General features: G+C 44.2%; 9 protein-coding genes, 5 long non-coding RNA genes and 1 pseudogene across 27 annotated transcripts; 8 read left to right on the forward strand and 7 right to left on the reverse strand.

Annotated features, from left to right (window-relative positions):
- Positions 1-73,684: 73,684 nt before the first annotated feature.
- Positions 73,685-77,594, forward strand: LOC131481709 (uncharacterized). The gene is made up of 3 exons (XR_009246530.1): positions 73,685-73,732; positions 76,219-76,290; positions 77,087-77,594. It is a non-coding gene; the product is annotated as an uncharacterized LOC131481709 (long non-coding RNA).
- A 10,018-nt stretch (positions 77,595-87,612) lies between these two features.
- CCSER2 (coiled-coil serine rich protein 2) lies at positions 87,613-518,584 on the reverse strand. 10 transcript variants are annotated; one of them, XM_058671978.1, is made up of 12 exons: positions 518,349-518,584; positions 485,845-487,309; positions 484,132-484,328; positions 463,074-463,164; positions 456,687-456,846; positions 449,664-449,859; positions 438,074-438,157; positions 433,601-433,687; positions 428,417-428,506; positions 416,853-416,937; positions 415,528-415,623; positions 405,179-405,415 (listed from the first exon to the last, which is right to left on the reverse strand). In XM_058671978.1, the coding sequence occupies exons 2-12, from the start codon at positions 487,268-487,270 to the stop codon at positions 405,321-405,323; spliced, it is 2,607 nt and encodes an 868-aa protein (XP_058527961.1). In that variant the 5' UTR covers positions 487,271-487,309; positions 518,349-518,584; the 3' UTR covers positions 405,179-405,320. The 10 variants fall into 10 exon arrangements, with proteins under 10 accessions (XP_058527964.1, XP_058527959.1, XP_058527958.1 ...); XM_058671977.1 differs by having other exon boundaries at positions 416,805-416,937; XM_058671979.1 differs by lacking the exon at positions 415,528-415,623 and having other exon boundaries at positions 416,805-416,937.
- LOC101522865 (UMP-CMP kinase-like) lies at positions 322,399-323,063 on the forward strand (annotated as a pseudogene).
- A 42,275-nt stretch (positions 518,585-560,859) lies between the features above and the next one.
- On the reverse strand, positions 560,860-568,054 carry RGR (retinal G protein coupled receptor). Of its 3 annotated transcripts, none has more exons than XM_058671522.1 (7): positions 567,976-568,054; positions 566,593-566,749; positions 565,639-565,760; positions 563,959-564,112; positions 562,902-563,019; positions 561,407-561,520; positions 560,860-560,991 (listed from the first exon to the last, which is right to left on the reverse strand). In XM_058671522.1, exons 1-7 carry the CDS (start codon positions 568,052-568,054, stop codon positions 560,860-560,862), a joined length of 876 nt encoding a protein of 291 aa, XP_058527505.1. The 3 variants fall into 3 exon arrangements, with proteins under 3 accessions (XP_058527505.1, XP_058527504.1, XP_058527506.1); XM_058671521.1 differs by having other exon boundaries at positions 565,639-565,772; XM_058671523.1 differs by lacking the exon at positions 561,407-561,520.
- Positions 568,055-575,725: 7,671 nt separating this feature from the next.
- LRIT1 (leucine rich repeat, Ig-like and transmembrane domains 1) lies at positions 575,726-581,163 on the forward strand. The gene is made up of 4 exons (XM_058671901.1): positions 575,726-575,775; positions 576,145-576,611; positions 578,725-579,030; positions 580,168-581,163. The coding sequence occupies exons 1-4, from the start codon at positions 575,726-575,728 to the stop codon at positions 581,136-581,138; spliced, it is 1,794 nt and encodes a 597-aa protein (XP_058527884.1). The 3' UTR covers positions 581,139-581,163.
- Positions 581,164-589,241: 8,078 nt separating this feature from the next.
- Positions 589,242-592,882, forward strand: LRIT2 (leucine rich repeat, Ig-like and transmembrane domains 2). Its single transcript, XM_004583552.2, has 3 exons — positions 589,242-589,351; positions 589,651-590,432; positions 592,125-592,882. The coding sequence occupies exons 1-3, from the start codon at positions 589,242-589,244 to the stop codon at positions 592,880-592,882; spliced, it is 1,650 nt and encodes a 549-aa protein (XP_004583609.2).
- Positions 592,883-600,344: 7,462 nt separating this feature from the next.
- Positions 600,345-620,579, reverse strand: CDHR1 (cadherin related family member 1). Its single transcript, XM_004583350.3, has 17 exons — positions 620,369-620,579; positions 619,746-619,841; positions 618,718-618,863; positions 617,419-617,469; positions 616,208-616,297; positions 615,055-615,141; positions 613,465-613,581; positions 612,069-612,212; positions 611,155-611,233; positions 610,234-610,334; positions 608,078-608,281; positions 606,643-606,795; positions 604,884-605,048; positions 604,399-604,466; positions 603,577-603,805; positions 602,400-602,660; positions 600,345-600,951 (listed from the first exon to the last, which is right to left on the reverse strand). Exons 1-17 carry the CDS (start codon positions 620,421-620,423, stop codon positions 600,412-600,414), a joined length of 2,586 nt encoding a protein of 861 aa, XP_004583407.2. The 5' UTR covers positions 620,424-620,579; the 3' UTR covers positions 600,345-600,411.
- A 6,021-nt stretch (positions 620,580-626,600) lies between these two features.
- Positions 626,601-636,840, reverse strand: LOC131481703 (protein GPR15LG-like). Of its 2 annotated transcripts, none has more exons than XM_058671651.1 (4): positions 636,523-636,826; positions 633,205-633,282; positions 632,271-632,414; positions 626,601-626,910 (listed from the first exon to the last, which is right to left on the reverse strand). In XM_058671651.1, the coding sequence occupies exons 1-4, from the start codon at positions 636,581-636,583 to the stop codon at positions 626,822-626,824; spliced, it is 372 nt and encodes a 123-aa protein (XP_058527634.1). In that variant the 5' UTR covers positions 636,584-636,826; the 3' UTR covers positions 626,601-626,821. The 2 variants fall into 2 exon arrangements, with proteins under 2 accessions (XP_058527634.1, XP_058527635.1); XM_058671652.1 differs by lacking the exon at positions 626,601-626,910 and adding an exon at positions 627,407-627,640 and having other exon boundaries at positions 636,523-636,840.
- A 9,755-nt stretch (positions 636,841-646,595) lies between these two features.
- GHITM (growth hormone inducible transmembrane protein) lies at positions 646,596-656,134 on the reverse strand. The gene is made up of 8 exons (XM_012926500.2): positions 655,937-656,134; positions 654,952-655,051; positions 653,009-653,120; positions 651,916-652,057; positions 650,160-650,268; positions 648,916-649,104; positions 648,318-648,489; positions 646,596-646,960 (listed from the first exon to the last, which is right to left on the reverse strand). The coding sequence occupies exons 1-8, from the start codon at positions 656,063-656,065 to the stop codon at positions 646,876-646,878; spliced, it is 1,038 nt and encodes a 345-aa protein (XP_012781954.2). The 5' UTR covers positions 656,066-656,134; the 3' UTR covers positions 646,596-646,875.
- A 3,220-nt stretch (positions 656,135-659,354) lies between these two features.
- On the forward strand, positions 659,355-777,957 carry LOC105941728 (uncharacterized). Of its 2 annotated transcripts, none has more exons than XR_009246493.1 (4): positions 659,355-659,445; positions 659,701-659,820; positions 752,441-752,552; positions 777,702-777,957. It is a non-coding gene; the product is annotated as an uncharacterized LOC105941728 (long non-coding RNA). The 2 variants fall into 2 exon arrangements; XR_009246492.1 differs by lacking the exon at positions 777,702-777,957 and adding an exon at positions 752,687-752,776.
- Positions 683,884-692,603, forward strand: LOC131481669 (uncharacterized). The gene is made up of 3 exons (XR_009246494.1): positions 683,884-683,930; positions 692,305-692,369; positions 692,548-692,603. It is a non-coding gene; the product is annotated as an uncharacterized LOC131481669 (long non-coding RNA).
- Positions 777,958-847,372: 69,415 nt separating the features above from the next.
- LOC131481772 (TBC1 domain family member 28-like) lies at positions 847,373-852,633 on the forward strand. Its single transcript, XM_058671902.1, has 8 exons — positions 847,373-847,586; positions 848,098-848,167; positions 848,333-848,418; positions 849,792-849,831; positions 850,254-850,334; positions 850,753-850,860; positions 851,762-851,871; positions 852,483-852,633. Exons 1-8 carry the CDS (start codon positions 847,558-847,560, stop codon positions 852,631-852,633), a joined length of 675 nt encoding a protein of 224 aa, XP_058527885.1. The 5' UTR covers positions 847,373-847,557.
- Positions 852,634-1,081,102: 228,469 nt separating this feature from the next.
- LOC131481778 (uncharacterized) lies at positions 1,081,103-1,083,467 on the reverse strand. The gene is made up of 3 exons (XR_009246550.1): positions 1,083,324-1,083,467; positions 1,082,429-1,082,621; positions 1,081,103-1,081,147 (listed from the first exon to the last, which is right to left on the reverse strand). It is a non-coding gene; the product is annotated as an uncharacterized LOC131481778 (long non-coding RNA).
- Positions 1,083,468-1,112,159: 28,692 nt separating this feature from the next.
- Positions 1,112,160-1,120,843, reverse strand: LOC131481773 (USP6 N-terminal-like protein). Its single transcript, XM_058671904.1, has 12 exons — positions 1,120,707-1,120,843; positions 1,120,456-1,120,495; positions 1,119,965-1,120,045; positions 1,119,452-1,119,559; positions 1,118,478-1,118,587; positions 1,117,802-1,117,850; positions 1,116,795-1,116,915; positions 1,116,071-1,116,165; positions 1,115,656-1,115,721; positions 1,114,854-1,114,953; positions 1,114,327-1,114,479; positions 1,112,160-1,112,806 (listed from the first exon to the last, which is right to left on the reverse strand). Exons 1-12 carry the CDS (start codon positions 1,120,841-1,120,843, stop codon positions 1,112,160-1,112,162), a joined length of 1,707 nt encoding a protein of 568 aa, XP_058527887.1.
- A 2,378-nt stretch (positions 1,120,844-1,123,221) lies between these two features.
- LOC131481625 (uncharacterized) lies at positions 1,123,222-1,144,510 on the forward strand. The gene is made up of 3 exons (XR_009246458.1): positions 1,123,222-1,123,319; positions 1,123,900-1,124,029; positions 1,144,441-1,144,510. It is a non-coding gene; the product is annotated as an uncharacterized LOC131481625 (long non-coding RNA).
- Positions 1,144,511-1,153,433: the final 8,923 nt, after the last annotated feature.

Here is a 1,153,433-nt window from a genome sequence, read left to right on the forward strand (position 1 = left end):
GCAAGGAAGAGCACACACTTCTCTGCACCTGAGAGCAGGTAGGCCCTGTGTGTCTCCAGGCACTGCGCCCAGGGACATTCCTGACACCTCCGGGGATGTGTGCACTGTGCACTCTCCCAGTGTTCTGTGCTTCCCCAGCTGTGACATGCATGAGAGCCACTGTGCCTTCTTGACTAATTGCCCACCCTTTCTGTCACACGGGGAACTCTCCACAGACCAAGTTCCTATCCGCACTTGCTACTCAGAGATACCCCCGACTGACACCCCTTCCACTCAACCTGATTCTTTCCATGGATGCTGGATGAGTATTTGCTGAGCAACTACACGTGCTGTCTTGTGTAATGCTCAGGACAGCCCTAGATTCCACTCTCAGAATTTTACAGGGAAGACATTCACAGACAGGAAATGGCATACATGGCATTCAAAACCAATTCTAGTATGCTTAAAGACCTTGTACACATTTTCCAGTAAAGATTGTGTGATAAAACTGCAGCATTTCTCCAGAACAAAGTCTATGAGTGGAAAAAAGCAACTTCATAGTGGAAAAACACGGCAGTCACTATCTTAACCACTGTCATTACTGATAATAGAATGTACTGATGTCACACGACACCCTCTGGTGTGATGAGAACAGCATATCAGTTCCGTGGCTTTCTCATCCAAATCCACACTTCACTGGACTGTAAGAAAGTAATCAAAGCTAAATTGATTTAACTGCTACAAGATATCTGACCAGGACTCTTCAAAAGTTCCAGGATCACAAAACCAAAGATTGAAAATCTGTCACAGCTTAAACTAGACTAGGGAACCATGGAAACTACAATGCAAGGTACAGTCTGGATTGGGTCAGAGGCCAGAAAAAGAACAACAGTGGAAGCTGGGTGAATCTGGATAAAACTGAAGTTTATTTAACAAGATTGCTCCAATGCCAATGTCCTAGGTTAGTAATCATAACAAGTTTACATAAGATTTAACACCAGGGAAAGTTAAGTGAAGGGAAATAGATTGGATTGACATTCAGCTATAACAAAGGACACAACTTTCTGATTTAAGCAACATGTTTTCTTCATGTAAGGCAAAAGCAATACCAGGGAAATATCAAAATCTTGGTACAGAATCCTTCCCTCTGAAGGCTCTGGGGTAGATCTATTCCTTTTTTTTTTTTTTTTCTGAAAGCTACACTAAAAAGTGCACAGCAACAGGTTAACTAGAGGTATTACTTCTATCCACATCATTGTTAATGGTGACCACCCAACATCTGCCTCTGGAACACTCTTAATTTATCAAACCCAAGCTAAAATTGTGTCTATTAAACAAGTTGTTTTCTTGTCTTCTCCAGCTTCCCAAAGCTGGAACAAAATTCTTGCCTCATATCTCCTGTCTTCAAAAAGGGTAACACAGAATCTACAACCTCTTCTGGCCTCTCCAGCCTCCTCTTCTCTTCTTCCCAGGGACCTAAGTGCTCACTGTGTATGATCAGGCTCAAACAGAGTAATATCCCCATTGTTAGAACCATAATTCAATCACAGCCACCAAGTCCCTTTGCCTTACAAGGTGACACAGTCATGGGATAGGATATGGACACACGGGTATGACCCTCTTAGATGTGGTTCTTTTTCTTCCACAACTGTAAATGTAATTCCTGTAATTCCCACAGGATTATTTAGAAACTGGGTTTCATTGAGTAGCTGAGACCTAGGACTACGTCAACATCAAGTGAAAGGCACTTGGCCTGAGGCCATTCATCCATGGGCAGCTGTGGCCTTCTCCTTCCATCAGTATGAGATCTATGGTTTCCCAAAGTCTCCCAGTATCTGCAGATGCATATCCAAGTACCTTATAAACAAACTGTATCTGACCTCTGATGCTGTGACACTGGAGCCTGAACTTCCTTCCATCACCACCAAGGCCAGTGTATGTTAAAAGGGCCAGCAATGAAGACAGTGACTCTGCCCCTCCAGGGAAAAGCCAAAACATCCCAAAGACAGAGGGGCTGTCCCTGCAGGATGCTTGGAGGTCAGGGACCCAGAAGATGGCTGTGCAATCTTCATTTTGTAACCCTCCCTAGTAAAAGTTCTACGTTAAATACGTTACATGACCTTGTAGAATTTACCATCTCTCAACTCTTCCCATAAACAGCTTGAGAAAATCAGAACTTTGGGGAAACATTGTAATTGCCCATTACTTAAAACATTTATTCATTCGTCAATAACAGAGAAAAATGATTTAGCAGTTATGTTTCCATTTCATGCACATTCAAGTGCCACAATTTGAACACCACCACTCCCTGAATACTATAAAACATACTTGGTAGACTCTTGCAACACAGGATGAATAAAACGCCAATGAAAGTGACAGATTCAGGAAATTCATGTGCAAACTTTCTTGTCAAGGGGTGTTCTTTTGACCTGTGCCTGGTCAAAACTGAATTGAATGTTTTCTTGGCAAAATGTTGTGCCTTGATAAATGGCTTTGCGGTGAAGAATGAAAAAATAAGGGAGGGGACAGAATGGGGGAGCAGGAGACACGGGGGCCTCTGCAGACTTTGTGTATCATAAGAGAATTAGAGTAAGGCAATCCTCTAAAAATAATACCCTATCGGTGAAAACAGATCAGCTTTTAAACATCTCTTTCATGTTATCAGTAGAATCAAACATATGACCCGGCTGATATCAAAGAAATAACAAGCATCCAAAAAAAGAAACCTACATTTACACTTCTCTCAAGGGATTTGTTAGCCAACTGAAAGAAGAAGCATTCTCAAGAGTAAGAAATTGCCTTTGATGCCCCAAAATCATTTCTGGATTTTTAAGATTATGGAAGCAAGATGAAACTGAAATTGACACAGAAGTCCCAGTAGTAAAAATGTTAATGAATGACTCGAAACATCAGGTATAAACAATATTTGCTCTAAGATAACCCAGGAGGATCTCGACAATGAAGATCAAACAAATGAACTTAAATCCACACACATTAACCAGTGTAAGCCAGGGCATCCTCTAAGTAATTGGCTTAAAACCTGGATGCCATACAGCCATAGAGAGTAATTCTCCCCCAACACTCCCTGTACACCCCACAGAAAGAGTCAGGGCTTCTGGAAGGAGGGGCTTTTGACTTCAGCCCAACATCTAAGAAGTAAATCAATGTGCAGAGAATATCTCCCAAACAAGACTGCTGCCTTGGAAGGAGAAACTGATCAGGCTGATGGCATTACATAGCTCCCCAGTACCAGCTAGATGTCAAAAAAGAAACAAAACACACCAGAACAGCCACATGGAAGAAAGCCCATGTCCCTATGAAAGCTTTCTGTATTATTTAGTGATGATATGTGCCCCCAGCCTGCCAGCCTGCCCCAACTCCACAAGCCAACCAAGCAGCCCACCTCCAGTGCATCTCCCGTTTGCACACAGGTCTCCACAAAAAGTGTGCTGTAAATACAGACTCCTGCTTTACTCACAAATATGCAACACTTTGGGTAAATGCTGATAAGATTTATGGAGGTAAGGAAGATGGAGTGAATGCTAATTGAGGGAGATGGTGCAGACTTGGGGAAATGGATTTCATCATACACATGTTAGTGTGGGTCTGAAAAAATACCAAACATGGACTCTGAAAATACGCACTTGTGTCAAACTCAAAAATTCTTCCTATTGCATTGAAAACAAAACACAAGCAAATAATGTTTTTATAAGAGACAAACAAATCAAATGATACTGAAACATTACAATTAAAAGGTGACTCAAGGGCATAGTGGCTGTTCACAAATGAAAACAACTCAGAATCTAAGGCAACATTCATTAAGTAGAGAAATGGTTACTTGACACAGACTGAAAGCATCGCCCATTATGAAGACCTAACAATCATGAACCACTGGAAATGAATCACACGGCATCTCAGTGTAGGGCACAAGCCATTAGGAATGCAGGAGAAAACTGACAAGCAACTATTACAGAACAAGGCTCTTAGTGCAATGAAATGCCAGAGTAAGTAGGCCAGAAATATATAAATAAGTAAATAAACAAACACGCACATAAATGAGTACATGGAGGCTTCAAACAGCATAATGAATAGATGCAGGAAATGCTTATGGTGTGCACTTTGCATGTTTATCTCAAGCCAGCTCCTTCCCTTTGTTCCTTCCCTGTTTACTCCCCTCCCTACGTCTCCACTTTCACTACCATGTTCTTAGAGACAGTGAATTCACTGACACATGTATGTATCTATCCAAGGTACTGCAACTCCCTTTTAGGTGATGGAGCATGTAAATGAGTAATCCGGTAAGGCAGGACAATGTCCTGAGGCTGGGGAGGAAGCAGTTCTCCATCGAGAAGGTGCAAGCTGCAGTCAGACACACTTTCAGCCTTCAAGGCGGCAGAACCCGAGTGCCTGTGGATGCTTCTGGAACCTGGCCCTGCCCTGTACTTTCTCAAGGAACAAGATACTTTGACCACCGCTGGAGCTTGCAGCTCAGCAGTCTTTGCTCCAACACGCAGGTGGGGCGTTCTGCTATTTTGTACATGGGTCTCAGTTTGTCTTCTGCATGCAGCTGAAGGGATTCTGAACAGTTCTCCTCAAGCCAACCTCCTCCCAAATGATGCCTGGGAAGGTTTACTGCATGAAGTTTGAACTCAGTTGCAAAGTTTGCTGGTACAGTCCACAGACAGCCCTCCTTTCTGAGCCCTATTGCAAATTGAAGGGTTCCCTGGAGCACTCAGTTTTAATAATGAGCCAGAAGCACTTAGAGAACTTCCAGAAACTTGCCAAGACTCATACTCATGGTTTATCGTAAGGAATGGATAGAGACTGGTTTAGCTAAAACACGAAGCACATAGGATGTAGCTTCCCACCATCCACTCCCTGTGGATCCAGGACACTGGCAATCTCCTGGTGATTTGTGTGATAATCCATGGAGTGCTGTCCACCTGGGAAGCTCACCTGGGCTCTGGGGTTCAGGAGTTTTATTGGGGCTCTACCTAAGGCCATGACTGCTTGTCTACATGCTCGGTCTCAGTCTTTCATGCCTCCATGACTGACGGGCAATGTGTGGCAGGAAACTGCCACTCTCATCACTCATCCTTCCAGCAGGGCCAGTCCCCACTGAAAGACTGTTACAACTTAAATCTGAAGGATCCAAAACTGAAAGACTGTTTCAACTTAAATCTGCAGGACCCAAGGCTCTCAGGTGAACAAGGAGTACCCTGTCAACAGTCACACTGCAAAGACTTAGAGATAACCTCCCAAAACCAAGGGCAGAGGCCAGATTTCCTTTTGGGTAGAGTTAAGTTCTTCAGTACACAGAGGTGCTAGACTTTCTGCTCAGGGAATATATGCAGAGAGCTGAAAGAGGTCAGGGCTGAATGAGAACCACACGAATGTGAGTAGCATTAGACATCATTCACCAAGCCCATCTGTGTGCTAGTCACCGTGCTTCTCCACTGAGGAGGCAGCTCAGGAGACAATGTGGTCATGGGCTTGTGCTACAAAAAGACAAGGAGACTGAAGAAGGGAGTAGACTGAGAGTGACTAATAACAGGAGCCAGCTTCTCCACTCCCCACTGCTAACAACAGGCAGCTGCTACCAGGATGACAACCCATAAAGGTGTGCTTCTCCAGAACTGCATACCTACTGAGGAGGCTGTCTAGTACAGAATAAATGCTCAATAAATCACTGCTGGAAAAGTAAAACCCTGAACTAACCTTCATGCCATAGTGTTAGAATTGTGGGAAATGTATCTACATTGCTGAGGTTAGAAGGATTAATAAGCTAATGCAGCAAGGCACTGGCAACTAGTAAGTGCTCAGTAAATACAGCAATGAACACTTATAGTGCGAATTTTAGGCTTGTTACCAAGCTCAGCAGACACTGACAGAAGACCATGTCCGAGAGGAACAGAGACTAGGCAGTTCAACAAGAATAGTCACTCACTGTGGGGGTCTGCACGCTGGGACTCCCAGCACGGAGGACCACCTCTGGCAAGGGTCTTCTTCCTGTGTCACACAGGGTGGAGGCCCTGTAAACAGGCAAAAGCCGAGTTAGACGAAGTCACTCTTTTCTCAAGGAGTCACTCCCTCTGGGACTGAGTCACTCCTGTGATATTAGATCAACCACTTTCTGAGGGCACAGCCCTTCCATCATAATCATTGCTTAAATCCCCCACGCCATCCAACCTTCTACTGCTACCATGGCAATCAAGCTTTAGGGTGTGCTCTGCAGGGCACCTTCCAAATGCCAGCACCCTAACTCTAACCAGAGCAAGTGTGTCCTACCCTCAGGGCTGCAACCTGCGCTTTCAGCAGGTCTAGAACAACCACTGCCCAGGGGTTCAAAGACAAACCCCTCAAACCAGCACAGACTCCACTCCTGTACAGCCTATGCTGAAATCACTCTTCTTTCTCTCCCTCTCCTTCACTCCTTCTGACATCTTATTGCTTCCCCTATTTGACTAATTCATCCAGTGGTTCTCTGAATTTATAAAACAATTTAAGTCCCTTTAAAAACATGTAGCTGCTTGAGGCTATGGAATGTCCTCAAGGTGCAGCCATAGCAGGTCTGCCACCACATGATGTCACTGCCATTGCTTTGTTGCTTACAACTGTATATGTTTTTCTTTCCTCTTATTCTGTAATTCTGCTTAAGTTTCAAACAAAACAGGCACATTCTTTGATAAGAATGCGTTGGGAAGTACTGTCTTCCTTCCCAGAAAATGACAGGCTGAAGAAAGCTAAAGGCCCAAAACGGACTTTCACAAAACAAGCTGTGTGACACTCTGAAGCCCAGGATGTGGGTCTGTGTCCTGGAATGCCAGGAGGAAGGCTGCCACACAGGGTCCAGGATCAGCACCTCTGTCCATGGTTTGCCCACACTGGATGTGACCCCCACATCCCTGGCATTTGGGGATGTGCTGCAGCTGTTCATATTTGCAGAGAATGCAACTGGCAGCCAGCTATGACAGCGCACTTTGACTACAACTAAAGAGCTTCCTTACCTTACAATTTGCCCTCTCTATGTTTGTACTGTTAAAACCAGAGGAGGTTATACAAGACTACTTGTAATATGATCTAGAGGTGATTTTTGTTTTCTTTAAGCTGACGTTTGAAGATCTGTCAGGCTGAGAATTCATACACCTGTGGTCTGTTCACATAGGGCGAGGTTCCTTCTGACTATCAGGTCCCGGATGCCAGTGGGTCACAAACCAGCTTCCCTAGAGCTCAAGCCCCTTACAAGAAAAGGTTGATTTTGCAGATTAAGGATTCAAACAAGCATTCAGCTCAGAGGTGGCGTTTCATTTTTATTGTAGCGAGAGAGAAGGAGATTATGACGCAGAAAACTCCCACCTGCTCATTGCCTCCCTCAATCCCCACAAATGGCTGGGTTTATTGGACCAGGGCCATGCCAAGAGCTGGAAACTCAATGTAGATCTCCCATGCAGATGGCAGAAATCTGATTCATGGAGCCACCTCCACCACCTTCAGGGGTCTGCCTTAGTGAGCTGGACCTGGGAACTGAACTCAGGAACTCAGCTGTGGGATTCAGGCATTTTTCCTTGAGTCTAAATGCTTACTCCCTTCCATTTGCATTTTGGTCTCAAACACAGGAGAAACCTGTCAGTCATCTTCCAACTTACCACTCACATTGCCAACAATCAGCAAACCGTACTGTGATTATAGTGGTGAGGATCATTTAACAAAATTGAAATATTTAGAAAAATGGGATTGGGTTTGTACATCTGCATGATGTTTGGAAAACAAATCGGATATATGTACACACAGTGATCCACACTAATACATACACTTTGGTTATACTAGGAAAACTTGGTGAAAGTGGTCCAAGTTGCAGTTAGCTAGAATCAACAAGTTTAGAGACCTAAACTACAGTGAGATGAGACAGAGAAAGAGGAAGGAAAAGAAAGAAAGAGTATTCAACATACTTCCCTCCTTTAACACAGTAATTGTGCTCCCAGCACTGCATCCTCAGGAAATATTCTGAACTTCAGAAAAAGATTCTTTTGCAGAGATGGTTAGTGTGCTCTCAGTTATGAAAATGAACAATGAGAAAAACATCTGAATGTTCAACAACTGCTAAGTAATTTATACTATTCCCATCTGCAGGAATATCATGTAGCCATTAAAGTGGTTTATGAAGAATCAGTAATAACACATAATATGAAACAAAACGTGGGTTACAAAATCATAATTAGGAAAGTTACCATGCATAGTGAAGGGAATACAACTGGCTCATGTGTGTTACTGCTCATCCTTGGCTGGGGAGAATATGAAGAGCACTCCTCCTCCTCCTTTTCTCTTTACATTCCAAATTTGATGCAAGACTTCCTTCCTAGGAGACAACACATTGCTTCACAAGCTTAAGAAGCCGAGGAGAAAAGGAAGAGCGAGGAGAGGGCATTTGCTTTCTGCCTTCCAAGGTCCCATGGGAGACCTCTCCAAGAGAAGATGGTGCATTGCTGCTTCTCAGGTAATGTGCACCACGTGGGGCTCACGGCCTTCCCGACAGACACCCAGCTACGGTAGGCAGGGTTTTGCCCTCTAAATATTTAAGGAACACTGGGTGGACTAATCAGAGTGAGAAAAAATGATATTGACCCAATCCCAACCCATCCCTTCACACAGCATTGACATTTCCCATCACTTCTCACACTTCAGTCCTGTTTCAGCCAAGAACTTAAACATTTCATCTCAAAATCGCCCAGAATTCCTAAACTCTCAGCCTGTCCAGTCCAGTGGCACATGCTGCTGAGTTTGAGGAGGCTGAAGACAAACTTGAGAATATTCAAACAAACTAGTGAACTCACTATGTCTCAGAACTGATCCAGGTGCTTGTCTCACAAGGTGACTCAAGTTGCTTCCCAACACACCTGATACTGTCACACATTTTCCTCTGCTCCCTGAGTCAAAGATACCTCTTGGACAGCTAACATGCTCCAAAGTGATATCTATTTGTAGCAATTTGGTTTGTTATCAGTGGTTCAGGGACAATTTAGACCAGATTTTGGCAGCCTCTTATGATAGCAGTCTGCCCCGCTGTGTTCCTTATGGAAGACACCTGCTTTGCCAGGAAGATGCATTAGCTGTGGATGATTGAGTAAGAACACAATTAAGATGTCAACAATTCCACCAGGTCCTGCTGGGCCTGCACACGGTAAATCTCAGGGCTGTCTGTCTCTCAGGTGAACCACGGTCTCCTGTCCAAAGGGCCTTAGTTCCTTCCTACATTGACTGTCAGAAAGCGCCAATCATGTCACAGGTCACTGGGAGGGGGACCAGGCCTTGACAGTCCCATTGATGCCTCTGGGCTAGTGATTTCATCCCTGACCCTTTCCAGAACAACCCCAACCCAAGACAGCCTGGAATCAGTCTGGAGCTAAAACAGCTCCCAGAGAGCTCAACATAGCCAGGCCTGAAAGGGCTTCCTGAGGGCACGGATGTGCTCCCACTTGGATCCTCACCTGAGACAAAGCCTTTACCTATTAATGGCCAAGTTGGTAAAGAGTACAGCTAGGGCCCGGTGTGATAGCCTGGCGATTAAAGTCCTCACATTGAAAGTGCTGGGCTTCCATACAGCTTCAGGTTCTAATCCTGGCAGCCCCGCTTCCCATCCAACTCCCTGCCTGTCATCTGGGAAAACAGTTGAAGACAGCCCAAGGCTTTGGGACCCTGCACCCGTGTGGGAGACCCAGAAGAAGCTCCTGGCTCCTGGCTTCGAATTGGTTCAGCTCCAGCCACTGTGGCCGCTTGAGGTGTGAACTTTTGGACAGAAGATCTTTCTGCCTTTCCTCCTCTCTGTATATCCCCCTTTCCAATAAAAATAAATGAATCTTAAAAAAAAAAACACAGCTCTATTTTTTTTTAGAGTAAAATTAGGAAGTGTCACGCTCATGTGTCGAGTGTCACACAGTACTGTGGACACAGTAGAGGATGACTGTCCCTAGGGGTAGAAGAGCACATATATGAGATTTTTCACGGCCTGTAGATTTTGTTTCTCTAACTACTGTGCCAGCCATGCCCACCAAGCGCTATTCAATTACAATCATGGATAACTTCACATAGGGGGAAAAGTTGGAGGAATCAGGGTAGGAAGTGATTCTTGTCCTTGGTCTTGTCCTTTCTGTCTACTGCCCAAACTACACAGAAGGAAATGCTCAGCTCAGGACCCATCAACCTCCTTTTATACAAACTGTGATGTGGCGCCAAAAAGCACCAGCATTTCCTGGAACACATCAATCACACATTTGGCTCTGGTGCATAGAACCTGACAGAACTTCAACTGTATGTCTATCAGGTCCCACTCTACATGTTAACACATGGATAAATAAAAATAAATCCTCCAAAAACTCTCTGCACAAAGCCTCAATACAAAGGAGTCCCTCCTTACTTCATTTACTAAGTCATTTATGTCTCAGCTCACATGCCATCTCCTCCACAGAGCCTCTGTGACCACTCACCACCCTCCTCACTCACGAGCGTCTCACTACTAATTCACTAGCCTGACCACTTGTCCATTCTCTGACTTGCCTGTGACTACAAACTCTACGACAACCGGAAGCTTGTCTTCATTGGCCAGTGTGTGCAGTGACCGGAGCTGTTGCTGAGACACTGTGTGGAGTTCATCAACATCTCCTGGCTGGATGAATTCTAAGCACAGGCTGTAGCTGAGATGACCTCAGTGTGGAAGAGCACACCATGGCAACGAGAACCTCAGGAGAGTCTCACAGTCATCCTGTGGCCTTCGGGCTCAGCAGGTGCATCCTGCTCAGGACAGAGCTCCTGAGGACAGAGCTCCCCTCTATGCCACCACCGCCCCTCAGGCCTTGGGGAGCAGCTGAGCCAGGGGAGAAGCCGTCATCAAGTCAGTTGACACAGAGCACCTTCCCATTCAGCATGGCTCACATGGACAGCCCAAGGCCCCCCTGGCCAAGCCCAGGAGGGACAGAGAAGAGCTTCCTGGAAGGGAGAGTTGGATGCTCAGAGAGCCGACTTCCTGTGTTCCCAGGCACGGAGACCTAGACTTGGGCACATGCCACAGACACCTTCTGTTGGGTTTGGAACCAGATCCAATTCTCAACTTCCCTTTAGCATTTGTTTGGTGGAGAAGAAAAAGTTATCTTTGATAAGGGAGTTTCTGTTCCTCTGAGAAGACTGGGAAAAAAGTGATGATTTTTAACCTTCATTACTTATCTATCTAAATAAAGGTAAATAAAAAATGAAGCATCATTTCCCTCATTGGTTAGAATCACTAAAATAACTTTCCATCCTAAGTTGTGAAAAATGACACTCATGTACCACGAACAGAATTGGGTACAGTGTTTGGCCTAGTAAGATTAAGATGACTGAATCTAAGCATGGCATGACGGCTCAGTGACTAAACCCTCACCTACACACACTAGGATCCCTTATGGGTACAGGTTTGTGTTCCAGCTGCTCCAGTTCCCATCCAGCTCTCTGTTTATGGCCTGGGCAAGGTCTTGGGACCCTGCACCCATGTGGAGATTTGGAAGAAGCTCCTGCTTTTTGGCTTTAGATTGGCTCAGCTCCAGCCATAGTAGCCTCTTGGGGAGTGAACCAGCAAACAGAAGCTCTGTCTCTATCTCTCCTTCTCTCTGTAAAATACGCCATGCCAATTAAAATAAATAAATCTGAAAAAAAAAATGACTGTATCCGATATCAAGGTGTCAGGGATTCATTCCCACGTCTGGCTCCTGGGTCCGTCTTCCTGCTAACATGCACTTAGGGAGGTGGCAGCTATGACTCAGGAATTGTGCTCCTGCCACCCACAGGGGAGACATGGGTCATGTTCTCAATCCCTTGCTACAGCGGCCCTAGCCCAACCTCAGCTGTTGTAGATATTTGTGTGTAGTAAACAGCAAACGGGCATTCTCCGCCTGTCTCTCAGTCTGTCTGCCTCTCAAATAAAGAAGAAAAGTAACAAAAGCAGTTTGAAATTTTATAAATACTTACATTAGATCTGCTACTTATGGTTGGGCGGCTTGTGTTCTGAACAACTCCAAGGGGCACCGCCACCTGGCAAGAACCTTAGAGGTAGTCATTGAGACAGTTTTCCTATAGGTGGCAGTCAAGAGCCTGGTGGGAAGGGCACCTCATCCTAATCTGCACAAGTTACTTGCCAGCTGCCGATAATGGCAGCATACAAACAGGAACAGTAGCTTCATATCCATGAAATCTAAGTAAAAATTTCCCTGATGTAGAAAATGTTTTATTTACCAATAAAAATGTTCATCAGAGCATTATCAGATAATTGCAAACAACATACATGCCCAATAGTAAGGAAATGATTAAAACAACTGCGGTACACACACAAGATATTTATGAATAGCTTGTAACAGCACAGGGAAAGGCTTCTGCTATGTGATCATTATACTTTTATACTCAGGGATACAAACTTGTCTATACAGCATGATTACTGCTATGTAAAACAAACAAAAGCTTTTAAAAGCTACTCATAATAAATTTGTGGGGATACTAATAAACTATTAGCAATAGTGGTTTTGGGATGAGTATTAGTAACATTATTTTTTGCCTCTCTAATTTACTGTATTTGCTCAATATTTTAATGAGCATGCATTCATTTTACATTGAAATCTCAATCAACAAATTATTAGAAGCAGAGAATAGTTAGAAATTAGAGGCAGAATGAAAGTCATTGAAAATGCTGTTGCTGCGAAATGAAGACAAGGAGACACCTGACGTGGACTTTCAGTATCTGTGGCAGATGTTTCAGGATCTGGGCCAACGGAATTCTTCTACCCCGCCTCAGGGAGAACACAGCCACAGGCATGCAAAGTGCTAACAGAGGACAGCAAAGAACCCCGGTCATCAACAGTAAAAGATCTGACTATTGTCTGTGCCTCATGTCTGAGTGCAGATCCCCAAGGAACAGAGAGCAAAGGCCTGTTTGCAATCAGCATAGAACTACTCATATAGCCCGACCTCGCCTCCATCAGGGACAGCAATCATGAGCTGACCACAAGCTTCTTGGAAACCAGTGATCATGACACACCCACTGTCTCTGCATTTATACGAAGGACATAAAGTGACACATGGTAGAAACTGAAATGATCTACTATGTTTTCGAGGCATCTCCTCTCAGACAGAAGGACGTCCAAAAACCTTGAAATGCCAGAAGATACTCTATGGGTCAATGTAGACAACTGTTCCCTACAGGGCCACTACTCTTCTTTTCAGTGGACCCGAGCCAGCCAACCAAGGTACACTGAAACAGCCTGGACTCGTCGTAGACATAAGGAAATCTTGCCCACATTCAGCGTCCGACATGCTTTGGGTAGTCCAGCCCATTTTCCCCACAACCACTAATGCACTCCGTCAATCCTGCCTCTAAAGTTGTTCTAACTTTTGTTTGGACCACAACCTTGCACAGAAATCAACTCACCTACTTATTCTAACTGATCAAGGAACCAGCCTGGATGTTTCCACACAGTTGCTGAGGCTTGATTTTAAAAGACAAAAAAATTTAGTTCACAATACTGTCTGGTGCCAGCCTTGAGCTAATATCCACTGTCACATCATTCATAGCATCCAATGGCATGCCTCTGCCACCAACTTAATGGTGGCATTCTTTTTTTAAAGATTTATTCATGTTTATTGGAAAGTCTGATATACAGAGAGGAGAAGAGAGAGAAAGATCTTCTGTCTGCTGATTCCTCCCCAAGTGGATGCAATGGTGGGATCTGAGCTGATCTGAAGCCAGGAGCCAGGAGCCTCTTCCAGGTTTCCCACGTGGGTGCAGAGTCCCAAAGCTTTAAGCTGTCCTCAACTGCATTCCCGGGCCACAGGCAGGGAGCTGGATGGGAAGCGGGGCTGCCAGGATTAGAACCAGTGCCCAGTGGGATGCCAGCATGTGCAAGGTGAGGATTTAGCAACTAGGCTACTGCATCGGGCCCATTAATGGTACATTCTCAAATATCTCTGTGAGGCTTGGTGACTTTCCTCAAGAAAATCAAAGCCTTTGTCCACAACGATGTTGCACTGCACATCAGACAAGTAGACAATTAACAATTAGCAAATATAGCAGTTTCTCATTCTCCCTAGAGCATGTGTTCCAAAACCTCTCAATGGCTGCCTGAAACATCAGACAGCAACAAGAAGATTTTACAGTTGAGTCTAAGGTGGCTAAGAAGCAACCAACAGGACGGCAGCATACACACTGTGGAGACACTGCGGTGATTTACTTCTTGAGCAACACAAAGCATGCAGGTGTGAGATTCCAAAGCAGTATTCAAAACAATGTGTGATTTTTAATTTATTAGCTGCTTGTTTACTTAATTCTTCCTTTAATATTTCTGAACTGCTTTCAACTGTAACTGAAACCTCAAATAGCAAAGCTACAATTAAACGTGAGAAGCAACTATTGCAAAAAAAAATCACAGATTTGGACAAATAACAAAAGAAACTAAGAAGTAGAAATTACATCTGAGCTGAAGAATGGGAGTGAGGGAGAAAGTGATGCCAGTAGCTGTTCCGATTTGGAGCTTTTGTAGCTAAAACTTCCCATCCCTTAAAAATGAAACTTTGCATTTAAGGCCAGATTACATATCCTGACCGTGGCCTACTCCTGCTCTTGGCTTGCCCCTCCTCCAGTGAATCCTTAGTGATTTCATTGTGTGCCTTGCAGCTACGCTTTCCGTAATGATGGCTGTGGAGTTATTATGAGGAAGTGATCAAAGGATTGAAAATGAACATGAAAGTGATATCCTCCATTTCCCTCCACCACGGCTCTCAGAGTTCAGTAATTCAGGACTTGTAAAGCTGTCACAATCACACTGAACCCACACAGGTTAGACTCCACATCTCAGGATGAGGCCCGGGAGTCTGAATCATAAATATGCAATCCTGAGTGATTCCAACACAAATGGCCTTTGGGCTGCATGTTGAGAAACAGTTACTCTGGAAGGGGAAAAATATGTTAATGTGCAAGATTTGGTAAATCATGAGTATGATCATGCTTTGGGAAAATGACATGGAGCTTGGTTAAATGTGTAAGATTTAGAGTCAGGAAAATCCAATTCCAACTATGGCTCTAAGCATTATGACTTCAGCCTCCAGGTTTTTACTTGGGAAATATAACAAAGAAATCTGTCCCATTGTGGAGATGAGGGTAATGATTTTTGTTGAGGAAATATAATGAGCTTCTGGTTTAAGGCATTTTCCCAGGATCTGGGACATGTTAAACATTCAAGAAATGTGTGTTGTTGATCAGGGTGGTATAGTGATGGTGGTAATGTAGGAACAACACTCAAATCTACATTTGTTTTCAAACAAACATTATTCATTCTGCATTCATTGCATTTTTCTCAGAGGAGACACATTCCTACTGAAGGTTCCAGTTGGAAAAAAAAAAACAGCTAAGGATGACATGATGGAAGACAAAGTCTGGGGCACTGAGTCCAGAGCCCATGGACAATACCAAACTCTTCTTTTCTGTACACAAATACCTCTGATAAAGTGAACTTATAATTTATGTACAGTTAAGTGATTACCAATGACTAATAATAAAATAAAACAATTATCATAAAGAACTGCAATAAAATTATATGAATGGCCTGTCTGTTACAATATCTTCATTCCTTGTTGCACTATAGTAACATTTTCAGACTGCAGTTGTCCTGGGTACATGAAGTCATGAAAAGCAAAACTGAAAGCAGGAAGGATTCCCACAGACAAACCTAGATGGAGTCAACACCTGCAGTGTTCAGTCTGCAAAGCAGTAAGCTCCTTCTTTTTGTCCAAGCCCTGTTTGGGGCCAGTTCGTTAGCCTAATGGTTAAGAGACATCAGAGTGCCCAGGTTCGATTTCCAGCTTCGGCCCCTGGCCCTCAGTTCCTACTAAAGCAGCCCCTGAGAGGCAACTGGGATGGCTCAAGTAATTGAGCTTTTGCCACTGAAAAGATCAGGAAGCAGGTCCTGGCTTCAGTTTGGTCTGGACCAGGTCACTCTAGGCCTTTGGAGGGTGAGCAAGGGAGAATGAATGCAGTCCTCAGGCCTGAGCTGGAGAACCCAAGGGCTGGCCAGAGAATCCAAACATCAGTTTTCTAGGTCAATCTTGGAGACTTCTGACGGCGATTTGGGAGAGAATTTTGGCCATGTGTGGGTCAGGCCAGTTAGGGCCTAGAGACACAGGGGGCCCTCTGGATCACAGCGGAAAGAAGTCTTCCTGAGAGCAAAACCAGAGTCAACACTGCAGGGAGGAGTGAGAGAAGTCAGGGTCCGCACGAGGCTTCTGGGATCTGCATTATTTGCTGATAACACCTTGATCTTTGGCATCTGTTAACACCTGAGTTGATTCTATTGCCCAATTCCACTTTACAGAAACGACTAAATCACACCCACTTGTTGGGACCTAAACTTCATTCCTGTCTAATGATACAGGAAACTCAGAGAACCGAGACAACCCAGAAGGGAATGCACAGTTGTTAAGTTGCTGCCTGTTAGACTTCGTACAAGCATTTAGTGTGTATGCACACACACATAGTTCTACACCTGTACATAAAGATATTGTTATAAAAATAAGCTTACTTTTATATTCTAGTGTGCACATTTTCAGATAATTTCTTGTGTGTGGGTGTGTGTGTGTGTCTGTAAGAAATTGAACAGAAATCATTAAGATTTTTCAGCTAAGGTCTGACCTTGTGACATAATGGACTGAGCCATCCCCTCACATGAGACTGCCGGTTCGAGTCTCAGCTGTTCTACTTCCAATCCAGCTCCCTGCTAATATACCAGGGAAAATGACAAAAGGTGGAGCAAGTATTCAGGGTTCTGACACCCTCAGGGGAGGCAGATGGAGCTCTCAGCTCTTGACTTCAATAACACCACACCCTGGCTGTTTCAGCCATTTGTGTGTAAACCAGAGGATGGAAGATCTGTCTCTCTCTTCTCTGTGTTCTCTCTCTCTTCTCCCCTCTCGCTCACTCTGCATTTCAAATAAACTTTTTAAAATAAGTGTTCATTTCAGTTTCAACAAACTATAGATAAAAATTGTTACTAGGCCCTGTGCAGTGGTGTAGTGGCTAAAGCCCTCACCTTGCTTGCACTGGGATCCCATATGGGCACCGGTTCTAATCCCTGTGGCCCCGCTTCCCATGCAGCTTCCTGTTTGTGGCCTGGGAAAGCAGTTGAGGACCACCCACAGGCCTGAGACCCTGCACTCTCATGGGAGACCCAGAGAAAGCTACGGGCTCCTGGCTTCAGTTCGACACAGCTCCTACTATTGTGGCGACTTGGGGAGTGAATCAACAGACAGAAGATTTTCCTCTCTGTCTCTCCTCCTTTCTGTATATCTTTCTAATAAAAAAATAAATCTTTTTTAAAAAGCAATTTAGAAATCAGGTGTATTCTACAGAATAAGAAGAAATACTTGGGCTTTGAATACCGTAAAATTCACATTAAGCTTGGACGTTTGCCTAACTGTGCTATAGAAAAGAATTTTTAAAACTTTTTAAAGACATACTTAGTATTTGAAACGGGGGGTAATAAGGAGATAGCGAATGACACACGGCGATCTTCCTTCCATCCGGTTATTCATTCCCCGCAAATGACCACACAGCAAAGACTATGCTGGGCTGAAGCCAGGAGATCTGAACACCATTCAGGTCTCCCACATGGGTACGAAGCTTTATAGGTTGACCCATCTTCTGGCTGTTTTACAAGATACGTTAGCATGAAGGTAGATCGAAAGGGGACTAGCTGGGACTCAAACCAGCAGTCCAGATGCAGAATGCCAGCCTCACAGAGGGCGGTTTAGCTCTCTGTGCACAATGCTAGCCTCCAGGATAAAGAACTTGAATTGATTTTTAAACATTGGTGCTTGGAAGAAAAAAAAATTAAAGTGACACTTGAATTTGACTAAGAATTGCACAGCTACTGACAGAGAGAAACTTCTCTACACTCCGTGCCTGGAGGTCACAGGGGGTGGAGCAGAGGCAGGGCTGCTGCCAGCTTCATTCGGGCAAAGTGAGAATAAATAAGGGTTTTTGGCTTCTTGCATTTATGAAACAATGTGATCCAGTGGAGATAGAAAAATAAGGAATGAGTGTAGTTCCCCTGCAGTAAATTGCTCAGCAGTCCAGTAATACCTGTGTTCAGGGCCATTACCTCCCTCCAGATGCTTCTCCTGCCCACCTAAACACCTGCCAAGCTGTGTGGCTAAAAGACATCCCATGCAGAGAGATGGATCCACACTCTGCAAATCATTCTTTTTCTTCCTTGCTAATGCACCTGAAAAAAATCCTAAGAGATAGGCCAAGTACTTGGATCTCTGTCACCTTAGCTCCTGGCTCCTGACTTGTATCTGAATCAACCCTGTTTATTGCCTCTAGCCAGGTACTGAGCCAGCATTTGAAAGTTTTCTCTCTCTCTCTTTCTCTCTCTCTCTCTCCCCCCCAAATAAATAAATAATTAAATAAATCTTTTTAAAACATTTTTTACTCTCTTTTATTACCCTTCTTTTAAAAAAGATTTTTACTGGAAAGTAGATTTACAGAGAGGAAATACAGAAAGATCTTCTGTCCACTGGTCACTCGACAAGTGGCTGCAACGGCAAGCCGTTCTGAAGTCAGAAGCCAGGAGTTTATTTGAGGTCTCCTTGAAGGTCAACAATCCAAGGCCTTGGGCCATCCTCTACTGCTTTCCCAGGCCACAAGCAAGTAGCTGGATGAGAAGTGGATCAGACAGCATATAAACTGGCACCCATATGGGATTCCAGTATTTGCAAAGTGAGGATTTAACCACGAGGCCACCATGCTGGGCTCTTAAAAACTTTCTTTAAATAAAATAACTTTGGTTTGTTGTAGCCAGTGAATATAAAAACAAATAAGTAAATGTGCTTTTCGCAACTCTACAAGTGGCCTGCAATTCAAGCTGTTGATAAGCCTGCTTTAGAGCCATTCATCCCAGCTTAGAATAATATCATAAAACGTAAGCATATCTTTCCACTGTAGAGAGAGGAGAAGGTGGGTAAAAAGAGCTGAAATATTTGTTAATTGTTGTTTTGACTCATGTCTTAAATTAATTATTGCACATTATCCTCCCAAAGATACCTGTGATATAGAATTATTTTCATTTTTAAATGAAAAAAAAATTGGCTTATAGAGCTCATTTTTGGCTTGAAGAGAGGTAACCCTCAAATCCAGGGCGCTGGGATGTCCAGATGCCTGTACTACAATTTCTTTAACCCTTGCATAAAGGGTCTTCAAGAAAGTTCATGAACAATGGAATTAAAAGACAAGTTTAGCTTGGTGCAAAGCACTTTTAAAACATTCATAGATCTTTCATAATACACACTTTCCATGATCTTATTTAAAGTCCCCTGGTATGTAACAGACACACAAATGTGTACACGTACCTGTGTACACCTGATGACAAGCAGGCACCCACTTGTCTGCGCACACAGCCGCAAAAGCACAAATGGATGCGGTTTTGTGGATCCACACTGATTGTGTATGTATTCTCTCTGCACTGAGCAATGGGAACAGAGAAAGCACAAGCTCTTCATGTCCTGATGTGTTCATTTGAGTAAGTGATTCCACTTAGAGGTAAAGTGGCAAAGCAGGACCTCCACTGGCAGAGTTCTGAACGCTGAGCTGGCAACTAGCACAGAGGCTACAAAGGGCTTGGGAGCATCCGCATGCTGGAAGGCAGAGGCTAAACCAACAGCCAGTCAGAGGCTTTCCTAGAGGTCATGGTTTCCACTCTCCAGCTCTCTGTAGTGTCTCCCCAGGGTGGGGATGCATTTGACCTCCTGAGTACAGGTGCTGAGCCAAGGAGAGGACACTGAGAGTGAACCTAAGGAACAGCACTTCAGCCTGGATGCACCTGTAGCCCTGGCACCAGGGTGGGAATTCAGCAGGTGTTTGTTCATTCACTAAGGAGGAACCACAGAGCTCCAGTGGCAAATCCACATCTGTGGGAGAAGATGTCTGATGCTTCAAGCCTGCTGCTGCTCAGAAGACAACATCTGCATGCAGCATCTGTAAATGCATCTTTTTTCCCTTAGGATGGGAAGACCAACTCAGCAGTGCCTGCCACATTACAGACAGCGCAGGCATCCTTGACCTAATCAATCTGCTACCTGCCATGAGCTCCTAGATACCAGCATCTACCCACACAATGCCTCCTCTGTGGCATCTCCCACCTCCTCACACTGCTGCCTCCCTCTTGACCTCAGCCCACCTGGCTGTCCTTCTAACCTTGAGTCTTCAGAGGGGTCAAGCTTGGCTCACATCTGACACTGGTTCACTTAGTTGTAGCATCTGAAGAGAACTCCCAATTGAGTCCCTACCCCTCAGCTCATTGAAATAGCCATTCATGTAGGCATATGCCTACCATGGCCTGCAAATTCACATCCCATGTTGGAGTGCAGGTTCAAGTCCTGCCTCCACTGCTTCCCATTCAGCTTTGATAACACAAACCTGGGAGGCAGGACATAATGGTCCAAGTGCTTTGGCTCTCGGTCTCCCATGACGGATTCTGATGGAGTTCTGGGCTGCTCACTTCAGCAGGTACTAGACTTGCCAATACAAGTATTTGGAGTGAACTAGACAATGAGATATCTTCCTTTCTTTCTCCATCCTTCTCTGTCATTCAGCCCTTCAAGCAAATGAAACTAAAAAAAAATAATAAAAAGAATTTATCTTGTTCCCTATTAGAGCCTTAGTTCCTCAAACACACTTTACAAGTTAAGGAATACACACACACACACATACACACACACACACACACACACACACACACGAGGTAAGAATCGTCCTGACATCCCAGTTGCAAAGGGGGCACGTGTCCTCTCCATGTCTTGGAAACTCTACTCCAAGATGATGTTTCTAATTTAAACATCAGTACAATTTGCCCTGATAAAAATACAGCCCTTTGCTCCTTCTCCATCAGCAACTGCAGCTGTAACCACGGTAACAATGTCCAGGCGCAGCAGTACAACAGCCGTTTCTTTCTTTCTTGTTTTTTTTAAATTGGAAAGTCAGATATACAGAGAAGAGGAGAGACAGATAGCAAAGTTTTCCATCTGATGATTCACTCCGAAAGTGGCCTCAATGGCCAGAGCTGAGGCAATCCTAAGCCAGGAGCAAGGAGTGCCTTCTGGGTCTCCGTGTGGATGCAGGGTCCCAAGACTTTGGGCCTTCTTTGACTGCCTTCCCAAGCCACAGGCAGGCAGCTGGATGAGAAAATGGGTTGCCAGGATTAGAACTGGTACCCATATGGGCTCTCAGCATGTGCAAGGACCTAAGCCATTAGGCTACGGTGCCAGGCCCACAACTGCAGGTTTTTTTACGGAGAGATCACAGACAGGGTGAAGGGGAGTGAAAGGAATGACAGGGTTATGGGAGCCTGAGTTTCCTGCCAAGGAGAAGCTAGGAACACTTACATATTATTGGGCAAAATGAGCCCCTTATCAGCAGGGAAACTTCTGTACCCTTTCTTCTACATCTGCTCCATCTGGTGAATGTAGCTACAAAAAAAATGGTCAGTTTCAGGGACAAAGTTATTAAAGCTGCTGGCTAGTTTACCTTAAGCCAAATGACTTCCTGGTAGAAGATTCCAGTTCATTTAAGCCAACTTTTGCCACTGAGTACAAGTCAGTCTCTCTCTCTCTCTTTCTTTCTCTCTCTCTCTCTCTCTCTCTCTCTCTCTCTCTCACACACACACACACACACACAGGCAGAGGCAGAACAAATAGGGGAATGCTAACTAATTCCCACTTTCTAATCATCAGGCACCATGCTAGTACATTACAATGACAAGTTTAATCATTATATTAGTCATGCTCTGAGGTTTGTGGTACCAGTGTATGTATGCACACAGGTGCACATGTGTTCACGGCTATGTGTGCTTGCTTGAGTGCACACATAGAGGATCTGTAACTTGCCTAAATCACTTTGAGAAACAGGCAAACGCAGTGGTAGCTTCTCATTATACCGTGTTGTCCCCCAAAGAGAACCTCAAGGACTGCCACCGTCAACCAGTAAACACAAACAAGTGCAGAAATAAGTAATCTCAGCACAATTTCTATGGCATGCAAAACACAGCACAACGTGGGGAGGACAAACAGGAAACCACTTCCATTGAGACTCTGCGGTAGGCCAGAGGCAGCCCCAGATATTCCACACGAGTCAACACTCAGTCTGCCTCGGCCCCTACGTGGCCTGTGTGGTGTCCTCTTGTGGTAAGCATATAAGGAACCCAAGGTGAGACAGTCCTCTAAAGGAGCATTTTACAAAAGCATCCAGAAACAAGGCACAGGGAAGAACTCTGCCAGACCCAACACGCATCCTGAGACAGAAGCCCTTGCTTTGACTGGGTGGGACCTCTCGTCTGCACTTTGGCTCCTAGTCTCTTTATCTCTGACACTGATTCTCATTTACTGTTTGTCCCCTCTTAGTTTTTGACTTTCAGCAGCACCTGTGCTACATTAACCACACTGACCTCAACCAGTTCAGTTTCTAACTCTATTACTGACTTATAATTGAAACTCCACTCTGCAGACTGAGACTTAATCATTCCTACCTTTGGACAATCCCTCTTAGATCAACTCGGTCATGCCCAGGGCTCAGCCTCTGCCACCTACTGTGGACTGCTGTATTCTGATTCATCTCAACACTTCAATAGCAGGATGTTAAATGGAACCTTTTCTTTGGATTTAGCAGAGTTAAGGCTTTCAACTTGAGAACAATGAAGTACGGATAGGTCTCCAATAACCAAAGCCACACAAGGGACCAGTAAGAGAGCTCTATTACAACTGAAAGTTGCTGCAGTTGCTTTAAACTAAACTTTTTTATTTGGAGATAATTATAGGTTCTTAGACAATAAGAAGCAATAATGAATACCAACCATAACAGACAAAGTCATCAAGAGCTGCACTTCTAGTACTGATTAAAACAAGTAAAAATAAGCAAACAAGGAAATAGAAGACTTGAATGACATTGTATACCAACCAGACTCAACAAAGCTTTTTGAGCCCTGTATCCATAATGTTAGAGTGCAGACTCTTCCTGAATGCACATAAAACAGTCTCAAGAATGGAGCATGTGTTCGCTAATCAAACAAGGCTAGGTAACTTAAGGGATGGAAATCAAACAGAAAAGAATGGAATGATTTGGCAATGGAATGGAGTTAGGAAGCAATACCATAAGGAAATTCAGGATGTTCACAAATACACAGAAATTAAATAAAAACACTCTTAAGTAGCTAATGATGCACCAACAGGGAAATCAGAACATGTTTTCAGGGGGATGAAAATAGATACATAAGAAAAGTCTCTGTCTCTCAACTTCCTCTTAAGTAGTTCAGTGTGTGTTCCTCTAAAATAAGGATTTCTATTACACAACAACACAGTTATCAACTGCAGAAGCTTACACCACCACATTTGTTTTTTGTCATCCTTCGTCACCATTTTACAGTTGATTACATATATATTCTTTAAAACACTTTCCCCCCACATGGTGAGCATGCTTATTAACTCTAATAGGGGTGTGTGTGTAATGCCTTGGATTTTTCTGTTAAGTAAGATCATGCTTTGTGAGAATACAGATAATTGTACTTCTTCTCCATCATGGCTGCTTTTTGTTTTTTTTAATGCTGTATCCTCAACTCCCCTGCCTAAATTCTCCAATACAATGATGAATAGAAATCATAATACAAAAACTACTTGCATTTTTCACAACCTTGGAAAGAAAGTTTTTCCCCCATTTACATACCATATTAACTAAATTTTTCACATATGTCCTTTATCACAGTTGAGTTTATATTCCATTTCTAGTGTGTTGAGCGCTTTTTATCACAAAGACCATTAGATTTTCTCAAATAGTTTTGTGTTTCTATAAAGAAGATCTGTAGGGATTTAAAAATGTTTATTCTATTAGCACAGTTTTCTATGATGATTGATTTTTCCATGTTAACCACGCTTGCATTCCTGGAATGAATCTCAATTGTTGGCAGCATGTAAGGATAAATCTTGAAATTATTTTGTCAGGCATAAAATTTCAAATACTGCATGATGCATTTACGTTGAATTTCAGAATAGGCAACTACAGGGAGAAAAAGTCTATTGATTGACTCCAGCTGCTAGAAAGAGCAACAGACTTTGAAGTTTTAAAGTTCCTTTTCAGAATGTCGAAAATATTTCAGAATTAAGCAAACAGGATGGCTGGACAACCTTGGGAATATATGTAAAACCTCCTAAATTGCATATTTCACAGACTGGTGCTAAGTGAGCTTTATTCTTAAATTAAATTTCGGGATTGACTTATTTCACTGAGCATAAGGGTCTCTAGTTGGGACCATCTAGTTGCAAATGCTATAATTTCATTCTTTTTAATGGTCGAATAATATTCCATGCAGTAGATGTACAGTTTCTTTAATCACTCCTCTTTGACAAATACCATATGTTCTCTCCAATGTAAGGAAACCATCATGCAAATTAGGCTTTTGTGTTTTCTTGTTGTCACCCATGCATTGGTTATTCAGTGGCACGTTTTTTCGACTCCATGGTGCTATAATTTCTTGTTGTCGTTACTGATGTCATTGTTATTTTACCTTCATACCAGTTGTTTACCTGTTTCGTGGCTTCTCATTTAGGGACTGTGTAGTGATGGTGTATAGATACATTATAATATGCATCCCTACTTCCAAATCAAAGAAGGGCTCCCAATGAAAATGTTGGACATATCTAGACAACGAGATGCTGGCCTGTCTAACATTGTCTATACTAGCAATGTTGGGGCATGCTTAAATAACATACTGATGGAATTATAATTTATTAAGAAGGATTATACTCTTGTAACAATACGTATACATTGGGAAAAACAGGGGATGGAGATTTGGGGTGAGGGATTCCCACACTCTGCAGAATTGTACCATAAAATTCAAAACTCAAAATAAAAATTCAAGAAAAATTTTTATAAATTTCCACCTAATCATAAGGAAGTATTAAATGAACATAAAATGAGAAATATTTTCTTTTTAAAAAGAGGAAAAGCACTCTTAAAAATATCAGTATCATTAAACTATGTGGCAATATTCTAACATAAAGGAAAATAAAGAGATGTATAAGTAAATGTAGCAGCACAAATGCTTTAAAGGATATATACGTAATCAACTGCTAAACTGCTTCCCGTAGTCTTTCCAGCTCTAGTCCTATTCCTGCCTTCCTCCCATCCCACACAACTTTTCATGCCCCTCAAGTCTCCAGCATATTGCTCCCCAACCCCAAGTCTTTTTAACTGGCATGGCCATGCTCTGTCAAGACCCTATCCTCATAATCCTATAATAAACCCTTCATTGTTCTCCCCACTTCAGAAACTGACACCTTTAGGACTGCCCCCCAGTTCCCACCCTCATCACCGTTGTTTCATTCATCCTACCATCACCAGGGGCTCCTTCAGTCCTCAAATACATGTCTTCTCTGCTTGTAACGACTCCCCCACATTCTTCCAGAGCTCTCTCACTTCCTTTAGAACTCATCTCAAAGATCATGGTACCAGAAAGTTCTACACAAAACAACTTTTATGAAACAGCCAACAGCTATCCCCCTGCTCTGCATTACTTTCCCTGCAAATCCCTACAACTTACTATTAAAATGTTTGGCCCTATTTCACAAAGACAGAGACACAGAACTAGTTTAAGGGCACCATGAAGGTTTACTGAAGCAGTTAATGACTCTATCCTCCAAGCTGGACACCAGGAAGCTGCAGAGACAGTTAGAAAGGACAGAGGAGATATTGACATTCCAAACTGGAGTGAAGGGACTGATCCAGCCCCTCTCCAGTTCTGAGCAGTGAGCAGTAAGGCCTAAGCAGTTCACAGCAGAGCTTGATTAAACTACATTTGAGAAGGAAGGCACTTCTCAGTAAATGATGACAAGACTCTTCTAACATCTAAAAAGCATCAAACATTGCACAGGGTGCTGTACCAGAGAGTTCAAGAAGAAGGGATTGACGGTAACTTGGAAGACAAACAGGACTAGTTTTTGGTGACTCCCTGACTCCTTCAACTCAGTTAGCAAACACTGCATGTAAGCACTCTTCATCACCTCTGAGACACAAAGACTGTGCAGAGGAAAGTGGGATTGCTAGATCAGCAGGGCACAAGCTGGAGTAGATAGATCCCTTTCCTTGTAAGGTAAATAGCACGTCACTGAGGTGAAATGAAGACATGAGTGTCCACTGCACCTGTGAGGACAGGAGCTACCCAGTGAGGAATGGCCAACAAAGCCTCCGAGGAATGCAGGTAGTTCCCTAGGCTCTGATTAAAGCATGCTGGCCATGCAAGTGTCCTGATGCATAATGGCTTTTCTCTGTACATCACATCATAAAAGCATGCCTTAATGTTTGGGGAGAAGGAGAGAGGAAAAAGGAAGAGAGGAACATCAAAGAGGAGCCACATGGTATGAACTGAAACACTCAGGCAATGGAGCAGAAGCATGAGAGGAGGGCAGGGCAGGGGTTACAATGAGACAGCAAGATGAGCACGTTGGGGTCTGACTGCTTCACTCCATGTTTGACCAGTCACATCCCGCGCAGTGCACCGTAAGCATCAGAGAGGAGCAGTGCTAGGGGTTACAATGAGACAGCAAGATGAACATGAACTGGACAACAGCTGTGTGGTCAGACCTCTTCACTCCACGTTCGACAGGTCACATCCCCTGTAGGACCAGTGACCACACCCCGTGTGTCTTCATCCTGGTTACTGGGGACATGTGCCGCAGGAAAATTGTGGGCAACAACAGCTGCACAAGCCCCTAGAACTCTCTTCATGTTAATCGTAATCAATTACTCTATACCCACCACCACATGGGTGGTCAACATGGGAGCTTTATGACACTGGCTGGAACCAGTACTTTGAATTTGCCATGGGAAACAAAGATGTTTTTGCCGAGTATTATATTGTTGAAAATATCCTTGGGACAAAATCATATTCTGCATTCTCACAGATTCATGCCATGGAGCAGCCCAGGGGGGATCTGCAAGCATTCATGCATAATATTTACTGTGAGTAGACTACATGTAGATTTCTAATGCTCTCCATACCAAAATAAACATTTTTCAATTCCATTATTTTTGCAAACTTCTTCAAGTGTCCTCCTGTGTAAAGCAAGACTTACATATTTAATACTGTTTACAACAAGACATAATGTCAGGCAGTATTCTAAGAGCTTTATAATTACTAAGACATTGAATTTTCCAAACAGCTACAGGAAGAGAGTAGATAAGAAATTTTCCCATAGTTAAACAGCTCATCATTGGCAGAACTAGCTTTCAGTCCCCAACAGCCTCACTTCTGAGTCAATATTCTTTGACGCTAGTTAAGAAATACATAAGGAAAGACCTAATTATATATCCCTTCGTTTTATCTTCTGATGTACCTTCCCTGAAATCTCGCTTTTCTTTTTTCAGCTAATGTCATGGAAAAAGGCTGCCAGACAGCCTTCTGCCTATCTTCTTTGCAAGACACATCAGCCTGTTCTCTTCCCCCCATGACAGTGCAACATCCACACTTACCACTTCTCAATTTAAGTATCTTGGATGCTGCTTTTCGACTATTTGTTTGAAAAGCAGAGCTTCAGAGAGAGGAAGCAGCAGAGAGCGAGATCTCTCATACACTGATCTGTTCTCCAAAGGGCCACAAAATGGTTGGGGCTAGGCTAGACCACAGCCAGGAGCCAGGAACTCCATCTGCATCTCCCACCAGAGTGCAAAGACCCAAGAACTTGAGTCGTCTTCTGCGGCCTTCCCGGGTACATTAGGAGGGATCAGGATGAGAAATGGAGCACCCGGGACATGCGTAGTGTCCATGTGGGATACCAAAGTCTCTGCTGACAGCTTAACTTGTTGTGCCACAATGCGTACCCCTTTGGATGCTTCATGCTACAGGCAGAGAGACTACCTGGATTTCAACATACACACACACACACACACACACACACACACACACGAATCTAGATTAAAATGGAATGAAACTCAGTTCCAACTTTGCAGTTGGTTTCCTGGGATCCCTGGTGAGCCAATGGTGACATAATAATTTCCTGACAGTTTTATGTTCAGAGCCTTCCTAAGACAGTCTTCCCTGGTAACTGAGATTGCAAGGTCATTTTCCGTGCTCCAATGAATATTACTTACCTGCTTGATAAGCCACATGCCTACAGTCACTGTCCATCATGTTCATGATTGGTACATCATCCAGCATGCATTGGCCTCCCCATGGACAGCCCTTAGATGCCATTCAGAAGCCTGAACTGATGAGTCTAGGCTGCAGTATTTGCCTCTGAATAACTTTGCCCTGAAGCATAGAGGCAAGCTCCTATATTCACTGCTAGGTTTAAGGCCTGTGAAAATCGAGGAGGCTGAAGTGGTTCACAGGAATATATGCAACACACACTAACATGGAGAACACACCACCATATACTCTGCACAGAGAGAAGAGTGTGCAGCTGGTGTGTTCCACTCAGCCTGTTGGAACAGCTGCTGAGAAACTTGGTGAGTGAGTAAATCATACTTATCGGAGGAATTAAGCAGTGACATCTAGGGACAATCCATAAGATCTATTCTGTCCTATTCCTGGCAAATATGTATCCTAATGCAAGAGCATGCAAGGATTATCCTTCTGGAGGTGATGGGTGTTTATGGTATAGACTGGTGGTGATTTCACAGATGCATCATGTATCTACAAGTGAATCAAGTTGTATACAGCAAATATGTATGGCTTTGCTTTTATTTTTAGACTTTCCTTGTTTGAAATATAAAGAAAGGAAGGAGGGAGGGAGGGAAGGAAGGAAGGAAGGAAGGAAGGAAGGAAGGAAGGAAGGAAGGAAGGAAGAAAGAAAGAAAGAAAGAAAGAAAGAAAGAAAGAAAGAAAGAAAGAAAGAAAGAAAGAAAGGAAGAAAGAAAGAAAGAAACCAAAGCAGAGAGTGATAATCTGCTGGTTCACTCCCCAAATGCCCACACCAGCCATGACTGGCCAGCTCTCCCATGTGGGTAGCAGGAATGCAATTACTTGAACCATCATCTGTTGCCTCCTGAGGTGAACATGGCATGAAGTTACAATGGAGAGTGGAGCTGGGTCTCAAAGCCAGGGAAAGTCTGACATGGGATGCAGGCTTCCCAGTGTCTTTAAAGCTGTGCCAAATATCCATTCCAAGTGCAGCTTCTGTGTAGGTTAATTCACATAAGAGAAGTAATTAAAAATTAATACTGATAACAGAAGCGCCTCCTGACTCATCACGTAAAAGTCCAATGTGAAATATTAAGGTCAGCTCAATATGCTGCATCTGGCTGGCAGGCCAATAGAACAAGCTTGCCATTGGGCTGATCACCTCTCCTCAGCAGACATATTAAGGGCTGCCACGTGTGAACCACATAAGAACAACTTGGGCTGAGCTCCTGGATCCAGACTCTGAATCCCAGTCATCATGGGTACTAGGAGAGTGAACCAGCCTGAGGAATCTTCTCTCTATATTCCTCTTTCCTCAGAAAATTTCTGAAAGTTCATTGAAAAATATGCACTACAAAAAGTTATGTGTGAATTATAAAAAAATCTGTTAACAAACTAAACTTACCTTTCAATTACATTTTACACAATTTTTTAAGTGCCCTCATATATATCTGTAGTTACAGAGACAGCTTCCTAGTGCTGCGGGAATGTTGTAGCTCAGGCAGATACAGATCAGTGTCTGAGAGTTGAAGATGAGTGATGAGACTGGACACAACAGTGAGCAGATGAGCAAAGCCTGATTAGGCAGGTGGTTACCAAGAGCTCCTGGGAGTGGGAGGGACTAAGCCAGTGCAACCTGCGGTCCATTTTGAAGGAATTAGAGACAAATATTTATTGATCCTTGCAAAGGCAAAGGAGGATTTTTGTGTGTCTATCAAGGAACGTTCTTTTTCTTGTTTCACTAAAGCAAAACACTCAAAGAGAAAGAGAAAAAGGCAAAGAGAGGAGAGAGAGAGAGAGAGAGAGAGAGAGAGAGAGAGAGAGAGAGACTTCCATCTGTGCATTCACTCCCTACATGAACATGTTACTTGAGGCAGAGTCACGCCATAGCCACGATCCCAGAAATTCATCCCGGTTTTTGATGTGGATGGCAGGGACCTGAACACTTGAGTCATCATTTCATGCCTCCCAGGATGTATTATCAGGAAGGTGAATCAGAAGTGGAATACCCAGCACTTGACCTAGTAGCACTCTGGTATGGGATGTGAATGTCCCAATCATCAGCCTAGCCCACTACACCACAACATTGCTCCTAAGGTTCCCTCCTGTTAAACAATCCCTCTCTCTCTCTTCTACAGTGCAAGCTCCAAGAGGGAAGGGATTTGTGTTTCTATTGCTGCTTCCTGCCTGACTCATAGAAGAGAGGCGGGAACATAGAGAAGAACAAGAAGATATTTTTAAGAATTTGCATATTTGCTGAATCAATGTGCTAATCCCTTCAATAATTACTTCTGCATGCTTAGACACCTAGTCTAACATCTTCCAAAAAAACTTCTCAGTGTTTCCTAGAGATTAATGACATCTTTTGAAACTCAAACCATTAAAGGTTGATAATTTCTCACAAATCCATTTATAAATGCTCTGGTCTTTGCAAGGAACTGATCATGGATGTCAGTTACAGCTTCCTAAGTGCAAGTTGCTTTCCTTCCAAGACAATGCTGTAGTAGAAATGTATTCCAGAGATGACCAGTGCTCATCTCTACAATACCAGAAGCAGGCATGATTTCCACTGCCTTCAGGCATCTCCACAAATGACATCAATAGGCGCCTAGGCCTTTCAGGCACAAGTATGAACTCTTTTCCTCATACAGAATGTACACAATGATGACACGTGTATAAAATTACAAAATCAAAATGACTTAATGCCTCTCAGGAAATTATCTCAGAGTCTAGCAGCAGGTGTCCTAGTAGAGCATGTGGCTTTCTCTGTGGTTTGAAGTTCCATCGTGCTTCACCCATGTCCCAGAAGGAATAATGTCACCAAAATGGCTCATAAAATTTTCCCAACCAGATAAAGTACGGCAATCATCCAACTTAAGGATGTAGTTACACGATTAAAATTTTATTAGTGTGGCCTCATTTCCATCCCCCACATGCCCTAGATAACCTTATCACACGCTATTACTCTCCTTTCCTTCTCGTATTTCTGGCACAGGAAATGTCAAGTAGAAATACATCCACTAGCACAGGACACAAAACTCAGCCCTTATTCCATAGCCCTCAGCCACAGCCTGTTATTGAACATTCCCTCCCTAACACATGTCTCAGACACTTCTCCCAGGGGGAAAACAGCCCAGAAAGCCAGGCCTTAGTGCAAATCTCTCAGCTTAGTGCCAAGACATGTCTAGAATGTGTTCTGCCATGCAATTGTTTCCCCAAGAGAAGTTTGATGGAGCTACTATTATGGGCAAACCCACGGTCTTCTCCCTTTGGCCAAGTGGTTTTGTCACTCCTCACATCATGTGACTTACATGCACCAAGCAGGCCAATCCACTGCAGGTTGTAAATGCAAATAGGATTTAGGAAAATTTTAGTTAAGCACAAAGCCTAAAAGCATTTCTTTATAATTATTCACTGTTCCAGCTAAACCAACTTATATTTCTGAACCAATGCCATTGGCTCTCTGTATTTCTTAAAAAAAAAAAAAAGGAATTGTCACATCATGTCTAGTAAAGTAATCCGAGTACAATAATATAAATTCTGTGTGGTCTTATACACGGGTATACTTCAAAGAACTCACAGAAAAATTGAAATTAAAGGTACGTCTATTTTTAGGCAAAGTAATGTTGAAATCCATGTGCAGTTTTCATTTAATAATGAGCTTTTATCCCCCGACGATCTTTTGGAGTATCCTCCTTTGTGAAATCTTAAAAAGATGATCTCAGAAACAACAAGAGGGTTAGTCTCAGAGGCAAGGAGTGAGTGGAGTGGGGCGCAGGTGACGCTGATGGAAGGGTTCCTAGTTTCAGTGACACTGAAGAGTCAGCTTCAGGGAGCCAGTGCTCTGCATGATGAGCCCAGTTCACAATATTGTACTCTCAGATTAAAAATTGCTAAAACAGTGGATTTGCATTATCCACACCACAGAAAAAGAATACATGTCGTGAAATGATGAATACATGTATTTGGTTGATTGCTTTCAAGACATTCTATTGTTCACTGTTCATACACACAATTTAAGTCAGTTAAAAAGTTTATTTAAAATGCATGTTTAAAAGAATTTATATATATATAATTATACTATGTTTTATATATATATATATATATATAATTATAGTATAGATACTATACATAGTAAGGAATTTTAAAATAGTTCCAAAATAAACAATAAAATAATTTCGTATTATGTCATCTAAAACACCTGCCGTGGCTATCGGCCTTTTCTTGTGTCTGTCCTTTTTGTTTCCACTTGGTAAATCATGTATTAATATTTCCTATTTAGGAAAATCAAAGGAAAGTTTTATTTGAGCATGCATCCTGCTCCAGCTCTTCTTTATTTCTTTTGTTTAACATCTTAGGAAATGCTGCCCACTGTCTGTATCCCATTCTCTGTCCATCACTCCATCGAGATGACTTTCTCAGCATCACCTCAGCCATTCATACTGTAACCCAAGAGCCTGCGCTTAGTCCTCATGCTGCAGGCCTTACCAGCAAATAACGGATGAAGTTGATCATGAAGTTCTTACTTGAAGTACTTTCTTCTCATTTCCACATCTGCCTGGATTTCTTCCCATCATCACAACCTTTCTGCAGTTGCTACATCTTAAATGTCAGCCAGCAGCAGAGTTTCCTCGTTGGACTTGTCCTGTTCCACTTCTCTCCTTGGTGAGCTCATCCTTTCTCACAGTCTAGGTGCCACTTCCAGGTGCCAAACCCATAACTCAAGACTTGATTTTCACCCTGAGCTACACATCTAGGGGTCAAATCAACACTTTCACTTAGTTATCTCCTAAGTACTCTGAACTTGACCTAATCAAACATCTGGTCCCCACAACTTATCCATTGGTCTGACAATTCACTCAGTTCCTTGAGCCAAAAAGCTAACAGTTTGCCTGATTTGCTTTCCATCCCTTACAATTCATACACAAACATCTCACTGTTGCAGTTTTCACAACACAGCAGACGTTAAGTCATTCTTCACCATCTCCATTGCTACATCCCCAACTAAGCCACTGTGGATTTAACCTGAACGAAGAAGGCAGCCTACTGCTTCCATCTTGTTCTTCTACAGTCCATTCTTTACACAGCCAGGGCAGTATTCCTGAACACTAAACCAAGTAATACTATCCGCATGGCGAACCCTCCAGTAACTTCTCACTGCTGTAACAGTGAAAGCAAAACCCTTATTGTATAAGCGTAGTATATACACGACATACATATAGGCAAACTGTTGTGTCCCTGAATTCCTGCCTCTCTCCTTTCCCTCCTCTGTCTCCTTTTCTCTGTCCACCGGCCAGTGGTCTGATTTCTACCCTTTCAAATTGTCAAGTTGATCCCAAAATATATACCCATGGAATGTTCCTCAGCCTGATCTTCAGATAGTTCTTTTCTTTGCAAATGTTACCCCACAGAAAGACACTCCTGAAGACCTAGACAGATGACTTTCCATTATTTTACTAATCTTTCTTTCCTTTCTTAGCACTTAGAAATTTCTCAAAGTAGTTGCATATAAACATTTGCATTTACTTGAATGTTTTTCTCACCAAATTAACATAGGGTTGCTTGAGACCAAAACTTCGGTTACTCTTAACACCATCTGCCCTGCATCTAAATGAGTATCTGAAACACAAACTCTTCATAAATACTTGTCCGAGTGACTGACAAATGCAATTTCATGAAATGTAAACTTTGCAAATTAGTGCCTACTCCTAAGGCACTTAAAATTCAGAACACTATTTTACATTCAAATGATGCTTGTATTTTGCATGGTTGGCCCACTGACAGAAACACCATAGCCTTCAGAAAGCACAGAACCCTATACTCCCAGGTACTTAGGATACAGGAGGAAAATCACAAATGAAAAAGAAAGATACACGTAATAATCTCAGGCTGATACAAACCCCCACCTGTTCAGACACACTTAACAACCCTGAAAGCAAATGCTTCACACTGAACCTGCTGAAAAGATAACAACCACTTAAAGCAAAGGGCCATGTAGCTACTGAGTCACTGAACACTTACCATTCCCACAGCCGTGGGTTTTCTAACTCAAAATTTGTTTCCATGTCACTTTTATCTCCTACATTTAAATGGAAAGAATAAAGTGGCATTTATAAAAATGACTAAAGAATTTATATATGGCCTAATAGTTAAGCCACTTAGAATAGCCATATTCTATATCTGAGCACCTTGATTAAAGTCTCAGGTCAGTTCCTGATTCCAGATTCCTGTGAATGTGGACCTGGCAGGCAGCAGGTGACAGACCAAGTACTTGGGTCCCTGCCACCAATTGGGGGAACCCAGCTTGAGTTCCCTGTTCCTGAGCTCCTGGCTTCAGAGGGACCTAGCCCTAGCTGTGACTGAGATTTGGGGAGTGAACCAGCAGATGAAGGCATCCAATTTATGTGTTTGTGCAACATCTGTTTCTCAAATAAAGATAAAATGACATTTTTAGGATGAGTACTAGGGGCCATTACTGTGGCACAGCAGGTAAGCTGCCATCTGTGTTGCAACATTCCATATGAGTGGTGCTTTGAGTCATGGCTTCTTCACTTCTAATCCAGCTCCGTGCTAATGAGCATGGGAAAGCAGCAGAAAATGGAAGAATTCCTTTGGCCCTTGCACCCATATGGGAGAACTGGAAGTTGCTCCTGGCTACTGACATGGCCTAGCCCATTCATAAATGTTGTGACCATTTGGGGAGTGAACCAGAAGAATGGAAAACTCTCTCTCTCTGTTTCTAATCACTCTGTGTTACTCTATCTTTCAAATAAATAAATCTTGAAATAAAATGAAAAGAAATAGCACTTAACAATTGTAAAAGGCCTCAGCTTCACCCAGTTGGCATTGGAGCCATGGCTCCCCATGACACAGGGGAAGCAAGGATTACCTGTTGCCTCTCTCTGCTCATCATGTTCATAAGTACAGGTGAGCCTTGGACAGCTCTGCTTAACACATCCTTTTTGCCTTGTGGGCGCCAGGGCCTGCATCTCTATCCCAAGAGCTAAGGAAAGCCATAAGCCTCCCATCTCTTATCGGCACCCAGGGCTCAGTTTACAGTGCTCCCAGCATAGGCCTCTTTCTGCTATCTCTTCAACCAGAAAAGACTTCCAAGTCTTTAGTCTAAGCAGAAGACAAACTGCACTCATTGAGTCAAAGCTGTAACTGGGGTGTTACAAGGCAATAATAGAGTTACCTCTATCAGCAAATGTTTCAACACACTCAAACTAAACACACTCTCCGTGAGTTTTCTCAGCATCCTTTCATCACGCATAGGATGAACAGTCCATTTGAGAGAGATCACAGATCCTGAAACCAAAGTCCAGAAACATATTTTGTCCCCTCTTCTCTTTTCTACGAACTCCCTGGTGGCTTTGGAGGAAGACTGTGATTTCTCAAAGTGACACGGCAGCCCCTTCCATCACACCTGACCTCCTTGCTATGTGATCCTAACAAGCCTCCATCAACAACTGACACTTACCCTCCCTCTCCTTGCCTGGAAAGGGCCCTCTGCACTGATGCCACAGTAAGAATGTGCCAAAGTGAGTCTAGATGAGCGAAGCTTATTAAAGTCCTGTAGTTCTGCTGTTTCTCTGCAATGCTCACTATAGGATGTCTACCACCAGGCTGTGAGGGAACCCCAGGACCCGTGGAGGAGGTATGCATGAGTCCAGAGGCCCTTATAGCAAAGAGCCAGTGTGGGTCCGGTGCAATGGCTCAGTGGCTAAATCCTTGCCTTACATGCATGAGGATCCCATATGTCCCATCTACTCCAGTTCCCATCCAACTACCTGCTTGTGGCCTGGGAAAGCAGATGGTGACCCAAAGTCCTTGAACTGTGCAACCACGTGGCAGACCCAAAAGAAGTTCCTGGCTCCACATTGGCTCAGCTGCAGTTATTGCAGGCACATAGTGAATGAACCAGCAGACAGAAGATCTTTCCTTTTCTCTGTAAAGCTGCATTCCCCATAAAAATGAATAAATCTTAAAAAGAAAAAAAAGCAAGCATCCAATCCAAACAGCTGAGCTCCCAGCTAATCATCAGCAAAAACTTACAGACAGATGAGCAAATATTTAGTTCTGGACCAGCTGCCCTCTATCAAACTGACAGTGACTTAACAACAAAGGCCTCCCTGCCAAGAGACAGTGCAAATTCTCAAGCTCCATGAATTTTTCTCCTTTTGAGCTACCCTATTTAAGCTATTCTGATCCACAGTGATGGGAACCAAAGCAGTGGCTGTTCCCCTCTGCTCCAGGCCTAGCCTCTTTGTCATTCAGATGAGGTGCTCCCTTTATCCCATTCAAATGTAGCAATGTTTGCACCTTCTCATCTCACCCCAGTCACTGTAATTTGGACTTCAGAGCATGAACTTAGCTTGACTACCTGCTCACCTTCACTGATGCTGTGGGCTGCGTCATGCCCACTGCTAGGTATATTCTGGTCTCAGGAGCCCATCTTCATCTCTCCACGTACATTTAACGAACTTGTCTGGGCTACATCGGGACTTAAAACTTCCAGAGACTGGAATGGAGAGGGGTCTCTAAAAGGTAAACGGCTCTATTAGTAGCATGAACAGACAAGGGTGGTGACACAGAGTCAGCCATCAGGAACGCACCCAGAGCTGGGAACAGGCACATCAGTCCACATGTGTACTTCTAAGTATGGTTACAGATGGGAAAGGAAGGAAATTCTAGGCAAGGATGCAATGGCTAGCAACAGGGCCAGTACAAAGGCAGGAGCTTTAGCCAGGTCTCCCACATGGGTGGCACTTGAGCCATCTTCCACTGCTTTTCCCAGGCTGTTATCAGGAGGCTAGAGCAGAAGCAGAGTGGCCATGACACAAACCAGCATTTATCTGGAACAACAGCATGACAGGTGGCAGCTATGCCTGCTATGACATAACACACCCACCTTAGATCATTATTCTTAAATTCACTCCTCACAACTTGCTATATCCAGTAACTTTGTGAGAAAAGAAAGCAATGTTGACCTGTAAGGGTTTGTTCCCAGTAAGCTCACAAACGTCTTCCTCATACTCACACTTTCGTTACAGATGCTCCCAGGCCAGTGTTTTCCTTCTCTGCGTGCACATGTCCATGCCACTGAGTGTGTGTGAGGGTGTGGGTGTGACTATCATAAACCAGACTCTATATTGAGGTCACCATCTTGTTAAGTCAACGTATGAAACACTGATTTGTCACTTGCAAATCAAGGGGCTGTGATGTTAGCTGTAGGTCCCATGACCACCAAATGTCTGACTTGGAGCTAGTTCCTAAGATTTTCTGAGCTCCTGTGTCTTAATTAGTAAAACTGGGGTGATTAAAAGAATATTCACTTGCAAAGAAGCCTTTATGAATAGTAACTAACATAGTATGATTAAATTATCAAGCAGCCAAGTAGGAGATTAATAAATTCTGAAATTGTTCCTTTCTCCCATGAGCAAATTGTGGTGAGTCTGAATATGGCTGCCAAACTAAACCATTTCTCCTCACATATTATTTAAAGCTTAACCCAGGCATGCCCTAACTTCTAAAATGGATCCAATTAAACACTTTCGAGCTGTAGCTCTACGGGTGCTGCCACTATCTGAAAATGCACATCAAAAAAATGTTTACTTTCTATTTTCTCCCAATAGCTGCAATTTCATTTTATAACCAAACAGAACCGCATTCTCCTTCTTTGCCATGTCTAAAGTGAAGGGCTTGCCCCAAGCTGTGCAGAACAGATCTCTGCAAAACTAGCCCTCCTGAGTCAGGGCCTGAATCATGCTAAAAAGGGGTGTCTGCTAATGCTGACCTGGAAGCAAGACCTGCAGAGAGGCAGGCCCCTCCCCTCCATTTCATTGCAAGCAGAGCAGGAAGAAGAAGAGGTTAATCTTAAGCACATCTGATTCTGATTTTTCATGTTTTACAAGCACAGCAACGCTGAAAACAGCCCATTTTCCCAATTTCTCACCTCAGCATCCCCCTTTAAACCAGCTCCTTTGCATAAATGCTGCGTTTTTAGGCACATATATGCTAGTCCAGCCAAGAACAGCTGGGACAATCCAGATCTCCTCTGACTTCCAAGTCCCACAGCTGTACCCTACAGCTGTTGGGTGAGACCACCTCCTTACACAGGTCAACAATCTTACAGGAAGCATTGTGGAAAAATATAATCAACAAGAGGAAGAAAAATAGAAATTTACAAAGCCATGAAGTTAAATAACATGCTACTGAAAGATCCATGTGTCTATGAGGAAATGAAAAAGAAAAATGAAGAACCTTCTTGAAGAAAATGATGCTATTATATGACGGACGAGTCAATGAAGAACTTATTATAAGGGAAAAACTGTTTTGAACGTATGAAAATAAGAACAAAAACATCAAAATCCATAATATATAATTTCTGCTGATCTTTGATGGTGAGATGTTTCTCCTGTAGGCAACAGATAGATAGGTTCTGGTTTGTTTTTTGTTTTTTGTTTTTAATCCAGTCTACTAATCTATCTTATTTGATCAACGAGTTTTGGCCATTTACCATCAGGGTTAACATGGATATGTAGTAATTTGGTCCTGTCATGTTAGCAGTGGATTGTTCATTGCTTGATTTAGTCTTCTGTTGTTACTTTACTGGATGTTCTCCACATTTGCCTTTGAGTTTGCTGGACAGTAGCGAAGGTCTGGAAAGAGGCATATTCATTACTGTGGAAGGCATTTATTTCATTTTCAAAGACAAAGAAAAGCTTTGCTACATATGTTATTCGGGGATGACAATTTCTTCCTTTTAGAATCTGGAATATGTCACTCCATTCTCTTCTGGCCTGCACAGTTTCCTCTGAGTAGTCAGCTGTTATTCTGATTGCCATTCCTCTATAGGTCAATTGATTTTTTTTTTCCCACATACACATTTCTTTTTTTTTTTTTTAAGATTTTATTATTATTGGAAAGCCGGATATACAGAGAGGAGGAGAGACAGAGAGGAAGATCTTCCATCCGATGATTCACTCCCCAAGTAAGTCGCAACGCGCCGGTGCGTGCCGATCCGAAGCCGGGAACCAGGAACCTCTTCCAGGTCTCCCACACGGGTGCAGGGTCCCAAAGCTTTGGGCCGTCCTCAACTGCTTTCCCAGGCCACAAGCAGGGAGCTGGATGGGAAGTGGAGCTGCCGGGATTAGAACTGGTGCCCATATGGGATCCCGGGGCTTTCAAGGCAAGGACTTTAGCCGCTAGGCCACGCCGCCGGGCCCCACATACACATTTAAGGATATTTTTCTTATGTTCCACTGAACAAAGATTGATTATTATGTGTCATAATAAAGATCTTTTTTGTTCAATCCTAATGTGCATTCTGTGCCCCTCATGTATGTTGCTCCCCTATTCTTTCTCCATATTAAGGAATTCTTCATTTATTATTTCATTGAAAACATTTTTAAGCCCAGCTTCTCTTTCTGTGCCTTATGAAACCTCCCTAACTCTTATATTTTATTTTAATAGTGTTTCTTAATTCTTGAATACTTTTTTAATTGACCCAACTCTTCTTCCATATTTTTGCTTGTTTCCTCATTGTGACAAGAAAAATCTTCCAATTCTGAGATTCTTCCTTCTTCCTCATTCACTCCACTGTTGCGATTTCCCCTCCCTTATCCCTCTCCCGCCGCCACTGAGTTTTCAATTTGCTCCTTTCTGTCCTTCATTTCTAATAATTAGGCTTGATTTTGCTTCAGTGTTGCTATTTCCTGAAAAATTCCTTAAATTCCTGTATGTGCTTCACCATTTCCTGGATGTATTCCTCAGTTAACCATGAGGTTGGCAACAGCTGTTGTTCTTTTGCAGGCAAGTCATCAGTAATATTCCTTGTGTCTCTGACTCTTTCTTTTGGTAACTGCACCAAGAACATTCTGGTTAGCAGAGTCTTCTCCTTGGGGCAGGTTTCTAAATTGTATTACCCATAGGTCTACAGGAAGATTCTATTGATTGCGTTTGGTATATTCACTTGTGCTGTTCCCTCCAGTGAGTTTAAGGCCTGGACTCTTGTGTTAGGCTTCCATTGTGGTCTCTGTTGCTTCAGCTCCTGTATTACCACTTTCAAACACCTGTTATCCTATGCTTTGGATGCACTGTTGCCTGTACAAGCTTTCTCCCACTTCTTATTTGAGCAGTTCCCAGGATTAAGGAGACACCACGTCTCCTAAATAACTGGGTTGGTGGTGGTGCTGATCTTGCCAGACCCTGTTGGTTGTTTGATCTGAGGACCACATGGACCTATTTTTGGTGGGACCCATAGGATGCCAAAGTTGGCACTATTTTCCCTGTGAAACCAATGAAATGCACTGAACTAGAAGTGAGTTCACTCCCAGCTTAGCATATCCACAGCTCACTGTTGTCCCTCCCGTCTCACACCATTTGCCACACAGTACAAAATGATGCCTGTTCTGGATCTGCTGGCTAATAGGTCTGGGATGTACCCAGATCATTTTGGGTGAAACCTATAGGATGCCACCCATTCTGTTTTCCCTGTGGGACCCAATCCACTCAGCCAGATATGAATTGGCTTTTGACTTAGCGAATGCACAGATTGCTATGGACCCAATCACACAGCTTTTGCCTCTCTACACAAAATGGTACCTGGTGTGGCTCAGGGGGAGGGGAGGTGTCAGGGATGTAAAATCCACCATGTTCCTAAACTGACTCTTTGGGGTCTGCTGCTCTGTCTATGCTCCTGATCAAACAAATCAACAGGATGGGCAGTTCTTTGCCTGGGTCGCCTCCTGAGCTTCCAGTGAACTCCCTTCCCCCACCTGGCTGTTGGTGGAGCTCTGGCTATCAATGGAGCTTGGTTTGTCACTCACTGACTGACACTGAGTATTTGGTTACTGCAACACCATTCTGTTGTCTCTGTTGCTTCCCCATGTCTGTCAGTCTCCATGGGCCCCTCTACTATCAGCCTATCCTCTCCTATTTCCTAGAATCTGCCTTTTCTGCTTCACCCTGACTAATGACTCTCCATTTACTTACAAGTGTCCTTACCTTATTCTGCCTTCTTGATTCCCTGAGGAGAATGCTTAAAAAAGAAAGTTGAGGCCTGATGTGATAGCACAAAAGATAAATCCTCACATTGCAAGCTCCAGCATCCCATATGGGCACTGGTTTGTGTTCTAACTGCCCCACAGCCAATCCAGCTACCTGGTTACGACCTGGAAAAGCAGTTTATGATTACACAAGTCCTTGGGACCCTGCACCTGCATGAGAGACCCAGAAAAATCTCCTGGTTCCCGGACTTGGAGTGGCTTAGCTCCAATCATATGGGTTGCTTGGGAACTGAATTATCAGTTGGAAGACATTTCAAACTGTCTATCCTCTCTGCAAATCTGACTTGTCTTTCTAACAAAAATAAATCCTTTTTTAAAACGTGTTTCCATATTGCATAGGCTTCAGTGAGAAAAAAAAGCTGGATGGTCAATTCAGTTGTCCTTGATGCCCCCAAAGCACAAAAGAAAACAGTAAAGTGTATGGCAACATGAACATGATGCTTGACCCACAACATTTCAGCCATAACACTACCACCTTCTTGCACATTTAGGGGTGCTAGCTAATCTCTTTATGACACAACACCATTTTTAAACTCATAAAGAAAAAGAAGTAATAGCATTAATTCCATATGGCTGCTGTGATGAGCAAACATAAGATAATGTACTTAAAGGTGTTGGCTCCTAACAGAAACACAAAAATGGCTACCATTATCTTTATTTTGAGGCTCCATTATAGGCAAAGAACATGGAAGGATGAAGCTTGATCCTATGTTCAAGTTATTGCTGCTCTTATACATAACTACAAAGCAATGAGAAGTGATGCATAAAATACATCCATCTCTACCTCCAATGAAAAAGGTATGGTATAAGTTATTCATGTTGTCAATCACAGAATGAAATATTTTTCTAAAGAACGCACCATATCTGCCATTTGGCAAACAATTTGGACCGTAAAACAATAACTCAGCAATTAATTCAGACAGTAAAAAAAAGTTGCTAAGGAGTTGGCATGGTTCAGTTGAGCTGCTGCCTGTGATGTTGACATTCTATGTGGGCACCAGTTTATGTCCCTTCTACTGCACTTCTGATCCAGTTCCCTGCTCATGAACCTAGGAAAGCAGTGGAAGGTGGCCCATGTGCTTAGGTCCCTGTCACCCATGGGGAGATCTAGAAGAAATTCCTTACTCCTGGCTTTGGCCAAGCCCAGTCCAACCCCAGCCCCAAGGCCAGACATGTGGAGAATGCACCACTGGATGAAATCCATCTCTCATTCTAACTTTGTCTTTTATATACATAAACACATCTTAAAACACTCAAAAGCATTAAAACAGGGCTCAAAATGAAAAGACACACAACAGATTGCGTGACCACAGTATGCAAAAATGCTGAGACCTCAATAGAGGTTTTCTCAGTGACTCTCAAAGTCTTGGCAAGCACAGGAAGAGAGAACTCTGAGATCAGCTCTTGCATATTGACTGATAGTGTGAATTCCCTTGCATTCCATCTGCTTCTTTCTATTGACTGATTGGTCCAAGTTGCAGGGAATACCCATCTGCTGCCTTATCCTGGAAATGTTCACAGTGTTCAGGAGCAGGCAGGGTTGAAACTGAACATTAGGACCTCAAAAGGGTTTTCTTGTGGGGAATGACAGAAAAGCAATTGCTTGAAGTCATCACCACTGCCTCCCAGGGTCCACACTGGCAGGAAACTGGAGTCAGGAACCAGAGCTGAGGAGCAAATTCAAGTACTGACATAGCGAAGGTGGGTGTGTTTATTCCTTCAACACACTGATATTCAGACTGAGAACAATATGACTGGGCTACCATGATCAAGGAGAGCCTGACAGTCATTCAGAGAATGTAAAGCACTCCCCAGTCTCTTAGTTCCTCAGTTTTCTTGTCTAAAAGTAGAGCTCAAGTTGCAAGCAGATTTTTCAAATGGAATCAACAAACTTTTGTCACTGCTCTTGGTGAAAGGCAAATGTTCTCCAGTTTGCAAGAAGTCTACAGACCACAGACAGGGGGTGGCAAAGATGAAGAGCTGCCATTGCGCAGCAAGACAGGAAGGAACCCAGGGAAGAGTACTCCTCAGACAAAAGGATACACCAGTGTCCTGTGCAAGAAGATGGCAGATTAAGGCTCAAAGTCACTGTGCGCAGGCCATGTGCCAGGTGCTGTTCTAGGTATTGCCTAATTTCTCAACAGCAGGAGGCACTATTTTGCCTGCTTTTATAAATGATACAACTCACATACAGAAACAAAGATTAAAAAAATAAAGAATCTCTTCTTTCTGGCCTGTTTCAGAGCTAAAATCATACGTTCCTGAATCGGTGTGTGGAGGGTGAGCATTCTGGATAAACAGAACATCCCAGACTCTACGGAGGAGGTCTGAACAAGCTGCAGAAAAAGTGAAACTTGCCACGTCTGAGACAGCTGGGTAGCCAGGGACGTTTCCACGAGGGAGACACTGTGACAGAACCCTTTGTGATTTCCTCCCACCAACAGACTCCTTTTCCTCTGAGAATCACTACCCCACTCACAGAGGTACAGATTTTCACCCCTACTCGATTCTGTACAGTGTATCCAATCTGGACCAATAGATATCTCTCACATAGCAGTTTGAATGAAAGCGTTAGTCTGTGTCGGTTATGCATCTGAACTGGGAAGTAATGAGGAGCTAATTGAAGGCAGCCCATCTTGGTCTTCATCATATGCTTAAAACAGTGAAGAATACACAAATAACAGAGAATCATAAGGGTGAGACTAGAAATCAATAAAGAAAGAAAATCAATCACCTGGTCTTAGATAGTCTGTCATTTTTTGACTCTTGTCTCCTATAAAAACAGATAGATAGTAAGTATTAAGGAAAGAAGGTATTGAAAGAGGAAAGGATGATTCATTTAATCAGAGATATGCATACATACATGGTGAAGAAATCACTGACTCCAGTGTTTGTTATGGGTTAAGTAATATTTGTCTTCCCAAAACACATGCAAGATGTTCAAACTCTACTGTCTTAATATCGAAGGCTGATGGACTAAAGATGCAGACTTGATCTAATTGTGGCATATGGAAGACATGTCCGGTGAGACGTCTTTAGGTCACTAGAATGTGCCTTTGGAAGATGGTTAAAACAAGCAAAATAACTATTTAATTCTAGTTATCTATTCTATTGCCTGCCTGGCCCACCACATAATTGTCCCCATATACCTGCCAAGACCAGCCTCCATCTGACACCACACTATGGGGATACCTGATCCTAAACTGTGAAAATTCCAAATTGTATGCTGAAATCAACCTTTCCTAAGAGGGATACTTTAGTTAAAGAAATCAAAAGCAGATTAATATTATGTTGTTTTTATATTCTCACTATCCTTACATAACACTTTATCTTTAGTGTTTTACCAGGTTTGATTGAGTTTGAGGGAAAAGTAACCAACATGCCTGGCTTAGTGATCCAGTATTGGTCACATCCCCCTGTAATATGCACCTGACAACCTACAGTTGTCTTATGACACGTACCCAGCTTGTGGACCATGAACATCTCCCCTGTCACTCAAAATAAATAAAATCAAAAGAAGTGATTTGCAAATTGAAAGATTTCAGAGATCTGGGGGAAAAAAAACCAGCATTGAGGGTATGGTGTTGGTTTGATTTTTTTTCTTCCACCTAAAGATCATAATTGAACAAGCAAAATGAGTATGGAGTACCCAGGAACGAAAAGCTAATGTATGAGCCTCCTGCCTCATGACTTTATGTAAGAGATGGCTGAACCATGGCAAAGACAGAGAAGATTTTCTAAGGACAAAGATGAATGTGAGGCAGCAGACCCAAAAGAGAGACTGAATATATGACAGTCAGTGTTATCAAAAAGATGAAAAGCTCATCCAAGAAACATGCAACTGAAAACTAGGAAGCCAACAGACATGACACAGAGAGGGTTCTCAGATAAAAGTAGCAGGTAAGGAAGTTAAGATGAGAATACATTGTCATTCTGGAAGGATGGCACCATGAGGGAATTCATACAAGGACCCCTCTCCTTTTTTCCTCTTAAAATATCCATGACATTTTCTGTCAAAGGGTAAAAAATTTCACATTAACACTCAAAATGTTTGACAAGAATGGTGAGCATATTTCATATTCTGCAGCAAGTGTATACTCTGTCTTACTAAATTGGAGAAAACTAAAGTCGGTGCCAGCTGTCAGCCAAACCCAGAATTCTGGCTCACAGGGGACACCAGTTCAAGAGAAGACAATGGGGCCCGGCAGCGTGGCCTAGCAGCTAAAGACCTCACGTTGAACATGCCAGGATCCCATATGGGCACCGGTTCTAATCCCGGCAGCTCCACTTCCCATCCAGCTCCCTGCTTGTGGCCTGGGAAAGCAGTCAAGGCTGGCCCAATGCTTTAGGATTCAGCACCCACACGGGAGACCCGGAAGAGGTTCCTGGTTCCTGGCTCAGATCAGCTCAGAACTGGCTGCTGAGCTCACCTGGGGAGTGAATCATCAGACGGAAGATCTTCCTCTCTGTCTCTCCTCCTCTCTGTATATCTGAATTTGTAATAAAAATAAATAAATCTTTAAAAACAGAGAGAATACAATGGCATGGCCTGAGCTGCTAGGGGCCAGCTAGTGCACTGTTCCTGTGGATGCATAGCCAGGTCAAGCCTGAGAAACTTCACAATAGCAAGTTTAGATGTGAGCCCCAAATCCAGTGGCTGCCTGCTTCCTCTCTTCCAAGAAGAACATGTGGCAACCTGCCCAAGCCCAACCACAACCTTGATACTGAAGTTGTAATCTATACAACATAATTGTGAAAAAGTAGATGTTGGTTTGGCCCTTGTTACAAACAGACATGTGTGGAAATAGCTGGTATTCTAAACCGATCATATAATAATAAACTATTTAAACTTGCCATACACAAAAATACTAGTTTGAGAAGCAATGCTGATGATCCATTCATTCTTTTTTTTTTATTCATTGATTACATTGTATTATGTGACACAGTTTCATAGGTACTGGGATTCTCCCCACCACTCTCCACACCCTCCCCCCATGGTGGATTCCTCCACCTTGTTGCATAACCGCAGTTCAAGTTCAGTTGAGATTCCCTCATTGCAAGCATAAACTAAACATAGAGTCCAGCATCTTACACTCCAGTCAAGTTCCTCGGCTTCTTGGGGAGACCCTGTCTGGTCCGAGGGCAGAACCAGCAGAGTATCATCCTGATCAATTAAAAGCTCCAACATACCATCAGCAACAATTAACTTTGTTGTGGAATTAATTGATGTAGTAATGAGTAGCCAATATGTTGAAAACAAATGCAATTTCTTAACCACATTGTGTGGTCACCTCATTGACATTTCAATTTTAGTTTATACACAACATATAACATACATAAAATAACATTTTACATAACACCATATCATCTTAAATTAAAGCAAACATGTGGTATCTAACCTTTTGGGATTGGCTCATTTCCCTTAGCATTATGGTTTCTAGTTTGGCCCATTTGGCCACAAAGAACTGCATTTTGTTTTTTTAATAGCTGAGTAGCATTCCATGGAGTAGATGAACCATAGCTTTCTTATCCAATCCTCTGCTGATGGGCATTTTGGTTGCTTCCATGTTTTTGCAATTACTGATTGTGCTGCTATGAACATTGGGGTGCATGTTGGTATCTCATAAAACAGGTGTTTTGGATATATTCCTAGGAGTGCTATTGCTGGATCATACGGTATGTCGATTTTGAATTGTTTGAATGTTCTCCATACTGATTTCCATATAGGCTGTACCAATCTGCAGCCCCACCAGCAGTGGAGTAGGGTTCCCTTTTCCCCAGAACCTCGCCAACAAGTGTTGTTGGTGCTTTTATTCATGTGGGCCAGTCTTACTGGCGTCAGGTGGTACCTCATTGATGTTTTAATTTGGATTTCCCTTAATGCCAGGGAACTTGAGCATTTTTTCATATGTTTATTTGCCATTTGGGTTTGTTCCTTTGTGAAGTGTCTGCCCATTTCCCATGCCCATTTCTTGAGTGGCTTGTTTGGGCATTTTGGTTATTTTGTAGTTCTTTGTATATTCTGGAGATTAGCCCTCTATCACCTACGTAGTGCACGAAGATCTTCTCCCATTCTGTGGGTTGCTTTTTTACTTTGTTGATTGTTTCCCTTGCTGTACAGAAGCTTCTTAGTTTGATGAGATCCCAATTGTTTACTCTGGTTTTGATTGCTATTGCCTTTAGTGTCCTTTTTAGGAAGTCGGGACCTACCCCTAAGTGTTCCAGTGTGTTTCCAACATTTTCTTCCAAAAGTTTGAAGGTTTCTGGATGTAGGTTTAGATCTGTTATCCATTTAGATTTGATCTTGGTATTGGTGAGAGATGTGGGTCTATCTTTTTGTTTCTGCAGGCTATCAACCAGTTGTCCCAACAGCATTTACTGAACAGACTTCCCCATTTGCCTGGATTGTCGTTTGTCTTTTTGTCAAAGATTATTTGGCTGTATTTGTGTGGGTTCCCGTCTGGTGTTTCTATTCTGCTCCATTGATCTTCCTCTCTATCTTTGTGCCAGTACCAGGCTGTTTTGATAACCACTGCCATATAGTATGTCCAGAGGTCCGGAACTGTGATTCCCCCTGCTAACTTCCTGTTCTTCAGGATGGTTCTGGCTATTCGTGGTTTTTTGTATTTCCAGATGAACCTTTGGATCATTGTTTCCAGTTCCATGAAGAATGTTTTGGGCAATTTGAGTGGGATTGCATTGAATGTATATATTACTTTTGGCAGTATAGACATTTTAATGATATTGATTTTACCTATCCAGGAGCATGGGATGTTACTCCATCTTTTGAGGTCTTGTTCAATTTCTTTTTTAAGTAGTTTGTAGTTTTCTTCAAATAGGTCTCCTACATTTTTGGTTAGATTTATTCCCAGATACTTCATACTTTTCTCTTTTATTTTGAATGGTATCTTTCTGGTTAGGTCTTTTTCCATCTTAGGGCTATGGCTGCTGATTTTAGTTCAACACAATTTCCTGCTAAAAACCCTAACCAAGGTAGGCATAGATGGAAAAATCCACAACATGATCCATTCATTCTTATTACAGGTAAAACCAAGGCTGTACATCTCTGCTGAGCAGAAATGATAATAGCTCTGGTTGTAGGACCCAAGGATCAAGAATGCTTCTTCAAGAATAATTTCACCCTCAATCCAAAGCTTAGACAATTTTGAATTATTCAATATATGAGCAACAAAAGTGAAACTTCAAATCAGCCTCCCAGGAAACAAAATCTGACTAAATCTGAAAAAACAAAACAAAACAATAAGACCACAAGGACTTATTCCTTTCACATCTTTAAGAGAAGAATACACTTGAATCCCACTATGAAACATTTAAATCATGGCCAGAAATATTTAATAATAAACTTGATTTTGCAGAAACATGAATTAGTAAATAGAAAATGGGTTTCATAATATATGGTCTTCATAGAAATTGAAACAGTGGGAATCATATTGTTGAATATTTCTTGTATCCATATTCTGACAGGCAGTCTTGGCTGATGGGAGCAGAAAATATGAAAGAAACATTTGCATCTGCCCTTAGAATGGTCACACTCTAGTATGCAAGGTGAAAGAACAGACAGATAATAGTCTATATGCCATTAAATGATACCAACACACTATCCCAGAATCGCAACACAAAATTTCTTTCATAGTGCCCTCAGACAGTATACAAAAAGAAATGACAAAAAGTTACACACACTAAGAACATTTTTTTAAAAGAAGTCTTATAGATCAATAGAAAAGTCTCAATTTTCTTTTTTTAATTATTATTGTATTTTGATAATCTTTACATGGTTGATTAAGGCACAACGGATCAAGGGTACAGTAAAGTGGGTAAGACCGCTTGTTTTTTCCACATTCTCTCTCTTTTTTTTTCTTTTTCTTTTTTATTTTCTGTGTTTCTGGGTGAATGGGGGAAGATAAATTCTCACTTTTTGAAACAACAGGATAAATACAGTTGATATCTTTGTTCCTACTAAGAGGCAACTGTAAGACCTGGACAAAATGCATGGACCACTAATTGGGGGACCTGCGAATTAAGTAACAATCAGATTTAGAAATACCAGAGTTGGAAGTGTCACTAATGCAGGAAAAGTTACCATGTGTCAGCCTGGCTAACTGGGCACAGAAAGAACGCCCAGAGAGAGCCCTCTGCTTTGGCACAATAAACTGGCGGGCATAGGCCTCTGAGAGCAGAACTCTTCTTAGGTTAATTTTCCCTTTTCTTTCTCCATGTTCTAGAAGCATTCTCCTGTTGCAGGTAGAACCCAGACCCTGAGAAACGGGAACCCTCCTCTACAAAAGCCAAAGCCCTGATCTCTGGGAGGGTATTTCAAACCTTCGCTGGCTTGATTCTCCCTCTGTCCTGTTGCTGCTTATATCTGGATGCAGGAGCACTTGGGAGAGAAGGGTAACTAAAGCCCCCAGTTTTCTGGCCTAATATGAGAAGGTTAACCCAGGTAAGTGGAAGCTTATCAGGTACTGAATCATAGTGAGGAAAGCCCTTGGGGAAAAGGCATTGTGAAGGTGTTTTTCTAAAGGAGTTCCTGGGCTCACCCCACAGTTGGACATGAGTAGATACAGTCTAGCTAACCTAGTGAGAAATTCTATAATAAAACTAATTTTAAAGTCATTGCTTAGGTATCTCTCTCTCACACACACACATACACCCCTCCAGAGAGCTTACAAAAGCCTTGAAAACTGAAAACGTTGGACTCAGAATCCACGCAACATGCATGGAATGTGCAACCTAAACCCGAAAGACTGATTACCTAATAAAACAATGACTTTTTTAAAGTCCATAAGATATTTTTTAAAACTCAGAATCTTATACCTCAATTCCAAAACCTCAGCATGAAATCCAAAATTAACAGAAACCAAAGAAAATATCAATTCACACTGGAAAAAACATAGCAGGTTCTAATGGAAAGATAAAAATTCTTAGAATATTTCTAACAAATACCTCAGAGTAGTTCACATTAAAATATTGTAGCATGTAATTGCAAAATAACCCAGAAAGAAGTAAAAAAAAAATAAAAACAGAAAGTCACTCCAATTAGCAGAACATAAATATAAGAATTGAATGGGAATATTCAAACAAACAAAAAACACAATGGCAGCAAAAGAAAAATAATTTTTTGAAAAAAAAGGTCTCAATATCAAAATGGAGATAACACAGGAAAGACAACCCAATAAAAAATATATTTTTTAAACAGCAGAGACAAACGTGTCTGAAAAAAAAAAGTAGTCTTGGGAGCATGTTGCATAATCACAGTTCAACACGTCATTAATTGGTTTCTTTAGACAAATACACAATTGATTCAAAACTTCAACAATCACAAGGAATATACTTGTTCTCAGATGTGTAGTGGAACCGCTAAAGACTAAAGGCAATGAAATAATGGATAAGCAACACATTGCCTGCATGGAGGGCGCCTCATTAGATGGCACTCACTCATCAGATGACGGGTAAGAACTACAAGGAGGGATGGACAATTTCACTGTTACCATTGCAGATTTCAAGACACCTCCATTGATATCCTTAAAGATTTCTTTGAAAGGCAAAATTACAGACAGGAAATACCAAGAATGAGATCTCCCACCCACTGGCTCACTCTCCAAATGGCCACAACAGCCTGGTGCAAATCAGGTCAAACCCAGGAGCCTGGAATTTCTCCTGGGGCTCACACATCAAAGGTGGGGACCCCATGACTCAGGCCATCACCCCCTGTTTTCTAAGTAATGTTAGCAGGGAGTTGGATCAGAAGCAGAGCATCTGGGACTTGAACCAGGGTCCCTATGGGATGCAGGTGTCATTTACACCCACTGTACCACAACACCAGTCCCAAAACCTCTATCACTAAGTATCAAATCATAAGGATACTGTTGCTGATGATATGTTTGTGCTTCTAATTGATCGAGGTGACGCTCTGCTGGCTCTGCCTACAAACCTGAGAGGGCCTCCCTAAGAGGCGGTTGAACTTGAACTGGACAAGTGGGATGCTGGACTCTGTATGGTGTAAACTTTTAATTAGGGAATCTCAACGGAACTTGAGCTGTGGTTATGCATCAAGGTGAAGGAATTCATGATGGGGGAAGGGTTTGGGGTGAAGGGGGGGGAATCCCAGTACCTATGAAATTGTGTCATGTAATGCAATGTAATTAATGAATAAATGAATATTTAAAAAAAAAAAAAAAAACAGTTGAGGAGAAAAGTAGCACCAATCACCTGCACTGAGCAGAATTTAGAGGATGCTCCATCCAACTGCAGCAACAAAACAGACTTGTCTCAGGATCACACGGAATATTTCAAAAAAAGACAAAACGCTTTCTTGGCCATAAAGCATATATGAGCAAACATGAAAGGGCAGAAGTCATATGAAGAAAGCTCTCCAGTCACAGCAGATCAACCATATGACCAGCCATCCTCTTCCTGGGATTTGTCCAAATGTAATGAAATCAGCATATGAAACAGTTGATTGCACTACAGTTCCACATACAATAGCTAACTATGGTATCAACCCAGATGCTCAGATCTGACAACTAGATAAAGAAAAAATGGAATAGGGACTGGTACAATAGCTCAACTGGTTAATCCTCTGCCTACAAGTGCCAGCTTTCAAAATGAGTGCCAGTTTGTTTCCCAGTTGCTCCACATCTGTTCCAGCTCCTTGCTTATGGCCTGGGAAAGCAGCAAAGAATGACTCAAGTCTTTGAGCCCCTGTACCCAAGTGGGAGATCCAAAAACAGCTTCTGGCGCCCAGCATAGAATCAGCTCAGTTCTGGCCACCGTACTCATTTGGGAAATGAATCAGCAGAAGAAAGACCTCTTTCTCTGTAGCTCTTTCTCCCTCTGCAAAAATCTGTCTTTCAAAAATCTAAATAAATCTTAAAAAATGAATTGGTTACATCCTCACCTTGCAAGTGCTAAGATGGCATATGAGTGCCAGTTCATGTCCCAGCTGCTTTTCTTCCCATGGAGCTCCCTCATCATGGCCTGGGTAAGCAGCAGTAGGGCCAACTACTTCCGACCCTGCACCCACATGGAAAACTCAGAAAAAGCTCCTGGTTCAGGCCTGGTGTGATAGCATGGCGGGTAAAGTCCTTGCCATGCATATGTTGGAATCCCATACGGGTGCCGGTACTAGTACAGGCAGCCCCACTTCTCATTGAGATCCCTGCTTGTGCCCTGGGAAAGCAGTCGAGGATGGCCCAAGGTCTTGGGTTCCTGCACCTGTATGGGAGACTTGGATGAAGCTCCAGCTTTGGATTGGCTCAGTAAAGGCCATTGCGGGCCACTTAGGGAGTGAATTGTCGGACAGTGGATCTTCCTCTCTGTCTCTCCTCTCTCTGTATATCTGACTTTCAAATAAAAAGAAAATAAATCTTAGAAAAAAACAAACTCCTAGTTCCTGGCTTCAGATGGGCTCAGCTCTGGCCAAAGGGTGTACTTACAGAGTGAACCACAGGAGGGAAGATTTTTCTCTGTATCATCTCTCTATAAATTTGATCTGCCTTTTCAATAAAAATAAACAAATGTCTTTGAAAAAATAATTCTCTTTTATTTTTCAACAAAATCTATGTAATTTGAAACCATTTTTGCTTAGTGAGATAAGTTAGTCCCAAGGAACACAAACATATTCTTCCTAATCTGTGGTAGTTAGAATACGAAAAAAGAACAAGAATGAATTGGACATCTTCTGATCTGACTTTTTTATCTCTTGTTTATATTCCTGTGGAACTATTATCTTTCTACTTTCATTTGTTTAATATTGTGGTAAATGGTGCATTAAAATTGTGGTGTTTTGTAAAAATAAAAGGAAAATAGAAGGGGATTATGAAAGGAAGGAAAGAACAGAGTGAAGTACAACTATCTTAGAGTGTATCTATGTAATGCATCTTCTTTTATGAACAAAGTGTTTAAAATAAATGAATAGTTTCATAAGAAATGGAAAATACTTTAAATCAAATGAAAATGGACATATAATTTACCAATTTGTACTACTGAATGCATGCATAAATGATCATCAAAATCAATAACCTAAACTTTCACCACAGGGAATTACAGGAAGAGAAATTTGAAAATGTAAAGCAAGCTGAAGACTATAATAAAAGTTCAGAGAAGAAATCAATGAATTTGAAAGTAAAACAATGGTAGAGAAAATAAACAAAGGTAAAAAACTTAATTGCCCCGAAATCACAAATTTATAAATTACTAACCATGCCTGACCAAGATAAAAAGGAATAGGTACACATTACTAACATCATAAAATTTTCTGTGACATAAATACTAGCTTTTTGAAAAACAAAACAATAAAAAATAGCATGTCCACAAATTTGATAAGATACATAAAATGTACTAATTCCTTGAAAACATACTCTATGAATATTTGCACAAGAAATGGATATTTAGAGCAGTATTACTGTTTAAAAAATTATTCTACAATTAATAACCCCTAAAACAGAAAATACCATGTAAAATGGGTTAGACTAGTGAATTCTAACAAACTTTTAGAAAACTTCATTTACTCATCTATGTTAAACGCATAAAGGCAATGCCAGAGACAGAAAGAACTCCCATCCACAGGCTCACTCCTTCAATGTTCAACGACACCCAGAACTGGGCTAGGATGAAGCTAGGAGCCGTGAACCCAACACAGGTCTCCCACATGGGTGACAGAGACCCAACCACTTGAGCTATCACTCTCTGTCTCTCACAGAGCACATCAACAGGGAGCTAGGACTGGGAGTGGAGCCAGAATTCAAATGCAGGCATCCAATATGGCATACACACACACACACTCCAAATACTGTCTTAACCATTATGCCATGTGCTGCTCCTCTACCAAACACTCTATAAAGTACTAGTTCTCTACAATATCTGCTATAAAACACAAATAAAAAGGAAAATTCTGGATCATTATTTCTCATGAACACACATGCAAAAATCCAATGTTGTTTTAAAATAATAGTACACCATAGCCAAGTGGAGCATAGTCCAGGCACAAGGTCATATTAGCATTTCAAATATCAATTAGTAAAGCCTGTCACATCAAAACAGCTGAAGAAACGTCATGTGATCAATTGAATAATACAAAAATAATATCAACAAAAAGCCACCAACTTTTCACGATAAAAGCCCTCAGTAATTTAAGAATCTGGAGAGCTTTTTCAACATGATTGCAAATGCTATACAATCTGACATTAACCCTAAAAAACAGGAACATAGCCAAGTTATCCTCTATAACCACTCTGATTCATTATCATGCTGGAAACATTGGGCTACTATGATATGATAAGAAGAGGAAATAAAAGCTACATGACTTGGGAAAGAGAAATAAAACAATATTTGTTCAATGAATTTCAGGTGCAATTTGCAGTTGTCTGAAGGCCAAGACCAAATGATTTCAAAGGCCTTCCCTAGCCCATGGGAGGTCCTGGGAGCAGTGATGAAGGCCCAAACACCTGGGCTCCTGACACCTTTGTGTCAGATTGCAGCTCTGGCTTCCCAGTTGGACCACAGGCCAGCCCCAGCTGCCATGGGCATTTGAGCTGCCAAGAGGAGAGTGAGAGTGCTATCCATCTGTCTCTTCCTCTGTTTCTCTCTGTCTCTCTCAAGTTTTCAAAGATATGTTTAGGTCCACATCCTGTACAGATTCAAGTAGATGGCCTTCTGAAAAACACAAATAGTATGGACACAGTTAAAAGGTTAAAGGCTGTCAGGATGGGGAGAAGAACAAACAGGTACAAGCAGGGGACTTCAGGGCAGAAAAACTTCTCAGTGTGACAGTGTAAGGTGAACATAGGATAGCACGTATTCACACAAATCTACTGTATGTACAGCATAACATGGACCTCAAATAGCCCACAGACTTCGTTTAACGGCAACGTGTCAGTATCGGCTCACCAATTGTAACCAGGATGTCACACTCAAGCAAGATGCTTGTCCCAGAGCAACTGTGAACACATGGAGATTCTGTGCTACCTGCTCAATTGTTTTATAAACTTAAATTCACTGTGGAAAAAAAAAAAATGCCTTCTGTTCCTGTAAACCAAACAAGTTACAGACTGGGAGAAAATATTTGCAAATCAGATATTTGATAAAGGAATCCAATCTAGAAAACAAAGAACTCGCAAGATTCAACACTAAGAAACCAAACATTACAATAATACGGACAGGAATTTTAAACAGACAAGTCACAAAAACAGACATTCACGCAGCAAATACAAACATGAAAAGATGCTCAATGTTATTTGTCATTAAGAAGATTTGAATGGCTGCAACAACGAGATATAACTACCCATTATAACAGTTAATATTTACCAGAGCAAAAATCTGACAATACCAAATTCTTGGGGAGAATACAAAACCAAAATGCACAGTAACTTTATTTTTATTTCTTTGGAAGGCAGAGCAACAGTCAGACTTGCCATCCACTCTCTCAGTACCCTGATGCGCACAATGGCTGAGGAAAGACAAGGGTGAAACCCAAAACTTAGGCCCAAAGATCCTGAGCCCCTCTCTGCTGCTTCCCAGGGTGTGCATGCGCAGCAGGAACCTGGAATCAGAAGCAGAGCTGGGACTCAAATCCATGCACTGTGATTCGGGATGCAGGTGTCCTAAGCAGTACCTTACCCACTGAGCCAAGCTCCCATCCTAGCAAAGCAGTTTAGCCATGCATTTTAAAGTGAAACATACATAGTACAGGATCTTATAGTTCCTTCATTAGACACATACTAAAGACAAATGAAAACATATATTCACAGAAAAGCTAGCAATGAATGTTCTCAGCAGCCAGGAAATGCTCAAAAGTCCTTCAATATGCAAATAGTGGCTGTTAGAGGCTAGGAAAGATAGCAGTGAGGGGACAGAGAAAGGTTGACTAACAGGTAGCAAGCACAGCCAAACAAGCTCCAGTCACCTACGGCAGCCAGACGCACATGCCCTCTGTTTACGCTCATGAAGAGCAAAGCAGCGGGCAAACAGTACGGGGGGAGACATCACTGCACCAGAGAAGTGGCCAGAGCAGAGCACAGGACAGCTTCTTGGGTTTCAGTAAATGTCTGCCTTTCATCTTAACGCATAGTCACGTGTGCTATGCCTGTGACTATGCATCACTCTGTGTACCTAAGAACTCCTCAAGTGCACTCTGTTCATTTTTCTCTGTGCATGTTCCCCTTCAGTACAATCAGAGAAAGAGAGGAGGTGATGGCCTCGCCTCACTGAAGCCCCCGAGGGTGGTACTTCTGGCTATAGGAAAGCAAATGGCACAAAGTCTAAACTGCAAGCACAAAAAGCTCTTCCTCTGTTTCCTTCTATCTTCCTCTCATTCTTTCTGCCTCTCTCTCTCTCTCTCTCTCTCTCTCTCTCTCTCATATGCACACATTCTCCTCTCATCTCTGCTCCTACTGCCTGGCCTACCCCAAAGAGGGGACAATGGCCTCCCGCAGCTGCTGACTGGCCACATCAAGGTTCTTCACAGAAGAAAAAGTTTCAGTGTTCCTGGAACAAAACTGTAAATCTGGGCAAGATTAAGGGAGGATGCCATGAAGATCCACCACAGGGCCCCAACAGAAATCATGAAACAGTCCTGAGGCCTAGGAAAAATACAGGCCCAGCAGGAGGGCCAATGTCAGTCCCTTGATCCTGGTCTGACCCCTGGCTCTGCAGGGTCTTTCTCAGCCTGGGAGGACTAGGGCAGCACTCACAGCTCCTTCAGGCCTCAGGCAGGAGTCAGCAGCCAGCAACCAGCACTTCTGCTCCAGCCAGGCAGCAGGGGATGGGCCAAGTCCTTGAGACTTTGAGAGACTCAGATGGAGCTCCTGACTCCTGGCCATCAATGGGCCCCACAGCAACTGCTAAGCCACTTAAGGGAACCAGGAAAAGGTGCAACATCTACTTTTCTTCCCTCTCTTTCTCTCTCTCTCTCTCTCTCTCTCTCTCTCTCTCTCTCTCTCACACACACACACACACACACACACACACACACACACCCCCTTCTCTCTGCTCCTTCTGCCAGGACAGCCCCCTTCCATATAACCTAACAATGTCACCTGCAGTGGCTAAGGACAGGACACACCAAGTTCTCCCCCCAAAAACCCATAACAACAACAACAACAACAAAACAGCTTTCAGTTTCTCAGGAACAACAGGAAAAGTCCCCAGGGCAAGGCTTACCTAAGGCACTTGTGAAGTTCCACCTCAGGAAGCCAACAGGGAATCATGAAGAAAGTTCCTGAGGCCTCAGGAAACATTGTGCCCACCAGGAGGGCCACCTGTCCCTGGCTCCATCCAGGCCTGACCCCTCACTGTGCAGGCTCTGTCCCGGCCTGGGCCAGCAGAGAGGTCCTGGGGGCTTCCAGGCTCAGGCAGGAAGGAGCTCAGGCGGCTGCTGTCATCTGAAGGGGGTCGCTCTTCAGCCAGGCCTGAGCCAGGTCCGGGCGGCCACTGCTCACAGCTCCCCTGGGACTCAGGCACCTGCTGAGGCTGCGGGCGCCATCTCCGAGAGGACGCTCATCAGCCAGGCCTCGGTGTAGTCCCGGACGGCTCCTCACAGCTCCTTCCAGCCTCGGGCAGAAGCTGAGAGGGGAGTCAACCTTGGCAGAGGGGGCGGCCCATCAGCCCAGCTTCACCCAGGTCTCAGGGGCTCCTCACAGCTCCTGCGGGCCTCAGGCCGCCCGTGAGGCCGCGGGCATCTTCTTAGAGATGGCTGCTCACCAGCCAGGCCTCAGCGAGGTACGCAGGAGGCCCCTCACCGCTGCTTCCAGCCTGAGGCAGGAACTGAGCACAAGGTAGTCACCCAAGGCAGGGTGGCCGCTCTTCAGCCAGGCTTCAGCCAAGTGGGCTCCTCACTGCTGCTTCAGGATCAAGCAGGAGACGCGGGCGCCATGGCAGGCAGAGGGCGCTGTGACAGAAAAGCACGGTGGCTTCTCCCCTCAGCTTGGTATGGAAATAAAAGCCGGGAATCCCTTGCAGAAAGAAGCTTATTTGGGAAGGGACCAGGTGAACAGGGAAGGGAGAGAAAGGTGGAGGGAGAGACAGGTGCCAAAGGTTTGAGGAAGGGTCTTGGGCGGGACCTGACCCCTCCTTGTTGGGCGGGAACCTACAGGTAAGATGTTTCCCATTGGTGGTCTCTTAGCCAGTTAGGAAGTGGCTGGGCAGTACTGGTGCCGCCCACCTGAAGGTGTGGCCAAGACCTCAGCAGGCCTGGATGGTCTCAGGAGCTGTTCATCAGCCAGGCTTCCAGTTCATAGGTCATGGCGCCTGGCGCAAGAGCGCACCCCACAGGCCTTATCCCTGCTGCCATTATGCTGTGGGCACTGCCGCATCCGCCATCTCACTGCAGCTTCCCTTCTTGCCTTTCAGTGATTCCACACAGGGAAGCTGCGGGCGATGATGCAAGTGCTTGAGACTTTGGGAGACCCGGATGGAGCTCCTGGCTGCCGCTGAGCACAGGACCAGCTGCTGTGGCCACTGAAGAAAACCACCAGCACATCAAAGAACTGCCTTTCCCTTTCTCTCTCTCTGCAGTAAACAAACAAGGTTGCATCTGAAACAGCTGACCCCAGAGTCTGCACGATTGTCATTACTGGACCCATGGCGCAGTCCAAGGCGCTGACGGTACTTTCAGCTGTCAAGAGGAAGAAGGGACGGCTTGGTCACTATGCCTGTAGAGTGACCCAAACCTCAGAAATGAGCGAGGAGCATCGGTGACCTTCCCAATATAACCTGAGGTGAAATGACCTGATAACCTGCAAGAGGGGAGGCACAGCCTGTCTTGTTTTCACTCAGGTCTGTTTTAAATTGTTAACTTTTTTATGAATGTATTTTAACTGACTTTGCTATTCACAGCGACTTGCAGATCAAGACCACAAGGAGACATCATCTCACATAGTGAGTTCAATGGTGTATGAATTATTTCACAAACCTTTTGTGGGTGTGATGAGAACACAGTGGACTCAGCCAATCCTCAAGAATACAATAAGTTATGATTTTCATGTTGCACAGAAGCTGGAAAATTTTTGTGTAATACTTTTGGAACGTTTTATCAACATCTAATCATAAATCACAGGGTGTCATTACCGTTAAAGTAATTCTCCGTGTGTGTGTGTGTGTGTGTGTTTGTGTATCTCTTTAGCATGTTGTCTTCAACCACTCACCCACTGATACACACTTAAGCAGAGTCCCGATCTTGGTTACTGCCAGTTGTACCACAATGAACATGGACATGCAGATCCCACTTTAACTTGCTGATTTGCTTTCTTTTTTTGCCCATTTTTCAGTTAATTATTAGCTTTGTTCTGTTATTGAATTTCAGCTTCTCATTTATTTGGATAGTAACCCCTTATCAGATGGTTTTCAAATGTTTGCTTCTTAATCTGCTGGTTGTGTTCTTGTATGATGTAATCCTATCTGTCTCTTTTGTGTTTGTTTACCTGTAGTTCCAGGTTTATACACTTACTGCCCATGCTGGTTTTTTCCTGTCTCCTAACAGCTTTTACAGTTGTAAGTATTACATTTGTAGCGTGGGTTAAAAGTGACTTCACTTTCTGCATGTGATCCCCCAACTGTCCCAGTCCCACTCATTGAAGAGATTGTCCTTTTTCTACTGTAGATTCTCGGCAATTTTGTTGAAAATACATCAATCATAAACATGTGAATTTGCTTCTAGACCCTCCATTGTGTTCTGCTGTGTCTGTTTTTATACCGTACAATGTTTTGACGACTATGTCACAGTAGTGTATTTTGAAATTAAGTCGTGTGATGCCTCCAGCTTTTTATCTTTTACTCAAAATTGCTCAGTGATTTAAAACTCTGGGTGGTTTTCTGTGAATTTTAAGATTGTCCTTTGTATTTCTAGAAAAAAATGTTATTAGAGTTTTGATAAGAATTGCATTGAATCTAAAGATGGCTTTGTGTAGTATGAACATTGTAACAATATAGTTGTTCCTTCCATTCCAAATCATGAGGTATCTTTTCATTTATTTGTCCTTCATTTTGATTACTCATGTCTTTTATCCTCTTAAACATATTCTCCTCATTTTTAGTAGCTATGGTAGATGAAATTTTCCTTATTCTGTTTTGGATAGATTGGTGTTAAGTTGTAGAAACACTTGAGGTCTTTGTTGTTTATTCTGTATCTGGTAGCTTTACTGGATTCATTTATAGGAGTAACATGGTTAGCATTTAATATTATTGCACACATGATCATGTCACATGCAAACAGGGACAACTTCTTTGTTTCTGATGTGAATGTCTTCTTTTTTTCCTTTGCGTCGTGACCCTGGCTGGGACTTCTGGAGAATGAAGTGATGGAATTGGGCATCCTTGTCTTGTTCCCTACCTTAGAAGGAAGCTTTCAGTGTTACATCATTAGTGATAATGTCATTTGTGATTTATCAGATACGGGTTTTCATCAAGAAGATACATTCCTTTTATTTAATCATCTGTTGACATTTTATCATAACAGAATACTGAATTTTATTCAGTGCTTTTTCTGCATCTAATTGTAAGGTGATATATGGGCTTTGACCTTCATTCTGCTGAATTGGTGTATCACATTTGTAGACTTAATGATGTTGAACTACCATTGCATCCAGGAGATATATCTCACCGAATAATTACCCAGGATACCTCTCATGTGCTGTGGAATTCCATTTGCTAGTATTTCCCTGAGGATTTTTGCAATCACATTCCTCAGGAATATTGGCCTGTAATTCTCTTTCACTGTAGCATCCTGATCTGGCTTTTGTTTCCCAGTAATGCTGGCCTCATAAATTATATTTGGTAGTATACCTTCTTTCTCAATATTTTGGAGAAGCTTGAAAATAATGGACATTATTTCTACTGCCGATGTTTAATAAAATACAGCAATCAAAGCAAGAGGACATGAACTTCCCTTTTGTGAGAGTACTTTTACTAATGATTTAATTTCTTTACCCATTACTGATCTACTCCAATTTTTTGATTCCTTCATGATTTATTTTGGAATATTACATAAGCCTACCAACTCATTCATTTTCTCTGTTGCTACTGTGCATGAAGTTACCTCTTATAATCCTTTGTGTATCTGTGGTGCAAATGTTAACGTCCCCTCTTTCATTTCAGATTTTATCTGAATCCTCTTTCTTTTCTCCCAGCATTAGCTGAGGGTTTGTCAAACTGTTTTATCTTTTCAAAGAACCAACTCTCAGTTTTATTTATCTATCTTATTCTAATTATTTGATTTATCTATCTTATTCCTAATCTTTATGACTTCTCTGATATTTATATTCCTTCTTACTAACTTTAGGCTTGCATATTCTTCTCCTATTTCTATGATTAGATTGCTTATTTGAAAAAAGTTTGTGTTCTTTTCATTTTACATGTATTTCTTTCCTAAAACTTCACTGTTACAATTGCTTTGCTTATTGCCACAAATTTTGGTACGTTTTGTTTCCATTTTCTTTGTGCCAGAATATCCTTTAATTTCTGTATTGACCCCTTGGTTATTTATTTATTTTTTTAAAGATTTATTCATTTTATTACAGCCAGATATACACAGAGGAGGAGAGACAGAGAGGAAGATCTTCCGTCCGATGATTCACTCCCCAAGTGAGCCGCAATGGGCTGATGCGTGCCGATCCAAAGCCAGGAACCTGGAACCTCTTCCGGGTCTCCCACGCGGGTGCCGTGTCCCAATGCATTGGGCCCTCCTTAACTGCTTTCCCAGGCCACAAGCAGGGAGCTGGATGGGAAGTGGAGCTGCCGGGATTAGAACCAGCGCCCATATGGGATCCCGGGCTTTCAAGGCGAGGACTTTAGCCGCTAGGCCACGCCGCCGGCCCCCCCCCCTTGGTTATTTATGAACATGTTGCTTAATTTCCATGTATTTGTAATTTTTCCTAGGTTCATTCTGTTATTGACTTCCAGCGGAATACAGTAGTGAAAAAGATAGCTGATATGGTTTCAATCATATTAAATTCATTAATATTTGTTATGTGACCTAATGCAGTTTGTATTCTAGAGAATGTGCTATGTGCATTTAAGAAGAATGTGTGTTCAGCTACTGTTCAACAGAATGTTCTTTAAATAATCATTAGGTCAAACTACTATAACTGTAGTTCAAGCCTGGTATTCTGTTGTTGCTGCTAGTGGAATGCTGAAGTCCTCTACTAGCATTGTGGTACAGGTCATCTCTCACTGAAGTTCTATTAGTATTTTCTTTATCCATTCAGATGCCCTGTTACTGAGAGGATATCTATTCGCATTCATTAGATCCCCCTGATGAACTGATGTTTTTGTTATTATGTCATGATCAATCTATTTTGTATAAATACAGCTAATACTTCTATTTTTTTTCTTTTGGTTTCCATCTGCATGGAATATATTTTTTAATCTCTTCCTTTTTAGTTAATGCATATTTACAAGTATAATGGGCCTCTTGTGATCTGAATATAGTTAGGTCCTTTGCTTTTATCCACTCACCACTTTATGCCATTCTCCAGTAGATATTATGAGGAAGAACTGCCCAGGCTCATCTTTCAGAGACCCAGGTACCATCTCTGAAAGATGCCCTGGTTACAAACAGCATACTCTGGTTAGCATAGCCATGAGAGCTGCCTAAAGTGGAAAGAAATGCTAGAGGATTTATTAATCCCCCTCCCAAATGCCACAAGGATGAGGAAGACTTTGAAAATGCTGTGCCTTTAAGCAAAAGGGCAAGGAAACTATGAGTTGACTCTGAACACCTGTTTTACCTTAACTGCACACACATACACACACACAAAAAAAAAACCTGGCAAAAAAAGAATTCATGTTCATGTGTGTCCTGTTAAAAAGAAAGACTGAAAAATTCAAGAGACACAAGAAAAAAAAAAGTTATTTAACAGCAAAAAGAGAACAATTTCCTTGTCCTTTTTCCCTGATTCCAATTCTGCTGTTCTCCCAGACCCTCCAACAATGTCCTTCTCTTTTTTCATTCACAAATACGTTTTTCTTAGTAGATGTCACCAAACTATAACCTAAAGGCCAAATTCAGCCCCCTACCTGTTGTCATCCACAGAGCTTCCTTGGGATGCAGCCAAGCTCATCTGTGTCTTTACTGTCTGTTCCACAATGCCAAAGAGTAGCAAACAGAAACCTGACTGCCTACAAAGCTTAAAATATTTGCCATGTGACTCTTTACACAAAAATGTTGCCTAGTCCCTGCCCATAAAAACACACCAAATTTTCCATAGAACACTGTAATCCTGAAGTTGAATTAAAATAACCTTATTGTTAATTAATTTGAGACTCTCTAAAATATGCAGAGAAGTTTCTGCAAGAATTCTCAGAAACCACATTATACTTACAATACAGTCTACAAAGAAAGTAGTGTCTGAGGTATGAACACAGCACTATCACAAGCAAATTGAGCCGTCTCTTGGAGAGCTGCCAGTATCCCATATCAGCACTCACATCCCAGCAATTCTGCTTCTGATCCAGCTTCCTGCTGATGTATCTTAGAAGAGAGCAAATGACAGCCCAAGTACTGGGATTCCTACTGCCCACATGGGAGCTTAGAATGGAGTTCCTGGCTCTTGACTTCAGTCTTGCCCAGTCTTGATTGCTACAGGCACATGGTGGTGGGTGGGGAACCAGTGGATGGAAGATTGGCTCTTACTCCCTTGTTTTCATTCTGCCTCTCAACTAGATAAAAATTAACATTTTTAAAGAGCCTTAAGCAGAGACCTGAAATACTATCACTTGATTAAGTAGTATAATCCCAAACAGCATGCCAAAGAAATGGGGCAGGGAAGCAGAGAAAGAAAAAAGCAGAAAGATGCTGAATGTCAAGCTTGGCTGCCACTAGCCAGGGCTGCTGCCAACCCTGTAAACACTGTATCCCTTACTTGTTTTCTACCTGGAATATCTGCTCAATGTTAAAGGCTTTTAGTCATTGTAATGGAGCAAGAAGAAAATGTGGTCTTTGTCCACCAGTTGGTAGGGGCTCAGAGTGTGTGTGCATGGTTTCAGCAGGTAATGTTGGGCATCTGTCCACCTGTCTGTACTTGTAGTACATGTGGTGGTCTTGTCAGTGGAGGGGGTGGATTTGGCATATCTGTTGGGATGCCCTTGTATCACAAAGGAGTGCCTGGAATCATGTCCCAGCTCTTGCTGCGAACTCCAGCTTCCCACTAATACAGACCCTGGGTGTCGCTGTCCCGCAGCGATGGACTTGGTGCACGGAGCCGATAATAACACGCGTGGACCCCTGACTGATGGTCAAAAGCCGAGGTTTATTAGTAGCCTCAGACTTTATACTCTGAGGGTCATATAGGATAAGGGAGGAAGTGCTGAGCTTATCAACAAAACCATTAATGCTTGTTTGGAACTCCTTTTGTCTTGTATATTCCACCACGTGTTCTCATATACATATGCAGATGATATCCAATAAGGTATACAAAAGGTAGCCATTTGGTTATTCTCCTCCAAATATTATCCAACCAACTGTAGTCCTGTGCTCACTGACCTTTTCGGGTCACAATGTCCTCCTACAAATCCCCCTTCTGTGTTTTGTAAAATTAGGCCTGAATGATGTATGTAGGGGAAACATGCTCTTGGGAGAGCAGAAAAATGGGGAGAAACAATATTATTTAACCGAAAGCAGAGTGGCACAGGAACAGTGTAAAGACCAACATTGACATACATAGCAGCTGAGTTCAAACATAACATCAAAGTTCTTTACAGTTACATCTTGTTTAGCATTAACAGTTTTAAATTGATAAAAGCTTTTCAGGGAGATTCTTAACCCAATTTAAATTTTGCAGTTTATAGAGGTTAAGCACAGTTTTGCATTTAACAATTGAAGAATAGAAAAGTTTTAGGTAGGTCAGCAGGGAAATCCCCAACAACTTAGTGAATGAGGAAGAATTTAACTCTACATGGGACTCACAAGCAACCCTGATGGTTGGTGTAAGAGAGGGCTGGGAGCCAAGGCTGGAACTAGTTAAGAACTAGAGGAAGCTCCTCCTACAATCCTTTTGTCTCTGAGTGCCTCCCGGGGCTCCTGGCTTAAGTTCCCAGGTCACCAGACCCTATGAGCAGGGTACTGGGCTGCTTCAATCCCTTGTGAGAAATCCAATAGGAAAGGACTGACCTCAGAGTTCTCGGCCTCCAAGGGCACTCATCTTCCTTGTGATCTCCTTGGCAGTCGGGATACGGTTCTCGATGTCCTTGATGAGGCAGATATGCACTGCTTCTGCAGCAAAAGCACATGGGAGGCCTCCGGGGATCTCCGGGACTAGGATAGAGGGCTCCTCTTATCCTCCTGCTCCACCCTGAGATCCCCCTTGCTCTATACACACAACCTCCTTTAAGAGGGTGTCGGAGTCGTAATTGGATGCCACCACAAATTTCTATGGCTTTTCTAATGTCTAAGGTCATTAAAATCTATAAATAACAAGTTACACTTAAAGTCTTCCTCAAACATTCTAAGAAGGTGGAGAATTTCTCTGCACTCCTGACCTGTAGTGGAACCAGAGGAATATTAAACAAATTTAGCTTTTCAGTTCTTAGAGGCAGCTCCACTGGGGGTTCCATCTTCTCCAGGGGCAGTGTTGAGTTCAAGGGAGTTGCAGCACTTTCGAGGTCAGATGAGCCAGTTTTGAGGATCCATCAGGAAATTCTAGGGACAAGAGCATAACCTTTCCCACGGATTATTAGTGTTTATCAAATGCATCATAATGTCAAGGACAGTTGCGCTTGATGCACCAATCTGTTAGGATCCCTCACGTCACCCGGTGTTGGGAGGGGTCTGGCCTCCTCCTCCTCCTCCAATGTCTCCTCGATGGAGATGGATCTTTCAGAATGAAGTCGCGAATTTGTCTTACTGCAGGCGCTTCCTGATGGTCAAAAGCCGAGGTTTATTAGTAGCCTCAGACTTTATACTCTGAGGGTCATATAGAATAAGGGAGGAAGTGCTGAGCTTATCAACAAAACCATTAATGCTTGTTTGGAACTCCTTTTGTCTTGTATATTCCACCACGTGTTCTCATATACATATGCAGATGATATCCAATAAGGTATACAAAAGGTAGCCATTTGGTTATTCTCCTCCAAATATTATCCAACCAACTGTAGTCCTGTGCTCACTGACCTTTTCGGGTCACAATGTCCTCCTACACCTGGGAAGCAGCAGTGATGGCTCAGATAGCTTGGTTCCTGCCACCCACATTGAGAGCCTGACTCCTGAATCCTGGCACCTGGCTCTGGCCTGATCTGGCCTAACCCTGGCTGTTTTAAGTATTTGGTGAATAAAACAATGTATGGAAGCTTTTTTCTTTCTACCACTCATTTTCAACTAAATAATAAATATTAATAATTAAAAAGCAGGATGCCAGTAGCCTTGTCCAGACTCACTCCAAAACACAAAGAAAGGAGTTGCCATTAAACAAAGTAGAGGCAAACTGGTTACCAGACTCCTCAGATCAGCCTGCTCGATGGTGTGGGGAGGGAAGGGAATAAAACTCCCTAAGAGAATAACACTCCCTAAGAGACGCTAATCCCAGAGACACACCTGAGAGTTCCTTTCAGAGCACCTGAAACAGGGGGTAAGATCAGGAGTGTGAGAACTGCTTGTTTCCCTATTACCTGCCCGTCAACATCAGCAGTGCAAGCTTCTCTGTCCCAAGAGCTGCACGTGGAGAGGGCAAGGGCTTGCTTTTACAAAGAACAAACACTCATGGACAAGGGGAATAGGAGAGAAGACAGAAGCCATCTTGCTTTGGAAGCGGAAGGAAGACAAGGCAGTGGTCACCAAATTGGCAGTTGTAAGCCGGTGATGGAGAAAGCCAAGAAACCTCCAAGAAAGCACACAGGATCCTCTGAAGAAACAGGAATGGGCAGTGCCAGCTATCACCGTTGGAATGGGGTGGCTGCATAATGTCAGACCCAGTGCTGACTGAAGAGTATTTCAAAGTGGCCTGTGGAGGAGCCCAGTTGCCTGGCTGTGAGAGCCAGCTGGCCATGTCCTACCTGGGAAGTCTGGGCTAAGTGTCCCCCGATGCTTTAGTTTGTGTTTTTTAGTAAATAGGATATTCATGAAGCTTCTTTTGTTAAAAATAAATTATTTCAAAGAAAAAGAAAAGAGCTCTTCCATCTGTTGTTTCATTCCTCAAATGGCCATAGTGGCCTGAGCTGAGCCAGTCCAAAGCCAGGGGCCAGGAGATTTCCCCGGGCCTGTCACATGAATAGGAGGGCCCTAAGCACTTGGACCATCTCAGCTCCTTTTCCCAGGGAGCTGGACTGGATACGGAGCAGCCAAAAGTTGAATCAGTTCCCGTGTGGAATGCTGGCAATGTGAACAGCAGCTTCCCATGCTATGCCACAGCATTTCCTATTACATCTTCCCTCTTCATGAGCTCAGACTTGTTAGATATGTATACCAGTGCCTGGATACAATAAAATATTTTTTAAAAGTCAGGAGTGAAGGGAAATGCCCCCATGGCCCTCCATCCCAATTACTTGCTGCTGGGAGGTTGCCTCTTCACTCCCACAGCTGGTCTACTGGAATTGTCCCCAAGAAGCAAATGGACTGAGTATGAGGAATAAACACCCTTCCAAGGGAGAGAGAGGGCAGAGCTGCAACCCCAGAATTCTGTGGGACCAGAAAGCCTCACTCAATATACACTGGCCACCTCCAACACCAGGTCACCAGAATGCTGGTCAGCAGCCATGCCTGCCCCACTGGAGCTGAGCAGAGCACTTACTTCCCTCAAGGCATCCCCTACCCAAGAGGAACATGCCAGCAGCAGCAACACTCCAGTTCCTTATCAAACATTTCAGGCCCATCGTGCTGATGGGAGGCTCACAGTCTGGAAGCCACGGGCATCTCTGGGACTTGTAACACTCCGTGAAGCCACTTGACTCTCCCACCTGAGCAGCTCGTCGAGGCTGGTCACAGCCCGCAGGATGGCCTCTGAGAACTAAACACCAGGCAAGCAGGAAAGCAGGGCAGCTTCTAGACGGGGAAAGAGCACATCAGAGAGAATACCGTATGAGTAAGAAAGAAGAGGAAATGTATCAAAGCAAAATAAAGAAGAATTGGAAAATGAAATAAGGAGTGGAAAGAGTGAGATATACATTCTTTAAGCAACACAGGGTATCTCTTTGTGTGTGTGTGTGTGTGTGTGTGTGTGTGTGTGTGTTTTACTTTAAGGAAACAATGCTATTAGATTAGAAACGTCAACATCCTAATATCATCTCCGAAACAAAGAAATTTGAGAAAAAATATCAGCCAAATAATTCAAGCAAATTTCCAAAAAGGAAAGAACTAGAATTTCAAATAAAAAGGGATCCCCTGATTCCTAAAGAGTATATTTAAAATACATACAACTGGGGCCTAAAGTGATGGCTCAGGGGCTAAATCCTCACCTTGCAAGCACCAAGATTCCACATGAGTGCCAGGATACATCCCAGCTATTCCAATTTCAATCCAACTCCCTGCCTATGACCTGAAAAATCAGTAGAGGATGACCCAAAACCTTGGGACCTTGCACCCATGTGGAAACCCAGATGATCCTGGCTCTGGTATTGAGGTCTTTTGGGGAATGAACCAGCTGATGGAGGACCTTTGTCTCTCCTTCACTCTATAAATCTGATATGCCTTTCCAATTTTAAAAAAAAGAATTTTAAAAAAGTTAAATTGGATTAATTGGATTTAGTTAGCCACAGTATCAAAAATTCCACTTCCCACATCCAAGTGCCTGGTTTCCAGTCCTGGTTCCAACTTATGACTTCAACTTCCTGCTAATACAGATCCTGAGAACAGCCATAGTGGCTCATGTAATTGGGTTTCTGCCATCCTCATGGGAAGCTTAAGCCACATTTCCAGTTGCCAGTATTGCCACTGGGCTGGCCCTGGTGACATATACTCCCTTCTAGTGCACATTACAAGGTGCAAGAACTTTGTAAGGACTGAGAACTACAAGCCATTCTCCTCCTGTTCTGTGCTGGGAATGACTTCTGCTGCGGCCTGGCTCCCGGTAAAAGCTGCCACTAAGTCGTGTGAGTACCCCTCTTCCCAACAACCCCTTTCACCTTCGGGCTGACCTCTGCCATGGATCTCACTGTTCAGATTACAGAAAAACACTCTTTACTACTCTTGTTGCCCTGAAAGGTCTTAAAGGTTTCTTTTAAAGCCTGCACTCATTTAGAGAGGGAGCCCTGATTGAACAAGAAAGTCTCTCCAGGAGAAAATACTGTTTCTCCAAGGTGGATGGAGCTCTGAGTCAGAATCAGGTGGCAAAAACTGTGCCCAGTGGTTTCCTTCAAATCCTGCATTGAGAATGCAAAATTCACATTAACTTAAATACTATGATGTACATCCAGTCAGTTATGCTGAAAGACCTGATCAAGATGCTCATGGAGGCTGGGAAGGAAGTTTATCAAGATCTGTAAGAAGACGCAAGTGCTCTGCCACACCTCCACAAACAGGAAGCCTCACACACCACTGTAAAACAGCCATCAGACCTTCCTGTCATGCCCTGGGTCCCTCTTGGTCCTCGTTTCAGACCATCTCTCAGTAGGGAGGGCCTGTTCCCCTAACAAGCCCATGTTGCACCTATCCAGATGCAGTGCTAACACTTGGCTCCCCACGCTGCCCTCCTGAGCTCATTGGTCCAGGACATTGTGATGTTACCCTGCTGGGAACATCAAGATTCTGACAAGCAAAGTAGCTTGGCCAGGATCACCTGCTGAGGATCCTAGAAGAATGAGATAAGAGTCTACAGTCCAGCCTCTGATACAAAGGTGGACACCAACAAGGGCTACCATAAATAGGATTCTCTCTCAGCGTGGCCATCTCTGACTGTTTTACAAGAGAGTAGCTACTTGCAGACAGATTATTCCCTCACTGAGCTGAGGAGGGCTGAAGCTTTATCCTAACATGTTGGATAACAACCCCCAATTGTTCCCCTGGCTTTTCACTATCACCCTCATTTTTCTATCTGCAAAATAGAAGTGTCAATGGATATTTGCATGTTGATATAGATTTTTATTCAAGGTTCAATTAAGGTCAATTTTTCCACAAGAAAAAAAAAAGAGAGTGATTCCTAGAGCAGGCACCTGATGCAGAAGTAATAACCATTTGCGGTGCCTGCATTCCTTATCAGAGTGCCTGGTTCAAGTCCCAGCTTCTCTGCTTGGGATCCAGCTGCCTGATACTGCATACCCTGAGAGGCGGCAGGTGATGGCACAGGTGTTTGGACTCTGAGTTCCTGAGTCTGGCCTGGCCCAACATGGCTGTTCCAGGTGCTTAGAAAGTAAGCCATAGACGAGGAAGATCTTACCTCCTCTCACTTTGCCTTTTCAATAAGTGATGATAAAAAATAAGTTTCAACATTTAAAAATTATTTTTAAAACAAAAATTAAAAGAAAACAGCTTTCTGGGTCAAAAATATTAATTGAGTGGTTCAGGATTCAGGAAATTCCAAGACACAGCCACGATGCACTGTGCCCTGTAACACACTCTGCAACCCCACACCCTGGCCATCTGCGTCATGAACTGGTGTGCAAGGGAAGAGTAGTGCAGGGAGAGCTCTGGAACAAATGACCTTCCGAACTCCACCTGGAACAAAAAGACGTATCTCTCATCAGAGCATACCTATAGGGCCAGGCACTGTGGCCTAGCGTCTAAAGTTCTCGACTTGAATGCGCTAAGATAGCATAAGAGTGCCGGTTCCAATCCCAGCAGCCCCGATTCCCATCTAGCTCCCTGCCTGTGGCCTGGGAAAGCAGTTGAGGATGGCCCAAAGCCTTGGGACCCTGCACCCACGCGGGAGACCTGGAGGAAGTTCCTGGCTCCTGGATTCAGACTGGCACAGCACCAGTCATTGTGGTCACTTGGACAGTAAATCATCAGACAGACTATCTTCCTGTTTCTCTTCCTTTCTGTATATCTGACGTTGCAATAAAAAATAAATAATTCTTTAAAATAGAAAGAGCATACCTAAAATATGTACAGACATACATGCCCCTGAACACCCAATATGCAACAGTTCATGGGTCACTTGCATCTGTGATCTCTTACGTGGAACCAGCTTCCAGCAGAGTCCCCTGCTACTGTGACTGCATTCGGAAGCTACATGCTCAGCTTTGTTCTGGTGTAGTCAGAGCATTTACCAGGCACCTCTGATAAGTGATTGTGGAGCCACTGTCCCTTCATCTCCAGGTTCCCTTCCCATGTCAGGGCTCTGAAGTGCAGAGCCAACAATGTAAAATGAGCCTCCAAAGTAAAATAAAATAAGGTTCATTCAGTGCTTCTGTGTCCAGTTATCTGTGATGAACCTCATGTCTGCCTCTTGTCTGGCCTCAGCTTCTGACATGGGAGCATCACCACCGAGGCTGCGTGCTGCCTCGGCCAACTCTGTGCTGTCATCACTTACAGCCATTTCACCTTGAGCTCAGCACCTGTGGGCTTCCTGCGTCTCCCAGTAACTGGCTCACAGAATGGACATTTTGCAAATTACTACTCTATAGGTCACATTCGTGAATTCTTCCTGAAAAACAACTGTAGCACCCCATTTGGAAATGACTATTGTTATGTAGAGCTGTGAGGAAAAGATGAACATTATTGAATAGAGCCATCAAGAGCAATTTGGGCCCATTTTAGACTTACCACATTTATCCCTGCCTCTTGCAGAACTGTGGTGTGTGAATATTTAACACTGTTCCCAATGAGGAACATTATATTACCTGTGCATTCTTAATGGTCTGCCTCCAGAGCTGAGTCGTGAATGAGGAAAACTCATTCAAGTACAAGTGAGGTTTTGCCATGCACTAAAAATTGTGTGCCACAAAGTTTGGCAGTACCTTGTGTGTGAATATGTAAAACTATATGCTCGTGTGCCTAACTGTAATGTGGCAGTAGCAGGGATGACTAGATTGGTGTGAGTTTTGCATACAACAACTGAATCTGAGGTTCAGGAACAGCTGAGATCATAAGTGACTAACCTGATGACACACTTCAAGAGCAGTGTGTTCAACACTGCAGACTGTGGCATGGGCCTGGCCAGGAGGGAAACCATCACCCACTGTGCAGAGAGCATCCATTGCTGAGATGCTCCACAAAACCACTGCAGATCATCATTCCCGTCCTTAGGAGGTGGGAAGGTGAGGAAGCATCCTGGACATCCAGCTTGCCTCCCCTCTCTCCTGGGCACATGTGGAGGGTATCCCAGATCTGCCTTAGACTCAGGGCAGGCAGTGTTCATCCCCTGGCATCATGGGAGTCACCTAGGGGCTGATGTGTACCACAGCCTCACCCCTGTATCTAGGGTTAGTGGCTGGACAGTTGGACACCTCGCTGCCCCTCCACGTGGTCTGTCTGACTTCACACAAGTTGGGCCAGTACAAGGCCCACTATGTTGTGTGTATACCCATTCAGCCCCTGCTCTCATCATATATGAGGTACAGGGTCATAAGACAGCCTAGACATCCTGGCCTTGGAGTAAGATAGCCAGCGTCTGCATCATGCCTCTTTCAAAATTCAACTGGATGATCGTGGGCAGTTCTCTTCTGACAGGTGGGGCTCCTCAATGACTTGAGGCTTAACTCAGTGACATTACAGAGAGGACCTCTAACAAGAGCAGGGTTACCCAGGTGCCCTTGCCAATAGCTGGGATTTCTGCAGGTGGAATTCTGGCCTGTTCCTCCAGGGCATGTGGAGAGCATCTTATCGTAGGACACAACTGAACACAGCAACAGCAAGCCAATCGGCATGGAGTCATCGTATGCACCTGAGTGATACTGAAATCACAAGGACAATTCAAGCTCATGGAAAGTACAAATCAGTAAGTTCACTTAGGCTCAAAATAATTTTAAAAATTTGAAATCCATACTTCAGTTAGTTAGTTAGTTATTCAGTTAATTAACTAGAGAAGGCAAGGAAGAGAGCAGGAGGGTACAGGTCCTGAGGGTGGAAGTGCTGGGGTAGAGCCTGTTGTAGGACAGCATGTAAAACCCTGCGATTCCCTAGGTGTGGTGATAGTGGCAACAGACACAGGGTGTAGGCACCTCAGTTGGAGGCATAGGCATGTGTGGGCTCCCAGTGCTAATTTGTACTCAAGTAAACAGGCCTTCTCAGCTGTTCTGGAATTGAACTGCAAGGGAGGAAAGGAAGGAGGAATACTGCTGCCCCTCGGTCCATGGCACCTCAGACCTAGCTCTGCCCTCTTCTCCTGGGCCTTTGAGAGGTCACAGGCCCAATCATTGGTGGTGTTTCATAAAGGGAGGGCTTAGAACCCTGACCCTCCTGCCATATGAGACACTACTTGTAAGTGGCTGACAGCATCCTATGATGTCACAGTCACTGGGAGGCGCACCCTCTGGGTGGTTAGGCCAAAGCGGCCAGTAGTCTGCTAACTGCCAACCTGTACAGTTATTAGTAGTGGGGGCAGGAGACACATGGAAAACTGGATGGATTCTGACTGGAGATGAGTGGGACCTGTGCTGTGCCTGTGCTGTGGCATGGGAACAGTTACTCCCAGGTGGGTGGCCCAACTTTCTCTCCAATGTCTTTGACCATGGATAAATCATTGAGCTTTTAAGGGGTATCCTTGTGGGCAGATAATGTATATAGTTGCCTCACTGCTATACTGTGCTCTGTGGCAGGTGTGAATGTGTCTGTGTAAGACCACAGCTTGCGGTTCTAATTTTATCTGGAGCAGGTGTATAGGGGGATGGGAGAGGTGGAGGAACTTTGAGAGCAACCGATCTGAGAGGCCAGAGTGGGGCAGAGTGATGCTAGTTACCATGGTTACAGGAAGTGAGTGAACATTAGAGTGACCTCAACCAGAGATTGGACACGCTGAAGGCAGCCAAGGCCACGTATGAGCCAATGATGGACAAAGACCAACATTCCTTGCCCTATAAGGGCCCAGCAGGGCCAATGCCAGCACCCATGTCAGAAGGTGTATAAAACTTTTGTCTCCACCACCCAGCTTGTCTTTTCCACTTGTGGTCCCCTCCTCTCCTACATAGAGAAAGGCCCAGAAACAGATTTCTCTTTGCTTAATAAAGGCCTGTTTGTACTTGGCCGGTGTTTTTCTTCAACGGGTGGTCAGTAAATCTAACAGGTGACTCCCAGGTTTGGATGTCCATCTGGAGGAGGAGTCCCTTTCCCGGGAGGCCAGACAGGGGTTGCCCTTACACCAACATCCCTCTATCCTGTGCTCTGGAAACCCGCCACCAAATTCCAGTCTGCCTGGCAGTTGGGCTATTGCCTTCTGTGACAATTGTCCAAATCTAGTGGGGCATCAGTTCAGGCCAGCTCACCTTCTCTGGGTTATGTTTGCATGTTCGTCAGTTTTCATCAGGCTGCTGTGAAGATCCAGAGGGCCTGGAAGTGAGTTAGAATTTCCTTCAAGTATGAACAGGTATAGGCCTGGTGCTGGGGGAGGAGGTGGGTCCCTTGCCTCATTGGCAGAGCCCGTGATCCCAGGATGCTGGTATCCCCGGGGAAACAAAAGAGAGACAGCTCAGCTGTCCTTGACTCTGAGCATCCTGGTGTCTGATCTGGGTGCCCCCCCATTGGCTGCAGGGGACCCACAGAGGACCCCATTGTTATATTTGGGTTGAGGATGAAGACAGTGATGAGCTTGTCCCAGACAAGTTTGGATTCTTGTTGTGGATTGTTCACACTCCAGCACATCTCTGGGCAGGGATGGGTTTCAGAAACCCACAGCTGCTCCTACAGCTGCTGCTATGGTATAGCTGACTAAGCGACCACCTAACATGCCAGCACCAACCCTGCACCCACGTGAAAGATACAGATAGAGTTCCTGGTTCCTGATATTCCCCTGGCCCAGCTCCGGGTATTGTGGCCATCTGGAGAGTGAGCCATCAGATAGAATATCACTCTCACATGCTTCCTCTCTACTCCCCGCCCCCCAACATCTCTGTCTCTATCTCAAATTAATATATGTATCTTCGTAAAGAAAAAAAGAAACCTCCACTATGAGGCAGCACACCTGTCCAGTGTGTTCCTGAGTTCAGGGTCAAGGAAACAACATATTGAGGTCAGGCTTGATGGACAGCTGGGGTATTGTCTCAGGGCTCTGAATTGCCTGGAGCCTCTGAAGTAGAGACCGGAGTAGGAGGGCTTGCAGCTGAGGACCCTAGTCCTGAGTCTGTGCTGAAAGGAGAGTGGGGCTAAGGTGCAGGAGCCAGGTCCTGAGGCTATCTCCACAGCTGTGCAGAATAGCACAGAGGCTCAGAGAGGTGGATACAAGCGAGCAAGAGGGGCAGAGCCGAGGCTATTTCTGGACATGTATTAGCAGCTTACCTTAGGACTGGGATTAGACAGGAAAATTTGACTCCATGATCTGACAGATCCCAGGGACAAAGAAAGTCCTGAGTAGGGAGGCATGGCTAAGGTTCTGACCAATGGAGAATTACTGAGGTGAGAGCAAGCACTTCAGACAGATTGTGCAAAGTGGAGAGGAGAGGATGAAGTTCCTGGGAGAGATGAGGTATCCTAGGTGACCTGAACCCAGGGTGCACACTCACAGCTCTGAGCAGATCTCAGGACATCATGCAAACTCAGCCATCCCCAGGCTGCGTTCCTGGAGATAGTTGATGTGGACACATAGACCTCATGCCCCAGAGTAGCCTGTCTCTTCTCAAGACAGAAGGCTAGCAGCTGCTGCAGAGGGAACTATTGCATCCCAGAGCATGGGCTTGATGGCAACACTGGACCACAAGAGATAGGGAGAGTCCCTGTCTGATGGTTGGATCCTAGTATTGGTGGTAACCAAGCCCCACTAGGTATTTGCCAGCAGGATGCCTGTCTTGCCTCTTCACTTCTCTATCCCCTGGGCTGAAATGATGAAGCTGGTTCTTCCCTGGCCTGTTTTGCAGGTTAAGGGGCCTGGTCTGGAACCTGGCCTTATGGCTCTGTTTTCTTCCCCTTCATTTCCAGGAAGAAGTCACAGCCCCAGGACATCACTATGGGGACTAAGGTGAGAACCAGCCTTTGGCCATTGATCCTTCCCTTAGTAAGCAGAGCTGGAGTACACTTGCGTGCAGGAGGTGGGAAGTGGGAGCCATCAGGTCCTACACCTGCAGTGATTACAGGCACCCGTGGGAATGTGGACTTGCTGACCTGAAGCAACACTGACTCCAGATCCAGGTCTCATATCTCTGGGCCACTTCAACCTATTCTCGTGACTGTGACTCTTGACTGTAGCTAAGAAGTGCATGGTCATGGGAGGGGATCACCCATGGGGAGGGACTTCCAGGGTCCTTCAGCACCCAGAGCCATAAAAAGGACTCTGATATTTGGAGACGGTACAAATCCAATGGATTTTTTTGTGTATGTATGCATTCTTTCAGATATTTGTCATATATTCCACATTCTAATGCATTCATTCTATGATATTAAATTAAGTTTTTTTTCTGGAAGTAATCATGTGCTCTCAGGGTGGTGGGGCATGGCAAAGGACTGGAGGGAGGATCTTGAGATGATCTGAGGGCAGGCCATGCTTCATGGAAGAATATGTGGGTGCAGTGGGCACCTCTTTGGACACTGTGTGGACGAACATTAACTGCGGATGATGACACCAAGAAGGTCACTCCATTACTTACTCTGGTTTGTAACATTTGAGATTCTGCATAAAGACAAAGTTTCATCCATTCCTCCAGACAATGAGCCTATGCATGTGTCCTCCCCGGTGGGTGTTCTGGATGCAGTACATGTTAGAGCCTCCATCATTGTTGCCACAACACTTGCATTGCAGTGAAAATAGCATCCCTTGAATTTTGTTGTAGCCACTGGCAAGTTTGCTTCCCAAGTCAGAGGACAAGCTGCTTCCCTCTGGATGGTTGTAATGCATACTGAGACCCAGGCCGCTGGCATTCCGGTGCACCTGCAGGCAGAGCCAAGGACAGATAGCTGCCCAGTGTGCTGCCCCAGCCCAGCTGCGTGGCCTTCATCCCCACAGATTTCTTCCAGTAAAGGCTGCTCCAGTTTCCTGGGGCCTCCTGGGACACCTGACAGAATGAAACACCCACTCCATCTCCAGAACCTTCTTCAGTAAGCGATGATGAGAATATGAGAAATTCAACAGAGAAATGAATCTATCCATGAGGGCAACCAAGGATATGGACCACGGAGATTCACGCCTCTTAAACTCTGAAGCAGGAAAAGCCATCAGCATTCCATGGGAGCATCCTGGAAAGCTGAACCAGCGCACTGAAGAGTTGGTTGGGAGCATGGATGTGAATGAAAGCAGAGATTCAATCAGTGGTATCACAGGCCATATTGTGATCCACTTTAGAAGCTGAAGTAATTGAGAACCTAACCAAAAATTGCACAAGATCACTGTTAATTACAAACAAAGCATATCTTTGGATCTCCCTGAAATCCGACTGCTACGTGTCACTGAACCTTGTGAGTATCAGGGCAATGCCTTCAGCACAGAGTTTGGAATCACTGCTCATAGAACTCAGCCTCAGCTGGGGAGTGTAAGAAATTTCAAGATCAATGTATGGTTTTCTCATCAGATGCATTTTCGTGAGCTTTTTGAAATAAGAGTCCACCTAGGCTAAGATTTAAAATCCAATTATTTATACCAAAATGACCTTACCTTTCAGGAGTTGGCCTCCTGGGGGAACTTGGGAAATTCCCTAGCAGGCCATAGCTCACATTGGTAAGCATGTCATTCAGGCCTGAGAGTTGGTCAGGCTGGGCAAGGCGGCTTCACTTATCAGCAAGTGTGCGGGCTGGTTCGGGGGAGAGCGGGTGAGGCAGGACTGCACCAAACCTTAGCATAATGGCATGTGCAAGAGCCAGGATGGACTGTGGAACACTCTAAAGTAGGTCACTTTGTGGTTTGCATGAGCCAGGGATGGGACTAGACTGGGCAGGGCTAGCTTGCATCACACACTTGCAAAATTTGGGACTGGGGCAGGCTGAGCCAGGCCAGACTGCAACATCCCATGGCAAAGGTCAAGATGAGGGATGGGCTATGCTGAGCTGAGTCAGAGCAACCATTGGCATGTGCAAGATCTGTGGCTGCAAGAGACCTGGTTGAGAAACTAAGGGATTGACTTGGCTGGGTTGTGGCTCCTACCAGTGAGTGTGAGAGCCAGAATGGGAATGGTGAACTGGACTGGAGATGGGTGTGGCATCTCTCGGCATGGGTGTATTTTGGGCCAATAGGCTCAAGCACCAGCTAATGCTCGCAAAAGTCAGGGTGGGTGTAGGATGTGCTGGGCTAGGTCTTGGCACCTGCTGAATGACAAGAAAGCCAGGTCTGGGGGTGTACTAGACGTGCCTGAGCTGCAGCACCCAACAGTAAGAAATAGAATGGGTATGGGTGGGTTAGAGGCCACTGTTCCACCCAAGATAGGAGGTGGATCAAGTCAGGCTGGGTCAAGAACCCACTGGTGTGCACAGGATCTGTAACTTAGAGGTGACCTAGTAGAACAGCTTGGGAAACTGTTGTCAGGATGCAGTCCCTGCAGGTAAGTGCCAAGAACCAAGACTGGCAGCAGGCCAGACAAGGCCAGGGTAGAGTACCCACCAGCATAGGTGTAAGTCAGGCCCGGGGGCAGGGCAGGCTGGGCTAGTTCATAATACCAACTGGTAGATCTGAGAACCAGAATGGGGTGCAGGATAAGGCCGGGTTGGGCCACAACTCCAGCCAGTTCATATTAGGGCCAGGACTAGGAGCACTGCAGGCTGGACTAGGCTGCTGCACCCACAAGCATGAGCTGAAACAGAGGGCAGATTTGGCTGGGCCAGGCTACATAACCCATCAGCAAATGCAGAGGTGAGGCAGGCCATGCCAGACTGGGCTTCAGCACCCACGAGCACATATAACACTTAAGGGGAAGCACAGCAGCAGGGCAGTGAGGACTCCCATGCTGGGGCACTGCTCCTGCTGATGAAAGAACTTGAATAGGGAACAGACCATTCTAGACAGGACTACAACACCTGTTGGACTGCATGTTTTGTTAGGGGGAACCAGCTTGGTGTAACCAACTATATGCACTGGTGCTGTATGAGCCAGAGTCAGTGCAGTCTAGTCAGGCTTTGTTGCAGCATCTGCTGGCAAGTGCTAGGAATATGGACAAGTCCTGTCAAGCTAGATCGCAGAACCACCTGCAAAATTCAAGATTCAAGGCTCGGAGTAGGCCTAGTAGGGAAAGTGTGGGCACTTGGCTGTTGGGCTGCAGCACTCATCAGTGAGCATGAGAACCAGGGCTGGGAGTGGACCTAGCTACTAGCTATCAGGACCCACTAGCATGTGGGCTGGATAGCAGAATTGGTTGGGCTGAGCTAGGCTATAGCATTCATTGCTGTGTACAAAAGCCAAATGGGATGCAGGACAGACCGGACCAGTCTGCTTCACATACTGGCATGCACAAGAACCAGGGATAGGGGTATGACTGATAGGAGTTACTGGGGGGGTGGGTTACTCTGCCTGGGCTGCGGTTCCCACTGGTGTATATGAGGGATATCATATCTATTTATTATTATTATTATTACCATCATTATTATCATTATTATTTTGCATAAGAGATGGAGCTGGAGACAGAACTGACACAGAAACCTCCACTATCAGTATGTGTAGGCTAATATGGGTGATGAACTCAGCTGGACCCCATACTGGCTAATACAAGAGAATGGTCTGCAGTCACTTCAGAGTTTCTTTGGAACCCTCCACCTCTCAACTGAACCGATCAACTCAGAACTCCAACAGTGGGGGGAATCGCAGGATCTGTGGTCTGACTGTGGAATTCATGTGGCAGAATTCATGTTAAGAAGGAGCAGTGGATGGCATGCCCAAATTCACATGGAAGATATGGCAATACACTGGGGTGTGCAGAGGACATCTAGTACCATAGCAGAGAATGGAGGGTAGAACAATTTGGCCAACTGCCCCAGCCACTCATTGACAGCAAGTATCTGGGGGAATGGAGACTCTGACATGAACTGTGTCAGTCAATGGACCTTGAAAGGATTTCCTCATCTTTGGAATGGCAAAATCAACAGCATTTCAGAATGATCAAAACCACTTGAGCAGAACTCTTTGAGCACGCTCCACATTAGGGACCTTGGGATGATATTGAGTGGTCGTCACCCGTGCCAGAGTACTGATGCAGTCAGGATGCTGGGTGTTGCTTCTCCCCTTCTTCTACTTCCCTCCCCCTTCTTTCCCCACTTCCCCTAAATACAGGAAGAAGAAAAGAAGCTTGGAAACAGTGCCTCATCGCTTTCCTCTAATCCTTAACCTTTCCCACCCTAATCAGTGGTTCATATGGACACAAACCCTTCTCAACTACATAAATATCATCAAAAATAAAATTAAAGAATTTTTTTAAAAAGAATCATCAATAATAGACTGGTTAAATAGATCATAGTACATTTGAATTTACAGATGTTAAAAATATGACATACTTTCTTTGTGCTAATATATGGAAAGCGCTGTAATTTATACTGATATGAAAGCTTCCAAGCTATATATGTAATATCTTACCCTTTCATAAAAATTAAAACCAGTGTGTGTGCATTATATGTATTCACCTCAGAGCATACTCTCAAACTTTTGGAAATGGGTTTGTGGGAGGCCAATTTGCTAGAGCAGAAAGAGAGAGACAGGAGGCAATCCTCTCCTTTACCACTTGTCAGTTCATTCATCTTGCGTTATGTACCTTAAGCCTACATTGTGTACAGGATATCAAGCATTTTTTAGAATACACCTGTGGGACCTTAATAATGGAAAACACCATTCAACATCACTGGTAAAAATCAAAGAAATGATGGATCCAGGTGTTGTGATACAACAGTTTAAGCCAGCACACGGGATGCAGGATCAAGTTCCACTTTTGCTTCTGATCCAGCTTCCTGCTAATGTGTACCCTTGGGAGCCAGCACATGATTGTCTCAACTCCTTGTGTTCCTGCCTCCCATATGGAAGACAAAGAATGAGTTCTTGGCTCTTGGCCTGGTCCAGCCCCAGTTATTGCCAGTACTGGGGAAGGGTACTGGATCAATGAATGGAGGCATGTGCTTCCTCATGCTTTGCCTTTCAAATAAATAAAAAAGAAATGCAAAAACTATACAGCAGTAAAATACTTCCCCATGGATACAACTGAGTCTTTTTATTTCTTGTTTCTTTTCTGTAAGGTAAATAGCTGTATCTCAGTGTTCAAATGCGACAGAAAAGAGAAGCCTCATATATCGCTGGTGGTAGTTGATCACTGCAAATATTAGGAACTGCAATGAACTCACAGCTGAGGATGTGTAGCCCACTTCTAGAAACCTATCCTGGGGAGTTAACTAAAGCCAAGGACAGAGATTTATGTGTAAACGTTACATCCACACTGCTTGATAATGTAGAGATATTAAAGTTTTTAAAATATATATATAGCAAAATTGGTATATGCTTCTAGAATTTTACCAGCACAGGAATAATTTCTTAAGTTTATTAAGCATATTATTCATGACTAAAGCAATATTTGAACATATGAGAGAATGGATTTTAGGGGAGAACCTCAGGAGAAAGCATGAAATAGATGAATAGTACTTGAAGCTTCAGGTGCAGCTAGTAATATTCATCTATGTCATGCTATCTCCTGAGGTTCTTATGTATTTTAATGCAGGGACTATTTTGATTATATCTTGATATCAAGAGACTTGATATTTGCCCCATATCCCATATCATCAACCCCACTAGTCCCTTAAGAATGCCTAGAGTGTGGCAAGCAAATCAGGTGGAAGAATCATGAATTCATTCTATCAATAGAGAAACACTGGTGTGGGCTAAGCCACAACTAATGCTGAAAAGGACACCAGTGGTCTCCTGTGCCTTTCCCAGACCCTTCCAGGAATGTGTGGGTTAGGGCTTGGCAACCATGTTTCCTAGACGCCCATGCCTGCAGGACTTGCATGAGACTCAGCTACTGAGAGGCTCCCTATAGGAGCTGGGAAGCAGATGGGGATGAAGAGTTGTCTTCTTATCCCACAGAAGCAACAAGTTAAGCTCACAGGTGTCGGCAGGTGGCAGATAATGCGCCTGTGCCAACAGCTTCTGGCATTCATCCTAACTACAACTGACAAGACTGGTGCCAGCTTCTGAGATAGCTCCTATATTCTCCAGTGTCCCTGGAATCAGGCAGTCACCCTCCCACCCAAGCTCACACAGCCTGTCCATCTCTGCTCTGGATCCTCCTATTCTCCACATTCATCCCTTTCTGATGAAAACTCTTAGAATAGTTGTTGGGCCTTGAACTCCTGGGCAATGAATCTTCCAAGTTCAGGCCCTGAATATTGCAGAAAAAAAAAAAAAAGACAATGGGATGGGGTCAGCATTGTGGGGAGGAGAGTAAAGTTGAGTTGTAACCTGTGATGCCATCATCCCGTGAGCATCCATTGGAGTCCTGGCCACTTCACTTCCTGTCCAGCTTCCTGCTGATGCACCTGAGAAGGCAGCAGATGGCGGCCTAAGTGCTTGGCCATTGCTGTCATGTGGGGAATCTAAGGGAATTCCTGGCACCTGCTTCACCTTGACCCAGCTGGTCATTTAGTGTGTGAACTAGTGGGTGGAAGATCTCTTTTTCTCTGTGCCTCCCTCTCTCTTTCTTTGCTTTTCACATAAGTAAAATGAATCTGAAAAAGGGAGAAGGGAGAGGCAGTCTCCTCCCTAGGGTCCCAGGAGGACCAGGCCAATCCTCCAGGATGAATTCATGAGGCCCCTAACCAGTCATGTCTTCAAGTGATGCACAGCCATATCTTATTGAATCATGAGGTTTTTAACTGGGGCCTGACTCTTCACTTGTGGGCTTCAGGATGCTACTCCTGGGTGAAAATAAAACAAAAAAAAATGTTGAGTTTATTATTTTAAGCACATTAATTATTTAAATACCATTAATCCATACCCAGAACTGGGTCAAAGGATTCTCTTTTCTTCTGGAAATTCTTCTGCACTGAACTGTGGAGAGAATAGTACAACAGAGATTGTGATGTCATGACATTTCCCACAAGATCTGTCCCTCCTAAGCACCCACAGCTCCTCTATAAATGGGTGTCTCATGCCTGAGAGCCACTTGCCTTGTGCCTTCCACAGCACAAGAAGCTCAGCATGGACCGAGATCAGGGTGGCTGACATCTCTGATGAATACGTTGCCCCTAGTGCATATGTATACAGGAGGGTACACACACAGTGACAGGAAATAAAATCGTTACTTATGATCCTTCCATTGCCCTTGTGAAAAGTGACCTCACAGTACCAGCCCCGAGGCATAGCATGTTACTCCTTGCCTGCAGTGGTAGCAACCCATATGGACACTAGTTCGTGTCTCAGCTGAACCATTTCTGATCCAGCTCCCTGCTTATAGCCTGGGAGAGTAGCAGAGGATGGGCACAAGGCCTTGGGACCCTGCATCCATGTGGAAGATCTAGCAGAAGCTCCTGGGTCCTGGGTGCAGAAACAACAGCTCCGGCCTTTGCAGCCATCTCTGAAGAGAACCAGTTGATGAACGATCCCACTCTCTCCTTCTGTTTGTGAAGTCTGCATTCAAATGAAAGTTAATCTTTAAAAAATGAAACAAACAAAAACCACAGAAAAATGAGCTCCCGAAGACTTCATTGTTTGCTCCAATGTGTTTAGAGACACTTGCTGGAGAAAATGGAGAAGGACTGGTAAGCTATCCCCTTAAATCCAGTTCAGACCAGAGGAAATGGAAAAAATCTGGTAGGCAGAAAGGTAAGGCCATAGTAAGGCAGCAGGTTTTCGGAGGCATTGTCAGGGAAGAGATATTTGCAAATCAAATGTCCTTTGCTGAGGGCATAACCCCATCTTTATTAACACATCCAGACCCCTTGATAATGAGCAGGGCCTGGTACACTGCAAGCAGTGAAGAAATAGCGAAGTAATGAAAGAAAGCTGTTTTGAAGAGTTGGATTTTCTTTCTGGGGTGCACAGAAAGTGCTGAGTCTGCCCTCTTTGGGACTATCCCACTGTCTTCATAATCATGGTTTTTAAGACCTCATAAATACCAATGTGCTGACACATTGTAATTTACTTATTCACTGTAATGTGATTGCTGCTTCTGCTTTTCTGGCTGAGGCCATGCCCACTGAACATTTTTGGATGCACAGCCTTTTTCTGCAAATATGCTGACAAACTGCATTCCCAAGGCCTGGGTCTCAGCCTGTGTTGACTTAATCATACTTGGGAAATCAGAACCAGACAGCAAGTTCTGACTAGGTTGGGTTGGGCCCATGTTCTAAATGAGAGACCTCAGAGAAGCTCATTGTGCTTGTGCATGGGTCGCTGGATGCATAGTTTGTCTAAGATCCACCCAGACAACATTTAGTGTTGTGCAGAAAACACAGAAAGGCATTCAGGAATTTTATGATCTTAAGAGAGGCATACACTTGGATGAATGCTATGTTAGAGATGTTGTAAGTTCTTCCAGACTGTAAGGTCACGGCATCCAACCCTAACTTGAACGAAAACCACAGAGAATATCATATTATTTTAGGTTCCATAGACATTCCTACTGCCTGCCTTCCTGGGTCTCCGACCTTGATGAATTCTACTAGGATGCACAACTACCCTCTCCGGGGCAGTTCTCATTCCCTGTGGCCAGACGCATTCTGAATCTTGTATTTCCAGTCCGACAGACTCCTGAGGGTGCCTGACTTCAGACACAGGACCCCTTGTCTGCCTTGTCTTTGCTTTCCTAGGCACTGGCAAGTAACAGAATTAATTCCCTTTACTGAGGGAATTTCAAATCCACTGGCAAATATCGGGGGGATCTTAAATGGGCCTTGAGAGCTGATGCACAATTAAAGGCTGTTTAGGTTTCACTGAGGCATGATGCTTCCCAGGCAGGCAGGAGTGATGCACAGAGAGAGGTGTTTGTTTACAGATTTGATTTTGGTCCTCAAGACATCTGCAAGTGACTGTCAGGCCTCAGCTGGCAAATGGCTGTAGCCTGAGGCAGGAATCTTCCAGGAGGAAGGCAGGCTGGGGGTTGAGGTGTGTCCCTTAGAGAGAAAGAGAGAGAAAAGAAGCAGTAAACAAATGGTGAGACCAAAGAGAGTCCCAGGGAAGCCTTGCCCCAGCTCTTATCCTTGTACCCAAGGTTTGTCTGGGAGGCCAGAGCCTCAGTGGTCTGTGAGACTGAGCCCTGCTGTGATGGGGCTCAGGAGTAAGCCCCCAAGATGCCTTGACTGCCTTCCTGCTAGGCAACCAGTGTCACAAAACAGACATCCATGGGCTGTCAGTGACCCTCTAGGGTCCTGTCATCTCTTCCCTGATACCACTCTCCCCTTCCTGTCCCTTTTCTTTCAACTTCATTGGACTCCTTTGCAAACCAGCCATAATCCCTGTCGCATTTCTAGCTTGGCCTCTTCAAGAATTTCCTGAAGATTCTGACACTGCCTCTCCATCTTTACCCCTTCCTCCATCCCTGCAACAAAATTCCTCCATCATCTGACAGATCCTTGGGCTACTGTGAAAGAATATGACAGTGGAGTAGAAAAAGTTAAAAAGATGCATGCAGTTGCACATGGCAGGAGGAGTTGTAGGCTTGTGGGGGCCAAGTGAGTTGATTGGAAGTCAATGATGACCCATGCTGATGCTATGAAGCCTGGCTGAGGTTGCCATGCCAACAACTGACTCTCAGATTCAGAATATCAAGCTCTGAATGGCCTGATGACCCACTTGTTCCAGGAAAGAACAAAAGCTGCATTCCCGGGGCAAAGGCCAGAGGTAAAGGTGGCCCAGAATCAGCTGCAGGGGCTCCTGGAATTCCCCAAACCTATGGGGTCACTGTGGGATACTCATTGGGGTGGAAGTAAAATGTAGGGGGTGCCTGCAGTATTCAGGCCAGCACAACCTACTTAGGGACTGAAGTTCACCCGTTATGACAAATGCTACAATTTGCCTGACCAATGCCTGTTACTCAGCCAAGCATTGGAGGCTCCTGAAGGCTAACACAAAACAAATGAAGACCAAGTCAGAAGAAGAGGCTGGGAATGTGTGTGGAATAGTCTCTGAGGGACTCACAAAGCAATTCACACTTCTACCTGCAGACTCCATGATGGTGCTTGGGTAGAAGGTGATGGAACAAAAATCTTAATGTTGCTGTACCCCCAGTTCTGCCCAAGCCCCTAGGACCTGTTCACCAAGCTGCATCTCAGTGGGGTCTGATTCCTTTCTTCCTGGCTCTGTTTCCATGGTCACTGTTTCTTCCATTGAGAGCTTGGTGCTAGATGATGGAGATGGAAGGGCTAGAGACCAAGGAAAGACACTTAGGGATGACAGCACATGGGCAGCTTCAAGGAGCTTTAAGTGCCAAGCCCAGTGGAGCAGCAGCAGTGAAGACTATGGCATTTCCATAGACCATTCCTCCTCCATGGGCCTGAAGAGAAGTGCAAACAAAGATTGCAATTGTGTTGTGTGTGCTGCATTCCTTTTTTCCACAATATTGTTTTGGGGATAGAATCGTGGTGGCTCAGGCTGGTGGCATGGCACGGCATGCTAACCTTCCACCTGTGGTGCTAGCATCCCATATGGGTACCAGTTTCAATCTCAGCTGCTTTATTTCTAATACAGGTTCCTGCTAAAGTACCTAGGAGAACAGCAGAAGATGGCCCAAGTGCTTAGGCCACTGTGGCCATTAGGGGAGTAAGTTGGTAGCCATGTGGATGATCTAAAAGAAGCTCCTGGCTCTTGGGTTTAGATTAGACTGGCCCAGCTTCAGCTGTTGCAGCCATCTGAGGAGTAAACAGCAGATGAAAGATCTCTCTCAGATGCCCTTTCTGCTGTACCTACTCCCTCATACTATAAACAGCAGAGGCCTTCAAAAATATTTCAAGAAAAATGTGTGCTGTGAAGAAACTATACAAGGATTTCAAATGTTTGCATTAAATTCAATTTTTAATGTTTCCTAAGATATTTTTAATTTGTTTCAAAAATAGTTACAGAGAGGAAGAAATATATAGATGATCCATTCACCACTGGTTCACTCCCCAAAGGATAACATTGGCCTGGAAACCAAAAGCCTACTACTCCATCCGGCTCTCACATGTGGTTGGCAGGGGCCTAAACCCCTGAGTCATAGTTTGCTGCTCTCAAAGCTGGATTAGCAGATTGTCAGACTCGAGTCAAAAAGGGCAGCCTAAACCACTGTACCGCAATACTGGCCCCTTTACAAAAACACTCTGAAATTTGTTAGAGATGCAAACAGAAAACAGTGGAGATGGACAAAGGAGAGATCTTGTCTACCAGCTTGCTCTTCAACCAGCCACAGTGGGCAAGCCTGAAAAAGGAGGCTGGAGCGCAACTCAGGTCTCCCACGTGACTGCTTAAGTCATCACAGCTGGGCCCCCAGGTCTGTATTAGCAGTTAGCTGCAGGCAGAAGGCAGAGCCAAGAATCAAAACCAGGCTCTCCCTAGTGGGATGCAAGCATCTTAGTCACTGGGTCAAACAGCCACTAAACAATAAGCTTCATTTCATCTCCCCATCAATTGTGTGAAACACCCTCATTAGCAGATTCTTCTCATCCTTCCCCAAGGAAGAAAAAAAAAACCAGTATTTGGCTTGAATTCCTGCTAAGGGTGAAACCAAGCATCTCTCCTCTTCCTCCCTCAGCACCCTGTGCATCAACAGCTGGCTTTGGCCCACATGTGGCACCAGAGCTGTTTGCGGCTTCCTGTCTTTCTACCAGCCTTTGACTGCCCTGAAGGTAGAGTCATGTGCTGGTTTTCTCTGCAGGCCCTGCCCCATCCCAGCCCTGGGCCCTCGACTGCAGTGGATGTTGGTGCTGCTGAACTGAACTGAGTGTCAAAGTTGGCCGCTGTGCGGCTCGCTCTCAGAACTTTCCTCACCAGGCCCACATCAAACCTCCCCATGGCTGCCTCTTCAAAGGCACAACTTTCCTTGCAGATGAAAGTCCCCGAGCCACTGTCACCAGCTCTTATCCTTTCTCTCAACACACACATTTCCATTTCCCTCGCACATCCCCCTAAGTGGGAGTGCTGCTCTGGTTTTCAATAAACTGAAAGTCACCTGACACCAGAAGTCATCGGGAATGACCTCTGTTTGATTAAAAAGGCCTCCGTGCCAGTCAGGAGACTTGAGTGACAGCTGCTGAGCATCCTATCAGGCGGGAGGGTCAGGGTCCCTGCCTCACTTACACGAGGCCCACGGGAGAAGCTCAGAGCTCAGTTACAGTTCTATCCTTGTCTTATGTGTCAAGCACCTCTTTGGTTTGTGATTTCCCTCTCTGGGACGAGCAGGAAAGTGTGGGGCAGAGCCTGGAGGGCACAGGAATGTGCAGCAGGACTCTGCCCTCACCTCTGGATGAGCCCCAGGGCAGGGAGGCTCCAAGTAGATGCCCAAGACTCCAGCTCCCATGGCTCCCCAGTGCACTTGAACCCTTCGATCCTGCCCAGCACAGAATCTCCTTGCCATGCCTCACCTCCTTTGAAACTGCTCTTTCCAAACACTGACCATGAAGCCTTCACTGTACTCGGTTACCAAGGACCATGAAGCCAGAGGTGGTGCAGCCATGGAAAGTCACAGCCGCCCACATTCTCCCTCCGTGGGCCTGCACACTCCTCCTCCCATAGTCAAACACCAAGACACATGATGGTCTAGAAGAGTCCCTACTCGTTATCTTCCTCTTCTGGCTGCTCCTCAGCCTCCTTTTGGGGCTGAGGAAGGAAGGGGTATTTGCCCAGTGGAAGAACTTCCAGCAGCAACAGTCAGTCGGGAACTCGTAGTGGAAGCAGAGGAGAATCTAGTCTCAGAGTAGTGGTAACCACAATTTTGCAAAACTCCTCACTCTGCACTGTTCCAGATCAGGAGTCAGAGCATTCCCCACCCACAGCTGTCACTCACACCCCAGAGAGGCTGCTGGGAGGAGCCAAGAAGATGTAGAACATACAGGACTGCACACAGAAACTCACACAGGATTTGTGCATGCACTGGGTGCACAGAAATCCCGGGGCATCACCCCAGATCTGCAGAGAAATGCACAAAAGGAAACTAGTTCCATTTACTTGAACCCACAATCCCAGCCTGAGACCCACGGATGGTCAATTCCAGACTCAGGAACATGTAATGCCCAAACACCTGTGAGCATGTTTCTCTTGACACTCTACCTTTCCAATAAATTAATAAAATCTCCCTTTTAAAAAGTTTACATGCTAGCAGGCTGTCTTCAGTGCAGTGATTTTGAGGGGTGGTAGAACTTTTTTAAGATACAAGGGAACCAAAGTAAAGTCATCAGATCACTGGGAGCCTCACCCCCAGAAGAGACGACTGTAGATCTTGGCACCTGGTTAGTTTCCAAAACAGGGAATTATCATGAAAAGAACAAGCTTGTGCCTGGAATCCCTCTGTCCTCCCAGCTGGCTACGTGCTCTCCTCTGCACCTGCTACTAACACTCCAATGCCATCTGCCACGAGCCCCTTACAAAGCACTGAACAGATGGGGCCACCTGATCCTGGCCTTTCAGCCTGCAGGACTGTGAGCCAGAGAAACTTCTCCTTCCATGTTTTCCAACTTCAGGAACTCTTTTGCTGCAACAACAAACAGACTAACACCATGTTAATAGTACATTTTAGCCATGAGTAATATTTTTATTTTATAAGTCACATATATCCATCTTTCTTTGTTCTGTGAAATTCTTTTAAATGCCCTTTCCACTTTGAGCTTTTAAATTTTTCTTCTACCTGTTTGCTTCTAGTCCCTGCTACTTTTCCATTTTTAAAAGGTTTTAGTATCCAATACATTGAGAATTTTTTAAGATATAAAAAGTGAAGTAGAAATCCGACTTGATTTTTCCCAGGTTATTACCTGAGTCAGTTCCTTAATCATGAATGCTTTCACAATTGACTCTGAAGCCTTATCGTGGGCTTTTCCCAAGGTGGCTTTATTAGACCCTTACAATGCTTTTCATTGCCCTCGGCAACAAAGAACAGATTACGCCAACAGACAGCTCCAGACATCTGATGCTCTCTTCCACCTTTTAATAGCTGTTCTGAAAGGGACACTGCATGAAGGAAGTTGAGATGATACCTCGGGCAATCAGCCAGATGGTCAGAGACTGTCCACCAGCCAGAGGAAGCGGAAGAAGGATGGATTCCCCTCCCACCAAATGCACCTTCCTAACAGGAGGAGGTTGTGCTGACCGGAGGGGAAGCCACATAGAGAGCAGCCACTGTCAGAGGGCTGCAGTGACAGACTCAGCCTGCTTCCTTGCCCCACAGTGTCCTTGCAGTGCTGATCTCAGCCATGTAAACCAGAGGTCTGTATGGGTTTGGTGCTCAGTTGTCTACTGGTGTTACACAGGTCGACAATAGATGTGGGCTGGGCTTTAAGAATGCAGCAGGTACAGAATTGATGCGCATGACTGCCAGAAGTGGGGCAGGACACAGTACCTGGATCCTCAGATAACCAAAGGGAAAGGCAGGCAAGAAATACAGCTACCCAAAGGGAAAATGAAGTCTCCAATGTCCCTGGAAAACTGGTATTTTAAAAACCATACACTTTGCTTTCTCATTTAAATTACAAGAAACATAGGGTCCACAAGCCATGAAATGAAGCAACAGGGATCTGCTTAAAGGAAGAAAAATGTTGACAAACCATATTGGAATTTAATATTACCTTGAAGGTGGCAGAAGAGGAAATCAATAAAGAGGAAGAAAGGCTCAAGTGCCTGTCCCTTAATACAGAGAAGAGCAAGGCAGATGGAAGCTGTGGGTACTACAGGATGAGGAGCACATGGCCAGACAGGAGCAGGTGCAGCTGAGGGGATCAGGACCCAGGGAAGGTCTGCACCATCAGAGACACAAGAAAAGACCCTTTTTCCACACAGAACCCTAACGTTGAAGTCTCCGGTCAGAGCTGCTCTCCAAGAACCAATCACAATTCATGGACAGGAGTGAGATGTGCCTCCTTCTGGTGACTCTCAACATAATAAGAACAAAGAGAATTCATTCACATGAATCGGGGGAAAGTTGATGGAACTGGGGGGAGGTGAGGGGGAAAGAGAAACAAAGTATCAGAATGACCCAAATTTTCCCTGCAAGCACAACCAGATGATGGGTAGCTCCTTAGACCCACATCAATCTCAAGTGCAGTGGAGTTGATCTAGATACATAGGAAACCAGAATGTCTGAAAACAGACAAAGCAATATATAGATATCTAGATACAGATATATAGCAGTGAACAAGGATATTCTATGCATACACATTTGTCTGAATATGTGTTTTAGGGGCCAGAGTTGTGGTACCGTGGGACCAGCCTTCATTTGGGATGTCAGCATCCCATATGGCCTGAGCTGTGGCTGCTCCATTTCCCATCCAGATCCCTGCTAGTGCACACAAGAAGGTGGCAGAAGGTGTTTTGTCTCCTGCCATCCACATGGGAGACCTGTTTGGAGTTCCAGGATCCCAGTGTCAGCCTGACTCATCTGTGGCTGTTGTAACTATGTAGGAAGTAAATCAGGTGGATGGAAGATCTCTCTTTGCTCTCTCTCTCTCTCTCCCTGCCCCCTCACTCTGCCTTTCAAATAAGCAAACCTTATCAAAAATAATGGTCAATATGGTTCCAAGAAATAACAAACCCTGTTCTTAAACAGGAGATAAAAATAAAACTCATGATAATATCTTAAAATATTTTTGAAAAATATAAAGCTTAAGTAAAAGCACAAGTATGTTCCTCCTTTCTATTTAATTTTTCATGCTGATGAATAAAGCAACTACAGTGAGGAATTATTTTTAAGGTTTATGTAAGTATTTGATAAGTCTGCGCCAGGACAAGGCCAAGAGCCAGGAACTCCACCTTGGGCTTCCATGTGGATGGTAGTGTCCCAAGTACCTGTGTCCCCAGACTAGCGGGAAGGCAGAACAAAAGCAGAGGGAGGACTCTATCCGGGGCACTACGATATGAGTCAAAGGCGTACGCCAGCCTGCCTCCCCATGAGGTGTTTCCAACTAAATGCATTTAGTTGCAGAATTCAAAAGAAGTTGTAGAATCTGTAACTCACTACCAGGGAAAGAGAAAAAATCAAATAAAGCAAGTACATGCAGCAAAGGAATAGGCATGGTAAATCTTGGGGCAAAATGAAAACAGAAAGAAATTAGATTGGATGGGCCCCACAGCACAGCAAAATCATTCCATTATTTTCGTAAACCAAAAAGACCAGCAAATCAGTGCCAGGATGAAAGTGGAGCTATGAACTGTTTTACAAACTCTGCAACAAAGTTAACACAGAAGGACTAAGACTGGGAAACCAGCTAACAGAACTAGGAGGTCTGGTGTTTATGTCTGGGCTGTGCGTCTACCTTATTGCAGCACAAATCCCAAACACAAACTCCCAACCAACAGGTCAGTCACACAACCCACACTCCAGGACAAAGCACCGGGTTCAGCTAAACAAAGATGAAGTGAAAATAATGCACCTTGGATATGAGACATTACACAATGACGCTGTATTTTTTAAAAAGTTGTATACCAGATAACAGAATTGATTAAAGTGAAGCACAAATCTACTAGAAATCAATATTACTGGAATGACATTAAATTCTATACCACTTAAAATCTTTGAAAGATAAAATACAAAAGTAAACAAGTGAAGCTGTTGATTCATAGCTTTAAAAATGTAATGTAAAGGCAGATTTACAGAGGTAAGAAGAGACAGAGAGAAATATGTTTCATCCTCTGGTTCACTCCCAAATGGTTGCCATGGCCAGAGCTGAGTCGACCCGAAGCCAGGAGCCGGCAGCTTCTTCCAGGTTTCCCATGGTTCAGGATCTCAAAACTTTGGAACATCCTTCACTGCCTTTCCAGGTCATAAGCACGGAGCTAAATGGGAAGTGGAACAGCCAGGATATGAACCAGCGCCCATATTGGATCCCATCACTTGAAGGGCAGAAGATTAATCAGCAAAACTACCCTTCTGTGTCCCTCTTCATAACTTTCGAACTGAAAGTAGCTATGAATAAGGGCACTGGAAGACGGCAAAAAGCAAATCTCAGACCTCCATCCTGCCCAGATTGCTGGAACCCGACCTTGCCTTTGAACAGCTGTGAGCAGGTAACATGGTCCAACTCTTCTTCCATTGTGTTCTATAAACCTCCCCAGTACTCCAAAAGCCAGGTCTAACCTCAGCATAGGTCACCATTGACCTTGAATAGTCCCGATGTCCATTCACAAGCCCTGAACACCAAACAGGAGAACCATGTCACTGACCGCATGCTCAGAACCCACCATGCAAAGACAGCTGTGCTGAAATTCTGTTAGCAAATTTCTATCATCCAAGTTATCAGTCAGTGATTGATGCCAAATAAGCAGAAGGTAATGTGTTCTGATTTTTAAAAAATAACCCGAAGAAACAAAAATATTCTGAAGAATGTTTATTTAATGATTTAAGGCTTATTTTGTTGTTCCCAGGGAAACAACATATGTGGGGAATGTTTTAATAGGCATGTATTGTTTTCAGTTGCAAAATCATGGAAGAGTGGAACACATTTCATGCTCTTTTTAATTTTCATTTTAAATTTTGAATTTTATGTTACAATTCTGTAGAGTCTGGGATTACCCCCCAACTCCCACCATCTAACTGATTTTTTCCATTTTGTTACAATAGTATAGTCCTTCATAAGGAGCTATAATTCCATTAGTAAGTTATTTAAGTGTACCCCGACATTGCTGGTACAGTTAACGTCGGACAGTCCAGCATCCCATTGTCTAGATATGTCCAACAGCTTCATTGGGAGTCCATCTTTGGTAGTAAGGATGCATGTTGCATTATGTCTTCATATCTCTATTACTCCATCACTATATATTCCAATTTGCTGTTTTTAAAATGCACTTTCTTTAGCACATGATTTTTCAACAGTAACTATTTCCTCACTTGTTCAAATGTTACTTTTGCTTTAAAGAGATAGATTAAATGTGTTTATTTCTTTAAAAAAAATACCTGCTTGGATTAAACCAAGGTATCAATGTTGAATAATCTTGAAAAAGATTGATTTATCTGACAGAGTTTTAAGATGTGGAGAGGGAGAGGGAGGGAGAGGAAGAGAGAGAGATCGTCCAGCCACTGGTTTGGTTTGAGTTGGTTGCAAGAATTGGATTCAGGCCAACCCAAAGTCAACAGCCAGAGCTTCCTCCAGATTTCCCTTGTGGGTGCAGGGGCCCATGCACCTGGGCAATGCTCTGCTGCCTTCTCAGGCACTTTAATAGAGAGCTGGATTAGAAGTGGAGCAGCCAGGACGTGAGCCTATGATCATATGAAATATGAGCATCACAGGCTGTGACTTAACCTAGTGTACCACAATGCTGGTCCCCAGGTAACCTTTCTGGGTGGGAAAATACTGTGTTTGACTTGAAGCTAAGAACCTTTGTATCCCTTGCAAGAGATGTCCTGCTTTCTTCTGTTAGGGGAAACCTTGGTCTCTACCATCCCAGTGGTCCTGCCTTCTTTCTAAACCATCCCAGTGGTCCTTCTAAACACACCTTTCCTACCGTGGAGGCAGTGGATGAGCTCCACGTGTGGCACAGCCCTGACTGCTCCAGCTCCAGCTCCAGCTGTGACCAACAGTTCCCTTGGAGCTGCACTTGACACAGTTTCCCATTCTCCACCTCACATTGTAAAATAGCAGACTTTTAACATTGCACTATAGACAAACCATTTCTCTGGAGCATTTAGAGCATGCAATGGAGTGACTCAACATGCATGTACACAAGCACACACATGCAAGCAAGCATGCATACACCTAGACACATATGCACACATACACACATGTGTGTATATCTGTATGAACATATGCACACATGTATGCACACGTATACAATGTGCATATGCATAAATGCAAACACATACCCACATGTATACACACAGCCACACAAACATTTTCACAGATAGATGTGTGTATGCATATAAACACATGCAAATACGCCTGCTTACACACACATGTACACATACACAGTGCACTGGGCAATGAACTTCTGAAAGGCTCTCTTCTCTGGTTTAAAAAAGAAACATCTCGGGCCCAGCGGCGTGGCCTAGCAGCTAAAGTCCTCGCCTTGAAAGCCCCGGGATCCCATATGGGCGCCAGTTCTAATCCCGGCAGCTCCACTTCCCATCCAGCTCCCTGCTTGTGACCTGGGAAAGCAGTCGAGGACGGCCCAAAGATTTGGGACCCTGCACCCGCGTGGGAGACCCGGAAGAGGTTTCTGGCTCCCGGCATCGGATCAGCGCGCACCGGCCCGTTGCGGCTCACTTGGGGAGTGAATCATCAGATGGAAGATCTTCCTATCTGTCTCTCCTCCTCTCTGTATATCTGACTTTGTAATAAAATAAATAAATCTTAAAAAAATAAAAAAATAAATAGAAAGAAACATCTCAGAGGCACCTGCACTTAAGCCCAACAGCACAGCAAGCCTTCCCTATCACAGAACTTGTTCTTCAAAGGCATGACAGGTTGACCTGTGTTCAAATATATTTTAGTGGCAAAGAAATGTCCTTTGACCTCCCCAACATATGACTTCCTATATCAATTCAAAGACTTTTACCAAGAAAGGAACATTGTGTTCCATATCATGGGGGCTGTTTTGGGGAGTTTTTGCTTTTTTGTTTTTAATTACACAAAACAAAAATCTCAAAATGCATTTCATATTCTAATAGATCTGTGTTAATGCTCATGCGGCTTATGCGTGGCAGTAATACCAAGGGACCATCTCTCCAGGGCTGGTGGTTCCCACGGCCTCTGCTGCCGTGAGGTTTGCCTGCAGTCGGCATTGCCAGGGCAGCAGCGGCACACCTAGGCACGTCACTGCTTGCACCTCTGACCTGGACTGAGGAAGACCACCTGGGGGTGACGCAGGGTTGTCCTTCTATTTCACGTAGTTTATTTGTGTTTGTATCCTTAGACTCAGCTTCCATCAGGGATCATTTTGCAGGAATCTTTATAATCCTCTTTTCCATTTGGGAGGAATGAGTTTTGTTAAAGCCAGAACATCATCTACAAATCCACCAGCTGAGCAGGTAAACTGCAGTGCATCACAACAGGTTAGAAGGTGATGAAGGCAGGGTGGAGACGTGTCAGAACCCCTGCTGGAAACGTCTATGGAAAAGGGAAGATGTAAGACAGGAAGTGAAAACAGAGCAGGGCACCAGAATGACGTTAAAAGTAGAAAAGATGACAAAGAAACAGAGGTTGTTTAAAAAGAGAAGAGAGAAGTACACCTTTTAAAGCCTGTGTATACGTACTTAGAACAATTAAGGCATAAGAAAATTTGAAAATTAGACAGAAATGGGCAAAACTGACCCATGATTAAGTGAGAAAATTTGAAATGTTTCACATAAAGGAGAAAATGTGAAAATATCACTAATAATTAAGTCAATCCACCATCGCTAATAATTAACTCTGGACACAGATCATTTTCTGGATAAGTTCCTTCAAATCTCCCACTTTTCATGTTTTTATTTTATTTTGAAAGGCAAAATCACACACACACACACGGAAAGTGAAACAGAGACCACGATAGAGAAAACAAACAAGCAAACAAACAAACAAATCTTCCATCTGCTGGTTCCCCCCAAAGCCAGGAGCCAGGAGCTTCATCCAGGTCTTCCAAACAGGTGACAGGAGTTCAAGTACTTCTGCATCTTCTGCTCTCCCAGGTGCATCACCAGGCACCTGGATCAGAAACAGAGCACCTCGCACACTAACTGGTGCCTGCATGGGATGCTGGCCTTGCAGGTACTGGCTTCAACATCTGCATAATTGACAAACATGCACTGCCTCAATTCCAGCTGAGAGACTGTGCCTTACGACTCAATTTAAAGGTGTTTCTACAAATTCAGGAGTAATATCTGCCACAATCACCATGCGTGTTCCAAGATACTTTATCTATGTGTTTGTTCGTTTGAAAGGAAGAGAGAGATAGAGGTTGAGAGAGAGAGAGAGAGAGAGAGAGAGAGAGAATCTTCCATCCAGTGGTTCACTCCTCAGATGGCCACAAAAGCTAAGGCTGGGCCAGACTGCAGCAAAGAGCCAGGAGCTCCATGCTGATCTCCCATGTGGGTGGCAGAGGCTCAACCACTGGAGCCATCCTCTGCTGCTTTCCCAGGCTCATTGGTGGGAAACTGGGTATGAAGCAGAATGGTTGGGACCCAACCAGTTGTCCAATATGGCATGCTGGCATCACAAACAGTGGCTACAACATGAGCACCAACAGTTGTTGTTTTCAAAGAACAACCCCCAAAGAAGAAGAAGAAGAAAGAAAAAAGAAAGAAACTATCAAAACTGGAAAGAGAGCTCAATAAAAGTGGATAATTACAGAAAAAAAAAGACATAAACCATTCGGGTCATTTCTTTTTTTTTTTTTTTTAAGATTTATCATTATTGGAAAGCCGGATATACAGAGAGGAGGAGAGACAGAGAGGAGGATCTTCCATCTGATGATTCACTCCCCAAGTGAGCTGCAACGGCCGATGCGCGCCGATCCGATGCCAGGAGCCAGGAACCTCTTCCTGGTCTCCCACACGGGTGCAGGGTCCCAAATCTTTGGGCCGTCCTCGACTGCTTTCCCACGCCACAAGCAGGGAGCTGGATGGGAAGTGGAGCTGCCGGGATTAGAACCGGTGCCCATATGGGATCCCGGGGCTTTCAAGGCGAGGACTTTAGCCACTAGGCCACGCCGCTGGGCCCCATTTGGGTCATTCTTATACACTAGGGAAAAAAGCAGATAATTTAGTGTTGGTGAGAGTCATTCATACCAGAAAATACAATGAAAAACACCTGACATTCAATTAATAGGTGACAAAATTATGTGAAGAAAATTGCTTAATGTTCTATAAAAATAAAACCTGAAATAAAGAAGGCCATATCACAATCACATGGAAATTAGGTGCAAAATGATTTCGTCTTTTAATAAAATTGTATTTTAATAAAATACAATTTTGTCTTTTAATAAAATTGATGAAGTATTTGAAATGCTCACTGAAGTAAATGTATTTCATCATAAGAATTAAAGAAGAAATAAAACTTACTTTTACAAAGAAGAGAATCATAAATATCTAGCCACATAAAGATAGCGGTAACGAAGAATTAAGACATATTAGGGAAAGCAAAAATGAAAAAAATCAGAAAATAATCCATGTATCTATAATACTGATTGTATGGTGAGAGAAACATAAGGGATCAGTGCAAAAGAGCTTTTAATTAATAAATGATGCTGGCATAATTGCTTCAACACTTAAAAATAATACACCAAGTCCTACTGAATCCCACACACTAAAATAAATGTCCTTCTTAGCTAAAGCTGACAGGGCAGAAGTGCCCATGGAGTCCAGAGTGTGGGTTTAGCAAGGGGCCAGGGGCCCAAGAGCCAGGAGCAGATTCCTGACAGATTACCACCGGAGCTGGTTTGCAGGGGATGCTGCAGGAAGCTGTTTACAACACTGTATTCCTGGGATCCAGAATCCTACAGGCAAAGAAAACAAGCCAGCAGTGACCTAACTCTCAGCTGCCAGGGACAATGTGTTTGAGCCAAAAGGATTTGCCTTCTCCTCCCACCTCTGCCCCATCCTGGACGCTCCCCAACCCTTGCAACAAGCCTTTGCTGGTCATCAGTAAATAAAGTTCTCTCTGACAGCTCTTGCAGGAGAATGATTGCTCTCAGAGACCCTGCAAGTGACCAGGCCATTGTGTCTTCTAACAAATGGCTCCAAAAGCTCATTGTGATCAAAAGAGGAAATGATAGAACCATAAAGAAAAGTCTGGCTCATTGGCAGCATGGTACTGGAGTTCTACATGATGCATTTTCTCCAGCTTGGATCTAGATGTTAAGTAGCACCTTTCAAAGCAGATTCAAACTTTTCATTGTTTCTACCGTTATGATCCATGATGATCTGTCTGTGTCAGCCAAGAGGAGCTGGAAGTTCTGAAATTGTTGTTCTGGACAGATGGCCATAGTCTATCTAAATGAGCAATGGATTATATAGGAGTGTTGTGAAGGTGGTAACCATGAAGGGCAATGTGCTTTAGAAAATGCTGGATGTTGTTTTTCCTCTTGCATTCACAAATATAATCTATACTCACTGTAAAAACTGAAGGGCAGAAAATGGAGCTTGGACTGAAAGTAAAATAGGGCATACGTTCTGTTTTGCTAAGTCAACCTCTTTCTCTCTTCTCTCTCCTTTGATAAGCCCACAGGAGACTGATTGGGCCACACATGTAGAGTTACCTTTAGTGATTTAACAATATCCCTTGAAGGAGATCTGACCTCACTAAGTAATCTTCCACTGGTAACTATGTAGCTGTTCCAGTCCATAGTATGCCACCAATGACTGAACCTGTCCCTCTCTACTGTACGTCCTGTTACTGGGTCTTTATGTTGTTGTTCTTGGCAGCAGCGTTATAGACTGTGATGGGGTCTGACTGTTGATGGCTAGTACCCACTTGACAGTTTAATTGCCAGTGGACAGCATACCAAAACAAAGTTTCTGTATCTTGTCCTTTCTACTTCCTCTCATGCCATTCAAGTTAATTGAAGGTGCGAAACCAGCTTCAGAGGCTGCTTGCATGCACCCCAACCCTCCTGCCTTCGGCATCATTCAGGACAACTGACAACATGGAAATGACTCCATGGGTACCATGACCTGGCTGGCACCTCCTGCCTCCTGCTGTACTAGATTATTTTTTCTTAAACTACAGGAAAACTTTGGGCTTTGGCAGTTCCCTTCCTGCCTTCTGGTCACTTATTAAGCAAATGGAAATTTTGTTCTGTATTGCTCTCAATCTGATTGGAGGATAAGAGCTTAAAACACCCTGACTTTGGTGGCTCAGTGCAGTGATTCCTGGGGTGCAGCAGGAACTGCTGTCACCAAGTGTGGACAATAAAGACTCGTACTAACATCCTGCACTTGGGTCCAGTGTGATCTGTCTTGCACTGCACAACAATATATCCCTGCAATGAATGTGCCTCACAAGTGTCTCTTGCACCCCTCTATTAGTTCCTTATGATCTTTCCTAGAGCATTGAGCCAGATGAGATGCATAGGGGTCTGTGACTCCAAGTGCCTGCCAGAGAGGCAGCCCTGTCCAGCATCCTCCCCCCACCAAAGACCAACATTCCTTCCTCAATGCCCACTAACCTGGATCCAAGACCACCAAAACAAGGCAAAACAAATGCAGCAGCAATGCCAGTGCAGTCTTCAAATTGGATCATCTCATTATTGTATTTCGATTTCACCAAAGTTGCATGTTTTATATAGTGCTTATTTTTCACTGACATTCTTATGAGTTGATTTCTGGTGCCTTTTGCCAGTGTGTCCATTGGCACATTCCCTACATTGCAGAGTGCCCTCTCATGATAAGAAAATCCTGGAATGTTTGTGGAGGGGTCGGAGATCCAGATGGAGTTCCAGGCTCCTGGTTTTGGCCTGGTCCCAGCAACTATAGCATTTGAAGAGTAAACCAGCAAGATGAAAAATTCATTCTCTCTCTTTCAACTATGCCTTTTAAGTAAATACAATTTTTAAATTAAAAATAAGTAGTACAATCGAGTCTTTTCTTTAGTCTGTTCAGGAGAATGTAATAGAACAAAATGAAATAGGCCACCAGGACCAACATCTCTCAGTCCCCAGCAGAACCATGAACATTTCCTCCACCAACGTGCCAGGGAGCCACAGGAAGCGTGGGTGGAGGCAACTGCTCCTTTCTCCCAGCTTCCAACATCAGAGGGCAACTCCAGGCAAGGACAATCAGTTTGGGGGGTAGCAGAGCTTCAAAACCAGGAAAGCAGTAATTGAGAATACTCAAAGCTCCAATAGCCATGAGACCTAATGATCAAAAAGGAATAAACCAAATGGTGGAATATGGAGGGACAAGTGAAGGTGACTGTCAAAAAGGACCCCGAGCTTACACCTGGAGGAATAAACTAAAGGCAATACCTGAATCTAGGCTGTGTACCAAAGGAAATAATACTTAACTTTATTTTCCACAAACTATTTATGTATTTATTTGTTTTTGATGGTTGTTTTGTTTATTTACATGAAAGAGTGACAGACAGAAGTACCCATTGGTTTTCTCTGAGCAAATGTAGCCACAACAGTCAGGACTGGGCAAGCCCAAAGCTGGGAGCCAGGACCTCCATCAAAGTCTCCCATATTAGTGGCAGGTGCCCAAGAACATGAGTTATCCTTTGCTGCTTCTCAAATGCATCAGCATGAGCTGAATCAGAGACAGAGTACCTGGGACTTGAATGAGCGCTCTAACATAGGTATAGCTTAACCTGCTGAGCCAGAACATCTGCACTTTCCACAAACCTTTTTGCAGGACCATCACTCAGTTTAGAACGTGAAGAAGATGAGCACGTGGATACAGCCACAGAAATAGAGACCATCCTCTGAGAAGGAGGTAGCAAGAGCAGATATAGGCAGAAAACAGCATCCTTATCTCCTCTTGACCATACAGATGTATGAGCCTACGCGCGGGCTGCAAAGATTTCCTCCACAAAGAATTATCTTCTTGTCTTAACTTCCTTTAAGCACCAGGGCCCCCTTATAGAAGTTATTTTAACATTTCATGAAATCCTGGGAATACAGTCACCAGCTAAGGAACATGAGTTGAGAAAGGCTGAATTCTATTCCTAGTGGTGGTATATGAGTATGCTAGGAGAAGCCCCAAGAATTTGCCAACTCTGATCATTTCCTTACTCTCTCTTGTTTTTCAGTTGTGTGGTCAGCTTCTCCCTCAACCCACATCAGGGCTGATCCTGGCCCCACCAACCAATGGACAGGGAGATGTGAACTTCAGCAGACACCAATTTATTTATCCATGTCAGGGAGGAGTCGGCAAACTTTTCTAGGCACAAGATTGCTTACCTGTCAAGTGCATATGGCAATAATGCCTAGATCCATAACCCACCTGACACACCTAGACCTAAGGAATACAACTTCCTGAACACACATGCACAATACACACTCTTCTCACCCACCTGTCCTGGGCTGCTCTCCTCCATCAGGGCTGTTATATTTCCTACTGTGAGACTTTATCCTCCATGTCTAAAATTAGTTTGAGTTTAGCCCTGCAAGCACTAACTCAGGCAAGTATGAGTCGATTTCTTGAGCTATTTCCATTTTCAATTTGTTAGCACCAGATGCTTGCAATTACTGGAACTTCCTTCCAAACCCACTCTGCCAGTATCTTCCACAGAACACCTTCTCTGGTTTCTACAAGAGGCTGGAGGATTAGAGCTGTTGATAGTCCTACCCGTAAGAGAAGAGCTTCCAAGTGGAATTTTCCTAAAAACTTCCCTGCCTGATATTTCAGTGCTCAGTGATTGTGTTCCATATCCCATTCCCATCCCTACATTTCCCTACAGCTTTTCTTAAAAGCTGCACCTCTTGCCTTGTGTTTGCCGTGCCTTCCTTTTGCAGCCAATACTCCCTGAGCACTTGCTCCTCTCAACAATAGCCTTGGCAGTGGTGAGCCACATTGCAAGGTGCAGTAGCTCATCTGAACTTTGATCTTGGAGAATACAACACTGTATGTCATTACCCAGAGTGCCCAGAACTTGGAGACAACAATTACATTTTCCTTGTTACAAATGAGAACAAATGAGACTTTATCTAGCTCTCTTCCCCACCCCAAGTCCTGACATTTCCATTCCAGCATGAATACCAAGACCCTAATCTCATCACCACATGCTCCGGGGTGGGAAAATCCCACTCCCAACAGAAGCCAAGGTTTTGAAGCAAATGTGGAAGCTATAGACAAGTTTGAAGGGATGGAGGAGCAGGGGTTAAGGCAAACAAGACTTTGATGAATACACATGCCCCACTCTTGCCTGAAGGAGCCCAATTCTAAACAGGAGTTTTAAAATGACCAGATTCTTTCTTACTCTTGAAGCCACTCACTGATCTCCATTACTCCCAGTCATCACCACCTCCACATGCAGATGCCTCAGAGTCCAAGATGAGAGAAGCTCATTCCTTTGTGCTGGGTACACTAGAGGCCTGGAGCAGGAGACAGCCCTTCCTGTCACATGGAGTTGGCCTGCTTCCTTGTGCATTCCTGAAGCACACTCAGTGCTGGGCAGGTGAAGAGAGCAACCAGCAGCTGCAAGAGAGGCTGCCCAAGTTGAGGATGGCCTAAAGCCTTGGGATTCTACATCCACGTGGGAGACCCGGAAGAGGCTCCTGGCTCCTGGCTTCGGATCGGTGCAGCTCCGGCCATTGCTGCTGCTTGGGGAGTGAAACATCAGACGGAATACCCTTCTCTCTGTTTCTCCTCCTCTTTGTATATCTGACTTTGCAATAAAAATAAACAATTGTTTTAAATCTAAAAAAAAAAGAGAGAGAGAGAGAGAGAGGCTGCCCAACCCCCACCTGACTGTGCACATGGAAAGGGAGACTCCCATGAGCAAACAAGGTCCTCCTTGGGCCTGGCCTCTGAGTCACCCCCTAAGGCCCCCCCATTCCTTCCTCCCCACACTCACCATTGAAGCTGTGCTCACCATTCACCCCACCTGCACATAGTTCCTTCCTCTCAGCCTCATGCTCCTGCAGCCCTTGCCTCACTGGCCCAGGCAGCACTTCAAGAACAAGAACCTGGTCTTGCTCACACTCCCAGGGATGGATGCCCTAGTGTGCCCAGGTGCAGCCACCATGCTGCTTCTCTTGCCAAGTCTCATCTTCCATCCTCCACGCAACAGTGATCAGTTCAAACAGAAATGAGGTTCTGTCATCATCTCCCAGCTCCAGCTCTCTCACAGGAGAATCCAGGTCAGAGGCCCCATGGAAGCTTCCTCTTGACCACTCCATGGATGTTCCCTGCTTAGCTCCTGCCCCTACCTTCCAACCACCTGTGCCCTCTTTCTATTTGTGACTCCTGTTCCATTCATCCCAGGCCTTGCACTTGGTTTTTTTTCCATACTAGGATCCACTTTTCTTGTCTAACAAGGCAGATCTCCCATCTCTCCACTCTCTCTGTGGAGGCCTTCCAGGGACACCCTAATGTTGACATCTCCAGAGAGGTAACACAGTGCATTTCTCTCTCCACTAGCTACACACCTGTCTCATTTACCCTTCCGTTAATAACTCTGAGGTTAGCCCTGGGCACATTCAATGAGTATTTGATTGTACAGGTGGGTAGGTGGGTGGAAAGACAACTGGACAGTAGAGTAGGTGAATGGGTGGGTGGATGAGTGAGTGAGTGAATGAAGAAACGAATGCTATTTTGTCTAATCAAAATGAGGTCCACATTCCTTGGCACAGCACCTACACCAGCTCTGGCTACCTTCCCAGTCTCACCTCTGCTACCAGTCTCTCCCTTTGTATACCTTGCAATATCCATGGTATTTCTATAAAGCAACCTTGCAAATAAATCTTCTGGTGTCTTCAATTGCCATGCTAGCTCACTGCATAGCAAACTCCCCCAAAGATCTCCTGGTGTTCAATGGGAAAGCTATTCTATTTGAGTTACCGTTGACTATTGAGTGGGACTTTTTGTCAAGGTGGATGTTAATTTTAGCATATTGAGAAGTTGCAGATAATTTTTATTGATGGGATGAATTTATCCTAGATGAAAAAATAACCAAAAGGTCACAGTTCTTTCGTCAGACACAAGTTTAGATCCACACAATTTGGAGGATCCTCTTCCAGCATGCTTTCCTTGAAAACACATTTCAGAGTGTTAGACTCTTATTCCTACCAGCTTTCTGGGTCTGCTGCTTCCTTGCTTCATGTGCTAAAGCAATCTATCATGCGTGCTTGCAGTATGTTTTGGGATACGATGTATTCACCTGGAGTTATTCATATCCAACTGATTCACTTTCTTACAGTTCTCAACTATTTGCTCCATTTGATGACACCACATGTCACTTTCCAACCCCACTCTCTAACCCTGGCACCCAGCTTTACATCTATTCTCTGAGCATCTCATGTTCATCCCTAACAGCTAAGTTAAATGTCAGTTGACTGGCAGCTTTGTCGGACATATCTCGGAACACACACATGCATGCATGCATACCAACACACACACCTTTGTAAAATATAGCCTTCTCTCTGGGCTTTGTGGACTCAACCAGAAATAAAGAACTATAGACTGGAATATAGCAAGACAGAAGACCCAGCAGGCAGGTCTTGGGTCCTTCCCCTGTAATGAATGTAACCCAGATCCTCCTTGGCCATTGCACATCTGGCAGAAACAGACTCCTAGCTGATTTCCTCTTGAAAAATGTCTACTCTTCAGAGTCCCATTGCAGACCCATGGACATGATGTGGTCTTTACCATTAACAGAGCACAGTGTCAGGTACAAAGCTTCCAAAAACACACTCTGCAGGCTCAACTCCAGGTTCTGCTGTTACCATGCCTACCACCTCTGTGATCTTGAGGAATTTCCTTTATCTCTTTGAACTGCAGTGTTTCTCCCTATATAGGTCACAGAGGATGGAGTGGCATGTGAGGTGGTGACTATTGTGGGGCTGTGGCTATATTCCATTGCCAGGCACACTCCCTTGGCCTCATCTCTGGTACTACATGGACAACTGAGGATCTGGCCAATACTACGTGGCAGAGTCAGGGTCATACCATGGAGATGAGTCTGTACAAGCACATTTAACGCACAGCACGAGCAACTGGGAGCCTGGAGCTCCTGCCGCAGTCCCTGGCACAGTAAACACACAACAGACATTGCTTCTATCTTTGCTGTCCCTGCACTCCTTCCTTTTAGGCTCTGCCTTAGCTGTTTAAGTAAAATCCCGGATGCCTTCTTTTTCTTTTTTTTTTTCATTTTTATTATTATTATCATTTTATGACACAGTTCCATAGGCCCTGGAATTTCCCTTAACTCTCCCCAGTTCTCCTACCCCACCCCCACTGAGTTCCCCTATACAGGGTAACTATACAGCACTACAGTATCATTCTTCATAAACAGTTGTAAGTCCATCATTATGGGCTTGGAAAATGGCAGAAACTCTCAATAATTTCTCGATTTATTCCTCAGTTCACTCTGGTTAATGTTTCTCTGTCTGTTTAAATGTGTTCTCACCCTATTCTGCCATCTTGATTCTCCCCACCCCCGGATGCTTCCAATGCTTTTGTGGACATTGACTCTGCAGTGTGGGTTGTTCCAGAACATTATTCATCATTTCATTACTGTCATATATCTCATTGATTTTGCACTGAAATGTTTTTCCAGCATTTTCCAAGGAGGCTCTGGCTTCAGCATAGCCCTTATCCTCACATCTGGTGAATTGCAAATGATTGCATAGGTTTCTTTCTCTTCTTAGTTTTAATTTAGGTAAAAAAATATCTAAGTTATCTAAGATGCCTTTCAAACATATTAACTAACATAGTCAACCTAGATTTTGTTGTGAAAAAATGGTATTTTTACCAGAATCTGCACAAGAAACCATAGAATAAGTGAGACCTTGAGGTGTTGGGTTTCGGGAAAATATCACATCAGGATACATAATAGAATGGAAGATTCCCACAAACAGCATTCAGATCAGCAAAAGTTTTCCTAAAATTAAATTCATGGGAATTGAGATTCACTGGGAGCTAATTCTACTAACCAAAAAAAAAAATAAAAAAAAAAACTATCAAGGCAATTTTAACTTTTAAAGTAGATATATTTCTTTTAAGACACAGTTACAGAGAGATGGTTACAGCAGTTACCATATGCTGGTTCATTCTCCCAAACTCCGCAAGGGCCAGGGTTGTGCCAGGTGGAAGCTAAGAGCTAGGGACTCCATCCTGATCTCCCACATATGTACAGAGGCACAAGTACTTCAACCATCTACCACTATTTCCCAGGTGCAGCAGCAGAGAAATTGATCAGAAGTGGAGCACCTGGGTGGCAAACCAGCACTCCCATGGGATGCTGGTGTCACAGGCAGCAGCTTAACCCATTACAGGACAACCCTTGCCTCCAAACAACTCTACGTTTACCCATGATTTAATGAATAGAAGAGCATCAGAGAGGACAATGATGCTGCTTCCAGCCACTGAAGTACTTTCAGCAAGCTCAGGGGAGAAGCAGCACCTGTATGCAGCCCTGCAACAGATGGATGTCACAGGGCAGAGGCTGCAAATGGGGAGCACGTAGCTGAGCATTCTTTGAGGCAGCTCAGCCTGAGGAAATGGGAAATCTGGCTTAGAGCCTGGGAGAAGCCTGGGACATCCATGAACTTTCCTGCGCTCGTGGGGCAGGGCCAGGACAGACCAAGCCTCTGCCATTTCCTGCCAGCAGCTTTCCCTCTTGCTGGAGGTTAAGAATGAAGAAGCTCTGTCACTTGCCACCTGCAGGGAGGCAGCTCCTGGCAAGGAACTCAGGCTTCTTGGGGCTTGTTCTGCTGGAGGCCAAGGTTGAGGGCAGTGCTCCCAGGAGCTCCTCCAGAAAGACAGTTTGCACTTTTAGAAGACCTGGGACAACTAAACAATGAATTCAGTGGCCCCTGCTCTACCAAGTTGCTGGCTTGCAGCTAGGACAAAAGATTATCCATGGATGCACAAACATTTTCTTTAGATTTTTGCCTTGTGTAATCCACTGCATGGTGCTTTCTAACCCAACAGTACATTCCCAGTCAGACATATAGCAGGATAAGTCTTTCTTTGTTCCAGCTTTACTAACACCTCTCTCACTTGGAGCCCAGCCTGAGACAATTCACTAACTCAGGCATCACAGGGGGGACTCCTGACGTGGGTGTCCTCAAGTTCTGGTTCTCTTTACTCCAGAGTGATGGTCTAACCCCACCAGCTCCTGGCAGCACCCAGCTCTATCAGCACCTGGCAATGCAAGGCATGGGAGCCAGTCTTGGCCAGGCCTCTGTAGATGAGACAACACTGACATCTTGTGGTTGGAATTCCACCTGCCCCAAACGCCACAGGGCAGAGTGGAACCAACTGTTAGGGTGGGACAGTGGCTCCCAATCCTACAGGTGGGTGGATTCCTTGCGGTGGGAGGTCAGGATCCTATCTGCAGGGAGCTCACAGTCCAGATGGACACTCAGATAACCACGACCGCCACAATTTTCTCTGCTCCCAAAACACACACATATCGAACAACAAATACTTAGGTGTGACGTAGGGGTCATTCATAGGCATGTGTGGGGAACATTACCATGCAAGATGATTAAAATGCCGCTCCAGAAGTCTCAAAGAGGAGCAGACATGCAGCCTAAAGGCAAGGAGAGACTGAGAAATGTTCTTGGGTCTGAATCTCCAAGGATGCTCAGTAGTCGTCCTGGAGGCAAGCAGGGACCACACAAGTCCACATCCCCACACCTTGCAAAAGGCTCAGTGTGAAGAGGAGGGCTCGGCCAGGGGCATTCAGCACAAGGGGGAAGTCTGGGGAGAGACCAAAGTGAGGGACCCAGAGAGGGCAGGAGGTGGACGTTGTCTGAAACAACAGAGAAGCTCAAGTGGCAAAGTGAAGGCATTAGACTTGAGGCTGTTGCTGGGAGCCATGGGATCGAGTTGTACTGAAGACTAAGTCACGCGTGGAGACACAGCAGGTACTATATGCACAGGAAACAAGAGGGGAAGAATTTCACCCTGCAGTCTTCTGGGGCTGCCACAGCACTGCAAGGACCTGCAGCTTCGCTGAATTCCTCAGGGAGCAGGGAGCCCATGGTGTCAAGCTAAAGGCTGATGTAGGTTATTAAGATCTCTGAGGGAGGAACTGTCCCACACCAAGACTTCCCTATGATTTCCTCCATCACTTCTCACACTGTGCTCCAGGGACCCAGGGGTGGCCCCATGACCCTCTCAGGGAGCCTGGGAAGTCAAAACTCTTCCAACCAAACATTCAGGCACAGGCTGCCTCCTTCACTCTCTCTCACCTGAGGAGGTTTTCCAGGAGTGAAGCAGGCTGCAGGATGGAGGCAGATGCTGATAGGACAGGTGCACAAATCTCTATCCTGTCAAATCTGCTCCAATGACTGCACAAGCAGAGGGGAGTGCTCTGCTGTCCCCCATCAAGCAAGGCTTTAGGGAAAAGTGTAAAACCACGACAAAACTTGCTTATTCACATTTTGCCTCAGTTATTTAAAAACATTATAAGCTACTGTTGATGTTATATTGGGACTCTTCATTGACTGGGATGATATTCTACCAGCTCTAACTTCAGACCAGAAATGGTCTCCCCAAGAAACTGTTCAACCCATCTGGACAATAAGTAGCTGGACTCTATGCTTGGTATACGTTTGCAAGGAAAGAATCTTGATTGAATTTGAACTGTAATACTGCATCAAGGTGGAGGAATCCACCAGGGGGGAGGGGCGCGGGGAGGGGTTGGGGGATTCCCAGAGCCTATAAAACTGTCACATAATGCAAAATAATAAAAAAATATTATAAGCAAGGGCTTATTGTTTTAATGTTAGTGCGTTCATAAATAAATACCTAAGAAAGGGCTCAACTCTAATCTTTCATATGGCAAAGATTAGCAGGTGGAACTCACATCAGCAAAAACTCAGTGGACTCCAGTATTTTATAAGACTCTAATAAGGTCCTGAGTGGCTGACTCTGGTACAGCACATAAGCCACCACTTGTAATGCCCAGATCCTAAATCAACACTGGTTCATGTGCTGGCTACTTCTCTTTTTTCCAGGTTTCTGTTGAAGCTCCTGGAAAGGCAGCAGAAGCTGGCGTGAGTAGCTGCTGCTATCCATTCGAAAGGCCAGGATCAAGCTCCTGGCTCCTGGCTTCAGCCCGGCCTGGTAGTGGACATTGTGGCTGTTTGGGAAGAAAACCAACGGATGAAAATCTTCTCTCCCTCTTCATAAGAGGAAAAGAGGAAGAACTTCTTATACCAATAACTTTGAGAACCTTTGATCCCATAATATAGCATCTCCTCCACTGCCCTGCACACCTGTCAACTTCTCACCTTCAGCAAAATAGATTTTTTACCTGGCACTCTCAGAGAACATTCAGGTGGCATTTCTTTCTCACCAGATCTTTCTCTTCCCCTTCCTCTCTGCTCTCCCACTCCCTCCCTCCCCCTACAGCCTCCCTCAGGCTCTGCCACCTGCCTGCTATGTAGAACATTCCAAGCACACGCAGGGTGTGCTCTTTGCTCTCTCCTGTCTTCTTTCCACTGTGTCGGACTTGAATCTGCCTCCTTCACATCCCGTTTGCCTTCCTTCCACATACTTCTTAAGAAGCTTTTCTCCCCAGAGAAGTGACCCCCTGCCCTCTTTAAAGAGACCACAGACTGCAGAGCCTGATAGAACTCCGTTTGCACCTGCTCTTTTACTATTGAGCAACCCTCTCAGGTGCTCCAGCCCTTAGATGCCAGACCTGTGAGAATGACTAAGAACAATCCCTAGACCTGCTCACAGTTTCCCAGGGACGTGAAGAAGCAAGAGTTCTGCCCAGGGATGCCAGGAAGTGCTCCACAGATGATGTGACATTTTACATGGATCCTGCAAGATGAGAAGAGGCTTACTGTGTGAAGAACTGGAGATATTCCCCTAGGAATCGTGGGAAGGCTTCCCAGGTGCAGGAATGAGAAGACACACAGTATGATTAGGGAGCTGAAAATATGAGACTGTGCATGTGTGTGGGCATGCAAACATGTGAGCTTGTGTGTGGGTATACACGTGTGTGCATGTGTGCTTACCTGTACATGCAGCTTATGGCTTTGCCTGTGTATCTGTGAACAAACCTATGGCCACCCATGCATGTGTATGAAGGGACTTCAAAAACTCATGGAAAACTGAATTGAACAATGAATTTGTTTGGGGGACAAAAAGTTTGGAATCCATGTCTGTGAGGTATCTGCAAAACGTTCATGGAAAATGCATGTGATAAAAATATCAAGAAAATTAAAGCTTGACTTTCTATTTCCTGGTTCCACAAACTCTATAGAGCTCCCTCATATTTGCCCTCATGTATGTATAAGTGCACATGTACTGAATGCATTGTATGCCTGTGTGTATACACATGTGCCTGTGGGGGGGCACCTGTGGGCATTTGGGCATTGACACGCATGGCCATGTGTATGGGATATGTGTGTGGTATGCATTTTGTACACATGTTTGCTTATGTGACAGCCCAGGAGTTTTATATGTATTAATATGATATATTTGCTATATATATTACATCTATTTGCTCATTTAAACAATCAATGTTATATGTTTCATTGTGCCTATTGCATGTAAGATGTTCTTACACATAATTATTTATCAGCCCATATTTTAAGATGTCAGTCCATAGATGTCAGTACTGAGGCTCAGAAGGTGTGGGTAGTTTGTCCAAAGTCCTACATCCTGTCACAGTGACAGACAGAATGCCAGCCTCCCTCTGCCTGCAACTCAGACCTGTGCCCTGTGCTCTGTGTCAGCACTTCCAGCTGGTCTTGTCCAGGGTCACGGCCAAGGCACCCCCAGCTGCTGCAGGACATTGACCAGTCTCTCACAAATCCCCACTGTACTCCATGCCCGAATCGGTGGGTCCTGGCCATACACACTCCCCCGTTCTGCAGGGCCTGTCAGCACCAAGGGCACACTAAAAAATTCCAGTTGGTTATCATTCCGCAAACAGTAGCTCGTTTGGAAATAAAATATGATGGAGCTCTTAAAAATCATAAAATATTGCCATAGAATAAACACATGTGTGTAAAGCAAATGATAAAGAACCCACTTTTGTATGCATGACACAAGACCAGCAATGTGGAAAACAATAAAAAGTCAATGGAGAAAAAGCCAGAAAGTCACCACTACTAACAGTGGTTATTTCTGGACATTGGGTTCCTGCTTGCCTGTTTTGTTCTTTTGACTTTGCTGCATCTCACAATTTTCCACAATAGCTATGCATTGCTTTGCAGGAAAGAGCAAAAAGAGTGAAGGCTTGCCTGTGGCTTGCAGCCAGCATCACTGCCCGCTCCCTGTGCACTTCAAAGGGTGTGGGGTCACAGGGTGGTCACACTGCAGAGCCTGCTGCAGGAGAATGAGTACCAGGAAAGCCTTGGTGACCTCTGTGGGCAGCTGTGTCTGCCACCCTGCCTTCCTGTTCCAGCTTCCTGGCTCACCTGAATTCCCCTGGCATTGCGGCAGCCACAGTCTGAGCCTTCCCTTCCCAGGTGGTCTGCAACTCCCTCTCCCTGGGAACTGCAGCCTCTGAGTGGCCATCCAGCCAAAAAAGGAGCCCACTGCTCTCCACCTCTTGGGCACCAGAAATCCCCAGGTACAGAACTCTCAGAGGACCAGGGCCCTGAGTGTGGGAAAGCTCCTCCTGCTTTGTCCACTGCTGTTGCCCAGGACCACGAATGATGCTGTAACTATTGCATCTGTCCTTGCACAGTCATCTGGCACTTCTCAGGGGCACAACCCATCAGTTTCCATGGGGGCCCAGCAAGTTCCACTGTGGGAGAGAGACAGCTGGATGCCAGGCTAGATTCATGGAGTGAGTTGGGCCTTGTTGGATGAGACCCTAGGTGGCAGTGGGGGAAGCCAGTGGAGGGGAGGCAGCTCCTCTCTGAGGAGAGCTGCCCATAATAGGTATGTGTGAGCTGGGTGCCCACAAGCTGAGTGGTGAGTGGATAGAACACTCAGCTTCTTGCTCACAGCCTGAGCAAAAAAATAAACCACTAATTAGAGTGTCTGGAGTCCCTGGTAGAGATAAGGTGCTTCGAGCTGAACTCCCAGCCTCATCCTCAGTGCTGTGGACATCGGAGCCTCTTGTCAGCAGATGAGGCAAGCTGGGTGTGGGAACAGAGGAACACTTGGAGATGAGGGCGGGAAGGCAAGTTTGCCGCAGACATCAGTCACCCAGTATTCCTGCCCTGATGTAGAAATGGGAAGTATCACCACCTGAGCTTCCCAGGCTCTCTGCTGACCCAGCTCTGCCAGAGAACCTGAGCTAAGCTGCCCAAGGCATCCCATTCTCCAGGTCTGTCCACTAGTAACCCATGGAGGTTATTCCATCTCCCTAAAGACACTAGTCTGTGGCATGGGCCACAAGCCTGATTTGCCAGACCAATTAGAGTATAGAGGAAATACTCTGTAAGAACTGATGTGAAAGGTCAAGGAGAAGGAGAGCCGAGGGTCACCAGCGAAGACTGTCTGGGGCTCTACACTGCCCCAGGCTCCCCTTCCACTGCTGAAGTCCACTCCTAGTTCTTCATTTGCATTCCATAAAGAACACAGCCTCTTTCTCTCTCTCTCTCTCTGCTCTTCTTTTCTCTTCTCTTCTCTCCCCTAAAACTGGAGTTAGGTTTCTGTTGCTCACACTCCCCCCAAAAAATCACAGGCCATGCTATATTTTTGATACATGTTGTGACCTGAACCAAGTCAGTGGAGGCTAAAAGGCATATCTGTGTAGGTTGTAAGGTCCACAAATGACATGGGCTGCTCTTCCAAATAACTACACTCCATTGCTTATAGTCTGATCCCCTAACACACCCACCTGAGACATCTGTGAGCTTTGCAAATGAAATGAATGGGATCTAGAAGACAGCATTCTCCAAGCAGGTGTTGGAGCAGCCCAGGAAAACAAAGATATGAAGAGCATCTGCCTGATGAGTCAGGACAGAGGGCTTGGGTCACCTAGAACTATCAAGCTGAAGCCAAGAGCATGGAACTCCATCTGGGTGTCTCATGGGGATTCAGGGGCCCAAGTACTTGAGCCATCCTCTTCTACCCTCCCAGCAGCATTAACAGAGAGCCAGAGCTGAAGCAGAGCAACCAGGACTTGAACTATCCCTCATTTGGGATGCCCACTGGGACACAGCTTTCCACATAAGTCGTCCTTTCTGGTACGGGCTTTTGACATAGGAGGGAAGACATCACTTAGGACACCTGTATGATGTTTTCAGGATGCCTGGGTTCAATATGCACCTCTGGCTCCTGATCCCAATTTCCTGCTAATGCAGACACTAGGAGGCAGCAGCTGACGGTCCGGATGCTTGAGTCCCTGCTATCTACAGGGAGATCAGCTACTGCAGGCATTTGAGGGGTGAATCTGAGGATGATAGATTTTGGAAATAAACACATAGTTTTATAAAGAGTTGTGCATTTATATTTGAAAGGCAGATTTACAAAGAAGGAAAGATAGTTGTCCTCCATCCATTGGTTCAGTCTCCACATGACTGCAATAGCTAGAGCTGAACTAATCCAAAACCCAAAGGCAGGAGCTTCTTCCAGGTCTCCCACGTGGATGCAGGAGTCCAAAGCACTTGAGGCATAACCCACTGCTTTCCTCGGCCATAAACAGAAAGCTGGATGGCAAGTGGAGCAGCCAGGACATGGATCAACCAGCACCCATACCAATACAGGATGCTGGAACCACAGGCTGAGGATTACCCTACTATACCACTGAGTTGACCCCAAATAAATATTTTTAAAGCAATAGGAAGCCTGTTTTCTCTCTCTTGTTCCAGACAGATTAAGTCAAGGTACGGAAATCCCCTCCATCTTCCAGTTTCCCAGTCTTTTCCACTGGATGCCAGGAGGCCTTTCATGGAGTAGCCTCAACAAGAAGACAAGATAGGAGGTTAGGCGTCCAGAGCAAGCCCACTCAGAGCTGTCAAGACCACAGAGTGGGGAGGAAGTGCTGATTTCATGGAGGTGGGTGCCTTGTCCCATCTCATGTGCCTGTGGACATGTGTACCGCCTCACATAAACAAGTTCTCTCTCCTGGGGAAATGGCCCTTCTTGTCACTCTTGCTTACTGTTCATTGAACACCTGTTATGGTCTCAGCCCCGCCACCACTTCACATTTAAACAGCATAGTTTCCTGGCACTCCTCAGCAATTATGCGTCTTCCAGACTCAGTCTATTTCCACATTTCAAGCAGCTGCAGCGCATAGTGCACCCCCAAGGTCAAGCAGAGCCCCAGCTTTGTCTAGAACAGCTGGGAAAGTAGGTGGCATATCCACCAGCCAGCCAAGGATAGGAGATTGAGGGTGATGCAGAAGCTCAGACCTGCTCCAGAACATCCCTGCTGGGAGCCCCGCCTTCTCTCTGCCTCAACCATTTCCTCCTCTTGCCAGAAGCTCAGGATACCCCAGGTAGACTTCTTCCAGGCCCTACTATTCTCCATTCCTTGACCCTTGTCATGGCCCGCCCGGGAGTTATTCATTGCTGTGTCTTTAGAAATCTGGATCTGCAGAGGATAGAGCCCAGAAGTACAGCAGCTCACCTGACAATCCCTAAGTCCTCACATCTTACTCCACCTTCCCACCACCTGCACACCCACCCCTGTGTCCTCAGTTCCTTTCCTCTGAACTCAGCAGTGTGGCAGGAAGGGACTCCTCCCCTCCAAGGTCTGGGATTCCTGGACTCCTGAAATACCATATTGTGTTCTGATACCAGAACAGTGATTTTAGCAATAATGCAACATTTATAGGTTGAGTGATTTTTTTTAATTGTTTTTAAAAGGTCAGTAACCCTGGAATAGTAACAAAAGCTCCATGGGAAAATGACCTGGGCCCATGAACATCAAGTCTGGGGAGATGTGGATTTGAATGTCCCACATCCAGGAACCCCAGAATCACAGCCCACAGCATGTTGAGCCAGAGAAAGTTTATTTGTGGCCAGCACAGGGGAGATCTTGGTTTCTATATCCTTAATAAAAAAAGCGAGTGCCTCAGTGCCTGAAACTAAACTGGAACCTGATTTAAACAAAAAGCCAGAAAAACCAGTTAGAAAACTACTGGGAGCATCTGACTCTGACCTGTGGTTTAGATGGTGTCGGGCTTGATTAATCTTCTTAGGAGTGAACGCAACGTGATGTTGTTGCTATGGGGGAGAAGCTACTTGTTTTTATTACATACGTGCAGAAGTGTCCAGAGGTGAGGTTTTAGGATGCCTGATATTTCTTTGAAATGGTTTAGGAAAAAAAAAACAGAGGCAAATTCAGCGAAATGTTCACAGTTGTTGATCTATAAGACATGCAGGTGCTCGCTGTACTCCTTAAACACTTGATTTGCTGAGTTCATGGGCAGATTGAGAAAGGCAGATCAGAGAAAACCATGTGCCTAAGAACAGACATGAGAGAAAGGCCAGCCATTGCTACTCCAGATCTGCCTCTGGCCCACCCCGGGGCAACACAAGGGGACCCTGTCCTGCAGAATAACAACACTGCAATGTTCAGTCCCACCCATAGACTGGCCTTTGAGTTCCTGGAATTCCCAAAGCTGTTTGAGTGTTAGTGTCCCCTCCAAACTTCACATTTAGACTGAATCCCTGTTGCAATGCTATCAAGAGGCATGGTCTTCAAGGTCATGGGGCTGCACACTCAGAAATGGGGATATTGAACTTACAAGAAGGAGGATGGAGGGAGCCTGTTGGGCCCCTTGTTTACTCTGACATTCTTTCTGCATGTGATTGGAAGCAGACACCAAACCAGTACCTTGATTTTCACCTTGATTTTCATCTTGAGTCTCTCACCCTGCCTCCCTGACCCTGCCAGCCCACTGAGGACCCAGGCCAACTTTCTACTACTTGACCAGGGCCATGCTCATGGCAGCTGTGTGTCCTGTACTATCTGGGTGAGTGCTGCTCACCAGGGCACACAGTGTACGCAGTGTGTTCAGCTCTGTTTCCTTCTATGGAATTTTCAGCCTGCAAATCTGAGATTCTCTCTGTCATGATGCAGTTTGAGGATTTACCATACTATGGAAAATCATCAACCCATATGCCAGTTCAGCCATGTAAGGAGCAGCTCTGGTACTTAACAGTTCCCCATGGAACTGAACTTCCAAACTCCACCAGCCTGGCCACCCTTGCCTCATCTTTGCCTCTGGTCCCTGGACTCTTTCAGGTGTCCCTGAGTGGGTCACACTTGGCTAGGCTTTGAGGGTCAGCCTCTTCTCTGAGCAGAATGTACCTGTGATCCACTCAGGTCAGCCCAGGGCCCCATGTGTTTCTGTCTGTCACTGAATCCTGTTCTACGAATCAGATACAGCACAGAATGGTTAGCGGTTCCCAGGTCAACATCGCTCAGACTACTTCCATGTTTAATGATTGTGGACACAGCAGTGGACCCTAGCAAGCAGGTTTCCTTTACAGTGACTTTCTCAATGGTTGGAGAAATGTGTGTGTGTGTGTGTGTGTGTGTGGTGGGTTCACATGGCAGGTGAGTGTTTGCCTTTGTGAGAATATACTCTGTTGTGCTGCCAAGTGAAAGAACCATGGCACCCTCCTAGCATTGACCCAGACTTGGGCCTGTATCCCATGTTCACTAGCAGCTATGGTTCACATTGGTTTCATTTCACCCTTTCTAACAGCATGCACTGGCAGCTTATGTTGGTTCAGGCATTCAGCATGTGTTCACATGTTGAAGCAATGAATTCTGTGTTTTCCTGATATGTCCCTCTTGAACCCTGTGTCCCTAGGGTCTTGAGAAGCTGTCCATTGCTCCTTTATTGCACTTAAGGGTTCTGTGTATACTCTATATTTGTATATATTCTTTTTAATACCATCATTAGATGTGAGTGCAGATATATTTTTCCCTCATATTACTTTCATTTCATTCTCTCCGTGGTGTCTTTAGAAAAAAAAGTGTTTAATGTAAATAAAGGCCTGTGGATCTGTTTTTTTTTTATCATAAATGACCTGTGCTTTAGGTTTCTACAGTCTCCTGTATGTAACTTATTCCTCCCCATCTCTTGGGGGCTCCACACCCCAGAGGGCTTACTTAATCCCATATCATTCTCAGAACATCAAGTGATTTTAAAATGTCCCATACACCACAGAGTCAGTGTCATAAAATTTACTGGACTGCAGTCTGGCCAGCTCCTTTAGCTCCAAAGGGGGAACACTATGGTCAGCATTAGGCCAGGGGTTCCACTGAGGTCCCTCTGTAAACTCTCCTGCCTGCCCACAGTATTTCTCAGGAACAGCCTCATCTTGGGCCCCAACCAGGCCTCAGATCCTCCTCTCTGGGGTCTCAGCCACACTCTCATCAACCTCAACGCTGCCCCTCTCCAGCAGGGCTTATCTCCATCCAGACATTGGGAACCAGTTTTGGCTTTGACCTGACCCTGGGCAATCAATTTCCCTAAGTCCAGCTTCCAAAGACACCCCCAAACTCAACACTTAGGGAGAGCAGTTTTGACATCCTCACGTGGGTGCTGTTCCCTGATGGCAGCCTGGGATGGTAACAGTTGGCCATGTTGCCAAAATCCTCTGAAGTCCCAGATCCTGCACTGCCCAGAAGCAGCTGAGAGCTGAGCATGACAAGCCACTTCAGAGCCACTTCAGAGAAGGACATTGTGGGGTGATATAAGGCCACATGAAGGCAGGCCCAGGTGAGAGCAGGCCATGCTGGTACAGATATTGTCAAAGATCAGGGTCTCGTATCCATGGTCTCCTGCCCATCATGGACTCAGCCACTGCTCAGCATCTGTCCTGTGTCAAGCTGCCCCAGTGTGCCCAATAGGGATAAGGGCAGGTCCTTAGCCAGAAGCACAGATGTCCAGGCCTGGTTGAGTCTGGAGAGACATGAAGGAGTTCCTGAAGTTTGATGCAGAGGGATGAAGGCAGAATAAGGAACCAGCCTGGACTCTAAAGGAGGACCACCCACTATGGAGGATCCAGTCTCCTAATAAGACCTTACCAAGTCAGGCTGTTTGTAGGTTGGGTGACCCAGCCATATCTTAAATTTTCCCAGGTTCTGGTCTGTCCTTGTGTCCACATCAAGCATTAGCATGTACGCTTTTCCCCACACTTGGCTGGGGATTCCCTTGATGAATCTTTGGTGGAACATCAAGAGAGGAGGCTCATGCGAGACATGCCATGGCCAGTCTGGGGAGGGAGTGCAGCCAGAGGGTTCTGCAGAGGGAAGCCATGGGCTCCATGCTGTGTCAGAAGAGGGAGGATCTGCATGGGCCTGGTGACCCAGCATGAGAGGAGGGGCAGGGCTCCAGGCACAGGCTTGCTATGCAATGTCTGCTCCCTATGAAGCTTTCACATCAGTCCTCCTCCATTGACCGTCTTTCCCCATGCAGGACTTTCTTTTCTCTGAGATAGGTCAGATCATGAAGCCAGAATTCCTTGCCTAATTCCAGCCCTGAAATAGGTTGCTAAGACACACCCTGAAACAGACCGGGCTCTGTCCCTCCTGGTCTTTTGCTCCCACCTTGCTGGGATTCTGTTGTTCTGCGAAGCTGAACATGGGCCTTTCACAGTCTGGTTCCTGCACCCCAGCATGACTCACACACAGATGTGACCCATTGCAGGTGATTCAACAGGAACTGGTGCCCCACAAGATCTGTGCCCATTTTCCAGAAGGGAACAGCCCAACTGCCAGGAAGACTGGGGCTAGTTCTTAGGGCACTTGTCAGAGAGATGGTGATACAGGGGCAGCCCCTGTCTGGTCTCCCAGAAAAGGGAAACCCCCTCCTCCTCATGGGCATCCAAACCCAGAGGTTAGCCTGCCCCACTCCTGCCTCCCAGATGTCTGGGGCTCTCAAAGCTGCTGCCCCTCCTTCACACACATACATATGTTCCAAATAAAAATAGAATAGCAGGTCGTAGACTTACACAGATACATTCACATCTACCACAGAACAAAGTATAGGAGTAAGGCAGTGGTATATATGTCCAGCCCATAAGGATACATCTGAGAGCCCAGTGGTGTCACCCAGAGTAAAGGCATTGGACACAAGGGCCACCCACCTTGGACTGCTTGTCCCCATACCACAGCATACCACAGAGCAGGTCCCAGTCACCTCCAGTCAGAATCCATCCAGTTTTCCAAATATGTCTCCTGCTTTAGCCACCAATACCTGTGCAGGTCGACAGCAGACTACTTACTGGCCACTTTGGCTTAACCACCCAGAGGGTGCACCTCTTAGTCACTGTGACATCACAGAATGCTGCCAGCCACTCACAAGTGGTGTCTCATGTGGTAGGAGGATCAGGGTTCTAAGCACTGCCTTTATAAAACACCATGAATGATTGGGCCTGTGGCCTCTCCAGGGCACAGGAGAAGAGGGCAGAGCTGGCTCTTGGGTGCCACATATCCAGGGGTGGCAGTGCCCTCTGTCACTTGCCGGAAAGTCCCATGTCCCACTGACCTGCCTATTCTAACCCTCTTCTGCTTACTTCCCTGCATTTCAATTCCAGAACAGCTGGGAAGACCTCTTATGTACAAGTAAATACAGGGAGCCCACACATGCCTACACATCCAGCTGAAGTCCCTACACCCTGTGTCTGTCACTGCAATATCAGACATGGGGAATCAGATGGTTCCAACCACCAGTCCTACAATAGGCCACATCCCAGCAACGCTACCTCTGTTCCCCACCCCCATTCTCTCCCTATTCTTCCTCCCTGGTGCTTTAGGTGTTTTAGGTGTTGAGCGCCAGGGAGTCCTCCTGGACCTCAAACTGGCCTGGACGGGACTGGGTAGAGCAAGAAGTAGGACCCAGTCTTGGACATTAAGGGCTCAGCACTGAACACTGGGATTCCCCAGCACCTACCCCTGACCCCAGGCTAGTGACACCAGATGGCTGCTGACCACAAAGATAGGGATAGCACACGTTGGCAAGAATGACTTCAGACCCACAGCTTCTGGAGTGCTCACTGTCAGAATGGCCAGTCCTGGGTGACATAGGGACTAACTGTCATCATACTAGCCCTGCCAGCATCTGAACACAACAGTGGTCACCACTGGCCTCTGCTGGGCCAGAGACCCCCAACAGGTTTGGTTTGGTTTTGACTGCAGGCGTGAGGCTTCTCTGCCCATCCTGGGGAGGGGAGACTGCCTTGTATGTGGGGTGTGTACACGTTCCTGTGTGTGGAGTAATATGGGTGTGCTTGAACTCAGCATGCTCTGGGCCTGGAGGCTCCTTCTCTATCAGGTCATGGGGAAAGCTTAGTGTTTTACTTAATCAGCTTGAAATAGAAATAAAAAGCTGGGAAGCAGTTGTGAGCATAGTTCAAGACTGATTGCAAAGTGAAAGTGAAACTGAAAGCAAAAGTAAAAAGAGCCCCACAGGATGGAGCCTCCAGGCTCCAGGTGGAGTTACTTCAGGGTTGACCCAGGGTGTCAGAAAGAATCTTGGGGGCTTGAGGAGACACAGGAAAAAGCCAGCATGGGCAGTAAGTATATAAACCTGAAACTACAGGTAAAAAAACACGAAAGAGACAGATGGGATTACATCATACAAGAACACAATCAGCAGATTAAGGAGCAAACATTTGAAAACCATCTAATAAGGGGTTACTATCCAAATAAATGAGAAGCTGAAATACAATAACAGCAACAAAACTAATAATCCAACTGAAAAATGGGCAAAAGATCTGACTAGAAATTTGTTAAAAGCAGATGTATACAAGTAGCCACCATGTCTGTGGAAAAAGAAAGTTCAACAACACTAGTCATGTAGATTTAAATCACACTGAGATGTAATCTCACATAAGCTAGAGCAGCCAGCATAAAAAGAAAAAGATGACGTAATAAAGGAGGAAAGAAAAGTGCTTTACTCTGTTGGTGGGAATGTAAATGAGTACAACCACTATGGAAAACAGTATGGTTACTCCTCAAAATATTAAAAATAGAGCTACCATGTGTATGCAGCAATCCAACACTGAGAATACGTCCTAAAGAAAGCAAATCAGCAAGGTAAAGTGGGATCTGCATGCCCATGTTCATTGTGATACAACTGGCAGTAACCAAGATAGGGACTCTGCTTAAGTGTGTATCAGTGGGTGAGTGGTTGGAGACAATATGCTAAAGAGATACACACACACACACACACACACAGAATCACTTTAAAGGTAATGACACCCTGTGATTTATAATTAGATGTTGATAAAGTGTTACAAAAGAATTACAGAAAAAATTTTCTAGCTACTACTGTGCAACATGAAAATCATTACTTATTGTAAACTTGAGGATTTGCTGAGTCGAAAATAATTCAGACACCAATGAACTCACTATAACCGTTGCAAAATATTCACATATTTGAAAATATTGTGTTGTACATGATAGTATAATTTCTATTTCTTTTCTCCTCTTGTCCTTCAATCTATTATCTTTTTCCTTTTCATACCAGCTGCTCTAACGTATGTGAGATGATGTCTTCTTGTGGTCTTGATCTGCAAGTCGCTGTGAATAGCAAAGTCAGTTAAAATACATTCATAAAAAAGTTAACAATTTAAAACAGACCTGAGTGAAAACAAGACAGGCTGTGCCTCCCCTCTTGCAGGTTGTCAGGTCATTTCACCTCAGGTTATATTGGGAAGGTCACCGATGCTCCTCGCTCATTTCTGAGGTTTGGGTCACTCTACAGGCATAGTGACCAAGCCGTCCCTTCTTCCTCTTGACAGCTGAAAGTACCGTCAGAGCCTTGGACTGCGCCATGGGTCCAGTAATGACAATCGTGCAGACTCTGGGGTCAGCTGTTTCAGATGCAACCTTGTTTGTTTACTGCAGAGAGAGAGAAAGGGAAAGGCAGTTCTTTGATGTGCTGGTGGTTTTCTTCAGTGGCCACAGCAGCTGGTCCTGTGCTCAGCGGCAGCCAGGAGCTCCATCCGGGTCTCCCAAAGTCTCAAGCACTTGCATCATCGCCCGCAGCTTCCCTGTGTGGAATCACTGAAAGGCAAGAAGGGAAGCTGCAGTGAGATGGCGGATGCGGCAGTGCCCACAGCATAATGGCAGCAGGGATAAGGCCTGTGGGGTGCGCTCTTGCGCCAGGCGCCATGACCTATGAACTGGAAGCCTGGCTGATGAACAGCTCCTGAGACCATCCAGGCCTGCTGAGGTCTTGGCCACACCTTCAGGTGGGCGGCACCAGTACTGCCCAGCCACTTCCTAACTGGCTAAGAGACCACCAATGGGAAACATCTTACCTGTAGGTTCCCGCCCAAGACCCTTCCTCAAACCTTTGGCACCTGTCTCTCCCTCCACCTTTCTCTCCCTTCCCTGTTCACCTGGTCCCTTCCCAAATAAGCTTCTTTCTGCAAGGGATTCCCGGCTTTTATTTCCATACCAAGCTGAGGGGAGAAGCCACCGTGCTTTTCTGTCACAGCGCCCTCTGCCTGCCATGGCGCCCGCGTCTCCTGCTTGATCCTGAAGCAGCAGTGAGGAGCCCACTTGGCTGAAGCCTGGCTGAAGAGCGGCCACCCTGCCTTGGGTGACTACCTTGTGCTCAGTTCCTGCCTCAGGCTGGAAGCAGCGGTGAGGGGCCTCCTGCGTACCTCGCTGAGGCCTGGCTGGTGAGCAGCCATCTCTAAGAAGATGCCCGCGGCCTCACGGGCGGCCTGAGGCCCGCAGGAGCTGTGAGGAGCCCCTGAGACCTGGGTGAAGCTGGGCTGATGGGCCGCCCCCTCTGCCAAGGTTGACTCCCCTCTCAGCTTCTGCCCGAGGCTGGAAGGAGCTGTGAGGAGCCGTCCGGGACTACACCGAGGCCTGGCTGATGAGCGTCCTCTCGGAGATGGCGCCCGCAGCCTCAGCAGGTGCCTGAGTCCCAGGGGAGCTGTGAGCAGTGGCCGCCCGGACCTGGCTCAGGCCTGGCTGAAGAGCGACCCCCTTCAGATGACAGCAGCCGCCTGAGCTCCTTCCTGCCTGAGCCTGGAAGCCCCCAGGACCTCTCTGCTGGCCCAGGCCGGGACAGAGCCTGCACAGTGAGGGGTCAGGCCTGGATGGAGCCAGGGACAGGTGGCCCTCCTGGTGGGCACAATGTTTCCTGAGGCCTCAGGAACTTTCTTCATGATTCCCTGTTGGCTTCCTGAGGTGGAACTTCACAAGTGCCTTAGGTAAGCCTTGCCCTGGGGACTTTTCCTGTTGTTCCTGAGAAACTGAAAGCTGTTTTGTTGTTGTTGTTGTTATGGTTTTCTGGGGGGAGAACTTGGTGTGTCCTGTCCTTAGCCACTGCAGGTGACATTGTTACGTTATATGGAAGGGGGCTGTCCTGGCAGAAGGAGCAGAGAGAAGGGTGTGTGTGTGTGTGTGTGTGTGTGTGTGAGAGAGAGAGAGAGAGAGAGAGAGAGAGAGAGAGAGAGAGAGAAGTAGATGTTGCACCTTTTCCTGGTTCCCTTAAGTGGCTTAGCAGTTGCTGTGGGGCCCATTGATGGCCAGGAGCCAGGAGCTCCATCTGAGTCTCTCAAAGTCTCAAGGACTTGGCCCATCCCCTGCTGCCTGGCTGGAGCAGAAGTGCTGGTTGCTGGCTGCTGACTCCTGCCTGAGGCCTGAAGGAGCTGTGAGTGCTGCCCTAGTCCTCCCAGGCTGAGAAAGACCCTGCAGAGCCAGGGGTCAGACCAGGATCAAGGGACTGACATTGGCCCTCCTGCTGGGCCTGTATTTTGCTGATTCCTAAACAACTTTTTCATGATTTCTGCTGGGTTCTGTGGTGGATCTTCATGGCGTCTTTCCTTAATCCTTGCCCAGTTCTTTGTTTTCTGGATTGAATACCTTTATCAAAGATCTGACTTACAAATACTGTCTCGCAGTCTGTAGCTTGTTTGGTTTACAGGAATGGAAGACATTTTTTTCACAGCGATTTTAAGTTTACAAATCAACTGAGCAGGTAGCACAAAGTCTCCATGTACTCCTACTCCACCTCACAGTTGTTCTGGGACTACGAATTTCTTCTGACATCCTTGTTACAATTGGTGAGCCGATACTGACATGTTGCCATTAAACCAAGTCTGTGGGTATTTGAAGTCCGTGTTATGCTGTACATACAGTAGATTTGTGTGAATACGTGCTATCCTACGCTCACCTTACACTGTCACACAGAGAAGTTTTTCTGGTCCGAAGTCCCCTGCTTGTACCCATCTTGACAGCTTTTTAACTGTGTCCATACTGTTTGTGTTTTCCAAAAGATCATTTACTTGAATGTGTACAGGATGTGGACCTAAACAAATTTTGAAAACTTGAGAGATACAGAGAGAAACAGAGGAAGAGACAGATGGATAGCACTCTCACTCTCCTCTTGGCAGCTCAAATGCCCATGGCAGCTGGGGCTGGCCTGTGGTCCAACTGGGAAGCCAGAGCTGCAATCTGACACAAAGGTGTCAGGAGCTCAGGTGTTTGGGCCTTCACCACTGCTCCCAGGACCTCCAATGGGCTAGGGAAGGCCTTTGAAATCATTTGGTCTTGGCCTTCAAGACAGCTTCAGCTGGTACCTGAAATTCACTTACTCTTTGACATAAAATGCCTATTGCCTATGATATCTTTGAACAAAGATCATTTTTTTTCTTCTTCCCAATTTAGATAGCTTTTAATTCCTTTTTTTGTGAAGTCACAGTAGCCAGTGTTTCCAGCATGATAATGAATCACAGTGGTGAGAGAGCATATCCCCCCTTTGTTCCTGATTTTTAGGGTTAATGTCAGATTGTTATAGCATTGGCAATCATGTTGAAAAAGTTCTCTAGAATCTTAAGTTGCTGAGGATTTTATTGGGAAAAGGTGTTGGAGTTGGCTTTTGTTGACATTTCTGTGTTACTCATTTGATTACGGGACCTTTCTTTAGCTTCTTGATGTGACATGTTTACTAACTGATATTTGAAATGTTAATACAGCCTTGTGCCTGGAATAAGCTCCACTTGGCTGTGGTATATTATTTATTTTAAAACATCACTGGATTTTCGCATGTCTGTTCATGAGAGATAATGATGTAGAATTTTCCTTTTTTTTCTTTTCTTCCTAGGAGGCCTATTATTTTAATTTCTGGTTTCTGGAAGGGGTTGAAGAGAATTAGTACTGTCTTTTATTTTTTCTTCTAAATGTTTGGTAGAGGGGCAGGCACATGGCATAATGGTTAAGACAGCATTTGGAGTGTGTGTGTGTATGCCATATTGGATGCCTGCATTATTTCTGGCTCTACTCCCAGTCCTAGCTCCCTGCTGATGTGCTCTGTGAGAGATAGTGATGGCTCAAGTGGTTGGGTCCCTGTCACCCATGTGGGAGACCTGTGTTGGGTTCACGGCTCCTAGCTTCATCCTAGCCCAGTCCTGGATGTCGTTGAACATTGAAGGAGTGAGCCTGTGGGTGGGAGTTCTTTCTGTCTCTGCTATTGTCTTTATGCCTTTAAAATAGATAATTAAACTATGTTTTCTAAAAGTTTGGTAGAATTGGTATTTTCTGTTCTAGGGTGTTATTATAGATTAATTTTTAAAATAGTTTGACTGTTCTAAATATCCATTTCTTGTGCAGATTTTCATAGAGTGTGGTTCAAAGGAATTAGTCCATTTTGTTTATTTTATCAAATTTGTGGGCATAGAAATCTTCATATTCATTCTTTATTGTTTTATTGTTCATGGGGTCAGTAATTATGTATCTATTTATTTATGATGTTAGTAATTTGTACCTTTTCTCTTATTGTCTTTGTTAGACCTGGCTAGAAATTTAGAAATGCATATTAGTTTTAGATAATTAAGTTTTCTAGTTTTGTTTATTTTCTCTACTATTGTTTTGTTTTCATTGATTTCTCCTTCTGACTTCTATTACTCATTTTTTCAGCTTGCTCTAAGTTTTTAAATTGCTCATCCTTTGATTTCCTGAGGTGAAAGTATAGGTTATTGTATTTGATTATTATTTTTATGCATTCAGTAGTATAAATTGGTAAGTTATATGTTCATTTTCATTTGGTTTAAATATTTCCGGTTTTGTTATGATACTCTATTTAAATTTATGTTTAAAAGTTTCATGTATTTCATAATCCCAATTCTGAGCAGATAACTGTACTTCACTCCTTTCTTCTTTCCCTCAATCCCTCTGTTCGCTTTTGCTTTTATTTTTGCCAAGGCATAATTTTAATGCACCTTTAACCATAATATTAAACATGTGAAAAGTAGAATGATAACAGTTCCACAGGAATATAAACAAGAGATAAAAATGTCAGTCAGATCAGAAGATGTCCATTTCATCCCCATGCTTTTTTGTATTCTGTTTTAGCTACCGCATGTTAGGAAGCATACATATAAGTGTGTGCTCGGGTTTGGCTTATTTCACTAAACATAATGGTTTCTAGGTATATCCATTTTACTCAGAAAAAAAAAACAGAATTACTTTTCTAACTAGATTTTAAAATTTTTATTGGCAAGGCAAATCAAATTTACAGTGAGAATGAGAGACAGAAAGATCTTGCATCAGCTGGTTCACTCCCCAAATGACCCATTTGGCAAGAGCTGAGCCAAATTTGAAGCCAGGATCCTGGAGCTTGCTTGCTTGCTTGCTTGCTTGTTTTTCTTTCTTCCTTTCTTTCTTTTCTTTCTTTCTTTCTTTTCTTACCAAGTCAGATATACACAGAGGAGGAGAGACACAGAGGAAGATCCTCCATCCAATGATTCACTCCCCAATTGACCACATCTGCCATTGCTGAGCCAATCCAAACCAAGGAGACAGGAACTTCCTCCAGGTCTCCCAAGCTGGTGCAGGGTCCCAAGGCTTTGGGCCATTCTCAACTGCTTTCCCAGGCCACAAGCAGGGAGCTGGATGGGAAGTGGAGCTGTTGGGATTAGAACCGGTGCCCATATGGGACCCCGGGGCATTCAAGGCGAGGTCTTTAGCCACTAGGCCATGGCACTAGGCCCGGATCCTGGAGCTTCTTCAGGGTTTCCCCTGTAGATGCAGGGTCCCAAGGCTTGGGCCATGCTTTACTGCTTCCAAACAATAACCAGGGATCTGGATGGGAAGAAGAGCAGCTGGGACGTGAACAGATACCCATATGGGACCCTGACACGGTCAAGGTGAAGATTTAGCCAACTGACCAATTGTGCCATGCCCCAGAATTCCATTTTATTTTTTTTAAGATTTAGTTATTTTAGTTTGAAAGGCATATTTTTACGGGGGAAAAAGAGACAGAAAAAGAAGTCTTTTGTTTACTGATTCACTCCCCAAATGGTTACAATGGCCAAAGCTGAGCTAATCCCAAGCTGGGAAACAGGAGCTTCTTCTGCGTCTTCCACATAGGTTCAAGGACCCAAGGACTTGAGTCATTCTTTGCTGCTTTCCAAGGCCATAAAATGCAGCTGGAATGGATGTGGAGCAGCTGGAACACAAGCAGGCACTTTTGTGGAAATCTGGCATTTGCAGGCAGATAATTAACTTGCTATGCAATGGCGCCAGGATTTCATTATTTCTATTGTTGAGTAGTATCTTACAATGTGTGTGGAACTAAACTGATGCAAAGGCAGGAAACAGGAGCTTCTTCTGGGTCTCCCACTTGAGTGCAGGTCCTAAGGGACAACTTCCATTGCTTTCCCATTGCCAGAAGTCAGGAGCTGGATTGGAATTGGAGCAACTGGGAAACAAACTAGCACCCATATGGGATGCCAGCACTTGAAGGCAGAGGATTAGCCAGCTGAGTTATTGTACCAGTCCCTATTCCATTTTTTCTTTATGCAGTTGTCAGATCTGAGCATCTGGGTTGATACCATAGTTAGCTATTGTATGTGGAACTGTAGTGCAATCAACTGTTTCATATGCTGATTTCATTACATTTGGACAAATCCCAGGAAGAGGATGGCTGGTCATATGGTTGATCTGCTGTGACTGGAGAGCTTTCTTCATATGACTTCTGTCCTTTCATGTTTGCTCATACGTGCTTTATGGCCAAGAAGGCGCTTTGTCTTTTTTTGAAATATTCCGTGTGATCCTGAGACAAGTCTGTTTTGTTGCTGCAGTTGGATGGAGCATCCTCTAAATGTCTGCTCAGTGCAGGTGATTGGTGCTACTTTTCTGCTCAACTGTATCCTTATGATTTGATACTTAGTGATAGAGGTTTTTGGACTGGTGTTGTGGTGCAGTGGGTTTAAATGACACCTGCATCCCATAGGGACCCTGGTTCAAGTCCCAGATGCTCTGCTTCTGATCCAACTCCCTGCTAACATTCCTGAGAATGCAGGAGGTGCTGGCCTGAGTCATGGGGTCCCCGCCTTTGAAGTGTGAGCCCCAGGAGAAATTCCAGGCTCCTGGCTTTGGCCTGATTTGCACCAGGCTGTTGTGGCCATTTGGAGAGTGAGCCAGTGGGTGGAAGATCTCATTCTTGGTATTTCCTGTCTGTAATTCTGCCTTTCAAACAAAGAAATCTTTAAGGATATCAACGGAGGTGTCTTGAAATCTGCAATGGTAACAGTGAAATTGTCCATCCCTCCTTGTAGTTCTTACCCGTCATCTGATGAGTGAGTGCCATCTAATGAGGCGCGCTCCATGCAGGTAATGTGTTGCTTATCCATTATTTCATTGCCTTTAGTCCTTAGTAGTTCCATTGTGCGTTTGAGAACATGGATCGGCCTGGAGATTTATTGAAGTTTTGAATCTTTAAGCTTGTGTCTTTGTCTAAACAGAAAATTTAATGATGCGTTTTGCCATTTGTGATTACCCAACATGTTTCCATGATTTTAAATTTTTGTTCAGTTTTCTCCCTATTATTTAGAAAGTGCACTTTTTAAAAATTGGGTTATCTTTCCTGTGTCCTCTCCGTTTTGATTTTAAGACATTTTTAGGAATTTATTTTTCTTTTGTAGCCATCGTACATTTTTGTTTCTAGTATTTCCATTCAGTTCTTTTTTAAAAATTTGTTCCCGGGTTTTTTGGTAATTACATGCTACAACATTTTAATGTTAGCTACTCTGAGGTATTTGTTACATATATTCTAAGACTTTTTATCTTGTCATGAGCATCGGTTACACTTTTATCCAGTATGAGTTGAAATTTTCTTTTGCTTTCTGTATTAATTTTGTATTTCATCCTGGGTATTATAAATTGTGTTACAAGATTCTGAATTTTTAAAAACTCATAAAGAAGCCAGTCTTTTTTTTTTTTTTTTTAGTGAATCAGTCTGTTTAGGTTTAGGGTGCATGTTTCAGTTTACCTTCTGTGTGTTCTGAGTCCAATGTTTTAAGTGTTCTAAGGCTTTTGTAAGCTCTTTGGGACGTGTGTGTGTGTGTGTGTGTGTGTGTGTGTGCGCGCGCGCGCGTATGTGTATGCCCACGTGTGCGCACCTGAGATCCAAGCAACAACTCATTTAATAGTTTTATTATAGCATTCCTTCTTAGGCGGACAAGACCATATCTGCTCATATCAAACTATGGGGTGAACCCAGAAATTCCTTTACAAAAAATCTTCACATTATCTTTTTCCCAAAAACTTCCCTCACTGTGATTCAAACATTCCTGTTAACATTTCAGTTCCCTGGGTTTACCTTCTGATATTAGGCCAGAACACTGGGGGCTTTAGTTAGCCTTCTCTCCCGAGTGCTCCTGCATCCAGATACAAGCAGCAACAGGACAGAGGGAGAATCAAACCAGGGAAGGTTTGAAATATACTCCCAGAGATCAGGGCTCTGGCTTTTGTAGAGGAGGGTTCCCGTTTCTCAGGGTCTGGGTTCTACCTGCAACAGGAGAATGCTTCAAGAACATGGAGAAAAAAGAGGGAAAATTAACCTAAGAAGAGCTCTGCTCTCTCTCTCTCTGAGTCCTATGCCCTGCCCTCCACCTTATTATGCCAAAGCAGAGGGCTCTCCCTGGCGTTCTTTCTGTGCTCAATTGTGGGTCCCAGTTAGCTTTGCAGGCTGACACATGCTGCTTAGGAAACATGGTAACTTTTCCTGCATTAGTGACGCCTCAACTCTGTTCTTCCTCCCTAATCTGCCTGTTATTTACTTTTCAGTTCCCCCTAATTGCTGTCTGTGCATTTTGTCCAGGTCTTACATTTGCATTTTAGTAGGCATGAAAAATTGATTGTACTTAGCCTGTTATATCAAAAATTACAACTCCTCTATTGAGTTCTTTATTACAGAAATTGCATATATTTTTTACTTCTCAACATTGCCTTTTGATCTCAGATGTTTCTCTTCCTTTCTTCTTTACTAGTTCATAGTATTAATAAAACATCTTCAGCCAGGAAACATTTGCTTAATGCACCAGGATATGAGGAGAAATGCCTTGGTAAATCATAAACAATGATTTTTCCTTTTCTCTTCATTAATTTACTGTTCCCCTTCCTTTTTGCGTATTGCAGTGTTTTCTGTGTCTTTCAGTATTCTAGTTGTACTCAAATCATCTCAGCTCCTAATAGTACTAGGAGTACTATTAGAAATGTTAATTTCCCTGAAGCTTTCCTTGAAGACAACTGTGTTTATTTTTTTATCAGCTATGCTTGTCACATACATCCTGACACAGCTCCCCCCTAAATAGGAGATGAGTGTTTGTGTTTCCAAATTTTTAATGTTTTGATGTGTGTCCTGAGAACAAAGCCTATGGGATTTCTTTAACAAAATTAATTTTTTTAGTGCATGTAACTTTTTACCATTTCTTTTTGTGTACAATCTTGGACGTATAAAAGAAATTGTGTTTTGTGTTTCTGGGGTGCTGTGTTGGTATCATTTAATGGCATCTGAATTATTATCTGTCTGTTTTTTCACCTCTCTGACTGGACTGTGACCATCCTAAGGGCAGATGCAAACGTTTCATTCATATTTTCTGCTCCCATCAGCCAAGACTTCTAGTCAGAATATGGATACATGAAACAGTCATCAATATTGATCCATTGTTTCAATTTCTTTCACATTTTGAATGTTTTGAAGCCCAATTTCTGTTTTACTTTTGAAAGGTTTATTATAACAAATTTATTTTTAACTATTTCTGGTCATCATTTGAATGTTCAATAGTGGGATTCAAGTGTATTCTTCTCTCAAGGATATGAAAGGAATAGGTCCTTGTGGTCTTACTGTTTTGTTTTGTTTTGTTTTTTCAGATTTCGTCAGATTGTTTCCTAGGAGGCTGATTTGAAGTTTCACTTTTGTTGCTCATGTATTGAATGATTCAAAATTGTCTAAGCTTTAGATTGAGGGTGAAATCATTCTTGAAGAAGCATTCTTGATCCTTGGGTCCTACAACCAGAGCTATTAGCATCTCTATTAGCTCAGCAGAGATGTACAGCCTCGGTTTTACCCATAATCAGAATAGATGGGTCATCAGCATTGCTTCCCAAATTAGGATTTGTTGTCTATGGCGAACTTAAGTAGTTTATTATTCCATCATCCCATTTTTCAAACTACCAGCTGCTTCCACACATGGAATGCAACTCAGGAAGGTTCCTTTCAGTGTGTTGCAAAGGTCAAACCAACATTACTTTTTCACAACCATGTTGTGTAGATTACTACTTCAGTGTCAAGGTTGCGGTTGGGCTTGGGCAGGTTGCCACATGTTCTTCTTGGAAGAGAGGAAGCAGGCAGCCACTGGATTTGGGGCTCACATCTAAACTTGTTATTGTGAAGTTTCTCAGGCTTGGCCTGGCTATGCATCCACAGGTACAGTGCACTAGCTGGCCCCTAGCAGCTCAGGCCATGCCACTGTCTTCTCTTGAACTGGTGTCCCCTGCGAGCCAGAATTCTGGGTTTGGCTGACAGCTAGCACCAACTTTAGTTTTCTCCAATTTAGTAAGACAGAGTATACACTTGCTGCAGAATATGAAATGTGCTCACCATTCTTGTCAAACATTTTGGGTGTTAATGTGAAATTTTTTTTACCCTTTGACAGAAAATGTCATGGATATTTTAAGAGGAAAAAAGGGAGAAGCGGCCTTGTATGAATTCCCTCATGGTGCCATCCTTCCAGAATGACAATATATTCTCATCTTAACTTCCTTACCTGCTACTTATATCTGAGAACCCTTTCTGTGTCATGTCTGCTGGCTTCCTAGTTTTCAGTTGCATGTTTCTTGGATGAGCTTTGCATCTTTTTGATAACACTGACTGTTATATATTCGATCTTGCTTTTGAGTCTGCTGCCTCGCATTCATCTTTGTCCTTAGAAAATCTTCTCTGTCTTTGCCATGGTTCAGCCATCTCTTACATAAAGTCATGAGGCAGGAGGCTCATGCATTAGCTTTTCCTTCCTGGGTACTCCATACTCATTTTGCTTGTTCAATTATGATCTTTAGGTGGAAGAAAAAAAAAAATCAAACGAACACCATACCCACAATGCTGTTCATTTGTCCCCAGATCTCTGAAATCTTTCAATTTGCAAATCACTTCTTTTGATACTATTTATTTTGAGTGACAGGGGAGATGTTCATGGTCCACAAGCTGGGTACGTGTCATAAGACAACTGTAGGTTGTCAGGTGCATATTACAGGGGAATGTGACCAATACTGGATCACTAAGCCAGGCATGTTGGTTACTTTTCCCTCAAACTCAATCAAACCTGGTAAAACACTAAAGATAAAGTGTTATGTAAGGATAGTGAGAATATAAAAACAACATAATATTAATCTGCTTTTGATTTCTTTAACTAAAGTATCCCTCTTAGGAAAGGTTGATTTCAGCATACAATTTGGAATTTTCACAGTTTAGGATCAGGTGTCCCCATAGTGTGGTGTCAGATGGAGGCTGGTCTTGGCAGGTATATGGGGACAATTATGTGGTGGGCCAGGCAGGCAATAGAATAGATAACTAGAGCTTAAATAGTTATTTTGCTTGTTTTAACCATCTTCCAAAGGCACATTCTAGTGACCTAAAGACGTCTCACCAGACATGCCTTCTATGTACCACAATTAGACCAAGTCTGGAGCCCAGCATGGTAACCTAGTGGTTAAAGTCTTTACTTTGCACTGGTCAGGATCTCCTATGGATCCTGGTTCTAATCCTGGCAGCCCCACTTCCCATCCAGCTCTCTGCTTGTGGCCTGGGAAAAAAGTTGAGGATGACCCAAAGCTTTGAGACCCTGCACCAGTGTAGCCTACCTGGAGGAGGTTCAAGGCTTGTGCTTTGGATTGGCACAGAACCAGCAGTTGCAGTCACTTGAAGATTAAACCATCAGACAGAAGATATTCCTCTCTGTCTCTCCCCATCTCTGTGTATCTGACTTTCTAATAAAAAAAATAGTTCAAGTCTGCACCTTTAGTCCATCAACCTTCGATATTAAGACAGTAGAGTTTGAACATCTTGCATGAATTTCAGGAAGACAAATCTTACTCAACCCATAACAAATACTGCGAGTCAGTAATTTCTTCTCCACATATGTATCTGATTAAATGAATTATTCTTTCTTGTTTCTATTCACCTTCCTTCCTTCCTTAATGTCTACATATCTATCTGTTTTTATAGGAGACAAGAGTCAAAAAATGACAGACTATCCAAGACCAGGTGATTAATTTTCTTTCTTTATTGATTTCTAGTCTCACCCTTATGATTCTCTGTTATTTGTGTATTCTTCACTGTTTTAAGCATATGATGAAGACCAAGATGGGCTGCCTTCAATTAGCTCCTCATTACTTCCCAGTTCAGATGCATAACCGACACAGACTAACGCTTTCATTCAAACTGCTATGCGAGAGATGTCTATTGGTCCAGATTGGATACACTGTACAGAATCGAGTAGGGGTGAAAATCTGTACCTCTGTGAGTGGGGTAGTGATTCTCAGAAGAAAAGGAGTCTGTTGGTGGGAGGAAATCACAAAGGGTTCTGTCACAGTGTCTCCCTCGTAGGAACGTCCCTGGCTACCCAGCTGTCTCAGACGTGGCAAGTTTCACTTTCTCTGCAGCTTGTTCAGACCTCCTCCGTAGAGTCTGCGATGTTCTGTTTATCCAGAATGCTCACCCTCCACACACCGATTCAGGAACGTATGATTTTAGCTCTGAAACAGGCCAGAAAGAAGAGATTCTTTATTTTTTTAATCTTTGTTTCTGTATGTGAGTTGTATCATTTATAAAAGCAGGCAAAATAGTGCCTCCTGCTGTTGAGAAATTAGGCAATACCTAGAACAGCACCTGGCACATGGCCTGCGCACAGTGACTTTGAGCCTTAATCTGCCATCTTCTTGCACAGGACACTGGTGTATCCTTTTGTCTGAGGAGTACTCTTCTTTTCCCTGGGTTCCTTCCTGTCTTGCTGTACAATGGCAGCTCTTCATCTTTGCCATCCCCTGTCTGTGGTCTGTAGACTTCTTGCAAACTGGAGAACATTTGCCTTCTCCCAACCTATAAGAAGCTTTCATTTATGCATTAGTTTCACCAAGAGCAGTGACAAAAGTTTGTTGATTCCATTTGAAAAATCTGCTTGCAACTTGAGCTCTACTTTTAGACAAGAAAGCTGAGGAACTAAGAGACTTGGGAGTGCTTTACATTCTCTGAATGACTGTCAGGCTCTCCTTGATCATGGTAGCCCAGTCATATTGTTCTCAGTCTGAATATCAGTGTGTTGAAGGAATAAACACACCCACCTTCGCTATGTCAGTACTTGAATTTGCTCCTCAGCTCTGGTTCCTGACTCCAGTTTCCTGCCAGTGTGGACCCTGGGAGGCAGTGGTGATGACTTCAAGCAATTGCTTTCCTGTCATTCCCCACAAGAAAACCCTTTTGAAGTCCTAATGTTCAGTTTCAACCCTGCCTGCTCCTGAACACTGTGAACATTTCCAGGATAAGGCAGCAGATGGGTATTCCCTGCAACTTGGACCAATCAGTCAATAGAAAGAAGCAGATGGAATGCAAGGGAATTCACACTATCAGTCAATATGCAAGAGCTGATCTCAGAGTTCTCTCTTCCTGTGCTTGCCAAGACTTTGAGAGTCACTGAGAAAACCTCTATTGAGGTCTCAGCATTTTTGCATACTGTGGTCACGCAGTCTGTTGTGTGTCTTTTCATTTTGAGCCCTGTTTTAATGCTTTTGAGTTTTTTAAGATATGTTTATATATTTAAAAGACAAAGTTAGAGAGAATGAAAGAGAAGAATTTCATCCAATTGTACATTCTCCAAATGGTACAATGTCTTGCCCTGGGGTTTTGGCTGGCTTGGCCAAAGCCAGGAGCTAGGAACTTCATCCAGATGCTCCCCATGGGTGACAGGGACCTAAGCACATGGGCCACCCTCCACTGCTTTCCTAGGTTCATGAACAGGGAACTGGATCAGAAGTGCAGCAGAAAGGACTTGAACTGGTGCCCACATAGAATGTCAACATCACAGGCAGCAGCTCAGTCCACTGCACCATGCCAACTTCTTAGCAATTTTTTTAATATTTGAATTAATTACTGAGTGATTCTCTTACGGTCCAAATTAATTATTTGTCAAATGGCAGATATGATGTTTTCTCTAGAAAACGGTTCCACTAGCTAACTGACAACTTACGTTATTACACATTTGATTCATGGGATGTAGCTGTAGCTGTATTGTACTAATCACTTTTCATTGCATTTTAATTGTTTATACTAGTAAGTAATTACTTGAGGGTAGGGTCAAGCTTACTCTTTCCATACTCTTTGCCTACAGTGGAGTCTCATAATAAAGATAACAGTAGCGACTATCGAATTTCTGTTAGGAGCCAAACCTTTAAGTACATTAGCTTATATTTAAATATCACAGAAACCACATGGAATAAATGGTACTACATATTTTTCTGCATAGATTAAACAATGGTGTTGTGTTGTAGAGAGGATAGCTAACAGGCCCAAATCTCCTGTTGAAAAGTGGCAGGTCTGTGGTTCCTATGCTTTTGGTCAAACATCAGGTCCAGGCTCTCATACGCCTTACTGTTCTTTGTGCTTTGTGGACATCAAGCATAACCGAGTTGAATACCCAACCTGTTTGTTTGTTTGATTGTTTGTTATTGTTTTCTCACTGAAGTCTATGTAAAATGGGATCACTTAAAAAAAAGTGAAAGATTTTCTATCCACTAATTTATTCCCCAAGGGACCACAATGTTTGGAACAGAGCCAATCCAAAGCCGGAAGGTAAGAGCTTCTTCCGGCTCTGTTATGTAGGGTCCAAAGGACTTGGTCCATCCTCTGTTCCTTTTTCAGGCCATAAGCAAGGAGCTAGATTGAAAGTGGAGCAACTGGGACATGAACCCATGCCCATATGGGATCCTACAGCTTGAAAGGTAAGGATCTCGCCATTGAGCTATTGTGCCAGGCCCTACTTTTTAAAAAGCAATTATAGTTAAAGCATATGGTTTTTCTTCGTCCCTCACCTTCTTTTAAATTTCTGAAATTTGATTTCCAACCTATAACATGTATATTAATCTTGGTTAAGCTTTACCCAGCTGTTTCATATTTTAGTACCATGTTTAACTATGATGTTCATTCAAGTTACTGTATTCACTTATTTACAAGCCATGCCTTCTTGGTGCTCAGAAGAAAGTCTAAGGTGACATGCAGGGTTACTTCCTTTACTCTCTGCCACCAATCTTTTCTTTCCTTGAGAAGATTGTGTTGTGCTATCACAATGTTTCTAACTGGAGTTCCTGTTTGCTGTGCTTGGGAATACTACAGAAGCATATTTCTTACACTACTTTTAAGTTATTATGTTAGGCTACTTGTTTGGTTCACCAGATGTTGAAAACAATATAGTTCATTACCTGAAGCAATGATTTTCATGACGTAGTGATAGTCGCTGCTATTACTTAAAAGTCTTAGCTGCTGTCTTCTACAGGAACTTGCTTCCTGAATTTATTTAAGCATTTCAGTTTTGGTCCTAGTCTTGTAAGTACTTAGGATCCCTGTTGCCCTGGGATTTTCAGGCAGAATTTTTCTCTCTGGGATCACTGAAAACAGCAACGCTGCTAGCTGCTGATGTCTCAGATAACCCAGAGCTGACCAGGGGAGTATTTCAGCCCGGCTCAGAGCCGAGGCCTCCCCGGCTTCCTTCCCCAGCATGGAGATGAGCGTCTGTAGGTTGTCCAGATGCTGGCGGCAGCCCCAGTGATCACCACAGAATTCAGTCTTCCCCCCTGTTCTTCTAGACAATGACACAGAAAAACTTGGAAAACATGTGGCAGCATTAGGGTTTTATAGATTTATAGACTTTGCAAAAATATTCTGTCAATAAGTTAAAGTTGTCATTTCTGTTGGCAGAGTTGAACAAAAGAGTAGTAAGGGTAGTCTGATTGTGTTTGTGGAAAAAGAATCTGATCTGTTGTCATGGTGTGTGTGTGTGTGTGTTTGTGCGTGCACAGATTCTTAGCTCATTGAAACCATTTCCTTTCTCTTTTCAAGTTAAAATCTTTTTGCTGAGATTAACTAGTCTTTGTACATAGGACTAGGAGTTATGTGTTGCCTTGGCCATGAGCTTACACTTTTGATATCTTTAGTTTTGCTTCAGAAATCGAAATCTAGCTTGCTAATACAGCTCCTGGGTCCTGCTCTCCCTCCCAATTCAAGCCTTCACTGGGAGGATGCATCACAATGCCAGCTTTTAAACCGCTGTCTTCATGCTGTGGGCCTGATTGACATCTGCAAGTTCCTGATTTCCCCAGGTTCTTTTCTGGAAACTCTGGCTCTGTTGCCTGTTATTTCCTGTTTCTTAAAGATTTATTTTTATTGGAAAGGTAGAGCTGCAGAGAGATGAGAAAGATGGGAAAGAGAAAAAAATATCTTCCATCTGCTGCTTTATTTTTCCTAAACGGCCACAATGGCCAAGGTTGGGCTGGTCCAAATCCAGGAGCCTGGAGATTGTCTGGATCGCTCCTGTGTGGGGATGTAGGAGCCGAGATACTTGGGCCATCTTCTGCTGCTTTCCCAGGCACATTAGTTACATACTTCATCAGGAGTGTAACAGCCAAGGCATGAGCAGGTGCTCATGTGCAATGCCGCTGCCACAGCTTGAGGCTTAGCCAGCTCTGCCAATCCCTGGCCCTTGGTTTCTGATGGGAGCCTATCAACATTTTACTTTTCAAGTTGCTTTGAGTCTTGATTCCTTCTCTGGATCTGAGAGTGATGCTCATATCCCTTCCATTCTATTGAGGCCAATATTTGCTTTCTGCAAATCAGCTAGGTAGTTACTGGAGGACCTTTCACTGAGGGGTAGTTGTTTTCCAAGCTCCACACAGCCTTCCTGTTGAAGGTCTCCCCTTTGCTTCACTGAGCATAAGCTGTCACTCTTTTTCTAGAAAGGCAGAATCTTCCTTTGTGGAAGGCTTCTGGAAATTCAGAGTCCTTACACGGTGATCTTTGGAATCTACTTATTTTTTAAACTAAGATTTATCTTATTTATTTGGAAGGTGGAGAGACAGAGCCATTCCATCAAACCCCAAATGTCTGCAATAGCTAGGGCTAGACCAAGCCAAATCAAGGAGCTTAGAACTCTATCAGAATCTACCCTGTGTTGGCAGGGGGCTAAGTACTTGTTCCATCTTCCAGTTTTATCCCAGGTGCATTATTGGGGAGCTGGTTTGGAAGCCACACAGGCAGGACTTGAACCTTGGCCTCTGATAGGGAATATCAGCATTGCAGGTAGTGGCTCAATCCATTATATCACAGCATCAACCCTCTAGCTGATTTTTAAGAGAGGGAATAAAGTGATTGTTTATCTTACTAAAGATGCAGGCTGGAGTTCTACACACTGCCAGGTAAAAAACATATTTCCATTTTCAGTTTTCCACTATGCTTCCTGTAAGATTGTTGACCTGTGTAAGGAGGTGATCTCACCCAACAGCTGTAGTGTACAGCTGTGGGACTTGGAAGTCAGTGGAGATCTGGATTGTCCCAGCTGTTCTTGGCTTGACTAGCATATATGTGCCTAAAAATGCAGCATTTATGGAAAGGAGCTGGTTTAAAGGGGGATGCTGAGGTGAGAAATTAGGAAAAATGGACTGTTTTCAACTTTGCTATGCTGGTAGAGCTTAGAGAACCAGATGTGCTTAGGATTAACCCCTTCTGTTTCCTTCTGTGCTTGCAATGACTCTGAGTTATGGGTGGGCAACTCTGCAGGTCTTGCTTCCAGGTCAGCATTAGCAGACACCCCTTTTTAGCATGACTCAGGCCCTGACTCAGGAGGGCTAGTTTTGCAGAGATCTGTTCTGCGCAGCTTGGGGCAAGCCCTTCACTTTAGACATGGCCAAGAAGGAGAATGTGGTTTTATTTGGTGATAAAACGAAATTGCAGCTATTAGGGGGGAGTGGAAAGCACAGGATTTCTGATATGCCTTCTCAGCATGGTGGCAGCACTGCTCCCATAGAGCTACAGCTCGAAAGTGTTTAATTGGATCCATTTTAGAAGTTAGGGCATGCCTGGGTTAAGCTTTGAATAATATGTGAGGAGAAATGGTTTAATTTGGCAGCCATAGGCCGACTCACTACAATTTGCCTGTAAGGAAGCGATTCAAAATTTATTATTCTCCTACTTGGCTGCTTGATAATTTAATTATGCTATGTTTAATTATGCTCTTCATAAAGACTCCTTTGCAAGTGAATATTCTTTTAATCACCCCAGTTTTATAAATTAAGACACAGGAGCTCAGAAAATCTTAGGAACTAGCTCCAAGTCAGACATTTGGTGGTGGTGGGAACTATAACTAACATCACAGCCCCTTGATTTGCAATTGGTAGATTGATGTTTCTTTCATATGCGTTGCTTAATAAGATGGTGAGCTCAATATAGAGTCTGGTTTATGATAGTCACACTCACACCCTCACACACACTCATTGGCATGGACATGTGCACGCAGAGAAGGGAAACACTGGCCTGGGAGCATCTGTAGCGAAAGTGTGATTATGAGGAAGACGTTTGTGAGCTTACTGGGAACAAACCCTTACAGGTCAACATTGCTTTCTTTTGTCATAAAGTTACTGGATATAGCAAGTTGTGAGGAGTGAATTTAAGAATAATGATCTAAGGTGGGTGTGTTATGTCATAGCAGGCATAGCTGCCACCTGTCATGCTGTTGTTCCAGATAAATGCTGGTTTGTGTCATGACCGCTCTGCTTCTGATCCAACCTCCTGATAATAGCCTGGGAAAACCAGTGGAAGATGGCTCAAGTGCCACTCATATGGGAGACCTGGCTAAAGCTCCTGCCTTTGGACTGGCCCTGTTGCTAGCCATGACAGTCATTTGGGGAGTAAAATAGCAGATGGAAGATATCTCTTCCTCTGCTCTCTGTAACTCTGACTTCCAAATAAACAAATCTTTTCTACAAAATCATGATTTTCTGAAATAGGAGCTGGGATGGTGGGCCATTTTTCTTATACTATTGACAACTCTAAATCCTTGCCTAGAATTTCCTTCCTTTCCCATCTGTAACCATACTTAGAAGTACACACTTAGACTTGATGTGCCTGCTCCCAGCTCTGGGTGCATTCCTGATGGCTGACTCTGTGTCACCACCCTCATCTGTTCATGCTACTAATAGAGCCGTTTACCTTTTAGAGAACCCTCTCCATTCTAGTCTCTGGAAGTTTTAAGTCCCGATGTAGCCCAGACAAGTTCGTTAAATGTATGTAGAGAGATGAAGATGGGCTCCTGAGACCAGAGTATACCTAGCAGTGGGTAGGACGCAGCCCACAGCATCAGTGAAGGTGAGCAGGTAGCCAAGCTAAGTTCATGCTCTGAAGTCCAAATTACAGTGACTGGGGTGAGATGAGAAGGTGTAAACATTGCTACATTTGAATGGGATAAAGGGAGCACCTCATCGGAATGACAAAGAGGCTAGGCCTGGAGCAGAGGGGAACAGCCACTGCTTTGGTTCCCATCACTGTGATCAGAATAGAGGAGCCATAGCCGGGAGCAAGGCATGGTTCAAAGACTTTAGGCCATCATCTGCTGCTTTCCCAGGCCTCAAGCAGGTAGTTGGATGGGAAGTGAAGTAGATGAGAAATGAACGGGCATCCATATATTTTTCTGGTGCATACAAGGAGAGGATTAACCACAGAGCCATCACACTGGGCCCACATTGATTCCTTTCTGTATGGACCTCTGGACTCATGCATAACTCCTCCACGGGTCCTGGGTTCCCTCACAGCCTGGTGGTGGACATCCCATAGTGAGCATTGCGGAGAAACAGCAGAACTACAGGCCTCTAATGACCTCCCTCATCTAGAATCACTTTGGCACATACTGTTTGTGGAGTCAGTGCAGAGAGCTCTTTCCAGGCAAGCTTGGTTCTTTTTTTGTATATAGAACATTTATTTATTTTTATTGCAAGGATGATTTGCAGAGAGGAGATAAAGAAAGAAACAACTTCCATTCACAGTTCACTGCCCAAGTGGCCACAATGGTCAGAGCTGAGCCAATCTTAAACTAGAGCCAGGAATGGGAAAGGCAAGGATTTAGTTACTGAACCATCATACCAGACCCAATCTTCTGTCTTAATGATTTGACAGAATCATTTCATAAAGGAAGGAAGATGAGATGGAAAAGGCTATGCTAATTTAGTGAAATAAACATTGAAGTAAATGAAACAATGGTTCACTTTGGGAAAGCAAGGTCTTTCTCTGAGGCTAATAAGGAGTTTGTGGAAAAGAGAAGAGGGGACAAGACATGTTTCTGGGCTTTGGTTTCAGAATGTATGATCTCACTTACCCCAATGGACTGTTAATCCCATGAGTGATGAATGGATGCTGAGAAACCTTACTGGTAGTGTGTTTTGTTTTGCGTGTATTGAAACTTTGGCCGATATAGGCATGTATTAAAACTTTGGCCGATACAGGTAGCTCTGTTATTGGCTTAAAACAGCCCAATTACAGCTTTGGCTCAATGAGTGAAATTTGTCTTCTGCTTAGAAGTAAAGTAGAAGGAAACCTAAAGAATCTGCATAGAATAATGTGTTTGTGTGTGTGTGTGTCTACAGCCATTCCTTTTAGGAGGTAATAGTTGCAAAGACCATTTAGAATATGTACCTGCTTTAAGACACTGTAAATTAAGCCCTGGGGACTAATACAATAATGTGCTAGGCTTTTTGGGATTCCTTAGCTCCTGAGCTAAAGATGCAGGCCCTGTTGCCCATAAGACAAAAGGGATGTGTTAAGTAGTTATTCAAGTTTCACCTCTGCTTATGAACTTGATGAGCAGAGAGAGGCTTGTTTCCCCTGTGTCATGGGGAGCCATCTCTCCAGTGCAGATGGGGTGATGTTGACAGTTTTGAAACTATTTAACTGGTTTTTCTTTTTCCAAATATTTGTTTATTTGAAAGGTAGAGTAACAGGGAGTGACCGAGAGACAGAGATAGTGAGGGAGGAAGAAAGAGAGGGGGAGAGAGAAGACAGAGAGAGAGAAAGAATAGAGTTTTTCCTTTCTTTTGGTTTGCTCTCCAAATGGCCATCACTTTCATGGTGGGGCCAGGCCAAATCAGTAGCCAGGATTTTGTTTTGCGTCTCCACACGGGCGTAGTAGCCCAAGGACTTTTGCCTTCTTCTGCTGCTTTCAAGTGCTCATTGGCAGGGAGCCAGATGAGAATGAAGAAACCAGGACTAAAACCACCATGCGTACGGGATGCTGCACCACAGTCTGAAGCTTAACTGCTGCGCCACAGTGATGGCCCCCTAGTATTTATTTAATAGAAGTCATTTTATCTTTATTTAAGAGACAGATGCATGAACACACACAAAGTGAAAGACTGTTTGTTCGTTCCCTAATATTAGCAACTGCTAAGGCTGGGTAGTCTGAATCCATGAGCTCAGAATAGGAGCTCAAGCTGGGTCCCCCAAGTGGGTGGCAGGGACCCCAAATATTTGAGCTGTCACCTGCTGCCTGCCAGGTCCACAATCACAGGAATCTGGAATCATGAGTGGACCTGAGACCTTAATCATGGTGCTCAGTTACGAGATGTGGCTATTCTAAGTGGCTTAACCATTATGCCAAGTATCAGTCCTTTCTATAATTGTCACTTTTTTTTCCTTAGGTATAAGAGAGAAACGTGACATGTTTAGGTGTCAGAGATAAAAGCAAATCTTGAACTAGAAAGCCCAGGGTTGTGGGGACGATAATTGTTCAGTGAATCAGTAGCAATCTGGCCCATTTGTTTATGGGGCTGTTACCTCTCCAGCAGGTGGTGTGGTGCAGTGTGAAACATCAGCTCTCAGGGCTGTTAAATGTATCTGAACAGATGGGGCCTTGCACCTGTTTAGGGTGAATAAATGGAGGTGTTGGGTACATCTCTCTTTTTCATTTGTGATTTTCTGGACCCTAAATACCTGACAAAGTAGGGTTCTGTACATTTCCAAGGCTAAAGATATTTCTGTCAGTAGGCCAACAAGTGAAGAATCTATGCATCATTTGAATGTAAAATAAGTGTTCTAAGTTCTATCTGCCTAAGTAGTAAATGCTAATTTACAAAGTTTGCATCTCATACAACTGCATTTGTCAGTCACTCAGACCATAAGTGTTTAGTAAGAGTTTGTGTTTCAGTTGGTGGTTTAGATGCAAGGCAGATGGTGAGAGAACAACCAAACTTCTTGTTCTCAAGAAACCCTATGCTAATTTAGTGAAATAAACATTGAAGTAAATGCAAATGTTTATATGCAACTAAGTTGAGAAATTGATAAGTGCTATGATGGGAAACAAAGATTAGTCAAATAATAGAAAGTGATCTGTCTACGTCTTCAGGGGTGTCTTTCTGTAGGGTAGCATTTGCAAAGAAATTGGGTGTCTGAAGACCAAACTGAGGACATCCCATGGAGATGTTTTTGGAGTCAGCTTCGCAATCAGACCACAGATAAAAAAAGCCAGAGGAGGGGAAGGACAGAGATTGAAGTTCAGGGACACAGTAGCTTGTCTATATGCATGAAATGTATATACTACACTTATACAGTAAGGGGTTTGCTTTCACTGTTACAGCAGTGAGAAGTTACTGGAGGGTTCGCCATGCGGATAGTATTACTTGGTTTAGTGTTCAGGAATACTGCCCTGGCTGTGTAAAGAATGGACTGTAGAAGAACAAGATGGAAGCAGTAGGCTGCCTTCTTCGTTCAGGTTAAATCCACAGTGGCTTAGTTGGGGATGTAGCAATGGAGATGGTGAAGAATGACTTAATGTCTGCTGTGTTGTGAAAACTGCAACAGTGAGATGTTTGTGTATGAATTGTAAGGGATGGAAAGCAAATCAGGCAAACTGTTAGCTTTTTGGCTCAAGGAACTGAGTGAATTGTCAGACCAATGGATAAGTTGTGGGGACCAGATGTTTGATTAGGTCAAGTTCAGAGTACTTAGGAGATATCTAAGTGAAAGTGTTGATTTGACCCCTAGATGTGTAGCTCAGGGTGAAAATCAAGTCTTGAGTTATGGGTTTGGCACCTGGAAGTGGCACCTAGACTGTGAGAAAGGATGAGCTCACCAAGGAGAGAAGTGGAACAGGGCAAGTCCAACGAGGAAACTCTGCTGCTGGCTGACATTTAAGATGTAGCAACTGCAGAAAGGTTGTGATGATGGGAAGAAATCCAGGCAGATGTGGAAATGAGAAGAAAGTACTTCAAGTAAGAACTTCATGATCAACTTCATCCGTTATTTGCTGGTAAGGCCTGCAGCATGAGGACTAAGCACAGGCTCTTGGGTTACAGTATGAATGGCTGAGGTGATGCTGAGAAAGTCATCTCGATGGAGTGATGGACAGAGAATGGGATACAGACAGTGGGCAGCATTTCCTAAGATGTTAAACAAAAGAAATAAAGAGGAGCTGGAGCAGGATGCTCAAATGAAACTTTCCTTTGGTTTCCCTAAATTCACAACTTTCCAAGTGGGTACAAAAAGGAGAGACAGAGCCAGATGCATGGCCAAGGCAGGTGTTTTAGATGATATAATATTGAATTACTTTTATTTTTAAATTATTTTACTGTTATAGTATCTAAATATATCATATACTATATTGTGAGTTTTTTAGGGAATGATTTAGCTCCAGGCTGAGGCAATTTATTCTCTAAAGTGACTGATAAATCATTTTTGTTTTTGTGAGCCAGCGATAATGTCCAAAACGCCAACTCGGTTTATTAAGATTTTTTTCACTCTTTAGTTGTTTTGTGATACAGTTCCACAGGCTCTAAGATTTCCCTCACTCCTTTCCCAAGTCCCCGACCCTCCAGCCCGATTTCCCCTATATTGTTATAAAAGTATAGTTCTTCATAAACAGTCATAAGTCCTTTATTCTGCTATTTAACTGTATCCTGACTGTATTCTTGTATTTGGACACTGGCAGAGAATCTATCATCATAATATCAAAATATGCTTAACAGTTTCATTGGGAGTCTATCTTTGAATTGGAAGTAGAGATGCATACTGCATTGTATCTTCACATTTGGATATTATAGTCTCCATTACACAGTTACTGTACATCCCTAAATGAAAAGCCACAAAACAAAATCAACAACAGGAAGAAAAACAGGAATTTACCATGCCACAACGTTAAATAACATGCTGCTAGATGACTAATGTGTTGCTGAAGAAATGAAAAAGAACATTAAGAACCTTCTTGAAGAAAATGATGCTACTATGTGATCTGTGAGTCAGTGAAAACTTTAATATGAGGAAAAAAATTGTTTTGAAGAAATGAAACTAAACAAAAACATCAAAATCCATGAGATACAGTTTTCACTGATCTTTGTTGGTGAGATGTGTTTCCTGTAAGCAAGACATAGATGGGTTTTGCTTTTTGAATCGGTCCACTAATCTGTGATATTTGATTGTTGAGTTTAGGCCAGTTACCTTCAGGGTTAATATGGATAGGTAGTAATTTGGGCCTGTCATTTTAGTAAAGGGTTGTTCATTGTTTGATTTAGTCTTCTGTTGTTATTTTATTGCAGTGTTCTCCACATTTGTGTTTGGTTTCGGTAGGTGCTATTCTTTTTCTGTCAAGAGAACATATTTAAGTATGATTTGTAAGGCAGGTCTGGAAGAGGCATATTCTTCGAACTTTTCTTTACTATGGAAGAATTTTATTTTATTTCATTTTCAAAGCCAAAGGAAAGCTTTGCTGGGTACGTTATCCTGGGCCAATAGTTCTTTCCTTTTAGAATCTGGAATATGTCGCTCCATTCTCTTCTGGCCTGTAGAGTTTCCTCTGAGAGACCAACTATGAGTCTGATTGCCAATCCTCTATACATCAATTGATTTTTTTCATGTGCACATTTAAGAATCTTTTCCGGGCCCGGCGGCGTGGCCTAGCGGCTAAAGTCCTCGCCTTGAACGCCCCAGGATCCCATATGGGCACCAGTTCTAATCCCGGCAGCTCCACTTCCCATCCAGCTCCCTGCTTGTGGCCTGGGAAAGCAGTTGAGGACGGCCCAAAGCTTTGGGACCCTGCACCCGTGTGGGAGACCTGGAAGAGGTTCCTGGTTCCTGGCTTCGGATCAGTGCGCACCAGCCCGTTGCGGCTCACTTGGGGAGTGAAACATCGGATGGAAGATCTTCCTCTCTGTCTCTCTTCCTCTCTGTATATCTGACTTTGTAATAAAAAATAAATAAATCTTTAAAAAAAAAGAATCTTTTCCATATGTTTGACTGAAGAGAGCTTGATTATCATTTGTTGTGGTGAAGATCACTTTTGATCAATCGTAATGGAGTTCTGTGCCTCTGCTGTATTCTGTTTCCAAATTCTTCCTCCAGATTAGGGAAGTTCTTATTTATTATTTCATTGAACATGTCTTTAACCCAGCTTCTCTTTCTGTGCCTTCTGGAACTCATAAATCTTGTATTTGGTCTTTTTAGTGTCTCTTAATTCTTGCATGCTTTCTTTGGCTTGAGTCAACTCTATTTCCAGCTTTGTGATTGTTTCCCAGTTCTGGCAAGGAATATCTTCAGAATCTGAGATGCTTTCTTCTGTCTCTTTCGGTCTATTGTTGAGGCTTTCCAGTGAATTTTTAATTTGCTCCGTTGTGTCCTTCAGTTCTAATAATTCTCCTTGATTTTGTATTGCAATTTCCTGTGTGACATATTACTTAAATTCATATATGTGCTTCTTGTTGTTAAGAAGCTTAATTGTAAATTTTTTAAGTTCTTTATCCCCCATTTCCTGGATGTATTCCTTCATTAACTCTGAGGTTGGCAAAGGCTTTTGCTCCTTTGCAGAGGAGTCTTTGCTAGTATTCATTGTGCCTCTGTCTCTTCTTTTGCCCTTGGCCATTGTACTTTTGGGTAGCAGATTCTTCTCATTAGGGCAGGTTTCTAAGCAGTTTCACCCACATGTCTACAATCTGATTTAGAGATTGCATTTTGTACACAGTTCTATTAGGGTCAATTGTGCCACTCCTGCCAGTGAATTTCAGGCCTGGGCTCTTTCCATAGCCCTGTCTCCTGGCCCACCAGTCTCTACTTCCTTTGATCCCATGCTGTGGCTGCACCATGGCCTGAAAAACCTTTCCCACTTCTGGTTCAAGGAATTCCCAGGATTATAGAGATACCAGGTGTCCTAAATAACAGGGTTGTTGGTGCTGCTGATCTTCTCATAACCTTCTGGATGTTAGGTCTGAGGGCCATCGTGGGCGTATTATTGGTGGAACTCGTAGGATTCCAAAGTTGGTGCTGTTTGCCTGTCAGACCAGTGCGATGCAGTGTGTTTGCTCCCAGCACAACACATGTACAGCTCACTGTTGTCCTCCAGTCCCACAGCCTTTGACACTGTAAGAAATGGCACCTGACGTGGCAGTGGTGGAGTTCTTCATCGGCTGGCAGTTAGGACTGGGGGATACACATACCTATTCTGAGTGACACCTGTGGGATGCCACATTGGTACTGTTTTTCTTGTGGGACCAGTGCAATGCACTGAGCAGGAAATGAGTCCTCTCCTGGCTTAACACATACAAAGCTTGTTGTTGTCCTTCCAGTCCCACAACCTTTGCCTCCCTACACAAAATGGCACCTGATATGGCACTTGTGGGAGTCTGGACTGTGAAATCCACCCTGTTCCTGCACTGCATGCTTGGGGTTTGCTGCTCTGGGTCTTCTGTTGATTGTCTCAAACAAATCAGCTGATTGTAGCAAACAAATCACTTCCTGAGCTCCCAGTAAACTCCCCTTCTCATCTGGTTGCCACTGGAAATCTGGCTGCCATTAGAACTCAGATTGCCACACACCAACTGTCATTGTGATATCTGGTATCTCTTCTCGGCCTTTTAGCTAAGATCAAGTGTGATATCTGGTCACTGTAATACCACTCCATTGTCTCAGCTGCTTCACTCTGTCCATCAGTCTCCAGGTGTCCCTTTGCTGAAGGCCTGTCCTCTCCTGTTTCCTAAAATCTGTCCTCTGCTTCACCCTGGTTAGTGATTCTCCATCTGTTTAAATGTATCCTTACCCTAATCTGCCATCTTGGTTCTCCCTGTAATTTTTTTTAAAGATTTATTTGTTTATTTGAAATAGCTTTAGAGATAATGGGATAAACAGAGACGTAGATCTTACATATGCTAGTTCACTCCCCAGATGGCTATAATAGCTGGGATTGGGTCAGGCTAAAGCCAAGAGCCAGGAGTTTCTTCTAAGTCTCCCACATGGGGAGGCAGGGCCCATGCCCTTGAGCAATCTTCTGTTGCTTTTCCCAGCCTATTATCAGGGAACTGAAGTGGAAGTAAAGCAGGTAACTGACAGGCCGGTGGCTATATAGGATTCTGGTATTGCAGGAAATGACTCTTAGACACTGTGCCAAAACAATGGCTGTTTAGCTGCTGTTATTGCATGGAAGTTGTCATATATAATACAGGAAAGGATGAATGTAGGTATAGCCCAGTAAAACTTTATTTATAATAGCTGACATTTGGTATGATATAATTTCCTTACTTCTGGTTTATCCATTTGAGTCAGGTAAAGGCAGAGATACATGGATTTCAAGTAATCTCTTCCCCGGGAAGTACATTGGAATAAGAAGAGGTGTCAGAGCAGTTCAGAGTGTCTCTGAGAGATTTAGGTATATGTGTTGTGCTGTGGACAGTGAGTTGACTGAAGAAAGAAGTGAGGATGTAAAGGCAATGACAAATAATGAAAAGAGTCCAAATCAAGAATTTGGGGTCCCTATAGAATCAGAGAATGGCTGGAATTCAAGTGCCAGAGCTGAAACCTAGAAGGGATTAAAGAGGTGGTATATGTAATGAAGACTGCTCAGAAATAGAATAGTTACTAGTGGTGGGGAGAGACAGATGACCAAAACAGAAATTAGAAATTGTTGAGCTGATTTCATTATATGTATTCTTAGAATGGTGATATATGAGATGTTTCAGAAAGAGGGGGGAGAGTGGAACTAAAAAATCAGTGTATTCTGGTGCAAATTCTTTAAAAATTAAAAACAATGGGGAATGTCGAAAACTTAGTAGGATCCCATGTATTAGGAAAAACCTGGCCATTGATTTCAATTTTTTTCCACCAAAATAAACATCTTTTGATACCGTCTTCTGAAAACTTTCTGAGATGTCCTTGTAAGCGATGTCCTTGAAATGAAAGACAGTAATCTGGACCCTACTATATTCAGTGAATGAGAGTGACCGTGAGGTGGGCAGACTAGCACAGCAATGAAGGGCATGGATGGAAAAGCCTAATCTGGACTTCAGAAGAGCAGGGATTTGTGAGGGATGAAGACGGGAGCATCACTGAGAAAAATGAAGATTGGAGCTCACCTGCAGACACAAGGCCTATGAAGGGAGAGGCAGCCACCACAGGGATCTGAAGGGGACAGGCTGGGCACTGTGACAAGATCTATGGACTTTTCAGGCAAGAAAAGGAAGGGAAAGTTGAACTCAAAGCCAAAACCCAAGAAGGACTTATTTAGGCCAACATTTGGATTTCAGTGCTGTTGGAGGGTGTTCTCCCAGCTACAGAGGAGGTGGCACCTGAGCTATTTAAAAAAAAAAAAACTTTTAAATTAACGTCATTGTGCTTGTATGTGATGAACAGTAGAATGTCTTGAAAGCAATCAACCTAATACATGTGTTCGTCATTGCATGATTATATGTTTTTTTGTAATGTGAATAAAACAAATCTACTATTTTAGCAATTTGGAATCTCACAGTATGTTATACTGGGGTCATTGTGCAGGGTAGTGGTTCCCTGAAGCTAACTCCTCAGTGCCACTGAAACTTGAAACCCTTCCATCAACATCACCTGTGCCCCACACCTCTCACTCCCTGCCTCGGAGACCTACCTTCCTGCTGTTTATGAGATCAACTTTTTAAGATTTCACATAGGACTATACTCCTAAAAGATCATGGAAAATTTTACTCATTATTTTAAAAAAGCTGTGCATGAATTTCAATATTACTTTGCATTAAAATAGACTTAACCTTTTTAATTCCATTTTTCTATGAACTCTCTGAAGTATACCTTTGTATAAGGAAGATCACACAGTTTGTCTTTGTGCTCCGATTACTTTCCAAGACATGATATGACAATTCCCTTTTTTGTAAGAGATATAGTGACAAACTGACACTGGCTCAGAACTTCAAATTTGGGTGACTGGAACTCTGAATAATTATAAATAAATGCTTTTAGGAGTGGCACTTAACTAAATTATGTCTTACCTACATTCAGAATAGTTGTGTCCTCATTGCATTTATGGGATAGGGTTCAAAGTTTTCCAACCTGCAGTGGATTGGCCTGCTTGGTGCATGTAAGTCTCATGATGTGAGGAGTGACAAAACCACTTGGCCAAAGGGAGAAGACCGTGGGTTTGCTCATAATGATAGCTCCATCAAACTTCTCTTGGGGAAACAGCTGCATGGCAGAACACATTCTAGACATGTCTTGGCACTAAGCTGAGAGACTTGCACTAAGACCGGGCCTTCTGGGCTGTTTTCCCCCTGGGAGAAGTGTCTGATACATGTGTTAGGGAGGGATGTTCAATAACAGGCTGTGGCTGAGGGCTATGGAGTAAGGGCTGAGTTTTGTGTCCTATCCTAGTGGATATATTTTTACTTGACCTTTCCTGTGCCAGCAATATGGAAAGGAAAGGAGAGTAATAGCGTGTGATAACCTTATCTAGGGCATGTGGGGGATGGAAATGAGGCCACACTAATAAAATTTTAATCGTGTAACTACATCCTTATGTTGGATGATTGCCTTACTGTATCTGGTTGGGAAAATTTTAAGAGCCATTTTAGTGAAACTCTTTGTTTACTCTTGTCAAAAGTACATGAGATGCAAAGGAACTGAAAACTGGATGCAAAGCCACATGCTCTGCTCATATACCTGCTACTACACTGATAAAGGTGCTAAGTCATTCTGGTTTTCTCATTTTATATGTGTATGCATCTGTGTGCATTGAGTATGAGGAAAAGATTTCATACTTGTGCCTGAAAGGCCTAGGCGCCTATTGATGTCATTTGTGGAGATGCCTGAAGGCAGTGGAAATCATGCCTGCTTCTGGTATTGTAGAGATGAGCACTGGTCATCTCTGGAATGCATTTCTACTACAGCATTGTCTTGGAAGGAAAGCAACTTGCACTTAGGAAGCTGTAACTGACATCCATGATCAGTTCCTTGCAAAGACCAGAGCATTTATAAATGGATTTGTAAGAAATAATCAGCCTTTAATGGTTTGAGTTTCAAAAGATGTCATTAATCTCTAGGAAACACTGAGAAGGTTTTTTGGAAGATGTTAGACTAGGTGTCTAAGCATGCAGAAGTAATTATTGAAGGGATTAGCACATTGATTCAGCAAATATGCAAATTCTTAAAAATATCTTCTTGTTCTTCTCTATGTTCCCGCCTCTCTTCTATGAGTCAGGCAGGAAGCAGCAATAGAAACACAAATCCCTTCCCTCTTGGAGCTTGCACTGTAGAAGAGAGAGAGAGGGATTGTTTAACAGGAAGGGAATCTTAGGAGCAATGTTGTGGTGTAGTGGGCTAGGCTGATGATTGGGACGCTCACATCCCATACCAGAGTGCTACTAGGTCAAGTGCTGGGTATTCCAATTCTGATTCACCTTCCTGATAATACATCCTGGGAGGCATGAAATGATGACTCAAGTGTTCAGGTCCCTGCCATCCACATCAAAAACCGGGATGAATTTCTGGGATCGTGGCTATGGCGTGACTCTGCCTCAAGTAACATGTTCATGTAGGGAGTGAATGCACAGATGGAAGTCTCTCTCTCTCTCTCTCTCTCTCTCTCTCTCTCTCCCTCCTCTCTTTGTCTTTTTCTCTTTCTCTTTGAGTGTTTTGCTTTAGTGAAACAAGAAAAAGAACATTCCTTGATAGACACACAAAAATCCTCCTTTGCCTTTGCAAGGATCAATAAATATTTGTCTCTAATTCCTTCAAAATGGACCGCAGGTTACACTGGCTTAGTCCCTCCCACTCCCAGGAGCTCTTGGTAACCACCTACCTAATCAGGCTTTGCTCATCTGCTCACTGTTGTGTCCAGTCTCATCACTCATCTTCAACTCTCAGACACTGATCTGTATCTGCCTGAGCTACAACATTCCCGCAGCACTAGGAAGCTGTCTCTGTAACTACAGATATATATGAGGGCACTTAAAAAATTGTGTAAAATGTAATTGAAAGGTAAGTTTAGTTTGTTATCAGATTTTTTTAATTCACACATAACTTTTTGTAGTGCATATTTTTCAATGAACTTTCAGAAATTTTCTGAGGAAAGAGGAATATAGAGAGAAGATTCCTCAGGCTGGTTCACTCTCCTAGTACCCATGATGACTGGGATTCAGAGTCTGGATCCAGGAGCTCAGCCCAAGTTGTTCTTATGTGGTTCACATGTGGCAGCCCTTAATATGTCTGCTGAGGAGAGGTGATCAGCCCAATGGCAAGCTTGTTCTATTGGCCTGCCAGCCAGATGCAGCATATTGAGCTGACCTTAATATTTCACATTGGACTTTTACGTGATGAGTCAGGAGGCACTTCTGTTATCAGTATTAATTTTTAATTACTTCTCTTATGTGAATTAACCTACACAGAAGCTGCACTTGGAATGGATATTTGGCACAGCTTTAAAGACACTGGGAAGCCTGCATCCCATGTCAGACTTTCCCTGGCTTTGAGACCCAGCTCCACTCTCCATTGTAACTTCATGCCATGTTCACCTCAGGAGGCAACAGATGATGGTTCAAGTAATTGCATTCCTGCTACCCACATGGGAGAGCTGGCCAGTCCTGGCTGGTGTGGGCATTTGGGGAGGGAACCAGCAGATTATCACTCTCTGCTTTGGTTTCTTCCTTTCTTCCTTCCTTCCTTCCTTCCTTTCTTTCTTTCTTTCTTTCTTTCTTTCTTTCTTTCTTTCTTTCTTTCTTTCTTTCTTTTTTCTTTTTCTGTATGTTTCAAACAAGGTAAGTTTAAAAATAAAGCAAAGTGATACATATTTGCTGTATACAACTTGATTCACTTGTAGATACATAATGCGTCTGAAAAATCACCACCAGTCTACACCCTAGACACTCATCACCTCCGGAAAGAAAATCTTTGCATGCCGTTGCAGTATGTTGTATATTTGTTGGAAATTGGATAGACTAGATCTTATGGATTGTCCCTAATTCCTCCGATAAGTATGATTTACTCACTCACCAAGTTTCTCAGCAGCTGTTCCAACAGGCTGAGTGGAACACACCAGCTGCCCACTCCTCTCTCCGTGCAGAGTGTATGGTGGTGTGTTCTCCATGTTAGTGTGTGTTGGTTATAACCCTGTGGATCATTTCGGCCTCCTTCATTTCCACAGGGTGTGAGTTGAGGAGTGAATAGAGGAGCTTGCCTCTTTGACTTTAGGGAGACATTATTCAGAGGCAAATACTGCAGTTCAGGCTTCTGAATGACATCTAAGAACTATGTGTTGGGGTCAGATTTTGGGTTCAGAACCAGAAATCTACACAGAATAAAGTTCAGCTCAAAAAAAGTTTTACTTGGAGTGTTCCTGGGTGAGGTTCACTAGTTTGATATGGAGAGCAGGCCAGAAAGATTGCACCTAGGAATTGTAGGAAAAAGATAGCCCAGAGATAGGCGATGGGAAATGAGAGAGAAAGAAAGAGAGAGAGTCTGACATACTGCTCCGTGGTGGGAGGGAGCCAAGGACCACTTCCCATGACAGAGGGACCCATTGCATTACAATCTCAGTTACCAGGGGAGACTGTCTTAGGAAGGCTCTGAACATAAAACTGTCAGGAAATTATTATGTTACCATTGGCTCACCAGGGATCCCAGGAAACCATCTGCAAAGTTGGAACTGAGTTTCATTCCATTTTGATCTAAAGAAAGTGTGTGTGTGTGTGTGTGTGTGTGTGTGTGTGTGTGTGTGTGTGTGTGTGTGTACAGAGTTTTAGGAAGTCTTTACCTATAGTACAAAGCATCCAACAGGGACATTGTGGTCAGGTTAAGCTGTCAGCAGAGACTTTGGTATCCCACATGGACACTACGCATGTCCCGGGTGCTCCATTTCTCATCCTGACCCCTCCTAACGTACCCAGGAAGGCCACAGAAGACGACTCAAGTTCTTGGGTCTTTGCACTCTTGTGGGAGATGCAGATGGAGTTCCTGGCTCCTGGCTGTGGTCTAGCCTAGCCCCAACTATTTTGTGGCCCTTTGGAGAAAGGACAGTGTATGAGAGATCTCGCTCTCTGCTGCTTCCTCTCTCTGAAGCTCTGCTTTTCAAACAAATAGTCGAAAAGCAGCATCCAAGATACTTAAATTGAGAAGTGGTAAGTGTGGACGTTGCACTGTCATGGGGGGAAGAGAACAGGCTGATGTGTCTTGCAAAGAAGATAGGCAGAAGGCTGTCTGGCAGCCTTGGTCCATGACATCAGCTGAAAAAAAGGAAAGCGAGATTTCAGGGAAGGTACATCAGAAGATAAAACGAAGGGATATATAATTAGGTCTTTCCTTACGTATTTCTTAACTAGCGTCAAAGAATATTGACTCAGAAGTGAGGCTGTTGGGGACTGAAAGCCAGTTCGGCCACTGATGAGCTGTTAAACTGTGGGAAAATTTCTTGTCTATTCACTTTCTGTAGCTATTAAGAGAATTAAATGTCTTACTAATTATAAAGCTCTTAGAATACTGCCTAGCATTTTGTGTTGTTGTAAACACTATTAAATATTTAAGTCCTAGTTTACACAGAAGGACACTTTAAGATTTGCAAAAAATGGAATTGAAAAAATATTTATTTTGGTATGGAGAGCGTTAGAAATCTATATGTATTCTACTCACAGTAAATACTTTGCATGAATGTTTGCAGATCCCTCTTGCGTGTGGGCTGCTCCATGGCGACATTTTATGAGTGCGCGGAATTTGATTTTTTTTTTGATTTATAATTTTTTCTACAATGCAATATGTAGGAAAAATGCTTTGTTTCCCATGGAAAATTCAAAGTACTGGTTGCAACCAGAATCAGATAGCTCCCATGTTGACCACCCATGTGGTATAGAGTGATTGATTCAGGTTAACCTGGAGAAAGTTCTAGGGGCTTTGTGCAGCTGTTGCCCACAGTTTTCCTGCAGCACATGTCCCCAGAGACCTGGAAAAAGATACACAGGATGTGCTCACTGGTCCTACAGGGGATGTGACCTGTCGAACGTGGAGTGAAGAGGTCTGACCACACAGCTGTTGTCCAGCTCATGTTCATCTTGCTGTCTCATTGTAACCCCTAGCACTGCTCCTCTCTGATGCTTACGGTGCACTGCGCGGGATGTGACTGGTCAAACATGGAGTGAAGCAGTCAGACCCCAACGTGCTCATCTTGCTGTCTCATTGTAACCCCTGCCCTGCCCTCCTCTCATGCTTCTGCTCCATTGCCTGAGTGTTTCAGTTCATACCATGTGGCTCCTCCTTGATGTTCCTCTCTTCCTTTTTCCTCTCTCCTTCTCCCCACACATTAAGGCATGCGTTTATGATGTGATGTACAGAGAAGAGCCATTATGCATCAGGACACTTGCATGTCCAGCATGCTTTAATCAGAGCCTAGGGAACTACCTGCATTCCTCGGAGGCTTTGTTGGCCATTCCTCACTGGGTAGCTCCTGTCCTCACAGGTGCAGTGGACACTCATGTCTTCATTTCACCTCAGTGACGTGCTATTTATCTATTCCAGCTTGTGCCCTGCTGATGTAGCCATCCCACTTTCCTCTGCACAGTCTTTGTGTCTCAGAGGTGATGGAGAGTGCTTACATGCAGTGTTTGCTAACTGAGTTGAAGGAGTCAGGGAGTCACTAAAAACTAGTCCTGTTTGTCTTCCAAGTTACCGTCAATCCCTTCTTCTTGAACTCTCTGGTACAGCACCCTGTGCAATGTTTGATGCTTTTTAGATGTTAGAAGAGTCTTGTCATCATTTACTGAGAAGTGCCTTCCTTCTCAAATGCAGGTTAATCAAGCTCTGCTGTGAACTGCTTAGGCCTTACTGCTCACTGCTCAGAACTGAGGAGGGGCTGGGTCGGTCTCTTCACTCTTCCTTAGGATTGCCTTACCTCCGGTACCTCTTCTGCCCATTTTAACCGCCTCTGTATCTTGCTGGAGTCCAGAAAGGAGGGCGATGTCATTGATTGATTCAGTAAACCTTCACAGTGCCCTTAAGCCAGTTCTGGGTTTAAACCTGTGTGATTTTATCTCTGTCTTCATAAAATAGGGCCAAACATTTTAATAGTAAGTTGTAGGGATTTGCAGGGAAAGTAATGCAGAGCAGGGGGATAGCTGTTGGCTGTTTCATAAAAGTTGTTTTGTGTAGAACTTTCTGGTACCATGATCTTTGAGATGAGTTCTAAAGGAAGTGAGAGAGCTCTGGAAGAATGTGGGGGAGTCGTTACAAGCAGAGAAGACATGTATTTGAGGACTGAAGGAGCCCCTGGTGATGGTAGGATGAATGAAACAACGGTGATGAGGGTGGGAACTGGGGGGCAGTCCTAAAGGTGTCAGTTTCTGAAGTGGGGAGAACAATGAAGGGTTTATTATAGGATTATGAGGATAAGGTTTGACAGACTAGGCCCATGCCATTACAAAAACTCTCTGGGGAGTGGCAATATGCTGGAGACTTGAGGGACATAAACAGTTGTGTGGGATGAGAGGATGGCTGTGATGGGGCTAGGGCTGGAAAGACTACGGAATGCAGTTTAGCAGTTGATTACATATGTGTTCTTTTTTTCTTTAAGATTTATTGATTTTATTACAGCCAGACATACACAGAGGAGGAGAGATAGAGAGGAAGATCTTCCGTCCAATGATTCACTCCCCAAGTGAGCCGCAACGGGCCGATGCGCACCGATCCGAAGCCAGGAACCTGGAACCTCTTCCGGGTCTCCCAAGCGGGTGCAGTGTTCCAATGCAATGGGCACTGGGCCGTCCTCAACTGCTCTCCCAGGCCACAAGCAGGGAGCTGGATGGGAAGTGGAGCTGCCGGGATTAGAACCGGCGCCCATATGGGATCCCGGGACTTTCAAGGTGAGAACTTGCCACTAGGCCACGCTGCCAGGCCCTACATATGTGTTCTTAAAAGCATTTTTGCTGCTCTATTTAGTTATTACATCGCTTTATTTTCTTTTATTCTAGAACATTGCCATATATTTTTATGACACTGACATTTTAAGAGTACTTTCCATCCTCTTAAGAAGAAAATATTTTTCATTTTATATTGATCTAATATTTCCCAATAGTCAGATTGAAATTCTTTAAATTTATGAATAAAGGTTATTTACCACAAATTTATCTTTGAAAGTGTGCAATTTAGGAGTTTTTAAATAAATTCCCAAGGTTGTCCGGCCAGCATGATTTACTGATTCTACAACATTTTGATGATTATAAAACCAAACCTTGTATCTTCAGATTTATTCGTATTTGCTTCTCCTTCCAGCTCCTGGAGTCCATGAACAGTTATTTTTTTTCTCTATTTGCTTGTTCTGTAATTCCATATAAATGCCGCATTCAGTATTTGAATATTTGCTCCTGACTTCTTTGGCTAACGTAACATTTTCTAGGCTCAACCTTATAGGCTGTCAATCCTGTAGATTTATCAGGAATGCAAGGCTGGTTAACATGACAAAAAATCAGTATAGAAAATTGTGTTAATAGAGCAAATATTTTTAAAGCCCCACAGATTGTCTTCATGAGAACACAAAAATATTTGAGAAAACACCCATTTGTGATAAAAAGCATTCAACAAGGTAGAAATGCAAGTGTGATAAAGGACATATGTGAAAAATCTGGATAATATGGTATGCAAATTGGAAAAACTAAGCACTTGGTTTCCAAGATCAGGCAAAACACAAGTATTTTTTTCATGATTTCTGTTCATCGTTGTATTGGAGGACTTAGGCAGGACAATGGAGAATAGAGCATAAAGAAAAAAGGCAACTACTTTGGAAAAGAAGTACAATTATCTATTTTCACGAAAAAATATGAATGATTTTATTTAAGAGAAAAATTCATGGCAGTATACACACACGTACACACACACGTATTAGAGTTAATAAACATGCTCACTGTGTAAGGGGAAAATGCTTTAAAGGATACATATTTAATCAAATGTAAAAGGTATTGTACAATGACAAATAAATATAGCAGTGTAGGTTTCTGCAGTTGATAACTGCTGTGGTTGTGTAATATGCCATCCTATTTGAGAGGGACACACGCTGAAGTGTTGAAGAGGAAGTTGAGAGATTTTTCTTACTTGTTTTCATCCCTCTGAAAACATGTTCTAATTTCCCTGTTGATTTCTCATGGGTTACTTAGAGTGTTTGATTTTTTTCTGTGTATTTGTGAACATCCTGAATTTCCTTATGGTATTGCTTCCTAACTCCATTCCATTGCCAAATCATTCCATTCTTTTCTGTTTGATTGCCATCCCTTAAGTTACCTAGCCTTGTTTGATTAGCGAACACATGCTCCATTCTTGAGACTGTTTTATGTGCACCCAAGAAGAGTGTGTACTCTGATATTATGGATGCAGGGCTCAAAAAGCCTTGGTAAGTCTGGTTGGTATACAGTGTCGTTCAACTCTTCTGTTTCCTTGTTTGTTTATTTCTGATTGTTCTAATCAGTACTAGAAGTGCAGCTCTTGATGACTTTGTTATGGTTGGTATTCATTATTGTTTCTTATTGTCTAAGAACCTATAATTATCTCCAAATAAAAAAGTTTAGTTTAGAGCAACTGCAGCAACTTTCAGTTGTAATAGAGCTCTCTTACTGGTCCCTTGTGTGGCTTTGGTTATTGGAGACCTATCCGTACTTCATTGTTCTCAAGTTGAAAGCCTTAACTCTGCTAAATCCAAAGAAAAGGTTCCATTTAACATCCTGCTATTGAAGTGTTGAGATGAATCAGAATACAGCAGTCCACAGTAGGTGGCAGAGGCTGAGCCCTGGGCATGACCGAGTTGATCTAAGAGGGATTGTCCAAAGGTAGGAATGATTAAGTCTCAGTCTGCAGAGTGGAGTTTCAGTTATAAGTCAGTAATAGAGTTAGAAACTGAACTGGTTGAGGTCAGTGTGGTTAATGTAGCACAGGTGCTGCTGAAAGTCACAAACTAAGAGGGGACAAACAGTAAATGAGAATCAGTGTCAGAGATAAAGAGACTAGGAGCCAAAGTGCAGACGAGGGGTCCCACCCAGTCAAAGCAAGGGCTTCTGTCTCAGGATGCATGTTGGGTCTGGCAGAGTTCTTCCCTGTGCCTTGTTTCTGGATGCTTTTGTAAAATGCTCCTTTAGAGGATTGTCTCACCTTGGGTTCCTTATATGCTTACCACAAGAGGACACCTGTGTATGACCACACAGGCCACGTAGGGGCCAAGGCAGACTGAGTGTTGACTCGTGTGGAATATCTGGGGCTGCCTCTGGCCTACCGCAGAGTCTCAATGGAAGTGGTTTCCTGTTTGTCCTCCCCACGTTGTGCTGTGTTTTGCATGCCATAGAAATTGTGCTGAGATTACTTATTTCTGCACTTGTTTGTGTTTACTGGTTGACGGTGGCAGTCCTTGAGGTTCTCTTTGGGGGACAACACGGTATAATGAGGAGAAGCTACCACTGCGTTTGCCTGTCTCTCAAAGTTACACAGTTCCCCTGCAGACTCTACCCCCAGACCTGATTCATTCATGTATTAATCAGCTTCATGGCCCAACCTCAGAACCTGTTTCCTTTTCTGACACTCTCTCATGGGTTCCATGTTGTAGCCCTTCAAGTAAAGTTGGCCTTATTCATGGAAATTCCAGAGAAGTCATTCCTTATCTAGACCTGAACCCTATGGTCCTTGCTGATCCCCACCTGTGCCATCTCTCAGACTCCCTGTAAGCCAAGATCCCAGAGCACATTGCTGGGCAGCCCACGAGTTTTGCCTGAATGGGAGGGGCAAGTACAGGTGTGCTTCTAGGTCAAATTCACCTGGGCTCCTCCCACAATGGTGGCGGTGGTGGGCAGAGCCAGGGTCGGTCCCACGCCTGCCCAAAGCTGCCTGAGATCCCCCAGTGGATCTGTGAAAGGAAAAATCTCTCCGGCCTAAACAAGCCCAGGATTCGCCAATGCCTGGCAGCGGTGGCCGGGGCTAAGGCCCCAAGCATTGAGCCTGACCCAGCCCAGGTCCCCCAAGCATCGCCACGCAACTGGAAGGGCTAAGCACCCATGCCTCTAGACCAATCTCACCTGGGCTCCTGTTTCTAAGATGGCAGGGGTAGGCAGAGCTGGGGTCCTGCGCATGCCCAAAACTGCCAGAGAATCACCTGCAGTGTAATTGCTGTGGAGGGAGAAATAGTTCCAGCCTAGACATGCCTGGGATTTGCCTACCTCCTGGCAGCGGTGGCCAGGCTAGGGCCCCAAACATTGAGTGCGACCCAGCCCAGGTTCCCCCCAGTGGCAACTGGAAGGGCTGAACTCCTGTACCTGTAGGTCTAATTCACCTGGGATCCTCCTAAACTTATTGTAAAGCACTAACATTGTGCCTGGTGATCGGAAAGTGGGAATTCCTTAATACTTGCTAACATTTCCCTTTTTATTCTGCCTGTGTGTGTGAGAAAGAGAGAGAGAGTGAGAGAGAGAGAGAGAGAGAGAGAGAGAGAGAGAGAGAGAGAGATTGAGATTGACTGATTTTCTTTTAATCAATTGCAGAAGCTGGCTCAAATGAACTGGGATCTGTTGCCAGAAAGACATCCTGACTTTAGGCAAGCTAGCCATCAGCTTTAATAACTTTGTTCCTGAAATTGACCATTTCTTGCAGCTAAATTCACCAGATGGAGCAGATTTAGAAGAATAGGTATGAACGTGTCCCTGCTGAAAGGGGCTCATTTGGCACAACATGTGAGTGTTCCTAGCCTCTCTTTGGCAGGGAACTCAGGCTCCCATGACCCTGCCGTTGCTTCCACTCCCCTTCACCCTCTCTGTGATCTCTGACCTCATAGAAACAGCAGTTGTACTGCTATACCTGGACGTTGTTACCGTGGTTACAGCTGCAGTTGTTGATGGAGAAGGAGCAAAGGGCTGTATTTTCATTAGGGCAAATTGTACTGATGTTTAAATAGGAAACATCATCTTGAAGTGAGGCTTCCAGGACATGCGTAGGACATGTGTCCCATTCACAACTGGAATGTCAGGATGACTTTTACCTCCTTCTTGTGTGTGTGTGTGTGTGTGTGTCCATTCCCTAACTTGTAACATGTGTTTGAAGAACTGAGGCTCTGGAAACTTTTTATTGTTTATCTTTTATTTATTTTCATCTGTTTGAAAGATAGAATGACAGAGGAGAGAGAAATAAAAAAAATATTTTATTCTCTGGTTCACCCTCCAAATGTGTGTAATGGCCAGGACTGGTACCCGCTGAAGTGAGCAGCCCAGAACTCCATCAGAATCTGCCATGGGGTGGTGGGAGACAGAGCCAAAGCACTTGGACCATTATGTCCTGCCTCCTAGGTTTGGGTTATCAAGAAGCTGAATGAGAAGCAGTGGAGGCAGGACTTGAACCTGCATTCCAACATGGGATGTGAATGTGGCAGGCTATGGTAAGAATATGCCTACATGGATGGCTATTTCAATGAGCTGAGGAGTCAGGACTGAATTGGGAGTTTCTCTTCAGATGCTACAAGTAAGCAAACCAGTGTCAGATGTGAGCCAAGCTTGACCCCTCTGAAGACTCAAGGTTAGAAGGACAGCCAGGTGGGCTGAGGTCAAGAGGGAGGCAGCAGTGTGAGGAGGTGGGAGATGCCACAGAGGAGGCATTGTGTGGGTAGATGCTGGTATCTAGGAGCTCATGGCAGGTAGCAGATTGATTAGGCCAAGGATGCCTGCGCTGTCTGTAATGTGGCAGGCACTGCTGAGTTGGTCTTCCCATCCTAAGGAAAAAAAGATGCATTTACAGATGCTGCATGCAGATGTTGTCTTCTGAGCAGCAGCAGGCTTGAAGCATCAGACATCTTCTCCCACAGATGTGGATTTGCCACTGGAGCTCTGTGGTTCCTCCTTAGTGAATGAACAAACACCTGCTGAATTCCCACCCTGGTGCCAGGGCTACAGGTGCATCCAGGCTGAAGTGCTGTGCCTTAGTTTCACTCTCAGTGTCCTCTCCTTGGCTCAGCACCTGTACTCAGGAGGTCAAATGCATCCCCACCCTGGGGAGACACTACAGAGAGCTGGAGAGTGGAAACCATGACCTCTAGGAAAGCCTCTGACTGGCTGTTGGTTTAGCCTCTGCCTTCCAGCATGCGGATGCTCCCAAGCCCTTTGTAGCCTCTGTGCTAGTTGCCAGCTCAGCGTTCAGAACTCTGCCAGTGGAGGTCCTGCTTTGCCACTTTACCTCACGTTTCTGATACTCAGTGATCTAAGTGGAATCACTTACTCAAATGAACACATCAGGACATGAAGAGCTTGTGCTTTCTCTGTTCCCATTGCTCAGTGCAGAGAGATTACATACACAATCAGTGTGGATCCACAAAACCGCATCCATTTGTGCTTTTGCGGCTGTGTGCGCAGACAAGTGGGTGCCTGCTTGTCATCAGGTGTACACAGGTACGTGTACACATTTGTGTGTCTGTTACATACCAGGGGACTTTAAATAAGATCATGGAAAGTGTGTATTATGAAAGATCTATGAATGTTTTAAAAGTGCTTTGCACCAAGCTAAACTTGTCTTTTAATTCCATTGTTCATGAACTTTCTTGAAGACCCTTTATGCAAGGGTTAAAGAAATTGTAGTACAGGCATCTGGACATCCCAGCGCCCTGGATTTGAGGGTTACCTCTCTTCAAGCCAAAATTGAGCTCTATAAGCCAATTTTTTTTTCATGTAAAAATGAAAATAATTCTATATCACAGGTATCTTTGGGAGGATAATGTGCAATAATTAATTTAAGACATGAGTCAAAACAACAATTAACAAATATTTCAGCTCTTTTTACCCACCTTCTCCTCTCTCTACAGTGGAAAGATATGCTTACGTTTTATGATATTATTCTAAGCTGGGACGAATGGCTCTAAAGCAGGCTTATCAACAGCTTGAATTGCAGGCCACTTGTAGAGTTGAGAAAAGCACATTTACTTATTTGTTTTTATGTTCACTGGCTACAACAAACCAAAGTTATTTTATTTAAAGAAAGTTTTTAAGAGCTCAGCATGGTGGCCTCATGGTTAAATCCTCACTTTGCAAATACTGGAATCCCATATGGGTGCCAGTTTATATGCTGTCTGATCCACTTCTCATCCAGCTACTTGCTTGTGGCCTGGGAAAGCAGTAGAGGATGGCCCAAGGCCTTGGATTGTTGACCTTCAAGGAGACCTCAAATAAACTCCTGGCTTCTAACTTCAGAACGGCTTGCCGTTGCAGCCACTTGTCGAGTGACCAGTGGACAGAAGATCTTTCTGTATTTCCTCTCTGTAAATCTACTTTCCAGTAAAAATCTTTTTTAAAAGAAGGGTAATAAAAAGAGAGTAAAAAATGTTTTAAAAAGATTTATTTATTTATTTATTTATTTATTTGGGGGAGAGAGAGAGAGAGAGAAAGAGAGAGAGAGAAAACTTTCAAATGCTGGCTCAGTACCTGGCTAGAGGCAATAAACAGGGTTGATTGAGATACAAGTCAGGAGCCAGGAGCTAAGGTGACAGAGATCCAAGTACTTGGCCTATCTCTTAGGATTTTTTTCAGGTGCATTAGCAAGGAAGAAAAAGAATGATTTGCAGAGTGTGGATCCATCTCTCTGCATGGGATGTCTTTTAGCCACACAGCTTGGCAGGTGTTTAGGTGGGCAGGAGAAGCATCTGGAGGGAGGTAATGGCCCTGAACACAGGTATTACTGGACTGCTGAGCAATTTACTGCAGGGGAACTACACTCGTTCCTTATTTTTCTATCTCCACTGGATCACATTGATTCATAAATGCAAGAAGCCCATAATCCTTATTTATTCTCACTTTGCCCGAATGAAGCTGGCAGCAGCCCTGCCTCTGCTCCACCTTCTGTGACCTCCAGGCACGGAGTGTAGAGAAGTTTCTGTCTCTGTCAGTAGCTGTGCAATTCTTAGTCAAATTCAAGTGTCACTTTAATTTATTTCTTCCAAGCACCAATGTTTAAAAATCAATTCAAGTTCTTTATCCTGGAGGCTAGCCTTGTGCACAGGAAGCTAAACCGCCGCATGTGAGGCTGGCATTCTGCATCTGGACTGCTGGTTTGAGTCCCAGCTAGTCCCCTTTTGATCTACCTTCATGCTAACGTATCTTGTAAAACAGCCAGAAGATGGGTCAATCTATAAAGCTTCGTACCCATGTGGGAGACCTGAATGGTGTTCAGATCTCCTGGCTTCAGCCCAGCATAGTCTTTGCTGTGTGGTCATTTGCGGGGAATGAATAACCGGATGGAAGGAAGATCGCCGTGTGTCATTCGCTATCTCCTTATTACCCCCCCCCCCCTTTCAAATACTAAGTATGTCTTTAAAAAGTTTTTAAAAATTCTTTTCTATAGCACAGTTAGGCAAACGTCCAAGCTTAATGTGAATTTTACGGTATTCAAAGCCCAAGTATTTCTTCTTATTCTGTAGAATACACCTGATTTCTAAATTGCTTTTTAAAAAAGATTTATTTTTTTATTAGAAAGATATACAGAAAGGAGGAGAGACAGAGAGGAAAATCTTCTGTCTGTTGATTCACTCCCCAAGTCGCCACAACAGTAGGAGCTGTGTCGAACTGAAGCCAGGAGCCCGTAGCTTTCTCTGGGTCTCCCATGAGAGTGCAGGGACTCAGGCCTGTGGGTGGTCCTCAACTGCTTTCCCAGGCCACAAACAGGAAGCTGCATGGGAAGCGGGGCCACAGGGATTAGAACCGGTGCCCATATGGGATCCCAGTGCAAGCAAGGTGAGGGCTTTAGCCACTACACCACTGCACAGGGCCTAGTAACAATTTTTATCTATAGTTTGTTGAAACTGAAATGAACACTTATTTTAAAATGTTTATTTGAAATGCAGAGTGAGCGAGAGGGGAGAAGAGAGAGAGAACACAGAGAAGAGAGAGACAGATCTTCCATCCTCTGGTTTACACATAAATGGCTGAAACAGCCAGGGTGTGGTGTTATTGAAGTCAAGAGCTGAGAGCTCCATCTGCCTCCCCTGAGGGTGTCAGAACCCTGAATACTTGCTCCACCTTTTGTCATTTTCCCTGGTATATTAGCAGGGAGCTGGACTGGAAGTAGAACAGCTGAGACTCGAACCGGCAGTCTCATGTGAGGGGATGGCTCAGTCCATTATGTCACAAGGTCAGACCTTAGCTGAAAAATCTTAATGATTTCTGTTCAATTTCTTACAGACACACACACACACCCACACACAAGAAATTATCTGAAAATGTGCACACTAGAATATAAAAGTAAGCTTATTTTTATAACAATATCTTTATGTACAGGTGTAGAACTATGTGTGTGTGCATACACACTAAATGCTTGTACGAAGTCTAACAGGCAGCAACTTAACAACTGTGCATTCCCTTCTGGGTTGTCTCGGTTCTCTGAGTTTCCTGTATCATTAGACAGGAATGAAGTTTAGGTTCCAACAAGTGGGTGTGGATTTAGTCGTTTCTGTAAAGTGGAATTGGGCAATAGAATCAACTCAGGTGTTAACAGATGCCAAAGATCAAGGTGTTATCAGCAAATAATGCAGATCCCAGAAGCCTCGTGCGGACCCTGACTTCTCTCACTCCTCCCTGCAGTGTTGACTCTGGTTTTGCTCTCAGGAAGACTTCTTTCCGCTGTGATCCAGAGGGCCCCCTGCGTCTCTAGGCCCTAACTGGCCTGACCCACACATGGCCAAAATTCTCTCCCAAATCGCCGTCAGAAGTCTCCAAGATTGACCTAGAAAACTGATGTTTGGATTCTCTGGCCAGCCCTTGGGTTCTCCAGCTCAGGCCTGAGGACTGCATTCATTCTGCTTTGCTCACCCTCCAAAGGCCTAGAGTGACCTGGTCCAGACCAAACTGAAGCCAGGACCTGCTTCCTGATCTTTTCAGTGGCAAAAGCTCAATTACTTGAGCCATCCCAGTTGCCTCTCAGGGGCTGCTTTAGCAGGAACTGAGGGCCAGGGGCTGAAGCTGGAAATCGAACCTGGGCACTCTGATGTCTCTTAACCATTAGGCTAACGAACTGGCCCCAAACAGGGCTTGGACAAAAAGAAGGAGCTTACTGCTTTGCAGACTGAACACTGCAGGTGTTGACTCCATCTAGCTTTGTCTGTGAGAATCCTTCCTGCTTTCAGTTTTGCTTTTCATGACTTCATGTACCCAGGACAACTGCAGTCTGAAAATGTTACTATAGTGCAACAAGGAATGAAGATATTTTAAGAGACAGGCCGTTCATATAATTTTATTGCAGTTCTTTATGATAATTGTTTTATTTTATTATTAGTCATTGGTAATCACTTAACTGTACATAAATTATAAGTTCACTTTATCAGAGGTATTTGTGTACAGAAAAGAAGAGTTTGGTATTGTCCATGGGCTCTGGACTCAGTGCCCCAGACTTTGTCTTCCATCATGTCATCCTTAACTGTTTTTTTTTTCCAACTGGAACCTTCAGTAGGAATGTGTCTCCTCTGAGAAAAATGCAATGAATGCAGAATGAATAATGTTTGTTTGAGAACAAATGTAGATTTGAGTGTTGTTCCTACATTACCACCATCACTATACCACCCTGATCAACAACACACATTTCTTGAATGTTTAACATGTCCCAGATCCTGGGAAAATGCCTTAAACCAGAAGCTCATTATATTTCCTCAACAAAAATCATTACCCTCATCTCCACAATGGGACAGAGTTCTTTGTTATATTTCCCAAGTAAAAACCCGGAGGCTGAAGTCATAATGCTTAGAGCCATAGTTGGAATTGGATTTTCCTGACTCTAAATCTTACACATTTAACCAAGCTCCATGTCATTTTCCCAAAGCATGATCATACTCATGATTTACCAAATCTTGCACATTAACATATTTTTCCCCTTCCAGAGTAACTGTTTCTCAACATGCAGCCCAAAGGCCATTTGTGTTGGAATCACTCAGGATTGCATATTTATGATTCAGACTCCCGGGCCTCATCCTGAGATGTGGAGTCTAACCTGTGTGGGTTCAGTGTGATTGTGACAGCTTTACAAGTCCTGAATTACTGAACTCCGAGAGCCGTGGTGGAGGGAAATGGAGGATATCACTTTCATGTTCATTTTCAATCCTTTGATCACTTCCTCATAATAACTCCACAGCCATCATTACGGAAAGCGTAGCTGCAAGGCACACAATGAAATCACTAAGGATTCACTGGAGGAGGGGCAAGCCAAGAGCAGGAGTAGGCCACGGTCAGGATATGTAATCTGGCCTTAAATGCAAAGTTTCATTTTTAAGGGATGGGAAGTTTTAGCTACAAAAGCTCCAAATCGGAACAGCTACTGGCATCACTTTCTCCCTCACTCCCATTCTTCAGCTCAGATGTAATTTCTACTTCTTAGTTTCTTTTGTTATTTGTCCAAATCTGTGATTTTTTTTTGCAATAGTTGCTTCTCACGTTTAATTGTAGCTTTGCTATTTGAGGTTTCAGTTACAGTTGAAAGCAGTTCAGAAATATTAAAGGAAGAATTAAGTAAACAAACAGCTAATAAATTAAAAATCACACATTGTTTTGAATACTGCTTTGGAATCTCACACCTGCATGCTTTGTGTTGCTCAAGAAGTAAATCACCGCAGTGTCTCCACAGTGTGTATGCTGCCGTCCTGTTGGTTGCTTCTTAGCCACCTTAGACTCAACTGTAAAATCTTCTTGTTGCTGTCTGATGTTTCAGGCAGCCATTGAGAGGTTTTGGAACACATGCTCTAGGGAGAATGAGAAACTGCTATATTTGCTAATTGTTAATTGTCTACTTGTCTGATTTGCAGTGCAACATCCTTGTGGACAAAGGCTTTGATTTTCTTGAGGAAAGTCACCAAGCCTCACAGAGATATTTGAGAATGCACCATTAATGGGCCCGATGCAGTAGCCTAGTTGCTAAATCCTCACCTTGCACATGCTGGCATCCCACTGGGCACTGGTTCTAATCCTGGCAGCCCCGCTTCCCATCCAGCTCCCTGTCTGTGGCCCGGGAATGCAGTTGAGGACAGCTTAAAGCTTTGGGACTCTGCACCCACGTGGGAGACCTGGAAGAGGCTCCTGGCTCCTGGCTTCAGATCAGCTCAGATCCCACCATTGCATCCACTTGGGGAGGAATCAGCAGACAGAAGATCTTTCTCTCTCTTCTCCTCTCTGTATATCAGACTTTCCAATAAACATGAATAAATCTTTAAAAAAAGAATGCCACCATTAAGTTGGTGGCAGAGGCATGCCATTGGATGCTATGAATGATGTGACAGTGGATATTAGCTCAAGGCTGGCACCAGACAGTATTGTGAACTAAATTTTTTTGTCTTTTAAAATCAAGCCTCAGCAACTGTGTGGAAACATCCAGGCTGGTTCCTTGATCAGTTAGAATAAGTAGGTGAGTTGATTTCTGTGCAAGGTTGTGGTCCAAACAAAAGTTAGAACAACTTTAGAGGCAGGATTGACGGAGTGCATTAGTGGTTGTGGGGAAAATGGGCTGGACTACCCAAAGCATGTCGGACGCTGAATGTGGGCAAGATTTCCTTATGTCTACGACGAGTCCAGGCTGTTTCAGTGTACCTTGGTTGGCTGGCTCGGGTCCACTGAAAAGAAGAGTAGTGGCCCTGTAGGGAACAGTTGTCTACATTGACCCATAGAGTATCTTCTGGCATTTCAAGGTTTTTGGACGTCCTTCTGTCTGAGAGGAGATGCCTCGAAAACATAGTAGATCATTTCAGTTTCTACCATGTGTCACTTTATGTCCTTCGTATAAATGCAGAGGCAGTGGGCGTGTCATGATCACTGGTTTCCAAGAAGCTTGTGGTCAGCTCATGATTGCTGTCCCTGATGGAGGCGAGGTCGGGCTATATGAGTAGTTCTATGCTGATTGCAAACAGGCCTTTGCTGCTGTGTTCCTTGGGGATCTGCACTCAGACATGAGGCACAGACAATAGTCAGATCTTTTACTGTTGATGACCGGGGTTCTTTGCTGTCCTCTGTTAGCACTTTGCATGCCTGTGGCTGTGTTCTCCCTGAGGCGGGGTAGAAGAATTCCGTTGGCCCAGATCCTGAAACATCTGCCACAGATACTGAAAGTCCACGTCAGGTGTCTCCTTGTCTTCATTTCGCAGCAACAGCATTTTCAATGACTTTCATTCTGCCTCTAATTTCTAACTATTCTCTGCTTCTGATAATTTGTTGATTGAGATTTCAATGTAAAATGAATGCATGCTCATTAAAATATTGAGCAAATACAGTAAATTAGAGAGGCAAAAAATAATGTTACTAATACTCATCCCAAAACCACTAGTGCTAATAGTTTATTAGTATCCCCACAAATTTATTATGAGTAGCTTTTAAAAGCTTTTGTTTGTTTTACATAGCAGTAATCAGTCTGTATACACAAGTTTGTATCCCTGAGTATAAAAGTATAATGATCACATAGCAGAAGCCTTTCCCTGTGCTGTTACAAGCTATTCATAAATATCTTGTGTGTGTACCACAGTTGTTTTAATCATTTCCTTATATTGGGCATTTAGGCTGTTTGCAATTATCTAATAATGCTCTGATGAACATTTTTATTGGTAAATAAAACATTTCCACATCAGAAAAATTTTTTAGTTAGAATAGACTTCATGGATATGAAGCTACTGTTCCTGTTTGTATGCTGCCATTATCGGCAGCTGGCAAGTAACTTGTGCAGATTAGGATGAGGTGCCCTTCCCACCAGGCTCTTGACTGTCTCAATGACTACCTCTAAGGTTCTTGCCAGGTGGCGGTGCCCCTTGGAGTTGTTCAGAACACAAGCCGCCCAACCATAAGTAGCAGATCTAATGTAAGTATTTATAAAATTTCAAACTGCTTTTGTTACTTTTCTTCTTTATTTGAGAGGCAGACAGACTGAGAGACAGGCGGAGAATGCCCATTTGCTGTTTACTACACACAAATATCTACAACAGCTGAGGTTGGGCTAGGGCCGCTGTAGCAAGGGATTGAGAACATGACCCATGTCTCCCCTGTGGGTGGCAGGAGCACAATTCCTGAGTCATAGCTGCCACCTCCCTAAGTGCATGTTAGCAGGAAGATGGACCCAGGAGCCAGACGTGGGAATGAATCCCTGACACCTTGATATCGGATACAGTCATTTTTTTTTCAGATTTATTTATTTTAATTGGCATGGCGTATTTTACAGAGAGAAGGAGAGATAGAGACAGAGCTTCTGTTTGCTGCTTCACTCCCCAAGAGGCTACTATGGCTGGAGCTGAGCCAATCTAAAGCCAAAAAGCAGGAGCTTCTTCCAAATCTCCACATGGGTGCAGGGTCCCAAGACCTTGCCCAGGCCATAAACAGAGAGCTGGATGGGAACTGGAGCAGTTGGAACACAAACCTGTACCCATAAGGGATCCTAGTGTGCGTAGGTGAGGGTTTAGTCACCGAGCCGTCATGCCATGCTTAGATTCAGTCATCTTAATCTTACTAGGCCAAACACTGTACCCAATTCTGTTCGTGGTACATGAGTGTCATTTTTCACAACTTAGGATGGAAAGTTATTTTAGTGATTCTAACCAATGAGGGAAATGATTCTTCATTTTTTCTTTACCTTTATTTAGATAGATAAGTAATGAAGGTTAAAAATCATCACTTTTTTTCCAGTCTTCTCAGAGGAACAGAAACTCTCTTATCAAAGATGACTTTCTCTTCTCCACCAAACAAATGCTAAAGGGAAGTTGAGAATTGGATCTGGTTCCAAACCCAACAGAAGGTGTCTGTGGCATGTGCCCAAGTCTAGGTCTCCGTGCCTGGGAACACAGGAAGTCGGCTCTCTGAGCATCCAACTCTCCCTTCCAGGAAGCTCTTCTCTGTCCCTCCTGGGCTTGGCCAGGGGGGCCTTGGGCTGTCCCTGTGAGCCATGCTGAGTGGGAAGGTGCTCTGTGTCAACTGACTTGATGACGGCTTCTCCCCTGGCTCAGCTGCTCCCCAAGGCCTGAGGGGCGGTGGTGGCATAGAGGGGAGCTCTGTCCTCAGGAGCTCTGTCCTGAGCAGGATGCACCTGCTGAGCCCAAAGGCCACGGGATGACTGTGAGACTCTCCTGAGGTTCTCGTTGCCATGGTGTGCTCTTCCACACTGAGGTCATCTCAGCTACAGCCTGTGCTTAGAATTCATCCAGCCAGGAGATGTTGATGGACTCCACACAGTGTCTCATCAACAGCTCCGGTCACTGCACACACTGGCCAATGAAGACAAGCTTCCGGTTGTCGTAGAGTTTGTAGTCACAGGCAAGGCAGAGAATGGACAAGTGGTCAGGCTAGTGAATTAGTAGTGAGACGCTCGTGAGTGAGGAGGGTGGTGAGTGGTCACAGAGGCTCTGTGGAGGAGATGGCATGTGAGCTGAGACATAAATGACTTAGTAAATGAAGTAAGGAGGGACTCCTTTGTATTGAGGCTTTGTGCAGAGAGTTTTTGGAGGATTTATTTTTATTTATCCATGTGTTAACATGTAGAGTGGGACCTGATAGACATACAGTTGAAGTTCTGGCAGGTTCTATGCACCAGAGCCAAATGTGTGATTGATGTGTTCCAGGAAATGCTGGTGCTTTTTGGCGCCACATCACAGTTTGTATAAAAGGAGGTTGATGGGCCCTGAGCTGAGCATTTCCTTCTGTGTAGTTTGGGCAGTAGACAGAAAAGACAAGACCAAGGACAAGAATCACTTCCTACCCTGATTCCCCCAACTTTTCCCCCTATGTGAAGTTATCCATGATTGTAATTGAATAGCGCTTGGTGGGCATGGCTGGCACAGTAGTTAGAGAAACAGGGTCTGCAGGCCGTGAAAAATCTCATATGTGCTCCTCTACTCCCAGGGACAGTCATCCTCTACTGTCTCCACAGTACTGTGTGACACTCTACACATGAGCGTGACACTTCGTAATTTCACTCTAAAAAAAAAATAGAGCTGTGCTTTTTTTTTTAAGATTCATTTATTTTTATTGGAAAGGGGGATATACAGAGAGGAGGAAAGGCAGAAAGATCTTCTGTCCAAAAGTTCACACCTCAAGCGGCCACAGTGGCTGGAGCTGAACCAATTCGAAGCCAGGAGCCAGGAGCTTCTTCTGGGTCTCCCACACGGGTACAGGGTCCCAAAGCCTTGGGCTGTCTTCAACTGTTTTCCCACATGACAGGCAGGGAGCTGGATGGGAAGCGGGGCTGCCAGGATTAGAACCTGAAGCTGTATGGAAACCCAGCACTTTCAATGTGAGGACTTTAATCGTCGGGCTATCACACCGGGCACTAGCTGTACTCTTTACCAACTTGGCCATTAATAGGTAAAGGCTTTGTTTCAGGTGAGGATCCAAGTGGGAGCACATCCGTGCCCTCAGGAAGCCCTTTCAGGCCTGGCTATGTTGAGCTCTTTGGGAGCTGTTTTAGCTCCAGACTGATTCCAGGTTGTCTTGGGTTGGGGTTGTTCTGGAAAGGGTCAGGGATGAAATCACTAGCCCAGAGGCATCAATGGGACTGTCAAGGCCTGGTCCCCCTCCCAGTGACCTGTGACATGATTGGCGCTTTCTGACAGTCAATGTAGGAAGGAACTAAGGCCCTTTGGACAGGAGACCGTGGTTCACCTGAGAGACAGACAGCCCTGAGATTTACTGTGTGCAGGCCCAGCAGGACCTGGTGGAATTGTTGACATCTTAATTGTGTTCTTACTCAATCATCCACAGCTAATGCATCTTCCTGGCAAAGCAGGTGTCTTCCATAAGGAGCACAGCGGGGCAGACTGCTATCATAAGAGGCTGCCAAAATCTGGTCTAAATTGTCCCTGAACCACTGATAACAAACCAAATTGCTACAAATAGATATCACTTTGCAGCATGTTAGCTGTCCAAGAGGTATCTTTGACTCAGGGAGCAGAGGAAAATGTGTGACAGTATCAGGTGTGTTGGGAAGCAACTTGAGTCACCTTGTGAGACAAGCACTGGATCAGTTCTGAGACACAGTGAGTTCACTAGTTTGTTTGAATATTCTCAAGTTTGTCTTCAGCCTCCTCAAACTCAGCAGCATGTGCCACTGGACTGGACAGGCTGAGAGGTTAGGAATTCTGGGCGATTTTGAGATGAAATGTTTAAGTTCTTGGCTGAAACAGGACTGAAGTGTGAGAAGTGATGGGAAATGTCAATGCTGTGTGAAGGGATGGGTTGGGGTTGGGTCAATATCATTTTTTCTCACTCTGATTAGTCCACCCAGTGTTCCTTAAATATTTAGAGGGCAAAACCCTGCCTACCATAGCTGGGTGTCTGTCGGGAAGGCCGTGAGCCCCACGTGGTGCACATTACCTGAGAAGCAGCAATGCACCATCTTCTCTTGGAGAGGTCTCCCATGGGACCTTGGAAGGCAGAAAGCAAATGCCCTCTCCTCGCTCTTCCTTTTCTCCTCGGCTTCTTAAGCTTGTGAAGCAGTGTGTTGTCTCCTAGGAAGGAAGTCTTGCATCAAATTTGGAATGTAAAGAGAAAAGGAGGAGGAGGAGGAGGAGTGCTCTTCATATTCTCCCCAGCCAAGGATGAGCAGTGACACACATGAGCCAGTTGTATTCCCTTCACTATGTATGGTAACTTTCCTAATTATGATTTTGTAACCCACATTTTATTTCACATTATGTGTTATTACTGATTCTTCATAAACCACTTTAATGGCTACATGATATTCCTGCAGATGGGAATAGTATAAATTACTTAGCAGTTGTTGAACATTCCGATGTTTTTCTCAATGTTCATTTTCATAACTGAGAGCACACTAACCATCTCTGCAAAAGAATCTTTTTCTGAAGTTCAAAATATTTCCTGAGGATGCAGTGCTGGGAGCACAATTACTGTGTTAAAGGAGGGAAGTATGTTGAATACTCTTTCTTTCTTTTCCTTCCTCTTTCTCTGTCTCATCTCACTGTAGTTTAGGTCTCTAAACTTGTTGATTCTAGCTAACTGCAACTTGGACCACTTTCACCAAGTTTTCCTAGTATAACCAAAGTGTATGTATTAGTGTGGATCACTGTATGTACATATATCTGATTTGTTTTCCAAACATCAGATGTACAAACCCAATCCCATTTTTCTAAATATTTCAATTTTGTTAAATGATCCTCACCACTATAATCACAGTACGGTTTGCTGATTGTTGGCAATGTGACTGGTAAGTTGGAAGATGACTGACAGGTTTCTCCTGTGTTTGAGACCAAAATGCAAATGGAAGGGAGTAAGCATTTAGACTCAAGGAAAAATGCCTGAATCCCACAGCTGAGTTCCTGAGTTCAGTTCCCAGGTCCAGCTCACTGAGGCAGACCCCTGAAGGTGGTGGAGGTGGCTCCATGAATCAGATTTCTGCCATCTGCATGGGAGATCTACATTGAGTTTCCAGCTCTTGGCATGGCCCTGGTCCAACAAACCCAGCCATTTGTGGGGATTGAGGGAGGCAATGAGCAGGTGGGAGTTTTCTGAGTCATAATCTCCTTCTCTCTCGCTACAATAAAAATGAAACGCCACCTCTGAGCTGAATGCTTGTTTGAATCCTTAGTCTGCAAAATCAACCTTGTCTTGTGGGGGCTTGAGCTCTAGGGAAGCTGGTTTGTGACCCACTGACATCAGAGACCTGATAGTCAGAAGGAACCTCGCCCCATGTGAACAGACCACAGGTGTATGAATTCTCAGCCTGACAGATCTTCAAACGTCAGCTTAAAGAAAACAAAAATCACCCCTAGATCGTATTACAAGTAGTCTTGTATAACCTCCTCTGGTTTTAACAGTAAAAACATAGAGAGGGCAAATTGTAAGGTAAGGAAGCTCTTTAGTTGTAGTCAAAGTGCGCTGTCATAGCTGGCTGCCAGTTGCATTCTCTGCAAATATGAACAGCTGCAGCACATCCCCAAATGCCAGGGATGTGGGGGTCACATCCAGTGTGGGCAAACCATGGACAGAGGTGCTGAGCCTGAACCCTGTGTGGCAGCCTTCCTCCTGGCATTCCAGGACACAGACCCACAGCCTGGGCTTCAGAGTGTCACACAGCTTGTTTTGTGAAAGTTCGTTTTGGGCCTTTAGCTTTCTTCAGCCTGTCATTTTCTGGGAAGGAAGACAGTACTTCCCAACGCATTCTTATCAAAGAATGTGCCTGTTTTGTTTGAAACTTAAGCAGAATTACAGAATAAGAGGAAAGAAAAACATATACAGTTGTAAGCAACAAAGTAATGGCAGTGACATCATGTGGTGGCAGACCTGCTATGGCTGCACCTTGAGGACATTCCATAGCCTCAAGCAGCTACGTTTTTAAAGGGACTTAAATTGTTTTATAAATTCAGAGAACCACTGGATGAATTAGTCAAATAGGGGAAGCAATAAGATGTCAGAAGGAGTGAAGGAGAGGGAGAGAAAGAAGAGTGATTTCAGCATAGGCTGTACAGGAGTGGAGTCTATGCTGGTTTGAGGGGTTTGTCTTTGAACCCCTGGGCAGTGGTTGTTCTAGACCTGCTGAAAGCGCAGGTTGCAGCCCTGAGGGGTAGGACACACTTGCTGTGGTTAGAGTTAGGGTGCTGGCATTTGGAAGGTGCCCTGCAGAGCACACCCTAAAGCTTGATTGCCATGGTAGCAGTAGAAGGTTGGATGGCGTGGGGGATTTAAGCAATGATTATGATGGAAGGGCTGTGCCCTCAGAAAGTGGTTGATCTAATATCACAGGAGTGACTCAGTCCCAGAGGGAGTGACTCCTTGAGAAAAGAGTGACTTCGTCTAACTCGGCTTTTGCCTGTTTACAGGGCCTCCACCCTGTGTGACACAGGAAGAAGACCCTTGCCAGAGGTGGCCCTCCGTGCTGGGAGTCCCAGCCTGCAGACCCCCACAGTGAGTGACTATTCTTGATAAATTGCCCAGTCTCTGTTCCTCTCGGACATGGTCTTCTGTCAGTGTCTGCTGAGCTTGGTAACAAGCCTAAAATTCGCACTATAAGTGTTCATTGCTGTATTTACTGAGCACTTACTAGTTGCCAGTGCCTTGCTGCATTAGCTTATTAATCCCTATGGATTTTCCCACAATTCTAACACTATGGCATGAAGGTTAGTTCAGGGTTTTACTTTTCCAGCAGTGATTTATTGAGCATTTATTCTGTACTAGACAGCCTCCTCAGTAGGTATGCAGTTCTGAAGAAGCATACCTTTGTGGGTTGTCATCCTGGCAGCAGCTGCCCGTTGTTAGCAGTGGGGAGTGGAGAAGCTGGCTCCTGTTATTAGTCATTCTCAGTCTCCTCCCTTCTTCAGTCTCCTTGTCTTTTTGTAGCACAAGCCCATGACCACATTGTCTCCTGAGCTGCCTCCTCAATGGAGAAGGACAGTGACTAGCATACGGAAGGGCTTGGTGAATGATGTCTAATGCTACTCACATTCGTGTGGTTCTCATTCAGCCCTGACCTCTTTCAGCTCTCTGCATATATTGCCTGAGCAGAAAGTCTAGCACCTCTGTGTACTGAAGAACTTAACTCTACCCAAAAGGAAATCTGGCCTCTGCCCTTGGTTTTGGGAGGTTATCTCTAAGTCTTTGCAGTGTGACTGTTGACAGGATACTCCTTGTTCACCTGAGAGCCTTGGGTCCTGCAGATTTAAGTTGAAACAGTCTTTCAGTTTTGGATCCTTCAGTTTTAAGTTGTAACAGTCTTTCAGTGGGGCTGGCGCTGCTGGAAGGATGAGTGATGAGAGTGGCAGTTTCCTGCCACACATTGCCCGTCGGTCATGGAGGCATGAAAGACTGAGACCTAGCATGTAGACAAGCAGTCGTGGCCTTAGGTAGAGCCCCAATACAAATCCTGAACCCCAGAGCCCAAGTGAGCTTCCCAGGTGGACAGCACTCCATGCATTATCACACAAATCGCCAGGAGATTGCCAGTGTCCTAGATCCACAGGGAGTGGATGGTGGGAAGCTGCATCCTATGTGCTTCGTGTTTTAGCTAAACCAGTCTCTATCCTTTCCTTATGATAAACCATGACTATAAGGAGTCTTGACAAGTTTCTGGAAGTTCTCTAAGTCCTTCTGGCTCATTATTAAAACTGAGTGCTCCAGGGAACCCTTCAATTTGCAATAGGGCTCAGAAAGGAGGGCTGTCTGTGGACTGTACCAGCAAACTTTGCAACTGAGTTCAAACTTTATGCAGTAAACCTTCCCAGGCATCATTTGGGAGGAGGTTGGCTTGAGAAGAACTGTTCAGAATCCCTTCAGCTGCATGCAGAAGACAAACTGAGACCCATGTACAAAATAGCAGAACGCCCCCCCTGCGTGTTGGAGCAAAGACTGCTGAGCTGCAAGCTCCAGCGGTGGTCAAAGTATCTTGTTCCTTGAGAAAGTACAGGGCAGGGCCAGGTTCCAGAAGCATCCACAGGGACTCGGGTTCTGCCGCCTTCAAGGGTGAAAGTGTGTCTGACTGCAGTTTGCACCTTCTCGATGGAGAACTGCTTCCCCTCCAGCCTCAGGACATTGTCCTGCCTTACCAGATTACTCCTTTACATGCTCCATCACCCTAAAGGCATTTGCAGTACCTTGGATAGATACATACATGTGTCAGTGAATTCACTGTCTCTAAGAACATGGTAGTGAAAGTGGAGACGTAGGGAGGGGAGTAAACAGGGAAGGAACAAAGGGAAGGAGCTGGCTTGAGATAAACATGCAAAGTGCACACCATAAGCATTTCCTGCATCTATTCATTATGCTGTTTGAAGCCTCCATGTACTCATTTATGTGCGTGTTTGTTTATTTACTTATTTATATATTTCTGGCCTACTTACTCTGGCATTTCATTGCACTAAGAGCCTTGTTCTGTAATAGTTGCTTGTCAGTTTTCTCCTGCATTCCTAATGGCTTGTGCCCTACACTGAGATGCCGTGTGATTCATTTCCAGTGGTTCATGATTGTTAGGTCTTCATAATGGGCGATGCTTTCAGTCTGTGTCAAGTAACCATTTCTCTACTTAATGAATGTTGCCTTAGATTCTGAGTTGTTTTCACTTGTGAACAGCCGCTATGCCCTTGAGTCACCTTTTAATTGTAATGTTTCAGTATCATTTGATTTGTCTCTTATAAAAACATTATTTGCTTGTGTTTTGTTTTCAATGCAATAGGAAGAATTTTTGAGTTTGACACAAGTGCGTATTTTCAGAGTCCATGTTTGGTATTTTTTCAGACCCACACTAACATGTGTATGATGAAATCCATTTCCCCAAGTCTGCACCATCTCCCTCAAGTTAGCATTCACTCCATCTTCCTTACCTCCATAAATCTTATCAGTGTTTACCCAAAGTGTTGCATATTTGTGAGTAAAGCAGGAGTCTGTATTTACAGCACACTTTTTGTGGAGACCTGTGTGCAAACGGGAGACGCACTGGAGGCGGCCTGCTTGGTTGGCTTGTGGAGTTGGGGCAGGCTGGCAGGCTGGGGGCACATATCATCACTAAATAATACAGAAAGCTTTCATAGGGACATGGGCTTTCTTCCATGTGACTGTTCTGGTGTGTTTTGTTTCTCTATTGACATCTAGCTGGTACTGGGGAGCTATGTAATGCCATCATCCTACTCAGTTTCTTCTTCCAAGTCAGCAGTCTTGTTTGGGAGATGTTCTCTGCACATTGATTTACTTCTTAGATGTTGGGCTGAAGTCAAAAGCCCCTCCTTCCAGAAGCCCTGACTCTTTTTGAGGGGTGTACAGGGAGTGTTGGGGGAGAATTACTCTCTATGGCTGTATGGCATCCAGGTTTTAAGCCAATTACTTAGAGGATGCCCTGGCTTACACTGGTTAATGTGTGCGGATTTAAGTTTGTTTGTTTGATCTTCATCTTAGAGATCCTCCTGGGTTATCTTAGAGCAAATATTGTTTATACCTGATGTTTCGAGTCATTCATTAACATTTTTACTACTGGGACTTCTGTGTCAATTTCAGTTTCGTCTTGCTTCCATAATCTTAAAAATCCAGAAATGATTTTGGGGCATCAAAGGCAATTTCTTGCTTCCAAGAATGCTTCTTCTTTCAGTTGGCTAACAAATCCCTTGGGTTTCTTTGTATAGATACTTGTTATTTCTTTGATATCTGCTGGTGTTTCTTTCTTGTAAGATTGTGTTTTTTGATAACATGAAAGAGATGTTTAAAAGCTGATCTGTTTTCACCCATAGTGCTTTATTTTGAGAGGATTGCCTTATCTCTAGTTCTCTTATGATTCACAAAGTCTGCAGAGGCCCCCGTGTCTCCTGCTCCCCCATTCTGTCTCCGTTCCTATTTACTCATTCTTTAATGCAGAGGGATTTATCAAGGCACAACATTTTGCCAAAAAAACATTCAATTCAGTTTTGACCAGGTACAGGTCAAAAGAACACCCCTTGACAAGAAAGTTTGCACATGAATTTCCTGAATCTGTCACTTTCATTGGCATTTTATTCATCCTGTGTTGCAAGAGTCTACCAAGTATGTTTTATAGTATTCAGGGAGTGGTGGTGTTCAAATTGTGGCACTTGAATGTGCATGAAATGGAAACATAACTACTAAATCATTTTTCTCTGTTATTGACAAATGAATAAATGTTTTAAGTAATGGGCAATCACAATGTTTCTCCAAAGTTCTGATTTTCTCAAGCTGTTTATAGGAAAAGGTGAGTTGAGAGATGGTAAATTCTACAAGGTCATGTAATATATTTAACGTAGAGCTTTTACTAGGGAGGGTTACAAAATGAAGATTGCACAGCCAGCTTCTGGATTCCTGACCTCCAAGCATCCTGCAAGGACAACCCCTCTGTCTTTGGGATGTTTTGGCTTTTCTCTGGAGAAGTAGAGTCACCGTCTTCATTGCTGGCCCTTTTAACATACACTGGCCTTGGTAGTGATGGAAGGAAGCTCAGGCTCCAGTGTCACAGTATCAGAGGTCAGATACAGTTTGTTTATGGGACAATGGAATAGGCATCGCAGATACTGGGAGACTATGGGAAACCATAGATCTCTTACCGCTGGAAGGAGAAGGCCACAGCCACCCATGGATGAATGGCCTCAGGCCAAGTGCCTTTCACTTGATGTTGGCATAGTCCTAATTCTCAACTACTTGATGAAATTTACTTTCTAAAGAAATCTCTAGGGATCAAAGAATCCCAACCATTTCTCCACCGATTAAAATTAATAAGGGTGTCTAAAATTTAGTCTATAGGAAACATATCTCTTCTAAGTTTCCTTTCAGTTGTGAGAGTCAGCAATCTGTGAATCTGTGATATTTTTATTTAAAAAAAATTTGTTGAAAGGGTAGAATGGCAGACAATTGAAGACAAAGTGAGAGAAAATTGGAGAGAAAGAATCTTATCTGCTGATTGACTCTCCAAACTTCCTGCAACAAGCAGGGCTGAGACAGCCTGAGCCGGTGAAGTAGGTATTGCCCCAGAGCCTCCAGAGGGAAGGATTCTGTACCACCATCTTGATTTTGCGCGTGTTGCTTCTGCCTTACATGAAGAAAACGTGTTGCTTAAATCAGAAAGTTGTGTCCTTTGTTATAGCTCAATGTCAAGCCAATCTAGTTCCCTTCACTTTGCTTTCTCTAGTGTTAATTCTTATGTAATCATGCTGATTACTAACACTAGGAATTTGGCATTGGAGCAGTCTTGTCAAATAAACTTCAGTTTTATCCAGGTTCCCCTAGGTTTTCCACTGATGTTCTTTTTCTGGCCTCTGACCCAATCTAGGATGCTACCTTGCATTGTAGTTTTTATGGTTTCCTAGTGTAGTCTAAACTATGACACATTTTCAAGCCCTGATTTTATGATCTTAGACCTTTTGATGAGTCCTGGTTGGATATTTTATAGCACATAAAGCAACTTGGATTTGATTAATTTTTTCCAGTTGAGTGAAGTGTGGATTTGGATGAGAAAGCCACAGAAGTGATGTGCTCTTCTCATCACACCAGAGGGTGGGATATGACATCAATACATTCTGTTATCAGAAATGACAATGGTTGAGATGGTGACTGCGGTGTTTTTCCACTATGAAGTTACTTTGTTTCTTTTGTAGACTTTGTTCTGTAGAACCTCTAGAGTTTTATTTCATAGTCTTCATTGGAAAATGTGTACCAGATCTTTAAGTGTAGTAGGACTAGTTTTGAATGCTAGATATGCCACTTCTTGTCTGTGAGCCTCGTGGCTTTCCTGTAAAATTCTGAGAGTGGAATCTAGGGCTGTCCTGAGCATTACACAAGACAGCACGTGTAGTTGCTCAGCAAATACTCATCCAGCATCCATGGAAAGAATCAGGTTGAGTGGAAGGGGTGTCAGTCGGGGGTATCTCTGAGTAGCAAGTGCGGATAGGAACTTGGTCTGCGGAGAGTTCCCCGTGTGACAGAAAGGGTGGGCAATTTGTCAAGAAGGCACAGTGGCTCTCATGCATGTCACAGCTGGGGAAGCACTGGGAGAGTGCACAGTGCACACATCCCCGGAGGTGTCAGGAAGGTCCCTGGGCGCAGTGCCTGGAGACACACAGGGCCTGCCTGCTCTCAGGTGCAGAGAAGTGTGTGCTCCTCATGGCTTTCTTGAGAAGCTTTTCTAAGTCTCCCAATAAGATGGCAACTAGGTATTTTCCCTTTTGTGCCCCTGAGACTCATCAGAGCCTTCATAATGCCAGTGTACGAGGTGACACACTGCACAGGAGCCTTGTGTGTGTCGTGCTTGCTTCAGTGTCCCTGACAATGGGGCTGGTTCTTGGCTGCTACATGTCACTAGCCTGGTGTTGGGCAGAATATCTTCGTGGAAACCTCACTTTGCCCCATGGGATCCCTCACCGCACACTAGTTGAGTGACATGCAATACATCTCAAAGCCATCCATGCTTGCAGCATGTTGAACTTGGCACAGGCACTTCGCAAGGGTATTCTGTCTGTATACACTCCGGCTCCTTTTCACTTCTCAAGGAGGGAGGAGCTTTTCCAAGTGTTGTTGAGGCACACGAATTAAAAGGAAACCTGTAAATTTTTTAAAAGGTGAAAAATAAATGAATACATACACAACATCACTAAGACCCAGGAATTATCAAGGTTTGGACACCTCTACTTTCTGTGTCTTCGCTCTGTTTTTAAGTTTTTGCTGCTGAAATATTTTGAAGTAAATTCCAAATGTCTGTCCCTTTGATACCTATTTTTCTTTTGTGTACCCATAAAATCAAACACATTTTTAACAGAATGACAAATGTTTGTCAAGACTATGAAAACTAACTGAACAGGGTGGGTGTTTGGTACAGTGATTGCCTGACTCAGATATTCACACCCCATAACTGAGAGACTGTGTTTGAGTGCAAGCTCTGCTCTGGATTTCAGCTACTTGTTAATGCACAGCCTTGCAGGTGACAAGTGATGGCTCAAACTCTTGCATCTCTTTTACCCTTCTGGGAGACCAGAATGGAACTCCATGCTCCTAACTTTGACCTGGCTCAGCTGTTGAAGGCATTTAGTGAGTGAAGGCATTTCTTATTTGAAGTGCCTATCAAATTGAGTTAGCAACCAAAAATAACAGTATTGGTTTATGCTTTATAATAAGAATGAAGAATTTGGAAAGGTCCAGTGATTGATGTTTTAGAATAAGTATGAGTTGACCTACAGTAGTGATATGAATTGTGACTTTTTCCTTACCTTCTGTCCATGGAGAATCATTCTTCAGACCCTGTTAATGCCTCAGCATGCTGTGCAGCCATCACAACTTTGACAACTGGAGATCCTGTGTTCAGAAATTGTGGTCAAACTCAGGCAGTTTCAGAAGGTATATTTGTGGTCCAAGGGAAACATCTATAAGGTGGAAGACCATACTGTAAGGAAGATCATAGGAGCTCTGAGGAAGACACAGGTCTTGCTCTTATATAAACAGGCCTACTGTTCTTCATGGATTGTCTAAGCATGTCACTGATCTGAACAAGCAGGATGCAGTTCAGCAATGCAAGATTCATCAGTTTGCACTGCATTTAGGCACAAACCAGCTAGTTCCACTGCTTTATGTAACACTGTGTATGTTCTCATGCCAATGAAACAAAATGGCTAACAAAAATATTTGGTTGGGTGCATTGCATTGTGTTACTAGCTTTTTAACCTCTGTGTAAATTTTGGAAAAAGCTTGAAATATACACTTCTGTTTCAATCCACACTGTTCCACAGACAAATCAAGTTCTTAATCTGGTTGTGGAGTCCACTGAACAGTTCAGTGAATTGAACTAGGACCTTACCAACTAGGTGCCTCCACTTACATGATCTGGCTCCTCCTGGTTCACTGTCCCCTTTAGGATTGCATGATATCTGGTGATTCCATGGCCCTAAAAAGACTGGAGAATCACTAATCTGCTGGGTTGTCCCTGGGCACATAGGACAAGAGAGCTGTGCCAGGCGGTTATTCAGTTGTTTCCTTCGTGGAATAGCTGGGTTGGAAGACATAGGTCCCTTTCTGTTCTGCAGATCTGTGTAATCCCAATATGTGGTAGGACTGTGACAATCTGAGCCATGTCCTACTGCATAGCCTCATCCACAGAGAAGCAAATAGTTAGGTCTGTGGTTGGAAAATTATGCACTGAGAAGCCCAGCTCCATGTCTCAGCAGAAAGCAAGGATATGACTGACTTGCCCACATCTGGGCTTCTCATGGAGCAGGACCTCATGACCCAGCAGCCCATTTAGCCGGCAGCTAAATGAACCTGTCAGACAATGCTGAGAGTTCTGACTGTGTGGGGCCAACAGGAAAATTACAGCTTTTGCTTGTACACACTGATAGTTTCTTCTGTTCTTTACCTTAACAAAGCACCCCAACACAATTAATGCAAACTACGGAAGGCTCCTGGTTACAGTTAGCTAATGGAAGCATTTAAGGAGCAAGTAGCTGTTGATGTGAAGCCCAGATGCCTCTCAGAGCAGCCCTAACAAGCCAGAAACCCCAAGGAGAAGCAGCACTGCACATCTGCCTGGTGGCAGAGTGAGAGAACCTGGAAAGGCACCAGCTGGTTAGAGCCTCAGTGCCCTCCGTAGTGTCATAGGGAGGTGTCCTGGAGCCAGGAGGATGAGAGCCTCACTGCATTCGTGTTTTAAGGCATGTGTTTTTCCTGCTCACTCTCATTTCCTTTGTGTAGGTTCCACTGGGTCCTGGATAAAGGCGAATTTCTGACAGCACTTAGAAAAGGATTGAGGAACTGAATCAAGGAAGGGATGGGCTCAGGGAGTCACCCTGATGCCATCCGTGCAAAAGAAAAAGGCCATGCCAGGGAGGCGAGCATGAGTCAGGTTTTGGAGCAGCAGGAGCCAGAGGAAGGGCTGGCACACAGAGCTGTCAAGGTCCAGGTGGATTGTGGACAAGGGGAATGCAGCATCAGTTGGTCCAATGGGAGGTTTTGGTATAGGAGAAAGAGTAGAACTTTGGGGTCTGGCAAACCGTTTTGATGCAAACTGTAATTCTTTTGGGGGTAAGCCAATTAAGTTCGTATCTTCACTTTCTTATTTCTAAACATTGGAACCAGCAATCTTGTTACTGGGTATCAACCCAAAGGACCAGGAGTCCCTCACTGTATCAGATACCTGGTCTACCGTGTTTGTAGTAGCCTTGTTTAGAACACAGAAAATGAAGGTGTCGGTCATCAGATGGACTGACAAAGAATATGTGTGTATGGGTGTGCAAGTGTGTGTATTATAGTATACATATGTAATGTATATATACACATACCCTGTTAAAAACAATGAAATTCTGTCATTTGCAGCAAAATGGCTAGAACAGGTAGGACATGTTGAGCAACCAGAGGCAGAAAGATAAGTACCAATGTGCTCCGCTACATGTGGGAGTGAAAATTTTAAAAAAGAAGAAATGACAGGTATATTTGTCTTCCTGCAAACACAGTGTTTAGATATAGTTTTAAAAATTTGTCTAACAAATTGATAGGAATAAAATATACTGGTACAGTTAACACTATTCATAAATTTGTGACTATTTTACAGTTCCTGTAAGTAAAACTGGACATTCTTCGATTTGATTATCATTCATAGACCTTGGTTATTTTCTTGCTGGACTGTGCTCTATTTGCTTTCTCTTTGTTGAAGTCTTTGTTTAGCAGAGCCAAAACACCTTTGTCTAAATGTCATTTAAATTAGTTATTTGAAAATCAATCTTACAGAAAAGGAAGACAAAGGGAGAGAAAGGAAGAGCTTCTATCTTGTGTTTCACTCCTCCAGTGACAATAACGGTCAGGGTTTGGTCAGGCCAAAAGGCAGGAACCTAGAAATCCTTCCAGATCTCCCACGTGGGTAGCAGGGCTCAGACACCTAAACCACCTTCTGCTACTTTCCCAAGTACATTAGCAATGAGTTGGATTAAAAGTGCAGCAGCTGAACCTAAACGTGGCATAGTAATTAATTATTAGAAGCATTGTCTTTGGAAGGGTTAAACCAGTTCTCATGGAATCCAGTTGGTTCCTCTAACAGTGAGCCCAGCCCTCACCAGTGTGTGGCATTAAGACCCACCCAGATGGTCTCTCTCACATACTGTCCCATAAGGATGCCATTTGCCAGAAATGAGGTAGCGTGGGAGGCACTTGCCAGAGCTGTTGTCATGCTGTTTGGATTCTCAGCTTCCAAATCTGTGAACAGGATAAACTCTATTCTTCATGAAGTCCTCAATCTCTGGTACTTTGATATAGCAACAGAAGTTGGATGAGAATGGGGTGGAACATAAATATTCTTGTTTTTAACAAAGTAATGATCTGAAGATATTATTGATCATTCTTCTGTAATCATCCACAGTAAGATTAGATTCCCCTTTATTTAACTTGAGAATTTCTTGGGTTTTAACTTAATTGCATAATTATTTCTCTGTTCTCATTCATTTTTTGTAAATATTTGTTTATTTTTATTGCAAAGTCAGATATACAGAGAGGAAGAGAGACAGAGAGGAAGATCTTCCATCCAATGATTCACTTCTCAAGTGACCACAACAGCCACTGCTGTGTCAATCCGAAGCCAAGAACTAGGAGCTCTTCCAGATCTCCCACGTGGGTGCAAGGTCCCAAGGGTTTGGGCTGTTCTCAACTGCTTTCCCAGGTCACAAGCAGGGCGCTGGATGGGAAATGTGGGAAGTGGAGCTGCCAGGATTTTTACTGTTGGGTGCTACAGCCCAGCCAAGCCTGATCCACACCCAGACACAGCTCACACATGGCTCAGCAGTAGCAGAGACTTAGCGCAGGCTGTTCTACACCAACCCTGGTTCTCACAAGCTCCAGTGGGTGCTGGGGTCTAACCCAGTCAAGTGTATCCCAGACCCAGTCCACACTTGTGCCTAGAGACACGCAGCCATGTACAGACCAGATTGGCTGCCCCACTTTATATCCAGCTCCCTGCTAATGGTCTGGGAAAGTAACAGATGATGAACCAAGCCCTTGGGAGACCTGGCAGAATCTCCTGATTCCCAGCTTCAGAGCTGCCCAGCTCTGACCTTTATGGTCATTTAGGTAGTAAACCAGCAGATGGTGAACTATGGTGATACCTCTCTCTCTAACTTTCAAGGTAAAATAATAAATCTTAGGAAAAAAATTAAAAAGTCAGGGGACCACTTCATGCTTACATATTGTTGTCCATAGTTTTTTTAAAGAAACTTCATTGAAAAAAATGCAAATCCTTAATTACAATTAAGAGAGATGAAAATGAAAATTCGTGAGTCCTAAATTTGTACTTATTTCGCATTTTATGTCTTGTTGTTTTCTTTTTCTCTACATGGGAATATGAGATGTGAATATTCCTTTCCTATTCTAGGTGTGTTTGAAGGAAGTCATTTAGCCCCTGTGAAGTCACGAAGAGCATAATTGTGCAGCTTTGTGTAGACCCCACAGGGTGCCCCAGTGAATGAGCAGTGACTGGTGGAATTAGCTGATAAGAATCTATCAGCATAGGTGACACAGCAGGTTAAGCTCTTCCCTACCCTGCCAACATCATCTAGCTGCTCTATTTTTGATCCGGTTCCCTGATAATATACCTGGGAAAGCAGCAGAAGATGGCTCATGTATTGGAACCCCTGCCACCCACGTGGGAGCCCTGGTGGAGTTCCTGGATCCTGGCATTTCCCTGGCACATCCTGGGACCTTTGCAATCATTTGATGAGTGAATGAGCAAACAGAAGACTGATTCTCTCGCTCTCTCACTCTCTCTTTTTCTTTCTCTCTCCGCTCCCTCCCTCCCTCTCTTTAACTCTGCCTTTCAAATAAAAAAAAAAATCTTTAAAAATCTACTAGCGCAGATGCAAGACCACAGGGTGAATATCCACTAGGATAGTTGTTATTTCTTACTAAGAAAACTGAGCATCCTCTGTATGCCTGAGTTCAAAAGGTGGCGACATACACATTTAATGGACAATTGAATCTTAAATGTCAAAGGGCCCTGTGCAGGTAGCAGTTCATGAGAAAATCCTCTAATTGGATGGCTTAAGAGCAGATCCCAGCCTTTTTATATCCACAAGGCTTTCCCCTTTGAGAAGGTCAGATCATTCTCAGTCTGAAGATTTTTTCCCCTGTCCTGTCCGGAGTGGCAGGGAGAACTCAGGCGTGGGAATCAGACAGGGCTGCATTTGAGATCTGGCTTTGCTGCTTGTGAGCTGTGTGGCCCTGAGCACGGTAGTTAACCTTGGTTTCACCTAGTTTAAAGGTGAGTAAGACCCTCTTCGTCAGGCTCTGTGCTAAGTGCATTCCCTGTTGTCAGGTCTGTAGATCGCCTGCGTGTGTCAGGTAAGGGGTGGAGGGGCAGTTCTGGGATTCAGGCCCTGAGACTGGCATGGCAAGTGATGAGCGGGCCAGGTGCTGACGTGGCAATCTTGGCTGTACCCTCCACCCACCTCACCCAGGGACCTGAGAGTTTGTCCATGATGCAGATGACTGAGCTTGGCAAGCCGTTGCCTCCCAGTGGATGGGAAAGGTTAGGGTGCCATGTTGTTTCTTTGCAAGGAGGAGAAAGGGAGACACCAGGTCAGGTTAAGACTTACATTCTTAAATGAGACAGTAAGTGTGTTACAGAGCCAGACGAAAAGGAAAAAATGTATGCAAAATGAGCAACAGATTATTAGAGATATGAAGTAGAAACAGGGCATTTTAGCTCTGTGGGAAATTAGATTTGTTGCCTTTTGGGGTGGTGAAATTCCTGGATAACTTACCAGGGTATTCAGAATGTGGGCTCCTCTGAATGATGCTTGAGAGCAGCATGGCTCTACCAGCGGGGGGCACGTTGCTATGGAAACACCAAAGCTGGAAGTTCCTTCATGCCTCCCAGAGGCTGTCAGTTACATCTAGGAACTTGGGGACTATAATGAAAACAGACACTTGTCATTTTCTTTCTTTTTAGCAGCCAGCTAACATTCTATGTATTTCACATAGTTCCATGGGAAGAAAGCCTGTGGTTGAGTTGCTTATTTTCAGAGAATTCCCTTGTTGGCTTTGACAGGGCACACCTCCTCACCCCAACCCCCGTAATCTGTTTATTAAAGAAGAAAGTGAAGCCTTCCAGGGTTGAGCCAAAATGCAGTTAGGAGAGTCGCTTGCAGTGGCTTATTCAGTCTATGACATGAGGCAGTGTTCTGTGGGCCTACCAAGTCTTTCACATTCACGCTTCTCAGCCTGGGTCCTGGAGAGCTCTTTGGAATTGTGCACTCACACGGACTGACTGACTGATGGGTACTTTTTCTCCTAAAGGAGCAGCTCAGGCAAGAGACCTTCATTAGCTCGCAGTCTCTTCATGTTAGTTGTTGAGAAATAAGGATCACACTGTTGTTGCTTACAGTGTTTTGCTCTCTGAGGCCACCTGTTAGGGTCTGACTCTGAGAACACATCAAGGCACCGTCAGAAGTGGAGTGGTTCAAGATCAGTTATTGTTTGTTTCAGATGAAAGTGTATGTGTGTGTATGTAATGGATGAGACTGTCAGTTTTTGGTGTCAAACCTGGCTCATTTAAGCAAGACCTGGAAACCCTGGAAAGTGGCATTGTGGCTGTATTAGGAGGATGTTTCCAAAGGGGAGAAACAAGTAAGTCTGAGTAGACTTGGTGGGAAGGCCTGGGCTCCATGCAGGTGGCATTGGGGTCCAAAAGGACTAAATGGGAAAGCAGTTTGATATCTCTTGGAAGGAACTTGGACACACTCAGCTCCTACTTTGAAGGGCAGCTGTTAACCTCTGGACTCTTACACATCAGTCCCCTTGCCTGGTATCTAGGCTTTCAGCAGAGAAATGGGACTCACACCCTCGGCTGTCCTGGTATTGAGGCCTTTGGATTTGAAGTGAGTTGTGCGACCGTCATGCAGGGTCTCCAGCCTGCAGATGATTTGTCATGGGTTTTTTCAGTTGCCAAAAACCCATGAGGGTTTACTCACCTCCTAAACATGTTTCATATGCCCACAAACCTATCTTACTCATTCTGTAAATGTCTGGAAGCTAACAGCCTAGTACAGCAGAGCAGGTCCCCATGTGCATATTTGTTTATTTTTATCAGACATGACATTTTAAAATTAGAGTTTGCAGAAGAAACATTTAGTCCTCTTTCCAAGGACACAACTGACCATAAGATGGGAACACTCTGAAACAGAGTTGTGCACTGGTAAGGTCAGACCACACGCAAAGAGGTGAAAGAATGTATTTTATCAAGTTTGCCGTCATCTAACCCTTTATGCAGCCAGAGGATGCCTGAAAACCCAGTTCCCCACACTGAGAACTGAAGATTGTATCTGCTTGAATTCTCAGTTCTTGGAAACCTACTCTTTTTAACTTCTCTCTTCAATGCCGTGTCCTAAGTAGGTCAACAGGAACTAGCACGGCGTTAGTCCTCCTGTTAATTTTGGTTCATGAAAATACAGCAGATTTGACTACATTTGGTTTTCAGCAATGTTTGAAAATTGCATTTTATGCTTTGGGTCTGATTGCATCTTGTAATTATCATATCTCTGCTTGTGGCAGAGAAGCTAACAGTATTGATACAGAAAGGCACAGATAGTGCTTGGCTTCATTGATTGAATTGGTGGCAGTAATTACACAGATTCCCAAGTATGTATAACATGTGGCCTTGGACAAAGACTATTTTAGGAAACATCTTCTTGGTATACTTATGGGGATTGTGGTAATTAACACAATAAAACAGGAAGGCGCAAGCCAAGTCAGAGATTCGTCCCCACACGGCTCTTTAGTCCAATATTGTAAACACTGCAGATGTGAGGGTTGGCAGAAGCATGGCACACATCAAATAAAACACGAAGTGTGGCACCATGGTTGCAATTGAAGAGTTTATGTGGGCATTGCACTAATGGGGTCTGCTCTTCATAAAGTCATTTAAATAGTTTTACGATCCTATATATTATAAGAGAGCCAAACCAATGGAGCCCTGCAGGGGCTATGAAGATAGCCCTAACCCTAACCCCTTTTCTTGGATGGGCAAGGAAGACATGAATTCCTTGGTCAGCAAGAGTTGTGTTACAATTTGCCAGCGCAGTCCTAAAGACTCAAGCACTAGAGCATTTGTCTGATTTCCACAGTGTCAGCAAGAACTTGATCATCTAAAACAAGGAGTGGGTGTGTACTCTGGCATTTAAGGTGCTGTGTCCTACACCAGAGAGCCTGGGCTCAACTGTGGTCTCCAGCTCCTGACTCCTGCTTCTTGCTAATGAGGATTGTGACAGACAGTGGTGGTGGCTTAAGTGAGTGGGTCTATGCTGTCCATATATGAGAGACCTGGATTGAGTTCCCAGCCCTGTATTTTAATCCTATCCCAGGGTAACGAAGTATTTGTGGTAGGAAATAGGCAAGAGAGTGAAACAGAAATGGGCAGAAGAATTAGCAGTAGTTTGCAGGTGCAGTCTTTTAAGCTTTCTTCTCAGAGAATCTTCCAGAAAAGCTTTTGTAACATTATGCTGAGACATGGGGCCAGACCTCCACAGACAAGGAAGCTTCAAGAAACCCACCTAAGTCGTATTTGTTTTTTTTAAATGTCTATTCAGTCCATCAGTCATTCAAAACAGATGGGAAGGAATAGAAAAGAAGAGAGGAGAGAGTGAGAGAAAGAGAGAGAGAGATTATCTTCCATCCACTAATATATTCCTCAAATGCCCGGGTTGGGCAAGGTTGAAAGAGGCCAGTACTTAAGCCAGGTCTCGCATGGGGGGTGGCAGGGACCCAGCTCCTTGAGCCATCGCCTGCTGCCTTCCAGGGTGTGCATTAGCAGAGCTGGGACAGAAGCCCAGGCACTCCAGGAGTCGCAATTTTGAGGACAGGGTTTAGAGGATGGGTGTTGTTTGAGCAGGAACAGCCCGCTGGCTCCTCCTTTCTACATCTTGTGCGCTCCTTTAATCCTTGCTATAAAAGTCCTGGCAAACTGCTTCTCAGGAAGGAGGTTTCTTTCCCATAGGGAACCAAACTTTCTCACTGGTTCCTTTCCTTGCCACAAGTAAGGCTTCCCATCGAGTAACGCCCACTGGGGGCTGATTGGTGGTACTGCAGGTGGGTTGCCTGAATAGACCCCTGTGTCAAGGGACAGCAGTCCCAGTGCTTATGGGCATCTAGGGAGTGCACCAGTGGGTGCGATCTGGCCTGTTCCCTCTCTGATAAAGAAATGAAAATGATTTAAAGATAAACACCTCTCTCTAATTCACAACAAGGGCAGCCCAGGACGTGCACTTCATGAACACTCATCCCTATTTTTTTTTTTTTTGGCTGATAAGCAGAGATAATGATGACTCAAATGGTTGTTTCGGCTGGTATTAATAAGATTGTTAAATAGTAAATCTGGCAAATGGGAATAGCTTGTAACTCTCTTAAATTTTGTGATGTATTACTTGATGTAAAATTAAAACTTTGAAAGGAACAAAGCCTTGGTCACCTTCCCTATAAGCTCTATTAATGATCATAATTTTATAGAGAAAATTGCTTCTCTCCAGGCAGTACCTCATTGGGCTTGAGGCTCTATTGCAGGAGGTGAAATTATAAGCTTCATCTTGGCTGTAACCCCTGAACTGACCCTCTCAAAGGAACCTGGAGTGTGTCTGAGTCTGTTATCTTTGCAAGGAGACCAGCTGTCTTCAAAGTTGCATTTGGGGCCCCCATCATGGCGTTGTGAAATTGCGGTTGAATCTCGCCAACGTTTTCCAGATTGGTGCAGATAAACCTGTGCGTGTGCGACTCCCTGCTCTCTGGTGTTATTTAGGGAAGTGGAGGACATAAAGTACTTACTTTCCTCAGCTCAGTTCTCATCACAATCCATCAACAGCATGGCATTGTTATTCTCCATTTCAGTTTTGTATCATCTTATTAGTTTCGGGGAAACCCAAGTGATATTTTTCTTTACCATGGCCTCATCTCCTCTTTGCCATTGTTAGAACTTGGGGAATGTATACCTTCACTTATTCAGAGGTCAGCCATTCTCTTAACAATTCTCATTAGTTTCATTAGGTTTGGAATAAAGGCAGTTGCTTCTGCTCCATGCAAATATTCACAGCCTATACCTTTGGAGGCCCCTTTTTTTTTAATATTGATAACTTGGATATCAGGTGCCAGACTGTGCTGTATTCCCACTGTCCTCATGAAAGTTACAGTGGCATACTGGGTGGAGACAGAGTCAGGTTTGCAGCTTGTAGCACCTGCACGCTGACTTATCGGAATTGACATTCATTCATGTGTGAAAGTCATCATTCCCAGGGGAGTGGGTGTAAGTCCTGAGGTTCCAGGTGCAGCTGCCACTCCCTGTGACTGCAGAGCTCCTGGTACTCAAGGAACTCTCTCAGAAGTGGCTGCTTGCTGCTTGGGGAGCCTCACAGACAGTAGGCCAGACCATGAGAGCAAAATTCACTTTCCCCCTCAAGGTTGTTAAAGGAATGCAGATTCCCCACTTGCATCCCACATACACACACAACTCAGTCAGCCAACCAGAGGACCTGTTTGTTTCATTTGACAGAGTACTTATGAGAGTTTATTGCACTGGGAGTGGTGCGGGGAATAGAGGTAAGCTAGTTCCTGCGGGTATTTTACTTCATTGAGTGGATCTGATATTGGACATGCTGTGACTGAGGCCCAGAGTCAGTGGGGAGCAGAGGACATCAAGGCTGAGCCTGGGGAGGTGACCAGCTGTGGGATTTTCCTCTTTTAGCAGGTGACCTTGACTGCACAGAAGTTGACCTATATCTTGTACACGGGAACTTCAGAAAGCTTGTGGGAAGCGCATCTAGCTTAGCAGTTGAAGGTGTGCCGTATCTCTCATCAGAAGGCCTTAGCTCAAATTCGTGTTCAGGACCCTGACTCCAGTTTCCTGTTAGTGCAAGTGATGGCTCAAGTGTAAGATGTTGGTCAACCATATGGGAAACCATTCTGGCTCCTGGTTTTGGCCTGCCATCATCCAGCCCTGCAAACACCTGGGGAGTGAACCAGCAGATGGGAGCTCTGGGTCTCTGCCTCTCAAATAAAATGAAATAGCATTGGAGCCAGTAGGCACCTCTTTCCCTTTCTGGCTGGCTCATGCTGACTTTGTCACTGCTTCGTGCCCTTCTGCTCCTGCACAGTTTGTGACACTAGAGTAAAAAGTGCTCTGTGTAATACAGAATCCAGATCTCACCACTCTTTGAAGCCCTGAAAGGCACCATTTCCCTTACTGCAACAGGCACCTCCAGACCCGTGTGGTCCTGGCTCAGAGCCCTCCAGACCTGGTGTCCTCATGCTCATGCCTCCCTCTCCAGGGTCTCAGCAGGAAGGAAGTTGAGTGAAGTGTGGAAGTGAGAGAGGCAGCAACTGTCGTGGCTGGGGACGTGTCCACGACTGCCATCTGTTCATTTCCAGTGGCCACCATCTTTGCACGTGTGCACTCTGTTATCACATGGTCTCTTCTGTTTGGTAACATTAGATCTCTTGACTAATAAATGTTGGCAGAACTTTCCCTGCAGGGCAAATCTTCCAGGCTGCCTCCAGTTACCTGTGTACTCAGTGTCCTTGCCTCATCCTGCAGATCACTCAGTGGAGACCTTCATAAGGTGACCTGCTGGGATCACTGTACTTGAAATTTCCACCGGCACGCTCCTCCATCCTTTTCTGAAGGCATTTCTGAACTTCTGACCTTGCTCAATGTGTTCTGTTTCTTTTCTGATGACAGAAAATGTTGCCTTCCAATCAATAATCTGACTTGCAGTGTGACCACCTGTAGAAAGTAAGGTCCATATGAGAAGAGATGTTATTTGTTCGCTATTGTATCAGAAGCACAGTGAGCAAGGTCTGAACAATGGGAAGTCCTCAACGCGGTTGTTGAGTGAGTGAGCCTAACAGTTCTACACCTTCATCCTATGTGTCTGAGTCCCAGATACGGGGAAATGGACTCTTCAATCTGGAGGGAGTAGCAGATGCAGTCTTCAGTCAGTTGTTGGTTTTGCCTCAGGTCTGGGATGTATTTTGTCATATTCTACTGTAAAATTTAGATGTAATTGAAAATGCAGGCCACTGCTTGTCTGCTGCCTCCCTCCCACTACTGTAGAAGAAAAGAGGTGCTCCCAGTTTTGGGGGACGGCCACACTCTTGGATGAGGTCTTGTTAACCCCCACACCCTGGCCCTCTTTGGAATGCCTGGATACATACTTCTCCACATTAAACAGAAACAATGTCAGCCTGACATGCTGGGTTGAGTCTGTGGGAGATAAGTGACTGTCGCTGAGATATGTCAGCTGAGTGAGCCACCTGAAGGCACAGCAGTCATCTCCCTGCATTAGCAGTGCGGTGAAAAGCTGCTTTCATGTCAGAGACTTGTGCGAGTATCTTTCTCCTGGGAACACAGAATCATGCATCTTGTCCATTTCTTCATGGAGAATATTATATCAGTGTGCACGGGGCAGCAGCAGAGGGCAGGGCAGGGGCTGAAATGGTCAGATCTCTGTTTTCATCGGTAATGAGTCAAGATCAAGGAATAACATTAACCTCCTGCTTCTTTCCTGTGAGTAGAACAGAGCGAACAGCGATTGAGGACTGCAGATTGCTGTGTGACTCAGCACACTCAGGGGCGCTCCATCCGGGTACTTGCAGATACCACGTGGTGCGTTCAGATATGTTTAGATTTTGGCACTGGCCACATGCCTTTATTTATTTGTAACTCTTTAGGAAAAGGGAGATGATTGGTTTTGATGCCTGGGCTCTCAACTAGAATCTGATTTAGTTCTTGGTATCTTTTGGGAGTAATGAAAGACAGAAAAATACATTGGTGATGGCTTCGCGATATAAACGAGAGGGAATAAAAGAACAAGCTCTTCCTGTACTCTCACTCTGCACTTCCCATAAAAACATTTTTTTGGTTCCTAGCAATGCTCTCTAGAAAGAAGACAAAGATTGCATTGTAAATGTAACAGGCTTCATTAGTGAAACTGACAAGAAAATACTTATCTCTTCATATTGAATGACAGATAAATACAACTTGGGGAATTTGTCATTTATGATACAACAGAATCACTTTTTAGTCTTCCATATTTGTCCCAAACTGATTAGTTCACTGGCAGGTTTTTGTGTAACTTCCTGGATCATGAATATTCTGAATTCTCTGCTTTTCTTATCAGCAAAGGAAAAGCAGTTTACAACACGGGGCCTGAACAAACAAACCACTTCAGATGCTTTAGATTTTTTATTTTAGTTTACTTTATTTTGCTGTTGTAGAAACTCATTCTCTTCTTAAAAAGGAGAAGCTTGCAAGGTTTCTGTGCATGTTTCTTGATCAAAGAGAGGCAGATTTATTACTGTATTCCCCCATAATTTTTTAAAGATTTATTATTATTGGAAAGCCAGATATACAGAGAGGAGCAGAGACAGAGAGGAAGATCTTCCATCCGATGATTCACTCCCCAAGTGAGCCACAACGGGCCGGTGCTGCGCCGATCTGAAGCCGGGAACCAGGAACCTCTTCCTGGTCTCCCACACGGGTGCAGGGTCCCAAAGCTTTGGGCCATTCTCAACTGCCTTCCCAAGCCACAAGCAGGGAGCTGAATGCGAAGTGGAGCTGCCAGGATTAGAACTGGTGCCCATATGGGATCCCGGGGCGTTCAAGGCGAGGACTTTTAGCCACTAGGCCATGCCGCTGGGCCCCTGTATTCCCTAATATTCTTAAGGAGAGGAAGCCTGGTACTTCTCAGGTCTACAGTGCTTAAGCCCAAGATACCTTTTCCACTCTTGTTGTGTCTCGCGAAAGAATTGTTTACTAAAACAACTGCCTCTTCTAATAGAACACACATATTTGTCAAACATTTCTCCATTGAAAATATGGTACACCTGTGCCAAGAGCAGGTTCATCCCATGTGAGTCAGCAGTGTTCTTCCAGCCAGGTGGGAGGCATTGCTGCCGCTGCACAAACCAGAGAGATCTGCTGGAGATGCGCAGAAGGCCTGTTCTGATGATCACTGGGCATGTTTATCATCTACATCTGTCCAGTTCAACACATGGGATTGCTTCTATGGGGATACTTCACAAAGTCTGTGGAAAGTGGACGCCAAAGGTGCGTTCATTCTGGTGCCAAAGTTTTGAAATGTGTGGAGAGGAGGGGTCTTCAGAAGTTTTATGGAGAATGTATATTATGGAAAAAAAAACTAGAAGGATTTCCAGATCTTTGGCACTGGAATCTTTTATCCTGTGTTTTCACTCATCTTTGAAGTATCCCAGGGAGTCATTTTCCTCCTTCATACAGCACATTCCTTGGAATAATGTCTCTTTTCATTTCTCATAGGCTTTAGGTTAATCTTGGAAGATTGGAGCTAGTGTTCTTTTTTCCAGAGATGTTGTGCCCTCTCTGAAGAAGCAGTAGCGCTGATAACTTCAAAGTGGTACTGCTTAAGTTTTGTCTGCTTGTTTGTTTTTAAGTCCCAGGGTGGCTTTTCTCCATGTGTGTTTCCACACGTTGGTAGTGTCAATCAGTGAAGTCAAGTCAGAAATCCCTGTCCTTCCAGCTGAGCAGGAGTGTTAGGTCCCAAGAGCAAGAGAAGTCAGCCCACAGAGGAAGGTTCTACCTGCTTCTGTCTGGGGCCACTGCCATGCTGCTGTTGAGATCTGTATCCTTGAGCAACAAGATTAGGACTTTTTACAGGAATAGGAGGCAGGGGTTGAACGTGTGGTGGCTGCCCGAATACCCATTTCCTGAGATGCAATCATACAGTAAGAACTAGGAGTTGATGAATGCTTAGTTGAGTAAGTCCAAATGACACAAAGAATACCCAGGCCTGGCGTGATAGTCTGTTCTTGCCTTGCATGCACCAGGATCCCACATGGGCAGTGGTTGATGTCCCGGCTTCTCCACTTCCCTTGCAGCTCCATGCTTGAGGCCTGGGAAAGCAGTAGAGGATGGCCCAAAGCCTTGGGATCCTGCACCTGCTTGGGAGACCTGGAAGAGGCTCCTGGCTACTGACTTTGGATCCACTCAACTCTGGCCATTGTGGCCACTTAGGCAGTGAGCCAGGGAGTGATGGAAGATGTTTCTCTCTGTATCTCCTTCTCTCTGTAAATCTGATTTTCCAATACAAATAAATAAATCCCATAGGTTTTTAGTGTATTTCCTTCTTTTAATGAAAACCATTGCATCCTACTTTTTTTTCCTCTTTACCTTTTTTAAAATTAATTTATTATTGGGCCCGGCGGCGTGGCCTAGTGGCTAAAAGTCCTCGCCTTGAACGCCCCAGGATCCCATATGGGCGCTGGTTCTAATCCCAGCAGCTCCACTTCCCATCCAGCTCCCTGCTTGTGGCCTGGGAAAGCAGTCGTTGACGGCCCAAAGCTTTGGGACCCTGCACCCGTGTGGGAGACCCAGAAGAGGTTCCTGGTTCCCGGCATCGGATCGGCGTGCACCGGCCCGTTGTGGTTCACTTGGGGAGTGAATCATCGGATGGAAGATCTTCCTCTCTGTCTCTCCTCCTCTCTGTATATCCGGCTTTCCAATAATAATAAATCTTTTAAAAATTTTTAATTTATTATTATTATTATTATCATTATTATCATTTTATGATGTACTTCCATAGGCTTTGGGATTTCCCCTACCCCTTCCCCTGATGCTCCACCACCACCATTGAATTCTCTCATATCATTGCAACTGCATAGTTCCTCAGACAGTCATAAGTCCATCATTGCAGGCATGGACGATGACAGAGAATCCAGCATCTCATTGTGAAGACACATCGAACAGTTTCACTGGGAGTCCATCCTCAATCTGGAAGTAGCAATGCACACTGCACTGTATTCTCACATCTGGACATACTCTCTACTACACAGTCACTATAAATTATTCCATCCTACTTTTAATGAAAACATTTCCATCCTACTTTCCTTAGAGTTTTTGTTGGGGTTGAAGGCTGATTCTTGCCAAATACTTTTTCTATATTTGTTGAGATGATTTTGTTATTTGGTTATCATGAATAACATTAATTGATCTTAAATACAGACAGACCATACGTTCCTGGGATAAATCTTACTTGGTGATAACACATTTTCTTTTTGTGTGTCACTTCAAATTTAATTAATTTTAACAAGCATGAGACAGAGAAGGAGAGAGAGAGAGAAGTGAAAAGAAAAAACAACTGAGAGCTAACTTCCACCCATTGGTACTCTCACCAAATGGCCACAATAGCTAGGGCTAGGCCATGCTGAAACCAGGAGTTAGGAATTCTGTTTCTCTTATATGATTGTTAGGGGCTCAAGTACTTGGGACAGCTCCCACTATCCTCCAGGTACGTTAGCAGGAAGCTGGACTTGAAATGGAGCAGCTTAGACTCAAACTCACACTCTGATTTGGGACTTTGGCGTTCCAAGCAGTGGCTTAACGTGCTGCACCATGGCATTGGCCATTTTTATGTATCATTGTAATGGTTTCGCTTAAATTTTTGTTAATAATTTTATATATATTTATTTTTGAAAGATTTATTTATTTTTATATGAAAGGTAGAGCTACTGAGAAAGAAAAGGAGAGACAGAGAAATCAAATCTTCTGTTCTCTGCTTCACTTCCCAAATGGCCAACTGGAGCTGGTTCAAACAGGTGCCCATATGGGATGCCAACACTGCAGGCAGAGATGTTGCCTGGTATGGCACAGTAGCAGCTCCAGTATATGTATTTATTAAGAAAATTAGTCTAAAATTTTTATTTTCCTTTTGATATTTCTATCTGATTTTGGTGCCAAAATTATACTGACCTCTTAGAATGCAGTAGGTAGTATCTCCTTTAATTATCTGAAATAGTTTATGTAAAGTTACTATGATTTCTTCTTCGAAGTTCACAAATAATTTTTGGAGTCATCAGTGCCGGGAATTTTCTTTGTGTGAATCTTTTTTGGTTCTCTGTATATTCAATTTTTTAAATAAATACAAGGATTTTTAAATGGTATATTTCTTCATTCATGAGTTTTGGTAGTTTGTGATTTTTAAAAAGTTTCTTCTGTCTGGGCCATTGGCTTTATTGATGTTGCCATGTAAAAGTATTTTATTATCCTTTTAATGTAGGATCCTGTAGAGTTTGAATGATGTCAGCTTCCCTTTTTTGAAATTGGTGATTTGTGTCTTCTTCCCCCATGTCCCCAGCCAGTAGAGCTGGATGATTATTGCCTTTTGACTTTCTTAAGGAAGTGTATAGTTGCTTCTTTCTATTATTCGTAAGTTATTTGATTGATTTCCCCTTAACTTACTATTTTACTTCTGAGTTTTCATTCAATTTTTTTTCTAGTTTTTTTAAGATTGAATATGTTGTCATTGAATTAGGAACTTGCTTTTTCTAAGATGTATTATCCTTTAATACTGTTTTACCTGAACCGTTGATTTTTTTTTAAATCAATGTTATGGTATATCTGTTGATAATAGAAAGATTCCTGTGATGAAGCAGTTAAAGATTTTTTTTTAATTTAATGGAAACAGCGAGTAAAATCACCAGTACAAGACAATGTTATTACCCATAATACTTGCTGGAGTCTGAATTGTAGTTTGAGGGTTCCCAAGGCCTTAATCTCTTCCTGCTTGGATAGATAGATAGATAGATAGATAGATAGATAGATAGATAGATAGACAGACATATAGCTAGAGACAGATTGATTCCACGTGTACTTGTCACTGAGATCATGCACTGCTTTCTATGTCTAGCTCATTTCACATAGCATAATGCCTTTAAAGCTCATTCATCATGTGGTAAATGGCTTTGGGATTTAACATGGCTATTATTCTGGTATACATATATACAATATTATTTCTATTTAGATACAGATGTAGATATAGATAAATCACAGTTTCATTCCTTGTCTGCCAATCACATATAGGTTGCTTTTCTACCTTAGGTTTGTGGATGGCACAGTAATGAACGTGAGAGTATAAATATCTTTATGAATTCACTCAATAGCAAGAGGAGGGATTGCTTTTCATAGGGCAGTTTTATCTTTAATAGTTTTAGACATCTTCATACTGCTTCCCATAATAGATATAACGTAAATATTTTCATTGTTGTTCAGTTCAGGATAATTTCCCATTTTGATTGCTTGTTGAATCCATGGGACACTTAAAAGTACAATTCAGTGAGAGAACTGGATGAAAATGGGTCAATAAACGCCCATCTTCTCTAGAAGCAAATCAGTGTGGACTGTAAAGGCAGAAACCGGTTTGGGGGCACGAATAGGGTGCTGAGTGTTCAGGAATGGTGGACGCTGGTGCAATATTCTTATGAGAGAGGGTTTCACCATGCAGGAGAGAATAGAGCAACATTTTCAAAACTCAAAGAAGTGGTACGCAAGGATTGTGTCCAGACTCGCTGCCTTCCAAGTGCCAACATGACATAGCAGTTTTAAATATTCAAAAGCTCAGGGACTCTGTCTTCAGATCTCTCCCAGCAGTCATTGGGAGAAGGTTTGGCTACACTAAGAGTGAAGGGGCAGCTTTGGCAGAAGGCTAGTGAAGATGGTAACCATGAGCCATGTACCTCTGCATGCCCAAATCCCATCCCAGCCTCACTCAGAAACTTAGCCACGGTGGGCTAACCTAGGATTGGCCAAGCAGTGATGTGTTTAGAGTGAGTGTCGGTCAAAGGTGGGCTCCTCAGTTTTGACAAAGACTCAGAGTTCATCATTCATTTCAGTAGGGAAACAGGTTCTCTGTGTGTTCCTGAAGAAACCACCCCATGAAAGCACTGGGAAGCAGAAGGCCAGGCGTTTGCAGCCTGCACATGGCAGTGAGCAGAGGGTTGAATGGAGCTTGAATCACGTCGGCAGGGCAGACAGTCTTCACAGAGCCAAGAGCAAAGGAGGCGGGTGTTGTGATTGTCTCCAGCAGTCTTCCTTTGGGTGTTTGAAATCTTGTGTTGGATCACTAAGACGGTTCCATTTTATGGTGTGTTTGTATGTGTGTGTGGACAGAGAGGGCTGTTCTCTGTTTCACAATCACCTAATCCCATATAGCATCCTTGGTTCCAGTAACAGGAATAGAGTGTTTTTAAGGGTTTCCTTGCTCTGTTTACTTCCCAGTGACATAAACCCTGACTTTGCAGGGGGCATCTTTGTACTAGCAGTGGTGAATGTAAATTTATATCCATCTCCAAAATAAGTCTCAAATTAAAACAAACTCACGTATTATCTGGGAGTCTGTTAGACACGTACACACACACATACATACACCCCTGGACTTAAGTTCAGAGGCATAGGCACGGGGCTGAGATTCTTCATAACAAACCCTCAGATGATTCCAGCATTGCTAGGTCTCATTTCTACCCTGGGTCACTTAGGCTCAGCTGCTCTTGTAGGTGCTTGCAGGAGACACCTTGCTGGTAGCCCTACATGTCTTTATAGACACAAGTGTCCTGTGTAACATGGTAAATACCCGACAGGAGCAATACGGCATCATATGGGAAGAGAATGTGATAATATTCAGAGGACCCAGGGCCAGGTGTTGCCTGCTGTGGTCGTCCTACATTTCCCTTGGCTGACACTCTTAGAAAATTGTACAAGGCCTCGTGAATCCCAGTTTGTCCACAGTTATCTTGAACTTTCTAAGGATCTTTTGCTCATTCCTTAGACTGAAGACAGGGCTGCCTCTTAGCAGATGGATAGGCAAATTTACTTTGCAATTCATCAGTAGGATGAAATACAACAAACAACCAGTGTGGTTTGATCTTCACTGATTATGAAAGTCATCTGGGCCTTTAAACATGCAGTTTTATAGGCCTATCCCCTGAGATGCTGAATAAAAGTGGAGGTAGAACAGATAGCTGAACTTTTTGCAAACTTTATGGGTGATATATTTCTCTGTGGACTCCTAAATCTGACAATAATTCCCCTAGATTTGTATAATCCAATGACAGAAGGTTAAACAGACAAAAATGAATGAAGATAGTGAGGATAAAAAAAGATTCAAATAACTTAATTAACAAGTTTGATCTAATGGAACAGATAGAGCTGGGCATGCAGTAATTTGCAAATACATATTTTTTGAACCTAAGTAATAATTATCAAAATTGTGCATGTATTATGATTTAATTAAGCTTTCAAAATATAAAAGAATGGTTTATACACAGATTATATTTTCTAACAATAAAGCAATTATATTAGATTTCAACAGTGGAACATTTTTTACTAAAAATGCCCCACATGTTCAGACACGTAAAAACACACTAATAATTTATAGTTCAAAGCTGAAAGTATAAATAAAGCCCTCCAGGATCCCATATGGGTGCCGATTTTAATCCCAGCAGCTCCACTTCCCATCCAGCTCCCTGCTTGTGGCCTGGGAAAGCAGTTGAGGACAGCCAAAAATCTTGGCACCCTGCACCTGCATGGGGGACCTGGAGGAAATTCCTGGCTCCTGGCTTCAGATTAGCGCAGCACCTGCTGTTGCGCTCACTTGGGGAGTAAATCATCGGATGGAAGATCTTCCTCTCTGTCTCTCCTCCACTCTGTATATCTGACTTTGCAATAAAAAAAATTTTTAAAAATCTTTTAAAAAATAAAAACAATTGTGTTGGGATCGTTGCTTGCACATGCAAAGTGAAATTAGATTATTATATTATTCAGTTCTCTATAGATTTAATTCCTAGTGAATTGCACTCTTTAACCAGAGAATAGGTAAATGCAACCTTCTAGTGGAAAATATGATGAAATATTTCTGTGTGTTTGAATTAGGGAATGAGTTCTCTGCACTTACGAGATGTTAGCCGCAGGAGACTCTAAACATTCCTGGACAGCAAGCTTGAAGACAGCCTGGGAAGGATCATGCTCCACAGGGACAAGCACAAAATTATCAGTATATATACAGAACATACAGAAAATTCCAAATTCAAAAGAATTAGATAAGTCTGCAAAGTAAAATAGTGAAACAAAAACATAAATAACTACAGCATGTGGAAATACATGCCAACATGTTAACAGCAGGGATGCATATTAAACCACGGCGTGGATGCCTCCTGTGTTCCTGAATGCAGATGTGAACGTTAGCCGACAGGAAGCATTGGTGGGGTTGTAGAGCTAAGCCAATACTTAGAGCCAGCTGGTAGAAGGTGGGCTTAGCAAGCCGCATTGGGGATAATTTGACTAAGTCATGTGTGAAAATGGGGGTGAACCTTTGCTTGCATCCTGAGTTTTGTCTGTGAGCTGCGTGCTCTTGTGCACGTGTGAGAGGAGTTCCCAAGATGACCTGTATGGCTGCATTTTGTGTAATGTCAGAGTCCTGCCCTGGCACGTCAGCTGAGAGGAGGATGGAGAACAGTGTGATGACTTCACGGAGAATTGCCACATCACAGTAATGAGACAGGAATGTGCTTCACAGGTGAGTCCCAAAGGAAGAAGGAAAGGGAAGAAAACTTTCAAAAATGTCACTATGAGCACCACTTTTATAAATTTAAAAAGAGAGAGAGAGACCATATATTCTAATAGTGCTTATGTGTTTAAGGTATAGAGAAAAGCAATGGAATGACTAGATCCCGGAAGTGGTAGGTGAGCACAGTAGAGGGACTATGGGGGCTACCATGCTGGGCTACTGTTCCCGTGATGAATGTGAAAGCTGGGACTTGTGGCAGGGAGGAGCTGTGAGGGGTGGGAGCAGGAGGCTATCGGCTGGACAGGGCTGTAGCAGCCATAGGCCAGCAAGTGAGCTGGATTGGGGAAGAGCCAGGCTGGGCTAAGTGACCATATCCTCTGGCACATGCAGGAGCCAGAGGAAACGCAGGCTTGCCTGGCTTTACTTGAGCTGCAAGTGGAGCAATGGGGGAAAATTCTCTCAGGCTAGATCAAAGTATCACCTGGAAAGTGCAAGATCTGGGACTGGGAGTGGGTCTAGTGGGGAAAACATGGGCATCCCTCTGATGGGCTGCAAATACCACCTGTGAGCATTTGAACCAGAGCTCAGGGCAGGCGTGGCTGGACAGGCAGTAGCACCCACTGGTATAAATGTAGGATGGATAGTGAGTTGGGCTGAGCTAGCCTGCAACACCCATTGATGTATACAGAACCAAATGGAAAGTGGGACCGACTGGACTAGTCTGCTGCATGTACTGGCATGTACATGAACTTAGGCTGGGGGCAGGCCTGGTGGGGGGTTATTGAAGATCACTCTGACTAGGCTGTAGTTCCCACTGGTGTGTGTGAGGGCCAAGTGTGTGGTGGGCAGGGCTGGGCTGGGCCACAGCATGCATTGGTTTGTGTATGGGATGGGATTGGGGACAGCACTGACCAGGCATCTGCAGCCACCAGTGAATCTGTAGGCTGATACACCATCTGTTGGTGATGGACTGAGTAGGAGCCTGCACTGGCTGGCAGACAGAGGAGTCAAGTCTGGAGTCATGACCTCTGGTGTGGTTTCTTTGCACACCCCCCCCCACCCAACTGGAACACTGAACATGGAAGTCCAACCCTGGGAAAATCATAGGACCTGTGGTCTGACCATTGAGTGCATGTGTCACAACTAGCCTTCATGGTTTGCTGAAGCCTGTGCATTGGACAGCATGCCCAGATGCATATGGAGGACATGGCACATCATTGAGACCTGCGGAGAACAGCTAGTACCATGGATGGCAAAACAATTGGACAACACTCCCCACAAAGCTTTGACAGCAAACATCTGGGTGAGTAGAGACTCTGAGGTGGACTCTGCCAGTCAATGAGGCTTGGAAGGATTTCCTCGATCTTGGACCAATGAGATCAACATCTCAAACCTACCAAAATGATGTGGGCAGTGCCTTCAGAACTTGCTCCATATTGGGGTCCCTAGGAAGACATTGAGCCACCATCCCACATCTGTGGGTACTGATGTGGTTAGTGTACTGGGAACATCCCTCTCTCTGCTCTCCCTTCCTCAAGATACATGAAGAAGAAGAAGGAAAAAAAAGTAGAAACAGCTGTTTTATCCACTTTCTCCTATTGCTCAGCCCTTCACTTTAACTGATTGTCCACATGGGCATCTGTCCTTTCCAACTACGTAAACACCAGCAAAACTAAAATAAAATAAACTTTAAAAAAGAGAAAGGCATGAATGTAAGGACTGGTTATTGGTTGCACATCTGGAAGCAGAGGCTGTAGCGAGTGACAACACTGGGAGAGATCCCTTTCTTAGCTTGTATAGTGAATCCTGGATTTTAAGTGCTATGTTTTATATCTTACCCATACTAGGCTATTTAAATGTTTGAAGATAACATTTAAAATGGATGACTCAGTCAAATATTTTTCTCTGTAATCAGAAAAAGTGCTCTGAAATTAATGCAAAACTTTGTGTGATTGTAATTCCGCAGACAGCTAGAATGAGTCAGAGCGCAATGTTCTTGTCCCTACCTAGAATATAAATCCATGAAATATTTAGAGTTCAGGCTTTCAGCAGTCCACATTTAGGTGAGTCCAATCTTGCTTCTTGCTTTTTTTCTTTCCATTTTTTTCTGACCTCTGAATCAAAATTCTTTTTCTCAATCACATTAATTTCCTGAAATAGTCCTTTCTTTTTCTTTGGCTAATGAATTTTTGTAGATGTATTTAATGTATCCCACACAATGCTTCTTTGAAGAAAAGAGATTTATTTGTTTTTATTGGAAAAGCAGCTTTACCAAGAGAAAGAGAGACAGAGAGAAACATAGGTCATCTGCTGTTTCATGCCAAACATGGTTGCAACATCCAGAGCTGAACTGATTCGAAGCCAGGAGCCAGGAGATTCTTCCAGGTCTCACACTAAGGTGCAGGATCTGAAGGCTTTGAGCCATCCTCTATCGCTTTCCTAGGCCACAGGCAAGCAGCTGGATGGAATGTGGATCAACTGGGTCAAGTACTGGCACTCGTATGGGATCCTGGTGCATGCAAGTTGAGGATTTAGTTACTCAGCCATCGCACTGGGCCTAACATATCTTGAGATTTCTTTAGATGATAAAGACAATTACTATAGTGAAGCAAACTAAGGAATGCACCTGGATTTTCTTTTTCTTTCCATCTCTGGGACATTTTCCTGAGATCCTGGGTAAGGTGTAGACAACAGAAATACAGCAGGCTTTTGGTAGAGAAAATTGAATAGAACCAACAACACAGGCATTTGAGAAAGTAAAATGTGAACACAGAAATAGAACTTCACAAAGCAGCTCCTAAAAGGAAATGCAAGGAAGATGTGTGTGTGTTCAAAAGTGGAGCCCTGAAGAGGATTCCTATTACTGCAGTCTGGACTCAGTCCTAAGACACTTGGCTGCCATCCAGCTAGTGCTGACGCTTCGGCAGCTGAGAGGGGACTCCTGACAGAGCAGGCAGGACCCAGTCTCTTGGAGGAAGCACTTATGGTCATCTTGGAGAGGGCCTGCACTTGTGGAGCCTGGAGCCCTCTGGTTACCAAGGGAATGCACAAGGAGGGCTCCACCTTTTGCCTCCAGCTTTCCAGTTTGCTTCCAGGACAAAAAAGGAAGCACTTGGCAAAGGAGGAGAAAGTTTTGTTTCCAGGGTTTTACTCCAGCATCACAAAGCCACAGAGCCGACAAAGGGCAGGTGTGAGGCTGTGGGATGTAGCTTAGTGATGATACTCTGCACACATCTGTATGCTTCAGATATTGGAGGGCCTCAGGGCTTCTTGCTGGGGCTGTTACTTTCCCACTGTCTGTGCTCTCATGGGATTTCAGCCACTCTCAGGCTTTCTGTGAGTCTATCGTGAAGTCACACAACTCCCAAGCATTTCCTTGGCTTTTCCATATTCTCCAGGATTTGTATCCATCAACATAACTTCAAACTCTGTGTGGATGCTCCCAAAGCAAATGCAAGCTCACTATTTGCAAAATGGGATTCTTGCAGTGCAAAACATTTCTCTTTTTTCTCAGTGCACCTCACCACCAATCATGTAATCATTGAAAGAAAACATATGGATATAATTCTTGATTTCTTCCTTTATATTACATTCACCTCCCCGTCCAATACACACACACTCCTCATCCAAACCATCAACATTTTTAAGGATCATTTTCAGATCCCTCCTTTTCCTCCACGGCCTTGACCATGGCCGTGGCATGATTGTTTCTCACAGTGGACACAATAATCACCTTTTAGCTTCTCTCCCTTCCATTTGGCACCCCTTTCACTCCTGATAAAATAGCCTGATTAAAAAAAATACAAATGATGTCATGTCAATCCTCCATTCTCAGAAGGCTTCAGTTCAGAGAGCAAAAAGACATCTCTGACGCCACGTGACCTGAGCTCTGCCTCTTCCCCCACATCTCAAGCTGCCCTTCCAGCTCCCTGCTCCCTGGCCTGGGAGCAGGCGTGGCTGACTCCTGCCATCTTTCAAACTTGTTCTAATTTGACGTTTCTATAGCAGTCTTTCCTTATTGTCTGTAAGGAGCTGCCCACTTTCCAGCTATAATCTGTAATTCCCTACCATTTGTTATCTTCTTCTTTCAGCTTGTTTATTGGATAGGTTCTAGCATTGGTGTTTTAAGACTCGTTTTTTTTCTTTTTTAAAGATTTATTTATTTCTATTGGAAATGCAGATTTACAAAGAAGCAGATAGAGACAGAAAGATCTTCAATCAGCTGGTTTATCCCTAAATGGCTACAAAAGCCAAACTGAATCAATCTGAAGCCAGGAGCCAGGAGATTCCTTTGGAACTCATGCATGGGTACAGGGTCCCAAGGCTTTGGGCCATCCTCTACTGCTTTGTCAGGCCACGAACAAGGGGCTGGAAGAAAAGTGAAGCAGCCAGGACACAACCAGTGCCCATATAGAATTGCGGCATGTTCAAGGCAAAGATTTAACCACTAGGCTATTGCAGTAGGCCCTAAGACTCTGTCTTTAACCACTGTGTTTTTAGGGGCTGTCGTAGTGCCTACCACATGGTGACATTCAGTAAATGTTGAGTTAATGAGGGCTGTGTGTGCAGTCTAAATTCCATTTATTTCCATGCTTATTAATCTCTATGAATTCGATAAAAGTCAAGCCAGCATGCAAGAGTAGCCCTGTGTCCCTCACCCACTGATCTCAGCTTATAGATCTCAAGTTTCTGATTTTTATGATGCTTGAAAAAGATGTTAAACTTATAAGATATTGTCCTTGTTATTACCAAGACATATTTCAAGCCTTTAAAATGAAGCTAACAGGATCAAATCTACATTTCCTGGCTTGACCTTCTGTCTGGCTCCCCCTGAACTCTGTCAGCTATACACAACTGCTGTCTCTTTCCAGATTTACCCAAAATGCTTTGGGTGTGGAGGGAGTGCTGTGAGTCACTGCGTACATGCAGAGAGATTGCGAGAGAGAGAGCGCGTGTGAGAAAGGACATGAAAGAGATCTTCCATCCATTAGTTCACTCTGCCAACAGCTGCAGTATCTCAGGCTAGGCCAGACAGATACCCCGTGCCTGGGAGAACACATGCGTCTTCCATGTGGGTGACCATTGCCTTTGCAGGATCATCAATAGAGAGCTGGATTAGAAACAAAGCAGAACTCCTTCAGTGCTCTGGGACACAATGCTCATGTTGCAAGTGATGGCTTTACCTGTTGTCTCACAGTGCCCATCTCTGCTCTTACTTTTAAAGCTCTTCAATAGGACTAGTCAGGCTGACCAATACAATGGACAAATTGAATCATTTCAAATGGCTTTTACTGACAATTAGGACACATCAAAGTCGGCTCCTACTGAGCTCATTGGTATCGTATCTGGTGACTCGGGTCATCATAAGGCTGCTTACTCAGACCATACAGAAGGGAAGGGGTCTCAAAAGCTGCTCCTATGCAATACCCCTCCTGTCTTGCTTAAGACCCTCTCATAAAATTCAGTTAATATCACTTAAGACATAAAATAGGCCATATGGAAGGTATTTGAATAACAGAAATAGATCCCTTGGTTGTTAATAAAAATGAACTGAAATTTGCAAGGAAATATTGTGAGTTCACAAACTTCCAGCTACACACATGCACACAAAGACCACAGGTTCTAACAACAAGCCCAATCTGATGGGAATTTTCACCAACTACAAAGCAAAGCAAAGTGTTTTGAAAAACACCAACCCGGGTCCAGCCTCAGGATGTGAATATGTGAGGACAGAAAAGAATACCCTCCATCCTGCCTCCTCACAGATATATCCAGGATTTGGCTCAACTTCAAAAATGTATCAGCATTCATTGGCAGTCCCCTGCAAGGAGGCTGACTCCAGGTGGTCCAAGAGTCTGTCTGTATCAGGAGCCATTGATTCAAAGAGCCCCAAGGTCTAGATGGGAAGTAAATCAAATGAAGTATGCGAATGAGAGAGGTAAACACCTTAATGAGCTGAATTCCTGATTCTTGACAGCTTCCTTTCAGTCGGAACTGCTACTGTTATTGTCTATGGGCACTGGGATCCTGCTGGGCGGCGCCTTCTCCCCACTGTGTCCCAGAGTGGAAGTTGGGATGGCCCCAGTAGCATTTAAAGAGCAGACAGGACTCATCTAGAGATAGGCTGACTTGGATATGGCCTGCCTGTGAGCTGGAATGCCACAGAGTTTGATTAACAGGTGTCATTGTATGAACCCTTCAACCAAATGGTGTCAAATACAATGTCTATCCTCTGATCTGGGCAGAAGTCTTATGTTTCCTGAGCTTCCCAGTCAATTTCAACAGTGTGCTGTGGGCAGGCACTAGCTGCCTTGGCACACCTCCAGTACTTTGGCAAAAAGCCTGCTTTGGATGATCATAGTGTTTGAAATCTAAATGGTGTTTTCATTGGTACAGACTGGCCACACATGAAGTAAACACCCTTTTCCTGCTATCCAAACTGTCTCAAGCAGCCTTTGTTTTAAGAAGTTCATTTTAAAGTTTATTTGAAGATCGGAAATGGAGAGAAAGGAGATATGTTGTTTCTGCTGGGTCACATCCAAATGCTTACAACAGCCAGAGTTGAGAAAGAGAGACAGAGGGATCTCCTTTGTATAAGTTCTCACACCAAATGCTTGCAAAGGCCAAGACTAAACTAGGCCAAATCCAGGAGCTAAGTACTCAGTCTGGGTCTCCCATGTGAATGGCAGAGACCTAACTACCTGAGCTATTTTACCTGGTGACTTGCTGGGTGTGCATCAGCAGGAAAGTGGAATTGGGAGTGGAGCCAGAACGTGAACCCAGACGCTCCAGTACCAGGTATGGGTGTCCTGTGTCAGGTCTTAACTGCTTTACCAAGTACCCACCTCTCTCAGATAGCCTTCAAACAATTTCCTTCTCATCCCTTTTCCTTTGAACACCTTCCTTCTAGTGTCCATATTCTTTGAGTTCTAATCGAAATGCAGTCCATATAATGCAATTGTTTCATGTATCACTTGCATCTCTTTTAATCAATAGAATGGAAATGTTTTCTGCTAAGGGAAAGATAATTGGTAATTTGTCCTTTGGAGGCCAGATACTCTGTCACAACTACTTGGCGCTGACGTCAGTGCGTTTGAAACATTCTTTGCTTGCAGGTGGGAAGAGCTGCTCAGCTCGTCTTACCTGACTCCTGCTCTCTGCTTGGTTCTTGGCAGAGGGACACAGTATTTAGGGAACTCTACCTGGGCATGAAAGGTGCCCCTGATGCTGAGGTGATCTTTATTTCTAGACTTTCTCAGTGAACAGCTTTAGGAAACAGTGTTTTAGAGTTAAAGTTGCTGCAGGTTGAGACTGATGCTTCTGCTCCAGTAAGAGTATAGGATCATAAAGGTCTTATTCAACTTTGCTTATTTTGCATCCATTAAAATTGCTTTCTCTGCCTGTGCTGCCACCATGTGGTGAAGTCTCCAGCTCAACACAGCCTTGTGTTCACTGCCTGCATTTATCTTTTTTAAGTTTAGAATGTTAAAAATACTTTTATTTTACACTTTTGTAAAACATTCATGTAATGCCAAAGTAAAGTTGTATCCCTGAGAATTAAAAATTTTCTCTTTGACCCTGCCCTTCAGTTCTCACCTCTATTGAAAATTATTATTGTTTGGTTTATCTTTCTACTTTAAATAAACAAGCAAATAATTGCATAGCTGCAAATCATCTCCTTCTAAAAGGACAGCAGTAAATTAAAAATAATTTTACCACCTTTTCTTTTCACTGAGTAATATATCCTGGAGGCATCCCACAAGTGGATACATAAATTCATGTAGGTTTAGTTTGATTTATTTGAAAGGTAGAGTGACATGAAGAGAAGGGGGGGGGGAGAGGGAGAGAGAGATCTTTCATGCCTGGTTCACTCCTGGTAGCTCCACAATTTGCAATTCAGTCCCAATAAAGCCAGGAGGCAGAACTCCACCCAGAATGTAGGTGACAAGGACCCAAGTGCTTGGTCATCCTCTGCCAGCTCCCAGGTGTAGCGATAGACAGCCGGCCCAGAAGCAGAGGCAGGACTTGGTCCCAGGTCCTGCGATGTGGGATGTGGGCTTGCTAAGAGGTAATTAACTCGCTGTGTCACAATACCCACTCCTTCCTCATGATTTTTTAGAGTGGTGTGGTTCTTCACCTTGTGGGTGTAATGTGTTTTATCCCACCACGCTTTGCTAGTAGACGCTTTGTTAATTTCCAGTCTTGTTGAGCAGATATCTCTGCAGTTAACATATGCAGTAGTCTTCTATTTTTACTACTGTGTCATCTAGATACATTCCTAGCAGTTGGACTGAAAGAGTAAAGGAGCATGCTGTTTTGATAGATATCACAATGTTATTCTGCATATAGTTTCTAACATCAAAAATGTCTAAGAATATAGACGTTAAAAGTGATTTATTTATTTTACTTGAATGAGTTATATGGATAAAGACACACACACACACACACAGGGAGAGAGAGAGGTCTTCCATTTGCTGTTTACTCCCCAGTTGGCCTCAACAACCAGAACTGAACCAGTTCATAGGCAGCATAGCCAGATGCCAGGAGCTACTTTCCGGGTCTCCCACGCCTATCTAGTGCTTCCCAGGCACATTGCCAGGGAACCAGATGCTAATTGCAGCAGTGGGGGCTTAAACTGGTACTCCAACATAGGATACCGGCATGGGAAGTGGTGGCATAGCACACTGCACCATGACAGTGGTTCTTGACATATACCTGGATATAGATGATGATTTGATTTAGTCTTAACGTGATTATCCAATTATTCCAATTTAATGTATTAAATATTCATTTTCTCCCATAGATTTGGGGTATTGCCTTTATTGTATACTCTACTTATTTGTAGGTTTGTCTCTATTCTTGGTTGTTTCTGTCCTCTAGTGTGACGTCAGTTTATACATCCGTACCAAACTACTTATTTACAAAAGATTCACAGTTAACTTTCACATCTGAAAGTTCTTGTTCTTCCAAATGTACATTGTAATTATCTCACATTGCTCCAGAAAACAATAGGATCATATTTCATTTGTGGATAGCTTATTGAGTTTATGACCAAATGTAAGGAACATCATTGCTACACTGATTGCTTCTATCAAGTAGTTGGTATGTCTTTCTGATAGTTCATTCCTGAGTACTTATTTTTTGGGTGTGTGTGGGTGGGGGTAGGATGGCTTAGATGTCAAATACATTACTGCTCATGTCTCATCTTCATACGCTAAATCCAAAAGCACATGCTTCTGGTTGTCTTTCCGATGAGGTTGGTTTCTGCGCGGTAGTGTTTGGACTTCTTCCATCCCCTGCGGAAGCTCCGGTTGGGGGTGGGTGACCTCAGAGTACTCAGCCTCCAAGGGCATCCAATTCCCTGTGGCCCCCTTGGCAGTTGGGATATAGTCCTTGTTGCTCGTATTAATAGTTTGTGGTGAAGGTCTGGGAGTCTTCATGGTTGGGATCCAAGCTTCCTCCTTACCACCTGCTCCACTCTGGAGTGCCCCCCTGCTCCACGCACATGACCTCCTGTTAAGAGGTTGTCAGGATTGCACCCGATTCCCCCCTCATGCATTGGTATAGTAGTTTTATTGTTGTTTAGTGCCGCTTTGAGTCTGTTGTCTATGAATTACCAGATTTGATCTTGATAGGCTATATTGTACTTTTTCCCCACTCTTTTTATGGTCCTGAAAGATTTCCCTGCACTCCCTCCCTTTCGGGACCAGGGAGGAGAGCTTTCTCTGGTCCGAGCCTGGCTCCACCTCTGGACCCCCACCCTCCCTCGCAATGACCATCGGGATCGCTTCGAAAACCCCTCACAGCGAACAAACAATCATACAAACTAAAAAAAAACTAAAATAAATAGACAAACAACAGAAAGTAGAGCTTGAAATCTGACAGGAAAGAGCTGGCGTGGATTGGCTCATGCCTCGCTGGGTGGGACACAAAGATTAGTCACTCCTCACCATGGTGTTGAGGATTTTCCTGCACACCCCCTCCCAAAAAAAAAAAATGTTCTGCACCTTAAATGTCGACAAATATCTTGTTAGAATTACAAGCCAGTCTAGATTATCCCAAAATCTGCCAAGATCAACAAAATTATACTTCAACACAACAAATGGCTAAATACTAAAATGAAATAGACACGAGACAGCTGAATGGTACCCTATAGCCATTTTAAGGTATATAGCAGTCGGTCCAGTCCTGTATATAAACTAAAATTGAGATGTCAATGAGCTAATCATAGGTTGTGGTTAGGACTTGCTTTTTTTTTTTTTTTAACATACTGGTTACTCAAAACCATGTCAATTCCATAATATTGCAAATTGCTGTTGATGTTATATTGGGACTCTTAATTGACTGGGATGATATTCTACCAGCTCTAACTTCGGACCAGAAATGGTCTCCCCAAGAGACTGTTCAACCCATCTGGACAATAAGTAGCTGGACTCCATGCTTGGTATACATTTGCAAGGAAAGAATCTTGATTGAATTTGAACTGTAATGCTGCATCAAGGTGGAGGAATCCACCAGGGGGCAGGGGAGGGGGAGGGGTGGGGGGATTCCCAGAGCCTATGAAACTGTCACATAATGCAAGATAATTAATAAAAATATAAAAAATAAATGCGGAATAATTAAATATTGATTATTAAATCCCCCCCCAAAAAAGCACATGTATCTTGCTGGTGTATTTTGTTTTCCAAACCTGAGATACACAGTTTGAGTCCTAGCTGCTGTGACAGTACATGACAGGCAACACATGATGACTCTGCCAGTGCTGAGTGAGCCAGTGATGGCTCAAGTGCCTGTGTCCATGACACCCTTGTGGAAGACCTGGATGGAGTTCCAGATGCCTGGCTTTGACTTGGTCCAGCAGAGTTTAGCGAAATAGACCAGTGGACAGATGTTTCTGTCTGTCTCTGCCTTTCAAGTAATATAGAAGTCAATACAGAACTTTAAAAGGAAAAAAACTGATATGAGTTAGATTATACCTTCATTGCCATGTGTACCTGGTGATCCCATAAAGTCTGTTCAGGACAGTATTACTGGAAATCGGGCCACCAATCAGATGATGTAACTTAGCATCTCTGTTAAAGCATCTATGTGCAGCAGGTGTAAGCGCATCAGTCCTGAGAAATAGTTGGAGAGTTGGCTGACTCATGGGAGGTACTGGTTGCCGCATCTCCACTTTTAGTCGTCAGTTATCTTTAAGAAAACTGAAATCAGAAAGGCTGAGCTTGCGAAGACTATCTGAAAATGACAGGCTTCCATCACACTTTCCAAAATCTTATGTGATCTTCCAAACCTGACAGGGGTGCAGGAAAATAAATATGACCAGTGGAGAGGCTCCCTTGTGGAGGACCACAACACCTGGAGCTTCCGGTTTCTCCTTTCCCTCATTCCCTGAGGGTAGAACTTTAAGGGCAAACTTAACAAGGGACCAGACTCCAAGTTGACTGATTTTCTTTAACCAATTCTTGTACCTACTCAGACAGATTTTTGTTGTTTTCAAAAAAAAAAAAAAAAACAGGCTAATCCTAAGCACTGATATTATTTATAAAGTTAGAATGACCACAGAAGTTAGTCAGCAGCTAATCCAATTGTGACCATCCAATCCCACTAAAACTTTGTGCTAGCTCCAGCAGCAAGTCTGGTGAGGCCGTTCTTCCTGGGCCACCAGCTCACTATCTTGTTGGCTTGAATCACCAGCTCTGACAGACAGGATGCTGTTTAAATCATGGGAAGCTTAGGTATCTCGGGGGGGAGGAGGAGGGAAGAAAAGTCAGGAAAATCCTGATTGTCCCTTTCCAGGTAGGCAGCACAGGAATTGTTCAACCATTTCCTGATTGAGTAAAGACCACCAATGGGGACGGTCTTTGTAGGTTCTTTCCCTTGTGGACATCCAACAGAAGACCCCTGCCCAATGAGGCACATAGTCAGGAGGCTCTTGCAAGATCCAGACACTTGCCAAAACCCTCTCTCCTCTTGTGAGGTATCCCATCTCAGGTTTCCCTACCCCACAGTGCTTTCACGTTTCTTCTTTCGCTTTACCTTAGAAAATAAAACTTGTCTTCTGTCTGCAACCTATTGCCAGCTATTTTTTCCGTATTAAGCTGAGGAAAGAACCCATTGAGCTTTGCTATTAACACCAATTATAAGACAGTTATAAGAGTTATGTTAAGAGTTAAATTCTTCAATGACTCATAAAAAAAGAGTTATGAAGTTATAAGAGAGAATGCATGTAAATACTCATTAGATGATATTTACTTGCTTAATGTCACAAAACCTAAGAACTAGTTTTCAGAAGTGTGTAAAATAAAACTGACTTCATGCAGGGAAATAATTACTATGGTATAGAAAAATTTAAATCTGGATAAAGTATCAAGAGCTGTGAGTTGTGGGTGAAACTGGAGTGGGTTTTGCGAAGCCAGACATACAGATTGGAGACTCTTAAACACCTGATACTAATTAGTGCACTATTTATGAGTCCTAGTTTCTGCATTAAAAAGAGAAACATATTAATCCACTTTATTTTCTCTGTAGAATATGTTTAATGGTAAACTTAAAGTGTCTAATCCAAACCTACAGAATATACCAACCTGAAATTTGTTGTTGTTTTTTGTCATAGGCCTTATAGTGAGGCAGTGTCACCATGCTAAAGGAGGCAGTATGAGCCACAGGGAGATTCAGAGACAATGTGATCCAGCTAAGTTCACATCTCAGTAGTTAGGAAGCAATGGCTTTGTCAGTGGCCAAGAGGAAACACGTTGTTATGCATCTGAATCCTAAAATCAGAAGGCAATTAGGAGAGCCCATGGAATGTTGCCTTGCTTCTCTGTCCCTAGAAAAGCAGAATTGTTTTTATAAAAATATTTATCTATTTGAAAGGGAAACAGGGAGAGAGAGAGAGAGAGAGAGAGAGAGAGAGAGAGAGAGAGATCTGTTTGTTGGCTCACTCCCCAAATGGCTGTAGTAATAGGAGCTGGGAGCCAGGAGGTTCTTTGCCTCCCACACAAGTTTAGGAGCCCAAACTCTTGGGTCATCTTCTGCTGCTTTCCCAGGCACATTAGCAAGGAACCAGATCAGAACTGTAGCAGCTGGGACTTGAACTGGCACCCACAGCGGATGCTGGTCCTGCAGCTACAGTTCTACCCATTGTGCCACAGCCCTGGTTCTGAATACTAGAATTCTTACAGCCTCCTTTCTAGAGCTTAGATACAATAATAGTTGCATCAAAACCATGCAGAGTACTATCCTTTTTTTATAGATTTATTTATTTTTACTGGAGAGGTAGATTTACAGAGAGAAGGAGATACAAAGAGAAATATGTTCCATCTGCTGGTTCATTCCCCAACTGGCCACAACACCCGGAGGTGAGCCAATCCAAATTCGGGAGACAGGAGCTTCTTCTGGGTCTTCCACACAGGCATACGGATCCAAGATCTTGCACCATCCTCCACTACTTTTACAGGCCACAAGCAGGGAGCTAGATGGGAAGGGGAGCAACCAGAACGTGAACCAATGCCCATAGAGGATCCATGCCAGGTCTGAGTGCCTTTAATGATGCAGTTGTTGGTGTAATATGAACCAGGCTTAAAGTCTAGCACAGTAATACCTAAAGGCATTACTAATGGAGCTAATAATGGCACCCCACAAATTGTCTGCTGATGACCTCCTCATCCACCTAGTTTACCAAGCTGGGGTGGGAAGCCTGTAGAGGTACGGGCTGCTGGGAGGCATTGCTGAGTCAGTCACACAGGTCTGGAGTTTGAGCACTGGGAAGTACTTTTGTTTGTGCTAACAGTTTCTGGACAAAGCATCTGGTCTCAACTGTATCTGCTTCCACAGTTAATAGTTGAGCTGTTAGGAATACCAGGATGACACAGAGACTTTCAGTTTCTGCTTAGACTGCTTCCAGATCACAGCCCTTGCTGTGCTTTATGAGATGAAATGAGAATGAAAATGTAACGACTGCAGTGTGTGTGGTCAGTTGTGACCCCTTACAGTGTCATACTGAGCCTCCCACTTATAAACGTAAGGTGCTTCCAGGACACCTGCACTAATGAACTCACTAACACTTCCTGCAAACCTGAGAGCTGGGCTGCACTCAGACATCCTGGTTGTCCTTCCCCACTGACATTCAGATGCCCACTAAAACCCACGGGTCAAGGAGGACCTGGGAGGTGATTTCCCCAAATCTTCACTGCAAGTGGCACAAGAACCTGGCCTCTTTCTGCCCTCCTTTGAGCTGACTCCGTTGCTTCACCTGCTTCCACTTGTGGAAAGAAAAACAAGAAGACAGTTGAGATATTTAAGTCAGACTAACTAAAAATCTTTAGCTGCTTATTATTTTGGCTTTTACACTACTTCCATAGCACCCTCTATTACTTATGGGAGACCCAGTTGCTTATCTGCATGGCTGTTCTTACTCTGAATAGGGCAATGAGTGTAGATTTGGAAGATAAATTAGCAGTTGAGGAGATTGCCTCACTTGCTGGAGCATCCCTGTATTCTCTGTAAAGTGAGAATGGTGCTCTCTTGGCAACCAGGGTTATTGTAGGATCTCACCTCACTGGTACAGAACACATTGTCCAGTGCTTGACCCCCATCAGAGCTTCAGTGAAAGTTCATGCCTGACCCTTCATGTACTTTGCATGCTCATATGCCACGTGCAGGCTCTTTTAAAGGCAGGATCACCCTTCCACAGTCAGAAAGCAGCTGGGGACATCTGGGAACTAATAAGCTGTTCTTAGATTGGCTCAAGCTTTACATTGCTGGCCTTTCTTTGCAAGACTCTCTCTCTCTCTCTCTCTCTCTCTCTCTCTCTCTCTCTCTCTCTCTCTCTGTCACACACACACACACACACACACACACACACACACACACACACACACAGCAATCTGCAGCCCCAGTAACTGAGGACACAGAGACTGCTGGAGCTGTGGGGCCAACTGAGGGATTCCTGCCAGAGTGGGGTTCCTGTCCTCCAGAGGCAGGTACCTTAAAATAGAAGTTGTGGTTGTGGTGATGGAAGACTGGCAGCTTGAGCCTGGGACCTTGGAAGGAGACCAGTCTTCTTGGGGCTTCCATTGTTGCACAGGACTCCTTAAATTATTTTCAGAATCCCATAGGCAACTGATCCTGGAGTTCTCCCTTGCCAAACTCCTCAAAGTCTAACCTGTGAAAAAAGATCAGATTGCTTGTGTTTTGATGGAATTTCTTACATCTTGATCCCCCTGCCTCACATATCAGGGAACTTTTGAGTGTTGACTTACCACGACAACTCTCAGAACCATATATGTCTGCTCTGTGCTGAGTACAAACATTGTCTTAGACCTAGGTTATCACAAAGTAAGATGAAAGAGCAAGTTTGTCTGACCAAGTTTGTTTATTTTGTGATGTAAGTCCAGGGAGCAGGGCTAGGACACTGCGGACGGTAGGTGGCAACTATATCTTCAACCCACTGGAGGTCCTGTGGGCAGCCTGGGCTTCAGAAATGTCTGCCCAAGTCACAGAGGTATTTGTTCCCTGACCTTTCTCTCCCACCAGCCATAGCATATCCCAAGGGTATCAACCCTTCCTAGTCTCTAGGGCAATGAATGTACCAGAATGGCAGAGTGGTCTTCTCTAGGCATCTCTCAGGACCACAGGGGCTTCCAGGGCAGAATGAGAAGATGCTGAGATGCTCTGAAGCCACCACCCTCTCATCCATCAATTGTTGAAATCTGGACAACAGTAGTGATGCAATAGGCTGTGAGACTGAGTGTATGAGAATCTGACACAGCCCTTACCTTTTAGAGCCACCTCTAAGGTAGGTAATACCACAGTCATGCCACCAATGGAGGAAATGAAGAGTAGGGAAATGGGGTAACTTACTCATGGCAATGCAGCCCTAACTCACAGGATAGAATGTGAAGATGGGCTTGAGTTAACCTTAGGGCCTGAGCTGAACTTCCCTGCCATGGCACTTAACCAGACCGGCTTCCTTTGTCCTTGTACACCTCACTCCAGCCTTGTCTTCCCTGGGAACATGATCTGTAGGGATTCTAGAGAAGTGCTGCCTCTTCCACTAGCTTCTGGCTGGGAGAACCCCAGTGAGATGTCTGTGAGAGGGAGACGGTAGTTAATTTTGACTGCCTCCCTCCCAGGTTGCCCAAGGCTGGCTCTGTAGGTGGAAGAGGGCAGCTCTTCATGGGATGTGCCCTTTCACACCTGTCTTTCTGTCTTGATACTCATAAATTCTTCCTTTCCTTGCCCCATTAATCCTAGAAGGGGAGGCAGTGTTACTTATCACTTATGATTTCTTTCTGTGTTGCTTACACTTTTGGAAATAATTACTAATAAGACATCTTTGAGTTGCCTTGTTGTGAGTGTGCTGTGTCTTTCTGCCTTCTGTTTGGGGTCACTTTCCAGATGCACAGTCTGTCATGCTGGTCTCTGACTAGGTCTGCCTTCTTACTGATCTGTTTCTTCAGTGGGTCACCATGGGTTCTATGGATTCCAGAGAGCACTGAATAGCATCAGTACACGTTGTTCACGATTTCCCCGATCTGTGCTCCATTTGACACATCTTCCCCTACACACAGCTTCTCTCTGAGATGGTAGTAATTTAACAATAATAGCTTAACCATGGGCTTTGATTTGATGTCTCAACCCGTTTCTGCCTTCTTTAGCTGTGTGATACTTATTGTTTGAGGTGTGCCTGCCTTTTGCTAAGCTTTTTAGCTCCAGATGGATTGTGCTCATTTTTCTCTGGTGGAGCAGACTGTTTTCAAGTAATTGGTAGCCAGAAAAAAGCCTCAGTTCAGGTAGTGATGGAGTGGGGCATCCCTGCATGGCAGAGCCTCTTTTTTTTTTTTTCATAGCTGATTTTGTGTTTGCAAAAAGATGGCAGAGGGGAGCTTCAACCGCCTTTCTGCAAAAACACACCCCACTTCCATGACTCTGAGCACCTCTAGGTGTTCAAGAATTCTTAACATTCACTGTGAACAAAGAACACCAGCTCCAAATGGGAACAAATCTATTTTTATCTAAGATTTAAAGTGCTTCTTTTGTGGTTCTCCTGCTGTGCTGATGGTTCTCCTTTCCTCAGAGTGTGAATGATGGTTTATTAAACAATGATAGTAATAATAACAATAATAATAATAATCAAGTAAAGGCCTGGTGTCTGAGCAGGCATTAGTTCAGATTCCAATTCAGTCCTTTCCTAGCCTCACTTCACTAGGGATGTTGGGATGTGTGTTTCATAACCAGCATGTGTGATTCAAATTCAGCTGGGTTTCAGAATCACATGTCAGTTAGATAATTGTTCATGGAACACACAGGGCCTGGAGTTACAATAAAGACAAAACAAAACAAAACATAAAACAAAACAACAACAACAACAAAAACCTGGCTCAGAAAGCAGCGGTGAGATAGATCCAGAAGCTTTGGAATAGCAAAGGTTGATGCCTAGGGGCCTGTCTCTATGAATGCTGGGACTGGAAGCAGTGGTCCCTGATACCTTAGTGAGGTGAACAGGGCTCTGTGGGACCCCTGAAAGGTTCAGGATGCGTAAGCCTTTGATCCTTTTACTTCCAGAAACTGCCTAGGCTAATGACGGGCATCCTTTTATTAGTGATCTCAACTCCTTTGACTATCAAGTAGGATTCAGCTTCCGATCCAGCTTCCTGAGAGTCGCCTGGAAAAGGCAGATGAAGCCTCAGTTAGTTGGGCTCCTGCCACGTAAGTGGGAAGATCATGATGGTGTTCCTGGATTTAGCCTGGCCCAACCATGGTTGTTGCAGCTGTTCAAAGGCATGAGTTAGTGGAACAGAATCTCTCTCCATCTCTGTCTTTCACTCCCTAGGTTGCTCTAGCTTCCAAATACATTAATCCATTTCTTGAAAAATATTTTATTTTATTTTCTTCTATTTTATTTTTAATTTTATGTACAATTCCACAGGCTCTTGGATTTCCCCTGTCCTCTTCTTAAATTCCCTCCCTGCATATTACCCCCATATTACCATTACAGGATAGTCCCTCATAAGCAGTTATAAGTCCATCATCCTGTCATTAAGTGTATCGTGATGTTGCTAGTACAGACATGGCACAGAGTCTAGTTTCTTATTGTCAAGATATATCCAACAGTTCCATTGGGAGTCCATCTTTGATTTGGAAGTAGAGATGCATACTGCATTGTATCTTCACATCTGAATACAATAGTCACTATTACGCCATTACTACACATTCCCTTAAATGAGAAGTCATGAAACAAAATCAACAACAGGAATAACGTTTAAGAAATTTGTAGAGAATGGTATACTGCAAGTGACCAGCAGAGTTCTCAACACGTAAGTGCTCATTGCTTAGTACCTAATTTTACTTTGTGTAAATTTCATTGTCAAGTCCTTTTCAAAGACTTATTCATTTATTTGGAAGAGTGACAGAGAAGATAGAGGTATCTTCCATTCGCTGGCTCACTTCCAGATGTCTAAAACAGCCAGTGCTGGGCCAGCCTAAATCCAGGAGCCAGGAGCTTCATCAGGGTGTCCCACACGGGTGGCAGGGGCCTCTAATCAGTACCCATAGATGGCTTCAGCTGCAGTGTCACAACAAGGGCCCCTGGTCAAGTCTTTCAGTAGAATGTCCCCTATTTAACCTGTCCTTTGCAAGAGGTAGTTATATTCTGAAAAAAGGTTCTCTGGAATGTAATTCTTGTCCCAGCAGTTTTCCTTGTCTCATAGTCTGGTTAATCTGGGTCCAAGAGACTTACTCGAATTAAAGCAAAGACCAGGAAGAGAGACATAACTCTTACCCCTTAAGACCGGCTGAGGCCTTTGCCCTTGATTCTAAAGTCAGCTAACTGACAGGAAACTCACACAGCCCAGGTGAACCAGCTGAGGGTGGCCCAATGACCAGTGGGGGATGCAGAAAGCTTGCAAGAACAGACTATGTTCCAGATTCAGATGTGACCCACTTACCAGATTATATGTAAAATTTCAGTAAAACAGAGTATTCCTAAGCAGCATGGAGGCTTTCTTCAGTGCTGTACGTCATCCACTTTGACAGAGCCCGTGGTCTACTCTGGGCATGGCATCTGTGCTGTGCTCCAAGAAGTCAAGTGGCACACAGCCACCCTCCTTGCTCTGGGAGCAGTGCATCCTGGGGAATTTTGTCCTGGGATGTGGTTCCCAATCATGAAGCAGGCATTTTGATACCAACATGTTTTCTAGGAGACACATTGTTCATAAGTATTTGAGATAATTGCTGTTAAAAATTGTTCATAATATGAGGGGAAATATTCAGTATACTCAGTCTTTGTGGCATGTGATAGAAAAACTGCTTGCTTGTCAGAGCAAACAAAATAAACTTGTCAATGATTTCTAGAGAACTTTCCTATTTTTTTGTTGCACACAATGCTGTAAAACTTTTTTTTTTTTGGTTCAGCAGATTGAAATAAGAAAAGCAGTTTGAGTGGATATAGCTATCTTATTGAATCAGAAATCAGTTTTCTACTCTTCAATTATTTTTGTTCTGCTGGTCTCCTCTAGTGTTGGGAAATAGGGCGGTAAAATACTCTTTAAATAGGTTCCTGTTTGAACCTATTCCAGTAATTTAGATAATGACAATAATTATAAGACAGGAAAAGACTTTTATAAAGTAACCTTTCCCTAACTTTTACACAAAAGCTCGAAGAGTGAAAGTAAAAGGGAACAAGTTATATCTCCAAGTCTCTAGAATGAATGTTTTATGCCACCTTCTATCTATTGGAATCCTACAAGTTCTGTATTAAACATCCCAACAAATGGTTTAAACACTTAGTTAAAGACATACATGTTCGCCTTATTTTAAGGGCTTTCAAGATGTGTCTTAGCATATAGGGGGAATCAAGAAGGATCCTGACAACCTCTTAACAGGAGGTCATATGCACAGAACTGGGGAGGGGGACCCCAGAGCAGAGCAGGGGGACAGGAGGAGGCTTGTATCCCAACCCTGAAAACTCCTGGATCCTCACCAAGGACTATCAGTACCAGCACCAAGGATTACATCCCAGCTGCCAAGGAGACCATGGGGAATTGGAGTGCCTTCGGAGGCCAAGAACTCTGAGGTCATCCACTCCCGCTTGGATCTACCACATGGGATGGAAGAGGTCCAAATCCTTCCTCGCAGGATCCAAGGGCATCAGAACAACAGCCAAGAGCCCTGAGCAGTCCGCAGAAACAGAAGAACAGTAAACTCCCTTCGGGACTAGGGAGGGGAGCCTTTCTCTGGTCCTTACTTAGTTCCAACTTTGGGTCCCCACCCTCTCTGGCAATGATCATCAGGATCGCTCTGGAAACCCCTCAAAACAAACAAACAAACAAAAAATCTAGAATAGATAGAGAACAACAAGGAAAACTTAGAATCACACAGGAAACGGTCAGCGTGGATTCACTTATACCTTAGCAGGTGGGACACAAAGATTAGCTACTCCTCACTAGGGTATTGAAAATTTCTCTGCACACCCCTCCTAAAACTGTTCTGCACCTAAACTGTTGACATATGTCTTGTTAGAGTTATAAGCCAGCCTAGACTACCCGAAAAAAAGCCAGGTTCAGCAAAATTATGCTTCAAAGCTATAAAATGTTAAATACTATAATGAAAACAGGCACAAGACAGCTGAATAGTAATCTATAGCCATTTTAAAGTGTATAGAACCCAGTTGTTTATAAACTAAAATTGAAATGTCAATGAAGAAGTCACAGGATGTGGTTAAGAACTTGCATTTTTTAAACATATTGGTTACTCAATACCATGTCAATTAATTCCATAACGTTATAAATTGTTGCTGATGTTATGTTGGGGCTTTTAATTGATTGGGATGATACTCTGCTGGCTCTACCTTCAGACCAGAGATGGTTCCCCAACAGGCCGTTGAACTTATCTGGACAATAAGATGCTGGACTCTGTGCTTGGTTTATGCTTGCAATGAAAGAATCTCAACTGAACTTGAACTGTGGTAATGCAACAAGGTGGAGGAATCCACCATGCGGGGAGGGTTTGGAGAGGGGGGCGAATCACAGTACCTATAAAACTGTGTCACATAATACAATGTAATTAATAATAATTAAAAAAATATGTGTCTTAGGGATGGCAAAGTGGTGTACTGAGTTGGTTGAGCTGCTGTCTTCAATGCTGACATCCTTAATGAACACCAGTTCAATCCCTGGATGCTCCACTTACAATTTAATGCATTGCTAACATTTCTGGGAATACAGTGGATGATGGTCCAAGTGCTTTTTCCCCTAGCACCCACATGAGAGACCTGAGAGACCTAGATGGACTTCTAGGCTTCTGGTTTGAGCATGGCCCATACCTGGTTACTGTAGCCATTTGAAGAGTGAACCAGTGAATGGAAGATAGAAGATTCTGTCTCTCGCTGTCTCAGTCACACACACACACATACACACACACACACACACACACACACACACACACTTCCATTCTCTCTGTAACTCTGCCTTGTAAATGAATAAAGAACTACATAAGTAAGTCTTAAACAAAATGTTCCTTAAGAGGCCATGGAAGGACACCTCACGGCAGGAGGATTTCTGGCCTGGAGTCTTAGAGGGGAGCTCTGCTTTGTGTGCTTGCCCCAACTCTTCCTGTTGGACTTCCACGACTGTGAGTGGAGATGCTTGAGGGATTGTATCACACCGCTCTTCCCTTTGTGCTTGTTACTGATGAGGAAGTCAGGCAGGACTAGTGGATGGCAGGCCCTAGGTGCTGACAGAGAACCATTAGCAGCACCTGATCCCAGGGATGAGCAGCCTTTCCCTCCAGGTCTAGCAGAAGGTCATTTTCAAGCTCAATACATCAGCTGGGAGACAAGCCTGTGTATAAATTTCCATGAGAAGGGAGGCCAGGCTGTGGGCCTCTTGCGTGGGTGAGCCCAGCGTGAATAATTACCGAGACCATTGCCGAAATCACACTCTCCTTGGAGCCCTTGGGAAATGACAGTGCATGCGACTCTTGCCTTGCTTGTGGGGAGGCTGCCAGCCAGTCTCCCCACAGGCTACAGGACAAGGAAGGGAGGAAAGCTGTGTGAGCATATGAAGTGCTAAGTAGGAGGGGTACATGGGGATCATGGAAGCTGCGTCCTAGGCTCCTGTAAGCCAGGCCGTCATCACCTAGGGAACTTCTCAGGGTGGACCCATCTTGGCAGCTCAGAGAACACCACTAGTGTGCTGTGCTGTGTTGCCTGTGACCATCTGGATCTTCTGGGGGCAGGGTTATCTCTGGGCCCTGAAGCACAGGACACTGCTCTGGCATGAGTGATGTGTGGGATGGAAGCCACCCCAGGGGCTCTGAAGACATAAAACCAAGGAGCAGGTGATGGGAGGAGAGGGGCAACATGGGGAAAAGGGCGGAAGGGAGAGTGCAAAATGGAGAGAGAATGAGAGATGAGTTAAAGAGAAGACAGAAAGGCAGAGAAATAGTGAAGGAAAGTAGAGAGTGAGCTTACACTGGGAGGTCTCAGGTGTCAACGAAGGCTATGTTTGTGCCCTGCATGTGCAATACCTGTAGTCTGGCTTGTTCTGACCTTCTCCTTAAATTTTTCTGAGGCTGGTTCCAGTTCCTGCAGGAGCTGTGTTGCAGTCTCTGACCCATATAGACCATGACTCAGGGGCTGGCGATGCTGCCAAGCTCCTAAGTGACCCAGTACGAGACTTTGTGTACATGAGACTGAGCCCAGGGGAGCTTTTGGAATGGCACCTTTGAGGCACAGCACAAGTGAGGGGCTGGTGGGGCCCCAGGGACAGAATGTTATTGCATACATATGGCTGGTGACCAGCAAGTCAGGCAACAGCCAGAGCCCAAGTCAGCCAACAGTGACATCTAAGCCATTCTGGCTTCTTGGGGGAGATTCTAGAAATAGGGAACCTTGGAGTACACCCCAGAATGGATCAAGATCCTGGGAGATGATGGGAGAGTGAGGGACTGGCTGTCTCATGTCTTCTGGTTCTTTCTGGGAATGGCCACTCCCCTGTAGTCTCCAAGACTCTTCCTGCTACCACTTTCCTCTGAGCAGTTTTCATCCCAGCCATGTGGGAAGGAGCTGCAATCTGAACCCAGGGCTGTCTCTTTGATGGGCAGGGATGTGCCCTCTGGTGGTGAACTCTGAGTACCAGGAGGTGAACAAGATTGGGAAAGAGGCACGTGGGCCCTTCATGTGGTTGTTCCACTTACTGGATGGGTTATGCATCCTCAGCATGGAAGTGATGTGGCTGGAACGAAGGAGCTACAGTGGAAACCAGAATCCAAGGCACCAGCACAAGGCAGTGAAAATCCTGAAGCTCACACATCTGGCCATTCACAGGGACAGGGACACATCTCTTGTGAAAACAAATTCATCACCTTTTTATTTTAAGTCTCTACTTCCAAATACCAAACCTCACTGCCTTCAACACTAACACAGCTGATGGTAAAAAACTGTGCTTTTCTTGTTACCTTTTTAGGCCTCCTCCTGCAGACCCTATTGTCACTGAAATTGCAGTTTTAGATCAACAGGTGTCTGCTTCTATGGAAATGTGTTAAGGGGAGGAGGAAGACAAGGTCCAGAGAAGGGCCAGTAGGTCCTACAGGGTTAGGGAGAAACATCACAGTGGTTTGTTCAGTTTGCTCTCTGATTCATGATGCAATGAGACACCTCGCCACACACTGATGGTTCCAACTGGAGTCATTATGATGACATGCAGCAGCCGTGGGCCCAATCAGGACCAACAGTGATAGAAGTTATCTTCCCAGGAAGGCTGATCAGTCAGCCTTACTTTACCTTTAGGTTAAGCGACACTGGGAGCCAAACACAGAGACATCAAGAAATGGCCCTGCTGAGGTTGGTCTCAATAGATGCATGAGAGTGGCTTTCAGGGTAGGAGGGGGTGTGCTTTGGTTTTTGCTAGTTTGTTTATTTTGTTTTTAAATTTTTGGTGATGTTTTCATAATTGATGAGGGTGGGAAGGATCAAGGGTTATAGGAATGTGTGAGACCTTTGTTTTCATTTTTTTTCTTCCTTCTGTATCTGGGGGGTAAGGGAGATAGAGGGAGAAGTCACACACAACCTCCCAACTGCCTCAGTACCCGGTTATGGGGAATGGCTACCCGAGATCAACCCAGGGTGCTCCATGTGGAGTATGCAATGAGGATTCTGCTCAAGTGGTTCAATAGTTCTGAAATGCTGTCGATCTCACCAATCCAAAGATGAGGAAATCATTCCAAAGCCCATTGGCTGACACAGTCCAAGTTAGTGTCTCCATTTGCCCAGATATTTGCTGTCAACATTGGGCTGGGGTAGTTGACTAATGTGTTCTGTCCTCCTTCCTCTGCTATGGTACCAGATGTCCTCTGTAGACCCCACTGTGCTGTCCTATCTTCCATGTACATGCCGTCTACTGCTCTGTCTTTTCCACTGAAGAGGACTACTTCTGAAATATACATTCTACAGTCAATCAACGGATTCTGCTGTTCTCCCCATGGTTCGAGTTCTGAGTTCAGTGGTTTGGTTGAGGGATTCCCAAAAAGACCTCATCTGAGGTGATCACAAATCTGACTCTTGTATGTGCTTGCCAGTATAGGCTCTGACTCAATTTGTCACCCACATCAGTTTACACACACACTGGTAATTCCAATTGTTGTGTCAGTTCTGTCTCCAGCCCCATTGGATGTTGCGGCCCAGTTCAACCCTGCCCACCACACTCTTTGCCTTCATATATACCTGTGGGAGCTTCTGCCTAGTCAGAGTGACTCTCAATAACTCTCACTAGGCCCGCCCCCAGCCCTGGTTCTTGTGCTTGCCAATATGTGCCTCAGACTGGTCCAGCCTGTCTCACATCCCATTCAGCTCTCATACACCTCAGTGGGTGTTGGTGCCTAGTTCAACCCAACCAACCACACTATCCAGCCCATATGCTGGATAGTGCCACCCCCTGTCTAGCCAGGCTCTCCCCAACCCTGATTCTCATGCTCACTGATGGCATTTGCACCCTATCAGAGACATGCCCAGAGCTTCCCAACTGGGCCCACTCCCAGATCTCTCCAGGTGGTTTTGCAGTCTAACTTAACAGGATTTACCCCCAGTTCCAGCACTTGCCAGCCTTTGCTGCAGAAAAGCCTAACCAACCTGTGCTTGCTCATGCCTGCACCAGTGGATACAGTTGGTTAGCCGAGCCTGACTCTCCCCAACCCAGTTCACGTGAGGGCAAACAGGTGTAACCCTGCCTGGCCTGGTCTGCCTCCAGTCCTCATTCTCACACTCACTAGTGGGAGCAGTAGCCCAGCAGGGAGCCTGTGCTAGTCCCTACCAAGCTTGCACCCCTCCCTCTGTTCTCACATGTACTGGTAGATACTATGGCACAGTCTGGCATGGTCCACCTCACCTTGGCATGTGCCAGCAAGTGCTATAATCTGGCTGGGCCCAGTCTGCTTCTAGTTTTAAGCTCACACTAGTGGGTGCTGCAGCCTAGACCAGCCCAGCCAGCCCCCAGTCCTGCCCTAACGTGAACTAGCTGGTACTGCGGCCCAACACAGCCTGTCTTACACCCCATCCAGGTTCTCAGATATGCCACTGGGTATTATGAACTGGCCCAGCCTGGCCCTCCCCCAGACCTGACCCGCATGTATGCTGGTGAGCATTATAACCCGGCCTTGTCTGGGCTGCTCCCTGCCTTGGTTTTTATGCTCACCTCAGGAACTATGTCATGACAAAAGAGTTCCCCAAGCTCCTCTGTCAGGTCTCCTCCCAGTTGCAGATACTGTGTATTCTGTTGGGTCCTTGGCCAAGGCTGACATAGTCTACCTTCTGTCCTTGCAGAAACAGTGGCCTTGCATAACCAGCCCACACCCTTTCTGATTCTTACGGTTGGGTGCTACAGCTCAGCCACACCTGGTCCAAGCAACAAACAGCTCTCGTGTAGTTCAGCAGGAGCCAAGACCTACACCAGGCCGTCCTACACCACCCTGACTCTCATGAGAATCAGTGAATGCTGCAGTCTAGCACAGTTTGGCATACCCCACTCAGTCCACATCCATTCCAAGGAACACTGCAGCCATGTCAAGCCCAGCCTGTGTTCCCCCCATTCTGGCTCTCGTGCTTAGCCGTGGGAACCACAACCAAGCCAAGGGGTCACCTTAGCTCCCCAACCAGGCCTGCTCCCAGCCACAGGTCTTGTGCATGCCAATGTTTGCTGTAACCCAGTTCCACATAGCCCATTCCCGTCTTGGCCTTTGCCATCAGATCCGCATCATGGCCTGCACTGGTCCGACCCAGTTCCAACTCTTGCTGACAGGTGCCCATGTTTTGGTTTTGAAATGACCTACCTTTTCCCTCCATCCTCAACCACTTAACATCTGAGTGCCCTCCAAAATGTCATTTGCTCTCTTAGTGCCCCCATTCCTTACTCCTAAAGTGGTTCTATATCAACTTGGTATACTACATGAACTTAGTATCATGTTATTATCAATTTAGTTAATTCTTTAAATCCTGTGGTGTTTATTTATAGAAAGGCACTGGATAACCCACCATAATGATTTCTTGTTGCTGTAGGTTTCGCTTTGATTTTTTTAATTTTAGGTGGCTGAGACCTGAGTTGATGAATTGATGTAGTTGTCCAATTAAAGTGTCTCCAGGAAGCTCTTTGGACGACTTGAAATCTCCAAACAAAAAACCCTGTTGTAATAACATTTTTTTATGAACAGAATTTATTCCTGGTAACTATCCTGTAGACAGAGAAGAAATTGAGGCTTGCTGATAACAATGCTGTTGTGGCAAATATTCACATCAAAAGTGCCAGAATATGACTGCTTGGGCAAGGTCTGGATGTAATTTATTGAGGGAGCCTGTGGGGAGGGCAGGATGTAGCTGGTTCCAGATGAAATAGAAACAGGTTTGCTTGTTGCCAGAGTCCTTCTCCTTCACTTGTGTCTATATTTCATCCTCCTGCACGTTGGCTCCTTCCAGAAAGTGAGAAAGTTAGTTGCTTATAATTACCCAATCTTCTACCATTCACTTGGATGACTGGCAGTGTTTGATTCTAGTTTGAACACCTGAGTAAAAAGTTATTAAAACCCAGCATGCAGGGCCCAGCGTGGTAGCCCAGAGGCTTAAGTCCTCACCTTGCACACATCAGGACCCCATGTGGGTGCTGGTTCTAATCCCAGCAGCCCCATTTCCCATCCAGCTCCCTGGGAGAGCAGTCAAGGACAGCCCAAAGCCTTTGGACCCTGCACCCACGTGGAAAACCCAGAAGAGGCCCCAGACTCCTGGCTTCATATCAGCTCAGCTCCAGCCGTTGCGGCCACTTGGAGAATGAATCAACAGACAGAAGATCTTCCTCTCTGTACATCTGCCTTTCAACTAAAAATAACATAAATCTTTTAAAAAAGTGTTCTGACTCTGTCCTTATGCATTGTTAGTGGTTATTGACAAGCTATTTAGCCTTTTTCTGAGACTTAGTCTCTTCATCTTAAAAACGCAATGATAGTGACCTAACTAAAATAGTAGAGTTGTTGTGAGCATTCAATACATTTGTGTGTATAAAACAAGAGAGCGGCCAGAACACAGGCAATGCCCCATGAGTGCTGGTTGTTTATGTTACTGCCATTATTATTAATCTAATGGTGCTTGTCATTTATTAACAGATTTATTCTTTTTCTACATACGCATTTTATGTAGTTAAGTTCATTCTGTCTGTGTAATTTTGTGTACTATTTAATTGTACACACCAGAAAATAAGCATTGCCCAGTTATTGCAAACCCCTTTCCACATAATTGAAATGGCGAAATAATATTCTACTAAGCCTTAATTTACTTAAATATTGTTTTATATGTATGTTGTTTATAATTTCTCAGTATTATAAATAATGAGGCAAGAAACATCTGCGCACAAGCTTTTCTGTGAGTGCTTAAGCTTATTTCTTTTGAATGGAATTACCAGTTCAGAAGTAACACTTGGAATGGCATCATGTAAAGTTATTTTCTCAGAGGGTTGTGACAAATCATATTTCCAAGAGTAGTATGTGGTTGGGCATATTTCACTGAAGCCTTGACAGCGTTGTAAATTCTTGGGGAGATTTGTTCTGCATTGTGTAGGTGAGAGTGTGTTAATTCACACAGCGCATTTAACTGAGCGCACTGTGTGCTAGACATTGTGCTGGGCTCTGAGATAAAGGTGAGAGCCTCTCTCCTAGGGAGCTTCCTGCCTCTGGGGCCAATGTAAATGGGAAGTAAACACAACCCCTTCATGCGATCAGGACAAATAAGTGCTGCTAGGAGAGATTAAGGTGGAGCACCGACCTAGTCTGGATGGGCCTTAAAGTCAGTGCAGGTATGGGAGTGCCAAGTAGTAGAGGTAAGATGTGTGAGTGTTTAAAGAGGAAAAGGGCATGGCTTTCTGAGGCAGCCAGAGATAGCCATTGTGGGAAATAAAAAGGGAATCTGTTAAGTCTGGGCTGAGGCTAAGGAGGGCAAGAGCCTTACCCTAAGAATAGGTGGAAGCAGCTACAGGACTTTGTGTTTCATGTTAACATCAACTGATGAGTGTTCCAGAAAGAGAGTTGAGGCTAAGTTTTGTGAATAGCTTGAAGAGAGGTGAGAAAGTTGGCTCTTGAGATGTGTCTGTGGGGGGATAGGTAGGTTGAGCTGAAGTAGTTGCAGATACAGAGAAAGGAAGAAAAAATGATACGTGGTCCTCATGAGGCAGGGATGGAAATTGATTGTCTCTGAAAGGTGAAGGAAGAGAGATGCCGTATGTTAAAGTATGCTTTTTTTCAGTTTATAAGCTTCTAGCACAGACAAGGGGATTGGTGTTTATGAACACTGGAGGAGGAGTAAAGTTGGGGAAAGAGATTGATGTTCAGATTTGAAGGTACAGAATTTGCTGTGAGTAATTGAAGCATGGGAAGTCTGGGGCTGGAGCTCACTAGCTCCACTGGCTAATCCTCCACCTCCAAGTGCAGCATTCCCTGTGGGTGCCAGTTTGTGTCCTGGCAGCTCCACTTCCCATCCTGCTTTCTGCTTGTGGCCTGGGAAAGCAGTGGAGGAAGACCCAAAGTGTTAGTATCCTGCAACTCCAAGGGAGACACAGGAAAAGCTCTTGTCTCCTGATTTGATTGTCTCAGCCCAGGCCACTGCAATCATTTGGAGAGTTAACCAACAGATCTTTCTCTGCCTCTCTTTCTCTCTTTAAATCTATCTTTCCAATAAAAAGTAAATAAATCTTAGGGGGGAAAAAAAGGCTTGGGGAAGTTAATCAGTGGAGGAGATGTGCTAAGACCCAGATGAGGGATAGGGTGGTGGAAAGCAAGTAGTGGTCACTGGTGTGGCTAGTGCTCTGTGCATGCTCTCTTGCATCATACAAATTGATCACTGACTCAGGAAGGTGTGTAGAGTGAGGTGGAAAATGAGCTTGCAGTGAAGTCTTAGAGGGTTCAATGTGTGATGGTCAGTTGGAGAAATAAAGCCTGGAGAAAGAGGGAGCCTGATTAGAGGTTCGGTGTGCTAACCAAGGGAAGGCTATTCTCAGGGACAAGTCTGGCTCAAACTGCTGGGTGAGAGCAACCAGGAAAGAGGGACCACAAAAACAAAACCCCTAGGAGGTCATCACAGTTACACACCTGCAGGTGCTACACCTGCGTTTCTGAAGGGGTATTGGATGTGGAAGGCAGATGGGGGTTGAAATCTGTAGGGTGGTGTGTTGGTGGAGGCCAGAATGTATGGAAAATCTTAACCTTCCTTGGAGAAAGGAAGGAACACTAGAGTTGTTCTAACTAGCAGAAACTTCTGTTCTTCTAACACTGAAGCTTCCTGTCTGTCCCTTGTTTCTGCAAAACCTAGTCCAAACTCACTCTTTTTTTTTAATTTTTATTTTTATTAATATTTAGCATTATGTGACAGTTTCATAGGCTCTGGGAATCCCACAACCCCTCCCCCTCCCCTCCCCCCTGGTGGATTCCTCCACCTTGATGCAGCATTACAGTTCAAATTCAATCAAGATTCTTTCCTTGCAAAAATATACTAAGCATGGAGTCCAGCTACTTATTGTCCAGATGGGTTGAACAGTTTCTTGGGGAGACCATTTCTGGTCCGAAGTTAGAGCTGGTAGAATATCATCACAGTCAATTAAGAGTCCCAATATAACACAAAGTCACTCTTTTAAGTTCCATCCCAATAACCAGAGCAGCCCCTAAGACATTTCCAATACCCCCTGGATGAAGACTGCACTAGGACTGCAGCTGAATAGTCCCCCAAGCTTGTAAATTGAAGAATTTCAAATTTTTACACAAACTTATGAACCTCATTTCCCTGACCTTTCTCAATTAAGATGTTTCCCTTTGACCAAACTCAGGCACACTGCTGGATGACAAAGTAGTTTGAATCAGTCCTCTAAGGAACCTGCAATCAGTATGTCACTCATTAGGGGGGAAAAAAGAGCCACGGCTTTATATGGAACCATTCCTTCGGCATTCACCAAACATGCAGTGAGGAAGATGGGCCCACTCAGCTGTTATATCTATCGAAACATGCTGTAGTTTTGCATCGGTAAATGGTTTCATTGAAGATCTTGCAATTCTGCTTCAAAAACCTCACCTTCATCATGAAAGTGTTCACCTTCCATTTAGTTAAACTGACCAACCAATGAAGGTAGAGGCAAAGGAAACACAATTTCAACCATTTTCTATCCTTCCTAGCAGAACCTGATCATCTGACATCAAAAACCCAGTCTTCAAAAGGTTTTCCATTACTACAGAAAGCGTGGAGACTGGAGACATTTTTCATACAATTGAAATGAGCTGAACAACTCCCTGATAAACTGATTTCCTTATCCTCTGTGGACTGAGGGTGCTCCAAGGAGGCACAGGGAATCCTTCTGATCTTCCTCTTCCTCTTTTGTGTGAAACTCCCCAAAGATCAGATGGAAGATCCTTGCTGAAGAAGATTCTGCACTCTCTGTGCGTCCCCCCACAAGCCTCTGGCAGCCCCTTTCTCAGAGGACTGGAAAGATCCTCATCGTAGGAGCTTCTGATACACCTGTAGCAGTTTTTAAACTGTTATCTTTACTTTTTCAACTAGATCCTCTTCAAAACAGTTATTTCTTTTTATGATTTCCCTCAGCCCCAGTTCATTTACTCACAAGTGGCCTAGAGTGATATCATACTATGACTTCTGTTTCCCCAAAGAGGAGTTAATTCTTGAAATTGACTCACCCTCCATTTTAACTGAAAATAGTGGAATTTTTTTTCTTTTACAATTTTGTCCATTTTCCCCCCTTAACCTAAAGAATAAACCTGCTGAAGATGTGGTACTTACAGTTTTTGAGGAACTCTGGGCTCAGTCCATAGCAGACACTGGACAAGTGCTTCCAACCACACTGATGAAGATTCCAGTTGCCCCAAATTTGCTCCCTCCTTGTATCAGAGATTGCCCACTAAGCTCCCATTCCTTGCAGGAATTAAATCAACTATAGAAGAGTAAAAAAACAAAGAGCTTACAGTGTCCTGCACCAGTCCCTAGAGTGATCCTAGCCTTACTCTAGTGGAACCTAATGGATGGAGATTTGCACAAACCTAAATGTGAACAATAACATGGCATTCCTTGGCACTTTGTTATTCCAGATAGTATACCTTTTATCCCACAGAATAAATGGATGAATTTTTCAGTGACAGATCTTGTTCAAGCCCATGAAGGATGAGAGGTGATTTTTGTATACCTCCTACAGGGAAGACAACGCTGTGGGTCTACCTGGATGGAAGTGCCGTGGTGATCTACTGAAAAGCCCTCTTACGTCCACAGATACTGAAGGAAGCTTGAAAGGACATTTCTTTCCCCCAGGACTGACGCTCATAATATCTCAGTGACCTCCTGTTCGTCCCTTTCCTAAAGGAGTGTGTGAACATGACAGTGTTCATCTTCTTAACTTCCGGCAAACAAAAACTGCAAAGTTCTCAGTGAAAACCTCCAATTTACCAAGGAAGATTTAGGAAACTTCATATCAAACCAAGAACTGCACTTAGATCCTGACAGAATGAAAGACATAGTAAATTCTTCTCAACCTCAGACAAGGGGTGATTACAGGGGTTTTGGTTCCCTGCAGGAGGACTGTCGAAATGGGATACCTAATCTTTCTTTGAAAGTTTATCCCTTAAACCCCCTCTCTGAAATCTAACAAACCAGATTCCCCAGACTAAAAAAAAAAAAAAAGCTAATTTTTTAAAGATTTATTATTTTTATTGGAAAGGTGGATATACAGAGAGGAGGAGAGACAGGGAGGAAGATCTTCCATTCCATCGTTCACTCCCCAAGCGGCTGCAGCGGCTGGAGCTGAGCCAGTCCAAAGTCAGGAGCCAGGAGCCTTGTCTGGGTCTCCCACGCGGGTGCAGGGTCCCAAGGCTTTGGGCCGTCCTGGACTGCATTCTCAGGCCACAGGCAGGGAGCTAGATGGGAAGCGGGGATGCTGGGATTAGAACCAGGGCCCATATGGGATCGCAGCATGTTCAAGGTAAGGACTTTAGCCACTATGCTATTGTGCCGGGCCCCAGACTCAAAACTGAATGCCGGTATAATCTATCAGTTAAAAGGACGTCTATGCTCTCTTTCCTTTGGGTACTCATTTTCTTCTTTGGTGTACACTAAAGGGAAAGAAACACATTGGCATTCCTTACTAGAAACATGGGGATCAACACAGGCTAGTTTAGGTGTTACAGCCAACCGTTAGGTTCAGTAGCTAAGGATTCCCGTAGGTAAGGGAGAACTGCATCAGCCCTAATGACTTTACATCCTCAGGCAGGTGGTCGTAGGCCCTTCGTAACTGTGTCCTTTCCTGAAGCTATAGGAGCTGTATTCAGCTCTCGCTATATGCAACAGCTTTCTGCAAGCAGACTCACTTACTGTGAGATTTTGGCCAAACTTCTTATACAAACATGCTTCAAAAGGCTCCTGTAAGATGGACTTAAAATATAAACTTGTTTTGATGTAGACATTCTGGAATTTATGCATTTGTAAGCGCTATTTTACATGGGCCATTTGAAGACTGCTATTTTTTCTCCCTATGGTAAGCTTTATCCAACAACCATCTTTCCTGTACCTGATGACAAGATGCCTCCTGATTATCTAAGTCTAACTGACTAGAACCTAGAGTTTATTTACGGAAACTTCTATACCAAGCACATAACTTCTGCAGTTTACTGGTAGATCACGTACGACAGGTAATTAGGGAAAATACCACTCTGGATGTGGTGCTGGCACTCTTCATGCAGTAGTTGGAGCAATCCTGTTGGCAATGGATGCTAGAGTCCAACAAGCAGAGTTTTATGCCTAAGCAGAACTTGAAAGGTAAAGCTGTAATGTGGCACACCTGGCACTGTAGACATTATGCCTTTGGAAACAGAGGATTTCTCGCCTCTGTCGGAAAGTAAAGTATAAATGGAACTTTGGTTGCTAATTTACTAAATTTCATTAAACTTTCCTATGATTTAGCAGTAATCAAATCATTGTGCACTCAATACTGAAATCAAACGAAGCAACAGACTCAGTTTGGCTAATCACGCGTAAGCAGCTGCCTTGAGTTCCAGTAAGAAACCTTGCAAATATTATTGATCGTTTTCCGAAACAATAATTAAACATTAAACATGTTCAGTCATGACCACAAAAGGAAAAATGATAGATAGGGACCAGCATTGTGGAATAGTAGATGAATCCACTGACTACAAACCAGCATCCCTTAGGAGCATTAATATATATTCTATCTGTTCCACTTCTGAACAAACTCCCTGCTAATGTGCCTAGGAAAAGCAGTGGAAGACGGATGTAGTGTTTAGGTTCCTGCTTCCCATGTTGGAGATGGGAATGCAGCTTCTAGTTCCAGGCTCACCCTAGCATGGTCTCTGCGGCCATCTTGAGAATGAATCAGTGAGAAAAGATCTATGTGTCTTGTTCTCTCTTTGCAACCTGACTTCAAAATAAATAAATAAACAAACCATCTTTTTTTAAGTAGAAAAAGTTTATTGTAGCCAACATCCAGTCTTCAATGGTTGTTACTCCATGTCATGTTTATTGTTGTAATACTTCAGCTGCTCCTGTCACTGCTTTCTTAAGACCTCTTAGGAGTAATGGTTTTGTCAAGATAATTCAAGTTTATGATTCACAGAAGGCATCGATATGACAACTTTTGGGGACTTAAGGAAGCTTGAGAGCTCTCTTCTCAAGACCTTCTTGTTGCTTGACTCTAGCCCAGTCTAGCACTTCACTTCTTTAGACCTCAAGACCACCTAATGAAACACATAAGTCTCTGAGGCAAATCCATCCCAGGGAAAAGGACAAACTCATCTATGTTAGTTGATCAGTGATGCTATCTGGAGAAGATCTTAGTCAAAATGGTACACAAAACAAAGTACCCAAGGATAAAGCTTTCTAAAGTGGAATCAGGGATCTGGAAGAGGATTGCCATCCCCTTTTAAAGTTAAATGTAGGAGTTGTGCTAATAGTCATGGACAAACAGTGTTAGATGTGAAAAAGGAGGGGCAGGTGTATTTGTAGACAGGTTTATGTTATTGATTGTGGGGACTTGAGAGAGTTACCTCGTGCAGCTGAAATAGTCTAAGCAAAGAGTGAAGTGAGGTGGTTGACTCTTGAGGAGGGTAAGAAAAAGATGAGGTATTTGAACAATATTAAGATACTCAAGAAAACAGGAACATATAATTATGGATGAGCATTTGATAATAGCAGTTAACACACTGCTTGGACCATCACATACTGAAGTGTCTGGGAGACAGTCCACCGGCCTGTAAGAGTCCTGTCTCTGCCTTTGATGCGAACTTCTTGATAACACGTACCCTGGGAGGCATCAGGTTATGGAAAAAGTACTTGAGTTCCTGCCGCTCATGTGGGAGATTTGAATTGAGTCCCTGGCTCTTGGTTTAACATGACCTGGTCCAATCCTGCATGCTGCAGGCATTTGGAGAATAAGCCATTAGATGCGATATCTCCTGCCCACCTCTTCTCACCCCCAAATAAAATGAAAACATATGTAAAAAAATTCAGTTCATTTATTTATGTATTTTATTATTCCATAGGCTCCTGGATTACCCTTTCCCCCCTCCCTAAATGCCCACCACCCCGATAATTTCCCCCAAATCAGTACAGTAGTATAGTCTTTCAAGATCAATCATAAGTCCATAATTCTGCTATTTAAGTGTATCTTTACATTGTAGGCATGGACAATGGCAGAGTCCAACATCCTGTTGTCAAGATACGTTCAGCGGTTTCATTGGGAGTCCATTTTTGATTTGGAAGTGGAGATGCATACTGCACTGTATATTCTCATCAGTATGTGGTAGTCTCTACTACACAGTTACTATACATTCCCTTAAACTAAAAGCCATAAAACAAAATCAGGAACAGAAACAAATATAGAGAATTTACCACAACATGAAGTTAAATAAAATGTTATTTTGATTGACCAATGTGTCATTGAAGAAATGAAAAAGAAACTCAAAGAACTTCCCGAGGCAAACAGTGTTACTGTGTGACCTATGAGTCAGTGAGGAAATTAATAAGAAAAACAAAAAAGTGTTTGAATACAAATAGAAACAAAAATATCAAACCCCCTGAGATATGGCAAAACAGTGTGGAAAAGGCTATTGATCTTGTATTTTGCATGAAAGTTGCCTTATATGATAGCGAACTTATGATATTTGTCCTTTTGGGATTAAATTGTTTCACTGACCATAATGGTCCCTAGCTGGGACCATTTGATTGCAAATGGCAGAATTTCATTCTTTTTAATGGTTGAGTAGTATTCCACTCCTCTTTGGATGGACGTCTAGGTCATTTCCATGTCTTTGCTATTGTATTGTGCAGCTGTAGATATAGGATTTACAAAACCATTTTCAATAATATACATACTTCATTTCCTTTGGATATATTCCCAGAAGTACGATAGCTGGTTCATGTGGCAGATTTATTTGCAAATCTCTGAGCATTCCCCATACTGACTTCCATAGTGGTTGTACTAGCCTATACTCCCATCAGCAGTAAAGTAGGGTACCTTTCTTCCCACATCCATGCCAGCAGGTATTGTTAGTAGAGTTCTGAATGTAGGCCAGTCTCACTGGAGTAAGGTGGAACCTCAGTGTGGTTTTCATTTGTATTTCACTGACAGCTTGGGAGTCTGGGTATTTTTTCATATTCCATTTGAATTTGTTCTTTTGAAAAATGTCTGTTCATTTCCTTTGTCCATTTCTTCACAGGGTTGTTTGTTTTGCTGTCACTGAGTTTCTGAAGCTCTTTGTGAATTCTGAATATTTGTCCCTTAAAAAGAAGAAAAAAATAGAATACCTGAGCTGTCAGTCAGTCAGTTGTAGTTGGTGACCATGTGCTTGTAGTGCTGTTAGCTTGTCTACTGTGTAACTTCTATTCGTTTTGCTTGGCTATGTCTGGGCATGGAGAAAGTGATAGCTTATGCCATGGTTAAAGTTCTGCCAGGTGATTTGGTAGAAGGAAGAAAAAATATTGGAAGTTTCCTTCATTCTCTGAGATACTAGTGGTCTGTGGACTCTAAACTGGATGAGAAGAAAGATGGAGACAGAGGACCTTAACAATATGGAATGGTCAGTAAGTCAGATGCTATGATGGAAGGAATGGATGGGGCACTGTGTGGGCTGTTGAGCACCAAGTGGAAAGGAAAGTGCAGATGTCTCATTAGAGATCTGGGAAGGATGTATATGGGGTCATTCAGGAATTAAGGGGATTGGTAGAAGATGCTTTAGAGAAGGAATGTGGATAAGAGGCAAAAACCCATGCTATTCAGTAGCTGTAACATCCCTGTGTAATCCTAAGAATGAGAGCTGTAGGCGTTGAGCCAGAGAAGAAGCAGGGGAGCTGATGTTTTTGGCAACAGTGGAGAATTATCAAATTTCAAGATGTGATGATAATGAAAAAGAGAAGATACATTATTCAGTGAACACAGTGTCAAATGTGGAATTCATATATCTCAAAGGTTATGCTGAACTCAAGAGTTTCCATTTGTTACTTGCATTGCATTAGACTCTTGCAAATTCTCTTTTTATGGTGTTTTTCAATTTATCTATTAGAATTTCAGTTTTTTGGCCCAGTGTGATGGCTCGGTTGACTAACTCTCTGCCTTGCCAGTGCCAGAATCCCACATGGGCACTGGTTCATGTCCTGGCAGCTCTAGTTCCCATCCATCTCCCTGCTTGTGGCCTGGGAAAGCAGCAGAAAATGGCTCAAGTCCTTGGGCCCCTGCACCCATGTGGGAGAGTCCTAGGGAGCTCCTGGCTATGGATGAGCTCAATCTGACTGTTAGGAACAGATGGGAGATCTTTCTGTCTCTCTTCTCTCTACAATTCTGCCTTTCCAAAAAATAGTCTTTTAAAAGAATTTATTTTTTCCTTATGAAAATAAATATATGCTAAGATTATTGTACCTTTTTCTCATTTCTGTTGTAAATATATTTCTGATTTTTAAATTATAGTCCAAGGGTTTTTAAACACATAAAAAGGGGTATATATAGCATCTATACATTTTTAAGGTTTTTTGTTTGTTTTGCAAAGTAGAGTTAGTTACAAAGGAAAGGGTGGAGCCAGAAGCAGGGAAAGAGCAATACCTTACATCTACTGGTTAACTCACAAAATACTGTAATGACTCAGTCTGTTCAGGTCAAAGTCAGGAGCCAAGAACTGCATCTAGGTTTCCAACACGAGTAGCAGGAGTCCAACTACCTGGACTATTCCTGTGCTTTCTCAGGCACTTCTTAGCAGGGGACTGGATTGGAAGTGTGACACCTGTGCCCATAGGGGATGCTGTCATTGCAGGTGTTGACTTAACTCTCTGCTTCACAACACCAGGCCCAAATTTGTGCATTTTAAAGTAGCATCATCTGTATTTTTCTTTTATTAATTCAAAATTTAATATATTTTCCAAACCCAGATATAAAAATAGATAGTACAAATGTTTATTGTGTATTTTGAAATAGCTCTGTGAATATTTATTATTTAGTTTACTTGTTCTCGTATATTTTCTGTGAATTTGATACAAGGAAGTTTTGTGTGATGTTCTTTCCGTGAAGTGCCGAGCACGATTTAATTTCCCAGTGTTATGGAGCTACGACTGTGACCTCACTAAGATTATAGAATTCCTGACATTTGAGCCATATGCTTGGGCAAGCCAGTGCGCATGGCTGTGGCACATCCGTGGTTCCACCTGCTGACTCTGCTTGCAGATCTTCATCAGGAATCCCCTTTACTTTAATTTGCCCTGGTGAACTCTGGAATCAGTTCATCAAGTCCCCCTCAAAACTGGTCAGTCTTATTAGAATAAAATCAAATTCATGCATTATTCAGATATTCAATATAATACTGCATCTATTAAACATCTCTGTTTCTGGAATGTTTTTTTTTTTACTTTGAGCAATGTCTTAGTTATTTTTTATGATTTTTCTACATCTGTCTTTCTGAGGTGTTCAGCTTGTTCCTGTTTATGTTCTGTATGTAGTTTTTTAAAAATGGCTATTCATGGATGAAGTACATGAGTAAATAAGTAGATCTATATGAGCTCACTTTGAGGGATCAATGCTTACAGCATCATTAGGGAACTCATTAGTGCATCATAGAGCCAATCCCACATCCATAGCCTTTTTGTTTGTTTGTTTGTTTGTTTTAAATGCTCTTGTTTTTAGTGTAGGATGACATTGCACTGTACAACTGAAATGGATAGCTCTTCTGTACTTTCCCCTTCCCCAGTGATAACATCTCACACAACCACATATGTCCTCAGAGCCATGCAATTCATATTGGTGAATCCTTTTGGATTCACAATAGGTATTGTTTTAAAAAATAAAATACAGAGCCCAATGTTCTGGTGTAGTGGATTGAGCTGTGGCCTATGATGCTGGCATCTCACATGAATATTAATTCAAGTCCAACATACTTAACTTTCCAGATCCCCGCTAACGGGCCTGGGAATGCAGGGTAAGGTGGCCCAAATGTTTGGACCACTGCCACCCTGGCCCTCCTGGAGCTCCCAGATGGATTTCCTTGATCCTGGAGTTGGCCTGCCTTCACCCCAGCATTCCCATTTAATGTGGGCATTAAACCAGTGGAAGGAAGGCCTCCTTTATTCCCTCTCTGTGTCTCTTTCTCTAACCCCACCTTTTCTATAAACAGAAATGAAATAGAGGTGACTGACATTGTGATTATGCCCTCAGTTCCTGGTTAACCACAAACACAAATCTCACGTGGCAGTGCAGCTCGGAGAACTGCAAGCACCCAGCTGAGGCCATCACCCTGCAGCAGAGCCGCCTGGCCTGCATGGATCCTTACCCTGAGCTGCTGCAGCGCAAGCTCAGCGCCCCCTCCCTCCCTCCTTTAGCACCTGAACCTGGACCTGCCTCCCACCTCCTACCCGGGAAAGGCCAACAGCCCAGCCACCTCGTTCACCCGCTGCTCACAGCCCTCTTCTCCCCCATTGCCATCCACACATTCCTCCAGTGAACACTGCAGCTCTGGCTCCTGACGCCTGCCAATAAAGAGCCCAATGAGCATCACTGATGGCTCCAGGTGTCTCACCGGTTCCAGAGCCATTGGGAGTATCTGGGGAGTGAACCTACACATGGGATCTCTCTGTCTCTGTTTCTGTCTCTTAAATACATAAGAATACAGTGGATTGAAAGGAATGTATTAGAAGGCATCAGGAAGGGCATTTGGCATGCTGTATTTGGCACAGCAGGTAAGGCCACCACTTGGGAGGCCTGCATCCAGTGTTAGAGTGTGGGTTTAAGTCGTGGCACTGCCCTAGATCCCAGTGTCCTACTGATTTGCACACTGGGAGGCAGCGGGTGATTGGCTCAAATGCTTGGGCTCCAGGGATGTGACTTCTATCTATGCAACATTTGAGGACAATTGGAGAATGAATCCGTGAATGGGAGCTCTCTCTCTCTTTCTGCCTTTAAAATCAAATGAAAATCAGTCACTAAATAAAAAATTGTGAAAAGAAAACATAATGAGTCCTCAGGGTGTTATGTAAGCTTTATGAAAGCTTTATTTTCCTTTTACTGGGTTGGATGTAATATGTCAGGACGGTGCCCAGAAAGCTCAAACACTATTGTGCTGGACTCTTGGCAGTTGTAATAATCTTTTCTAATGTGTGAGTAGATTTAGAATGTGGATACTTCTTTACTACTGGGGAAATAATTGTTTTTAAAAAGGATGCTGTTTAAAAGGCAGGAACGCTCAGGAAGAGGGTAAGTCACTTACTGGCCACAAACTTCTGCATCATATGGCATGCCTCAGCAAACGCTATTTAGATGTCAAGTTTTAAGATGATAGTGTTTTCAGATCCAAATGTTTTACATCCTGGGCAATTAGGACCATTATTTCAGTATATATTAATTTCAGAATTGGAGTATCAGTGAAGCAGTTTGGACATAAGGATTGGGTAACTGGCCAATAGCAGGCAAGTCTTTCTGAAATTTACATATTTATGTTTAACCGTAGTGTGATGGAACAGCCGCCTTCTCTGCTCTCACCACATGTGAAGACTCAAGGATAAATAGTCTTTGATTTACCCTTCTAGTGGTTCGCAGTGGGAAAGGTGTTTCTCAAGCGTGAAATGGTAGCACTCTGTATGGTTAATAACATGATGAAGGGACTTGTGTAGAGCAAGGTGTAGGCCATTTGCGGCGACCCTGTGGTGACCTCACGGGCAGGTGCATGACCCCTGACCTGAACCTTGAAGGCCATGGAGGAGCACTCAGTGGATGGTAGATTAGGAAACAACACACTCAGAGTTGCACAGATAAACGTGAAATTCTGGCATTGGAAGATACAAGGACACAGAAAATTTCCCTGTCTTCTTGGGTATATTTTTGAGTAGAAGAGGGGAACTTAGAAAAGAGAACACAATTCTTGCCAAAGCAAAGTGTATGGAATCCCTGGGAATCAGAAGAGAAGGTGGGCTGAGGGAGGGGGTGTTCTTTGGAGGCTCCATAATTCACACTAGGCAGGAATAAAGGCAAATCCAGGGGTGCAGACTATTCACAAGCCTCCAAAATCTGAAAAGTGACTAAGTTCATCACCATCAAGGACTTAATTGGGAACCTGCCAAGTCTGCATGCGGAGTTCTATTCCACCTGGCAGAAATATATGCCACTGAGTTGGCATTCACTCTGTGGCCTCAGCCTGTTGTTTCACAGCCATCATAAATCAATAGTAACCACCCGGGGATTGGGATTGTTGGCTGTTCAACTCACAATGAAGGCAAAACAAATCCCAAATCACAGACGTGCCCACTGCCTAGACCCACAGGCCTCTCTGAGGACCAGGGAGCCAGGGCACCTTTCCAGCCCATCCGCCATGGCCCTGGGTTTGGAATAATAAATAGTTATTCACTGTTTAATCCTTCACCACCTGCATCCTCTGAAAACCTCAGGCAGTAAAGGGCAGCTTGTTTGGGGCTGGCGTGGGTGGAATTCCAATGAATCCCTGTACCCAGATCTGCCCCCTGCCCCCTGGCTGCCTCTGTCTGCATGCCCCCACAGCACAGAGTGTGTGGGTATCATGGTCTGGGGTTGATGCAGGGCACAGCCGGGAACCAGCTGAGTCTGATGGTCTCAGCGAGACCCTCTTCTTCTTCACCCTCTTTTAGAACCCAACCCTGTTTGATCATGGGATTGGAGGATTTTGAAAAAGAATAAGAGACTGTTTGATCTTATGAGTGTTTTACAAAATTGCTGGAGGAGAGCTTGCAAATGCCAAAGGCTCTTAAAACACAGAAAATCCTCTTTTGGGAATTGCTCAGGGGAAATAATTTTTATTTTTATTTTCTCCAGATCTGTTGATAACGTTGAAGGCTCTTGGAGAAGGAGCACAGAGCTAGAAGTGACCAACAACTTACACTAGTCCTAGGACCCCAAGCCTCTAGAACTGGGGGACGTAACACATGGCCCCTGGACATTGGAGCCTTGCTGAGGTGTCAGTATAGAGGGGAGGTTTCTTCACACAGTATCTGAGGCTGCAGGCAGGGACCGGGCAACACAGAGAGCATCAGCGACCAGGAGCCTGCCTGTGCAGATTCTGGAGGAAGGAGTAATTGAGCCAAGTCAGGGAAATTGAGAACTTCTGAGAGTCCCTCATCTCCACCTGGTGATGTGCTCTTGGATTTCACCACCCAACCTGAGTTTCTTTCATTTGCGTCTCAAAGGGTTAGTCCTCATAAAGGAAGAGACTTCCTTTTTCCTGACTGGTGATTCAATCATTCATTCATTCATGCATTCATTCATTCATTTTTTTTTCCAGGGAGAGAGATCCACTTTATTTCTGTTTTATAGATGCATTTACTTAAAGTCAATTTTATTTAAAAAAATTCCTTAGGCCCTGGGATTTCCCTTACCCACTCCCCAAAACCTCTCTGCCCCAACTGATTTCCCCTATATTATTACACTAATATAGCTCTTCATAAACAATCTTAAGTCCATCATTACAGGCATGGACAATGGCAAAGAGTTCAGCATCCTATTGTCAAGTCATAGGTAAGAGTTTCATTGGGAGTCCATCTTTGATCTGGAAGTAGAAATGCATACTGCGTTGTATCCTCACATTTGGACATGATAGTCTCCAATACACAGTTACTATACATCCCCTTAAATGAAAAGCCACAAAACCAAATCAACAAGAAGAAAAATAGAAGTTTACGATGTCATGAAGTTAAATAACATGTTACAGAATGACTGCTGTCGCTGATGAAATGAAAAAGAAAAAAGAACTTTCTTGAAGAAAATGGTGCTACTTTATGACCTGTGAGTCAGTGAGAAATTTAATGAGAAAAAAACTGTTTTGAAAAAATGAAAATAAAAACAAAAACATCAAAATCCATGAGATACACTTTCTGCCGATCTTTATTTATGAGGCGTGTCTCCTGTAAGCAAACATATAGATTTTGTTTTGATCGAGTCTATTAACCTATGAAGTTTGATCAATGAGTTTAGACCATTTACATTCAGAGTTAGTATGAAGAGGTGCTAATTTGGTCCTGTAATTTTAGCAATGGATTGTTCATTGTTTGATTTAGTCTTTTGTTATTATTTTACTAGGATGTTCTTCACATTTCCCTTCAGTTTTTGTGGGTGATATTACATTTGCCTGTTAAGAGAACATATTTAAGTATCACTTGTAGGAAAGGTTTGAAAGAGGAGTATTCTTTGAACTTTAAAGAAAAAAAAATCAAGGCTACTGGGTCGTTGATTGTGGGTGAGGAGTTACTGATCTTATCTACTGGTTCAGTAAACAGGTAGGACTGGCCTAACGCCTGAGTGTTGGAAATCAATCCAGGTTTCCCACATGGGTAGCAGGGACCCAACTACTTGAGTGATTCCCTGGGGCCTCCTGGGATGTACATCAACTGAAAGCTGAAATCCGGAGCAGAGCTGGGATTCAAATTCTGGTACTTCAGGGTGAGATGTGGGCATTTGGCTGATGTCATGACCACTAGGTTACCTGCCTGTGGCTGTGACTGCAGTTATCTGAGAATGAGCATTTATCCATGAATAGTACAGATATCTTGTGTTTCAAACGAAGAAATGTCTTTGAGTGCCGAAACCTGCCTTGTTACTAAATTTCCCACCACCGTCATCCTGCAAACAGTGCAGTAGGCTCTAACAGTTACATAGATTGTCAAAGCAAAAAAGAGCGAACTTCTGTATAGCAGAACATAGTAAGAAAGAAAGGAAAAGGATATGTTTGCATCAGATATGACAAGTTAAGGAAAAAGATAAAGAGCTTATTCAAAGGCATGTGTACTGTTGAGAACACAGTGGTTTGCAGTGCAAAGAATATGAACAGAAAGGAACATCTACAATTAGCAAAGACTTGATTGGAATGTGTCTGTCATTTTTATTATTCAAAGATTTGGCAATGTGCAGTACCTGGAGAAGTAATTTTGTAGCTTTTTAAAAAGTAAAATAAGAAATATGGTAGTAGAACTTGAAGTTGGCTGATATATGGTCTTATTGACATGATTATTCATTTTTGGTGAGGCTTGAAGTGGAAAAAACTCCTTTCAGTAGCATGGTAGAAATTTTTAGTGAGAGACATAAAGACCTTCACATTTTTATTGAGCTAGCAATTTTAAGCTTTATGAATTTACTCCAAGGCAGTAACTTGCAGGATGCAAACCTTGTATTTGCACAATAGGTTTGTGGCAGCTGGAAGAAGGGTGTGGTGTTTTAGCAGGTGCACTGAGATCAATGTTCTGGAACTCCACATGTCTCTCTCAACAACCAAGTGGCCTTGGCAAGCAATGTGACTAAACTGTGACCTAACTCTGACGTGGTTTCTTCATGTGTGTGATTGTGAAGCTGCCTGAATTTTGGGGAAGATCTAATCTGTTAACAAAGAGAGTTGTTAAAAAAAATGACTGGCACATTGAACGCACTCTGTATAATATATGATTACAGAAGAATATTTGAAAAAGAGATCAACTTGACTATTCAACAATAGAAAAATTCTTTAAAAATTATACTACCCTGACATGATGCCATTTCATAAATCTGTTAATATGGTATTTTAAGAACTCTTAAGAAAGAAAAGCAGTCTTGTGGTAGGATATTCAGTAAAAGACAAAGTTCAACTTTCTGAGCTTCCTAAGGTTACAAACATGGAAAATATGTATGAAGGGCAGAAGAAAAAATGGTTCAGTTAATGTGAAGTAATTTGATCTGGGTAGTTTGAAAAACAGTTCCTTTCTTCTTATGTCAACTTTTTAATTAGTGAAAATAATAAGCCGCACCATAATAAAATGAATTTATTTAAACAATGCCTTTGACCTTGGCTGCAGTGGTGAGCAAAATTAGCACACCTGGATAGAGGAGATTTGTGAAGCTTCAAGGGAGTGCAGGTGCCTGCCTCGGCAGCAACAGCAGGAGGCGCATGCTCACATGTCCTCCAACCCCAGTCCATTCAATCACCAACACTGCATCTCAGTTTGGTTACTTAACATATCATAGAAAATCAATACCTCTGAAACGAAACACCTAATTTCTTCTTTATTTCTCCAAACTTCCTCATAGCAGTAACAAGCAACTGCATTATGTCAGATCCTCAAGACAAAAATCTCTGGCACTCCTCACTGACTTAAACCTTTGCTAATTAGTTCACCAAAAAAGTCTTCTGGTTCCATCATCAAAGCAATGGCGTTTCCCAGGGGTTTTCCTTCTTTGCTCATACCATCTGTGGCTTAACCACTCATTATCTTTGCCTGAACTTTTGGAATGTCCTGATAATGCATTTCTGAGTTTAGCTCTTGTCCCTGGACATTCAAATCTCTATGAAGCTGACAGATCTCTCGATAGAATCTTCCAAAAAAAAATAACCCCATTTTCAGAGGTCTGTGATCCCCAAACTTTTCCAGGACCACCTCCATTCTCTTTTGAGGTACCCAGATCTGTAGGCTGTTTCTGGAAGAGATTTACACTAAACTTTTGATCCATATACCTTGCAAATCAACAGCAACCAGTTCAACTCCTTCTAATCAAAGACTTACTGTAGAAATACACCTTTGGAGCTGTCTAGACACCTGATAATGTTGAAGTGTACCATCAGAATGTAAAAGTTGCCCTGTAGAAGTCAGTAACTACTTATTTTACTTACTTTTAGAGTACAGGATGTTTATTGAGCAAAATATGGGTGGTCATGGCAGAGTAGGGGAGATACAGAAATGATTACACAATGACCCTGTCCTGTCATTTCTTCCAATAGGGCCAGTCACAGTTCACCACTTCAAAGCAGAAAAATTAGGATCAGAGACATCATGTTACTTGCAGAAGGTTTCAGAGCAGAGCTGGATTGGCAGTGCCTGGGCCTGTGTTATATAACTAGAAATGGGAGGGCAAGAGACTTGTTCTGCTAAATAGACAAGGAAACAGCCCTTGTCAGTGAAGACAGTGTGTGTGCATGAAGTGCTCCTGACCTGGAAGCTTCACAGGACCGGTGGATGGAGCCAGCAGGTGCACAGCCATGAACACAGGGCATCATGGAGTGCTGCAACAGGTGGCTGGAGGGCAGCAGTGCCTCACCATGGGTGCCGCTTGTGACACATGGTGTCTCTGCAGTCACAGAGGACAGGCAAAGACATTGGTGCACTCCTGGCAGCTGTAGCTGTAGTAGGGGCCAGGGTCTCCTTCTCCTGCTGCATGGTGCACATGTAGAAGAACTGGCTAGCACTGATGAGTATCCCACAGTGGAGGGGGAAGCGTGAGAAGCCTTGAGCAGGGCAAGTGACGCATTAGCTCTAGAGAGGAAGGCCAAGGTGGAGTGACCACAGTGGCATACTAAGCAGTAACTGCAGAGGGGAGAGAAGTTAGAACCATCACTTTCTCACTTCCTTTCTCTTTTCTCACAGCGTGTTACCCTATGTCTTAAATCAACCTCTCCTCCAAAATAAAAACTCGGACTTCAGCCCAGGTCTGCCAGATTCCATGGATTTGCTTCAGGTTCCTCCCACTGGACTCTGCAGGTCCAGAGGACAACCCACCCTTGTTCCTGAGTCCTCCTCCTGGTCCCGATCAGAGCTCTGAGCTGCATCCTGTCACTTGCCTTCCATACCTTCTGTACGTCAAGAAACACCGGTTTCCAAGTCAATTTCCTTCTTTTCATCTCAACCTCTCTGTCCCACACTCTGGGCCCTCCGGACCTCTGGGACTTGCCCAGTCTGCCCCTTCCCCTATGCCATGGTCTAGGCCCAGCTTAGCCTGCTTCTGCTTGGGCCGCACATGAGCCCCAGGGCTCCTCTAAACACCACCCAGATGGTGCTCCACCTCTGCAGCCATGCCTGCCTCTTGGGTTGGTCTCCAGTGCTTTTCCCAGAAGCCTCCAATTCCCTCCACAATTGCAGGCCTCTCCATCCTCCTCCACCATGGAACCCCTCTTACGCACCCTGGGGACGCCTTAGATGCCCTCCTGCTTGACGCCCCAGGTCCCCCTGTATCTTGCTACCTTCTCTTTTTCTTTCTTTAAACATTTATTTTGTTTTGTTGTTGTTGTTGTTGTTGTTGTTGGAAAGTCAGATACACAGAGAACAGGAGAGACAGAGAAGATCTTCCATCTGCTGGTTCACTCCCCCAAGCAGCCGAAGCAGCCAGAGCTATGCCAATGTGAAGCCAGGAGCCCAAAGCCTCTTCCAGGTCTCTCATGCTGGTGCAGGGTCCCAAGGCTTTTGGCTGTCCTTGACTGCTTTTCCAGGCCACAAGCAGGGAGCTGAACGTAAAGTGGAGCAGCTGGGACATTTAATGGCACCCATATGGGATCCTGGTACATGCAAAGTGAGGAATTTATCCACTAGACCACCATGCCAGACCCACTACCTTCTTTTTCATGACACTGTATTCCCTCCCAATCCCCATTAAACATGTCAGGAAAGCTGAGTTCCTTTGTCTATACCTTCTCTCTCCAGCTCATCTTTATGTCACTTCTTTTCTACCTCCTTGCCATTCCTCACCCCACCACACACAGTAAGCCCCACCATTCCTCTTTGGCTCTGCTTTCTGGTTGACTGCTCTGGTCCCCTGTCTTCTATGAAGCCCCCTGCTATGCAAGCTACCCTATTCCCCAATCCTGAAGCATTGTCCTGGGGTTTTGCCTACTCTTCTTGCTTCTCGAAAGATCCCTGTGCCTCTACTGTCTCCCTTGCCTAGCCACCCATATCCCACTGTCCCCTGTTCTGCCGTATAGCATACTTACCCAAGTGGTTTCAACCCACACCCCTGCCTTAGCCCCAACCTAGCCCCCATACCAGCTACAATGGCTTCTCAAACTGAAGGGGAAGGCCAAGGTCCCTGAGCTTGTTCACCCTAATGCTTGTCTTAAACTTCTAGATTTCCTTGGAAGGATAGAGCAGTGGTACTAGAAAGATGTGTATTTTGATGGTATTACATTGTCTGGATGGGAATAGGGACCAAGATTCAAAAGAAGTCGCAGAGGTCTGTGTTGCCTTGAGTGCACCTATGTGTCCTCCCATGTGAACTTCCCATTTTCAGTTGACTCAGAGCCAAATGAACTTGCTAGTCTTGTTTTATCTGAAGTCGAGATAGAACAAGGTGTTCATATGTCTTGGGATGTGTTCAAATAAATTAAGAAGTAGACAGGAAGTCACAAGAGAAGGGGTGAATCAGAACTGAGTATGGGTCCTGCAGAAGCAATACTCATCTAAAATGAAATGAAAAAAAGAGTAGGCATGTCAATAGTTCCATAGGCTACATCTGACTGAGTGGTAAACGAATAGGGATGCACGGACATGGGGAAGGCAGAGGGATAAAGGAAGCCTTAGTTAGACCCGAGAAATTCTCGCAGCAATAGCCCAGCTATAGCCTCAGACTGGAGCAGCATCCATGCTGCCTTGGCAGTGAAACCCTTAAGCCCTTTACTGTGGCACTCAAGTCGGTTGTCAGGGGGCAGTGACGTGAGACCTAAGACTTGCAACTGCTAGTCTCCCTGTTCCAATACAGCATCTTAGGCAGGTGCCTGAGAACAGAGGAGCCAGGAAAGAAAAGACCCTTCATCTACTTCCCAGTGTGCAGTGCTGTGCAAGCATTTTGGCATCGATCCTTTAACAGCCTGTTAGGAGGAATTATTGTCCCTACTTTAAAGGTGGGGAAATTTTGATCTGGCGACATCAATCAAATCTCTCAAAGTGGGGAGCTGCAGAGTTAAGCTTTACCCCTGGTGTTTGTGACACCTCAGCCTATGCTCTCAAATACAGCACTGTCCCATCAAGCATGAATGCTGATCTGCAGGGCAGGCCTTACCTAAGATGGCAAACATATGCAGCTTGAGGACAGGAACTGGTTGCTTGCAGCTGTGTGTTAGTAGTATCTGCCGCAGACCTTTACAGATGCTTGGTGAAAGTGCATCTAACTGAATTGGCATTGTGGCTGGTGGCTTAAGCCATTAATTAGGCTGCGGGCATCCCATATCAAGGTATGCATTAGTCCCCTTCAGATTGAGAAGCCATTGTAGCTGGTATGGGGGCTAGATTGGGGCTAAGGGGATAATGTGTCAAGGAAATTAAAGAATGATGTCCCAAGTATTGAGTCCCTGGCACCCATGCGGGAGAGTATACCATGCTCAGAGCTTCAGCCTGGCCCAGGCCTGGCTGCTATCTGGTGCTGGCTGTGGTAGCCATTTGGAAAGTAAAAAGCACATAGAGGATTCTCTCTCTGTCTCTCTCCCCCCATCTCTGGCTCTTTCTCACAGTATCACTGCACTTTTCAACTAAGCAAACCTTTTTAGAAGTTAAATCGACCTAAAGTAGACCATTCAGCTGTGGTCTTTGAAACAATTAAATACCTATGAAGCAATTCTGACCTTCTAATAATTTGAGCGTAGGAAACAAAGATCAGTGCCTCCATTTTTAATAGAGGAATGTTTACTTCATTGACTTTCCTTGTTTTAGCTTGCAGTTTACACTTTATGTGTCTCCAACCATCAGCCCCTTACCCATGTGCTTCACACATCCAGGCTTACGCATCGTTCAAGGAAAGATACCAGGCTTGTGTTCACTAACTACCATTTCCCTTGAGCAACACTGTTCATTGAACTGGGGACTGTAACACATGGACATGCTTGACCCTGCTTTATCTCCTTAATGTTAAGCACAGGAGGCTGGGAGCACGGTTGCAGCTGGTTGCCCGAAAGCTCCTGTGATTACACTGAACAGTAAATGGTGGGAAGGCTGTGTGTTAGTATCTACTGTCATCCACAAGGCATCCCTCCCCTAATTCAGAGGAAGAAAAAAGAGCAAATGGATGCAAGACTAGCACTAAAAAAGTGCTGCATGTTGTAAAAAATGTGCACAAGTGGCTCACAGAGAATACAACCTCTGAGCTTGACTCCATTGGAAATGATACTAGCGAGAACTAGATATCAGTGCCCTGGGCCTGGGAAGGATGCAAAGCCCCTTGTCCCCTGCCTCCTCAGCAAAGCTATTAAACCACGATTCCTGCTTTGGAAACTGAAGGTGGTCCAGAACTTTGCATCAATATCTGAGTTCTCAGGGTCTGCAGGTCTCTCCCTTGGATGGCCAGCAGGGGAGGGTGGCACAACCCATACCAATTAGCTCCAACTCCATTACTAGTCCCACAAGCAGATGTCATGCAAGCTGGATTTCTCTCTCACACTCAGTGATGTTTGAGGACACCATGACTGTTTTCTGGATAGTTCTATGCCATTTTCTCATCCTAATCATAGTTTCTCCCTCCTGTTTCTCCAGAAATCAAGCCATTAGAGTTTTACAAGGACAGACAGCATCAGGGTCACATGGGAACTTGCAGGAGAAACCAGTCTCAGCTTCCACCCCAAACCTATTGAATCAAATGCTGAGAGTACAGCCCAGTGAGATTCTGGTGCACATTATGGTTTGAGATCTACTGTTTTAAGCCCTGAGAAAAGCTCATTTCGTTGCATTGAGAAATTCACAATTAAGAGGAATGCCGACTTTAGTTGTTGCAGTAAAATCTTGTCACCAACTATTCCCCCATCTGAGCAGTAGCAAATCCATCATTCCATCATCCTTTAACTCTCCAGAGTTTTCCAATTGAGCCTGTCAGCCCTTGATACTCCTCTGCTTTGCGTTTCCTTGAGGGACACATTCTCCTCATCATAATGGAGTTCTGATGCCCCTTCACTGAATGGGCAGATCCTCAACAGAGTGTAAACGTAAGGAGCTGCCTTGGAGGCAGGATGTGCAGAATTCATTCAGGTGAGAGCAGGAGTAATGGTAGCTACAGAGCAGTGAAGCAGGAGGGTGACCCACATGGGGTTGTAACTGGTTCCTTTGCTTGGGAGCAGTGGACAGTGTGTATTCAGGGTTTGTGCAAGGCTAGTTCACAAATAGGTGGTTGCACCTGTTGAAGGTGAGAAGAAATAATGCTGCCAGATCTTGGGCCTGGGACTCCTGTGACAAATGTTAGGCAGAGGCGCATGGAGAGAATCATATTTAACAATGGAAGCTTTGGAAAGGCAGCAAAGCATTGGAGCCATTGTGGCTGTCACAGGAGGTTGGAAGCAGCTGCAGAGAACATGCTGGAAGCACAACTATGGTTCTTATGAGCAAGCAGGGCAAGCCTTCTCTGCTGACTCTGCTGATGTTTGTATTGGGGTACTCACTGCCCTTCTCACTTGTGCTCTGTAGGGGCAGGAATGGCATTGGACCAAGAGGTGGAGTCTCCATGCAACGAGGAAAGGAAGTAATAGAATTGTAACAGGGAAAGACAAGAGCTGTGAGAGACACAAGGAGTGTGAGTGCTGCGCTGGGGAAGGGAAGACATTCATCGTATTAACAGAAACACCGATTTTGTCATACGCCGGGCACTTTCCTTCCAGGACCTAGGGAACAAGAGTTCTGTGTCTGATTTCTCTGTTTGGTTCTATACTTCCCTTCTCATTCCCCCTCTCTTCCATATTTTCTGGGTCAGTTCTTGTCTGTCTGCAGATCACTGTAGTGTCAAGCTGAGGTTTCCGTACAAATAGAGAGCTTGCTTCCAGGCCTTGCAGGGAGCATTTCCAGCAATTCACCAGAAACAGCAGTATGATATTTGGGACAAAGTATTTGCCCACCTTGAAGCAAAAACATAATACACAAAACATCATTTTCAAACAAGGCTTTTGTTTGTTTTTCTGATTTTTCCTTCCCCATCATGTCTGCCTCTGCAAATAGACCTTTGAGCACATATATCCGGGTGTCTGCAGCTGAGATGGCTTGCACTCTGGCTGAGCTCCACACACTGTTGGAGCTGTCTGTGTTCTTGCAGATAGAGCTCCTGAAGGAACCTCAGGAGAGACAGAAAAGGTGGGAAAAGCCTCATGGAAGGTGTTTGGTATAATAAATAGAAACAGTGAGGATTAGAGGACTCATAAGAACAGTAACTGTGCTGCTGTGAATTTTGGCAGTTTGGAATCAACATCGTAATGCTATATATGCTACAAAAATCTGAGGGCAAATTTATTCTTATTTTTTAAAATGTTAGTTTACGAGAGAGAGAGAGAGAGAAGCTTACATTCTGTGTTCATTCGCCCAAATACTCTGCAACAAGACAGATGTGGGCTTTCTTGAAGCAAGCCAAGGTACAGGAACTCCACCCTGGTCCCCCATGTGGATATCAAGGGCCCAGGTACTTGGACATTATCTGCTGCTTTTCCAGGTGCACTGTCCAAGAGCTGGACCAGAAGCAGAGCAGCCAGGATTCAAACTGGCACTTCGATATAGGATGCTGCTGACACACTCAGTAACTTAACATGATACGCCACAGTATTGACTTCATCAGCAGTTGATTTTTGGTCCAAATAGCCAAGCAATGGTCACGATTGTGGTGTGGAAGTAACTGGGATTTAGAGGAAAAGTCAAGCTCAGAAGGTATTCACTCCAGATTTCATAATGACATGTAGAGGGCTTAAAGAGGGAACCCTGCATGAGACTTGAGATGGTACAGAGTATTATACGCTGAGGTTAACAAGACCAGGACTGTAGTTACCACATATCCCGGAATACTTCGGCCTTTCTACATAACCCTGTGTTCCTTAGGACGGCCTTCAGTAGCCCACCTTCTGATATATGAGAATGATGTCGCTTGGTGACAATCCACAGCCTCTCTTTTGCAGACCCCATTTAGAGTTTCCATTTGTGACGGAAGCAGAGCTGAGAAGCTGGTTCTGGGATTCTTTCCCATTTCCTTATTCAGTGTGTGAACTTTAGGGAGAGTTCACTCTTCATTTAATCCTCCAATGTGGCTGCTGGACCCACTCAATCTCTTGAGCAGGAATCCCCACATGTGGTTTGTCAGCTCCCATGGAAGATGGGGGAGGAAAGTGGGCAGATAAATAACTGACACAGTTGAAAAATCTTTATTCTTGAAAGCTTCAAGAAAGCCTTTCAAAATGCTTTTGATAAATCACAAGAAAATAGGACTCTGTGGTTAGAAAAAGATATAGTGCAGTGCTCAACAGCAGGTTAAGCCACTGTCTGCACTGCCAGCATGCCATATAGCAGTGCCAGTTTGAGTCTCTGCTGCTTTGTGCTTTGACCCAAATGCTTGGATCTGTGCCACCCCTTTGGGAGACGTGTGGAACTCCTGGCTCTTGACTTTGCTCTGGATCAGCCCCGGCTGTTGCAACCATTTGGGGAGCGAATCAACAGTTGGAAGATGTCATTCTGTCTCTCCCTCTCTGTCATTCTGTCTTTCAAATAAATAAAATAATACAACTTTAAAACATTTTGCTCCAAACCCAGGACAACTCAAAAAAAAAAGTAAATTTTGACCCCTAACTACTGAAGACTCCTAAATATATGTAGGATTATGGAAAGGGCGATTGATATCATCAGCTCTTGGTTTTGATTTCTCTCTATCCCTTACTCTTGCTTTGTTTATTTTAGCTTTTCTATTCTAGGGCAGGATTTCTTAATATGATAACTAGATTTTTTCTGGTAGGTTTGGTATCATAAATTCACAGACCAATATATAATGGACATTTGAGTAAAAGGTTAAGTATACGGTTAAGATGCCACTTAAGATGCCTGCTTTTCATATAAAGGTGCATGAGTTTGATTCCTGGCTCTAGCAATCAATTTAAGCTTATTGCGGACTTTAGGGACGAGCAAGCTGGGGAGACAGAAGATGGTTGTCCCAGGAGCTGATTTCCTCCTGCCCACGTGAGAGATTTGGCCTGAGTCCCTGGGTTCTGGCCCCAGCCTGTCTTAGCCCTTGCTGTTGTGGGCATTTGAGTGTGAAACACTCAATAATCTCTGTTTCTCTCTCTCTCTCTCTCTCTCTCTCTCTCTCTCTCTCTCTCTCTCTCTACCTCTTAAATAAAGAAATAATACATTTTCACAAGTAATGTGGATTATTTCTCTCCCTTTCAGCTGCCCACCCACATGCTTGAGCTAGCACTGATCGGTTCTCATATGCCATGTGCTAGATCGGGCTAGGTTCAGTCACTGAACATAGCGGAACTTCAATGGTTAGCATCAGTGTCACCTTGGACTCAGCTCAAATGCTCTTTACTTTGCTGTACCTCCAAGATGTTAAGTTAGTGTTGCAAACAGTATGCCCATAGCTGGGAGGAGGATACCAGTGTGTGCATGAGGCTCCATTTTCCTTTCTAGATTTGCTCAAAGGAGATGTAAAGTCACACCAGCTAATCTGGAGAAAATGTTTACTTGGTCAGCAGTTCATAGGCCTTTTACTCACCCAAATCAAAACCCAGAAAAAAAGTTTCTCACACAATTATGTTAGTGAGTAAGAAATGACCCGAGCCTAATATCTGGATCTGAGGCTCTTGTGCTATAGTGGCACTCCAGCAGCCAGTTGAGCCTTTCCTGCACTACGTAACAGAGCCTAGGGAGTTCCTATTTCTGCCTTCTTAGGGTCTGTCCATGGGCAGGCCCGGTCATGGTTTATTTCTTCTGCACTAGTTGGATCTGGGTGCCTTGCATGTCCTGTTTGTGATCCCACAGAAGAAAGCCTTGGGCTCTGTGACCTAAGAAGAGAGAGTAAGTGTCAGGGAGGCAAAGTAAGCTGTGTCTCATTCTGCGTATCGAGACTGAGTCTGGATCCCTACCTGTACCCCATAACTTGGATTCTGGGAAAGGACAAGGCTGTAATACTGTCTCTCTACATCTCGTGGCTGTTTTAGCACATCACTGGCATGGCCTCTCCTTCCCTGGTTATCATCTCTTCATCACTGCCTCATGCCAACACCGTGAAGGATGTGCCTGCATCTCTGGCTGTTGTTCCTCCATAGCTGACTGCTGCTCACTCTTCTCTCAGCAGTGTTATTCTAGTGTGTGGAGCCTTTCCCAGGTTGGTTTCCTCACTAGCAGGGTTCTGAGTTCTTTCCAGTGTCTGTGTGTTCCAAGACGCCATCCTTTCTGCTTATTTGCAGTCGGGGAGTTCCGTGTAGCCAAGAAAGATTTTTTGTTTTTGTTAAACCAACTCTTCCAAATGTTTTCTCTACAACCGCTGTAATAATGCACAGATGGGTGTCTGATTTCAGGAGACATAATGAAGATTTATTTTTTTAAGCTGTTAGGACGAGTCAAGGTTATCATACCAAAAATTCACAGCACTGAAAATTACACGCAGTTCAGCTTAAAAAATGCCAGTTTCATTGGACATGACTTTTCTTCCAAATCTTGTTCATTCAGTATGAATTTCATTATGTTGATAAACATTAATTTTTGAGAAGACAAGAGCTTTCCTTAATCCCATAAATCTTATGATATTTAGAATAACATTTTCAAAATGTTAACTTGAAGAGAATAGTGTTTCTGGCTATTTAATTTCCCTGTGTCTATTAGAAAGGGGTGCCTTGGGCTCTTTAGGAAATATGAAAATAAAGTACCCACATGTACAAGATCATCAGGTGCAGGTCACACTTGGCTGTAAATAAAGGACTTCTGGGGTCTTGTATTTATGTAAGCAAACCAATCTGCCACAAGAAATGTCGCCTGTCCAGAATCCTAGGTAGCCTGTTACTCTTGCTAGTAACTAACTCTGCAGCCTGCTCCATGACTGTGTAAAAGCCTCCATTGTCCTGTCCATGTTATGGCTTCCTTCCTTGTGCCTTTGCTAAAGGGTTGGAGTCAGCATACAGGTTGTTTTTCTTCCCATCTTTCTACCATATCAGTCGAATGCAATAAAATTAATATCACGAAATAATTGGCCTCTATACAGAAGTTGAATTGTCGTTGCTCCACCAAGCAATTCGCACTAAACGCTGTGTTCAGTAAGTTGGCTTTAAACAGAGTGAACTGTGCAAGCAAACCATAGAAAATAAAATGTACTAAGCCACCAACTGACATTATGGAAATAAGTCACTGGCTGGCCAAAAACCACAGTGTATCAATTAGCAAGATCCTAGTGGTTGGCAGGAGAAACTCTTGGTTCTGGAAACAGAATGCTGCATGTTGTATGCAGTGGTATAACATTTCCCATGTATTCAGAGAAGATATACAACACCTGCAGTATGTGTTGGGAAAGCTCTGATGACTGTGCTACGCTTGCAATCCTATCCAGATATTCCATCCATTAATTCTGGAGGATGTAAAAGCCTGCTAGTCACTGACCGAACCACATAGAATATACCGCGTAAGTTTGCTTGCTTTTCTTCACACCGTTCTCAGTAGCAATTTTAAGGCTGTGACTTTCCCCCCACAAATGTTGTGCAGGGAAAAAGGATCAAGAACCTTGGTTGTCTGATTGTTTCCACTGGAACCTCACAGAATGGGTAAACTTTGGTGTTGTTAATGTAGGAAGTGAGGCTGAGGAGGTTCCAAAGCTGTCAGTTGTCTGTCAGTTCTCCCAGAATTAAGAGATTGTAGCAGGGAATTCATACCAGCCAAATTCACAGGCGCATAACCATAGGTTCTTGGAGGTAATGCTGTGTTGGAAAAAGGCTGGCAAGGACCAAAATTTGCCTCTGTGATTTACTAGTTTGTTGACTTTGGGAAAGTGCCTTATCCTTTCTGAATTTAAGTTTCCTCCTTTGGAAAATATAATTATTGCAAGAATGAGGAATAATAAACAAAATACAAAACCCTGCTTGACATATAGTAATTGCCCCTAAATGATGTTATTCTCTTACAGTAGGGGTAAAATGAATGCAACACAGGTCTGCTTAGGCAGGCAAAATTGTATTTTGTCTCTGTAAATTCAGAATAAAGATGTTGGGATGTATTTTTAAAGAGCAATTTAATTCCATAACATTGTAAATTGTTGCTGATGTTAGGTTGGGGCTTTTAATTGATGGGGATGATACTCAGCCGGCTCTACCTTCAGACCAGAGATGGTCTCTCCAACAAGCCGTTGAATTTTTCTGGACAATAAGATGCTGGAATCTATACTTGGTATATACTTGCAATGAAAGAATCTCAACTGATCTTGAACTGTGGTAATGCAACAAGGTGGAGGAATCCACCATGGGGGGAGGATTTGGGGAGGGGATGGGGTAATCCCAGTTCTATAAAACTGTGTACATAATGCAATGTAATCAATTTAAAAAAACTGTGAAAAACAAGAGCAATTTAAAATCTAAAATGCCATAACTTTCATTCTTGACTACTCTGGAATCGGTTGGATCTTACTCTGTGTGCGGCCTTTACATCTTTGCACCTGCCTGGGCCTCAGTTGCTCTGCAGTAGGAGAGACACCTGAAACTTGGTTTTCTGGCATTGCTGTGAAGAATAAAAATGACATAGATAAAGCACCTTGTAGAGTACAGGCTAACATTGTGATGTTCAATAAACCTACACATGCTGGGTGTTTTTTTATATGTGTCCATGACTCCCGCAAAGACCCTCCACAGATTCCACAGGTAGTGTAGGTCCCAGTCAGGCCACCTCTGACACATACCTGCCATGCAGCCTTATTCAGATGGCTTAAGAGGAGAGAAATAAGATCACCAAAGATGTCCTGTCACTCTATTTGCATTGTCAGTCGATGCTCACTTCCTTGCCTTGGCTTGGAGAACAGCTCTCAAATTTTATTCCACTCCCCCCACTCTTTTTTAGGCACTGGGGATTGTCCACACTGTAGAGGTCAACATGGAGCAGACGGGAGAAGAGAAATGCAGAATTTGGCGTTGGCTTCGGGTTTCTGTCAGATTTTCTCAACCTCTAGGGCATCGTGGAGTGTCCTCTTGCATTACTCTCCCATTGTCAGTGCAGAAAGTGACCAGAGGGTTAGCTGCCGAGACAACAGAAACTTAGAGTACAATTGTGCAGTGCAGGAGTCTGAGCTGCAGCTTGCTGGGCTGACATGAAGGTGTTCACAGGGCTGCACTCTGCATTTCTGAGTGTACTAGGTTAAAGATTCATTCCTTGCTCATTTGGCCCACTAGTATAATCTAAGACTATGTTTCTGTCTCAAGGTCTGTAGCTGAACTACATACGTGAAAATCCCTTTTCCAAGTAAGGTAGCACATTTCAGGGTTCCAATGGTTAGGATAGAAATGTCATTAGTGGATCTGATTCGGTTGACCTTATCTTTAGGCAGACCTGGATAAGTAAGAAAAAGAAACTCAAGTGTTACTGGCTTCACTACAGGATACGTGAATGTTTTAAGGAAAAGCAGAACAAGCAGAGAACATTGTATGTAATAGAATAAGCTATTGAAAAGGTAGGAACAAAAAGAAACTAAGCCTTCTTAGTACCTAGTTATAGGCCCGCCAGCCAGTTTCTGTAAGGAAGTTGTTCTGTAAGAAGTTTTTGACAGGTTGGTAAATTACAGCCTACACAGCAGTCACTAACTTTGTCATATTTTCAGTTGACTCAAATTCCCTGAGTTTTTCTTCCTTCCACATTTAACCATTGCCCACCTAGAGACTCTAGTTTAGTTGCTCTCCCAAGAAAAATGAAGCAAAACAGAGAGAATCACTATTATTTCCTCTATTCAAGTATTCCTTTTCAGCTTCATTGATCAATACACAGAAAGATGAAATGGGTCGTGGCAACCTAGAGTAAAACATAGTGTACTAATGTGGGCAATATAATAGAATAATAATGAGAGAGTGTAATATGGAACTGTCGTTCTTAGGATCCAAAATTGAAAACCCTGGACTCAAGGAAATGTTTTGGGATAAAACAAGCCTAGGACAAGCTGGGGTGGTACGGGCTTGGAGACCACGTGGAAGATCAGAAGAGAATGACACTAGAAAGGCTTTGCTCAATGTGGGATACCTAAGGGACTTCATGAAAAATCTTGTGCTTGAATCCCAGCTTAGAGATTCTGATTCAATTGACATTTTGTTTGTTTACTTGCTTGCTTCTTAAGCTTCCCATGTGCTTCTAGCATTTAGAAGTGTTTGGACCCCCTGCCTAAGATTGGTCAGCATCCCTTTGATCAGGAATCAAAACAAAAGGGCAGAGATCTGGTGCAGAGTTGGCTGATGGGGCTGGGGTTCCAGCTGCAGTGGTCTCTGGGCTGAGCCCCTGCGTTGTTGACGCCCTTCTACTCCTACGTGTCCAGTCAGATCGAACTTGGATTTCACGACTTGGCCTAAAGGTCAAAGCTGATTTCTGTTTTCCCAGGCCCTGGAGGTCTCTCCTTCAGTTTCTAAAGGAAGGTGTCCCACTGCCCTCTTACTATCATTTGGACACATATGGACACACCTTTATGGGAGAAAGTGTGAAGGACTAATTCACACAAACTGTGTGATAAAGACAGTCACTCTTTAGGCTTCCCAGTTTGACAAGTCATCCAACTCTGTCCCTCCAGGCCCTAAGGCTGTTTCCTTCTGCCTGTTGATGTCGTGGTCCCTCCACTAATGACATTTCTTTCTGTCCTGGATGTGAGAGTTAAACCTCTGCACCCAGATGTGCAGATTTTGATTTCTGTATCCTCATTACTAGTGTGCTCATCCTTGACATTGCCTGGTGTTCCCTTGGGAGGGAACCGGGTTGCCTTAACAGAATTAAAATAAAAGTCATGAGAATCTAAATAGACTCTTATAATGGCCTTTTAATTTAATCTCTCTGTTTTCTTATTCTAATTGTTGTAAGCTTTCTGTCTGTACAACTTCGCACAAGACCTAGTGGGGTTGAGACCAGAGAAGATAGCAGTGACCCTGAGCCAACATTATTATTGTCAGCCACTTGGGTCCAGTATCAAGTTTTTCCTGCTGCCAGAAATACATGAGTCCGCAAGTCAGTGGATCCTTCTCAGTGAGCGCAAACATTGTGAAATAAATATGTTTTTCCCTCTCTCGTTAAACTGAATGAAATCAAGTCCAGAACTTGGTCCCAGGCAGTAGGAGCTTACACTGATGTGACTCTGAGTGAACCAACCTGTAGAGAAGGGTAATGAGAAGAAGCTCTCTCCCACAGCAGCAGGATTAACACTGTGTTCTTGCTGCAGTGCGTTGACTGCTCAAACTGCCTCCTGTTGATTTTAGCTATCTGGGCCACTTACAGTGGCAGCATGTGGGGTCTTGGAAAAAGTAAGGATGTTGACATTGGCCACTTCTGACAGCCTCCAGGAAGGCCAGCTTCAGTTATCTAACGATACCTAATGGGCCACTCCAAAGCTCAGCCACTTAAAACATACATTGAGTATCAGTGCTCATGGTTTGTGGGACGTCTGGGCTTGCTCGTTGGTCATCACTGGGGCAGGCCATGTTGCAGTCCACTGGTGGGGGAGTCTGCCGGCCAGGGAAAGCTTGGCTGGGTTGGATATGCAGATGCTACTCTCATGGTGCTGGGTGTTGTGGGCTGTTTACTGGGAGCTCAATTCAGCTGTTGACTTAAGAGCTCTCACAATCACACATATAGTTTTTTATTTGTTTCGTAGCCTTTTGTTTTGGGGGGTTGTTTTTTGGTTTTGGTTTTGTTTGCTTGCTTGCTTGTTTGTTTTTGCTAAGAGTTATTTAATTATTTAAAGGGAGGAGTGAAAGGAAGATATCATCCATTCACTACTAGACTCCCTAGATGGGTACAGTGGGCTGGTGCTAGGTCCAGGCTGAAGCCAGGAGCCCAGAACTCCCATCTGTGTCTCCCAAGTTGAAAGGAGGAGTCCAAGTACTTGAACCCATCTTCTACTACTTTCTCAGCACAACAAGAGTGAACTCGGTTCAACATGGTGCAGCTGAGACTCAAACCAACAGCTAGATTTGAAAAGCTGGAACTGTGTACTTAACACATTGAGCCACAACTCTGAGACTAGATTTTTAAGGGGAAGTGTTCTGAAGCATTCCAAGATACCTCAGTGCAAACTGAAGGCCTTTTTTTTTTGGACCGCATTCTGTAGTTTAAAAGACAGTCGCATGAAACCATTTGATTTCAGAGGAAAAGGATCACACAAGGGGCTTTACACTTCCTGAGAGACCAATCCTGAGACAGGCTTTGCAGGCTCTGCAAGAAGACAGGGTGTTTCCTTTGATCTGGCTGGAAGAGAAGCCGGGAGAGAGGCTCTTTCAGCAGGAAGCCTGCAAGGCTGAAAAAGCAGATCCCTAAACTACACAGTTGGAGGAGGCCAGCATGTGGGGAGAGGCTAATCCCAGGCAGCAGGGTGACCCCACTGCCCCTCCCACCTTCTCCAGCCTGCCACTGCAGCCAGGCCTTCTCTAACTCTGACTGTTCTCTGACCAGCAGTGGGAAGAAGCCTGTGACACCGCTTCCAGGCAAGGGGAACATCCCTAGTGCCTTCCCTTCCTGGGCTTGTACCCCACACGCTACTGGGGCAGGGAGTAGGAGGGACCTGAGCATTGTGGTGGGCAGAGACAGGCTGAGCTGCAGCATCTAACATCAGGAAGCTGTGTCCCCGGGGCTCCTTCTCAGTGGAGGGATGGAACTTGTCCAGTACTCCCATGGGGGTTCAGGTGCCAGGGCACTTGAATCATCATCTGCTGTTTTACTGGCTCATTAGCACGGAGCCAGGATCCCAGCTGGTACCAAATGCAGGATGTTGAGATCACAGGTAGCAAGTTAACTTGTTATGCCACAAGGCCAGCCTAAATATTTTTTCTTTTTAATACATATAACTTTCAGGTTCATCACTTTGGGTATACCCTAATAGCTCCTGACAACTTGTCCTGTGCACAGGCTGGGACTCATAAAAGGGCTTTTCATCAGCTGGGAGTCCTCATCTTCTTTCCTGGGCCAAGAAGCTGCTCAGAAAACACTTGTGAGAATAGGGAAAGAAAAATGAATAAGGATGTTGGCCTGACCCAACCCTGTGCAGAGCTGCGGGTGACTTTTGTTGGCAGCTGGAATCAGAGGATTTGCAAGGTCAGCATGACTCAGGAAGGAAGCAAGCCTCCTGGTGTAGCACCTCAGAAGTGTAGCTTCCCAGGCGGGGTACAGAGGGTGAGGCTGTAGGCTCATGAGAAGGGCTTTGGTAGCTTTTTTAGTGGTTACTCCAAAGATTATTTTATATATCTAACATCGTTGTCTACTTATTTCACCTTTTTGTCAGTGTGAGTGAAGTCTAGAAACTTTGCTTCCCTTTTTCAAACTAAAATATTTGTTGATTAAAAGGGTAAAATGACAGAGAGAGGCAGGGAGAGAGAGCGAGAGAGACAGAACGTTCATCCCCTGGTTCACTCCCAACAGGCCACAGCAGCAGGTGCTGAGCCAGTCTAAAGCCATTAGCCAGGAACTTCATTCTGCTCTCCCATACAGTTGTCCGACAAAATATCCAGGCCATCATTCGCTGCTTTCCTAGGCGCATTAGAAAGGAGATGAATCAAAACTGAAACAGTTGGTCCTTGAATGGCACTAGAGTGTGGGACGCCATCATCACATATGGCAGGATAACACACTGGGTCACAATGCTGGTTTCTTTATCTCCCTTTTTGTGTCTGTCTTATCTCTTGATTATAGTACAACTGCTCTAATATTTCCTCTACTCACATTAAGGACCACAGGAGAGTGGGCTAGTTGTCACCTCAGAGAGTGGGCACAATGGTTAAGATGCCACCCGATCCCCATATTCCAGATCAGAGCACCTGAGGTTGTCTGGCCTTTGCTTCTGATTCCAGTTTCCTGCTAACATCCACTTTAGGTGGCAGCAGGCCAAGATGCAAATGACTGAGTTCCTCCTTCCCATGTGGATGACCTTGTTTTAGGACGTTTTAGGAAGCTGTTGCAGCCCTCCCAGGTTGTTGCAGGTATTGGGGGGAGGGGCTCGGTTGATGAAACATCATTTTCTCGCTCCATTACAGTATCTTTCAAGCAAATCAGCGTTCTTTAAACCAATAAAACTCAGGTATTCATCAGGTGTGACTGAATAAAGAAAGGTCAGTATATATACATGATGGAATACTATTTAGCCATGAAAATGAATTAAATCCTGTCCTTCACAACATAGATACCATTATGCTTAGTGTAATAGATCATTCTCAAAAAGACAAATATCATGTTTTTTTCTGCTATATGTTAGTTAATATTAAATATTAAGGGCTCGGCAGCATGGCCTAGTGGCTAAGGTCCTCGCCTTGATCCCATATGGCCGATGGTTCTGATCCCGGCAGCTCCACTTCCTCTCTGTTTCTCCTCCTCTCAGTATATCTGACTTTGTAATAAAAATAAAATAAATCTTTAAAAAAATATATATTAAATATTAATTTTTTTCTGCTGTGTGATAGTATGAAATACAAAAAATCAATACATAATGATGAAACTAACATGGTTTGGTTATGGCTTATACACATGTTCTATTTCTGGGGAAATGTGGTCTTTCTACTTTTCACTTATTGAACATTATGGTTATTGATTTTAAAGTAAATTCAAAGTATGTTATTGCTAAACCTGAAAACAAAAGGAAGGAGTGGACACAGGGAGGTGAGCATTGTTCTCTTATTAGAATTCTAAGTATGAAACCCATTTTCTTTATATTAACAGTTTTTAAAAGTCTGTTGCAACTTGGAGCCCAATTTAGAAAAAACAAGAGTCAAGGAAAGCCTATGTATTAGATTTGTTTTAAATACAGTTTAGGGCCCGGCGGCGTGGCCTAGTGGCTAAAGGCCTCGCCTTGAAAGCCCCGGGATCCCATATGGGCGCCGGTTCTAATCCCAGCAGCTCCACTTCCCATCCAGCTCCCTGCTTGTGGCCTGGGAAAGCAGTCGAGGACGGCCCAATGCTTTGGGACCCTGCACCCGCGTGGGAGACCCGGAAGAGGTTCCTGGTTCCCGGCTTCGGATCGGTGCACACCGGCCCGTTGCGGCTCACTTGGGGAGTGAATCATCGGACGGAAGATCTTCCTCTCTGTCTCTCCTCCTCTCTGTATATCTGACTTTGTAATAAAAATAAATCTTAAAAAAAAAAAATGCAGTTTAAAGATCTATTTAATTATGTGAAAGGCAGAGTTATGGGAGAGGGATGAAGAGGGTAGAAGCAGAGAGATCTTCTGTCCACGTGTTCCCTCCCCAAATGGCTGCAACAGCCAGAGCTGGGCGAATTAGAAGCCAGGAGCCCAGAGCTTCCTCTGGATTTCCCACATGAATGCAGGGACCCAGGCATTTGGGTCATCCTCTGCTCCTTTCCCAGGTGCATTATCAGTCAGTTGGATCAGCAGTTGATCTGCTGGGACATGAACAAGCGCCCATATGGGATGCCACCATAAGAAGTGGCCTCTTTAGGTGCTGTGCCACAACACCGACCCCGAGCTTGCTGTATTGACCCTTACAAGGTTCTGTCTTCTTGATCTTGTAATGTTATTTCTCTTACCATTTGCTTTCAATTTAAAGAACTTCCTTTAACTCTTCTTTCCAGGAATTATTATCATTTTCCTTCATTTGAAAATGTTATTTCCTGTTTAGGCCATGGTGATATTTTCAGTGGGAGCAGGTTCTGGGTTCGTGATCCTTTTCTTTATATACTTGGGCCTTTTCTTTATATACTTAGGAAGTGTTCACTTCTCCCTTCTCATCTGCATGGCTTCTGGTGAGAAGATCGTCTTTTCCTCCATAGACAGTCTGATTTCCTCCTGTTTTCAAGACTTCCCCGCTAGTCTAGCTTTAAGTCATCATTTGTCTTGGTGTGGGTTTTTCAGGTTATACTATTTAGGTTTGCTCAACATCTTCAATCTGTAAGTTCACATATTCTGTGAAATAAAGACTCCCCCTGCCCCAGATAAGTCTTTTAAGTTAATTTCCAGATTTGCTCACAGGCCTCTGTTCATTTTCTGTAGTCTAATGTCTTCCCTTCCATCCAGTTCCCAGAGTATTTCTTCTGTTCCTAGTATCTTGCTGTTGTGCTCATCTACTGCAATTTTAAATTTCAGTTATTATACTTTTCTGTTCTATAATACATAGTTGGATTTTCTTGTTTTCTCCTTAGCTGAGAGTTTTCTATTTAGGGGTGTTATTACATTGTTTTCAATCACATTATTTTGTACTGAACAATTTTTGTGATGGCTGTTTTGCAGTGTCTGAAGTAATTTTAACATCTCTGTCCTCTTGGTGTCGGTATCTATTTATTGTTTGTTTTCATACAAATTAGAATTTTTGAGGCTCTTGGTACCATGAGTCTTTTTATTGAAAACTGGACATTTTGGGTGTTATGTTATAAGATCATGGAACTCACTGAGATTGTTTCCTTTTGGCTTAGTACAACTTGACCCCAGCAGGGGATGGGGGTGTAAAGTGAGGTTGCAACCAAATTGAGGGTAGAGGTCCAAGTTCCCTACCGAGCCCCTGTTAATGTTTGGGTGCGTCCTGTGGGCACATCCTGGATCACTTGCTGCACAAGGATGGGGCTTTCAACACGTCTCTTCCCCATTGTTTAGATCATACCACCTTGGCTGGGAGGGATAGGAGTCCCTCCTTAATGTTCCCTGAATGATGTCTCCCTATGCGACAGGGTGGGGGCCTCCATCCCACTCAGAAGTGGTAAAGTTCCTGTGGGAGGAATGTCTCTATGCCTCCAGTTGTCGATGGACATCTCAGCCTGCCCACATGGGCATCACAGTAGGCCAAGGAGGAGGTGTGGTCATCACTGCCCACTGGGAATGAAAGTCCTAACTCCCTGCTCTTCAGTCTGGTAACAGTGATGGAGTGGGGTGTTGGGGAGCTTCCATTCAGCCAAGTACTATGGAAACCCAGGCTCTCTGTTCAGTCTGTTCTGCAGGGATTAAGACAATTCTATAATTTTCTCCATAGTATTATAATATTTGGTGACGATAGAGAACTTTATGAATCACATTTCTGCTTTGCTAGGCTTCCTATTTCCTGATCCTTTAGGTTTTGAGACCAGGGTTGGTTTGTTTTTTTTGCCTGTGCTCTTTTTCAATTGTGGGCTGCTGTCATCACCAGTATCAACTCTCTCTTTCTCTCTGAGAATTTCCCTATGTTTGCTTGAAATGTAATATGTAATGTGCAGGACTTCTGGTTGTACTTAATAGAAGGCTGGGAAAAATCAGGACAGGACCATCATGCTTTCTGCATATGACTTTATAATGCATGTTAGCATCTGTTCCACAGGGTCTCTCATTAGTCTTCTTTATGCACTTCTAGAATACTATCAGTCCATTTCATATTTTTCGAAGGATCAAAAGGAGCCAAGTGTTTTTATAAATTTTGTATTAATTATAAGAGGAATCATTTTTGTGATCCAAATATATATAATGTTCCATTTCTTCCTATTTTATCTCATGCTGTAAGATCTGATAGTTTTCTTAGGTGAAGCTGAATACTCTTGATTGTTTAACTTGTTAAGAAATCTATTTAGTTTTTACCATGAATTGATGAGATTAATGCATCATTTATAAATGAGAAATTCCGAAGAATGTGTCCCATTAGGAGTTTTCATCACTGCATGAGCATGGTACAGTGCATTTACAAAATTTGCAGGATTTAAGAGGCTACTGGCAGCAGAACATGGCCTGCTATTTGACAGCAGATGTTGATGTAATTAGGAGTGCACTTGAAAATAATGATAAATAGTGCAATGTTGTAAATACACATAAAATGGTGAGTTATCTGTTTATTATTAGCCAATATTATGTGCTGTCAGAAGGGGATTCAAAATGCTCATAGACAAATTGAATTAAATGAGAATGTGAATTTTTCATAAACTCTTGGAAGCCCCTTTATGTATTATACTCTTGTACCACTGAGATGATTTATGCTAATGTCACCAAAAACATGTGAGTTGTGCCACGTGGGACATGACAAAGTGTGCAGTGTCTTTAGGTGAAGGAATGTTCAACCTTCATTGTAATCTTATGGACACAGTCCTACGTGCAGCTGTCATTGACTGAGGCCTCTTTATGTAACACACAACTGCATTGTGTAGATGCTTTTATTTTTATAGAAAAGAATATTTGTTATTCACAAGACAGAGAGAGGGAAGGAGGAAAGCAAGGAGTGAGAGAGATTTTCCATCCCTTGTTTCATTCCCCAAATGTTCACAACAAATAAGGCAGTGCCTCCAGCCAGGTTCCTCACATGGATGGCAGGGACCTAAGTACTTGGGCCATTACCTGCTACCTTCCCAGGGGCATTAGCAGGAAACGTGGTCGGAGGTGGAGCAACTAGTCCTTAAGCTGGCACTCCAATATGTGGTGCACAAAGCTGACTCTGACACTGCTGATTTTATATACATGTTATATACAGCAACTGTTATCAAATTCTCTTACTAATTTTCTTGATTTCTCATATTTTATGTTTATTTCCTGGATAGGCAATTATATTATCATTTTAATCAGCTGCTTCTACTATTAATAGCAATATTTATTGCTTCATCAGTTTAGTGGTCAGACAAAAGCAACTGGGAAGAGTGCCTGCAAGTATGGAAACAGTTGAATGCATATTGACTATAATCCATAAATGGAGTGCTAACTGTCTTTCAAAATGAGTGACCTAAGCTTGATTTCATCTGTGAAGTGCAGTGCAAGAAGGATGTGAAAAGCAAAATGCAATAATACAATCTCACTTTTCTGCAATGCCAGGACAGTATGCATGTGTAGTTGTAAACGTGATATATGTGTATATGGTTATATAAATAGAGGAGAAGCTTGGAAAGATAGCAGTAGCTCTATCATGGCAGTGGTAGATGAGAAAAAAGAGAGGAAAGACAGAACACAGCTTGCCTGGCCATGAGATGTTTCTCACCATCCCTATGATGTGGTCCCATCCATATTTAATCACACACAGATTTGTAAAGAGAGCCCTGAAGGATGGTCAACACTGTGCCAGTGGTGCCCACGCTTTCTGGCAGATTTCAGATTTAATTTTCATTTTTCCCCCATCCCCTCCCCGTGCCCTCCCCCCATGGTGGATTCCTCCACCTTGTTGCAGTATTACAGTTCAAATCCAGTCTTGTTTCTTTCATTGCAAGCATATGCCATGCATAGAGTCCAATATCTTATTGTCCAGATCAATTCAACAGTTTCTTGAGGAGACCAACCCCGGTCTGAGGGCAGAGCTGGCAGAATATCGTTCCGACCAATTAAAAGCCATAACATAACATCAACAACAGTTTCCAACATTATGGGGTTAATTAACATTGTATTGAGTGACTGATATGTTAGAAAATGCAGAGAACATCAGAGCCTATGAAACGATGTTATAAAATGAAATGCAATTTAAAAATACAAAAAAAATTTTTCATTTTTTTACTTTCTATAAATTATTCAAAATGATTGCTACAAGATGCATTACAGGATCATAAAATACAGAATAAAGTATGTGTGTTTGAAAGACAGAAATTTGAAACAAAAACAAAATGCCATGGCAATTTCTAATGTAGGAATCACCCTCTTCATTGCAAGTCCATGTTGCACCGAGTAGGCGTCTTTGATGAAAAGCAACTGCCAAATGTAACCCAGAGAATTCATTGGGACACCCCCAGGAATTGGCCAGCAGTCTTTGCATCAGTCTTCTGGAAGGCCGAGCGCCTCTGTAGTGCAGAAGTTGAGAAAATGGGAGGTCATGCACAGTTCCTTGCCTCTGATCCGCTTTTTGTTCTTGCTCTGTAAGATTCATTCTTAGATAGGGGATTCCATATTTGAGGGGTGAGTCACATGCACACTTGCCCAGACAGGCTGAAGCTCCTCCATTTCATCTATACAAAAAGATTATACAGATTGGGGAAGGGGAATGATTCCCCAAAAAGGGTTGGGAATGCAGGACTCCCAAAGAAGGGTCAGTCCTGGAAGACATGAAAGAATCGAGGGACGTCTAGGCACGAGGTATGGAGGTGACCAGAGCCTCAGCCTCTGACGGGTGACCCCACCCCACACCCCACACCCCATCTGCATCTCCTCTGTCCTCCCTCATGCACCAGGGGGGTCAGCCTGCTTTTTTCTCCATGGAATACAGTCACAGGACTTCTCCTTAAGGCCTCACCAACTCTGCCACTCTTTTTACTGCATATCCGTTGTAGGAGTTCAGGTTTACTTCCTCCAGTGGAAATCAAAACAGAGTAAAAAGATGAAGATGCATTATAAACCATCTCATTAAAAGGGAGTAATGACCTGGAAAACTCAGGTGTAAAGAAGAAAAACCATGGAGGACCTAACTTCCTTGGGCCCCCACAGTGCTCGGCGGTAAGGAGAGGAACAGGACCTGCTGGGAGCTGCAGTGGGGGCGGGAGGTGTTGGTTCTCCATACCTGACCCTCCCTGATAGGCAGCGAGCTATGTACTGAGACCCACAAAAACCACCCAAAAGAAGTTAAAGAGACCCTAAGAGCAGAAGTCTGTTCACGTAGTGGGGGGCACAGGTGGGTCTTTGGTGGCTTATAAGCTTCAAGGCATCTCCCCATGTGTGGTTTTGTTTATCAACCTGGAGGGACTTAGAGTGACTCGTTCATTCTCTCAGCTATGAGTCTGCCCAGGTGAATAAATCTGCTTCTGGCCTCAGGGGTGCGTGGGACCTGGGGCACCTCAGGTGTATTCTGCTCTGGCCCAGAGAGCAGCTGCTAGAGGGAAACTGTTTTCATCGACATAGAGCAAATAGAGCAAAGAGAAAAGAAAGTGCTCCCAGACCAGCACATCTCAGACAGCTCTTTGAACAAAGCCAAGTGCTGAGCTCAGTCCAGTCACTGAGGTAGACACTCCCACTCCCTAGGAGTTGTCCTTGGATGCAGGAAGTGAATGTTTCTGAATAATAATCAAAACCTGGGCTGCACTGTGTTAAGCTGCCACCCTTGTGGCCAGTGACCCATATAAGCACCTATTCAATTCTGGCTGCTTTTGTTTTTTTTTTTTTTCTTTTTTTTTTAATTATTATTTAACTTCATTAATTACATTGTATTATGTGACACAGTTACATAGATACTTGGGTTCTCCCACCCCTGCCCAAACCCTGCCACCATGGTAGATTCCTCCACCTTGTTGCATAACCACAGCTCAAGTTCAGTTGAGATTCCCCCATTGCAAGCATACACCAAACATAGAGTCCAGCATCTTATTGTCCAGTCAAGTTCAGCGTCTTCTTAGGTATACCCTCTCTGGTCTGAAGACAGAGCTAGCAGAGTATTATCCCAGTCAATTGAAAGCTCCAACATACCATCAGCAAAAATTTACATCATTATGGAATTAATTGACATAGTAATGAGTAACCAACATGTTGAAAGTAAATACGAGTTCCCAGCCACCTTCTGTGATCACCTCACCTATACTTCAATTTAGTTTATACACAACATATAACATTCAAAACATAACATGTTATACATAACATCATATCATCTTAAATTAAGGCAAACATGTGGTATTTAACCTTTTGTGATTGGCTCATTTCCCTTAGCATGATGGTTTCCAGTTTGGCCCATTTGGCCACAAAGAACTGCATTTTGTTTTTTTTAATAGCTGAGTAGTATTCCATGGGCTGCTTTTGTTTTGATGCTGCTGCCTGCTAGTCTCCCCAGTCATCCATGTGGGAGACACAAGATGGAAGTCCAGGATCCTGGCTCCAGCTTGATCCAACCTCAGCTATTGCAGCCACCTGTAGAGTGAATCACAAATGGAAGATTTCTCTCTGTCTCTCTCTGACTCTGTCTCCCTGTTTTTCCCTGTAACTCTGACTTACAAATAAATAAATCTTAAAAGAAAAAAGTCATCAAAACTTTGTGACTTCACAATCTTACCTGAGTCTGTTGGGCATAACTAGAGGAGGTCTGTGTTCAGCAGGTGTCTTTTTATGTAACTATCTTATTTCCTCCAGTGGACTTTACAAAGAGAGAATGCAAAAAAAAAAGTGTTGAATCAAAAAGGAAAGAGAAGGGAGAAATCTGGATCTACCTGTTATTGGGCTAACAATTATTGCTTTGGAGCAGCAATATAATACCTGGTTGGGGATTTTGATATGTGTTTTGACATCTTATACATTTCCTATCGTTTCAGTCTCATGTTTTCATAATCTACACATAAATGTCAGAGAGAAAACATCATCCAAGCGGCTTTGTGCTTCTGAGCTGAAGGAAGCAAACGAGACAGCCTTGCTGGAAGTGTTGGGAGCCAGGGCTTTGATTTCTATCCCTGTAGTTTATGACAGGAAAGTGGATGCTGCAAAGCACCCCTGGGTTTTCTAAGCTCTTTAAATAACACAGTCAAGCCAGGGGGAATGCAGCATCATGCTATAAGGGCACATGGTAAGAGAGCAATGATGTAGTGGGTCAAGGCTGCTCTCACTCTTCTCGGATTCTTCTGCTCTAGTTTCCCCATCTGAGAGCAGCAATCTGTGAGGACCCTTGGCGGTCTCACGTTCTCTCAGCAGCTCAGCCATCTCCAGATCCGATATTTAGATAAATGCTTCCCACTAGAAAAGTTCTAATTTTCTCCCTGGCCTCACACTGACATTTTTACAGTAGCTCACCTGGGAACATGTGTGGGAAGTTATTTTATTATTGTTTCCCATTTGTACAAATATTAGTAGATACATTATAGAATTTTTTTAAATGCAAAGAGGATGGGGTGGGAATTTTGTGTAGTAATTGAGATGCGGTTTGGGACCACTCCCCCTATGCTGCAAAGCTTGGGGTGGAATTTCCAGTGTATCCCTGGTTCTAGGTCCCTGCCAATGCACAGGAAGCATTACAGAAGGCATTGGTGAGAACTCAAGTGGTTGGCCTCTGCTGCCTGTGTGTTGTCCTGAGTTGAGTGCTGGGCTCCTGGCTACAGCCTGGGCCGGCCCCAGTTACTACATGTTTTGGGGAAGTAAACCAGTGATGGACATTATCTCCTTCTGTCTCTCTTCCTTTTAAATAAAAATGAAATCTTTTTTTTTTTTTATTTAAGGGCATGGGTTTGAAGTGGTGGTGTAACTCACTAACCTTCTGCCTTCAATCTTGGCATCCCATATGGGTGCCAGTCCATGTCCCAGCTGCTCCACTTTTGGTCCAGCTTCCTGCTATGGCCAGGAAAAACAGCCAAAGATGACGCAAAACCTTGGGCTCCTGAACCTACTTGAAAGATCCAGAGGAAGCTCCTGGCTCATGGCTTCAGATCGGCTCAGCTCCAGCTGTTGTGGCCATCTTAGGGGAGTGAACCAGGAGATGGAAATCGGACTTTCAGTTAAAAATAAATCTTTAAAAGATAAGGGTTTAGTATCTGTCTTTTAAAAAATGAAAATATAAGGAAAATTTAACTAGAATTCCACTATTAACTTTTGTGGTATCTCTATGGTATTTTCAATTGTGTGGGTATCACAACTATTTTGAACATCTGCTTTTTATTTGTTTATTTGAAAGACGGAATGAGAGAGAACAAGATTGTCCATCCACTGATTCACTCCATGAATTCCTGCATACTACTGGGCCTGGGCTAGTCTGAAGCCAGAAGCCAGTAACTCTCTCCCGGTCTTCTGTATTTGAAACTGGAACTTGTTCATTATCTGTTACTTCCCAGGTGCATTTCAGGGAGCTGGATCAGAAGCACAGCAGCCAGGACTCAAACTCCAGTGATGAGACGCTGGCCTCTCGACGTCAGCTTAAGCCACTGTGCCACAGTGCCCTCCTCTGAACTGACCTTAGAGGCTGTGACAGGTCCCATGCAGTTATCGTCTCAGCTACACCTACAATATCCATGTGAGATTTAGTCAGTGTTCATTTTTCATTATGAACAACATTATTCATAAACTATTTGTTTTGTTTTGTTTTGTTTTAGCCTATATGTGTTTTCAGTGGGGAATTTGGTAACATTTTGCATTTAAAATACTGAAACTAGGATTCCGTATGGAGTGTGGGACTCTGGACAGAAGCCCTAACACCGCTAAGATTCACGGAAATTCAGCATGTACTACCCATGGAAGGATTCTTGTGAAATTGAAATAATACTGGTTGTGTCATAGGTCAGTGTCAAAGTCGTGTGTCCCATGCTTCCCTCCATCCTGTCTTCTACCTTTATTCAGTTGCTTCACTTATATTGTGAGGGAAAATATGATTAGTGTTACACCTTGTAAAGTAGGCATCTTAAACATTTAAGAAAGAATGAGAAATAAGCTACAATTGTAAAAAATTAATTGTGTTAAGAAGATAACACAGAAAAAATTTAAAACTTTCCCATCAAAAATGTGATGCAAATATACCTAAAGTAAGTCAGTAAGTATAATGAATGTACACAAATTAAATTTTTTTAAAAAGCACTTCTGTTTATACTGAACAAGAACTGTCCTCCTTGGCACTTCACTCTAGACAGAGCCCTTAAATTAAGACCAGATTCCTGATAAGACAACAGTTGCTATCACAGCATCATCTTGCTCTTCATCACAGGACAGGGAGCTTTGTAATAGCACCAAGAGGATAGGGAAAGTATGCTGAGTGTTCCAGGAGGGTAGATGCATGAAAAAACATATATATTATATATAACATGTTATATATATATTACATGTATTTTATATGTGTGTATATGTATATATGTATTACCCATTTTTTCAAAAAAATCCCTTAAGTATTATAACTTCATTTTCCCACAAAGATAATCTGCTGCAAAGGAACTTTTTCTTAATCCATGCATATATCGTTTTTTCATAGCAACAATTTTCCATGAATCCTCTGAAGATCTATTGTATCCGTACAAATCCTAAAGGCCAATTTTAATAAGAAATTGCTTTTGGCAGGTAACATTTTGCCAGGGCCCACCGTGGCTCAGTAGGCAGTTGCATAGTGGGCTCTCTGCCTTTCTCAAAGGCTTCGCTTGAGTTCTGGCTTCACATTCTTTCTGGGATGCCAGTTTTGTCCCGGATTCCAGCTCTTCAAATCCAGACCGGTAGTTTCTTCATCCACCAGTTGTTGAGGCTCCAGCTGGCTGTTCAGTGCTAACAAGGAATATATCAGGTGCTCTGCCAGGCAGATATGGAACCTTACAAAATTTAACATAGAGGAAGTATAGTCTCCATCTCAGTCTAGGCAATGGGCACATTCTTGATGGCGCTGACCACCACTTGTCATCAGGCCCAAATACTTTGAAATGGCTGCACAAAACTACAGAGTGCATCCATACAAACACACCCAAAACAGGGAAGGAAGAAGCCACATAATTACTATAACGTTCTTCCACTGGTTTGATGATAAGAATCAGGACAATCAGAAGGATAGCATCCTAGGAGAGAAGTGCTTCGTGTTTCCCTAGCTCCTTAGGTCCACTCACTGCAGCGAAGATACCATCCAGGACACGACAACACAGCCTTCCAGGAGAAAGGCAAGAACAAAACTCATCTATGGCACAACCCCTCCTCCCCCTGTTCTGTTGAGTGGTTAATCAAAATCTCATTTACTTCACCCAAATTTAGCCAATTTTCCTATCACCAACTAGTAAGTAACCCACTGCATTTGAAATTCACCTGTACGATAGGTTAAATCCCACTTTTAGAAATCTCAGCTCATTTTCCTTTTGCTGTTGTCAGTGTGTGCAAAATAAATGCATGAAATCCCTGAAGCTTTAAATGTAGAAATGGTGATGCATTTATAGATTAACTCAGGGAAGAATAACACATTTGCAATTGTATTCTTCCATCCTAGAATATGCTTAGTCTTAAGCTTAATTAATCATGTCTTGCTTTCTTCGGGTAAGTGTTGTTAAATTTACATTATGCCAAGGTATCTGTTGCATATTATCAAAGTGACTTAATTTTTAATAGTTGCAGTTTATGATTATTGGCATTAAAGTGTTTTCTGTTGTAAAGATTACCATTACCTAGAGTGATCATTAATCATTGTCATGTATAATGAGCTGCAGTTTTTAATTTTTTAGTAAGCAATCATACTTGCAAACCATGATAATTTGGGATATTTTATACCTTAATTATGTTTTTTTTTCCTTTAGGGCATTAACTACATGTTTTAGAACAAGAAAATAAAATTCCAGTGAAGCTGAACTACCTGTTTTCCTTCTTGACTTATGAGAATGCTTCAAAATATGAACAATATTTTCTGTTGATTCATATTTCCTGTATTAAGAATAATGATTGAAATTCACCTATTGCGTTCCAAGAATCTATTGAGAGATTCATGCATTTTCTTCTCCTGTTATCCTCAATGTGATGAGTTAAACAAATGTATTTCTAATTAAGCTCTCGCTGAGTTTCTAGAATGAACTCTGTATCACTCCTTTAACTCATTTATATTGTGACACAGGGTTCCATTTTATCAGACTTGGTTTGTGATGCTGCAGCAGTTTCACCATTTACTGCTCGTTCTCCTCCTCCTCATGCATGGACAAGTGTTAAGACATAAGTAGAATGCATAACTTGTCTTTTGAGACATTTAGAACATTTTTATACTAACATCATCCTTAAGATATATGTCATTATTCTGTTTTGGAAAAAGAATTTAGAATTTAGAATAGTCATTTCCAAGTCATAAAATTTTTTTTTAAGATTTATTCATTTTATTACAAAGTCAGATATACAGAGGGAGGAGGAGAGACAGAGAGGAGGATCTTCCGTCCGATGTTTCACTCCCCAAGTGAGCCGCAACGGGCCGGTGCTGCGCCGATCCGAAGCCAGGAGCCAGGAACCTCTTCCAGGTCTCCCACACGGGTGCAGGGTCCCAAGGCATTGGGCCATCCTCGACTGCTTTCCCAGGCCACAAGCAGGGAGCTGGATGGGAAGAGGAGCTGCTGGGATTAGAACCGGCACCCATATGGGATCCCGGAGCGTTCAAAGCGAGGCCTTTAGCCGCCGGGCTATGTTGCCGGGCCCAGTCATAAAATATTTCTTTACAGAAAGATTTTGAATGTAGTTTCAGTTAATTTCCAAGCCCACAATTCTAATTATTGCATGTATCCTTTGTTTTTAGTGGGAAGATTGGTGTGTAGATTATTTCTTAGTGCTCTGTTAGTCAAATTTTATTGCAGAAGTTGGGCTCGTCTAGTAAAACAAGTTAAGATGCCTTCAATATTTTGTCATATTATTAACTAGTTATTAACTAGTTTGAATATTGAATTTTAAAATTTCCCTGTATCTGAGGAATATATTTTATTATTCCTACAGTATACATTTTCAGTTTTCTGTACCAAATTTGCCTGATTTTATGCATTTTATTGGCGTTTTTAAAAAGAAAGTACTCTATATATCAATCATAATGTTTTTCCCAATTTCTGTCAGTTTAAAACTTACATCATAGCTTCTTGGATTAAATACTCATTTCTTTTTTTTTTTAATTTAATTTAATTTTATTTTTTATAATTTATTTAATTACATTGTATTATGTGACACAGTTTCATAGATACTGGGATTCTCCCCTCCCCTCCCCAAACCCTCTAAATACTCATTTCATGCACTCTCTAAAATGATGATGAGACTAAAAAGTGCTCATGCTTTAAAACCTTCCAATGTCCTACTGAAGTGACCTTACACATATAACAGGGATAAATCCCAAACAGGCAACACAATACAAAATGTGTAAGAAATTTGGTGATCAAGTGGGTATGTGACAGAGAGGGAATGAGGAAAGGGTTGGGGAGTAGCAAGAAAAGCCAGTTAGTGTGTAAGGGTAAGATTCTACCTAACCCCTGCACACCACAAACTAAACTGGGACACATATGTTCTCACATGTGTCTGTTTGGGTATTACTACTTCTTTGACAATTCATTTGTCCAGTGAACAATAGAAGCAACCAGAAAAAATGACCCTAAGAAAGCAGAAACTGAAAATAAAATGTACTAATACATTTTAAAGATCAGACTGCCATTAAAAGCATCTCAGAACTGCAACAAAAATCTCAAGGATAAAACAGTGATCCTTAACGTAGATTAAAATTTCAGCAGATGTAGTGGGTGTTACATAACAAAACCAAACAAGCAAGAATCAGAAAACTAAAGGACACATCTAGCCAGATGTATTTGTTACTCTTTTTCCAAAAATTCTCATTCCTCTTGTTAGATTTCTTTTTGGAATAAGCTCTTTTCAGTTTGCCACCACAAGCCGAAACACGACACGCAGCCAGCCATACGGTAGGTTTTATTCCAACAGGGAATATGACCGTGGATATAAGAGTGAGCAGAGGCAGAGAGAGAGAGAGAGAGAAGAGAGAGAGATCTCCTGCCATAGTGGCAGGAGAGGACTCAAAGGGAAGAGGGAGGACAAGAAGAAGAGTGTGCCTTTATGGCCAGGGAGGGTATAATGGGACTGTGAGGGATTTGTGGATAGGGCCATGGGCAGGCCCATAAGGGAATGGTAGATACTGTGGCAGGTGGGTACTAGAGGAAGGGGCTGAGACCCAGAGAGCCCAAAACATAAGGGATTGGTGTGTGGATAGGGCTGTCAGGTATAGTACAGTAAGGTTACAGTGGATTAGCAGGAACAGGGCTACAAAGTTATAGCAGTTTGGTGCAGAAAAGTGTTGCGAGGTTACAGCAGATTGACAGACAATAAAATTTGCACCTAAAGGGTACACGAATCTTAAGGAAGTCTAGGGAAAGCAGATACTTAAAATGGTGTCCAGTCCAACACGGCGGTGTTCTTCAAGGCCGATGTTTGAGTCACTTGTCACACCTCTCTCTCTCTGTGAGGCCTCTCTAGATGGCTTTTGCACCTTGGCAGTACTTTGTGTATGTCATCAGAATTACACACTTGATGTACTTTGGCCAAACAGAGTGAGTGGAATTAATGGGGACCATGCCTGAGCCAGGACCTTAACCACCTGTTGGGGCCCATCCACTTTTCTTTCCTTGTGCCTGAAGGTGGCCAGGGAAAATGAGATGGGGCTGCCCATTCCACCCAGCTCCTGACTACAGGAAACCTGGAGTGCTTGATGCCCCATACAGCACACTAAAATTATAACCCTTTCTTACTACAATCACTGAAATGTTGGGATTGCTTGTTTTTGCAACATTTGACAGCCTCAGCTGATTAATTCTGCAAGTTTGAGTAATCATCCCCAAATTCAGAAAAGGGGAGACAGAAAGAACATTTCTAAAGATGAAAGCTGAAAGACTGATGAGCTGAGACCCAGAGAGCCCAAAACACATGGAAAGGAGTTCAAAAGCATATTTTGTGTAAATGGGAAACACGTGAAGGTGCAGGTCGTTTGGGGTAATGGTGATTCCATACTAGAGAACAGTAAAGGCTTCCTTTGTGGAATGTGTTTCTGTTCCTTTTCCTTCAGTGCAGGTTTCTTCTTTCACTTCTTGAGCACTTTTCCTGTTTACTGCTGATCCTCCAGTTGTGTGAATGATTCGAACGTGTGTGAATGATACGAGGTGTGTGAATGATACGAGGTGTGTGAATGATATGAAGTTAATTGCTCTAGAATCCTTTAAAGGAAAATGATTATTTTCCAAGATGATTTTGAAAAATGAATGGAGATCATTTCTGTCCTTTCTCCCTTACAGGTTCCTTGTTCCTGGACAGTCAGAAAACTGCTCTGTTTTTGATGTGCTCTGCCCCTCCAAGGTTCCTGGGTATGGAAGTCGCATCATCAGTGTTCCAGCATCAAGAGGTGGGCCATTTGATCGTGCTTATATCGTGACAATGGAACCCTCAGAGATGAGAGCAGGCCTTTTATGAAGGGGATTGAGGGAGGAGGCTCTGCCTTTCTACATCCCAATGACGCAGCAAACCAACCTCTTAGAAGCCAAGAGTAGCCCCTCATCATGTTGCAGGAAGATTGACTCCATGTTCCTGTTCTGATGTCAATGACAATTTAGGAGACTGTACACCCTAATAACTTACTAAGAGAGAGAGAGAAGCTCCAGAGTGTATGATGGATCAGAGGGGCTGGTGGAGACTGTGCTGCTGAGATCTTACAGTCTAGAGGTCTGATTTATATGGCTTTACCCTAGTATCTCCTAAGAAAAAGGCTAGTGGTTGTACTTTAGTTACTGTGAGGGCTGCAGGCAGCCTTCTTGGGGCTCTCTCTAGCTATTTTTTAAAGCAAAATCTAGATCTTGTCATCCTTGACAAGTATTTGTTACAAGGAGTTTCCGTCCTCTGTATGTACTGGCCAGGAACTGAAGGCTGGAGTCAGTCTGGCCCACTTCTAGTCCATTAGTCCATCTTGCCCACTTCTGGGATCCCTCAACGAGACAGCAACCCTGTAGGTGCCTTGACCTTACAACTCCCATGCTGTAAAACTGTGAGGTGAGGAATAAATTTCCTATTCTTGTGAATGACCCACTCTCAGAGATTTTGTTACACCAACACAAGCAGGCTACACTGCTCTTATGACTTCAGAATGGGAAGGGGATATGACAAGACAGCACAGGTGTTTTCACAGGCAGTATTCCTTCTGGGATACAACACACTCAAAATGGCAATGTTGCTCACTGCTGACATGCCAGGAAGGTCACTTATGGGTCACCTTGGGCTACTCTGTGCATGCGTGGTACCTGAAAGCGGGCAGCAGGAAATCTGTGTTTGGGATGTGGATGCTCCTTGTTCCTGATTGGTTGGCAGGTGAGTGGCGTGACCTGCAGTCAGGATGAGTGCATGTTCCCAGGATGGAAGATGGATGCATGTTGGACTGGGAAGGACTTGGTTGTGTGATTCCTGTTTCTATCCTGTGTCTCACATTCCACTCAATCCCCATGTAATCACTGACATATTCATAATTGTATCATTCTTCAGTTTCCTAAATGAAATTCCAGGTTCTTTCCTCTCAGAAAAAAATCAGTGGTAAAAAAACATAACCATACTGCAGAATGATATACAATAAATACCCCCCAAATATATAGACTAGATGATATGTGGTGAAAAAATAAAGTACTTGGGGAAGAAAGTTCATTCCAAATGAATGAGTTCTTTAATGCACTTTTTTGGGTTTAGTTGACATCAGATTACATAAAATCTCGTGTCTATTGTCTTCTTGCTAACTTAAGAACAGCCCATTACTAAACATTTTTATAACTTAATCTGTGGGTGGTAAATATGTTGACTGAAGTGAAAGTAGGTCACTTGGATGCTATAAATCTTATATCCATATATGAATTAAGATCAAATATCAAGGTCAATTGAGTTTTGAAATGATTGCTGATGTACAATTGAAAAATAATCAGTGTCAATGGCCATGTTATTCTACTATTGCTCTAAATTGCTGTGTGGCTGTGTACTCAGCACATTGTGACAACCAACATTTGTCTTCATGCCTGGACATCTGCCAGGCAGCTGCCACCCATCCCAGCACACGTCCTAGGACCAGGGCAGGCTAAAGGTGGCTTCCTGGAGCAGTTCCTTCTCAGGATGGAGTCAGAGCCTGCTGGGCAGCTGGTGGCACTGTGCCAGGCCCATTTATACTTGTGAAGCGTGAATCAACACATCACCACTCTCCCTTATCCATGTTGTAGGACAGTCACGTGGTTAAATTCAGCCTCAAGTGGAAAATTTTCTGCATGGAGATTGAGATGAGGAGGAAGGGAGAGAATGTTTTCCATGTCTCCATTTATCTTTGTATTCACTATGGTAACAGTATGCTGAGAGTTCATACAAAAATGTCTTAAAACTGCTAAGGGACAAATCTTTAAAAAGAGGCATCAAACAGCTCTACTTCATAATACTTGAAATAATTCCACTTTCCAGAAGGATTTTGCTGCTTCCCCAAAGTGCTGTAGTAAAACACGGTGCAATATTGCGCAAAAATCGGTAACCCACGGGAGAAATTAAGGTGTGTCTGCTGAATTGAAGATGTGCTGTGAACCGTCCTACAGTTTAGACGTCTCTATATAACATGGTTGTGCTTTACATCAGATTCCTTTTTGATAAGGTGTTGAATGGAAGAACCTATAAGAAGATAACAGAGGAAATTTTAGAAAATGATCTTCCATCCACAGGTTCACTTCCTAACTGGCCATCATGGCAGGGGCTGCACCAGGTCAGAGACAGGAACCCAGAGCAAGAACTCCGTCTGTGTCTGTCACATCAGTGACACTTGGGCCACCTTCCGTTGCCTTTGCAGAGGTGTTAGCAGGGAGCTGGCTTGGAACTGGCAGCTTGTTAACTCAATTTCTCTGACTCGGAGAATCATAGATCTGAAATGTATAAAATTATTGCCACCAGTTTTAGTCACACCTATTGCTGAGAAATGATATATTGGGAGGTTTTCAAGAATAATTTGATGGGAATTTAGAAGACAGAAAAATTCAAATCATCTTGCTGTTTTTACCATTTCCCAGTAGTCAGAAAATTGCAATGGGTAATCATTTTTAAGAATTTACTATATAGGGCCCAGCGCTGTGTCCTAGAGGCTAAAGTCCACACCTTGAACGCGCAGGGATCCTATGTGGGCGCTGGTTCTAGTCCTGGCGGCTTCATTTCCCATCCAACTCCCTGCTTGTGGCCTGGGAAAGCAGTCAAGGACGGCCCAAAGCTTTGGGAGCCTGCACCCGCGTGGGAGACCTGGAGGCAGTTTCTGGTTCCCCGCTTCGGATCGGCACAGCACTGGCCATTGTGGTCACTTGGGGAGTGAATCATCGAACGGAAGATCCTCCTCTCTGTCTCTCCTCCTCTCTGTCTCTCCTCCTCTCTGTATATCTAACTTTGTAATAAAATAAATAAATCTTTAAAAAAAGAGTTTACTGAGAATCAAGATGGCGGAACAGGGTAAGGACATGTTTAAACGGACGGAAAAATATTTAATCAGGATGAAGCAGAGAGGACATATTTCAGGAAATTGGAAAGGACAGAACAAAAGCAGAAGGGTAGCTAGAGACTGACAGGTACAGGAAAGCAGCGGACACAGCAGTGTGGTGTGGCAGTGATTGATACTCCAGCACGGCGATCTGAATGCCACCAGCAGCCGGAACTCCACCAGCAACCAGGTGGGAAGGGACTTTCACTGGGAGCTCAGGAGGTGAAGCCAGACAAAGACTTGTCTGTTCTGCTGGTCCATTTGATTTGACCAGGAGCAGAGCAGCAGATCTCAGATGGGCAGTGCGAGAACAGAGTGGATTTCATAGCCCAGTCAACCCCCTAAGCCGAATTGGGCGCCATATTGCGTAAGGGGGAGGAAATAGCAAGAGAAAGGACTGAGCATGCGCTGAGCAGAGAGTGAACTCATTTCTGACTCAGTGAACTGCAACTACGTGGTATTCTATGGGTTCCACCCGGAGCAGGTCTGGGTAGCATTCCGATCTGACAGCCAGCAGATCAAGAACAGTAGTGGTGGTACGTCAGGCGCCATTTTGTACACTGTGGCAATAGCTTTGGGACGGCAGGAGACAACAGTGAACTGCGCATGTGCTGAGCTAGCGAGAACTCGCTGACGTCAGTGGATTGCACCGTCCCGCAGGACAATAATACTGACTGTGGCATCGTACCAGCCAAAATAGGTCCGTCTGGCACCCAGACGTAACATCCAACAGGTTCCGACAAGATCAGTGCCACCAACAACCTAATTATATAGGACACCTATAGTCTCTAATCCTGGGACCTGCTCCAACCGGAAGTGGGAGAAAGGTTGCAGGGACAACAGTGTAGCCTCAGCACAGTATCACAGGAGGTGGAGAGTGGTGAGCCAAGAGCTGGGAGCTGTGGAGACTACGGTGGAAATCTGACATAAGAACCCAAACCTGGAACTCGCTGGAGGTTGTGGCACAAGTGGCTGCAAGCAAAAAGTTGTGTATCAACCGCAACAAGTAAAACCGCATTGTAGACCAGTGGGTGACACAGCTTAGAAACCTGTCCCAAGGAGAAGACTCTGCTAACCAGAAGTGCAATGACCAAGAGCAAAAGAAGAGACAAAAGCACAATGAATATTACTGAAAACTCCCCTGCAAAGGAGCAAAACCCATTGCCAACCTCAGAGTTAATTGAGGAAGACATCGAGAAAATGGGGGACACAGAATCCATAAGACTCATTTTAAAGATTCTGATCAAAAATGAGAAGCTCATGCAGGAGTTCAAAGAATTTAAGGAGGCAATAAAGCAAATCAAGGCTGGTATACCAGAAATTAAGAACACAGTATAGCAAATTAAGAGTACAGTGGAGAGTCTCCAAAATAGAATGAAGCAAGCAGAAGAAAGAATCTCAGAATTGGAAAATATTTCCTGTCACCAGGGGGAAGCAAACAAAAAGCTGGAAGCAGAGCTGGATCAGGCTAAAAAAAGTATTCAAGAATTGAAAGACACTATTAAGAGGCCAAATATAAGAGTTACGGGAGTCCCAGAAGGTGCAGAAAGAGAAACTGAGTTTTCAAATGTCTTTAATGAATAATAAAGGAAAATTTCCCTAATCTGGAGAAAGAATTGGGAAACAAGATCCAGGAGGGGCACAGAACTCCCAACAGGCTTGATCAAAAGCGATCTTCACCAAGACACATGGTCATCAAGCTCTCTTCAATTGAACATAAGGAAAAGTTCCTTAAATGTGCACATGAAAAAAATCAATTGACATATAAAGGAATGTCAATTAAGCTCACAGGAGATCTATCTACAGGCAAGAAGAGAATGGAGTGACATAGTCCAGATTCTAAAAGAAAAAAATTGTCAGCCCAGGATAGCATATCCAGCCAAGCTTTCTTTTGTCCTTGAAAATGAAATAAAATTCTTCCACAGTAAAGAAAAGCTAAAAGAATTAGCCTCTTTCACACTTGATCTTAGCCAAAAGGCCGAGAAGCGATTAGAAAATTAGCCTCTTTCAAACCTGCCCTACAAATGATACCTCAAGATGTTCTCTTCACAGAGAAGAGGAATAGCACCTACCAAAACCAAAGGCAAATGGTAAGAACATCCCAGTACAATGACAACAGAAGACTAAACCAATGAACAACCCATTCCTAAAATGACAGGACCAAAGTAACACCCATGTATATTAAACTCTGAATGTAAATGGCTTAAGCTCAATCAAACGCCATAGATTAGTACACTGGATTAAAAAAACAAAACCCATCTGTTTATTGTCTGGTGGAGACACACTTCACCAAAGATCAGTGGAAACTATATTGCGAGAGTTTTGTTGTTTTCTGTTGGTTTCATCTCTTCAAAACACTTCTGATTAAATCATTCAGTGACTCGTAGATCATATAGTGGCATCATTTTCTTCAAGAAGGTTCTTGATTTTCATTTCTTCAGCTACACATTAGTCATTTAATAGCATGTTATTTAACTTTTTGGTGTTGTTAATTTCTTTTTTCTCCCTGATATTGATTTTGTTTTGTGGCTCTTCATTTAAGGGGATGTATAGTAGCTGTGTAATGGAGACTGTCATATCTGGTAACATGTCATTTAACTTCATGGCATTGTAAATTTCTATTTTTCTTTCTATTGTTGATTTTGTATCAAGACTTTTCATTTAAGGGGATGTACAGTAGGTGTGAAATGGAGACTAACATCCAGATGTGAGGATGCAGTGTGGTATGCATTTCTGTTTCCAGACAAAAATGGAATTACAATGAAACTGTTTACTATATCTTGACAATAGGATGCTAGACTCTCTGCCATTGTCCATGCCCGCAATTGTGGACATATGACTGTGTATGAAAAACTATACTTTAGTAATGATATAGAGGATTTAGGTGGCGGGGAGGGAATTGCAGAGGGGATAAGGGAATATGGAGCTGTATCATAAAATGATAGCAATAACAATAAAATGTATATTTTTTAAAAAAGAGTTTACTATGTAGAGATAGTATTTGTGTGTTTTTTCCTTGAATTTTATCAACAGAAAAACATGTGACAGTGACTGAGTAACGGATTGAATGAGGGGGAGTTGAGTAAGCACTGAGCCAGCACAACAGAAACAAACATGTTTTAACCATTTGGCAAATAGGAATAGGGTGTTCACTTGGTTTTTAAATGCTGGGAACTGGTTGACACCTATTCAGTATATGCTGGGAGAAGGAAGTATGGAGGGAACATTCTTCCTGTCTGATGAAGAGAAAAGCTGTTGTAAGTTTCTCACACTTAGAACCGGGAAGAGTTTCCGTGTATGTGTGCATGTCTGAATCTGTTCATGATTAGTGTTATAAGAAGTTTGTTTGACTTTTGCAAAATGCATGTTTTTTTTTTTACATTGAACCTCTTTATTTCTCTAGGATGATTGGTTGATTCTTTAAATCACCGCTTATTGATTGAACACCTGCTCTGAGCTCTCTATATATGGGATGGTTCATTTTTTATATGCTTGCTCCACTACTGGTGCGAAACCCACATTTCAAATACCCTGAAAATAGTAAGAAGGAAAGGTGAGACTAACAGGCTAAAGGAGAAACCCAAACCCCAGAAATCGAGATGGGTGTTGTGTCCCAGTGGGTTGAGCCATCACTTGGGATTCCTACATTCTGTATCAGAATGCCAGTTCTAGGTTCTCCTTACTCAGCTTCTCACCCACTTCCCTGATAGTGCACCTGGCTAGCGACAGACCGTGACTGAAGTACATGGAGCCTTGCCACCATGTGGGGCATCTGAAGGGAATTCATTGTTCTTGACTTCAGCCTTGTCTAGCCCTAGCTATTGTGGCCCCTTCAGAGAGTGGGTCAGTGGATGGAAGACATCTTTCTATATCTCCGCCTTCCACTCTCCTTGGCACTCTACCTTTCAAAGAATTATAAAAACAGACCCAGAAAGCAAGGTGATTCTGACCTGTGTTGGGCCAAACTGTTCCTTCTCCTATCTCTTTCTCTTTCCTTAAGCAGAATAAACAGGTGCCAGAGGCCCCCAGTCAACCTGGCTGGAGGAATTCCCTAAAACCTCCACACTGTGATGGCAGGGACCATGCCTGTCTTTTGGTCACACACTTGGTGCTCAGCTGTAGCCATTCCTGTATGAATGCAGTGGGGAGGGTTGTTATTTTGTGCTTTTCAGAAATTTTTGTTTGCATCCTCCACTGAAACACAATTAAAATGTCAACCAAGGATCCCAAATAAACTGGGCCTGTGGTGAGGGAGAAAAGGCAGAAGGAGACAGAATGTTCTGTCCATGGATTAACCTGCTTATGACAGAGCTAAAAAAAATTTCTTTCAAGCCGAGTGTTATGCATTTGTCAACAAAATAAGGCTTGGAAAGGGGAAAAATCAACCCTGCTTGTCACAAGGTCACCCACGGGTAAGAATCCATCCCCAGCAGAGAGGCCTGCAAGTGTCTGGTGATCCTTATCCCAACAATGCTCCAGCTCTGGTCACCTGGGGTGGAGACCAGGCCTCTGAAAACCTGGCCTGCAATGCAAGTTACATCTAGATGATGCTAAAGTATGGAAGTGAGGGCCAAGGATAGGGAGGGAGTTGATGCAGGATGTGTTGGTGAACAGGTCACTTCCGTGGTCTAGTGGGGTTCTGTGTCTGGGTAACTCCAAGGACAGGGTCATTCCACTCGGGAAGCAATGGAGCCTCCATCCCTATCCACCAGGCCCCCTGATAGTCACTGGCAGAAGACTGCTCCCAGGACCCCAGAGCTGTCTGACATGCAGAGAAAGCCTTGCAAGTGGAAAAGCTTACCACAGGTTGTGACATGCACAGAGGACATACAGATGTGTCACCCTGCCTGCTGCTCCTAGTATGAGCCCCAATGATGGGAAGAGAAGAGTGAGAACATACCTGGTGACCCTTTTGGTCCCTGACTGCTATTGCCCTGTTGGAGTTGCAAGGTCTAGTCCCTTATCCTAGAGGTGATTGGTGGAAAAGGAACTGCACAGGGAGTCTGCATCCAGAATGTGACTACCAGCCCCTTGGCCTCAGCTGCTTGGGGGTTGCTTTCTTTGGTCTACTCTGCATGTTGGGAGTGGGGGTGAGGACAGGGAGGAGTTGCCAACTCACACCCATCTTGAATATTCCAGGTTGAAAAGTCTGACTCTGCTGAGACTGCCTTTAAACCATGGCCATGTGGCCCAGGAGGGTCAGTAGTCACTTCCCTCCATGGAGAGGTCCAGAACCCTCCTTTGACCACAGGCCCAGTCACTCCCTACATGGTTCTTTTGACTCTGAGACTAGGGGTGGGTTACATTTTCCAGGGTGCCTGTGTTTTGTGTTTTCACTTTCCTCAAACCCTGTTTCAATCATTTCTATTCCCTGCCTTACTGCTGTTCACACCTGAGTGAGCACCCTCTGAGTTTTCTAAATGACCTCCTTCATCACCAACTCTACAGGCCACAAGCTGACAACCAGCTCATAATAGTTTCACGGACCCTATCCTCACAGCTAGAAAAGTGTTCTGACTCCTGGCTCTGATGTTTAAGACATTGGAGAACTTTCGTCATCATATCCCAGCCTCCTCACCTTCCATCCACCACTTAGGATGTCTTTAACATCTTTGCTAAGCAAATTAACCCTACTGTGATATCGAAACTACATTATCAGAGTCATGTCTTTCTGTCCCAAATCAAACTCCCTGTCTCCTTACCCAAACCATATCATTACCACACTCAGTGAGGTAAGAAACAATGGCCTCATTCCCACTCCTCTATCTCACCACACACATACAATCCATTAGCAACCCCTTTCAGCATCACCTCCATAGCTGACTTGCTTCCTGGTGCTGTACTCTGCACCATATCCGAAACCACCATCAAGGTGCAGGGTCCCACCCTCTGCTAGTTGGGTTATGTTGGGGTTCTCCAAATGGAGACCCCTGAAGGGGTTATATGCTCCCATCAGTGTTCCCCCAGTATTCTGTGGTCCACACTGCAAACTTGGTGATTCTTGTAAAACCTTTGTTCAAAGCCCACTCCTACTTCCTCTCTGTTCTTTTCTGTTGCCTCCACCTCCCATCAACCATGGCAACCACACTCAGCTCCATGCTTTGCCCTGAGAACCCTGACATGCTCACTCTGCAGGACCTGTGCGTGACCATCCCTCTGCCTGGAAAGCTACTGCCCTGTGATGTGCAAGACTAACATCCGTCCATGCTTCCAGACCTCGATGAAATACTACCTTCAGGACAAGGCCTTTTCTGCCCACCATGGTTAACGTTGGAACCCACTCCCTGCCTCTCAGAAATCTTTCCTTTTACCCCCACAGTTCATATCAATACTGGATATTATTTCACTTGTTTATTCACTCATTGTCTGTCCTTCCTCCAGGACTTTGTGTGTTTTGTTCTCTGAATTTACTTGCCCTCCCCACAAAGGGTCTGACCCTAAGCAGTTGCTGCATGATCATTGCTGGATGCATCAGTCAACTCCTTTCCATGTCTGATTTCTCCCCTCCCTGGACAGAAAATCTTGTCTCAATACTTGACTAACTGGAGTATTTTCAGAAGCCAGCTGTCATTCCACATCTCCCAAGAATTCTTTCTCTTCATTTTTCTCCAACCTCACTCGTATGTTTTCTGAAGTTGAAATAATGAGAACCATCAACATAATTGCATGTTTACCAAGAAATCTGAGAAACGGACTGTGTGGTCTTTTAAAACACTTTGGACAAGTATGAGGAGGCAGAGAGTGACTCAAACCATGCACAAGGGTTAACACTTGAGCAGCAGGTTGCTCTCTGTGGATTTGCTTGAACATTCCCCCAGTCACTACCAGGCTCGAGCGGAGACATGTGTGCAGATTGTGAGTAATTGAGGCAGACCAAGGAGCAGGAGAAAGGGCCAGGGGAGATGGTGACAGAATGGTGGTCAAGGGAGATGGATAGTTGTGAATGCATTGGCTTTCTGTTGCTGGGCTACAAACCACCTGGAACTAGTGGTGTAAAGTATTACATGTCCATTAGTGGTCAGAGATCTATGAATGGACAGTTCTGATGATCTGAGCTGGGCTCCGCTGGTGTCTTCTGGGTTTTCGTGGGTATCTCAAGCAGGTTGTGGATAATGGTGTGCTAGCTGGTCATGGATAGCCTCACTCTTGTCTCTGGTAGTAGTAGACAGTTTAGTGGAATATTGTGCCTGACCAGGCTTATTTTCCTGAGGGATTCAGGGTTTTTAAATAGTGAATGGAAATACATCACTTTTTTCTTAGGAATTTGGAGAACTTACTGCTGGGCAATGTTATTTATAATGCTCCAGGAGTTTGTATTTTAACATATCCATTCTCAGAGTGGTTGTAAATAAAGGATGTTGTGGCATCTGCATCTTTGCCTACAGATGTGATGGACAGAACCTTCAAACAGAGAGCAAATAGTGTGGTGGCTTACTTGGCCTGTGGAGAGCCTGGGCTGTGATTAGACCCTGACAGTGCTCTGTGGGGCAAGGCAAGGCCTTTCCAGCTCCAGGGTGGAGGACAAAAGCAGCAAAAGCAGAAAGCTACTTTCAGCTGTCAGGACCCAGAGGAGTATCCAGATCCTTCTAGGCTTGAAGTATGTCTCCTTCCTTGCGCAGTGAGGTCAAAAAAGAAAGACTGGAATAAACTGGGTGAAAAAAAGAGGATTTGATGATTGCAAAGACAATCATGGAAGGCCAAATCATGGTGATTGAAGGAGAAGGTTATGCTGAGACCTGGGGTGTCCATGGCTCTTTAGCTTAAGGACTGCCTGTCCTTGTTTGGTGCAGATATTGATAAAACACTGCTTGTGTCCTAAGAGACAACTGGGACCAGACCCTCAGTGAGAGGGTAGGATTTCAATAGGATGCGTGTAGAAACCTTTTCCCCAACTTCTCCCACAGTTTTAATATTTTACCAAATTGCTCCATGTCTTCAAAATTATTGAGTTTCACTTTGTTTTCTTTGTTCACAATTTTGAACACAGCCTGGTTAAAACCTTGCCACTCGTGAAATCACTGGCCAAAATATTTTAGGAAGGAAGCTCAAACATTTGTTATTTGCCTTATTAAAAATTAACTCAGGCAGATGGAGAAAGACTACAATATATGTGCCTAGCTCACGCCTACATGTTATCTGCCCTTACCGCCATCTGTCACACCTGGTAACAACTCTATCCTCTCATTCAATAAAGGGCACAGGAGTACAGCAATGAGATTGAGATTAAAATATCTTAGTATCACACCAAAGAGTAAGTGGAGTCAGAGCTGGAACTGGAGATGTTCAGGCAAGATTTGTGCTACTCTGGAAGCACTAGAATAGGACAAGAATGAGGTTTATGTGTAACTGCCTGGTGTAACGCTAAGCCACTGTTCCCAAGAAGATCAGAATAACTGTCTTGCATTTCTGGATACTCTGTCCTCTAAATATTTTTGAGCACACAGCCTATGGATCCCCCCGGGTTGTTTGGTTTCATTAAGCTAAGCCTCTTATCTGCGGGGGCTCTGCCACCCCTTTCCCTGGTTCAGAGGCTCTCTTGGGTGGTGCGACAGGGAAAATAACACATCCCCTGACCTGCAGAGGTCACATCCTAAGAGGAACATGCTCCAGGAGAATCTTCTGCAACATGATGACTCCTCTGGTGAGGCCAGTGTACAGTGTGGTGTGAGTACCTAGGGCGGCACCTGGCAGCCTAAATTATTTTCCATGTACCAGTGTCTGGGAACACAGCTCTCATCCTTACAGGGATAGGTTTCACTGGGAAGGTTGAGCACCCGGTGGAAACCACACCATCTTTCTCCAGCCAGGCTTGGGCAAGAACCAAAGCTGCCTGGGGCCACCCATCACCTCAGACAGCACAGTCTCAAAAGTGGGTCACACCCTTGATCTATAAAGCAAAATGGTTTGCAGGACAATGAATCTTGGAAAGAGGCAAGCAGTCCTTACATTTTTCAGTCTCACCCACAACTTTTGATCCCATCCACATGAAGGGCTATTCTCCATTTTATTCATCATCTGTGGTCTATTTTTTTTTAATTTTTGTTTATTTAAAAAGCAGAGTGATGGAAGTAGAGTGGGAAAGGGGGGAAAAGGATAGATCATCCCATTTTCTGGCTCACTACCCAGATGCCTACAACATACCGGCCTGGGCTGGGCCAGGCCAAAGCCAGCAGCTAGAGCTCCACCCAGGTCTCCCACACAGGTGGCAGGACCAGATACTTAAGCCATCACCTGCTGTCTTACAGGGTATGCAGCAGCTGGAGACTGAATCAGAGGAAGGGCACTCTTCCACAGGAGGCAGGCAAGTGGCGGCCTAACTCTGGGTGAAGGCAGTGTGTCTCAGTGCCCATCCCAAGGACATATTTTTTTTTTCTGAGTACAGTGTTGTTCAGCTCAGCAGATTCACAGACTTGGTGCTGTTTGATCCTCCCAGTAGTGCTCTCATTGGGTTATAATCCATTTGCACCTTACAGATAAAAACATGAGACAGAGTATTTGTTGACTTAGTCAAGATCACACTGCCTACCAATGGCTCAGCTGTGGAGATGATGACTATACAGAGTCTAATGGGCCGAAGAGCAGGGTGAAGCCAAAGACAGGCCAAAATTCACTGGGGAGGGCAATCGTCCATCTGTGTTCCCTGGATACACTGAGAAACCACTGGCCACCATGGGCTGTTGTTGTTAATGAGCAAAGGGTACAGGACAGTGATTACAGGCCAAATAGCAGAATTTCTAGAGTATGGAAAAAAACAGGCAGGATGTAGACTTGGTCTCACCACGCAAGCTTCTGTCAGGAAGTCATGAGCTCAAGCTTGCCCTTGTTGTGTGTCAAGGATATGGGGAAAGCAGTAACTTTCAGCAGGGCATGGGACTTAGCCAAATAGAGCAGGGAGTCCATACTAGGGCATAAACTGGGTGATGGTTCAGAAGTCTGCCCTTTTCTCTGTCACAGGCCCACCAGGAATCAATCCAGCCAACCTACCCACACAGAGGAGTCTTTAAGCAGGAAGCCTGGGCTACCTAGAAATTTATTATAATCAGTTATAGCTGAAACACAACTTGAACAAGCTTTCCCTCTGACATGGAAGCAGACTGGGGTAAAGTGCAGGTGCAGCCCCTGGACTATTGTGAGGCAGAGCTCAGCGTCCCTTTGCAGGTGATGGCCTTGACTGGTCCCTGTTGAAGACTATCCCCCTTAGCTGGGACTCTCCCTGGGCAGGAGGAGAGAATCCGACCCTGTGCTGTGCCAGAGCCACTGCCCTTTGGGCCCCTCTTGGTGCCTCATCGTGACCCAGAAGACACATAGATTCACTGCTAGATAGATTTTCAGCCCTTTCAAACTCCGCAACACATCTGCCCTAAATCTTTCCCTGAGATCTAGCTTGAGCTGAAGCACCACTTTCCAGCTGTGGACCACGGCCTGTGAAAGGCACACACCAGGGCTTGGAGTCTGTCACTCACGTGGTGGCAGACAGGCATGAAAATCAGGGACACTGAGAAACAAGGAGGAACTGGTGACCTGTAGATCTGCCTGAACCCCGGGCTCTGGTTGTCTGCCTGCTCTGCTCCTTCTCTATGTGGACACCCAGGAAGAAACACAATGTTAGGGGTATCTGCCTGTGCTAAGCAGAGAGTGCTCTGTGAGATAACCTTGGCTTATTGGCTGCTCTGTTATTGGCCACTGTTGTCTTCAAATTGAAGTCTGTTTCTCTAGCTGCAACTTCTCCCCACACTCCACTTTTCCTCTGGCAGTGACTTCCAAATACTCACTTACCCTATGTCTGCCCTTGAGGTTCCCACTCCCCCATTGCCCAGCTGCACTGCCATTGCTTGCACAGTTCTCACTGCTTGAAAGGCCCCACATATTGCCATTTCTTGAAATTTCCCTTCCTTCAGAGAGCAGCTCTCACAATAAAACTTTCTCTTATGCCTCCCAGGAGATTAGGAGCTTATTGTCTTTCATACCCATAAATCTCTGCAATGGACTTTTAGTAGATCCTTCTGAGTTGGTGTTATCTAAATCCTAAGAGTTTGTCTCCCTAGATCAAGAGCCTTTGGAGGGCAGGGGCAGTACTTACGTGTCCTGTAGGGTGGTGTCCCCCTCCTTAAGGACCCCAGTCATATATGCACATGTAAATTTGTCTCCACACATGGACATCTTATGACCACACAAGAAATGCATACGTAGACATCCACACAGACATCCACAAGCATAGTCAGAAACAGTGTGATGGGCATACATACCCACAGGGAAGCACCGTGTGCTAGATAGGCAGGCACACTGGCCAGCACGTTGGCTCACACCTGACTGCTCTCACACTGCCGAGCACCTCACAGACACCAAGCACACACACCCTTGTCATGTGACCGTTCCTTGTGAGTGTGGAGTACACACAGTGCAGATGGCCATTCTTCCCATTCTAATCACACTCTGTTTATGAGGCGCTTTCTCTGGATCCCTAGATCAGCAGGACCATTCGATATCCTATCACAATCTGCCAAGAAGAAATAGATACATCTATTAACCTGCTCTTGGCTTGTTTCATCATCATGACAGCCTTGCCTAGGTCCACATCCATCAGATCCCTACAGCACCTGACAGCCGAGTCGCCACCACTGGGCTGCAGGTTAATAGTTATTTAATCTCTATTTAATTGTTCATTAATAATTCCAATAGTGCTTTCCTCTGTTAATTGATTAAAAAAAACAGTTTTAGTGGAAGTGAATGATGAAATTCATAGCAACCAACCATGTAACCTCAGGGCGCTATCCTGTGAGATAGTTGCCACCCTGCTTCATAATATATTCATTTTCCTTGAAAGACTGAAGTCTCTTTGTTCTGATTTACAACAAAAGTCAGATATACAGAAAGGAGGAGAGACAGAGAGGGAGATCTTTTGTCCACTGGTTTACTCCCAAAGTGAGTGCAATGGATGAAGCTGAGCTGATCTGAAGCCAGGAGCCAGAAACATCTTCCAGGTCTCCCATGCAGATGCAGGGTTCCAAGGCCTTGAGCCATTCTCAACTGCCCTGCCAGCCCACATTTAGGGAGCTGGATGGGAAGAAGGGCTGACTGGGACACAAACTGGTGCCCATGTGTCTCTATGGGATCCCGGCATGTGCAAGGCAAGGACTTTAACCGCTAGGCTACCATGCCGGGCCCTCTCCAGTCAATGTTAATGCAGACTTGCTTTACACAATTCGAGTTATATATTGCTGGACAACAAATTGCTCCAACCTCTCCCTCCCTGGCATTTAATGACTTCAAATAACAATGAAGGGTTATATTTCAAAGTTGTATGGGGGCACGGCGCAATAGCGTAGTGGTTAAAGTCCTCACCTTGAACATGCCAAGAACCCATATGGGTGCCGGTTCTAAACCCAGCAGCCCAGCTTCCCATCCAGCTCCCTGCTTGTGGCCTGGGAAAGCAGTCGAAGATGGCCAAAGCCTTGGGACCCTGGACCACCTGGATGACCCAGAAGAAGCTCTGAGCTCCTGGCTTCAGATCGGCTCAGCTCCATCCATTGTAGCCACTTGGGGACTGAGTCTTCGGACGGAAGATCTTCCTTTCTGTATCTCCCCATCTCTGTATACCTGCCTTTCCAATAAAAGTAAATAAATCTTTATTAAAAGTTGCATGGATTTCTTGTGCTGGAATGAGGAAGATGCTTTGACAGTTGTGTCTTGGATGCTACATCTCTTCCTTGGGCTTTGTCATCTCTAGTTGGCTTTGTTACCAGGTGTGCCCAAGACAGAGTTTCAGTCGAACCTACAACAACTACTGGACAAACCAAAGGCCCACCTTTGAAAGTCAGACAACATCACTTCTGCCATCCAACATCAGATAAAAAAAATTACAAGTCCAGGCTGGATTCAAAAGGTTGTGAGTACTGCTGTTCCTACTGGTGGGGGGCAAGAGTCACATTGCAGAGTTGCTTAGAGTGGTGCAATGAATTGCCATGGCTACTTTAGAGTATCACCTACCTTGGCGCACTGAATCCCTTTAGGAACTCAGTTCAGGAAATGCTAACGTCGAACAGTTCCCACACTGTCTGCATTTGGATCCTGAGCCTCATGGATGTGGCCTTGTTTTCCCCAGGACACGTAGCTGGTCATCAACAGAGTTGAGGTTGGACTCCAGACTTTCCCTCTTGTTCCAAAGTATGTTCTCCTGATTGTGAATGACTTTGATGTTCTCTGAACACTTCCTCCCCGTATTCTGAGGGTCCTCAACCTTCTAGGCAAGACCAGCATAACTGTTAAATCAGAGATAACTCAATAAACCTGGGGCTTGCTTCCTATTTCTTGCTTTTCTTTAGGATAGCTTCCTGTCAAACTTGGAGGTTTTGAATGGAATGTGCAAGGTGAACTATCTTTCAAAAGCCTCTTGCCAGTTCGTGCAAGCAGGTTTCCTTACCTGAGCTGTTTCCTGGAACTCTAATGAGTCCTGCATGTTTACAATCCACAGGCAGGTCTTGCACCACCACATCTCTTAAATCACAATCCGACCCAGCCTAGTCACATCAGTGAATTTACTTAATGCTTATCTGAAATGGTAACTTATCCCAGACATGTCTTTCATGTTATTAAAATGCTTAGAAGCAAATCCAGAAATAATAACCCCTCCATAAATTGTCTGTGAACTGATCAAGAAGGCATGAAAAAATAACCCAGATGTTAAGTTTATAAATTCAGCTCAAGCCCCTTCTCTTTATTGTCACTATGGCTTCTTGTTCTGTATGCTCTGTGGGATTTTATTGACTCTACCCAGTGTATGTCTGGGGCTTAGATGTTTTCTAACTTCATTCTGCTGCTTATTTATAATGCATTTGGATTTTATTTTACCTTAGTGTTGGCACTGTAACTTACTCTTGGTCTCTGCACTCTACACTGGAGGAGAACACACATGAATTACTCTTGGTGGGAGCCCTAAGGTCACATCTGCTCCCTCAGTGTCTGGGGAATACTTGATGGTGATGGTGACGTGGTCTGCAGCTCCAGGACACGGACTCCTGGCAGCAGTGCTCCATTCGCCTTGCTTAGGAAAGCTAATGAAAGTGACATTAAACAAAGGGACCCTACGCAGACTGTGGCTGTGTATTCCTTTGGAAACACGTTTACTACGAATGGAGCACAGCCTCTGTGTAATGGCATTTTCAGCTCATGTGTCACAGCGTAAAGGGCTCTGAAGGCTGCATCTCCTTCCCATTCCCAGCCATGACCAGGCAGGGTGAGTGGAAGGATTCTGTGACTGTGATTTACACATGAAGAGCAGAGATGGGTGTCAAGTCTCCTGCATGATATTGAAATGCACGATTACCTGGGAAATAAAGAGGGGAAGGAAAAGAACAGCAATCTTATAAACATAGCCAGGATCAAATCAACTATGAAACATTTCTGTGGAGATACTCTTCAAATCAGCTTAACTCTTTGATTTTTCATGATGGCTGAGGCTACGAGAAACAGAAGAACAAATGCATCATGTGATGCCTGTGCTTGAGAACTGAGAGGCAGGTTAACTGATGGAGTGCAAGTGTCACACACAAAATCCCTTTGAGTCACTTTAGATCTCGGGAGGTACCAACCTTCCCAGGGCCCTGACATAAAAGTCCTCTGAATGTGAAACTAGGTCCAGTTGGCAGGAGCCAGCAGCAAATGACACTTTGGAGATTGACCTAATCCGATAACAATTAAATCATATTCCCCTGAAATTTGCCTTTCCAAATACTGTGTTCAACCCAAGATAAAAAGTCACATTGAGAAAGCATGTTGGTTCAAAAATGATGTGACAGCTAACATAAATGAGAGCAATATCCCTGTTCCGCAAGTCACCTTTCTAGATTTCTCCTAGTATCACCTGCAGAACCTTTAAAATATCTTCTCTCACATTCATCCACTCCACTTCCTAACTTTCTCTCTATTTATCGACTCACCAAAATTAGTAACTCATGTTAGTGGTGTTTCTGTTATAGGGCTACCCAGGTTAATATACATGTAAATGTGTATATGCAGTTAGCTGATTTGTCATTCACTGGGATTTGAAACTTCAGAGGCAAATACAGAGGCAAAGAGACAGAGACAAGGGAGTGGAGAAGCAAGCAGTAAGGTCACTACAATCTCCTATCAAACAGGATCTCTTTACCCAGGGCACTGGGACCAACTTCATGGGGAAATGTCAGGTTTCATGGAAGTGGGTTCATGACACACTGACATAAAATGCTCTGAAATGTGTGTTTAAAGAAAGGGAACATGAAAGGAGAGATGTGTGCAGTCCTCTGGGAGGAAAGTGTGTGGATGGTTGACATCATCAGAGGTTGTTGCCATTCACACAGTCTAGGGTCTATTCTAGGGACAAGAGTCATTAAGCCAACTCAATACAAGTGAGGAAGTCGAATGGTTACCATGAGGGTTTAATGATCACTTACCAATTTTTAATCAGTTTTACTAACTCTGAAATGGAGCCATCCAACTTTATCACTAGGGAGAAAAATATTGAAGACCCTGGAAAGATATGATATCTCTATAACATGCATATTTTCCCCTGCAGAAACAAAAATGGAATGAATTCCTCAATAAACACTAAAGCAATGTATATTTTATTTAAAAGGATCTTCTTAGGGCTCATGCTTCTGGAATGTGAAATAGATATTTCTTTCTCTATTTCTCCAACTAATGATCTGAAAAAAAAATGAACATTTAGGGGGGGAAAGTACACAAATACTGGAAGAAATGGACAAGAAGACAGACTAACTTGGCACTGAAGAAATGGCACAGTAATGAATTTCTTGCTTGTCCTGTATTCTTGTGTATACCAGACTTGGAACTGAAGGTTCCAGCAGCTCTGAAGTCCCAGAAATTGCAGACCAAAGCAGCCCGAACAAAAGCCTGCTATTTCTCTTCAAAGGATCAAGAAAAACACAGCCTGATTAGACCAGCATCTTATGGTCAGCAATTATTCCATTCCAAACAAACTCCATAGAAAATCTTATCCTCACCACATACCTCACAAACACCAAACAAGGCCAAAAAGAGGCATTACACTTCCAACTTCTTGGTGGAGAAATGACAAGTCACAGTGCCACCATTCGGGGTGTTGTCAAGGCCAAACAGTAAACAGATTTTGTATTTTCATTCACCTTTAAAGGGATCCTGTGTGTGGTCAGTGGAGACCACATGGAGTTCTTGGTCGTCCACCACACCCTGGCAATTCATTGCTTCATGAGGTATGTGTTCTCCTCTATGTTGGAGTAGCATCCTAGGAGGCCTCCCAGGGCATCAGGACTTGCACTGTTACCATTAAGAATGAAGCCACAGCTCGTGCAGTGTCAGGGAATTCTCAGGGGACAGCCAGACCTGCAGTAATGAGAGCTGTCTCCTGTGCCCTGCCTGGTGTCAAAGGAAGCCAACTGGGGACCTGAGCTTCTGCAGTCCCCTCTTGTAGTTTGAGAATAGGATGAAATAAACCCCAAAGTCTCAAAAAAAGATGAGGTTTCAATGAAAATGTAATTCATCATATTGAAAACTTCAGACGGAATGCCAAACAAACAAACAACAAGCAAAAACAAGTAAATGGTAACACCAAAATGGCAATGCCAGTGGAATCATATGAAAAAAGTTTTTTTAAAGAAGTCATATAAACACTTTTCAACTGTCAATTATGAATGCTTGAAAAACTAAAATAAAGTCTCTGCAGATTTTATTTTATTTTTCTGTTTAGAACTGAACATTATAATAACTGACATGAACTCAATGGGTACGTTCCACAAACTAATGCAGGAGACAGTGAAAACACTTCATGCGTTTGAAGGTGGAATAGTGGAAATTCTGAACTCTGACCAACAAAGAAAACACAGACATACACAGAGTTTCTCCTGGTCCTGTGGAGCTATGACAATGGTCTCTAATGTTTGTATTCCTAATGTTCAAGAAGTAGAAAAGCAAGAAGCAGAGTTGAAAATTCTAGAAGAATTTTCAATGACCCAAAACTTACCAAATTTGATTACAGACACACATGAATGAATTCAAAATATTGTGTGAGATATATACAACATCTCTGAAAAAATATTATGCCAAATACATTAATTCAGTCTGATTGTTAAAAATGAAAAGCAATGAAAAAACTTTATAACAGCCAAAAAGGCGGGGGGTAACAATACCCTATCCACAGATAAAAAGAAAAAGGAAAACAAACCACTTCAAGTGATCATGGTTCTTGTCAGAAATTGTGGAGGTTACTAGACTGTGGCAAGATATTTTATAAGTGCTGAAAGTAAACAAAAGCCCTCATAATCCTACATCCATCAAAAATATGTTTCAGAGACCAATTTTTTAAAAGAATACAGCTATTGGGGTGACTGTTGTGGCATAGCAGGTTATGCTGCCCCTTGAGACTTCTGCATCTCGTATCAGAGTGCCAGTTTGAGTCCTAGCTCTTCCACTTCCAGTCCAGCTTTCTGCTGCAGCATCTGGGAGGGCAGATGATGATCCAAGCAGAGAGACCCTAAAGGAATTTTTGCCTCTGGCTTTGGTCTGACTCAGCCTGGGCTATTACAGCCATTCAGTAAGTCAACAGGCAGTAGAAGATTGACCGCTCTCACCACTCCATCCCACCATCCTCCTGAACTCCCACCCCCTTTCCCTCTGTAAAGAGAGACGGGTGTGGTGGGTGAGATCTCTCCATCCACTGCTTGACTGCCCACATGCCCACAACAGCCAGGACAGAGCTGAGCTGAAGCCAGGAACGGGGAAGCAAATCTGGATTTCTCATTTGAATGACAAGGGGCCAAACATATGAGCAGTCATATGTTGTCTCCCAGGATACACTTTAGTGGGAAGTCAGAATTTGATGGGAAAACAATGGTATGAATGCAGAAATTCCTAAATGGAATGCATGTATTCAAAGTGGCGTCTCAAACACTATTCCTTGTGCTTGACCCTGAGATATTGTTTCTGTTCTTCACTTGAATTAATATAATTATGACATCAAAATGTGTTGGTATTGTGTATTTGTTTATACACTTGAATTAATATAATTGTGACATCAATTATGACATCAAAATGTGTTGGTATGGTGTATTTGTGTATACACACGAGAGAGAGAGAGAGAGTTATGTTATGCCTAGAGTACCACTTAAAAAGCTAAACAGGAGATATACTTAAATATTAGCAAATAAAGTATAATTCCAAAAGTGTTTGGAATTTAGGAATAAGAATAGAGAGAAAAAAAACAGCAAAAAAAGACAAAACAAAAACATAAATAGCAGACACAAACCCCAACAAGTCAATAATCTTATTGGATGAATAGTTTAAATGCCTCATTTAAAATACAACATTTGACATAGTGGATTAAGGTCATGGTCCCCTGGGGCAGGTTTTGGACCTATTGGGTAGGTTTGGACCTACTGGGATGCCTGAGCTCAAGTCCTGACTCTGCTCAAGAGTCTTCCTGTTAATGTGCATGTTTGGAGGCAGCACATGGGGCTTCAAGCAGCTGGGTTCCTGCCGCCCACATGAACAGCCTGGAGTGATTTCCCAGCCCTGTATACCAAGCAAGGTGTGTTTTGGGCATTTGAGGAATGAGCCACCTGATGGAAGTGTTCTTTCTCTCCCAAATGCAATTAAGTAATGAAATAATTAATTCATAATTAAATGGGCCAACCACATGCTGTCTGCAAGAAATACTTCAAATATAACAACAGGCAGGTTGAAAACAGTGGATGCAAATCTATAAACAATGCAGATGTTAATCTAAAGAAAGCAGGGACAGCAATATGACACCAGATAGGCTGCAAAACAAAGAGAGATGTCAGAGGCAGTGAAGGCCATTACAGAGTGTTGTGTGTCAATAGCCATGTGATACAGAAATCCTAAAGAGTGTGCAGCCAGCCACAGAGCTGCAAATTATGTGAAACCAAACCTGCTCAAAATGAAAGGAGAAAGAGACAACTGCACAGTAATAGCCAGAGACCTCAATGCCCTTTCTCAACACTGGAGCAAATAAATAGAAAATCAACAGCAAGATCCTTTTAGTCAATTACACCAGTAACAATAGGATTCGATTGGCATTGGTAGAATATTCCACCCAGTAACAGCAAAACATGCTTCCTTTTCAGATGTCCACAGGACACATCATCCCAGTCTATAGAACAAGCTTTGACAAGTTAAAAAAAGAATTTACATGCCACAGAGTGTGCTCTCCAAACACAATGGAATCAAACTAGAAGTCAGTAACAGAAAGATAAAAACATCTTCAAAAGTTTGGAAATAAAAAACTGAACTTATAAATAATCCATGGTTAAAAGAAGATTCAAGGGAAATTTTTTTTAAAAAAAATATGTATACCAAGCTCAGAAATAAGAACAAAACATGAGGTTAAGAAACATAGCTTAATTAGTAGTTAGAAATTTCTACGACTAAATTACTGTATTATAAAATAGAATCCTATAAAATTCATAGCTGAAGTTTCTTCTTGAAGAGGCTAAAAAACCACAGGAAAATAAATTTGGAAAAAGCAACATGGAGGAAATAATAATGATAGGGGGGAAAGTCTATGAAATTGAAAACAATGAGAAAAGAAATCCAACAAGGAGCTAGTACTTCGAAAAGATGGATGGGGGCCCGGCAAGGTAGCCTAGTGGCCAAATCCTCGCCTTGCATCTGTGTTTCAGTAAGTAACAGTGATTCTACACAACAGGAGAGACAACACTTCCCAATTTTGTGAAGTTAGTAAAACCAGGCAAAAACAGTTCAAAAGAAGAAAACTGAAGACCAATAACTATGGCAAATACAGATGCAGCCACACTCAACAATACAGTAAAGGGAGCTACAAGAATCCACATGGAGGTTACATGTTACAATGAAATGTGGCTTCTTTGGTGATGTAAGTCTGATTCAACATTAAAACAGAAGACAGTCAATAAAATCAGTAACACAACTAAGGAAAGAGAAAAAGCCATATGATATAATCACCTATTGTGGGAATAGCATTTGATGACGTTCTACAGTTATTCACGGTACAAAAATATCGACAAGCAAAGCAGAGTGAAAATAACAGAATCAGCATTAAGCCTTTGGAGAGCATGCCACTGAGTGCTTGCCCTGATGTTGGGAACAAAGCTCAGAAGCCAGTTTCACTGTTCTTACGTAGGACAGTGCTGAGCTTCTAGACTATGCAGTAAGGCAAGCTAAGAAAGTCACAAGCACGGAGATATGAATGTTAAAGACAATTTTTAAATTTAAACCATGACATGGTTTCTGTCCTCTCTCTGCTTGTAAGATAATCTTTTGTTTCAATTTTCACCATGTAGGAAGATTCATCATGGAAAACCTGACACCATATTAAGAAGTTTGTGAGCATTTTAAATTTTTTTATTGGAAAGTCAGATATACAGAAAGGAGGAGAGACAGAGAGGAAGATCTTCTGTTCGTTGATTCCTCCCCAAGCGGCCGTAGAAACTAGAGTTGAGCCAATCCAAAGCCAGGAGCCAGGAGCCTCTTCCAGTTCTCCCACGAGGGTACAGGGTTCTAAGGCATTGGGCCATCCTCAACTGTTTTCCCAGGCCACAAGCAGGGAGTTGGAAGAGAAGCAGGGCTGCCAGGATTAGAACCAGTGCCCATATGGGATCCCGGCGCATTCAAGGCGAGGACTTTAGCCACTAGGCTACCACACCGGATTTGTGGACTTCTTTTCAGTCCTTTGGATAGTAGTTTCCTTGGGTGCTGGAATGATTGGCAATAATGACATGCAGTGAAAACTCTCTGACTCTTTGGAAACAGATTGAAGGTACAGCATTTTCTTTCTATATTTTTCACAGACATATTGAACAAGGAGTTGGTACAGACTGGAAGCAAATATTCCATCAACTTTACAAGCATATATTATGTTTGCCGGAATGTAATGTAAAACTGCTTTTGGGGAAAAAAAAATAGGACCCAGATCTTGATGGGTATTACTTAAGAATAATAGTTAGCAGTTGTCACTAGTTCTTTCCATCGGTTTTTCCCAGCACACAGTTTTTCATTCTTTTTTGAAAAATACAATTGCAGTTAGAAGCTTCAGATCGATGTCACGGATGTGTGTGAGAGACTCCATGAAACCCTCTGGTGATTTTTTTTTTATTTTTGAGTGGATGGAAGACTGAAGTGTGACTACCTGTGTTCCTGGAGTTCAGTGCCAACCAGGCAGGCTGCAACACTGATAGGAATCACAGCTGTTGGATGGGCACTTCCTGGGACAGTTATATTTTTCTTCAAGTCATGGATCTTCTGGTTTTCATACACTATTCTCCTTCCTGAACACCATGGCGCAGCCACCTTTGTCACAGTTTCCTCCAAGGGGAGTGGAAATGTGTTGCGTCTGTGGCTATTCAGAACCTCAAGGGAGAGCAGGATCAAGGCCAAAAGGAAGGGTCATGCTTATCACAGAAACAGAGCAGAGCAGGACAGCAGGCCTGCACCAGAAGGAAAGCAAGGCAGAAGCAGCTTCTACAAGTTCATTCTCACAGTAGTGTGGGGTGCTATCCCTGGGGCTTTGGCGAGGGTTGCTTCAGGGAGGGCCCTTTCATTTCAGCCTCCCCTGACTTGGCACACCAGCTCAGAATCATTGTATTCCCTCAGCTGGTTTTGTCCCGACCTTTAACCTGACCAACTGCTCAGCTTAAACCCTACAAGATCAGAACCACTGAGCAGCTGCTTTTAAACGTGGTACATCAATGGTTTCCCTGGTCCCAGGCTCTTCTCTGCTTTCTGTCTTATTACATATACAAACCTGCACCATTATTTTCAGGGATTGTATTGGGAGAAAACTAAGAAGAAATGTAGATCAGATTGTTTTTTTCTATTTCCAGGGATCTGGATTTCAATTCTTCAGGAAGATAGCCTCTGATGACTTTGAGGAAATGTGTGGCAAACTATTTGCACCCGGTTGATTTCCCAGATGGTAAGCATGAAGCGGGTGCCTGGGTCTCCCTTCAGCTGGTTTTCATTTGGAAAGTTCAGCAGATCTTTGCTTTCTTGCATTGCTTTTCACTGGTATTTCATCGGGTAAAGATATGAAGTGCACCCTGCCATGGAGGAGGGTGCTGGTTGTAGAGGACACTTGGGTGGGACCTGCATGTGGAATGATATTTGTGCTTCTGATCACATGACCTGCTCCGCTGACACTGAAAATGAAGTGTGATTTCAGACATGCTTGCCCAGTTGGTTGACTTCACCTCTTCTCTCACAGAAGGGATGGAGTTTTTTCTATAAGAGACTGTGCCCTTAACTCTTTCCCCAAATTAAATAAAATGCGTGAGAAATGCATAAGCAAAATTTTTCAATGAAAAAAATCTTCCCTTAGGTAGACAAGAGTTGTTGGTTACTGATCCCTGACTCAAATAGTCAGACAGAAGGGTCAGGAGGAACATGTTTTGTTTCTTCCTCCCACAAATGAAGAACTCTCTCCTTTGTGTTGCTCGCTTAGAAATCAGCGGTTAGCATTTCCACCAAAGCTGGGTGGCTGTTTTCACAAATGCCAGCAATAAAAGCCAACGATCAGAAGCTCTTCTCCTTCCTGACGTCCCTCACTCTGGTGACCTGGGCCATGCACTGGGACATCTCTGGAAAAGCTAGCTCAACACTGGAGGTCACAAAGAAAGACACCGCTGCCTGCTAGGGCTCGTGGTTCCTTCCTGGAGCCGCTGGGGACCCGAGATAACACACCTCAGAGCTTAGGAATGCATGTGAGTTTTGTTATTAAATGTTTTTGCAATTTTGGCAGTTTCCGAAGTAAAAATGTGTCAAAGGATAATATGTCTCAAGGACAGTCACTGTTAAATCAATATTAATTAAATAGGCCTCTTCTTATTTAGCAAAGCACTGGAGTGTGGAGGAAGGGAGCTGCTGTGGCTATTTTCCTTCATTTCCCTTTGCCATCTGTCAAGGAAGGTAAGACCTCCAAATCCCATACATCAGCATTTTTTAAAATATAGGCAATTTTCAGCTCAGGTTGCTTAGTTAATGATGTATTTACTGCATCTCCATCACGATTTTCCAGAAACAAAGCTGGACTGTTAAGCTCAAAGAGACTAGGAGGAATGCCTAGAAAGCCAAGAGAAATTTTGAAGCAAGAGTAGCATGTTGGGCGTAATGTTTTTAATCACTCCAACACCTCAAAGGATGACAGTGCTTTGAGCTGGAGCTGATCGGTCCTGTCTCAGCCATGAAGAGCAGCCACGTGCAGGCCAGCTGGGTTGTGGATGCTCCCTGAGTGGGCCGGCTGAATTGTAGGCAGTGTGCTGAACAGGCCACTGGGTTGTGGGAAGTGAGCAGGCTGGCTGAGTTAGGGAAGCTCTTTGAGTGGACTGTGTGTGTCCTTGGCAACATGCAAAGCACCTCAAGGGGGATAGATTCCGATGAGATGAAGAGACACTGTGAGAACAGTTATACATTTCCTGGAGCACAGATGGAATGGCCAGTGAGACTTGACTGTCACCTCAGGGGAAGCTGATGCTGAGGATACAGGGTAGGAGGGGTAGTGTTTCGGTATTAACTTGGAAGTCGTTTACCTCATTACAAAGTGGTTCTTACCAACCCTGGAACTTCAAAGTAGTTTGGAGATTATGTATTGGAGATTCCTGGTGTGAAGTTAAGAGAACTCAGCTATTTGGGGGGAAAAAAAAGTCAGAATCAATGTATGAGTGTAGCAGAGGCCGCTCACAAGGGGGAAAAAAGAAGAAACTATTTTTTTTTTAAGATTTATTTTTATTACAAAGTCAGATATACAGAGAGGAGGAGAGACAGAGAGGAAGATCTTCCATCCGATGATTCACTCCCCAAGTGAGCCGCAACGGGCCGATGCGCGCCAATCCGATGCCGGGAACCCGGAACCTCTTCCGGGTCTCCCACACGGGTGCAGGGTCCCAATGCATTGGGCCGTCCTCGACTGCTTTCCCAGGCCACAAGCAGGGAGCTGGATGGGAAGTAGAGCTGCCGGATTTAGAACTGGCGCCCATATGGGATCCCCGGGCTTTCGAGGCGAGGACTTTAGCTGCTAGGCCACGCCGCCGGGCCCCCAGAAGAAACTATTAAGGACAACTGGCCAAAGTTTAGATAAGGGCTTTTGAGAACAACAGGCAGACACACAATCAGGGTCAGTACTGGCATGGGCCTAGTGTGGCAGACCTATAATAGCAATGGTAGACTTAGAGTAGCCAATAAAAATGTAGCAATCGTATATTGGGGGAATTACTAAAATGTGAAGAGGAACCAGAAAGAGCGTGGATGAGGAAGTCTTGTTTTGTTTGTTTGGCATTCAGCATTCAGGTGTGCGCCCCATGAGCCCCAGCATGGAAGTCCTTGGCCAAAGCATCCTAGGCCTGGTCAGTTCCTTCACACACAATGAAAGACATCTCTCTTTTGTAAAAGTATGCTACTGCTGTGGTGTTTGATTCAGTGCATGATAAATGTTTGTTCAGAGGAGAATCCTTACTTTGGAAGTTATGTTTTGTTTCGAAACCTGACCACATCATTTATTGCCACAGATTGTGGGACTAAAGCAGCACTGTGACATCCATCATTGGAAAGCATCAGCTATGCCCAGCTGCTCCAAAGACAATAACTAAAGATTTATTTCTGTGAGTAGGGATGGGCATATAGAGGGAAAGAGAGATCTTCCATCTGCTGGCTCATTCCCCCAAATGCCTGGAAGGGCTGGGTCTGGGGTCAGTGGAGGTTAGAACCTGAACTCAATCCCACTGGATGACAGTGACTCAGTCCCATGAACTACCACAGTGCCTCCCGGGGTCTGCATTAGCAGAAAGCTGGAGTGAGGAGCCAGAGCCAGGTATTGAACCCAGGTACTCTGAAGTGGAACACAGGCATCTTAACTGATGCTCAAACCACTAGGCCAGATGCCTGCCCAAGGGGTAATGATCTTCTTTAATTATTATTCTAAAAATTGTTATTTCTTTATTTGAAAATCAGAATTAGAGACATTTTCCTTTTGCTGGGTCATGCCTCAAGTGGCTTCAGTGGTTGGGGATGGATCATGTTGAAGGCAGGATCCAGGAACTCTGCTTGGGTTTTCATGTGGGTGGCGGGGACTCACGTAGTTGGGTAATCTGCTGCTGCTTTCCTAGGCACATTATATGGAAGTAGAGCAGTTGGGATTTGAACCAGCACTTGTATGCCAGCATCACAGGCAGCAGCCTGTGAGCAGAAAGTTCCTGCAAAAGCAGGAATCACTCAGGGAAGTGACCCTTGTAAACATCACAAAGAAATCCTAGTGGGAATAGAGCATAGAGCCGGGGAAGAACTAGGGAAGCGTAGGGAGGGGAAGCTCCTTCTCTCTCACAGGAGAAAACAGATGGTTCCTTCCTAAAGTCTTGTGGAACACATGCAGTCTGTTCTCTTTATATTAGGATCACAGGAAAGTGACAATTATGTTGTAGTAATTCTCATGCATTTGTTGTGATCCAGGGAATCTCACGTATCAATGAATTCCTTTTAAAAAGCCACGGGGTCAGCACCATGGCACAGTAGGCTAAGCCCCTGCTGCAGCAATGGTATCCCATATGGGTGCCCGTTCATGTCCCAGCGGTTCTGCTTCCAATCCAGCTCCCTGATAATGCACCTGGAGAAGCAGTCGTGCCTGGCCCAAGCATGGGAGACCTGCAAGTCCTGGCTTCTGATTTTGGATCAGCTCAGCTCCATGGTTGTGGTCATTTGGAGAATGAACCAGCAGATAGAATATTTCTATCTGTTCTTATCATTGTAATTCTGTCTTTAAAATAAAATAAACCATTTTTAAAATGACCAAAAATATAGTACAGATGACTGCCATAGTCTTATTTCTTAAAGCAGGAGTTAGCTTTTTATGAAATAATATTGTTTCAGTGAGTAAATGCTTATGCAAAGTTTGGCAAGCTGTTTTATTTCAAGTTAGCATACTTTTTTTACTCTATTAAATTCAAGTGTTAAAATGAAACAGTCTTTGTTCTAAATCGGAGTTTGTGCAAAAGCGTGTCTGGAATGAGTTAAAGCCAGTACTGACTGTGGCTTCAGGGGATGCGACAATGATGAGATTTCACAAGCAGGGTTATGATTTACAGCGGATAGCTTTGGTCTTACTTTCTCCATTTGGACGTTCTGATGTTCCACACAGTGTGAGTGTGTGTCAGCAGTGGTGAGCTGGGCAGAGAACTCAGAGTCCAGTGTTTATCCTGATCTTTGCTCACCTGTGTCCCATGTAGAGTGATACATTCATATGTCCTACTCAGAGATTTGAAAGACAAATGCGTGAAACAATAGGATATGCTAAAGAATAACAGCAATGCTCCAGGGATATACTGCAATGATTTAGGTAGAGAGGAACTTTAAATGCTTTCTTTGCTTTTTCTTCTTCTCATTCTTCTGCTATTTGACATGGGAACACGATCCAAGTCCCCACTGAGTGCTAAGACCGAGGTCCTTGAGCCATCACTGATGCCTCCTGGGATCTGTCAACAAGCTGCAGTCAGGAATCAGAACCAGGAATCAAACCCAGATACTCTGATGTGGGATACAGGTGCCTTAGCAGGCATAACTGCTGGGCTAAATGTCCACCTCCTAAGCCATTTCTTTTAAGTTGCTGCTATAACAAACAATTGCATATATTCTTTTAAATATTTTATTTTATTTTTATTGGAAAGTCAGATATACAGAGAGGAGAAGAGACAGAGAGGAAGATCTTCCATGCAATGATTCATTCCCAAAGCAGCTGCAGTGGCCGGAGCTGTTGTCTAATTCTATGGTGTGTATCTTCTTGTCACAATGGAGATGTGTAAGAACTCATGAGAGCAGGAGTGTAGAGACCATGGAAGGAAGGAAGGAAGGAAGGAAGGAAGGAAGGAAGGAAGGAAGCCCTAGAAACTGTCACAGGCAAGAGGAACCTGGGGACACGCAATGACACTGTTAAATGGAGTCCTGGATGGGGTGCATGATCAAAACAAACAAGTGGAGATGAGGGGAGATCAGAGGGATCTGAATGAAGTATGGGCAATACTTTGAGGAGACGTGAATGGGTCTGTGAGCATGCACACAGTTGTCTCATCTTTCTCTCTGGAATGGCAGCAGGTTCTGCTCCATGAGCTGGAGTTTCTCATGTAGCAAAAACTGAGGAGTCGGAAGGGGGAGAGGCTGAGGAACGCAGGTCCCTGGGATGCCTGGGACTGAATAGTGATGCTGTTCCTCTTATAAAGAAGAAGGAAGGTTTCATGAAGCATGAAATTATTAATCACAAAACAGACTTATAATTCAATAAGCAGTCCTTCCTCACCACAATCTAAATAGAGTTGTCACAACCAATGATTTAATAAAATCTGTAATGGGAAATGGATATTTGGGATGGAGAAGAAAAAGAACAGGCATGTTTTTAGGAGTGTGCATAGATTTTTTCGTTCCCTTGAGTCGCAGTGTGTCTTGTGATGTAACTGGTCTTCCAGATAGATGTACAGCCAACTGGGGAAGATAACTCACAATGTTTGAGGAAGATTGTGCAAAATGAAATTTAAATTATAGTTATTTTGATGCAAAAAAATACTAAAATCTACTTGGACTTTTTGTAGAACACATATTTCCCATGGACATCAGAAGAATCTTTGTGCTCTCCTCCCAATGAAACCACCCGGCATTCCTTGAAAAGTCCACCTTTTTAGCCTTTAAACCAAGAGGCTAAACTGTGACTGCAGGTGTGATTGTGCATCCATCTGTGTGCAGTGTATGCATTCTCACATTTGAGATGCTCTGAGGGATCATGGGATAATCCATGACACTTCATGAAAAGAACTCTGGAGCCTGGTTTTCCTTAGCTACTGGCTTATGGGTGACTGGAACCTCTTTGAAGACGTTGTTGGCTGTCTAACATGATTGTATTTCCCTGTGATCCCTGGATCACCAGCTGGGAGGTACTTGTAATTCTGAGAACCATCTAGCAGCATCTCAAGGCACAGCCTGTTACTACTTGTGGAAATTGCCATATAGGAGGGAAGCTATGCCTTACTACTCATGGGTGCCACTGCAGTCAGGGAAATGTATCCTCAAGCAGACCCCACACCAAATCCTCAAGCTACAAGACAAATAGAAAACCACCCATACACACAATGTTGCACCCCAAGTCTGGAAGCTCATTACAGGAGAGCATTCTGCCCACATCATGAGGAGGCTTAGTACAGCCTTCGCCTTTCCACTTTGAGAACTGTTAGACTCTGAGTGCTGCTGAACATCACTGGGGGTGACCAGGGGACCAGTGTGCAGCATGGACTTGGGTAGCTGACCTTGCTACAGGCATTGTCTCCCTGGTGGCAGGCATTTCCCAGAGGGCCAGGGGCATTCACTCTGAGGATAAGCACACTGCGAGAGAGCAGTATGACAAGGGTGAGACTGCTTTATTTGAAAGGAAAACCTGCCTTGTTGGAAGCTTTGCATCCTCTGGGGATGTGGGCAAGATAAGCACCTGGATGCTACTGCTACTAATACTCATGGAATGAGAAATGCAGCATTGCTTTTTGTGATAATTTTGGCCAGCAGGTGTGTTTGCACACAGATAAACAGAAATCCTGGACGGGGCATAGGAAGCGAGGAAACAGCATTTCAAATGGAGCCAGAGAAAGACAGATACATGACCTGCCCACCCTGAACACCTGAGGATGGAGACAACTGGTAAACCTTGTAAACTGTCAGACAGTGAGGGGTTTGTCCAAACATGGCAGTGAGAGTTGAATTATGCTTAGGTTGTTAGTTGCTAACCACCTTGCATTTAAATATTTTTGAGAAATCTGTGAAAGCTATGGGAATTCTTACTCATTAAAGAACGTGAAGATATTTCTACTAACAGGATATTTTGCGTAGAACTTAAGAAGTTTTTAAGAGTCGTGAGGGCCACTGACATACTTCCTCACTTCGGATTCCTTCCTCACGTGTCTGAGATGACGTGGCACAACAGGACAGGATAAGATTCCATCTAAGGGAACGTGGACTTCGCTGAAAGCATTAACTGTGAAGGCCATGGGTGCAGGGAGGGAAGCCTTTGGGGGAAGCTCAGCTGCAGGGGAGCTGTCCTTCCTGAACCTCGTCACCTCATCCCAGGCGTACATGTCTCGGGGCATCTGCTGCTGCGTGAGGTTCAGGCAGTGATATTGCATGGAGTGGCCCCTCTCAGTTTATTCAGCTGCTGTAACACAAACCCCTACTCACTTGACATAAATGTCTCACAGTTCTGGAGGCTGGGACATCCAAGTCCAAAGACCAGCCATGTTGAGTGTCTACACAGCCTTCCTCTCTCATTTGTGTGCAGCTTCATTCTCACTGTGTCTCCAAGAGGTGGGTAAAGGCATGGGAGCTCCCTGTCACCTCTGCTCTTAAGAGCACCAATTGTGTCTGAGAGCTCTACCCTCAAGTCCTGGGCTGCCACGTCACAAGTTATAGTTAAATTCACGGCACGACAATGCAGGTGTCTACAAAACCTTTCAATTCTATTTTTCCAGAAACACCTATAGTACCTTCAGCACATTAAACAATGACAATTCTACAATTGGAAAAAGAGGCTGGTAACACACATAAGGTCCTTCCTCCTTCTACAAAAGACTTATTACATTAAGTAACACAAAATCCCCCCAAAGTCCCCAAACATGTAATTAAACCAGGATGGAGGAGAGTCAGCCAAGTTGTAAACAGAAAATTCAAAGAAGAAATTCAACAGCCCCCAAAAGGCTATGACAAAATATTCCATATCTTTAGTAATCAGAAGTCCAAATGAAAGTCAAAAACTTACCATCCATCAGGCAGGCTAAATTTTGAATCTGAAATAGCAAGTTTTGTCTCAGGTCAAGAGCTATAGACCTACCAATATGTCACTGATAAAGGAGTCAATCAGTAAACTTCTATGAAGTTCATTTTGGCAACAGCCAATTCAGTTCAAGTTCAATAACGTTCTTTGAATCCCCTGTGTAACAATTCTACATCTTGGAGTGCGGCTTTTGGGGTAACCTTGAACTTGTAGGCCAGCAGGCATGTTGAAAAATATTTGTAACAATATGGTTCCTAACAGCAAGTTCTAGGACCAGAGCAAATGCCCACGGCCTGGGGAAGTGACAAAAGATAGCACATACAGTGCTTAAAAAAAAGGAACAGAACACACACAATAGCAAAATGAAAGAATTGAAGCCACACATAACAAACTTAACTGCAAACAAAAGCAGCAATGTACACATGACTATACAACATACAAACACTGCTGCGTCTGTCTTATAGATTCGGGTTCATTTTTGTTAAAATATGAATAAAGGCAAAGGCATCAAAGCCACTGAATTTAAGCTAGTGTTTTTCTGACAATCAAAGAAATAGTACTGAGGAAAGTTTATATGGAGAGTGTCGTTTTGTCGACAATGTCTTATTTCAGGTTAGGGTTGTGAATACAACAATGTTCACTTGTGTTAATACCCATTTGTGAGCCTTCAGTGGAGCAACCTGATACTCTGTGCATTTTAAATTGACATATAATCTGTTTGTGCATTCATGTGCAACATGTTTTGAAATAATCAGACACTGTAGAATAGCTAAATTGAGCTAATTAACGTAGGCATTGCCTCAGTACGGCTCAGAGGTAGAGCTTTTGAATTTGCAGAGAAAATTAAATTTTTGAAAACAAAGTCTTGGTAGCCAGCCATGCTTTCCCTGGGGGCAGAGATTGCTCGCAAAACCAAGCCACATATCCTCCTGGAGCAGCAGGATCCACTCAAAGACATAAAAAGATAGAATTGGGAAAGCAAACAAAAGTTCAGAGAACCTACCTTTCACATAGCATGGATATTCAACTCCATCCATGCTACGTGTTTTTTTAAGTTTCATTTATTTATTTGAAAGGCAGGGTGACAGAGACAAGGGGAGACAAAGAAATCTCCATCTGCTGGATCACTCCCCGTATGCCTGCAATAGTTCAGGACTGAGCCAACGGAAGCCAGGAATGTGGTGACGAGTCCCCAAGCACTTTGGCATCTGCTGCCTTCACAGGTGCTTCAACAAGAAGCTGGGTAGGAAGCAGAGCAGGTGGGGCCAGATTCCAGGCACCACAGCAAAGTGCCTGTCCTGTGTGCCTTTACCCCTGTCCTTCCATCCTCCTTTTCTGGTGGGCACCACCATTTCCCTCATCAGGATTCACCTGTTCTGCCCTCACTCCAGCAATATCTGCACATATCCCAATGGAGGCTGTGGCCTCTGTCAAAACTACCCGCCCCCCATCCCAGGCCACAGGGATGGATGGAGTCAAGTGATTTTGCAAGGAGTCACTAGAAAGGGCTTCTGCTCCAGGTGAGCCCCAAAGCTGCTCCTATTCCTGTGCATATGCCGCATTCTCCAGCAGGCCACAGCAAGCAGTCCATGAAGGAGAGTTCCTGGAAAAGAGCCTGTGGGAAGCAGGTCCCAGAGGGCTGGGTCTGACCCCAATTGCCAGCTCTCCAGGAGCTCTTTCTGAGCAGGACTTAGAGCGCCCATCACTTCACAGGAAATATCAAATCCAGCTTCTTGCTGGCAAGAGGGGTGCTCTGCCTTCAGTGCAGATTCACCTGCAGCCTGCCAGGTCATCAGGTCCCGGAGCCCCCAGCGGTCAGCAGCACCTTCTCTGGTTACAGATCTGCCTCATTAGCACAACCAAATCAGCTTCCCAGAAACCCAGGTCTTCTGAGAGGAGACACACTTCTCCCAGCCAGAGACCCTTGAGGAAGACCCCAGGAGGAGGGCATTGCTGTCCTCATTTTGAAAAATCCAGGAGAAGCAAAGAGAGGAGAAGTGGCACTTGGTCTCTCCTGTCAGATGTCTCACAACACTGGTGATGGCCCACATTGTTTAAACAACATCAAGCTAGACTAATGATAATCAAAGTTCAAGGACTTATTTCAATTCTGATGAACAATCCACCCATATGTAAGGATTTGCTGACTGACTGGGGAATATTTCAAATTTGCATGTCATTTGCCACTTCAGAGTTTTTCTCCAAGAGCGTTTAATCTCCTTTCTCTGTTCCTCAAAAGGTCTTGACTTGCAATCCTTTAATTACACTTGTCTTGCTTCCTCTTCAGTGAAATGAACCCAACTTTAAATAACTCATCTACATGCAGCATTTAGGAGTGAAAACTTTTGGAATGAAAGCTTTCTCTCCAAGTACCTATGCGTTGTGATGACACCATACTCATTTTTGCCCTATGTCATTCCTTTCTACTTAAATTATCTTTCAGTCATTGTGGTAAAATTCACTGTCTATGATGCCGGCACCCATATCTAATGATCCCACATCTGTCCCATTCCGTGTTCCAAAAGCTGCTTTACTTTTAATTCAGCAGCCTTATTAATATGCCTGGGAAAGCAGCAGAAGATGGCCCAAGTACTTGGCCTTCTGCCACTCATGTACACCAGACCTGTCTGTTGGAGCCATCTGGAGCATGAACCAGCAGATGAAAGCTCACACTCCATCACTAATATAAGTATCATCCTTTCTGTCAGTCTGTCTTCCAAATAAATAACTGAAAGAATAAACAAATCTGTAAAAAAAAAATAATCTGTTGTTCTGGACCCACAGAAATGGCTATTGCTGAAAGAATTTCCCTCATCAGAATTGTTTTGTCTGTGTTCTAGAAAAATCTTTGAATGAGCAAACCCATTTTAAACATTTAACTTCCCTCATCTCTTGTCCCATACAGGACATTTCTCAAGAGTCAGTAAGGAAACAAGACCTCGTGTGCCCATGCACTCCAGAATGGACTGTGCCCTGGAACGTGGCCCCACGGGCACCTTCCCCTCAGCTGCCTTTTGCTCGCGACTGAATCTAGTGTCATCCCTCTATTCTGTATAGAGGAAACTGACCTGTCTTTTCAGAGGCATCTTCCCAACCACCAGTCAGGTGTATCAGAAGGGGACGTTGGCTAGGGTGCATGGACAGAGGGAGTTATGGGGTGGCAGGGAAGGATCTGAACAGGTGTCATCCTCTCTTCTTAAGGCTCAGCCTCTGCCTCAGGGAGCCCCACCCAGCAGAAGGCACTTGTTCCAATGATGGTTTCTGCCTTTTAGGCATAGTTCTGCTGTAAACACCTAATTGCACTATTCTGATCACAGCACTACAGCAGCTTTCTGCCATTGCCATGCTGGGTCCCGTGTCCATCCACAGTGTTGCTTTATGATGATGCATCCTATAGCTGAGTTAACTAGCTCTCACGGTAGATTCTTTCCTTTGGCTTACCTGCCATTCACTCTATGACTGATCTATAATGTAAGTTTTACTTAGGTCTGTTTTTTGTTTTGTTTTCTTTTGTTTTGAACCTACATATTATACGTTAGTTCTAGAAATGGGTTGATTTGCACTTCCAAAATCTTCAAGGAGACAAGGAAATGAATTATCACTGACAAGAGTCCAACATCCTGAGTTGTTTTCTCTTGGGCATTTGCCCAGTTTGTAAAATGATCGACAAACCAAGCTGAGATATAAGAGATTAACAAAGTAATTAATCTGAAGGTGAGGAAAGAGAGAGATTTTCAGATCTGCCCGGAGGTGGTGTCTTTGAGCAGTGCTTCTACACAGGTCCTTCTGGGGCTCAAAAGTATGCCAGAAGGAGGCCAGTTCTCACCAGGTGTGAGATGTATTCTCAAGGTATTCTCCCTCCTGAATGAAACCAGGAGCTCTTCCAAAGTTTTTTGGTCAGAGGAGAAACCAATTCTTTTTTTTTTTTTTTTCATGTTATCTGCTTTATTTTTTTTCTTTTTTTTATTTATTATTTTTAATTCATTAATTACATTGTATTATGTGACACAGTTTCATAGGTAGTGGGATTCTCCCCACCCCTCCCCAAACCCTCCCACCATGGTGGATTCCTCCACCTTGTTGCATAACCACAGTTCAAGTTCAGTTGAGATTCCCCCATTGCAAGCATATACCAAACACAGAGTCCAGCATCTTATTGTCCAGTCAAGTTCAACGGCTTCTTAGGTATACCCTCTCTGGTCTGAAGACAGAGCCAGCAGAGTATCATCGCGATCAATTAAAAGCTCCAACATACCATCAGCAAAAATCAGTAAACCAATTTCTACACCTTAGCAACTGGCCTTCAAAATTTACAAGTTACCTTGTCACTTTTCATGTATTAAGTGCTTGCTTGTGTACTGTGTGTCAGGTAGGAATGTAAGGAATTTTTCAGCAGAAGTTTAGTGGTCCTGTCTGATGCCAAATCATAGGCTCTTGAGGTAGAGCTGGGGAGAGAACCATGGAGACAAACGGGAGTTCCACTTAGAAAGTTTTAAAAGAACTGGTGGTAATGCATGGACATGAGGCGCTGCCAGTTTGTGTCAGGTTCACAGGATGGGAAGTCTAGTTGAGGAGTCAGGAGCTCGGTGAGAAGGTGCGAGCAGAGTGTGAATCAGAGAAAGCAAAGCCACCAAATGGGCATGACGTACCATTTCTGTGATATCAAAGGAGGTGGAAATGTATCTCTACGGAGCCGTTGGGAAATAAAAGACTGGGCTGCTGCCTGCAGACCAGGGCTGCATGGGTAACCTTTATTCCACCAAGGAACATCTGAATATTTATAACCTCATTTGCAGGCCATACAGCATTACCAGTGTAAAAATTAGACTGCTGTGGATTTACTGAAATTTGCATCCTGCCTCCAGTTGCCTTGGCAGGGCTAGACCAAATGATTTCAGCTTCCCCATATGACCCGCAGGCCAGACATTTTCCACTTGTGCTGTTCTACATGAAGGGTTGGCCTTTGCTGGTGTCTGTTTTCCCTATACACTGGTTTGCTCCTTTTGATGTGTCATGAAGTGTCATGGGTGACAGCTTGAACTGTGAGGTGTTCTACTTCCACTCTCTGTGGAAGAAGGCCTTGTGCCTTCCCTGCTTCCCTAACCTCACTGTTCTGGAGACTGGTTGTTGGTCTGCCTCCTCACTAACAAATAACTGGTGTAAGAGGAAAATAGTAAAACCCAGTGTGCCTGGACTATGATGCTCAGTTTTACTGAGACTTGGGAGATCATTTCCTCAGCTTACCACCCATAAAAAAATCAGACTTTCCATGCTGTTTATTACTGTAGGAGCCACGTAGTAAATGGCTTTGAGACAGTAAAATCCAGGGAGGTTAAAAGGCAGGCAGTTGCTCTAATTAATAAGAAGCTTAGCTCATATTTTAAAACCCATGACAGCTGGTCGCAGGTTCTCTTCTGCTAAAGTATTGTAAGAAGCCTGATAGCATGAGAGGTTTGCAGATAGGAAGGGAGGAATATCCTTGTCAAACGGAGCAGGACAATTAACAACAGGTTGGAACATACAGTTTGGCAATAGTTGGTACCTGATTGTGCCTGATCACAGATAAGTATTTGGGAGATTAAAGCTCATGTTCGTGTTAAAGCCCATTTTAAGGTAAAATTACTGGGAAAAGGTTTACTGAGTTGTGTTTTCTCAGATAAATCATATATTTAGTTGCTTAATAATTATGAAATGTTGAACTTATTCTCTGATTTTTTCTTTTCTGTCCTTTAGAATCAGTGGCACTCATTTGAGTATCATTCTGGAAATTATAATAATTTTCTTTTTTCACTAAAAAAAAGCTACACTTTATTCTAAAGATTAGTTTGCAATACATTCTTTGTTAGAGCATAAACCCGGCCCTTTTTTTTTTTAAATCTTTTGCAGATGCGGGGGAGGCGGAGCAGGCGCCTGCTCGGCCCGCCCCTTCCTCCGCCCTGCGCCGCCGCTGGCAGCTCCTTCAGCGGAGCAGCAGTGTGTGCGGAGTCGCTGTCCCTGCCGGCCTCTGCACCTCCTGGACCTAGGCTTTTGGCTGCTGACCCGCCAGCCTTTCCTCTCCCCTCCCAGCTTCATGAAGCCGCCGCTCACCGTCTTCGATGGTCCTGGCGCTGGAAAGGGAACCAAGTTTGCCTGTATCGTCGAGAAATACGCTGACGCACACCTCTCTGCGGAACTGCTTCGTGATGAAAGGAACCACTCAGATTCACAGTGTGGTGAACTCACTGGAAAGTACAGGAAAGATGGTGCCTGTTGAGATAACCGCTAGTTTATTAAAGGGGAAACGGATCAGACAATGGCTGCTAATATTCAGAAGAACAAATTCTTAATTGACGGATTTCCAAGAAATCAAGACAACCTTCCAGGTTGGAACAAGACCATGGATGGGAAGGCAGATGAATCTTTTATTCTTTTTTTGTTTTTTACTCTAATAATGAGATCTGTACTGAGTGATGATGTTTTGAGTGGGAAAGAGTAATGACAGGAACGATGATAACAGAGCTTGGAAAAGAGCTTTCGGGCTTACCTTTAGTCAATAAAGCCAGTTATTGACTTCTGTGAGGAAATGGGAAAAGTCAAGAAAGCAGATGCCTCTCAATCTGTTGATGAAGTTTTGATGAAGTTATGAAACTTTTTGACAAAGAAGACTAACTAACTCTGAAGGCCTTTGTGAAATCATGCTTGCATATTGCTTTGATAGCTGCTATCACAAATCCTTTTAAAGGCTGGAAAGTATTAAAGGCAAATTAAATCTTTTATGTGCATTGTTTTTTTAACTTGGCTGTAGTGCTCACAAAACAAAGAAGGATATCACCTAGTTCTCTGTTTTTATTCAAAGAAGAATATCCATTTTATACTCTGTGCCTTCTGTGAGCAGACTTTTTAAATATGCTTGTGGAATAACTACTGCATGTTACAATTAGGGATTTCGACTTCCTGCTTTCTTGGAGGTTTCTTCCTGGTTTCTTGGAATTTTCCAATCTGTTAAGTGAATTTGTGGACCAAATTTCTAAAGGACTCTGTCTATTCAAACCTTTCACAATGTGCTGAGTGAACAAACTCAGAAAGTGGATTCCCACCAGTGTTTTAGGATTTATCAAATGACTATTTGCTTATGCTTTGTTTATTATAACTTGTACAGCGTTGTATGACAGAATGTATTCTTTGCTTCCAACTGTTGGGTTGGACTCCCGGGGTTTCAGAGCCTGGAAGAATGAGCAGTTTTATTCTGATATAATCTGAAAGTGTGGAGCAAGGTCCACTTCTTTTGGCTTGTGTTCCTTGTGTTTTGTGATGTGGTGTTCATGATCAAATGGAGCTCAACAAAATTCCCAGTGGTGGAACTTTGACACAGTGTCTGCTAGGTTTATGCTAAACAGTTCAGTTCACATTTTAGTTACAACTTCAAGATTTGTGTTGGTAATCTATACTAAATGTAGGCTCAGGAAAAATTAAAAGAAGCAATTTAACGGTTAAAGCTTCCATTTGTATTTTATTTTCTTGAATCATTTTTTCATGGATTTTTGTTGAACAAAATTTAAAAATCATCTTACCTTGATCAGAAAAACAATAAACATATGTTAAATGTTTGAAAAGTATTTATTTTGAAAATCAGAGTAAGTAAAGGCAGAGAGAGAGAGAGAGATTGAGATTCCATTTGCTGCTTCACCTCCCCAGATGACCACAACAGCTATGAGAAGCCAGGCTAAGGCTAGAAGCCAGAAGCTTCATTTAGCTTGGCTGCATGGATTCAAGGGCCCAAATACAAGACTGACATGATCAATGCTTGTAGAGAATCATTCACTTTGATAACTCCAGAAAGCTGCACTGGCCAAAAAATGCTCTTGTAGAATTTAATAATAATTCTTGGAAGATGCAGATAAAGGGAAGATCCAGGCATGTGCAAGGTGAAGACTTTAGCCACTAGGCTTCAAGCACCGGGATCCCATATGGGCCTGGGGTTCGTATCCCAGCTGCTCCACTTCCCATCTAGCTCCCTGGATGTGGCCTGGGAAAGCAGTCAAGCACAGCCCAAACCCTTGGGACCCTGCACTCATGTGGGAGACCCAGAAGAAGCTCCTAGCTCCGGTTCAGTTCAGCTCTAGCTGTTGCAGCTACTTGGGGCGTGAGCCATAGGATGCAAGATTTTTTTCTGTCTCTCTTCGTCTCTGTAATAAAATAAATCTTTTTTTGTAGAAAAAAAGAAAGAATACATACATGATTCAAAATGCATGCATGTTTCTAACTAATTTTGAATGCTGTCTGATATCATTATTCATTATTTGCTGGAAATGTACATCTACTCCATGGTCCAATAGGCCTTCCCACAAACCCCAGCATGGTTCAGTTTCTCTCGCTGCAAATAAGAGAAATACAACAATTGGAGTTCTCTGTATAAAGCCTGTCATAACAATGTGCTGTGCAAGTTGGCCTGGTTCCTTTGGCTAGTATTTGTGACTGTGCTGTAGTGTTTGCAAGCTACTACTCTGGAAAAACACACCATGCATAGTGCTACATATTGTTACTGCAACAGAATTGTACTATAAGGATGATGTGTAGGTTTTTCCCTGAATTCCTCAGCATTGCAGAGGCAGAAGTTAATGGATTCTGCCTCTTTTAGGTATAGCCTCATAAAATTAAGCATATCACACTGATTGTGCCTATGTAGTAAATATTTAGATTACACTTAATCACTGTGGTAATTTTTGAAGGCAGTTCATTGGTCTTCAATTCAGGAAAGTCACAGAACTCCTGATTTCAGAATTTCTTTATAGGTAACAGATTTCTCAATCATATATTCTCTCTAAGTTTTCCAAGCTCTAGAGGAATAAGAATATTCTAATTTTCAAGAAACTTAGAAGCCATGATTGGGTTCATGTGACATGTGAAGAAGAAATCTGTTTTGCTCTATATGGAACTAATCAAATCTTCCATCTGTAGAGTGCTATGTGGAGCCTCAATTAAAATCCACAGTAGATAATAAATGTAGTGATATTCACTGCGATAACAATAATAAAAATAAACTAAACAAATACTGCAGTTCAGTTTTAGTTTTATTATATGAAAGAAATTCTGAAATTATTAGGAAAGGAATTTCTACTTCCTTCATAAGAGATTACAAAGGACCAAAACCATTTTAAGTCTCCAGAGTATGAATCTTAAGTTATGCCAGAATTCTTTCAATATGTTATTTGGCAGGATTCTGCAATGGTAATTTTAAGTGTTTTAAGTCACGTTCTACATGTAAAATTGCTTTCTGAGTGCATGAATCCTCGCACTGCCTTGGAAAGCACTTGAAGAAGTGCAAAATTATTACAAATGTTTTAGTTTAATGCAAGCATGTTAAATAAAATACTGAATACTGCCTAGAAATCACAACCACAGCAAAGCCAGTGCCTCCGGCCGCCACCAGACATGGTGGTCCTTGGTTGAGTGTGGTCTCTGATGCCGTTGTCCTGTCTTTCTCTTGTCTCTGCTCTCCCATTATGCCATTGGCCAGGAGTTGAGAAGTTAGTCCATTACTTCTCTGACAAAGCGTGGTACAGTACAATTTCAGATTCTCTCTACCACCTTCCTCATGGTCACTTTTGTTTTTGCTGTTGTTTCTTCCAGTTTGCATGATGCATGTCAGAGCCTGCATGAAATTTCAGGCATGTGAGAGGTGGCTCCATTTCTCCCTTATCCTTTGAAACTTTAGAGTACATTTGGTAATAAACCGAAGATGTCCCCAGAAATTAAACTCAGAGAATTCCCGTGTCTGTTGTAGCATTTTTACACTTTTAAGCATTTCCTGCTTTGCATATTTTGGTACAGTTTTATTCAGATCGGACTTGCCATTTTTAGCCACTGTTTTTTACTAGTGATCTGAGAGCAAGAATGCTTACAAACACTGGCCTGAGTCCTTTTCCTGAAGGGGATGTGAGGGATCTTGGACGTGGTGTGAAACCGTGGTGGGGAGGAGCTTTGGACCCTGACGAGCGGTCATGCTCCTTTCTCAGTTCCAGCCTTCTGCAGGGGTCACTGTGGAAGCACTGTTTTCTAGAAATACTTCTCCACAGTGCAGGGTGAGTTTGACATCTGCAAGTCTTCTTGTGAAGGCTAGAACAGCAAAAAGGCAACAAGGCATTGTCCAGGGAGGTTGGTATCTGAGTGATGGTATTGAATCACTATAGTTTTAAAATATGTTAAAGATGAGATAATACGGCTGTGTTGAATATGCTGCATTCCTCTCAACTTGTTAGAACTGTCCAAATGCAGCATTGTGACATTTTGGTGTTGCATTTCAAAATAATGATTCCAGTCCAGCCATTTTGCTGTTTACTAAAACCTGTGATTTGCACAGGTTGTGTGACTTGTTATATTTATTACAAAAAGAAGAGAATATTACCTTCTGTCTTCTAATCATCAGATCACAGGTGCAGGTCTAGTTTGGATTCTACTCTTAACCGTGTCTTCTCAGAGCCCAACGTCTAACATTTCCAAAGTACTTGCAATATGCCAAGTGTGGCACTAAGTCCTTTGCATGCAGGTTTTGTTATTGATAACAGTTCCATGAGGGATTGATAGCAGTCATATCTTTGTTGTATAAATTGTGAAGTTCTGTTCTAGAGGCACGTCCCCAGTGTCCCATGATAGCAGGCAACAGACCCAGGACTCGGGCAGTGAGCAGTCTGACCCACAAAGCTGACTGTCTCAGTGCCATGTCGCACTAGCTGCTTCAGGGGGCCTAGTCAGAGTTCTTCCTGCACTCAGTCCTCCGTGCAGTCCTGCCCTGCAGGCGTGCGCATTGTGAATGCTGGTTTCTGGGTCCCAGGAGGACTCTGCTGCTGACTCACATTTAGACACACCTTGTAGACTCGTTTGTGTTGCTCAACTATGTATTTGAGATCTAGAGACCTCATTCTATAGCAACTGGTTTACTCCACTGCTAAAGACCTTGCCTCTTTATTTCAAAAACCAGAAGGCAAAAGATTGTTGTTTGAATTCATGTTTCTTACGCATTTTTAATAATCATGGGGGATATTTCAAAGAGTTGGGTTATTTCAGAAGATATGCTTATTTGTTTGAAAGGAAGAGAGAGAATGAGGGAGAATGTTGTTGTATCTACTGGTTCCCCCCTGAATGACCACAAACTTCATTTGGGTCTCATGGATGGCAGGGACCCAGGTACTTGAGCCAACTTCTGCTGTCTTCCAAGGCAGATCAGCAGGAAGCTGGGTTGGAAGTAGAGTAGCTGGGACAAGAACCAGTACTTTCATATGGGGATCCTGGTGTAAAAAGTGGTGGCTTAATCCACCGCAGCACACTTGCTAGTCTAGAAGTGCCTAGTCTTTCAGTAAAAAATGTTTGATGAGTGAAACTTGTAGACTATTGTGAAAGAAATATTTATATTCAAATTTGGATGTAATGAATCCTTCCCTCCTTTTAAACGTGAATAATTGGCCTAGCACATAAGACACTGGTTCCTGTATCCCATGTAAGATCACCCGGGCTTGATAGCTACATTGCACTCCAGCTGCTGTCACAACACTGCAAATGCAGACCCTGGGAATGTGGAGGTGAGAGTTCAAAGCAGTTGGATCTACCACCATGTGGTGGAGCTGGGTTGGGCTCTCAGCCCCTCCTGCACCTGTCATTGTGGGAATATGGAGAAGGAACTGATTACAGTCTGACTCCACCTCCAAATAAATCATCACAGTGCTATGAATTACCAGGATTAAAGTACACAAATATTTAAGTTATCCTCAAACTTATCAGAAGAAGAAAACCCTTCCTTCCTTATCAGATTGTTCATCAGTATTGTTTTTAAACTATTGAGTGTTTATCATTGATCTAATAGGCCAGTAGCTCTTTGATAATTTTATGGCTAAACAGGAAATTATTCAATATGCAAAGAATACCTGTTCACCCATTCATTTGTTTATATAGCAAATATTCACTACCCACATGTGCAAGGACACCAACCAAGACAAACAGTGAGTAAAGCCTGCAACATGCCTGGGGGGAGCTCATGTTCTCCAGTGGTCCTTGTAAGCAGGACCTAATAGACATGCAGGATTCCCATTAAAGGTGAGCACCAGGCCTTTGTACATCCACACTGTGACCTGGACAAGGTTACCCTGAGAATTCTCAGGATAGTGTGTTGCAGTTCTGCATGTAACTAAAATAAGCCTTCAGCTTGCCAAGTGCAGCCAGAGGCACCTCACTGTGTAAGTCTGGGGGTGAATTCCAAAGCCTTGGTAACCAGCTTGTGCCCAGATTGCAAGAGAAGCACTGAGAACTCTCCTCATCTGTGATTGTAGAGTTTCCTGAAGCCCTCTGTGTGAGTGTGTTGAGTGTGTGTGCGTGTGAGTGTGAGAGTGAGTGAGGGGGGGTAATCCTTTTGTATCCTGGATATTGGGGGCTGCTGAGGCTTTGAAATGCCTGCCTGTGCTGGGCTTATGGGCAACTTCTCCAGAGCCCTTTTGTTTTGGGGGTAGAGGACAAGTACCTCATCTTGCCTACCCCACACCTAAACCCCTTTCAGTCCTCCCCTGTTTTCTGTATGCAGTATCCTGGCATTAGAACCTTAAAACTGGTCAGCTGGGCTGTTAGCAAAAGCTGCTGCTACATGGCTGTTCCCCATTCCTCACTGACTGTACCAGAGGGATCAGTCTAAAACACATCGGATGCTATGGTTTCTCCGCTTAAAATCCACCTGTGTCCACTATCACTTATCGCACAGAGTCAGGATTGCTTTTCCCATCATCACTGGACTCTCCCAGTTCAGCCTAACCATGTGAAGGACCTAGAACCTGTTGGCTTTTTGGCCTCTGCCTAGCATGTGCTGGGCTGCTACCCAGAGGTTCTTCCCTTGTCTGTGTGTCAAAACACCTCTCTGCTAAAACTCACTACCTTTGCTATTCCTTTCTATTAGTTTTACAGGTAATGAGGATTGGGATTTTTTTTTCTGACATTTAATATTCATTCTAAAGGTGTGTAAAGACACCTCTTTCAGGCCACAGAGGCAGTAGTGAATATGAGCATGTTGTGAGTTGTTCACTTCTTTGCTTTAACTTCTTGCAGTAGCAGCCATTAAGACATACATCTGTTTTGCTTTGTAGAGCTCAAGAAGTAGAGCCAGTGGTTGAGCTTGCCAGTAGGTAAGTAAGGGCAGTGCCTTCCTCACTGGCTAACCACTTACACATACCAGCAAAATAATTTCCTTCACTCTTACATTACAATCATTTCCTATTATTCTTGAAAGAGACCCTTGACTTCACAGTACAGGAATTGATCTCCTAAACTGTAGTTCTCAAATGAATACCAAGCCTAGATATTTATTTTGGCCTAGAAAAATTGCACCATCAAAGTTAGAAAAACACAAACTGATGATATCTATTTAGTGTATGGAAGCACTGATTAATGAGAATTTTAGGCTTTTATTTCTTTGATCATTCCATCGAACTCCTATAAGAAAAGGCTCAACATTTTAATATTTGAACTAGAAAGATTTTTTGGCTTTTTTGTTTGTTTTTACATTTAATGTGATCAGCCTACTTTGTTGACTGCTGTGTTTCTGGTTATTTCTCGAATAAGCAGTGCTAAGCTGTGTAATGTGAGTAATCGAACAGCGCAGAGCGATCACTTAGCTGGAGGTTGCAATGAACCTCTCCGGAGGCTTGCTTCCTAATCAGTTTATTTATCTTAATTGGAAACTCATACGTTTTTATGCTTTGTGTACATAGCACATTTAATTGCTTCTCCATCTTCTGGCTCAGATAAAATGAGCTAGCACATTTATACCTTCTTTTATTCCATTGCTGGGAAAAAGGCTTTTTTAAAAAGATTCATTCTTATTATTTTATTTCTAAAAAATTACTCAAAAGGCAAGAATGACACACACAGAGAGAAAAAGATATCTTCCATCTGCTTGTTCACTCCCCTACTGACTGCAATAGCCAGGTGTAGGCCAGATCAAAAGCAAGACCCAGGAACTCCATCTGGGTCTCCCATGTGGGTGGCAGGGACCCGAGGGATCTTTTTGCCTTCCCAGGTATGTTGTCAGGAAGCTGGATCAAACTCCAGCTGATGCTCCAATCCAGGGTGCTGGAGTCAAGTGGCAGCCTAGCCCTCTGTCCCACAATATTGAGCTCTGCCACTGACATTTGTAAACTTGTAACTCAAGGTATGAATTTCTTACTGATTGTGAAAGTAACAAGAGAAAACAAATCCTGATTCTGTCAGCTGTTACTGCTGCCCTTCTCTCCTCCCTGACAACATGTTTCCCTCGGGTATGTATGTCACTTTAACATCTTGTTTTTCACGCACACAGACATTCTGCCCCACCTCCACTCCTTTGTGTGTTCACATTGCCTCTTGGGTGAATTTTGGAGAGTGAACTACACCCTGAAATCTACCTACAGATGTATCCACTTGTAACATATGTTAGCAGCGGAGTTTGACTCGGTTTTGAACTCCTCATACTTACGGATTCATTAGTTTTTTAAGGTTCCACTGCATATATCATAAGTCTGATATTTATATTTTATTGACTGTTAATATCTGAAGACTGGAATAATGGACTTGAATTATTTACACGAACTTTGATGGGACATAAGGATTTAAAATTTATTTTCTATAGAAAAACAAGTTAAAATATTTTAATTATACATTAAATTATAAATTTGAGAAAGCTAGAATTCGTAATGCTCTGCTGGATTTCTCTAGGTTTCCCATTTTGGTTGGTGTATATTTGACAGTGTCTTAAAGAACACATTGGGGAAGGAAAACAGAATTGGAGGTAGGAGTTGTGTTTCATTAAAAGGTGTTTCAAAGACAATCTGCTTATTTATTCTAGTGTGCTAGAGGGGAGCTGTGGAACCGCCAGGCAGCTGCGGGGATGACCCTATCTGTGCTGTAGGCCACTTCCCAGGCAATGCACCTGTCTTCCTGTCCCCGCAAATCATGCCATGTGGAGGCCACTCCTCTGCAGCTGCTTTCATCAGAGGGAATCATTTTCAGGCAGATGACCTAACTACGTCAATTGCTGTTTTGATCCGTGGACCAAAACATACCAAGAAGAATTAAGCCAAGGTAGTGAGTCATTCAGATGTCTAGGGATTCTGTCAGTCCCTTGCTAAACAGAGGAATGACAGCCAAGTACATTAGCGGGGATTTCCAAGGGAGTGTCTGCTGCAGTCTTGATTGGATACAGTCTCTTCCTACCTGTCAGAGCACCCTTCGTTGTGTGAACGTGCCATTCTGTAGATAGGAGCCTTTGCTGGGTTTGGGCAACAGTGGGCAGCACCAAGCCCGCATCTCAGCCTCGCAGGACAGCACTGTGCAGGTGAGGGCCTGCAGTGCAGCTGGTCCCTCCAGTGCTGCAGGTCCTGGGACTCAGACACAGCAGCACCTGCTCCTTTGTCCATGGAGGGGGCCGTAACAGCTGCAGCTGGAAGTCAGCATGGGTGTCTTCCACTTTGGTGGAGAAAGAAAACTGATGCCAAAGTGCATGTAGCTACGATGCTATCATCCTCCATGTCCCCAAAGTAAAAACCTAGTGAATTAGTAGACCTTGGGTTGATTTAGAAGTTGATACAGACAGACTCTTGCAAAAAGTTTCAATATCGAGCTTTGTTGTTAACTCCTCAGGCCAAGGGAAATGTCTTCATTGTCTGCTGCAGAAACCTATATCAACTCCAGGAGTTGATGTCTTCTGACATCTTTTCTGTTCTTTATTTCCCCTCCCTGAAGAACTTGCAGAAAAATTAAGCCTATCAGTTTAACTTTTTCTGTGCTTTTGTTAGGAGCCTTAATCTCAGCAGAGGGTAGGTTCATGAATGTAATTAATTATGAAGAGTACCATATCTAAGAGTAACACATCCAGACCACCTGTGCAGCAACATAGTGTTCACCTGCAGAGACACTGCTGGACTCTCCTCTGGTCCTTGTGTGTATGTGACACAGTGAGCGTGAAGCTGGAGGCTCTGCTGAGGATTCAGAACTCAGAACTCCTCTGATTGGCCCTTACTGATCTCTCTCTGTCTGTCTCTCTCTCTCTCTCTCTCACACACACACACACATGCATCTACAGATCAACCCTGCCCCCAGTTCCCCTCCACAGGAACGCACATCGCTCACTGTCTCCGTTCCTGTGGGATGGTGAAGCTGTTGACCTGCATGCATTTTTTCAGTCCTGAGGGAGAATTTTGATGGGGTTGGTTGAGTTTCATGTTTGTGGGAGAGAAAATCAATGTGTGCAGAAGCATGTACCTGGTGGCTAGGGGTATGCATGTCAAATTTCATAAAGAAAAAGCTTGGCCGAGGAGTTGATCGATATAGCTGCACATGATTTTAAGGCATTAACAAAGGAGTATAGAGTTAGGTCATTCAGAATGTTTGCAATGACTGGGACCACCGCGGTTTATGTTTGTTTCTTTTGAGTCTTGTTTTTGTGCAATAGTTTCAGGCATATAGACTACTGTCTGTGATACTTATATGAATACTAGGGAACTTCCTAAGTAAAAAATCTGCAAATGAAGGAAAGATGCCAGATCTGCACTTTAAATGAGCTTAATTGCTTAGAGTCGTGCCTGAAATATCAGATGCCTCCTACTGAGTGAGGTTTGTGGAAATTAATTTCTCTCTACTGGTTGCTGTTGGAAGAGATCAGCACAGCCTTTCACCAAATTACATCCCCAACACGTCCTTTTTTTTTTTTTTTAATTATTTATTGTTTAACTTCAGTAATTACATTGTATTATGTGACACAATTACATAGATACTTGGGTTCTCCCCTCCCCTCCCCAAACCCTCCCACCATGGTGGATTCCTCCACCTTGTTGCATAACCACAGCTCAAGTTCAGTTGAGATTTCCCCATTGCAAGCGTATACCAAACATAGAGTCCAGCATCTTATTGTCCCGTCAAGTTCAACGGCTTCTTAGGTATACCCTCTCTGGTCTGATGACAGAGCCAGCAGAGTATCATCCCAGTCAATTGAAAGCTCCAACATACCATCAGCAAAAATTTACATCATTATGGAATTAATTGACATAGTAATGAGTAACCAATATGTTAAAAGTAAATGCGGGTTCCCAGCCACCTTCTGTGACCACCTCACCTATACTTCAATTTTAGTTTATACACAACATATAACATTCAAAACATAACATGTTATACATAACATCATATCATCTTAAATTAAGGCAAACATGTGGTATTTAACCTTTTGGGATTGGCTCATTTCCCTTAGCATTATGGTTTCCAGTTTGGCCCATTTGGCCACAAAGAACTGCATTTTGTTTTTTTTAATAGCTGAGTAGTATTCCATGGAGTAGATGAACCATAGCTTTCTTATCCAATCCTCTGTTGATGGGCATTTTGGTTGTTTCCATGTTTTTGCAATTACTGATTGTGCTGCTATGAACATAGGAGTGCATGTTGGTTTCTCATAGAACAAGTGTTCTGGATATATTCCTAGGAGTGCTATTGCTGGATCATACGGTATGTTGAATTTGAGTCGTTTGAATATTCTCCATACTGATTTCCATAGAGGCTGTACCAGCCTGCAGCCCCACCAGCAGTGGAGTAGGGTTCCCTTTTCCCCGCAACCTCGCCAACAAGTGTCGTTGGTGCTTTTATTCATGTGGGCCAGTCTTACTGGCATTATGTGGTACCTCATTGATGTTTTAATTTGGATTTCCCTTATTGCCAGGGAACTTGAGCATTTTTTCATATGTTTATTTGCCATTTGGGTTTGTTCCTTTGTGAAGTGTCTGCCCATTTCCCGTGCCCATTTCTTGAGTGGGTTGCTTGTTTTGACATTTTGGTTGTTTTGTAGCTCTTTGTATATTCTGGAGATCAGCCCTCTATCACCTATGTCGTGTGCGAAGATCTTCTCCCATTCTGTGGGTTGCCTTTTTACTTTGTTGATTGTTTCTCTAGCTGTACAGAAGCTTCTTAGTTTGATGAGGTCCCAATTGTTTATTTTGGTCTTGATTTCTACTGCATTTGGAGTCTTTTTTAGGAAGTGAGGGCCTACCCCTAAGTGTTCCAGTGTGTTTCCAACATTTTCTTCCAAAAGTTTGAAGGTTTCTGGATGTAGGTTTAGATCTGTTATCCATTTAGATCTGATCTTAGTGTATGGTGAGAGATGTGGATCTATTTTTTTGTTTCTGCAGGCTATTAACCAGTTGTCCCAACAGCATTTATTGAACAGACCTTCCCATTTGCCTGGGTTGTCGTTTGTCTTTTTGTCAAAGATTATTCGGCTGTATCTGTGTGGGTTTCCTTCTGGCGTTTCTATTCTGCTCCATTGATCTTCCTCTCTATCTTTGTGCCAGTACCACGCTGTTTTGATAACCACTGCCATATAGTATGTCCAGAGGTCCGGAACTGTGATTCCCCCTGCTAACTTCCTGTTCTTCAGGATAGTTCTAGCTATCCGTGGTTTTTTGTGCTTCCAGATGAACCTTTGGATCATTGTTTCCAGTTCCATGAAGAATGTTTTGGGCAATTTGATTGGGATTGCGTTGAATGTATATATTGCTTTTGGCAGTATAGACATTTTAATGATATTGATTTTACCTATCCAGGAGCATGGGATGTTACTCCATCTTTTGAGGTCTTGTTCAATTTCTTTTTTAAGCAGTTTGTAGTTTTCTTCAAATAAGTCTTCTACATTTTTGGTTAGATTTATTCCCAGATATTTCATACTTTTCTCTGTTATTTTGAATGGTATCTTGCTGGTTAAGTCTTTTTCCATCTTGGGGCTGTTCGCATACACTATGGCTGTTGATTTTTGTTCATTAATTTTGTACCCTGCCACTCTACCAAACTCTCGTACAAGTTCTAGCAGTCTCTGTATTGAGTCTCTTGGCTCTTCTACATAAAGAATCATATCATCTGCATATAGTGAGAGCTTGACTTCTTCGTTTCCCATTTGGATTCCTCTGATTTCTTTTTCTTGTCTTATGGCCTCAGCGAGTACCTCTAGGACTATGTTGAATAGTAGTGGAGAAAGTGGACATCCCTGTCTTGTTCCAGATCTCAGTGGGAAGGTTTCCAGCTTTTCTCCATTCAGTATGATGCTGGCGCCCAACACGTCCTTTTTTCTCCCCCGCAGGAAGGCAGCAGTGTCCCCTGTGTATCCGTCCCATTTGGCTTGGTGTGTCAGAGCATGGTCCCCCTTAGCAGTCACTTCCAAAAGCACACAGTTGGTTTTTGAGCAGAGCTGGCCTACTGGTGGCTGGTCTCTGAGACACTAGGGGCATACCTGGGACTCACCAAGCAGGTTTGCTGGGAGGTTCATCCAGGCTGTGACCCCCTTCCGGTTGGCTCCACATCTTTACTCAGCTGTTGCTGCATCACTGAGCTGCCTAGGGTTGTTACATTTGTAAGCTGCGCACACATTCCAAAAGAAGTTACAGCTGTAGTACATACAGCTGTTGCTTTTCTTTGAGAATGATGGACTTGCTCTTTTTCTTTTTTTTTTTTTAAATTTTAAAGTCAGATATGTATACAGAGAGAGATAAAGAGGAAGTTCTTCCATCCGATGATTCACTCCCTAAGTGACGGCTATGGCCAGAGCTGTGCCGATCCAAAGCCAGAAGCTCTTCCGGGTCTCCCATGTGGTTGCAGAGGCCAAAGAAATTGTGGGTGGCAGGAACCATCAGCTGTTGCCTTCCATGGTACACATTTCTGGGAAGCTGGAAACAGGACCCCAAACTCAATCTTGAGCCCAGGTCCTCAGTGTGGGATCTGGGGCCCCACAAGTGCTTGCCCTGATCTACACCTTGGCATTCACACGTAGGTGCAGTCTTTGCTTTCCTTCCTTGTCTAACACACTTGGATACAGTCTCATAGACATTCTTGGTTATCTGCTATTGTTTAATGGAATTGTACAGGAGGTAGTCTTCTTAATTCTGCCTCTTTTGCCTAGCACCATAATTGTAGTGTAAATGAATTTTGTTGTCTATATTGTTTTGTTGTTTTGCTGCCACAGTAGATTGTACAGAATGCATCACATGTTGCAAACCCATTCACCAGTTGGTGTACATTTATGCTGTTTTAATTCTGGAACTATTTTGACTAGTACTGCTAATGATATTCCTGTGTGAGTCTGTATTTGGACGTACACTGAATACTGCTGCTAACTATATTCATGTGTGAGTATTTGGACACACGTTTTAATTTGTCTTGGACAAAAAGTAAAATTTCTGGGGTTAATGAGAAATTTATGTTTAACTTTTTTAAAAAAAAAAGATTTATTTGCTTTTATTGCAAAATCAGATATACAGAGAGGATCCGAAGCTGGGAACCCAGAGCCTGGCTGAGTAACAGGCATTGGTCAGGCAAATTGTAGCATTTGTCATAACCGGTGAATGTCAGTCTGAAGTGGTTGTGCTGGCCTGAATATCACAGGCACCCCCTACATTTTACTCCCACTCCCAATGAGCATCCCAGTGACCTCACGCACCCTGTGCATCAACAGTTGGCTTTGGCCCACATGTGGCACCAGGGCTGTTTGCGGTTTCCTGTCTTTCTACTAGCCTTTGACTGCCCTGAAGGTAGAGTCATGTGCTGGTTTTCTCTGCAGGCCCTGCCCCATCCCAGCCCTGGGCCCTCGACTGCAGTGGATGTTGGTGCTGCTGAACTGAACTGAGTGTCAAAGTTGGCCGCTGTGCGGCTCGCTCTCAGAACTCTCCTCACCAGGCCCACATCAAACCTCCCCATGGCTGCCTCTTCAAAGGCACAACTTTCCTTGCAGATGAAAGTCCCCGAGCCACTGTCACCAGCTCTTATCCTCTCTCACAACACACAAGTTTCTACTTCTCTCATTTGCTCCCCGTAAGTGGGAGTGCTGCTCTGGTTTTCAATACACTGAAAGTCACCGGACACCAGAAGTCATCGGGAATGACCTCTGTTTGATGGAAAAGGCCTCCTTGCCAGTCAGGAGACTTGAGTGACAGCTGCTGAGCATCCTATCAGGCGGGAGGGTCAGGGTCCCTGCCTCACTTACACGAGGCCCACGGGAGAAGCTCAGAGCTCAGTCACAGTTCTATCCTTGTCTTATGTGTCAAGCACCTCTTTGGTTTGTGATTTCCCTCTCCGGGATGAGCAGGAAAGTGCGGGGCAGAGCCTGGAGGGCACAGGAATGTGCAGCAGGACTCTGCCCTCACCTCTGGATGAGCCCAGGGCAGGGAGGCTCCAAGGAGATGCCCAAGATTCCAGCTCCCATGGCTCCCCAGTGCACTTGAACCCTTGGATCCTGCCCAGCACAGAATCTCCTTGCCATGCCTCACCTCCTTTAAAACTGCTCTTTCCAAACACTGACCATGAAGCCTTCACTGTATTCTGTTACCAAGGACCATGAAGCCAGAAGTGGTGCAGCCATGGAAAGTCACAGCCGCCCACATTCTCCCTCCGTGGGCCTGCACACTCCTCCCTTCCATAGTCAAACACCAAGACACATGACGGCCTAGAGGAGTCCCTCCTCCTCATCTTCCGCTTTTTGCTTCCTCCTCCTCCTTTTGGGGCCGAGGAAGGAAGTGGTGCCTGCCAGGTGGAAGAACTACCAGCAGCAGCAGCAGTAGCAGCAATCAGGCCTCCTACTCGGAGCAGAAAGGAACCAAGTCTCAGAGCAGTGGAGACCACTGCTTTGCAAAACTTCTCACTTTGTACTGTTCCAGACCAGGAACCAGAACATTCCCATCCATAGCTGTCACTCACACCCCAGAGAGGCAGCTCAGAGGAGCCAGGAAGATGGAGCGTGAGCACACAGGACTACACACAGAAACACACAAATACACACTGAGTGCTCACAAATCCTGTGGCACCACTCACAGAAGTGCACAGAAGGAAACTAGTGACCATATATTGCGACCCCCAACCCCAGCCCGAGATCCACAAGTGGTCAGTTCCAGACTCAGGCACATGTGATGACCAAACACCTGTGGACATGTCACCTAGGGAGACGGAAGCCATGGCAGCTACTGGGAGAGTGGAAGTGAGAGTGCTGACATGCGCACAGCCACCTCCCACAAACAGACGAGACTGCCAGAGAAGGTGCCTAGAGGGGCTCACCTGTAAGGTGAAGATGGGAGACCCAAAGGCCTAGCTCATCTCTGAGTGACCAGCAGTATGATTAGCACACTGACCTTAGTGTAATGCTGGAAAATAGACTAAGACAGGCTCAGCAACTGACCAGTAAGCTGATGTTCCATAAAGCAGGATGGAGCCAACTCTGTGTGATGGACCAAGACAGCCATAAGGGGGAATGAGGCAGAGCAGCCAGCTGATGGAAGGTCAGGCTTAGATGATGGATGCTCAGGCATCTGGACATCCAGGACCTTGGGCTCCCAACAGCCAACCAGAATACTGAGCCCAGGCCAAATCTTCTTGGAATTGCTTGTGCCCACACAAATCTGGGTATGTTGAAGGGGAGCTGTCACATTCTGGCCTGATTCTTCTACCCAGACCACACTGGTCCACTGAGCCACTTCCCTGAAACTGGGGCCTTGGAATCCCATTTATTTTAAGTGGCTGATGCTCTTGCATAGCAACTTTGGGAACTGTTCATATCCATCACCCTTTGGGTGGAGGACAGAGCCGCAGAAAAGATAAGCAAGGAGTGGGCATCCAGGGAATGGAGGCAGGGGTCACAGCCTTGCCTGAGGGCTCCAGAGGCCATGGCGTCCCAGAGCCTTCCACAATTCAGATGTTTGGGAAGGTGCTATGGGGCACTTCCATTGCAACCCCATCTCAAATATGCAGGCTCTGGCTAGGGTTCTTTCTGAAAAACCCAGAGGACTTGAGTGACAAGGAGACATAGTGGCGGAGGCTGCAACAAAGCTGAGGACACCCAGAATGTGGCCTTCCATCCAAAAGTCCGGGCAGATGGGGGTGTTCTGAGATGCAGGTCCGCGTGGCCCTGCAGAAGCTGGAGTGAAACAGGTGCCTCGCAGGACCATGGGCAATCAGGGCAGCAAGGCTCCCCTGGAACAAGTGCCTGGGTTTAAAAGCAAGGAGGGGACATCTAGATATGATTGCAGAGGGACAGGCCAAGGATGGAAAATTAAAGCAGCATAGGATTCAGAGATGGTACTGTGCAAGCCAAGAGATCAAAGTATGTAAAGGGAAAACGCATGTTGAACACTGTCCCCAGAGGATGGGGTCACAGGATTGATAGAGGTGACAGGGTGAGGTTGGAAGAAGAGCCAGAGGCTGACAATTTGGGAATCCCTGACCAGATAGCAATGGCTCTGCAGGAGAGAGGATGAATGAACCTGGAGAAGTACTCTGTCAGCCACCAAGATTAACCAGCCATGGTGCTACCACACGACTCCGCATCGAACATTGCCACGATTATTCAGCTTGATGGAGGTGGAACTATTCTATTTCCTCACAACTGTTTTATGGCTCTGACTTCTATTTTTAATGACAAGTCAAATGTTATATTCTGTTCAAAGAAAAGTATGACTTTTTCCCTATTGCCAGTCACAATAAGTTCAGCCAGGAACAGTCTTTATTTTAGGATATATATATATATATATATATATATATATATATATATATATATATTATGCATTTATCGTTTTGAGTAACTGGCATGTACATATGACTGTTTTAGAAAATGCTAAGAATACAGATGGGTGTGTGTGGTACCTGCATCCCTTATAGGAAGGTGAGGTCCAGCATCCTGGTAAGGTGCCCGAGAAACCAGTGCAACGTGGTCCAAGTTTTTGGGCTCCTGTCACTCACACGGGAGACCAAAATGAAGTTTCAGTCCTCTGAAGTCATTTGAATTGTGAACTAGTAAATAGAATATCTCTTTACCTGTCTCTTTGTCTCTCTGTCAATCTGCCTTTCAAATAAATGAATTAAATATTTCTCTCTCTTTAAAACTAACAAACAACAACAACAAAAACAGCACACATGCTAGCAGTCTGTCTCTAGTGTGGTGGTTTTGATGGATGGTAAAAATTTAAGAAATAGGGGAACCAGGGTGAACTCATTTGGTCTCTAGGAGCCTTACTTCCAGAAGAGACAACTGTAGATCTTGGCACCTGGTTAGTTTCTGAGCCAGGGATTGTCATGGCAAGGGCAAACCTGCCCTGGAATCCCTCTGTCCTCCCAGCTGGCCACGTGTTCTCCTCTGCACCTGCGCCAACACTCCAATGCCATCTGCCACGAGCCCCTCACAAAGCACTGAACAGATGGGGCCACCTGATCCTGGCCTTTCAGCCTGCAGGACTGTGAGTCAAAGAAACTTCTCCTTCCATGTTTTTGAACTTCAGGAACTCTCTTATTGCAACACAGACGAACACACCATGTTAACAGCACCTTTTAGCCATGAGTAATATTTTTATTTTATAAGTCACATATATCCATCTTTCTGTAAGAGTTCTGTGAAATCCTTTCAAATGCCCTTTCCACTTTGAGCTTTTAAATTTTTCTACCTGTTTGCTTCTAGTCCCTGCTACTTTTCCATTTTTAAAAGGTTTTAGTATTCAATATACTAAGAATTGTTTAAGATATAAAAAGTGAAGTAGAAATCCGACTTGATTCTTCCCAGGTTATTACCTGAGTCAGTTCCTTAATCATGAATGCTTTCACAATTGACTCTGAAGCCTTATCGTGGGCTTTTCCAAGGTGGCTCTATTAGACCCTTACAATGCTTTTCATTGCTCTCGGCAACAAAGAACAGATTACGCCAACAGACAGCTCCAGACATCTGATGCTCTCTTCCACCTTTTAATAGCTGTTCTGAAAGGGACACTGCATGAAGGAAGTTGAGATGATACCTCGGGCAATCAGCCAGATGGTCAGAGACTGTCCACCAGCCAGAGGAAGCGGAAGAAGGATGGATTCCCCTCCCACCAAATGCACCTTCCTAACAGGAGGAGGTTGTGCTGACCGGAGGGGAAGCCACATAGAGAGCAGCCACTGTCAGAGGGCTGCAGTGACAGACTCAGCCTGCTTCCTTGCCCCACAGTGTCCTTGCAGTGCTGATCTCAGCCATGTAAACCAGAGGTCTGTATGGGTTTGGTGCTCAGTTGTCTACTGGTGTTACACAGGTCGACAATAGATGTGCTGGGCTTTAAGAATGCAGCAGGTGGGCCCGGCGACATGGCCTAGAGGCTAAAGTCCTCGCCTTGAAAGCCCCGGGATCCCATATAGGCGCCAGTTCTAATCCCGGCAGCTCTACTTCCCATCCAGCTCCCTGCTTGTGGCCTGGGAAAGCAGTCGAGGACGGCCCAAAGCTTTGGGACCCTGCACCCGCGTGGGAGACCCAGAAGAGGTTCCAGGTTCCCGGCATCGGATTGGCACAGCACCGGCCTGTTGCGGCTCACTTGGGGAGTGAAACATCGGATGGAAGATCTTCCTCTCTGTCTCTCCTCCTCTGTGTATATCCGGCTTTCCAATAACAATAAAATCTTTGAAAAAAAAAAAAGAATGCAGCAGGTACAGAATTGATGCGCATGACTGCCAGAAATGGGGCAGGAAGCAGCACCTGGATCCTCAGATACCAAAGGGAAAGGCAGGCAAGAAATACAACTACCCAAAGAGAAAATGAAGTCTCCAATGTCCCTGGAAATACAGTATTTTAAAAACCATACACTTTGCTTTCTCATTTAAATTACAAGAAACATAGGGTCCACAAGCCATGAAATGAAGCAACAGGGATCTGCTTAAAGGAAGAAAAATGTTGACAAACCATATTGGAATTTAATATTACCTTGAAGGTGGCAGAAGAGGAAATCAATAAAGAGGAAGAAAGGCTCAAGTGCCTGTCCCTTAATACAGAGAAGAGCAAAGCAGATGGAAGCTGTGGGTACTACAGGATGAGGAGCACATGGCCAGACAGGAGCAGGTGCAGCTGAGGGGATCAGGACCCAGGGAAGGTCAGCACCATCAGAGACACAAGAAAAGACCCTCTTTAATGACAGAGCCATAATGTTGAAGTCTCCGGTCAGAGCTGCTCTCCAAGAACCAATCACAATTCATGGAAAGGAGTGAGATGTGCCTCCTTCTGGAGACTCTCAACATAGTAAGAACAAAGAAAATTCATTCACATGAATCGGGGGAAAGCTGATGGAACTGGGGGAAAGAGGGAAGCGATGAAGTATCAAAATGACCCAAATTTTTCCTGCAAACACAACCAGATGATGGGTATCTCCTTAGACCCACATCAGTCTCAAATGCACTGGAGTTGATCTAGATACAAGGGAAACCAGCAAATCTGAAAATAGACATATAGATATAGACATATAGAGATAGAGATACAGACAGAGATAGAGCAGTGGATAATGAGAGTCTACACATACATATTTGTCTGAATATGTGTTGTAGGGGTCAAAGGGGTGGCACAGTGGGACCAGCCTTCATTTGTGATGTCAGCATCCCATGTGGCTTGAGCTGTGGCTGCTCCATTTCCCATCCAGATCCCTGCTAGTGCACACAAGTGTCCATCATTGTGGGCATGGACAATGGCAGAGTCCAGCATCCTATTGCCAAGATATAGTAAACAGTGTCATTGGGAGTCCATCTTTGTCTGGAAGTAGAGATGCATATTGCATTGTATTCGCACATCTGGATATGATAGTCTTCATTACACAGCTAATATACATCCCTTTAAATGAAAAGCCACAAAGCAAAATCAACAAGAAGAAAAAAAGAGAAATTAACCATGAAGTTAAATAGCATGCTACTGAATGACTAATGTGTCGCTGAAGAAATTAAAAAGAAAATCAAGAACCTTCTTGAAGAAAATGATGCTACTGTATGATCTATGAATCATTGAAAATTTTAATCAGAAGAAAGTGTTTTGAAAGATGAAACTAAAATAAAATCAAAATCCTTGAGAAATAGTTTCTGCAGGTCTTCATTGGTGAAATGTGTCTCCTGTAGGCAACAAATAGATGGGTTTTGTTATTTTAATCCAGTCTACTAATCTATGATGTTTGATTAATGAGTTTAATCCATTTACATTCAGGGTTAATATGAATGGGTGGTAATTTGGTCCTGTCATTTTAGAAATGGGTTGTTCATTGATTTAGTCTTCTGTTGTTTTTTTACTAGGATGTTCTTCACATTTGCCTTTGGTTTTGGTAGGTGCTCTTCCTCTTCTCTGTCAAGAGAACATCTTTGAGTATCATTTGTAGGGCAGGTTTGGAAGAGGCATATTCTTTCAACTTTTCTTTACTGTGGAAGAATTTTATTTCATTTTCAAGGACAAAGGAAAGTTTTGCTGGGTACATGATCCTGTGTCGACAATTTTTTTCTTTTAGAATCTGGAATATGTCCCTCCATTCTCTTCTTGCCTGTAGAGTTTCCTGTGAGAGATCTCCTGTGAGTTTAATTGGCAATCCTTCATATGTCCATTGATTTTTTTCACGTGCACATTTAAGGATCTTTTCCTTATGTTGGATTTAAGAGAGCTTGATTATCATGCATTGTGATGAGGATCGCTTTTGGTTAACCTGTTGGGAGTTCTGTGCCCCTCCTGGATGTTGTTTCCCAATTATTTCTCCAGATTAGGGAAATTTTCCCTTATTATTTCATTGAATACATTTGTAAATCCAGCTTCTCTTTCTGCACCTTCTGCGACTCCCATCACTCTTACATTTAGCCTTTTAATAGTGTCTTTCAATTCTTGAATACTTTTTTCCTGATCCAGCTCTGCTCCCAGCTTTTTGTTTGCTTCCCCCTGGTGACAGGAAATATCTTCTAATTCTGAGATTCTTTCTTCTGTCTTCTTCATTCTATTTTGGAGACCCTCCACTGTACTTTTACTTTGCTCCACTGTATTCCTTATTTCTGATATATCAGCCTTCATTTGATTCATTTCCAGTGTGACATAGTCCTTAAATTCCTTGAAAGCCTGCATTACATGCTACTTATTGCTGATAAGAAGTTTTATAATGAGTGTTTTGAATACTATATCCCCATTTTCTCAATGTCTTCCTCAGTTTACTCTGAGGTTGGTAAAGGGTTTTGCTCCTTTGCAGGGGAGTCTTCAGTCATATTCATTGTGCCTCTGTCTCTTCTTATGCTCTTGGTCACTATACTTCTGGTTATCAGATTCTTCTCCTTGGGGCAGGTTTCTATGCTCTGTCACCCACAGGTCTGCAGTTCGATTTTACTAATTGCAGTTGGTACATGGCTTTTTCTTTGCAGTCACTTGTGTCATTCCCTCCAGTGAGTTCCAGGTCTGGGTTCTTCTGTTAGATTTCCACCATGGTCTACATAGCCCCAACTCCTGGCTCACCAGTCTCCCTGTGATACTGTGCTGAGGCTGCACCATTGTCCGCACAACCTTTCTCCCACTTCCGGTTAGAGCATGTACCAGGATTAGGGCAACAACAGGTGTCCTATATAGATGTAGGTTGTTGGGTGGTGCCTATCTTGCCAGACGTGTTGGCCATTAGGGCTGAAGGCCACATGGACCTATTTTGACTTGTCTGATGCCATAGTTGGCATTATTTTGCTGTGGTATAGTGCTATGCACTGAGCCCAGTGAGTTCTTGTCCCTGCAGTCTTAAATTCTTTGCCACACTGCACAAAATGGCACCTGATGTGCCACTACTAGAGTTCTTAATCTGCTCGCCATTAGATCTGAGGGCTACCCGGACCAGTCTTGGGTGGAACCTGTAGGATGCCACGTTGTTGCAGTTCACTGAGTCAGAAATGAGTTCACTCCCAGCTCAGTGCATGCGCAGCACTGTCCATAGCCCTTGTCTCCTAAACAAAATGGTGCTCGATATGGCTCTAGGGGCTGACTGGGCTGTAAAGTCCACCCTGTCCCTGCACTGCCCATCTGGGATCTGCTGCTCTGTCTCTGCTCCTGGTCAAATCAAACAGACTAGCAGAGGAGCAGTTTTTCTCTGGGTTCACCTCCTGAGCTCCCAGTGAAAGTCCATGCCCACCTGGTTGCTGGTGGAGTTCAGGCTGCTGGTGCAGTTCAGATCACCACTCGCTGAATGCCGCTGGGATATCAGTCACCGCAACACCACACTGTTGTGTCTGCTGCTTTCCTGTGTCTGTCAGTCTCCAGGTACCCCTCTGCTGTTGTTCTGTCTTCTTCTGTTTCCTGTAATGTGCCCTCTCTGCTTCACACTGGCTAACGTTTCTCTATCTGTTTAAATGTGTCCTTACCCTTTTCCACCATCTTGATTCTCTCAACTCATGATAATACCTTAAAATATATTTTGAAAAATGTATTTTGAAAAATATGGAACTTAAGCAAGAGCATAAGTATGTCCTTTCTTTCTATTTAATTTTTCATGCTGATGAATAAAGCAACTACAGTGAGGGGTTATTTTTAAGGTTTAGGTAGATATTTGATAATTTTGCACCAGGACAAGGCCAAGAGCCAGGAACTCCATCTTGGGCTGCCATGTGGATGGTAGGGTCCCAAGTACCTGTGCCCCCAGACTAGCAGGAAGGCAGAACAAAAGCAGAGGTAGGACTCTATCATGGGCACCACAATGTGAGTTAAAGGCATAAGCCAGCCTGCCTCCCCGTGAGGTGTTCCCAACTAAATATGTTTAATTGTAGAATTCAAAAGAAAGTATAGCATCTGTAAATCACTATCAGGGAAAGAAAAAAATGAAATAAAGCAAGTACATGCAGTAAAGCAACATGCATGGCAGATCTTGGTGCAAAAAGAAAATAAAACAGAAAGAAATTAGATTGAATGAGCCTCACAATAAAGCAAAATCATTCCATTATTATGCTAAACCAAAAAGATCAAATCTCAAAATGCATTTCATATTCTAATAGATCTGTGTTAATGCTCATGCGGCTTATGCGTGGCAGTAATACCAAGGGACCATCTCTCCAGGGCTGGTGGTTCCCACGGCCTCTGCTGCCGTGAGGTTTGCCTGCAGTCGGCATTGCCAGGGCAGCAGCGGCACACCTAGGCATGTCACTGCTTGCACCTCTGACCTGGACTGAGGAAGACCACCTGGGGGTGACGCAGGGTTGTCCTTCTATTTCACGTAGTTTACTTGTGTTTGTATCCTTAGAATCAGCTTCCATCAGGGACCATTTTGCAGGAATCTTTATAATCCTCTTTCCCATTTGGGAGGAATGAGTTTTGTTAAAGCCAGAACATCATCTACAAATCCACCAGCTGAGCAGGTAAACTGCAGTGCATCACAACAGGTTAGAAGGTGATGAAGGCAGGGTGGAGACGTGTCAGAACCCCTGCTGGAAACGTCTATGGTAAAGGGAAGATGAAAGACAGGAAGTGAAAACAGAGCAGGGCACCAGAATGACGTTAAAAGTAGAAAAGATGACAAAGAAACAGAGGTTGTTTAAAAAAGAATTACATTTTTTAAAGCCTGTGTATACATACTTAGAACTATTAAGGCATGATAAATTTGAAAGCAGACACAAATGAACAAAACTGGGCCTGGCACAATGGTGTAGTGGTTAAGGTCCTAGCATTGCACGCGCCGGGATCTCATATGGGCGCCCAGTTCTAACCCCCCGCAGCCCCACTTCACATCCAGCTCCCTGCTTATGGCCTGGAAAAGCAGTCAAGGATGGCCCAAAGACACCCTGCACCCACGTGGGAGACCCAGAATAGGCTGCTGGCTTCGGATTGGCTCAGCTCCAGCTGTTGCAGCCGCTTGGGGAGTGAATCATCAGATGGAAGATCTTCCTCTCTATCTCTTCTCTCTGCATTTCCGCCTTTCCAATAAAAATAAAATAAATCTTGAAAAAAAATGAACAAAACTGACCCATGATTGAGAAAATTTGAAACATTTCATATAAAGGAGAAAATGTGAAAATATCGCTAATAATTAAGCCCATCCACCAAAGAGCCTGGACACAGATCATTTTCTGGGTAAATCCATTGAAATCTCCCACTTTTCATGTTTTTATTTTTACTTTGAAAGGCAAAATCACACACACACACAGAGTGAGACAGAGACCATGATAGAGAAAACAAACAAATCTTCCATCTGCTGGTTCCCCCCAAAGCCAGGAGCCAGGAGCTTCATCCAGGTCTTCCAAACAGGTGACAGGAGTTCAAGTACTTCTGCATCTTCTGCTCTCCCAGGTGCATCACCAGGCACCTGGATCAGAAACAGAGCACCTTGCACACTAACTGGTGCCTGCATGGGATGCTGGCCTTGCAGGTACTGGCTTCAACATCTGCATAATTCTTTGAGGTGACAAACATGCTCTGCCTCAATCCCAGCTGAGAGAGTGTGCCTTACGACTCAATTTAAAGGAGTTTCTACAAATTCAGAGTAATATCTGCCACAATCACCAAGCGTATTTCAAGATACTTTATCTGTTTGTTCGTTTGAAAGGCAGAGAGAGATAGAGGTTGAGAGAGAGAGAGAGAATCTTCCATCCAGTGGTTCACCCCTCAGATGGCCACAAAAGCTAAGGCTGGGCCAGACTGCAGCAAAGAGCCAGGAGCTCCATGCTGATCTCCCATGTGGGTGGCAGAGGCTCAACCACTGGAGCCATCCTCTGCTGCTTGCCCAGGCTCAGCAGTGGGAAGCTGGGTATGAAGCAGAATGGTTGGGACCCAACCAGTTGTCCAATATGGATGCTGGCATCACAAACAGTGGCTACAACATGAGTACCAACAGTCGTTGTTTTCAAAGAACAACCCCCAAAGAAGAAGAAGAAGAAGAAAGAAAGAAAAAAGAAAGAAACTACCAAAACTGGAAAGAGCGCTCAATAAAGTGGATAGTTACAGAAAAAAAAAAGACATAAACCATTAGGGTTATTCTTATACACTAGAAAAAAAGCAGATAATTTAGTGTTGGTGAGAGTCATTCATACCAGCAAATACAATGAAAAACACCTAATATTCAATTAATAGGTGACAAAATTAAGTGAAGAAAATTGCCTAATGGTCTATAAAAATAAAACCTGAAATAAAGAAGGCCATATCACAATCATATGGAAATTAGGTGCAAAATGGTTTCGTCTTTTAATAAAACTGTGATTAAGTATTTGAAATGCTCACTGAAGTAAATGTATTCCATCATAAGAATTAAAGAAGAAAACTTACTTTTACCAAGAAGAAAATCATAAATATCTAGCCACATAAAGATAGCGGTAATGAAGAATTAAGACATATTAGGGAAGGTAAAAACGAAAAAAATCAGAAAATAACCCATGTATCTATAATACTGATTGTATGGTGAGAGAAACATTAGGGATCAGTGCAAAAGAGCTTTTAATTAATAAATGATGCTGGCATAATTGCTTCAACACTTAAAAATAATACACCAAGTCCTACTGAATCCCACACACTAAAATAAATGTCCTTCTTAGCTAAAGCTAATAGGGCAGAAATGCCCACGGAGTCCAGAGTGTGGGGTTTAGCAAGGGGCCAGGGGCCCAAGAGCCAGGAGCAGATTCCTGACAGATTGCCACCGGAGCTGGTTTGCAGGGGATGCTGCAGGAAGCTGTTTACAACACTGTATTCCTGGGATCCAGAATCCTACAGGCAAAGAAAACAAGCCAGCAGTGACCTACCTCTCAGCTGCCAGGGACAATGTGTTTGAGTCAAAAGGATTTGCCTTCTCCTCCCACCTCTGCCCCATCCTGGATGCCCCCCAACCCTTGCAACAAGCCTTTGCTGGTCATCAGTAAATAAAAGTTCTCTCTGACAGCTCTCACAGGAGGTCGATTGCTCTCAGGGACCCTGCAAGTGACCAGGCCATTGTGTCTGCTAACAAATGGCTCCAAAAGCTCACTGTGACCAAAAGAGGAAATGACAGAACTACAAAGAAAAGGCTGGATCATTTTACTACACAAGATTTTTGAACTTCTGAACATCTATTTAAACAAAAAAACCCTAAATAGAAGTAAGAGTCCTGGGGAAATAGAAAACTGTAAGTAATAGAAAACTATGAGTAATTATCCTTGTGTATGAGCCAGATGGAAGAATACCTCAAAGAGTGTGAGGAATATAGAATCAAAAGATAAGTTTATTTTTTTATGCAAGAAAATCTTTGAATTTGTGTGTACAAGTGGCATCTTTAAAAGTTCATGGAAAAGCTGGCATATGGCACAGCAGTTAAAGCTGCTCCCTGCATTGCTGGCATCCCACATGGGTACCAGTTTCAATCCTGGCTATTCCACTTCCAATCCAGAATCCTGCCAGTGCATTTGGGAGTGAACCAGCAGGTGGAAGATCTCTCTATATCCCTCCCTGTCTCTCATGCCTCTGTCTTTCAAATTAATAAATAAATCTTTTCTTTAAAGTTCATGAAAAATATTGAGTTATGGAAAACTGCAGAAATTTTAGCATATTTTGCATCAAAATAAACTTGTCTTTCAATTCCACTTTCCTAAAATCTTTTCTTAAAGTTTATTATTTTTTTTTTCATTAAATAGAGAAAGGCAGATTCTTTGTCAGCTATTTCACTCCCCAAATAGTCCTAGTGACCAGGACTAGGACAAGCTGCAGCAAGGAGCCAGGATCTCCATCAGGATCTTAGATGTAGTTTGTCAATATTGAATCATTCTCTGCTGCTTTCCAAGGTACATTAGCAGGAAGTGGAACAGAAGTGGCGCAGCAGGGACTTAAACCACTGCCCATGTGAGATGCCAGAATCACAGAGGGCCATTTAATCTACTGTGTTAAAATACTGTCCCCAGAGAAATTAACTCAACCATGGAAGATACATTGGCAGCATGACACTGGGGTCTTTTTTTTTATTGATTACATTGCATTATGTGACACAGTTTTATAGGTACTGGGATTCCCCCCACCCATCCACAAACCCTCCCCTCATGGTGGATTCCTCCACCTTGTTGCATTACCACAGTTCAAATTCAGTTGGGACTTTTTCATTGCAAGCATTTACCAAGCATAAAGTCCAGCATCTTATTGTTCAGATAAGTTCAACAGTTCTTGGGGAGACCATCTCTGGTCTGAAGGTAGAGCTGGTGGAGTATCACCCCGATCAATTAAAAGCCCTGACATAACATCAGTAACAATTTATAACGTTATGGAATTAATTGACATGGTATTGAGTAACCAATATGTTAAAAGAAAAAAAAAAAGAATGCAAGTTCTGAACCATATCCTGTGACTTCTTCATTGACATTTCAATTATTAGTTTATATACAACCAGGTTCTATACACCTTAAAATGGCTATTGATTACTATTCAGCTGTCTCGTGTCTATTTTTAGTATTTAGCAGTTTATAGCGTCGAAGCATGATTTTGCTGAACCTGTTTTTCGGGTGACACTGGGGTCTTAAATCATGCATTTTCCCCAGCTTGCATCTAGTTCTTAAGTATCATCTTTCAACGCAGAGTTGAATCTTTCAGTGTTCCTACCATTATGCTCCCTGATGGTCTGGCTGTGTCAGTTACATCTCAGCCAAGAGGAGCTGGAAGTTCTGGAATGGTTGTTGTCAATGTGAGAAGTGACTCCAACGTCGGCCCTGAAGGTCCACACCATTTTGAACTCAATGGTATTAAATATCTGCTTCCCCTAGGTTGACTTCCTTAAGTTTCCCTTGCCTTCAGGTTTCAATTTTGTTGTCTGCCAGTCCGCTGTAACTTTGTAACCCTGTTCACACCAATCTGCTGTAACCTCATGGTGCCAAACCTGACAACCCCACACACCATCTTGAAACCATTCACCAGGTCTCCAACACACCCAGCCTTCACCACCTCCTCAGGGGATGCCTCAGAGTCCAAGGTAAGAGAAGCTCATTCCTTTGTGCTGGGTACACTAGAGGCCTGGAGCAGGAGACAGCCCTTCCTGTCACATGGAGTTGGCCCGCTTCCTTGTGCATTCCTGAAGCACACTCAGTGCTGGGCAGGTGAACAGAGCAACCAGCAGCTGCAAGAGAGGCTGCCCAACCCCCAGCTGACTGTGCACATGGAAAGGGAGACTCCCATGAGCAAACAAGGTCCTCCTTGGGGCTGGTCTCTGAGTCACCCCCTAAGGCCCCCCCCATTCCTTCCTCCCCACGCTCACCATTGAAGCTGTGCACACAATTCACCCCACCTGCACGTAGTTCCTTCCTCTCAGCCTCATGCTCCTGCAGCCCTTGCCTCACTGGCCCAGGCAGCACTTCAAGAACAAGAACCTGGTCTTGCTCACACTCCCAGGGATGGATGCCCTAGTGTGCCCAGGTGCAGCCACCATGCTGCTTCTCTTGCCAAGTCTCATCTTCCATCCTCCACCCAACAGTGATCAGTTCAAACAGAAATGAGGTTCTGTCATCATCTCCCAGCTCCAGCTCTCTCACAGGAGAATCCAGGTCAGAGGCCCCATGGAAGCTTCCTTTTGACCACTCCATGGATGTTCCCTGCTTAGCTCCTGCCCCTACCTTCCAACCACCTGTGCCCTCTTTCTATTTGTGGCACCTGTTCCATTCATCCCAAGACTTGAACTTGTTGCTTTTCCATACTAGGATCCACTTCTCAGGTCCAGCATGGCAGATTCCCCTTCTCTCCAGTCTCTCGGTGGAAGCCTTCCATGGATGCTGGAGGCCAGCTCCAGCTGAGTTCGGAACTTGAGAAGGGTGTGTGGAGTAGGCATAAAAGGAAAAGAACGGACCACAACAATATCAGGATCATAATGGATCACACAAAAAAGCTGTCCTCTTTATTTATACAGAAGCCCTCACAAACTCTTGCACAACTTTTCACACCATGGTCAAGTGGGTGTTCCTAAAGATCATTCTGCCAATTGTTTCACCTTGAGGCAGGATATTATCCATCCTTACCATGTGGTCAAGAAGTTCTCGGTACACAGCAAATATCGATCAATAGCACATTCTTACTGCCATCCTCATACTACAACTTAATCAAATCAGTTAAGTGAGGAAACGCATCACATAAGGGAGGAAACATACATACTAAAGATCAAAGGAAAAAAGGAAAAAACCCGAAACATAGATTCCCACTACACCCATGGACTTAACATTCTAGATTAGCATATTTTGTAATATTGGTGTAAACATTCTCAAGCACTTGCAGCCATATGGACAACGGGGGCAGCTGAGACGGCAGGAATTGGTAAAGGCCTTCTGCCAAGACGTTATCAGCAGTATCAACTTCTAGGCTCACATAGATAGTAAAAACCAACTCCACGGTGGCAAACAATGCCTAAATAGATTACAGAACTCTCAGCAGGGTGGTCCAGTGTTGATACAAAAGGGAGTGGAAGTACCTTAAGGTTGTTGCAGAGACATCTGCCTGGCCTTGCCTAGCAGCAGGGAGCTCCTAGGGCCTTGCCAGCAGGGGAGTGGCTCTTCTCACACCTTCATGTCTTCCACATGCACTGTAGTGACCCCAGCACATGGACACCCTAAAGTTGACATCCCCAGGGAGGTGACACAGTGTATTTTTCTCTCCACTAGTTACACACCTGTCTCATTTACCCTTCTGTTCATAACCCTAAGGTTAGTCCTGGGCACATTCAATGAATATTTGTTGATTGGACAGGTGGGTAGGTGGGTGGAAGGACAACTGAATGGACAGTTGAGTAGGTGAATGGGTGGGTAGATGAGTGAGTGAGTGAGTGAGTGACAAAATGAATGCTATTTGGTCTAATCAAAACCAATCAGTGACTAGGATGAGGTCCACATTCCTTGGCACAGCACCTACACCAGCTCTGACTACCTTCCCAGTCTCACTTCTGCTACCAGTCTCTCCCTATCTATACCTTGCAATATCCATGGTATTTCTATAAGGCAATCTTGCAAATAAAGCTTTTAACGTCTTCCATTACCATGCTAGCTCACTGCCTAGCAAGCTCCCCCAAAGATCTCTTGACATTCAGTGGGAAAGCTATTTTATTTGAGTTACCATGGACTATTGAGTAGGACTTTTTGTCAAGCTGGATGTTAATTATAGCATATTGACAAATTAGATGATTTTTATTGGGTGGGATGAACTTATCCTAGATGATCAAATAACCAAAGGTCACCATTTTGTCGTCAGTCACGAGTTTGGATCCACACATAGTGCTTCCAGCTTGCTTTCTTAACAACACATTTCAGGGTGTTAGATTTGCCTTCCTGGCTTTCTGGTTCTGCTGCTTTCTTGTCTAACACATTAAATCAATCTATGGCATGTGCTCACTGTGTGCTTTGGGATACAATGTATTCACCCGGAGTTACTCATATGCAATTGGTTCACTTCTTACAATTCTCAATTATTTGTTCCATTTGAGGACACAACACTTCACTCCATATCCCCACCTTCTAACCCTGGCACTCAGCTTTACATCTGTTCTCTAAACATCTCTTATTCATCCCAACCAGCTAAGCTAATGTCAGCTCACTGGCAGCCTTTTCCGACATACCCTACACACACACACACACACACACACACACACACCCTCTATAAAACAAAGCCTTCTCTCTGGGCATTCTGGGATCAACCGGAAATGAAGAAATATAGATTGGAAGACAGAGGACCCAGCAGACAGGCATTGGGCCCTTCCCCTGTGATGGATGTAACCCAGCTTCTTCTTAGCCATTGCACATCTTGCAGAAACAGACAGCTTGCTTGTTTCCCTTGAAAAATGTCTACTCTTCAGAGTCCCATTGCAGACCCATGTAGACAACAGGGTCTTTACATTCAAAATAGTGCAGTGTCAGGTGCAAAGCTTCCAAAGCCACAGGCTCAACTCCAGGCTCTGCTGTTACCATGCCTACCACCTGTGTGATCTTGAGGAACTTCCTTGATCTCTCTGAGCTGCAGTATTCCTCCCTAAAAAGTGGTGTGTAACCTTGTCCCTAGAGGCTGTCACAAAACCAGATGTACAGGGATACCTTTAGGTCACAGAGGAAGGAGTGGCATGTGAGGGGGTGACTATCATGATGCTGTGGCTATATTCTAACACCAGGCAAACTCCCTTAGGCTTACCACTGGGGCTGCATGGACAACTGGTGATATGACTGACCAACTAAGTGGCAGAGTTAGGGTTATGCCATGGAGATGAGTATGTGCAATCACATTTCAAGCACAGCATGAAAACTTGGAGCCTAGAGCTCCTGCCGCAGTCCCCAGCACAGTAAGCACTCAACAGATGTCACATCTACCTTTGTTGTCCCTGCCCTACTCACTCCGAGGTCCAGTCTTAGCCATACAGGTGAGTAACTCCCGGATGCTCTCAATTCTTTTGTGGACACTGACTCTGAAGCACAGGTTGTTCCTGCTCATTACTCATTGTTTCATTACTGTCATATATTTCATTGATTTTGCATGGAAGTGTTTTTTCTAGGATTTTCCAATGAGACTCTGGCTTCAGCACAGCCCATACCCTCAACTCTGGTGAATTACAAATGATTGCATATTCTTTCTCTCCTTAATTTTAATTTAGAAAAAAATCGATAAGTCATCTGAGATGTTTTTCAAAGATATTAACTAACATAATCAACCTAGAATTTATTGTAAAATTGGTATTTTTAACAGGATCTGCACAAGAAACTATAGGATCAGTGAGACCTTGAGGGGTTGGGCTTTCTGGAAAACATCACATCAGGATACAGCATAAAACAAAAGATTCCGACAAACAGCATCCAGACAAGCAAAAATGTTCCTAGAAACAAATTAATGGAAATTGAGATTCGCTGGGAACTAACTCTGCTAATCAAAATGGAAAAAGCTTTCAAAGCAATTTTAGCTTTAAAAAAATATTTCTTTTAAAGACAAAGTTGCAAAGAGAGGTCATCCATCTACTGCTTCACTTCCCCAATGCCCACAAAGGGCAGAGTTGTGTCAGGTGGAAGCCAAGAGCTAGGGACTCCATCCAGGTCTCCCACATATGTGCAGAGGCACAATCTCTTCAACCATCTACCACTATTTCCCAGGTGCAGCAGCAGAGAAATTGATCAGAAGTGGAGCACCTGGGATGCGAACCAGCACTCCCATGGGATGCTGGTGTCACAGGCAGCTGCTTAACCCATTACAGGACAACCCTTGCCTCCAAACAACTCTACGTTTACCCATGACTTAATGAATAGAAGAGCATCAGAGAGGACAATGATGCTGCTTCCAGCCACTAAAGTACTTTCAGCAAGCTCAGGGGAGAAGCAGCACCTGTATGCAGCCCTGCAACAGATGGATGTCACAGGGCAGAGGCTGCAAATGGGGAGCATGTAGCTGAGCATTCTTTGAGGCAGCTCAGCCTGAGGAAATGGGAAATCTGGCTCAGAGCCTGGGAGAAGCCTGGGACATCCATGAACTTTCCTGTGCTCATTGGGCAGGGCCAGGACAGACCAAGAATCTGCCATTTCCTGCCAGCAGCTTTCTCCTCCAGCAAGGAGGTGAAGAATGAAGAAGCTCTGTCACTTGCCACCTGCAGGGAGGCAGCTCCTGGCAAGGAACTCAGGCTTCTTGGGGCTTGTTCTGCTGGAGGCCAAGGTTGAGGGCAGTGCTCCCCTGAGCTCCTCCAGAAAGACAGTTTGCACTTTTAGAAGACCTGGGACAACTGAACAATGAATTCAGTGGACCCTGCTCTACCAAGCTGCTGGCATGCAGCTAAGACAAAAGATTATCCATGGATGCACAAACATTTTCTTTACATTTTTGCCTTGTGTAATCCACTGAATGACTCTTGCTGATCATATGGTACATTCCCAGCCAGACAGATGGCAGGATAAGTCTTTTTGTCTCTGTTCCAACTTTACTAACACATCTCTCACTTGGAGCCCAGCCTAAGACAATTCACTGGCTCAGGCATTACAGGGGGAACTCCTGATGGAATTTTGCCCCCAACCTCTGATTCTCTTCACTCCAGAGTGATGGTCTAATCCCATCAGCTCCTGGCAGCACCCAGCTCTATCAGCACCAGGCAACAAAAGGCAAGGGAGCCAGTCTTGGCCAGGCCTCTGTAGATGAGACAACACTGACATCTTGTGGTTGGAATTCCACCTGCCCCAAACGCCACAGGGCAGAGTGGAACCAACTGTTAGGGTGGGGCAGTGGCTTCCAATCCTACAGGTGGATGAATCCCTCCTACCTGGATCCTATCTGCAGGGAGCTCACAGTCCAGATGGACACTCAGGTAACCACCACCTCCACAATTTTCTCTGCTCCCAATACATACACATATCGAACAACAAATACTTAGGTGTGACGTAGGGGTCATTCATAGGCATGTGTGGAGCACATTACCATGCAAGATGATTAAAATGCCGCTCCAAATGTCTCAAAGAGGAGCAGACATGCAGCCTAAAGGCAAGGAGAGACTGAGAAGTGTTCTAGGGTCTGAATCTCCAAGGATGCTCAGTAGTCGTCCTGGAGGCAAGCAGGGACCACACAAGTCCACATCCCCACACCTTGCAAAAGGCTCAGTGTGAAGAGGAGGGCTCGGCCAGGGGCATTCAGCACAAGGGGGAAGTCTGGGGAGAGACCAAAGTGAGGGACCCAGAGGGGGCAGGAGGTGGACGTTGTCTGAAACAACAGAGAACCTCAAGTGGCAAAGTGAAGGCATCAGACTTGAGGCTGTTGCTGGGAGCCATGGGATAGAGTTGTACTGAAGACTAAGTCACGCGTGGAGACACAGCAGGTACTATATGCACAGGAAACAAGAGGGGAAGAGTTTCACCCTGCAGTCTTCTGGGGCTGCCACAGCACTGCAAGGACCTGCAGCTTCGCTGAATTCCTCAGGGAGCAGGGAGCCCATGGTGTCAAGCTAAAGGCTGATGTAGGTTATTAAGATCCCTGAGGAAGGAACTGTCCCACACCAAGACTTCCCTATGATTTCCTCCATCACTTCTCACACTGTGCTCCAGGGACCCAGGGGTGGCCCCATGACCCTCTCAGGGAGCCTGGGAAGTCAAAACTCTTCCAACCAAACATTCAGGCACAGGCTGCCTCCTTCACTCTCTCTCACCTGAGGAGGTTTTCCAGGAGTGAAGCAGGCTGCAGGATGGAGGCAGATGCTGATAGGGCAGGTGCACAAATCTCTATCCTGTCAAATCTGCTCCAATGACTGCACAAGCAGAGGGGAGTGCTCCGCTGTCCCCCATCAAGCAAGGCTTTAGGGAAAAGTGTAAAACCACGACAAAACTCCTTGCTTAGAGTTTTGCCTCTGAGAACAGTTATTTAAAAACATTATAGGCATGGGCTTATTGTTTTATTGTTAGTGAGTTCATAAATAAGTACCTAGGAAAGGGCTCAGCTCTAATCGTTCACATGGCAAATATTAGCAGGTGGACTCACATCAGCAGAAATTCAATGGAACCAGTATTTTGTAAGACTGTAATGATGTCCTTTCTCATGCAATGCAAATGAAGACCAGGAGTGGACTTTAGCAGTGGAAGAGGGGCCTGGGGCAGCGCAGAGCCACAGTCCTCACAGGTAGTCTCCTTCTCCTTGACCTTTCACCTCAGTTCTCACAGAGCAGTGCTTCCATACTCTAGTTGGTCTGGCCAATCACATTTGTGGCCAGCCAGTCACAGACCAATGCCCTCAGGGAGATGGAATTAACCTTCTTGGCATACCAGTGCCCAGGCCGGAGAATGGGATGCCCTGGGCAGCTTAGCTTAGGTTCTCTGGCAGAGCTGGGTCAGCAGAGCACCTGAGAAGCTCAGGTGGTGATACTTCCCATTGCTACATCAGGGCAGGAATACTGGGTGACTGATGTCTGCGGCAACCTTGCCTTTCCACCCTCATCTCCAAGTGTTCCTCTGTTCCCACACCCAGCTTGCCTCATCTGCTGACAAGAGGCTCCAATGTCCACAGCACTGAAGATGAGGCTGGGAGTTCAGCTCGAAGCACCTTATCCTACCAGGGACTCCAGACACTCTAATTCGTGGTTTACTTTTTTGCTCAGGCTGTGCACAAGAAGCTGAGTGTTCTATCCACTCACCACTCAGCTTGTGGGCACCCAGCTCACTCATACCTATTACGGGCAGCTCTCCTCAGAGAGGAGCTGCCTCCCCTCCACTGGCTTCACTCCAATGCCACCTGGTACTCCACCCAACAAGGTCCAGCTGGCGTCCAGCTGTCTCTCTCCCACAGTGGAACTCGCTGGGCCCCCATGGAAACTGATGGGTTGTGCCCCTGAGAAGTGCCAGATGACTGTGCAAGGACAGATGCAATAGTTACAGCATCATTCGTGGTCCTGGGCAACAGCAGTGGACAAAGCAGGAGGAGCTTTCCCACACTCAGGGCCCTGGTCCTCTGAGAGTTCTGTACCTGGGGATTTCTGGTGCCCAAGAGGTAGAGAGCAGTGGGCTCCTTTTTTGGCTGGATGGCCACTCAGAGGCTGCAGTTCCCAGGGAGAGGGAGTTGCAGACCACCTGGAAAGGGAAGGCTCAGACTGTGGCTGCCGCAATGCCAGGGGAATTCAGATGAGCCAGGAAGCTGGAACAGGAAGGCAGGGTGGCAGACACAGCTGCCCACAGTGGTCATGAGGGCTTTCCTGGTACTGGCTACTCCCATGCTGGCAGGCTCTGCAGTGTGGCCACCCTGTGACCCCACACCCTTTGAAGTGCACAGGGAACGGGCAGTGATGCTGGCCGCAAGCCACAGGCAAGCCTTCACTCTTTTTGCTCTTCCCTGCAAAGCAATGCATGGCTATTGTGGAAAATTGTGAGATGCAGCAAAGTCAAAAGAACAAAACAGGCAAGCAGGAACCCAATGTCCAGAAATAACCACTGTTAGTAGTGGTGACTTTCTGGCTTTTTCTCCATGGTCCTTTTATTTTTTCCACATTGCTGGTCTTGTGTCATGCATACAAAAGTGGGTCCTTTATCATTTGCTTTACACACATGTGTTTATTCTATGGCAATATTTTATGATTTTTAAGAGCTCCATCATATTTTATTTCCAAACGAGCTACTGTTTGCGGAATGATAACCAACTGGGATTTTTCAGTGTGCCCTTGGTGCTGACAGGCCCTGAAAAACGGGGGAGTGTGTATGGCCAGGACCCACCGATTCGGGCATGGAGTACAGTGGGGATTTGTGAGAGACTGGTCAACGTCCTGCAGCAGCTGGGGGTGCCTTGGCCGTGACCCTGGACAAGACCAGCTGGAAGTGCTGACACAGAGCACAGGGCACAGGTCTGAGTTGCAGGCAGAGGGAGGCTGGCATTCTGTCTGTCACTGTGACAGGATGTAGGACTTTGGACAAACTACCCACACCTTCTGAGCCTCAGTACTGACATCTATGGACTGACATCTGAAAATATGGGCTGATATATAACTACACGTAAGAATTACATCTAAGATGTGTTCTAAAATCATCACGCATGCAATAGGCACAATGAAGCAAATAACATTGTTTAAATGAGCAAATAGATGTAATATATATAGCAAATATATCATATTAATACATATAAAACTCCTGGGCTGTCACATAAGCACACATGTGTACAAAATGCATACCACACACATACCCCACATGGTCATGTATGTCACCCCACACACACAGGCACATGTGTGTACACACAGGCACACAATGCATTCAGTACGTGTGAGCATATGCATCCATGAATGCAAATATGAGGGAGCTCTATAGAGTTTGTGGAACCAGGAAATGGAAAGACAAGCTTATTTTGATGTAAAAAGTTTCCTCTGTATTTTCCTCACATACATTTTGTATGAAACTTTGGAAGACACCTCATGGATACGGATTTCAAACTTTTTGGCAACAAAACAAATTCACCGTTCAATTCAGTTTTCCATGAATTTTTGAAGTCCCTTCATACACATGCATGGGTGGCCATAGGTCTGTACACAGATACACAGGCAAAGCCATAAGCTGCATGTACAGGCAAGCACACATGCACACACGTGTATACCCACATACAAGCTCACATATGTGCATGCCCACACACATGCACAGTCTCATATATCCTATTAGCCTTTTCAGCTCCCTAATCATACTGTGTGTCTTCTCATTCCTGCACCTGGGAAGCCTTCCCACGATTCCTAGGGAAATATCTCCAGTTCTTCACACAGTAAGCCTCTTCTCATCTTGCAGGATCCACGTAAAATGTCACATCATCTGTGGAGCACTTCCTGGCATCCCTGGGCAGAACTCTTGCTTCTTCACGTCCCTGGGAAACTGTGAGCAGGTCTGGGGATTGTTCTTAGTCATTCTCACAGGTCTGGCATCTAAGGGCTGGAGCACCTGAGAGGGTTGCTCAATAGTAAAAGAGCAGGTGCAAATGGGAGTTCTATCAGGCTCTGCAGTCTGTGGTCTCTTTAAAGAGGGCAGGGGGTCACTTCTCGGGGGAGAAAAGCTTCTTAAGAAGTATGTGGAAGGAAGGCAAACGGGATGTGAAGGAGGCAGATTCAAGTCCGACACAGTGGAAAGAAGGCAGGAGAGAGCAAAGAGCACACCCTGCGTGTGCCTGGAATGTTCTACATCAGCCCTGTAGCAGGCGGGTGGCAGAGCCTGAGGGAGGCTGTGGGGGGAGGGAGGGAGTGGGAGAGCAGAGAGGAAGGGGAAGAGAAAGATCTAGTGAGGAGGAAATGCCACCTGAATGTTCTCTGAGAGTGCCAGGTGAAAAATCTGTTTTTCTCTTTTCTCTCTCTCCTTTCTCTCCTAAAGCTGGGTTTAAGTTTCTGCTGCTCACACTGAAAAAAATAAAGTAGAGCCCCAGTTTTGTCTAGAAGCAGCTGGGAAAGTAGGTAGCACTGTGGGGCCAACTACAAGCCAGCCAAGGTTAGGAGTCCGATTGTGCTGCAGAAGCTCAGATGCTGCTCAGAGACAGTCCCTGCTGGGAGTCCAGCCATAACCTCTTCTTGCAAGAAGCTCAGGATACCCCAGGTAGACTTCTTCCAGTCCCTGCTATTCTCCATTCCCTGACCGTCGTCATGGCCTGCCCAGGAGTTATTCATTGCTGTGTCTTTAGAAATCTGGATCTGCAGAGGATAGAGCCCAGAAGTACAGCAGCTCACCTGACAATCCCTAAGTCCTCACATCTTACTCCACCTTCCCACGACCTGCACACCCACCCCTGCGTCCTCAGTTCCTTTCCCTTGAACTCAGCAGTGTGGCAGGAAGGGACTCCTCCCCTCCAAGTTCTGGGATTCCTGGACTCCTGAAACACCATCTTGTGTTCTGATACCAGAACAGTGATTTTAGCAATAATACATTTTTAGGTTGAGTGATTTTTTTTTTAATTGTTTTTAAAAGGTCAGTAACCCTGGAGTAGCAACAAAAGCTCCATGGGAAAATGACCTGGGCCCATGAACATCAAGTCTGGGGAGATGTGGATTTGAATGTCCCACATCCAGGAACCCCAGAATCACAGCCCACAGCATGTTGAGTCAGAGAAAGTTTATTTGTGTCCAGCACAGGGGAGATCTTGGTTTCCATATCCTTAATTTTTAAAAAAAAGTGAACGCTTCAATGCCTGAAACTGAACTGGAATCTGATTTAAACAAAAAGCCAGAAAAACCAGTTAGAAAACTACTGGGAGCATCTGATTCTGACCTGTGGTTTAGATGATGTCGGGCTTGATTAATCTTCTTAGGAGTGAACGTGATGTTGTGGCCATTGGGAGAAGCTACTTGTTTTTATTACATACGTGCAGAAGTGTCCAGAGGTGAGGTTAAGATGCCTGATATTTCTTTGAAATGGTTTAGGAAAAAAAAAGACAGAAGCAAATTCAGCGAAATGTTCACAGTTGTTGATCTAGAAGACATGCAGGTGCCTGCTGTACTCCTTAAACATTTCATTTGCTGAGTTCATGGGCAGATTGAGAAAGGCAGATCAGAGAAAACCATGTGTCTAAGAATAGACATGGGAGAAAGGCCAGCCATTGCTACTCCAGATCTGCCTTTGGCCCACCCCGGGGCAACACAAGGGGACCCTGTCCTGGGGAATAAGGACACTGCAATGTTCAGTCCCACCCATAGACTGGCCTTTGAGTTCCTGGAATTCCCAAAGCTGTTTGAGTGTTAGTGTCCCTTCCAAACTTCACATTTAGACTGAATCCCTGTTGCAATGCTATCAAGAGGCATGGTCTTCAAGGTCATGGGGCTGCACACTCAGAAATGGGGATATTGAACTACAGGGAGAAGGATAGAGGGAACCTGTTGGGCCCCTTGTTAACTCCGCCATTTTTTGTACATGTGATTGGAAGCAGACACTGAAACAGAGCTTTGATCTTCATCTTGAGTCTCTCAGCCTGCAGAATTCTCAGGTGGTGAAAGCCATGTCTTCTTGCATCTTGGAATCTCCCACAGACTCTGCAAGCTGAGCTCACTGCATTTTCTTTGCGTTTCCAGCTCTTTCAAGATACAGCTGTAACAGCTATTGCCCGGAAAGCCCACTGTTCCCAGCTCCTAGGCTGCTGCTAATCAGGATTCAGTGCTGGGATTGCTGAATACCATCTGCATGCCCATCCTCACTTCCCCATCTGATAGCGGTTGTCTTTGGGGGAAAGAGAGGATATGGATTTTACCCCACATTACCTTTCAGCACCAAGGACAGCAGCCTGTAGACCATGAACAAACATTACTCACAGTAAATGCTGTCCAATGTGTTCATGAATAGCCCAATGTATTGACCAGTGGATGGATACATGGATGCATGGATGAATGGGTAGATAGCGTGATCCTACAAATTAAAGTCAAGATGAGTTTTGCCTGACCCTAACTGTTTTTTGGACCCATGATGAATGAGGTCTCAGCAGCAGCCTGATGCTACTAACACAGAGAGCCCAGGACACAGGCTAAATGGGTTTGTCTGAGAAACTGGTCTTTCAGCACATACTGTACTGTGCTTGCAACACATTCCTGGATCTCTAACAAAGAATGGAAAATGAGAAATTACAAATTCCACAGAGAGCATAGAGCTGGGCAGCCCCATCCTATAGTGTAATAACTTCAATGACAGACATATCTGGGGACAGATGTTTGGTTTTTGTGCAAGCCTGATGTCACCATTTAGTATGCTTACATCAAGTCCTGGATCCACAGTCCATTTCATCATCCTGCTAAGGCACACCATGGAAAACAGCAGGTGACAGCTCAAGTGATTGGGTCCCTGACACCCGGAGGAGAGGCCAGGATTGAATTCTAGGCTCCTGGCTTTGGCCTGGTCCTGCATCGGCTATTGTCAGCATTTGGGAAGTGAATCAGTCAATGGGAAATCTCTCTCTATGACACTCTTAGGTTCTCTCTCTCTTGAATACATAAAATATTGTCAGCATTTGGGAAGTGAATCAGTCAATGGGAAATCTCTCCCCCTATGATATTCTTAGGTTCTCTCTCTCTTAAATACATAAAATAAATCATTACAATTTTTAAAAGTTATAATGTATCCACATCACTATGCATTATTTAATCCTATTCAACTTCAAAAGGGGGAGCACAGTGGAGAGGGAGGAAGGGCTAGCAGAATCAACACTAGGAGAAAAAGGTAAGAATAGATGAGGAGAGCTTGGTAACAGAGGGGAAGAGGGCTTTAAAATGTTGATTTTCATATACTTGAAAGTCAGAGAGAGAGAGAGAGAGAGAGAGATTGCTCTTCTAGCCAGTGGTTCATGCCCAAATGCCTACAACAGCCAGGACTGAAGCCAGGAGCCAGGAATTTCACTGGAGTCTTCCACATGGGTGGAAGGGGCCCAGGCACTTGAGCCATCAATTGCTGCTTCCCAGCATGCACAGGCAGTGAGTTAGAGCCAAAACAGGAAGGCTGGACTCAAACCTACCCTCCAATATGAGACATGGACATTCCAAGCAGGGGCTTATCCCACGACAATCAGAACACCCACCCCAAACAGACAGTCTCACACACCTGCCTCTGACTCTCCCAGAGCTAGGTCAGTGCATTCTGGCTGGGCTCCTGGCTCCTGGCTGTAACTCAAGGACTGCCCAAACTGATAAAAATTCACTGCTGCTGAGTGAGTGTCTTGCTGTGCCCTGAAAGCCACGAACCCCAAGGACTCTGTGAAGCAGATGACATCCATGTCTGCAGACAAGGAACTGAGATATGGCAAGGTCAGTTGCTTAACCTTAATCTTCCAGCCAGAAGGGGGCAGTGTCAGAAGTCATATCCATCCTCAGCCCAAACCGCCATAGTAACAAAGAGGTACCATGTCCACAGCTCATTATGGTCCAACCTATAAGACTTGATGTGGTTAGATAACTGCTTTACCACTAAAACCTTGCTGCTTTTTAATATAAAAAGCAAGGTAGGGGCAGAATCCTAATGTTAAGCTGCTACCGCATCACCAGCATCCAATGTGGACTCTGTTTCATGTCTTGGTTGCTCCACTTCTAATCCAGTTCCCTGCTAATGTTCCCAGGAACCCAGCAGAAGATCACCCAAATACGTTAAACCCCTGCCATCCAAGTGAGAGACCCAGAAGAAATTCTTGGCTCCTGGCTCCACCCTGGTATAACCCCAGTTGTTGAAGACATGTGGGGACTGAATCCAAAGCCGGAAAATCTTTCTCTGTCTCTGTATCATCCTCTTTCTCTTTCTGTGACTCGTTCAAAATAAATAAATACAAAAGATTGGTCAAGTTTAATCATTGCCGAGGCTGAGTGGTGACCACACAGAACAGGAATGTTCTCTCCCTGCTTTTGTATGCACTCTGAAATTTTCATAATAAAAACTTTGTTAAAATTTACCAGCGCTCATCTCTTCCACTTTTCAATGTTTGCCTCTCTTAGTGTGTTGTTGACCTAGATATATCTGTCTGGTTCAGCTGAATTAATATTCTCGTTCTATACCCAAAAAATATCATGTACAAATGTTTCTAATTATAAGCACCTGACAAGATTATGTCTCATTCACTCACCTAACCTAGAATTGCCCTTATTTAAATTCCTTTTGTGATTAAGGCTCCCATCGCTTGCATGCCAACAGCTGCTACAGCTGCCTTCCCCAATGTCTGATCGTCCAGTCCCAGGCACCAAATGCTGAACAGTGCCTACTACCATTCTCCTGAGTGACAAGCACTACAGCTGGAAGTGTCTCCCACAGAACAAACTTTTGGATAATCACAGTCAGGAACAGGAGAAGAAGGGGATAGTTCACAAGTTTAGTTCTCAGGCCCACCTTGAGAGCTAGAGCAAAGCTTCCCTGGAACTCTCTTTGGTCTCACCATTTGTTTACTTCTACCTTTCTTTCCCTCTCTGGGGGACACTCCTCAACCCCGAGCCTGCCTTCCTCCTGGAAGCTTCCTGACCCAGGCTTTAGCCATTTGCCAGCTGAGGCCTGGCAGTCACTTGCATATCCCTTGAGGACCCTAATCATATCTGTAAGTACGCACCTCCCTCTGCCTCACTCCTGCCTGCCTGGGAAGCATCATGCCTCAGTGAAATCTAAACAGCCTTTAATTGTGCATCAGCTCTCAAGGCCCATTCAAGACCCCACCCGATATTCACCAATGGATCTGAAATTTACTCAATAAAGGGAATTAATTCTGTTACTTGTCAGTGCCTAGGAACACAAAGACATGGCAGGTAAGGGTTCCTATGTCTGAAGTCAGGCACCCTCAGGACTCTGTTGGGTTGGAAACACAAGCTTCAGAATGCATCTGGCCACAGCGAATGAGAATTGCCCCAGAGAAGTTAGTAATGCATCCTAGTAGAAATCATCAGGATCAGAGACCCAGGGAAGTGGGCAGTGGGAACGTCCATGTCCACCCTCCGCACCTGGGTGCTCATTACGGAGATGTAGCTACTACAAGTTGAGCCCCACAAACCCTTGAGCCAGGCCGGTACCCATCCCACAGTGGCAGGTGCAGCCCGGAGCCATACTGGCACCAATTACACCTGGCCCCCTGACCTAGGCCAGTACCTATCCGAAGTGGCTCCCCAAACCAGGCTGGTACCCATCCCACATGGGCAGGCACAGCCCCAATCCTGGATTGTACCTGCAGCACGTGGCCAAGAGCAGCACCTGAGCCAGGCAGGTACTCCCTCCACCCACCTGGGACAGCCCATGAATCAAGCTAGTACCCATCCCATGAGGACAGGTACGGCTCATGAACCAGGCTGGTACCCATCCCACCTGGGGGCAACAGCTTTGTAACCAGGCTGGCTGATACCCATCCCACCTGGCAATGGGCAGCCACTGAGCCAGACCAGTACCCATCCCCTAAAACGGACACAGCCCTTGATCTAGGCTAGGAACCATAGAACCTGGCCACATGTAATCCCGAGCCAGGCTGGTACACTTCCCTCCTCACCAGGCACATCACCTGAGCCAGACCAAAAACCATCCTCCCTCATCGCCAGGTGCAGCCCCAGAACTATGTTGATATAATTACCATCTTGCCAGGCAAGACCCATAGCAAGCATGGTACTAATTCTACCTGGATAGGCACAGCCCTTTATCCAGGCTAGTACCAATTCCACCTGGCCCCAAGTCAAGCTGGTACCCATTCCACCTGAGCGGCCACATTCCTTGACCAATCCAGAACTAATTCCACCTGTTTGCTTGGCAAATCAGATATACAGAGAGGAGAGACAGAGGAAGATCTTTCATCCGATGATTCACTCCCCAGGCAGCTGCAACAGCTGGAGCTGCTCCAATTCGCGAGGACTTTAGCCGCTAGGCTACCACTCAGGGCCCCATCCTATGCACTCTTAAGGGACCAGTGGGATTAATGATATGGGATATGTGGCAAAGATTAAGTCTCTTGATATCAAGATACAATCTAAACTGTCCCTGCATTAAAATACATAAGAACTGGAGTGGTGTTGCACCCAAAGCTTCAAGTACTATTCATCTATTACATGCTTTCTCCTGAGGTTCTCCCCTAATATTCATTCCCTCATGTGTTCAAATATTGCTTTCATCATGAAAAATATGCTTAATAACCTTAAGAATAACCTTGACAGCTTGATATTATCAAGTCCTTGGCTTTAGTTAGCTCCCCAGGATAGTTTCCAGAAGGGGGCTCCACGTGCTCAGCTGTGAGTCCATCGCTGCACATGGTGCATGCTGTGGTATATGAGGCTTCCCTTCTCTTTCACTATGAACACTGAGATACAGTCATGTGTCCATTTTTTAAACTTTTAATTTTTTACAAATACAATAACATAAGCTCTGGGATTTCCCTTACCTCCTCTCCATAATTCCCCCCTCCACACACACACACACACACACACACACACTTCCCCTATAGTTTACAATAGGATAGTGCTTCATGACCAGTCATAAACCCATCATCCCGCTGTTTAAGTGCATCCTGACATTGTGGGCACAGACAATAGTAGAGATTCTAACATGCTATTGTCAAGATACAGTTAACAGTTTCATTGGGAGTCCATCTTTGAATTGGAAGTAGAGATGCACACTGCATTGTATTTTCACATCTGGAGATGATTGTCTCTATTACACAGTTACTATACATCCCCTTAAATGAAAATTCATAAAACAAAATCAACAACAGGAATAGAGTTACATCACTGAATGACCATTGTGTCCCTGAAGAAATTTTAAAAAATAGAAATAAAAAAGCCTTCTTGGAGAGATGACTCTATGACTAATGAATCTGTATTCATAAATAAACAAATAAACAAATAAATAGTTATATCCACAAATTTCTTGTTACTGTATAATTTTGCATTTCTTTTTCACTTTTATTTATTTGAAAGGCACAGACAGAGTTTTTCCATTGACTCACCAACCCTCCCCAGTGTTGGCAGTAACTGGGGCTGGGCCAGGTCAAAAGCCAAGAATTTATTCTTTGTTTCCCATGTGGGTGGCAGGAACTCAAGGAGTTGACACAATCATTTGCTGCCTCCAAAGGTACACGTTTAGCGGGAAACTGGATCAGAAACAAAAGTGGGCTCCTGTGATGGCTTAGCCTGTTGTGCCACAATACATGCCCCGTTACTTCTTGAATTTTTACCAGTGATGTTGAACGATATTTTCCATTACTTGGGTCCTTTCTGTGTCTTATAAAATAAACTTGCTATCCTGTAGGTAATGTAGGCTTAAGGTACAAAAGGCAAGATGAATGAAGTCACATGTGATGAAGGACAGGACTGCCTCCTGCTCGTCCTGCTCTGCCAAGCTGACCTACCACAAACCCACTTACAATAGTTGGAGAGTATGCTCCAAGGTGCTGTACATACACATAAGCTACAATACACACATGTGAATATGTGTCATCTACACACACCATTTTTAATCTTTATGAAAAGGTAGAATATTATATATTTTGAAACCTCCATATAAATTTAAATTAAAGCACTTTCCATATACTAGCATAAGGAAGATGTCATTAATTTTTAACATCAGTACCACTCAGTTATTATGACTAATTTAATCAGTCAACTATTAATGGTCCTTTTAAGCTGGTTCTCATTATTATAAACCATATTGGAATCAATAACTTTATAATAATTAATTTCCCAACAGACATGCATATTCCTAATGTGGATTTATGAAACTGTCAATGCTTAAGTGCAGGGAATGTGAATTTTAAATTTCAGTACATATGGCATTATGAGCATGTTTGGCAACCTTAATAAGAAAAATAATGCTTACTTCAGGAAGCCTAGTTTTTATAAAATTTCATATGATGTTTTCTAAGCATTATTATTATTATACTTAGTTTGATCACAAAGTCTCTTGTGTTTGTAATGGGAATAAAACAACTACCTACTTTCCCTGGGTTCACGCAAGGATCACAACCTGAGAATTCTTCCAGTGGTGGCATCTGGGTATATTGACTCGATCATGGGGTGCCCTGTTTAAATAGGATGCCCAGGATGTGTTTATGGGTGAAATTAGCATTAAGCTCGGGGGCTCACAGACATAGGAGCCCTCCCTAGGGTGAGGAAGGGGGCATCTTGATGGCCCAAACAGAGCAAAGCACAGAGAAAAAGGGACTTTACTCCTGTTCTGTCTGGGACAGCCAACCTCATCTTCTCCTGCCCTGAGCCTGCAATTGACACCACTGGCTGCTATGGTTCATGGGCCTTGGGCTCAGATTCCGTTATAGCAGCTGGCTTTTTGGACCCATGGCATACAGACAACACAAGAAGGGACTTCTTACCCTCATGTTGCTTGAGAACCAGCTCTTCATAGCAAATACCCTTTCATATAGGATGCTATTAAAATGAACTTTGTGGAAATCAGAATTAAAAGGTAAGGTCATTTTGGTGTAAATACTTGGTTTTAAATCTTTGCCTAGGTGGACTCTTTGTTCAAAAAGCTCGTGGAAATGTGTATGATGAAAATTTTGAAAGTTTTTATACCCAAATGCATTTGTTCAGTCATTCTGTATCTCTTATGGGTGGGTTCTTTGGAGAATCCTTGCTCTCACCAATGATGAATGATTATACAACTGACATGTCTGCTGATCAACACAATGAGAACATTAAATGGAAATAAATACTGATTTGTTTTTGCAAGTCTGCATTGGGTCTAGATAACAAGACCTCCAGTTGGCTGGGCTCTGAGGCTCAGCCCCTTCTCTGAGCAGAATGTACCTGCGATCCACTCAGGTCAGCCCAGGGCCCCATATGTTTCTGTCTGTCACTGAATCCTGGTCTACGAATCAGATACAGCACAGAATGGTTATCAGTTCCCAGGTCAACATCACCCAGGCTATTTTCATGTTTAATGATAGTGGACACAGCAGTGGACCCTAGCATGCAGGTTTCCTTTACAGTGATTTTCTCAATGGTTGGGGAAGTGTGCGTGCGTGTGTGTGTGTGTGTGTGTGTATCTTTGTGGGAATCTGTCCTGCTGTGCTGCTGAGCGCTGGAACCACTACACCCTCCTAGCAATGACCCAGACTTGGGCCTACATTCCGTGTTCACTAGCAGGTATGGCCCACATTGGTTTTATTTCACCCTAACAGCCTGCACTGGCAGCCAATGTTGGTTCAGGCATTCAGCATGTGTTCATATGTTGAAGCAATGAATTCTCTGTGCTTTCCTGATATGTCCCTCTTGAACCCTGTGTCCCTGAGGTATTGAGGGGCTGTGCATTGCTCTTGAATTGAGGTTAAGCATCCTTTTTATGTTCTGGAAGTAATGCCATTATTAGATGTGAGTGCAGATATATTTTCTTCCCTTGTTTTACTTATTTCATTCTCTCCAAAATGTCTTTAGAAAATATATATAATATAAATAAAGGCCTGTGGATCTGTTTTTTTTCTTTTATCATAAATGACCTGTGCTTTAGGTTTCTACAGTCTCCTGTATGTAACTTATTCCTCCCCATCTCTTGGGGGCGCCACACCCCAGAGAGCTTACTTAATCCCATATCATTCTCAGAACATCAAGTGGTTTTAAAATGTCCCATACACCACAGAGTCAGTGTCATAGAATTTACTGGACTGCAGTCTGGCCAGCTCCTTTAGCTCCTAAGGGGGAACACTATGGTCAGCATTAGGCCAGGGGCTCCACCAAGGTCCCTCTGTAAACTCCCCTGCCGGCCCACAGCATTTCTCAGGAATAGCCTCAGCCTGGGCCCCAACCAGGGCTCAGATCCCCCTCCCTGGGGTCTCAGCCACACCCTCATCAGCCTCAATGCTGCCCCTCTCCAGCAGGGCTTATCTCCATCCAGACATTGGAAGCCACTTTTGGCTTTGACCTGACCCTGGGTAATCAATTTCTCTAAGCCCAGCTTCCAAGGACAGCACCAAATTAAACATTTGGGGATGGCAATGTTGACATCTCCACTTGGGTGCTGTTCCCTGATGGCAGCCTAGGATGGTAACAGTTGGCCACGTTGCCAACCCTCTGAAGTCCCAGATCCTGCATTGCCCAGAAGCAGCTGAGAGCTGAGCATGACAAGTACATCAGCCACTTCAGAGAAGGACATTGTGCGGTGATATAAGGCCACATGAAGGCAGGCCCAGGTGAGAGCAGGCCATGCTGGTACAGATATTGTCAAAGATCAGGGTCTCGTATCCATGGTCTCCTGCCCATCATGGACTCAGCCACTGCTCAGCATCTGTCTTGTGTCAAGCTGCCCCAGTGTGCCCAATAGGGATAAGGGCAGGGCCTTGCCCAAAAGCACAGATGTCCAGGCCTGGTTGAGTCTGGGGAGACATGAAGGAGTTCCTGAAGCTTGATGCAGAGGGATGATGACAGGATGAGGAAGCAGCTCTGGATTCTAAAGCAGGACCACCCTTCATGGAGGACCCAGGCTCCTGATAAGACCTGAGTAGGTCAGGCTGTTTGCAGGCTGGAGACACAACCATACCTTAAATTTCCCTGGGTTCTGGGCCTTCATTGTACCCACATCAGGGATTAGCATCCACACTGAACCTGGCTAGGGATGCCTTGAAGAATCTTTTGTGGAACTGCAGGATAGAGTTGGCTCAGATGGGAGGTGCCATGGCCGCTCTGGGGAGGGAGTGCAGGGAGAGGGCTCAGCAGAGGAAAACTAGGGCCTCCACACTGTGTCAGCAGAGGGAGGATCTGCCTGGACCTGGTGACCCAGATGAGAAGTGGGGCAGGACTTAGGGCACAGGCTTGCTATGCACTGACTGCTCCCCAGGGGTTTGTTTAGCTGGAGAGTGAACTCCAAGGACAAGTAGTGAAGAATACCCATGTTTGGGAAGAGGTCAGTTTTCCCCGGGTATGTGAGCAGCAGGCAGGCAGTGGTTTGCCTAGCCAAGGGCAACGCCCAGCCCTATTCTGCTCAATGTGGTCCCCAGCGGTGCTGTCTCCACAGTACCTTCTCACTGCCATTATATTTCCTATGGTTTTTCAACATATTTCCTACTTTCGAGTCTCTGGGACTCTACGTCTCTGCTGGAAAAGGAGAGAAGATGGCACGACCCCAAGGCCGGCCTCCAAGAGTGGTCCTTAGATACAGCCCAGGAGCCTTGTGCAGACACACAGAAAGAACACACGATGCTGCTGACCTTGGCCCTAGACCATGCGTAGGGGCAGACCCAGTGGGCTGGCTTCTGGCCCCAGCACACACTGTCCTCAAGGCAGAGACTCCTGAGCTACAGTGAAGACAGTCACAACCACAAGAATGGCTTGAGGTGGCCCTAGTTCTGGGACCTCAGATCTGTAGTCAGCGTTGGGACAGGTGAGTGAATTCACAGCCCTGCAGGAGCCTGTAAACTGTGGGTACAGGACCTTGAGGCTGCCACTTCCCACCTCCTGCACCCCTGTGTTCTCCAGCTCTGCTTACCAGAGGAGGAACCCATGGGAAAGGGCTGGTTCTCAGTTTAGTCCCCAGGGCTCTGTCCCAGGGCTGTGACTTCTCACTGCAAATGAAGGGGAAAGAGAGCAGAGCTGAGAGGCCAGGTCCCAGATCAGGCCCTTTTACCTTCAAAACAGGCCAAGGAAGAAAACAGCTTCATCATTTCAGCCCAGGTGACGGCAAAGTGAAGAGGCAAGACGGCCTTCTTCATGGCAAATGCCTAACAGGTTTTGGTGACATTGAGCACACGGATCCAATCATCAGACAGAGTCTTTGTCCTTGGGTGTCCAATGCTGTCATCAGCTCATGCTTTGGAGCATGGCAGCCCTCTCAGCAGCTGTGAGGCTGCTGTCCTAAGAAGGGACAGGTGCCCATGTGTTGGGGCCTGTGTGCCCACATCAGCCATTCCCAGGAAGACCCCCTGGGTTGGCTAAGTTTGCATGATATCCTGAGATCTGCTCAGGGTTGTGAGTGTGCACCTTGGGCTCAGGGCACCTGGACCACCTCAGCCTCCCAGAGACCACTTCCTCCACCCCCTACTCCCCTGTGCACATTCCACCTGAAGTGCCTACTCCACCTCAATCCTCTTCATTGTCCAAGACCTCAGCCATCTCTCTCCACTCAGGCCCTTCTTTTTCCCTTGGGATCATTCAGATCCTGGAGCCAGAATCCCCTGCTTAATCCCAGTCCTAAGGCGGGCTGCTAAGACATGCCCAGAAACAGCCTGGGATCCTGGTCACTTGTACCCACCTCTCTGGGCCTCTGTGCTTTCCTGAACAGCCGTGGGGACAGTCTCAGGGCCTGGCTCCTGCATCCCAGCTCTGCTCTCCTCCCAGCACATACCCAGGGCTAGGGCACTCAGCTGAAAACCATCCTACCCTGCTTTCTACTTCAGAGGCCCAGGGCAGTTCAGATCCCAGAGACTACACCCTGGATGTTCCTAAAACATGACATAAGTAGGACCTTAGAGACCCAGGCCCCTGAGACCCAGGTTCCTGCTGGACAAGTGTGCCACCTCATGGTAGGGGCTTCTCCTTTTGTCTCTCCCCTTCCCCCAGATACAGGAAGGAAAAAAGAAAATGTGGAAACAACGGTCTGTAGCCCTTGACCCTTTGAACCCTAATCAATGATGTAAAGATCATCAAAATTTAAAAAAATTTTAAAAAGAAAAAGAAGCATAGATGGGAGGAGGATAGACAGGAGGCTGATGAGAGAGATCTCCCATCTTCTGGCTCACTCTTTAGATTGGCACAATACCAGGGGTTGGGCCAGGAAAGAGGAACTCCGTACATATCTCCCCTATGGGTTAAGGGACGATGCTGGCATTGTAGGTATTCACTTAGCTACACTACAGCACCAGTTGTGGGAGTTTCTGAAACCCATCCCTGCCCAGAGATGAGCTGGAGTGTGAACTCACAACAAGAATCCAAACTTGTCTGGGACAAGGTTATCACTTTGTTTGTCCTCATCTCCAACATAAAAACGGAGTCCTCTGTGGGGTCCCTACAGCCGAGGCATGGGGAGAATACAAACAAGATGCCAGGCTGTTCAGAGTCAAGGACAGCTGAGCCATCCATTTCTCCTTCGTGTCCCAGGGATGCCAGGGTCCAGGGATCATAGGCAGAGCCAATGAGGCAAGGGACCCACCTCCTCCCCCAGCACCTGGTCTGTACCTCTTCATACTTGGAGAAGAACCTATCTCACTCCCGGGTCCTCTGGATGCTCACAGTGGCCCAATCAAAACTAAGGCACACATGCAAACGTGACCCAGTGCAGGTGAATCAATAGGGATTGATGCCCCTTGAGATCTGTGCCCATAGTCAGAGAGGGGGACAGCCCAACTGCCAGGCAGACCAGCACTTGGTGGCCAGTTCCCAGAGCACAGGGCAGGGGGATGGTGATGTAGGGACAGCCCCTGGCTTCCCAGGGAGGAAACTTATCCCTCATCTGAGTATCGAAAGCCAGGGAGTCAGGGGCCAGGCTTAACTCTGGCCTCATATATTTCTGGGGCCCTCAAAGATCCCCCGCCCAAACATACATATAACTGTTCCAAATAAACAGAATAGCTGGTTGTGGTCTTGAATAAGCAGACACATTCACACATACTACAGAGAACAGTGTTGGAGTGAGACAGCTATATATACACCTGGCGCAACAGGTGCACTCTGCGAGCTCAGTGGTGTCACCCATGGGCACAGGTGTGAGTGACCAGGACAATCTCATTGGGAGTGATTGTCCCCATACCACAGCACAGGCCGAGAGCAAGTCCCACTCACCTCAAGTCAGAATCCGTAAAGTTTTCCAAAATGTCTCCTGCTCCTACTACCAACACACCTGTGCAGTCCAGCAGTCAGCAGGCTACTGGCCACTTTGGTCTAACCACCCAGAGGGTGCACCTCCCAGTGACTGTGACATCATAGAAAGCTGCCAGCCACTCACAAGTGGCGTCTCATGTGGCAGGAGGGCCAGGGTTCTAAGTCTGCATTTATGAAACACTGACAATGACTGGGCCTGAGGCCTCTCCAAGGCCCAGAAAAAGATGACAGGGTTGGGTCTTGGGTGCTGTGGATCCATGGGTTCCAGTGCCCTCTGTCACCTGCTGGAAAGGTCCCATGTACCATTGACATGCGTCTGCTAAGCCTCCTCTGCTTCCTTCCCTGCAGTTCAATTCCAGAACAGCTGGGAAGGCCTCTTTACTTGAGTACAAGGTAGCACAGGGAGCCCACACATAGCTGTGCATTCAACTGAGGTCCCCACACCCTGTACTTATTGCTGTAATGACCAGACCTGGGGACTCCAGGTCCTGCAAAAGGCCCCGCTATTGCACTGCCACCCCAACTTTTGTCCCCTCATGCTCTCTTCATGCTCCTCCTCTACCCTGATGCTTGGCATTGGGATGGAGGGGAGGGGAGCAGCCAACTAAGCACAGCCTGCCTGGACCTCAAGCTAGTTTGGCCTGACTATGCAGAGCAGGACCCAGGACCCAGGCCTGGTCACTGATAGGGGCTCAGGCACCAATTACTAGGACTCCCCAGCACCAACCCCTGATCCACAGGGCACTGGACAGCTGCTGACCACAGGGACAGGGCCAGCACATGTAGGCAGGAGAAGCCACAGTCCTCTAGCTTCTGGAGTGCTCACTGTCAGGATGGCCAACCCTGGGGGATGCAGCAGACACCAGCAGCAGCAGCTCAGCCCTGCTAGCACCAGAGACACCATCACCATCACCACTGGCTCCAAGAGGCCAGAGCCCCAGTAGGTTGGGCCAAGGCTCCTGGGCTCTGCCTTAGCCTGGCTGTCTGAGGCTTTCTCCCTGCCCTCCCTGGGGACGGAGAGCTGTCTTCCATGTGGGATGCCCACATGTTCCTCTGTGTGCTGTGACACAGATGTGCCCAAGGTGCTTACTAATTGGGCCTGGGGCTTCCCATCTAAGGTATGACAAGGAAAGTTTAGTGTTTTCTTTCCTCAACTTGGCATTGAAATAAAAATCCAGAAAGTAGGTATAATACTAGTTCAAGATTGCTCTAAGCCAAAGTAAAAATGAACGTGAAAGCCCCTGGCATGGCAGAGCTTGGAGGTGGAACTGCTCTCTGGTAGACATGGGGAGCTCCCTCCAGCGCCGACCAGCCCTGGGGAGCATTCTGCCTGCACTGTGAAAGCCTCGGGGGTTGTGGTTGGCAGGATCTGCTGCTCTGCTCCATGCTCAACTCTCCAGCACAGAATGTGCCATTTCTCCTGCTGTCTTAACTGCTGCCAGTGCCCCTCAGGAGACCTTCCTGACCCAGCAGCAAGATGTGGGTGTCTCAGACCAAAGAAATCACAGAGTCCTTCTTGATGGTCAGTGCCCATATGGGTGTCTGCTCCTAACCAGAGTGCTTCTGGGCTCACAGGGCTCTCTACCTGCCCAGGGGCTGCTGGGAGGCTGGCCTTCAATATCCTCAAGGTAGGGGCATGACCTCGCTCTCTGAGCCTATCAAATCTACATGGAAATGCCAAAGGCCAAGACAAGACACTTTTGAAGGTTGTACAGAGATCTCAGGAAGGTTTAAGAGGAAGACTTCAGTGGAATAGCATGAGCTACTCAATATTAGAACTTAGAAAGCCAGCATAGTTACAGCAGTGATTAAACTGATGAAATAAGTTACAGAACCTAGAAGCATACCACACACCAGTACACAGAGCAATCAGTTTATAACGAGAGTTATACTGTGCATAAGAGGGAAAATGATGATCTTTTAACAAGTATGATGCCGGGTTGAGTAGGTAAGCATTTGGAGAAAAAAAAATTCTCAACCTTGACTTTTTTTCATCCACAAAACCAAACATAGAACATGTGGATTATAGAATTAAACAGAAATGCAAAACCATAAAACTCTAGGCAATAATATAGGACGACTTTTTTCACTATCATGGGGTAAAGAAAAATCAAATGGAATGCAAGAGCCCAGCACGATGGCTCAATCGGATAATCTTTTTTACAAGAACCAGGATCCCATATGGGTACTGGTTCAGGGCCCGGCTGCTCCACTTCCCATCTGCCTCCCTGGTCATGGTCTGAAAAGCAGTAGAGGACGGCCCAAAGCCTTAGGGCCCTGCACCTTCATGGGAGACCTGGAAGAAGCTACTACACTTGGCTTCACACTGGCTCAGCTCCAGCAGTTGTGGCCACTTGGGAGTGAAACAACTTGGGAGTAGAAGATCTTTGTCTCTCCTTCTCTCTATAAATCTGTCTTTCAAATAAAAATTAAAAAAAAAAAAAAAACTGGTACCCAAAAGGCACTATCTATGAAGGAATTGTTAAATTAGATCTGATTAAAAGTGAGGACTCCTGTGCTCCAGAAAATACCATTATGAGAATCATGGATTACACAATCAAAGAATCTTTTTAAAATGTTGCATGTGTAATTTTATAAGAGCTTGGGATCAAGCATATGTAAAGATCTAACACAAGTAAATAAGAATAATATATACAACACAATTAGAAAATTGGGAAAGATATTTTTGGCTATTTTATATATATAAGACAGAAACATAAATGGCCAATAAATATATGAAAATGCACTAAACTACACTGGTCATTAAGAAATTGCACACTAGGGCCCAGCGCAATAGCCTAGTGGCTAAAGTCCTCACCTTGAACAAGCCAGGATCCCATATGGGTGCCAGTTCGTGTCCTGCCGGCCCACCTTCCCATCCAGCTCCCTGCTTGTGGCCTGGGAAAGCAGTCGAGGACGGCCCAAAGCCTTGGGACCCTGCACCTGCGTGGGAGATCTGGAAGAAGCTCCTGGCTGCTGGTTTCGGATCAGTTCAGCTCCAGCTATTGCGGCCACTTGGGGAGTGAACCATCGGACGGAAGATCTTCCTCTCTGTCTCTCCTCCTCTATACATATATCTGCCTTTCCAATAAAAATAAGTAAATCCTTAGAAAAAATTCCACACTAAAGCCACAATGAAACACCATTTTACACTCGCCAGAATGTCTGAATGTACTGAGTTTCACAATACCAGCTACTGACAGAGCAGTCAGGACTCCCGCTTGTGTTTAAGTCATGTGTGATTCAGTAGAGTCACACAATTGAATAGCACTTGGCACTTCAAAAAGAATGAGGTTTTCCTCAATTGAATTTTCTATAAGCCTTTTCAAGTTTTCTAATACACTCAGAGAAATCCATATATACATTCACAATTCATGCACACAATCATTATTGCATTCCTTGCTTTAACATTAAAATGTTTAAACCTTTTTAAAGGGTTACTATGCACTCTGAAAATTGGTAGACTTTTATAAAAAGACGATGATAACCTAGGGTTTAGGAGCCTGGGTGCCTATGACACTGACTGTGATCAGATAATGGGTTCAAAGTGCCCCTGTGCCAGGCTTAGCTGCAGGCGATGCAACATTTCACCCTGCGGGGTGTTGCCCTGCTCTGAGTAGGCCATCTGGCCCACAGAGGGAGTGAAGGTTAACTCAATAAACTGGACACCCACTGTGTGTCTGGCAATCAGACACCTCTTCCACCATAGTCAGTACAGGTGAGCATCACTGCCTTGGGCCTCGTGCCACCTTGGTTTGATCTGACTGAATTTTCTGCAATATCATGATTGAGTTCAGCACACAAATGCCATGTTCTCTAGAACATGGCACGTTTGCAATAAAGTCAGCTGGTAGTATTTATTTATAACCATGTGGGCACATAATGACTTGATTTGATTTAGTGGATAAATGAATCTACATTTGAAGGCTTGAGATTTCTTGCTCAATATGTGTGCACAGACCTGTCCCAGCTTCTGCTGGTTCTGTATTGTTCCAAGTGGGAAAGGAGGAGCTAAAGAAGGACATTGCCCCATGGCCCTGTCCATCACCTTGAGTCCACGTCGCATCCTCCAAGCTTCCGGAAATCCCATTCTTGGTAGCTGATGAAGTCTGGGACCTCTCTAGGCATTCCCCTAAGAAAAGGGAGCGATCATGGGTTTTATTAATCTCACCACCATCCAAGGGAGCTGGCCACTGGGCACCAATCTGGGCTGACATGCAAAGGCCAAGTCCACCATCCAAGGTCAGCCCTGTCTTCCTGAACCTTCCTAACTTCAGGATAAGCACACCTGAGGGTGGAGGCCACATGGCAGAAAGAAGTAGCCTGAGTTATTGAAATTCAGAACCCATTTATGGGTGCCTGTGAGGCTAAGTTACTGAGAATTTATTTTTCCTTCTTTTCTTTCTTTCTCTTTCTTTCTTAAGGATTTATTTATTTTTCTTGCAAAGGCAGACATTCAGAGAAAAGAAGATACAGAGAGAAAGAGCTTCCATCTGTTGATTCACTCCCCCACGTGCCCACAACAACTGCAGCAAAGTGGATCCAAAGCAAGAGCCAGGAATTTCCTCAGGGTCCCCCACATGGGTGCAGGGTCCCAAGGCCTTGGGCCGTCCTCTGCTGTCACAAGTAGGGAACTAGATGGGAAGCGGAGCAGCTGGAACATGAACCGTGCCCATAGGGGATTCCTGTGCAAGGTAAGGACTTAACCACTAAGATGTTGCACCGTCCAAGAATTGATTTTTTAACTAGTTATTTGAAAGGCAGAATTACAGAGAAGGAGAATCTTTCATCCGATGTTTCACTCCCAAATGGCCACAAGGACCAGAACTGGGCCAGGACAAAGCTAGGAGTCCAGAATTTCTTCCATGTCTCCCACATGGGTCCAGGGGCCAAGCACTTGGTGTCATCCTCCCCTCCTTTTTTACCAGGCTCATTAATAGGGAGTTGGAGCAGAACTGGAGCATCCACAAACTCAAATTGGCTGCAACCCTATGGGATGCAGCCACTGGCTTTACCGCTATACCACAGCGCCCGCTCTCATCTTCTTCAGAACATTTGCTCTATTCTTAACCTTGGCTTCTGAGTCTACTTCCCCGGGTGTTCTTCCTCTGCCAGCCAAGGGCTGCAGCCAACACTCCCCCGCCAACCTCCCCCCCACACACACACACACGGTTGAGGGTACGACAATGCTCAATGGATTGTGTGACGTGCTGGCTCAGCAAATTGATTTCCAGTGAAGTAACTCTCAGCAAGTTGACTTTTGGCAAATTAGCCTTTCGATAAATTAGCTTTCATGGAATTGACCTAGATCCATGGGTGTTCTAAGATACCAAGTGATATTTTAGGATGGATTTGCAGTGAGAGTCAAAGAAAGAATCACATTTTTCTTGCACTGTAAGAGAATTAGGACTCACTAACCTAGTCAGTGTGTGTATTACTATGTATATGTGTGTCTGCTTTCTTTCTCTCTCTCTCTCTCTCTCTCTCTCTCTCTCTGTCTCTCTCTGTCTCTCTCTGTCTCTCTCTCTCTCTGAATCATGCAATGGCTATGCTGCAGGAGCCAGAGACTAATGGAATGATCTGGCAGCTCTGGAAACAAAGAGGTGGGAATGACAGACTGAAGTCACCTGTTCTATCAAGACTGGTAGAAGCTGAATGTACTAAAACTGTGGTTGCTAGAGAAAAAATGCCTAGACCAAATGACAAGGTTGAATATCAAATTCAGTGGTGTCACCCCGGATTACAACAGCCAACACACACTGTGCACCTGTGGCACAAGGGCACCACCTAAGGCTTACACCAATCCTGGAGGAAAGCACAGCCGTGCCTGGGTACTGATTGGCAAACAGCACTCAAGTCTATTACACAACATGGCATGGAGTGTGTGTGTGTGTGTGTGTGTACGCACGCATGCACTTGGTCTATGAACATCCTCCCACGGACTTGAAACTACCTCTTCATTGTTTACAATACTGGTTGTTATCCAGGTGCTGGGTAAGGAGAGGTTGCACTGTTCAGGAAAGAAGACAAGGAGAGAAAGTCTCACATCCTTTCCAGTATTTTGCATGTGTGGCTGGAAGAACCCCCAGATGCAGCACCCACAGATGCGCAAGATGGCTCTGTTACTATTCCCATGACACAGATGGCAAACAAAAGAGAAACAGAGTCAGTGTCACACAGCTAAGGAATGGCAGAACCAGCACGTGGATCCCAGGCTCCTGGGGCTGGCACTGTGACACAGCAGGCTGAGCCATTCTGGCCATGTGGGGGGTGAACCAGTGGACGAAAGATATCCCTTTCCTCTCTTTTCCTTTTTCCCTCCTATTTCCTTCCCTGCATCCCTCTCTGTAACTCTATCTTCAAAATACATATTAAAAAAAAAAAAACAAATCCCAAACTCAAGCCATGCTGCTTCTCCAATGGTCACGGACTCTCCAGACCCTGCCCCCTGGAGGCTTGGCAGAGGTGGTGACGCAGCCACACCCCCACAGTGTGGAGCAACCCCAAAGCCCAGGCCCCGGCAGAGACCAGCAGCAGGGAAAGGCCCTGAAACACACTCAGCTCCTGCTCACAGCAGGCACTGAGCCAGCACGTCCCTCCCAACAGTCCTGAGACTCAGGCACTGTCCCCGCTGCACCAGGAAGGGAAGGGACAGCCGGTGACAGGGCTCACAGTGCCCAAGAGTGGAGCCGGAAGCAGTGATCCAGGCTGAGTGTGAAGTGCATGGAAATGGGGCGGGGAAGAGAGATGGAAAGAGGAGCATTTTCAGCATCCTCAACAGGTGTCTGGGACATCAGGGCAATGATGTCTTTTCCCAGGAGGGAAAGGCGGCCCCTAAAGGGGGCAGGGAGCTGTCAGGAGCAGACAAGCCTTTTCTGAACCCCTGCCCAGCTGCCACACTCAGACCATTGAAGTATTTAATTAGAGCAAACACTGGTTGCCATCAGACTGCCTATCAGATGTCAATTAGTTTGGCAATCTGATTAGCATGCTTCTGCATCTATGCCTAAACAGGCCTCTTTATGTTATGGCCCCCACCCCGCCCAAGACAATCACATTTTTCTCAGCTCAGTGACTTGGGAGTTAGTCGTACTGTGAGCCTCTGGGAATGAGGAAGCCCAGAGAGAATGCCTAGGTGGGTATTTAATTAACACACTTCTCTGATGTGGCTAAAATATACCTAGTGCTTGTTCCTTTGCTGAGACATCAGAGTATTCATTTGTGGAAAGGTGAGACTCCAGAGGTGTGGGTTCCACGCTTGGCTGAACATGGACATCAGTGATGAGCCAGACATAGGCAGTGGGGGAGGAAACGAAGCAGGGTCTGGGCTTTCCTCCCTCTGCCTAGATGGAGCATCATCTCACTAAATGCCCAAGGGCTCGGTTTGCAGAACTCAGACATCAGGGCAGGTAGTGGTGGGTGTGCACACATGTGCCCACTGCACCGAGTGCAAAGGATGGTACAGCTGGAAGAGGAACCCTGGCCCTGTGCCATCCATACCCCACAGGGGGAGCTACATGCAGTTCGGAGCCCTGAGAGCTGCCAGCGAGAGAATGGGGAATCATGAGAGATGAGGCGTCCACCATGGCCTTGGGAAAGCATGCCATGTATCATCGCAAGACAACCCGCCTCTGTCTCAGCTTAGGGTGGCTGAGGCTGGGATCAGGCCCAGCACAAACCCAGCTTTGCCAGTGGTTCCCTTGCTCTGGAAGGAGATGGTGAGGCTGGAAGAGGGAGCAGGACTTGGTGCTTCCCATGGGCCCCAGGCTCCTGTGCAAAACCACCCCCTGCAAGACTGCTTCACCTTCGGAGAGGAGCGCCTTCTCAAGGCAGCCACTGAAATCACCCCAAACACCAGACTGTTACTGACCCTCAGGATTTCAGCTCCAGGAGTCTCTCCTTAATTTCTTTCATTCATTCCAAACAAGCCAGGAAAAGCCACTGTTCCTGCTAGGACATGAAGTGAACTGAATAGGGCTGGCTCAAAGACCCCCTTGAGCAAAATCTGGCATTGGGAGAGGTTCTGATGGAGGAGCCTGGGCAACTCCTCTGGCAGGACACAGTCCCTGCAGGTAAGCGCAAGAAGCATGATAGGAAACAGCACAGAACAGGCCATGGAAAGTTTCCCACTGGCATACATTTGGCATGGGTCAGGGGCAGACCAGGCTGAATCAGTTCATGTCATACACTGGTAAATCCGAACACCAGAACAGAGTGTGGGTCGAGCCGGGACTGGTCGCGACAAAACCAGTGCACACTATGGAACGCTAGGGTGAGGTTGCCTGTACTGGATTTAACTGCAGCACCCAACCAGCACGCGCGAGATCCAGGAAGGGAGGGGCAGAACCGGCAGGGGGATTAAGGGGCTGGTCCCCTCGCCAGACAGCTACTCCCACTGGAGAGCTTGGGCTGGGATGGGGACAGACCAGACTAAGCAAGGCTGCAACACCTGTGCGCTGCACGTGGACTAGATCAGGGAAAAGCCAGGCTAGGCGGATTATTCCTGTGGGTGCAAGCAAAAATTAGAGCGGGTGAGGGATGTTTGGGCTTAGCCGCAGCATCAACTGGCAGAAGCTGGCACTGGGGACTAATTCTGTCAAGTCAAATCACAGAACCACCCGAAGAGTGCATAAACCGGGACTGAGAGAGACCTGGGAGGGAAATAATGAGTTTCCCTCTCTTGGGTCACTACTCCCGCGGGAGGGCAGCGAAATACTGGGCAAATGAAGACTCTATGATGGACTGTGTCAATCAATGGACGACCTCATCGAGTGAAACTGGCAGCGATTCATACCTGGAGAACTATTAAAACCATTTGAGCAAGGATCTCAGAGCATGCCCCACATTCGGGACTTGGGGTGAGTGGGAAACTGGGTGGGGCTTCTCCGTCAATATCCCTCTTTACCTCAGATACATGATGGAAACAATATGGACATAATACTATTACCCACTTCCCTATACCCCCTGAACCTTTTTTTTTTACCGTAATTAACTATGTAAAGATTGTCAACAAAAATACAATAAAAAAAAGATGCCAAAAAAAAAAGAAAAATTTGTCATTCAAATAAACAAGTAATTCTTTTAAAAATGCATATTTGAGGGGGGGTACTCCAGAGTGGAGTAGGTGGACAGGAGGAGGTTTGGATCCCAACCCTGAAGACTCCCAGATCCTCACCACAGACTATCAATATGAGCAACAAGTACTTCATTCCAACTGCCAAGGAGACCACGGGGAATTGGAGTGTCTTCGGAGACCCACAACTCTGAGGGCACCTACCCCCATCTGGAGCTTCCACATGGGATGGAAGAAGTCCAAACACTGCCGTGCAGAAATCAGCGTCATTGGAATGACAACCAGGTTCCCTGAGCGGTCAGCAGAAACAGAAGAATAATAAACTTCCTTCAGACTGGGCAGGGGAGCTTTCTCTGGTCCTGGACTAGTTCCAGCACTGGATCCCCACCCTCCCTCGCAAAGACCATCGGATTCGCTCTGGAAACCCCTCAAAACTTACAAACAAATAAAAATGCATACTTGGGCCCAGAGCTATGGCTCAGTGGCTAAATGCTCGCCTTGCATGTGCTGGGATCCCTTATGGTTGCCAGTTAATGACCCAGTTGCTCCACTTCCCATCCAGCTCCCTGCTTGTGGCCTGGGAAAGCAGCCGAGGATGGCCCAGAGCCTTGGGACCCTGCACCCGTGTGGGAGACCCAGAGGAGGATCTCCTGGCTGCTGGCTTTTGAACAGCTCAGCTCTGGCTGTTGCGGACATTTGGGGTATGAACTAGCAGGCGGAAGATCTTTCTCTCTTCCACTCTGTAAATCTGACTTTCCAATAAAAATAAATAAATCTTAAAAAAAAAAATTCTTTCATTCATTCCTCCATTGCAGTGAGGAGCTGCTTCCCTTTTGTGTCCCTGGAGCTAGAGCGCTAAGCAGTCTAGACCTGGTTCTTTATATCAGATATTCTGCTGCAAGTAATGATGTGGCTCTGTGTCCTGAGGAGACTCTGTCTGGTAGGAAGGAATGGTCTTGGATGAGAAGGAAGCTTCACGAAGGATCACATGGAACACACTTGTACCAGGGGAGGACAGCAATGAGCAAGGATGACAGGGGAGGGGAGGACGGGGGGTGGGAAGCCCACCTTCATCAGTGGGCACCCGATGTGGTCAGAGTCCTGCTCTGATTTTTGTCCCCTGGGTGGCCTTGGGCACACTGCCTACCCTCTCTCTCTACACTGTTTCTTCATCTATACAAGGGGTGATCCAGGCCCTGGCTCACAAATTTGCTCTGTGTATGTGAAGGTACATGACATAAAAGCACCTGCTAGGTCTCCGTCATGTTGCCTGATTGCAGGGCCACCACCACCTTCTCTAGACAAAGTGGGAGCAGAAGGGTGGGAGATGGATGCATACACAGTGAGAGCACAGAGCAGGCACCTGCTGGCTCTGGGCTTCACAGTCAGGAAGAGATTTGCTCTCTATGCCTGACATGCAGACCCTCTAATGTGATGGGGTGCAGCCACTGACTGCTCGTACTTGCTTGTCAAGTTAATTGGTAGCAGACATGGCCCGGAAACAGTTTCCGTATCCAGCCCTTCCTAGCTCCTCTCACACCATTCAAATTAACTGAAGGCACGAAAAGCACACCCTGCTCCTCCTGCCTTCTGCATCATTCAAGGACAACTGAAAGCATGGAAATGACTCTGGAGGCTCTGTGCACCTGCTCCCTCTGTCTGCTAGAGAACTGGATTAAGGTAACTGCAAGAAAACTTTGGGCTCTGGCAATTCCCTTCCTGCCTGAAACTTTGTACTGCATGGCTCTCAATGTGATTGGGAGGATGAGAGCTTAAAAAGCCCTGACTTTCCCTGCTGAGTGCAGTGGCTCCTGGAGTGTAGTGGGAGCTGCCGTCACTAAGCCTGGGCAATCAAGACTCCTAACATCCTACACTTGTTTCTGGTGTGATCTCTCTCACACTCTGCAGTACTAACAAGCACTCGGAGCACAGAGGAGCATGAGAAGCAAATGGGCATCCTTAGAAAGCCTTGGAAAGAGCCCCCTTTGCTCCCACAGCCCAATAACCTGCACCAGGAAGCTGAAGGGAGGTGACTGCTGTACCCCAACAGCCTGCCTAAGCTCTGTATCCTAAGCTCTTGCAAATACCCTGGAAGGAGCATCAGAGGTTTGAGAGCAGGGCAGGTAAGTGAAGGGAGATGTAGCTAAGACACCAGTAGGAAATTCAGAGCATTGTGGCTACAATAAAGGCAAAGCCTGGTCGGTGGAGAGAGACAGGGAAAAGAATAGAGGTTGTATGGCGTGGCTCTTCTATGTTCATTATTTTAAATCCACTTCAGGAAGGGTTGAAGCAAAAGTCTTAAACTATAAAATGTGGCCTTGATATTTCAAACTGAAAATGTTCAGTGCGGACACAGTCAGGCACAGCCTCTGTCTTTGTGTTTTTGTCCCAGGCCCCTTGTCTGTGTGTTGGATAAATCATGTCGCAGGCTTCCCAGACATCAGGTACTGAGATATTGGGCTGTGCCAGCTTTGACCCGTGCCCTTTGGATTCTATTTATCCAAAGGTGAGGGGGCTGAATGCTGGACACTACACTGCTGTGAGGATTTTTCTTTTTTTCTTTTTCTAATTAGGGAAATGAGCCCACAGGACCTGCTGAGTACCCAGGACTGCCCTCTCTCCAGCACCAATGTATGCTGTAATGGCAGGAGGGAGACTGGGCACCTGTTCCACAGCTCTGAACCATAGCAGGAGAGAAAGAAACCAAAATGAGACATCCGAGCCCCGAGCATGGCTGCTTAGGTGGAACGGGCTGGAGACCCTGGGTTGGCATGGAGGTGACCATGCTTCTGTCCCCCCAAGAGTGTGGAAAGCCACTGTTGACAGCGAAATGAGCAAGGCTTGGACCCCCAACTCAGTCTCCTCCTCACCTACCTTGTTCTGGCCTCAGGTCTGCTCATTCCTTCTCTGACTCCTGCTCCCCTGCCTACCGCTCAAGAGGCCTTGTAAAATGCACAACCCCTGACTGCAGTCCTGTCATAAAACCTCCACTTTGTATTCCTGCCCTGTCCAGTCACCAACATAGTTCCCCCAATCCTGCACTTCGGGCAGCCGTACCCCTCCAGAGCCCCTGTGCTCACTCAGGCTACCCCTTATTCTCCAATCAAGCAAGCTTCCCTGAATAGTGTGTCCATCTTGCTCAACTTCCTTCCTGACAAAAACATTCATCCCTCCCAGTCCACAGTCTGGTTCTAAGGGGGATGCAGGGATATGAGTCATCAGAGAACTGATGAAACGAAACAGTGTCGTGGTCTTCCCCTGAAATAGACAGCAAGGAAACCAAGAAAATGAAAAAAAAAAAAACCCCACAATTTAGAAATAGACCCAAGGAAGGAGGAAAGCCAATTGGGCACCTAATGTAAGGGACTGGGAGACATTAATCAACCCCCGCCTTTAGTGCACGTAAGCAGATGTGGACATCCAATTACTGACTCCTTCCACCTTCCTGGGCAGAGGCAGGGGTGGGGAGCGGCAGTGCGAACACAACCCCTACTGCCTGCACTGGCTGAGGGGCTAGCAAGGTCCAACAAGGCAAGTTAAGAGGCCAGCATCCTGAGGCAAAAGGATCCCAGCAAATAAACAGACATTTCATTGCTTCCAGCTTCCTGGACTGACTGCACAGCAGTCTCCACTAATGCTCAGCCACTGAGAGTCAACCCCACCCTGATTTGCTCTTTGGGGCTAAGGCTTGGGGGTTAGTCGAAGTTCACCATGTCCCACAAAGCCCTCTGCAACAGCCCAGACCTGACTAAGCCTCTGAGGAGTGAACGAGACAGCCACCACCACCGCTTCCCTGCAGGGCTGCTGTTGTTACTGGGGTTCCCTGAGTGACCGGGGACTGTGAACAGGCTAGGGTCAAACCATATATTAAAAGAGCCACACACATCTCCCCCACACCATTTGGGACTCAGCATGGTTTCCCCAGCTACTCCTGATGTGTGTGTATGTGTGCGCACACGCGTGTCAGCTCCAGGTGGGGATGAAGAGGGGATGGCTGGTGGGGGTGAGAGTAGGGGGACAGGAGTCCCACCTTGTTTCCATTGGACCAAGAACCCCTGGGGCAGGGAAGAACAGAGGTGCCCTGAGAGTAGATACACCCTCCTCGCCCCACCTGAGAGGGAGAGTGCCCTGCACAACCACAGAGGAGCTGGACCCAGTGGCTGCAGGGACAGGGACAGGAATGCTGACTGCACCCTGGGCAATGCCTGACTGGTTTTTACACCTGGTCTGGGATGGTAAAATCCACACCTGATGTTGTAGTGCAGGGACAGCACAGGGGTGCTCCCGGCCCATGCAGATGGAGGGGCAGCTGCACGAAGGGTGCAGTGGTCACACAGCAGAAGCTACTCTGGGTGCGGAGGAGGGGCAAGGTGGCCACAAACTGGGGCAGGAGGGGGGGATCACAGTTTCCTCTTGTGCTGGACCCCATCAGGGGTAACCCAATGAGACAGCTCACCTGATCCTGCAGGGAGGAGGAGCATTCAGTGCAGGACAAGGGGCTGGAAACAACTGGGAGGACCACAGCCCATCATGACAGCCGTGGCACCTTTCTCCCTCCTTGGCACTCCCAGAGTGCATTCTCCTTGAAGGACCAAGCCACAAGCATGCCAGGATCTGTGACAGGGTTGGCACATACAAGGGACAGTTACTTGGGGCTGTGTGTCTGTCCACTCCTCCAAGTCAGGCCAGCCTCCTTATCTGTGGGGCCTGCTGGTACTGTCTGAGCCCAGTGTGTGTGAAGTCTGCTGTCCTGGAATCCCCTCTGAACACCAAGTTCAGGGAGGGCTGAGTTTCAGATTGCCCACCTGTGCTCTGAGATCCTTACTGCTCAAATCCCACACTTAGTGTTAAGGAGAGTGGCCCACACAATAGCAACCAGAAACCCAAGATCTAGGAGCTTCAACTCAAGACACTAATTGGAAGTGAGTGACATCTAGTGGTGCAGAGAGAAATGACACCCTGTGCTCTAGGCTGGGGCAACACTAGGACTCTCCACCCTGAGGAAAAGATGGTGCCTGGAGCACTGGTTCCCCTCCAGGATGGCGCTCTGCATACCCCCAATAAACAGGCCTAGTCTGGAAAAGCCTTGTCCTTTCCCCAGCCTGCTTTATCCGGCAGACATGGAGACAGGGGCTGTTCCTCACAGGGCAGGGAAGTCCCCAAGTTCCCCAGGGACAGTGAATCTGCCCAGGAGTTGGTGCTTGTGACAGAGCTCTCCAGCAGCACCCGACACCCAGGGTAGGGCCGCCACCCTGGCAGGATCAGACACGGAACCAGCTCCGCCTCCCTGTGTGTCTTCTTCCTTTGCAGCTGAACATCAGAAGAAAGAATGCATGACCGTGAGAAGGGGCACGGAAGTGGGCTGGCTGGGCCTAGAGCAGGAGCTAGAGCAGTGAGGATCTCCTTCACTGTCTGCAGCCCTCTCAGGGTAGGCCCAGGATAGGAGCCAGCCAGCAATGTGGGAACCCTGGCTGTATCCCCCAAGGAGAGTGGGGCCTGGGGGTTCTTGGGGTGAGCATGGCCCTATTAGACATACAGAGCGGAGCTGTCCTCCGCAAGTCCTGCAGAAGAGGCCCCACCTCCCTTTCTGCTCAGTCCCTTCTTGCTGTGATCACAAGATTATCAGGGCTATGAGATAGCTCAAGGTCGCATGACAGGCTTGACGTGTGGGCTGTGGACCCAGAGCTCCAGCCTGACGTGGGGGTTGGGGGTCCCTCTCCACCTGGAGCTTCGTGGCTGCCACCTTGACATCAGTGGCTGGAATTCTTCCTGTGATCACACAAATTACTGGGGCCACAAGAGAGTTCAAGGTCATAGGATAGGCTTGATATGTGGGCTGTGGACCCAGAGCTCCAGCCTGATATGGCGGACGGGGGGGTGGGGGGGTCCCTCTCCACCTGGGACCTGCATCAAGCTGAGTCAGTCTACATCCAGGAGCCTTGGTGGGCCAGGGGACCTAAGCAGCAGCCCTCACCAAGGTGTGCCAGTCCAGGCAGTGCCTCCAGGCCTCCTGAGGTGCCTGGGCAACAGCATGACAAACACATAGGTTTGTCCAAGATGAAGGGACTCCCTGCAGGTGGTGCTTTCAGTGCCAGATCCAGGAAAGTCTGGACTAGAATCAGGCTTAGCCAAGGACTTAGCCAGGGGCCTGGGCTCCTGACTGTGTGCCCAGGACTGGGGCTCTGGCCTGTGAGTGGGTGCGCTCAGTTACACTGGCAAAGAGCCCTGACTTGCAGGGGTGCCAGCGCATCCAGAGGACCCTCCCCAGGCCCCCAGCAGGAAGCACAGCTGGGACTCTGGCTGCACCTGCAACTTCGTACTGCCACCTGGACATCAGTGGCTGGGACTCCTCCTGCCTTACATTAAAAGCATGTGGGGGTCAAGGGCAGGCTCTGCCACCTGCTTTCCAGGGCTGTGCCCACTGGGTCTCCCATGGCCGAAGACATCACCGTTGTGACCAGTGGCTCCTGGTGTTTCTGCAGATGCCAGTGCTAGGCTGCCGAAGGGCTCTTCCATCTGCATGGTCACCTGTGACTTTCTCTAGTGCTGGTGGTCATAGGTCTGGGGGTTAGGGAAGGATGCCAGGCTACTGCCCTCCCCATTCCAGGATAACGGCTGCTTCTCCAGGAGGCCTTCCCTGATCCCCAGGGCAAAGACAGCAGGGCTCATACACAGCCACACCATGTACCATACACACAAACATACCACACAGATCACACACCATGCGCCATACACATATATCAACATATATCACACAAATACCATAACCACGCATCACATATATACCACATGTCATATCACAAACCACACATATACCATACATACAACATACCATGCATACACATATAGTAACACATATCACACAGCATGCATCATACACCATACAACACATATACACATCACACACACACAGATGCACACTCATGGGCACACCGCATCTCCCCTCTCCATAGCATAATCACCATCTCAAGGCCTTTACTGCCCTCACTCCCTGAGGTCCTTTAGGACTGTCTAAAGACACGGCAGTAACAAGCAGCAGGACAGGACATGGCCTGCCCTGCTTGGCCCATTCATGAACTTGCTGCTGCCCACCACTGGCTGTGCCCTGTAAGAGGCTCTCCAATTCAGCCCTAATGCTGGGGTCACCTACGCTACACAGCAGGGCCTGGGGGCCTTGGCAAGAGTGGCTGCCATCTGAACACACCTGTACGCAGGTGAAAGGGTCACCTGAAAGGACACACACCACTCTGCTAATATGGCTGTCACTGGCTGATCCAGGCATCCTGAAAGATGAGGCTCCAAGAGGAAATGAGCCCTGCAAGAAACCCCACCCCAGAAAGACTGCCTCCACGGTTTGGCTAGCTGTCCTGGAGCTACAGGCCGCCTCTGGGATTTGGCCAGATGTTCCCACATCGATGGTGTGCTGTCCTGGTCAAGACACAGAGCACGGGTCCCGAGCACTGCTGGTCTTCAGTAGATATGGCCAAGAGAGTTGGTTCTGGATAGATTGGGGCAGCTGGAGAAATGTGACTGGAAATTTCTGGAAGATAGACTGGGCACTAGAGCCCACGGTGCATGGGGGAAGAAATTAGTCAGGTATATAACCCAGAGCTGGATGATGTGTGTGCCTGTGTGCCTTGCAGTTCTATTTTGTTTCTCTGAAAGGCAGAGTGATGAGTGATGGGGCAGGGAAGGGGAGAGAGGGAGGGAGGAAAAGATAGGATCTTCCATCTGCTGATCTAATTCCCAGTTGCCTGCAACAGTTGTGGATGGGCCAAGCTGATGTCAGGAGACTGGAACTCCATTTGGGGTCTCCCACATGGATGGAGGGGTTGGGCCCACACACCTTATCAGTGAACTGGATCAGAAGAGGAGACAGGCCTGGATCCCAGGGTGTCCAAGCATCAGCTTAGCCCATGGCACTGCAACACCCACTTCTACACCTGTTCAGCTTCATGCTTTAGTCTCCCAGCCTCAGGTGCAACAGGAAACCTGCAGGGAGAGCCCTCTGAAATCTATTCATTATGTAACTGCAAATCAGAGCCTGCTTCAGTCACGGTGGTCTCACCTTTAGTGTGGTCCACATTGGACTGTTGAACATCCCCTCCCAGGCCAGCCTGTGTCTCAAGGACGAGCCCCCCCTGCTAGCACAGAAGACTCTGGGGGCTCTCAGTCCCGCACAGTGCCTCCTCCTCCTCTGTCCACAGCAAGGGAGAGGGAAGGGGTGTAGACCAGCACACTCAAATGGGGATATGGTGCCAGCTACGTGGGCAACTTAAAATTCTTCACAAGCCACATTTACAAAGGGAAATTAGCTCTCCTGACAAATCTTACTATGGAATCATCTCAAAAGGTAAAGAATGAAAGCCAGTGGATAAGAGTTCCCTGAAGGCCTCTCAGGCAATTCCCATTCGTAAGTGACTTCCTGGGGACAGGAGGCTGAGACCAGGGTTCCCCTATAAGCAGCAGCACTGGGTGCTTTTCCAGGTAAATGAGCACCCCAGGGTTCTCAGTTTTGCTGTTGCTGACTTGCCAATGAAGCTCAGACCAGGAAATTTCCCATGAAAAACAGACCTGCTTTTGACTGGACTGTGACAAGTGTGGAATTCCTGGGTTTACCTCTTTGCCTTGGCTGCCAGGAAACCCAGAGCCAAGTCAGCTTTGTTTCCAAATAGCTCCTCTTCCTGCACATTCATTATTACTTAACTGTTCTTTTGTTCTTTAGTACTTGGAGAATTCTGCCAGGTTTCTGGCATTTTAAATAACTTCAACCAGTTTTAGAAATCGGCACAGTGGTGTGTACTTGTAAAAGAATTTGCCAGGCTGACCACTAGGTGGCAGTATAGCATAGTACAATATACCAAGTTCTGTCCTCACCAGGTGCTAGTCTGTATTTTAACAGCTGTGTGACACTGGGCCAGCTACCTTTAATAATCCAAGCCTTGGTTTTATGAGAAAGAAAAAGAAAAAAAAAAAAGAAAGAAAAGTGCTGTTGCACAAATGGGCTGAGATGGATTACACCTGGAGAAGCGTAACAGCCTTGTGATTCAGAGCATGGACATTGATACACATGGCACACATGGCCTGTTGGCAAACTCTTCGGTACTGATCTCCAGCTGTGAGCTCAGAGCAGCAACTTCTGCATCTTAGCTTCCTCTCTGTAAAAAGGAGCTGCGGTTGCCTGTTTCCCAGGATTGTGGCAAGAGTCAGGCAGGGCATGAAGTCCTTACCCCAGCGTGTGGCTCACGTCCAACAAGTGCTGTTAGCTGTTATGGTGGCGACCGACACACAGGACACCCGATTGCGCCCACAGCACAGGCACATGTAGACACCTGCATCACACCACAGTGCTGTGGGTACCTGTGATGCTTGTGTTGCTTTTGAGAGAGAGAGAGAGAGAGAGAAAGCGCTCCCCCATTCTGTTTACTTCCCAAATGCCTATAGCAGCTAGGGTTGGGCTGGTCCAAAAAGGAGAGACTGGAACTCATTCTGAATTTCCCACCTGGGTTGCAGGGACCCGACTACTGAAGCCACTATCTCCTGTGTCCCAGGGGCACACTGGCAGGAAGCTGGAACCAGGAGTGCAGTTGGAGCTTGCAGCCAAACACTGCTGGTGTTTGCAAGTACTGTCCTGCTCATTACGAAAGACAGCTCTTTCATTATTTTTTAGGAAGTGCCTATGTGCGTCAGTTCACAAGGTTTTCGTAAACTTCTAACTTTCAGCCAATTGTAGGTTCACGTGCATTTCTAAGACCTAACTCATGGGAGTGGGCAGGGTGGCAGAGTGTACTAAGCTGCTGCTTAGGATGCTTGCATTCTGTATCTGATCCTGGAGTCTCTCCTTCCAATCCAGCTTCCTGCTGATGCACCTCTGAAGGCAGCACATGATGGCTCCATTACTTGGGCCCGTCTTTCTGTGTGCGAGACCCAGATGAAGGTTCCAGCTCCCCGCTTTAGCCTGGCCCAGCCTTGGCTGTTTGGGGTACTTGGAGATTGAAGTAGAAGATAGAAAATCTCCTTTTTTTCCCCAAATAGATGAAAAATAAACATCCCCCATCATAAACAATTTTAAAGGAAAAACAAAATAACAGTGGTTTCATGCAGGCTTTGTCCAGCTCTTTACCATGGTAACATTTTGTTCAATCTTGGCACTTGGTATGTCAACCAGGACCCTGACACTGATACAACCCACAGGCCTCTAAGATTCCTGAAATCAGGCCTCTGCGGAGGCCCCCCAATCCTCAGGCCCTGCTGGGCCCCAGACAGGACAGGGAAGGGGTGACAAGGGGCTAGGGGCTGAGGGCTGGAAAAATGAAGAGATGCTTCCCTGCATCCTCCCCAGATTGAACTGGTTCCATGCGACACCTGTCCTCAATCCAGCAGGCCTCTGTGTCAACAAGACAATCTCCAACATCACGGACTCACAAGAAGGTCACCCATGGTTTAGAGGAGGCACATTGGCCGGGGGACAGCCCTCAGAACCACGCTGCCATGCGCACTGAGGACATGTCTCCATGCCATCACAGCTGCAGGTGCAGCAGGTTCAGGAAGCACACGCCCATGAACTTGCCTTTGGCTGCTGGGCTGTGGTTTGTTTTCCATTCCACGCACCGCTAGACACAACGGAGCCTTCATTGACAGTGTTGAACCCCATTCCTCACAGACCTGGGCACAGTAAAACCCCAAGCCTCAAGCTTTGAGATTCCTCACATTTTCGGTCGTTGCCAGCACTCACTGTAGTCTACAGCTATGAGGCCCAACACAGTCTGTCATGCTCGGTTCCCCATGCCTCTACACTGGGATCCGAAGACTCATGCCATTTCCGTCAGCACTATGGGGTGGTTATCAGAATTCTATTAAAACCACCTGAGGTCATTACTGGGGGCCCAGGCAGTAAGTAGCTCCTGTTGCTAGAGTGTGCCTGGAGGAATAGGGCAGGAGGGAGTAAGATAGTTAAATGTCTTTGATGTTCTCGGAATGAGGGGGTCCTGGACCCCCTTGCTGCTGCTCCCCGCCAGGGGCACAGGTGACAGGCTGCCGACACTGAGCATGGGTCCCACGCTCCTCTCTCTCCAGCACTGGGAGGCTCCTCTGACTCACTGTTGTCATCCTCCTGGGTTGCTGAGAGCTGTGGGACCTCAGGGAGACTGTGCCTTCAGTAAATGGTTACAGTGACATCGGCCTTTGGAGAAAAATGGGGCCCTGCAATCTGGCAAGAAGAGGGTTGGAAAGGGCACAGCAGGGCCGTCTTAACTGCAGATGGTAGGATCCTGTGCACAGGAGCTCCCCAGAATTCATAAAAGCACTACAGGCATTAATCACTAAGCTCAATGAGTTTCAGAATGCCATCAATACAGAAAACTCAGCTGTGTTTCTCCATACAAATGACATAAGACCGCATGTGCTTTCACAATTGCATCCAAAGAACAGAAGGTTTAAATATAGACTGAACAGAGGGTAGGATCTGCACGCTGAAAATTACAAAACACTGCTGGAGGAATGATATTAGTTCAGACTCGTGGATTAGAAGATATGGTGTTAAGGTGATGGCTCTCTCCAAATGCTTATCAAAACTACAGTGTGCATTTTTGTGCAACTCAACAAGGTGTTGTCAAAGTAAATATAAAATACAGCAGACGTGAACAGCAGGTAGGCATCTGGCCGGGCAGCTAAGCTGTCTGCGCCCTCCCTGGTCCCAGTTTCAACAGGCAGCTCTAGCCCCAGACCTCAGTTTCTTGCTAATGGGAACACAGAGCAGCCCAGAGCGGTGGCTCAAATAATCAGGATCCCATCACATGGGGGAGACCTGGATTCAGATTCTGACTTTTGCCTCAGTCATGCTAAACGCTGTGAGCATTTAGGAAAGTGAGCCAGTGGATGGAAGCTAATTCGTTCTCCCCTTCTCTTCTCTCCCTGCTTTTCTACCTCTCCACCATCCTCTCTGCTTCTCAAATGAAAAACTTCAAAACCATCATGAATGGGCAAGACAATTTTGAGAAACAAAAACAAACAAATAAACAGACTGATGTTTACCATTGTAACTTCAAAAAAAAAAAAAAAAAAAGCTGTCCTTTCTGAACACAGTGGTAATAGCACAAGGACAGACATATAAGCCCAGAACAGAAGTGATTACCAGAATACAGTCCCTATATTTGTGGACAATGTATTCTCACTAAGGTGTCAAGATAAGCCAATGGAAAAGGAGTCTACAGCAATAAACCTGGGAATTTAGATACCAAATGGTAAATGCCCCTCTTGCAGCATACACAAGAACCAACTCAAAAATTAATCATACTTGTAAACCAATGAGATAAAACAATACTGATTTTTAAAACAATATTTTACCAGCTAATGTAAGCTAACTTATTTGAGAATCAGAGAGATCTCTGGTCCTTTTTCACCCCTTAGAGCCCACAAGGAAGCAGGATTTCTGAGCTATGGCACCCAAAGCAGAGCACAAGCCAAGACAACAGAGGTAAACCTGACCTCATTGCAAGTGAAAACTGCTGTGGTCTAAACAGCACAAAGACAGGTAACAGACTAGGAGGAAGTCTGAAAGACAATCACATCTGATTCCCATCTTGAGTGTGTAAGAAATCCTTCTAAGAAAAGCAAGCAAATGATTGGAGTAGACATTTCACCAACGATGAAATATGATCAGATAATCAGAACAGGGAAAGATCTTCAAAGCAGGGGGAACCCTCCTATGTTGCAGGCAGGGATATGAAATCTCTGCTACCTTGGGAAAGGTTTTTTTTTATTTTTCAGTTAAGCATAAATTTGTCTTTAATACCAGAAATTTTGCTTTCTACCCAAGAGAAACAAAATTGTACTTCCAAATAAAGACTCATACATGGACACTGTTAGCAGCACTATTCAAAATAGTTCCAAAATGAAAACAGCATAAATGTCCATCAACTGGTGAATGGACTTGCAAAATGTGGTGCATTCTGTACAGTCTACTGTGACTCAGCAGCAAAACAACAAAAAACTAAACAAACAAATTAATTAAAAAAAATACTGGTTCACGGTGGGGACAGCAACCCGACGCCCTTCCTACCGTCCAGGGGGCAGTGGGAAGCCCATGGGGGCCTGTGGATGCAGGCATGGGGTGTGGGGAGGACTAAGGGTATAGTACCAGTGGACATATGGGGACCTGGGAGCTCACCTCTAGGCAGATGGAGTGAACCTGGGGATCAGGTGCTTGTCCTGGGCAAGGAGAGGTGAGGCGGGGAGAGATCCAGGTCAGTATGCAGCCCAGGTGTGCTGGTGGACCAGGCCTGGAGAACCTCAGTTGGTCTGGATCTTGGACCAACTCATGTACCAGGAGCTTGAACTCTGGTGGGTGGGGAGAGCTTCAGATCAGCACACTACCCACTGGGCTTTCGAAGGCTGGGCTGGAGAACCCATTCACTCCCGGGCACAGGATTGTCGATTGAACAGAGAAAGGAGCAAGGCGATATGGGATAGGGAGGACCACCATGGGAGTATCTTGCAGGTGAGGAATGATTCCTGAGACACTCCCAACAAGGACACTATACTTGCAGGTAATCAAGGGGACTGAGACCTGGTGTTTTGGAAGCGAGAGACCAGAAGGCTTTTATGGGTCAGACGGATGCACCAGCCCACATGGGAGACCTAAGCCGGGCTTCTTAGCATGGGTCATTGGCTGATCACCACATGCCAGCCCACATGAAAGCTAGGGCTGGGGGACTGTCTAGCAGGGCCAGACCAGATCTCGAGACGGGTCACATTAGGCTGAGCCATGACGCCAACCAGCACATAAAAGAAACAGATCAGGGGGTAGAGTCTGTGGTGGACATGTGGGCCCAACCCTATGGAAATATAAGTCCCGCTGGCTAGCTTAAGAGTTGGACTGGTGATGGGCCAAGCCTGATATGACCGTGGAACCCACTAACACTCACGGGTACTGGGGCTGGAAACAGGCTTGGCAGGTCCAGGCTGCAGCACCCTCATGTATATCCTAAAACAGTGTGTGAGATGAGATGCACCACAACATCTATCAGCTCATACAAAGGCTGAAACTGAGGAGGGCAGGCTATTCCAGGTAAGGGACTAGCACCCACTGGCATGTGGGAGATCTGGGTCTGGGCCAAAACGGGAAGCTTGGGAAACTCCTCTGGTGGGCTTCAGCTCCTGCTATTGAGTACGTGGTCCAGGCCTGGGTGTTGGGCAAGCTAGGCAAGGTAGCTCCATCCATTGGCGAATGTGTGGGTTGGTTTTGGAAGGGGAGAGGACCAGGCAGGGCCAAGTTAATCTTAGCCCACTGGCGAGTGCAGAAACAAGAATGGAGTGTAGGTTATGCTGGGTTAGGTTATCACACCTACTGGTTTACATGAGCCAGGGATGGGCCAGGTTCCAGCACGCACCAGTGAGAGTTGGGATTGGGCGCCAGTCAGGTTAGGCCAGGCTGCAGCATCCAAAGGCAAAGGCCAAGACAGGCGAGGGGCCATGCCAAGCTGGGTCAGAGCAACCATTGGCATGGCATGCATGAGATCTGTGGCCGGAAACAGGCCTGGTTGGGGAGTAAAAGCGGATGCCCTGGCTGGGTTCTAATCCCCATTGGAAAGTGCCAGGGAGGGGGCTGCGGTCTGGTGCGGACATGGCTGCAGTCTCCCTTAGCACAGTATGGACTGGGTCTGGGATGCGCCAGACTGGGCTAGACTCTAGCCCAATTTAATCACTGCACTCAGAACTGGCACCATGCAGAGAATTGCAGGTTCCATGGTCTGACCATGGAGTGCATGTGTCGGAGCTGGGCCTCCTCAGTGACTGGATATACAGTGGAGAGCATATCCAGTTGTACATGGAGGACATGGCAGTACACTGGGACCTGCTAGGACACCTGGCACTGTAAAAAAGGACAGAACAAATCGATCAACTACCCCAGGCATGTGTTGACAGTGAATAACTGGGCAAATGGAGACTCTAAGGTGGACTATGTCAACCAGTGGAGTCTGGAGAGATTTCATTGTGACTGGAGTGGCCAAGATGGCAGCAATTCAGAACTGTTGAACTATCAAACTTAAGCAGAACCCTAGAAGCATACCCCAAATTGGGGACCCTGGAATGGTTGGGAGTCTGAGTGTGGATTCTCCCCTTATGTCCCTCCTTCTGCCAGATACAGGAAGGAAAAAAAGAATGTTAAAACAATGGTCTCACACTTTCCTCTAGCCCTTGACCCTTCACACCCTCTTCTATGTAAAATCATAAAAAAAAATTTTTTTAAATAAACACTGATTCACACTACAACTTTAGTGCTAAGCAGAGGAAACCAGATTTAAGAAGACTACCACCTATATAATTCCATCAAAAAAAAATAGCAGATAACCAAGAATGTCTATGAGACTGTATCCGAGTGTGTTAGACAAGGAAGGAAAGCAAAGACTGCACCTAAGTGTGAATGCCAAGGTGTAGATCAGGGCAAGCACCCGACCTTGTGGGGCCCCAGATCCCACACTGAGGACCTGGGCTCAAAGTTGAGTTTGGGTTCCTGTTTCCAGCTTCCCAGCAATGTGTACCGTGGAAGGCACCAGCTGATGGTTCCTGTCATCCACAATGGGAGACCTGTACTGAGTTCCAGGCTCCAGGTTGTGGTCTGGCCCATCCTCAGCTATTGTGACTTTGGGGTAGTGAATCAGCAGATAGGAGGTCTATGTGTTTCACATTAATAAAAATAAAATAGAAGACTACAAAAGATGGTGCATCTTGCGGTAACAGGTTCTAAAGGGCAAAGTGGCTTCCAATTGTTGAGAAACCTCAAAATGTAATTCAGAAAGCCAAAGGCACAAAGCAGAGTATGTAATAATATTCTGAATGCCTAAAGAGTTTATGAATATAATGTTATTATAAAAGATCAAGTGCTCCCAGGGAAATGAAGGCTTGCAATTCACCACAAGCAACACAACACAGACCCAAAGAGGAAAAGAATATAGAAGAGGAACTCAAATAAACATACATGCAAAGAAAGAGGATGAACAGGGGACCCAGGGAAAAAGACTTGGGCCTGAGTGGAGGCTGTGTGCGCTTCTCAGGCAAGAACGTCAGCTTCCCTGGGCACAGGAGCAGTCAGTACAGTGCCCCAGATCAGCTCACCCTGCTCTGTAGGAGGAACAAGCCACTAGGAGAAAAGGTATTCAGAATGGAAAATATATAACTGACAAATGATGAAGAAATGAAGGAATAGAAATGACCAGTGACAAGAAGACAGGAAAATTTAGAGATACTCAAGAAATAACTTGCGAGTAACTCAGACAGCCCTACAGTTGCTACAGTTGGGAGGATGTAGTAATACCATCAGATTCATTGCTAGTGAAATTCCCTTCACACTATCGGGCTTCCCTGTAAGCATTTTGTATCCACATGAACTGACACTGGACTCGCATTTATCTTACATGTTAGGTCTAACTCATCTGATTAAGTCCGAAAAGAGTTACTCATTTCTTATTTGTTCTGGTCTTACGTGAAATTCCACAAAACATTTCATCTTTTTCGTTTCAGGCAATTTTCTTTTTCTACACACAACATTTAGAAACAATAAAACAAATTTAAATTTCAATACTGTTTTCCTGCTCTGTATAACATTCTAATCCATAGCGCTGTTTCTTCATTATCCGAATACTCTTCCATGACAGATCAAATATTTTATTAAAATGGAAAATGGAGTATCAAACACTTACCAATCCAAGCAAACACAGCCCGATACTGCTCAACTGCTATTCAGTGATGCAGGTGTATGGAGAGGGGACCATAGGAAATTAAACAGGTGAACAGTATATTAGATCTTTGTGAAGAAAAATCAAATATGGAAGTCAACGTGGAGAGGCACAAGAACATTTTACAATTATGAACTTTATTTGTATTTACTATGCCAACATTTTCAGGAAAGAGACTTTACATCTGGTTTTTATAATTCATTCTACAGGCGAGTTCTAATATACATAATGTACTCCGGACGTATTTTAAAAAATCAATGGGATAAACAATACTGGCAAGTAGTACTTTTGTTTTCAGTTAGCAACAACTAAGAGATATTAAATTCTTCAGATGTTAGTGTTACGGCATTGCTTTGCCAGGGGGAACATGGGTAGCTTTTCCCCAACAAGGTTCAAATATAGCAAATTAGTGACATACTTGTGGATTGTTGTCTACTGCCCACCATCAAAATCCTTTATCCAAATATGTCTTTCTGGATTATTAGAGCAGGAAACGTAAACGGCAACGTGGAACAATCATTAGAAAATAATCAGCATCAGAATTAAGAAAAACAGCAAGTCCATCATCCCCAGAGAAAGACCAGCTGTATGTACTACAGCTGTAACTTTTGGAATGTGTGCACAGCATGCTAATGTTAACAACGCTAAAGAGCTCAGACAACAGCAACAACTGAGTAAAGATGTGGAGCCAACCGGAAGGGGGTCACAGCCTGGATGAACCTCCCAGCAAACCTGCTTGGTGAGTCCCAGGTATGCCCCTAGTGTCTCAGACACCAGCCACCAGTAGGCCAGCTCTGCTCAAAAACCAACTGTGTGCTTTTGGAAGTGACTGCTAAGGGGGACCATGCTCTGACACACCAAGCCAAATGGGACGGATACACAGGGGACACTGCTGCCTTCCTGCGGGGGAGAAAAAAGGACGTGTTGGGGATTTAATTTGGTGAAAGGCTGTGCTGATCTCTTCCAACAGCAACCAGTAGAGAGAAATTAATTTCCACAAACCTCACTCAGTAGGAGGCATCTGAATTTCAGGCACGACTCTAAGCAATTAAGCTCATTTAAAGTGCAGATCTGGCATTTTTCCTTCATTTGCAGATTTTTTACTTAGGAAGTTCCCTAGTATTCATATAAGTATCACAGACAGTAGTCTATATGCCTGAAAATATTGCACAAAAACAAGACTCCAAAACATAAACCGCGGTGGTCCCAGTCATTGCAAACATTCTGAATGACCTAACTCTATACTCCTTTGTTAATGCCTTAAAATCATGTGCAGCTATATCGATCAACTCCTCGGCCAAGCTTTTTCTTTATGAAATTTGACATGCATACCACTAGCCACCAGGTACATGCTTCTGCACACATTGATTTTCTCTCCCACAAACATGAAACTCAACCAACCCCATCAAAATTCTCCCTCAGGACTGAAAAAATGCATGCATGTCAACAGCTTCACCATCCCACAGGAACGGAGACAGTGAGCGATGTGTGTTCCTGTGGAGGGGAACTGGGGGCAGGGTTGATCTGTAGATGCATGTGTGTGTGTGAGAGAGAGACAGACAGAGACAGAGAGAGAGAGAGAGAGACAGACAGACAGACAGAGATCAGTAAGGGCCAATCAGAGGAGTTCTGAGTTCTGAATCCTCAGCAGAGCCTCCGGCTTCACGCTCACTGTGTCACATACACACAAGGACCAGAGGAGAGTCCAGCAGTGTCTCTGCAGGTGAACACTATGTTGCTGCACAGGTGGTCTGGATGTGTTACTCTTAGATATGGTACTCTTCATAATTAATTACATTCATGAACCTACCCTCCGCTAAGATTAAGGCTCCTAACAAAAGCACAGAAAAAGTTAAACTGATAGGCTTAACTTTTCTGCAAGTTCTTCAGGGAGGGGAAATAAAGAACAGGAAAGATGTCAGAAGACATCAACTCCTGGAGTTGATATAGGTTTCTGCAGCAGACAATGAAGACATTTCCCTTGGCCTGAGGAGTTAACAACAAAGCTCGATATTGAAACTTTTTGCAAGAGTCTGTCTGTATCAACTTCTAAATCAACCCAAGGTCTACTAATTCACTAGGTTTTTACTTTGGGGACATGGAGGATGATAGCATCGTAGCTACATGCACTTTGGCATCAGTTTTCTTTCTCCACCAGAGTGGAAGACACCCATGCTGACTTTCAGCTGCAGCTGTTACGGCCCCCTCCATGGACAAAGGAGCAGGTGCTGCTGTGTCTGAGTCCCAGGACCTGCAGCACTGGAGGGACCAGCTGCACTGCAGGCCCTCACCTGCACAGTGCTGTCCTGCAAGGCTGAGATGCGGGCTTGGTGCTGCCCACTGTTGCCCAAACCCAGCAAAGGCTCCTATCTACAGAATGGCACGTTCACACAACGAAGGGTGCTCTGACAGGTAGGAAGAGACCGTATCCAATCAAGACTGCAGCAGACACTCCCTTGGAAATCCCCGCTAATGTACTTGGCTGTCATTCCTCTGTTTAGCAAGGGACTGACAGAATCCCTAGACATCTGAATGACTCACTACCTTGGTTTAATTCTTCTTGGTATGTTTTGGTCCACGGATCAAAACAGCAATGGACGTAGTTAGGTCATCTGCCTGAAAATGATTCCCTCTGATGAAAGCAGCTGCAGAGGAGTGGCCTCCACATGGCATGATTTGCGGGGACAGGAAGACAGGTGCATTGCCTGGGAAGTGGCCTACAGCACAGATAGGGTCATCCCCGCAGCTGCCTGGCGGTTCCACAGCTCCCCTCTAGCACACTAGAATAAATAAGCAGATTGTCTTTGAAACACCTTTTAATGAAACACAACTCCTACCTCCAATTCTGTTTTCCTTCCCCAATGTGTTCTTTAAGACACTGTCAAATATACACCAACCAAAATGGGAAACCTAGAGAAATCCAGCAGAGCATTACGAATTCTAGCTTTCTCAAATTTATAATTTAATGTATAATTAAAATATTTTAACTTGTTTTTCTATAGAAAATAAATTTTAAATCCCTATCTCCCATCAAAGTTTTGTGCAAATACTTCAAGTCCATTATTCCAGTCTTCAGATATTAGCACAATCAATAAATATATTATAATAAAGACTTAATTTATGATACATACTGTGGAACCTTAAAAAAACTATAATGAATCCATAAGTATGAGGAGTTCAAAACCGAGTCAAACTCCGCTGCTAACATATGTTACAAGTGGATACATCTGTAGGTAGATTTCAGGGTGTAGTTCACTCTCCAAAATTCACCCAAGAGGCAATGTGAACACACAAAGGAGTGGAGGTGGGGCAGAATGTCTGTGTGCGTGAAAAACAAGATGTTAAAGCAACATATATACCCGAGGGAATTGCTTTGTATATACCATGAACCAGTTTCAGTCTGGGAATTAGCTAAATGAATAAACAGTAAAACTAGCTTGATGATCCTAGTAGGCAAAGAATAAAACTTACACTTCCATGAAAAGCCCGTTCTCCTTTATTCATCACAAAGCTTTTGCATAGACCTTTGAAATATATAAAACACTGGCCAGAACTCTGCGTACACACGACCATCTTCCATGATCACCATGTCTTCAGTTCCAACGGGAGCCATATTCACAGGAGAGAAAGGTGGGGAGTGGTGAGGTTCCGACAAGCACAAGGAACACAGACCTTGACAGGACTCCATCACCGAAGCATACGCCTCCACCTGCTAAGTGGCAACTGTGTGTCTGCTGAGGTGCAGGGGGTGGCGAACATGATTACAGCCTTTGGTGGACCTCTGGGATGGGGAAGCGAACTCGTGTTTACCTGAGACAAGATGCTCAAATGGTATGTACTTCAACCAGGCGATAAAATGGAAGAGCCAAGCTAGTAGAAGCTTCCACATTTTAATTTTTAAGAGCTACAGGCTTTCAATGGAACCTCCACCATGGTAGTAAACTGTATGTAAAGCTATTACAGAAGACTGTGCTTCAAAACACAAAGTGGCAGGCGATGGCTCTGTACTTAATGTATCTTTGGTTTAGGAAGACGAGAATACCTATTGGAAGCCAAGCAATCCCCGGAATGCAAGCTGCCATTTGGATTCTGCATGATTTCTTTCTGTCGGGAGAGTGGCCTTGGGATGCTGGTCTTGGCCTGGAGGTTCTGAGGCTCAATTCGGGGGATACTTACTTGTTTCTGTTTGATTGAGCAGGACGGGGGTCGGAGCTTAGACACTTTGGGATTATTTGTGAGATTTGTTTGACTAGATGTTGGCTGAATTTTCACTGAATTACAGGATGTGATTATTGGTGGCTTCTGAGATGGGGGAGGAGTCCTATTTGGAGATGGTTCTGAATCTGGAGGAGGTGCCAAAGAATTCAAGACGGATGGCTTTAAAAGCTGCAAGGACTTGAGCTGCGGAGGGTAGCCCACTGGTGGAGATAGGTCTCGCCCCACTCTCTTAGCCTGGTCTACTGAACTTGACTGAGGAAGTGCCTGGAGAGAAGTAGGTGCAAATTGCCGGTCATTCATCTGATTCTTTGCTGAATGATGAGGCTCCTGAGCATTCACCATCACGTTCAAGTTTGCTTCAGGTGTCTTCCTAGCCACATCCACTGCCAACTGCGGGCTTGACGGAAAAGGCTGATCTCCCACACCGGAGTTGCTTTCTTGCTGTTGTACGCTGTATGAACAGGTGTCATCCAGAGGTGCACTACCCTGATGCGAGCCCTGGGTTGCACTTTCACTGCGGGCCTCGGGATGCTGCGGCTTTGTTAGCTTTCCCTGGGCGTGGTCTGTGGGTCTGGGAAGGCTGCTGGAAGGCTGTAGTACTTGAGGCTGTTAAAATTAAAGACATTAGCAACAATTTATCTGAAAAATAACACCCAGAGTTCATGCAAGTAAAGGTCTAATCAGGCTGTGTTGCACGTAGGAACTGACACAGAAAGTATTTTTATTTTTCACAGTTAAAAAAAATTAACAATATCCAAGCAAATTTATGAGACACATACAAGGATGATGCAAACAAAAAATGATACAGGCAGTTAACACTAAACAAGACTCAAAAATTAAAGGGAGGACAAAAGAAAAACCTTAAAATACTGGTTTATTGTAAAAATAAAACCCAGCTTTAACAGATTAAATATTTACAACCTTATATTTTAAAAGAGTCTGACAGAATTTCTAAACCACTTCGGTTTAATCTCAACAAAGCACTCAGGGGCATTAACCAGCGACCTTCAGAACACTGTCCATTAAATTTTTTTAATTTCTTAAACTAAAATTGTGTGCCACTGTTACCAAGTACTGTGCCTCAATGGAAAACTACCAGCAAATCAATGCTGAAATTCCAGAGAGCAGCCAATCCCCTTGCTCAGCTGCACTCCCTGTGGGAAAGCCTGATGACACAACACTGCAAAGCTGACCCACCACGCCCAGCCCTGAGTGACAACTGCCTCCGAAGAGGACAAAAAAGCACAGAAAGACAGAAGAGCTCTTGGGACCAGTGTGTCCCTCTAAAGCCCACTGTGGGGTTCCAGAACAGCCACCAGGAAGAACATGAAATTGCCATTAATGCCAGATATCCAGTTTTAAAAAAATTAAAAGTTATTTATCACTCAGTAGTCCAAATTGTGACAATATGTAGAGGATGACATACAACCCCAAGAGAGGGTGGTTGCTACAAATATTCTGGATGTGTTTATGTGGTTCTATTAAATAATGTGGGTGAAAACGTCACAGCGTTCTACAAGGAGCTTCAAAATGAGATTTTTAAATGGCCATTTTTCACAAAGCTATAGTTCACTATGCTGCTCCACGAACTACACAGTATCATGAATTTGTTAGAAGGAGCACACACCTCTGCACAGCATCATTTGTGTTTTTCCACTGCTTTTACCTGCTTGACACCCTGGGTAATGCCTTCCCGGGGCAGACAGTCGGTAGTCAGACTGCGGCTGGGAAGGGAGTGAGTGAGCAGATTTACCACTTAAGGGAGCAAAAGGATCATGATGTCATGGGCTGACTTGCTATTAAAAATACAAAAATTGGGCCCAGCACACTGCCTCAGTTGGCTAATCCTCCCCCCTCAAGCGCCAGGATCCCATGTGGGGAACGGTTTGTATTCCAGCTGTTCCACTTCCCTTCCAGGTCCCTGCCTGTGGCCTGGAAAGCAGTAGAGGATGGCCCAAAGCCTTGAGCCCTGCAGCCTTGAGGGAGACCTGGCTGGCTCCAGGATTCGCTGGGTTAAGCTTCAGCTGTTGCTGCCATTTGATTTAGATGGAAGATCTGACTCTCCTTCTCTGTAAATCTGTCTTTCCAATAAAAATAAATCTTAAAAAAAAAGACAGTAACTACTTAAAATTTCCAGAGACACATTACACACTGCCACTACACATTGTCTGGCTTCCTGACAACATACCTGGGAAGGCAAAGGTCAAGTACTTGACCTCAGCCACCCACATGGGAGACCGAGATGCAGTTCCTGAGTCCTGGTTTTTCATCTCTTTCCCTAAAATTTATTTCCAGCAAAGGAAAAAACGAAGGTATAAATGTGCTCTCACTTGATCTGAGCCAGAAGGAGAAGCAATTAAATGTGCTATCTGCACAAAGCATAAAAAGGTATGAGTTTCCAATAAAGATAAAGTAGTAAACTGATTATTAACTAAACCTCCAGAGAGGTTCATTGCAACCTCCAGCTAAGAGATCGCTCTGCATGTTCCGATTACTCACATTACACAGCTTAGCACTGTTTACTCGAGAAATAACAAGAAACACAGCAGTCATCAAGGTATGCAGATCACATTAAATGTAAAAAAAAAAAAAACGTCTATTTCAAACATTAAAGGATTAAAAAGTGACCAATAACAAAATGGTAAGTCTTTTAACAGACACAAGTTCAACTGAATAGTCAAATAAAAGCTTTAACTACTCATTTAATTACATTTAAAAAGTCAGTGCTTTGATACACTAAATAGAAAACATAGTTTTGTATCTTTATAACTTTAATGGTGTAACTTTCCTTGTCCTAAGTGTATGTATCGTGAGTTGTTATTTATTTGAGAACTATGCTTTACGAAATCAATTCCTCTACTGTGAAGCAAAGGATCACTTTCAAGAATAAGGACCATGATGTAAGAACTAGGGAAATTACTTGCTGATATGTACAAGTGGTTAGCCATGGAGGGATGCACTGCCCTTACTTACCTGCTGGCAAGCTGAATAACATGCTCCCTCTTGAGCTCTATCAAGCAAAACAGATATGTGTTTCAATGGTTCCTACACTGTGATCCCAAATTGTACACTCCCACTGTGCAAATTTAAAGCCAAACAAGTCAACAATCATAAGGTGTTCCTATCTACTACTATTGTGCCCAGATAGGATGTCTTTATACATCTTAGAATCAGTATTAAATGTCAGAAAAAAATCTCCCATTGCCAGGACCTACCAGGATGGAATAGCAAAGATGATGAATTTCAGCAAGAGGTGTTTTGACAAACAGACAAGGGAAGAACCTCTGGGTAGCAGCCCAGCACATGCTAGGCAGAGGCCAAAAAGCCAACAGGTTCTAGGTCCTTCACATGGTTAGGCTGAACTGGGAGAGGCCAGTGATGATGGGAAAAGCAATCCTGACTCTGTGCGATAAGTGATAGTGGACACAGGTGGATTTTAAGCGGAGAAACCGTAGCATCCGATGTGTTTTAGACTGATCCCTCTGGTACAGTCAGTGAGGAATGGGGAACAGCCATGTAGCAGCAGCTTTTGCTAACAGCCCAGCTGACCAGTCTCAAGGTTCTAATGCCAGGATACTGCATACAGAAAACAGGGGAGGACTGAAAGGGGTTTAGGTGTGGGGTAGGCAAGATGAGATACTTATCCTCTACCCCCAAAACAAAAGAGCTCTGGAGAAGTTGCCCATAAGCCCAGCACAGGCAGGCATTTCAAAGCCTCAGCAGCCCCCAATATCCAGGAGACAAAAGGATTACACCCCCTCACTCACTCACTCTCACACGCACACACGCACACTCACACAGAGGGCTTCAGGAAACTCTACAATCACAGATGAGGAGAGTTCTCAGTGCTTCTCTTGCAATCTGGGCACAAGCTGGTTACCAAGGCTTTGGAATTCACCCCCAGACTTACACAGTGAGGTGCCTCTGGCTGCACTTGGCAAGCTGAAGGCTTATTTTAGTTACACGCAGAACTGCAACACACTATCCTGAGAATTCTCAGGGTAACCTTGTCCAGGTCACAGTGTGGATGTACAAAGGCCTGGTGCTCACCTTTAATGGGAATCCTGCATGTCTATTAGGTCCTGCTTACAAGGACCACTGGAGAACATGAGCTCCCCCAGGCATGTTGCAGGCTTTACTCACTGTCTTGGTTGGTGTCCTTGCACATGTGGGTAGTGAATATTTGCTATATAAACGAATGAATGGGTGAACAGGTATTCTTTGCATATTGAATAATTTCCTGTTTAGCCATAAAATTATCAAAGAGCTACTGGCCTATTAGATCAATGATAAACACTCAATAGTTTAAAAACAATACTGATGAACAATCTGATAAGGAAGGAAGGGTTTTCTTCTTCTGATAAGTTTGAGGATAACTTAAATATTTGTGTACTTTAATCCTGGTAATTCATAGCACTGTGATGATTTATTTGGAGGTGGAGTCAGACTGTAATCAGTTCCTTCTCCATATTCCCACAATGACAGGTGCAGGAGGGGCTGAGAGCCCAACCCAGCTCCACCACATGGTGGTAGATCCAACTGCTTTGAACTCTCACCTCCACATTCCCAGGGTCTGCATTTGCAGAGTGTTGTGACAGCAGCTGGAGTGCAATGTAGCTATCAAGCCCGGGTGATCTTACATGGGATACAGGAACCAGTGTCTTATGTGCTAGGCCAATTATTCACGTTTAAAAGGAGGGAAGGATTCATTACATCCAAATTTGAATATAAATATTTCTTTCACAATAGTCTACAAGTTTCACTCATCAAACATTTTTACTGAAAGACTAGGCACTTCTAGACTAGCAAGTGTGCTGCGGTGGATTAAGCCACCACTTTTTACACCAGGATCCCCATATGAAAGTACTGGTTCTTGTCCCAGCTACTCTACTTCCAACCCAGCTTCCTGCTGATCTGCCTTGGAAGACAGCAGAAGTTGGCTCAAGTACCTGGGTCCCTGCCATCCATGAGACCCAAATGAAGTTTGTGGTCATTCAGGGGGGAACCAGTAGATACAACAACATTCTCCCTCATTCTCTCTCTTCCTTTCAAACAAATAAGCATATCTTCTGAAATAACCCAACTCTTTGAAATATCCCCCATGATTATTAAAAATGCGTAAGAAACATGAATTCAAACAACAATCTTTTGCCTTCTGGTTTTTGAAATAAAGAGGCAAGGTCTTTAGCAGTGGAGTAAACCAGTTGCTACAGAATGAGGTCTCTAGATCTCAAATACATAGTTGAGCAACACAAACGAGTCTTTACAAGGTGTGTGTAAACGTGAGCCAGCAGCAGAGTCCTCCTGTGACCCAGAAGCCAGCATTCATAATGCGCACGCCTGCAGGGCAGGACTGGACGGAGGACTGAGTGCAGGAAGAACTCTGACTAGGCCCCCTGAAGCAGCTAGTGCGACATGGCACTGAGACAGTCAGCTTTGTGGGTCAGACTGCTCACTGCCCGAGTCCTGGGTCTGCTGCCTGCTATCATGAGACACTGGGGACGTGCCTCTAGAACAGAACTTCACAATTTATACAACAAAGATATGACTGCTATCAATCCCTCATGGAACTGTTATCAATAACAAAACCTGCATGCAAAGGACTTAGTGCCACACTTGGCATATTGCAAGTACTTTGGAAATGTTAGACGTTGGGCTCTGAGAAGACACGGTTAAGAGTAGAATCCAAACTAGACCTGCACCTGTGATCTGATGATTAGAAGACAGAAGGTAATATTCTCTTCTTTTTGTAATAAATATAACAAGTCATACAACCTGTGCAAATCACAGGTTTTAGTAAACAGCAAAATGGCTGGACTGGAATCATTATTTTGAAATGCAGCACCAAAATGTCACAATGCTGCATTTGGACAGTTCTAACGAGTTGAGAGGAATGCAGCATATACAACACAGCTGTATTATCTCATCTTTAACATATTTTAAAACTACAGTGATTCAATACCATCACTCAGATACCAACCTCCCTGGACAATGCCTTGTTGCCTTTTTGCTGTTCTAGCCTTCACAGGAAGACTTGCAGATGTCAAACTCAGCCTGCACTGTGGAGAAGTATTTCTAGAAAACAGTGCTTCCACAGTGACCCCTGCAGAAGGCTGGAACTGAGAAAGGAGCATGACCGCTCGTCAGGGTCCAAAGCTCCTCCCCACCACGGTTTCGCACCACCCAAAATCCCTCACATCCCCTTCAGGAAAAGGACTCAGGCCAGTGTTTGTAAGCATTCTTGCTCTCAGATCACTAGTAAAAAACAGTGGCTAAAAATGGCAAGTCCGATCTGAATAAAACTGTACCAAAATATGCAAAGCAGGAAATGCTTAAAAGTGTAAAAATGCTACAACAGACACGGGAATTCTCTGAGTTTAATTTCTGGGGACATCTTCGGTTTATTACGAAATGTACTCTAAAGTTTCAAAGGATAAGGGAGAAATGGAGCCACCTCTCACATGCCTGAAATTTCATGCAGGCTCTGACATGCATCATGCAAACTGGAAGAAACAACAGCAAAAACAAAAGTGACCATGAGGAAGGTGGTAGAGAGAATCTGAAATTGTACTGTACCACGCTTTGTCAGAGAAGTAATGGACTAACTTCTCAACTCCTGGCCAATGGCATAATGGGAGAGCAGAGACAAGAGAAAGACAGGACAACAGCATCAGAGACCACACTCAACCAAGGACCACCATGTCTGGTGGCGGCCGGAGGCACTGGCTTTGCTGTGGTTGTGATTTCTAGGCAGTATTCAGTATTTTATTTAACATGCTTGCATTAAACTAAAACATTTGTAATAATTTGCACTTCTTCAAGTGCTTTCCAAGTAAGCAGAAGTTTCATGCCCACAGAAAGGAAATTTTCTGTGTAAAAGTTAAAAGAACTATTTGAAGAATCCTGCTAAAAGAAATACTGAAATTTTACATAATTTTAAAAGGTTCACAATCTGGAGTCCTAAAATGCTTTTGGTCCTCTGTAATCTCTTATGAAGGAAACAGAAATTGCTAATGTTTCGGAATTTCTTGCATATCACAAAACTAAACTCCAGTATCTGTTATTTTCATTACTGTTACTGCAGTGAATAGCATTAACGGTATAATCTGATCTTAATTATGGAATGAATTATAATTTAGACTCCACATAGCACTTTGCAAGTAGAAGACTTGATTAGTTCCATCTAGACTAAAACAGACTTCTCATACAGAGGTCACATGAACCCAATCACAGTTTCCAATGGTTCTTGAAAACTAGACTGTTCCTATTCTTCTAGAAATAGGAAAACTTAGCTTGGAAAACTTAGAGAATATCTGATTGAAAAGTATAAATTATCTATAAAGAAATCCTGAAATCAGGAGTTCAAAATTTTTTCTGAGTTGAAGACCAGTTAATTGCTTTCAAAAATTACCATACTGATTAAGTGTCATTTAAATATGTACTACCAAGGCACATTCAGTGTGACATGGTTAAGTTCATGTGACTAGGTCTAAAAGAGACAGAATCCATTAGCACCTACCACTCCAATGCAGAATAGTAAAAAAAAAAAAAAAAACCTCAGTATCATCATAATAGTACAATTTCCATTGCTGTAACAATATGTAACAATATGCATGGTCTGTTTTCCGAGTAGATCCTTGCAAACACTACAGCACAGTCACAAATACTAGCCAAAGGAACAAGGCCAACTTGCACAGCACATTGTCATAACAAACTTTATATAGAGAACACCAATTGCTGTATTTCTCATAATTGCAGTGAGAGAAATTGACCCATTCCTAGGTTTATGGAAAGGCCTACTGGACCATCAATTAGGTGCACATTTCCAGCCAAATAATCAATAACAGTATCAGATAAGAATCAAAATTAGCTAGAAAAACATTTACATTTTCAATAATGTATTCTGTATTTTTAATATTGACCGCATTTAAATAATAAATTAGCTTACTATAAAATTAGCTTTTACAGAGTTACCCTGTTTTAATTTCACTCAGGTATTTTACTTTTATGAAAAGTCACACCCAGAGAATATCTTCAATTAAAGCACTGAAGCTAGAGCTAATCCTACAAGACTGATGATACTCATATGCTTACATCAAGCAGACTGCCACTTTCTATCATATTAATTTATACCTTACAACCACATCTGACAATTCACCAACACACATCAAGTGGCCATATAGAGCGTGTGTGTGTGTGTGTGTGTGTGTGTGTTACAATAAAACAAAATGCTTCTAGGAATCTACCTGAGTAGAGAGAAGCTGACCCTGATTTGCACTAACTACTTTGTAAGAGAATCTCTACATACAGAAGTAACAGCAATGCCCAACAACAGGGCAAGGTTAAATTAGATGACACCAACCTAATAACATATTATTGCTGCCATGAAAATGTGACTTTAAGAAGGAGTTGTTTTATGACATTTATAAAATGATACTATACATGGAAAAAGCAAAACCAAAAGACTAAAATATGTAAGATTCCAACTTAACCAAATTAAAAAAGGCTAGGAGGAAATATTTTTCAAATGTTTCTAACCTTCCAATTCCTTCATGAGACACTACATTAATGTTACAAATAGGAATAAAATGTAAATTTTAAAGAAAGAGTCATAGTATTTACAAGAAATATTTAAAGTTCAGGCTCTGGGCTTAGAATGGAATTTAATTGTGGAAAGAAATGCTATTTGCCATTACCGTTAAAGCATTCTATTAACCAAAATCAATTTACCTCCCCTAAGGTAGGTTATTTATCACTGAAAATTACAGTACAAAGGTTAAACCAATGCCAGTTAAGTGAGCTTGAACAAAAATTGAAGTCCCTACCATAGTAGAAGGAAAAAAATAAATCCTTATATTCAAGTTTAAATGTAGGTGTTTTCTGCTAATTTAGAGAAAAACTTAATTTGCGATCAGAATGTAAACATAAAGCAGAGAACAGCAAATTAAAGCAAACAAAGGTAGGTCAAACATTACAGAGAAAAGAGGCAAAAAAAGAAAATAAATAAATAAAATTCCACTAAATAACCCGGATCTTCCCTTTATCTACATCTTCCTAAAGCCAGTTTTCAATTCCACACGAGCATTTTCTGGCCAGTGCAGCTTTCTGGAGTGATCCAAGTGAAGGACTCTTTGTACATATTATCCATATTACTCTTGCATTTTTAGAGCATGCGACCTTTTTTATAGGGACAGGGCGGCTTCTCTTTAACAGAAAAAAAACGAGCCCTTCTTGACAATCCATGGCCAAGCCAACCTGGGCGTGAATACAGCTTCCCAAGCGCACAGGGTATCAGAAAGAACTGATGAGAAAGATGAACATGAAGAAGAAATTTCTCAACTAACCTATGTACACAATTAACACGATTAACCTCTACCTCACCAGGTACCACATGTGAGCTGAATGTGAAGAAAAACACTAACTTGAATGAGTCATTAGTGCAGAAAAATGGGAAGTCAACTCCCAGACACTCTTGAAAACTAGTGGATTTACTCCTGTCATTGAATACTTTTAAGAGCTGATGCAGTGGTGTCAATGGGTTAATCCTCCACCTGCAATGGCTGGCATCCCATATGGGTGCCAGTTCGTGTCCTGGATGCTTCAATTCCAATCCCACTCCCTGCTTGTGGCCTGGGAAAATGGAAGAGGGTGGCTCAAATTCTTGGGCCCCTGCACCCTTACGGGAGTCCCACAAGAAGCTCCTGGATCCTGGCTCCCGGCTTTGAATTGGCTTCACTTCACAGTCAATGTAGCCATTTGGGAGAGTGAACCAGCAGATGGAAGATCTTTCTTTCTGTCTCTCCTTCTCTCTATAAAATCTGCCTTTCAAACAAAAATAATCAAATCTTAAAAAAAAAAAAGCCTTATAAACAAATTGCCTTGGAGTGAATATAAAGTACTGTAGTCATTTACAGCATATTTTCCCCTCAAAAAAAAAAAAGACAAAACTGTGCCAAGATGAGAACAAATGCTTGGTTATTATTCCCTACAAAGGGGGCCCTACAAATCTCAATGATCCAACTCCAGAGCCAGCTCTACTGGCTGCTAGGCCACAAGAACCTTATTAGGAAAAGACAGGGAGGTGAACACGCTCCGCCATGTGGTAACACTTGCATCCCAACTACTGAGAAACAGAACTTTCTTCTGCTAACCTAGCGATGCAGAGAAACTTCACCCAGGAGAGTGAACAAGACAAGCCTAACACTGCGGCTGGCACACAGGCGTTCCTTCATAGTTAGAACTGAGTTTTGAACCTGTGATGGAAGAAGGAAGCAGCCCTTGGAACCGGATACCCAGGGGCAGGAGCTTGGCACAGCAGTAACATCACCCCCTGGAAGGCCCACACTCTGTATATGAATTCCTGATTCCAGCTCTGGCTCCCACGGCTCCTATGCTTTCTGCTACTATGTACCCTGGAAGGCAGGAGATACAAGGCTGAAGTACTGCCTCCCTGCTACCTGGGAAATACAGGTTCTTGGTTTCTGCCTGACCCAGCCAAGACTGCTGTCGGCAACTACAAAGTGAGCTAATGCATGGAAGCTTCTCTCTGTCTCTGTCTACCTTCCAATAAAATAGAGGTAAATCAATAAATTAAAATAATAAATTAAAATAATAATTTAAAGAAGAAAATGATTCAAGGAAGGGACAACAAATGTAAAGCTATTTAAAAAACTAATAAAACAAATATTTCTAAATCTTCATATTTGTAATCCAATTACCTCTAAACTGTAATCCCATATTCCAGCTGATGGAGAAGAAAGTGGAACTGGGGAGATACTGGCTGGGGAAAAGTAGAGGGGCTAGAGGCGGGGCTTCTGTAAATATAAAAACAGGCATGCTGCCTTTCAAACCACGCAGGTCTACTATGCCGAAGACGACATGATTGCTGGTTATTACATCTGTCCTTTGAACTTTCAGATTGGCTCACTACTGTGTTTCTTCTGCACTTTGTACCAGGACTCTTCAAACAGAGAAGAAAGGCAAGCATTTCACACAAAGAAATGTCAGAGGCAGTGGGAGACAGAGGGGAACTTCTTACCACTTCCAACAAATGAAGCTGATGCAAAAGCCTATCTAACTTCTCTATTTCACTGAAGTAAGTGCACAAGGGAAGGAGTTTGTCAAGCCTTCAGCTTCAACCCTCACCCATTCCTAACTGCCTGACATTTCTTCCCCTTTGGGACTTAAGATTGTTCGTCCAGAGAGATTAGTGAGAACACAGATGTGTTACCCAAGGCAGGGCAAATCTATAGAAAAGGCAGAAAAATGACTGACTACACTGACGTATTTTTTCATTAACAATAGCTAGTTTGGGAGACTTTTCAAAAAAGATAAAATACAAGCAACTTACCAGTTACATTTAAGCACATACTTATTGTATAAAGTACTGTTTTAGACTTAGTATAAGCAGTAATTTTAGGATCAAACAATGACCAAATCATTAGAAATGTTAGTTAACCATGCATATTCATATTTCTTGTGTGCTTTAAAGCAGTTGATAAATTACAAGACACATTAGTTTAAAAAAAGTTATAAAATGGTTTAAAAGATCTTCCTTTTAGACAAAAGTGAAATGTGATTAAAGCCTTTGATTAGGAAACATTTACAGAAATGTGCAATGGTCTAGTAAGCCTGCTCCCTAAACAGTATGCATCTGTCTGGCACACTGCTGTAGAGTGTGTGCACACTTTTAAAAGGGCTAAATTTTACCAAAAAAAAAAAAAAAAAAAAAAAAAAAAGGAATTCATTTATCTCTATGTCTTGAAAAAAAATGCATTTCAAGACAGATGCATGTCCAGAGGTCTAGGGTCACGGGCCACAGCGAGAGGGTGGATTTAACCTCAGGCAGCTTTCTGGAGGCTGTAAGTAGAGGTGCATTCACATGCAGGCACGGGAAAGTGTTAAGAGACTACAGGGAGTGCTGGCTTAGCACAGGCTTGCAGCTCACTGAGGATGGGAGAAGGGGTACCCGGGGAGTCATGCATTGGGGAAATACCATGAATGGGAAGCCAGAGCAGGAGAGGAGTGAGAGGCACAGACTCACTCTGTCTGCGGTGCAGCTGAACAGTCCGTGGGATCCCCTGGAAGGAGCCCTGCCAAGGAGAGAAGGAAGGAGCAGAATACCCACCCTGTGCAGAGAGAGACGGGGGGAGGGAGGTATAGTAAAAAAAAAACCAGAAAATAGAGAAACCAAAGTCATACAGTCATACTTTGTTGTTGTTGATTTTCCAATAACAGCAACAGTCTTCATGAGTAGACAAGATCATCTTTTTCATCTAGGCAGCCCATAGTACTACAAATACATCATAATCCAAACCTAGTTATTTGTTATAGCTTAAGAAAACATTTCTTTTTTTTTCTCTAATATTTGTACTTAACATACGATAAGTTATGTATTTTTTCTCATATACACTACATTCAGCATCACATATCTCATTTAAACAGTAGTTTCTAGTCTTGGGCAAAAAAAGGAGTGAGTTTAAAACACAGAAATTCCATTCATTTATTTATTAACCAGGCAATTAAGAATTAACATATCAAAAAAGGTGTGCTTGGATGTTTATGTCACAGGTTTTCAAAGTGTTAGTAAGTAAAAATGAAGCCCATTAGCTGAAGTTAGTGGAACCAGCGTAGCATAAAAATAGACTTGGGATACTGTGAGACTATATTCTTACAATATGACATGCAGGCTTTTCCATTTGAATAGCTTGTTAGTTTACGCAGCTTTACCTATTTCAACCACAAATTATCCTAAATTTTCTAACATCTGAAATGTCATTTATTTCACTTGCCTCACTTCTCATAGAAGCCCGAGTCTTCTAGAAATGGTACACAAGCAGAACCTGACTGGTCTCCTGTCTCTGTTCTTAGCCTCTTTGATTGATTGACTGACTGACTGATGGATTGATTGAAATACTTTTGCAAGTGGAACATCCCAACCTAGGGTATCATCACAACTATGGGCAAAAGGAAGTATGTATGATTTTCAGACCAATGATTCTGACACAGACATAATGTTGGATAAGAAATCTACTAACAGCATATTGGTATTTATCGCCTTCAGACACATTGCCAATAAGTAACAATTTCCCTACCACAGAATTCACATTTTTCAGCTCAGTTGCTTGCAATCGGATATCTCTTTAAACTTAAAGAGTAACACTTGGGCTGGTGCTGTGGCACAGCAAACAAAGCTCCTGACTGCTTTACTGACATCCCATATGGATCCCAGTTCACGTCCTGGCTGTTCCACTTTCAACGCAGCTCCCTGCTAACGACCTGGCAAAGCAGCAAGGAAGGGCCCAAGTGCTTTGGTTCCCACCACCCACGTGAGACACCTGGATGAAGCTCCTGGCTTTGGCCTGGCACAGTCCTGGCTACTGCAGGCATCTGAAGAGGAAACCGGTGGTTAGATCGATCTGTTTCTCCCTCTGTCTATAACTCTTTCAGATGAATAAATAATTTCTTTAAAAATTAAAAAAAAACAGTAATTTCACACTGCTGAATATAAAACAGAAACAAGAAGATCCATTTTCTCTGTTGATAGGAAACACAGCTACGACAAACAGAATTAATAATTCGAGCAAATAAAGAGCCTATTTTTAATTATTATGCTTCCTTCACTAAAACAGCCCCAGCTGTTTTACACTCCCGCCCCCCCCCCCCAGGGTGATGATCTCTGGACTTTTCACAGATACTTCCTGCCACAACTCCAAGTTCTCTGTTTGGGAAATGCTTCATTTCAAAGGCTTTATGCAAAACAAGTCCTCAACCAAATCCCCCCTGAGTTTTACCTTCTAACTTATGCCCTGGAATAAGCAGAATTTCAGATGAGATGGGGACCACACAAGCTGAAAGGACAGCTAGTGATTCCATCATCAAAGAACGCAGTGCCCGTGGAAAACAGCGCTGACTCAGAGCCAGCAGGCCTGTGTTTTCCTTCCATCTGCCACAAGCCTCTAATTTTGAAAAAGTCACTGAGAGCTGAGCCTCAGTCACTCAGTCACTCAATGCACTTCTAGTTGTAATTCAGTTACTCACACATGCACCCCATCCCCACTCCAATCACTGCCATCTTTAAATTTCATCTCTCTCTAGGACATTGAAAACAACCAAGCCTGCGTTCAATTGCCTCTTTTGCTAAGTTTAAGGAAACCATCACAGAGCACCTAGACCTTGGCAGCAATTTTTAAATATATTGATGTTCTACCTTCTTCAGCTTAATGCACCTCAGCATATAATAAACTCGGATGAATTAATTTAGTAATTTAAACTGGATTAAGTTACCATGTTTGTCTAGAGGTGGAGTATATGTTAAATCCTGAATCTGTGTTACAATCACCTAAAAAACTTAGTGGGAAAACAGCAAACCATGAACACCATCTTCATTTCCCCAAGAGTGTCAAGATACCCTGTGCAGGGCAGATAGACATAAGCATTCAGGGAGGAAGGAGGCTGTTTGCATCTGACCTTATGCCCAGAGAGGCAACGATAGCAACTGGCTCGATTTCTCCCCCCTACAAACCTTCCTCCACTTCTCCACCCACCTGTCAAGCCTCCTAGCCATTTCACTCTTTCCTAAGATCTTCCTGACCATAACTACATGAATTATGATCATCTTTGCTGATAAACATCCACAGCTCTTAATGAGTGTCTGTCTCACTTTTTGTCCTGATGTTAACTGTAATATTTTTCAAACCTTCTGTGAAAGCAAATACTAGCTGTCTTTTCTTGGCACCAACTATAGCTTCTTGCTGAGTGACTAACGAAGGAGTGGAAACAGCACACATAGTGGTAACAAAAAAGTCAAAATGGCTTCAGAGCAGTCAGGAAGAAAAAATTCTCTCCTGGGCCTCAGAGATGTTACTAACAGTGGTAAATGGTCAGAGACACCATGTCAGCAGCTGAGTCGGCCAGAGGCATGGCTGCCTGAAAGCAAAGACTGTCTCCAGGGGTTGAGAAGGATCACAGAGCAGGATCACTGTGCCTCTGGCCTCAGAGGTTCCAATGGACTTACCAAAGGCTCAGCCCTCCTGGTCTGCATCAGATCTGCCTCAATCCTGCCTAACACCCCCAAAGAATGCTAAACTCTGCAAACCCTCTTCTTTCTGTAAAAAACAAACAAACAAACAAACAAACAAAAAACACTTAATCAGTCTCTGCTAAAGCTTGCATTTTCCCAATGTGCAAAATTTGAGGGCATTCAGTTCTAGGATAGGACAGAGGAGACACACATCTCCTTTATTCTACAACTGGAAACCCCTGACATCATTTATAAAACAAGCACAAAACTGAAAGGTGGAGAGAAGAGAGTGACTGGCTAGAGATCACGGAATCTGAGGAAAACATGGTGCACGGTTCCCGGAGTCTTTTGTCTAAGGTATTTTAAATAGGTAATGGAGACACTGAACTGCAAGGCCAAAATGTGATCTTGAACTCAAGAAAAGAGTCAGGAATGAGCTAGCAATGTAGAAAATGTACCTAGTACCCTACCTGAAGTCACAAATAACCTGTGTCCAGCCCCTAAAACTGTCAGAAAAGGTTCGCTGAGTGGGACCCAGACTTCTCCCACTGCCAGGCTACGCTGTCATCTTATAAAGCTCTTAAAACAGTTTAAGAAAATAAATCGGACAAAGAGATTTACAGAAAAATAAGGTTCTATATCATATATGGTTAGGTATAAATAAGTAGTATTCAAAAGAAAAATTTACATCACCTTTTAATTCTACTTCCACAAACTTTCTGAAGTCCCCTGTATGTCTAGAGCAATAACTCAAATAGCTATATAAAAGATAAACTTAAAAATGTTTCTGCATTAAAAATAGAACTCTTCAAAAAGTCCCATGTAACACATAAAAAATCTACAAATGCTGTTTATGTCTATTAAAACAGAATTCTTCAAAAAGCTCCACATAACATAGAAACAAAAAAAAACGAAAATACAGAAGAAACGAAGTGAAATAATAAAATGGTAGACATCAAAATACTAACATGTAAATAATCAAATAAACAACTGAAACATATCAACAGACGAGCAGAGTAGATCATGACACAGGCTATGAGAAACTCATTTCATGTGTAACATAAAACAAAAGTGAAAGATGGGAAAAAAATCCTAAGGCAAAAGGAGTGTGAATAAGTAACTCACAACTGGCTTCCTGCATGTGCTCCTGGCAGCCCCAGCTACAGCACACTGACCTTCCCTTGCTGCATGTTTGTTTGTTTGTTTGTTTGTTTTAACTTGGGGACTGGGTAAGAGAAGTGGTATTTCTTTGTAGTATCAGAAATATGAATAATAGTTTTTGAAGGAACCCTAGGAGCATTCTCTGGGGGGAAAAACTGGCACAATTATCAGATAAAGAACAGCGAATACTTTTGGCATTTAAAAGACATGTCTTCTAAAACATCTGTAGCCTTGTTTTTCTTAGAGAGAAAGGACCTGGCACAATAGCCTAGCAGCTTAAGTCCCAGCTTTGAACAAGCCAGGATCCCATATGGGCACTGGTTCTCCTTCCCATCCAGCTCCCTGCCTGTTTAAAAAAATTTAAAAAATGAAGCAATTGTTAGCATTCTTTAGCCCTCCAGCTAATCAATAAGCAAAAAGCTTCAAGCATCCCACAAAGCCGCTACCCCAACCCTTTAGACGGGTCCGTTCTTGCTTTGACTGGACTCCTCTTGGTACCCACTGCTCTGATCGTACTTTGCCTTAAGGGTCACATTGGTAAAGCCACGCTTCCCCTCCTGGGACAGCTTCTTTAAGCAGTGCTTCAGCATAGGTCCACTGGAACCTCCGCTTTGGACACGAGCAACATATATGCAGCATTCACTGCACAGAACATTCGCTGCACTTCCTTTTTTCACTCAGAATCATATGTGCAAACTGAGCCAGCAGAGATGCCTGTGTGTTAGCTACTGCTCCTACTGTTACTGGTCTTCTTCCGTTCAGCAGGACATGAACAAGAGTACTTTCTCTTTACAAACTGACATGCATGGTATATCACTGCAGGCTTCATCTTCAACCTTATCTCATGTCTTTAAATGAGGTGCCACCTTGTACACTGCCGATTTCTTTGGGTACTGGCCTTACAAACTCTCTCAACCATCAGTGATTTCAATGTTGTTCTACCCAGACTTTACCATAAATTTGATGTGTGCTTTGATTTTCGCAGAGTTCAGGCTGCTTTCATAAAAGCTCTTTACAAACTGATGCCTTATCTCTTAATGACTTAAACTAGATCCTGTTCAAACATGCTATTAGAAATTCGTATATTTTGGTGCAAAACATTCTGAGACTCAAGCAGAATTTTTAATGACATATTTCTCATGAGCTTCTTGCAAGAACCCACATAGGTTTCTATGAGCTGTGACAATGGGCTGCCATTTCTACCATACACTGTAAACCTGGGCGTGTACTTCTCTACCTCAAGGAATGAAGTCCTTATCATAGGCATTCTCCTCCCTGCCTGAGTGATTCAGCCCTTTTTTTCTCTCTGCTCCTCCTTACCATCAGTCTTTCCTTCTTTTTCTACTTCTACTGTTGATTTTGTCCCTTTTACTTCCTTCTGGCTCTCTGCATCATAGGTTCTCCACTCAAAGGTCTTATTTCTTAGCCATTAAATGAAAGCAAAATACCCCTGGATGAGTCTATGAAGAAAATTTACCAAGCACTAAATACATGGTTCAATTGCTGTTGGCAGCCAACCACTCTGCTTCTGCTGGCAAACCCTGACTGGGGAGTCTTAATTTCTCTCTCAATATATTTCTCTGAACCTCCTAAGAACACCCTTTCTCCCACCATCCATCCCTATCTTCCACCGTAAGAAAGTTTCTTCATGCACAGTTCAGAAGAAATGCTCCAATATATACCATAAATCTCTAAGGTAGAGTCTACAATTATGTCACTAAGGCAGTATCAACAAATACATTTAAAGTCTGCTATAATATACCACAAGGAATAGTGCAGAAAAAGACTCAGATAAAGGCTTAGCTCAAGTTTAAATTTTTTTCACGTGTACTAGACAAGAGGATTTTTACTTTAACATGTTTTTATCCACTAAATTACTGCTTAACAGTCAGAATGTCACCAAAAAAGCAAGAGCACTGCATTCCCTTATGGCCCTAATGAAAATTTCTTAACCATAACGGGTTTCAGGCTTGGCACTGTGGCATAGTATTTGCTATGTCAGCATCCCCGACAGGTGCTTGTTTTTCCTGGCTGCTCCACTTCTGATCCAGCTCCCTGCTAATGATTTGAGCAAACAGCAAAATACGGTCCACATAATATGGGCCTCATGTAACAGAGCCAATGAAGCTACTGGCTCCTGTCTTCAGCCTGGCTTCAGGTTGCTGTTCTGGTAATCTGGGGAAGTGAACCAGCAAAGGAAGATTTCTCTCTCTCTGTCACTCCTACTGCCTTTGTTACTCTGAGTTTCAATATAAATTAATCATTAAAGGGGTAAAAAAAAGCTGAGTTTCTGCTCTAACAAAAAATACTATTGCAGTAATGTTTAAATTAGAAGGAAAAACAATACTACAATTTCTAGAATGACATCATTCAAATGAATCCCACTGAGTCTAAAGAACAGAAAAATATAGAGAATAAGTTTAACATTTCATAATTAAGTAACTAAATATATTATTTGTTTTAATAAATACAACTCATTAGAACTATTTTTCCAATAATTCCTGAATATTTGAATGTTTACCTTAAAAACAAGCCTTAAATGGGAGGGCTGCAGGAGAGGACGTCTAGCTCGGATCCCGAACCCAGTCCGCCATGTGCCCATGGCTCATGGCGGGCTGGGCCCGGACATGCCTGGGTGCGGCCTGCTTCCTTCTGGGGTGAGTACGCCGAGGGGGGAGGCCTCCGTGACTGGGCATGTCCGGGACCCACCCACCACCCTCATTGGGTGGTGGGTGAACGGGATTGGGGAGGGGCGCAACCTTGGGCCTACAGGATTTAACCTCCGGCTGCCAGAGGCGAGCCGAGGGCTGTGGGAGAGGACGTCTAGCTCGGATCCCGAACCCAGTCCGCCATGTGCCCATGGCTCATGGTGGGCTGGGCCCGGACATGCCTGGGTGCGGCCTGCTTCCTTCTGGGGTGAGTACGCCGAGGGGGGAGGCCTCCGTGACTGGGCATGTCCGGGACCCACCCACCACCCTCATTGGGTGGTGGGGGAACGGGATTGGGGAGGGGCGCAACCTTGGGCCTGCAGGATTTAACCTCCGGCTGCCAGAGGCGAGCCGAGGGCTGCGGGAGAGGACGTCTAGCTCGGATCCCGAACCCAGTCCGCCATGTGCCCATGGCTCATGGCGGGCTGGGCTTGGGCGGCCAGTGCGCCATTTGGCGCCCGGCCGGGGAGCTCTGGGGTATTGGACATCTGAATCGCTGCTGAGATAGCTCTAGAGTGACCCCACTGTTTCTGGGATCTGAGTCAATCCTAAAGATTCCCAATGCCAGTAACTCTTCCTTTGAAGAACTTCCAATCCCTTAATAATGCTGAGCTTTGAACACCTATCAAGTAAAAGATAAGCTCCGGCTTGTGTAGCAGGCTGGCACCTAATGGTCCTCGGAGAAACCACGTGCAGGTGCGTGATTTACGGCTAGGAACGGTCCCAATCTGGGATGCCACAGCTGGGATGAGGTTCCCACCAAGGGGTGTATGTGCTGGAATGGGGGCTGCGTTCTATCTAGGAAACAGTTGCAGTCACCTGAGGCACTAGTGTGGGCTGGGATTGGATGCACCAGGCCGGTTCAGATCCCAGCACCATCTGGTGTTATGGAGAAACAGGGTAGATGTGGGACTGACTAGGCTGGGTCTCAATCCCCTTCTGAGCCATGTGTGAGCTGTATGTGGGTATGGACGAGCCATGGCTGGGCTGAAACATCCAACAACAAGAGTCAGAATGGGGTGAAAGCCAGCCAGGAAAAGCCACTGTTCCTGCTAGGACAGGAGGTGAACTGGCATTGGGAGGGGTTCTGATGGAGGAGCCTGGGCAACTCCTCTGGCAGGACACAGTCCCTGCAGGTAAGCGCGAGAAGCATGATTGGAAACAGCCCAGAATAGGCCATGGAAAGTTTCCCACTGGCATGCATTCGGCATGGGTCAGGAGCAGACCAGGCTGAATCAGTTCATGTCATCTTCTGGCAAATCCGATCACCAGAACAGAGTGCGGAATGGGCCGGGTTTGGTTGCGACAAAACCAGTACACATTATGGAACGCCAGGGCGTGGTTGCCTGTACTGGATATGAATGCAGCACCCATCCAGCACACGTGAGATCCAGGAAGGGAGGGGCAGAGCTGGCGGGGGGGTTAAGGGGCTGGTCCCCTCGCTGGACAACCACTCCCACTGGAGAGTGTTGGCTGGGATAGAGACAGACACGACTAAGCAAGGCTACAACACCTGTGCGCTGCATGTGGACAAGATCAGGGCCACAGCATCAGCTGGCAGAAGCTGGCACTGGGGACTAATTCTGTCGAGTCAAATCACAGGACCACCTAAAGAGTGCATAAACCGGGACAGAGAGACCTGGGAGGGAAAAAGTGGGTTCCCCCTTCTTGGGTCACTATTCCCGTGGGAGGGCATGAAAACTAGGACGGGGGCTGGGATGGCTAGATAGAGAGGTACTCAACAATATCTGTGAGGGCTGGATGGTTGAGTTGGTTAGATAAAACCAAGCTTTAATACCCATTGACAAGTACCAGAGCCAAATGGGATGGGGGACAGATTGGTCTTCTGCTACACATACTGGCAAACCAGGGTAGGGGGCGGTCTGGTGGGGGTTATTGTGGGTCGCCCCAACTAGGCTACAGCTCCCACTGGTTGATGTAAGGGCCGAACCAGACTGGACTGCAACACCCATTGGTTCCAGTGCAACTCGGGACTGAAAACAGAACCAACACAGCAATTGCAACCACCAGCTGATCAGGGTGATGGACTGTGCCGGGCCCTGTGCTTGCTAGAACATACAAGAATCTGGTCTGGGAATACCTCAAAGTATCTTTGGAGATCTCCCCACTTGAACTGCTGGACTCAGAATTCTAACCAAGAAAAGACAGAAGACAGAACAGGACAATCATTCATCTCAGCTACATGTTGGCAGCGAAATATGGGACAAATGGAGACTTCATGATGGACCATATCAATCAGTGGACCACCTCATCGAGCGAAACTGGCAGTGACTCATAACTGGAGAACTATTAACTCCACTTGAGCACATATCTCAGAGCATGCCCCACATCCGGGACTTGGGGTGGGCGGGAAACCGGGTGAGGCTTCTCCCTCAATATCCCCTTTTACCTCAGATACATGATGGAAACAATATGGACATAATAGCATTGCCCACCTCCCTATCCCCCTGAACCTTTTTTTTTTTCTTCTCTTTCTTGATTTTCCTTCAACTATAGTTAACTATGTAAAGATTGTCAACAACAATACAATAAAATGGATTATAAAAAAAAAAAAAAAAAACAAGCCTTAAATGAACTTTCATTCTCCCAAAACACATATCTGATTAGCCATAATCAAGTACCGACTACTGCCTAATTTCATGTTCCAACCTGTTGTCCTGCTCCGTTTGACAAGGATATTGCTCCCTTCCTATCAGCAAACCTCTCATGCTATCAGGCTTCTTACAATACTTTAGCAGAAGAGAACCTGCGACCAGCTGTCATGAGTTTTAAAATATGAGCTAAGCTTTTTATTAATTAGAGCAACTGCCTGCCTTTTAACCTCCCTGGATTTTATTGTCTCAAAGCCATTTACTACGTGGCTCCTACAGTAATAAACAGCATGGAAAGTCTGATTTTTTTATGGGTGGTAAGCTGAGGAAATGATCTCCCAAGTCTCAGTAAAACTGAGCATCATAGTCCAGGCACACTGGGTTTTACTATTTTCCTCTTACACCAGTTATTTGTTAGTGAGGAGGCAGACCAACAACCAGTCTCCAGAACAGTGAGGTTAGGGAAGCAGGGAAGGCACAAGGCCTTCTTCCACAGAGAGTGGAAGTAGAACACCTCACAGTTCAGGCTGTCACCCATGACACTTCATGACACATCAAAAGGAGCAAACCAGTGTATAGGGAAAACAGACATCAGCAAAGGCCAACCCTTCATGTAGAACAGCACAAGTGGAAAATGTCTGGCCTGCGGGTCATATGGGGAAGCTGAAATCATTTGGTCTAGCCCTGCCAAGGCAACTGTAGGCAGGATGCAAATTTCAGTAAATCCACAGCAGTCTAATTTTTACACTGGTAATGCTGTATGGCCTGCAAATGAGGTTATAAATATTCAGATGTTCCTTGGTGGAATAAAGGTTACCCATGCAGCCCTGGTCTGCAGGCAGCAGCCCAGTCTTTTATCTCCCAACGGCTCCGTAGAGATACATTTCCACCTCCTTTGATATCACAGAAATGGTACGTCATGTCCATTTGGTGGCTTTGCTTTCTCTGATTCACACTCTGCTCGCACCTTCTCACCGAGCTCCTGACTCCTCAACCAGACTTCCCATCCTGTGAACCTGACACAAACTGGCAGCGCCTCATGTCCATGCATTACCACCAGTTCTTTTAAAACTTTCTAAGTGGAACTCCCGTTTGTCTCCATGGTTCTCTCCCCAGCTCTACCTCAAGAGCCTATGATTTGGCATCAGACAGGACCACTAAACTTCTGCTGAAAAATTCCTTACATTCCTACCTGACACACAGTACACAAGCAAGCACTTTATACATGAAAAGTGACAAAGTAACTTGTAAATTTTGAAGGCCAGTTGCTAAGGTATAGAAATTGGTTTACTGATTGCACTGCTAATTATACTTCCCTGTCCTTTGTGTTTCTAGGATTACAGTGCTACATATAATGTGGGGAAAGGCACAGAGGCTAGATTGTTAGGCATTCTCTTACCAAGAACTACCTATCCAAAACATTGTACAACAGAATGAGCTGACCGACCAGATGCTGATTCTTTGGCACAAGCACATCTTGAGTTGAATTCAGAAGAAATAATGGCCAGGCTGTTATTCCTAAATTTGTTTCGAGATACAGCATTATTTGAAAAACACCAAACAAGCCTGGAATACAAGATTACTCTCCCCATTTTAGATCCTACTTTCTTAGCTCTTCCTAATCCACAATCTTTACACCCTCTACCTTTCCATGTATTATTTCCTGAAACCCTTAATATTCACTTAAGTAAATACATTAAAATGGTCTTCAAAAACTTCTGCAGAAAAGGGACTCTATTGACATAATATATTTTCAAAATACTGTATGTTGTTCAAGTGGGACTGCTGAATGTTGGGCTTCTGTTTCTTTGATGGCATGTGAAGATACTATTCTCATAGATGCATGCAATGAGAGGAGAGCAGACATTCAAATAAAATGAGCTACAGTGTGCACAGCGCAAGTTATTAGATGCACATTCGCTTACAGAGAACACACAAGCAAAGCTTTAGAAAGCACATTAACACCTAAAAGACTAAAAAACACCTCACCTAAGAATAAAACTAGCAGCCATGGCAGATTCAAAATTATTAGTGATTAAGAAAAGCAGAAGAGAATATCCAATAGCAACTGACAGGACAGGAGTGCAGAGCAGGTGCTACTCACAGGAATTCTTCTCCAGGGAGTTTGGGTGTATTTATCAGCAAATGTGCATTTCTCCTCGTTAGACTTTTGGTGGCAGTTACAGCGAGTTGCCTGAACAAAAACACAAGTTGTTACATTGCTTTCATTCTACATACACACACAAATAAGAAAACTAGGAGCTCTCCTAGAGGATAGAGAAAAACAAAACCAAGGAAAAAGTTACACATTGTGAAATGATTCTAGCTATTTTTATGAAGAATAAAAACACTTACCAGCAGACATTTTTTTAGTCAATATTCACTCATCTTATTCAAGGACTGGGTTTCAAAAGTTAGCCAGTTAGACTAGAATTTTCAAACAGTTCAAACTGCCCTTGGCAATCTCTTAAACTTTTCGTAGGCACATCACATATAATTCAGTGTGTATTTATATGATAAAAGTATACAGTGTTAAGCATACATATACCTATACAGAGTAATGTGGAGTATAGAAGGAATATAACTGCAAAACTCGTGTTATTTCCTAATGATTATGATGCTGTGGAGTCATTGCTGAACATTGGTTTAAAGAGTGTCAGGGAGAGCCTACTGGCTACTAAGCACCACAATGCACAAGTCCGGCTGTTTATTCACTTGATGCGTTCACGCTCCTGGATGGCAATATTTTGAATAGTCTCTGCCCTTTGTCAAAACCGACTGTCCCTGTCAGTTCTCAAATGACTTCTCTACGCACGATTCCTCTAAAGTATAATCAGTTACACAACGCAGCGTACCTTCTGTGTAAACTTTGGTACTTCCAAATAATCACCAAATTCCAAAGAATGAAAACATTAAAGATTAGAGCTAGTCAGCATAAAGCTGACACACCATCAAAGTATTTGTTGACCAGTCCCACTGAAGGTAAATATACTTTCATGAAGAAAATAACTAAGAAACCCTTGATTATTACAATAAGTTGGAATTACACCTTTCTACTTAAAAAAATTTACAAATGTAAAAATTTTTCTTAACTGTACTCAGATTATCCCAATTTCCTTCAAAAAAAAAAATCCAGTTGAAAACAAAAAAGCTCTGCATTACAGACATATTCTGCATCACTAAGCAATGTGATATTCACTGACACAAATCACATTACTACATAAGCAAGTCAACTGAGTCTCTTGAAATACACTCTAACAGATTTAACTTTGAACATTCAAGGGAGATGTGTAAAGAGGAGAAAAATGAAATATTACTGATCACAATGCAAGTACATTACTTATGGCATCCAAATTATGATAATTTCAGATAAATTCCCTTTTGGCTAACACATGAAAAGTAACATTTGAAAAACACTATTTGCAGTCTGCAGTAAGTGGAAAAGCCTAGTCTCTGGTGACACTTGCGCAGATGTAAAAGAGCCACCCAGATCACTCCCTCTCCACCTGCTTTCTGTATGGCTCAGAGACTGGGTTCAGATGCGCATCTCTGAAGAGGTGTGTGTGTCTCCCTCCTGTTCTAAGGAGACAGAGCTGCATTAGTCTGCACCATCCCGTGCTGACGCAGGCACAAGTAATGAGACATGAGGAAACAGCTGCAGCATTTCTTAGAAATCACCTATTGAACTTAAGATCATGGCAAACAGGTTTTTCATCCACTTCTGTGGGACTGAGAGACTGATCGCATGTAACTACACTCTCTATGGAGGAAAGGATAGCCAGAAGAGTTCAAGAGCCAACTTAGAACTCCATCCATTAACCAAGCACCAGTAAGAAAGCACGAAACTGGATGGCACCTATACGCTTTCTTTTTAGTTTACAAATGTCCTTAGACTTCAAGTCACATAGTCAAGGACGTAAAATATCCTGAGGCACGCATTGATTTATGCTGGGTCATTTCAAGCAAACCATCAAATATGAGTTACTATTTATCCCACATCCATGAGTCATGTATTAGGCCAATAAATTAAACACAAGGTTCATTAATTACCACAACCATGTATCATCAGTATTTTTTTTTCATCATTATTTTTATTACCCCATTTATAGAAAAGCTTCAGGAGCGATTATACAGCTTCCTTAACAGAACAGGGCTATTACGTTTCAAAACCAAGATTTGAAACAAGGTCTAACATGCATTTTCAAAGCCTGTGAAACCCAAGTTCCACTTTCTATGGATCCATAATTTAAGTTCTACACTAGTAATATCACAAAATTATTCTGGTTTCAGTGATCAAAAATATAGAAATTATCATTTTAACTATTAAACATATATATACTAATAATTATTAAAACTATGTTGTGAGGTGAAAATAAACTGGCACTTTTTTGGGTTAAGATTTCAGTAGTCTAACCTTTTCCATCATCCAACTCTCAGAGCACTGTCATCTACTTTAGACCAGCCTGCATTACATAAACATGAACACAACATTTTATATTGTCATCTTTCTGAAAGTTTACATGCAGACACAGGCTACAGTTGATAGTATACCTTTTTTTCCTTTTAAAGATTTATTTATTTTTATTGAAAGAAAGATATACAGAGAGGAGGAGAGATAGAGAAGATCTTCCATCCACTTCCCAAGAAACCATAACAGCCAGTGCTGAGCCAATCTGAAGCCAGATGCTCAGAGCCTCTTCTGGGTCCGGGTCACCCATTAGGGTACAGGAACCCAAGACTCTGGGCCATCCTTGAGTGCTTTCCCAGGCCACAAGCAGGGAGCTGGGTGGGAAGCGGGGCTACCGGGATGAGAACTAGCACCCATATGGGATCCCGGCGCCTACAAGATGAGTACTTTACATAGCAGGCTACTGCAAAGGGCCCTTTTAAAATGTCAAGAAAGCACAAGAGGGTAGAACTGGATGGACAAGAAAATTTTTGCATTCTGGACAAAGCAGTAAAGTGGTAACAGGATGTGCCAATGTCATTCAGCAAATTAATATTACAGACAAGAATAGCCACCTGGCTCCCAGATTATGGCTTTTCACATGCCTTTCCTTCATTTATGGAAATTCGTCTAGAGAGCAAGGAAAAAAACTTCTATATAGGAAGGCAATTTCAGTTTTGTTAACACACAAAAAAACATCTTTTAAAATTCTCTTCATTTGAATAAGTGACTTTCTACTCAGAGCTAAACATTACACCACTGTAACCTTCCCGAATGACTTCTAACACTCACTAAGACATATGCTTCAGGCCATCACTGCTGTCCGTAGAAGCAGTGAACACTCCGCACCCTGTAACTTTACGGTGAGAACCTGCACCAGCGCCTTTACCTATACATTCAAGATGGGAACTACCTGGAGGTTTCACAAAGCTTGCTTGGTACAGGCCACAATTTCCCTTCAATTCTTAAATGAGCTATATTGTTCTATGTTTCTTCAAACAACCTACTGGTAATTATTTTAAAACATGTCATAAGTTTCACTATAATTTAAGCATAATAAAAAAAAGAATGAATTGAAGTTCACGTGTAGAAGGCAGAACATTCAGTACTTCCGACTTCCTTCAGCATATTCCTCGTGACCTACTTCCTTATGCTTTCTACATTAAATCTAAATATTCTCAAAAACAGAAACTCGAATTCTTCAAAGTAAAAATTATTTTAATTTCAGATCAGAACTGAAAGATTTATAAATTCCAACATTCAAATGATGCATAATTGCATTAGATAAAATAATAAGCAACAAGTTTTCACCAATTATTTGCCCAGAAGTTTAACCTACTCAGTTTCCCTACAGAAGACTTCATTTATGCTAAACTTACTTATTTTAATCTTCACCACCTTGCTTTGAGTTATTTTCCAATTTCAAACGCTCATATTTTGAAGGCACCATTAAGTGATTTTTGGGCAGTTTACAATGTGGCCTATTTTATAAGACGTTAAAGGCTGAAAAAGTACATCTGTATATAAATAAATGTCTAGAAATGAAATACAAGGATTGTAACTCTTTTTCTGAAGTGTACAAAATGTAGTAAATTCTGGGGTTCTGTAATAATTTGAGTGTGTGTGTGTATGTGTGTGTGTAAAAACTGAGTTAATTGTCCAACACACATATTTTTTTCTTCTCCCTAAAAACTGGCCTGCTGCTTAGCTTATATTGATTTTGGTTTTGTTTTTTTGAACAACAGAGAGAAATAGCCAGACGGACACATAGAGGAAGTTTCCACTTACTGGCACACTCCCTAGATGTTTGCAGTGGATGGGGACGGACTGGCCCCAGACCTGGGAGATGGGAACACTAAACAGGTCTCCACATTACAGGCAATGAACCAAATTATTTGAGCGTGTTCACAGCTGCCCCCCAGGGTGTATATGAAGGAAAGCTAAGTTCAGAATCCAACCATGCTGGACCGTTTTGAGATGCTAGGATTATCTTTAGGATTGAGAAACAAATGTGAGGTATTAGCCTTTTGCTCGTTAATTTTGTTTGGTAGAACCTCAATTTCAAATATTATTCTTCAATTGGATTGATATATTTTCTTCTATCTTCAGCTGGTCTGTCTAGTGTGACCACATGACCTCACAGCTCTGAGGATGAGTATGTTATATATTTTATATCCTGAGATTAACCTTTCATATGGCAGAATTGCTTGGTTCTACCAGAATGCCTTCTGACTTCTAATAAAGATTTTTCTGGACAGCTATTTTGCTGAATTCTGTGTTTTTGGTTTTTTTTTAAAACCTAGCCTTTTATATTATTGCAAGCTAAACCATATAATTAAATTCAAGACAGAACACATACTGGTTTCTTCAGGGATTATTACCTGACATCATAACAATTATGAAACTGCAAATATTCCAACATGACTCTAAGGGATCACTGAGCGTCATCCTCTGGGACACATCTGACAGAGGCACCCAGTGCCCAAGCCTGAACTCCTAGTCTCACTTTGCTCACAAAGGCAACATCCTGTTCCAACTCACCAGGCCTTGTTTCCTTAACTTTATCTATAAAGCAAAGTCACTGAGAAAAAGTGAATGTAAACCAGTGTATCTTAAATCCCCCAAACAAAGGCCACTGAAAATGAATTAACATATGGACAATATTTTAGAATAAAGACTAAATTACATACCTCTATTAGAAGGCATATAGTCAAAAAACAATATAATAGTGAAACTCTGAAACCCAACAATAAAGCTTAATTCTGGATCAGGGTTTTATAAAAAGCAGTATTTTCCAGTTTGAAAAGCCTCCATTTTTTATATTGCATATATCATACTTACAAGCTGATGTTCTAATAGTTGGATTTTTTCATCTTTTTTCTTTATTTCTTCTTTAAGTTGTTTTATTTCATTTAATAAATCTTCATTCTAAAATGTTAAAAAAAATTAAGATGAGGCCTTTAAAATACCCTAGGATATGCAGCATTATATCAATAATGATGATTCAGTAATGAGCTATTTGATCATTTAAAGGGAGAAATCGTTATCATAAAGAAAGTCATCTGAGGTCAGCATTGTGGTGCAGCTGGATAAGCCACTATCTCAACACCAGCATTCCATATGGGCACCAGTTCAAATCCCAGCTGCTTCACTTCCATTCCTATTCCCTGCTAATGTACCTGGGAACCAAGCAGAGGATGGCCCCAGTGCATGGGCCATTGCAGACACATGGAAGACCTGACTTCGGCCAGGGCCAGTCCTGGACATTATAACAATTTTGGAATGAACCATGTGATGCAAGATTCTGTTACTCTGCCTTTCATACAAATAAGCCTTTTTAGAAAAAAAAAATGACTAAGCCATGTAAAATTTAACAGTCTACTAGGATATGATGACATGTAGATAATGAACAGTCACAGAAGCAACAGCAAACATGCACGAAGTGTGTTTTAAGTGTCAGAAACCAAGAACCTGAAGGCATTTAGGCATCTGTCACATGTGGTACCAACCAGTATCTCCTTTTACACGTAAGGAGACTGGTCATAAAGTAAAAACAGTTGCACACAAAAGAAACTTTGGATAAGATTTCAAGACATACATATCAGATAAAGTATATGGCATAATAAGCAGAGAATGTAGTATAATTAAAGACACAAAGGGATTTCATGCCTGGGTCAGCAATCAGCAAAGAGATAAACAGGCTTCAAGAGTAACAGAAAAGTTCTGAGTTGACCATAAACCACTTTCCGAAACTGCACTGCCCGAGTCAAAGGGGGGAAATCCCATCAAGCTCAACTCTGAAAAGTGCCTAATCCCAAGAAAAGCAACCAACTGCTGGTAGCAAATCTGGTGACATCTACAAGTGGTAAAGCATCGTTACCCTACAGGCAGCCCACTTGAAATATTTCTATTCACTTACTAAAAACACACACTGAGGAAGTAGTTTAAACATCATATAGATAATGCACCTTATCTTTTCAGACAGAGAAACATACAGGTTAACAATGCTGATGGAGTAGCTGCTGAGCAAAGTTATGTTATCACTGTTAGATACACTGGCAATAACCAAAATATGAAGTCTCTACACAGACATCATAAAAAGGTTTTATTGAACCTATCATTTAAGCAAGCCAAACAATGGGGAAGCAAGAATTTTAAACTGCTATTATGTACACTGTAACTGGAAAAACCTGCCTTTTACATTATTTTTTCAAATCTTACTCAAATTGTTTACAAAGGTACATTGCAGAAAGATGGCATTTTGTAAGACTTAGCTACAGTACATTTCTCAATGGCATAGCAAATGAAGTTATTAAAAGTCATAAATGTATTACATAAGACTTTCATCATATATACAACTAAGTTTTCTGATTAAATGTAAAGTCTCTAAAGCCTTTGTAAACATGGCAAAGGATTTATATCTCAGTGTTTAAATATCTAAGATCATTTTCAATATACAAACAGTTCTCACAAACACACTTAATCAAATGTTCCAGTTGACTCGTTCTTAGAAAAACAAATTAAAATACTGGAAATACGTATTTTGAAAATGTTAAATTGGAGGTGGGGTTGGCAATATGATTAATGAGGTTACAGAAAAATGTAGCAACTCATTAGGTGAACCAATTAACCTTCTGGACAATCACATGCCTTTAACGTCACAAAAATGGTTGCAACTCTGATCTAAGTATCCCACTTCTAAGAAGCTATGCTGAAGAAATGATTCTAAGTATGAAAACAGACATTACCCAGACCTTTACACACTTAAAACTGTCCCATAATAGCACACATGAATTACAATACAGTAATCTGATGGAACACTACAAGGCCAGGGGATTCCTACAGCTGTGGCTGGGTTCAACATATTACAGAAACAGACCCAAGACAGGAAAACCAAAATACAATGTTCTAAGAACATGAATGACCAACATGTATATAGCACATACTACTTGTAAGCACTGCTGCAAAGATTTTACACAAAAAGATAGGCAATGAAGGACACTTTGGGAAATGCATGACTACTGTGGGGTCTTACAGGAATAAGCAACAGGTTCTGAGGATATGGCAACAAGGTAAACCCTGGATCTTAAGGTAACGAATTCAAACGGCTCTCCAAAAAATAGGGAGGGAGAGAGCAGAGCACACCTGGAGAAACACAGGCAATGCAGTGCTCCTACAAAGGCTGCTGAAGGGTGAGGAACAAGCCGGTCTGTGAACAAGGCAATCGTCAAGCAGGCCAAACAATCCTACTGACTACCTGAGTCACCAAAAGAAATGGCAAGTTCAGGACAAAGATGTTCAAATATATTGTTGGAGGTAGTTGTACGGAGTGTAAAAATATCTCATGGGCAAATGAGTCACACATTCAGACAGACAGAAATGGTGTATACTACTAGAATGTATGTCTTGTCTGAAATCACGAGAGTAAAGGGAAAAAAAAAAAGAGAGAGAAGGGACCTATGAGGTGGTGCAGTAAGCTAGTACCTGCCTGTGGCGCCAGCAACCAATACAGGTACTGGTTCATGACCTGACTGCTCTACTTCTCATCCAGCTTCCTGTCTGTGGCCCGGGAAAGCAGCAGAGATGGCTCAAATCCTTGGGCTTCTGTACCCATGCAAGAGACCCAGAGGCAGCTACTGGCTACTGACTTCAGATTTGGGCTCACCTTTGGCCATTGTGGCCTTTTAATACTGCCTTTCAAATAAAACATATGATAAATCTCTCTTTTTAAAAAAGGCCCTAGATTTCTAATGGTGCAAGACTTTTCTTTTAATCCCTGAAATAACTCTGTTAAAATATCTCCAAGGAGAAAGGAACATACTGATGAAAATATCTGAGACAAAGACATTGGTGCAAAGAGTCTGTATAACTATTGCATTTTAGCTTGAATAACACAGAACGAACAGGAATGATCTACTTGGAGGGGAAAAAAAACAGAGAAAACAAATACAACTCTTTAAAATACGCTTGTGAAATACTAACTATAGCCAAACTAGAAGGGAGTATGGAGAAGGAAGACTTTCCATGTAAATATCCTAGAATTAAAGTCACAAAACCTAAAATATGCAGAGGTTTCTCAGACATCACCAAGCAGTGGGATTTCAACTAGAATTCTATGTTATAGGTAACATAAGGCAGCTATCTATTTATGTTATCAGCCTGCTGGTGCATAATAATATTACACAGAAACTTGAGTGGAAGCCAATGAAGGAAAGAAATTTGGGAAAGGACATGTAGGCAAAAAGTGGAAAATCCAAGTGAGATAATAATCAGCTGTGACTACCATGTCCATTCTTTTGATGCAATCACTTTACATACAGTTTTACCCCCTAAATGTTACTGTGCACCCTGTGACAAAGGCTGCTCCTCTGCCCTGTCAGCATGATGCTGGGCCACCTGCTTCACCATTTGTTTTTAAGTTAGTTAGTTTGCTAGAAAGGCAGAGAAAGAGTTATCTTCCATCAGCTGGTTTACTGCCCAAACGGCTAGGCCAGTGCCAGGAGCTTCATCATGGTTTCCAAGGTGGATTTCAGGGCCCCAAGCACTTGAGTCATCATCTGCTGCATTCCCAGTCATGTTAGCAGACAGCTAGATCAGAAGTGGAGCAGTCAGGGCTTAAATACCATTCTTATGGGATGCCAGTGTTATGGGTGACAGGCTTACCCAACCGTGCCACAAGCCAGCCCCACACCCGCATCGTCTTAGAAGTAACCAATGGCAACACTGAAGCAGAAGTCACATGTGGTGCTGACAAAGAAAGCTTTTTCCTGCTGGCACAACAACACACCCCGTAACAGGGGACGTGCTGTGCCAGCTGCTTCATAGGGTGTGCACTGGCAGAAGTTGGAATCAGAACTGGAGCCAAGACTCAAACCAATGTATCCCATCCTACAAGGGATATTGGTATCCCAAGAGCATCAGGGCTGCTGCACCAAATCAGACCTTTATAACTACATAATCAAACATGAAAAAAGGATAATCAAGTTGATCTCATATTTGAGTATCAATTATCAATGTTGTAATAAATAACATGCTTAATTGCCTTAATGTTTCTTGCTAAAAATTGTTAAAAATTTTTTATTTTGTTAAAAAATTATTTTTGGAAAGGATTCCACACCAGTACTGTCAACTGAAAAATTCAAACAAACCAGGGATGTAATTTCAATTTAACAGTGTGGTAAAAGGTAAGGGCAGATCTGAGTAATACTTAAGTAAGCAAATCTCTAGATTCTTAATACACAAATTTAATGTAGTTCCATTGTTATAGTTTCATTATTTCAGTCTTAAAAAATTTGAGACCTTGAGCCTGACTACCTTATTTATGTGATCACCATCTTCTGGTTCGGGACTGGATGGCGATGATAGCTGAATGTCATGTAACGAACCACTTCCATCATGCTGTCAGAGAGAAAAGAAAAACATCCCATTAGTACCATAACTACGGACATTCACTTCAACCTGAATTTACCACAAACTAACTGCTAGTATGGGAAAGAACAAATGGGATCTAAGATTTCATTTCATTGCTCCATTTTTCATCTCTGTTCTGGTAGAAGCAAACACAGAAGAGGGAAAGAGAAGTTGGGAGAACAATAACCCGTGGAAATAGTAAGAGATGCGGTATGCGTGAATGAAGATACTCACTAAGCATGTCAGAATGAGAAAAAAAAATGACAGATTTCAGAAAGTTTTAAGACTTTAACAGCTAAAAAGGATTTGGAAAATGGCCGTTATGATTTGCGGAACAACACGAACAACACGAACAACAGCACTCCCTCTTTTTCTCTCCTTCCCTCCCTTTTCCTTTCTGCCTATCAAAAACAGATACACCAGCTGCCAGAAAGCAGGAATCCTACAGAACTGGAAACAATGCAAACCCACACGGCTGTGCGTTAGACATGGGCACAGTTTTAGGAAGTATGTAATAGAGGAGAAAAAATTAAGGGCACACACCTGAGTAGCATGTACTTAGACTGAAACATAAATGAGGATCACAGCTGAGAGACTAAACTAACATATAGAAGCCACACACAGAAAACAGATTTGAAGAGCACAAGTTTTGGAAACAGCACTGCCACAGAAGCCCAATCCAAAGGCAGCCAGTTGAAGCTTACAAACTGAATCCAACCAACAACAAAAATCAATTTCAAGAATGAGATGCTTCTAACACAATGTTCAAGCGTAAGACACAATTCACTCAATCAACACAGAGAAAAAGTTAGATTCACACACAGACCAACACCAAACTCACACACAAAAATCACAAAATCACAAAAATATTCTCAGAGCTAAACAACAACAACAACAACAAAAACTCCAAAATTAAGGGCAACCTGCTGGAGAGAGGGGGAAAGAGTCTTACTAAGAAAAAGAACATACAAAAGGGAAACAAATGGAAATCTTAGAACTGAACATTTAATAATCAAAATTTTTAAACATACTAGATGTACCTAAATATCATTATGATAGCAAAACCAACTTGAACATAGATCAACAGAAATCAATAAATCTGAACAGAAACAAATGATAAAAAGAATAAACAGTCTATTTAATGATCTATGGGACAATCAACAGAATATTTTACATTCTTTCCATTGCTGTCATGGAAGGAAGAATATGTAGCAGAAAAGATAACTGAATAAGTAAAACTGAAGATATTCCCAATCTGATGAAAGACATGTGGTTATAGATCCAGAATCTCAATTTAAAAGAACAGAAAAATAGGGCAGGCTGTGCTGGCTGTTGCCAGTGATTAAGCCATTACTAGGGACACCTGCATGACATACACGAGTGGCTGGGTTCAAGTCCCAGCTCTGCCTCTAATTTCACATTCCTGCAAATGATGACTCAGAGAGGCAGCAGGTGTTTGCTTGGGTACCTGAGTCCCTGCCACCCACAAGCTACTGAGTTCCTAATTACTGGCTTTGGCCTCACCCCATCCCAGCAGTTTCAGACACTTGGGAAGTGGAACAGTGAATGGAAGATCTCTCTCTTTTTCTGTCTTTGCCCTTCCAATAAAGATAAATGCCCATATTCCATACAGGATTATGTAAATTTGAGTTTTGGCTCCACCTTCAAGTTCAGCTTCCCATTCATGTACAACCTGAATGACAGTAGGTGATGGCTCAAGTGGCTGGGTCCCTGCCACCCGTGTGAGAGACTTGAGAGTGAACCAGTAGATGACAGTCTCCTTTTATCTTTGACTCTGCTTTTTAAGTAAATAGAAATTCAAATAATAAAGAACATAAACAAAAAATGCTCTCCAAACCTAAGGCAGTTCAACTAAAAATCGGTAACAATAGGATAATCTCCAAACAGCTGAAAAGTGAACAGCAAACTTCTAAATCACTCACGGGTGAAAAAGAACAAAGTGAGTAAGAAAATATTTTGAACTACAAGAAAATAAGACATTAGGTATGAAAATGTGCGCAGAGCACTTCTGAGAGCAGGGCTGAGAGGGAAAATTACGGCACACAGTACTTTCATTGAAACAGAAGAATAAAAACCAGTAACCGGAGCAAGGCAAAGCTAGAATAAGCAGAAGGGAGATGACAGAGCAGAAATAAATTAAACAAAATAAAAAACAGAAAAATCAATGAAACCAAAAACAAATACTGCGGAAATGGAGATGCAGCATTGCTAGTGTAACATTTCCAAGCAAGCATGCATGTGTATAAACATCAGGGTAACTGGCACACCCACCATCATATTTCTTTGAGTCACTGCCAGTTCTAAAAGAGGAAAAAGTATTTCTATCAAAGCACCAGAGTTTTAAAGATCATGAATATAACCATAAAATGGATCAATTAATAAACTCTGACATCAACAACTGGCAGTACTGTCTTTTAAACTTGAACTAAGACAGAAGTGGCTGTTCACATCAAAATTTCTTGAATTTAATGCTTCTATAAGTATTAGCAGGCAAAAAACAAACCCTAAAAATGAAAAGGCTTCTTTCAGGATTATTGAAGAAATAACTTCCTGCATGTAATTTTCACGCCTCACATGACACTAAAGAGCTAACATTTATTCAGTGCCAAGCACTGTTTAAGCATTTTACATAATATATTTAATAAATGCGCAGCAGCAAAAGTAATACCCCCCCAAAAAACTCACACTAACCAAAAAAAAAAAAAAAAAAAAAGATATTTATTGTTTCCTGATTCTCTAAATATCCTACAAATTTTACCTGAGTGAAGTGCCTTAGCAATATCTCCAAGTCATACTTTTTGAACTTTAAATGCAGCTAGAATGCAAACGCCTTCAGTACTTTATTAAAGACGGATGGCCCTTCCTCTAGTCTGAGAGCTTTCTGGCATGGTGAAAAGGCATACTTAGCACTCATGTGTTACCAACTTGTTGAAAGGCCTTGTAATAAATTCTACCTTACCCAGGCAGCTCTTCCATTAGTTTGCAAAAACTGAGATCTTCCTATGAGTTCCAGAGCAGCTGCAATGGACATGGACACTTGAAATGACTAAGAAAACAGTTTGGCAGTGAGGACCAATCCCTGCTGACAGGCATCATCAGTGATGTCAACAAAGCTGCCTTGTGCTTCAGAGAGGCCCACAGCAAGGGCAGCAGAGGAGGGAGGGAGGGGGCTTTTCAAAAAGCTTTTTTAGGATGAACAATCACATTATCATCACAGTACATACATTCCAGAATGTGAACTAAGTGCAATTTTTCAGCAGTATTGTTATTTATCTGTGGGATTTTAAATTCAGTGAATTCAAGCTGCACTTGAGAGGAATTTAAAAATCAGAGCTTATGTCATTAAGCCTGGTTTTTTGTAAGCACTTCAGAGAAGAGGGGAATCACTTAATTAGGGCAAAGGAATTTTAGAACACCCAACAATTCACTGACACAAATTTATTAGAGTGTTGTTAAGGAAATGCCCTTTGCAGAATTATTTGTTAGTAAACTTACTATTTGGTTTGCACAAACGCGAATGTGGACTCTCCTCCTTTAATGGTCTTGTGTTTGATTTTGGTCATTTAACAGGAGGTTTCTTTTTTTTTTCTTAAGTTTATTCATTAATTACATTGTGTTGTAATTTCGTAGGAACTGTGATTCTCCCCACACCTCCCCACATCCTCCCCACATGGTGGGTTCCTTAACAGGAGGTTTCTAAGCCTAAATATTGGTTGAAAAGCATGGCCCTGTGGCTGGGCAAGCTAGCTTACACTGTCAGCCCCACAGAGAGGAAGCGTAAGCCACACAGGGTTTTGGAACAGCTTGATGAGAGCAGAGTCAAGCCTAAGAGGAAAGATGGCAGGATGTGCAAAGAATGAGCAAGCCAGGATAAAGACAGGGTCCATCCAGGGCCATGTGTCAGATACAAACAGCCAAAAGGCTCTCCAAGTGTCAACAGCAACTAACATGTGGTGTTGGGGCCCAAGCATGGGAAAAAGGCATCCATATGGAGAGGAAGACTGGTTAGGGACATCAGAGCCCAAGGGTTCATGAGCAGTCAGCACCTGCATGCAGAGTGCAGGCAGTCATGCATGGAGACTCCAACCTCAGTCGGGCGACAGCACCCTCAAACATGCACGGCCCAGCGCACATCGTCAAGGTCCAAGGAAGCTGCACACCACAGAGGGAGTGACTGATGCTAAGGAAACTGCTTACACCGCCCGACAGCGGATCAAATGAGTAAAAGTATTAACGTTTTCTTTCTGAGAAGTGATGTAGGGAAGAGCAAAAATGTTTCCTTTAGAGTAGAACTGAAGTTATAGGTTTTAATTCAGTTTCAACACAGATACAGAAATATAGTCACAAGTAAGTATATAAATACCCATAAATGCATACACACATCATGCATACCTCAGAGAGCTTAAGGGCACCAAGTAGCAGTAAGTATCTAACTCCCAAATATTTTTTGCAAATACCATTCTCCACTCAAATCCAGGGTTCTTTGGGGAGAAAAAAATGGATGCTTACAACTTGGGACAGATGAAACAGTAAGCAAGTTGGGGACGTCTTGTATTACCAAAAAGCAAAGAAGTATTTAAGGAACGATAAGGACAGGGCAAAAGAACACAGAAGCCAGCCTGAAATTGTGCTCAATAGCCAAACATTTCATAAGTGTGAGTATCAAAATAAATTACATTAACAGATTATGAATTATTCTGTAAAATTAGGAACCATAATACATACTAAATCAATCACTGATCTGAAAATCAGATGAGGAAACAGAAGTTATATAGTTACAAAATTCTCCCCTGCAGAATACAGCGACAGCAGATCAACCCAAATTGAGGGACAGCCTGCACACAATAACCGGTCTATAATAATAACCAAGTCTATAATAATAACCAAAGTCAAGGAAAAACTGGACAATCAGTTGCAGACTGAGGCAAGTTACAGAGCCATGACAACCAAATGCACCATGTGGTTCTAGAACAGACCTTTTCACTATAAAGGATATTACCAGAACAAGGGACGAAACCTTAACAGTGCCTGAAGATTGCCTGGTAATGATACATCAATGCTGACTTCCTGATTTTGATGACTTCCCTGTGGTTATACCACGGAATATTCTTACACCTAAGTGTTTGAAATTGATGTGGCCAACTTACTTGCATATGTTACACGAAAAAAAAGTTATTGAAACTATGCTTGGGAGTTACTATAAGAGTCAGAATGTTTCAAAAAATATAATATGAAACAATAAATAAAATTTTCTTTATCTCACTGAAAGCATCCAATAAAAAAGCATAACAGCTATCACATGTATTAATCAAATATTGAAAGCATTACTATTGAGCTTAGGAGCAAGACAGGACCAATTCAATACTTCACCTGAGTTCTAAGTTTTGTATGAAGCCAAGGAAAATACCAACAATGGAAAGGAAAAAATCAGTTATCATTGCTATAGATGGTATGCTGATCTAAAAAAAAAAAAAACTCTATGGATAAATTGCAATAATTCTACCAATGTTGCTGTATTCAAAAGGAATAAACAAGCCTATTCATGTCTGCACATCAGAGCTATCCATTAGAAAACAGTAGTACTTAAAACAGCAACAGAAACATCAAATATCTGAAGTAAATATAACAAAACTGTACCGATCTTACGTGGAAAAAAAGTGTAAAACCTTAGTGAAAAAAGAAATCCTCTAATGCCAGGAGACCTGCATCCCATGTTCTTGGATATAAATCCTGAGTACTGTAAGATGACAACTCGCTGCAACTCTATTCATTGGCTGTAATGCCAGCAAAAGTTTGCAAGCTTGCATCACAGGAGTCAATAATATAATTCTAACATTTAATGGAAAAGCAAGACTAATAACAGTGAAGACACTTCTGAGGAAGAGGAAGATAGGAGACTATGACGATGTACTAGTAAGCCACATTTACACTGTGTGATTTGGCACCACAACATCATTACATATAATCAATATCTGATTTTTTTTAAACAGCAGGCACTAAATATTACATGGGAATGGACTCAATACTTTCAGCCCTGAACCCACTTATTATCATACAAATGAAAGAAGACCTTTACTCTACATAGGCCAAGATCAGTTCCAAATTACCTGAGACTGAACTGTAGTCAAACCTCACAAGGACAAAAAAAAAATTTAGAATAAACAACATTTTTAAGACCTCACAAAAAAGGAAGAATTTCTTAAAACAAGGATTCCTAAAAGCACAAACCAACATAAAACAGTCTGATAAATTCAACTACATTACAATTAAGACCCTTGAGTCATCTGAAGAATACCAGAGTGAAAAAGCAGGTCCACAATCAAAAAAGCCATGCACAAGACACATACCCAACAAAACACTTACATCTAGAATACACAAAACTCAAAATCTCTTACACACAGACATGGCAAAATAACAAACATCCTAGGGGCCCAGCGCCATGGCCTAGCGGCTTAAGTCCTAGCCTTAAAAGCCCCGGGATCCCATATGGGCGCCGGTTCTAATCCCAGCAGCCCCACACTTCCCATCCAGCTCCCTGCTTGTGGCCTGGGAAAGCAGTTGAGGACGGCCCAATGCATTGGGACCCTGCACCCGTGTGGGAGACCCGGAAGAGGTTCCTGGTTCCCCGCTTCGGGATCGGCGCGCACCAGGAGTGAATCATAGGACGGAAGAGCTTCCTCTCTGTCTCTCCTCCTCTCTGTATATCTGACTTTGTAATGAAAATAAAAATAAATCTTTAAAAAAAAAAAAAACATCCTAAAAACATACAGACTTTCAGCTTTTCTGGTATTTAGAGAAATGGCAAACCAAAGCTACAATCAGATTTCCCTATATTCTAATCATACGACAAAAATTATGAAGCAATAGAAAGTCTGTGCAGATGAGGAACAATGGGAAACAGCAGATTGATCTTTCTAGAGTAGAATATTTCCACGCCTCATGACTCAGAAATTCCACTTCTAATTGGACACCGCAGAGGAACATTTGCACAATGCTCATAGCAACTGGATTTGTTAGGAGCAAACAAACAAGAAACAAAAACCAAAATAGACATCAAGACTGTAATTGACAAAGATTACGTTTATTCACAGGATGGAATACCAACAAACTTATAATGAGGAAGAGCTACACCTATATATACAATAAACTGTAAACAAAATGCTAAAAGAAAGAAGTTGCAGAGAAATGTAGTATAATTTCACTTGTATGAAGTTCAGAGAGGCAAAACTGATATTCTTGTGATACAAGTAAGGATAGTAAAACTTGGAGAATAAGCAAAGGAACAAGCTAGGCTTCAGATAAACAAGCAATAAGTAGGAACACACATAAGATGCTAATTTGTGTCTCATCTCTTAACTTGGGTGGCAAGTACAAAGTTGGTTCCCACTGCTCGTTAAGCCAAGCTCTCATGCTGCATGGATGCTTTTCACGTCTAATTGAAAAGCTCTTCTTCTGGAGTGCTGAGAAGACTGTGGGGACAGAGTGTGAGTGCCCTGGGTTTTCTGTGGTTCTCTGTCACCACGTGGCAGTTACTAAGCAACTCCTAAATGTGTAGGGCTCCCATCCAGGAGGATACTGCTTTCAATCTCACACACACACACACACACACACACACACACACACACACACACACAGCAGGAGAACAGGACCATCAGCAAGGGGAAAATTTTCCTGGTTTATTTTCATCATCCAATGTCAAAAAAATGGATTGATGAAAACAAAATATTTATATACCACATCTGACTGTTCATAAAGCACTATTATAGACATCCCCCATTTTTTGTTTTGTTTTGTTTTAATCTCCAAACCAAGCATCCTGAAGTAGACAGGGCCTGAATCAATCCAGAGATTCAGCATTCTGCATCCTAAAGTGATGGAAAGAGTTGTCACCATGCTTTCCCCTTACTGCATCTTAGGAGTATTCATTTCCTACACCAAAGTAAAATAGAATCTGAGTGACAAGTTAAAAGAAAACAGATTTTGAAAAGAAATCACTTTGGAATACTGTTTTGTAATAGTTACCAAAGTTTGCTATTTACATACCTTAAGACAAACCAGCAATTCCACTGACACATACACACCAAAAAAACCATATACCAAAAGACATGCTAGATTATAACAGCAGTGCCATTCATAATAAGGGAGGGAGGGAGGGAGAGAGGGAGGAAGAAAACCTATGTGTCCAAATGCTGATCAACTGTAGAACAAATGAAATAGATTTTTGGTGTATCCACACAAAATAATACTTCACAATTTTAGAATGAGTGTGAAAAACAAATGACATCATAGTTGTTGAGTAAAGTTACATATGTGTTTCTATAATATATGACTTCATTTCATTTCAAAGGACAGCTACAAGCACATTCACCTAAGTTTTCCAAAAGTCAGGTGGTCAGCATTTAACAACCAGTGGAATTCTGTTCTGATTCTTCCTGGGTGCTTGTCACGCAGGCATTTCACCTTGTGAAAAGTTACTGGCACACCTTATTTCAAAATTGCATCCTTTGTATATGCTTAGTGAAAACTGCCAGTCCCTGAAAGGCAAATACTGTGTTTTTTCCGACAAGTAGTATTTAATACAGGATACAAAAAAAAATGTATAAGAATGAAACAGACATATTGTGATCTTGCTGTTGGCCCTCTGTTCTGCTGCAGAACTGTGGTCTCTCTATATTTTATTTGTTGAATATTATGGTTAACGGTGTAGTAAGCCTGTGGTTAGAGAATGGATTGAAATTATGTCTTATAAAAATTAAAGAATAAGGGAAGGACAGAAGGTGCGAGGAGGAGGGAAACAAGAAGGAATGGTTACCTTCTCAGAATTGGACTTATGAGATATATGAAATATGTTCTCTTTGTATTCATAAAAAAATTTTTAAATGAAACTGGATCATAAGTGTTAGCAGAACTCAATCCCAAACACTCCAATACTGGGACGCATATGTCAAAAACGTCTGCTTAACCAATGCAGTACAATGCCTGTCCCGTAATATTCTTCAATAAATTCCTCTTCCATGTTATAAAAGGAGAATTGTATTTTCAGCATACATATTATGCTTCAAAACAAAGTTTGTGAAACAGGGTGTAAAAAAATAAGACATAAAATACCACTACAACACTGATTTGTTCATTATGGCCCCGACAGTCTTCAAATCAATATTTTAAAAGTTACCATGATTCTCTAAGTTAAACTTGCAAAGAATCTAACCTGGATAATTCAAAAATTTCTGCATATAAAATGTATTCTATATTGAGAATACAATTTAATTGAGAAACAAATTAAATCAGCCTTAGTTTTCTGATCATTAAAACGTGATTGCCGGGGGGAGGGGACAAGAAGGGGTTGGGGGAATCCCAGAGCCTATGAAACTGTGTCATAAAATGAAATGTAATTAATTAAAGAATATATTACTTGTTAAAAAAATGGGATTGCCTGAAACTACTTTTGATTTCTGAAATTATATCTATTTCTACTAACTTTCATCATTAAGATATGAAGACAACGTTATCACAGCTATCTCAAGGAAACCAACTTGAAAGCATGTCACCAGGTGAAAAACGGATAAAGGCACACATATTTACAACAGAATGTGACCCTGCAACAAAAGGATCTCTACTGTCCTTCCTGTCCCACTCCACTGCAGTGACGTGATAATGAGGAAATTAGTACCCCAAAGTACTAAACTGTGGAAGTATTACAACAGATAAAAAATAAAAACAAATGCCAAACAAAATAGCTTATAATTTCTTAAATTGTGTGCAGTGATAACTTTGCTCAGGCATTATGCAAAACATAGATTCTGTAGCCTGGACTGGGTTGATGGCATACAAGTGATGGTTCAGTGTTGGAAACTACCCTAACACCCTACTCTCCCCACATCTTCTAGAATATTGCTGTGTGCACCAGGTCTTGGGGTCATATGGATAGATATAAAAGAAAAATCCTAATTAGTTAACTCTCACCTTCTTAAACTATGACTCGAAGATAACAGCAGCTACTTTTCTAAGACCAGAGATGAACTTAGAAAAATGTCCTAAATGAAATACTTAACCACTATACAAAAATCTTGCATACAACTCTGCAAAAGCTAATGCAGGTAAATGAGTACTGAAATTCAATTACATTCCAGAGCACCTGAACTCAACAATTCAGCCTAATATTCAAATGGCTGCAATAGCTTTATATATTTAACCTGTTCACTCTGCTATTTACTTTACAAAGAAATTTCTTCAAGCAGTGTTTTAAGACATCGGTATGCCCAAAGTATCATCTAGTTTAGTGATGTCAATGGAATCAAAAGTGGAACAGCACCCCATATGGGATTCCTCCAGCACAGGCACTGCTATACCACAACACCTGCCATCAGAGTTTAAGGTTAGCTACACTGTAGGCTTGTACATCCCCATGTTTCAATCATGGGAGGAGTCCAAGCACTCCTGATTTTAAAAGGTGACTCTCCTGCTCCCATCCTTAGCATGGGCATGCAGTCCAATATCCATGAGAATGAGAACAGTGGTATAGAAAACACATACCCGAGTGTCCTGAACCCTTTTACATGACTTTACAAAAAAAAAAAAACTTACACACACTGCTGTTAGGAATCAAAAAAGACTTATTTTATACTTCATTTAGCCTTTACAATGCAAAAAGTGTGAAATTCGGTTGTGGCAACCATCAGAAATTCTAGAGCTTGGTCCTTGCTCACATGAAACTACAATCTGAAAAAGGTGACCCAGAAGGAAACTGACCAGTGGAGAGCTAAGTCATCTGTCTCAATCATGATTTTAAGCTAAATGTGGTTAGTGCAAAAATACAGACACAGATACAAAATTTAAAACAGGTATCCACAATTTACAACTGGTACTCAATTCCTCGTTTTTTTCCCATGCATTTGACCATAGTTATCTCCAAGTGTTACACACTTCAATAAAAAGGTACACATGAATCACGAGCTCACACGTGACTTCAGATAAGTCATGTCACCACTTGCAGTCTAGATTTTTCTCTAAAAAAAAAAAAGAGAGAGAGAGAGAAGAAGGAAGAAAGGGGAGAAAGAGAGGATTGGTGATGAGAGGACCCAAGTTGAAACTGCTACTTATCTCCCACTTCATGGAAATTACAGCTGCACTCAATGCCATATATGTTTTGTGTCTTTGGATGCTCGATTTGCTATTTCTGATTCCCTCAGCAACCTTACAATACAGTCATTGCAAAACTGAGACAAGAAGCAGACTGGCTCACCAGGTATCTTGCATCTCATAAATGTAAGGGACCGTGTAATGGGACCAACATCCATAAATCCTGTGGCTTTTCTTCCAATGAAAGTTTGTATCATGAACCACTTACAAGCATCATTTCTGTGAAACCAAAATAAACACTAGAATCCCAAAGCCTTCAAAAAAAAAAAAACCAGTCAGTCGGTCCATTCCGAAATTCAAAGACCAGCACTGCGCTTGGCGGCTGCGCACACACCTGATGCAGCAGACGTTTCAGTTTGAGCAACTGGGTTTTCACAGCAGTGCAGTCCTGGACCATGTGCCGCAGCGTCATCTCATCGAGTATCACTGTATTCTCTGGGACGTCCACAAACATCTTCTGAGCCTGGAAAAAGGGGGTCCCTCCATAGCTTTCAAAATGACCCAAAGGAGATTCTCTGTAGGGAGAGCCTCTGCAAGGGGAGGAGAAGAAGGTGGAGGGAGAAAATGTACAATTTCAGAAAAATAAATAAATACTAATGAAATTACTACATCAATCACTGTAACTCATTAAACAATGCCACAATAAAGCTTCTCACTTACACTCACTCTAGCTAGTAATTATTTCCACTGGCAGGTGCAATAATTGCACACTGTCAACTCAAACAATCACCTCCTGCAACCACTCACTTCCTCCTCAACTAATCTTTCTGGGTACTTCACTTACAAACTGAAGTAAAGTTTCCTCCCTAGGAACCAGAATGTAAACAAACAAACAAATACGCAGAAAGGCCAGAGATGTAAATGAACAATTACACTCACTTTTCCCTTTCTGCAGGGAGCACCTGGCATCTCAGCCGTACACCTCAACAGTCCCCACCCATGATACACTGATGTGGGATGCTCATTCGGTCTCCTACTTACTTGGTTCCAATAGGCAGTTAACAGCTATTTTCTTTTTAAGCAAATTGTTAATCATCTTTTTCCAAAAAGATTAAACAAGGTTTTACAAACATCTCGTATGTCACATATTTTGGAGTAATTAACAGCAGCCAAAAAAAAACCCACCTATTTTTAAAAATATTTACTCTTCCCTTCAATTTCTTACCATAATATACACACTAAATAAGAAAGTTAGAGATAACATGCTTCATGGAAGTGTAAAATATAATGCTGTAAACAGAAGTCACAGGTGCAGCAACTTAAAAATTTTTGCATTCATTCACATTACAATTCCATTTGATTTTTTTCATTTGATTCTTAAAAGTAGAAAAAGAACTGAAAATAGCCTCAAGGAAAATGTTAAGAGTCCTGCCATGAACAAACATAAAACATTCATTTATATTTACTAACTGTGAAAACACTGATACAAAGTTAAGTAACAAAAACTTCATTAGAGGGGTCTGGCACAATGGCACAACTACCTAATCCTCCCCCTCCAAGCTCTAGAATCCCACAGTGGCACCGGTTCCTGTCCGGGCTGCTCCACTTCCCTTCCAGCTACCTGCTTGTGCCTGAGAAAGCAGTAGAAGATGGCCCAAAGCCCTGGAACCCTGCACCCACGTGGGAGACCCGTAAGAATCTCCTCGCTCATGGCTTCGGGTCAGCTCAGCTCTAGTCACTGCAGTCACTTGGAAAGTTAAGCAGCAGATGCCACATTCTGTCTGTCGATCCCTCTCTCTGTAAATCTGCCTTTCCAATAAAAATAAATAAATCTTAAAAAAAAAAAAAAACCTCTTCATTACAGGAAAACCTTGAATTTGGTGGAGCAAGACTGAAAAATGCTAACAGGCAGAAAGACAAAGATGGGGAAAAAAGCAACTACATAAGGAAAGAGAGAGGGTTACACAGCACAGAAAGACAAGACAGAGATTTTGTGATTTTTTAAATTAAATGATACAGTTCACACATAAGAAACTGAAGCTTCGAACAGCAGGTACAATCACTTGCCAAGATTGCAGGCAAAAATCCTGGAATAAAAACAGAAAGAGTGGGGGGAAAAACGAAACAAAAGACAAAAAGGAATGACTGGCCATAACACCTGTACTAAGTTGACAGACACAAATGAGTACTTGTGTATAAAGTTTAATAATCACTGGTTTCCTGCTGAAAAATCTGGTGGTGTAGGGGCTATGATGGGAGGACAGCGGGATGTGGACCCTGTGGCAGTGCGGGAGGCACTGTCCAATCACTCACAGTCTACGGAAGCGAGCTCGCAGGACAACTGAACTAGTAAGATACATGTGAAGGCCAAAGCAGTGTAACAAGAAAACGCTGACAATCACTCATGTTACCTAACAGTGGTTCTCTAAGTACAATTAGTAAATAAACAAGAAAATAAGTTAGGATGCAGATAGGATCCAGGACAGAATCATTGACAGACAAGTGTTGTGGGTTTTTTTTTTTCTTAAGCTATTTAAATTAAATCCATAGCAACTGACATTCAACCCACAAAACCCAGAAGTGACACTGTTGAATAATTCATTAGTTTTAAAGTAATCTTTCCAAATCTTAGGTACAGTCATGTATTTACAAATAGCTTAACTCTTCCCTAATCCCAGCAGAACTCAATGTCTAAGATGTGTTATTTTATGCTAAGGTTTGCAATTCACAGACTAGATGGTTAGTACTGTGTGTGTGTGTGTGTGTGTGCGCGCCCATCCTTGAAACAAATACAGCAGAAAAGAAAATGTTCTGAATTTTTCACTTACAAAGAAATTTTGACTTCGTAAGATCTTTACTGCTTCGTTTCTCACCATTAATAAAAATTTCACAGGAAAAATGAAATGTAAGGGTGGATATATTTCAGCTGGCATTTAAGATGCCCACAGCCCGTATCACAGTTCCTGGATCCAGTTCTTGGTTTGCAACTCCTGCTTCCTGACAATGAAGACCTGGGAGGCAGAAGGTGATGGCTTGAGAACCAAGAAGCCCCTGCTACACATCTGGGAGCCAGGGATGGATTTCCAGGCTTTTGCCTGGCTCAGCACTGCCTGTTGTAAACATCTGAGGGGTAAACCAGTGGGCAGGAGCACTCTGTTTCTGACTCTCTGTGCATTTAAAAATAAAACTGATTAAATAAATGTAACACAGGTTTACAATACTCAACAAGCCAGGAATAGAAATAAAATCCTTCCAACAAAAAGCTCTTCAAAAAAATCACAGTTTATATAATGTTTAAAGGTAAAGGACTCCAGGGTTTCCCACTAGTTTCAGAAGATGCAGCTACTGGCTCTCACAACTCCTACCAGACATCTAGACATAGCAATCAAGCAAGAGGGGGGAAAAAGCATCCAGATCAGTAAAGAACAAGTTAGCCTAGTCTCAGATGATACATCTTATTTATACAAAATCCCAAAGAACTAAGGAGTCGGGGAGTTAAGTGAATCATTAAGGTAAACACTGGAGCCTTTAGGATTGCAGGAGTCTCCTTATGAAGATGGAGAGTGAGCATGAGAGCCAAGATCTCGGCAGGGACCAGAAAGGAGGAGCTCCCGCAGCCAAATGCCCTTCATACTAAGGGAAAGGAACTTACAAACACCTCATTTAAGAGTGACAAAGAGCTCTGACAATACAAATCCCATCTCTGGACAGTAAACTATGAAGGTGACTGGAACCTAAGAAGCCAAGTAAAAATGCTGAGAAAGGGAACAGGAAGTTTACACTGTATGAGACCCCTGTGTGCAGGCTGTTTCTCAGAAAACACTGGGCACCTGCCAGAGCTGAGTTCTCAGAAAGCAAAGGGATGCTGTTTGCAAAGGTGCTCACGGAAGTGCAGAATCCCTCACTGCAGAAGGCACCTGTTAACTGCCAGAAACGTTTCATTTAAAAAAAAGGCTGACAAGCCTGATGAGTGGCTGATGACAACTTTCAGGGCTGACATTCAAAAAGTTACCCATTGAGGCCAGCACAGTGATATAGCAAGCTAATCCTCCACCTGCTATAGCTGGCATCCCCTATGGGTGTCAGCTGGTGCCCCACCTGCTCTACTTCCCATCCAGCTCTGTGCTTATGGCCTGGGAAAGCAGAGGAGGATGGTTCAAGTCCTTGAACCCCTGCACCCACATGGGAGACCTGGCAGAAGCTCCTGACTCCCAGCTTTGGATCAACTCATTTCTGGCTGCTGCAGCCATTTGGGGAACAAATCAGCATTGATAAAGACCTCTCTCTCTCTATCCTCCTATCTGTAAAATCTGCCTTTAAAAATAAATAAATCTTGGGCCCGGCGGCGTGGCCTAGCAGCTAAAGTCCTCGCCTTGAACACCCCGGGATCCCATATATGGGCGCCAGTTCTAATCCCGGAAGCTCCACTTCCCATACAGCTCCCTGCTTGTAGCCTGGGAAAGCAGTCGAGGACGGCTCAAAGCTTTGGGACCCTGCACCCACGTGTGAGAGACCTGGAAGAGGTTCCTGGTTCCCAGCTTCGGATAGGCGCAGCACCGGCCGTTGCAGTCACTTGGAGAGTGAATCATCGGACAGAAGATCTTCCTCTCTGTCCCTCCTCTCTCTGTATATCTGACTTTGTAATAAAAATAAATAAATCTTTGAAAAAAAAATAAATAAATCTTGGTCCCGGCGCCATGGCCTAGTGGTTAAAATCCTCGCCTTGAAAGCCCCGGGATCCCATATGGGCACCGGTTCTAATCCCGGAAGCTCCACTTCCCATCCAGCTCCCTGCTTGTAGCCTGGGAAAGCAGTGGAGGACGGCCCAATTCTTTGGGACCCTGCATCCACGTGGAAGACTTGGAAGAGGTTCCTGGCTCCTGGCTTCGGATTGGCGCAGCACTTGCCACTGTGGTCACTTGGGGAGTGAATCATCGGACGGAAGATCTTCCTCTCTCTCTTCCTCTCTGTGTATCTGACTTTCCAATAAAATAAATCTTTAAAAAAAATAAATAAATAAATCTTTAAAAAAAAGAAAAAGAAGAGGAAGAGGAGGAGGACGAGGAGGACCACCAGTGTGGACTACCAACAAATCTCAAGTCTTCTAAAATATACCACAACCAACAGAGGTTTTGAGAAATGCCTTTCATGCCTTTTACAAAAGCATGGTGCTACAACTAATTATGTTAAAGGAACAATGAAGTCTACTATTTTTAAAAATGGACATTAATTTGTCAGTTCTCACACATACTTAACCAGATGGCCCTTCCTTTCTACACCTGTTTACATCCAAGAAAGAGTTTTTTGACAGATGGTTAGAATCAGCCTTGATCATGCCCAAAGACAGAGAAGAGATGACGAGCTCCAGGTAACTCATTCCATTTTGAACAATCTGATAAAACGCCTCAGTTTAAACTGAAGCGTGCCACCCCTGAACTTAAACCGTACAAGCTACACTTGGACTCTCCTGAGTTAGAGTACATCTACTCATTCCTCCAAATGATCATGAACTAAAGTTCATTCACCTGAACTTAGCAGCAGTTCTCTGAAACGTCATGCCTCTTCCTACCGACTTGGGTACATGCCATTTGTCCGCTAGGGATTCCCAGCCTTCTCCGATTAGAATCACACCTCCACCATCTCTGCACTCACACTTTGAGACTCAGTTCAACAGTAACTTCTTTTATACTCCTCTGTTCTGCTATATAAGTTCCTAGAGTCCCTCATAGCTGACCGTATGTCTGTCTTTTAGACCGTCTTACAGCAGGAAGTACATACTAATAATTTGTTGTATAGGCACAAAAATCTCATCCTGACTAGTCAGTGCTGAGTTTCGCCAAGTTCACTCACTGCAGAATTTTTCTTTCTCATCTTCAACTCAGTGCTCCTAGACATTACCAATCCATAGCCTTCAGCTCTCAGATCATCTCCAAATTCATCCCAGCTTGACAACTCACTACCATATCCAACATACAGACTGGCTACCAAATGAGTATCTGTTAAGCAGATGAGTGATTTGTGAGAATTTGGAACCATTCACATTTTAGTCAGGCTATTAAAGTTCTATAAACCTGCCTTCAATGTATCTTCTTACAAAGTACTAATGATTAAGGAAGGATAACTCATGTTACATGCAATGAGAGCTATCTGTTTATCAAACTTTTGCCTGTTAACACCAACTCTCTGAGGTCCACTCCTTATGAGAAGCCCAGAGGTGAGAAACAGAATAGTCCACATAAGGCCTGGACCAATGTCTCCTGGGTCTTCTCAATGACAGTCTTGCCTTGGTTACCACTGGCAGCAAGACGTGAGCTAGACCCCACTGTTTCCTGACCCATGGAAACGCTGACTTATCCCGTTTGGACTAGAATTCGTCCCAGTTGCATTGAGGAGTGCAGCTAAGAAGCAGGCTTAACAGTAAGTTCATCACTCTCTCTTCCCTGGGAAGCTGTCTGGAGCCTGCCCATCGTATCATAGAGTATTCGCCTTCTAAGAACTCGCATAAGCAGCCTCTCATGCCTTGCTCTCGAGAGCAAACAAATTCAGAAGCAGCATATCTTTACCTCACACACACTGTACAACTTGGAACACAGCTATGTTCTTTCCTTTTGCCATGAAGGATCTTAAAACAATTTTTTCCCTAGTTTAGGGACTATCCTAGATGATTCCCAGTCAATATTTCTTTATCCCAAATTTATTATTTATTTACAAACATGATCTAAAACGGCCTCAAGCACCTTGTGGAATGAGGGAGAGGAAAGAAAAGAAAAAGAGAATGATAACTTTCACTGTGTGCCTAATGCAAACTGAACTATTAGCTCTGATCCTTGAACAGGGAGAGAGAGGGGTGTTAATTAGCTATGATTTACAGGCAGTAAACCCATACGGGCAGGTGGGGGGGAGCGGATCAGACAAATGATCCAACCTTGCAAAGTTTGTGCCAGGTCAGGCTTGAATGACTACGGAGTCCCACTACAAATAAAGTTGGATTGAGTTAGAAATTACGCCACACTTTGGGACAGAAAAGCTTCTAGCATTCTGAAGTGCCTTACTCTCTTTCTAATGATATTTGTAAAAAAAAAAAAAAAAAAATCTTAAATTTCAAAATATAAATCACTTGGCACTTTCATACATTATAATTTAGAGCCCATATAAACTTAAACAAGGCCAACACCTAATCATTCCCAAACAAGCAGTACTAAGTCACAGGTTCCAAGTTTAAAATACTAGATATCAAAGTTTATATTTATAATAAAGCTAATGAAAGACAGAGCTAGATGTCATTACGATGCACATCACACATAATTTTACATGTTTTGGGGTACCTGCAAAAACCAGAGGAACTTCATTTGAGGGTGGGAAAATTATAATTCAAAATTAATCAGAAAAATGACATCCAAGCTGGAATGGCACTCACCTGCTCAAGTCACTTTTTCCATGGTGATAGTGGTCGGTGTGGCTGAGCTGGTAATGTTCTTGCCCACTCCACCGCTGGGGCGGCCTCTTCCAAAATCCTTCCTGAGGCTGCCGGATATTTCTGTCTGATCGGTCAAAACGGTTCATATTGTCACACTCCACTAGACGGATTCAAAAGCACAAGACTATAAACATGTACAGATGCTATCAAAGTTAACTACATCTCACTTGATTAACTAATGTGGCACAAAGTCCAAAACAGAAAAATAACATTTTTAACATACTAGCCATGTATGCCAGATTAATCACCAAACCAAATTTCCAAACGAAAAATAATCAGATCTTCTGGTGAAAATGAAAGCTTACATTCTTTATACTGAAGTACGGTACATTTATATCACAGCCACTGACGTAAACAATTGAGTGCCACTTGGCTTTAGAAAACAGGCAGATGATCCTGCGAACCATCACTCTATTTTAAACAGCAAGCAGGAGTGTCTTCCCTATCAAAAAATTGTTCTGATTTCAGAGGGAAAATACAAATAAAAAGATTCTTAGGAGAACTTATTCCCACAAATGATTGCCACTGACTTCAAGAAGCAAACAATCCGTTTTCCAACTAAACCAGGCTCACATTTTCCAAGAGCAAGACGCTACAGAGGCTGTCTGCAGTAAAAGCTTGTCAGGAAAGTCTAAAACGCTGCTGAAAACAAAGCCAGCACTTTGCAACAACAAACAGCACACTCCCACGAACTGAAATCCAAATGCCACAAAAAACGCGCAAAGAATCTCTCTAGAACAGCCCAAGCTTCTCTTTCACTTACCCAAACACTTTTTCCTCACATATCTGAGCAATCACTGGGAGAGTTACTTTGTACAAGGGAGACATTGTGTTGCCGGCTGCCTACTCACACATAGTTGCATCGAAGGCCCTGCTGAAGAGGCCTTCCTTCCTGCTCAGCCCCCGGCCCTCCCTGTGGGAAGCAAGCCCAGTTTGCCCTGTGACTCCATCTTCGCTCCCGCTCACATAGCGACTGAGTTAGGGCTGTTGCTAAAAATACAGCTGAACGCTAACCCAAGCCATGGAACAGGAAAGGTTTCTCCAGTCTGAAAATTACTCTGCCAGAAAGTTCAAGTCCTGCGTCTCAGAATTCCCCGTGATTAAAAAGCCTTGGAAATCAATGTAATCCCCATGTTTGTTTCAACAAAATCATTAAGTAAAAAATTTTTATTTAGCCAAAAACAAAGTTGGAATAAATATGCTACATGTTCCATTTTAGTGTACAGGTAAAAATGAAGTTCCCATTCAAGAAAAGGATTTTCCTTATACACAGAATTAATTTTAATGTATTTCCTCTTATTGCACAGCAATTGAAATCACTTTTGGCAGGAACACTGAAATTATCTCCACTTGTAGCAGAAGTCCATGTTTGGGGGCAGGGCCGGGATACATATTTAGCAGTTCAGGAAAATAATACAGGGCCCGGCACCATGGCCTAGCAGCTAACGTCCTCGCCTTGAACGTCCCAGGATCCCATATGGGCGCCGGTTCTAATCCCAGCAGCTCCACTTCCCATGCAGCTCCACTTCCCATCCAGCTCTCTGCCTGTGGCCTGGGAGAGCAGTCGAGGACGGCCCAAAGCTTTGGGACCCTGCAGCCGCGTGGGAGACCTGGAAGAGGTTCCTGGTTCCCGGCTTCGGGATCGGCGCAGCACCGGCCCGTTGCAGCTCACTTGGGGAATCATTGGACGGAAGATCTTCCTCTCTGTCTCTCCTCCTCTCTGTATATCTGACTTTGTAATAAAAATAAATAAATCTTTAAAAAAAAAAAAGAAAATAATACAAATCAGTTTTAGAAAAAGCATTTTAAAAGAAGCCTTGCATTTGAAATTATTTCAGACATTTTCTGAAAATGCAAGCTTTCATACTGAGAAGTGTCAAGATTTTTTTACGTTCACTTACACAAAACCTGACAGTTAAAGACATGTAGGGTGAACTTACATTTTTTAAAAACTGTAGAAGATTCAACTAGAAAGTAAAATAAAATTTTTTTGGTTTATTTATTTATTTGAAAGGCAGGTGACGGAGGCAATAGCCAGGGCTGGACCTGGCTAACAGCCAAAGACAGGAACTCAATCCTGCTCCCGCACACGGGTGGAAGGTACCCATGCACTGAGCCATCGGCCGCTGCGTTCCCAGGCATCTGAGCAGAAAGCTGGATCAGAGGCAGAGAAGGCAGGACTAGAAATGGAATTGCAAAAACAATAACCCGCTGTGTCAAAATGCAGTCCCAAGAAAATCTTTAAAATGATCTTAAGCTAAAATTACTTTGAGCTTAGACCATTTGGTAGCATTATTTTTTTTTTAATGAATTCACATTTATTTCAATTCATGGAACTCAGTGAAGTCCCATCAGTTTTGCTCTGTGGCGTTAAGGTCACTTCACTTAGATCTATGTGACAACATGTATCTACTTTTAAATGTTCTGATTTATGTCTCCTTAATTTAGGCAGGAAAAATTCTACTCACCGCCAAGGCAAGCAATCTGGTACTAAGAACCACCCGGTACATCCTCCAGAAGGAGAATGCAACGGGCACGGACAGCAGGCAGCAAAGGGACCAGGCAGTCAGGAGACGGTTAGACGCTCTGAGGAACTACAGCGCAGTAACTGCCAGGCCACTCTGTGCTCGCCACAGGTCGCCCGCACCACATGCAGACTCCAAAACTGAAGAACGTTTTCTGAAACTTCAACTCCACCAAGAGCATAATAGCATGGAACATTTATCCGACACTAAAAGATTAATACTACTATTGAAACACTGGCTTAAACAAGAAATGACTGCTGCCATACTGGAGGAAGCACACCATGCAGACTCTCATGTAATGTTTAAATACTTTAAAATGTCATGTGGGAGGAAGGCTAGGGGGGCCTTTTCCCTCTGTTTCTCCCCTGACCCCAGATACAGAGGGGAAAAATGATGATATTAGTGTAAAAACAATGGTATTACCCACGTTCCTGTAGCCCTTGACCCTTTGTAGCCTAAGTAACTAAGATTATAAAAAAATAAATAAAATGAAAAAAATAAAATGTCATGAAGATTATGTGAAATAATGTTAGCAGTGGTTTCTCCGAAGAGACCAGAAGAAGAACGAAAGCAATAATATTGAAAAAAAATAGAAAGCAAAGGAATTGCAATCGGGAAATAAATCAAAATAAGTTTCCAAGATACAGCCGTTCACAGAGCAGCTGCAACACTACCTGGGACACCCACATCCCTTTTTCAGAGGGCCTGGGTGCAAATCCCAGGTCCTGATTTCAGTTCCCTGATAATATGCACCGGGGAAGAGCAGGTGATGGTTCAAGTAGTTTGGTTCTTGCCGCCCTTATGGGAGACCTGCACTGAGTCGCTGGCATCTGGATTTGGCCTGGCCTGGCCCTGGCTGGTATGGATGTGGGTGGGAAGTGAACTAACAACGGAAGATCTCTCTCCCTCCCTCCTTCCTTCCCTCCATCTCGCTCGTTGGCTCTCTCTCTTTCTCTCTTCTGCCCACCCTGCATGTGTCTATCTCACACTTGAACATTGAGCATTTACGTGTGTCTGTCTTTTAAGCAAATCACACAAATACAAACATTCACATGTTTTAAGTCAGATAAATGAAGAACAGTACAATAAAACTAATAGAAAATAACCCCTCCTCAGCAGGTAATACCATACATGGACTATGATGGTTTCAGCAATGAAAGTGAATCCAGAGGCATCCTAGTTAAGCCCATGTGTTGCTCTGCAGGCCAGATTTGGCCCTAACCATGAGCTGAGGATTCCCCATTCAAAAACAAGTTCAGGGTCTTTTGCTCTGGGACGACAAGACGGCAGAGTGAGAAGCCCTTGTATCAGGAGTGAGAGAGCTAACACAGGACTTCTGTGTAACTGAGACGTAGGCGATGGAACAGTGCCTTTGTCTAATACTCATCAAACCAATCTTCTGATTTCATAAAGGAACACAATATTGTCCCGAAAGTCTCCCCAACTGCTTCTGCTATAAACCTTCTAGTGCCAAGAAGATGAGGGAGGACACAGGCAGTACTTCCATCTGAAAGACAGCAGGAAGAGAGACTGACCCACAAAGACTGTGCAGAGCACAGACCGTAGGAAGCGCCACAATCTGAGCAAGAAAGCTTTCAATTACAATGTAGTTTAAAAGAAGAAAAAAAAAGGTTTAAACTTAGTTATTATCGACCACAATTAGTGTTGAAAGAGAAAGATTAATCTCCAGAAGAAAACACAGTGGTTGACAGCAGTCAAGGCCATTATTTCGCTCATGGATCTTAATAAAACTTTAGCAAAAATGTGGCCTCACATTTCAATCAAGAAAAGTTCACACCAAATACCTAACGGACTAACAGCAAAGCTACAAGGGTGCATGCCATGGAAAGTCAGGGCCCTGAGAACATGCCAAACCTCGGGCTTCCCTCTGATGGCAAGGAGTGGCTGGTACAAATTCCTGACCAACAGATAAAGAAATACAGCTATGCTTCTGATCTAACATTAAGCAGAAGAGCTTAGACCAAAATGAAGCAGAGCAGTTCCCAATCTATTTCCGTAGAAAGTCCTTGGAGGGCCTGGGGCCGTGGCCTAGCAGCTAAAGTCCTCGCCTTCAACGCCCCGGGATCCCATATGGGTGCTGGTTCTAATCCCGGAAGCTCCACTTCACATCTACCTCCCTGCTTGTAGCCTGGGAAAGCAGTTGAGGATGGCTCAAAGCCTTGGGACCCTGCCCCCGCATGGGAGACCTGGAATAGCTCCTGGCTCCTAGCTTTGGATCAGCACAGTATCGGCCGTTGTGGTCACTTGGGGAGTGAATCATCGGATGGAAGATCTTCCTCTCTGTCTTGCCTCCTCTATGTATACAATTGACAGTGCAATAAAAATTAATAAATCCTTTTTTTAAGTCCTTGGAGAAGACCAGAAGAAATGGTAATTTAAAAAAAAAACAAACTTTGAAAATGGACCTGACTCACTGGCCTTGCAACTAAAGTCCAGGCTTACATGCGCCAGGATCCCATATGGGAACCAGTTCTAATCCCGGAGGCCTCACTTCCCATTCAACTCCCTTCCTGTGGCCTGGGAAAGCAATGGAGAATGGCCCAAAACCCTGGGACCCTGCACACATGTGGGAGACACAAGAAGCTCCTGGCTCCTGGCTTCAGAATAGCTCAGCTCGGGCCATTGTGGCCATTTGGGGATTGAACAAAACTGTCTTTATCTGTTTCGTCTTCTAACTATGTAAATCTGCCCTTCAAATAAAAATCAATAAAACTTTAAAGAAAAAAAGGAAAAGAAATATAGAATCCCAGAGATGAGGCAGAGTCTGAAGATCTGAGCCATTCTAATTAACATATTTTGGAGATTAACTGCTATGCAACATTCCACCCAGAGAGGGGAAAAAAATAGATTGCCCGTCTTGGAAATATTCTTGCATTTTCCCAGCACCATGGTTAGGAAGGACTCCATGTACCCTTAGTAGTTTATCCCTGACCCACGTGAAGCTCAGCAAACTAGACAAATGTGAGTGGCAGAGAATCCTGAGATCTCCAGGGACATTCCTCTTCTCAGCAGAATTCCCACTGCAAGCCTTGCTCCAGGGGCTCCCATGTTGATCTCTGGCTCTCTAGCAGTCTCTATGAGACAAAGCTCTGCACATACTGTGTCATTGGAGCAAGAGAAGCGGGGCCCATCTAGTACACACATCATCTAAACCCTTGCTCCACCAATTACTGACATCTAGAAGGAAGACAGAGGAGAATCAGAAGTAGAAAAAAAACACAATGATTTATTCAGAAGGTCACCACTGAACAGAAAGGGTAGAAGGAGGCAGCATGTAGGTTAAAAGCAGGACTCTGCAACTTACAACCAACGTTCAAATCCACTATTCTCCAATAACTGACTTTTAAAATATATTTATATATAAATGTATATAAGCATATATTCATAATACATTATTTATTATATATAAATAATCATACTTTACATGTGATATATAATTTATTATAAAAATATACTTTATAACAAAATTGCTCTTTTAAATACATTAAATTAATACATTATATAAACCAAATGGTGCTTCTCTAAATATATTCTTAAAATGTAAATGACATAAGGGGAGGGAAAACAGTGTGCACACGGCCAAATAAGCAAATTCAATCTTCTACTTTTTGGTATAGGAATTATACCCAAAACCTACAGAATCAGCTTTTAAGTACTGGGGTATTTTGGAAATGAACCTATCTTGCACAATTTGAAAACCACCTGCATGGCTCCTTTGCAATGAAGAAGCCTGTTAGTTCCTGAGAACATGAGACTGGCTCAAGCACAGGGCCCAACTCACCATCTTCCAGCGGTGCATCCTCAGGCAGGTCCACATCAAGCATAAGATCATCGTCCTCGAGGTCACATGATTCAAGGTTATTCAGAATATCCTGTGAACCAAGCAGGAGAGAACACTACAGCCCAGTTCACAGGAACAGTTACCAATCTAGACGGCAGTTTTGAAGCATCAACATGTGATACCCTGGATCAATTGGTTTATGTAAAGCCACCGGCAACATCCTTCTCATCATCTTTCCTCTGGTTATTTTATCCCAATAGATTTGTGTTTCACTACAAAACCAGAACAAGACAAAGTAAATCAAAACAAAACACACCAGGCTAATATGCCAGATATTGTTCCAAGCATTTTACAAAGGCTTAATTCACTTGTTTAATCATTCAAATAAGCCTGAGTCAGGTACTAATATGATTTTGGTATTATATTTGATCAAACTCAGCCAAAACAGCTCCTGAGTTCACACCTTTCAACTACTTTATTGATACAATAAATGACCAAAAATAGTGAAGAATCACTCAACATGTACTCATATTTGGTGGAGAACAATGTGTTCTTAGCAACTGAACCACTTACACAAAATACTGCAACAAGCCTTTGAAGACGAGACTACTCCATGTCTTCCATGTGCCAAACCCACCTGCTACCAACCACCATTAGCACCCTACCATGCCTTGGTTTGACTCAACGGGTTCTTTTTCTGTGGAAGCACTAGACTAATCAAACCAACACATGTACTCCCTATCATGTTCTATTTTCAACTTTACTATTTAGATCATCTTTCCTAAGAAAGAGAAGAGCTTATTTCAAACACTCTCGTTCTAATGCCTAAAGTGTCAAAACCTGGGGAAGATAACTGATGCAGCAGTGAAGACACCACCTGCGACCCCTGGATCCCCCACCTGCAACCCCTGGACCCCCCACCTGGGACCCCTGGACCCCCCACCTGCGAGCCTGGGTCAAGCCCTGCCTCTGATCCATGAGAATCCTGTGAGGTAGGTCATGGCTGCCTGCCACCGGCAAGGGAGATGCTGACTGGCCCAGCCTTGGCTACTGTGAACATATAGACAATGAACCGACAGATGAAAAATCCCTCTCTAGCTGCCTGTCTGCTTCCTCTCTCTTTTAGAGCCCTCTCAAACAAGTATAAATATGTTTTTTTAAATATGTGGATTATTAAAAAGGATTTTAGAAAGCCACTAAGTTGGAGATAATTTGGAAATAGTTTAAGTGTCCAACAACAAAAAAAGGGCAACACAGAAAGTATGGCGTGGTCATACAATGAAATAGTTGTTTAAAAAGACACTGAAAAGATGCGTAACTACATGGGAAGGTGTTAGCTTGGGGGAAAAACATTGGGTTTTTCTGCTGATTTTCTCTTTAAAAGAATGCTTCACTAAGAAATTTTATAGAAGTACAGGTTAGAACACTGGTTACTGGAGGCTGAAGAAAGGAGGGAATGCAAAGGGGAAAATGATAACAGGTTCAGGATGCAGAAGGCCAGAAAGATCTCCAACAAACAGGAGGTGTGCACAGCCGGTAGCATTTCATCATGTATGCCACAGTGTCTATTAGAGAGGATTTTGAATGCTGTCATCACAAAGACACGATAAGTACTTCCAATGGTGAATGTATCAATTACTCTGATATGATCATGACATATTGTATACATGTATCAAAATATATTACACACCTTTAATATGTACATTCATCTGTCAACTGAAATAAAAAACATTTTGATCACTGATAGGCAAAAGCAAAATGAAATCAGTAGATCTAACTTGGCAACAGATTAATTGTGTAATTCCCAAATTATTTCAAGAAAGGGCAAAAATTCTCCAACTTTCTAATTACTATTACGCATGGTAACACGATAATAATTATTCTGAAATGATTGCATACAAATAAAATTCCTTATGTTGATACTAGTTGAAAAGCAGATTATCATCTTAAGAAAATGAGAGACAAGGGTATGAGTAACAAAAATAAAAGTTCTGATTCCTTAATTTGAAAGGGAAGTATTAGAACAAACCCAAGATTTATCTTAAATAAAATACACATTATTTCCACTGGAAAAAACTAGTCATTTACACAAAAGAGAAAAGGTGGGCCTCTAAAATCTTTTGAAATTTTTATGAAAAAAATTAATAACATGCATTTTAAAAGCTGGAAGGAAACAAAACCACAGAATGACTCTTAGAATGGATAAGGTGTTTTATGTTTGTTCTTTCATTTATGCTATCTTATTTTTTGCAATATTTATTATGATTTATATAACTTTACAAAACAATCATCTCCTCCAGAAAAATACTTGCACTGCTGTGTATGTACAGTGTTCTTCAAAACTTCATGGAAAATCCCTATTATAAAAAACTATTCAAGGATTTCTAAATCTTGTACAGATATCTTATAAACATGCTTTCCCACAAACTTTCAGTAGTCCTCTACGTGTCTATGCAAAAGATAGTGTTGGCTGTTCAGGACCAGACCTGACAACCTACCCTGCAGCAAAACATTGAGTCCAGGGCAGGGCTGACGAGCAGGTAGGACACCAAAGCACACCCCTTGTCAGAGCAGCACAGCTCAGGACTAAGCAGCCCCACGCCTGTCTGCTTGCTATCCTGTCTTTCATTATATAAGTTCAAACAAAAAAATGGAATGAACCTGTTCTAATGAATAGGGAAAAAGAGAAACAATTATTGAAAACGTTTTACAGACTAAGAAAGCCCACTCAACAGTAAAAACAACCTCAGCAAGTTAAGAATGGGAGAAAAGTGGGAGAGATGAGGGAAAACACCCACATTTGTGCCTCAAGTTGATTCTCACAATAAAGCCATACACATGCCATTTCAGACACCTATCTCACTGTACACAAAGATACTCTGTGAGACAGACAGTGGAGAAGCAGATTTTCTACACACAACACGATGACATCTGCAAGGTGATACGCCAAAAGGGTGTTAGTATCTTCCTTACGTTTCTGCTCATTATGCTATTCTAATCTGTTCTCCAACAAGGACACATCACTTTTACAATAAGTAAAATTTCATGTTAGATAAAGTTGACCTTCCTGGGCAGCATCAGATCATTCTGAAACATGTGAACTGAGACTGCCTGTGGGAACCCTCAAATTGGCCCAACAAAAACAAAAACCAGAGATGCACAACCCATCTGGACCAGCTTGCATGCCTGCTCTGTTCTCTTCTCCACAGAGTTCCATCATGTGAATAATACATCTTCTCCAACACTCTTACTACACATGTGGCACCATCAGTCTTGGTAACTGAACAATCTTGGAAGAAGGTGATTTGTCTCTCCTTCTACATTGCAAATTCTCAAATCTTGATAAACGAAAATCTGAAAACTGGGACCAGTGCAATGGGTCAAATGGCTAACCTACCACCTGCAAGTGCCAGCATCCCATATGTATCCCATTTGTGTCCTGCCTGCTGCACTTCCCATCCAGCCCCCTGCCTGTAGCCTGGGAAGGCAGCTGACAATGGCCCACATCCTTGGAATACTGCATCCATGTCGAAGGGAGACCCAGAAGAGGCTCCTGGCCTTGGGTTAAGATCAGCTCATTTCTGTGCATGGCAGCCATTTGCAGAGTGAATCAGCATGTGGAAGGTCTTTTTCTGTCTCTCCTTCTGTCTATAAATCTGACTTCCCAATAAAAATAAATAAATCTTTACACGCACACATAAGAAAAGCACAATTCCAAATACAGGCTATACAAAAAAAATTAAATGAAAAAAAATTTTTAAGAAATAACAAATTGAGATTGCTAATTAATACTGTTGTGGCTACAGAACAAGTGGACAGGAACTGGAGTTAAGGAACAAGGAAACCAGGTTGGCAGCTACAACAGAATCCATGTAGCATACCATAGTAACATGATCAGTGTGAGTGAGAAATAAAAACTTGGCAGTACACAGATATACTGATCAGTTAAGAAGCTATAGGACCCAAAGGGGCTGGCATGGTGGCACAGTGAATTAATCTGCCTACAATGCCAACATGCCCTAGGAGCACTGTTCTGACCCTGATAATGTACTGAGGAAAGCAATATGGGCCCGGCGGCATGGCCTAGCGGCTGAAGTCCTCGCCTTGAAAGCCCCGAGATCCCATATGGGCGCCGGTTCTAATCCCGGCAGCTCCACTTCCCAGCCAGCTCCCTGCTTGTGGCCTGGGAAAGCAGTTGAGGACGGCCCAATGCCTTGGGACACTGCACCCGCGTGGGAGACCCGGAAGAGGTTCCAGGTTCCCGGCTTCGGGATCGGCGCGCATCGGCCCGTTGCGGCTCACTTGGGGAGTGAATCATAGGACGGAAGATCTTCCTCTCTGTCTCTCCTCTGTATATATCTGGCTGTAATAAAATGAATAAAAATCTTAAAAAAAAAAAAAGAAGTAGTTTTTTAAAAAAAAAAAAAAAAAGAGGAAAGCAATAGATTAGAAGATGGCCCCTGCTACCCACACGGGAGACCTCAGCCTGGCCCAGCCCCAGCCATGGGAGTCTTCTGGGGAATGAACCAGGAAAGATTAATCCGTGTCTAAATCTTTCCCTTTCTCTAACTCCGCCTTGCAAGTAAAGCTTTTAAAAAATTAAAGTATAGCTCGGATTCCGAACCCAGTCCGCCATGTGCCCATGGCTCATGGCGGGCTGGGCCCGGACATGCCTGGGTGCGGCCTGCTTCCTTCTGGGGTGAGTACGCCGAGGGGGGAGGCCTCCGTGACTGGGCATGTCCGGGACCCACCCACCACCCTCATTGGGTGGTGGGTGAACGGGATTGGGGAGGGGCGCAACCTTGGGCCTGCAGGATTTAACCTCCGGCTGCCAGAGGCGAGCCGAGGGCTGCGGGAGAGGACGTCTAGCTCGGATCCCGAACCCAGTCCGCCATGTGCCCATGGCTCATGGCGGGCTGGGCCCGGACATGCCTGGGTGCGGCCTGCTTCCTTCTGGGGTGAGTACGCCGAGGGGGGAGGCCTCCGTGACTGGGCATGTCCGGGGCCCACCCACCACCCTCATTGGGTGGTCAACGGGATTGGGGAGGGGCGCAACCTCGGGCCTGCAGGATTACACCTCCGGCTGCCAGAGGCGAGCCGAGGGCTGCGGGAGAGGACGTCTAGCTCGGATCCTGAACCCAGTCCGTCATGTGCCCATGGCTCATGGCGGGCTGGGCCCGAGCGGCCAGTGCGCCATTTGGCGCCAGGCTGTGCCTGCTGGCCGCCCGGCCGGGGAGCTCTGGGGTATTGGACATCTGAATCGCTGCTGAGATAGCTCTAGAGTGACCCCACTGTTTCTGGGATCTGAGTCAATCCTAAAGATTCCCAATGCCAGTAACTCTTCCTTTGAAGAACTTCCAATCCCTTAATAATGCTGAGCTTTGAACACCTATCAAGTAAAAGATAAGCTCCGGCTTGTGTAGCAGGCTGGCACCTAATGGTCCTCGGAGCAACCACGTGCAGGTGCGTGATTTACGGCTAGGAACGGTCCCAATCTGGGATGCCACAGCTGGGATGAGGTTCCCACCAAGGGGTGTATGTGCTGGAATGGGGGCTGTGTTCTATCTAGGAAACAGTTGCAGTCACCCGAGGCACTAGTGTGGGCTGGGATTGGATGCACCAGGCCGGTTCAGATCCCAGCACCATCTGGTGTTATGGAGAAACAGGGTAGATGTGGGACTGACTAGGCTGGGTCTCAATCCCCTTCTGAGCCATGTGTGAGCTGTATGTGGGTATGGACGAGCCATGGCTGGGCTGAAATATCCAACAACAAGAACCAGAATGGGGTGAAAGCCAGCCAGGAAAAGCCACTGTTCCTGCTAGGACAGGAGGTGAACTGAGTAGGGTTGGCTCAAGAACCCCCTGGCAAGCGCAAAATCTGGCATTGGGAGGGGATCTGATGGAGGAGCCTGGGCAACTCCTCTGGCAGGACACAGTCCCTGCAGGTAAGCGCGAGAAGCATGATTGGAAACAGCCCAGAATAGGCCATGGAAAGTTTCCCACTGGCATGCATTCGGCATGGGTCAGGAGCAGACCAGGCTGAATCAGTTCATGTCATCCTCTGGCAAATCCGATCACCAGAACAGAGTGTGGAATGGGCCGGGTTTGGTTGCGACAAAACCAGTACACATTATGGAACGCCAGGGCGTGGTTGCCTGTACTGGATATGAATGCAGCACCCATCCAGCACACGTGAGATCCAGGAAGGGAGGGGCAGAGCTGGCGGGGGGGTTAAGGGGCTGGTCCCCTCGCTGGACAACCACTCCCACTGGAGAGTGTTGGCTGGGATAGAGACAGACACGACTAAGCAAGGCTACAACACCTGTGCGCTGCATGTGGACTAGATCAGGGCCACAGCTTCAGCTGGCAGAAGCTGGCACTGGGGAATAATTCTGTCGAGTCAAATCACAGGACCACTTAAAGAGTGCATAAACCGGGACAGAGAGACCTGGGAGGGAAAAAGTGGGTTCCCCCTTCTTGGGTCACTATTCCCGTGGGAGGGCATGAAAACTAGGACGGGGGCTGGGATGGCTAGATAGAGAGGTACTCAACAATATCTGTGAGGGCTGGATGGTTGAGTTGGTTAGATAAAACCAAGCTTTAATACCCATTGACAAGTACCAGAGCCAAATGGGATGGGGGACAGATTGGTCTTCTGCTACACATACTGGCAAACCAGGGTAGGGGGCGGTCTGGTGGGGGTTATTGTGGGTCGCCCCAACTAGGCTACAGCTCCTACTGGTTGATGTAAGGGCCGAACCAGACTGGACTGCAACACCCATTGGTTCCAGTGCAACTCGGGACTGAAAACAGAACCAACACAGCAATTGCAACCACCAGCTGATCAGGGTGATGGACTGTGCCGGGCCCTGTGCTTGCTAGAACATACAAGAATCTGGTCTGGGAATACCTCAAAGTATCTTTGGAGATCTCCCCACTTGAACTGCTGGACTCAGAATTCTAACCAAGAAAAGACAGAAGACAGAATAGGACAATCATTTATCTCAGCTACATGTTGGCAGCGAAATATGGGACAAATGGAGACTTCATGATGGACCATATCAATCAGTGGACCACCTCATCGAGCGAAACTGGCAGTGACTCATAACTGGAGAACTATTAACTCCACTTGAGCACATATCTCAGAGCATGCCCCACATCCGGGACTTGGGGTGGGCGGGAAACCGGGTGGGGCTTCTCCCTCAATATCCCCTTTTACCTCAGATACATGATGGAAACAATATGGACATAATAGCATTGCCCACCTCCCTATCCCCCTGAACCTTTTTTTTTTTTTTCTCTTCTCTTTCTTGATTTTCCTTCAACTATAGTTAACTATGTAAAGATTGTCAACAACAATACAATAAAATGGATTATAAAAAATTAAAGTATAAATTCTTACATTTTTATACTTTTACGCTAGTGCCAGAATAGACAGTTACCACACCTTCCTCTGGACACCCAACTGAAGATGCAAATAAGAAGTACAAAAAACAGAGTTATTCCAGAACAGCGAATGAAGGGAGTCACTTGTGGGCCGCAGACTAGACCATTTTGAGAGCACAGAGAAGACAGAAACTTATCGAAAGAAAAGCCAAGGAAAGTTTCAGCCGTCAGCCAGAATATTAGGGGAGGAATAGCACATGGGCATGAAAGCTAATCTTCCCAAGAATTCAAGTCAACAAAACTGAAAAGGCAACTGAACAGGACAAATCACAGGTCGTCAGTTGGCCTTTACCCTGCCCATCCCACACATTCTCACTCTTAAAGAGACAGACACATTAGCATTTATCTTCTGCCAAAAGGCCAGTATGAGTTTTTCTAAAGAACTTAACAATTTATTTAAGAACTTCTAAAGCATTGACATCTGAGAAAAAAAATCAATTTATTTTATCATTTGACAGCCTCTTTATCCAGCCAACCTCCAAAAGCCAGAAAGGTCTCTGCAAACCTTTACAGCCACCACCAAAATGCCTTCCAAACTCTGAAGGAAAGCCATACTGTAATGCCAGCCTGGCCCTGTCTTCCTAAAAATGGGAAAATGAAAACAAAGATGTTTATAAAAGAGAAGTAGACATTTGAGGACAGGTATGAACCAAAGGACCAAGACAAACCAACTGTCTGTTCCAACTTAAAGACAAGCTTTTAAAGCACTTAAAACTTCAGAAATCTGAGAGACAATTATTGCAATGGCAGATTTACAGGGAGAGGGAAAGAGAAAGATTTTTCATCCTCTGGTTATTCCCCAGGTGGCCACAATTTGCGAGAACTGAGCAAATCCCAAAGCCAGGAGCCAGAAGCCTCTTCTGCGTCTTCCATAGGGACACAGGGGCCCAAGGACTTGGGCTATCCTCTGCTGCTTTCCCAGGCCATAAGCAAGGAACTAGGTGCAAAGTGGAGCAGCCAGAATAAGAGCCATAGTTCATCCATTATGTAGCACTCAAAAATACCACTCCTAAACGAAGTAAGCCTCACAATCCATTTTGATAAATCTTTTTTCAGACACTGATGAGACAGATCCTCACAAACAGATAGTACCTTTGCACTGTGCCTTCTGGCTGCAGTCATTTCTTGGTTTTGCCTTCCTTCCAAACATTCTTCCTAGCAACTACAGGCCATAATAATCACCATTTATCATTTCCTCTAGAATATATATATATATACATATATATATATATATAATTTTTTTTTTTTTAGATAGGGGCTTAGGCAGCCAGTTTTGAGGCCACACTGCTCTGTTTCCTTTTTTCTTTTTTTTTTTTTTCAATTTATTTATTTTTCCTGGAAAGGCAGATTTACAGAGAAAGCAGAGACAGAAAGACCTTCTGTACGCTGATTCACTCCCTAAGTGGTCACAACAGCCAGAACTGAGCTAATCCAGAAGCCAGAAGCCAAGAGCATCTTCCAAGTCTCCCACACTGGTGCAGGCTCACAAGGTTGTCCCACTGACTGCTTTTCCAGGCCACAAGCAGGGAGCTGGATGGGAAGTGGGGTAGCTGGGACACAAACCAACGTCCATATGGGATCCTGGCACATGCAAGGCAAGGACCTTAGCCACTAGGCTACTGAGCGGGGCCCAATTACTTTCATCTTTGCAATTATAGGCAACAATGATCAATGGCTATATATTTAGCTTTTTAAAAAAATTTTGTATTGTCCAATGTATCCAATAAATAATCACCTGAGTCTACTACCTAAATTCCATCCCATATTATTTACATTTAGTAATAAATTATGGCATAGCTGCAATTTCACACAAACAAGCAGGAAGCTAGCCAAAAATGAAATTTTACTCATCTCTTGCCTTTTTAGTCCTTCTCTTCCCAAATCACATTTCAACCAGTTATGGTCATTCTAGTAAATTCAACTTTTTAAACACCAATTCCAATAATTTCTCATATTAACTACCCAGAGTTAGGTTTACGGGCACAATCTTTCACAAGAACGGCCTTACTCCAGATCTCAGTCACAGGCTCTGACCAACTGACTGCAAGCTCACAAGTCCCCACTACTCTCTTCACTTCTGTTTGTCACATTAGCCATTTTGTTAGCCATTCTGAAACTGTATGAGTATGCACACAAATACTACACATTTTGCTAACAATATGTATTTTGTGTTACATTTCATTATGTGCATTGTATACTACATTCCTACTACACACATACACTAGCATCAAACAACTAAGTCAATACTCAGGGTGAATAGATAGCCAGGTTTCTCACTCACTAAGAAAAGTATTAAAAAGAAGAAAAAGAGAAAGGCTAGCATGAGCTCCCAGGCACTGTGCCAAAGGTATCAGGATGAACTAACTGTTAACTTGGAACGCACATACAGATACTGAAGCCAGCAGATCTGTGTCGCCTCTGAATACCTAGCCTCAAGAGCTTCATTTCTAAATCTCAACGATGATTTGGGGATGGAACAGAGAAAAAGTCTCAGAAACTAAGAAAGTGGTCAAAACACAAGAAAATAAAACCTGGAGCAAGCCAAAAAAAGTCAAAGGGACATAAAAAAAATCCAAATATTGAACCTTTTCAGCTGTCCAAAATTCAGGCTAATAAATAACAAATTAAGAGTAATAATGGATTACACATACAGACTAAAAAGAAATACCCATATAAACATTCTGATTCGGACCATTTAGATACAGCTCTTCTTTATGGAGTTCTAGTAAGAGGTTAAAGTTAATGTGCAAAGGAATGCTTCAAAATCTCAATGCCTCTGGCTGCAGCATGGTAATTAATTATAAAGGGAAATACAGAATAACTTTGCATTAGAGAAACATGATAAATACCATGTTAATCACGTGACAAAGTTAACATCATTGAAAACGACACGAACCCAAATCATGAGCTTCTTAAACACGGAGCCCTGAAAATGGAACAGCATCATCCAAGGACACATGATCACAGTCTCAGTGCGAAAAGCACATTCATGCCACCCAAACTGGGCAGCACTTTACAAACTCATGGGTTAACTCTCTTCACAACAACTCTCCTCCTGGGGGTACTACGATACAGACAACCAAATCTGACTGTGGAGCAGGAAATTCAGATGTTAGCGGAGGAAATGGCAAAACTTAAATACTATTTGTGGATTAGTTAATACGTCTAACTGAATTTCTTGGTTTTGATCACTGTACTATGGTTATATAACATATGAACATTAGGGGATATGGATGGGATCTATATGGGAACTCCATTCGGTGAAATTTCTCTATATCTAAAATCAGTTCAAAACACAAAAAAACTAAAAAAAAAATTGCAACCTATATTATATGTCCTATCTGATACGCAGAAAAATTATTTCAACATGTTAAAGCTAGCCAAGAAGGCTACTAAGCACCAATAAAGAGAACCACAAAATATACATATATATAATTTTAAAAATGAGAAATTTTCAGGCAGAAGGAATATGTTTTCAAAACAGCTCTTCTCATTTCTTCTAGCACCAAAAATAAGAAAAGCAATACCAAGTCCAGCCCCAGAAGGAAAGGAAAAAAAAAAAATCAGAATTTCAGAGCTAAGAAAAATTTCAACTGACTTGCTATAATCTCTTAGGAAAGAAGGATACTCTAGGTTCCCTATCCAAGAGTCATTACACATCTAGGGCTAAATCGCAGGTTTCTCAGTAGATGGCCTGATGTTTTGCTACTTTCTGTTGCATCACATTCTGAAGGTAGGCAAGGCGCCATGAACTCTCCATCAGTACCTCTCTGCAACACTACCACGCCCAGCTGCTGCTGCAAATAGACTGTCTCACTCCTAAAACAAAGAGAGAAAGCTCGGGGGAGGATCGCCTAACCACCAATAAACCTTTACAAACAGAAAGTTCTGGCATTTGTTATGATCAACACTCACAGAGTAGTTCGCAGACTCACAGAATAGCCTGAGTTTTAAAATGTTTCATTTCTAGGGCTTACATAGTGGTACAGGGAGTTAAGCCACTGCCTACAAAGTAGGCATCCTATATGGGCAATGACTCAAGTCCTGGCTGCTTCACTTCCAGCCCAGCTCTCTGCTAATGTGCCTGGGAAAGCAGCAGGGGATGGCTCAAGAGCTTGGGTCCCCATACCCCTAGACATGGGGAAGAAACAGCCGGCTTTGAACTTCCCATGGACCAGCCCCAGACTCTGTAGCCATTTGAGGAGTCAAGCAGCAGACGAAAAATCTCTCTCCCTGCCTTTCAAAACAAAACAAAACAAAAACAAAAACAAACTAATTATGCATCTGTTGTATGCAAGGTATCATGGCAGGTAAAAGAGATATGATAATGAACAAATTTCTCTTGTTTTATTAGCAAATTACTTTAAAACTCATTAACTCGCTAAAACAAAAGGTTTGACTTAGTCTAGATGGTTATCAATGCTGTTTGAAGCAAAAATTGCTCAGAAAAAAGTTTATGGTGTCATACAAATGAAAACAACGAATGAAGATTTGAAATAAAAATGTTGGTATACTTAACACTGTATCTGTCTTACACTTTAAAATTTTTAATTTATAATTAATATTTACATTTTCAGTTAGAGATACAAATTTTTTCTTCCTTTTCTCTGTATTCCCCAGCTTTGCCTCTAACCACTCGTCACATCACACCGGGTACTCTTAGCAACATGTGACTTGGGTGAAGGCATGACTGCACTGGCACAGCTGCAGCCTGGGATGCCAGTGACCCATACGGGCACCAGCGGGCAGTCTTGCTGCTCTGCTTCTGACCCCTCTTCCTGTGGAACCACCAGAAACTGACCAGAGTGCTCAGGCCCAAGGCACCTAGGCAGAAGGTCTGGCAGGAGTTCTAGGTTTCTGGTTTCAACCTGGCCAGTATACTTTTTCATAATCTACATTTTACCCATTAAATCTTTGAAAAAAAAAAATAACCTTCTATATCTGCCTGTTACCAAGATCATGAACCCAGTAAGGATAGACAATCTCATCTGTCTTGGTGTCCTTAGAATTTAGTGTCTGGAATAGAGCAAATGCTCAAGAAATAACTGTTCAGTTAAACTTCCTAGCGAAATATACTTAATCTACAAGAAACATCCTTAGATCTATATTAATGTTTCCAAATAACAGCGAAATATGGTAAATTTAAACTCTTTTCAAACATAAAAGTTATACTAATAATACAAAAATCCCTATGCTGTTAATTAAATGTGTAGGAAAGATTCTCGGGGGGAGGAGAAACCTATTGAGAAACATTTAGTTTCCTTGTCCTGTTCTGTCCCCCTATCTGTAACAACTTAGTTGGAGTAGACCCCCGCCAGCTTCTCACACCCTGTGATTCCTTGCCAGAACATAGACAAAAGAACTACCAGTTTCCAATTTCCATTTACCTATCTTAAGACCGTCTCCACTTTCCATAAGCTGCCCCTCCTCCGTCACAGCTATGCCAGCATCACACTGAGTTACCTGTAGCTTGCTATTATGACGTGACTCCAGAGACACTTCCTTAGCAAACGCGCTATGTCACAATGTGCATGAAAAAAAGACCAACTGATAGTAACAGTATCTTCTCATTTTCAGTGTTTCTACTTTTAATTAAATGGCAAAATTTATCACCAAGGCTTCCATTTTTCAACAAGGAAATATTGAGTCCTTACTTAGTGCCACAAACAAAATGATGAGAGATAATTCAGTATCAGCTACCTTCAAGACTTACAGTAGGTGTACAGATTAGAAGTGGCAGACAGACTGGAACAAGGTATAAGCAGGTTGTAGAGAGAAGAAAGCCCAGCACTGCTTACATTTCACCTCATAAGGAATGTGGAAGTTGACAAAAAAGCAACACTGGCTATAATCTCAAACACGAGCAGATGATGTTTTCTCTTTTATGTTCAATCAGGAATGGAACCTGGGCAATAATATCCTCCAATCAGTATTGGAAACATGCCATCCTTCTGTAACACCGCTTGTCACTGCCTGGAACACAAGCCACTACCATGTCTACAGAACAGCAGCGTCTAACATCCTGACTAGCTCCCCCTCCAGCGCAACCTTCATATAGAGCATTTGAAAAATGCAACTCAAATGATATTCCCTTCCAGGTGAAAATCATCCAATAGCTAAGTTTCTGATTGGAGAACAAGTATGGAAATCCTTGGAGCATCACAGAAGCTCTCCACACTGACAAGGAAACTACGATGCATCTCAAAGGGAACACAAACAGAAGGAGGACAACTGAAAACAATCCACAGGAACATGACAAATATACAAACAGATGTCTTCCTCCGCACCAGAAAGAATCCAAGCCTGTAATTTTAAGTAGCTATCAATATAAGACAATCAATAACAAAAGCAAATAGATACATTCATCATTTACTTATGGGTAAATGAAGGATACACCATTACACTGCATGATCAGAGTGCTCATCTGCTGTAAACATTACACAATTTTATGTATAATATCATATTAAAGAGGGCAGAACTGTGATGCAGAGCTCCCATGACAAGGGAATTCCACACTGCGGCTCTGGTTTGACTTCTGGCTGCTTTTTGTTTTCTTTTGTTTTTTAAGATTTATCATTTTTTTATTGGAAAGGCGGATATACATATACATATATATGTGTGTGTGTGTGTGTGTATATATATATATATAGAGAGAGAGAGAGAGAGAGAGGAGAAACAGAAAGGAAGATCTTCTATCCAATGGTTCACTCCCCAAGTGACTGCAACGGCTGAAGCCGAGCCAATCCAAAGACAGGAGCCTCTTCTGGGTCTCCCACACGGGTGCAGGGTCCCAAGGCTTTAGGCCGTCCTTGACTGCTTTCCCAGGCCTCACACAGGGAGCTGGATGGGAAGCAGGGCTGCTGGGAATGGAACCGGCACACACATGGGATCCTGGCGCGTTCAAGGCGAGGACTTCAACTGCTACGCTATCACACTGGGCCCTAGTTCGGCTGTTCTATTTCTACTTCAGTCCCCTGCTAATGTGCCTGGGGAAGCAGCAGATGACAGCCCAAGAAGTTGGGACCCTTGTCACTGAGATGGAGTTCTAAGTAGCTGGCCTATATTCTTTTTTTTTTTTTAAAGATTTATTTATTTTATGACAAAGTCAGATATACAGAGAGGAGGAGAGACAGAGACAGAGAGGAAGATCTTCCATCCGATGTTTCACTCCCCAAGTGAGCCGCAACGGCCGGTGCTGCGCCGATCCGAAGCCAGGAACCAGGAACCTCTTCCGGGTCTCCCACACGGGTGCAGGGTCCCAAAGCTTTGGGCCCTCCTCGACTGCTTTCCCAGGCCACAAGCAGGGAGCTGGATGGGAAGTGAGGCTGCCGGGATTAGAACTGGCACCCATATGGGATCTCGGTGCATGCAAGATGAGGACTTTAGCCACTAGGCCATGCCACCGGGCCCACTATATTCTTACCCTAGGGTCCCCATCTGTGCTTTGCCACCTTGATTGTGGCTCAGTGAGATCCTTTTTGTATATCTGGTATATTTAAGCCCCAAAACCGTACTAAAATGAAAGTATGCTGTTTGAAGGCAGTAAATGTGCAGTAACTTGTTACAATAATGAGAAACCTAACTAAACTGAAAACATTTTTCACAAAGTCTAATTCTGGTTACAAAAATCACAAAAAATCTGAATGCCTAGCATCCTTAGTAAGATTACAGTAAAGGACAACAAATTCTTTATCTCTACAACTCATAATACACATACACATAAATTCCCAAATACACATAATTTTCCCAAATTTCCCACAAATTTCCCAATTAATTCCCCTCTTCAAATCAATTTTAGAATGGATTTTTTGAATCCTTAGAACTAAGCTGACCCCAGAATTCTTACAAATTCTTCCAAAACAAGACACTGTGTACCCTCCTGATTAATCAATTTAAACATGCACTGATCAATGCAGTGACCAATAAGGTAATTTAACTTACATTCTCCAAAAAAAAAAAAGAAAAAAAATCAAAGAAATGTAGAGATGTATAACAAATTCTAAAATGAACCAAAGTTTGAAAAAAATGCAGTTGATGGCTCTTGGGTCCTTCTAGCCCTAAGCATACACATAATCACATAAAATGATCCAGATTCTATAAAACGGATTATACAGAGAACTATCTTTCATGATTCTTAGGTCATGCATTTTGATAGTAAAACAGATACAATACTCTATATTGTTAAGATTTGGATGTCAACAATTCCATGGGGAAAGGCATACACAGAGAAACGGATGAACAAGGGAACCCAAGAAATGCCAAACAGCATCAGCACTCACCCAGGCGGAGCGGAGCGGGCCCAGGCACATGAGGGCACCGATCCCATGCTCCAGGGAAAGTCCTGGAGGCAGACTGCGCTGGGCTGAGCAGAACACCTGTGGGCAATGGCCTACCGTGGAATGTAGTCAGAGCCCAAAGAGGCTAGGGAAGTCACTCAGGCAAGGGTGGCCCAAGTCAGGAGCTTCTGGGCCAGAGGAACAGTGACCGCAGCTAAAGGCCTGTACTACTGTATGGGGGGAAACAGGGGGGGAAACAGGGAGGGAAGAAGGGGAGGGAGTAAAGGGAAGGAAGGGGGGAAGCCCTAACCTACAAACTGTATCATGGCTAAGAATAGTAACAATAAAGAGACGGTGGCAAAGCAGGGAAATTAAGATTATTCACAGGCCTGGCGGCATGGCCTAGCGGCTAAAGTCCTCGCCTTGAAAGCCCCGGGATCCCATATGGGCGCCGGTTCTAATCCCGGCAGCTCCACTTCCCATCCAGCTCCCTGCTTGTGGCCTGGGAAAGCAGTCGAGGAGGGACCAAAGCTTTGGGACCCTGCACCCGCGTGGGAGACCCGGAAGAGGTTCCAGGTTCCCGGCTTCAGATCGGCGCGCACCAGCCGTTGCGGCTCACTTGGGGAGTGAAACATCGGACAGAAGATCTTCCTCTCTGTCTCTGTCTCTCCTCCTCTCTGTATATCTGACTTTGTCATAAAATAAATAAATCTTTAAAAAAAAAAGATTATTCACAAAAGTAAACGTTTTCCAGATAACAGATGGTAGGTTTGTCACCATCAGAGATGGGAGACAAATACAGAAAGAAATTAAAACACACTAGGATTGAATTCTGTGAGGAGATTATACTTGCCTACTAGTGAAAACAAGGCAAAGAGTGGGTAAAAAAACAAAGAAAAGGATACCTGCAGAGATCATCTGATTCAAACGCTTCCTTAGGATTCCTATAAAAATCGTTCCAAAAATAAAAGTACTACACGTGATGATTCAAAATTATCACTTTCTAAATCTTTTAGTGTTAGCAAGTCATCACTGTGACATTCTAGCTCAAGTTCAATTCCTCTTCAGTGACAGCTCTCAGACTGGCCAAAGCATAGTAGCAAAAAGGATTCTGAAGTGGGCTACTGAAACTGACAAAAAGCAAAAATGTTTTTGCCTAATATTGTGCACATGAAATTATACCATGTACCAAGGAAAAAGAAACTGTATTGTATATTGAAAACAGTTAACTGCCAACTAAGTTTTTATTTCAAAAAATGCTCAGTCATCCCGAGTAGGCTAAACATTAATAACATCAGACTGAGCCTAACCAGCGAACTAGTTCCCAACCTATCAGTTAGCAATTTACTCCATTTCTCCGGAATTTTTCTCGGTCTGAAACAGAAGGTATTAGTAACTGGTCCATAGATATTTCAAAGGATAATGATGAAAATACAAGAACAGAGCCAGCACAGTGATGCCGAAGGCTAGTCCCCCAGTGCAGCACTGGCACTCCATATGGGCACAGGTGGCCAGCCCAGCTATCCTGCTCCAATCCAGCTCCCTGCCAAATACCTGGCAAAGCAGCAGAAGATGGACTGAGCCCTTGGGCCCCTGTACCATGTGGGAAATCTGGAAGAAGCTCCTGGCTCCTGGCTTCAGAAAGGCCCAGCTCCAGCTGTTGCAGTCAATTGGGGAGTGAACCAGTAAAGATTTCTCTTTTCCGTGCGTGTGTGTGTGTGTGTGTGCGCATATGTGTAACTTTGACTTTCAGGTAAAATAAATGTCTTTTAAAATTATACACACACACACACATCTATGAAGATGACCAAAAGAAGATAATATCCCTTGTGTATCTGTGTCGGAGGTCCCTGGGAACATCTCAGGGGAGATGATTCATTAAGAAGATTCACAATCATATCAATGGCTAAAATGTATGCCAGTAAAATGAAACAAAACAAGCAAAGAAAAAGGCATAGGAGAAAAAGCTGAAGAGAACCAGCAGTGAGTTCCCCATGGAGTCACACAGGATATTAATTCCTCCAGCAACAAGCTGTGATGACACGCCCAACATGTTATCCACCATGGATTCCTAATAAACCAGTGTTGGGATTTTACTGGAGGCTGGTCATGCAGACACTATCTTGCCTAACAGAAATTCCAGACTCCCAGAAGAAAAATGAATGTTCACCATAAATCACATTGTTTCTACTGTTTATGCATAGCAAATTTACCATTCAGAACAAATTTCTAGAATGCTCACTGTATTGTCTGAAGGTATGTAAAGAGGTACAATCACCATGGAAAACCAGCAAGTCTTACATAGATAACCAGATGTAAAGGATCCTTTGCCTACCTATTTTATAAATGGAAATGAATGTTCACAAAAGAACATAATAGCAAAACCTCCGTAACAATACAATCCGCTAATTGCCAAAAAACTGGACACAAAGCATGAAATAATATGAACAACCTGCATATTAACAAATACCTAATGGACGAAGAGAAGATAATTATAGGGCCCAGTGTGAAGACCCAATTGGTTAATCCTCCCCTTGCCAGTGCCAGGATCCCATATGGGTGCCAGTTTATAAACCAGCTGTGTGGCCTAAGAAAGCAACAAAGATTAGCCCAAAGCCTTGGGCTCCTGCCCATTTGGGAGGCCAGAAGGAAGCTCCTGGCTCCTAGGTTTAGTTCAGGTCAGCTCCAGCCATCGTGGAGTGAACCAGCAGGTGGGGAATCTTTCTCTCTGCCTCTCCTTCTCTTTGAAATCTGCCTTTCCAATAAAAATAGATCTTTGAGAAGCTATAATAAAATTGTAGCAGGGTACAACTTCAGTTACAGGGAGTTTAAGAACAAACAAGCCTAATCAACAGTGACTGCCCCTCTGCAGGGGAGAAAGGCTAGAAGGAGAAGCAAGGGAACACTGTGGTGGACAGAACTAGAACATATAGAATGTCTGTTGATACTGGTGATTAGCAAAAGCAGCATCAGTATTTCCTCAAAATCTCTCCAGCGTATCTGTCAGATCTGTGCATTTTATCATGTGCAAATTATATCCCAACAAAATACGAGAGGCGATGAAGCAAAGACCAGCGCAGTGTTACACAGAGCAATCAGTGTACAATGACTTGTGGAGGACACTGACAAGATAAAGCGCTTGAGCCAGAATGCCCAATAACAGTCTTCTTCCTTCAGAAAAAAGCCCTGCTGCTTAAGCTTAACTGTGCCGGTGACACAAATGTCGTAGACTTGGGTCAGAGTTTTTCATTTGACCTGGCCTACAATGCTTACTAACACAGTAATCAAGAAAAGTGAGAACATGCTAAACTCTGTCAATTTAATTAGACAGTAACATGAAATTTTAGAAAAAGAAAGGAAAAAGGAAATACAGAAATTGGGATACAATACAAACAAAAATAGGAAGATTGCAAGTATATCAATAAATGCAAATGTAATTGAACTAAATGCACTGGTTAAAAGAGAAAGAAATTATAATATTAAATAATAAACTATTTGCTATGTATTCAAAAGGCTGATCATGAAAGGAGGGAAAATACAAATAAAAAACTGGTAAACAAAACTGGAATATGAGAATATCTGAAAAAGGTTTTAGGACAAAAAGCAGGAAGAAAAATCACTAAAAGCAGTTCTAAGAAGGTTATCTAACAACATAAGCTCAATGGACAAATCAAACAATTAATGGAACTCCAGGAAAAAAATTATAAATGCACCATCACATTAGGCGAGTTCAGCACATTTCGTTACCCATCAATTCTGCATTCTTTTCCAAAATTGGTCTTGGAACTGAAAATCATCCACTGAAAGCACAGAAAACAGCACCTTCGTCACTTCCTATTCCATATTCAGAACCCTGCTGACCAACAAGAAACTCATGAACTGTACACAACAAAGAGTAATACACCCACTCTGAACTCTCTGTACAGGAAACTATTTTGTTGTCAGTTGTAGAAGAAATAAAGATGGTACATCCCTAAAAAGTGTCAAGTACCAAGTGGTTTGTTGCTGCCATCTGCTGGACATACTTTCTTTTGCACATCAACCACACCTTAAAAGGATTTCAATTGAAAAACACAATTGTAATCTTTTCTGCACCTCCTCTATCTGAGATGAAGATACTCCCTCTAAATGTGTTCTGTCTTGGACTCAGGAGAGGAGCTTCCTCTAGTCCTTATCTAGTTCTAGCCTTGGCTCCCAGGCCTCTCACACCAACCAACATGGTTGCTTGTGAGCCCCAAAATTAGTTCAGATAGACAGAGACTAATAAAGGTCAGCTAGTTGATAATCACTCAGTTTGTACCTTACTGATCAGGCTTCCCATTTGGCTTTTCAGAGAGAGAGAGACATAGATACAAATATAGAAAAGCTGGAACAGCCAAGGAAAAGGCCAACTAGCCTATAATCGCTCTGCCTGTACTTACTGGTCAGGCTCCCTATTTGCTTCTCCTGGACTTTTCTAGGTAGGATGTAGAGTTAAATTCTTCCTCACTCACTGGCTTGTTGGGGATTTCCCTGCTCACCTGCCTAAAACTTTTCTATTCTTCAATTGTTAAAATGCAAAGTTCTGTAAAACCATGGTTAACCACTATATATTGCAAAGTTTAAATTTTGGCTTTAACTCAAAAACATGTTAGCTTAGGAGAAAAAAAGAAAAAAAAAGTTTATAGCAACTGATTGTGTATATACTAAAAGTGAGATGCCAAGAAAGTAGTTACAGGATGTGGTTAAGAACTTGCATTTTCTAACATATTGGTCACTCAATGCCATGTTAATTAACTTCAAAAATAAATAAATAAATAAATGTTTTCTGTCTTTGTACAACAAATTGCAGCAATAATGTCCATTATTTCCAAGTCACAGGTGTATAAAATACAGAAAATTAAAACACCTAAAAACCATTTGAAATTTAATATATCCACCGAGGCTACAATTAAGATTTTTTGGAAAATCACATACTGAATTATATGACTACATTTTATACTAAACTACATTTAGTCATTTTAAACACAATTATACTTTATTCATATGCTGGTATATTAGCTGAACTACTTGTAATAGATGTCTCTTTCCCTTCCCTCAGTGAGAAAGAACAGCCAAGCTTCACTAAATAAATGTATGCATACATGATGAATATGTGTGCATACATTTAAGTCACACAGCACATTCTCCATACTTCATTATGTTTCAGGATCAGACACTTGACCTTGACAGACATCAATTCCTATTTTCCTAACTAGGAAAGTTCATTCAAACATTTTTTAAGTTAGTTAGCACCACCAGTTTTTATAGTAAGGCAACCAAAGTATTCCCAAAGGTGAATATAAACTCATACATACTATGCTGTTCATTTCCGAGGAGTCATAGCTGCCAACAGGATGGACGTTTCCGATGGGCTCCAAGCCCTCTTCATCCCACATGTAGGTGCCATCAGAGCTGTCAGATGGAGAGAGCTCGAACGAAGAACCAGCTCTATAATCCGTATCTGGTGAAATCAGGTTATTCTCAGAAGTGTGTTTTGTGCATTCACTCTTATCTTTGGTTTAGAGAGAGAGAATGAGAATGATTAATTCAGATATATAATTATGCATCATGCTCTAAAAAAGTCTAATAAATTGACTATATTGCAACAAAAATGTTTGGTCAGTCCCCAAAAAACATAACTACAGCTTTTTCTAGCTCCTAAGAAAAACTCAAAAAGGTAAAATTCTCAAATTAGAGGCTGAAATATTTTCTGACACCAAGAAGACTCATTTAAGCCATCTTTCATTTCTACATTTCCAAAACCATAAACAAAGTCTTGTATTCCTTTACTATTTCTCCAATGTTTATTTTTTCTAAATCCTGGTAAGAAAACTCCCTTCCTCTGTATGTATTATTTAACCTCACAGCTATTTCCTTACAAGGAAAAAGAATTTGTTCGGACAGTTTTAGAAGACTGGAAAACAGAAGCAGTGGGGTATGCACAATACTCCACTCTGATCATTACACAACATACATGTCTACTGAAACGTCACAGTGGATCTCAAAATCATGTACAATCATTGTGTGTCAACCAAAGAGATTTAAATAAAGACCAGCAAACAACCAAGGACGTAAGTGCATCTCCAGGCTTAACTTGGTCTCTTGATTAGAACATGTGCTTGTATCTCATTCCTTCATTTTGCTCTTGTAATAAGCTATGTGACCACACAGATGTATTTTCTCAACACTTCTGGGAGCAAACAGCAGGTACTACCTCTCTTTTTTCAATTAAAAGAAAAAAAACTTTAGGGGCCCACTGCAGTAGCCTAAGCGAGTCTACTTCCAATGTTCCCTGCTTGTGGCCTGTGGGGCCAGTCGAGGACAGCCTGAAGCCTTGGAACCCTGCACCCGCATGGAAGACCCAGAGGCGGCTCCAGGCTCCTGGCTGTGGATCAGCGCAGCTCTGGAGGTTGTGGTCACTTGGGGAGTGAATCAATGGACAGAAGATCTTCCCCTGTGTCTCCTCCACTCTGTATATCTGACTTTCCAAAGAAAATAAATCTTAAAAAAAAAAAAACTTTAATTGAATATACTCTGGAAGCATAATTATAGAAATTGCCAAACAAGAAAGATTTGTTTTTATGATAAAGAATCCATTCTAGTGGCCATAACCTATTTATCTCACCTGCACTCCGGTACAGCTTCACTCCTAAGCAACAGCTATGATCCATTACCCTAAGCAGACTATGTGGCCTGTTTTATGGGTATGCCATTAATTGGGGATGTAGGGGGAAAACCACTTAGAAAACAGTGCGGACAGTAAGAAGACACAGGCTCACATATGACAGGTAAGGGCAGCATGGGCAGAAATGTCCACAGTGATGTTATATCAGCTATGGTGAGAACACAGGAACGGCAGCAAGTGACAGGGCGAACGGGAACATGCTGCCTCACTTCAATCCTATCCCGGACTATCTCCTGCATGAAATTCACAGCATCTGGCAATATATCAGGAAATAATCCTAAACAGAAGCTCTCTGACATTATTTAAGACAAAACAAATAAATGTAAGGTTATTTAGTATTTACCAGAGACACTTATATCAATCCACTCATCAGTTTTACTGAAGGATTTTTCATTTTCCTTGGAGGGATCAAATCTATCCTTGGGTGCTACATTTTCTTGTTTTTCTTCTTTAAGAGAAATTTCCTCTGGAGTTATTCTAGTTCTGTTGGAGTCTTCTAGGTCAATGAAATCATCACTGAAGTCTTCACTTAAATCGTTCTTATCCGAAGACGACAAAGACGACAAGGAAATGTCATCCACGTCATCACTCAGGTATCTAATTTTCGCATCACGTTTCACAGTCTGGTCGTTGTCTGTTCTGTAACTTTGATTTTCAGTTAGTTCTTGGTCCTTCTCAGTAGCCCCGGCTTTGGACAACGCTGTAGTATCTTCCTCTATACACGTGTCAGCAGTTGGATTTTTATTACCATCTACTGTGATCGTCCCGGAAAACGGAAGTCGACCAGGTTTCAGTAGAGAGGGATGAACCATTCTATAACCCAAAGTGGAAGTGACACTTGGGCCATTTGGTAAAGCCAACTTCTTCCCACCAGCAGCGTAAGACCTATTAAATCCATATCCTAAGTGTTCATTCCCGTTGAGGATTTGTGATTGCCGGGAACTTCTGGCTAGCATACTTGACCGCAGAGGCACTCTAGCGGGTAGCTGTTGGTTCCGATAAGGCTTTGTAAGATCTACAGCTCGATTGAAGGAATGTGATCTGGTTATAGATGAGGGTGGAAGGAATGAATTCTGAATGGAATGTGAAAAACTCTGTGACCTTACCATCTTCTCACAAGTAAGAGACTTAATATTGTCTGGGGACTGGGCTAGGCTTTCTCCAGAACTGCTTCTGGTGGCACAAGAGTTAGCTCTGGGCCTCTGCATGCTACCAACTGATCGGTTTCCATAAAACCCATTCAACTGGGACTTTGGAGCACTGGCTGAAGAATACGAAGTCCTTCCCAATAACGTGCCTCTGGTGAATTTTCCCAAATTAGACGGTCCGGGCAAAGACTTTTGGTTCAACTCCTCTGCAGATGACACAAACATACTGGGTGGCTTTGCTAACTTTGACGAAAGTAAAGAAACACTTTTCAAACCTCCCTTTATCCCATTTTTATCAAACACCCCTTGAGTAGGAGCATGTTTTTCAAGCTCAATTAATTTGTCATGTGAATTCTGAGTGTTGGTAGGATTTTTGGGATCTTCAGTACTTTGTGTACTAAGCTGGTACTTATTTGTTTTTCTCCAATTAAATGAGTGGGACAAGGGACAATCAGAGCCATTATTTCTGATGTAGCTTTTCACAGTACTACTCTTGGCTGTTCCTAATAAGTTAACAGGTGTCCCATTTGGCAATGGTTGCAGCGTACTTCTTACAGATTTTGTTCCATATTTTGGCAACTTGGAACCCAAAAGTGTCTTGATTTGTGTTTTTTCTTCCATGAGCTAACAGGTGCATTTGTTCTTAAAATCTGACAGAATCTGAGGAAAAAAAAAAAAAGATTAAACATTTCTAACTGAGGATAACTGCATATATTATCACATAGCATGAATGCCTGCCTAATTCATTCAGAAAAGCCCAAAAGCTACCATGATTCCTACAAAACTCAACAGTCAGTGTACTGAGTAAAATAATAACTTCCAAGATGGGAGGGAATAACACTGACCTAAAAACTTGCATAATACATTTGGACTGTGAATGACATCAAAAATCAGAAACTACCAAGTTTACCAAATGTAAACAAAAATAATACTTCTAGAGCACAACTTCCAATTTCAAATCCAAGTATTATTTTTTAAGCTTTGTAACATTCTCACCTATAAAAGTAAGAAAATTATTATTTTGCGTTAAAAAGAAAAAAAGGTCCATGACTTTACAAAACCTGGAATATATTTTAACAACCTTAATTACTAAAATCCTGGGAAGGATTAGGTAGATAATGCAACACTGCCAAAAAGAATTCCTTTGGTATTTAGGGTTGAAGATGCCAGCTGTCACATTAAGCCACCAACACAAAAGAATTTCTACCCAGGAACATAAACAGACACTACAGTTAGTGCAGGAGTGAAAAGGATTAAGATTTAATAAAGCTGATTCTTTCATTCATCCCAATCCACATAGTTCTTTTAATGATCATGAAAAAGTACAAACACAAGTTTCAATGCACATGCAAGAGCATAAAACTAGCAAAAATGGTAGGTAAATTATATCATGGCTTGTGATGAGATAATATATTAAAACATGTGCTAACATTAACAGAAATATAGTCACTAACTGATAGCAATGACTACAAAAATTCTGTACAAACACGAAAACTGGCAAAATGCAAATAAAAGAAAAATGTGTCCCTCAGGGTCGGTGAATGTTTACATTTGTAAAGATCTTGTTGCTAACTTGCTAACTTATTTAACTAAGAAGTTAATTTCAATTCGAAATGGATTAAGAATGAGTTTCTAATGGTTGAATTTATCTGGACAAGAAGATGCTGGACTCTATGCATGGTACATGCTTGCAATGAAAGAAGCATGACTGGATTTGAACTGTAATACTGCAACAGGTGGAGTAATCCACCATGGGGGAGAGCACGGGGGGGGCTGGGGGAACCTCAGAGCCTATGAAACGATGTCATAAAATGAAATGCAATAATAAATAAATAAATAAATAAATAAATAAGTTTTTTAAATGGAATATTACTCGGGCGTAAAAAGAATGGAATCTGGCTATCTGTAACAAATATGAAATAACCAGACACAGAAAAACAAATGCCACTTTCTCTCTCAAATAACAAAGTTACTATATGTGTGCAATATGACAATGACATATTATTTGGTGTACAGATATTTTTAATGTTGCCTTTTGAATTATACTTTCTGTAGTATTCTTTTTATTGTGTATTATTTTATTGTGTTTGTTACAAATTCAAGTAGGCAAATTTGAGCTTTTTAAAAAAAAAAAGAATGAGTTTCTAGAACACATGTGTGTTACTGTATCAAAAGTAAACATTTAGGTGGAGGAATCCACCAGGGGGAAGGGGAGGGGGAGGGGTGGGGGAATTCCCAGAGCCTATGAAACTGTCACATAATGCAAAATAATTAATAAAAATATAAAAAAATTTAAAAATTAAAAAAAATTTAAAAAAATTTTTTTAAAAAGTAAACATTTAGGGCCCAGGGCCCAGCGCCCTGGCCTAGTGGCTAAAGACTTCGCCTTGAATGCGCCGGGATCCCAGATGGATGCCAGTTCTAATCCCGGCTGCTCCACTTCCCATCCAGCTCCCTGATTGTGGCCTGGGAAGCAGCTGAGGACGGCTCAAACCCTTGGGACCTGCACCCGTGTGGGAGATTTGGAAGAAGTTTCTGGCTCCTGGCTTCTGATCAGCACAGCACCAGCCACTGCAGTCACTTGGAGAGTGAATCAGTGAATGGAAGATCTTCCTCTGTCTCTCCTGCTCTCTGTACGTCTGACTTTGCAATAAAAATAAATCTTAAAAAAAAAACTAATTCCATATTTTAGCTTATTAAAACCAGCTCCCTTTGATTTTTTTTTTCTAATAAGTGCTGAATGTAAACATGTGTATATATTCTGTTAGGGTGCATTTTTCTTTTTTTTTTTTTTTTCCTTTTAAGATTCATTCCATTTTCATTGGAAAGGTTGATCTACAAAGAGTAGGAGAGACAGAAATATCCTCCATCCACTGGCTCACTCCCCAAGTGGACACAATAGCTGAAGCTGAGCTTACATGAAGAGTCAGGAGCTTCTTCCAGGTCTCCCACGTGGATGCAGGGTCCCAAAGCTTTGGGCCATCCTCGACTGCCTCCCAGGCCACAAGCAGGGAGCTGGATGGGAAATAGAGCAGTTGGGACATGAACCGGCACCCTTATGGGATCCCAGCACATGCAAGGAGAGGACTTCAGCCACTAGGCTACCATGCTCAGCCAAAGGGACATTTTTCTAAAATTTTAACAGGCTTACCAATCCAATAAGCTTACACTGTATATAGCATCTATAAAAGGTGCAAATTTGTGTTCAAATTGATTATTTTGCTAAATAGTTCAAGAGTGATTATTTAGTCTCAATGTCAGAACTTGAAGATAATTTCCATGAACTTAAAGGTACCCTAAAATCTTTAACTAATATTATTATTCTGAATTAATGGATAATCATTGGCTTATTAGATTTCTCTGATAGAACACTAAATACTGATTACTGAGCCTAATTCTATATTTATATGTTTTTCATTTTTGCTACTGCTTGACTCAGGAAGAATATAACAATGGACATGTACATGAGCGTGCCTATTTTTGTATGTTGAGAAATTATGCAATGGATTCCCCTTTTAGAAAAATTAACACTACATTATAAGCATGTTTGTACACGTGTTTAAATATGACAAACTTAACAGTGGTTAAAGGAAGAGACGATTTCTTTCTGTCTTTAAATCATTACTTGAGTGTTTCAAATTCACCCATACTTTTGCAGTCAAGTTTTAACAAAGATTAAATTCAGTAAGACTATATAAGTCTAAGCTATGTCCCCATAAAAATTATTTAATATTGTATCAGTTGTACAAAAAAGACATAAAAATAAAAGTTCTTCAGATAAAGAACAAAAAGGATTTTTTAAATTTCAATGATCATTTCTTCAAAAATGATCATTTCAACATCTCCAGATCTCAATGTAACAGATATCTTTTATTAATTTTACCTGTAATGTCTTAATTTATTCCAAACTTGTGAATTCTATTCCACGATTATTCTTTTTTTTTTTAAAGATTTATTTTATTTTTATTACAAAGTCAGATATACTGAGAGGAGGAAAGATAGAGAGGAAGTGGAGGTGCCGGGATTAGAACCAGCAGCCATATGGGATCAAGGCGAGGACCTTAGCCACTAGGCCACACTGCTGAGCCCTCCACGATTATTCTTGTACTACTGCCAGGGCTTTTAATGTTCTCAAGATTTCCATTTCACTTTTGTTCCAACTGCCAACAGTTACCCTCTTAAAGCACAAATCGGATCCGTGTCACCCTACTGATTATAAACCGCATGTTAGGGTGGGCATTTAGCCTAAGCTGGCACACCCACTACGATGCTGGCATCGCATTTCTGCTTTGTGCTACTTCATCCCGATTATATACATACCCCAAGATGCACCATTTGTCACTCCCTAAAGCTCAGTGGCTGCTTTTTGCCTTTATGATGGACCACCCTGAAGGCCCTACTCTCAAAGTCCTCAGTCATGGCATCCACAAACCCTGCCGGTGAGAACTAACCTTGCATCCTTCTCCATTCGCTTCACATGAATAATGCAGGCTGTCTAACTTCTGATCGTCCGTGTATCTATTTGACCCATAAGAAAGTAAACGTGTTCAGGACACACACTGGGTTTTATATTCTTTCAAGCCTAATAAAGGACATTCAATTTAATAGAGCTTCAAGTCTGAAGTTCTCTTAAGGGAAATAAATGCAATCAATTCAGAGCTTTGTTTTAAGGGGCCTAAGAACAACTGGTAGTTACTTACAACATGTGAAAAATGACTGGAAGTCAAATGTAGACTTCATAGTAGTGTCATGATCAAGCAGCTGTGAGCAGGCACGACAGTGGCGAACTCCATGCCAGGAAACTGCCTTTCCCATCTCGGGTAATAATCTTCACCACTAAACACACTCACACCCTCAGATACTCTCAGAAAACTGGTTACCCAGTGACATGTGTCATTCTGCAAATCACTGAATGACACGTATTAAAGATTCAGTCCTCTGGATGTCCACACCTGAATAAGAAATATTTAGCATCCCCCTGACTGCCACAAGCATGAGAACAGTCTACAGTTTGGTTCTCTGTGCCTGTATTTTTCACTTTAAAATGAGAGTAATACGGGTTTTCTCCCAAGAGAACCTGAGTACATTAGAGACACAAGGTAAACAAAAAAATATAACCACACGGTTTCTAAAAAAATAAATAAAAAGTCTGAGTACTTCCACTTGCAAGGGATGAGAAAATAATGTGAATGCACTATTTCCAATGGAGAATACTAACTTCTTCTAACCGTGTAAGTGGCTGCAACACAAATTCTATCAGTTAATGGGGCTCGGCACTATAGCGTAATGGTTAAAGTCTTCACCTTGCACGCCCGGGATCCCACATGGGCGCCGGTTTTAGACCCGGCAGCCCACTTCCCATCCAGCTCCCTGCTTGTGGCCTGGGAAAGCAGTCGAGGACGGCCCAAAGCCTTGGGACCCTGCACCCGCGTGGGAGACCAGGAAGAACCTCCTGGCTTTTGGCTTCGGATTGGCTTGGCTTCAGCCGTTGCTGCCACTTGGGGAGTGAATTATCAGACAAATCTTTCTCTCTGTCTCTCCTCCTCTCTGTGTATCTGACTTTGCAATAAAAATAAATCTTTTTAAAAAAATCTATCAGTTACTTTGAATTGGGATCTGCAGACCACTCTGATCGCTCAACATGAAAGATCCTGCATCTGTTTACATTACTTGTACTGTCACTGCGTTTGTTTCTGAGCTACCATATAAACGTTTCTGGAGACTTCTCCATTTGCTCTAATATAAAAAGAAACAATGAGTCTCCATCATTTTGGTAGCTGTCTAAAAGGGCAATCAATAATTTGAGAAAGTGTATCTTGGCTAAAACATCGGAGGACACAATATTCTCTTACACACTTTAACGTTATCCGTGAACTTTAGGTGCAAGATAAGCTAAGACTATATGGGGTGGGAGCTTGGCAATGTCTCAGATTTTCTGAGCTGAGTTACTATAAGAAAATTTCTGAAAGAACAACACACACACTGGCAAAATTGTAATTTCACATTTGAAAGAATTTTCAAGACTACCTATAACTTCTTACAAAGCAAAACAATAACTCACAGCTTCTTGCTTTTGAAAGAAATCGACAGCGAGATGAAAAGAAAAAAAGGAGCAACATTACAAAGTGCTTATGTGAGAGCTACTGAGCTTGCCACTTTTTTCTGTACTGTTCAATGATCACATTATAAAGGAGTGAATTTCATCTCATTTTAAGTGGCTACATGAAGATTCGGAAAAGCTAAAATACTTGTCCAAAGTCAATAGTCCGCACGCTGCCACAGAGGAACTGTGATCAAGCCAGCCTGCACATAAGGCCAATGCAGAATGTCCTCAGGAAAAAAATCACGAAATATTCTGAGAGGCTCTGCCAGGGCCAGTGAGCAGCGTGAAGGAAGGGGCAGGAGACACACAGAGCCTGCCAAGGGCCTAGGTACTAATCAAGGGAGACATTCCACAGAGCAACAGTAAGAGCTGTCCTTTTTTCAAGCCCTTTTCATATCCATTAGCTTATCACCTGAGGAACCACCCACTCATTTCCTTTTTTTAGTTTCCAAACAGAAAGTATGAATTTAGTTTCCAATTTTAGAATGTACGTATTGCTTTGTACTTTAAGTAGGAAATGGGCATAAATTCACCCTGGAGTCCTCAAGCAATTAACTGAGCAGCAACGGTGACAACTACACCACGTTAAGCAGTCCCTGCCAAAGAAACTGGCATTCACATTCAGATACTGATGCCACAGTATGAAAGATTCATTGTATAGGTGATTGTTTTGTTTATTGGCTTTTTTTATCTTGTATTATCCACTTATGCCCCCTTTTCTTGTTTATCCTGACTGTTCTCTGTGGCATAAAGTAGTTCAAAGCCTTGATTGAAACCAATTAAATAAGCAGAAAAAAAAGACACTTTGGACCAAAGTAAAGTTTAAAACAGCGCAATCTCAGGTTCCTCAGTTGGAAAAGCGCCCATAGAGCCAACACAAAGCCCCATTTCTGAATCAGTTTGGCCTTTCTGTCCTCTGGCTCCAACTCCATTTGTACTCAGTCTGGTCAAGAACAAACGTAACTTGTACATTTCAGGCTTAAATACATACTGCTAATTTTGACTTAACACCAAAGAACATTAGTAAATGTAGATTCAAAGCTCATTACTTCCTGCAATTTTTATCTTACAGACAAAGAGAACAACATAGATAAAAGAGGCATCCGAAGTTCCCCTAGTCAATAAATGGAAAAATCTTATCTGTGGTGCAGGGTAAGCCATAGATCCTGACACCTACCCCTAGTATCAGAGAGCTGGTTCGCATCCAGTTGGACCACTTCCAACCAGCTCCCCGACAGTGCACATGGCAGAGCTAGAGATGAGAGCCCAAGTGCTTGGGTCCCCGCCGTCCACGTGAGACAGCTGGATGGAGGTCCTCTCTACCAGACTCCACCTGATCCAGCCCTGGATGTTGCAGACATCTGGGGAGCTAACCAGCAAGCAAAAGCACTCATTTCTCTCAATCAATCAATCTCTCTCTGTATCTATCTATCTCTATCTCTATCTCTATCTCCCTGCCCGTGTGTCCGAGACGAGAGTAAGGTGAGCAACATTAACACAGACAGGTGATTAGCAGGCTCTACTTTCACAAGGCACTTAGTGGAACCAACTCGCCGGCATCCATTACCTACCCCCCAGGTTTGCTCAACACAGATATGTAACCAAACATGAAGCATTCTGTAAAAATGAAACTGCATTGAAATTAAGGTACCACTTAAGTAGTAGCTTTGACCTAATACTCACAGGCTACAATATCATGATAAAGAGGGGAAAAAAACTACTATTTAACGCAACAATATAGATGAAACCAACAGCATTCTGAAAAAAATCAATTTACTGAAGACTACAAATAGTATGATTCCATTTAGCACTGGATGTAAAAAGCTGCAATGAATATCATTCCTACCTAACAACCTGGCAAAACTAGAGAAATCCTCAAAAGTGTAACCCTTCATGAATCCATCAGAGTAAGGCAGGCAAGTGTATCAAATGCCAGACCATTCATAACTGCCTTGCATTCAATATGAATGCATGTGGGAAGACATGAGTCTCTTTTGCCTTAGTAGGACTCAGTGAACACATGGCTGTCACCCAAGGACACTTCCAAGATGAGATACCACCACTGAACACAAGCATATTTTGATATAAGCTAACTACCTGAACTGGAGCCCACGAAGCCATAACAAAGTAGGGCCAAGTTAACCACAGGCCACCTTCAGATTGTTTTCAAGGGAAATTTGGACAATGTAAGATGTTTAGCCTCCGCGCTAAGGACAGACTCTAACTTTGCACAAGATGCCCTGTTTTGGAGTTGTATATGTCCTCTAAGTCACTGGAGGCAGGAACAACAACAGCAAGCAACTCCAGAAACAAGTGTGTTCTCTGCAAAGACTATAAAACCAACTCCACCTGGCAGGAAAGACAAGACAATCTGGTAAAAACCCATACCTTGAAATGTACATGAAACCACACCCCAAGGAGACAGCTGTCTAGCAGTTAGGACACTGCTTAAGGCTCCTGAGTCACAGAGTACCTGGGTTCCAGTCGCACCTCTGGCTTCTGCTTCTGGCTTCCCATTGATGCACACCTTGGAAGGAAATGTGATGCCTCAAAGGGCTGAGTTCCTGCTACCCACAAGGGGGACGCAAAATAAGTCCCCAGCTCCTGAGGTTGGCCTGGAGAGCTCTGGCAGTTGTAGACATCTGGGAAGCAAGCCAGCAGATGGCAGAAAGCACTCTCTCGGTCCTTAGATAAATGAAGATATGCACTGAGAATCAAGTTGGGGTCTGGTCAGATAGAAGTAGTGTATTTTCAAAGGTATATATGGATGCATAACTAATAATCAGCCCAGGATTTTTTCACTAATTCCTTATAAAGCATGTGCCTGATTTGTTGAGGTCCATTATGGGTCAGTTTCACAGCAGACCACAGGCTCATCAACTTGTAAATGTATATATTGTCCCTTGTGGGTAGAAGGCACAACACCTCACTCTTTCACATTGTTCAAATTGTCAAAGTGCCTTAGCAGAGGTCAGGCCCACCAGGCTAGGTTCCAGGTCAACACACTGACAAAGACGATTTAGCCCACTCCAGGCTTGTGCCTCACTCACTGGAGAGCCACAGTCTGCGAAAACACAGACCCAGATTTTCATTCATATGTTTCCTATTCAATCGCTGGAACAGAAAATAGAATTCAAGTGATGACCTATAAGTTAAGGCTGAAGCAAGAAAGAACAATCTAAGAATTTATTAAATTTTTACCTCAAATCCACAACTTAACACACACATGGACAAACACACAGCACAACAGTTTAACATACAGTTGGAAGCATGTTTTAATTAATATCTGAATTCCCACAGAATTGGTTTTTAATTTCTACTTTACACTGTTGCTGGTGTAGTGGCAAAGTCAGTTAAGCTGCTTGCCATGTTGGCATTCCATGTAAGCATTGGTTCCATCCCAGCCAGTCCATTTTTGTTCTAGCTCTCTGCTGATGTGCCTAGGAAAGCAACAGAAGATAGCTCGAGTACTTGGAACTCTGCTTTACTTGTGAGAGACCCGGATAAAATCCCTGTCCCTGACTTCAGCCTGACTCAATACAGGACCACTAGGGGAATGAACCAGCAGTTGGAACAGCCAGTGGTCTCTCTCTGTCTCTCCCTCTCTAACTCTGCTTTGAAAATAAATACATCTTCAGGGCAGGCATGGTGGGTCAAACGGCTGATCCTCCATCTCAAAGCACCAACATGCCATACGTGGCACCATTTTATGTTCCAACTGTTCTACTTCCTATTCAGCTCTCTCCTTATGATTGGAAAGCAGAAGGCCCAAGTCCTTGAGCCCCTGTACCCACATGAGAGACCTAGAAGCTCCTGGCTCCTGGCTTCAGATCAGCCCAGCTCAGGCACTGCAATCATTTGGGGAGTGAACCAGTGGATAGAAGATCTTTCTGTTTATCCTATTCTGCCTTTCCAATAAAAATGGAGAAATTGTTTTTTAAAAAGGATATAAGACAAGATGACTCAAATAAAGGAACTATCTTGTGCTTGCAATTCAAATACCCACAATCTTCTTTTCAGGGAGTCCACATTTAATCCCCTGCATACTCCCAGATAAGATGAACACATTCTTTTTTTTTTTTTTTTTTTCCATTAAGCAACTATGGCAGAAGATCCCAAAAAAACACATGGCATTATAAAATACTTGTTACAAAAAGTTTATAATCTGATATGGAGGGAAAGCTCTTAGAACACCTTCCTTCAGGGGCCAATGTAGGGGCATAGCAAACTAATCCTCCTCTTTCAATGCCAGCATCCCATATGGACACCGGTTCATTCAATCCCAGCTGTTCTACTTCCCATCCACTCTTTGCTAATGGACTGAGAAAGCAGTGAAGGATGGGCCAAGGCTTTGGGACCCTGCGCCCAAATGGAAGACCTGGAAGAAGCTCTTGTCACTGGATTGTTCAGCTCCAGTCACTGTGGCCATTTGAAGAGCAACACCAGTGAATGGGAAAGATCCTTCTGTCTATTTTTTTTCCTCCACATCTCTTACTTTCACAAAAAACAAATAAGCCTTAGTAAAAAAACTTTTCATTTAATCACTAAATATTTCTTGAAGGCTAGAGGCTACAGATGAAGTAAGATGTCCCATCTTACTTTTATAGGGGTAAGGAAAAAAACGGCAAGGAAGAACTACAGCTAACATACAGAGTAGCACAAAATTTAGTGCTTAATTGGGAGAGGACAATATCATACATGGCTTTATACGGAAAGCAAAGTTTGATTCGAGGCTCAGAGATACGTAGTAAATTATTAAACAACAAATACAGTGAATTGGGAAGGCAGTACTACCTAGGTGGAAAACCAAAAGCAAAGCACAGAATAGCACAGCATGTTCAGAAAACTGTTATTAGTGGAACAAAGGTGGGTCAAAGAAATGCATTAGAGAAAGAGAACCCAGGAGAAAACACAGCCAGCAGAGGTCCAACTCTTCTAAGGGCAGTTAGGAAACCAGAGGGTAGTAAGCCCAATTAAAAAAAAAAAGATTTAGCCCAAATTTTGAAAAGGCACTTTGATTTCAGTAAGGAGGAGGGATTAGAGGAAATAAAGATATGTACTAAAAGGTTACCACATAATACCAGAGATGCTAAGTAAAGATTTTGCCACAGCAGTGGACATAAAATAAGGGAGCAAACTATTTAGAGAATAAATAGATGAAAAACTGACTGATACATGAAATAAGAAAAAGGTTAGGATTCCAGGCTTACCTGACTGTACACAGGGTAGTACCTTTCACCGAGGACAAGGGGGGGAGGAAGGCTAAAGAGCATATGGAGAAGTTTACAGGTCAAATGAAGAATCAAACGCATGCGCAGTGTCCGAATGGGAGAGGGAGACTCGGAAACTGTCAGTGCAGGCAAGAGGGTCAAAGGTTTAGAAACAGTTGTCACTAGAAAAACAGAGAACAGAGAACAGAAAAGCTGAGCATACTGCCAAGTAACCATCAACATTGCATGAATAAATGGAGGCAGAGGGACAACAGAAAAGGCCGAGCAGGTCAAATCCAAGAGGAAAGACGCAAACCAAAAGAAACAGTTTGGGAGAGAATTCCAAGGTCAGGCAGTATAGTCAAATTCTACAGGGAAGCAAAGAAAAATTTAACCTTGAAAAACGATGACTGTACTTGAGCATCTACAAATTTAATCTCCTTTTCAGGAAAGAAGATAAGGAACACAAATCTTACTACAGTGGACTCAAGCATAAAAAAAGAGGTGATGAGGGCCTGACATGGTAGCCTGGTGGCTAAAGTCCTCATCTTGCACGCACCGAGATCCCATATGGGTGCCAGTTCTAATCCCGGCAGCTCCACTTCCCATCCAGCTCCCTGCTTGTGGCCTGTGAAAGCAGTCGAGGACGGCCCAAAGCCCTGGGACCCTGCACCCGTGTGGGAGACCCGGAAAAAGCTCCCGTTTTCTGGCTTCAGATCGGCGCAGCACCGGCCGCTATGGTCAGTTGGGGAGTGAATCAGCAGATGAAAGATGTTCCTCTTTGTCTCTCCTCCTCTTTGTACACCTGACTTTGCAATGAAAATAAATCTTTTTTAAAAAAAGGTCATGAAATAGAGTCAGGAACAACCCATTTTTTTCAATGACAAGCAAAAGGCAGCAAATTGAGGGAATATAAAAGAGTATTTTGTTTTGTGATTTTGTAAATTTGTGCCTTCTTTTCTACGGAAGAAGAACTCAAAAAAAAAAACAACCTTGGAACAAAATCCTACTGGATATGAAATCTTTGTGGGTTTTCACATCCATGATGAGACCTAAAACATTAGACAGGAAATCAAGGCAGAGGTGTCAGCTTGAAAGCAAACTGCCCAGGGTTCTGGTCTTCTAAGCAGGAACACTGAGCAGCCAACAGCCAGGGTAAGTAAAGGCCCTGCCCACCCACCTTGGACAGCACTGCCTGAACCTGGCAGGGCGTGAGAATCATGCCTGGAGGAGAAAGGGATTAGCTTTTACTAAAGTGTATGCGCAACCCAACCAGAAAGAACATAAGGAACTCTGAGTGACAGAAACACCTTCAAAAATATAAGCGTGATGCAAATGTCACTAACAATACATACTCAATGGCTTCATCAAAACACTCATTTTAAATTCTCACCATCTAGTCTATTATGTGACCAACATTAGTGCACACAAATGAATGGTGTCCCCAGGGCAGGCACAGGGCAGTATCCTAAGAAACAGAAACACCTGTGGGTGATAGGCTCTGCAGTGCCTCCCCAATCTACACAAGAAACATTTCCTGAGCCCAGCGCGCTAAACCCTCACCTTGCAAGTACCGGGATCCCGGAAGAACGTTGGCTCATATCCCAGCTGCTCCACTTCCCACCCGGATCCATGCTTATGGCCTAGGAAAGCAGTGGAGATGTCCCAAAGCCAGGAGCCAGGTACAGGCTTCCACATGGGAAAACCTGAAGAGGTTCCTGGCTCCTGGTTTTGGATCAGTTCAGCTCCAGCCACTTAGGAAGTAAACCAGCAGATGGAAGATCTTTCTCGCTGGCTCGCCTCTCTATAAATCTGCCTTTCCAATAAAAATAAATAAATCTTTAAAAAAAGGAAAGAAACATTTCTGCTATGCAAGCACAGTCCTTAATAACAGCTAATTTTTATTAATTACAATAGATATGTGGCACTGTGCTAAGCAACTTATAAAAACTATATTAGCTGCATAATAACAAGATCGGAATATGAGAACTTTCATTTTCCAGAACAGGAATCTGAGTCCTGGCCATGTTAAGTAACTTGTCCAAATTCATACACAGAGTAAGGGACTTGGCCCCTGGTTCAACAGCACTCAATAAGATGGGAGGTAACAGTACGGCTAGTTGTAAGAAGATAGCAATAGCAGTAATTCTTGCTCTATGCTGGACAACATTCTACGGATTTCACTAACTGTTGCAACTACTCCATGAGGTAAATATAACTCTTATTTTACAGAGAAACAGAGGAGTTAGATAATTTTGCTACACAGCTAATAAGTGATGGAGTTGAGATTCAAATTTAAGCATTCAGCCTCATTCTCACTTTCTTAAACCACTCAGCATACCAGTTTTTCAAATTGCATATCATGACATCAACTTATGGATCTATGACAAGCAAATTTTGCTGGAAAAACAAAAAAAAAGAAGGTATTTCTCAATACCTTCACTGGTGCACAAGGAGGAGACCAAGATACTGAAGTGGAAACATTGCAGACTGGCATAGGTAATGGTTGCCTGTGATTGCCAGATAGGCAGAGGAGGGAAAAATCAGATTTCACGGCATGAAACATCCAAGAGCTTATTCACACAGCAGAAATCGGAACACCGGTCCCTCTTTGAAGGTACAAAAAAGCTGTATAACACAGAAAACATTCAAGAATTAGTCAAAGCCATTTTATATTGTTAGTTTCAATACAAAAACCCAAAGAATAAGCAATTTTTCTGAAGTAATCAACATTCCTGGAAACAGGTAGGAAAAAAACAACAAAGGCAAAGAGATAAAGCAACAGATGTGGAAGAAAAATGCTTCTATTTACTGTGATAAGATAAACCTGTGCGGGTATGGCGCCGCGGTCTAGAGGCTAAAGTCCTTGCCTTGAACGTGCCAGGATCCCATGTATGTGCCGGTTCCATTCCCAGCAGCCCTGCTTCCCATCCAGCTCCCTGTGTGAGGCCTGGGAAAGCAGTCGAGGACGGCCCAAAGCTTTGGGACCCTGCACCCATGTGGGAAACCTGGAAGAGGTTCCTGGTTCCCGGCTTCGGATCAGAGCAGCACTGGCCACTGTGGTTACTTAGGGAGTGAATCATCTGCCTCTCTATATATCTGCCTTGTTATAAAAATAAATAAATCTTTAAAAAAAAAGATAAACCTGTGCTTAGCCAACAAACATAAGCTTGTAAAAAATGGGGTGGAGCACTGTGGACCAGCCCATCAGCCTCCGGGCTGACTGCAGCCGACGCGCCAGTGCCAGGTCTAAGTCCAGCTCCTGTTCCCAGTCTAAGGTGCAGCCTGGGAAGCAGCAGACCACAGCTCACCCCAAGCCTGGCTGCCGTGGCCACTTGGGGAGTGAACTAGCAGATGGAGGATCTTTCTTTCTTTGCCTCTTTTTGTCTTTTCAAACAAAATTTAAATAATTCTTAAACAACAGAAAAAGCTTTGATGCAAATCCCTAAAACTTTTTTTTTTGCATAAGCAACACTTCAAATATAAAGACCCTAAGGACAAACTCTCGCACTACCAGAAGCCTTGCCTACTGGCTCCAGTGAACCTAGAAAATCTATCCCCACATTCTTTCCTCTCAGCGCTTTTCCAATCAGCAGCCAGTCACCTGACATCCAGTCCAAAGAACTGCATGCCCTGCGCTCCTGTTCACACTCAATGTCTCCCGAAGCCTGTTTTAGTCATGCAGCCTCTTCGGCCTAAGAACTACACACACACAGTCACCATTTTGCCGGTCTTTGCACACATGAATAACCCCAGGCCACACAATGTCTCACTCCAGCACTACCCATGGTACTAGGTGTTATTGTAAGATTATTCTGCATTTGCACCGCTCATACAGCTGCCTTGTCAAAACACTAGCCACTAGCCACACATGGCTATCACAGTGTGACAAAACCACCAAACAGGGCCCAGCCAATGGCTCAACTGGCTAATCCTCATGCTGCAAGTGCTGAGATCCCATATAGGTACGGGTTTGTGTCCCAACTGCTCAATCCAGTTCCCATCCAGCTCCCTGCTTATAACCTAGGAAAGCAGTGGCGGACGGCCCAAAGCCTTTGGACCCTATACTCATGTGGGAGACTTGGAAAAAGCTCCTGGCTCCCGACTTTGGATCGGCTCAGCTCTGGCCACTGCGGTCATTTGGGGAGTGAATCTCATTCTCTCTGTAAATCTTCCTTTTCAATAAAAATTGATAAATCTTTTAAAAAAAAATTACAGATCCTAAGTGCTACGAAGAACAATGAAACTATATAGAGAAAGTGATGGACTGGGCATCGAGAAGGTCAGAAGGAGAGTATGTCAGCTGTGAGTAAGCAAAGCAGAGCACCCTCCAGCCTGGGGAGCTGAAAAGGCAGGACAGAGATAGGATCTGATCTGCACCCCTAAAAGATCATTCTGGGTGTAATACTGAGAATGAACCTGGAGGGTTAAATACAGAAGTAAGGCAATAAGCCAGGAATATACAGATGAGAAGCGATGGTGGCCGAAGTGATGGTGGCCCAGGCAGACAAACGGATGGGCAGACAGGACAGATGGCTTTCAAGATGAATGGGGGAGATACAAGCCGCATGACTGTGATGCCTTAAACAAAAAAGAGAAAGAGAAAAATTAAGATGACTCTCAGGCATCTGGCTTCAACAATTACTCTGACAGCGCTGTCATTTTCAGAGATGGGAAAGACTAGGCGGGGACAGATGAGGGGCAGAAAGGAACCCGACTTAAAGACTGTGATTTTCTTTAGACTCTTAATAGAAAATGTCTGCCACAAATCACTCATGAGTCATTCTTTGCTCTTTAAAAAGCAGTCTGTGGGGGGATTATTGCTATAAAGGAGACTGGGTCAAGTGAAATACCAGTGGTAGATTAGACTATTATATCAGTGCCAGATTTAGTGAAGGACACAACTACACAGTGGGAAAAAAAAACTCCCCCCTTAGGCAAGCCCTGCTACAGTAGTTAAGGGATACAGGGCCATGATATATAGATAGATACAGATAAAGACATGCTTGTATAGATGTGAAAGAGTAAATAGTAAACAGCGTAAAATACTAATGACAGGTAAATCTAGATAAGGATTAGTCAGAGACTCATTATTCTCAGTCTTGAACATGGCTGTGAATATGAAACTCCTGTTGAACAATAAAAAAGAAGAAAAAAGAGTCCCAGGTTTCCCTTATTCTTGCTAAGTCATTCCTGTTCTCGCTAACTCCTCTGTATCTTCCTCCAACGTCCATTACACAGAATTGTGTCCCTGTGAGGAAGACAAGAAGCTTACACAACGTATTCTATAAAAAGGCCTAAGAGGTGAGGTCTCCACGAGGCTGCTGCAATCTACTTATGCCAATCAGTCTGCTCTCTGCGATGCACCAAGTCCAATGTCTTGACCTGTATTAGACCGTTAGGTCAGATGTGTCCCCTACATATTAGCCAGGTGTCCTGAGGACAGCAATTTCACAGTAAAGATGTTTAAAAGCATGTCTTCCTGTGTTCTCTTTCTCTACTAGACAGGGAGTTCCTTAAAAATAAATACCACCAAAAAAAAAGTAATTTCTATAAATATAAATAGTATAAAACGTAGGAAAGGCATTCAAGACAATAAAAACTACTGAGTGAGGAAATAAAGATTACTGAGAATCAAAGTATGTTAAGGTCACAGCCGTACTGAAAGGTACTTTTCTTGGCCTTGGACATTGCAGGAGGTAGTCTTACTCTAAATTCAAAAACAAAAAAGATATAACATCTATAACCTCGTGCACAATCTTAAAATCTCATTTACTTCAACAGCTCAAAGAACCATAATTTTATAAAATACGATAAATATAAAGTAAAATGACATCTTGGGATGGTGCCTGAGCATTAATCACGTTAAAGATCAAAGTACAACTGCTTCTAGGCCTTTCGGCTAAAATTAAGTGTAAAAATTAAAGTACCTTCTATTTAGCTCTGTAACTGGTCAATACAATGCAAGAAACATTCCTGAAATAAATAAAGAAATGCATGTCATACTCCAGACAGAAGTTTGTCCCCTATTATCCAAGAATGTTTAAGTAACACTACAGTGGAAAGGTGGAAGCATTCAACTTCGTTATACATTAAAACAAATCATTTCACCATGAAAGGCAGTTTTCCAAACACCACAAAGGAACTTGCCAAGGAAACAGCACTCAAGGAAAACATATATACATTAGTACAACAACATAGCTGTAAGGTAGAACTATATCTTTATCCAAAATGATTATAGAGTAACACTTCAAAGTGTCCCACTACAAAATGTCACAATACCAAATGCTTTGGAGGATGCTTCTGCGCTTTTAAACGAACCAAAACTAAGCTCTCAAGACTTGAATCAGTGGGAATTCAAAAAGGACAGCCTCTGGAGCTCCAAGTCCAGGTGAATCTTAACCCTTGCAACCCCTTAGGAGCTTGTTCCTACTGATTCAGACCAGGTACTGCAGGCTCAGGCCTCAGCTTCCCAACGCTTGGAATCCACGTGTGATATCCGAGTTACCGCTCTACACCACCTCCTCAAGTTATCCAAATGTTCCAGAGAAATCCAGCTCAGCTCTAAGTCCTATGCAACAACTCAAGGGCCTCCAACCACCCTCTTCAGCCTTCTCCTATTACAATCAGGCAAATACAATGATGGTTTCTACATCCTGGCAGCCCCTCGTCCTTGCTCCCTGGAATGCAATACTTCCAACCACGTGAAAGGATTCTCAGCTCCACCCTGTTCTTTCTTCATTGTCCACCCTCTTACCACCTGTAGTCAGTACCCTAGCACAGGCCGCCTTAATTCCTGCCTTCAATTCCTTCATCATCAACCTGTTTTTCAACCTCTTTCTAGAGCTAATATTTAAAAGTATAAACCTGATTTTAGCCTTCTTTAAAAATCCTTCAGTGGCTCTCCAGAATACAAATGTCTTAAAACAGCACTAACACCAGCTGACAGGCATTAAATACCAGCATATCAAGTACTTACATTACCTCATTTACATCTCACAATAATCCTATGATATAGATTTTTATTACTCTCATTTTGCAAATTTATGGAAATCGCAACTTGGAGAAATCTCAAAGTCTCACAGACACACAACTGAAGAATAAGTACGCCTAAGATGACAAAATCCTTCAAACTCCAGCTTTGATATTCCTCTCAAACTGGTGCCTCCCACCACTACCCAACGAGCCCTGCCTTCCGGCCACACGCAGCTGCCTAAGGGCCCATGGCCACACTACACTCTCAGAACTCTCCCAAAAGTGCTCCTTGCCCCCTCTGCTCAAACTGCCACTCACCTAAATAGCACCAGCTTGGCAGTGCCCTCTGACACTTTGCTCTTTGCTCTCTTCTGAGACCACCCAGGCCTGCTGAGGTCTCGGCCACACCTTCAGGTGGCAGCAGCACAAGCATTGCTCACCCATTTCTTAGCTGGTTAAGAGACCACCAATGGGAAACATCTTATCTGTAGGTTCCCACCCAACAAGGAGGGGTCAGGGAATGCTTAAAATCACAAGACCCTTCCTCAAACCTTTGGCGTCTCTCTCTCCCTCCCCCTTCGGAGAGGCACCCCACCTCCTGGCTTTCTCTCAGGAGGTGCTTTCCCCTACCTCTCCCTTCCCTGCTCACCTGGTCCCTTCCCAAATAAACTTTTCTGTCTGCAACAGATTCCCAGATTTTTATTTCTGTACTAAGCTGAGGAGAACCCACCAGCATTTCTGGTAACATCTTCCTTCCCCAAAAGGAGGTTCCAAGGCAAAACAATAAAAACCAAAACGACACACACATTCCACTCTCAGCCTTCAAATACTACAGTACAAAAAGCCCAAACCGATTCTCCAAAGTACCATCCAGGCGCGAATCCAGGGTCAGCCTCCAAAAACACTAACTTCATCAGAAATTGAGTAATAAAAATGATTCTAACACTTAACACAATACAAATTCAACTATTTTTGAAATACGTATTGTTAGTTATTTGAAAAGATTGGAGAGTTCTAGTTCATAGGATATTACGATATTACGCGCAGCTAATTCCCGCAACCTGGTTCTTTACCGTGAGCCGAAATCACCAGACGCAACGAGGTATCTTAGGAGGTTTATTCCAACGGAGCAGGAACAAGGTAGAGGTGGTGAAGATTAGGAAAGAAGGGTAAGAGAGAACAGAGAGAGAGAAGAGAGAGAGAGAAGAGAGAGAGAGGAGGAGAGACCAGAGAGAGAGCCGCACCTGGGGGAGCCTTTTGTCTGCCAGGTGTAGGGGGCGGGGGATTGGGAGGGATTGAGGCCAGGCCCCCAGGGGATTGGTGCCTGCAGGTGAATGCCTAGGGATGATTGGCGAGTGGGCGGAGTTGGGGAAGGGGCTGGAAGATTGGGGTGGGATTCTCAGGTGTTATGCCAGGTTATATCTAATTGGTGGATGGCTGGATTGACGCGAACTTCGTGAGCTGTGAGGAAAAAGACATGACGCTCGGTCCAGGGAAGGATATTGGAATAACTCCTTACACGTATACTATACCGTTCAAAAGATAAAGGACTCAAATTTTAAAGCACTTCCTTCTGTAAATCTGTATTCTTTGTTAATGCCGCGATGGGACAAATCATAAAACCCATTGTGAGCAAACCAAGAAAAATTTCCAGAAGCTCAAGAGCTCTTCTGTGACTAGGCCTGGGTATGGAGGACAGTCCTTTCGGGCAAACAGCCATGCTTGTGAAACCCCCCACTGGTGCAGAGGCCACGTGATTCCGCTTCCATTCAGGCACAGCACACTCCACCAGCACCTTCCAGAACAGGCAACAATGACATCACAAGTTTCTCCTGGATATTAAGTGGCAGTCAAACAGTATCACTTCAAAGAATGACTGTACTTTATTAGCTTACAATTCCCCACACTGAAGATCAAGTTCCTATTTGCAGAGTCTAAGAAAACTTAACACAAAACCGTCTGCTTGCATCCCAGCCAGATCCCTGCTTCCACACATCTTCTCTTGCTTTCCCTGTAATCCCAACAAACCATCTTCCATATCTTTAAGTAAATTTCTTATAAAAACTAAAATTACTTAATAACTGTCCTCTAAAAAAGATAATTAAGAAATCAACACTTTATGTATATAAAAGGATTAGTCCATGGTCCAAGCACTATTCCAGAAGGACCAACACAAAACTATTTTGTCCTTATTCATTCTTACTGCCTATAACCAACAGGCTACAGGGAATACCAACGGCAACAAGAGTTACTCAAAAAGGGTATTTTATATTACTCTTCTCAGGATACAACATCGAGCCCAAAGGGATAGTAAAGGAAATGGGGAGAGAGCAAATCCAACTAACAAAAAATGCCAAGAGAACAAGAAGGCAAGATGAGTCCCATATATATATACCCTGTGTAACTGACAGCATCATTAACCACACAGGAAGATGGGGTGAATACTTAAGAGGCAGTAAAAACAACCAAGAAAGAACGGGTATGAAAAAAAAAAAAAAAACAGGCGAGAGTGAGTATGTTAGAATGCAAAGAGAGGGGGATCAAGAAAGTGAGCATGACCTAGCAGGCTCCCACCAGACTTAACAATGAGGAACCATGCCAAAGGATAAGCACGATTTCACTAAGTAGAGGAAGCAAGAACAAAATACTTTAGAGCAAGGAATGACTGAACAATCAAAGCAGTCAATGTGAGAATGTGTTTAAAAGGGAATCTAGGCAAAAAAAAAAAAAAAACTGGATGGGAGGTTCATGTGGGAGAAGACCAGAAAGGGAAATCTGGGACAAAGATGTTGAATTCCAGGCTTTATTTTTGGGTTTCATTCTGTGAACAGGAGGAGGAAAAACATAGTTTTTTTTTTTCTTAAGTATTGTGATGGCAGGATGCGTGACGAATCAAGCAACAGAAGAGAAGTCAGGCAGGGTAAGCTACTGGACAGTCTTAAAATTATCTTTAAATGATAGTGAGGACACAAAAGAGACTGGTGGTCGCCAAAGTAGAAACTGGGGAATATATGAAAGAGATATTCTCTAGTGCCTGTGACTGCGTGAAATAACAGGAAATATTATGTGATTCTCTGCCTCTGGTTCCCAGCACCACTAACACTCCTAGACTCCGTGTAGTGACAGAAGCTGTCTATTGTATGCTAACAAAACGGCATTCCTAGAAGGTCAAGGCGTGATTTGCAATCTCTAGGGAGGTCACAGGGGTTGGAGGCTGGGCTGATCACTAAGGTTCAGCAATGTAATCAAACATACTGACACAATGGGTCTCCATTAAAAAAAAAAAAGTCAAGGTTTCTTCAGACAGCTTACAACTTGCAAAATACACACAGATACCTGCCCCAGAGATTCCAATGTCCTGTCATACCCTCTCTTCCATTTGGCTGTTCACCTGTTATCTCCCGTAACCTCTGTTGTAAATACAAAAATCTAAGTCAAGTATTTCCCTGAGTTCTGTGAGATGCTCAACGTAATGAACCTGAAGAGAGGGGTCCAGGAATCGCGGTTTACAGCTGGTCACTCCTAAGTACAAGTCCCAACCTGGGCTTACCACTGGCACCTTACTGTGTGGGACCGAGCCTTCAAGCTCTGGGATCTGAAGCTATCTCTGAGCAGACAGCATAACTCCTTGAGTCAGGGCATTCAGTCGGTGTCTGGTGTCAGAATTGCCTGATGTCTGGAGAAGCAAACCCCAACAACTTCACTCAGAGGGTTGTGTTGAGTGGTTTTCTGGTTTCACCTTGGTTTCTTTCCTGTCTCTTAATGGTGATATTTCACTATGACACTGTTACTATACTGATCACATTTATCATAATCAAATGTGGGCTGGGATATTCCCTTATTAGCCTTTCTATTATTAGTACTTATAACTCACTTATAACTCAGGAACACAGGAAAGAGCCAAAAGATGTTTGTGGTCTTACAATAAAACAAACTTACTAAGTGATTAGAGACCAAAGTGACATTTACGAATACTGCAGAGAAAACTAATCAATATCCATAATAACACCATAGAAAACACTACATGGGAAGGCAGGAGGGGCATCAAGTTTAGGAACTGAGTTTTAAAATAAGTTGAGCTTTAGGATGGAGGAGCCTTACATCCCAAGAGGCAATAGCTAAATAAAACTGTCAAAATGGGAAAAACAATGAAACTAGAAGGGAGAAAAAAATACAAGCAAAAACAGAGATTTCAGATATATGAAAAAGTCATCAATGCATCTCTTATTAGCAAGAATACTTAATAGATAATAATACAATAAATAATCTCCTAAAACATCTTGGGATATGACTGTCTTTAAGAATGCTAGTTGAGGGCCTGGTGGCGTGGCCTAGCAACTAGGGTCCTCGCCTTGAAAACCCCGGGATCCCATATGGGCGCCGGTTCTAATCCCGGCAGCTCCACTTCCCAGCCAGCTCCCTGCTTGTGGCCTGGGAAAGCAGTTGAGGACGGCCCAATGCATTGGGACACTGCACCCGCGTGGGAGACCCGGAGGAGGTTCCAGGTTCCCGGCATCGGATCAGCGCACACCAGCCCGTTGCGGCTCACTTAGGGAGTGAATCATCGGACGGAAGATCTTTCTCTCTGTCTCTCCTCCTCTGTATATGTCTGGCTATAATAAAAATGAATAAATCTAAAAAAAAAAAAAAGAATGCTATTTGAATTACTCATTTGTATATTCTATATACATAAACAAATTATGTAAAAAAAAAAAAACAGCCAAATAACCAATCTAATGGACCAATCAAAACTAGGTCAATGCTGAGTCATTATTTTTCTCTTCTCAATTATTCATTCAGTGAAAATGTACTGACTGCCTCCAAGCTTAGGGAAAAGGGAGTACAAACTACAACAAATACTACAAGATACTAACCACAAAAAACGGGAGAGCAACACAAGTAACAAGATGAGGGATGAGAGGAAGAGGCATACCTTTCCTGCATGAAGAGATAGTGCTGGGCTCTTCAAAAGATAAAGTACTTTAAGGAGATTGATAAAATGAATGGAATGCAGAGAGAGGACAGAGTGGAACAGCAGGTACAAGAGCATGGAGGTAGTACCTTCACAGATGGTGGGCTGGCCTTCTCCTCTTCCTCCTCTTAGTAGTACCAACAAATCAGGAACGTGGAGAGTGGCCAAAACACTTCTGCTGGATTACAATGGAATTTAGTAACTGATCAGATGTACAAGTGACAGATACTGTATATAAACATAGGTAACCCACAAGGTGGAGACAGAGAAAACAAGGAAGGGTGAACTTAGAAGAGATCAAATTTAGGGGCTGAGTTTTAATGGGACTGAGACCATTCACAGAAGACTTTGTGTAACCTGATAAGGAATTTGACCTTTACTCTGTAGTCCCATGTAAGAAACCTCAGCTGTTCCTTAGAATCCCTGAGGGAACATTCCCAATACCATTAGGTAGAGGGCAAGTGCAGGCAGGAAGCAAGTAAGAAGCAGAAAGAGAGCCAACTAACTTCTATGGAAAACAGGCAGCTACAGATTCCCTTAGCAAGAACAACACCTGAGCAGATCTGCTGGAGAAACTCAAAAGTCAAGAGCACAAACCAGCAGCTAAAGGAGGACGATCAGAAAAGGCCAATTAAGCGTTAAAAAAAAAAATCAAAACGAAGCTCCAGCACTCAATATTGATTACTACTTAGTCAAACATAAATGAGCCACAGAAAGTGCTGTAACTGTAATAAGTGCTTTCAACAGAGTTTCTGGATTCATCTCAGATACTAATTCAATAATCACAAGCAATTATAGTAAAAACTTGGCCAGGTACATTAAAAAAGAAAGAGGAGGTGAGAAACAGTAGCTATCAAAAGTCTCTCAAAAAGCTAACTTACATTTCAATTTAAACTTTTCTTTGGATTTCTAGAAACACTTCTCTTTTTTCAAAAGGTATTTCAGAGGTGAGTGTTTAGGCTAGCAGTGAAGATACCCACATCCTGCGTGGTAGCGTGCCTTGATGGCTTAACTACCGCCTGCCACCCCTGCATCGCAAAAGGCCGCCGATTCGTGTACCAGCTGTTCACTTCCAATCCAGTTCCCTGCTAACATGCCTGGGAAAGCAGCTTCACGTGCCTAGGCTCCTGTACCCACGCGGGAAGACTTGGAAGAAGATCCTGGCTCCTGGTTTTGGGCTGGCCCAGCCCCAGTCACTGCAGCCCAGACTGAATCATCAGATAAAAGATCTCTCTCTCTCTCTCTCTCTCTCTCTCTGTAATTCTGACTTTCAAGTAAAAAATAAACAAACATTTTTTTAGAAAAAAGCTTAGATGCCAAAACAAACAAACAAAAAAACCCATGTCCCAAGGGAGGGCAAACCTGGGTGTGATGCCAAGGTCTGGTTCCTTACTCCAGCTTCCCGCTACTGCACCTGCTGGGAGGCAGCAGGTGACACCTCAAGTGCCTCTGCTCCCCGTGTGGTACAGCCAGAGTTCTGGGCTGACGCAGGGTTTAGCACAGAGAAGACAGATCTTGTCTGTCCATCTAACTCTCAAGTAAATAAAAAATTTTTAAGAAAATAAACAAAAACTACCATTTTGAACTTAGGAAGATTCACTTACTCGCTACTATAAAGTAATGGGCTGGGGAGGGCGGCTTGGAGTCACTTCCTGCTAGTCACTGTCTTCACTTGAGAGAGGGAAATGCACAGGTATATACACATATATGCACCCTGCGTTATATATTCAGTTAAGGGCATACAGATTAGGCTAAAACAGATGTTGTTCATGGTCCACAGGAATGATCCTTCATAAGAAAAAGCAGATCAAAACAAGACAACTATCCTGGTTTCCTCAACATTTTAGCAATACCACCTGGTTGGTCCCTTATAAACTGGCCCACCAACTCAGCCAAAATATCACCCATCCATTCTACACACTTCAGTAGCTATTATGAGTCGTTCCTGCTTTTCTAAGCAATGCCCTTCTGAGAAAACTTAACTCTCAATCTACCACTGGCTGCCAAGACATAATGGTCAGAGAAAGCTCTCAAATTTCCCCCAAAGCACTCGAGTTGCAACCAAGTATCATTAATATGATGACAACAACAATTCTAAGTACCTTCTGGTGTCTGCCTCTTTTCACTGTCCCCAGAGTATATGCCAGCCACTCAGTGATCAGACTTTTATATCATGGAGAGGTGGGTAGGGGGGAAGGTGTCTACAGAGCTGGAGGAGCAAGTTATTCAAAGAAATAAGAGTGGGATTTATTTTTTATTTTTTTAAGATTTGCTTAGAGAGTGAGAGACACAGACAGCCTTCTATCTGCTGATTTTGTCCCAGGGCCACAAGAGTGAGCAGAGAACGCCACCCAGGTTCCCAATGCTGGTAGGGCAGAGATCCAAACGCTTGGGCCATGATCCGCTGCTTCCCCAGGAACAGAGAGCTGAATCAGAAGCAAAGCAGCTGCGATCTGAACCATGGAAGCAGCACTCTGCGTATGAGATGGCTGCACTGCCAGGGGAGGCTTAACCCACTGCACTGTGACCACAAAGCCAGCGTCTACTCTTTGCATTAAAAAAAAAAAAAATGCCAAAGAGCACTTGCTAACCCACACAATTATCACCTGAGTTTTTCAATATTCACCAAAACAAAAAATCACAGAAGGATCAAAACCCTAAGATAGCACATGTTTCTCAGCTTAAAAGCCACATCCTGCACCTCCCATTCCCTCAGAGCTGAAGCTATGGAACAGGAGCCCATGCTCACTCACTGTAACGGCTAGGGACAGTGATGACTGGGAGGACAGGGTGTTTGTCAGCAGCCACTGAAAGCAAGGGAGGCTCAAAGCAAGGGATTCTGCCTTTCCTCTTTCTCCACTCCTATTTTTGCTTACCATGTACCACAGAAGCTGATGAAAACTGGACACAGAGTGCAAGGTAAGGACAATCTAAAGCAAATGGAAACAGAAAAAAAATAACAGGACAAATTCCTTTCCTAAATGACTCTGAAAAACGGGCCTGAGAGGTAAGGAACTGACCAAGGAAATTTAAAATCAGCCACTACATCTTGTGTAACTATAGAATCACAGAGTCTAAACTATTTGGAACAATCTAGGGCATTAAGACCAACCATCCTCAAAGATGATCCAACTACATTCAAATTTGGCTACTGACCAACATGGGAAATGGAACAGCACAACATCAGCTCTCATAAAACCAGCTGTTGAGAATCAAGACTCCCTGACAGCCCCAAACATCAATTTAACCAACTAGTAGATCCTAAGGCCGTAAAAAGTAATTGGTGCAACAAGCAAGAGCTCAAAGCCAAGGTTAGACCTAACATACTCCAGCTGAGTCACTTAAAAAAGTGATCACCTGATGTGGTCTCAACAGACTGAATCACATCCCAGCATCAGCACCTGCGGCAGGCAGAAGAGGCCCAAAGAGGAAGGAAGCCCCAGGATACTCATCAAGGTGCTGGGGGAGAGGCGTTATCAATCACAAAGGAAAAACATATTTCATTCTAGACACCACTGGCCACCAGCAAGTCAAAACCAGCGCCCTGGAGTCAGAATTGCCACTGGTAGCCTACTGGGGGTGCTCTGCAGGCTGACAGCTTCGCTCCCTTTGCCCGCAATGGCTGTGCACTCTAGACTGCAGCTTCCTCCACTCCGATTTCTGTAACTAAGTGCTTTCAAGTCCAACCTCTAGATTTCCTCTGGCAGCATCTTATCATGTCTTCCCTTCATGCCTGCCCCAGGCCCTGCCCTTAACAAGCACACAAGTCACTAGGGGAGGCAAATGTGTCACTAGATTAGGTATAACACATCAGCACCGCCATGCATTGATGGAAACAGAATCCAGTGCTGTGGGCACACCCTCTTGTGTCATAGTCCCACTCGATACCTTGCAAATCAGCACTCCAACTACCCACCTTCTTACAAATCAGTTACCAAGTCCTGTACCTTTCCAGTGATTTCCTGATCTACATTTCACCTCACAATTTAGGCTTCATTTCTCTTGTCCCACCTAGTTCAGCCACTTCTTATTAGAACACAATTCAACGTCTTTCCAATGAGACCATCCAGGCCTGCTGAGGTCTCGACCACACCTTCAGGTGGCAGCAGCACAAGCATTGCTCACCCATTTCTTAGCTGGTTAAGAGACCATCAATGGGAAACATCTTATCTGTAGGTTCCCACCCAACAAGGAGGGGTCAGGGAATGCTTAAAATCACAAGACCCTTCCTCAAACCTTTGGTGTCTGTCTCTCTCTCCCTCCCCCTTCAGAGAGGCACCCCACCTCCTGGCTTTCTCTCAGGAGGTGCTTTCCCCTTCCTCTCCCTTCCCTGCTCATCTGGTCCCTTCCCAAATAAATTTTTCTGTCTGCAACAGATTCCCTGATTTTTATTTCCATACTAAGCTGAGGAGAGAACCCACTGGGCATTTCTGGTAACACCAAAGTGTTGCATCTCACCAAAAGAGATCCCATCCCCTCACTCTGACACAAGAAGTATCTTTCCAACGTCAACAGTATGACATCCAAATCCTTAGCACAGCAAACAATGTAATACATTTCAAAACAAACCTGTCTGAAGGTTTTATGTATGTGGGAAGCTCTGCTTTCTTGAGAGCAAGGGAACCCATACTTCCGCATCTACCAATTCAATCCCCACAAGCCCACCAAGGCTAAGACTGCGTGAGGACAAAACCAGGAGGTGGAAACTTAACCCAGGTCTCCCATGTAGGTGACAAAAGCCCAATAACCACTGCCTCCCAGGAGGTTCTTAGGAGGAGGCCAGAGGCACAGCCAGAGCCAACAGACTGTCCAAAATGGGGCAATGTGGCCTCCAGGCTAGGCCAAATGCATACTCTTAAAATGGTACAGATCATCAGAGTTCCAACTCTGTTACTTACCGGTCCTGTTTCCTTTGCAAGGTCACTTTAGCTAAAATTTTCTCACCAAAAAAAAGGGGGGGGAGGGGGGAGAAAGAAGGTAAAGAACTTAACCGTCTGGTAGTACACCGAAGCTTAAGAAAAGAAACTCCATGCCAAGTACCAGGATAGAACCTGGCCTTGTTCCACATTAACTATGAAGCAGGACTGTCACATCCACAATGCCTCACTCCTCAAAGGGAGCAGATAATCATTATTACAAAAAAAAAAAAAAAAAGATTTGGTTAACAGTAAAGAGTTAGATTTAAAAAAACTGACCTTCTGGTTAATGGTGAACCAACAGATACATCAATTAACCACTATTTCATTTTCAGGAAAATTCTGATTTGTATCAAATTTACCAGAGTTTATTAGAAAGAAAAAAGGACTCATTTATTAAAGGAAAAAAAAAAGAGGGAGGGTGGGGGGGAGAGGAGGGTGATATTCTTTGGTTTACCTAGTCAAGTAAATGAATCTTTTAAGAAAGAAACACTATCAAGTGCTGCAAGCAGTGTCAATAAACACCTTTCACAGGCGAATCCGGCCATTTTCTTTGAAAACTGATACAAGCCCTCTTCATCCCCTCTGATCCTATAATCCCCCCTCTAGGGCTGTTAGCCCAAAGGAAAGAAGTAGAAAATGGTGAACAGCTATAGACTAACAGCAAGCACCTAAGATGTCCTGCTGTTACGAAATAAGTAACTCGCATTAACTGTGTATAATATCGTACAGCCATAAAAACTACAACGAAAGGGAAACCCATTCAGTGTGAAAGCAAATGCTAAATACTACATTTATGCTTTGGCTATGTCAGTTATGATAACAAATGAATACAAAAGAGTCAAAACTCATGTTGATTTTTTTCTTTTTACTTCTTAGGCCATTAGGTTATTTACAGAATAAAAGGTTTGCTGGAATTCAGTAGAGTCACCACAGTAAATACAAATTTCCAAAACTGACTTTTCAAAAAATATGAAACTACACAACCACCCATTTTTTCCCTCAAAATCTATCACAAAGGAGTAATCAGATAGGCTCTTCTCACATACAGACCAGCCATGCATGTAATTTTAGCCATGCTATTAGCCAGCTGGAACCTTATTATATTAAAATCTCGTTTTACCATCAAAGCCTAACTGTATGTGGGCGCTCCATCTGGCCATCAGAAGCCACTTGTTATGGGGCTGTGGAGAGAGGCCCACCAGCACTGCAGCGCAAACTACCCGGCTGAGCGGGACTGGGACGGTGTGATGTCCCAGTATTCTCAAGTAAACGATCCTGTTTCTTAGCTGATCAAGGGCTGTCACAGCCTTTGGATGGCAGCTGATGACTCAAAAACGGGGAAAAAGTGCAAGCAGATTTCCTCTCCCTCCAAAAAGCTGACAACTTCCTTCACCCAAAACACCACGAAGGAATGAAAAACACACCAGCAAGAGGTCAGAGGATGTGAGGCAGACTGCTTAACAGAACCAAATAACCCGGTTGTTCTTTCAATTCCTGTAGGTACCCAGATTTTGTGAAATAATTAAGATGTAGAATTAGGAGACTGGGGGCTAAGCTGAAATACAAGGCAAATCAACAGCTGTAGACTGTACCCCCAACTCCTTCCCTTTCTACCCACCAGGCCTTGGGCAAATACCTGCCCCTCCAAGCCCCAGGACCAATGAAGCAGCTGTCACTAGCAGCCACAAAATGCATTGTTTTTGTTTCCTGTCCTGAAATGTTATTCCTGACCAGCAACAATTTTTACTGCAGCCTTAGATATCTGCAAGTTCCTTGTGCAATTACTTTCTGCTAGGTTCTCACATTCCAAGTCAGTGTACATTCAAACTGGGACCATTCCTCACAAATGCATTCCATAAACTTTCCAAACCTACCTGTACACAACAGTATGTGCCAATGTTACAAAGCTACCAAGCACCTAGCGAAGACAGACACACAAATAAATTCCCAGCAACCACCTGGCAAATGCCAACTGCAGAGGGATAGTGGAGTGGGTTCACGGGTCACTCGATGAAGAAGGATGCAATGTCTGGACAAGGCTCAGGTGATACAGGTCGGCAAGGTCTTAAAGGGCAAGTTGTTTACAAGGCAGAGAGGAAAGAATTCTGAACTGAGGGAGTGGCGTCAAACCACAAAGGAAGATGTCATTTTCTGCGAACTGCAAGGAGTCCTACAGCAGCAGGGCCAGCATCACATCACGACAGAAGACAAAACCCACAGTGTGGGCAAGTACCAGAAATAAAGGCCATGGACACGTGTGGCAAAGCTTGACTTCTAAGCACAGAATCACAGCCCCCACGTCCCTCATCCACTAAGAGGTGCCAGGTCAGGATCGGGATGTGAAAGCGCATCGTTTTCTAAAACATTTCCTGGAGATTTCCTGCTCTGAGGGTGGCTTCTAGCACCTTCTTCCTCCTCATGTTCATCCAAGACTGAAGGAAGACAGTACCAATGACAGGTACAGCAAGTGTGTATTTTTAACCCAAAAGGTTAAATTTTTAATTAACTGTTGTTGAGCACAGAAAATGGTAACATTGTGATTTAACAAATTAAGACAAGCAAACAGTAGTAAAAATCTGAGACTGACTTCAGGGCAACCCACATCATAGGCAAGATGCTTCATAACCATTTACCCAAGACAGATCTTAAAATTCCCTTCCCTTCAAGAGCCCCATCCTACAGGCTCTTCGCACTAGTCTGCCAAGATGATGATATTTTTTTTTTCAATGACCCAAGGAAGAGATGCCACCAATATTTCAATGCCGGGAGAAAGGGGGACCCCTTTGTCAATGTCTGGATGTTAACCACCACCATTTCAATCTGGGGCCACCAAGACTCCGTGCAGCAGTAATTTCCACGCTGCGAAGGCCTAGTCTGGGGACAGCAAGCCTAATTGGCTGGGCAGCCTACAAAGATGAATTGGCAATTATTGAGATCCGAACTCAAGCCGACCATCTCAAAGAAGTCATTTCTGCTTGCACTTTGTCAAAAAAAAAAGTAGGTGCATTTAAAGAAAAAAAAATGTGTGTATATATATATATATATGTAGCAGATGTCTAAGGAGGATGGTGGGATGATGGGATTCCACCTGCCACATTCCCCCACCCCAAAGTTTTATCTCAGGATTAAGATTTTTTTAGGGCGTGTCACGGTTTTTGCTTCTGGGCACCCTGGGTACTTGCCCCGTCAACCTTCCCCGAGCATCCTGGCACTGAAATCACGGGCCTCGCAGCCTCGCTGTCATTCCCGCACCCGCCGTGGAGTAAGTCCCAAGCAGCCCGAGGCCCGCGGGCACGGCCACCCAGCGCCCGCCGCGGGCCTCCCCGGGTCCACGCCCGCCCGCCGTCCACAGGCGGCTCGCGGGGGGCTCCCCGGACAGGGTCGCGCTGCAGAGGCCCTCAGGACGCCCGGGCAGCCTGCACCCCGCCGCAGGACGGACGGCGTCCCCAGAGCCCCCCGGGAGGGTGGCTGCCTCCGACCCCTCCTCCAGCCCCGAGCCCTGCCCGGCTTTCCCTCTCACCGTGCGGAGATCGCGCTGCCCTCTCGGCTCGCCCAGCGCTCGGCCGGCCCGAGGACGGAGAGGCCGGGAGCGCGGGGAGAGAGGAGAGTCGCCGGGCCGCCCGTCACATGGCCGCCGAGCCCGCAGCCCGAGCCGCAGCGGCCAGCATCGCATCCGCGGCCTGAGGGAGCGCCGGACCCCGGAGCCGCCGCGCCCCCTCCCGCGGCCTGCGCCCGCCTCGGACTCCGCCCTCCGGGGCCCGCGCAGCGCGCGCGCGCGGCCCCGCCCCCCCGGCGAGCGCTGCGCACGCGCGAGCCCGCCGCGGCCGTCAGTCCGCCTGCGGCCCCGCCCCGCGCTCCCCCCGGCCCCGCCCCAGCGTTCTCGCCAGGCCCCGTCCCCCCACTCGGGGAGCGCTGCGCATGCGCGAGCCCGCCTACGGCCCCGCCCCGCGCTCTCTCCCAGGCCCCGCCCATCTGACCTTGCCTTCAGTGGCCACCCTGACGCAAGGTGGTTGCTTATTTTCATTTGGCCCCATCCCCGACCGCCTGCCCTTGCGTGATGCTGACTTCACCTAGCGGGCAGCTCCTGAGACAAAAACACTGACTGACTGAGCGCCGTGAAACCTGTCGGCTCTTGCTCCAGGCTCCGAAGCGGCCTGCGCCATGGGACTGCTGACAGGTGCCCTTAGCATTTTCTGCTGGCAAGTATGTACCTGTCCTCGCCCTTTCGTGCTCCAAAGCAGGCGCGAACTACATGGGACGACTGAGGCCCCAGAAAGAGGGGAGCCCCCACATCCCCAAAGGCTGAGACTCACAGCCATCCCGTGACACCTGGCTTCCCTTGGCCAGGACCCAGGTCCTCATCCTCTTTGGGATTTGCGTCACGCAAAGGCCACCTCAGACCGTCTTTCCCTCCTTCTGGGTCACACTTAATTTTTAAGAGCCCTCATAAGTTCTGGGGGCCTTACACGTCAAGCCGGATATGAAAACCCCAGAACTACCTTTTCCTTGTCAGCCCCAACAGCTCACTGCAATAAATAATAATATTTAAGGAGGAGTTCTTGACAAGTATCCACCTCTTCCACATGTCTAGATCCGTGGTACTCGAGAAGACAGAGGGGGCAGGATCCTGATTCATGCACAGGGATTGCATGTAATAATATACTTTTATATTTAGGAAGTAGCTTTTTTTAGATCACCTCCAAATGTAAAGATTGCATTTCTTGGGATAGTAATAGTGAAAATAAATAGTTTGCAATTTCTCTTCAGATGAAGTGGGGTCACTAGAACAGCAAACAACCGACAGGACTTGAATGCACCCCTTAGAACAACACTCAAGGGACTCGGACTGACGTGGTCTTGGGAGTTATGTCACCTGTTCAATGGAGAAATGGTAAGCAAATGACTGGTCACTGCCCGTGGGTGGTGTTAAGGACCAGGGCGCCCATCGCAGTAGTCTCCCTAGGAAGTGGCAAAGATTCGGCAACAGGAATATTTTGCTTCTCTAAGCCTCTGGGCTGTCGTGATGTGATGCCCTAAATACTTCAAGCGCCGCCGTGTGATCACTCACTGTTGGCAACTGAGACTATGGAAGTCACCTTCCTTTCCTGCTCTACAAAGGTCGAAGGCGACCCAGGTGCAGGCAGTGTGGGGGGACCCCCAGCTGCATCTCATTTTCCCCTGCTTGTATTTGTCATCATTTCCTCGGTTGTCATTATGTCGCATTGATGCTATTTCTATTAGCAGCCGGTCTCCACTCACAGGATTCTAATGGAGGTGGAAGCAGTGGAAGGACATCTTTTGTGCCAGTGTCCTGCCCTGGGGACCTGGGCATGTGCAGAAGAAGCAAGAGAGAGGGGAAGTGTGAGACAGAGACCAAGCAAGAAAGGGGAAACAACTTGGGGTCGGCTGGTTTGAATAGCGCCCAAGTAACATCCAGCCAGTACCTACGCTTGAGTGATTAGCAGCACAAGGATTACAAGTGAGAGTCAAATCAAAGGAATATTTTGTGGGTGGTGGATGGTCTAGAATTGGGATGGGTGGGAGGGTTTTGCCAGGTGATTTTCACATGCCTACCAAAGATGGATTGTAGGTGAGGTGTGAATGAATCCAGCTATTAGTTTGGCTCTGTGATTAAGGGATGCCAAATAGACAATCACAGAATCTAAGAGAGCAGATGGCGACTTACCTACAGAGAAGCAGGTGTTTAGCCTAAAGGTCAAGGTGCTTGTGTCCCATATCAAAATTCCCAGATTCAATACCCAGCTCCAACTCTAACACAGCCCAGGGAGGCAGCAGCAAAGGCTCAAGTCATTGTATTTCCCATCACCTACCTGGAAGAGCTGAATTACTTTCCCAGTTCCTGTCCTGGGTCTCCAATAGGTCCTGTTGCAGGCACTGGGGAAATGAACCAGCAGATGGGAATTTGTGAATTTTGTCTCCTCCAAAAACATTGCTTTATTTAATTACAAGTCTGCATCTTCCCTAGAGATTTGACGCATGTGGGTATGAAGCCTGCTTTGCTAAAGTTAAGGGGGACAAAGGCAGCCCGAGCCTGGTGGCAGCACACACATTTTAGCAGGCTTCAGAATCCCCTTGAAGGGCATGGTGCAACAGATTGCCAAGCTCCACCCCTAGGGTTTCCAATGCAGCTGGCCTGGGGTGAGGTTAGGAATGTGCATTTTAATAAGTTCTCATGAAATGCCAGTGCCTAGGAACCACTGGTAATGGAATGCCTCCTCAGCAGAAGTCCAAACCATGTGGGAAAGACCTTCTAGAAATGAGTCTTCCAAGAACTCTTAGTAGGATTAGTGAGAAGCAAAGATCTCAGTGTCACAGACAGTCCTGGACAGACAAGGTGCCAGCTGAGAAAGCCAGAGTGTGACCTTGGCCCCTGAGTTGGGAGGGCAGGACAGAAGATGAAGAGTCAGAGGCAGGTGGTATAGGATGTCGCGAGAGGAATGCAAAAGTCAAAACGTTTGGCCAGCTTTCTCGTGTTTCTTTTTTCCAGATGAGCGTGGTGATTAGAGCATAAAGACAAGGGGTTGGGTGATCTTACAGGATCACAGCCTAGCACCTGTGGTTAGGAAGTGGGACAGCAGTTCAGCCTCTTTAACTCTGGCAGTTGGTATGAACACTGGCTTAATTCCCAGCTGCACCACTTCTGACCCAGCTTCCTGCTAATGCGCCTGGGAAAGCGATGGCACATGTTTCACCCACCGCTGCCGCTGCTGCCTCTCTGGGAATCTCAAATGGAGCTACTGGTTTCTGGCTTTGACCTAGCCCAGCCCTGGCTATTGTGACCATTTGGGGATGGGCTGCCAAACAGAAGATTCTCTCTCTCTCTTTCTCTAATTCTGCCTTTCAAATATATAACTTTTAAAAAGAGAAGGAAAGAGGGAGAAAGTGAGGGAGGGAGAGAAACAAAAAGAACAAAAGACTATTAAGAACGTGATTGTTCAGAATGTGTGTGCACGGGGAAGGGAGAGTAGGAGCAGTTGGAAAGTGTCTGATTTGCAGACAAGTGTATGGATAAACATGAAGGTCATCCCAGAGAAAAGTCTGTATTTTTTTTATTAAAACAAGTATATGGGATAGGCATTTGGTACACTACCTAAACTCTAGGAAGCCCCAAATCCCCCAATGGAACACCTATGTTTAAGTCCAGGATCCACTAGTGCAAACACCGAGAGACGGTAACAATAGCTTAAGTTCCTAAGTCCCTGCCACCCACATAGAGACTTGGATAGAGTTCCCAGATCATGGATTCATCTGTTGTCCTCTGGGGAGTGAACCAAAGGGTGGAAGATTTCTGTGTCTCTCCCTTTCACCTTCTCTCCCTGGGTCTATCTCTGTCTGTCAGCCTTTCATGTAAAATGAAAATAGATGTTCAGTATCTGTGTGTTATAGTCTGAATGTTCCCTGCCCACTCATGTGTTGAAATCATGATGCTCTTTGGAGGCGAGGCCTTAGGAAAGCAAACAGGTTTAAATAAGGTCATGAAGGTGGAGCCCTCATGATGGGATCATCATCTTTATGAGAAGAGGGATCTGTTTGCTCTTCAAAAGGTGAGCATCCACAGCCACGTGTTCCCCAGGACACAGGCCCTCCCAGACATTGATTCTGCAACACCTGACCTTAGTCACACAGCTTCCAAAACTGAGACAAATAGACAAGTGCAGTTTCAGCTGCTCAGTCTACAGTAATTTGTTATCATAGCCCCACATAAGACACCATAGTTTAAAGTTAGTAGAAAAGACCTTGGAAATGACCTTTCCCGTAATTCTAATGCAGCCACATACTTAATACTGCTACCATAGCCTTTTATTTTTCTACTTTGACAGACATCCTGAGTATGTATTATTTATTTTGAGTTACTCAGAGCCTAAAATGAGTCTTGCTGGCCTACCAATCAGCATGTCAGCAGGACTGGCTCCTTCTGCAGGACCCAGAACAGAATGGATCTCCTGTCCTTTTTCAGCATCCATGCCTTGGCTCATTGCCCCTTCCTCCATCTTCCAAGCCAGCAACAGTGGTTTGAATCTTTCTCACATTGCATCTTTCTGGCCTCTTCTGGCCCAGTTCTCTTCCTTTAAGGCCCCTTGTGATTATATTGGGTCTAACCAAATGATCTAGCATAACATCTCTATTGTAAGGTCAGCTAATGTGCAAGCTTAATTTCATCAGCAAACTGAATTTCCCATCGCTGAGGCTCTCCTGTGAAAGTGAGGTTTTTTTAAAAAAAAATACTTATTTTTACTTGAAAGGCAGATTTTACAGAGAGAAGAGGAGAGAGAATGTCTTCTATCTGTTCGCTCACTCCCCCAGATGGTTGCAACACCCAGAGCTCAGTGGATCAGAAGTTGGGAGCCAGGAACTTCCTCTGGGTCTCCCACATGGCTACCGAGTTCCAAGTGCCTAAGCCATCCTCTGCTGCCTCTCCACGCCATAAGCAGGGAGCTGGGTCAGATGTAGAGCAGCTGTGACATAAACCAACACCCATATGGGATGATGGCACCACAGGGCAGAGGATTTACCTGATGCACAACCGTGCCAGTCCCAGGAGATCTCTGATGGAAGTTTTGGGGCTCCCTGACAAAAAAGCAGAATGAAATCTTCCATGGGAGCCCCAGCAGGAGTTGGTTCTAACTATTATTCAAAACACAGCAAACAACAAACCTTCCTTTTTCCTTCCCCAAGTATTTACTGAGCACCTACTATGCGCCAACCACTACTCTTGAGACATGGGATTAAGTCGTGAGCAAGGACAGGAGTCAATGAGGATTGAATTCCAAGAATGTTCTAATACGAACTTTTAGTTTTCATTGTTACAGAAGAGTTTGTTGGTGTAAATTTCTCTGTCTTTGGATGACTCAGTGGTTTCTGGCACCTAGAATCTGGCAACAAAAAGTATCCCGCGCCATAAAGGATGCAGTAGTGTCTCTAGAGAGGGCTTTTCAGGTGTAAATGGACAAAGCCTGCCTGTCAGCCACGAAGGTGACAGAATGGAACACAAGAAGCTGGACTCCTTTTTCTCATCACTCAGGATGCCTGGCTCAGGCCCAGGAAGGCGAGGGTGCCACAGCTGGCAGGATGCCCCTCCACGGGCATCCTTTCCCTCCTCTCTTGTAGAGATCACAAAACAACAGGTGCAGTTACACTCAGCCAGCAGATTGCACTTTGGCCCACATCGTGACTTTAAAATCACTGAATGAGCTACTGGCATCTAAACATAAATACATGTCACATGAAATTCATCTTTCTGGTTCTCTCCAGTAGACCAGACCACAGCAAACCCTTTTGTTTCCCACTGTCTCCATTCGAGACTCAACGAGCTCAGCTTACCACTTCAAGGAACATTCACATTGACTCTATGTTTTCCTGTCATGTGCCAGGAAATTAAGCCAGCCTGACTGTAAACCTGGCATACACTTGGATTTTTTTCTTAAAAAATGTATAGTGATAAAATAACATGTGATTGTTTTGTATTGCATAATGGCTTTTAAGTACAGTCATATTGCTTCACAACATTTAGTTTCATCTGTCTCCAAAATATTTTTCATGTTGTAAAAATGAAACTCTATCCCCATTCATTAAACAGTAACTCTCCATCCTCCCCTCCTGGAGTCCCTGTCAGTCGACTTGCTATCTAATTATGCTTGACTATTTTAAGAATTCTATATAAAATGAGTTATTTTAAAGACTTATTTACTTTTTATGGGAAAGGCAGATTTACAGAGAAAGGGAGAGACAGAAAAATCTTCCATCCGCTGGTTTACTCCCCAAGTGGCCACAATGGCTGGAACTGAGCCAATCCAAAGCCAAGAGCCAGGAGCCTCTTCTGGGTCTCCCACACGGATGCAGAGTCCCAAGGCTTTGGGCCATCCTCCAGTGCTTTCCTAGGCCACAGTCAGGGAGCTGGATGGGAAGTGGGACAGTAGGGATATGAACCAGAACACATATGGGATCCCGGTGCATGCAAGGTGAGGACTTTAGCCACTAGGCTACCATGCCAGGATCATGCGTGGTCTTTGTAGCACATTTATTCTATTTTGCATAATATTTTCAAGGTTTCTCCATGCTATTACATGTGCCAGAATTTCTCTGAAGCCTGGATCACATTTCATAGGATGCATAAGCCATATTTTGTTTATCCATTTATCCATTAATAGACATTTGGTTTGCTTCCATCTTTTGGCTATTGTAGACAAATGCTTCTGTGAACCACTGATATGAAAATATCTCTTTGAGACTGTTCTTTCTATTCTTTTCCTTCCTTTGGATATTCACCCAGTAGTCGAATTGTTGAATCATTTGGTAATTCTTTTTTTAATTGCTTTAACTGTCATGCTTTCCACAGTAGCTTAAATTTTGTGCTAAGTGCAGTCATATATATTAAGCAACTTGGTTTTGCCAAAGGTGACTTAGAAGTCAGCTAAACTAAGAAATAATTTTCCCTATGAGAATTAAATTAATAAAATATCACATAACTAAAAACAACTGGAGTTAATCATTAATGTTAAAATGTGGGCATTAGATTCATAAGAGATTTAATTATTATTTCCATCTCCAAATTATCAAATTTACAGTCATTTGGAAGAGATCTGGACTATCCAAACTGCAAAACTTATTCAAAAAGTTGATGCAATGACAGAAATTTAGCCTTGGATAATTTATTTTAATTTTTAAATGTATTTTCAGTGTATCTTTATTTTATTTGACAGGCAGAGAAACAGAGAGGCAGAGAAAGATCTTCCATTTACTGGTTAACTTCCCAAAAATACCCACAGCAACCATTGCGGACCAGGCCGGGCCAGGAACTGAGAATTCCTGCCACAGAACCTGGCAACAGAAGCAGGTGATGGCCCAGGTCTCTGTCCCTGCCAGCTGTGTGGGAGACTTGGCTGAAGCTTCTGTTCCTGGCTCTGGCCAGCCAATTACTTGTCCATTGCAGCCATCTAGAGAGTGAACCAGTGGATGGAATCGCTCTCTGTCTCTCTCTCTCTCTCTGGATCTCACCCTCTCTCTGGATCTCTTTCACATAAATAAATAAATCTTAGAAATAGAGAGGGGGGCGGCGCATTGTGATACACTAGCAGCGAAAGTCCTCGCCTCACAAGCACTAGGATCCCATATGGGCGCCAGTTCAAATTCCCCCGGTCCTACTTCCCATCCAGCTCCCTGCTTGTGGCCTGGGAAAGCAGTTGAGGACAAAATAAATCTTTTTAAAAATTAAAGGAGAGAGAGAGAGGAAGAGAGAAAGGAAGGAAGGAAAGAAAAAGGAAAAGTGGAGCCAGGACTTGACGTAAATGCTGATATAGGGTGTGCTCAAGAAATGGCTGAACTGCTGTTCCCTTTGGGGAAAAAAATGTATATCTATACATACATGTGTATATATACATATATATATATATATGATGTACTTACTTTTATTAGAAAGGCAGATCAGATTTATGGAGTTAAGGAGAGACAGAAAGATCCTCTATCAACTGGTTCACTCCGCAAATGACTGCAGTGGCCAGAGCTGAGCTGATCTGAAGCCAGGAGCCAAAAGCTTCTTCTGGGTCTCCCATACAGGTGAGAGTCCCAAGGCTCTGGGCCATCCTCTGCTGTCCTTCCAGGCCACAAGCAGGGAGCTGGATGAGAAATGGAGCATCTGGGACACAAACCAGCACCCCTATGGGATGCTGGGGCTTACAAGGGCAGGATACAGCCATTGAGCATGGTACCAGGCCCCCTCTTGAATATCTAAAAGTAAGTTTTTACGTGCTTCCAAGAAAAAAGCAAAGTATCACAAATTATGAAGCTAAAAAAATAAAGTACTAGAATATTTAAATGACTCTCAGATTAATGCTAAAAAGATAAAAGCACAAATTTTGAAGTGGCAGGCAGTCCTAAATAGACACTCTACAAAAGATATGCATATAAGCATATGGGAAGGTGTTTCATACTAGGAATTAGAAAGAAATGTAAATAAAAATCCAAAGACTTGTCACTTTATACCCATTATAATGATTGCTGTGGTTTGAATAGCCCCTTCAACATTCATGCTGGCATGTTAAGTACCAGGGTGGGTGTTGTGGCATTTCATGCTAAGCTGCCACGTGAGACACCAGAATCCCATATGAGCACCCATTTGAGTCCTCATGGCTTCACTTCTGAGATAACTCCCTGTTAATGTGCCTGGTAAAGCAATGGAAGATGTGCTTGGGCCCCTGCACCCATGTGAGAGACCCACATGCAGTTTTTGGTTTTGGCCTGTGCTCAGCTCTGGCAGTTACGGTCATTTGAGGAGTAAACCAGCAGGTGGAAGGCCTATCTGGATCTGTCTCTCCCTCTGTAACTCTGACTTCCAAACAAATAAATAAGGAAAATAGAGAAAGAGCAAGGCTAGGAAGCCTCCGCCCTGCTGAATTAGGGTTAGTCCTCAGCAAGCGGACTGCATCAAGGCCTAACAGAAAGGATCAGTCCTGCCTGCTTCCTCACTTGCCTTCCCCCCCATGTTCCAACCCAGCCAGAAGGCTGTCACCAGTTGCATCCCTTTGACCTTGGACTCCTCAGCCTCAGGAACTGTGAGACGTAAAAGCTCTTTCCTTTACCACAATCCTTTTAGACTCCCCAGTGTGATATGCCGCACAGCAGCGGAAAGCAGGCTGAGGCAAGGGGCTCAGACCCATAGGATGGGCAGCACAGATGTGGAGAAGAATGGGGGCAACTGGAGCTCTGTCATCTACTGCAGTGGAAAACTGATGGTGGCAAACCATTTTCTGATTTGAGAGTGAGACAAAACACTTTCTTCATTGGTTCACTATTTTTAAAAATTAATTTATTTTGATAATCTTTACATAGTTGATTAGGGCACAAAGTGTCAAGGACAACAGGAAAGTGGGTAAGACTATTGTTTCCACATTATTATTATCTTTTTCTGTATCTGGTGTAAGAGAGGGAGATAAAGGAAGAAGCCCCACCCAGCTTCCCACCCTTCCCAGGTCCCCCAACCTGGGGCATGCCCCAAGGGTCCTGCTCAAGTGGTTTTGATAGTTCAACAGTTCTGAATCACTGCCAATATCACCATTCCAAGCACAATGAAATCTCTCCAGAATCCACTGGTTGACATTATTCACCTTAGAATCTCATAGTTTAGTAAGTGTTTTATATAAAAAGGACATAAATATTGAGTCTTATCAGCTGCCTTTTGTGTATCTGTAGAGATGATCATGTACTAACAGATTTCTTGCTATTGGACTATTTTTCATTCTTTACAGTAAACCTCACTTGATCACAATCTGTCTTTTAAGTTTGCTATTCAATCATATAAGTTTTTTATACTTAAACTTCTTAATTATAAATGGCATGTAGTTTTTATTTATGGGAATGAAAATCTTTGCAACTTATTCTAAATAAATGGGAAATCTATTGAAATAAAAAAACATTCAATCTTTGTCAGATTGGAGGACCAATACTGTATATGCTTTGTGAAATGAAATGCTTTGCTGGAGGTGGGCATGGCTGGACAAGCAGTGGCACCGGCGGGCATGAGTGTGGGCTGGGCAGAGGACACTCCTTCTGAAAACTAGAACTAATAAGAAAGAAAACTATACCCCTGGGAAAACAAATTCTCTCCCCCCCCCCCAAGTCCTGATTTCTGAAAAGATGGGGGGACTCATTAGAAGGATTGGAAAATAATGTTGAGGAAATCTGCAGATTGGCGCAAGCCGAAAGAGACAGAGAGTAGGAGCAGGAGACAGAATACTGATTTAATTAGATCTGAAGGTTTGCCAAAGTCCTGGGTTGCCACACGGAAGCCGGTCACTGGCAGATGAGCTGTTAGGAAGATCCACAGTGGGACAAGGGCTTAAGGGGCTCCCCTGCCAGGCTGGGCAGACGGGAATGTGCCCAACGCCATAGCCTCATCACCTGGCTGCTCCAGCCCGCCCTGGCCATCTGACAGTGGAACATGCTGCCAATCCTTCTCTGATCTGCTAACCATTAAGGACACTCCTCCCACAGTCCTGGGGTCTTCTCCCAGCCAGCCCTCTTCCCCGATCAGACCACCAACGACACCATCCAATGATGAGCCAGGCTCCAGCCCTTCTTTGGGAAGGTGCCAGTAGCTAATTTGTGTGGCCCAACCCCCAGCCAGCACCCCTTTTGCTTATTATTACCTCTTATGCCTATCAGGAAAAAGTTTGCCAAAAAAAAAAAAAAGAAAGAAAGAAAAGAAAAGAAACTCTGTTTAAGGAGTAGGACCCGCCAATCCTTAGGAATGGAAGGAAATACTTTCTTTCTGTCCAGGAGAAGGGAAGAGGCAGCTTGCAAAGACAATCCTGCAGGGTTGTTTTTATACCTAAGTGTAAAGCACAGAACCACACTTGGCCCTTGAAACAAATGAAGCAGGTGCACATGTCCCAACAGAGGAAACAACCAGGGTTTGTCTTGAGGGGAGGAAGAAAAGCTGTGAAAGAGTCTCTGATACTGACCATCTGGCTCAGAATCCTGACTGGGAACATGCCATTTATCTTGTGAGACTTGGCCGTGTTACTTTATGTCTCTGGCCTCCAGTTTTCACACATCTGTAAAAGAGAATTCAGTGGGGCTGTTGTAAGTATTAGACATGTCATGATACAGACCTTTAGGCTCAGGGATAACCCTGTCTACACTCCTCATCTCTTCCTCCCAGCCCCACACATGGATTTTTATGTATATAAATGCTTAGAACAATGCCAGGCACATAGACAAGGGAGATCCCACCAGATACTATTTTTTTTTAAAGATTTATTCATTTTATTACAGCCAGATATACACAGAGGAGGAGAGACAGAGAAGAAGATCTTCCGTCCGATGATTCACTCCCCAAGTGAGCCGCAACGGGCCAATGTGCGCCGATCCGAAGCCGGGAACCTGGAACCTCCTCTGGGTCTCCCACGCGGGTGCAGTGTCCCCAATGCATTGGGCCATCCTCAACTGCTTTCCCAGGCCACAAGCAGGGAGCTGGCTGGGAAGTGGAGCTGCCAGGATTAGAACCGGCGCCCATATGGGATCCCAGGGCTTTCAAGGCGAGGACTTTAGCCGCTAGGCCACACCGCCGGGCCCCCACCAGATACTTGTTTAAAATCCCACATTCCTGGTTCCCTGGGAGGATAACATAGCAAAGCATCACCAACTGGAGCTACGTAAGTTGAAGCAACAGTCATTTTTGTGCAGGTTCTAGAAGCCAGAAGTTAAAGACCAGATATCCACAGGGTTAGTTTCCTCTGGGACATCTTCAACTGTGAATGTCATGTTCAATGCCTGCCTTCACACTGCCTTCTCTGTGTGTGTCTGGGTCCTAGTGCCCTCTTCTCATAAGGACATCATTCAGGTTGGATCAGGGCCCACCCTAATGACCTCATTTTAACCTTTTTACTTTTTCAAAGTCATTATATCCAGATATAATCCCACCCTGAGGCACTACACGTTAGACTTTCTTTTTATTTATTTATTTATTTTTTTAAATTAATTTTATTATAGCCGGATATACACAGAGGAGGAGAGACAGAGAGGAAGATCTTCCGTCCGATGTTTCACTCCCCAAGTGAGCCGCAATGGGCCGATGTGCGCCGATCCGCGCCGATCCGAAGCCGGAAACCGGGAACCTCTTCCAGGTCTCCCACGCGGGTGCAGTGTCCCCAAGATTGGGCCGTCCTCAACTGCTTTCCCAGGCCACAAGCAGAGAGCTGGCTGGGAAGTGGAGCTGCCGGGATCAGAACCGGCACCCATATGGGATCCCGGGGCTTTCAAGGCGAGGACTTTAGCCGCTAGGCCACGCCGCCGGGCCCCACGTTAGACTTTCAATACACATATTAAGGGTCAAGTTCAACCCAGACACTGTTCTGAGGTTCAGACTTTAAGTACTCATCTCGGAGTTGTCTCATTTTAGCAAGAGTCCTGACGAGTTGGCTTTGCTGGAATCTCCCATTCTCTGTACTTGATCACCCTCAATGGTCATTCAGGTTCTTCTGCCTCCACTCACCACCTCCGCCCCAGGTGATGTCTGGGCAGCCTTGCCTGTGTTCTGCAAGACAGAATTCTATGGGTTAGGCCTGGCCAGACTCCTCATTAGCTCAAATATTTCTTCTTGATTTTCTGGGCATTGGCCCAAGCCCTGGTGCTCGGCTTTAAATCCCCTGGTGTCCTCGATGCCTTTAGATAATGATGGTCCTGAGTGAAGCCTTGGCACAAGTTTTTCTTTAATACCCTCATTTTTAAAAAGACTTATTTATTTTTATTGGGAAAGCAGATATACAGAGAGAAGGAGATACAAAGAAAAAGATCTTCTATCTGCTGGTTTGCTCCCAAAGTGGCTGCAATAGCCAGAGCTGAGCTGATCTGAATCCAGGAGCCAGGAACTTCTTCCTGCTCTCCCATGTGGGTGCAGGGTCCCAAGGCTTTGGGCTGTCCTCAACTGCTTTCCCAGGCCACAAGCAAGGAGCTGGAAGGGAGAGATGCAGCTAGGATTAGAACCAGAGCCCAGATGGTATCCTGGCGTGTACAAGGCAAAGACCTTAGCCACTAGGCCACTGCACCAGGCCCAACATCCTCAGTTTCAAAACAGATTTCTTTAGTTTCAAAGGCAGAGTGACCAAGAGAAATACGCCAAACAAGCAAGAAAGACAGCTCTCCAACCTGTTGGTTCATTCTGGAGAACTCCCTGAATGGCTACACCTTTGGAGCAGGGTAAATCCAAGAGGCAAGAGTTGCATCTGAGTTTCTCTAGTGAGTGGCAAGAACCCAAGTAGTTGGTAATATACCTGCCTTCCCAGGTATATTAGCAGGAAGCTGAACTGGAATCAGAGTAGCTGGGACTCAAACTATACATTTGGATATAGGATGTGGGTGCCCCAAGTAGTCGTTTAACCCACTGGGTGATAATGTTCACCCTTCCCACCCTCAACCTTAAGATCTAAGTCAGCATCTGGTTTCAAAGCAGGAGATGGAGAAAAGAAAGGAGGAGAGACAAAGAGGTTTCTACCAAGTGGCCACAGGTCACTTCCTCTTATGTTTCCTCCATCAAACTTAAGTTCATGGCTACCCTTCATTGTAGGGGGGCTGGCAGAGCATTCTTTCTTCCCTGCAGCAGTGTATCCACATACAAAGACGACCAATGGTAGAGAAAGGCAGGGAGGCCAGTGTTGTGGCATAATAGGTTGAGGCTGCTGCCCATGATGCCTGCATCCCATATGGCTGCCCATTCATGTCCCAGCTGTTCCATTTCCGATCCAGTTCCCTACCAGTGGCCTAGGAAAAACCGTGGAACATGGCCCAAATGTTTGGGCCTCTGCCATCCACAGAAGGAGACCGGAATGAAGCTCCTGGTCCCTGGCTTTGATCTGGCTCTGTTCCGGCCATTGTGGCCATCTGGGTAATGAATCAGTGGGTGGAAGATCTTTCTCTTTTTGTCTTTGCAGTTCTTTCAAATAAATAAACATGTCTCTTTTTTTTTAAGAATAGGCTTCAAAAAGTTGGATTAAAAAGCATTTTTGCGAAAAATGTTGAAATCCCACACATATAAGGGATCTTCAAAAGGTTCATATGCATATGATAAAAAAAGTATGTATGCATTTGCATTTTTTGCACCCCAAAAATGTATCTTTTTCTGAAAGTTTTTCTTCCTGAAGTAGCCCCACCTTTTCAAGACAGCATTTGCCCCGGAATGGTGTCTGATTCCTTCTCCTTTCCCCTTCCTCCTTTGCGTTCTGAAGCAGGTCTCCCACGAGGGCAAGGGCCCATGCAGTTAGGCCATCCTCTGCTGGGGACCCAGATTGAAAGTGGAGCAGCCTGGATTCAAACAGGTACCCATACGGGATATCAGTTCCACGGGTGCCAGTTCCCTGTATGTTTTTTAAATAAAATAAAAATAAATAAATACAAATTAGGGAAGGAAGACTAGAGAAGAAAAGTTTCAAATAGGACCGAGGTCAGGAAGGATGACTTCATTCTCTCACAGTGAGGTTTTGGTTCTGTGGGGAGCATGACCTGTCATGTAGCAGCCATTCAGAACAGTGACGAGTGAGCCTGCAGATAGAAGTAACAACATCACTCACTGCTGGAGGGCCCATGCGTGAGCTCATATTCCTGATCACCAGGTGAGGAAAATAGAGTAGCTGGGCCCTCAGAAGGATGTTAAGTGTCCCTTGGATAAAGTGACCCCCTGTCCATCTAAAAGAAGCATGCGACTGAAGCCAGAAAAGACTGCTGACTTGCCAATGCCTGGTTCTCCTCGTGTAAATGCCATTTGTCAGATATGACTGGGAAGGTTTTGAGAATCTGGGCTCCTTGCCAGAGGTCAGCACGTCATCAGAGATCCACAGACTCCTTTCCAGAAAGAGCCACGTCCCTTGCCAGCTGTTCCCAGGATGGCCCAGAATGTCCATCTGAGAGTTAAAGCTGGGGCCCGGTGCAATGACTCAATTGGTTAATCCTCGCCTTGCAAATGCTGAGATCTCATAAGGTGCTGATTCTTGTCCCAGCTGCTCCACTTCCCACCCAGGTCCCCGATTATGGCCTGGGAAAGCACCCAAAGATGGCCCTGCATCTGAATGAGAGACCCAGAAGAAGCTCCTGACTCCTGGCTTCATATCAGCTCACCTCTGGCTGTTGCGGCCATTTGGGGAGTGAGCTGTGTGCTGATGTCAAGGGGAGAAAGCATGATGGAACAGTACATGTAAATTGCTAAACATTGTATAGAGGGAAAGGCCAGCATCCCACTTGAGTGCCAGTTCCAGACCTGGTAGTTCAGCTTCTGATCCAGCTCCCTGCTGATGCACGTGGCAAAGCAGTGGATAATGACAGAAAGTGTTTGAGCCCCTAACACCCATGTGGGAAACCAGGTTGGAGTTACTGGCTCTTGACCTCAGCCTGGCCTAACCACAGCCATTGCAGATATTTGGGGAGCGGAACAACAGATAGAAGATATCTCTTGTGGCCGATGTCATGGTGTAGTAGGCTAAGCTTCTACCTGTAATACCAGGATCTTATCTGGGTACTAATTTATGTGCTGGCTGTCCCACTTCTGATCCAGCCCCATGCTTATGGCCTGGGAAAGCAGCGGAGGTTGAATCAAGTCCTTGGGCCCCTGCACCCATGTGGGAGACCCAAAGGAGGCTCTTGGCTCCTGGCTTCAGATTGGCTCAGCTGTAGCCAGTGTGACCATTTGAGATGTGATCAATGTGTTCATGGCCTTGATAGTGTTAATAGTTTCATGTATACATACTTATCCCTGAACTTGCTAAACTGCATACAACAACTTTCTTCATGTCGATCATACTCCAATCAATAAAGCATTGTTATTTTAAAGAATCCTGTTGAGTCCCCTTGAATAAAATCTTCCTTGCCATCTGGAACAGGTGCCACAAATAAAATTTCTTTAACACCTCCTAGCAGATCGTTATGCCAGCTCAAATGTGCATGGAGATGTTTGGGGACTCTGGGACTGATTCAGAAACTGAAGGAGCAGTAATGTAGAAATTGCTTGACTTCTTTTCTTTTTTTTTTCCTTTTTTTTTTTTTTTTTTTTTTTTAAACTGGCTTGACTTCTTAATTGCAAACTGACCTGACGAGAAGGGACCAGGAGAACTTGGAATTAGCAGCCATGATCTGATCAATTCCACCATCCAGTCTCACTTATGTCGCCCTTCCTTCAAGGAAGATAAGCACTTGAGCTAGCCCCATTTGCACAGGAAGGCAAGGTTACGATGAGAGGGGTGCAGGGGCCAGCATCATGGTGCAGCACCAGCATGCCCTGTGTTGACTGCTCCACTTCTGCTCCAGCTCCCTGCGTATGGCCTGAGAAAAGCAGAGGAGGATGACCTAAATCCTTGGGCCCCTGCACCTATGTAGGAGACTTGGAAGAAGCTCCTGTCTCCTGGCTTTGGTTTGATCCAGTCCTGACCATTGCCACCATTTGGGGAGTGAAACAGCGGATGGAAGCGCTTTGTCTCTCATTCCCCTAGCTTTCTGTGTAACTCATTAAATAAAAAAATAAATGAAAAACATGACATTAGGGACCAGAATATGCCACCCCAAATACACTTCTTTGGCATAAGGATTGTCTTGGTAAACAGCAGGCATGGGAGAAACTCTAGGACTGAGCATAAGCCACTGTTTTAAACAGAAAAATTACATTTATAAGAGAATTCCTCCTCTTGTGCCAGGGGGAGAAAGGGAGTGCCAAGCCACAGGAGTCTCTAGGCAGAACTCTAGTTTGGGCTCCATAACCACACCTTTCCTGGACACCTGCCCATACCCTGATGCCTTAGTTTTATCTGAAGATAGCATCCAAACCCAGGTTCTAACCGACCTTGGAGTTCCAGATTCCAGAATTTCCCCAATGCCCACCTGAGTTACATGTGTTGATACATTTCTGTTGGCCAATCTGTCTTTTGTCAAAGGACCCAGAGAAAATACTAGAAGGAGGGAAGAAAGATTCTGTGTCCTCACAAAAAAGTAATAAGATGATTGAATCTGAAGAAAAATAGAATAAATGAAAAACCAAATAAAGAGGCAGATGCAAATAGACAAATGTCTGGCAGATAGCATGGAGAAGGAAGATAACATGATTACTCCCTGTATCAGGGACAGTGTTTTGAAAATATGAGAGCACATGTTAATAATGTTCCCTAAAATGGTGTTCCCAGAAGCCACGCCAATTATTGTGGTCCCAGGAAAGCAGCCAAATGTTCCCCACAGGAAGACAAAGACATTAATGATGGGAAAACAACTTCCAGGCAAGACAGGAAATGAAATGAAGTCTTTTGTGTCTGGGAAGAAATGTGAGAGAGACACCCAGAATGTCAGAGTCCTTGAGTAGGTCCACTCTGCCTCTGAGGTTGCATGTGAAGAGGGAGGAAGCCAGGACTGACCACTTACCCCATCTGGGGCAGAAGTCTAGCGTGAAGGGGCCCTATGGTCCTCTCCTCATGTGTGACTTCAGAAGAACATTTCTCATGGGAGCACCCGCATCCAGAGAGGAGGATGGTAAGGCCATGGGGGATGTCCCCCGATGGAGGGCTGCTTTCTCTTTGGAACACAAGGAACCCAGAACGTGGCTACAGCTCCAGGTGATGGGTGAGGGTGTCCAACTCGGCTGAGAACTGGTGAGCCAGCCCTGATCCCCGCTGGTTGGAGCTGCTGACCGAAAGCAAAGCAGTGGAGGAGATGGAGGTGATACTCCTGGTATGGCTGTGGGTTTGGGTTCTCCCTGGGAGCTTGACAGAAGTGCAAACTCACACCTTCACTCCAGCATCTTTGCGTAGGGTGCCTGGGAAACTGTCAGATAAGCCCTTCAAAGGTGAAGAGTATGCTGAGGTTTGGAAAGCACCGATGTAAGCAGCCTAGGCGGGAGGTGATGGAGCAGGCATCTACACGCAGCAACTACAGCAGTCAGCCCTGTAGCTTCCAGCAGGCCTAAGGGGCTTGCTTGCCACACTCCATGGCCGGCTGCAGCAGGGCACACAGCCGAAGGTCCCTAGCCTGCCCTGCCCACCCCCCACCATTAGGCAGAGAGTGGCTTGAGAAGCAAAGGACTGATGACTGATGGAATATTTAGCTTTATGGAGAGCTGTGACCTGGAACACAGAGCTGCACTTGTAAATGAGGAGTCGTCTCTCTTCACTGTCCATCAACAGAGCAGGCAGCTTGTCACTCTCACAGGGAAATGTGAAAGCTGTACTCCTTCGTACTGCCAAAATGTGCCTACTTTTTATCCCAATACACACACACACACACACACACACACACACACACGCACAATCTGGGAGAACAAATGCTATTATTGAAAAATGGGCCCCTAGAAAGAATGATGTAAACATAAAAAGAAATACCAGGCAGCTACTAAAAATTATCCTTGATTATTTCTCTGGCAAATATCTAAGACTCATTCGTTGTTGAGAAAATTATAAAATGCAGTTGTGTGAATGTTTGTGGGTGTTAATATACACACACAGGAAAGAAACACAGTCTGCATATATATATATTTGTAAAACAGGAGTACTTCAAAAACTTCATGGGAAATGAACTTAAAAGATGAATTCATTTTTTTTTAAAGATTTATTTATTTTATTACAAAGTCAGATATACACAGAGGAGGAGAGACAGAGAGGAAGATCTTCCATCCGATGATTCACTCCCCAAGTGAGCCGCAACGGCCGGTGCTATGCCAATCCGAAGCCGGGAACCAGGAACCTCCTCCGGGTCTCCCACGCGGGTGCAGGGTCCTAAAGGTTTGGGCCGTCCTCTCCTGCTTTCCCAGGCCACAAGGATGGGAAGTGGAGCTGCCGGGATTAGAACCGGCGCCCATATGGGATCCCGGGGCTTTCAAGGTGAGGACTTTAGCCGCAAGGCCACACCACCGGGCCCAAGATGAATTCATTTTGTTGCAAAAATTTAAGAATCCATATATAGGTCTTTCATAGCATGCATTTTCCATGAGCTTGCTGAAGATGTCATATATTTGTACGTATTATCTATACTACACATATGGAAAAAGAATTTTAAATATGTACACTGAATATTATAGTTATCTTTGGAGAGTAATACACAGATTACAAACAACTTCTGTTTGCTTTTTCTTGCCCTATTTTTCTTTAATGAGTATGAATGATGTAGGGACCATCGTGGTGGCAGAACATGAATCCTCTCCTGCAAGTGCCAGCATCCCGTATGGGTGCTTGTTGGTGTCCTGGCTTCCCAACTTCCAATGTAGCTCCCCACTTATAACCTAAAAAGCAACAGAGACTGGCTCAAGACCTCGGATCCCTGCATTCACATGGAAGACCTGGAAGAAGCTCCTGGATCCTGGCTGCTGGTTTTGGATTGGCCCAGCTCCACTCAATGGCAGCTCTTTTAGGAGTAAACCAGTGTGTGGAAGACATTTTCTCTTTAGCTTTCCTCTCTCTGTGAGTCTTTCAAATTAAAAATAAATAGATCTTAAAAATATGAATTGCAGGGCCCGGCAGCGTGGCCTAGCGGCTAAAGTCCTCGCCTTGAACGCCCCAGGATCCCATATGGGCGCCGGTTCTAATCCTGGCAGCTCCACTTCCCATCCAGCTCCCTGCTTGTGGCCTGGGAAAGCAGGAGAGGACGGCCCAAACCTTTGGGACCCTGCACCCGCGTGGGAGACCCGGAAGAGGTTCCTGGTCTCGGCATCGGATTGGCGCGTACCGGCCCGTTGCAGCTCACTTGGGGAGTGAAACATCGGATGAAAGATCTTCCTCTCTGTCTCTCCTCCTCTCTGTATATCCGGCTTTCCAGTAATAATAAAATCTTTAAAAAATATATATATATATATGAATTGCATAGTTAATTTCACCTAAAACTACAAGGACATTAGGAAAAATCTATATTTAAGGTGAAGATGGCTGAATAAAAAAAAGGCAGTTATAGCTACATTTTTTTGAATACCTATTAAGTGGCAGGTCCTGTTTTGAGGATTTCACACATATTTGTTTATTTAAAACCTCACATCTGCCCTGTGCAGTAGATGAGAATGCAAGCTCCAAGTATCCCAAGGTTACATCACTGAAAAATGGCAGGGCTCGGCTTCTAGCTAAAGCTGGGGTTGAGGCACTCGTAAGTCATTCATGTTCAAGGTTTAGAATTGCCTTAAACATGGCATAATCACACAGAGAGATTAGATGTAGTTAGCTTGGATTTTCAGATGCACACTGCATCTTAGAAAGCCCATAGAGAGGCAGCCAGGAGGACTGAGTGCTTGGAGTCTGGCCATCCATGTGGGAGAGCTGGATTGGGTCTGGCCCAGCTCTAGCTGTTTTGAGTATTTGAGGAAGAGATCGGCAGATGAAAGCTATCTGTATGTCTGTGTTCCTCTGTCTCTTTGCCTTTTTTAAATCTTTTTTTAATTATTATTATTACTTTGAAATGTAGAGTTAGAGAGATAAAGAAACAGAGCTATCTTCTCTCTGGCTTCACTCCCCAAATGACCACAATGGCTGAAGCTGGGCTAGGCTAAAGGTGGGAAGCAGGAGCTTTCAGGTCTTCTGCATACTGCAGGGGCCCAAGGACTTGGACTATCCTCCACTGCTTTCCCAGGGCGTTAACAGGGAGCTGGATTGGAAGTGGAGCAGCTGGAACACGAACTGGTATGCAACCACGGGTAGCAGCTTAACTTGCTATGCTACCGTGCTGCTGCCCACTCCATCTCTTTGCCCTTTAAATAAATAAAATTTTAATGCCCACAAGAAGATGTTAAATGAAAAAGGTCTCCTCCCCGCCCCCCCCCCCAGCTCTGTGGGGTGGGGTGGGGCAGGGAGGGGTTAAGTATCAGCTGGGCCTGTCTGAGTCAGGAATAATTTCCAGTTACTAATGGAAAAGGGTTCCACCCAGGGGTTCTCGGCAGCAGTAGCTGTTCTCTGAATGTGAATTGCTGGATGACTGGTCACGTCCAGGTCACCTGGGCCCTGGCAGCTGCTTCTCCACAGGAAGGCACATTTCCATTCTGCAAATGGCCAGGACAGTGTTTGTTTGTTTGTTTGTTTGTTTTTTTCACTAGATGTAGTGAAAGTTCTATAGAAGCACTGAAATGATACACGAGTCAACCTTGCTGAAGATTAAAAAAAAAAAACCTATTCTTTACCAAGTGATCACTTACAACTGCAATTTATTCATTTTAGACATTATCTCTTTACCTCCTGCTGTGATTGAGATGTGATTTGTCCTACCAAAATTCATGCTGAAATGAAGTTGCCAATGTCCTGCTATGGAGAGGTGGTGGGACCTTCCAACAGTGATGGAAGGGAGTGCATTCATACTCTGAAGCCTGATTTAACTGCCACCAGAGCGGTTGCTACAAAGTAAGGCTCGCTTGTACTGTGTCTAAACTTGCTGACTTGCCCTGCCCTCTCCAACTCCGGGCAAGGATGACACTGAGACACCTGTTACTGATCATGATTTAGCTCCCTGGCATCACCTCCCTTCCTGCTCCTAATGAGCTCTGTTACTATTGTTGGCGATGTCAATAAAGGAAGGCTACCTGATTCTGTCCACATCAACAGTGTTCTTTGTAGAGTGAGGAGTTGTGGTTTGACTCATTTCCTTCTTTGTATAGTTTTGTGTCTTTGAGCCCTAACATTCTTTCCTTTCTTCCTTGACACAATCACTACACAAGCAGGGTCCCCCTGGTTAACTTCTCTTTCTGAGAGACAGAGCCACTTCCCAGCGGCATTTCTCTGGGCCCTCTGATCTGAGCCTGCTGCCTCAGTCCAATTCTCCAGCGATAATCAGGGATAATCAGGGTAATTGAGGGAGAAGACTGGCCCTGTAGAAGGTGCTCATTAGCATTCTCCTTGGACTCCAAAGGGACTGCTTTACTATGAGTTCCCAGCGATGGGTGCCCAGGGATGTGGATCATAACCAGACTTTTTTGGCTTCCTACTTATACCTACCCTCCATGGTGATGTCTCTTAAACCTGCATCTACCTTTTCAGCAACGCAGCCCCTAACTGACAAACAGGATCCCACCCCACCCCTCCCAAACCTGAATTTTTTTTATCCAAAGCAGAATGAGCTTGAACAGGGTGGTAGGGGAAACAATCAGCCACTTGGTGTTGAGGTCCCTGGGTTAAGCAACAATGATTTAAGCCACATGCTACGTCAGCATCCCATATGAATACCGGTGGATTCTTGGCTGCTTCGCCTCCTATCCAGCTCCCTGATAATGCACCTGGCAAGGCACAGAATATGACCCAAGTATTTGAACCCATGAACCCATGAAAAGAACTTAGACGGAATTCCTTGCTCTTGAATTCAGCCTGGCCGAGCCCTGCTGTACTAGCTATTTGAGGAAGATTCTGTTTCTCTCTGTGACTCTACCATTTCAATAAATAAGTAAACCTTAACAAAAATCATAGAGGGACTTTGGTGCTCAGATGCCAGCGTCCAGTGTACTGGATCAGCTGTCCTTCACAGCAGCCCCACCAGGGAGAGCCCTGGGCTCTTCCTTAAATTCTTCACCAGTTCCGTCAAGGTCAGCACCCACAGGAGCTGAGAACCCATGTTAGCATCACTGGCCAGGTCAGTGTCCCAGCCTGCAAGGGGAATGCACTCTTTCCGGAACAGCCCCTGCTCCACAGCGCGCCTCCCTTTTCTCCCAGGAGCCAGTGCTCTGCGTTGTGACGCCATGTCCAGTGTGGTTATTTCCTGCCCTTCTTTGGGACTGGCCTGGGAAATAAAGGAGCCCCATTATGCATCCAGGAGGACTCCCAGGGTTACCCCCAAGAGGGGCTGCAAAAAGGCTCTTCTGAAAAGGCTCTCATTTCATTCTCCGCCAACAGTCTTTGTATCCCCAAGTCTTTCTGAAAGGAAGAGATTATGAACGATTCTTCCCATTACAAGAAAGTGTGTGTGCGCGCAATTCCAATTTTATGTACATTGGAGAAAAGAAAGGCTGGAGAAGAATTGGCTAAGTTAGCTGTTGCTGTCTCTGGATATGGGTAGAGGAGAGATCGCTTTTGTTTTGCAGACTTTTTTGCATTTTCTTATTTTTCAGAATATGTTATTTGGCAAATGTTTAAAAACATGTAACATGTAGGGTAAAAAAAGTGCAGCTTGGGCTTGAACTGGACTCAGGCCTATTTGGACTCATCTGCCTGGGGTCAGGGAGATGTCTTCTTTGCAAAGCTAGATCTGACACTTGCAGCCCCAGGACCTACAGCAGCAGGTGCTCAGAAACATGTTTCTAAAGCCCATCAGAGCATGCCTGGGGGAGGAGAGGAGGAATTCCTGCATGCCGATCCTGTTCTAACCAGGAACTTGGTCATCAGGGACCAGACGTCTCAGTTTGGTCAAGCAGCCCAGCCATCCATGTCCAAGTTCCAGGAGAACAGGCTGCTGTGAGTAAAAGCAACAAGAGCTGTCATTCTCACAGCAAACTGCTTAAGAACAGCACCAGGAAAAGGCATGACAGAAGGTGGGAGAAGCAGATTCACTCACCCGTGTCTGTGCGGACCACCCACCACCTTTGGCAAGGCGGATTTTGCAGAAAAACAGAGACAAAGCTTGTCCCTGGGAGGTCAGGTCTGCGTAAGGCAGCAGGAGTGCCCAGCAATCTGAACTTGGTTCTGACCATGCTGGGCTGCTGTGATTAAAATTCACTTGGACACAGATACTCTCTTAAGATTTCCTGTTTGTACGGAGATTGGGCTCAGTTTCTATCTCTGTATCCCCTAGCTTGTCAAAGCTCATTTTTCAGAGACCGGAGGCAGGAACACAACAGAAACTGTGGTCATCCTGGAGACCTGGGGCCATTGCCAGTCATTCCACATTCTCACTTCCAATTAGCATTGCAAAGTGTGCAGTTGGCATTATTAGCATTTTTGCCAAACCTCAGCTTTTCCAGACCTCAGATGGTCCCCCTCTTTCCTATTTCAGGTTATTTTTTTTTCTATTTTTTAGAATATGTATTTTTACTGGGAAAGCAGGTCAGATTTATGAAGAGGAGGATATACAGAAGGAAAAATCTTCCATCCTCTGATTCACTTGCTAAGTGACCACAATGGCCAGAACTGAACCAATCTGAAGCCAGGAGCCAGGGGCTACTTCCATGTAGGAGGACATTGTGACCTTAGAAGGTCAGTGAGCACAGGATTACAATTGATTGGATAATATTTGTATGATAACAACCGAATGGATACCTTTTGTATAACTGATTGGATATCGTTTGTATGAGAACAGTTCAGTGAATAGCATGTGATGAGAACACTTGGTAGAATATATAAAACAAAAGGAGTTCCAAACGAAAGTATAAAAACTGTTGATGGGTTTTGTTGATAAGCTCAATACCTCCTCCCTTATCCCATATAACCCTCAGTGTATAAAGTTGGATGCCACTAATAAACTTCATCTTTTGACCATCAGTCAGAATCCACACGTGTCATTATTGGCTCCATGCACCAAGTCCATCACTGTGGGACAGCGACATTTCCAGGTCTGCCATGTGGTTGTAGGTGCCCAAGGACTCAGGCCATGCTCTGCTGCGTTGCCAGGCCATAATCAGGAGCTGTATGGGAAATGGAACATCCAGGGCATGAGCTGGCACCCATATGGAATCCCGGAGCATGCAAAGTGAGAATTTAGCCATTGCACTGGACCCCATTTCCTTTTTTTCCTTTCTTGGTGATGCACTTGAGTGAAAAGATCCAGACCATCGCTGCTCAGTAGGCATATGGAGGGAGGCCGGTGTTGTCTGTCCAGGGATTCTCAGCATAAGTTGTCTGCATGAGGTAGAGGAGCAAAGCATTTCAACCCTTTTTCATCTCTGGGTTATGGGAGAGGTGCTCTGTGTGTGTGTGTTCTCTGCATTGTCTCCTCTATGCTTAGTCAGCTTGGGACAGCCGGTGAGAAACCCCAAAAGTAGAAGTGAACTGGGAATGCCCTGTGAACTGTTCCATACCCTCTTCTGCCCAGGCAGCCGTGGTCTCAGCGTTGCTCTGAAGGTGTTGTGTTGATGTGATTAAAGGTGATCCATGATGCCCCATTGACTGATCAATGATGACCCATTGATTGAAGTGGACCTCAATCAATGGAATGTCTTCAAAGCATCCCCTATTGTGAGAGGAGTTAGACTGGGTAGTAGGCAGTTAGGGTTTTCTGGGTCCCCAAGTCATTTTTTTCTCAAATATAAAGGGGTATTTTCCCCACCATGTCTTGGATTCACCAGAGCAGTCTCTCCCAAGGCAAGTGCATATCTTAACTTATCAGGAATGCTTCCCCAGGAGACAAGGGTGAAATTAACATATCTATTCCCCACCTGAAGCCTCCGCCCAAATCTGTCTCCAGCCATTGTCAAGGGGGAGGGCTTCACTGGCCTCTTTATCATTAGAAAGGGACCAAGGAAAGATACTGGTTTTTCTCTGTTGTTTTTCCTCCTGCCACTATGGCAGGGGGCTAGGGTCTTCTCTTTTAGCTCTTCCTCCTGCTGCTATGGCAGGGGACTAGGGTCTTTTAGCTTTTCCTCCTGCCGCTATGGCAGGGGTAAGGGTCTTTTCTATCTTAGAGCCCACTCCCGTAACTAGGACGGGAGTCTCCTTTCTCAACTTTTTCTAATAAATCTTACTTTAAAACTAAACTGTGTCCGCATGAAAATTCTTCTTTCCTGCGAAAAAAGAATTAAGGTTGCTGCAGTATTCGGGGTCGAAAAACCCTACAACACTATGATTACCAGTTCAAGTCCTGGGGCTCCTCCACTTCTGATCCAACTCCCTGCTAAATGGCCTAGGAGAGCAGTAGAGGATGGCCCAAATACTTGGTCCTTTGCATGCATGGGGGAGATACATATAAAGTTCCTGTTTTTTTCCTGGCCCATGCCTGGTCATTGAAGTCATCTGGAAGTGAACTAGTAGATGAAAGATCTCCCTCTCTCCCGTTTCTCCATATTTGTATTTGTATTTGTAACCAATCTTAGCCTCTCTTCTTGCCATATTCCCTTTAGACTAAAGTAACAAAACACTAGTGGAGTGGCTTAAAACTATAGAGATGTCTCTCACACAGTTCTTGAGTGTCCCAAGGCCAAGGCACCAGCAGGTTGGTGTCTGGTGGGGACCAATGTTCTGGTTCGTGAATGGCACCTTCTCTCTGTGTCCTTTGGGATCTTACAAGAACTCAAATCCATTAACGATAACATAACTCACGATCCCATGCCTGTAAAATACCCCTTCTACCTTTTAATAACATCACCTTGGGGGAACTACTGGTTTGTGTATGAATTTAGAGAAGCACAAACATTCAGGCTAGAATGCTTCCTTAGTATGATAGATTTCAATAACATCTGTTTTGCTATTGCCTGGTGAGTAAGGTCCCCAGCCCAACTCCAAAGTTAGCACCACAGGGGTTTTATAGTAGTCTGGAGGAAACCTCACTCTTGTATGACTTCTGTTCCCTGGGTCTTATAGCCATCAGAAATACTGAAACTGGGCCCAGTGCCATAGTGTAGCAGTTAAGGTCCTTGCCTTGAACACACCGGGATCCCATATGGGCAACAGTTCTAATCCCGGAAGCTCCACTTCACATCCAGCTCCCTGCTTGTAGTCTGGGAAAGCAGTCGTGGATGGCCCAAAGCCTTGGGACCCTGCACCCACATGGGAGACCTGGAAAGAAGTTTCTGGCTCCTGGCTTCGGATTGGCGCAGCATCGGCCGTTGTGGCTCACTTGGGGAGTGAGTCATCGGAAGATCTTCCTCTCTGTCTCTCCTCCTCTCTGTACATCTGCTTTTCCAATAAAAAGTAAACAAATAAATCCTGAAATAGATAAATAAATACTGAAACCATGGATAACATATCAGAAATACTGATACGCCCTTGCCTGGGTTGGAGGGGGAGGGAGAGTTTTCCTGTGCTCCACTCCAGAATCGGAAACAGAATGCTAGTGGGTAGCTCCAATGGGTGGGAAAGGTTCTGAGTCTCTTAGCTCTAAGAGAGAAACCAGGGCCCAGAAGGAGCTGAAGGTCAAGGCGGTTGGATGACAATGAGCTTCTTTTGTGTGTACCGTGTCCAGAAGGGTAGGTCGGGAAGCTAGATTAGGTCATTACAGGATTGGAGCTTCTCGTTAAAGCAGCCAGCTGGTGATCCACAGGGGTGTGACAAGTGCTCGTCTGGGTGAAGAAGTCACAATGACAACTGGCACATGAAGCAGATTGTGCCATTGCTCTCCTGTGAGCACAGGCACAAAGGACTGAGCTCAGCTGTCATCTCAGTGCATGGAAGCTGCTTTTCCCAGTTGCTGGGCAAGAGGCCACAAGATCTAGGTGGGGGGTGGGTCAACCTCAGTCTGGAGTCTGGTGGGGAAAAAAAAAAACATCAGACACAAAGTCAGATGGACAGGGACAACAGGGAAGGTGAGGGGAGATCTGGCACTCAGTGGGCACAGCTGCTGGGAGGAGGGTGTGATGTCATGCTGTCCTGGTTAGGTGAGGTGCGGGATGTGGGTGGGGTGCTTCTGCAAAGGAATGTCACCCAGACTGTAGCAGGGAGGGCCTCGGGCAGCAAAGGCAGGGTCCATCCTGTCATTCCAGCTCCCCTTAAGGGAAGATGGGGTCCTACTCAGTGTCTCCCTCTTATTGTTGAAGACCTGCAGTCTTTCCTGAGTGACCTGCGTCACTGCCTAATGATGATAATAACAGACCCAGCTAAAGTTGATTGAATACTTTCATAAGGCCAAGCACGTAATATGCATAATTGCATACAATCAACCCTATTATCCTCCTTTTAAATATGGGGAAACTGAGACTTTGAAATGAAATAATTGCACTGTGTAGACAGTGGAAACTTTATGAGTTGACCCTTGACCACTATGCTATTATATTAGCATTAATGCTCACCCCAAAGTATGGTTATTGCCAAAACGACCACCTCTCAGGTTTAGCATCCAGATTGGGGCTTCTGGTCAGAGAGGGACCACTCTGTTTCCTGGGAACTTAACCATGCACAGAAGACTTTCTAGGTTGCTGCCAAACTTTAGCATTCATGGGCTCCAGGACATTGTTAGACCAAGTCTTTGTGTTCCAGATGGGCTCATTTCTTCCGCTTGCAGGACTCCAGCTCTTTGAGCTTTTTGGAGCACAGAGAAGAGTGCGTCTGAAAGCTGAAGGAGGCGGCATGAAGGGAGCTTGTCTCCTGAACTCAACACAAGGCCTCACCATCATATACTGCCAGCAGTGTTTGTTATCGACGACAAACGCTGTGGTTCTCAGGGTGAGGGTCTGCAGTGGTGCTCATTCTTTGGAATGGCAGCGTCCAACATGCAAAGATCTGGGCCACCGGATAGAGAGAAGTTGAATTCAAGCAGCCTTTTCCCACCGCTGACTGTCTGGGTGATCTGCATCAACTTACTTAAATTCTCTGTAATCTCCGGTTCTTCATCCTTAGGGAAAATGCAGCTGAGGGTGGTGAGGACCAAATGCAATTGTGTTTTTAAAGCAGCATGCTGTGTGAGTGTAGAGTATACCTTCTATCAATTCCATTCTTTTTTTTTTTAAGATTTATTTTTATTACAAAGTCAGATATACAGAGAGGAGGAGAGACAGAGAGGAAGATCTTCCATCCGATGACTCACTCCCCAAGTGGCCGCAACGGGCCGGTGCTGTGCCAATCCAAAGCCGGGAACCAGGAACTTCTTTCCAGGTCTCCCATGTGGGTGCAGGGTCCCAAGGCTTTGGGCCATCCTTGACTGCTTTCCCAGGCCACAAGCAGGGAGCTGGATGTGAAGTGGAGCTTCCGGGATTAGAACCATTGCCCATATGGGATCCCGGTGTGTTCAAAGCGAGGACTTTAGCCGCTAGGCTACGCCGCCGGGCCCTATCAATGCCATTCTTAGTGCAAACCCAGCTCACCCAAGCTGGGAGACTTCAGCTGATTTGACTTTCATTTCATCTTGCTTTGTGAGACTTCTTGATCCTTGGGATCTCCAGCTGTGCTGGGCCGTGCTCCCTGTGGTCCATGGGAGGCAGCTAGGTCCATGTGCAGCGAGCAGGTGCAAGTCAGGTCCCCTTGAAGGGACCACTGGGATCCTTCAGCACTGAGGGCAGGGACAGCATCAGCTCCCTGGGTTCCCTTATGCCAATTCTGGGACACAATTTCTGACCATGGTGCTGAAGAGCACTTATTTATTTTTCCAGACTCCTTGACTAGTCTCCCTTCTCTCCATTTCCTTGGGTCACAGGGTGGCCCACAGGTTCTGTGGCAGCCTATGCCTGGTCCCTAGTCTGTCCCCGCAGTTAAGCTTCACAGATATTCACTGGAGTCGTTTGCCCAACTCAGGGAGATGCTGAATCATGTTGGAAATCAGGAGACAAAGCATTTGCTATAATTTGATTCAGCATTCATCATGATGGCCAGCTCCCTGCTCAGGAATGGAATAACAGTGATGCCGACAGCATTCATTGAACCCTTCCTACTTTACCATATTAACAAATCAAGTAAAGATGTATAAGCTTGGGCTCCGGCCTGATATACAGAAAGCACTCAATAACTGGTCTTTGCAACTTGTGGCAGCTGCATGCAATAACTGCTTTTGGTATTTAATTTTTTGAAAACTCTGATGAGAAGACATTTTATTTTTTTATTTCAATGATAAGCACGAACACAGAGAGAAAGATGGAGATTTCCCATTCCATTGACAGCCCCCCACAATGGCTGTCAACTGGGTCAGGCCAGAGCCAGCAGAGCTAAGAATTCAACCAGGTCTTCCACGTGGGTGGCAGATAACCTTAACCTTGCTGTCTAAAAAGCCTCTGGAGAGTCAGATGCTCTGATATGGGATGCAAGTGTATCCCCCGTGTTTTGACTGCTAGTGTACCTGTCTGCCCCACCTCTACTTTAGGTACAGACTAGGGCACATGATTGTCAATAAGTAGTACAGATTCAGCACATTATTTCAGAAGACAGCAGAAAGCAAAATTAAACAGCAGATCATTTGAATGCCAAAGCTTGGATGGAAACATTGCATGCAGGGCTGGCGCTGCGGCACTGCAGGTTGGTCTACCACTTGGGATCCCCACATCCCATGTTTTTTACTGCCTGACTTGGTCCTGCTCCTCTGTGACTCTGACCCAGTTTCCTGCTGTTGTATCCAGGAGACCCTAGGTGTTGGCTCAAGGGCTAGCTTTCCGGCCACTCACATGGGCAATCCTGATGGAATTCCTGGCTCCTGGATTCAGCCTGGCCCATGCCCAGCTGTTGTGGGCCCTTGAGAGGAAGGAACCAGCAGATGCGATCTCTCTTTTCACTGTGTCTGGCGAAACCATCTTCTTAACAAGCCCCTGATACGTGCACAGAGGTCGGCGTGACTACTTAGCCCCATCTGTGTTGTGTGCTCTCAGTCAGAGGTGAACAAGAGCTGACTCAGGGCCGACAAGATCATGCGCATCTCTTCTCCAGTCCCTGGTCAGTGACACCTTGAGATAACTGGGATGGGGATAGTCACGCCACAGACACTGCAATTAGAGGTTTTCTAGCGATAACGGCACGTATGCTGCTCCCTGACTCATCTGGAATGAGACATGAGCAATGTCAAATGCTGTTATTTAAGCCTGTGGTTTTCAGTCTGTGGTTTCCTAACTATGCACATACTACAACAGAGAAAAAGGATACAGCATGGTTGCTGTATTAGTTACCTGTGTTTGCATGATAGATGACTCTAAAGTTGAGTGGCTTAAATCCAGAACCCACATATACTGTATTATAGCCTCCTGGGGCCAGGACTTTGGCAGACACATGGACGATTCTTGTCTGGCTTCTCTTTTTGAAATTCTGATTAGGCTTGCTCAGCAGAGCAAAGGTGTCAGAGTGTCAATGGGCTCTCTCTGGCTATCATCAGGAGGCCTCTGCCCTGACCATGGGGACTTTATAGCCTTGTATCCTCATGACTGGAAGGTTCTCCTGACCACACACGGGCTTCCTCCAGAGCGAGTCGCCCAGGAGAGCCAGGCAAAGATGGCCCACTTTTTAAACGATCTGTGAAAGTTGAATTCTGTCACTGCCAGTGCAGGGAAGACTGTACAAGGGTGTGGGTTCCAGGAGGTGGGAAGGGAATCTGTGGAACTATCTTGAAGGCAGGCTGCCACACGCCAGAAAGAGAAAGGGCCATTAGTTTGTCTTTCACAAGGACAGTTAATCATTCACTCCTAAAATGCCATGGCCACCTGCATGGTACCTGTCACAGACCACTTCTTTCTAGGCAATAAAGAAGGGGTGGCTATTGGGTAACAAATAGTGGCTTCAGCGTAATGTTGTACTTTCCCCAGTCGAGAAGCTCTTCTTGTCCCCACCAGACATTTGGTCTCTCCACAGTTTATTAACCAGAAAAAATCACTCCTGTGTCTTGGATGTGGCTTTGCAAAAGCCAACTTTGTGTTTCTCTGATTAAATAGATATCCTTTTACATGAGTTCAGGCTGCAGATAAGCATCAATCTCTGGGTAGCGAGTAGCGGGGAATAAATGAGGCTCATGTGGGAATCAGAGGGAGTTGCTCTGGCTCTGAAGAGACAAGGGTCGGTAATGCCCTCACTGCAACTGGTCTGGACACAGGTGCACAAGTTCGAGTCTGCTGGAGAGTTGTGTGACTGCTCCCAATTCACTTGTCTCTGCGAGAATATACAGCATTTTTTTTAACCTTGAGGGGAAAAAAGAGAGAGGAAGAAAGGAGAGAAGTTTTTCTCTAATAAAGTATTTATGATTGTTCACATTGAATTCTTTCATAGCATATTAGAGACTTTCAAAAAGCCATGGAAAATGAACACACATGACACAAACAGTTCCAACAAAGGAAATGTCACTGTCGACATCACAGACTACTTTTCATTGGAACTCTCATAAGGAAAGCTCAGAACAATGGAAGTTATTGGTGGACGTTTAGCTTAGCATCTAAGATGCCCACATCTCATCTTAGAGTGCCTGGGTTTGAACTCTAGCTCTACTCCTGACTCAAGTTCCCAGCTAAAGTGCAGGTGACAGCTCAAGTGATTAGGTTGCTGCCACCCATGTGCCAAGGTCCCAGCTTTGGCCTGGCCCAGCTCCAGCTCCTGCAGGCATTTGGAGAGAGTATCAGTGGATGGGAACACTCCCTCTCTTTCTCTGCCTCCTAAATAAATACTTATAAAAAGCTATGCCACAGATTTAATAAGCCTTCACCTTGTGAAATGGATAGAGAACACAGGCTTATCTCTATATTCCCTCCAATGCTTGTATCCCAAATTGAAGGCTTCCATTCAAGGGTCCTCAAACAGAAAACACATTTTCCTTTCATCTGAGAAAGCTGCATCTAGGGCAAAACACTTTGAACATGACCCTCCCTATTAACTGGATCAATTGCCCCATCCACCTGAAATGTGTCTTTTGTGTAGAAAATTACAGCAAGCACAAGGTGTGCCTAACTCAGTGGAGCCATGTGTGATGGGATCACTAGACAGGCAGATTAAAGAACTGCTCAGATGGTGGCATCCATGTCACATGGCTAATGACTTACAACCACAGGGACGGAAGTGAGAGGTGGGGAGGTTGGTGGTTCTATCACAGGCAGCCACAATTGGTTGTTTGAAAAAGTTCCCAGAGTACAACTCTATTGCCTGTAGAACTCCCAGAGGCCGTTACATTTGTTTTTTGTCGAATTTCCCATTGTGTCTGTCAGAATTCAACCAGGGAAACTGACTGCTAGGATATTGTATGTGACGGTGATTTACTATGAGGCTATCATCTTCATAGCTGGTGCTGAATTTGGAGACCAGGAAGGGGTTTGGGAAGGAGAAGAAAGGAGAGGAGAGGGAAGATGAATGTAAAGTGAGAGAGGAACTGGTGCCACGGCACAACACATTAACCCACTACTGCTAGACTGACGTCCCATACCAGAGGGCTAGGACAGGTCCCAGATGCTCTGTCCCATAATGCAGCTGGGAAGGAAAGCCAACAGACGGCAGTCCAAGGGCTTGGTCTCTTGCCACCCATGTGGGAGACCTGGATGGAATTTGAAGCTCCTAACTTCGCCGGGCCCAGCCCTGGACATTGTAGATTGTAGCCACTGGAAGAGTGAAACAGCAGATGGAATAGCTCAGCCTCTCTCTCTCTCTCTCTCTCTCTCTCTCTCTCTCTCTCTCTCTCTCTCTCCCTTTCAAATAAATATATTTTTTGTTTGTTTTACAAAAAGGACTGGAACCCATGTTAGCACTGCACTTCTTCCAAATTTGAATATTGTGTCCTGTGTAACAAACATGGGTGCCATCTTGTAAAAATATTTCTTCGTTTTTATTGGAAAGGCAGGTTTACAGAGAGAGAGAGACAGAAAGAACTTCCTTGACCCTCTTTCTTAGTTGACACATCCTCTGCCTTATACTTGCGAGTGCCCCCACTCCAGCTTTTCTTCCTGCTGCGCATCCCCACTCTGTGCTGCCATGGCTGATTCTCCCTCCCCAAGGCGCTCCTCCTCCTCCCATCGTCCTGCTCCTGTCATCTTGCCCTGAGGAATACCATCCAAACATCATCAGCTCTACAGAAAGTACTCCCACATCCAGACCTCTCTGGTCTACAAGCTCTTCTGCTTCCTTTATTTTTACAGCTAATGGATAACATTTTCATGTGATTATTATCTATAACACACTTCTTTGAAGTCCAAATGCGTTTTGGATTGGTTGTGTCTAGTCAGAAGCCGGCACTGGGGCACAACAGGTTAAATCTCTGCTTACGACGTCAGCACCCCAAGCCACAGCACTGGTTCAAGTCCCAGTTGCTCTGCTTTCGATCCAGCTCCTTACTAATGCACCTGGAAAGGCAGGAGAGGATGGCCCAATTAGTTAAGTCCCTCGACCCACGTCGGAGATCCAGAAGGAGCTCCAGTCTCCTGCCTTTGGCCCGGAGGCTGTTGGGGGCCTTTTGAGGCATGACTAGTAGATGGAAGATGTCTCTCTCTCTCCTTTTCAAATGATTGTATATTGATATGAAAAAAAAATCTAGCTAGCCGACATGTACAACACTTTGCATCATTTTGTGGGGCGAACACTCAGCACCTTCTCCGTGTTTGTCACAAATAGAGCAGATTGCCTCTGACCACAGTCACCACACCGCACGACAGACTTCCTCACCATAATTCCTAGCCCCGTTACTTTGCTGCGTTTTCCACGCTTGCCTTTGCTGTCAAGAAGCTGCCTTGGGCCCGGCGCAGTGGCATAGTGGCTGAAGTCCTCGCCTTGAACACGCACCAGGATCCCATATGGGCGACAGTTCTAGTCTCAGAAGCTCCACTTCCCATCCAGCTCCCTGCTTGTGGCCTGGGAAAGCAGTTGAGGACGGCCCAAAGCCTTGGGACCCTGCACCCGTGTGGGAGACCCGGAAGAGGTTCCAGGTTCCCGGCTTTGGATCGGCGCAGCACCGGACAGAAGATCTTCCTCTCTATCTCTCCTCTCTGTATATCTGACTTTGTAATAAAAATAAATAAACCTTTAAAAAAAAAAAAGCTGCCTCAACCACAAGGGTCCCAAGCGGAAGTCCTCATCTTTCCCTACAGAACCTACTCAGCTTCCCTTGCTCTTTCTCCATTGTCAGTGCCAACGTTGGTCTAAATTACCACCATGTATTGTCTGAATGTGCAAAAATGGTTTACTGACCTCCCGGCACCCACTGTGTCGGATTGCCAACATACCGATTGGATTCCATCAGCCTCTGCTTAAACTCCTCCGATTCCATGCTTCATCTGTTCTGTCGGGGTCATGGGGTCCGACCCTCTCTTCCTGTCTATCCCTGGCTCAGAGCACTATTTTCATTTATTACTTCAGACCTGGCGGCTTTTGGGCAGTGCCTTCACCCTCATTTTGGAAATACCACAAAATAAATGGGCTTGATTTTCTACAGCCACAGCGACATTGAAGTCAGGAGTGCTGCAGGCTTCTGCTGCAGGACCTAGCCTTAGGACCTGCCCCTGCTAGCAATGTCCATTTCCAAGGGATTCCCAAAGCATTCTTCACAGTGTTGCACCATTTACCATTCACATCAGTGGTGTTAGGAGGTTCCAGTATCTCCGTAACTTTGTGATACTTGTTAGTATTGATTTTGTCTCAGCCATCCTAGTGCATGGGAGATCGCATCTCACCATGGCTCAGGCACCTAGGTCTGCCACCCTTCAGCTTCAGCCTGGCTGGAATGGCCATGGCGTGTGGGGGGTGTGCACGTGCGGTGAACCAACAGATGGAGAACTGCATGCGTTGACACATGTGAAGTCCACATTACAAGTGTGCATTCTTGTCTTTCTGAACTTCAGGTAAGCCTTGACTCACTTCCTGTTGAACTAGACCAGATATTTGTCAGATGCACCTGCCAATGGCGACTGATGAACAGGGTATCCACAGTGTTCTAACGTCTGGACTTCTGCAACAGCCTTGTTTGAAATCGAGGCAAGCTGTGAATGATTAGGGTGCTCCACGCACGGCTCTTGCACGGAGGGAGCTGTGAACAGAGAACACCTGTTCCCTCAGGTGGGAGAGGCTGCTTTCCTAGAGTCGTTGAGGTCTTAGAGCTGGGAGAGGAGAGGAAACGCCAGGACTCAACCAAGAAAGAAAGCAGCCCACCGACCCCTGGAAAACAAAGCAGGGGCCTGAGAACTTCCAGATGAGGATCCTGGTAGAAGGGGTGCCTCTCCACGGCCCGCCTTAAACGTGCCAGCGAAATTTATGCTGGCATCTCTCCAGCTGCCTCTTTGTCTGGAGGACCTCTTTTTTTCTCTCCACCCGACTGCCTTACTCTCATTCTTACACAGCGCTGATACCATCTATACAAAGGAGTCTTTCTTGATCACGTCTCCTGGCAACTTGCTAGTTCGTAGATTTGCAACGAGCTTGGAAACACACTTGCTTATTGTCCCTAACATGTAAGGCCCTGAGCTTCTCTGTCTTGTTCAGACACTCACTCAGCAGGTGTTTGGCTTGGCCAGGAATATGTTGCTCGGGACACTCCCAGCCCCCTCTCAGAGGCCTGAATTTGACTCCTGATTCCAGCCTCCAGCTTGGGCCCCTGATATCCGTGTGGGAAACCATGATGGAGTTCCTGCTCCCCGTTTGTATCTGGCCCAAACCTGGCTGTTGAAGCCGTCAGCGGCTGGGGAGAGGAGTGGGGAGTGAACTGAAGTATGGCCCAATTCTCATTTATCCATTTTGCATTTCAAATAAATAGTACATCCTTGCAGACCGGAAAGCTGACAGGCACTAGGAAAGCTGGAGTCCTTCCTCCTGGGCCAGGAACCCTGTGAAGGCGCAGGTGACAGCTCAACAGGTTGGGTCCCCGCCAGGTTCCTGACTTAACTAGAGCAGTTGTGGGCATTCGGTGAATAAGCCAAGAGATGGGAGATCTCTCTTTCCTCCGTCTGCAGTTCAAATAGATAAACCCTTTAAAAAAAAAAGGATAAATTGAGTTCCCGGTTTACATAAATATTTGTTCAGTTGTGGAAAAATCCATGTTGGTCAGTAATCCCAGGCGCCACCCAGTGGTGAGTGGAGGCTTGGCGGGGGTCCGTCACCTCACCTGAAGGGGAAGCTGGACAGGGAAGGTGTGGCTGGGGGATTCTGGTCTGTTGTTTTGGCCACAGCCACTACGACGGCCTGGAAGATTCTGGGCACCTTAAGGCCTGGCTCCTCTCTACCTGGGCATGCGCAGCTGGCGCTGAGGGTTGAAGGTCCCTGGTTCAGGAGCAATCTTTTCTCAAGGACTGCAGGCTTATGTATTCGTATAGACTAATTCGTTTGAAAGGCAGTATGACAGACTGTGAGGTCTTCCATCCCCCACTTCATGCCCCAAATGGCTGCAGCGGCCAGGTCTGAGCCGGTCTGAAAGCAGGATCCAGGAGCTCCATTCTGATCTCTCCTGTGGGTCCATCTGGGTCCCTCACATGGGTGTCAGGGACCCAAGCGCTTAGAGCATATTCTGTTGCTCTCCCAGACACGTTAGCAGGAAGTTGGATGGGAAGTAGCGCAGCTGGGACTTACCGTGCTGTGCCACAAGGCGGCGCCACTTCAGCAGCACTCGAGCCTCTTGATGCCTTAGTCTCTGGGCAAAGAAACCTGGTCTTTGTCCTCTTGTTAATGACCCCATGGAGATAAAGGGCCTGCCCTGCTCTGATGCACCCCTGCTGCGCTGAACTTGGGACTGGGGAGTAAGAGCAAGGTGAACACAAATCAGTTACTGGGCAGAAAGAGAGGAGATGAAAGGAACATTTTTTGCACCAAGATATACAAATCTTCAAATACCATTTCTAATGTGTATTCTTTTTTTATTTAAAGATTTATTTATTTTTATTACAAAGACAGATATACAGAGAGGAGGAAAGACAGAGAGGAAGATCTTCTGTCCGATGATCCACTCCCCAAGTGAGCTCAACAGCCGGTGCTGTACCAATCTGAAGCCGGGAACCAGGAACCTCTTCCGTGTCTCCCACAAGGGTGCAGGGTCCCAAAGCTTTGGGCCATCCTAGACTGCTTTCCGAGGCCACAAGCAGGGAGCTGGATGGGAAGTGGAGCTGCCAGGATTAGAACTGTCGCCCATATGGGATCCTGGTGCGTTGAAGGCGAGAACTTTAGCCACTAGGCCGTGCTGCTGGGCCCTCTAAAGTGTATTTGTTTTTATTCGCAAGATAGAAAAAACCCTCATTTCCTGGTTTACTCCCCAAATATATGGGACCTGGGCACACAAGCCAGGTCTGGCAAGGACCCAAGGGCTGGAGTCCTAACCCGCAGCTTGTCAGAGCTCGTCTTATATATTCGTGGATTCTTATAAAATGCATTTGTATGAATGGCTTCAGAGCTACTCTCACATAAAACTGCAGCTAAAAAAAAAAAACTTCATGAGAATGGACGTGTTTAACATTCACTTCATCCCGTTAAAAAAAAGAAAACGTGGTCCTTAGTCCTGGGGCCATTGAAAAGCACTAGGTGCAGTGAGCCCTTCCTGTCCGCTCTTACCCCAGAATCCCACTGGGGAGGTGCCGGATATCCATGACCTGTGCAGCTTTGCTTTCCCAGCTGTGGCACTGGGGGTGGCCGGGCTTGCCTTGATCCCTTTTTACCTGCCGCACACTGAATTATAGCATTGAAACAAAGCAAAGTAGAAGGAATTAAGCAAAAGTTGATTGGAAAGCATTTCAAGGAATGGGCCAGTCCAGAGGGCAGCCTCTCTTCCAGGCTTGAGGCTTTTATCTCTGAAGGATGATGGACCTTGACATGTGATATGGCTGCGATATTCTTGAGTGGCATTTGTGATTGACAAATGGGAGCTGCCCGCCTTGGGACTCTGTATATGTGGCTACAAACCAGACCTTCCTAGTGTGGCTGAGCTCCCACACTTGATCAAGATATAGGTTAAACTACGAGGTGGAAGGTCTTGAGGGACACCCGCCAACAGCAGGATCCTTGGTCCTTTCCTGGAGTTGAGCATGCCCGATGGTGTACCTGACAGGTGCAAGGCCACACCAACCACCTGTGGTGAGTGAGCCTGCAGGAGCCCCCTGGGGCAGGGCCTGGGCAGGTGTGCTGGAAAACAGGACAGCAAGGAGACAGCAGAGTCCCTGCGAGCGGGAGTTGTCGCATGAAGCGAGCGAGGCTGGTGTTGCAGGGTGGTGAGATGACTGGACCAGCAGTAGAAAAGAGAAAAATCAGCAGCTTTCCACTCAATAAAATACCCTGCGAGGGAGCCGTGGGCGTCCGGACGGCTGGATGTTGCTTGCTGGGGCAGTGTGGAGCGCAGTCTTGGAGACATGTGTTTGAGGCACATCGCTGCTGACGTAAGACTGTTACATCACTAGTGACTTCCCGATGGCTGGAGATTGTCACCAGGGACGTTCTTATTGCCACGGCCCCAGGCAGGCTCCACAGGGACCTCACGCTTGCACAGTCGGTGCCATGTTATGCTTTAAAAGATGCTGCCTAACTATAAGCCAAACGAAACAGTCAATAGATTCTGTCCAAGATGTGAGGGAAGACGTACCCTAATCTACTGCTGGTGGGAGTGTGAACCAGGGGAAACCAGTGTGGCGATTCCTCGGATACCTGGAGATGCGTCTAGCACACGGCCAGGTGCCTGCTCCTGGGAATTTGTTCACGTCATAAAGCATACCTGGGGAGTGAACAGCAGCTGGAAGACTGATTGGTCTCTCCTCTCTCTCTCTGCAACTCTTCCTTTCAAATGAATAAAATATCCAATCTTTTGATGTCACTTCTGTGGGTTCACTTTTGGGGGAGTGGAACAAACCCAGAGACGAGAAACTCACTCCGTCGCCAAAGAAGTTATTGGGCGAGGCTTGTTATGACATGGGGAGGAAGCGCGGTATGTTCAGGAGCTCCATGGTGGCTGCAGGGATGAGGACAGCGGGGGTGAGATTGGGCTCAGATCTGAAGGCAGCTGATTGAGTGCAAACCTAACAGCCAAGGAAGCCAGGGAGGGCCGGCAGGTGGAAGAACTAAGAAGAGCTTCAAGGATGGGGAGCTTGTGACTAAGCAGGAATTTTGCTGAAGACAAAATTCAGGGTGACCAGACACATGCCGGGGCAGGGCAGACGGGGAGAGGGAGCAGCGAGGGTGCAGCTGAGGGTCCCATTAGGGAAGGAGGTGGGGGTTCTGGCTGGGCCGCTTGCTAGAGCGGGGGTGGGGGGGGCGTTGCAAGAGCCTGACCTCTGTCTGGCTCAGCAGAGAGCAAGTGACAATCGCTGGATTCTTGCCCAGGTCCTGAGTGCTGGCCCAGCCTCCAAGCTGCCTCCCACCCAGCAAAGGGAAGGCGACAGCTGCCTAGGGCAGGGCAGCTGGACTGAGGGTGCCCGCACTGAGACACAGCGGAGCCCTTGTCCGAGCCACGGCAGGGAAGAACAGGTGTGTGGTGCTGGGGCCAGCCAGCTAGGCCAAGTGCACAGAGCTGGAAGCTTTAAGGCTTATGTCCTGGCCGTCACCCAGGGCTTTTCCGGCTCTCGTTGCCTTAGAAACATGGCTGTCCATTGGCAGCGGCCATTTATCTTGCCTTGGCCCCAGGCACAGATGCTTCTCTGGGGCTCTGGGCTCTGGTATCCTTCTGTCTTGCTCCCCATACCTTACAACAACCTACCACATGTAGGCTTAACATCAGAGAGTCCAGACAGGGGACTGACACTGGGGCACAGTGCATTAATCCGCTGCCTGCAATGCCTGCATCCCACATAAACTGTGTCCCACATTGCTGGGAGTCCTGGCTAGTCCATTGTTGACTTGCTCCCTGCTGATCCTCTTGGAAAGCAGCTGAAGATGGCTCAAGCTCGTGGGCCTCTGCCACCCACGTGGGAGACCCAGGTGGAGATTCACGCTTCACGCTTCAGTCTGGGCCACCCTTGGTGGCTGCAGTTATTTGGGAATGAACCAATGGATGGAAGATCTCTCTCTCTGCCTCTCCTCTCTCCCTTTCTGTCTCTCCTCTTTGTACTTCTGCCTTTCCAAGAAACAAATCTTGAAGACAAGCAACCAATACCCAGAGAAACCCAGGAACAGCCCTAGCTCCTCTTGGTCAGACGAAGGTGAATCCCAGGCTCCCGACCAAATCCCACCGGTGACCATTCTGTAGGCAGAGCAACGAGAACTCCTCGGCGGAGCCATCAGGCGCTCCTCTGGGCAACAGGCATGCAATTTAGTTTCTTTTAAGAAGGAGGGATGTGGAATTCTCTTCCTGGTAAGAACAGCTGGACACGAGGCTTCCATGCCAAGACAGAGCAGAAGCAAGATTGTTGCAGGTCTTAGTCACTCGCGCTGCGACCCCATCTGGATTTTCCCCGGCTCTACACAAAGGCAGGTGCCTGCAGCACTGGTGGCCCAGGAGGGATTTATCATTGAGAAGGCACTGCCATCTGGTGGTACAGGGTAGACATTGCACCACCTGCACCTGTCTGGTACTGGCGTGTATCAGATCTTCGTCTTTCCTTTCCTTTTATCTTTGTTTGGCTTATACGACAAGAGCGATGAGTGATGCTTACCTAGGAGACACAAGAGGGGAGGATGTTGTGGCGGGAAGGAGAGTGAGTTTGTATTTGAACCGACTGAACCAGGATTGTCGCTGACAAAGTAGAAAGTTGAGATCTCTTAATTTTGTGGTGAGAAATACATAAGTAATCCAGGCCTAGTTCCTTGCTGTTGGATTTATGTATGGATGTGAAAACATTCAAAATCCCCTTTACTTTTAAGAGGGAAAATAGATTTAATGTAGGTGATGTCTGATTGACATTGATTCTTATTTTTAAATTTAATTAACACAGTTCCTTCCCACCCCAGGAGGATTGTCCCACTAGAGGTCTTGGTTCTTTTTTTTTTTTTCATATTTAATTTTTATTGTAAAGCAAATTTACAGAGAGAAGGAGAGACAGAGAAAGATCTTCCATCCACTGGATCATTTGCCTAGTGGCTGCAAGAAGTGGAACTGAGCCAATCCAAAGCCAGGTACCAGGAGCATCTTTAGGGGTCTCCCACGTGGATGCAGGGTCCCAAAGCTTTGGGCCGTCCTTGACTGCTTTCCCAGGCCACAAGCAGGGAGCTAGATGGGAAGTGGAGCAGCTGTGACATGAACGGGCACTCATATGGGATCCTGGTACGTGCAAGGCGAGGATTTAGCCACTGAACCATTGTGTCAGGAGGCCTGAGGTCTCGGTTCTTAGTGCGGGAGCTAAGCTTGTGTTTGATTAATGGTGTCAGTGGACAGCCTGAGTCCAACTGTCACAAGCTAACCATGCTAGGCCCTTTTCTCTGTGAGACTTTGCAAGCCTGGAGGGCGTGGCCAAGGCTGGTGGCAGTACCTCTTTTTTCATGAGCATGTTCTTTTATTATTATTTTAGAGACTTATTTGAAAAGCAGTGTGACACACATACAGAGTGAAACAGAAAGACAAAAGAATTTTTCCATTTTCTATTTCATTCCGTAAATGGTGGTGACAGTTGGGGCTAGGCTTGAAGCCAGGAGCCAGGAACTCCATGTGAGGGGCCCACGTACCTGGGCCATCCTCTGCTGCTTTCCCAGGCACATGAGCAGGGAGCTGGATCGGAAGAGGAGCAGCTGGGGCTTGAACCAGCACCCATGGGGGATGCAGGCATTGCAGGTGGCAGCTAAACTTGACCTCACCACGAGCTGCTTGTTTGAGCTTGGGGAATACATGTAATCTTGTTTGTGCTTCGCTTTGATGCTAGGAGTCCACAGTCAAGTCCTGGGGTCAGGGGTCAGGTGGCTTAGTGTGGACACAGCCACTTTCCCGAGGTCTCCGAGCCTTCCTGTGGAGGGCTGTACCCCCCCCACACACACACACACCCAGGTCCAGCCAGCCCCAGAGTCCCAGCTCTTCCCGAGCTGGTCGGTGGCTCTGAACCCATACGTCCAGCCTGGGTCCAGTTCAACAGGCCCACTGGGGCTGGTGGGTGACAGCCGGGGCTTGGCGGAGCTGGACTCCTAGGGGCCGCCTCCTGGTGTGGGGCTTAGCCTAGACTGGCAGAGACAGGCCTGGGGCAGAGGGATAGGGCGAGGAGGTCACTGGGCTCGGTCCCGCATGCTCCTCTGTGGCAGGAGGCACTGCCAGATGCCCCTGCGGATCACCTCGCTGCCCAGGGCGTAGTTGATGGCGTTGACCGTGGGCACGGCTTTGGCAATGAGAGCAGGCACCTGTTGCGGCAGGAAAGAAACTTCAAAGCCCGTGTTCTTTCACGGTGGTCTGGTCATCTGCCCTCAGCTCCATCCCCTGGCTGGGGGAATACAGCCCAACTCCTGGAACTCCATGGAGACCCACTCCTCTCCTGCACACTCAACTCCCTGCACCCCTGGGCACCTATCTCAAACCCTGGGCACCGAGTACGGCTTCCCCTTCCGGCTGCCTCGCTGTCATCTCACTTTAGCGGCAACCTCCATGCTCCATGGATGGCTGCATATTGTGGCCCGCCCAGTGTGTGGGCTGGATAAGGTCCCTGTGCACCCGCAGTGTTGAGGGAGTGAGAGAGAAGCACCAAGAATGTAAAGCCAGAAAGAGAACTTGCCGCTGAGACAGAGAGGAGGAGGTGCCTGGGGTGGGCGTGGGGCGTACCATCAGCAGTTTGGGGGAGACGGTGCTCATATCCATCACGGTTGCACACAGGCACAGGATGGCATAGGGGCCCCAGCAGAAGAGCAGCGTCCTGGCCGGCAGGGTGGTGTTCACCTGAGGAGAGAGCATCACGGGCGGCCTGCTGTGCTCCTGGTGCCCACCCCCCCACAATGGGGGGAGGTAAGAGGGGGCGCTGGGCAGCAGGGACCCTGGGCTCCAGGAGGGAGAGCAAGGCTGCCGAGGCCCCTGGGAGCTGGTCCCTAAGGCCGTGCGTCCCTAAGCCTGTCAGTTAGGCTTACTTAACACTGGGGAAGCCAGGAGCTTACTGAGCAGTGCCTTTCATGGTCTCCAGCCCTGAAGAGAAATCCTGGGCCCAGTGACAAGGGTCCTGGGGCTGAGCGGTCCTCCAGCCTTGGCTGTCCCTGAACCACTTGGCTCCCAGCTGCTGCAGCCACCTGGTGAGGCCAACCGGCCTAGGGTCAGGTGTGTGATACAAGAACTGGAATAGAGTGGGTCTGTGTCCAGTGTGGGGCGATGCAGCTGTGCTGCCAGCAGGGGGCGCACAATGCGCCTCTCCCAACAGACAAAGCCATCTCCAGAAACTTGCAGCTAGCTAAGCACCCATGGCAATCTCCAGGAAATGCCACCAGAGCCAATGGTTTAAAACAAGCCTTCCATGGTGCTAACTTTGTCTCCTGGCTGTAGTAGGTGTGGTGACAGGCCTTAGGAGCAAAGCCTGGAGGACTGCATGGGGGTGGTATCTAGGCCAGTGAGCATTTTGCTTGGAAGCCAGCAGAGAGGATTCCGGTCCCCAAGCAGCCCTGATCTTCGTTCCGTGCCCACCAGGGGACCATGTGGCCGTTTTTCAATTCGCAGGACACAGCACATAATAATGAAGGGACCAACAGTGTTTTGCAGTGAGTCACATGTACGGAGGCTCCCAGACCTGGCTCAGATCCAGCTCTGCTCTCAGGAGGTGCCAACTTTTGGCCAACTGCCTGGCGAACCCCTCTCTGCATCAGTGCAGATTGAGGTGCAGGGGTCACCCCACAACTTCTTCAGAGAGTGGGCTACAAAGTTGAAACAGCATTGCACTCAGAACAATGCGACCATCTTGTTTTATAACTCATTGGCTCAATTGTCCAGGTGACCAACTTAAAAGAAAAAGGCGGCGAGAGGATATTCATGCAGAAAGTCAGAAGTGGCCAGGGGGGACTTCTGCTTTCCTTGGGTGAATGTGGTTTTCTGTGCCGGGTAATGGCCTGTGACTGTGATCAAGTCAGACGCCTTGGAGCAATTGCACAATGCCATGTACAAAGCCTGTGGTTGGGTGCTCAGTCTTGGGGTCTTGGTATGAATGAAAGGTGGGCTGGGGGTACTGTCCTTCAGGTTGTCTGGACTGGCCCTCACCCTTGTTCCCTGGGACCCTGGCTGGCTGTCCCTGCAAGGGTGGCTGGTTAACATTGCTCACATCCTGTGCGTTGTAGTGCCTTACCTGTAGGCGGCCGCTCTTGGCCAACTTCTGCTCCATGAGGCTGTAGGAGGTCAGCATGATGAAGAGGGGCATGAGGAAGTTGAAGAAGGCCATGGTGACGAGGAAGCTGATGAAGTTTCTGGGGGGCGGCAGGGGTCAGAGGAGTTGTGGGGGCAGGGTCAGCTCTCTGGACTGGGCAGCTGCTCCTGCAGGCCCACCAGCCTGTGAGTTACACAGTCAGAGGAGGGGAGCTGCCACTATCAGACAAGGACTCGGATGTGGCTGCTCTCGCATTCTGCGTGAACTCTGCTCTGGGACCAGAGAGCTGCGAGGTCTTCCTGGAGCTGAGATGAGGAGGAAGAGAAAGAGGAGGAAGAGGAGGAGAGGAAGAAGGAGGTCTTCTCCATGTTCATGTGCTGAGCCTTGCTGTCCTACTGGCTCTCCAGACACAGAACAGGAGGTATAAGGGTGGGAGGTATGGCCATCATGTGGCAGCGATGCCGCTGGTCCAAAGGGAGGAGACAGGTCAGGGGTGTTCCGGGCACAAGGTCTGGAAAGGGGCCTTAGGTTGACACGAAGGCTGCAGGATTCACTGAAGGAACACAGGAGAGCCTGGGAGTGGTCCCAGGGAGGTGGGCAGGTGGCCTGGGAACAGGTGGCAGTCACAAGAACACACATTCCCACTCAGTAAAGGGAAGACGGTGCCGCCTTGGAGCTGTCCAGGAAAGGTAGAGACCTTAGCATTTTGGGATCTCTCAAATCAAGGGGATGGCTCCTTCTAGAAACCGATACTGTCAGAACTAGAGTGGTACCGTCCTTGGGGATGGCAAGGGAGAGTGAGGTTCTGTGACTGCCGAGACCCACACATGGGCCACCACTCGTGACACGACACCCCTGCTTAGACTCAACTCTGTGCCCCAGTCCCACCACCAGCCCTAGGTGCGATTGTCAACCATGATTTAAGTTGTCAAGCATAGGTTGTGATTGCTTGGCAAATGTGGACATCTCTCTTCATTTGGATTTTTGGCTGGAATATGATTGTTACAGGGACTCATCGAAGCCACCCCTCTCAGCATACCTGTCCCCACTGGAGTAATCCAGGGTGCAGCATGTCCCCAGAGGCTCATAGTCATAGTGGCCCCAGCCCAGGAGGGGCAGGGCTGCCCAGAAGACAGAAGACAACCATACAAAGAGTACCAGCAAAACGGCCGTGTTCCATGCCAGCTGGCTGCCTGCACGGGACAGAGGAGGAAGGGCAGATCTGAGGAGGGGGATGCTGGGCACAGGGCACAGGAGTGCGCCTTCTGTCCCCAGGCTCCAGCTCCTAGCTTCAAGTTCATCCCTTCCGTCCCCCATGGGCATGACCATTCCTGCTACAAAGGATTGCTGTGCAGACAGATCAGGATGCTGAAGGTCTGCTAGTAGACACTGCACACCAGTTTCTTTCCAAGAAGTGGCACAGAGACAGCGTGCTTCCCAGGAGCAAAGTGAGGGGAGAAGACAGGGAGGCAGATGGCATTCTGGACCTGCCGCTCTCCACCGCCCAGCTGTTGCTCAGAGGCCCCTTGGGTGTGAGCCAGGTGCATGGAGCTGACATCTCCTGGCTCCTCTGGGTTGCAATTTCATCCAGTCTGTCCCATTGGGAGCTTCTTTCTGGACCTGGCTTTGCAATGCCTGAATACGTGTGTGTGTGTGTGTGTGTGTGCATGTGTATGCATGCGTGGGTGTCTGGGGGAGCTCTGGGGGGCAGGGGCTGCCTAGTGAGTGGGGAGGTGTACTGCCAGTCCCTGGGAGTGGGTGCATGAAGGGCTCGCGCATTACCACTGAAGAGCTTCACGGAGGTCATTTGCTGTGGTCTGGAGACCGTGCCCCACTCAGGGCTGGCCCAGAGACCCCACTGCTGCCAGTCTGCCAGGCCAATCCCCAGCTCAGGAGGCAGAGGGAAGCACCCGGACCACGGACCACACTCAGCCCCAGCTCTAGCCCCTGGTGACCCCAGGCAAGCTGCTTAACTTCTCTCGGCCCCTGTCTTCCCGGCTGCAGGCTGGGCTTTGCTGTGAGGATTAGAGCTTGTTGACGTGCCTCTAGCGGAGACTTTTTTTTTTTTAGTGTTAATCTGAGCTAAAATCACAAAAATGTTGGCCTGGAGCGTCACACATGCTGTTTGGGGATGGGACTGGAGCTGGTGTTTGGAGGGAGTGGCTTGCAAGGGAAAAAAAGCTCAGTAGGGAGCCAGGGGGTGATGGGCACTGCCCATGGCATTGACAGCGAGGCTTGGAGTTCCAGAGCTGGCCTGGCCTGCCTGGTGGACGTGTCATGTGCTGGGGAACATGTTCAGCTCCTAGCCGCCCCCTCTGCTTCCCTCCCACCCCCTCCCAGCAGTGTCTACTGCGAGGATGATTTATCTATTCACAATCTCATTGTGTTTTTGGAATAAAACTGCGAGATAGGTGATGAGAATCATCTTGCAGAGGAACAGGCTGCAGCTCAGAGCGGATTCCTGCTGCCTGAGGCTGCAGCCTTGGCAGGAGCAGCCGGTGCAGCGCAGCGCGCAACCATGCACACGGGCCCTCCGCTCAGCATTGACGCAAGCTCCTTGCTGAGCGCGCTACACGCCCATACTCCTCCCTCAGGCTGGGATCTTAGTGGGTCGCTTCTTCTCCACCCCACCTCCCTTCCGGAGAAGCCCTCCCCTCTGGCAGCCCACAGAGACCAGTGACACACACACACACACACACACACACACACACACACGTACGGGTGCAGTAGTGGTGGTAGCGCCCCCAGGCGATGGCCGCGCTGCCGCAGATGCTGGCCAGTGCCGTGGCAAAGCCTTGGAATCCGTGAGCCTGGCAGCCATCGGAGCCATAGGGCCAGCGCCTGCAGGAAACACTGGGTGTGGGCCCCTCCCCTCCGGCCCTCTCACCTCCCAGGCCCTTCACCAGGCCCCTGGAGGCACAGCACGGAGTGCCCTGGGTTTAAGTGGTGGTGCCTAGCACAGTCTCCCGGCAGGTGTTTCAATGGGCCATGTTTGGGACCATGCAAGAGAGATGCTGAGCGAAGGTTGCACAGCGAGGGAGGCCGGGTCTGAGGGTGGACCAGCCCATGGATCAAGCAGAGGAGGCAGCTTCTGGTCACTGCAGAAGGAGACTCCTCATTGCTCAGACCCCATGGACTGGGCAGCCCTGTACTTTCACACCCAGGGGCTCCAGCCTCCGTGGGTAGTGCCTACACTGGCTCAGGAATGTTCTGTCTGCCTTGGAAGGCAGCCAGAGGTGCTTGGGAAGACTCCGTGGTGGGTAAAGAGAATCAGATACTCATCCAATCCTGTTTGTCTTCACAAACACTGAGGGTTCCCCAGCCGCCCTGCACTGTTTTAAGTTACTTCCCACGAAGCAAGTGCAATACTTCCAGCTGCCCTTGTGACTTAAATAATAACATGTGATTTTAGAAGAAGCCCAGAGCTAGGAGGGAGGCAGCCAGGATTCAGACCTGGCTGAATCCCAGTCCTACAATGCTACCCATTACTGTTACCACGAGTTGACTGTGGTCTTTGAAAGAGGATCTGGGATTGGGAACTAGCTTGTTTCAGTCAGCCCACCCTCTGCTCTTGAGCCACTTTCCTAAATGACAGAAAGAAGGTCTCTGGTTTGGGTGCCCAGTGCCTGCAGGCCAGGCCCCAGAGCCTGTAGACTGGGTACAGGGTTGGTACCGGAGGAGGCTGGCCACGGCTGCCACCAGAGCATTCAGGCTGATCCCACTGTCTGCCAGAGCTAAGCTCAGCACCAGCAGGTGGCTGGGGGTCCTCAGCTCCGGGGTCTTGCAGAAGGAGAAGATGGTGAGGCCATTGAGGCTGAGGCCGGATAACGCTGTGAGGAAGGGAAGGCAGGGGTGGCGTTAGAGTTGGTGACACCTGCTTGGCTCATGGGCCCTAAGGTGGAGCTGGGGCCAGGGGTGGGGGCAGGAGCTCAGGGTCTTTCTGATGCCAAAATGCCTTCTCTGACAGCTGTGAAGTGATGCTGGGGAGAGCCCAGAGGAAGGCTGACAGCAGAGCTGGGAGTTGCCCAGGATGCTGGGTTTCTCTGGTGGAAAGAGCTGACCTTGTATATGTGGCTTGGTCTGTCCCTTGCTGTCCCTTGAGCCATCTGAACTTGAGATTCCTCTGCCTTACCAGCATGCATGTGCTTGCATGTGCGTGCATTCTGCTCTGAAAATTGTTAGCATCTACCGAGAGACAGAGCATGGAAGAACATTCCAGAAAGAGGGACTAGCATGTGGGAAGATATGGAGAGATACCATTTCACAGCACGTTTGAGTGCCCAGAGTTATGCCAGATTGTGGGAGGTGTCAGAAGAGCGAGAAACAACCTGGGGCCACGGGGCATGCAGGAGCTCTAGACCACTGGAGGGACTGTCACTCCTTGTCCATGCTCGGCTCTCATCCGGTGAGGCGAAGTGCTGAGCATTTCTGTGGATCCGCTGTGGACGCGACCTGCTTCCCCCACCCAGCCAGCTCTACACTCCACACTGCCCCTGGGTCCAGCCTCAGAGAGTTTCTTGGGGCTCCTGGGGTTGTGGATGACATATTGTGCTCTGCAGGAGTCCCTTCACTGGAAATGCTTAGTGTGATTGGAGTGGAAAAGTGTTGGATGGGAGCAAACACAGATTCCCCGGATGTCACTTCAGCCTTGTGTCTTGTACCATCATCCCATTGTACCTTCACTACCACCCATGTGGCACCTGTCACAACCACCCACTGAAGCATTGACCAGAGAGCTTGGGTACAGTCACCCAAACAGCAGGTCGCAGAACTGGGGGTCTGGACTCCTATAGAATTCCAAGAGGGATTTCCACAGAGTAAATTAAATGTCTGCCTGGCTTGGAGGACATGGAAAGTCCAGCATCTGCCCCTCTGTCCTAACCTTGGCAGGTGTCTCCTTCCCATAGTTTCTGCCTCCCCAACCTTACCTGACTTATCTCTCTGCACCCCACGGGCCCAGGTAGAGAGGACCTGGCAGCCAAGAGGACATGATGCCCCAGGGAGGCTTGGGGTTACCTTTCTTTGGCAGCTCCACCCCAAGAGTCTTTCGGCTCACCTTCCACCAGCAGTACCGTGCCTACAGCCAGCACTTCGAGCTCCTCAAAGCCAGGGGGTAGGGTCCCAGGTTCTGCCATGGCTGGCCGCCCTCCCTGCCGGCAGTTCCGTGCTTCTGTAGTTCCCCCAAACCGGGCTCCTACTTTTTAAAGGGCTCTTCCACGTGCAGGCACATGCAGGGTATTATGCTAGACCTTGGACCCCCTACTTGCCGCCTCCTCCCCCTCCTCAATTGTCCTCCTGGCCCAAGCAGAGGAATCCATCCATTGAGCAGTTGGACAGAGCAGCCTTTGTGAGGCCATAGTGGAGCTCTGTTTCATTCACTTCAGCCCCATCAGGCAGGATTAAGGTCCAGGGATCCAAATGGCGTATGGCTGAGAGATGGCGTGGAGGAGAGTTGCATAACCAAGGCCGCGGGGAGCCAGGGGAGGATTTGAGCTGCAGCTGTTCCTATGCACCAGATAGGAGTCAGGCTTTTTTAGGCTTGTAGGTGCTGACAAGCTGAACCCCTGTGGGCCTGTGTGTATGTGAGTGTGTGCGTGCCTGCTGGCTCACATGCATTGTGCTCGCGGACTCCGGGGAAAGAATGAGGCTTGGGAAGGCACCTGCTGTTATAGAAACCACCCTGGTGAAAACCAGAGACTAGGGCCCAGTTCTGAGTCCATTCACTCACTAAGCTGCCTGCTCTGCAGCAGGACCCATGGGGGTCTTCCAGTTTGTTCCCTTGTAGGGTAAGCGTCTTGTGACTGTGCCCTGTGTGAGTCCTCATTGGAATAATGTAGCCTGAGTCCAGGTGCCAGGGCTGCGTTTCCAGTCTTCCATGGAGTCCTTGAGCTACACAAGGGTTAAAAAGAACTCTTGCAGGACACTGACTTTGAACGGGGGACTGCTGTGTTCTTGTCAGTGGCCCCATGATCTGCTCAGAACCTTGGAGTGTGGTTTTGGTATGAATGTTGCACTGGCTTCATCAGGGAACACGGGTCTGCTGCTTCCCAGCTCATCTACGGGTGCCTACAACCAAGCCCCAGGGTGGGGTTCACCCCACAGCTAGTGTCTACTGCGGTCAGCATCGGATGACTCCAGCCGTGATTTCAATCCGTTATCCTTGTCATGTCAGATGAACAAGCTGTGGCTTAAAGCAGTTGAGAGTCAGCCTGAGGGACTATGTGCTCAGCCTGCTGGGTAAGGAGCCCGTGCCCCTAGCTTCAGTGCCTGGCTCCACCTACGTGCCAGTGCAGCCCAGGCAAATCACTGGGTTCCTTTCCTCCAATGGGAGACCTGGGCTGTTGCTGGCTGCTGGCTTTGTGGTCTTGGCTGGGGGACAGGGGGATGTGGGGAGTAAAGCTACAGATGATGAGCTATATTTTTGCCTGTCACATTGATTCTTTTGCCACCAATATTTATTTAGAAAAAGGTGTGTGTGTGGGTGGGGGGAGGCAATGAGGCCTGAGCGATGGCATACAGGTTAACCCTGTGCCTACAAGTGCTGGCATCCCATATGGGTGCTGGTTCATGTCCCAGCTGCTCCACTTCTGATCCAGCTCCATATTTAAGAACTGGGAAAGCAACAGAGGATAGCTTAAGAGGGTCCTTGGGACCCTGCACCTTTCTGGGGAGGCCCAGAAAGAAGCTCCTGGCTCCTGGCTTCAGATTGGATCAGCTCTGGCCATTGTGGCCGCTTGGGGAGTGAATGAATAGATGGCAGACCTCTCTCTGTGTCCTCTCTGTAATATCTGCCTTTCAACTAAAAATACATAAGTCCTTAAAAATAAACAAGTCTTAAAACTCTAGGTATGTGAGAAGAGTGGGAGATCAGTCTGGGGTCACGCAGTAACGGATGGACAGTGTTGGGACAAGAGTCGTGGTCTCCTCGACCTTCAGCTCTGCTCTGCACACACCCATTTCCCAGTCTTTCCCTTCCACCCAAGCCAGGCAACTCTTCCGGGCTGAGCTCATGGTCAGCTTCTGACTTGGGTTGCTGGTTTGTACATATGCTGCTCTCTTGCCCATGTTTGCAAGAACAGAAAGATTTTACAACAGAAGAGAAAGAAAGATCGAGGTAGAGAAAAAGAGGGCACAGCTTGGTTGAGTGAACATACAAAGGTGAGGGGATCTGGGACTAGGAGGAGGGACAGGCAGAGAGGAGGGAAGGAGCAGCAGGGCTCTGGGAGTTTAGGGAGGAGGAGGTGGAGGTACAGGGGTAAGCATTGAGAAAATCCTGTTGGCCGAATTAGAAGAGGGGAAGGGTTGGGGGCTGACACCTGCTGGTCCAAAGTCAGGTATGTTGTATGTGCACACGAGCCTCAGATGTCTTTCTTCGCCAGATCTTGCTGGGTTGGCATGCTTAGGCCCACAAGCATAATGCATGGTGGCTGCCCATCTGCCCTGAAGGCTTGGTTCTGGCCCCTCCGGACCTGAGGCTGCCGCTCTGGAGGGACCCCTGCCCCCACTCTGAGGCTGGGTGAATCAGGAAGCAGTAAGCTGCTGAGTGTGGTGGCTGGAACTCCCTTCCCTAATCCCCAGCCTGTCCGTGCTTATCCGATGGCTTCAGGCGTGTGTGTGTGTGTGTGTGTGTGTGTGTGTGTGTGTGTGTGTAGAGGAGCCTAGGAGTGAGCAAGTGGGCAGCTGTTGGTCTTGCTGGGCCGGCAGGACGGAGCTGTCCAGGGACAGGGGCCCTGCCTGGGGCCAGAGAGGAGCCAGGAGTCATGTGGGTGGTGGCAGTGGGCATGCTCTGGCTCCTGGTCCTTGCGGGGCCCCCCCAGGTCCGGGGCTCCTGCCCTTCTCAGTGCAGCTGCAGCCTCCATATCCTGAGTGATGGCAGCAAGGCCAGGTATGGCAGCGGGTAGGGAGTGTGTGTGGAAGGAGGAGATGGGGGTCTCTCTGCCTGTTGCACTGGGGTGGGAGGGTTGGAGGTCCAGCAGTTTGTTGGGCCCCCACAGCCCACCTGAGGCTATCAGCAAACTGTGTGACTGGGAGAGACCCTGGGGCTTTGCTCTGCAGTATCTTCTGGGCTGGGGATGTCCTAGGTACCTCTACATGGCTGGGGCAGGTGTGCCAGTGCTAGGAGCTCTGACCCATCCAGGCATGTCCAGGAAGATCCCCGTCCCCTCCTCCCCCCACCTCCCTCTTGCTTTTCTAATTTCCTCTCCTTACTCCCTTCCATCTCCCCAGCCTTTTCTGGCCAGGCCCAGCCACTCTGAGGGGGTGCCCATCCTGCTGCACGCTTGCTTCCTTCTTTCTTGACATTTCGCTCTGCTTTCCCTGTCTCCAGCTGCTCCCCTCTGCTCCTCATCCCTTTCCTTGCACCTGCCGTCTGGGACCCTTGCCCTGTCTCCAACTGCAGCTCCTGGTTTTGTCTTGTCCTTTCATGACCTCTGCATGGCCTGCCTTCTTCAGGCATCTCCGCCTGGGCTGAGGGCCTTTTCCATTCTCTTCCACACCTCCTGGAATTCCATCTCTCTCCATCTCTCCTTTCATCCTTGTCTCCCATGGGTACCGGGGAGAATTTGACAGTTTCTGATGAGTAGAACAAGGTCACCCAGGACTACCTTTTCACAGAGCCTAGCAATGGGTATTGGGTTGATGGGGAGACAGGGAAAGGCAGAGGCTGGGGAAGAGTCCCCAGGGAAGGGACAGGAAGAGTTTTGTTTATGGCTAGTGAGTTTGATGCCCCAATGCATATACAGAATAGAAGGCTCTGCTCCCTGAAAGGGAACCTTCTGGGGGCTGAGGTATAGCTAGTGACTAGACAGTGTGATCAGTGACAAAAAGGGCCTCTTCTCATCCAGAGCATGGGGCTCAGTCACACAGCCTCACTTGCGGATCTGGTCCTGGATCTCAGCATTCCCTTGGTGTCTCCCAGATTCTTCCCCTCTGGGACCAGAGAGGTGCTCCAGGCAGCCGAGTGATGTTTACAGTGGACAGTGATATTCCGAGATCAGTTTCCAGGGTCCCAGTCTGGAACAAGTTCCAGTCTGGAACTCAGCTCTCAGAATTGGTTATACTTGCCCGGCAGGCTTGTGGTCTTTGTGTACTGGTCCATCTGTGTGGATTGTCCTACGAAGGCTGCAGGGGTCCCCTCCTGAGCTGGCTGGGGTGTAGACCCTGCATGGGCTCCTGCACCGCTAGGCCTCTGCTCAGGTGCTCTCATCTGAGCAGCCTGGGTAAGCTTGCTCCACACTCCTACCAGCAGTGTGGGCCTCCTGGTGGGTAATGGGGTTGCTGGCACAGCCTTAACTGGGGCCCTTGGACACGTGTCCCCATGCTGTGTCCAGCCTGTGCTGTGGGGACTTGTGCAGTGGAATTCTTTCCTGTTCGCTTTCATCCTTCCCTTGGCTCCCTTTAATTTCCCTGTCACCCAGGATCATTTTCCCAGCAACCCTGCCTCCCAACTATACCCAGATCTTCCTCCTGGCAATATCATTGCCTTTAAACCCTCTACTTCCTTAACTAAATGATGGGCTGTTTGGAGACAGGAGCTATGAATGTGATACCCTTACACGTCGTCCTTCACTTAGTAGAGGTCCGGTATGCATCCAGGAGCATGGGTGATGTTGGGAGCATATTTTATAAGAAACAGCCCAGCACAGCCAGGTCCAGCACAGCCCAGCCCAGCCCAGCCCAGCCCAGCACAGTCTAGCCCAGCATAGCCTAGCACAGTCCAGCACAGCACAGCACAACACAGCACAGTCCAGCCCTGCCCTGCCCAGTACAGTCCAGCCCAGTCCAGCACAGTTCACTCCAGCACAGCACAGCACAGTCCTCTTTGGGTGGTATAAGGCAGTTAAGGCGGCAGATGCAGGCAGAAGGCATGCACTCACTTGGAAGGCCTGACTGAAGTGATTCATCACGACACTAAGACAATAACCTCCTCTACTCAGACTCCCACATGATGCGGGGCTGCACTAGGGCTGGGGCCCTGGTGCACAACCTGCAGGCTTGAACTGCTGGGTACTTTCGCCTTCCCATCTGACCTTACTTACATGACTTTACTGGCCTGAACACAACCCTGAAGTACGGGCTCCTTGAGACAGAGTGGGGATGGAGGCTTGGGGTTTCTCTATCCCCAGCTGTAGTCTGAACAAAACAAGGCTTTTAAATGCCACTGTTTGGGCAGAATGTGCTAACGATGGGCCCATTGTACCCACAGTCTGGCTGTGCACATGCGTATGTCAGTGATCACAGTATTGGGTTGCAGCACACAGGAAGAGCAGAATGACCTCGGAGACTGTAGTCATGGAGACATTAGGAAAAGAGTATAGAGTTACACATTTTTTTTTAAAATTACTTATTTGAAAGTCAGAGAGCAGAGACACACACGCACAGCACACACAAAGAGACAGATATCTTTTTTTAAAAAAGATTTATTTATTTATTTATTTATTTATTTATTTATTTATTTATTTATTTACTAAAAAGTCAGATATACAGAGAGGAGGAGAGACAGAGAGGAAGATCTTCCGTCCAATGATTCACTCCCAAAGTGAGCAAAACGGTCGGTGCTGCGCCGATCCGAAGCCGGGAACCAGGAACCTCTTCCAGGTCTCCCATGCAGGTGCAGGGTCCCAAAGCTTTGGGCCGTCCTCAACTGCTTTCCCAGGCCACAGGCAGGGAGCTGGCTGGGAAGTGGAGCTGCCGGAATTAGAACCGGCGCCCATATAGGCGAGGACTTTAGCTGCTAGGCTATGCCGCTGGGCCCGAGACAGATATCTTCCACCTGCTGGGTCACTTCTCAAATGGTCATAATTTAGATCTGAGTTAGCAGAAATCGGGAGCCTGGAACTTCATTTGGGTCTCCCATGTGGATGGCAGGGGCCCAAGCATGTGGCCATCTTTTGTTGCTTTCCCAGGTGCATTAGCAGGGAGCTGGAACAGAAGTGGAGCAGCCAGGAAGAGAACCCATGCAAATATGGGATATTGGCACCTCAGGGGGCAAGTTAGCTTGATAAGCCATAATGCAGACCTCTACAAATCATTTTATTATTTATTTATTTATTTATTTGAAAAGTAGAGTTAGAGTAGTAATAGAATGAGAAAATGAGAGAGAGAGAGAGAGAGAGAGTGTTTTCCTTTGCTGCCTCACTTCCCAAATGGCTACAACAGCCAAGGTTGGGCCAGTCCAAAGCCAGGAGCATCTTGCTAGTCTCCCATGTGAGTGGCAGGGCCCCAGGGCTTTGGGCCATCTTCCACTGTCTTACCAGGTACATTAGCAGGAGATGGATCTGCAGAGAAGCAGCCAGGATTAGGGGTCCAAGCACTTGGACCATCTTTTGCTGCTTTCCCAGGTGCATTAGCAGGTAGCTGGATGAAAAGTGGAGTAACTGGGATTAGAACTTATACCCATATGGGATGCTGGCATTGCAGGCGGCAGCTTTACTTACTGCCCCAAAGTTCCAGCCCATACAAAGTCCTTAAGGACACATGACAGCAAGCAGAGATACCAGGTCTGAACCCGACTGTGGAGCCACCACATCACAGTCCCCAAACACGTTACCTCCTGCCAGAAGAGACTGGAAGGATTTCTATTTTTGAAACTCTTGATTTTGTTTAAATAGGTGATGAAAGCTAAGATGACTACAAAACTTGAACTGCCTTTGCCTAACAAACTTAAACTTTTTTTTTATTATTAATTTTTATTGGAAAGGCAAATTTAGAGAGAAGGAGAGACAGAAAGAAAGATCTTCTGTCTGCTGGCTCACTCCTCAAATGGCTGCAATGGCCAGAGCTGAGCCAGGAGCTTCTTCTGGGTCTCTCATGTGGTGCAGGGTCTCAAGGCTTTGGGTCATTCTCTGTTGTTTTCCCAGTTCCTAAGCAGGGAACTGCATGAGAAGTGTAGCAACCAGGACATGAACTGGCACCCATATGATATCCCAGCACTTTTTTTCCTTTAACCTTCCTTTATTCTTTTTTTTAAAAAATTTTAAAATTTTTGATTATGTTTACATAGTTGATCAGGGTGGGAAGGATCAAGGCTAAGGGAAAAGTGGGTGTGATCATTATTTCCAAATTTTTTTTTATTTCTTCTTCCTCTTTATGGGGGAAGGGGAGAGGTAAAGGGTAAAGTCATAACCAGCCTTCCAAATGCCTCAGTCCCCGGGGATGGGGAAATGCCATCTGATATCAGCCCAGAGCCCCACTGTGGTGCACACTCCAAGTGTTCTGCCAAAGTGCTTTGGATAGATCCGAAATGCTGTCGAGCTCACCAAGGATCTTGAAGCAAGCGATGATCCAAGGATGAGGCTGCCCTCCCAATGTCCATTGGTTGATATGGTTGACCTCAAGTCTCCCAGATTTTTGCTGTCACTGTTTGGCTGGGGTAGTAGTTCAATATGTTCTGTTTCTTCTCCTGCTATGGTACCAGATGTCCTCTGCAGGCCCCAGTGGGCTGCCATATCCTCCATGTGCATCAGGGTTTGTGTTCACTGCTCTGCCTTTTCCACTGGGGAGAATGTGTTCATGCAGGAAGGCCTAATGACCTGGGAAAGGCGACCTGGGCCCCACCAGATCCCCGCTGCCGGTGCCCATGAACTGGGCACCCACCGCACAGGTGGACCAGGAGACCCAGGCCAGGGGACCTGAGCCTCACTAAACCTCCCACTCCCGGGGCTCAAAGACCCCGCACCCAACATGCAGGAGTGCACAGGGACCCAGGCCAGGTGATCCAGGCTCCACTGGGTATCTGCCCCCCCGCCCCATGGGGCACTCATGAGGATCCCAGCATTTGTAATGGAGGATTAGTCAATTGAGCCATCATGCCGGGGGCCATCGCGCAGGGCTCCAAACAAACCCATTTATCACAGGGGTAATGCCACCGGGTACTGGGTCATTGCAGGACTGCCCAGTAGCTTCTGCTCTTAGTGCATGGCGGCAGGTACTTCAGGTTGGAATGGGACATGGTTCAACTGGGAGGTCCTTCAGACCAGTGAAGACCAAATGGCCCTCTCGGGATCCCCCCTCCCCTCTGCCGGGTAAAGCCCATGAAAGGAAGAACCTCTCCTCACCCCACACACAAGGGGGAAAATGCGAGAGGCGTGCCCCTCTGAGGTCCAGCATGACCCGCATGTTGGGATTGGCATCCCCTGTTAACCTGAGGGTGGTCTCGGGGAGGGAGTTGGCTGTGGTGGGGTGGTGTTTGGACGCTTGCTCCAAGAGCCCTCATTTCTGTGAGCAGAACAGTGGTGTGCAGCGACGCCGATATGACCCTGCCCCCCGCGAACGTCCCGCTGGACACCTGCAGACTGCGCCTGGAGCGGACAGCCCTACGCAGGGTGCCTGGCGAGGCCTTCCGCCTGCTGGGCCGCCTGGAGCAGCTGTGGATGCCATACAACGCCCTCAGCGAGCTCAGCGCCCTCATGCTGCGGGGCCTGCGGAGCCTGCGGGAGCTGCGGCTGCCCGGGAACCGCCTGGCCAACTTCCCCTGGGCAGCACTCACCGACACCCCCCAGCTGCGGCTGCTGGACTTGCAAGCCAACCGCCTGTCGGCTGTGCCACCTGAGGCGGTGCGATTCCTGGGGAACCTCACCTTCCTGGATCTCTCCAGCAACCAGCTGCTGAGGCTGCCTCAGGAGCTGCTGCTCGCCTGGGCTGCCCTGAAGGCCGAGCCCTTCCTGCCCAGCCATCGTGCCAGGCTGGTCCTAGGTAAGAGATGGCATCATTCACCTGGAGCTAAGCTGGTGGGTCTTCATCAGCCCTATGGCAACCAGCGATGTGGCTTGGAGATATTCTGTTTTTAGAGAATCAATATAAACATTTTAAAATTTAAAAGGCATATTTTACAGAGAGAAGAGAGGCAGACAGAGGGGGCCCTCCAGCTGCTGGCTCACTTCGCAGGTGGCTGCAACCACCAGGGTTGAGCTGATCCAAAGCCAGGTGTCTCTTTCAGGTTTCCCACATGGGTTCAGGGACCTAAGGACTTGGGCCGTCCTCCGCTGCTTTCCCAGGCCATAAGCAGGGGGCTGGATGGGAAGCGGAGCAGCTGGCGCATGTGCTGGTGCCAGCTATGGGATGTCAGTGCTGCAGGTGAAGATGATTGGCCAGATATACCATCATGTTAGCCCCTGGAGATATTTCTTAATCACTACAAATAACTCAAGTTCATTTTCAAAGTCCAGCACAGCCAGGCTGTGGTTTATGTAGCCATCTGCCTTCAGGGGACTTCAGACTTTCCCATTACTTACACATTTAATGTCCCAGAAAGCATTCTTGGTGCTGCAACCCTGTGGTGTGTCCAAATATTTCAGAAGAAGAGGAACTGGAAAGTGGAATTGTTTGATCATGGATTGTGTGTATGACACAGTTTGCAATCGGATTGTTTCCGAAGTGGCTGGGCCAATTGTCATTCCCATTTACTGGTGTGTGAGGTCAGTTAATCGCATGTTCACTCTATAAGTGGGTTTTTAAAAGGCAGATTGAAAGGGAGGGGGAATGGGAGAGAGAGGAAGAGAGAATTGTTCATCCTTGATGCATGCTCCAAGTGGCTACCATGGTCCAGGCCAGCCAGGAATTCCATCCTGGTCTCCCCCATGGGTGGCAGGAGCCCACACACTTGAGCTATCTTCGGCTACTTTCCCCTGCACGTTAGCAGGGAGATGGATTGCAAACAGAGTGGCTGGGACTCAAAGCCACAGCCCAATATCTGACGCTAGCGTCGCAAGTGGTAGCTCCATGTGCTGTCTCACTTGCAAGCATTGTTGACTGCTTTCCAATGTAGAGAATAATGTTAGGAACATGGCAGTGAACAGCATGATGACATCTGCTCCTTTGTAGAGCTGACAGTTAAAATACCCAAAACATTTCACTTGTGCCGGTCAGGTGGGTGAAAAATCTTTATGGCGGTTTAAATTTGCCTTTGTTAATTCTTTGGGGAGCCTTTTGTAACAGGGTATGGCCAGGTAGCTCACTATTAAAGAATGGGGCAACAATGATTATTGGGCTGCAGGTGTATCATTCAATGTATTTAAGCAAGGCAACAGTCACTGGTGTGTGTGTGTGTGTGTGTGTGTGTGTGTGTGTGAAGGCTCATTCCCATTTCCAAACGTACTGATATGTCACTGGTCTTGAACTCACTGTCAAATTTACCAACAGTCTTTGGGGACGGGGCTGGGAGAGAGTGCCGAAAAGGATTTCAGGTTAGAGGCATTCACCTTGCATTTCAGAAACGTAAGAACTCTGCCCGCAGGAATTCTACCTTACTTAGCATGGAGGGCACATTGCACTTTGGCAGGGTGAGTGCAGTGAGCCATTCTGAGGTCTTCCAAAGTCTTCAGAGTGAGCATATAGAAGGTAGGGGATGTAACCCCAAGAGCTGGAGTCACAGCATCCTCACCCTCCTTGGAAGCCCCAGTCAAGCCCGTGTCAAAGGACTCAGAGCCCAAAGCAGCTCCCATCACGGCTGGGGAACAACTGAAAATGCTACTTGCATTGGGAGGCCTGGGGTTAGAGTTCAGGGATGGGAGTGTTTCTAGACATGGGTTTGGGTGTATTGCAATGACTGCAGAAATACTTAGTGCAGTGAGCTGAACAAGGCAGCAGTGTCTGCCTTGCTGTATGGCCTTCTCAGGGCCTAAGGCTTTATTTTCATACTTACTGCAACCTGGGGTAGGGAGTGGGAGGTGCTAGCAATCATGCTCAAAAAGCAGGTGTGTCTGGAGGCCTGTTTAGTTGACTCCCAAGGTGGAAGGGGTGTGGTGCTTGGGACTCTGAATATCCAGGGCTTACCCTCTTACCTTGTCATCCTCCCAAACCCTGGCAGGGCTGCATGACAATCCCTGGGTGTGCGACTGCCAACTCTATGACCTGGCCCGCCTCCTGGTTGACTGTGCCCCAACCTTGATCTTCATTGAGGCCAGGATGAGGTGTGCCAGCCCTCGAAACCTGGCTGGAGTGGCCTTCAGCCAGCTGGAACTACAGAAGTGCCAGGGCCCGGAGCTCCGTCCAGGGGTGGCCAGCATCAGGTCCCCTCTGGGCAGCACAGTCTTTCTACGTTGTGGGGCCACTGGGGTCCCCAGGCCTGAAATGAGCTGGAGGAGAGCTAATGGACGCCCGCTCAATGGCACAGGTACGCAATCCCCGGGGGCTGTAGGACTGAACCTCCAGATTGGGTCTGCATCTTAAGCAGGAGTGCGAGCCGTGACATAGGGCATTCGTCGAAGCAAGGCTGGGTGCCTAGGTGTCTGAGCAGAGTTGTATGGGATCTGCATAGAGGTAGGGCATGGGGCAGTGGACTGAATGTGGGCAAGAATTCTCAGCCTCCTTTGTGCCATCCTTTTAACCCCTTTGTCAGAGTCTTGGGGTCTACTCTGAGAGGTACCGGAAGCTGAGTGTGTTAATGTTGGCAGTAAGCTTCCCAGGTGTAGGTACTAAGCCAGTGTCACAGGAATGATAAATTGTTGAATTCCCCATGGGGGCATCTGTGAATTCTGTGCATAAATTCCGTGTATCACTTTGAATTCTGTGCATCACCTTGAATGCTGTGGCTTATGGATGGAGGCTGGGCTTTATGGGGCAACCTGATTATCCATCTTTCTTCCTGTGTAAGTAAACTAAGGATATCACAGGTTCCTTGACTGGCACACAAGGAGAAGATGGGCCTCCCACACACACCGTCAGGGGCTCTGTACTGCTGTGGCTAGGCTGAATGGGCAGGCTGGGTGGAGGCTGCTGTGGCCCAAAAGACAGGAAGTGGGTGATAGGGTACCTGATCAGGTGACCTCAGGTCCCTCCCAGCTGTCTTCAGAGTCTCTGGAGGCTAGTTTGGCAACTGTTGCTCTACAGCAGTGAGTGTGAAGCCAGCTGGCAGGTGACAGGGCATCAGCATCTCCCTCATGCAAAGCAAGAAGGTGAGGATGGGTAAGGCAATGCCAGCGGAGGCTCACCCTCCAGCCCGACCCACTTACTCCTGATGCACCTGCCTGCCCTGCGCTGGTGGGAGGCTGGGAGTGGTGAGGAGCACCACCCAAGCCTGGGGCTCTGACGAAGTCTGAACATCCTCAGATGAGGTTCTGGGATGGAGTGGGGGGCTTCTCTAGGTTGAGCCTAGGCCATCACGATCTCTTTAAGCAGTCTGTTTTCTCAGTCAGCCAGGATCTTTGGGAAAGCGAATGCAATCCAGGGCCTGTAGATTTGGCCCTGGAAGGGAGCTTGGAGCTGACAGTTGGGTCCACACATTCTGTCTCCTGTGGCTTTCTCTCCGCAGTGCATGAAGAGTTCTCTGGCGATGGCACGAGCTGGACCCTCCTGGGCTTACCTGAAGTGACCCACTCCGACTCAGGAGACTACATCTGCCAGGCCCAGAATTTTCTGGGGGCCTCGGAGACTCTCATCTCCCTGCTGGTCACGGAGCCTCAGACCTCCACCGAAGACGTGGGGAGCCTGGGGGCGCTGTGGGCACGGAGGCCCAAAGGTTCCCAAGCTGCCGCTGCTGCCTACAACAACAAGCTGGTGGCCAGGCACGTGTCCCACCTGGCTGAGCCCACCATCCTGGCCACAACAGCTGGGCCAGGTGTGAGAAAGGAACTCCCACTCCAGCACCTCCACCTGAGTGTCCCGGGAGAACCGTGGGAGGCACATGCAGGACCCCAGCCCGTGAGGGCCCTCAAGGTGGTAGGGGACACCTACCACAGCGCGTCCTTGGTATGGAAGGTCCCCCAGACTGCGAATGCAACTGCCCTCAATGTCCTCTATGCCGTCTTCGGACAGCGCAACATGCGGCGCATGATGGTGGGGCCGGGGAAGACTAGCATCACCATAGAGGGCCTGGCGCCCAAGACCAAGTACATAGCCTGTGTGTGCGCGCGGGGCCTGCTGCCCCGCCGAGAGGAGTGTGTCATCTTCTCCACCGACGAGGTGGTGGACGCTGAGGACACCCAGCGGCTCATCAACGTCGTGGTGATCAGCGTGGCCGCCATCGTTGCGCTGCCGCCCACGCTGCTCGTGTGCTGCGGGGCGCTCCGACGGCGCTGCCGCAAGTGCCGCTCTGCGCGCCCCACCGAAGCCACCGGCGCGTATGTCAACCTGGAGAGGCTGGGCCACAGCGATGACGGCTCTGAGGAGCTGTCCAGGAACAGCCTTAGCGAAGCCGACAGGCTCCTCTCTGCCCGATCTAGCCTGGACTCGCAGGCCTTTGGGACCGGGGCGGGAAGACGGTTCAATGAGTACTTCTGCTGAGGAGTGCCAGCCCCTCGCTGCTCACACACCTGCTGAGTTTACTCTCCCTCTTCAGTCCCCACACGACTCACAGAGACCATGCCTGCACCTGGCCCCTCGGGTCTGCTTGGGGACCTGCCTCACTAATACCTCTGAAAACAGCATTGCTATCTGCAACCGCTGACACTTAGGAAGCCAGGGGCTGTCCTAAGGGCTTGGATACATCCACTCAGCTACTCATTACACGTATTTGAAGCAGGATCCATCCTTCTCCCCATTCTCCTGGAGAGAGAGAGAGAGAGAGAAGGGAGGCCATCAGTACCTTTCCTGCATCTGTGACTGTTTGCTGTGTGACAAATAAATGCAAAATGTCCGTGGTCACCTCACTCACAGGACTGTTGGGTGACCAGGGCCACTGTACTTGGTGTGTCTCCTTAGGGTCCTGGGCTGAAGAGTGGCAGTGGCTGCTGGGACAGGCTGATGCCGTCAGAGGGATGACAGCTATTGTGGGATGCCTCTTCAGATCTTGGTTCAGAATTGGCACACTGTCACTTCTGCTTGGTCTGTCTGCCAAAGCAAGTTGCATGGCCAAACTCAGCTTTACTGAACCCAGGAACGGTGCCTCTCCCATGGAGGTCAGCCTGGAGCGGGAAATATTGGCTGCCTCAGGGTTGAAGGAACTCCGCATGCCAAAAATGCACAGCCAGGGAGTGGCGGCACTGGAGTTTGGACCGGAGACTTTGGATCCACCGTCAGTAGTCCTCTACTGCGTCTGTGCTACACGGATGTGCATTCATAGGCACACACAGAGCCTCACTATGGATTTGTTGTGTTTGTAGGTGTGTATGCACACACATGCACACTTACTGTGCTCTCATTGAATTCTAACTTTTATTCTCTAGGGTCTATCCTTCCTAGAGCTAATCTTTGATTTTTGAATAAAGACTAGAGACGGGTGACATCCAAGAGTCCACTGTCGATTTGCTCTCCAAATGGTGTCAGGTTGGAGAGATCTGAGAGAGCTTCCAGGACATGAGGGGGTGGGGCTTCATCAAAGTCGTGATGTCTGCCACAGGGCTTACTCCTGCCCACATGGCAGCCTGTGTGACTTACTGATGCCCACTTTGGTTTCTGAGGATGTCTTTGGGCCCTCCCGGTCACCAGGCAATGCACCTTCAAGCAGGATTCCTGTGCAGTCATGCTAAGGCTGGGAATCCACTGAGGCATTGTCTCCATATCGGAGCAAGGAAAGATTCCCTACGGAAGGCTCAGTCTGTACTGTGTCTACTGGGCTGAGCTGAGCACCAGTGAGAAGAACACCAGGGAAACTGGTTCCAAGCCTTCTGGGTAACAGCTGTTGAAATACTGATACAGTAAATGACCCAAGAAAGTTAGTTTGCTAGTGTGAGGCGAGAGAGCTTCCTATATCATGTTGAATGTTGACTCGAAATAAACCGATGATTTCTGAAGTTGCTATGTTGCACCTCACATCTCACATTGACTGAAGTGTTGACAACAATGTATTTATGCCAGTTCTCTCACATTTGGTCCGTTTGACAACCCGTCGGGGGGTGGGGGCTGGCTTTGATTTTACAAATGAGAAGCCAAGGACCAAAGGGTTGTTTGGTTTATACAGGTGAGTGGTGGACAGTTTTCTGGCTGGACTCAGGATCTGTGTTCAGCATGGGTCTCTGAACTGCAGCCAGTTCTCTATGGAAATAGGTTGCTTTTGATTCACTGGATTCAGAACCTTAATGTTCATGAACTTGGAGCTTCATACTTTAGAATCTAACATCACCTGGAAGGTGTATCTGACTACAACATGTGGGCCACAGCTGTTGGCAAGAGAAATTATTTGGTTGGATTTTATGAGAACATTGTTTAGATAAGGTATCAGCACATTTTTTTTCTAGAAAGAACACCAGATATTAAATATTTAGGCTCTGTGGCTATGACAGCTCTGCTGATGGAATCTAAAAATAACCATGAACTGTGTGCTTGGCTAAGGTGCATGGCTATGTTCCAACAAAATGCTATGTACAAAACAAGTAATCAGAGAACATGGATCCATGGGATATGGCTTGTCTGCCCTTCTCCTAGATTTGTAAGGGTATTTCTGCTCTGTCTTTAGAGACCAAACACTGCAATCTAATTGTTTAACATTTGAGAGTATAGATACCCCCAAATTAGGAGAAATGTCAATGCAATAAATAAATGTAGCCATCTATTGAAATGATCAAAGTGCTATTTTTAAATGATTATCTGAGCCAAACAGCATAGAACCATTACTAACCTTAAGACAATGATTATCCAATCAGTTTTTTTAAACTTTGAGAAAATTCAGCAATGTGAAAGTAAGAATTTATTTCAATTTATCCAATATTGACTAAGCAGAAGAAAGGAATGGGAGGAAATTCAGATTTTCTGATGACTCATTAGTGTGTATCTTTCTTCTTTTTTAAATTTTATTTTTGATGATATTTACATAGTTGAGAAGGATGTATGTAGACCACGGAGTAGGGTAGAAAGGGGAAAGTGGATAAGACCATTATTGCCAATTTTCTTTTTCTTTTCCCTGTATCTCGGGAGGTGGGGAGAGAAGAGAAGAAGCCACACTTAGCTTCTTAACTGCCTTAGTACCCAGGGAAGGGGTACCAGCTAGCCAATGTCATCCCAGGGTCCCCAATATAGAGCCTGTTCTGAGGGTTCTGCTCAAGTGGTTTTGATAGTTCTGAAATGCTGTTGATTTTGTTGTTCCAAGGATGAGGAAATCCTTTCAAAGTCCATTGGCTGACATAGTCCGCCTTCGAGTTTATTCGTCCAGATGCTTGCTGTCAATGCTTGCCTGGGAGAGTTGTCCAATTTGTTCTACTCTCCATCCTCTGCTATGGTCCCAGATGCCCTCTGCAGGTCCCAATGGACTGCCATATCCTCCATGTGCTTCTGGGCATGCCATCCACTGCTCCATCTTCAGCAGCCAAGAAGGCCCAGTTCTGACACATGCACTCGATGGTTAGACCACAGTATTGTGGTTCAATTGAGGGAATCCCCAAATAAATCTCATTTGGGGTGACCCCGGACCTGATTCCTGTGTGTGCTAGCCAATAAGAGGTCTGGCTTAATCTATCACCCACATCAGCCTACATACACACTGGCGGTTGCAATTAATGGGTCAGTTCTGTCTGCAGCCCCATCTCTTATGTAAATCAGTGCATGCTGTGGCCTAACCTTGCCCACTACACACTCAGTCCAATGTATACCAGTGGGAACTATAGCCCAGTTTGAGAGACCCTCCATTATACCCTCTACCAGGCCTGCCCCCAACCCTGGTTCCTGCACATAATGGTATGTGCCGCAGATGGGTCTGGTCTATCCCATTTGCCTTTATACACACCAGTGGGTGCTGCAGCCTAGCTCAGCCCCACCAACCCCACCAACCCCACCATCTAATCCACACTTACACTGGTGGGTGCTATCACCTATCCAGCCAGGTTTATCCCAGCCCTGGTTCTCAGGCTCACTGATGTGTACTGCAGTTCATCAGAGTTGCCCACGGTTTCCCTACTAGGTCCACTTCTGGTCCTGGATCTTGCACTTTACAGTAGTTTGTGATAGCCTAGCCCGGCATGGTCCACACTTCATCCTGGCCCCTGCACATGCCAGTATGCTAAGGTTTGGCCTGGTCCAACCCCGCCCCCTGTCTCCACCCAGAACCAGTACACGCAGCTGCTGACAAGTAAAGTTGCCTTGCCCAGCCTGACCAACACCCAGGCCTGAATCGCATGCTCATCAGTGGGAGCTATGGCCCAACAGAGGCATTCTCCCAGTTCCCTCAGTAGGCCCAAGTGGCCTGACATAGATCTCACATGTGCCAGCAGGGTGGGGGGGCCTTAAACCAGCATAGTCTACTCCCTCTGTCTTGGCCTGTGTGTGAGCTGGTAGATGTTGTGTCCTGGCCTGCCCCACATCCTATTCTTTGGTGTGCCTATGGGTACTGCAGCCTGGACCAGTCTATCCTATTCCCAGCCCCAGTACACATGAATGTCTTGGGTTTCCATGGCCATGCTTAGCTCAGCCCATCACTACCCCCAGCTCTTAAACAAATCAGCAGAAATTGCAGTTCCACAGGGGTGAGCCCACATATTCCCCATGGAATAGAAGTCTTGTCAGTGTGAGTCAGTCCCTGGGAATCAATTATCCTCTGAGTGTTGGGGCAACAGGATACCTGATCTTCCTAGCTGAGACCCAGTCTGCACCCTTGAGGTTGGGCGGAATTATGACATCTTCATCAAGCCTTGATTATGACAAGATTATCTTCCTGTTATTGAGGCAGAGGGCATATCTGATATCTGTTATCCCCTTGCTTTTGTGAGTACAGAAATACCCATGGCAGGAATTATGTCATGGAAAGTGAATGAGAACTATCAATTAAAGAACTCCATGGGCCCCTTGTTGGAAGGACAAGCGTTGAATGAAAACTTTGACCTTAGCTCCCACGTCATTCAGAAAGACAAGTATCACCTTACAAGTGTTTGAGTCTTATTTAGTTGCAAGAATCTTATAGTCAGAACAGGTTAGGCCAATGCTGTTCATAAATTTCACAGAAAAAACGCATTTCTGCTCTCAAAGTCTATGTGAGCTGGTGGGAGAGGTGGATGCTTCGCATATCCATTCAAAGACCAAGGCTGCTGAAAGCTCTACCTTCTGGAGTGTCAACAGGCCTGAGAGAGAGAGAGAGAGAGAGAGAGAGAGAGAGAGAGAGAGAGAGAGTGAGTTAGAGAGAGGAGAATCATACCAGGGCTTTTTTGTGATTACTTCCCCACCACCTTTCTTTAGCGGGCATGAGTCTGATGGCTTGACCATTTCAAGGCGGTTGGAAAGTGCCATCTTCTGTGCATCTTCCACAGGTGCCAGCGGGGTGTGGGAGGCTGGGACCCAGTTCAGGGTTGAGTGGCATGGGTGGAAAGGGGTTTGAGCAAGAGCAAAAGGGAGGGGAGTGTGTCTGCTGCTTGACGGGTTGCTCGGTCTTTCATTTGGTCATCCAAAAGTTCTGCCAAGACCGGGAAAGTGAGTGGCATCCCCAAATCATTAGATAGGACCACTTCTTATTAGAATCGTATGAAGATAAACCATGGAACTGCCTTCCCAGCAGCCACTCACATCTGCCTGTTTCAAAAGCATGGGGTGATTGCTCTCCCATGACTCTGCCTCTACCAAGAAATCAAAGAGCCAAGTTCATGAATGTGCCCTGCAGAGGAGAGACGAGGACAATAGTCTCACATTCTTAACTCTCTTCTCTGTTAGAGTCCTTGGGTTTAGGGATTGCACTGAACTGCAAGTTGTCTAAGCTAAATGACATGACTCAAGCTCAACTTAATTGTGCCAATCTCCTGCGTTAATCTTTAGCATGGCTACTCTCCATGTGTCTATGCCAGAAAAGGAAACTGGGAGATGAGGTGCCAGCAGAGAAGAAGGGATCCAGAGATGACTAGTGGCAGATCTTTTTTAAGATTATTTTTATTGGACAGATACACAGAGAGGAGAGACAGAGAGAAAGATTCTCTGTCCATTGATTCACTCTTCAAGTGGCCACAACAGCTGGAGCTGAGCCAATCCAAAGCCAGTAGCCCAGAACCTCTTCTGGGTTTCCCACATGGGTGCAAAGGTCCCAAAGCTTTGTGACATCCTTAAGTGTTTTTCCAGGCCAGAAACACGGAGCTGGATGGGAAGCAGGGCTGCCAGAATTAGAACCAGCACCCATATAGGGTCCCAGCACGTGTGAGGTGGGGACTTTAGCTGCTAGGCTGTCACACTGAGCCCATGTAGATTGTTTTTTAAAGATGTATTTGTTTATCTAAAAGTCAGAGCCTCAGTGAAAGAGAGAGCAGGAAAAGAGAGAGAGAGAGACAGAGACAGAGACAGAGATAATATTCTATCTGCTGATTTCCTCCCAAGATGAATGCAATAGTTGGGAGCTGTGCTGGTCTGAAGCCAGGAGCCAAGGGCTTCTTCTGAGTCTCCCACATGAATGTGGTGAACCAAGCACTTTGGCTATCCTCCATGGCTTTTCCAGGCCATTAACAGGGAGCTAGATTGGAAGGGGAGCAGCTGGCGCCCATATGGTACGCTGTCAGTGCAGGTGGTGGCTTCTGACCTGATTTTCTGCAAAGTCTGCCCACAAGTGGGTGTCCATGAGGTTTCAGCAAGCCTCTGGAGGCTTGAGTGGGGCTGTATTCATTTGAAAAGATTGGTGTAGAATGGACAGAGGGAAAATTGCAGGAGAAGAAAGCTTTCTAGGCATTCGTATTTTGAGGGAAAGGGAAGGAAAGAAATTCATGGTGCTTAGTGATATCTGTGGGTGGAGCCACATATTTCCATTAACCAAGCCTGACAAGCCTGACAGGCCCTGACAGCTTCCCACCCTCAGTCCCTGGATTTGGGTACCACTCCTTGCTGAGCCTTAACCCCTTCCTTGAAGGGGAATCTGGGGAAAACATCTCCATGTCAGCCACAAATCAAGTGCCCATGGCATGCTCATTGCTTTGTATTTTTAGCTCGAAAGGAACTTTAAATTTCACCTATACTGTAGGGGATACCCAGCAAATGCAGCTGATGGGGATGGAAAGTCTGGATTATAATCAGCTTAGCTGGTGATCCATCCTCTGCGTCACTGGTTGGCCTCTAAGCTGATTGTTTCAAACTGAGGCCTTTCATCAAGTAAAATGTATACCATGAGTCTCATGGGAACCCATGGAATTTCAATATTCACTTGGAAATTAATAGGGAATTTTCTATTGATTTCCAGTTAATAGGGAAGGAGGAGGTCTCTGGTCTTTCAGAGCCTGTGGGTGTGGCAGGTGAATTTTTAGTCTCCTACTGTATACCGGGTGCTTTGCTTTATGTCACTTAAGAATTTTGAGAAACAATAAGAGTTTTTTTTTTTAAATATTCTCACTATTTAGAGGAGAAATTAGGACTTATGAACTCTACGTTGCGGTGCAGCTGCTTAAACTGCCACTTGGGACACACAACATCCCATGCCCAGGTGCCAGTTTGAGTCCCACCGCCTCAGCTTCTGATCCAGCTTCCTGCTAAGGTGCCCTGGAAAATAGCAGATGATGGCTCAAGTGTGTGGGCCCCTGACATCCACATGGAACACTCAGATGGAATTCTAGCTTTCTGGCTTCAGCCTAGGTCAACCCTGGGTGTTGTAGGCATTTGTGGAGTAAACCAAAGGATGCCAGATTCTATCTCTCCCTCCCTCCCTCCCTCCCTTACTCTTCTCCGTCTGTCTTTCTTTTGTCTGTGCAGGAGAAGCAGAGCTACAGCATGATAGGTGCTAAGGAAGAACTGACAACAGTGATTATAGAGTAATTTGTAAGTCACCATCAGCTTTCATGTTGAGGAGACAGCTGCAAACATGGGTGTCAGGAGCCAGTTGTGCAAGATACAGCATCTTGAATGCTAGTGTTTAGAATAGCATGACACATTTGGGTCTCAGATTCCTTTGTCAGAGACCAAGGGCAGGCAGAACCAGGGTGGAACTGGACATCTGACTCAGAGCATGTCTTCCAGGCTCAAGAACCAGAAAAAAGGGAGCTGGTACCACTTTCGATGCTGGCATCCCAAATCACAGGGCTGGTTCAAGTCCTGGCTGCTCTCCTTCTAATTCAGCTGCTTGCTATTGCAGCTGGTAAGGCAACAGAAAATGGTTCGAGTATTTGAGCTCCTACTACCAATGTGGGAAACCACATTGCAGTTCCTGGCCCAGGCCTGGCTATTGCAGCTCTTTGGAGGAATGAAACAGAAAATGGAAGATTCTCATATTCTCTCTCTCTCTCTCTCTCTCTCTCTCTCTCTCTCTCACCGTTCTTTTACATAAATACATCTTTAAAAATAACCAGATGAAGGGTGAATTTTCTGACCTTAGTTAGGAGACATAGCTTTCTCTGAATGAATTCCTCCTGAGCTAGCGATCAGGGCCAGCACAGTCCTCAAAGCCTTCCAGGGCTTTGCCTCTGGTGCTGACCTATATTCCCAAGGATTATTCATAATAGGCTTTGCCACTTGGAAGCTGGGACTACACTTACTCAAAACACACAGGGCAGTTTCTTACAGAGAAATATGGCTCCAGTTTTTCACCATGTCCTGCTAGTTCTTGTTTGGTTGGAGATACAAGCAGCTCAACCTCCCTGTTTGCAAGGATGCACCTGCTCAGAGGAAAATTTTGGCAGGTGCGCTATGTGGGCAAGAAAGCAGAAGGTTAGAGGGGCTTGGGATTCATTTGAGGGTGATGTGGAGTGGAATCAGGCCTAGGATTAATGAGAAGTCAACGAAGTACCTATGAGGGTGCTTCCAGACATTGCTGGGATTCGGTGAACTGTGCATTTCTGTTTAAACCAAAGCATGTTGAACTCTTCTATTTCAAGTGAATATTTTACTCTCTAATTTGCATATCTGAAGCTAGGATCAGGCAGATCCATTTCTTGGCTTCTGAGTGTTCCTCTGAAAGCTTTTCTGGTTTCTCATACAGGACTCTGCAGTGCATGTCTCTCTCTTCGAGAAAGATCCCGGGAAACCTTCCTGAAGAATTCAAACGAGTGAGAATCGAAAACTCACCCTTATTTGAACTGCCCCGGGGGTCTTTCACCAACATGAGCACCTTGGAGTACCTTTGGCTGAACTTTAACAACCTCACTGTGATGCACTTGGGAGCCCTGGAACACCTGCCTCTGCTGAGAGAGCTGAGGCTGGAGGGGAACAAGCTGAGCTCAGTACCATGGACAGTGTTCCATGCCACACCTCTCCTGCGTGTCCTGGATCTCAGACACAACAGGATCGATGTCCTCCCCGAGCTGGCTCTTCAGTTTTTGGTCAGCCTGACCTTCCTTGACCTGTCCTACAATAGACTCACTGTGGTATCCAGGAGTGTTTTCTTGAACTGGCCAGCTTACCAGAAATGCCAACAACCCGGATGCAGAGGCAAAGCTGTCTCTAGCATGGTGCTGGCCCTCCATGACAACCCCTGGATTTGTGACTGTCGCCTCAGGGGGCTTGTCCAGTTTTTCAAGTCTGTTATCCTCCCATTCATACTGGTGAATTCCTACCTGATATGCCAGGGTCCTCCTTCCAAAGCAGGGCAGCTTTTTCATGAAATTGAGCTCAGTGCTTGCATGAAGCCACAAATCTCAACTTCTAGCACCAATGTCACCATCCAGGTGGGACAGAATGTGACCCTGAGATGCTTGGCGCAGGCCCAACCCTCACCAACCATTGCATGGACTTACCCTCTGAGCACATGGAGGGAATTTGATGGTAAGTCACATATGCCAGTTCAGCATGTCTGGGGGCCATAGAGAGCTCTGTAGTGACCCAATGAGAGAAATTCTACATTGGCTTGGTCATGAAAGATAGTTTTTCTAAATTATACTCACTGCATCACAAAAGATGCCAAAACAGTGCTTCATCGTTAGTATTATTTTATTTATTTTTATTTGCTTTGTGTGAAAGGCAGAGAAAGAGAAAGATTCCATCTTTTGGTTCACTTCCCCAATTCCCTGAAGCCAGGAGCTCATAGGTGGTAAGGACTCAGCTACCCGCCGTCTTGGAAATTATCCATTATCAGGAAGGCAGAATCAAGAACAAAGCTAGGACTTGGACCCAGGCACTCTGATATAAGAGATATCCTAACCAATACCTCAAATACGTGCTCGTGTCAGCACTGTTGTAAGTGATTGCACACAGATCCCGCTAGAACACACACACATAGACAAGTAGATAAATAGGCTAGGCTGCTTCAGCACATTTATAAATGCTACAAGTTTGTATATGGACAAATATTTTGTTGAGTGCTTTCAAAACACTGTGCTATACATTATAGAATTTTAGAATGAATTCCAGAGATTACCTGTCACCTATTTCCTAACGTCATCCAGGTGAATATTGAGATGCCTGTTTGAAGTCAGATTTGGAGGTCTCTCTTGGAGACTTGGACCCCAGGAATCAAGGGTAGGAACTGAGAATACATATTTAAATGAATGTCTCCTCCCTGCCTTGGTTACTTCTTAGCAGAAGACAAGGTCTGGGAGAGCTACATAGTGACTACATCTTGCTTCTTGGCTTTCTGTTGGTCTGATCTTACTGGCTTGGAATTGTAACACTTAGGGCCTAAGGGGGAGGGGTGGGGGAGTGGGAGGGGACGCCTCAGGAGTGGGACTCAAGCCCACCTGTCCTGCTCCCATCTGATCCAACATCTTCAAGCAAATGCTGTAGGGCGAGCACATCCCGCAAAGCCAGGGGTGGCCTCCCAAGGGATGCCTTGAAGCTGCTGAAACAAGGATGGATTCCTATAGCTTTTTTGGTAACCCATCTAGGAGACACCAGGTCAAAAATGTAGGAATTATAGTTGGCTGACCAAATAGTTGATGTACCTGGTTAGAGGAATACTAAAAGAATCACATTTTTCCACTTTTCCCCATCGTCTGATCATATCTTGCTGACTTGATGGTAAATACTGAAAAAGGAGAAATACAGCTTTTTTTTTTCTGTAGCCTCTTTGCACACCACTCAAAAACTGACTGTCTTTGACACCGATAAAACCTCCCCCCTCCTACGCTCACCACCTTTAATTATAATAGCAGCTAAACTTTCTGGAAACTCACCATCAAGTTTATGGAGTAAAGGCTATAGCATCTCACTTTATTGGTAAGGAGATTAATGCCAAGAAAATTTAAGCAACTTGCCAGGACCCTGTACAAATGTATAGGTAAATAGAACTGAAATAATAAGCCTAAGTGGGTGCAAACACTTTTTTTTTTAATCCAGGCAGAGATTTTTCTCAATGCGCGTTTCTCGTGAATTAATTGCTACCAACCTCACCCTCCCAATGTGAGAGCTGAGGACTTGCTCGGAGGCCAACCCCTGGCACCCACAGAGTGGTTATAAACACCTAGCATGGCTGGACACATCCCAGCTGCCCACCAACTGTTTCACTCTTCTTTCTCCCAGTGTTGACCTCCTCCATGGCAGCTGATGCAGTTCTGTCACAGCTGACCATCCCGGCTGCCCACCTTGTAGACAGTGGCAACTACACCTGTGTGGCCTCCAACTCCATGGGTAGGAGCAAGCTCATCATCTCCCTCCATGTCCAGCCTGCCCAGGCCGTGCCCGCCTCCCTCTCTCCCTCCAGCCCCTCGGAGGGCCACGCCTACGTGGATCTGCGGGTTGTCAAGCCCACGGAGCATGGGATCTTACTGCAATGGCTAGCGGTGGCCACTGGCCCTGAGGAGGAGTGGTTCACCTTGTATGTGGCATCAGATGCAGCTCTCCAGAAGGAGGTGGTCCACATTGGCCCTGGCATCAACACATACGCCATAGAAGACCTGATCCCTGGCACAAAGTATGAGGCATGCATCAGCCTGGGCAGCCAGCCCCCACACCATGGCCAGTGCGTGGTCTTTGTGACTGGCAGAGATGGTGGTGGACTGGAGGGTCGCGAGCGACTCCTGCACATCACGGTGGTCCTGTGTGTTGTGCTGCTGGCGGTACCCGTGGCCATTTATGCCTGGGTGGTCCAGGGCCTCTGCAGCTGCCGCCAATGGGGTCTCTTCTGCTGTCCTCGTCACAGGAAAGTCCCCAGGTGCCCCCATGCAGCCCCACAGGACAGGGACAGCTCCTTCAGAGACCATTCGGTCATCTGGGAGGACCCTGAGGGCCACAGAGACACTGAAGTGGACAAGGAGAAAGGGGAAGGAGATGGTGGCTGAATCCCTCAGGGCTGGGGTGGAAATTGGGTGAGCCCGTGGCCCTAGAAACCAACCCTGCCCAGAAGCTCAGCATGGCCCCACTGATGTATTCAACAAGTATTTATCTAGTGTCTCTTGTATTTTAGGCACTGAACTTGACCCAGGGGAGGCTAACAGAGGAAAGCTGATCACAGTCCTTGTCCCCATGGAGCAAAATTATTGGAACTTTGTCCTGTTTGATTGATTGCTTTGAGAGCAAATGAGGTGCAGCTGGTTAATGCTGCTCTTGCAATGCCAGCATCGCATACACGCACTGGGTTCAGTCCCAGATGCTTTGCTTCCCATCCAGCTCCCTGCTAATGTGCCCAGGGGAGCAGCAGAAGATGGCCCGGGTCCTTGAGCCCCTTCCACCCAGAGAGGGACACAGCTAGAGTTTCAGAATTCGGGCTTTCACCTAGGTCCAAATGGCCGTCACGGCCATTTGGGGAATAAATCGGCATGTGGAAAATGTTAGTTATTTAAGACAGTGGTAGAGTTCTAGTTCATATGATATTATGATATTATTACACGCAGCTAATTCCCACAACCTGGTTCTTTACCATGAGCTGAAAACACCAGACGCAACGAGATATCTTAGGAGGTTTATTCCAGTGGGGCAGGAACAGGCTGGGGGTGGTGGGGAGAAGAAGGGAAAGGGGAAGGGGAAGGGGAGGAGTGGAAGGAAGGCTGGAAGAAGAGAGAGAGAGAGAGCGCACGCGGGAGCCACACCAGGGGGCCTTTTTGTCTGCAAGGTGTAGGGGGCGGGGATTGGGAGGGATTGAGGGCAGGCCCCAGGGGATTGGTGCCTGCAGGTGAATGCCTAGGGATGATTGGTGAGTGGGCAGGGTTGGGGAAGGGGCTGGAAGATTGGGGGTGGGATTCTCAGGTGAAATGCTGGGTTACATCTGATTGGTGGATGGCTGGACTGGCATGAACTTTGTGAGCTGTGAGAAAGAAGAAATAGTGCAGGGTCCAGGGTGGGATATTCCAACAACTCCTTACAGAAAATATCTATGTGTGTCTGTTACTATCTCTGTATAACTCTGCCTTTCAAAGAAATAATAAAAGCAATTTTTAAATACTGGTAACTGTGCTTTATTTCGATTAGTTATGTCTTCATCTATTTTATTTTGATCATTAGGAGAAATTATTTTTAATAAATAAATAAAATAAGAATTAAAAGACTGCTTTTTAAAAAAAGATTCATTTATTTTTATTTCAAAGTCAGATATACAGAGAGGAGGAGAGACAGAGAGAAAGATCTTTTTTTTTTAAACATATTTTTATTGCATTTCATTTTTTAATTAATTACATTGCATTATGTGATACATTTGTTATGCACTGGGGTTCCCCCCCGCCCCTCCCCACACCCTCCCCCCACGGTGGATTGCTCCACCTTGTTGCATTTCCATAGTTCAAATTCAGTTGACATTCTTTCATTGGAGGTATTTACCAAGTGTAAAGTCCAGCATCTTATTGTCCTGGTAAGTTCAGTGGTTTCTTGGTGAGACCATCTCTGGTCTGAAGGTAGAGCTGGCAGAGTATCATCCCAATCAATTAAAAGCCCCAACATAATATTTCCAACCATTTACAACATTGTGGCATTAATTGACATGGTATTGATTAACTAATATGTTAATAAGAAAATGCAGGTTCTCAACCACAACCTGTGACTTCTTCATAGACATTTCAATTTTGGTTTATATTCAACCGTGTTCTATACACCTTAAAATGGCTTAGATTGCTATTCAGCTGTTTCATGCCTATTTTAATTTTAGTATTTAGCAGTTTATAGCATTGAAGCACGTTTTCGCTGAACCTGGCTGTTTTTCAGGTGGTCTAACGCTCTAATTCTAACAGGATATATGTCAACAGTTTAGGTGAGCATGTTTAGGAGGGGTGTGCAGAGAAATCTTCCATACCCCAGTGAGGAGTAACTAATCTTTGTGTCCCACCCAGTGAGGTATAAGTGCATCCCCGCTGACTGTTTCTTGTCTGTTTCTAAGCTTTCCTTGTTGTTCTCTGTCTATCTATTCTAGTTTTGTTTGTTTGTTTGTTTTGAGGGGTTTCTGGAGCGCTCCTGATGGTTGTTACAAGAGGGGGTGGGGACCCAAAATTGGAAGCAGACAAGGACAAGAGATAGCTCCTCTCTCTAGTCCTGAAGGAAGTTTACTGTTCTTCTGTTTCTGCGGACCGCTCAGGGATCCTGGTTGTTGTTCCAATGACCTTGGATCCTGCAAGGCAAGATTTGGGCTTCTTCCATCCCATGTGGTAGATCCAATTGCTATTGTAGATTGTGCTGCTGTAAATATAGGATTACAGATCCCCTTCTCATATGCAGATTTCACTCCTTTTGGGTATATCTCTAAGAGCGGGATTGCTGGGTCATATGGCAGGTTTATTTGCAATTTTCCAAGCACTCTCCATACTGATTTCCACAGTGGTTGTACTAGCCTACACTCCCACCAGCAGTGAAGGAGGGTGCCTTTCTCCCCACATCCACGCCAGCAGGTGTTGTTTTTCGAGTTCTGAGTGTAGGCCAGTCTCACTGGAGTTAGGTGGTACCTCAAGGTGGTTTTCATTTGTATCTACATGATGGCTAGGGAGCCTGAGCATCTTTTCATGTGTCTGTTAGCCATTTGAACCTGTTCTTTTGAGAAATGTCTGTTCATTTCTTTTGCCCATTTTGCTACAGGGTTGGTTTTTTTTTTTACTGTCCCTGGGTTTCTGAAGCTCTTTGTAGATTCTGGATATTAGTCCCCTATCACTCGTGTAGAATGCAAAAATTTTCTCCCATTCTGTTGGTTGCTTCCTCACTTTGTTAATTGTTTCCTTTGCTGTACAGAAGCTTTTTAGTTTGATGTAGTCCCATTTGTTCATTTTGGATTTGATTGCCTTTGCTTTAGGCGTCTTTTCTAAGAAGTCTTTCCCTGTTCCTATATCTTGGAGTGTGTTTCCTATGTTTTCCTTTAATAGTTTGATGGTTTCTGGGTGTAGATTTAGGTCCTTGAGCCAGTTAGAGCTGATTTTTGTATAGTGCGATAGGTGCGGGTCTTGCTTCTTTATTCTGCAAGCTGCTATCCAGTTGTCCCAACAGCATTTGTTGAATAGACCAGGTTTTTTTTTACTTGGATTGTTTTCCATTTTCTTGTCAAAGATTAGTTGACTATACATGTGTGAATTCCCTTCTGGTGATTCTATTCTGTTCCACTGATCTTCTTCTCTGTTTCTGTACCAGTACCAGACTGTTTTGATAACCACTGCTCTGTGGTATGTCTTGAGGTCTGGAATTGTAATTTTCAGGACAGCTTTAGCTATTTTGTGGTCTTTTGTGATTCCAGATGAACTTCTGTATCATCTTTTCTATTTCTGAGAAGAATGTTGCTGGGATTTTGATTGGGATTGCGTTGAATCTGTATGTTGCTTTTGGTAATATGGCCATTTTGATAATGTTGATCCTGCCAATCCAAGAACATGGTAAGGTTCTCTATTTTTCAAGGTCTTCTTCTATTTCTTTTTAAAATGATTTATAGTTTTCATCATAGAGGTCTTTCACATCTTTAGTTAGCTTAATTCCTAGGTATTTAAGATTCCTTTCCTCTATTTTAAAGGGAACTGTACTTACAATTTCTTTCTCAGCAGTGGAATTATTTGTATACACTAGTGCCATCGATTTGTGTTCATTAATTTTGTATCCTGCTACTCTGCCAAAGTCTCTTATGAGTCCCAATAGTCTCTTGACTGAGTCTTTTGGTTCTCCTATGTAGAGAATCATGTCATCTGCGAATAGCGATAATTTCAATTCCTCATTTCCAATTTATATTCCTTTAATTGCTTTTTCTTGTCTAATAGCTCTGGCACGGACTTCCAAAACTATATTGAAGAGTAGTGGTGAGAGTGGACATCCCTGTCTAGTTCCAGACTTTAGCGGGAAGGCTTCCAATCTTTCCCCGTTTAGTATGATACTGGCATTGGGTTTATCGTAAATTGCTTTGATTGTGTTATAGAATGTTCCTCCTATGCCTATCTTGTTTAGGGTTTTTAACATGAAGTGGTGCTGGATTTTATCAAATGCCTTCTCTGCATCTATTGAGAGGATCATATGGTTTTTATTTGTCAATTTGTTGATGTGATGTATCACAGTTATTGTTTTGCGAATGTTGAACCATCCCTGCATGCCTGGGATGAATCCCACCTGGTCCGGGTGAATGATCTGCCTGATGTGTTGTTGGATCCTGTTGGCTAGTATTTTATTGAAGATCTTTGCATCTATGTTCATCAAGGATATCGGTCTGTAGTTCTCTTTTTCTGTTGTTTCTCTCTCTGGGAGAAAGATCTTTTGTCTGCTGATTCACTCCCCAGATGGACACAAGGGTTGGAGCTGAGTTGATCTAAAGCCAGGAGCCAAGAGCTTCTTCCAGGTCTCCCACACAGGTGCAGTGTCCCAAGGCTTTAGGCTGTCCTTGACTGCTTTCCCAGGCCATAAGCAGGGAGCTGGATGGCAAGTGGGGCCACCGGGATTAAAACCAGTGCCCATATGGGATCCCAGCACATGCAAGGAGAGGACTTTAGTCGTTAGACTACCACGCTGAGCTAATAAAAAAACTGCCAAAGAAGCATCACTACCTTGCCATTAGAGACCCATCTCCATGTCAGGTCTGCTGGTCCAGGATTCTCTCCAGCTTTCTAGTCATCAGAGAGACAGAATTCCTGGAGTCCTCAGAGACACGGGGTGGGGCTGTGATTCCCCTGTCCCCCTCCACTCTGCCAGCAGGGCTCCAGAGGGACAGCTGCTTGAGGATAGAGTCCCATAGGCTCCCCTAGGGACATCCTGTCACTTCCTTGCACCCACGGAGTGAAGATGCCCGTGCTCAGGCTGCAAGCTGCACAGGTCCTAGATGGGTATTGTGACATCTGCCCTATTGTCCCTCCAGTTGTCCTAGGTCACTCTGCCCTCTCCTTGCCCACCGGTGCCCAGGGCTGTGGATAGATGACAGCATAATGGGGCGGCTCTGTGGGCCAGCCATCCTCAAAGGAACTCTAACCCAATTAAGGTTAGCAACTGCCTGAGCTCTTATCAGTAGCTACAAGGCTCCATGGTAGGTGCTTTGAATATATTAGCAGTTGTCATCCACCCAGCAACAATCCTTTGCACCCTGGATAAAAAGAGACTCCATCTCTTATCTAAAGTCACACTCCACTGGCTGAATCCAGAATCAGCCCTGGCGCTGTGAAGCTGTAAAGCACTTTGTCAGTTGTTCTGATTAGAAAGTTTGAGCTCAGCCACAAGGGTGGAGACTGACTGTTCTGGGCTAATCCAATGATGGTCCACAGGCTACTGTTCTAGAGAGGGAGGCCTGCCCAGGTTGCAGTTCTTGTCTCTCAGCATCTCACCTGGGCTGCTAACGCTGTTTCAGCTTGCAGGTGCAGGCCTGTAATCGTGTGGTTGAAGAGGCAGTCCCTTAACCCCGTTATTCCTGAATGCAGTGGGACTTGGCTGCCTGTCCCTGTCTCTGTCCCCCACATCTGACCACATCTGCAGGGCCCTCCTCCCTTCCCCAGTGTGACTCACACTGGCCACTAGAATTCCAAGCGTGGCTCTGCTTCAAGTCCCTGGGGCTTGTCCTGCCCTTGCAGGATGGCATGGGGAGGCAGTTGGTTCTAATTCCTGATCCCATCCCCTTGTGTGGGGCTGTGCTTTGATAGATAAACCGGCCACACTGGCAGCCTATAGGTGGCAATTCAGACACAACTTAGCAGCCTTTCGGAGATTCAAATCTGGCAGTCAGGGGATGGCTCCAGCCACCAGAGGAGCCTGATGGTGGGCTGAGCTTGGCAATGCTTCAGGAAGGCCGAGCAGAAAGTCAGAAAACAAACACACGTGGGGAGCGGGCACATGGCTTGGCCTTTGGGGAACAGATTTTATTTGCCATTTCTAAGAGGTGGACCGCATGCGATTGTGTTCCTGGTGGAAGACTTCCACAATCCACTGCTGCCTGTCTGGCACCTCTCAGCCAATACTGTCTGGACTGAAGACCACAGTCATCCGGTGAGGAGCTGTATACTGGCACAATGAATAACAACTCAACACACATACGCAGAATCCAGCAAAAACTCACGTGCAAGTGTGCTCTCCCAACAGCAGGGTCCCGGAAGTGGGGCAGGACCATTCTGTTCTCCATGGGGGCTTAGTGTGATGTCAGTCCTCAGGGAGACTCAGGAGGTGTGCCCTGGCTTGAGCAACACCCGGGATCCGGGACCACTTGGGCTCCATCCCTGCGACCCACCTACTGTACAGCCTCAGGCCAATCACTCCCATCCTGGGAACTCAGTGAAACATGAATGCGGACTGGGTGTTGCTGCCCAGCTCCAGTCCTCTCTGGCAGTGGCAGGGGAGAACAGAGAGGGAGATGTGTGATCCCAGGCAAGCCAGTATCCAGCTCTGATGGCTGAGGACAGATAAGTGACAGCTCTCCAAATCCTACACAGTGCCTCCTGGGGTGCTCGGGAGAGCAGCAACGAGGCTTCTGTTTTCCTGAAGGAAGCTGCTCTGTGAAAAAACACAAGCCTTGTACCTGGCTCTGGTTCTTGCCACCACTGTCCACTTGCACTCAGTGGGCAGGTGGGGCTTACTTAGTTTTACAGATGGAGATAAGATGACAGGGAGTTTCTGTGGCTTCCCTGAGGCTGATGGGTGCAGAAGAGCCAGATAACAAGGGAGGCCTCACCGGCTCTCAGTCCTGACACCCATCAACCACCCTGCACTACCTCTTTACGTTGCACTGGGAGCCTCCTCACAGTGGGGACCTTGATGTTTGTGTGGATGTTTCTGGGGCTACCCCTGTGGTTCTGGCTGGGATCTTTCTGAACCAAGGTTCTTTTCAACTTTGAGTACCTGCAAGACCCATGCTAGGTTTCTGCGCTCCTAGTCACAATGGAAGCCCACAATCTCTTCCCACATAGCCTAAAGCCCAAGACTTCAGACACAGTGCTGGCTCCCTCTTCCTCCCCTTGCCAGCATTTGCTTTTCTGCAGCTCAGGGGCTCACTCACCTCCAGGGCTAGACACACATTTCTTCCCGCACCTGCTCTTAGCTGCGTGTTTCAAAATCTAGGTTGTTGACTAGTCGGTCTTGTCCCAAGGGTCCCTGGATACTTAGAACCCAGCAGAATACAAGGTACTGTGAGGTCTGGCTTTGGTAAGTGAGTACAAGAGGCTCTCTGTTAACCCCTAGGTTCTAAGGAATTGGGAGAATCGTAGCTGTGTCCAGGAGTTAGAATATCAGTCTATCAAGTAGATCCCACTGCCCAAGAAATCCCTTGCCCAGGACTGTCTGGGGCCGTGTGTGTATGTGTGTGTGTGAAAGAGAGAGAGAAAGAAAGAGAGAGAGAGAAAAAGAGAGAGAGATGGGGTCACATCATTGTACAAACCAGAGGTGACTTTGTGGAGCAGGCTGTGGGGTATGCTGGGGGTAATAGAATGGGCAGAGTTGGCTAATAGAGTCACAGAGTCTAGAAGTAAGCCTTGTTGTCTCTGCTTTTCTTCTCAAACTTCTGCTTGAGCTCAGAAACCAGGTTTGACCGGACAGGGGTCCCTGAGGCTTTGGGTTCTGACAACTCTTGGGGCTCCGGGGAAGAGAGGGACCCCGAGATGGTGGGCACTGTCCAGTGGGCTGTGGCTGTGTTGGGTGGAGAGCTGGCAGGTGGAGGCAAAGCTGGAGCCGTGGGGGGCAGTGGGCTCACTGGGTTGTGGTTATTGTAGTTCTCGTTGGGAGGATCCTCCTTGAGCATGAACTTGGTGGCAGCCTTGGCCTTCCTAGACTTGAGCCACTCAATGCGGACGGCACGGGGCGCAGGGCTAGGGCGCTTGCGGATCACCCGTCGCACGGGCAAGACCTTGTTGGATTTCTTGTTACGCCAGAAGGTGGCAGTGGAGATGATGATGGTGATGGCCACCACAGTGGCCATGATGCCAGCCAGCACACCCACAGCCTTCATGGGGTTGTCCTTGGTCTGAATCAGGAAGGCAGTCATGGGGTCTCGGGACAGTGTCTGCAAGAGAAGAAGCCCTGTCATGCCTTCAGTTGCTTCTGGCTGGTCTCTGAAGACTTTGCTCAGAGGGGTGGGGGGCGAGACCAGCTGCCTGCAGCCAGATGGTTTTTAAAGCCTGCTGGAAGCAGGTACCCTATGAGCATGTGGTGAGCACCAGTGGCTTCTCTCCAGAAAGAACCACACACAGGGAGAGTGTGGCCCAAATCACCCATCCAGAACAATATACTCCTAGAGAACAAGAGGCCAACAGCCTCTGTTGGAATCAAAACTCCTGCCTTCCCAGGCTCTGACCTTCTGGTACAGAATATTACCTGCCTTTGATTCTGGGGGATGAGACGCCTGCCCAAAGGTACCAGGCATCCTTTAAGGGATGACTTCCTGAGATTGTTAGGCAGGAAGTTCAAGATAAATCTATGTATGTGATGGGTGCATAAAGAAAACGAAACTGCTGCAGAAGGCATGGGGCAGCCTTGGAAACAGCTCAGGATTTTGCAGTGCAAAGAGCTACCCTGATGCTGATAACATTATAGGTGGTCCCAGCCTTTACCTTGCCTCCAAAGAAAGCCCCCTCCCTGGGCCCGGTGGCATGGCCTAGCGGCTAAAGTCCTTGCAGCTCCACTTCCCATCCAGCTCCCTGCCTGTGGCCTGGAAAAGCAGTCGAGGACTGCCCAATGCATTGGGACCCTGCACCCACATGGGAAACCCGGAAGAGGTTCCAAGTTCCCGGCTTCGGATCGGCGCGCACCGGCCGTTGCGGCTCACTTTGGGAGTGAATCATCGGATGGAAGATCTTCCTCTCTGTCTCTCCTCCTCTCTGTATATCTGACTTTATAATAAAATAAATAAATCTTAAAAAAAAAAAAGAAAGAAAGCCCCCTCCCTTCCCAGCACCAAATGGACTACCCGGCTGGATAACAGTGGCCAATAAGGCTTTGTAGCCTTCCTGCAAGCAAGGTACCCTAGGGGATTTTCCTTTGCCCCAGTGCCAGCCAGCCAGACCTTGGGAGGAATTTTACCTGTTCTGTCCAGAAGATAGAGACAGAGAGGAGAAATAGCAGGAAGGATTAGACTCTGTTGCTTTATAAACCCCAGCCTAAATGTAAGTCAGACACTCTCCCTCAGACTGTGCCTGGAGAGGTGCCCATCTGGAAAGGAGGCATCATTACTCCTGGTGCATGAGAAAGGTAATAAGAGCCTTAAGAGCAGAGGGCTGGGGTGAGGGAGGCATTGGAGGGAGCAATGGGGTGGACAGGAAGCCCAACCAAAGTCACATCACTACTAGGCACTGATGCAAAGCCATCAGCCTGATTCCAACATGTGTCTTGCAGGCACGGGCCACCTTGGGAGCGGGCAGCATCTTCTGGAGCAAGCCTGGAGACAGCTGCCTTTCCCTGTCTGTGCTACGGGAGCCCTCTGCCCGCTTGCCTTGTCCAGGGCTTGGCACCCACCTCAGCGTCTGTGATGTCAATCTTGAGTAAGGCCGTGGTGCTGAAGGACGGTGAGCCACGGTCCTTGGCCTGCACCTGGAGGGACCATGTGCAGTCCTCCCCACTGGGGGTGATATTGTGCAGGACTTCCAGGGAGCTGATGGAGTTCTTGAGCCGGATCTCCCCGGTGTGCGCATCAATGTCAAACACGTTGGCTGGTTCAGCGTGGGTGATGGAATAATCCACTAGGTTGTTGGGTTCCTCAGCATCCTGGTCTGTGGCCTGTGCACAGGGAGCGACAGACAGCATTGGGCTCTGGGGCAACACCTGTGTAAACCAGGTCATGTGGGGGGATTACTGGGGGGGTGGGATAGTGAATGGTCCAAATCTCATGTGGAGTGGGTTGAATGGAAAAAGCAAAGGAATGTATGTGCTAGTACGGGTCAGGGTCTATTCTGGGCCCTCTCTGTCCGCTGCATGTGGATTAGAAAATCCAAAGTCTAGGAGGCAGTGCCATGGCACAGCAGGCTAAGAATCTGCCTGCAGTGGCAGCATCCCATCTGGATGCTCATTTTTGTCCTGGCTGCTCCACTTCCAATCCAGTGATCTGCTGATAACCCAAGTCCTGCACCCGTGCGGGAGAACCAGAAGCTCCACTCTGGCCATTGCAGCCCCGTGGGGCATGAACCAGCAGGTGAAAGACTCTGCTCGCTCTGTAACTCTGTCTTTCAAATAAAAATAAAATAAATGTTAAAGAAAAAAAAACAAGCCACAGTATAGATGCAAAAATGAGAGCTTTGGTGCCGAGTGACTCGGCCAAGGACACAGAGGTAGAAGCTGGGATTCAAGGTCAAGACTGTGAGGTGTCAGGGTTTAGACTTCTCTCCAAACTAGGAAGAGAGTTAGCTGCGGTGGACCAAGCATTGCATTGGAGCAGGAGGGAGAGCTGCATGAACTATGACAAGCCAAGCATGCACAGAGCCTGTATAAACCTCAGGGTGTGCCTTTGTAAATTTCTGATGCCGTCTTTCTCACAGCTACTTTTAGGCTGAGGTGGCAATGGGAATAAAGAACCTCCAAGTCCCTTGTCCATGCTAAGACTACAGTCCACTTTATTTTAAGTTAAATTTCCATGCCCCATTGTCTGTAGTAGCTGCAACCAGAGCTTCAGGGGATGCCGGCTGCCTCTAAAACCCACCTCAATCCTCACTGGGACCCCCAGCACCATCGTCTTCTCCTGGATGCTCTTTCCAAACTGGGGGTAGTGGTCATTGACATCCAACACTGTGACACACACCTCGGCCAGACCGGACCTTCCCTCCATGTCCTCTGCCTTCACAAAGAAGTTGTACCTGGATGTGACCTCAGCGTCCAGGCTGGCCCAGGGCTGGGTGTAGATGAGCCCAGTGGCTGAGTGGATCAGGAACCTGCCAGGCATAGGAGAGCAGAGGTGTGGTGTGGGGAACACACACATTTAGATAAGCATGCACCTGTGTGCACGCGTATACTCAACTGGCACACACTCACGTGCAAACATACACACACACACACACACACACACACACACGTCTGCTGTGACAAGCTGCCTCTGGGGAGCAGCAGGGAGGCATCATGCAGGTTCTCCAAGATGTCCCTCCTATGCAGACTCTTAGTCTGATGAGAAAGGGAGGCAGATCTAGCCACCAGATCATCCACCAATCACCACTAAGCTCAACAACTCAAACCACAGCCCTTGCCTCCTCCCCAGAGCAGCCCTGCTCTCCTGTTTCTCGCGGGCTCCTGAGGCCGAGCGTCCTAGCTCCACGCCATGACCGTGTCCTCTCCAGCGCCTCTGCCCCAGGCTCACCGCTGCTTCCTTGCACAGCCTTCCCTCATCCCTGTCTTGCATTCTGGGCATAAAGATTGTTCGCCTCTTTCACCCAGCCTCCCATCCTTTCCGGGTGCTTCCTGACTTCGGCAAAGAACCTCTCTTCCTGCAGCGTCCCACATCCCACAAGGTTCTGTTTGGGGTTTTACGTACAGGTCGGCTTCGCTCCCAGAGATGGAATATTTGACTTCACCCCAGGGTCCCGTATCTGGATCCATAGCCTGGAAGAGAGAAACTCCTTGTGGCACCTGCCCGGAGCACCCTGCAGTCCCTGTGTCTGGGGGGCTGCTTTCAGTGGTCCAGCAAGGGGAATCTAGGGTTTGTCCAACACTGGGGATGTGCTGACCTGAAGGTTGTAGTGGAGCCCAAGCTTTCCTCCGAGGCCTTACGTTTTAGAGGAACCAGAAAGCCTGAGAACTGGAATGTCTCTATTGCCCCTTGATGTGTGAGGCGGGGAGAGAGACTGGGCCTTGTGTCCTGTGCTTATCATAACTGCAAACCCGTGAGGCTTGTTATCCCCACTGTTCAGGTGAGGAAACTGAGGCAAAGAGAGAGCATAGAGCTTGTGCAAGGACATGGCTGATGCAGGCTGTGCAGCTGAAACCGGGCCCAGTCCTTCCAAGGCTCCCCCAACTCACTGTGACAGCCACCACGTGGGTGCCCCCCGGGGTGTTCTCAGGGATCCTGGCAATGTAGTAGTGAGAGGTGAAGGTGGGGTCATTGTCATTGGTGTCTTGGAGCTGGATTACAACGTCTGCTGTGGAGCTGAACTTCTCAGGGGTGTTCACTTCCACGGCCAGGAGCTGTGCATGGCAAGAACGCAAGGTCCGGTCAGGGCGGGTGGTTGCCTGATCCAGACCTGCCCCCTCTGTCTTCCCACAGCGGCTCCAGCACCTGCCTGCCCCTCCTCCACCATCTGCCAGGGTCACCTCTTGGCCCCCACATTGTTCCCAGTGGGTTTGCAATGACAGTTTTCATCATTTACACCAGAAAACGTATATTATAGGAAAAAAAATACACATGGTTCTAAAAAAAATATTTTCTTCAACTTGAAAAGCAGAGCAGGAGACAATTTCCATCTGCTGGTTCATTTCTCTAGTGCAGTAACATCCAGGGCTGGCCAGGTCCAAGCTAGGAACCCATCCTGGTCTTCCAGCTGGGTCCTCACCCGCTGTCCTCCTAGGTGTCTCAGCAGGAGGCTGGATTGGAAGAGAGTCAACTGGGACTCAAGTTGACACTCATAAGAGGTGCTGGCATCGCAAACGGTGCCTTAACCCACTGTGCCACAGGGCAGTCCCTCAATCCTCCTTCCTGATCCTTGTACCTCTTTGCTTTCTTTTTCATCGCACCAATAGCATTATTTCAGGAACTATGTTCCATAACAGTGTTGGTAGCAGGCACCTTCCGCTGGTCCTGGCATCGCATGTTGTATTAATTCTTTTTAAAAAAACTTTTGAATGTTATGGCACAATTCCTAGGGCCTGGGATTTTCCTATCCATTTTTAAGCATGATGCTAGATATAAGTGTGTCTGTGCTTGTCTAGGTAATATCAGTGAAATATTTATTTCTTATTTCTATTTACATATAAATTGCGTACTATTATTTGAAAAGATTTCCAACAGTTCATGGGAAATGTGATAACTTTTACTTCAATTTTCTACAAACTTTCTAGAGGTCCTTTGTGCAATATATATTATTTATGTACATTGATAATTGTATAGTATTGCAAACTATATCAAATGAGTATTTGCCCCTTCTGCTAAGGTTGCTACAAGATTAGATGTCAGGTGTCAATGGCAGGGGAAAAAAAACCTCTGTCTTAATCATCAAACAGTTTCTATAAGCAAGACAAACCATACAGATCATTTTCCTTTGATAATCTCACTCCACTCCCTCATGTTCCTGGGTCTAGTTATAGTTTAGAAGCCGGAGCTAAGCGACCAAGTGCTCAGGATAGACAAGACCCACGAGGAATGGCCATGACTCCCATTACAGTGTCTCGGTTCACGCACTGGCTTTGCACCTGTATCCAGCTGCCTGCTCCTGCACACCCAGGAAGGCAGCCGGCGATGGCTCCAGGACTTCAGGTCTCTGTCATCCTCGTGGGGAACCCTGATTGAATTGCAGATTCTTAGCTTCTGCCTAGCCCTGCCCCGACTCCTGGCATTTGGGCGGTAACCAGCAAGTGGGAGCTGCCTCTATCTCTTTGCCTCTCTGCCTTTTAAGTAAATAGCTTCAAAAATCAGAATGGTGCACAGCAGGTCTGAGAACCACTGCTCCTCCCTGCTGACCTGCCACCTGCTCCGCATGCTAGCAGGAAGGCCAGGGGGTGAGAAGGTCTGTCAGTGAATGGGTGTTGGTGTGAGTCCGGGAGGATCCTGGTCAGGGCCACCTACCTTGAAGGCCAGCACGTTGTACTTCTCAAAGTCAATGGCGGCAGAGTTCTCCACGATGATGGTGACCTGGGCTTCGTTCAGGACGGTCTGCGGCACCACCCGGAAGATACCCCCTGGTCCTACCAGCCGCAAGTTGAACTTGGCATTGGCTCCCTGGTTGGTAGAGTTCGAACAAAGGAAACAGGGTAGACAGGTGAGAATAGAAATATTATCTAGAACGACCTTTCTCTTCATGGGAGTATGTTCCAAGACTTCCACAGATGCCCGGCTCTTCAGAGAAGAGTCAATTCTACAAAGCTACGTCCATAGCTGTGCTAAAGTTCAGTTTAGGCATGGTAGAAATGAGTAGCAAAAGTTAATCATAAAACAGAACAACTATAACAATGTGTGCTAATAAAAATGTTCAAAGCTTATGAATGGTTTATTTCTAGAGCTTTTCACTTAATATTTTGGGATGATACTTGGATTTCTGAGGCTGTGGAAAGTGAAAGACACACTCTCTGCGGTACAGAGAGCTAAGCTGCAACAAGGCCAGCATTCCATATGGACTGGCTGCAATCCTGGCTGCTCCACCTGTTAATGTGCCTGGGAAAGCAGCGGCACATGGCACACATGCTTGGTGGGAGACCAGGATGGGGTTCCAGGCTTCTGGTTTTGCCCAGGCCCAGGCATTGCAGCCATCTGGGGAGTGAACCAGTAGGTAAAGCATCTCTCTCCCTCTTCCTCTCTGTCTTTCAAATAAATACAGATAAATCTTTAAAAAAATAGAAATGACAGAATTGATGTTAAACGAGGAGCCTCGGTATGCCTCAAGCCCTGGCAGCTGGGCAGTCACACTTTTTCTCCCCCGCACAGTAGCTGCTTGAGGCTTAGGAGGATTTAACAGATTGTGGGGGATTAAGTCAGGCCACACACACATGACGTCTGGTCCCGAGCTCCCAAATGCTTGTTTGATTGACTTTTATTATTTTATTTCTTAATGTATTTATTTGAAAGGCAAAAGGAAGGAAGGAAGAGAGAGAGAAGAGAAACCGCCCCCTCTTGGCTCACTCCCCAGGTGTCCACATAGCCAGGATCGGGCACGATGCATGAAGCTGGAACCTCAATCCACATGGGCGGCAGAAGTCAGGGAGCTGGTCTGCTGACTGATTGGTTCTAGGCTCTGCATCGGCAGGGAGATGGAGTCAGCAGCTGAAGATGGGAGCTGAACTCAGGTACTCTGACCTTGGAGGTGCATGTCTTAACAGCCCAGGGTCTCAACGGCTGGACCAAAAGTCTGCCCTGGCTTTTCCTTTTAAGTAGATGTATTACTTTTATCTCAGCTGATTTGCCTTTTGAGTGGTGAAGGCATGGAGACAGATATTCCCTCTCCTCTCCCTGGCTCCCAGCGAGGGTGCGTGCACACCCAGGTGGTTTAGAGGGCAGGGCCACGCACCTGATCAGAGTCATTGACGGTGATCTTGAGGCCTCGCAGGATCTCCCCCTGTGGCGGGTGCTCATACATGGTCAGCTCAAACCTGTTCTGGGGCCCGCTCTCTCCATAGAACGTCGGGGGGTGGTTGTTCAGGTCCACGACCCTGATGGTGATGGGGGCCATGGCTTGGTCCCCAGGGCTCCCTGCAGAACTGATCTCAGTCACCTGGGGAGGACACAGAGGGTCTGGCTGCATGGCGGGTGGACACTCATTAGTCCCAGTGTGCCAGCCTCCTGATATTCCTGCCTTTGCAGAATCTCATCTCCTTCAGGGAGCTGTGGTCTGGCAAAGACCATGATCAGATCACAGGAGTTTGTAACTTTCGTCTGGCTAGAAGATGCTCTCCCTTGCTGACCGGGAGGAAGCAGGTGGATGTGCTGGAGGGCGTCCATGTGACCAGGAACTTGGGGTGACTTCTAGCCAACACCCAGCAAAGACTAAAGGCTCTTTTTGTCTAAGATCCCAGGAAGAACTGCATTGCACCAACAAGCTTGTGAGCAAGGCAGTTGAGTCAATTTGGAGATGCCAGTGCTGGCACCTCACAGGAACCACAGGAACCTCTCTGGGTCTCCTTTCCCCTGGTTCTAGAAGGCTGCTCTCGTCAAACGAGCCTCCCAAGAGCCGATTCCTACACACACTGGCTGCTGTCCTTACTTTGTGTCTTCTCAGAAGCCAACACCGGCTGGCTGTACTTCTGTTTGCTCACTCACTTCTCATTGCCTCTAGCTGGGCACCTCGCACTGACCTCCATGCCAAAGCACGAAGCCACCCTTTCTGCTGCACAAGGGCCCCGTCCTCTCAGTTCTTGTGACTCTGCTCCCCCACAGCCTCTCCTGGGCCTCTCTGATGCCTCCCCTGATCCTCCTCTGTTCTTTCCCTCCTATCCTCCTTGCTTGTATCCTCCCCTTCTTCCGTGGCTTTGAATTTGGCCACTGGCTCCTCTATCTCCAAAAGTGCCTCTGGGTACCCACGTTTAGATGCCTCACTATGAATGTCTTTTCAGCATCTAAGTTTATCACTCCCTTTATAACTTAACATGCCGCCGCTCTCTTGCTTCTGATGACACAATACCTGGGCCTTCAGCCATCACTCAGTCATCCATCCTTGCCCTGCCCTCAAACAACCAGTGGCCATATTATGTGCAATCTGCCTCCATCCTATTTTGCAGTTTGTCCCTTTCTGTCATCCCACCTCCCAGTATCTCCACAGACCCTTCTTCACCATCACTGTCACCCGTCTTCCTGCCTCCCTCCCACACAGCTCCCTCTACACAAAAGTTGAGGGGAGAGTTTTCGGATGCCAGGCTGGGCCTGGTTGCCATGGTAAAATGCACACTGCTGGGTAGACCCTGCACATGTGGAGTTTCCATTTCTAGGAGTGAGTCTTGGAAAGCTTTGCAAGCCACGCTGTCCAGATCCGAGAATCCCAGTGAGCTAGGAAGACAGCAGACCAAGCTTTCCCATAGCTGCTTGTAGGCCTGCTCACAATTGATCTACACTCTGCATGGCTTCTGGGCGGGGCTGGCTCCACGATTTGCAGGTGCAGGGAATCATGACAACCATGACCAAGTGCAAGGAAGCGAGCAGTGAAGTGTTCAGCATGGAGCCTTTGCTCCTGGGTGACTGCACAGGGCACACACCCTGCTCTAGGAAAATCTGCCTCACATTCAGGGCCTGTGTCGGCTCCTCTGGCCCAGCCTAGGGTTCCAACTTTTCTCCTTTGCCACATGCCTGTGAGCTTTTGGTTCTGGTCTCACTTGTTTCCTGAATGCCCTGCCTACTCCCACCTCCATGCTGCCCCGGGGTGCTTCCCCACTTGGAAGGCTTCACTAGGCCCCTGTTCATCACTCCTCCCTACCATCCTCTACCCTTGGAGTTGGAACCCACACTCGGTGGAGGTCATTGCTGCTTCAGTCCTACCTGCTCCTGCATTTCCAAGTCTCTGCTTGCGAATTTATTAGGGGCTGTGTGTCTGTCTGCAGCCTCACGGAGTAGGAGCTCCAGGGAGCAGCGCCTTGGCTCACTTCTCAGGGAACCCCAGGGGGAGGAGGGCCTGGGTCTCATCACCTCTGTCGCCTTCCAGGGCCAGAGCAGAAGACCAGTTTAGAGGGACATTACCTGCACATGCAGCTCATACATTTCCCTCTGTAGCTGGGCAGGGCTCTGCGTGACGAAGATGGTTCCCGACGTCTCATTGATTTCAAAGGCTCCATCACTCCCTGGAATAGACATGTGACCTGCGATTCTGCAAAGGGCCACAAGGGGGCGCGCAGGGGAGTCGGGCTTCTGCATGGCTCCCAGCTTGCATGCTAGTACTACACGTGTGCAAGTGTGTAAGCAAATGCAGTGGGAGAAAGAAGGAGGCTGGGGAGTGCGAATGGAAAGCAGAGAGGGTGAGTGGCTCTGTAACTGGGCACAGGGCTGCAGGAGTGGAAGTAGAGGAGGCACCCAGGCTCCGTGTACCCCTGCGTGATGGCAGCACGTTCATTCACCCACAGTGGAGCTGCTGCGGGGCAGGTGTGCCAGGTGAGTCCTGAGGTGAAGCATATGTAGGATGTGCATGCATCTGGGCGTGGGCACCAGGGGTGAGGACCTGGCCTCCCCAGGCCTGCAGAGCCCACCCAGGACCCTGCCCCTCCAAGCAGGCTCTGTCACTGCCCAGCTAGAGCCAGGTAGGTTAGCAAGGCAGGCTGTCCATTTAGTGTCTCTGAGTAATGTCACCCCCTTACTGCAATTTCATTCACTTAACTCAGCTGTTTCCTCTGGGCCAAAAGATATAAAAAGAATAAGAGAGAGAAAAAAAACCACCCATCATTTTCATGTGTATAAGAAGTATTGCCATTGAGTGGTTGTCCAGGCTGAGGGAAGCTGAAACAGGGCCACCTGTGTGGCTTCTGTGCCCAAGAAGGGCCACCTTCTGATGGGGAGGGCCACATCACCCTCCCCATGGCTCTGGAGCTGCTAGTCTTGAGCGGGATAGAACCTTGCCGTGGTCCTGCCAAGAGTCAGAGCTGCAGCCCCCAAGCTGCCCAGACTCACCATTCACGAGGTTGTAGAGGATGCGGTTGGGGTTACCTCGGTCACCATCCATGGCCACCACCGTTAGTACCTCCGAGCCCTGGGGGGCGGGGAGAGAGCAGGGGCAGGAGCAGCTGCCTGCAGCTCAAGGATCATTCTGGGGCTCCCTAAGCCCAAAGCCGACACCCTCACAGCAGGGAGGAGCTTGTGCTCCCTCTCTACCCTGTACCCCAGGAAAAGAGCCAGACCTCTGCGTGGACCGGTAGCGAGGGTCTGGCGTGCAGTGCTGGAAGCCCTCCTCCTGCCCCCTAAATGAAGCCGAGCGGCCTTGGAGGAGAGGCGGGGCCTCCCACCCAGGCCAGGCGAGGCCAGGTCTGTGACTTGTGGGGACTTGTTGAGGAACTGGGAGATGAGCTCAGGAGCTGGGACAGGAGGGATGGAGGTTTGGTTGAGTGAGGAGTGATGCAAAGGCCAGCCCTCAAGCTGCACCCTGTGGGATGTATGAGGAAGGTCTCGGTGCTCCAGGCTGACTGCCTGGTCCTGGGGAGGCACCCTCCAGGCCAGCTGCCAGAGGAGCCCTGCCCGGGCCACATGTGTCAGCCTCCTGCCGCCTACTGCCTTCTCTCACAAGGGCTGCAGCTGCGCTCATATAGATTGGAATGAAGACATGCCTGGCACAGGCTGGGCACCTAGAAGATACCCCCTGCTCCGCAACACACGAGCGTGGGCTTGATCTACCTTGCCATTCTCAAGGTTAAATGACCTCCTTACAGCCAGGGCCTGGGAAAATCTAGAACCAGCTTGTGTGTGTGCACGTGTGGAGTGCGACCCAGTGGGGAAAGCTTGGCATGCCTTGCCAGTGTGCCCAGGGCAATCACCCCGGTAGGGCTGGAGGCACGTGCAGGGGCTGCCGGCGGAGGGGTGTAGCCACCCACCGGAAGGGTGTCCTCGTACACGTAGCCGTAGTAGGGTGTGCCCACGAAGACGGGGGGCATGTCCTGCACGTCCTCCACGGTGACAGTGACAGTGGCAGTGGCTGAGAATACCACGTCGGCATCACGAAGCCTGCCCCCGCCATCCTGGGGAAGAATTTGGGGGCCACAGAAGCGGCATGAAGACCTGTTTCCCACACCTCGCGGCTGCGAGAACAGCTGTACTCTCTGGTTTTCTGTTTGCCCCTGTGCCATCTGGACTCATTCTGCACTCCACAGATGGGTTGTGGGAGAGTTAAGTGAATGATACAACCAGTGAGTGCCCACCGTGCCGGTAGGATAGGTGGACTTTCCAGGGCAGCACAACAGGCAGAGGCCAGAGTCAGGGTCAAAGTGCCCCTCCCACCAGGAAACCAGGCTCAAATCTTCCCTGCATCCCCCACAATATGCTCAGCCTGTGCTGGGGGCTGCGGGGCCAACAAGATTAAGAGGGGTTGGTGTTGTGGCATAGTGGGTAAAGCAGCTGTCTGTAGTGCCGGCATTCCAAATACGTGCAGGTTCTAGTCCCAGTTGCTCTACTTCCCATCCAGCTCCCTGTTTATGGCCTGGGAAAGCAGTGGAGGATGGTCTAAACCCTTGGACCCCTGCACCTGTGTGGGAGACCTGGAAAGCTCCTAGCTTCAACCTGGCTCAGCCCTGGCTGTTGTGGCCATTTGGGGAGTGAACCAGTGGATGAAAGATTCTCTCTCTGACACTGCCTTTCACATAAATAAAATTTAAACCCTGCCCCCTCCAAAAAAGAGTATGACTTGGGACCCTGTCTTGGCATGTACAATGTGTACATCAAGCCAGGCTTCAGTGTTGCCAGCAGGTGGGGCTGTGGCCGGCTGGCTGGTGTCATCTGCACTCCAGGACAGTAGAACCTGCTGAGCCCCTGCTGAGCTCAAGTGCTAGGCACTTGGAAAAGTTGGGGAACTTTGTTAAACTTCAGGGGTGAGCAAATGAGGAAACTCAAGCCCAGAGAGGGCGGAGGTGGGCTGAACAGGTCAGGCCTAAGAGATAACACGCGCCCATGTGGCCGTACTCAAAGGGATGTGTGGGACACACAAGTCCCCATGAGACAGGCACCTGGAACCGCCTAGATGACTCTGGTCCTTTAGCCTCGAGGTCAGAGGAGGCTGTGTCTTCTACAGTCCCTGAATGTCAGCTCTCTCTGGCTGATGGCTCCATGCAGCGACCCCTTCCACTCCATCCCCCTCCCCCTCTGTTTTCAGCTCTCCACCTCCCCACCCCTTCCCTTGCCCATCCCGCTCCCACCTGCTCTGCTCGCACCCCAAGATTGCCTCCCCAACAAGGGTTCAGGAAAGACCTGAAGCACCCCTATTTGTCCCTCTGTTACCTTGGCAACCACGGTGATGAAATGGGCCCGGGACTTCTCGTAGTCCAGGGTGGCTCCAGCCTGCAGGCGCAGCACACCGCTGTGACGGTCCACAGCAAACTTGCCAGGGTGCAGGTTCTGTAAGGATGGGGTGCAGCTGGGTCTTGGGCAAGAGCCCAGGCCAACCCTGAGAGTGCCCACCTGCTCCCCCATCCCCTCCTCCCAAGGTCAAACTTCAGGGTCTGCTAGACCCTCAGGACAACCTGAATGTTCCCTTCCCCCACAGCCTTGGCTTTTTTTCTCTTGGTTGGTTGTTGTTGGTGATGGGGTGGTGGGGCTGAGGGGACCGGGCTGAACTCTGGCTGCAGGTGGCAGTGGTCAGAAACGCCTGTAGAGTGTGCTCTCTCCCACAGGGAGTGTGGCTCAAAGGCCACCTTGAAAGAGGCCAGTGTTGTGGTGGAGTCAGTTAAGCTGCTCTTTGCCGTACCACCAGCTTCCCACTGGTTCCAGCTCTGGCTGATCCAGCTCCCTGCTAGGGCACCTGGAAAGGCAGTGGAGGATGTCCCGAGTGCTTGGACCCCTGCCACTCCAATGGAGTGCCCGGCTCCTGATTTGGGTCTCGGCCAGCTCAGCCTGTGTGGCCACTTGGGAAGTAGACCAACACATATAAGTCGTCTCTGTCTCTCCCTTTCATTCTGCTACTCTGTGTTCAAATAAACAAATGGGGGAATAAATGAGAGCCATCCTGAGGGAGGCAGGCAGGGGGACCTCCAACCCTCATCAAGCAAATGGCTGTGGGCCAGCCCCAGGCAGCACCTGGCCGGGGTGGGGAGAGCAGCAGAAGCTTGCCACTGCCTGAAAGGGGCTGGCCGGACCTCACGGGACCTGCCTCCAGGTGGGAGGCAGCAGGCAGCAGGTGCCAGGTGAGCTCTCCAGGGCTTTAAGCCTCACCGCAACCCATATGCTTTTCTCTTTCTTGTCTCACATTCAGGCAAACGGAGAGAGACAAGGCAGGGAAGGTATTGAAGGTCACACAGGGTACTAAGCCAGGGGTCTCCCTGGGCCTGTGGTCTTATCCACCGAGCTGCACTTCTCTGTGGGTACAGGTGAAGAGAAGGGGAAAAGCAGCAGAGGTGTGTGTGTGTGTGTGTGTGTGTGTGTGTGTGTGTGAGGAGGAGGCTGTGGGGAGACCAGAAGGGGTAGCAGGTGCCTTTGTCTGGGGTGGGGTGCTGTCTCTGAGAAGTGATCCTCCCATCACCTGTTCTTGGCCACTGTGGATCCAGACAGGTTTCCTCACACACCCCCCCTCTGTATACCCCTGTGTACCCACTGTGTACCTCGCCCCCTGTGAGCCTGGGGAGTGCCTGGGGGAGCAGACTCTGGTGACCTGGAACCTGGGCACCCTCGGAGGAAGCCAGGCTGGGTCAAGCTGGGGCAAGAAAGATGTGTCCCTTTCCAATCCGCACCTGCTGGGCCCACCCTGCCGCCCTCTGTGGAGGAGAGGACTCAGGTATTGGCCCAAGGACATCGGTGATGGGGTGGGAGTGGGGAGGCTGCTCAGAGTTCCCTCCAGTCAAGGTCCCTGGCCATATCCTGTGTGTGCTGCCTTACCTGCAGGAAGTAGGTGACACTCCCTCCAGAGCCTGTGTCCTTGTCCACTGCATAGACGGTAAATATGCTGCTCCCAGGAGGTATGTCCTGAGGGGGTCACAGGGTGCTTAGTGAGAGCTCAGGGAGTCCGAGGCCCAAGGACCCACGGGGCAAAAGGGTCAGGAGGGTGAAGGGCTCAACAGCGGGGGAGGGGCTGTGGAATGAGGGGACAGGGACAGCAAGAAGGTGGCCCAGGGGCTCCACTGAGGGACCAGAAAAGAAAACCAAGGCCCCAGGTAGGAAACAGTTTAGATAGGAAACAGCGCAAATGAGGACAGGTTTCAGGATCTTCAGGAATCACACACATGTACACACGACCCACGGTTCATCCACATGGGTGTGTCAGTCACCAGGAGTCACACAGCATGTACACATGACTTGTGGCTCATCCACACGCATGTGTCAGTCACCAGGAGTCACACACACACATGCACACCTGGTATGTCAGGATCAACAGAATCCTGTACCCATGACATGGAGGAAGCCTTAGCATGTTTCTCCCACTTGGCACACGTCTGAAACACAGGGAAGACAGACTCTCCCCCTTTTTGCAGCGCAAGGTTTAATGAAGTTCTAGCACAGCCCTCAGCAAGCACAGGCCTTCATGCTGCCTCCTGCTGACTGCACCACACCCCGGATTGAATCTAAGCAAATGATCACTGAAAAAATATTCCTGTGCTCCAGAGCCAGTGTTTCTCAAAACAGCCAATGTCGTTAGACACTGTTAAAACAGTAGCTATCCCAACTCCACCATTCATGAGCAAAACTCCTATGTTACATATTAAGTGAAAGGACTCAGAATGCATATACTTAATATGATCGCAACGATGGCAAACGAACAACCATCGTATCATCACAGGAAATTCATTGACACAGAGCCAGTTCTGAAGATGAGGATGATTCAAGACACTCTTAGACCCTCACTTCCCTATCGTACATGTGAGCTATGATTATAGCAGAAACCTATAAGTGGGTCATACAAATAACCTGTAACAACAATGCATGTGGGGCAGGCATGCGGCATAGGGAGCAGTAGAGGGATGCCTGCACAGCCCCAAAGAGCAGGCTATAGGTGGAGGGGAAGTCCTGCCCTGCTCATCAGCCCCTTACTCACCTCGGGAACCAAGACGACATAGGGCTCCTGGATGAACTGGGGTGCCTCATCGTTAGCATCTGTCACCAGGATCGTGACTTTTTCTGCCACCTGAAAAAGGCCAGAGGGCTTAGGACCTGGGGCATTGAGACCTCCTTCCTTCTCTCTTCTCTTGTTTTCATGTGTTCAGGTAACATATATTCTTAGGTAACCATGTGGTGCCAAGCACCGTGCTCGTGGTGGAAGGCAGCCTGAAGGTGGGTTATTTTGCAGTGATCTGCCAAGGGTCAACACATGAATGAGCCTGATGATATCATTCGTGTGACATTACACCTGCTCTGCACCTGCTGCCTCCCAACCAGGGGTAGCACGGCCATCCTGGGTGATGCACCCCCAAGGCTTGGGTGTGCTGCATCCGGAGGCTCTGAGAAGCACCCTGCCTGGGCCATGCAGATCACAGCAAGGCCACTGCTCAGAGAAGGAAGTACAAGCCCCTGTGGGAGGTGGGCCAGGCAGAAGGGACAACATTTGCACAAAGTGAGACGCCTGGTGAGTTGTAAAGACTGGAGAAAGTTTATGGCTGGATGCACGGTGGGGTGGAAGTGGGAGAAAAGCTGCATGAGGCAGATGGTGACCGACGGGGAGGCTGCGGATGTCAGCTGGAAGCTTGGATTTCATCCTGAGGGTGGTGAAGGCTTGGTCCGGGCACTTTGTGAACCTGGGGAGTAGCTAGACCAATGCTTCACAGTGCAATGTGAGGTTGGGGGCAGAGTGGGGGGGAGAATGGAGGTGGCCAGAGAGCACACAGAGTCTGTTGTAGCTCTCCCGGAATCCACGGATGAGGGCTGCGGGTACACAGGAGGACAGGCAAGACTCCTGCATGTGCAGGTGTTCAGCTTTCATAGTCTGGGCAAGGGGCCAAGACCCAGCAGGGAGGAGGAAGATGCAGAGGCAGAGTGCGGGACTGAAAATCTGCAGAACATCCCTTCAATACATGACAAGTTGCTTGGCCTCTGTCCCCTGACCCTCCTTCCCCCACTACCTCTGGCCTTCCTGCAGCTCTCCCCTGTAGCCGCTCTGGACAGGCCTTGCTGGGCCCCTGCCTTTGTCAGGGAGGCCCCAGGGAGTTGGGAGATGGGGGAAGGCTGGGGGAGAGGTTGGTGGTGATGGGAGGAGAGGCTGCCAGCTTCACCCTGGCAGGCTTCCAAGGGCTGCTGTGGGTGTCAGCTCACCAGATTCAGGCCGTCAGAAATGCTGATGATGGCTTCAATCTCATCTTCCCTCTGTGGAGCACAGGGACTGGGTGAGTGTCTGGGGACACCATGGGGACCCCCGAGGCTGGGGAAGCCCACCTGGGCACATCAGGACAGCTCAGGAGCAGGGCAGGATGGTGACCTTGGTGGGCCTGGCACAGCTGGAACCTGCCTTCCAAAGTGCCTGAGACCTTATCTAGGGGGCAAAAGTTCTCTGAGGGCCCGCCACAATGGCTCAGTGGCTAAAGTTTTTGTCTTGTAATCACCAGGATCCCATTCGGGTGTTGGTTGGTGTCCTGGTTACTCTACTTCCCATCCAGCTCCCTGCTTGTGGCCTGGGAAAGCAGCCGAGGATGCCCAAAGCTTTGGGACTCGGCATCCATGTGGGAGATTCAGAAGAGGCTCCTGACTCCCGGATTTGGATCAGCTCAGCTCCGACTGTTGAGGCCACTTGGGGAAAGTACCAGTGGAAAGATCTTTCTTTCTCTCTCCTTCTTGCTCTGTAAATCTGACTTTCCAACAAAAATAAATACATTTTTTTAAAAGCGTTCTCTAAGACCTTCCACAATCCAGGTTACTGCAGGGCGCATGACTATAGTGGCTCAAGTTCAAGTGCTCACCAGGACCTAATGTCATCAGATCCCTGAGTACCAGGGAGGCAGTGCTCATAGTCTCCACTGCCCTGTCCCAATGGTTGACTCCTAACTCCCTTACTTACTCTACCCTGGTCTGTGGTGGCACCACAAGACCAGAGCCAGGGCCAGCTGGGGTACAGTTACATGAACAGCTATGGCCAACCAGACTGCTGTGGGGGTCTCCCAGGGAAGGCAGAGTCTGTGCCCTGTTGCCTGCAGGTTCAGGAGGGTGCAGACGGAAGGAGTTTGAGCAAACTTGTATTCATGCTTTCAATGACCCTTTTCAACCCTGACCTGCTCTGAGTTTCCTGGGGGCTTCCAGGACCTGTCCATGGACTGGCATGCAAAACCCCCTTTGGGAGGTTTCTCCAGGACATCTCAGAGTGCATGTGGATTTAGTTTTAATTCAACCTGCTTAAAAGATTAGCAGGGCTGGCAGGAGCTCACTAAAGGAGCCCCGACTGCTCAGCCTGCTGGAGCAAAACCTCTGAGAAGCAGCCCGAGGTCTTGGGGGTGAGTGTGCCAGGGCAGTCCACATTGTTGCCCCCTCCTCCGTAGGGAGGGTGTCCAGCTCTGCCAGCGACCTTCCAGCCCTCACAGGTGAGCATGCATGGCTATGCGTTGCTCCCAGCATCTCCCATACCTCTCTGTCCAGTTCCTCCACCAGGGTGATGTTCCCAAGTGTGGGGTCCACAGAAAAGACACTCCTTGCGCTGGGGTCAAAGCTGATGTGATAGGAGACCGGCTCGCCCTCAGGATCAGTTCCATTCAGGGTGTACACATGAGAGCCTGAGAGGAGAGACAGGGGGAAGACCTGGAACTCGAGACCCAGCTTCTCCTCCAAGTGGCAGCTGCTTCAGCCCAAGGAGTCAGCTATCTAGGCACTGAGTACGCAGTTCAATGCCAAAGGGAGGGTCCTGGATGGGGCTCTCGCTGCTGCCCCCTGTGCCACTGCTGCCCACTTTTTAAGTGCCAGTCTTCAAAGCTGTCGGGGGGGGGTGGGGGTGGGTGCTGTCAGCCACAGGCCGTAACCCGTGCAAATGACTGACTGCGTTGTGCTGTCTAGCTGTGTGTTGTTCCTCCACCTGGTGGTGACTCCTCTGTCCGGAGCCAGAACTGGGTAAAGGGTAGGAGGGATCCCTGGGTACAGGAGCAACCAGAAAGGAGGTAGAGGTGGCCATTGGCGCAGCCCTGATGGACCCCTCTGGGGATTTCTACACCCAGTAGATTTTGCATCTCCCTCTTCCCCAACCCCAGCTCCCCACTCCCACAGGAGAGAGAGGCCGAGACTGACTTGAGCCTCTCTTCTCTCCCTGCCTATTTCAGCCAGCTGGATGTTCTTGAGGCTTTTTGAAGTCCCAAGGTTCAGGGATGCAAATGCACCTGCTCATGGCAAAGCAGGGCCAGCAATGCCTTCCTGCCGGGCTGGCAGTGCTGCAAGATCAGGTGCACTGGTTTCCAGCCCCTCTGCACCCTGGGCTCCAGGTCTGGGCCTGCTGAGGTTGCCATGGCAGCAGGGACCTTCTTTTCTGTCTTTGCCTCCCGTGGGAATCCTATGTACAAATAGGGCGCCCCTGGGAGCACGTGTGGCCTGCTGCTTGGTGTCTCCACGGGCTCTGAGGAACCCAAACCTTTCTCTCCCTGGGGGTCGCTGGTGCCCAGGCTCCTCACCTACAGGTGTGTCCTCTGGGAGGCTGAACAGTGCCATATTCCCATTGGTGCTGCCGACCCCGTTGTCAAAGAAGTGGGGAGCAAAGTTGGCCAGGGCTAGGGAGAGAACGAAAACAGAAGGACACTTCAGAGCGAATAAATCTTTCGCCTTTTACTAAAGAAGGACACTCATACAACCGGGGACAACTTCTCACCTGCTGAGTGCCGGGTAGACAAGAAAGTCGGTCTCCCTAACCAGAGCGCGCATTCGGTGACACAAACAAGAGCCACGCTTCCCCGTCGGCTCAGGTTTATTAGGGACACAGATCACCCAGGCGCTTAGACCGCACGAAACGGGTCGTTCCACCCGAGGGAAGCGCAAGCCCGGAAAGCAGGTGCTGCTAGAGACCGTGCCCCTGCCTGCAAACTACCCTCAGCTCCGTGCAGCTCTGGGAGCAGCCAACCGGTGTCTGAAGAAGCAGAGAGTGGTGCCATTCGGGCTCCAACTGCGGGGTCCCCAGGGTACAGATATCTAGGGAAGTGCTGGCGTAGTGCCCAGGCTCCCAGTCAGGGTCCCACTCTGGATGAGGATCCGAGACCCAGCCCCCAGCGAGCACCCCATTTGCCTCGAGGTGGCCACTTACCCAGGCAGGGGAACAGCTGCCCCAAGGCCAGGGCGGCCCACGGGTTACGCCTCATGTCTCCGCGGGCTGGTGGTGTCCCTCGCCGCTGCTGAGGCCGAGAGCAAGAGCCCGGAGCATGCCCAGGGCGTGTGAGCAGAACGGAGACCACTGCGGGAGATGCGCAGAGCGGTGCACGGGCGCCAAGCCAATGACACTGCTGGGCTGTACACAGCCGGAGCGCTCGAGCGCCACCGCCTAAGGAGACCAATTAGTGGGCACCAGAGCTCGGGGAGCGATGCGCCGGCTCAGGGTGGGGGCAGAGGGCGTGGCGAGAATGCGCCTACCACTCCCCCTTTGCCTAAGCCTGGAGCTCCGGAGCTAACCAAAGCTTCCCCAGGATCCAGTAAGATGCTGGAAAGTCGAATCCTGAAGTCCTGGGCGCTTCCCCGGAGTCTCACAAACTTCCCCTGGGATTTTGAAAGAAACTTCGCTCTCCTTTCTCTGAGCCGAATTGCTGGAAGCAAAACAGAGGTTGGAGAAGTAGCCAGTCTGAGACAAGAGCTCATTCTCAGGCGAAATAAGAAGAGTCGAGAGAAAAGGGGGCTGACCGCCTTGGCTCCAGGGAGGGTATCGCCATAGCAATCTTAGCACCTGTTCCCTAGAGGCTGAGATGCTACAGAAAGACTACCAGTCGGGGGGAAGGAGTGAGGAGAGCAGGTGGGTGTAACTATCAGCACTCCTCCGAGATCTCATTCCGCTCTTGCCCTGTCCCCCACCCTAGGCTGCCCAGCAGTCCCAGAGGGTCTGATCCAATGTGTGAGGCAGCTGACCCACTTTCCAGCTACCCAATCACCGGAAGGCAGATTTAAGCCCCGTCTTGGGACAGACTTGTTAACAGAGCCGGCCAGTGCAAGTCTGGACTCTGCCCAGGAGGGCGGGAGTACCCAACCCGCCAGAGATGGTTAGGCAAAACAAAGCATTGGTGACAGAGGCCTCAAGTCCCCTGCACTGGCCTCTGCAGTCTCCTACTCTGACACTGGCGTGCGCTTGGAAATGCAGCCTGCCCTTTTGGTGCCTGGGATTACAGAGTGGTCACTCCAAGTTCAATCCAGGGCATTTCCCAGAATTCCTTTGTGAGGGTGTGGTCCCCAATAGAGGCGATCTCTTTAATGCTCCCCCCCTCCTCCCAGGATGACCCCTCCCAGGGGCTCAGTACTCCTCCCCATTGGCCTGGAAGGAGCACAACTTCTCCCAGCTCCTGGGCCAATCTTTCCTAGTCAGCTGTTTAGCAAGGAGCAGGGACTCAGAGAGGGTAGGAAAAGACGAATCAGGGGTCCCAACATGCCACCCACTTTTCAGGGGTAACGATGCAAGCTCTTCTTTGTTGCATCTTTCTGCATACAGCATGCAGTAGAGCCGGCACGTCTATTTCTGCATCCTGGCTTTGCAAGATGCTGGGGAGACACCAAAGCAGGCACCTCCACGAGCTTATTGTGGATTCCTACTAGAACTGGAGGCAGGGCTGTGGCATCTCAGCCAGTGTGCCCTCTCAGGGTGCTGAGAAGGAGCCAGCTCCCTTGGGTAGCCAATTCCTCTGCTCCTTTGCTCACTTTTGCTCTGCCGTGCCCTCAGTGGACAGACTTGCCCTGGCTAGCTTAGATTCGCTCCCATCCTTGTTATCTCACGGGACCCTTGCACAGCCCTCCTGGCATGCTTGTTCCTGCTTTGCAGGGGAGAGAGTTCAAGCTCAGGAAAGATAAGTCACTTGCTCAGACTCTCACACAGCTGGTGTGTGTGTGTGTGTGTGTGTGTGTGTGGAGAGGTGAGAGTAGAGCTTGGATTCAAATCCGGTTAGGGCAGGCTTCCAAGCTGGAGCTATTCCCACGGCACACGCAGGTGACACTGAAGCCACTGAAGCTGCATCCTCCCTGTGCCTGGCTCACACATCCTTTCCATGCCTTCTGTAGCCCTGATTTCATGTTTGCGTGTTACATCCTTGTTCTTAAGGAGACTGCTTGCCCCTTCATTTGCAGGAGGCTCAGATCTGCTGGAGCAATCCGTGACACAACTTGGCAAGTCCAAAGTCCAGAGTAACCTGGAATGGAACCCTCACCTTTGGCAAGGCACCCAAGAGCCTGGAACAACAACAGCTCTTCCAGCCCCGACTTTGACCTTGACTTTGCAGTGTGTAAGATCTGGAAACTGCCAGAAGTCTTACTAGGATGCAGCTGGGAAAGGCTTGCGGTGACATGAGGCATGTCTCCACCTGCAGAGCCTGGGCAGTCTTGGGCATACCAGTCAGCCCTGCAGGGTGACAAGTGCCCTTTCTGTTGGGACCTCCCAGCTGCAGCACACTGCAGTGTGTTACCAGATCAAATCCTCTCTCAAATATGTGCTGACGGCTGTTCCCCCGTGGAGTTACATCAGCTGGGGCAGCTATAAAGAAGTGAGAATTTGCGTGTCAGCTGCCAGCCTGGGCATGCATGTCTGTCCTGCCAAATCTGCCAGCATGCCAACCCAGGCTCTTGTGTATGTCCTCGCCTTTATCGTACACACACACACACACACACACACACACGGCATCTACTCCCATTTTCAGACACACTTGACCATATGCACATACCCACTGACTAGTGAATCTGCTCATGTCTTTCCTTTGTGTGTAAACACGTGTGCTCAATAGATGCATGCACACCTGTGTGGAGACAGACTAGGCAAGGTGTTCCCCACGCCCCTGGCTGGCTGGCGCTAAGGACGGAAGTGGTCAGCAGGTGACTGCCATTCAGACTCCTCTTCAAGGGCAGGGAGATGGTCTCACGGCAGATTTCCACGACCCCTGATCCAAGTCTGGGATCAGTGTCTGGATCTGGTGAGACCAAGCCCTGGGAACCTGGCATCTTGCACTCTTCCACCCGTATGCTGAGTTCCAACCAAATGATTACTCTCGACGGGGAACCTAGAGTGCGATTTGACACTGAATGTGTTGCAATAAGGCCAGGTGGTCTGGGTGGGCCTGGATGTGTTGTCTGTGTACTTGAATGCACCCTCCCTGGACGTGACTCTATCAGGGGCTGTCTGTCTCAGTTCAGAGGAGATCCTGAGGTCTGTCCTCTGAGGACAGCAAAGTGTACTTGGAGGTCCCTCCCAAATGCACTGGGCTCTGGGGGAGTGGCTCAGCCCTGGTTTGTGGGCCAGGGGAGCCCTGCAATGTGACCAGTCTCTGATCCTTATGTGTACCAGGCTAGGGGTAAGGTCACAGTCTTTGTTCTGACGTGAGCATGAGACCCTTCCTAACATACCATGCCTGTTTGCTTCATGGAGGGAGTCTAGGGCCAGTGTCACCTAGCACCTAAGTTCGTGAGCACAGGTGGGCAAAATCTTCAGTTCTGGCTCCGCCTATTGTCACCCTACAGTAGGTCCTTGGCTAGCTTGCCTGCTGCATGGCTGAGTCTCAGTAAGGAGGACCTCACAGAACATCTCTTTCTCCAGTGTTCCTTCCCCCCTCCATGCCTCTGCCTTGGAGCCTCTGTTGGAAACAGTAAGAAGCGTTGGTGCTGTAATCTGTCTGCTGGGGTGTCTGCAGGTGGAGACATGCCTCATGTCACAGCAGGCAAGCCTTTCCAAGCTGGGGAGCATCCAGGGGGAGAAGCTGTGTTTATTTTTAGGTCATTTTAGTACACGCACAGGACCTGTGCATCCTCAATGGGAAATTGTTGACTAAGTGAATGAATGCAGAGGCATGTGAAAGTGCCCCAATTCGTAGACCTTGTCAGCAATCGATACTCTGTATGCCTTTGGCTCATGTCTTCCCTGTCTGCCCCAAAATTACCTAAGTGGAGTAGCCAGTGCATAGGAGCCGGGCAGGAAATGGATATGTGTGCCATGGCTGGGTGGAAGGCAGCCGAGAGTGGTGGAGACTGGGGCTCGTAGGTCGGAATTCTTATTTCTTAGTGTATTTAAATCTTACACTGAATGCACAGGAATGGCCACATTTTGATGTATGGAGGAACTTTCCAGAACAGACAAGCTTGTAATTCGATTTCGTCCCATGCTTTCAGTGCTTTCCTAGTGTGTCCTGGTGGATAGTTAACTGGCGTTAACAGCAGGTGTGTGTCAATGGCTTATTCCAAGGATGCAGCCATGACAGCTGGCGCTGTACATGTGTCACCAGGCTGCTGACAACAGATCAGCTGCAGCCACCACGGGCTGACTGAACTAAGGCACTAGACACCCCCACATTCTGGAAGCCTGTTGGGGCTACAGAAGGGGAAATAATTGTGTATATGTGAGCCAGGGGCTGATCTCTGCAGGCCCTGGAAGATGGGCTACCATGGACCACTAGTCCAGGGAAGATCTGGGAGAGGTGATGGGCACCCACCTGGGATGCTGCAAGGTCACCTGACTCCTTATTGTGACACAGCAGGTGTACGGCAGAGCTGTTGCTTGAACCCCAAATTAGTCATCAAAGCTCACGTTTCAGCAACTATACCCAATGTCCCATACCCCTTTCCAAAAGTGGGGTGCCCCTGCGGCTACCATGGAGACTTTACACTTTGTCTAGTGATGCTACTATAATTTCCACCATGGTTAGATTCTTCATAGAGTTTCTGAGGGTGACGTATGAGTTCCAGTTCTTTTTCTGGGTTTTCTCCCTAAGCCTGTATCACCTTGTTCACGAGGCTTGCCCTGTGGACTCACTGTACTGTTAAAGGAACAAGACAAAGAGGAGGCAGATTGCAAACTTAACAGCCAGAACAGGTTTATTCCAAAACAAATCCGAGAGGGACTCACTCTTCCGCCTCCCGAGGCCAACCTCTTGGCTGTACCGTTTCACTGGGCTCCATCCAGAGCTACAGCACTACAGTCCCTCTCACTCCTTCTCCTTTCCCCTCCCCTCACTTGCTCTCCTCCACTTCTGGGCTAGGCCCAGACCTTTTATCTGTGGACCTTGATTATCTGTCTTCCCACTTGCAGCCATTAAAGGGCTGAGGCACTTGGGATTGTGTTCGCCTTGCCTCTCCCTGTCTCCAAGAGGAGTTGGGTTCAGTGAACAGGCATGTGGCCTCAGGATTGTCCCTCCTGGTTAACTCCCTAGCACATGGCGTGCAGGAGTGTGTATGTGTGTGTGTGGTCTCTTACACATTTGGTGCAGGGTTGGCGAGGGAGAGGTGGAGAGACAAGTGTGAGGGGAGCAGCCTGTTGTCCCAGTGCTCGTAGCAAGAAGTCCATCCCCTTGAGGGTCTACCAATACAGGGGCATTTGCTGTGAACTTGGCTCCAACAGCCCACCCAGCCAGTGAGTTCCTGAGGCCATGTCACTGATGTTCAGGCCCTTGCACCTCATCCCACTCCTGTCTCAGCTCCAACCCTTTGTCTCCTGCTCCTGCCCCACCACATGCAGTATCCCCTGCCTACATCTTTCTGGATCCTCATTGTTCTCAAGAGAGATCCCACACACCTGGTACCCCACTCATTCTACTTCTGCTTCTAGCCTCTGCACAAACTCATTGGAGCCCTCCAGCACAGAACTTATAGCCATTAGCCTTGCACCTGCTGATGTCATGCACAGCTGTGTGGGAAGCAGGAATTAAGTTTGTCTTCTTGCTGGGAGAATCGGCTCAGAAGGAAGCTGTGTGGAAAGATAAGCCTCTTAGACCTGAGCCATCTGTCCCCTGGGAGCCTCGGCTCAGCTGTTCATTGCTCACCATGGCCTGAACAAGTCGCTAACTGTGTCACGCCTCTGTCCACCCTGGAATCTGTCACTTTCCTTGGCTCTCTGATGAGGTCCTGAGGTTCCCTCTTGGTAGAGAAGGGAACTGTCATGCTAACAGGACACAGAATCCTGAGCAGGCCAGGCTTTGTATCCTGCTGTGTGGGACTCAGGTGCCTGGCTGCTGCCCTCACCCCTTGGCTGACTGGTGCTCTGAGGAGGGAGTGGACTGCTGGTGAGGTGTCGGGACTGGTTTTCTTGAGCAGAATGTCACACTCAGGCCCCATCACCCACTCTCTCAAACAAGGATGCTCCATGCATTTTGTTTGTTTATTTTTCCTTTGTTAGGAAGCAGTTTCTTCAGGGGTGCTTGGATGCAGGGTTTGAAATACCAGGAGATATGACAGTCCCGGCCGTCCATGTTGGGTGCACACTACCCAGCATGCTGGAGGGTTTGGAAGTCTCTGGTTCTACAGCGGACACAGGTCCTGGTCATCCCCACTCAGCACAGCAGGGTTCAGGTGGAGATGAAGCCATATAGGTGAGTCCAGCTCAGGATAATTCCGAAGGTTGGTGGCAGGCCGGGGTTAGGGCCTGGAGTGCCAGAACTTGCCCAGGGATGTTGCTGCTGCTGCTAGAGATGACAAGACCCCCCAACTTCACAGCACATGACTGTGACGGTTGGAAGGGGCTATTGAGGCTGCTGGGCGCATCATGCACAAGCTGGGAGCATCTTACCTGTAATGGGGCATTGCATTGGGAGCTCTATATCTGTGGGAGTGCCCCAGGTACCACCCAGGGGTGAGGGATACTTGGCTTAGGCTTGCACGGTCTGCAGGGCCTCACGTAGTGACCTGGAAGTTGCAACAGGCAGATAAGAGGGTGGGGGTGGAAGGCAGGGTCATAGGCAGAAAGGCAATAGAGAGAGGGAGGAAAACAGAATTAAGATGAATCTGCAAACCCTGGGGTTATTGTCTTTTCTTTCTTTTTTTTTTTTTAAGTTAAAGCAAGAGTCAGACCTGATCCTTGCTTCTGAAGGCCATGGCCAACACAATCAGCCCGAGTCATGGCAGTCCACTGGGAGAACCTGATATGCTGGCAGAAGAACCGCTTGTCCCAGGCAGGGCCACTTGAGTTGATTTGGGTCTTAGGGGCAGCCCCTGTTTCTGGTAGCTGGGGTAGGAGAGCCTCCTACAGGGTATGTGTGTGTGCAGACCCCCAGAACTCCGCACCCCTGCCAGGGTTCTGCAGACACTGTGTACCCCAAAGCAACATTTACATCCCTGACCAAACATGTCTTACTGGAGGGAGGTCCATTTGAAAGAGAAAAAAAAAATCTATGTGTATTCATCTGCTTTTTCTATGGTTTCTATTGTATTTACTTAAGAACTATTTGAAAGATAGAGGTACAGAGAGAGAGAGAGATCTTCCATTCACTGGCTCAGTCCTTGAATGGCCGTAATGACTGGTGCTGCTCCAGGCTGAAACGAGGAGTCAGGAGCTTCATCTGGGTCCTCCCAGGGGTGCAGGCTCCCAGGCCCTTAAGCCGTCGTCTTCTGCTTTTCTAGGTTCATTCGCAGAGAGCTGGATTAGACATGCAGCATCCGGGTCTGAAACCAGGACTCATCCGGGAAGGGATTTAACCTGCTACACCACAACGCCAGCCCCCTTTCCTGCTGTTTTTAGTGGAAGAAGCAACATTCTGGAGCAGGTGCTGTACCAGATCTTTGGGATGCCCGCATCCCATATTTGAGTGCTGATTTGAATTCTACCGACTCCACTTCTGACCGGCTCCCTGCTGTTGCTCTTTGGGAACAGAAGAATATGGCTTGACTACTTGGGTTCCTGCCGTCCACATGCAGGACCTGGATGGACGTTCTGGCTCCTGGCTGCTGGCTCGAGCCTTTGTGCCCATTTGGTGAGTGAACCAGTGGGTGAAAAATTCCTCGCAGGGCTGATGTGGTGGTCCCACAGGCTAATCCTCTACCTGCAAGTGCCGGAATCCCATATGGGCACTGGTTTGTGTCCTGGCTGCTCCACTTCCCATCCAGCTCCCTGCTTGTGGCCTAGGAAAGCAGCAGAAGATGGCCCAAATCCTTGGGACTCTGCACCCACATGGGAGACCCGGAAGAAGCTCCTGGCTCCTGGTTTTGGATTTGCTCAGCTCTGATCATTGTGCCCATTTGGGGGATGATTAGTATATGGAAGATGTCTCTCTCTGTCCATATGTCGTTTTCTCTGTAAATGTACCTACCAAATAAAAAAAAATCTTCAAAAAATGCAATGAAAATTGAAATGCATCAGTATGTTTGTATGGGGAACCAAAGAAGCTCAAATGAATCAGAAGGGTCATTAAGAGATGGTGATGAGATTATTGTGTTGTTGTTGTTGTTGTTGTTATGTGCAGTATGGTGTGGTAGTTAACAGCACGGAACCTAAAGCTAGATGATCTGGATGCAACCTACCATTTACTGTGGGACATTCCCCAAATGGCTTAGCCTCTCTGTACTTTGGCCCTGAGCTCTAAGAGGGAATGGGGGAAGGTAACGATAGTGCTAACTCTTAGGGATATTGTTAGGATTCAACGGGGTAGTGCTGCACCCACGAATTTCTATATAAGCATTAGCAACACAAAACATAAATATAACGATCACAATTTACCCACAGTCTCACACCTTCATCCTAAATAAGAAATGTTGACAATAGTGTAGTTTCCTTCTATTTCTTCTCCCCACTTGAAAGTGTTTTTTAACTTCCTGTGGTGATAATCATGGTAATTTTCAGCACAGCTGACTCTCTGCCCTTCACACCATGTCATGAGAACCTCCCACTTGTATTTTTGCTGCAGGTTCATGATTTCCCAACTGTCCCTTCCCACTCTCAGATCCCAACACTTGTTTCTGGCTGCTACAATGAAAGCTGTGGTGCACGGGTTGCAAGACTGACTTCAGTTCTCTGCCCCTCTTTCGTAGTCTCTCCCATCAGAATCTGGGGGCCTGTGTCTCTGATTCCTGGTCTGAGCTGGTCTTTTGATCCCTTTGGCCAATTGTAACATATGGTGGAGATGAAGGTGGGCCAATTCTGCGCCTACGTCTCAAGAAGGCCTTATATACCCACTGGCAGTTGTGTGAATGGGTCTGGGCTGGTCCTAATTGGAGGGTGGAAGACCACATTGGGGAGACTCTGGTTGTCCCTACTGACTTGCTGAGACCATGCTAAACTTACAGATCCTCGACCCCCAAACTTACAAGAGACCCCACCTAGGACAAGGCTCATGGGAACTAACAATCTCCCACTGCTCTAGGACCCTGGAATCGGAGGTTGTTTACCATGAAGGTCTAGCTAGCAGGCAGGTGAGGGTTCTTTAGAAAGTCCATGGAAAAAACAATGCATAGATCTCAATTTTGCACCAAAGTGAACTTACCACTAAAATGTTCCTTTTCTATTAACTCTGTCAAGATCCTCATAATTATAAGGAACAAAGGTCATGATGTGAGGCCCTTCTGATTGGCTCACTGGGCAGTATGGGCTACTAGTTCCTGAACGCCCTCTTCTGCAGGGTCTGTTATTCCAGGCTTCTGTGTCCACCCTAGCACCATAATGGCCAAAATTATGGTGATCTGCAGTGGGTGACCTTTTCCCTGCCATCAAAGCCACTTCTTGAGGACAGAGTATCTCCTGGTAGGGGCAACATCTCTCTGGATCCCTCTACTCTGAGTTTCCCACTGTGGCTTCTTGCTGGCCTTGGAAGCAGGGAGGGTGACACAGGGTTCTCAAGACTTGCGTGGTCTTTGCTCCCATATTCCTCAAGGCCCTTCTTGCTGGTAGCCTCAGGACATACTGCAGGAAGGTGACCCAGTACAAGTTCCTTCAGGGCCACAGACTTTTCTCGCTGGGAGGATGCAAACAGGCCTCTGTTGGACCCCTGTGGGAGCCTGGGCAAGCCCCAGGCTCAGAGTTAACATCCGATGTTAAAGAGGCAATTGGGTCAGCTGATCGAACACTCATTAGCAAAAAGCTGCTTGTACAGTGTTGCTAGAGATTGCTACAGACTCGGTAAACACTTTCCAGAAAGTCCTTTGTTAAGAAGTAAATGGCCAAGGGTGGCTAATCGACCCTTCAAGCACATGAAATTTTTGAAGTGGTTTTTGTCATATTGATCCAAAGCCCCGAGCTGTCTTCCTCACACTGTCACCCTGTCATCCTCACAGGTCTCCCGCATTGCTCGGAGGAAAAGCAAAGTGAAAGTCCGAAGGAGGAGGAGATGTTACTCAGGCTGTGCGTGTTGCTGCTGGTGCTGGCAGCTCAGGATGGCCCTGCGTCAGGCAGGTCTCTGTGCACAGACGCAGGCCCGGGTACCCTCCCATGTTGGGAAGCTGCAGCCCATGAGGCTGGTTGGACTTGCACAACCTTGCAGTGCTGCTGTTGATGACTCCACCCACTTGGGAAGGCCAATGAATCTCCCCCCTCCCCATGTTTACCCAGAGTCATTCCTGGGGGATGACAACCTCCCCCACCCCCAAACCTGGGCAAGAACTACTCCTTCCACTCTCCTGCCCCACCAACTGGTTTTAGTTTCTGGGGTTGGGATTGCTGGTCCTCTGTCCCAGTAAGCCCTTATAGGGACAGTTTTGGTCCTTGGTGACAGTGGGGGCAAATGGAAACAGGGTCCCACATGCCCATTTGCTGTTGCCGAGTGCTTCACAGACACAACCCCATGCCACGACAGGCGAGGGAGGTTTCATGATCAAACCCTTTTCCCAGATGAGTACATTAAGGTGCTCAGCCTTGCCTAGTGGCCTGCGCAAGGTCACACAGCTCCTGGGCATGGAGCTGAGATCCCACCCAGAAGGTGCCATCCATGGGGAAGCTGGCTTGGCACACCTGTTGCAGAGCTGTTTGCCCAAGTAGCGGTTTGTTGCCTGGGAAAGTGGCTGGCAGATCCGGGTCTCTGGCTCTGCCTCAGTCTGTCTTTCTGAGCCTGATCCCAAGGTAGAGTAAGAACCAACCCGTTTCTCAGGGTGGAGTAAGGGTCAAACCTCCCTAGGATGGTTTCAAGGAGTGAGATGAGATTGCACAGGGAGACCCGGTCAGCTGCCCTGCTTGCTTTACACGTCTCATTCTGCATTGTGGATAGATCTCTGTAAGGGATTTTCTTAAAGGCAGTAAGGAATAGAAATCCCTTCTTGACACAGAATCCATGGCCTAGATGATTCTCCCAAAGCAGAACATGCCTAACAGTAGGGCTGTTCTCACACCATGCACAGGGCTGTCCTGGCTGTATCTCCTCTGGGCTGTATGTGCTGAGTGTGGGTGCATTTGTGTGGGGGGCTGCCTATGTTTATGTTCGTAGTGCGTGTCTGTGTGTAGTTGTGTGTTGCTGTGTGAGACACTATGCCTGTGTGGTGGCTCTGGGTATTACTATGTATATCTATGTAGTGTATTTTTGTATGTAGTATGTTTCTGTGTACAGCATGTAGCATTGTGTCACATAGGTAGCATATAGTGTATTTATTGTGCTACATGTATGATATGTGTATTTCTACGTGTCTCTTGTAGTGTATGTTGTGTGTTCTATGTATGTATACACATAGCAATCTGTGATGTAATTTGTGCATGTAGCGTGTATGTATGTGTGGTGTGTGCCTTGGGATATAGCATTCATGTGCATGGTATATATCTCTGCACAGTGTATGTATAGTGTATCTATCTCATTGGTGTGTACATAGTGTGTGTGTCTATGTGGGTTGTGTGTCTGCGTAGTGTGCGTATCTCTATGTATAGTGTATATAGCATGTGTGTGTCTGTGTGGTCTGTGTGTGTAGTGTGCATGCATAGTGTGTGTGTCTATGGGTAGTGAGTGTGTGCCGTGTGTGTTTCTATGTGGTGTGTGCGGGTGGTGTGAGTGCACACACATCCTCAACTTCCCCTAGCCCCGCCGAGTTGTGCAGTTGGAGGTCAGGCAGAGTTGGAGGGGATGGAGGGCCTTGGGTCTTGAGGATTGGAGCCAGCCAGAGCAGCTCCCCTCCATCTCAGGCCTCACACCTCTCAGCCTCCGCGTGGGGCCTGTGTGACAGGTGGCTATTTTTACCCGGGCGCAGCTGGGTGTGATGCCACTTGGGGGAGGGGTGCTGCCAGCCGCTCAGGGCAGCGGGGCTGAGGCTGGAGCTGCCAGGTCCTGCTGCCTCCCTCCGCCACTCCCTGTTCCACGCACCTGGCCGTGCTCTCTGCTGGGCAAGACTCTCAGAGACCAGGGAGGGCATCACGGCTCTGTGCTTGGTTGATGGCCTTCTGGTCCATGGCTCTGGAGGGACAAGCAGTGCTGGGGTCTTCTGGGATTCCTGAGAGAGCCTTGGAGCTGCAGAGAGGCCGGGGTGGGGTGTTCAGGGTTGGAGTTCGGGGAGGCAGCTAGTCAGGTTCTCCAGCCTTCCCCTGGGGACTCGGCCTGTCCGTGTGCCCCACCCCCTGCCATGCCATCAAAGCCTTACAACCTAGCAAAGCGTCTCCGTATGTCTTCTGACTCCAGCTTGCCGCCTGAGTTTTAGGGTGGTTGGGGTCCCCACAGCCTTCCCTGGGGTTTGGGATAGTACCTTTCACTACCCACCCCCGCTCCCAAACAGAGACTTGGGAGAGGGGAGCTTTGAAAACCTTCTGGGCCTGCCCCAGGAGCCTGGACACTACTTGTCTGCATCTTTATGGGTCACCTTATTCCTCACCATCTGAGCCATTACTGGCAACCCCCACTGCTGGCCTGGGATTCCACGGTGCCCGAGCTCTTGTTGGGTTCTGTGTCTCCCTTCACTGCTGTGGCCTCCTCTATCTCCCCTGCCCACCTCCGCACCTGCAGGCCCTTGCTCAGTTCTGCTCGCTATCACCTCCCATCTGCCGACCGAGGGATGACCATCCCCCAGTGCTGTTTCACAACTACATCTTGCTCTTCTTAATGGCATGTGCTTAACTCAAAATGAGCAAGTTGCTGCCTCAGTTTCCAACACGCTCCTCTAGACCCTCAGCTCCATGAGGCTGAGATGCCACTGCCTGTGGCCCACTGCAATGCCAGCAGTTGATGCCCGGTGCTAGCAGGGGCTCATGGTCCCATCCGGCCTGTCCCACAAGCCACCTGAGACTGACAGGGTGTGGCTGCTTACCTTTCGGGGTTCTCCCGTGAAGGATGAACCTTGGGCAGCAGGGCCTCCGTCTCCAGGGCTTGGCAGTAGGTCTTCTTCCTGAGGGCACACATAGAGGAGATGAGAACTTCCTTTAGGAGCCTGGGGACATGCTGGGGATGCTCTGTGCAGGAATGACCTGAGAGAACTTCTACTCCTAGGGCTCAGGGTTCCAGAATAGCCAACCAAGAAAATCAAAGCCAAGCCTGAAATCAGGATCAAGAGAAACAGTGGGTCTTTTGATCACTCAGTTTTCAAGAACAAGGACATAAATCTTCAAACATCACAATCAGGCAATCCGATGTGAAGCCACCAGCTGGGGTACTCATGTCCCTTATCAGAGGGCCTAGGTTTGAGTCCCAGCTCTGCTCCTGAGTTCAGCATCCTGCTAATGAGCCTCTTGCCTCTTGGGAGCCAATCCACAGCCAGGAGCCAGGTCTCCCACCTTGCATGGTCTTGAGCCACCTTCTTCTGCTTTTCCAGGCCGTATTGGAGCTGGACTGGAAGTGGAGCTGGTGGGACTTGAACTGGTTCCCAAATGGGAAGCTGGTGCAACAGGTGGAGGCCTACCATGCTACACTATGGTGCTGGCCTCCAATAAACTTCACCTTTTTCATTTCCATTTTCCATGAACTTTTTGAAGCACTGTGTCTGCCCTGTTGCTCTCAGAAAACACGTTCAGGTCTGTGGTTTGGAGATGTCCATGCCCTTTGGTACAGTAACACTCCTCTTCATGATCTAATCTAAGAATCCTCAAGAGAGAAACTGTTTCATTTGGGTGTATGCCTTTTGCCACATCCTTGTGAACCTCCTAAATGTTTAAGTGCCAGGATTTGTGATAGCCTAGAACGGCACCTGATGCCAAATTAGACCCAATAATACTGGATGAATAATGCTACTTCAGGAGTCTGCCAGAAATAATTGCAAATGGGCAAGAAATTCCATCCTCCCTGTGTTGTTAGGGTAACATTGACAACCTTGAACACATCCCAGAACAGAGACCTGGTCAATTGTGTGTTGTGGGTTGTGTTTATAAGGACTTTCCTTTAGTGTTTTCCTTGGTAACATGGGGCACATGATCATGGCAGGCTCTTCAGAGAACAGAAATGTTCCATAATCCATCAGCTCACCTTCCTTGCATTTCCGGTGGAAATGCTTCCAGAATAACTTCAACCGTAAGTGTATTGGATAACAATAAATGGCTCAGTGTGGAACATACAGGAACATAGCAGCTGGAAATGTAAAATGGCACCTGAGACACTACAAAAAATGAAATAAGATGTTGGAGACAGAGAAGGAGAGGGAAAGAGAGCGACAGAGAGACAGAGATCTTCCATCCACTGGTTTACTCCCCATAACCTAAATGGCCAATCCCGGGGCAGGTCTAAGCCAGGAGCCAAGAATTCCAATTCCATCTGCCACATGAGGTACAAGGGCCTAAATACTTGAGCCGTTATCTGATACTTTCCAGGTGCATTTATAGCTGGGATGCTGATGCTGCAGGTGGTGATGGCTTAGTGCACATGGCACAGCACCAGCTCCTTCTCCTCCCCTCCCCTCCCCTCCCCTCCCCTCTCCTCCCCTCTCCTCTCCTCTCCTCTCCTCTCCTCTCCTCTCCTCTCCTCCCCTCCCCTCTCCTCCCCTCCCTTGCCCTTCCCTCCTCTCCTCTCCTCTCCTCTCCTCCCCTCCCTTGCCCTCCCCTCCCTTGCCCTCCCCTCCCCTCCCCTCCCCTCCCCTCTCCTCTCCTCTCCTCCCCTCCCCTCCCCTCCCCTCTCCTCTCCTCTCCCCTCCCCTCCTCTCCCCTCCCCTCCTCTCCCCTCCTCTCCTCTCCTCTCCTCTTCTCCCCTTCCCTTCTTTTTCCTTCCCTGCCCTTCTCTCTTTCTCTTATCTTCCCTTCCCTTTTCCTTTCCCCTCCCCTTTTCTTCTAGTTCCATTCCTTTCTTATCCTTCAGAGGAGGGGTACAGTTGGAGGTGAAGAGAGAAGAGAGCGCTTCCATCTGCTGACTCGCTCTCTAAATACCCACAATGTCTGGGTCTGGGAACTAAGTCCAGGTCTCCCACACTCAGCTCTCTGTGTCATTCCCTGCTACTTCCCAGGACCCAGACTGACATGAAGTCAGAGCCAGTTCCCATGAGAACGCTGGCTGCTAGGTCAAATGCCCCCATCAGAATGGTAAATGTTAATGATGAAACAGTAGATGCTTCCCTCCCGCCCCTTAACATCTGGATCCACAGATCCAGTAAATGTTACAATAACCATAACTACTACAACAAACAAAATAAAGGTAGGCAGTTTCTAGAGGTTTAGGTAAGAGAAAAATCTCAGAACACTCAGGGATATGATTGAAGAAAGACGAGAGAGCTAAGTTCTCACATACACAGAGGAGAAGATCATGCTTTCCTCCTCTTTAAAGATCTGTTTATTTACCTGAAAGGCAGAGTCACAGAGAAAGGGAAGGAGAGCCAGAGGGAGAGATCTTCCATGTGCTGTTTTCACTCCTCAAATGGCCGTAACAAGCAGGGCTGGGCCAAGCGCCAGAAGCCAGAAGGCAGAAGCTAGGATCCTGGAATTTCTTCCAGCTCTCCCACATAAGTGTAAGGGCCCAAGCACTGGGACTATCCTCTGCTAATTTCCCAAGCACATTAACAGGGAGCTGGATTGGAAGTGGAACAGCTGGGACTCGAACTGGCATAAAATCACAGTGAGCGGTAGCATAATGCAGTATGCTACAGCGCCAGCCCCCATGACTTCCTCTTCTAAACATGCATAAACAACGGCCTCACCCAGCCACACATGCTGCGTTCCCCCCACTGCCCCCCCAACACCTCACGCACCCATGGGTGTTTTCTGTGCATGTGGCTTAGGGACATCCAGGTGAGGCAAGTCTATTCCTTGATCACTGCATCAACAGCACTGGCTCTGCTTCAAGCTTGAAGCAAGCAAGAGTGGCTCTGGAAGGTGTACGGTGTCCAGCCTCAGGGGCCTGCAGGAGCAGCAGTCTAGCCAAGGGATCATGGCTTTGTGTGCTAAGCACACAGCTTCACTTAGTGTGTCCGTGCATTTGGGAAGGGAGTCTCGAGTTCTTGAGCCACCTGTTGCGGCCACCCTTGAGGACAGGAGTGCTATGTAGGGCCAGGAGTGACAGACTGACTTGGCAGGTTTCAGGGCTGTCCATAGGGCCTGACCCCAAACAACTTCTGATTGGAACCTTTCTGGATCCTGGTATCCCTGCTTTAAAGGCTGACACCCAGGGCTGAGGGTTGAGGGGTGGGGAGGTGGGAGAGGGGAGGACAGCTTACCTTCCACAGAGAAGATGAGAAGCAGGATGCAGAGAAGGCTGGAAATGACTAGAAGCTTCATGGTGAGGTGGTTGGTATCTCTCAGGTCCTAGGAGAAGGCTGGGCTACCTCTGTCTTCCTCAGAACCACCGGGGACATATATAGTGTGACATGGTGAGGTGTGTCCCATGGGTAGGGCTGCAGCAGCCTTAGAATTCTCCCAGAGTAGGATCAGCCGCTCCCAACAGAAAAAAAAAAAAAAAAAAAAAAAAACCAGCTTTTCCAGAAGTGGAGAACATTTAGTGACCTGCACAAGATAGCTGTTAAGACCCAGTCCCACAGTACCTGGTGCAGCCTGATTTCTCAGCCGTCAGATCAGGAAACACCTGCCAGAGGGAAGGCACTGCGTTTATGGTTAACTTTTAGTGTCAGTAATCATGCCATCAAATGCAGATCTCTTGGCTTGTTCTTTAGATATGGCTGAAAGAAGGGGCCATAAAACGCATTGCAAAGCCCAGGGGACTCTGTGCAGCAACCTGTGCCATGCAAGGGGGCCCCCCGAGTTCAGTGACCTCCTGTGGAGTCCTTGCTTTGTCCCTGATCATGGGTGCCAACCTTGAACTTGACATTGGCAGTCTCTGTGTCTGGGAAATGGGCACAGGGCAACTCCTCTTTCAAGGCGCCAGGGGACAGGTTGGAGAAGCCGTGAACTCTGAGGTGAACAATCATGAAACTCTTAAACAGGTGGGGCAGTTGCTGGATCTTGAAGGATTCTTCAGCTGGTGTGGAGGTGAAAGGGCACTTGAGGGACAGGGACAGCTGAGAGAGCCCTGGAGGAGGCATGAGGTGGGAGGTGGTGGAGGTGGGCATCCAGCTAAGGCAGGCACAGTGAAGGGAAGTCCATGCAAGCTACCGGGCCTGGGGTCAGCAGGCCTCAGTGTCTGCAGGCACCTGTGCAGCCCCTGGACTATCTGAGCTGAAGATCACTGACATGCATCGTCCATGGCCTTGATAGAGATGGCCAAGACTAGGCAGAATGCAGGCAGAGAGGCTGTCACGGTGAGCCAGGTCATGGCGGGCTTCCTGGACGAGCAGGGGAGTTAGACAGGCTACGGTAGGAAAGAAGGTGATGGGTCTTGCAGCCCAGTGGACACTGATGTTGTGGGTGCTTTGGGCTTGCCCTTTGTATGAGGGAGGGTCTCTGGGGTGTCTTTTTTATTTTTAGGATTTATTTATTTTTATTGTAAAGTCATACTTACAGTGAGGCGAGACAGAAAGATCTTCTGTCCACTAATCCACTCACCAAGTGGTTGCAACAGCCTGAACTGAGCTGATCCAAAGCCAGGAGCCAGAAACGTCCACACAGGTGCAGGGTCCCAAGGTTTTAGGCCATGTTTGACTGCTTTTCCAGGCCTCAGGCAGGGAGCTGGATGGGAAGTGGAATAGCTGGGACACAAAACAGTGTCCATATGGGATCCCAGAGCATTCAAGGAGAGGATTTTAGCCATTAGGCTACTGCGCTGGGCCTTCTGGGGTGTCTTTGATAACAGAGCATGGGTCTCCGAACAGGTGCAAGGTGTACCATGGGATCCAATGTCCCCCCAGGAAATGGTGAGGATTGGTGGTGGTGGTGGTGCAGGGTGTTCCCAGCCTTTGCCTGGGACGCTTCTCCAAGCCCTATTCCTAAACTGGCTCCTGCTCATCCTTCCAAATCCAGCTCCAGAATCTCCTCTTCTGCAGATACCTGCAGCATGCATGCACACAGGAGCCCAAGGGCCCCTCTGCATGCTCTTTCCCTGTGTGTGGCCAGCTCCATGAACCATGAAGCTGGGGCCCGGGGCGGTGAACAGCAGGCAGGATCCTTGAGGGTGGCGCAGGATGTCTCCTGTCAGGTGGGGGCAGTGCAGGGCTCTGCAGTAGTCTGGATGTTTTCACCATGCATTGTAGGACCTGTCCATTTGACCTAGGAAGCTGCCATCCAGGAGGTAGACAGGAGGAGATAAGACCGAGACCAGAGGAGGCAACATCACTGAATCAGAACCGATGTCACATGTGCGGTTTTCTGATGCCAAGAGAAACAAAGAGCTGAGGGGCAGGCCAACACCTTGCTGGCAATTAAAACAAAAGGAAAATGTGTGTGTGTGTGGTGGGGGGCATGGGAGCTGCATTTGGTTAAGCCTGGGTCCTTGGCGGTCTCTGGCTGGAAAGAAAGGTGAGTCTTTTTTTTTTTTTTTGCTTTATTTTTGACAATCTTTACATGGTTAATTAGGGCACTAAGGTTCAAGGGCTACAGGAAAGTGGTAAGACTATTATTTCCACATTCTCTTTTTTTTCTGTGTCTGGGGTAAAAGGGAAGATAAAGGGAGAAGCCCCACCCAGTCTCCCATCCATCCCAGGTCCCTGATGTGGGGCATGCTCCAAGGGTCCTGCTCAAGTGGTTTTGATAGTTCAACACTTATGAATTGCTGCCAATCTCACCATTCCAAGCATGATGAAGTCGCTGCAGAATCCACTGATTGACATAGTCCATCTTAGAGTCTCCATTTGCCCAGTTTTTCACTGCCAACATATGGCTGGGGTAGTTGATTGATTTGTTCTGTCCTCTGCAGGTTCTGATGGACTGCCATATCCATGCGCACCTGATTGTGCTGTCCACTGCTCTGTCTGAGCTTCTGAGGAGGCTCGGCTCTGGCATTCGCACTCCATGGAACCTGTACTTCTCTTCACAGTTGGAAGAAAGGTGAGTCTTGTGTAAGCAGAAGCAGCAAAATGGATCAGCCTGCAGAAGTGCCTGTCTGGAATCCAGCAAAGACACGTGTGTGCACTCATACAGAGTTTGCATGAGTCCTTGCAATGGGGTGGCCACCTGTCCTTTCCTTGAATAGCCCCGTCTTCCAGCCAAGGAGCTGCTGTGGCTCTCAGCCTTGAAGGTCTCACGAAAGACCCAGGACATGGCTCAACTCTCCAGGATCTTTTGGCCACAGTGCCCTTCCCTTTCTGGCCCTTGCTGTGTGCTGCAGGTTCCAGAAGCAACATAGGCCCACATGTGCTGTCAGCCAGGTGAGTGAGTCCATGGCCAGGGGCTGTTTTCTCAGCCAACCTGCGTGTTTATACAAACCTGCCGACACCGTTCAGCTAATCCACACCATGAAACTGGGTGGGGTAGCTGGGCTTAAGGATCCCTTATCAGGCTCTGTGTGTCTTCTTTGTAGCCCGATTCCTCCCTTGGCAGGAATCAGGTCATGCTAAGTGGGCAGCGGCCAGGATGCAGGGTGTGAGAAGGAAGACCCCAGAGTTTACCAGGGGACAGCTGCAGAGCTGGTGCCTGGCGGAGGCTTGGGGCGGCCATTGTTGGAAGGAAGGAGAGGCAGAGGGTGGCCTCTGCCCTAAGGCCACCAAACGCAAGTGGTCTTCCCTTCAATTGCATGTTCCGGGCCAATCAACCGGGCAGGGCTGGTGCTTCCCAAGCGTAGGAGTCCATCCGTGGTCTGATCAAGGGCTGGAGCCACTCCTGAATTTACGGTTGTCTGGGGTTATTTGGGAGTGCCACTGCTGAGTTCTTGGAGCAGTAGCTGCTTACCTGTCACCTATTGTTACAGCTCAGGGACCTTTTGTGTTAGCATGGCTCCTTGTTACTTTTGGAAATCACTGTCACAGAGCGGAAAGAACCATCTAGCTGGCCTGGAAAGCAGGGACAAGGTCAGCTCTCAGAGTTGCATGTGAGCAGGGGCACACTCGGGCTTAGCTGCGATGCAGGAGTTGGAGCAGCCTCCCAGCTGGCAAGCAGAAAGATTTATCTACATAAGTGGCTGCATCAATTGCAGTGCCTCAGCCCTCGCCAGATTGTCAGGAATAGGCTCCTCGTTCTCAACACAGCTTTCTCCTTACGGGACTGAGCTGTAGGGGCACTCCCTGGTCAAGAGCCAAGAGCGAGAGGAATCTGCTATTGCGGGGCTCTACGCCTTCACACACACACGTATGATTCATGCATTTGTAGGTTTTCACAAGAATAGGATCATAGGTCAGAATTTTACCTGCTTTTATTTTTAATTTGATTTTAACATTTCTTTGTTTAAATCTAAATTTGTATTTTTTGAACTGTTTTTAAAAAAGGTTTTTTTATTTGAAAGGCAGAGTTAGAGAGAGATCTGTCTGCTGATTCACTCTGCAAATGGCACCAACAGCCAGGGTTGGGCCAAGGAGAAGCCAGAAGCCAGAAGCTTCTGGATCTCCCACATGGGGGCAGTGACCCGAGGGCCATCCTCTGCAGGAGCATTAACAGGGAGCAGGCTCAGAAGTGGGGCAGCTGAGACTCTAACTGGTGTCCTTAAGGGACACCAGCCCTGCGGGTAGCAGTTTTACCCACTATGCCATTGAACCAGCTCCTATTTTTATTTGAAAAGCAGACAGACACATAGATACAGATCACCCACCTCCTGGTTCATTCGCCTCAAATGCCCACAACAGCCAAGGCTTGGTCAGACTAAAGCCAGGAGCCCAGAACGCAGTCACGGTCTGCCCCATGAGTGGCAGGGATCAAGCACTCAGCCAACACCTGCTGCCTCCCAGGATATTCATGAAACTAGAGACAGAAGTAGAGCTAGGACTGAGACCCAGGTGCCTGGACATGAGATGTAATAGCCCAAGCTACGTCTTAACTCTCCTAAAAGCTGTGCCAAAGGCCTGACCCCACCTGCTTCTTAAATGCTAACAATGAAAAGACTGATGCGACCCAGGCTCACATCTTTAAGCGACACTGGGTAGGAAGTGTAAGCTCCAGCTCAGCCCCACTCCCCAAGCTTAATCGCTGTTCACAGATTTTCACATGCTTTGAGCATTTCAAAGATAGCTGTCAACTTCTTACTGTTAAAAAATAGGAAGAAAAACACCTCTAACTCTTTATTCACCATCTCATGTGGAGCCGGGCAGGGGAGGGGGAGAGGTGAAAATGAGAAGCGTTTTCACAGGAACACCTGTTATACACAATTTGCGGGTGAAACACGCTCACAGTGCAAGCTTTCCATGGCTTCCAAAGGTGATCTGGATAACCTGGTAGCCTTCCTAAGCCGGAAGTCACCAGGGACACACTCGGGACACCAGGGAATTCACACGGAATTTTGTCATTTGAAAGCCAGTTGTGAACCTGCCTAAGGTGTCCCCACTCTTTATGGTTAGAGCAGTTTGGGGCTGCATCAGATACTTCCGGTTTCTTTTATGGGCCCAGGAATTCAGTAATCCATCAGACGTGGCTCTACCTCCTTCCTCTGCTTGGTGCACCACAGACCGTATATACTGGGAAAAGGCGGTGCGCGTGCCGTGTGGGGCACCAGCCTTTTGTCCTTGAATTCTTGGTTCACTCGAGGGAAGTGTGCATTTACATTTTTAATTTATTTAACCGGGAAACATGAAATTTCCTTTCATAGCACCATAAAAAGGCTGTAGGGATTTCTCCACTACAACCGGGATTTCTTTACAGAGTTCGCTGAGAGTTCACAAGCAGCTGAAAAAAAAAAAAGTGGCCAAGCTTTGCAGTGGGCTAGACTACTGCTTGCTGCTCTGGCAGCCCATATCTCAGCACTGGCTTCAGACCTGGCTGCTCCACTTCTGATCCAGCTCCCTGCTGAATGCGTCTGAGAAAGCAGCAGAAGATGGCCCCAGGGCTTGTGTCCCTGATACTCATGTGACAGACCAAATAAAGCTCCTGGTTTTTGGCTTTGGTCTGGTCCAGCCCTGGCCATTGTAGCCTTTTGGGAAAGTGAACTGATACATCAAAGATATTTGTCTTTCCCTGTCTCTCTCTGGAACTCTGAATTATGAAAGACTGTGACTTCTGTCTGGTTTCCTCCCTGCTGTTTGACAGCCAGGGCTGGGCCAGGAGCAGTCATGAGCTCGCTCTGTGGGTGGCAGACACCATCACTTGAGCCAGTTTGCCATCTCCCAGGTTACATAAGCAGGAAATCTGTTAGGAAGTGAAGTAGTTGGGACGCCACTGAGTACTCAGACCCAGGATCCAGCGGTCCAAATAGCATTTAACTCCCTGTACCACAATGCCTGCCTCTGGAATTTTGTTTTTTCCCCACGCTCAATAATATTTCATCACATCCTCTTTATTCACTCACCCACGCACAGATGGACACTGGGGCTGCTTCCATATCTTGGCTATGTGACCAGCTGGTGCTGCAGTGAGCACAGGAATACTGACTGCTAGGACACACACCCAGAAACGGGACCACTGGATTGCCTCTGCCTTGCTAGTGACTCCCTGTCCAGCCTCAGCCCCTCAGTTGTACGCAAGGCTTATCTCAAGCTTCTTTGATGGGAAGTGAACTTTCTTGCTACAGTCAGCGAACACAAAAGCCCAAGCACACACCCTGAATCTATGGTCTAAAGGACCAACAGAGGGATTCGTTTTCAAAGGCAGGTTTGGTGGGGAAAGGTGAGAGGACCAATGGAGCTTAAGTGTAATTGAGAGTAAGTGTAAGGAAGGAAGGAGCAGGCTGTGCAGCCAGGGCCGGAATGCCAAAGTGTCCTTGCTTTGTCACCGGGAGGGTTGGGATGGATCCTGTGTGCCAGCCTCTGTTCCACGCCTTGCAATTTGGCAGTGCTTTCCCACAAGTGTCACCTTGCTTCCTTCTTCTCACCCCGACCAGGAGAGGCAGGGAGCTGTGCCGTTCTGGGATAAATGTCCGCCCCAGCTGGGGAGTCTTGATTCCCACCGCTGACCCTGTCAGGCCAGGGGGACTCGGAGGGCCGTGGACCCAGTCCCACAGACCAGGGAGATGGTGTGTGTTTTCCCCCTAGGTCTTCCCATTAATTTCTAGATATTGTAAAGGCTTCCTGGCAAGTGTTTCAGTTTTTCCCTTTTCAAGAAATTACTTGGAGATGATTCAAATACACTGAAAAAGACATTCCACATGCCATTTTTCCTGCCACCTGCTCATTTTCCCTCAAAATTGTAACCACGGCCGACTTTGTTCTAATCTCCCCCAGCTTCTTCCAAAACGATTCTACTTTCAGTGAGGCAGGTGGCCATCTTGCATCCAGAGTGACATCATTTGAGTATCTTGGAGGACAGTGTGTAGCTGCTCAAGCCACATTTTGCCCAGGGACCAGTGGGCAGAGGTTGGATTCTCTGCACAGCACCTCAAGTACTTCCCACAATGCCGCCCACGGGCTGGGCCAGACACGCCCCTTCCCACTGGAGCACCAACCCTTCTGCATTTGTGAGGACAATTACTCTGGCCAAGCCTTTTCCTAGTTTCAGAATGACTTTATAATTGCTTTGAGTCACTGCTGCTTTTTCTCCCGATTTCAAGACTATGGAGAACCCGGCAGGTATGCTGATCCTTCCAAGCGTGACGCACATGAGGGTGCGCACCATTGTTAGGGAGCTGGATTCTGCCCCTGCTGTACAGGCTGCTGTCTCCAGCCCTTCCTGCTCCAAAGCCAGCAAGGAACACCTCTCCCCTCTGAGCTAGGTCCCTTCTCTGGTCGTCCACTGCACACCAGATGCTCTTTTGGACCGACGTGTCTTTAGCTCTTCATCCTGTGCTAACTCCTTTATGAATCCCGCACAGGACAAACCCCGAGTCTCCTATGCTTGGTGACCAGGCAGCAGTGAACCCAAAATGCACGTTCCTAGCTTTGTTCTTATTGTTGGGGGAACCCCTGCATTGTGGAAATGTGTATCCACTCTGACAGCTTACATCAACGAGCTGGAGCCAGCTTGTTTGTACTTTCTCATCACTCAGGTGCCCTTCCTGGCGGCTGGGCTCACTGGCACAGCACTCACGCACATCCATCACAGTCACACACACGGGGCTACTACACTTTGGTCTCTAGCTAGTGGGGCGCCTGCCACACCCTGTAAGTATTTCTATTTTCTGTTACACACCTTTCTAAGCTCCATCAATGGATCTATGACTTTATGTGACTATCTTTAATCCACATTATCCTTTTTATTGGATGGCATTCTGGGAAAAACAGAATGGCTTTCTTAGCCTAAAGAATTTCAGTTAACAGGTCTTTACTCTTCCTCAAGAATGTGTAGAAAAAAAAATCACAGTATGTTAACAGGAGCCAAGAAACTACCATTACTAGCTTTTTGTTGTGTTAGAATTATAGTTAATTGGGGGCAGGCATCCTAGTGTAGTGTAGGTTAATCTTTCACCTGCAGCATCGGCACCTCTAGACTCTAGTTCAAGCCCCCATGGGCTGTACTTGCGATCAGGCTTACAGCCTGGGAAAGCTCAAGCCTTTGGGCCCCTGCATCCATCCATGTGGGAGACCTGGAAGAAACTCCTAGTTCCTGGCTTTAAGTTTGACTCACTGTGGCTATTTGAGGAGTGACCCAGCCAATGGATCTCCTAATTGTGCTTTTCAAATAAACTATCACCACATTTTCTACTCTGAGATTTAAGGGCTGACACTCGGGGTATCTTCCACCTGCTGCTTCAGTCCTGTGATGGCCAGGAGGCAGCAAGTCAACTGTTCCCATGCTGGCAGCAGGGTCCTGACTATTCAGCATAGCTGCTTCTCAAACACAGGCATCCAAGCTGTGTCTCAATGGTTGTGCCAAATATCTACCTCTCGACATTTAGAAATTGCTTTTGTTTGAAACTCAGACTTTACAGAGAAGTCGACAGAACTATCTTCCATCCGCTGATTCACTCCCCAAGGGGCCGCAACAGCCAGAGTCAAGCTGACCCAAAGCCAGGAACCTCTTCCAGGTCTCCCACGCGGGTACAGGGTCCCAAGGCTTTGGGCCATCCTCTACTGCCTTCCCAGGCCACAAGCAGGGAGCTGGATGGGAAGCAGAGCAACTAAGATCCTGGTATATGCAAGGCAAGGCTAGTGTGCCGGGTCCCTCTCATCAACTGACTTTTACATCTTAGTCTTTATTGTCTTAGTGAAGTCAGAAGTGCAATAGAAAGTCGTCAAAGTGAAACTCCACAGAGGAAGAAACTGAGCAGAAAGGCCAAGTCAGTTGCTCAAGGTCACATACTGAGCAGAAGAGCTGGATTCCAACAGGGGGCGTCTTGCTCCCCGACAAGGACTGCCGCCTTCTCACCTCACACTGTACGCTGGCAGCACAGACCAAGCTAGTTGAACAGTATACACAAAATTCACTTGGAAAAGAACAAAATCACACCAATTATATTCTTGTTGGCGCTTTATTATTTCAGAAATAAATATTCTATGTACTTTGAGATGGCTAAAATAGTTATTTCCTGAACATTTCTCGAAAATAGCAATCATTTCAATAATCATGAAGACATCTCTATTTACTAAGGACTCCTCAAAAATCACTTTTTCTCCTCTTTTATCAAAAAGCATACAAATCCCAAGAAAGCTCAAGTGACATATGCAGAAGGATCTGTCTGGGGCAACTAAGTTTTTTTTTTTTTCCAAACATGCTCCATAAAGATGAATTAGTTTTTGTTTTACTTTTTAGTGCTTATTCTGAGAGGGAATGCAAGAAACAGTTTTAGGAGAAAAACTGCTTTTATCTCATGTGTAAGCCAAAATAGACTTCTCTGATCAAAGCTTCAGAGTTTGAAGAGACACACGCAGCAAGCTTATATGCAGCGACGATGCTGCCATAGACACCAAAGCAGAAACCGAACACCTCAGCGATTCTCAACATGCCATCTGCGTGCTTACAAAGAGCAGCCCATCTCCTGGTCTGAGTGCTTCTGAGAAAAGCTTTGAGGATATTCTGTTCTAGGAGATTCTGAAACAAAGCTCCTGCTGACCTAGTTCCGGCAGGAAGTCTCCACAGGGGGCACATTCCAGGGTGTCCCAGTGCGTCCTGACCGGGCAGTCAGCCCCCAGGAGAACCCAGCGCCCCTGTCACCCCTGTCGCTGCCTCAGCCAGGGTCCCAGAGGCAGCCACCTTGTGCCGCTTTTCAAATCCTGGGCCGTCTCTCCCTGGCTTGTCGTCAGGCACACAAGCACCAACAGACTTCTTTCTGGGTCCAGTCACACGCCTCTGTGTCACTGCTGCCGTTCATGACGCCTTTGCATTATTAAACCCATGCAGGGAAATGTCCCAAGAGTGATTTTCACTTAAGCTAGTAATTAAAAAACAGGTATGATATTTAACTTCTTTTAACAGAGACCTTACTTTCTACATTTAAAAAAATTATTCAAACATGAGAATTGGAAATGTGTGCGCTTATCTGGAAGGGAACACTGAATTTATTCTCTACAACGAAATGATGGGAAGCGTGACATGACTGGAACATTTACATAGGTGGACACGTATCTTCTGAACTTCAGAGCAAGCTGCTTGGACAAACGATCTAGTGAACAGCAGCCCCTGCCGAACAAGTGAGACGGCAGGTGCTGTGCAGAAGCCAGAGCAGGGCCGCTTCATTTCTTCCTGTTGCCTCCAGTTGCTAGCATCGTTGCCACTCGCATAAATATATTCAGTGTGTCCATGTAGATCCCCAGCATCCTGGAAAGACAAGTGTGCCACAGTGTGAATCACAAATCTAGTAATTATGACTAACTACTGGCTACTATAGAAGAGAAAAAAAAAGAATACAGCTTATTTGTGCTAGCTATTTGAAGTGGAAATTCAGTAAAAGTAAGATGTGTAACTGGCAATCAAAATCCTGGACTAGAAAATCAAGCTTTACTTCTGCCAAACCAATCTTTTAAACGATAAATGGCAATTTTTAAAATATATTCTGACACTCATTAGCATAGCACTTTACAAAACAAATCAAAACCCCCCAAAAGACAACAATCCAGGTGACAGACAAAATCAAACACACACCTTTATAAAAACTTGTCAGACCGAAGGCTGGCATTATAACAAACACCATTTCACCTTCTAAAAGAAAACTGTCCCAGCCACATTAAGAAAAGTCACTATAGTGTTTTATTTTAAGATAAAAACCAAATTATCATTAAAAAAAAAAGTGATAGACACTATGAACTCAAAAATATCTTTTAAATAAAATAACCTACTTTGGCTAAATGATATAATTCTATTTAGGTAGAATCCAGGAAAAGATAGAAGGCATATTACGAAACAATCTCAGTAAGCTGATTACCAACAAAATGGAAGAGTTTTCAATTTCTAAAAGTATAAAATAGACTTTTCTATTAAAAAGTTCTAAGAAACTTATGTCCACTTTCCAGTAAGCATGACTAAAACACACTTTTTTTAAAGATTAACAATACCCTATCAAAAAAGTTAACCGAGAACACTTAGTTAAGGCATAAAGCTAATGAACAGAAAGGGATTGTCCTTTTTGAATTAACCAAATCGGAATCTAAAAACTACTTGCCCCATCAGCACAATCAGGTTTCTGGGTATAGCCCATCGAGTCAAAGGGAAAACACAGGGACTCGCCGAGTCCTAAGCCCTGGCAGCTGTGAGGGTGACCTGGGCTGGAAACACGAGGTCTTTGCAGATGTGATGCAAGTAGGATGAGGTTGCACTGGTTCACAGTGGACCATTAATCCGCAAGGACTGGTGATGTTAAGAGACAGATACACGGGCAGACTGGCAAGTGGAAACGATGGAGATGGAAGTGTCCCAGCTGCAAGCCAAGGAACCCCAAGGGTGGCTGGCACAGCAGGAAACCTGGAGACCACAGAACAGATTCTCCCCCCGAGTCTGCCAACATGGGGTTTCAAACCCTGGGTCTCCAGAAGGAAGGAATCCACTATTGCTGTCTGAAGCCACCCGTTTGACACCTGGCTACACAGCAGGCCTCGGAGACCAGCACGGCCCTTAACAGAGGCCACACTCACACAAACGTCCATATGGAACAAGGTTAACCAGACAGGTGACCACTTACGAATTGATGGGATCGTATTTGTGAGCTCCATACATTGGTGTTACTTCCGCACGTTTGATCACTTTTTGGGTATCAAACAGAAGGAACATGCTGAACAGAACTAATCCACCATACACGGCCACCGAGTACAGGGTGGCACCAGCCACAGAGGTGGGTGGCAGAAACATAGACCCTGAAATCAAAATGGGGACAAAAAGTGCTTATTTTTGTCTTAAAAAAATGTCCTATGCTTTGATTTATAATATGTTATTTACAAAAACCAAAGAAAACAACTAAACAATCCTCCCCCTCCCCATCTCCCCAAAAAACCAACCCTTGGCAAGCTGTGCAAGCAGGAGGCCAGCTGAGGGACTGGATTTACATTGCTCAAAGCCTGGCAAACTCACTCCTTCACTGGGTCACTGCCCCACATTTCCTTCATATGCACGGTTCCTGCAGCAGAGCAGTATTCATGCTGTTCTAACCCGACGCAGGCATTTCAGATGTGATTGGTAAAAACCAGTAATAATGGCCAATGGTACTGCTAACATTTAACGTTTAAGAAGAATTCAGTGAAGCAGGATGCCTGAGCACTTCACGTATGAGCACAGCGGCTTACCCAGAGAGGACGCAAAGACGAGACCCAGGCCCACTCCCAGCGGGGCGCCCATGTTCAGGAACTTCTCACTGGGTGCGCACATGGCCACGGTAGAGAGGCCGCCCACAATGCCAGCGGTGTACCACGCGGCTCTGACGAGGAGAGGCCCCCCGAGCATTGCCAGGGGAGCCACCACTGCACCCATCACACCTAGGTAAAGCGCAAGCACTTGGTAAATAAATACCAACCAAGGGGAAACTGAAGTACCACGTTAGTGGATGAGGCCAATGACCAGCAACAGGATTACAGACCCTCCCCTCCCAGACACTACCACCTGTAAAGCTCTACCAGCACAAGCTAGGAAGCTGTCACAGCGCACAGGTGCACTCCCCTACAGTCAGCACTCGGTCACCCTGGTGGCACGCGCCACTTGGACGGGAGCCCATCGTGTTTTCGTGACATGTAGACAAGGAAGGATTAGATAAAGAGGTCTAAGTAACTCAAACAGCTGCCTAAAGAGGACAACACAACAATGATGGGAGCTTAAAATGGAGGAAAAGCCAGCATGGACATGGTTGACATTTTGTATAAGAGGGAATGCTATCATGGAGTATTAAAGTTTATTGTAACTGCCAGATATTTATAAATACCTCCACAATAATTAGTAAAAAGCAACCACAATGAACAAAATGGAACTCCTTAATTTAAAAAAAATCCCAGGTAAGCGGAAGTTATCTATTCCGTAACATGTCATCTCAGGAACAGGGCAGAGGAATTAGGTACGTAGCACATTCACAACACCAGTTTGTCACTTCGCAAGAGTAACACTTCCAGATCAAGTAACACGATACACTGGAACTCATGTTAGTAATTTAAACATACTTTTTACGGTAGGAAGTATATTAGATAAAAATTTCTACATGTGATGTTAGTGGTTTTCTGATGGTAACAAAAACTCCTGCAAATGTATTTTTCTAAAGATACAAAACCAACTGTCAGGTGACCTGAGATTTGTGTGGTACTGGACACAAATCTGTATGCACGTGTAGACTGTTAGAGGAGACAGGTCCAATACCGAGGGTGTCCACAGTCTGTGAAATGGACAACTTGTCAGGGCAGAGGTTGGGCAAGGGCGTGACCAGTATTATCTGCAGAAAACTGCATCTTCTAAACACGAGGCTTACTGAAATTGTTTACAACTCACACCTGTGAAGAGCTACCCAAAAACAGTAGTGCTGAGGGCAACGATTTCAACCAGAACATACCAGAATGCAGCATCCATGCAAGATGCTTTGGTCCTGGGCTCTGCTCATACGATATGGACTGTACCAGCATTCCAGTTCCAATCATGGCTGCAAAGCTGGCACCAATGGTCTGAAAGACACGTAGCAAGGAGACACCAACCTCATATAAAACCAGAAACCCGCAAGTTTCAAGAAAAATTAGTCACTTCCAATAAACCAATCTGAAGAAGATGAAGTACAACAAACCAAATGCTGATCTCTCCTGGCATATTAAGGGAGATGGGTTTATTTTAGCTTTGGCTAACTAAGTAAGAGTGCCCCCTACTGGGACAAATGCGAGTTGTTTAACCTGGACCGTCATCTTTTAGCAAGGTTATTCTTGTTGCACCAAGGTGAAACGAAATCCCGGCAAGAATCCCAGGATGTGGTGGGAGTTGTGGTGTACATTAAGCAGCTGCTTGAGAAGCCTCCGACACATACTGGAATGTGGTTTCAGGTCCCAGCTACCTTGCTTGCAATCCAGCTTTCTGCTAATGTGCTTGGGAACTGGCAGATGATGGCCCAAGGGACTGGGTCCCTCTGTGGGAAGCCAGCGTGGTGTTCTTGGCTCCTGACTTCAGCATGGCACAGCCCCAGCTGCTGTGGCCGCTTGGGGAATGAACTGACGGATACATGTTTCTCCCTATCCGTTTGCCTTTCAAATAAAGGTATAAAAATAAGGTTTTAAATAACATAGTTGGGCTCCAACCCCAGAGGTTGCACCCTTCAAAAAATCCCGACTTTATTATTTTTAACTAGAACAAATGCTTTGGCATAGTATAAAAGGTATTTTCTTTAAAATTGCTGGTGTCTGAGGTTGGCGCTGTGGCTAATCCTCTGCCTCGGGTGCCAGTATCCCATCTGGGTGCTGGTTCAAGTCCCAGCTGCTCCACTTCCAATTCATCTCCCGCTAATGTACCTAGGAGAACAGCAGAGGACGATCCAAGCACTTGGGCCTCTGTACCCACATGGAGACCTAGAGGGACTTCCAGGCTCCTGGCTTCAGCCCGCCTCAGCCCTGGTCCCTGAAGCCATTTTAGAGCATGAACCAGCAGATGGAAGAACTCTCCTGCTCTCTCTTTACTTTCCAAATAAATAATTTTTTTTTTTTTTTAGTTCTAAAATAAGACTGCAAGGTATCCAAATGTCTATGCCACTGCAAGTGATTCTTCCTGGGAGTGCAACCAGATGGCAGCACAGCCGCTGTGGGCTCCCCAGGGGAATCAGTACATCAGTGCTACTGTCACTGTCGCTCCTTCCTCCCCAAGTCTCACAGCCCCTGCTCTCCCTCAGGGTCTCCTCAGGGCTCTACATCTGCTTCCTGTTTTCCTACACCGACCGCAGCTCTCAGTACTCAGGTCCTGGTACAGACTGTGTTGTTGCTGTTCCATTCTCCTCAATGGCCTCCAATTGCTTAGGTCCTCTCACCTTGGCAATTAAATAACCATTTCCAACTGTGTCTTTGTCTCTATTTCAATTTCTCTAAACTTAAGCTACAGAGTAGATGTTATTTGATACCCGCTGTGGAAATAACAAGGATGTTAATCTTGATTTCTAACCCACCGGTTCTATTAAGCAGGTATTCAACAATGAGTAACAGCTGACATACCTGCACATACGTTTTCTTCTGTGTGTCAGCTGCAATTTCAACACAGACACTGTGTACACAGAATCTTATTGGATAGCTTTAACTCCTTCGATTTTTTTTTCAGATGGGAACGCTAACACACTGACTTACCACCCAGGAGCCCTTGGTCATGAAGTTCATGAGGACAGGAGTCCTGACGACCGCCATGGCAGACAGAGCCGTGAGACTGATACTCCCTGCCAGGTACATGTAGGTGGAGTGGATTCTGTCCTTCACATACTGAGGCCAAATTCTGGAAGAAACACAAACACAGTGACCTTATACAATGACAGGCCTTAGTGCTGTGGCGTCGCGTGCCAGCTAGGTAATCCTCAGAGAATACCAGGGAAATGTGTAAGCTCTGGAGTTTCTACGACAAAATGACATGCTACATATAAATACTTCACACATGTAAAAAGCAATGCTTTTTCTCCCTTGCTTAAACGTCTAAGAGGGTTCTTTAAAAACTTTGTGGAAAAACAGAGCTATACTACGAAATTTTGGTGCAAAAAAAGATGTTTAAATTTGTGGGCAGTTTTTTGCTAACGTATGTATCTCCCACAGTTTCGAAGCTCCTCATGTACCTTGGCTGGCAGAATACATCCTACAGGACAGCTGGGACGGCGGAGGCCTGTGGGATCCTGCTGAGAAGAGGCTCCAGGAGAGGTGGCAGAGGGCCTCTCATCCAGAGTGCACTTGTGCCCCAGTCAGCCCTTGGTGTGCTCCTGCGCTCTCCTTGATAAGCGAACATCTGTGCTGTCTAGACAGTTAACCATGGGCAGACAGCACTCCTTATCTGTTCCCTAATTCAACAGTGCTTTGACCAAGGCGCCTTGTTGGCCTCCTTGAGCTCTCTGGTCCCAGACATGACCTCAGTCCGAGTTGTGTTTGAACTACTGTTTTACTAAGTGTCTAAGCACTGTAACCCTGGAAACACACTTTGTCAGCTGCCCAACAATGCACTGTCCCCCCATTTCTTTTGGGTCGCAGGTCGCATCTCCTCCCCAGGAACCTGCAAGGTAAACTTGCACTTGGTAACGCATGGTCAGATTTGAATATATGCCAACGAAGCAAGAAGAGTTTCTATTTCTGTTCATGTATACACACATATGACGACAGGACACAGAAATGTTCCTAGAGAGACTGAGGGAGGAAGAACGCTGGAGTCTGTGAGGTTGGGACAGCTGGGGAAGCATCTACTTACACAGCCTTCTCGATGGCTCCAATTTCATTAGACATGCCCAGGCCGTAGTAGCACAAGGCTCCGAGCCCCACAGCAGCCCCTCCGGCAACAAACCATCTTCCCATCTGATCAACTGCATGACACAAGAGCAAGTCACGTCAGTGCTGGGGAGTTCCGAGGACAGCAGAGGGCCCGGCAGGGCCTCCACGGGATCTGTGAGGGGATCACTTCTCCACAGCAGCCACATTGAGTATAAATGAGAAGACCGAATAGCGTTCAGTCAGCAGACCGGGGCAGAAGGGCACCACTGAAGCCAAATAAAACATCCTCCAAAGGGAAACGGTTAGACCACATAAACCCTCAGGCCCATTCCAGCTACCCCGAGCAGCCATTTATCCACAGATATGGAGACACCTCTGTGATACACAGGGGTTGATGGGGGCTCTTATGATGTTCTTAAGAAAAATGAAAGAAATAGCAGCTGTCATACTGCACCATGTTGAAAAGGGGCAGCCACAAAGAGAAAGCTTTGCACGGGGTCAAGAAAAACAAAGAACCAAAGATGCACAGGGCAGCTGAGGGAGGGGTATTGTTGTACCTTAGTGTCAATCTCCATGGAGATGCCCCTCCCCCCCAAAAAACATGTTACTCCCCAAGGTGCAAATCTGACCACCTAAAGCGTTACTTTGCTGTCACTATATCTGATATGGCCTTTAGGGTCGATTTACTGCTCAGAATGCAATGTTCTGAGGGACAGTGATTAAGGCTCTCCTTACTGCAAGCTTGAAAGACGCTAAGATTTTAAGGGCTAGTGGTATTTGTGTTAGCTTTGGGAAGATTATCAACCTAGTTTCTAAATTTGAAAAGCTGAAACTCTGAACTGACTTCTTCAGATACTGTTTGTCTGAGGCCCTAAGTCAGAGGACTGAAGACCCTTTGTGGACAATAAGCTTTTTTTTTTATTAAAACCTATGTTTTGGTGATTCATCCTTCACCTGCAACATACACAAGTAATGTGTGCTTGGAGAAGATTCTACAGCTTTAGGGTCGGTATGGTGACCTACAGGCTAATCTTCCTGCACTGGCATCCCATTTGGGTGGTGGTAGTCCTGGCTGCTCCACCTACAATCCAGCCCTCTGCCTAGGATCTGGCAAAGCAGAGGAAGATGGTCCCAATACTTGGGCCTCTGAATCCACAAGGGACATCATGTGAGAAGCTCCTGGCTCCCAGCTTCAGACTGGCTCAGCTCTGGCCACTGGGGTCATTTGAGGAGCGAATGTAAGACCTCCATGTCTGTTCCCTCCTTATGTAAGCAAAAATAAAATTCTTAACAAGAACTCTTCAACGTCAAATGACCTTCCATAACAAACCATATTGTCTAGAATATAACATGTTAATGCTTAAAATGAAGAAGATAAATTTTCCTCATTTTCAAATTTACTTGAGAAAGCGAGTAAGCAAGCCAGGCAGACAGACAGGCAGATATTTCCCATTTGCTAGCTCATTCCTGAATTGCCCACACTAGCCAGGACTGGGCTGGGCCAAAGCCGGCAGCCCATCACTCAGCTTGGCTCTAGGACGTGGACAGCAAGGACTGACTATTGAAGCTATCCACTCTGTTCCTCTGGGTACACATCAGCAGCAAGCTGGAACTGGGCGTGCGGGAAGGACTCAAACCTGGGCACTACATACAGGCTACCCAGAGGCTGCAGGTGTCCCACTGTGCCAACGACCTGCCCCACAAGTCAAGTTTCCAGTGGAAGACATCTGCCTGGAAACTGCTGAAGCCAGTGCAAACTAGCCAACTTCAGTGGCTCACCACATCTCTATGAATAACCGTACGGCCATGTTCTCCTAGAGAATGCACACAAGTTCGTCTGTCCAGTCTCTGGAGGGTGACCACACACCTCCTGAAACCTCCCCACGGGGCTCCAGCTTACAAACTATAAAGAACGCCACCTACTTTTAAATATTTTTTCCGCGGACGGTTGTAAAGCAGCCTCTTTGAGTTCTTGGCCAGTTTTCCCACGTCGGGCTCCAATCCTGGTCTTGGTGGCATATTCCTGACACGTAGTCACCACAACAGGATGTTAGTCATAAAAAACAGGACATTTCTTTGCACTAAAAAACTCGAGTTACAAATAGGCTCTTTCTGTACAGGTCATTTCACTAGAGAAAGCTTGCTAACCAACCTAAACAAATAAAATGTAAACCTCACCTGCGTTCCACTAATACTTAGAAAACATAACTTCCTGCTTCAGTTTCAGAATACCAGTTTCATCAACTACAGACTCCACTTCTATGTCTAGTTATTATAAGCCCTAGTTAAGCATCAAAATGGTAATCTATTCATTTTTTTAAAAAAAGAGTTCCTTGAAAATTTCATGGAAAATATGTATTAAAAATTGTATATGGATTTTACCTTTGCTTGGCAACCAAATAAACTTTTAATTCCACTGTGCACAAGCCTTGTAAAGTGCCTTACTATAAGTTACATTTTTATCTGGGAAATGGGTTCACAAAAAGGGGTCTCTCCTGAACACTCTCACCTCTATGGTGGCTCATCTCCTACGGTGAATAGGAGTTCACTGAAGAGGGAGAGTTATCTCCTTTTAGTTTCTCTACAGTCCCTTTACTAACCTCACACTGCAAAACTCATTCACTCTAAATCTGCATGCTGGAGGAGATGAAGCGCCTTTCTTTCTGACCTGGCAGATTTTATCATTCTCGAAACCACAGCTGAAATATCTTAACATATTAGCTGTTAGATAACGAGCAGCATCCAGAGGTTCGCCAGAAGCTCTGCAACCTCTTTGTTGTGACATGTAACTTCTAATCCCCCAAACTCGATACAGCCCAGCCAGCTTCACACTGGCCCTCCCAAGCCCCCAGGAACCCAAAGAGATGGAGCCAAAGGCAGCAACAGGCAACACTGAGGACATCTTTACCCTGCTGGGTGTGAGGAGCCACTGGTTCTTTGCGATGGAATTCTTCACAACAGGAGAAGCCTTGGTGAAAGTTGGGTGGACAACCCTGGAAGGCAGTGTCCGGAGACACACGAGCCTTGCGGCCAGCATGGTGGGTCAGCACCAGGTTTACCAAGCAGATCTGAAATGCCGGTTAGACACAGAAAACATAAACCTGTTAACCAACCAAGGCAAGGACACCCAGGGGCCAGAGATGAGCAGGACCAATCATCTGGTAGACAGAGGGAACTTAAAAGCTAAGATACCCACCCCATAGTAGACGGTTTGGCAGGGAGACAGAAAACTTGGTGTCAATCTCAGTTTGACTGATAACAGAAGTCATGCTTCTGAAAAGCTAAGTACTGGCTATATTATGGATACCAGTACCTTGGTGAATTGGAGGGAATCCCCACGGCTTTTCCATAGGTAGCTGTGGCTTGCATTCAATGGGGCACATTTTCACACACGGAAGAGATGAGCACTACACTGAGTTCATACTCATCCTGAGTTGTATTACCAGGACAAAGGCCAGGAGCAGAAGCACAATATGACAGCTGTTGGTTAGCAATAAAAATATTCCCAAGGAACTTTTTCATACGCCATAGCATGGAGGACCCCTAATTTCTTCCAAGTGAATTCAATTTTCAACGTGTTTCTCAGTGACATCTCTTTAGTAACACCTCCCCCCCCCCAAAAAAAAAAAAACATGTTAAAAAACAAAACAAAACTAGATTCTCTAACTGCAGGACACAGAACACCAGCTAGCTGGGCACCTGAAAGGGCCTCTGTAGCGAACCGGGCCACGCAGAAGCCAGCTGGACCAATGATGCTGTTAGTGAACGAGGGACCAGCGACCCTCATTTGGGCTCTCAAGTGCCCCATCTGTCATGAACCGTAGTGAAATAGCGCTGTAATCACAGGGTTGGGTCTTGAATCATCTGCTTTGAGAACCGCCCAAGATACATCTTACAGACTCCTGGGTCTTTTTAACCCGGCTGCTAACGCAGGGACCTGGACTACGTGTTAACAAGCAGAATCTCCCCTCAGCTAACAACTCTGAAATCCCCATCGGAGTGTCCCTGCAGCTCTGCCACCGCATCAGAGGACACCTGTATTTGAGGAAAATTCCAAGCCTCCTCCCCTCAAGGCGACATCATCAGCCTGGGTGTCGTCCCTTGGTCCAGCGACTCGGGGACAGAAACCCGAGAGCTCAGAGCAGGATCCCCGCTGGTGCCAAGCGTCACAAGGTCCCCTGTTGAGGATGCAGGGACCGCTCCCCCCCCAATCGTCGCAACCTCCCCATGTCAACGCAGGCCTCCACAGCACCCAGGGGCCCCTTTATCTGGCAGGGCGGGCGCCATGACTCAGCAGCACCTCCAGGCAGCCCTGCCTGACCCCTGTATGTGGACAGCACTCCCTGCGCTGGCTCACTCGGGGGACAGAGACCCCGCCCGGCCGTGACGCAGCTTGCAGCGCCCAGCGGCCCCGGCTGGCCACCCGTGGTCAGCAGCGGGATCCCAAGAGGGTCACCCAACCCCGAGGAGCGCCACCCCAGCTCCCGGTCACCTCCACCACGTAGCTCCCCTTCCGGGCCGGCGGAACACGCACGTGCCCACCCCTGCCGCCCCGCTACCCAGCCCCTACCTTACTGCGAGGGCGCACTCACTTACGCAGTCTCACTGCCTGACGCAACATCCGGAGAGGCGATAAATAGTACGATCAGCCAATCACGGACAGGCTTCTGACGAAGGGTCGGGCATGACAGGAGAGGGGGCGTGGTTTCCAGGCCCGAGGGGTGGTACCAAGAGGGAGCTTGTTGGAAACGTCACAGTTAGCGACCGCTTTGGCGTCCACAGGGAAGCTGTTTAGCCATCTTAATTCTGGGCAGTGAGTCCGCCGTTTGCGTTTCATTTCAGCCTTTTCATGGGCAGCAGGTGCAAAGAGTAATCGAAATCGAAAGAGGCTGAACTAGAGTTGAGAATTGTCCCGCGGCCCCATTAGTTTCTTAATTTTTTTATGGCGTTCTTTTGTGAAAAAACAAAGATGTGCTTAATGTTGCCGTTTCTCAAGGGAACATAGTTTTGTCCTAGATTGCCTTTGTCCATCGCCTGTGACCTTGCCGTGGCACACTTTGCAGCCTCAATCTGTGCCTGTTGGGATAGGTCTAATGCAACAGGCTCTACGTCTTGCCAGGCTGGACTTGAGGACGATTAAGGAAGGGTTTGTTTTCCCGGCCCATATTGGGGAGGGGATGGGGAATTACATGAGAGTGTTTTTCTGTCTTTGAGCTCTCTCGGTATAGTACCGTTTAAACAATTACTGGAGAGTTACTTTTGGCCGAGCAATATGTTGGGTTTTATACAACATGAGTAACGCGTAATGCCACTCTTGGTGAAAAAGAGCATTTAGACAAAACATAGTTACTGATAAATGCTGTGGAGAAAGTGTGGTAAAACCCTCGAGGGTGATATTTTAGATAAGGGGAGGAATAACTTGTAAAATTCAAGCTTTATTTCCTAAGCAATTGTTAATTGTGATTTATGATCGGCTAACCTTGTAAACCTTCACAAACATAAAGGTTGGCTTTCTCTGTGGATAATAAAAGTTTGGCAGCCCGCAGAATTCTTATCTTCTTGTTGTGAAAATGTCAGGAACCCACTGAGCATGAGCAATTTAATTTGCCTTGAGATCTTTATACAATTGATTAGCTAGCAAATGAGATCTCTAACTCCTTTTGCTTATTTTCGTTTTTTTCCCCCTAGTACTTCTGTTGTCAGCAAAGAGAAGGGAATTACAATATATTGCCTGAGTACATAAAATTTCTATTGATGAAAGCTGTTCTCTTTATGTAGGAAGAAAAAAAAATTCTAGCATATTTTCTTTTCTCAGGTGTGGGTCTTTTATGGCATTCCCAACAATAAATATTGTTGTGTCATATCTTTGAGGAAAGGGGGAAACCTGGGCATGTCAACAGGAAAACAGATTCCTGAGACAGCAGAGGTGCGTTTCCTTGCCTGAAAGGCCGATTAAGAATTTATGACAATGGTTTAAAAGGCGATACAGGCTGGAATTGAGATAATGAAGGGGCAGAGTGGAGGTTTATGACAGAGATACGGTGCTGTGGTGGAATTCACAGTTTAATGAGTAATTGAATTTGGTTGACCAGGATGAAGGAGGCAGCTCTGTTTTGAATTAAGGGAGATTGACTAGATAATTACACAATTAATGTAGAGGTAGAATACTGGGAGAGAGAAGGATATGGGGAAGCAGCTAAGTAAAACTTAGTGTAAAGTGTTGGATTCTAAGTTCTTGGTTCCTAAGGATTTTGAGCAAAAGAGAGATGAAAGACAAAGAATCATGAACCACAATGCTGTATATACACCACTGTTTTTTTTTTTTTTTACAGGTTGCCAACTGGTTCCTTAATTCTCTACTTGCTGGCCAAATGGGAAGTGCTGGGGAAAATCAGAGCAAATGACAAAAGAAAATAGGTTAGATATAATAAATGTTTGCTTTGCGTGAGTTTTCCGCCGGGAGATGGGGTATGAATGAAAGGGAGTTTGAAAGAGAGTTTGCAGGGGCTTTCACGTCTGGTCTCTCCTGTGGGATATCCATGCAAGGGAAAGTTTGGGGTTTTTTCTGAACATGGGGACCCACTGGCACCTGCTGCTTTTACATTTGCAGTAACAAGTAGGGAAGGATCAATATCTGACTTTTTTTTTTTTTTTTGAATATGCCTTGTTAAGGATTCCTGGAATCTCTGAGGAGTGGAGAAACCATAGATTGCAGCTTCGGGCATGTGCTTACTGCTTTGGATACCTCAAGGTACCTTTTAGAAGCGAGGGTAATGCGAGAAACGTGCCTGGGTAAGATGCCCACACGGGCACCAGCTGATCACTTAATGGGCAATGTGCCTGAGACAGTATCTGACTCTACTTGCCATTCCCAAAATTAAGCCATGCCAGCCATGGAAGGAGAAGGAACAGATGTTGGGAAGCAGATTTCTCACTCCTGACGGTAACATCTGCATGCTGATGCCTTCAGCAAGAGGTGGAGTAGAGAGAGTGGACCCCGCCCTTTCCCTTCTAGTCCAAGTGGGGCTCAGGAGAGGAGAAAGGGCTCTGAACTGCAGGGTTACTGATGGTGCTAAGTCCTGAATCTGATCCACAAATAGGCTGTCTTGAACTTGCCAGAGCGGAATTTTACTAAGCTGTCTGTCCTAATTGGGAGCCTCCAAGGCAAAGCAACATTGATTCCAATGGAAGGAAAAGCAGTTCACTTTTGCACCTGCCCGAGTAGGTATTTCTCAGTAGGTGCTGCTCACGAATGTGCCACTCAATCTATAGAGGGCAGAAGTTGGAGAAATGTTGGAAGAATTTCAGCCTTCCTGGTCAGGTTACTAAGATAAATTGAGACTCAGAAATGGAAAAAGTGCTTCTTAAGAAAATGTAGCAAGGACCAATGTTATGGGACAGCGGATTAAGCTGCTCCCTGGGACACTGGCATCTCATTTTGTTGTGCTGGTTTGAGTTCTGGCTGCTCTTTCCAGCTCTGCTTGCTAATATGCCTGAAAAGGCAGTAGAAGACGGCTCCATGTCCTTGAGTCCCTGCTCTCTGTGTGAAGCACCAGGTGGAGTTTGAGATCCTAGCTTCCACCTGGCCTGGGCCTGGCTGCTGCAGTCACTTACAGCAGTCAACCAGAAGGTGGAGGATCTCTTTCATTCTCTGTCTTTTGCTTGGCTGGGAATCTTTCTTTTGCTCTCTGTCTGGTTCATCTCGACTTGAGTGTTTTAATGCCGTACTGCCTTTTGAGTAGACCAAAAAAAAAAAAAAAAAAAAAAAAAATCAACATTAGCAAGGGAAAACTGAAGTAACTATATTAACTTTAGACTAAGTAGACTGAAGAGTAAGGAGAATTACCAGAAATAACAACTGACGTTACATGATCAAAAGTTAAATTCTGGGGCTGGTGCTATGGCTCAATGGACTAATCCTCCTCTTTGAAGTGCCAGCATCCTATTTGGGTGCCAGTTTGTATCTCAGCTGCTCTACTTTCTATCAAGCTCCTGGCTTATAGCCTGGGAAAGCAGAGGAGCATGACCCAGGACCTGGGAACCCTGCACCCACATGGGAGACCCAGAAGAACCTGCTGGCTCCTTTCTTCAGGTCAGCCCAGCTCTGGCCATTGTGGCCATTTGTGGAGTGAGCCATCGGATGGACAATGTTTCTCTCTGTCTGTCGTTCTCCCAGCAAGTGTTTTTTGAATAAAAATAAATAAATCTTTTATATAAAAAAAGCCATGAAAGTTAAATCTTTTCTTGGCCCAGCAGTCTAAAGGTTTATGCAAGCTTCCAGCATAAGTTCCAGCACATGAACTAACAGTTGAAAGGTAAGAGAGACCAATCCACAGCCATACTTGGAGACATCAACTCTTTCAACCAATGATAGAATAAAGAATCAGAGAAGACATTGAAGACATGAATGACAAAAAGCACAAAAATTTGAACTCATGGTGTTCTACCTGAGAATAGCATTATACACATTCTTCTCAAGTGCACCTGGAAAATTCACCAGAAAATTACACTATATTCTGGACAATAAAATATTTCAGTAGATGGAAATCATACCAAATATATTTGATGACCACGATGAAATGGAAAGAATAGCTAATAACAGGAAGATGTTCAGAAAATTGAGCATCAATCTCCTATATAACCTATGAATTGAAGAAGAATTCTCTTGGAAGTATAGAAAACACTTTTAACTCTAAAAATATAGCATACATATAAAATTTGTGGGATTCAGTTAAGTCAATAATTACTTGGATTCATAGCACTCAATATGTGTATTAGAAGAGAGGAACATGTTTAAATCTATAATCTAAGCTTTTACCTTAAGAAATGAGAAAAAGACAAATAAATCCAAAGACATCAGAAGCTATCAAGAGAAGAAATCAATGGCATTTCAACCAGAAAGCAATAGAGAAAATCAGTAAAGTCAAAAGTGGATTTTCTATAAAGATCAGTAAAATTGACAAACCACTTACTAGACTGCCCATGGGGGGAAAGGTAGACACAGATGATCAACATTAGAAATAAAAAGAAATGTTGAGGGTATTAAAAGGGCAAACACTATAAATTGCACCATTATGTCTCAAAATTCAACTAATGGACCAATTCTTTTGAGAACACAAACTCCAGAAAAATGCCAATTCATCCTATAAGAGAAATTGAATCTTTTTTTTTTTTTTTTTTCAGTTCATGGTTTTTATTTTTTATTTATTTATTTATTTTTTTTATATATTTATTATTTAACTTCAGTAATTACATTGTATTATGTGACACAATTACATAGATACTTGGGTTCTCCCCACCCCTCCCCAAACCCTCCCACCATGGTGGATTCCTCCACCTTGTTGCATAACCACAGCTCAAGTTCAGTTGAGATTCCCCCATTGCAAGCGTATACCAAACATAGAGTCCAGCATCTTATTGTCCAGTCAAGTCCAACGGCTTCTTAGGTATACCCTCTCTGGTCTGAAGACAGAGCCAGCAGAGCATCATCCCAGTCAATTGAAAGCTCCAACATACCATCAGCAAAAATTTACATCATTATGGAATTAATTGACATAGTAATGAGTAACCAACATGTTAAAAGTAAATGCGAGTTCCCAGTCACCTTCTGTGACCACCTCACCTATACTTCAATCTTAGTTTATACACAACATATAACATTCAAAACATAACATGTTATACATAACATCATATCATCTTAAATTAAGGCAAACATGTGGTATTTAACCTTTTGGGATTGGCTCATTTCCCTTAGCATTATGGTTTCCAGTTTGGCCCATTTGGCCACAAAGAACTGCATTTTGTTTTTTTTAATAGCTGAGTAGTATTCCATGGAGTAGATGAACCATAGCTTTCTTATCCAATCCTCTGTTGATGGGCATTTTGGTTGCTTCCATGTTTTTGCAATTACTGATTGTGCTGCTATGAGCATAGGAGTGCATGTTGGTTTCTCATAAAACAAGTGTTCTGGATATATTCCTAGGAGTGCTATTGCTGGATCATACGTTATGTTAAATTTGAGTTGTTTGAATATTCTCCATACTGATTTCCATAGAGGCTGTACCAGCCTGCAGCCCCACCAGCAGTGGAGTAGGGTTCCCTTTTCCCCGCAACCTCGCCAACAAGTGTTGTTGGTGCTTTTATTCATGTGGGCCAGTCTTACTGGTGTTAGGTGGTACCTCATTGATGTTTTAATTTGGATTTCCCTTATTGCCAGGGAACTTGAGCATTTTTTCATATGTTTATTTGCCATTTGGGTTTGTTCCTTTGTGAAGTGTTTGCCCATTTCCCGTGCCCATTTCTTGAGTGGCTTGTTTGTTTTGACATTTTGGTTGTTTTGTAGCTCTTTGTATATTCTGGAGATCAGCCCTCTATCACCTATGTCGTGTGCGAAGATCTTCTCCCATTCTGTGGGTTGCCTTTTTACTTTGTTGATTGTTTCTCTAGCTGTACAGAAGCTTCTTAGTTTGATGAGGTCCCAATTGTTTATTTTGGTCTCGATTTCTACTGCATTTGGAGTCTTTTTTAGGAAGTGAGGGCCTACCCCTAAGTGTTCCAGTGTGTTTCCAACATTTTCTTCCAAAAGTTTGAAGGTTTCTGGATGTAGGTTTAGATCTGTTATCTGATCTTAGTGTATGGTGAGAGATGTGGATCTATTTTTTTGTTTCTGCAGGCTATCAACCAGTTGTCCCAACAGCATTTATTGAACAGACCTTCCCATTTGCCTGGATTGTCTTTTGTCTTTTTGTCAAAGATTATTTGGCTGTATCTGTGTGGGTTTCCTTCTGGTGTTTCTATTCTGCTCCATTGATCTTCCTCTCTATCTTTGTGCCAGTACCACGCTGTTTTGATAACCACTGCCCTATAGTATGTCCAGAGGTCCGGAACTGTGATTCCCCCTGCTAACTTTCTGTTCTTCAGGATGGTTCTAGCTATCCGTGGTTTTTTGTGCTTCCAGATGAACCTTTGGATCATTGTTTCCAGTTCCATGAAGAATGTTATGGGCAATTTGATTGGGATTGCGTTGAATGTATATATTGCTTTTGGCAGTATAGACATTTTAGTGATATTGATTTTACCTATCCAGGAGCATGGGATGTTACTCCATCTTTTGAGGTCTTGTTCAATTTCTTTTTTAAGTAGTTTGTAGTTTTCTTCAAATAAGTCTCCTACATTTTTGGTTAGATTTATTCCCAGATATTTCATACTTTTCTCTGTTATTTTGAATGGTATCTTGCTGGTTAAGTCTTTTTCCATCTTGGGGCTGTTCGCATACACTATGGCTGTTGATTTTTGTTCATTAATTTTGTACCCTGCCACTCTACCAAACTCTCGTACAAGTTCTAGCAGTCTCTGTATTGAGTCTCTTGGCTCTTCTACATAAAGAATCATATCATCTGCGTATAGTGAGAGTTTGACTTCTTCGTTTCCCATTTGGATTCCTCTGATTTCTTTTTCTTGTCTTATGGCCTCAGCGAGTACCTCTAGGACTATGTTGAATAGTAGTGGAGAAAGTGGACATCCCTGTCTTGTTCCAGATCTCAGTGGGAAGGGTTCCAGTTTTTCTCCATTCAGTATGATGCTGGCGTTGGGTTTTTCATATATGGCTTTAATTATGTTGTGGATTTTTCCATCTATGCCTACCTTGGTTAGGGTTTTTAGTAGGAAGTGGTGTTGGATTTTGTCGAAAGCTTTTTCTGCATCTATTGATACTATCATGTGATTCTTGTTTTTCAGTTTTTGGATGTGGTGTATCACATTTATGGATTTGCGAATGTTGAACCATCCCTGCATTCCAGGGATGAATCCTACTTGATCTGGATGAACGATCTGTCTGATGTGTTTTTGAATTCTGTTGGCTAGGATTTTGTTGAGAATCTTAGCATCAATGTTCATCAAAGAGATAGGTCTGTAGTTTTCCTTCTCTGTTAGTTCTCTGTCTGGTTTTGGGATTAAGGTAATGTTGGCTTCATAGAATGAGTTTGGAAGGGTTGCCTCTTTTTCTATTGTTTTGAAGAGTTTGTAGAGGATTGGGGTCAGTTCTGTTCGGAATGTTTTGTAGAATTCTGGAGTGAAGCCGTCTGGGCCTGGGCTTTTCTTTGTTGGGAGGTCTTTAATCACTGATTCAATCTCTACTTCAGTTATGGGTTTGTTCAGGTCGTTTTTTGCCTCTGGGCTAAGTTTTGGCAGGTGGTAGAAGTCTAAGAACTTTTCCATTTCTTGGTGATCTTCTGATTTGTTGGAGTACAGTGCTTTGTAGTAATTTCTAATTATGGCCTTAATGGATGCGGTGTCTGTTGTTATGTTGCCTTTTTCATCTTTGATGCTGGTAATTCTTGCCTTCTCTTGTTTTTTCCTTGTCAGTCGGGCCAGTGGGGTGTCTATCTTGTTTATCTTCTCAAAAAACCAGCTTTTTGATTCATTGATTTTGTGTATGGTTTTTTATTTCTATCTGGTTGATTTCCTCCCTTGTTTTGATGATTTCTTGTTTCCTATTGTGTGTGGGGCTCTTCTGCTGTTGTTTTTCCAATTCCTGGAGGTGTGTGTTTAGTTCCTGTATTTGGCGCCTCTCTTGGGCCTTGACATGAGCTCCAATTGCGATGAGTTTACCCCGTAGCACTGCTTTGGCAGTGTCCCACAAATTTTGGAATGTTGTGTCAGAGTTTTCATTGGTTTCCATAAATTTTTTGATCTCATCTTTAATTTCTTCTCTGATCCATTGTTCGTTTAATAGCATATTGTTCAGCCTCCAAGAGTTTCTGTATTTCCTGGGACATTTTGAATTGCTGATTTCCAGCTTCATTCCGTGGTGGTCTGAGAGGGTACATGGTATGATTCCTATCTTTTTGAAGTTATTTAGGTTTGCTTTGTGTCCTATCATGTGGTCGATCCTGGAGAAGGTGCCATGCACTGCTGAAAAAAATGTATAATCTGTGGCCTTAGGGTAAAAAATTCTATAGATGTCAACCAAGTCCAGTTGTTCTATTGTTTGTATGAGCTCTGTTGTTTCTTTGTTGAGTTTTTGTTTTGTTGATCTGTCTATAGTTGTTAGTGGGGTGTTAAGATCACCCACTATTATTGTGTGCATATCTATGTCTCCCCTTAAGTCCGTGAGTAATTGCTTCACGTAGCTAGGTGCGTTTGAATTTGGTGCATATATGTTCACAATGGTAATTACTTCCTGATGGATCAGTCCCTTCACCAATATATAATGTCCTTCCCTGTCCTTTTTGATGTGTGTCAGATTGAAGTCCACATCATCTGAAATTAAGACAGCTACCCCAGCCTTTTTTTCTCGTCCATTGGCATGAAATATTTGTTTCCAACCTTTCACTTTCAGCTTCTTCGAATCTCTTCTGGTTAGATGTGTCTCTTATAGGCAACAGATAGTTGGGTGCTGTTTGATAATCCATTCTGTTAATCTATGCCTTTTGATTGGTGAGTTCAGGCCATTTGTGTTAAGAGTTAAAATTGAGAGGTTGTGATTTTGCCCTGCCATACTTGTTTTTGTGGGTGTTGATATCTGTGTAATTGCCCTTCCTTGTGTGGACTTTAGTGGGAAGATCTTCCTGTTTGCCATCTTTGCTTATGATTCACCTCCTTTTTTTCTGGATTTAGTGCATTTCTAAGGAGATTTTGTAGAGCTGGTTTTGTGCTGGCATATTCTTCTAATTTCTCTTTGCTGTGGAAGTATTTGATTTCGTTCTCAAATACGAATGAGATCTTTGCTGGGTACAATATTCTTGGTTGACAGTTGTTCTGATTCAGGATTTGGAAGATCTTTGTCCATTCTCTTCTTGCTTGTAAAGTCTCTTCAGAGAAGTCAGCAGTGATCCTGATTGGTTTTCCCCGGTATGTGATCTTTTCTCTGCTTCGTACTTGTCTTAGGATTCTTTCTTTGTCTTCGTTGGAGTGGAACTTGAGCACCATATGTCTGGGTGAAGATCGCTTTGGGTCATATCTGCTGGGAGTCCTCTGACCGTCCTGGATTTGGGCTGGGTTCATGTTCCAAGTGTTTTGAAAGTTTTCCTGTATAATTTCGTCGAGCACCATTTGCATTCCTGACTCTTTTTCCGCTCCTTCAGGAAGGCCAATAATCCTAATATTTGATTTTCTGAGGTTGTCTTTCATTTCTTGTATGGTCTTATTGGCTTTGTTCAGACTTGTCTCCAGCTGTTTCATGAACTGGGTATGTTCGTTTTGTGTGTCTTCTGTTTCAGAGATCCTCTCTTCTGCTGTATTTGTTCTGTTGGTTAGGCTCTCAATTTTGTGCTCTAAGTCAAGGATTTTACTTTTCATTTGTTGTATTTCTGAGGCTATGTGGTTCTTGAATTCCTTGAAGTCCTCCCAATTCTTCTCATTGTCTCTGACATATTTTAACATTATTTTTTTGAATTCCTTGTCTGGTAGATCTTCTATGTCTTCATCTCGCATCTCCGAAATAGACATTGGCTTTCGATCCTGTATTGGTAGGGTGTTGGCACTCTCATCTGGATCATTACCTTTTCTGGTATTTCTTCCCATTGTGTTAGTGTTTCTTTTTTGAGAGACCTAGGCACCAGTGTGCTGAGGGGTCTCCAAGCACTATCCTCTAGAGATCGGAGTCTGCAGGCGTGGAGTAGCAGGGTGTGGGAATTTTCAAGGCACTTTTGGTGCGTCTCCAGAACACTGGACCTCAGGGCGCCACTTCCAGGGCCCAGTGGATTCAAAGCGCACTCTCAGCTCGTCCCCTACAGGTATGCTACCACAGGGCGTGGGAGAGTGAAGGCACTCTCTGTGCGCACCCCCTGTGCGCGGGATCACAGGGCTCGGAGCACTGGACTATAGGGCGTGGGGTGTTCCAGGTGTTCTCTGGAAGCGCCTCCTGTGCAGGCCCGCCCACCCCAGCGCTTGCAGGGGACCGACCGCCCCAGCGCTAGCACGGGACTGCCCAGCCCAGATGGCGTGCTTGGGTTCCTGTGGTATAGCACCGCCCAGCTGAGTGCCAGACCGCAAAGGCACGGGGGAATATCCAATGTGCCTTTTGCCTTTCTCCCAGACACAGTTTTGGCAATTTCAAGGCACTCGCCCTGTGTCTCTAGACGCAGGAGTCTGGGGGTGGGGGAGGGGCGGGGAGAGGAGCACCAATTGTGATCAGGCTTTGTGCATGCCCCTGGGGGGCCAACTCCCGAAGCCTCCAACCCACCACTGTCCCCACCCAACTCTCTCAAACCTCAGGTTCTTGCAGTCTGCCTCTTCCTCTGGTCGGAATTCTCGCCGCAGGTGTGTCTCCCAGCGACTGCTGTGTCCGTTGCTGTTCTCGGCGGGTGCAGGCGGCTGGAACCTGGAGGCTGCGGCTGGGGCAGGTCCCGGCGGGGCTTGGCGACCAGGGTGGGCGGATGCCGGCGGGTCCCGGTGATTCAGGGTCCTGGTGACCAGGGTGAGCAGATGCCAGCGGGTCCCAATCACCGCTGGTCCTCACGGCCACTGCGTCTGCGGGTCGGTCTCCGGATCGGTCGGCGGCTTTCAGTGTCTGCACTCAGAGGTGACTCAGCAGGTCAGGAGCGGAAAGTCGTCTCCCCTGCTCTTTCTTTTGTTTTTTCCCTGGTTGCTCTTCCGAGTTGTGTGGATTTTTTTGGTTCCACACTGTCCAGGGAACTTCACGTTCTTCTCCCTGTAGTTCTATGCTGCTCCACTTACTCTTTTGTCGCGTTCTAGCCCTCTCTGTCTGTGAGCTCTCTCACAGTCTTCCTCCTATGTCGGCCATCTTGCGAGTCAATCGAGAAATTGAATCTTAGTGAAAACCTATAAATACATCTCTAAGGCCAAATTACTTGGTGACTTCTACCAATTACATGAGGAAAAGGCAAAAGCAAAAAATATTTCTCAGATTGTTTTATTGTAATTACCAACATAACTGAAACCATACAAAGTGTTATTAAGAAAATTACATTAACAAAGCCAAATCAAAATCCTCACCAGGAAATCTAACTAATCCTTCTTATATATATAGGCACCAAAATTTACAATATTAGGGAATCAAATCCAGGAAACAAGAGGACTAATGCATCCTAACCAGAAAAAATTTAGCCTGAGAATGGACAAATATAATATTAAAAAATAATTGACATATTTTGTGACATTAACAAGCTAAAAAGAAAAACTTGTTCAATAGTGTTGCCAAAAAACATTTTACAAACTTCAGCGTCCGTTCATTTTAAAGAACTTCAGTGGAACAGGAATAGACTGGAAACTCTGTGACATAAAACAAGCATTGTTTTTTATTATACTGAAATAGTTAACTATTCAGATAACTTCTTACAATTGTATATTGATCAACAAGCAGAAATCATTTTTTTATTTTAATGTATCATAGTTATGCCATACTAAGCAAAGATGGTATCAGTAAGAACTTTGCCATTTTCAGTGTTGACTACAATTCAGGCGTCTTCGTTCTTAGTCCTCAGGTAATAGCAGTCATTCCGTTGTAATGATACATGCCAATGCTAGGCATTTCCTCGTTTAGACCTTGATCTATAACACCAGAGATTCTTTTTAGACATTGAGGAATGCATGTTTAGGCATTTTGTATTGCTCTCATAATATTCTTGGTAAGTTGGAGATGGCAACCATTTGGCTGGCCAAAAAAGGCATCCAATTAAAAAAAAAACCCTAAATCTACTTTCATATTTAATGCTAGAAACTGAATGCTTTTTGCTAATGTTGGGTACAAAGTATGAAATATGGAGCACCACTTTCACTGCTTTTATTCAACACTGTGCGGGAGGTGTAAGGCAACTGGGTGAAAAGAACATGCATATTGATTAGAAAGGAAAACCTTTTTATTCCCCAAAAAACATGGTTATGAGAACAATCTTAGAACCTGAAAATATCACAGGATACGGGGCCAAACCTCACACATATCAGTCATTTCTGTAATTAGTACACCATTGAAATGAAAACAATAACACTAAGTTTGGTTCAGGTTATATATGTTGGAAATTACAAAATATTGATGAAATAATTTTTAGAAACAAATGTATTTGTTCGTGGGCTGAAGGATCAAATCGTTGATATGTTTACTGTCATATTTATTTATTTCTAAAGATTTATTTGTTTTGATTTGAAAGCCAGATTCCCAGATAGAAGGAGAGACAGAGAGGGAGATCCTCCATCTGCTGGTTTACTCCCCCAGTGGCTGCAACATCCAGAGATGAGTTGAGCTGAAGGCAGAAGCCAGGAACCTCCTGCAGGCCTCCCACATGGGTGTAGGGCCCCAAGGACATGGATAATCATCCACTGGTGTGTCAGTCTACAAGCAGGGAGCCACACCTGTGATTCAGATGAAGGACCAGCCTGCCAAGCCACTGTGCCAATCCTGTGATATTCATTTTTTTTTAAAGATTTTATTATTATTGGAAAGCCGGATATACAGAGAGGAAGATCTTCCATCCGATGTTTCACTCCCCAAGTGAGCCGCAACGGGCCGGTGCGTGCCAATCCGATGCCGGGAACCAGGAACCTCTTCCGGGTCTCCCACGCGGGTGCAGGGTCCCAAAGCTTTGGGCCGTCCTCGACTGCTTCCCCAGGCCACAAACAGGGAGCTGGATGGGAAGTGGAGCTGCCGGGATTAGAACCGGCGCCCATATGGGATCCCGGGGCATTCAAGGCGAGGACTTTTAGCCGCTAGGCCACGCCGCCGGGCCCTGTGATATTCATTTTAAAAAATATATTTATTAAATTAATTGAAAAGCATAATTCATAGATAGATCTTCCATCCTCTGGTTCACCGCTCAAATGGCTGAAGTAGACAGAGCTGAGTGGGTTTGAAGAATTGGGAGCCTGCTCCTGGGCTGCCCCTTAGGTGGAGGGGCCCAAGGAACTGGGAATTCCTCCACTGTTCTCCCTGTTATGTTAACAGGGAGCTGAAAGCTGTGCCTATATGGGATGCTGGTGTCACAGGCAACAGCTTTATTCACTACACCATAGTGCTGCTCCCTTCCCAAAGTGATATTTAGATATAGTACTTTTGTACTAGACAAACAAACAAACAAACATCAATAGTGGTGGTGGGATGCCAAGGTGTAGTAGGCTTAGCCTTCATACCTGCAGTGCCAGCATCCCATATGGTCACCCGCTGCTCCACTTCTGATCTGGCTCCCTGCTTATGGACTGGGAAGGTGGCAGAAGATGGCTCAAGTCATTGGGACCCTGTAACCAGTTGGGAGACCTGGGGAAAACTCCTGGCCTCAGAGTGGCTCATCTCTGGCTGTTTGGGCCATTTAGGGAGCGAACAGTGGAAGAATTCCCAGGGATGGAAGACCTCTCTTACTCTGTCTCCCCTTTCTAACTGTAACTGCCTTCCAAATGAAAACAAATCTTTAAAAAAGACCAGTGGAAATTGTGTAGATTATAAGTAAGGGCAATTGAATTGTTGATGCTGAAAGAAACCTATTATGGACAGGAAAAACCAAGTTAATCTGTGCTTAAGTATATATCCAGTCTCTTAAGGATGAAGAGCTGCCTTGTTTTGTGAGAGGACAGTCTGATTCAGTCTGATTCAGGCTGCCTGGTCCCCTGAGGAATGCTGCTGTAGTACAAGGTGGGGATTTTTCTCTGCTGTTGGACTTTGCCTAGAAAAAGGGTTACATGGTAGCTTACAGGGTGCATGTGTAGGGAAGAATGAACCCAAAGACCTCATATGCTTTAAATCTTGCGCATTCTCAGAAGGCCTTCATGCATGACAGATTGGCCCTTGACTGGCTTCAGGTAACAGCTATTCAACTATTTCCCATGCTGTTGAAAAGCATACGAATGCTCAGCACCTTCAACTGTCCTGTAGCAGCTCATCTAGATAGTTTGTGCAAATAATGATTAGCCTGACTGCCTCCGGGGCGTCTGCTGTTTTGCTCAATGGCAGTAGTCACGTAGACAAAAGATGATCATACAGAAGCCCATAGAAACTCTGGTCTTGAGCTTCCACAGCAGAATACGCTTCTCCCATACTGCTGTGGTTTGTTGCTGGGGAGTATGTGCAGCCTGCGTGACTCCATGGGGAGGGGACTCCTGGAAGCTCATACGCCATGGCCTCTAGACTCCCCTTGTGAGATTATTATTAATTATGGATCCAGCCTTGTACTTTTCTTCCCCAGTACGAAACTGTGCCTGTGAGTATCATGACTTCTGAGTCCTGTAAATCCTTCTCAGAAATCATTCAATCGCTAATGGATCTCGAGGACCACAGACTTAAATAGTAAGCCCATCAGCTAGGTGATGGAGAGACTTCTGCAGTAGTTACCTGCTGATGGCCGTTTACACAGTACACCAATATGTCCGCATTCTGGACTGTTTTGACGAGTCCATCTAACATCTCTCTTTCAGATCCCCTTGACATCCATCTTCCTGTTTTTCCAAATCCTGAGAAGTTGGCCAATCTGTCAGCCACCGGCAGTGCATCTGTAGAGATCTGTATTATTTGGTGCATAGCGCCTTTTGTGTAAACTGAGCTGTCAAATGTTCCTCTTTTCCAAATTCCACTCACTGGGCAGATTTCTTATCATCACTGCTGTCTTTCAAGGCCACCCCTGGGTTAGAGCTATAATACGAGGATGGTGGCTGTGTGCTTCCTTCACGCAGACCTGTCCAAGCGAGCCCCATGCGTGCTCACTTTGGCTAACTGATCACAGGGAATTCTGGGGCGAAGGGAAGGGTGGCAAGGCAATCACAACAGGGAAGCATTTACTGATATATTTACTCAAGCCCTGAGGACCTGCTCAAGTCATTCCTCTAAGTACTGCTTTGATTAACAAAGGAATAATGTGAGCATGCTCCATCTTAGAGGGTAAAGCAACACTGTAGTCACTTGATGTACCTTTGCCCTGCACTTGACCTCTGCCACATTGACAAATAAGTACCATTTTTTTTTCTGTGCAAAATAAATGCCTGTCACTACCAGTGCATATTTCAGTAACGGTAGTGGCGTTACCTATCTCACAGCCAGCGTGAGCAATTTCAGAATCCTACCTTGACCATCTGTCTCCTGGTATCACTTTTATTAACAGCCTATAGGAAACAGGTGGCACATCAAATAGAGTCTTAAGAATTCACTATGGACAAACGTGTGTCCTGGGATAGCACAAACACAAGGAATACCAAGACACTCTGGAATTGACAGCAGGAAGCTGTTAGCACAGTGAACCTGGAGTGACAAGGCAGGAGGGGTGGGGCTGGCCTGGATCCTGGCAAAGATTTCAGCTGTGGGATAAGGATCACCAAATAAGGCCCATGGCTGCCATTAAGTCATGTGTGAGTTCCCCTGCTAATGCCTCCTTTGAATGAAGTCCACTCTCATCTGGAGGGAGCTGGGACAATGCTGTCTTCCAGAGCCAAAGGTAGGGTGGAGAAATGTGGGGAGTGGATCTCCAGTTTCTCATCTTTTATGGGTCAAATTTTGTCTCCCCTCCACATTGTAGCCTTAACCACAAATGTGACTATATCAAAAATGGGAACTTTAAAGATGTGGTTAAGATCAAATGAAGTCATAAAGTTTGGCACTGGCATCCTAGCAAGAAGAGAAAGAGAAGCCAGAAAACCTGTACTATGTGCCCTGTGAGGGCATGGGTAGAAGGTGGCCATCTACAAGACAAGCAGAGAATCTTCATCCAAAATCAACTCTGGCTGGCACCTTGACTTGGACTTGAACCATGAGCAATCAGCCCTGATGTTTAAGCTGCCCAGTCTGTGGAATTCTCCCATCCAAGTACTAACCAGGCCTGACCCTGCTTAGCTTCCGAGATCAGATAAGATTGGGTACATTCAGGGTGGTATGGCTGTAGACAGTCTGGAATTCTGTTATGGCAGCTCAAGCAGGTAAACAAATCCTCTGCAAGGTGAAGATTATAATTCATGTCTCATGGGTCTTTTGTCAGTACTGTGTTTTATTTACTTATTTATCTTTATTTGAAAGACCAATTCACAGAGAGAAGGCGTGACAGAAAGGTCTTCCATCCTATGGTTCATTCCCTAATGGCTACAATGGCCAGAGCTGAGCCAATCCAAAGCCAGGAGCCAGGAATTTTTATCGGGGTCTCCTACCTAGTTACAGGGGCCCAAGGTCTTGGGCCATTGTCCCACTGCTTTCCCACTCCATAAGCAGGGAGCTGGATCAGAGATAGAGCAGCCAGGAGTAGAAGAAGCACCCATATCACCCATATGGGGTACCAGTGCTAGATGTACAGGATAAGCCTGTTGAACCATCACACTGGTCCCCTGGGCGAATTAAATAAAGTGATTTCATGTGGTTCCTAAGAAGTGTGGATATGTGCTAAACTTTTTGTTTTATTTTTAAAGATTTATTTATTTGATAATCATGTGTCTTGGTGAAGATTGCTTTTGATCAAGCCTGTTGGGAGTTCTGTGCCCCTCCTGGATCTTGTTTCCCAATGCTTTCTCCAGATTAGGGAAATTTTCCTTTATTATTTCATTAAATACATTTGCAAACTCAGCTTCTCTTTCTGCACCTTCTGGGCTTCCCATAACTCTTATATTTGGCCTCTTAATAGTGTCTTTCAATTCTTGAATACTTTTTTTGGCCTGATCCAGCTCTGCTTCCAGCTTTTTGTTTGCTTCCCCCTGATGACAGGAAATATTTTCCAATTCTAAGATTCTTTCTTCTGCTTGCTTCATTCTATTTTGGAGACTCTCCACTGTACTTTTAATTTGCTCTACTATGTTCTTAATTTCTGATATATCAGCCTTGATTTTGCTTTATTGCTTCCTTAAATTCTTTGAATTCTTGCATGAGCTTCTCATTTTTGATCAGAATCTTTAAAATGAGCCTTATGGATTCTGTGTGCCCCATTTTCTCGATGTCTTTCTCAGTTAACTCTGAGGTTGACATAGGGTTTTGCTCCTTTGCAGGGGAGTTTTCAGTAATATTCATTGTACCTTTGTCTCTTCTTTTGCTCTTGATCATTGTAGTTCTGGTTAGCAGAGTCTTCTCCTTGGGGCAGGTTTCTAAGCTGTGTCACCCACAGGTCTACAATGCGATTTTACTTATTGCGGTTGGTACACAACTCTTTGCTTGCAGCCACTTGTGTCACAACCTCCAGCGAGTTCCAGGTCTGGGTTCTTACGTCAGATTTCCATTGTGGTCTCCACAGCTCCTGGTTCATTAGTCTCCACCACCTGTGATACCGTGCTGAGGCTGCACTGTTGTCTCTGCAACCTTTCTCCCACTTCTAGTTGGAGCAAGTCCCAGGATTAGAGAGACACCAGGTGTCCTTTATAATTAGGTTGTTGGTGGCGCTGTTCTTGTCGGAGGTTAGGTCTGGGTGCCACACGGACCTATTTTGACTGGTATGATGCCACAGTCGGTATTATTTTCCTGTGGGACCAGTGCAATCCATGGAACTCAGCAAGTTCTCGCGAGTTTAGCACATGAGCAGTTCACTGTTGTCCCCTGCAGTCTTAAAGCTATTGTCACAGTGTGCAAAGTGGCGCCTGATGTACCACATGTTTATCAAGCTCTCTTCAGTTGAACACAAGGAAAAAAATCCTTAAATGTGCACATGAAAAAAATCAATTGACATATAAAGGGATGCCAATTAAGCTCACAGGAGATTTCTCACAGGAAACTGTACAGGCAAGAAGAGAATGGAGTGACATATTCCAGATTCTAAAAGAAAAAAATTGTCGGCCTAGGATAACATATCCAGCAAAACTTTCTTTTGTCTTTGAAAATGAAATAAAATTCTTCCACAGTCAAGAAAAGTTTAAAAGAATTTGCCTCTTCCAAACCTGCCCTACAAATGATACTTCAAGATGTTCTCTTGACAGAAGAGGAAGAGCACCTACACAAACCAAAGGCAAATGGGATGAAGATCCCAGTAAAATGACAACAGAAGACTAAATCAATGAACAACCCATTCCTAAAATGACAGGACCAAAGTACCACCCATACATATTAAACTCTGAATGTAAATGGCTTAAGCTCAAACGTCGTAGATTGGTAGACTGGATTAAAAAACAAAACCCATGTGCTTATTGTCTGGAGGAGATACACTTCACCAACAAAGATCAGCGGAAACTATATTGCATGAATTTTGTTGTTTTCTGTTGGTTTCTTCTCTTCAAAACACTTCCTTCTGATTAAATCATTCAGTGACTCGTAGATCATGCAGTGGCATCATTTTCTGCAAGAAGGTTCTTGATTTGCATTTCTTCAGCTACATGTTAGTCATTTAATAGCATGTTATTTAACTTCTTGGTGTTGTTAATTTCTTTTTTTTCTCGCTGATGTTGATTTTGTTTTGTGGCTTTTCATTTAAGGGGATGTATAGTAGCTGTGTAATGGAGACTGTCATATCTAGTAACATGTCATTTAACTTCATGGCATTGTAAATTTCTATTTTTCTTTCTATTGTTGATTTTGTATCATGACTTTTCATTTAAGGGGATGTATAGTAGCTGTGAAATGGAAACTAACATCCAGATGTGAGGATGCAGTATAGTATGCATTTCTGCTTCCAGACAAAGATGGACTTACAATGAAACTGTTTACTATATCTTGACAATAGGATTCTGGACTTTCTGCCATTGTCCATGCGCTCAATGATAGACATATGACTGAGTATGAAGAACTATATGTTAGTAATGATATAGAGGAACTAGGTGGGGGGGGAGGAAATTGGGGAGGGGATAAGGGAATATGGAACTGCATCATAAAATGAATAATAATAAAATGTAAAAAAAGTGAAAAAAAATAAAGTTCAAAAAAAAGTTTTATTTATTTGAAAGGCAGAGAGAAAGAGAGAGTGCGCATGAGAATGACAGCAGTTCACTCCCCAGTGCCCACAATAGTCACATCTGGGTCAGGATGAGCCCAGGAGACCATCAAGGTCTCCCATATGTATGTTAGGGGCCCGAGAAATGGAGGCACCTTCTACTCTTTCCCAGATGCATTAACAGGGAGTAGTAGCAGAAGCAGAGCAGCTGGGACTCAAATTGGCACTCTGTCATGGGATGAAGATTTTGCAAGTGTGGTTTATTTAAGCAGCTGTGCCATAGTGTTGACCTGACAATCTTTTAAAAGAATTGTTATTTTAACTTTGGTGTTAATAATTGAGTAGTAAGAGTCACATTTTATGATTTTTAGTTCCTCCCTCTTTCACTCTTTCTTGAGCTTCGATGATCTTTCTCGATGTGAAGCCAGTGGGCCTTCATTCACTATATATTCTGTGGGTTTGGGGTACCTTTTTATGTCCTATTTGTAATCTGTTTTTGTTAATGTCTCATTTCCCCCACTCTGTGTCGTATTGGATCAGTGTCTCATTTTAGCTGTTTGTACTTGTTATGTCTTCTTCTCTGGTTTATAACAGATGGTCGAAGCTCATTACGCTATACATATAGATGATATTATTTTCTTTCCTGAGTGAATTATGCTACCAGTCCCTGATGACGCTCACCTGTTCTTGTCAAATGCTCAACTGTTCTTGTTAAACAGCAGACCCAACACTATTTTCATATTTGTCTTCTGTCTGTTACATCCTGCTTTGCTTACCTGTGGTATATAAATGCCTTTGGCCAGAAAGCATGCACTATAGAGATCAGTTTCAAGCATCAAGCATCAAACAAGTTTCAAAAAACACGATGAAAGTTCTTTCAGATAAAAATGTCGGAGTTTAGCATCTGGCTTATTTGGATTTACTAAAATGGTAGGTTTGTCTGAAATGAGGCACTCTCATCTAGATAGCTTGGTTCTGGGTCACATGATTAGACATGTAGATGTGTGGGAATTGTATGGCTTTTTTATAATGGATAATAATGGGGAGTTTATTAGCTATTAAGGTGGCATTCTTTTTAGCAATAATACAGAAAGTAGGCCTAAATAATGGTTTAATCAAAACTTGAGAGAATTGAGTTTTGCTGTAGGTAGACATTACGCATACCAGCCATTTTACTTTGTATTTGGTACTCTTCTAGTCTGAAAGCTTTGCCTTTCCCCTACAGAGCTCACTTCTGCAAGTGTGGAAGTAGTTTCCAGGTGAGTGTGCCAATGTGTGATAAAGGTGAGCAAATGAAGAGTTTCCCAGGAAGCAGCCAGATTAGGTCAGAGTAGAAGAGAGGAAGGATGAGAGAAAGTAAGCCAAAGAAATAAAAAATTAAAGGAGGTTTTTGAGTTTGCATAATTGTTACAGCTTTTTTTGTTTTTACTATAACTTAATTTCTATCCAGCTCCCTGTTTGTGACCTCGGGAAAACAGTGGAGGATGGCTCAAAGCCTTGGGACCCTGAACCCACATGGGTGACCCAGAAGAAGCTCCTGGCTTCTGGCTTCAGATCAGCTCAGCTCTGTCCATTGTGACCACTTGGGGGAGTGAACCAGTGGATGGAAAATCTTTCTCCCTGTCTCTGCTTCTCTATGTAAATCTGACTTTCAATAAAAACAGATAAATATGTTTTGGAGAAAAAAGAATAGAAAAATAACCTATTGGCTGACATCGGATTATTTGAGGCTACTTTTTTGTGAGACTTAAAGGGTAAGGAATCCTTAGTACCAAGCTCATTGAAACTAGCCAATAAGGGAAATTTGCCAGTGGTCTGACCTATCTCTTGTTTCTCAGAGGGCCAGAGAAATAGCTTGGTGACAAGGAGGTGACATTGGTTAAAGCTTAGTGCTTGTCTCAACTGATTTCTCCCTAAATGGCTGCCAGGGGGTGAGCCAGGAGCTTGGAGCCCCAGCCCAGTCTCCCACATGGGTTTTAGGGGCCCAAGCACATAGGCCATCTTCAGCTGTTCCCGCAGTTGAACTGATAGGGAGCTGAGCATTTGGGGCTCAAACAAGTGCTCCAACATGAGATGCCCTTGTCAAAATGATAGCTTTATCCACTGAGCCACAACGCTGGCCCTCCACCAACTTTAGAAATGCTGTTTTGTGCATCTCTTGCCAGTTACATTTTCTAAAAATTATTATTTATTATTGGATTATGATACAGTTCCATAGGCTCTGGGAGTTCCCGTCCCTCTCCCCAAACCCCTCCCCTCCTATTGATTTCCTGTCTACTATTACAATGGGTGGTCCTTCATGAACAGTCATAAGCCCATTATTCTGCTATTGAAGTGTTTCCTGACACTGTAGGCATGGATGATGTCGGACAGTCCAGCATCCTACTGTCAGGCTATTTTCAACTGTTTCACTGGGAGTCCATCTTCGATCTGGATGCAGAGACACATACTGTACTGTATCTCCACATCTGGACAAGTCAGTCTCTGCTACACTTCTTGTTAGTTATTTAAAAAGATTGTCAGAATTCTAGTTCATAGGATATTACTATATTATTGCGCGCAGCTAATTCCCACAACCTGGTTCTTTACTGTGAGCTGAAACACACCACACGTAACGAGGTATCTTAGGAGGTTTATTCCAATGGAGCAGGAACAAGGTAGAGGTGGTGAAGATCAGGAAAGAAGGGCAAGAGAGGAGAGAGAGAGAGAAGAGAGAGAGAGAAGAGAGAGAGAGGAGGAGAAACCAGAGAGAGAGCCACACCTGGGGGTCCTTTTTGTCTGCCAGGTGTAGGGGGTGGGGATTGGGAGGGATTGAGGGGAGGCCCCCAGGGGATTGGTGCCTGCAGGTGAATGCTTAGGGATGATTGGCGAGTGGGCGGAGTTGGGGAGGGGGCTGGAACATGAGGGGGGTGGGATTCAGGTGGAATGCCAGGTTACATCCGATTGGTGGATAGCTAGGCCGGCGGGAATTTCATGAGCTGTGAGGAAGAAGACATGGCGCCGGGTCCAGGGAAGGATATTGGAATAACTCCTTACACTTCTGTTATACATCCTCTTAAACACAGAGCCAGAAAACAGTTCACAACAGGGAAAACAAACAAAAAAATTTCATCAACATGAAATTAACATTCCTGGAGGGCAGAGTATTTTATTTTGAAGTCTCTGGCTTTTGAGTAGGTGTCCTCAAAAATATTTTGAAACATAAATTACCAAGTTAAAGGAGGAAAGCAAAAAGAAATGTGGCCCCTTGGTTAAAGCAGAAGGCTCAGGAATCTTTCCCCCCTCTGGTAAAATTGTTCCATTTGCTTTTCTTTTGTTTTTATCCTTCAGTAGGCTGGGATAGAATTTAGAAGTGGTCTTGAACATAAGCCACGTTTTCCATTTTCAATGAATCTTTGGTGGTTCAGGGCTGAGGCTCATTAGCGTCCTACTGGCTCACTGAGCAAAGACTAGAGTTTTCTGTTATAATGCTGAGTCATTCCCTGTGACATTTTTTGATCCAGTGTGACTGCTAACAGTCTATTTGCTCTCAAGAGGTGGTTTCCATTCTTGGTGCTCTAGATGGCGCTAGCTGTGTATGTTTTAAAATTACCCACAGCTAAAATACAACCTTGCCTGGAAATCACTGAATGTTCATTTGCTTTTCATTCTTCTGCTCAAGCTTTTTGCTTCTTTGTGTTATTTACTCTTAGAAAACCATAAGCAATGTTCTGCAGATGGTGCACTAAGAGAGGGCGTTCAAATCAGGCCGATTAACATGGGGCCATCTTCAGAATCTTGGGGTAGTACAGGCTTTCAAGGGAAAGAAATATTAATAACAAAAAACTAACATTATTTATAGTCATTCTGAATCTGTTATGTTGCAGGAGTAATTTAAACATGTCATGCTCTAATCATTCTTGGCTAAATGCAGAATGCTAATTATATCAGTGGAAATACGGCTTTTCCAGCATTTTATATTTTGTATTTCATGTCTAAACTCCTGTAGATTTTTTTTTTAAAGATTTTATTGTTGTTGGAAAGCTGGATATACAGAAAGGAGGAGAGACAGAGAGGAAGATCTTCCATCCGATGATTCACTCCCCAAGTGAGCCGCAACGGCCGGTGCGCGCCGAACCGATGCCGGGACCAGAAACCTCTTCCAGGTCTCCCACGCGGATGCAGGGTCCCAAAGCTTTGGGCCGTCCTCGAATGCTTTCCCAGGCCACCAGCAGGGAGCTGGATGGGAAGTGGAGCTGCCGGGATTAGAACCGGCGCCCATATGGGCTCCCGGGGCTTTCAAGGCGAGGACTTTAGCCGCTAGGCCACGCCGGGCCCAACTCCTGTAGATTTTCAATAAAATTATACTTCTAAGCAAAACAGCTGACTTTTCTCCTTTCAACTTTCTCTTTTATTATGAGTGTGAACATTTTGATATTATTATGCTTAAGGCAATATTGTATGTTTGAAAAATAATTCATAGCAAAGATTAAAGGTGAGTGTCTTGTGTTTTGGCTGATAGCTCCAAGAACTAAACTCAGTGTACTCAATGAGATGGAGCTAAGACTAGGAGTTAGCCTTTGCTTCTCTTTTCAAAGTATACTCCCAAGGCTTTTTTTTCTTTTAAAGATTTTTATTTATTTTAATTGGACAGTCAGATACACAGAGAGGAGGAAAGACAGAAAGACCTTCTGTTCGATGATTCACTCCCCAAGTGATGCAATGGCTGGGGCTGAGCCAATCTGAAGCCAGGAGCCAGGAGCTTCTTCTGGGTCTCCCATGTGGGTTCAGGGTCCCAAGGCCATGGGCCACAAGCAGGAGTTGGATGGAAGCTGGGCTGCCAGGACACGAACTGGCACCCATATGGGACCCTGGCACATGCAACGTGAGGACTTTAGCTACTAGGCTACCATCCTTGGCCGCAAGGGTTCTTTTTTAAAGGGGTTGTTATTTATGTGAATGGTTGAAAGGCAGCGAGATCTTCCATTTGCTGATTCACTATCCTGATGCCAGCAACACAGAAGCCAGGAAACTGGAACTCCGTGCAGGCGTTCCATGTAGGTGGCAGGGACCTAACTGCTTGGGTCATCTCCTGCTGCCTCCCAGGGTGGCACTGGAAGGGAGCTGAAGAGGTACAATTAGGGCCATCTTGTATGTGATGATCTTTAAGGCTTGGGGATTGGCTAAAATGAACATCTAGTAGGACATTGTCTGAGAGGCCGAGGCAGTGGTACAGTGCCTTAAGTTGGGATGCCAGCACTCCATATGAATGTTTGTTTGAATCCCAGCTGCTCCACTTCACAACCAGCTTCTTTGCTAATACACTGGGGAAAGAAGAGGATGATGTCCCCAGTGCTTGGGGCCCGCCACTCGCATGGGAGACATGGAAGAAGCTCTTGGTTCCTGGTTTCAACCTGTTCTGGCCCCAGCCATTGTGACCCTGGAAGAGCTCTTTCTCTGTTTCTCTCTCTCTCTCTGTGTAACTCTGCTTTTTAAATAAGTAAATAAATCTTTCATTGTTGTTGTTGTTTCAAAAGAAATTCCTTGAAAAATGAGCCCAGCACTGGCTGGTTGCCAATGGGCCCCTAGTAGTAAGCCTTTTCTGCAGAATGTTAAAAGAAGGCAGCTAGGAACCCTGTTGCCAACGTGTACTCAGCTAGACTTGAAAACCTGTGCTCAGGGTGCTCATGCTGGCGATGTACTTGCTGAGGCTATTTTACACATTTCCAGAAATACTCATTTCACAAATGGATGTCATATGGAAGATAGTTTCTGGTAGGTGGAGGGCATTTCCTTGGCAGACCGGCTAAGATGATAAAGACAGAACCAAGTTACCTATATATTTAGCTGAGTGCAGTGGCAACAGATCTACACTTGCATTAGTCAATAGGTTGGTTTCAAACAATGTTCCTGGCACCCTTTTGCACACAGAGATGACTGGATCAGCTATTCACATAGCTGTGTTCATCAGCAGAAGATAAATGAGTCTGCCCTTAGTGCAGATCCTGCTTGGAGGGAGTTTGCGCTGAATTTGTTTGTAAAATTAGATCTGGGGAGGAAATCTCAACCTGCCATGGCTCTGCCTCCTGCTCTGATTTTTAGACACCTGCCCTGGTTTGTTACACAGGGGAAAGAAGCTTATCTTTCTCAGCCATTTATATTATCCTGTTGATTGAATAAGGCCTTCACTGTAACAACCCTTACAATCACTGTTTTAACAGGTCACACGGAGACAACACTCACTCAGCCGTGGCCGTGGCTCAGCAGTTGATGTAAACATGACTGGAGGTTTACCGTGTTGGGATTCCTGAGCCTTGGCCTCCAAAGAAACCAGAACAATGTTCAGATCTCAATCCTTTTATGCAGCAGTTAGATAGGTTCACTCATTCATTATTCATCAACTATTTATTCTTGGTTCTTGCTGCAGCATGAGTCTAAATCGGGGAGGTTTGTGCTTGGCAGACTCTATTGCTGAGGTCCCAGGAAGGTGGAGATAAAAGAGGTCTTAACATTGTCTTGTGGGACCCTTCCTGGAAGCAGAGGGATTTATTCCAAGTTAGTAGGTTTACTAGTATATACTTGAAATACAGACTTCTTGTAGACTATATTGAAGAAGTCTTTACATACTTTAGCTTATGGAAGTCACAGGAATTTGATATTTGCCACAACATTTGCATTGTTTAGACTTTGTCACTATGGCCAATTGTGGGTACCTATGAGCTTTTCCTCACAAGCCCTAACACTATTAAAAAATTTTTTTTAGAGATTTATTCACTTGAAAGACAGAGTGATGAGAGAGAAGCTTTCATCTGCTGATCTACTTGTTTTACTCTTAAAAATGGCTGCAATAGCCAGAGCTGGATCAGGCAGAAACCAGGAACTCCATCTGGTCTCCCACATGGGTGGCAGGGGCCCAAGTACTGAGGTCATCTGTGACTGCTCCCCATGGTGTGCATTAGCAGGGAGCTGAACTGAAAGGGGAGCAGTGGGCACTTGAACTGGCATTTTGATACTGTGATGTTCAATTGCAAGCATAACCCTGGGCCCTGATACACACTGCGAGGACACAGATCTCTGAATAATTTTATCACTAACAATTCTTTATCTTGTCATTTCTAGAGGAGATCGTTGCACTGAATCGTTTATCTTATAGAGCTTGAGGTCAATAAAGCATTGTTAATGCAATGTTTTTATAGAACAAAACAACTGGTGATGTCCGTTAATTTCACATATAGGTTAAGAATCATCTGTAGAATTAACAACTGGAGGGAAATAGCCTGCTTTTTGGTAGGCATGTAGGGATAGTGATGGTTAGAATTTATGTGTTAATAGTGTTTTCCTTATTTATAGTTCTATTATGTATGGCATAATACTGCCTTTATAGCAAAGCAATGCATTTATAATTTTATAGTCTAATTGTTAAGGAAAATGATTAGAACAATAAAGGAAGATAATATGGAAAAATGTAGGAGATACTAGTCAAGTAGAATAGACATTTTTATATAAATATACATTAAAAGGTTATACTTTTAAATAAAAGCATTTAGGAAAGTGCCAAGATTTTCTTTGATTCTCTCATTGTTTCCCTGTTAAAATAGTCATAGGAGCAAGTGGAATATGTCATTCTTTGATTTAGTTATTTTTCCTTTCAGTTTGGAGCTACTGCTCCCAATGACTGATTTGTAAAATTCAGTGCTCTATAGAAACTAAAATAAGAAAAAAGTAAACCAACAAATGCATGCAGTGGTCAGAGATAAGACCTGTTAACACAATGTTATATACTTCTAGAACCTTCCCTATGAATGTACTAAATCACTGTTATGTATCTATGCAACTTTCTTCTTTATTCATCTATCTTTGTTTCCTCTAATATTTATGGGTACATAAAATCATTTTACTGCCTTTATAATGGTTGCTGTTTTTTATTTTAAGATTTTTAAAATTTTTATTGGAAAGTCAGATATGCAGAGTGGAGGAGACAGAGAAGAAAGATCTTCCATCCACTGATTCACTCCCCAAGTGGTCACAATGGCAAGTTGAGCCAATCTGAAGCCAAGAGTCAGGAGTTTCTTCTGGTGTCCCATGTGGGTGCAGGGTCCCAAGGCTTTGGGTGTCCTCCATTGCTTTCCCAGGCCACAAGCAGAGAGCTGGATGGGAAGCGGGGCTGCTGGGATTAGAACTGGCACCCATATGGGATCCCGGCGTGTTCAAGGTGAGGACTTTAACCACTGGGCTACTGCGCCAGGCCCGATAGTGCTGTTTTACTCTTCTGTACTCTTGGTCAGAGAGACTTGGGGGCAGTCCCCTTAGTCTTCCTTTTGTCCTTTCCCAACCATTCCCTCTCAGTCCTCCCATTCACATGTGCAAGTCTACATCTGGATTTTGGGAGACTGAAATGTAGTTCCTGCCTGAAGATCTTGGAATCCTCAGCGTGGTGCTCTCAAGGAATAGACTTGTTTATGAATGGCTTGCAGGGAAGTTAGTCACTAGCCTTGTGTGTCACTGCTGTGACTTTCTGCCCAGCAGGTTCATGTCTCATCCTGCCCAGAAATTGCAGAGTGTAGAGTGCAGGGCCCTCTCCAGCACCTGTGAAGAAAGGCTTTCTGCAGGATTGCCTCTTTTCTGTCCCACTACAATTGCGTGTATGCTCCCTTGGCTTCTGGTAGCTCTTTTCTTCACTTGAGTGAGAAATACTTCCTTTGGCTACCTCAAGTTGTATGAAAAAAATTAATAGAGGTCACCATGTATCTCTGCTTCTGCAAAGAAGAAAGCATGGAGAACCCAAAGGATTGAGAAATAGAGAATTTCACCCAACAGTCTTTACTTTTTTGTTTCAGAGCTCCTAGTTAGCTTCAGGATCTTCTGTCTTTTTTCTCTACCGGAAGGTCAGCTTATAAAGCATTCACACAGGAGTTGGAAACCTGAAAGTCCACAGGACTCAAGGGATTGTTAACACATTTACATACACAAGCAAACCAGTCTCAGTCAGCCTCAAATGAGCAAAGCTAACACTTCATCTATAAGGAAAAGCTGTTTCAACTATTTCCCAAGCCTGGGTCTGGAAGCCATATTATTTGCCATCTTTACAAACACCATGTTATTAAAGTCATTCCCCTGTTGAGAATATTTTCAAGAAAATGTATTCCCCTATGGGAAATTATGAAAAATTTAGAATGGCAATTTTAACTACTGAATATTAATGCAACCTTTCCTAACTACTAATAAAAGAATCAAATCCCTGTTTGTGGATATATTAGGAAGTTGGACCTGGCTGGTTCAGCTGCACCTGTAATTTCTTCGCTGTGACATTCGTTTTGGATTAAGACAGGATTGTAATAGGTCTGATAAGAGCAGAACTGTGCACACATGTGTCTATTTTTGGCTTCTTGAGAAGTTTTTGTAATATTTGTGCTTGAGACAAATTAATTCAAAGGTCCCTATCCCATTTGTGACTCATACCAGCATAGAGTATTGCTTCCCATTCAAATGTTCAGTTAAGCTGATGGTAAAATTCAGTTGGCCCCACTGACTTAGCTGGGGCATACCATACTAACATAACTTAAGAATCCAATAAGTGGATTGGAATTATAATGATTCAATAAACACAAGTGGTTTGAGAATTATGGAACTTAGGGTTATAGCCTATGTTTATTAGTAACAAAATTGGGCAACTGAATGTGGACTATAATGTTTCGTGTGTGTGTGTGTGTGCAAGTGAGCGCCTATGTTTATGATTCTATTTTTGTTTTATTTTTAATGATTTATTTTTACTTTAAAGGCAGATTTTACAGGAGAGAGAGAGAGAGAGAGAGAGAGAGAGAGAGAGAGAGAGAGAGAGAAAGAGACCTTTCATCTACTCCCCAAATGGGTTAATGGCTTGAACTGGGCCCGATCTGAAGCCAGGAGTTAGGAGCTTCTTGTCAGTCTCCCATATGGGTTCAGGGGCCCAAACGTTTGGGTGATTCTCTGCTTTTCCAGGCCATCAACAGGGAGCTGGATTGGAAGTGGGGCAGTTGGGATTCAAATGGGCATCCAAATGGGATAATGGTACTGCGGGTGGAGGCTTAAGTTACTGTACCATTGTTCCAGTCCCAATGTTTATGTTTTTTAAAAAAGGTGCATGGTGCCATGGTTTGAAGGTTAATGTTCCTCCAGTATCATACATTGGTGTCTGTTATCCTGCCAATGGCTGAGCCGCGCTTCCCTCCATTGCTTCCCCATAGCCTTCTGGAGATTCATTGAACTATTTGGCATTCTCATAACATAGTGGTTTTGTTCTTCCCACCTTCTGTCCCTGTAGTTTGCAGCCAAATGATCTAAATGACCAAGTCTAATAGATTAAATACCATGGAAGACTCTCAGTTTGTTTCATCTGTTCATAACTAGTGACCTTGAAGCTGGATCAAGGAGTAATGGGTTTTGACCATCAGTCTCATGTTATTAATTACCTTCCCGTGACACCTGTTAGAGCCTCAGCATCTTTCTCAACATATGGTCTTGGAAGCCATGGCCTCATATGCCTTTCTGGGACTTTGAAGACATTTGCAGTGCCTAGCCTAGATAAAGGAGAACAAACTGGACAATCTTCCAGCACCTCCTGTCAAGGAAAAAAATCATTTGTTTGTAAGCTTATAACTAGTTCAGTTATGGTTGGCAGTAATATTTAATTGCATATTTCAAATAACAAGTGTGGAGGATTGTGAACAGTCCCAAAACAGAGTGTCTGTGGTGATGACTGTGACAGCTATCCAGATCTGATCATTACACATTGCAGACACACCCTGAAGTGTTACACAAGGGTTTGCATTTTAGTAAAGCAGGGTAGGTTTCCATCTGACTCATTGGCATTCTGTTTGAGCACTGATTTGTTTCTATTACTCCACTTCCAATCCAGCTGCCTGCTGATGTACCTAGGCAAGCAATGGAAGATGGCCCAACCATTTGGGCCCATGCTACCCATGTGGGAGACCCAGGTGGAATTCCAGGCTCCTGGCTCTGACCCTTGTAGTTACAACTATTTGGAGACTCAACCAGCAATTGTCACACAGTGCATGCTACTCCGTGAATAAGAACGATTATTACGGATCCACTAAAACCAAAAAATATATCCAGTAATAAATTAGCTGTTTCTTTTCCATCTCTTCTTTCCTGGTTGTAAAAATATGAATAACCTCGGTCAATTAATAATATCAGTAATTCATCAAAAGAAAACTGTAGGAGTGTCTCTGGGAGCTGGCATGGTGGTGTAGCAAGCTAAGCCTCCACCCGCACCACTAGAATCCTATATGCACTGTTTGTGTCTCAGCTGCTCCACCACTTTTGACCCAGTTCCCTGCCTTTGGTCTAGGAGAGCAGAGGAAGATTGCCTAAGACCTTGAGCCCCTATATCCACATAGTAGACCTAGAAGAAGCTTCTGGTTGCTGGCTTCAGATCTGCCAAGCTCTGGTGGTGTAGCTGTTTAGGGAGTAAGCCAGAAGCCAGAAGACCTCTCTCTGTCTCTGTAACTTTGCCTTCAAATGATAATAAATAGATCTTAAAAAGAAAAGGAATATCTCTGGACATGAAGGCTTTAAAATTGCTTTTATAAAGCATATATTGTGGCACCTCAGATTAAGCTGCCTCTTGGGACACCTGCAGTTCAGGATGGGAATATCTGGGTTCAGGTCCCACTTCTGCTCCTAAGTGTGGCTCCCTGCTAATGTGTATTCTGAGAGTCAGCAGGTGGTGACTCCAGTACTTGGGTCCCTGGAGACCTGATTGGGAGACCTGGGTGGAGTTCCTGGCTCCTGGCTACAGCCTGGCCCAGCCTTGCTAATTGTTGCAGAACATTTGAGGAGTGAAACAGCAGATACAAATCTCTCTCCTCCCTCCATCCCTCTCTCATGCTCTCCCTCCCTTCCTTTCTCTCTTTTAAAATAAAATTTTTTTGGCAAGAAATAGAATCTTTTCTATTCAGTGTTACCTCTGCTAACACGTAAGTCTTTCGCTCCAACCACACACATACATACACACAGATGAACATTATACAATTATACATGCATATTTCCTAACAAAGTTTTTTTAAAAGCTGTCCCGGGGGATGAAAATAGCTGAACTGGCTCTTGAACTTGAACTGGCATTCCCAGCATTAGGGCAGGCACCAAATTGTACACCAAAAATTCTGGCTTCTAGAACTATCTCACTACAAGGATAGAAGAGTCAATAAAATGAAGGCTCACATCTCCCAGAACTCCGTCTAGGTCTCCCACATAAGTAATAGCTACTCGAATACTTGGGTCATCATCTGTTGCCTCCCAAGGTGTGCATTGGTAGGAAGCTGGATTGGAAACAAAGCAGCCAGCATTCTAGCCAGACTCTCCAGAATGGAAAGCAGGTGTCCCGTGTGTGTGTGTGTGTGTGTGTGTGTGTGTGTAGCTGCCATGTGCTGGCTCACTTTCCAGTGCCTGTCCTGGGGAGGCCAAAGCCAAGAGCCAGGAACACAACGCAAGGCTCTCCTCTAAATGAGAGGGACCTGATGACCCAAGCATCACCACTGCCTGCCTCTCAGAGTCTGCCTTACTGCTGAGTTGGAGTCAGGAGCCAGAGCTAAGTGGCTGAAAATCAGACTCCAGTGAGAAACTGGAGTTTCTGAACCAGTAATTTGTGTTTTTGTGTTTTTAAGATCTTAACACCTGCCCTTCAGCTCTGCAGGTGCTGCCAATGTGCTACCAAGGTGAAGAGGAAACTACAGTTAATCTTGACACTTAAATCTGAAAGTGCCTGGGAGTGACCCAGAAAGCTGGAATGAGATTGTTTAACCACAAACATAGTTGGTTAAAATGCATCAGACTAAATCTGGGAATCCACAGAGAAAAGTTAGTATTATTGAAAAAAAAAAAAAAAACAACACCTGTTTTCTGGTTGTATTCCCCCAAAGAATTGAGAATCCTTGATCCCATTAATGATTCATGAAATAAGGGTAAAAATAACATCTGTCTCACATAAGGTTACTGAAAGATTTAAAAAAGATACATGGAAGGGCCACGTGGGCAGAGATTCTGTTTTGCTCAATACACAAAGCCTTGCCCTACACAGGGGACCCTTGATCATACTCACTGACTGTGCAGTCAGGGGCAGGTGATAATGAAATGTAAGCTTACATACAGTAAAGATCAGTCTCCCAAATTCATAATCAGATCTTCCTCTGAGTCCTCCAGCTGTGGGGTCCTGGGATGAGAACATGGGCTCAGATAGTTTGGGATGTGATCTCAGGAAGCCAGAGAAAATGGGATGACGGAAGAAGGGAGAACCGATAAAGGGTGCTGGATTGAACTGGTTTCTGGTATGAATAATTGGACTCTGAATCTCACATGTAGTATGTTGGGCCATTTTCCATAAATGAAAAGAAATGGCCGAGGCTTGGTAGAGGTATAAAGAGGCTTATTAGCACACAGTCCTGGAGGGAAACGTCCTACATTTAGGTAGCTCCCCTTGCTTGGCCTCTGGTGAGAGCCTGATGACAGGTAACATGGTGGGAGGGACAATGAGAGCCATCAGGTGGTGAGAGAGGAAGATAGACCATGATTCAGAGGTCAGGCCCACACTGTCATAATAACTTGCTCTCTTAAGAGCCAACTCGGGCGTCCCACAAAAACCACCTTTATGCATTCCAGATGATAAGAAGGAACTAGGTGGGGAGATTTAGTAGGAACAGCGGAGCAGGAATATTTTCCCACCATGTCTGAGAAGTGCTGCATTGTAACTCCACCCCCTTACCCTTCAACCCAATGTGCCCAGTTTCCCATAATGCACCCGTGTGTCATCTGGGATCAGGAAGGAGGAGATGCCCTGAAGGGTACCTTGGAAGTTAGACTCTGGGTGGAGGTGCTGTGAATGTCCCAGAGAGACTGAAAACCTAGTAAACCCTGTCTAGTTTTCATACTCAGGGGTGCCACCCCTTATGCCTAAATGGAACTGACACAAATAGAAACACCCTTTCTCCCTTTGGGTATCTGGATCATGTTTATGGCCCTCCCTGGCCTCCTCCCACTGGCTCTCCTCAAAGGCCATGCGTGCTGGGTGTGCATGCGTGGAGTTGCCCTTATTCAGGCATGAATGGGCTTTGAAATAAATCTTTTCCTCTCCTTGTACTGTATTTATGTCTCTGCTTTGAATTCTTATCTCTGTGAAGGCAAGAACTTGGAGAAAACATGCTAGAAGGATCTCCCACTCGTCCCCGCCTTTTAAAGGGTCCATCACTTCACAGCACATAAACCCTGACGACAAGCACGTATAGTGGAACCAGGCAGAAAGAAAGCTGAGACTCCTTGGCCCATGACCTGGTTCATCCACATCTGCCTTTCCCTGTTGGTGGTCAGTCACAGGAGAGGCATCAACAGTCTCACACTTCCAAGCCTGGGAGTGTGGATTCAGGGAGCTCCTTGCACTCGGGAGAGACACTTAGAAGGAGCTAAGACCCCCTGAGTGCAAGAAGTGAGAAGGGGGATACATGGCGACCCCCTCTACACTGTAGCTGAAAGCACAAATGGGCTGCAGACTCATAGCAGAGAAAGCCCACAGTGTCTGTTCTAGGCTGCCTGAATAATCAAGTGTTAACAAGTGTTAACTATTTATGAAGTTCGTGCATGCCTCCGGAGATAACTGTGATATCTAATCACAGACAATTTTATAATTTAAAAGGGATTTGATTCTCTTCTCTGTCTAGACAGAAAATAAGCTGGGAGAATGACTCAGAACCTGTATGTTTAAACAGAGCACATTTTGTGTGCACCTAAAGTTAAGATGTATTAGTCTCTGGTGTGGAAAGTCAGATTAATAGATATTACTTTGCAGAGAAACTAATTAAATTTCTCTGTCTTCCTCTTTGGCCTCTATCAATTAACCGTAATTTAAACTTTACCCGAGTGTTTCCATAGAGGAAATAAAGCATACAACCAAAATCTTGAAAAGCAAATATGATATTATTAGGGGGAATCTTGTAAAGCATGGAATAAAAAGTGATAACTTGAGTGATCTGGTCTTCAACTGATCACAAGCTCTGTAATTGAAGGAGGATGAAACTGGGAGGCACGTGGAACTTAACAAAACCTCCGATCTACATCTTCATTTCAAGGAGATGTTAATGTAACTCACACTCTGCAAAATGAAGCAAATCAGAGAGACAGATGAAATCGCAGGGAAAGAAAGCTGTCCTACATAATATTGCTCCCTAAGTTTTTGGTGGCATAAGTTGTAGATATTTCTGCAGGCTGACTAATTTAGTGTATTTTCTGTTACTATAATGAAACACCTGAGTGTCAGTACTTCACAGAGAAAAAGAGGTTTCTTTAGCTCACAGTTCAAGGACATTTATGTGGCTCTGGAGAGGACCTCGTAGCAGGTGGCATCACAGAGGTGGGTGTGATGTGAGGCAAGAGACCAGATGGTGAGAAAGAAAGCGAGACCACAGGGATGGTCAGATTTGCTCTGTCATAGCAATATACTCGTGAGAACCAACCTGATTCACCCCCGTTCTTCTCCCAACTCCATCTCCAGCCATGTGCCAGAATCATCACCAAAGTGTTCTTGGTAGTCTGTCATCCTAATGGCTCCGTCTCTGGGTAAGGGGCCCTCAGCTGTCTCTCTTAGGAGAAGGCCACCCCTCCAGATTTTGGAGTCATGGTTTCTCTGAAACTTCCTTCTATAAGAAGTCCAAGAAAAGCCACTAATTTTAAGATAGATTCAGTTTACCCTGGTTGTAAGGTTGGGAATGACAACTTTCAACCTCTTCACCAATAGAAGCTGAAACCAGAAGCCTCAGTCATCAAGGATGCCATCATCAGATACAAAACTAATGGGCTAAGGTGATATTAGACTGTGAATCTCCCAAGACATAAATAATTAGTTCATGTCGGCTGTTTCAGTACAGTCATGAAAAGCCATTAACCTGAATGCAAAAGTGTTGTAAAGACAATCTCTTGATACCAAAAGAAAAACCCACAAGGCATTTCAAAACCAAATTTATCCAAGTCATTGAAGCATCTTCCTCAGAACTTCTGTTTAAAAACAGGACTAAAAATATGGAACAATCACGCCTTCCAATGATGGCCTAATTCCATCCCAAACTCAAAGATAATCTGTTCTCAACTACAATCGTTATTCTCAAAGAGACCTAGATCCATGCACAACATGGGCTGTGCTCTGAAGTGTTGAGTTATAACTGGAGCAAGCACATGGTACAGCAGTGAAGTTACTGCTTGGGAATGTCAGGTTTCAATCCCAATTGCTTCACATCTGATGCAGCTTCCCACCGACACATGCTCTGGAGGCAGCAGGTGATGGCTTAAGGACTCGGGTGCATGCAACACGCATGTACAAGTCCCAGGAAGCTACCCAGGCTCCTGCATCAGTCCTGCCTACTGTGGACATTTGGAAAGTGAAGCAGTGGATGGAATCTCTCTCTCCTTTCTCTTGTTCCCTCTTTTACTGTGATTTTCATTCTTTCTTTCAAATAAGGCAGAAATAAAAAGTAAATAAAATTTTAAATGTAGTACCGTATCCCTATTTATTTTTTTTTACTGGAAAGGCAGATCAGAGAAGGAGAGACAGAGAGATTTTACATCTGCTGATTCACTCCCCAAGTGGCCACAAAGGCTGGAGCTGAGCCAATTTGAAACCAGGAGCCAGGAGCTTCTCCCAGGTCTCCCACATGGGTGCAGGATCTCTAGGCTTTGGGCTATCCTCCACTGCTTTCCCAGGCCACAAGCAGGGAGCTGGATGGGAAATGGAGCAGCCAGGACATGATCTTGTGCCCAGGTGGGATCCTGGCACTTGCAAGGTAAGGATTTAGCCATTCAGTCATTGCATCTCGCCCTCACTTTTTATTTCTAAAGATAAAATACTTGCAATAAACATATAAACACAATCTAGAAGAGTCAGTATTGTGCAAACATTCCTGAATGTAAAAAGTGACTGTGTTTTCTTTAGTTTCATGCTGTCTTAATACTAATTTATAATATGTTCATCCCCTTATCTGTGATTACATTGTTCAAATGTGTACATGATCCTGTCTTCCATGTCTCTATATTTATGTTGTAAAGTGTCTTATTCTAACATTAAACAAAAAAAATCGGAGAAATATTAATTCTAAGAATGAGGTCTAGCATTCCTCACACCATAATCACGGTATGAGAAACCCCAGCAGAGCATAGTATTGGGAGAGTAAAACTCAGATCTTGCTTAGCGCCACATCTTACCCCTGGGGCGTCTTAGGGAAGTCACTTCACCACTCATCTCTAAGTGTCAGTGTTATCGCCTGAAAACAAAAGGGATGATAGCACCTGTTAACGTTATCATAGAAGTTAGATGAGAGTATCTAAGAAAAGCTTGAGACTATCCAATCGACTGTGAAAACCCGCATCGGCCCGTTGCGGCTCACTTGGGGAGTCAATCATCGGACGGAAGATCTTCCTCTCTGTCTCTCCTCCTCTGTGTATATCTGGCTGTAATAAAATGAATAAATCTTAAAAAAAAAAAACAAATAAGCTTGATTGTGAAAGGTCTTCAGAAAGTTTATGGAAAATGTGTATGGTGAAAAAAATAAATCATGCAGAGACTTCAAATTTTTGCATCAAACATAGTCATCTCTTAATTCTATTTTCCATGAACTGTTTGAAGTCCTCTCAGATTGCCAGATCCAGCCTGTCAGTCATTTTCTGATTCCAACAACATAATCCCAGAGACTAGGAAAGTTATAAGGGAAAGTGTTTTATGTTGGCTCAAAGTTCTGATCCAAGGCCAAAGATCTAGATCTGTTGATGGCTTTTTGCTAGCAGAATTCTGAAGCGACACAGGGCAACATGTGGCAATGTCAGAGAGCATGTTTGTGTGTGTGTGTGTGTTTGTGTCTGTCCGTCTCCTGGTCTTGTCTCTTCAAAAGCCACCAGGATTCAATCACAAGTGCTTAGCCTGCTAACTTCATGTTTTACCTAATCATTTTCCAAAATCTTTACCTCTAAAAACCCTGACTTTAATCTGTCCCAGTCCTATCTGGGAGTGAACCAGCAGATCTCTAGATCAATCAATTGATTGATCAATCAATATATAGATAGATAAGGCAGAATATATATGATTAAAATGTCTTTTTAAGAATTTAAAACATATGGATATATAGAAAGAGATTACATTTTCATTCTCTGTGACTCAGTAATTTCTTGAAAATTTCTAAATAATACAAAATATGGGAAGAAAATGCAGCATTTTCAATGCAACCTTATATATAATAGTAATAAACTAGAAGCAAACTAAATGTGCTACAATAGAGGATTGCTTAATTAACTTACAGCACATCTACTTCACGGAATATTGCATGAAAATTGCAACTCAAAAATGCTCCTGAACTAAGTGAGCAAGGTAAGAATGAAACTGAGCATTCCATACGTAATTATGTAAAAATATATATGCACATGGAGAGAAATAAGGGAATATTCAAGAAATAGTAACTGTTAATGGAATTGGGTGGTTTTCTTTCTGTTAATTTTCTGTAGTATTGCTAACACGGTTTTTATAATGAAAATAATTCTCTTATAAATAAACTGCTACAAGCCCAAAGTCAGCTTCCAGAATATCTTATGCTTTTAGCTCAGGTGATTTCTATTGTAGGCTTTAATGTCTCATGCTCAAAGGATACTCCAGAGGCAAATATTTTTCTTTGCAGTTAGAACAAAGGAAGTAATTTTGTTTCCTAAGGAAAATTTGACCTCCATGTTGAGTAAGGTCATACAGAGATAATATACTGTGTGTCCCTTGAGCAGGGATTGTGTTCTGAATTGTTTTTTTTTTTTTTTCCCTGCGTGGGGATAGATGTGAGCTGTGCTGTCCTCTATCCTTTCCCTTGCTCTCTGTTCATCAGATAATGAAGCATTTATAGGGCTGGGGACTGGTGGCCACTTGGGAGCCTGATCAAGCAAAGCAAATTCACCCAGCCACTGAGCGTCCTGAGACCCTGGACAAATGCTCAATCCCAAGAAGCTAAATTGAGAGATAATAGCAATGAGATGAAATGCTTGTTGGTGAGTCTGTGCCAGCCAGGTGAAGCACATCCGTTGACAGTGGGGTGATGAATGATCTGGAACGCTACCAGATAACGTGTGTGTGTTTAGTATAAAGCACCTAAATCAATAAAGGGACTGACCCATGCTGATGTCTCAAGAATAAATGCTGTACTCATCAATTACAGTCTACGAGCATGACAAAGGAGAGTGCGCAGTAACAACCTGCTCACCCGGGGTCCTCCCTTCCTGCATAGGAAAGTGTGTGACTAAGGGCTCTAAGGTCACAAGTGATAAGGTCATCTGTCTTTCTCACATGGCTTTTCTGTAACACTAAGTGCTTGAGAGTTCCCTCCTCCATCAGATATCCCCCCCCCGCTGCCCCCATGTGGCTGACACTCTCCTGATGGTTCTCTGGGAATGTGCGTTCCTTTTCCTCTTCCTGCTTTTACGTGTTGGTGTTTCTTGTTTTGCTAAGCCTTCATTGTGTTTATGTTCTTTTCGGGGACAACTTCATGCTATAGCCACGACTCAACCTCCTCACCTTGCCCGTTATGTCACAACTCTGTAACTCCATGCTAGACCTTTCTTCTAAGCTCCGACCTTTCACACCACTGACTTTTGGGTGTTCCCTAGGGTCCCTCCACTCTTGCATGCTGATAGATAGTTCATCTTATTATCTTTCTTCTTCCAAATATAGTCCTTCCTCCAATATTCTTAATGTACGAGGTGCTCTCTTTGAAGCCATCTTCATTGATGTCATGATCCCTTGATCATACTTCTTAAATATCTCTTATGTTAATAACCTGCTTCTCCATTGCTGCCACCTTCTTTCAGTCCCGTGTATCTCAAATTGTTACAAGAGTTTCCTGACTTGTAGACTTTATTCCCCTAGTCTGGCTTCCTTTTAGGGGGTCATCTGTATGAGCGTCTGCATGATCCTCTCATCTCTTAAAATGATCCCATGACTCTTCCTTATGAACCAACCCCAATTAATAAATGTAGAGGAAGCAACAGAGACAGGAAAATCACCATCATTGCCCCACAGTTATAACAGCTTCAGATAAAGGTAGCAATGAAAAAAAAAAGAGAAACAGGAAGTTAATATATTATCACAGAATAAAAACCCCTGAAAAATATTTAATAAACACAAAGGAAAACAATAGCTTCCAAATGGATAAACTTGGCTACAATAGCCTCAACAGAGATCAAGGTTAATTTTCCCAGTAATAAGCGTTTCAGCATCCCGTACCACCTGATTTGATACACTACGAAGGGAAAATCCCTTCTGTAATATTCTTGCCAAAAAGTCATAACCTCAATCTAAGCATGAGCAAACCCAGACAAGGCAACACTGAGGGACACGCTGCACAGTAACTGGTACTGTCAAACATGAGGAAATCAGGGAAGACAAAGAAGGGCTAGAGAACCAGCACAGATTCTAGAATACTAAGGAGACATGGCAACTGCATTTAGGCAAAGCAATGTGGTATCCTGGACTGGGTCTTAGAAAAAAAATTACATCAATAGGAAAAGTGATGATACTCTGGGCATTGATCGATAACTGTTATATGACAACCACGTGAGTTTCTTAGTTTTGGTCACTCTAGTATGGTTATGCACGCCGTGCACATTAGAAGAATTTTAGTAGGTACTAAATGGGTTTCTGGACTATTTTTTCTGCCTCTTATGTCTGTCTAAACTTAATTCAATCTAGGAAGTTTTTTTTTTTTAAAATAAATCAGTGTGTCCCTAGTACCTACAGAATAAAATCTATGAAGTCTGTAATTCTTCCTGATCCTGCCTATCTGGTCATGTCTTCTATCCCTGCTCAATCCATCCCCCCATATTTTAGTGATGCTACACCTCCTATCTGTATCCCTCACTGTTTCTAAGACCCATACATTCAGCTGGGTCACTTATGAGCAGCAAATATAATGCCTTAGAGTTGGTTCCAGAAGCAGGGAAGATCAGGATCAAGGGCCTAATAGGTCTGGCACATGGGGAGGGTTTGTTTTTTGCTGCATCCTTGCAGAGCATAAAGTACAAGCCACTCTCGTCAAGCTCTCTTTGAAGAGCACGGAACCCATCCAGGACAGCAGATTCCTCATACCTTAACCATTCCTAACATACAAGGGGCTTCTTACTCTGGTGTTCCTGCTACCACTGCCCCTGCTGGCCACTGCCCCCAGCTGACCACTTCCTCCTGCTGGCCACTGTCCTCAGCTGACTGCTGCTCCCTCTGACCATCACCCCCAGCTGACCACTGCCTCCTACTGGCTACTGCCCCCAGCTGACCACTGCCTCCTGCTGGCCACTGCCCCCTTTGACCATCACCCCCAGCTGACCACTGCCTCCTGCTGGCCACTGCCCCCAGCTGACCACTGCCCCCTCTGACCACCACCCCAGCTGACCACTGCCCTCAGCTGACCACTGCCACCAGCTGACCACCACCCCAGCTGACCATTACCCTCAGCTGACCACTGCCCCCAGCTGACCACTGTCTCCAGCTGACCACTGCCTCAGGGCACTCCTTGCTATACTTTTGGATTTAAATAGATTTTTTTAAAGAGTTTCTAAGAGATTTCAAACATACACGATAGCACAGTAGAAGAAAATTTTGCACATCTGTCTAGATTCCCTGGTTATTCCAGGTTCTATCAATCTTATTTAATCTGTCTCCCATTTAATCATTAAAGCATTACATTTTTTATTTGAAGTTTTACTCAGAATAAAATAAAACTATAATACAAAAGGTGTAATGAAGCTTTATGGATCGCTCTGATGGGATGTTGACGGATGGAGGAATGTGGTATACATATGCATTGGAATACTATTTAAGCGAAAGAGAAGGAAATACTGTGATCTGTGACAAAGTGGGTGACAATGGAGGTAATTATGCTAAATGAAATAAACACAGACAAATGCTACCTGCTGTCTTTCAAATATGTTAAGTTAAGTGTTTCGCTGGAATCTCTCGAAACAATTCCATCACACTACGTCGCTTGTGAGGAATCTCCATGTTTCACCCTGGTGAAGAGACAGGTGTGTGAAAGCGACATTGAGGCAGCATTTCCAAGTGAAGGGAGTGGACCACTGCAGAAGCTGTACCTGTGCACATCTCAAAATGCTGCCTGCAGCTGTGAACTTACGGACTGGGCCAAGTCTGAAAGAGCCATTGGATATTTTAATTTTTCAAAAGAATTATTTATCTGTTTAAAAGGCAGAATGACACAGGGAGACTTGGTGAGACAGAGGCAGAACTTCCATCTGCGGATTCACTCCCTAAATGGCTACCACGACAAGGACTAGGTCAGGTCAAAACCAGGAATTGAGAATCCTACCCAGGTTTCCCACATGAATGGAATGGCCTCTAGTACTTGGAGAATTCTCTGCTGCTTTCCCTGCACATTGGCAGGGAGCTAGATTGAATGTGGAATAGCTGGGACACATGCCAGTGCTCATATTGGATGCCGACATCCTTGGCAGAGTTTAATCCACTCCACCACAATGCTGGCCCCAAACATTTACAGCAGTCACAAATGAACTTTTCAGGTACACATAGCCACAGTAATCAATTGTGTTATACACAGCATAGGGTTATACCATTCATCTTCCTTTCAAAAACTTATGTAAGCTGCCTAGAGCTCTTTTGTCTTCTACTTCTGCTTTGAAAACTGGAAATGAGGTCGGCATTGTTGTGCAGCAGCTAAAGTCTCTACTTGTGATGCAGACATCCTATGAGTTCCAATTCAAATCCTGGTTGCTCCATTTTCCATCTAGCTTCCTTCTGATATACCTGAGAAAGTAGTGAAATGTGGCCCAAGTGCTTGGACCCCTTCTACCCAAGTGGGGAACCTAAATGGAATTCCAGGATCCTATTTTCCCCCATCATGTGTATGCAGTATTATTTTTTATGCTTTATTTAAAATTTTCCTCCTTTTTTTTTTAGCGATACAGTTCCATAGATTCAGAGAATCCCCCTTCCACCTTCCCCATTCCATTTCTCCTCCCACTCTTTCCCCTATAATATTACAATAGTGTAGTGCTTCAGCAATAGTCACAAGTCCTATCATACTGCTGTTTAAGTGTATCATGACATCGTAGCTATAGACAGCCTTACCTAGTCCCACCCTGGTTGTTGTAGCTGTTTAGGGAATGAGCCAGTGGAAAGATTTCTCTATTTCTCTTTCTCTCTCTCTAATTCTACCTTTGAAGTGAATAAATTTGAGTGCATGAAATCTTAAAAATCAAAACCTTAAAAAAAAAGAGCTGTAAACATTCTGGGTTTCCTTGGATGTACTGATTAAGAGCTGTTTGAACCTGCACATCTTTTTTCTTTTAAAGATTTATTTATTTTTGATTGAAAGCCAGATTTTTACAGAGAGACAGTGAGAATTGCGGTCTTCCATTCACTGGTTCACTCCCCAAATGGCTGTAATGGCTTGAGCTGGGCTGGTCTGAAGCCATGAGCAAGGAATTTCTTGTGGGTCTCCCACATGGGTTCAGGGGCTCAAAGACTTGGGCCATCCTCCACTGCTTTCTCAGACCATCAGCAGGGAGCTGGATTGGAAGTGGAGCAGTTAGGACATGAATGGGCCTGTTGTACCACTCTGCTGGCCCTTGTACCTGTACATGTTGACCTGAAATTCCTAGGATTCCAAATAAATTCCTTTAGGTTTGCAGTTTCTGTGCTTGCACTGATGTGACACTATTAGATAACAATATTCCTGCAACACAAAACCCCCAATTTAAGATTTTGCTGTTCTAATAAACTAAAGTTTGGCAAGATTTATCACAGGACTACAGCCATAGAGCCAGGAATCTGGGAATCTGTCTCCTCCTTTGGAATTCAGGATAGAAAAGAGAGCTGTACTTCTCTACTATTTTGGGATTATTTCCAAATAAGAATGGTGTACCCAGCCTGAGAAGACAAAATGGTAGGTAAGGCATAATAGAGATTACACTGTGCTCACGCAACCATCCAATGAGCAGCTGCTTGCCAAGGCTGTCTCTGTGTTTCCTAACTGTGTTTGATTTGTAGCCTAGTATTCTTCCATAACATTGTAAATATACTTTGATAGACATCAAGCTTTGCTGTTAAATGATATTGTTTCCACCTGGATAGAGGGCTATTTTCTTCTTGGGAGTTTTATTAGCAATTACATATGTAAATCTATGCACTTTCTTTGATAGAATCTCCTGGGAAAAATTACACCAAAAAATTATTAATGTACATGAGAACAACAGTTAAAATTCCCAGAGGATAATTGAGGCATTGAATATCTTAACATAATTTCAGGTATGAACCAGTGTCACTTGAGGGTAGGTGAGGTTGGGGACAGAATATTAAAATAATAATTTATCCTGTGGCAATACTTAAAACATTTAATCAATGGGTGTCTTTATATTCTTCTAGAGGAACGGATTGTGGGCTATAGAATTTCCAGAAGTTGAGATGATTTCAGTGACCTGGCTCTGTTTAGTGGAAGCTGCACTTACTGCAAATTTATACCCTTCCTTGTGTGAGATTGGGCATAAGTTGTCTGCCATCTTGTTTTCAGTCAAATATTCACCATCATTTGCCTTTTCTAAGATCTTGCATTTTCTTCCATCTTCTCTCTACTTACCATATTTCATCATTTTTCTTCTTTCTTTTCCCTGCTACTCAGCTTTTCATGACTGTAGTGAAGCATCCAAGACAAGGTATTTATGAAGGAGAGACTGCTCAGGCGGCCCCACTGACTCGGTCTCTGGTGGGGGCAGCGGTTGGTAGCAATGCCACTGGTGGGAATGCGTGTGGGAGCAAAGGACATAGAGTGAGTCTCGTCAGAGAGACGGGGCAGGACCAAAGTCAGTCTCTTCTTTCCCTTTCCTCCTCCCCACGTCCCCCTCTCATTCCCCGGCACCCCTGCTCCTCCTCCTCTTTCTCCTCTCCCTCCTCTTCCTGCTCTGCATGAGCAGTTGTAAGTCCATTCTGCCATTTAAGTGTATTCTGACATTATAGGTATGGAGAATGGCAGACAGTCCAGCATCCTATTGTCAAGGTATACTTAACAGTTTCATTGGGAGTTCATCTTTAAAGTACAGGTGCATACTGCATTGTGTGTTCACATCTGGATCTGATAATCTTTACACAGTTACTACACAGCCCTTCAAATAAAAAGCCACAGTCATTCACATGGGACCTGGACAGGTTGGGAGGGGATGCCCATCTTGGTCCCCTTCTTTGTGGCATGTACCTGGCAGCCCCGCTCTCTGATCAGGCACTGGAGTCCTGCCTGGAGGAGGTAAACTCTCCAGTGTGGGCTGTGGAGCCTCAGAGCTAGATCGGGGTCCCCAAGAGCAGGGACAGGAGGTTGTGCCAGGATGTGTGCTGTTTAGAAGAGTCTGGGGTGCAACAGGACCCCCTAGCCCTATTCTCTCTGCCTTGTGTCCTGACCCCTGACCAGGCTGCCCCAGGTTCCAGGAGGCACTGTCTGACTACCAGAAGGCACAAGCACAGCTTGGGGCAATGTGGGCGTTGACTACACATAAGTTGGACCTGTGGTTCAGGCTGTGTGCCTGGGAGTGACACACGATGTGGCAGCCGCCCAGTGCCAGCTGGGGCTCTGGGCTGAGGTGCTCAGCAGCTTGATGGAGGCCATGGCCAAGTGACCAGAGGTTGCCCCTGATGACCTGGACAATGCCCTGAACCAGGTGCAGCGACCGGGAGCCAATGGCAAAGTCAGCTCGGGTTCTGCCTCAGGGTGGCCCAGGTGCAGCAGGCTGACAAGCAGGTTCCTTGACCTGTAGGGCCTCTGGCAGCTGAGGATCCCAAAGAGGCAGATGTAAGAGCTGCCCCTCCAACTGTCAGTCAAGCTGGGGGAGGGGCCATTGCAGCCTCAGCTGCCTCCTTTTCTGTCTGGCCCAAGGTGCTGCTGAGGAAGATCCTGAGGCTTGGTGCCAGTCACTGTGCAGTGTGTCTTCACCATGGCGCTGAGGGTTCCGCCAGGAGCTGACCTGTCCAGCCTGTGGGCCCTGCCGGGCCAGGCCCTCCCATTTCAGGCCCATCTGGGACAACTCAGCTGCCCAGCCCTGAGTGATGCCATATATGGGGAGGAGTGACTGTGGAAGGCATGGAGAGGTGTGGCTCCAGAGCAAGGGTGCTAGGGGCTGGCCGGTGCTCCACCAGGGGTCTCCCACTTGCTTCTTGGCTAGCGGGTTCCTCTGAGGAGTTGTGTGGCAGGCAGCGTGAATGAAAACACAGCCCGGGGGGAAAAAATGAAAAGCCATAAAACAAAATTGACCATAGGATGAAAGAGAAAATTTACAACAACAGGAAGTTGAAGAAAACGATGCTACTGTATGATCTATGTGTCACTGAAGAAATTCATAAGAGAAAAAGAAAAAATACCTTTTTTGAAGAAATGATAATAAAAACAAAAATATCAAAACCCATGAAATATAGCAAAACAGTATTAAAAGGAACATTTATAACATCGGATGCTTACAAGCAAACATTTCTTAGTAGGATGTTGGTAGATAATGATGCATATCCAATAATGTTGTCTAAAGAAGCGTTATTCTAATACAACTCCCTCATCATAGAAGAATAAAGCGATTTGAGAAAGGAGAGCAGTTTATCTGGGATAACCAGAAAATGGTAGAAGTAAGAGAGCAATCATTGATTGTTATTTATATATTATTATTAATTAATATTGTTCTTTATTATTTTATATATATTTTTATTTTTGTCATCTATTCTTTTTAATGTTGACATCATGGTTTTTTTTCCTGCCTTAAATGCAGCAGTATGGTGTGGTCTTTAAAGTGTTTACATATCCCAAGTGGACTTCATTTTTTCTTCCCTTTATCTGTTAGAATAATACTGACCGAAGCTGAAGGATGTTGTTTTGCATAGGTTGAGATCAATTGTGATGTTGCCATCCTGTGAGGGAAATGGAAGTTGCTAGGAGTTCTATTTTAAGTTCTTGGTATTTGCAAATGTCTGCAGTGATGAGCATTTTTTTTTTTGGAAGAAGATGCTTAAAATATGGCAGGGTGTCTTCCTCCCCATTTAGGAAGATGCCAAGGGCATACGGAGCCTTTCCTAGCCTTCTGGCACTTCCCAGAGATCTCTGCACGTCATTCATGGTGATTTGTGTTAGCGTAGGTCCTTACATACAGTCTGTGTTTCCCCAAACGTGCTGTACTTATCTGTGCTCTGTGAGGTGAAGGTCATGAAGGTCAGATCTTTCGCTTTAGTAGTAGATATGAAAAGGCATTTAATGTATGTAGTCGTAGGAGAGCACTTCAAAAATGGTCATAAAAAGGGAATTAAGAGTTAAGTTTATGTTGGTGTAAAATATGTTGAAATCCTATATATATATAGGATATATATATATATATATAGGATATATATATATATATAGGATATATATATATATATAGGATATATATATATATATAGCGGTCTTCTCAAAGCAGTCTTCTAAAACATTATGAACAAACTTTGCATTTCAAAATTGTTTTTGCAACAAAATACTTTTTTAAAAAAAATTCTGATGCCATGAGCTTTTTGAAGAACTCTTGTATCATAGAAATATAACTAGGAATTTAATACTTTATAATGTAACTTACAGCATTTCATTGCTTAGAATGAAGCTTAGTAAAAATGTGAGTTGCTGTAAAGAAAAATGCTAAGTAAATACTGGTATAAGTGGCACCCAATTCAGCAAAAAATTAACAGTGATATCCAGTAATACACACAAACATAAAAAATTGTAGGGTGGAAGACATGCATTGGAGGCCACACTGATCACATAAATTGAACAGTTGTAACCCAAAACTTGAGTGCTTAACAATGAAACAGTCTCCCTGCCATAGTTGCTTCCTGATTAGGTTTTAAATAGCCAGGAGCCACTCAGACCACACTGAAGTCATTCAAATCATCCAACCTTATTTTTTTGAAAGATTTACTTATTTATTTGAAAATTGGAGTTACACAGGGTTGGGGAGGGAGGGAGGGATGAAGAGAAAAGAGAGGGGGAGAACTGTCCAGCTGCTGGTTCAGTTTCCAGATGGTTGCGGTAGCCAGGGCTGGGCCAAGCCAACGCCAAGAATCAGGAATTTCTTTCCCGTCTTCCACCTAGGTGACAGAGGTCATCCTTCACTGCTTTATTCCAGGTTTTTATCAGGAAGCTGAATCAGAACTGGAGCAGCGGGGACTTGAACTGGTCATTACATAAGATGCCAGTGTTGCAGGCCGTGGTGTTACCCTACTACACCATAATACCAGCCCCAAATATCCAACCTTTAGCTTACCCAACCTACCTGCCTTACCTCACCTCTTCCTTCCTGTAAAAATCCCAGAAAGGATTCTCTTCCTCCAGCTCAGTGTTGGTGCTCCTCACCGGGTCCTACCCAGTGAGTCCCTGCCCCTGCCTCTAGGGATTTCTGAGTGTAAACTTCCTTTGTGACAATCACTCCCATGTCTGCATGTCTTGTTGTAGTCTATTGAAGCAAATCATTCGATACAGCAAGGCATTACATGCTAAAGACTAAGAGAGGTCTGTTAAAATATATAGGAACACCAGATAAGAATGTTTACCCTGACCTACAGGGACGTGGCAGAACATCAAGGAACAGCCTTGAGGAGGTCCCTTATGGAGAATGAGCTCCAGTTTTAAATGGAGACAAGCATGGCCCATGGGCCACAGGTGGTAGAGAAGTTTCCAGAGGTGGAGCACCCGTGGATCACTGGGGTTCTACCCCTCTGGGTTGTGAGGGAAATTGTTCTCAGGGATGTGTTTTGCCATGTAACTTTCTAAGGAGTTACTTGTGAGGTTGCTGCTACTGAAATTCTTGGGGGGTGGAAATGGTCTTGAGGTTGTCCCCATGTCTCCAGCTGCTGCCCCAGAGGAGCAACTAGAGGAGGGTACAGATGTCCCTCAATTACAGAGGGTGAGATCTTGATTAAGACTATCACCAACTGAAAATACAGCAAATGAAAAATGCCTTTCTTGTATCTAACCCGTGGTTTGGAAAAATCATGAGATGCAAAGTATGTTTTCTTTTAAAATATTTCTTTAAATTTTAAATTTATTTGTTTTTAAAATCTTTGTCACTTAGGTGTGAGGAGATTATAGACTCATGCAAGGTCTGTGGGTGGGATGGGAAGGGATTGTTGCAGCAGGTGGAGGAGAGGTAGGTGAGGGAAAAAGACCCTATCATGTTTTCTTTCTTTTCCCTTTTTTATAAAAGAATTTATTTATTTTTATTGGAAAGTCAGATACACAGAGAGGAAGATCTTCCGTCTGATGATTCACTCCCCATGTGGCTATAATGACCGGAGCTGAGCCGATTTGAAGCCAGGAGCCAGGAGCTTCTTCTGAGTCTCTCATGTGGGTACAGGGTCCCAAGGCTTTGGACCGTTCCTGACTGCTTTCCCAGGCCACAAGCTGGAAGCTGGATGGGAAGCGGGGCTATCAGGACACAAACCAGCACCCTTATGGGGATCTTGGCGCATGGAAGTAGAGGATTTTAGCCACTAGGCTACTGCGCTGGGCCCCCTGCCATATTTGCCTAGGAAGCGTTGACTGTCTCATGTAATGTATTGCATGCTGTATTGAAAGTGAAAAACAGAATGTTGTGTGGGTACTGTGTAGTATCTACTGAATGAGTATTGATTTTATACCATTGTAAAACCAAAAGATCATTAATTCAAATCCCATAAATAAGTACCATCTATACACTAGAATTAAGAGGAGAAGCCACTTGTTCCTGCAGGGCCTTCCCTAACACTCCCTATCAGGTAAGAATAGCCTTGTACCAGTTAACAGGGAAATAATTTTGAGAAGAATCAAATACAGCAATCTCTGTTCCTCCTTGACTGAGCATTACTTTTTAGATTCACTTATATTTTAAATATTTATTTATTATTTGAAAGGCAGATTTATAGAGAGAAGAGTCAGAAAGAGATCTTTCATACATTGGTTCACTCCTCAAATGGCTGCAACAGCCAGAACTAAGCAGATCTGGGTTCAGAGGCCCTGGAACTTGAGCCATTCTTCACTGCTTTCCTTAGGCCGTAAGTAGGGAAACTGCATTGGAAGTGGAGCAGCTGGGACATGAACTGGCTCCCTTATGGCATACTGGCTCTGGCAGGTGGAGGATTAGCCCCATGAACCACAGCATTGGCCCCTAGATTTAGGGAGAGAACGACACGTATCATGTGGGCACACACATACATACACAGAGAGAAGGAGAGAGAGAGAAAGAGAGAGAGAGAGAGATTGATTTACCATTATAGGGCTGCAAGGAGACATAACAAATAACAACAAAACCCAAATTCATCTCATTCAGAAAGGTGCTTGGAGATTTATGGAGTCAGGGTGAATGGGGTATAGCTGAAGGAAACTATGTGGTGGGACATAAGTGTAAGTGCAAGGGAATGTCCTGTGAGTGTGTGTGTGTGTGTGTGTATGTGTGTGTGTGTTAACAAACAATGCCTATACATGCACAGTGTGGTCAATCATGGACTCTGAAAGGTCATCGGAGTTGTGTCCTTTAGCATTGTAATGAGCCATAAAGTGACTCTGATCAATTCTAGTTCATCTTCTCATGCACAGGTATAGCTCTGGCTGCAGCCGATGCTGTCCCATTTTGTCAGTGACTCTAAGCAGACAGCTCAGCAGATTTTTTTTAAAGCAAAGATAACCAGTATGGAATACTGTATTTACTATGCAGTGGGCAGAAGTGATTATTACAGGTTGCTGGCAATTTAGTCAGCAAAGTGTCGGGGATTTTCTTGTCCATGGTTTCACTAGGAAGGTGCCTGCAGCATAGCAGAACCTACAACAAGCACTTTTCACACAGTTACTTATCTAGTTTTCTATTGTCTGTGTCTCACATTACAGTGTAAGCTTCAAGAAGGCAGATTTTTTTTTTCTGATTATTTGGCTGCAGCCAACATAGTGCCCAGTACACAGTAGAGGGTCAAGTCATCTTGAGTGAATTAGCAATGTATGTCCCTTGAATCTTGAGGAAGGACATTTGTTTCTGCAGCTGATGCGCTCTGGAGGTTCATTCCTGGTTCTTGAGCTGGTAAATACAGAAGCATCTGGAGTAACCTGCCTCCCCTTTCAAAAGGACCCTGGGGGTGACCTGGCCAGCTTTACCAGGCAGAGACAGAACGCAGCCTTTCGTTTGAATAACCAACAGGAGGCCCAAGGTGGCTCATTTCTCAAGGGCAACCAAAAGCTCTGGCAGCTACACTGGCATGAGCTTGCTGGGCAAATTTTGATGAAGTGGAAGACACCTGATCCCTGCTGACAGGAAAGGCCAGACGCTTCTCCAAGGGAGTTGAGCTCATCTTCTCTGACCAGAATGATCTTAGTGCCCCAGCTGTGAGTATTCAGGAACCTCTGTCCGTTCTCCTTGAGACAGATCCTTGGCATGTTTTCAAACCAATAGAGGCATTCTCACTCTAGATATTTTATTCACTCGCACTGTTTTGAGAGATGATCTGTATTTCAAGCTAATTTATTTTAGGTTGGAATGAAAGTGTGCATGTCTCTCAATATTATCTAGCTTCCAATCATCTGAGATTATAAGGAAAAAAGGACAAATATTTATCTTATTTGATGCTTTTATGCATCTAGATTTTTTTTCTTTTTAAGTATGAGAGTCAAGGAGCAGAACCCGAGTCACGAGCTGGACTTTGGCATCACACTGAAAGTCTGGGGAAGCAAGTGGAGACAAGCCCAAGTTCTGAATTAAGTTTGATGATAAATTTAAAGAACAGCATGGAATTGATTTCTGAGATGGCATCAGGGTCTTTTAAAATGATCAAGGGTCTGCATACACGTCCCAAACTAATCTCAGTAATCAGAGAGAAGTTTAGAAGCTCTATCAATGCCAGATAGATCAACAGTATTTGACATGAAGCATCATCAATCAAATGTGAGCAGGTGTTAATCCAAACTGTGCCTCCAGCCTGATAGGTTATATATGAGGTGGAAGGCTGTCACTTACCTGTAAGAGGCCAGCAGCCAAAGTGACAGCCTGCTGTGGCTTGGACTCAGAGCCAGGCCCTGAGGAATCAAGTCTGCAGGAGAGCATGTTCCTGCCCTCGTCCACCTGTTCACCTGTCCACCTGTCCACCTGTCCACCAGCACCAAGAGCGGTTTTCCCTTCACCCCCCTTGTACTTGGGCACCAGACAGTATGACTAATGGCTAGAGCTGAGCTGATCAAAAGCCAGGAACCAGGAGCCTCTTCCATTTCTCCCATGTGGATGCAGGATGCCAACGACTTCTGCCATCCTCCGCTGTTTTCTCAGGTCATTAGCAGTGGAACATCTGGGACACGAAGCAGTACTCATGTGGGATGCTGTTGCTTGATGTTGAAGGATCAACCTGTTCAGTCATCGCACCGACCCTAATATATGAATCTGAAAAAAGAAAACCCCATCTGGATTGTTCAGTCTATATCATGGTACATGCAGGGTGTTGTGATTTGAGATCTGATAAAAACAAAAGGTGAAAGGAAGAAAAATATCACTTTGACATCGAACCATGGAAAGTTCTTCTCATTACCTTTCTGAGTAAGGTTTCTGATTGGAATAACAACTTGTGGTTGAACCACACAGACACAGAAGGGAGCGCAAGGTCACCACCCACATGGGAAGCTAAGTGACACATGGCTTGAAAACTTTCAGAAACACTGACATTCTCTGCTTAAATTGAGTGGAACAAATAACTCCCCAAGCCAAATGTAAGGCAAGACTGAAAAAGCCCCAAGTGTTTTGCTTCCCTTTCCCCCCTGTTGGTCCTCCCAGATTCATTCATCTGACATCAACCTTCTTCTACAGCTCCCACTTTAGAAAATCAATCAGCCTTTCTCTGTTCAGGGATGCTGTGCCCCATACAGTTCCTCCCACTGTCTAATGTGGCATTCTAAAGTGATTTCAATTTCCCAATTGCAAGTTGACTTGACAAGCGTTTGTTGATGTTTAGCAAATCCCAAATATAAACATGAGTCAGGCAGGCAAGGAGCATCTCTGGAGATGGGAACAGATACTTGAAAATGCAGCCATACAAGGCAGCTAGTTCTAGGACAGTACCAGGTGCTGAAGAGTGAAATCAATTTTGCCTGCAAGAATGCTTCATCAGTGTGGCTGTTGGGCTGAGTCTTTGAGGATGCTGGATGCTCTGGGCAGCTGGAGGTGAGGGGCTGAAAGGGCCTGGTGGAAAGTGGCATCGAGGAACAATATGGTCAACAGAGCAATGCTCCACAAGGTGGAAGAACTTACAGGGACACTGAGGATTCTAGGGGACAAAAGCATGGGTGGGAGTCCCTGAACCACCAGGGAGTATGACCGAGATGGAGAACCATATAAGGCCTGTGGAACGAGGGTGTTTGGACTCTGCCTGGTGTGTGGGGCATTCCATATCTGCTACACAACGTGTGACTCTTGGGCCAGCCATCTGGGCAGTTTCTGGGGGCTTGTTAGGAAACTAGGGCCTTAGGTTCAATCCTCTCCCACACCCATGGCTTCAGAATTCATACTTTACTAATATCTTTGGGTAGTCTATGTGCACTTAATTTCTGAGAACCACTGTGTAACTTGACTTTAAGCAGATGGCGTGAGTGTTTACTTTAAGGAATAGCAGCACCCTGGCCGTAATTTGAGGACAGACTGGAAGAAGCAGTTATGGGCTTAGGGAAGAACTCCTGAAGAAACTTCCACAATGATCGCTTTTAGGAGACCATGACCATGGCCTGGATGGGAGGGGGACTTGCCACCAATGGTCAAGATCTTAGGCACTATTCATGGCATTATAAAGCAGAATTTCAACTCAAAATTTTAACAGCTGCTTCACCTGTCCCTAAATGTAAGGGGTCTTCAAAAAGTTCCTGGAATTGCAAAATGTTTACTGTATGGGTTTTGTGTGTTTTTTTTTTGCCAAAATTAACTTTTCTTTTAATTCCATCTTCTATCAGTGTTTTGAAGTCTATTTTTAATAGTATCTACTTCTCTGAGTTTTAAAATAATGAAATGAAATTGTGAACACCGACAACCTAAGTCATAAAAAGTACCAGGCATGTCATTAACATTCAATCAATGGAAGCTTTTTATTGTCATTATTGGAATCAATAAGGATTTGATTTTGTCCAAGTAGTTTATAAACTATGAGTTTCTTGAATCCACTCTTTAAATGGTTTTGAGTCAATGAGTGAGATAAGATAATCACTACCCCAAATCTACTCCCTGTTGATTTTGTAGTACTCCTGTCAGTCTAAATCAGTTCAATATGCAATTTACTATAACAATCCCTTTCGATTGCAAAGTACTTTATGTGTGTCCATCATTTGATGTAGTTCTCACCATGACAGGGAATGAGGTTGTTACATCTCCTGTTTTTTGAGACTGAGAAGAATTTGTTTGCCAACAGTCACAATTACTGAGAGATGGAGGCGGGATTAAAATCAGGACACGTGCGATTTCAAGGCTTATGGTCATATCCCTCCTCTCCCTTGGAGGTGGGGGAAGTGAGCCCAATTTTGATTCCAGGACCTTGCCATCTCCCTAGAGAAGCATTCCATGCACAGGCTCACGCTCAGAGTGATGTATAGTTAAAACGCGGGAAAGCAAACACTGCCCCTACCGGCTCACACACATAGGAGCATAGGCTGGGAGTAGATTGGAGAAGGGAGGTAGGGAGAAAGGGCGGCTGCACCCCTCTCACCCTGGTCTGCGGAGGAGAGGCCCTCCTGTCCTTTTTTAAGAGGTTGGAAAGGCAGGACCTCTTCTCCTGGCACCTCTCCACCTTAAATCCCTGGTGAAGGGGTGCTCTGTTGAGCAAGCAGGTGATATTATACAGGGCTAGTGACCAGCTCCATGATCCCACACCAGTTATTCCATATCACCTTCTTCGACATCCTGCACTAAAAAGTTATTTGGCTGGGCCCGACGCAGTGGCCTAGTGGTTAAAGTCCTCTGCGCCGGAATCGCATATGGGTGCCAATTCTAATCCTGGCAGCTCCACTTCCCATCCAGCTCCTTGCTTGTGGCCTGGGAAAGCAGTTGAGGACAGCCCAAAGCCTTGGGACTCTGCACCAGCATAGGAGACCCAGAAGAGGATCTGGGCTCCTGACTTTGGATCAGTGTAGCACTGGCTGCTGCGGTCACTTGGGGAGTGACTCATCAGATGGAAGATCTTCCTCTCCTTCTCTCTGTATATCTGATTTTGCTATTAAAAAGATAAAATAAATCTTTAAAAAATGGTAATTAAAAATTTTATCTTGGCTGCTGGTCTCAGTTTTCAGTGTATTTCAAAATAAGTATCAGAGAATATTTTGGAGGTTCCCATCATAAAAAATTAGCCATGTTTGAGATGATGGATATACTACTTACCTTGATCAGGCTATTACGTTTTGCATGTGTTTATTGAAATGTCCCACTATACCTTGTAAGTATGCATAATTATGTATTGAGTAAAAATGAAAAACAAGTGGTTAATGCAAGGTCCTGAAATTGTGCCTAAAACAACGGCAAATTGTTGAATTCATGTTTGCTGAATGAATGTGAAAAAGCATTTTGAAGCATAATGTTACCTGCATGTTTGGAGAATGATTTCGTGTCATCTGAAATAATCCTTCATTTTGCATGCTAGTCTCCTGTTGTGACTGATTTCCCGATTGATTTTTTTTCTCTGAGTTAAAAATTAGTGTTTCTAAAACTTGTAAAAGTTACATCACAGCGAGAGAAATTTACAGTCATGATGACAATATTTGCTAAAGAGCCTGTGTATTTCTAAATCAGCCCACGGCATCCTTACAATGAGTGTGGCTACTGGAACATCACCTGTAGGATGCCACCGTGGCACCTGGAGTACTTTGTGCTGAAGGCCACTGCGAGTCAGCAGACACACGAAGGACCTTCTTGGAGCTATCCTTACCTGACCAAGGGCAGAAACTTCTGTGGCAATCCCTCCCCGCCCCCCGCCACGGGGGCTCCAATGGTCATCCAGAAGATGGAAAGTCAGCATCCACATGGACCTGCACAAATACGTTTCACTCGATAATCCTTATCTTCTGTTACTTTCCCCATGTATTTTCCTTCCCTAAATTTACCACTTCTAGAAGCTCAATAGTCTTCTTTGTTTTATCATTTCTCCAAACTTTTTCAAAGTGATATATTGACTTCTGGGTCTGTCTCTTTGGGGTTTTCAGTTCAGTTCTGTGAAGCTCCTTAATTGCATAGAAATAACTGTTTTCTCTTGTTCATCTGTTTTTTTTTTTTAAATCAGTGTAATTGACAGGGTCCCAGACACTGAACCTGAGTCTAGAGAAAACAGTGATTTCCTTTCCATCACTGCAATAAACAAGGTTCTATTGTCCAATTCCTTAAATTAAGAAAATGCAGGCTATATACAAGATATCTTCTTTGCACATTTGTTTGAAAGGTGGAGTGACACACAGCATGAGAGTCAGAAAGAGAATATGATATTCTGTTGGCTGGTTTGCTCCCCGGCTGGCCACAATGGCTGGGGTTGGATCAGTTTAAAGCCTAAAGAATGCAACTATGTCTGAATCTCCTACACAGAGCGTGTGGGCTATCTTCTGCTGTGTTTCCAGGAGCATTAGCAGGGAGCTGGATTAAAAGCAGAGTCACTGATATTCAAACTAGCATTCTGATATGGGATGCTGTTGGGTGTTACAGAGGTCACATCCCTGTTGGAATTAGAAGTGGAGTCTCTAGAAGTATTTGGGATGATTGCTTCTTCCCAGAAGGTGATTTTACCAAAACAAAAGTGCCATCCTACCCTTCTGAATTTTGTTTCATCATGGGAATAGCAAGGAAAAAGTTGCCTATCATATCCCTCTGATCGTTTCTAATTTTATCATGGGCAAGCTAGATAGGATTGCAATTCTGGTCTTATGCTGGATTTTGTCCCTGCACTCTTGTTAGCTGTTAATCTGCTCACCCGAACTTTGCTTTAAAGACTCCCTCGCACCATTCTCTAGGATTTTCCTGGCTTTCACCCCGACCTCTCGCTTATCCTTGATGTTCATTTCTGTAACACTATTTAAAATAAATTTGAATTTGGTCTAATGTTCTGTTTGTTTGATTTTTACGTTTGGTTTTAGAATTTGAGGGTTCATAAAAAGGAGAAGAGGTGACTAGTTAGAGATTTTACTTTGGGGGGATAAAGAGAAAGTGAGAGTAGAATCTCCCAGGAGTTAGGGCACAGGTGGGGTGGGGGAGGGCGGGATAGAAATCGGGCTTCCTCCCCTATGAGCAGCAGGTGGAGTCCCTTTTCTGCAGCTTGTTGGGGGAGGCGCAGAGTGCCCTGAGAGAAGGCACAGAGTGCCCCTGAGAGAGGCTCCCTGGTGAAATTTATAATGCATGGCCTTAGCAGTTTGTAATGTCCCCAAGCTTTTCATTAATATTTCATCAATTCAAGGGTTCAGGCTCAAGTGTTTCGATACTGTTGCTCTCCTATTTTCTGACTTGAGTCTTTCTTATCTTGATGGTAAGATTCTTTTTAGTTACTGTTTTTTTTTTTTTTTTTTTTAAGTGACCAAACCAACCAGATCAGATGGTGCTAGGGAATATCTCTTTTTGCTCTTTCTACTTTCCTCCTTTGATTGCACCTGTATGCAAATGATCAGAGCTGGTGATGACTGCTAGGGAGCTCTGTGGCTTCTGCTTGGAACTACTCTTCCAGTAGAATGCTTTGTGGTGCTTTTACACCATCGAATTTCTGTTTAAAACGCCCTAGAGCAGAGCCCCCAAGGCCTGAAGCATCGGGCAGGCAGCCTTGACCCACAGAATGCCAAGCTGCCTGCATAGGGAGTTTGCCTGGCTAGCACTGGGTTTCAAGATTGGCAGGTTAACAGCATGAGTAAGATTCCTCTTGCAGGAAAGGGAGTGTGAATAATTGAAGATGTTAGCCTCTTTGAGTGCCCTGTAGCACAAGAAGACTCACACCAGCTCTAGTCTTGCATGGAGTTCCTCATGTACTCCTATTCGCAATCCTTGGGGACTCACACTGGAGGAAAATGCCATTCAACAATAGTTAAGATTAAAAAGAAAAAGTCACCAGTGGATTAGGAAGTTGCACAGAATCAGAGTTTCACCTGCTGTTGACTTCTATAGAACATTTCTCAACTCGACCGGGTTATCTGCAACACCTGAATTGTGATCGTATCTGTATTTTTCCATCCAAACTGAGAAGTTAATGCTTTTAAAAACTGTATGCCTGGGTTCCCAAACACGGTCTTCCAGCGTGGTGGCATCCTGGCCTGGAGCCTTACCCACCTGCCCGGGACCCAAGCACATGAAAGGTCCCCTGACAGCATGGGGTCCTAAACACACTGCCTGCTTGGAAAAGAAAATAAAGCAAGCAAATAGCAAAAACAACAACAACAACAAAACAAAACAAAACAAAAACTGCATGAAAAAATTGTGACATTGTTTATTGATGGGTAGCAATAGGCAGAAAGCCACTTAAAAATTCTCATTTATTTTATTTGAAAGATAGAAAGAATGAATTACTGGACGAATAATCAGGCTTGTGCTGCTTTTTGTACCAGACAACTGTTAAGATGAAAAAGTTTATTTCAAGAAGCTGGCATTTTAGGGAAACAGAGACTTCTGGATCCAGAATGAGCTCCTTCCACCCGACAAGCCAGTAAGAGCAGCTTGAAGGGATAGGGGCAGTTGCAGATGAGGTTAGAAATAAAATAGTGAGTCTACTCAACTGATAACTGTGCAGATGCTCAGACTACATTCTGATGAGGGTCCACCCAGGTCATCTGGGGAAGTCCAGGTATCCACCTGGTGGAGGCCTCTGACAGTGGGGTTCAGCTTCAGTTGGTTGGAAGCTCTGGTTAGCTAGGTTCACTGTTCCAAACCACCTCCCCATGGGAGGTTCCTGAAATTCTTATGCAAATATTACTATTCACCATACTAACCCAGGTAATTCACAATTTTCAGTAGGTGGTTTTAAAAATATATGAAAAGAAAGGAAAGGAATATGAGTTTATTATGGCTACAGTGTGTGTGTGTGTGTGTGTGTGTGTGTGTGTGAGTGAGAGAGAGAGAGAGAAAGAGAATTTCCTATCTTCCCAAACACTTAAAATAACCAGAGCAAACCCAGATTGCAGCCAAGAGCCTGGAATTCAACCCAGGTCTCTCCTTTGGGTGTCAGGGAGCCAAACACTTGAGTTATTCTCTGCTATCTCCCACAGTGGAATCAAGAGCCAAACTAGATCTTGAACTCAGGTACTCAGGATGCAGGTGTGTCAAGCAGCATCTTAGTTTCCAGAGCAAATGTCTGCCCCCTTTCTCAGTTTTAGTACCTTTTCTCATCTGTGTGCTTAGGGAGATGATCAAAATGTAGCAGTATACATTGGAGGTCACTTCTGCATTGCTGAAGAAATACTAGGAGAATTGGAACAATTAAACAGGAAATTCAGTCCCAATCCCCTCAACCTCCTTTTGTTTTGAACATTACAGTCAAAGCAAAGTAAAGAATAAGCAACCGATCGGATCCCAATACCATCTGGTGTTGTGGAGAACCAGGGTAGATGTGGGACTGACTAGGCTGGGTCTCACTCCTCTTCTGAGCCATGTGTGAGCTGTATGTGGGTATGGACGAGCCATGGCTGGGCTGCAACATCCAACAACAAGAACCAGAATGGGGTGAAAGCCAGCCAGGAAAAACCACTGTTCCTGCTAGGACAGGAGGTGAACTGAGTAGGGCTGGCTCAAGAACCCCCTGGGAAGCGCAAAATCTGGCATTGGGAGGGGTTCTGATGGAGGAGCCTGGGCAACTCCTCTGGCAGGACACAGTCCCTGCAGGTAAGCACAAGAAGCATGATAGGAAACAGTCCAGAATAGGCCATGGAAAGTTTCCCACTGGCATACATTCAGCATGGGTCAGGAGCAGACTAGGCTGAATCAGTTCATGTCAACCACTGGCAAATCCGATCGCCAGACCAGAGTGTGGGATGGGCTGGGTTTGGTTGCGACAAAACCAGTACACATTATGGAATGCCAGGGCGTGGTTGCCTGTACTGGATATGAATGCAGCACCCACCCAGCACACGTGAGATCCAGGAAGAAAGGGGCAGAGCTGGCGGGGGGATTAAGGGGCTGGTCCCCTCGCCGGACAGCTACTCCCACTGGAGAGTGTTGGCTGGGATAGAGACAGACCCGACTAAGCAAGGCTATAACACCTGTGCGTTGCATGTGGACTAGATCAGGGCCGCAGCATCAGCTGGCAGAAGCTGGCACTGGGGACTAATTCTGTCGAGTCAAATCACAGGACCACCTAAAGAGTGCATAAACCGGGACAGAGAGACCTGGGAGGGAAAAGTGGGTTCCCCCTTCCTGGATCACTATTCCCGTGGGAGGGCATGAAAACTAGGACAGGGGCTGGGATGGCTAGATAGAGAGGCACTCAACGACATCTGTGAGGGCTGGATGGTTGAGTTGATTAGATAGAACTAAGCTTTAATACCCATTGACAAGTACCAGAGCCAAATGGGACGGGGGACAGACTGGTCTTCTGCTACACATACTGGCAAACCAGGGTAGGGGGCGGGCTTGGTGGGGGTTATTGTGGGTCGCCCCAACTAGGCTGCAGCTCCCACTGGTTGATGTAAGGGCCGAACCAGACTGGACTGCAACACGCATTGGTTCCAGTGCAACTCGGGACTGAAAACAGAACCAACCCAGCAATTGCAACCACCAGCTGATCGGGGTGATGGACTGTGCCGGGCCCTGTGCTTGCTAGAACATACAAAAAACTAATCTGGGAATACCTCAAAGTACCTTTGGAGATCTCCCCAATCGAACTGCTGGACTCAGAACTCTAACCAAGAAAAGACAGAAGACAGAACGGGACAGTCATTCATCTCAGCTATATGTTGGCAGCAAATTATGGGGCAAACGGAGACTTTATGATGGACCATGTCAATCAGTGGACGACCTCATCGAGCGAAACTGGCAGCGATTCATAACTGGAGGACTATTAACACCACTTGGGCACATATCTCAGAGCATGCCCCACATCCGGGACTTGGGGTGGGCGGGAAACCGGGTGGGGCTTCTCCCTCAATGTCCCCCTTTACCTCAGATGCATGATGGAAACAATATGGACATAATGGCATTACCCACTTTCCTATCCCCCTGAACCTTTTTTTTTCTTCTTTTTCCTTTAACTGTAATTAACTATGTAAAGATTGTCAACAACAATACAATAAAAAGAGAAAAATTAATATAAAAAAAAAGAATAAGCAACCGAGGAAGGTCCTGGGAAGAAAGATGCTTCAGGAAAACAAATGACTTCTTAAATAGGCATAGTGGAGAGAAGGGGTTCTTACAGGAGGGAAAATGACTTTCAGAAACGATAAATGGGCCCTTGGAGAATAGATGGGTGATATGACAGCTTTGAGATAACGCCTGTTTAGCTGATTTTTTTTGTGTGTGCCGATGCAGAGTTCTCTCTGGTGATAGGAATCATTTGTCCTGGTTGAAAAACTCCCACGGAGATTTATGACAATCGAATTCTTTTGGGAGACTCCATTTTTAGGCAGATAAAATCAGTAAAAAAAATTTTTTTCTGCATCTGCTGACTTTTAAAAAAAGGATTGCTTTTATTCAACATATAGAATTAAAAGAGAGAGAGAAGGGGAGATAGAGAAGGGGGGAGAAACAGAGAGAAAGAAAGAGGGAGGGAAGAGAGAGATACAGAAAGATCTGCCATTGGCTGGTTCATTCCCCAAATGGCCACAACCCACAGTTGCTGAAGCTGGGGCAGTCTGAATCCAGGAGCCATGAGCTTCTTCCAGGTCTCTCATATGGGTGCAGGGATTCAAGCAACTAGGGCACCTTCTGCTTTCCCAGGTCATTATCAAAGATCTGGATCAGAAGTGGAGCAGTCAGGACTCAATTTGGAGACCACGTGGGGTGCTGGCACTATGGACGAAAGCTCCACTTGCTGTGCCATGGTGCCAGCCCCTTTTGACTTTCCAATGCCTTCAGCTTAAGCTAATTGAGTGTTTGGGTCACTTCAGCTGCAACTCTGCCAATGGGCAACATAAAGGCTGTACTTAAGAGGAAAAGAACAAACTTTGCTCACAGCCTACTGAGCTCTGTCTCAGAAGGTGTTTTTTTTTTAATTTATGTTATTTTTATAACAAAGTCAGATATACAAAGAGAAGGAGAGATAGAGAGGAAGATCTTCTGTCCGATGCTTCACTCCCCAAGTGAGCTCAACGGCTGGTGCTGTGCTGATCCGGAGCCCTAGCCAGGAACTTCCTCCAGGTCTCCCACATAGGTGCAGGGTCCCAAAGCATTGGGCTGTTCTCCACTGCTTTCCCAGGCCACAAGCAGGGAGCTGGATGGGAAGTGGAGCTGCCGGGATTAGAACCGGCGCCCTTTTGGGATCCCAGCATGTGCAAGGTGCGGACTTTAGCCACTAGGCCACGCCGCTGGGCCCTGTCTCAGAAGGTTTGCATGGGACTGGACTTTGGGCACCAGAGGAAGGAACTGTGTACTTTAAGTCAATCAATTTATGTCATTTCTTTGGATGTCATGGTTGCCTCAGAGGAGGACAGACGATCTAAGGTGACCCGCAGGGAATGAACTTGAGAGCTTTGGCAGAGAACACTGAACTCAGACACCCTACTGGAGCACAAATATGAACTGCTGCACCCGTGAGATGAGCCTGGAGTGCTGCAAGATGTGATATGAGCCTGAGCATGAAGTTCATTCAAAGATAATAGTCAAGAGACCAATTTTGGTCATATCATTTGGGGCCTAGCTTGCACGGTTTTGTGACCCAGCACACTTTCTTTAGCCTAAGTAGGGTTTCTGTTGCTTGCAATCAAACTCAATGAATTCTGAATGCTCCATATGGTACACTACTGTAATTTATTCTTTTTTTTTTTAAATATGATCTATTGAAATTTGCCTGGGAAAATGGACATACATGATAAAAATGTATTTGGAAGGGAAACAGAACACAACAAGGAACAGTTCTAGATTTCAGTTGCTCTGCCCATTCCCCTAATGTTTCAATGTTTTATACATTCATAAATCTTTGCTTTCCCTTGGGCATCTTCTCTGTGAGTCATTCTTTTGGTTTGCACTAGGTCATTATATCCAAGTCTACTATGCATGAAAAAAGTTTTGGCAACCCTTCTACTTTATTTAACACTTGTCCTAATTTTTTTTATTTTTAATGACATTTTGTTATTGAAAGTAGCATTAAAATAATATAGGATGGTGACAATTTTGACTACCTTCATCAAAGCTTAATGTACACCTTCCATGGTTTTGTATAATAAGCTCTAAGATGCAAGGACAATGAACTGGGTATCATTTTAATCCATGGCTAAGTTGAACCAAGGAGCCATGACAATCTGTCTTCTCCTGATTTCTCACTGATGCAACATAATTAACATCCCTCTCTCAGTTACTGTATCTAGAGTGCCCACTCATATAACGAAATGCATGTTTTTGCTAGGGTGGTCACAGCTTGTCTTCCAGTTTGCCTTGGGGGAAGTATTTCAGGGCTGCCTCTGCTTGCCCCTTGGCGTACCAGTGAGCTGTGTTGTGGGCTGAGTCCATGAGATGCACAAAGTCATTGAGAAATGCAGGCGATTACAGGACTAAAGAATGAACTACGTGCAGAAAGCAGAGGCTGAGACGTTTTGAATGATCCGTGTGAAGGTGGTTTTGTAATTATTTGTGTGGATGATACGGGTCTAAAGCCATATTATTTATGGTAAAACTTTTATAAAGTGTAGTAACTGTAGTTTTATGAGTTTAGTAATTTTTAGTGACATCTTTCATTCTCCAAAGTGTCTCAGTTTGGATGATAAGTTATGTGGTCACCCTTATAATAATTTTTTTTCTGAAAAGATTTAATTATTTACTTGAAAGGCAGCATGAGAAAGAGAGAAGAGAGAGGGAGAAAGAGAATCTTCCACATATTGGTTCACTTCCTAGATGGCTGCAACAACTGGAACTGAAGAAGGGACCATGGAACTCCTCCTTCAGCTCCCATATGAGTGACAGAGGCCCAAGGGCTTGGGTCATCATCCACCACTGCCCTCGTATGTGCACTAGCAGGGAGCTGGATTTGGAAATAAACAGCCATGGTTTGAATTGGAATTCATCAGGGATACCACCGTTCAGGTGGTGACTCAACCCACTATGTCACAACATTACTTGCATAATTATCTTGGTGGGATTGTTGGACAGAAGTGTGAGTGGCATGTGATAGACAGTGAGTCTGTAAATGGAGCAGGAAGTAGGTATACAAGTCAGTGTGGATACTATATTGAGTTCCTACGTAAAACACTTGAAAATCACTAAAAAAACACAACAAGACAGCTACCAAATTCTAGAACACAGTGAATAATTGCTGCTTGAAAATTGGAGTATTGGTCACTAACATTTATTGGAGTTTAAGCCCTAAGAAAGACAACTGTTCACAGTCATGCCCTTAGCATCTGTAACAGTGATGGCTCCCTATGATAGTCAATAAATCAATATAAGTCAGTGGATATATAGTTAGCAGATTGACTTCAGAGGTTGGACTCAGAAACAAGAACTATCATCTGCTCCCAAGATGCTTGGAACACTTTTTCTTCACTTATTGTTACGCCATTGAGTAGAGATTGGATTATATATGCCTTCAGGCTGAGAGTTAAACATGAAAAGGGAAGCTGTGGTCCAAGTCTTGCCTTCTCGCTCAGTGAGTCTTAGAAATCAAACTAGAGCAAAAAAAAAAAAATTTTTTTTTTAATGGCTGGCTGTTTGTCCTAGTGGTTAAGTTGCCAGGAAGACACCAGAATCCCCTGTAAAGTGGTCAGATTGGTACTTACCTCCAGCCCTTTGACTCCTGCTGTCTGCAGATGTAGACTCCGGCAGGTAGTGGTGATGGCTCAAGTGCTTGTGTTCCTGCCTTCCATGTGAGAGACCTTGATTGCATTCCTGGCTCTGGCTTGGTCCTGGCCCTTGTATACACCTGAGGAATGAGTCCTCAAATTGAAGTACTCTTTCTCTCTCTGCTTCTCAAATAAAAAAAAATCATTCATCAGCATTTCATAATACAGTAATAAAACCCAGTCTATAAAGAAGGTTTTTTGCTACTCTTGCCCCTCTGTGTGACTCACTGTCTCCCATTCTTCCTGTACATCTCTAGATCAGGTTTGCCCTGCTACTCATCATCCGCCTAAACAAGCTATCAGTCAGCTAGGATCTTGATTCAGGTGTTCCCTCTGCTGGTAGGGACTCAGCCACTTCAATCATCACTTGTTGCCTTCCAGGGTGTGCATTAGCAGAAATCTGGGATTGGGAACAGAACCAGGACAAGTATTCCAATATGGGACTGTGGGTTCCCAAGTGTCAACTGCTGGGCCAAACTCCTGCCCCTTTCTCCCGTCTATTAATAAAACCCCTTGTTCACAAAATCAAAACCCTTTTTGGTATCTATCTACTTTAGATACCTGGGATCATGTGTAATTACCTAATAGTTATTTTTCCTATTATAACAGCACCCATCACAACTTTCTTCCTTACTGATATATATTAAGTAACTCATTGTTGAATGAATTAATCATTGTCAAAATAATATATCTGGATTTTTAAAATCCCCAGCATCCCTGCTTTGGCTTTACTTATTTCATCCTTAGCCTGAATTGATAATTTCTTCAGTTGATCTCCCCATATATCTTGGAGTCAGAGAGATAGACTTTGAGAACTTGCAGAATTATCCAGCTCAGTACTCATTTTGGTGCTTGGTACCCTTCTGCAGACTCCTCATTCTGTCTGCTATAGTCAAGTCACTCATCCATGCTTTTCAGCTCAGAGATGGACTGCTGAGGATGACAGTAAGTGGGCTTAAGACACGACTTTGGGAGAACGTGGAAGGCCCACTGCAATCAAATAATTATGCTTCAATATTCCAGATCTCCTCACCCTCCTTCAAACCTAGGTGCAGCCATGTAACTTTGCTTCGCCAAGGAGAAGCAATCCAAGGGATATGTCACTTGTGGTAGAAGTTGTAAAAACGAGTACATGATCCATTATGTTCCCCTCCCCCTTCCTTCCCCCTCCCCCGCTATGGTCATTGGGAAACACAGTTTGTGGCTATCACCTTGTGTTCCGGAGTGATGGAAATAATCTAAACATAATTCCCCTGTCCCCTGACGTGCACTGAATGGGTAGTGCGAGTGAGAGTTAAATGTAGCCATGTTAAGCACAGAGCCTGGGGGTTATTGCAGCTTATCCTGACTGATGCAGTCTGTGACAGTTGAATTGGCCAGGGCAAATACATTTCAACTCATCCCAAAGTCATTCAATAGAATCATATTTTCCAATCTTCAGAGGCATATACAAAAAATGCTGGACAGGGTATTTTCCCACATTTTCCTGACTGACCTGAGAGGTAAATTGGCTTTTTTTTGACTGTCCTATTTTTTGTTTTTTTTACTTTTTTTCATGTGATTTTTCCTTACGAAGCAGCAATTGTGTAGAGGTGGTGAATGTGGACCCTGGACACAGGAAGACTTTGGTGGGTAAACAGACAGATGACTCACAAGCTGGCCAAAGCTTGCTCATCTTTTGCCTGGAGTTCACATCCCCTCAAATGGACAGTCTGCTCTCTGTCCCCCGTAGGTTTTTCCTTCCTTCTCAGCATGTCAGTGCTGTGTTTGGAGGTATTTTGTTTGACTAGAGTAAGCATCATATAGTCAAGATGCACTTTCCCCTGCAAACAGGGTCACTCTTCAATGTTTTTTTAGTAATTGTTCATACTGGAAGTCATTTGACATGCAGTACTCATTGAAGCTTCCATTTGAAGGGCAGCAGAGACAATGCTGGGATTGGTAGAAAGAATGCTGGGGAGATAAGCTCTCCCTGTCTATGCGTTACCCTATCTCTGTACCGAAGGACCCTAGGAAAGGTGGCGATTATTTATTTGGCAATCCAATTGTCTGCCTTTGGAAAAATGATAGGAAGATGATCGAGTCACAAATAATACTTTCCCCACTGCTCAGGTATAAATGAGCTATTTATGGTCCCTGCTGTCTTTTAGGTTTGGGTTTTTTTTTTCTCTGCACCACAGATTAAACCTTAGTAGAGGCTTATTGTGGAAGATGGGGAGATTTTAAAAACAACAGATGCTTGCAGGCATCCGCAGGTGCCCCTGCTACTAGATTTCTTCTAAGGAGCTTCCCAAAGAGGCTGGAAGCTTACTCAAGTGGAGTTGCTGTGCCATAGATTTGTAGATCTTTAACCTTTTTGAATTATTTTTAAAAAAATGCTGTTTACACATGACACGATTTATCCATATACGTGCTGGATGTTCGTTATGTGTTAAGAACTATGCAGGACTTCAGGAAATACTGATGAGTGAATTGGTTGGTTTAGCTCCTTCAAGAAATTTGTTAACTGTTCAAGGTCTGTAGACAGGTAACCAAGATACTTATACTAAGGGTTTGACCAGAGCAGTGGTAGCTGTATGCTCAGCAAGGCACCCAATCCAGGCTGATCCATGGTCAAAACAGATTCCTGGAGGGAAAGGTTCCTCAGTTAAGTTTTTTTGGAAGATGTATTTATTTTTATTTTCAAATCAGATATACAAAGAGGAGGAGAGACAGAAAGATCTTCTGTCCGTCGATTCACTCCCCAAGCGGCTGCAACAGCCAGAGCTGCGTCTATATGAAGCCAGGAGCCTGGATCCTCCTCTGGGTCTCCCGTGCAGGTGCTGGGTCCCATAGCTTTGGGCTATCCTCGACTGCTTTTCCTGGCCACAAGGGAGCTGGATGGGAAGCGGAGCTTCTGGGATTAGAACCAGCATCTATATTGGATCCTGGTACGTGCAAGACAAGGACTTTAGCTGCTAGGCTACTGTGCTGGACCCCTCAGTTAAGTTTAGAAAAGAGAAATTAGAAGCTATTTGAACAAGAGAAAGGAGGGATTATACAAAGATTGGGAGGTCAAAGAGGTGTCTTGGTTTGGAAAGTGCAAATCTTCTGCATTGGGGGAGGAAGAATTGAGGGTAGGGGGGATAAATGCTGTAGAAGGAGTGTAGGGAGCGGCAGTGCTAGGATAGACATCCAGCCGAAGATGTGCAATCAACGCACTTGCACACGTAATCCATGTGAGTGTTATGCATGAATGTACACACAGGCAGATACATCCATTCACACACATCCATGAATACACACATATACATAAACGTGATGTGTCTTAAATTCCAGTATATGTGTGTGTGTGTGTATTCATATGATGATGTGTAAAGCCATGACTCTGGATAATTTATGTATTGAATGAGTACAAAAGAAAAGAGAAGTCTAGGACCCGGCACAGTAGCCTAGTGGTTCAAGTCCTTACCTTGCATGTGCTGGGATCCCATATGGGCGCCAGTTCTAATCCTGGCAGCCCAGCTTCCCATCCAGCTCCCTGCTTGTGGCCTGGGAAAGCAGTTGAGGATGGCCCAAAGCCTTGGGACCCTGCACCCACATGGGAGACCTGGAGGAAGTCCCTGGCTCCTGGCTAGGGCTCGGCTCAGCTCCTGCAGTTGAGGTCAATTGGGAGTGAACCATAGGACGGAAGATCTTCCTCTGTCTCTTCTCCTCTGCATATCTGACTTTCCAATAATTAAAAAAAAATCTTTAAAAAAAGAAGAAAAAGAGAGGTCTAAAAGAGAAGATGTGAGTTAGGAGGAAGGAAGGTTAAGAGGAAGGAAGAGGGGACAGCCCTGTGGCATAGCACGCTAAGCCTTTGCCTATGGTGCTGACATGCATATGGAAGCCTATTTGAATCTTGGCTGCTTCACTTCTGATCCAGCTGCTGGCTAATGGCCTGGGAAAATAGCAGAATATGGCCCAAATGCTTGGGCCCCTGCACCTTTGTGGTAGACCTGGAAGAAGACCCTGGCATATGGCCTTAGGCTGGTCAGTTCTGGCTATTGTAATCATTTGGGGAGTGAACCAGTGGATAGAAGATCTTTTGCTGCTTCTCCTTCTAGTACTCTACTTTTCAAATAAAATTGCATATATCTTCAACAACAGCAACAACAAAAGCAAAAACAAAAGCAAAACTAAAACGAGGTAGGAAGAGAAAGACTCTTGTTACCAGGAAGTGACATTGGCTATTCTGACTTACCTTGCTACTGAAAATTGTGTGAAATTTTTAACAAAATTGTACGAGCATTGAAGACACAAAGAAGTCCAAAACTTGAGAGTAAGCATGAAGTTACGAAGATAATGACTGAAATGTTGAAATCTGAGGGTATCTGATGAAGTTGCAGTTTGAGCTTCAGCTAAGTGTCCCCAAAAGCAGAGGGGGAAGAGGGGACAGCAGGGCATACATAGGGTGAAAAGTCCCAAAGAACCAATTCCAAACCTCAGCCTGAGATTCCCAAGGATCAAATCTAATGTGAAGACCAAACAGTTAGATTCTGCTGGGAGCATGGGATTATGAAAAAATCTGCCTTTCTACAAAACAAACAAACAAACAAACAAAACAATCAGAAATAAAGAAAAATGTATTCCATTTGTGACAAGTTGTGATGACAAGTCGACCTCCGGGTAGATGTACGTCCACTGAGGTTCTTGTCATTAATGGATACCATGGGGTTCTCAGGGAGAAGGATAGGAACCTCAGAATTGAGGAGTCCAACAGTGGAAACTAGGTAGATAAATGCCAACAAATGTCAGCAGTATCAAGCAGTAATATCAGTGGCTTAAAGGCGCTTATTGGAAATATCGATCCTGAAGTTTTTACGTCATCAGGAAGCAATGTAAAAAATTCAGACTGACTTTATATTTTGCTAATTTAGGTGTGCATAATATAATTTCTAGAATAAGCACCAAATGATGAAGAGAACATAATCTCTAAACTCACAGAGAACGTAATAGAATGAAATAAAAATATTGTCAGTTCCAGTGCACGCAGAAAAAGGAAGAATAGGTAGCGGGAAGAGTGTGAAACAAGTGCAACGTGCAGAGCATCCTGGTGGACTTAGCAGCTGCAGTAATATTATAATTAGATCATATGTAAATGTCTTGAGTATTTAAGTTAAAATTACAAAGATTATAAGACTGGATTTTTAAAATTAAAGCTTCTAGTGTATAATAGTTATAAGAGATTCATCCAAAATAGACAAAGACAGAAACTTCGAGAACCAAAAAATGAAAGCCAAAAGAAAGTTGATGTAGCTAAATTCTTACTAGAGAAATGAATGTAATGCAAAAGTTACCAAAGATCATAAAATATGAAAAGAAAATAAGGCTTTGTTCACCAGGGTTTTATGAAAATATAACTTGCCATGATTCTGATAATAAAGTCTGAAAATATTCAGCCGGACTGATGGACCTGTAGGAAGAAGAGAAAGTTCATGTTCATAGCAGTACAATTATAGAGCTGTCTCAGGCAAGAAAGATGCTACTGTCAGGGCTGTTAGAGCTGAGGTCCCTGAGTCAGAAGGTGATGTCTTCTGTTGTAAGGGGTGCATAAAATACATAAAAAGTTCCATATGATGGGTTATTTGGTGTTGTCCAGTGGTAATGACCTTCATAATCATTGAGTTGAGATTATTTGAGAGTATTTTAAAAAGTTTGTGGATTGCTTCTCGGCCTTTTGGCTAAGTGTAAAACGTTTGTGGAAAGTGGAATTAATGCACTCATTGATTTTGGTGTAAAAATCTTCTGAAATGTAGGCATGCTTTTTTCCCCTAATCCACATTTTCCATGAACTGTGGGAAGACCCCTGTGTTACTTATGTTTTTGCACATGAAAAAAAAATAAATATGAAAAATAGAAAGAACTGCAACCAGCATTAAGGATGGAGAAGATGCAACTGGTGAGGTCGGAGGGAAACCTAAAGCAAGGATATCTTGGAAGGCAAAGGCAGGAAATGTGTCTAGAAAAATGGGAGGGCAGCTGTGTCAAAGGCTGCCAAAAGTCAGCACAGAGACTGATCATCGATCTCTGAGTTCAGCCACGTGGTAGATGTAGGAGAGGTAGGGGCAAAGCGAGGGGACTGAGTAGAAACCAGCAAGTAGAGTAGCACAGATAACCTTTGTGTTAGTTTGCTCGGGCTTCCATAACAAAGCCATGTGCCAGGTGACTTCAACTATGGACATCTATTGTTTCACACTCCTGGAGATGGGAGTCCAAGAGCATCGAGTACCTGGAACTCTGGGGAGGAGCCTGATCTCTGCAACGCTTGACATGGGTGGTCTCTAGCTTCTGCTGTGTCCCCTCATGTCTGCCTCCACATGGCATTTTCCTGTTTGTGTCTATGTGTTCAAGTCTCCCACTTTTTTTAAAAAAAATAAATATACTAGCACTGTTTATTTGATGAAGGGCCCACTCTAATGTTTGAAGACAGGCTAGTAAAGAGCATGCGTGTGTGTTGGTAGTTATTACCCAGTAAGATGGAGGAAACTGAGGGAATAACTGCTAGAGAGACATCACTGAAAGGAAGCCCTGCACCCGAGCAGCAGGGTGGGTCTGAGAGACAAGTGAGGGCAGATATCACAGAAGCAGGAGGGAATGCAGATAAAAGGCAGGGGTCTAATGGTATATATGGCAGTGGGATGGAAAGGAAGGTTGATTGTTTCTGTTTTGACAGGACTGAGAACTGGATGATTGGAGGTGGGGAGATAGGGAAGGATTATTAAAGAAGAAGAACACACCCACTGGACTTACAGGGTAAGGGATCACAGAACTGCAGTGGGATTCGCCATCAGGCCCTGGCAGCCGCAAGGATCTATTCACCGTGCATGGGAACCTCAGACAAGCACCCATTGCAGGTCCTTTGCATTTGTTCTTTGAGTTGTCTGCCTGACTCAGTCTCACAGAACTCAAATATGCACTTCAACATCATTTTGGTATGTGCATGATTATCCACCATCACCACTTAAAAAGTAGACTGTTCCAATGCTTCCTTGATCCTTTTCTTGTTTGATTCTTTTGTTATGACACTAATCACAAGTTCAAAATTGCCCATTTGGTGAATCCGCTCATTTCATTTAATCTAAGTTCCACAAGGGCACAAATAGTTGTCCATTTTAATTGATCCTCTGTGACTAAGATCTTGGACAGCGCCTGCCCATGAAAGTCTGTTGAAAGAGTGAAATGCAGGGGAAGGTGGATGCAGGATGTAAGTCTTGGGATTGATTTTAAAGAGGAGGAACCATTGTGGTTATTGCATGATCAGGTGTAGGGTCTGACAGTGAGAGTAATACAGTAGGAGAGGGTGGAGGACAAAGGTGTTGGAGAAGAGAGTATCAAGAAAGAGATTCTGGGCCTGGTGTGATAATCTAGTGGTCAAATCCTCACCCTGCAACTGCTGGGATACCATACAGGTGTCAGTTCATGTCCTGGCTGTTCTACTTCCCATCCAGTTCTCTACTCGTGACCTGGGAATGCAGTCGAGGACAGCCCAAAGCCTTGGGACCCTGCACCCGCATGGGAGACCCAGAAGATACTCCTGGCTCCTGACTTCAGATCGGCTCAGCCCTGGCTATTATGGTCACTTGGGGAGTGAACCAATAGATGGAAGATTTTTTCCGTGTTTCCTTCTTTCTGTAAAACTGACTTTCCAATATAAATAAGCCAATTTTTAAAAATTTATTATTTTGACAGTCTTGACATAATTAGGGTAAAAAGGTTCAAGCTCTACAGGAAGATGGGTACGACAATTAGTTCCGTATTGTTTCCTTAATAAATCTGATGTAAAAGCAGATTTTAAGGGAGAAGCCCCGCCCAGACTCCCATCCACCCCAGGTCCCAGATGTGGGGCATGCTCCGAGGGTCTTGCCCAAGTGGTTCCGATAATTCAACAGTTCTGCATTGCTGCCCCTTTCGTCACTCCAAGCACATTGCAGTTGCTGGAGAGTCCCCTGGTCAACACAGTCCATCATAGTGTCTCCGTTTGCCCAGTCTTTCCATTATCAACATAAAGCCGAGGTGGCTGATTGACTTGTTCCGTCCTGTCTTTTGATGGTTAGCATTCTGAGTCCAAAAGTTCGATTGGGGGGATCCCCAATGGAACTTTGAGGTATTCCCAGACCAGATTCTTGTATGTGCTGGCAAGTATAGGACCCGCCACAGTCCATCACCCCAATCAGCTGGTGGTTGCAGTCGCTTGGTTGGTGCTGCTTTCATCCCTGCCCTCCTCTGGAACCGATGGGTGTTTGCAGTCCAGCCTGGTTCTGCCCGGCACATACTCGGCCCTCACATAAACCAGTGGGAGTTGCAGCCTAGCCGGAGCGACCCACAATAACCCCAACCAGGCCCGCCCCCTACCCTTGTTTGCCTGTTTGTGTGGCATACTAATCCAGTCTGTCCCACATTCCCTTCTGCTCTCATACATGTCAATGGGTATTAAAACCTTGTTCCATCTAACCAGTTCAACTATCCAGCCTTCACAGAAGTTGTTGGGTGTCTGTCTTGCTACCCCAGCCCCTGTCCTAGTTTTCGTGCCCTCCCATGGGGGGTGGCAGCCCAAGTGGGAGGAGCCCACTATTTCCCTCTCAGGCCATTCCCACTCCCAGATTATGCACTCTCCAGGTGGTTCTGTGGTTTAACTTGACTGAACTAGCCCCCAGTGCCAGCCTCTGCCAGTCTCTGCTGCTAAAAATAAGCCAATCTTAAAAAAAGAGAAAGAAACTGAGATTCTAGGAGATTCTAAGAATTCTTGGAAATTCTTGGTTACTTCCAAGAATTTCAATGACTATGTCAAGTCATTTCAGGAAGGGTGACAAGGAACGAGGATAGAAAACCCAGAGATCTTGAAGTCCGGTAATGACTTCAGGAAGAGGAGATGGTATGTGAGTGTAAGAAAGTGGGCTTCAGGGGAGAAGAGAAAAGGGAATTGGCTTAGAATCTTCAATAAAGTTGGAGAGACGTCTACCCAATTCCCAAACCCAGTAGTATGAAGCGTGCTACTGAGAAAAAGAATCACGTTTGCAGGGGGCCACTGGGAGAGCAAAGTTTTTCAGCCAAGCAGGAAACTACAGGGAACAGTCAGGAAAAAGGTGGTTAGAATAGGGATCTGGTGGACAATGCCTTGTGAATATGCAGGCAGCAGAGTAAAAGACTATTAGGAGTTAGAGCTCAGCAGAGCTTTGAGAAGGGGATGTTCTGGGGGATGAGATGTTTTGGAGGCTTGGAGTTTTATGATGGTCCAGATAAATGATGAGAAGACATTAGTCTGACTGAAATCAGTGCAGGCTGCTTGGTAAAGAGACAGTGGGAGACCAGGATTATTACATACATTGTCATCTCGACTCTTCCCTTCTGCCCGTGGTAACAGGGAGAGTGGTCTCATCTGGAGCACACATGGCTAGAACACGGATATTTTTACATTGGAATTAGTTTGCTAGGGCTACCATAGCAAATCCCAAGAGACCCAAGGCTTTGGACAACAGGATTCATTTCTTATACTTCTGGCGGGCGGAAGGTATGGGTGGGGCTGTTTTTTTCCCAAGGCCCTTCTCCTGGTCTTACAGATGGTGTTTGTGTGTCCTCAGATGGTTTTGTCTCTCTGTGAATGTTCCATGCTGTTTCCTCTTCTAATATGAGAGGATCCAGAGAGGCTTAGAACCCTACCCCACAGGGGTAGGGCCTATCTCCAAACACAGGGCTTTCTGAAGTCCTGGAAGTTAGGATTTTAACACATGAGTTTTGAGGAAATACAATTCAGCCTATAATTCCTTCTCATATTAGAATAAACATGTAACTTCCTTCTTTTGAAATTGCCACCTTACTGGCAAAAGAACCTGTGAAGCAGCGTGGTGGCTTTGACTGGCGAATCCTACACCTGCGAGTATCAGCATCCCACATGGGCACTGGTTCGTGTTCCGGCTGCTCCATCCACTTCCCCTCCAGTTCCCTGCTTGTGACCTAGGAAAGCGGCAGAGGATGGCTCAAAGCCTCAGGACCCTGCAGCTATATCAGAGACCAGCGTGTCAGCTCAGCTCTGGCTGTCACAGCCATTTGGAGTGTGACCCGGTCTCTCTGTAAATCTGCCTTTCAGATAAAAACAAAGAGTAATAATAAAAAAGCCTTATAAAAGAACCTGATACCAGAAGGCTGACTAATGTGCTCAATCAAGGCAGATTTTAATGTTCATTCAAGCCATTCTGTTCTTCCCAAACCTACACTGGTGCATAGAACAGAGTGGGCTCAAGAAAGAGCTCGTAAGTGAAAGATGTTTTGATTCCAAATCACTTCTTTCTGTTGCCACAAAGGAGATCTTCTGAAAAAAGAAAATCGTGTTTGTTCCTACTGAGGAAGGCCATAGGATCTGCACATTCACTCATTATCTATGAATGACACTTTCATGGTTTAAAAAAGCATCTCTCAGCAGCCTCCTGATGTGGGTATTATTATTATTATTATTGATTTTATTTATTTATTTATTTTTACAGATGAGGACATCAAGGCTTGGAGAAATCAAGAACTTGCTGCAAGAGATAGCAGAGCCTGCAATTTCAAACCTGCCCGGTTTCCAGTATCCCAGCAATAGCTTTATGCTCATAGGCGCTGTAGGCTCCTGAATGGTTATGTTCAGACTGCAGCACACGTAAGCACTGTGGATATTAGGAGTCTTGAAGATGGTGAGTAAATAATTCAGGTCTAAAATAGAATTTCTGAACAGGCGTGGGAATAATGCATGATTTCCCAAGATGGTGACTTGGAAGGAAATGGCACTCACTTTTTTTTTCTAACATTTTACCCACAGAAATTCAAAAAAGCTTTTCATAACTTCAGGCCCCATATCTCTATTTATATCACTCTAAGTATATAATATATCACATGCTTTGAAAGGTCGACTCGCCTCTCTTTTTAAGATTTATTTACTTTAATTGGAAAATCAGATTTACAGAAAAGGAAAGACACAGAGAAAGATCTTACATCTGCTGGCTCACCCCCCAAGTGGTTGCAATGGCTGGCTGGAGCTGAGCTGATCTGATCTGAAGCCAGGAAACAGGAGTTTTTTCTGAGTCTCCCACACGGGTGCAGGGTCCCAGGGCTTTGTACCGTCCTCTACTGATTTCCCAGGCCAGAAACAGGGAGCTGGATGGGAAGTGGAACAGTTGGGATATGAACTGGTGCCTATATGGGGTCCTGGCCCACACAAGGTGAGGAGTTTAGCCACTAGGCTATCGTGCCAGGCCCAAAAGGACAGTTCTTAAGACTTCTTTTTCTGTTTAGCAATTAATTCAGCGATTCATACATATGCACAACATATATGCACATAAATATGCACACAAATGTATGCACAATAGAAAGTAAATGTCAAATACTTCAGGTATTTTTGGTTTTCTAGTGTTTTCCTTTCTGTTTCCACTAAAGAAATCCTCCCAGTCCACTTTATTGGAGTCAGAAAATCCTTCTTGCTCTCTCCCAAATCATCCAATTTCAAGCTTTCAGAAGTTGGCAGGCACGAGAGAGATCTTTATGACACCAGTGAATCACATAAGGACAAATTTCTTTGCTTTTATTTTTAAAGACATTCAAGAGGAAAAAGGGAAGTGAGCGTTTATTTACGACAGACAGCGCTAGCCCTAAATGCGGTTTCCGACTCCAGGGGCCTGCCTTTGTTGACTGAACCTTCACGTTTCACTGCTCCGTCAAGGGGAAGTTGGACTCCTGGAGCTAACTGCCCATCAGAGCAGCTCCTGGAGCCCAGGCCTGAACCAGGCATTTCCAAAAGATGTCTTTATTTAGGCCCTGCCTAGCAGGGCTATGTTTTCTACCACAGGAAAGCACCATGCTGGTATAGCAGGTACCATGGACAGCGAGACCTCACCCATCCCAGGCCCTGCAGCAGTTAGGTCTGGAAGCTGAGTTTTGAGTTTGTGGCTCACTCTAGATGGGTTCATAGGACATTTGGGTCCATGAACAACATGGGAAAATGCTTGCCAAAAGCCTAACACAGGATTGGTACTGGGTTTGTTCCCCAACTTTCTGGATCCCTAGTTCCTTGTCCTTACTGGAACATTTTATTCATTGCCTTTTTAAAACAAAATCTCTACTGAGGCAAAATTTCCTTTCTTAACTCAGGAGTATTTTTTTTTTTTGGACAAATAGATGCGCTACTGAAATCACCACTATTTTTACATATGGGAAATTGTCATCACTCTTAGAAGTTCCACTTTGTTTCTATAACACCCTGTTCCCAGCTCCAGTCCCAACCACTGATTTGCTATTTTGAGAAACTTGCTGTTTTTGAGAAATTTGTGGAAGTGGAACTATCCGGTAAGCACTATTTTCTGCTTTGTTTCTTTCAATCAGGACAATGATTTTGCGTTTAAATCTGACATTTTTGTCTATTAATCTTTTCTCATTCTTTTTCCCCCTTTCCCAGTTGCCTTTCAGTTACGTAAGTTTGTATTTGTTTTTTTATTTGAAAGTAAGGCTTACACAGAGAGAGAGAAGGTGAAAAAGAGAGATCTTTCATCTGCTAATTCACTGCCCAAATGGCTGCCACAGCCAAAGCTGGGTGGGGCCAAATCCAGGGGCCTGGCTGGAGCTTCTGTTGGGTCTCCCATGGGGTGCAGAGGCCCAAGGAGTTGACCATCTTCTGCTGTTTCCCCAGGCACATTAGCAGGAAGCTGGATCAGAAGTGGAACAGCTGGACTCTGACCAGTGCCCAAATGGAATGGTGATGTTATAGGTGAAGGCTTAGCCTGCCATGATAAGGTGCCAACCACAAGTTACATATATATGTTCTTTAGTAGAATTCTATGTGATTTTATCTACTGACAAAACAATCACTTTGAATTATTTTCAGGGGTAGCCCCAATTAGACAGTACGGGTGGATCATGTATCAGTTCGTTGCCTCTTAGTTGTAGGTCCAGATCCCTTGCCCTCGTCAACCCTGTTCCTTTTTAGCTGGGCTTTGTGACACTGGAGCTGGAACCATAAATATTTCGGCTTTGCTGACACATGAGGCTTTGCCAAAAGAGGGCACCAGAGGGCTGCATGTCTAAAGCCAGGCGAGGTTGTTTTTTTTGTTTTTGTTTTTTTTTTTCTTTTTTTCTGGTTAAAGGTTCTGTTTCTGCCGGGCAGTAGCATGGGGAAACGGCAAAGGTCCTCGCTCCACAGAAGGCACCTCCCTTTTCCAGGATATGGCTTTCTGCCGATTGCCCCAGACCCATTAGCTGTCCGGCAGGCCATTCCTGTGGAGCAGCGGCAGCCTGCTTGAACCCGCAGGTGATTTTCTGGGTCATCCGTTTTAATGTAGCTCTGTGCCATGGAAGCAGGCGCATCCCTTGACTTTGGGGAGGCTCCTGATGGTTCCTCTGCTGGCCGCTGCCTCTCCATGCACTCTGAACCCCAGTTTTGGAGAGAAGAGGCGAGTGCTTAGAAATCCCCTGTGTCCTTGCGCAATCCTAGAGATAGAGCGCCCCTCTATTGTGCTATTCTCCCAAAATCTACTTTTACCCTTTTATCTAGTTAACCGTTTCTTACTAACGAGAGCAACTTTTGAAGCTGTTTACTCTGCTTAGATTTATTGTGCTGTTTCTTCTTACCGACCAGAACCTGGCTACTACAGTGTCCTTAGCGACCTAGTTGTGGCGGTTACCACAGAGTACATGAATCAAACAGGACCGTGTTTCCGCATCCCATCCCTATACTGTGATTGTGATGTGCGTAGTCTTTGCCTACGTTATAAGCCCAAAGGGGTGCCAATGTTTTATTATCTAATGTACACAGTGAGGAAAAAAGAGGTTTTTCCTTCCCCCCCCCCATATTTGCCTAGATATTGACTATTTAGATTCAATTTTTTCTTTCATTGAGATTTCAATTTCCCCTGGCATCATTTTTCTTAAGCCTAGTGGCTAAAGTCCTTGCCTTGCATGAGCTGGGATCCTATATAGACGCTGGTTCATGTTCTGGCTGCTCCGCTTCTCATCCAGCTCCCTGTGCATGGCCTGGGAAAGCAGTCGAGGATGGCCCAAAGCCTTGGGACCCTGCATCCACATGGGAGACCTGGAAGATGCTCCTGGCGCCTGACTTCAGATTGGCTCAGCTCTGGCCATTGTGGCCCCTTGGGGAGTGAACCGGCAAATGGAAGATCTTTTTCTCTGTATCTGCTTCTCTCTATCTGCCTTGCCAATAAAAATAAACAAATCTTAAAAAAGACTTGTTTATTTGAGAGGAAGAGAGAGAGCGACACAGCACAGAAGCAGAGAGCCCCCATGTACTCACTGACTCTGCGTGTTCTCAGTGTCCGGTGCTGTGCTGGGGCTGAGGCGCAATCCCCGGCTTCCACGCAGGTGGCGGGAGCCCAGGCATCCCAGCCATCACCGCTGCTTCTCAGGACCCGCATTAGGAGAAGGTGCAATCAGGAACCCACACCTCTGTCCTCTTCTGTTCTCTTTCCCCCAACTCATGGGAATTATGGTCTAGTTTGGGACAAATCATTTTTTTTCAAATTTCTTCAAGATGCATTATTATTTTACCCCTCCACTGTAATGTCCATTATTTCCTAAAAAATGTAGGCTTTTGGGACATGAGCCGGAAAGACACATGAGCTACTTTGACTTCAACCCTGCCAAATGCTTCCCCCGGGGGCTATGAGCTCACAGCAGGCCATGGGCTTGCATAAAGCACACTTACCAGGGAAAGGACAAATGTATCAGGGAGAAATCTCATAGCTTGAGATTTCCAGATACTAATTCAGGCAAGGAAAGTGTGTTATTATCTGGCTCGTGGTGCTTTTTTCTACAAATGCTTGTTAAATGAACAGGCCAGTTCACAATGTAATATTGGGCTAGTCTGAAGGGTTCTAATCTCTGTTGTCTAAGCTATGAGATGATGATAGTGATGTCATAGCATTGTTGTAGGATTCGATGAGATTACATACACTTTGTGAAAGGTTTTCTAATTGTGATGTTCTATTATTGTTATTAAAAATGTTCGCTGAGCTGAGAGAGTGCTTGGCACCTTCATCTCATCTCTGGGTGATTCTAGACAGATCTAGTCGACTGGAAAAAAAGGCTTTCATCTTTATCTGGGAGAAATTGCACAATTTCGGTGCATTTTTAAAATTTTGTTCTCAAAACAAAGAAAAAAAAACAAAAAAATTTTTGTTCTCTGAATTAATTATCCTCCTGATGACAATTTTACATCCATCTGCTTCAGGATTCCTGGATGATGAGAATCAATTTTTTTTAAAGATTTATTTTATTTTTATTGGAAAGTCAGATACACAGAGAGGAGGAGAGACAGAGAGGAAGATCATCTGCCCCTTGTTCACTCCCCAAGCAGCCACAACGGCTGGAGCTGCACCGATCTGAAGCCAGGAGCCCAGAGCCTCTTCTGGGTCTCCCACGCAGGTACAGGGTCCCAAGGCTTTGGGCTGTCCTTAACTGCTTTCCCAGGCCACAAGCAGGGAGCTGGATGGGAAGTGGGACCAATGGGATTAGAACCAGCACCCATATGGGATTCTGGTGCGTGCAAGGCGAGGACTTTAGCTGCTAGTCTACTGCACTGGGTCCACATTCGCTGGAGTTTAATAAGAATGTATGATTTGAAGTGTTCTCTGTGTGTGAAAAGGGTCAGTCATTTGCTAAGAATACAGCAGTAGGAAGGGTTATTGGTGCTGTGCTCAATGACCTGGTGATTTCTAAGGGTTCATAAGACATGGCTAAGAGTGCATCTGTCCTTTTTCCAAAAATCCCGCGGCACTTGCTGGACAGCAGCAGAGCTGAAAGCCCACTTGGACTAAAGCCTGCATTTCCACCACGGGAGCAAAGTATGGGTGGGATTTGAGGGATGGGCTGATGGGTATCCAAACTCTGTGTAGAGTCTCTGGGAATTCTATGAAAGTCCATGATCAGAAAAGGGACCTGAGGGCAAACCCACACTCCATATCAGAGTGTCTGGGCTCAGAGTCTCGCCTGCACTTCTCATGCAACTTCCTGCTAATGGACATCTTGGGGGCAGCAGGTGGCGGCTCAAGTGTTTGGGATCCTTCCGCCTCAGGATGTAGTTCTTAGCTGTAGTTGTTGCAGCATTTGGGGAGTGAATGAGTCGATGGAAGTTCTCATTCTGTCTGTTTCTCCCTTTCTCTTGCTGCCATTGTATCTTTCAAATAAATAATCTCCAAAAGGCGAATTAATGCTAAAAGCAACTCAAGAGTTGTTGAACAATGATGTTGAAAGTACTGTCACTGCTATTATTAGTGAGAACGTTTCTTGATGGTGCACCGTGCATCAGAAACTATATTGAGTACTTCACTAATATGGAATTGTGGAATTATATTCCCATTTCTCATATGAGACTAGTGCAGAGAAATTAAGTGTCATGTAGATGTCCCAGGTTAATGTGTAGAAGGGTCAGTGTAGAACTCAGTCAGATCCCTGTTCTTAAACACTTAATATCCTAACCGTTGGAACAGAGCTTTTAGACAGAGAGAAGGATTGTGGGAATTCAACAGTGTTCAGGACAGTTCAGGAGAGGGAGAAAGAGAATTCCATGAATAGATCAGTCAGTTCAACCCCTCACTCCATTCAGAGTTAGAATCAGATGGGAAACCAGAAAGGCCGTTTCTGATTGCTCCTACAAGGGTTAGCCTGTGCCTGCACCGAGCGTAATCCCAGTGGTTTAGGCATACATTGTCTTTCCACGGTACATGCAAGTCAAGGGCTTCCCATCTAAGTTCAATGGAAGAAGCAGCCATCACATCCTAGCAGATGGGAACCCAGCCTGTGGCGGCGTTACTGAGGTGCTTGCCTGGGGCATTTCAAGTTTCATATTGATTGCAGGGTATCTTCCCTTGATGCTGGGCAGCACTTCAGGCCTATTGTACTTATCTCAATGAGGAGCAGAAATATGCTGTGCTTATAGTTATAAAACTCAAAATTAAGAGCTTAAAGTATGATTTAACATGCTGTTTCCCATACACAGTCAGCCCCCTGTGTCTGCACGTTCTGCAAACTTGGTTCAACCAGCTGTGACAAAAAAGACTTCGCATCTCTACTGAATGTGTGCAGTCTTGTTCCCCTTGCTGTTCTCTGAACAGTATGGACTGGCAGCTACTTACAAAGCATTAACAGTGTTTACTTATAATACCTCAATCTAGAGATGATTTAAAGTTTATGGAAGTTGTATGCAAATACTATACCATTTATATAAATTACCCGAGCATCCACAGATTTGGGTGTGTGGGGGGTATGTACTGGAACCAATCCGCTGTATTATTTAGCTTGTAAAATTAAACTCTTCTTTATGCTTCTCTGCATGGTTGGAGATATTTTAAAATCACAGGACAACAAAAAGAAATTCCTTTTTCTTTTCACAATATTGGTCCCTAAAATATTTTTGTTGAATAAATGAATTACTGAAAGAACATTAAGAAAAAATTCTTTGATTGAGCCTCTCCAAACCCTTATTTAGTTTAAAGGTATTTCCTTTTCTTTCTTTCTTTTTTTTTTTTTTTTTGTACAAGTTTTTGCTATACACAGAAGAAATAGAAGGTGGAAAACATGGGCAGTAGAAATGTCTGTGGAATTTTCCAAGTCTTATGAAATGGTTAGGTAACAGGAGAGGTACAAGAAATTTCCATTTGAATCAAATTTCCCATTAGCATTGAGATTGACTTATTTTCTCAGAGATTTCAGCCATATCACTGTGCTATTGGTACCGGTAAGGAGTTTGTTCCACAACACAAGGCGGCTGTACTCTGTTTTTAAGTGCATGTCTTTTCATAGGTATGTTGATACTAAGGTAACAACACTACTGTAGAGTGGCTGGGCTCCAGCCACTATCTTGAAAAGGCCTTGAGTCATGATAATGCTTTGTTGTAACTAGTGATACGACATTGCCTGTTATGTGGAGGAATAGCTTCCCTTAAAAAAAGCAGCAGGAAGTTTTTGTTGGGATTGTTTTTGGGGTGGACTCTCAGATCTGGGTCATTATAAACACAGCCTTGACTGCTTTCCAGTGGCTCAGCTTTCCCTGGGTGTCTATCCTGCTAATCCTCATTGTCATCAGTAGTGCGTGCACACATGCACACACACGCACACACACACTAAAGCAATAGGCACCACTTTCATTTTAACACCTTCAACTGAAAGTTGGGGAAAATTCATTTTTCATGTGGCTCAGCTGAGAGATGAAAGATCCAGAAGGCTATGTGAAATGCTCATGGACAATAGGAGAGAACAAGAGAGATAAAACATTGAGCACACAAAAATGGATTACTGAGTCCAGATCGGGTAGAGTTCTGTCTTGTGATTCCTAAGACACTTCACCTTCCAGTGGGGTTCTGAGCTTGGCCTTTTCACGTGCTGTGGACAATGGAACACTCATAGCTGTGATGCACTTGACAGTGGGATGGGTCCTCTTGGGACAGACATACTTAGACTCCTGATGTCATGTAAAGAAGTCCATGATGAAGATGGTATGGAGGCGAATGGGGCGGGGTGGGGGGAGGGAGAGGGGGAGAGAGAAGCAGAGTGGGAGAGAAAGAGAGGGAGAGAAGGAGAGAGTGACTCCAACTTCTCAGTCACACATGTGGGAGAAAGCATCTTAGAAGGGCTATACTCAGTCAACATATGGTAGACCTCAGGAGAGGCACATGAGATAGATACCCAGTTGAGCCCCCATCAGGCCACAGAATAGCATAAAAGGACAGGGCCAGAAAACAGACTTTTGTATCTGTTTATTATGTTTTAGGGGATTTTTAAATGGAGATAATGGAAATTCTGTGTCTTGGATCCCACCAGAGTTAACTGCATTGCAAGGCTCCTGGGTCCTGCGCCATTGAATTGCTGCTATAGTTGAGTCTGCTTTGCTCCAAAGGGCAGGTGTACATGTGAAACTACCTTCCCTGTGTTTTATTCTCATGTTCATTTCCATGCCATGTCTGGTCTATTTTTATAGCTGGTGCAATGTAACTAGAATCTGCTGCTTACTCCATGACTTCATCTTGCCTTTCCTCTAGCTTTCAGACCTATGTAACTTCAGGGTCCATGGGCAGTCGATTGACTTTGGTAGCTGACAATTTGTGACCTCCTTCTCAGAAGGAACAGCTCCGAGATGCCGCTTCTTCTAAGTCCATCCTCAGTTGTGAGTTCAGATGAGGCCAGGGCTCAAAGTCAGTGCTGGTGTAGGAGGATCCAGCCGGATCAGGACGTCCTGCCCATTGGATGGTAGCGAGGGCTGCGGCATATTAAACCCTAGTTGTAGGGCCTGGGTTCAGGGGTTGGCCCACCTGGATTCTGGGGTGTTACTGTAAGTGGTATTGGATGAGAGCAGAGCATGCCTGTCCTTGTCATCAGGGCTGGAAGGAGCAAGGTCAAGATCAGACAGTGGGAGCTCAGGTGTGAGTACTCAGCAAGGCTGGTTTGTTCTGCTTGCATTGATTTTGCAATTGGGGCTTTTTGAAATATTCTAGCAGTTTTTGTGCAAGTTTGGCATCTCAATAATCACATGCACAAATCTTGCACCTTCAATTTTAATGTTCAGAATAGCATGTCTCTTTTTATGTCTTCACAAACAAGAAGTAACACTCATTTCAAAAACAGCTTGGACTGATGTCTCAGGATGAGGTAAAGGTTGAAGAATTACTGTGCTTCTAGAAACTTCTCTGTGGCCATGTAAACTCCCTGTCTGCTTGTTACTGGAAACTTGGTTCCTCTAATCATACATTAATCGTATTTGGAGGTGGAGCTCTTGGGGAGTAATTAGGATTAAATGATACCACGAGAGTGAAGCTCCCAAAATAATATTAGGAGGGAGAGAGAGAGACCTGATTTGGCATACTTGCCCTATGTAGCCATGTTAAAATGCAAATACAGCAAATGGCACTATCATACTGATGAACTTCTAGTCTCCAAAACTATGAGAAAATAAACCTTGTTTCTTTACGAATTACTCAGTCCAAGGTATTCTGTTAGAGCAATAACCTCCTCTGTTGCAGGGTTAAGTTGTCCCTGGTATTTAAAATCCAGGGATGTGCAGACCCCACCATCTGCCATGTTCTTGGTTTAGACCTTGTGTAATTCTGTTTTGCATCACTACAATGAAACGCCAGAGGCAGCCTAACTTTGTAAGAAAAATGATTTATTTATCTTGCAGTTGTGGAAGTTCAAAGGTCTAGTGCCATCAGGGGTTTGCTCAGGAGGAGGAAGCCATGTCTTGAAATAGGAAGTCAGAGAAAGATTCTGGGATCCAAGTTCAAGCTCATCCTTTTATAATAATGTAGTCCTGAGAGAAGTCAGTAGTCTTGTGAGAGCTACTGTGGTACTTTCCAAGGGTATGTGTCCAATTGGTCTAAGAACTTCCACTAGGCTCCACCTCTTAAACGTCTTAACCTCCTCACCCGACCACACTGAAGACCAAGCTTCCAACGCAGGAATTAAATAATAGAAGATTCAATTAGAAGGCCACAACTCAGTTAATAACAACGTGACTGCTTGCTGTCCCATTAGGGGCTCAAGGCAGAGGGGATGGTGGGTTTGATTGCCAGGCCTTTATAATATGCCTTCCTGGTTCCCTACTACTGTCCACTCCCCAAAGTGACCAGTCTTGCCCTTTGAGCTGCTGGATCTGAGGGACACATCTAATCCTTTGATTCAGGTCTTCCAATCTTCAATAATAGTTACATTAGAATTTTCTTGGGAGGGTTTGGGGAGGGGTGGGGAGAATCCAAGTACCTATGAAACTGTGTCACATAATACAATGTAATTAATGAATTAAAAATAATAAATAAATAAATAAATAAATAATTTTCCAGGAGAGGCTGGAATTGTGACATAGCAAGTGTCCTGGTTGCTCCATTAAAATACTATTATTATTATTATTATTATTATTATATTTTACAATTCAGTTCCATAGGCTCTGAGATTTTCCTTCTATCCTCCCCAAATTTCCTTTCCCTCTCCCATTGATTCCCCCCATATTATACAGTAGTACAGTCCTTCATAGTCATAAGTCCATCATTCTGTGATTTTAATGTATCCTGACATTGCAGGCATGGACAATGGCAGAGATTCCAGCATCCTATTGTCAAGATATATTTAAGTTTCATTGGGAGCCCATCTTTTATTTGGAAGTAGAAATGCATACTGGATTGTATCTTCACATCTGGATATGATAGTCCCTATTACATAGTTGCTGTACATCCAATTAAATGAAAAGCCATAAAACAAAATCAACAACAGGAGACAAAATAGGAAATTTATAACAACATGAAGGTAAATAACATGCTACTGCATGACCAATGTGTCGCTGAAGAAATGGAAAAGAAAATCAATCATTTATTGAAGAAAATGATGCAACTGTATGACCTATGAGTCAGTAAAGAAATTCATAAGAAAAAAATTTTTTTGAAGAAATGAAAGTAAAATGAAAAATTTCAAAACTCACTTGTGGCTGCTGGATTTGGTTTGGCTCAGCTCTGGCAATAACAGCCTCTCTGGGGAATGAACCAGCCGATGGAAGCTCTTTCTTTTGCTGTCCCTCCTTTTCTCTGTATAGCTATGACTTTCAAAACTAAACAAATATATCCATAAAAATCATCTTCCAGGACATGGATGCTGACCGTCCTTTCTGAGTTCTCTGGATTTGTTTCTGCAGGAATTCCAGGATAATGCTTGGGGCCTGGATACTGGGGCTGACATATCTGGAGGGTGGGCCCTCAGCACAAATTGGCCAGCTTAAAATATACAGAACCAACCCTGAAGCACTTGATAAAGCTTTTCTGTGTCTATTGACTCAAATAAAATATTTCTTCCGTGTTCTCTATACCGTTTAAAATGATGTCTTCAGTGACTTTTATTCTTGGGGGGATGTTAGGGAAGGGGGAAGAGTTTAAAAAACAAAGTCTCCAGGACTGGCCTTTTACAACAGAGAATGTAACTTCAAGTCACTCAAAATAAGAGGAGAGAAAATAGGGAAATATGGCTGGGGATTGGGGAATAGGAATGTGAGTAATGGAAAGAGAGGGGAGGGGAGGGAGAGGATGATACAGAGTGAGCAAGAGGAGAGAGCAGTAAGACCAGGCAGGCTGGGAGGGGAGGAGTCCACAGGCTCTGAGTGGAGCTTTTTTTATGAGCTGGGTCCTTTGGCTTAGGCTGCTGTTCATTTATGCTGTGGGATTTGAGACTCCTGTTTCCTTATCTCTGAAATGCTAATGAACTGATTAGCCAGTATCTGTTCTATAATTGCTCTTTATTCTTAATCCTTTTGAGGCACAGCCTGGAAGGAGGTGGCCCCAGTGGATTGTGAGTGAGAACATGTTCACCTGGCCAGACAGAAGGGGCTGACAGCTGCAGGGTTCACCAGGTGGTACTTTCTTCACTCTCATTGTAGGGGAGGAGGATGCTGATGAAATGCAATGCCTGCTACTCACTGGGGATGGGTCTGTGTACTCCAGTATCCTTCAGTCCTCACGGAAACCCTGAGCGCTTGCAAGTTGGGCTTCAGGGGTGAACAGCAGGGCAGATCTTATATCTGGTCAGTCTGACAAATATGAAAACATTTCTCGATTCTCCAGTCTCTCCATAAATATGTACTGTAAATAATGCTGATTGTGGAAAATTTGTAAAATACTTAAAGGTGTGAGGCGGAAATCCCCTGTCAGCTGATTATCGAGAATCTGCTGCCATTAATACGATCATTTTTCTTATGCTTCAGGTTTTCTTTGGTATTAGTAAGCATAAAAATATTAAACACAAATTAAAGGGTGCCATTGTTTGGGACCAGGCTCCTGTAAAGAAATATCAAAATGGAGTCACTTGTCACCAAGCTGAATCTAAGCTGTCTAGTTGAGCTTCCAAAATATGAAGATGAGAGATGGAACAGCCATTTTTGCCCAACAGGTCAGTTCTAATCAGCCTAACATTGATGTTCCCTTGACCTTAATCCACACACGGAGAAGTGACCTGAAGGAAACCTATTTAACCAGTGGTTTATTTATCATCCTGTCTCCTTGTTCCTGCTTTACAAGAAAAGCAACTTTGGAATGTTGGAATTGCCTTTTAGTGTTCCACCTCTGCTTGCTTTCTTTTTTTCCCCAACAAAAATATTTTAATGTAGTGCCTTTAGTCTGTTCTCAAGGGATCAGCATAAGAACATTCCATTTAGGTGGAAACACCAGGTTCCAAATAGAAGTTAAACATCAAATAATGTCATTTCTGGCTTACTGGAAAACCTAATAGTTGTGTCAGGCTTAGCGCCTTGGGTAAGTGACACAAGCAAACGGGTAGAGGAGTCAGCACCTCTGCTTTCCTTAGTCCTTTTCTGCCAACAACACCAAATACTTGGGGTTATTGACCTTTTACGTTTTTATGGATTGAAGTGTTGCATGGTAGTAAATAAAGCCAAGAGTAAATAAGGCCAATTAAGACCCTTACATTAAATGGCTGCAATTCTGGCCTGGCCGGGTTTGGTCGCGATAAAAAAAAACAAAAAAACAAAAAAACAAAAAAACAAAAAAAAACAGTACAAAACACAAAATGCCAAGGTGAAATGGCCTGTGCCAGTAGGGAATGCAACACCCGACCAGAACACCTCCCACTGGTTTAGGTGAGGGACGAGAGTGTGATGGGCAGAGCCGGGGAGAGCTGCGATACTCATTGGTTCCAATGGAGGTCGGGGCTCAGAGTAGAACCAACCCAGGGGGTATAATCACCAGCTGACCGGAGTGATGGACGGTGGTGGGCACTGTGCTTACTAGTAGTACATGTGGGAGCCTGGACTGGGAACGCCTCAGAGTTTTTTTAGGGGATTCCCCTGAACAAAATGGAGGAATCAAAGCATTGACCAAGAAAGGATGGAGGATGGAGTAGATCAATCAACCACCTCAGCTTTATGCTTCCAGCGGAAAACTGGACAAGGAGAAACTCTAAGATGGACTATGTCAGTCAGTGGACTCTGCACCAGCCTCATCGTACCTGGACTGTTGCTGATGATATGTTGGAGCTTCTAATTGATCGAGGTGACGCTCTGCTGGCTCTGCCTTCAAACCTGAGAGGGCCTCCCTAAGAGGCCGTTGAACTTGAACTGGACAAGTGGGATGCTGGACTCTGTATGGTGTGAACTTTTAATTAGGGAATCTAAACGGAACTTGAGCTGTGGTTATGCATCAAGGTGAGGGAATTCACCATGGGGGAAGGGTTTGGGGTGAAGGGGGTGGGGGGGAATCCCAGTACCTATGAAATTGTGTCATGTAATACAATGTAATTAATGAATAAATGAATATGTATAAAAAATAAATAAAATTAATAAGCCTGAAAAAAATGGCTGCAATTCTGTTCTTTGACAAAAGAAATTCCTTCTTCACTTATTTCAATGCGTATATGCTTTAAAACATGGCAACCAGAGTTGTTATTTTTAGCCCAATAGGCAAACCATGAAAGAAACCTAATTATGCATATTGAACTCCAAATCTGAATTTTTGGAATTTCCAGTGTGAACCTCTGTGTGTGTGTGTGTGTGTGTGTGTGTGTGTGTGTGTTGGGGGGAGGGTGCATGCATAACACGGCTGGCTCAAATACAGGCTTCCACTTGTTTGCTGTTTCAGAAATTGCATTTTTTGGGAAAGATTGTGTAATCACATAGCCTGAACTGGAACAAGTCTCTGAAATTCTGTCAGAAGTTTGGTAGATGGCTATTCGTTGAGAGAAGAGGCTCATAACTACCCTGCAGAAAATGATTGGGAAAATGGGATAGTGTGCAGAAACCCATGAAAAAGTGCAAATCATTTTACACAGAAATATGTGATTTTCAGTGTCTTTACTGACAAGTCTTAATCCTAAATGAGTTAGGCTACGACTCAATACAAAAAATGGCATAATGGCACAGATACTTATTTTAACATTGTGTATGATAGTGATCAATTGGCATTTATTTTTATAACAAATAGGGGAAGGTGGCTAAGTAAAATAAGGCATCTGCTCATTATGATGCAATACAGGCTTAGCATCCACAATCTGAAAATTGGGCATCTGAAATGCTCCAAAAACTTTTTGAGCACCAACAATATTGTATGAATGATACTTTCCCATAGTTTCACATGCATGCTGTTTATTTCTAGAGCAAATTGTTAAATATTTTTGTATATTGTATAATGTAATTTTATATAATAAAAATTATACAAAATATTATATTAATGACCCCCAGTCCATATTATTAGGTATACAGAAAACTCAAATGAATTTCACATTTAGGCTTGGATTCTAGCTCCCAAATATTTCATGATGTATGCACAAATATTTCAAAACTGGAAAGAATCCATATCATAGAGTACTTCTAGTCCCCAGCACTTTGGATAAGGGATACTCAATGTGTGTTAGGCAGCCATTAACTATGATTGCAGACATAGTATGTCAACAGGCCAAAGAATCACTGAATGTTAATAGTTATCATAACTTTGCTCTATTAAGTATCTACTCTGTGCCATGTATCCTGCCCATGCTACTTTATTTATCACATCCCAAACCTTGGTGTCAGTAGATTATTAGTGATTTTCTTCAAGTCACAGAATCAGATTCAGATATATTCCTTGTGTAAGATTAAAAAGCTGGGAAGTAGAAAGAAGATGACGTATAGGCATATATCTAGCACTGTATAAGCTAACACCTTAACTGCCATCTCTTTTATCATGCTGTCCAAGTCTGCACATGTCTTGCAACACCATGCATCCATATGCTAGGGGTTTCTGGGATGCAGGACAAGACATGGGGCTTTAGGACGGGAGCATTCATTTTCCAATTGCTGGAAGTGTTGGTTGCTTGTGACTCACAGCTGAGTTCTTCTCTAGATGTTGCCGTTGGTAGAAATGAGCATCCTAACCCAAGGTGAGGGCCTGCCTCAGAGTCAGTCTGAACTCACTGGCTGGATGGTGCAGGGCATGAAGGCATTGCATTTCCTGAGGCATGCTCAGGATGGGCTGGAGCCCCAGTGCAAGGGTTGATGCTGTCTATACTCGAGGACTCACTGCAGGAGAGCTCCAGCACACAGGGCATATTCAGAGCCTGTCTTCTTGGAGAATTGGGCCTTATGTGCTGCTAAGAACTCTAAAGTTAGTTAAATGGAAGAGAAAAGCCACAGTAGATACACAAGCTACCTGTGCTGAGATGATGCATTTGTGAGCGACTCACCATTTTCCTCCGCTTCCTCCTCCTCCCCTTCTTCTTCTTCTTTTTAGGATTTATTAATTTTAATGGAAAGGCAAATTTACAGAGGGAAGAAGACACAGAGACAAAGATCTTCTGTCTGCTGGTTCACCCCCCAAGTGGCCGCAATGGCTGGGGCTGAGTTGATCTGAAGCCAGGAGCCAGGAGCTTCTTCTAGGTGTCCTATGCAAGTGCAGGACCCCAAGACCTTGGGCCATCCTCTACTGCTTTCCCAAGTCATGAACACGGAGCTAGGAGGGAAGTGGAACAGTTGGGACACGAACCGGTGCCCATATGGGATCCTGGTGCGTGAAAGGCAAGAATTTAGCCACTAGATTATGGTGCCAAGCCCCACTCACCATCTTCTTAAACACGCATATCTGTCTTTACAATTTAAGGTGGAAACGAGGAGAGTAAGTGGGAAAAGGCATTTCATGAATGCACAGCAGGGAGCCACCTGAGAATAGCTCTGCTGATTCTTTCTCCCACATACTTTATTCTCTTTTTCCTGGAGTTCTATACTCCTGTAACTCCTCTTTCTCTATTTTTCTAAAGTAAGATTATTATTTATCTGAAAACCAGTGAGATGCACACACATACACACACATGTACAAAGCATCTTTTATCTGTGGATCACTCTATAAATTACCTCAGTATCCAGCATTGGGGCAAGTTGAAGCCAGGTGCCAGGAGCTCCAACTGCATCTCACACTTAGGTGAGCAGCAACCCAAGTACTTGAGCCATCACCTATTGCTACCAGGGCAAATTGGCATGGAGGTGGATGGGAACCCAATTATTTGGAACTCAACTTAAAAAACAAGTAGATATTCAGATATGAGATTTAGGTGTGCCTAATGAGGGCTTAACTTGCTGTGTCACCATACTCCTTCTTTTCTTGTGAAAGGCAAAAATATTCAGAAACCCAGTGTCCCTACTCTGGAAAACAAACTTTATGGTTTAAATAGTAGTTTGAATGTTTCCCAAAATTGTATGCACTGAAGACATGGCACTCAGAGTTTTATGTTAGCAATGAATAAATCAAGGTTAATGGTATGATCATCTCTGTGCTTGGGTTCTGTCTTTATTGATGCTAAACCAAGGGGTACCTTTAATACCATTGACTGCAAATCTATGAAACTGTAAACCAAAATAAGCTTTCTTCCTTCATAAGCAGCTTCTTGAAGTCATTAGTTGAAGTAACAAAAAGTTGGTTCACAAGACAGGTGTCATTAGTGTTTCCAATTTCCTTAGGGACATTTCTTGCTGAGTTTCCTTGGACAATGGAATGAAAGATAGGTGTAGAAATCCAGGGGAAAAAATGCGACAGTTGGAGATGAGTAACCGCATCACCCTTCTGAGATTTATTTCACAGCATACCCCAGAGGCCTCTCTCCTACTGAAAAGAATGCTCTAGGCTATATTCACAAATAAGTCTTTTTTTATCTTACTGCATCCAGTCCCCTTTGAGAGACACATAAACATTCAGGGCAGTATCCATGGGAGTTTGCACATGCTGGCTCTGTGCGGTGCTGCCCTGGGGAGATTGAGATCCAGGGATGCAATTTAGACGTTTTTAACAGAATATTATCTTCCCTAGTAGAAGGCAACATATTGGTGCATCTGCTGTGTTTCTTCTTTTCTGATTAAATAAAAACCTCACTAGAGCAGATCCATCTGCTTTTCTCCCCCATTTAAACCATCACCAGTTGAGCCTCAGTTTGATTGTCCTCACCTGGTAACTGCCACAGCCTCATGAATGTTCTCTCTGCCCTCTTCTAGCCTCTCCCTCAGGTCTCTGCTCAGCCACTATAGAATGTTCCCAAAATGCAAATATGATATTGACATTCTTGTGCTTAATGTCATTGACTAGCTTTTCATTTATGCAAGATACAAATGCCTGATCAAGGAACAGAGAAACCTCCACGATCCTTGCCTGCATTTTCAGCACGATGTTTATTCACTCTTGTTTCTGCTCCAAACCTCTTAAACACTTTGACCTTTCTTTCATGAACAAAGCATTAGGCTCTTGCAGCGGCAACTCATTCCATCTAGATTGTCTTTCCAGAACAACTCAGTGTTAACATCACCATCTCTGAGAAACTGTCTTTCATCCTGGGTAACTCTGAATATTCTTCACACCTTGGTCAGGCTCTTAGTGGCAGGTGACTGAATCCACTCTAGCTAGCTTAAGTGATAAGGGTTTCCTGATGGAAAACTCTCCAGGTTGTTAGAAGGGATGTGGATGTGGCCTGCAGGATCATTTTCCAGTAGCAGCTCAGGAGCACACGATACTCCTGTCTTGGTATAGGAGAAGCGTCTGCCACTGATCCCAGAAGCAGGTCACCTCAGCTGACACTCAACCCACTCAATGAGTGTCCAACACCCTTATCGGGGTGCTAGGCATTCACTTGCAAGACCAAGTCTTCTGTAAAAATGTGTGCGTGAATTATAGAGACAAAGCCACATGCTTCCAATCTAACCACAGCGAGTGAACAATTTATTCTCTGAATTCTATGTTGAAAAGGCAGAATTTAATATGTGGAGCTCCATCAACATGTTGTGACTGTTCTTAACTGATGTGTGGCTGTGTGAGTGACAGAATCCCATGAAACTTCTCTCCTTCTGAAAGCAAGTTTTACATCTTACTATCATTGCTTTCACACAGATGTTCCTCAACTCATGACGTGGTTGAGTCCTGATGAGTTGAAAATATCACAAGTGGAAAATACATGGGGTACACCTAACCCACCGTGTCTCCTAGCATGACAGGAATGTATGCTGTAGAGTGGCCATTCATTTTTCCCATGGTGGTGTGGCCGACTGGAAACTGTGGCTCACTACCACTGCTCAGTATCTTACTACTTCTCATTCACCCAGGAAAAACATCAGAACTCCAAAGCACAGCTTCTACTGAATACTTTTTACTTTTGCACCATTGCAAGATTTAAATATCATTCACTGAGCCGCAATCCAGGGACTGTGTGCTTTTCTTGCTGAACTATGGATTCTAGTTAGTGATGTCTGACTCATTTCTTCACCCACAGACCTCCAACACACTGCCTGGCATAACGGTCATTCTTTGGTGATTGCTAAAAGAATGGCAGCTATGAGAACTCCTCTCCTACCATTTTTTTTTTTGCACCATGAATTGTGTAAGATTTAAGCTGGTCTTGAAACTGCATCAACAGACTGCACATTCTAAAAAATACTAAATAGAATCTGAAGTAACTCGAGCTGTAGGAACAGAATGTCAAATACCATTTCCAATGTGGTCTCCAAAAACAAGACTGCAAGTCCCACCTTTCCATGTTGCCTTTTACACCCAATGCCATGGTGAATGTAGGAGCCTGCAGCAGATGACAGAGGAAGGTGAGGTGATCTTTACTGCCTTTGGCCTCCCTTCTCAGCCCTTCTTCTCTTTCTCCTCTACATCATGCTTCAAGGTCTAGAAAAGACAGTTACATCTCTACCCATTTAATGCTCAATCTGTCAGGTTTTAAGACTTTTATGGAATAATCTAGGCCAGAAGTCAGAAAACTACGGTTTTCCAAACCAGATGTGTGCAGCCAGGGTCTGTAAATAAAGTTTTATTTGTACTGTAACTAGACTGATTCATTTGAGCATTGCCTGCGGCTGTTCAGCTACAATGGCAACATTGTGTATTTGCTATGCTCTGCAAAGGGTAAAATATTTACAATCTGGCCCTTTATAGAAAGGCTTATAAGGTTCTGGCCTGAGTCTCTGTGGCATTCTAAGATTATCCAAGCACATCAGGACTGGAAACTAGGTGTTCTGATTGTGGGTTCCATTTCTAAAAGTGTGCGGAGCTGTTTCAAATTTTGCCAACTATAGTGTTCCCTTTTTCTCAGGCGATTCATGCCGCTGACCAAGTGAATCAGGCACAGAGTTTATAAGCACATATCTATTATAGCCTTTTTGCCTGTGAAGGGAAAATCACAGTGTATTAAATAGAGTGGTTTTTAGTGATTTGTGCATTCAACATGCATGAGTTGTTCGTAGGTACAGTACAAGATTCTGCAAACACAGATAATCAGTCTTGATGTTTCCGCTAGAAGCTTCAAGGGCATAAAATTGTTCTAGTTACTTACTGTTGTGTGACAATCTCTCCAAATGTGTCTGCTTAAAACAGCAGCCATGTTAGTGTGTATTCTGGGTTCTTTCTGAGTTAGGAATTGTGCAGAGATATTCTGGACTGCTTTCCTGTTTTGGGTCATGTCCACGGACCCTAGCCAATGGTCACTGTTGAGTGGATGGACTGGTCTGGAGGAGGACTTCATACACATAGGTGGCACCTTGCAATGGATCATCAGAAGACCAGGCAGAGTTGTAGCTATCAGCCAGAACATCTACTTGTGATTTCTCATAGTGGTCAAGATACCTTAAGTGTAGGCCTTAAGCCTTCGCTTGCAGTACAAGCATCCCATATGAGTTCTGGCTGTTCTATTCATTAGTTTCAGCTTCCTGATGAAAAAGCAGCAGAAGACGAGCCAGGACTGGGAGAACTGGAAGAAACTCCTGGTTCCTGGCTTCTAACCACACAGCTCTAGTTGCTGCAGCCGTTTGGTGAGTGAATCAGTGGATGGATGATCTGTCTGTATTCATAAAACAATTCAGGAAAAAAATACAATTGAATTCCAGGGGGTTTCAGGGTTGAACCCCCTGAACACATTCCACATACTAATAATCTCTGCTTTTAGCTTTAAGGAAATGGGACAGCCCTTCTAAGGTACATCTCAGGCAAGAGCCAGGATTCTATGTTCTTGGCTGAAGAACAATCAAATGCTGGAGCTGCCCCTCTCGAGGTCAGAGGTCATATTTTTGAGGTGGTCACTCAAATAAACACACAGAGAGAGCCAGTGGTTTCATTGGGGGGGGGGCATAATCCCACAATGTTTGTTTTAGGGCCTCACAGTCAGGTTCAGGATCAAGTGCTGCCTCTAGGCTTGGAAGACCTGGAGTTTCTCCATGTGTTGTTGAGTCTTTGTGAGATTCTCTTCATTTCCAGGCAGTGAAGCAGGGATTGACAAGAGCGTGTTCTTCACATAGGTGACATGAGAACGAGAGGCAGTGAGGTGCAACAGAGGTCTTCATTATTACTGAAACGCCGTGGAAGAACAAGGAAGGAGGCAGCTAAACAGCTAGCAGCAGAGCAAGAGAGCAGCTCGACTCCAGGTTCTAGCACATTTCAACAGCCCTCCGAGGGTCTGAAAGCTGCAGGGATCCGTCTCGCGTCAACAGATTCAGCAGCCGTTTGTCTGCCCTTCCAACTGCTGCAAAGGCCTGCTTTCTCCTCTGCTTGCCGCCTCTTGGGACTGAGCTGCGAGAGCAGTGGCCACTTCAATCTGAGGCCCTCTGCTGTTGTGACTGCAAATGATGTTGATTTGCCAAGGGCGCGTTTAAAAGCCACCCGGCTCAGCCTAGCTCGGCTGTTTTCTCATGGTGCTGTCTCTCCAAACGAAATGTCGAAAAAGAAAAGGGTGAGGAGGGGGAGAGGAAGGAAAAGAGGGCGGGATCCACTCTTGGCAGCCTGTAGGCTTCCTCATGGGTCTCAACGTGGCTTCCTGGAGGCTTGCTGCTGCCAGTTGGGAAATGAAGGGGTAATTAGGTCACAGAGCAGGAGCTGCAAACTGGACAGGAGGTTTGATTCAGATGCAGGCAAGCAGTTGGTTGATTGGTGCTTCTCCCCTGCTTACAGAATGAAAGTGCATAGTAGCATCCAGACAGCCCAAAGTCCTGCTGGGAAGGGCAGTCGGTGGGCTCCAAGAAGGCCAGGAACATGGTGCATGTGTGAATATCAAAGAGCTCCCCCTGACTGTCAGGTTCAGCTGCATCTCCTGGATTGGATTCCCAAGTTGCCTTTGAGGCTCAGGGCTAAAGAGAGACTGATCAGCATAAACAACATTATACAATGAGGTCTTGGTGGATCCTGACACTTCCTGGGCATTTCAGGTGTTCTAGAGAGGGGTTAGATCTCTCTCTGTATATCCATACCTAATACTGCACTCAGAATTTTCTGGTAAAGAAAGAGCACAAAACCTTCCTTGCTGTCAGTTTTGTTTGTTTGAGAATAAAACCTAAGAGGCAATACTAGTATGCAAAATGTGGGTGGGGGGAAGCATCTGCAATTGATGATATCTTCTACAGATTCAGACAAGATGAACTCCAAATCCTGAGATTTAAGTATCCCAGGACATCTATTTGCTAGATGTTTAGAAGATCCTAGTCCTTGTCCTTGGTAGGACACATGGAGTTATAGGTCTTAGCACAAAATTCTGAGAATTGTTACTAATGCCCAGACTGATTTTCTGGTGTGGATGCTATTCAGCTGAGCAGCAGGTCCTGGCCCACGTTCCAGAAGCACAAAATGAAATGATATTGCACTTCCAGCTCCCATGTTCTGACATGAAGCCAGGAGAAGAGCAGACACAATAACCACCCAAAGGAAAAAGGATGATTTTTTTTGTGTCTTTCTTATGGTACTGGACAAATGTTCACATTGGTTCAGAGCTCATAGCAATACCAAGAAGGGAGGGATAGAAAATAAGGCAGACGGGAAAAAGCCCTCCTTACCTTCTGGATTTTTTTTTCAAGATGGCTTAAAAAATACCAGTGACTCTGGCATTGCTACAGAAAGACCAAGAAATTGCAGAATAATCCTGAATAGGAGGAATAGCTCCGAACTATGGTCTCATAAACACATGTCTCTCTCCCCTCCTGAATGGCACTCTCTGAAGCCTGCAGCTACAGTTCTTCACATTTCTTATTTGTACAGGTGCTGATTTAGCTGAGGGAACAAAATAAACCACAGCTGTCAATTAAATAGACTCAGAAAACTGCAAATTCATATCTGACCGGAGGTTTGCCCACATGAAGCCAAGGTCTGCAGCCAGGGAATCCCGGTGTAACTTCTCTTTGTATTTTGTCTCCACTGTAACAGGATCAGGGCTGATGCATTATCTCCAGTTGGAAGGATTTGGGGAATCTGGGTGTGCATCGGGCAGCCGTAGATATTCAGTCCTGACCATTTTGCAACATTAGGACTACAAATGAAGAGACCCTATTATTTCTCCCTAAGGTCTCAAAATGGATCAGTGACAGGCATGAGACTATCCAGCAATCTGTGGCAATCTTTACCTTCTGTAAATATTCACCAGCGTCTCCTAATGGGGCTCTTCATTTGATTGTCATGCAATACAGTCAGGAGTTGCCCAGATATTGCATTCAACGAATGTCACCCAATCTCCACATTCAGAGTTTGGGATTTGTGGAGGAAGGGAGTAGATAAATGTGTCTGGGGAGCACAGAGCATCCTGAAAGAAAAAAACGGTCATGACCTAACTCTGCTTAACTCTGTTCCTACCAGAGGTTAAATGTCTTTATTACCAACCTGTTATTGTCAGGCCCTTGACATTCATGAAAATGTTGGGAGGGAAGAGGCTCTATCCAGACAATATTTAGGGTTGATTTCTCAGTTAGACAGCCAGGTCTGATGAATGGACAGATCCAATCAGGACAGGTTATCCAAGCCTACTCAGGGCAGGTAAGGGTGGATGCCTATCAGCTGGACTCGAGTCAAAGCCCTTTATTTCTTCTGTCCTTGTGGGTGATCCCTCTCCCTCCCTCCCTTTCTTCCTTCCTTCCTTCCTTCCTCCCTCCCTCCCTCCCTCCCTCCCTCTCTTGCTTTCTTGCTTTCTTTCTCCTTTTTAAAAACATATTTATTGTTTTTATTGCAAAGACAGATCTACAAAGAGGAGACACAAGGAAAAGGACCTTTCATCCACAGATTCATTCCCCAACTGGCCACAACAGCCAAAACTGCGCCAATCCAAAGCCAGGACCCCGGAACCTCTTCTAGGTCTCCCATGCAGGTGCAGGGTACCAAGGCTTTGGGCTGTCCTTGACTGCTTTCCCAGGCCACAAGAAGGGAGCTGGATGGGAAGCAGAGCAGCCAGGACAATAACCAGCACCCACGTGGGATCCTGGCCTGTGCAAACAAGGATTTAGTCACTGGGCCACAGTGCCGGGCCTGGGTGTTCCCTTTTCAATTGCTTCCCACTGCTCTCTGCTAATGCCTTTTGTTGGCCTATGGTGTAGGGCTTTTATTCCTTTAAACTCCCTTGCCTCTCCAGCATCTGAGCTCCCCAAACACATGCACATGCCACACACACACACGCAGACACGCACACACACACCCTGTTAACTGCTTTTTCCTTCACTGAGTCTTCCAGCTGAAAAGGTCATTGCTCCTGCAAAGAGCTGTGAGTAGTTGGGTTCCTGAAAGTCAAGCAAGGGATTGAGGGTGAAAGCGTGAGAACACAGAAACTGTGTGAGATAATCTGGTATCTGAGGTGAGGACGGGATTGAGACAGTGAGGAGGGTGAGCAGGAATTAACCTCATGGTGTTCAGAGGATTTGTGGATATACTAGCTGTGGGCTGAGAGGGAAACAGAATGCTGACTCTTAACATGTTTATTTTGAGTGGTTGGGTGAACATTGGTGAACATTGGTGCTGCTCACTGAGGTAAAGGAGCCAGCTACATCTGTCATGGTAGGACCAGGGACATAGACTAGGAATTAATTAGACATCATAACCTCAGTACCCTTAGGCTGGTGAACAGGAACATTTCAGGAAAATGAAATATACTTAGGACCTAAGATGTGTCAGGAATAATGAGCAAGTTAAGACCTGGAGAAGACCAAGAAGCCTGGTCAATATCTCCAAGTTAAGTAAATCAAATAGCGTTCATTTATTCTTTTTTTTTCTATTGCGTTCATTTATTCTTATTGAACATCTATTTAGGTGCCCAATTATCAAAGAGATAATTGGAACTAAATAAATGTTGATTGTTACTGTTGTCCATATTTGAGGAGTTATTCATGCATTGGAGGAGAAAGGTATGAAAATCATTATGGCAATCTTTATAAAAGCAATGTTAGAGACAACGCAGAGCATGATAGTGCTATCCAGGAAGTCTACATGTGTGATCCGAGTGAGAGGGTCTGTGTGTCCCTTGACTCACTGCCTTTCTGTCCCCAGCATCTGTAGCTATGCCAGGAGCATCCCAGGACAGAGTAACTCAGTTATGTGACTCCTAAATAAAGATACATGCACTTGGGGGCATTGCTGTGATAGAACTAGGCCTTCACATCTCTATGAAAAGTGAAGATCTTGACAGCCCTATGTTCAATGACCCAAGTATTTTCTCTCCATCGATACACTGGTATTGGTACGCTTGGGACTTAGTGATGAGGGCATCTGGGCCTCCATTCTGTCTCATTAGAAGAAGCAGGATGAGCTCTGACTGTGAGGGACCCTGTACATCAGTGTCTTTGCTGAAGACTAAACACACCAAGGGCAGAACACCTGAATAGGAACTTTGTATATATGCTTTGTATCAGAAACTGTTCTGGATGTTTTCCTTATGCTGTTAGACTTTTCCCTCCTGACAATCATTTACATTTAATACATGGGAACCAAGATCACAAAGTGTCTTAGGAGGTAGAGTGAGGAGCGAAACCAAGCCATGTGACCTCAAGGCACGCACTCTGGACTGCTAAGTTATACTGAATGTATATTTCATTAGAGACATCACCTTGACCTTCTTTGCTTTGTGTTTCTCTGCAAATCAGCACTTACATCTAAAAGGTCACATACCTGAGGAAGAAAATGGCCCATAATATGTCCTCCACCTTAACCTACCTCCCCCCAGCTCCATCCTTCCCTCTCAATCTCTGTATATACTCTCCATCAAGCTGTCCCAATTTACATAATCACTATGTGTTTCTCCGCTCAGGCCTGATTTACCCTGTCCAGAAACTCACACACACAAAAAATAATGGATTCTATGTAGATGCTAGGAACCCTTTCCATTTTGCTGCCAGTTGTAGACTGTTAAACTGCCCACCAATCTGCTGATAAAATACAATAATGTGATTTATCTCCAAGCACAGCAGAACCATCTCCACAAATTGGATTTACTTTATCTTCTAAAAAATGTTGTTTGGGGGTTTTCCAAGATGTCTTTTTTTTTTTCCTCACAGCATTGTCCCCATGATGAGTTGAGATGACTTTGAGAAAAAGAAGAGAACTTCATTTATACCCACTCTCCCATCTGATTCTGAGAAAGATTTTTCTGCCCCACATTCTCCCAAGATCCTTTGCTGAGTGCCCAGAGGGGACTCTGCTATTTTCCCTTCTGCTATCCAAAAATGGGCTCTAGTGCCAGAGAGAGGGACTTATAGACCAAGTAATTATGTCCTCACCGCTCTTTTGTCCTGGGTCCATTATCCTCAAGACCATAAAGCCCATGATGACCCAGGATCTTCTGTTGATTTCCAGATTTCCCCACTCTATCCTAAGTCCATTGCAGCTTGGAACCTCACCAACTTGCCCAAATCCTATTCCTTTGTGGAGAGTCCAGCGGAGCCTCAGTATCATTGTAACCTCTCCCCTTATTCTTTGTCCTGAATGATCCCCAAATCTCCTTTACATGGCTATTCTCAGGTCACAGAGCTTTATCCAAAACTCTGTACTCCAGGATGGATGCTCTCCTGGAAGCTCACTTCCTTCTTTCTATGAATACGTTGTGGTTTGTTTGCATGACTATAGAAGAGTTGTGGTCGATCAGTGTTGTAACACAGCAAATTTAGAAACTTACTGGGGTACTGATATCTCAGTCTGATATCTGTGTTTGAGTCCAGGTTGCTCTACTTTCAATCCAGTTCCTTGCTAATGTGCTTGGGCAAGCAGCAGAAGATGATCCAAATTCTTGGCTTCCTGAATTCATGTGGGAGATTCACATGGACTTTTGGGCTCCTAGGGTCTTTTTTTTTTTTTTTTTCCTGTGCTCAGCCCTGGATGTTGTAGCCATTTGGGGAGTAAATCAATGAATGGAAGATCTCTCTTTCTCTCTCCCTCTTCCTCTCTCTCTGTAAATCTTCATTGTAAAGAAATAATATTTTTAAAAAGAAATAGAAGACTTGTGGCAGATCAAAATAGACAAGTGTATTGTTTTCTATGTGCCACTTAGTCTACTTTCAGATCATGACTCTTCCATTTTAATCAAAACCCCTCCTTTGAGCCCCAACTCCAATTCATCCTTCCATTTCTCCTTCCCTCTGCTGTTGTAGACTGATCACTACTGTATTTCAGGAGACCCTTGGAGTCTGTATCTCTTTATTCTCTCCATCCCAAAGCTGCAATGACCTTGGACAACTTTATCACCCACATGACTGGTTCAATTTCCTCCACCTACCTGGAAACAACCCAATCCAACCTTCTCTGATTTTCTTCGTGCTTTGAAGATCACTTCCTATGACCCCATCCTGGATTTTCTTCGCCTAGAACTGTGTTACCATTGATCCCTACATTAAAAATCATAACCTATTTACTTAGTCCCTCTCTCCTAGGAAACATGACCTTCAGTGTCTTTTGAACCTTCTCTCCAGTCACCTCTTTGCTCTATGTTGACCATGAACTTGCCTTCTTCCATCATTTTTGTCTGTGGTCTTGGGCCACAGGGCTAGTCAAGTCAGTGAAGTTCCCTGTGTTTTCAATCACACTTTCCTCTTTCAGTGGCATTTCCCTGTATTTTTCAATTGCATTTTCTCCTTTTCTTTTACCATACCATCCAGACCAACGTGCATGACCATAGAGATAATGGACACAGGATGCAAGGGTGAAGGGAAGGTTGAGAAGAGTGGATGTAGATGAATTGACTTCAGATTTGCTATGTAATAATTTTTAGAAACCAAATCCTTGGTCCATTTTTAAGGAAATGACCCTACTCTGAACCTTTACAAATGGAGTCATTCGCCCTCTCTGCACCAATCCTCTATCATTGCTCATTTTACTGAATTGTGCCCCTTGGCCAAAATCAACAAATTCACGATCAACAAATCTTCTGAATTGAGCACTCATTAGATAACCTTTGAGGTGACCTAGGACAAACCACTCTGTCCTAACAGGGACCAGATAAGCTCATTAAATTTGTATTCTCTGTAAGTTATTAACTGGAGGTGTCAAGTGGTCCGTAACTGAAACTGTGAACAAAAAATAATTCTGAGAAAACTCAAAGTATATCAGTGGCCATGAGAAGCCCTGAGGACACAAGGCCAACCTCAAACTGTGGGAAATGGAAGTTACGACAAATCAGAAACTCTCAGTAAGCCGAACTCTTTACACGGAAAAGCCAAATCTCTTTTTCAACCCTTCCCTTTTCCTTATTTCTTTTATCCAGTTTGGGCACTCTGATCACCTCTCACTGTGACTCCAGTCTCTTCACTTTTTTCATCTGCTATTATGCTGGTATGGGCTGCTTTGCTTTCAGAGAAGCTCAGCTTGAGAACTTTCCAGGGGTCACCCAACCATTTACCTCTCTTCTGCTCACTGTCTCGAGAGCTGTTTCATAGAAGATAGATCTCATTTATCTCTTCCATCTTCAAACACCTCAGTAGTATTCTCAGTGCCCAACTTCATTCTGGTAGATTTCTTGTTGAAAATGTGAGACATTAAGAATGCCCAGTGTGGGGGCCAGCCCATTAGCTCAACCTAGCTAGCCCTCTAACTTACAGCACTGGCATCACATATGTGTGCCAGTTCATATCCCAGCTGCTCCACTTCTCATCCAGATCCCTGCTAATGTACCCGAGAAAGCAGTGGAGGAAGGCCCAAAGCCTTGGGACCCTGTACCTGTGTGGGAGATCTGGAAGAAGCTCCTGGCTTCTGTTCTGTTGTTCTGGCTGTTGTGGCCATTTGGGGAGTGAACCAGTGGATGGAAAATCTTTGTTTTTGTCTTTTTCTCTTGTTTCTATACATCTATGTTTCCAATAAAAATAAGTGAATCTTTTTTTTTAAAGAATGCACAGTGTATGGGTGATTCTATTTACATTGTCATCACCTTTACTATGCCCCCGTCATACCAGTGCCACAGTCATCATCTAGCTCTCTTTGCTTCTTCCCTGATTTCTGCAATCCAACACACTCAGTTCCCCTGTGGCACCATGAGTTCACCCATCACTGTTGCCAAGATATGTATTAACAGGAAGATCTGCATTGGCAGGAAGTTGAGACAGTAGGTAGAGGCGGGTTTTGAACTCAGGCACTCTGATATAGGACAGAAGTGTTCTAATCACTATATCGCATCTTACTTTTCTTAAACTAGACCACTAGGAACCTCAGACCTACTTTGATCAGATTTCCCTGACTACTCTAGTTCTTTGAGTTCAATAGCAAAAACAAAAACCAAACAAACGAACAAACAAAAAAACCCCAAATATAAAAAACCAAACCCAAACAAAAACAAAGTGCAACAAAAACCTACAAAATCCTGCTTAAGCATAAAAGGGAGGATTTGTTAAAAACATACAGATCATGGTCTCTATGAGCAGAAGGCAGAAGAGGCAGCTGACTCTCAGCTGGGGACAAGCAGCAGAGGTCGCTGTCCACTTCCTCCACTCCTTAAGGCACACTGTTTCTTTTCCTCCACAGACAGGCCTTATTGGCTTTTGGGTCTCATGGTAGACACCGTGATAATTTTGATCTTCTTGATTCAATACACTGATTTAGACTGAATTCTCTCAACCTCAAAGTGAAGAATTTCAGTCCTGGAGCAGAGGATGTTTGGTGGAGTGACTGGGATGCCAGAAGCTCACATCTCACTGCACTGGAGTCCAGCCTCTGCTTTCAAGTCCTGCTTCTTGCTGATGAGACCCTGAGAGGCATCATGTGGTTGCCTGGCTAGTTGTGTCCTTGCTACCCATGTGGGAGATGTGGGTGGAGTTCTGGGTTCCTGGCACAACACCATTTGTTGTGGGACTGCATCAGTGGCCTCTGGGTGGGAGAAGTTTCTGTCTCCTATAGTTATATCAAAAAGTTAAATTAAAAATAAGAAAGAAACTTCCTGGAAAAGGATGATTTATTTGTTAGTTTTGTATCACTCCTGTACAATCTGGAGGTAGGGTTTATTAATAGGAATTCACCAAAGAAATAGAACTGGTGGACATGATCATGAAGGCTAAGATGTCCCAGGATCTATAAGCTGGAAACCCAGGGAAGCTGGTGGCAGGACCTGATAACAAGAAGCAATGATGATAAGAAGTCTGGTTTAAAGGCAAGGAAAACTGACGTTACAGGTGAAGACGCCAAGCACACACACACACATACACACATATATACAAACACACATGTACATGTATGTCCACATAGAAAATCCTCTCTTCCTTCACTTTAAAAAATTTGTTTTTATTTTACAGGCAGAGTTATATATAGAGGGAGAAGGGGTAGCAGGGAAAGAGATCTTCCATCAGCTGGTTCACTCCCCAGATGGTCGCAATAACAAGAGTTGGGCCTATCTGAAGCCAGGAACCAGGTGCTTCACCCAGATTGCCCATGTAGGTGCAGGGATCTAAACACTTGAGCCATCTTCTGCTGCTTTCCCAGGTGCATTCCCAGGGAGCTGGATTGGAGGCAGAGCAGCCAAAATTTGAACCAGCACCCATAGGGGATGCTGGCATTGTAGAAGGAGGCTTAAATTCCTACATCATCACTGGGGTCCCAACTTTTTTTTCTTGGTTGTTGTCTTATTCAAGTCTTCTACTGATCAGATAGATCCACACACACTGTGGAAAGCCCATGTGCTTGGCTTGGTCTGCCAATTCAATCATAATCTCTTCTGGAGACATTCTCACAAGCACAACCAGAAAATCATAATCTCTTCTGGAGGCATTCTCACAAGCACAACCAGAAATATCACTTAACAGATACCTGGTGTCCCAAGACCCAGCCAAGTGGACACATAATATTAACCACCACAGAAGGAGTTTGGGTTGCTTTGGGCAAACTAAAGCCAGGAGCCTTGGCTGCATCCAGGTGCATTGAGTAACAGAGGAGGTTTTTTTTTTGTTTTGTTTTGTTTTTTTTTTTTTTTTAATAGGAAAAGCTATGTTGATAACCCCATTACATGACTCTTCAGAAGCAGTTTTACAAAACAACGTGTTGTTACAACACTGAAGATGAAATCTCCAATGAACCTACTGTATGGCAAGATTTCTATGGAGGGTATAATTTGTACAAATTGTGTAGAGTGAGATATATATGCTTTTGAGTTTTGTCTTGCGACTTGATTGAATTAGACAATTAACCTAACCTCTGTCACTTTGGCTTCTTGTTTATTAAATGGAAATCATATGCAGGATGGATGCAGGAATTAAATAACTTGCTGTTTGTAAAGTGCATGCATTTAGAATCGAAAACATTAAATGAACAGTGACGATTATTATCCTCACTAATTTAACACTAATCACCAATTGCATGCAGCACAGAAAAGTAACAGTGACAAAGGCCCTTCAGATAAATGGACACTTTCTTTCTGACTGATGGTGACAACAAGATTGCAAGCCAATAGGTGTGTTGACAGGCTTGGCCCTTGCCTCTGAAGAACAGAAAATACATAATTATGCTTTCATGCTAACAAGGACGGAGAAGCAGTAATCCTTAATTTTTTCATTTTTTGTGGTGACATTTACTGACCCTCACCTGACACCCCGTGCTGGAAAGATTACACAGTGACACTTCAGCGTGTGAATTACATGTAAACCTCTGTGCCCACAAAAGCTTGCCACTCTTTCAAGCAAGCGCAGCTGGCAGCAAAACACCAATTGGAGTGGGTGTGAGCTTTTTGATTTTCAAATACGATTTGAGGAAGTTGTCTGGCGAGGGCAAAGAACAACCAAGGTTGGAATTGGGGTTCAGGGCAACCTTAAACGAGAACAAGGGGAGTAAAATAGCAAATTTTATAATTTACTGAGATGTGAGATTCAGCACTCAATTTTTCACTCAATATCAGAACAGTTTCCCCCTTTTAAAGGAAACCTTTTTTAAAAAAATTTCAGAACCTGTGGAAATGTTCTTCCTGAAGCCACATATATATATTTTTTCTCTTTGCCTGCTCTTGGGAGGGAACATTCTTTGTTTATGTTTTTTTTTAAGGTTTACTCATATATATATTTTAAATCTGAAAGGCAGGTTTACAGAGAGAAAAGGAGAGACCAAGAGTGAGAATCTTCTTCCATTAGTTCTCTTCCCAAATAGCTACAATACCTGGATCTGGACTGATCCAAAGTTAGGAGTTAGGAGTTTCTTATGGGTCTCCCATGTGGGTGCAGGGGTCCAAAGATCTGGGCCATCTTTAGTTTTCTATTCAGGCATACCAGGAGGCAGCTGGATTGAAAGTGGATCAGCTGGGACACAAACTGGTGTCCATATGGGATGCTGGCTCTGCAGGTAGTATCTTCTTCTTTCTTTCTTTTTTTTTTTTAAGATTTGTTTATTTTTATTGGAAAGGTGGATATACAGAGAGGAGGAGAGACAGAGAGGAAGATCTTCTGTCCGATGGTTCACTCCCCAAGTGAGCCGCAACGGAGCTGAGCCAATCCCTAGCCAGGAGCCAGGAGCTTCTTCTGGGTCTTCCATGCAGGTGCAGGGTCGCTTTGGGCCATCTTCAGCTGCTTTCCCAGGCTACAAGTAGGAAACTGGATGGGAAGTGGGGCCACTGGGACATGAATGGTGCCCATATGGGATCCCAGGCATGCAAGGCGAGGAACTTAGCTACTAGGTTACCATGTTGGTGTTGTGTACCATGTAAGATGGCAGCAATGCTTGACCCTCAGTCACCATATGGGGGCATCCAGGTGGAGTGTTGGGTTCCTAAGTTTGATGTGGCCTGACCTTCATTATTGTGACAGTGAACCAACAGAATTGAGCTCCCTCTTTCTCTGTCTCTCACTCTTTTGTTTGTAACTCTGCCTTTTAAGAACATAAGATAGATTAAAAAAAACTATACAAAGAGCTTACAAAAAGTCTATGAAAAATTAAATTAAAATATGCTTATTTTGGTGCAAAAACATTCTGAAATCCAATACAGGTTTAATTAATTAACTAATTAATTAAACAAATACAGATCCCATTAACTTGATGAATAATTTTGTTTATATCACAGCGTGATGTTCTCCAGAAACACTTGTATTATTACAAGGGATAGGTTTCTTCTCTTTCTTAAAAAGACTGGAGTTACTTCATATTGCGTTATTCATACGTGAGATAATTGTCAGTTTTTCCTCTTTGTAGTTTTATGATTTTAAGTTTGAATTGTATGTCTTTAATCTAGTCTGAGTAAAATTTCATATATGAGATAAAGGGTATCATTTCATTTTTCTGTAAATGGATACACAGGTTTTTTTCCCCTCCAAAATTATTTATTGAAGAGACTGTGTTTACCTTATTGTGTGATCTTGGCACTCAAAAACAAATTGATTATAAACACTCATATCTTCTTATCCAGTTCAATTGGTATGTAATGTTTCTATATCAAGATCCTATTGTTTGATGATTAGTTTTAGAGAGCAGATTTTGAGTTTAGGTAATGTGACAACTCCAGATTTTTTTTTTTTTTTTTTTTTTTTTTTTTTGCTTTTGTTTGCTTTAACCTCTCATGGTCTTTGGGTCTGTATGAAGCTTAGGATTATTTTTATCTATTTCTGGGAAATGGGTCATTGGGACTTTGATAGGGATTGCACTCAAGCTGCATTGAGGAGCTGATGCTGTCAGGCACTGATCAATGGGAGGGACAGTCCAGGGGAAATGGGAGAGGTGAGGTCTCTGGGAGTAGAAGAAAGCTTGAGAAAGGGAAGGAAAAAACCTCCAAAAAATTACAAAGTTGTGTTTTTCTAACTTTAGTGGGTGATTGAATATTTTCTTCATCACCCCAAGAAATCTTCAAGGAAAGTCAGTATCAGGGGCCTGGGTGCAGTGGCCTAATGGCTAAAGTCCTCACCTTGAATGCACCGGGATTCCATATGGGCGCTGATTCTAAACCCGGCAGCACTGCTTCCCATCCATCTCCCTGCTTGTGGCCTGGAAAAGCAGTCAAGGATGGCCCAAAGCCTTGGGATCCTACATTTGTGTGGGAGACCCAGAAGTTCCTGGTTCCTGGCTTAAGATCAACTCAGTTCCACCTGTTGTGGTCACTTGGGGCGTGAATCATCAGATGGAAGATCTTCCTCTCTGTATCTCTTTTGTGTATATCTGATTTTGCAATAAAAATAACTAAATCCCTAAAAAGGAAGTCATTATCAATTGCTTAGTAATTGATGTGTATGGAAAGGCATGAAATTCTGGACTTGGGACAAAGCCCTTACAACAGCCTTGAGAGGGAGGACTGGGGTCCTCACAGGGGACTTCCTGCCGTTGGGTGACACTAGGAATCAGCGCCCATCGCCCTGTTCCCTCTCCCCCAGGAAATCCCTTCTGAGAACTCCAGCTTATGTTCCTCATCTGGGTGTTGAAGTAACTGACCACATCAGAAGCAGGAGTGAAAGTGTGTAACCTGAAGTTCTTAACTTATCCACGACATGATGAGTTACTTGAGGTCTGGGTCCTGGGCTTTTTTCCACCTCTATTTCCAGTACTCAGTGCTTCCAGTATCAGAACTGATGTCCTCTGAATGATGAAAATGGTTTTTCAGATCCAATTCTCCATAGGGCACCTCCAGGTATGTGGACAGCTGGTATTAGTACAGTGTCTTAACACAATTTTAATGCAGATTGTTCAAAGAAGCTGTCCCAGGCTTTGAGGTCTTCCTGCCTGAGCTATCTAATTCCATAATGCTGTAGGCTAAGACGTTCCATGATTTGACATTTTGCTCATGGCTCTAATGAGAATGTTCACCTCTCTCTGCAGCAGCTGGGAAGCTGTATTTTTCTTGGCTACTGACCTTCTCACCCCATTTGGGAATTACTCCTGAGGATCTGCAGACCAAGAAGTGGGGTTATAACCAGGTCAGCTTCTCTCTTGAAACAGACACGAAAAAGAGCTAAGCAAAATATCGGTGATGGACATTTTAGAAAAGAAGAAAAATAAAATAAGGACAAAAGTGAATCTTCAGTTAGAAACAGAGAAAAAATAAGCTGGGGGAAACTAATGTGTGTTTGTTAGGATTATAGTATAAAACTGACTCATAGAACATTTAGGGTGTGTATGTGTGTATCTGTGTATGTGCTTGATTACTAATGAATCCTTTCTGGCATTCTCCTTTTTAAACTAATGAACTATTCATTTTACTTTTGAGAGAGAGAGAAAGAGAGAGAACCATTCACCGATGGCTTCTTTCTTTCTTTCTTTCTTTCCTTCTTTCTTTCTTTCTTTCTTTCTTTCTTTCTTTCTTTCTTTCTTTCTTTCTTTCTTTCTTTCTTTCTTTCTTTCTTGATTTTATTTATTTTTATTGGAAAGGCAGATACACAGAGAAGAGGAGAGATAGAGAGGAAGATTTTCTGTCCAATGGCTCACTCCCCAAGTGGCCGCAACGGTGGAAGCTGAGCCAATCTGAAGCCAGGAACCTCTTTTGGGTCTCCCATGTGGGTGCAGGGTCCCAAAGCTTTGGGCCGTTCTCAACTGCTTTCCCAGGCCACAAGCAGGGAGATGGATGGGAGATGGAGCAGCCGGGATTAAAACCATGGCCCATAAGGAATCCTGGTGCATTCAAGGCAAAGACTTTAGCCGCTACACTTTCAAATGCCGGGCCTCATGGTTCACTTTCAAATGCCGTCAATGGCCTGGGCTGACTGGGGCTGAAGCCAGAACCTAGGAACTCCTAGGAATTCCTAGGAACTCCTAGGAACTAGGTCTCCTGTATGGGTGACAGTAATCCAACTACTGCATTAACTGATGCCTCCTAGGGTGCACATTAGTAGAAAGCTAGAGCCAGGAGCTGGAGCTGGGACTTGAAGCCAAGCATTCTAGTATGGGATGTGAGTGAACCAAGTAGTGTTTTAACCATTGTGCCAAGCATCTGTCCCTATTATTATCCTTAATATTGTAGGGATAATGCTTTCCCTCCTAGGAGATTTCTGAGGCTGTGACAATTATTCATGCTCAAGAATAGCATGTGGCTTCCTCCATGGCTTATTTGAGGATTCTCCGAAGCCTTAATTTATTCACAACTGTTCAGAAAAGGAAATTGCTATGAGAAAGTGCATATATGAGAATAACTCACCAAAGTTCATGGAAAAAGTGAGTGAATAGATAGTACATATTTTTCACTGATTTTTAGAAGATACTTTGCCTAGTTCAGTGGTTAGGGTTAGGGCTAGGGTTAGCGTTCTGGGCTGTGGAGCCAGAAATAGAGATTAGTGATATGGTACGTGACAGAAATGTTGCTTTCAAATTTAAAAGCCAGAGTCCTCTCGGTTTATATCATATTAAACATTTCTTTCAAGAGAGTTTCAGCGAGTTTGATGTCAGGACAGATACTGTTAATAGTAAATGTTTCAGACTCACATCTCAATTCTGTGACCTGATTGAGTTACTTAGCTTCTGTGATTTTGTCCTTCTCTAATTCCTTCTTTCCATTACATGATATTTAAAGGTGATGGCAAATGCTTCTGTGGCCATTTGAACCATTTGACTCTGCAAATGGAAGCCATAGTCTCAAAATGACAGAACAGAAGTACAGAGGGGCCACAGTCAGATACGACTGAATGCTTTGTTAGAACTCTTACAGGTTGCAGGTCAAGGCAGCAGCACCTGAAAGTGCATCCATTAACAGGATGTGGGGTGGGCTGTGCTGCCACTGGAAGGGGACAGAATGGGCAGGGCTGTACAAACCTTAACTCACAAGAAACAACAGAAATCAGGTTGGAGCACAGGTCATGCCAAGTAGGTCCTTGCACCTACTGATCTGCGTAAGACAGGGATGCTAAGTCACAGCGTCTAAGGGGACAGGACAAGAGAGGGGCTCTACCAAGTTGAATCAGAGCAACCACTGGCCTTCACGAGATCTAAGGCTGGGAACAGGCCCGGCTGGGCAGCTAATGAGATACTCTAGCTGGGTTGAGTTTCCCACCAATGAGCGCTTGGGCTGTAAATGGGGTTGCATTCCAAAAGGGATACGAGTTGTAATCCCACTTGGCACAAGTGTGGACTGGGAATGGAAGCACCAAGCTGGGCCAGACTCCAACACCATCTGGTGCTCTGCAGGACCAGGGGAAATGTATGACAGACTAGGCTAGGTCTCAGCTCTTACTGAACCATGTATAAGCTGTATGGGGGTATGGAAGAGCCATGGCTGGGTTGAAACATCCAACAATAAGAACCAGATTGGGTTGAAGAACAGTCAGGAAACACCACTGTTCCTGCTAGGACAGGAGGTGAACTGAACGGGCTGGCTCATGGACCCACTGGTATGCACGAAACCTGGCACTGGGAGAGTTTCTGATGGAGAAGCCTGGGCAACTCCTCTGGCAGGACACGGTCCCTGCAGATAAACGCAAGAAGCACAATAGGAAACAGCCCAGAACAGGCTATGGAAATTATCCCGCTGGTATACACATGGCATGGATTGGGGGCAGACCAGGCTGAACCTGTTCACATCACCCGCTGGTGAGTCTGAGCGCCAGAACAGAGTGTGGGTCGAGCCAGGTTCGGTTGCGACACATACTAGTACACAATAAGGAATGCCAAGGTGAGATGAGCCGTACCAGATGTGGTTGCAGCGCCCAAACAGTACATGTGATAATCAGGGGGAGGAGGCAAAGCTGACAGGGGAATGTGGGCTCCCCTGCTGGACAACTACTTCCATTGGAAAGCGTGGGTCGGGATGGGGGCAAATCAGAATAGGCAGGGCTGTTACACCTGTGGGCCTCATGTGGGCTAGCTAAGGGAAGGGCCATGGTGGGCTGACTGTTACGACTGGTGCAAGCAAAAACTAGAGTGGGTGAGGGTTGGTTGGGCTAACCACAGTACTAGCTGGCAGAGGCTGGCACTTGGAGCTAATTCTGTCAAGTCAAATGCCAGAACTACCTGGACAGTGCATAATCTGGAAGTGAGTGTGGCCTAGAAGGGAAGTAGTGGGCACCTCCTTCGAGGCTACCACTCTCATTAGACAGCACAAACACCAGGACAGGGGCAGGGGTGGCTGTACAGAAGGGCACCTGCCAGTAGGTGTGTGGGCTGGATAGTAGGTTGGTTGGGTTGAGCTGGGCTTCAATGCCCATCGACACGTGTGAGAGCTAAACAAGATGTGGGACCGACTTGACAAGCCTGCAGTGTATACTGGCAACCATGGGAACCAGGGTAGGAGGCAGAACTGGTGGGGTTTATGGGGAGTCGCCCCAACTAGGCTGCAGCTCCAACCGGTTTGCATGAGGACCAAGTATGAAGTAGGCAGGATCGAACTGGACTACAACACCCGTTGGTTCACGAGGAAGACAGGGCTGGAAACAGAACGAACCCAGCAATCCCAACGACCAGCATGTGCATAAGCTGATTGGTGTGACGGATGGTGTCGGACTCAGTACTAGCAAACTTGCGCAAGAATCAGGCCTGGGATCATCTCAGGTGAAGTTTCTTTGGAGATCCCTCCAACTGAACTGCTGATCTTAGAACCCCAACCATGAAGAGACTGTTAGCCAGTGGATTCTGAATAGGGTTCATTGCGATTGGAACTGAGAGATTGGCAGCAATCCAGAACTGATGAACAATCAAAACTGTATGAGCAGGACCCTCAGAGCGCGCCTCCCATTGGGGATCTGGGATGGGTGGGAGGTTGGGTGGGGCTTTTCCCTTTGTTCTTTTCCCTGACCCCAGATACAGGGTAAAATGATATTGCTGTGGAAACAATGGTATTACCCACTTTCACCCTGTAGCCCTTGACACTTTGTTCCCTAATAGACTAAGTAAGATTAAAAAAAAAAAAAAAAAAAGAACTCTTACAGGTGAGAGGATTTTAAAGTTTTCGTGTTGTTTACACTGTGTTTGTTATTTTGTGTTTTTCATTTTTTTTCTGTAACTAAATAATTATAATAGGCAGTGATAGGGAGGGTCATTTCTTTTTTTGCTTTCGAGAGATTTGTATTCAAGCGGAGGAATCTTCCAAGGGTTATCTTTTGGTTGGTTGCTTTCTACGTGGGCCAGGCAGGTGGAGCAATGTTCTCAGGAAATGCTATATACAGTAAAAGCCTGAAAAGGGGATTGTTGTTGGGGAAAGATGATGGCTCTGAAAGGAGATTCCAGGAAGAAAAATCCCCAGCTCTGTGACCATCAGCTGTGCCAACTTGGACAAGTCAAGTTCTGACTTCAGGCTTTTACTTAACCCAAGGTACCGCAGCAGGAATTAAATGGGATCATAATTATAGGATCTGGCGTTTGGTGATTATCCAAGTAATATTTATCTCTTCTACCAATTTACTAAAACAAACCCAGAATATACCTATCTCTTGGTAACCAAAAAGTAGGTGGGAATGGTTTGTCTTGCCTAGACTTTCACGGCTTGATAAAAAGCACTCAGTGTTTCTTCATTAGCATCGCTGGCTTCCTCTGCATTCTGATTTCCTCCATCCTTGTCTGTGGCTTCTGACAGGCCCAGCCCCACCTGAGCTCGTCATGCTCAGGAGAACTGCACAGCAGGGTGGGAAGAGAGCAAGTTTGGACATACAGACTGCAGCCTTGCTTCCAGGGTGTGCTGGCTTGTCTCAGCGCATCACAGCCTGGACGGCTCTTCTCCCACCCTCCCACCCCTGGGGATGCTATGCTAAACACAATTACATGCAGCATTTGACAACAGAGCTGGTAATCTGTGTGCCACTGGAATGGAGGAGGCGGAGGGTAATGGAGATGAATATCAATGCGATGTGAGAGGACACTGTGCGTTTCAGAAACCAGGGCTGGGTGAGGGAGGGAGGATGTTAATTGGTCACTTGGTGGGTTGGTGTAAAGCCCATCTGTTCAGAAAGATGTGTCAGGGAAGGGGATGTGTTGTTCCCCCCTGGTGGTGATGTGCTAGGTTGGGGGAGTGAGCAGAAATCAGTGTCAGGTTGTCAACTTGCAAATGGTGGGCGAAAACGCTGACTTGCTACTTGTGAGCTCTGGAGGATATTTCCATGGCTCTCTGAATCTTGGTTCTATTATCAGTAAGTGAGAGATGATCATGCTACCGCACAGGGCTGCTGCTCTGAGACTTAATGAGATGAATTGCAGAGAGGATCTGGGACAACACTTGTCCTAGTGATTGGTGGTCAAAATTTCATTCCTTTCCTCCCTCATGTGGAAGGACCGCATTTCATTCCTCTCAGTCTTCATGAACAAATTTCGGAGTTGCACCAGTGATGGAGGGGGCTCTTCCTGCTACATTATTGAGGGGCTGCTGACTGCCTATTGAGCTTGGCCACAACGAACTTCATTTTGAGGAGCAGGTGTCTGAGTGACTCTGTGTGTGCACACATTTGTTTAAATTCAAGCTTCTCATGGTTTCTATTTTGCAGCACCAACAGTCCCAAAGCCTACTAGGATCCCCTTCAATGCAGACTCCTGTTGTTTCTGGCTTGATAGCTATATTCTGAGATCAAGATCATGGGTATGTCTCTCCCGTGTTGCCTTAACCGAAACACACTCACACACACACACACTGACCCAAATCTCAGCTCTTAGCAGTGTGTACTGTAAGGATCATAGATTTCCCCAAAGAATGAAATGATACTTCATGGCTTTCTGGAGACTGACGTAGGCTGCCCTTCCTGTTGGGGCCTCCTAAATGGCCTCTCTGGGATGGCACATCAACATCAACCCAGAAAAACAAGAAACAAACAAAAACATCTTCTATCTTTAAGCAAAGTGCCAAAAACAGGCGCTTCTCCTGCTTGCATACTCAGGGTCTCTATGCTTGTGGCCTTGGGTTTGCAGGTATCTCTGCTGTCTTTTCTTTCATCTCCTTTAGCTTCTTGCTTGGCCCTCTGATGAGATCTTTTCCCGCAGCCTGAAGTCCAGGGTTTATAGCTCTGTCATGGTAAGCTCCAAGTCTCCACCCTCAAGAGAGGTCAGGAATTTGGGTAGGGGCAGCCCCACTGAAGGCCCAGGAAGTGATAGACAGTCTTGTCCTAAACCTGTTGTCTTCTGCCCAGCCTGGAGGAGGCGGAAGGCAGGCACTGGCACACCATATCTGCATTGCTTTCTTTTGTAAGATGTTGGCCTCTGAGGATGCGTTGCTTGCTCCCAATGTTACTGTTCACTTCTGCTTATTTTTACGATTGCTTTGTTGCAGTGAACACTTAGCAGGTGCTTCATCTCTCTTTGTGGAAAGAAAAAACCAAAACTGAACAATTTCCATGCTCAAGGCCAGCAGTTCCAAGCTGTGCCTTGTCGCTAGAACTAAAGACTGTCCATGCTCCTGTTGAATGATCCTTGGGTACAGGCCAAGGCACTAGGGCCCGATAGCATTGCTAGCTGGCTGGAGTCACTGAGGCTGGCTCATCTGGCATGCCTTTATGCTTCTGTTGGTGTTGGTTATGCTTTTCACAGCTCCAGAAGCCAGGTGTTTGCCCGTCCCACCCGTCTGATGGGCATACCGCCTGTTGAAAGTCAATCAAGGAAACTTTTCATGTTCCACCCTACGAGCTGTCCTTTGTGCCAGAGGTGGCTGTGCCTCCCAGCTCCTTTTCTGGCTGCTCCTCATCTCATTTTTCTAGGGTCAGGCCCATGGAAGTTCCAAAGTGCCCCACCATGCTTCATCTGCATGACAACAGATCCCAACAAACCCTGTGGGTATGAGGCTTGGATGCCTTCTCTCCCCCTCATCATCTCCACTTTGTATAGTGTATCAAGCGTTTGTGTTTTCAGGGAGCTCTTGGTGTGGGGGATCATGTGAGTTGGTTTATTCTGCATGTTGTAAAATACTTAGGATGCTATAGACATTTTCTAGTCAGTGATGTAATTGTAGCATGCCTCTACATGTGTGTGTGTTACTGATTGACCCACTAACTTGTCATTCAGTTGGATAATAGAGATTTATTGGGTATCGGGCTTTCATTTTGTGCCCAGCCATGTTTTAAGGACCAGCCCCTGCTTGCAGGCATTTACAATGCAGTCGAGGAGAAAAGATGGAATATTCAAACCCCTATAGAAAATCCCAGGAAGTATTTGTTGATTGCTACATTCCTCCATCTCTGTGTGTGTGTGTGTGTGTGTGTGTGTGTGTGTGTGTGTGTGTGTAATGGCAGGAGGGCAGAAATATGAGAGAGAGAGAGAGGCAACATGATGTGACATGAAGCAAAATCTGATTTCAGGATAGTAGGAGTCAGCTTTGAGTTTGAGTTCCTTCTCTTGTTAATTGTGTTGTTAATTCTGAACAACTCACAGAAAACATTTATGGAAGATTAAAAAAGAAAACTTTGCATGCATATCACACAACAGCAAATAGGATTGCAGTACGTGAGGTTTGCCACCAGTCCTGGAGTTATAGTCACAACTCAAGCCATTGGACTAAACAGCAGATGCGAATGTCCTCCAGGTGAGCTGGCCCAGGCATAGGGAGGGGAGAGGGATCTACGGCTGTGAACATATGCTCTGCCACACTGGTCCAGGGAAGGGATTGATGGGACTTTGCTGTGCAATTTGAATTAAAAACTACCTCACTGATGCAGCTCATTTTTCAGGAGGGAAGCAAATGAGTGCACAGGAGCGCATATTCCACATTAGCTTCTGAAATTCTTCACCTTGATAATCTCCATGATCAGGTAGGATTAAGCCTACTTTTTATAGATGAGGGAATCAAGGTTCAAAGAAGGCAAATTAATTGCTCAAGGTCAGACATTAATAAGCAGAAGAAGCGGGCCCGGCGGCGTGGCCTAGTGGCAAAAGTCCTCGCCTTGAAAGCCCCGGGATCCCATATGGGCGCCGGTTCTAATCCCGGCAGTTCCACTTCCCATCCAGCTCCCTGCTTGTGGCCTGGGAAAGCAGTCGAGGACGGCCCAAAGCTTTGGGACACTGCACCCGCGTGGGAGACCCGGAAGAGGTTCCTGGTTCCCGGCTTCGGATTGGCACGTACCGGCCCGTTGCGGCTCACTTGGGGAGTGAAACATCGGATGGAAGATCTTCCCGTCTGTCTCTCCTCCTCTCTGTATATCCGGCTTTCCAATAATAATAAAATCTTAAAAAAAAAAAATAAGCAGAAGAAGCTTGGATTCCAACCCATGTGGCCAGGATGCTAACTCTATTTTGCAGAGTTTATCTTACTTGACATTGTTTCCCACTGGCAGGCGAGGCAGTCCAGTGAGGTTAAATTATTTATCAGCATCCTTTCCAAAACTGGGATCCAAGCCCAGTCTGATTGTTATTGTAGACAAGCCTGACGGAGAATTTTGGATACAAAAGAAATGTATGAAAAACTCATTCTAGGAGTTTAGCCTAGTGGTTAAGACATCTTGCTCTACATCAGAACACCCGGGTTCAATCCCTGGCTCTGACTTATGACTTCAGCTTCCTGCTGACACAGATCCTGGGAGGCAGCTGTGAGAGCTCAAGGAGCTGGCACTCCTTGGGAAACTTGGATTCAGTTCTTGGTGCTCCAGCTTTGGACTTCCTCAGCTAAACTCAGCGGTTGCTGTCATCTGCGGAGTGAACCAGCAGAATGGAGCACTCTCTCTGCCTGTCTCTATTTCTCTAATAAATATATTTAAAAAAATTAAAAGCAATGAAATTATATTTTAAAATGAAAGAAAAATTCAGACTAGTCATTTAGACTGATGGGACAACCCTTTATATAAAACAGCCTTAGGAAAAATAAACAAGCACATGCAAATCACCAAGAGGCATTAAAAATTGTAAAAGAATGTTCATGCAACAGTTTTCTTCTTATTTTTTTGGTTTACGATTTATTTATTTATGTGTAGGCAGAGCTAAACATATACATACAACACACACACAAACACAATCTTCCATTCATTGAATCATTCCTCAAACAGCCCCAATGGCTAGAGCTGGTTTACCCCAAAGCCAGGAGCCAGGGGCTGTTTCTGGGTCTCCCACATGGCTGCAGGGACCCAAGCACTTGAGCCATTCTCCACTGTTTTGCCAGGCACATTAACAGGTAGCTGAATTAGAAGTGGAGCAGCTGGGACTCACACTGACATGGGTTGTTTGGCATAGCACCTACTGTCCCGTCCAGCAGGACAGTCAGTGGGGGTCACAGCCAACCTAGGAGAGAATGGGGGACAAGAGACACAAAGAACGGACAGCAAGACATTATGTCTGATCAAGCTGACACTTTATTGTTTTCGATTGAGGCTTTTTATGTTTTCAGTAACTAAGCTTGGGGAGGAAAGGAGAAACTGGGATGTAAGCCATGGTCTCAAGACCGATTGTTCTTGAGCAACCACCATATCAACAATAGATTAGGTAACAAGTAACAAGGTGTTGGCAGGTACAGCATAAATCACATTCTGAAACAGCTGCTAGAAATAATTGAAGCTAGACGTGTGATCAGTTTCATATCCTCTTTCCCAAGCATCTAGCCAACCGGGGGTTTTCCACTGGCCTGTAGCTCTATATTCAAAATGGCTTCAGTGTGGCTATAGTACACAGCTCCTGACAACCTACCACAGGAGTATCTTGTGAAAATGCAGATTTCGGTGCAGTGGATTTGTAAGCAGGCCATGCTGCTGATCCAGAAATCACATTCTATCGCAAGGGCCTGAGTCAAGTTTCTCAGTCTGAACTCTGCTGACATTTTGGCTAGATCTTTGTTGTGGTCTCTTCTTAGTAGATGTCAGTGGCACCCTTTCTGCAACTGTGACAGCCAAAGACTGTCTCCTGACATTGCTGAATGTCCCTTGGTTGGGGAGGTCAATAGCTATACCAGTCAAGATGTAACTATGGATCTAACCCAGTGGGTCTTTGACACGCCTGTTCTTTGGAATCATCTGGGAAGCATCAAGTCCCTAGTGCCCATGTCCCACTGGGCAGATTGTGGTTCACTTGGGATGCTACTGGGTTTGAAAGATTGAAAGGCTGCCAAGGTGACTCTCACGTGTGGACAAGTTTGCCCACCCTTGGGATAAGCTCACACTGTACTAATCAGCTTCTCCACCTCTTGTGGCTTTCAGGAAGCTGCCAAGTTTAAACCTCAGAGCTTCCCCAGGGTTGGCCAGTTACCTGATCCTGGGACCAAAAGGGAGGTTTCCAAACCTTCAATCATACAGAAAGGCCAGCTCTGGGCTGGCCAAAATCCTCCTGGAAGGGAGAGCAAAAGAAATTATGCAGGGCTGGAATCTGTGTACCCCATCCATCATGCTGTCAGGGTGGGGTGGGGGACTGCTGTGCCTACAGAAGCACTATTTGTTTTAATCTCCAAATTTTTCTTTTGGAGCTGGTGAGCTCCCATGTAAAGGCCTCTGTCGTGTTTTGGCTCCCTTCCCTACCTCCCTGAAATGCTTGCTGGAATCATCTTTTATTCTTCTCACACCTAGAGGCCGGAATAATAGTCTAATGCTGCTCTAATGTCTGAACTGAGCAGGTGCTTAGAGGTAGGGAATCTTTGCTGGGGAGCATCTCACCTAGAGAATCCTGCAAAGAACATCTATTTTTAGCTTCCCTCTCAGCTGAGTGAGTGAGTGAGTGAGTGTGTGTGTGTGTGTGGTGTGGTTGCACTCATCCTGCTTAGGTTATTCCTATCTAAAGCCAAGTGCATTTTACAATTTACTAGAATATGCTGGGGTGGTGGACAAAACAACTGTGCACTCGAGCTCTTAGATACGAAAGGCTCATTAAGGACTCACCCTTGGTAGATGACCTTCTACTTCTGGGGAAGTTAGCAGAGGAAGGATGGTCTCTCAGAGCCATTATTCCTGGTACCCATGGCCTGACACTCTTTTTGCCTTTTTTTTTTCCAGCACAGGAATTGTAGTGGCTGTGACCCTGGATGAGAGAAGACACTCATCAGAAAATGTGCGTGGAGCTGTCTCCTGGTGAAACAGGATGATGTGTCTTTGGGGACAGTCTAGGTTAGGTTTCCAGGTCCACTTAGCTACCAAGGTTATTGTCACATTACATAACTGCCCCCCCTGCTCCGAGTCTCACTTTCCTTATTGTTTTTTAATCAGAAGGTATAATAACACCCACAGGCTTGTTATGAAGATTATATGAAATAATAATAAAATTTAATCTCTACCAATCACAAATATGTGTTAGAAACGTGCCTTATTAGTCTAATTAATGCCTCTCCCATACCTCCAAGTCCCAGGAAGTTGGTCTTTCCATCCTTTCTCCTCATCATCCTTTCTCCTCACAGCTCAGAGAAACTCAGTCATTTGTTCCAGCTCACACAGAAGACAGTGCTGCCAGGCAGTCTGACTGTACAGCTTGTGATTTCAAAAACTGAAAATCTGCTGCAACTCAAAGTGCCAGGTACAGAGGTCTACCAATGCTGTGGTTGCCTTTTCCTACTCTACAAAACACTGTCATTTTTCTGGTTCTTAACAGTGGGTTGGACTAAACTAAAGGAGGCAGGACTCAATGAAAGGTAGAAATAGTGTCTTATAAAGAATAGAATCCAACCCCAGTGGAATTAAGGTAGGCTGAAATAAATATGACTAGATGCGATGAGGGACAGATGTCCTGCTCTCAGGTGCTGCAGACCTGTAGGAGGAAGCATCAAACAGTTGCACAAGAGATATTAGAATTAATGTGAATTTGCTGTGTATTTATCTTAGCTGGACTACAGAGGAACCCAGTAAAACACTAGATGGGCATTGCTCAGATGTCCATTGCTGCTCTTAGATCTATAGAGCATGAGGGCTTGGTTCAAAATATTGGCAGGTAGTTCATAACCTAATTTTCTCCATCAAGTGTCCATACGTTCACCAGCTTAAAAAAAAACAGAATTTGAAGACATCATGTAATACACATTTTAACATTTAAATTCCAATGTGTGCAAGTCATGGATAGATGAGCACTATATGTTAAAACTGTAGTAATGTCAGTGTCAACCATCATGCTTTGAGAGTCTCCTATATACCAATCAACTTGGAGAATGTTCTGCTTGCTTTATGCAGTTCAGTGCTCACTGCAGTCTAATGCGTTAAGTCCCTGCTTTGCTTCTCTTGCCTGGAGCTCAGGGTGATTATGCCATTTGCATGTCAGGACTATCTGCTGTGTGATAGGAATTTGGATCCAACAGGAAGAAAAAGTGGAAAATGCTATATGAAAAGTTGGTTGACAGAGGGCCTTGATGAGCCACAGCTCAGGGAAGGGCCCATGGCCCATGGCCAAGGCCTTTGCGACACCTTGACTGAGTGGTTCTGACTGGGCCTCAATGCATCTCTTTGATGCCTAGAGATGGATTTCCTATCCTGAACTGGTGACAGCTTCTCCTGTTACTGTCATCAGTTCAATGATAAACAGGATGATTTCCATCGTTTTGCCAGCACGTAGAAATGAGATAGTATCAGATGTAACACAGCTCAGAAAGGCGGTAATATTCCAGGGTTCTCCCTCATCATTCTTTCTGCTCTTCTAAACAAGTGCAGAGAAAGCTCCCATTTTGCATCCACCAGGACATGTGGTAGAGGTGAACACTCGGCAACTGTGGTTTAGCTGCCAAAAATCTTGGTAGTTGAGAGCAGACCATGAGAGAGTCAGCGAGCCACAGCACCTACAGGACCTTCCTTTGTTGGTTCAAACCCTGAAGCGTTTTCTGATAAGTAATAGTCTCTCTTTGTTATAAGCCCTGAAGATTTTTTAAGATTTTTTTTTTTTTTTAAGAATTAGAAATGGAGGGCCCGGCGGAGTGGCCTAGCGGCTAAAGTCCTCGCCTTGAACGCCTTGGGATCCCATGTGGGCGCTGGTTCTAGTCCCAGTAGCTCCACTTCCCATCCAGCTCCCTGCTTGTGGCCTGGGAAAGCAGTCGAGGAAAGCCCAAAGCCTTGGGACTCTGCACCCGTGTGGGAGACCCGGAAGAAGTTCCTGGCTCCTGGCTTCAGATCAGCATAGCATTGGCCATTGCATTCACTTGGGGAGTGAATCATCGGATGGAAGATCTTCCTCTCTGTCTCTCCTCCTCTCTGTATATCTGACTTTGCAATAAAAATGAATAAATCTTTAAAACAAATTAGAAATGGAGATTTCAAATAGGAGAAACAGAGAAGATCTTCCATGTGCTGGTTTTCTCCTCATGAACCTGCAATTCTCTTCATGGGTTGGGTTCTGAGTCCAGTGACTCAGTTAGGGAGATCTCTATAGAAACTTTATCTGAGGTAATCCCAGACCTGATTCTTGCTTGTACATGCCAGTACAGGGTCCAGCACAGTGCGTCGTCCCAATCAGCTTATGTACATGCTGGTGGTTGCAGTTGCTGGGTCAGTTCTGTTTCCAGCCCTGTCTTTTACATAAGCCAGTTGGTGTTGCAGCCCAGCCCAATCCTGCCCAGCACACACTTGGCCCTCAAGTGGGAACTGAAGCCTAGTCAGAGCAACCTGCAATAACCCCCACCAGGCCCGCCCTCCGTCCTGGTTCCCGTGCTTGCCAGTATGTACCGCAGACTTGTCCAGTCTGTCCCACATCCCATTCAGCTCTCATATCTGTCACTGGGCATTGAAGTCTAGTTAAACCCAACCAGCCCCACTATCCAGTCCATGCTGGTGCTGGCGGGTGCCACCAAGACGTATTTACAGAGGGAAGAGAGATGGAAATTTTCTATCCACTTGTTCAATCCCCAGGTGGCTACCACAGACAGAAGTGAGACAATCCAAAGCCAGGAGTTTCCTCTGAGTCTCCCATGTGGATGTGGGAACCCAAGGAGCTGGCCATCTCTGCTACTTTCCTAGGCCATAAATCAGGAGCTCAGTTGGAAGCAGAGCAGCGGGGACATGAACCAGGGCCCACATGGAATGCCAGCACTGCAGACTTTGGATCGATGTGCTACGTGGTTCCTGCTCCTGTGATGTTTCACAGCCCAGACCACAGTTAAAAAGACCCCTTGCTCTGGGAGTCCTAGGGGTCCTGTCTCCTGTTCCTATCATGCACGGGAGAGAATTCAACATTTGGTCACCACTTGTGTCGCTGTCCTACAGCGATGGACTTAGTGCATGGAGCCGATAATAACACGCTTGGACTACTGACTGATGATCAATAGCCAAAATTTATTAGGGGCAACAGACTTTATATGCTGAGGGTCATACAGGATTAGGGTAGAGATACTTAGTTCATCAACAGAACCATCAAGTGTTTCTATGCCTTAGTTTGGAAGTCCTTTTGCCTTGTATGTTACTTCCCACTCAGCTGTTCTTATACAAATGATATCTCATCAGGTATACAAAAGGTAGCCAGACAGTTGTTCTCATGCAAAGGATATCCAATCAGTCACACACGACATCCATTCAGTTGTTTATCATACAAGTATTGTCCCATCAACTGTAATCCTGTGCTCGCTGACTACGGTCACTGACCTACGGTCACAATGTCCTCCTACAACCTTGTCTTTGGACTTTGGGGCCAAAGGGTTTGGGCTGGGATTCTCAGAGGCTTTCCCATTCCAAAGTCTTAAAGAACTTAGAATTTGCATTCACAGATCAGGCATTGGTTATGGGATAAGTAAGGCCACTCATAATGGACTTGGGTCTGAATTGAGACAAACATTAGATCCCCTAGCATGGGTGGATTTGTATTAACATGTGACATTAGAGGCCCCAGCTTGCTTTCCAGAACAGAAGCTTGGGATCTCCTCCAACCTCACACTAGACCTGTTGATAGATACCCAGATGGTGTGGCAGCCGTAGGATTTCACTCCCACTAAGCTTGAGGACCCCAGCTCACAGGGCGTCAGCCAAGGGCAAGGAACTGTGCTGCTGTAGTCAGTGGAAAGTTGGAGATCCAGGTTTTTGCAGGAGCCTGGGAGCTGAGGTTAAGCAGGCAAGATGCTACACCTGCTGCCACGAAGCATTTTTAGGCCAATTATTCCCTGAAGAGAAGGCTCTAACCTCTTCCGTTCTCTGCCTCTCTCGCCTTCTGGGCAAACTCCCAACTTTAAGAGAAAGATAATGTGAAGAGCAAACGGACAATGCCATGCACAAAAGCAGTGGGCTGTGTCTGGCTGTGTAACCACAGCTTCTCTGAGCCCAGGGCTTTCCCAAGCCTCAAAGCTGTGAGCAGAGATGACCAGGAGGTTTGCTTAATTGTGCAGTCTGCATTCTTACTGCTCATTGACAGCCCATTAGAGAAAGTCGCACCTGCACTTATTAAAAGAGACAGAAGGAAAATTCCAGGTCTTGGCGTCCAGGCAGCCAGGCAGAAAGGCTGGCTCCTTAGCTGAAGAAAGACTAACAAGGAGAGGAGAGCTCTAAGGCTGCGTGCTGTGAAAAAACTCACTGAGCACTGGAATGCTGAAGGGGATGGAGCAGCCACAGCCACTCTCTTTTATGTTTCTTAAGCAGTTTTTTTCTTTATCATCACATCAACATGTGAAGGTAGGCATAAAAGTACCATGATTGGGGATCACAAACAGGATTCCAGACTCTAGAGTACTCTGCCTTTGGAAATCACACTGTAGAGTCTAGGCTCAAAGCCACTGTGTACAAGTCCAAGTTCAGTGTTCATGTCCTCCTGGTGCCTTTGCCAGGCATCTGCCATGAGCCAGACTTCACATTAGGTACAGGTGAATGTACCTGGCCTGGGGAAGAATGACCCTCACTGCACATTCAATTACTTTGAGCATTTGGTGTTGGGTTTTGAAAGCTGCCTAGGTGACTGTTGATGACCGTGGCAAATAGGACATTGCCTAGTCTCCTGTGGCAGAGAAATAATGGGAAATAGGGTAGCCCCAGTAGAGAAGGAAAAACTGTGGAGGATATGCTAAGGGGAAAAATCTGGTTGGTGGCTTAAATGTGGTAGATGGTGTGCCCATCACCCAACCCCTTGATAATTCTCATCGCTTTATTTACCCCAATCCCAATAGATGCCTCTGTGTCTCTCTGCCCTGCTTAGGCAAGATTCACTGAATACCCCTTGCTGTCTGAAATGTTTGTTTCTTCATTTGAAGGTGAGCTCTGCCTCCTCAATATGTCTGTCCCAGCCCATGCTGTCCTCTGTGGGAACCACAGGACTCAGCTCCTCTCCACTTGCCATTCTGTCAGGAGATGACCTGGCAGTTTCCTCTGTCAGCTTTCCCTTCACGTGGAATAGACCCTAAACCACAAGGGAGTCAAATCCTCTTCTCTTATTCCCTTTTGATTCTCTGGCCACACCTTTTAGTCCCGGCTACATGCTCACTTGCTACCAGATGGCGGATTTCTGCAAGATGAGAAGGGTTGCTTGCTTCCTTTATAATTTGCTCAATCCTTTCCTCCTGGGAATATTACCCTGTTCATGGCTTTAATGGCCACCTTTCAGTATGTGCAAAGCAAGTTTATATTTCACCTGAGCCTTTCTTTTTTTTTCTTTAAAATTCAAACACATACTAACGTAGAGAGAACAATTTAATGAAGCACTGTAGTGTTCAGTTTCCACAACCATCCATGTTGTGCCACTTTTGCTCTTTCAATCTCCCTGCTGGCTGGCATATTACAAAAAAGAAATTGGAGGCATCCTATCATTTCAACTGTAAATACTTCTCAATCTAGCAGTCTTCCTAATATTTTACTTTGGCGTTTGAGAAGTAGTTCATGGTCAACTTTTTCAATGTCAAGCGCAGAACTTTCCGTTGTTTCAGCATCCCAAGGGCTATCCTTGATATGCCCCCTTCCAATCCAGTCCCTGTATATCACCAAGCCCCCTCTTCTCACTCCGCCACGTGTCTCTGTCACCACTCATTGTGTCTGTTTTTTGTTGTGATCGTCTTTTTTGTGTGTGCTAGTCTTCTAAGCATGTTCTCCTTCCCCATCTCCATATGACAGCCAAGTAGTGTTCCCTTTGTTTATTCGATGCTTATATATTGAATGCTTACTATGTCTTAATATTTATAAAATGTTGCAATCTGGGGAAGGTACCACTTCTACTTGTGAAGCACACACACTGATACACACATGTGTATGTGTACTTGTGCTATTGGAGATAATGATAGAAGCTGAGGCCCTAGGAAGAAAACAAAGCTGGAGCTAGAGAGCAACAGGAGGGTTTTCCTATCCAGAATGGTCAGGAAAAGCTTCCTTGATAAGCTAACATTGCAGTAAAAATGGATGCACAACAGAGTAACGGCTCATACATAAGAACAAGTTTGGAAAGAGAGCCTTCCAGCCAGAGGAAACAACAAGTGCAAGGTCCTTAATAGATCTCATTTTTTCAGAGGGTTCCTCTAAAAAATATTCTAAAGTTTTTAAGACCTTGTTTTTTTTTTCTAGGAAGGTTTTAGGGTCACAGTTAAAATGAGGGAAATACACGAGGATTTCCTACATCATCCTTGCCCTCACACATGACAGCCTCTGCCATCATCAACACCACTGTGATGTACATTTGTAATAAATGATGAACCTACATGGATGCATCATAGTCCCTCCCCCCAAGTCCATAGTTTTTGTGAGGGTTCCCTTTGGTGTAGACCCTCTGTGGGTTTCCCATGTGGATGACAGAGGTTCAAATACTTGACCCTTCTGCTGCTGCTTTCCCAGGGAGCTGGTTTGGAAGCAGAACAGAGCTGATTTGGGAACTGGTACCCATATGGGATGCCTTTCTATGTGTTCTTAAAGCATAAACTGAACCCCTTTGTAAAAGTACTTCTTCTAAAATAGGCCCCGCCAAATACATGTGATGGCAAGGCTTACAGGGTTATGTAACCTCCGACTTTAACAGTACCACTGACTCAGTCTGCAGCCCCTGCTGCTCACTGTCCTGAACAGTGAAAATGGCATTGTGTGACTGTGAGCAGGGAAGTGCAAGATGTAGGTGGTGCTGGAGGAGGCCTGCAGGTGGATAACAGTTCAGGGAACAAAGCTCAGGTGCAGGGATGGTAGTGAAGGCAAATGGAAGGGAAGTACCAGGCATGAGTTCAGTTGCTTCCTTTCTTCTGCCAATTGGATGGGAATTTGTGAGGGTGGGGCTTGCCTTAGCATGATTTCAAACCCCTTCAGAAGGTTCGGAAACTCAGCCTGGCGGAGCATGGTGGAGTTCGGTGAGATGCAACTATGCTGCCCGCTGAAACAGAAGGCCAGCCACTTACGCATATGTATTTCAAAATTTCCAAGTAGTTAAAATAATAAAAAAATTGCTGATACTAGTTGTAGGCTTTATTTAACTCAATATATCCAAAATATTATTCCAATAAACCACAGATGTGAACATTATCCGTGATATAGTTTACAGGTTTTTTTCCCCCATGAATGAACTTGATGTAAAACCAACATGAAATGTCAGTACGGTTGTTATCCAAAAGACAGAGTCACAGATACTGGTGAGGTTGTGGATAAAGGGGAACAGTTATACATTGTTGGTGGAAATGCAAATGAGTATAGCCACCATGGAGCATGATATGGAGATTTCTTTTTTTTTTTTATCCATTTTATTGTATTGTTGTTGACAATCTTTACATAGTTAACTATAGTTGAAGGAAAAACAAGAAAAAAGAAAAAAAAAGGTTCAGGGGGATAGGGAGGTGGGCAATGCTATTATGTCCATATTGTTTCCATCATGTATCTGAGGTAAAGGGGGACATTGAGGGAGAAGACCCACCTGGTTTCCCGCCCACTCCAAGTCCCGGATGTGGGGCATGCTCTGAGATATGTGCTCAAGTGGAGTTAATAGTTCTCCAGTTATGAGTCACTGCCAGTTTCGCTCGATGAGGTGGTCCACTGATTGATATGGTCCATCATGAAGTCTCCATTTGTCCCATATTTCGCTGCCAACATGTAGCTGAGATGAATGATTGTCCCATTCTGTCTTCTGTCTTTTCTTGGTTAGAATTCTGAGTCCAGCAGTTCAAGTGGGGAGATCTCCAAAGATACTTTGAGGTATTCCCAGATTAGTTTCTTGTATGTTCTAGCAAGCACAGGGCCCGGCACAGTCCATCACCCTGATCAGCTGGTGGTTGCAATTGCTGTGTTGGTTGTTTTCAGTCCCGAGTTGCACTGGAACCAATGGGTGTTGCAGTCCAGTCTGGTTCGGCCCTTACATCAACCAGTGGGAGCTGCAGCCTAGTTGGGGCGACCCACAATAACCCCCACCAGACCGCCCCCTACCCTGGTTTGCCAGTATGTGTAGCAGAAGACAGGTCTGTCCCCCATCCCATTTGGCTCTGGTACTTGTCAATGGGTATTAAAGCTTAGTTTTATCTAACCAACTCAACCATCCAGCCCTCACAGATATTGTTGAGTACCCCTCTATCTAGCCATCCCAGCCCCCGTCCTAGTTTTCATGCCCTCCCACGGGAATAGTGACCCAAGAAGGGGGAACCCACTTTTTCCCTCCCAGGTCTCTCTGTCCCGGTTTATGCACTCTTTAGGTGGTCCTGTGATTTGACTCGACAGAATTAGTCCCCAGTGCCAGCTTCTGCCAGCTGATGCTGTGGCCTTGATCTAGTCCACATGCAGCGCACAATATGGAGATTTCTTAAAAAAAAAAATCAAAAAACTAGAGACAAACCTATCATATGACCGATCATACATTTCTGGGTGTAGACCCAAAAGATACGAACTCTGTAGCAAAGAAATGCCTGTTCATATTGTGTTCACCATAGCCAAAACATGAAATACATCAAGGCTTCCCTCATCAGAGGAATGGGTAAAGAAAATATGGTCTATATGCACAATGAACTATGCTTAGCTGTAGAAAAGACAGAAATTCTATCAAAGAAAAGATAGAAATTCTTAGTCATAGAAAAGGAAGAAATTCGCAGGAAAAAGGTTGGACGTGTGAGACATAGTGACTGAAATAAGGTGTATACACACCACATGTTCTCCTTACAGCTGGGAGTTAACATTGAAACAAAAAATGTACAAACCAAAGAAATATCCACAGGAACCAACTTTGTTGCAAATACGGTGCTTCATCCAATGAAAAAAGAATCAGTCTTTAAAATCAGAGTGCAGTTTACACCTCCAGCATCATGGTGAAGCAGTCACCTGGCACAAGCTCAGTTGCTCTGTGTGACTGGAGCATCTGTACTGCATGTTGCAAAGCAATAGGTCTTTCCACTCTGGCAGGTGACAACTGAATCTGACTACAGCCAGGAGACCTTGCTCTTTCTAAAAGCAGAACAACCCAGCATGGGTGGAACGTCATGTTTCTTCCTTGTTCTGATTAGCATCTGCGTTCTCCCAAGATCTGCTTTTTCTTGGCTCTGCATTCATTTCTTTGAGTTGATTTTTGTTGGTAACAAAAAATCCCCAGGCATCAACCAGCATCATTTCTTCTGTGTAAATGACACAGGATTTGATTTTTAGCCAGTGGAGGTCACTGTTTACACAAGGAACTTCCTGGGAAGAGACCATCTAATGCAGAGACAAATGCAACGTTGCAGTCTGCGTTTCTACTTCAGCTCTGTGTTTGTTGTCTACTTTTGGGGAGTGATGGGATTTTTAGAAGGGGAGCTGCAAATGATCATTTTTGGTTGACAATGCCAATGTCTTGGATAGTTGAAGATCCATTTAATAAAAAACATCATTCAATATTATAGCAATCAGCAACAAGATTGATTGCAAGAAGAAAAATCCCTGAACTGTCCCTTTTTAAAGATGTGATCAGAGGCAAACATCGGGCACAGAAGCCACTGTGGAAATAAGCAACCCCAGTCAGAGTACCTGGGCTTGAGCCCCAGCTGGCTACGATTCCAGCTGCTTCCTAATGGGCACCTTTGGAAACTCATGGGGTTGGTCTCTGCCACTCATGTGGCAGATTGAGTTCCAGGCTCCTGGCTTTGGGCTGACCCAACCCTGGCTGTTGCACACATTTGGGGAAGTGACCAGAAGCTGGGAGATTTTTTTTCTTCTGCCTCAGTCCTGACTTTCACAAATATAAAAACAGGAGCTTTGTATTTCTGTAAAGGAGAGGTCCCAATCAGCTCATAGCTGAGTCTGCCACACAGCGATGTGATTCACACAGTGTTTGGGAAAGTTAACATTTACCTTTCCTAGAAACAGTTGAACTTCTGGATCTCCCTGAAATATTAGGAGATCTGGTCATGCTGTTCTCATGTTCAGCAATGCTCAGTTTGCTCCTTTAAGATCGCTATGGTTAGGACCCGGTGTGGTAGCCTAGTGGCTGAAGTCCTCACCTTGCATGTGCCAGGATCCCATACGGGTGCCAGTTTGTATCCCAGTTGCTCCACTTACCATCCACCTCCCTGCCTGTATCCTGGAAAAGAAATTGAGGACAGCCCAAAGACCTGGGACCCTGAACCCATGTAGGAGATCCGGAAGAAGCTCTGGGCTCCTGGCTGCTGGTTTTGGATTGGCTCAGTTCTGGCTACTGGAGCCTCCTGAGGAGTGAGCGAGTGGGTGCAGGATCTTTCTCTCTGTTTCTCCTTCTCTCTGTGTATCTGCCTTTTTGATAAAGAAATAAGTAAACTTTTCAAAAAAGATTGTTATGTATAGAGGCTGGCATTGGGCCTAGCATACTAAGGCCTAGCATACTAAGGCCTAGCATGCTAAGCCACTACTTGTGATCCTAGCATCCCATATGGGCATCAGTTTGTGTCCTGACTACTCAATTTCTGAGGCAGCTCCCTGCTAATGGCCTGAGAAAGAAAGAAATAAAGAAACAAACAAAAAATGGTCTCAGTACTTGGACCTCTGTTAGCCCTGTGAGAACCAGAAGAAGCGCCTGGCTTCAGCCTGTCTTCACCCTGGTTGTTTGCGATCATATGGGGAATGAACCAGTGGAAATAAGATCAATCAATCTGTCTCTCTCACTTTCACTCTTCCTTTCAAACAAATAAAGAAATTAAAGAGAAGGAAAAGTGTGTCTTTCTGTTCTCTTCTTTTCCCAAAGGCCTTATTACTACTTTCATATCAGGTCAGTTCACCCCTTCCTATTTGCAACCCACTATCTGTGAACATTTACAGTTTTAATAACTGCTATAAAGTGCTTTTTGGAGTGAAAACACTTAAGCACTTGCTGCTTCTGCAGATATCGAAATATTGGGATGATTTGCAAGCACAGATTATGGGAGATTGGTTTGTAAGACCATTTTCCAGACACCACATACCTTAGTTGGGAGGGCTCCAGGTCCTAGAGATTCCGACCTGAAAAATCTTCAGGATTCTTGTCTGATTCAGGCCACCACTGCTTGTCACCTGCGCTCTCTGCTTCCTACAGGAGGTCCCCCCTTTTTTTTGCCAGTCTTGATTTACCAAATGCAATCTTGATGCCAAACAGGTAAGGCCATGGCCTCCAAGCCCATGGCCACCTGCTCCAGGATCCTACTTCCTGCTCAAAGGTCCACACCCAGACTTCAGGATACTCAGCCTGCTGAAGTCTTGGGCTTCATGGTGAGATTGTCTCTCCATTCTCTGGCAACCTCAACCCTGTGGATTCTATAGGTTAGCGTGCTGGTTCGCAACTCTGAGAATATGCTCAAAATACTTACACTCTCTTTTCTGGGCATGCCCAGCCCAACCCTTTTCTTAGCTCCGTTCATTTTGGAAGGGGCTGATCCTTTCCAAACCAATTCTAGAATCAATTTACTTTACACAAGAAGTCTTTTTGTGCTCTCAAGGATGGGTCAACTGTTGCTTTTATACCCTGGACACATCTTCATTTCTACATCTGAGTGAAAGCAACTAGTGTTGTGCCACAGACCCCTGAGGCCCATGAGGCTGGATCCTGAACTTTCCTAGCAGCAGGATATGCACCTGTGAGCTGTGTGGCTCAGCAGCATGGACCTCTAGGGTGGCCTTCGTAGCCACAGGGCTCGGAGGTTTAAATAACTGCAGAAGAGTCCGCATCTGTATTTCAAGACCTTTCTTCCTGACATTTTCCGCCTGAAATGCCACTGCTGCCGAGTCACATGGAGACACATGTCCAAGGGGGCTTGCCCTATTTGGAGACCTGATAATCAATCAGAGAAGACAAGCCGATCCTGATTTCCAGCGGGAGGCTTCAGGACTGTGATAAACATAGGCTGCAGGTTGAGGCCTGTTCCTGCTTGCCTGCCCTGTTTGTCTGCTGGCCTTTCCCAGCTCCCAGATCTCTGTGCTGGCTTAACCATTAGTTAAGCCAGGCCCTTCCAGGACCCTGTTTCTCACAAGGCATCAGAACTACCCCTTCGCTGTTCAGTGATGATGCAACGAGATGGATTGAAGCCAGGGTGAGGTTCCCACCAGGCTCTTCTGCTGCCTCACTGTCATTGTGGAATCTGGAGGCTTTGAGAAAGAGCTGAGCATGCTCCTGTATTCAGGGATCTGGGGAATGGTGTATTTTTATGACAGGGATTTCAATCTCTACTGTCTGATAATAACAGTCCCAGGGTGCCTGGCAAGGAGCCATGGAGGATCGTGGGTAATAGTCTTTTATTTCTTGAAAGTTTTTTTGTTCCCCCCTTCAAGTAGCTCCTTGCTGGCTTATGTGCTAACAGACCCAGAGATGACATCTGCTGTGGGATGAATCAGCTCTTATTCACACTTTCCTACTTCTTAATCTGATTTTCTCTCATCCCTGTGATCTGATCTAGGGAGGCAGAGACAGGCAACATGCTCCCACCTTCAAGAAACAAAGGGGGTGTCACTGATGACAAAATCATAGGCTATACTTGTGGGTACTCTGCTTTTGCAATTTGTATATGAATAGTTGCAATTGATTCTTTAAATCATTATTTTATTTGAATGAGAGAGGAGGGGAAGAGACACAGAGAAAGAGAGACAGAGAAAGAGAGAGTCTTCTGGCTGCTGGTTCAATTCCCAAAGGGCTTTAACAGCCAGTTCTGGGCTAGCCTGAATCTAGGAAACCAGAGCTTCCTCCAAGTCTTTCACATGTGTGCAGGGGCCCAAGGACTTGAGCCATCTTCCACTGCTTTCCCAGGCAATTAGGAGAGAGCTGAATTGGAAGTGGAACAGCCAGTTGTCAAACCAGTGCACATATGGGATACCCTCATGACAGGCAGCTGTTTAACCCACTATACCATAACCTTGGTCATGCATTTGATTCTTAACAGAACTGCAAGATAAGTAAGGCATGTGTGGATCACAGCATCTTCAAAAACTGCTGACACGTTTATATATGCTGGGAAGAGTTCTTTGTGCTAATTCAATATGGCATGCTTAGACAGTAGCCCTGTTGTGGGTGATATTATCTCTAGCTTAATCATACAACTGAGACTCAGATAAGTGAAACAAAGTGTAGGACACACAGCACAAGGGACTCAGACTACCAGGCCTGTCGTACACAATCTTCTCCACCTCTGGTCCAAAGCCTTGTGCTGAAGCCTTCTATCAACATCATCTCGATTACTTCCTGTCATCTTTGACTGTGAGCCTGGCCTTCAGTTATTGTAGGAGAAGGCTTTGTCCCCAGCACTGCTAGCAGGCAGGCAGGGAGGGTGATGGTATGGGACAGGGAGCTGATGAGTCTATTTCTCTGTGTGTGGATGACATGAAACCTGGACAGTAACACAAGGAGGGGTATGAGGTCACCACTGAGCAAAGCGTTCTGCTCTGGGGGATCCTTTCATTTTCTCCCAGGCTTTATTTTTTCCTGGATCCCAGATCTGTTTCTTATTGAATCTTCATTTTTTTTTTTTTTTCAGCTCATCTAATTCAAGTTTTGGAATTTCCTGCTGAGCCGTGTAATATTACCCTAAACTTTTTAAATGAGGACTTTAGAGATGCAGAGAAGTTAAAGGATTTGCTCAGGGTCATCCAGCATGCTAAGTCTCTAAGTCCTAGGAGCAGGCATTTGCATCTCAGCCTGACTGACCCCTAAGCCCTCCACATTATCCACGTCAGTGTGCCCTGAGGAGGTTGAAAAAAATCTGAAGACCGATGCACGGCATGTTTGAGCAAATTAGGGAAAGTTCTGCCCTTGGGCACCAGTTCCAGCACGACCTGGAACTTACAGCTCAGGGAGCCAAGCCTGGGGGCATGAGAAGCTGGGAGAGGCAGCCCTCCCCCACTGGGCCCAAGGCCTGGGTAACGTTAGTAAGTGAGCTGTATCTCTGTGCTGCTAAGTGCCTTGGCAGGTGCCTTTCTGCACAGCACAACCTGTGAACTAGAGAAGATGATTCCTTCTGGAATCCCAGCCAGTTGAGCAGACTTGGAAGGCTCTCTCAGACATCCCGGTACTGCAGAGAAAGCCACACTCTCTGTAATCAGTCTGCCTGGGGTTGAATTTCAGCTCTACTTGCCCCAAGCCCTACGGCCAGGAATAGACCACCCAAACCCCCTACTCTAAGTTTCCCTCCAGTGGTTGTTGTTGAGGATTCAGTGCCGACCAGCTGGGGCTCTGTATTTGCTGTTATTAAAGGGAGGCAGCCTGGGGGCTCCTCTCAAATCAATGCACCTGCTTTCCAGACTTTTTTCTCATCAGCTGCTTTGGTATGGTAATTAGAAGCCTGGGAGGATCTAATTAGAGATAGAGAAACACATCAGGAAAAGATAAGACACACCTTCCAGGTGAGCACACCCAGGGAGCAGGGGATGAGAATCCCAGCTCTTACTTTAAAAAAAGATTTATTTTAGTTAATTTGAAAGGCACAGCTATGTGGAGGTGGAGAGGGAGAGGAAGAGGGAGAGGGAGAAGAATAAGAGGGAGGGGAAGAGGAAAACAGAAGAGGGGGAGAGAAAAGCTGATCTTTCATTCACTGGTCCACTCCCCAAAGGGCCGCAGCAGCGGCATCTGGGCCATCCAGGAACTTCTAGGTGTCCCACACGGGTGCAGGAACCCATGGGCTGACCTTGTCTGGTTCCTAGGCACATTAGCAGGGAGCTGGATCTGAAGTGGAGCAGCTAGGAACTGAACTGGAGTCCTTATGGAATTCTGGCATCTCAGGAGGCAGCTTTATGTGCTATGCCACAATGCCACCCATCTGACCATGCCCCCAGATTTTGTCTGTGAGTAAAAAGTACATGGGAGAGATATTTAAGAACTGGGTTCTCTTGCCTTTCAGTTTCATAGAAATGTCATTCTTCCAAACTCCGGCTTAGACAAATCATTCTCCATGGATTTTTCTACTATCTCTCAGATATACTACATTTCTAGTTTCACTTCAGGACATTTTACTGATGTTTCAATGACAGAATTCTTTCTTGCTGTGTTGGGACATTTTGCACATATATCCAACAATTACAGACTGATTTGATGATTAAGCAATTGTTTATGTAATATATAATTTACTACTTAATGAGTAAATAAAGCATGGTGTAGAACCAGGTGCAGTAGATGCTGATGTGTGTGGACCTTTCTTTTTAAAACATTTTTGAAAGGCAGAACTATCCAGAGAGAGAAAGAGAGAGAGAGAGAGATCTTCCATATGCTCGTTCACTCCCCAAATGGCCACAAGGGCCATAATGGCCGAGGCTGGGATAAACCAAAATCAGAAGCCTCTTCCTGGTCTTCCACATGGGTGCAGGGATCCACAGACTTGGGTCCCTCTCCACTGCTTTTCTCAGGCACATTTAGCAGGGAGCTAAATCAGAAGTGGAGTGGCTGGGGTTTAAAGTGGTTCCTACATGGGGTGCTGGTGCAGCAGGTAGCTGCTTAACTCACTGTGCCATAGCACTAGCACCATGTTTAGGAACTTTGGATCCTCTTTTTTTTCCTCTAGCAACTCTTTGGTCACTGGCTGGCTTAGGCAGAACACCTGCTCCGTCTCTGTACCCAGCCTCAATCCTGACACTAGCTCACCTCTATGCCACACCTCTGCTTTTTAGAGTGATTTCTGCAAATGGCTGAAATGGTCCACTTTCCTGGCCAAATTCAAGTTCAGGAAGCAAACAACAGAGAGCACAAAGTGAGGTGGAGACAGAGGAATGTCTCGTCCAGCAGGACAGTCAATGGGGGTCGCAACCACCTAGGAGAGAATGACTGGACAAGAGACACAAAGAATGGACAGCAAGACAGTAGGTCTGATCAAGCTGTCAGTTTATTGATTTCAAGTGAGGGTTTTTATATTCTTTAGTAACTAAGGCTCAGGGAGGGAAGGAGAAACTGGGATGCAGGCCATGGTCTCAAGACCGATTGTTCTTGAGCAGCCACCATATCAACAATAGTAGCCACTATATCAATAATAGTGTAGGTACAAGATGTTGGCAGGCACAGCATAAATCACATTCTAAAACAGTTGCTAGAAACAATTGAAACTAAGCGTGTGATTAGTTTCATAGCCTCTTTCCCAAGCAACTAGCCAACCGGGGGTTTTCCACTGTCCCATAGGTCTATATTCAAAATGGCTTCAGTGTGGCTATAGTACATGGCTCCTGACAGAGGAAAGGCAGGCAGGCCTGTGAGTTCTGCTCCAATGCCACTAAGCTGATGTTGAGGCTCTGAATGGAGGCTCCCTGAACTAGTAGAGATGAATGAGGAATGCGGGGGCTCATGCTTCACTTTGTCCAACTGTGAGTGCTTCATCTGGCTGGGGTGATGCTGGGGCAGCTGCTGTTACAGCTCTGCACACAGATGCCCGTGCAAAGAGAAACTGAGGTGGCGGGTGGGAAGACAGTGGAACAGAAACAGCTGGTTATAGGATGCCAACTCAGCAGTAAGAGCATTGCTCAAGCAACCAAGAGCCTTGACCTACAAGGAGCATTAAACCGCCTTGACCTACAAGGAGCATTAAGCCACCTTGACAGGGACCATTTTGTGCTGCAAAATACAGAGACAGGAGAAAATGAACCCCAGGAGATACTGGGATAAACCAAAGTCTGGGTGACTGAGAATTCCCACACACCTTCAGAACTTCTATTAGCAACTAAGGAGGGACTGCCAGGGGAATCTCAAGGTCAGAGGCTGGCTGTGAAAGACCATTTCAGAAGCTGCATGAAGGTGGCCATGTGATGTGGTCATTAGCCTTAGCCCTGGACAGAATCTTCCTACCTGCCTTCTTCCCTTCCTTTTTTTTTTTTTTTAAGATTTATTTATTTATTTTTTATTGGAAAGGCGGATATACAGAGAGGAGAGACAGAGAGGAAGATCTTCCATCTGACCATTCACTCCCCAAGTGGCCGCAACAGTTGGAGCTGAGTCAATCCGAAGCCAGGAGCCTGGAGCTCTTCCGGGTCTCCCACGCGGGTACCTGGTCCCAAAGTCTTGGGCCATCCTCGACTGCATTCCCAGACCACAGGCAGGGAGCCGGATGGGAAGTGGGACCACTGTGATTAGAACCGGTGCCCATATGGGATCCCAGGCACGTTCAAGGCGAGGACCTCAATGGTTACCCTATTGTGCCGGGCCCCTCCTTTCCTTCTTAATATTTGTTTATTTTTATTGGAAAGGCAGATTTACAGAGAGGAGAGACAGGCAAATCTTCCATTTGCTGGTTTACTCCCCAAATGGCCACAATAACCAGAGTTGAGCCAGTTCAAAGCCAGGGGCCAGGAGTTTCTTCCGGGGCTCCTGCATGGAGAATAGGGTTTCAAGGTCCTGGGCCACCCTCTGCTGTGCTTTCTCAGGTCATAGGCAGGGAACTGGAATGAAAGTGGAGCAACCAGGACATGCACCTGTGCCCAAATGGAATCCTGACACTTGCAAGGGGATGGTTAGCCAATTGAGCCATCAGTTGGGGGGCTTGAAATATCCTTTCTTTGTGTGGACACACCCCAGGAAACTGAGCTCCTTGCAGTTCCTGCTCCACTGCTGTTCCAAATAGAACATACCTGTTTTGAATCCCAGCCTTGCACAGAGGTGGAATCCTTTGCAAGTCATGCAGTGTGTCTGTGGGTGCAGTATTTGCATTTGCAAAGTAAGAGTCCTGATAGCTATAGGAGGGTAGAGACCAGATGTAGAAACCATCTCACACAATGGCTGGCAGGGGTAATTATGACTCACTAAAATGTAGCCACTGTAAATGGGGGACGACGATAGTGGTTGGTACTGATATTAGTGCAATGCTGTTAGACCAGAGACCCCCAAAGTGTCTAGTCATATAATACATAAAAATCTGTCTGTTGCTCATGAAATGTTCCAGTGCTGGGCTGGAGGTCATGGAGTGGTTGTCTCCCAAACAGGAAGGTGACACTTTGTGCCACCTGCAAGGGACCTTGCAGCCCAGGCTTGCAAAGTCCTGGGTGGAATGTGATTCAGTGATTCATAGCACTGTAGCTCTGAGGATGGATCACACAGCCATCCTAGAGATGGAGTGGGATGGGTGGGTGGCTGCTTCGGCAGTGATGGCTGGGAGCTCCCATCCAGGCATTGAGTGCCTGTGATTGAAGGAGGTGACATATTTTTAGTGGGAAGTGAGCAGGCTCTGCTGTGGCAGTTAAGTGACAGATTGGGATGCAGCAGATGGCTTAGGAAGGAGCTAATCCTAGCCAAGCTAGTGTGTGTGTGTGTGTGTGTGTGTGTGTGTGTGTGTGTGTGTGTGAGAGAGAGAGAGAGAGAGGTGCAGGATGGGGGACAGGGAGAAGGTATGCCATCTTCTCTTTAGACGCTTACTATTCTGAGTGCTCTTGGTCCAGCAGAATCAGCATCACTAAGAAGCTTCTTTGATGTGCACACTCTTGGATGCCACTCCACACCTCTTGAGTCTGCATGTGTATTAGAGATCCCTTGAGTAGATTTTGATTTAAGAGGACTGAGATCAGACCTGGGATTCCACAGGTTTCTCAGAACCCCTCAGCAAATGCAGGTGTCACCGGTCCATGGATGACCCTTTGATTGGCAAGCACACACATTCAGGAACTCAGCCTCTCCCCTGATGAAAGGAGGTTTAGCAGGGTGGAAGTAGGTGACAGGAGCCTCAGTTTCCCCTTCTGTGCTCGAGGTCATCTACTGTGTGCTGGGGTGGTGGCATTTCTGCAAGAGGAGGAAATTTGGAGGCCTCCACCCCCAAAGCATACAGGACGCCCGCAGCTGTGTATTTAGTGCAAACTGGTGGATGAGCAGGGAGAGACTCCACTTTGCAGACGTGGAGCTAGGCTGCAGCTCTGCTGGGTGTGCCTCTCTGTCCAGCTGAGATTTGCTTGTAATTGTCTGCAGCGCACAAGGTTTGGTAAGGAAGTTTGTGCTAAAGTTACACAGGTCATCACCTTCTTTCCTCTTTTCGCTCTCCTACTCCTGCCACGACAGCTCATTCTTTCAGAAAAATTCACTGTCTTACAACTAACACTTTTTTTCAGAGATGAGAACACCAAGTAGAAGCAGACTGGTGCTTCTCACTTTTTACAGACAATTCTCTCAGCTTCCTGAGAATTGCACACATTTTAAGAAGAAGAAAAAAAGCAGCCTTGGCTTGGATCCTTGGTCCTCGGGTAAGCGCTGCGTGGAAGTGATTCTGGCTTGGGTTTCAAGTTCATGGCCCAGACTTCTCAGAAGCTGTGGAGTGGAGGGTGGGACAGGTCATATGTACACTCATCACATACTATACATCATGTACCGTACTTAGCCCAAGTAGCTCCTTGGTCTTCTAAGTCACTCTGAAAATGAGAGAAAGGAACTTGCAGAGTGGCCAACACCTGCCAGGTGTTCTTTTTTGTGCTAGTGTAAAGAAGAGTGGAGAATTTAGGCAAGAGGATGGCATGGATCAAAGCTGGAGGATCTGAAACAGTCCACTTTGCCTGTTGTTACAGAGGATGATCCAGACGGGCTGATCCTAGGAGGCCCAGTTGATCATAAATGGGGAAAACAGTGAGAAACCAGCCCAAGTCATGCAATGTGTAGAGACGCAAGTTACTTGAGCAGGAAGACCCCTCCTGCCTTGGCTTTTCCCTATTGTTTATTTCATACAGGAAGAGCACTCCTGCTCCTTTTCTACATCCTGGACATTCTCCCAACCCTTGCTGTAAGGATACCTGGCCAACTGCTTTTAGGGAAGTCAACTTTAAGGAACTACCTTCCACTACCTCCTTCGCTTGCCACAAGTAAATAAAGCTTTCTTCTGACCAACTTCTGTTTCACACTGATTATTTGGCAATACCCCAAATGGACGGATCCCTCGTGTCTTACCAATACCAGGTGCTGTATTGACCACCTTATGGAATCCGTTTGCAACCCTGTGTATAAACATCATTGTGTGTGTGTTCTTATCATTTTACAAAGAGAGATGGTGAGGACTTGAGAGAAGTTTAAGTAAAATGACAGAGTGAGGATTTAAACTCAACTCCACTTTCCCTGAAGCTCAAGCTCTCCCAACTTTGTTACAAAGTCACTACTGATAAGAACCACTCAGTGCAATCCTGGGATGTTTCCAGATGTGTGGGATGGTTCATTTTAGGGGTCAGGGAGGCATTGTGAGTGGCAGCTGGGAGTATGGCCTCTTAAATCAAATCCAGCTGCATATACAGTTCCTGCCTCCACTGGGGCTGACCATCCCATTATGGAGCTGCTCAGGAACTCCATTTCCTGATTTATAACATATTGCTCTTATACAATAATGTAGGGTTCTGTTGTTATCAGGACACCAGTAGTGCTGATCTCAGAGGGATAATAAGATATCTATGAAAAAGTTCAACGCAGTGCCAGATGTAAAATAAGTCTCCAGGAAGTATTAATTTCCATTAAGAAAGCTAATATGATTAGAGTCAAGGCCCTTTGGGTTGAAAGCGATGGACATTACTCAACTCAGATTATGTGAATAGGGCAAGGATCTCACAAACCTGCCCAGAACAGCCTGATTAGAAGGCAAAACACAGAGCCCCCTTTCATTCCCTTGGGAGAGCCACATCCGCCTTTGCACCTGTTCCTTTTGTTGCATCTGCATCATCCTTCTCTGGACCAGCATCCTCTACTTACCTCTGTTTTTCAGTGCTGTATGCGGTTGCCTAAGGCCCGAGTCCGCCTAGCATCTTACCCCAATTATCTGCTATCGATCACTTATAGAAAGCTATGACTTATTTTGAAATAAATGAATCTTGTTAAGTGAAGCCAACAGCCAAAGGATGAAGTTCTTGGGTCTGGGGCTTGTTGGCTGTGTTGGGTAACATGTGCTCTCTGTTCTGGGTGTTTAGCATTTTCTGTTTTCTCTCTTTCCATCTTTCAACCTGATTTTTCCCTTACACATAGGTAATGAACTGGTCTCTTGAGGAACAGGAATTGAAGGTGGTGTTTGAGATGATGGCAACCGTTTCCTTAGAAGTGGTGGATTGCAGAGCAGGGCATTTTTATGTGTTATGCTTGTGACTTAGAGGGAGTGTCTGGTGCTTTGAGTCAGCTGCTGACGGACTTTGCAGTCTGTGCACTGTCCGGGCAGGCCTCGGCAGGCTTTTCTCTGTCTCTGATGCCTTCAGACATAATTGCTGCTATTTTTTTGATTAAAGAAGAATTTTCTGGGAGAAAATGACTTTCTTAACCTTTTACCTTGTTCACAGGCTGAAAGTCGCCGATTCCTGCTGGAGCCAGGTGTTGACTTTGCGTTCCAGCACGTGATTCTGTGCTTGAGTTTCTGTGGTAGGGAATGAAGGGAATTAACTAGGGGCATTTTCCCAGTTTTTTCTGCAATTCAGGAGTGACAGGTTAAGGACTTTTTTTTTTATTTTAAAGACTCATTTATTTATTTATTTAAAGAGAGGAGGAGAGACAGAGGGGAAAATCTTCCGTTTGTTGTTTCATTCCCCAAGTGGTTGCATGGTTGGAGCTGCACCGATCTGAAGCCAGGAGTCAGGAGCCAGCAGTCTCCTCCAGGCCTCCTGTGAAGGTGCAGGGTCCCCAGGACCTGGGTCATCCTGAACTGCTTTCCCAGGCCACAAGCAGACAGCTGGATGGGAAGTGGGGCTGCTGGGACCAGAACTGGCACCCATATGGGATCCTGGCACTTGCATGGTGAAGACTTTAGCCACTAGGCTACCATGCTGGGCCCAAGGACTTCTGGTTTTCATTATTTAAGGAGAAGATTCAACCATGTAACCAGGCAATCCTTAACCTCAACCTGTGATTTCCTATTCATTGTCATCCTATGAGGATACATTAAAGTGACAATGACTATAGCAATTCAGGTCCTTAAAATGAAGCTGTTTTAGGGTTTTTAAGTCTCTTAAGCTTTAGAAATTATGAGCATACTTCGAAAAGTTCACAGAAAATGGGATTTTTAATTATATAAAAATTAAATAAATATACTTGAATTTTTTTGAAATCCACATGTGGCTTTTTTCCCCCCACAATATGTGTTTTCCTTGAACTTTGGTAAGATCCCTTGCATTCTTGGATTTCAAACAATTTGCACCAAGTTACTTACCTTTTAAATTCATCCTTATGTGAAATTCAAAAGATCTGTTTATTCAAAAGGCAGATTGTGAGGGAAAGGCAGAGAGAAGAAAAAGAGGGAGAGAGAGCATGAGAGAGAGCTGGTTCACTCCTCAAATGAGCTCAACAGCTGGGATTTGAACAAGACAGAGTCAGGAGTTTGGAATTTTACCTGGGTTTCCTATGTGGGTGGCAGGAGCTCAAGTATTTGGACCATCATCTATTGCATTCTCAGGTACATTAGCAAAAAAAAAAAAAAAAAAAAAAAGCCGGGACTCGGAACGATCATTTCCTTGTGGGATGTCGGCCTTGTGAGACATGGCCTAACTCAGTACACCACAACACTGTCCCCAGTCTTCCATGAGCTTTAGTTACACTAAGAGTGATCATCATAATTTAGGGTCTGGCCTTTGGATCTGGATGCTTTTGGGTTGTATCTTTACAATGTGTTAGCTCTGTGGTGGGGTAAGCATTCGGCTCCCTGTCTCTCAGTTTTTCCTTTTGTAATAGAAGAACAATAATGGGACTGCCAGGTGAGATCAGTGGAGTTAGAAGATCACCTATGCCGAGTACATAGACCCAGGCTTGGCAGTAAGTTCTCAGCTAACTACCTTCAGTGCCACAGCAGACATCACACAGTACAGTTCTTTGGGAGGAGGGGAGTTTGTACTTCTTTCTGTTTTAGAGATTTATTTTATTGATTGGAAAGGTTGACGGACAGGGAACACATACACACACACACACACACACACAAAAACACACACAGATCTTCCATTTGCTGGTTCACTCCCCAAATAGTTAGTTGTACAGCCTAGAGTTAAGACCAGGTTGAATTCTGGCACCTGGAACTCTCTCTAGGCCTTCTGTATGGCAGGTAGGGGCCCAAGCACTGTGACATCATCTCTTCACAAGTATGTCAACAGGGAGCTGGATCAGAGCAGCTGGGACTCGAAACAGCATTGCCAAATGAGATGCCTGCTCTGCAGCGGCATTTTATCCTGCTCTTTCACAATGCAGATCCCACAAGGGTACTTCAAAATATTTGCAGAAAATGGAATTGACAGATACGTTTACTTTGCTGAGAAGCATTTTTTGAAATCCATGCATTGCTTTTTTCATAATACGTAGTATTCATTGAACTTTATTGAAGATCTTTGTGTTACTCAGCTTGCCATTTGTGGCTTTGAGTAAGAGATGACAACACCTACATTGTCACTTGCCACTCTAAGAGGCACAAACGTGTTTCTTGTGGCCTCTGAGAAACTTCTTCAGAATTAAAGAACACATTCTTAGGTGCCCTTTCCAAGTGTCCTTGTTGATTTCTGAAAATAAGCACTGAGAAGCTCTTCCTTGTGTAGCTTTGATTGCCAAATTGTAAGTCCATTCACTGCAATGCCATTAGTGTATTTGGCCAGTTTGATATATATATATATTTTAATGTAGGCATTCATTGTTTATTTCCTATATTTTTTACTTATAAGAGTAAAAATAGTTGGCATTTACTGAATGTTTACAATGAATCAGTTACTCGGGCAACTTGGTAAGTTTCAGGTTTTATCTCTTTTAATGCTACTGGAGTATGTGAGGTAGGCATTAGGGTCAGCCTAGTTTGCAAATTGCAGAAACCAAAGCTCAGAGCAGGTAAGCAAGGAGCTGACCTAAAACCTGAGTAAACTCTACAACTTGTGTTCTACTCCTTTGGTATACTTGCTTTCCACTTCCCATCCTTGTGGGATAGGGGTGGTTTCAAATACTTCTCATGCCCATCAGATGTATCATTTGATTTTGTTGCTCCCTCCACACCTGCCTTTCTGCTCCTTTTGCTGCTTCTTCATTTGCCTTCTTGTGCTCTGTTTCTTGGTGGGATGTCTACAGTGACACAGTGGAATGGGTGTGCATCATTTTTGCCCACTCTTTCATTTCCAATTTTTCTCTGACTTTCAAGAGCTGTGGCTACATCCATCTGCCATCTGGTTCCCCAAAAGAGATGCTCAGCCAGTGTGCCCAGAAACTTGGCTTCTGCATAAGTAGGTAGAAGCAATAGCCTTTCCAGGAAAGGTTATTAGGGAAAATGTGTAAGAGTGAAAAACGAGAGAGATACTTGAAGTTGGAATGCTAAATTTCCAAGTTCAGGGGCCAGAATGATTGTCACACAGGCCAAAGTTTGGCTTAGCTATTCTCTTTGTTTTGTGGCTTTGGGGAATATTCTTCCTCTGCGCCATCAGCACGGCAATGAAGTAGGCCTTGAAACCTTGAGTAGTGTTAGTGAGGTGATTATCTGGTGTCTGGCAGAATGCCTGGGGGGGACAACACAAGTGTTACTCAGTCTACACCTCTTAAATGCTGGGAAGCACTTTCTCTGGACAGCTTGCTCTGCTTCGCTTGGTGTTACAAGAACTCACAATATTAACTCAAAGATGCATCGCCAAGCATGGCCCTGGTATTGCCAACTGTATTGAACTTGGTCCCTTGGCTTTACCTATTGAATCTTTATATCTGCATCCATTTGCTGTCTTGAACAAACTACCCAACCTACTTGAATGACGTATTTTGAGAATGCTCTTTTGACATGACCAGAATGTAGTGTTTCTGTTTGGTTCCATCAGGAAGGAAGGAAATAAGTGCCAAATAATCCCCTTACTTGCTCCATCACATCCTTCGCTCTGTGTCAGGGCCCATCCTGTGTGTGTGTGGTGGGGTGGAAGAAGGGAGGGTTGATGGGCACTAGTGGCAGGTATAGTTCATTCCTCAGGATTACGAGAATATGGAGAAGATCAGTTTTTTAAACAATGATTTAATAGTAAAACAAAACTTTGTGTTTTCTCTTGTGCAGAATAAACAAGTATTGCCACTTTTCCATTTTTCTTTTGTTGCTTCTGCTTCAGTACACTTTTGGAAAACATCACTAAATCCACTGCAAAGGAAACCATCAATAGAATGAGAAGGCAACCTAAAAACTTGGAGAACATATTTGCAAATCATATAACTGGCAAAAAAGAAAAGTTGAAACACTAAGCATATATGGAATGAACTCGTATTACTCAATAACAAAATTTCCCAAATAAGCTAATTGAAGATGGCAGAGAAGGAGCAGTACTGTGACACGGTGGGTTCAGCTGCTGCCTGTGGTGCTGGTATCTCCACTAGAGCCCCAGTTGAATTACAGCTGCTCTAGTTTTGATCCAGCTCTCCACCTGAAAGAACAGGGGAAGATGGTCCAAGTGCTTGGGCCCTTGCTACACACATGGGAGACTTGGGTGGAGTTCCAAATTCCTGGATTTGGCCTGGCATAACTCTGCAAATTGTGACCTGTGAGGAGTGAACCAGCAGGTGGAAGATCTCTCTACTCCTCACCTTTTTGAATAAGCCTTTTAAAAATGGCAAAGAACTAGGGTAGGAATTCAAAGAATTCAAGGAATGAGAATTCAAAGAAAACACGGAGGTGGCCCACAAGTATGTGAAAAGGTATGGATGGCACAACACCAATCATTAGAAAAATGCAAGTTGAAACTACAGTGTGGAATCATCTCACTCCTTTTATTAAAAACAAAAGGTAATAATGATAAGGATGTGGAGAAATTGAAATACTTTTAAACACAGTCGATGAGAATGTAAAATGTTGCGCCCACTATGGAAAAATGGATGTAGTTTTCTAAAAGAATTAAAGTAGTTCACATGAAACAGCAGTCCTAACTTTGGATATATGTACGAAAGAAAAGAAATCGGAATCTCAAAGGCGAATCGGCATTTCCACCTGTTGCAGCACTGTAACCTGAGTGTGTGTTAGTGAATGAATGGCTAAAGAAAAGTGTGGTGTATGCATACAGGGAATGCTAGTCAGCCATAAAAAGAAGGAAGCCCTGCCATTTGCAGCAACATGGAAAAATCTGGGGGACATGTTTATCAAGTAAAATCAATCAGTTGTAGAAGGGTAATTACCAAATGGTTCTCATTACTTGAGGAAGCTAATGTAGCTAAACCCATCAAAATAAAGAGTAGAACTGAGTGTGGTAGGTGCCAGCAGAGAGAGAAGTGGGTCGTATAAAGTTCAATTCCCCAAGCTCACCTGATATTTAGATAGATCTCATGTTAAGTGATCTGACCTCAGTTTGAAACAAAAAAGGGAGGAGACTTGAAATATGAGTGATTTATCTTCCAAACATTTACAAATATCTCTTCCTCGAAGTCCCAGCCTTAAAGATGTTGTTGAAGTCAGTGTGTGTAGTAGAACATGCTATGTTCACCTGTCCCTACCTCTTACAGGGTACCTGAGGATGACATGAGGTGACCACTCGGACAATGTTTTGTAATCCACATTGCTGCCTGTGTGCCAAGCGCTGTTATTATAGAGCAGTATGTCTCTGTAGAGAGCGACATGTCACTGGAGACACTACTACATGGTATCTTGACCAAAGTTGACCAGTGAGATGAACCTATATGGCAGGTGTGACAGGGTATGGTGGAAAGGACCAAGTGCGAGATGGAGCATGTGAAGGATGGCTCCCAAGGCGAGGTGAGTCCTTAGTCAGGTCTCTAGGGTAGGATCTCCACGACCTTGCATGGGCAAAGGTGAAAAGTACTTTCACACTGGAGGTGGGACCTGGTGAACTGGGAAGCAGCACTCAGACATCGGCTCTTCTGCAGCCGACAGGAGTCTTTCTTGCCTGTTTATGAGAGCAAATGTGTGAATTCTATTAGTTCAGCTATGCTGAGAGAGCTCTGCCATGAGCCCAGTGCTGTCAGCCAGCAACTGAGATGTTGGAAGTCCATGGACAGCCAGCCCCACTTCCTCCACATACCTTTGCCTTCACAGTCTCAAAGGACTCTCTTCCATCCATCAGCAGCCTGGCCCTGCCCACATGGGTAGAGGGGAGTGCTTTTTCCTCGCATTTTTGTTTTCTCAGCCACTCACACGAGCATGCTTCTCAAGCACCCTGAGATTTCAGCGAGTAAATCATTAATATCCAATGGGGAAGTCAGCGGTATGTAACTGCAGCACGGGCAAAGTCAATGGGAAGTGCATGGCTATGAGCAGGGTATTAATTATTCTGTGCTAGAGACAGAATGAGGGTAGATGTTGATGGGCTCCATCGAGCCGCCTGCCATGGCTGCAATCTGAAAGATTCACGCCCCAGGGGCACATCTGCCTGCTGAGTTTCCCTCTTCTTCCCTCCCCTGCAATATTCTTACTTCAATTTCAGACAAAATAGAACCTCTATTGATGGCTACACCAGGAGAGTCATTTCTTAGAGACCTGCATCTCTTACGTCCCAGGCAGATTTTGTTAGCATAAACATTCTGGACTTTTCTCTAACACACAATGGTGGGGGGGGGGGGGCGGGAGGAGGGAAATGAGGCCAAACACCACCTGAGGGCATGACAGCAGATTAGCTTTGGGAGGGAGATCTCCACTTACGGGAAGATTGATCGATGTACCCTCAATGCGGGTGTTAATCCATGCATGAGATGAGCGTGGGAAATGAGGGGAGTTTAAGAGATCAACCTAAGATCATTGATATCCTCTCCCTCTCTCTTTGGGTTCTTTAGACGCCTTTCATAATCCTAGACTTTGTAATTCTCTTTCCTTTTCCCTTTGGCTCCCTTTGGCTTCCATTTCCATTCATAGTTTAAACAATTACCATTGCTGTTAACCAGGTTTTGTGGGTGGCATGATTTTGATGTGGCTATGCTGATGTGAGCAGGCAAGGGCACAGAAGAAAGGCACTGTTATTCTGCCATGTGGACCTTGGACTCAGGACATGGATATCCTGCTGACACTGTCAGAGGCTGGTGCTGGGGTGCCCTATGGAGCTTGGGCAGATCTCCTTGCATGGCTGAGTAGCTTCTGAGACGTTCCGGTGGGTGGATCTGAGGGCTGGGGAGGTGGGGGTCAGTTTGCATCTTGAAGAGAGTCAACTCTCTTTTTGCCCATGTCTTCCAGTCCTAATTTGGTAGATAACTACAACTGAGACATGAAGGCAAATAGGGCTATTGCACTGCATCACTTCATGAAGCAAATATCACAGCACTATTTTACTGGGTGAACAAGAGACGCACTCCCATGACGAGGAGTAAAGTGTAAGGTGAAACAACACATGTGTATCACACACACACATCTTGCTTCTTGATCAACTTCAAGAGCAAAAGGGTATTTTTCTGATGTAATCTGGCACAGGATGAAAACTTCAATTTTATTTCCTTTCTTCCACATTTTTCTTTTCGGCCTCATCTCTTCCTTTCTTACCGCATTTCCTTTAATACATCCATATGGTTTGAATATTTATTTATTTATTACAATTTGTTTGAAAGGTGTGGAGGCAGAGACACATCCAAACACAGAAATTACTCTTCCATATGCTGATCCACTTCCCACATGTCCTCAACAGCTGGGGCTGGGCTGGGCTAAAGCCAAGAGCCTAGAAGTCAGTCTGGGTTTCCCATGTGCATGCCAGGGATCCGCATACTTGGGGCATTACCTGCTGGCTTCCAAGGTGGGAATGATCAGGAAACTGGAATCAAAAATGGAATTAGGACTCAGCCTCACATACTCTGACGAAGATTGTGGGCATCCCAAGCGGTATCTTAATTGCTGTGCTGAATGGCTGTGCCGAATTGCTGTCCCGGTTTCGAATTTAAGATTGACATTATTAATATATGTATTTCTGTTTGAAAATGGTCAATAATATAGTAGACAAGAATCTAAGAATTTTAATCTGATACTTGAAACAATATTTATGGTAGTGGAGGGATGGTCATCAAAATGTCTGTGGAAGATGTGTATTAATGGAAAAACTATGCATGGATTTCAAAATATTTTTGGACCCAAAGAAGCTTGTTGTAATTATAGGGTTTTTTTTGTGAGCTCTCTGAAGTTTCTTTGTGGTTTTGACATTCATAATATGTTTTCTTTTTAACATTTTAAAAATTATTTAATGTTTTAAAGAGAGAGAGAGAGACAGAGAGAGAGAGAGTGACCTGGGGCTGAAGTTGTGAACCCGGATCTAATCTAAATTTCCCACGTGTGTGGCAGGAACTCAACCACATGAGCCATCCGAGCTACCTGCCCAGGTCTACACTGACAGGGAACTGGAATTCAGAGCCAGAGATAGGAACTGAACTCAGTTTGGGATGTGAGAATTCCTACTCCTACATTAAGTTTTTTCACCGTATGAGCAATAATTTGGACAACTTGACTTACTGATTTTGCTCCTTTTGCGTAACACAGCAGCCTTAGCAGTCATGGCTCCTCAGTTCTCAGGTTTTGAATTAGAGGACTCACCTTTTGGCAATGTGGAGAGTTTCCATTTTTTTCGAAGGGTAGAAGCATATGGAAGGCAGACTTGAAACAGCTGGTGCTCTTTTCCATACACGAGTGGAGTTATGATCTTGTCTCTGAAAAATCACTTACAATGAGTTCTTCATTTTTATGATGTAAGAAAGAAGCCATCTTTCAACCTTGTTCCTGTTGGTTTAAAGTATGTTTGTTTCATGGCATGCTTATAATTATTTCCTCTGGCTTCACAATGAAAAACAAGCAAAAGAAATAAATGTCACCCCAATAGTCACCCCAAAAGAAGTAAAGGAGATGAGAACCCTGTAATTACTTGGACTATGAAATTCAAACTTGGTCAAGAAGAAAGTGAAGACAGAAGGAGCATGATAACAAGGTCATTATGGAAGAAGGCCATATGTCACAGGTCGTAATTAAGATAAGCTGTTGCTTTATGGCAGGTACTAAAGAAAGAGTGGAAAACTTGAATTATAGACTATCTGGTGGCCCTGTTTCATTCTGGACACCTGTGGAGTATTGGAGGTGGGGATGGGATAGCATGGAGGTCAAAGAACCAATCCAGCTGGGTCTGAGATAGGTCACTCACTTGGTGATAGGCTTGCCAGGAGGGTGATGATTTTAGAAGTGGGAAGATTATGATTCTAGCAGTCTAGAATGAATGCAAGGTCTGTAGAACATGAGTTTGAGAGGGCTCAATAGCTGTGGGGCATGACCTCTAAGCATGTGCCCCTTGAGCAGGAGTGAAGTTCCTGCAGCAGCTCAATGCTTCACTTCAACCTTCCTACATCTCTTTGTCTCTCCTGGAAGTTCTGCTGCCAACCATGTGTCCACCACTTTTCCAAGACCCAGCCTTACTTCTCCTACATCTTCCAGTTGGAGTGTTTGAGGGCTTTTCCTTGGACCCTTATTCTATCTTTGTGAGAAGCTGATGGGGTGGAGTGGGCCACACCAGTCCTTCTTCAATTCAATCTGTTCTATAGAATGTCCCTAAAATTTTGTAGCATGAGAATGTCTCTGTTTCTCTGCTTCCATCACTGGTAACAGTTTTTTTAGGCCTTTATCTAATTTTGTAGACTTTAGATACATAGTGAGAACTAGGGTTTAACAAGGAAAATGAAAGTTATATATATTTCAAATTGCCATTATAAGAAATGCTTTTTCCTTCTTTTTCCTAATGAGATCTTTCCTAACTCTTTTAAAGGACCAGAGCATATATCCTTACATTCCATTAAGCATTCTTTGTTCTGAGAGGCATTTGTATCATTAGGCACAGACAGTGGCTGAGTCTATAATTTAATTTTGGTAACTTGCCAGTATACCCATTGTTACACAAACATTAATGCGAAGAAAAAGAATTATCGACTCCATGAAAATCAATTCAGGGTTGACCCAGTAACCGCTGATGTAGTATCAATAGGTTATTTCCTTCTGGAAATAAATTGCTTTTTCCTTCTTTTCTTTTTTCTCTCCTTTCTAACCTGTTGCTTTTATTGACTACACATCATTCCAAACAAACACCAACATCATCCTTTGGTGCCGCATTTCACATTAAGCTCCGAAGGAAAAAAAATACCTCAATGTAGCAGAGATTAGCTTCTGTGCATTTGAAATGAGATCTAAATAAGCAAGACTTACAAGGGAAATGACCTTATTTATCTCGTTCATTCCTCACATTTTATCTCACTTAAGGAGGATGAAAATCAAATTCTTTTTGCTTCCTGACATGCAATGTGGTCTGCTATGTATGGTGAGGAGGAGGGAATGCGGGGACTTATGAATGCCACCGGCTCAGCCAAATACCAGGGCTTCCTGTTCATTTCTACAGAGTGTTACAGATGCCTAATAAAGATGGTAAGTAGCCTGAAACAAATGCACCTATTTTCAGAGGTGTGTGAGACTTCATGGAAGCTATTACTCCCTCCTGTGTGTTAGCCAGCAGCTAGATATTTTGATTTGTCATCTCCAGGGTTGAAGTGACAACCCATATGGTTTATTTCCCATTTCTGATATAAGGAAATTGAGACTGAATGATTAAGGATGTTGGTCCAGTTGTAAGTCACAGACATGGTCAAGCAGGCCTAGAAACAAAGCATTTGCTTTCTCCAATTCTTAGCATTGTGTTCTGGAGGTTGATGTGTGGTTTCTGGAGGTGATGTAAAGGTTTAGTTCCACCATGAAATTGAACACTGAAGCAAGATGTTATTAGAACTGCCCCAGCCATTTGGGATGAAGAGCACAGCTAGACACCGCGGAGGGGAAGACTTTTGTTGAAAGGGTTGGTGGCTGTGGCTTACTCATCCTGGCCTTCTGGCAAGTTTAATTCCTATGTGAGTTCTGATACTTTTACTCTCAGCCTTGATTCCTAAGCAGTGGTAGGTAGGTGTGTATGTGTGTGTGTGGGCACACATTGGACCAGCTCAGAAAATAAGATATTAAGATAGTTAACATTGGGAAGGCTAGCTAACACTTCATCAATGGGTGTTAAAATTTGTCATTCCCCAGCCACAGGATGAACCCGGGTCCTTGTCAACAGTCTCTTAGTTTTTCCCTTGTGGATAAATAGGTTGGCATATGGCAAAGGCAAAAAAGGATTGCAGGTGTCTTGACTTCCTGGAAAGCTGGATTCCTTTGCCCAGCACCTCTATTTACTGCTTTATTGTCTTCCATCCACAACTCCTGGTTACAAGTTTTGAAACCAGGTTTCCCTTCCAGTCTTGGTCTGACCCACGTGCACATTGGGAGGGTACCTTGGTGTGCTTCAGACGGCAGTAACTTGCAGTGGTCATCTCTGTCAGACCTGCAGTTGGTTAGAAGTCTGAGGATCTCTCTTTCTCTCTCTGTGTAGGATATGTTGAGTTAAGTCATTGCTTAAAATACAGGCATCCCTTATCAGAGAGCTTGTTGCAGTCCTGTCTTCTTTGCTTTTTTTTCTAACTTTCTGCTAATGTTTCAAGAAGGCAGTGAATGATGGCTCAAGTACTTGGGCCCCTGCCATCCAAGTGTTCCCGGCTGCTGGCTTCAGCCTGGTCCATCTTGGCTGTTGCAGTCTTTCGAGGAGTGAATCAGTAGACAGAAGATCTCTATCTGTCAATTTGCCTTACGAATGAATAAATAAATGCATCTTTTAAAAAGGTTTGTGGGGAAGTATCATTTACTAATAAGACACTTGGCTTCTGCATACATGGGAGAGATGCCCAGTCTGAAACAGACTCCATTTGCTGTCCAAAGAGAAGTTCTGTTTCCACAGCACTCAATTTCCTCAAAGCATGGATGCCTATTCCCCTTAGGAAATATGGGATATCTACCCAAATAAGGGACCTAAACCCATAAGTTGTGCTTTCTGCATAGTCTTTGTAATGAACTTCTTTTCCTCCTTTCCTAAATACTAGTACATATGGGCTATGCATACATGCTAGGAGGCTCAGAAGATTCAGTGTGGTCCCAGAAATGGCATGTAAATGCCAACTCCAGAAAATTAGAGGTTGACATTGTGGCACAGTTGATTAAGTCACCATCTGAGATGCTGGCATCCCATGCTAAGTCTGGTTTGTGTCCTGATTGCCCCACGCCAACCTTTTGCAAATGACCTGGGGAAAACAACAGAAGCTGTCCCAACTGCCTTGGTATCTGCCTTCTGTGTGGGAGCCCCAGATGAATCTCCTGCCTCTTGGCTTTGGCCTGATTCTGCCTTGGTTGTTGTACAGTCATCTAGGGAGTGAGCCCTTCCATAACTTTGCCTTTCGAATAAATGAATACATCTTTAGAAAATAAAATAAAAATATTAATTGCAAAGGGAACCAGAGGATGTCTTACAATAAATGTAATCTTAGAGCAGAAGCTGAGGGTGGGTATGAGTTTTCCATGCTGAGAAGGTAGGAAGTGGGATCAGCAGGTTGGGGCTGCACAGGAAGGGCCTACCTGGGAGGGGAAGAGTGATTGGGGATCTGCATTGTATAAAGATGCAGAGATGAGCAGCAGAAGGGGAAACGGAGGAAACCAGTGGGCTGCTGAAGGCTACACATTGTAAGAAGCACAGGAGTGTTTTCCCATAGATGATGAAAGCTATTAGAAGTCTCAAATCGGAGAGGTCCATCATGGACATATTTGTGTTTTAAAATAAAAATGATGTGTTAAGAGTGGCCTGAGATACATGGGGATGAAGAGAGACTGAGACCAAAGACCTCACCTGAGATACGTGATTGATGATGACAGTATGAAGGGGCAAGAGAGTCACCTGATGCTATGAAGGCTGAACGGATGGATCTTCACTGAGTGGAAGCTACAGACATGCAAATGAGGAAAGCACTAGGAATGGCTCTCAGTGGAAGCCTGGATTACTGAGTGGATTACTAGGGGAGGAGTTGTGGGAGGAAGGCATATCGTATTTGAGGCACTGCCATGTTTAGTGCTGCTAACAACAGATGAGGAGTCATGTTCTCCAAGGCAATGATTCTGGGATTCACCTTCCTTTCAACCTGACCTTCAAGGCTCGCCAGGACACTGTCACCTGCAGAACTGGGGGCACCCTGAGTTCTGCAACCCAATGGAGGAAGGCAAAATTAACCAACAGCATCAGAGAGCTGGGAGCAGCAGGCGAGGGAGTGTTTGCAGCTCAGGCTGAATGGCCAAGGCATGCCAGTGTTTTCTCTAATGCAATGTGACAGTGGTAGCAGGCCAAACCTTACTGTTAATAAATTTCAGCAGTGTCCCTAAGTTGCAATCACTCAGTATTCAGAAGATCTACCTACAGCAGCTTCTAAGCCCAAGCTGAGTGCCCAGAGCCATTATGCGGCCTCTCCCCTGATGATAATTTGCATTCCTCAGTGCCTGGCATTGGCACTGGTGATTAGAACATTGACAATGTTCTGGCCAAAATGTTCTCTTGGGGAGTCGCTCTGCACCTGTCTGGGTGAATAGCTGTGGTGAGTGAAGCAGACAGATACAGGCTGCCTGGCCAAATGCAGAACAGAACAGGACAGAACAGAACAGAACAGAACAAAACAGCACAGAGTAGAAGAATAGAAAAGCTAAAACTTTGCTGAACCAGAACAAGGCATGAAGGAGAAACACATTTTCTGCTAATGATGAATTCCTGTTTTATGCAAGGCATTCCAGTGGAAAACACCCTAGTTGGCCTCGTCATCCAAGAATGTTTACAGAGCAGACAGAACACAAAGTCCTGGGGTTGCTGATGTGAATGCAACATACAACAGCTATCCTGTGCTGTTCATCAGCTAGCATTACACAAGCTACTGGAAGGCCATCCTTTGCCTGGTAGGCCCTGTAGTCTCCCATGGAGAAAATCCAAAGAAACTAGAAAGGAGAGGCATAGATGACGGGTCAGGCAACTGCAATCACTGATGTCTGCAACATGGGGTCCCTGCAAGTCTCCATGACTCAGGCCATCCCTGTTTGTCCTCTGCACCCGTCATCATCAATGCAAATGGAGCCTTGCAATTGTTCAGTCCAGGGCCAGCACAATCCATCAAACTTTATCTGTATTCTCTACCTACTGAGAAAATTACCAAGCATGATTCCAACTAAGCCAGAAGCGATAAATGTGAAACATGCATGGCTAAATAAACTATTGAAATGTATGGCTACAAATTCCAATTGGAGTAGGACCGGCAACAGAATCCCCCTTCAAGTGCTTTAGTAGCTGGCTGATAGCTAAAGGAAAAATAAAAAACAAGAAAGGCTGCTGGAAGATGCTTATGAAATATCTTCATGATGTGTTTGCAAGGTTTAGGGATGGAGGAGTTCTCTGTTGATGACCCTGATGGCTGGGAAGGATGCTGGAGTTTAGGGAAGCATTCATCAGCCTCGTGTGCAATTAAATTTGGCTTGGAGAGTGCAGCACTTGTAAACTGAGCATAAACCTCAGCTGAGCTCAGGTTCTTGGATTTCTGATAGTTCAGAGAGTTCCCAAGCAGGCCAATTATCCCTCATCCTGAATGTCAAGAGAGAGTAGGACAAAGAAGGTTCGGAAAGTTAATATCCCTCTTTCCTGAAAACTGTTAAGGGCATGTTATGTTGTACGAATCAGATATTTGTAGGGATATCCTGTTTTCAATCAAAGTTGGAATGAGAGTAGAAAACTGGGTTGGCTAGACTAGCCGAGATCACAATTACAACTACTGGCTTGGAAATTTTCCTAGATACATGATGATAAATTGATAGTAGCAGTTTCTTTCAGGGAATCACTGGGTATCCATGAATTTTGCCTCTTTTCTTCTAGCTAAGCATCAGTCAGGTTGTTAGAGGGCAAAGTTCTTCAGATCATGGCCTCTCAGATCACTGGAATTCAAGGAATTCAAGAAATCTTTGTATTTTAAAAATGATATGTTTTTAAAGCAAATAAAGGTGTTTAAAAAAATGATATGAAATTGTGAAGCTGACATCTCAGCTTCCTGGAACCAATGGGAAATAAAAACACTTTTAAAAGGTTGACATGAAATTATTATTATTGAAAGAAAGAATCATGACTTGGAAATATCTCTTCACGATCTACATATATGAAAAAGAAATCTTCATTAAACTTAAAACAGTATCAAGAACAAATATAGTTCTCAGAACTCCCTGTGCATTTTTTGAGAATCATTTATAGTATTTTTGAATGAAAATAATTGTTATTTATTTATTTGAAATACACGGAGGCAGATTTTTTTGGTCTGCTGGGTAACTCTTTAAATAGCTGAGGCTAAGGGCCCAGTTGAAGGCAGGAAGCCAGACTCAATCCACTTCTTCAAAATGAATAGCAGGAACCCATGCACTTGGCTCATCACCTACTGCCTTCCAGGTTGCACGTGATCAGGAAGCCAGCATCAGAGGCGAAGCCCAGACTCAACCCCAGGCACCATTATGTGGGATGTGAGTTACCCAAGCAGCATCTTAGCCACTGTTCCAAGTGCCCATCCCTGCAGGATATTATAGAGAAATAGTATGCGTTGGAATAGGACTGAAGAGGTATCTTGGGTAGGCCACTTCCCTTTCCTAGCATCCTTTCTTCATCTGTGTGTGATGCAAAGGTTGAATGAACACTTTTTTTTTAAAGATTTTATTATTATTGGAAAGCCGGATATACAGAGAGGAGGAGAGACAGACAGGAAGATCTTCCATCCGATGTTTCACTCCCAAAGTGAGCCGCAACGGGCTGGTGCGCGCCAATCCGAAGCCGGGAACCAGGAACCTCTTCCAGGTCTCCCACACGGGTGCAGGGTCCCAATGCACTGGGTCGTCCTCGACTGCTTTTCCAGGCCACAAGCAGGGAGCTGGATGGGAAGTGGAGCTGCCGGGATTAGAACCGGCGCCCATATAGGTTCTCGGGGCATTCAAGGTGAGGACTTTAGCCACTAGGCCACTGCGCCGGGCCCCTGAATGAACACTTTTTAAGGGTTGGTTTCTCTCTCTTGCCCAAATCTTTCCAATGATGGCCACTGAAGAGCATGTTACTTGAGTGTTCAAGGTATGTCCTTGGGACCAGCGGCTTAGGTATCAACTCTGTGCTCATGAGAAACATCCTAGAGCTAGTGAGCCAGAGGTGCATATTGCCAGGCCCCCAGTGATGGCGACTGGTGACCCCAGGTGCATTTGAGGAGTGCTCATGCACATGCCGCAGATGCCAGTGTCCTTGCTGAGTTCCCCTAGCCTCCCTGTCCCTAGTGGCTCTGCATTGTCCGCTGGTGGGGACCCTCCCTTGCTATTGTGCCTTCACTTTCCTCCTCTGCAACATGGACCTTTGGATCTCCTGCCTCCTGCAGGCTGAGTTCTTGCAATGAGATACCGTCTCATTGATACTGCTCTGTGTAGTTATGGGCCCATTCACTGGATATTAATTCATTGCTTGGGTAACCAACATTGCCTGTTAGTATTCTCACATATAATTGACGAGCTGATTGCTCTTTATGTAATCATCCCTTGATGTCTGTGGTGAGTTGGTTCCAAGGTCCTACAGACACCCCAATTCGCAGATTCTCAAACCCCTTACACAAAATGGTATACTATTTTCAGGCAACCCATATACATCCTGTTGTATGGTTAAAATCACCTCCAGATTCTTTATAATACCTAATTCAGGGTGAGTGCTATATTATTTTGTATTGTTTAGTGAATAGCAAAAAGAAAAACTGGATATGTTTAATACTGATTTTCCCCCCTCGTTTTCTTCAATGCATGGTTGACTGATTGTGACTACAGCACCCACGAAGAGAGAGGACTAACTTACTTATTTATAAGATAAATTGATTTGGTGCCGTGAGTGGACAAAAGAGACAGGTATCTCATCTAAATTTCACCTCAGTAGCTCTACAGCTGTCAGGAAATGTTGCACATTACAAACACATCTGAAAGTACAGATTTACTTTCCTTCAACTGTAAACCTTCCATGGCCCAAATATATCAGACGCTTTAAAAATGCACAGTATCTTCATTCAGAGTTGATGAAGGCACATCTATTTGCCGTGTTGGGTTTAAGATGAATTACTGTGTGAATCTCAGCTCTGAGAACTGATTCCAATGTTCTAACTTCAAGGACACACATTTCCAAACAATTATGTGATGATTATATGGTAGTTGATTTTCAGTTTTCAAGGTCAGGTTTAATAGAATAAATACATTGGAAACACAATGTTGATGTTTTTAACCTTTTTCTCCCCTTACTGAATGAGAAGGCCATTTTCTCCTGAGCTTGCTGAAGCCGATCTATTTGTGTAAACACAAGCCTCATGCTGTCCCTAGTCACTGTTGGAAAAGGGTAGCAGTGGTGGTGGGTGGTGGCTGCTCGACCACAACAGCCCTGGTGACCACCCAAAAGTTGGACAGCCATGAGCCTGGGAGGCTGCAGGGTTTTTTTTTTTTTTTAGATTTATTTATTTTTTACTGGAAAGTCAGGAGAAGGAGAGACATAGAGGAAGATCTGTTGGCTGGTTAACTCTCCAAGTGGCTGCAACCTCCAGAGGTGAGCTGATTGGAAGCCAGGAGCTTCTTCTGGGTCTCCCACATGGGTGTAGGGTTTTAAGGCTTTGGGCCATCCCTGACTGCTTTCCCAGGCTACAAACAGGAAGCTGGATGGGAAGTGGGGCCTCTAGGACACAAATCGGCACCATATGGGATTCTGGTACATGCAAGGCAAGAACTTTGGCGACTAGATCACTGCTCCAGGCCATACATATTTTTCTTCTTTTATCTTCCTTCCTTCTTTCCTTCCTTCCTTCCTTCCTTCCTTCCTTCCTTCCTTCCTTCCTTCCTTCCTTCCTTATTTGAATAGCTGCTTAACTCCCAAATATCTGCCATGGCACTATCTGGGGTTGAAGCTGGGTGTCTCAGAATTTAATCCAGGTCTCCCTCATAGGTGGCACGAATCCAACCACTTGAATCATCACCACTGCCTTGCAGAGTGCATTGACATGAAGCTGGACTTTGTGCTCTGATGTGGACAGCAGGCGTCTTAACTGCTGGACTAAATGCTCATTCCCAGACTCAGCCTCTTTGGTCGCATAACTGCTTCTGCACAGCTTGACTCTTGCCTGTTCTTTTTCTCCTTGGCCACCCTCATCTGCAATATCCCAATTGCTGCTTCCCCAAAATCTAGCACTCATTTGCTTATTTTGCTTTGATTTGTCAGACGTCTAAAGTCTATTTTCTGGCTTCTAGGAACTCCAGACACAAGGTAAGGTGAGATGGGGAAAGCAGATACCAAGGGGTATCTTTCCTGCTGTGGTGATAGTATTAGGAGGTGAGATCTTACAGAACGTAGTTAGATTGTGGGGATTTCCCCATCTTCATGAATGGGATTGTTTTCATCAGGAATGCTCTGGAAACTTCTAAGAAACAGGCTTTCCCCACATACCACATATGCTTGAAGATATGTTCAAGCTGTCTTGGAGAGCCCAGCCCTGAGAACTCTGGGAAAATAAGTCTTTATTGTTACCAACTATCCAGTGGACAACATTTTGTTGCAGCAGCCTGAACAAAGACATGAGGGTATTCTGGGAAATCATGGTGTGTGTGTGTGTGTGTGTGCCTTTCTGAATCATTGCCGGGCCTCCTGGACTCCAAACCCAGAGCTCAGACCTCCTGTGGATTACGCAGCTCTGGCTGCAGAGAGTTTGATAAGAAATCCTTATTTCTCCACTAAAACTGCAAAAACCATTTAGTATTTAAGTAGAGAAAGAGATGTCAGTTTTGCAAACTGCAAAACTCCCTTTTTTTTTCTTTTTAATGTAGAGGATGAAATGTACAGTGAGCCTTTGAAATTTTAATTGCCAGAATTTCAGGCGATGTTACTTTGTTATGGTTTTATTAATTGAAAGTCAATTAAAAATAAAAGTTCTTTTGTAATGGGTTCAGTGTTGGGATGTAGACATTTTGAGTTGGTTCCTGGCAGAAATGGGGTGAGGCCTTCCTCTTCTCTGTGTCTGAGGGTGAAGCTCAGGGAGAGTATGGTGGGGGAGAACTGTTAAGGGGTCCTGAAGGAGATTAGGGACGGCAGGAATTCTTTATAGTATTTTAATCCTTGGAAGCCTTTGGCATGACCTTGTCCCTATGTGAGCTGATGAAGAATCAAAAGTAGGGTGGGTGTCTGGCCGAGAGGCTAAGACATACTTGGGGACTCTTGCGTGTTCTATCCAAGGTGCATGGGTTTGAATCTTGTATCTGATCTTGATTCCAGCTTCACGCTAATGTGTACTCTGGAAGGCAGCAGGTGATGGCTTAAGTGACTAAGTACCTGCTATCCACACAGGAAATACAGATTGAATTTCCTGCTCTTGGCTTCATCCTGGCACCGTTCTAGATGTTGTAGGCACTTGGGGAAGGAGCCAGTGGATACACAATCTTTCTCTAGTTTTGTCTATTGTTGCATCAAATTATAAAGTGAAGGGCGGAAACAATCCTTTCATCTTGGCTTGTGGAGTTCCAGGTTGTTCTGCCTTCTAAAAGAATGTTTTCTTTCTTTCATTTCCTTTTCAGATTTTGCTCCTCCATAAGATCTGGAGCGTTCTACATCCAGCAACTGAGTAATTGCATGCGATGTGGAAAGTTCAGTTTCTAGAGTCAGAACAGGTGTTGGCTCCTGTTTCGAGAACTGGTCCACTACTATGTGATCTTGGAGAAGCTAACGATTTGAGTCTCTGTTTCTTCATTTATAAAGCAAGGTTAGCAGTAACAACATTAAGTGTTGATAGGTATCCAATGAATGAAATATTTCCTCCAAGATTTCCAATAGCAGTTGTCACATTATTGGGTGAGTATAATGTGCAAGTGGATTAAAAGATTAAAAAGTAACTTAGTAAAATGTTAAAACCATGTATATCCTAATTTCTAAAATGTAATAATATCAATCATTTCATCCTGTTTGAGTCCAAGTGACAGAATTTGCTGTCATCTTCATCTGAGGAATATATTTTTTTTAAAAGATTTTATTTATTTTATTACAAAGCCGGATATACAGCGAGGAGGAGAGACAGAGAGGAAGATCTTCCGTCCGATGATTCACTCCCCAAGTGAGCCGCAACGGGCTGGTGAGCTCCAGTCTGAAGCCAGGGACCAGGAACCTCTTCCGGGTCTCCCACACGGGTGCAGGGTCCCAATGCATTGGGCCATCCTCGACTGCTTTCCCAGACCATAAGCAGGGAGCTGGATGGGAAGTGGAGCTACCGGGATTAGAACCGGCGTCCATATGGGTCTTGGGGCGTTCAAGGCAAGGACTTTAGCCGCTAGGCTACGCCGCCGGGCCCTGAGGAATATATTTTTAAACCTGGATGGGTGTTTTCAAAAACCAAAGTACTGAATGATTAAAACAACAAGAAAATTAAAAAATGTATTTTTTACTTGATGGGCACGAGGCGTGGGGTTGGCAGAACAGGGCGCTGGTGAGCTTGATTCACAGGGGGCATTGATAATTACAAAAATTTATATGTCTGTTGTCTGCTCAAAGCTCTTGCCATAAAAAAAATGAATTTAAGGAAAGGCCATAAAAACTTAATTTTCACAGGACAGGTAACTGTCAAGGTACACTCTGAAAGCTGGAGGTTCAATGATAGTTGAAAGAAGAAGCTATGGGTACAGGCAATGCTGGATGTCTCATTAAAAGGGTGACAGAAACACAAAGGAGGTTAAATATGCAACCTTGATGGATACCCTTTGTCAAAGTCAGTGCTTTGATGAGAAAAGAGAGAGTCTGAGGATGAGGTGTGCTTGTTTGGAAGGATCCGGAACCTGAAGCCTTCAACTTTCCAGAAACCTCCACCCCCACTCCAGCGAAAACAGCTCTTTCCTTTGCTAAAGGAAGGTATCTCCCTTGCCTGCAGGTCATGCAGTCCTGCTGGAGGCGCTGCCTAGCTGGATGTCCATATGTCGTATCCAGGCTGACAGCCAGGGTCAGGTCTTGATTTAAATAAAGAAGCACTTCAATAAAGAAGTTCTATAAAGGAGGAAGAGTCACAAGGCAAAGGAGTTATAGCCATTGCTCGTTATACCAGCAGGAACCAGAGCAACGCGGACGGAAGCAGACTATGTGTAATAGACAGGGGTGCACAGAATATGCTGAAGAGCAGCTGTGTTAACGCTGGGGTTAACTCACTTGTTTCTGGGATGACCTATTGAAGCTTGGACACTGTGAGACTTGTAGCAAGTGATGTGCAGGTGCAAGGACTTCCCCTGCTTTTTGAGGAAGGAATCAAAAGCTCAGGAGGTGAGGATATTTGAGTGGCTTTAATCTGGAACACCTGAAAACTCAGCTAGTCATCTTTAGGAAACAACAAGAGAATAAGAAATGCCCTGGTGCAGGATCAGCCGGCATCTCTGAGAAGCTTGGTGATGGTTGATGGCCAATGCCGACAACAGGAGATTGGAACACGCCAATAGGCATTGGTAGGATGTCATTCTGGGGTGACAACAGTCAGGTTTTAGGACCTAGTCGTCATAGGGCAAGGTGGATATAATGGCTATCCTGGGTCAGGGGCTAAAAGAATATCTTGACTTATAGGGAATGTTGACCAACACAAATGATGACTCTTGTTTCTAGGGATGAAACAGAAGGGCAGCTGGCCGTAAGGTCGTTAGGTTTAAATACTGTACATTTTGAGAGCTGGAGAACAGAGATTTCATTAATCAAGAACCTGTTGATTAAAATGAAGTTTTGTTCATTGGGGAAAAATCTTGAAATAGCATTACAGATATTTCTCAAAATTCTTCCTGAAAGAGTTTTGTGGTCATTACTCCCCAGAATCTGAATGTTTAAATATTTACTTGGCATACACGTACATACATCACAATAAATCCGTGTGTATGGATTGGCATATGTGTGCGATGTGTATGTGTATATAAGGGCATTAGCATATGAAAAGTCAAGTAGAAACCAAGAGCTCTCACCTCGCCATGCAATTATAATGAATCAGAGACAATACTGTAGCTCACAAGGAATGCAGAGATCAGCTACTACTAAAAATCTAAAGTGTGCCAAGGATTGGGTTCCAATTATGCTTCCCTGAATTGATCCTGGACTCTGCAGAACCGGATGGATTATAGCAGTTGGTGCTGGATACCTTCACTAGTTACCTGGAGGGGAGCTACAGTTCCTTAGGACTTGGCTGTTGATTTGGTGAAAGTTTTTCTTTTGGCCCTAACCAGTTTATTTGTCCCTTTGTCAGGGCCACGGTGCATCCTCGCTATCCGGCCTCAGAACTATGTCAACCTTTCTATGTTCTCATACAGAGGGTTCTTTCCGGGCTTTGATCCTCTTGGCTCTTCACTGAACATTCCTGCTGGTCCATTATCTTGCTGTCATCTTGTTAAGCAAACCTTGTAAGTAAGAAGTTGCAAGTGCCCTAGATGCCCCACTAAGCGTGTGTGTTAGAGGCCAATACACAACACCTATGAAGATTCGAGCATCTACTATATTGGTGACTTCAGAGCATTATTATAGTTTTTAAAAGATTTATTTTATTTTTATTGGAAAGTCAGATATACAGAGAGGAGAAGAGACAGAGAGGAAGGTGTTCCGTCCGATGGTTCACTCCCCAAGCGGCCGCAACAGTGGAGCTGAGCCAATCCACAGCCAGGAGCCTCTTCTAGATTTCCCACATGGGTGCAGGGTCCCAAAGCTTTGGGCCGTCCTCGACTGTTTTCCCAGGTCACAGCAGGGAGCAGGATGGGCAGTGGGGCCGCTGGGATTAGAACTGGCGCCCATATGGGTTTCCCGGCGCGTTCAAAGCGAGGATTTTAACTGCTATGCTATCATACCGGGCCCACAAAGGATAATTTTTACAAACAAAGTGATATTCTTCTTCTTTCTTTTTTTGAGAAGATTTATTTATTTTTGTTTGAAAAACAGACTTTACAGACAGGAGAAGAGACTACAATCATGGGAACTGAGCTGGTCCAAAGCCAGGAGCCAGGATCTTCTGAGTCTCCTATGTGCGTGCAGGAGGCCAAGGACTTGAACCATCCTGTGCTGCTTTCCCAGGCCATAAGCAGGGAGTTGGATCAGACATGGAAGAGCTGGGACTTGAACCAGTGCCTGTATGCGATACTGGCACTGCAGTCAGAGGCTTAACCTACTATGCCATGGTCCCTAAAGTGACATTTAACATAAGTTATTTCATGTGTAAAAAATACTCCATCTATCTTACCATCAAAATGTCTTGAAAACTTTTCTATGAATATTAAAGACACTATCAATTTTTACTTAATAGTCAATAGCATTTTTCTTTAGATTTCTGAAGAAGTTTGTGCTATACTTGTGATTATGGCACAGGCATATTTATTGGGTGATTTGGAAGGCTGTCGGCTTTCAGGGAGGAGTTACCTTAGGTCGGTCTCCTGTTTAAAAATTACCTGGAGCCGGGCCTGGCGCCATGGTCTAGCGGCTAAAGTCCTAGTGGCTAAAGTCCTCGCCTTGAACGCGCCAGGATCCCATATGGGCGCCAGTTCTAATCCCGGCAGCTCCATTTCCCATCCAGCTCCCTGCTTGTGGCCTGGGAAAGCAGTTGAGGATGGCCCAAAGCTTTGGGACCCCGCACCCACGTGGGAGACCTGGAGGAAGTTCCAGGTTCCCGGCTTCGGATCGGCGCAGCACCGGCCATTGCGGCTCACTTGGGGAGTGAATCATCGGATGGAAGATCTTCCTCTCTGTCTCTCCTCCTCTCTGTATATCTGACTTTGCAATAAAAATAAATAAATCTTTAAAAAAAAATTACCTGGAGCCAGTAGTGCTAATTATGCTGCATTTTCTGTGTTGGAAGGTCTGGACAACCCCATTGCTGTAGCAGAGTTGCTTGGGTTCCTGAGAACGCCCATAATGTCTGTGTGAAGACTGCTTGCTCTTTGAAAAATAAACAAATAAACAAAGCCAACGTTCTGGAATCCTCCCAGGTCTCAAACTGACTTGGCATGGGAAACTGAGACTATGTATCTAGAATTGCTCATCCCACATGATTTTTTATTGGACCCAGTAATAATTAATTATTCGTTGAATATGGCTCTTTAGGAATTAGGCTCAAGCAAAGACATGAAGACAAAGATCATCACACAACAGGTGCCCCAGGCTCTCAAGTCACCAACTCATCTCTCCCTGTTTACACTCACAGCCATTAGGGGGCCCTCTACCACCAGCTGCAAGAGGAGGCAAGCCTTCAACCAGCCTCACAAACCGGTTGTGCTGATGTCTTGGCACCACTTGGCAGAAGATTCCTGCGGCATTTCAGCCTTATTCCTTAGTTGCTTTGAAAGGAAATTATTTCAGTTGGCATGCGTTTGTTGTGTATTCCATATGAGGGGAATGAAGGGAGAGCTACCTGAGTTATGGCTGAACAGTAACCCTCAGGTAGTGTCAGATGACTAGCTTCTTAGGGACAATGACAGGTCCATGACAGGGAGATTTAAGGGAAAGAGGTATACATGGATCCGTAGTAAACAGAACCAAAGTTTGGACATCTCTGAGTTGAGGTCAGTGCTGACCAAGGGAGTTTTGCAAGCTCAAGTGGACAGATGGGTCCTCCTGAGGTTGCCAGCAGCCTTTCTCTTCGGCCGTTGCACCAGTTTGTACAATGAATCCATGGCCAAGTGCCTGGGGTGGAGGCCTGGAGGTTATAATAAGCATGACAATGTGGCCCTCAGTTTGCCAGGGTCTGAGAGCAGCACTGAAGTCTTCTCTTGATATAAAGCACCTTTCCTTGGGGAGGCCAGTGAGGCATTTACGTAAAGTGTTAAAGCAATTAAATATATATCAATTTACATGCAGTTACATTGATATGAGATTTCCATAGAACAAAATGACTCAATATTAAGTAGGAATGGTAAGCGCACGTTCAGGATAGTGGAAGACAATGTTACGGGGAATCATGTGATCAGTGTCCTTCCTAATAGTTTATGTTTCAGACGTAATGGCATGACCGTTCATGTACGATGTTATTTATCCCTTTATTGGAATAGTATCTCCCAATACAGAGGAAGTTGTCATGAAGACAATTCTAACTCTAGCTGGGGAGAAGGGACAAACATGCCACAGGGCAATGAGAACCGTAAGGCTGTGTGCAACGAGGTAGAGTGGGGAATACAGGCTTGATTGTGAGTCTGCGGACCCCAAGCCTGGAGACCTCCCTGTCCCCGGACCTGGTGCTGCTGGCCTGTGTTCTGAGCCTCTGCTGTGTGGCCTTCTCTACAACAGGGCTCAACTCACTTCTCCTGAAAGGGCCAGCTGGTAAGTATTTTTGGCTGTTCTGGTCATCTGGTCTCTGTTGCCCTTCCTCAACCTCGCCGTTCACTGTGAAAAGAGTCACTGCCCATATATGGAGCTATGTTCCGTGGGGACCATGTACAGTACAGGTGGGGAGCAGTTGTATAGCAAGAATTTCAAAATGCCAACTGAAGCACCTTAAAGCCAGTCAGGGCCTTTTCTAGGAGGTTTCACTGGGCCTACAGGCTTTAGGCAAGGCTGTGCTCCAGAAATCCTTAATTTTCTTAAATAGGTGTAGGGATGGAGCCAGCCTGGAGGCCAGTTCACTGACCGATGATGCCTGTAAACTGAGGGTGTATGTCTTTCATTGGTGAGGAGGACTCTGAGTAGGTGCCTGCTGCTAATTGTACATTCAGCTGTCTCTCACTTTTTCTCATGTTTCTATGTCATACTGCAAGCCCAGACAGTCATCATCCATAACCTAGCACTATAGTCTGCGGAAGGGCAGCCATGGCCCTACGGATGGACAGGCCGACAGCAAGGGCTTCATCCCCAACCACAACCTGTATTGCTCTTACCTGGTTACCTCCAGGAAGACAAAAGGGGCTTTTTGTTTCTGCTCTCTTTTTTCCTCTCTCTTCTAAGTAGCTTTGTATTGACTTCCCCTGCAAGTGTCCTTGACTTCAGAAACGCCTTCAAAGACTACTTTTGAGATAAACACGCAGTGATCCTTTCAGAAGTCTGCCAGCTTTTGATTAGTTCTTGCTGACTTTCCAAAAAACGCATCTTGTCACTTTGCTGGAGTTTTCAGGGCAGCCTTTGTAGTGTCTGAGAGAACTTTGTGCGAGTGTGTTTTCACTTCCCTCCAAATCAGAGCGAGGCTCCTGGTGGGTACCTGGGCTGGGCCTGCTGCTTCCCATCACAGCTGACTTTGGTCTCTTGTGCTGTTCTCATAACCCAAGAATCTTACCTGCTGACCTTTCTCCAGGTGTCTGCAGAATTGAGAAAAAAAAATGAAACAAACAAAAAAAGCAAACCTGCAAGGCAACCTTCACAGGAAGAATTCGAGATGTGCAAAAATATATATAAAAGGAATTGCACACTTGCCTCTTACTTGGATTGCACGTCTTTTGGATTTGCTTTTACGTTTGAGGCCAGAAATGTGTCCATGTGCTAGATTCCGTGTGATGTGAGGACACTGAACATAATCAGGTATCTGACGGGAAGCTCCAAAGTCCCTCTGCAATGCACATGGCTACAAGCAGAGTTAGTGGATTCATGCCTGCTCCGTGAGAATGGCCTCTAAGCTTGTCTTCTCCTAGCCTGATTCTCAGAGAAACTACATAGTACAGCTAAGTTTGGAATCTTGTATCTGACTTGTCTCCTATGGGGACTGCACCTGGCTTGTGAGCTGTGATCTGGCACTCAGATTTGCAGGATTAGAAGACTGAAAATACTGCTAAGAAACTAGGGTTGTGGTTTCATCAGGGCGATTCCACACAGCCTTAAGACTTGTCCAGGGTGATGGTATCCGCATATGGGTGAGGAGGTAAAGCTCTCTGTTGTGCCGTCCAACGAGTTGAGATGATACCAATTGTGTCTTTCGTCTGGTGTCCTTTCATAAACCCAAGTCAGTCTAGAATGAACTTTACTGTCTGTTGCATTTCCTGAATCTGATTATCAGCTGGGAACCCAAAGCAACCTCTGTCATCATAGATTTAACAACAACAACAAAAAAAGCTGGCTCTTAAGTGTATGTGTATATTCATGCAAGTAGCTACAGGCCTGCTTCACTGGCTGTTGAAACAGAAACTCAAGGATATAGAGCTGGTCTCTGAGTGAACACCCTTTGTGCTCTTACAGAGCGTTCACTCAGAGACCAGCTCTAAATTAAGGCATAAACTAAGCTGAGAGTGGAGACAGAACTCACCTAAGGCTAGTCACAGGCTCTAGCCAGCTTTCTCCTGCTTGTGTTTGGAGGACCACGTTGAGAAGAGAACAAGTGAGAGTGGGTCATTTTCTGTAAATTCTTCATTTACATCACCTGGCGAAAATGTTCATTTTGGGGATGAAAACTAGGCTTGCTGAGTTGACTTTCAACCCAGCGTTCCAGGAGGAATGTTGGCATTAGGGTCCTCTGCCCTCGTACCATCAGAAGGTTGTTAAGTGCTTAGCCACACTACAGATGGACATGATGGAGAGTTAGCACAACCATGTTGTTTGGGTCTTGTTCATCGAACCAGACTCAAGACAGGCTGTGCAGAGAATAGAGAGGGGAGAGGGATAGTTAGAGGGCAGCCCTTTGGGACTTATGGATTGCAATTGGGGAAACCTGGTGAACTGGGTGGGTATCAGTGCTTATCCTGTGTTTGAGAGGAAGGGCTAAGGTGACTCAAGTTTGTTCAGAAAGGACACTTGTATTCTGTGGGATTCACTTACAGAAGAAAGTGCATTTGTGGCTACTCATGCTAGGCCACGATGTGAAAAGATGTGAAAAATGGAAATGGGGAGAGTAGCAGAAAAGGTTGGGAGCCATCCTGCCTGCTTTCCTTCCTTCCTTCCTTCCTTCCTTCCTTCCTTCCTTCCTCCCTCCCTCCCTCCCTCCCTCCCTCCCTCCCTCCCTTCCTTCCTTCCTTCCTTCCTTCCTCCTTTCTCTTTTTTCTTTCTTTACTTAAAACATTTGTTCATTTTTTTTTTATTATTATTTAAGGGAAAACTTGACGAAGGCAGAGACACATAGAAAGAGAGAACATCTCCATCTGCTGGTTTACTCCTCAAATGGCTGCAACAGCCAGAGTTGAGCTGATCCAAAGCTTGGGATAAGGAGCTTCTTCTGGATCTTGGGCCACCTTTGTTGGTGTCCCAGGCTATAAGCAGAGAGCTTGATGGGAAATGGAGCAGCCAGGACATGAACTGGTGCCTATATGAGATGCTGTTTCTAGCAGGTGGAGGATTTGCATGCTATACCACTACGATGGTCCTGGGAACCAGCCTTTTTAAATCCCTCAGAGACATTTGTCTGAACCCTGTCATTCTCTGTTTTGAATGCATCGAGCTGAGGGTTGCAAAGAATGTCATTGTCATTTCCATGACTACTACAATGGTGTCATAACACTATAATTTTCTTGATAGACATTTATACAAATGTGGCAAATAGAGTTTGAAGTGTAGATATAGTATGGAAGGCATGAGAGAGAGCATGTTTTCTTTTCTTTAGAGTTGGCTTTGCTTCCTGTCATGATGAACTCAGCAGAAGTGGTATCAGACATATCTAGTTATAAAACAGCAATGATTGATTTAAAAAGTAAGAGCTACTTATTGATGAAAAGGTGAGTATGGCCACTGGGGAAACCAGTATAGAGATAATCTAAAAAACTAGAAATGGAACTGTCCTATGATCTATCAAACTCACTACTGGCACATACCCAATAGTAATGAATTCATTGTATAAAACAGACCACTGCTGTACCATTTTTGAGAGCATCACTGTTTATAATAGCCAAGACAGGGACTCAACCAAGGTGTCCAGCCTCCGATGAATGGCCTAAACTTGTGGTATACACACACAAGAGAATACTAGTCAATTATAACAAAGAATGAAATCTCGTCATTTGCAGCAAATGGATGGAATTGGAAAACATTTTGTTAAGTGATACAAGCTAGATACAGAATATGCTCCCCTCCATGTGGAACTAAAACAATAAAACAAACAAGAGCTCAGTCTGAGCATGGAATGCTGATCACTGGAGACTCTGAAGGGAGAGGGATAAAAGCAGTGTGAGTGTGAATAAGATATAGTGAAAGCTGGGTCTAGTTCATTAATTATGACAAATATAAAAGATAAGAATGGGGGATATAGAGTGAGGGGTATAAAGGAACTCTATGCATTATTTACTTCACAATGTTTGTTTTTCAACTTTAAAACTTTTTTTGTGGGGCCCATATTCTCTAATTTTGTGTAGTCTGGAGAAACTATCCCTATCAGCAGTGGCTGCTGTGGTGGGAGTAGCAGCAGGTGTTCACCTTCTTGGCCGCCCTACATTTGTCTTCTCAGCTAATTTGAGTGCTTCATAGTCCTTCGCTCTTCTGCTTTTGGTTCTTCACCTCGCAGCATCCAGTTCTTATATTGCTTTAGGTGTCTTTTCCATGACTATCTCCTTGTGACTCTTCTCTCCTTTTATCCTCCGCACTAGAGATGGGATGCTGTCCTTTGAGACGTACAAATTGAACTTTCTCCTGGAAATACGTTTATCTTTTTCCCAGTAGGTGCTTTTGCTAGGTCTATTATGATTTAAATGATCACATTTTAATTATGCTTAGTGAATATTTGCTGTACGAATTAATTAATGTGCAAGAAGTTATTGGCTGGACTGAATGAAGTCTGTTATGGCAAGTGTTAGTGTTGTGCATATCCTGACAAATCACCTGGATGACTGACTCTTAAACTTGGTTCAAAATCCCTAGCGTGTAGGATGAAGCCTAGCTTTCTTGAAACTTCACCAATGACTTTTTGAACTTACTTTCACTTAAATGCTTGAGAAGTTCCTGCTTACCAAACTTAATGACCAATGTGGTAGTGTTGGAAGCTGGGACAAAATGAAAGGTATTAAATTCATGGGAGCTCCATCTTCAAGAAGGAGTAATTGGCATCCTTATGGGAGTGAATCTGTTTTTCATGTGAGAGGATTAGTTAGTTATTAGAATGGCTTGCTATAAACGCAAGTTTGGCTTCCTTTTTACCCCCTCTTTTTCTGTGGGGTGCATTGTACCCTTTACTCATATAATGATGCACCCAGAAGCCAGGCAAATGCTGGAACTATGCTCTGTCACTTCCTAGCATCCAGAACGGTGAGTCATAAGACGCTTCTATTCTTTGTACATCACTCAGTCTCAGGTATTCTGAGATAACCACACATAGTGGACTAGGACAGTGGTCTCCGTAGTACTTCATTGTGTGGCAACAACTCTACTCTCCATTGTGTCCTCTTCTGTATTAAATCAACCCTTATTCAGCTCTCCAAGAGTCTCATGTTCTTGTGCTTTCGGCTGTCTGCATATGTAAAACTTCTACCTGGAGGAGCCTTTCCTTTTCAATGATCAGTTGACTCTAACACTTCTCTTATATTTGATTTCTTTGAAACATCAACCGTGACTCCTCCATACTTCTGGGGTTGGGTTTAAGACTCCTCCAATCTGCTTTAAAATATCACTGTGTGAGCATTTACTGTAGTACACTGTAATTGTGCATGTCTTGTCTGGCTCTGCCAAGTGACTGGGAGGGCAGGAGTTATGCTGAGTATTCAGCCAGTCTGACATTGCTGAACATCTTGCTCACTACTCTGCTGGGCACAGGGTAGACATGTAGAAATTGTATATATAGCACAGTAATAGTATATGATTTATTTCAAACGCACACACACAAAGAGAGAGAGAGAGAGAGAGATAGAGAGAGAGAGAGACAGAAACTTCCACCTGAAGGTTCATTTCCCAAATGACTGCAATATCTGGTGCTGGACCAGGCTAAAGCCAGGAGTCAAGAACTCCATCCAGGTCTCTCATGTGATGACAGGAACTCAAGTACTTGGACCATCATCTGCTGCTTTCCAGATTTAGTAAGAAGTTGGATCAGATGCAGAGCACCTGGGACTTGAACTGGCACTCTGATTTGGGATGCCAGAGTTCCAAGTGTTGCTTTAACTCACTGGGTTACAATGTCCACTCAAGAAAATATATTTGATATTGAGTAACCACATTAATAGGGTTTATAAAGCTTTTCATAAAATCTGGAGAGAATTTTCCATGATTACCTGGCATTTAAACAACAGGAAGAACCTATTCAAGTTTGAACAAATTGTCCAACTGAGACAGAATTCTGCTATTAAGAGAGCATGTAGATCCTAGTCTGGGAGGATGCTTTCATTTCACAAATACACAGCAGATTGCAGCATGGACAGCGATGTACAAAATCTCACATCTGTGTGACTGGCAGAGCTGGGAGCTGGAAATAGATCATCATTTCAGCTCTTTTGTGTTTCTATGACAGGTTGAGTGACATCTCTAACCTCTTTTCACCACATGTAGTCATCATGTAGTGCCTCTTTTAGCCCTCAAGGTGGTACCTGCTCATCCATAACTACCCCTGACCTTTACCTATGACGGAAACTGCCTCTGACAAAGTTTTCTTACAAGTGCTATTTTCTAGGATGTTTGCTCACCAAACTCTAAATGCAGCTTGTTCAGAATGGCTCATAAAATCTACTGATATCATGTCTGGGCTCCGAGGAAAGTCTAATGTGTATCAGATGCCTGTGAACATCTCAGCACAGTCAGCCAGGGTGGCTTTGGTCACCCTCTATCGAAGATAAGGAAATCAGACTGCAAGAGTGATGTGAGCTCATCAAAACAAGGCCCAGACAGTGACAGGTGAGGCACACATCGCCATCTCCCTCAGGGACTACTCTGCTGCTAGCTGAGCAGCTTAACAAGCATCCAAGGTTCCCCTTAATAAGAGACAAGCTGCAAATACAGACCATGTCTGCATGAAACCAAGCATTTTCCTTTCAAGGGCAGGAAGTTAAACAGGGCCTGCCCTGTCTTGGACAAATAGTAGGGGTATTGTGGATGCTAGGCTGTGCTGCACTACAGCTTCTGTACCCAGACACCCAGCCTCACACCTGCAGAGAGGACTGGTCACTGTTGATGCACAGCAGCATCCTTCTCCAGGTACTCCCCTAAACAAAAGAACTTCTTTGCACCCAGGGATAGGGGATGTGAGAGTACAGAGACCTGGACAATCCAGCTTGAACGATCCCTGGGGATCAGCTCAGCTTAGGGTTGATGCCACTTCTTTCTCTGCCCAATCCTCTCTTCTTCCTCTTCCTAAAAAATAATTTACAGAGAGAAAGGCAGAAAGATCTTCCATTTGCTGGTTCACTCCCTGAATGACTGCAACAGTTGGGGCTGGGCTGATCCGAAGCCAGGTGCCAGGGGCTTCTTCAAGGTCTCCATGTGGGTACAGAGTCTCTGCGGTTTTCCCAAGCCATAAGCAGGGAGCTGGATTGGAAGTGAAGTAACTGGGACAAGAATCGGTTCACATATGGGATATCAGTGCTTGCAGTTTAAGGATTAGCCTGTTGAGCCACTGCCTTGGCCCATTTCGCTTCTTTACAGGAGTTCCTACTGTGTGTCCTCTCCACTGAACATCCTCATGTTGATTTTTCATCAGCGCCTACTTCCGGGGAAGGCAACCTTTACTAGTTGTCAATGAGTTGGGTACTGCCCACCCTCCATGAGGGAGGAAAAAGGAAGTGCTTCCTCAGCAGGAAATCGATAGAGAAGCAGCTTCTGTCTCAAAGAGAATGTGAACGTGTTTCCATGGATTTGGGACAATCTGGAACCTGAGCCTAACTCACACCTGCGGAAGTTTATAGGTGAGGGCCTTCCTGGGGTTGTTCCAGGTGGCTGTGCGGAAGAAAGCTGTGCAAGCAAGCTGCAGATGTGGTTCCCTCGAAAGCATCTTCACTTGGCCTAGAGTGGTGAGATGTTCTCTCCCCAAAGGACTGGCAGATATAAAGGCTCAGGCACAATCCTGTTGGCTTACCAGGAAAGACAACAGCTATGCCAATGATACACAGATGTAGACTTCATCTCTGGCATTGGGACAGTCTCTGAAGAAGTCCAAAGGTACCGCTGCAGGATTTGGATGCTTGTCCTGACTAAAGACACTGAGGAACGAACAAAGGACAGAGAATGCACCAGGGGGCAAAACATGTTGACAATATAGGCCCCTCTAACTGCTGTTCTGTCTTCGCCAACATCTGAAAAGCACCATAGTGTATGGGAGATGGAAAAAGCCTGGGGGAAATGGTTAAGGAAAAGTTACAAGGAGAACAAAAAGACTGGACTCCCCTTATTTTCCTCACTGTAACCTTTCTCTATGGTCCTTGCTGAAGTGCTGCGGGAAAAGAAGTAGGAAGCTGCATCAGACATCAGTTTTAGAACTTGAATGGACTGGATTCTGCTGGACTTTAAAAAAAAAAAACAAGAATCACTTGTGAATATCTGAAAAAGATAGAAAGCTCTTAGTGTGGGCTGGTATTTCCTTCACCCAGGGATAGAAAGCAGTTTGAACAGGTTTAGAAGAGACCTGATGAGAAGGAGCCATTTTGTTTTTTTCTTGCACCAGCTGAGTACAGCTCATTCAATAAACAGGTTATACTTGACTTGTCTTTTGGTCAATTTCCTGTTGGGACCATGATGGGGGCAGAAGAGTGTGTGGGAAAATTCTTTGACCTGGATGTTTTCCTAGAAGTAATATTTCCCCAAGTGGATTCCATATTCTGTCTGATGTTAGTAAGTATTCATCAGGAAAGGATCTCCATAGACAAACAATGTTGGAATCTCCAGACTACATGCGATGGGATTCTTTGCTGCTGGCTGTCTCTGAGTTGGGGAAAATGAGGGAGAAAATACAGCATAAATTAAGGCATTTGTAAAAGTCTTCTAACCTGAGCTGTAGTTGGACGGTGGATTGAGTATGCAAGTCTTATGTATTGGGGCCTGACTCTTTTGTGGAGGGGATGAGAGTATGTGGGACCTTGAAGAGCTTGGGTCTGGGTCTGGTGGCAGGTCCTGAGGTCACTGACTGGGCTGTCCTTGGAGAGGATTAACGTAGGTCTCAGCAGGTCATGGCTACTTCCCACAGAGGGACTGTTGTAAATGAGTGAGTCTTCTTTGGCTCCTTGTTTTACATATGCTCCTAGTGTGATGTTATCTGCCTTGATGTAATATAACCTGAGTGTAGGGTCCATTGCCAGAACCAGTGCCATGGTGTATAGACCTTCGGCCTCCAATACTGTGAGCTAAAGATAACACTTTGTAAAGGTCCCAGCTTCAAGTGTTTTCCTGTAGCAACAGAACACAGACTAGCGTCATCCTCTGAAGACAACACCATTCATCAGGAACTGCTAGACAGGTTTTCTCCATGGCTAATCATCTGACAACCACATTTTTTTTTTTTCTGATGAGTAACTCTTGGATCTGCTGTTTCTGGAAGTTCTTAGAAACAGAGGAATTTCAGAAGCATACTCTCTGTGCCTGTATGTCAGGATAGAGTTTTCTGGTAACAAGTGTGGGAGAGGATAACGGGAAGCCATATGTGTCAGTTTGGGTTTTGGTAACAGAAACACCATGGACTTGGTTCTGGAAACAAACCTGATGGCTCATGGTTTTGTGGTGCAAGAAGTCTCAGATCAAGGCGCCATCAGCTACAGTGTGTGCTGAGGACTTCTTACTGGTTTCTCTGCAGCTGCCTTCTCAGTGTGTCTTTATGTGGTAGAAAGGCACCACTCTGGGCTGGCCAGCCCCTGGGAAAGGCACCAGTTTCCACTATGGGGTCTCCTGCCTTCATGAACTATTACACGGGGGGATTAGATTTCAATGAACGCATTTTGGGAGGACACAGACTTTGAGTCCATAATAGATCTTTACGGAGGTTTCCAGCTTTCTTTTATCATTTGGAGGTTAAGTATGACTTAGATCAACTTCAGGTCAGCCCAGTGCCCTAAGCCCTAAGGGCTTTCGGCGAAGGAGCTGCAGAGCGTTCAGTGAGCAGTGCGGAGCTGGGTAGCACCCAGTCTGCTCCCCTGAAGGGCCGTCCTTCTGTAGAGAATGTTCTGGAAACCCAGTATATCTTGCTGTTTTTCATGTCCTGAGACCTGTCCAGGATCCATCATTCTAGACCCCTCCACCAGTCAGAGGGCCTTCTTCTCCCTTTGTTTTTGGGATGCTGCTGTGTGGTATCATGGCCTTACTTGGGGTGGAGGGAGAGCCTTAGGGAACACAGTGTGTTCCATATAGGATTCACGTCAGCTCAGAGGCAGGATGAGAACTGTGGAATCTGCCAATGAAATTCAGAGCCCGGAGGAGAAAGTACCAAACAGCGAGGAACCGTCTTTGCAAAGTTCAACTTGTTATTTTCCTCCATCCCACGCATGTAACTTTTGCCCTTGCTGTAGACATTGTACTGATTTATAATAAACCTCTGCAGGTGGAAAGAAAATGAGAGTGCAGTGCCTGGGGCTCAGGTATTGTGTTCACAGCTGTATTTGGGGTGGGGGAGAGCTAGGGGAATCACAACTGGAAGTGTGGTCCTTGGTATTCTGTGAGGGACCCTGTCCAGAACCACAGAGCGTGCAGCTCCCTCACCATCCTTACTCCCCTAGCCAGAACAGCCGGGCAGAGTAAGGAGAGCATCTGGCCACAGCTTTAATGCAGAGCTGTCATCTTCTGAGGCGTAAGTGAAGAAAGTTGTGACCCCTGGATTCTGGGTTCAGCGGACCTGCCGTTAATGCATGAAGACATGAAAAGCACACTTTGCAGAAATGGAAGGGATTACCAAGTTCTGTTATAGTTCCTGGAAACTGCTGAGGATGTGTTGTAGCTGACTGAGATATGTATGCATCAGATAGAAGATCTCCAAAGTGGATTCTATTGTATGCTGCCAAGGAAATCTCAATGTGTTCTGAAGAGTAGTGGCAGCTCCAGCCACATTCGCTGACCATGGCTAGGATGGCATGGGGAAAATAAAATACAAATCAAAAACCCCATAATAAATGGCATAAAAAATAATGTTCACAAATGGACTGCTGGCAGAAAGAGGAAGTAAAAATGCAATTATGGTATCTTTTGAAAATGAGGAGTTTGATACAAGTGAGAGTACCGTGTAATTAAATCATCCTTATGCCACTTAGGAGTGCGAAAGGATTAGGTAGGGTGCCTGTGATCGCACCAGGCATAGAGGTGGAAATGGTAGCAGGGGTCTGCACCTCCCCCTGAGAAGGAGGTGGAAACCAGAGCCACCATCCAGGAGAAGATTTTGACACTTGAATGGGCCCACCAAAAACAGGGAAATGTGCTCAGGGAAGATGAAGTTAGCTGAGCGGGACCAGAAGAACATTAGAGATTTCTCCTTCACACACAGAAAAGGGACTCAGAGGCAGCAGTGAGAAACAGGGTTCCAAAAGGAACAACAGGCTTTCTGATTCAAAGGAGGTGGGCTCCACCCCAAAGTACCAGCCTAGACTGACTGGCTAGAGTTGCAAGTGTCCCTCCTAGGGGTCAGCCTCCTCCAGGGAAGTAGTGCTGCTTTGGCCCTGTGCTGCTGCTGGAAGTGATAGCCAAAGTCTGTCTGAAGCTCATCTTCACCCTCCCCTTTGGGGGCTCAGACCTGTGCCGTGACACAGGTGGATGCCTTGAGAGTATGCACACTGCCATCTTGGAGGGAGCTCTTCCCTCCTCTTCCCGCAGGCAGCTGAGTCTATGGCTTTTCTTGATCTCAGCTCCCAAAGCGCACAGACCACTGGTCACCTTTCTCCGGATATGCCTTGTCTTTCCCAATGTCCATAGGAGTGTGCCAGTCTGGCAGGGGGCTACGGTGCACAGGCCTGGCGAGGAAGGCCCATGCACCCTCATGGAATGAAATGGGAGCTCTGGCCAAGTGCACGTGGACCCATCCAATGTCGAGGCCTCCTGAGGGAAGGTGCCACATCCAGTAGAGTATCAGTGTGCCTGCGTCTCCCAGGCCAGTGTTGATGCCACAGCTCAGGGAACATTTAACAGTCCTGCCTGTATATTGGTTAGGCCATTTGCAAAAGCACAGGGCTGCCAAACACGCATGGCTGAAACCCCAGCTTACCTCCATCCAGCCAGTGTGACAGGTCTGTTTGGCTGGAAGCTGGGCTTTGGCTGCAGAGGGCCACCCTGTGCCTGCCGTGTCTCCTTCTGTCTTGTCCTCTGGCCAGCTAGCTGTGTTGCCAGCCTGACTCCTCATTGCTTTTCTTGTCTTCACCCTCATACCCTTTCCATCACCTTCCAAATGTCAGCCAGAGAGTGACCTTTCTGCAACACTGGTCTGTTCGTGCCTGCATCTTTTGAATTCTTTAGGGCCTGCCCATTTTCCCTCTCAACAAGGTCTGCATTCCTTGAGGAGCCTGTGGCAGGCTGTCAGCCTTCACCAGGCTAATTTTCCCCCATTCCTTCCCATCCCTTCCTCCTGCAGCTCCATTTGCCAGCTTTTCAGAAGGGCTCAGCCTTTCTTGATGTAGGCTGCCTCATGCTCTTTTCACTGTCTGCTCAGACACCTTTATCCCTCTTCATCTCTGGGTGTGTCTCAATCCTTCCTGTCCCAGCTCAGGCCCTAAACTGCAGATCCTTTGCAGGTTCCCTGAAACCCAACTCTGGTGCCCTTCTGAGTTTCTGAGGCATGTCCTGCATTCCCCACTGCAAATGGCGTCAAATCAGTCTACATATATTGGCTTATTATTTTGATTTATTTTTATTCTGACCCAGTTCTCTGCTCTTCCCCCAGTGTTCTACAAGGGTAGGAGTTTTCATTGGCTGAGTTTCATTTGTTCGTTTCCTGCTGTTGACCAAATGCATGCAGAGTTACAATAATTGGCAGGTGCACTGCCACTCTACTGGATGTGGCACCTGCCACAGGGGAGAACAGGAGGATTCAGGCATTACCCAGCTTTGTTGGTTCCAGAGCCCTCAAGAGAGCAGGTTGCTCACATCGAGGGTCTATGCTCCCTCAGGGACTCTGAGACAGCTCAGCTTTGTCCAAAGATGATAAGAGATATGGCAGAGAAGTGAGGGTGTGTGAGTAGCAGTTATGCATCCTGGCCAAGCCTCCCATTATAGAGTAGCCAAATGTGGCTGCACGCCCAGGCAAATGCTTTCTGTGTGTGATTGAAACCCACCACAGAGGCTCCTCTGTTTTAAAAGATTCCTGACACCTTTCATTTGAAAGCCTGGTTTTAGAGAGAAGCAGAGGCGTAAAGATCTTCCAACCGCTGTTTATTACTCAAATGGCTGCAATGTCGGAGCTGGGCCAGTCCAAAGCCAGGAACCAGGAGTGTCTTCTGAGTCTACTATATGGGTATGAGTTCTAAAGAGTTGGGCCAGCCTCTGCTGCTTTCTTAGGCTACAAGCAGGGAGCTGGATCAGAAGTGGAACAGCTAGGACATGAACTGGCACCCATATAGGATGCTGGTGCTGCAGGCAGAGAATTAGCCTACTATTCCATGGTACCAGTCCCACATGCAATCTTTTAAATGACACATGGCCACCAAACACTGCAAGACTGGAAACTGTAGCACAGAGTCTTCTGGTTCCAACAAATTTCATTTCTTTTTAGTTTCTTCCAACTTGATTGCATATACACAGTTCCTTGCTGCAGGGAGTGGGAACTTTGGAAAATGGAATGTGTCTGGGAGTGCCATGGGTCATTCTCTGGCCTAACACTTGAGTGTCTCCACATGGGCTCAGTGGTCCTTGGAGGACGGCACAGAACAGAAGGGTTCTTGCCCATACCCCCTCCCTTGCTGACTCAGTATGGTCTGGAAGCAACCTCAAGCCACTGAGGCATGAGTGCCATTTGCAATGTGACGATCCAACTTCAATACAAGTCTCTAGCCTCTGTCATTCCAAGAATAGCGTCTCTGCATTTGCTTCAGATACTTGCAAGACAAGACTATGAGCAGGCAGGGGACCTGGTACAAGATGGTTGATGCAGGTCTAGTTATTCAAGGAGAAAGACAGCCTTTAATATGTGCTAGCCGTATTGCTTCTCTGACACTGTACTGCACAAGCACCTGGAGGAAGTCTCCTAGCATGGCTGGCACCAAAGTTGTTATTTGCAGGTGTGTCAGCTGCTTTGGGAGAACAGCTTCACTGTTAGCCTGGTTCTCCCACTCCAGCAGAAGCCCTTGTCTGTGTATACACGAGCACTGGAGTACATGGGTGAGAGCCAGGAAGAGGGTCCTCACCAGAACCTGCCCAATCTGCACATTGACCATAGATGTCCAGACTCTGAAACTTTGAGAAATCTCTGTCTGTTGTTGGAGCCTCCCAGTCTTGTGGTATATTGATGTGGGACAATCACTTTCATCTGCACAGGAATTCAGTGTTTTCTATGTGTGTAGGCTGTATGGTCAGAATTCACTGCTCCAGTCCTATGATCTGTTTATTTCTGCTGACGCCAAGACCCTGTCCCCTGCACCTGTCACTGGGCAGAAGGATGATCCATCATCTGCTCAGTCTCTATCATGCTCACAATGACGAGACATCACCTGGTCTGCCCCTGAGTGAGCCCTTATTTCAACCCCATGACTAGAAGAAGCAGCAGATACTCCCCCATGCTTATGACACTTCAGGCTCTCCACAGTTCTTCTGTCATGCAGGTATCAAGCACCAGATGTTTGTTCAGACACTACCATTGGGCCTGGTGAGGCAGCCACGAATGAGACAGCCAAGGTCCCTGCTCTTATAGACCTGATGTTTAAGTGGGTGAGACCAATAAGGCAAAGGTATACAAACAAATTACAGTACTACAAAAAGACAGAAAATGCAGTGATAAAAAAAGAAGGATCCAGGTGAGCCAGGATCTGCAGAAAATGGTCCAAAGAGAGGGAAGAGCATGTATAAATGTTGTAAGGTGGGTCTGAGCTTGGAAAGTCTGAAGCCAGTCTCAGCCATGGTGACTACAGGGCTTACAACTCAGCTGTGCACATGATGCTGCAAACCCTTCCATGATGCACAGGCTGTGAGGAGGCTATGAATCCAAGTGTAAGCATGACAGCTCCATGGCAGTCACAGGCATTAAATTTTGAAGACATGGCCGTAGGCAGGTAGTGCCTCCTGCCTCACTGCCAGCCTGACAGACACCTGCTGAAAGGAAATGATGAGATAGGATAAGCATTTTAGAAAGGAAGAAGCAACCAATCTTGACTCCTAGGAGGCCATTTGCTAGCTGGCCATCACTTTTGGTCTTCGATGCAGCTACAGAGCACCAGGTACACAGGTGATAGTAGCAAGTGTGCCTTTGAAAGAGTTCCACGGAAGCCTGAGTTCCAAGGGTGTGGAAGTGAGTGGATTGCCAGTGTCTGGCTGCTGGATTCTGTCAGCAAGTATCGCAGAAGTTGTATTCATGGCACACACTAAAGTGGAGATGGCGTCTGAGCCATGAAAGACCATATCATGCATAGCATGGTATAACAGAAGATGTGGTAGAAGGTGTGTATGGGGGTATTTGGAGATTGTCCCCCCACCTTGATCTCTATTGTACCAGAATTGAATGGGTGCTGTATGAAGTTTGGTTTAGGGCATCCTTGGCTAATGTCCAGAAGGTAAGAGCTGAACATCCCCCTCTTCCTTTGATGCTCTATGGGATTCAAACACTTCCAAAGGGTTCTTGGGGATCTGGGTTTGGATTGCATCATGCTAAGTTGCTGTGTTCCCTCCAACATGTCAGTGAACTTCTCAGAACTTCAGTCTTCTTCTTGGTCCATGCTGTGAGAAGTCCTAGCACTCATGGAAGCTAACGTGTGTGAACCATCGATTGCCTTGCCCAGTGCAGAGTGGACCTGCTCTTAGAACAATTCTTTGCTCTGCTTGCACTCGCTGTGAACAGGTCATTGCCATCACAAATGACTCATCCTGCTAACTAGCCGAGAATGTCTCCAGTTCCTCTTCACTGGGCCATCCACCTGCTCAGAACATGGATTAGTTATGTGCTGTGGATTTGGCAATGAGGTGGATCCCAGGGTCAGTCTTTCTTGCTTCCTTCATGTTATACCAGCCTCGCAATCATTCCTACCCCCTACCTGTCACTCCTTGTTTGCTGGTTTCCTGCCTGGGGAGAGCTCTGGTGTCAAACCAGGTGACTTTCTTACCAGCCCAAGTCACAGGAACATACAATTCTCCCCATTCCATTCTAGATGTGGCTGTGGCTGGATGGTGATGAGACTAGGACTGCTCTCCAAAGGTTCACTACTCTCAGTGCTGCCTGGGGCTACTTCCACCCCAGGAGAGCTGGTCTTTGCCCACTGCCTGAGATCATAGCAAGCCTGCTCCCCATGAAGACATCTGAGGATGGCAATTACCTGATGTGGTGCTTGTGCACCCTTAAATTTAGTGCAGAAACAAGATGTGTTATGAAAGGACCTAGAAGGACTTTAAATTTCTCACTTGTCTGAGGCTTGAAGTGGACTAGAGTGTCAGGACACTTAAGTGTCCCTGGTACAAAGTATGTCCATCATATGCTTTGCCAAATATAACCCTTAGCCCAGCTATGCAGTCTGCCAGACAGCCCCACAATGGGACCCATTCAAAACTCACAACCTCTCTCTCCTCCCCTTAGGTCTGACCCTGCTTGTCTCTTTCTGGGAGAAAGAATGAACCCTTTGTGGAGCACTTCTCTGACACTTGTCATTGGTCAACAGGAGGTATCTGCTACCCCTCTGGGATCCAGGAGGTGCTGATCTTTACCCTTTAAATCCAGTTTCCTTGGCAGGAAGGTGGTCTAGATTCTGTCACTTTCCCTAGTTGAATCCTCCTTTCTAGCAACTGAAGGTGGAAAAGTTAATCCTTCAGCAAATGTGAAAGTTTCCATTTAAATTGCTAACCTTGTGGAGCTTGGTTGCCCATTCAGTTTTGCCTCTAGTTGCAGACCTAAGTAAACTGGAACTCGGCTCCACAGACATCAACTGGCAACCATACCTTAAATTCTCCATTTAGACAAAGAGTTTCCCAAAGCAGGTTTGCTTTGCAGGCAGTCACAAGTAAATCAAGGGAGAATGAGCTGACATATTCCTAGTGGTCTTTGGGGAAACACCTGAGGAAGTGCTTGAAGGAGAAGAGGTTGCACAGTGGATCCAGGGTTCAGGAGGATGACGTTTGGTTTGTTGTCAGAATATGGCCATTTCTGCAGGCATTGTTGTTAACACAGGTGCCTTTGCTGGGAGGCAGGCTGGGCCATTGCAGAGCTGGGGGAACCTGGCACTTGAACCGACAGGACTGAGTTTCAAAGCAGTTTTCCAAAGAGGGCTGGCCAGCTGTTCATTCCACAAACATCCTAAGGGCCAGGAAATTGTGACCTAAGTTTGTGGAGACATCCAGGTCAGATGGTATGTCTGCTGTATACAAGATGCCAGCCAGGAGTTATCATGAGGTCCAGGCAGGTTAAGGGCTGCCAAGAGCTCAGCAGGTTCTCAAGGCATAAGATAGAAGAACAGGTGTCCCAGGATGGAGTGCTGTACCTGATCTCTGCTTTTCTGAGCTCTTGATGTGTGAAGCAGCTCTGAAATGCAGGGGTGGGGTTCACTTGAACACACATCTCCTTAAACTGGCAAATCCCAGTTCCTGTTGCCCTAGGGGAGCACTGAATGCAAGGTATCATGGGACTACTACTGCAGGTCGAAGAAGGTCTGGATGAGAGGACTCAGTCAGAAGAGGAAACCCTTGTTGGCACAGAAGAAAAAAGTATAAAAGCCCAGTTGGCATTTTCTTGGAGAATAATCTCACACTGATTAGTGTGATTATAGTGATTAATGTGATTAGAGCCGTTTATGTATTGTTGGCAATCAGAATTAGGTTTGTAGCATAGACTAACAGTCCTGAGAAACGAGTGTTGTTTCCTACCATTGATTTTCCATTTTCCATTTTGGCTACCCTATTGGATCATGTTAACTCTGTAGTTCATGCACAATCTCTATGCCTCTTTCTTTTCTTTCCTGAGTTTTATTTTTAGCCTTTGATCTCCTTAATGATGCTTATCAAACCACCTCAAAATTCAGTGACTTAGAAGTTGATGGAAAAATGTGATGGAAAAGATTCTGTAAGGATTTCAAAGATTTTTTTTTGTCCCCAAGTAGACTAATCTGCTTTTGTTTTATAATGAACTTTTGGTGGATATTCTTGTATGTATAGTGTACTATGAGAGATACGATGTGATGATAAGATTAACCCTGGTGGTAAGCTGTACTCAAACTTCTCACAAAGACTGGGTTTTGTGCACTTAGCAGGGTGATGCTACCTTGCCTGGGGAGTGCCAGGAGACAAAGCTACCTGAGCATAAACATGACTGTCTGAGCCTTCAGACAAAGCTGAAACAACCTTTATGAAGGGATAGAAGCTTTTCGTCACTGAAAGGGGGAAGAACACTCAAACTTTGAGACTAGTTTCTGGCTGGAGAACCTCCTGATGAGCTGGCCGTCTGAGCTCTGCCCACCAGCCACCTCCCACTGTCTGTTCTGTAGGATGTTGTCAGCACAAAGAGCTTCAACACCATGTAGCATCTCAAGACTCAGCTTTGATGGGAATAAGACGAAAGGGGAAGGAGTCATCCTTTAGGAACTGGGTTGACTAGGACCACTAGACACCCTTCTAGGCAATGATATGCTGCTGACTTGCATCTGTTGGGAATTTAGAGAAATGGTACCTGCTTGGTTTTTCTCTATTTCAGGATGCCTGAGATCTCTGCTAGGAAGACTTCAATAGCTGGGAGATAATAAGGACTGTGAGGCCTGGGATTATCTAGAAACTTCTTGCTGCATACCTTTGATATCTGAGCTGAAATGGTTTTAAGGCTAGGCTCACCTGGAATTCTCAGCTGGAGTGCTCACGTGAGGACCACCCAGCATGATAGTGCAGGACTCCAGGAAAAATGGTCACTGTAGCCTAGTCATGGATGTCACCATGCTCCCATGGCCATACTTTGCTGGTTGAAGTGGTGGCAGGCCTGCCAATGCCAAGGGAAGAGGACATGAGTGGAGGCATCCCAGAATCTGTGGTCATAATTTCAAACCACCATGTCCTCTAGACTTTGTATTTGCTTGGTTGTTGATACTACTGATGTGTTACCTGCTTTCTTTCTCTTGTTTGGACCCAGAAGGCTGTGTCTGAACCAATCTTCTATTCTTATTTCAGCTTGTTCTTACAGCATGTGTGCTGGGATGAACTCCTTCTTTTGATCCAGCCTTAAGGAAGAGTGACCATTTGTCTAGTTTTGTAGTGATGACCAGAAGGATTAGAGACAAGGAAGCATTATTTATGGTGTTTCAGAGTTGCTTTTTGGCTCTTTCTCTTCTTCCAGCAGCTTTGCCAAAGGCTATACTTTATAGGAAATAGAGAGCAAAGAAAATAATCAAGTCTTTAGAGTCTGAACTTTTCTTGCACTCCAAGAACTCTTCTTCATGAAAATATACACAACTCAGTATACATGGTGATACTGGTTACCTAGACTGGGTTTAATTAAGATCTATAACTGTGGGCCCGGCATGGTAACCTAGTGGCTAAAGTCCTTGCGTTGCACACACCGGGATCCCCTATGGATATCGGTTCGTGTCCTGATTGCTCCACTTCTTTTCCAGCTCCCTGCTGATGGCCTGGAAAACCAGTCAAGGATGGCACAAAGCCTTGGGACCCTGCACCTGCATGGGAGACCCAGAAGAAGCTCTTGGCTCCTGGCTTTGGATTGGTTCAGCTCTGGCTGTTGTGGCCATATGGGAAGTGAATCAGTGGACAGAAGATCTTCCTCTCTGTCTCTCCTCCTTTCTGTATATCTGACTTTTCAATATAAATAAATAAATCTTTTTAAAAAAAGATCTTTAACTGTGGGAGAACATTTGTGGTGCTTCATTTATAACCCACCAACCTCACTGCCCGCTACCAGTCTGCCTTATGCTTAATAGACCTTCATTGATTGCCAAGCTCATAGTCAGTTTTTATTTTTTTCCTCAGTGTGACTTGGGCTTTTGTTTTGCTTGCGTATCTGGTTGGAGCAACAAAGCCAAGTCTACAATGTAAAAGGAAATGAGTGACAGTTGAAGGAGTCTATACATCTGTTTACTAAAAGCACGTTCATATGCCAAAGCAAAGCGGTGTTAGGATTTGTGATATTATTGATGAAATGTCTCCACAGTCTCGTCTGACATAGGATGTGAGTGAAGAGCCTTGAGCATGAGGTGGGAGGAAGAGGATTGAATCCCAACTCTGCCGCTGACTAGTGCCATGACATTGATAAGTCACATTCACATGCTGAATCCAAGGATTCTGAGTTTAAATTTTAACAATGTGTGGGAAAATGTTTTAAAAAATGCTACGGTAAAGTTTTCTCTGTGGTCATTAGTGGCCTAAGCCTAGGTCTGCTAACTCATTGAGCTGGACTGATGACTGAGATGATCAGTCAAGATAATTTCTTTGCACTCATATCTGGGTGGTCACACTACAAATGAGGCTCAGGCCCTAGTATCCAAGTGCACCACTGGGGAGAGCCGAGGCCAGCTGGGAGTCTGCATGTGTTCCAGCCAGGTACTTGACCTTCAGGTTCCACCCCCCGCCCCAGCCTGCTCCAGCTCCCTCCCCGGCCTCCTGGGTCATAGCTCCCAAGTAGCTGGAGGTCCCTTGACCCCAGGTTCCCACAGGATGCAGGGCCTGGGATTCTTTCAGTGTGCTTCTGATCTCTTGGATGGAGATTCAGGTCCCAGCTGGACCTAGCTGACCGCACACTGACTGGGGGTGGGGTGGGCCATGCCTCTTGCCCCTAACTGCCCCTCTCTGTCTCTGTTACTATGCCTTTCAAGTAAATCATCAAAATTTAAAAAAAAAAAAAAAAAGGAGAAAAAGACAAAGAACACTTTTCTGGAAGTTTTGTGTATTTGACTTCTCGGATGTCAGGCACCCAGAGTAGATCCTCGCCTGTGCCTTCACCATCTTCAGTGTGTGTGTGTGTGTGTGTGTGTGTGTGTGTGTGTCCACATGCTGTGTGTAGTATGTAAGTACATATACATAACTTCGAGTGTGCAAGTGTCTGAGTGTATATGTTGGTGTGGCTGTATGTGTGTTTGCCAAAGTGTATATGCCTGTGTGTCCATCATAAAGATAACAGTGAGGCTGTGCGTGTGGGCAGAGCTTACACGCACAGACCGTTGAAGAAGAAGGGAACCATGTGAGCAAAGCATTGTCTTCAGGTGATTGACGTGGAGGAAGTCCTCCAGGATGAACTGAGGAACAAGAGGGTGGAGTTAGGGAGCTGGAGGGTTGTGGTAAGGACCGAGGAGACACACCAGAAATAATAAGAAATCCCTAAAGGAATGATTCGGAGGTATGTGGGAGGCAATCAGGGGACAAGATAACAACCCACATCACTGGCATGTGCAGGTGTCCTGACTGCTTTCAACCTTTCTCAGGGAACAGACCCTGCCTGGGATGCCTGCAGCTCCCACTTGTCCATCATCCAAGACCCTGTAGCCTTGCCCTGGTCATCTTGTGTGTGGGAACCCTTTGGGCTTGCCTATGTCCAGGTGACTCATGTCCAACCTGCCACTAAGCCTCACCTGCATCTTCCCAGACTCCCAGCATCTCCCCAGACTCCCACTCTTTTTTTTTTTTTTTCTATTTTTTTTTCTTTTTTTTTTTTTAAATATTCATTTATTCATTAATTACATTGCATTACATGACACAATTTCATAGGTACTGGGATTCCCCCCCCTTCACCCCAAACCCTTCCCCCATCATGAATTCCTTCACCTTGATGCATAACCACAGCTCAAGTTCCGTTGAGATTCCCTAATTAAAAGTTTACACCATACAGAGTCCAGCATCCCACTTGTCCAGTTCAAGTTCAACCGCCTCTTAGGGAGGTCCTCTCAGGTTTGTAGGCAGAGCCAGCAGAGCGTCACCTCGATCAATTAGAAGCACCAACATATCATCAGCAACAGTCCAGGTATGATGAGGCTGGTGCAGAGTCCACTCTTAAGCCACATCAGAGAATGTCCGGTAGGCAGCATCTCCCATAAACCCCTCTGCACGGCTCCACTTAATCTGCCTCACCATTGAGCCCTGCACTGATAGCGACAAGGTTTGAGAATCTGGGTGCACTCCTGCCATGTCAGAATCACCCACACCTACCACCTGTGTGCCCCTTAGTGTAGGTGAGCTGCCCCATGGGCTATGCCCCCTGCATAATCCCATCTACTGCACCAAGATGGCCTAGCAAAGTGAACTGGGAGAACAATGGGATTCCTGGAGCCAGTTCAGTGTAGCTGCAGGCTAGGAGGTACAGTGACAAGGACAGAGACTTTACTTTGTGCCTCAAGAGACTGTGCAAGCATGCTAAAGCCTTGTTCAGGGCCAGAGGCAAACCTATGAGGCCAGATCAATATATCACAGCCCCATGTAGGCATATGACATGAATGTATAGGGAGAGTCGTTTGTCTCTTACCCATGATCAGGAAGGTGACACTTTCAGTGGGCAGCACAGGGATTGCTCAGCTATTTCCTTACTGATGAGACAGCAGTCATGCCATGTGTCTTCCTAGGTCCAACTGGGGTAGCATCCAACAGAGCAATGCCTGCCCAGTGAAGCAACATCCTGAGGGTCCAGGAGCCCGTAACTCCCAGGACTCTTACTGATACCCAGTGCCTACCCTGGAGGAACGCCATCCTAGACTCCCTTCTGCCAGGAGCTTTCACTTGGCAAACAGTGTTGAACTAAGTTGACAACCTCTTCCTGGCTTGTATTTCTGTATCAAAGTGATTAAAGAAAACACCAAGCTTTCCCTGTAATACCTTAAAGGAGGAGTCTCCAGGCCCAGGAAACATGCACATTTGGGGCACACCCATGTCATGGAGCATAGAGGAACATGCGGGCAGCTCACATAGAAGGTGCTTTTCTCCCAAAGGTGGACAGGAAGAAACCTTAGGCTAAGCCAGAGCCCAGGAGCCTGGGTCCAACCTGCTGGAATGTCTAGCCTTTATGGAGGTAGTGGTGACTATGATGGTCTCTCCAGTGCTGGCAGAGCTGAGCTTTTGATGACAATGACCAGTGCATCCCCCAGGGCTGGCCATCCTGCTGGTGAGCACTCCGGGATCTGTGGGCCTGTGGGCTCTCCTGTTCACATGTGCTGACCTTATCCTGTGGTCAGCAGTTGTCCAGTGCCTTATGAATCAGGGCCTGATGCTGCAGAGTCCCAGTGATAAGTGTCTGAGCCCCTACTCAGTGTCCAGGGCTGGGTCCTGGGTCCTGCTCAAGGGTCAGGCTGGCTTGAGGACCAAGCAGGTGGTGCTTAGGCTGGCTGCTTCCCTTCCTTCCATTCCAGGACAACTCCCTTGTGTCCAACACATAAAGCACCAGGGAGGAAAGAAAGGAAGAAAGCAGGAGGAGGCAGTTGGTGGTGGCAGTGCTGGGGTGGGGTCTATTGTAGGACAGGAGGTGGAACCATGGCAGTCCCCAGCAGCAATAGGAACAGGGTGTGGGGACCTCAGTTGGATGCACAGCCATGTGTGGGCTCCCTTTGCTACCTTGTACTCAAGTGAATAGGTCTTCCCAAATGTCCTAGAATTGAACTGCAAGGGATGAAGAAGAGTAGGGACAACAAGGGTAGGTCAATGGGACGTGTGACATTCCCAGCATGACACCGAGGGCATTGGCACCTCTGGGTCCATGGCTCCCCAGCCCTGTCCTCTTCTCCTGGTCCCCGCAGAGGCCACAGGCCCAATCATTGGTGGTGTTTCATAAAGGCAGGGATTAGAACCCTGGTCCTCCTGCCATATGAGACGCCACTTGTGAGTGGCTGGCAGCATTCTATGATGTCACAGTCACTGGGAGGTGCACCCTCTGGGTGGTTAGGCCAAAGTGGCCAGTAGCCTGCTGACCACTGGCCTGCACAGGTGTGTTGGTAGTAGGAGCAGGAGATAAATGGAGGACTATATGGATCCTAACTGGAGGTGAGTGGGACTTGCTCTGTGCCTGTGCTGTGTGTGATACGGGGACAAGCACTCCCAGGTGGATGGCCCTGATTTCCCACGTTACTATGGTGATGCCACTAAACCCTCAAGGATGCCCCTGTGGGCAGGGCATGTGTACTGCCTCCTCACTGCTACACTGTGTGGCAGATGTGAATGTGTCTCTGTGTATGGGTTCATGTGAGACCACAACTAGCTCTTTTATTTGGCTCTTCTCTGAAACAGGAAGATGGGGACAGTAAGCTCAGCTTTGAGAGCCCCAGGTATCTGGGAGGCCAGAGAGGGGCAGGGTGACCCCTGGGTTTGGATGCCCATCTGGAGGAGGAGTCTCTTTCCTGGGAGGCCAGACAGGGGCTGCCCCTGTACCACCATCCCCCTGCCCTGTGCTCTGGGAACTGGTCAACAAGTGCCTGTCTGCCTGGCAGTTGGGCTGTTCCCCTTTCTGACCATGGGCACATATCTTGTGGGCCACGTTTGCATGTGTGTCTTACAGTTTTGATCGGGCCGCTGTGAGGATCCGGAGGGCCTCGGAGCGAGATAAGATCTTCTGCAAGTATGAAGAGGTACAGACCAGGTGCTGGGGGAGGAGGTGGGGTCCTTGCCTCGTTGACTCTGCCTGTGATCCCTGGACCCTGGCATCCCTGGGACACAAAAGAGAGACGTCCTTGACTCTGTCCTTGACTCTGAGCACCTCTGGTGAATGATGTGGGTCCCCCTCTTGGCTGCAGGGACCCCGCAGAGGACCCACTTTTTATATTGGAGATGAGGATGAAGACAGTGATGATTTGATACCAGACAAGTTCGGCTTCTTGACGTGAGTAGTTTACACCCCAGCTCATCTCTGGGCAGGGATGGACTTCAGAAACCCCTTCAGCTGGCATTGTGGTGTAGCTAAGAAGTGACCACTTACAATGCCAGGATCCGATAGAGGTACCAGTTTGTGTCCCAAGTGCTCCACTTCTGATCTAACCCTCTGTTGATGACCTAGAAAAGTAGTGGGAGATGGTCCGAGTGCCTGGAACCCTGTACCCACATGGGGGGTCATGGCTTTGCCTTGGTCTAGGCTCAAGTGTTTTGGCCATGTGGAGAGTAAGCCAGCAGATGGGAGATCTCTCTCTCTCTCTCTCTCTCTCTCTCTAACCCCTTGTATCTCTGTTTCTGTGACTCTTTCACATAATAATAATAATAAAAAGAACCTTTATAAAGAGAAAAAGAAAGCATGCACCATGAGTCAGCACACCTGTTCAGCAGGTGCCTGGGGTCAGTGTCAGGCTAAAGTCCTGTTGAGGTCAGGCCTAATGGACAGCTGGGGTGTAGTTTCAGGGCTCTGAACTGCCTGGACATTCTGAAGCAGAGACCAAGGTAGGAGGGTTTGCAGCTGAGGGCCCTAACCCTGGGTCTGTGCTGGGAGGAGAGCAGGGCTGGGGTGCAGGAGCCAGGCCCTGAGGTGTCCCCACAGCTGTGCAGGACAGCACAGAGGCCCAGAGAGGTGGGTACAAGTGACCAAGAGGGGTGGAGCCTGGACTGTTTCTGGGTGTGTTACCAGCCTGCCTTAGGACTGGGACTAGGCAGGGAATTCTGCCTCCATGATCTGACAGATCCCAAGGTTCAAGAAGGGCCTGAGTAGAGAAAGATGTCCAAGGACTCAGTCAACAGAGGAGGACTGAGGTGGGAGCAGGTATTTTAGGAGGAGTGTATGTAGGTGGTGGTGGGAGGAGCAGGTGGTCCCTGGGAGAGTTGAGGTGGTGCAGGTGCCTGAGCCCAGGGTGCACACTCACAGCTCTGAGCAGATTTTCTTGGGCCACCGAGTTTCAGTCAATCCAGGCTGCCTTCGTAGGAATGGCTGATGTGGGAACACAGCCCCTCACCTAGGGTAGTTTATACCTTCTCAGAACAGCAGCCTCACAGCTGTGCAGAGGGGACCTGCCGCACTCCCAAGACATGGGCCTGATGACAGCACTTGAACCCCAGGGACAGTGAGAGTCCCTGCCTGATCCTGGGATCCCTGTGCTTTTGGTCATAAGGCCTGCCTGACATCTGCCATCAGCATGGCCACCTGGCCTTTTCACTTCTGTGTCCCCTCGGTTGAGATGATGAAGCTGGTTCTTCCCTGGCCTGCTTGGGAGGTAGAAGGGCCTGGTCTTGGACCTGGCCTCACAGCTCTGCTTCCCTCCCCTTTCTTTGCAGGGAGAAGTCACTGTCCTGTGACAGCACCCTGGGGACTAAGGTGAGAACCAGCCCTTGGCTATGGGCTCTTCCTCTGATAAGCAGGGCTGGGGAGCACATGGGTGTAAGAGGTGGGAAGTGGGAGCCATAAGGTCCTGCACCTGCAATGATTCCAGGCACCTGCGGGGCTGTGAACTCACTCACCTGTCCCCAAGGTGACTGCATATCTGGGTCTGTATCTGTAGATCATCTCAACCCATTCTCATGACTGTGGCTGTTTTGACTAGCTCAGAGGTCTCTGCCTTGAGAACAGGTGTGCTAACAGGAGTCCAGCTCACCTGCACTCCTCTGATACTAGGTCTGGGCCCAGGTGTGCAGCATCTTGGGCTCCTTGAGTAAGTCTGCACAGGGCTCCTGAACTGCATCTAAGGGCCACTCTCAGTGCCAGCCCTGGGGCTCATGCCATCCTCTCTCCCTTTGCAGCAGAGACGCATAGAGTCTAGGAGACTTGGAAAGTGGGTCAAGATGTTGAAAAACCATAGCAAGTACCGTGACAGTGAGAAGGTACTGTGGAGGGAGCACCCCTGTGGACCACATTAAGCAGAGCATTGAATAGGTGGTGTGCCCTTTGCTGGGCTTTGCAACACCTGACCCTCAGATGCCCAGGGACAGATAGCTCTCCTATCCTGAGGGTCATGGGTTTTCTGCAACTTTTTGTCCTTGCCAACAATTCACCGTTTTGGTAAAAAAAAAAATGAATGTCAACACTAGTTATAATCCAAGATGTGGGTCCCCTCTGCCCCATAACAAGCCTCTGTCCTTGGCCCCTCCCCTCCTCTCACTGTGGGTATCAGAACCAGGCAATCCTTCCTTTGCTGACACAACAAACAGCCCATTGCTCCTCTCTGATGCGCCCCCCGCCCCGTATACCTTCCCCAGTATGGTTGTGGTACCTCTCACCTGACCATTTTCTCTCCTGCAGTTTCACCGAAGATTCTTCAAGGGCATCCCCAGCCAGGTGCGGGGGAAAGTCTGGATGCTGATCCTTGATGTGGATAAAATGAAAGCCCAGAACCCAGGGAAATTTAAGGTATGCCCAAGTCCTCAGCCTGCAAGTAGCCTGACCTGCTCAGGCCTTATCAGGAGACTGGGTCCTTCATGGTGGGTGATCCTGCTTTGGACTACAGGGCTACTACTTCATCCTGCCTTCAGCCCACTGCATCAAGCTTCAGGAACTCCTTCATGTCTCCCCAGACTCAACTAGGCCTGGACATCTGTGCTGCTGGCCAGGGCCCCACCATTCTCCTTGTTAGGCATATCTGGGACGCTTGATACAGGACAGGCCCTGAGCAGTGGCTAGGTCCCTAATGGATAGGAGACTATGGACACGAGACCCTGACTTTGAACAAGATATCTGCTAGAATGTCTTGCCCTTCCTGGGCCTGCCTTCTTCTAGCGTTGCATAACCTAGCAATGCCATCACATGGAGTGGCTGGTTCACTTGTCACATTCAGCTCTCAGCTGCTTCTGGAAAATGCAGGAGGTGGGACTTCATAGGGTTGCCAACAACAGCCAACTCTCACCCATCAGGGAGCAGGGCCCAACTGGGGATGCCAGTTTCTTCAAATAGTGTTTGGCCAGAATCTTGGAATGAGTAACTCAGTAAGCACAACCCCCGATGTCTATATGCATAGGATATCTTATGTTTGGGGTTGTTCTTTGGAACTGAGCTTGGAGAAACTGATTGCTCAGGGTCTGGTCAAAGCCAAAAGTGGCTTCCAGTGTCTGGATGGAGATAAGCCCTGCTGGAGAGGGGCAGCATTGAGGCTGATGAGAGTGTGGCTTTGGCTCCAGGGAGGGGGGATCTGAGCCCTGGTTGGGGCCCAGGCTGAGGCTGTTCCTGAGAAGTGCTGTGGACAGCCAGGGGAGTTTACAGAGGGACCTTGGTGGAGCCCCTGGCCTAATGCTTACCATAGTGTTCCCCTTTGTAGGAACTAAAGGATCAGGCCAGACGACAGTCTGGTGAAGTCTATCACATTGACTCTGCAGTGCGTGGGACATTTCGAGATCATCTGATGTTCCGAGAGCAATACGGGATTAAGTAAGGGCTCTGGGCTGCAGGGTCCCCAGGGGACAGGGAGGAGCAAGCACTCATCCTGTGGGAAACTGGGTACAAAACGAAAGCAGGGGGCCCTGGGATGGTCTGAGTGGATCTAACGTGCATTCTGCCTGGAGAGGAGGCTGGTCCTCAAAGCCTAGCCAAGCTGTCATCCATTCAGAGACACCTGAAAGAGTCCAGGGCCCAAAGGGAAGGACAAGGCTAGGGTGGCCCAGGCTGGTGGAATGTGGAGAGTTTGGCCAAAAGAACCCATGGGGAACTGTTGGTATAGCAACCGCTCCTTACATTGCTGGACTGGTTTGTGGGGTGATGACTTCCCATGGCATGGTAAATCCCCAAGCATTATCTCTACAAAGAGATGTTCAGCTGTGCCGATGGAAAGTCCACCAGAAGGATCATCAAACTACACACACTAGGACACAGTGTCCTGGTGTGCAACTCTCACCCAGACAGTGCAGAATGGGCAGGTGCCTGAGCGTGGCCCTGCTCTGGTGATGGATAACTGATCCCAGACCCTGCAGGGGTCTGGGATGCAGGGCTGCACTGAGAGCCTCAGCAGGGAAGGAAACACTACCTCCTCTTCTCTGTTTCAGGCAGCAGGATTTGTTTGGAGTTTTAATGGCCTACAGCATGTACAGCCCTGTGAGTATTCTGAGATCAGCTCTTCAGGCTATTCCCATGCTGACCATACAGGGTATCCCTTGTCACAGATCACCAAGTCTGGCTTGCTGGGGGTTGTCCTAACCACAGCTGGGACATCAAGTGTGGAGGCCAGGCTAATGGTCTCCTGGACCCAACCTTAAGTTCTGGGACTAGAAAGGTTGCCTTCCTCCTGTGATGCTTTCTGCACCCCAGGAGCAGGCAGAGTAGAGGATGTTCCTCCAAGTCTAGTGTTCTGCAAGGACGATGGGCAAGCTGTGAGACTTTCCTGTGGCCTGGGTTCTTTTAATTCCATGGCACCCACCTGACACATGGCACATGCCACTGGTCTGAATTCCACTCTACACAGTTCCATGTCCTTGCAAACCCACTTACACCTTTTCCACGAGGCAAGCAGCTGCTGGATTCTTTGGGCAACCCAAGCAAACTCTGCACTTCCCCATTCTCCTGACCTGCTCCCAGGCACCCTGCCTGGTGCCTGTGTGAGTGTTATCCAGGCAGCCTGTATCTACACCCATCCTCTGTCCTGGCCCTGGCAGGCTTTCCCCTGCTGCTTCCTCCTCATGTCTAAAATGGAGCTCCAGGGCACACCGTGGGGTGGAGCCTGGATTCCTGCTCCACCATGAGATCCAGGGGGTGCACACACGCCCTTGCCTCTGGTCTTCCCCAGGCACAGCCTGAGCTGAAGCCCTGCAGGATTCGTTCCAGGAACATGAAAACCTGGCACATGCTACAATTTTCAAATTCCTGACACCCAGGGGAAAGGAGGGTCCAAGGGCTCCCTCCTACATCTCTGCTCCCTTTAGTGGGGTGACAAAACTTTCCCATGGAGGCCACCCAATCTCCATGTGAGATTACCCTAACCAGATAGGGTCCCTCAATGGTTTTCTGGGTTCTTGCAGGAGGTGGGCTATGGCCAGGGACTGAGCCATATAGCTGCAATGCTGCTCATGTGGTTAAATGAAGAAGATGCATTTTGGGCTCTGGTCCAGCTCATGGAGAATGAGAAATACTCAATGTCTGGTAGGTGGACGGGAATGGTGGGCCCACTGCATGCAAGGCCACTCATGGCCCCAAAGCCTGTGACTGGTTCTTTGTCCCTCACTGGCTCCTGGGTGTGGAGAACAATCTTCCTTTGGAGAAATCTTTAGAAGCCAGGGATGGCAGAGGCCTCCTATACGAAGCCACACAACCCATTCCCCGCCATCAAGCCCTGCAGCTTTGCCCAGGCTGCCAGTTGTGTGGGAACCTACAGGGCAATGGACTTTATCTGTGTCCAAGTGACTCAAGTCTGCACTGGCTTCTGTGACTCATATTTGTTTACCCACACTCCCATCCACTGAGACACACAAGGGCATTCCAGAACGTATTTCCTTGGTAAAGTCACCCATCCTGACTCCAATATATTGGAATGATGATGGTGCACCCAGTCTGGTTGCAGTATCCCCAGCAGTCACTTGGGGGCAGCCTGGAGTGAATCCCATACAGTCCAGCTTGCACCCACCTTCTGGGACTCTGCCACCTGGCCAGGTGTCTTCCCACCTGCCCTTTTAGAGTCTCCCCCTGTCTGTGACTCTGTGGCCTTCCTAGATGGTCAAAGGGCTGGGGGCTGATCCTACTCAGGTCTCTACAAACCGGGACTCCCGAAGCTGGAGATGCTCCAGAACCACCTTGGAGATCTTGTGCACCGCACCCTCCCTGCTCTGGAGCAGCACCTGGTGAGTGAAGTGCCTGCTTGGCTCCAGCGGGGGCTCTGTTTACCATGGATGGGTGCCCAATGTAGTCTCCAGGGCTCCTTTGGTCAGGGAGGCCCTGGCAACCACAGATTTTCTTGGTTACTTGACTCTGTAGCAGTATGTGTGTGACCATTTGCAGCAAGTGGTCCCCAGAGTTCGCACCGAATTTTTAAGACTCCCCAAGGATAGTGGATTGAAGGGACAGGTGTCCTTTCAGGGACCTGTGTGGCTGTGAGGCATAGATGCACCTGCTCTTGGGCTTCTTGTATCCTGGGTGTTGAGTCCAGGGGGAGTCCCAGGCCTGCTCCCAGCTCTCAGTTCCCTCTGCCTTTTCCTCAGGAGAAGCAAGGAGGGGGCCTTGACGACTACACTGCACGTTGGTTCACCCAGTGTTTCCTGGATGCGGTAAGTGCCCCCACCCTGGGCACAGAGAAGTTCCTGCCCCAGTGCCTGGCTCTCTGGCTTAGTATTCACATTGGGGCTGAGCAATTCTAACACATCAGACACAGGAAGAATCCTGTTGTGCACACAGGCTAGGTCTGGGAAAGCAAGGGGTGGCCCAGGCTGAGTCTGAGTTTCAATGCAAATAGGTAGGGGACAGGTCCCAGGAGCACACATCCAGAGATGCCAGGCCAAGCCCACAGCCCTGCAAGAGATGGTATAAGGTCCCCAAGGCCTGAGCATCCTCCCCAGTGTGTAGTCAGGCTGCTGATGCCTCACTCCTGGAAGGCTGCCTGGGGTCAGCCCACAGGAGCACTGATCCCTCATCCAGGTCATAGGGGCACTGACATCTTGCATGTGGCTGCTAAAGTGCACAGAGCAGCTTTGGTGGGTACCTCAGAGTATTGGGAGTGTCTGCCAGGCCTCATTCCTCCTCTCTCTGGTCTGTGGAATCCTCACATCAGAGGTACCTGCAGACACAGCACCATCTATCAGTGAGATGAGGCCCTTGCATAGGAGCTATGGATTCATGTGAGACAGCCTTTGGTGGTTTCCACCTTTTCTTGGAGGGGCACTGCCAACCCTACAGCCCCTGGGGGCGCTGCTCAAGCTTGGATGGGTGGTTTCTCTCACACCTGCTCTTCCTTCCTAGGTGCCATTCTCTCTGGCTTTGAGAATTTGGGACATTTTCCTACTGGAGGGACAGCATGTGCTCACCACCACGGCACATGTGGCCTTGAAATTACATCACAGTAAGTGCTCAGGGCGCAAAGAGGCCAGGGTGCAGTGGGTAGAAGGGTTGGGGTCCCCTGCTGATGCACAGTGAAAGTGGCTTTAGGTGGGGATAAGGAGGCCTGGAGAGCCCTGGACCACTTGAGAAGGGCACAGAGAATGCCTCCTGGGCTACTCCAACCTCAGCCCAGCACAGTCCACAGGGAGATGTGAGAAGGGTCTTACCCCTGGCCAAAATCCTTGCTGCTTGGCTTGACACCATGGGTTCTCAGGATAGCACCCAGCACTTGTTAAAACAAGGACACTGTTTGGAGCAGCCATAGCTGCTGAGCCAGCCCCATGGCTCTTCCCAGCCTGACACTCCCCCTCCTGCCTAGAGTGCCTGTTGAAGATGTCCCAGGGACGCATCCAGGAGTTCCTCCAGGTGACCCTGAAGCAAGCATGGGCCCTGGATGACAATGTCGTCATCAAGCAGCTCCAGGTCTCCAAGCATGAGCTGACCAAACTACAGTGTCTCATGCCTCCTGAAGGTGGGCACAACGCAGGGCTCTGGCCCATTCTCTCTTGGGGGCTGGGGTGTCAGCAGGGGGAGGGCTCAAGGTCTTCTATAACTCTTCTGTAAGATCCTTGTTCTCCCACTGCTCAGGTTTGCTTATGAAACTTCTGATTGCAAGGCCTACTTGAGTCTCTGGCAGCTTCCAGATGTGCTGTTGTGGGGAGGGGGCAGGGGCAGGGGGTGATGGCTCTCCCATCTCCACAAAGGCACCACCGCACTCCTGTGGCCTGTGCTGTGGGAGAACCTTGAAGGTCCTTGAGGGTCTGAGTACTCACATCATTGGGTGGAGGGTGGACAGGTAGAGCAGCCTGTGTGTTCACATCATTGGGTGGAGGGTGGACAGGTAGAGCAGACCTGGGCCCAGAACATACCGGCAACCCCTGTTCTCCATCCAGATGAGCAGTGTCCCTGCCTGACCAGGGGTGGCCTTTCTTTGATTGGCTCTGACACAGGCCCAGAGCCTGATGCCCCTAGTTGTCTGCACCCAGAAACCCCATAGGACAGAGGTAGGTGGGTCTCACATCTGTATGTCGGCAGGCTAGAGGGAGGTGTGTCTGTGGCTGACCCTGGGCAGTGAGGGCCTAAGTCAGCTGGGCACTTGATCCCCTCCAGCCACCTGAGGCCACCAGCAAGGCCCAGGAAACCCTTTTGTGGCATCTAATCCCACACATGTGAGCAGGGCAGGGGCAGAGGCAAGGACTGTGGACCCAAGTAGAACCCAGAGTACAGCTGAGTATGGAGGGTGTGGGCCCAGCCAGATGACAACGTTTGAGGGCACAGAGGGCAGCATAACCCTGAGCATCACCCACCTGGGTCAGGTCCTTTGATGGAGGAGAACCCTGTGCTTGGCCAGTGCTTCTGCTGCCATAGAGGACCTGATATTCCAGGTCAACCATGTAGAATAGAGGTGGGTTTGTTCCAGGTCTAGAGGCTATAGAGGCAGACCCTTGTGCAGGCCTGTGCAGAAACCAGTGAGGCACAGCTGTGCATTCCAGCTGGTGCCTTGCTTGTAGCCTCTTGGGGAAGAGGTGGTGATGGTTGAATCTTCTAGCAGAAAGGACCAGGGCTGTGTCCTCAGGTGACAAGAGTCCCAAGGGCAAAAGACACAGAGTGTGTCTTGCCATCCCTTTTTCTGTAGAGCATCTCCTGTCCCCAAGTGCCCTGCTTGTGACCTCATCTCTGCCCCCAGTCTCAGCTGACCGAATGGTCAGTTTAATTCTAGCCATTTAGGAGGGATGCTAATGCTCATAGTTCAGCTGTTCCCATGTTTGGGAACAGGAGCATGGGGTTAGGTGACTGGAACATCACTGGTTCCTGAGTTGATGCCAGGTGTCCCCAGAGCAGTGACTGAGATGCAGTGGGGGTCACAGCCTGTGTTTTCCTGTGGGTAGGTCCAGGAGGAGCCACAGGTGTCCCCGACTTGGCCTTGGCCCAGGCTGCACACATCCTTCCCTCTGGGAACCTAGAGAGTGTCCTCAGTGTCACAGGAGGTAAAGGGGACATTAGGGATCAGGTGCAGGCACTGCTCCCTGAAGTCACAGGGTGCCTGTGGAAAAGCAAATATTCTTTGTTTTCCTTACAGCAACGCCCAGCGAGTCCTGCAGCGTGGGCCAGGATCTGTTCCCTAATTTTCAAGAGTCTGTTCCTTCCCCCACCACACCGCAGGACGGGGAGGCGGCTCAGTCTCCAGGGCCGCTGTGCAAACAACCTGAGCCTTCGGCTTCCCTCACTGAGACTCCCCCGTTGGAACTGAACAGCTACCGCCTTGTCTGGGGGATAGATGAGGAGGAGGAAAATTATGCCCAACAAGACAGCTCAGAGTCCCTGGGCCAAGGGGCCCTAGTGCGTGCTTCAGGGTGTGCATATGTGGCCAACCCGGCCAAGCCCCCATGCAGCGTGTGGGACAAGGGGAGGCAGCTCCAGTGGCATAGTCTGCCCAATCTCTGGATGCCTGTCCAAGGCACAGACTGCCCGCCTTCAGAGCTGGGCAGCCAGGAGGGCTTTAGAGCCCGTTCCCTGCCTTTCATGGAGCCCCTGGGCTCAGGGCCCATGAAGGCGATCGCAGCCTCAGACACAGGGCTGAAAATGGCTCCCCTGAATGGGAGCCTCCTGGAATATGACGATATTGATAAGCTGGAGTATCTGTGAGCCAGCGTAATTTTGGGAGGACAGCCCGGCCTGCCCTCCCTGGCTGGAGGCCTCCTTTTTGCCTCCCGCCTGTGGAATTTGTAACAGCTTGGAAGACGGGGTGAGCCCCGCAGTGTACACTAGAATGGACTACAGCCTGCCTTGTCTAACTAAGCAAGGCGGCCTTTTCATTGCTTGAGATTTCCCTCAGGGACTCCTGTACCCCCCACCCCAGTGGCCCTCCCCTGCCGCTCCCTGAGCAGAGTGGGAAGACGAGTCAGCAAACAGAGCCTAGAGTCCATTCCCTGTGCCCACCTGCACCCCCTAAAATCCTCAGGACTTTACCCTTTTGATTCTTAATTAAATAAGTTGTTCGTTTGGAATGTGTCTTCTGTTGTGTTCCTCCTACAGCCCAGTGGCAGCAGTGTCCCCAGGTCCCTGGTGAGTGGCCAGAGGCTCTGTATCCCTCAGCCCCAAGCACAGACCTGCTGGGGAAGAGCCTGTATGGATATGGGTGCAGTGTGCTGGCCACGCTTACCTCAGGCCAGGCTTTGAAGACAGTGGTGCCCAGCAGTCCACAGGCACAACAGAAGCTCCCCCAGGGGAAGTCCCTGGGACTGTGTGTGTGTGTGTGTGTGTGTGTGTAGGGCTGTCCCTCAGTCCCCAGGGCCTTAAAGGGGCTCAGGTAGTTAGAGAGAATGCAAGCAGGACTTTTTTTTTCCTGTGCCTTTTTTTCATCCTCAGGTATTCAGCATGCCAATGCATTAGAGGATATCAACTTCTTTTTTTATATTCAAGTAATGGTGGACTCTCGGGGAGGTGGGGTCATGGTGGAGAGCTGCAGGGTGGATCCTGATATGATCTGAGGGCAGGCTGTGCTTCGGGGGAGGTTATGGGGGTAAGATGGACACTGTGTCAATGAACTTTAACAGGTAAGGCCCCCACCAGTGTCACTCCATTATTTACTCCACTTCTGTAACATTTTAGATTCCCCATAATGCCAGTGTTCTGCTGTGCATGTGTCCTCCTCTTGGTGAGTGGTGTCACACCAGAGGATGGTTGAACCTTGGTCATCAGTACCTCAACACCTCCACAGAGGAGAAAGCAACAACTTTTGAGTGACAAGACAATCATTGGGAAGGTCACTTCCCAAGGCACAGGATCAAGTTGCTTTCTTCTGGATTGTCCCATTGCAGAATGAGGCCTAGTCCCTGAGTTTTGGATGCACCTCCAGGGAGAGCCAAGGGCAGCCAGAATCCCAGAATGCTGCTCCAGCCCAGCTGCTTAGCCTTGGACCCCTCCTCCATGCTGCCCTAGGCCTCCTGGGACACAGCTGCCTGCAGTTTCCTACATAGCTGGTTGCTTCCTGCCCCACGTTCCCATAGGGAGGACAGCTTGGAGTTCTGTCGGTGTCCTTCTGGCCTCTGTTGGGCTGACCTTGCACACTGACAAGGGAGGGATTGGGTCTCCCTTGTAGATGTGACCCCACTCCTCCTGCCCCTGCCTCGCCTCAGCTGTTCTGCATGAGACGGACTTCAAGCTGGTGTGTGTACTGCACTGTGTGTGAGCGTGAGGTAGGGGTGTGGTCAGAGAACAGTGCATTCACTTCTTGTGTCTGGCCCCAGCTGCATCTTCAGGTCAGTGTGGTGCCTCCCCTGGCCCAGGGCTGAGGCTGCTGCTCAGTCCAGGCACCCTTGGCTTGGTCTCGTAGGCAGAGACCAGATGTTACTGTGCTCTTGTCTTCATGTGCCATTATTACCAGCAACCTGGAGAGTATCATCTGGGGAGGGAGGCCAGGCCCTCAGCTCACAATAGGTCGTGGAGGGCAGTAGTGCTGAGCAGGCTTGCTGGGCTCAGAGAGCGAGGGTTTGCTCCCACCTAGAGGACATTTGAGGTCAGCCTCCCAGCAGCCCCTGGGAAGGTAGCGAGCCCCAAGAGGCAAGAAGCACCCTAATCAGGAACAGACACCTTTACTGACACTGGCTGCCCAGAAGGGCTCCGTGGTCTCCTTGGTCTGAGGCTCCCTTCTCCTGATGCTGGATCAGGAAGGTCTCCTGGGCACACGGGGAGCAGCTGACGCACTGAAGAAACAATGGCACAAAATGAGAGGCTCTTTGGCTCTTTTGAAGTCATGGAGCTGTAGGGTTATAGTAAGAGTTGATGACATGGGCAGAAATAAGAACTATGTAAAGGGGGATTTGGAAGGACTTGGCAACTCAGAATCAGGGGGAGGATATCGCAGGTGTCTCAGAGAGTGAGTGAGGTGTTGAATGGGTGGCAGGCCTATTTCTGGTTTGCTTTTTTTCTTCTCTCTTTCTCTTCAATCTCTCCCTTGCTACTCCCCATTCAAATAACTTTGTAAGTACCTAAAAATAAACCTTATATTCCTAGGTAGTAGGTTTAATGTTTGTCCCATATTACAAATGAGCACAGATTGAACAACTTGTTCAAGCCCATGGCTAAGCAGTGGCACCAGGGTGCAGCCCGAACATCTGCAGTTGATCCGAACATTTACATGTTGGGAAGTTTATTCTTGAAGGTGGAAAACAGAGATGAGCTTCTTACAGGGCTCCCAACTGGCAAGTGTCTTTTGTTAATTCAAGTATGTATTTCATCTTTGCAGCCTAGTTATTCTTGAAAGTACCACCCTGTTGCCTGACACTGTCTTTCTGAGCACACACAGGGCTGAGTTCAGAGTGAATTCCAAGTGTGAGACTCTTGAAGATGGGCACTGCTTGGTCAAGCAGCCAGGTATTTCCAGGTCTTAAATTTCTAGTCTGGTTCATGTCAGTCCCTTCATTTGGCTTCTGAGTGACGGCAGCCCCTCTCTCTGGACAATGGCTCTGTGTGCCAGTCCTAGGGCTTCTTTGCTACCAGTGTGTGTATGGGGGATACTGTCCCCCTCCCAGGATTCTGACTGGTTCTCAGTGGAACTGTTGATCTGACAGGCTCAGCCTCTGTCTATGGTGTCAGTATACCATATGACTGCCAGTCATAATCCTGGTTGCTCTACTTCTGGTTCAACTCCATGCTAATGCCCTAGGAAAGCAGTGGAAGATGAGCGAAGTCCTTGGACCCCTGCACCCATGTGGGAGGTCCAGAAGAAGCTCCTGGCTTCAGAGCAGCACAGCTCCAGCCCTTGTGTGTAATTTGGGGAGTGAACTTGTAGATGGAAGATTTCTCTCACTGTCTTTCCTTCTCTCGGTAACTCTGCCTTTCAAATGAAAATAAAATAATAAATCCTAAACATCAAAAAGAATTCAAGCATGAAACAGAATAGCAGCAAGTAAGCCACCCAAGTTTTATGAAGAGAATAGCCCTGCCAGACCAGCTAGGTTCTTCAGGAAAGAGTGCTATGTGCACTTAGGCTGGAGTTTTCTAGAAAACGTATGTTTCCCCTCCCCTTTTTGCTCTCAGTTTCTTCTCGGTGTGAAATTCCCGAAAGTGACCCCCGCCTCCACTGCCAGGACCTCATCAGCTATTGGACCCAGAGGCCTCTTGGTGCAGGGCGGGAGGGTCTCCCAAGCTGCCCCCAGGGTGAGGCTGGAACCCACCCAATATGGCATCTGCAGAAGCAGGTGTGATATCTAAGATACGCATCTGCTGCTCATGCTCACTTATGGCAGTGCAGACCTTCCCATTTTCTTTGCAAACTCCCAGTTTCTTGGCCCCATCTTATACACAAGAGGCTAATGTCTACCTAGCTAGGTAGCAGATGGTACCTTAAAAGACATCAGAGCAATTTGGAGTCCTGCCCCATGCTGGCTGGGCTGTTCAGAACCCACTTCCTTGGAGCTGTGACAGAGACAGCAGGCCCTCCTACCCATACTGCCCCAGCCTTCAGCACATTCAGCACACATTCAGCACACCTGAATGAGTTCTACCAGCACTGCTCCCCTGAGCCTGGTCAGCTTGCTCCTTGAGGCTCTTGTTTGAAGCTAGTGCCTTAGGAAAGTTTACTGCACTGTAACAGGTGGCCAGAACTCTTGCAGGCCTCAGTGCCAGTGTTTGTGTGGGGCTCCCATACCCAATTGCCACCAAGGCTCCGCACAGAATGAAACACCTACTCCATCTCCAGGATCTTCATCAGTAAGCAATGATGAGAAGATGAGAACTTTAACAGAGTAACTAATCTGTCCAGAAGGCAACCAAGGCTGTGGACCACACAGGTTGAAGCCTTTTAACTCTGAAGAAGCAAAAGTCACCAACATTCCATGGAAACATCCTGGAAAGCTGAACCCACACACTGAGGGGATGGCGATCACTGCAAACATTAGGTACAGCAATGATTTCACAGTATAGGATGAGTGGTCCACTCCTAGAACCATATCCTAAATAATCAACTAAAGCCAAGGACAAAGATTTATGTATAAATGTTGAATCCACATGACTAATGTAGAGCCATTAAATTTTTAAGAATATGTATACCAAAATTGGTATCATGTTTCTGGATGTTTTTTCACCACAGTAATACTTAAGCTTATTAGCATATTTTTCTTGGGGAAGCAATACTTGCACATAAGAAAGAATGGATATTGAACGAACTTCAGGTGATAGCATGAAATAGATAAATATTATTTGAATCTTTGTAGCATCCTGGTTTTTCATGTATTTTAACGCAAGGACAGTTTGTTTTGTGTCATGATACCAGGAGACTTCTTCCTTGCCACACATCCAGCATCCTCAGCCTCTTTAGTTCTTGAGGAATGTACAGGATGTGTCAATCAAATCAGGTGGACTAATCGTAAGTTCATTGTATTAGTAGAGAAATATCAAAGTTGGATAACTTATCAAAACTGATGCTGAGAAGGACACCTATGGTCTCAGGCACAGCTCTGCCCTTTCCAACACCTTCCAGGAGTGTGTGGCTAAGAGCCTGGCAACTATGTTCCAAGACTCCCATGCCTGCAGCACTTGCAGGAGACTCAGCTACTTAGAGACTCCTTATGGGAGCAGGAAGGAAAGGAAAGGAAGAGTTGTCATCTTGATCTACAATGTCAGCAGGTAACAGATACGTGGCTGTGCCAGAAGCTTCTGGGGTTCACCCTAACTAAGACTGACGACACTGCTGCCAGCTGCTGAGACAGCCCCTGTGCCCCCCAGTGCCCCTGGAAACTGGCAGCCCCTCAGAGCTGACCCTGCCTTGCCTGCCCAGCTCTGCTGAAGGTTCTGGGCCCTCCTATTCTCCATATTTACCTTTTTCTGATGAAAATTCTCATGGTAGTTGCTGTGCCCCTAATTCTTGGTGGATGATTCTTCCATATCCAGGCTTCCAATATCACATAACACACACACACACACACACACACACACACACACACACACACAACTAGGATGGGGCTAGAATTATGGTACAGAAAAATGCAACATGTGATAAAGGCATCTCATTTGGGCATCCATGGAAATCCTGGCTGCTCCATTTCTGATTCAGTTTCTTGTTAATGCAAGTAGGAAGGCAGCAGATGAGGGTCCCTGCTGCCATGTTTGAGACCCAGAAAAATCTTCTGACTCCTGCCTTTGGATCATCTCAGCTGTTGCTGTCGCAGCCATTTGAATAGTAAGCTGGTGGATGGAAGATATATCTCTCTGTCTCTCCTTTCTGTGGCTTTGCCTTTCAAACAAGAAGAAAATAAACCTTTTTTTTTTAAAAGTGGAAGTAAGAGTGGGTGTTTGGCCTAGCAGGTGAGACCAGCAGATGGGAGCTCTCTGTCTGTGATAGGTAAATAAAAATAAAGAAATAGTGGGACGAGTGAAACATTAGTAAGCTTTCAGCATTTCAGTCCAAACAACAGAATAATGATATTCATACTATATTGTGAGGCACAGAACAACCATAGAAAAATGACACATTCCAATGGAAGCAAAAACATGGTAAGTGATTCAAGATAGCCTTTTAGACAATGTTCAAGCATACCACAGGAAGGCAAGAAGATAGGTGAGAAAGGAAAAACAGGAAGAAGCAAAGCCCATGAAAAGTTCAGAATCATCAGCATCGTCACGCATTAGGATGTCACCATACACCTGCACAGTGTGCAAACGGGAAAAAGTGATGGCAGCAAATGATGGTGGCAGGGAGGGATCCTGCCTACCTTGCTGATGGGACGGTAGCATGCTACATCCACTCTGAAAATAGTTTCAGTTTGTTTCTGCAAAAATTGACCTACCATTACCACATGGTTCAGGGATTACACTTACGGGCGTTTAGCCCAGAGAAACGAGCATTTATCTTCATAAAAACCTCCTGAAAGATATCCATAGCAACCGTATTTTTAATATCCCCAAATGGGAAACAATCAAGGTGTTTTTCTATGAGTGAAAGGTTAAGCAAACTGTGTTAGAACCATGCCATAGAATATCTCAGAATAATAGAAGGAGCAAGCTGTGGTTGATCCAACCTGCATGAATGGCAAGGGAATTTCACTAGGTGCAAAAAACTGTGGAGCTGATGGGGGCCAAAGAGAAATGTGGGGCTCTAGGCAAGGGCAACCTCAATGATATTTGTGATAGAGCTTGTTGTTTTTTTTGACTGTACAGGTGGATGCATGAACCTACATATGCAATAACATCTTGTAGAAATACACACAGTAAAAATGGAGAAACCCAAATAAATTTGGGGGGTTACATCAATGTGGATATCCTGATTGTGATGTTGTATTATGGCTTTGCAAGAAGATACTACCGAGGAAGCATGTAAAGAGGAGGCTTCCATATTATTTCTTGCATGTGATCTTAAAATTAACTAAAAAGAGAGGGAAAAAAAAGTACAGGGCGCTGAATCACAAGACATAATTGGTACCATCAACCACCTTTCCAACATTTTTGTGGACACATCCAGGTCTAGAATTCAGCATGCACCTAAAATATTCTAAAAGGTAATCAAAGCAGGGCAGGTTGTACATTGCCTTTGAAATGAGTCTCAATGATTGCCTATGATAGGGCTCAAAATGTGCAATTAGATGTTTTGTTTCTGAGTCCTCTTGGGAGCTTCGAAAGCTTTTTTTGTCTTTTGATTTCCCCCAAGTCAATTCCTTGGTTTCTCCTTCAGAACTGGTGAGATAGGATCTCCCCTGCTGAAAAGCAAAATGTACATTATCTGTCATCTCAAGTTATCTTGGTTTGGGCAAATTACAGGAGTGAGTCTGCTTTCTGTTTGAATGTAAGAAAGTACTTGATGCAGAGGAGAAGGCACAAAGAAATTGTTTCCTGCCAAGTTTTCATTAAAGCAATGTCTCCGGGGATACTGGTTTGGGAATCTCTGGAGAGCCAGGTGCTGAGAGCAACTCCTGCATTCCCATGTCTGAGCCAGTAGACTGAGGCCGCTTGATGCAGGCGTTTGTGGCTCCTGGATGCTTTACTTCATCCACACTTCATAGCCAGTGCTGCTCTATTAGATAACCTCATACTTTAAAAGTCCTGTGCGCAGGGCACTCCATCCCTGTGCTTGTCATTTAAATGCATCCCCTAAAAGGAACGATTCTGAGAGTGTGAGCTGGTGATGGGACGCAGACAGGAGAGTGACTCAATCACAGAAAAATCAACACCCATGTTTTGCATGATCTGATCTGTCAGATTTTTTTGGACAGTATTAAATTCTCTAGAACTCAAAAGAAAACATTCTTCTCCCTCCAGATTTGTTGAATACTTACTATGTGTTTAACCTTGTAACATCTCTTGAGCAAACGAGAAGGATTAGGAGGAAATCCTTAGGTGAGGTGATTTACAGATTAAGATGTTTTCAACTGTATCATCTCATCTGCTGCTCACAAAAACCCTGTCAAGTAGGAATTATCACTTGGTATCATCATGTAGGAGAGGAAATAGACTCAGAGGTTGAGAGAATATCCAACAATCATGCTATGGTCAAGTATTGAAGGTGAAATGTTGTATTCCTCGCTTTATCTCTGGGATGCAAGTTTTGAGACTTCTGGTGGGGTCTGGAAGTGCGGATTGTACAGAGAGCATCTTTTGTTTGTCACGTGTTTTCATTACACATCCATATTTATGACACAGTTTGATTTATAAAGAAGAGCTTAGTGATAGTAGGTGCAGAGCCTGGTCTCCCAAGAGTTAACTCCACAGCTTAGCTTGTTTCTCTAGGGGTAACAGGATAGGCAATCTTGGCCTGATACATTTAGCCCTTGGCTTGACCTCAAGTTCCCTCTTCCCTGCTTCCCCTTTTTTAAGATGCCCCCAGGGGAGCTTGGAGTTGCTTGAGCATTGGGAAAATACTGGGAGGAACTAGGCAGACTATAAAAGAGGCAGGCCAACTTTGAATAAACGGCATTCTCTTTACAAGAATGACCCACTCTGTGTTGTATTTTTTGTAACCCTAGTCCCTCCACTCGACGACGGGTGTTGCCGACAAGAAGGTAATAATAAAACGGAATACCAGTATACTGTGATAAAGGGTATGTGAATGCACCTCCTCTCAAAATATCTTAGTAAACTGAAAATCTTAGTAACCTCAGCATTCAATACTTTTTTCTTTCCTTAAAGTGAGAATGTTCATTTGTTCACTTAAAGAAAGGACATAAGGCTCCTGTTGGGTACATCTGAGCTTCCAGGATAAATAAGGGTTATTTATGGGCTGAGAGACTGGATCTGATAACCCAGCTGGTGTAGTGTTGATTCACAGGCAGACAGCATACACAGGGTGGATACCTTCCAGCCTGGATGGAGTGGGATGGCTCCAGATTTTATTAGGCTGCTCAGAACAGTACACAATTGAAAACTAATGTGTTGTTTATTTCTGGATTCTTCTGCTGTGGTTGACTGCAAGTAACTGAAATGAGTGAACTGGAAACTGGGGTGGGATGGGGGCTGAGGTAAGGTGCTTGTGATCCCAACTGCCATAGTCTTTCTACTGTGGCACTTGACACGATCTCATATCCATGGAAGGTTTCACACATGTTAAAGCAAGTAAGTTTTCTGTCTTGCTTCCTCTTCCCACACCACCTCCCTCTTACACACACACACACACACACACACACACACACATCATGTACTTCAAAAACAAGGAAGTCTTTAACAAGATAGAACTGGTGATCTTTTTCATGTAGTCACTTTAAGGTTCCCCAAAGCTAAGAATGGGATATGACAGGAACCACCTTTCACCCACAATTCTCCCCAGATATTACAGTATCTGCCCAGCTGGAGCGTAGAATTGTTACAAACTAGTGATTCTCCATCTCCTAGCCTCCCTTCTGAGTCGGGGATTTTTGTAGTAAACCTGTTCCTGTTTCATGCTTGTGTGTGTTGATGCAAGAGCTGCTGATATAGGTGCTAGGTAAGTAAGTTGCCTGAGCTGCTTAGTAGCCCTCTGGACCAAGAGGACATAGGCCTGAACAAGGCGCTACTGACCTCCACTGAAACTCAGCATTTGACTAGGATGCAGTTCCTGAATCTGGTTTCAGGTGTTCCCCCTTGGAGAGGGATCTCTTCTCTTCTCTCTTTCTTTCTCTCTCTCATAATCACAACAGCTTCTCCTGCCCACAGTTTCAATTTGCTACATTCAACCAGTCTGAAAGCAATGGTACTTTGAACAGTTAATAAAAAACGAAAATAAAAGACTATTTTTGGTAGAAAGATTTTTGAAAAGTATAGTTTTCCCATAATATACACTCTTACGAACTTTATGAAGATCTCTCTATGTATACACTTGATTTTTTTCTGCATCAAAACTAATATCTTTTAATTCCATTTTCCCATGAAGTTTTTGAAGCATCCTACTGTGTATGTAAATCAGTACTATGCATGGCTTCCAGAATTCATTGGAAGCCTTGGGATGTACCTCCTGGAAGTAAGAGGCCTGAGGTATCATGAACTTTGTTACACGAAAGATTTTGATGGAGATTTCCAGTACTCACTTGTACTCTATTCCTTCATTCTGAATGCCTGAGGGGATCACATTTTGCCAGCTACTCTGCAATGAGGCAGGGCCATGTCCTAATCAAGCTCTGAGTATAAGTGAAATGCATCCCTCCCTCCTGGCCAAAGCTTTTGAGAACAGGCTTCAGTTTCCCATACTGTCTTTTCAACTAGATGGTAATCCAATCAGGCAGGTCTGACGTCAAAATATCACCAGCTCTCTCAATCTGGACTTCCTAAGTGACTCTGGAGAACAGTCTGTCTTGACTATGTGTTTGGTGAATGTCATTAGTGGTGGGAAATGATCACAAGCTTTCGCTATAGTAAATCATCGAAATTTGCTTCCACAGCATCCTCCGTCTCACCCCCCCCATTAAATTGTTCCTTGAACATATGCTAATGAAAGCACATATAAATGTGGATCACCTTTGGTCATGCGCTTACAACTTCCAAGTTTATCATTTATATCTTAATTGTGTTTATGATAAAGTCATTTGCATTCACCAGAGTTGCAAAGGTTTCTGCAACTTGTTCGTAAACCTGGAGAAGAGATTTAGAGCTTGATAGTAATGACAGGTGATATTCACGCAAAGCTCAGAGAACAAATTGTTCTTGGCAGCAGTGTTTATAACACTCAAGTAATCTTGGCGGTTGTCAATAACAGAACAGGTTGTCAATTAGAGGACACATATATGATAGGTTGATATGCAGCCATGGAAACTATGGGGTGAATCTATGTTTCTTGCATGGAATGATGTTTTATATGCATCGGGCTAAAAATTCGAATAGAGAACAGGCCTATCATATGGTGTCCCTGCTGAACTGTAGGCAAGAATAGCCTGGCAGAAATGTCTGAGAAGAGTTTCAAACTATGACAGCAGGTGCTTCTGGATGGGAACATGCTGAAGGGTTTAGTATTTTCCAGGTTTTCTATTACGCCTTTTAAAAATTCACATGCATGGTTTCTAGAAAAAGTCATTTTGCTATATTAATAAAATATGGACTGCAATCTATATTTACATATTGTTAAATGAAATATATTTATTTCTGTATGCTAAACGTATTTGCAATTCACCCTACAAATATTTGTTTTGAAGTTATTTATTTATTTGGAAATCAAGGAGACAGAGAAAGAAAGAGAAACAGAAAGACACATTCACAGAGACAAAGATTTCCTAAGCATAAGTTCACTTGCTAAGTGCTTGTAACATCCAGGGCTGGGCCAGGCGGAAGACAGAGACTGCGACCAATTCAGGTCCCTGATGTGGGTGGCAGGTTCTTGAGTCATCATCACCTCCTGTCCTCCAGGGTGCACATGATCAGGAAACTAGAATCAGGAGGAGAAGAGGGCCTGGAACAGGCTCTGTGATGTGGGATATGGCATTCCAAGTGGCGGCTGAATCCACTGCATTACAATACGTTCCTCAACTTGAAGGTTTTGGTAGCAGCGTTTTGCTAGTTCCATGAAAAGAACTTGGAATATTTTCACTCTTCTTGGGGATTTTAATAGAAGAGGAATTATTTTTACGGGATCTGTACTTGAAGAAATACAAGTGCTATTGATGATTCTTTGACAATTTTCTTTTTTCTCTCTTGTGTTTATTGGTCTGTGCAGGTTTTTTTTTTTTTTTCCATTAAAAAAACCAGTTTTCTAAGATCTCTTTTCTGGGACTGATGCCTTGGTGTAGTTGGCTAAGCTTCCTTGTTCCATGGTGTTGGCATCCCTTATGGTCACTGGATCAAGTCCTGGCTGCTCCACTTTCCATCTCGCTCCCTGCTTATGGCCTGGGAAAGCAGTGGAGGGTGGGCCCAAAGACCTTGAGCCCCCTGCATCCATGTGGGAGGCCTCGAGGGGTCTCCTGGCTTCTGGCTTTGGTTCAGCTTAGCTGTGGCTATTGTGGTCATTTGGGGAACAAATCAGCAGATGGAAGATCATTCTTTTTCTGTTACTCCTTCTCTCTGTAACTCTTGCCTTTTGAATAAACCTAAGTAAATCTTTTTTAAAAAATCCTAGAAAATTTTCTATTTCAAAGTAAGTTTCATATGTAAATGTTTTAAATTCTGTATTTGTTTACATTTTGTAATGAGATTTATTATCTTCTTTCTCTACATTTGCAGTCCATGAACATTGGGACAAAGTTTGTTGTGTTATCTAATGCTTTGTTGGGTGTGGTTAAAGGAACATACATTTCTTAACCTCCTTCAGTGACTTCCCATCCGCGAGGACCCGAAGACCTCTAGCTTTGCTTCCAGCCCAGCCTTTTTTTGTGTGTCTGGTTTCAAGTAGGAAGTTATTCAAAAGGCTTCTCAAAAATTGTTGTCTGTAGCAGCAATTCCTGAGTGACATTAGAACAGTACCAAGATGAATTTCACATGTGAATCATTTAAGAAACGAGAATGCCTCCCTGTTCTCACCCTTTATGATGCAGAATGCAGAATATTAAACATCCTGAGAAATTCTGCTCAAAAGAGACCCATTAAATATATACATACACACACATACTCATGCACACATACATATATCCATATATATATACATCAGCCAGTTTTCCTCACATTTATTCCACATGTGTTCCTGAACATACACCGATTAGCCCTCCAAAGGGCTGAGCTGGAAGGAGGCGCTTGTCCCCCTGAACTCCTGCAGCCCTTCACCTCCCTCGCTGGCAAAGCAGTTTGTTCTTTCTTGCTTGTATATTCCTGTATGTGAGGGGGCTTCCAAAATCTCATGGAAAATGTGTATGATTAAAAAAACTGCATGGGTTTCAACCTTTTTCATAGCAGAATAAGCATTTTTGTCTTTCAGTTCCAGTATTCCCTGCCATTTTGGAAGTACATGTGATTGGGGAGCATCACAGAGCTGGCATGCCTTACAGAAGGCTGAGATGGAGTCACCTTTACCTTGGGGTCCTACTGTGTGCCTGGCACAGAGTAGGGCTTTCCAGATGGAACTTGGGTTTGAGTGCATGTGGTGTGAATGGGATCCTAGGTAGGTCTTTCAGGGCTACACTGCCTTTAAGATCACATTACCTCTAATTTGTGGGTTGGAATATGTTATTTCATATGATCTCAAACATTGTATTGTGAAGTATCTTAAAACAAAAGAGTCAGAGAGGTTAAAATTCATTTTCACATGATTATACCTGAAGTATAAAAGGCTGGAATCCATGTCCTTTTTTTAAAAAAATCTTTTTCTTTGAAACTATGTATGGTGTCTTTTTAAAAAAATGTTTATTTCTGGGCTGGTGCCATGGCATCTGTGCCTGTGGCACTGGCATCCCCATGGGCACTGGTTCCTCCAGTTCCAGCTGCTCTGCTTTTGATGTAGCTCCCTGCTAATGTTCTTGAGAAAGCAGCAGAGGATGCCCAGGTCCTTGAGCCCCTGCACATGTATGGAAGCATCAGCCTCCTGGTTTCAGACTGGCCCAGCTCTGGCCACTGTGGCCATTTGAGAAGTAAATCAGCGGATTAAAAATCTCTCTCTCTCTCTCTCTCTCTCTCTCTCTCTCTCTCTCTCTCTCTGTCTCTCTCTCTGTTTTGCCTTCTCTTTCTGTGACTCCGCCTTTTAAAAAAATTTGAACAAATATTTATTTCACTGATTTGGAAAGCAGGATTACAGAGACAGAGATGGAGCTAGGGATGAGCAAAGAGTGACAGAGAGTGAGAGCGAGAGAGAGAGCGAGAGAGAGAGAGATAGAGAGAGAGAGAGAGAGAGAGAAAGATCTTCTGAGTTCTGTTTCCTTGTTCATTCCCAGCCAGGGTGGCAGGGGACCAAGTGCACAAGCCATCATGAACAAGGGTGCATTACCAGGAAGCTGTATCAAGCTGGGACTCGAACTAGCACTTCCACAAGAAGTGTCCCAAGCAGTAGTCTAAACCAGCACCTGCCTTGGTGAGAGATTCCCACCCCCCAACACTTGCTCAACTTGTTCAGATCTTAGTGATTAAATGGCTTTTTATTAGAAAAATCAATGCTTGCATCATGGGAGCCAAATGTTAAAAATGCTGAATTTTGAATAATCGTTCTCTCTTTTTCTTTCAATCTTTCTTTCTTTCTTTCTTTCTTTCTTTCTTTCTTTCTTTCTTTCTTTCTTTCTTTCTTTCTTTCTCTCTTTCTTTCTTTCTCTCTTTCTTTCTTTCTCACTCTCTTTCTCTCTCTCTCTCTCTTTCTCTCATCTATTTTGATTGGAAAGGCAGATTTACACAGAGAAGGAGAGACAGAGCAAAAGATCTTTTGTCCACTACTTCACTCCATAAGTGACTGCAACAGCTGGAACTGAGCTAGGGACCAGGAGCTCCTTCTTGGTCTTCCATGCGGGTGCAGGGTCCCAAGGCTTTGGGCCGTCCTCGACTTCTTTCCCAGACCACAAGCAGGGAGCTGGATGGGAAATGGAGCAGTCTGGATAGGAACCTACACTCATATGGGATCCTGGAGCTTACAAGGTGAGGATTTTAGCCACTAAGACATCACATCGGGCCCAAGTAGTGATTATTTGTTATGAACAGACTCAGATTCTTTCATCTGTCCAGGATCACCAGCTAATATATCCTCTTTCAGAGAGGGTTTCACTCACCAATTTTATTTTAAAATGTTAAAAATAAATTTTTTAAAAAAATTAAACAGTCATTTATTATACTTTGAAACACAGAGAGATTGACAGAAAGGGGGGGCGGAGACTGAAAGAGAACGAAAGAGAGAGAGAGAGAGAGAGAGAGAGATCCAGGTGGATAGAAAGATAAACAATAGTTATCAATTATCTGCTGCTCTATTCCCAGATTAAATATCTGGGAGGTAGAAACTCAGTCTGGCTGTCCTGTATGAACAGCAGGGGTCCAGCCTCTGAGCCATAAGCTGCTTCATCCTAGGGTGCACATGAACTGGAGGTTGGAAACAGGAGCGGAACTGGGGTGGACTTGAGCCAAGACACCCTGATATGGGAAGTTAGTGCTTCATTGCTGTGCTATGTGCTTACCACTTTCAAACTCTTTTATCAGCTACTTTCATTTTGAACCAAAGTGAGAAGATAAAACACTTGCATGTGTGCGTGTGTGAATTTGCCCAATCTTACAAGAGTGAGAAAACACAGTCCAGCCACTCCATCTGTCTTATCACGTGGTTCATGGCTCCTCCACGGGCTGGAAAAGCTACATTTACAACTGACAAAAAAAAAACTTTCAGATTTTTATCCACTTCATAAGTAAGAATACTTGTAATCCACTTTGAACTTGTACCTAGAGTGGGAATGAAGTTTAGCCAACATGTGTGTCACTGACTAGAGGAGTTCACCTCTGCTTGGGTTTTATGTCCTCTGTGATGTCACCACTGCTCACATGCGGGACAACAGCTTGAGGACATCTTGAATCTTGACGACACTGGAGTGGCCAGTTTTGGCTAACATCCAACCACTCCAGCATCAGCCTCTTAGCATAGTATCAATTGCACAGACCCAAAGAAGTGTCTGTTGGGGGGTCAGTTATTCTTGGACTGAAAGATGAAACCCCCAGTGTTTGAACACAGTAGATAACCAGCCTTGTTTCAGGAGGAAACTCATGAACACTGAGTTTGTTTCATTCATTCGACAGTTGTTTCTTATGTGACCTGACGCATGTCTATTTCATTTTTATTTAGCTTTCTTCTTCTCCAAATAGGTGTCACTTGAAGTTGCCTTACGTCTACATCGTGAACATTTGTTTATATGTAAACATGTTTTCTTCCTTCTCTACTGCTCTGTAAAAGTAACTCCGTACATTTAGCAAGTCTCAGCTATTTTTTTTCCCCTCAAGATGGCTCCTTACACATGTTTAGGTTTAAACTTTCTTCCTGGACCCATTTGCCTAGATGCTAGGATTCTGCTGCCTTGGGGGCCAATCTATCCTTTGTTTCCCTGTCATTATCTCACATGTACAACTTGAAGTTTCTCCCACTGTAAAGAGAGATCTTCTGTCAGGTCACTTAATTTCCTCTGTAAATGCAGAGTTAGGGCTTGTAAGAAAGAAAACAACACATGGTATATGCTGGTTAGGGAGAGGTTTCTGGACATTACATTAGTAAGGATGGGAGCTGATCCACAAGTGCCGTTAGTGGGTGATGGTAGATGGAGATCTCAGTGACCTTGGGTATGGGTTTAATACCTTCACATAGAAGGAGCCTGTTGGGATTGAGGTGCTGAATGAAGCAGCAGAGGGAAGTAGAAAGTGAGAGCAGGGGAGGGACTACAAGCCCTCTGACACAAACAGACCCCAAGAACTGCCTGGGCCATTGGCAAGAATGACAGTTCCTAGAATCATTTATGCCATCTTGCTCTAGGGTTTTGGCTGTGATATTGATCTCTGCATAGCCAACAGAGGGATTTTTATGAGAGAGAAGCCACAAATAAGTACATTTGGAAGTGCTAAGGGAAAATAAAATTATCATGAAAAATTATGGCTCAATACAATCACTTATGAAGAAGCGGCAAATTCCTGTGAAGGAAGTGAGTTAATTATGTGATTTTTTTTCCTGTTCATATCTAAGGTTAAGGAAAAATAGATCCATGCTACTGATAGATATGTTCTCCCAAACCTTTGAAGGAAAGATAATCCTCCTGTAAGCATTTTCAGAGAATGAAAAAGGAGAACGTCCCCATTAATTATATGAGATTATTTATATTGTTTCCAATATCAGACAAAGGAAGTATGAAGAAGAAAAAATGTGGGCTAATTATGGTAAAAATGAATTATCAGCAAATAGAGCCTAGGAGTGTGTGTGTGTGTGTGTGTGTGTGAGAGAGAGAGAGAGAGAGAGAGAGAGAGAGAATGAGTTAGGGAATATCAAGACATCTTCATATCACAAATATATTCAGGTGATGTAAGTTCCTCCCAGGAATATAGGGGTAGTTTTAATCATAAAATCATAGTTGAAAATACTTTAAAACAGAAATTAGAGTGACTATCTTATAACTCAAAAGCAGTAACTACTAGATATCTGAAATGTTTATCAGGCTAAATATTAAAATATCAGAAAGGATTAAGTGAAAAGTCAGAAACTAACAAAAATGGGCATTAATCATATTCAACATTGTATTAAACATTGAAAAATATTTAATTATTTTATTTAAAAAGGAGAGAGAGATGGAGAAGAAGGGAGGGAGAGGGATTGAGAGAGAAAGAGAAAGAGAGAGAGCGAGAGAGAGAGAGAGAGGTTTCTTCCATTCATTGATTTACTCTGCAAGCACCTTTAGCAACTTGTGGTTGGGCCAGGCCAAAGCCAGAAACTGGGAACTCAGTCCAGTTTTCCTTTGTGGCTCACACACATTCAAGCAGTACTTGAGCCATTACCTGCCGTGTTTGAGTGCAAATTAGCACAAAGCTAGGATTGGGACCAGAGCTGGGCTCCAACCAAGGCAGTCTGACACAGGATGGGAGTGTTCTAGTGTCTTAACCACTGCATCAACTGCTTTCACCTGCATGGCAAGTTTCAGACAGTAGACTAATATTAGGTTGAACTACATAAATTTCATGATATTTAATTATTCCGGCCAAACAATGTAGTATTTAAAAATGAAGAACTCAAAATAGCATTACTGATAGAAAATGTGCTGGTTTGCTTAGAAAAATGTAAGACTCACAGAGAAATGTTTGAACAAAAGAGCCTGCAAAGTTACCAGGCACATTGTTAGTGTTCAAAATCCACTACATATCCATTATATGGCAATGAATAATTAGAAGAAAAATTATCATTCTTAAAAATGCTGGGATGGAGATAAAACTGTGCAAACAAAATTATGAACCGTGATGCAAAGACTCTAATGAAGATTCAAAATTAGGAAGAGTTGATATTATAATGAAGTTTACCCCCAGATTATTTTTTTTCTTTTTTTTTTGATTCACATTTTTTTATTCATTAATTACATTGTATTATGTGTCACAGTTACTCCCAGATTATTTTTACAGGCAATAAGATTCCAATCAAGATTTCAACAAAAATATCTGCAGAAACTCAGTGTACCAATCTTAATATTCTAAGGGAAAAGGAGTAAGCTAACTTAATTTTGAAGATGAATAAATTGGATTTTTACAGCCAATTATTAAGAAGCTGTAGTAATTAAGAGAGTTTGATATTCACATAGTCAAACAGAATGGTGGTGCAGAATAGAGAGCTTAGAAACCAATGTATGCCTTAATCTCAGCCTGACACACCATGAATGGCAACAAACCTGCGGAGACAGATGTACCATTCAATTAATATTTCTAGGATGAGAGGAGAAGCACACACATAAAGAAAACCACAGAATTATGTATCAATTTCACACGTTTTCCCAAATGAAGTCAAGAAAAACTGAACTGTGAAGGAAAAAAATGTACAACTTTAAGGAGAAAATATCAGAGAGTATTATAACACTAAGTGGGAATATATCTTTTTCAATGTAGTGCAACTTGCTTTAAAATGAAATGGCATCCCAAATCAGTGCTGGTTTGTGTCCTGGCTGTTCCACTTCCCATCCAGCTCCCTGCTCATGGCCTGGAAAAACAGCTGAAGATGGCCCAAGTCTTTGTGACCCTGCACCTACATGGGAGATTCAGAAAGCTCCTGTTCTCTGACTTTGGATGGACTCAACTCTGGCGGTTGCAACTACTTGGGAAGTGAATCAGCAGATGAAAGATTTCTATTTCTGTCTCTCCTTTTCTCTGTAGCTCTTTCAAATAAAAGAAAATAAATCTCTTAAGAAGATTTATACATCTTTTTTTTGTACCTCAAGAGAAAAATAAATACAAGTTGAAGACAAAGTAGGTGAAACGAGTTTATGAATGAAGTGGAACAATTCCAAACGAGAAAAATAAAGACATAAAGAAAAAAAAAAGATCCCTAGGCTTCCAAGTAATCAAATAAATATCAATTGCAAAAAAAGAGATATGTTTTTTTACTTATAGCTTTATTAAAACTGATTGGTAACAAATTTGAAAAGATACAGAGAAGAATAATGATACTTAACTGCTGGGAGTACAAATTGGCACAAGAAACTTAGAGAACACTTTGTCAATGTCCAGAAAAGTTGAAAATAGGTATATTTTATGACACAGCAATTTTACTTCTTGTCCAGGGAATTGCTGGTATGAAAAAAAAATCACCAAGACACCACACACACACACACACACACACACACACACACACACACACACACACACACACACAGAGGCATCTTCACGTTGTACTGCGGGCAGTGGCTAACAAGTGAAAACACGTGGGCCAACCCTCAGCAGAGCAGCGCTGCGACTCCTCCTACTCTCTTCTGCAACTCCAGTGAATCACCTAGCTCCAGATCTGTTAGCACAGAGGAACTGGCTGAAGATTTTAAACGGAAGCCTTTGGACAGCTGAGTTTGGGTGACTTTAAATAGAAATCATGATATGCTTACAGCTTGTTTTTGAACACTTGTGTGTGTGTGTGTGTGTGTGTGTGTGTGTGTGCATTTTTTGTGCAAAGGAAAAAAAAAAGGAATAGCTGCTCTGGGAGGTTAAAAGAAACTGAAGAGACCCAGTGGAAAGTCAACCAAAAGAAGGTATGAATTTACAAAACCTGGTTGGCCAGTCCTTTTGGGAAGTCAGATTCTGCCTGAAGACAGATCAGTTTCAGGCATATTCATCATTTTTTTAATGCCAGAGGGGGATATTGAGCTGTAACTATTAACTGGAAAACATTTTGTTTGTGTACAGAACTACGAAGTTCTGCACACATGCCTGGGGGTTTTGGTCTTACACAAATAATCAGCCAGGATTTTCTTTCCAGGGAGCAGATCTTTGGCAAGGCCCCCTCAGTTTTCACCCAACACATACTGCACAAAAGTACCCTTAACCCTGCAGTATGCACTGAATTTAGGGATGTTGGCGGCTGTCTCTGGAGTCTAGCAAGCAAGCTGTTTGGGATTTCCCCTCCTGCCAACTGTATTATTAATTGCCTGGGTAAAAACTGGACCAATTTCAGTTCCCGTTTTCACCAGGGAGCCTTGAGACTTTGCATAAGTCAAAGACATGGGCTTCCATGTCAGGAGCTTGAAGCTGACTCACTGTTCAGCATTACTGGTGGAAATGAAACGCCCCAAACCAGATTAATTAAGGTGATCTTGGGAGTGAAAGCCTGAGGGCTGGTAATGATCTTGATGTAATGTATGTGAGTGACATTGACATTTTGAGATTAAATGATTGTTTTTAGCCCTTGTCTCTAATCTTGAGCAAGAGTGGTTTTTCTACTTACTACAGGTTGAATTCTTTATTTAGTGGAGGATTAAGCTTGTGATTACAAATAAATTAAAATTATGTCATTGGGAAAATTAAATGAAAAATAAGGAAGGAGGGGTGGAGGGCATATGAAATTTATTCCCTTAGCTAAATAAAAATAGAAAAATAAAGCAATAAGGGAGTTTTGGAAGTGAATGGATAAGAGGGAAAAAATCAGACTTTTTTTTTGTTTCTTTGCCTCTGAAATAAATGAGTTTCGTGAGGAATTTAAATGCCAGTTTTTAACTCAACTGTGCTTGATTACCTTTGGGGGAATTGGGGCATTTTCTTTCACTGTCCTTTCCAGAAGTAGTCTGTAAACTTCTCCGCTCTAGCTGCCCAGGAAACAGGTGGATATGGGGCTTAGTGGGCACAATGCTCTCACTGACTTTTCTGGACCTGACTTTGCTTTGTGGAGAAGTGCCAAGGGTACCCTATAGGAGGGGAAGAGGATGGGCCTATATTTTGATCACCAGTGTCTGATGTGAAAAACAAATTTTTCAAGCCAGAGCCCTTGAATTGAAATTTATCTCTTTCCATGAGAAAACAACTACAGTATATTTCTTGAGGATTTTTTTAATGCCACCTTCCTCTTGGTAATTTAGAGTCATGCATGCTATTCTTTGTTATAGAAAACTATGAAAGGTACAACCTAGTTCAGAACTGCTGGCATATTGCTGAATTTCCTAATATTGCCTTTCCCAAGAAAGGTATCAGGTCCATCTTTGGGCTCTACACAAAGGCATCATAAGGCTGCTGAGCAGAGAGGGATTGTGGTGGAATTCTAATGGGCCCTGAAGACCTGGACTACCCTGTTCTCTCTTCTGATCTTGCCTGGCATTTGCTGAACGCTTTCGCCTGAAGCTTGGTTGAACTGAACAGTGAGGAATGCAACTAAGCTTCGTTCACCCAGTTCTCAATTAACAGGGAGTAAGAATAGAAGTGATCTTACTGAGCAGGTGAGTCTACCAACTGCTGGATCTTGCAAACACTTGTCAGAGCCTGAGAGAATGTGAGGAATTGCAAAGACTGCCCTGATATCAATCCCTCTGAGGGCTATGGGCAACTGACCCCAAGAATGCCATCTGCACACTGAGATGTTAGTTTGCAAAAACATGTAGTTTTTAATGCAACAAAGGAAGGTGAAGCCTGAGAGTGTGTCTGGTTTGGTTGGCTTACCATCTGGGAAGTCTTTTTGCCCAATATGACCTGGATTTTTTTTTTTTTTTTTTTTTAGTAGGGCATCTTGTGAGATCTCAATTCCCCACATCCTTTTCTCAGTACATGTCCCAGGGCTTCTGCTAAATTCTTATTGTAGTCTCAACCTTCCTTAACACTGATAGCATATTTGGGTATTATAGTAGGGCTGGCATTGGGAAGATCCACCTGTTGTTATTGGCTTTTTCAGCTTGTTTGAAGAGACTGATAATTGTGGGTTATTCAGAATGGTTTCCTACATTCTATCACTGGGTCCTTCCATACCTTGTTTATGTTACAGCACCCATTGTGTAGATCAGGAATCTGAGGGTGGCAGTGTGTTTATCAAAGCTCCCCTAGTTATGCAGTTGGCAGGTGTGGCACAGGCAGCACTGGAAGCCAAGGTTTGCTACACTGAAGTTTTTGGATCACTGCCCACACCAATTTGTGTGTCATTTGAGTCATGGTAAATCACTTCTAGCCTTAGCAAATGAGCCAGCAACCAAGATCCCAGATGAGTTCTAAAAACGGCATGGAGAGGTGGAACCTCTGGATGAAGGTGAGTTTTGCCTGCCGAAGCTTCCTCTGAGAAGGAAGGGTGGATATTTAACTGTGAGTCTGCACATCAGACAAGGTGGAGCAGCCTCAGACCAGTTCCTTCACTTGTCTGTGAACTTGTCTGAGAGAAAGAGAGAAAAAGAGAGAGTGAGAGAGAGATGTGTTAAGCACTTGTATCCACTGCTTTATGCCCCATTCCCCCAGATGCCTGACATGAACTCTGGCTGGAGTGGAAGTCCAGAGAAGAGAATTCAGTTCAGGTCTTCACACAGATGACAGAAACACAGTAAGTTGAGTCATCACTGCTAAGTTCCAGCGTCTGTTTCAGCTGGAACCTGGAGTCAGTAGTTGTAGGCATGGAGATAATGTCCTCTTGGACCTTGAAGTCGGAGCTGAGAGAAAATAACCAGGGACAGTTCGCAGAGGGGCTGCATTCCAAGATAATGCAGGATGTGTCTACAGTGGAGGACAAGTTCAGTTTCCATGGTTCTCATTGAACAAGACTTCTTGGGGTCCCACTGATGTCCGCTACAATGAAAGTTGACCCTGTTGGTTTTCACATGTTTTTGTGTTTCCAGTAGAGCACAGGAGATGAAAACTATTGCTCCAAAAGCCCTCGTAGATGCCCTTCGTATAGCTGAATGGCACCAATTGGCAGCCTCTACTGTCTCGAGTTTGGTGAGGTTCCATTATCTGTGACACCAAGTCTGTAAGACCTGCTGAGTCATCTGTTCCTTCTACTTACCTGCCTCCTCTATTCCTGTCAAGACGTTGTTAAATGCATTTGTATGTTAATGAAAAAAAATCTGTGAAAGAGGATAGTTTGCTGTTTTCTCTTTTTAAATAGATAATTGTCTTGCCTGGGCTTAAATAGAGGCTCAGCAGGGCCCTTCAGAAAAATTCATGTCTTCTGCTGGTGGCAAAAGTCACCCTGTAGAAGCTTTGGTCCAGATGCAGGCATTGTCAGATTATAGGTGGGTTAACAACAGCCCTTCCCTGACCATGATTTCCCTTCCTATTCTTTGAGCAGCCCTCCATGAGCTGGCTATGATTTATACTTGTTGGAAAAAGCCTTGGAAAAAAATCCCATAGGAGTAACTACCCTTCTCCACACAGCACAACAAGGACCTCTTTCTCCTCCAGGTCAGAAGACTGCATTCCAAGTACCAGTCAGGCTACTGCTGATTACAGAGGACATTGCTGTCCATTAAATCCCCACCTGTTACTCTGCCTTGGATTCTTAATCCAACCATCTCGTCACCATTTCCCTGCTTCTTCACCAGCCTCATAGAGACATGTTAGGTTGCTGTCCAGAGTTTGTTGCCTGTGATAAATCATTCCAGACTCAAGGGAAGGCAATTGTGAAATCCAAGAAAGACCTCCAGGTACTCCCTGTTAGAAATTATACTTTTATTTTAAAATAACAATTAAGAAAAGGTCCAGCCTATGGGACACTTCCCCTGTGAAGCCCACCTGGTTAGTGGCAAATAGGTTAATGTCCTAAATTTGTCTTACATGCCTTTTGATGTGCACATTTATCACGCTATCTTGTCATTCTCTTTCATTATGTTTATCTATTCAACTAAACAGGATCCATGGGCATGGGATGCTTTTGGAAATGGAGCTAGCAACCCTTTGTTTGAGTTTATGCTTGTTAGACATTTTGGGAGTAAAACAGTGCATTAAAAAAAAAAAAAAAGCCATGCTTTTCTTCTTCTTCTTCTTTCTGCTGGTTTTGGCTGATGTGTCCACATAGAGGATGCAGTCTTTTTCTTTGTTTTTATTAGGAGAGGATTTTAAACCATTGTCAGTTATTATCTTGTACAATGTCTAGTTCATCCTGAGCCGGAATGCTATTGGCCTAATTTCTGAATTCAATACTTTGGGCCCCCATGCTTCCCTACTGCCCCACCCTCCTCAGCAGCTTCTGTTGGTCCCTTGTCTTTTGTTTTTCCTATTTTAAAAATTGTTTAACTTTATTCATGTATTTTAAAATTTTTGAGAGAAAGAGAGAACATTCCTATCAGCTGGTTCACTCTCCAAATGCCTACCATAGAGGAGGAGGACTCCGTCTATATCTCCATGAAACTTCACTACTTGAGCCACTATCTCTGCTTCCCAGGGTCTACCGCAGCAAGAAACCAGACTCAGGAACTGGAGTCAAGTATTGAACATGGCTCTCTAGTGTGGGATGTAGGTGTTTTCATCAACATCTTAAGGGCTTGGTCAAATGCTGGCATCTAACTATTCATATGCATGGGACAACAGTGTGGCAACTAAATCCATGCATTTAAAATCTAAAGACCATATAAAATAGAGGAAACATAATAGTACCATAGGAGAGAATGGAGAATAGAACATATGGACAACTATTCCAGCCAAACGATGACAGCAAGTATCTGGGAGAATGGAGACTATAAGGTTGACTGTGTCAGCAATGGACCTTGGAAGGGATTCCTCACCCATAGATAGGCGAGAATGAAAGCATTTCAGAACTATTTAAACCACCTGAGCAGAACCTTCAGAGCATGGGCCATATTGTGACCCTGGGTTGGTATCGGTTGACTTTTCCCCATCCTCGGGTACTGGGATGGTTGGCAGGTTTGGAATGGCCTATTCCCTTATATCTCCCCTTGCCCAGAAATGGGAAGAATAAATAGAAAGTTTAGAAACAATGGTCACATCCACTTCTCCCTAACCCTAGATCCTTCTCACCTTGATCAATTACATAAACATCGTCTAAAATAATAATAATAATAAAGTCTAAAGGCCAATCAGGTTGACCAGCATTGCCATCTCCTTAAACAGTTTCTAAAGAAAAAAATTTTGATTGAGATGCAATCATTATTACATATGTATACGTACAGTGTAACATTTCCTTAAATGTACCCAATGAAGACTAAGCAGTTCAGAACAACCAGTATTTCCCTCCGGTGAACACAATTTTGGGTCATCCTCTTTCAATCATGGCAGTGGGAATTCTATCTGGGAAATCTCCGTGATCTTAGCCCTGACCGGGTTTATCAGGAATGTCTAGTGAGCCCACAGCTTGCCTAAGGCCCAGCAGCTTCAGGGTAGAAGGTAGGAAGAACAAACATAGTTGGTTGCTAAATGTTTGATTTTATAGTTCCTTTATGGATGCTGAGCTTGTGTTATAAGGGGTCATTTGCAAATCATAGCGAGTTAATGGATGGCATTTGGTCAATTGCAGACTCCTCAGTTAGTATCTGCCCCACAGAGGAAGTACATGTGCTGTCCTCAGGTTAAGGGCGGGGATGCAGCCAACCAATGCAAATGTTGATCTTTGTCTCCTGGGTGTCACCTGAGTCCAGAAATAACACCTTTATCAGCCACCAGGCGCTGGAACATCTGAACTGCTAGCACTAAGAAGGAAATGAGATTTGTTTTCTTTGCATCAGGGACTTTGAGGTTTAAAGCACTCATAGGGTTTTAAAGCAATTCCTAGCTGTTGGGAGTCAAGTAGCATGCCTAAGCAATCAGGGCAGTGATCCTGCCTAGGATCAGCCCAGATTCCCTAGGATACTCAACCTTCTAGATCATTTGCAGGAAGTGCAGTGAAACCATGTGCTTTCTCTCAGGGACTTCAATGGTGCATATCTTGACTCAACCACATCATGTCTGTGTGATCTTTGGCAAAGAGTATTAACTCCTAGAGCTTTGATTTCCCCATCTGTCAAGAAAAAAAAAACAAGGTTAATTTCTACCTTGGGGTATTATTTTGAGTAATGAATAAGACATCCTACAGATTTGGTTGTGACACATGGTAGGGTTCATTAAAAGGTGCTGATGGTGATGATGAACTGACCTCAAGCTATCCCTACGGTTTTGAATCAGCTCTGGGCTAGAGTTGACTCCAGCTGTTAGACAAGCCATGTCCCTGCAGTTACATCATTGATGCTTCACTATTTAGCACTAGCACTTTGCCAAACTGTTAGTACATTTATAGAAAGGTATGCATTTAGCATCAATGTGTTTACTTCCATGGTGCTATTGCATCTTCCCCAGCCCCATCAGAGTGTTTTAGTGTTCACTTCACATGTGAAGTTACTGAGATTCAGATAGGCCTGGGTCATGCACAACATGGATGAGGCAGGATCAGAGAGAAGTCTTTGTCTGAGCTTAGATCTATCTCTCAGGCAGTTTACTGTTCTTGGTTCCCAAAGCTGAGAAAAGCTCTGACAATGATTTCCACTACAGAATGAATAACTGGTCTCTACTACATGTGTTATCCCCCTCAAGAATCACCTCTCCGGGAGGTGGTTAGGACCAAATTGCTTTCCTGCCTTTGGGATGGTCTCAAGCTCTTTCCTGAGCTATGAGACTTTGGGAAAGGGCAAATTTTGCTATAGCTATACACAGGGCGTCAGCACTCCGGAGCCGATACACTTCAGGAAGCTCTGGTGGGTCCTTGGTAAGCATCTGCTTTCTAGAGTTAAATAACGTGACTCCTGATTGGTGGGCAGTGAGAACTATGGTCGTAGCATCAGGAGGATTTTTGTGTGGCTGTACTCAGTGTGCTTCACACATGTTCTGGGGTGTTTGATCACTGTGAGTCAGACAAAACCAACGCGTGGTTGAAGTCTGACAAGCAGAATCAGGGAGCTGTGGCCAACATACTTGTTCAGACTCTGCCTATTTATAAATACAGCAGGAAACACAAAACACAAACACACCTGTGCAAGTCCACACTCACACAACTCATACACAAAGCCCCCAGGCTTGGCTTTCTTGGTTTCTTGTCATCATTGGATCTTTTCATTGCTTCTCCGAGCCTGTTCTTTTGCAGGTCTCCTTGATACTTCTTGCTGCACAGCTCCATTTGTGACCTTGAATTTCATAGGTTGTCTCTATTTGGCTTTGTTGTGATTGCTCTTCCCACAGCGTGGAGGCCCCTCTTCATCATCAGACATCTCTATGGGGAGTCTCCCTCTTGCAGGTCTGGAGCCACTCAAGTCCCGACTTTGGAATCGGGGACTGCTTTCCCCGAGCACCAATCCATCTCCTAGCAGTTTCAGCTCATTTGTTACTTCATGATAACTAGATGGTCACAGCATGGTCTCAACTATATTCTCCACCTCCTGCTTATTAAGGTGTTTCACAAGGAAGTGCAGAAGGAGAGTGGCACATTTTAGTTAAAATAAGTGTACTCAGCTGATCTGTAGTTCTCCAGCCAGCATTTCAGACTCATTTCTCTTTTTGACTCTTGCTGATATTGGGACCCTGTTCCATACTATTAAGCTGCTTTGGCTTATGAGAAATTACTTTCTGAATACACTGTAGTCCAGTTAGAAATGTGAGCACTGAGTTGCAGAACAGGGGGTCCTGAATAGGACTGGGAAAAGAGCAAGCACTGTGAATTTCCAGGTGAATTACTTAACAGCTACGCAAACTTGGTTAAATTAATTAACCTCCTGAATCTTCACTTATTGAATGTGGCTGTCAAATTTTTGAATGAATATTAAATATAGCCATGTATGAGATGGGCCTGGCTCTTAATAAACGCTGACAGAAGCCTTATCACTTTTCTTCCTATCTCACAAGTTCATATTTTGTATGTTTGATAGAAATACCAAACAGTGGGCAATGCTATGGACTAATGGCATCATTTATAAAATCCCAGCAGAACAATGAACAGGGACTCCATTTAGATCTTCAGCATACAGATCTGCTGGAACAGAAGACAGATTGCAATGCTCAAGACACATGTGCCTGTTTCTGTTCACCCATGAATCCTGCTAAATCTTCCTGGAGGAGCCAGCAGGGTCTTACGATGGAAAGCACCTAGCATCTAATCTGGCAACAGGAGATGCCCAGCGAATATTAAATCCAGTTCCTTTTATTCAGAGTTGGCAGGGTGTGTGTGGGAGGGTGAATACTAGGGAGATAAGTGTGAATCTGTTTGGAAGCTGTTGGGGTCACATGGTGTGGCTGGGTCCCTGTTGTAGCTGATTCCTAGGCTGGGGATGGCTGCTTCACTGATGCAGTGTGGGGCCAGCTCCAGCAGATGTCTCTGTGACACAGCCGCCACCAGCTCAGCACTTAGATGCAGGAGCAGAGATGTGATGGTGACATCTGGGCTCCACCTAGACAAAGCTGAGTCTGAGAACAGTAAGTACTGGAATTCGAGTTAAGTCAAAGAACTGTGAATGAAGAAAAAAAAAGATTTTTTTCCCGCAAGAAAAGAGGAAATTCACATCTGAAGAACAGAGTGATGGTTGTATGGGAACACTTCTAGATAAAGGAGATTGTCCTTCATCCGTAGGATGGTCTAAGAGCATGAGAGAAGTTGGAATGGGCACAGATATGAATGCAACACTCCTCACTCCCTATTGCCACCTGTATTGTTAGTAGTCTCCTAGTCAGGTTTATGGCACTGGGAGAGCATACTACAACACCTCCTCCAGGCTCCTCTAGAAAAAAATGAGGACAGCTGTACTTAAACTTACCCTTTGTTTAAAGGGGAGCCTTCTTCAGAAGAGCTGTTAGAATTTAGAGAATTTGCGGCAAGAAGTTGCAAGAGTGACTTGAGTCTTAAAGAGCTCTTCAGGGAGAGCTTTCAGTGGCATGCAAACAAGCACTTGGGTGTTTCCTTTGGGCTTTTCCATCTCCTGGATTTTCTAGCTGTCGGCACAAGCAGTTACTCCGAGTCAACAGTATTGTAATGAGGGAATTCACAGGTCAAGGCAAACTCAAGATCCTTCTGGGTGGGGAGCTGGCTCCAGGCTAAGACAATCCTGTGCTCTTTGTTTCTGGAATATGCTGGCTGTGGATCTGTGCACTCAGCTTCTGAAAAAGCAACTCCATTGACCTGCCATCCACATCAGTGAACTGCTGCCACAACCTCAGAGCTGTGTGAGGAAACACGAGGGAGGATGAGAAGAGCCTGGCATCTCTGCAGCTTCCTGAGTGGAGGAGGACAGCAGGTGGTTAGAAACCCACACCCGAGAAGAAGCCGAGTAAGGCTACGTGAGCTATAGGAATCACCTGAACACTACAGGTGTTGTGGTGATCTGGAAAAATTAGAAGACACAGAAAGCAAGGGAGGACAAGGAGTTTTGGCCACGGGTAACTGACATTACAGAAATAGAAAGTGCACATCAAGACACTATATCCTGTGCCTACCATACTCTCCATGTCAAGCATGAATAGTGAACAAAGCCCTTGTTGTCTCTGTCTTGTGGGTCTTTTGACCCAGAAGAGGCAGACATTAAGTAAACAGTATCGGAAGTACATGATTCTTAACTGTGCTAAGGAGTTTTGGGGGAAAACGGAGATTGACAGCAGGGCGTCCTGGTTTATCCTGCAGCTCAGGGGAGAGTTAGAGGTGGAAATGTTTCTGGGAATGCCTCATATGTAGATAGGGTTGGCAGAAGAACAACGAAGTCAGGGATAGGAGCTGGCCCAAGGCTACGTGATGGGAGAGTGATTCAGTGTGCTGAAGAAGAGCCCCAGGAGAGAAGTGCCCTCTGTTGGATCAGAGGAGCCACAGTCATATCTGGAATCCGGTAGGGAGGAGAGCATGAAGTGAACCCCAGCTACAAGGTCAGGAGGAGTGAAGAAGTCAGCCTGGACTGAGTGTTTCAGATGCTTCACCTTCTCTGACTCTGTTCCTGGTCATGGCACTTGACTGGGAACATCTCCAGCACTGCTTCAGCCAAAGGGTTGAATTTCTGCATCTGTGGATGGGAAGAGCTGGTTAGCACACCTTCAGATGCAGTGCAGGTTCACAGGCCAAAATCCCCCTAGAGGACCTGCTCCAGCTGCTTTTCTTCTGCATCAGTCCCTTGAGGTCCCTGCATGCCCTGTAGTTAAACTTGTCTGCAACCCACCCTGTGTGAGTTTTGCTTTGAGCTTCCCAAATCCCTAGAGAAGGATCAAAGAGGAAGAAGCTGTGCTACTGAGGATGCTGTCCTTGGAGCACGGGATGGCATGGGCCATTTACATCTTTACAGAAGTCTCCGGATGCTGGCTTAGTCTGCTTTCTAGGGCTCTAACAGAATATTGGAGTCTGGTGATGTGTAAAGAATAGATTTATTCCCTATGGTTCTAGAGGCTGAGAAGCTCATTGGTTGAGAAGTCCACTGGTGAAGGCTTTCTACTGCATCGTAACATAACAGAAGCAAAAGGGAACACGTGAAATAGGCAACAAAGCCACTCTTGGGAAAATTAGCCCACTCCTGCGATGATGACATTAACTCATCCATGAGGGAAGAATTGGTGTGATGTCATCACTTCTTAGGGCCCCAAACCTGCCACTGTCACACATTAGTAGGGGGCATTCAGATTGTAGCAGGTGACATGCCTAAAGTCGCACAGAGGCACCAAAGAATCATCTGAATGTCTTTAGAGCTGGAAACAGCAGTAAAGCTTTTTAGCCTTGACTGCAGTTGGTGGACTACAAAATTCACTTCCTGGGTGAATCTCAGGAACATCCAGCTGAAGAGGAAGCACTGAGTACCAGGAAGTATCTGATGGGTATTTATGGCCTCGTATGAAATTTGTTTTTGAAGTTAAAAAGTGATGTTCTGAGTGAGACAGTGAAGTTGAGTGTGGTAGAAGAGGATGGGGATGCTCCTGGATACGCGAGGGAGGCATCTGTATTCAGTGAAGACGTTGGCAGATCTCCGCTCAGAATTCTGCATTGCACTGATGGGCCAATGATTCTCATTGCTTTTTTTTTTTTTTTTTTTGGCCTATCACCTCAGTTTGCCATCAAGTATAAGAGCTAGAATTTGAAGCCAAGCTATTAAACCAAGGCTACGATTCTTTTGTAAAATCAAATTGCCTTGTAACTATTTATTAATGCATAGAAGTAACAACATGAGAAGATATTCTCACGGGTGCTGTCTTGTGGAGTTAAAAAAAAACAGCACCCTAGAGTAAACCTCTCGAAGCCATGGGCTCTTGTCATCATTCATGAACATTCTTTAGTGATCGCAGGTGTACCTGTCACACTCCTACCTTGAAGAGAGTGAAGATGAGAATGTCTTTGAAAAGACTCACATGCTGGGATCAAAGAAGCAGTCAGGGCAAAGTTCAAGATTCAGTTCCCAAGGTCCCTTCTATTCTTTGTGCCGATAAATGCAGCAGCCCCACTCCTGTAGTCACACTGATTTGTTTTCAACAGCTTGGGCGGGTTCACACACAGTTCCACGTGTCTTCCACTTTCTGAGAGCTGGCCCTACCATAGTCAGTGGAGGATGCAGAGCAATAGTCCCTATCAAGTAGCAGAGACCTGGATGCCACTGATGTAGCCGCTGTGCAGCAGAGTGTGTCTGCCTCACCGCTGTGTCCCTGGACTCTTGGGAAAGGATCTCATTCAATGAGATGAAGTATAGATCTACAGGGGAGCTTTAGAATGACAGGCAGAGACACATCTTCCAGGGCCTTGGGTGTTAGGTTAGGGAGTTGCTAATTTCTCTTCCAGCTGCAGAGAGCCACCAAGGACCCAGCCTGGTTGCAACCCATGTGTCTTCCTTTTTCATCACATCCAACCCTCACTTGCAGGCTCAGCCGCATTCCCATTCCATGGGGTGGAGAGTCTGATCCTGAAGTGAAGGTGGGAATTCTCAGAGCAGTCCTGCCACTGGTTTAACCTGGCCAGGTGTCCTCATTACTACAGCTAGGCCTCTTCTTTATGTTACCTAGTCTCTGTTCTGGTCTGCCTCCACCTGGAAGTTCTCAGGAATTCCAGTCTGACCCCTAAGCACCAGCTCAGTACCCTTTTCTTACTAATGGTGCCTCTTTGGAGCCTGGTGTCTTTCGGCATCGCTTTGGACAATGGGCATTGGACTTCAAGTCACTCATTCAAGGGTCACCAGGGCATTAGATCGGCACTTCCAATCTTAAGTTTTAGTTGGTTTGGTATATAGTTCCTTTCTCCAAAACATACCCGAATTCTCTGATTACAAAAAGCCCACATCAGTGATATATCATCCCCTCCATTTTTCCTTTCTTTTTTTTTTCTAAACATAGAATCTTTTTTTTTATTATTTATTATTTTTACTTCATTAATTACATTGTATTATGTGACACAGTTACATAGGTACTTGGGTTCTCCCCACCCCTCCCCAAACCCTCCCGCCATGGTGGATTCCTCCACCTTGTTGCATAACCACAGCTCAAGTTCAGTTGAGATTCCCCCATTGCAAGCGTATACCAAACATAGAGTCCAACATCTTATTGTCCAGTCAAGATCAACGGCTTCTTAGGTATACCCTCTCTGGTCTGAAGACAGAGCCAGCAGAGTATCATCCCAGTCAATTGAAAGCTCCAACATACCATCAGCTAAAATTTACATCATTATGGAATTAATTGACATAGTAATGAGTAACCAATATGTTAAAAGTAAATGCGAGTTCCCAGCCACCTTCTGTGACCACCTCACCTACACTTCAATTTTTGTTTATATACAACATATAACATTCATAACATAACATGTTATACATAACATCATATCATCTTAAATTAAGGCAAACATGTGGTATTTAACCTTTTGGGATTGGCTCATTTCCCTTAGCATTATGGTTTCCAGTTTGGCCCATTTGGCCACAAAGAACTGCATTTTGTTTTTTTTAATAGCTGAGTAGTATTCCATGGAGTAGATGAACCATAGCTTTCTTATCCAATCCTCTGTTGATGGGGCATTTTGGTTGCTTCCATGTTTTTGCAATTACTGATTGTGCTGCTATGAGCATAGGAGTGCATGTTGGTTTCTCATAAAACAATTGTTCTGGATATATTCCTAGGAGTGCTATTGCTGGATCATACGGTATGTTGAATTTGAGTTGTTTGAATATTCTCCATACTGATTTCCATAGAGGTTGTACCAGCCTGCAGTCCCAGCAGCAGTGGAGTAGGGTCCCCTTTTCCCCGCAACCTCGCCAACAAGTGTTGTTGGTGCTTTTATTCATGTGGGCCAGTCTTACTGGCGTTAGGTGGTAATTATCCTTTTCAGCCTTAAATCATCTCTACCTTCCTCTCTTATTTTCCCAGGTATCCAAATACCTATTTCAGTCTTTGGGTGGGTGGGAGGACATTTAATCTTTAATAATTGATATTTAGTTATTTGTGGGCAGGTGACTTCTTTTTATCTAGCATACCTGAAAGGAAGCTCTCTGCTTTCAGCAACATTTATTCTTTTAGCGGTAGCAGTTTTTATAAGCGAGGATGTTCTTGGAGTGTAGCCTCCTCATTAGGTGAGACACAGTTGTGTATTCACACTGTCAAGGTGGGCACCTGGCAACCCCCTGCCATTGTTTTGGAGGAGCTGCCAGGACCAGGGTGTGCATAATTGCTTCAGGTACTCTGAGCCAGGACTTCCTGATGGCTGGCAATGAATACCTGCCAGCTAGTCAGCATCAGCAGGTGCATCCAAGCTGGGTGTCAGTGACAGGGCCCAGAGAATCTGTGAACTAGCAGCATCTCCCCACAGGATGCGTTTGAAGGGCTTGGAATATGGAAAATGGAGAACTTATGCTTTAAATATTTCTGAGAGTTTCTGTGAAATGATACTTCAATTTCCATGATTTCAAATAGATTCTATACATGGGTGACCTCCACATTTCTGTTTCAAATCCACATAGACCTCTCTCTTACTTCCAGACCCATATGTCTAATTCTTTGTTTAAAAATTATCTCTAAATATTAAAAGCTGCTTTTCGAATCTCCCTATACTATCCATAAATATTTTCATCGTTCCATTTTGGAATGTCAGTAACAGCTGTTGTTTCATATTCTTGCCCAGTGTAAATTCATTGGAGTGATGTTCATGCTGCTCTTTTTCTCACATTTAAATAAAAAACATGATTGAGCATCATTGACTCTACCTTCACAATATATTGTTAATCCAACTAGTCAACACTTCGATCTCTCCCACTTTTATTGTGAGTCACTACTTTTGCTTTCTTCTTAAGTTACCCTTGTCTGGCTTGAAATTATTTAAAAATATTTATTTACTTGTTTTCATATTTGAAAGAGAAAGCAGGAGAGAAATATAAGAGAGAAAGAGAGAGAGAGAGAGAGAGAGAGAGAGAGAGAGATCTACCTGCTGTTTCAATTCCAAGACCTCTTCAACATCTAGGGCTCAGCCAGACTGAAGCCAAGAGGCAGTTTTTCTATTCTGGTGTCCCATGTGAGTGCCAGGGCTAAGCACGTGAGATCCCATCTGCCACCTGCCAGGATGGAGCAGTGAGAAACTGGCCTTGAAGCAAAGTAGCTGAGACTTGACTGGCAATCTGATGTGGGATGCATACATCCCAAGTCATGGCTTAATGTGCTGTGCCACCAGACACATGCCATAGCCGAGTCTACTTGCTACTCAAGCAACTAGAGCAAATCTTCTAAAATGTACCCGCTATAGCATTCCATCTCCTTCAGGGCAAAAGTCCAACTGCTTGTGAGGCTCGCCATGCTTAGCACACTTCCTATCCCTGATTTACCTCCTTTGTTGTGGCGGAACTGGCCTCTAAGATCTTCAAACATTTTAGGCATGCATCCACTTGATGGACTTATTTTGTATCTAATTAATTTGAGAGGCAGATATCTATAGACAAGATACAGACATGCAGACAAGGGAGGAGCTATCTATCTATCTATCTATGCTCATCTGGTTTGCTGGTTCCCTCACAAATGTTCATAATAGTTCAGCTGTGCTGGGCTGAAGCCAGGATCCAGGAGCTCAGCCTATGTCTCCTATATGGGTCACACAGATCCAACTACTTGAACCATCACCTAATGCTTCCCAGAAGAAGGCTGAAATTGGGAGCTGCAGCTGAAAATCAAACCTGGGCATGCCAGTGTGGGGTGCAGGCATGGTAGCCATTAGACTAAAGGCCTGCCCTGGGTGGCAGACTTCTTCAATTCCTCAAAAGGTCCTGTTAAATCTTCTTAACAATAGTGTCCTTGTTTGAAATGACAAGTACTATCTTCCACTACTGTCTTGTGTAATATAACCACTTGCTCTTTAAAAAATTTCCAGGGTCTTTATTGACTTTCAAAGTGTTATAAAATACGCTTACTAATTGTATCTTCTGTGTATCATATGTCCCTTATGTTCATCAATAAGGGTCTTCTTGTTTTATGTATTGATGTTTCCCATCTGTATTTGGTACAACTAGGGAGTTAAATCTTTGTCGGATGCATAAATGTTCATCTCACTTCAAGAATGAGTGCTCTTCATCATCCTTCATTGGCTTAGGGAAACTGTGGTGCTGGGGTGGATTTTGATACCCCCATTTGTTATCATGGGCAGAATAGTCTGGGGTCTCCCGATGGTAATTATCCTCAGGAAAAAGTGGAATCACTTTGGCTTGAGGAATGAAAAAGTAAAGGCAAAGAAATTGGCTGGTGAGTAGAGTGGCAGATTCCTGCAGCTCGGGGTTTCCTTGATCTTGCCTGTTAGATTCCAAGTGGCTTAGGTTAAAGACAAGTGATCTGAACTGGGACTGGAGTCACTGCACAAGGAAACAGACCTTGTAGTTCAAGGTCAGAGAAGAGTATTTGGGTTGTGTCTTGAACACTATGAATATTAAATTGTAGAGAATCTGGGTCCTACTATCGAGGGTTTGAACAAAGGATTTATAAGAATTCTCATTCTCAAAAGCAGGTACAGGCAAATTAGACCTGTGCAGCATATGTATACCACAGGCTGCTTCTGTATCAATATTTTTTCATATTTTAATGACTATAAAAGAAAATAAAACACTACCACCACCACCAAATAATACATGATATCAGCCACATGTGCTACAAAAGCTTTCCTTATAGAAAGGGCTTACCAACCTTTAATGAAGAGAAGACACATGAAGGGGAACAAGTTGAGGACATCTGGATTTGGAACTAGCTTATGAGATAGTAAAGTGGCTATGACATCTATAGCGGATGAATTAAGACATTATAATATGCACACAATGAATGAAAAGATGGGAATGTCAGAATGGACATAGTAATAAGAAAAAATAGACATCAAGGAAGTGAAATACTCAGTGTAAGTAATAAAATCACTCACATTTTATGATGATGAAAGTTTTGGAGCTGAATCAGTAGAAATGACTAATATGAAGAACACAAAGAAAAAGTAATAGAAATTGAGTCTCAGAGATCTGGTAGATAATATTCAATGGTTCATTCTATTGCATAGTTTGTGTCAATGAAATATGGATAATGGGCCAGAAAGAAAAGGATAAAATAACAGCAGTGAAAAATAAGCAGATCTACAGAAAACACTAAGGAGAATGAAAACGAAGTCCATAAGGAAACATAACAGAATAAGTCAAAGGGTAAATCCTGAAAGAATCAAGAAGAAAACAAAAGCATGTTACAGATAAGAACACACAAGTTGACTTACGGTAACTTTAAATTGGAAGTCGGGGGAGTTAAAATAGAGTGTCATATCATCTTCAAAATGTTAAAATGACATTTTGCTGACCCAGAGTTTTATACCCAAGAACTATATTCTTCAAGATTGATGGCAACACAAAGACATTTTTCAGGAAAAGAAAATGAAGAGAATTTGTTATGTAAAAGCAAGTTTTATTTAGAGTGAACCAAAGTGATACAAGATGGAAATTTTGATCCACAGAGAGTGCTATAGATAATAATAACTGAATAAATACAAGAATATTGTATTTAAAAAATATTTCCTTTTAGATTCTGTATAATACCTATAACAACATATGCATGCCCATTCCTTGTGATGTTTATGCGTATTTCAACAAATTCATGGAAAGTTCACATTTCCTTTTGATTTCAGCTTTCAGAGAACTTTCACAGGCACTCTCACATCCACACATGAGACACAATGTGGTGATCACATATTCAACTGTAAGATTTAACCCGTTTCGATGATACTCTGCTGGCTCTGCCATCAGACCAGAGAGGGTCTCCCCAATAAGTAGTTGGACTTGACTGGACTATAAGATGATGGACTCTATGCTCGGCATATGCTTGCAAAGAGGGAATCTCAAATGAACTTGAACTATGATTAAGCAACAAGGTGGAGGAACCCACCATGTGGGGAGGGTGTGGGGAAGGGTGGGGAGAATCCCAGTTCCTACAAAATTACAACACAATGTAATTAATGAATAAACTTAATAAAAAAAGATTTAACCCGTTTCAAATGAAGGATAGCTTTTTAACTATAAATGGATTGTGCAAAGATAAAACCCTCAAACAAAATACTTCAATCCTCAGACAGAAACAAAAAGCTAATGGAAAACAAATTAAAAAAGCTAAAAAGTTAAAATTCTAAATAATCTGAGACAAGAAAGGAAAAGAAAAAAATTTCTAGGTATATTTATTTTTACCGGAAAGGTAGATCAGATTTACGAAGAGAAGGAGAGACAATGATCTTCTCTCTGCTGGTTTACTCCCCAAATGGCTGCAACAGCTAGAGCTGAACTGCCAAAGCAGGAAGTCAGGAGCCAGGAGCTTCCTCCGGGTGCCCTACGCAGGTGCAGGTTCTCAAGGTTTTGGGCCGTCCTCTGCTGCTTTCCCAGGTCTTAAGTAGGGAACTGGATGAGATCGGGAGCAGCGGATGGGATCCCAGAGATTGCAAGGTGAAGATTTTGCCATGAAACATCGCACAGGGCTCTAGAATAATTCTCTAAGTACAAAACACAAAGTTGTATCTGTATTCAAATGTGTTAATAATTTTATGAAACTTGAGTGCACTAAGCATGGCATATAACGTTATTCAGAAAAAATTAAAAAACACTAAACTATATGCTGCCTATAAACTATTTTTAGAAGAACATACACATTAAACATAAACACATAAAGAATGTATTGCAGAGAGTGATTACTTAAAGACTGAAATGACTAAACTGATATCAAGTAAAATAGATCTTGAAACTAAAATATTATTGGAGATGAGGAAGGAAAACCCAGGGTGATAGCAGATCACACTTCAGGAAGACACAGCAGTCATCAGTATTCAGGCAACTAACCACTGAGCATCAGAAAATAGGAGGTAAACACTTCTTAATCATGCAGATTTCAAAGTCTTCTTTTTCCTGATAATGGAACTACTAAAATATTCGGGAAAGCCATGAAAAGATCTAGACTATCAAAAACCTTGACTTAATTGATTTTTATAGAATATGATTTTCCCAAACAGTGGAGTGATGCTCATCGCGGGTTTGTGAAGGTGAATTTTATTTCTCAACCGGATGAAGCTGCAGTGCCACGATATTCATTCCATTATTCTGGCTGTCTGTAAGCTGTCTTTTAGATGAATTTAATATGCCAATCCAGTCCCAGCTTCTGTCCTTTGTCTAGCCTTCTGCTTATAATGCACCCCCAGAGGGCTGCTCAAGGAGTTGGGTTGCTGTTACTTACTTCAGAAACCTTGATGAGGGCCCAGCGGCATGGCCTAGCGGCTAAAGTCCTTGCCCTGAATGCGCCAGGATCCCATATGGGAGCCGGTTCTAATCCCGGCTGCTCCACTTCCCATCCAACTACCTGCCTGTGGCCTGGGAAGGCAGTTGAGGACGGCCCAAAGTCTTGGGACCCTGCACCCACATGGGAGACCTGGAAGAGATTCCTGACTCCTGGCTTCGGATTGGCGCAGCACCGGCTGTTGCGCTCACTTGGGGAGTGAATCATCGGATGGAAGATCTTCCTCTTTTTTTCTCCTCCTCTATGTATATCTGCCTTTCCTATAAAAATAAATAAATCTTAAAAAATAAGAAAGAAAGAAACCTTGACGAGTTTCTGAATCCTGGTTTTGGCTTGATGTAGCCTCAGCTTCTGTAGGCGTTTGGGGAATGTACCAGTGGATGGAGAAACCTCTCTCTATCCCCTCTTCTGTTTCCAGGGGATGGGATGACATGGGGAGCTTTTTTCTTCCTATTTTGTTCAATATATACATATATGTATTTCTTATCTTTTTAACAAAATAGTAGTCCATGTGAAGGTGCTCTAACGAGTAAATAATAGCTATTCAAACTGGTCTCCCCGCAGGGAGAAAATCACCCACGCACCTTTCTTTCTTTTTTTTTTCATTGTAGTTTTATTTTGCATTTATTTTATTTTTTATATATATATATATTATTAATTACATTGCATTATGTGACACAGTTTCAACCCCTCCCCGTACCCTCCCCCCATGGTGGTTTGCTCCACCTTGTTGCTGTATTACATTTCAAATTCAGTCAAGATTCTTTCATTGCAAGAGTATACCAAGAAAATAGTATCTCCAAAAAGTGATATTTCTTTCTATTGAAAATGTATACTGATGGTCTCAAAGCCTCTTAAAGAGGGAGTGGACATTTGGCATAGCAGTAAAGATGCAGCTGTGATGACTGTGTCCCAGTGTACCGCCTACCTGAGCTGCTGGTGTTTGGGTCCTGGCTTTGCTTATGATCCCAGCTCACAGCTACTGTGCACCCTGGGAGGACTCAGGTGAGGTCTTGAGGACTTGCGTCCATGCCAGACAAGTGGGGCATCCAGTGAGTTTCTGTCTTCTTGCTGTGGCCTCGCCCAGCCCCAACCACTGTGGGCTTTTGAGGAGTGAACCAGCAGATGGGAGATCTTCTCTGACCAGCTCCTCTCTCTCTTCCTTTTAAAGAAACAAACATAAAGTTTACATGTACGCAGAAGTCTTTTTCAAAAGGTTTCAATTGGATATTCTGAAATAGAGATTACAAAGTGTAGTCAATAAAAGGCTGATATTAAAGTATCAAAGTCAAAAAAACGTTGTTAAATGAAAAAATAGCAGCTCATGACAACCCAAAATGCACAAGTGAAAATAAATAGATGTCTAATATTTAGAGGACTGAAGTGACATAGAAGAAAACAAGTTTAGGAATATTCATGATGAACTGAAAAATCTCCCAGGTTGAAGAAGAAAAGACAGAATGAGAATGACAGGTTTGGCACAAAGGCATTGGGAATGCCACCTAAGCCTTTTGTTGTTTCAAAGCAATAAAACTGAATTCTATGAATAGAAACAATAATCAAATGTAATACAGAAAAAGTTGTCCTTGAACAAAAAGAGAGTCTGACTCTGTAACTTGAGTGAATTTATTGACTAGTGAATAAAATGAACCAGAGAGGCCAAGTACTAGTCAGATTCTGTCAAATCTTTCACCTTATGGGGAAAGAAGACACATATACTGGCCAAATAAATCCATTTCATAAAGCAAACAATAATCAGCTAATCAGGTCTAATTTTGCCTTAAGCATTTGTCTTCTCAAATCTGTCTCATCTTAACCATAAAAACAAAAGAACTCCTTGTCTAGTCAAGTTGTTCCTCATGTCAAAAGGCAACAATAAGATATTGTCTTTTACCTTAAAAGCTAGACAACTACTATTAAGCTGTCCTAAAACAATAGAAGAAATGTACAGGTGTATTCCGGCTTTCCCAGTCTTGAGTTCTGCACGGAGGAGTTCAAAGATAACATGAAGGAAGAACAACATAAAATGTTGGATATACATATAGGGAAGGTTTTTGAAAGCATGATTACAAATATACATTATAGAAGCCCAAGCTATCAGGTAACAAAGATTTTGATTCTAAGTATAATATCTCTTGGTTAATAATCCAGATTCATGGCCAGAGAAATCTACAGTCAGTAAGCCCTACGTGTCATTGTGGAGAAAAACCACAACAGAGCAATGAAGGAGTGAATGAAAAGTGTCTTCAGCAAGGGTGAGTTGGTGAGATTTCAAACGAGAAACTGCTGGCTAGCTATTGTACAGTCCTGATTTGGCTGTCTGACTTTGCTTCTTCGATTGTTAAGACTTTTTCAAAGGAACCCATTTTTCCTTTTCTTTTTTTGTTTTCAGTTGACTATGTGAAAACAGCCTGCACTGATATGGCCAAGTTCCCGGTACCTTTAATTCTTTAGGGATGGACAGCTAGTCTGAATTACTTGCAAGTGTGTCCTGGGCATGCTGGAGCATGTGAAGTTGAGAAAGAAAAGTCACGTATATAATTTTTCCATTTTGTTTCCATTTTCATGGTTGTTTTGGTTTCACCTATCAATAACCGTTTAATTTCTATTCATCAAATATCACATTACAATGTATGTAAATCAGTCACAAACATACTACCATATACATGCAACTGTAATGAGAGAAGTCACCAATTCTAGCCCTATAAACAATAAATCATGAAATGTAGAGACTATCAATAGTTTTTGTATTGCTAAAAGGGACCATGATTCATTTCTCACATAAGTGGGTCACATATAAATATTTCATCATATACTTGGCATCTTTAAAAGCTGCAAGAAAAATATTACAGGAACAAACTTAAAAACATGAAAGCCAACGTAAGTAAATAATCAAATAACATTAAAAACTAAGTGTCTTCTGTTATTAGCAATCACTGATAAAGCCCCTGCCAAGAAAAGTTGGGGATTTTTTTTTATTAAAGCAATGGAAACAGGCCAATATATTCAATTTATAAAAATCTTGTAGCAGAAATAGCTACCAACTACGGTGAAATGGAAACACGGTATGAGAAAATGTACGATGAAACACCCACAGCCAGGAACTATGAGGAATACAGTTCAGTCTCTCTAATGATCAAAAAATATGTGTTAGAGTTAGGCCATATTTTCACCTCTCATGTTAGAAAATATTTATACAGTGTAATACGAAGTGTTGGCAAGGGCAAGATGAATTGGACATTCACCTAATACCTAGTTTTAGTGTAAATTGATTACCTATCTGGAAACAAATGTGTTAGAATCTGCCTCAGCACTGAAATTTCTCTTCTGAGAATGTTCCTAAGAATGTTATTAGAGATATGCACACATAATTTAATGTAAATATGTTCATTACTTGGTTAGCTGTAATAATGAGATATGTAAAGCACATGAATGTTCAATACTAGAAAAATGGTCAAATAATTATTTTATAATCTGTAAAAAGAATATTATGCAGACACTAAGCATGTATTTTTGAAAAATGCTTGAGTGAAGTACAAGTTTGATTAAAACAAAGTGGGGCTGGCATGGTAGCTCAATTGACTAATCTTTTTGCCTGCAAGTACTTATATCCCATTGGGCCCTGATTCTTGTTCTAGGTGCTCCATTTCCAATCCAGCTTCATGCTTGTAGCCTGTGAAGGCAGTAGAGAATGTCCCAAAGCCTTGGGATTCTGCACCTGTGTAGGAGACCCGGAAGAAGCTCCTGGCTCCTGGCTTCAGATAAGCTCAGTTCTGGCTGTTGTGGTCATTTGGGGAGTAAAGCAGCAGATGGAAGATCTTTCTCTTTGTCTCTCACTTTCCTTGTAAATCTGCCTTTCCAGAAATAAATAAATAAATGTGAAACAGAAGTACTATATAGAACTGTATTTTTGCTGTATGCTACATGCACATTTGCTTGCACCAAATGTACTCTCTCTCCCTCCTTTTTTTTTTTTTTTCAATCAAAACCGTAGCGGGTATTCATGCCTATCATGGGAAATTCAACAAAACTTAGATCACACACACACACTCAAAATATAATGGGTAGAATAGCAGATCAGGTATTAGAGACAACAAATGAATGAACTAGATTAGGTAGCAAACATTTCTCAGAATATAGTGCAATGGGGTAAAAAAGAATGGAATAGAAATTAAAGTTTAGTCTCGGGATTTAGGCCTGCCAGCAGGCCCCGAGGTCACCGGGGGTGAGGCAGACAGTGGCCTTCAGCCACAAGAACCACTGGAGACAAGCTGGTGAGGAATGTCCACTTCATTATGCACAGGTTTTAAAGGGTAAGGAAGGGGAGGGCAGAAGAGAGCCTTCTGGCAGACCGCACACCCACCAATGAAGCCACAATTGGCTGTATGACATGTCTATCTCCCTAGATCTTCCGCTCATGTCAGAGGTCATGTTCTAGGTGTACTCCCCTTGACCTTGTAGCCATTTTGGAAGTCACACTCCACCTGTTGGCCTGAAAGCTGTTCCTCAGACCAGGAGGCAGGTTAGGCTTAAGCCATGTCCTCCAGGCAGCAGGGTGGGGGGCCTGGGACCATCGCCCACAGCTTATAAGTTTAGCAGATAAACCAGAATGAAAGAGAGGAAATAATGAAAATTTGAAACACAAAGATCATGAACCTTCAAACTGAAAGGGTACCAGAGTGTTCAAGTAATATACATGTAAGTCTATGGTCGCTGATCTGAACACATTTTTGCCAGTGTCCTTGAGTCTCCAAGATGCTGTGTGTCTGTTTGCTCTCAATTCTCAAATCAGTTGCTCCACCCAGTGTTAGACTCACTGCAGAGAATCCGGGGCTGTACCCAGGTGAGCCGAAACAGTTATGTGCCGCACACTGATTAAGATTTGGAAGTCCTTTATTGCTGATGGTGCCCTAAAGACCTCCAAATGCCGAACTACAGAACAGTGGGGTTTACAAAAGCAAAACCCACAAACCAAGGAGGGGTTCAGAGGGACTGGGCTCACACAGAACCATCTAGGGTTGACACAATCACTAACCTGAGAGTCTTTGTTGCTGAATCAGGTGAAACTCATTTTTCTCCTAGTCATGCTTGAACAGCTTTGCCAGGGGCCTTCTTGCTGAGTAGGATACAGTTTTCTCCATTGGGACGCAGTCTCATGGGTGGGGGTACCTTATCTAAGATGGAGCACAGCTCAACCTGGAGTCCCTCATGTCAAGTCTGGTATTTCAAGGGGAGGGGAAGAAGATGCGCTGTGGCACCCGTTGCCTGACCGTGTTCCCTCTCACCATGGTACATCTGGGGGGCTGACTAGTGCCCACCTCTGCATGAGGGCATTCTCAGCACTGCTCACACATTTTTATTCTTAATTTGAGAGAAAGAAAATGGTGGAATGAGGGAGCACACTTATTCACTGGTTCCCTCTCTGAGAACCCACAGTGAACAGGACCCAAGGCTTCCCAATCACAAGACCTAATGCTGCTGGCTCCCAGGGTCTGCTGTAGCAGAAGTCCCAACCATCATCCCCAGGCATCCCTGTTCACACTTTTGTGTCTCGACTTTCCTATGTGTCCACCTATCAATGCAGGCTCTTATGCTCCTCTTCAGTTCAACTGACCCCTTTCTTCTTCTATTATTCCTCAGTTTCTCATTCACCAAAGACTGTCTGTCTGTCTATCTATCTATCTATCTATCTATCTATCTATCTATCTATCTTTGGATTATTTGTTTTGCATAGCTGCACTTTAATGAACTACATTTTTTCTATTCATATCTATTCATTTGGTGTAAGGCAGGGGAATCTCCAGTGGGTGTTAGACCAACAATTTTGAAATCAGAAATCCAAGTGTATCTTTTAACATCACACTCAGTTGAGGATTAACCAGGGAGTAATGTAGGAGAGGCTGACCAAGCTAAATGGAAAATAGGTACCCTGATCTGCTTCCTAACATTAAGGACAGAACTCCAGGCAGCATTGCCATTCTCCTGAGCCTGAGAGAGGCTCAGATACTGCAGCCTTGATTGCAAACGGTTCAGACACTGGGTGAGACCAAGTCCGTGATTTGAGGAGCTAAACATTTTGGCTGAGAGGGACTGCAAAAGCAAGGGTAATTGTTGCTATCTAAAAGCTGTTCTGATAATTCAGCCTGATTGCTCATGAAGCCAGGAATCCTGTGATTCTCACGAAATGGCAGACTGAATTCCTTACAACACTTGCTTTCTTGTATCTCTGTGTACTTAACAAAAAAGAGGGCTAAAATGCCTAACATGACAAATACCCTTAAGTTAAAAAATGTTTGAAAGGTGCATGTGCACACACACACACACACACACACACACACACACAGAATCCATCTGTTAGTTCACTTACTAGCGCACTTCCCCAATGTTACCATCTGCAATAGCCGGAGTTGGGCTAGGCTGAAGCCAAAGAGCCCTGAACTCAATTCAAGTTTCCCACAAGGGTTGGTATGGACCCAACTACTTAAGCCATCACCTATTGCTTTCTAGGGTAAGCCTTTGCAGGAAGCTGAAACTGGAAGCAGAGTTGAGAATCAAACCCAGACCCCAGTTTCTTATCCACTAGGCCAAATGCCTACTCTGTTCTCACTAACTTACAAGTGTGTGGTGTTGGTGTTCTAAGTGTGTAGTGCAGATTGGGTTGACTATCAGCATGTTGTGCAGCAGGTCTCTAGAACTTTCTTTCTTATATTCTGGGAAACCCCCTGCCTTTAAAAGAGCTACTTCCTGGTCACCCTTCCCTCCAGCCTCTGGCCACCAACATTCTATTTCCCACATTCTTAAATTTGCCTGTTCTATAGCTCATGTAAGTGAAATCATGAATTTTTTTTTTCTGTCATCGCTTGGCCTACCTCACTCGGCACGATGTTAAGACTCTTCTATGCTGTGGCATGCAACAGGCTCTTCTGACTGTTTAAGGTTGCATAGAATTCCACATACAAATTTCTCACACAACTTGTGAATTTTACAGTTTCCCTGTTGTTGATTCATTTCAGCAAAAATAACTTGCTGCAAACCCTAATGAAATGCTGGCATTGTTGGGTTGAACTTATCATTTTTTTGCTCTTCATTTGCATGATACAATTCCTTATGCTTAAGAATTTCCCCTTCACTCGCTCCCTACTGTTTGCACCTATTCACCTATACTGTCACAGTAATTTAGTCCTTCAACAACAGTTACAAGTCCATTGTGTTATTTAAGTGTATCAGGACATTGTACTTCCAATGGAACTTTTCATTGTTGTTTGTTTTTGGTGTGTGGACCACGACAAGTGTGCGACCCCTTTGGAGACTATGAGCAACAGAGACAGGATGGATGATTAGACTATCCGAACAACAAGCTGAGAGGCCAACCTGCTTTGTCCTAACACAAGTCCATCTAAGAGGAATGAGGAAGCTATGGGTGATTAGGCTTGCAGCCTTTTGTTACCATCATCCTGCTGCCATTATGATTCAAGTCTTGTGAGTACTTCAGAGTTTTCATAGCGAAATGGGCCATTGTGTGCAATTCAGAACATAACGCAGCCCTTTTTCTGTTGGGCTATCTCAATCTGTCGGCAAAAGCACACATCCAGCCAAAGCTGCCTCCTAACGAAGGTCCCAAAGCTCTAGTTACCTGATTCAGAAGAATGAATTCTCCCAGGTGAAGTCAGAATAATGACAACTGTGGAAGGCACTGGTGGATACTTTGATTTATTTCTGTATCCAACGAGAGAATGCATGTTTTGGACTGTAGCCTGCTTTGGGAGTATCATGTAACTGATCTCTCTTGTCTAGGGATTCATTAGCAGGGTTTGCAGAAAGCTGGGGCACCCTGGCTGGATGTTGCTGGAGTCTCTGCAGCATGTCAATAAAAATTCTCCCCACCTTTTAAAACATATGCAAAGCAGTGGAGGACCTCAGAGGAGGCCCTCGTATAAAATTTCCATTTTTCAAAACTGACATTTTAGTTCCCATGAACATGAGGGGATTTACTCTGAAAGTTAACAGTTTCTTCCCCAATATTTCCTCTTTAAGCAAATACACCAATGCAGGGATGTGTGGGTAGGGTGGAGGTGTATATTTTTCTGTGGTGCTTGGCACTCATGCATGTGTGAATGTGGAGTATTTGCCTTCCACTTGGGCACTTGGTAATAGCTGGATCATCAGGGTCTGACTTAAACTCCAATCTTCTTGGAGGCAGAGACACCAGCAGATTCAAATGGGCTTTGAGTTTCCTCACAGGCAGATTCCATCAGGAAGGCAAGAAATATAGGAACTACTTAGCAGACCCTAAGAGCCTGGTCTTAGGGGCACTATGCCCCAGGACACTGTTGGGTGGAAAGCACACTGTCTCTTGGCTCCAACCTGGGAGAAGAGTTCACAGTAGGGACCCCTGGACACCCACTAGCAGTTCTTTTGGAACACAGAATTCTTAAAGGAGTTGTTATCAATCAAAAGTCAACTCTGGGGGCCAGTGACCCATTGTGGCCCAGACTTTGTTCTCACTAAGCAGGTTGCCCCCCAGTCACTGACCGTCCTAGATGGGAACCAGGTTCTTTCTGAGCCAGCCTTTCCAGGTCTGAGCTGCCAACTTCGCACTGTCTTTCAAGGATTGCTGCCCTGTGTCAGGTTGGCAACCCTTTAAATTATATCTGTAGGTGTCTCTTCCCATGCATGCCTGTGACCACTGCAAACTCCCAGAGAGGATAATGAGTGATGCAGTCAAGATAAACAAGCAGGCAAGGTATTGATCCTGCAACTCCTTATTCTAAAGCAACACTGGCCTGATCTGGGGTGAGATCCTACTCTCAGAGCTCCTGTTGGTGTTAAAATGTCTTTATTATATCAAGGCTGGGGACATTTCTGCTACTGTAGCACTGTCTTTGTTAGTGGACAGGAGGTGTCCTTTGCTTAGGGCATTGCCAAGTTGTGAGCTGCAAGTGGGAGTTGCTCAGAGGAAAGCATTATCAATTTGGCACAAGGAGGCAGTGGGAAGATTTAGTAGTTACCAAAGGACACTGCATCTGCCAGAAGCAGTTCGCCCGTGATTTTATAGTGGCTGCAGGAAGCTGAGGGCCCTTGCTGCTCAGAGGGCCCTTATCCTTTGATCTTCATGTGTTGTGTGTTCAAAACTCTAACCCAAGCCTGGTCTCTGGCAGCCTTCCTTGTGGTGATCTGGCCCTGCTTGGAGTGTTGCGAGATAAGTTTTCTGGAGCACCGCCCCCAAAAAAGCTAAGCTCAGGTGTGTTAGCAGTTTCAGGTTCTCTCTCTGGTCCAGTGCCTCCTTGGTTGCCTCATCAGGCTTTTCCCAGATGGCAAAGTGTGTCTGCTTAACCTCTCAACAGGGTCAGGGCTCAAAGATAGCTCTGTGCAGCCATCCTCATTCATAAAACCAGATTCCTCCAGCTTGTTGTTGATGCTTGTGTTTATACACCATTGAAGCTCAAAGCCAGTTCATGGAGAACCTAGGAAAATATTTATTATTATAAGACAATCTGATGGAATGGAATCAATTCAAACACAATCAGCATCCTTCTCCCCCGGCACTGTCTGGAGAGCCAGCACATTTCCAGGGTCTGACCTTGCCATTTGTTTATCGGGGGTAAAGGGAAACTCATCTGGGCCCCACAACTGGCCCACAAATTGTGTACTTTTCCATTTGAAATTCTGATACATTTTCAGCATGAGAACTGTTTGTAACCTGTGCCCAACCTTCTATGTTTCAGAGATTCTCTTGTAATGGCTACCTCCAGCACCATTAGGATCCTGTGAAAGATGACTAACTGGATTCAGAAGGGTCAGAGGGCTTCCTCTAGTAAGGTCACGTTTTTAATAGATGAAAGTTGATTATAGCACACATTTCTGTATTTGAGTCTATCTGGCAGAACCTCGCTTGATACCAGTGGAGAAATGGCACAGAGGTAATCTAATTTTAGAGTCATTTCAGACTGATAAAATGTTATGTCTCTGTCTTAACGATGAATAGGCTTTTGTCTAGCTGTGCTATGGGACTTCAGAAGTTGAAAAACAAGTTTTCACCCCTTCCCTGTCTCATGTATGTTTTCTGTCAGGCTATATTTTCCTGGCTGCTTTTTGTCATTCTTTCAAAAATATTAGTTTACCCTGGAATAAATTAATTTAACCTGGACTGAAGAGATAATCAAGATAGACATGGGGGCCCAGTGCGGTGGTCTAGCAGCTAAAGTCCTTGCCTTAAAAGCGCAGGGATCCTGTATGGGCGCTGGTTCTAATACCGGCAGCCTCACTTTCCATCCAGCTCCCTGCTTGTGGCCTAGGAAAGCAGTCGAGGACGGCCCAAAACCTTGGGACCCTGCCCTCATGTGGGAGACCTGGAGGAAGTTCCTGGCTCCTGGCTTCAGGAGCACAACATTGGCCATTGCGGTCACTTGGGGAGTGAATCATCGGATGGAAGATCTTTCTCTCTGTTTCTCCTCCTTTCTGTATATCTGACTTTACTATAAAAACAAAATAAATGTTTTTCAAAAAAAGATAGACATGGTCTCTGACTTTTTTTTAGAGTTCAGAAGCTGAACTCTAAAAAATAGAGGAAATTGAGCCACTGAGTGGCAGTTAAAAATTGGGGAAATTGAGCCGCTGAGTGGCAGTTACCCGGTTGAGAAGAGACTGCCTTGAGGACCAGTGGCGGCAGGATCTGAGGCAGCATGGGGACCCAGGAAAGGCATCCTACAGGAAGTGCTGTGTTTGTTGGAAACAAAGATTTACCATGCAGAGCAAGGCCCTTAGGGTCTTCTTTGAGGAGCTACAAATCCAGTGTGGCTGAACACAAGGAGCAGTAGGGAGAGCAGCATGAAATGAATCATTGGCGGTGTGGGGAACACCTTGGCATCCAAGAAGCAGCGGTGGAGGGAGTGTGCCTGTGTGGCACAGACTGTGTGGAGTCACCCATAGTGTTCACAACGCTGTTGATGCTCCCGATCATGTCACATACACTGTGTGTGGATGGTGTTTCTCGTCCTGATGTCAGGCACTGTATCACTGTGCCTGTTGGCAGAAAATTTGTGGGGCTTAACAGCAAACATAGCTGTGGCCTTTTCTAAGATGTAAAAATACGAAAATGAAACATATGAAATGTGTAATCCTCCTTTATCTATTCCATCCCACCTCAAATATAGCTTGCTCCTTTTTAGTAGTTTTTAAATAAATTCATAAAGGTATTTCTATATGGGTATGTATTTTGGGAAAAAAATTTTGCTTTGTCAATGATGTGCTATGAGACTTGATCTAACCCATAATTATTCTTTCTAGCTCTTAAATATTTGGGTCATTTAATGACTCTGCTTACCATTCATGCAATCATTGTTCTTATGATGAACTGTAGTGTGATAATTTGACACAATGCGCATCAAAGTATAGTGATCAAATGAGTGGAGTTAACACTTGCACCTCCTTAAAACATTACTGCATTTTCATTTTTCTTTACTCAGAAACTTCAAACTCCTCTCTGCCTATACTTTATCAAATATGTAAGTTGTTGTGAACTATAGTTATCCCAAAGTGCTGTGGAACACTAGGTTACATATCCCTTCTCTCTCAGTGTCTGTTTTGCCAGGAAGCTAGAGTGAGGAGCCAGAGTTGGGAACAGAACCCAGGCCCTGCAACATGGGTCATAGATGGATCGGCTGCTAGGACAAACGCCTACCCTCGGAATAGAAGCATTAAATCTTACATACCATCAAGGGATTATTCTGTTTGCAGTGAACACATTGGGACCTGTCTTCATTCCTTACTCTACTCAATTTCTCCCCTCATACTTCCCAACCTCTGATGACACTGCTCTACTTTCCTTTGACATCACCTTCAGGTAGCACAGGCATTCATTCCATTGTTTCAAGGACTACCTTGTAGCCCCATAGTGTGAATGCACTGTGATATATTTGTTTAGTTCCCTCTTGACAGTCATTGGAATTGTTCCCAGGTTTTTATTATAGAGCATTCATACTGAGTTTTTTCTTTCATTTTTATTTTTCATGTAAAATTCCATAGACTCAGGGAATTTCTTTTCCAACCTCTTCCCCTACCCTGGCCCCATTTCCCCCTATAGTATTAGGGTATACCTACTAGCCTGGGTGTGAGCAGAAAGGCATCCTACTTCACGGTTGGTGGGAGTATAGGATAGTACCGTCACTATGGAAGTCAGCATGGAGAGTGCTAAGACAAATGGGAATTGATCATGCTAAATCTTGATACTTTTCTTGCTGAGTCCTAGCTGATTTCAGAGCAAACTCGGAGGTCAAGTTTGAGGGGGGGTGGGAATCACATGGGGAACGGATATAAGGAGGAAGCAAGGGAGTGGGCATCTCTGAGGTATACAGGGACATGCCTTCCCAAGTCATTTCATATGAACAGCCAGTAAACTGGTTCCTAGTTTCTGGTCCATTCTTCTGATACTGAGCCTGGATTCCAGAGTTAAGGGCAACTCGGTCAGCCTGTGGATTCTTTTTCTAAGAATGAGAGAAGATCTTTGAAAAAGCTTGGTGGCTGTGATGGGGCACTCCTCCCTAAATGAAATGTCTTGGTTGGAGAAGAATGGGCTACATAAAAGACAGAAACTTGGAAGAATGTAAGAAGAGAGAATAAACACCTATTTTTAGGGGGTTAATAAAACAAGTTTTGGAAAAGTTCAGTGCAGCAATAATGGATAACTTGTAAACTTCCCCTACAGTTAGAAGTTCATGAACAATGAGCCAACTCCTGCTTATTTCCTTTCAGATTCCTTTTACAAGAAGACAGCCTGAAGCAAAAAATAAGATTCAGGACTCCAGAAATTGCCAGCTTTTCTGTCCCTCAGGGGGTCACCCTCCATGGTACAAGCGCGTGCTTGAAAGACTTTTCATTTCAGATTTCAGATGTATTTTCTGAAGGAATGAGAGTCCTGTTTTATTGCAGGAAGTGTTAGCAACAGTGGTGCTCTGAGAAATCTTGGAAAGGCAAGATACGACGGCCTCATTATTTTCTTATTATATCCTCTCACTGTGGCTTTTTCCTTATGTTCAGTGCTGTGGAGGCCTTCCTGCTCCTCCCGCACCTGTCATGGGATTTTATTATCCTCTTCTGTGACTTTGGCACTTTCAGCAGCCTATAGGGGGTATCGTCCCCTCTTGATGCCATTGGGTTTCAATCAGGGCACCCAGTGCTACTGATAGAGCTTGCTATTTCATAACTTGGTTTTGTTTTTCTTATTTTTCAATTTGCTGCTTTTTTTTGGGTCAAGTTTTAATGGTTATAGATTCCAGAGAAGTTGTTTTGGAGTCTCTCCCTGTGTCTCATATAGATCCGTGGTGAACAGAAATGTAATAAAGGGACACCTTTTGAGTAGGCATTAAGGGGTCTTTGAAGCCAAGCAAGAGATGAGAGGGAGGAGACTTAAACGTAAGATGTTCACAGGCACTTGACATGCATAGGCGGGGTCGTGAGGCTGGGTGGGAAATCTATTTAGGTTGGATTTTCATTATTGTTGTTGTTCAGGAAGGAACTCAAATTCAGATGTTGTCATCTCCAATGTGATTATATTTACAGGTGCGAAGAAACATTGTCTAGAAGATGAGAATATAACCTTTTCAAAAAAATGTATGAGGGAGGAAAGAGAGTGAGAGGGAGAGCTGTTGTTGGTCTGTTCCTTCACTCCCCAGTTGCTGGAAACAACTGAAACAGCTGGTGCTGGACCACAGCTGGAGTATGGAGCCAGGAACTTAATCCACACCTATGTGGGTGGCTCAACTATTCGAGCCATTGCTTGTCACTTTCTAGGGTCTGAACTGTCTGCAAACAGAAGTGGAGCATTAAACTCAGATATTACAAATTGGGATGCAGGCACCTTAAATAGTGTCATCATGACTAGGTCAAGAATAGAACTTTGAGAACCCAGCTTTTGAGATGTGTATCAATTATGAGATTGTTACATCTGCAATGGATACTGAGTGATTTTCTTAAGGAAAAGTACAACTGCTTTTGGTTAGCTACTATATTGTATATTTGTGCTTTTCAAAAGTAGCTTTATGGGAGTATAATGGATATACAATAAGCTACATTCATGTGTTTATTATTTTGAAATAATTAAATAAATGGGAAGTATTATTATGCTAGTAAACCTGTATATCTGCGCTACATGAAACTGGTTCATCTTATATAAATTTTAAGCGTTTTAAAGACAAGCCAAAGGGTCCTCGCATAGTGCAAGCCATTCGAAAATTAGGTAACCTCTGTGACAACTGACCCGCACCGCCTCACAAACCATGTCTCTTGGCCTAAGTCCAAATATTTTGGAAAAAAAAAGACAAGCCAGAGATTTAAAAAAATGCAAAGCTATAACTGAATAAAAAAGAATTTACCACAAAATATCTCAATGATAACTTTAATGTAAAAAATATAACTATTTCAACAGACATATGCATGGGAAATAATCACGTGAAATGATACTAAACATTGTTAATCCTTAATGTAATTAAAATTAACAATTTTGCAAGCAGGTCTCTCAGGAACAGTGATATCAGTTTTGCTGTATTGATCCACGTCCATACAGTTCTCTTCTGTATCACAATTTTAAAAAATCAAATACATACTCTAAACCAAAGTCTCAAAGATTTTCTCTTGTGTTTTCTTCTAGAAGTTTTATAGCTTACCTTGAACATTTTGGTCTATGATTCATTTTCAGGGAGGGAGTTGTTATTCGCTTGCTTTTGCTATGTGTTGCCAGAGGGATTGAAGCTGGCTTTTTTTATGAATGGAATGCCCATTGTTTCACCATCACTCATTGACAAGTCTCTCTCATCTTCACTTTATTGCTTTCAACCATTTAGGTAATATAAGATTGCACAAATGTGTGAGTCTATTTCTAGACTTTTCTCTGTTTCATTGACCCAGGTGCCTTCATTAATACATGTCACCCTCACTGTGAAGCCTTACACTAAGTCTTGAAATCAGGCCATACTGTATCTCCAGTTTTTTTTTTCTTCTTTTGCAGAATTCATTTGGCTCTTGTAGAGATGAGTTTGAATCGACTAGTTTTACATAAAAGATATCTTCTGGTAGCTTGTCTAACATTGAATTTATTAATTGGGAGCGAATTGACATCCAAAGTATTTTAACGTTTCTCATTCATGATCAAAATATCTGTCTCCATTTATTTAAGTGTTTGTCATTTCCCTTAGCTATGTTTAACACTTTTCATTTACGGAGGTCTTTCACTTTGTTTGTCATCTTGTAACTATTTGCAAAGGTCTATTTTCAGTTTGATTTTTCTGATTGCTCATTTTTAGCATGTAGAAATAAGCTTGATGTTTGCATATTGATCTCACACTTAACACCTTTGCAAAACTTAATGTTCGCTTTTATGGATTGGCTCATATTGTCTGTTTAGAAGAGTAGAGGTGTATGTCCTACTCATTCATTCATTTTAATATGGAGAATTTTGATATTTTTTTGCCTTACTTTACTGAATGCAAGTTGTTTAGATCTTTTACATCTGTTCTGATTTTCTGTCCAACTACTTCATCAAATTTAAAATATTTATTATTTATTTGAAACAAGGGCAACAGTGAGGTGGGGATACCCATGCATTCACAATGAGAGAGAGCAACAAGGAGAGAGAGGGAGAGAGAGAGAGAGAGAGAGAGAGAGAGAGAGAGAGAAATAGAGAGAGAGAGAGGAGAGAGCCTTACTGATTCATTCCCCAATGACTGCAGCAGTTTGAGTCGGGCCAGGCTCAAACATCCTCAACGTCCTTTATCTATTGTGCAAAGTACTTTACCACAGTACGTTTGCACGCATCTACTCCTTTCCTTAACCCTATTAGTTTCATACATTTTGCTTCTATAGCTGTTGTAAACCCATGCTACCTTGTTATTTTTATTTAAAGTTATCTTTTACTGGCATTTAAATAATTTTTAAAAATCCTCTTATAATTTTTATCCATTTTGTTACATTTTCTCATTTCTTCATCATTTATTTGAGCAGATCCATATTACCATCTGATATCACTTACTTGGAAGACTTCTCATTTTTTTTGCAATGTAGATTTGTTGACAGTAATTTTCAGTCATTAAATGTTTAAAATAGTCCATTTTCCTTCATTTTTTGTGCATGTAAAAAACTAGATGTTTTTATTTTTGCACTTAAGGATGTTTCTTGTTTTCTCACTTGTATTGCTACAAATGGGTCATCTATAGTTTGAAAATATCTTTATTTTGCTGTATGTAACAAGACTTGCAAAAAAAAATTATGTGAGGGACTGGCACAGTGATGTAGCAGGCTAATCCTCCAACTGCATCAACATTAGTTCCCCATATGGATGCTGCTCTACTTTTGATTCAGCCCCTTGCTAGCTGCCTTGGAAGGCAGTGAAGGATGGCAGAAGTCCTCGGGTCCCTGCAGCCATGTGGGAGACCCCGTAGAAGCTACCGGCACCTGGTTTCAGGTCAACACAGCTCTCTGCCCATTGCAACCTTTTCAGGAGTCAAGCAGCAGTTGAAGATCTCTTGCTCTGCCTCTCATGCCTCTCTCTGTAACTGTTTTTCTAGTAAAAAAATATATATGCATACATGTATTTCAAAAAACAACTAAATAAAACTATGTGCAAAGCAGAGTGACAGAGGGAGAGATGGAAAGAAAAAAAATTTCATCTGGTCATTTACTTCGCAAATGGCTACTATGGCCTGGACTGGGCCAGGCTATGGCCAGGAGCAGGAAAGTGTTGTGATCTCTCATGAGGGCGCCATGGTCCATACGCTGTCTTCCGAGGAACCTTGGCAGGAAGCTGGATCAGAAGCAGAGCAGCCAGGACTAGAAACAGCTCTAATGCTGGGGCTGAAACTGCTGTGTCACGAAGCTGGCCCCAGGTCCTTATTTCTTGCCTGTTTTAAACTTTTTAAGATGTTTTAAAACTTTTTTCTCTAGCAGTGATGTATGAGCAATATTACGATGTACTTTGATATTTGTTCTTCATTTGTGATTTTGCTTATTGAGCTGCTGAGATCGCTAAGATTACAATATTCATAGAATGTGGTCAGTTTCCATCTGTTGGATTTTTGAAAGAGGTTTTTCTGTCTTTCTTCTTTTTGGGGACTCCATTTACACATATATTAGTCCTCCCTAACTTGTTCCACAGCTTACTGATGCTCTTTCCTTACTTTTCCATATTTATGCTAATTTTGTTTTTTTTTTACTTTTTTTTTAATTCATTGATTACATTGTATTATGTGATACAGTTTCGTTGAAACTGGGAATCACCCCACCTCTCCCCCGCCCTCCCCCCATGTGGAATATTCCACCTTGTTGCATATCCACTGATCAAGTACAGTTGAGATCCCCTCTTTGCAAGCATAAGCTAAACATAGAGTCCAACATCTTATAGTCCAGTCTAGTTCCTCAGCTTCCTGGGGAGACCCTGTCCGGTCCGTGGGCAGACCCATCAGATTATCAACCCGATCAATTAAAGGCTCCAACATACCCTCAGCAACAATTAACTTTGTTGTGTAACTAATAGTTATAGTATTGAGTAACCAGTATGTTAAAAACAATTGCAATTTCTTAACCATCTTCTGTGATCACCTCATTGTCAATTCAGTTTTAGCTTATACACAACATATAACATAATATACATAAAATAACATGTTTTACATAACATCATATCCTCTTAAATTAACGCAAACATGTGGTATCTGACCTTTTGGGATTGGCTCATTTCCCTTAGCAATTTATGCTAATTTTGTATAGAGTCTAATTTTGTGTCTTTAAGTTAACTCATCTTTACTTCCTTAGTATCTGATCTGCAGATGATCCCATTCAGTGTCCTGTTCGTCTCAAGCCCTATATATTTTTGTCTATTGTGAATTATGTGGGTTTTTTTTTAAGTCTTCCATGTATTAACAGGGGAAATCCCCAGACTAATCAAATTGAACAGATTCTGTTTGTGCAGTGGGAGACAAAACAACGAGTGGCAAAAACAAAGCAAAACCAAAAGTGAGTCATGAATTGAGGCGCTATCAGAATTCAGAGGTTCAGAGAATTTTCAGCCAACAGCATTTTCAGAGAATGGGAGTGAGGTTCAGAGTCAATGTAATTGCTTACAGCTTAATAGGTTAATTGGTTGCACACTTCCCATCACTAACTGAAGGCCCAGTTACTCTAATTAAATTCTCCATTGGTTTAGCCTGTCAGTTCTCCTATGCAGGAACCTAGTCCACACCAATGACCTCCAGCAAACTTCCCTTAACACATGTGTATAATTGGTGTAAACTTAAAGTCGCCATAATATGAATTCCCACATCTGCTTCAGTTAATGGTTGATTTCAATGCATTTATCTCTATATTGTGCTATTTACTTATTCAGTTTTTTTGCCTGCCTGGTAATTTTTGGTTTGATGCCACTCATTATGAGATTACGTTATTGGATGCTGGATATTTCCTTTTAGGATATGTAAAGATATTGCTGAGCTTTTTTGCACACCCCAGGATACAGTAAATTGTTTTTGTGAGTGTGTGGGATGCGTTGTTACTCCTTTCAAATCTTGCTTTATTTATTTATCTATTTATTGCAAAGTCAGATATTCAGAAAGGAGGAGAGACAGAAAGATCTTCAATTCGATGATTCACTCCCCAAGTGGCCGCAATGGCCGAAGCTGAGCCAATCTGAAACCAGGAGCCAGGAACTTCTTGCAGGTCTCCCATATGGCTGCAGGATCCTGAGGCTTTGGGCCATCCTCGACTGTTTTCCCAGGCTGCAAGCAGGGAGCTGGATGAGAACTGGGGCTGCAAGTCTTACTGTTAAGATTTGTTAGGCAGGTTAGGGCTCCAGGAAGAGTTAGTTGTTCCCTGTTGTTGATGCAAGGATACCTTTTGTGTATTCCCCCAAAGTCTCATGGGTTTTCAAGTTTGCAGTCTAGCAGATGGAGCAGATAAAGCCCAGCACTGTTTGCTGTAACCTTTAAAGTCCTTGTTTCTCATCCTCAAGTAGTTTTTCTTTTCTTTTTTTTTCTTATATGCAGGTGTTGATATTACTTTAGGGTGATACTTCTCTCGTCCTGCACTGTGAGTTAGGAACTCCCTCAAGGAAATAGGCTGGGTCCATTTTAGAGCCACACTGTTTATGTCCTTTCCTGATGGTCATTGATTCATCCACTGTTCACACAGCATATCTATATTCTGCCATTTCAGATGTGTGTGTGTGTGTGTGAGAGAGAGAGAGAGAGAGAGAGATGCAAATCTGGTTCTGGTTATCCCATCTTCACAGGAGGCACACGTAATTGCATTCACAAATGTTCACATTCTTTCAAGCTTCAGTTTGGCCTAAAGCAATGTTAACAACAATTTGTAAATATTATATTCATAAATGTTTTATCAGGGGTTCCTTTTGGAAAGCACAAACTGTATGTTTACATTTATCTTTCTGCTGAGGATAGGGTCCACAATGGACCGGTACACAGTACATGTGTATATATAGGGAATCATTAGAGGACATCTAGAGAACACAGTAGCTATGGGATGGCAACAGGATCCACATAGACCACACAGAGAATTAAAATGCAAGGGTGAAAGGGAAAAACACTATTAGGAGCATCCTCTGCTTGATGCATTGCTTCGTCTCAAAGCTCATTTTAAGCAGTCCCTCAGAGCCTGGCTGGTCTAATGCAATCTAGTGAATTAGAGCATTACATATTGATTGGACAACTCTATGTGCCTGGAAAGATATTAGGGAGTCTGGAATTCCAATACATTCTGACCCTTAGTCTATATCCTTTAAAAGAATCTGTAACTCTTTTACAATGCTGTCTCACCAGCTGTTAGAGCAGTATCGTGCATGGAGAGTTCAGCCCCAGGTGGCAGGTGTCACTGCGTATGAATCGCGCCTCTTGTGTTTATTATTGGCATGCTGTAAGGCAAAATATTTTAGTATCCCAAACCTTAATATTCTCTTTTGTATACTGGAGATAGTCATACCTAAAATGGCGTGGTCATTAAATAAGATACGATGCAGTGAGTGATGTAGGTGTGATGGACTTTTTATACTAATAGCATGTGGAAGCGGAAGAAATCCAATTGTATGTGTGGATTTGTTACCATGTGGAATTGGCTCACATGGTAACAGGACCTGGTAAATTCAAACTCTGCACACTGGTGCGTGCATCTAGTCTAGCAGTTGAGAATCTCACGTCTCACACTGGAGCACTTAGTCTTGGTTTGCAGCTCCAGCTCCTGAATTGAGCCTCATGTTGGAGGCAGTGTGTTCTGCCACTCACATGGGAGACCTTGATTGCATTCCTAGGTCCTAGACTTGGCTCTGGCTAGTTCCTGCTGTTTCAAGCATATGGGAAATGAATGAGTGGATACCAGTGCTCCTTCTTTCTTCAAACAATCACCTCCATCAACAAAAAAATGCAGCTGATCCAGACTGCAGACCCAGGAAGAGCTCCAAAAACCTAGCAGGATTGCTTCTGGTTTGTGGGAGGTTATCCTCTTCAGTTCTGTTCAGGCTTTTGACTGACTGGGTGAGACCCAGCCCCATTACAAAAGGCAATCTTGTTTATTTAAAGTCTACATACAGATATGTAAACGTTGATCTGATCCAGAAGGATCCTGACAGAAGCATCTAGAATAGCTGTTGGGCTAAACATCTTGGCACAACAATCCAACCAAGTGAACGCAGGTTATTTGTGATTTTCCCCTTTAATTTTTTTTTACTTGTTTGAGAGGTAGAGACAGACAGAGAGGGAAACAGAAAGTGAGTGATTTTCTAGTAGCTCACATCCCTAATGCTCGGAGCACCTGGGGCTGGTCCAGGGCCAGAGCCAGGACCTGTGAATTCAACCCAGGTCTTCCACATCAGTGGCAGGAACCCTGATGCTTGAGTCATCTCTTCTGCCTGGTAGGTTCTATGTTAACAGTAAGCTGGGATTAGGAGCTGGATCTGCATAATCCCGCCCAGGCATTTTAAGCACTAAGTTAACTATCTATTCCTTCAAATCCTATTTTTATTACATGATTTTTTTTGGGGGGGGGGGAGATTTTTTTTTTTAATGGAAAAGTCAGAGTTACAGAGAGAAGAAGAGTCAGAGAGAAAGATCTTCCATCTGTTGGCTCACTCCCTAAGTGGCTGCAACAGCCACAATGGAGTTCAGCTCCCTTCCAAAGCCAGGAGCCAGGAACTTCTTCCAGGTCTTCCATGCAGGTTCAGGGTTCCAAGGCTTTGGGCTGTCCTCTACTGTTTTCCTAGGCTACAAGCAGGGAGCCTGATGAGAACTGGAGCAGGCAGGACATGAACCAGCACCTGTATGGGATCCTGATGCATTGCAAGACGAGGACTTTAGCCACTAGGCCACTGCGCTGGACCCTGGATGATGATTCTGTGTAAAGTGCTAGGAGCTGGTGAGAAAATAGAAGATGCTGGATTTTGATCTCAAAAGTTGTGTAGTTTCATGTTGAAGTGAGAAACTCCTTCATAGCTTTTTCATTTATTTTCTGTTCTGTGCCAGGCATTAGTTCCTTAGCTGGAAAAAAAAAGCAGGGTAGGCTTCAATTAGTTTCTAGTTACTGCTGTAACAAACTAATGTAAGATTAAAACAATATAATTTTATTACAGCTCTGGAACAGACCTTTGAAATTAATCTTACAGGTGCAAGTTAAGATGCTGGAGTGTTCAGTTCCTTCTGGAGGTCCAGGGTGTACGTGAAAATTGTCATACTAAAGACAGAGTCACTGGTGTCAAACACTAACAAAAACAAAATTATAAAGGAGGGAATCTTGCACATTTACTCTTGATAAGAGCACCTATCACTGGAGACTGTTAGACTACCATCTTGCAGAAAAACTGCCAAAGTGGTAACAGTAACAACCTGATCTGAGTACTTGTACTTTTCAGCTGAGACCTTCAGCACCCCTTGAACGTCCTCACTTAGTCCTCATTTACTCTCTCTTCTCACTTTTTCAACAATTTTCAGAGAAAAATAACAGTTTGGTAATTGGAATTCCTGCTGCACCCAGGTGTTGAGATAGCCCACTGGAGGGCAGGTGCTGTGCACAGAGTTAAGCTGCTGGCTGGCTAAGCTGTTTGCGCTCTTTATGGGCCCCCCAGATTTGAGCCTTGCCTCTGCTTCCAGTCCAGCTTCCTGCTCATGCACACCTTACGTCAGGTAATGGGATGCCAACCATTGCGGTGGAAGATGAGGACTGACTTCTGAACTCCTGGCGTGGTGGGAGGTCAGCTGCAGTTGCCGTGGGAATTTGGGGATTGACTCTACACAAGGAAGACCTCTATCTTTTTGCCCTTGAAATAAATAAAACTCGACTTTTTTTAATAAAAAAGAAAAAGAAATATCTTACTGAACCATATTAAATGCAGATACTACATGTTAATCCAGGTCTCTGCCCTGGGTTAGCCATTTGGCTACCCTGGTTCCTCACTGCTCAGAGGAAGGCTCCCCCTTTCTCACTGGCATCCCTTCTTTAGCATCTTAGGAACCCTTCAGCATCTGGGCTGTTCTTGAGTGAGGAAAGGATACTTGGGATCCCCTGGTTTAGTGAAGTTCCCCTCCCAAGATCCAGTGAATGTTCGGTCTTTATTTTATGTTAGTATTTCTATTTTTGAAGGATAAAGTATAATTATGTGTATGTATCAGGTACAAGGTGGTGTGTTGCTATAGCAGAGTGTTTCAAACATTTGTGGAAAATAGAACTAAAGGGTAAATTTCTTTTAGTGTAGAAATGTTTGGCAATCTTACAAACTTTTCATAATGTGGCTTTCATAAATTTTCCTGAAGATCTCCTCATATGGATGGGTTAAAAAGTATATTTGTGACAAGATAATTTTCCAGTTTTTTTAAGCACTTAGGTGTGTCATGGGAGTGATTCAGTCAATTTAGTTAACATAACTATCACCTCACAGGATATCCTTTTTAAACATTCAGATATTTTGAGAAAATGCAGTGTAATGTCTTATAGTCTTCCTGCTGAGCCACAGATCTCAAAATGTAGTCCTTGTGTTTATATGACCCTATGACCACAAATCTTAAAACCTAGTCCTTGTGTTTGTAAGACCCTATGACCCTCAGCCCCAAGCCTCTGGGAACTATGTTCTGCTGTATTTCTATGAGTGAAACTTGACTGGATCCCATATATGACTGAGATCATGTGTAACTCATCTTTCTCCGCCTGAATTATTTCCCTTAGCTCATGTCCCCCAGATTCGTCCAAGTTGTCACAAATGATAAGATTGCTTTTTTTTTTTAAGGCTAAGTGGTATTGTGTTATACATGTCAGAGAGGAGAGACAGACAGAGAGAATGAACGAGACCACTCCCGAAGCCTGATGGCCAAGGCTGGATTGAGATCGAAGTTTGGATCCATCTCTGCTGTGCAGGTGATGGAGACCTAGGAGTTAACAGCAGCAGGGAGTTGGATTCAGGACAGAGTCAGGCCTGTATAATTCAGGTACTCCGATGTGGGATGCAGGCGTCTTAACCCATGTCTTAATTGCTGGGCTATACGCCTGCTGGATCACTGCATGCATGTCACATTTTCTTTCACCATTCATTCGTGGATGGGCATTTCACCTTTGTAGGCTGCTGTTGTGTCTAGCCATGACTTCGGGTGCTTCTCGGTATCCTCTCTACCATGTCTACCTTGTTCCCTCTCCCCTCATGTGCACAGCTTTTAGGTTTGCCTTCAGTCTCAGCTCCATGTGCTCGCATATGGCTGTTCGCCAATCTCATTCCTGGAGATTCCATCGGGCTTGTGCCTTGCCTGAGATCTCATTTCAGAGCTTCCATGGGACCCAAGAACATCAGCTCTGTGGGATCTGTGATCTTGTTGGCATTCCTGGCTCCAATCAAATGTCCACCTATTATCCGGACTACTGGCCACAGTGCCCAAAGCGAGTGTCAGGTACCACAGAGACCACAAGCACATGCTAAGGGCAGAGGAGGAGCAAAGGAAGAGCAGAAGCATCTCATTTGTAATTCACCTACTCATAATTATGCATTTAAACTGGCTAGAAAGGGGGCTGTATGCTGATTCTGCTTGTATACACATTTGAAAGTGATTTTTGAAAAGTAAGAGTTCTTTGACTTGCTTATGGGGAGGAGAGGAGGGGCCCATCATCTCTCATTCCCACAAGGTCTGCATGTGGCCCTGGTTTCACCCATCTGCGTGCAGCTTGGAGCCCCCGCCATCCTCTGTGTCCATCCTGCCTGAAGGGGCTGGCCGCATGTCAGGGACTGACCCTCACCGTCTTCCCTCTCCTCTCCACCCGCGTGTGCTCTGCTACAAAATGCCTCCTGAGTCTCCAGTCGCTGCCTGTTTTTCCTGCTTCCCCCACACTGTGATTAATGTCTGGGAAGCCCAGAGATTCCTAAAACCGAGGCCTTGGACCATCACCTGGAAACACACCCAGCTGTTTCCCTGGCAGGGACTGAGAGCGGTTATCTAATTACAGTCCTCAGGAAGAGGGCTTCCTAATGGAAGCGGCAAGCTCTTTTCTGCCATCCAGTGGGAGCCCGTTGCCAACAGAGAAGCGAGACGTTTGTTACTCCCTCGCCTGTGTATGCCCTCCCAGGCAAGGGTGCCGTAAAACACCCGCTCCACAGACCTAGCACTGTGTCTCCCGACAAGCCCTTTCAGGGCCATGAAAGTAAAAGTCATAAAACCAGAAGGAAGCAAGAGCATAAATTGAATCTGAAGGAGTCCCAGCCTCGCTTCACCACTGCACCTTGGTTGAAATGACCAGGCTCCTCTGTCACTTCCGGCAGTTATAGGGCGCGGGCTTCCAGGAATCCACTGTTGGGGTAACCAGTGGAGCTGGGCCAGTCCGGGGGTTCTGTGGAAGATAGGGAAGGATGGAAGGAGGGTACCAGTTTCTCCCTGGTGTGAAGGCAGCAAGGCTCTGAAATCCTGTGTGTGTGTGTGTGTGTCTGGTGAGGGAAGTGGTGAGTGCACACATACGTGTCTGGTGGTGGGATAACATATTGATGTTTTTCCAGGAGAGGGTTCGGGGTTCTTGGCTCTTGCCCACTCCTTTGATGAAGTGTTACTGAGGGCAGGCTTGCGTTCATTAATCACAGTAATGGCAGTGAGCAGGCAATGAAGTTCTCCTGAGGATGCAGGTAAGGTTTCTGGGCTCCAGTACAGCTGTGGTGGTGGGTGGAGTTGCTGGAAGGCTGCAGGGGCTTTGTTTTTGGTCAAAGCTCATTTTTAGCTCCTGCTGGCTCAGGGCCGTCACGCTCTGGTTGGCTGGACAGTGAACTCAGTTTCCCAGGTTGCATCTTCCTGATTCGAGGGTTTTACTGAGTGGTTGTCACTGCTTGGGCTCTGTGCTGAAGGGTTTTGGTTTCACTAGCTGCCTTTTCCTCGTCCTGGAGACCAAGGAAGGCTCTGTTCCTAACACTGGTCCATGCACTCAGGTAAGAATGAGTACTGACACTGTGTCAGGGAACTACAAAATGATGTACATAGAGTGAATGGTACAGACTTGGGAGCATAGCATTACTTCCTGCCCTACTCTCCCGCCTGCCAATGTTCCTCACTCACCCTCCGCATTCCTCACCTTTTATTATTTTTTTGAGTTTTACAATGGCATAGCTTCATTTTCTCAATCACAAGCTTAACACTCTATTCATTAAAGTTTTCAAGAAGTAGCAAGCAGACAAAAATCCCCTATTATTCCTCAAGAATGTAGATACGGGCTGCAAACAATAATTATTGTTTCAAGATGTTCCTTTCTCTCATTCTATAGATTCTTCTTTTTTTGTACTGTATATATGACTTGACACATATCAGGGAAAATGAGTAACATTTATGTTTTGGGGATTGGCTTATTTTACTAAGCACATTGGTCTCTAGTTGTATCTATTGTGTTGCAAAACATAGGATTCCATTCTGTTTTATGGCTGAATAATATTTGTGTGTCTGTGTGTGTGTGTCTGTGTGTGTGTGTGTGTGTGTGTGTGACAGTTTCCTAAGGCAGTCATCTATTGATGGATAGCTGGATTGATTCCGTATCTTTGCCATTGTGAATTGAGCTGAACTTGGTATCTGAAGGGGCAATTTGAAACGTGCCCACTAGTAGGATAACAACTCTCTGGGAATGAGAGTTTTTACATTTTCTCTTTGCTACTTTCACTTCAGCCTTTAATTAGACAAACTCTTAGCAGTGGTTTCACCACAGGGTGCCCGTGCTCGGGAGTCCTTGTGGCTCCTGAAGTGGGTGCACTTCTGCATGAGCCTGCATTTCCGTCCGGGGCACCCATGTTTGGTGGACCCTCCAACTTGTGGCCCAACAGGCTACCTTCACTCTGCTCGCAGCTTCTCAAAGGTATCACACTATCCCCATCCTTGTTTCTTTTCCTCAGCTGTTCTGCATGCTGTTAGGGTTCTCTGTTCTCTTCCTTTAAACAAATCCTTCTGCCCCCAACAGAATTCTTTGGGAAGATTTCCCTGAGTGTACCTGCTGTCTGAATCCCTCTTAAGCCTTACATTAATCTGTCTCTATAACAAAATACTGAAAATTGGACAACTTAGTAAAAGCAAGGAATGCTCATTCTATCATCTACTGTGAGCAAGCAATGGATCTCTGATTTTAAGCCTCTGAAGTAGTGAGTATTTACAACCCCGGGGAACCCAGCCTGTTCTGATGCACTGCCTTCTTTATTTCTGACCACCTGTTTTTCTTTTTTCCTCCTGACCTCCCTCACTTGCCAGGGATAATCTGCAGCTGACAAGGAAACCCCTGTATGCAGGGCTAAGAGTGTGGTGAAACCCCTTTATACAGGGCTAAGAGTGTGGCAAAAAATGGGCAAATTAGTTCCTGATTGTACAATAGCAATATCTTCACAGGAGTCGGAACTAGAAAATTCTCTTCACTTCCCTGAAGGCTAGCTCTCAAGATGTCAAAGGAATATTTCTGGCCAAACCAATCCTTGGGCTTTGACTTGCAGGTGATAAGTCATTGCTTCCCTAACATGTTCTTGTGAAGTTTGAGTCAAGGTGTTTCTTAAATGTGTAGAATGTATAAAGTTTTAGAAGCAATAACAAGACATCCATCATCGATGTGAGTTTGTAAGATCTGTAAATTTTGTGATTTTCTTCATGTACTACTTAACAAATCCAGTGTTAACTTACTGTAATCACTGCATGTGCCTTGTGAAGCCACGGCACAAGGAGTTGCTTCTTTGCTGAAACCTAAAGCAGAGAAGCTGGTTTTATTTTCTGTACTGCGCTTGCTGACAGATGGGAGTGAAGACCTTTTGGAGATCTATAGCCTGCAAAAGGTCCTCATGGAACTAACCCAGTTTTCAAACATGAACCTTCTCAGCCTTCTAACAGATTTCCCCGACTCTATGTCTGCAGGAATGAGCTCTGAGTGAAAAAGCCCAAAAAGTGAATGGGAGCAGAAAACTGACTTTCTATATGGGCTGGGAAATGTAATACAGTATATCTCCTTCTTTCTTTATGGCTAGGCTAGGCCTTTCTTTTTTTTTTTTTTAAAGATTTATTCATTTTATTACAGCCAGATATACATAGAGGAGGAGAGACAGAGAGGAAGATCTTCCGTCTGATGATTCACTCCCCAAGTGAGCCGCAACGGGCCGGTGCGCGCCAGTCTGAAGCCGGGAACCTGGAACCTCTTCCGGGTCTCCCACGCGGGTGCAGTGTCCCAAATCCTTGGGCCGTCCTCGACTGCTTTCCCAGGCCACAAGCAGGGAGCTGGATGGGAAGTGGAGCTGCCGGGATTAGAACTGGCGCCCATATGGGATCCCGGGGCTTTCAAGGCGAGGACTTTAGCTGCTAGGCCACGCCGCCGGGCCCTAGGCCTTTCTTGAACAGACCTGGCTAATGTGTGTTTGTATCCACCGATGAACCTCAAAGACAAGAACACTTATTTTCTTAGAAAGATGATGAGGCCCAGATGTACTCAAACCAAGAGTAGCTGTGAAAACCCACTCTCAAGATAGGATGCAGGGCTTTGTTAAAGATCCAGAGAACAAAAGCAAAGAAAATAAATTTGTGTCCCCACTGCCTTCTTGGTTGTAGCTGGGGTAGGGACCCGAGCGATGCAGGAAACTGTTTAGCGCCTCACGCTAGAAGATCAAACGACAATCTAGACAATCCACTCTGCAAGATGGTCAACTGTTCTAGAAAGGGATTGTGGGAAAGTGTTGTTTTCGAAATGTCTTCTTACAGAAAATGAAGTGCCCCATATTGTGAAATTCCCAGGAAACTGGTTCACTGAGTAGCAGCCATTGGAAGATGGTAATATTGTACCCTCTTCCCCATGTGGATACTGGCTATGAAAATCAAAGGTGTATTGTAGTAAACTGTGAGATGTCCTGGACATGGTGCTGTAGTGGCTGATTCTGAGATAGGAGGGCTTAGCTAACCATGGCCTAGGAGGATTACAGCAATGCTGGCACAGTGACAGATACCCTCTTCTCTGTGACTCAGCCTGGGAGCACATTAAACACAGAGATTATGCAGTTTTGCAGGAAAATCATAATGTACGAATACCGAGGAGTGTAACACATTTTGACGCTCTGGAAAATTCTTCAAAGTGGATTACTTGCTAATACAACTATTAGGGGAAAACCGAGGAAGTGCGATAAAGAGAACATGTTTCCACATTTCAAAATGACAGAGCAGACTTGCCAAATTCAAATTCATACATTTAACCAGTGTGGAAAAGTGGAAAGAACATGAGTTGGGTCCAGACGACCTTGGGTTGAAGCTTAGTTCTGTCTTCTTGAGCTGTGCTACCTTGGGAAGATACTGCAGCTTCTCTGAGCCCTAATTTCCACATCCATGAACTTTCCATAGATGGTTATTCTGGTGAACAGATAATAAAATTACTTTGAAAGTGTTATGCAATGTGTAAAGAATTTTGATGCATTATCATGATTGTTGGTCTTACTTTGGGTAATCAGCACTTGCATGAATCCAATTTAAGGCTACTATTTCCCCAAAAGAGGGGTGTGTGTGAGGTTGATGTACACAGAATAGGTTGATTGGTTGTTCTACTATTTTTATGTTACACGTGACCAAGAAAAATCCAAGAACACAGGTAACCATTCCTGAAGTTAATCTCTGGGCAGAATTACCTAAGATTTTAGAAACCCAAAAGAAAATCTCCAAATCTTGCTTTTACCCCTAACTCTTCTGTCTGCAGCACTGGTTAGCATGTTTAAAAGAAAAATTACAGATGAGTTAGAGAAAGGGGAGGCAGATGGGTAAATGGAGAAGTGAGTCACTGGAGGGTTATAGGCATTAAGTTTCTATTGAAAATCAAACTATAGCAGGGCAGAACTACAGTCTGTGATGGGGCAGCCTGTGTGTGGTGAAAGTCTATAAAACATGAACAATAGGAATATAAATTTGTTCACCCACATTGATAGCTCCATTTATACAATATGTGAACAATAGGGGTAATTTTGGAGTTTGATAGATGTTTAGAAAATATCCTTAAAATCTGCATGCTGAATTTGCTGGCTTACAGCCTCTTCCTCTTATCCACAAACTGATTTTTTCCTGGTACTCATTTATTTCCATTTAACCTACTCTTGATAACATGGCCTCAGATATATCTCCCAAATATAAATATAGTCATGCCAATCCTAATTTGAAGTTTGCTTTTGTGTAAGATTATCAAAATGCATTTGGCCTTCTTCAACATCATAGAAGTAGCACTGTACCAATAGTTTGCCATAACCATGAACATAGTCACCAAGTTATTCTTTTTTTCAGATTTATTTATTTATTATTGGAAAATCAGATATGCAGAGAGGAGGAGAGACAGAGGGAATGATCCTCTGCTGATTCACTCCCAAAGTGGCTGCAACCACTGGAGCTGACAGATCTGAAGCCAGGAGCCCAAAGCCTGTTCCAGGTCTCCCACGTGGATGTAGGGTCCCTAGGCTTTGGGCCATCCTTGACTGCTGTCCCAGACCACAAGCAGGGAGTTGGACAGGAAGTGGGGCCACCAGGATGCGAACCGGTATCCGTACGGTAACCCAGCAAGTGCAAGGCCAGGCCTAGTGACCAAGTTATTTTAAAGTCAAAAACAGTAGTCCTCAGAAGGAAGAATGCTGAGTTAATTGCTGAGGCCAAGAGTGCCCTTTTTTAGTCTTCCATTCCTTGTTATCCGACCAAAAGAACAAAGAGCCAGTTTAGCGAGTGTCCTGAGGATGTACATACTCGCTTAAGGGAAAGAAAAATTAATAAGTGCAGCTCCCCATGATAGTAACAAATGTGCCTTATTGTTTCCCTAGAAACTTGTTCAGTGGATTTTCTCAGGGATTGCATGAATTCAAGGCTGGATGATGTATCAGGCTGAGAGTCTTCCATGATTTTCTCTTTGTAAAATACATTCAGCTTCCATTTCTAAACAAGTCACTAGAAAGTTAAACAATGGATAGATGACAGTAACTCTAAATAATAAACTGTCAAGAATGTTAGGTGCTGGAAATTTACTGTCCCCGCCCACCCTGTAAAAATAATTTCAGAAGTAAGTTTTAGCACAGTGGGTAAGGGATTAGTTGGGATGTCTGCATCCCTATTGGAGTCCCAGAATTCACACCCTGGCCCCCCTTCCAGTTTTAGCTTTGTAATAAGGCACATCCTAGGGGATGGCAGTGATCCATCACAAAAGGGTTGAATTTCTGCTAGGAGACCTGGTTTGAGGTTCAGACTCCTGCTTTTTGGCCTGGCCTGCTCCTTATCATTGTAAACATTTGTTTAAACTTTGACTTTCCTTGACTGTCATGTTCTAGAAGCTCTGAGTTAACGTCTGTTGCTCCAATGCAGCCAAAATTTCCCCCACAGTCATAGTCACCACAGTGCTTTCTTACTCTGATCCCTCTTGACATTCTCCTGTGTTAATAACTCCCTCATTGCAGCATGTTTAGCTCAGCCTAGCCCTAGCTTTCCCCTCCTAAGCTACTTATTCTGTTATTGGTCTTTTTCTGGTCGCAAGATCTTTGGTTTTCCCAGTGTTCTACACAAAGAGAAATCATTCTTTTAAAATGATTTATATTCTTTTCTGAGTTTCTTATTTTTCATTTTTAGAACTCAAGCAATAGTTTACCATCAACATGCTAGAGCTTGAACATTCTTACGTCATTTCTGAGACTTTATGGCTTCTCTGAGCAGATTCATACATACTCCTGTTTCAACTAGCTGAACCTAGTTGGGATCCATGGCCAACATCTAATGTTTGCCTAATATTCTTAAATAAACCTGAAAATATGTGGTGCAATAGTCCTTGGAGAGCTTTTGAGCAGACATAGGATTTCTAATTCAGAATTGTCTCTGTTTACTTATTTTTAAATGTTTATTAATTGGAAAGGCAGAGCAATATACACCCAGGAAGAGGGCGTGGCAGAGTGAGAAAGAGCTATTCCTTGTGCTGGTTCACTCACTCACTGACTGCAGCAGCCAGGTCTGGGCCCGGATGTGGTTAGGGGCCAGGAATTTCACGCTAATTTCCTACATGGGTGACAGAAGCTTAGCACTTGGGCCACCTTCTGCTGCCTCCCAGGTGCATTAGCAGGAAGCTGGATAGGAAGTAGAGCAGCTGGAACTTGAACCAGTGCTCAGGTATGGCGTGCCTGTGTTGCATGCAGTGGCTTAATATGTTGTGCTGTCCCTTGCCTCAGTTATTTCCTTGAATGTTAATTCAAACATTCAAGAATTAAAAAAAAAACAAATTGCAGGGAATAGAAAATTTTTTCATTTCTTCCTGGCCATATTGGCATGATGATTTTTAAAAAAGATTTATTTTATTTTTCTTGGAAAGTCAGATATACAGAGAGGAGGAGATACAGAGAGGAAGATCTTCTCTCCAATGGTTCACTCCCCAAGTGGTCGCAACTGTGCCGATCCAAAGCCTCTTCTGGGTCTCCCATGTGCGTGCAGGGTCCCAAGGCTTTGGGCTGTCTTCGACTGTTTTCCCAGGCTACAAGCAGGGAGCTGGATGGGAAGTGGAGCTGCCGGGATTAGAACTGGCGCCCATATGGGATCCAAGGTGGGGACTTTAGCTGCTAGGCTACCGTGCTGGGCACTGGCATGACAATTTTAAATTGCTACTTTCATGCAATTGGATTTTGTGATTTGGGGTCAGCTTTGGAGAGTTGAATGAACTCTTGCTAATCCACCTCTGATATAGCTCCCTGATAGTGTAAATAGGAAGCAGGGGATGAATAATCAAGTAGTTTATTTGCCACACACAAATGGGAGAGGTATATGGCGTTTCTGCTTCTGGACTGGCCTGGCACCTGCTCTTGACACCATCTGGAAGATTTCTTTCTCCCCTTCTTTCTCTCTTTTCCCTTCCTCCATTACCTTCCCCTCTTTGCGACTCAGCATTTAATAATAAATTAAGTAAAGGAGTAAATCTTATTTAGAAAGGAGGAACTTCTTTTCAATTACTGCGTGGAGATAGTTATCGATAAAATGTAAATTGGTGGATATGAATGTCTTCTAATTAAATTTTTTTATTTACAAATCATCTGATGGCCTGTAGTTCCCAGCCCGTATCACAGAGCACTGCTGAAGTATCTAGTAAGGTGAGAACTGAAAATTATTCATTTGCTTTAGCTGCAGTAAGATCATTGTTGTCTTTATTGAGATTAGTTTCAGTTAATTAATGGGTGCAAAAGCCCTACTGCTGTCTATTGAAAGAATGAGAAGGCAGGCAGTGGAAACAGTTTACAATGTGCTGTAAGAAAATGTAATTTTGAGAGGGAGATAATTAAAGCTATATCAAGAATGAGATGCAGATTAAGGAAAGTTCTTATTTTGCTCTTGCTTCAGAAATTGGAGAAAGCGGTCTGAAACAGAAGATTGGGGTAGACAGGTACTTGAAAAAATGGAATTGGAAGAGAGCTGCAGTAGCATGGAGCCTTTAGGCTTCGATTTTTCTTCCCGTGTCGCAGCAGGAAAAGGGAAGATATCTATAAGAATTGTTAGTTTGTGAGTTTGACAAAGAGAGAGGGATATTTACTTTTTCTGAAAACTTGGCACTTTTCGTTATGAGAGACCACGAAAATTAACAATCAATGTGGAGTATGAGAGGAGGAATGAAAGAGAAATCAGAGATTCAAGAAATTGCTTTGTAATTTCCTTAATTATGCCTCCATCATTGGTCATTTAGGATGATCTTTTAAAAAAATACATACATAAGCATCTCTTGCAACAATAAGCTTCTATTTACAGCTATATCCACGGGCCATACTCGACTTAGGGAAAAAATCATTTTTTTGTTCTTTTTTTGCTTAAAAATTTATTTTTAATTTTCAAAAACCAATGCGTTACATCACGTTAAAGCTGACTAAATAGAGAAGTGTATAGGAGAAGTCTGGCTGAGAATGTAATTTACTAGATAGGTAATACATTGTCAATTATTGAATTGGCATTAATAACGAAGACATAAACTTGCATTTCCTAAAGCTGAGGAACTAACACCAACCAGAGAATTGAACAAAGCCTGTCTTGCTGTGCGTAGGATTCAGGATATCAATGTTCGCACTTTCTAAGAGTCCAGCATGAGGGCAACAGTCTCATCCAATTAATCTTCCTGACACAGAATTTGAATTGATGAAGTTGGGATGAGTTTCTTGGATCTTTGGGGAGTATCTTCACTAATGTCATTAAGAAAGCTGTCAGTAAGAAAATGAAAAGGCAAGATGCAGTGACTAATTTTTTCAAGTAATGAGTAGTTCCATTTTCCAGGGGAAATCAGTAAATCTAAAAAATGCTTTTTTTCTGTAGTAAAGTTTGGTGATTTAATTCAATCTTCATGTGCATTATTTAATGAGAAAAGCAGATTTTTGCATTTTTTTTCCTTGCCAAGTTGAATTAGGTCCTTTTATCATTCATTCAGCCAACTCTGACTGTGCCTCTATCGTCTGCTTGGCTTTGGCCTTGTCATGGTGGAAACACAGATGGGCAACATTAATCTCCTCTTTCCGATGTCTGTGATCGTGGGTAAGGGAAGCCTTGGAATATGAAACTGCAAAGCTGTATGGTAAGTACAGAAGTATGAACCAGGCACCATGGAAACCTCTGAGAAAGGGCCCAGGAGGGGGAGGATTGGCAATGCTTTTGGAAGGTAGAGATGTGTGAACTGAGCTTGCAGAACAAGGGAGATTTTGCTGGCCAAGCAATGTGGTAAGATGCCAGAATATAGCAGGACTTGGGTTTTTTTCTAAGCCCACCTCTATTTTCCATGTCTTGAGTATGAACATCCACATTTAAGTAGCCGATTTCTCAAAATAAGATCTTAGAAGGTACTGATGAATGAGGGACTTGGCCACTTGACATTGGTAATCCTGTGCCTTCATCTTCAGCCAGTCACGTTCCTGGGCTCCAGATGAGGAGTTCCAAGGCTACAAAAACTGCTTGTGTCAGTCAACTCACATTCATTACCCATATGCTGCTTTTCAAAAATAGGCATTGAGATGTTGGAATATCAGCATTGCTGTTCCAGACCTTTTTATTTTATAAAACTGCAAACGGATTTATTATTGTTAACATCAGCTCATGCGAATAGATGAAGATTTCTGCAAGAGCTTTACATTTTGGTGTTTTATAAAACTACTTTCTAAAAAAATTACCTGTTTGTGTTGAAAGAGTTATAGAAAGATAGGTATCTTCCAACCACTAGTTTACTCCCCAGATGACCACAAAAGCCAGTGCCAGGCCAGGGCAAAGCCTGGAGCTTGGCACGTTCATCTGGAGTCTTCCACAGGGGTGGCAGGGGCCCAGAAACTTGGGTGTTCTCTGCTGCCCTTCTCAGGCTAATAGCAGGGAGCTTGATGGGAAGTGTAGCATCTGGCCCTTGAATCATGGTCCATATGGGATACTGGCATCAGGAAGTAGCTTTACTGGATTTGCTCCTAGTCTTGCTTTAAGTTCACAAAAGTTTTAGACCAAGTCCGCCAAGTGAGAGTATTGTGTATTAATGTATGAAGACAGTAGAATTATCTCTCTAGAACTGAGTCCTTGAAAAATCACTGCTATGCAAAACAGTGACTTTCTCTTATTCTCTATTTTCTGTGTTCCCACATTAATCTGATCCATATGAGTGTTTTGGTCTGTGGTAAAAACTTTAACAAAATATATAGAGAATTCTGTGGTAACCAAATTCAAGCTTATATTACCCTAGAGAGATTATAAATCAAGAGGGATATTTTGTTGCAATGGTGAGAGGGAGAGATATGGAACTAAGAAAGTTCTGGGAAGTGATTTAACTTTTTCCTTTGTCAACTTCCTCACATGTACACCTGGGTTGAGTATGATTTGTTTCCTCTACAGTAAAATGGACAGGAAAGAACTTTAGAAGTTATAAAAGACCATGAAATAACTGTTTGTCTATTGCCCCATGAAATGCATGTGTACTACCATATACCTTCTTATATTTCGTAAATGTTAGTATTGATAAAATGCCAACAGTTAACGAAAAAAAAAAATAAACTACATCTTTATTTCATGGACTCTTGGTTTGCCTTAAATAACAAACTTAGGAGATGTGGGACACACACTTATATTGCGATCATTAGTACCCTCATTATTGCTGACAGCCATTTTTGTGTACTATTTTCTATTTATTTGTGAGAGCATCTTTCCTTTAAAAAGAGGGCTCAAGGATCCTGTTCTGGTTTCAAATACCATCATGGGTTGTCATATAGACAAAATGTCTTGCCAACTGGCCTGATAAAGACTAGGAGGGGAGAGGCAGCAATAGGAGACAGAAAAGCTGCTAGATTTGTTGTCATCATAATCATTGAACCCTCAGTTTTGGAATTAGAATCTGTAACAAACACATGCACATGCAACCTAATGTTCTGAATTTAATTGTGCTTCTGTCACTGTGAAAGGAGTCCTTGGCTCTCAGATCAGCCTTGTTGTTTGTAGTTGACAATTGATGTGAGTGGCAAAATAGAAAGCTTTCTTTTCTCTTTTTTTCCATTTGAGAGAGGTATACACATACACACCATCCCATCCATTGAGTCACTCCTCAAAGGGCTGCAATAACTGGGGCTGGATCAATGCAAAGCTGGGAGCAGGGAACTTAGTCTGGGCATCCTACATGGGTAGTAAGAATCGAGCCACCATCTGCTTCCTCCAAGGGTGCGCATTAGGAGGAATCTGAAATTGGAAACAGAGAACTCTGACAGGGTTTTAAGAGGAGGAATGTGACTCTGGTGAAATTGACACAGAGGACCAGCTGAGTTATGTGGATACAATGGGTCATCCATTTGTATTAAACAGATATGCATTAGAAAGATGAGAAAGGTCATTAACAAAATACATTTCGAGGCACACTTGGGTCAGAATAGAAAAAGGCTTCGGTCTGTCCTCTGGGGAAGAGGGGCTGTGGTTGGAAACTGTTGGTGAGAGGGACCGAAGGAACAGAGCCAGTAATTGGCTTTCATGGCTGCAGCTCCCAGTACGTGATTTCACCACCAACGGTGGAGAAAAATGTAAGTGGAAGCTATTCTTAGCTGCATGGGTGCTTCTGTATGCTGCTCCAGATTCTGAGAGGTTGAAATGCTAGGGAGAGCTCCTTTTATGGGGTGGGCAGGTTGCACAGTCTGGTGTCAAGATGATAATGGATCCTGCTCTTATAATGAGAGATGGACCACCCCTGGCTCCATGAGAGTCAGTTTTCTGTGTGTTGAGCTTAGGTAAGAAGTATAGTCATTAATGGGCATGAGGTAATTGGTAACCTATAATAATACTTGGAAGTACTAAATTAAAACAAAACAACAACCAAAGAAACTTCTGCATTCTTGTGGCTGGAAAAATAATAATAGGTGCTTTCCCCTTTTTCTGTTTGCGTTCAGAGTCTGATTTCTTAGCCAAGGGGACCATGTTAAAATTCATGCTTTCTTTTACTGGTTCGACAAGTATTTACACTGTGATGCAGCAAAGGTAAAGATAATCATGAAAACATGGGTCAGAGAAGACCCCCCAAGGTCATGAGGCATGTGGTGTGTTAGTGGGATGAATATGGCAGCGGAATGGGGATGTCAAAGCGGTCAGGGTGTTTCTGAGGGGGCACTAGCAGTAGATGCACAGACCTATCAGGAAAGTGAACCAGGAGTGGCTCTAACCACCAGCGCTTTAGCATTTGTTTTTGTACATGTAGTAATTTATCTAGTGAGGAATAGTCTAGGATGAGTATACCAGTGCAGCGACAAAATAAACAACTAGACAATTTATTCCGGTTATTCATTTTTTAAGAACATCTAAAAATATTTATTTATGTGAGTTGGGGAGAGAATGAGAGTGAAAAAGAGGAGAGAGGGAAGGAGGGAAAGAGAATGGAAGAGAGAAAGAGAGTCTTCATCCCTGGTTTACTTTACCAAATGTCCACAACAGACAAGACTGCGTCAGGCCACTACCAAGTACCGAGAATCGAGTAGAGGTCTCCCATGTGAGTGGCAGGAAGCCAGTTCCATAAACCATCACACTGCCTCACAGGATCTGCAATGCCAGGAGGCTGGGCTCACAGCCAGAGCCAGTAACTGAACAGGTATCCCACCAGGGGATGCTTCCTTCTGAATATGTTGGATTTTCCACCTTAGGAGTTCAACTTGACTACCATATTAGCAGGTTTTGTTGTACTCCAACAAGCTGATACAGAGAGGGCCACACACTGATTGAGATTTGAGTCTTTCATTCCATGGGTAGAGAGGAGCTCATGTCTTCTCAAATCTAAACTAGAGGACAGCAGGATTTATAAAGACAAGAGTCATGAATTGGAGGGAGTTTGGCGAGATGGAGCTAATGTGGAACTACCTTCGAGACGAACAATTACTGATCACTAACTTTCCAAGCTTTCTTTGCTCTACTGTTCATTGTTGAACCAAGTGAAATTCACTTTTCTCCTTGTCATTCTTGAACAGCCTAGCTGGGGGTTCAAGCATTCTTGCCAAGTAGGATGTAGTTTTCTCATTGTCAAGTTATTTCAATGTCACATATGCTTTCAGGTCAGAAAGAAAAGGAAGTGGTAGCATCTGGTAGGGGTGATGCCTGGGAATGATAATGTGGAATCTTTAGTTCAATAAGTAGTGAAAAAGTGGCGTTGAGAACTGCATTGAATTTGGGTTCCTGACTTTAGTGCTAAGTTCTCTGGGTATTTAAAGAGTTAACCAGTGGATAGAAGAGCTTTGTTTTTGGCTCCATCTCTCTGTCTTTTGCACAAATAAAAAGAAACATTACAAGTTGCAAAAAAAATTAGTGCTATCAATTCATATAAAATATTAATACTAATTAATTTGCAGCTGCAATTGATCCTACTGCAGACTGAACATCCCTCCCAAGCAGATCTGAAAGGCTCCACATGCAAAACTTCCTGAGTATTAGCATGGTAACACACATGGAAAATTCTGTACTGATACGATGAATTATAATCAAAATGCAAGCATGTTAGAAATATTGCATAAAATTACCTTCAGGCTATGTGAATATGATATAATATATGAAACATGAATGGATTCTATGCTTGGACAAAAGTCTCATCCCCAAGACATCTCATTATGTATATGCAAATAGTCCAAAATCAGAGACGAAGCTGGAATTCAAAATGCTTCTTATCTCTACCATTTCATAGAAGGGATGCTCAATGTGTACTTTTATTTTTCTAAAGCTGTATTTTTCTGCAATTTTGCTTTTTAGGTCATTAAAGTTTATACTAAAGGTAAGTTTATTTTAAGTCAATATAGTTGAACTCAGAGACAGTCACTCTTGGTAAATGCTAGGTTCAAATGCCTTTTGATAACTTAAAAATTTTGACAAACATTTTTCTCCTGCTGCTGCAGTTGTTACCAGAGCTGATAAGGGTATTTTATAGACTGTGACGTAGGTGGGAAATTTGTAGCCAATTATTTTGAAATATAAACTGTAGTAGAATGGGAATTGATTCTTACAGAACAATTTTTCTAAAATCAGTTTCATGGAAGTCTGAAACTTATTTTAAATGTAAATTTGTACAATGGCATTTTAATGGCTCCTGTGACATTTCTGGCAGTGTATAGAGGTTGGACAAGAAACTGAAAGTGACTCCATGGTTTGGATGTAATTAAAATTATCTGCTTCTGCAGTCTATTACTGTAGCTTCAATTAAAAAGGAAACATTGATTTAAAATTTGTTCCCCTCATTAATAATTGGTTCATCCACAGCTTCATTGGGGGCTAGCATTTTCCCCTACTGGGATACTGCCATCTTGGCATTTAATGTCTATTTGCTTTCCAGTGTTGTAATTATTTTTGAAACTGAAGATTCTGAACTCTTCGTAGAATCCAAATGACTCCCGCGTACATGCTATTGTGATGTCCATGGGTACCTTTTGGTGTAGTTGCTTAGGGAGTGATCACTGGGGCTCTCTTCCTGATGCCGCAGATTCAGTTAGGGCTTGTGCAGAGGCCTTAGTGAAGGGCGCCAGGAACAGAAAGGCAAGCTAGTCATCCCTTGAGTCCCAGACAAGCCCCCTCTTTCCTGTGGCCTTGACTGCGTGAATGGCTGTTGCAGTTGGTTCTATGCCATTCAGGGCTCAAATTCTTGCCCCGCTGCCTGCACTGTCACCTGGCAAATCTGCTTCCCCCCATCATGTTCCTGCTCTCGTTTGACACAAAACAAGCCCAGTATCAAAGAGAGACATTTCTGACCCAAATGGAGAGGAGGTGGAAAGAGCTCTCTTGAGTCCAGACCCTTGTTTGAGAGGACACACTGTGTGTCTGGAAGCCAGCCTGTAGGGCTGTCATCATGTCTTAGTCAAGAAAGTAGATACATCCCCAAAGTTGGCAGTTATGTTTTACACCTGCTCCTCTTGTCATAGGGTTACTTCTTGCTGCAAGGCAATCTGAGAGAGTGGTTGTTTTCTGGCTTCTATTGAAGACTGTGACAAAGTATGCTAAGCTGGATTAATAGTGAGCATTGTGGATTTGCATGCATCAGGGAGGGAGATAAAACTATGTGTGTGTGTGTGTGTGTGTATGCTTATTTGAGGGCAGAGAGAGTGGTTAGAGTCTTGTGCTTGAGGACAGTAAGAAGTGTAATGTTGGGCCCAGCACAGTAGCCTAGTGACTAAAGTCCTCGCCTTGCACGCACTGGGATCCCATATGGGTGCCGGTTCTATTTTCGGCAGTCCTGCTTCCCATCTAGCTTCCTGCTTGTGGCCTGAACAATTGAGAACAGTCCAAAGCCTTGGGATCCTACATCTGTGTGGGAGACCCAGAGGAGGCTCCTGGCTCCTGACTTCAGATCGGCGCAGCTCCGGCAGTTGCAGCCACTTGGGGAGTGAATCAACAGATGGAAGATCTTCCTCTCTGTCTCTCCTTCTCTTTATATATTTGACTTTCCAATAAAAAATAAAAAATTAAAAAAAAATAACAACCCAAAGAAGTGCAGTGTTGTCGGAAGTAAGCAAGTAGTGACACCCAGAGAGAAGCAGGTGTTGTATGGTTTTCAAGTCTCTTTTTTTCTTCTGGAAGGATTGCTTTCCTGCCCCCATTTTTTCAGTGTCCACGGAACAAGTGTCTCAATGAACAAATGTCAGCCATGTGCTTAAGTATTAAATGAAGGAAAGGCTCAAAAGAAAATTTTCAAGTTTTTGTGGTCATTAGAACAGGTCTTTCTACCTTCTCTCTCTCTTGCCAAACTTCGTATATAGCTCATATGCAGTCCCTTCTTCCCCATCCCCATGCTGGCCTGACAAATTTCCATTACAGGCGACCCTGTTGATCAACCCTATTCATTTTTAACTTTACTTCCGTGTTTACAGTCCTTTCCCAGATATGTTCCCAGCTAACATCAAGCAACTGAAGGTCCACTGATTACAGTGATTGCAATGAGCAAAAATGCCGAGTGTGTCCCAGCCTTAGCTCTCAGCGAGGAGAGCAGCTTACCTTTCCACTCTAGCTCTCAGGATCCCCTAGCTCCATGACGCAACCTGGAGACTAATGCTACACGTAGAAGTGGAGCTAAGAAGAGGGAATGAGTGGGAAATGCTCTAAAGCATAGGAAAGGAAGACTCAGCAAGGTACGTGTCTAAAATCCTTACTTCTCCATATTCCCTTCTTCCCAGAGAGTCTTTCCGCTATAGGAGTGAACTCTTACTACTGCAGCGTGCATTCTGGAGGTGTGTGTTCCCCCGCATTCTCGTGTGTTTTTTGGCCACGGTGATGCTGCATTAAGTTTTCCTAAAGACGTGCTAGCAGAAGAAACCTCCCTAGAAGGTCCATGGCAGCTCCGAGCATGCTTATCCACTCATCATGTTTCTTTTTTCTCAGTAATGATTAGGATTCATTTTCCTTGCCAGAAAAGGTAAATTTTATTTTTTTTTCTTAGTATACTTATCCAGGGTATGAGGAATTTTAGAAAAAGAAAACAAAAAAAGGCCAGGTTTCAGTTTCAAATTCAAATTCAGTGGACATGAGTTTATGCCCCATCCAGAGAGAGCATTCCTGCTTGAGTCTCAACACTTCTAATCAAGACATGATCTTTGAAGCACAAAATGTTATCAATAGGGAATTAGTTGCAAGACTAAGACATCCTATTCAGAATTCCTCTTCTCTGCCTTCAGTCATCTAGTTTGGCTGTGAGGAACAATTGCTATCTACAGGGTTGGTTAGTGTATAATTCACTTTCTGGAATGCAGCCTGACTGTATCCCATTTCCTGTTGTAGCCATATTCTAGAAGTCCTGCCACTGGATGAGAGGGTACACAATAGTGTCAGTGGCCCTAATGGTCTTCTAAGAAAAACCTCTCTGCTTCAACCAATGAATTAGTCTTTGTTGAAAATGTGATATTGTATGTAAAACCTTGACACTAGATCCTGAAGTTTGTACAAGGTTGTGTGATGTAGTGAATAGTTTTAATCACTGGGAACCTTGCCTTGCCCTTGGTCCTATTTGAAGCTGGCATTCTCTATTCTCCAGTAAGCTTACCTAAGCAGTGCACTAAGATGTGTGCATGCTCCCTAATAACTTAATATGGCATCACCAAGCGCAATATCACTTCCTTGGTAGCTGACAGGGCAGAGTGTTTGTCCTACGAAACTGTTACCATCTGTTGACTTAGAGGACAATTGAATACTACTTATAGGATGAATCTCTCACACTGGTGAGTGGGGCAGATCTCCAGATTAGTAACTAAACATCCGGTTCCCAGGAATGCTCTGCCTGCAATGAAAACAGACAGCTGCAATTCTTGTCCACACTTAAAATGCTTTTGCATAATCTGCTTTGGATTGAACAAGACCTGGCTCCCCAATAGATGCAGAGTTATCATAAGCTCTTCGAACTCTTATGTTGATAGGTAATAGATCAGCACTACATGTTGATGGCTTAGAGTGAAAACTTGATCTGATTATGGCATCTGGGAGGGAGGCCTGGAGGGAGGTCACAGGAGGTTTGCTCTAGGCAGATTGCTCTTGCTAAAGGGCTCATTATTTAAGCTGAGTTGGGGCTGGTGTCGGTCTCTGCTTCCTGGCTTGCCACGTAATCATCCCTCCACACATGCTCTCTCATTGTTAGCCTCCGTCAGACTAATGAGGCCACCCACTTTTGAACTGTGAACTTCCAAACTCTAAGCTGAAATAAACTTTTTTCTTCCTATGATGCTATCTCAGGTATTTTGGTTAAAGTAATGGAAAGGTGACTTTTCAATTCACTGGCATTCACTCCATTGTCATTCTTTCAGACACATCTCTTTTGTGAAGCTGTAGGTCATGATCCTTACATTTTATGTGTTTTCTATGGTGGAACACATTTCTTCGGTTGCTCAGGGATAGGACTTTGTGTCTGATAGAATATTATCATGGTTTGATGCTTCCACTTGGTCCTCACTCTATGTGTCTATATGGGTTTTAGCTGCTGAGGGTAACATTTCCAGGGAGTAGCCAAAACTTGAAGTGTATATGGGATCTTCTACAACACAATGTGGATAGAGAAGACTCTAATAGAGAATTTGAGAACCGCAGAAGAGGGTTCTTACTCTGAAGTGTGTATAGGATCTTTTAATGTACCAGGATAATAGAATCAGGGCCTTTGGATGGTGGAGTGTGACAGTATTACGGGAGCCCAAGGAAAGGACTGACTAGGGAGGCAGAATCCAATGAATTCTGAAGAATCTATACTTCTCTTGACCCTCTGCAATATTCTGCTGCAAAATGACCAAAGGTGCTTCTGTGAGAGTCCAGAAAGAATATTCATATTTCTTGCTGCTGACATTGCTAGAAACCCTGTTTTAATCTACCCTTCATTCAGTAAACCTTTGGGGCATTGGAATTGGTCTGATTAGTGTATATTAGATTAGAGGTTGTGATTATGTTTTCATTGTTATATGTTCATAAGACTTCTTTTAAAATGATTAATTTTTATTTGAAAGGCAGATTGAGAAAGAGAGAGAGAGAGAGAGAGAGAGAGAGAGAGAGAGAGAGAGAAGGAGAGAGAGAGAGGAGAGAGAAGTGAGAGATCTTCCATACACTGGTTCACTTCCCCAAATAGCCATAATGACTAGAATTGGGCCAGTCTAAAGCCAGGAGCTAGGAGTTTACTCTGGACCTCCCACAGGGGTGCAGGTCCCCAAGCCCTTGGGCCAACCTCTGCTGCTTTCCCAGGCCATCATGAGGGAGCTATATTGGAAGTGGAGCATCTCGGACCTGAACTAGCATCCATATGGGATGCCAGGTGTTGCAGATGGAGGCTTAACCTGGTCTGCACAGTGCCAGTGCCCATAGGACTTTTGCTCATTTTGCTTTCTCCCTAGTTACAGGGACTGTATTTATTTACCATTGCCCCCTGGAAAGATTTTCTAACAGCAGATCATTTTGATTTTCAGTGCTGCCTTATAGGCCCCCATGATCATCTAACTCTGCAGCCATGGCTGCTCACAATTCCATGACTCCCACAGAGTTGAAGGAAACGATTTAATCCATAGTAGCAGCCACCAGCATCTCTGAGCATCAGAGAAAAGCTTCATTTGGGCAGGGGATTGTGCACGTTAAATCCACTCTGTCTCTCTCACTGGAGTTCTTCTTTAATAGTGCATTAAGAAATTGCTGGCATCTTCACTTCATTTAGTGGAGGCCTTTGTTGAACCCATGTTTTAGTTAATCAGCCAGGCAACCAATTAGAACTACTCCCTGCTGCTTGTGCTAACACACTGCATTCAGAAATGCTTCTAAGTGCCTTATAGATACATTAAGCGGGATTTAAAGTGAGACTTTTTCCTTGGCCTGGCAACTTCTGAATCTATTGCTACATGGATTTCTAGAATTTTTTGCAGTGTAGATAAACACATTCCTTTTGGAGGACAAGCTTTCTCTTGTTGCTCTGACAGTGCCATCGCTACTGGCATCTTATAGCATATTTAATTTTTGCAGAGACTGAGGGGAAATTAGGGAAGAAGGAATGAGGAAGTAGTGGGTACGATGAGAAACCATGAAAACAGTTCCACGAGTGAAATATTCAGATGCTATTTAAGAATGCCAGAGCTGGGGAGGCCAGGAGATCACAGTCACCAATCAGAATCTTTCAGGTTGATTGATACAGTAATGTGCTATCACTTTGATATGAAGGGTAATGAGCTTTCCTAAGAATAGTAATTACCACACAAAAGATCTAGTGACATCAAAGATTAGAGACCTAAGGTGTGAAATAAGTAATAGCTTCCTTCAACATCTTTGTTTTTTATTGTAAAAATTACTTATTTACTTAATGTCTCTGAAAAGTAGAGCAATGGCAGGAAGCTGGGGAGAGAGAGAGAGAGAGAGAGAGAGAGAGAGAGAGAGAGAGAGAGAGAGAGAAAGACAGAGACAGAGAGACAGAGACTGCCTATTTATCCACTGGCTTACTCCCTAAATGGTTGAGACATTCTAAAGCTAGGGTTAGAATTTTTGAGATATTTTTCTCTTATAAACAGATATGGTATTTCAAGTCATAGTCAATTGATGTCACCACATTTTAAAAATGTTTTATTTTAGAATTGTTCTGAATTTACGAAAATTATGACGTAATAATACATTTTATCACTCCCAATCCTCCCTGCTTCAAATAATATTCTATGCTCAGATTGAATTTGTCTTTCTTAAATTTTGACTCCCACATGTAAGAAAGAACATAAAGATTTGGTTTTGAGTGTCTAGCTTATTTCACTCAGACTAATATCTTTTCCGTTTTATCCATTTTACAGTGGATTATAGGATGTCATTTTTTTTGCAGCTACACTATTTCATTGTGTATATAAACATTTTTTGTTTTTGAGCCGAACATTTTATTTATTAATTTTTACATAAAACATTTAAAATTTACATTATGGTCAATGGTGTAATGGCTCTACTGACTAAACTGCTCAACATGAAAAGTAAAAAGAGCATAGTCTGTTAGATTGACAGACAAGGAATATAGACAATAATCAGATGAAAAGATTTTCAGTTTCAGTCATATAGAATTTAAATGCCAGAAAATCATTAAAATCGCAGTGTTATATAATGTTTATCAACTTGTTTGACAAAGATTTGAACAGCCAAGTTTGACAAAACGCTTCATTTGTAGCAAAACTGACATGGAAATTATCTTTTTTTTTTTAAATTAGCTTTCTTGGGACTTGGAGTTTATCTCTCCATCCTCACATTAAAGTACAATATGCAATATATTTGTTTCTCTGTCTTTGGCTTATTTCACTCAATATGATGTTCTCTAGTTCCAATCACTTTTTTTCTGCAAATGATAGAATTTCAGTTTTCATAGTTGAATACTATTCCACTATACATATAAACATACTTATATATACATGTTCATGTGTATATATACATGTATTTATATATGTTTCCTTTAGGCCTATTTGTATTTGTTCTGTGCATCTGGATGGTCTTGTGTTGGGTACACGTATGTTTATGATTGTATATCTTATTGTTGAATCGATCCTTTTATCAGTGGGTAACGGCTCCTTTTTTTCTGAGTTTCTGAGATTCTTACAGTACCCTATATTTGAGTCTTGGGTGTGTTTAATCTGCTCAGTCAATCTGTACGTTTTGATAGGAGGATTGTGTGGCTAGGAGGATGTTGAGGATAGTGTACTGTCAGGTACAGATATGGAACACTGGCAGGCAGGTAGTTAGTTCTTCCTGCCTCCTGTACAACACCTTGCAGTGACTCTGTCACTGGCAAGATGGGGGCAGGGAGCGGGAGTGCCGAGTGGCAGCAGTGAGGGGCATGATTCGTTCCACTCTCTCTACTAGCCTTCAGAATCCTTGTACTTGCTACAGATCTCACCACTCCTCTGTTAAAGTTTACCCCTCAGTCTCTTCAGCTCCACTATTCTAGATGTAGAATAGGCAAGATGGCAACCGCAAGAGAGGAAACCAGGTTAGGAGTGTTGGGTGTGGCAGCTGACAGCAGCAAGCAGTAGTGGTGTGCTTTTTTGCTTACATTTCTTAGCACTTCTTTATTAGAATGCTTCTTTAGTCAATCTCCTTTTCCTGTTAATATTTTACTTCCTTTTATCAGGAAGATGGTTATCAGGGCAATGGGGTACAAGTGGAAGTAAAAGAGGAACACTATTTCTTTGTGTCATTTCTGGTTTTTGCAAGTCTCCATAATGTTGGCAATTCCTGCAACTCCTCCACTGAAGCTTACCCTAAAACTGTCTTCTAGAAATGTGGTCCTTCCTTGTCTGAAAAGTTTTCTGTTTAGACCGGTGCAGATCTTCTTAACCATTCGGGGTCTCATTTCTCTCTGTTTCTGTCTGTCTCTCTTTTATTTTAACTTTTCTCCCATCAGTGTTTGGCCATGAATATTCAGTTTTTGAAATGATCACTGTCACTTGGCACTTTAATTCAAATGATAACAGATTGCGATATAATTATCTCTTTGCTCAATATCAGCTATCAGATGATAAAACACTTGGTTCCTATTTTTTTCTAAATATCATAGTATTACATCCTACATTTTCAAAGTTCAATTTGGAATTGTCAGGTCCTAGAAAATTCTGGAAATTATGAAATTGCCATTATGAAACAGTTTTTCCAGTCTTGGGAAGTTGATAGGACTTTTTATGATTTCTCTAAGCCGGAGACTTTTCCTATTCAAACACTGCTATGGATTACTGCAGGATGCAGAGAACGATGCCTTGCAAACTACACTCTGTGATCCTGGGCTCTTGTATCCATTGGTTGACTCCTCAGATGGGCCAGGCTGAAGCCGGGAGAGAGGCTCCTTCAGGGTTTCTTGCAGATGGGAGTAGTCAGACTCCCTTCTGCTGATTTCCCAGGCATATCATTAGGAAGCTGGATTAGAAGCGGAGGAGCCGCTACTGGAACCAGCACTTTACTATAGTAGGCTGGTGTTACACATGGTGGCTTAACTTTCTGTACCACAGTGCCAGCCCACATAATGTCCAGAATGATGTCAAAATTAAAAACATATTTAAAACTACACACACACACACACACACACACACATGCCCATGCATGCGCAGGCACACAACTCTGGGTTTAAATCACTTTTGCTATTGCATCTTGTACTATTTGATTTAAAACATATTTAAAGTTCTTTGCTGAGATGTTTATTTTTAATTGCTTTCAAGAAATTTGTAATTGATTGTTGAAGAAGTTTCACCGTGTCTGCTTTAAAATATTTGTGGAATAAGGTATTATCTAATTCATCTTGGTGTTGGCATCAGTTGACTGTATTTTCTCATTCAAGTAGTGATTTTCCTGGTTCTTTATATGGTGGGTGGTTTTTGATTGTATCTCGGGCACTTTGTCTATTATATTTGTTGATGCAGAGTCTTATTTAAGTCTTTCATTTTTGCAAGCAGTTACCCTATTCAGTTTTAGCTGGCAGGTCCTCCCTTAATTTGCAGACAGTAGTTCTAGGAGCAGTTTAATTTTTAGAGGCTTAGACCCCTGTTAGTGCTGCCAGAGTGGGTGGAAGGGGTTTGCCCAGACAGGGCTGCTAGGTGTCTCTTAGTGTGAGAGGTCCCCCACTCCTATTGGTCACCTTATGATTTTCCGTGTATCTCTGGCCAGATGAGGAGTTTCTGAGCCAACAGTGATGATGAGGCTTTCCTCCAAGAGATGCTCATTCTAGGGATGGATTCCTTTGTCTGGCTCTGCCTGTGTGCCTTAGTATCTCTTGGAGGAAAGAAGAATCTCTGGCTTGGTGGAGGAGGATGACTCACCAGCTGTTTATTTTTGGTGGTTCTACCATTTGCGGTGCTTTATCCATGTTGCCATGATCACTTATCATTGTAAAGACTCCTGAGTATTTGGGTCCAGGGGCAATAGCCCATCTGGACTGTCCTGTTTTTGTTCGGTTGAGGGTCATGAAACACAAGCCTTAGGTATCTTCTATTGGAGATGCACTATGCATACTCTGCTGTTACGTTTTCTTCCCTTGCTAGCTTGTATTTCTCCTACAGACTTTTCAAAGTTCTTTGATTTTATTTTAAGTGATTCTAGGGCTTATAGTGGTGCTGACTAAGGAGGAGCAGGGAGAAATGGGTCTACAATACAGCATATAAACCTGAACTCCTAGGGTTCAATTTAACAGTGAAAAAATATCTGTGTGAATTCTCACAGTCACTCAACTACTAAGGATTCAAATGCAGACATCCTCTTGCTGCTTTACCTATTGCCAAATTATTTAGGGAGACATTAAAGGAAAATATCCCCTAATTAATAGGAACATTTCTTCAATTAGCATCCAACTTTGCCATAAAGGGTTCATTTTATCCAAATGATATTAGCGTTCTAAATTTTCCTACCTTGGCTGGTAAGTAGAGATTCAAGAGTATACACAAACATGTTTCTGTGGAGAGAAGTGCTATTTTCCTGTATATGACCACCTTTTATTATGCCTGCTAAATATTGTACATATCATAACTTTTAACTAACTGTATGCATAATTTTTAATTAGCCAGGTGCCCCCTCAAGTTACATGACACTGAGGTGGGAAAATGTTTATATTTCTCGTATATGACCTTAAATGGAAAAAAAAGAGTTGATTATTTGGGGGACCATTTGGCCTAGCAGTTTACACACTGATTAAAATGCTTATATGCCATAGGAAGCATCGGAGTTCAAGTTTTCTTCCTGTTCCTGTGAATCCTGAGGGCATGTGGTGATAGATAAGTTGGTTGGACTCCTACCACTCACATGGGAGATTTGGATTGAGTTGGCTGTTGTATGCATTTGGGGGAGTCAATTAGTAATGACATCTCTCACTCTCTGTGCACCTCTCAAACAAACAAAAAATTAACAAGAGAAGATAATTGTGCAAACTCAAACTATTTTTTAAAAGAGGGAGGGAGTTAATCATCACCAATATGTTTGAGATTCCCACTTGGCTGTACATGGGGTAATATTGCATCTGTGGTAGAACTAGTTACACACACAGTCCAGTTACAGGATTCTTCCCACCAAGTCACTACATACGACCAAAGAGAACACAAGTTATATTTGGAACACAGGTGCAACCTCGCTTAACAATCATCACTTTTGGTGTGTTCCTTGTTTCATATATCATGTCATGAAAGGAAGGGGAAAAAGGAGCAGAATTAAGACAGCCTTCAGAACCAGTCCTTTGTTAAGGTTCAATTTACCCTGACATCACAGCCACTTTATATAACATGACAATTTATATAACCATATGATTCTGATTTCCTGGTTAACAGTTGGAAAGAAGCAGAATTTGGAAGTGAAACCCATGAGCAATGGCTGGGTCTGACAGTAGAAGTAGTTCTACCATGACTGCACCCTTCTGTACAAATTGTAACCTCTGGGCAGGATGTGCAGGGATGGGTCCTGTTGAGGTATTGTAGGTCACTAGGTAACCAAGAACCTGTATCCTCAGAGATCGCTGCTTTGCTTGATTCTGTGAAGGTGAAGTGGAAGTGTCTCAGTTTAATAGCACAGAGCACACACCTGAGTGAGCTCTGATCTTGGCTATAGCCTAAACAGGCCGTTCAAGTACACATTGATATGTTTAGAAGAACTTAGAATCAGTTTGGGCCCAGTACCATAGCATAGCAGTTAAAGTCCTTGCCTTGAACGCTCTGGGATCCCATATGGGCATCAGTTCTAATCCTGATGGCCCTGCTTCCTGTTCAGCTCCCTGCTTGTGGCCTGGGAAAGCAGTCAAGGACGGCCCAAAACTTAGGACCTTGCATGTGGGAGACCTGGAAGAGGCTCCTGGCTCCTGGCTTCGGATTGGCTCAGCTTCAGCTGTTGCAGCTGTTTGGGGAGTGAACGAACCATTGGATGGGAGATTTTCCTCTCTCTCTTCCTGTCTGTATATCTGCCTTTTCAATAAAAATAATAAATACATCTTTAAAAAAAAAGAACTTGGAATCAGTTTAACAAATGATGTGGGAAAGGTTTTCTTTGATGGTGGCTAACCTGACTCTTGGTTTGGAATGCCCCTTCATCTGCTCTCTGTCCTGGAAAGCCTCTTTGTTTTCTGGGGCTCAGGACAAACACTGACTAAGAACTCTGGGACATAGCATTGGTTTTGCTCTCCTTGACAGACAGTGCCCAAGAGCACACAGACAGAAGTGCCTATAATTCTTTCTGGCTCATTCCTGGACCTCAGCATGAGTGTTCTTTAGTCTCCGGACTGGTTCTCTTGGTAGATAACCCTGCCCTTTTCCATCATGGGCTATGCTGTACTTTGTGAGTGCGTATTTCTAGGAATGTTTCATTCTTGTCTGTCTCACTTACACTTGGTTCTGTTTGGGCCTATTCCATTGTCAGGAAGAAAAAAAAGCAGTACATTATCTGGCAAATCCTTTGCAGCAAAACCAAACATAAAAAGCAAACAAATATTTGTTGGATATGGAATTGCTATGTTTTTAGGCGAAACTGAATGAACAGATCTTCAACAAGAGTTCTTCGCTGGCCTGTTGTGTTCTAGACACATATGAATCCAAGGCTAAGGATTATCATTGGGAGCTGCAATGAACCAAAGCATGTACCTGCAGTGATCTTAGTCAGACATAATTTCCTTAGATCTAGTGTGTGAGGATGAACCAAAATCCTCGTCAATACTGAGGGTGTGTACTCATTATGACAATAGAAGAGGAGTCAAAATGCCTTCTCCACCCTCTTTTGAGTTTCCCCATCATCAAAGCTTTTGGTTGCCATTGCTGAGGGATGGCAGGAGTGATAATAGAGGAAGGCAGGACCAGCTGGTGTGTTCTGGCCACAGCTACAATGGATTGCTGTCAGCATGCAGAGCAAGTCAAGGTTGCTATACAGTCTGGTGTTTTGGTGTTTTTTTTTTAATCGTCATTATTATTGGTTTGGTAGTGAAATTGATTGAGCTAGGCTTATCTCCAGATGATTCTGTGAGGAAGGCCCAGCCAGAAGTTTAGTTCTGAGAACTGTCGCTGGGTGCATTGATTGTGTGAAGATCAGAGCATCCACAGCTGGGGGAATGATGGTGGAGAATTGTGCTCCATTCTTCTCCTTCAATGTGTAACTCTCCCTTTTAGGACTATTTGGGGGAAGGAAAATCATACATGAATCTTTTTCTTTCTTCTCCTATTTTAAGTTCCCATTTCAATCTGGTAACATCCATGCTTCAGAAATCAAAACGTCCTAGGAGTTTGTGCCTTTTGAATGCACCTTCAGCTTTCCTCTGTAGTTTTATTCCTGGGGTAATGTCAACAGGAAGAATGTTGAAGGGATGGGAAGGGAGTTTGGCACTTGTGACCCATTTAGCCATTAAATAAATTTCCACATTCCTTAGGCATTGTGAGAGGAGGTCTTTAAAGACCTTTACTCTAATATTTAGAGGCTCTGAAGCTACTCTTTCTTCTCCTGGCTGGAAGCTGCAGGAGACATCGCACCTCACTCAAACACACTTTAGTGAATACGGAATCGGACACTAACACTCTCTCCTACTGGAGCACCAGTAGAGGTAGCTATTTTGAAAACTGAAATATTCAAAGGCATCTTTGGCAAAGAAATAAAGGGAGAGAAATGACAAATGATTAATACTGAGAGTAAAGCAAGGGCTGTCACTACAGACCTTGCAAGCTTCAATAAGACAATATGGCATGGCGTGAACCACTCTGTACACGCAAACTAGATGTTTTTGATGAAATAGCCAATTCCTCAACTATTACAACCAGCACAATGAAAAGATAGCTAGCCCAGAAGATTTCAGCAAATGTTTAAAGTGGGATTGACACCAATTGTACATAACCTTTACAGCAAATACAAACGAGAATGCTTCTCAGCTCAGTTTATGATGCTACTATTACCCTGATACCAAACAAAGCTAGTACCAAAGAGAAAATAGCACTTTAACATCCTTTAAGAATAGAAACAACAAGATTGTCTCACAAAATATTAGCAAACAAAAAGCAATCAGTGTCATTCACACTTAACAGGCTAAACAAGATGATACTTTGCAGAGAAAGCATTTGAAAAAATTCAATACTCACTAGATAAAACATCTCTGAAGTGCAGGGATGGAATTTACATGATAAATTAAAGCAATGATATGAGAACTACAAGTTAATATGAGACTCGGTGGAAAAGCAAATGCTTTCTGCTAGTGGTTGGGATCAATGCAAGAATGTCTTTGTCACTCACGCACAGGACAGTACTGGATGTTGTAGCCAGTCCAGGAAGACAATGCAAGGGAATTAAGCACACAGACTCAAGTGGAAGAAAGTCTGCTTACCTTTAACTACATGATGTTCTGTAGAGAAAATGACAAGAGAGCTATACGACTTTGCTAGAATTGGCAAGTACTTATGATAAAATCATATATGCAAGCCTGCTAAGAAAATATGGATTTGTGTGAACTAGGAAACAGGTGAGCATTGTATCAGTCCATTTCCTGTTGCTATAGTAAAACAGCTGAGGCTGAATCCTTCATTACAGGAATTGATGCACACACATGATTATTGAGGCTGAGAAACTCAGGACAGATGTCTCCACACTAGAGAACACAGAAGGTCGTGGCATAGAATGGTCCAGCCCGAAGACCTCACTAGGTGGCTGTTCTGCAAGTCCAAGAGTCTGAAGGCCCATGATCATCGAGCTCTGATGTTCATGGGCAAAGGAAGATGGGTGTCCCAGCTTCAGTTTTATTCTACTTTTGGCGCTTGACTGATTGGATATTGCCTGTCCACTTTGGTTGAAGACAAGTGCTAATGTCTTCCAAACAACACTAGAGAATGTTTTGACAAGTTAACACTAGAGAATGTTTTGACAAGTTAACTGGGAATCCCTTAACTCAATCTAGCTGACATCTAATACTAACATGTCATTTGCAAATACTTTCTTTGAAAATATGACCTTCCTTTTCATTTCCATAATTATTTTTTCACAGAGCCAAAATCTTTGTTTTAATAAATTTGAATTTATCACTTTTTTCTGTTGTGCATTTTGTTTCGTTGTTGTGTCTGATAACTCATTACTGAATCCCAACTCACTTATATTTTCTATTTTTTTTTCAGAAGTTTTGTATTTAGATCCATGATCTATTTTGAGTCAAGTTTTTGAAATGTGCTCATTTTGGAGTGGTAGTGGTGGTGCCACATGTGGATAGTCAATAGTTCAGTAGTTCCATAACAGTGTTGTAAAGATAATTCTCTCCCATTGAATCACTTTTGTTTCTTTGTTAAATTTTGATCAAATATGTCTACGTGAATAATATTTATTCTATTTGCATAAATTTGTCATTATTTTACATTTTCTGAAAGAATTTATGAAAGCAGTCTTTTTAAACAAGATTTATTTATTTGAAAAGTAAAGTTAGAGAGACAGTAGAGAGAGAGAGAGAGAGAGAGAGAGAGAGAGAGAGAGAGAGAGAGAGTGAGTGATCTCCCATTCTTTGATTCGCCTCCTTTAATTGCCAGATCTGGACCAGGCTAAAGTCTTCTGCCTCGAAGTCCTGGGACCCCCACACTGGGGCAGCTGTCCCAAGTATTTGAACCATATTTTGCAGCTTTCCAGGCACACTAATGGGGAGATGGATCAGAAGTGGAACAGTCAGGACATGAACTGTTGCTCACATGTGATACTGGTGCTACAGGTAGATTAGCCTGGTTTGCCATTGTGCTAGCCTCTAATTTGTGTCGATTTGAGGAGTTGGTACCTTCCACCAAGGTTACTGACTTGTGGGGCCACAGTCATAGAGAATATTCATTTCTTATCATTTTAGTCTTTAGGAGATCAATATTAATAGCTTTCATTCATAAGTGGTATTAATTTGTTTCTTCTCTCTCTTTAAAAATATTTAATTATTTTGTGTGTGTGTGTGTGTGAAAGAGAGAGAGAGAAAGAGAGAGAGACAGACAGAGAGAGAGAGAGAGAGAGAGAGAGAGAGAGAGAGAAATCTGTTGCCTGCTGGGTCACTCCCCAAATGTCTGCAATGGTTAGAGCTGAGGGGATTTGAAGGTGGGAGCCAGGAGTTTCTTCCAGGTATTTCATGTGGGTGAGGGGTCCAAGGACATGAGCCATCCTCCACAGCTTTCCTAGGCCATATACATGGAGTTGCATCAGAAGTGGAACAGCTGGGTCTCAAACCAATGCCTGTGTGGGATGGCAGCACCTCAAGCAGTGAATTAGTCTGTACACCACAATGCTAGCCTGTTTGTTCTCTTTTTATTTGTTAGTTTACCTGAAGATTTATTAAATGCACTGCTTCTTTTTTAAAATTAATTTTTCCATGTTGAAAGAAAGAGAGGGATGGGAGAAAGGGAGGGAGAGAGAGAGAGAATATGTCTCACTACAGGTTTACTCCTTGAATGCACTGTCACTGTTAGGGCTGGGCTAAGATGAACAGATGAGTCCAGGAATTGGGAACCTTATCAACCCTATCTAGGTTTTGCATAAGGGTGGTACAAACATGATTACTCCATCTGTCAGTTGTTGCCTCTCAAAGTATGCACTTAGAGGAAGCTAAAATTGGTACAAAGCTGGGGATTTGAACTCAGGCACTCTGGTATTGAATGAAGGAGTTTGGACTGAGGGCTTAACAGTTTCACACATTGTCTGCCTTAACACTTTTTCTTTGATCCATATGTTATTAGAAATATGTTTCAAGGGCCTGGTGTAGTAGCGTAGTGGCTAAAGTCCTTGCCTTGCACGTGCCAGGATCGCATATGGGCACCAGTTCAAATCCTGGCAGCCCCACTTCCCACCCAGCTCCCTGCTTGTAGCCTGGGAGGGCAGTCAAGGACGGCCCAAGGCCTTGGGATGATGTACCCACATGGAAGACCTAGAGGAAGCTCCTGGCTCCTGGCTTTGGATCAGCTCAGCTCCGGCAGTTGAGGCCACTTGGGGAGTGAATGATCAGACAGAAGATCTTCCTCTCTGTCTCTCCTCCTCTCTGTATATCTGACTTTCCAATAAAAATAAAATAAATCCTTTTTATAAAAGAAATATGTTTCATTTCTTTTACTTTTATATTGTTTCTAGCTTGAATTCATTAAGGCCAGAAGGCACATGTTTCGATTTAGTTGTTCACGCTTTTGATGATATGTTTAGGATGCACTGTACAGCCTGTTCTAGTGAGGGCCCCATGCTTGCTTGAGAATATCATGAACTCTGCTGTGTGTGTTCCATCAATGTCATTTGAAACCTGCGGATTGATATTGTGCAGTCCTGCTCTGTTATAGCTGATTTTTTTTATTAGTGGTTGCACATAAACAACAGTGCTGAAGTCTGCCGTTGTAACTACGGTTTTTTCTAGTTTCTGTTTCAGTTCCATTTGTTTTTGCTTTTTGGGTTTTCCAGGTCTGTGGCTTGGCACATGCACATGTATACACGTAGAGGTACCATGTATGCTAGATACTTTGGCTCCTTGGTCATTTGTTAACACGCTACTTGTTCCCTGATAATTTCTATTCTCTGAAACCCATTTTAGGTGATGTTCCTATAACCACTCCAGTTTTCTTTTATATTTTCATGTAATAGATATTTGCATTCTCCATTCTTTTACATCTGACGTATCAATATTGTGGTATGGGAAATGAATTTGTGGCATACAAAGAATAGTTATGTCTTTTTTTTTTTTTTTAAAATCACTGTCCACTGTTATTCTGCAATTCTCTTTTAATTAGCATACAGTTGTTTGAAATGATTGTATTTGTTTTCATGCTAGCATTCCTCTGGCAAAACCAAGCAACATTGTATCTAATTTTGTGTTTGTTCCTTTCTCTGAAGGTCCAGGCCATTGTGGGTCCGGGCGTGTGTGGGGAGAGCTGGATCAGGCTCTCTGCATGGTGACCCCCAGGCTTTGCTGCCAGTGACCCCAGCGTCTGGATCACAATGATTTTCAGTAAACCCAGATGGCCTCATTGGTTTCCTCTGCCTGCACGCTTAAGCCCTGATTCTGTTCCTAGATCAATTTGATACACACCATTCATTCACCCATCTCCCCCACATACTTTTACAAGATTGTTTTAAATACTAAACATCTTGAGCCTTTTCTGGCATTCCATCTTATGACTTAACTGCATATAACCTGAAACATGGATTGCCTCATTTAACCCTCCTAACAATTATATAGAATAGCCATTAATACTCTTACTTTGCAGATGAAAAAACACTTAATGAATCTGTAAAGTGATTTGCTTCCTGCAGTGAAATAAATGTTCAGAATTCAGAGAAGGTATAGTCAGACAGGAGGTGGTATTCAGATGTTTAGAAATCATAGAAAAATAGCCATTTTGGAGCACTACCAGATTAGCCATTTAAACTTGTCAGAAAGTGGTCTAGAGGATTGAGATTTTTAGTTGCGATTAAGATACTGATACCCCTGAAATGAATGTATCCATCAATCATATCCCACGTTTACATTTCTGAGCTGTTTCAACAGAATAATGTGGCAGGACTTCTGGGCATGCAGAAAGCCAAATATCTTATTAGCTTGGAAGGAACAGTTGGAGTGGATATAAATGACAGCAGGTTGGTATTTGGTACGTTAAAAAAATAGCTGTAAATCAAAGTGAAAATTGTAAATAAACACATTTTACCAGTAGATCCTTTTGGTTCAAATGTTTCAAATGTGCATATGTACACATGGCTTAGGACCCAGGACAGAGCTATTCAAAGGTGATGAAACCTCGTGTGAAATCATTAGGTCAGTGAGGGTGTGCCCTGAAAAGGTGGTTACCAAGCAGGTTGTTATCCAGGTCGGACTTGGAGTCCAGCTTCTCTCTGCTTCCTGCCTGCCCTTCGGCCGTGCTCTCCCAACCCCAAGGGTCCTTTCTTTGCAGTCATTGTTCATTACCTCACCCTCAGAGGTGAAACCAGAGGGGCTGTCTTATCTTGGAATTGACCTTCCAAACCTGTGAATGAAACTGGCCTTTTCTCTTTCCATTGTGGAAAAACTGAGTGTCTCAGGAGATAAAGGACATGATTTTATTTACTGAAAAAGTCTAGATAACCACACACACACACACACACACACACACACACACACACAGAAAAACCAAACACAAAACATCTTCAACTCTTCAAGAATTAAGAAGTATAAATGAAGACAGCTTATAGAACTTTACACCTGTAATATTCCAAAAATTTGGCAGGGGGTTAGATGGTGCTGTTGTAGCATTTCACGTTAAGCTGCTGCTTGGAATGCCGGTGCCCTTTATCAGAACACTTGATGCCAAGTTCTATCTTGGAGCTCAAGTGCTTGGGTTGCTCGGGTCCCTGCTGCTCAGGTGGGAGACTGCGTGGAGTACTGGGATCCTGAGTTGGGCCTGGTCCAGCCCTGGACATTGTGGATGTTTGAGGAATGGACCAGTATGAAAGACTTCCATCTCTTTCAAATAAATTAAAAAAATAAAAGAAAATTGATAATGCCTTATACTAGATCATAGCAAAATAGGGAATGTATTATAAAGTTTTGGAAAATGGCAAACGATATCATTTGAATTTATTGTGACACAGCACTGATTTCACGTTAAAATATTGATCTTAGAGAAGTTATTTAGCAGGAGCAGTAGCAGATTGGTTTAAAATGCAGTAAATTTTCCAATTTTCTGAGTTCATCCTTACAGATTGGCTTTACCAAGGACTTCAAGGACTTCTTCCAACCCCTCCTCTCTTTCCAATCTGAAACCCTTGTTCTAGTTTTAAATGCCTGGGCAAGCAAGCCAGAAACAAAGTAATTGAATCAACAAGCATTACAGCCAAACCCATCTAGGCAATCTTTCTCTTAACTATATTGAAGGAGAAAATGGCAAGCAACTTCAGAAGATGCTTCAGAAACGAGTCCCATTCTCTCGTGGCACACCAACCATGTCACTTGGCAAGCCCAAGATAGGATTTTCATCATATTAGTAAACACTCTTCATGATTGCATGAAAAAACGTGTATTAAGGGGCCATGGAAAATTGGAACACCAGATATATTCACGCTATATTAATGTTGATGGGGCTTATGGAAACAAACTAAAATAAGAGCTTTGGGTTCACCACGCTCTGCTTCATAGACTCATTTTAAAAAGTGATGGCTTGGCGAAATGCCTGTGCTGTTTTTGGAATCAGGCACTTCTGAATATTGCATCTGTTTGGAAACTTCACTGTTTGAAATTCAATTTCCTTGTAAATAAAACTGACCTGAAGAATGAACATTTTACAGAGTTTTTGTGAGAAATAAATGATATTCTGAACAAAGACCGTTACCATAATTGGGGCAGAGTAACAGTTCAATGAATGTTAATTCTTCCAGTGAATTGAGAACAATTCCAACATACAGAGATTATAGAGGAAAACAAAAAAAGAAACACCCTATATTTAAATTTTATTATTTTGACAAATCTATCTCTGATTTTTTTGAGAACTAAATCAATTACAGCAGTGTTCTACCTCATTTATCCACTTGCCTCAGAAGCCACTCATTTATAGTTTTCCTGCCTTTTCATATTTAAAAATATTTAACCAGAAAAGAAAACTTTCATAGATTCCAGCTTGTGCATTCTTGTGTAATCTAGTTCTGTATCTATATATGAATTGCCAACAATCAAGTGTATTGGTAATGTGGTTTTAACCTTTATGTAAATGGTGATGTTCTATTTTTTATGAAGTGGGTGAATTTCAAACCTAGTTCAGATTTTGCCCAAGTTGGTAATAAACATTCCCAGAATGAAATATTCAATAGTTTATAATTTTTCATTGTAATGCTGTTCTGATCATACATCCAGTCTACCTTTAGGCATGCGTTTGATGTTGAGTTCCCTTCTGTTTTACTGAACCCACCATATGGCTCTATCTGGGAGCCACACTGTCTTTATCACAGCAGCTTTATAATACACTTTACATCTTGTCAGGAAATCTCTTATAAGTTGTTTTATATAATATTAACTGTTCTTGAACCTTTGGAAAAGATATTTATTTACTTGAACAGCAGAATGACAGAGATAGTGTGGATTGTCTTGCTAAGTTCTATGCAAGAGAAATAAAGTTGGGCACAAGGAAGGTAGTGAGACAGATTTCACTCCTTAGCTGTGGAAATCCAGTGTAAATGGAAGTATTCTCAATCACAGAGGGGTGACTGGTCATTGCAGAGACAAAAGGAGGGAAAAGAATGGTGGATGAGTGAGGGCTCTAACAAGGTCAAGGAAGTGAAAAGCAATAAAGGTCAGGTGGAGATGGTCCCCCCAGGCAATTAGGGAACTTTGCCAACAGGGCTCATCACAAGTTAGGGTCCTCTTCTCATAAGGACTGGGAGAGGAAAGCCTGGGGCACACAGTAAGTTCTGTGGCAGCTTTGTGATTTTGCAAGCCTTAGAGAGAACTGGTTAATCCCAGGGGGTGCCTCTTTGAGCCAACAGGTGCATTTGTTCATGTCTCTTATTGTAGCAAGTGGAGGTAGACAACACTGTCTGCCCTGACTATAACCGTTAGGGAGGCCTTGCGAGGAAGAGAGCTCACAGCATCGCAAGGTTGGTCAGAAAAGGAGTTTGTCACCTCGGTTATGTTGTAGTCTTCAATAATAGTTTATAGATTTTTCTTTGGCATTGTGAATTTAAAAAAATAATTAAATACTAAGATATAACACATACCCAAAAGGCAGAGGACAGGTATCTGTCCAGCAGTTAATGCAGGAATTAAGCTATCTGTGCCTCACGTTGGAATGCCTGGGTTTGATACTTGGTGCACACTCTTACTCCTTCTTCCTGTTGAAGCAGATTCCTGAGAAGCAGTGATGATGGCTCAAGTAAAAGGATTTCTGCCATCTAAGTGGGAGGTCTGGATTGAGTCCCTGCTTTCTGGGCTTGGAACTGGATCAATAGCAGGTGCTGAGATCATGTGAGGCGTGAACCCAGTGGTGGAAAGTCTCTGTCTCTCAAGCAATAAATACTCAACAATTGATTTTTTTTCATTGTTCATTTCTAAAATACCTAATTAAAGTCATTTTGAATATTTCTTAGATTGTTGAGAGGGATGCTCCCCCACGTGAGCCTCTGATTAGGGTGGAGAGGGTCAGGCATGAAGGAGGGTGGATGGGACACACGTTTTAGCCTCCCCCCCCCCCCTTATGTCCAGAGCAAAGAGGAGGAGAGTGTTGCACCTTGCTGCCAAACTACATCAATACCTGGGGGTGGGAGATGGTCCTTTGATGGTATCTGAGAGACTCTGATGTTGGGAAGAGTGTTTTGAGGGTATTACTTGAATGTTTTCAATAGCCCTGAGATGTTGCCAGTTTCATTGCTCTGGGGTTGGAACTATCTCTCCAAGGTCCTGGTTGACACAGTCCGCCTTAGTGTATCCACAGACCCAGGAACATGCTGCAAAGTCTGGTCAAGAGAACTGTCCAACCTGTTCTGCTCTCCATCCTCTGATGAGGCAGTTGATACCCTCTGTTGGCCTAGATGAGCTGGCAGTCATGTCCTCTATGTGCAGCTGGACATGCTGTCCACTGCGTAGGCATCAGCAACTGAGGAGGCCCCATCCCAATACAGGTAATCCGTAGTTGCACTAAGAACTAGAATGACATAGAATCACATCCTGTGATTCTCCCTGTGGCCAGCGTCTGAGTCAAATGGGGAGTCCCCCAAGAAACCTCTCCTGCGGTAACCTCAGACTTGACATGTACGTGTACCAGCCAGTGCAGGGTCAGGTGTGGTGTGTCACCTGCACCAGCCAGTGCACATACTGGTGGATGCTGCTGCCTGGTCAGTTCTGCTTCATCCCCATATCTCACATGAATTCTTAGGTGTGCAGCCCAGCTCATGCAACCTGCCACAGACCCAGCCCTCACACATATCACCAAGTTCTGCGGCCTGGTTAGGGTAACCCCTGATAATCAAACTAAGCCTGCCCCAGACCCAGTTTTTTTTTTCCGTGTGTGTGTGTGTGTGTGTGTGTGAGCCTCTGCTGTGGCCTAGCCCAGCCTAGAACACATTCCATTCAATTTTCATGAATACCCACAAGTGCTGTGGCTTAGCTCAGCTGCTTCCTTCCTGCTGTCAGATTTGATCCTTATGTATATTGATAGGTGCCATCACCTTATACATCCTGTCCCACACCATCCCTAGTTCTTATGCTCACCAGCAACAGATTTAGCCTAGCAGGAAGTGCCCACATTTCCCTTGCCCAGCATGTTCCCAGTGCCAGATTTTGCTCCAGATGGTACTCCAGCCTGTCAGGACTCTCACCCAGTTCCTATACTTGCTGGTGCGTGCTGCAGCCTAGCTCAGCGGGCTTGCCAGTGGGTGCTGCAGCCTAGCTCAGCTGGCTTGGACTCATTCTGGCTCTTGTACCTGTCAGTGGATGCAGCAGTCTAGCCCAGCCTTTCCTGCCCACAGACCAACCTGCCCCTAGTTCTAGCTCTCACGCTTACCATTGGAAGCAGCAGCCCAGCAAGGGAGTCCAATTCAGGAATAAAGGCAGCAAAAAATCATTTGTAGATGCCCAACAGGTTTAAAAAGCCCATGCTTAGCTATTACCCAAATAACACAAAATCCATCCGCTCGATTATTCGATTACTCCCAAAAGATTGTGATGGCTGAGCTGGGCTGGTCCAAAGCTAGAAACCAGGAGCTTCTGTTGTGTCTCCCAGACAGGTTCAGGGTCCTAAGGACTTATGCCATCCTCCACTGCTTTCCCAGGCCACAAGCAGGGAGCTGGATTGTATGTGGAGCAGCCAGACTCGAACTGGCACATACAGGGTATTCCAACAACACATGGGGAGGATTAACTTGCCAAACTGCCTCCTACTTCTTCTAAACAAATATTTATTTGCTGATTTATTTATTTAATCAGTTATTTGTTTACCTATTTATTGGAAAAGCAGAGCAAGAGACAGAGGAAGAAGGGAAGAAGGGAGGGAAGAGACAGAGAGAAGAGAGGAAAGAGCAGAGAGAGAGAGAGAGAGAGAGAGAGAGAGAGAGAGAGAGAGAGAGAGAGAGAGAGAAAGACTAAAACCAGGAGCTAGTGTCTGGACTCTCACATGGGTGGCAGGTGTCATCACCTACTGACTTTCCTCAGATACTTTAACAGGAATCTCAAATGGAAGTGGAGCAGCCATAGTTTTGTATGGAATGCCAGCCTTGCAAGTGACAGCCCAACCTGCCAGGCCAAGGCTTTATTTCTTCTTCACGCGCAGCCTGCTGCAAGTCCTGGCATTTGGATGATGTAGCTTTCCAGGTGAATGTGATAGGCTGAGAGATATAGAGAGGTGTATTTGGTGACTGGATGCTTGTCCTGTAAGTTTCATTCTCATTTCCACTCCCGAGTGGCCAGAACTGGTCACGCGATTCCACTTATGAGCAAAGGTGTGTGGTGTAGTGTAGCTCTCCCTAGAACACAGAAGCGAAGTGGAATGTGAAGAGGCTAAAAACGAGACACCTTTGCTAAGGGAGGAAAGGCCATTTTCTAAAATTTTAATCATTTCTTTTAGTTTTATATTAGCTCTTTATGGGGGGTGATTCATTTAACTACTGCATACTTCCAAATTAAGTTATTTAGTTTAAATAGAGTTATGCAATTTTACACAAATATTTCTTACCAAATAGGAATGGCTATTTATTAGTCATGATTCTATTGTTAGTTTCGATGTTTTATATTTTTACTCTAAGGATGTAGTATTATTACAAATAAAGAATATCTAAAAATTAATTATACTATTACAAAAAAAATAGATTATGCTACTACTTGTGGTGTCAGCCTCCCATAGGAAATATTTGTTCCAGTCTTGGCAGCTCTTCTTCTGATTCAGCTTCTTGCTAATATGCCTGGGCTGGGAGTGCAAGGTGGACCGAGTACTTGGGTTCCTACACCTGTGTGGGAGACCAGGATGGAGGTCCTGGCTATTGGCAATAATCTGGCCACTGTAGCCATTTGCAGAATGAACCAGTGGATGGAAGTTAGTCCTCCTTCTCCTCTTGCTCTCTCTCTCCTTCTCTATTACTCCACATTTCAAATAAAACAGATATACCATAAAAAATACTAGAAGCAATGAAAAATCTTCAAGATATATAATGTGATGCATAGAAACTTTAGGGCATGGTAGGTTTGGTATTGATTTTCAACATCATCTCTTAATGTTTAGCATATTTCTGTCCTCATATATTGTTTCTCAAAATATGCAATGACAATAGTTATGATAAGAGCACTAGTTTTGAACTTCCAGACTGCCGCTTCTAGAAATAGCATGCTGTGATGCCAGGTGGACACATTACTGTTGTACTAAGAGTTAATGTCCATATGATAGCATACACAATGTTTCAAGCTAACCTAATTCATCCGTTTGTTGCAAACCCATGGACCCAGTCTAGGCATCTCACATGGTCTGTCCTGATTCTCCGTTCTCATCCTGGCTGATTCAGGGGTCTCTGACCTGTTCCCCTTTAGGTCTTAACAGTTTTGCAACTCTGCTCTTGAGTGTAGTGTCTCTCTTCCCCAGATGGTCCACATAATAGCTACCTCCGTCTTCCTGTCAGGAACTTCGTTTTCAGAATGCCTTCCACTTGAGAGTGTTTTAAGGACAAAATGAGATAACTTACAGAAAGTGCCTGCCATGATGTAAGCTATTCACTGAGGGACTTTTATTTATTATTAGAGAAGCAAAGATTTTTTTTGCCAGGAAATTGAAAGTAGGGCAGATTCTGGGGTGAAAATTGCTCTTTTTCAAACTAATGACTTTAAAATATGCTTTTACTTCGATGTCCCTGAGAAGTGGTGGATGGAACTACTGAGTACCCACCAATACCTTAAATTGCATTTTTCCAACCTGTAAAAAGACATTTTCAATTTCCCGTAAGTAATTCTTGTTTCTCTGAAATGTGTTTCCACGAGGCGCTTCCTTTTGATTCCTGTGACATGGATAAAGCAGCTGTCTTACCGCAGGGCAGCAGGAGTCAGCCTCAAGGGGGAAGGCACAGTGGAGTGTGCACCATTCCTTTGGGGCACTCCTGACATATCTGACTCGATACTTGTTTCTAGAAGGACACATTGTTCAGTATGGAAATCTATTTCCACAGCTAAAATGGATGTTTTATTTAAGAAGTGCAATTGGGAATGATCATGCAAGAGAAAGTATAGAAGCATACAGCTGCTGGTTTAAAAGGTAACTCTCTTTGTGTATAAAGAAGTTGGAGAAGTTTTACTTTTATTTCTGGACCCGACAGGTATCCCCAGGATGTGTGAAAGTGTTCTCAATTCCTAGCTGTGGCTGAGAGACCATAAAGTAGAAGATGCCCTGTGGCTTTCCAATATGCAAGTAACCACCACCATAGAGAAATGCAGAGAGCTTCTTGGGGCCGGTGGCTGGGTGGGGTGGAAGCAGGTGTGGAATTTGGAATTTTGTCCCTAGGAGATACTTAACCAAAGCAACTGAGAACATTGCTGCTTTGTTGGACAAAAGCGACATATGAGAGGATGTTTAGCTGAATGGATCAAAGACTGTATGGTCGAGACTCAAACTCCTGCCTCTGATGCATGTGTGGAGGCTGATAACTTACCGGACATCTCTGCATTGAGGTGCCTCCTTCTGATCTTGACCCTCCCAGCTTTTGCACATTCTTTCCTCCTTCCCATCCGTATTTCTTCTATTTGCTTCTCAATTTCTTTTTTTCTATACGGGAGTGTTTGACAAAATCTGTGGAAAATGGAATTAAAAGATGAATGAGTCTCAGTACAAACATGTAAATTCATAAACGCATGTGCATTTTTTTGTCTTTTTTTTTTAATAATCTTAGTTGATTAGGGTACAAAGGGTCAAGGGCTACAGGAAAATTGGTAATACCTTTGTTTCCACACTAATATCATCATTTTTCCCCCTGTATCTGGGATCAGGGGAGAAACAAAGGGAGAAGCCCCACCCAGCCTTCCACCCAGCCTCCCACCCAGCCTCCCACCCAGCCTCCCACCCATCCCAGGTCCCCGATGTGAGGCACGCTCCGAGGGTCCTGCTCAAGCAGTTTTGATAGTTCAACAGTTTTGAATTGCTGCCAATCTCGCTGTTCCAATCGCGATGAAATCTATTCAGAATCCACTGGCTGACATAGTCTCTTCATGGTTGGGGTTCTGAGATCAACAGTTTAATTGGAGGGATCTCTAAGGAAACTTTGTCTGAGGTGATTCCAGACCTGATTCTTGTGTGTGCTCGCCAGTACAGGGTCTGGCACAGTCTGTCGCCCCAATCAGCTTATGCACATACTGGTCATTGCAGTTGCTGGGTCAGTTCTGTTTTCAGCCCTGTCTTCCATGCCAATCTATGGGTATTGTAGTCCAACCAGATCCTGCCCACTTCATACTTGGCCCTCATGCAAACCAGTGGGAGCTGCAGCCTAGTTGGGGTGACTTCCCATAACCCCCACCAGGCCTGCTCCCTACCCTGGTTCCCATGCATGCCAGTATGTACTGCAGACTTGTTCAGTCTGTCCCACATCCCATTTAGGTATCATACATGTCATTAAGCATTGAAGCCTAGTTCAGCCCAACCAACCTACTATCCAGCCCACACACCTACTGGCGCGGGTGCCTTTCTGTCTAGCCACCCCTGCCCCTGTCCTGGTTTTAGTGCTGTCCAGTGGGAGTGGTAACCCAAGAGGGAGGTGCCCACTATCTCCCTACTAGGCTACTCCCACTCCCAGATTATGCACTCTCCAGGTGGTTCTGGAGTTGAATTTGACAGATTAAGCCTCTGCCAGCTGATGCTGTGGCAAAGTCTAACCAACCCTCACCCACTCTAATTATTGCTTGCACAAGTCGGAGCAGTCAGCCCAACCTGGTCGTTCCCTGATCTATCTCACATGAAACCCACAGGTGTTGTAGCCCTGCCTGATCTGGTCTGCCCCCATCCCAACTCATGCTCTCCAGTGGGAGTGGTTGTCCATCAGTGGAGCCCACATTCCTCTGCCAGCTTTGCCCCCTCCCTCCCTGATTCTCACGTGTGCTGTTTGGGCGCTGTGACCACATCTGGTATGGCTCACCCCATCTTGGCATTCTGTAATGTGCACTGGTTTGTGTCGCGACCGAATCTGGCCACACACACACTCTGTTCTGGTGCTCGGATTCGCCAGCGGTTGATGTGAACAGGTTCAGCCTGGTCTGCCCCCCACCTATGCCATATGTATGCCAGTGGGTATCTTTCTCTCGCCTGGTCTGGGTTGCTCCCTAGCGTGGCTCTTGTGCTCACCTGTAGGGACTGTGTTCAGACAGAGGAGTTTCCCAAGCTCCTCCATCAGAACCTCTCCCTAAGACATGTGTATTTTAAAAAATACACATTTGCACAGATTTTTGAAGGTCCCTCTTATTCATGGGTTTCATATTTCTTTTTTTTCCCGTATCAACTTATCATTTGTTTTCTGTTTTCCTACAACCTTCCAGAAGTCCCCAGTACCCCTGCTCTGGTTTCCCATGCTTGCAGGAGGCTTTTCTTTGTACAAGTCATAACCTGCCACACCATGGTTTTTCTGATCTCCTGTCACTTTTTTATGCCTGTTTTTATTTCCTGTCTTTTTGTTAATAATTAAATGATAGGTAGAAAATATACTTCACTGTCATGTTTCAAACATTGCCACTTCTCCATGAAGCCTCTCATGATTCCAGAGCTAGAATGATTTCTTTTCTTTGGCTTTTCTGATTTCTTTATCCAATTCTGACTTGTCCCTGCTTCCTTCCTTCTGGCAAACTGAACATCTGTCCATTCTCTCACATCTAGCAGAAGCCCCTGCCACATAAGTTTGGTGTCTTTTCCATCATCTTCTGCAATAACTCAGCATGATTTGGTTTGCAAGTGGTAGCAACATTTATGTAATGAATATTCTAAATATTGGAGAGAAGGAAATTACAGGATAAATTCATTTTGATGCTAAAATTGAAATCAATGCATATAATTTAAAAATACTAGAAATGTATATTATTAAAATTTAAAAAGTATTTTAAGCCAAAATAATTTATGAGTTTATTCATTTTTTTCTAAAAACATTTGAAGTGTTCATATATGTGTGTGTGTATATATATATATATATATATAAATTATGGCAGTAAGACACATTATCAGAGATTACAAGCTTTCATCTATTTAGAACATCAACAAACAACTTTCTAGATTCTGCTCAAAACCGATTCATTTTTAAGGATGGATTTCTAAAGGAAGGTTGTTTTTAAAATACTTGCTATTTAGATGATGATAGGTTTACAACTGAGGCAATGGGTGTGTCGTCACTCAGCATACTAGGTTCTTAATGGATAATCTGTGGTTATAGCGGTTGAGAAGGGAGTGAGTCAGAGCTTGTCTGGGGACGAACTGCTTGTGGTCTGCATTCCAAGGGGCAGATGCAGAATTAGCCAAATGACAGTGTCTACAAGAGCTGGGTGAATCCACATTGTTATTTGATAACAGGCTCCTAAGGGACACTCAAAACATATCTCTTTCTCTCTCTCTCTCCTGTCATGCTCAAAAAAGTAGATAAATGATTTGACCTTAATGGTTAAGTTAGTAAACCTTTGCTATGATAAGCAAAGGTTCCAATCTAACTGAGTATGTAGGATCTCACCGGCAATAAAAGCTAATAACTTAAATTCTACACAAGGTTCCTTACTATATTTGCCAAAACATCTTTCTCCCTCACCCTTTTATGTCTTTGTTCTCCAGTTGTTTTTTTTTTTTTTTTTTTTTTTTATGGCTCCCTTCCCTCTCTCAACACCAGGTTGCCTCTTAGCTGTTGGATACAGACAGATTTCCAGAGAGAGTTTTTGGGTCCTCTCTCTATGTGCTTTTCTCATGTGGTCAGTTCAGAGTTTAACTTTTAAAAACTTGTCTTATTTCTTCCCTAAACTTTGCAACTTTGGATCTTTGGCACATATCTGAATAATGTTAATATGGCTCATGTATTAATGAATGGAACAATGTATATGTCCATTCCACTGAGTATTATGAAGAACTGTTGGATTATGACTTTCTGCCAAATGAGATTTGCTTAAAAGTTATGTTTTTGTTTTTCTTTCCCCCCTCCTAAAGAGACAGCACTTGGCCTAATGGTTAAAACACAGGCTAGGAGGTCTCCATCCCACATCAGAGTACTTGGTTCAATTCCCAGTTCCAGTTCCCAGTTCTCGACTCCCAGTTTTAGCTACTTGTCCATGCAAACTCTATGGAGCAGCAAATGATGGCTCAGAGATTGGATGCCTGCCACCCATCTGGCAGACCTTGATTGCTGTCTTGGTTATTGGCCCTGAACCTAGTCGAGCCCTAGCAGTTTCAGAAATATAGAGAGTATGCAAGTGGATGGGACTTAATCTCTCTGGCTCTCAAACAAAAATTAGACTTAAAAATGAGTTTAGATTGCTATAGTTAGGAAAAACAGCAAGGCAGGCCCATTATACCTTTTACCCAGTGTGCATCTATGATACAATCCTGCAGAATTATGGTCTGGTACAGTGATCAGACTGACACTGATAGCCAATACATAGAACATTCTATCACAAGGATACCCCACACCGCCCTGTTAAGACCATATCCACTTTCCTATGGCAACCACTAAACTATTCTCCATGTTGACAACTTACTGACATATTTATACCTCTATGAGCACTGCAAGTCATGTCACTTATTGAGATATTTGCTGATTTTTTAAAATGAAAAGATAGTGTTTTGTAGTTCTCAGCATGAAATTCTAAAGATGTTTTTGTTAAATTTATGTCAATGCAGTTCCTACTTTTATGAGACTGTAAATTGGATTGCATTTTTAATTTCAATGTCAACATGTTCATTGATAATATATGGGCATATATAGACATACTAGCTTCATTAAAAAAAATTGCTAAATGTTCTCTCCCCTCTATTTTTCTGGAAAAGTTTGAAGCCGCTAATAACACTGATGTCAACATTTCTTTTCTTTTTCTGGGGGGAGGGATTTTACAATTTTCTGAAATGTTGCAGACTATTAAAATCATTTACTTCCTATTAGATGACTGCAGTAATTAGCATCTTTCAACAAAGTGGTGTGTCTTCTCAGTTGTCATCTCACCATTAGCAGTGGTCCTGCTGGAGTGCTGCACTGCAGCTTCACAAGGTGACTGTAGGCTCCCCACTCAGTCTCTGCTGGTGAAGGCCTTGGTGTATGCTAAAAGGTTTCTGTGTTGTTCTGCTGTCCCATTCCCACTTTTTTTCCTAACAAATCTTTTTTTTTTAAAGAGTTATCTATTTATTTTTATTGGAAAGTCAGATATAAGAAAGAAAGGAGGAGAGACAGAGAAAGAGAGGAAGATATTCTGTCCATTGATTCACTCCCAAAGTCGCCGTGACAGCCAGAGCTGAGCTGATCCGAAGCCAGGACCTTGGAACTTCTTCTGGGTCTCTCCAACACAGGTTCATGGTCCCAAGGATTTGGGCCATCCTCGACTGCTTTCCCAGGTCACAAGCAGGGAGCTGGATGGGAAATGGGGCCTTGAGACATGAACTGGTGCTCATATGGGATCCTGGTATGTGCAAGGCAAGGACTTTAGCCACTAGGCTACTGTGCTGTGTCCCCATTCCCAGTTTTTAGCTAGAGAGAATAAGCTATTATTGGGATTTCTTTTGATCTATATCTGATGGTATTTCGGGACTACCTAACTTCTTCAGCTCCAAGCATAGGTTATATGAGGAAGAACAAAACAGAGTGAAACAAACCATAGGAAAACAAATATGTCCTTGGTTCCTGAGGTATGTCAGTCTGCAAGCTTACTTCCATGTTCAGTCTTACTGTATTAATTCATAATGTCCAGGGTTTTAAACTGTACTTGGTGGGAGGGTAGGAAAAAGCAAATCTGCTTTATCTTCCCAGGAGTACAAATTTTATCATCTATCTATCTAATCTTATCTATTTATCTATGATTAGAGAGATAGGAGAAAGAAAGAGAGACCCAGCTCTCATCTTCTGACTCACCCTGTAAAAGCTGAGCCTGGCCCATGGTTGAAAACAGCAGCCAGGAACTGAGTGCAGACCTTCCAGGTGGGAAGCAGAAGCCCTTTTATCTGAGCCATTGCCTCTTGCTGCCAGGGCCTGCCTTAGCAGGAAGCTGGAGTTAGGAACCATAGGTGGGTATCCAATCCAGAGCCTCTAATATCGGATGTGGGATCAGACAACATTTTTAATGTTAGGCCAAACAGCAGCTCCAGAATTTATGTTTAACAAAAAATAATATTAGAAGACAACATTTTTTATTGTGAAACTATTTTTGCATATGCAAAAATGAAGAAAATTTTATATTTTATGTAGAGATGCTAGCTATATTTATAAAGGCTAGTTATGTTTATAAAGGCGTATTAACCATACATTTTGGGTTGTTCTATAATTTCTCTGTTTACATAGAGAAAACATAAGGTTCTGGCATATTTTCATTTTTATTTCCTTCTTGTGATCCTCCTGTACTGTTGATTTTTTTTCTTTTCATTCTTTTATTTATTTTTTGCTTTTTGAAAAAAAATTTTATTTATTTTGAATATAAAGATAGATTCACAGAGAGAAGAAGAGACAGAGAAAGATCTTCCATCTGCTGGTTCACTCCCCAAATGGTCACAACTGCCAGAACTGAGTCACTCCAAAGCCAGGAGCCGGGAGCTCCTTCCAGGCCTTTCATGCAGGGTTCCAAGGTTTGGGCTGTCCTCAACTGCTTTCCCAGGCCACAGTCAGGGAGTTGGATGAGAAGCGGAGCAGCTGGGACATGAACCAGTGCCTATGTGGGATCTTGGCGCATGCAAGGAAAGGACTTCAGACACTAGGCTACAATGCTGTGCCCATACTGAGGTTTGTTTTTTTTTTTTTCTGTGAACTTTTTCCTGCTTACCTTATTCTTCCTTTACCTCCTCCTCTTTTTTTTTTAAATACGAATTACATAGTCATTTTATAATGAAAAAAACTTTATCCCTTATAGACATCTAAAAGCTAACATTGGTGTACATGCCATTTAAATTGTTTCTTTGTAGAAACCAGCAGTGTGCAGTCCTCTGCAGAGTCTTACTCTCCTGAATTGAAGAGCCCCAATTTTGTCTAGCCTCCCACTTTGTTCTATCACAGCACCTGGTTTCTCAACTTCAACTATTTTCCCAGCAACTGAAAGGACTTTCTCAATATTCAGAGCAATTTTTTGGGGGGGGTGGGCTCTTTATTAAGTCAAAAAGTGTTGTTGAAGTGCATAATGCGATTTTTTTTAGCTCAAAATAAGATATGATCATATACAGATGTGTAATCTTTACTTCAACATTTTAAAAACCTATTTTGAAATTTTGAACTAACATGTAATATACATACATCGCACACACTGACAATAAGACTTTACATTGCCTGTTCTTTTCTTTGTTTAAAGCTTCCACCTCTTTATTCCTGCCTTTTACACTGACATTATGCCTCTCCATGAACCATTGTCATCCCACTCTGTTGAAGAACATCAGAGCCTGTTCCCTCCACCCTATTGTGTTTTGGACTCACTATTCATCAAGCCCATCCTTCCTATCCTCTAATAATCACTACTTTAAATTCAGATCATCTTTCACAAATAAGAGAGAACACATACCGTTTGTTTCTGTGTCTGGCTTATTTAACTTAGGCTAGTGATCATTCTAGTTAATGAATGACTTCCCATTGCATTCACCGTGCTGCCAATGTCAGGATTTCATTCTTATGGCAGAACAACACTCCATTGTGTATATGTACCATATTTTTATCCAGTCTTCTGTTGATGGACGATTGAGTCATTCCTTATCTTTGCTATTGTGAAATATGCTGTGTTAAACAAGGGATTGTACGTATCTGATATAACTGCCTTATGATACATACCCTGAGGGGACAGAGCTGAGTTATATGATAGGGCTCTTTTTTAAGTTGTTGTTTTTGGAGGACTGTTTTCCATAAAGGTTGTACCAGTTGCATTGCTATAAAAATTGTCTACACTGTTCCATTTCTCTGTATCTTCATTATGATTAGTTATTTTGTCCTTTTAGTATTAGTCATTCTAACTGGAGTGAGAAGATACTTTATTGTGGTTTTGAGTTGCACTACCCTGATGGCTAGTAATATCAGGATTTTTTAAAATAATTTTTGTTTATTGAAGGTACAATCCCACAGGTTCAGGGATTTTTCTTTCAATCATCCCCATTCCCTCTCCCCTCACTCTTTTCTGCTATGTTATCATAGTAGTATAGTCTTTCAGCAACAGTGACGTGTTCAACATTCTGCTATTTAAGTGTACCATGACATCTTAAAATATACAAAACCAGTACTCTAACTTGCTAAAAATGACATTTAGTAGAAAATATGTAATAGAAAATATAATTCACAATACAGCACTATAAGAGGTTTGTAAAATCAAAAGGAACCGGGAATCCTTCAGAAAACTTCAGGAGTTGGTGTGGAACAGAGGGCTAATCTGCATCTTGTGATCACAGCATTCCATATTGACACAACGATTTGGGTCTCAGCTACTCACTTCTAATCTTGTCCTGCTCATACACACCCCGGGACACATCTGGTGAGGTTCTAAGTGCTGAGTCCCAACCATCCACTTGGGAGATTTGGATGGAATTCCTCATGCTGGCTTTGGCTTGGTCTGGCTGTGGTTGTTGGTGGGTTGTGAATCAGTAGATCTTCTGTCTCCCCTTTCGTCTTCCTTCCCCGGTCCTCTCCTTCTCCCTCGCCTCTGTGATCCTTTTGAAGATCTTTGGTGTTTAAACCTAAGAAAAGAAAACAAGATTTTTAAAACAATGTCAAAATTTAGTTTACTGTAAAGATGAAATTTGATTCTTTCATTATACAAAAATCAATTTTAAAATGTCAGAAACATAGAAATAAAATCACGACACTTGATTTTTTGAAAATGCAAATATATGTCTTTGGTTATTCAATCCCACTGAAATTTTGTATTAGGTCCGGGGATATCCTGCCTGGGCCACCACCTCGTTGCCTTATGTTTGCATGTATTACAAATAAAGTTTTTGTCCATTTATACTGCTTTTTTTCTGAGAGATGTCTATTTAGATTCTTTCTTGCCCCAGTTGCTTTTTGTTGTTGAGTTTTGGAAGTTCCTTATATATCGGGATATGAGTCCTTTGCCTGATGAATAGTTTGCAAATATTTTCTTTTATTTTGTTGATTGTCCGTTGAATCATTTGAATGTGTATGTTGCTGTGTGTAAGCTTCTGCTTTATTTGACCTAATTCCTTCTGTCTATTTTGGCTTTTGTTGCCTGTGCTTTCGGGGTCTTTTCTAAGAATCCATTGTCTATGTGAACCTCCTAAAATGTTTCTCAAGGGTTTCTTTTAATAATGTCATAGTTCTGATTTTGAGGTGGTTAGTACATAGGTGAGAAGGTTGAGTTGGGAGAGCTGTTGTTTATTCAGCACTTTGCAGGTAGACACCTAGTTTCCTCAACATCATTTATCGAAGGACGTATCTTTCTACAGGGCCTATTTTCAACTCCTTTTTCAAACATAAGTTGGCTGTAGAAACATGGATTCATATTTGGAATTTCCATTCTTTTCCATTGGTCTATATAGTCATACCTGTTTTTTATGGCAAGACCATACTGTTTTTGTTATAGCAGTTCTATTGGATGCTTTGATATCTGTATCATCTTTGTTCTTGTTATATTGGATTATCTTAGCTATTAGGGGTCTCTTCTGTCTCCACATAAATTTTGTTAAAGATTTATTAATTTTTTTTGCAAAATCAGATATACAGAGAGAAAGAGACACAGGGAGGAAGATCTTCCGTCCGATGATTCACTCCCCACCACAATGGCTGGAGATGTGCCGATCTGAAGCCAGGAGCCAGGAACTTCTTCCAGGTCTCCCACATAGGTGCAGGATCCCAAGGCTTTGTGCCATCCTTTACTGCTTTCCCAGGCCACAAATAGAATGCTGAATGGGAGGCGGGACTTCCAGGATTAGAACTGGCCCCCACATGGGTTCTGGCACTAAGGCGAGGACCTCAGCTGCTAAGCCACCACGCTGGGCTATAAATTTTAGGAAAAATTTTTTAGGTCTGTGGAAAATATCTTTGCTTTATTAATGAAGATTTAATTTAGTATAAAATATAGTTTGGGTAGAATGAACTATTTTACTGTAAAATTTTGTTTTATTTTTCCCCCATGATTCAGATTTGCAAGTATAAGGGAATCAGTCCTCTCTCTCCCTCTTCTTCATTATAACCCCTTGCTATTATTTGTCCCCAAGTTATTATTATGCCAGAGTCATTAGTTTTATTGTTAGAGGCTTAGCTTTCTGATATATAAATGTGTCATGACATGACAAATGTAGGAAAAGGAAGAAAATAAAGTAACATAAATGTGTAAGTAAAGATAATAATGGGATTCTTACTATTATTTGGGAGAACGGATACATGCCATATACATTCCCTGTTTCTCAGTATGCTAACCTCCCTTATAGTGTTTTTGATTGTGTGTGTGTGTGTGTGTGTGTGTGTGTATGTGCATATTTTCTGTGTACTAATCATTGCCTATCAGTGAAATGATATCTGTCATTTTGGGGATTGACTTATTTCATCAAGTAGAATGAACATTTTACTGTGTTAATTGCTACAATCTATAAAAACAGAAGATCTTTCCACTTTTGTGCTCTCTTTAAATTTCCTTAAAAGTATTTTGTAATTTTCATTGTAAAGCTCCATTCACACCCTTGGTTAATTTTTTTAGCTATTTTGAATACAATTGCTCTTGTTATTTCTTCCTTAGTGAGCCCACTGTTCATTCATACAAATGTTACCGATTTCCGACTGTTGGTTTTAGATGCTGCAAGCTTACCACACATTTTGTGTTTTATGGTCTCTTGGTGGATTTTTTTCCATAGAAGGAATCTTGCTTTCTGCCAACATGGGTGTTTTGACTTCTTTCTGTCTTGTTTATATGCCTCTTTTTCTTCCTCTTACCTAATGGGTCTGGTTAACACTTTTTGTACTCTGTTGAATGAGAGTGCTGTGAGTAGATATCTTTGTCTGGTTATAGACTTGTGAGGAAATGCTTTCAATGTTCACTTTTTAATATGGTGTTGACTATGGGTGTGTCATACAAACATATAGTCTCTATGTTGACACATGTTCCTTATACATCTATGTTATTACAAATAATCAAAGCAAATTTATAATATGCTGTCTGAAAAACATTTAAAAACACAGAAAGGGACATGGGAGGATGGTGGGAAAGTGGAGAAAGAGAAAATCATTCTGTTCTTACAGTTGTGTCTATAAATCACACTATTAAAACTAATTAAGACAAAATATAATGAAAAGGACACCAGTGTAAGCCATTCTATTATCATCTTCAATCTATGACTTGCAAGGTCATGCTGGGGACTACTCCCAGGTCAGTCAGCTGTTAGTTCCTCTCCCTTGTTCCTTTAGACATGGAGGCCAAGTGGATGGGGGAGACAGATGGGAACACAAGGTAAAAGCTCCCTTTCTCCTAACAGAACCCTGCTGTTCAGGGTCTGCAACTCAGCCTCTAAGAAAAGCCAGGTCAGTGATCAGCGCACTCCCTTTCTGTTTTTAAAAGTGAGAGGTTCTACAGTAGTACAAGTATTTATCAAGGCATCTGTGCACCCTTCTCCATTTTCTGAATAAACAGCAACAACAACAAAAACAAGACAAAAAAAGAGAAGTTCCTTGGAATGGTCAATAATGAGTATTAAATTTGGAAGTATACTTCATGATATATCCCAACGTTCTCAGTTGAAGGATGCGTGCTTCTCAATGTTTATGTGACCATTTGAGGCAAATACACAATTAGAAAATGTAAAATGATTGTTTTTTTCTTCCACTTTATATATTGGCCAAACTACAGAATAAATAACTTTTCTACTAAAAGCTTGAAGCAATATTATTATAAATGGCCCTTTCCACCCCCCTACAGATTTCAAAAATCACTAACAAACAGCAACTGAATGTGGTCCAAATATGTCATTTAGATTGATATTCTGAGATTTGATTATAGTTTATAGCCCTCTCAATACTCCCGAGGAGCAGTAGACTTTCTGCTTATTACTTGTTTAATTCCTTATTTAGTGAAGGCTTAAGTTTGTGATTATAAAGTAAATTGGAGGTAAGTCATTGCAAAAATTAAAAGAAAAATAAGAAAGGAGAGAAGGGGATGGGGAAAGGGTGAGTGAAAAGAATTATATTTTAAAAACTGCATATGTGCCATGTGTTCCTTTTATATAAATAAAATATAGTAAAGTGAAATGTCCTTTGCTGAAAATAAAAAAATAAGTGTTATTATAAGGTCTTTGTTTTATATATAGGTGCTGACTTTAATCAACGCTTTTTTCTGCTTCTGTGAAGATGATCATATGAATTTTAGTCTTCTCTCTGTTGATAGGATACACTGCATCTATCGATTTGTATATGTTGATGCACTTCTGCATCCATGAGATTCATTTCACTTTGTCAGGTATGTTTGTTCATATTTTATTTATATTTTTTACGTCTATGTTTATCAGGGCTGTTGGTCGCTAGTTCTCTTTTTGTTGTTGTGTCCTTGTCTGTTTTTGAACGAGGGCAATATTTGTCTTACAGAGTAATTTTGGAGAGTTTCTTACCCCTCATTTTTTTTTTTTTTTGGAATATTTTGAGAAAGACTCATGTTAATTCTTAAAAGTTTGGTAGACGAGTCAGCATTGTGGTTAAGCCTTTTCCTGTGAAGCTGGCATCATTCTGGAATACCAACTTGAGTCTTGCCTGCTGCTCCCTACAAAATGACTGTGAAGGGAGCAGAATATGGCCCAAATGCGTGGGCCCCTAACACTCCTGGAGGGAGTTAGTGGTTCCTATCTTTGGGCTCACCCATACCTGGTTATTAATGGTCAATCTGGGGAGTAAACCAGCAACAGGAAGAGCTCCCTCACTTTCTCAATCTCTGCCAGTCTGCTTGTCAAACAAACAAACAAATAAAGAAATAAATCTTTAAAAATAGTTTGATAGAATTCCGCAATGAAGCCAACTAGTCCTGGAATTTTCTCTGCTTGGAGACTTTTTATTCCTGATTCCATTTCATTACTCATTATTGGTGTCCTTGGACTTTCTGTGTCCTCACACCTTAGTTTAATTTTGGTAAACTATATATATGTATAATTATATATATATATATATATATATATATATATATATATATATATATATATATATATGTATTTGTTTTCAGAAACTTGTCCATTCTACAGTTTCCAGGTTGCTGGCCCATAGTTATTTGTAGTATTCCACATTGATGCTTCGTGTTTGTGTGAAATCAGCTGTGCTCTTTTTTTTTTAAAGATTTATTTATTTTTATTGGAAAGGCAGATGTACAGAGAGGAGAGACAGAAAGGAAAATCTTCTGTCCTATGGTTCACTCTCCAGGCGGCCGCAACAGCCGGAGCTGAGCCAATCTGAAGCCAGGAGCCAGGAGCCTCTTCTGGGTCTCCCATGTGGGTGCAGGGTCCCAAGGCTTTGGGCAGTCCTCGACTGCTTTCCCAGGCCACAAGTAGGGAATTCGATGGGAAGTGGGACCGCAGGGATTAGAACTGGTGTCCTTATGAGATCCCGGCATGTTTAGGGCGAGGACTTTAACTGCTATGCTATTACACTGGGTCCAGCTGTGCTTTTTAATTCTGATTTTACTTGCTTGAGTCTTCTTTCTTTTCTATTAGTCTAGTTAAAGGTTTTAAATATTACTTATGTTTTTTAAATTTTGCACTTTTTCAAGTCTCTTCACACTGCTCTGTGATTCTGGAGTTCTTCTGCTCTCCCTGGTCTCTATAACCTGGGGGTTTCCAAAATACTCATTTCTGTGAGAACAGAGTGGGTGCGCCTATTTTGCCACTTTGAACCTTGACTGCTGGTTTCTGTCTTACATCTAAGACTTAGTAATAGAGATCTGTTTGTACATGCGGGTTGTCAAAGGTTTGTGGAAAAATGAAATTAAATTAATACAGATATAAAAACTTAATTCATGCATATTTTTTCATAACACACATTTTCCAGGGACATTTTTAAGACCCTATCATAGTTGGTAACCAAGTCAGAATCTCAGGCACTGCCTAGAGTATTTCCTAGAGTGTAACTTGTTTCCAAAATTCTTTATGCAATTGTTTTGTTAGTGTAGACTTGAAGAGATACTGACAGAATACAGAATGCTGTTGTAGGAAGTGGAACAACTCTGTTGTATCTAGAAGCAGCTTCGAAAAGTTTTTAAGCATTTGAAGAAATAAGTCAAGAGATAATTTTGCCCCAAGCACACAGACATTTGAAATAAAAAAATTTTCTACTTTTTCCATTCAGCCGAGAAAATGGTGGAGGTATTTTTCCTAGAAAGTTTAGTAGCAGCCTGGATAGCTTAGAGTTGGCCTTGCCCATCTTTGCTATTTTTTTTTTTTTTTGTCTGACAAGATCACCAATGGAACAAGAGAGCAATCGCCTTTGCTCATTTAATTTGGTGCAGTGGCAAAATAGACAGGATTGTCAAGGAAAGTGCTCCTCTTTCTGCTCTCAGTACATGCCGAGTCTTCTCGTCTTTGCTCAGAGTCAGGCAGTTCCATGTGTTGCAAACTCTAACTGCAAAAGCTTCCCCGGGGGTTTCAAATATTTAATGTCAGGTGCTGATGAATATGCATCTGCACTTGAAGAAGTGTGTGGGAAAAATGGGAGACCCACGCATCGTGGTTAGTTCTGTGCATCCGTGACCATGCGTGTCTGTGCACAACATTTATACGTTATCACTTGAGAAATATACTTCTACTTTGAGAAAAAAATCACTTGAAGATGAGCTCTATTCAAGAAATATTGATACAACTTGCTAGTTAATCAAATCTCTTACATTTTCATTGATATATACAAATTCTGACTTGCTGGGATAAAAAAAAATCCTAGAGATCAACCATAGAGTAGTGCCTTTTTACATTTACGAAATAATCATAAGTAAAAAGGGTAGAAAGAAACTTCTAGAAATGATAGATGTTGTTTATAATATAGATTCTGGTGATGGTTTCATGTGTGTATACATATTTCCAGACTCAACAAATTGTATTCTTTGAGTATGCACAGCTCTTGGCATGTCAGTTACCCTTCAACAAATTGAGGCACACGTGCAGCAAAAAGCCAATGCCCAAAGGATAAATACTAATTCCATTTATGTAACGTCCTTAAAATGACAAAGTATAGAAATGGAGACCAAATCAGTGATTGTCAGGAGTTAGAAGTTAGGAATTATGCTGTTGATACTCTTTTATTTAATGAAGAAGATTAAGCTAAGAGAGTTAATATGATTTACATGCTTTTGTCCGGTTGATAGATGGTGAATTTTACTCCAAATCCCCTGATAGCATATTACAAGCTACCTCAGAGGGTAAAAAACAGTTTTTATTGTCCGAATGTCTTTAAAAATAAAGATCAGTTACCCATTTATATATGGAGTTCTACTTATCGCAAGGATAAATTTACACAGCTTCTTCACTTTGGGCCCCTTTTCCAAAGCGAACATTGGTACATTTCTTAAGGATACTTAGAAGCCCAGTTGTTTAAATATTTATACCACAGTATTGCAAAATGTATGCCTAGCCAGGAAGTCTTTTTTTTGCATGTAGACATAATTAAACAGGCAGATAGCATATGAAATATTTAAGATTTCCTTATAAGGTCTCTAAGGAATCCTTTGCAAACCAGTAAAATGTGAAGAGAAGCTCCGTTCCCAGTTGTGGGGGGAAGGTTTTGAAGAATTTGAATGCTCATACAAGAAACCTTGGGGTCACATCAGCAAGAGTCTGAGTACACATGAAGGCTCCGTGGCGCAGCCCTCAGAGAGTTGGCCTACTTTTAGATCCCCACAGAGGCTGTGCTCATATTGACTGCAAAAAGCACTTTTCATGGGTTCTAGGGAATTCATTGGCTGAAAGCATGTTTGAAAATCAGTTTACGATCGTCCAGGTATGTGCTTTTGTGGCCAGTTGCTTCCAGTGCCATTGGCTCTATCCTGCATGATAATGGGGTCATCCAAGGATTAAATTGCATGGTTTGTTTATTTATTTATTTATTTATTTATTTTGCTAAATGCTTTGCCACAGGCTCTGATTACTTGCATTTGCTTTTTAAAAAGATAATAAAAATGACTTTAATAAAACAAACCCTGGGATGGTGTAATAACAGCAAAATTAATCACTAAAAGGATGATGACTATTATTATTGGATGGCTAAAATGTGCTCACTGCTTTTATGTGGACTCCCTCTGCACATCTCACAGCTACCCAGCATTGGAACTGAAAAGGAAATGGAGGCTTAAAATCACATAGCAAGTAGTGACAATACTGAGCAACAGATTTAAGAATGTGTCTCAATTTTTGTGTTCTAAGCAGTGGCTGCTACTAAGAATCATGCCATCTCATGTGACTTAGCAAAGACCCTCAAATACCCAACCTTGGTTCCCCCCAGCATCTCTCCAAAATTTCTGTTCTTTATATCATAAATGACCAGCTGAAGTGTTTGTACCCCTAAAAATGCAGGCAAAACACCTGTTGCCATGACTCAAACCAAGTTAGTTATACATCTCTTCTTTCCTCAAACTCCAGAACTTGAACCTACTCCCAACCTCAGCCAGCAGGCAGGCAGTTTCTCATTGTGGTCCCTCTCTGTAGTAGTCTGACCCCAGGGCAAAACACTCTGATGGCATCGCAGTCATGCTATTGCCACTTCCATTTCTTCTAATGCTTGTTCTCCCAATACCTGGAAAGCCCTCTTGTTCCCAGCCTCTAAAGTACTTGTAGATGTCCCTGTTGCATTAGTTTCTTTCATTGTTACAATAAATCTTTGATTGATAGAAGTTCCTCTTTATTTATATGTGGATTTGTTTTATTTCATATGACACAAATACAATTCAGTTGTAAGTTTTAGTTGTGTTATCAGACACACCAATGCATAGATGCATAGGAATTAAAACACTGTAGAAGAAATTTATTATCCCATCTAGTTCTTCTGGAATGCTCTATGAAGCCATAGATCGTTTATTCGTAGCTGCTTCTCTCCTGCTACACCATGAGCTGCTCCAAGGGAAGGCTTTGCTTTGAGTCTACAAAAGAGAGGGGAACCTGCCCAAATCTGTGTTTTCTGAGAGAAGGTGTAATAAATATTTAGATTTGAGTGACTGTATTTTAAAGATTTATTTATTTATTATTGGAAAGGCAGATTTTATAGATAGAAGGAAAGAAAGATCTTCCATTTGATTGTTTACTTGCCAATGGTCACAATGGCAGAAGCTGAGCTGATCAGAAACCAGGATACTCCTCTGTGTCTCCCACATGGGTGCAGAGTGCAAGGCTTTGGGCCATCCTCCACTGCATTTCTGGGTCATAAGCAGGGAGTTGAATAGGAAGTGGAGCAGTAGGGACATGAACATGACTGTGTTATAGGGAGAAAAGAAAGACTATTTCTCTAGGTTTCCAAGTTTTTCAGCTAGGCTGACAAAAGCCATATTAGCAAGAGAAAAAACAGAGCTTATGAACAGTGTAGAGTGTATACTCACAGAACAAATTCAGTGATGATTACCTTAGAGGGGTGGTTAGAATTGGGCTTATATACAACTTTTTATAAGATTTAGTTATTTTTATTTTAAAGATTTATTTGTTTTTATTGGAAAGGCAGATTTATAGCGAGCAGGAGAGACAGAGAGAAAGGTGTTTCATCTACTGGATCATTCCCCAAATGGCTGCAACAGTGGAGCTAAGCCAATCCAAAGCAGGAGCCAGGGACTCCCTCCAGGCCTCCCATTTGCGTGTAAGGTCTCAAGGACTTGAGCCATCCTCCATTGCTTTCCCAGGCCATAAGCAGGGAGCTGGAAAGGAAATGGGGCAGCTGGGCATGCACTGCCTCCTATATGGGATGTTGCCACTTTGAAGTGGAGAGTTAACCTGTAGCGCCATGGTGCTGGCCCCGTACGTAGCTTCTTAACAGGGGAAATGAATCTGCAGAGAAATGACAGGATGCAGGTGAAGGTTTCAGGATTCAGTTTTTGTTTGTGTATAAGGAGCTGTCACTTAACTTGTTGTGCAAACCATAAGTGGGTAAATGTGTAGGGGAAAAAAGTAAGTCCAGCTCAGCACCAACTTTCCATTTCCTTCACCCTTGCAGCACTTTCTCAGGAGAAGCAGTTTGTGATGAGGCTCATTAATCATAGTTTTCACTGTTTAGTCAGATAAGAGATGTTTCTTTCTGCATCCGTTAAACCTCAGATGCATTCAGCTTCACATAATCCCTATGGCTAAATGGCATATTTAGAGTCACATGTTTTAATCTCCAACTTATGGGTGAGAAAAACTTTCTTGGATCCTCAGATTCTTGTCCTTTTACTAAGCCCTAAGCTCGAAGTGGTCAGCCCTCAGTGCTCTCAGAGTGCCGTAAAAGCCTACACTCAGAAACACCCCTGGATGCAGCAGGCTCTGACCACAGCCACTCAACCAAAATGTGTCCAGTAAGATGTCACCCCACTCTTGTTGCTGCTTGCAAAGCCTGGAGACAATTGTCACTGTCATGGACAATAATGGGGTCAACTAGGGGTGCATGTAAGCCTGCAGTCAACACTGGCATCGAGCAATGCTCTCATCACCTGTCATGCCCCCAACAGCTTAGAAGCAGAATACACACCCCATGCCTACCTCTAGCTATACAATGACATAGCTGATTTCTTCATCCACCAGTTGGATCCAGGACCTCACTGTATGTCATTTTAATGTCATAAGCCAGGGGACCAGGAGAGGCAAAAAAGTGGGCAAGAAGCCACAGGGAGCAGAGGACACCATGACTGAAGATAATGGCAAGACTCATGGCCATCGGCATTGAGTAAATCATGACTTGGAACGGCCAGGTTCACCTGAGTGCACACTGGCACAGGAGGCCCAGTCACCAGACAGACAAGATCCCAGGGAGGATTTTTAGGGTGGTTGGGCTTGAGTCATCTTTCTGACCTATTTGTGTCTTGGGGTGCACAGTTGTTCTATCTTCAAGTATTTTCTTTAGACGGGTGGGGAAAGGGAGATACATTTAAGAGAGGAGAAGAAGACTTGTTAGGGATTAGATAATTTCGGTTTTTATAATTAATCGAAAAGAGAATGTTCTGGACTCAAAGGGTTCAAGACAATCTGTTACAGTTTAAATTCCACTTTCAGTTAGCTAGAATAAGATCTTTAGTACAAGAAACTAATGCAGCTCAGTGGCCTTTTAATTCAAATTATTTGATGTAAAGCTGATTCCATAAATAGTTGAAGTTTGACCTTTGTTTAATATGTAGATAACTATAGTAAAACTTGATATGTGAATAGACTACAACCTACTCTTGTAACAAGCAGTTTAATTTCAGCCAATCACAAAAAGCCAGCTGTGTTTAAATGAGACAGATACAGGTTGTAGCCAGTCACGTTCTCTCTCTACTTCCCCTTTGCTCCTCTGACAATAAGTGTGACCTGTCCATATGGTGGGAGGGACATTCTGAAATATTTTTGGTTTGGACAACAGTACAATTAATATTTCTTAATAATTTGTTTTTTTTAAACATTGTATATGTGAGTGTGATTCCAGAAGTTCTGTTAGCACTGTGACTGTGATTTTAAAAGAATAGCTGAAGAAATGAATGTAAGTCAGCAGAGACAGGGAAGCAAAGGAGATTGAGGAGAGCTTAGGAGAAGGAGGGTGCAGAACACACTGAGATAGTTGGAAAAGGGCCTGAACAGTCATAAAACAGAAAAGGCCCTGGAGTGTACATACCTGTGTGTGGGCCAGAGGTGGGGTGATGTAGCACAGCCCCTCAGAGCTACTGTCTGTCATTGTTATGGACAACCATTTGATTTTTTTTCTCATTAAATTTTATTATTAAGAAGAACCCAACATTGAATTTAAACATTTCAATAGAGGCCATTTCTAGTATGCCGAATTGGTAGATTTGCAGCAGAGTTGAAACCTTGGCTGGCTTTTCCTGGAAATGTCAAATTTTTTAATTTTCACATTCATACTAAATAAAAGGAAATCAAGATGTATTCCAGGCAGCTTTCTAAAACTGGGGCCGATGTGCTCGCTTCAGCAGCACATATACTAAAGTTGGAGCCAAGGAAGTCATTAACAGTTGTTACCTCCACTTCTCCTTAAGTGGTGTCAAATACTTGTCCAGGCATAACTGAAATGAGTATTGCTGAGGCTCAGAGCATGCAGAAATGTGGCTAGGAGGCTGCTGTCTCTCTTTTAATCATGTCAACCTGCCAGTGGGCTAAAGTCCTGAAACATGGGGACCTTGGCCAATGCAGGATAAAGGTGATTTTCTAAGCTCCTGTCATCTTGTGTTGCCAGTGATGGCTTCTCATATGCTTCTTGTGATCTCACAAAACCTTCCTGGTCAGGACCAACCAGGACTGTCAGTTGGCCATCAATCCTGACTCTGTCTTCAGCTCTCCCTCTCCAGCTTATGAAGGGGATTCTAGGTGGGGTCCACAAGCCAACTCGACAAAACTTCAAGGCCCAACAGAAGAGGGAAGATCTTAAGTATTTACAGAACACAGGTGGAAGTAGAATGTTGTGTGACAACATTCATTTAAACATGGATTTGGAAATTAGCCCTTCAGGCATTCTGCTAGTTTTCTCAATCTTAGTAGCTGGGCCAGTCAGGCTGGTAATAGCACTTAATTCTACATCTGGGGTGGGAGTGGGGACAGCCAGGCTGGCAAGGGGGCAGAATCCTTTAGAGAAAGAGGGTAAAATGGATGAATGAGATGCAGGATGGTATTGCCATGGTTTGCTACCATACACGTGTGTAGACACGTATATGAATACAGTGGTAGAGTGATTGACTTGGAAGGAGAGATGGGAGAGGAACCACTATCTCTAGGACTTGCCACACTGGGGCCGTCCTGCGAGGCATGCTGCTTCAAGGAAGTCTGTGTTTGTGTCCAAGGCTGTGAGTCAATTATCACCAAACACCAAACAGGGCAGGGGGAGAGAAGTTCAGGGAGATGGGCATAAAGATGAAGGGGCTGATATTTAAATATACAAGGGCTAGATTCTTGCCTATAGTGAGCTTGGTGGAAGTAGAAAAGTCCTGTCACAGGGAGAAACAAAAGGTAAAATAAACCTAAGTTCTTAGGTCACTGTGAAAGAAAATGAGGTTGGCACGCAGTACGCAGCTGGGTGGACTCGAGCCAATAGCTACGCTGAGGTCTTGGGAAGGACAAATATGAGGGATGAAGGAGAGAGGTGCTACACAGTATTGGTCATATGGTCAACAGACACACCCTAGGGAGATGCAAAAACACAGCTAACAGCTCCACTACGAGGGAAGGTGCATTACCAGGTATTATAAAGCTCTACGGAAATGTTAAGGTATCTGGTTGGTGTGCATTACGCTTAATGTTCCCCACACTTTGCTTTTCCTTACAAGGATTTTCTAAGTATGAAGCATTCTTCGCATTGTACACATCCATTTCCTGCTCAGCCTTCTGTGCTCCATGGGGCTTCTGCAGTTTATGAAATTGCAAAGACTTGAGAATCCCCCCTAGCTTAATGATCTGCTCCATAATTCAAGGATGAATGCCTGGGAGAACAGGCAATGCACAGAAGCATTTCGACCCAGAAGGAAGAGTTCTTATTTGTCAGGCCCTAGTGATAGAAATCTCCATCCATTTTTCAAGTTACCAACCTGACCCATTTCAGAGCAAGAACAGTAATAAATAGCAAGCCTAACCAGGTTTACCCAGAGATCTTAATAAATAAAAGTTGGATGGCTTAAAGAATACCAGTGCAGGTTTAGAGCTGGTTATGACAGATTGTTTGTTTTCATGAAATGTGAGATGTGCATTGGCAACTTGAGACTGCTGAAGGCAGCATAGACTAATGGGACTCAGTTCTCAAATCTATCTGGGCTCAGATTTCAACCTTCTGCTTTGTTTGAGCTGTGTGGCTTTGGAATAGCATATATCCTATTTATTCCTTAATACATTTTAAAGTTAGGCAGTTACAGCAATGTTTATATGACTCTGAAAAGCTCATATCCCTTGGTAAGGGACTAGCCATACCTGTCGAGAAACTCAATTCCATGAATCTGAGTGTTCAGAAGTGTGATTAGGGAACAAAGGTTCTACAGAAAATCCAGGTTGGAATGTTTACTTGGCCCTGAAGGAAGAGTGTAAGGTTTAACTTTATGTGTGATTGGGACTTTGCACATGCAAGTTGGGAGCTCAGACCTGGGAAGGAGGAAACCACAATGCACAGGTGATTCTGGGAGAATCAAGGTTTGTATCCTAAGAGGGTAAGATCATCCAGGATCCAATAGCCTAGGCAGGGAGAAGGTGAGGCTACGTCAACGGACCTCTGGGTGATGACCACGGAGTTTGAGCACTTGGCCCACATCGCAGTTTTGATCACCTTCAGAATGTAAGGGTATTGAAGAAACTTCAGATCATCTTATCAATGCAGACGGGGTTGTGCAGTTGCCTTGAGTCAGACTGTACAGGCAAACTGATGTGAGGAAGCAAAGTTGGGTGGGACTTTGGTTTTTCTGATAGTCTAGATTTCAGCAAATAGATTGCCATGTGGAAGAACCACAAAAACAAAGGCAATCCATCATTCCTTCCTGAGAAATTATCTTTCCAGAGCTCAGATGTGGATATTACATGTCTTGCTCTCTCTCTCTCCCTTCTTCTCCCTCCCTCCAGAGGAACTTTGTAGGAAGGTCTTCATTTGTAGATCACATCACCTGGCCCCCATAGATCCAGCCCTGGCATTGTCCTTCAGTTCTGGAATGCTCCTCAGAAGAGGAATTGTTGTGAATCACTCATATGTGACACAAAGGACCCCCTGCACTACATGATCTGAACTGTCTTTGGGCAGAACTGCTCTTCTTGCTGCTCAGCACACTTTTACACCTGCTATTCCTTCACCCCAGGTTTCCTCTCTGCCATTTAGATGACACTCAGGCCTGGGATTCTCTGGCAACCACTGCCTAGAATTCTGGAGTGGAAGCTTCACTTGATTCACTAAAGGCTGAACAACAACAAAGCGGTTCAGGGTGTGCTGTGAAACCTCACATCAAAATGAGACTGCCAGTAGTAAGTTCCACTAGGATACCCATGACAATGTGACTTAACTTCCCTTAGCCATAGTTTGCTCAGAAATAGTATGGTGATAATTACAACATCTCCCCTCACATTATGACATGGTCTTGATTAGTACCATGCTTTTCACATATTATTAAATGACCAATGAATGTTGACTTACTTCTAATCATGTTATTATTCTGCCAAGGCATATACATTACTCTCCTTCTTAAGAAAAAAAAAAGCTGCCAAAATCATGGCCAAGGATCTAGCTATATTCTAGCAAAGCGTGTGTTCCTAAGCAAAAGCAGTCTTTCTCTATTTGAATTTCTTCAGACAAAGGCCAGCTATTCTGCTGAGGTCAATGCAAATTCCGTTGCATTGATTCCCCAGCGACTCTGTGAGTACTGCCCAGGAGATCAATCTCCATTACACAAACCCAGCTCAGCCATCATGTGCACACTTGCTCTGCTGCTGTCTGGGATGCCCACAGATGTGTCTTCTCCTTTCTGCTGCCAAAGGAAGGCAGTACGGAACACCTGCTCTTCTGGGAATGAGAGTTACTGGAAGGACTTCATACATAATAGTAGAAAACAACTTGGTCCTACCTTTTCTCCCATCCATAGCACCAAATGCTGTCAAGTAAAAGCATTAGAAAATTGCAAGGAGATAAAAGTCAATACATAAGCAATTATAATATCTTGAAGGGAAATGATGAAACAGAACTCAGTAGCTGGCTGTTTTCTCTTCTGGTCCCAGAGGTAAACTACAGAACATCACGAGCAAGCCACTCTTAGCATTTGCACGTGAGGTAAGCAAAGTTATTGAGAGAGGGAACAAAAGGAATGCTATATGAACTGAAGTTACAGATTTAAAGGGGAGCAGAGTCTGGGTCAAGACAAGCAAATATTCTTGTTAACATGGAATTATTACCCCCATGATTTTTGCATATGGTAAGCTCACATTTTTTAAAAGATTTATTTATTTGTATTTGTAAGGCAGAGTTTTCAGAGAGAAAGAGAGATAGAGGATTTCCATTTTATGGTTCACTCCCTAAATGACCGCAATGGCTAGGGCTCAGTTGATCAAAAGTGGGAGCCAAGAGCTTCCAGATCTCCCATGTTGCTGAAAAGGATCGTCCTCTGCTGCCCTCACAGGTATGGAGCTGGATCAGAAGTGGAATAGCTGGAATGAGAACCAGCACCCGCACAGACTGCCACTGTCACCGGGTATGGAATGAGCCTATTCCATCACCATGCCAGCTCTGTAAGCTCTCATTTATCAGATGTAAACCAAAGGGCAGGAATTCAATCCTAGAAGTGAGAACTGGCGATTTCTTTCTTTCTTTTTTTTTCTTCCCTACAGGCCAGGATTCTCCACTCCCAGGTCCACACAGTTTAAAAGAATAGTGTTCCTCACTGGCTGAATATTAAATATCATATTATCCAAACATAAAAATAGGTTGTCTCACTCATCCCTAAATTTCAACACTAAGTTTCTGATTGACCCAGCTGGGTCGCAAAACTCATTTTGCAGCTACTACGAGCTGGCTGTGGATTGTGATCACACTGCATAAAATGCCTACCAGGAATTTATTATTGTGAGTTAGAGAGAACACTGTCGAAGAGGGATTTCTTTGCAGTGGGAAGATTTTACCACAGCTATCCACAATAACACCACTAGTGAGCTAAAACATTCCAGTAGGGGCATTGCTCACATTTTTGTTTGTTTTTTGGTGAAATCATGCAACTTAGGAGGTTAAGATGGATGAGCTCAAGAAGAGTATTTCCTTCCATCACTTTACATTGACCTGTTTAGTATTAAAAAAAATGAGCCTCAGAAGGACATTTCAGCGTGTGTTGTGCCTGCGTGTAAGCCACCTGTAGGAGTGACACCATTGTCTGAAGGGAGCTATGCAGGGAAGGACTGGGTCAGTGCACCGGCTCTACAATACGTTTCCTGTAGTTTTTGGAATCTCCTGGTAGAACCCTCCTCCTCCTCTGGGTCTGCAGCTGTCCACATGCTTATTCTTATTCCTTTGCCATCAAGAACTGTGATCACAGAATGCATCGACTCTGCTTTCCTATCCTGAGAAAGCTGACCTGGAAAACAGAACAAGAGACTTTCTGATCTCAGAGACTGACTCGCTATGTAACTTTACTCCCTCTACTCAGGGTGGCATTGGGCTTCTTTTAATGATCAGCCAGCAAAGATACCTCTCAAGAAAATGGCATCCTGGACCCATGAAACCTTCTAGTCTGACTGCTCTAATCACCATCTTTCTTGCCAAGGAAGGTGATGATGTTCCACAACCTTACTTAACAGTTCCAAGCCAAAGTTGACCAGTTTTCACAGAAAGTAAAACATTGTAGCTTTGTGCCTGAAGGTTGACACTCAACAGGAAGAAAGCAAGAAGTAAGAGTTTGAAAAACATGGTCCAAAACTTCCTACCTCTCTCACCACTGAACAGGATATTGTGTGAACAAATAATTTAGAAAAACATGCACATTGTTGACAAAATGCTATCAAGCTGTCTAAATGTGGGTCCCGGTTTCTTCCTATAAATGAACTCTTGAGTTATATGTACAGTGAAGTACACAGAGCATGAATGTATAGTTAATTTTCATGAATAAAAGCATCTGTGTCTCATTCTGTCACTTTTTGAACTAAAGTAGTCTTTATTATGACTTTTAACAGCATTGCACGATTTTGTCTGTGATTGAAATTATTTACTTGGGTTGTCATCTCTCAGGTCTAGTTTCTTTTGTTCAAAATTACCCAGGGCCTATCTACAGTACTCGTTGTGTGAGAATAACCCATTTTCACTGGGATTCATAGTATGACTATGACATAATATTCTATTCCATTTGAATGTCCAAGAGTGGAGTTGGATACCTTTCTCCTCAAGATTTTTTAAAAGCCCCACAGTCAATACATTCTAGTTCGACAATTATATTTATTCAGCAATTTGTAGATTTTTCCCAATGTCTTTCCTCATCTATCCTTTGTCCTGAAAACCATCAAGATCGCTCCGGAAACCCCTCAAAACAAACAAATAACCAAACAAACAAACAAAAAATCTGGACTAGATAGAGAACAACAAGGAAAGCCTAGAATCAGACAGAAAAGTCAAGTTGTGTGTCATTTCTACTGCTTTGCATTTGACATGCCTTTTGAATTGACCGTTTTAAAGTCTTTCTCATCTTCAACTTTTGGATTCACTTTTCGTGGTCGACACTATTCAGCTTCCAAGGTAGATTTTGACCATAGAGTAAGCCAATTCAACGATCCTAAATATAGCTTAGGATCCCTCAGAAACAAATGCATACAACAACTTGTCACATGTGAATTTATTTTTTATTTTTATCAAAAAATTACTGAACTAGGAATTTGTTCTGGGTGCAGGAGCCCAGTCACTTGCACCGTCTCTGCTCCTTTTTCTAGGCACACTATGTGCAAGCTCTCTCTTCGACAGGTTTCAGAGATATTGCTTTCATCTGTGAGTGGGTGTCTGATGTGTTTCTATGGCTGATGTCCAAATAACCTTTAATAACTCATTCCCTCAAAAAGCACTTCTAAATAATTTCCATAAACTGTCGTGAACTTACTTCTTTACCCAGCACCTGTTTCCACCTTCTCACTTGCTTTCTTATTAAATGTTGATGACTTAAAGGGATATTGTACATTGGCTCCTCCATGTCTACCCTACTTTGAGGCAGGTGCTCATCCATGTAGATTGTATAAATGATTTCAAGTGGCTGAGCTAATCCCAAATGAACCAGGGTAGGGTTTCAACCTTATTTCTAGTTATTGTGAGTTACTTTTGAGAAAAATAAGTAGAGTAGTTATTTTAATTTTTGCAGTGGTTTGTTTCTCCTTAGCAAATAACCTGAAGACTCTATTTGCTACTGGCTTTTCCAAACTTATGCTCTGACTTCAACAACTCCTCAACTGTTAAAAAGAATAGAAAGCTATGGCAGTGTTTGAACTGAACTACCAGTCCATGCAAAGCTCTACGCTCTACAGTTCTGAGGAAACCCAGCCTTTCTCCATCCCACATCCCAATGTGAGGATGAGGCCAGGACAGAAGGACATATTGACCAGGGCAGCCAAACAGATCACAGCTTGAGGGGCGGGGTTAAGAGGAGGAGTTCAGAGCTGTGGTGCTGTAATGTATGTATTCTGTTATATGTTATTTGCACATGTAAATGGCTTGATTTGTTGGTCAAAACTGGCCAAGAACCAGCTGTGCTTATTTGTTTGTGCTTACCTCAATGCCAGGTTTAGTTGTAAAGCATGACATATTCTTCAGCATAATTACCCTACCTACATTGACCTACATTTGTGCTCCAACTGCTGCTTAAAAACCTGCCAACTTTCTGAACTAATATTGTTAACAGGCACTGCAGCTATTCAGGTTCTTCAGTAAAACTTTAAAAGTTTTGCCCTTAAAAATGGTATGAATAGCATTCTGACAGTCAATTTGCTGATAATCTTAATCATCTTTTTTTGTGGTAGACAATAAATGGTGCATGTGACCTGTTGACTACTATTAACCTTGCATTTCAAGCTGTGACAGTAACACTCTCCTGAGTATAGCAGACCGATGAAAGGCAGCCACAATGCTTATCAACCGACACATACGAATCACAAGTAAAAACAACAAATATAACATAATAGGAATCCTGTATAGAATTCAATTGAGGGAAAAGAGTTCATCTCTCTTGACAGCTTTATACTGCCTGCCGGCGCATGGTCCCTTAACTATCCCATATATTTTGGATGTAGTGTCTGAAAGTGTCATCCGATAAAACAAAAGCTTATGTAATCAATAACTCCAAAATACATATAAAAAAGATAAAGAGAGAAGAACAGAAAAGTTAATGATCCTTGTAATTTGATGGTCACAACACACACATTGTTGCCTTCGGTCTTGGCATTGAAAGATTTGTGCACCCAGAGAAAAATCTGGCTGTATTAGAAAACAATGTGTGGTGAGAAGCTAGTGTCAACAAGCATGACCTCAGTGCCATAGGAACAGAGCCAAGAAGGAGAGAAAGGAGTGACAACTCAGAGAGATAAGAAACTAAGAGAGATGGTGAAGGATGCAATCAGCAAAAGCAAGAGGGACGGATAGGAAATGCCAGACCCTGCTCCTCTGACAGGTGCAGAGTGGCAGAATGCTGTGAGATTTTCTTTCAGAGTGTTGGAATGTGGAAGACTGATCTCTGCCCTTTTCCAGCTAAGTAACTGTGGGGAAGGCTCTTTTAACTCTATGATCCTCATCTCTGCACCTGTTAAGGGGACTGGTGTATGGTAAGCAAAGGGGGTGGTGCCTCACCACAAATGAGGACTGATTGATTGAATACTGACTCCTTCCTCTTGTTTCCCAATGTCTGTTTTTCTGTAACCTGCTGACCTCATTCAGGAGGAAAAACAAGTTACCCCACATGATAAATTTTTCAGTAAGGATTTGTTAGGGAAACACTTTGTTGAGTTCTAGTAACACAAAATCTTCTCTAAGAAAACTCCTCTTATGAAACAACTCAGAGGAAGTGCTTTCATCTGATATTTGGTTTTTCAAACTGCTCAAGGGTTTGCCTAATTTCTGCTTTGTACCAGGTGATGTCATTGCAGGTGCACCATCCAGGCCAAAATTTAATTGTAGCATATCCAGGGATCCTAAGGTGAAATTCCACACCAAAATGCAATAAACCAGAACTATCCAAAGATTTCTGCATATTTAATAAATTGGTTTCAAATGTATTTATTTATTTAGAACATCTGCTAGAAAGAAAGAGAGAAAAAGGCAAAGTCCCAACTTTTACATTGGTTCATTTCCCAAATGCCTATAATAGCTGAGTCTGGGCCAAGACTAAGGGGAGAGCTGGAAATCCTATCTAGGGCTTCCACATGAGGGGTAGGGGATTCAAGTACTTTCGCCATCACCTGCAGTCTTTAATGGTGTATATTATTAGCAGCAGGTTGGAATCACTAGTGGAGCTGGCCTCTTTTATGAATAAGATCATAAATTCTCAGCACATATATTCCAGTGAGTATATTCAGTATTAGTACTGATCAGGTTGTCTGGATTTGAATTCCTCTTCTATTTCTCACCTGATTAGTTAAATATGTTATGCATTCTCTTTGTGTTTTAACATTTTCATTTCTAAAACTGCAATGACTTCATCAAGTAAAATTCAAAGCATTGATATACATAATGGATTTGGAATAACGTTTGCTTTAAATAATTGTGTTATTTTAAAATGACTGTTTTCCCTGTTCTATGTAAAAGCTGTATGATCTTAAACAAAGAGAAAACCAATTGCTATTTGTTTCCTTTCCTGTACAAAAATAGAACTTAAAATTTTTAAGGCTATAAAAAAACAAAGAAAAACCAAACCAGCGAAGCTGGAATTCTGAAAAGGGATGTGGGTGTTTCAGGCAGTGTGTTTAAACACTGTATAAACCACCTAGCTTGGAAGTCATGCTTTTGAAAAGCTCACTTCTAAATTAATTCTCTTTGATTGCAAACTCTAGACATTAGGTGATTGCTAACAGTGCTGTCTGTGGTGGAGAGTTGTTCTTAGCTTTAGCAGTGAAGACTATCTCAACTTGAAACCTACAAGAGCTGCAGGTCTTTAAATCTTGGGGAGTGCTCCTTTCCATCAGTCAGTCACTTGGCCCTGAGGCTAAAGGGTCTTCCTCCCTTGTAGGGCTCCAAAGTTCTGTTCTGAAATTTCCACATCAGGAGCATCTGTCCTTACCTCGCACTCACAAGTACCTGTTGTTTACTCTGTTCACAGATAGATGGAGATCCTTGATGATAACTAAGTCTCTAACTTGTTGTTAACTACACCTTTTAAAAAATATTTATTTATTTGAAAGGCTGACTTACAGACACACAGAGAGAGGTGGGATAGAGAGAGGTCTTCCATCTGCTGGTTCATTTCCCAAACACCACAATAGATGGGTTAGGCTGGTGTGAAGCCAGGAGCCAGGAGCTTCCTTTAGGTCTCCCACATGAGTGCATGGGCTGAAGCATCTGGGCTATGCTCTGCTGCCTTTCCAGGCACATTAGCAGCCACGACAGAAACTGGCATCCATATGGTGCGCTGGCATTGAAGGTGGTGGCATAGCCCACTATGCACTTTTCCCCTTTCAAACATAGTGAGTTATTTTTAAACTTAACACACAGTGACCACACCCCAACTATGCAATGGTATTAGGGTGTCACTCCGTTGCACAGATGCCAATCTTCTCAAACATTTCAAGGACTAGTACCTGTGAGAGTTGGATCTTTCCACAGGACTAGAGGCTGGTACCCAAAACAGAAAAGTAGTCACATTCGTTGAAAAGGAACATAGAAGGCAAAGAAGATTCAATGTGTTCAGGATCCACTATATGCCAGATAAGGTACTATAACCTTTAGAAAATTACTTCGTTAAGTCCTCTCAACAGTATTAGAGATACATCGTTGAATAGAGATTAGATGAAAAATAAAGACAAATGTACACTGGAAAAATGAATTACTATTTGCATACCCAGAATATGTTAGTTGCCAATTCTGAAGGGGCTGCTATTATAGACAGCATATCATGTGGGGTGAGCCTACCACACACAGACCTCTCAACACAGATGTGACTTCGGTCTTTACAAGTAGAGCGCCTTGTCTCCCTTTCTTAAAAGAGATAAAGACTTAGTGGAGGTGTCTGAAGGTGTCCAGGATTCATACCCTGATACTTCATCAGGCCATTTTCTTTTCATACTGTACCCTTACACTATGAGGTGGAAGGCAAAATTCTTTTTGGCAAAGGATAGCATCATGCACCTTTTTTTTTAATGCATCTCTTTTCTAAGTGAAAAGAAGAATTTCATGTTCTAGGAGCTGAGGGATATAGCTTTATGAGTTGGACATGAAATGACATAGGCAACACCAATTCTTTCCTTGGCTTCCCTAGATATGTATTTTTCAAAGGCTAGCAATTCTGGAAATTGGTTACACTGAAGAGTACTGTAATAACTTAGGGAAAAAAATCTCAGAAAAACAAACCAGGGTGATTAAAAGAGGCCATGTTAAATGTCAAACAGGTTTTACATGGCTATAATGCTCTGAACTGAATATAATCTGCCTCCCCCATTACAAGGCAACTGAACACAAAGCAACAGGGCTGGGTTCACAGTAAGATAGTGCCAGGCTCAGCTAGTGATGATGACACTACAGCTTCACAGAAAGTATTTCTCTACAAATTGAGGGAATGCCAGCTCCTCTGCCAGGATGATGGGATGAGCCAGTTTGTTACATGACAAATGCAGGGCTTGACAGGGTCACCCACACCTGTTGCTTTTCAGTTTGAGGATTTTGATTTTATTGATTAACTCACCCTGTTCAACTAGTGGGCTGCTGTGGTCCCTGGTTAGAAGAATGAAGATAACAGCCATTCGAGGAGGGAGGAGGTGGTATCTCAATAAGGTTTGGATTTGCCTTTCTCGGAGATGCAGAGTAAAGGGAATCTATGTATGACTGTTGGTGGAAACGAAGAGTCATTATGTAAAACAGCTTGGAAGTTCTCCAAAAATTTTTTAAAAATATGATTGCCATATGGCCCAGTATTCCCACTACCGGCTTTACATACAAGAAGTGAAATTCACCCTCACCAACAGCTAGAGCTTTGCATTTTTGTTTTAACTTCTGCATTACTCATGATGGCTAAGATTAATAATAATGTCCGCTGACAGATAAGTATACATTCACAGCAGAAATTAGTCTCAAACAAGATGGAGCTTCCATCACGTGTGACAGCGTAGATGAATCTGGAACATGTGAAGTGAAAGGATCCATTTGATGATGGGCAGAAAAGCAAATATTCAATGATCTCGCTTTTATCTGAAATCTTAAAAAAAATCAAAATCATAGCAAAAGAAAGTAAGAAGGTGGCTTTCAGGGCTCAGACAATATTGGTTAAAGGAGTACAAGCTTTCAGCTGCAAAACACGTTCTTGTGATAAAAAAAATATGACATTACAAGTCATAATTTGTTGTTTATTAGAAGTTTATCAAGTGCATCAATAAATACTTTCATCATTTTGTGTAACAGAAAACAAAATAAAATAAAAAACAAAAGAGGTTCTATATGAGGTGATGGACATATTAATTTCTTTGTGGAAATATTCTTATTATGTGTACGCATATCAAACATCATATTGAGTACCTTAACTGTGTTTCAACATTTTGCTCAAGTATACCCCAGTATACTTCAGTAATGCTAAAAAAGGAAAGAATGCCAAATAATATCTGAACTGAAGGAGGGAGGATCAATGCCACATGATGAGGTGGGAGAAAAGCAATGTGGATGGATGTTGCTAATTCTATAAACAGAATTAGCTTTAGTTAAAGGAAATAGCATCTTTAACGAAAAGAAAATGAGTTTTTCTTTCCTTCTTCCACTCTGTCCTTTCCACTACCGTTCAATACAATTTCAGGAGCATCTGTTCAGATGATGGGCAAACTGGGGATTTCGTTGGAAATTGGAAACAGAGACAACACGGGGAAAAGTGAATCTGAGTTTGATTTTCTGGAATGTGGCAGTTGCTTCTCTGAAACAGTCTGATACTGCAGAATGTGCTGTGTAGGGTGGGTCTGACACACTCACCTCACAGCACAGGCGCGACTGCAACACGTGGGCACGAACACCCCACGTTTCATCTCCCAGCGTCCTCACGAGGCTCTTGCTCCCTCTCTGTGGTTTTGACGACATCTGCATGAAAGCAGAGACTCTGCCTCCCACAGCCTTATCGCTACCTGGAGTCACAGGGTAGCAGTAGCCATAGCAACGCCTTCCGTATGGCTAACCTGGGGGTCACAAATTCAGGAAAGTAGCGGTAGGCACACACATATTAAACCGAAAGAAATCTGAGGAATAATGACTTCAAAGGTAACCCCTCTCCACTTCAGACCTCGATAGATTACAAATCAGCAGCAACGGAGAAGAGGAAACAACATTTATCAACATCTCTGTGTGCCAGAGACTGCACTTGCCTAGGATTTCATATGTAGTTTTGAAAATAATCCAATGAAGTGGGCATAATAATGAACTCTAATTACATAGGTGCAAGCAGAGCTAATGAGTTATATGACATTTGCCCCAAGTACATAGTTCTGGTAAGGGGTAAAGCTGGAATTTGTATCAGCTCTGTCAGATTCTCTCTGCACTCTAAAAGTTTGCTCATGGAATCATGGAGTTTTTCTATGGTATTTTATTTTGCTAATTGCTTTTCTCACATTCTGCCATGGAAACTCCGTTCAGGGGAAACCATTTTCTTTCTTTCTTTTTTCTTTTTTCTTTTTTTTAATTAAGATTTTATTATTATTGGAAAGTTGGATATACAGAGAGAAGAGACAGAGAGGAAGAGCTTCCATCCGATGATATACTCCCCAAGTGAGCCGATGCGCGCCGATCCGAAGCCGGGAACCAGGAACCTCTTCCGGGTCTCCCACGTGGGTGCAGTGTCCCAAAGCTTTGGGCCGTCCTCAACTGCTTTCCCAGACCACAAGCAGGGAGCTGGATGGGAAGTGGAGCTGCCGGGATTAGAACCGGCACCCATATGGGATCCCGGGGCTTTCAAGGCGAGGACTTTAGCCGCTAGGCCACGCAGCCGGGCCCGGGAAACCATTTTTCTTTGTGCATATGGCTTTCAACTAGTCTAGAAAACCCAAGAATCGGGGCTATTTTTGAGTCAGAGTTTCAGAGGGAAATCAAGAGATTTTATTCTGCAATCAACTTTTTAAAAAAATTTATTTGTTTATATTGGAAAGTCAGATATACAGAGAGGAGGAGAGACAGAGAGGAAGATCTCTCATCTGATCATTCACTTCCCAAGTGGCCGTAACAGACAGAGCTGAGCTGATCCGAAGCCAGGAGCCAGGAGCTTCTTCTGGATCTCCCACATGGGTGCAGGGTCTCAAGGCTTTGGGCCGTTTTCGACTGCTTTATCAAGCCACAAGCAGGGAGCTGGATGGGAAGTGGCTGCTGGGATTGGAACTGGAGTCCATGTGGGATCCTGGCATGTGCAAGGCAAGGGCTTTAGCCACTAGGCTACAGCACAGGGCCTTGCAATGAATGTTTAAAAACAGCTTTATCCAACAAACAGATGATAAAAGACTTTAATATAAGAATCAACCGGGACTCACATGTTGAGACACACATGAAAATTCAAGACTTCTGAGTTAAAATTGTGGAATATCACCTTTTGGCTTAAAATTGGCAAGACTCAGCTGAATTAAAAATAAAATGAGAAAGATCAAAAGGAATAAAAACCATTGTAGGTATGCAGTGATTGCCCCTCTTTTTTAAAAAAAATAAAAAATAATGTATTTCAGTATCTGGAGATCTTTAACATGAAATCTCATTCCATACGGTGGTACTGGAGGGTATTTTGTGTTCTTTTTTTTTTGATGCATTTAATTCATCTTTAAAAAACTTTAATTTTATTTGGCATAGTAGTTTTTTTTTAATTTATTCATTTTATTACAGCCAGATATACAGAGAGGAGGAGAGACAGAGAGGAAGATCTTCCGTCCGATGATTCACTCCCCAAGTGAGCCACAACGGGCTGATGCGCGCCTATCCGAAGCTGGGAACCTGGAACCTCTTCCGGCTCTCCCACACAGGTGCAGTGTCCCAATGCACTGGGCCATCCTCAACTGCTTTCCCAGGCCACAAGCAGGGAGCTGGATGGGAAGTGGAGCTGCCGGGATTAGAACCGATGCCCATATGGGATCCCGGGGCTTTCAAGGCGAGGACTTTAGCCGCTAGGCCACGCCGCCGGGCCCAATTTGGCATAGTAGTTTTACAGAGAACTTGGAAGGCGAGAACAGAAGAGGGGTTGAACATCTCGCACCAGACTCCCCTGTTAACATCTTACCTTGTGATGGTATCTTGGTCACAACTAAGGAACCAACCCTACTGTCTGATGTTTGGCTTAGAGTTGGACTGGGGTTTAAGGATTTTGGAGTGAGAAGACTACGATCTGTAAGGTGTCAACGAAAACTGAGCACAGCCTGAAGTTTCAACATGAGCAAAGAACGATTCCTGGAAAAGTGGCCAGGAATCCTTAGCATTGCTGCTTGTGCAGGTTTTCCGGTCAGTTAAAAGTGACATGTGTACAGACATACCTGAATACTCAAGGCCAACATCAGGAGTGCTAAGTCACATGACAGTATGTCTGCCTGACACTGTACAATGAAAGTGCTGCCTCACATTGTGTTCTTTTTGTGTTAGTCTATGTTTCCCTTAGGGTTTATAGTGCCATGTTATCCTTTCATAACTATAAAGAATATTTAGAAGCTCATGAGCTTTTATTCACTGGCCAGTGCTAACCAGTGAACTTTCCTGTTCCACTAGATGTGGAAGAAGGGGTCAGCCATGATCAGCTGTGTCCAATCAACTAAGATCACTGGCACATGATTCAAATCATTCAATCAACCATAGTGACATGAAACACAGATACCCAGTTTAAGCATCATGACTACAGAAAGGTTATATTTTAAAAAGGAAAAAAAATTTGCATTTCTATTGAATTAAGCAATCTCACGCACACACACACACACACACACACACACACACTCTCAGCAAATCAGCCTCTTGATTGGTCTCAGCTTAAATACACAGCAGGAAAGGACTGAATTGTAGTTTTAATTAGTCATCTCTGAGGTCCCTACCCCATTGACCACACTGTTGTGATTGCAATATGATTCAGTTTCAATACTGGTTGACTAAGCCTGGAACTTGGCACATTCAAATTTTTCTTCACCTATAAGACCCTCTAGGGTGCAAATGAGAGACCATTGTTTACCAATTTATAACACCTGTGCCTATGCACAACCAAGTTCAGGAGCGACAGTACTTCCTGCTTCTAGGACCATAAGGAGCTCTAATTGGATATCATTTGTAACGTGTAAGAGACAATATGGAGCTCCAGCAGAGGAAATAAAAATTACATCCAACAGGCACAGCCTTCATTTACCTTGGCTGTACTTCTCTGTGTTCAAAGACACATGGTGAAAATACTAAGCATTGCTTCTCTATCAGCACGAACAGGGGGTGGGGTGGGATATGACACCAGTGATAACTTTGTTCATGCTCCAGCCTTCCTACTTAAGAAAAAGTGCTGTTGAAAAACAAGGAAAAATGAAACTGTTTATGAGAAGCAGTGAGGAAATACAATCATGCATTCTCCATTCTGCTTAAGATTTGCTTAAAACTTGGTATTCACAGTTCTTATTAGCTTCAGTGGTCGTTGCTAACATTGAAGCCCTCATTTCTCAATATTTTGCCTTTTCTCCTCTATTCTTCATGTCAATTCCTATAATACCTATCCACTTTAAAGTGGGGATGAGTTTACACCCCTCCCCCAAACAGTCACCAGCATCGATTTATAGAAAAACATATCAGTCCACAACACATTTTCTTCCCCACTGGCTCTTCGGGATTTTCCATAGTTCCTTTGGTCTTTGAAACCTTGGCTCCTTTCTCACCCTACATGTTGGAAAGTACCTTTGGCCCCCTAAAGCCAGCCAGGAGAGTATAAAGCTTCATCTCTCTATTCCCTATTTCCCCCTCTTCTTTGGGTCCATCCACATCTTCTTCTACTGCCACTCCACGTTGAACACAATGATAAATACCAGATGATACTTAAAACAAACACTCGTCGGTGAATTTTCCCCACTTTGAGAGGCTGTGAAATGAATGGAGGGAGACATCCAGAGATCAGAAATTGAGCCCTACAGTGAAGTCCAGTTGCAGTGGTACAGAGCAACACCAGAGAGAGAGAGAGCAAAACCCAGAGGCTTTGGTTGGCCTCATGCACTTCTCTCTGTGCTGGTCCCACGCAGGGATGGCAGGTTTTTAAACTACTCTTTAATTCCTTCAGTCCCAGGCAGAATCCATTCTGAACAGACGGCCTTGCAGGGCTTGTGGCACATTCTGATTCATCATACCACAGCTTCTAATGTGTCCTTAGCTGACTCTGAAAATGAATCTGGGACCTTTAAAGCAGTTCTTCCCATTTGCTGGTAGATGCATGCGTATGTTTATAGCAGAGCATTCTATAGAGATATTTCAAGGGTGAGAGGGAATTGTGCTCCTTGAATTCCAGCATGGTGGTCTTGGGGCAGAGTGCAGGAATACTGGCTTTTCCAGTTTAGATCCTCAGCATTTGGCATAAACCCATCAGTGTGCTAAAACTGTTTCAGCTACTGGGTGCTACAAGGCATGGCAGCCAGAAACACATGCTGGGCAGCAGATTCCTCTGCAATTCCTCATCACATGGTTTTATGGCCAAGGGCCTCCAGTGAGGCATTTCATGTGGACAGGTTTCTGGAAAATTCCAGAATTCCAGAGAGCTCTTCTGGTACGTTGCCAGAAGGATCTCTGCCCCTCAATGAGCTATCATCATGTATCCCCTATGTATACTATCTCTTTTTAAGATAAAAACAAGGTACTTGAGTACAGCCATGTAATTTTATTCAAAATGTAAACAAATCTAGATATATTAGAAATCAATTCAAGTTGGAATCAAAACATGACATTTGCTTTTGAGGAGAAAATGGACATGTTTAAGAAAACAACCTTACAGAACATCTGGGCTAGGCGGAAACTTGAGACCATTTATTCTAATGACTTCATTTTACATCAAAGATATGGAATGGACTGGTTTACACAGGGCACACACTACATGAGATCAAGGCCTCCAAATTCATCACAGTGCCCTGTGGGGAAGTGATTTCAATTCTCTGGGTGTTTCTAATTGCTGTTAGAATTAAGGTTTAAGTGGAAGAGTCAAACCATTCACAGATGCAAAAAAGAGGATATGTTCAAAGGATTTCTCTTTATCTCATTTATTTCTAATCTAGTTTCCTACTACCTCTGGGTTTTAAAAAGAAACCAACCGTTCCGGGGCTACAAAGACCAGGAAGCACACTCTGGGAATGAAGCTGTCATGCAGTAACAAGTAGTATTCATCTGTAACTACCGCTCACTCAGAAAGGGATACCCTAAAATAAAACAATGTTTCCTGATCTGCCTCCTGGTCTCACTCATCCCCAACTAAGGCCAGCTGTTGTTGCCAAAAGTCGGCCACAGAAACTAGAATCACACTTTGTGCAAAATCATCTGACCGAAAAAAATGTTACTCTACTTTTTATGTAAGAGCCTTAAAGGAATTCTCTGACCCATCTTGTTTGGTTGGAGGTCTCAGGATCCTGCCCCACATGTGGAAGGTAGCAGTGCTGCAGAGACCATGAAAAATCTGAACAAATGGGCATTGCTGTGTTTCCTCCCTTACTGTACTGCTGTCAAGGCTCAACATTTTTGTCCAATCATGTTTCTATGCGTGATTACACAGTTTTCATCAAATCAAGTATAAATATGAATAACTGGGAGTCAGCCTTATGGTACAGCATGTTAAGCTGCTTCCTGAAACTCTGATTGGAGTCCTGGCTGGTCTACTTTCCAATCCAGCTCCCTGCTAATTCTCCCTTTCTCTCTCTTTCGCATAAATTAATATAGCTTTTACAAACTGGGTGACCCACCAGGGTCTTTAGATCTTCATTCTGAAGTTTCCTGTGTCACATAAAAGGAAAAAAAAAAACTGCAGTGCAATGCAGTTGTTAAGCTTTTCTCTTGTTGACCCTTTTCTACAAGGAGGTTGGCTGTGACCCTTTCTGATGGACAGGAAAGGGATCACCCCCATTTTCTGGACCTCCGTTGCACTGTCACCAAAGTCACTGAAATCCAGCCCCCAGGTTTCCCATCTGGACTGCAGGCTTCTTGGATAACCCTTCAGCTCCTGAGAATCTGTAACACCTCGGCCACACCATCACCTTACAACAAGACTCCCTGTAGTGTCTCTCATCATTTTCCTTGTTTGGCCACACCTGTGGATTCTGAGTAACCTCATAACTGGCACACATTGTCCCTGCAGATCTTGGTGTTGCTACATTAATTTCCATGCTCAATTGAAATAAATGTATGTTGTGTAATTTTAAGTTTCCTTATTTGGATATCGGTTTCCAAGCTTCTAAAGCACAGCTATCATTCAGTTCTGCACCCTATCACTGGAGCATATTTTTTAACTTCAAATTTTAATAAAATTTAAAATGGGCTCTTGGGTTGACATATGGTAGACAATATTTCACTAAGCCAAGTCAAAACATTGAAAAAGAGACATTATTTAGTATTATTATTCTTTTCTTACAGAGAAAATGATGCATTCAAATGAAGAACACTCATTTAAGTTTAATAAACTCTATTCAACAAAAACACTTATTTTCCCGTATTTTTAAAGCAAATTCTTGCAGATGGCCTCTTGTCCATGAACTACTCTTTTGGAGACATTGTTATACATTTCTATGAATTCACAGGGTAAGAAGATTATTTACATATGATACAAGTTCATAGACATTTTACAAAGTTTTTCTTAGTGTTAATATTAATTTCTGTGATACATTTTTTGTTGGTATAGGGATTCTCCCTCTCACTGCCCTTCCTTCCTCACCATATGATTACAGCTTTAGTAATGGTTACCAGCTTAACATTCTGCTGTTTACCATCATGGCATTCTATGTCTAGGCAGTGATAGAAAATCTACGGACGACAGGCACAGATGCAGCCTGCACCTTGGTGCTTGGCAGTTCATCTCCATCTGGTTCAAAGCTAAGTCAGCTAGGTGTCTCCCAGGATGAAGAGCATTATATACAATCTTCTCAGCACTAAACATCGTCAAGTTTTCTCCATTCCTGCCACATGCGTTTGAGAATAAAGAATAGCAATTTCATTTCCTTTCCCAGATGAGGTTGCTGATTCTAAGCAAACATGTGGACTGACGTAAGAATTGACCTGGAAATCATGAACTTTGTGTATTTCACAGGCGCTCACTCATGAACTTTGTACTTAAAAATAAGAACTCAGAGAAAAGGCTGAGTACAAAAAAGAACATATATTTACTTAAATTTTTTGTTGTAGAGCAAATTCAGCTTTCAGAAGAATTGAAGGTCTTAATAAACCAGATAACAGAATTCTAAAGGAAAAGAAAACTACAAAAAGTCTGATCTTTGGTAGAAAAACAGACATTTTCTTTAATAATTATTGCATCTAAAAAGCTTGGTACAGGTCTGCACTCAACTGTTTTGCCAAATTCAGATAAAACTGAGATAAAATTATTTTTTTCCTAGAAAGTCAGAAAACATAGGAAAGGATGTAAAGATGCTATGTATTCAGACAGTGATAAAGGATGCTCACTTATTTCAAGATTTATCTTTGAATGCAAAAATTTTCTTATGATTATACTAAGTAATGAATATGTTCATTTATATGAAATCAGAACAAAGTGACTGTCCTTCATTCCCTTCCTTCCCTTGAAGATATCCCAAACTATGGACTAAATCTTTCACATCCTCTTACTTAAAAATCTTGGAAGAAATTTGACTGATCATATTTGTGTGTGTGTGTGTGTGTGTGTGTGTGTGTGTGTGTGTGTGTTGAGACATGGGTCAGTTTCTACTCTGTATTTTCCTTGTATGAAGTGCTAATCTTTGATTCAGCGTTAACAATATAGATAACGTAGTAGCTAGAAAGGCCATCTGAATCCTAACAAGATTTCTTTAGGAGGGGCCTGGGCAGGCAAGTAGCATAAATACCATATTTATATTATGGTCTTAGTTCTTACAGTGATTGACCTCAACTCACCCAAGCTTTATCTATAAACAAAAAGAAAATATGCCCACATATTGTGACCAGGTATGTAGATATATTGAAAGTGTTATAGGGTGATGAGCATCAGAAAGTTTATCTTAGATACACATGGTAGGATTGAGTTGGCTTTGTGCGACCTATTACATCAAAGCAAAATTTAACTGATCCATTTCCTTAAAGCAATTCTGATTAATGTAGGCTAATCAAAGCAGCGATTGGCAATGTTTTGAAATTAAGGTAAAATTAACACATAGAAGAACACCTTAAATGAAATTTCCAAAGTATATTTTTCTGCAAATTGAGAAGGATGTGTTAATGGTGTTGTATCTTTATTATTTTATCAATAATTGGGAAAATATACTTTTGTGCTTTCCTGTAGGGATTGATTTATTTCATCATACATTACACACAATTTCTGCCTTGTAACTGTTGAAACCAGTGTCCACCATGCCCTACTGGTGGTATACACGTGTGCCTCTCTTAAAATTTTAGAGGTCTGGGGAAGCAAGAAAAAACTAAAAAATTTATGAATTCATGAAAGTAATGATAAAAAAATTGACAATAGTGTGGCGCAGATTATGGCCCAGAGATGTTAACATACATGGAAGAAATGTGATATTTGTGAAGTTGGCAGGGAAAGAGGCTTAAATGCAGCCCCATCTGGTTTCTGGTCAGCTGGATGAACTTGGACAAGATGTTTACTCTCTTAGTATTTCTATTTTATGAGTTTGGAAATAGAGTTGAATGAGCAAGCAGGCCTATTCACACACTGAATGAAAATTATCTTTACTCTTTCTGAAAGGGGAGAGAAGAAACAAAGCACATAAAATAGAAAAAGAACGAGAAAATTAGCCAATGGCTCAACTGGGTGATAAATTTGAGGAGAAAAATGAGTGAGAGCACTTTATTCTCACATGAATCTAGTTTTCCCTAAACACAACTATGGGGAGCCCAGATCCAGGAATCGTGGAACAGACCCAGGCTTCAGAACCACTCGCTTCGTGTCCACAAACAGCCCCACCTCTGCCCCTGAGACATCAGGGCTCTCCTTTATTAAAGTAGTGGATGAGGTGATGTGCAAGACCCCTTCTTGATATGCGAATTTGCTTTATGTAATTATAAAAGGAAAGGATCTCATTTTGCTGATTTTAAGCTGCCAGACACCAACTGTGTCCCAGCAGTAAATCCAAAATGCTTTCACGACATAAATATGCATATGCTCACAGATAACCCTCACTGCCTCATGCAGTCATGCTCATTAATAAAATATCAGAACTCTAATTTCTGTAACTGCTCGCTTTGCTTAACTGAAGAATGCATTAACCAAGGAGGCACACCCTAGATCAGCATGCCAGGTGGACTGTGGGAAGCCCTCTAGCTTCTCCTGGCCACAGATGGACACCCTGTTCTAGTTGCAACCAGCCTGGGTATTAAAGTAAATTCACTAGAGTCTCACATCTGTGCCTCTCTGAGATTAGAGATTTTTGTGCCATATGGAAGGTCACCCCATTGCCCTTGCTGCCTGGGGCAGACAAGTGGACTGTGCATCAACAACCCAGAGTCTTGGTACTTGGCAGACAGATCTAGCTCAGCACACAGCACACATCTGCCGTGCTATTTAGTTTTGTGGGGTTTACTTCCTACACAAGCTAGTACTTTGTAAACACCTCATAAACTCCTTGGCGAGCAAAATGGTGGAATGGGACAGGAGCTGTTATCAGGGAAAGTGGCTAGGTTCAAATCTCAACCAATCGCTCCTAAGGAAGAGCATTAGGAACAAATTTCTAGGATTCTCTGAGCCTCTCTTGCAAGCTAAAAATGGCAGTAATAATTATATAAGTGTATTTGCCATCCAGAAACTCATAGTCACAAAATTCTGTTCTAAAGAAGAAAAAAATACACCAAGCTAGAAAGTGAAATAGATTGGAAATATATATTTATTTACATAAGGTTTAGATAGAATCAACTTCTAGCCATGTGGCCATGGCGTTCACAACAAACCTTAATGTGCCTATATTTTTTATCCCATTTTTTTCTCCATACATTTACATTTTCACCCCCAGGGTTTCCATTGGAGTATTCAGCTCTACTTCAGGTGCCAAAATTGAACTAAATCTCCACCTTAACCCATTAAACATCAGCCTTAATTCAGCAACCCTTAACAAAAACTTTGGAGTCAAAACATCTGTATGAGTTTTTGAAACCAAATCCCAATGCTGATGAATTCATAGCAGAGTCTCAAGGGGGCTACCCCGTCTTCAGATCAAGCCTGGGCACTACTGAAGAACTGAATCTAATTTTATTGGTGCTTCCTCTTACTTCCCAAGAAACATGTGAGGGGAAAACCTCTCACCTGTTGGTGTGCATGACTAGCATAGCGCTTTCCCATAAAATGTGAATGTGCTAGGTTATCATTGCCAAGATTTGATTGGTAATCAATAAGCTGTGAGCGTGTCAAAGGGAAGAAGATTCTGGAACTGAGTTCTGTAAAATAAAATGACTATGCAAACACTGGCCTGATTGCTTCAACAATGAAGCATCACCTGTGTTGTATGAAGAGGGGGCCATATGGCAAGGACCTGTGGATAGTTTCTCGGCAGGCCCTGGGAGAAGCCCTGGGTGGGCACCTACCAAGAGAAAAAGGACCTCAGATAATACAACTGCAAGGAATTAAAATCTGCAATTATGATAAATATACACACTGAATTGTTTTATAAATACACACACACACACACACACACACACATATGGTGACTAATATATCACATTCCTTCTTAGCCTGAGTTCAGCTATATATCTTCCTAGTCTCAGAGGTTATTACTGATTTTTCTAGTTCAAGTAACAGAGGCCTACAAGCCATTATCTGTTCCATTATTACAAAACAGAAAGTGACCACTAAGTGTGTGTAGGTGAAATCATTTGGACTTAGGCTCAAATATCAATTCCTCCTTTCATCTTAATTTATTCAATTTGCTAGCATCGTGATGATACCTTAGAGTATTCTAGGATGATAAAGTGAGATCATGCGCACAGCATGCTCAAGCTGTGTTGTTTTTGTCAACTTGGACTGCTGCAACAAAATGTCATGGGTTGAGGGCTTAGAAGCAAGAGGATTTGTTCTCCATAGTCCTAGGGGTTAGGAACTCAAGATTTAGAAGGTGGCAGATTTAGTACCTAATGAGAGGCTACTTCCTGGTTCATAGAGAAAGTTCTCTGAACCCTTCTTAACTCAGTCACATACCCTAGGCCTGGTTGTGTAAGAACACCACATTGCAGGTTAAAATGTCAAAATATGAATTGGGCAATGAAATAAACACTCAGGCCACAGCACAAGTAAGCGTGAAGTGTAAAGTGTAATACTGGGTGTTGAGTGTTACACTATCTAACTGCACTGTGAATTTTAACTGTGTGTGGAACACAATTATCTTCCATTTCTTCAGTTTGTACCACAATGCTCAATACATTTATGAATTTAAATGATTGTCAACATGAATCCATCAGTGAATGAACCTGTGTATTAGTTTTCTATCATGGCTATAATAAATGATCATATTCATAGAGCAGAATTTTTATTTTGTCTTAAACTCAGGAAGTCACACTGCTAAAATGACTCACACATGGTTAAGAAAAAAATCAGGATATTAGCAGGGTTTTCCTTTTTAGCTGCTGGAGACTGTTCAAACTTTTGAGTCATGATCTCCTCAAAGTAAAAATGCAAAGTGCTTATATTGTGTCCCTAACTATCCTGGCCACCTCTTCCATGCTTAATGAACCATTACAATTACTTAAGGCCCACTGGATAATCCAGAAGAGCAGCTGATAATATTAATCTTTCTGCAACCTTTGTCCTCCATCATTACATGATATTTTGATTGGTTTTAGAGATTAGGGTGTGGGCATGATTGGGAAAGATATTCTGCCCGCCACAATAAATAATTATTTTGGTGTCATATGGTGATTTGTAGTCCGTAGGGCAGGGAAAAGTTTGAAAAGGTCATGCCTGCTTGTGGCAAGGCCAGAATTCATTCGTCAAAGGTGAGTAGCATAATGGTAGGGTAGACTCAGTGCTAAAAAAAGAGAGGGTACTGATCAGAAATGAAGCAAAAGCAACAGGGCCAGAGTACCTGCAGGTAGTAGGCCACTGTTGAACGTTTCTGTGAACAATCCAATCCATGAAATAAATATGCTGTTGATATGGTAGGAAAACAGTAAGAGGCCTGGACATGCAGGTAGGGAGTGGTAAAATCATCTCATGATAAGAAATCATGAAACCCTGCTTTAGGAGGAAGATGATAATGGAAAGGAAGATGAGATAAAGAGTTCAAAAGCCTTTTTCGATGAAGAATAAACTGACACTGGAGGACAAATGAAAGTGTGAGTGAAAATAAATGCAATTTCTGGCTTGGGTGCCTGAGTGAATCCTGAACCCGTTATAAATGCAATTTCTGGCTTGGGTGTCTGAGTGAATCCTGAACCCGTTTTCCCAGTCCTCCCTTCAGGACTCTCTCTATCCTTGGTCAAATAACTGATGATTGAGTAGTATGACTGAAATTTTGTGGCCAAGACAATAAAGCTTGGGGCTTCAGAATTGTAGTGCTGGGAAACTGTGGGGGCAGCAACCAAGTCCATGGTTGTAGTAATTAGGATTATTCTCAGTTTCCACCTCTCAGTTCTCCTCCCAGAAATAACTGTCTCTATTTCTTGGATTAAAGAATTGAAGGGATAAGTCTATCTTGTATTGAAATATTTATTGAAATGTTCACCCTAGTCATCATCCAATGGCCCTTTGTCGCTGTCAAACCAAGGCTAACACTATTCTTTCAGAGCCAAGGACACTGAACCAAGTAGTCATTGTGTGCTCAGACTGCCATAGCACAATACCAAAGATGTATTTGCAAAGCATGCTTGAAAACAATTATCTTTATCTCTCATATTTCTGGAGTGTAGAAGAGTCAGATCAAAGCACTGGCAATGTAGATTTCACACTGAGCCCTTGTCTTTGATTCACAAGTGGATTTCATCTCTGTATGGTCACATAAGTCCTCTGTGTGCACGCAGTGAAGGAAAGGAAATGCCAGTGTTTTTTTCCTAAGGATCCTAAACCCACTTCACAACCTCACCAATTCTAGTTACCTCCTAAAGTTCCATCTCCAAAATGATCATAATGGGCATTAAGTATTAAATATATGAATGTCACAGAGTATAGAAATGTTCAGTTTGTAACAGTCACATTATTTTCTCATGAATCCCAATGATTCAGCAAAAGTATCTAATTATTATTCTGATTCCCTTTGCCCACAGATGCACCCTTTATTGCTCTGATAATCACCATGACTGGTCAGTTGATGGTGAAGAGCGTTCCTGGATGGACAATCTGTTTTATGTGAAGCCCAAACTGCAAACACAATTTTTGTTGCGATCAACAGGTATATCAGGCATGCATTACAATCAAAATATTTTTGGTTTTCATTGCTATGTGAGGCCTTGCAAACCTATATGAGTCTTTTTGTGTGTGTGTGGTCACAAAATGCAACTAGCGGTTAAGTACCAAATTAATCTCCTTCATTGCAATAGCTGCTTAGATTTCTTAGCTCATTTCAAAATAAGCAAATAAAACAAAACAAAAGCAAAAGCAAAGCAAAACAATGACAAAAAAACCCACCCCAAACAACAACAAAAAAAAAACCTTTGATTCTGAGAATGTATACTGACTTCATAATGTCCCTAGACAGAGAAGAGGGCAAATCCAGAAGGGTTCAGATTAGAGTCCTGGCCTTATAATAACCATGTTCCTTACCAAGCAGCTGCTCGATAAAGCAATGAGACAGCAATTCAGAGTCACTATTTTCAGTTCTTCCTCCAGTTGTCGCACTTAAGGCTGTTTCACAATCTATAGTCCTCCAATGAATTTTACGTGTTAGATGCACCTATGTTTCATATTGAAAGATAATCAAAGATATTTCTTTTTAAAATAGATTTATTTTTTTATTTGAAAGGCAGATGTACGATGAGAAGAAGAAAAGAGATAGAGAAAGAGAGAGAGAAAGAGAAAGACAGAAAGAGAGAGAGAGAATGAATCTTCCATCTGCTGGTTTAATAACTAAATGACTGTGGGCTGGAGCTGAGCTTATATGAAGCTAGGAGCCAGAAGCTTCTTTTGAGTCTCCCCCAAGGGTCCAAAGGCTCAAGGACCCCAGTTGTTCTCTAGTGCTTTCTCAGTCTGTAAGTATGGAGCTGGATTGGAAGTGGACCAACCAAAACTAGAACCAGCAACGGATGCTGGTGCTGCAGGTGCAGGATTAATCTGTGCAGCCACCACACCTGCCTGTTGAATGAATTTCTTCAAATTATTACTTTCTTCCAACACCCAATAATCCTGTACAAGGTTAAAATTATATTTAAATGTCATACACTGGATAGAATGCATCTTCAAATAACTCACTGATCAGTGAAGTCATTAATATGCACTTTTGGAGTCAGAGCTGGGGTGTGGTATGTAAACTTGTGATGCTGGGATCTCACATATTGATACTGGTTCGAGTCCAGGCTGTCCAAGATCTTTTTTTTTTTAAGAGTTATTTATTTTTATTGCAAAGTCAGATATACAGAGAGAAGGAGAGACAGAAAGGAAGATCTTCCGTCCGCTGATTCACTCTCCAAGTGGCCGCAACGGCCAGAGCTGAGCCAATCTGAAGCTAGGAGCCTGGTGCCTCTTCCAAGTCTCCCATGCATGTGTAGGGTCCTTAGGCCTTGAGTCGTCCTCAACTGCTTTCCCAGGTCACAAGCAGGGATCTGGATGGGAAGCGTGGCTGCTGGGATTAGAACCAGCGCCCATATGGGATCTCAGCGTGTGCAAGCCGAGGACTTTAGCTTCTAGGCTACCATGCCAGGCCCAACGCTGCCCCATTTCTAACTCAGCTCCCTGATAATGTGTCTGGAAGCCAGCAGACGATGGCTGAACCTAGTCTCTGCTAGTCTTGTGGGAGACCTGGAGAGAGAGTTCCTGGATCCTAGAGTCAGCATGGTTGCACCTTGGTTTTTTTGTTCCTTTGGTTAGTGAATCCAGTGCTTTCTGTCTCTACCTGTGTTATGCTTTCAAATAAATAGATCTTACTAAACCCCATCCGTTATGTTACAATTGAGGTAAATGGGGTATAAGACATATAGAGTCGATATGGTGATAACCAGCAGATGTACAACTCATGTGAGTCTCCTTTTCCTGTTATTATTATGTAGTTTTTTATCTTCCAGATTCACTCGTCAATTACAATGTGAAAAATAAAGTTGAACAGTCTCTTCATTATGCACCCACTTTCTGTACTTGTTTCATTAATGTGTATTCACGTTTACATTGCTTCTTGCTAACTGCTATGGCTTTGTAAACACAAAATATGCTACAGTAAGCATTCCCCCAGGTTACAGAAGCAGTATTACGGACTGCATTTGTCATGTGAGATTCCAACTGACTTGTCACTCAGCCGTTAAGTATTGAAGCTGTCTAGATTCAGTTCACAGGTGAAATAATTACAATAAGACCACTCTGCAAAACTTACACAGGTTAGTTGTTATCTTTTCAAGTTGCCCCAGATGACTTACCTTGCACCTAGGGAAATCAAGGACTCCCTCGGTCTTCAGCTGACAGGTGCCACTTGAATATTATAAACTATGGTTGGGCATAGATTAAAGCCATTGATCAACATCATAGAATCAACCTGTTGGTCGCCTTTGCAACAAGGAAGGAGAAATTTGCATTTCTTATTTCCAGGACAATAATTGTCCTGCTGTCAATGTGCTGTCACATGCCTGGTGCTGATTTATAATACTGAATCCACGTGATACTCAGGCCGCCTCTGCAAAGCACAGGGGAGAGGGCTCCTTTTTGGGAGAGGGGCTAATTCTACAAGTTAGCTGTGATTTATGGTTCAGAATCTAGGCTGTGTTCCTTATAACCACATATTGGGATTCCAAGGAGGGAGAGGAAGAAGGGGTTGGTGTTTTGGGTAGGTCTGTGGCTGAAGTTGCCATAGGAATGTAAGATCTGTATGCCAAATAGGGGTTGTCTGGGAAGCAACAATTGCAGAAGAGGTACTGATGTACTGGCCTGCCCTATTGTAATGTCCCATGAGAAGATCCCAAACTCTAGCTTACTGGGACAATGCAATGGAAAGAATTAGAGCGACACCTGACCCTTCAATAGCTACAGCTCTATGCAGCAATTCACACTCTTTGGGAAATGATTATGCCCCCAGATGCATTTACCATTATACTACATAATGATGACAACCTCTAGCTTCACCAAAACAAAAAACCAGAACCAAAACCAAAAACAAATCCAACCAACCAACGAACAAACAAAAAACTACCCAGCTCCCCACCCATCATACGTTGCAGTAAGGAAACAGTAGAGTACAAATGAGGACAACAGGTATTTGACTCCTAGCCACATGACTTCCTTAGCTCTTTGATTTGGACACATTCCATAAATCTCAGCATTTCCGCTTATCTCTATGTCAGAGATTGTTGCAATAATTGAAAAGATAAACTAATCTACAACATACATTATAGGTACTTTCAGGAGTAGTAACTACGTGTACTGCTTCACTCAACTAGAGCCAGAGATGCATCTCAGTTCTCTTTTTCTCCAGAACCATCAGCCCAGTTAACGAAGGACCACAGAGGGGAGATGTTCAGTATGATCCTAGGTGATGAGGAGCAGGCAGCTTGAGGAGTCCTGTTCTAGAGGATGGTGGGCTACTGCTATACTCTTCTCTGATTATCACACAGAATTTCACTAAGAAACTGGGACTGGGTTTCTTTCTTTTGTTAAAGACTTATTTTATTCACTCAAAAGGCAGAGTTACAGAGAACGGTAGGGGGATAGAGACAGAGAGGTCTTTCATCTACTGCTTCACTCCCCAGAGAGCTGTAAAGAGCCAGGATCCAGGATCCAGGATCCAGGAGCTTCTTGTGGGTCTCCCACAGGATACAGGCGTCCAAGAACTTGGGTCATCCTCTGCTGCTTTTCCAGGTGCATTAGCAGAATGCTAGACCAGAAGTGGAGCAGCTAGGACACAAACTAGTGCCAATATGGAATGCCAAGTACTGTAGGCAGAGGCTTAACCTGATATACCATGTCAGCCCCAGGAACGTTTTTTTAAAAAGATTTATTTATTTTATTACAAAGTCAGATATACACAGAGGAGCAGAGACAGAGAGGAAGATCTTCCATCTGATGATTCATTCCCCAAGTGAGCACAACGGCCGGTGCTGTACCGATCCGGAGCCAGGAGCCAGGAGCCAGGAGCCAGGAACTTCCTCCAGGTGTCCCACATGGGAGCAGGGTTCCAAAGCTTTGGGCCATCCTCGACTGCTTTCCCAGGCCACAAGCAGGGAGCTGGATGGGAAGTGGAGCTGCTGGGATTAGAACTGGTACCCATATGGGATCCCAGTGTGTTCAAGGCGAGAGCTTTAGCCACTAGGCCACCGCGCCTGGCCCCAAGGAATGGGTTTCTTAAGTCTACCTGTTACATGATTCCAAAAATTAAATGATTGAAAATTATTTGTGATATTTGTCACACTAAGATTGACAACTTAGATCATTTTAGGAAGCAGGACTACAAAAAGCAAAATAATTAATTGTTTAATAAACACATTAGTAGCATAAAGTAATCAAAGAAACATGAATCAAAAAACCTTCAAGAAGTTGTAAAATCTTCGATAAGTTTTAGTTACTTATCTCCAAATATCTGCTATACCTAAAATAGTAGGCAACAAATGCCTGGTACATGTTAAATAAATGATAATACAAATATCTGTGCTATTATTAATATCCATTTCTGTCATTTTGATTATTAAATGTTAAACATTAGCACAGATATTGTGTACATATTAGGCTACCATTAGCAACCATTAATTCTCAATTATGGAATTAGCCGGTCTCCATCAGAAGCAGGCCAGAAATTCAAGGCAGTCTTTCACTCATTCATTGTTACACTTCTCTAACAATATTTCGGCCTCTGCATTGTCCCAGCATGTTGTCTCAGTGCTGCATGCAGTAGCAATGAAATATCAAGCTTCAGTGAGTATTTACTATGCAGCGGACAAAATGCTAAGTATTCTGCCTATATTCACACATTGATTCCCAACAAAGACCTTCTGCTCTGATTTCAAACCCAGCGTTACAAATAAAGACACCTCAGTCCTGACTGATGGTGCTGCTGGTCTTTGAATACAGACTAATGAGTGTGCTCTTACTCACTATGCCTGTTCTTGTGGATCCATAATCTAGAGAAGACACACAATAAGCAGGCTACCAAATGTATGCATGATAAAATTTCAGGGAGCTTCAACTATCACTAGAAAGTATGCAAGGGATTAGCTTTTGTGGAGGACAACTGCACAACAGCTTAATCATCTGAATACTGAAGAAGAGAAACCAGGTGTGGATCAAGGGGAATGTCTCCCAGGAGCAGGAACCATGAGTGTATTGCATGCTTCTTGGGAAGCAAGGTGCTGTGTGAGAAGGACGGTGCAAATGTTTCATTGAGCTTTGCTGCAATCATAAATGCAACAAGTGTCAGTGAATTATAATATCTAACATGGGTTTCACATTCTCATGGCATTTTGGAGGCTTGTTCTTTTCTGAATGTGATATTTGTGGTACAGCAATAGAGCAAACATTGCCAGGAATAGAACATGTCTCATAAAACTCCTACTGCGATGTGGCATGCAAACGTGTCTGCTCCCTTTCCACTGGACCAAGAATGCCTCACAGACAAACTTTACAATGGAATGGGCTGACATTCTGTGCCAAGTGAAGGTGAGGTCCCCAAAGCAAATTCCTATTCTTAGACATAACAGTGATTTCCTCTGGATTCGGCAACAATAGATGCCAACACAAAGAAGTATTCCTGAATCCAGGAACCTGCATCAATATGCATGAATGCATGTCTGCTTGGTATCTCAAATGCACGTCCTTAACCAGAGCAAAATTCTCAGTTTTTTTCTGGTATCCAAACACAGCTGCTGTTGGCTCTCTGATAAAGAAAGTTCTATTTGCCTGAGAATGATACATGGTGCTAATGAGGCTGGGATAGGACAATATTCCCTTTATTTGCATTGCAACCATGCTATTGCAGGAAAATTAGCCAACACTGATGAGCTTCATGTTTTTTTTATCTGCAGAATATGGAATCATATCCACTGGCTAAATGATTATTTAACATGCACTGTGGCTAAAAATATTACGTATGCTGGTTTAACAGAGCTTTAATGACAAAACAGGCCAAATCGTGCGCTTGCAATGACAAAAACATGTTCTGTTACATTTCTGGAGGTTTGGAATCCAAGATGAAAGAATGTGCAGGATGGATTTTCACAGACGCCTCTCTTTTAATTGGCAGTTGATTGCCTCTTTCTTGGGTTCTCTGTGCACTTGTTTGGTGCCTTTCTTGTGTCCAGTTTTTCCTTTTATAAGTATCCCAGCCACGTTAGATTAAACACCTCACAGTGATGATCCTGTATAGTCATATTCTGAGATGCTGGGGGTTAGGGCTTCAACATATGAATTTTTTGGATGAGAATTAGGACACAATATGGCCTATAACAGAAGGCACAGAATAAACAACTGTTGGGTTCTTCTTTCTGATAACATTTTTTCTTCTTTGCCAGTAGGATTTTCCCACCAGGGAGAGCATTAAGGTGCATGAGTTAAACATGGAGAAATTAAAGGAAACATCAAGACAAATTCAGCAGGGAAGGCTGCATGCTCCTCAATTGGTGTGTTTTAGGGACAGGATTCACCACTCCAGACTTCATGATAAGTGGCACATAGCATAATGTAGTTCTGTTATCTCTTAACTATGCCTTTTGCTGTACACAGTCTCCTGCCTTTCCATTGGCAGATATTCCTGGGATTAGTACACGCCTCGTGTAACTCAGAGCAGCTACAAGAAGATCCAGAGAAACAGACCCATTTTTATCTCATACTAAAATTCCTTGAAGATCCAGGAATAGAATCCTCAGAGTATATAGGTGTTCTTTACATTAAAAACTCACCAGGTGCATGGCCCAACATAACTTCAAAGTTTTTCAACATCTTAGCATCAGGCCAAGGACTATATCCAGCATCTGCAGATGGATACATTTTGGTAGAAATGGCTTCAGAAAAACAATTAAATTTCTACCAAAGTAATGGGAACTGCTCTTTTGTGGAAAGGGGGAAAAACATTACGAGAGGAAGATGTTCAAATGGCTTTATCCTTCAGGGCTTTAAGAGACTTGAAAATGGAAACTGTTAGAATTATCAGGTGTGGGAGATAGACACTATTGATCTAGGAAAGGCAGAAGGAGAAAAGCAATCCTTGAATGCAGTCACATTAGCAAAAGTCCTCACATAAAACAAGAGCAGACAGTTTAAGAAGTCCAGGGGAAGGAGAAAGATAATAAAATACACTGAATGCCTTTTGCTTCAAAGGGGAGAAGAATGAAAAAGAAACCAAGGAGAAAAACTAGGGAGGGGAAATGTAGACACTTCTAATAGGATGCCTGCATCAGGCAGTTGGCCTGAGAAAGGTTTATCATGTGCACAGAAAGCCCTAGTGATTAATAGTAAAACAGGCAATAATCACGACTCTGCAATACCACTGATGTTCTATTTGACACAGGCTCAAGTCTCTTCCTATTTTAAATTTTCTTTCTTGATTTAATGACTTAGAATTCTATTACCTATTCAACACGTAAAAGTTAGAGGCCTACTTTGTGTCAGGCAATGTGTGAAAGGCACGTCATAGTGCATCATTTACAGGAACTACAAGGATGAAAGTATAGAACATGGCGAATACTGACACAGGGATCCTAAGTATGCCATATGGTGATTATTATTTGCTAAACAGTCTGATACTTATCTTACATATAGAAACTGACCTTTTTACAAATGTGTAATGACTAAATAAATAGTTGACCCCATTTTACAGATGACTAGAACTGGGATTGGAAAAATTATAAGCTGGTTCTTGAATCTGCTTAAACCACCTATCATAAAACAGATGTAAGACTTTCAACCTCAAATCCTCAAAAGTAGCATATACATATTAGTGAGATGATGGTCCCAGTACTTGGGCCCCTGCTCTCATGTGGGAGACTCAGAGGAAGCTCCTGGGTTCTGGTTTCAGCTTGGCCTAGCACTGGGTATTGTGGTTATCTGGGGAATGAAACAGCAAATGAAAGATCTCTATTTCTCTCTCTCTCTCTCTCTCTCTCTCTCTCTCTCTCTCTCTCTCTTAATCTGTTAATCTTTCAAATAAATAATCATTAAAAAACAAAAACAATAACAAATCAAACTAACAAAAACCTGGTTCCAAAGTCTATAAGTTAATGGTTGAAACTTAGAGTAATCAAACTGGGAGTTGAAGCTAGTTGGAGGAACTTAATCATTATGAGAGGTTTCTTTATAAAGCTTGAGCAGAGCCCAGCTTGTCTCTGTCTGTACTTCTCTCTCTTGGCCTCGGTCTCAGTTTTCTGGCTTTCCCACATTCCATCATCTCCACATACTGCTCTGAACAGAGGCTAAGTCTCTGGGGCACCCATCTTGAACCTCCAAAACTCTAACCTAAGTAAGACCTCTATCTTTACAAGGCTAGTTCTTTCAGGTATTTTGTTGTAGTAATGAAATGTTGACTAATACAGGATATAAGCAGCCTTCTCAGGGTGATATTTAGAAAATAATCACCAGGCCCGATGTGGTAGCCTCGCTGCTGGAGTCCTCACCTTGCTTGCACTGGGATTCCATATGGACCCCGGTTCTAATCCCGGCAGCCACACTTACCATCCAGCTCCCTGCTTGTGGCCTGGGAAAGCAGTTGAGGACAGCCCAAAGCCTTGGGACCCTGCACTCCTGTGAGAGACCCAGAAGAGGCTCCGGGCTTCTGGCTTTGGGTCGGCTGAGCTCTGGCTGTTGTAGCCACTTGCAGAGTGAATCAATGCATGGAAGATCTTCCTCTCTGTCTCATGCTGTCTGTATATCTGCCCTTCCAATAAAAAAGAATAAAACAAATCTTTTCAAAAAAAGAAAGAAAAGAATCACCAATAAATATTAGAAAATAAACATGTGTTTACCAGCAGGGTAAGGTCAAATTAGCATACTTCTGGGAAAATTGACATAAAAGTTGTTCTTACATTTGCCAGAGTTTAGCAGACCAGTAATGTAGATGCTTATGAGTCATTTCTCCAAACTTTTCACCCAAAGTGAAATAAATGTACCTTCTTTTCCAATACATTTCAAACATTTTTTAAAACCTTATCATGTACTTAGCCACAAAAACAATGAAACACAAACAGCAAAAATCATCAAACATTTACAAAATGTAATTTCAGGCTTTTCACAAGAGAAAAAAGTCAAAAGGGATCTTTCTAAGATGCCTTTTGGTAAAAAAAAACAGATGGCAATAAGAACTATTAAGTTCTCAACCTCTTGCAAAAAACACCAATTTGAATAACTAGCGATACATGAGAAGACATATCCAAAGAATAAAACCTAGTGGAGAGAGGTTAGAGTATTTGGGGCAGCATGGTGGTGAGAAACACCAGTTAAGAAGGACAGGAAAGCAATTTTCTTAGTAGCAGCATGATCTTCCCTATCCCCAGCCCTGAGCAGAGGACTGTGAAAAGAGATGCGTTTCTCAGGTAGGAAAAAGAGATAGGTGGCTACCTGACTTTTCCACGCACCCCAGCAGCAGGCCCAAGTCAACGACTCCCAGCATTGATTTGAACCCTGGGGTCAAAGCTCAGGTGAATGTACAGAAAAGAAAAAGAAGATTTCTTAACAACAACAAAAAAAGTTACTGGCAAAAATTCCCAATGATGTAGAGGTAAATGGACATCCAGATCTATGAAGTTTAAACAAACTTAAATTATGTGAACCATAATCAAAGGTTCACTAACGCATAAAATCAAACCCAGAAATCAAACAGGAAGAACATTTTGAGAACAAGGGGAACACAACTCATTGCATCTAAGGGGATCCCTTAAGATAATTAGTGGATTTCTCAACAGAAATTTTGAGGACTAGGAAAGAATATATTTAATATGTGTAGTGTGATGCAAGAAAAGAAAAAGATAACCAAGAACACCTTACTGGTAAGGTTTTCCTTGAAAAGATTAAAGGGAGACAAAGACCTTTCAAACAAAAAGAATGTTGCAATGATCACTATCAGGAGACATACCTGATAGAAAACTTAAGAAGGAGTTCTTTCAGTTGAAACGAAAGGGCAATAACTAAAAGCATAAAAGCATGCAAGTCTAAAACTCATTATAAAGGTGAGATTACACTCCAGTTAAAAGGGGGCTATCACTGTTCTTATGGTGAGTGGGCACTTACCCTGTGACTGAGATGTATGCATCCCTCCTATGGGTGCTTGAGTGCGGGTCCCAACATTGCCTCTTTCCTCCAGATCCATGCAATGCAGACATGTGTAGACTGTGGTTTTGAGTTTCTACCTTCATGTGGAATCTGGCTATTCTGACTCCTGGCTCAGACCTTCTTATTCAGCCCTAGCCACTGCAGGTCACTCATGGGTACACCAGAGAATGACAGCTGTCTGTCACCATCTTGTTGCCTTTCAAGCAAATGTAAAAGTTAAAATAAAAACTGTTACAAGAATTATAAAAGAAGTGATTTCTAAAGGACACACAAAAGTTACAAGATGTAAAGATTTTTTTGTATATATATGTATGTATATGTATTTATATATATATGTATATATAAGTATATAGTGGAAGAATGAAAATGGCCAAGGCAATGCAATAAACCGAAGATAATGTTTTCATGAAATGGCACAGGAACAACTGGGCATCATAGACAAAAAGTAGTCACAGACTGCTCTTCTTCACAAAATGGACTAAAAATGAATCATTTACCTATATGAATAATGTAAAACTATTCAAATTCCTACAAGAAATCACAGGAGAAACCTTAGATTATCTGGAATATTAGGATAGCTTTTTAGTACAACAAAAGGTATGATTCAAGGAAGAAGCAATTGATTAGACTTTATCAAACTTTTTTTTTTTTTTTTGGAAAGTCAATCCACAGAGAGAAGGAGAGAGAGAGAGAAAGATCTTTCACCTGCTGGTTCACTCCTCAAGCAGCTGCAATGGCCAGAGCTGAGCTGGTCTGAAGCCAGGAGCTAGGAGGTTCTTCCAGGTCTCCCACGCAGGTGCAGTGTCCCAAGGCTTTGGGCCGTCCTAAACTGCTCTCCCAGGCCACAGGCAGGGAGCGGGATGGGAAGAGGAGCAACCAGGCTCTCCCATGTGGGATTCCAGCACATTCAAGGTGAGGATTTTAGCCATGAGGCTCTCATGCCGGGTCCTTCACCAAACTTCTGTTTAATCAACCTAATCTGCTGTGTGGAGGTTGAAAGCACATTCATGAACAGGTGGCATTGGGCTGCAGGAGGATCTGGAACCCCTTAATGAGAAGGTAGCCGCTTAATGAGAAAGTCAGACATGATGGTTTTCAGCACAACCTGAGTGGTGTGTGTGTATGTGCGGGGTGGCTAAAGAGTTCCTGAGAAACATCTTCATGTAAGACCGTTGGCTGATCCAGGTGCTGCCTCTGCGCAGTCTTTAACTCTGCATTGCAGGTCTTTCCTTAGGGGTCCTAGATTTCATTGCCGTGGTGTCAAACTGTTGGTAACTTATGCAGGCATAACAGGGCGTCATAAAGACTAGAATTCACATTTTTACATTTCATTAAGTATAGCATCAATTAAAGCTCAAGGCAAGTATCTTAGCCAACTTTCCATGCAGATGGAATTTATAATAAGTGTGATACAGCTCTGAAATCCAGGAACTCCAGCCAAAACAAGGACAAGGAAAGGTACACATATCCTCGAAGGGACAATAATGTCACAGACATGACTCCTACTTTGCCAGGGATCTGTTTTTCTTCACTCTTTTTTTTCCAGCAAAGATTTATTGAATGCTCATTATGTACCGAGGAATGATTAGAGGCACCGATGATCACAGAACCCTTGAAAAAATCAGGAGTAACATATATAAACACACACACATATACACACATGTCCAGCCAGCAAAACAACATATCAGTCCAAAGCAACATGACAGATGGTTATGGGCTTAGTATCACCTCTGAAATGCCATATGCTGAAAACCTTACCCCATGACCTCAAAGCAGTCCTGATTCACAAACAGGGTTTTGTAGATTTATCGTAGGCCACTCTCTTCTGCATAGTTTCCATTTTCCCAGTTTTATTTGCCTGTGATTAAACATGGTTCCAAAAAATTAAATAGAAAATTTTAGGATAAAAAGCTATTTCATAAGTCTTAAGTCATACACCACTCTGGGTAGCATGATGAAATCTCACATTATAGTGTTTTGTCCTAGTCAGGAGGTGAATTAGCCATTTGTTTCTGTATCAAGTTGACATTTAGTAATCATTTGGGTTATTGCAGGGATTGTTACAATATCACAGTGCTTGTATAGAAAGTTCAGTTTATCTTTTGTTACAGGCATCTACTAGGGGTGGGGAGGTCTTAGAATATTTCCTCTTGTAATAATAGGACTCTAATATGGTTATTTAGGATGAGGTTGGGGCCAACACCATGGCATATCAGGCTAAGCTTCCATTTGCAATATCAGCATCCCATATAGGCAACAGGTTGAGTCCCAGCTGCTCTACTTCTGATTCAACTCTCTCATAAACGAAGGGGAAAACAATGGTTTAAGTCCTTGGGCCTTTGCTCCCATGTGGGAGACACAGAAGTTCCTGGCTCCTGGCTTTGAACTGGCCCTGCTCTGGCCTTTGCGGCCATCTGGGGAGTAAATTCTCTCTCCTCTCTCCACTCTGTAAATCTGTCCTTCGAATAAAAATAAATAATCTTAAAAAAGATAAGATGAGGTCATACTGGAATACAGTAGGTCTCTGTAAAGGGAAAGTTCAGACATAGGCATACAGCAAGAACAATATGAAAACATAGGGGTTACGTTGCCACGAGCCAAGGAACTAGCGGAAGCTTGGATGGAGACCTGAAGCAGACCTTTCTCTGTGACTTCAGGGCCTGCTTTCTATAGCCACAACACAGTAGTCATGATCTCTATTGTTTTAGCTTTCTAGTTTGGGTACTGTGCTATAGCAAACCCGGGGACTAGCAGACTTAAGCTTTTCAACTGTATCATGGGGACTGGATAACATCCAGATTAGTATTACGCTGATTAAATGATACAGTGTTCATAAATAAATAACATCTCTGAGTTGCAAAGCTCAGGATATGGCACACATGGAGAGGCATAAAAATGCAGGTTATTCAGAGGTCTTCTGCACAGCCCAAGCTATGTTGGTTACCCAAGCAAGTCTGAATCCAAGTTTTAAATTTGGTATGCAGCCGAGACCCACACTGTCCAACACACCTGCTACTTTGGACATGGGAGTGCCTGAATTGTGTCTAGTTCAAAGTGAGATGTGTCATACTTTTAAAACACACTATGGGCTTCAAAGTCAGCATGCAAAAAACAATAAAAATTTTCTTCATGATAATTTTTGTTTGACTACATGTTAAATGCAATAGCTTAGATACATAGTTAACTAAAATGCTATTAAAATCAATTTAGTTAATTTCATCTTCTGGTTTTTATTTTTTAAAATATGACTACTGTAGGGACCAGTGTGGTGGTGCTGTGGGTTTGGGTTAAGCTGTCGTCTGGAAATCAGAATCCCATATCAGTACCAATTTGAGTTGCGATAGCATTATATCCAACACAGCTCCCAAGGAAGGTGTGGGAGATGACCCAAGTTACTTGGGCCTCTTCCACCCACAGAAGAAAGAGATCCGTATGGAATTCCAGGCTCTAGGCTTTGGCCTGGGTCCAGCCCTGGCTGTTGGAGCCATTTGGGAAGGAGGACTGCATGTAGAGGATGTCTGTCTCTTCCTCTCCCTGCCTAACTCTGCCTTTCAAATAAATAAAATATTCAATAAAATATGGTTACAGAAAAATGTCTAATTAAATGTGTGGTTCGCATTCATATTTGTCGTAGCACAAAGGTCAAGTTAAAGTGTGTGGGGTAGTGTGTCTGCCCTGGCAGTGAAGCTGTTAGCACACCCATATCTTAAATTCTACTGCCCGAGTTCAGTAATCAGCTTCAGTTCTTGATTCCCTCATCTTCCGTCTGGCTCCCCCATGACTGCCGCAGGCATCTATGGAAGCAGCAGCACATGGGAGCTTTCTCTTTTGACCTATGCCTCAAAGGATCATTTTAACAAAAAATAAACCATAAACAAAGATAACATGTTCGCATTGATTTTCCTGGGATCTCATGGGGTTTTGCATCCTGGTTTTGTGTTAATTCTGAGAAAATCTTGCCTAGATCACTAAGGCCAAGCACCCTGCAGTTAGAAGCATGGGAGATAGTGCCTGCCTGAGACTGCCCTCAGCTTTGCTCACATCTTCAGAAGTTGGAAGCCATCAGTCCACAAGCCGTGGCTAGTGCCACGCCTCCACTCTCACAGGTCTTAGGCAGTTGGTGGCAGGCTGTCATTTCAGTGCCCACTCTGTTTGAGAAGCTAGGAGCCTGTATTCTCAGTGAGGAAGCCATTTATTTGAGAAATGACTGCCCCCAGGCAACGAGCCATTCTGCTTTTGAAGTTACACAGATCATCTTTAAAGTTCTAGCTTGTCATTTACTATCCTAGACTTCAAGCAAATATTCACTGAGGACCGAGCCTTTGCCCAGTGTCAGAGAGGCAGATGATTATGGCACGGAATCAGCTAGTAGGACACTCAGATTCAGTTGGGAAGCAAATATTGTCACTAGGGTTGCGTGACTACTAAATGGCATCTCCTGTAAATGTCCTGTTCTGTACTAAGAGCATCCCTATTAGAAAGATTGTCACCCCAAAAGAAAATCTCACAAAGAAAATTATCGCAAGGAAATCATTCACTAACACAGTTTCCTTCCTTCCTCACGGCTAAATGTAGCTTTTCAGGTCCCCCAAATGTCCCTCAAAATATTCGCTTCAGATGTGAGAGAATAAAAATTCAGGAACATTGGTGACATCTCCCAAACCGCAATTATATGATCACTCTAGACTGGAAAAGTAAGACAGCAGACCAACACGTGGGATCAGCCATCAACTCAAAAAACTTATCCATGTAAGGCAGGAGAGAACTGGAACTATGGGATAGATTTCAGCCATCCGTGATGACAGACTGCCAGTGCCTAATTGTCGCTGTCCTGCAGCGATGGACTTGGTGCACGGAGCCGATAATAACACGCTTGGACTACTGACTGATGATCAATAGCCAAAATTTATTAGGGGCAACAGACTTTATATGCTGAGGGTCATACAGGATTAGGGTAGAGCTACCTAGTTCATCAACAGAACCATCAACTGTTTTCTATGCCTTAGTTTGGAAGTCCTTTTGCCTTGTATATTACTTCCGGCTCAACTGTTCTTATACAAATGATATCTCATCAGGTATACAAAAGGTAGCCCTACAGTTGTTCTCATGCAAAGGATATCCAGTCAGTCACACACAAGACATCCATTCAGTTGTTTATCATACAAATATTGTCCCATCAACTGTAATCCCGTGCTCACTGACTACGTTCGCTGAGCTACAGTCACAATGTCTTCCTACACCTAATGCTAGATAGGATGTTCCTCGGTTAGGGACCAACACAGAAAGAAACAAAAAGTTCATTGGTGATATATGGAAAATTCTGGACTTCTAAAAGCCTAGAAAAGTAATTAATGGGGAACCCTTGGTGTCCTTCTAAACATTTTCTATAGGCATCTTCCCATAAAGGTTACTAGGTCATATGCTATTTTCAATTGCTGGAGTGAAAAAAGCAGGATTTAAGAAAGATAGAAGTTTACATTAACTATGGCTTACTTCCATGAAGAAACCAACATTAACAACACAAACAAGATTCTTTTAAGTCTTTTTATCTGCTTGTGTTTTTTAGAATTGTTCTTTTGTTTTACAAAATAGTTTTGTATTCTGGATATTCACAGATACTATAAAAATTAGCCCAAGTTACATAAAATTTTTTTTTAATTGCTTTCAGTGGTAAAATAGCATTGTATTCTACATATATAGGCTCCATTTACATATATACATATTTGCGCATAATATATGTATATATATTTATAGACAGACTCCATGATTTGTTTGGCATACTTTCTAGTCATGGTGATAATGAAAGGCTGTGCCACTACAGAAGTCAGTATGGGCGGTACAAAGTCAACTGAAAATTGATCTACCATATGACCCAGCTATCCCTCTTCTGGGAATATATCTACAGGAAGTGATATCTGCATATGAGAACATGACCTGTAATCCTATATTTACAGCAGCACAGTCCACAATAGCAAAGACATGGAAACAACCCAGATGGCAAAAGGTACATCTGCTTTATGAAATAATACTCAGCCATTAAAAAGAATGAAATTTTACCATTTGTAAGAAAATAGCCCCAACTAGAGATGATTATGTTCAGTGAAGTAACCCAAAGGAAAAATATCAAATGTATTTTCTGATATAAAGCAACCTTCATGCAAAATACAAGATCAGTAGATACATAGATAAGCATATATGTGTATGTTGTATATATAAATATATATATACACATATATATGTATTCATCCAGAGCAACTGTGTAAGACCGACTGGCATACTGAGAAGTGAAGTTAGAGTGCAGTATGCATATCTACTCATGAATAAAAGATGAACTCCCAAGGAAATGATTAAACATATCTTGACAACAGTATTCTGCACTCTGCCATTATCTATACCTTCATTTAAATATCAGAATGATGGACTTGTAGCTGCTACTGAGGAACTATACTACTGTAATAACTTAGGGAAAAGCAGTCAGAAGGGAAGGGAAGCTGAGAAGAGTGGAAGCGAAATCCATGAGTCTACGGAACTGTGTCATGAAAAATTAAAATTAAAAAAAGAGAGTACATGATATAAGATATAAATATGCCCAATATGAATATCTGTGATCATAAATCTTTGTCTTAGTTGCTGGAAACTTCCTCAGCTTGAATCAGTGAACACAATCATCATAAAGACATGTGAAAAATATTTTAAATTGCTTTCAGGAATATTATGCTGGGATTGGCTTTGTGGTACCGCAGGTCATGTCACCATCCATGGCATCAATATCTCACAGCAGGGTACCATCTTGAGTCCTTGTCACTCTGTTATCAATCCAGTTCCCTGGGAAAGCAGCAGAAATTGGTTCAAATGTTTGAGCTACTGTCATGTCTGTGGTAGATTCACATGGAGTTCCTGACTGCAGACATTGGCATGGCTCATCCTGGCTATGTGTGGTCTTCTGGAAAATCCAAGAGAGAATGGAAAATCTCTTTCTGTCTCTCTTTCCTGCTGTCACTCTGCCCTTCAAATAAATAAATCTTTTAAAAACCCAACATTTTACTCTTGTAATCACACCAACACAGTTAGGAATGCACATTAGAGCTAGGCCTCCTCAGGTCAAAAATAATTGGATTTTTGCATTTCTAATCAAATACACAGAAGAATAAGATCTAATTTGTGTTTAATGTGCTTTCTTGATTAAAAGAAATAAATTTTAACACTATTATTAGGTATTTGCCTTTCTTTGAAAAAGACCATTCATCCTCTTTTCATTACTGTCAGAAGCACTCTGCTGTTTATAATAGGTGAATTGGCTCTATATTCTTTAGGAATAGGAATACTTCATATATTCATGAACACTCTGCCTGCAGTTCCTTTACTTTCAATGTTTGGAGAATGTTCTAATATTTAAAAATCTTCATTAGAGCCAACAATCTGTTCGGACAACAGAACCCAGGAACTCCCTACAGGTTTTCCTTAAGGGCATTCAAATACTTTGAACCCACGTCTGTAGCCTCGCAGGATGCAAACTAGCAGAACACTGGAGCAGAAGTGATCCAGGCCCCAAACAAGTATGGGAGCAAAAATTCCAAGTGCCATCTTAACCTTTATATTAAATGCCAACTAACCCATTTAATTTTTTATCATAATGAGAGTGATTCATACTGTCTTTGTAACTGATACCAACAATTAAAAAAAAACATTTTCAATGAAATAAATTCCCTTACTAATTTATTTATAGCTAGGAAATATTTTCTCCTATGAGGTCCAGAGAAACATTAAAAATATAAAATATTTTCTTCCTTTAATTTCTTCCTTAATTTTGATGCTTATTTAAATTCTAGAAATCATTTAATTGAGCAATTAACTATGTCATAAAGCCATTTCTAATAATGAAACATTTGTAGAGTATATTGGGATAAGAGATATAAGAAGCACAAATGTAATTTTAAATATTCATGAAAAGTTTGAATCAGAAGTTTACTTAAGTGCAGAAAAATGTCTTAAAACTATGAATGGTTTTTACATAATATCTACTTTCCAAACAGATTTAAAAACATGTTTCATGTATGGGTTTCAAAATGTTTTGCTCAAAGTAAACTTATCTTTTGATATCCATGAATTTGTTGAAGTTCTCTTGTTACAGAATGTATAAATTACACAGATTTTTCTTAATTTTATATTCTATTTTGTCTTTAAAAATCTTCTTCCAAGACAACATATGAGTCAGAAAATACTTTTAGTCCAACGATAATTATAAAAGCAACCAAAATAATTTTTGTAGAATTGGTTGTTTCTAAACTGAAGTTGACTTATTTTGGGATAGATATTAATTATTTTGTTTAACTGAAAGGCAGAGTTACAGAAAGAAAAGGAAAAACAGAGAAAAGTCTCCCAGCTACTGACTCACTCTGCAGATGGCTTCTTTGATAAGGACTGAGCTACTCTAAAACTAGGAGCTTGGGGTTTCATCTAGGTCTCTCACCTAGGTGCAGGGGCCCTAGCACTTGGGCCATCTTCTGCTGCTTTCCTAAATGGATTAGCAGGAAGCTGGATCAGAAACGGAGCACCAGGGTTTTGAACCAGAGCCAACAGCAGGCCAGGGCTTAAATCCACCATACCGCAACATTGGGTCTAAAGAGAACTCTTGATGTTCATTTGTTTTCTAGCATTTTCAAACTTTTTGACAGTAGGCATTTATGGCTTTTAGAATGAAAATGAAAGCCACAATTGGTGGTAATCTGGATTGGAAAAAGATACTGCTTTTTCCGTTAATACTTTAGTAATGATAAACCTCTCCATAGCCAAACCTCTCCATTTTCCAAAGTGTCTCACAGTTGCTTATACCTTGTTTTCAAGATCAAAAGAAATAGGTGGAAACTGGATCAACAGAGGCATGCTTCACAGTCTGGGCATTGCGACTGCCTGCTGCCACCTCCTCCCAAACCAGCCTCTGTCTGTCTTAGGTTGTTTGACCCCAAGTGCCACTTCTGCTCGCACTTTGGCACCTGAAGGTTTCTGCTGTTCCCTCAGCTTCCTCTTTTCCCACCAGTTTCTCACTGTTGATGATAGTTCACCTTCCCAGGACGTTGTTCTTGCTTTCCTTGCCTTCTTCCCCTCTTCGCCTGCTCTTTCTAGCACCTTCCCTGTCACGATTGGTCCCGCATCCTAAATCAGGAGCTTTCTGTGTCTATCAGTTGGGGAACTTAATCCATTTACACTCAAGGTTAGCACTGGTAAGAAAGAGCCAAGACCCGTCATTCTGTGGATTGGATGATGTCTACCTACTCTGCCGGCTAACGTCGGGGGTGACATGTGTTAGCACCATGTGTCAGTCACTCCTTGAAAAGCACAAGTTTTACTCATTTGTAAAACCCAATATAATGAGAATAAAACTCTTCATTAGACTTCACTATATGGACATTCCAATAAATTCTAAAACCTAATATAATCTCAATGTCATAAACATAAAATTTGTATCTTCAACTCTTACGCACAGAGTTTCCATATGAGGTACCAATTCTGTGTTTAGATATGTGCCCTAGAGAAATGAAAACCTGTCTTCACAAAAACTAAACGTAGCATTAATTAGGCTAGACAAAAAGTGAAAATAACTCAGATGTTCATTAACGGAGTGATGTGCAAGTGTGTATAGTTAGGCATACTACCTGAAAATAAAAAGAGACCAAGTAGTAATTTCTGTGTATTGGAGATGAAGCTCAAACTGATAAGTGAATCAAAGGATGGGATGAAATTGACATTTTAAGATTTAAAGCCCTTGTCTATACTCCTGAGGAAAAGTAATTTTTCTACTTACTACTTGCTGAATTCTTTATTTACTAGAGAATTAAGTTCGTGAGTATAAAGTGAATTGAAAGTAGGTCTTCACAAAAATTAAAAGCAAGCGAAGTAAGAAAAGAGGGAGGGTGTTAGGAAAGAGAGGTAGAAAGGGAGGTAGGATCAGATGTCTTATTTATGTTTCTTAAAACTGTATACAAGAAGCATATGACATGTGCTCCCCTAATGTAAATAAAATACTGCTTGTGATGGGATATTTCAGAATAGACACATCTATTGAGACAGAAAGCAAACCAGTGCTACAGAAGGAGAGTTGTGAGGGGACAAGGAGAGGAAACAGCTGCTCCTGGGTGTTGCATTTCTTGGGATGGGTAATGTAATTGTTCTAAAGTTATGATGATAAACTTCTTATAAAAGGCTATGCCATGGTTGTACTCCTTTGTAAATATACTAAATATTCACTAAATTGAATGCTTTAAATGGGCCTGCCATGTAAATTATTTCTTTAAAAAGCCTCCTATTGGTCTTCCCTCATTCATAAGGGATACATTTTAAGACCTCCATGAAATAGCAAGCCGAATCTATTGTTCAGCACAATAAAAATCCAGCAAATTAAGAATGAAGGGAAATTTTGAATTATGTAAATAGCAGAAAACCCATCTATATTAGATAACTTTTTTAAAAAAAGATTTGTTTATTTTTATTGGAAAGATGGATATACAGAGAGGAGGAGAGACAGAGAGGAAGATCTTTCGTCTGATGGTTCACTTGCCAAGTGACCGCAACGGCTACAGCTGAGCCAATCCGAAGCCAGGAGTCAGGAGTTCTTCTGGGTCTCCCACACGGGTGCAGGGTCCCAAGGCTTTGGGCCATCCTCAACTGCTTTTCCCAGGCCACAAGCAGGGAGCTGGATGGGAAGCAGGGCCACTGGGACTAGAACCAGCGACCATATGGGATCTCGGTGCGTGCAAGGCGAGGACTTTAGCCACTACGCTATCGCGCCGGGCCCTAATAACTTTTAACCCAATAAACCTGGGGAGTAGGCAAACTGATGTTGAAGCTCTTTCTTCCAAGCTCATGAATATGAAATTTATAAGCACGTGTTAGGTGGTGTCCTTACACCAGTGTGATGCTATAGCTCCAAGCCCTACGTTCCCACCAGGGACTAGAAAAACAAGCAATGACATAAGTCACCAGGAAGCAATGACCCTAATGAGGTCGACTTATTTATTTGTTCTGAATTGAAAGGCTCAAACTTCAGCTTCCTTCTCATCCCCTGTCTTTGCAGACCTTTTTGCCTTGAAGCAAGTAATCGTGAATGTTGTGATAAATTGGCTGACAGACTGTGATTTCCAGGCAGACTCCGTGTATTTCTGAGTTGTGTTTTGTCATCTTTCATTCTGATTTGTAGTGTTCAACAGCAATGTCAGTGTCACCCCAAGGACTTCACAATGGAGAGTCAACTCTTCCAATACCAAGCCTCTGAAGAAAGCACCACCTGGTTAAACAAACACTCACGGCATGTCCGCTATGCTTTGGGAATCTTCTAGAAGCTGGAGAAACAAAACAGAAAAATCCCTTAACCTTTTGGAACTTACATTCTGCCACCTTACTTTGTTCATTGACTGAAAGGAAGGATGAAAGAATGGATGCGTATGAGCCCTGCTCTCTCCAAAAGCTGTTACTGCTGCTGCTGTCTGAGTGTGTGCCTGTCCATTGTAGCAAGGCTCCTAACACAATTCAGTTAACCAGTGAGGACAGAAAAAAAAAATATATATATATATATAAAAAATAAATATATATATATATTTATGAAAACCAAACCGGGCCCGGCGGCTTGGCCTAGCAGCTAAAGTCCTCGCCTTGAAAGCCCCGGGATCCCATATGGGCGCCGGTTCTAATCCTGGAAGCTCCACTTCCCATCCAGCTCCCTGCTTGTGGCCTGGGAAAGCAGTTGAGGACGGCCCAAGGATTTGGGACACTGCACCCGCGTGGGAGACCCGGAAGAGGTTCCAGGTTCCCGGCTTCGGATGGGCGCGCACCGGCTTGTTGCGGCTCACTTGGGGAGTGAATCATCGGACGGAAGCTCTTCCTCTCTGTCTCTCCTCTCTGTATATCCAGCTTTCCAATAATAATAAATCTTTAAAAAAAAAAACAAAAACAAACCATATGCATGGATTTAAAAATGTTTTGTACCACAGCAAACCAATTCCCCCTTTTTCACCAACTTTTTTTGATGTATTGCTCAAAACAGAAGGACAGAACAGGTTTTTGAGGTTATCCCTCCATAACTTCTCATTCGTGAAATCATTAGCTTCTAAATTATTTGGATTTTTATCGGCTTCATGGCTTTGAAATTCTATGGTTCCATTAAGGCCCTCAAAATCCTTCTAGCTGAGCCTCAATGTTCAAATGTTGCTTCTATACTGGGTTCCATAATAATTGAGTTTACATCAATACTAAAACTTGAGGTAGCAGACATTTACTCAAAGTGTGTCGCCACATTAAATGTTTTCTTCCGCTGTGGAGCATAAAAAATTACGAAGTGGAGGTGCTGAGGAGATATTGGGAATGACAGAAAGGTGGTCATGTTCTCAGAACTGAACATGTGAAATGCGCAAAATCTGTCCTCTTTATACTAATAAATGTTTTGAAAATAGCTTTTTAATAAAATGAAAATAAAAATTAATAAAATGAAAATAACATGTTTTTTTTTTCTCATTTACCAAATGTGAATGCTTTTTGAATCACTTGATTGGATAACAAAGCTGAGTTCTATTAGAATCAGGGGTGAAGGAAAGCTAAGAAGCTGGGTTTGATCTGAGGAGTCACTGCCCAGCCTTTCTGACTGAGAGCAGGAAAGCTCACACTCATTGGTTCTGAGAGGCAGATGACTTCATCCGATCCCACAATACAGAGAGGGCCAGGAAACAGAGAATCAGAAACCAAAAAGAAACTTCAAATTAGAGAAACAATCACCGATATAAGTACATTAAAAGAGCCAGAACCCAGAACTGCATCAAGTTAAACTTAGCAAATTAAGCTGCCATTTGACACATCAACATCCCGTGTGAAGGTGCCAGTTTGGGTCCCAGCTCCTCAACTTCTGATCCAGCTGCCTGCTAATGCATTGGAGGAAGCAACAGGTGGTGGTTCAAGTACCTGGTCCCCGGCTGTGTATGGGAGATCCTAATGGAGTTTTTGGCTCCTGGCTTTGGCCTTGGAAGCGCTGGTTGTTCAGGGCATTTTGAGGCATGAAGTAGTAGACCAGTAGATGGTAAGTCTCTCTCCTCTCTCTCCTCTCTCCCTCTCTCCCCCTCTGTTTTCTCTCCCTTTTCTCTCTCTTGATCTGCTTTTCAAATACATGAAAACAAATAATCATTTCTTTAAAACAAAAAGAGTAAGGATCAATTACTTTAAAAGGAACACAGGGTTTGGAGAGAAGATAGGGGAAAGCATTCCTCCCACTGTCATCCTAGGTCTTGAACACTATCATTGATATTTCACGTAATGTTCACTATAATTTCTGTGAAATTATTGACATTACTATAGTTAATATGAAATCCCAAATGTCTAATGAATATTAATAAAATATGGTTTGAGAGAAAGAATAGCAAATCCCTATCATCTATGCAGGGAAACAGCCTGTGGAAAGTCACCCAGGTGACTTGCATAACAGTTACAGAGAGGGACAAAAAGAGAGGAGAGGAGAGGTCCCATCTGCTGCTTTACTTACCAAATGGCCACAATAAAGGCAAAAGATCAAGCTGAAGCCTGGAACCTGGAATGCTCCCTGGGTTTCCCACATGGGTGGCAGGAACTCAAGCACTTGGGCCATCTTCTATTGCCTTTCTCGGTACTCACACGGGCTGCCAGGATTGTAGACAGTGGTTAAACATCACAGCACTGGCCTTCAAGAATCAAATCATTGAAATATTTGTAAATCCAGTATGAAACGGTTTCTTGAATTTGTACATACGATATCAAGAAGCCTTGCAAAAGCAGCTCCAGGTTCCCGGGATTCAGACATGTGGGGAAGTGAAGAAAAGCAAAGTGGGTAAGATATTTGCCAAACTTTAGCCAGGCAGTTTCCTCAATCTAGAAACAATTCTTCACACTAAAATACCAGAATTATTATTTCGTGCATAAAATCTACAAATTTCTTCCTACAATCTCAGTGTTTCCAATATCCTCATTATTGCCATTTATGAAAAAATATTGAGAAAGCTGAGCCTCAGAAGTGTTAGAACTTAACAGGGAACAAGCTTGTGCTTGCTTGTTGCTAACTCAAATGGTTGCTAACTCAAATGTGGCTTCACAGTCATTTCTAAAAAAATTATTTATTTATTTTTATGGGAATGGCAGATTTATAGAGAGAAGGAGAAACAGAAAGAGAGAGAGAGAGAGAGAGAGAACTTCCATCCATTGGTTCACTCCCTAAATAGCTGCAATCGCCCAAGCTGAGCAGATCTACAGTCAGGAGTCAGAAACCTACCCAGGTCTCCCATGTGGATGCAGGGGCCCAAGGACTTTGGTCACCCTATCTGCTGCTTTCTGACATATGAAGTAGAGAGCTGGATTGGAATAGGAGCAGCCAGGACATGAACCAACATCTGTATGGGATGCCAAATCTGTAGGCAGAGGATTTTTAAGCCCACTCGGCCACTGAGTACCAGCCCCAACTCAGAGTTGATGCTTTTCTGGGACATGACACGTTGCTCAGTAGAATTGTATTATGAGACTTTATTTGGTCAATGAGCATGGGTGGGAATACGTGAATTATATGTGTATGTGTGTGTATACATGCATGCATGACTGTGTGTTTCCCTTTAGCTGACTCATGATAAATATTACTTGCACCATTACAAAGCAGATGCACCCATACCAGCACTATGTGGTAGACTCTCATTCTACAAAAGCACTCATGTTCCTTTAGCTATATTCTGATGATACTCAAATCAATTCCCATAGAAGAGTTGCTAGGATCTTCAGAGTCACTGATTTAGAACTTACTGTCCCTTGTGTCTGTAATGTTGACACATTTGTGGCTTTATTCCTTTTTTCCTTCGTCTGACTTCGTTTTACTCTTACAATACAAATTCATTTAGCTATTCATTTCATATATATGTGTTGTTTTTACTTGTAATAAATATTATATAATGTATTATGTAAGTAGGTAATATATAAAATTTTTATGTGTAACATACAACACACGCACACACGTATATGTATATATGTTGCTTATACATGTTGCTTATACATAAATGAGTTGACCTAATGGAAAATAATCAGGAGAAGAGAAAATAAATTACATATGCATATACATATGTATACCTCTCTCCATATATATATATACACATACACACACACAGAGGTAGGTGTGGGGAGCATGTACCCATATGGATGCAGATTGCTTATGATCTACATCAAAGAATTGTAAAACCTAATGTACTTGTAAGGCCCCATGATACTTGGAAATGGGGAGGGAGAGCAGAGAAATCTTACATCACCCTAGAAGGTGTGAGGAAGATGGGAAATATAACCTACCAGGATCATAACTGGTAACTCATAGACAACAGACTCGAATTAGCATTAGACAATAGCAAAACTACAAAGGCATATGGGGGAATCAGGAGTAATCCTAACAACCTCCTAACAGGAGGTCATGTGCATAGAGCAGGGGGGGACCCCAGAGTGGAGCAGGCGGACAGGAGGAGGCTTTTATCCCAATCCTGAAGACTCCCAGATCCTCACCAAGGAGCACCGAGGACTACATCCCTACTGCCAAGGAGATCACGGGGAAATGGAGTGCCTTCGGAGACCAAGAACTCTGAGGTCAACCTCCCCCATTTGGATCAACCACATGGGATGGAAGAAGCCCAAATCCTGCCTAGCAGGTTCCAAGGTCATCGGAACAACAACCAGGATCCCTGAGCGGTCCGCAGAAACAGAAGAACAGTAAACTTCCTTCGGGACTAGGGAGAGGAGCTTTCTCTAGTCCTTGTCTGCTTCCAACTTTGGGTCCCCACACCCTTCTCCTAATAACCATCAGGAGCGCTCCAGAAACCCCTCAAAACAAACAAACAAAACTAGAATAGATAGACAGAGAACAACAAGGAAAGCTTAGAACCAGACAGGAAACAGTCAGCGGGGATGCACTTATAACTCACTGGGTGGGACACAAAGATTAGTTACTCCTAACTGGGGTATGGAAGATTTCTCAGCACACCCCTCCTAAACATGCTCACCTAAACTGTTGACATATATCCTGTTAGAATTATAGAGATAGACCACCCGAAAAACAGCCAGGTTCAGCGAAATCATGCTTCAATGCTATAAACTGCTGAAGACTAAAATTAAAATAGACATGGGACAGCTGAATAGCAATCTAAGCCATTTTAAGGTGTATAGAATACGGTTGACTATAAACCAAAATTGAAATGTCTATGAAGAAGTCACAGGTTGTGGTTGAGAACCTGCATTTTCCTAGTAACATATTGGTTAATCAATACCATGTTAATTAATGCCATAATGTTGTAAATGGTTGGAAATATTATGTTGGGACTTTTAATTGATTGGAATGATACTCTGCTGGCTCTACCTTCAGACCAGAGATGGTCTCACCAAGAAACCATTGAACTTACCAGGACAATAAGATGCTGGACTTTATGCTTGGTAAATACCTCCAATGAAAGAATCTCAACTGAATTTGAACTATGGAAATGCAACAGGGTGGAGCAATCCACCGTGGGGGGAAGGTTTTGGGAGGGGCGGGGGGAATCCCAGTGCATAAAAAAATGTATCACATAATGCAATGTAATTAGTTTAAAAAAAAAAAGGAAATGCAATAAAAATATGTGTTAAAAAAAACTCGCATTTACTTTAAAAAAAGATATAAGATATAAATGCAAGATACCATTTTAAGAACACTAATGTGTTCTAGCCTCAACAACTTACATATATGTAGGTTTTATATATCTGTGGTTACCATTCTGATCTGGCTCCTTGCTTATGGCCTGGGAAAGCAACAGAGAATGGCTCTAATCCTTGAGACCCTGTACCCATGCGGGAAACCCGGAAGAAGCTCCTGGCTCCCAGCTTCTGGTCAGCTCAACTCTGGCAGCCGGCAGCCATTTGGGGATTGAACCAACAGGTGGAAACTTCTTGCTCTGTAAAATCTTTCTTTCCATTAAAAATAAATAAATATTTTAAGTAACAGTAAAAAAAAATCCAAAAAACAACAACAACAAAAAAACAAAAAATCCTTTGAACTTAGGATACAAGAAATCAAATCACTACTATTACCATGTATTAGCTTTTAAACATCTTGCCAAATCTTGGCTCTCTCATATGGAAAATGAATCTATTAATGATACATCACATAAGAATTCCACAGGTGTTTTGTGAAAATTAAATGAACATATTTGAAGCCTTTGGCAAAGCGTCTTGCTTATAGCAGTTTTCAATACATTTTAATTATTATTATTGTTTGCATTAAAGTCATTACCATTAACAGATTTTTTTTGAGACTCTTTAATGTTATGAGAGTATTGGGGAATTTTTAAATGCCATTCTAGTTCTTGTTGCCACAAATATATCGACAAAATAATGCACAAACACAATGTCTCACAAATGTTACTTGAAGTAGGAATGAAAATACCCATTATGATATTCAGTCAACTGTTTCAAATAGCTTCCTTTATACAATTTGAATATAACAGCACTATCAGTATCCTTGAAAACACTGCTGAAAAGAATTAACCTGTATAATCATTTAAATCAAAGAACATAGTTCTTTTGAGAGATATGTTTTTGGAAGCACAGGGCTCAGAACTCTATAAGCTAATCAACAATTTGTCATTGAACCATTCTCAGAAACTAACATGGTTGCCTGGAAACTGTCTTCCTATTTCTATCTTTGAATTTGAAGTGTTTCTGATCCAGAATTCTATATGAGGGTCAAATCACCTGTATTTCCACAGAATGAGACAACTGTAAAGGTCAGTACGTTTAACCAAGGAATGATGCCATATAGTTCATCCCAAGAGCTGTCAAGCAACACAGAAACTGGAACTGCAATTCAGAAACTGAATCATTTCATTGCCACAATTATGTAAATTTAAAGGTGATGGATAGACCAGTTAACCTAAGTTAATCATTACCCAACATAAATATGAATTCATCTCTGCTTGGTTCTTAAATATATTCTGACCACTCTCTTTCCTCAACAGCCAAATATATTAAACAGAAAAGGCTTAGAATGACGTTCATGTCTTCCTGAAACTGCACCCCATTTTTCTTGTCCCCACACTTCTCCCCACTCCTACCCTACTTGGCTGTAACTGTTCCGTCAACCACACCCTTAGAACACGGAAAGTTCTCACCCCCAGCTCCCCAGGGTTCCGAAGAGTCCTAGGTGAGCTTTCTGCCTAAAGAACGTTGGAATGTAAGCCGAGTTGGGATTCAGTCTCAGGCACTCTGATACGGGATTCAGGCATCTTGTTGTGCACAACGCCCTTGAGACAGCAAACGCTTTTATAAGTATATCCTGGATGAAACATTCTGATCTGATTACCAATGCATTATTATGCGGATAGTTCTGCATTGCTTTTACTAGTAAAATCATTTTTAATTGAATTGTAATGTACACATAGAAAAGAGCCAATATTATAATCATGTGATGATGAATTTTACAAAATGATCATACTCATATAGGCACCGACCAAGTGAGATACCAGCACCTCTAGGTTTTGCCATGTGCTCCTTCCTAGCTACTGTGCTTCCAAAGACAACCCCTATGTGATCATCAGCCACAAGCATATCCCTTCGTGTTTGACTCTTTCTTAAATAATAGACTCGCAAGAGTATTGCACAGCACACTAGCTTTTCTTTGTTGCTGAATAATATCCTGTTGTATAAATATGCTACAACTTGCACTCATTTCTTTTTAAGATTTTATCTATTTTATTACAAAGCCAGATATACAGAGAGGAGGAGAGACAGAGAGGAAGATCTTCCGTCCGATGATTCACTCCCCAAGTGAGCCGCAATGGGCCGGTGAGCGCCCATCCGAAGCCAGGAGTCAGGAACCTCTTCCGGGTCTCCCACACGGGTGCAGGGTCCCAAAGCATTGGGCTGTCCTCGACTGCTTTCCCAGGCCACAAGCAGGGAGCTGGATGGAAAGTGGAGCTGCCGGGATTAGAACCGGCGCCCATATGGGATCCCGGGGCGTTCAAGGCGAGGACTTTAGCCGCTAGGCCACGCCGCCGGGCCCCTTGCACTCATTTCTTAATGGTAAATTTTTGAGTTGTGTTCACGTTGGGACTATGGCAAACAGTGCATCCCTATCACATTTCTTGGTGTGTATCTGAATACAGGCATATTGATTACATACTTATGAGGCAAACTGAGGGGTCTTAGTGAATGTTTAGTGTTTGATCAGCTTCAATATGTACTGTCAATTAGCCTTTCAATGTAGACACGTCCATTTAAAACTTAAACTGCCATTAAAAATGAGAGTCTCACTATTTGATATTCTTGCTAGGCTCTTCCACTGACAGTCATTAAAAATTTGGTGTATTTATATATGCATGTATGTATGTATTTGGATTTCAGAAGCACAGAGAGAGAGACAGAGAAAGAGAAAGAGGGTTTCTATTCAGTAGTTTACTCCTCAAATGCCATAAAGCCTGGATCTCACTGGTCCAGGAAACACTGGGAGCCAGCACTGGGACTCATCCGGTGTCTCCCAGCTGGGAAATGGGAACTGAATCACTGGAGTCATCACCACTGCCCCCTAGAGGCTGCATCAGCAAGAACCTAGAGTCAGGAGATGAGCTGGGAATTGCACATCCATGTGGAACAGATGTGGGCATCTTAGTTCCCAGGCAATATACCCATTTCTGCAGTCTATTCTTTTTTTTTTTTTTACTTTAGTAACTAAAATATATGAGCTATGACTCTTTGTCATTTTAATTTGCATTTTCCTGATAATAAAAGAAACATTGCAACTTTTCAAGCTACAAAATGCTTTGTAAAGTACCTGGCAGTTTTGAAATACCTACTTTGTCTTATTGATTTTTGAAATTTTGTTGTTGTGATGGAAAATATTGATTGGTTTTGGAAATACAAAGTCAACTTTTCATTCCTGAGGAAATACAAAGACAGATGCCCTAATCACACTTTGCCTTACTAAATGCAATGACTTCTAATGATTTAGTAGATTTTATTTGCTTTTGCTATGTTTAGAAATGTATTTGTACACTAGAGAGACCAACTTATTAAAATAACGTTTTTTGTAATGTCCTTGTCATAATTATGCATCAAGGCTGTTTAGAATTTCATAAAACAAAGGTGCTTCTGTTTTGTTTGTTTGTTGGCTTGTTTGTTAACTGATAAAGTTTGATTTCTATCGGCAGTATATTATACTTAGGTATTATGCCTTTCCTTATTCATTTAGAATAATTCACCAACAAAGCTATAGGAAACTGGTGGTTTATTTGTTAGAATGTAAACAAATTAGACTCATTTTGTATAACTGCAAATGATTATAGTGTCTTTTTTTTCCCCTGGGTCTCCTATAGTCTATTCTTTGTATTTGGATTTAAATTATACTGCAACAATGCTCGTATGTTTTTTCTCAAGTCTTTAGGATCAACGCTGCTATACCTCTTTATTCTGGTCACTTTTTCTTGTTTATCAATTTTGGCTGGAATTTGTCATTTTGATGGGTTTCTCACATAGGAAAATAATGATTTTGTCTATTGTATTTACTGTATGTTGTTTTCTACATTGCTAATTGCTGTTCTTACTTTCTCTTGCATTACTGAAATGTAACTTGCCACCTGTGACTTCAATGGTTAATATTTTGATTACTTCTCTTTTCTAATGCATATTTAAGTTTAGAAATTATTTCTTTTTATTGTGTAAAGCCAATGTAAGCAGAAGTCACAACTGTTAAATGTATGCTTTGATTAACATAGCCAAATGAATTTACCTATTCAGTCTCTTCTATAGATACTATAAGGGACATTTTTGTCCATTATTTCAGCATTTCTTCTATTTTTCTCTCACCCCTACAATCAACCACTAGTGTGATATGTAATCTCCTAAATTTAGCTTATTCAAATTTTAGGTAAACAGAATCATAGAATATATATACACACTATCTGTATATTTAAACTTCCATGTAAGATACTGCATTTCAAAATTATAGTTTTTTAATATTGAGATAACTTTTCAAACAATGAAATACTCAAATCTAAGTGTGCAATAAAATTTTGATAAATGAATAGCCATCTTCTCAAACAAGACTTGAAATAAGCTACCATCCAAAGGAAACACTTTAATGCAACTTTGGCCAACCACGCCTGTGATTTATAGCATGCAGGCAACTTCTACCTCTTGTTTAGCTTCAGATATATGATATCATTCAGCATATATCCTTTGTATACAGCTTCTTTCACTTGACTGGATTTTTGGAGATTTACAGATGCTGTAGCATGATTCAGTTCAGATTCTCCTAGAACACTAGGCGCCCTCTGCGTCTCTAACTCTTCCTTGAGAAGAGTAAATAAATAAATAGTATCTCTTCTTGAAAATACACAGCTCAAGGATCTTGGGATTCTTTATCCATTGTGACAAATTCCTACTTACTTCCATAGTCCGTTTGCATTTAATGTAGTTTATATTGGGCTAGTCTAGACAGATCATTTTGCCACATGTTTGATTTAACATTTTTGTAAGTCAGAGGACCATTAAGTTAAGCCATTTGTCCCCTGCCACTCCATGTAATCTTCATACTCATTGAATTTAGGCAGCCGTCCCATAGCAGCATCTCTTAATGGCATTTAGGCCTGCAGCATAGTCATTACACATCTTTTTAGGAATGGCGGTACTCCTCTTAACAAAGCCCAGACTTAATTTTATACACAACTGCAAAAATTCCCAAATATAAATGAAAAAGCATTGTACATCAACAATGTGTATGAGAGGACTTCAAAAAATTAATGGGAAATTGAATTAAAAGATAAGTTTGCTGTGGTTCAAGTATTTTTAATGTATGCATAGGTTTTTTTTTCGGGGGGGGATGGTGGTGGTAGGATTTATCTCAGAGTGTATGTTCAAAGCATCCTAAGGAAGTCTTGGCATACACTTTTTAAATTTTGTTTTTGGTATTGCTTCCATAGTTGAGAGGGATGCATCAGCATGTGGGCCTCTGATTGGGGTGGAGAGGGTCAAGGTATGCAGGAAGGTGGGTAGGAAAAATGTTTTAGTTTTCTTTTCTTTCCTTTTTCCCTCCTGTGTTCACAAATGAGGAGAAGGAAGGGACTGCTCCCTGCTGCCAAACCACATCCGTAGCTGGGGATGAGGTTCTGTTATTTGATGATGCCTCAGTGATGCCAGCCTGGGGAACAGTGCTCTGAGCATGTTACCTGAGTGGTTTGATAGTGAAGAGTTGTTGCTATCATTGTTCCCTCTAAGGTCTTTGCTTGTCAGAGTCCACCTTCGTGCACTCACAGATCCATACACATGCAGGAAAGCTTGGTCAGGAGGATTGTTGAACCTGTTCTGCTTTCCTTCTTCTGATGAAGCAATCTATGTCCCCTGTCGGCCTGCTTACATGAACTGGCTGTCATGTCCTCTGTTCATCTGGGCATGCTATCCACTGCAATGCCATCAACAACTGACTAGGCCCAGGCCTGACATAAACACTCTGAGGTTAAACCACACATCTTGTGATTTTCCCTGTGGCCAGAATCTGAGTCCAGGGGTCTAGCTGGGAAGTTCCCCAAGAAAAGTCATCTGGGTTGACCTCTGACTTGACTGCTGTGTGCACCAGTCAATGCATGGTCAAGTTTGCTCTGTTATCTGCACCAACCAATGCACCAACCAATAGATGCAGCTGTCTGTTCAGCTCTGCCCCAGCCCCTTATCTAATTCAAATGGACAAGTGCTGTTGCCTAGCCCAGACAGCCAGCTACAGATCTGGTCTTCATGCATACCAGTGGCTGCCCTGGCCTAATTGGGGTGACTCGCAATAACTGCCACTAGGTCAACCCCCAGCTCCAGCTTTTGCATGTGCTGAGGTTTAGCCTGACCCAGCTGACATCCCATCTGGATCTTGTTTACACCCATTGGTGCTGTAGCTTAGCTCAGCCTGACTCACCTCTAGTCCCAGGGAGTATTGTGGTCTATCCTGACATGACACACACCCAGTCTTGGCACTTGCCAGCTAGTGCTGAAGACTTACCTGGCTGGTCCCAACCTATTCTGGCTCTCTTTCATGGTAGTGGTGTGGCAGCCCAGCCCAGTCTGACTTGCTCCCATACTCAGCCCAAATTCCAGCTTATGGCTGCTGAAACCCTACCCAGACTGGCCTGCCCAAAGTTAGCTCTTACACTCACCCATGGAAGCAGCAGCCTAACAAGGGAGTACCAGAGGCTCCAATATGAGGGTAACTCCCAGCTCTGGGTCTTGTGCATGCCAGCAAGTGCTTTGACCCAGTATGAGATGGGCCACTCTCAGTCTTGCATTCACCAGAGACTGACCCTGCTCAGCTTTCATCAGTGGGTGCGGCAGCCTGGCTCAGCCGGCCTACCCCCACCGTCACGTGAACTGGCTGGTGTTGCCGTCCAACTTGGCCTGGCCTGAACTTTATCCTGGCTCTCATTCAGGCCAGTGTGTGTTGTGGACTAATCTTGTCTGGAATGCTCCCATACACAGCCGATATGAATGCCAACAGGTGATCCAGCCAGTCTGGCTTGGTCTGCTCCAAGCCCTGGTTCTCAAGCTCACTGATGGGAAATATGCCTAGCAGGAAAGTTCACCACATTTCGCTACCAGGCCTGCTTCCAGCAATGGATCTCACATGTGCTGGTGGGTGCTACTTTATAGACTGACATGGCCAGGCCCTAGACCAAGAACTCACTGGTAGATACTACAGCCTAGCTCAGCTTGCCCATAAAAATTCTGGTTTTCACCAATGGGTAATACAGATTAATACAGCCTGATCTACCCCTAGACTGATTCTCATGTGACCCAGCTGGTGTCGCAGCCTAGCCTAGTCTTTCTCACACCCATATGGCTCTCCTGAGGGCCAGCGGGTGCTGGAGACTAGTCCAGTCTGGCTTACTTCCAGACCTAGTCCACAAGAATACTGATGGGTGCTGGTCTGTTCCAAGTTCCTGCTCTCACACTTGTCAGTGAGAGCTGTAGTCCAGTAGGGGAGTCCCCAAAGTTCTTCTACCAGGCCTGTTCCCAACTCTGGGACTTGCACGTGCCGGTGGGTGCTTTGACCCAGCCTGGGATGGCCTGTGTCCTCAGTCTCAGTTGTCACTGAATGGTGTTGTGGCTTGACCCAGCCAGGCATGGCCAGTCCTAAGAACTGGCCCACATAAATACTGACTAGTACTGCAGATTTGTCTGGCTTGGCCTACTCCCAGGCCTGGGAGTTCCTGTCAGGTGAATTCTATGGTCCACCCTGGCTTGGCCTGTCACCATCCCCCGCTCTCCAGGAAAACTTGAGAGAGCTGCAAACCCACAGAGGCAATCCTACAAGTCCCATGAGGAATCTGCCCTCAGATCCAGTTCTCTGTATTCTGGTGGATGCTGGGGCCCAGCCTGACATGCCCTACCCCTATTTTAGCACTTTCAATGCATATTGCAGCCTAGCCCAGCCAGGCATACTGTGCTTCTCCCAGCTCCAGATTTTGTGAGTAGAAACAGACAGTGAGCGAGCCCATCCCAGGTTTCCCATGTGGGTGGCTGGGTGACCTTGTCCTGACCCGGAAATACACTCCAGTTTTCTTTACCTAAACCAGTTCATCTCCACTCCCTCACATACATATGAGTTCAGTGGCCTGGTCCGTGGAAGCCCCCAGAAGTCATTCCTCCCCTGTCAAACATGCCCTCAGCTGGTCTTACTTCAGTAAGTCCCCAAACCCTCTTGCCCTGGCAATCTGCAGCTCCCCTGCTTAGAGGCTGGAGTGATGTGTCCCAGCCTGGCATTTCCTGCCTTTTCCACATATCTTTAAAAATAAACAACTATACTGACATTCTGGTATAGTTAACACAGGTTTGGCATTTGTAGAAGGACATTCAGAATCTTTTTTACTGTGGGAGACAGTAGCCAGTTGAATCCCCCCTGAAGTCACCAGGAGCAATTGACAAGGAGATGAATGAGCAGGATATATCCTGGTTCACAGGTTTAGATAAAGAACCTGCTAGAGGAACTAGCTGTGTTTTGGGGAACTGTACCTTGCTGTTGAGATGTAAATGGCTCAAGCCCCTCCTCCCTGGATGCCTGTGTGACAACCTTTCTTTAAATGTCTGGTGCTGTTAATAAACTTTTGCTTCAGTCAGTAGTCCACCTGTGTTAGTATCACCTCCGTGCACCAAGTGCATCGCTGGGGGACAGTGACAGACTGCCTTCTGGCTATTCTGCCAGTGGTGTAACACTTGCCTAGGTACAAAGCAACCTAGGCAGTTGCCTACATCTGGGGAACAATGTACTTTCAAAAGCCTAATAAAAAGGCAAGTCCTTAATACCATCATGTAAGACATAGAAAGGGATATACAAGCCTTAAATAGTATTTCATGCCTAAGTCCTATGGTTGTCTATATAATATTAAGTAAATTTGGCTTCTCATGTCCAATAATTACAGGCCACATTGAGGTTCATGTCTTAGCCAGATAATCAAGCATACCAACATAGCCTACTCCAGTTTACATACTGGGTGCTCATATCAATAAACTCAATCCAAGAGAAATACACTTTTTCAATTTTTTCAACACATTTGTAGCTGTTCTGCATACTCATTCCTTTTCTTTCCATAAGCATAAATTGGAAAAACATCACAAGAGATTTAGGGAGAGTGATGGTACATGCATTTGTGGGTAACACTTCATATTTGACAAAGGGACCTACTAGGAATGTAAGCCTTGCTTCAAGTGTAGGAGTAAGGTTTCTAGTCCAGTGACCTCCTTGTTGAAGGAAGCCCTTTAAGAGCTCTGGAAGAGCGCTATTACTACTTTCTTTCAAGACAGTCTTAGAAGAGGCAAGTTGCTTTCTCTCTTCTGGTGGGATGGGATGCACCTATTGACGAGAGAAGTTGAACAAAATTTGAAACATCGAACTCCTCAGCATGAAAAGAACATTCCAGTATGTCATTTTCACAATTTCTAAGTTCTCACTACTTCACAATTGATACCTTAACTTTAATAAAGGAGAGATTCCAGAATTGTGTGTTATTTTCCGTTGGAATTCAGACACCTGGAAGCTCAGTTTTTGGTTTTCAAAAATTTTAATTCCATGGCTAGCAAGGGTAGGGCTTCTTTCATGTTTGTTATGCAGCGTTGAAAATGAGAAGTTAGTCTTGGACTTGAAATTTTCTTTTTGCATACTTTTCAGCAATGTAGAAGCAACCAAATACACTGATCCAATATTTTTTCATAAAATATTCTATCAAAATATTTAATGCAATACTGGTGATGACTGATGAAAGTTTAAGGAGCTTTTGCCAGAATATGCCACAGGCTATTATTATATTTCCTCTCAGCATTAGGGTAATTAATGTGAGATATATATAATCTCCATATATATCATATATCATGTATCATATAATCTCCAAATAAGAGATCCAATGCGGATCTTTATTGTGAAGGTTCTGTAATCCTCACAGCACTTCTTATACTAAAAAGCTAATCAGACAAATAACAGCCTGAGAAGCAGTCATTGTTAATGCTTTAGAATAAGCGAGTTGTCATCAGAATAAGGCTTTACACTTCTTGAAGAGGAGGCAGGAAAAAGAAAGACCAGAAGGGAGAATTGGGGAAGAAGACACCTTCTTGAGCATGGCTATCAGGAGGTAAGTGAAACATCTGGAGAGCTAAAGAAGTGAATCATGGCCAGCTGCCAGGTCAGGGTCCTGGGGGAGATAATATAAAGGGAGATAGATAGGAAGCCATGAGCTCCTGTGTAGCAACTGCAGATCACTGTACCTCTGCGATGAAGCATCTGCTTGTGGACTGGAACCATCTGTTGGGGGGCCTTTGTGACTACTTGACTAACAGCGTATGGAGAAACAGAACCAGCATGACCACTGAGGCTAGATTATGAATGCAATACAACTCCTGCCTGGCTCCTCCCTAGTGCACTTGCCCTTAAAACCCAGCCGCTGTGCCACTGAGAAGCCCAGACCATATGGAGGGATCTGAAGTCCATGGCCCTCTCACCCCACTGAGAGTGCAGTCAACATTTTACATGCTCTTGCCAGTCATGTTAGTGAGCCACCCTGGAAGCAGCTCAGCTAAGCTTCCTGGCTAAGTGGAGAAGCAATGAACTTTCCATAGCAACTCATGCCCACATAGAAGATCTATCAGCAAAAGAAATGTTGATTATATTTTAAATCTAAGGACCCATTTTTCTCTGCTGAAGGCAAAATAATAAGTACTTAAAAGTTTTTAGGCCATAGTGATTTGCAAGTTTTGAATTTTTTTTTTAATTCCTAGCTTATTAGCCACACACACACACGCACACAACTGTGCTAAAATTGTGCCCATGGGTAATCATTTGCTTTCCCCTGTTGTAAGCCACTCAACTTTGCCTTGATATTTACATAGTAATACACTATCAAAGTATCTGGTTAAACAACTGCACAAAGATGAATTAGAGAGAAAAGAGAAAATTAAGAATCACACATTGGTATGTATGTACACAAATTCGGACTCAAAGCACACTTGGAAAAACTTTCAGTAATAATCATTAGCTAAGCATAGATCAAATGTCAAATATCAATATAAGAACAATACACAAAACACTCATAAAAATACCTTAACGAATGGTTTGAAGTTGTATTGCAAAACATTTGTGGTGCCATGATATGTATATTACTTTATTTATCTTCACAAGAATCACATAAAGGTGATGTTATTATGACTATTTTACATACTTTAAAATTCAGTGGTATTTCAATGATCCACAATCTGTAAGAGGCCATGAGTAAATTTAATTCCAATTTTTACCCAACTATAAAGCCTATGTTTTTAAGCAATAGCTGGACAGTATCTTCAATAAATCATCTCCCTTACAGCCTGTTCTGACCTCACCTGCTAGTTTTACCAAGGATGAAACTGAGGCATTGAGAGTTCACTAAAATCATGGCTTGATCCAACAGGTGCTAAGGCTCTTTTGTTTCACTGCATATAATTTTCTCCTCTCTATGAGTGGCAAATGTTTAGTTGCAACATATTTAATATATGCATTTCAACAGCTGATGTCATTTTTAATCAAGGCTTATGACTCAGGTACTTTGGATTTTTAGTGATAAGATAATTTCATTTAAAGATTTCTCAAATGTCAGGAAATGAATATTATATGTGTCTTACTTTTTATGAGTGACAGAAAGAAAAAAAAATATTTTGTGTAGCATGCTTGGAGACCTGAAAGACACCTGAGTTTATATGAGGGAAGTAAAAGTAGAACTGGAATGAAAGATGTTGAATTTGGTGAAAATCCATGAATAGTCTTTTAACAATATGTGTTTTGATGAGTTTTGTGAATTTTCTATGTGTGGGTGGTTTTCAAAAGTATTTTGTGCCTAAACAAACTTAGCATGCAATTCTATTTTTACATGAACTTTTGAAGTAACTTCTACATGTATCCTGAAGCAGAGTCCGACGATGGTCAGAGCTCCTGCTTGACTGTGTGTTTGTAATGTACTTGTAGTGAACTGTAGAAGAGCGTGTCACAGTGTCCACAGGCAATTCCTCCAGTAGGTGTCTCCCCTTTCACTCTCATTCGTCTTCACTTTTGGAACCCTGTTTTGAGGTGTCCACTCTGGGCTAACTTCATCAAGTGCTCATAGAATGTTAACTCAGCCTCTAGCCACAAGAAAACCAAAATATCTTCAGAAGATTCCTGGGTACTATAAAATTCATTTTTTTTTTCACCCAAGAGAGTGACTTGACAATCGCAGAAATTCTGAGGGAATAAATCTTTGTGGAGCCACAGCCACGGGTTGTGGATGCTCCCAGGAGGGCTATAGAGCTCCTTAGCTCTGGGATTATAGGATATATGCTCGAGGAAATCAAGCCAGAAAGCAGGTCATTAGTCCATTCTCTCTATACACAGATGGACCAGTGTGCTGAATTTTCATCAACGCTCAGTTATCTTTCTTTGGCCACATACTCTTCTATCGAAGTATGATCACCTGATTGCTTATGTTCAGGGAAATATGAGCTGCAGTATGGCCAACGTGGGGTATTATTATTCACATTCCTTTCTCTGCTGTGGTGGTTGCAGAAGCCTGTGTTTAGATGGCGACACTACAAATCAAAGCATCCTGGAATGTGTATACCTTTTAAAGGAGACAAACTCTGGAATGCCTTCCAGATTTATAGCAAATTTTGAGTGAATGAAATAGAAACTGTTATTGCGTCAAGCCACTGAGGTATTGATTTTCTATTGCGGCATAGCGTCATCTAGCCTGATGAATACACCTACAGCTCCAAGGTACTGCATCTATCAAGCTTCCACAGATTCAGATGAGTACACCCAGTGAACGTACTTCCTATGATTTGCACTGCAGAAGAGTGGAGAGAAAATCCACAATTTCTTTGTAAAAATCCTTCATCCTACTCTCTTGCAGTTCTCTGCTAATATCATTTGGATGCCAGTTAGAAACCAAGTATCAGTTAAGACTGGGGCTCTAGTTTGTTTATTTCTGAAGATATAAGGGGTATAGTTTGTTACACTTTGCTTCATTAATCAGTTTTGTAAAGATTTCCTTGATTATGCATTAAAAATGTTTTTCAACTCTGTTTTCTCTTGTTGTATGTATCTAAAATTCAGTAAACACTCACTCATCCGTAATTATCACTATTGATGCTAAATATCCTTTACTATCTTCTGTTGTTTTATTCAAATTAAATTACATTTAATTGAAAATCATATTTGCATTTCTCTTGCAATTCGTTTTTTGAAGATTTATTTATTTTTATTTTAAAGTCAGATATATAGAGAGGAGAGATAGAGAGGAAGATCTTCTGTCCAATGATTCACTCCCCAAGTGGTCCCAAAGGCCAGAGCTGAGCCAATCCAAAGCCAGGAACCAGGAGCTTCTTCTGGGTCTCCCACGCAGGGTCAGGGTCCCAATGCTTTGGGCTGTCCTCGACTGCTTTCCCAGGCCACAAGCAGGGAGCTGGATGGGAAGTGGAACAGCCGGGAATCGAACTGGCACCCATGTGGGATCCCAGCACATGGCAAGGTGAGGACTTTAGCCACTAGGATACTGTGCCTGGTCCTGCAGTTAGTTAATTTTATAAGGTTCACTGGGAACCCCAGAGATTTCCATAATATTTATCTGAAGTATCCAGGTATGTGCTCTAGCTCTATCAAGTCTTGTGTTTATCCCAGGAAAATCTCAAAGTTGTCTTTATCAAAATACAGCATACTTTATTTTTTAACTTGAAGTATTTTAGGTAACTTAGTTCAGTGAGGACTAGAACCTCCACTGCTGTTAATACAATGAGATGTCTTTGTGCTTATCTATTCTTATGTTGGACTTTTATTATCTTCATAATATTTAGAAGAATGTTCATAGCATCAATATTAATGCAACTTCAAACATGGAAATAACTTAAAAGTAATGGACTAGTTGACTGTGGTATGTGTATATGATAGAATAGTTTAATAGAAAAGAGCAGGAACTAGGGATTCACAGGTTGAGTGGAGGAAATCACATAAAAACAGTAGATCCTGGATGACTCCATTCATATGAAATTCAGAAATAAGTAAAAACAATCTAGAGAGACGGAAACCATTATTGCTCAGTGAAATAAGGCAGCCCCCAAAGGGCAAGTATCACAATTCTCTTTGGTATGACAGCCTTCATGCAAAATACAAAGCAAGCATACATACATACACAAATATGTACATAGATGAACTGTATAATGCAGACCAGGATACTGGGACATGAAGATACATTGCAGTATGCTTCTCTAATCCCAAATAAAAGGAATGAAATCATCAAACACATCTTGACAGTTAATACTGGATACTTTTTTTTTTTTACTATTGCCTGTAGCTACAACGACATGTTACACTTAAGTAGCAGAATGTTGGACTTCCGTGTTGCTGAAGGACTATACTATGGTAATAATCTGTTGGAAAATGATAGCTCTTGGGAGAGTGGGGGAGGGGTGGAAGAAGTGAGAGGAATCCCTATATCTAAAAAACTGAATTATGGAAAATAATAAGAATAAAAAAACTTTAAAAAATCAATTTAGAATACTGAAATTTAAAAAAAAAAGGAAAAATGGGGGTTGTTGACTGGGAAAGAACAAAAGGACTAAGGAAAACTTCTGGGTTGATAAGAATGTTTTGTGTCTTCATTTGGATAATTGTCGCATCGATGTACATGTATGAGCCATGTACTCTTGTGTCGATTGTTGCATACAGATTATGCTTTATCAAAAGACAGACAGGCAGACTCACACACACAGAGAACTAATTCCAGGAGACAGAATTCAAAAGAAGGATTTCATTGAACAACACAAGGCATAAGAAAAACCGGGCAACTTCTTACATGGGGAAAATATTCCTGATGGAAGTACTGGAGATGTGATTGCCAACATACGTAAAAGCCATCATGCTGAACACAGGACTTTCGAGAAGTTGATGTATTTTTTTTTATCTCTATGAGGAATTTAACAACATTTTTTTTGGAAATGTCTTGGTGTGCAATAATATTCTCCATAATTGTTCTTTAATATTATTTATATCTTCTTTTCTAGTCATCAAAATTTTAAAAACTACTTTTTGCTTCTGTTTTTAAAGATGGATATGTGATCAATTCTGACTATACGATGACTTTTGGTTGAAAAAAAAATAATTTGTAATGTTAAACAGTGTGTTTCAGCAAAAGCAGTGTCATTTCAATCAACTTAAAAGGAAAAGAAATAAATGAATATATTTGCAACACTTAATGCCAGCAAATTGAACTAGTGATTAGAAGTTAGTGTGAAATGGACGATCTTCAACAAATCAATGAAAAATAGCTTGACAGTCTATTTTTAAAAAGCACAACTATCTAATTAAAACATGGAAACAAATTAATATAACCTCATCAATAATAAATACAAATAGGAAATAATTTTCAGCGTAACATTCCAAGGTAAAAGCCGAAGCTGTAGAGTCACACTGATCAAATCCTTTCTGTGACTAAATTTCTGTCTGTAATCATAGAAAGTAGAAACACTTTTAAAAAATATTTTTATAAGGATCTTAATATTTTTGGTGACTGGGCTGGCATATAATCAGTACTCAATAAATGTTGTATATGTTGATTATGAACATGGTTCTCACTTTTGGCAAAGGTGAGAAATTATTGTTTTCTGCTGAGCAAGATAGGAAAACATTGATGCTAATTGCTTGGAGGGTCAGTTTGGCCATTTGTCTCAGCATTTTAAATGTGCACCCCCTGAAACCCAGGAATTTCACCTTTATTGATTTATCTTCCTACAGCAAATAACAATTCTATAAAAATTTACTAAAAACATGTCAACTGTTATATTTCTTAAAAAATTCAGAAGATCACAAACATTCTAAAGATCACCACTTTTTCCTCATTTTTCTTAGCCACATTACACCATTCATGTTCCTGCCTTGGAGGTCTGTGTCTTTTCTGCTCCCTCAATCTGGAATACCGCTTCCTCAGAAACCCACATCTCACTTCTTGCATTCCTTGATGTCTTTCCTCACACATCATATTCTCATTAAGAACTTTTCCGATTAAACTACTTAAATCACAATCATTTTCCTTCCCTACTGGATTTCCCAGTGGCTTGCTCTTCCTCTTACCAGTTAAGTAATAAGGGCTTCCCTAAAGTAGTAATAGCCTTAGGAGATACATCTAGAAACTCCAAGTTTGTTTTATGATTGAAGCTATCAGGTATTTGGTATATAATCCTGGAATATTGAAAAGAATATGTTCTCTGTTGCTGTTGGATCAAGTGTTATAAAAATGCAGGTTAGGGCACATTAATTGACAGGGTGATGAAGTCTCCTAGTATGATTCTGAATTGTCTCTTTGTATATATCCAATATTTGCTAATTCATGCCTAAATAGTTATGATTTCTTGACAGCTTTATCTTCCACCTTTATCCCTTGTATTTTCTTAGTCTCTCAAAATTAGTTTCACTATCTTTGTAATATACATTTGAGGTTCCTTCTTTTTACTTACTTGATAACCCATTTTTAAGCTTTGAATAATTTACTGTATCATTCTTTATTATCTACTCACCCACTGATGGGCATCTTAATTGATTCTAAGTTTTACAGATTAAAGTTCACTATGAATATTTGTATGTAAGTTTGTCTGTATATAAACTTAATTTACTTTGGTAAATATCAAATGATATAATTATTAGAACATACGGAAAGCATGTTTTGGAAGAAATCATCAAACTTTCTTCCAAAATTTCACTCATGTTAACAATGAGTGAGAGTTAGCTTCATCTTATCATCATCATTTCATGTCAGAATTTGATTTTTACCTATTCTAATCTGTGTGAGGTGGTAGGATCTCATCATAGCTTTAATTTCTTAATACCTCAATAGCATATAATACTGCACACATCTCTTTTTATGCTAGTCACTGGTGTATCATCTTTGATGAGAAGTCTGAGTATTTTACTGATTTTTAATTGAGTTGTTCATTTTCTTTGTAGAATTTTAAAATATTTTTGTATGTTTTAAGTAATAGCCTTTATCAGATATGCTCTTTGAAAATATTTACTTTCAGTCTTTTGGCTTATCTTCTTCTGATTGTTTTTTATCAGAAAATTGAGGGTTGTGGAGATTATATCATTTACCCAGAACCCACTGAATTGTGTCTTGATATTGGCCTCCATTCTCGAGACCAAACTGCAATTAACTCAAACAAAAGAGAGAATTCATTACTTAAAGATCTGGAAAGGGCAGGGGTAGCTGTGGTATCAGGGAGGATTGGAGATGGAGGCGATAGTACCATTGGATCTTTCTCTGTTTACTCTGTCACTTTTGCCATGCTGGCTTCTTTTTCTCTTGCAGATTTCTTCATGCGGAAATGGATTTTTCCTGGTAATGCACAGGACACATGCCAATGAATTTACTAGGTGAGGGCACAGGAGTCTTCCCAACCACTTTCAGACACTAAGTTACACACAAGAACCCTAATTGGATCATCCAGGATCAGAAAATTCCTCATGAAGTCTGGGCAAGTCTCACTCCCACACAATCATGTTTTGCAGCATTTCTTAGAATATGACGTTGTATCAGCGGTGGGGAATCTTCTTTTTGCCAATAGCCATTTTGGATATGTGTAACATCATTCATGTCTCATTCAGAGTTATCAACCTAAAAATTAGTCAGTCGTGTAGTTATTGAAATTTTAGTCTTGCCTGCAGTTCCCTTGGCAGGACCAGACTACACAATTTTCTGGGCCTTATTTGGCCTGCAGGTTGGGCATTCTCCACCCATGTCAGGATATTCAGAATAATGTCTACCAGAGTGGTTGAGTCAGAGATGAAATTTTATACTTCCAAATTGAAGATGGACTCCCAATGAAACTGTTAAATATATCTTGGCAATAGGATGCTGGACTCTGTGCCATTGTCTACCTCTACAATGTCAGGATACACTTAAATAGCAGAGTGATGGAATCAAGTATCCCATCTTTGTAGTGCTATTCAAAATATTATTTAAATATGTAATTACACAGATGGTACCTTAAAGTCTATTTTATGTACCAGAGGGTAAGCTTTATGTTTATTTTATTTATCATTGCTTCCCCATGGTGCCTGCTGTACAGCAGAATAATCAAAGAGACTTTTCTCAAGAGATGCTAAAAATATTTCAGTCTCTAATTTCCAGCAAATACTTTGAAGTTTATCCAATTCTTTGCACTCCAGTAGATTCAGAAAATACAAAATATCTGTAGTCATCATCCTCTCAGACATTTCTTCGGTAAGTGCTAAGACACATATTTAGGGTAGTAACAAATAAACAAAATTCCGTTCAGTTGTATTTAGTGTTATAAAGGAGCAAGTAGGCTGCCGAGTCAGACTTTGAAAGCTGTCTAATGCATAACAGAGATGTATCTGGGAACAACGTTAATCTTTATGTTGGGCTATCTTTCGTTTCCTTAGCCTCTTTTCTGGTGCCTTTTGCCTTGACTTCACTGAGATGTACACAGTATAAAACAGTTGAAAATTCTAATGGCTGGCTGCACTGTGTACCTCAAATCACTGGGTTCAAGCCTATGGATCAGGGCATTCAGTTGCACTGAACAAAAGTTCAACCGAGGGATAGTGGTTTTTGATACTCTATGTTAAAGATTTTCTGGCTTGCTGATTTGAATGCTACCCTGATAAAGACTGGATAGTGATTGGGTTAAGTGGAATAGATAAATCGAATCTATAAAAGTAAACACAAGTATTAATGGATGCATTATATGTTCAAGCTGATATGGAAAGGTTACCACTGACAAGGTCATCATTGTTGATAGCATGGAGTCTGTCTTTTCCCAGAACCTATAGATCATAAAACATCTTCACATGTCTGGGAAGTTGAGTACAGTCTTAAGAGCTGAGACTAGTCTCAACACTTTAAATGGTTATGATTTAATACACAGTTATGATTTAATAAAGCTGACCTCTCATCTAATGGTGATCCTTTCCTGTGTTTCATATACTGATCACTGACATAAAAATCTGAAGGTATAGATCTCATTTGATTACTGATACAATGGTGACTCAGGGAAATCATGTAACTTACCTATCATTGTAAAATTTCTTAGTGACAGTGTTCAGTTTAGAGATTCACTAGAGGTTCAATGATATTCTTGTGTTATATGGTATTTACCTCTTCCATTAACAATGGCTTCACAATCAATTCTTACTTATTTGCATATGGATCAAGCAAACTGTGATTTGTGTAGAGCAATTCATTGATCATATATTATGTAATGTAAACTGGTTCATTGCCAATTCTATCTAAATAGTAACAACCTATGAATAACAGAAGTAGGAAAATATTTAAGTAAAAAACCCTCCCCCTACAAACCAAGAGATTGTATTTACCATGTGCAATAAGGTGGAGAGCCAAGAGTAACCAGGGCTACATTTAGCACTATTACAGAGAAGCACGGTATTGCAGGACAGAGTTTGTTCTTCGGCATTACAAAGCAGTAGAAGTGCAAGCATTACATGTTTCATTGGGTGACCTTGCACAGTTTAATTTACTACTGTAGAGTCTTGGGTATTTCTCTTGTAAATCTGAGATAATAAAAGCCACCAGCAGAGCCACTGGGAAAGCCTTGTCTATCCAAAGGCTTCTGGGGAGGGCGATGGGAATCCGCAGCACTGCAGCTTCACTCATCCCTCATTAATTTCCTTGGCAAGAGGGTAACAGCTTCTAAAATGACTGCTTAGCTTGCGAGGTGATTATTGGATCAGGAAGGAATCAATGTTCATTAGAACACTTTAGAGTGCATTCTTCAACATATTTCCCACTGCACAAAATACCTGAGTCATGCAACCTGTTGGAGAAGGATACCATCCCAAGACGTAGTGCAGGAGTCAGAGGTGTAGGAGTGTTTGTTAAGATTCAAAACCTGAACCTAGGCCTCTACTCAAACTCGCAAAAATCATCCTTCAATGCACTCCTCAGCTTTTAGTAATGTGGTGCTTTTCACTCACTTCCTCAACTGTGAAAGAGGGAGAAATTAAACTGAGCTAGGTAAGAGACTTAGATAAACTCCTGAATAGAGTGAGGGCTCAACAAATACGTGTAGGTTGAGTGAACTACTCTATGAAGTAGGATTAATGTGGTTCCTATTGTAAAGATAAGAGCACTTGGAGCCCTTTAGGGTTGCAATGGGTAGAGGATACTACACCCAGTATTCATCAACAAATATTGTATATTTCTTATTGGGGGGTATGGACTTAATGCATGCCTTAAACAATCCCTCCTCCAATTCTATATTGCCAAATAAAGAAGAGACAGAGGCAGAAAGAGGAAGTTCCATATTCCATGTTTCCCTTAGAAATGTTAATTTTTTTTGAAGGAGTCCAATGTCCCTTGGCACTTTCATTCTTTTTTACTTTGGCTGTGCAGATAAACTATCCCCTCCCAAATTGATTGGTTGATTAACCAGTGCTGAAATCACTATTATTTTATATCTGTTTTTACTCACAAAAGCTAAATCATGAACTGAATCCCTGGTTATGGACTTCACCTGATTAAAAGTTTTGTGTGTGTGTGTGTGTGTGTGTGTGTGTGTGTGTGTGTTTAAACAACTTAAAAGCTCTAACTGCTCCACAGAATTCATACATTTTGGAATAAGGAAGCCGAAAGACTAAGTGTCAGTTATTCATCATCTCATGTAATACCTTTCTAAAATAATTAATGAGTGAAGTATTTATTTTCTTCAAACATGGTAATTCAATGCAAAGACATTGGCTAGTAAATCTGAAGTCCCTATTACAAGTTTTGCTAATAAGCTTCCAAGTTTGTATAAAGAGAGTAGTTTCAGCAAGGTGAATAAACAGGTGCTTTCTACCTCAATGTGTTTCACAAGCACAGATTTTGTTAACCGCACATGGATCAGAGCACTTCTGTGAGAGTCCAGAGGTGCAACGAAGAAACTCCTGAATGACACTCAAATAAAGCTGCATGCAGCGGTGCCATCAGGAGAGCGAAAAGAATGAATTCACGTTATCCACATCCCTTAAGGTGGCTTAACTCTGCACTGAAAGAGGCATCCGTTGGCCCACGATTCATCCCAAGGAGAACAACCAGTTTAGTGAATGAGCTTCTGGCTTCCCTTGCCATGTAGGATGCTGCCAAGAAACCCACATTTTTTTTTTTTTTTGCTCAGATAGATATTGAGATAATCAAATTGTCTCAGTAGTTAGGAGAAGCTTGTGGTAGAGAAAAGAGGTCAGGGGTTTCACAACTTCTCTGTGGGCTGGATCATTAAATCTGTTCTTAAAATCTTCTCCAGCTAGCTTACAAGCACACTGAAATGCCCCAAGTGTGCTGCACCCAACCTCTTAATTCAGTTCCTCAAAAAGCATGCTGTAGGTGATAAATGCAATCATTTCAGCGTCTGGCTCAACTCAATGGGACTGACTGGGAGAAATTACCCAAGTCTGAGGGTTTCACAGCATTGTGCTAGGAAAAACCAATGAGATGCTGCAACCACTCAGCCTGGGATTTATAGGACTGGAAACAGGCTTATAATCATAAGAATCTACTGGCCTCCAGGAAGGGTTTTAGAAAACCTGTTAATCCCTGGAGAAATTCACTGTTAACCGAAACATAAATACAGCAACCCAAGATCTTAAGGAACTAGAAAAAAATCAAGGAGATATGACAATATCAAGGAACACAATAATATCTCAGCAACCTACCCTAAAGAGAAAGCTATAAATCATCTGACAGCAATTCAAAATAATTATATTAATGAAGATCAGCAAGCTATGAGGGAACACAGACAATGCACTACCACCAGAACAACTATCCATGGACAGAGCAAGACATACAATAAAGAGATAAAAATCAGGGACAATGTTACATCAGTGCTTGTGACGCTGGCAGGCAGTACTGGAGTGCCAGTTTGAGTCCTGGATGTTGCACTTCATATCCATCTCGGTTCTAATGCACCTGAGGGAGCAGTGGATGATAGCTCAGATCCTTGGCTCTTGGCTTCAGCCTGGCCAGGACTTTGCTGTTGCAGTCATTTGGGGAATGAATCAGCAGGTGGGAGATTGCTCCCTCCTCGGTCTGTTGCTGTACCTTTTTTTTTTTTTATAAAGGCATATATCAGATTCTTTATTAAATCTTACAATCAGTCGTGCATTAACTACCATCACCTTCACCTAGTGCTGATTCAGTTGTTTTTTGTTCTTTTGTTAAAGGGCAGTGAAAGGGATCAGGGCAACTCAGCCTTGCTACAAACAGAGGGCCTTTACAAGAAACTTCCTTTTACCTTTATAAACTGTGTTCTTTCCCTAAATATGAGTGCCAATATAAGGTAGAAAATGTAAGCCATCTTGGGGGTGTTCATATTTTTCTCCCTTTAGAAGATGCCCCATATACTTTCTGCTTTCCATGGTGAGAAACCAAAATGCATCATTTCATGTGTTGTAACACTGAATCTGTTGAAAACTACTCAAAATTAAAAACGTTTAAAGGAAAAAAAAGAGAAATGACTTGATAATATCTTAGAACAGATAGCAATCATGGAGGTACAAAGAATTGGTTTACAATGTGCCTTGAACTATTACAACACATGAAATGATGCTCTACCTTTTAAATACATACGTACATATTTTTAAAGATTTGACAATCATGAAAATGAAACAGACTGAAATTCTGCTCAAGAAAACAATAAATTGAATTCATGATATAAAAGAACATCAGCAGCATTTTTGTTTGTTCAAGCAAAACAATGTTTATGAACTATAAAAGAAGTCACTGAAAATAAAAAGTGTGAAATGAAGAACACCTATGTAATTGATAAACTGTTTTAAATTTTGGGAGATATGAACATTCAGGTGTGTGAAGTTCAAAAATCTCCCATAACTTACTAAGCAAACTGACCAAGATTATAATTGTAAATCCAAATGAAACCCCAGTAACTGTAATGTAACCATGGCTAAGTAACTTTTTATTTTCTTCTCTTTTTTACTCCTTTTATATTGTAAAATATGACATAAAATTCATCATCTTCGTCATTTTGAAATGTATAGTTCACATTATCTTTATTTAGGATTTATTTTCATTGAAAAGGTAGATTTACAGAGACAAGGAGAGACAGACGGAAAGCTCTTCCATCTGCCGGTTCACTTTCCCAAATGACCACAATGGCCAGAGCTGAGCTGATCCAAAGCCAAGAGCCAGGAGCACCCCCCGCCACCATGTCTCTTACATAGGTGCAGAAGTCCAAGGATGTAAGCCATTCTTTCCTGCTTTCCCAGGCTATGACCAGAAAGCTGGGTCAGAAATGGAGCTACTGGGACACAAACTAGTGCCCAAATGGAATGCTGGTGCTTTTAGGTGGAGGATTAGCCAACTGAGCCATTGTGCTGGCCTCTATTGGTAACATTTTCAGATTGGTGTAACATATTCTCTTCTTTACCTCTGTTTCATTATTTCAAAAAGGTTATTAGCATAAACAATGATGTCTTTATTTGTGATGTCTAACAAAGTCCCTAAAGAAAAAGAATTATTCTCTCACAATTCTGTAATCTGGGAAGTTCAAGGTCTAGGTGTTGACAGGTTGAATTGAAAATGTCACATGTGGATACAGGTCATGTGAGGTTTGTCAGGTGATGGTTTTTAAGCGTAGTGTCTCAAATAGAATTTGTTTCTACTCCAAAAGCTTAATGATAAAGTGATACCTACTTCACATACACACAGTGACAAAGGCATAGGATAACAGCTTTAGACACACACACACACACACACACACACACACACACACACAGAATTCAAAATGCAAAAAAAAGACAGGCCACTAGCATATCTGAAATGCAGCCAGTCTAATAACAAAAGCCTGTTCCTTACGACTCAGCACAGGTTTTGTTAGGAGTACTACTTATGGCTTTGCCCTCTCAATCAGTCATTTCTTTTGCGTGAAATGCAGTGAACGTGGCTTGGCACATCATCGTTTTCACTTTATTCTGGAGTGTCACCAAGTGCAGCCCACAGGAAATGGATAAATTAGGCTCAATTCCTGGAAGTGATAATGAGGAGAGGTTTAAACTACACAGTGATGACGTAGGGGATGTTAGGCGTCTGCTTGTGCTAGACCCATCAGCAGAATTTGAGGAGACGCATCTTTTGACTAGTTCTAGAATTAGACTGTCTTCTTTAGCAATACCACCCTGCATTGCAGATCAGAATCTGAGATTGGCAGGATTGTACCACCATGACCCTGGCGTCCCAAAATTATGGAGTGTGAGCCTCTGATAACTTTAGCCCATTTTCTTCACTCTTCCTATCTGGGTCACAAACTGCTTTCTGAAATTATGTCTGCGATGTCCCCTTTTCTTCTTTCTATCACTTTACACTCCTATCACCAATCATTCTTTCTTGAAACACCTAGTCTGGTTTCCTCTGGGGCACTGACAAACACAGCTTACTCCTTTGCATCATTTGCAAAATGTGTGTAGTATGTTGGTTGGGAGATTAGGTTTGGCCATTTCCTGGTGACTAGTGACTTTTTGGGCTAGCTATAGTTTAAGGAATCTAAAGTTAAACAAAACCACGGATGCGTTTCACACAGTGAAAGTTTAGTCATAGTTTTACCATTTTTCAATGATAACTGTATCCCAGGAATGATTGTATTTCTCAAAATAGCTTCCTAAAGAATTATTTGGGGGATACCCAGAAAAACATTAGTTTCCTGCACTTATCCTGGCTCAGACTCTGGGAATTTTTATTTCTAAAAGAATGCCAGGTGGGTCTGATGAGTTGCATATGTGGAATTGCTAATACATGACATTCTTGTTCCTGTCCATTCCTGTGGTAACAACCCTTCCACCCACCCTGAGCAGCTGCTGTGAGAATGTATAGGAAAAGATGCTCTTACTTAAAAAGCACAGGGCTCATCCAAGCTGAACAATGAGATGATCACTCACGGGTATTGTAAGGATGACAGTGGCAGGTGGTTGGTTGCTAGGGACATAAATAACTTTTAACAAATAGCAGTTGGAAAATTGTCTTATTTCTGCCTCACTTTCAGACATTTAACTGGCTCATCTTTTCTTCTTTTCTGGGTACCTGGTTTCTTTTATTTGTGTTTGTTTACTGTTTCCCTGCTATATCAATTTCCTAGGTAATCTATTTTTTTTTCTTCTACTTTCCAGTTGTTGCTCTGAATGAAAAATGCGGCATGTTCTAACAATAGCTGCTGTTTGGCCAGGTATTACAGTATCAGCAATGGTCAGGATAAAGCTTACTTGAACTTACAATACATGTACGGATAAACTTGACCTCTGTGGTAGATTCATATGGAAGAGAACACAAGGTTGAGGATGGTTATTAGAGTGATCAAGGAGAACAAGAAATATTAATGAGTTAACCTGGAAGATTCCTATAAAATATAGGAAAGTATAATGAAAATGTTAAAATCACATAAAGTTCTAGCCATGCTCACAAATACATGAGTATTACTATAGATTCATTTCAGGTTTGAAATCCATAATAACTAAAATGAACTCTCATATTTATCATTTTTCTATCCTTAAAACAATATTTATATTATGGAATAAACTTAAAGGTTCATTTAATGAAATGATTTAATAATGATCTAGGGAATAGCCCTCTGATCACATAGTTCCTTGAACTTCTGTTGAGGAATAACAAATTATCCAAAACTTAAGGATGCTTTTGATTTGTTGCTAATCCTTTCTGTGCCATGACACTGGTCACTGCATCTGACATTTCTGTCAGCCTCTTCTCCACTTGAATACGAGAGACTCAGGAATAAATCCTTAGCTGTCATAACATGAATGGTCCTTTGATGAAAACAGCTTAAAGTGTGACAAGACACATAGAGTAATCTATATTTTTGACATTGCTATTCTGCCTTTTTCTTTTATTTAATACCAGCAGGCATAGATAGAATTTCAAATCAGAAAAAATTTCAATCAGGAAGAAAGTTTAAGAACACTGAAGCTTGGTTAATGGAATTTTTCATGAAAATTTTAGTTTAATAGGAAAAGCATTAATTGGTTAAAATATTTAGAAGTATTTCAAAATGTTTTTAAGAAAAATCCTGGGTATATTTGACTATTCAAATATCCAATATTCTGTAAAGTAAGGACAAAAGGCATGGCTATTCCATTTTCCTTCTAGTATCCAGTAAGAGTAGGAGTTGACAAGTACCTTGTCACAAAATGGAAGTACAAAAGAATCATCTCTCCTTAACTCTTTGATGATCACTATGCTCTTACTCTCCTTATCTGGAATATGTGAATTCCTAACTCTGAGTATGTGAAAATCTGGAATTTATTTCCAGGCTTTTGCAAGAACGTCTAGCTCTGGTTCCAGTTGGAAACTGTTGTCCTATCCAACGAATTAAAACCTTTCATCATCAAGTTTGGGAGACAAAGAGTTAACTTCTTGATCTTCATATATTTGTTTCTCCATAATTAGAGAGAAAATGTCCTGTTCATTTGAGAGGGATCCAAAGTGTCATAAAAATTACAGAAAATACTTCTAATCTGGAATGTGGTTGTGATAGGATTTTGAAAGGGCTGTAGACGGACAGAAACAAGGGATTAGTAGAGTTGTGTTATGTCTTTAGTGGTGTGACCTTGTCTATACACAGAAATATAATTGAAGAGATGAGTTGCTAAGAGATTGGAATGTAGTAAGATTTCCATAGAAGATGTGAATCAGAGGTGAAATGATTCACCCTGAATAAAATGAAAGATAGCTCTCCTCACCACACTAGAATGTGATCTTAGATGGCTGGCGGTATAGATGAGTGTGGATGTGGGAGAGAAGGGAACAGGGGATGCTGATCCAGTACGGCAGAATGTCATCAGAGAAGAAACAGTCAAGGGAAGAATCTTGGGAAAGGAGATGTTTGTGTGCCCGTATTGCCTGGAAGTTGCTCATGTTCCAATGGCCAGGTGAGAAAGAAGGACCAGTATTTGGAAAAGTATATGTTACACACACACACACACACACACACATTCTTTCATAGGACAAAAATATGTTCCAGACAATGAAGCAATTTACATTGTCTCTCTTGATCCTTAAAGCAACTTTGTTTGATAGATAACATGATGAATCTGCTCTAGAGATGAAGAAGCTGAAGTATAAACAGGGGAAGAATAAGCAAGGCTCGGAGTCACACTGCTGGTACTAAGCCGGTATTACAAATCAGGCACAACAAGCCACGCTTCACCTTCTTCTCTGTAGTGTGGAAGTGAAAATGGTGACCCACTATTTGATCCAAGATTGTATCAGGGCAGGGTTCAAGATTTGCAGCTTGCAAGTGAGCAGCATTCTGACATTTCTTCCTCCAAATCTTTATATAAAATAACCCTTTTGTAGGTTAAGTCTAATGGAATAGAAAATTAAAAACACAAACCTAATATAGTTCAGAAACTCCTTGAATTGCCATTCAAAACTTTTAATACTAAATGAGGTTACTGGATGTTGTTTGAATTTGCTACTGCATTTTTAGAAATCAGTTATTCTTTATTTCCTCCAAGCTATACATTTTTCACTTTTAAGAAAAGATTATTTTAGTTGAAAGTCAGAACTACAAAGGAAAGAGAGAGATGGGGTGAGACAGAAAGCTCTTCCATCTGCTGGTTCGCTGTCCAAATAATAGCAATGACCAGAACTGAGCTAATCCGGAGCCAGGAGCCAGGATCCTCTTCCAGATATTCCATGTGGATACAGGGGCCCAAGGACTTAAGCCATTCTCCATTGCTTTCCAGGCATCAGCAGGGAGCTGGATCTAAAGTGGAGCATCCAGGGGGCTTCAATCTGCACCCATATGGAGGAAAGGATTAGTCTGATGAGCCACCACACCGACCCCTGGATTACTACTAAATGTCACTTGAACCTTTACTCTCTCCAAATTCGCCTTCCAATATTACTATATATTGTAAAATTGTGATGATTGTCTTAGGGTGGGGAGAATGAAAATCTGAAAAGACTAGTTTAAAGGTATTTTCCTTAGTTGAAACGAATTCTCAGAAACTTGAGAAGTAGTTGATTGTGGTTGTTTCTTCGATGGGTTCATTCCTGATGCATTCTGATTCATGGGCTGGCTGCACCTGCAGCCCTTGCTGGCCAGGCTGGCCCTCGGGCTGCAGGAACGGCTCTGAGAACATTATCAGCCACAGCACTTGGGAATCCATGAAAGGGAGAACCAGACTGACTGGCATTTAGGGAAATAATTTCTTCCAGTCTAATTGTGCTTGTTAATTAAAATTGCTCAAACTGTCATTATAGGCAGTTCCAGAAACAGCCTGTTTGCTGGGAAGAGTGAGACATTGCAGTAGAGCTGACAGAAAAGCTTCTGTGTAGTTGACAGGGATGATATCCTGAAGGAGACACAGTTTAAAGAAAGGAAGGGAGGAAGGATAGATTCTGCTTTTATGTTTTAAAATTAGCAAGAGCCAGTTACTTTGAAGGTCTTTTCTGTCTGCCAAAGTGGCCTCTGTAAATATTCTGAAACATGTGCAAGGGACGGCAGACCGCAACAATAATTTGGAATGGCTATTATGCCTCTGTTGGAGCCATTCACTTCCTGTCACCTGTTGATGGTGAAAGTGTGGACTGAAAATTCACTACTCCCAGCTTCCAAATCGATCTCAAATACTCTTAGACACATTACATAGCATAACGGAAGTAAAGGTTTTTTGAAATGTTGTGCTTGACTGCTCGACACTGCAGTGCAATATTGCACATGGTAGACTGGATCTGATAAACTGGGTATGTAGGCAATGTCTGAAAATGATCACTTCTTTTATTCTTCCCCATCTTACAGTAGGCTGTTTTTGTGGGAGAACAAAGAGCATTCAAAGTAAAGATTCAAAAACTGGGAAATTTTCCTTTTCATTTCAAAAACTGTGGCAACAATAGGGGTAGTACATATTGTCTAATGCATTCATGTAATTTAATATTTTAAAACCAATAAGAATGTCATCTTGATAAATATTTAATGGTATAACATGCTTATGTAAGAATGCTGTTGCAAATTCAAATGATAAAATTTTATGAAAAAAAGTGATTATGTTTTCAGCCTTTAAAAACATCAAAAAGGAGAGCTAACATGATGGCTCAACTGGTTAATCTATCGCATGCAAGCACCAGCATCCCATCTGGGTACCAGTTCATGTCCAGGCTATTCCACATCTGATTCAACTCTCTGCTTATGTTCTGAAAAAGCATAGAAAAATGGCCCAAAACTTTGGGACCCAGAACCTATGTGGGAGACCCAGAAAAACTCCTGGCTCCTGGCTTCAGACTGGCTCAGCTGCAGCCATTTGAAGCCATCTGGGGAGTGATTCAGAGAATGGAAGATTTTACTGTCTGTATCTCCTTTCCAATAAAAACAAATGAATTTTAAAAAAATCATCAAGTTCTGAAACCACTAATAGAAATAATGCTAATACTGCTTAATTCTTGCTGGAGAGTTTACACAACAATTTATTTTCTTCTGTGTTTTAAGTTAAAATATATAATATTTAAAAAGAATAAAAACATTAAAATTCAAAACTTAAAATGAAAAGCAATATCAATGAAATGGCTTCCCTAAATGTATTAAAAACTGACTGTGGATGATTTTAAAGTTTGATCCTGAAGTGGGTGCAGAGAGTTGTGCCTTTGAGTTCTCATGCAGCTCAGTGGCCTGGGTTTGAGTCCTGCCTCCAATTGTGATCCAGCTGTTGCTAATTCACATCTTGAAGGCAGCAGGTGATAGATCGAGTACTTAGGTTCCTGCTACCTATGTGAAAGACCTGGATGGGTCCTGGGTTCCTGGCTTCTGGTTTTGACCTGGTCCAGCACTGGCTGTTGTAAGCATTTGGGAAGCTAAGGGAAGCTGTCTCTCTTTTCTACCTTTTAAGTAAATAAACATTCTACAAGGGCTGATCCAAAGTTAAGCATTTCAAATAAAGTATTTAATTTGAAAAGACTCAAAGCTGTGTGCTGACAACAGTTCTTTATTTCTGATATCAAAATGCATCTTATTTTGTAAGGCTTAATTGCACAAGGAGGAGGTGGAGTGTAACTTTTGGGCCAATGACAACATACATTCACTGGAGACTTTCTAGCAGTCTACACTGTTGGGTAATTGGCTTATTTTATTTTTCTTTATCCTTCCAATCTTTGAAAAGAACGCCTGCTTTTAAAGATGATGAAATGTAGATCCAATAGCATTCTGTGATTTTCAGGCTAATGAAGAATAGGAATGGAGGGTCTCTACCTTTAAAGCTATCTAAACCATGACCATGCATTTGCCAGTGTACTGGCTACTGCAGCAGCCTTTGTTCACATGTGGCTTTCTAAGGCTTAAATACATTTTAAGTAAATAAAATTTAAAAACAGTCTCTTAAGTGCACATTTATTAAATTTTAAAAATTGATTCATGTTTCACTTTATCTGAAAGGATGGAGACATAAAGAGAAGCCTTGTATCAGCTGATCCACTCTCCATGTAACTCGTGCCCCGTGCTCCCAACAGCCAGAGCTGGGGCAGGCTGAAGGCAGAGCCTGGAATCCCATCTAGGTCTTTCATATGACTAACAGATACCCAAAGCATTTGATCATCCTCTACTGCCTGCCAGGGCGCATGTGTGTAGGAAGTTGATAAGAAGTGGCTGAGCTGACACTCAAGCTAGGTACTCTGATATGGGATGCAGGTATTCCAAGCAAACAACTTAACTTCTGCAGCCTATGCCTGCCACAACTAACTACATTTCATGTATCCGGTAGCCACGAGCAGCTAATGACTACAGGCTGCACAGCTATTGATGAGTGTGCGTTCTCAACCGAGAAGATCTCATTGGCCATCCCTGCAAGCCTGGAGATTCACAGATAGCAGAAATCAGTAAGTTTACCTGTCTGGTGGATTTAAACTTGTGAATCTCTTGACGTCCACCAGGAGCACATTGATCTCCAGGTGCCCCAGGATCCCCTGATGCCGCAGGGCCACTGCTGTTCCCATGCCTGCCCTTGCTGTCTTGTTCTTGCGTTTGTGACCCGTTTCTAATGGGCATGAAGTCAGTTCACTCTTCAGTTCCCGAGCAGAAAATAAAAGCCATTGGGAGACTTCTCTGATTTAAAAGTGGATGAGAAACCCATGGGATTTTCCAGACACTAAATAAATAGCCCTGTTGGGAATATACTCATATTTGAACATAAAGAAAGCCTTCTCGTCTCCCTTAATCATACCATATTTATAATGCTCTCCAGACTTTTCAAGTCTGGCTAGCTATGGTGTGTGCGTGTGTGTGTGTGTGTGTGATTATGACAAGTAGATTTAGCCTTAATGTATGCTTTTTTATTATAAAAAAAGATATATAGATAATGTCATATAGTGTTTATGTAGTATATAGAAGCTGACTTCTGAAATTAGAAAGCAAAATGTGTTCGATCCTAACTCTGCTACTTAATAATTAAGTAATCTTAGGAAAGTTAATAAATTATGACCTAGTATTTTTTCATATGTATAATGGAAAGTGTAATAACTACCTAAGGGGTTTTTATGGAAATCAAAACACATAAAGGTTGAGGATATATGATGTCACAATTTAAAATGCCCTACAATATTAGCTATGATTAAAAAGCTAATTCTGAGAGCTGATGTCATGGTAGAGTAGGCTAAGCCTCCACCTGCAGTGCAGGCATTCCATTTGGGTGCCAGTTGGTGTCCTGGCCACTCTAGCTATGATCCAGATTGCTGCTTTTGGCATGTGAAAGACATGTAAAATAGATCAAGTCCTTGGGCCCCTATTCCCATGTGCAGACCTGGAAGAAGTTCCTAACTTCAGATAGGCTCAGCTCTGGCTCTCCTGCTCCAATACCGCCTTTCAAATAAAAATTAATTCATTAATTAATTAAAAAAGAAGCTCATGTTGAAAGATTATCATTTCAAGGCACAGAGATAATGCTTAGATATCAACTTCGCTTATCAAATGGCCACAGAACAAATGATACAGGAAGAGCATTCAGAGATGGCCTTACCACCAATATGTACTTAGGTGCTAAATATCCCAGTACCACTACAGGGTCTTATATAAACATATGGCAAAGATCAGAGTATGACTTTAGGAGGCCAAGCTGGCTTACATCTGGAAGTTTTTGTGCAGATGTGTTACAGCTGTAGGTCAAAGTTCCACTGAGCTTGGGTGGGTCTGCATTGTGCACTCTGAGAGGGTTGTGAGTAGAAGGTGCCGCAGGTATTGTGAAGATACCGCCTGTGTCCTTGGGGCTTCATTAGCATGTGGGTGCTTGAAACCACTTCCATCCTGGGTTTCTGTCAATCTCTGTGCTGCCCCAAGAGCCACATGCTCTATTCTGGTGTAAGGATGGTGTAGGATCCCTGCTGCCTGCTTTGGTGATCACGTGCAACTCATGTGGGGCAGAAAGAGTAAAGGCACACATTTATACTCTTCTGAATTCTCAGAATTTGCACTCATTTTCTTGGTAAAACGTTAGTCTTCTAAAGCACATGGTTAAATTCAAAGGTTTTTGCTCTGAAAATGCATATGCATAAAACACATTTCATGTCACTTGGCTACTGCTTTCTTTTTGGGCAATAACGTGAAGTTGGAGACAGTATCCTTTTATGAAAAGACACTTGCCGGTCTTGTTTTCCAACAATGGTGACAGTTTGCATATGATGCCTGAGTCCCTGCCTGTACTCCTACCCCAAGTCTCTAGTGTGGAATTGCTTAGCCTCCATCTCTCTCAAGGATCAGTCTTTCTTACTGAACATCATTTATTTTTGTTAGAGGTGGAGCTATTTTCTTATAGAATGTCTCAAAGAATATTAGATCTGTCTATGGAGGTAGAGCCTGTGAGAGATTGCCCAGAACAGGGAGTCACACATACACTCTCCTCTCCCCATACTCTTCGCCCAGTCAGGTCAGCAAAGTTTCATATCCCCATCTGACTGCTGTACCAAATGTGGCAGTTACATGAAAACAAATGAGCAGTGCCTTTCAAATTCTTTTTAAGAACAGTTGCGTTCCGCAGCTGCTACATGGCATATGAATGGGTATCTCTCAGGCCAGGCACATCAGTCAAGGCTAAAAAATCATCCCAGTAAATGGCCTGCAAAAAATGGTTTCAAAACTTCATGGAAAAGTGGAATGAAAAAATAGGGTGCCCTTTCGAAGATTTTTGAAGATGCTTCCAATGCATATGTTTTCTGCTACTAGGGCAAATTATCTGAGGCAGGCTACTTTAATAAAAAAGCAGATGGGTCCAGCATGATGGCCTAAATCCTCACCTTGCCTGTGCCTGGATCCCACAGAGGCATCAGTTCATACCCCAGCTGCTCTGCTTCCCGTCTAGATCCGTTTGTAGCCTGGGAAAGTAGTAGAGGACAATCCAAAGGCTTGGTCTTTGCATCCATGTGGGAGACCTGGAAGAAATGCTTAGCTCTTGGTTTTGGATCAGCTCAGCTCTGGTGGCTTCTTGGGGATTGAATCAGCAGATGGAAGATCTTTCTCTTGGTCTCTCCTTCTCTCTGTAAATCTGCCTTTCCAAAAAAAAAAAAAAAAAAAAAAATTAAAATTAAAGAATTAAAGAAAACATGTTTTTCAAGCCCACAGATTTGGAAGCTTCAAGGTTATCAGCTCAGCAGATGGCAAGAGGGAGTGATCACAGGGTCAACAGAAAAAGAGGTTCAGGCGTCAGGCTCTGTGTTTCAACAGCTCACTCTTCTGAGTGTTATCCAAGCCCTTCCTAAGGGCTGTGTCCTCAGTGGCCTGCAAACTTCATGATAGACCTCACCTCTTAAAGATCTACACTGCTTCTCATCACCACACCAAAGGCCAGGTCTCCATCACAGAACCTTTGGGTCACACGTTCAAACCAGATCCCAATGAACAACTTCATTAAAGCTGACCATGGAGGCAGATCAAGTCAACATTGTCTTAAGGATATATTATGTAACAACTTACTTGAGAATATTTATCAGAGCTGTGTTGCTGGAATTTAACAGTGCAGATTTTAGATTTCTCACTGTCTGAGTTGAAGTGCCATTTAGAATTTTGTCTCACAGGAAATACAAAAATTAAAGCAAATTCACATATAGTTATTTATCAATGAAGCCTTTTTGTTGGAGGTTTCCTGTTTGCTCTTATCTCAATTTAGACAAACAAGATCTCCAGAATGGAACCTGTACAGATAACATAATCATGGTTATTACTGATTATTATTACTATTATCCAATTTAACCTAGAAATTAACACTGTGAACAGGTCCCTTGTGAATAAAAAGTAATCCAAAAGGCTTGTAGAAATGCCAGCAATCTGAGATATGCAAGTTTGAGACTTTCATGGGTTTGGTCTTTGTGATCATCAGCTTAAGCATTAAGGTACAAGTGGAAACTTTAGGTGTCTGATGGTGGAACACACTTTGTGGTGGGCACACAGAGGTCTGCATTTTAGTCTAACTTTAATCATAAAATGTCTGCACTAGGATGAGCATTCTATGCCTAGGCTCAAGTCCTTGCTCCTCTTCTCTCCAGGTTCCTGTTAACACACATTCTGGAAGGAAACAGATTATAGCTCAACTCCCCACATCCTCGCCACACACATGTGAGACCTGGTTGGAGTCTTGGGTTCCTGGTTTTTGACTTAGCCCAGTCCTGGCTACTATGGATTTTTGGAAAGACAATCAGTGGATGAAATCAACTTGTCTCTTTTGTCTCATCTCCTTGTCATCACACCACTTTGCCTTTTATATAAATAAATAATACATAGAACTTTATGTGTTCATACTGAACCCCAATTTCCTCTCTTTACAGGCAGAAGAATGTTATGATTTCTAACACGGTTTTGGAGTCAGAGTCAAACTAATATCTTGCTGTATCATTTTCTTCAAGGTTACAATGGTTACATCATCTGTCAAATATGATAGGGTTGTTGGGAGACTTGAATGGAAAAAGCAGGCAAGAGTATCATCTTATGTATCTCTGTACTGGTAAGTGCTTAATAAATGTTAACTCTTGGATGATTAAACTGTTAGATGGGTAGGTAGTCTTTAACATTTTGTAATGATTTGATTTGCATTTTTATTTGAAGTTCTCTCCCTTCTTATTTCCCTAGATTAGATCTTGAAAATTGTCCAATATTCCAAAAAGTTTAATTTTTAAAAAAATAATTCATCATTTACAAGAGTTTTGGCTCCACAGAAAGTGGAGGGTATAGAGATTTTCCAATATACTCTTTGCTTTACCAACAACCCTCATTAGAGTAGCATCTAGTAAACCATCATCAGAAAGAGATATTTTATTTTTAAATATTTACCTATGTAGTTGAAAGTAAGAATGACAAAAGAGAGGGGACACACACACATACATTGAGGGAGACAAAGAGAAGGAACCTAACATCCACTTTCATTCCTTGAAAGCCACAAACAAGTTAAGGCCTGACCAAGCTCAGGAACCATAAATTGCTTTCAGGTCTGCATGAAAGTGAATAGAACCCAAGCATTTGGGATGATCTGGTGCCTCCCAGGCACATTAGCAGGAAGGTGTATTGGAAGTATGGAGTAGCCAGAACTCAAATTGGGCACTCTGTTATGGCATGCATACATCCAGGAGCACCTTTGTTCTATTCAGTTCTTTAGCAGACTGGCTGATGTCCACCTACATGGGAAAGTGCGGTTCATTCAGTCTACCAATTCAAATGCTAATTTCCTCGGGAAACAACCTCATACACAAATCTAGGAAAAAAAATTGAATCTGAGCACCCTGTGATCAGTTAAATACACTCATAACATTTGCAGTCGCATCTATATTTACTGCATCAGGAGAGGACAAAGAGCAAATGAATGAAGGCCTCTGCACTTCTGCTGCTTTCCCAAGCAACAAGCAGGGAACCGGATCAGAAGGGGAGCAGTTAGGACTAGAAATAGCACCCATATGGGACGCTGGCACTTGCAGGTAGAGGATTAGCCTGTTGAGCTACCACACTGACCCCCAAGGATGTAGAATATTACAGCCCCTTCTGGGTAGTACTTATTTCCATTTCACAGCTAAAGTAGGAATGTGGAACTGGTCTACTTCTTACTTAGATTTCTTGTTTTGGGAGTGTTCTCAATAGGACTTCCAATGACTGGCAAAGCTGTCTATCTTTAGAAGCATAGCTGACCACATCCAGCTGGTACACTGTAAGCAGCCAACAAATAAGTAAGATTTAATGTTGTGTGTTATTATAACCTCAAGGGAGGAAATCAACTGGAAATCTAAAACACTAATTTCAGTATTTTCTAACTTATGTTATTGTATGCTCAATTTTCCAATGTATAAAATAGAGATGACAGAAAATAAACATCTTACTTGAAAGCCTATAGCATATTACTTATGTATTTGATATGTAAACAAGATTGATTTTAAATTAATGATGTCTGGAATATTCAGGCAAACTTTAAGTTGGAGGCTGACCTTGAGCAATGAAAAGTGCTTAAAATTTGGTTAAAAAAAAAAAAGACATGGGAGTGGGTGTTTTGACACAACTGGTTAGGCTATGTGTGTAACTGATGATTCACTCCCCAAGTGATTGCAATGACCAGAGCTGAGCCAATCTGAAGCCAGGATGCAGGAGCTTCTTCTAGGTCTTCCACATGGGTGCAGGGTCCCAAGGCTTTGGGCCATCCTCCACTGCTTTACCAGGTCACAAGCAGGGAGCTGAATGGGAAGCAGAGCTGCCAGGATTAGAACCAGCACCCATATGGGATTCCGATGTGTTCAAGGTGTGAACTTTAGCTGCTAGGCCAGTGCGCTGGGTCCCTCTTTCCCAATTCTTAATTTCTTGTTTCACTTCTACTAAATTTGAGAATGCATTAATTATGTCCTGGAGGCCTGGAGGTACAGAAAACCAATTATAAAACAAATGACTGGATTTCATTTACAGGTAGTTTTTTTAAGATATATATAAATAATCTGTAAACCACTGAAACAGTAACTCCATATCCTACAAAAAGCCAAACTTCTATCTATATGTGGGAGGAGTAACAAATACAAAATTACATGATATATCTGTGCCTGGAGTGAAGGGCAACAGAAAAGGAAACAATCTTCTCTAGGTCAGTGAGGTGGACTCTTCATTCATGTTCCACTGTGTCATCTGGAGAAACTTCTTGTCATTTTTCCTCCTGCCAAAACTCACTCCATCTTCAGGGGTGGCAAAAGCGAACAGAATGAAACTTCAGAACTCACCAGCATCACTTTTTGAAAGAATGAGTGTTGCATACAAGGCAAAGTCCACTAGTACTTCATTTTCCATCAGCGGGGTGAGGTCGGCCACTTTGGCCTAGAATCCACCCAAGTACAGAAACACAATCCTTGTAAGTACATGTTCAGCAGCTCAGTGGACTGGATACCACACAAGACTTGGCCTCCACCATCAGCCTGCCCCTTCTTGTAGGTCCTTCACTCTTAACCTGTTCCCTTCTGCTTATTCTGACCACTTTCTCAGAATTCCCGTATCTTCATGTCTGATTACTGAATTCTGGTACTGAGTTATAGCATCTACAAACATGCTTACAGAAAACCAGAAAACAAAAATGAGAACTCACAAAAATTATCAAAATATCAGAAAACATAGCTTACAGAGTTAAGTGCCATCTATCTTAGCAAGCAGATTTAATATAATATTGGGTAAGAATTCAAAAACAGAAATTTACCAAATTATATTGTATTATAAAATACATCTACATGATCATTAAACAAATAGTGACTTTATAAAGAAAAACTATAATTATCAGCACTGTAAAATCAATGGTTATAATGAATACCAGAAGAACAACTGAAGAGAAGATCATTATGGTAGAAAAATAGACTGAGTAATTCCTCCAGAATAAAGAATAAAATTAAAAATAACTGGAAACCTTAAATGAAAGTTGAAGTAAGGGAAAATGGACGGAAACTCAGCTAAACAATTCAGTGAGGACCAGGAGTTTCACTAAGCTGCAACCAAAGTACCAAACATATGAAAACAATATATTAATATTCCTCATGAATCTCAACAAAAATTCAACCAAACATTAGCAAATGAAATTGAGCCCATAAACACATGATTATTTATGACTGTTTATCATAAACAAGTAAAATTTATCTCAAAAACAGATAGAAATTGCTGAGTCAAACTATTTGTAAAAAGCTCAGCAAGTGAGAAACAGGATTCACCTTTTAAAGGTTATATATGAAATATCTGCACTTAACATGGTGACAAACTACATGCATTTGCCTTAATGAAGGAAAGAGACAACGATGTCTTCTTATGCAATTTTGATTTAATATAGCACCAGAGGAGCCATCTGTGCAATGAGAAGAAAAAAGAACCCACATTTAATAAAAAGAACTATCTTTATTCACACATAACCTGAGCTATAAATAGAAAATCCTAATGAATTCTCAGTGCACTTGTGGAACTAAACAATGAATTTAGTAACTCTACAGGGTCAAATTGTAAAACTAAGTTTTATTTTTATGTACAATCAATAGTCAAAGATAAATTGAGGAAAATAGTTGAATTACCATGGCATCAAATGAAGAAAAGTATTTAAAAAGAATGAATTCATATCCCCTATTCAAATTCCTGCAAGCTTTTTAAGGAGATTAATACAAAGATCCTAATATATATGGATATGTAAAGGTTGTAGAAGAGCCAAACAACTGGGAAAAAGATAAAGCAAATTATAGAATTGATGCTACTGTAAGGCTACAATATTAAATAGGATGTGTTTGGTTGGTATTTGATTTAGCAACTAGGTTATCAGTTCGAATATGTGCATCCTGTATCAGAGTGCTAGGTTCAAGTTTGGGCTCTGCTCCTGATTCAAGCTTCCTGCAGATTTGCCTCCTAGGAGGTACTGGTGATATCTCAAGTATTTACAGTCAATCTTCCCATGTGGGAGATCTGAACTGAGTTCAGGCGCCTGACTCTAACCTGCCCTACTCCAGCCTGTTGTGGTTATTTGAGCGAGTGAGCCAATGGATGGAAGAGCTTGCTGGCTTTCCCTGACCCTGTCTCTCACATTTCTTTCCTCTCTTCTTTCTTTCCCCTCTGTCTGTCTTTGTTTCTCTTCCTCTTTCATACAAAATAAATAAAGGAAGTCATAGATCGGCGTAAGAACAGACTGATGTCCCATGGAACAGAATTAACAATTTAGAATCAAACTCCAGCACTTATGGTCAATTGTGATTTTTAGAAAGTGTTTAGCATTAAAAAAAAAATAAGAAAGGAAATGAAATTCATATGTATTTGAAAAAGAATCTTTGTAAATATTTCAAAACATTATGAGTCAAGGTAAATTTTTTTAGTTCCTATGAACTTTTGGAAGCATATTTGTATTTAAAACCTACAAGATTTTCTAGAAGAAGAAACAAAAAAAAAATCTTGTGAACTTTAGTTAGGATAAGACTTCTTAGACTCAAAGAACACTCACAAACATGGTAAAATTAGCTTCCATTCTAATGAAAGGTCCTGCATTTCAAAAGGTATCATTAAACAAATGAAAAGACATGACACAGATTAAGAGAAAATATTTTCAAATTAAATGTTGATGCAGATCTTGGGCCCTGGCTATACAGAGATGACTTTCAGTTTAACAGTAAGAAAGTAAGTTTCTTCCAAAACAGCAGCAAATTTCAATGCACATTTCACCACAGAGAAAAATCCAAGTGGGTAATAAACCTATGAAGACACTCAACAGCGTTAGTCATCAAAAACAAAACATAATTAGGATGCCACTTCACAGTCAAATCGACAATGACAATTATGAATGAGGTTGTGCAGAAACTGAATCTTCATATATTACTGATAGAGATTAAAGGCTCATATCTACTATAACAGATTTCTATTTGTATTCATTTACCATATGACCTAACAACTCCCCTTATAGCTCTATGGGCATATCCAAGACAAATGAGGATGGGTCTATGCAAACACTTGTATATGAACGACCATAACTGGATCATGCAATAGGACGAGAATTGAAAACAAATGAGGTATCTACCAAATGATGGACTGTGAAGCAAATTTCGGTGTCTGTACGATCCATCAATGAGGAGAACTGGCTTATGATGGATGTTGTAGCAGTCATTCATCATAAACCCCGAGAATGTCAAGCTATGTAAAATAAGGCACAAATACTTCTTTTTGTACAACTGCAAGCACCAAATTCCAGAGGTGAAACAAGTTCTTGTCTGTGGATGGGATGAGACTGAAGGTTAACAATGGACAGGCGTAAGGGGTAGTTTTGACAGAGTGGTAGGAGCGTTCTGAAGCCAATTTGTGAATCTGCTAAAACTAACTGGGCTGTAGAGGCTCTTTTTGTGCATGACTTATATTGCAATGAAGCTTTTAAAGATTCAAAAAAATTGCAGAACAAAAAAGAAATTTTAAAACTGACAAAAAGGTGCACATGGGAAAGACTTTACAGTGATCAATACCGTATTACGACCACAATATCAGTTATAAAATAGATGTTATAAAAGCTATTGGCAATGTAAACTAACAAACCAATGATTAGAGTGAATTTTTAAAATACAGTTCTCAGAATTCATAGGCTAAAAGAAGACAGATTATAGAGGATTTGAATAACATAGTTGTGAAGAGTTATCTCATATATAAGAGTACAGTAAAGACATAAAGGAAAAACTTGTCAAACTTACTGGAAGTTATTCTAAGTCACAAATGAAATCTCACAAATTCCCCAAATTACACATATATAAAAATATGGATGCATATATGGACACATATGCTTCAAAAAGTTCATGGAAAATGTGATTTATAAGATAAACTTACTTTGGTGCAAAGGAATTTTGAAATCTAAGTCTCGTTTTTCATACATAAATTTAACATTTGAAGAATTAATTTATACATTATTTGAAAAATTTTACAGCAAAATAAATTTAATTTTAATCTCCTTTCCTATGACTTTATGCAGTGTTTGTGCATATATTCATGCATGAATACAAATATGTGTATATTTACATATGGCTGTGTTTATATTATTCTATTTATGCTTGCATTTAGTAGTTAAAGTCTATAAAATTAAGAATTACAATAATGTAGCACTCAAATCTGTGTACTGGGGAGTTAAACCACCAACCACAAACCATCCTTGCCTAGTAAATCTAAATAATTATTTTCAACAGAACATTATGTAACAGATAGAGGACCAACTACACACTGAGGTAATTTTTAAGAATTTCAATGCAACAAGGATAAGGTGACTTATTTTTGTTATTTGTGGAATTAAGCCACAAGAAAAAGATGATCAGGAAAGAGAAACGGGAGTTGAAAAGCAAGTGAGCAAGTGCCAACCGATTAGTTCCTTAAAATATTAGCAATGGGGCTTGGCAGCATGGCCTAGTGGCTAAGGTCCTCGCCTTGATCCCATATGGCCGCTGGTTCTAATCCCGGCAGCTCCACTTCCTCTCTATCTCTCCTCCTCTCAGTATATCTGACTTTGTAATAAAATAAATATTTAAAGAAAAAAAAATTAGCAATGACTACCTGTGTGTGGTGAGATTTCAACGTTATTTATTTTCCACATGCATTTCTAAATCTTTATATCCATGAAATATTCTGAGTAGAAATGATTTGCAAATGTCATTTACTTCTGCAGTAAAATGTTATGGTCTGCTTCACTGTTTCTTAATCTCTTTGCTTCCTAATTTCTTACAAATATAATTATACCAAAGTAACTTATGAATATTTTTTTATCTCTGAATGGAATGATAGCTTCTCTTTTGAATTACCTCTTATCTATTAAGGAAGAAATTCAAAGGTTTTAAAGAAGAAAATTAAGCTAGAGGATTAGTTATAGATGATTAAAATAATGGGTTATTTTTTGCAATTTTAATTCAGTTAAAATATTTTTTTTACCATATTACTGATTATTATGGAAAAAAAGTGGATTTAATTGAAGCAAAATTTTTATCAATTATTTACAGAGGCAAGCATGGGGAAACTATCCTTAGAAAGAAAGAGCATTCGAATCCTAAAAGGGATTTTGATGTCTGTGCTGACCTAGCGTGGGGTCAGCCTTTGCATGCTTCACCTCACCTCGTTTAGACCAGGAGACCAACAGACTCCTGAGGAAAAGAATGGGATTTAGATTATGTAAGTGGTCTAACTTTGAGGCTGCATTGCAAACTCGCTCCAGGGAATTGTTATTTAACTCACAGAACTATTTTCTAGGTTCCTTTACGAAACCCAAATGCATTTTGAGAGAAAATCAATTTTAAAATGTGTTTTCTTAGATAAATGAAACTGGAGTTCCATAAACAATGCCTTAACACCCCAGGATGATAAGGCTCTGGGTTGCTGCTTGTCTCTGGGATAGGTAGCTGAACCTGGGTAGTCTCGTTTCCTGTGGACCTGTTTGCTGTAGAGCCACCATACACGAGAGGGAGCAGGACAACGTGGCCGGCTTCCTCCCTCGCTCCCTAAACTGTGCAAAAGGCTTTGCCAAAATATTCTACCTTAGAGTTAAGGTTGTGAATAGACTTTAAAATGAATACCATTTCCCACCCATCAATTGGTGACTCCTGAAAGGTCTATGCTTTTGATAGGTAGGCCATTCAGTGTGGGAGAATGATTCTGACACCTTCAAGACTTAGCACTTTTTAAAGAACTACGTTTCTTTTAAAAAGCTAATTAATGAACGATGTCTATCTGAGGCGCAGAGGACAAGGTTTCTCAAGTCAGAAGCACTCATCCTGTTCTCATCTAACCTTGGTCACCTGACCTTCTCCAGTTCTAGTCCCCTTATTACTAAAAATCCTCCCATGTAAAGTTCTTGGGAAGATTAAACGATGCAGTACTTACAAAGCCATACTATGTTGTTCAGTAAGTGTACTTTTCCCCATTGTTGCATTTATGCGTTTTCAAATACATTTCCATGTAAAATTTGTATCACCAGCCATAATTTGGCTGTTCATTTGCAAAGGTGTCACAAGATGACTACAATTATTTTCTAGCATTTAGAGAGTTTTCCAGGAATAAATATAAACAGGTATTTAGGCCTGAAGATAACTGAATGCATATCTCTGCTAACAGTTACATTGACAGATGGGGAACTGACATTTCTAGACCTGTATTATAAGAGAACATACAGACAACTGATATTTGAAGTTCCGACATTAAATAATTTGTGACATTTGGCCAGATACACAAATTTGTGCTATTTTTTCCACCTCCCAACAGAATTAGTGCTTTGCCAAGCTCAAGTGGAGACCTAGTTTTATATGCCCAGGCCTTCATAAAGTCACTTGACTCAACATTCCAGATATTCACACAGTCAGAATAAAAGAAAAACCAAACAGACTTTCTTGAACTAGGATGGATGTGATGTTAGTACAAGTTCATGCAATGAGAGTGGGAAGAGCAGTGAAAAGTTGTGGAAAACGATTTAAAGAATGTGGTACTTGAGGCTAGACAGAACTAAGTTTGATTCTGTACCTTTTCATTTTTCTGGCTATGTTATAACAGCATGTACTACCCTTCTGTTAGTTTCTTATAAATTTGGATTGATAATAACTATCCTCTAGTATCAATATGTAGAATATAGTAATATATGAAAAGCATTGGTCATAGCACCTGTTATTATTTGATGTTCACAGAATGGAGGAATACAACTGCTCAGATCTTTTTTTTTAATTAAGATTTATTCATTTATTACAGCCAGATATATAGAGAGGAGGAGAGACAGAGAGGAAGATCTTCCGTCCGATGATTCACTCCCCAAGTGAGCCGCAATGGGCTGGTGCGTGCCAGTCTGAAGCCGGGAACCTGGAACCTCTTCCGGGTCTCCCACGCGGGTGCAGGGTCCCAATGCATTGGGCCGTCCTCGACTGCTTTCCCAGGCCACAAGCAGGGAGCTGGATGGGAAGTGGAGCTTCCGGGATTAGAACCGGCGCCCATATGGGATCCCGGAGCTTTCAAGGCGAGGACTTTAGCCACTAGGCCACGCCGCTGGGCCCAACTGCTCAGATCTTGAATGCAAGAATGCTTCTTGGGTTTAATCACGGTTAATTTTCCTGTTAAGTCGAGTTTCATATTAGATAGCATTCCTTACGTTTTAACCCTGAAATTTCATTACATGTGCAAATTTGTGCTATTTTTTCCACCTCCCAACAGAATTAGTGCTTTGCCAAGTCACTAATTACTGAATTAGCAAAAGCAGCTGGTTTAAATCAAATCATCAATGGAGTTTAGGTGAGGAATAGCAATGTCTGAACAGCATTGATTTGAACAACAGAGAAGGATGCTATGTTTAACCTTCAAGCTCACATCACACCATCAGGAAATCCACCATTGATGCTAATTGGGAGGAAGAGAAAATCAAATAATCCATTTGCTGAGTTGAAAAAAAAAGATCAGCATTATTGGGCAATGACCCTATTCGAATGAGTTGTGTAATACATTTCAGCGTCCATAAACCCAAAAGATCAAGGTCTTTAAGAGGTGAACCATTAGTCTCACACAGTAGGACCGAGCAGGTAACCCTGACCACAGAGCCTTGACTGATTGCCCGGTCCTGGCTTAGCATGAGATTACTGTTAATCTAGATCACTGGAGGATAATACCAAATGTTTGAAACTGAAGAAAGAAAAATGTGATGGTCAATTTTACATGTCAACTCGATTAGACCACAGGATGCCCAGATGTTTGCCCAAGCATGCTTCTGAGCACGTCTGAATGAGATTAAGTTTTTGATTGGTGAGGTGAGTAAAGCAGATGCCCTAAAGGAGATGTACCTCATTCAGTAAATTGATCTGAACAGAACTAAAAGACTGATTAAGCAGGAACCATGGAGCTCCTTGCTCAGTGCTTTAGTTAGCACAATGGTCTTTGCCTATCTTGAAACTCAGACTGAAATGAACCCTTTCAGATTGCAACTTTCATCACTGGGTTTTCCGGTTCCCAGGGCCTTTGAACTTAGACTATTATTTTACTGGCTTTCCAACTGGCTAACTGTGGATCACAGCGCTTGGTAACTGTTATATTTGCATAAGAAAATTCCTTAAAATAAATAAACCCTGATGGTCAGGCAGATAACAGCCAACTCTGTTTCTCTGTTGAACCCTTATACAGAAGGACTCCCAGGATTATCATCATAAGAGCCAATGCTGGGATAAAACTCACATGCTTATAATTATTCTTCAAGTTAGAAGTTTTAGTTTCCAAAACAAATGTATAGAAGTATCAAGAGACAGAGACTTGGGAACAAAACTTGCAGACCTATCATGCTATCATGCAACTGACCTCTCAAGCTCCCACATTAGTTGTAAGAGGATAATGAGAAGGGAAAAATCATTTACTGGTTAATATTTCTTGGTTGCAGCTATATTTTTGTGCCTTTGCATCCTTGGTCATTATACAGGCCAAATGGTAATGAAGGAAATGAAAACAGTGGAGAAAGTGTCTATGATTCAATGAGTAGGGAGTTGAGACAAATAAGGATTCTCTTTATATTCCATAACAATTTATCATATGCTTTTTAAAGTTGGACACAGATTTTGTTTCATCTTTTTAGAATGTCTCATTTAAACAGCCAAGGGCCACAATAAAACTCTGATTTTGTATGCTGTAAAAAATCCAAATTTTAGAAAAATAAATTGACCTATTTGAGATGATTTGTGTATGTTGTGTATGTCTACACACACGTCTGTAGATGCACAGTCTGAGAAACATGTGCACATGTTATCAAAACAACACAGCACTGATTAACATGCAAAACCTTAGGGAATAGGAACCAGAGTCAATGGGCTCGAATGCAAGCATCTGCTCCTGAATTTAATGCTAAAGTGAAGATTGATGACCCCCTATCGAAAGAGAAACGCATTCTAATTACTCTATTAGAAGTTCATGCAGATTGTTACAGAATGATTAAATCTGACCAGAAACTTGGAAAATCATTGGAAAAAAGAAACATTTAAATTGGATCTTGAGCAATGAGAAGGAGGTTTTGCAGGTGAAGAATAGAATGTAGCTCATTTTAGAGAGGAAAATTAGTAGCAATGGCCATCCAGTGAAGGGCATGAATCAGACTAAGATGCCTTCTGAAAGTCCCAATTTACTATCCTTTGCTCTGTATTTTCCTGGCACAAGTTTAATCTGCGTTGCAACAGTGGCAAAAAAGTTACAGCAACAATTTCTAAGGCCTGAAACAAATTAAAGAGGAGCTTATTTTTATTTTTTGCAGAAATATCATTTATTGACAGAAAGGCTCCTACTGTTAGATGTCTCTTCCTCACATTAATCTGGGATTTTTCAACACACTATTTCCAATTATGAACTTTGACTGACAGTTCTGATTTGCAGCACTGGGGCTGCTTTTGTCCTGGGCTCCCTTGTCTTGGTACATTTTTTTCCAGCCATTTTTGTCCTCACGGTCCTTCTTTCTATACTAGATGTGATTACCAATCTGTATCTGTAGCCTGCATCTTTTTTTCATCTCCAAGTTAGTTTGCCCAACTAGACCATGAATATTTTGGGGGGGTCTGTTACACTTAATTACAAATATCAAAACTGGATGGCCCATTTCACTTCTTCCAAGTGCTCTTCCAAAACTTCACCTGGTCTCATTTGGTAGTCACCCAGTCTATACCAATCAATATTCACTTAATCACTCAAAGACAGATCAGACATGTAGCATTGATGGGTGAAATTTCACTTTTAATGTACATAAAACCAACTAAGCAGCAACAATCTTTCAAATGCTAATCCAGATCTAGTTTCTTTGGGATTGGAGAATCTGCATTTAACAAACGTGTAGATGAAGCCAATACAATTTACTCTTAGAATATATATTGTACAGCAATATCTTAGATGTAGCCTTGTCATTGCTTATTCATAGATCTTGGATTTGGAATTAGGCAGCTCTGCGCTTAAATCATGCACCTACTTAATAACAGCAATGTGTCCACGGACAAGCCATTTAACCTCTGTACTGTTATCACCCACTCTTAAAATGATGATGATCTGCCTCAGAGGGATCTTAAATTACATAAAGTAGGTAAAACGCACAGCTCAGCACCTGCATTCTGTAGAGACTTAAAGAGGGACATTTCCTGTCATTGTTGAAGCTTGGAGGTTAATAAAAATAAGTTGATGAGCATTAGGTGGTAAAATTTCCTTGGGGGAAAGGAGTTTAATCTTCATCAGAAAGTAAACCCTGTGGCTTTACTGAATTGAGATTTCAGTGACCTGATTAGAAGATGAACTCCAGTGAGGAAGCATATGGGACTCAAGTTGAGCTGTCCAGGAAAGAAGGTGCTGCCCTCTGCAGAAGCACAGTGACCTCACTTGGGAGCCCCCAACTGCACCCCCAAACTGAGGACTTTAATGCTCAATTTGTGCATTGCTGAGGTCATAGCGGAAACTAGGAAGGAAGCCCTGGTTTCCCACCTGATGATTCATAACTTTCATGGAGACGTGTGTTGCCCTGGTGTCTAGACTGTGAAAATGGCAGAACAGGAGGGAAGGAAGTGAAGTTGAGTGAAGCATTCAGGACACATGAACATTGAAATCTTCACAACCAACAAATTAGCATTTGGAACTATTAAGTTAGTTGAACACATACTGATTTCAGTGAAGACAGAGTTAAAGAGGTAACATCTAGGAAGCACATACAACAATCTTTGGGAGAAAGTTTTCAGACAGAGGAAATACTATGTCACTTAACAGTATTTAATTTCAAATTGTGCTCATGTAAGTGTGCAGAGGTCATCATTTGTATTTCATTAAACCCGTTGCAAAGCATTTCATGGTGAGGAACTATCAAAGTTCAACTTTCATCATTCAGTGATATCTTAATGTTCAGGATTGTCCTACCATAAGCAATAACCATTCTTTGCAGCTTTTGCACATCTCCATATGAACCCGCATAAGTATTTCTCTAGGGCATAAACTAGACTTAAGATAAGTGAAACACAGATATCACTTTCAATAAAAAGAACAAATCCCATTCCCAAAAGAAATCGCATAAGGGGATACTTACTTTTGGTTTAATCATACTACCATTTGAAGTCATTAACTCTTAAATGTTTACTAATCTGATAAATAAACATAGTCTATTTTATTTTTTAATTAAATAGATCCTTTCCTTTATCTACCCTACAAAATTGTTTGGTGTCCTTTAGACAATTCAAAGTGTTATTCCCTCAACCATTAAACGTGTTGACTGCTTTATTTTTTCAGAAAAGGGCTTTCTGATATTGTCAATCAATTTGACTTTTATTTTCCATTATTTTAATATTTTATATTTTATGTCTAATTCCAGGCATTTGATATTTGTGGTTACTCTTGCCACTGCTTTTCTATTTTACTGAGCTGAAAAAAATCTTTATTTACATATTTTTCTATTGAGTATATATAGAAAAAAATTAAAAAATCGATGACATATTTTAGTGAGTACATATGCATATTAATGAATACATATAGCCAAATGACCTTGACACATGAATCACTTTATCTCTCCCCTTCTCTCTCCATGTTATTCTGGCATTGTATCATCTTATAGCATCACAAAGGTGAAAACAGAGCAGTAAGATACTAATATAGTTTAAGTGAGAGACCTTATTCACAGCTTTACTGCAGCACATATAGAACCATTCTACTTCATTATTAATTCTTATTGCTAACCCCTTACTCTAATTTATAAGTGTACACTGGGTAAGTACACATAAGAAAAAAGTGAGTACAGGAGTCCTCGATTGTAATAGTAGTTTTGACTTACCAGGTTTTTATCTTATGATGCTATGTAAGTCACACCCATTCTGTAGAACCAATATTTCAAATTTTGCATTTTGGTAATCTCTCATACTAGTAGCATGCAGTCTGATTCACCATTGTGATGCTGGGCAGCAACAGTGAGCAGAAACTCATAGTCAGCTACGATATCTCACTGCAGAGTGGACCGTGCTGTTGAGCTGTGAATAGTTCCCACAGTAGTTGCGAAATACATCTTTGACCTCACAGTCATCTCTATGTCTAGTGAGCTTGTCAAGATAGAACCAAATTGTTCAGCAGAGGAGACTCTCTCTGCTGGGTTTAGTACTATCTGTGGTTTCAGGCATCTATTAGAACTCATTAAAGGAGTGATCATTCCACCTGTCTTCCAGGTACTTGTTATTCAGAAGGTGATCACTTGAGGCACATTTGGGCAGTTGTCAGACCTATAAAACAGGACACTTCATAGATTTCTATGGAGTGTCTCCAGTTTAGTATTATGTATCTAAATAAAATATTCATAATAATAATATTTGTATTATATTTTCATTGAAATATACACAACTAGATGCATATATACTACACATATAAACCAACACAATTGTATGTAATATACTGGAAGAAGCTGTGTTCAAAAGGACTTGTGGTTTTCACAACCAAGCCTTGTAAAATCAAGAAGCAAACTCTTCAATGGGAAAGGTATCAGATCTCTTGAGTATTTATATTACTCAATTTCCCTTCCCTGCCCTGTGATGTTGTTAGCAGAAAGAGGTCAGCAACCTCACCTCTCTCTCTTCTGCCTTTATACATCTCTTGTAAACTCTATTTCTAAGACAAGTAGCAGTTTCTGTCTCTTCCCCCTGTCAACCAGAAGTATTCTCAAGCCCACTTATCCTTTTTACTCTGCTAAATCCATTTTCTCTCCTGTGGCAAATTGCCTGGTTGAGGTGCAAAGAAAACTGTATCAGTGGTTCAGGAAAACAGGATTGAGATTTGACAGTTCTTTCACTTTGCTTGACTATTTCATCTGCTCATTGCACCCATTTTTTTTTCCTGTGGAGAAAACAGAGAAAGACTGGGTAGTAGCTGATTCAGTAAGGCAAAGCATTTCCCAGAAACTCCAGCGAACAAGTCTTTTAATAGCAAACACGTCTCATTATCCAGAATCATGACACACTGGCCTATTCTGCTTCAAAGGTGCATGTGTTAGAAGATCTAGGTTTAGTTCCTGTTTTTCAGGAAATAGATGTGATAGTCAATTTGTATGTGCCACCATGACTGATGCCTGGGATGTTGGTAAAATGGTATTTTCAAGTGTCTCCATGAGCGCGACTCTGAAAGCACTAGACTTTGAATCAGTAAGCTGGGCAAAGATCACAGTCACCAGTGTGGACAGTCATCTGTCAATCTTTTGAGAGCCTGACTGAAACAAAATGTCAAAGGGAGGTTGAGCTCACACTCTGCTTGGCCTGTGGACACCCACGTTCTTCTGCCCGATGTCACTGGAACCCTTGCTTCTTAGTTTTTCAGACCTGGACTTACCATTAAACCACACGTACCTCATTCTCAGGTCTTTGGATTCAGACTGAACTACTCCAGTGACTTCTACAGTTCCCTGGTTTGTGGTTGGCAGTTCCCTAGTTTGTAGACTTCTGACCTCTGTAACTACATGAGTAATTGCTATAATAAACTTATCTCTCTTCTTACTTGCATATATTACAGATGGACGTTTCTGTTTCCCTGAGGAGCACCAACAAAATGATCTAGTGGTGAGATTTAGAATGGACATTTAATGATTTAATCTTATGGAAAAGCACAGTTATATCTTCCCTTTTAAAATAAAGAAATTCTGTTTGAAGAATCTGTGGTTATCCCGAGATCAAACATGAAGTGTTTTGGAAATAAAATCCAACACATGACAACATCATAGCAATCAAATTTTGTTATATGTCAATAATGAAAACTACATATCAGTAAGTTGGAAAACTGATGCAGAAAAATAGAAATTTCTTTTTTTATTGTTTCATGGTGCAATTTATTTATTAACTTTCTTTTTTATTCATTAATTACATTGTATTATGTGACACAGTTACATAGGTACTGGGATTCTCCCCACCCCTCCCCACACCCTCCCACCATGGTGGATTACTCCACCTTGTTGCATAACCATAGTTCATGTTCAGTTGAGATTCCTTCTTTGCAAGCATATACTAAACATAGAGTCCAGCATCTTAGAGACCAGTCAAGTTCCTCGGATTCTTAGGGAGACCCTGTCTGGTCTGAGGGCAGAACCAGCAGAGTACCATCCTGATCACTTAAAAACTCCAACGAAAAATAGAAATTTCAAACCTTTGAACAGTATAAAATTATTTTCCTTCTCACCATTTTGCTTCTAATGCAAAACCTTATGGATGACTCTTTCCTCCCCATTCCCACCCACCCTGCATTTGCTTGATCTGTGCTGGAATATAGGTCAGATTGGAAAGCTTTTTACAGCCAGACTGAGCTGGGGAAAATGCTGATTTACCTCAATTGAAGACAATGCTGATGAGTTTGTCAGCAGAGCTGTACACTCAGATGTCCCTATTAAAAAGGGTGGGGAATGGATTTTCTCTAATGCTGTTAAAAGCATGGAAACCAACTAGCAGAACAAGATTTTGGATTGCTGCCTTTCAGAAAATAACGTTGGAAGCCCATAACTGCACTGGGTGTCATGGTGCAGCAGCACGGACATGTGTGTATGCACATGTGCATTAAGGTGTTGTGGCTGTTTAGCAGGAGTCAGCTCATTGTCCTCACAGATATGAGGAACTGAACTGTCTTGGGGTTGGATTTTCAGAGAGGTGTGATAAGTGTGTCTCTTAGTGTGTTGTAGTTGCTTTTCTGTGAGACAGAATTTTTTTCTTATATTCTCTGCTTGTTTTTTTTTTTTTTTTTTTTTTTGCTTCCTGGGCAGGTCTACTGAATCACTTAACCAGAGAGAAAAAACCTGAAGGTGACTTAATAGTGACTTTAAGCTCTTGACAGGTTGTCTAACAGACATTGGTGTGTTGGTCGGTTTTGTCAATCACTATTTAGGGTTGCCTGATTTCTTTCCCTTGCAAGCACCATGGCAAAACATACAAATGCAAACAAAAGCTCCCCTTATTTATGTAGTAAAAGATTCTGTTTTTCATGCTGATAGTGTATAGAGTATCTTATTCAACACTAGCCCCATGGGACATGAGACAATTCATGCTACAGGATGATATGGGTGAGAGACATGCCATATGTTATATCCTTCCTTAGCAAATGTGTTGAATACATCACACACCAGTACACCAAAGGTTCATTTTAACTCAGTAATTCCCAAGCTCACTTTATCTTAGATATCCTCTTTTCACTTATCTGAATATTCTACTAAACAATCTCTATAAACCCTGCTCACACAGTGTTCAGGAAAGAGAGGAAATATGGTTTTTAGCACCAGCTTTAGAACTATAAGGAAGATTAGCTATCAGAGACCCATCCAACTCTCAGAACGGCTGAACCACAAACACTAGTAATTTGCTCCTGAAATACTGGAAGTTGCCCGATTTTAAGAAGCGGTCAACACCATCTAGGTTCATACAGAACAAGGAATCAGGCATATATAAAGTGATTGGAAGCAATGGGTCTCTTTATTTTAGCTATCAAACAATTTGCAAATATTATTTATTCACTTGAAAGAGAGAAAGATTGAGACAGAGACTGCTGGTTCACTCCTCCGGTGGCTGAAGCCAGGAGTCTAGAGCTTCATCCAGGTCTCTCCGACAGGAGGCAGGGGTCCTGCTTTTCCAGGCACATTAGCAAGAGGCTGGACCAGAAACAGAGCAGCCTGGTCATGAATGGGTGCTCATATGCAATGCTGCAGTCATAGCTGGCATTTTACATACTTTGCCACAACAGCAGATGCAGAAATTTAAGAATTATTTTTATGTTCTTAATAATTATTAATGTATTATGGATATAACAAATAACTCCTAAAAATGTTATCATATTTGCTTTGAATTTGTTATAAGCTTTTTTTTTTTTTGCTTTACTGTCGTTTCTTTCATGGTGTGTGTGTGTATGTGTGTGCATCTTTCCTACCTATGTCCCCTATACGTTCTTCTAAGAGTTTCAGAATCTGTTTGATGTCATCATAAAAAATTCAAATATTGAATTTAGTGCTGATCTTTTGGAATTTACCATTATTTTACCTACAAATTGATATTGATAAGAAATGTCTTGGGCCCGGGTTGGTAGCCTAGCAGCTAAAGTCCTTTGGTTTGCACACACCAGGATCCCACATGGGCACCAGTTCTAATCCTGACAGCCCAGCTTCCCATCCATCTCCCTTGTGGCCCGGGGAAAGCAGTCAAGGATGGCCCAAAGCTTTGGGACCCTGCACCCGGGTGGGAGACCTGGAAGAAGCGCTAGGCTCCTGGCTTCAGATTGGCTCAGCTCTGGCCATTGCAGCTGCTTGGGGAGTGAATTGTTGAATGGAAGATCTTCCTCTCTGTCTCTCCTCCTCTCCGTACATCTGACTTTCCAATAAAAATAAAATAAAGCAGAAGAAGAGGAGAGCTGGAGTTAGAATCACAGGCTTTACCATAGGCAGCAGCTTCACTCTCTGCCACAATACTGGTCTGTATCACTAACCTTTCAATCGAAATTTTAAAAGTTTTTGACAGGCAGAGTAACACACAAAAGGAGAGGTGCTCTTTTCACTGACTCACTCTCCAACTGCCTGTAAGTGCCAATCTGAGTCAGGCAGAAGCAAGGGGCCAAGAACAGCATCCTGGTTTGCCACAAACATCCTGGCCACCACCTGCTGCACTTCCAGGCTCCTGAACAGGAAACTGGATGCTGGAGAAATCCTTAGGATTCAAACCCGTGTCCCCAGAGCACCAGTACATCACAGTCTTCAAACATTCCATAGTCAAAGACATCTATTTTTGAAGTAGTTAGTGACTAAATTTGGATAAATAAACACGCCTCCAGGACCCACTGCCTTAAGGCCAGCACACTGTCTCTACGTGTCACACTTTCAGCAAGGCGTCACAGGAGACAGCCCTGTACGTGTCAGGCATCCGGGCAGAAGGTAAAGGAGGGAATTTGAACGGTTAAACGGACCACCTTTGCAGCAAGCTGCACCTCTGCCTCCCCACTATTGGCTGTGCTCAGCAGCGCATCTGGGATTGCCCGGGTGCCTGCTTCTCAGGGAGCCCACTTCCACCGTCTGTTTAACGGTTTAACGCTCTCTCTCCGAGGCCTCGCTACAGATTCTTCCGTTGGCGCAAAGGCTGGACCAGCTGCGGAGAGGCAGAAGGGCTTTTCCTCCACAGCAGGAACAGATTTTTCATCCTTTGCCTTCTGCACTGCAAAAGGCTGCTGTGAAGCCGATGCTCCCTCCACTTCTCTAGCCAGGCAATCTTGCACAAGCAGGATGGAAAGGCTTGGAAAGGGCCAGCGCCTAACCCCCAGGGAGGCTCTCCTGAGACTCTGCCCTACCGCACAGAGTGCAGGACTCTGGGTGCCTCACTCAATCAGTGTGGCTCTGAAGACAGACGCCTGGTACAATCTCCCGAGAAACCGCTCTGGGTGCAGATCATTGATTGTCCCAGCAGTCCTGCAATCCAACGCAGGCTTCTGCAGCCCTGCCTTCAGGATGTCCCTAGTCCTGCAATCCAACGCAGGCTTCTGCAGCCCTGCCTTCAGGATGTCCCTGCGCTGCTACCGGGCTGAGTCTGACTTGGCAGAACTTTTCAGACCACTACCTCCTGCTGCCCTAGAGTTGGACGTCGACGGGAGGGGGGGGGGGGTGCGGACGATAAAGCCTCCTCTCCAACGCTTGGTGTCAGGGAAGAAGTCTCCAGATTCTGCAAAGGAGAAATTCTTCGCTCAGGTCCTCCAGTTGATGGCTGTGTGGCTCTGTGGTACATTTTAACGCTGCTGATGCTGTCTCAGCTGCCCGCGGCCCGTTACATGGACTCTGCCGGTAGGTTTGCTACTGGAACCTCAGGATGGTGAAGAAAAGCTGAGTTTCCATGAAACTTCAATGTCTTTAAAGGATAAAACTAGTCCACTTGGGACCGCTGTACAGCTTACGCTGTCTGCAGAGGATACGTCATATTCGCTGTGCTTGGTCCCTTCGACTTGGCACATTCTGGCCACAGCCATGTTCCCAGTGGCTGACCCGTCCGACCTGTCAGGGCCCCTCTGATGGCCCTGTGCCTCACTTCACACCAGAAAATGGTTGTGCAATGAGATACACAATTCCTAACATCTCTCTCTATTTTTTTTTCTTTCTGTGGACTCTCTTTAGAGTCAAGCCTGTATTTTGGAGTACTCCTAGGAACTAGCTTGGAGATCCTTTAGCACCCCATTCACCAGGTCATAGTTACATGTTCTTGATCTCTTAGCTCCACACCCTTCCTGGCCCTTCAGCCCTTGCCCGCATGATTGAACTCCTGTGGGATAGAGTCATGACACTGTTTTATGAATTTGTCTTCCATACTCTGACCTCCTTTTCAATCTTCACCAGTACCCCATCTTCACTGGCCAATCCATCTCTGCTTTCCCTTTCACTTCCACTCCCCCAAATGAGAACACGTGCAGAGAACACCCGCCAGCCACATAGGGTCCCCTCTAGGGTTTCCTAGGCTGCTTTCTCCAGTTACAGGATCCTACACAAGCATCCGTTCAATTTGACCACTCCCATTCTGTCCTAGAGCGGATGCTCCAAGCTCCCCCTTTTTTTGCCATCAATAACCCTTGTCCCAGCTTTCAGCATTTTCTTTTACCAATGATTCTCCCTTCAGATGAACTTGGGGTCCCTGATGGAAAGTAGCTGGGAGCCACTCTGCATGCCTCTCAGCTATCCTAGCCTACCCATCACTGTTTCCCAGTCATCTCTGGAGACTGGGCATCCAAGCTTGCCTTTGACACTGAAGAAATTGATATGGATACCAGACCCCCTGCCTCCACACATCCATTGTCCTGTTTTATCCTGTCCCCAGTATGAACTTTTCATTTCCTATGGTACTACCTTATTAGGAGCACTTGCCACACAGTGTCAGCGTTGATTTGGTCGTTGTGTCCACCAGTTGCCTCTACAGTCATCCCATAGACACAAAGCAAATTTAAACCTTTCCTTTGACCCAGAAGCTTCCCTTCGGTTCACGTTTGGTTGTACAGTCTGAAGCAGTCCATTGGAAGACTTTTCCTTTTGGAAATGTTCGTTCTTTTATAGTCCATACAGGAAACACAACCTTGTCATCGTCTGCATTTGTTCCCTAAATATTCTGCCTTTGGCATCCTTGGAAGTATTCAGCCAGCATTTGGTGATGTCCTAGTTATTTTCTCTGTTGGAAGAGACACTGCTTCTGTTTTTGGAGCTCCCATCAGCATGCCCAGAAACCCATGATAGTTTTTAAGCATTTTAGATCCATTTGCTTTTCCAGGATCTGTTGCTCTTGTGAGTAGAGGCAGTTTGAGACTGCATGCCTGGATGCCCTGAGTCTGCTTTGTTCTGGAACCCTCAGCTCAATTAAAGGTAGAGGGTTATTCCTCACATCACTGATTATATTGGGGGAGGCTTCATTTGAGTAAGCTGGATTTTACTCCTGTTTCAGTTGGAGTGATGAGCTGTGTGGGAAACCAGTCTTGTCATGGAAGACATTCAGCTTCCGGCTTATTGGAGTATCCAGGCAAGACCATCCAAATCACACCTGTTTACTTACTATTGAAGGACACCATGCCACCAAGAAGAAATAGGTACACATCATCGAATCCCCTGTGACCCTGCCAGAGCATTTTGGAGCGAGGACGGACAATACTATGCCAGTGTTTGGAGATTTCTTCTCTTCATACTTTCTTTGTAACACCTGGGGATCGCTGAATATCTGCTGAAACCAGGCTTGTGCATGTTGCTGATGCTTTTTCTTGCATAGATAGCACCTGTCTAGACCAGAAGTAGGATGAGAGTAGGGAAGCACAACACCTGGTCTTGGAGGTACTTGTGTTCTTACCTCCACTGAAAGTGCCTGAGACCCACCTATTGAGCGTACCTGTTGTGCAATGGAAAGCAGCTAAATCATACTTTGGACCGGAGATTTTATCTCCACCATTCTTCAGTGAACTGACAAATCACGGGGTGAATACAGAGCTTTTGCATCTGTCTGCATTCTAATCCCACTTTGATTTGGAACACTCCAGAAACATGTCCCTTTAGACTTTGGAGGATCCAGTCCTGTTGCTTCTCCAGGACTTCATTAGAGATAAATGTTGGGCCACCAACAGATTCGTTTGCTTTTCTACTACAAGATTCAGAACCTCAAAGATTAAGAAGGAAAATCTTCGAGACACAGAAGGCTGCTCTAGGTCCTTCCAAATAGACCTTATTGTGCAGCTGGGAGCAGACTCAATTCTTTGTAGTTAGATAAGCTCTGTTGTGTTCTCTATCATGCCACAGCAAACAGAAAAGTCCCAAACTCTGTGTGTGTGTTAGAGAATGTGGGACAAACAGGCTGGGTCAGTCAACATATTGGACTTGGCAGATATCACTATGGAGAGTGGACGAGTCATTGGCAAGACTCAAAGGCAAGTTACTCTTGCCTTTCAATGTTGGTCTGGCAGACCTGAGCTCCATTCCAATTCTCCGCTGTTGTTAGAACTGACAGGATACCTACCACTGCCTACAGCTGCCATTCTCCCATCTCATTTGTTCTTTAAATCTCTGAGTTCTTTCTCTAACACACACACAAAAAGCCTTATTCTTGTCAGTTCACCCTTTGCTTGTTTGTTTCTTGCTGTTTGACTCAACTATGCAGGAAGAATTGATTTGTATGAATGGCAACACATTAGGCCAGACTTTGAAATTTTATAGAGCCTGGTGAATAGGTTATGGAATGAACTAGCTTCTGCAGTTTGTGTTTAAGAGTGCTGACGGTGATTCAGAAAAAAGAAATGGCTAGAGGGAGACAGACGGGTAAGGTGCTAGTGCTCCTTCCTCTGTGAGTCTGTCCTGTCATGCAACCGCTAGGAAGCCAATCAACACACCCTGTGTCTTAAGTGATTGAATTGTTCTTTTTGGAGATAAACATTTGCTCTAACAGTTAAGATGCCTGCACCCAGCACCAGAGCATCTAGGATCAATTTCCAAATCAGTTTCCTGATTTCAGGTTCCCAGCAGTGTCAATTCTGGGGGCAACAAATGATGGCTCAAGTGGTTTGATCCCTGCAGCCATACAGGCAACCTGCACTGTGTTCTGTTCCTGACTCTGACCTTGGGCCGAGTCCTAGCTCTAGCCACTGTATGCACTTGGAGCATGAACCAGCAAATGGTAGTTCACTCCTCTTTCTGTCTCTGAAATTTAAAAAAAATGTTAAAATTCTTAATGTCATTTTTTACACTGATGACTTTAGACCAAGGCTCACTCACACATTCCCATCTTGATCAGAGAGGATCAAGTGGTCTTCCAACCTAACAGCTCAGGCCTGGAGACCTCAAATAAAGAAAGAGCTCAAATATGCTGTATAATCATTACAAGTTTTAAAAACAAGATGTAATATATGTATAAGAAAATGCATGAATGTGGCCTATTGGAAAAATGCATGGATATGTCCTATTTTTGGAAAAACTAACATATCTGGCTTATAAATACTGGATAAGTAATTTTGGAAATGTCCAATAAAAATTAATAATAACAGTGATGTTACATTTGAGTTTGTCTTCTAACAATAGATGTGGGGTCTTGGCAAGATACTTAATCTTTCTATGAAATGAAACTAAGAACATCAGATTTGTCCAATTGTGAGAATTAAACCCAAAGCACTTAGAAGGCTGCTTGGTACATGGATACAAAAATATCAGTTTAACAAGTTAGTTATTCCTTGAATTACCAATGCTTTACAGATTCATAATACTTTCAAAACTGATATGATCCTGGAGACTGGAGATCCTGGCGAAGCCTTATTCAGGCAGTCTGCAGGATATGTTGGGGGAAGCAAATAGTTGATCTCTATTAATTTCTGCAATGATTAATACCATTTGACTCTCCAGGGAGCAGAATAATAATTATGAAGAGGAGGCAAGGAACTAAATACTGTGATGTGACTTTTCCAATATGAAGAATTCCACTTCCAGGTGAGCTTATGCATAAAATCTGAGTGGAACCTGGCTCCCATATGTATGAAATGGTACCCGCTGTGGTGCTCTGAGGCCTGAGGTGCAGGGCCTGCACAACAGAGAAGCTGGAGTCGTGGGACTGGATTCTGGATAGTTCCTGTCTACTCCAGCACAGGCTTGTTTATATATGTGTGTATATATATATATATATATATATATATATATATATATATATATATATATTTTCCCCCCCACAGAAAGTTCAAGTATAGACAGATTGCACTGAAAAGGGTAGTTCTACATTATAGGCCTAGAGCAGAAATGTCCATCACATCTTCTCATAGTTACCATAAGCCAGCTAGGGTTCAATGACACTCATTTACAGATATGTCAGAGCTGACCTACAAACTGGGATCCGAAAGAGCCCTGCTGAATCGAAGAGAAAATGAAGAGGAGATCACCTTTTATTCAACAGATGGTCATATGTTATCACCATCTCATCTTCTCTTCACTGAATTTGAAAATGCACACATTTAAGTGAAATATAGGGCAAGCCATTATTAATATAATGGAATTAGTTTGTTGTTCCCCTAAGACCTCTATTTTTTTTTCTGCTTTAAACCAGAAGTGTGATACTTTCTATCAAGATGTATATCAAATTATACTGTCCATTCTAGTTTGTTGGGATAGAGGAAAAATAGTGTAGTTAGATGGTGAAGACAGCTTCCAGCAAACCATGGCATTCAGGGTAGAGGCTTTCTGCAATTACTCAAATAGCGTAGATCTTGGACAAGAGGGACAACGAGCTCAATCAGTACATGAAGCTTTCAGGAAAGTGAAGCACTAAGAAGAAGAAAGAGGTAATTCAAGAAAAATATGATTGGAATCAGAGAAATTACACAAAGCCAGAAATAATGCACAGGAGTAGGTTTATTTAGGTGGACCACATGAGCATGAGACGATCTTTCTGTGTATGGTTTAGCACAGTACTTCTCATAGTACAGGCTCAATATCTTACGACTGACCAGAATTGGGCATTTGGACAATATACATTGTATCAGTTCAGATCCTAGGACCAGGACCTAGCAATCTGTGTGCAACACTTTCAAAACTACTTGAGCAGTTCCCTCAGAGAATGCCCCATGTTGTGGACCCTGGATTGGGTGGGAGGAGGAATGGGGCTTCTCTCTTTGTCTCCCCTCTTACCCCTGAAACAGGAAAGAGAGAGAGAGAGAGAGAGAGAGAGAGAGAGAGAGAGAGAACCTTCTGAATGAAGATTCACCTGTTAATACCCCTGAATTATTTTTGTCATGTGTGATTGAGTGGCAGTAGCCTAGAATATTCTGTTTAAACTGCAGGTAACATCTCCAAGCATCAAATATTTGAAGAGCAAACAATGTGGAGAATTAGGTTATGGTCTCATCTATTAAGTTGACAATCTTCCTGCCCAAAAATCTTTTTAAAAAGGTTTATGATCTCTTTCTAACCCTAGGCCATAAACCAGACACAGGCCTAACATTTGAGAATGCCCTAAAGTCTCCTGGTGAATACTGTTTTTTTTTTTTTTTTTTTTTTTTTATACTTCAGAAGGAAAATTCCTCCTAATTTTGGGGCATGACTGCAGCCAAAGATATTACAATGAGATATCTTAGCAGGGAGTCTAAATAGTATCTTAGGAGTTGGGTCTCTGACTAGGAAGCTAGGGAACTTTCCTAGAATTCTCTTAATCAGCCTGGCAGCATCTTGCTGTTCTGCTGAAGGAAAAATAGGGCTGTTCTTGCTGAACTCCACACTGGTGAAGCCTTAACGTTTTATATGCCTCCTACGTCTATTGTGCACAACCATCCTATGAAGTGGCCACGTCAGATTAGACAATTTGATTGACACACAGTTTAATAGTTTATAAAGTCTTCAAGAGCTTGTCTGTGTTCTTGCTGTCAGAGGCAGGTTTTCTAAAGTCTGTCAATTTTTGACAAGACTTGGGTTTCATCGTTAAGTGACTCAGCTACCACAGCAGTATTTCGCCAAGGGACAGGACAGAATGTGAACCAAAATTTAGCTGTTTCTATTTAGATGTTTTGTTATCCACAAAAGGAACATCTAAACAAAAATCCATATTCTTGTTGAGATTCATCCGATATGCCTGAAAATTGGTGCATTTTGACAATTAACATAGGCTTTTGAAAAATTACTGTGAAGACTGTATTACCTAGGTTTTGAAATTTGTGTGTGTGTGTGTGTGTGTGTGTGTGTGGCAGGAGAAAGAGGGAGACAATTAGGGGGAAGCAATATAGAATAGGAAAGAAGCAAATGTTTGAATTTCTGCTTTGGGCTACATTTTTCTCATTTCAGAAGTGACTTTAAGATCAAGGCTAACTTTCTGAAGTATTAATTTTGTGTTTTGTTATACACAAAGCAGCTGAGGCACAATAGATCCTGAATAATAATAATAATAATAATAATAATAATAATAAATCTGTTAGTCTTCCTCTTGGCCTTTTATGAACTTGCCTTGTATTATTCTACAAAATGGGCCTCTGAAGCAGAAATGTGCTTATAAAACTTCAACTTTATTTCATTCCTTTTTGACAAATTGTTAAGTTTGTGTAGCCAAGAAACTTAGGATGACAGTTTTTCTCTTAATACAATTCTCAATGATTTGTAGAGATGGCTACCCAATTGTTCATGCCTTCTTTCTCGCATTCACTCAATTTCTATGAAGTAAGTAAAGTATAGCTTACTTCAGGGATGGAATAGTGATATACATAATATATATGCATACATATATGTGTGTATACATACATATGCATATATGTACTAAATGTTCAGGGATATAATGGTAAGCAGAAACAGACCCAAAAGTGCTAGAGTCAGAAGAAATGACAGTCATTTACCACAAAGCCAACTGAGACAAATATGAACAGTAATTATAGAACATATAGTGCAGTTCTCTGGGGAGTCAGAGAAGACATTTTTTTTTTTAAATAAGGATGTTTGATTTGAACAGTAAAGAACAAGCGTGAAACCATAATTAGATCATTAAAAGAAGCCATATGAGAAAGCATTATGACTTTGAGTAGACAGAGTTCTTAGGTAATATATGAAATTTATGATTGATTGTAAAGATGATAAAACAGATGTTATCATAAATGAGCAAGCAAATCCCCTTTAAAGATTTCATCAAAGAGTAAACCAAGGCAAGGGAAAATATTTGCAAAATATACCAAGAATTCTAAAATCTCAAAAAGCCAAAAAAAAATTAAATGGGCAAAACATTTGAATAGACACACCACCAAGAAAATTATAAGTGAGGGTCCAGGTTGGTAGCCTAGCGGCTAATGTACTTGCTTTGCATGCTCTGGGATCCCATGTGGGTGTCGGTTCTAATCCCGGCAGCCCCACTTTCCATCCAGCTCCCTGCTTGTGGCCTGGGAAATCAGTCGAGGACGGCCCAAAGCCTTGGGACCCTGCCAGAAAAAACTCCTGGCTCCTGGATTCGCAATGACTCAGCTCCGGCTGCTGCAAACACTTGGAGAAAGAATCAGTGGACAGGACATCGTTTTCTCTGTCTCTCCTCTCTGTGAATCTGTCTTTCCAATAAAAACACATATATTTTTTTTAAGATGGTAACCCTATTTGTCACTACAGAATTTTTTAAAAATGTATTCATTAATTACATTGTATTACGTGACACAGTTTTATAGGTACTGGGATTCTCCTCACCCCTCCGCAAACCCTCCCCCCATGGTGGATTCCTTCACCTTGTTGCATAACCACAGTTCAAGTTCAGCTGGGATTCCCTCATTGCAAGCATATACCAAACATAGAGTCCAGCATCCTATTGTCCAGTAAAGTTCAAAGGTTTCTTAGGGAGTCCCTCTCTGGTCTGAAGGCAGAGCCAGCAGAGTATCATCCCGATCAATCCTCTCTAAGATACCCTCACATGTACTACAATGTTTAACATCAGCAAAATATTGATAATTTCAAACACTTTTTTATGAAAGCAGAACCATAGAAAAGCTCACAAACTGCTGATAAGAATTAAAACAAATGATATAATTGCTCAAGAAACATTTGGCAATTTCTTACAGAATTAAAGCTACACCTATCCTGTGACCTATTGCTGATATATGTACCTGCTAACTTACGTGATACATTTTGTGTTCATAGACAATCATGTACACACATTTTATATTATTATAACCTCCCTGAGTTGGTTACAATTCAAATGGCCTTCTGTGTGTAAATGGTGGATGAACTGGGATACAACCAGCAATGAAATACTACATCGAAAAATATTGTTGGTTCATGTGATGAAAGCGGCTGAATCTGAAATGTATTTTGGTGAATGAAAGAACCTAGCCTCAGGAGTCATTCTAGTGTTGATACAGCTAAACACCAAAGATGATTTATGAAGCACAGAGGTTTATTTAAATAATTGCTGTGTAGGCTAGAAAGCGCAAGAGCCCGGCACTGGTAGCAGGCGTCACATACGGGCTGAATTCATCAAAGGCAGGTGTAGAGACAATGTCATGAACTCAGAGTGTTGGACAGAATTGCTGAGACAAGCAGTTGGATGGCAGTGGGTGAGAGGATGGGACGGAGATCAAAGCAGAAACTCAATGTAGAAAGAGGAAGTTGTGAGTCTTCAGCCCCCTGATAAATACTCAGATGCCAACTGGTCTTATGATCAGTGAGGACTTCATATATCTTCCAGAAAATTCTCTTTTGTTTCTGAATGCTTAGGTTAATATTTTGCCTAATTAAAACTTTTTTTGGGGAACATCTTTTATTTTGATCTCATTTTGGTTAATTTGTGCATGTTAAGAATTAGTTGACCCATATTTTATGTCCCTGTAGTTGTTTCCGAGAATCTTCTGGTTAGATGATCTCAGACTGTCTGCTAGAGAAATAATATCAGCAAGTTGTCCAAAGTTGTAACGCAGGCTTTATTGGAAAATCTTTTCCTGGATTCCCTCAGAAAGAGCATGAAGTAATCTTATTGCACCTGTGGTAATGATCCGCAAAGTTCACACAATCTGCTCAGGTTAATCAGTCTCCATTACAGCCTGTCCCAACACTGAACAATGTTTCTAATACCCACCATTACTTCAACTTATCTCCATTTACTTCTTCTTTTTTTTTTTATTGTTAATTATTTTGCATTATGTGACAGTTTCATAGGCTCTGGGTATCCCCCCCTCCCTCCCCCTCCCCTCCCCCCGGTGGATTCCTCCACCTTGATGCAGTATTACAGTTCAAATTCCATCAAGATTCTTTCATTGCAAACATATACCTACTTAGGTGTTCTGTCACAGCAATAGAAAGCAGATCAAGATACCTCGTAGCACACAGATCTTTCTTGAATTTTGAATGCATTATCTTCATTATTTAATTTTTGTTGATTAAAAAACAGAAGAGTGTAAATTGAGTTTTCATTATCTTGGACCTATTCATAAAAATAAAGCCTCTTAGCTTTCTTCATCACAATTTTTCATAGCTGAGTATTTTCAGGAAGTTGACATAAATAATAAGGGATAATAGTAGCATTTGTTGTCATCTTGAACTTGCAAATCTTTAAAAGTACTGTTTCAAATAAGTTTCTCCTCTGTAATGAAAATCATTGTAAATTTACCTTCAAAACAATTACCTTAATAAATTCCCATGTGAAACCTAAAAAAAAAAAAAAAAATCTACTAGGGTAATTGCTGCCATCTCGGAGACATTCTAGTCTGCCAAGATAAAGTCGGCCTGTGACCATTACCTGGTGCTCAAAAGCGAAATTATTGTTAGGCTGCCTACAAATTTCCTACATATGATGCAAGCTTCTCATCACAGGTTAAATTAGAACCACCGCAAAAGCAACGATAACCCATCTGCAAATTTTTTTTTAAGAAAAAAATGTCCATGCTCTCCTCAAGGCAGGTTTTTTGTTTTGTTTTGTTTTGGTGTGTTTGTTTTGTATTTTTTTTTAAAGATTTATTTTATTTTTATTACAAAGTCAGATATACTGAGAGGAGGAGAGATAGAGAGGAAGTGGAGCTGCCGGGATTAGAACCAGCGGCCATATGGGACCAAGGTGAGGACCTTAGCCACTAGGCCACACTGCCAAGCCCTGTTTTGTATTGTTTTAAAGAGGGTAAGAAACAAAATGATATATTTGAATTCTAATGAATGCAACAAAGTTTGCCTTGATATCTCAATTGTATATATTACGGTCTATTTTAGAGCACATTTTCTTTTGTACTAAAAGGAGAGGATAATTCGTACCCTGCAATTATAAGATTAACATGTAAAGGGCTTCCAGCTTTGTATTTTTTTCCCTGCCTGTTTTGAATCTCTGGATGTTTCCACTTACAGTAAGTTCATGATAAATTAAAATGTAGTTAATATAAAATAAATAAATTTTAAAAAATTAAAATGAGAACATGCAACGCCTGATTAAAAGTTTTTCTCCTCCTCACTCCCCCTTTCTGGCATCTCTTCTAAGTTAAAGAAGAAAAAGAAGAAAAAAATACTTCCATATTAACCATTTTGAAATTTATTGCAGCTTCACAGTAACCTAACCACCTTAGAGCCATACATGAAAAGAAAGGTAAATTTAATTTTTGTGCCTAATAATTGCTTAAAGTGAACAAACAGTTTTGTCATTTTTTATTCATCCTTATGACTTGACCAAAATCTTATGCCTGGCTGGCATAGATCATTTACTTCTAGTACATGGACCAGAAGAAAAGCAAAGAATAACTACAAATTACCCTGTAAAAGACATTTCTTAAATTGCTTCCTATCACTTTGCTTCGTTGGGCCAAACCTGACTGTCAAACAAAGGTAATTATTTTTTTTTTTTAACATTGAATTCAAGGTTGCGTAGAGATTTGTTATTCCAGCCAGTCATCCCAGCTAATCTGTAAACATCAAAGTGGTGAAAGACATTTTTAAAATTCAGGCTGATAAGGCAACCGCTTTATCCAAAAATTTGGCTCTAACCCTTCATGATGCTGTCAGGAGAGATTTAGTGATGCCATGTGAATCCATAACATTCACTTGTCCTTTTTTTGTCAGAAACATAATTTGGATTCAGTTGTCTTTTTATGAACTGCTGAGTTTATATTACTACATTCTTTTCTGTCTCATATCTAAAATTCTATTTAAAAGAAAATTTGTTCATGAGGCGGGTGCCAGAGCATGGTTTGTTAACCGGCCACCTGTGGTGCTGGCATCTCTTATGGATGTTGGTTCCAGTCCTAGCTGCTCCACTTCTCATCCAACTCTCTGCTTCTGACCTGGTAAAGCAGTGGAGAACAGCACAGGTGCTTGGGCCCCTGCACCCATGGAGAGAACCAGAAGAAACTTCCACCTTCTGGCTTTGGATGGGCTCAGCTCTGTAAGTTGTGGCTATTTGGGGAGTAAACCAGCAACTGGAAAATCTCTCCATCTCTCCTTCTCTCTGCAACTTTTCATTTAAAAAATTATTTGCATCATGTTACAAAGAAAGAGAGAGAGAGAGACAGAGAGAGAGAGACAGAGAGACAGAGAGAGCTCTTGTTTTTCTGGTTTATTATTTAAATTGATCCAATCATTGTGAATAGGCTGAGGCTAAAGCTAGGGATGGTAGGAGCCTGATCACTTGTGCCCTTACCATTGTGTCTCAGTAAGCTTTATACTTTTTTTCTCCACCTGTGATTCTGTTATAGTAGTATGATTCTGAAAATGTTTATCTGAAACCCTAGCTACTTGATCTTTTGCTATTGAGTTTATATGTCTTAATATTTAAATTGTTCTATAAAACCAGGTAATTTTACAAGTGCTTAACATTTATTTGGGAAAAAAGAATTTTTCTAAATTTACTTGAGAGGCGGAGCACACACAGAGAGAAAGAGAGAGAAGAAGAGGAAAGCAGAGGATTATTCCATCCCCTGGTTTACTCCCAATGCCTGCAATGACCAAGCTGGGCCAGGTTTAAGACAGAAGACTGGAACCTCGCCTGGGTCTCCTGGTTAGGTGGCAAAATCCCTCAAATTTGGGCTATATCTTATGCCTTCCCAGGCTCGCTGTGTGCTGAATCACAAGTGGAGCAGCTGGGACACAAACCTGTGCCCATATGCGATGCAGATGTCATAGACAGTGGCTCAGCCCACAACATCATGGAAAATTCCCAGGACCTTAGCCAGATATTTCTAGATTATAAACCAGGACAAGAAATTAACACCACAAGAAAGCTTCATATTGTAAGAAAACTCCTTAACCATAAGCAGCATTAAATTTACTCACTGGGTAACCTTGGCAACATCCTCACTGCAATATTTTTTGTTCAAATTATTGTAATGGTCTTGTTTTATAACAATTTCATCATTCAACTCAATCATCACACATCAGATGAAAATATTATCCTAGATTTTTGGGGGGTCACACACAAAAGTATCCGTGCTGTTGCTAATACTACATGCTGCTCCTAGATAATTCCCCATGGGAAAACTGAGATTCAACTATACAAACATGTTCAGTAATTTCAGTGGTTCTTGCCTAATTTCCTTTAGTCATTTGACTTATTCAGTTGGCGTCTTTGAAAGTGTAGATGCTTGGTTGAAAACTTTTGTGCAAACTAGATGTGCTAGTCTGTTACTTTTGCTTTTATACTTTGTACCTGATGCCTGTCAAATTTCAATAGAGGCATAATTCCTATCAAAATGATGCTGGACCAGTAGATGGTAAACACGAACAGGTGTAATTGAACTTAGTTAACTAACTCTGAGTAAACCTAGCTTGGAAAATGCTCATTTAAAAACATATTTTTGCTCAAATGTGACTGATAGGATTTTGACACTGCCTTGACATCCTAATTTAGTCTTCCCATACGGAACTTGACACATGGCGCGTATCTATCATGCCAACAGTGCATCACCAAAGCTAACTACAAGATGACTTAGCATCAGAGAAAAGATTTTGATCAAAAGAGAGAGACGTAAAGGCTTTAGAGTCAAAACAGAGATAAATAATAATCTGGGGGACAATGAAGGGATAATTCTTATGCATGATTTTCAAACAGTAACTGTCAAAGTGATTCTAGTAGTACCACAAAGGCTGTAAAAGTTAAGTGCACATGTGCACGTGCACACGCACACACACACACACACACACACAGCACGCTAGAAATTCCAAACTAGGAGCTTTGATATGGAACATGGATATAACAGGAAGCATCTGAACGACTGTGCCTGATGCTCACCTCACCTCTCCCCTTCACCATCTGAGGGTTGTCTAGACTAATTCAATGCAAGAGGAACAAAAATTACAAGAAGTTGTTTACAGAAAATGCTCTTTAAAAAACCCTACTGGAATTAAAAAATGAGTTCATCAAGTTTGCAGGGTACCAGGTTAGTATAGAAATTATCTATTTTATTTTTCCATTGGCATAACACATTCTGAAAGTGACATGTAAGTAAAATGATAGTGCCTAGTATTTAGTAGAAAAGATTGCTTGTACAAATGGAAAAATATAGAGCCTGACACAAGGACTCAATTAGCTGATCTTCTCCTTGCCGGCACCTCGCATCCTATATAGGTGCCAGTTGGTGTTTTGACAACTCCATTTCCCACCTAGCTCCTTGCTAATGTTCTGGGAAAGCAACAGAGAATGGCCAAAAACCTTAGGACCCTACACCCACATAGGAGACTGGGAAGTAGCTCCTGGTTCTTGGATTCAGATCAGCTCAGCTCCAGAAATTGCAGCCATTTGGGGAATGAACCAGTGGTTAGAAGATCTTTCTCTGTGACTCCTTCTGTCTGTAAAATCTGCCTTTCCAATAAAAATAAATAAACCTTAAAAAAAATGGAGAATGTGAGTGACGATGGACATGAAGACATGACAAGTGTACCAAATGTGTGGTACCAAATGTGTACCAAATGTGTAAATGCGTGGTAATGGAATGCTCACCTACAGCATCATCAGCAACCAGTACAGGAAGCCAAAACATAACTACTGAAATAATGATTTAGTCCAGAGGCTCAGAATTTTTTTTCCTCCCCCTCTTTTTTTCCCCATATGTATATGGTTCCCAACCCAATCATGTAAAATTCACCTACTTCTAGTTAGCTCTCCTCCAATTTATCTGTCTCGACACAACTTCCATGTAGTGCATACCTGAAACCTTCCCGTTTTTTTTTTTTTCTAGAAGACTCTCTACTCCTTAGCCTGACTTTGAGTCTCTGCCTAACACAAATGACATAGTTGATCCTTTTAGTTTATCAAGTTCTGGATATAAAAAGCCCTACTTGATATCAGGTATGTGTCTCTTTTCATTATTTTCCCAAGTAGATGATTAAAAAAATTCCCATACATTCTCAGTTCTTCACTATTGGTGAGTACTAACATACCCCTGTTGCTCATCTCCTCACTTGCATGAATGAGTCATAAATATTTCTGAAAGTGGAATTAAGTCTTTCACTTCAAAAAGGAGTGTGCATTTCTTATTTTTCGGATCAGTTGGCTCACAGGTTGCTGTTAGCTGAAATATCTCTGGTAACCCCTGGTATTCATGGTTGGAAGAACTGGAGTGAACAGAAACCAAGATGTTTCTGTGGTTTCTTATTATTTATTTTAAAATCACTGGCCACCATGAAAAGAAGGCTTCCAGAGGTAGAAGCTACTTGAGCCTTTGAGATTAATTTCTTATTAAATTGCCATAAAAACATTTAAGTTAAGGCTGATGCAGGTCTTTTGTCCATGGGGCCTTGTTTTCTTTCTAATTTTAAAAATTACCCATTGGGAAAAAGCTGTCAGGCAGAATCCAGTTTCTTAACCTCAGCCTGCACAATGTGGTCTGGGTGTTATTTACAGACAAGTTTTACAGGTATTATAAACACTGGCAAGATTTCTTTGGAGCCAATTGGGCAGAGGAGACGTGCATGCATTATGCCTTCTGGAACAGAATGAGGTTGAGTAGAGGGAAGGCTGTTCACTGGGGCCCAAATTATTTGGAAAACAGCTTGGTTGTGTCTTGTGATTACATCAAAAAAATGTGTGCCATATGTTGGCTTGAACATACTAATACCGTGTATCCCCAGAGTGTTGTAACGGGATGATGGCATGGACCACTCAGATGGAGATGGCTCCCAAAGCAGGCACTGCCTGTTTGCATTTCTTTAAGCCCCTCTCACAGAGAGAATGGGTTCTGTAACTACTCAGACAGCTTGACCTCAGAGCTCCCTGTAATTTGGAAAGCAAATGATTCATTTGTCCTGTTAAGCAGCACCAAAGTTCTGTGAATCAATTGTGCATCTATTTAGAATATCAATCAGACGGTGAGAACCTTTCATTTTAGGACTTGCAGTGAACTCTGAAGGCCAGTTCCTATGCCTAGGAGGCAGTGGAAATAGCCTTAGAAGTAAAAGCAAACTGAGTGTGGGCAATGTTGGTTTTGCATGAGCAAATCGCCTTCGGACCCCATTTCTGCTGCCAGCTTATTCCCCAGTTGCACATTAGAGCTGGTCACAAAATTTCTGTTTTCCCAAGTGAGGTCAGCCTACCTGGCAGCGCTAGCCTTCCAAGGCACGTATTGTCCTCTTTAATGGAAGAAAATTTCAGCATCAAGTCGAGGCTAACCTTATATGGCATTAGGGCTTTTCTCATCCATTTTTACTCTGTTCTTGTTCAGAATGACTGCTATGGAGGCAACAGACATGGTGTATTGTTCCTAAATGTGCTTATTCTAACTAACTCCATCATTCACTCAAAGATCATGTCCAATTATTACATGTTTGCTGTATGCTAGTCACCATGCCAGATGAGTGCTTAGAAAAAAAATATTTTTTTTGCTGCTGTTGGTAAAGGCAGACAAATGACCTAGAACAACTAGGCTATGGCACGCTGAAGGTTCTAACAGAGAAGTGTGGAGATAAAAGGGATCGCAAAGGAGATAGTAGAACGTGATCTATGACTTCCTTGTGTACAGAAGAGATGATGACTGAGTGTATAAATCTGTAAATCTCTTTCATCTGTTACCTCAGAAGATCTGTTCCTGCTCAGAGACATATGAAAAAGAATCTAGACTCTTCAAAGAGATTCATACCCTGGAGAAGACTACATGTAAATACTGGTACTAGGAACCTAGCACAATGACCCAATTGACTAATCCTCCCACCTCAAGCTCTGGGATCCCAAACGGGTGCCAGTTTGTGTCCTGGCTGTTTCCTGCCTGTGGCCTAGGAAAGCAAAAGAGGATGGCCCACAAAGCCTTGGGACTCTGCACCCATGTGGGAGAACCAGAAGAGGTTCCTAGCTCCTAGCTTTGGATCAGCTCAGCTCCAGCTGTTGTGGCAATTTGGGGAGTGAACCAGCAAATGGAGGGTCTTTCTGTCTCTCCTTTCCTCTGGAAATACTGCCTTTACAATAAAAATAAACACATCTTTAAAAAAGGTGAAAAAAATCATAGTGGCATTGGAATATACTCCCAGAGTATTGACATTTACATAAAATATGTTAGAAATAATGTTACTAGTAAGAACCTAGTATTGAATAATACACTTGAATATTCGGCTGTGATAAATTATGCCCTGTGTCAACCCTTGTGTAATTGCCGAACAACAATTTGGTGCATCAGGTGCTTGAACCACTCATGTAAGTTACTCTGAAACTAGAGTTCCATTTGATCCTCTGATGCCCATTCACCCATCACAGCTAGCTAACAAGGATCTTGCCACTAGGTCTTAAAAGCAAAGTAGCTGATCTTGCTGTCAAAATATTTGCCTTATCTGCACTAAGATGATTCTGTCACGTAGAGACTTCAGGCCAAGGCCCTGTGCTTGACAGGGAGTAAGGACTTTAACAAGCTTAGAAGAAAGAACTGAAGAATGTCACATGCTTGCTTAGCTAACAGATGTCCATTTGGATAGGAATATCTGGTCTAAAAGTTGTTTTCATTGCATGTCACATGGTTGAGCTTATGGATAGCACAGACATATCATTTCTGGCATCTTCCAATTTGCAGAAGGAATTAATGATTAATGAAGAGTCTGAATATACACAGCTACATTAAATTAGATCAGCTTTCAACAGCTTCTGGAGGAAATGGTTGAGTTTTGAAGTCTTCCTAACACACTCCAGCTTTTAAAGATTTCAAAATGAATCAGTCACATCCCAGACCTACCCTACAGTGCTGTGCAGAGAACGTTGGCTTGAGAACAAAGCGCATGTCACTGGGATTCCGGTTCCCTTGCAGCTGCACTTCTGACCCTGGGAAGGTTTGAATGTTCTGCCCAGCTGCCGCTACTTCTGTCTCACCAGAAGAGTTTCCCTTGAATGATCTATCAAGATTCTGATGATTCTGTGAGCATACATAATGAAGCATACTGGGTTCAAGAAATATGTTCTTTCTATATATGAACAAGGAGAAGCCCATGACGCAGGTGATCAAAGAGTCAAGGAGTAACAGGTCTTGCCTGAATGATTCCTGTCTTTGATAAGTCTCTTACTAAGGACCAGTTCTTTCACACGCTGATCTGAGAAGTTCAGATTGTCAACAGGACGCATGGGGAGTGAGACTAGCTGAGATGGCAATTCAATTCCTTTCCATTCCATTTTCCTCATCTAACATGGAAGCTCCAATGGTGGCGAGGGGTGGAATTGGCCTAACAGTTCAGACTCCATCAGTGACTCCCATATCCCGTTTTGGAGTATCCAAATTCATGTCTGAGCTCTACTTCCAGATGCTGGCATCCTTCCAAAGTTCCAAGCACTCTAGGAAACAGCAGGTGTGGAGGGGTCATGTGCTTGGGTCGCTGCCATCCAAGTGTTAGCCCCTGATGGAGTTTCTGGCTTTCAGGTTCAACATTGCCCATCACTGGCTTTTAAGGGCATTTGAGGGGTGAACTAAGGATAAGGGCTAGGTTTCCATCTTCCCCTCTGGAAACAAAATTGAAAAATAACTCTACTGTGCCTGGTGAGATGGCATAACAGGCTAATCCTCCACGTGTAGCACCAGGATCCCGTGTAGGCACCAGTTCATGCCCTGGTGGCTGTAATGCTGATTCTGCTACCTGCTTGTAGCCTAGGAAAGCAATGGAGGATGGCTCAAGTCCTTGGATGTCCGCACTCATGTGGGAGACCTGGAAGAAGCTCCTGATTCCTGGCTTTGGATCAGCTCAGCTCCAGCCATTGAGGCCATTTGATAAGTAAATCAGCAGATGGAAGGTCTTTCTTTTTCTCTCTCTCTTTTTCTCTCTGTAAAATCTGCCTTTCAAATAAAAATAAATTTGTAAGAAATGAGTCTACAAAATACAAACTAAAATAGAAGCCAAAAGCAATGATTACACAATTTTTCGGAAGAATATTTGTAGAAAGAAGAACACATTGACTGGTACTTAATAGTCACTCAAGTAATAATAATAATGATAAAAAGCAGGTACAATAATGGAATAATATGAGACCCTGGTATCCTGGAGAGATGAGGGGAGAGGCAATATCTGTATTTTAAGAGAGAGGGACTAGTGGGGGTGGATTTCCTAGAAGGCTGGGGGTCTGAGAATTTTTTTCTAAGATGAAAAGAAGGGAATATTGGATTCAAAATAGAATGTATGTGAAGACACACAGTGTCTGAATATGCACATTAGAAATGTTCAAAGAATGTGAGTAGCTTGCTTTTTATTTTAATCTTGAGTTTGAACTGATTTAATAGTTTGCAGATACAATTCTAAGAGTATAACATGAGCAGTTTGAACAACTTAAATAAATGAATAGAAGAGAAGCCCTCATCAGAAGAAGTAGGAAGTTGTAAGAAATCTTGTTATTTTTAAGTCTTCCTTTTTACCAGAGTCACCTGTCTATGTTAAATTTTGAGCACCCTTAAATTAAAACAATCCAATTTTTTGAATGCTGAGATGACATCACAGGGTGGAGAACTCTACACTGTGAAACTTTGTTTCATGCCCTAAATTATGAAAAATGTTGTACAGTATTATCTTCAAGCTGTGTATATGAAATATGAACTAAAGTAATTGAAAATTTTCTTTAGATTTGTGTTCCACTAACCAGCTGACCCATGAATGCATACATAAGTACAACCTATTCAAAAAAAAAATCTGACCATCAGAATGTTTTTGGTCCCAGTCATTTCAGAAAAAGCATATTCAACCTGTAACATATTAGTTTATCCTCCCGGCACAGATGGAAAAAATGGCTTTGTGGGTCATGCTGCAGACTTCTATTTTGATTTAGTCAGTGATGAGGGAGGCCTGTGAGAGCTCTTAAGCAACGGAGCGACATAAAGTAATTCAGTCACCAAGACAGCTGGTTTCTCGAAGATCCTTAGAGAAATGAGGCCACAGAGCTGCCTTGCAGGTCTTTTCAAACAGCGTCTCGGGAGCCTCATAGTTGATGTTGGAACCAGGAGCGTCTGTCAGCAGAAAGGCTAGGCTTGGCTGGCTCCAGCTGAGGGAGGCTCTCTTGGGGAGGTCTGTCATCTGGAGGCTTCTGGCTTGTTCCTCTCCTCTCCTCATTCTGCCCATATCCATTTTTCTGCCAGATACAGGTCCCACAGGATGGTGGCTGCAAGTCCCTGAACCTAGGCAGGGAAAATGGTCTGAGCTAAATCACCATGGTGGAACTGAGACAGCACTGACTCGGAACAGCTACTCCTGGAAAGTGCACTCACAGCTTTTAAAACTGTTTATAAACATAACCCAGAGTGAAGGGATTGGAGCAGAATCACGGGTAATCCACACAAAAATGGAGTGGAAATGCATCAAAACACACAGCTTGAGGGAGAAGATTTACAACAGAGCCAATGAAGGGAACAGTATTTTGATTCTGCTAGCTGGGATGACTTGTTGTGGGACTGACTGCCAGACACTGGTTCTCAGCTGCTTGTATATGGCCAGAGGCTGTGGTTACTCTATGGAAAACCAGTCTCCCTTTGCAGCAGGCAGAGTGATGAAATGGGGATGAGGTTGGATGATAAAAGCCCCCAAATTGAGACTGTACTGTGGGCTTTGCTTTGTTTTTTTTTTTTTTCTCTTTACACTTCAGGAAACATTTTCTCTACATTTTAGGTTCAGAAAAGTGAATCGATTTGCTGCAGATTAGTGAAGATTGTTGATCCACTCACTCAGATCTCACAAATTATGGGATGAAGATAAATCAGTGATTCATACAGCTAGCCTTCTCTGAAGATTAAATTGTAATGGAGGATTGCTAAGAAAGGAATGTGAGAAGTTTGCAGTTATCAAATAGAAGCAGTTGTAGCAAAGTATACCTACCATCTGGTAAGAACAGGATCAGGGTGGGAAGAGGTAGGACGAGTCTGGGATTCAGTTGCTTCAGGTAGTGCCTGGATGTTAGTCCAGTAGCTCTACACTCACAGTAAATTTAAGACTGGCCATGGGCAGACAGGTTCTACTGCTGATACTCGTTGGTATTTTCTGATCTAAAATCTGTAATTTTGATGGGTGGAATAATCATAATATGAAACTATGTAGCAGAGTGACTTCTGGTTTCTTCCACACATCTGGAAACTGCTAGTTGATCACATTCATTCTTGTTAATTTCTGTAGACCATTGCTTGCTGCTATTGCTTATTTGTCCAGGAAACTAGACTGCAATTTCTGACTTTGCTTCAAAGCATATATAGTCATACCTTGATCTCATTTGGGAATTAATTTTCGAACAATACCCCAAAACTTAAATTAGGGGATACTGAAGTTTCCTACATCAAAGAATGTAATGATTTTTTTCTGATTATTTTCTGTTTGGGGTTGAATACAGAGAACCCATGGATATGAAGAACCAACTGTTTTAGACAAATGTTACCAACTCTAATATCCAATGGTTAACAAATACTCTGACACAGGGAATAACTGGCATTTAGTGATGTAGCCAGAGATTAAGGCTAAACTCCATAGGATTGATTTCCTATTTAAGAAGGGATTCACAAAAAATGAAAATTGAAAATCTCCCACATTCAAATGGAAGCATCAGTGTTAGCCGATGACAGCTGTTTTGTCACCATTTCTTGATTTTATTCTGCCGACTGAAAAGAGCCAGGCTGAAAGAGGTGTGGGTTTTGCTTTCTGGAGGGAAGACCTAGAATGACTGACTTCCCAGTTCCTTATACTTATACATTACTGACTTGCAGTGTATTAATTCTTTGATGCTTAAATACTATACTGTACAAATGAGAGACCATTCCACGAGGCTGACACCATTGAGCAAAGTCATATGGTTTAACTCACAGTCAAATGGAATTCTCATCTGTTATGAGTATTGTTGTATCAACACTTAGGACAAGAACGTCCAAGCAAGAACTGCGGAGATGCCAGAGTTGGATGCTGGACAGAGCTGCTATCAGCCACTGCACGGGTGCAGTAGACCAGTGGTGTCTGCCAACTGACCTGCAGACACTCTTTGATATCTTCTGAACTCTACAGCTTTGATGAAAGAAATGATCCCAACATGAGGCTGTGTGATAGGGCAGGGAATCCTGTTCTCACTTGTGATTAAATGGGCAGGTGTGAATACAAACAGTTCCCTACTTATTCAATTTTTTTTCCCTGTGCTTGGCTTTTCTCTCCTTTGGCATCACTTTAAATTTGGGGCTTGGTGCTTCTCTCTCCTATTTATTCCTATGAACCCTGGGCTCCTCACTATGTCTTGTAACAGGAGGAACTTAGTCGTTTGATCTCTGCTAGCCAGACACCCTTTTTCTCTGCCACCCCTCACAACAGTTAGTGATCACCATTCTGTGTTATTTGTTTCTTGCTCCCACATGGAGGGAGAACCTGCAGTGTTCATCTCTCTATGTGGTTTATTTTGTGTAACATGAAGTTTCCAGCTGCATCTATTTTTGGCTGAAAATGACAGGATTTCATTCCATTTTATGATTTAGTATCCCATTGTGCATATGTTCTACATTTCCTTCTATTCTTCCAATGATGCACATCTTAGTGAGAGTACTGCTAAAAAGGATGCACCCCTCTTTGACTTCCAAAGGATGTATGAAGCATTTCCATCAATCCAGGAAGTTTTCTTATGCCTCTTTATGTTGATTCAAAACACTGTAATTGATTTTAGTATATTTGTGCAAAATGAAAAATTCTTTTCTTTCTCTTCAACATCTAATTTACAAATTAGTCATGCTAATATGGCATGCACACATGTGCTTTATTGATTTCCTTTCTTTTAAGACTACAGTTATTGATATAATTTTCATTTATTACTATATACTCCTAATACTAATCACGACACACTGTGCGAAGAGTAATTATTTAATAATTCATTGGGAGTCCTCTTTTTATTTAGGAGAAGCATACTCCAATGCATCTTCACCTCCTGGTATGCCGGTCTCCAATACGTAGTTCTTCTAGGTAAATATATGTATGTACATGCTTATATATCTATTGCTCTTATATTTTGTATGAAGGTTGTCTCCTATCAGAGAGAACATGTAATATTTGTCCTTTTTGGATTGGCTCATTTCACTGGGCGTAATGGTCTCTAGTTGGGACCATTTGGTTGCAAGTGATAGAATTTCATCCTATTTAAGTAGTATTTCATTCTATTTAAGGCTGAGTAGGAGAGAAAGGTACCTACTCTAGTATTAGTGGCAATGTAGGCTAGTGCAGCTACTATGGAAGTCAGTATGAAGAGTACCAAGAAAACTAAAAATAGATCTACTGTATTAGCCAGCTATCACACTCCTTGGAATATATCCAAAGAAAGTAAGATCTGCATATGAAAAAGTAACCTGTATGCCTGTATTTATAGCAGCACAATCTGCTTAGTGAGAACATCAAAAACAACCCAGATGTCTGTTGAAAGAATAATGGATAAGGAAACTATGGCATGTCTATTCTATGGAATAGTACTCAGCCATTATAAAATGAACTCATATCATCTCAGGATCCTCTCTCCAGCCCTATGTTATTTCTCAACTCCTTGAGAACCCACAGTTACTTCAAGAAAAAGTTAACGTCTTTGAATTAATGTATTGGAATGCTGAACATCTGACAATGGAAAGCTGAAACAATACTGCCAACAATTACCAAAGCACTTTCCAAGTCCTAGGTGCTGAGGAACTCTGGTAGTTTCTTCCCCTGGGTGAGATCCTTGTGTGATCATGGACTTCTGGGCACCACTGTCTCCAGGGCCTGCCCTGGGGTGAGCATGGCTAGCACATGGCACCCATACCCATGGTGGCTCTTCCCCAGCCAGACAGTGCAAGTATCTGGGGTCAGCAGGCAGATCTGCTTGGGGCTGGGGCTGTGTAGCCTCTGGTCCCTTGCCAGGAACATAGGACATTGCTCTAGTTGGGCTCTAGGAGGAACACAATAGAAGCAAACTCATTCCAAACAAAAATTTTTATTAAGAATAGAGAGGGTAAAGTCCTGAAGGCTTCGGGAAGGTACAGGTGGGCATAGCCTGGTGACTCTAGGCTCTGTGTGCTGACTCATCTTCCCACTCTGCTCAGGGAGAGGCAGGGGAGGGCCACTGGGGGGCGGGGACAGGAGTCCCTGAGGGAAATCCCAAACAATGCAAAAGGCCACCACGCTTAGACAAGGCAGGTTGTAGTCCGTTTTAGTGAACACAAGGGAGTTCACCTCTTCTTCCAGGCTGTTATAAACTCCACAGGGAAGAGGCAGAAAAGAGGCCTCTAGTGGGCCTCGGGTTAGGCTGTTCGCTCATCATTACACTGGCCCGGGGAGGCTCCAGTCTGCCAATATCACCATATTCAAGGAGGCACCCATGGAAGTAATTCCAGGGAGCCATCTTCATCCCTCTGCCTGGGGCTGGGATTGACTTCACGGACTCTGAGCCCAGGGGCTCCAGGAAAGGCAGGGAATGGGCTCTAAAGCCCTCCTGGCTGCCCAGCTCTGGAGGTGGGCTGTCTTCGCCTTGGATAGGCATACAGAGATTGGGCAGACTATGCCACTGGAGCTGCCTCCCCTTGTCCCACACGCTGCATGGGGTCTTGGCCGGGTTGGCCACATATGCACACCCTGAAGCACGCACTAGGGCCCCTTGGCCCAAGGACTCTGAGCTGTTCTCTTTGGCAGAGTTTTCCTCTTCATCTATCCCCCAGACAAGGCAGAAGGTCATTGGTTCCATGGGGGGAAGTCCAGCAAGTGAAGCTGAAGGCTCAGGTTGTTGTTGGCACAGTGGCCCCAGTTCTTGAGCTGTCTCCCCACCCTGTGGTGTGGTGGTAGCAGGAATAGGCTTCTGGGAGATGTAGACCAGCTCATGTTCCATGCTGTAGGACTTGCCTGGCATCGTGGAAAGGAAAACAGAAAAGGTTTGCTTCTCCATTGGCAAATTGTGGCTGCAGGGTGCACCTGATTCCTGATGTTCCTGTCACTTTGAGTGACACTGAGGACACCCTTTAGGCTTCTGGGAAGGGAAGGATGTGCAGCCTGGGCCAGGGCAGTGTCATGGCTCCACCTGGACAGCCCCATAGGGAAGCACAGGCCCTGACCTCCCTGCCTCTCAGTTCAGCTGTGGGACAGCTAGCATCAATAGGAGTGATGCTCCTGTTACCTAACCACCTGCTCCTGTTTCACAACATGAGAACAGCTGAACCGTGAGCATGTATGTCCCTCCTAGTTGGGTAGAATAAAACTGACCATTTGGTCAGCTGAGACTGGGGGCAGAGATGAGGTCCTAACCAGGGAACAGGGGACTGTTCCCAGAAAAATGGTGGTGGTACAAACCCTGTGTCCTTAATCCTTGGGCCTCTGACATCTGAAGACATAGCACTGGCCCCTTCTCCTGGGAGTTTCAGCCATCAGCAACTCTACTGTACAAGGTAACAAGGGAGACACCAGCATGGAGTTTGAGCTGGGCCTCATTATTTACTAAATAGCTGTGGACCGGGGCCTGTTTCTGTAGCCCCTAGAACTGGAACAATCCCAACTCTGTCCTGTGTGGCTGAACCAGGATGTCAGGTCATCTATGGGAACAGAAGCCATGGACAAACACAGGGCTCCCTTCCTTCACAGCACCCAGGTGGGTGATGCACTAGGTTGTATTATCCTCTATGCTCTTTAGCCTTGTCACCAGGCTGGGCCTACACCTCTACACTCAGCACTCTGGGTTCTGCTTGGGGCCAAAGTCCTTGCCTCTGCCCTTGCCATGTAAAATGTGTATGGGATTAGATGCCACAAAAGGGTCTCCTTGGCCTTGCTGGTGGCCTTAGGGGCTGTAAGGGGACCAAGTGTCTGGCTGACTTAGGCCCTCACTGCCCAGGGTCAGCCACAGACACACCTCCCTCTAGCCTGCTGACATACAGATATGAGACCCACCCACCTCTGTCCTATGGGGTTCCTGGGTGCAGACAAATATGGACATCAGGCTCTGGATCTGTTTCAGGACCTACCAAACAGCCTCCACTGGGACATACAGGGACATTGCTCATCCGGGTGGAGAGCAGGGATTGTTGGTGTGTTCTGGGCTCCAGGGCTGCTCTGCTTGGACATTGAAGACCAAGTCCTATCCACCCTCACCCAATGATGTGAAAACCTGGGCCCTCAAGGATCTTCAAGGTACCCCACAGCTCAGGCCACAGGAGTGTGGTGGTGCCTTTGTGGAGATGGGAGAGCAATCACCCATACCCCTCCCCACAACAGCACATCTGGAAGCCAGACCTTGCGTTCAGAAGTTTTTTAAGCAAACCTGAGCAGTGGGAGAGCAAGGACCTTATGGAAGAGCTATAGAAGACCCTGGCCCTCCTCCTGCTGACACCCCAACCCTCAAGAGAGAATGGGCCGGAGCCTTGTGTTGTGCCCACCTTCAGGAGGCATGAGACACTGTAGTTTGGACAGCTCATGCTTGGAGGACTGAAGCTGCTTGATGACAGCATTGTCATCCAGGGCCCATGCTTGCTTCAGGGTCACCTGGAGGAACTCCTGGATACGTCCCTGAGACATCTTCAACAGGCGCTCTGGGTAGGAATTAATGAGGGTGTCAGGCTGGGAGGGGCCATGGGAGTGGACAAGCAGCCATGCTGCTCCAACCCTGGTCCCAGCTTTAACAGATTCTGACTTCTGCCCTGGGTACCCATGGGTATCAACCCAAGTGTCAGTGATACTGCCCAGGACCCACACTCTAGGGTTAGGACCCTGCCCATGCCTCCCTGTGGACCATGCTTGATTGAGGTTAGGATATCCCAGGAGAATTCTCAGTGCCCTCATTAAGGAGCCCAGAGCTTGCCAGGCCTCCTTATCCCCACCTAAAGCCCCTTTCACTGTGCATCAGCAGGGGACCCCAACCCTTCTACCCACTGCACCCTGGCCTCTTTGTGCCCTGAGCACTTACTGTGATGCAATTTCAAGGCCACATGTGCCATGGTGGTGAGCACATGCTGTCCCTCCAGTAGGAAAATGTCCCAAATTCTCAAAGCCAGAGAGAATGGCACCTAGGAAGGAAGAGCAGGTGTGAGAGAAACCACCCATCCAGGCTTGAGCAGGGCCCCCAGGGGCTGTAGGGTTGGCAGTGCCCCCCCAAGAAAAGGTGGAAACCACCAAAGGCTGTCTCACATGAATCCATAGTTCCTATGCAAGGGCCTCATCTCACTGATAGATGGCGCTGTGTCTGCAGGCACCTCTAATGTGAGGATTCCACAGACCAGAGAGAGGAGGGATGAGGCCTGGCAGACACTCCCAGTACCCTGGTACCCACCAAAGCTGCTCTGTGCACTTTAGTGGCCACATGGGAGATACCAGCTCCCCTGTGAGCTGGGTGAGGGATCAATGCTCCTGTGGGCTGACCCTAGGCAGCCTTCCAGGAGTGAGGCATCAGCAGTCTGGCTACACACTGGGGTGGATGCTCAGGCCTTGGGGATCTTCTACCTCCTTCTGGAGAGCTGTGGTTCTGGCCAGGCATCTCCAGGTGTGTGCTCCTGGGACTTTTCTCCTACTAGTTTGCTCTGAAATTCAGTCTCAGCCTGAGCTACCCCCACATTTCCAGGCCTGTTGTGTGTGCCAGCAAGGTGCCTCCTATGTCTGCTAGAATGGGACAGCTCAGCCCTGCTGTGAACACTGTCAGGGAAAGCCAGGCCCTGGGACAGGAACTTTCTTGATCAGGGGATTCCTGTGAAGTGGGGGAAGGAAGCACTTACCGCATCCAGAAAACACTGGGTGAACCACCGTGCAGTGTAGTCGTCAAGGCCCCCTCCTTGCTTCTCCTGAGGAAAAGCAGAGGGAGCTGAGAGCCGGGAGCAGGCCTGGGATTCCCCCTGGACTCAACACCCAGGATACAAGAAGCCCAAGAGCAAGTGCAGCTAACCTCACAGCCACACAGGTTCCAGAAGGGCCACATGTCACTTGCATTCACTACACCTGGGGAATCTTAAAAATTCTATGCTGACTCTGGGGACCACACACAAATGGTCACACACACTGCTAGAGAGTCAAGTAACCAAGAAAAGCCATGGTTGCCAGGGCCTCCCTGACCAAAGGAGCCCTGGAGACTACAATGGGCACTCATCCATGTAAGCAGAGTCCCCGCTGGAGCCAAGGAGGCACTTCACTCACCAGGTGCTGCTCCAGAGCAGGGAGGGTGCGGTGCACGAGATCTCCCAGGTGGTTCTGGAGCATCTCCAGCTTCGGGAGTCCCGGTTTGTAGAGACCTGAGTAGGATCAGCCCCCAGCCCTCAGATCAGAGCCTCTTCCCAGGAGGGCTGCAGAGCCACAGTAGGGGGCAGAGCCTTTTTGATCACCCAGGGACTGGGGAGGCTCTAAATGGGTCAGGTGGGGTGACATCTGGTCAGGGTGGAGGAGCCCCAGAAAATGGGTACATGTAGGACTGTGTGGAATCTAATCAAGTCTGCTCCCATGTGCCTGGTGGGAGAACTGCAGCCAGACTGGATGAATCATGACCATTCCAACTTTAATGAGGAGGGGAAGGCTCCCTCAGTGATGATGCCTTTTGGAGTTCCCTGATGTAGATCAGTGAGTCTTAGTAAATCCATGTGAGGCATGGAAGCCAGTGGAGAGACATGAGTCACTTGGACACAGATAAAATCCATTGACCTACAGGTTCCCAAACAACTGGCAGCCTGGGCAAAGCTGCGTGTGTTAATGATAGGGAATGGAATGTTTGGTTTGGTATAGGAGGCTTCTTCCAGCTCTGGACCCTAAGGACTTCCCAAAGGGAGAATGACCTGCATATTCCAGTGAGGAATAAAGAGCCAGTCACCTGACTTCATGTCCATGAGTGGCCTTGCATGCAGTGGGCCCACCATTTCCATCCACCTACCAGACATTGAGTATTTCTCATTCTCCATGAGCTGGACCAGAGCCCAAAATGCATCTTCTTCATTTAGCCACATGAGCAGCATTGCAGCTATATGGCTCAGTCCCTGGCCATAGCCCACCTCCTGCAAGAACCCAGAACACCGCTGAGGGACCTCTCTGGTAGGGTAATCTCATGGGGGTTGGGTGACCACCCTGGGAGGGTGTGGCTGCCCACTGAAGGGAGTGGGGAGATAGAGGAATGAGTCTCTGAGCCCCTCTTGCACTTGGGTATGAGGAATTTAAGAATTGTAGCATGCACCAGGTTTCCATGTTCCTGGAACAAATCCTGCAGGGCTTCAGCTCAAGCCATGCCTGAGGAAGAACAGACGCAAGGATACTGTTCATTTCCTATATCTCATGGTGGGGCAGAAATCCAAGCTCCACCCCGTGGCATCCCCTAGAGCTCCGTTTTAGCCATGAAGAAAAAGCACCAGAGTATGACTGCTAGAGCTTAGGAGCGAAGTGTGTACAAGGTGCAGATCTAGGCTGCCTGGACACCACTCCCATAGTCCCTAGGCAGGGTACCTGGGAGCAAGTCAATAGGATGGAGATCCCCAGGCCTTGTTGGGGTCACCCTAGGAGTCTGGCAGCTGCTTTCCTGTGGGAAGGGTCTGAGTGAGTTTGCGAGGACATGGAACTTTGTGGGGTGGAATTCAGACTAGTGGCACCCGCCATGTGTCAGGTGGGTGTTATGGCATCAGAGGAATCCAGACCACAACAAGTCACACAGCTTGCCCAACCTCCTTGTGGACCACTGGTACCTGAAGCAGCACCCTCTACTCTGCCTGTTCCTGGGGTGCAGAGAGCATCACAAGAGGAAGTGAGGCCATTAGCTTGGCCTCTACACTTGATGCCCCAGCTGTAGATAGGAGAACACCCAACACGTCAGCCTTGGTGATCTGTCACAGGGGATATCCTGAACGGACAGTGTGGGAACAGGAACTAGAACATATATTCTAGAATACTCACAGGGTTGTACATGCTGTAGGCCATTAAAACTCCAAACAAATCCTGCTGCCTGGAACAGAGAAGAGGAGATGGTGTTTCGTTCCCTGCTGAGGCTCTCAGTGCAGCCCTGCATCCCAGACCCTGCTAGTCACTGAGGGCCCAGGCCAACTATCTACCACTAGAGCAGGGCCATGCTCAGGAACCCACCCGTTCTGCACTGTCTGGGTGAGGGGTGCCCACCAGGACACACAGACATCTCAGGGTGCAGTGTATGCAGTTTTATCTTCCTCCTGGTGGATTTGCAGTCTATGCAGCTGAATATCTCTCTGTCAAGATACTGTTTGAGGATTTACCATACTATGGAAAGTCATCACCCCACAAAACAGTTCAGCAATGTTAGGAGCAGTTGCTGAACCAATAGTTCATCATGTGTTCTTTTGGCCAAACTCTCCACATTCCACCAGCCGGGGCCACCCTTGACTTATTCTTGCCTTGGGATCTGGACTCTTTCAGGTGTCCCTGAGTGACTCACAGCTTGGCTAGGCTTTGTGGGTCATCCTCCTCTCGAAACAGAATGCACCTTAGATCCACTCAGGTCACTCCAGGGCCCCCTGCTTTAGTTTTGTACCCAGTTTCCCACAGGATGAGTGCTTGCTCCTCCCTGTCCCCTGGGGACCCTGCAGCCCAGAGCCCTTACTTAGTCCCATATTGCTCTCGGAACATCAGATGATCTCGAAATGTCCCACGCACTGCAGAGTCAATGTGATAGACTTCACCAGACTGTCGTCTGGCCTGATCCTTTAGTTCCTACAGAAAACACTCTGGTAAGCATTAGGCCTGGGGCTCCACCAAGGTCCCTCTGTAAACTCCCCTGGCTGTCCACAGCACTTCTCAGGAACAGCCTCAGCCTGGGCCCCAACCAGGGCTCAGATCCCCCCTCCCTGGAGCCTCAGCCACACTGTCATCAGCCTCAATGCTGCCCCTCTCCAGCAGGGCTTATCTCCATCCAGACACTGGAAGCCACTTTTGGCTTTGACCAGACCCTGAGCAATCAGTTTCCCCAAGCTCAGTTCCAAAGAACAGCCCCAAACATAAGATATCCTATGCATATAGATGTTCAGGGTTGTGCTTACTGGGTTACTCATTCCAAGATTCTGGCCAAACACTATTTGAAGAAACTGGCATCCCCAGTTGGGCCCTGCTCCCTGATGGGTGAGAGTTGGCTGTTGTTGGCAACCCTCTGAAGTCCCACCTCCTGCATTTTCCAGAAGCAGCTGAGAGCTGAATGTGACAAGTGAACCAGCCACTCCATGTGATGACATTGCTAGTTTATGCAACGTTAGAAGAAAGCAGGCCCAGGAAGGGCAAGACATGCTAGCAGATATCTTGTTCAAAGTCTGGGTCTTGTGTCCATAGTCTCCTGTCCATTAGGGAGTTAGCCACTGCTCAGGGCCTGCCCTGTGTCAAGCTTCCCAGATATGCCCAACAAGAAGAAGGGCAGGGCCTTGGCTGGAAACAAGGATGTTTAAATCTCGTTGAGTCTGGGAGATTAAGACAGGATGAGAAGGAAGGTCCAGACCTAAAAAGCAAGGCAACGCACCTTGAGGAACTCAGCATCCTTATGTGGCCTGAACAGGTCAGGCTGCTTGCAGGCTGCGAGCACAGTCATACCTTAAATTTCCCTGGGTTTCGGGCCTTCTTTGTGTCGACATCAAGCATTAGCATCCAGACTTTCCCCCGCACCTGGCTGGGGATGTCCTTGAAGAATCTTCGGTGGAACTACATGAGAGAGAAGGCTCAGATGAGAGGTTCCATGGCCACAGCATGGAGGGTGTGCAGGGTGAGGGGTCAGGACAGGGAAGCAAGGGGCTCTGTGCTATGTCAACAGGAAGAGGATCCAGCATGAAAGAAGGGTAAGGCTGAGGACACAGACTTGCCCTGGACTGCCTGCTCCCTATGGAGCACGAGGAAACATGCAGGACCTGCATCTGAGATTTTTATGAGTGATGACACTGGTTTCCTTACCAGCAAGGTCACTTGAATGTAGGGACAAGGGGTGTAGATGACTGGTGTCCTTTAGGGCAGGATAGTTGCCCCTGGGCAGCAAGTGTCCAGCCCAGCAAAGGTTACCACCCATCTGTGTTCTGTTCAGTGTGATCCCCATGGGTCCTCCCTCTACTTTACCTTCTCACTGCTGCAATATTTACTATAATTTTTTAACATTTTGACCCACTTTCCGAGTCTCCTTGACTCTGTGCGTCTTTGCTGGAAAAGGAGAAAGGATGGCATGAGCCCAGAGGCTGACACTGAGTGGCCTTTACATGCAGCTCAGCAGCTGACTCACACAAGGAACCCAAGATGCTGCAGACCTGGGCCGGACCTTGTGTAGGAGCAGTCCCAGTGGGCTGACCTCTGGCCACAGCACACCTGTTCTCAAGGCAGAGACCCCTGAGCTACAGTCAAGACAGTCCCAACTCAGCAAAGGTGCTGAGGTGGCCCACAGACACAGACCCAGATCTACACTCAGCTTTGGGACAGATGAGTAAGTGCTTACAGGTGTCTGTAATCACTGTGGGTGCAGGACCTTATGGTTCCCAATTCCCACCTCCTGCACCCATGTGCTCTCCAGCCCTGCTTATCAGAGGAAGAGCCCATAGCCAAGGGCTGGTTCTCACCTTAGTCCCCAGGGTGTTGTCACAGGACAGTGACTTCTCGCTGGAAAGAAAGGGGAGGGAAGCAGAGCTGTGAGGCCAGGTCCAAGACCAGGCCCTTCTACCTCCCAAGCAGGCCAGGGAAGAACCAGCTTCATCATCTCAACCGAGGGGACACAGAAGTGAAAAGGCCAGGTGGCCATGCTGATGGCAGATGTCAGGCAGGTCTTATGACCAAAAGCACAGGGATCCCAGGATCAGGCAGGGACTCTCACTGTCCCTGGGGTTCAAGTGCTGTCATCAGGCCCATGTCCTGGGGGTGTGGCAGCCCCCTCTGCACAGCTGTGAGGCTGCTGTTCTGAGAAGGTATAAACTGCCCTAGGGTGAGGGGCTGTGTTCCCACATCAGCCATTCCTACGAAGGCAGCCTGGATTGACTGAATCTCGGTGGCCCAAGAAAATCTGCTCAGAGCTGTGAGTGTGCACCCTGGGCTCAGGCACCTGGACCACCTCAACTCTCCCAGGGACCACCTGCTCCTCCCACCACCACCTATACACACTCCACCTGAAATGCCTGCTCCCACCTCAGTCCTCCTCTGTTGACCAAGTCCTTGGCCATCCCTCTCTACTCAGGCCCTTCTTTACCCTTGGGATCTGTGAGATCATGGAGGCAGAATTCTCTGCCTAGTCCCAGTCATTCATATATATATATATATATAACAATTATATAATTATAATATAATTATAATTATATAATATAATACATTAATAGAATATAATAAAATATACTATAATAAAATATAATATAATAAAAATAATTATATATGATTATATAATTATGTGATTATAATAAATATAATATAATATATAAATATATATATATATTTAATTTATTTTTGAGAATCACAGAAACAGATTTTATCCAGGGTGGATGACCAAGGGAGAGAAATGTTCCATTGCCTGGGTCACTCTCCACATGGCTACAACAGCTGAGCTTAGACCAGGCCAAAGCCAGGAGCCAAGAACTTCATACAGATCTCACATTTGTGCCATGTCCTAAACACTTGGATCATCCTCCACTGCTTTTCTAGGCCATCAATAGGGAGTTAGATCAGAAGTGAAGCAACCAGAACACAAACTGGTACCTCTATTGGATCCTGGCATTGTAAGTGGTCACTTTGTAGTTACACCACAGTGCCAGATGAAGGGGTTTCTGAAGTCCATCCCTGCCCAGAGATGAGCTGGGGTGTAAACTACTCACATCAAGAAGCCGAACTTGTCTGGTATCAAATCATCACTGTCTTCATCCTCATCTCCAATATAAAAAGTGGGTCTTTTGCGGGGTCCCTGCAGCCAAGAGGGGGGACCCACATCATTCACCAGAGGTGCTCAGAGTTAAGGACAGAGTCAAGAACATCTCTCTTTTGTGTCCCAGGGATGCCAGGGTCCAGGGATCACAGGCAGAGCCAACGAGGCAAGGGACCCACCTCCTCCCCCAGCACCTGGCCTGTACCTCTTCATACTTGCAGAAGATCTTATCTCGCTCCCAGGCCCTCTGGATCCTCACAGCGGCCTGATCAAAACTGTAAGACACACATGCAAACGTGGCCCACAAGATATGTGCCCATGGTCAGAAAGGGGGACAGCCCAACTGCCAGGCAGACAGGCATTTGTTGGCCAGTTCCCAGAGCACAGGGCAGGGGGATGGTGGTACAGGGGCAGCCCCTGTCTGGCCTCCCAGGAAAGAGACTCCTCCTCCAGATGGGCATCCAAACCCAGGGGTCACCCTGCCCCTCTCTGGCCTCCCAGATACCTGGCGCTCTCAAAGCTGAGCTTACTCTCCCCATCTTCCTGTTCCAGAGAAGAGCCAAATAAAAGAGCTAGTTGTGGTCTCACATGAACCCATACACAGAGACACATTCACATCTGCCACACAGTGTAGCAGTGAGGAGACAATATACATGTCCTGCCCACAGGGGCATCCTTGAGGGTTTAGTGGCATCACCATAGTAACATGGGAAATCAGGGCCATCCACCTGGGACTGCTTGTCCCCGTACCACACACAGCACAGGCACAGAACAAGTCCCACTCACCTCCAGTTAGGATCCATATAGTCCTCCATTTGTCTCCTGCTCCTACTACCAACACACCTGTGCAGGTCAGTGGTCAGCAGGCTACTGGCCACTTTGGCCTAACCACCCAGAGGGTGCACCTCTTAGTGACTGTGACATCATAGAATGCTGCCAGCCACTCACAAGTGGCGTCTCATATGGCAGGAGGACCAGGGTTCTAATCCCTGCCTTTATGAAACACCACCAAGGATTGGGCCTGTGACCTCTCAAGGGCCGAGGAGAAGAGGACAGGGCTAGGGCTGGGGTGCCATGGACCCAGAGGTGTCAGGGACCCCTGTCACCTGTTGGAAAGGTGCCATATCCCATTAGACTTGCCCCTTTTCACTTTTTCTACTTTCTGCCTGGCAGTTTAATCCTAGAACAGCTGGGAAGGCCTCTATTCTTGAGTACAAGGTAGCACAGGGAGCCCACACATGTTTATGCATCCAATTGAGGTTCCCACACCCTGTGTCCTTGACTGCAATGATCAGACTCGGCAATTCTAGGGTTCCACCTCCTGTCCTACAGTGGACCTCACTCCAATGCTGTCACCCCAGCTGTCCCTCTCTTCTTTCCCCCCTCCCTGGTGCTTTAGGTGCTGGGCACCTGGGAGTCTTCCCGGACCTCAAGGCACCTTGTCCTGAATATGCAAAGCAGGAACCAGAACCTGGCCTGGACACTGAGAAGGCGCTCAGGCACTGACCACTGGGACTCCTCAACACCAGCCCCGAATCCACAGACTGGTGACTCTGGGCAGCTACTGGCCACAAGGATAAGGTCAGCATAGGAAAGAATAAGAGATTCCACTGGTTTTCCAGCTCCTGGAGTGTTCACTGGCAGGATGGCCAGCCCTGGGGCATGCAGCAGACACTATCATCAAAAGCTCAGCTCCAGTAGCACTGGAGACATCATCATGGTCACCACTGGCTCTGCAGAGGCCAGGCATCCAAGCAGGTTGGGCCCAGGCTTCTGGGCTCTGGCTTAGCCTGGCTGCCTAAGGTTTCTTCCTGTCCACCCTTGGGAGGAAGGTACCTTCTATGTGAGCTGCCCGCATGTTCCTCTATGCTCCATGACGTGGGTGTGCCCCAAGTGTGCATGTTTCCTGAGCCTGGAGGTTCCCGCTTTAACGTGTTTCGGCAGAAGCTTGGTGTTTTCTTCAATCACTTTGGTACAGAATTACAAGCCAGGAAGACGTTGTCAGCTGAGTTCAAGATGGTTTGCCAAGTGAAAATGAAAGTGAAAGCCCCTGGTAGAAGGGAGCCTGGGGTGGAATTCCTCCAGGGTGGGCACTGGGTGTGAGGAAGAGTCCTGGGGGTTACAGGCTCCTGGACCTTCATGGTGTTGTTTCACTGGGCAGGCATTGCTCTGTTGGATGCTACCCCAGATGGATCTAGGAAGACATATGGCATGGCTGCTGTCTCATCAGTTAGGAAATAGCTGAGCAATCCCTGTGCTGCCCACTGAACGTGTCACCTTCCTGATCAGGGGTAAGGGACAAATGACTTTCCCTACACTTCTATGGCACGTGCCAATATAGGACTGTGATATATTGGCCCAGGGAGAATGGCCTCACAGGCTTGCCTCTGGTCTTGAGAAAGGTTTTAGCATGCTTGGGAATTCTCTTGAGGCAAAAAGTACCTGCCAGTGTCCTTGCCACTGTCACTTCCTGGTCGGCAGGCTACACTGAACTGGCTCCGGGGATGCCTCTATTCTCTCAGCTCACCTTGCTGGGCCATCTTGATGCAATGTACAGGGACATGAAGAGGGCACAGCCTGTGGGGTAGCTCACCCACACTAGGGAGCACACAGGTGGTAAGTTTGGGTGATCCTGACAGGGCAGGTGTGCACCCAGCTTCCCAACCCCTGTCACCCTCAGTGCAGGGCTCAATGGTGAGGCAGGTTCAGTGGCCCGGTGCAGATGGGTTTGGGGGAGATGCTGCCTACCGGACATTCCCTAGTGTGTCTCAGTGGGTGGGAGACTGAGAAGATGAAGGTGAGGCTCAGAGGCAGGTGAGGACATGAGTCACCTAGACATAGGCAGTACACCTAGGACTGAAGGATTCTCACACACAAGATGACCAGGGCAAGGCTGCAGGATCTTGGATGATGGACAGGAATGATATGCAGGCATCCTAGGCAGTTTCTTAATGCTTGGGAGGTATGTCTGTTCTCTGGGAAATGTTGAAAGCAGGTAGGACTCAGATACATACCATTGGGTTATTGTTTTGTCTCTTGATTATCTGAGGCTCCTGTGTCCCTCCAAATCTTTCTTTAGAGATTTGTTAAGTATTTTTCCTGCATCTCATCAACCCTCACTACAGGCTACCAGTGGAATAGAAGTAACTCAGGGTAGCACTCTTCAGCCACGCTCCTTCAAAGAGGATGCATCAGTAACCTCATTGATTGTGCCTGTGCCTTATATTTTGCCCTTGGACTTTGTAACTGTTTAGTGGATTCTCCTAGGGACCAGTTTTTTAGCTACCTTGTCTACTGATTGTTGTTGCTGGTCCCATTCATTGTCTGGTTCTCTATTTGAGACACTAGTGTCACTCCCTCCAATGAGTTTCAGTCCTGAGTTCCCATGTTATGCTTGTACCACTGTTGCCACTCTCTACCCCCTGTGATCCTGTGTCTTGGCTGTACCATTGTCTGTTCAGCCTTTGGATTACTGAGGATACCAGCTGTGACTTTAAACTAGATCACAGGGCTGTCAATGGCACCCGCTGCATGCCAGAATCCTTTGGTGTCATGATCTGTGGTCGACCTGGATATTTTGGATAGAACTCATGGGATTCCAATTTTGTACTACTTTCCCAGTGGGACTCGTACACTGCATTGGGCTGGAAATGAGTTCACCTCTGACTTTGTGCATGTGTGGCTTGCTGTTGATTCCCTTTGTCCCTCCCAGAGCCTCCGTTATAGAAGTCAAAAGGTGCCTGATGTGGCCCTGATGGGGCTTGGGCTGTGAAATCTATCTGGTTTCCACACCCATCCAATAGGGCTTTATCACTCTGCTTCTGTTTGTGATCAGATGAAAAAAAAATCAATGGGACCACAATTCTATAACTGGACTCACCTTCCGAGTTCCTGATGAACTCCTCTTTCCCTGACCGTGGATCCAGCTCTGAGGCTGCTGGGGTATCTGTTCACTGTAGCACTACTCTGCTGTCTCCATTGCTTCCTCATGTTCATGGGTCTCCAGGTGTCCCTTTGCCATCAACCTGTCCTCTCCTATTTTCCAAGATCATTCCCTTTCTGCCTATGTTATGCTAATTTTTCTGTCCGGTGGTTTAGCCATCCTCACCCTCTTCTCACCATCATGCTTTTTCTGTCCATTTACTTAAAAGCCTGCATCCATAAGTTACTTATGGAAACACAATTGAGGGTGTGCTTTTGCAGGCATGTATCCCTCTTTCCTTTGTGATACAGAAAGACAGGGAGGTAAAGCATACTCTGGTTCACTTCTCAAATGCCAACAAAGAAAAAGGGCTGACCTGGGAGCAGAACCAAAGGACAGGACTACAGTCCAGGTGCGCCATGTTGATGGCAGGGACTCAACTTCTTGGGCCATCATTATTGAGTACCAGGATTTACACTGACAGGAGGTTCAAACTGGAAGCCAGAGGTGGGAACTGAACCCAGGAACTCAGGTATGGAATATAGGTGCCTTAACCAGCACCTTAAAAACTAGATCAAGGTGCTGACCTTCTGGTGAGTCAGGTTAAACCCCAGTCTACAATGCCAATATCCTGTATGCATACTGGCTCAATTCCTGACAGCTCCACTTCTGCTCCAGCTCGTTCCCGGCATGCCTAGGAAGGCAGCAGAGGATGGCCTGAGATCTGAAGCTTCTGTTCCCAGTCGAAAGAGTCATACAAAGTTTCAGGCTTACCTGGCCTCAGCCATTACAACCATTGATGGAATGAACCAGCGGATGGAAACCTCTCAAATCAGTAAGTAAACGAATAAATAAATCCTTTTTAAGAAAGGTAGAATGGCCACCCCAAGACATACTCTTTTTATCTTGTATTCTTGAGTATTTTCCAAACCATGTAATGATCTTTCAGCATTTTTTGTTTCATTTTTTTTTCTGGAAGTTCTATAGACTATTTGTATGTCTTTTCTTTTTTAATCCATTTCCTTTTTCATTCATTCTTTTTTTTCCTTGTTTTTACTCTCAATCTCTCTTTTCTACTTTCCATCTTATAATCTGTCTTATCTTTTTATATGTATTTCCTGCTTTCCATCTTGTAATCTGCCTCATCTTTTTATATATATTTTCTTTCAGTACATTTTTGGGTGCTTTCCAAAGATTTCACGTTTTAAAATATGTCAACAACTAAGTTTCTTTTTTACCTGTATAATTATTTATCCAAAACACAATTTGCGTTTGTTTTATATTTTCCTTTGTAATTTTTGTTTATTGACTTGAGTCATAAGAATAAAGTTTACACATTTTTCATAATTTGAAATCTATTGATTATTTCTGTTAATGTACTAGGCATCGAAAATAATGTGTATAATTTGTGTCTGTTATAAAACTCATTTGTATCTCTTCAACTTGACTTGTTGATTAAGAAAACACAGCAAAGTGATTGAGAGCCACTGCCCTGGGGACAGGTTGCTTATGTTCAATAGTTTATTCAGCCAGTCTCAGAGTGCATGCTATTAGCTATAACCTTTTGTGAATTAACTCTCTCATCTCTCAATCCGATTACTCTAATATCTAATAGTATCTTTCTGGAGTTCATGATCAGCAATAAAAGTAGTTTAGTATTACCAGCAGTAAATATAAATGTCGTAATTTAATATTATCAGCAGTAAAAAATTCACTAATTTAATTAACTTAATTTTAACTTAAATAATAATTTATCAAATTAATGTCTTTAATATGACTTATATTTTATGATTAATAAACATCAATGATAAAATAAATAAAAATAAATATAAACAAATAATAAATCAAATCAATTTAATGCTCAATAATTGAATCTATTTCATTTTGATTTAATCTACTCCAATTATAAATTAAGTGATATTTTATTTTAATAATAATGTTAAATGTAAATGCAGTGATTTAATATTATCAGCAATACATGTAAACGTAGTAATTTCATATTATCAGTAGTAAATATAAATTGTAGAACTTGTGGATTTAGTAATTCAGGTGGAGACAGAGCAGTTCCTGACACTTGGTAAGCACTGTAGATGCGAGGCTTGCACTGTTACCTAACCACAGTCATTGATCCCTGTGAATTGTTTTCTGCTTTCTATGTTAAAGATTGAGAAATATTCCAGTCCTCTGCTGTGGCTATAGTTTTGTCAACTCTATCTTGTGTTTCTAAGTTTTTGTTTACAATATTTAATACTAGATTGATACATAAAGTTGATAGTGCTAAATATAATATATATGCATAGTGACTCATGTATCAAGTCATTATTCATCTAAAGTATATTTTTTGTTTCCTAAATATTATTTCTTTGAAAGAAACAGTGACATAAAAACAGAATGGGAGGGAGAGAGAAATGTTCCATCTGTGTATCCCCCAAATGGTTGTAAAGCCAGGGTCTGGGAAGGCCCAGAGACAGGAAATGGGAAGTCCAACCTGGTCTCCCAAGTGGGTATCCCACGACATACATCCCTGGGGTACCTTTTGCTGCTTTTCCAGGTAGATCAGCAGGAATCTGGATTGGAAGCTGATCACAATGGGCAATCTGATATTGAATGCCAGTATCACAACTTGCGGTTATGCACTTCTGGCACTATAAAGCTCATTGTCTTATTAGGGACTTTGCCATTAATCTACAGTATGGATAGATGCTCTTTTAATTTATAGTGGTTGGTATATAGTGATCCGCTTCTTTAGGTTTAGCTTTTCTGCTTCATTCCAATTTTTTAGTTTCTGACATATAATTGGTTTATACTATTTTGTAATTATAACAGATGTTTAATTATTTTACAGTAACTGTGATAATTGGCATTTTTGACTGGTTTTATTCTCCTATTACATAATGTTAAAAATACTTATTTATTTGAAAGGCAGGAAAGGAGGGAGGGAGAGAGAGAGAGGGAGAAAGAGATCGTCTGTCTGCCGGTTCACTTCTCAAATGGCTGCAAAAGCCAGGGCTGAGCCAGGCTGAAGCCAGGAACCTGGAACTCCTTCCACTTCTTCCACATGAATGGCAGGAACCCAGGGACCTGTGTCATTTTCTGTTGACCTGCAAGGTGCCTTAAAATGAGACTGGATCAGAGGTACAACTGCTAGTACTCAAACTGGCATTCCTATATGGGAAAAGATTACAAGACATCTCCAGTAATATAGGAACTTTTTATTGAACAACTCTGTGTAAAAGTTCCATTTGTCAGAAGAAATTAGTTAGAAAATGGCTTTACTTTGATGAAGTCCAATAATTTATGGCAGCAAGGAATAGGATGATTCTTTGAAGGAAGCAGGGAGAGCAAATCAGAGTATGAATATATATTTTTTTTAGAGTGAGGGCCACAGAAAACCTAAAGATTAGGCTCATGGTACAAAGCCCAATGACAGGTGATGTAAGATAAATATTAAAAATACATGCAGAATCCAAAAATAGATGATGCTATTATAGCCATTTTAATGATATAGTGAAAAAGAAATCCACATTTTAAATAAATACATCAAATGTTGGCAATCCTCAAGAAGTCAGGATCAATAACGTAAACTAGATTGTAGGATCTTGATATTTTACAAGGTTAAACTTGAGCATATTTATTTCTTTTTTCTTTTTTCTTTTTTTTGGTTAATGATCCTTCTTGCCAATTTTGAAGAATGTATTGAGAGACAAAAGTCAGATTTACAAAAGAAATGATAGGGTCATTTATTTATAAGCATCAAGAAAATTGAAACCTGCGTTTTTTTCTTAAAATGTTATTTATTTATTAATTTATATTGGAAAGTCAGATATACAGAGAGGAGATCTTTTGTCCATTGATTCACTCCTCAAGTGGCCGCAAAGGCCAGTGCTGAGCCAATATGAATCCAGGAGCCAGGAGCTTCTTCCAAGTCTCCCGAGTGGGTGCAGGGTCCCAAGCCTTTGAGCCATCCTCAACTGCTTTCCCAGGCCACAAGCAGGGAGCTGGATGGGAAGTGGAGCTGCCGGGATTAGAACCAGCGCCCATATGGAATCTAGGTGTACACAAGGTGAGGACTTTAGCCACTAGGCTACCATGCCGGTCCTGGAAATGGTGGTTTTAGATGGGGTTTGACTCCCCATTTAAGTCATGGTCAAAAAGATCACTACTGTAAGGAGTTATAAGTGAGAAAGCAGTAACAACAGGGTAAGTTTTAGGGGTGCACCACATGGATAGTAGAGGGGCTACCGTGTGGAAAATGTGCCAGGTTTCAAAAAGGGTAGTTACAGAGGTAGTTCTTAGATGGATGGATGAAGATGAGAGATTGTTTTGTGTCTGGGAAGACTAGAAGGCAAGAGGGTGAGTATTGAAGTGGTGGAAGACTTGTTGCAGGAATGAGCCTGTAACTACATCAAGAAGACAGGGATAGGATGAGAAGTCAAGTCCCAAAGTCAACATCAGACTTTGAACTTCTCCAGTGGAAACAGCTGAAGATGCTACCATAATTAATGAAAATCAAAGACGTAAAGAAGGCTTAAGTTTGCATATTTGGTGGGACCAAAGATTTTTCATGATTGGGATGCAGGGTAAGTCAACTAAACTTTGGCATTCTTCAAGATAATGGCAGAGGTTAGGACAGAGCAAAAAGTGTTCATGAGATTTAAAGCCCTTAGAAAACGTTTGTGAGAATGATGGAGCTTTAAAAAATGAAATTCTATTCAAAATGGGAAATGGTGTGGTTGCCTGTCAATTATTATTCATACAAGGTCTTGGTTTTTCCATCTGTGAAGCATGAATCCTATTTTCCTTCAGAGTTCATTGATGTTAAGGTATTAAAATGGACACACCACTTATCTGATGTGCTCCAGAAAGCCGTTTTCTTTCTTTACAGTTTTTTTTTTTTTTCAAAATGTCAAGATGTGGTGCTAAGAATATCTCAAGTTTGGTGCACAGCAGTAATCCTGAGACTAGCTGTTGTTGAGGGAAGGATTTGGTTGTTATCATGCTTGGTTTTAACAACCAGAGCCTCAGATTGACCAATGTCCTCTCTGATCTCCTAGACAAGGCATTGTTGTGAGTGATTTCAGCGTGTATCAGTGAGTTTAGGGACGTTTTCCTTCCTTCAGGGGACAAATGCTTGCAAACCACCACGACTTGAGGAAAAGTAGTGATACGTTGCTATTGAAACTTCAATTGCAGGTTGAGTGGTCAAAGTTCATTACACACCAAAGAGGGAAGGCATGGGTTTTGGAGTCTGAGAAGACACACTTCTAATGTTAACTCATGCCTCAAGGAAATGGATCAAGTTCAAAACTATGTGGACAGCATTTTATAAAGCCAAGTCCATCTTGGCAGCAGGGGTGAATCAGCAGGGATGATGTAGCATTCAGAAGCTGTATCAAGCACCAGATAGCACTCTAATGTAGTGGGAAGTTTGCAAATACAAAAGAAGTTGTATGCATAGGAAGATGGCAAATTTGAGAATTGAAGTTTTGTTTTTTTTTTTTTTTTTTTTTTTTTTTTTGCTGCAAGTCAGAAATATGGCCCTAACCATTTTATTAGGCCATAAGCAAAATTTGTTTGCAATTTTCCAAGGCAATAGACAGTCTTATAAAGAATTCTCTCCAGGAGTCACATCTCTCAGCCACATTCTCAGTCCCAAGAAGTCATTCCTACTGCATAAACTTGACATGTTTAATTGCCCACAGGACACATTTATGACAAGTGGGCTAATGAGGCATTTGTTGATTCTTACCACAAAGTTATTACATTAAATCATGAAATCAGATGGCAGCGTACTTTCCCCAAATCAGGAGGATTGACTAATGCAGGCAATTCTAAAAAACCAGTTAGTGTCAGATTTTATGTCTCATGAAACTAATATCAGAAACATTTTCAAAATTTTATTTAATGTTAGATTTGTATCTGTTGTTATAAGAACTATTTAGCCTAACAGATTGTTGAAATCTAAGGGAAGGAATATGGAAAATTAGAAAAATTGAGCTTTTTATAGTTAAGCTAGTGCTCTGCAGTTTTGTATGAATATTACTGAACTTAGCAGAGTGGAGGCAGGCTTTTTAAAAAGCCAAAGCAGTTTTTTTCATATCCTAGAAATACCTAGAAAATTGGCTTCTTGTTCTAACACTTTTTGAATCAAGGTTATTTTGACTGGCTCAAATGACAGCACTTACATTAAAATAAATCTTGAGGTTTTTTTTTTGTTTTTTTGTTTGTTTGTTCGTTTTTGAGCCATCACGCTGCGCTTTAGGGTAAATTTTCTCCTGTTCCATGTAACTCCTTTGTTACTGAGGAATTTTGTTGCCTATCATCTCTGCCTCCATATTTGCAAGATATTCATGATGCTATTTTCAAAAGGGCAAAATTAGTACAAATTTTTCTTTTCTACTAACTTCTAATATCTGATCATTTAGCAATGATGAAGGGAATTACTTATGCACTCATGACACTTAGTGTCAAGGAATATCCTAGAACTGAGTACACAGTTATAAAATAAAGATTTCACCTTTGCAGCAGATGAAATTCAGTATAAATTAACTCTATAAGTTGGACCACCTGAAAATTTTTGGCTTACAACTTGATTCTTTAACTTTGTACTATAGTTTAATATATCTTCATGGGGATTTTAATGATAAGTTAAAAAAAGAAACATGGGTTAAGCTAGTCTATTGCCAGCATTTTGGGAATTTTCTTTACTTCTTAAATCCTGTCATAAAAATTTTATTTTATACTGATTTCCTACAGCAGGCAATATTGACAATAACAGAAAAACTAGATCATTTTTGGAGTCCTTCCTTTGCCTGATACACTTAAACAGAATTTCTTTTTTTTTTTTTTTTTTTATAATCCATTTTATTGTATTGTTGTTGACAATCTTTACATAGTTAACTATAGTTGAAGGAAAATCAAGAAAGAGAAGAAAAAAAAAAAAAAGGTTCAGGGGGATAGGGAGGTGGGCAATGCTATTATGTCCATATTGTTTCCATCATGTATCTGAGGTAAAAGGGGATATTGAGGGAGAAGCCCCACCCGGTTTCCCGCCCACCCCAAGTCCCGGATGTGGGGCATGCTCTGAGATATGTGCTCAAGTGGAGTTAATAGTTCTCCAGTTATGAGTCACTGCCAGTTTCGCTCGATGAGGTGGTCCACTGATTGATATGGTCCATCATGAAGTCTCCATTTGTCCCATATTTCGCTGCCAACATGTAGCTGAGATGAATGATTGTCCTATTCTGTCTTCTGTCTTTTCTTGGTTAGAATTCTGAGTCCAGCAGTTCAAGTGGGGAGATCTCCAAAGATACTTTGAGGTATTCCCAGACCAGATTCTTGTATGTTCTAGCAAGCACAGGGCCCGGCACAGTCCATCACCCTGATCAGCTGGTGGTTGCAATTGCTGTGTTGGTTCTGTTTTCAGTCCCGAGTTGCACTGGAACCAATGGGTGTTGCAGTCCAGTCTGGTTCGGCCCTTACATCAACCAGTGGGAGCTGCAGCCTAGTCGGGGCGACCCACAATAACCCCCACCAAGCCTGCCCCCTACCCTGGTTTGCCAATTTGTGTAGCAGAAGACCAGTCTGTCCCCCATCCCATTTGGCTCTGGTACTTGTCAATGGGTATTAAAGCTTAGTTCTATCTAATCGACTCAACCATCCAGCCCTCACAGATGTTGTTGAGTGCCTCTGTCTAGCCATCCCAGCCCCCGTCCTAGTTTTCATGCCCTCCCACGGGAATAGTGACCCAAGAAGGGGGAACCCACTTTTTCCCTCCCAGGTCTCTCTGTCCCGGTTTATGCACTCTTTAGGTGGTCCTGTGATTTGACTCGACAGAATTAGTCCCCAGTGCCAGCTTCTGCCAGCTGATGCTGTGGCCCTGATCTTGTCCACATGCAGCGCACAGGTGTTGTAGCCTTGCTTAGTCGTGTCTGTCTCTATCCCAGCCAACACTCTCCAGTGGGAGTGGTTGTCCAGCGAGGGGACCAGCCCCTTAACCCCCCCGCCAGCTCTGCCCCTCCCTTCCTGGATCTCACGTGTGCTGGATGGGTGCTGCATTCATATCCAGTACAGGCAACCACGCCCTGGCGTTCCAGAATGTGTACTGGTTTTGTCGCAACCAAACCCGGCCCATTCCACACTCTGTTCTGGTGATCGGATTTGCCAGAGGATGACATGAACTGATTCAGCCTGGCCTGCTCCTGACCCATGCCGAATGCATGCCAGTGGGAAACTTTCCATGGCCTATTCTGGGCTGTTTCCAATCATGCTTCTCGCGCTTACCTGCAGGGACTGTGTCCTGCCAGAGGAGTTGCCCAGGCTCCTCCATCAGAACCCCTCCCAATGCCAGATTTTGCGCTTGCCAGGGGGTTCTTGAGCCAACCCTACTCAGTTCACCTCCTGTCCTAGCAGGAACAGTGGCTTTTCCTGGCTGGCTTTCACCCCATTCTGACTCTTGTTGTTGGATGTTTCAGCCCAGCCATGGCTCGTCCATACCCACATACAGCTCACACATGGCTCAGAAGGGGATTGAGACCCAGCCTAGTCAGTCCCTCATCTACCCTGTTTCTCCATAACACCAGATGGTGCTGGGATCTGAACCGGCCTGGTGCATCCAATCCCAGCCCACACTAGTGCCTCGGGTGACTGCAACTGTTTCCTAGATAGAACGCAGCCCCCATTCCAGCACATACACCCCTTGGTGGGAACCTCATCCCAGCTGTGGCATCCCAGATTGGGACCGTTCCTAGCTGTAAATCACGCACCTGCACGTGGTTGCTCCCAGGACCATTAGGTGCCAGCCTGCTACACAAGCCGGAGCTTATCTTTTACTTGATAGGTGTTCAAAGCTCAGCATTATTAAGGGATTGGAAGTTCTTCAAAGGAAGAGTTACTGGCATTGGGAATCTTTAGGATTGACTCAGATCCCAGAAACAGTGGGGTCACTCTAGAGCTATCTCAGCAGCGATTCAGATGTCCAATACCCCAGAGCTCCCCGGCCGGGCGGCCAGCAGGCTCAGCCTGGCGCCAAATGGCGCACTGGCCGCCCTGGCCCAGCCCGCCATGAGCCATGGGCACATGGCGGACTGGGTTCGGGATCCAAGCTAGACGTCCTCTCCCGCAGCCCTCGGCTCGCCTCTGGCAGCCAGAGGTTAAATCCTGCAGGCCCGAGGTTGCGCCCCTCCCCAATCCCGTTCACCCACCACCCAATGAGGGTGTTGGGTGGGTCCCGGACATGCCCAGTCACGGAGGCCTCCCCCCTCGGCGTACTCACCCCAGAAGGAAGCAGGCCGCACCCAGGCATGTCCGGGCCCAGCCCGCCATGAGCCATGGGCACATGGCGGACTGGGTTCGGGATCCGAGCTAGACGTCCTCTCCCGCAGCCCTCGGCTCGCCTCTGGCAGCCGGAGGTTAAATCCTACAGGCCCAAGGTTGCGCCCCTCCCCAATCCCGTTCACCCACCACCCAATGAGGGTGTTGGGTGGGTCCCGGACATGCCCAGTCACGGAGGCCTCCCCCCTCGGCGTACTCACCCCAGAAGGAAGCAGGCCGCACCCAGGCATGTCCGGGCCCAGCCCGCCATGAGCCATGGGCACATGGCGGACTGGGTTCGGGATCCGAGCTAGACGTCCTCTCCCGCAGCCCTCGGCTCGCCTCTGGCAGCCGGAGGTTAAATCCTACAGGCCCAAGGTTGCGCCCCTCCCCAATCCCGTTCACCCACCACCCAATGAGGGTGTTGGGTGGGTCCCGGACATGCCCAGTCACGGAGGCCTCCCCCCTCGGCGTACTCACCCCAGAAGGAAGCAGGCCGCACCCAGGCATGTCCGGGCCCAGCCCGCCATGAGCCATGGGCACATGGCGGACTGGGTTCGGGATCCGAGCTAGACGTCCTCTCCCGCAGCCCTCGGCTCGCCTCTGGCAGCCGGAGGTTAAATCCTACAGGCCCAAGGTTGCGCCCCTCCCCAATCCCGTTCACCCACCACCCAATGAGGGTGTTGGGTGGGTCCCGGACATGCCCAGTCACGGAGGCCTCCCCCCTCGGCGTACTCACCCCAGAAGGAAGCAGGCCGCACCCAGGCATGTCCGGGCCCAGCCCGCCATGAGCCATGGGCACATGGCGGACTGGGTTCGGGATCCAAGCTAGACGTCCTCTCCCGCAGCCCTCGGCTCGCCTCTGGCAGCCAGAGGTTAAATCCTGCAGGCCCGAGGTTGCGCCCCTCCCCAATCCCGTTCACCCACCACCCAATGAGGGTGTTGGGTGGGTCCCGGACATGCCCAGTCACGGAGGCCTCCCCCCTCGGCGTACTCACCCCAGAAGGAAGCAGGCCGCACCCAGGCATGTCCGGGCCCAGCCCGCCATGAGCCATGGGCACATGGCGGACTGGGTTCGGGATCCGAGCTAGACGTCCTCTCCCGCAGCCCTCGGCTCGCCTCTGGCAGCCGGAGGTTAAATCCTACAGGCCCAAGGTTGCGCCCCTCCCCAATCCCGTTCACCCACCACCCAATGAGGGTGTTGGGTGGGTCCCGGACATGCCCAGTCACGGAGGCCTCCCCCCTCGGCGTACTCACCCCAGAAGGAAGCAGGCCGCACCCAGGCATGTCCGGGCCCAGCCCGCCATGAGCCATGGGCACATGGCGGACTGGGTTCGGGATCCGAGCTAGACGTCCTCTCCCGCAGCCCTCGGCTCGCCTCTGGCAGCCGGAGGTTAAATCCTACAGGCCCAAGGTTGCGCCCCTCCCCAATCCCGTTCACCCACCACCCAATGAGGGTGTTGGGTGGGTCCCGGACATGCCCAGTCACGGAGGCCTCCCCCCTCGGCGTACTCACCCCAGAAGGAAGCAGGCCGCACCCAGGCATGTCCGGGCCCAGCCCGCCATGAGCCATGGGCACATGGCGGACTGGGTTCGGGATCCGAGCTAGACGTCCTCTCCCGCAGCCCTCGGCTCGCCTCTGGCAGCCGGAGGTTAAATCCTACAGGCCCAAGGTTGCGCCCCTCCCCAATCCCGTTCACCCACCACCCAATGAGGGTGTTGGGTGGGTCCCGGACATGCCCAGTCACGGAGGCCTCCCCCCTCGGCGTACTCACCCCAGAAGGAAGCAGGCCGCACCCAGGCATGTCCGGGCCCAGCCCGCCATGAGCCATGGGCACATGGCGGACTGGGTTCGGGATCCAAGCTAGACGTCCTCTCCCGCAGCCCTCGGCTCGCCTCTGGCAGCCAGAGGTTAAATCCTGCAGGCCCGAGGTTGCGCCCCTCCCCAATCCCGTTCACCCACCACCCAATGAGGGTGTTGGGTGGGTCCCGGACATGCCCAGTCACGGAGGCCTCCCCCCTCGGCGTACTCACCCCAGAAGGAAGCAGGCCGCACCCAGGCATGTCCGGGCCCAGCCCGCCATGAGCCATGGGCACATGGCGGACTGGGTTCGGGATCCGAGCTAGACGTCCTCTCCCGCAGCCCTCGGCTCGCCTCTGGCAGCCGGAGGTTAAATCCTACAGGCCCAAGGTTGCGCCCCTCCCCAATCCCGTTCACCCACCACCCAATGAGGGTGTTGGGTGGGTCCCGGACATGCCCAGTCACGGAGGCCTCCCCCCTCGGCGTACTCACCCCAGAAGGAAGCAGGCCGCACCCAGGCATGTCCGGGCCCAGCCCGCCATGAGCCATGGGCACATGGCGGACTGGGTTCGGGATCCGAGCTAGACGTCCTCTCCCGCAGCCCTCGGCTCGCCTCTGGCAGCCGGAGGTTAAATCCTACAGGCCCAAGGTTGCGCCCCTCCCCAATCCCGTTCACCCACCACCCAATGAGGGTGTTGGGTGGGTCCCGGACATGCCCAGTCACGGAGGCCTCCCCCCTCGGCGTACTCACCCCAGAAGGAAGCAGGCCGCACCCAGGCATGTCCGGGCCCAGCCCGCCATGAGCCATGGGCACATGGCGGACTGGGTTCGGGATCCAAGCTAGACGTCCTCTCCCGCAGCCCTCGGCTCGCCTCTGGCAGCCAGAGGTTAAATCCTGCAGGCCCGAGGTTGCGCCCCTCCCCAATCCCGTTCACCCACCACCCAATGAGGGTGTTGGGTGGGTCCCGGACATGCCCAGTCACGGAGGCCTCCCCCCTCGGCGTACTCACCCCAGAAGGAAGCAGGCCGCACCCAGGCATGTCCGGGCCCAGCCCGCCATGAGCCATGGGCACATGGCGGACTGGGTTCGGGATCCGAGCTAGACGTCCTCTCCCGCAGCCCTCGGCTCGCCTCTGGCAGCCGGAGGTTAAATCCTACAGGCCCAAGGTTGCGCCCCTCCCCAATCCCGTTCACCCACCACCCAATGAGGGTGTTGGGTGGGTCCCGGACATGCCCAGTCACGGAGGCCTCCCCCCTCGGCGTACTCACCCCAGAAGGAAGCAGGCCGCACCCAGGCATGTCCGGGCCCAGCCCGCCATGAGCCATGGGCACATGGCGGACTGGGTTCGGGATCCAAGCTAGACGTCCTCTCCCGCAGCCCTCGGCTCGCCTCTGGCAGCCAGAGGTTAAATCCTGCAGGCCCGAGGTTGCGCCCCTCCCCAATCCCGTTCACCCACCACCCAATGAGGGTGTTGGGTGGGTCCCGGACATGCCCAGTCACGGAGGCCTCCCCCCTCGGCGTACTCACCCCAGAAGGAAGCAGGCCGCACCCAGGCATGTCCGGGCCCAGCCCGCCATGAGCCATGGGCACATGGCGGACTGGGTTCGGGATCCGAGCTAGACGTCCTCTCCCGCAGCCCTCGGCTCGCCTCTGGCAGCCGGAGGTTAAATCCTACAGGCCCAAGGTTGCGCCCCTCCCCAATCCCGTTCACCCACCACCCAATGAGGGTGTTGGGTGGGTCCCGGACATGCCCAGTCACGGAGGCCTCCCCCCTCGGCGTACTCACCCCAGAAGGAAGCAGGCCGCACCCAGGCATGTCCGGGCCCAGCCCGCCATGAGCCATGGGCACATGGCGGACTGGGTTCGGGATCCAAGCTAGACGTCCTCTCCCGCAGCCCTCGGCTCGCCTCTGGCAGCCAGAGGTTAAATCCTGCAGGCCCGAGGTTGCGCCCCTCCCCAATCCCGTTCACCCACCACCCAATGAGGGTGTTGGGTGGGTCCCGGACATGCCCAGTCACGGAGGCCTCCCCCCTCGGCGTACTCACCCCAGAAGGAAGCAGGCCGCACCCAGGCATGTCCGGGCCCAGCCCGCCATGAGCCATGGGCACATGGCGGACTGGGTTCGGGATCCGAGCTAGACGTCCTCTCCCGCAGCCCTCGGCTCGCCTCTGGCAGCCGGAGGTTAAATCCTACAGGCCCAAGGTTGCGCCCCTCCCCAATCCCGTTCACCCACCACCCAATGAGGGTGTTGGGTGGGTCCCGGACATGCCCAGTCACGGAGGCCTCCCCCCTCGGCGTACTCACCCCAGAAGGAAGCAGGCCGCACCCAGGCATGTCCGGGCCCAGCCCGCCATGAGCCATGGGCACATGGCGGACTGGGTTCGGGATCCAAGCTAGACGTCCTCTCCCGCAGCCCTCGGCTCGCCTCTGGCAGCCAGAGGTTAAATCCTGCAGGCCCGAGGTTGCGCCCCTCCCCAATCCCGTTCACCCACCACCCAATGAGGGTGTTGGGTGGGTCCCGGACATGCCCAGTCACGGAGGCCTCCCCCCTCGGCGTACTCACCCCAGAAGGAAGCAGGCCGCACCCAGGCATGTCCGGGCCCAGCCCGCCATGAGCCATGGGCACATGGCGGACTGGGTTCGGGATCCGAGCTAGACGTCCTCTCCCGCAGCCCTCGGCTCGCCTCTGGCAGCCGGAGGTTAAATCCTACAGGCCCAAGGTTGCGCCCCTCCCCAATCCCGTTCACCCACCACCCAATGAGGGTGTTGGGTGGGTCCCGGACATGCCCAGTCACGGAGGCCTCCCCCCTCGGCGTACTCACCCCAGAAGGAAGCAGGCCGCACCCAGGCATGTCCGGGCCCAGCCCGCCATGAGCCATGGGCACATGGCGGACTGGGTTCGGGATCCGAGCTAGACGTCCTCTCCCGCAGCCCTCGGCTCGCCTCTGGCAGCCGGAGGTTAAATCCTACAGGCCCAAGGTTGCGCCCCTCCCCAATCCCGTTCACCCACCACCCAATGAGGGTGTTGGGTGGGTCCCGGACATGCCCAGTCACGGAGGCCTCCCCCCTCGGCGTACTCACCCCAGAAGGAAGCAGGCCGCACCCAGGCATGTCCGGGCCCAGCCCGCCATGAGCCATGGGCACATGGCGGACTGGGTTCGGGATCCAAGCTAGACGTCCTCTCCCGCAGCCCTCGGCTCGCCTCTGGCAGCCAGAGGTTAAATCCTGCAGGCCCGAGGTTGCGCCCCTCCCCAATCCCGTTCACCCACCACCCAATGAGGGTGTTGGGTGGGTCCCGGACATGCCCAGTCACGGAGGCCTCCCCCCTCGGCGTACTCACCCCAGAAGGAAGCAGGCCGCACCCAGGCATGTCCGGGCCCAGCCCGCCATGAGCCATGGGCACATGGCGGACTGGGTTCGGGATCCGAGCTAGACGTCCTCTCCCGCAGCCCTCGGCTCGCCTCTGGCAGCCGGAGGTTAAATCCTACAGGCCCAAGGTTGCGCCCCTCCCCAATCCCGTTCACCCACCACCCAATGAGGGTGTTGGGTGGGTCCCGGACATGCCCAGTCACGGAGGCCTCCCCCCTCGGCGTACTCACCCCAGAAGGAAGCAGGCCGCACCCAGGCATGTCCGGGCCCAGCCCGCCATGAGCCATGGGCACATGGCGGACTGGGTTCGGGATCCAAGCTAGACGTCCTCTCCCGCAGCCCTCGGCTCGCCTCTGGCAGCCAGAGGTTAAATCCTGCAGGCCCGAGGTTGCGCCCCTCCCCAATCCCGTTCACCCACCACCCAATGAGGGTGTTGGGTGGGTCCCGGACATGCCCAGTCACGGAGGCCTCCCCCCTCGGCGTACTCACCCCAGAAGGAAGCAGGCCGCACCCAGGCATGTCCGGGCCCAGCCCGCCATGAGCCATGGGCACATGGCGGACTGGGTTCGGGATCCGAGCTAGACGTCCTCTCCCGCAGCCCTCGGCTCGCCTCTGGCAGCCGGAGGTTAAATCCTACAGGCCCAAGGTTGCGCCCCTCCCCAATCCCGTTCACCCACCACCCAATGAGGGTGTTGGGTGGGTCCCGGACATGCCCAGTCACGGAGGCCTCCCCCCTCGGCGTACTCACCCCAGAAGGAAGCAGGCCGCACCCAGGCATGTCCGGGCCCAGCCCGCCATGAGCCATGGGCACATGGCGGACTGGGTTCGGGATCCGAGCTAGACGTCCTCTCCCGCAGCCCTCGGCTCGCCTCTGGCAGCCAGAGGTTAAATCCTGCAGGCCCGAGGTTGCGCCCCTCCCCAATCCCGTTCACCCACCACCCAATGAGGGTGTTGGGTGGGTCCCGGACATGCCCAGTCACGGAGGCCTCCCCCCTCGGCGTACTCACCCCAGAAGGAAGCAGGCCGCACCCAGGCATGTCCGGGCCCAGCCCGCCATGAGCCATGGGCACATGGCGGACTGGGTTCGGGATCCGAGCTAGACGTCCTCTCCCGCAGCCCTCGGCTCGCCTCTGGCAGCCGGAGGTTAAATCCTACAGGCCCAAGGTTGCGCCCCTCCCCAATCCCGTTCACCCACCACCCAATGAGGGTGTTGGGTGGGTCCCGGACATGCCCAGTCACGGAGGCCTCCCCCCTCGGCGTACTCACCCCAGAAGGAAGCAGGCCGCACCCAGGCATGTCCGGGCCCAGCCCGCCATGAGCCATGGGCACATGGCGGACTGGGTTCGGGATCCGAGCTAGACGTCCTCTCCCGCAGCCCTCGGCTCGCCTCTGGCAGCCGGAGGTTAAATCCTACAGGCCCAAGGTTGCGCCCCTCCCCAATCCCGTTCACCCACCACCCAATGAGGGTGTTGGGTGGGTCCCGGACATGCCCAGTCACGGAGGCCTCCCCCCTCGGCGTACTCACCCCAGAAGGAAGCAGGCCGCACCCAGGCATGTCCGGGCCCAGCCCGCCATGAGCCATGGGCACATGGCGGACTGGGTTCGGGATCCATGCTAGACGTCCTCTCCCGCAGCCCTCGGCTCGCCTCTGGCAGCCAGAGGTTAAATCCTGCAGGCCCGAGGTTGCGCCCCTCCCCAATCCCGTTCACCCACCACCCAATGAGGGTGTTGGGTGGGTCCCGGACATGCCCAGTCACGGAGGCCTCCCCCCTCGGCGTACTCACCCCAGAAGGAAGCAGGCCGCACCCAGGCATGTCCGGGCCCAGCCCGCCATGAGCCATGGGCACATGGCGGACTGGGTTCGGGATCCGAGCTAGACGTCCTCTCCCGCAGCCCTCGGCTCGCCTCTGGCAGCCAGAGGTTAAATCCTGCAGGCCCGAGGTTGCGCCCCTCCCCAATCCCGTTCACCCACCACCCAATGAGGGTGTTGGGTGGGTCCCGGACATGCCCAGTCACGGAGGCCTCCCCCCTCGGCGTACTCACCCCAGAAGGAAGCAGGCCGCACCCAGGCATGTCCGGGCCCAGCCCGCCATGAGCCATGGGCACATGGCGGACTGGGTTCGGGATCCAAGCTAGACGTCCTCTCCCGCAGCCCTCGGCTCGCCTCTGGCAGCCAGAGGTTAAATCCTGCAGGCCCGAGGTTGCGCCCCTCCCCAATCCCGTTCACCCACCACCCAATGAGGGTGTTGGGTGGGTCCCGGACATGCCCAGTCACGGAGGCCTCCCCCCTCGGCGTACTCACCCCAGAAGGAAGCAGGCCGCACCCAGGCATGTCCGGGCCCAGCCCGCCATGAGCCATGGGCACATGGCGGACTGGGTTCGGGATCCGAGCTAGACGTCCTCTCCCGCAGCCCTCGGCTCGCCTCTGGCAGCCGGAGGTTAAATCCTGCAGGCCCAAGGTTGCGCCCCTCCCCAATCCCGTTCACCCACCACCCAATGAGGGTGTTGGGTGGGTCCCGGACATGCCCAGTCACGGAGGCCTCCCCCCTCGGCGTACTCACCCCAGAAGGAAGCAGGCCGCACCCAGGCATGTCCGGGCCCAGCCCGCCATGAGCCATGGGCACATGGCGGACTGGGTTCGGGATCCAAGCTAGACGTCCTCTCCCGCAGCCCTCGGCTCGCCTCTCAACAGAATTTCATAATGACTTCAAATTTGAGAATTTCTGTACTCATCTAGGTAAGAAGAGCAACATTGGCAAATGCATAAGTGCAATAAAAATGTGAAATTCTTTTTGATCTCAAATATTGTTTATAGTTTTATATTTCTATTTTTACAAACAAATTGAAACCCTTTTGAACCCTTGCTCTTAGATTGTATTTTTGCATCTGTGAAACCATTACCCTTTGTTAATACTTGCCTCCACCAATCTCAAGGCCAAAATCTTTACCCAAAACCTATTGTTTATTTATTTATTTATTTATTTTTAAAGATTTATTTTTTTTATTTTTATTACAAAGTCAGATATACTGAGAGGAGGAGAGACAGAGAGGAAGTGGAGCTACCGGGATTAGAACCAGCAGCCATATGGGATCAAGGCGAGGACCTTAGCTACTAGGCCACACCACCAAGCCCAAAACACCTATTGTTTAAATAAGTTGTAATTGATATGGTAACCAACTGGGCAGATGTAACACGCTTGATTGAACTTTGATTTTTACATGGTATTTATATATGTTTATACATGTTAAAATTAATGCATACATCAGTATTCTATTTTACATTTGTTCTTTTATTTGAGAGAAGGAGAAAGAGAATGAGCAAGAGACAAACTCTCCTTCATTGGTTTTCTTTTTTTTTTTTTTTAAAGATTTTATTTATTTTTATTGGAAAGGCAGATATACAGAGAGGGGGAGAATCAGAGAGAAAGGTCTTCCGTCCGATGATTCACTCCCCAAGTAAGCACAATGGCCAGTGCTATGCCGATCTAAAGCCAGGATCCAGGAACTTCTTCCAGGTCTCCCATGCAGGTGCAGGATCCCAAAGTATTGGGCTGTCCTCGACTGCTTTCCCAGGCCACAAGCAGGGAGCTGGATGGGAAGTGGAGCTGCCGGGATTAGAACCGGCGCCCATATGGAATCCCAGCGCGTTCAAGGCGAGGACTTTAACCGCTAGGCCACACCGTTTGGCCCCCTTCATTGGTTTTCTTCCAAAATATCTGCAATTATCTGCAATTGGTCTCAAGCCAGGAACAATTAGTTAGGAGCTCAATCCAGGCTTCCCACATGGTGGCAGGGATACCATCACTGCTGCCTTTCCATTTTGCTTTATCAAGAAACTGGATTTGGGCCTACCATGGTGGCTTAGCTACTAAAGTCCTCGCCTTGAACGTGCAGGGATCCCATATGGATGCTGGGAAAGCAGTCAAGGATGGCCCAAAATCTTGGGACCCTGCACCCACTTGGGACACCTAGAGGAAGTTCCTGGCTCCTGGCTTCAAATCAGCACAGCTCTGGCCATTGTGGTCACGTGAGGAGTGAATCATCAGATGGAAGATCTTCTTCTCTGTCTCTCCTCCTCTCTATATATCTGCCTTTCCAATAAAAATAAATAAATCTAAAAAAAAGAAACTGGAGATAGAAGTGGAGTCAGGTATCAAAGCCAGATACTGATGTGAAACATGGCCATCTCAACCTCTGTCTTAACTGTTGAGCTAACTATATGTCACAATATCAGTACAGCATTTAAAAAAATGTAACTTATTGTTTATAATAATAAAATGTTTCTTTCTTGAAACAGGCTTCCTTTGTAAATTATGTATCTTCAAACTTTGACATAAACTTGGCTCTGGAACACCCATTGTTTTTTCCTTTGTGAAGCTTGCTTTCATGTTATGGAATCGTTTTCTGACTGATTACACAGTGCTTGAGATGAGCAAGGTGGAACTTGGTAAAGCATCTGGAATGAACATTCTCACAGTAGGACCTGCTGACTTGATTGCCTCGTCACCATGACAACGCTCATCGGTCAGCAAAGTCAGGTAATGAGATGGCTTAGTTCAATTAGGGTTTAAAATATTCTTCTACCACTGCATATAAAATTTGCAAAAGCATATGGCTAAAAATAGTTCACACTCTCCAGTGATTCATAAAATACTCTTGTTTTCAATAAGGTGCACATGCAAAAGTCAAGTTAGGCAGATTTATCTCTTGGATCCCCATGGATATCATCCTTGAAAAAAACATGATATTAAATGATTTCTTCAAAAACGACGTTTGTGTAAATGCAAAAATATCTTCCGTTGATTCAATATGACTTGGGAGACTGCTAAAGGTGTGTGTAGACAGCTCATCTGGTTTATAGGTGTTGTCGCCAGAATGCCTGGCGCTCAGGGAACGTGAACGGGTTGGAGTTGGGATGAGTAGCAGCAAGAAAGAAAGAATATTCGATGGATAGAGGTGTTGCCCTTGGGGACACAAAGGTCCATTTTCCACCTCTTCTACATTCGAGATTTACTTTCAGATACATTCTTTATTCTTTCAGCACAGTCTGCCTCCCACTTAATTGAAATGTGGAGGCCATCTGGCCACCGCTCCTAACCCTCCACCAACCATCATCTGCATTCACTTTATCTGCATAAGGTATACGTCTACATTTACTTTTATCTTTTCTCCTCGGTTCTCAGTCTCTGCCTTTATCTGTAGGCTCCTTTTACCTAAGTATCCATGCAAACGTCTTACATCTTAAATCTATAAAAAGAGCGCACTGTAAAAATGCATCATTGTGTGTGTGTGTGTGTGTGTGTGTTTACCTTCAGAACCAAGACTTTTGCAAAGCATGATTTATTGTCTCAGTTCTCTCTCACTCTTCGATTCCTGGAGTTTGTCCACCGTGCCCATCACTGTACTGAAATTGCTTTCAGTGAAATCAGTGACAGCATTTAATGTAGCATCTGTTATGCGCCCGATACCGGAGCGCAATTTGCTGCTGAAATACTGAGTGAGAGATGTCCTTGTCCTCAGCTTGCTCACAAATCTTAGCTCTGAAGCACCGTTCAGCCCTGAGCACATCCTCCTGAACTTGTGGTGGTTCCAGTGTTTCTTCTCTCACACTAAGCATAACCACCTCACAGAAACGCCTTTTGTCATTCTCCCGTAGCATACCAAATGCCCGTCATGCTATGCTCATGAAGACCTTGCTCCAAGTGTCCTTCATGTCATTAAGCATCTTTTCAACACTGACCTCTGCTCTTTAGGAAGCTACTAATTTATCACACTAAGATCTAGGACACTTCCCCTATAGCTCCCTCATTAAGTTTTGTTAGTCTCCTCAGTTCAGTAATGCTTTGTATATTTAGCTATTTTTTTTTCACTCACTACCATACACTAGCCTCTCATTTCCTGTGTGGGCCATCCTTCCTGCTTATTTTTAAAGCATCAATTTGCTAAATCCCATGATATTGCTAATATTTATCTTTTACAACATGTTGTTTTGAAGTACATGATGAATTAAATCTAGCTAATTAATACGTGTGAACCAAGAGTTATTTTTTAAGGTGAGAGCACTCAAGATTCCACCCCCTTCACATTTTAAAATAGATAACATCATTAACCATCATCACCGTGGTGTGTGATAGAATGCATAAATGTGTTGCTTCTAACTCTATATATTCTTTGAAAAAGTTATGTGTCTGTATTTGAGAGGCAGAGATAGGGCAGAGAAAGAGAGAGGGGGAGGCAGAACAGGTAAGGGAGAGAGGAGAAGACAGAAAGAGAAAGCCAGCCATTTGCTGGATCACTTCACTTATACCTAAAGTTGGGGAGGGTGTGCTGAGAGCAAAGCTGGGAACCAGGAACTCAATTCAGCTTTTCCAAGTGAATGGCAGGAACCCAAGTACTGGAGCCTTTCAGCGTGTGTAGTAGCAGGAAGCTGAATCGGAAGTGGAGCCAAAACTGAAAACCCAGGTACATGGATATGGATTGAGGGTATTCCAGTTGGTGGCCTGATTCATTGACCAACATGTCCCTATTTCTCGCATCACCCTAACAACACTAATCTTGTTTTTACACTAAACTTGTTTGTGTTGAGGTGATTATAGATTTTCATACTGTTGTCAGAAATAACATATAGAACATTCTGGTGAAATGTACATTCTTTACACAGCTCTTCCCAAAAGTAAAGTCTTGTAAACCGTAGTATGATATCACAAACAGGATATATCATTGGTTTGGCAAGATACGGAACATTCCATCACCACAGAGTACCTCATGGTGCTTTTTTATAGACTTCCATTTCTCCTGTATTACACCCTTTCACAATCCGTGTGACTACTATTCTGTCTTCCATATCTGTAATATTGTATTTTAGAAGCATTATATACCTAGCCCTATAAACATTAACATTATCACCTAAAAGTTTGTTTCATAGCAAGCTATTTTAAGCTGAGTGAATGGCTCTTGCCAGTTTATGTATGCAAAGTCATTTTAAGCTGATATGTTGGAACTCCAGAATGCTTTAAATTGGTTGGTTTTAATTAGTTGATTTACTTTGAAGATTAATTTAATTTGTGATTTTAAATTTATCTTTTTTTATGAGCTGGTGCTTTTTAAAACAAAGCACATGGGAATACTATTAAAAACAAATGGCAGGGCCTGGCAGAATAGTTCAATGGCTAAATCTGCACATTGCAAAGCCCAGGAATCACGCTTGGGTGCAGGTTCCTGTCCTGGCTGCCCCACATCCCCTCCAGCTCCCTGTTTGTGGCCTGGGAAGGCAGTCTAGGATGTCCCCAGCCCTTGGGACCCTGTACGCACGTGGGAGACCCAGAAGAGGCTCCTAGCTCCTGGCTTTAGATTAGCTGAGCTCTGGTCATTGCATCCATTTGGGGAGTAAACCAGCAGATGGAAGCTCTTTCTCTCTGTAGATCCAAACTGTTTTTCCAATAAAAATAAATAAATCTATTTTTAAAGAAACAAATGACAACCTGTCATTCAAAAAATATGTAAAGATTATTTTGCAAATCAGATTTTTCATCAAGCTGTTGATATAAAGTTGTCTGTAGGAGAAATAAAAATAGCCTGATGACACCCACATGCTGCCGCTGAAAAACACGAAATTAATTGACTATTAGCAACCTGCAAACTTATGGGTGACAGACTCCTTAGCTGGAAGGGAGGTTATTACTACTAACAGGACTTTCTTGTTTGTCTCAACTCCAGAGACCAATATTCAGGTCTCAAAAAAAGATACTCTCTGAAATACCCAGGACTTACTTTCTTATAAATGAGTCACTCAGTTGAATACAGCTGAAATTGTGTAATTATAATGTTCACTAGATTTTTTCTGAATCTATCAAATCAAATATGTGCTAATTACATTAACTGTAGTTTATAAATTAACATAACTTCTACGTAAAACTCAAGTACATTTTGCTATTGTTACAAAAGGGAGCATTATCATTTTTAGATATTCTTTATATGTCTTTTTGCTTTCAGTCAGTAAATAACAATATTGACATCAAGTTAAATGTTCTGTTTTCTAATGAAATTAGAAATTCCTTATGTTGCTACATGAGAGCTAGAAATATCATTTTTTTTAAAAAATAGATTTATCTATTGATTTGTTTGGAAAGCAGACACAACACACACACACGGAAGGAGAGAGCGAGAAAAATTGTCCATTAGTTGGTTCACTCCCAAATGGCAACAATGCTCAAGATACATATTTAACATAACAGGAATTGTATAGTTCTTGTTTAAGTTAATTATTTTATTTATATCCTTTTATTTTATTTAAATGAGGAAGGCAGAGTTACACAGAGAAGGAGAGACAGAAAGAGGTATCTATCTTCCTTCCATTGCTTCATTCCCCAAATGGTTACAATGGCTGGAGCTGGGCTGATCTGAAGGTAGAAGCCAGGAATTTATTTTCAGTTCTTCAACCAGGCTGCAGTAGTCCAAGGACTTAAGCCATGCTTCGCTGCTTTCACAGGCCACAAGCAGGGAGCTGGATGGGAAGTGGAGTGGTCAGGACACCAAGCAGTGCCCATTCAGTATAGTGATATGGCAGATCAAAACTGAGCCTACCACACTAAGGCATGGGCCCCGACAGGGTATTGAAGTAACTATTGAAAATAAGATCGAAATCACCTCATATTAAACGCTGGAATTTGGGAACACAATAAATACAGAAAAGTGTATAAAATATAAGTGTAAGATTTAAAATATTCTAAATTGGGTATTTTCTGGAGACATTTTTGAAGACATGCAAATTTTGATGAGGTATAGGTCATCAGCTGTTTTCCTTTCTATGTGGTACAGTTCTGTGACCTAAACTTATTTGTTTACTCCAAAGTCATAAAGTTGCCTTTTAAAAGACGTTTTAGAAGTTTTACATGCTAAAATTTTTAATTTTTGACCTTGGATTGACATGATTTTAAATTTGCGTATATTGTGTGTTTGGTATTATTTTTCCATATGTATGGCCAGCTGCTGTGACAGAGCTTTTTGAGAAGTCCATGTTTCCCTGTTGCCTTACCTGACAATCCTTGTCAAAACTCAGGCAACTTGGTGTGGCTTTTTTAATTGTTTTTCTGGATTCTCCACTGTAACAACTGTATTGTCCTTTGCCATTATCCCCATTGCTTCATCTACTTACTGTAACACAGACAAATTCTAATATATTTTGCTTTGATTTTTATTCTGTTAGGACACATGATTTTTTTTTGTTCACAGCACACAGTAAAGATGTTTCTGCTTACTTTCAAATTAAGATATCATTTTCAGTTTAATCTTGTGTAGTCAGAGAATTCTGAACAAGTTAATTTTTTGGTTAGATCACATTGTCTACTATGGTGAATGAAGCTGTAAGGAATGTGTATTCTGGTTTTCTTGGTTGGGGCCTTGAAAATATCAAGTCAATGTTCCCCAGGCTCCTATTTCCCTATTGATTTCCTGACTGCTTCCAGCAGTTGCAGGGAGGGAAGTCCTGACGCCTTCAACTACCTCGAGGATTTGTCTCTTTATCCTTTTGCTTTGATCACATTTGTGTCTCATGTTTAAAAAGCTCTAGTTCTGAGTTTTAAAATGGACATGTAGGATTATATGTCTCCCAAAGCACTTAGCTTGTTATCCCTGGTGATAATTCTTGTCTATAGTCTGCTTTGATATTAATAGCCTACCTCCAGCTTTCTAGTGACCAGGATGCATGTATTATTTATTTTTTTGGTGATTTTCCTTTAAAGCTATCTGACCCTAAATGTACCTTTTTAATATGAACCGTTCCATGTCCATAACATATGATTCTCTCTTGATTTTCATCTAGGTGGGTCATATCAGAAACTCAAGTGAAATGTTTTACATTCTGCATTTAATATAGTATCAGTGTATTTGAGCTTATATTTGGTAGTTTGGTGTTTATTTCTAGTTACTTTTTTGTATCTTTTGTAATGTCTTTTTATCCTCCTCCTGCTTTCTTTAATTACATTTTAGGCTCTCTTTCATCCTCACTTTTGACTTATGAGGCGTTCCATCTGTGTACGATGTTTAAGTCATAGAATATCACCTCTAACAGTGTCTCATCAAATGACATGACAGCCTCTGATAAACCGCAGAAAACTTATCACAGCATATTTCATTTTACTATCCTCATACACTTTATGATATTGGAACCATTGACTTTATATTCACACATTTTACAACACTTTATTTTTTATTTGAAAGGCATACTTCCAGAAAGAATTAGTCCTTCGCTCACTGGTTCACTCCTCAAATAACCACAACTGTTGGAAGTGCACCCGTCTGAAGCAAGGAGTCAGGAGCTTCTTGCCAGTCTCCCACATGGGTGCAGGTAGCCAAGGGCTTGTACCATCCTCCTCAGCTTTCCCAGGCTATAAGCAGGGAGCTGGGCTGGATGTAGAGCAGCTGTGGTTTGAACCAGGACCCCCATGAGATGCTGGTGCTGTAGTGAAGGCTTTGTTTACTATGCTATGGCACCATCCCCTTTACATTTCAGTTTGAAAGATTATTTATTTGACAGAAGGAATGATGCACACCCACAGAGCAGGAGCTTAAATTGCTGCATTTGCTCTGAGATTTGCATTTGACTAACGACTTGTTTTTCTGGGAACAACACATAACATATAATAGCATGATAAATTTATTGGTTTTATAATATGCTATGAGTCAGTATTTACCAGGCTATACATTTTATGATATAACATACACAATTATTTTTCACTTCACAAAATTATGTGGTATGTAACTTTGTCTAGTACTTTTCTTTCCATTTATTGCCCTTGAAAAATTATAGGAAGTCATTAAGTCATAAAGTTTTTAACATTTTCATGTTTATTTTAAATGTACTGCCAAGTTGTTAATACATGTATGTTGCTCTTTTACCAAATAATTGCTGTTTTGGCAGATAACTGCTCTTTTAAAAATCATTATTTACTTAATAAAAATAAATTGCGATTTAAACCCTACATTTCTTTTGTAATTAATGCTATAATCTGTGCTTATTCGTGCATGTCTTTATAAGAGGACTAAATATCCTTCAAGAGAACTGTATCTGCTCTGATTTCTAGTAACTTGCTATATTATACACATATTGCATATTATAATTTTCAAATGAGAATAGTTTTCTATCCTGTTATAATATTATTGCTTATTGTATTTTTATAACTTACTTAAAATTGCATGTTTACCTTGTAGAATGTATCAGATTTCCGTTTAGTTTTGTAAAGCTTTTCCCTATATTAATAGAAAAAAGTCATAGTTGTTTCTATGCTACAGTTTTTTTTAATCATCATTTGCTTTTTTAAAAAGAGAGAAAGGATGCTTTATAAACTGGGTCCCTATCCAGTTGGAGGCCATAGGTCGCACTACGCTTAAGCCAGGAGCTAGGAACTCCAACACTGTCTCCCCAACAGGTGAAGGGGCCCAAGCACTTGGGTTACAATTCATTTCCTTTCCAGGTGTGTTAGCAGGGAGCTGTATCAGAAAAGGAATAACTGGGATTCAAATGGCACTCCAGTACAGCTAATGGCATTGCAAGCAGTGGCTTAACCCTCTATACCAGGACTCTATCATTCTAGCTGTTACTGCTATTTTTTTAAATCTATATTTCTATGTCTGTTGGTCCATGTATAGATACTTAGTTATAATTTTCAACATTAAACTTAAAAGAATGGCATGTAAAAGAAGCATAGATTAGCTTTCAACCAATCAGCAGTACCTAAACCCTGACAAAGTCACCATTCAGTTAGGTACATAGGAACCCCTCTAGGAAATCAGCATCCTAAGCAGGTGAAATTCCAAGTTGCATTATCTAGCGGATGCAACTATTCTTGACTGTGGGGCTTTAGATCTCTTCTGCTTTATGTTGTCCTAACCACATATATCAAGACACTCCCCCCATGTAAGACATTTCTATTTAAGTAGAGTTTGAGCAATTTTAATCAAGGAATATAAGATAAATCTCCCAGGTGTCATGAGTAACTGCATATACCTGATAGCTTGATCAACTATCTGCTTTAGGGTGTAGGCTTCGCCTTGAACACAGATGCAGATCTGATCATACCTAGTTTGATGGGACCCAGACAGTTGCCGTAGCTGACAGCACTGTCCATCACCACTAACCTGCCTCATTGGAGCATTTGTTTCTGTTCTCACTGCTCACTGTTCCTGAGCAAATGCTTCTATTTCAATGGCTTCAATTTATAACCACATGTCAGTAATTATAGCTTCTAGAGTACCTCAGTATACTCTTCTTTCTCTTTTTACCTGTCACAGTTGGATTCATCTTGTGTTATATCAACTTAAATCGTATTTTGCCAGATAACTCCTACTGCTCCCCGTGTTGGTGAAAATGAGCATGATTTGTTCACTTCTTAAACCCAAAAGTCTGATGTTTCATGTAGCCTTCATTTAGTACAAGAGTACTTCACAAGGCACAAGGAGAGCTGGAATTAAGGGAGAATTTCTTGAGCAATCCAAAATTCTGAAACATGTCTTTTATGATTTGCATACTACACGAACTTTTTTGCAACCCCTCTCCCGATGTGAATGAATTCCACAAATATTTTCCCCCAAAGAAACTAGTACGCCAATTCCAGGTTCCCTGCTATATAGAGATGATAAGTTCACCTGTTCTCTAACCGATACATTCTCCCCTCCTGCTCCTCTCTGCTGCATCCCCTGAGCTTTTTTCGCTCTGCCTGTATCCACAGCGGTTTCCAGTTCTCTAGTCTTGGACAGATAGAAAAGAATAAAACCCACAACTTTACTCTGTTCTAGCTGGGTGAACTTGTGTGAATTTTTTAACCCTGTGAGTTTTGTTTTCATTTTCTGGTAAATGAGGATGAATATAGTTTATAAAATCCCTGTGAAGATGTATTGCAGTGACTAAATAAAGAGCTTGCCACATGTCAAGAAGATATTAAAATTCAGTGATCATTGTCCAAGATTGTCTTAATACATCTCTCAGCTTGACCAACTTTTAAATTTTATTTACTTATAATTACTTCTTTTACTTGAAAGTCAATGTTGCAGAGAGAAGAGGCAAAGACAGTTCTTCCATTCGCTGGTTTACTCACCAAATGTCTGCAATGGCCAGAGTTGGGCCTGTCCGAAGCTAGCAGCCAGGAGAATCTTCTGTGTCGCCCATGTAGGTGCAGGGGCCCAAGGCCTTGGGTCATTATCCTCAGGCCATTTATAGGGAACTGGGTTAGAACAGGGACAGTCGGGTCTCAAATCAGCACCCATAGTGGATGTTGGCGCCTTAGGCCTAAGTTA

The sequence above is a fragment of the Ochotona princeps genome, chromosome 13 (genome assembly GCF_030435755.1).
Source record: "Ochotona princeps isolate mOchPri1 chromosome 13, mOchPri1.hap1, whole genome shotgun sequence".
Taxonomy (NCBI): domain Eukaryota; kingdom Metazoa; phylum Chordata; class Mammalia; order Lagomorpha; family Ochotonidae; genus Ochotona; species Ochotona princeps.

Coding starts and splice junctions, on each gene's coding strand:
- GHITM (XM_012926500.2), bottom strand. CDS start 656,065: ATGCTGGCCGCAAGGCTCGTGTGTCTCCGGACACTGCCTTCCAGGGTT. Junction 648,490..648,915: donor CGTCTTTGCGTCCTCTCTGG/GTAAGCCGCTGT, acceptor TTTTGATTTCAG/GGTCTATGTTTCTGCCACCC. Junction 646,961..648,317: donor AAATACGATCCCATCAATTC/GTAAGTGGTCAC, acceptor TTGTCTTTCCAG/GATGCTGGGGATCTACATGG.
- CDHR1 (XM_004583350.3), bottom strand. CDS start 620,423: ATGAGGCGTAACCCGTGGGCCGCCCTGGCCTTGGGGCAGCTGTTCCCC. Junction 603,806..604,398: donor TCTGGGAGCGAAGCCGACCT/GTACGTAAAACC, acceptor TATGCCTGGCAG/GTTCCTGATCCACTCAGCCA. Junction 600,952..602,399: donor TTGACATCACAGACGCTGAG/GTGGGTGCCAAG, acceptor CTTCTCTTGCAG/ACACTGTCCCGAGACCCCAT.
- LRIT1 (XM_058671901.1), top strand. CDS start 575,726: ATGCCGGGGGCCATCGCGCAGGGCTCCAAACAAACCCATTTATCACAG. Junction 575,776..576,144: donor CAAACCCATTTATCACAGGG/GTAATGCCACCG, acceptor TTCTGTGAGCAG/AACAGTGGTGTGCAGCGACG. Junction 576,612..578,724: donor TCGTGCCAGGCTGGTCCTAG/GTAAGAGATGGC, acceptor AAACCCTGGCAG/GGCTGCATGACAATCCCTGG.
- CCSER2 (XM_058671975.1), bottom strand. CDS start 487,270: ATGGAAGAAAAAACACAAATCAAGACACTTTTGGGTTCCAAGTTGCCA. Junction 463,165..484,131: donor CCTCGGAAATGAACAGCATA/GTATGTATGAGT, acceptor CTTGGTTCACAG/GATATTCTGAATAACCTTGA. Junction 428,507..433,600: donor AACTATTAGAACATCAGCTT/GTAAGTATGATA, acceptor GTTTTTGTTCAG/GCAACTCGCTGTAACTGCCA.
- RGR (XM_058671521.1), bottom strand. CDS start 568,054: ATGGCAGAACCTGGGACCCTACCCCCTGGCTTTGAGGAGCTCGAAGTG. Junction 566,750..567,975: donor CACGGTACTGCTGGTGGAAG/GTGAGCCGAAAG, acceptor CCTTCCTCACAG/CGTTATCCGGCCTCAGCCTC. Junction 560,992..561,406: donor TCTCCCCCAAACTGCTGATG/GTACGCCCCACG, acceptor CTGCCGCAACAG/GTGCCTGCTCTCATTGCCAA.
- LOC131481773 (XM_058671904.1), bottom strand. CDS start 1,120,843: ATGGCTGATGTGGGAACACAGCCCCTCACCCTAGGGCAGTTTATACCT. Junction 1,119,560..1,119,964: donor AATATTGCAGCAGTGAGAAG/GTAAAGTAGAGG, acceptor TCTCTCATGTAG/TTCCACCGAAGATTCTTCAA. Junction 1,117,851..1,118,477: donor CGAGAGCAATATGGGACTAA/GTAAGGGCTCTG, acceptor TCTCTGTTCCAG/GCAGCAGGATTTGTTTGGAG.
- LRIT2 (XM_004583552.2), top strand. CDS start 589,242: ATGGCTCCAGTTTTTCACCATGTCCTGCTAGTTCTTGTTTGGTTGGAG. Junction 589,352..589,650: donor TCAGAGGAAAATTTTGGCAG/GTGCGCTATGTG, acceptor TTTCTCATACAG/GACTCTGCAGTGCATGTCTC. Junction 590,433..592,124: donor CACATGGAGGGAATTTGATG/GTAAGTCACATA, acceptor TCTTTCTCCCAG/TGTTGACCTCCTCCATGGCA.
- LOC131481703 (XM_058671651.1), bottom strand. CDS start 636,583: ATGAAGCTTCTAGTCATTTCCAGCCTTCTCTGCATCCTGCTTCTCATC. Junction 632,415..633,204: donor TCACGGGAGAACCCCGAAAG/GTAAGCAGCCAC, acceptor GCCTCTCTGCAG/CTCCAAGGCTCTCTCAGGAA. Junction 626,911..632,270: donor CCAGCAGAGAGCACGGCCAG/GTGCGTGGAACA, acceptor TGCAACTTCCAG/GTCACTACGTGAGGCCCTGC.
- LOC131481772 (XM_058671902.1), top strand. CDS start 847,558: ATGGAGGACTATATGGATCCTAACTGGAG. Junction 848,419..849,791: donor GACAAGTTCGGCTTCTTGAC/GTGAGTAGTTTA, acceptor CTTTCTTTGCAG/GGAGAAGTCACTGTCCTGTG. Junction 850,335..850,752: donor AGTACCGTGACAGTGAGAAG/GTACTGTGGAGG, acceptor TCTCTCCTGCAG/TTTCACCGAAGATTCTTCAA.